Source organism: Bubalus bubalis, chromosome 4 (assembly GCF_019923935.1).
Source record: "Bubalus bubalis isolate 160015118507 breed Murrah chromosome 4, NDDB_SH_1, whole genome shotgun sequence".
NCBI classification, from domain to species: domain Eukaryota; kingdom Metazoa; phylum Chordata; class Mammalia; order Artiodactyla; family Bovidae; genus Bubalus; species Bubalus bubalis.
The window spans coordinates 159,448,449-160,462,939 of NC_059160.1; the positions used below are offsets into that span (position 1 = coordinate 159,448,449).

Sequence of the window (1,014,491 nt, forward strand, 5' to 3'; positions counted from 1 at the left end):
GATCCCACATACTAGTAAGAGAAAGAGATATCTTGACAAAAATATTCATTATTGTCTATACCTTAAAATACAGCCTAAATGACCATGCTACATTAGTTAGTTAGTTAGTTAGTTCAGTCGCTCAGTCGTGTCTGACTCTTTGCGACCCCATGAACCACAGCACGCCAGGCCTCCCTGTCTATCACCAACTCCCGGAGTTCACTCAAACCCATGTCCATTGAGGCCATGATGTCATCCAGCCATCTCATCCTCTGTCGTCCCCTTCTCCTCCTACCCCCAATCCCTCCCAGCATCAGGGTCTTTTCCAATGAGTCACCCCTTCTCATGAGGTGGCCAAAGTATTGGAGTTTCAGCTTCAGCATCAGTCCTTCCAATGAACACCCAGGGCTGATCTCCTTTAGGATGGACTGGTTGGATCTCCTTGCAGTCCAAGTCTAAAGAGTCTTCTCCAACACCACAGTTCAAAAGCATCAATTCTTCAGCACTCAGCCTTCTTCACAGTCCAACTCTCACATCCATACATGACCACTGGAAAAACCATAGCCTTGACTAGACAGACCTTTGTTGGCAAAGTAATATCTCTGCTTTTCAATATGTTATCTAGGTTGGTCATAACTTTCCTTTCAAGGAGTAAGTGTCTTTTAATTTCATGGCTGCAATCACCATCTGCAGTGATTTTGGATTAGAGGAGTTGATATCTGACCAGGTTCCTGAAAGATGTATAGAACTTCAAGAGGTGCAGAGGGTGAAGGCTGTGGGCATTCCAGGTTGAGACAATAGCAGATGCAGAGGCCAAAGTATAAAGCACACAATACTACTTTCAGGACTTGCAAGTGGTCCCTTTGGTCAGACCCCCTCCTGCCCTCCTCCCCAGGTGCAGAGACTGACCAGGGGTGGAGATGAACAGGAATGGATTGAGTAGTTTGGAACTGTCTCCCTTTTGACTGATGCCCAGGTGAGGCTGCAGCTCAGGAGCCTTTAGAAATCAACAGGTCAGAAACTGGTGAAGCCCTGGGACTGAAGGTGCTGCTGCTCTCCAGTCCCAGGCTTGTCTAATCCTAGATCGCTCCCTGAGCTGCATGCCCTGATGCCTGATGCTGAGACAGATACACTCATTTCTCCCACTGCCCTTTCCTATCTCTACAGAGCATCCCTGCCTTCTTATCCTCTTCCCAGGTAAGCCAGATCATGCAAATGTGCCTTGTAAGGAATGATTTCACATCACCAAGCTGTCAAAACACAGTATTTTTTATCCCTGAGGCTTGCATACAAACAGCATGCCAGCTGACCTGCTTTGCTCCACGGCCAAAGGTGAGAGAAGAAAGTGCAGGGGCGGAATGGATGGGGAGCGGGTGGCTGACATATGCTGAAAGGAGGGTGGGCAAAGAGCAGGACTGGAGAAGGGTGAGATGGGGTTAGAGTGGTGAGGGCAGTTTCCAAGCTGGGTGCGTCTATCTTCTGTTTTTATTAATATGTTTGTTTTCAAATTCTTCCCATTATTCGACTTCACATCCAGCATAACCTCCCAGGTCTGTGATGACTATTTCTAAATTCCTATTGGTTTAGGTCATTTTTATTTCAATCCAGTTCAGTGAAAATTTACCCAGGTTCATCCCAAATCCATAAACTAGGCTGAAACCTGCAACTTAAAAGGAAATAGGACATAAACTCCATTTTCACGGAACTCACTATCTAATGAGAAAAGACACCACACAAAGCACCATATTAATAAAGAATTAAGCACAAGGGTGCTGAGGGGATGTAGAAAAATGAGCCTGGAGGACCAGGGCAAGACCTAAAGGAGGTGCTTCCTGCACTGGATATTAAAGATAAGCGGGAAGTATATTTAGTATTAATAGCATTGTCGATAATGATAAATGCTCTCAATAGACCTGCCATGAAATGTTTATGGGGAATAATACTGCATCAACGTAAATATAACAACTGCTATAATATGAGGGGAAATTAATGGAACTATCATCAAGTTTGGAGACTAATCCAATTCTCTAAATCTTTAACAGATCAAATAGACAGGAATAAATGGGTTTCAGGGAAACAGAATAATACAATAAATAAAGTTTATTTGCCAGATATATATTTATTGTATGCTACCATATTTTTAAATGACCATAGTATATTGCAGAAAGAAAAACATAATGTTACAATCTAGACACACACTGACTCGTAATACAGTCTGAAAGCTAAAATTATATTAAAATAAGACATAAATTAAAATTAATACCTTATGGGCCTTTATGTATACCAATAAAACAGACAACATTCTGATAAATTTAACTAAGGACTAAAAGAGAAAATATCAATATATCAACACTTGGAATAAGAAAGAGGGCCCAATGACAGACACAACTGACTAATATTTTAAGGAGTTTTGTGCATAGGTTTATGAAGGTATTTGTTATTTTATTTTTCAATTATAGATGTGTCTGGTTTGGAAATCTAGATAATGCTGGATTTATAAAATGAGGTAAGCAGCATCTTCTTCTTATTTTCTGTAAGGATCTGTGAAAATGGAATTATTTCTCGCTCGAGTATTTGCTAGCATTCCCCTGGTGAAACCATGTGGGCCTGGAATCTCTTTGTGTCTCCTGTAAGGAACATAGGGTTGGATCTTGCTTTTTTTTTTTCATACTGGAAAGCTGTGACTTATGATTTTGTTCTGCTGTTCTTGCATTTTTTTTCCTCTTTTTGGTTTTTTTTGTGGGGGCAGAGAGGGGCATCAGCTTGGGGAGTATTACTTGAATATAAGAAACTCTTTTATTTCCTCAACTTCTTAGAAAGACATTTTTGTTATTTTGTTAGCTTGCTGTTTTGTTTACTCCAGGACTAACAAGCTCTATTTTTCACTTTTAACATGTAGTTGGGTTGAATGCATTGTACGACTTCACACCTGAGTGGTCCACTCCTGACATCACAGTGTTCCACTTCACTCTTCCCTCTTCCCACTTAGCATCTTTCAAATGGAATATCTAAAGAACAGTATTACTTTATACATACAATCCCTTTCTGTGGTGTCATTGTGTTTTTCTAAATACATTAGCAATTCTACCATATGATGTTATTCATTTTATTTTAAAACCATTAATATTTATAGAAATTATTAGTAGGGGAAAATGAGCAGTCTTTTATGTTAACCTGCTTCTTTTCCATTTCTCTTGCCTTTCTTTAATTCCTAGATATCTGAGTTTCTCTCTGATATCATTTCCATTTTGGCTTCAGGATATTACTTAGAATTTCTTCTATTGTAGGTATACTGGCAACAAATTCAGCTTTTGTTTTCTCTGAAGATTTCTTTATTAAACTCTCACTTCTGAACACAGTTTTTAGTTCATATAGCATTCCGGTGGACTGACCCCACTACCATCACCCCAGCAATGTAAGCAGGTCATTCCATTGCACTCCGGTCCTCTGTCTTCCTCATGAGAAGTCAGGAGTCAGTCTCCTCTTTGTTCCCATATATACAACCCAACTTTTTTTTTTTTTTTTAACTGCATGCTTTCAAGCTTGTTTTTTTTTTTGTTTTTTTTTTTTGTTTTGTTTTTTTGTCCCCAGCAGTTTGACTATGATATGCAAGGGAGTGGTTTTCTTTGTATTTATCCTGTTTGTTGTTCACTGAGCTTCTTGTGCCTATAATTCAAAGTTTTCATCACATTATGTAACTTTTTGGTGATTATATTTCAATTATTTTTCTATATTATTATTATTCTAATAATTAGTATTCTAGAAGACTAATTAGTCCTTCTAGAACTCTTATGTGTCAGACTGAATGATATTGATCCATATATCTATATCAGTAAAGTTCACTCTCTCTTTTTTTTTTCAACCTTTCTCCAATCGACCCTAATTCAATATCTTTTTCATCTCAGTCAATTCCAAGTTTTGTGTTTGGTCTCCTTTGGATGTAGTCCCTAAACTGGAATACCAGATCATATGGTAGTTCTATTTTTTAATTTTTTGAGGAAACTCCATACTGTTTTATGTTTCCATGTTGGCTGTACCAACTTACATTCCCACCAAGAGTGTGTAAGTCCCTCTCTCCACTTCCTCACTAGCATTTATCATCTCTTGTCCTTTTGATGATAGTCATTCTAACAGGTGTGAGGTGATTTTTCATGGTGGTTTTTATTTTCTTTGCCAGTGGTACTGAGTACCAATCTGGGAATGGAATGCAAAGTAATTGGCATCAAAACAGGGTTGTGTTATAATAGCCAGGACATGGAAGCAACCTAGATGTCCATCAGCAGATGAATGGATAAGAAAGCTGTGGTACATATACACAATGGAGTATTATTCAGCCATTAAAAAGAATACATTTGAATCAGTTCTAATGAGGTGGATGAAACTGGAGCCTATTATACAGAGTGAAGTAAGCCAGAAAGAAAAACACCAATACAGTATACTAACACATATATATGGAATTTAGAAAGATGGTAACAATAACCCTGTGTACGAGACAGCAAAAGAGACACTGATGTATAGAACAGTCTTATGGACTCTGTGGGAGAGGGAGAGGGTGGGAAGATTTGGGAGAATGGCATTGAAACATGTAAAATATCATGTAAGAAACGAGTTGCCAGTCCAGGTTCGATGCACGATACTGGATGCTTGGGGCTGGTGCACTGGGACGACCCAGAGGGATGGAATGGGGAGGGAGGAGGGAGGAGGGTTCAGGATGGGGAACACATGTATACCTGTGGCAGATTCATTTTGATATTTGGCAAAACTAATACACTTATGTAAAGTTTAAAAATAAAATAAAATTCAAAACAGGGTTGTGAATGTTAGAAAGCAGGAAGTGTACTAATCAAAATGACTTTACAAGGGAATTAAGTGGCCCCTTTTTTTCTTGGAAAGGCACTTTAGTAGTCAAGATCCTGCTCTCCAAAGTCAACACACCTTGATTAGAATCCTGATTTGCTATCTACTTGCCCATCACCTCAATAACTCAATCTCTCTACGTTTCAGTACCATAGAGATGTATGACTCATGTAAAGCACTTTGCTCAGGGCCTAGTGACCAAGTAGGAGCTTAACAAATATGGCCTATTATCTTTTTTTGAATAATGTTTCTTCAATGAGATGCTATTTTGCCTTTACGAAGTGTAAGAAAAATATTGCAAAAAAGGAATGAAGCCTGAAGAATCTTAAAATTCAGAATCGGCTATAATCCCATCTGCTGCAACCTCTTCTTGCTTGATCCTCTTTTCATCACGGTCTCACCCTTTTGATGTCACTGAATCCAAGAGATAGCAGTAATGACAGAGGAAAAACTGAGGCATGGTGTGGAGACGGAAATGAAGTCATGGGTGGAGTCCCGACCAGAAGCTGGGTCCCTCCTGTGCTGCCCCTCTACCGACTGGCCTCTGAACAAGGGAGGGTTTGTCCCTACACACCTCCTTGTCCTCAGCACCTAGTCTATAGCTTGAGGGGTCAATAAATCTAGTTCGGGAGAGCAAGGAGAGGACGATGCATGGGAAGAAGGGGAGGGGGAGGAGCAAGTAGAAGTTTCCACAGACCTATTAAGTCACATTACTAGTGTTATTATATTGAATTCTTTGCCTTTCTTCTTCTGCAGCAGTTCTTAAAATAACCTAAACCTATGATCCATGAAACTGAGAAAGAAATCAAATCAGCGGTAATCTGATTCGGCTCTGAGTCCCTTTTCTACTGTCTCTGAGGTGGTTGGGAGCAACTGCGAGACTGTTGTGTGTGTTTGGGGGTGGGGGGGATTAAATGTGTTCTGTCAGATTTTACAGGTGTGGCTTTGGGCTAGGCGTGGGTTTAAAGCAAGTCTTACAGAAATTTCTGGAAAGCATTTAGGCTCAAATTTCTCTCAGTCCTCCAGTTTCAGGGGAACTGTACCTCAGTTAGGCCTGTTTCTTTGTCCCCTCCTCCTTCACCATGCAGACCTCGCGTGGCTGAGGAAGGGCCTTTCCATCAGGAGTCAGAGAGCTAGGCAATTACGCATGATCTTTGAGTTACCACACAGAAACAGAGTCATCCTGAAATGTTCATGGGCAAAACCAGAGTTCATGGCAGTTGAGATTCTCAAGAAGGAACTTAAAAGAAACCAGTCACATGGCTTTACTGTGTTAAAATGGATCCAGCCCTGGGCTCTGTTTTGCTAAGGTCTAAGTGTGAGTGTGTGAGTGTGTGTGTGTGTGTTTGAGAGTGAGTTAGTGTGTATATCAGGGGTTGGGAAGAGCAACAAGAAGAAAAGAAAGAAGAAGAGGAAAAAGAAGAGGAATATAAGACCAGAAGATGCTAAGCCCCTGCCTCCCTCTCTTCCATCTTCCACATTATGCACTGTTCTACACCATTACGGTCACTACATGCCTGGTGTTTTTCTCATGAACTGAGACCTGCACTCAGCTGTAATGGGATGAAAACTCTCCCCCTGGTGGTCTTACAGCCCCTTGAATAAAACCACTCCAAAACTGCTGGAATAGATCAAGCCCTGTTTAGAACCATTTGTGAGCCAGGGAGAAGGCAGAAATCCAATTAAGCGGGTGTTCACTGAAGCTGGAAACAGTTTGGACAGCAGAAAGTAGGGGAAAGGAGGGAGAGCCTAGACATTGAACTTGAACAAAGTACACTTGTGGGTGGGAGGCTGCTGGGAGTGGAGAGCAGGAGGGCTGCCGCAGAGCTTGAAGGAAGGGGCCGCAGGAAGGAGGCAGGTAAAGAAAGGCTGGTGGAGACAGGCAGAATCAAGAAGGACTAACCTGGGTTCCAAACTCTTTAGAGTTTAGAGTCACAAGTTGGAACATTTTTACTTTTTTCTTTAAACTTGTATGGCACAATGACAGATATTTCAGAAATGCACTTTCATTTCATTCATTGCATGGCCCTGGATCACAGGTATTAATATATACCCATTTTACAAGTAAGGAAACAAAGAAGTTTGAAAGATGTTAAAAAATATATCTATGTTCTATCATAAAACTTGTGCTTTTTTCTATCTTTCTTCTACCACATCACCTCTGACCCGGAAAATCCCTCCTGCTGGTAATCTGCTTGTCACTTGAGCAGCCTGATCCATGCTATGAAGTACAGATGTTGGCCTAGGGTTCTGTGAGATTCCTTCTTAGTCTCAAGTTCTAGACATACTAGCAGGAACAGGGGAGAAGATCTGGTTAAAATGTATCACACGAAAAAAAATAAAATAAAATGTATCGCACAAAACAGACAAACTGAAGTTCACTCTTGTGCTCCACAACACTTCTTTGTGGTTTTCTCGATGCTGGAGCATGATCGTTTGAATGCTGAAATGGTCCCTTTCAGTCCCACTTGGGTCACTAACTGTATGAGCTTGCAGTTTCCCTAATATCGCCAAGTTTCAATTTCTACACCAGGCAGATAGGGATAATCACACTGTTAAAAACCTGCATTCATGATTAAATGAAATGACCTTTCCATTCCTTCATATAAGAAAGGCAACAACCCTTGCCTCCCAATGACTGATCTCCAGGAATCTGGGTGGGTCTATTGCTAAAAAAAAAAAAAAAAAAGCAGGCCCATGCTGGCGGCTTCTACTGGACCAATTCTTAGCAAAGAAAAGAATACACAAACATCTGTCCCTTGAGTCTCTGAGAGAGTTGAACAGTTGTTTCAGACCCAGTTCCAATGAGACAGGATGACTGAGAGTGTATTCAGAATTCAAGGTCACCTCTGAGTTATTGGACAATGCCTCTGTACTCTGGGGGGTGGTTCACAGTAGGAATGTGTCAGAACGGCAGACATCATTCCAAGCAAAAATGTTCAGAAAACCCAGGTAATTACCTTTGGAGGAAGAAGCTGGGTAGATGATGCCACAGGCCCTCGTATACCACTAGAGGCTTAGCAGTAGCTCAATCATAAGTGAATCTGAAATGATCATTTGGAGTCGTTAGCAGGTGGCAACCTCTGCCTACATTCTGTCCCAGACGGGGGATACAGAACTCTGTCCAGCATCAGTGGAGAATGTTATGGACTGAATGTTTCTGTCCCCGGAATTAATGTGTTGAATTCCGAATCCCCAATGTGTTGGTATTAGGAGTTGGAGCCTTTTGGAGGTAATTAAGGCATAAACGTGGGACCCTCATAAATGGAATCCATGCTCTTACAAAAGAAACCCCAAAGATCTCCCTTGCTCCTTCTGCTGTGTGAAGATACAGTGAGAATATGGCTGTTTATGAACCAGGAAGTGGGTCCTCACCAGATACTGTAAATGTATTTGGTAAACTCTGCAGGTACCTTGTCTTGGATTTCCCAATCTCCGGAACTGTGAAGAATAAATTTCTATTGTTTATGAGTTGTGTATCTGCAGTCATTCATTAGAGAAGACCAAATTAAGATAGGGCACATCATTGCATTTGGACAAGACAAAAGAACATCTAGTTCTAAACTCCAGCTCTTTTCTACAATCAGAACATTGAAGCTGAAAGGAAACAGCTTTGTGTGTGGAGAGGAGTTAAAGAAGGAAAGATTTCATCCAAGAGTCTTCTCTTGGAGTATTTTCATGACAGGAGTGTACAAAGAGTGAGGCTGTGAAGATGCAGGCGGGTGGGCTGGGGACCAGAGGGAGCAAGAAGGCCCCACACAGGATATTCAGCTATTAGACCCAGAAAACTGCATGTAAGACCAGTGGAGGCAAGCCTTTATGAGAACTACTGGAAACCTTGTAAAAGCCCCTCTTTGCATCCGAAGAAGACTACTGTCCTCCCAAGAGTGAGGGAAATGGTAGGGATTCAGGAGGTGGTGAGGGTAGGAAATGGTAATAGCTGTGTGCAGGAACTGCACTAACCTGGAACGTGTATTATCTTATTTACCTTCACACTAATAATGAGAAAAGGTGAAGCGGCTTCAAGGTCAGAGAATGACCTGAAATCTGCAAGCACTGAAAACATATTATTTGAATGGATAAACAGGATTGTTCTAGGTTGAGGCTACGGCTCAGAAACTTGCCAGGTTACAGCTTAACTCTGTGCCTGAGTCTGAATTAACATGGAGAATTGGTCAGGGTTTAGTGAGCCTGAGGACAGGTGCAGTTTGTAACTAATGCTTAGTCTCGGGACTGGGCTACAGCTGAGGCCAGGCTCAGATCAAACTGTGTACTTATCAGATCTGTGCTTCAGTACCTTCCTTCCACCACATGGAGCCTACTCTGCAGACCTAGAGCTCATTTCTCTCCCCATGCCTCTCCCTCACTCACCTCTGAGTTGACAGTCAATGCCACTGTGCCCACGACTGCTCCTGCATGTGTCCTTCTTCCTTGCAGACCAGGGGCTGTCTGGGGTCCTTAGTATTACACCCTGCCTCATGCCCAATACAGACAAGGCTGTGCTCCAAAATGGCAATGCCAGGGTGATACGGGATACTACTGGGTGATATAGAATTACGCTTCCCATACAGCGCATGCTACTCTCGTATCTTCCACAAGGAAATGTGCCCTAAGACACATGACTTTGAACAACAACAAAACATAACCTTAGGGGCACAGGAGAACCCAAAATCAAGTCACGGACAATTTAATATAAGTTCATCTAAACCACAGTTTAACCATTTAACCAGATAATTGAATGGACCGAAAAGGTAAACTGGGATGGGTCTTGGTACCCTGTCCCCTTCTGCATATCTTGTGACCTACTGGGATGGAGACTGCAGCTGTGGGCACCAAGCACTGGGCTTTCCTCATCACGGCTTTCTTCCTCCGCTGGCTTCTTTCCGTTTCCTTCCCTGAAGACACACAAACAGAATCCAAAGTTACCGTGACCCAAATGTGTAACATACGGTGCAATTAGTGAAAATGCATTAGGAACCAAATTGGTCCTCCACTGCCACTTTTGTGATAATGAGAGGGAGGAAAGCCTGGGAAACAATTGGCAAGCAAATGGCGGGGACCCAGTGTGAACTTCCGAGAAGACAGAGGCTCTGAGGATGGGCTCAACATCCCAACTCAGGGTCATGTCTTAAAAAAGACACCTGTAAAACTTCCTTTGCAGAAGACTGCATTTCCGTTAGGCAATTTGGCAATATGTAACCAGAGTCTTAAAAATGTCTGAAACCATTGCTCTAGTAATTTCACTCCCAGGAATTGATTATAAGGAAACCGTAGAAAATGTAAACCAAGATTTATTTCAACACTGATCCTAACAGTGAAAACTTGAAAATAACTTTGAAAAAACAGAAATATGAGAATAGTTAAGGAAATTACAATGAGAACAAACAATGGAAAATCATGCAACCATCAAACACGATGTTTACAAAGAAGCCCTAATAATGCAGGGAAATACTGCTAACAAAATTGTGAACCGATTGCAGGACATAAATCTAAAAATGCAGTGTGAGCTCAACTGTTTTATCTACCAATTGACATCTTCATCTAGCTTAACATCACATTGTAAATACATCAAAATTGTAAATAGTGGTTACTGCTAGATTTTGAGCTTCTGAGTGGGTTAAACAGTTATGCCATTATTTTAAGTATCTTGCAAATGATTTATAAAAAATACACAATGTTTTGATAATCTGAGGTGGGGGGAATGCATTCTGTGGAATAAAAAGTGCATCTCCCCTGCCTCATTCTTCTTTCATATCAAGTAAGACATTTTCTGGTTTTATTTTTGAGGCAAAGGGCCCTGGCTCTTTTCTCTATTACCAATACCTTCCCCAGCTCCCAAGTAAAGGATATGATGCCCCATAATACAGATTCTCTTAGATTCTTCAGTAATTGCTCTTTTCCTTTCACACAGCCAGCTGAGCTGCTCATTCAAAGCCATTGTTTCCCTGGCTGTCAGAGCAAGCTAGATAAGGATCAGGTAACAAAAATCCTCTTTTGAAAGTAGTTTTATCTCAAAAAGGGGACTGACGACTGGAGCCATACATCCAATCTCCAAATGCCTTGCTACTCAAAATATAGTCCCGGATCTGCAGTATCAGCATCACCCAGGAGCTTGTTAGAAATGCAAATTTCTGTGTCTCACCCCAGATCTACTGAATCAGTATCTGCATTTTTAACAGGATAACCAAGTGATTCTGTGCACAGTAAGTTTTGAGAAGAGAAGTGCTGTTTTATAATATATTTGTAGCAACCTGGTGTAATAAAACAAGTACAAGATCATGAGTTGGGGTACCTGATCTTTGGTACCAACTGTTGGAGAGGAAAGAAAAATGTTTCCCTCTACCCATCTTAGTTTCATTGCTGGGCCCTATACACTAGACTGGCAGACAGATTAACAAGAGAAAAACAAGCAGAGGTTTATCAGCATGTGCATCACCCATTCATGTGAGGAGACCCAGAGATGAGTAACTCAGAGGCTAGTTCAAACTTGTGCTTATATAGTGAAAGTGAAGTTGCTCAGTTGTGCCCGACTCTTTGCGACCCCATGGACAGTAGCCTGCACCAACCTCCTCCGTCCATGGGATTTTCCAGGCAATAGTACTGGACTGGGTTGCCATTTCCTTCTCCAGGGAGTCTTCCCCACCCAGGGATCAAACCCAGGTCTCCCGTATTGTAGACAGATGCTTTACCGTCTGAGCCACCAGGGAAGTCCATGTGCTTATATAGCACCTTAGCAAAAAACAATAGATTTTAAGAGCAGTGACATGATTTAAAAAAAAAAAGGATTTTGAGCTTCTAGAGGTGGCAAATTGTGGAAAAGCAACATACAGGGAAATTAATGGTAGATAAGGGCTAGTTTTAGCAAAGTTTATGATCTGTATTCCTCTGGTGCTGTCTCTGGGCTGATGAGGGTCTGGAATTATCCTTGCTGATTAACCTCTGTGCTTTGTGGTGGAGTGGGAACACCTTTACAAATGTATGACCTACTTTTAGGCAAATAGGGGAAAGGAAGGGAGCTTTTCTTGTGTCAGCTTCTTCTCAATTGCCTTCAGTTCAGAATACCAAAGTGACCTATTTTGGTGTGGTATATTCTGCCACCCTTCACAGTTCTATTACCAAAAGTAGCATGACCTTGAAAAGCTTGATGCTTCTGACTAAGGGATATTTAAATTTCAGTTTTTATCTCTGGAAAATGGGAGTAATATGAACATGTACACACTGTTATATTTAAAAGGAATAACCATCAAGGAACCACTGTATGGCACGTGCAGCTCTACCCAATGTAGCAGCCTGGAGAGGAGAGGCGTTTAGAGGAGAGCGGATACATGGATGTATGGCTGAGCACCCTTCACTGTTCATCTGAGTCTATCACATTGTTAATCAGTTATGCCCCAATACAAAACAAAAAGTTTAAAAATAAAATCTCTCCATGATAAGGTTTGGGAGAACTGAATTGGGCAGTACGAAACTTCGAGGACACTGCCTAGAATTGATTAAGCATTAAATAATTTTTATCATCATTATTGTGATTGTATAAGACAGGGATAAGGATCAAATGAGATAATAAATACTCAAGGCTGCCAAAGATGTATGAGATTCTTATGCAGATGTGAAGAGAAATTATCTTTATAGATGTTAGGAAGCATTCTGATCCAGAGAGCCAACTGTGAAATGATGACTTGGAAAAAGGCAGTGAAAATACAGGGTTATTGGAGCGTTTGCCTTCCTGGGGCCTGAGCTCAGAGTCAGCAGGGGCAGGAGCCAGCAGAGTGGAATCCAGGCTCCATAGACTCACAACTTCCCTCACTGTTCTCAGGTCCTTGCCACTCAGGGAGGAGAAGAAAGGATCCCCTTGTTAGGAAAGTAATGGGAAGCTTCAGTCAATCCACCCTCTCACGTCCCTGGCTCCATTACCTGACAATCCACTCATCCCCTTCTGGCTTCTGGTGAGTAATCTTCGCAAAAATTTTTCCCCATTTTAAAATGTTGAGAGGCTCTGCCTTGATACCCTTGAAAGAGGAAGAGGAAAATGTCTAGGTATTACACAGGCCTCATCAGCTTGTCAAGCAAAGTGGTCAGCTGCCATGGACAGGGAAATTGACAAGGGAAAAGCTTTCAGTAATGGTTCAAATCTACTCAGCCTTGAAGAAAAGCAGTAAGAACATGTCCTAAGAATTTGAGCTTGAAATTTAAAGAACAGAATGAACTCAAATTGGGAAAAGTGGATAGAGATAAGCTATGGAGGTGGATGGGCTTCCCAGGTCATGCTAGTGGTAAAGAATCCGTGGGCCAATGCAGAAGACACAAGAGACATGGGTTCGATCCCTGGGTCAGGAAGATCCCCTGGTATAGGAAATGGCAACCCACTCTAGTATTCCCACCTAGAAAATTCCATGGACAGAGGAGCCTGGCAGGCTATGGTCCATAGGATCATAAAGTGTCAGACACAACTGAGCCAGACATACACACACGGTGAATATGAGAATGGATTTCAGGAAGTAGGGATGGAAACCTGGGGAAAGGGGTAACCGGTGTTCTCCTTTTAGATTACAGAGGGGCCCAGTGGGCTACAGTCCATAGGGCTACAAAGGGTCAGACATGACTGAAGGACTTAGCACACAGCATACACTTGACAATCTGAGTACAACTTCAATTGTATTCATCAGAATTCTGGCAGAGAAGACAATAATGAAGCAAATTGACCCTAATAAGCTTGCTTCTTAAAATTCAAAAATCTGGACAAGGCCAGAGCAACCAAACAGGACACAGTTTCATTTTGCTCAGAGCTACACCCAAGGGATGTTACCAATATGCATTTTCCCTGACCTTCCTCTGACATCGCACTCGGGTTCACATCTTCCTCTCTCTGCTAACAGTCATGCTTTCTCCAGGCCTCCATCATGCCCCTCTTACTGCTCTCCCTCTGATCGCTGTTACTTGGTCATCCCCAAGCTGGCCTGGTCTCTCCTAGGGTTCCATTATTTGTTTTCTCACAGGTCTTAAACTCAAATACCTAGAGGGTCAGGGAAAGAGAATGAATATGTAAATGAATCAGATGCAATAGGGAGTGGTGTGGAGCTTGAAAAACTGGAAATTAAATGTTCTGCTAAAAAAGGATTTAGGTATCTTTTTCTGAAACCATGTCCAGGCCAGGTTTATCCATCCCCAGTGTTGGGCTACTGTCTCTCCCAAGTGTCTATGCCTAGCATTTGAGTCAGGATCACATTATGTCTCAAAAAGGAAAGGAAAAATGTTGGATTTCTACTAAATCAGTGAGCCCCAGAGGAGCCAAACAGTGCACCAGGAGCCGGGAGGCAGGCATTTGTCCGATTCTTCTCCAGTCTCTCTGGACCTCTGGCTTGACTAGTTCAGATTCCGTTCTGCTTTTATTTTGATCTCATCTGGGCCTCTTGAGCTTCCTGGCAATAGCAATTGATCCAAGAACACCTACTCACAAAGTCATGTTTGCAGAAAGATGCCCCAGTGCTCATCATCACTTACTTCTGGCCTCTCATTTGAGTGGATGGTTTCATACAAGTGCAGTCTCACCTTACAGGGGCAGTGTTCTACTGTGAGCAGAAGCCAGGCATCTGTCAGCTTTGCTTCTCAGCCAGGACCTTGTCGGACACCGTGGTTATCTGCTCAGCCCACGTGTAAGCACAGACAAAAGCACAACGGAATTAGGCTGAGCTTCCATCCCCTTCCTGTGGTTTGTTTCTGCACATCAGTCAGCCATGTCTGAGCGTCTCAATACACCCCTTAGAATATCACTCTCAAAAGGATATGCTTTGTCCTGCACCTCTTTCTTATCCACCAGGCTGAGTCCCACTCATTTTTCACCATCCCCCTCATTTTTTCACTCCTCTAGAAAAGCTTTCATCATCCCTTACCCACTTCTTCCATCTGTGTTAGGTCTCTTCTCTAATCTTGTCAACAAAGAAGTGCTTACTACTTTTTCTTACAATTAATACTTTCTCCTTTTTCTCTCACATAGACTGGGACCTCTGTAAAGGACAGAAGACCTGTGAATCACCTCTGTATCTGCATTCCAGCATGTGACAGACAGCTGGCACTCAGCAAACATTCGTTGAATGAATGAATTAGTGGTTTGCACTATGCTCAGGCTCCTACTACCGCCATATAGATCATTATGCATAAGACATGAATCAAAATTAATAAATAGTTTGGGGGGAACTTATTTACTACATAGAAATCATTCAACAAATGTTGAACTCTTAACTGAACTCAAAAAATCACTCAAGAGAATGAGGAAAATGAATATAAATGTGACAAAGCTGATCATAAGAGTTTTAATGACTTAATGAGTCAGAGAGTGGGTAAGAGTACGCCTGACTGCTTCCCAGAACCCATGGGGTTATAAGAAAATGCCAGACTTAGCAATAGACCAATATTATTAATTTAAGAAATGCTTATGGGATGCCTACTTTATGCCAGGTGAAGTATTTAGTAAATCTGAGCTTATATGATGAACTACTTTAGCATTAGCCAAGCGTAATTACAGCGAAGGTAACGGGATGTTTACTTGGTGTAGATAAATTCTAAAATCTTTAGTATGCTGAAGGTGAAATTTTAGTTCAGGGCAGTAGGATATCCTGGCAACAAATGGTCCTTAGTTCCACAGTAGGTTTTTCTCTTTTTAATTCTTTATTTATTTGGCTGTATAGGATCTTAGCTGCTGCATGCAGGATCTTCAATGAAGCACGCAGGGCTCTCTAGTTGTGGCGTGTGGGCTTTAGTTGCTCCACAGCATGTAGGATCCTAGTTCCCCGACTTAGGATTGAGCCCAAGTCCCCTGTATTGGCAGGCAGAGCCTTACCCTCCGGACCACCAGGTTAATTCCCTTCGCTGTGGATTTTGATTGACAGCAGGCTACGTGTACCTGATGTTTCTCTACTTCAACTAAATCTTGAGTCTAACTTTTAAAGATAGTTGTAAAAAATTTTAGGACCAACCACAATTGTGCTGATGTATTTATTGGAGGAGGTAGTGTCTAAGCACTTAGGAAACTTTTAGTCAAGATGTTGAACCTGTTGCTACCTGATCAGAGTCCGAAGGCTGCTGTTACAGAGAAAGAATTGATGCTGCCCTAGTGTTCATCTGTAACTTCTCTTAATCACCTGCCCACCTGGGCATATGTCTGGACAGATAGCTTGTTAAAACAAAAACAGCAGGGTCTTGGGAACCAAACTGAGTACGCCCTTTATTTCAGTTCAGTTCAGTTGCTCAGTCATGTCCGACTCTTTGTGACCCCATGAATCGCAGCACACCAGGCCTCCCTGTCCATCACCAACTCCCGGAGTTCACTCAGACTCACATCCATCGAGTCAGTGATGCCATCCAGCCATCTCATCCTCTGTCATCCCCTTTTCCTCCTGCCCCCAATCCCTCCCAGCATCAGAGTCTTTTCCAATGAGTCAACTCTTCGCATGAGGTGGCCAAAGTACTGGAGTTTCAGCTTTAGCATCATTCCTTCCAAAGAAATCCCAGGGCTGATCTCCTTCAGAATGGACTGGTTGGATCTCCTTGCATTCCAAGGGACTCTCAAGAATCTTCTCCAACACCACAGTTCAAAAGCATCACTTCTTTGGCGCGCAGCCTTCTTCACAGTCCAACTCTCACATCCATACATGACCACAGGAAAAACCATAGCCTTGACTAGACGAACCTTTGTTGGCAAAGTAATGTCTCTGCTTTTCATATGCTATCTGGGTTGGTCATAACTTTTCTTCCAAGGAGTAAGCATCTTTTAATTTCATGGCTGCAGTCACCATCTCCAGTGATTCTGGAGCCAAAAAAAAATAAAGTCTGACACTGTTTCCCCATCTATTTCCCATGAAGTGATCAGACCAGATGCCATGATCTTCGTTTTCTGAATGTTGAGCTTTAAGCCAACTTTTTCACTCTCCACTTTCACTTTCATCAAGAGGCTTTTGAGTTCCTCTTCACTTTCTGCCATAAGGGTGGTGTCATCTGCATATCTGAGGTTATTGAGATTTCTCCCAGCAATCATGATTCCAGCTTGTGCTTCTTCCAGCCCAGTGTTTCTCATGATGTACTCTGCATAGAAGTTAAATAAGCAGGGTGACAATATATAGCCTTGACGTACTCCTTTTCCTATTTGGAACCAATCTGTTGTTCCATGTCCAGTTCTAACTGTTGCTTCCTGACCTGCATAGAGGTTTCTCAAGAGGCAGGTTAGGTGCTCTGGTATTCCCATCTCTTTCAGAATTTTCCACAGTTTATTGTGATCCATACAGTCAAAGGCTTTGGCATAGTCAATAAAGTAGAAATAGATGTTTTTCTGGAACTCTTGCTTTTTTGATGATCCAGCGGATGTTGGCAATTTGATCTTTGGTCCCTCTGCCTTTTCTAAAACCAGCTTGAACATCTGGAAGTTCACGGTTCATGTATTGCTGAAGCCTGGCTTGGAGAATTTTGAGCATTACTTTACTAGCATGTGAGATGAGTGCAATTGTGCACTAGTTGGAGTATTCTTTGCTATTGCCTCTCTTTGGGACTGGAATGAAAACTGACCTTTTCCAGTCCTGTGGCCACTGCTGAGATTTCCAAATTTGCTGGCATATTGAGTGCAGCACTTTCACAGCATCATCTTTCAGGATTTGGAAGAGCTCAACTGGAATTCCATCACCTCCACTAGATTTGTTCATAGTGATGCTTTCTAAGGCCCACTTGACTTCACATTCCAGGATGTCTGGCTCTAGGTCAGTGATCACACCATCATGATTATCTTGGTCGTGAAGATCTTTTTTGTACAGTTCTTCTGTGTGTTCTTGCCACCTCTTCTTAATATCTTTTGCTTCTGTTAGGTCCATACCATTTCTGTCCTTTATCGAGCCCATCTTTGCATGAAATGTTCCCTTGGTATCTCTGATTTTCTTGAAGAGATCTCTAGTCTTTCCCATTCTGTTGTTTTCCTCTATTTCTTTGCATTGATTGCTGAGGAAGGCTTTCTTATCTCTTCTTGCTATTCTTTGGAACTCTGCATTCAGATGCTTATATCTTTCCTTTTCTCCTTTGCTTTTCACTTCTCTTCTTTTCACAGCTATTTGTAAGGCCTCCCCAGACAGCCATTTTGCTTTTTTGCATTTCTTTTCATGGGGATGGTCTTGATCCCTGTCTCCTGTACAATGTCATGAACCTCATTCCATAGTTCATCAGGCACTCTATCTATCAGATCTAGGCCCTTAAATCTATTTCTCACTTCCACTGTATAATCATAAGGGATTTGATTTAGTTCATACCTGAATGGTCTAGTGGTTTTCCCTACTTTCTTCAATTTAAGTCTGAATTTGGCAATAAGGAGTTCATGATCTGAGCCACAGTCAGCTCCTGGTCTTGTTTTTGTTGACTGTATAGAGCGTCTCCATCTTTGGCTGCAAAGAATATAATCAATCTGATTTCGGTGTTGACCATCTGGTGATGTCCATGTGTAGAGTCTTCTCTTCTGTTGTTGGAAGAGGGTGTTTGCTACGACCAGTGCATTTTCTTAGCAAAACTCTATTAGACTTTGCCCTGCTTCATTCTGTATTCCAGGCCAAATTTGCCTGTTACTCCAGGTGTTTCTTGATTTCCTACTTTTGCATTCCAGTCCCCTATAATGAAAAGGACATCTTTTTTGGGTATTAGTTCTAAAAGGTCTTGTAGGTCTTCATAGAACCATTCAACTTCAGCTTCTTCAGCATTACTGGTTGGGGTATAGACTTGGATTACTGTGATATTGAATGGTTTGCCTTGGAAACGAACAGAGATCATTCTGTCGTTTTTGAGATTGCTTCCAAGTACTGCATTTCGGACTCTTTTGTTGACCATGACAGCTACTCCATTTCTTCTGAGGGATTCCTGCCCACAGTAGTAGATATAATGGTCATCTGAGTTAAATTCACCCATTCCAGTCCATTTCAGTTCACTGATTCCTAGAATGTCATCGTTCACTCTTGCCATCTCTTGTTTGACCACTTCCAATTTGCCTTGATTCATGGACCTGACATTCCAGGTTCCTATGCAATATTGCTCTTTACAGCATCGGACCTTGCTTCTATCACCAGTCACATCCACAACTGGGTATTGTTTTTGCTTTGGCTCCATCCGTTCATTCTTTCTGGAGTTATTTCTCCACTGATCTCCAGTAGCATATTGGGCACCTACTGACCTGGGGAGTTCCACTTTCAGTATCCTATCATTTTGCCTTTTCATACTGTTCATGGGGTTCTCAAGGCAAGAATACTGAAGTGGTTTGCCATTCCATTCTCCAGTGGACCACATTCTGTCAGACCTCTCCACCATGACCCGCCCGTCTTGGGTGGTCCCACGGGCATGGCTTAGTTTCATTGAGTTAGACAAGGCTGTGGTCCTAGTGTGATTAGATTGACTAGTTTTCTGTGATTATGGTTTCAGTGTGTCTGCCCTCTGATGCCCTCTTGCAACATCTATTGTCTTACTTGGGTTTTTCTTACCTTGGACATGCGGTATCTCTTCACAGCTGCTCCAGCAAAGCACAGCCACTCCTCCTTACCTTGGATGAGGGGTATCTCCTCACCGCCTCCCCTCCTGAGCTTGAACGTGGAATAGCTCCTCTAGGCCCTCCTGCGCCCGCACAGCCACCACTCCTTGGACATGGGGTTGCTCCTCCTGGCCGCCTACGCCTGGCCTCAGGCGTTGGGTAGCTCCTCCCAGCCGTCACCCCTGGCCTCGGACGTGGGGTAGCTCCTCTCGGCCGTTCCTGTGACATCGCAGCCTGGCACTCTCGGCCCTTTATTTAAATGTTCGTTAAGTTGCACTAATTGGTTTTCCTCTTGGAACCTTGGTTTATTTACCTGAAGCATGGGGTAAAGTTGTACACCCTGCAGAATTGAGTGAGATAATATAAGTCAAGGGGGCCTGACCCAGTGACAAAGATTCTTTTGTTGACCAAAGTATAGTCAGGCTCCTACACCTTCTTTTGGGTCCATAAATGTACTCCCTCATAAAATCTAGTCTTAACAAGAACCCTGCTAGGTAAGTTTATCAAAGAATTCCTCCACTCTCAATATCTGATCATCGTCATCCTTGATAATGGACCAAGTTCTTCATCCTGCACCATCTATCCCCTGGGCAATGTCTGATTACTCTGGCCTGCTCCCTGCCAGAATCCTGTTAGATCAGTTTAACCAGAACCTCCTTTACCCCTGATGTTTCTTTTTAGTAATTTTCCATCCAGTAACCCCATCCTGTTCCTTAGCTTAAAATTGCCATGTGCCCATTTTTATTCAGATTTGAGCCTAATATCTCTCCTGTGAAACTCCAGTGGTCCTGTGGTAATAGTCCTAAGTAAATTCTGCCTTACTGCCTTTAACAAGTGGCATTGAATTTTTTTTTTTTTTTCCTCTTACCATCAGTCCCTGGAGTGGAGGACCTGACAAAGTTTCCCTTTTTCCTTTCCCCACAATCAAGAACCCTACTATTGGGATGCTTCTGCTCAACCTTCCAGATCTTTGATATTTTTTGCCCCCCTCTCCCGATCCCCTCCCCCATCCCCCCATCCTCCTGGCTCCTCCTCTGCTCTAAATTTCAGGGTTAGAAATAATTATGTGGCAAAATTGTTGTTGCTGTTAGTTGTTCAGTTCCTAAGTTATGTCTGACTCTTTACAACCCCATGGACTGCAGCATGCCAGGCTTCCCTGTCCTTCACTATCTCCAAGAGTATGTTCAAACTCATGTCCATTGAGCCAGTGATGCCATCCAACCACCTAATCCTTTGTCATCCACTCCTCCTCCTGACTTCAATCTTTCCCAGCATCCGGGTCTTTTCCAATGAGTCAGCTCTTTGCATCAGGTGCCCAAAGTATTGGAGCTTCATCTTAAGCATCAGTCCTTCCAATGAATACTCAGGACAGATTTCCTTTAGGATTGACTGGTTGGATCTCCTTGCTGTTCAAGGAACTCTCAAGAGTCTTCTCTAGCACCACAGTTAGAAAGCATCAGTTAGTTTGGAGCAAAGGACCCGAGGACGAGAATTCCTTGCCTCCTCTTTGTACTCCCAAGGTCTTCAGTGCTGTGCAGTTGCTTGCTTGCACTAACTATGACTTGGATAAGAAGGACAAGTGTCTTGGAGAGAACTGCAGATCCTGGGACTTTTGCTTTTGATTATGTAAAATGAAAACATTTGAAATGCCTGCATAAATGCACATTTGTTATTATTATAATCTCATACTTTATCTTCATTTTTGATTGCTATTTAATCAGCAAAAGCTTGGAACACTTCAGCTTTTAGTTTCTCCCTCTGTTAAGCAAGTAATGATCTGTAAACAAATACTTAAATAAGTGCTACTTAAAGGAACCTCTAAATCCTTTTGCAATGTAAAGAATTCTTTTATTGTGCAAACGAGCTTACCTTCTAATTTTGTTTTTGAGAGTTTGCTTTTCAGTAATTCCATTTACCTCTTCTGTTTAGAACTTAATTACACATGAAGGAGCAGGTATTAGCCTCCCCTTGCTGCTGTAATAAATTACCGCAGACTAGCAACATAAAACAAAAGTTTTTTGTTAGCTCACACTTCTAGAGGTCAGCAATCAGGGAGGCCTCTTTTAGGTTCTAAATTCTGGTTCTCACAAAGCAAAAGCGAGGTGTGACCCAGCTAGGGCCTTTTGTGGAGGTTCTGGAAAGACCACTCCCAAATTCATTTACGTTGTTGGCCAGATTCCTTCTCGAACATCAGTAAGAGGTGCTGTCTGCTCCAGGAAGACACCTAGATTCCCCTGCATTTGACAGGGTCCTCTGCATCTTCATACTAGCTGGGGCACATCAGTCCTTATTCTTCACATCTCTGTATTTTCCTTCTGTGTTTTAGGGGCGCCTGTGATTTGATTCACAAAATCTGCCTGCCATGTAGGAGACGCAGAAGGTCAGGAAGATCCCCTGGAGGAAATGGCAACTCATGCCGGTATTCTTGTTCAGAAAAGCTCACGGACACTGGAGCTTGGCGGGCTCGGTACATAGGGTTGCAAAGAGAGGAAAGAACTGAGAGACTGAGCATGTGACCAGATTAGCTCCGTCTGAATCATCTCCCCTTTTCTGGGTCAAGTGTGCTACGTAACTTAACATAGCCACAGGAATAAGATCTCTTCCTGTTCACGGGTTCCAGGCAGTAGCATGTAGAATCTTGAGTGTTTTCCTAGAATGTCTGCCCACCCCAGGGACACCTCTACAGAAAAAAAAAAAAAAAAAAAATTGTTTGCTACTCTGCTTCCTCTTCTGTCTTCTCTTGAATGTTCTTGAAGAGGATATCTCTTCAAGGTTGGGAGGCTGAACAGAAGTCAGCACAGTTAACACTGGCAGAGTGAGAAGTCAAATACAACAGATTGCTCGACAATTTTCTTCAGTTATCATTATTGAAAAATTGAAGCTTCTCAGATGGAGCCAACCCCAAGTTTTGAAGAGGAATATATACAAACTCAAAGTTTCCTTGTGTTAGAAAGAGCAATACTGTTGAGCTAGATTCTCTGAGGTGCTAGATTATATATTATATATTTAAGGCCTGGAAATACTCTATGATTATAGTTGGTACTCAATATTTCTCCATTAACTATTATATTAAAAAAACAAGACTAGAGTAAACAGATATGGAAAAGACTGATAAATAAGAAAGTTCTTGATTAAAACTAAATATTTTATCCCAGTACCATACAGTTGTGATCACTATAGCTTTGTAGTATGGTTTGAAATCTGGGACATGATTATCTCTAGCTTTGCTCTTCTTTCTTAAGATTGCTTTTGTTATTTGGGATCTTCTCTGACTCCATACAAATTTTACAATTGTATTTTCTCAGTACTGTGAAAAATCCCATTGGTGTTTTGATAGGGACTGCATTGAATCTGCAAATTGCTTTGGTTACTAAATGGACATTTTAACAATATTAATTTTTCCAATCTGCTAGCATGAAATACTTTCCATTTATTTGTGTTATCTTCAATTTCTTTCAACAGTTTTTTTTTTTTATAGTTTTCACATTATAGGTTTTTTTTACCTCCTTGGTTAAATGTATTCTTCGGTATTTTATTCTTTTTGATGCAACTGTAAATGGGGTTCTTTTCATAAGTTCAATTTCTGATAGACATGTGTCAAGTGCTGAAGATCATGTGACCGTGTGACAGAGTTTGGTCAGAGTAACAGTTACAGCTGAGGCCCTCAGTGTCCCTGTTCTGCATGAGAAGTGTTTTGTTGTCTCCTGGAAACTCTAGTCTTCACCTGTGTCTACACTGGAAAGATGATGGAATCAAACAGGAAGACTTAACCTATTGACAGCAAGCAGGTTTACCTGAGGGATATATAAGCTCCGTATTAGTCAAAATATATAAAATTTGGTATTGCATAGGAATTGGGTAAGATAGTGACTTGAGCAAAGGTATCTTGCCTCTATCTCCATTGATTTCATCAGAAAGATTGATAGATAATGAAAAGGGAGAAAAAAATTTTTTTAATCAGGCTTGGGTTACAATCAAAAATGAAGAGTAAACTCAAGGGATTCTAAATTCAACCTTATTTTCAACCACGGAAAAATAAAGAGGCATGCCTGAAACTCTAGAGAGGCGTCAAATAGGCTGATAAGGCAGAGTTAATGAGAGAAGTGGTCCATAAACACACTTCAAAAATTAAATCTGACAAAATCTTCTTGTCTGATTGGGATTTGCAGATGCCGAGTGAATGCCGGGGGACTGCTTGTGGAATCCTACCTTGAATCTAGCACTGGAGGGAAAAGACTGAGCACGCCCACAAGGGAAGCACAGCCATCCTCCTGAGGCTGAAGTCTGTCTGACAAGGGAGGCAAGAGACCCCTGACAGAGCTCCACTCGCCAGCCACCATGAGGACCAGGACCAAGTCTGCAACCGGCCTCAGCCTCAGCCAGCTGTTTTCCTCCTCCATTCCTTTTTTATCTGAACAGGCAGTATTTGAAAATAATTGAATGCGTGACCTCAGGCTTGTGAGCTTGGAGAAAGTGGCCAGTGCCACCAACCTGGGCTCTTCCCTGATAGAGTGAAGAGCAACACAGCAAAAGGAGCTCTGGTGCAGAAGGCATGAAAGATGAGTGTTCCATCCCTGGGTTGGGAAGATCCCTGGAGAAGGGAATGCAACCCATTCCGTAATTCTCACCTGGGAAATCCCATGACAGAGGAGCTTGGCGGGCTACAGTCCATGGGGCTGCAGAGTCGGACATGACTGAGCGACTGAAAAACAGCAACAATCCTCCCAGCTATAGAGTCCATTTCGGAAGACATGAGAATCAGGTTTTCATAACTGAAGGAGTCAAACCATCCATGCTATTACAAGCACCACCTCCTTCTCCTGTTCTATCCGTATCAAGAGTTCTGCCCTGTCCATGTTCTTCTCTGCGTCCTGACTGCATGGAGCTTCTAGAACTCTGCATCCCTTTACACTGCCAGGAGGAAGTAGGAGTAACGGTTTGGTCCCAGGACAGTCGGCCTCATCACTGAGCCTCCAGCTCCAGCTCCCCAGTAAGTGCCTGAATGCAACATTAAGCTCTTCAGTCAATAGCTGGTATCGTCATGGGCACCTGGTAAGCTTTATGAGCCTTTATGGTACTTGATACATAATAAATAATAATATACTGCTAGATGATTACTGTATGACTGCTGCTATGATGAACCGTTCAGGAGGAAGTAATAACCATGAGCAAACAGAAAAGCAAACAAAGAAACAATCTGTTGTGCTGCACCTAAAAATAAATCTAGAACACAGAGAGATTCATCAGGGGTTGAAATATTTTGTTGACAAAGCCACAGGGATAATAGGTGTATTTAAATGTGCCCTTCTGTGCACAGCTTCCCTGGGCATGCTAGCCCACCTTCCTCCGGCTCTCACAGCCACATGAAGACAAAGTGGGCCACTTGGGGTTAGACATACATTGACCTCTTGTCAGCCCTTGTGATCTGAGGCAATGACTCAGATGTTTTATGTCCAGGGAATCTGGTTTCATTCTGATTCCTGAAGGCCAGGAGTTCAGTGCTCGGAATAATGGGATGCTTGCTCCTTTAACAGACCCTAGTCACTCTATATATATATATACATACACATACTGCTGCTGCTGCTGCTAAGTTGCTTCAGTCATGTCCAACTCTGTGCGACCCCATAGATGGCAGCCCACCAGGCTCCCCCGTCCCTGGGATTCTCCAGGCAAGAACACTGGAGTGGGTTGCCATTTCCTTCTGCAATGAATGAAAGTGAAAAGTGAAAGTGAAGTCGCTCAGTTGTGTCCAACTCTTAGCGACCCCATGGACTGTAGCCCACCAGGCTCCTCCATCCCTGGGATTTTCCAGGCAAGAGTGCTGGAGTGGGGTGCCATTGCCTTCTCCAACATACACACACCCTGGCCTCTAATTCCTTCTTTTTAAATTCCCATACTTGTTAGAGGGACTTGAGAGGAGGGACCAGTAGGTCACAGCTTCTGTCCCAGTAAGAGAGTCTTGCCTGATGTCTGAATGCCTGATAGCAGGAAAACACTCAGTGCCAAAGACTGAACTCTGTTAAAAACTGACAGATATACTGTATGATTCCACTTGTAGAATAACCTTGAATTGACCACAAATTGTAGTGACGGAGAATAAATCAGTGACTACCCAGGGTTAGAGTTGGGGTGTAGCCTGGAGGTGTTTTTTTTGTAGTGATAGAAGAGTTCTGTATCTTCCTTGTGGTGGTAACACAAGTGTGGAATTTCATAGTACTATACACCACCACCAGCAACAAAGATCTGATGAAAACCAAGCAGGGTCTGTAATTTAACTGATAGTATCATGCCACTGCCAATGTCCTGGTTTTGAAATGCACTGTGATATGTTATCACTGGGGAAATCTGGAGAAGCATGCACAGAAATTCCCTGTATTATTTTTGCAACTTCTGTGAGCCTAAAGTTAGTTTCCAAGAAAAAGCCAAAAATCTGCAAAAAAAAATTTTTTTTTTTTTACAAAACCTCATGGGAGAGATTCCAGTTCTGTTAAGTGGAATAACTATACTTCCCACTGCTATGACTACCATACCTGGAGGAACTACTTTAGGATCTGAAAAGTAAGTAGTAGCAAGTAGATAGGAAAGAAGACCAGAATTCCAAATAACATCAAAACACTGGTGAGTCTGTATGTTTTTTTCCTCCAGGATCCATTGGCCTAAACTCAATTCAAATCAAAACCTAAAGGTGGCAATCAGCTCCAAGAGAGACCACTCTTTCTGGCTCTGGGAGCTGTAAGGGAATTCTGAAATCTCAAAGAGAATGTGGAAATCCCAGGTTTTGTTTGTGTGTTTATTTTCCCATCTCTGGCAACTTATGCCCAGCCTCTAAGCGTTAACACCATGATGGCTGCAAAGACCTCTCCAGTAAGTTGGGTTGGGATCCCAAGAGTGTGGAGTGAATGACCCTTTTCTTTTCATGTGCTCCTTACACTTGACCCCAAACATAGCTGCAGTCTTGGAAGTACCGGGGACAGCAGGGAAAATTAAGCCACAACACTTATGTCTGGAGGACAAAGACTGCCACGAGCCCTTTGGAATCTGTTAAAAACTGATTCACATGGTAAACTGTGAAGAGGAAGTGTAAAAACAACCCTATAAGGTTGTTTAAGAGCTAGTCTTCAAGACACACACCGTGGATCTGATTCTACTGAGCAGAAAAAAAAAAATTTAAGACCTGAACCAACACATAGACGCTTGCCTAGGCCCAGACTAACCTAAGGGGGGCACCTCCCTGGGGCAAAACTGAGCGGCGCTGCAAGACACTCAACACTGTAATGAGCCTGGATCCACAGTCAACCAAAGGCAGGATGAACCTTGTAGTCTGAAGCTAACCAGGTCAACTGACTGCTAAAAGAACAATGCCAACAGTTTCCATAGAATTTAAATAAGACCCAGAAGTGCACACATGGTATTCAGAATAGCAGGAAACAGTCCAAAATTACTTCTCTTCCAAAAAACCAGGAAATTCTCAATTTGCATGGAAAAGATAATTAACAGGTACAAGTGCCAATATGACACGGATGCAGCTATTATGGAAGTAGCATAACAAGCAAGAATAAGTACCCCAGAGTGAAAAACAGAAAGCCAGCAAAGAACTAGAAAATGTGAAGAAGAGACAAATAGAAATGCTAGAGCTGAAAAATATACTAACCAAATTTTAAAACTCACTGGATGGGTTCAACAGTAACAACAAAGAGAGAAGAGACAACAAAAGTAAACAGAAACCCAGAGAACTGTGTGACAAGAACGTAAGACTTAACATGTGTGTTACGGGAACTCTACACCTGGAGGAGAAAAAGTACAGTTTGAAATAAGTATTTGAAGAAGAAATGGCTGAAGACTTTCCAATTTCATCGAAAGATGTAAACCTATATAGCCAAAGTCAGTGAAACTTAACCAGGATAAACCCAAACAACTCCCTACTCAAACACATAATCAAACTGCAAAAAATGAAGAGACGAAGAAAAAAAAATCATGAAATAATCAGAGGAAACCAACACGTTACCTTTAAAGAAATTTATTTCAAATGACTGCAGATCACTCATCAGAACGGATAAAACAGAAAACGACACAACATTTTTAAACTGATGAAGAAAAGATCTATTGACCTAAAATCCTGTACACAGTAAAAATATCCTCTGGATACAAAATGACATAAATATATTCCAACATGAAAGAAAATGAAAGCAATTTTTTGTTAGCAGATCTGCACACAAAGAATTGCAAACCGAAGTTTTTCATACAGAAGGGAACTGATATCAGAAGGAAACTTGGAATGTTAGGAATGAAGGAAGAGCCACAGAAGTGGTAAATAACTATTATGATAAACTATTATTTCTTCTTGGTTTTAAAAATATTGATAATATTCAGTTGCTGAAAACAAAAAATATAATCATTGTATGATGAGTTGTTTTTTTTTAATGGAACTGTAATATGTAAGACAACTACAACATAAAAGAGGGAAACTTAAAATTCTACTTGATGAGATAAAATTATTAGGAGTCAATGAAAGACAAATAGTGTACTGTGATTATGAGAATAGGTAAGCTAAAATATAATAAAAATGTAGTACAGATTAGTTGCTCAGCGATGTCCGACTCTTTGCGACCCCATGAATCGCAGCACACCAGGCCTCCCTGTTCATCACCAACTCCCAGAGTTCACTCAGACTCATGTCCATCGAGTCAGTGATGCCATCCAGCCATCTCATCCTCTGTCGCCCCCTTCTCCTCCTGCCCCCAATCCCTCCCAGCATCGGAGTCTTTTCCAATGAGTCAGCTCTTCACATGAGGTGGCCAAAGTACTGGCCAAAGTACCTCCAATGAAGGCAAGGAGGGACAAGTGGAAATGAAAAAATAGAGGAAACATTCATAAAACAGAAAAAAATATTAGATCTAAATCAAAACCTATCAATAATTATGTTGCAGGCAACTGGTCTAAACACAGCAACTACATGAAAATATAGGTTTTGTTTGTTTGTTTTGCCACTTGCAGCACTATGAGCGGACTTGGAATGCATTATGCTAGGGGAAGTAAGTCAGACAGGGAAAGACATATGCTGTATGATATCATTACATGTGGAATCTGAAAAATACAACAAACGTGCTTATAACAGGAAGGAGGCAGACTCAGATATAGGAAACAAACTAGTGGTAGTGGTTACTGGTGGGGAGAAGAAAGAGGCAGGGGCAACTAAGGGGTAAGGGATAAACAGATACAAATGGCAATGTATAAAATAAGCTACAAGGATAGATATATGACACAGGGAATATATTAATAAGTAATAATAACTATATATGGATTATAACCTTTAAAATTTTTGAAACACTATATTGAACACTTGTAACATACAGTATTGTATATCAACTATCAGATCAGATCAGATGAGATCAGTCGCTCAGTCATGTCCCACTTTTTGTGACCCCATGAATTGCAGCACACCAGGCCTCCCGGTCCATCACCAACTCCCAGAGTTCACTCAGACTCACATCGATCGAGTCAGTGATGCCATCCAGCCATCTCATCCTCTATCATCCCCTTCTCCTCTTGCCCCGGATCCCTCCCAGCATCAGAGTCTTTTCCAATGAGTCAACTCTTCGCATGAGGTGGCCAAAGTACTGGAGTTTCAGCTTTAGCATCATTCCTTCCAAAGAAATCCCAGGGCTGATCTCCTTCAGAATGGACTGGTTGGATCTCCTTGCAGTCCAAGGGACTCTCAAGAGTCTTCTCCAACACCACAGTTCAAAAGCATCAATTCTTCGGTGCTCAGCCTTCTTCACAGTCCAACTCTCACATCCATACATGACCACTGAAAAAACCATAGCCTTGACTAGAAGAATCTTTGTTGGCAAAGTAATGTCTCTGCTTCTGAATATGCTATCTAGGTTGGTCATAACCTTCCTTCCAAGGAGTAAGCGTCTTTTAATTTCATGGCTGCAGTCACCATCTGCAGTGATTTTGGAGCCCAGAAAAATAAAGTCTGACACTGTTTCCACTGTTTCCCCATCTATTTCCCATGAAGTGATGGGACCGGATGCCATGATCTTCGTTTTCTGAATGTTGAGCTTTAAGCCAACCTTTTTCACTCTCCACTTTCACTTTCATCAAGAGGCTCTTTAGTTCCTCTTCACTTTCTGCCATAAGGGTGGTGTCATCTGCATATCTGAGGTTACTGATATTTCTCCCGGCAATCTTGATTCCAGCTTGTGCTTCTTCCAGTCCAGCGTTTCTCATGATGTACTCTGCATATAAGTTAAATAAACAGGGTGACAATATACAGCCTTGATGTACTCCTTTTCCTATTTGGAACCAATCTGTTGTTCCATGTCCAGTTCTAACCGGTGCTTCCTGACCTGCATACAGATTTCTCAAGAGGCAGATCAGGTGGTCTGGTATTCCCATCTCTTTCAGAATTTTCCACAGTTTATTGTGATCCACACAGTCAAAGGCTTTGGCATAGTCAATAAAGCAGAAATAGATGCTTTTCTGGAACTCTTGCTTTTTTGATGATCCAGAGGATGTTGGCAATTTGATCTCTGGTTCCTCTGCCTTTTCTAAAACCAGTTTGAACATCAGAAGTTCACGGTTCACATATTGCTGAAGCCTGGCTTGGAGAATTTTGAGCATTACTTTACTAGTGTGTGAGATGAGTGCAATTGTGTGGTAGTTTGAGCAGTCTTTGGCATTGCCTTTCTTTGGGATTGGAATGAAAACTGACTTTTTCCAGTCCTGTGGCCACTGCTGAGTTTTCCAAATTTGCTGGCATACTGAGTGCAGCACTTTCACAGCATCATCTTTCAGGATTTGGAATAGCTCATCTGGAATTCCATCACCTCCACTAGCTTTGTTCATAGTGATGCTTTCTAAGGCCCACTTGACTTCACATTCCAGGATGTCTGGCTCTAGGTCAGTGATCACACCATCGTGATTATCTGGGTCATGAAGATCTTTTTTGTACACTTCTTCTGTGTATTCTTGCCATCTCTTCTTAATATCTTCTGCTTCTGTTAGGTCCATACCATTTCTGTCCTTTATCGAGCCCATCTTTGCATGAAATGTTCCTTTGGTATCTCTGATTTTCTTGAAGAGATCCCTAGTCTTTCCCATTCTGTTGTTTTCCTCTATTTCTTTGCATTGATCACTGAGGAAGGCTTTCTTATCTCTTCTCGCTATTCTTTGGAACTCTGCATTCAGATGCTTATATCTTTCCTTTTCTCCTTTGCTTTTCGCTTCTCTTCTTTTCACAGCTATTTGTAAGGCCTCCCCAGACAGCTATTTTGCTTTTTTGCATTTCCTTTATTTGGGAATGGTCTTGATCCCTGTCTCCTGTACAATGTCACGAACCTCAGTCCATAGTTCATCAGGCACTCTATCTATCAGATCTAGGTCCTTAAATCTATTTCTCACTTCCACTTTATAATCATAAGGGATTTGATTTAGGTCATACCTGAATGGTCTAGTGGTTTTCCCTACTTTCTTCAATTTCAGTCTGAATTTGGCAATAAGGAGTTCATGGTCTGAGCCACAGTCAGCTCCTGGTCTTGTTTTTGCTGGCTGTATAGAGCTTCTCCATCTTTAGATCAAATAAAAACCTATTAAATACATGCTGCCTATAACAAACTCACTTCAAATATAACAATATAGGAAAATTAAAAATAAAACAGATGGGAAATTACTTCTATGCAAAGGTTAACATGAAGAGAGGTAAAGTGGCTGTATTAATATCAGACAAAGACTTTGGAACACAGAAAATTACCAGGGATTAAGAGAACTATTGCATGTTAATCAATTATTCAATTCACAAAAAAGAAATAACAATTCTACATGCATATGTACCTAGGAACAGAGCATCAATATGCAAAAACTGACAGAAATTAAAGGAGAATAAAAACATTCACGATTATATTTAGGTAATTTAGCATATACCATTCAGTAACAGATAGAACTAGTAGACAGACTTTTAGCAAGGATACTGAAGAAATGAACAACGCCATCAACCAACTGATCTAATTGTGTTTATGGAACACTTCACCCAACAGCAGCAGAATGTACATTCTTTTAAAGTCCACATGGATCATTCACCAAGATTGTCAATATTCTGGTCATAAACCAAACTTTAACAATGTCCAAATAATTAAATCCTACAAATTATGGTCTCAGGTCTTAAAGGAATTAAATTAGAAATCAATAATGGCTAACTGGAAATCTTCAGACATCTAAATATCAAACAATACACTTCTAAATAATCCATGGGTCAAAGAAGGAGCACTGAAGTAAATTATAAAAAAGAAAAAAAAACCTGAAATTAGAGAAAATAAAAAATCAGATATTAAGTTTGGGTGCAGTCTAAGCAATGCTTGCAATGAAATTCATAGCAATAGCTTTTATTAGAAAATAAGAAAGGTCTCAAGTCAATAATTCATGCTTCTAAGTTAAGAACTGAGAAAAAGAAAAATGATATAAGCCTAAAGTAGCATAAAGAAGATAAAAGAGAGTAAACTTCAATAAAACTAAAAGCTAAAAAATAAAAATCAATGTAACCAAATATTGATTCTGTAGGTGGATACAATTCAATATACAAAAGACATTAATTCTTCCCAACTTGATCTGTAAGTTAATATAATACTAACAAAAAATTCGGCAAAAAATAATGTAAATTTAGACAAGCTGATTGTAAAATTTACATGAAAATATTAAAAAAAAAAAACTTGAATAGCGTAACACTTTTGATCAAGTATCAAGCATTTGGAGAAATCACACTATCTAAATTTAAGACTTGCTATAAATCTATAGCAACCAAGAAATCGTGGTGTTGGTGAAGGACTAAACACATATATCCATGAAACAGAATAGTGTCTAGATGTAGACTGTCACACATGTGGCCAGTTGATATTTGGCCATATACAAACCTGCAAAAAGTAACTGAAGGGAAAAAGACATTCTTTTTCAACAAATAGTGTTAGAACAATCTGATATATGTAGACAAAAAAATAAACCTTAACCTACAACTCACATCTTATGCAAAAATTAACTCAGAATTTATACATCTAAAGATATGATGCAAAACTATAAATATTTTAGGAGAAAATCTTCATAACCTGGGGCTATACAAAGAATTAGAACTCTCAGACATGACACCAAAAACCTAAGACATTAAAAAAAATTTTTTTTTGATAAATTAAACCATCAAACTTAACAAGTTTTGCTCTGCACAAGGCACTGTCAGAAGAATGAAAAAAGCAAGCTACCAACTGGGCACATTTATAAATCATATATCTGACAAAAGACTTCTAATCATAATAATAAAGAACTATCAATACTCACAGTGAAAAAAACAATTTTTTTTGAAATGGGCAAAATATGTTGACAGACACTTCATCAAAGATGTATGGATGACAAATAATCATATGAAAAGATATTCAACATGATTAGCTAGTGAATGCAAATTAAAATCATGATGAAACAAAATTGCCATCTACTGAATGTCCAAACTAAAAATTATTGACTATGCCAAGCACTGGAGAAGAAGTGGAACAGCTGCATCTCACATACATTGCGGGTAGGAATATAAAATTATTCAGCCACTATAGAAAATTGATCAGTAGTTTCTTCAAGAGTTTATCATGTATTTATTATGGCCCAGCAATTTCACTTCTCGGTATTGAACCTAGAGAAATGCAAATTTATGTTCACATAAAACCTGTATGTGGGTATTTACAGCAGCTTTACTCTTAATCACCAAACACTGAAAATAACCCAAATATCTCTCAAATAAAGAATGAATAAACAAATTATGCTATATCCATACCATGAAATATTCCTCAGCCAAAATAAGGAACAACTATTCATACTCATTTAAAAATAATATAAAATAAATAAAATAAAATAATATAAAATAAATAATCATTTAAAAAAGGATGATCCTCCAAAGCCATTATGCTGACTGATAGAAGCCAATCTCAAAAGGCTATATATCATATGATTGCATTCATCTGATATTCACAAAAAGCAAAAATTACTGTGCTGGAAATAGACTGGTGGTTGCCAGACATAAGTGCATAAGAAATGTGAATATAAGGGGAAAACATAAGGAAGTTTATTCTTTTTTTGAGTGATGGAATTGTTCCATATGCTGATTATTGTGCTGGTTACATAAATCTACACATGTATTAAATTCATAGAAATGACATTAATCAGGATGGTATGGTATTGGCAAAAGAATAGACAAATCCATGGAGCAGAATGGAGAGCCCAGAAATTGACTTACACAAATAGAATCTATCAAACTTTGAAAAAAGAGCAAAGGAAATTCAATAGAGAAAAGATAGTCTTTTCAACAAATGTTGATGGAACAACAGGACATCCACACACAAAAATATTAATCTAGACACAGGCCTTACACCTTTAACCAAATTTAATTGAAGATGGACAATAGGTTTAAATATAAATGCAAAGGGCTTCCCTGGTGGCTCAGTGGTGAAGAGTCTGCCTGTCCATGCAGGACACACAGATTTGTTCGATCCCTGATCCAGGAAAACCCCACATGCCACAAAGCAACAGCCCGTATGCCACAACTACTGAGCCTCTGCTCTAGAGCCCAAGATTCACAACTACTGAGTTTGTTGGCCACGAGCACTAAAGCCCACATGTCATGGAGCCCATGTGAGGCATGAAGAGAAGCCACCTCGATGAGAAGGTGGAGCACCACAGCTGGAGATTGGCTCCTGCTCTGCCAGTAGAGAAAAACCCACGCAGCGATGAAGACCCAGCACAGCCAAAAATACATGAATAAATAAAATTACTTTTTAATGTAAATGAAAAATTATAAAACTTCTAGAAGTTAACAGAGGAGAAAAATCTAGGTGTCTTGAGATTGTCTGACTTTTTAATATGACAGGAAAGCATACTCCATGAAGGAAAAAATTGATAAGCTGGACTTCATTAAAATGAAAAACATCTACTCTAAGAAATACACTTTTAAGTGAATGAACAAACAAGCCACAAACTGAGACAAAATAATTGCCAAATGCATATCTGATAAAGCTGCTGCTGCTGCTAAGTCACTTCAGTCGTGTCCGACTCTGTGCGACCCCATAGACAGGAGCCCACCAGGCTTCCCCATCCCCGGGATTCTCCAGGCAAGAACACTGGAGTGGGTTGCCATTTCCTTCTCCAATGCATGAAAGTGAAAAGTGAAAGTGAAGTTGCTCAGTCGTGTCCGACTCTGTGAGACCCCATGGACTGCCGCCTACCAGGCTCCTCCGTCCATGGGATTTTCCAGGCAAGAGTACTGGAGTGGGGTGCCATTGCCTTCTCCGATCTGATAAAGCACTGGTAACCAAAATATACGAGGAGCTCTTAAGAGAAAAAATAAGAAAACATACAGCTCAATTAAAAAATGGGTAAAGTATCCAAACAGACAAAAAGATAAACAGATGGCAAATAATCATATGAAAAGTTGTAAAACATTATATATCATTAGGTAATGGCAAATTAAAACAACAGTAAACCACTACATACCAGTTAGAATAGCTAACATCCAGAACACTTACATCATATGCTAGTAAAGAGGCAGAGCAACAGGAACTCTCAATCATCCCTTAGGAATAACAGTCTAGCAGTATCTTCCAGTGTTAAACACAGTCTTCCCATACAATCCAATATTATCATACAATATCTCTCCTTGCAGTTCCACACAAAAACCTACATATTAATTTCATAACTGTCAAAACTAGGAAGAAACCAAGATATCCTCCTTCAGTAGGTGAATGAATAAATCGGTACGTCCAGATAATGGACTATTATCTAGCACTTAAAAGAAATGGGCTATCAATTCACAAAAAGACATGAAGCTACCTTAAATGCATATTATTAAGTGAAAGAAATCAGTCTGAAAGGGAACAGGCAAAACTATAGACACTAATAAGATTAATGATTTCCAGGGATTAAGGGGAAAGAAGAGATAAATTGGTAGAGAGAAGAGGATTTTAGGACAGTGAAGATATTCTGTATGATGCTACAATGGTGGCTATATGTCATTATATATTAGTCAAAATCCAAAACCAAATGTGAACTATAAACTATGAAATTACAGAAAACTATTCAAACTGATCACTTGATCACAGCCTTGTCTAATTCAATGAAACTATGAGTCGTGTCATGTAGGGCCACCTAAGACGGATGGATCATGGTGGAGAGTTCTGACAAAATGTGGTCCACTGGAGAAGGTAATGGCAAACCACTTCAGTATTCTTGCCTTGAGAACCCCATGAACAGAATGAAAAGGCAAAAAGATATGACACTGAAAGATGAACTCCCCAGGTCTGTAAGTGTGCAATATGCTACTGGAGAAGAGTAGAGTAATAGCTCCAGAAAGAATGAAGAGATGGAGCCAAAGTGAAAACAAAACCCAGTTTTGGATGTGACTGGTGATGGAAGTAAAGTCCAATGCTGTAAAGAACAATATTGCATAGGCACCTGGGATGTTAGATCCATGAATGAAGGTAAAATTGGAAGTGGTCAAACAGGAAAAGGCAAGAATGAACATCAACATTTTAAGAATCAGTGAACTAAAATGGACTGGAATGGGCAAATGTAATCCAGAAACCACTAATCCACTAATGTGGGAAAGAATCCCTTAGAAGAAATAGAGTAGCCCTCATAGTCAACAAGAGTCCAAAATGCAGTACTTGGTGCAATCTCAAAAAGGATAGAATGATCTCTGTTCATTTCCAAGGGAAACCATTCAATATCACAGTAATTCGAGTCTATTCCACAACCACGAATGCCAAAGAAGCTGAAGTTGAACAGTTCTATGAAGACTTAGAGACCTCCTAGAACTAACACCCAAAAAAAGATGCCCTTTTCATCATAGGGTATTGGAACGCAAAAGGAGGAAGTCAAGAAATACCTGGAGTAACAGGCAAGTTTGGCCTTGGAGTACAAAATGAATCGGGCAAAGGCTAACAGTTTTGCCAAGAGAATGCACTGGTCATAGTAAACACCCTCTTCCAACAGAGACAACTCGACACATGGACGTCACCAGATGGTCAATACCGAAATCAGATCAATTATATCCTTTGCAGTCGAAGATGGAGAAGCTCTATACAGTCAGCAAAAACAAGACCAGGAGCTGATTGTGGCTCAGATCATGAACTCCTTATTGCCAAATTCAGACTTAAATTGAACAAAGTAGGAAAAGCCACTAGACCATTCAGATATGACCTAAATCAAATCCCTTACTATTATACAGTGGAAGTGAGAAATAGATTCAAGGGAATAGACCTGATAGACAGAGTGCCTGAAGAACTATGAACAGAGGTTCGTAACATGATACAGGAGGTGGTGATCAACTCATCCTCAAGAAGAAGAAATGCAAAAAGGCAAAATGGTTGTCTGACGAGGCCTTACAAATAGCTGAGAAAAGAAGAGAAGCTAAAGGCAAAGGAGAAAGATATATCCATCTGAATGGAGAGTTCCAAAGAATAGCAAGGATAAATAAGAAAGCCTTCTTGAGTGGTCAATGCAAAGAAACAGAGGAAAACAACAGAATGGGAAAGACGAGCTCTCTTCAAGAAAAGTAGAAACACCAAGGGAACATTTCATACAAAGATGGGCACAATAAAGGACAGAAATGGTATGGATCTAATAGAAGCAGAAGGTATTAAGAGGTGGCAAGAATACACAGAAGAACTGTACAAAAAAGATCTTCATGACCTAGATAACCAGGATGGTGTGATCACTCACCTAGAGCCGGACGTCTTGGAGTGTGAAGTCAAGTGGGCCTTAGGAAGCATCACTATGAACAAAGCTAGTGGAGGTGATGGAATTCCAGTTGAGCTATTTCTAAGAAACATGTATATTATCATATGTGAAACAGATCACCAGTCCAGGTTTGATGCATGACACAGGGTGCTCAGGGCTGGTGCATTGGGATGACCCTGAGGGATGGGATGGAGAGGGATGTGGGAGGGGGGGTTCAGGATGGGGGACACATGTACACCCATGGCTGATTCATGTCAATGTATGGCAAAACCACTACAATATTATCAAATAATTAGCCTCCAATTAAAATAAATAAATTTTAAAAAATAAATAAAAGATGATGCTGTGAAAGTGCTGCACTCAATATGCCAACAAATTTGGAAAACTCAGTAGTAGCCACAGAACTGGAAAATGGCAGGTTTTATTCCAATCCCAAAGAAAGGCAAGGCCAAAGAATGTTCAAACTACCACACAATGTTACTCATCTCACATGCTAGCAAAGTAATGCTGAAAATTCTCCAGTCTAGGTTTCAATAGTACATGAACTGAGAACTTCTAGATGTTCAAGCTGGATTTAGAAAAAGCAGAGGAACCAGAGATCAAATTGCCAACATCCACTGAATCACTGAAAAAGCAAGAGAGTTCCAGAAAAACATCTACTTCTGCTTCACTGACTACTCTAAAGCTTTTGACTGTGTAAATCACAACAAACTCTAGAAAATTCTTAAAGAGATGGGAATACCAGACTACCTTACCTGCCTCCTGAGAAATGTGTATGCAAGTCAAGAAGCAACAGTTAGAACCAGACATGGAACAACAGACTGGCTTCAAATTGGAAAGGAGCACGTCAAGGCTGTATATTGTCTTTTTGCTTATTTAACTTATATGCGGAGTTCATCATGTGAAATGCCCGGCTGGATGAGGCACAAGCTGAATTCAAGATTGCAGGAAGAAATATCAATAACCTCAGATATGCAGATGATACCACCCTTATGGCAGAAAGTGAAGAGGAACTAAAAAGCTTCTTGATGAAAGTGAAAGAAGAGAGTGAAAAAGTTGGCTTAAAACTCAACATTCAAAAAATGAAGATGATGGCATCTGGTTCCATCACTTCATGGCAAATAGATGGGGAAACAGTGGAGACAGTGACAGGCTTTATTTTTTTAGGCTCCAAAATCACTGCAGATGGTGACTGCAGCCATGAAATTAAATGATGCTTCCTCCTTGGAAGAAACGCTGTGACCAACATAGACAGCATATTAAAAATCAGAGACATTACTTTGCCAACAAAGGTCTGTCTAGTCAAAGCTAAGGTTTTTTCCAGTATCATGTATGGATGTGAAAGTTGGACCATAAAGAAAGCTGACACCCAAAGAAGTGATGCTTTTGAACTGTGGTGTTGGAGAGGACTCTTGAGAGTCCTTTGGAAAGCAAGGTGATCCAATCAGTCAATCCTAAAGGAAATCAGTCCTGGATATTCATTGGAAGGACTGAGGCTAAAGCTGAAACTCCAGTAGTTTGGCCACCTGATGTGAAGAACTGACTCATTTGAAAAGATCCTGATGCTGGGAAAGATTAAATGCAGGAGGAGAAGGGGACGACAGAGGATGAAATGGTTGGATGGCATCACTGACTCGATGGACATGAGTTTGAGCAAGCTCCAGGAGTTGGTGATGGACAGGGAGGCCTGGCATGTTGCAGTACATGGGATCACAAAGAGTTGGAGACGACTGATCAACTAAACGGAACTGAATGAAATCTGGTTTATGATATATCAGTGGAGGTTAATCAATTGTAACAAACATACCACCCTGGTGCAGGACATTGATAAAAGGGAAGTTTGGAGCACCTTCACTTTCACTTTTCACTTTCATGCCCTGGAGAAGGAAATGGCAACCCACTCCAGTGTTCTTGCCTGGAGACTCCCAGGGATGGGGGAGCCTGATGGGCTGCCGTCTATGGGGTCGCACAGAGTCGGACACGACTGACGTGACTTAGCAGCAGCAGCAGTGCATGTACAGGGACAGGACGTATACGGGAACTCTCTGTAGCTTTCCCTCAGTTTTGCTGTGAACTTAAAACTACCCTAAAACTAAAGTCTAGGAGTTACTCAATTTTCTTGGGTCTCTCCTGTGTATACAGGTGTTGTACATGTTATTAAACTTGGTGTTTTTCTCCTGTAAAAAAAGAAACAAGAAACCCCACAAAGGTCTATTTTACAAAGAACAATAATTTATGTTTCATACTAATAATGCAATAATAGCCTATATTCATTTGGTGCTTAATATGAATAGTGAAAATATGGTATTGACATTGGTCAAAACCTATAGAACTGTATAACACAGAGTGAGTCATAATGTAAACTATGGGATTTAGTTAATAATAATGTATCAGCATGAGTTCATCGATTATAACAAATATATCACATTAATGTAAGATGTTAGTAACTACATACAGAATCTGGGGTAGAAAGGTAGCAATTCTGTAATATCAGCTCAACTTCCTGAAAAGTTAAAACTGCTCTAAAAAATAAATTCCACTAGCTAAAAAGTCACAGAACCGTATACTAAAGGAAAAAAATCTATTTTACTGTATTGATCATTTAAAATTGAAAATAAAAGCAACCTATGTGGAAAAAAAAAAAAGCAACCTAGGAATACAATACCAGGGTAATGGTTATATGTGCCTATGGGCAAATCCACTCAGTCATCATTCAACAAATATTTATTTAGAGCCCCATGGACTTTGAAATTCAAGTAAAACCTCTACTCAGAGTACTGGTATTTATTCTTCATTTTCTTTCACTTAATCAGTGTCAGTTAATCTCCATCTTGTGAGACTCTCCAGTCCTGTGAAGCTTTTTACCAGTTTTCATAGTCAGCTTAGATTTTTCTGGCTGATCATTTTCTCCTCTTTCTTGGCATTATCTTTGCCTCTCTTGTCCTGTCAAACCTACCTGGCAATTGTATGACTATTCAGCTACTTCCCTTCTTCACCTCCAGACATAGGACACTGCCCCTGCTAGAGAAAACTCCCATAGTTTACCGCTGGGATGCTGCTCATTGTAGCATATCTGATTTCAAGGAAGCTTCCAGCACCACTCAATATTCATGTTTTATTTGTGTGTGTGATATCTTATTCCATAACAGTAATTTGAAACTTTCTCCATTTAAAAATATCTGGCCGTACCATCCTGCTTTCCCTCAGCAGTTGGCATTTCACTGAAAACACAATAGGAATCAGTATATGAGATCTACCAGAAATTCCCACTACTAATTAAAATAGAAGCCTTATCCTCCAGGTCTGCTCTTGCTTCTGGAAACCTCATCCTATTAATTACTCCTCTCTCTGTTATCATTCTACTATTTTCAAAGTATCCTTTTCGACAAAATTTCTCCCCAAAGCATTAACACTTCATCAAATCTTTTCCCGTTTTGAAAAAAAAAAAAAATCATGTTCAGATAAACATTAGAGCAACTATCTTATTCTCTCTTCTTATTGATAACCATCAACTGCCATTAAGAGATAAATCCTCACTTTTCACTCACTTCTCTCTGATCCTTTTCCATTAAAAAAAAAATGTACTCAGAAAGGTAGTAATGAACTGTTTGATGCCAAATCTAATGGGCACTTTTTATCTTTATTTTCCTTGATCTCTTCTTAGCACTTAAAATTTCCTCCCTTGATGTCTCTGATTTAATACACTTACTCTATTGCTCATTTCTATTCGTTTTTTCCTGTATAACCTGTGTTGTCAGCTTTTATTCTTTTACCATTCACCTAAATGATGGTCTTCATACTCTGTATGTGATCTCTGAACAGCCTTCTCTACTCCTGTACATTTAATTAGGAATCTTAACTTCAGTGTAGTTCTCTCCTGGATTTCAATTTTACAGCCAACTTCCTAACAGTTGCCTCTAGTTATAATTCCAACAGTACCTCAAAATTAAAAATGGAATTCATTGTCCTCTCTTTTCCAATAGTCCCTGTCTTAATTTTCTGTCCAATCAACCATGTCTAAATTCTGGGTTATCCCTAACATATTCCTCTCTTTAACTACTCACATCCAATCAAGTCCTAAGCCCTGTTGGTTGTACCACCTAAATATCTCTTGAATGTTACATATTTCTCTCCAATGTCAATCATAACCCAAGTAAACCCACCATCATATCTCATATGAATAATGCATCTAGTCCTTTAACATGTCTCTTGCCTTCAATTGTGTCCACTTCTCATGTCTTTTTTTACAGAGCAACCAAGGTTACCTTTCTCAAGCAAGTTTCTGATTAAATCATGCCTCTGCGTAAAATACTTCAATGACTCCTCCTGCATTTAGACTGAACTTTTGTCTCCTTAGCAGAGCTGACAATCTTCCACAATTTGACGCCATCCTGATTTAGTTTTCACCACTTCCCGTTCACACTCTGCTTCCCAATCAACCTGAACAGTGCGTACTTTCCAGAGCTCGCTGCTCTATTCCATATCTCCAGGCCTTGGAGAATGGTACCCCTATTCTCCCCACTCTGTGGAATGCTCCTGAACTCTTTTTTTTTTTTTAACCACACTAGCTTCTATTTATCCTTTATTACTAGTTAAGATACCACCTTCTATAGACATCTGTTTCTGGGATAAGTGCTGCCCAATATCATGTATTTATGTCTATCACATACTTCGTCATGATGTAACAGGTAGTTACTTGCCTGATCTTATGTTGGTGGAACTTGAGGGCAGATTTAAAATTCTGGGTCTAATTTTTTGGTTGCACCACTTGGCTTGTGGGATCTTAGTTCCCAGACCAGGGATGGAAGCCACGCCTGCTGCAGGGGAAGCGCAGAGTCCTAACCACTGAATTGCCAGGGAATTCCCCAAATTTTGTGTCTTATTGATCTGTAACCATTTGGCAACCAAGAAGTGTTTAAACAAAACAAAACAAGAAATGTTTAAAGAAAGAAATTGAAAAGTCAATAAGGAGGGGAGTAAGGGAGTGAGGACTACTCAAGTGCATGCCCTCTAAGTTCCTGGCTATGTAAAGTTGCATAAACACTAACAGATACTTTGTTCCTGGCATAAGATTGTAGGTAATTCCTCTCTAGTTTTGAAGCACTGTTTTTAATGTTGTTACATTGCTTCTATAATTAAACAAAATGAATTTGTGCTCTGCAGATGCCTGACCGGGACTCCTGCTGTGGCAGGGACTGTTCTGTGTTCTCCAGAAGTTGCGTCTTCTTCATGGTGCACAAACTGGACTTCTTAGTCTGTTACTGTAACCATGGGATCAAGTTTCAGCAAAGACAAAGCCGTGCTGTGTACCACTTCAAGGCTTAGTTTCAAAATATCCTCCCATGGTGAGCTCTGTTCTTTCTTCTTGTCTGGAAGGTGACCAGAGAGAACTTCAAGAACCTCGAAAAGGGAAGAACCACAGGATGGAAGAATTCTGGGCTCTTAAGTGATGTCCTGGAAAGCCACCCAACCAAAAACCCCTCAACTGGACTTTACATGAGTGAGAAGTTTGTTTATATTTTGATAAATCACTGAGGTTTGAAAAGAGAGAGATAGATAGGCAGGCTTCCCCTGCGGTTCGGTGGTTAAGAATCTGCCTGCAATTCAGGAGACACAGGTTCGATTCCTGGATTGGAAAGATACCCTAGAGGAGGAAATGGCGAGCTGCTCTAGTATTCTTGCCTGGAAAATCCCACGGAGAGAGGAGTCTGGTGGAGCTACAGTCCATGGGGTCACAAAGATTCGGACACGACTGAGCGCTTAACACACACACAGACACACAGACAGTTGTTCAGTTGCTAAGTAGTGTCTGACTCTTTGTGACCCCATGAATTGCAGCACACCAGGCTTCCCTGTCCTTCACTCTCTCCCTGAGTTTGCTCAAATTCATGTCCATTGAGTCAGTGATGCCATCCAACCATCTCATCTTCTGTCACCCCCTTCTCCTCCTGGCCTCTATCTTCCCCAGAATCAGGGTCCTTTCCAATGAGTCAGCTCTTCACATCAGGTGGACAAAGTTTTGGAGTTTCAGCATCATATAAACTTAGTAAACAGTTTAATATGGTCCCACCCATAAGCCTTGATTTAGAGCACAAGAGAAATTCACCAAACTTAACTCCTATAACTCCAGAATGATTCAACTTATAAATCGTTAAATATATAAATTCTACATGTACTGTTTCAGCTGAAGCAGACAGTAGAGATGTTATTGGCCATCCTCTCCATGTTACACAAGGAAAGTACTGAGATATAGAAAGGGAAAGGCTGTGTCTGGCGTGGCTGAATTGTCTTGATTTCAAGTCTCCTAACCCACACAAGAGAATGTCCTGTTTGGAACAGCTTGGTCTCCACTGATTGTACAGGATGATGCCCATGCTCGGGGTGTCTAAATGCAGTCTTCTCCCTTACACCCCCATGGGAATTCCTCCTGAAACTGCCCCTGTGGCTGAGAAGGGTGACCTTCGCAGATAAAGAAGAGTTCTCTGACCAAGAGAATCCAAGGAACTGTACTTCCTTGTCACATCACATTTAAGAATTCCCACTTAATAAAGGATGCTGTCGATTTTGTTTGCTGATAACAGACTCAGAGAAGATCATGGAAAAATAGAATCCCTCATCCACTCCTGGTAGAAGTGTGAAATGAGATGTTATTTGGAGCTGATTAAGAGCTATCTGGGTATACATAGTAGAATTACATACGTGCACATTCTGTGGTCCAGCAATACATGAATAAAACTCCTACACAGGTCACAGAGGACAGGTAAAATGCTGGAAGGGATCCATCACTAGAAGAATGGAAGTAAATGTGAGAGATGAATGCTGGAATGCACGCAGCACTCAGGATCATTGCAGAAGATCAGTAGAAAACAATACAACTAATATTAAGAACAAAACAAATCCTGAGGGAGTAGAGTATAAAATACAACGATGTTTCTGGGTGTAATATGTAAACTTAAATACATAGAAAATAGCATAAAATACATTTTTATTTTTTATCAAGAAAGTTGTTGGGCATACAGATGTATGCACATTATAACAAAAAAACAAATATTCTTGCTACTCAGCTTAAGAAACAAAACATTACATGTAAAATCCAACTCCATGTGTAACTGAGAAATCTCCAAGAACATATTCCCCTCTCCTCTGACCAGAGTTTGAACTAATTTGACCTTCTTGATCATTTTCACTCATGTTTTCATATTTTTCCTACATGTGCATTCATGTAAAAGCAATATATAATATTATTCTACACCCTTAAAGCTTTAGAAAACAGAATTGTACTGTACATATCCTTTTAAAACTAGCTTGACTTATTCAACTTTATACTTACATTTTTTTCCCTACTGTTACTTGCACATCAAGTATATTAATTTTGACTGTAGAGCATGTCATTGCATGGATATACCATATATTATTTTTCTTTGTCTTGTTGATGAAATTGTTTCAATATTTTTGACATTGCAAGTAAAGTTGAGCGATTTTGTACATATCTTCTCGTTCATGTGTGCATGAGTTCACCTATGGAATAAAACTAGAACTGAAATTTCTGTGGCATTTGGACTTGCATTTCCCTAGATATTATCAGTGATTCTCCAAAGTAGTAATACCAGTTTTACATGTTCATCAGTGTCACATGATTGCGTCTGGCCCTCTATATCCTGACCAAAATGTGGCATATTCAGGGATTGCCATTAATTTATTATTATTATTACTATATTTACCTGTGAATATGAAAAAATCTCCTGAGGTTGAAAATCTTATGCTTTTATCTAGTCTTTGGATTTGCCTGTTTATATATTTTGTCTATTTTCTATTTTCATCTGTTTTCTTGCTGACTTACAGTAATACTTATATATGCCAAAGGCTAATCATTTGTCAGTTTTATATATTGCAAATATTTCTCCTGATTGTGACTTATCTTTCAATTTGTTTGTTTTTGACATACAACTTTTTAAATTATTCAAACGAATCCATATTTTTCCTTTATTGTTCATATTTTCTTGATGTATTATAAAAGAAAAACTATACTCTTATGCCAAGGTCATAAAGATATTTTCCTGTATTTTCTGATAAATATTTTTGAGTTTTACATTTCACATTTAGATCTTTAATTGACTAGAACTGATATGTTTTTCTAGTGTGAAGATGAGACACTTTTTTTTTTTTCATATGGGTAAGTTACTGCTCCAGGAACATTTATTGAAAACTCCCTTCTCTCCCAGCTGATTTGCAATGTCAATTCTGTCACATATCACTTTGCCTTTCATTCAGCATATATTTATTATTTACCAAGTATTCAAATCTGTCCTAAGAACTAGTTATATATTAATGATGAAATATTTGTTCCTGAGTCTCATTCTGGATTTGTATTCTATTCCTTTATTGAAATTGTTATCTCTGTGCTCCAAAAGCTCATTCTTTAAATGATTATAATGTTGTCATAGTCAGAATATCTACCAAAGAAATGCCCCACTCTTATTCTTCTTTTTGAAAATATTCTATTCTCAGTGCTATATATTTTTCAAGTTATTAATTTTACATTACTTTTAAATATATTTTTAAATATTCAATTTATAATAATTTTGTAAATTCATAAAAATTATATATATATATGTATATATGTCTCATGTATATGTAAATCACCTACTTGTATGACAAACCTGAGTCTTAGGTTAGATTTTCTAAAGGCAGAGCCTGAGGGAGAGACTGGACATGCTTCTCTTGAGGGGAGAATGAGTGAAGTTATGTAGGGCAAGAGAGAGTTCTCCCATGCAGCTAAGGATAATAGCTGTAGAGAAGGAGCAACTGGGAATGTAATCAGTCAACATTCATGACAGTTTAAGCATGCAGCAGGCTACCAACATTATCTATTACAATCTTTCCATTTTTCAGAATGAATATATACCCCTAAACATATAGATTTTACACATTCTGACAACTGTTGAGAAAAAGAAATGAAGTTAGGGATGGGTAAAATAAAAACTTAAATGCATATTACTAAATAAAGAGAGTCATCAGGAAAGGCTATTACTGTATGATTTCAACTACATAATATCTGGGAAAAGGCAAAACTCTGGAGATAATAATAAGATCAGAGGTTGCTGGGGAGAGGGGAAAGGGAGGGATAAGTAGGCAGAGAACAGAGGATTCTTAGGGCAGTGAAAATATTCTGCATGATATATGCCACTATTTACATACATGTCAATATTAATTTGTAAACATTTACATACATTTATATACATAGTTACCAATATTTACATATATGCCAATATTAATTTACATTAATAGTAAATATATTTAAAATATATTCAAATTATATATAATTTTGTAAATTCATAAACATATATCTCTTGTATATGTACATAATATCTCTGCCTATGTACATAATATATAGATATGGCATACATGGTTTTGTCCAAACCCACAGAATGTACACCACCAATGAAAGGTTGTTGTTGAATCACGCGAATACACTGGGATTCTTGGCCCCCAGAGGAGAAGAATTCAATCCGGGGCCAGAGACGAGGCTTGATCGCTCAGAGCTTTTGTGTAATAAAGTTTTATTAAAGTATAAAGGAGATAGAGAAAGCTTCTGACATAGGCATCAGAAGGGGGCAGAAAGAGTACCCCCCTGCTAGTCTTCAGCTGGATGTTATATAGTCACTAGCAGTCTGTTAAAGAAAGAAAGGAATGTCTTAAAATTTAGAATGGCACCAAATGGTTTATCCTGGGCCATAAAATAATTAACTTGAATCTTAAAGAAGGGCAGACCACCATACAAATAGTTTCATTTATATAGATTAGGGGAACAATATCTGAGTATAACATACTGGTTTGTCAAGTAGGTTTTGGGCCAAGAGGCGGAACCAACTTGGAGACAGAGTTCAGGGTAAAGGCATAGTACATTAGCATAGCTTAAGACAAACATTTCCATAAGAAAAAGGCATTGGTTATCTCTAGGCTCAAGAATAGCTAACTTCAGGCCAAACCAGGTGTCATTATGGCAACACAGTATTTTAAGAGAAACCTCCCTTTAAATTTGTATAGAGAAGGAAAAAAATATTGCTAGTTTGTTTCCTCCTGCCGCTTAAGAGAGATAAAAATGTCTGACACTTGCAGGCTATTTCCTCCATTTGGAGACCACTCTCTCCTTGGGGACCCCTAGATTTCCTATCAACCTGCCTAGGAAATGACTCTCTCACCAAGAATGAACTCTAATATTAGCTATGGACTTTGAGCGACTATGATGCATCAATGAAGGTTCATCAATTATAATAAGGGCACCACTCCTGGTGAGGGATGCTGATGATGGGGAAGACCATGAAGGTGTAGGGGCAAGAGATCTCTGGGAAATCTCTGTAAACTCCTCTCAATTTTGCTCTGAATCTAAAACTGCTTTTTAAAAAATACAGCAAAAGAAAAAACAAAATCTGAAAAGGTTTTTTTCACTGGCTAATTGAATAGTGAAGTTCAAATCATGTACATGTCTGAATCTGAGATACAGTAAAAGACTGATATAAATAACTACAGTGAGTAATAAAAGCACCATCTCTTCCATAACCCCACGCCCTTTAAAAACATTGATTTGCCCAAACAGAGGAAGCCCTGTGAACAGTGAAGGTCTATAATTTAGGTGGTTTTTGTTGAGCTTTTGTAACTCTCTACTAATAAGCCTAGGTTCAGGCACTCATCAATTGTAGCTTTTAATTGCAAACTTTGGTACACTCTAAATTAGGGCTGAGTGCAGTCAAACTCACTAAAACCCAATACATACTGATGGCCTTAATTTTATTTCCCAGTGTAGACTTATTTTAAACCTCAAATCTCACATATATTTTGGAAGAAGCACAAGTCTTGTGTTTTGATTTATTTATGTTTAATTCCACAGGACATTTTTTACCAAGACTTGCTTGATATCTAAGATGTCTCAGGAGTGATTTTTTTCTATGTTGGCTATCTTGCAAGCACAATAAAATATATGTTACACAGTTCATCTATTTTGTCTTTTTTCCTGATCACCCAAATGTGTTCTTAAATTTCCATATTATCCCCATTTATCCTGCCATCCCCACCACCTCATTTGAAACATACAAATGAGGAATTAATCAAATTCCAGTCTAACTTTTATAAAGGTAGCCTAGAATTGAAAGTTAGGCAAGATGATGAAAGCCTTAGCAGGGATCTCTATCCCAAAGTAGTACCACCCATCTAGTCAAAAATTTTAAAGTAAAGAAAACTCAGAAGCATTGAATAAAGTTAAGCAGAATAATAAGACCTATAGATGTTATTGCAGAAGCCATAGCAAGACAAACGGAGGCTTCAGAGGGAAGATTTGGCATCCCAGTACTGTCTCAAACATAGAACACTTGGCTTCAAGCACAAATGAGGTACGGAAGGCCCAATGAGGCCTGGTTCAGAATCAGAATCCGGGAGAATAATAACAATTGAGACTTCCCTGGTGGTCAGTAGTAGAGAACTCACTGGCCAGGATAGAACCCTGGGTCAGAAAGATCCCCTAGAGATGAGAACAGCTACCCACTTCAGTATTCTTGCCTGGGAAACCCCATGGACAGAAAGAGGGAGGCTTAGGGGCTACAGTCCACAGAGTTGCAAAGAGTCAGACTTGACTTAGCAACTAAAGAACAACAACAACCTAGTTGAATGACAGGCTGAAGAGAATGCCTGTACTCCCTCACCCCTGGAACCGAGGGAAATGAAAAGCCAGCAGCTTTTGCCTAGGGCTTTGGGTGGGTAAAAATATCTTCCAGGTCTCTATGGAAATTTTATTCATAAACTTAATTCATATATGGAAATCAAATCAAAATTCTCTCTACTCACTCAAGATGATATCATATCAACAATTCACAAATGAGAAAAACAAAAGTAAAATGTTGTTTCCAGCTGTTGAAAATCCTTTAGGCTGCCTGACAAAGCTATATGTAAAGCAATCCAGATTAATTATTATACAATTAGTGTATCCTTAGACAAACAGTCTCTGCTGAAGATGGGCTTAAAAATAAGGGGACTGATTCACCATGTGGGAATGTCAGAAGATAGCAAAAAGTAAATTAAGTCCAAAAAGGAAGCACAAAAGAGATATATGAAGAAAACCAATATGATAAGAGAAGAAGGAAATTAAACAGAAAACCAAAAAGTAACAGAGTGAAAGTCATTCAGTCATGTCCTACACTTTGTGACCCCACAGACTATACAGTCCATGGAATTCTCTAGACTAGAATACTGGAGTGGGTAGCCGTTCCTTTCTCCAGGGGATCTTCCCAACCCAGGGATTGAGCCCAGGTCTCCTGCATTTCAGGCACATTCTTCACCAGCTGAGCCACCAGGGAAGCCCAAGAGTACTGGAGTGGATAGCCTATCCCTTCGCCAGCAGGATCTTCCTGACCCAGGAATTGAACTGGGGTCTCCTGCATTGCAGGAAGATTCTTTACCAACTGAGCTATCAGGGAAGTCCAAATAGACTGATAAAACACAGATTGGTTCTTCAAAGAATAAACAACTGATTTAAAAAAATTAATCTAATGAAGAGAAAGGAAACATTTCCAAAATCAGGAAAGAAGAGGAGAAAGTCACATTTAAAATTAAAGGTACTGTGATCAACTTTTTGATCATGAATTTCATAATTTAAATGAAATTAACAAATTCTTAGAAAAATCATAGTTCACTAAAATTGACATAAGAACAAAGAGAAAATATAAATGGTCTTTTCTCTATCAAGGAAATAGTATCCTTTAAAAAAAATAATAAAAGAAAAACTCACAAATGATGGCAGTCCACTATTACTCAGCAGGGCAAGTCTGGTAAACCTTTAGGCAGAATAACATCAACCTAAGGGAGATCTTTCCAGAGAATGGAAGATGAAAGATGATCCACCTTTTCAATTTACAAAAACAGAGTAACTTGGCTTTAAAACAAAATGAAAACAAAAAGGAAAAGTACTGGCCAATCCTACACATGAACATAAATGAAACTTTTAAAAAGATAATATTTGCAAAAACATGCAGTGATATACAAAAATGATAAAATATATGTCCAATTTAGGTTTCACCCATGATTGCAAGATTGGTTTGTCATTCAAAACTCAGTGTAATATGACTCATTAACAAAACAAAGGAGAATAACATTATTTCAATAGATGCCTATGTATCTTTTTTTTTATTTGCTAAAAGGAAGTATTTATAGTAATACAGGTTAATAATTATTTTTCACATTTTATAACACATGCATGTGGTTCTAATCAATTTTGTTCCAAATATTGCAACAGCAACTCAATCTTAAATATGTTCTGAAATATCTAGACCTTTATATTTAAACAGATTTCACAATAAAAATTATAATATATATTCATTTTTTAGAGAGAAATATGATAGAATTAACAATAATAGACTTTCAAAAACAAAAATATATTACATTAAATTCTAATTTTGTGGATATAGCTGAATATAAACAAAGTTAAACTTTAAGGAGGAAAAATTGTATAATATTTCTAACTGTTAAGGAGACTATTTTTACATATTTATTAATTATGAACAACAGATTCTATGCATTCAGATTGAACTGTAAAGAAAATTTGCAATTTTTTCACATGTCAATTTTTGTAACACACCTGTAATCATCTCATCTTATTATATGAGTTTATTATGGAATATTTTATGCCTCAGTTTAAAATTATTTTAGAAAAAACTTAGCCTTAAAAATTCAAAACAGGCTTCATATATCATCTGGTGCAGGCTGATGATTTTTGTTCTATTATCCTGATCATTATGGGGTTTTTTTGTTTGTTTGTTAATTAGTTTATTTTTTATTGATGGATAATTGCTTTACAGAATTTTGCTGCTTTCTGTCAAACCTTAACATGAATCAGCCACAGGTACACATATATCTCCTCCCTTTTGAAGCTCCCTCCCAACTTCCTCCCCATCCCACCCCTCTACGTTGATACAGAGTCCCTGTTTGAGTTTCCTGAGCCATCCAGCAAATTCCCATTGGCTATCTATTTTACATATGGTAATGGAACCTTCCATGTTACTCTTTCCATACATCTCACCCTCTTCTCCCCTCTCCCCATGTCCTTAAGTCTATTCTCTATGTCTGTTTCTCCACGGTTGCCCTGTAGGTAAATTCTTCAGGACCATTTTTCTAGATTCCGTATATATGTGTTAGAATACAGTATTTATCTTTCTCTTTCTGACTCGCTTCACACTGTATAATAGGTTCTAGGTTCATCCACCTCATCAGAACTGACTCGAATGTGTTCCTTTTTATGGCTGAGTAATATTGCATTGTGTATATGTACCACCACTTCTTTATCCATTCTTCTGTCGATGGACATCTAGGTTGATTCCATGTTCTAGCTGTTGTAAATAGTGTTGCAATGAACAATGGGATACATGTGTCTCTTTCAATTTTGTTTTCCTTAGGGTATATGCCTAGGAGTGGGACTGCTGGGTCACATGGTGCTTTTATTCCTAGATTTTTAAGGAATCTCCATACCATCTTCCATAGTGGATGTATCAATTTACATTCCCACCAACAGGGCAAGAGTGTTCCCTTTCCTCTACATCCTCTCCAGCATTTATTGTTTGTAGACTTTTTGAGGAGGGCCATTCTGATGAATGTGAGGTGACATCTCATTGTAGCTTTGATTTGCATTTCTCTAAAATGAGCAATGTTGAGCATCTTTTCATGTGTTTGTTAGCCATCTGTATGTCTTCTTTGGAGAAGACCTGTTTAGGTCTTTTTCCCACTTTTTGCTGGGTTGTTTGTTTTTGTGGTATTGAGTTATATGAGCTGCTTGTATATTTTGGAAATTAATCCTTTGTCAGTTGTTTCATTTGCTATTATCTTCTCCCATTCTGAGGGTTGTCTTTTCACTTTGCTTATGTGTGGATCACAATAAACTGAGGAAAAATCTGAAGGAGATGGGAATACCAGACCACCTGACTGCCTCTTGAGAAACCTGTATACAGGTCAGGAAGCAACAGTTAGAACTGGACATGGAACAACAGACTGGTTCCAAATAGGAAAAGGAGTATGTCAAGGCTGTATATTGTCACCCTGCTTATTTAACTTCTATGCAGAGTACATAATGAGAAACACTGGGCTGGATGAAGCACAAGCTGGAATCAAGATTGCCGGGAGAAATATCAATAACCTCAGATATGCAGGTGACACCACCCTTTTGGCAGAAAGTGAAGAAGAACTAAAAAGCCTCTTGATGAAAGTTAAAGAAGAGACTGAAAAAGTTGGCTTAAAGCTCAACATTCAGAAAACAAAGATCATGGTGTCCGGTCCCATCATTTCATGGCAAATAGATGGGGAAACAGTGGAAACAGTGGCTGACTTTATTTTGGGGGGCTCTACAATCACTGGAGATGGTGATTGCAGCCATGAAATTAAAAGATGCTTACTCCTTGGAAGGAAAGTTATGACCAACCTAGACAGCATATTAAAAAACAGAGACATTAAAGGTCCATCTAGTCAAGGCTATGGTTTTTCCAGTGGTCATGTATGGATGTGAGAGTTGGACTGTGAAGAAAGCTGAGCGCTGAAGAATTGATGCTTTTGAACTGTGGTGTTGGAGAAGACTCTTGAGAGTCCCTTGGACTGCAAGCAGATCCAACCAGTCCATCCTAAAGCAGATCAGTCCTGGTTGTTCATTGGAGGGACTGATGTTGAAGCTGAAACTCCAATACTTTGGGTACCTGATGCGAAGAGCTGACTTATTTGAAAAGACTCTGATGCTGGGAAAGATTGAGTGCAGGAAGAGAAGGGGACGACAGAGGATGAGATGGTTGAAGGCATCACCAACTCAATGGACATGGGTTTGGGTAGACTCCAGCAGTTGGTGATGGACAGCAAGGCCTGGCATGGTGCAGTTAATGGGGTTTCAAAGAGTCGGACACAACTGAGCAACTAAATTGAACTGAACTGAATAGGTTCCTTTGCATGCAAAAGCTTTTAAGTTTAATCAGGTCCCACTTGTTTACTTTTGTTTTTATTTCCATTACTCTAGGAGGTGGGTTATAGGGGATCTTGCTTTGATTTATGTCATCATTCTGCCTATGTTTTCCTCTAAGAGATTTTTATAGTTTCTGGTCTTACATTTAGGGCTTTAATCCCTTTTGAGTTTATCTTTGTGTGTGATGTTGCTGCTGCTGCTGCTGCTGCTAAGTCACTTCAGTCATGTCCAACTCTGTGTGACCCCATAGATGGCAGCCCATCAGGCTCCCCCGTCCCTGGGATTCTCCAGGCAAGAACACTGGAGTGGGTTGCCATTTCCTTCTCCAATGCATGAAAGTGAAAAGTGAAAGAAGTCGCTCAGTCGTGTCTGACTCTTAGTGACCCCATGGACTGCAGCCTACCAGGCTCCTCCGTCCAAGGGATTTTCCAGGCAAAAGTACTTGAGTGGGGTGCCATTGCCTTCTCCGGTGTGTGGTGTTAGGAAGTGTTTTAATTTCATTCTTTTACTTGTAGCTGTCCAGTTTTCCCAGCACCATTTATTGAAGAGGTTCTCTTTGCCCCATTGTATATCCTCGCCTTCTTTGTCAAAAATGAGGTACCCATAGGTGCATGGGTTTATTTCTGGGCTTTCTACCTTGTTCCATTGGTCTATATTTCTGTTTTTATGCCAGTACCATACTGTCTTGATGACTGTAGCTTTGTAGTATAATCTGAAGTCAGGAAGCTTTTATTCCTCCAGCTTCATTCTTCTTTCTCAAGACTGCTTTGGCTATTTGGGGTCTTTTGTGTTTCCATATGAACTGCAAAATTTTTTGTTCTAGTTCTATGAAAAATCCCATTGGTAATTTGATAGGGATTGAGTTAAATCTGTAGATTGCATTGGGTAGTATAGTCATTTTCACAATATTGATTCTTTCTCCCCAGGAACATGGAATCTCTCTCCATCTGTTTATGTCATCTTTGATTTCTTTCATTAGTGTCTTATAATTTTCTGTGTACAGTTCTTTTGTCTACTTAGGTAAGTTTATTCCTAGATATTTAATTATTTTTGTTGCAATGGTGAATGGGATTGATTCCTTAGTTTCTCTTTCTAATTTTTCATTGTTAGTATATAGAAATGCAAGTAATTTCTGTGTATTGATTTTGTATCCTGCAACTTTGCTAAATTCACTGATTAGCTCTAGCACTTTTCTGGTACTATCTTTAGGGTTTTCTATGTACAGTATCCTGTCATCTGCAAACAGTGAGAGCTTTACTTCTTTTCCGATCTGGATTCCTTTTATTTCTCTTTCTTCTCTGATTGCTGTAGCTAGGACTTCCAGAACTATGTTGAATAATAGCCGCCAAAGTGGACACCATTGTCTTGTTCCTGATCTTAGGGGGAATGCTTTCAGCTTTTCACCATTGAGAATAATGTTTGCTGTAGGCTTATCATATATGGCCTTTACTATGTTGAGGTAAGTTCCTTCTATGCCCATATTTTGAAGAGTTTTAATCATAAATAGGTGCTGAATTTGTCAAAGGCTGCATCAATAGATGCCTAGGTATCTTTTGATAAAATTCAAGCTCTATTGATGACAAAAATTTAAAACTACTAGCAAACTCTGAATATAAATCTTTGCCTTAATCTTCAAAAAATAAAAACCTTATGATATTGAGCAACTCATATGTTCCTTCTTACTCCTTTTCAATATCATAGGACAAAGGAAAGAATCAAGACATAATAGAGCCATATTTTTTTAATAATATCAAAATAACACGTATAATTTCCAATAGCAAGTTTAATGAAAAGTAGAATAGCAAAATAAGGTACATACTATTCATATAATGAAATATTATTCAGCCATAAAAGTGAATGAACTAAGGCTTTACATAAAAAAGTTGTTGAGTCTTACATATGTATTAATGAGTAAATAAGCCAGACACAATAGAATATTTGTCTGATTTCATCTATAAAATTTTAAAAGCTTGCACTTGACTAATAAGTGATGGTAAAAATCTGGATATTGGTTATATTTGATGAGAAAAGAGAATAATAATTGAGAGGGGACATGAGGGAAGTTTAAGAGTTTCTATTAATACTTTTTTTCTTGGAAAATGTAGAGATTACATATACAGGTTCATTCATAATCAATCTCTAGTACTATCTATAGTACTAGATATAGTACATAATCTATACTTTTAGCATTTCTATCCTTTTCTGTATTACAGTCAATTTTAATTTTCTAAGTTTACCATAAAGATACAGAACTCTCTTTAAAATGCAACCTTTTGTGTAAGAAAGGATGGGAAATAAATATGTATATATCTATATTATCTACCTATCTAGATATATACACTCATATACACCACACACGTGCTTATATTTGAAAAAAGAAACACTGAAAAAATAAACAAGCAAAGCACAACTATTATTTTTAAAAAGAAAAAAGAATTTTTTTTTCTTTTTTTTTTTAAATTTTATTTTATTTTTAAACTTTACATAACTGTATTAGTTTTGCCAAATATCAAAATTTTTTAAAAAGTTCTCATAATACATTTTATATGCTTTTGGTTTTGAACCAAGTAATGTTTTACATATTTAAAATAGACTTTAAAAAGCAATCCCCAAAATGAAAAATCAACTGAAACAGGCTTTCTCCTCCTGTTAGTATTTAGAAAGTAGCAAAAAATCATTGTTCTTATTCTATCAACCAAAACAAGCTGGTTATGCAATAAAATTACAGCTTTAAAAAACCTCATCAGTAACTTGAGAATGCAAATGCACTAAATTCCAAAAAAGGATAAACACATTATGGGATAAAAGAAACAGATGATTCAGGACTTCCCTGGAAGTCCAGTGGTTAAGACTTGTGCTTTCACTGAAAGAGGCAAGGGTTCAATCCCTGGTGGGAGAACTAAGATCTGGCATGCCATATGGTGCTGCCAAAAAAAAAGAAAGAAACTGATGGCTCATGCTTTTGAACTGTGGTGTTGCAGAAGACTCTTGAGAGGCCCTTGGACTGCAAGGAGATCCAACCAGTCCATCCTAAAGGAAATCAGTCCTGAATATTCATTGGAAGGACTGATGCTGGAGGTGAAACTCCAATACTTTGACCACCTGATGTGAAGAACTGACTTATTGGAAAAGACCCTGATGCTGGGAAAGATTGAAGGCAGGAGGGAAAGGGGATGCCAGAGGATGGCATCACCAACTCAATGGACATGAGTTTGAATAAACTGCAGGAGTTAGTGATGGACAGGTAGGCCTGGCGTGCTGCAGTCCATAGGGTTGCAAAGAGTCGGACACAACTGAGAGACTGAACTGAACTGAACTGATGGCTCATGGAGAAGTTTGAAGAGGAAAACTCCATCATGGGTGAGGTTTAGGGGAATGTACAAACACTTTTAACACACTTGCCATGGTCCTGAGTGGGCATGTATAATAATCTGAAATTCTAGCTACCTCATCCACAGAGTAAGTCTTCCTTACTCACCAACTCTTTCCCATGGATCTTCACTGAATGCTCAGGGGTACCATGTGAAAGGCAAGAGCTGAAACAGATCCCAGTGAGGTGCCTGGACCCTGCCTCAAGTGCAAGGCAAATATCCTCCAAAAGCAGAGTCAGAAAGAGAACGGAAAGAAACTGATCCATCAAGGCAAGCAGGGCGTGCTACAACTGGACAGCTAAGGGGAGAGCAGGAGAGCTGAGAGAAACTGCAGTTGGGTATACACTCCTCTCTATGTAACTGGTAGAGTAAGTGTACCAAATGGCTTCCCAGGTGGCTCTGTGGTAAAGGGTCTGCCTGCCAATGCAGGAGAAATAGGAGACTAGGGTTCCATCCCTGGACACCAACTGAGCAGGCACATGCATGCAAGTACACAAAAACTGGCAAAAGACAAGATCTGAAAAATACAATCATGCAACTTGATCTAACTGGCTTTTATAGAACACCTCGCATCAAAACTGGAGTATACCTATTATTTTTAGTGGCATATTAAAAAGTCACCAAAAGAGACCAATACTCTAGGTCATAAAAGAAGTTTTAATTAATAGGAAAGAGTAGAATCATGCAGAATATATTATCTGGCTAAAAATATTTTAAATTATAAATAAACATCAATAAAATCCCCCAATAATTGACAATTTAGTAATACCATGTTAAATAATTCATGAGTCAAAGAATCAGAAAGAAAATTAAAAAGCACTTTAAAGTAAGTGATAATGAAAACACAGCATATCTAAATGTGTGGTTTATGGCTAGAGCAGTGCTTAGACAGATTAAATAGCTTTAAATGATTGTATTAGAAAAGAAGGAAGGGGTGAAACCAATTACCTTAGCTTCTACCTTAAGAAGCAAAGAGATCAAATTACACCAAAATTAAGCATAAATAAAATTATTAGTAGTTCAGTAAAATAGAAAAAGGACAAAAAACAAAAATATTGAAAACTAGACTGGTTAAGCTAAAAAGCGAAGACACAAAATGCCAACATCAGGCAAGAGAGACTATTATTATAGATCTATTAACATCAGAATGCTAATAAGGGAACTGTATGAAGAACTTCAAAAATAAATTCTTTAACATAGCTTAAAGGAACAAACCCTTAATCGAGGTTAATAGAAGGAGAAAAGCAGAAAGTCCCAATATGTCCTAAAAAATGAAATTCACAATAAAAAAATCATTCCACAAAGAAAATTCAAACCCCACATGACTTCAGAACAATTCAATGAAACATTAAAAGCAGTAATGCAAATTCCATACAAACTTTTTAGAATATACAGGAGAAAAAGGCAATTTATTACCCATTTCATGGAACTGATACCAATACTAATACCAATACTTTATAAAAACATTAGAAGGAAAACAAACACAGTCACAAAATACTTAATAAAGTATTTGGAAATCTTTTCCAGTAGTTGGTAAAAAAGAATAATAAATCACCAAAAGGAATTTGTCTGAGGAATGCAAGGTTGTTTTAGCATGTGAAAGTCGAGCAATGTAATTTACCACATCAACAGAATGACTAGAAAAAGAAATGATCACCTCAGTAACTGCAGAAAAGCATTTGATTGCATTTGCCACATTGTCATGATAATAACTCTGAAGAAACCAAGAACAGAAGAGAAATTCTTCATTCTGATAAAGAACATTTATACAACTAAAACAAACAAACCAAAAAAAAACCCTATTGCTAACACCATACTTAACTGTGAAATACCGAATCCCTTTCTACCAAGATGGGTGAGAGGGGAGGCAAAAATATCTGCTCTTAATTTGTATTCAAATTGAAAGTCCCTTCGGCTGCAAGGAGATCAAACCAATCATTCCTAAAGGAAATCAACTTTGAATATTCATTGGAAGGACTGATGCTGAAGCTGAAGCTCCAATACTTTGGCCACCTGATTCAAAGAGCCAACTTATTGGAAAAGATCCTGATGCTGGAAAAGACTGAAGGCAAAAGAAAAGAGAGCTGCAGAGGATGAGATGGTTAGATAGCATCACTGACTCACTGGAGACGAATTTGAGCAAACTTTGGCAGATGATGCTGGACAGGGGAGCCTGGCATGCTATATAGTCTATGGGGTATCAGAGTTGGACATGACTGAACAACAAATTTGTATTCAACATTATACTGGAAGTTCAAACTAATTTTTTTTAAAAAAAGGGAAAAGGAAGATAAAGATTGGAAAAGAAGAGGTAAAATTGTTACCTGTTATCATTTTCAGATAAGGATTTTGTATATAGAAACCCCTATGGAATCTAATAAAAAATGTCTACTAGAAGCAAAAATAAAATTTAGCATGGTTACAGAAGGTAATGTTAACCAAAATCAAATTCTAATACTAGCAAATCAAAATCAACAAAGAAAAGTTATACAACAATAATGCAATACTACCAATAATATCATAAACATATTTAGGAGGGAATTAACAAATAATCTGCAGGTCTTTTATACTAAAAACTACAAAACATGCACCAGAAGGAAATTAAAGACAACAAAGAGAAAGATGTAAAGATAGATAATAAAGGTATCTATCTTATTCTTATATTAGAAAACTCAACTTGGTTAAGATGGCAATTATTTCCAATTGATATTCAGTGCAATACCAATCAACATCTCATCAGATTTTCATTTTTATTTATCTTATTTTAGTAATTGACAATATTATTCTAAAATCAATGCAGAAAACAATGGACCTAGAATAATTAAAACCAATCTGAGAAAATAATACAGTTCAAGGATTTGCAATATCTAATTTGAAAAACTGAAGAAATGAGTGTGTTCTGAGGGCAAGGACAGATAAACAGGTCAATAGATTAGAAAACCCAGAAATGGAGCCAATAAATTATTTGATTTTTTATTAAGTCACCATATTAGGTATCTACTACCATGTAACAAATTGCCACAAAACTTAGCAGCTCAAAGTAACAAACCGCTATTATCTCACAATGTTTGTAGGCTAGGAATCTAGGCACAGCTTAGTGAGACTGAAAAGTGTGGCTGGAGCCCTAACCATCTCAAAGCACTCCTAGGAAAGGATGTGATCTGCCGCTCACTCATGCCACTGTGGCCAAGATTCAGTTCTTAGCAGGTTGCTGGACCTGAGGACTTCAGTTCTTTAGCATTAGCTATTGGGCTTCAATTCCTGACCACACCGGCTTCTCCAAAGGGGAGCCTATAGCACTGTGCCCTGCTTCAACACAGCAAGTGAGAGTCTCAGAGTAAAGGAGGGGAGAGAGAGCAAGGGAGGGAGGGACTGACGATATTTAATGCTTTTGCATCACTGACTAATCAATCTGACACCATTTTTGTTATGTTTCTGTTCAGTTTTTCTACTTTTTTTTTTCATTAAATTATTGGAGCTCTTTATGTATTAAAAGAAATTCAAAATCATAGAAGCAGAAAGTAGAAAAGTGATTGGAGGTGGGAGAAATAAGCAGAGCTTGGTAAAAGGGTACAACTTTCAACTATAAAGATGAAAAGGGTCTGAAAGATTTAATGTATAATATGGTGACTATATTGATAACTGCACTCTATAATTGACATTTACCAAGTGAATAGAACTTAAATGTTAACAACAGGGACTTCCCCTTGCAATGCAGGGGGAAGTTCAATCTCTGGTCTGGGAGTTAAGATCTCACATACCTCATGGCCAAAAAAACAAAATGTAAAATAGAAGTATTATTGTAACAAATTCAATAAAGACTTTAGAAATGGTCCACATTAAAAAGATTAACAACAACAAAAGGTAAATATGTGAGCTGATGGAAGAATTAATGAATTCAATAGGGGGAGTCCTTTCAGAGTCTGTAGGTCTATTGAAACATCACATTATATACACTGTAAATACCTTACAATTTTATTTGTCAATTATACTTCAATAAAAATGATTTTAAAAGTTAAAACACTACCTCTAAGAAATAGTGTAGCTCTATTTCTGGACTCTTCATTCTCTTCCATTGATCCATTTGCTTACCCTTACACTAAAAGCTTGCTCTCTTGATAAATCTAGCTTTTGACTGTCTTGAAAGCATAAAATTTAATTCCTCTATATTTGCTCATATTTTCAAAACTTTTGTGGATGTAGAATCAGCTTCTAAATTTCTGCAAAACACCAACTGAAATTATGATTAGAATTACCTTAAGCTTACAAACAATTTGGAGAAATTGACATCACAAAATGTGGAGACATCTAGCTCATAAACATGTTATATCTTGCCATTTATTTAGGTCTTCTTTAATTTCTTTCAAGTGAAAAGTGAGAGTTAGTTGCTCAGTCATGTTCGACTCTTTGGAAGCCCATGGACTACAATCCTCCAGGCTCCTCTGTCCATGGGATTTTCCAGGCAAGAATATTGCAGGGGGGTGCCATTTCCTTCTCCAGGGAATCCTCCTGACCCAAGGGTTGAGCCTGGGTCTCACGCATCGCAGGCAGACTCTGAGCCACCAGGGTAGCCAGTTGTGTATTAATTTTTTATTTCATGGCTTTCATTATATCTAGTCCTAAGCATTTTGATTTTTAACCGTTTTGGAAAGAGCAGCATGGATGCCTATACACGAACATATGTAAATAGATAGCCAATGGGAATTTGCTGTATGACTCAGGGAACTCAAACTGGGGCTCTGTAATTACCCAGAGGGGTGGGAATGGGCAGGAGGTGGGAGGAAGATACAAGAAGGAGGAGACGTATGTATGCTGCTAACTGCTGCTAAGTCGCTTCAGTCGTGTCCGACTCTGCGCGACCCCAGAGAAGGCAGCCCACCAGGCTCCCCCGTCCCTGGGATTCTCCAGGCAAGAACACTGGAGTGGGTTGCCGTTTCCTTCTCCAATGCATGAAAGTGAAAAGTGAAAGAAGTCGCTCAGTCGTGTCCGACCCTCAGCGACCCCATGGACTGCAACCTTCCAGGCTCCTCTGTCCATGGGATTTTCCAGGCAAGCGTACTGGAGTGGGGTGCCATTGCCTTGGTTAATTCATATTGATGTATGACAGAAATCAAACCAATATTGTAAACCAATCATCAATCAATCAAAAATAAATATTAAAAATACATAATGGGAGAAGGAAATGGCAACCCACTCCAGTATTCTTGCCTGGAGAATCCCAGGGACAGGGGAGCCTGGTGGGCTGCCGTCTATGGGGTTGCACAGAGTCAGACACGACTGAAATTACTTAGCAGCAGCAGCAGCACAGTGAGAAATGTGCATTAAAATGATATATAACATAACCACACTTATTAAGAATGTATTCTAATATTAAATGGCAAATTCCAATAAAAACTTAACTATCTTTTATCTATATTCAATAAACCATATTCTAATTATCTGCTGCTATGATACAGAAGTGTGCTTCCCTCATAGCTGAGTCAGTAAAGAAACTGCGGGCAATGCAGGAGACCTGGGTTCGATTCCTGGGTTGGGAAGATGTCCTGGAGAACGAAATGGCAATATTTCCATCCCAGTATTCTTGCCTGGAGAATCCCATGGGCAGAGGAGCCTGGCAGCAACAGTCCATGGGGTCACAAGAGTTGGACACGACTGAAGCGACTAAACTACCACCATGATGTAGAAATCAAATTGATCTGATCTGAAATCAGTTGATCTGAGCAATCATATTGCTCAGATATCCTGCTATCTTACTAAATTTAATTACTATCCAAGTTGGGTTTTTTATAGATTTGTCTAGATTTTTTATGTAAAAATCATGTCTATTAACACAACTTTTTTATTTTACCAAGTATTATTTCTTTACTTTTTAACTTCTTTTTTTACTCCTTTTATTTTTTAATTCTTGCCTTACTGTGCTGGCTGGGACCACCAATACAATGCTAAATAGAACTGATGAGATCAGGCATCTGTCTTGATCTGAACCACAGGATGACAAAGTTTAATATTTTATCATTGAGTGTTTTGTTAGGTGTAGTCTTTCATATGACTTTTTTCATCTTGAGGGATTTTTTTTCTATTTTTAGTTTTTCTGAGATTTCTCAACATGAATGGGTTTTAAATATCATCAAATTATTTTTAGGCATCAGTAACTACAATCATATGTTTTCCACTTTAGTTCTGAAAATCTGGTAAATTACATTGATGTTCAAAAGTAAAATAACTTTGCACTCCTTGGATAAATCTTGTTTCATTATTATCTATTTTCCATATACTCTGAATTCACTTTGCATTTATTATGTTTAAGATGTGTGTCTATATTCATAAGGGTATTTGCCTGTAATTCTTTTTTTCTTGGTAATACCTTTGTCAGATTTTGATGTCAGTGTTATGTAGGCTTTGTGAAATGTTGAGAGTCTTTCTCTCCTCTTTATTTTCTGAAAGAGTTTACCAATACTTGATATTATTTCTTTTCCAAGTGTTTGATAGAATTCATAAGTGAAGGTAAATAGTATTTGGACATAACATAAAATCTTTTTAATGTAAATCATTTTCCTAAATAGACAACTATTTACTAACATAGTTTTCAAGAAATTGTTTCACTTGAGTGGTGATATATATTGGCATTCAATTATAGTTCCAAATTCTTTTAATAACTGTAGAACCTGTAGTAATGTCCCCTTTTACTGTCTTAATAAAGATAATTTGTTTTCTCTTTTCTTGATAAGTCTTGTTCAGGGATTATATATTTTATTAATTTTTTTCTGATAATTTTTGCATTTGTTAATTTTCTGCATGATCTATCTGCTTTCTATCACTGGTTTCTGCTACTATATTTAACATGGCCTTCTCTTTATGTGCTTTGTGTTCAACTTACTTACATGTTTCTAGATTTTTTTTTTTTGGCTGTGCCAAGCAGCATGTAGTATCTTAGTTCCCAGACTAAAGATGGAGCCTGTGTCCCCTGCAGTGGTGAGGTCTTAACCACTGTGTTTAACCAGAGTCTTAACCACAGGGAAGTCCCCTTTTACCAGATTTTTAAGGCAAAACATTAAGTTATTCTAAATCTTTTCTAATATGACCACTGATACCTCTAAATTCTTTCTAACCACCGGTTTAGTTTTATTCTACAAATCTTGATATATTATATTTTATTAATATGTACTTTCAAATAGTTCCCAATTTCTCATTACTTATTCTTTGAACCATGAGTTAGTATTTTGTATTTATTTTCATAATTTAATTTTATATGGCCAAATATTTGTTAGCTTTAAATATTTTTAAATAGCTTGAGATTTACATTATTACTCTTAATGAACTTTTTATATATAGTTGAAAGAAATGTTTAATTTGAAGTGGTCTAAATAGCCTATAGATATCATTTAGAAATTCTATATCCTTACTGGTTTTGTGTCCAGTTGTTCTGTCAATTACTGAGAAATAAATGTCAAAATTCCAACTATGATTGGGATTTGTCTGTTTTGCTTTTTATTTCTGTAAGTTTTGGATTCATTCTGCAACTTTGTAAATTACATATATTATTACTGATATATGTTCCTAAAAACCTGACACATTTATCTTTATGAAATATTCTCCTTTCTCCCTGGTAGTTTCCACGAGTTGCAGTGCATTTTGGTATATTAATACTGCACTCAGTTTTCTCTGGCTATGGGTTTCATAGTATTATTTTATCAATTTTTATTCAACCATTTGAGTATAAAACTCAGCTCTTTATAGAATATAACTAAGTACTGTCATTTTTAAATAATCTAAGCTTATAGGCTGTCTCTTTAACTGCAGTGTTTTATTCTCTTCATTCAGTATATTTAGGGATACAGTGTATTACTTTGTTTCAATTTATCCTGTTTTTCATCTTCTATTACTCTTGTATTGTTTTTTGTTTAAATTTTTTTTCAGAAATTGATTCAATGTGTCCATTAGATTTTTAGATATAGTTCTTTGTGTTACATTTAGTGTTGCTTTAGGAATTATATTAAGAATCTTTTAAATTATTTTTATGGTATAAAAATCCCTATATCATAAATATAGGGATTTTCCCATAGTGCAGTTTCATTTTCTTCCTTATCGTTTGCAACTTTTTTGCTCATATCTATGTAACATAATACTGCTTTATATTCCTCAGTAAATTCAGTTCAATCCCTCAGTCATGTCAGACTTTTTGCAGCCCCATGGACTGCAGTATGCCAGGCTTCCCTGTCCATCACCAACTCCAGGATCTTGCTCAAACTCATGTCCATAGAGTCAGTAATGTCATCTGAACATCTCATTCTCTGTCATACCCTTCTCCTGCCTTCAATCTTTCCCAAAATCAGGGTCTTTTCAAATGAGTCAGTTCTTTGTATCAGGTGGCCAAAGTATTGGAGTTTCAATTCAGCATCAGTCCTTCCAATCAATATACAGGACTGATTTCCTTTAGGATGGACTGGTTGGATCTCCTGGCAGTCCAAGGGACTCTCAAGAGTCTTCTCCAACACCACAGTTCAAAAGCATCAATTCTTCAGCACTCAGCTTTCTTATAGTCCAACTCTCACATCCATACATGACCACTGGAAAAACCATAGCTTTGACTAGACGGACCTTTGTTGACAAAGTAATGTCTCTGCTTTTAATATGTTGTCTAGGTTGGTCATAGCTTTCCTTCCAAGGAGTAAGCGTCTTTTAATTTCATGGCTGCAGTCACTATCTGCAGTGATTTTGAAGCCCAAGAAAATAAAGTCTCTCACTATTTCCACTGTTTCCCCATCTATTTGCATGAAATGATGGGACCAGATGCCATGATCTTCGTTTTCTGAATGTTGAGCTTTAAGCCAACTTTTTCACTCTCCTCTTTCATTTTCATCAAGAGACTCTGTAGTTCCTCTTCACTTTCTGCCATAAGGGTGATATCATCTGCATATCTGTGGTTATTCATATTTCTCCTGGAAATCTTGATTCTAGCTTATGCTTCATCCACCCTAGCATTTCTCTTGATGTACTCTGCACAGAAGTTAAATAAGCAGGGTGACAATACATAGCCTTGAGGTACTCCTTTCCTGATTTGGAACCAGTCTGTTGTTCCATCTCCAGTTCTAGCTGTTGCTTCTTGATCTGTATACAGATTTCTCAAGAGGCAGGTAAGGTGGTCTGGTATTCTCATCTCTTTAAGAATTTTCCACAGTTTGTTGTGATCTACACAGTCAAAGGCTTTGGCATAACCAATAAAGCAGATGTTTTTCTGGAACTCTCTTGTTTTTTCTATGATCTAGTAGATGTTGGCAATTTGATCTCGGGTTCCTCTGCCTTTTCTAAATCCAGCTTGAACATCTGGAAGTTCACTATTCATGTACTGTTGAAGTCTGGCTTGGATAATTTTGAGCATTACTTTGCTAGCATGTGAAATGAGTACAACTGCATGGTAGTTTGAACATTCTTTGGCATTGCCCTTCTTTGGGATTGGAAAGAAAACTGACCTTTTCCAGTTCTGTGGCCACTGCTGAGTTTTCCAAATTTGCTGCCATATTGAGCAGAGCACTTTCACAGCATCATCTTTCAGGATTTGGAATAGCTCAGCTGGAATTCCATCACCTCCACTAGCTTTGTTCATAGTGATGCTTCCTAAGGCCCACTTGACTTCACATTCCAGGATGTCTGGCTCTAGGTGAGTGTTCACACCATTGTGGTTATCTGGGTCATGAAGATTTTTTGTTTATAGTTCTTCTGTGTATTCTTGTCACCTCTTCTTAATATCTTCTGCTTCTGTTAGGTCAATACCATTTCTGACCTTTATTTTGCCCAACTTTGCAAGAAATGCTCCTTGGTATCTCTGATTATCTTAAAGAGATCTCTAGTCTTTCTCATTCTTTTTTTCCCTCTATTTCTTTGCATTAAGCACTGAGGAAGGCTTTCTTATCTCTCCTTGCTATTCTTTGAAACTCTGCATTCAAATAGGTATATCTTTCCTTTTCTCCTTTTTGGACTGTGAAGAAAGATGAGTGCCAAAGAATTCATGCTTTTGAACTGTGGTGTTGGAGAAGACTCTTGAGAGTCCATTGGACTGCAAGGAGATCCAATCAATCCATTCTAAAGGAGATCAGTCCTGAGTGTTCTTTGGAAGGACTGATGCTGAAGCTGAAACTCCAATACTTTGGCCACCTGATGCAAAGAGCTGACTCATTGGAAAAGACTCTGATGCTGGGAAAGATTGAGGGCGGGAGGAGAAGATGACGACAGAGGATGAGACAGCTTGATGGCATCACTGACTCGATGGACGTGAGTCTGAGTGAACTCCGGGAGTTGGTGATGGACAGGGAGCCCTGGTGTGCTGCAGTCCATGAGGTCGCAAAGAGTCAGACACGGCTGAGCAACTAAACTCAACTGAACTTCCTTTTCTCCTAAGCCTTTTGCTTGTCTTCTTTTCTATGCTATTTGTAAGACCTCCTCAGACAACCATTTTGCATTTTTGCATTTCTTTTTCTCTGGGATGGTCTTGGTCACTGACTCATGTACAATGTGTCAATGTACAAACTATGGAACCTCCTCCATGGTTCTTCAGGCACTCTCTCAGATCTAATCCCTTGAATCTATTTGTCACTTTCACTGTACAATCAAAAGGGATTTGATTTAGGTCATACCTGAATGGTATAGTGGTTTTCCCTGCTTTCTTCAATTTATGTCTGAGTTTGGCAATAAGGCATTCATGATCTGAGCCACAGTCAGCTCCTCGTCTTGTTTTTGCTGACTGTATAGAGCTTCTCCATCTTTGGCTGCAAAGAATATAATCAATCTGATTTCGGTATTGACCATCTGGTGTTGTCCATGTGTAGAGTCTTTTCTGGAAGAGGGTGCCTGCTATGACCAGTGGGTTCTCTTGGAAAAAGTGTCAGCCATTTGCCCTGCTTTATACACCTACACCTTTAATAATTCGTAAGTGACTGGGCAGTGATAATTATTATTTCACCCAAAGTTTTTTTGCATCAATTGGTAATATTTGCTAGGATAAATTTTTACATTTGAGGTTGCAAATTTGTGATTTTCAAATTCTACATTGATTAGCTCTCATTTTGCCTCCCCCTTTATGAAACATCTTTACAGAAACTGAAAGCTAATGAATAAGAATTAGAAAATTATTTCAAAGATCAACATCTGCAGGTCACTTGCCCTTTGGAAATGTCCTCTGTAATTCTGGAGTGCAGGGTGTGAGCCAGTCTGACTGGACTTTCCTTTATCAGAGCAGGATGGCAGCTCCAGGGCTCCATGAAGTTTCAAGAGCCATTACCCAGGGGTCTCCCATGGAGCACACAGTTCCCATGGAGCTGATTCTGGAAAGGGTCTTTCCTAATAATGTAGTCGGAAATGATTAATTTCCCAATGGAGACATGCGGGCATCTGGGTTGCAGAGGATTAAGGTGTGGGTATCTCTACCTGATTAAATGCCTACCAGCCAGCTCCTATAAAAACAGATTTCATACCCAAAGGCATATTCTCTTTTCTGAGCTGATTATCCTCTTTCAAGCCAAGAAGAAACAATCCCTGACAAGCACTCTTGGGCAAAGACTGCAACAGATCCTATTTCATTTTATCTCTGCCTTATTTGCTTGAAATGGTCAACTCTCTCCTTAACAGAAATTCAGAGGAGTGGTTCTTTTTCTTCTTAAAAAAAAATAAAATTTCAGGTTGAAAAGGTCACCTCTTTTGAGAAACAGTCACCACCCTATAACTCAGACACTTCAAACTAATGTTATCCCTAGCCATTCTTCTCAGTAGAAGTGCCTCACTGGGGTACTGGGGCTCCCAAGCCTATATTTTTCAAGGAAATTCTTTCAGCTGCATCAAACCCCTTATCCCTACCATCTGGTTCTCAAAGGTAAGTCTACTACATTCTAGTCATATAATTTGGGACAAGTGACAGTGTCTCATTAACTCATTTTCTTCTTATCTAAAAAGCAAGGAAAACAATAATAGTATTACAAACAAGCATTACAGGAGATGTAGTGCCAGCATGGGTTCAGAGAGAATGCTTCATGATTTTAGTTCTTTGTCCCTTTTTCTCAAATACTAATTATAGCCTGGCAGACTACAGTCCATGGGGTCAAAAGAGTCCAAGGGTCGAAAGACACAACTGAGCAACTCAGCACAATTATAGCCCAGACCTCACAGTGACCACACACAAGAGGAATCCCTCCTCCCTTCTTTATACATAAGGATGCTGAGGTTGAGAAAGAATTGACTTCAGTGACAAGAACTTAGCCACCCTACCATCCCTGTTGATGCCTTTCCTGAGACTCTCCTGGAATCTGCATTGTTGACTCATTCTCCATGCACTCCAGACAGGGATTTTCTAGAAGTACGGGCTTTCAGTGAAAAGCCAAGACAGTCTAGGGAAGCTGACTGGTTAAGCACCCAAAATCCCCACTCCTGGACTTAACTGCCATTTCTGTTGTATTTAGGTTTTTCCTGCTGAGGGATTATCATTTTGACTCTGCGAGTTATCCTAATGAAATCCTTCTTCTGCTGGAACTTCTGTGACCCTCTACCCTACATTCTGAAATCACCCCTCTGTCTTCCTTGCCCTCATGTCTTCTCACTTAATTTCAGGTTGTTTAAGCCAAAGAAAAAGATGGATGTCACTTCTGCATTGCAGCAATCTCCAGTTATATTCAAGACTAACAGACCTTAATCTCTGATCTTCTTGAATCTTTTCCTGGAGTTTTCTTAATAATAGGTACCCATCAGCCCCAGTAATTCTCATTACCACCTTCCCAATAAGCCTTGAGCCCCTGGACACCCAGTGCTATGCTCTAACCTACCCAAATATCTCACCTTGGTCCTGGATGTTCCCCACACAGGTGATTTTGCAAGCTATAAATACATAGTCCTTTATATAATTTGCTTACATTTCCAGTAAAACCTGAAATAAACTTCCAAAATACGTATACACACAGAGGAAAAAACAAAACAAGCAAACAAACAAACAAAAAACACTAACAGTTCACCAAGCATCTGAGCCTTTGTTGTTGTTCAGTCACTCAGTCCTGTCTGACTCTTTGCGACCCCATGGACTGAAGAATGCCAGGCTTCCCTGTCCATCACCAACTCCAGGAGCTTGCTCAAACTCATGTCCATTGAGTTGGTGATGCCATCCAACCATCTCATCCTCTGTCATCCCCTTCTCCTCCTGCCTTCAATCTTTCCCAGCATCAGGGTCTTTTCTAATGAGTTGGCTTTTCGCATTGGGTGGCCAAAGTATTGGAGCTTCAGCTTCAGCATCAGTTCTTCCAATGAATGATTTCCTTTAGAATTGCCTGGTTTGATCTCCTTGCAGTCCAAGGGACTCTCAAGAAGCTTCTCCAACACAACAGTTCAAAAAGCAACAATTCTTCAGTACTCAGCCTTCTTTATGTCCAACTCTCACATCCATACATGACTACTGGAAAAACCATAGCTTTGATACAGACCTTTGTTGGCAAAGCAATGTCTCTGCTTTTTAATGCACTGTGTAGGTTTGTCATAGCTTTTATTCAAAGCCTTAGGTTTCATTTGCTCAAGAATTGTTAGTTGCTCAGTCACGTCTGACTCTTTGTGACCCCATGGACTATAGCCCACCAGGCTCCTCTGTTCATGGGATTTTCCAGGCAAGAATACTAGAGTGGGCTGCCATTTCTTTCTCCAGGAGATCTTCCCCACCCAGGGATCAAGCTTGGGTCTCCTGCATTGCGGGCATATTCTTTACCAACTGAGCTGCCAGGGACATTAGACTTTGTCACACCTGGGTTCATATCGCAGCTTCACCACTTTGTGTGAACTTAGATAAGGCATTTAATTCTCTGAGGCTGACTATGGAGAACAGTGTGGAGATTCCTTAAAAAACTGGAAATAGAACTGCCTTATGATCCAGCAATCCCACTGCTGGGCATACACACTAAGTAAACCAGAAGGGAGAGACATGTGTACCCCAATGTTCATCGCAGCACTGTTTATAATAGCCAGGACATGGAAGCAACCTAGGTGTCCATCAGCAGATGAATGGATAAGAAAGCTATGGTATATATACACAATGGAGTATTACTCAGCCATTAAAAAGAATACATTTGGATCAGTTCTAATGAGGTGGATGAAACTGGAGCCTATTATACAGAGTGAAGTAAGCCAGAAAGAAAAACACCAATACAGTATACTAACACATATATATGGAATTTAGAAAGATGGTAACAATAACCCTGTGTATGAGACAGCAAAAGAGACACTGATGTATAGAACAGTCTTATGGACTCTGTGGGAGAGGGAGAGGGTGGGAAGATTTGGGAGAATGGCATTGAAACATGTAAAATATCATGTATGAAATGAGTTGCCAGTCCAGGTTCGATGCACGATACTGGATGCTTGGGGCTGGTGCACTGGGACGACCCAGAGGGATGGTATGGGGAGGGAGGAGGGAGGAGGGTTCAGGATGGGGAACACATGTATACCTGTGGCGGATTCATTTTGATATTTGGCAAAACTAATACAATTTTGTAAAGTTTAAAAATAAAATTAAATTAAAAAAAAAGGAAAAAAAAAATCTCTGAGGCTGGTTCTCCTTCCTGTAAGACGGGGTAATAATTATACAATTGGGACTTCCCTGATAGTCCAGTGGATAAGAATCTGCTATGCAATGCAGGGAATGAAGGTCCGATCCTTGGTCAGGGAACTAAGATCCCACATGCCGTGGAGCAGTTAAGCCCACTCCCCACAACTGCAGAGTTCATGTGCCACGACATTTAACATCTCAGAAAGAGTCCATATGATGCAGCAAAGATTCCTTGTGCAGCAACTAAGACCCAATGCAGCCAAATAAATACATGTTGTTTAAAAATAATTAAATGATTTGCGATCACTAACGGCACTTAAAACTCCGCCTGGCTCACAGAAGGCTGTTATTCACTGATGGCTTCAGTTCTTCTCTTAGGCTAGGAATCATAACTGATCTTCCCTCAGGTCTTTCAGCCTGTGTCGAACATCCAGATTTATGGGCTTTAATGAGTCACCAACTATGGGCTTTAATGGAACAGGACTATAGGACCCTGAACGTGCTAACATGGTTGGTGTCTGCAGAGGCAGCACATAAGTGCCATCTTGCAGGAGCCAGATTCTCTCCATCTTCTATGCAGGGCACACAATCACCAAACACCCCTGGAGAGTACCCGGGGTCACTCTCAAGCCCACCTGAGTCCTCTTTGACTACACAGTGTTGAATGCACACATGGGCACTAATTGAATAAAGCTTTCTCAGAATCAATATGGCTTGACTCCAAGTAGGCTATTTAAATAAGCAAAAGAAAATGCTACCGACTGGCCTCTATTGTTTGTCTCCTAATTACGAGCATATTTGGCTGACTTGGAACCAATTTCACGTGCAGAAACCAAACAATTAAAAAGATCTCATTGCTAAAACCTGGGCATCCTTTTATGCAAATGAAGCACTGTGATATACATGGGATGACTACAAGCAAACAAAGCTGAACTTGGCTGCACATGTACTCTTGTTGCAAGAGGGTCCCAACTGGGTTGAGTCTCAGACTGCCTTTGTTAAATGCCTTACGTAAAGCAAAGGAAGCCAAGAGCACCATCTCCAGCGTACAGTTGTGGTGCCCATGTCAGTTATGGAAACAAAGCAAAAATGCTATTATTCACCCAAACAGCCATTGAATTACCCTTCCTATACCCTGGTCTCAAATCTTCTCCACACTGAAATTCTGCCTCTCTGCACTTCTTCAGCCTCTTACAGTCACAGGTACATCCTAAGGTCACATCATGATCACATAAAATTAAGAATATAAATATCCACCTACTCCTAGAAGGCTCACCATAGTCTACATTGTGCTAAGGGTTTCACATGCATTATCACATTTAATTTCCACGAGAAGCTTTTAACATAGGAACTATTATTATCTCTACTCTACAGATTAAGCAATTGAGTTCCAAGTTCACATAGTTAATATCTAAGAGACAAGATTTATACACAGGTGTGTCTAACGTCAAAGTACGTATTTTTATCGGTTTCACATTGCTTCTTTTCTAGCGTCTGGTTTAACATTTCAGTGTCTGACTACAGTTTCTCTCTTCCACTGACTCAATAGAACTGCTCTAAGCTAAGCTTCATGGAGAATTCCAGTCTCAGAGTCCTGTTTTATCTTTCCAGCCCATCAACCTTAGCGCAGCTTCACTTCCTTCCTTATCAGCCTCCTTGCTGTTGTCAGTCATTTCAGCTACTTGTTTACTGACTTCCTCCACTCCCTTGATCCCTTAATCTTTGTTAGCACTGACTCTGATGATGTCCACACCTGGATTAATACAACCACCTATTTTCCCTTGGCTGGCCTGGGGATGTGGAGTGTCACTGGCTCAAGTGGACTACACATGTATGAACTCACCTGTCTTTGAGCTTTCTGTTTCACTCCAAATCCTTTATCCTGCTCAAGCTGGCTCCTTCTCCTGTTCCCCACAGAGATGACTCTCAGTCTTGTCTTCATTGTCAGGCACCCCATCAGGCTCCTGCCCTCATTCTCTCCCCTATAAGTGGTCCATGTCACTGAGAAAACTGAGCTCATTAAGCATAAACTCTTTCATCTTTTTTTTTTTTTCCTGAAATCCCATACCTTCCCTGTTTCTGCCCCCCACCTGTCCCTTAGATTTCAAATATCCTGGTTTTCAGCAGGACCCCACTTTGTCAAAAAGTTCCAGGGATCACACCCTGACACTAAGTGTCTGCTGTGTCTTTATGTTTATTATCAGTCATTCCTTTCACTCTCAAGCACACTGACATCTCCCCATGGCCACTCTGGAAAGACTAACTCTACAGTCTCCACTCCCTTCCTCATCTTAACGGAAACTTGCAGCTTATAATAGCGTTTACCATACCCTCCTTTTGAAACCTCTTTCCTTTGTGACGTCTGTGATGACACATTCATAATCTTAGGGTGGATCAGATCCCCCCTCCACTGAATAGATTTTATGCACATTTGTCATTGTTCAGTCACTAAGTCATGTTCCATTCTTTGTGACCCCATGGACTAGAGTGCATCAGGCCACCCTGTCCTTCACTTGACTACAAATACCATCTAAGAGCTAATGATTCCAAAATCAATTTCCCAAGGCCAGACCTGAACTGAATGCTGGAGATCTGTACTTACATAGAAAAAAAAATCATATGTCAAAGAGTAAACCCAACCTCCGCCCCCTAAAATTGCTTTTGTGACTTCTGTATTTGTAATTGGCATTAACATCAATCATATTGCCCAGAGTCAAAACTTAAGAACAACACTTTGTTTCTTTTTAATCAATTACTCCTGTTCAGTTCAGTTCAGTCCCTCAGTTGTGTCTAATCTTTGCGACCCCATGGACTGCAGCACACCAGGCTTCCCTGTCCATCGCCATCTCCTGGAGTTTGTTCAAACTCATGTCCATCATGTCAGTGATGCCATCCAATGATCTCATTCTCTGTCATCCCCTTCTCCTCCTGCCTTCGATCTTTCCCAGCATCAGGGTCTTTTCCAGTGAGTCAGTTCTTCATATCAGGTGGCCAAAGTACTGAAGTTTCAGTTTCAGCATTAGTCCTTCCAATGAATATTCAGGATTGATTTCCTTTAAGACTGGTTTGACCTCCTTGCTCTTCAAGGGACTCTCAAGAGTCTTCTCCAACACCACAGCTCAAAAACATCAGTGCTCAGCTTTCTTTATACTCCAACTCTCACATCCATACATGACTACTGGAAAAACCATAGCTTTGACTAGATCGACATTTGTTGGCAAAGTAATGTCTCTGCTTTTTAATATGCTGTCTAGGTTGGTCATGGCTTTTCTTCCAAGGAGCAAGTGTCTTTTAATTTCATGGCTGCAGTCAACATCTGCAGTGATTTTGGAGCCCAAAAAAACTAAAGTCTCTCACTGTTTCCATTGTTTCCCCATCTATCTGCAACGAAGTGATTGGACTGGATGCCATAATTTTCATTTTCTGAATGGTGAGTTTGAAGCCAACTTTTTCACTCTCCTCTTTCACTTTCATTAAGAGGCTCTTTAGTTCTTCTTCACTTTCTACCATAAGGGTGGTATCATCTGCATATCTGAGGTTATTGGTATTTATCCCCACAATCTTGATTCCAGCTTGTGCTTCATCCAGCCTGGAATTTCACGTGATATACTCTGCATATAAGTTAAATAAGCAGGGCGACAATATACAGCCTTGATGTACTCCTTTCCCGATTTGGAACCAATCTGTTCCCGATTTGGAACCAATCTGTTGTTCCATCTCTGGTTCTAACTGTTGCTTCTTGACCTGCAGACAGATTCCTCAGAAGGCAGGTCAGGTGGTCTGGTATTCTCATCGCTTTGAAAATTTGTTGTGATCCACACAATCAAAGGCTTTGGCGTAACCAATAAAGCAGAAGTAGGTGTTTTTCTGGAACTCTCTTGCTTTTTTGATGATCCAACAGATGTTGGCAATTTGATCTCTGTTTCTTCTGCCTTTTCTAAATCCAGCTTGAACATCTGGAAGTTCACTATTCATGTACTGTTGAAGCCTAGCTTGGAGAATTTTGAGTATTACTTTGCTAGCATGTGAGATGAGTGCAATTGTGCAGTAGTTTGAGCATTCTTTGGCATTGCTCTTCTTTGGGACTGGAAGGAAAACTGACCATTTCCAGTCCTGTGGCCACTGCCGAGTTTTCCAAATTTGTTGTCATATTTGAGTACAGCACTTTCACAGAATCATCTTTTAGGATTTGAAATAGCTCAACTGGAATTCCATCACCTCTACTAGCTTTGTTCATAGTGATGCTTCCTAAGGCCCACTTGACCTCGCATTCCAGGATGTCTGGCTCTAGGTGAGTGAACACACCATCGTGATTATCTGGGTCATGAAGATCTTTTCTGCATAGTTCTTCTGTGTATTCTTGCCACCTCTTCTTAATATCTTCTGCTTCTGTTAGGTCCATACCATTTCTGTCCTTTATTGTGCCCATCTTTGCATGAAAAGATGCATTACTCCTATGTATATACTCAATTCAATATTAAGTCTCATTGATTTAATCTCATTCATTCATCCTGCAGTATTTATTATAAATCCTTTGGGTGTGATGTAAATAATTCCAGCTATAGCAATGCATGATTCCAGGGATATCCTGCATTCTGTGCAACACAGTGACTCTGTGAGGTACTGGGCTGTACACAGGGGGATATAACAACAAGCAGTAAATGATATCCTCTGTCTTCATGGATCTGAAAATCTAAATAAGCATCAGATAAATAAAACAATGCATAGATAATTCAGGAATGATAATAGAGCCAGGAATTGAAGGAAGAGATAATGAATTGAATAGAGGAGGACAAATGGGCTCAGGTAGAGACGCGCAGGCAAATCCCCTCAGGCAGAAGCGCCAGGGACCTTCCTTGTTACTGAAAGGCCAATGTGGCTGAAGCAGAAACTGGAAGAAAATAGCACCAAATAAGACTGAAGGTTAGGGGAAAAGCTGATCAAATAGAAGTTTAGTCTACATAATCAAGTCATGTTTCTGTTCTAAAAGTATTGGCAAGTCAATGGAGACATCTACAGATTTTGAGCAAGTGTGTGTGTGTGTGTGTGTATGGTATGGTATGTGGGAGAGAGTCAGAGACATCTGGAGAGAAACAGAGGGACAGAGAGTCAGGGAATCTAATTTGAATTTTGAAATAAAAAAACTACTCTGGCCACAGTGTGGCAACCAGCTTGATAAGGAGCAAGAGCAGATGTTTGGAAGGTTTAGGCAACTATGACAATAGCCATGGCAGGAGGGACGCGATGGTGCCCAGATCTGGGTGGGGGCAGTGGGACTGGAGACAAGGTGTGCCTGTGAATTATTTGGGAGGCAAAATCGACAGAACACAGAGATGAACAGAATATAGAAGATAAAGGAGGAGACGCCCATATGGCTTCCTGACCTTTATAACTGGCTGGATCATGGTGCCACTCACTGATGCAGAGAATATGGGAAGAGGATTAAGAAGACAGGGAATTGCTTAGGAAATCTTGATTTCAGTTCAGGACATATTGGTTTGCAGAGACTTTCAACCTTCCAAGAGAGATTATACATTACAAGTATAAAACTCAGAGGAGAGATGAGACTGGATATAAAAGTGTGAGCCATCTATATAGATAATCACTTAAGCCATGGTATAAATGAAAGTGTCCAGGGTACTTTTCTGTCTTGGTAGACTATCCAGGGAGAAAACTTGAAAGATATGAGAAGAGAGCATGTGAGTCAGCTCTGAGAATAGAATTTAGCAGTAAAGTAGAAGAGAATGAGCTCAGAAAACGGACAAATGGCAAGCGAATAGAAAAACCAGGGGAGTGATGCTTGACTGAAGCTAAGAGCAGAGGAGTTCAAGAATCAGGAAGTGATCTTCAGAGCCAGAGGAGGCTAAGAGTCCAAGAAACATAACATACAGACATGCAGTAGGGCCGCCTGGAGGTGCAATTATGGAAACCAGAATCGCGCTGGAATGGTTGAACATTCCATTTGAATGTAGAAAAAATTAAAAATTAAATAAGTAAGGACATTTTCTTTCAAGAAATTCAAAGAAAAAAGGAAGGAGCCAGAAGGAGTGTAAGGCCAAGACAGACTTGTATTTAATGGAAAGGGCCTGAACACAATTAAAAGCAAATAGAAAAATCTAGTCATGGGAGGAATCTATGTGTAAGGAAAAGGGAATCTATGTTTCAGCTCTCCTGGGGAAGAAGGAGTGGATGAGATCTAGTGTTTAACAGGAGGGATGGCCTTAACTCCCAGATGGGAAAGCTTCTCTTTTATAGCAAGAAAACAGAGGGATGAGATTGGAGGCAGTGAGTTCCCTGGGTTTTCTATTTTGTCTCATATATCCCAGACATGGAGCTCAAGGAGCAAGCAACCTGGGGACACTAATGCATACGTGCAGGCTACGTTCCTTCAGTCGTGTCCAGCTCTTTGTGATCCCATGGACTGCAGCCCGCCAGGCTCCTCTGTCCCTGGGATTCTCTAGGCAAGAATACTGGAATGGGTTGCCATGCCCTCCTCCAGGGGATCTTCCCGACCCAGGGATCAAACCCACGTCTCTTATGCCTCTTGCGTTGGCAGGCAGGTTCTTTACCACTGGAGCCACCTGGGAAGTCTGGGAACACTAATGAAAGTGAAAGTCATTCAGTTGTGTCTAACTCTTTGTGACCCCCATGGACTATACAGTCCATGGAATACTCCATGCCAGAATACTGGGGTGGGCAGCTGTTCCCTTCTCCAGGGGATCTTCCCAATCCAGGAATCGAACCCAGGTCTCCTGCATTGCAGGTGGATTCTTCACCAGCTGAGCCACCAGGGAACACTAATAGGCACAACCAAAAATAAACCCTTCACTAAAACGCTACTCTCTCTAACAAAGGACCAGGAAGTGGATAGCTGATGAAGACAGAAAGCTACAGACAATAACTTCTCCACTATTATGAAACATAAGAGAAGACATCACGGCCCCACCTCTACCCATGCCGACAAAACCAAAGTGGGGGATCTAGACTTCTGCCTTTGTCAGGTTGCAACAAAGTGCTTCTCCTCCAACCAGGGAGTTACATAACTGGAAGGTATTCAAGGAGACCTGGTAGAAAGTCAGGACTTTCTTGGCTGCTCAACAGGAATGAGGCAACCCCGACCATGGTGCCGGTGAGGCCGAAACTCCCACGTCTATCTAAAAGTAACAGTGCTCCAATGTTGTATGTCACTGGAAGCCAAGTGCTGAACTTGAATTTCTACCCCTTTTGAAAGTAACCACGCAGGGCTACAGAGCACTGTACTCTTATCAGAGCAGTATCAGTAAAAGGAAGCAAACTAAAGCAGAAGGTTTAAAGAAAATTCACAGCTTTATAATATCACAAATGTCCAGATTTCCATTGAAAAGCATTCATTATTGAGGCCTTATTCACTGAGGCCAGGAAGTTATCAAACTATGAAATAAGATGATCAACAGATGCCAACACTGAGAAGATAGAGATGTTAGAATTATCTGACAAATATTTTAAAGTCACTATAATTAAAAAAAAAAAAAGGTTCAATGAGCTATTGATGTTAGCACTGAGCTTGAAATAAATTTTTAAAAATGACCAAAAGAAAGAATGTCTCAGCCAACAAATAAGAAGTTTCAACAAAGAAGAATAAGTAACTTAAAATTTAAAATTTTAGAGCTAAAATATACAATACAAAGCTAAAAATGGTAAGCTAAACAGCAGAACAGAGAGATCAGAGGAAATAAGTGGATATAAAGATAAAACAATTACCCAATCTGAAGAAAGGAAAGAAAATACACAGCAATAAAAATGAACAGAACCTTAAGTAACAGTGGGACATCATAAAAATATCTGACATTCATGTCACTGGAGTCCCACAAGAGAGAAAGATAGGATTGTAAAAGTATGAAGAAATACTGGCTAAGAATTTTCCAAATTTTACAAAAGACATAAACGTATAGATTCAAGAAGCTGACTTTCAAATAGGATAAATCAAAGAAATCCACATAAAGAAACACCACAGTCATATGTATGAAAACTAAAGGCAAAGAAAACATCTTGAAATTAGCAAGAGATCAACATTACCTCACCTAGAAAGGAAAACCAATTTGGAAGACAGTGAAGTTCCCATTAGAAACCACTGAGGCCAGAAGGAAGCATACAATATTTTTAAAGAGCTGAAAGGAAAGAAGAGTCAACCTAGTATCATCTTATATTCAGCAAAAAATATCCATCAAGAAAGGAGACAAAATTGAGACAGTTACAGATAAAGTAACACTAAGAGAATTTGTCATTGACAGATGGACCCTAAAAGAATGAATAAGGCAGTTCTCGAAACAGAAAGAAGATAATAAAAGGAGGACTCCTGGGACATGAGGAAGGAAGGAAGAACATGTAAGCTTAAATACTGGCAATAGACTTCCCTTCTTCCTTGAGTTTACTAATGGATGAAGCAAAGTTATAATGGTCTGATGTGCTTCTAAATGTATGGAAAGAAAATATTTAAGGTAATTATAGCATAAACAAGAAAAGTAAAGGAAATAAAATAGATGTAAGGTTATAACATATCATCCTAGTGGATAAAAGCAAAATCAGTAGATAGTGATATTGCTGTTTAGTTGCTGAGTCATGTCTGACTCTTTGCAACTCATGGACTATGCATATATTACATCTGTAAGCTTCCCTCATGGCTCAGTGGTAAAGAACCCACCTGTCAATGCAGGAGGTGTGGTTGCCATGCCTGGGTCAGTGAGATCCCCTGAAGAAGAAAATGGCAACCCCCTCCAGTATTCTTGCTTGGGAAGTCCCATGGACAGAGGAGCCTAGAGTGCTACAGTCCAAGGGTTGCAAAAGAGTTGGACAAAACTTAGTGACTAAACAACAACAACATTGTAATATCTACAGAAACTGTTAAGAAAACTAGGCAAAGAGATGCACTCAAAAATGCTATATAAAAATGGAAAGGTAATTTGAAAAAAGGGTCACATAATCCAAAGAAAAAAGTAGAAGGAAACAAAGAAATGGAAAAGAGAGAGAGAAGAAAAAGAAACAAGAGACTTTAGCCCTATCAATGGAGAAGGCAATGGCACCCCACTCCAGTACTCTTGCCTGGAAAATCCCACGAATGGAGGAGCCTGGTGGGCTGCAGTCCATGGGGTTGCGAAGAGTCGGACACGACTGAGCAACTTCACGTTCACTTTCCACTTTCATGCATTGGAGAAGAAAATGGCAACCCACTCCAGTGTTCTTGCCTGGAGAATCCCAGGGACGGGGGAGCCTGGTGGGCTGCCATCCATGGGGTCACACAGAGTCGGACACGACTGAAGCTACTTGACAGCAACAGCAACAGCCTTATCAAAGGAATAATTATAATAAAGGACAAATATTTGCAGAGTGGGTTTAAAAATGTGACCCCATTATATACTGTTTATTTTTTACTCTAGAAAAATAATGATGAAGGCAAGTTGAGGATAAAATAATGGAAAAGTTATATTATGTAGACATTAAACAAAGGAAAGTAGGAGTGCATATATTACTATCAGATAAAGTATTATAGACTTCAAAGCAAAGAAACGTATTACAGAAACAGACAAGGACATAATATGATTTAGAAAGGATCAATGATCAGGAACACATAGAAATCCTAAATCTATACATGTATTTACAAAACAATAGAATTGCAACTGTGAAGAAAAACCTATAGAATTGAAAAGGAAAATAGACAAATCCACAATTACAGTTGTAGATGCTACTATGCCCTTCTCCACAATCAATATGACAACTAGACAAAAAATGGAAGAACCTAACAACATCAATCAACAAGATTTAATTGACATGTATAGAACACCTCCCCCAACAACAGTAGAATGCATATTATTTTCAAGTTCATGTAAAACATATATCAACATTTATATGACCATAAAAATATCTTGCACCATAAAATAATCTTCAACACATTTAAAAATTGAAATTGTACAGAATGTGTTCTTTGACTACAATGAAGTTGAACTAAAAATTGATAATGTAAATATAACAAGAAAATCTCCAAACACTTAAAACTAAAGAATATACTTCTAAATAATCCAAAGATCAAATAGAAAATCTCTAGCAGAATAAAAAAAAAATTATTGAATTAAAAAATCAAAATTATGGGACACAGAAAAAAAACAGTGCTAAAAGGAAAAAAATTAACACCAAATACATACATTAGAAATAGGAAAAGTCTCAAAACAATAATATAGGCTTTCACCTCAAGACCCTAGAGGAATAAAATAAATCAACAACAATCAACAGGAAGAAAACAACAAAGAAAAGAATAGAAATAAATAACATTGCATACAGAAAAACAGAGACAATCAATGAAACCAGGACCTGGTTCTTTAAAAGGATCATTAAAACTGACAAACCTCTAGCAATACTGATGAATATGAAAAGATACAAATTACCAATATCAGGAATAAAACCAAAGATATCACTACAGACTCTGTAGACTTCAAAAGGATAAAAAGAAAATAATATAAACTCTACAAAAAGTATTTGACAACCTTGGTGAAACAGACCAATTCCTCAAAAAGCAAAAAATTATTATAATTCATCTAAAATGAGACATAATTTTAATGGACTAATAATGAAACTGAATTTTTCATTTAACTATCACCACCCCCCCACAAAATGCAGACCAGGAAGATTTCACTGATGAATTCTATCAAACATTCAAGATGAACTAATACTCATTGTACAAATCACTCCAAGAAAGCAGTAATAATTAATTTTATGAAGCTACTGTTATCTGTTACCAAGACAAAGACAGAACCAAAAACAACTCCAAAACCTATAGACATACTTATTCTTTAAATATAGATGTAAAATCCTTAAAAATATTTTAGTAGACAAAATTCAGCAAAGTATAGAAAGAATTATACTATTATCAAGTGAGGTTTATTTCTGGAATGTAAGGAGAGATCAATATTTGCAAATTAATCAATATAATTGACCACCTTAAAAAGTTAAAGGGAAAAAAAAAGTGATCATATCAGTCAATGAAGAAAAAAACATTTGATTAAATTCAATACCCATGACAAAAATACTCAGGAAGGAGATTGGTCAAGATGGTAGAAAGATCCTAGCTCACCTTTTCTCAGGAACACACCAAAATTGAGACAGGAAGACAAGAGCACAACCATTTTGGAAACGGGGAATGACCTTGAGCAAAACAAGTCTTGCAAGCTAAAGAACAAAGGCCTTGAGAGCCAAAGTCCCAGAGACAAAAACCAGGCTTGCAGGAATAAAAGACTAACTTTATTACTGTTACACTAACAAGTATTCCTAGTTGCCACAAGACAGGAAGCTCAACTATAAATTTTAACTTTATTCCTGGGCTTTCTTACAGGAAATTCTCATGCATTTCTTTCCACTCACAGGAGTGCTCCCTATTCCTGATAGCCACCATGGAGCCACCTGCTGCTGATCAAAGAAGTTTGAGGATTTCGGCAAATTATCAGTGATCATGACACAAACCCTCGCTCTAGTTATAAAAGCAACGTATCCCTTCTACGCAGGGAGCTGCCACGTTTTTCTGCCTTCTCCTTTGTGCACAAGCAATCTCTTTTAGTACAAAGCTTTGCTCGTTCAAGAATCTTATAGCAGTGATATTTATTTCTATGGGATTGCCTTCCAAGAATCTGTAAAGGGCCCTGTACCAACCACATGTGTGCACGTGTGCCTGCTCAGCCGCTCAGTTGTGTCCGACTCTTTGTGATTCCATGACTGTAGCCCGCTCGGCTCCTCTGTCCATGGAATTTTCAAGGCAAACATACTGAATTGGGTTGCCATTTCCTACTCCAGGTGATCTTCCCAGGCCGGGGATCTAACTCGAAAACTCCTGTGTCTGTTGCATTGGCAGGCAGATTCTTTACAACTGTGCCACCTGGGAGGCCCCAACATAACCGCAACTATCTGCAGAACAGTCATCGATGAAACAGACCAGAATCTACCTGAAAAGATCTTCTATAACTAAAGACACAAAGGACCCATAAGGAGACTAGCAAGAGGGGTGCCAGATATAATCCACATATAATATAATATACTCCAGATATAATCAAGTCTCATATCCCAGAGTAGGGCTTCCCAGGTGGTGCCAGTGGTAAACAATCGCCTGATAATAGATGCAAGAGACACAGATTTGACCCTTGGGTCAGATCCCTGGATGGGGAAGATCCACTGAAGTAGGAAATGGCAACCCACTCCAGGATTCTTGCCTGGAAAATTCCATGGGCAAAGGAGCTTGGCAGGCTACAGTCCATGCGGTTGCAAAGAGTCAGACACTACTGAACGACTGAGTACAGACCCCTGGGTGGGCGACTCACAAATTGGAGAATAATCATACAGCAGAGGTTCTCCCACAGGCGTGAGTCATTCTGAGCCCCATGTCAGGCTCCCCAGCCCAGGGTCCAGCACCAGGAAGAAAACCCCCCAGGGCATTTGGCTTTAGGGGCCAGAAGGGCTTAATTTCAGAAGTTCCAAAGGATAGGAAAAAAAAGGCACTTCACTCTTAAAGGGCATACACAAAACCTCATATGCACTGGGATCCAAAGCAAAAGAGGTAATTTGATAGGAACCTGGAATGGACCTACCTGCTGGTTCGGGAGAGTCTTCCAGGAGAAGGGGGGAGGGGGGCGGGCTCATGGTGGCGACACAGGCATGGACAGCAGCCAGATTTGGAAACAGTCTACCGCATGAAAACATGTTGGCTGTACTTTTGTGGGCTCCTCCTTCTAGCATAGTAGAACCAAGACCTGGCCCACACAGCAGCCTGTAGTTGCCAGTGGTGGGACATCTTACGCCAAACAGCTTATTGTGCTGGAACACATTCCCAGCCATCAGTAAAGATACTGTTTACAGACTCAAACTCACAGCCAGCCACCTCAGGACACGCCCCTAGACACAGCCCAGCCTATCAGAGGGCCAAGTTCCAGCTCCGCCCACCAGTGGTCTGGCAGCGGCCTCAGATTCTTCCGGACCCTGAATCCACTTACCAGTGAGCCTGCGTTAGCCCAGGCACTCCCTGACATTTGGCAGTCAGGCACCTCATGACCAGGCCCTACTAACCACATACAGCCAGTAGCAACCCCCACAAGGTGAGTCCTGGCAATCTACTGGGCCAGGGGCCACCCAAGCCTACCAGACCACGCGGATAGTCAGCCTGCCACAACATAAGGATCAACGCAGCCCTCTTAAGGGGAACCCCTAGAGGAGCACTCCCCACACTTTTTGGCACCAGGGACCAGTTTCATGGAAGACAGTTTTTTTGTGGATGGGGATGAAGGGTGGGGATGGTCTTGGTATGATTCAAGCTCTTGAGAAATCTGTATGCAGGTCAGGAGGCAACACTTAGAACTGCACATGGAACAACAGACTGGTTCCAAATAGGAAAAGGAGTACGTCAAGGCTGTATATTGTCACCCTGCTTGTTTAACTTATATGCAGAGTACATCATGCGAAATGCCAGGATGGATGAAACACAAGCTGGAATCAAGATTGCTGGTAGAAATATCAATAACCTCACATTTGCAGATGCTGCTGCTGCTGCTGCTAAGTCACTTCAGTTGTGTCCAACTCTGTGTGACCCCATGGACTGCAGCCTACCAGGCTTCTCCATCCATGGGATTCTCCAGGCAAGAACACTGGAGTGGGTTGCCATTTCCTTCTCCAATGCATGAAAGTGAAAAGTGAAAGTTAAGTCCCTCAGTCGTGTCTAACTCTTAGCGACCCCATGACTGCAGCCCACCAGGCTCCTCTGTCCATGGGATTTTCCAGGCAACAGTACTGGAGTGGAGTGGCATTGCCTTCTCCCCAGATATGCAGATAGCACCACCCTTATGGCAGAAAGCAACGAAGAACTAAAGAGACTCTTGATGAAACTGAAAGAGGAGAGTGAAAGAGTTGGCCTAAAACTCAACATTCAGAAAACTAAGATCATGGCATCCAGTCTCATCACTTCATGGCAAATAGATGGGGAAACAGTGGAAACAGAGACTTTATTTTTCTGGGCTCCAAAATCACTGCAGATGTTGACTGCAGCCATGAAATTAAAAGACGGTTTCTCCTTGGAAGAAAAGCTATGACCAACCTAGACAGCATATTGGAAAGCAGAGACATTACTTTGCCAACAAATGTCCGTCTAGACAAAGCTATGGTTTTTCCAGTAGTCATGTATGGATGTCAGAGTTGAGCAATAAAGAAAGCTGAGCACTGAAGAATCGATGCTTTTGAACTGTGGTTTTGGAGAAGACTCTTGAGAGTCCCTTGGACTGCAAGGAGATCCAACCAGTCCATCCTAAAGGAAATCAGTCCTGAATATTCATTGGAAGGACTGATGCTAAAGCTGAAACTCCAATATTTTGGCCACCTGATGCAAAGAGCTGACTCATTTGAAAAGACCCTGATGCTGGGAAAGATTAAAGGCAGGAGGAGAAGGGGACGGCAGAGGATGAGATGGTTGGATGGCATCACCGAGTTTGAGTAAACTCCGGGAGTTGGCGATGGACAGGGAGGCCTGGCATTCTGCAATCCATGGTTTCACAAACAGCTGGACCTGACTGAGTGACTGAACTGAACTGAAGCATATTAAATTTATCGTGCACTTCATTTCTAATGCCACCATAGATCTGACAGGAGGTACCAGTCTGTGGCCTGGAGGTTGGGGACCCTTACCCTAGAGCATGTAGCTTTGGTGACAAGAGGGAGTGGGCTGCTGGGACGCAGCGACACCTCCTACAAAAAGCCACTTCTTCAAGATCGAGAAACGTAATTAACCTACCACATACATAAAAATACAAACACACAAAGAAGAAAACACTCAGGAAAATAGATATAGAGACAAACTTCTTCCACTTGATAAAGAACAACAACAAAAAAAAAACTTTTAAAAAAATCAACACCTAACGTAGCACTTAAAAGTGAAAGAATGTACCGGAAACAAAGAAAGCATGTCCATACCGATGGCAGTTTCTTTTAAAACCAACATATAACTATCATAGCAATTCCAACCCAGCAACATACTCCTGAACTTTCATCCCATAAAAATGAATACTTATGTTCACATTAAATCTGTACCTGTTTGTCTGCACAGCAGGTTTATTTGTAACAGGTGAACACTGGAAACATTCAGATATCCTTCAGTGGGTGAATGGTTAAAATAACAGTGGTATATCCATGGGATGAACTATCACTCAACAATATGAATATACAAAACAGTATGGAAGAATCTCCAGAGAATTATGCTGAGTGATAAAAACAAATCCCCAAAAGTTACATACTGCATGATTCCACATACTTAACATTCTTGGAATGACAAAATTATGGAAGTGGAGGAAAGATTAGTGGTTACCAGGAGCTAAGACAAGGCAGAGGAATGTGGATATGGTTACAGAAGGACTGTGTGAAGAGTCGTGTGATGGTGAAAATATGTTCTGTCTTGGCTGTAACTGACGTCCATCTCCTGGAGTGTGATGTCGTACCGTGGGTTTGTAAGATGTTACATTGGAGGAAACTGACTGAAGGGTCATTGCATTTCTTTGTATTATTTCTGTAATCTATAATTATTTCAAAGATTTTTAAATTTCAGTTTTAAAATGTTGAGTGAGTGAAGGGGAAGGCATGTTCATGCACTTCGAAAGTGTGAACAGTTTCTGGGGAAAATGAAGATTGAATTGGTTTAGAATCTCCTAGTAGAATTTCCAGGTCTCCTTGAGACTGGTGATCGTGAATTTACTAGGACAGCAACCTGCTCTGCTGTAAACGCACATCACCTATAAACTTACATCTACTTTCTGGCTATAGGAATAGAGAAAACAGGTGGTTGGGTTTATTCAGGGCACAGATGTCATCAAACAGGTACAACAATAAGGAAAAATAAAGGATAATGTTTCTCAAAGCCATCTTTATCCTATTCATTCTCTCCAGCTGCTGCATAAGCTCAGAACCCTGTTCTTATACTTTAGGCTATGGCCAGTACTTCCTCATGATCCTGCTGTCTATTTTTTCCCATCCTACCAGAGATCAAATTGCCAACATCCGCTGGATCATGGAAAAAGCAAGAGAGTTCCAGAAAAACATCTATTTCTGCTTTATTGACTATGCCAAAGCCTTTGACTGTGTGGATCACAATCAACTGTGGAAAATTCTGAAAGAGATGGGAATACCAGACCACCTGATCTGCCTCTTGAGAAATTTGTATGCAGGTCAGGAAGCAACAGTTAGAACTGGACATGGACCAACAGACTGGTTCCAAATAGGAAAAGGAGTATGTCAAGGCTGTATATTGTCACTCTGTTTATTTAACTTCTATGCAGAATACATCATGAGAAATTCTGGACTGGAAGAAACACAGCTGGAATCAAGATTGCCGGGAGAAATATCAATAACCTCAGATATGCAGATGACACCACGCTTATGGCAGAAAGTGAAGAGGAACTAAAAAGCCTCTTGATGAAAGTAAAAATGGAGAGTGAAAAAGGTTGGCTTAAAGCTCAACATTCAGATAACGAAGATCATGGCATCCGGTCCCATCACTTCATGGGAAATAGATGGGGAAACAGGGGAAACAGTGTCAGACTTTATTTTTCTGGGCTCCAAAATCACTACAGATGGTGACTGCAGCCATGAAATTAAAAGATGCTTACTCCTTGGAAGGAAAGTTATGATCAGCCCAGATAGCATATTCAAAAGCAGAGACATTACTTTGCCAACAAAGGTTAGTATAGTCAGATCAGATCAGATCAGATCAGTCGGTCAGTTGTGTCCGACTCTTTGCAACCCCATGAATCGCAGCACGCCAGGTCTCCCTGTCCATCACCAACTCCCAGAGTTCACTGAGACTCACATCCATCGAGTCAGTGATGCCATCCAGCCATCTCATCCTCTGTCATCCCCTTTTCCTCCTGCCCCCAATCCCTCCCAGCATCAGAGTCTTTTCCTGTGGTCATGTATGGATGTGAGAGTTGGACTGTGAAGAAGGCTGAGTGCCGAAGAATTGATGCTTTTGAACTGTGGTGTTGGAGAAGACTCTTGAGAGTCCCTTGGACTGCAAGGAGATCCAACCAGTCCATTCTGAAGGAGATCAGCCCTGGGATTTCTTTGGAAGGACTGATGCTAAAGCTGAAACTCCAGTACTTTGGCCACCTCATGCGAAGAGTTGACTCATTGGAAAAGACTCTGATGCTGGGAGGCATTGGGGGCAGGAGGAGAAGGGGACGACAGAGAATGAGATGTCTGGATGGCATCACTGACTCAATGGACGTGAGTCTGAGTGAACTCTGGGAGTTGGTGATGGTCAAGGAGGCCTGGCGTGCTGCGATTCATGGGGTCGCAAAGAGTCGGACATGACTGAGCGACTGATCTGATCTGATCTGACCACTGCTAAAGAGAGCCTTAGGAAGAAGTCAACACCCCCAGGGTTTCTCTCCTTAAATTCTCCGGTGGTTCCCCAGTACCTGGAGAGCACTTTATTTGAAGTGCAAACCGCTTTGGCCCTTCAGAGCTTACCCCTAATTTCTCTTCCAGGCTCAGCATCCCTCAGCCTTGTCATTTAGCCTACTTTCCTTTCAAATTTGTGGGTCCAGAAGAAACAGTGTTGCCTGCAACTAGGCTGCATAGGAGTAGCAGATGGAAACCCACTCCAGTATGGGAATCCCAGGCACAGAGGATATAATCCATGGGTTGTATCCTGGCAGGCTATAATCCATGGGGTCACAAAGAGTTGGAAACTCCTGAGCAGCTAAACAGCAATGCCTCCATAGCCCCAGAGCCTCTTATGCAAAAGCTCATTATATTAGTCACAGTTCTCCAAAGAAACAGAACCAACAGGATGTGTATGAGTGTGTGTGTGTGTGTGAATAAAGAGGGATTTTTAAGGAACTGACTCATTCAATTATACATGCAATTATGGAGGAGCCTGAGTGAATGTTAGTCACTCAGTCGTGTCTGACTCTTTGTGACCCCATGGACTGTAGCCTGCCAGGCTCCTCTGTCCATGGGATTCCCTAGCAAGAATACTGGAGTGGGTAGCCTTTCCCTTCACCAGGGGATCTTCCCAACACAGGATCGAGCTCAGGTCTCCTGCATTGCAAGTGGATTCCTTACCATCTGAGCCATCAGGGAAACCCATGGAGGAGTCTGGAAAGTACAAAATCTGCAGGACAAACAAGTAGGCTAGAGAGCCAAGGAAGAAGCGATGTTGCAGCTTGAGTCTGAATACAGAATTGGAACAGAATTCCCTCTTCTCTGAAAGTGAAAGTTGCTCAGTCATGTCTGATCTTTGTGACCCCATCGACTATACAGCCCGTGGAATTCTCCAGGCCAGAATACTGGAGTGGATAGCCTTTCCCTTCTCAGGGGATCTTCCCGATCCATAGATCGAACCCAGGTGTCCTGCATTGCAGGTAGCTTCTTTACCAACTGAGCTATCAGGGAAGCCCCTCTTCTTTGAGGACCTCCATTTTTTCTCTTAAGACTCTCAACCGACTTATTTTTTCTTAAGGCTTTCCTCACATGATGGAGAATAATCCTCTTTATTCAAAGTCTGTTGAGTTAAATGCTAGTGTCTTCTAAAACATACCTTCATGGAGACATTGTGTTTGACCAAATATCTGTGTGCTATGTCTCTAGCCAATTGACACAAACAAGTAATCAACACATCAATGATAGCTAGAGTGACCACATAATTTATCCTTCTAATTGAAGCTATTAGTACTAACTCTGCGAGAACAATAAGCATAATGTCTCTGGCAGATGAGGATGTAAGGTCATCCTCATTATAGACTCATCACAGTATACTTTGATATCTCCATGAGAATTTCTATGCATCTCTGCATCCCCAGAGGAAGCTGGTGCCCTGCATGTTGTTATCTTTGATAAACATTTACTGCTTCTCCTGGCCCTTGTCAAAGATATATATAGAATTAAAGTAACAAAAGGTGGGAAATAAAATATTAAATTTGTTTAAAGTTGTTTAAGATGCTGACATTGTCTTCAGTTTGGTAAGAATACATATTTATATCTTTAAGAAAATTCCTTTAAGGATTTAGAGAATATAAGAATGTATAACCGACATGCTAGCAAAGATATTGAAAGACTAAGCATTGTCTTGAATATAAAGTAGGCAAAAAGAAGATTATGAACACAGAACTAGAGGGACAAGTAGAAAAAGAGTACGATTATAGATCTAACCCAACTGTGTCAGCAATTACATTGAATGCAAATGGACTAATTACTACAAGTAAATAATTTTTAAAAATAAACTAAACACAGGACCCACCCCCAACCCCCAGCACACACACATGTTCATATAGAACTTCCAGCTGCTAACAAATGCTACACCTTAAATATAAGCACACAGAAAAAGTTGAAAGTAAGGAATGGAGAGGTGTCAATTTTCTCCAAATTTGTTTCTGGATTCAACGCAGTTTCAATCAAAATGTCAGGAGGAATTTTGTGAAAAATAGGACGGTGATTCTAAAATTGATGTGTGAATGCATAGGACTGACTTAAATGACCAGATATCACAACTGATTACAAAGTTGCAGTAACCAAGACGGTGTGATCTCAGTGAAAATGGACAAATAGGCTATCAGAACAGAATATGAAAGTGTCCATCACATAGACGCTCACTTGATTTATGATAAACCTGACACGGCCGTGGAGATGACAGAGGGACTTTCTGTCCTCTGGGTGGCGCTGGAGTAACTGAATCTCTGTGTTTTTAAAAATGTCCTTTAACTTCTATTTTTAATTTAAAAATTAAGTCCAGGAGGATCATAGGTGTAGATGTGAAAAGCCAAACAGACAGCAGCAAAGCATCCAGAAGAAAACATAGGAGAATGTCTCCCTGACCTGGGTTAGGCATCGCTTTCGGAAACAGGACAAACTGATCCTGAGGGTAAGAGAAAAGGTGTTGCCTGAACCTACATTTAAATTAAGAACTTCTGTTCATCAAAAGGCAGTAGAGAGTGAGAAGGCAAGCCATGGTGCGGAAGAAGAGGGACATTTCATAAAAGCAGATATTCAGATAAGTGTATGTAAAGACTCAATCTCATTAGTCAACAAGAGCATGCAAATAAAATCCACAGTTTGGTATACTACATTCCCACTAGCGCATGGCTGCAATTAGAATATCTGAAAGCACTTGTGTTAGTGGGGATTTACAATAACTGCAATTCTCAGACATCACAGGTGAAGTGCATAAATCAGTGCAACGGCGTCTGAAAACATTTTAGCAGTATCTATATAAAGTCCAACCAATGTATACCTCTGACCCAGCACTCTAACAGAAACACATACATAAATCTGCCCAAAATCATGTACAATAAAATCTTCACAGGGACACTATTTGTAACAACACAATAAAAATAAACCGAGTCTATAAAAAGTAGACTGCATAAGCTGTGATATTCATATAATTAAATCCTCTATAGCAATGAAATGAACTTCACATAGAAATGAAGAGAAACCTCTAAGGCCAACATTGAATGGAAAAAAAAAAAAAAACTCAGGCCCAAAAAAGGATAATTGAGTCTATCTGTACCTATTTCAAAAATATATTAAATTAACCAGTGGTTACAGAACCAGGAGGCATAGTTTACTCTGGGGCTTCAAAGGCATTAATTAGGAAGTTGGAAATGTTCTATTCCTGTTTAGGCTGCTGGCTATGCAAGAGTGCTCACCTTGTTAAAATGAATCAAGCTGTACACTTATGATTTGCACACATTTTTGGGTGTATTCAATAATTTTGTTTCAAGATATATTTTCAAACTGTGCCCCTGTAGTCAGTAGGGCTCTCTGCAACCGTATTTTCTACACTAATAATGTTCATCACTGATTAAAGCACTTGCTATGTGCTAGCCACTAATGCTGGTACCTGATGCTTTATTCCAAGTTTTATTATTTCATCCTTTGAGATGGGATTGCTCCTCTCTTTGTATAGATTTCACAGATGTGGAAGCTGATACTCAGGTTAAGTGACTTACTTAGGGTCATATAGAAATAAAAATAGCAGAACTTGATTTCAAAAGCATGCCTTTCTGATTGCAGGTCAGTGCCTCTTCTGTAACTCCCCGCCTTGGCATTGTTTGGGATTCCATTTAGAAGGGTGGCCTCCAACAACTAAATTAGAGTTTTGAGGGATACAGTCTCTGCCTTAGCTGTGAAAAGGGAAAGGAATGATTTTTCCACAAATGTCACATACTCCATTCTGCCAGCCTTCACCCACAAGCTTGCGATCTGTGATGGTTGAGCTCCAGTTCTAGGAAAATAGCCCTCTGCCTGATGTCTCTGCATTTCATGTCTGTATCTTCTGAACACGTGGGGCAATCTAGGATGGAGACAGCACAGGTTTTATCTAGGCTGATAAGCTGGCTGGACCACCTTGAGCAAACCACTTAACGATTCTGAGTCTCTTTTACCTCATTTGCCAAAAAAAAAGAGATTTCTTGATTTTCCAAGATAAGAAATGAGTTAATTCTCATAGAACATGATAAGCATATAACCCATGGGAATCCCCCCTTTCCTCCTCTGCATCCTGACATGTTAAGCATCTTTCGTTTCTCACCCTCACCATAGCCACTCCACCCTGCTCTGTGCTCCAGGAGGCTGGCCAATGTGGGTCTTGGTGGGCTCCCTGCTCTCTGCTCTTAGAACTGGCAGAAGATTAAGAGGTGGGGAACCAGTGAAGTCAGAGTACGTGTTCCCCCCTTCTGGCTCCTTGTGGGGTCGCCATCGGATGGCTTATCCCCTGGAGATGGACTCAGCCCATTTCACACCTCCTCTCTCCCAGTTAAAACACATGCTTCCTCCTCCTCTCCTTTCTGGCCACAAGGGGCTAAGACCGTGCTGCTCCTGCCATCCACAGCCTTCTTCACTATTCTTACCACTGCCCTGCATACATCTTTCTAAATGGTGCCCCTCACCTCAAATTCCTCAGCTTCAATCTGCCCTCTGTTTCTTACTGGGCAGGATCCTTACTGATCTGACAGCCTGCTCTGTCTTTATCTCCTGAATTGAGAAGCACCTTCTACTTGAGAAAACCTAGCTTGTCTAGATGACAAGTTGCTCATCAAGGAAGACCAGCTACTGTGAGCTTCACACCTAGGGTGGTGGCAGAAACTGAAAAACAGGTACAGAGTAAATGTAAAATGATCTCAGCACACATACTCATGCATCTACTTTTTTCATCAGGCATAAGGGAGTTAGGTCCTGTCTTAGAAGCAAAAAGCCATCACCCCAGGAAGCCCCTGGCCATCTGGGGCTTTATGGAATGTGTGACTATAAACCTCACTCCTTATACTCTTGAAGACTCAGTGCCTCCGTGGCTTTGGAGGCCGGTCCTCCCCAGAGTCTGCTTCTTCTCACATCTGCATTTCATTATAAGCACATAGGGAAGTCAGAGGAGAAGGCAATGGCACCCCATTCCAGTACTCTTGCCTTGAAAATCCCATGGACGGAGGAGCCTAGAAGGCTGCAGTCCATGGGGTCGCTAAGAATCTGACATGACTGAGAGACTTCACTTTCATGCATTGGAGAAGGAAATGGCAACCCACTCCAGTGTTCTTGCCTGGAGAATCCCAGGGACGGTGAAGCCTGGTGGGCTGCCATCTATGGGGTCGCACAGAGTCGGACACAACTGAAGCGACTTAGCAGCAGCAGCAGGGAAGTCAGGGTACTGACTGAACAGCTTTCAGTCAATTTGTGCCACTCACTGTAGGTAAGCCAGGCTGCTTTTCACTTGCTTTCGGGAAACAATGAAGAATTATTATCTGAGCAGGTGTCGGGAATAGAGGTGAGAGCTCTAAGTATTGTCAGCTCCCAGTGGGACAGGGCCGGGGCCCAGGGCAAGTGTCCCAGTCCTAGGGGTGAAAATGGAAATGCTGTTTTTCTTTGCCCTGGCAAGCAACTTTGCCTTCTGCCCAAGCTGAAAGGAAGTGTCCCCTGTGTGAACAGTATGAATGAGACAGTTGGCTACACTCAAAGGCTGAGCAGTTTTCACCGAGAAGTAGGGTGCTGTAGGTATGCAGATAACCCCAAGAGCTGCCATTTTTGAGACTGTATTTGTGCAGAGGCTTTATCACAGATCCTCATAGCTGATCAGTACTCAAGACCCATTCTTAGGTAAAGGGACACAGCAGGGGCTTGGAGTTGAGAGTGATGGGACCAAGGATACTCGTATGGTGAGTGACAAAGACCAGAGTTTAAGCCAGATTTGTTTGACCCTCAGTCTACTTATTGTATGAGTGTTAAGCCAGGCTGGTTCCCATAGACATTCATTTGGCTCTACCTTAATATGGAAGAAAGCAATCTGACCTCCACGAGGCAAAGGTAAGAACTCTTGCTTGTCAGCTTCTGTGTAGGTTCAACAGGTGGGTCAGATATCACAAGAGGGGAGCGTATGAAATGGGAAAACTTTGTTGTCAGAACTCAGATAGCTCTACAGACATTCTTATCACCTTAAATCCGGGATAACAGAGCTAAAAGGCCCAGAAGCTAAATGAACAGCCAGCTCTTGCTTATTTTAGTGACACTCGGCAGTTGCCTTGCTGGAGGTCTGAGGGATCCCAACCCCTTCCCCTGTCCCATCCCACAATGAGCCCAGCATAGGAGAACGTGTGTTGCTCTGCTCCAGGCCCCGTGATAACACTCTCAGTGCAAAGTGCTAATACTGTGTCACGAGTAAAAGCATGGGCTCTGCACTCAGATTGCCGGGATGTCACAGCCCTGTTCTACCAGGTCAGTAAGTCACTGAACTTTTCTGAGCATCTCTTTTCTCCCTTAGCTACAATGCATGATCAAAACAGGAACAAATGAGATGATATAGAGAAAAGTTTGGCATGTAATAAACACTCAGTAACTTGCAGCTATGCTGATGATTACGAACTATAGGACTCTCAAAAAAGACAATGAGATATATATTATCATTATCAATATATGAATAAAGCAGTCAGATTCCAGGAAATAAAAACAACAGCAAAAACCCACTGTACTCAATATGTCACGACCATTATGTGCCAGAAGTAGGATTCCAGCCCACACCTGGACAGTTTCACTAGCTGTCCCTTTGCCTTGTCTGGACCATGCTCCCCTGCACCAGGATTAAAGCATCAGAATCACTCCACGGCCCCTTCATCCTGTGGTCCCTTGTGTTCTCTGCCAGTGGGACTTCTCTACCTCTGGGTTAAAGTCCCAGGGTTCCTCCTGAAGTGTATTTCCCACCCTTTCCTCTGGGCAATGTTTTGTAATTCTTCCCCCTCAAATGGGTACTGACCTGGGGTCACACCTGAACACCAGCAATGGGAGAGTGGAACATAGGGCCCACCTGAATCCCATCTCTTACAGGCAGAGACTTAAAATTTTTATAGGAAAAATTTTAAGAATATCCTAGAAGATATGGATCTTGTTTCTGAAAAACAAGCAAACACACAGGGTAACCAAACAATTTAACAATTTAAAAAATCTCTCAGGCACCTCAGAGATTTACCCAGGGATTTCGGGGGAGGAATTCCTGCCCTGGAAAGAATCCTAAAGTGCTCTAGAGCACTAGTTGGCCCCAGAGCTTTCCTTGGCCTGATACACAGTTTACTTCCTGTAGAAGGAGGGGCTTTGGGAAGAATAGACACCCACCTAAAAGCAGCCTGTTTTCTGAATAAATCTAGGAGACCCTGACACCCTGCCTGTTTAAGGGTTCTTTAAAGGAGCGGGTACCTGGCCCAGACTCTGTGGATAGGAATGACCCCGCTAGCCCAGGCTAGCCAAGGCCACAGCAGGGGTGTAAAAGCAGATACTCACCTGAGGCCACTGGAGAGAAAGCAACAAAGGCAGAAGCTGAGGGAGCTGGTGGGGCTGGCGCCACGATGCCTTGGGGCAGAGAAGGTCGGCATGAGTCCAGCGGCTGAGGGACAGCAGGGCTGCTCCCTATCCAGGGAGAGCCAGCTGCGTTGGCAAGAACACAGGGCTATGGACTCAGACAGACAGGGAAATGTGTCTCCCAACACTGTCACTTCCCAGCTTTGGAACCAGGCCTTTTTGAGTCTCACCTTCCCTTTCTTCAAATTTGAGATAATAATTTCTACCTTGCAGGGCTGCTCTGAGAATAAGAGAGCATTTGTATGTAAAGCGTAGAGAGCAGACCCTATAACACTACACAGGCACACCTTATTTTATTGCACTGCATGTTATTGAACTGCACAGATATTGCGTTGCCTATAAACCGAAAGTTTGTGGCATCTCTGTGTCAAACACGTCTATTGGCACCATTTTTCTAACAGCAGTTGCTCACTTTGTATCTCTGCATCACGTTTTGGTAACTGTCACAATATTTCTAACTTTGTCATCATTATTGTATCTGTTAAATCTGTGATCAGCAATCTTTGATGTCATGATGGTTAGCATTTCTTTGCAATATTTTTAATTAAGGTGGGTACATTGTTTTCTTAGACATTATGCTACTATACACTTAATAGACTAGAGTGTAATGTAAACATAACTTTCATATTCAACAGGAATTAAAAACAATTCATGTGACTTGTTTTATTGTGATATTCATTTTATTGTGATGGTCTGGAACTCAACCTGTAGCATCTGCAAGGTCTCCTGGCACCTGATCAATAAACAGTCAGTGAAATGGATGTGATCATGTCTATTCTTAAATGGAAATAATTAGATTCCTTGGAGAATGCTGGAGACTTCTTTGCATAGTTCCAGGATTTGGGTTGAAAATCAGGAGCATTTCACAATAATGGTTTGGTGAGAGTGGGCAGTTCACTGGGCACGTTGGGCGCCTGGCCAGAGAGAGACCAGATAGAAGCAGGAAATGCATCTCCCTCCAGAGTGGCTGACCGCAGAGCACCACTTGGCTGATGGTTGCATCGAGAGTGTACACTGGACAGAAAGGCTCTGAAACAGCCTCTTTCCTCCCTGGACTCTGTTTCCCAGATCTGAGAAGAAGAACCTGCTTCCATTGCCCAAGTGCATAGCTGTGTGCTTTTAAACTCTGCATGCCTATGTGTCCAGTGCTGAGTGTGTGTGCAAGGACCTCAGTGTTCATGCAAGAGCATGTGTATATGTGTACATACACCTGTGTGCTGTGTGCTCAGGCGTGTCCAACTCTTTGAAACCCCCTGGACTGTAGCCCTCCAGGCTCCTCTGTCCAGGCAAGAATACTGGAGTGGGATACATTTTCCTTCTCTGGGGATCTTCCAGCCCAAGGATCGAACCCGCATCTCTGGCATTCCCTGAAATGGCAGGTGGATTCTTCACCACTGTGCCGCCTAGGGAGACCTGCATATGCCCGTGTACACTTACCTTGTTTGTTAATAAGTCTCAGTGTGTTGATGGATATTTTGTTTCCCTCAGAGATTGAATACCTGGTTGCTGTAGCAACTATATGCTTGGATCTGCCAGTAACAGAGCCCTTCCTGAGACATTTGATTGCTCACCCTGATGCCCTCTCTTCCAGATCTTGGCCATTGCCCATTGCAAATTTCTGTAGCAGGAGTTGTTTTTTCTTGTTATGGAGAAAACCTCTCCTTTCTCTAGAGCTCAGCACCCAGAGTTAAGTTCAGAGGTCAGAAAATGAAAGCTGGAAAGAGGATCTGATATCATTGACAACTGTCCCTTTCTCCCTTGTAGAAGGTGATTATTAGCTCACCTGATTTATCTGGAACATCTGTACTTTTCTCATAAGTAATCTCACCATATACCACAGAGAGGGAAAAAGACAATAATTAAAGTTATTGGCACAGGAAGTTGTTACCTATTTGAAGTTTCCTGGTATGAAGGGTGAGAATAATAAAGATAGAGCATAGTTTCATTTATTAAAAGCAACTAATGGCATGAAAAAATAATATTTTAAGTACAAAAAAAGTCACCTTAGGAACAGAAATGCTGTCTCTTTTATTGTGTTCATAGCCAGGGAAGGTCAGTTAAAATATTTTGAACTTTTACCTAATCTTGTCTTCTCTTGTTTATCTATCTAAACTTTTATCTAAGCTAGGAGAGCAAAAGAAGGCTTTTGTTAAGACATAGATGCTAATTCATGAGCATATACCTGTGGGAGTGAAAGGTGAGTAACTAACCGCTTAGTCTTGGAAGCATAAGGTCGCATAGAGACCCGAGTTCTCCAGGGGGCCTTTCCCACCCCCATGGTGATTAAGTGAGACACAGACCAGAGGAGCTGAGTGTTCCTGCCATGTGACCATGGCCTTTAGGGCCTGTGGTCTTTTCTTCCTTCATGTGCCATTTGTCTCCTTTCAGAGCTTGAAAAGACAGGATTAAGTATCGAATTTGTTTCACCTTGGTAAGATTTAGAATGATTTAGAATGTAAGAACTGAGTCACTTTTTCTTAAGTAAATAGAACACTTTGGGATTCCTGTCTAGATCCATCTGTCTGTTCAGATAATCTGGGAATGCCTGAGGGTTCTATGCCTCCCTGCTCCCAGCCTCTCAAGCCTGCACTCAACATTGGAGAAGCCTCTCATTGGTGCAGGGACAGAAGGACAAGGGCCAGACAGGTTCCTTTCAGTTTCCAGAAGCTGAGATTTTGCTTATGAAAACCAAACTCCTGAGGTCAGCCCTGTTTGGCCCAAGGCTGCCAGGAGGCTGTTTCTCCTCCAAAGGCCTAAAAGTCAGAGGGGAACTTTGTGATGCAAAGTAGTGGGACTGGAGAGCATATGACTCTGGAGGTGCAAGGACCAGACTGGTGATCCCAGGGTCATAGAAATGACTGGGTATATGGATATTCACTGGAAAAATGGTACCCCAGACCATCTGAGGGTCAAATATTGAAAAGCCAAGCTATAGGGCCTCAAAGCATGACAGAGCCTTAACCCTAAGGCCAAAGCACAGGGAAGCAACTTCTCCGAGATCGGAGTGGGTGTAGATCTGAGTGAAGAAACAAAATCACTCAACTCTTAAAAGGGTACTCATCCCACAAGGCTGTGGGGACACTTCCCTATGTAACATGTCCCGGTTCTCTCTAGGCGTTTTCCAAGAAGTCAGACATAGCAGGAAACTGTCCAGCCAACCAAGCACTAGAATCGCTTCTCAGCCTGTCCCTCGCGTTGCTGCCCAGCTGAGAGGCGTGCTCTGCATACACACTGGGTGAAGGGATGCGCCTCCACTCCCAGGTATGTCTGAGAGCCACTTGGCCTGAGAAACTTATCACAGCAGTCCACACCAAGGGGACAGAGTATAGCTGGTGCCCAGGAACACACAGATAGCATTTCTTCACCCCAGAGAAGAAGAGGGTAGGGAGCAAAGTCAAGTTTTATTATTAAACAACTTTAATCCAAATGCTGATTATTATTTGCAGTGTCTGAAGGCACAAAATATACCTAAAATGTATGGAATAGTCTAAACAGAGTTATAAATCCAAAGAGCAAAGCATGAAGGAAAAAAAAAAAAAGATACATTCTGAGCCGACACAGAAATCTGAGTTGGGAGGAATTTTTTTCTAGAGAACTTGCTTTAGTATCAGCCATTTCCCCTCATGCCAAGGATAGGATTTTGTTTTTTAATTACATAAACATGGCGAGGAATAATACCATGAGTTGTTTAGATTTTTTTTTTATAAGCAAAATACCTTTCCTTTAAAGATCCACTTGTTCTCATTCTCTCTCTCTTTCACACACACACACACACACACACCCCCCCCAGCACTCTCCTCTCCCTGACACCCATTCAAAGCAAACTGCCCAAGAAGACACCCATGGTATACTCCAGAAGACAGGTCATTTCAGGGAAAATAAAAACAGACTTGAGTGTGAAATAAGGCAGTGAGACCAGAATTTGATTAAGAAAATAGAGAAATATATATATGAAAAAATTGACCATCCAGGGAAGGCCCCCTCGAAGTGCTGATGGAAAGAAAATGAAGTCTGTTCTGCCCCAGGATTACTGTAGCCCACCTAAACTTCCCTGCTTGCATGCACCCGGCTCCAAACTCTACGTGCTCTGATTAGAGGAATGTCAATGGATTGTCTTGGTAGCACGAGTATCAGGCCATTCGCAGCATCCAGAGATAAATAACATAATTATAAACACTCCCCTCCCAGGGTGCTTTTAGCTGACTCTGATGCAGCCGTGCCTTACTGCTCAATCATGTCACACGGGACTTTGGGAAAGAAATCAATCCCAGGCTAGTTATCACCTTCATAAATACATCTCTGGAGTAACTCCACAGGGCTATAGGAGAGGCAATCAACAGGACTTTGTATTTCTCCAGGACCACAGACCCCAGCTCTCAGCCCCGCCCCATTACTGCTGGGGGAGGGAGCCCCGCCCTTCTTGGTGCCAGATGTGGGGTGTGTTCAGCACCATGGCAGGTTAGGAAAGCAGAATCACCTTTGTCTTCAGAAGAAAAAGAGCTAAAGTTACATATAGTTACATACAGCTTAGAGCACTTGAATGACTGCTTCTAGAGTCATTTCTTCTCCCTGATTCTACAGTTTCATTGCCCCAGAAAGGGCAATGGAGGGAGGCAGGGCTATCAGGTTGTCGTAGCCTGAAGAAACAGAGTTTCCTAGCAGGTTTATCAGCTCGGGGATAGAGCCGGAGAGCTCAGAGACTAGACAATGCCCTCAGCCAGGACAGCCCCTGCCATGGGCTGGATGACAGCCTGAGAGCTTCTGGTTCGGAGCAGGTGGCAAGGCGGGACGTGAAGTCTCATGCTGGGTTTCAGCCCTGTCTGGCAGACTGTTGGCGGAGTTTAAGACCCAGAGACATCCTTTCACTTTGGAGCTTCTTCTCTGGAGGTTGGGAATTACTTATCTCCGCATCACACATGTCACACTGTTCTTTCTGTAAGAGCCAAGGCTTCCTCTTACCTGCAGGAACATGGTCCTTTTGGTCTATTGTGGGCACTCGCATCCCCTAGAGCACTAGTCTGCTCACCTGCAGTACCTCTCTCCACTCCTCCAACAGGATCCTTTTACCTGAAAACACAGGCCCACACCCAAGTGAATATTCTCCCCTTACCTGGCTTCTCGCACCCTCCGCCTCACCTGGTCCACACACCAGACCTCACATCTTCCAATTCCCATGGGAGAAGCCAAGCCCACCTCTGCTCAGCCTCCCTGAGGCAATGGTGGAACCCACCCTCTTCCTCCCAGATTCCTTGTGGATGCTTCTTATTAAGAAAAGAAAGTCACACATACACACACACACACACACACACACAAGGCCAACAGGATAACCCTAGAACACGTCGGCCTCCAAGTCCTCAGAGTCGGCTGTATCGGCCTGGGCGCTTCTCGGGCCCACGGCACACCGCGATGTGAAGTGGGGTGACCAAGAGGGACAGCTCCGGTCCCGGGAGCCTCCTCAGTCCCAGGCTGACTGGCACAGTGGATCCCTCTACAGCACAGGGACCCAGGGGTCAGGCCAACGCTGGCTCGAGGCTCACCCTTTATCTACGTGAGAGGACTAAAGGGAAAAAGGCCAGGGGCAGAGGAACAACGGCAGGAGCCATGAGACCGGGAAGGAGGCAGCGCCCCGGGCTCCTCTACAGGGACTGGCCGGTCACCGTCCCCTCTCCACCAGCAGGGGGCGCCCTTTTCTGATCGCCCCTCCTGCCCTCGCCCTCGGAAAGGCCCAGGAACAGGGGGCTTCTTTGGCACTTCAGAATGATCACAAGTAATTTGCCATTTTATTCATATAGAACAAAATTTACAAAGTCATTCATACAGGTTTTGTTTTTTTTTTTTACTGACTTCGAAAATTGGGAATATTCAAAATACACTTTTACCCCACTCCATTCTGTCATTATTTACACGTATATACAAGAAAAATGAAAGAGTCTCTGTGTGTGTGTGTGCGCGCACGCACGCGCGCGCGTGTGTGTGGTTTGTGTTGTAGTTTTCTGGTATTAAAAAGCTCTGCTGGTCGGGTGGGTGGATGGGCGGGCAGGAGGGCAGGCGGCGCGGTCAAATGGAGGTGCCGTGGGAGGTGTCCAAGGCCTCCGGAAGGACGCCTCCAGGCACGGGCTGGAAGGACATGGGGATGGGGGTCTTCACCGGGCTCTGGCGGAACAGCCCCCCGTTGGGCGACCTGTGTTTGCACTGCATGGAGGGCATGGTGGCCGAGCTGCTCAGTGGCAGAGGCAGGTTGCTGCTGGGCCCTGATGAGAGTGTCCGGCTGGTGCCGTGGCTGCTTTGCTCCGGCAGGAAGGTGCTGACCGAGAGCTGCGTGTTCTGGTACTCTCGCGTGGGCTCCAAGGCCTGGCTGGGAGCCAGGCCCCCCATCTCCAGGGCCGAGAGCTCAATGGACGCTGGAGAAATCTGCTTGTGAGCAATGTCTTCATCCATTAGACTATTCATGCGCCGATGGACCTGCTCCAGATTCACTTCTTTGTCCTAAGGCAGAGCACAGGAGGAGGGTCAGGCCAAGCCCTAACGGGAGCCCCAGCTGGTTTTCTACAAACTTTGGGAGGCTGGAGACCGCAGCTTGCTGGGCAGTAGGGTCAAGTGGGGCTCCATTCCTCCCACCTTCCCCCAACTGCATGGCCAGCCCTGCTTACCTGGAATAACAATAGCCTAGGACACTGCTCCCAGGTAGCAAGGACCCAGCAAGAAGGGCTTTGCAGCATTTGCCCCCCAAATGCACTCTGCTCAGGACCAATCACACCCAGAGGCAACCCTTGGGAGAAGACGCTTTGAACAACTGGCAGAAGCAATGGAAGAAAGGAGTCCCATGGAAATAAAAAGGTGTGGTCCTTGAGCCCCTGATATGCCCCATGGATTTGCAATTTAGTGTTTACAATGCTCAAAAGATCTGGTGTGATCATCCCCACTGAACACAAAAGGAGGCTTGGGTTCAGGAAGGTCAATGGCCTCCCCGAGCCATAAGCCCAGTGAGCAGCAGAAGCAGCATGGGAAGCCTGGAGTACACGAAATCTTCAGAGATGCTGGGGAGGGGGCCTGTCCCTGTCTGGAAGCTCATGTGGCTGGGGGCCTGGATGAGGATGGGGCATGGGATGGTGAGGAAAGGGAATTGCCCGGGATCAGCTGCCATTCCTGATATTGTGAAGGTTTGAGGCTGCCGAGATGGGTGACCCTCACAGCTGATTCTCCATGTAGTGAATTGTATACCTCTTTCGCCGTAAGGGGGATGGTATCAAGGAAAATATTTTGTTTGTTCAATTATTTATTGGCTTAAGAAACAGAACATATATCACTGGTATTTTGTCTTCAATGTCAGAATAAGTCAAAGAGGCCAAACTACTTGAAAGCTCCTTAAAGAAAAAGACTATATATCTACTTCCTCAGTTTCTCCCCAGTGACTTGGGGTACAAAACCAGATGTCCATGGAAGAGCCATACCAACCCCTCAATGAGGTATTAGAAGCTGCAGTCCCATTTTCAGGCAGCATTAGGGCCTATGTGTCAGGCAAGGTTAGTCCCTTCACCTATGCGTCCCTGGTGTCAAACTCCAAGAGAAGTACCATGTTGCAGCTTTGCTCCAAAACAGGACATCACAGGCTGTCTAACGCCAGTCTTCATACAGCAGAGAGAGAAACTTGTCCCCTGCTGACCCTTACGCTCGTTAGGAATAACCATGAAAGGTAAAAGCCCTGAATGTGATTTCAGATGAAGAAAGAGGGAGCCACACAAACCCAAGGGCCAGTTCAGTGAGTCTCGGGGCTCCTCTAAGGCTGGTTCCCCAGGAAGCGGCAAGCCTGAATAACTGGCATGAGCTCCCCTCTCAGAGGAGAAGTCTAACCCCCGTAAAGCCTCATCCCAGGTTTCCTCAGGCAAGGAAGCTGCCTTTGGCGTCCATTCTGTGCTCCCAGTGCCCCCTGGCTTGGAGGAGGCAGGGTCACTGCTCTCTCTACCACCTTGTTGAGGTCATGACCAGCACACAGGGCTTGGCTTCTAGTGGGAGATCTGCTATCTTCCCCAGAACAAGAAATCTGACAACACTCGAACAACAATGAGGAGCTCATTCCAGGCCATGAAAAAGAGGATAAAGAAAGCCAACTGGTGTGGGGGTGAAGGTACTATGGTGAGGAGATCGGACTGCAGATAGAATTTACATCAGAAATGACTGACATGGTCCCATCGGCAAAGCCAGGATTCCAGTGAATTGAAGCCCCACACAGCAGAGCTCAGCTTGCTGATGCTGGCAGACCAGCTCCAAGTATAGGACACGTCTGGGTGGCAAATGGGTGGAATCGGGGGAAGGGTACTAGGGCTTTACTTAGACTAAATATGGTACATACAACATCTTTCACGGACTGCTTCAACAGTTTGTAAAATGTTAACAAACCAAATCCAAGTTCTCTTCTTAATTAAGTTATAGTATGGTTAACCAAGCTCTGTGCTATCTTGGTCTTTTCCTTGTGTTGTTTATATGCTTTGTTTCCATTTTTGAGTATTTGAGCAAACTCTGGGAGACAGTGAAGGACAGGAAGCCTGGCATGCTGCAGTCCGTGGAGTTGCAAAGAGTCGGACACGACCTGGCGACTGAACAACAACAAACTCTTATGTTAGACACTGGCTGTTTGACAGCCATCAAGCATCAATTCTCCCTTCCCAAGAAGACCTTACTTTATTTTGTTTTGTTTCACTTTTGGGAACTGCTTTTCCCCCACTGGATAACAGTGTGGCCGTTCCCTGTCTACCTGTAGCCAAAAGGCAGGACCATGACCCAGGTAAGGACAAGAGAACTGCATCTGAGTTCTGAACAAAGAGATAAAGAGACAAAGAAGATGCTTGATGGTCCATGACGGCGACAGTTCAAGAAACTTTGCACTGCATGATCCCCCTTCTGGATCTTGCCTCCCAGCTCTCCAGACAAGCCTGGACTTTTGCGCGTCGCCCGGGCAGGCTTCTCCAGGCTTCTCACGGCTGCTCTGAGCTCCTGATGAGCTCCTGGTCAGCGTTTTCATGTGTGTCAGCCAGTGCCACAGCTGTGCTGGTAAATATTTGTATCTACAGGCTATTTGCACTTCAAAATAAATGAAGGACACAAGACAGGTACCAGAAAGCCTGGAAGCTGGAGAAAGTGAAGGAGAATTTCAGTCATTTCTGAAGTTTAATAATACAAACTTCCCTTCTCCCTGCAGCCAGCAAAGCTAGAAGAATAAACAAGCTGAGTGCTTTAGCTGATGAAGGAAATTGAAGACCAAATAAGTGGTCCTGGGATCACTGGAAGAACTAGTTAGTTGCATAATCTTGCCTTTACTTCCTTTCTATGTTCTTTTCAGGGCTTTAAGAATCCTTTTGAGGATGGAAATAAGTAGTTTAAAAGTAGACTCATTTGGAGTAGGAAGTAAATGTCGTGGTCCCAGCTGTATTCACTCTGGAATCTGGCCTTAGAGAAGAGCTGGTGGTGGCTTAGTCATTAAGTCGTATCTGACTCTTGCAACCCTGTGGAATGTAGCCACCAGGCTCCTCTGTCCATGGGATTCTCCAGGCAAGAATACTGGAATGGGTTGCCATTTCCTACTTCAGGGAATCTTCCCGACCCAGGAATCGAACCCAGGGATCCTGCATTGCAGGCAGATTCTTTACTGACTGAGCTACAAGGGAAGACCCCCTTCTCTCTTAGAGAAGAGATCTTGGCCCTTCTTTTCATAGTCAATGGAACACTCAGACAAGACAAGTATTCAGGAGATGTTCCTCATGTTGTTGGGGTCTATAGGTAGAGAAGGGATAACTTCCTGCCAAAGAAAGCCAGAGGGAGACAGAGAGTTGAGAACAGGGGAGCCCTCTTACCTATTGCCAGGCAAGCAGAGAAAAGGAGAGCTTTGGGGGAAGACAAACCAACCAACATCTTCCAAAGAAACATTTGTGAACAAACGAGGTCTGTAAGATGAAGTCCTTTAGCAGTGAAGGACAAGGGAGAGGAGGTTGGTGGGTAGTGTTATAAAAGACGTAGGGCACAGGCGCGAGTCTAGCATAATAATCACAGCGCTGAGGGGTCGGCCAGGTAACAGCAAAGCATCTAGACCAGCAGTCCCCAACCTGTTTAGCGCCAGGGACTGGTTTTGTGGAAGACGATTTTTCCCTGGACCAGGGCATGGGGGATGATTTTGGAATGATTCGAATGCATTGTATTTATTGTATGCATTATTTCTATTATTATTACGTCGGCTCCACCTCAGATCATCAGGCGTTAGACCCTGAAGGTTGGGGCCCCTGATCTAGACCGCCGTGTGGATGTGGAGAACATCCAATTACTCTAGAGTCAGAATTTTGGAAAGAAAGCACTTGAATAAGTAGTATTTTTAAATCCATATTTTTTCCTGCCTCCAATTAAGGACAAATGAACCCATTTCAAGGAGGCTGCAAAGCCTGCGGTGGGTCTCGTTTCCACTGAGGCTATTCTTTAGCCTATAACCCCTCCACATCAAGACACAGAGAGAACGTCCACTCTGATTGAACAGACTTTCCGCGCCGACCTTCCTGCTCCAAATGGCAGTCAAGAAATCCATTCCCTCCACACAGGTGGGACCTCATTCTATTCAAAGTCTATTACTGTGGCTAGTGCCTGCTCAGTCACTCAGTCGTGACCGACTCTTTGCAACCCTATGGACTGTAGCCCACCAGGCTCCTCCCTCCTTGAGATTCCCCAAGCAAGAATACTGGAGTGGGTTGCCATTTCCTACTCCAGGGGATCTTTCTGACCCAGGGATGGAACCTGAGTCTCCTGCGTCTCCTACATTGGCAGGAAGATTCTCTACCGGTGCACCCCCTAGGAAGCCCATTACAATTGGCAGACCCAACACAAAGTCACACCTGGAAGAAGAGGGTGCCATCTTGAGCTCCCTACATTGGATGTTTAACTGGACAGGAAAATGAGTAGGCTTCCCTGGTGACTCAGACAGTAAAGAATCTGCCTGCAGTGTGGGAGACCCAGATTCGAGCCCTGGGTAGGGAAGATATCCTGGAGAAGAAACTGGCAACCCACTCCAGTATCCTTGTCAGGAGAATCCCATGGACAGAGGAGTCTGGTGGGCTACAGTCTACCAAAGAGTCAGACACAACTGAGAGACTAACACACACAAGGCAAATACCTCCCTGGAAAACACATATGGCCCATTTTTGAGTCTCCCAATATGTTCCATCAGGCATGTGGTTAGGAGGCCAGAGGGGAAGTGCAGACAACGGGAGAAAACCACCTTCTTTGGAAACTCTGAAAACACTGTCTTCTTGGACCAGATTGAGCCTACATGAAGTCATTTCTGGTGCCCTCCTGGCCAAGGAAACAGGAGGCAGACATAATCTGCCTGCTCAAGGAAAGAGGCAGGAGTGATTTGAATAATTATCTATATTTTACACAAAATGGGACATTCTATTATGTTATGCAAATTCAAATAATGGACTTTTTTATGTGCACTACATCAGTTTACATCCTCATTATCTCAAGGTTTCGGTGTTCAACCAGGTAATGCCAGCTGTGGAAAGAGACTCAGAAGCTTGCTGCTGCATTCATTAATTTACTGGAGGTAACTGACCTAGTCAAACAGCCCTGAATAGGACATAAAATTCACTGATGACATTTATTCATGAATCCTGCTGAATTCCAGCTCTGTGTTGGCATTAAATATGATAGCTCATGCACCAGCAGAGGTTACTGGAGACCCTCTCGCAGGCATTGTCTTGAAGAGAGAGAAAGTTCGGTAATTGAGCCGCTGTTCAGCAATGTGGAAATAAAACATTGTACTGGAAAACGGTAATTAACTAAACTATCATCTATGTAACAGTAGGCTACACGTGGGACTCATTAGAACCGACTTTGTTTGGAGTCCAACGGCTCCTACTTTAAGTTAGGCAGGAACAAAATGGGATTAGGGACTTCCCACGTGACAAGGATAGTTGTAGGAGGTGATCTCCTGTTACCGCAGACCAACCAGGTGGTAAATAAGACTCAAAGGACTGGGAGAAACACATCAATGTGATCTTCTTAAGTATTGCTCCAAAGAATTGCTCAAGCCCAAAGGACTGGCTGGAAGTCTGAGAGTAATGATTGGGTAAAAGCAAAGAAGCTGGACTTTAAGTCAGTGAAGTGGCCGCAGGGTATGATGGGCAGTCCCTAACTTTTTTGGCACCAGGGCCCGGTTTCATGAAAGACAATTTTTCCATGGATCTGCGGGGAAGCGTTTCAGGATGATTCAAGGTCGTTACATTTATTGTGCGCTTTATTTCTATTATTACTACCTTAGCTCCACCTCAGAACATCAGGCATCAGATCCCAGAGGTTGGGGACCCCTGTTTCAGAATGTTGTAGGAAAGAATTCTGGTGAGCTTAATTGCAGATTTTGTAGAGGAGGACCGTGAAAGGAGGGAGTCGACAGACACCTCCCATCATATGTAGTAGCAGCAGGTACACATGGTGTAAGGGGACTTACCTGAGGATACACAATTCTACGATAAATGGAGCACCGGGATGACAGCCCACGCGTGCCTGGTTCCAAACCTTGAGTTGTTTTCCGCTCAACTTCCCCTTGGCCTGACAGTGTAAAGCAGTAGTTTTCCTCCTTGCCAGGCTATCAGAAGCACATGGGCAGCTTCTAGAAATTACAGTTGTCCTCAACTGCCTAATACAACCCTTTGGAGAATGGAGCCCAGGTATCTGTATTTCTAAAAAGCTCCAGGATGGATCACCTCTGATGTGCAGCCAGAACGGAAAGCCATTGATCCAGGTGCAATGACTCTACAACAATTTAACATTAATAACGTTTTCTTTATAGGATCCCAGACTGGTTCACTCATTCAGTAAACACTTTGGAGCTCCTACTCCCAGAGGAGCTAATGTTCCTCGTGAAGCATCCATCTTGGCCCCTGGCACATAGAAAGTGCTCGATATTTTATATTCATGACCCTTAATGAGAGGTCTCATTGTTCCAGAGACTGAACAAAGTGATGGGAATGCAGAGGTGGAGAAGTGCCAACAGACTTAAAGCAGAGACAGGCAGGTAAACCATCAGCTGCAATTTCAAATCACACCCAACATGAGTGTATACACAGAGAGGTAAGGAGGCCCATGGCGATGGGCAAGGGGAGGTTTTACAGAGGGGAGTGATGTGTGAGTTGGTTCTGATATACATACTGGTGTATGATAAGTGCTCAGTGACCTCTTACTAAAAGGCACACACACTCACTTTCTTAGCCTCATGCCAAGAGATCCGATAGTAGCAATGTAGCTATTGGGCCAGGCTCAACAGTCAGAATCTCTGAACCCTTCTGGATTGGGGCTAAACCTAATCCCTCTGGGGTTCAGAGGATGTAAATACCTAGCTAGGAGCCAGGATTCTGGCTTAGGAAGAGTTCTCAGTTACACCCTTCATCCCCAAGCCATCTGGAAAAGCCAGGCCCAGAGGCAGACACACAATCCCTATTCCAGTTCTGCCCCTACTACTTCTGAGTCCTGTTTCTCCAGGGACATGGACGCCTTCCTTAAATGTTGTGGAAGAGAATCAAAAGAGTGAAGAAGATAACATGGGAACCTGAGACTCAGGTGGGGGCCTTGGGGGAAAAAAAAAAGACCCAGGTTCAGTTTTGAATCCAGGGAGTGGGACCTGGGGGTCTATATTTCTAATAGTGCCACAGAGGCGGATCCCAAGTCTGGTTTGGGAAGGCTTCTTAACCTCTCTGCATCTGAGAAGCAACAACAGAGATGGCAGCCTTCAGCCCAATGGCCCACAGGGAACTGAATCCTGTCCACAACCATGTGAGTGAGCTTGGAAGTGGATCTCTCCCCAGCAGAGCCTTCCCAGGAGACCCCAGCCCTGCTCAACAACTTGATTACATCAAGCGAGAGACCTTGAGACAGAAGACCCAGCTAAACTCCACTTGGGCTCCTGACCCACAGAAACTCTGAAATAAGTATTTCATGTTTTAATCCAATAAAAAGAAAAAGATAACAAGCACTTTTCCTGGTATACAGAAGGTACCCTAAGATGTGACTCCTCTTCCTCACAGTCCTTTCGGCCTATCACAGGGTCCTTGAGAGGGAGCAACCACTTGGGCACCATCCACCAAGCACATTCCCAAGGGTCAGATGCCGATTAAGGAAATTTTTATATCATCCCTCGTTGAACCTCAGAGCAACACTGTGAAGCTGGCATAAAGGAAGAGGGCAAAGATGCAGGAGAGGAAGTCTCTACATGCAGTTGAAGAAGCATTCGAGGATGGAGGTGGGGAAAGGTGTTCATTTGAGGGGAATGTTCCCAGCAACGAATCTCCCCCGGAGAGCAGGAGCGCATTGTGGGAGTCTGCAGATAAAAGCCAGCCCACTGGCCAGGATAGAGGAGCCTGGCTGCTGCTCCGCCCCTACTGCCTGGCCCCTGCCCTGCCTCTGTCAGCCCCTGTCTGCAGTGGAAGCACGGCCTTGGGGAGAGCAGACACGGCCAGAAGCAACAAGAATTCCAAGCTCCCAGCCCAGTGACAGACGATTCATTCCCCCACTTCTCATGTCATCTCTCATTTGTGCAGTTCTCATCTTTATTTCATGAATATTTTATTCTCAGAGCAACGGCTCCACTTCCCCCATAAATCTACAGGGTGGCTCTTTACTGCATCTGCGGAACGGGGTGCACTCACCTGCACTGGATAACTACATAATCGTCTGATTCCTTAGAAAAAAATATGACCTCAAATCCACATGAATATTAAGAGGCTGAACGTACATTACTACTCTTCTCCAAGTAGGTGTCTAAACTCTGAAGACGTCGCAGCATAAGCTGTTAAATACGACTAGGACTCCACCCAAAGACAGGTTTCTGGCTTTTAAGAAATATGGCCAATGGCCCAAAATGAAGCATTCTAAGCTCAAGCAGACACTCTCACCTAATTGCAAATGCTGCTCCATAAAATACAGGCAACCAGTAACACAAAGTAGTTCTGGATTAAATACCATCATTATTTGTCAAAGGTTTTAAATATATGCCTCTAAAATCTGTTGTCTCAACCCCTTTCCTGGTTCCTGTTGCCTGTGATGAGCTATAAAATCTTTGGCCTGGCATCTAGTCCTTTAGAGCAAGTCTCTGCTTTGCACTCTAGCCTCCTCTACTTGAATTTCCTTGCTGATGGCCCAGAGCTCCGGGAGGTGTGATGACTCTGTCTACCCCATGCTGGTCACCCTACCCCAAAGGCAACATCTCCTCCTCTTCAGCTTGAGGATCAGTACTGATCCGTCATCACTCAATTCTAACAACCCCAAGCCCCAGGAACTCTTCACTAACCAGCATCGCTACCCTCTGTAACTCCACCATGTCCCATCTGGGCTGGGTGCCCCCAAGCCCTGGATGGAACCTGTAGTTCATTCCAGGATGGCCCTGATCAATGGACAATGGAAACCAATTGGCTGACCTCTGCCACATCTGCCCACACGAAGGTAAGCCCCCTAAGGACAGAGACTGTGTCCTTATAGGCATACTTGTTAAAGGAAGAAGGAGAGAGGAAGGCAGAAATTTCATTTGAAAACCAGAAACTCAGAAAACTGGAGCATTCCCTCCTTTTACCATGTAACACCCAAATGGGCTGGAGGAAAGGCAGCTGTGTTTTATTCAACCTGCGTCTGCATCGACTCTATTTCCTATCTGGAGCAGGCAAGCGTCCCTGGGCAGAAAGTTTCATGTTTTCTAAGCACTGCATCCTCTTGGGTCTGAGATCCTGGGCTTGTGTAGAAGCCAAATAGGAAGATGGGAAACTTTTCAGACAAGAAAGGAGCCGTTCCTCTCAGCTAGCTCATCTCATGCTTTCCCTGGTCTTCCTCTCCTTTCACCTCTGCCTTCTATGTCTCTCAAGTAATCCCCCACCTGCCTCCCCACCCCGACCCCCTGTCACCTCTCTCTCACACTGACAATTCATCTGGGTTGTCCAGGCTGGACCTGGCACTAGATACTGAACCAGGGGATGCGAAGAGACATGACTGGAAGCAGACAAAATTGCCTCTCACAGAACCTGCCTCGCAAGGGACATTCTGGAGGAGTGGGTCTGTGTCTTCTGGGCTCCACACTGCCTGCAACGTCCCAGCACGGTGCCTCCGTGACAGCGCGTTGCTCAGCCAACTGGAAAACCTGTCCTCCTCCCCTAACCAAAGGAACGTTCGCTATCAACTTCACTGAAACATTTCCAGTAGCAAAAGAAGCTCAGGACAGAATCATTAACTGTTCCTTTCAGTGGGCCTTCGTCAAATATTTCCTCAAAATATTTCCTTCCTTCTCTCTTGTGGCACAGGAGTGACAGGAGAGCCCTGAGTCTGTGGGAAACTCTAGCCTTGCATTCCTTAACATGGAGGTTTACAGGTGATGTGAGAGAAAGATGGATGTCCTCAGAACAGTTCAGACATGCTGAATCTAACAGCAAGCTCTTTCTAGGAAAATCTAAGCATGACAGCATAGAGCTCACTGCCTGCTATGAAGGGTGGGTCTGCCCTCACTCCCAGCCATGCCAGGGACTCTGTTACAGACTGAGGTATGGGCCCATGACCAGCCAGCCTTTCTAGGCTGCAGAGAGGGTGTCCATGGTGATGCTGCCTCTTTGAACGTGATGCTGGTTACTTCATTGCTCCTTGTTTGAAATTTACACCTGCTTGTGTCAACATCATTTATAAGCGAAGCTGTGATTCAAGAAGTAGCTGAGATGTATGTATCAGGTAATGATAGCAGTACACTGGAGTGGCTGGGCTTGTGCTACCATGCCTGGGTATAGCTTCCGCCAGGAGAGCATCATTACCAAATGATTCACCTTGCCACCCTCCCTTAGGGGCATCGGTTCCAAGAGAACTTCCATGAGGACTTTATACTCCACCCTCCCCACCCCTGCCACCCCATACCCCAAAAATATTGAGCTTGAAAACCAGCAAAACCCCAAAAGAAGGAAGTGTGGAGGGCAGAATCAGCTGTGGCTGGCACACACAGGGAAGGAACTGTGCCCAGAAGCGGGAATCAGAACAAAGCCACAGTGGTCCCTGTGCTGGGTGTCCCTGGAGGGACAGAGGCAAGGCTGGGCCCTGCAAGGAGGAAGAGAGGAAGAAGGGATGATGAGGGGACGGGAGCCGATCCCCCTTCAACATGCTGGGAGAGCAGGGCTCGTGGCCCTGGGTGAACAAGGAGAACCAGGAAGGAATGCAGTTTCCTCTCTTACCCTACAGCTGGTCTCTCCAGGTCAGGGTGGAGGCACATGGGCGGGGCAGGGTGGGGAAGGGCTCTCTGGCGCTGCTCATGCTGTACCCGCTCTATAGATAGATACACGACTTTAGTGGCCATGCCTGCTGCCTTGGCATTTTGTTCAAGCATGAAAACACCCCCTTCATTTGTTCTGTGGCTTTCAGTACAAAATAAAACAATGTCACCATTCCCCAGTATAAAACACTGCTGTGTGCAGACAAGTGGTTTGGGCAAATACTATCTGGAAGAGAACCACCCACCAAGTCGCCCAGGGGACCTTTCCTGCCTCTAGGCTGCAGAAAGGAGAAGCAGGGCCCAGGAAACGGACCTCTTTGGGGGTCTCCTGGTGGCACCGGTTGCTGTTCCACCACAACTCCAGGGCAGCCACCAGGCAGGCGAGGAGGAGGCCAATGGCCAAGATGCAGAAGACTCCAGCGAAGCTGTGCAGCTTGAGGGACTTGCCATCCGCCTGGGCGCTGGCGTGGCTGGTGAGGTCGCAGCGGCCCGTGTGCGGCCACCACTTCTGCTTGAGCACATCCAGGTCTCCAGTGTCCTGAAGCTCCAGGATCCTGCAAGATACACCCCATGTGAGCCACAGCGCTGGCCTCATCCACACAAGCTTGGGGCCCTGGTCCCTTCCCCACCGTGCCGGCCCCTCCACAGACAATGCTGCACCATCAGAGTGGCTCTCTGTCTCAGCTTTTCACTTTCCAATTCATTCTCCACTCTGCTGTCAAAGCACCGTTCTCAAAGCACTTAGCAGATTTTGTCATTCTCCTCCTCAGAGCTCTCATGTCCTCTCCCACCCTGTCCCACTGCCCATGGACCAAGTCCAATAGCAAACCATGTAAGGATCCTTCACGTGGGAGCCTGGGGCAAACTGAGGATAAAATCAGGAAATTACAGGAATGGATGATGCAAACACTCAGACTGTGGACCTGCTAAAAGGCTCTCTTTCAAATGTCAATTCACTACATCCTAAGTCTCTCCTGCTAGAATCCAACAAACCGTTCATTTATTCACTCATTTGATTTGAGGAGCATCTGGTTTGTGTCAAGTACAACATTCGACGCTGCTGAGAGCACAGTCTAGACACACCTACTTGGACACTAAAATAATTAGATGAGTCAGTGTAGAGACAGAAGCTGTGATCAATACAACAAAATTAAAGTAGAGGTGTGAAGAAAGGGTGCAATGGGATGGACTGGACTGCGGGGTGTGGTGAGACCTCATCAAGGAGCCAACAGTTCACATGAATTTTGCATACCTATGTGCCAGGAAATCTCCTAAGTGCTTGACAAACTGTTTAATTCTCAGCCAGGCCTTTGAGAAGGCTACTTCCATGTCCCCATTATTACAGAGGGGAAAATGAAGGCATAGAAAAGTGAAGTCTGGTGCCATGGTGGCCCGCAGCCCCATCCATCCAATGTTGACATGAGCCACCTTTCACTGAGAACGCAGTAGGGACTGACCATTTTATATTGTTTTAATCCTCACAACAGCCTGAAAATCAGTTTCTAGGTTTACAGATGGGAGACCTGAGGCTCAGAATCTAGATAATTGTCCCCAGTTGCAATTAGCAAGGAGTAAAACTGCTGCTCAGAGCTGGATCACACTGACCCAGGGGGCCATGCTCTTTCCAGAATGCCAGGCTGCTAAATGCAGTCAGCCTGCTCTCCTCTCCAAGAGTCAGTTCCAGCCTAGGGTGTGCGAGACTGACCAGAGAGGGGCCGTAGGGCTGGGTTCCTGCTCCTCCACTCACTAACTGAGATGTTAGGCAGGCAGCTTCACTCTGCTGACGCTTCCCTTCTTCCTGCTCTTTATAATTGTATGCATTTTTATGCCCAATATTATTCCAGGAAGAATGTAAGGCAATGTATAGGAAAACAAAGAATAAAAGAAAAACAAACAAGCAGATTCAAAGGAAAATTTAAATACATAAGCAATAGAGGAAAGATAAAACAAGCCATGGGCACAGAATGACTCCTGGAACAAGGCTAAACTAATGCACACCATAATAATCTCTACTCCTGCCTGTGAGTAAACCAGAGCGATAATAGCCACTTCCTGAAGCCAGTCCTTCTATTTTCCAGACAGATATAATTGCAGGTGCTTTCCTGTAGTCAATAGCCGTGGAGCCTGCTACACAGTAGGTGCTCTATAAATGGCTATTAAGTTGCTAAACATTTGCTGAATGCCTACTCTGCACGCCATGGTCCACAAAAGGGCTACAGCATTCAACCCCAGTCACACACACACACACACACACACTGTAGCCTAAAGACCCAGTCCTCTACCAAAGCAAGGCAACACACATTGGTATTCAGGAAAATATCTTAGTTCTTGGGACTTAGGGAAGGAAGGCTACAGAAATTCCAGAGAAGCCCAGGATCTGCTATTTCCACAGGACCCTTTTTTTGTCAATGGCATGGAGTATTCATTGTTTTCTGAACCTGCCATCTTCCTCCTCTCAGGCATGCCCCACAGAGGGGCGGCTCACCATTCTGCCTGAATCGTATAATGGGGCCTCTTAAAGAATCACTGGCAGCAGTAAGTCAGAAACCTGAAGTCCTGAGGGTTTCCCCCAGGTACAAACCCATCTCCCCAGGTGAAGGAAGTGGGGGAGGTTTGCAGCCCAGGAAGGACAATACTTCAGGGGGCCAGCACAGTCCACGGGGGCAGTTACTTACAGGCACAGAGCACGTGGCCTTCTGATGAAAGCAGGGAGTGATGAATCACTTCCTGCTGAAATATCACAGGAACGGGACTAGCCACTGCTGTTCATGTCCACTGAACGATCTAGCTGAGAACCAAGCTTTCTCCTCTCCGGTGTGTCAGTGTTCACTTCAGTAGACTTTCAAGGGATCTCTGAGCAGTTTGAGTGCATGGGGACTGTACGCCTTCTGTGGTGGGGACCCTGCACTTCTGTGAGCACTATCTTGGGGCACATTAGCTGTCTTGGTGGTGCTGATGCTGTTGTGCTGGTCCCACAAGCCCCCTTACCATCTGCTTCAGAGAGGTGATCACAGGTAGATGGCCTGGGGAATTCCCTGACCACCCCCTCTCAGAAAACCAAATAGGGTAAACCTCAAGAACGCCATTGTCTTATACATCTTGGAGCAAAGCCATCCTTTCTTTGTGCCTTAATCCAAGCAACTGATAAACCACTACCCCTCCTTCTCTCATATGTCACCCTTCTCTGCTCCGGGGAGCAAAGGGAGGCAGAGGATACACATTTGATTAAGTTCTAGCGAAAACCCCCAAGCCTCATTGAACTTAGTTAGTTCTACCCCTTTTCCCAGTTTTGCAAACAAGCCACTGGACGAATGTGTTGCAGGCCCTCCTCCTCGGCTTTCCCCTGATGGGGTTTAGGCTTGGGTGCTCATGGTCAGAAGAGCCTGGTCGACATCTAGGAGGTAGGAGGAGGTAGGAAGTCTCAGATCTGACAGCACAAGGGCACAGCATGGGCTTGGAGGACCTGCTTTCTCCTCTCAACTTTGCCAGTAGCTGCCTGAGCCGCCCTCGGCACACGTTACCTCTCTGAGCTTCAGGATGTTAAATGAGTGGTCTTTAGAAACTCTGGCCCCTCCAAGTGGACGCTCTTCCAATTCTGGAAAGCATGTGCTCACCAGGCAAGTGGGGGCTGCCCCTAAACCCCAGTGCCCCCTGGCCTTTTCACCTGGATGATTTAGCCACAGTCTGGATTTTGGTAGATCAAGGCAGAGGTCTTGTTCTGCTCCCTCACTAGCCAGGATATCTCCCCACACACATACGTGAGTGGTGGGCTTAGACATCCCTGGGGACAAGAGCCCCTGTTAGCAGGCTGGCTCCTTGGAAAAGGCCACCAAGCTCACCCATGCTCTTTACCTACACTCTCTCGGTGGGGCCAGGTAACCTGATCAAAGAATAAGGAAAGTTCCTACAGGGGAGCGAGAAATGGATGACAAGACACTATCTTCCTCAAGGAGGCTGGCCAGGTGTCCAGACCGAGCACTTGGAGACTTGATCACGCCCAAGAACCCAGAGAAGATTAAGCTCAAGGGATGGACTTGCACCGGAAAAATCTAAAGAGGAAGTAAAGAGGCCAATGCAAACTAGATCGGCATATTCATTGCCGGTGGATGAGGTCTACGGGTCTTTGCTTAGTCCAGAACACTCCTGTCTACAGTGTTGTTCCCCCTGTTGCTGTTAAGTCACTTCAGTCATGTCTGACTCTGCGTGACCCCATAGACGGCAGCCCACCAGGCTCTCCTGCTCCTGGGATTCCCCAGGCAAGAACATTGGAGTGGGTTGCCATTTCCTTCTCCAATGCATGAAAGTGAAAAAGTGAACATGAAGTCACTCAGTCGTGTCCGACTCTTAGCGACCCCATGGACTGCAGCCCACCAGGCTCCTCCATCCATGGGATTTTCCAGGCAAGAGTACTGGAGTGGGGTGCCATTGTTGTTCCCCCACCTTCCCCCAATATGCACACCATTGCTAGTGTTAATTACCCGGAAGCTGGTCTGGACAGGATGGGGAGGCGGCAGGCAATGAGGGCCAGGTCCCTCTCCTGCCACAGCAGGCAGCACCTGCTCCCTCAGGCCCTGTGCAGGTGAATATGGAGTCAATTTGCTTCTCTGGCCCCACTTGTGTTCACATCTCTACACCAACCTGTCCCATTTAACATTTATCTTAAGAAGTTATCACTGTGACCTTGCCAGATCCAATTAATCTTTCATTTAATTTTAAATTACTAGCTATCTCCAGCTAACTCCTATTCAACCTTCAGGCCTCAGGTGCCACCTCCTCCGGGAAGTCCTCCCTGGTCTTCTGGGTCTGGTCAGATGCCCTCCTCTACCCTCCTCCACCCCCAGAATATCTCACTGACTGCCCTGTTCCAGCATTGCCTGCTTACATCTCAGCTTCCACTAAGACAATGCAGCTTCATGGGAAGGCAACATACACTTCCTCTTTTTACTCTAGGACCTGGCCCAGGATGATGTGGGGATGTGGTGTGGGGAGGAGCATGCGTTGGTGCACAGTCGGCGCTGAAGAAAACGTGGTGAATCACCAAGTTTGTGTTGGCTCTCATGCCCTGAACGAAGGTTAAACCCCACCCCGGCACAGGTGCTGTCGGCCTCTCCTCACTGACCACGCCTACCTCTGCGAGAAGAGATCCCTGTAGGGGCTGCCGTGCTGCAGGGCGATGCCATAGCCCTTGCTGCTCACACTGTTGGCAATGACGGTCACAGAGCAGTCATCATCCGTCAGCGCTGCATACTCCACCACGGCTACATCCCAGAGAAAGGCGTAGTTCCCCTTCTTTGCCTGCAAGACCAAAATCACCTTGCGGTTAGGCAGACCTGGCCTTCCGTATTAGTTTTGAGCAGCGAGAAATCTCAATGGCTGGATTTGGGGACCCTCCTGAACGGTTCTCCTGCCCAGTCAGCTGGCACAGCAAACTCTATTTTCGGATCTGCAGAGTCCACCCCTGGTTGATGCCACTCACTGCGATTGGACATAGAAGGATGGGATGCTATCTCTGCACATCTCCAGAAAGACATGGGTAAGGTGAGCTATACGTGGCTCTAAGCTAGCCCCTGGTTGCAGCGGCGTGTACCTGTTTCTCAGATTAGCAAGCTCCCCTTGGAGACTGCAGAAAGTCTGACCCCAGGGAACTGAAATTTCTTGATCAGCGATGTAGAGGGCTGCACAATAGTATTCATTTAATTTCCACTTAGAACTTGACTGAACCCTGCTTTAGGAGAAGAAGGGAGACAGCCCTAGGATCAGTGTCCCTGAGTAGCTGCAACTTGGTATCTAAGTCACAGACTTCCTCTGCCTGGGGAGGAATCCATTAAGGATAGGGTCTTGATTGTTATGGCGCCACAAGAGTGTACACACACACACACACACACACACACACACACACACACACACGTAGGTTCGCATTCACACACAAGAACAGATTTCTGGTGTCAGTATCTCTATACCCACACAACAGTGGCAGATTATTCCATCAGGAACTTGCCTTCGGCCACAGCTCATGTCCTTTTCCATCACACCCATCCATAGCAGACTTTAAATTCTATGCAAGTGTGCTAAGTTGCTTCAGTCATGTCACCTCTTTGCAACACTATGGACTGTAACCTGCCAGGCTCCTCTGTCCATGGGATTCTCCAGGCAAGAATACTGAGTGGGTTGCTATGCCCTTCTCCAGGGCATCTTCCTGACCTTGGGATCGAACCCTTGTCTCTTATGTCTCCTGAACTGGCAGGTTGGTTCTTCACCACTAGCACCACTCCCTGAGCCATAATCCTGACTTGGCCTGGAGTTTAGGCACTCATAAGGAATGTGAGCTGCTCGCTTTTTGGAAGAAAATGCAAGCTAGACATTGTCACTTGGCCAGCTTAAAACAGAGTATCAGGTTCTCAGTGAAGGAAAGAGCCTGGTTTCAATTCTCTAGTGAACAGACAAGACACCTTGTGCCCTCTTCTTTCCTACTCCAGCTCATACTAGATGCTAGAAGATCCCAGTCTGAGGTGCTGACGGGGCTGAAACATCGCAGGTCAAGCTGGGAAGCCACAAGCCTCGTGACACTGTCAGGGGTATTATTCCACTTTCCTGCTTTTGTTCAATTGAGTCTTCCTGTCCACTGAGATTTTCCAGAGAATGCCATAGCTGCTTAGATGAAGTCTGTCTAAATTTTGCTTCTTTGGGGACCCTAAGTGCCCATGGGCCATGGGGCATGTGTGCTCAGCTGTGTCTGACTCTCTGTGACCTCACGGACTGTAGCCCACCAGGCTTCTCTGTGCATGGAATTCTCCAAGCAAGAATACTGGAGTGCATTGCCATTTCCTTCTCCAGGGGATCTTCCTGACCCAGGGATTGAACCCACATCTCTTAAATCTCCTGCATTGGCAAGTGAGTTCTTTATCAGTTGAGCCACCAGGGATGATGGCTTATCTCCTCCTCAGGAATTTTCCATCTGAAGGATTTGTGGACAGAGTGTGGTGGCCTCCCTCTGCCAGGAATAGCCATTCACACAATTGTGCCTGACGACCTTGTAAGAAATGACACACACCATGCCACCCATTGATGTTCACCTCAGGGAACAATCCAAATATTACCTCAGAGCCTCTTTCCTTGGTCAAGTCAATTTCAGGAGTCCCTAAAGGGCATTGACCCAGGTTGCAAAATTACACTCATCTCTCTCCTTCCACATGGGAAGATAACAGTCTTTGAAATTTTTTCCTGCTGGCAAACATGTTTTCTCATGAAAAGATATACATTTTCCACCTCTTAGTAACCGAGTTTCTCGACAAAATGTTGACTTATGACCTAATATTAGGCTTCCACCCAACTCTGGAGCATTTCATAACCCATGTTCACAATTCAGCATGACAATCAGACATTGTTATTTGCACGCTTTCAGAAGGGCGTGTCATGCTGAAGGAAGAATTAAGATCAAGTTCGATTCTGTGTTTCAAGTGATGTCCCAAGAAGGAGAAAGAAATAAGCTGGCCCAGCTCGAGTGGAAACTGACTCTGACAAAAGCCTGTTATGGCCATTTTAATGGGCCACTTGGATCCGTCAAGCCACGTGCATCTGTGGTTCCAGTTTGTTCTAAGAGACAGGTGAGCACAGATGTCTGAAGGAAGCTGCATCTATAGTCCTGCTGCCTAAGCTGAGAATGCAGAAAACATATGGGAGGGAAGCTGACATCTCAGCTACAAATCCCTGCTAACCGGGAAGGGAGTCAGGGCAAGAAGATAGAAGTCCTCCTACTTGAGTTTCCAAATGACCACAAACACTCACTCTCCCTGTTTGGAAACGGGGCCTACATTTATTACCATATAACTTCCTCGAGAAGCATGTGGCTAGCCCCTAATCTACAGGATGACGCCAGGACGGGGAGGACCTGGAGAGTCTTAGCTGCCACACCTTATATGTGGGCCAACTTGGATGCTATAGTTGTAAAGGGACTCTATCCTTATAAAATACTCTTCATCTCCAACATCCATTCCTCAGCATCCCAGAGCTTCCTGGGTCCTCCTTTCCTAGCTCCAGTCTCATGCTGTGTAAAATGCACCACCAAAACCTTCCCTGAGCTTCCCAAGTCCATCAGTTTCCAGGACAAGTTTGCGGACCTTGCTGACCGCTCCCCAGGCTTCCTGCTATGTCACAGCCCCTGTATGAGACAGAAGGCTTCTTGGGTAGGACCACACTCTCAGGATCACTTTGAACACCAGCTATAAGAAGCCCAAAACATGCCATCCATCATGGCTATATCCCCTGTATATAAACCCTCTTCTTGCTCCACGCAGAATGAATGCCCCATAACCTCCCTAAGACTCTTCCTTTAGGATCAGAATCGGTTTTCCAGGTGGCCCTTAGTAATTATATATCTATCTTTTTACTCTGTGCTGCTTATCCAAAATGTCTAGCTTCTCCATATGTGGGGTTCGTCAAATATATCAAAAATCTGCTTCCGAGAGACCCAAGAGTTTCCTCGTTTTCTCTCCCCTCCTATCGCAGGCTCATCTTCTGCTTTTCTTGAGTCTGAGCATCTCTACTCATTCTACTCATGGTTCCCTCCTCTGCAGCTCAGCCCTTATCTCACCCCTGCTACCACTGTGAAGGCATGTCTACCGCTCCCCCCCCCTTCCCGCATCCTCCTTCTCCTCAACTCCATGCCAGAGACCTCTCACACCGTGGCATATTGTTGTTTCCTATTTATATTAGCTACTTCCTTCTGTTGCGGATTTCCCTCCAATCTCTTGGGGAGACAGAGTACTGGCAGGAATCTAGTCTCTTCTCAACTGTGTGCCATTGGCTGTTCCTCACAGAGAAAGAAAAGGGTGAGCCAGACACCTTCCTGCAGGAGCCTGGGAGTGCCTTGGTTACATGGACCAACACTTCTACAGGGTGGCTCTTTCACCACTTCCTGTTCATACGAACTCATCCTTTCTTGCGTCTCCAGGCCCTGTCCTTCCCCTACTTCCCAGGCAGCTGTGGGGAGTTAACCGGAATGTTATCTGAGATTAGGAGTAATAGGCAATGCCGTTGCTCAGTTGCTAAGTCGTGTCCAGCTCTTTGTGACCCTATGGACTGCAGAACACCCGACTTCCCTGTCCCTCACTGTCACCTGGAGTTTGCTCAATAGACAGTGAGCTCTTTACAAATAGATTATTGACCTTCATCTTTAAAGCTTGGGAAAGATGAAAGTGGTACCATAGATTTGTATCTTGCATTAAAACCAAACAGAAACAAATACTAGATGTCATACTTTTAATGAGCTAGATTACCTCTGGCTGGCCTATTTAAAATATTAAGTGTATTCCTCATTTCTAATCACTGACTGACCGTTTTGCATGCATGTTAAAGGTGATATGCCAGTAGATGGGCAGGAATGTCACATAATGGAGCGGGATTAGTGAGGATTCTTAGGACAAGTTGATGGAAATATTTTCTTTAATCTTGTGACACAATCTACGCTGTCACACACTACATAGGTACCCGATTCTGTCTCCACTGTCCTGTGTGCTCCCGGAGGCACCTCTGCCTGTCCACAGAACAGAGAGGTCTGCCAGAGCTCTCCAGTTCCTCGGGTCACCGGCTCCCTGACACGACCCAAACACCTGGGAAAGTCTCCCTTTTATTCCTGGCCTGCATCTAGACATTTGGCTTCATTTCACTCTTTTCTTTCCCTACAAGAAACAGGAAAGGCATTTGGCTTGCACATACAAGAACAGATGTGAGGACTCTGGGGGAAAGAGGAGAGAACAGCTTTGACACTGGAGAAAGTCAAGGGCATCTGGGCATTCATTCCCAGGATGCCGGGACAGCAGCAGGTACACAGACCGCCCCTAGCTTGTCTCTCGGGAAGCATCTTAGCAAACAGGATCCGAGGCCATCCTGAAGCCCCCTTCCTCCACCCGCACCCTGGTGCACTACTACAGATGAATGGGGACTCAGACCACGGGGCTGTCTGACTCCAGTGCTTAGAGCATCCTCCCTACATTTGCAGGAACATGATCAGCCTATTTTGCTGGAGGAAGGTTGGGCACCATATACAGAGCCACAGGTGAGCTGGGATATTGGATGACTCATCTCCGTGGCTGCACACTGGAAATAAAATGAGACTGCATCGCCCCTTATTGCACCACTGATTCGGCCCTCCCCAGAACTCACTTGGGGCACGAACTTTCTGAGACAACAGCCTTGAAGGCAAGAGCTTCACAACACTCTTCTACTCCATCCTAACTGCATTTGGAAAGGGAGAAGCAAACACATTATCCCCCCAAACAAGACTGCAGGTGCTACAAACATCAAACACAAATGCTCTCAAAAAAGAAATGCTAAAGGAAATCAGGCATCTGCATTGCCAGGTCCAGGGTAGGTATGAAGTACCTGCTGGATGCTGGGTTGTCAGAAACCTGATTCCTTTTCCATGGTATAATTCTGAGGGGCTGAGCATGAACCCCATTTTCCAGATGAGGAAACTGAGACTCAGAAAAATGAAATGACTTGTCCCAAATAAATCCAGATAGTGAGTAGTAGAGCCAGGAGAAAGGCTGTCATTGCCATTCCCGTGGGTTCTATCACCAGCGGCATTCCCCTGGGAAGTGCTCAGAGGACCAGGCACCATAGCAGTTTCCCCAGGCCTCCATTTATACATCCGAGCAGGGCAGAGAGCAGAGCATAGGTTTCTTTGGCCCCAGGAACTGTCTTCCTCCAGCTTTAGAGGTGGCTCGTGGCATGGCTGACAGCTGAGGGAGGACACAGGAGCCTGTACCGTCCGCGGATGGGGGTGTTAGGGTGTGAGGGACACCTTGGAAAGCTGATCCAGACACATGGGCAGTAACCGTCCAGTGACACATTATCCACCCTTGACCCTCACAAAGCAGAGCTCGGCATCCCAAATTTTAGCTCCCATGGTCATGTTCACAAAATGACAACACATTGCCACAGGTAGCCTGAATCCTGGCTACAGTGATCTGTTACTATGCACGAAGCCAAATCACAAGATGCAACAGCAAAATCTAGACTATCTCTGGAGAAAAGGACAATTTTACAGTCTGCTGGTAGGAATGTGGCTGGCAATATTTCTGGAACGGCAATGCGGTGGGGAGTGTCAAATGCTTTTAAAATGTGCATATGTAGCAAATCTACCCTTAGGGATTCACTCTAAGGAATTAGTTTCAGAAAAGATGTTTGTACAAAGAGTCTCAGGGCACTGTTTAAACTAGCAAGAATTGGAAATAATTTAAATGCTCAACAATTGAGAATCAGCTAGGTAAATGATGTGTTAGATGATGGAATATTATGTTACCGTTACTATGCTGTTTTAAAAGAACATACCCTGCCCATGGTGAAGAAGAACCAGCTTGGGTTCTGGACTCCAACCATATGGATACGAATGCCAACTCCACTTTTGATGGATGTGTGAGAGCCAATAATATTCTAACATCTCTGAACCTCAGTTCCCCTGGATGGAAAATGGTCCATACTTCAGAGTTATGATGATGATTAAATCCCTCAGTAAATCCAACATGCTTAGGGTTTTACCTGGCATAAATGGTAACAGTATTATATTGTTTGGTGAAAAAGAATCTGTGCAATAGAGTACTTACATTGTGATGTCCTTTTAAAATTATGTAAGAACTAACTGTTTTTGTTTAGTCACTTAGTCATGACCAACTCTTTGTGACTGCATGAACTGCATCGCACCAGGCTTCCCTGTCCATCACCAACTCCTGGAGCTTGCTCAAACTCATGTCCATTGAGTCAGTGATGCCATCCAACCATCTCATCCTCTGTCGTCCCCTTCTCTTCCTGCCCTCAATCTTCCCCAGCATCAGGGTCTTTTTCAATGAGTCAGTTCTTCACATCAGGTGGCTAACTATTGGAGCTTAAGCTTCAGCATCAGTCCTTCCAAAGAATACTCAGGATTGATTTCCTTTAGGATTGACTGGTTTGATCTCCCTGTTGTTCAAAGGACTCTCAAGAGTCTTCTCCAACACCACAGTTCAAAAGCATCAATTCCTCAGTGCTCAGCTTTCTTTATGGTCCAACTCTCACACCCATACATGACTACTGGAAAAACCATATCGATGATATGGATATTTGTCAGCAAAGTAATGTCTCTGCTTTTTAATACGCTGTCTAGGTTGGTCACAGCTTTTCTTCCAAGGAGCAAGTGTGTTTTAGGTTCATGGCTGCAGTCACTGTCTGCATGATTTGGGAGCCCAAGGAAATAAAGCCTTTCACTGTTTCCATTGTTTCCCCATCTTTTTGCCATAAAGTGATGGGACTGGATGCCATGATCTTAGTTTTTTGAATGCTGAGTTTTAAGTCAGTTTTTTTCACTCTCCTCTTTTGCCTTCATCTTTATGGAGAATCAAAACCAAGTATCAAACACTATCTTTGGGTCATGCCATCATGGGCGACTTCTGCCGATTTCTTTTAGTCTCTGGTGCCTGATGTTTTCTGCAACTCAGTCAACCTTTCTTTTGTGGTTGCAGCTGCCAAAGAGGGTCATTTTAGTGATCCGGCCTTCATCATAGAGCACAGGGCAGTGAAAAGAGTAGGATTCTGGATGAAGACACATCCCGGCTCTTTGGTGAACCTATAGTGTGTGTGTGTTAGTTGTTCAGTCAGTCCAGCTCTCTGCAACAACATGGACTGAAGCCCACCAGGCTTCTCTGTCCATGGAGTTTTCCAGGCAAGAATACTGGACTGGATTGCCAAGCCCTCCTCCAGGGGATCTTCCTGACCCAGGGATCGAACCCAGGTTTCTTGCATTGCAGGTGGACTCTTTACCATCTGAGCCGCATGGGAAGCCTGGTGAACCTGTAGACCTGGGGCTAATAATCACTTCCTGGAGGACTATTCTGAGGATGAAATTACAGGAGAGAATGCACTGTGCCTGGCACACAGAGCGGAACCAGCACAAGCTCCTTCCTCTCCTCTGGCAGCCCCCAGCTCGATGTTGAAGATCAATCCATCAGCTGTCACTAACACATCTTTCCTCCCACCTCTACCCCTCCCGCCAATCATTCCTCTGCCTTGACTAAGTCAGCAGCATGCTCTGTGTGGCGTGTGTGTGTGCGCCCGTGAGGATGTCTGTGCATGAACATATGCATGTGTGGAAGTTAGTGTGCACACACACGAGTGTGCATGCGAGCACCACAGACCCCAGGGAAGCAGCAGAGAGCTGAACTCAGATACTAAGCACCTAGAGACCAAACAGAGTTTAGAAAAAGGAGATCTTCAGCTGGAGACATCTCGATGGTCTCTCAGCAGAGAAGAAAGAGGCCTCCAAAATGATGTGAAAATGTAAGGCAGACACTCAGCGGGACCCTAGGAAGTGTTCCCATGGCCTCCTCAGGAGGCTGCAAGGAAACCTGCTACCCAAGGAGCGAAAGATAATGACCCTTCACCTGGATCAGCCCCTGGAGCAGAACCAACAGGCAAAGGAGGGCAGGTTCAATGAGAGGAGGGGGTGGGGTGGGAGGAGACAGCAGCTGGGTTCTCCCACGATTCATGCCGTGGCCGCTTTCCTAAAGCATCCACAGGGTACAAAATCAATTCAGCTCTTGGCTTCAGACCACAGTGAACAGGATGGAGCTGACAATGAGATAACACAACCAAAGGGGCAGCAAGAACACCTGGTGGGGAGATGTGTGTGCATGTGTGTGCGTGGCCATGAGCACAGGCATGAGCCCTGAAGTTTTGTCTTGGTGGTTGGTCAAGTGAGGCTTCCCCTTACCTGGGTGAGAGGACCAAGATGATAGAGCCTCCCCAGGGCAATCGCAGCAGAAAACTGTTTCTGATGGCTAAGCAGGGAGTCTGCAAAATGATCTCTGCCAATGATTCCCTTCCCACTTCTTGCACTCCTGTGTTCTGGAGTAACACAGAATAGTGAGGAGCAGAGCTAGTGGTGGAGAGAACGCCAAGCCCTTTCTCAGGCCTTCAATGCTCTCACCCTAACATTACCTTCTCTTGGATTCCTCAACTTCCTTTACAGAATCTTCAACTCCATTTCATAGAAAGCGTGGCATGGTATGTGGGTGAGAGCAAGGGCCTGGAGATGAGCAGAGCAGGCCTTTTTTCTAGTGTCCTTGGCCAGGTACCTGAACCCTCTGAGCCTGAGTCACCTCATCCAGGAGACAGGAGCAGCAGTCCCCACCTTCTCACCCAAGAGACAGCACAGAAAGTGTCTGAGGCAAAGGAGCTTGAACAGTAAGACACTCTCCTTGTGATCACGAAAATCATCACCAGCATCATCCTTACAACTTAAAGTTTGGATTTTCATTAAATGCAGTTGCCTCGGGGAAAATAACATTTGAAATTGTCCTCAGCCACCAGCCTGGTAAATTAGAAAACCTGTAAGATGGGGTCACAATCTTACTCACTCACTATCAATTTGTAAAAATGGAAAATGAATCCAGACAGTCCTTAAGATCTTCTCCAGCTTTAACATCCTCCAAGTTTAAAATACAGACCAGTGGTTCTCGGAGAGTGTTCCCTAGACCAAGAGCTTCAGCATCACCAGAGAAATGTAAATCCCCAGACTCTATTCCAGACCCACTGAATAAAAGACCCTAGGAGTGGGGACCACCAATCTGTCTTAATATTATCTCTCCAGGTGACCCTGATGTGTGCTAAAATTGAGATCCAATGATAGAAACCTCAGTGAAATGAATTTCTGATCTTCTCTTGAGAGTAGGTTTAAGAAGGAAAAGAATATTATGGCTCTAGGGTCTTGAGCCAGGGCCCAAAATGGAAGAGGGAATCACACAGGGTTGAGACCAAGATTACTAAAAGCAAACATTAAAGCAAAGTCACACTTTACATCTTTTTCCAGAAAATCATTCTACTTGATGCCTTCCCATCCATTCTCTTCTAAAATAGTTCAGGATAAACTTCCACAGTACAAACTGTGTCCATTTCTCAAGGAAATCAAGACTCAGGAAAGACTGCCCGAGACTATAGAACCAGCCACTCTGGCACAGCATCATCCCAGGTCTCCTTGGCCACAAGTGGCCTTCCTTTATCCCACATTAAAAGTTCAACATCAGTAGCCCCAGAGAGGCATCTAGAGCTCCCTGAGCAGCTGGCTCCTATCAGACTGCCAAATTCTGGACAAACTTTGCTAATGATGTCCACCTGCAGCACCTGACCTTATGGAAGCTTTATAGCTGTTTTCCCTTTTAGGGCCTTTAGCACTCTAGGGAGAAAGAATCTTAGTGAACCAAGTACTGTCTCAGTGGGAAAAGGTTTCTCACAACTCCCAGGGAGGAGAAGCTGGTTTGGTACCAAGGAAAAAAGAAAAGCCCTAATTTGGAAGAATCAATAGCTCCTTCTTCAGAAGTCTGAAGTTGTACACCATCAGCAAAACTGAGATCATAAACAACCTTCTCAGCAGGCCAAAGGGACACATCGATTTTCAGTGGTTTGTCAAAACTTTAAACTGTCCCAACACCATGGTAAACAACAATCTAATCTGAGTTATTCCATGGGAAAGATTAAGAATGATCTAAAGAGAGAGTAATTTGCTTTGCTTAGATATTGAACAGATTAGGCAGAGACAAGAATACAGAATGAGAAAGGCCCATGGAGGAAAGGGAAACAACCCAAGAATACACGAACCCACGCAGCACAGAGAATGGGCATCCATGAGGTCAAATATTCCGTGGAGAAGCCCAGAGATAGGGCCTTGAAGATACTCCCTGTGTGCACATAGGCATGAACAAACACACACACACACACACACACACACACACACACACATGGAAGGATGTGAGCCCCTTGGCCATGCATGTCCTTTTCACTGCCCTGGTATAATGTCTGGCATACAGTTGGTGCTGAATAAACATGTGTAAAGTGATAAATGCAGAATTTGAAGGCGTGACTACTAGAATCTGAGACGCCTGGGTACTTAAAGCAGGCTGCATTGGCTCTGTCCTGTTTGCCCCTCCCAGTCTGCCCTCCACCCTTCCTTCTCCGGCAACGTCTTTCAGAGGCTGATTTCATGGATAGTATCAATGGTCACCTTGGCTTCTGGCTAAGAGTCACTTCCTAAGATTCAAGAATAAGTCAAATACTGATATAATTAAAACAGCAATCATGCCAGTAAGTACTGTTCATTCAAGCATATGTTCTCAGATTTGAGAGGGCCTAAGAATCCCCGCGATATGTTCAAATACAGATGACTAGCCTCCCTGCAACATGCCTTCTCCAGGTTCTGATTCATCAGGTCCAAAGTAGGGACCATGAATTTCATTTCTACATGTTTCTGGATGAGGCTGATGCTAAAGGCCCAAAGAACACCCCTGGAAAACTACTGTGTTAAAATACACTCTACAAGGCACTGTACTCATCCATTCACATCACCTCTGGACTTTATAATAAATCTGGAAAGACCCAGTATTATTATTCCTACTTTTTTCAAATGAGATAACTTTGTTCAGCAGTAAGTTAACTTAGCCAAGATCTCATCTCTGGCACAAACTCAGTTCTCGTTAACTCAAACCCCACACTCAGTGGATGCTATGTGGTCTTAACTGAGCACTTGACGCCACCGAGACAAAGTGCCAGTGAGATTCATGAAGCTACACCCTGAGGCCAGCCTGTATTTGCTGTCTGCAGTCACATCTTGGTGTTTCTTTAGCCATAAAGGGTCTTTGGGAACTGACAACTCAGACTATAAAGGATGAGGAGAGAAGCAGTAAAATTGTATGTGATCACGATTCATATTAAAAACTATCCTTTAATTGGTTCAGAGACCATCCCTGCAGGGTTTATGTTGAAGAGTTGTCTCATTCTCTAATCCCATTTGTAGCTAAGGATTCCTTTATGGCCTTTGCTAAAATGTCAGCCTTGAGGGAGGGAGAGAGAAAGGCTCTCACAACAACCTTTCACACTTTGAGGAGCCACAAAAGAGGTCACGTCCTGACTGAAAAGATCCAAATGGACTCCCATCCCTCACAGAACCAGCTCTAAGCTCTACCTATCAGGAGGTACAGCTTTGTAAAGTCAAAGAGTCAGAACGATGAGGCACTAGAGAGATTGCAGGGGCATGGCCCGGATGGAAGACAGCTGCATGGTCCAGGGACGCAGAGCACTCCCTCCAAAGGGTGACGATGCCTGCTCAGCACATCCCCACATTACCAAGTGAGGTCTGAGACCTGGGCTGCACGGAAAGGTTCAGGACTCCTTCCATGTGAAGATTCTTAAAATATCAGAAATACCAAATTTCCCTGCCGAGCGTGCTCTTTACCAGACTCCTTGCCACTCCAGTTTCCTCTGTCTGAGCCTCGGGAAGCATGCTTTTCTGAGCTCTTGCTGTTATTACTCTCCCTGATTTGAGTTAATCCACCTCTCAGTTCTCTCTCTGCCTCTCCTTGTCCACTTCTGCTTGTGTGTGTCACACACACACACTCACACGCTAAAATTTTTAAATTTAAGGTTCAAGGCCAATCTTAGTAACTCTATGTCAGAGAGTAGAGAGACTCCATCAGAGGTTCCCATCACAGTGGAAACAACTGCTTATACCCAAAAAGGTTTTTTGTTGTTTTTTTATTTTTTAAACTGAAGAATAGTTGATTTGCAATGTTGTTAGTTTTGAGTGCATAGCATAGTGACTTAGTCTTTTGTTTGGTTTTTGAAGATTATATTCCACTGTAGGTTATTACAAGATATTGGGGGTAAGTCCCTGTACTGGACAGTAAATGCTTGCTGCTTCCCTATGTTACGCACAGCAGTTTGTGTCTGTTGATCCCGCACTCCTCCTGTGTCCCTCCCCGGCTCCTCCTCCCCTTTGGCAACCATGTCTGTTTATGCCTGTGAATCTGTTCAGTTTTGCACACACGTTCATTTGCATTTTTTTAGATATTGCACATAAATGATATCATACAGTGCTTGTGTCTCTCTGACTTATTTCACTGCACATAATATTCTCTAGGTCCCTCCACATTGCTATAAGTGGCAACATTTCATTCTTTTTATGCCTGAGTAATATTCTATTATGTATGTAAATACATGGAGGTAGAAAGAGTGCAATAATCTTCAGGCAAATTGTTTAAACTTTGAGTTTTACATTCCTTATTTTCAAAATGGAACTATCACAAGATGCCCTCAATGGTGAAAACAAAGTGTATGAACACAATACCACACATAGTAATTTCTTAATAAATGTTATTTTCCTTCCCCTCTTCTCTTTCTTTGTTCTTGGACAAACAATATTATACCAAGAAAATGGAAATAAAGATAAGGTAAACAAAAACTGCCAACCATTTGACTGACACAATAAATCAAAATTGTTCTCACCAGTGACTGCTTCTGGATTTTAATGTGATCAAAAAACAAAACAATTCAGTTCAAAATACAAAAACTTAAGTCATAAAACTCAAAGCCATAATATTCAGTGGAACACACAGAATGGAATCAGCCCACATTTATAGCTAGCACTAAGGTGAAGTGTATGAGACCTGTGTACAAAGCAAATTACAGGGCAGAGGAAATCTGAAGAATAAAATCAGGTTTAGGGGGAGTGAACGTCCTCCCACCCTTCTAATGAGGAGTTTGAAAATAATCAGCGTTAGCATGATGGCACGGATATTGGTTTGATTCCAGAGCTTATCCTACCAAATTATAAAAATCGCAGAAGAAAGTAATTGAAGAATTCATAACGAGATTTGCTTGGCAATGTTCAAAATCCAAAGCAAAGTAATTTTATAAAGGAGGCACAGAGGGGGCTTTCCTTGATCTTTGCACTGTATTATCCCAAACCAATCATCATCAAACAAAATTAAGCTGCAGGGCATTATGAGGGGGACAACTTAGTCGATTGTATGGAAACCTGCTTCAGGAGACTGACTAAACACCTGCCCTTCCTACCCTTCCTCACCCCTTTTTGCTCTCCCTGCAGCTAGGAGAAGGAAATGGCAACCCACTCCAGTGTTCTTGCCTGGAGAACCCCAGGGATGGGAGAGCCTGGTGGGCTGCCATCTCTGGGGTCGCACAGAGTCAGACACTACTGAAGTGACTTAGCAGCAGCAGCAGCAGTAGCTAGATCCCAGCAGTCCTGCTCATTCTTCTTGAAGAAAGATGCCCATGGGTGTATTTCTGAATACTATCATTTCTTTTTCACTTACTGATTATTTATTTTGTTTGATTTTTAAAAAGATAAAACATCTGGATGTCCACGTGTGTTGCCCCTGCACCTACCTCTACTCTAGGCCCTGGGACAACAGATGAGTAAGAGACAGGCCTGACACTACAGAGGCTCAGAGTCCAGTCAGGATGTGACAGAGCAGGGCTCTGAGGATGGGGCGGCATCTGATGAACCTGGTCTCTGGGAGGCGCAGGGTTTTGGGGAGCCCCTGACCCTGCCCTGAGAAAGCAGGAGCTTCAGTGGGGGTCAGGAAGAGCAAATGCTCCTGCTGAGGCCAGAGAGATAACCAAGAGTCAGCCTGGCCAACAAGGAAAGGGAAGGCTTTCCAAGCAGGAGAATCCTGGGTGTGTAGAGGAGGGGAGAGGGGAAGAAGCTGCTCAGCTTTCCTGTGATGAAGACACTAGGTAAGTGGGAGTAGGAGCTGAGATCATGCATCTCTTCCATTTTTTGCAGAGTGTCACCAGGTAATGACACAGGAGCTAGAGTGAGAAAAGTATTGAGTTCAAACCCTGGGTTTGATATTGACTCAAACTTGATTTTCAGAAGGTCCCTTGCCCTCTTTAAACTCTAGTTTCCTAATTAGTAAACAAGTTGTCTAGAAGTCCAGTTCAGCTTATTTAATGCCTGGAAAAAACTCAAATTCCCACCCTTGATCCATCCCAGGCCTCTTTCATGGTAGCCATTATGATTAAATTAACCTTCTGGTTGTTCAAACACTGATGCGAGGCCCCAAAGGAAGGAAGGAAAACTCTGGGTAAAGTAAGAAAGGAAACACATATGTTTGAAATAACATGACCATACCAAACCAGCCTTTGTCAAACCTAACTCAATTTAAAGAGGAAAGCATCAAGCACACTCTTACATATGAACTGAGCTCAGCACTGCTAAATGAGTTGACTAACAAATGAATGAATAAATGAATGAATGAAAAATTCAAATATTTCAAAGAGCAAATCATTGTGTACTCATGTTTTTATGTACATCAGTTCTGATTAATAAGCAAAGGTAGGTATCTAACCATCTATTCAATTTCCTCGAATGCACCAAAATTCATGAATTTTGCCTAATGTAGGCCAAGGAAAAAGTGAGTTGAAGAAAAAGTGATTTCTTCTCCATTCAGTCCCCAGAACAATAAAGCAAAATAAAGTCAAAATACATATATACCTATAAGGAGAGAAAGAGAAAGAAATTTTTATAAATCACAATAAAGGATTTTATAAAAGTAGAAAAATACCAATTTATAAAGAGACTTTTCCTACTAAAGATAAATCCACAAGGATTTAATGGGAAAAAAAACACTGAAGCCTGTATCCTTCTGATCCCCAAGATAGAATGTAATTTATTCAAAGCTGTGCTTCTGGCAATACTCAGTAATATTTTGTCGAGAGCTTTAAATGTTTATATCCTTTTTCGACACCATGTTTCTACTTTTGCGAATTTGACTTCAGGAAATAAATATACTAACTGAACAACCATTAGGCATTAAGGTGTTCATTATAGTCTTGTTTGTAATTCGTGAAAAATTGTAATAGACCCAAATAATACTCAGGAAGGAAATGCTTAATTTTACCTATATATGATGAAATATTAAGTAGCCACTAAAATGGTTTTTAAAGTTTCACAACACTGTTAGAAAGTGCAGGATAAAATGTATTTTCTCTAACATCCTAATTATGCAAAATATTTACAGAGATTTGAAAAGACTTCCCAGAAATACAAGAGTTCCTAGAGCCTTGGTTAGGTGGTTGAAAAATATACATTTGACTGGTTCTTTTCTGTTTATTTTCAGAAATATTCAACCTTTTAAAAATGGTGATATTTATTTAAATGATATCTATTTTCAAATTATAAATGTATAATCTAATATTTCCTTTCAAAACCTCTTATTTTAAATATTGGCATGGATTGGGGGATATTTAATCTAAGTGCCCTTGGAATTGGGTTGGACCACAGATTTAAAGGGGCTTCCCTTGTGGCTCAGCTGGTAAAGAATCCTCCTGCAATGCGGGAGATTTGGGTTTGATCTCTGGGTTGAGAAGATCCCCTGGAGAAGAGAATGGCAACCCACTCCAGTATTCTTGCCTGGAAAATCCCATGGATAGAGGAACCTGGTGGGCTACAGTCCATGGGGTTGCAAAGAGTCGGTCATGACTGAATGACTAACACTTTCACTTCACAGATTTAAATCATGTGAAGAAGGCTCAAGTGTATTACAAGATCAAGACACTGAGAACTCCGCCGGAGACCCAGAGAAGGGGTTCTGCAGACAGCAACTGTTAAACAACGAAAAGACCAGCGCCGTCATTCTCCTACAAGGAAACTACACGTTTAGTAGAAATAAAAATGGGTTCTGTTCTCATGGTGTTCCACTCTCCTTTCTGCCTCTCTGGTTTCCCTTATTTTTTCTCTGTATGTTATTTCCTGCTTGTCAGTTTTCTCTCGCATTCTCACATTTGTGTTTTCAAAACTGAAAAGGAATTGAGGAATCTAGATTGCCAAATGAAGGTACATGACAGGACTACCTTAGGAAGCTTTCCTAACCTCACTAAGCAGAATAAATACTCGATTTCTGTTCTCCTACCCTTTTCCACACTAAATCACAGCCATTTGTTTATCCTTCAGAACTCAATAGGGATACCTTGAAAAAAATAACAGCTAAATCCAATGCTTTATATTCTGAACTCAATGCTAATGAAAACACAGCATATAAAAGTTCATGGAATTCAGCTAAAACAGTGCTTAGAGGGAAATGTATAGCTTTAAATAGTTGTATTGGGCTTCCCTGGTGGCTCAGTAGTAAAAGAATACAGCTGCCATGCAGGGGACATGCAGGAGATGCGGGTTCAATCCCTGAGTTAGGAAAATCCCCTGGAGGAGAAAATGGCAACCCACTCCAGTATTCTTGCCTGGAAAATCCCATGGAGCTACAATACATGGGGTCGAAAAAGAATTGGACCTGACTTAGCGACTAAACAACAATAAATCCTTGTATTAGGAAAGAAAACAGGAGTAAAGTCAATGATCTAAGTTTCAACACTACAAAGACAGAAGATGTAAAAGCAAATTGAAACCAAAATAAACAGATGTAGGAAAAAATCGCAAAGGAAAAACCATGGTAAAGAATCTCCCTGCCAATGCAGGAGAGGCAGGAGACTCCGGTTCGATCCCTGGTTCATGAAGATCCCCTGGAGTAGGAAATGGCAACCTACTCCAGTATTCTTACCTGGAGAATCCCATGGACAAAGAAGCCCGGCAGGCTACAGTCCATGGTCCCAAAGAGTCAGACACAACTGAGCATCTGAGCATGAAACGGAGAGGACCATATGGTCTTTGCCTCTCCACCCTGTCCTCTGCCTGCCTTTTGCCGGTGGAAAACTTTAGTCAAAAAATAAGTTTAATCAGAGAAGTGAGAAATGCTGAAACAAAGGAAAACTGTCAAAGGAGACTAATAATAATGTAGTCATAAAGAATAGTCAGGGACCTTTAGTTCTTTCTCAAGGGCTCTAGATGATATTCTGAGCCATATCCTGTGAGCTGTCTTATAGATACCAGAACACCAGGCGGAGAAGGCAACTACATGATGACCAGACTGGACCCAGGGCAAGAGCTGCCACAATTCCGAGAACTGACCGCAAAGACATGGGACCACACAGACCCCAGAACTGACGATGAACTGTACCTAAAACAACCAAGACGATGCCAGTCACACCACAGATGACCAGTCTGAAGATGACTGTTAGAGATGACTGTTTTGTTTCTGCATGTAGCCTGCTCCCCACTCTGTATAAAAGCTCTCACCCCCTGCTTCTCAGGGGTGGGGGAGTCGGCCTTTGGACAGATGTCTGCCACCCTCCCCCCTGCCAGCTGCCGGCATCAGAGATAAACCAAACTTTCCTTTCCACCAACCTGGCCTGTTTACTGGCTTTTGAGTGATGAGCAGCCAGACACCCCCATGCATACCTTTCAGTAACAAGCACAGACACAAGAAAAAAAAAAAATACCAAAAATCTGAATCAATAAGATAAACAACTGAGAAAAATCAATAATATCAAAAGTTGATGTTTTAAAGGGAAAAACTATGTTTACATATTTAAAAACTCAACAGTGTAAGGTTATAACTTTCCCTCCAAATATCCATAGAGTCAATGTAATAGCTATCAAAAATCTCAAGTTTTCTTAAGGAAATTGGCAAGATGATTATAAAATTTAAATGGAAGTGCAAAAGCTCTAGAACTCTCCAAATAATCTTAGTTGAAAGCACAGTCTGATTTAAAGAATTATTATAAAGCTATAGTGATTAAGACTTTTTATTAGCATAAAAGTAGATCAGTGCAACAGAATAGAGAATCTAGAAACAGACCAACATATATGTCCAATTGATTTTCAATCAAAGCATCTAGTCATTTGTTAATTAAATATAAGTATTTTTAATAAATGGTGTAAGAACATGTAAATATAATCTGTGGCTTCCCAGGTGGCTCAGTGGTAAAGAATCCTCCCACCATGCAGGAGACACAGGTTTGATCCCTGGCTCAGAAGATCCCCTGGAGGAAATAACGACCCACTCCAGTATTCTTGCCTGGAAAATCCCAAGGACAGAAGAGCCTGGAGAGAGCCTAGTTGGCTACAGTCCGTAGGGTCACAAAGAGGCAGACGTGACTGAATGACTAAACAGGCACTCACGCACCAGAAATTCACCAAGTGCTTCATGTGCTCAGCCGCACAGCTGTGTCCACCTCTTTGCAACCCCATGGACTGTAGCCTGCCAGGCTCCTCTGCCCATGGGATTCTCGAGGCCAGGATACTGAAGTGGGTAGTCATTTCCTACTCCAGGGGATCTTCCCGACCCAGGAATGGAACCCATGTCTCTTGTGTCTCCTGCACTGGCAGGCTGGTTCTTTACCACTAGCACCACATGGGAAGCCCACCAGAAATTCATACTGGTTGCTGTTGAGGTCAGGGGGAGAAGTTTCTAGAAAGTAACATGAGAAGACTTTTGAAGATGATGGAAATGTTCTACACAGTTGGCCCTCTGTATCTGTGGGTTCTGCCCTGTGAATTCAAGCACTGTGTATGATGAAAAATATAAAAAGACAATTCCAGAAAGTTCCAAAAAGAAAAACTTGAATTTGTTGCTTGTTGGCACTGATTTGCATTTCATTTACATTGTATTTACAACTATTTACATAGCATTTACATTGTTTTAGGTATTGCAAGTAACCTTATAATGATTGATGATTATTTAAAGCATACAGGAGGATGCTTGCAGTTACATGCAAATACTACCCATTTTATATAAGGGACTTGAATATCCATGAATTTTGGTATCTGCAGTGTCCTGGAACAAATCCCGCTCAGATACTGAAGGATGACTATATCTTGTTTTGGAGTGGTGATTACACAGTTGTATATATTCGTCTAAACCCATGAACTAAACACTTAATGTACATGAGTTTTATTATTTGTCAATTATACCTCATAAAAAGACTAAGTGTTATTTGTCTTCATATTTTTATCATGCTCTTTTTCTAATATATAGCAAGTGCTAAGGCAATTTGCCGACATCTACGCCATGTCAGCTGTAGTACTGGAGTCCACACTGGACACTGTACCAGAAGTGGGGCCACTTCTGCACTGGTAAACACAACTAATCTGGGCAGGCTTGTCTTGGTCTCACAGGTAGCCCAGAGAGGTGAATTCTCTTGACCAAAGCCACCGATTAAATTTGGTGGAAAGTGGAACTTAAATTCACATCTCCAAGCTCTTAGGTGGAAACTATTCAAATTACATGTCTTGAATGGATGAATTAGTGAATAAGTGGACAAAGAGATAATTGAACTTGCAAAAAGGATATAGTACCTTTTGAACAAGTACAAAAGAAGAGAGATGGATGATTATCCAGTATGAGTGTCTGAGAAGAATGAGGCGTCTGGAATCCCCAATCTGCATTGACTTGGAAGCAGGAAAAGGACAAACGTGTATCTTGGGGCCATGCCTACAAGGCTGCTAACAGACTTGCTGGTTTCCACTGTACAGGCTGCCTAGTTTGTATTAGCCCTTTCTGTTGCAGGTGGTGGGGGAAGCAGGGAGTGGGGTCAGACCTGCATCAGTGGTCCCCTTCATTGACTTGACAAAATCTTCCTGATCATTGAACCCAGCATCTCCCAAACACAAAGAAGTGTCATCCCAGATAAGCCTCTTCCTGCTCCTCCATAAGGACATCCAATATGCCATGGAACCAGAATGCTTCCTCACGTCTCTCCTTCCAAATGTGGGGCATCAAAATTCCTGATCCTTCCATGGAAGACTGTAGTGCTTCTAGGGACCACCTTTTCTGCCATAAGGTATGGTCCCTGGCACTCGGTGGGGAGTGTACACAATGAGAGCATCCCCTGTCACAAAGCAGAGAGCCCCGGGGAAGAAACAAAGGGAGGTGTTGATGGGTGATTGTTGATGGGTGATACCCACATGCAATCTGGCGCCAGGGCAAGCATTAGATCAGTGTGGAAATAAATAAGATTTGTGAGCCCGTTTTCTTCCTGTATTTGCATTCACACTTTATGACCTCAGCGATATTTACTGAGTCAAAAAAACCACCTTCTGTTACGATTGCTCGACTCCACAGTGACTTCCCTCAGAAAAATACTGTCTCCAGCCACAGGGTCTGAAACTGGCTACTTGTCTATTTATTCAAAGAGCCCAGTGAGCTGCGAAGATTGACATTTAAACTATTAAACTACATTCTATTTGACAATGTTATTAAATATTAGGTCTGATTTATGGAAAGGCTTAATAAATTGGCAGCCTGGGTCAGCCCTGACACTGCACAGAAACTGTTATGGCTGGATGTTACTTGAGAGAGTTGATCAAGCTCAAGAAAAATAAAGTCCCGCCATCAACATTTAAAGTCTGATTTCATGTGACATAGTTATTATCATATAAATTCAAACCATTTGCCAGCTCAATTCTGCACCCCAGACTTTCTCTAATTGATATTTTTAATAATTGGGAAATCAAAAGATCCAATTGCAGACCTAAATAACCTCTGCTATGTCACATGGAAAGAGGTAAGGCTTTTAAACATGGGAGCCGGCCATATATCTTGCTGCCTTGGTGTAAAAGAGGAAGGGAAATAGAAGCACAAGTGAGCAGTAGGCAAGGAGGGTGCAGACACACTGGTTATGGAAATGGGGATGTAACCCCAATGCAAGAGGCAAAGTTGGAGTGAGATATGATTGTACTATGGCTTACTCACATCTGTGTGACCTTGAACAAGCCACTTAATCTCCCTGAGGGTCGGTCCCATTTCTACATGATGGAGATAATGACAATCAAGGAGTTCTGTTTAGGATGAAAAGAATAATATATGTAGATCATCTGGCTGAGTGCCTGGTACATAGAGACTGCTCAACAGATTTCAGGGGGGATTTAGGCCAGGCCAGGAGTGAGGCTGGGTCCAGGGTAGTGGGGGGAGTCTGTAGTGGGGGGAGTCTGTGTGCTGCCAGAGTTAGGTGGAAAGGACAAGAAAGGACACAGCCCGTATGCTACTAGACGGTATGGAACTAGGTGCCTATGTGCTGTTAGATGATGTAAAGGCAGAGGAGGACGACCTACTAGATGTGCTCATGCATTCTTAGATGATACAGAGCTTAGATGATGAGCTACTGGATATGTCTATGAGCTATCAAATGACATTACCCTAGAGGAAATATCCCTGGAGCACCCATTGCTCTGGACTCAGATCAGATCAGATGAGTTGCTCAGTTGTGTCCGACTCTTTGCAACCCCATGAATCGCAGCACACCAGGCCTCCCTGCCCATCACCAACTCCCGGAGTTCACTCAGACTCACGTCCATCGACTCAGTGATGCCATCCAGCCATCTCATCCTCTGTCATCCCCTTCTCCTCCTGCCCCCAATCCCTCCCAGCATCAGTCTTTTCCAATGAGTCAACTCTTCACATGAGGTGGCCAAAGTACTGGAGTTTCAGCTTTAGCATCATTCTTTTCAAGGAAATCCCAGGGCTGATCTCCTTCAGAATGGACTGGTTGGATCTCTTTGCAGTCTAAGGGACTCTCAAGAGTCTTCTCCAACACCACAGTTCAAAAGCATCAATTCTTCAGCACTCAGCGTTCTTCACAGTCCAACTCTCACATCCATACATGACCACAGGAAAAACCATAGCCTTGACTAGATGAACCTTTGTTGGCAAAGTAATGTCTCTGCTTTTGAATATGCTATCTAGGTTGGTCATAACTTTCCTTCCAAGGAGTAAGCGTCTTTTAATTTCATGGCTGCAGTCACCATCTGCAGTGATTTTGGAGCCCAGAACAATAAAGTCTGACACTGTTTCCACTGTTTCCCCATCTATTTCCCATGAAGTGATGGGACTGGATGCCATGATCTTTGTTTTCTGAATGTTGAGCTTTAAGCCAACTTTTTCACTCTCCACTTTCACCTTCATCAAGAGGCTTTTTAGTTGCTCTGGACTAGGGGTCCTCAAAACTTTTTCTATAAAAGGCCAGATAATAAGTATTTTAGGCTTTGCAGACCATATGGCCACAACTACTCAGCTGTACTTAAGTAGCAGAAAAGCAGCCATAGACACTGTGTAAACAATCGAGCGTGTGTCCCAATAAAACTTTATTTGTAAAAGCAAGTGACAGGCCAGATTCAGCCCATGGATCATAGTTTGTAGACACTTTCCTGACAAGTGCAGGTGGCTGAGGGAAATGAAAGCAGTCTCACTTTGCTCACCAAGGATCAACAGAATCTCTTTCCTAACAGGCGGGGTATTGAGCCTGAAAGCAACTATAAAGCCATTTCCCTCGTCCCGCCCATCAAGGAGTTCACAGAGGGTAACCTCCTCACTGATGGCACCAGCTACACCGCCGATTTATGCGTTTCCGGTCAGCCCAACAACGAACAGATGACTCATTCAGGGACAATCCAGTATTTATTGAGAATTAATGGGGCCAGGCAGGTTTGCTCTAAAAACTGCACACGGTAGGCTTTCAATAAATAAACAGAACTTCTCTCCCCTTCCAAATTCCTTTCTGCTCTCTTCACCAGGAGCCAGAAAGGGCTGCCTCCTCCTTATCTCAGTGATGGCTGGCATGAAAGAATAGGTCACAGTAGCAGGGGCAACCATGACATAATTCCTTTCTCTGGTTCTGATACTGGGCAAAAGTGATCACCTCTTGCTAAGCAATTTCCCACCTAAATTGGTTTCAAGTCATTAAAAGCTGCAGCACTCCCAAGGAAAAAAATAATAGCAGCTCTCTGAGGTTACTCACAATATCAAGCTCCTTGACTTTAGCAGCAATTAGACATTGTTCCACTACCAAGCACTCTGGAAATGGACCCAGGTCACCAATGAGTAACTTGAAATTAGAAATGGGAGCATCCTCCTTTTGCGAAGGCAGTCTCCTTTGTTATTCTTTGGGGGCATCCAGTCCTCATCTTTGCCAGGCTGCCTGCACTGCACCCAAGCGAGTTCTGTCTGGGATTTGGAGAAGTCCCGCCTCCCTGAATACCAAGGCCACACTCATATTTCCCAGGATGCTGGATTTTTCCTTGCAGTTTCTAGATTCAAGATATGACCCTCACTCAGGGCATAACCCTACCTAGTCAAGTCTGCCAGGGATTCACAAAGCATTTGAAGCCATCGTCTGGGGGGTGAGGGCAGTTCCATAAGGGCAGGAGACAGAAAGAGCTTCAGATAAGCATGTAGGCACAGCAGCCACCCAAACAGGCACTTGTAGAAGGAGGGTTTGAGAATGAATCTGAGCACTCCTTGCCGTAAAAAAATGCAGGGCACTCTACTTTCTGACGGTACCATAAACTCACTTATATGACACCAGTCATAAAACCCTTACCATTTGCCTAGTGCTGACAGATTGTTTGTTTGCTTGTTTGTTTTCCTTAAAGATCCAAATGCAAGAGGGAGATTTGTGACCTCCAAGGCTGCTTGGAGTTTATAAAAGGAAGGTATCATAAAAGCAACTCTGTATTGGAAAAAGATTAGATTCTGTACCATGAAGCTTTAGGCATTTATAAAGAATGCAAAAGGCAATGGCACCCCACTCCAGTACTCTTGCCTGGAAAATCCCATGGACGGAGGAGCCTGGTAGGCTGCAGTCCATGGGGTCACAACGAGTCGGACACGACTGAGCAACTTCACTTTCACTTTTCTTATTTGCATCTTCCACCAATTATTCTTTAATTTTTTTTTATTCATTAGTAAGACCCTAAATATCATCAGAGGATGATGTAAATAGGATGATGGGAAGATGCTTCTCTGAGGACCCATTTCCAGATTTATTGTGCTCCAGAGGGCTTTATTGGTGGTGTCTGCCTCCTTGATGTACTCCAGGAGTGAGAGAAGTCATGTACCTGGGTGCCTGCAAGGAGAGAAGGGAGCTGGCGTGGTCTGGGAGCCAAACTCTGCCTGGCTAGCCTGGAATTATTTATCTAAAAAAAAATAGGTAGGTGCAAAGAATAAGAATAATCACAAACTTTGGTTCATAATGAGGAATAAAAGATAAAAACAAAAAAACCTGTGACTGTAAAGCTAACACTGACCCTGACTTCAATCCAATAATATACTTCTCTCCTTCATCTTGCTCTGCTTCTCCCATGTGTAGTAACCACTACCCTGAGTCTTATATTTTACCTTACTTTAGATGTATGTATGCCTGTGTTTTATACACTATGCCAAAGAATGCTCCAACTACCGCAGAATTGCACTCATCTCACACACTAGTAAAGTATTGCTCAAAATTCTGCAAGCCAGGCTTCAGCAATATGTGAACCATGAACATCCAGATGTTCAAGCTGGTTTTAGAAAAGGCAGAGGAACCAGAGATCAAATTGCCAACATCCGTTGGATCATCGAAAAAGCAAGAGAGTTCCAGAAAAACATCTATTTCTGCTTTATTGACTATGCCAAAGCCTTTGACTGTGTGGATCACAATAAACTGTGGAAAATTCTTCAAGAGATGGGAATACCAGACCACCTGACCTGCCTCTTGAGAAACCTGTATGCAGGTCAGGAAGCAACAGTTAGAACTGGACATGGAACAACAGACTGGTTCCAAATAGGACAAGGAGTACGCCAAGGGTGTAAATTGTCACCTTGCTTATTTAACTTATACGCAGAGTACATCATGAGAAATGCTGAGCTGGAGGAAGCACGAGCTGGAATCAAGATTGCCGGGAGAAATATCAATAACCTCAGATATGCAGATGACACCACCCTTATGGCAGAAAGTGAAGAAGAACTAAAGAGCCTCTTGATGAAAGTGAAAAAGGAGAGTGAAAAAGTTGGCTTAAAGCTCAACATTCAGAAAATGAAGATCATGGCATCCGGTCCCATCACTTCATGGGAAATAGATGGGGAAACAGTGGAAACAGTGGCTGACTTTATTTTGTGGGCTCCGAAATCACTGCAGATTGTGATTGCAGCCATGAAATTAAAAGAGGCTTACTCCTTGGAAGGAAAGTTATGACCAACCTAGACAGCATATTAAAAAGAGAGACATTACTTTGCCAACAAAGGTCCGTCTAGTCAAGGCTATGGTTTTTCCAGTGGTCATGTATGGATGTGAGAGTTGGACTATAAAGAAGGCTGAGCGCCGAAGAATTGATGCTTTTGAACTGTGGTGTTGGAGAAGACTCTTGAGAGTTCCTTGGATTGCAAGAAGATCCAACCAGTCCATCCTAAAGGAGATCAGTCCTGGGTGTTCATTGGAAGGAATGATGCTGAAGCTGAAGCTCCAATACTTTGGCCACCTGATGTGAAGAGCTGACTCATTGGAAAAGACCCTGATGCTGGGAAAGATTGAGGGCAGGAGGAGTAGGGGTTGACAGAGGATGAGATGGTTGGATGGCATCACTGACTCAATGGACATGAGTTTGGGTGGACTCTGAGAGATGGTTATGGACAGGGAGGCCTGGTGTGCTGCAGCTTATGGGGTTGCAAAGAGTTGGACACGACTGAGTGACTGAACTGAACTGAAGAGGTTGCTATGTTGACTGCTATTTTCTATCAGTTGACCCGTGTGAAATTGCCTTTAATATTCTTCTTTTGGGCTTCCCTAGTAGCTCAGCTGGTAAAGAATCCACCTGCAGTGCGAGCGACCTAGGTTCAATCCCTGGGTTGGGAAGATCCCCTGGAGAAAGGAATGGCGGCCTGCTCCAGTATTCTGGCCCAGAGAATTGCACGGACAGGGGAATCTGTAGTCTGTGGGGCTGCAGAGCATCAGCCACAACGAGCAGCTGTCATTTTCACTCTTCTTTTACTCAATATTTATCCAGTTCAGATTCACCCACACTATTACATGAAGCTGTGGTTTAGTCATTTCCCTGCAGGTCTTTTTTAAAACTTGTTAATGCTCATTTGGACTGCTTCCAGAATCCTGGCTCTATAAGCAATACTACTACTACTACTAAGTCATGTCAGTCGTGTCCGACTCTGTGTGACCCCACAGATGGCAGCCCACCAGGCTCCCCCGTCCCTGGGATTCTCCAGGCAAGAACACTGGAGTGCGTTGCCATTTCCTTCTCCAATGCATGAAAGTGAAAAGTGAAAGTGAAGTCACTCAGTCGTGTCTGACTCTTAGCGACCCCATGGACTGCAGCCTACCAGGCTCCTCTGTCCTTGGGATTTTCCAGGCAAGACTACCATGGCCTTTCTTTTGTCTGAGGTGCTACAGAAGTTTGTTTGGGATGGATACATAGGAGTGGAATTGCTGGGTCAGTGGGTATGAAAAACTCCATTTTCTAAGAGAATGACAATTTGTTTTCAAAGTGGCAGTACTGAGTACACTCCCACCAGCAATTAACCACCTGTTATTCAATCCTCTCCACCACCTCTCCTTTGGGGCAAGTCTAGTTGATACAAAGTGATATATCTTTATGGTCTTGATTTTCATTTTCTGGAAACACTAATGACTGAACATCTCTTCACATGATTACTGACCATATGTGGTACCTCTTCTGTGAAAGTCCTGTACAAGTCTTTTGCTCATTTTTCTATTAAATTGTTTGAACTTTCCTTATTCATTTGTAGAAGTTTTTCGTGTAATATCCATATAGGATATTAATCCTATATTGGTTGCATGCACTGTAGATATTCACTCCCAGTGTGTGACTTGCCTTTTTATTTTCTTTATAAAGTGTCTTGTAATAAACAGAAGTTTGATAAAGTCAAAAGCTGCATCTTTTCTTTTAGAAGTTCTTTTTGTAGCCTTGTTGCAATGAATCTTCATAAGCATCCAGTTTGGATGGGGGTATTGGCTCTCCATGAGAGACAAAGAAAGCAGAGAAGGGAAACTCAAAGGCCATTTGGCTCAAGTCTTACATTTATAAAAGGCCTTAAATCAACTTTGTATTCATTATCCGCAAATGAGGTCACCTACAGCCACAAAGATCCACTGTCAGGGATGAAAGAAGACCCAGCAGCTCGAGGTGAGAGCACCGTATTTCTTTGCGCACGAGGACATAAGAAGTTTTAATAAACCTTGTGAGCAGAGGACTAGCACATCTATGCTGCATTCTATTATTTTTGTTATGATATCCCTTGGTTAAATATAAACATTCCAAATCTACCACAACATGTCCTTCTAAATGTTTCAAGTGTCTAAAGAGACCCCCCAGATGGGAAATTGACCAGGCTTCTCTTAACACCCAGAGGTTTGACAAGAAGACCTGGTGCTCCATGTAAACATCACTGGTGAGCTGTGGAGCTGGGATTCACACCCACATGTGCCAGGCTCCAGAGCCCAGACACTCTCTGCTGCTTAACTTTGCTAAATGACAGGGAGAAGCCACCCCAAGCTGACTGCCCTGTGAGCATGCAGACCACAGGGACTCCTAGACCACGCAGAGCCCTGCCTCAAGACACCATGCCAGAAGCCAGGCCCTGCTGCTTCTGAAGCAGGCCTCAGGCTCTGCCTCTCTCCCTGGACTGATTCTTGAGAGGGGCTGGCAAACTACTGAGGGCTTTTCTCATCATGAAGAGCAAGGTGGGTAGACTCTAGTGGCCTTGAAACTTTCTGGAGTCTCCCCATTATACCCACTGCCCTCTGCAGTAAGGCCAGGGCGTGTGTGTGCGTGCTCAGCCATGCCAAGCTCTTTGTGACTCCATGGACTGTAGCCCACATGGCTCCTCTGTCAATGATATTTCTCAGGCAAGAATACTGGAGGGGTTGCCATGTCCTCATCCAGGGGATCTTCCAGACCCAGGAATCAGACCTGTGCCTTTTGCATGTCCTGCATTTGCAGGCAGATTCTTTATGACTGCACCACCTGGGAAGTCCACAGTAAATCCAAGGGATTGCCAAATGACCAGGGATGTAGAACACAGGTGCGTGTGTGCGTGTGTGTGAATATGTGTGAGCATTAGTGTGTGTGTGTGTGTGTTTGTGTAGGGGAGCATGTGCATGAGTGACTGTGTGTGAGAGCCTGTAGGAATGTTCCGCGGAGGTAGCATTGATGGGTAGGAAAATGTAAGACACACTGAGGCAGGCTGGATGCAAGTGCGTGTGTGTGTGTGAATGCGTGTGAATGCGTGAAGATTCTGCAGAAGTGGTGGGGCAGGTTGAATAGAGAACAGAAGGGAAGACATGCTGAGCACGACGGGCTGGACAGAGGTCTACCCAGAGAGACAGGAGTGCTGGGCACTGTGCACATCTTTCTTGTATTGTTCACTAATGACCAAGAGTAAGTAGCCTCTGTACGTGAGGGTCACTGAGAAGAAGGTGCCACCACCCGAAACATCCTTACGACACCTGCCTTCATCCCACTATGACCTTCACATGTTCTGCAGCACGTGGCGGATAAACACCAAACCCCTCAGTCTGGAACCCCAGGCATGAGAACCTAATGAGGAGTGTGACCCACGTCTGATTCTCATCTGCATAATGAGACAATCACGATGAATTTGGGTCCCTGTGGAAACTCACTGAAATAAGTTAGCAACGTCTAACCATCTCTGCAGAATGGGTTCATCTTTCCCGCCCGTCCTCTCTGGCGTGGGCTCTTCTCACGCAGTGCTCCCTCAGTTCCACCCTGCCCCCATTCAGTCTCCGTGCTGGGCTTGCTGTCCTGACCACTGTCTCCCAAGCACACCTCTGCTCACAGTGGTCCCACATGGTGCCCACCCTTCCCTGAACCCTGTCCCCACCTCCTCTCCCTCTCCCCTGGTCCTCTGCATCTGCTTTTACTGAGTGTTCTTACTTGGGTGGGCAGACCCCTCTGTACCACCATCCTATGAGCCCAGGAAGAGGGATATCCAGGTCTTGGGCTTAACCTCCCTGCCCTTCCCTGATCCTTTGGAAACTTAGAAGGGCCTTAAGTTTCCCTTCTGCCAGCCCATTTGCATCTCCTGCCAAAAATGGGCATCTACCTGAAGAATGTGAGCCTCTTTACCCACATGTCTATGAAAAATGCCTGTTGACGCTGCTGAAGATGGGTCACCCTGCAGGTGACAGGGACACTCAAAGGAGATGCCTCTAGGAGGGTGTCTCCTACCGCAAGGATGACAGTCCTTACGGCCCGTCGCAGCACACACATGCCTGGGTGGCCAGCTCCCACCTACCTTCCTGATGCCTTCAGAAGGACTGGACACACAGTTGTCAGCCCCTCCGTTCTTGCTGATGGTCCGCCAGAGCTCAGCAAACGTGCTGTCTTGCTCCAGAGGGTTGGTGCCCTTGGCTCGGAAGTACTCGTACACAGCAGAATCCCGGACAGTGCCGTAGGACATCTCCACTTGCTTGGACAGGTCCTGGAACGTCCTAAAACACAACACGGATGTGAAACATGGGTACACGGGGCACCCTGTGGGGACCCACACAAGGCCCGCCTGAGGTGGGAGCCAGGTGTGGCCCACTGTCCACATCCCTCACTCCCAGACTCCAGCGGCATGAGGCCCACGGCCTGGAATGTGACTTGCCAGGATCTCATTCTATCCAAGTCACTTTTCTTCACTGTAGATTAATTCAGTAAGGCCATGAAATGCCTAAAACCAGGTGCTATGCTGAGCCACTGAGCCTGAGAGACAAAAGGATGAATAAGGCATGAATCCTGCCCTTGAGGAGCTTAGAGTTTAACTGTAGAAACACATAGACAGACCATCATGACAGACGAGTGACGGTGTCACAGAAGGCTGTACATTGAAGGGCTCCAACTCAAATGCCTACAAAAGGAAAGAGAGACACAATGGCAAGACTCACAACAGTGACTGGTCTCTGACACTCAGAGCTGGTGTATGGTGGGCACACACTCAGAGACTGTGCCCATGAAGAGGCATGTCTCCTCCTAAGCTTGCAGCTGTTCTGGAATTCCACCCAACTGTTGCCTTCCAAGCATCTGCCCGTATTGCCAAATTCAGACTTAAATTGAAGAAAGTAGGGAAAACCAATAGACTATCCAAAGAAAGTGAAAATGAAGTCACTTAGTCATGTCTGACTCTTTGTGACCCCATGGACTGTAACCTATCAGGCTCATCCAAACATGGGATTTTCCAGGCAAGAATGCTGGAGTAGATTGCCATTTCCTTCTCCAGGGGATCTTCCTGACTCGGGGATCGAACACAGGTCTTCTGCATTGCAGGAGCCACCAGGGAAGCCATTCAGGTATGACCTAAAGCATATCCCTTACGATTATATAGTGGAAGTGACAAATAGATTCAAGGCATTAGATCTGATAGAGGGAGTGCCTGAAGAACTATGGACAGAGATCTGTGACATTGTACATGAGGCACTGATCAAGACCATCCCCAAGAAAAAGAAATGCAAAAAGGCAAAATGGTTGTCTGAGGAGGCCTTACCGTAAGCTTTCATAAGAGATATGAAAAGAAGAGAAGCGAAAGGCAAAGGAGGAAAGGAAAGATATACCCATTTGAATGCAGAGTTCCAAAGAATAGCAAAGAGAGATAAGAAAGCCTTCCTCAGTGATCAGTGCAAAGAAATAGAGAAAAACAATAGAAAAGGAAAGACTAGCGATCTCTTCAAGAAAATTAGATACACAAAGGGAACTTTTCATGCAAAGATGGGCACAATAAAGAACAGAAATGGTATGGACCTAACAGAAGCAGAAGATATTAAGAAGAGGTGGCAAGAATACACAGAAGAACTATGCAGAAAAGATCTTCATGACCCAGATAACCATAATGGTGTGATCACTCACCTAGGGCCAGACATCCTGGAATGCGAAGTCAAGTGGGCCTTAGGAAGCATCACTATGAACAAAGCTAGTGGAGGTGATGGAATTCCAGTTGAGCTATTTCAAATCCTAAAAGATGATGCTGTGAAAGTGCTGCACTCAATATGCCAGCAAATTTGAAAAACTCAGCAGTGGCCACAGAACTGGAAATGGTCAGTTTTCATTCCAATCCCAAAGAAGGGCAATGCCAAAGAATGTTCAAACTACCGCACAATGGCATTCATCTCAAAAGCTAGTAAAGTAATGCTCAAAATTCTCCAAGCCAGGACTTCAACAGTATGTCAACTGTGAACTTCCAGATGTTCAAGCTGGATTTAGAAAAGGCAGAGGAAACAGAGATCAAATTTCCAACATCCGTTGGATCATTGAGAAAGCAAGAGAGTTCTAGAAAAACACCAACATCTGCTCTATTGACTATGCCAAAGCCTTTGACTGTGTGGATCACAATAAACTGTGGAAAATTCTTAAAGAGATGGGAATAACAGACCACCTGACCTGCCTCCTAAGAAATCTGTATGCCGGTCAAGAAGCAACAGATAGAACTGGACATGGAACAACAGACTGGTTCAATTTTGGGAAAGGAGTATGTCAAGGCTGTATATTGTCACACTGCTTATTTAACTTACATGCAGAGTACATCATGAGAAACACTGGGATGGAGGAAGCACAAGCTGGAATCAAGATTGCTGAGAGAAATATCAATAACTGCAGATATGCAGATGACACCACCCTTATGGCAGAAAGTGAAGAAGAACTAAAGAGCCTCTTGATGAAAGTGAAAGTGGAGAGTGAAAAAGTTGGCTTAAAGATCAACATTCAGAAAACTAAGATCATGGCATCTGGTCCCATCACTTCATGGCAAATAGAGAAAGAGTGGAAACAGTGAATGACTCTATTTCCTGGGCTCCCAAATCACTGCACATGGTGACTGCAGCCATGAAATTAAAAGACATTTACTCCTTGGAAGAAAAGTTATGATCGACCTAGACAGCATATTAAAAAGCAGAGACATTACTCTGCCAACAAAGGTCCATCTAGTCAAAGCTATGGTTTTTCCAGTAGTCATGTATGGATGTGAGAGTTGGACTATAAAGAAAGCTGAGTGCAGAAGAATTGATGCTTTTGAACTGTGGTGTTGGAGAAGACTCTTGAGAGTCCCTTGGACTCCAAGGATATCCAACTAGTCAATCCTAAAGGAGATCAGTCCTGAATATTCATTGGAAGGACTGACGCTAAAGCTGAAACTCCAATACTTTGGCTACCTGGAACTGACTCACTGGAAAAGACCCTGATGCTAGGAAAGATTGAAGGCGCGAGGAGAAGGGGACGACAGAGGATGAGGTCATTAGATGGCACCTCCAACTCAATGGACATGAGTTTGAGTAAACTCCAGGAGTTGGTGATGGACAGGGAAGCCTGGTGTGCTGCAGTCCATGGGGTCGCAAAGAGTTGGACACGACTGAGCAACTTAACTGAACTGAAGCATCTCCCCCTAATTTGTTTTTGAATAAAGAAAGGAATCTGGGTTTGTATATGAGCTTTCTTGACTCTGGAGTGCTGGTTATTCAGATGGTGGTGAAGATAAACCAAAGCACCTCTGAGAGCCTCTGTCTGTTGTCCATGGAGGAGAAGCAAGCAGCTCAGGTCAGGTGTACAATTCAGGGAGCAGGTGCATCAGGAATGTCCATCAGCTCCAAGGAGCAGAAGACTGAGCTGTGCCTTCTTTGGAGTAGGGAGCAAGAATCAGATCAGGGAGGGTTAAAGTTTTCATTTGACACAAGATGAGCAGAACCTGATTCAACGTGCTGATAGGATAGAATTGCAAAAGTCATAAAGCTCACTGATGAGCCAGTCTCTCTCTTCAGGCTCCAACTGGATCCCTCTTTGCTTATTTCCCTTCTGGAAATCTGTCTCTCCTTTTCATCAACCAGAATCATCATCCCCACCACTCACTGAGTTGCTGTTTCCATGAAAAGACCCAATCATTTCAACCTGATCCACATAACCCTCCATCTTCTGAGCTCATCTTTGGCTATTGCACCTGCATCCACATGACCCCAGAGCTAAGGTTAAAATGAGAGATTCCACAGGATCACCGTTTGTGGCACCAGACCACAGAGCTCCCTCTGCCTGGAATCCCTTTATCTTGCTCATCCCCCTGATACACTTCTGCAAACCCCTTGAGGTTCCAGCAGCCGCCTTTCCCTATGGGAAGACATCAGCATCCCTCAGCTCCCTGGCCACCTCTATGCCCTGTGTGGTTTCTGTGGCAGTAAGGGCTCACCATGACCACAGGAACATCACAGCAGAGTGCGTAATGCATGGGCTCTGAGTCCAGTTACTTGCCTTGCCTCTCAATCCCATCAGCACTAACACTGAGGGCCCTCTGTTAGTTAGCTGGCCTCTCTTAGCCTCAGTTTCCAAATCCGCAAATAAAAAACAAAACAAAACACACACACACACACAAACACCAGGGTTAGAAGTAAAGCCCATAGCAGAGGTTGCTGTGAAGATGAAATGAGGTGGCGTGTGTTCAGTTCTTAGAGCAGTGACTGATGCAAACTCAGTGGCCAGTCACCAGTAGCAGGTATTCTGTGCTATTATTATAGGTCGGGGTCCTCAGTGTGTGTGTGTTTTGTCACTCGGTCACGTCCGACACTTTGCAACCCTTTGAACTGTAGCCCACCAGGCTCCTCTGTCCGTGGGATTTTAAGAATACTGAAGTGGGTTGCCATTTCCTCCTCCAGAGGTTGTTCCTGACCCAGGGGTCGAACCTGGGTCTCCTGCATTGCAGGCGGATTCTTTACCTGCTGAGCCATTAGGGGTCCTCAGTAGACAGAGCCAAAGCAGCTCCGTATCTGCATCCTCAGCACCAGACCCAGGGCTGCAGCCAGCCTGTGCAGCCTGCACACAGAGGAGCCAGCAACGTAGCTAGCTTTCTCCTGTTCTGGAGATACCCTCCATGGAATTCCTTCAGGCCCTGCTACATGGCCCAGAAACAGAGTTCTGTATTCGTTTCAATACATTACAGATGAAAGAAAACATAAAATAACAAATTCGATGAAGAAATCTTTCTAAATATTGTTCATTATTTATATCTAATTGAAGCAAGATGTTCCTTTGCTTGAAGGGCCCCAAGGGTTGTAACTCTATCATAATTTGCCTGTAATGAAAGGAAGGGGGATCTTATTTTTCCCCGCATTTTTTATTTTTCTCATGGTAATACAAACAAACACAAGTCTTTGATGAATGGGAAACATCAGGATGAATTACACAGTTGATTCTAAATACTGGAACTGCTCTAAATTACTGCAGTTTCCATGAGCCTAGAATGGATGGGTCACTGCCAAGGAGTTCAGCACTGCTGTTTCATCCCCACATTTGAAATGGAGATTTCCTCTCTCCTCTTGGTATTCATTCATGACGGCGGCCCTGGTCAGGGGCTCAGGGAGCAGTTCTGGAATACAAGCGGGCAGCCCCGGTGCTAGCGGCTTCATGTCCATTTCTGGCCCCGTAGAGGTCATTGTTGCCATCCCCAAAACACCACTGCCATCTTTGCTGAACCAGACCCATGCCTTCCATCCCTCACCACTCATAGCCATGGGTCTGTGTACAGGGATCCATTGCCCATCTTTACACATCTTTAATGAACATTCCCTCTTTCAAGGAAAATTTCCAAGCTCACTAACACACAGGAGGTACTACCATCATATTTCAGAGTGAATAAACCTATCTAAGGCTCTTTGGTGGAGAAGGCAATGACACCCCACTCCCGTACTCTTGCCTGGAAAATCCCATGGATGGAGGAGCCTGGTAGGCTGCAGTCCATGGGGTCGCTAAGAGTGAGATGCGACTGAGCAAATTCACTTTCACTTTTCACTTTCGTGCAGTGGAGAAGGAAATGGCAACCCATTCCAGTGTCCTTGCCTGGAGAATCCCAGGGACAGGGGAGCCTGGTGGGCTGCTGTCTGTGGGGTCGCACAGAGTCGGACATGACTGAAGTGACTTAGCAGCAGCAGCAGCAAGGCTCTTTGGAGGCTTGCAAGAGGGCCCAACCAATCATGGACCCAAACTGTCAACACTCAGGGGCACTCACGCTCTTGTCCAAGGGCACAGCTTTGGAAGCGACATGGAAGGAAAGAACAAAGAAGAGCTAGCCAGCCGGGTCCAAGTCAACAGTCAGCAGAAGACAGATGTTCACATCCAATAGGACTCCCATCCAAACTAGCAAGGGAGGCTTAACCCGGAGAAGGCTCCAGGAGCAACACACTTCATCTAGCATGTTTCTCAAATTAGTCTCTTCAGCCACAACTGCTAGAAAGTGTCTGAGCACCCCCACCACAGAGAGATGAAGGAGATCTTCCTCTCACAGGTGGTGTCTCTCTAAACCCAAATCATGAATGATGCACCTGGCTGAAGTCATTCCACCACATGCCCCATCCACAGTTAACTAGTTAGTTAGTGGGCATTTGGTAAAGCATGGAGGCAAGGGAGGTATGTGGGCATTTCAAGGGGTTCATAGTGATGGGTGATGAGTGGTTAGAAAAGTAAACCAATAGTAACTAAACAATGTGAGAAGTACTAGGAGAAAGCTGCTGCAGGAGGGGTCTTGGAAGCAAAGGGGGGCAGCACCTAGCTCATTGGCCAGAGCTAAAGAAAGGATTTCTAGAAGAGTAAGTCTGTCTGGGCACGCACTGACTGACTAAGTGTCCCGTGGAGGCATGCACATTTAAGCAGCCAAGCCCCAGCTCTGTGCTTGGCTGTCTGTCTCCTTACTTCACCTTTTTATTCATGCTGCTGCTGCTGCTGCTAAGTCGCTTCAGTCATGTCTGACTCTGTGTGACCCCATAAACAGCAGCCCACCAGGCTCCCCCATCCCTGGGATTCTCCAGGCAAGAACACTGGAGTGGGTTGCCATTTCCTTCTCCAATGCATGAAAGTGAAAAGTGAAAGTGAAGTCACTCAGTCATGTCTGACTCTTGGCGACCCCATGGACTGCAGCCTTTCAGGCTCCTCCATCCATGGGATTTTCCAGGTAAGAGTACTGGAGTGGGGTGCCATTGCCTTCTCCATTTTATTCATGATGAGGGTTATAATATTCCCTTGGCAGAGCTTAGCCTCTCTTCCAGGCTTTCCATTGAGCCAATATCTTTTACCCTATTGAAGATCCCCCGGAGAAGGAAATGGCAACCCACTCCAGTATTCTTGCCTGGGAAATCCCATGGGCAGAGGAGCCTGGCAGGCTACACAGCCCATGGGGTTGCAAAGAATCGAGACAACCTAGCAACTAAACACCAACAAAACCTTATTGAAACTGGTGGGTGGGACCAATAGAGCTGTTGCTCTGTCCTGGACTGCTAGTTGAGGGTCTTTAGCTGCAATCACAGCTGACTTCTGTGAGCACATCAGACTGTTTTACAGAAGCACTCTACCAGCATCCCTTGACTCTGAGAGCAGTTTCCTCCAACTGAACAGCACCTCCTGAAAGTCCCACATTGTCTCCTTCAGCCGTGGCCAAGGATAGTCTACCCAGACCAGCACCACCTCCCTCCCGCCCCTCACCCTTCTCATAAATCAATCTTACTATTTCCCAGATACATTTTCATTAACAAAGAGATAAATGTGTTTGCAGCATGAGAAAAATCAATAATACAGAATGCATAAATACAACTTTGCATGTTACAGAAATATTTACATTGGCAATGGAGATAAATACACTTGCAACAAGAAGAGAATCAATATACAGTATGGGTAGAACTGATTTCAACAACTATGAGGTTGCCATCATCACAGGCCTGATAAATCTCCTCCTTAAGGAGAAGAGGAAGGGGACTTCCCTGGCAGTCCAGACTGCAGTGGGCACAGGTTCCATCCCTGGTAGAGAACTAAGATCCCGTATGCCACAATTCAGCCAAGAAGAAAAAGAGAGACAGAAAGAAAGAAAGAAAAGGAAGTAATGGAGTGACCCCAAAGTCACAGGAGGGTGGGGAGGCTCATCCTTGTAATCTGAAGCTGTCGTAATTACAGCGCACAGATGCCTCTACCATCATTTCAGCAGCCCTGCTTTTTCGCTCTCATTTCTGACTCTACAAAAGAGGACGCTGCACCAATCAGGGGGGAGTGCGTGGTCAGGCTTCCACAGCCAGCCTCCAGGACCCGGAGCAGTGGTGCTGCCCACTTCCCTGCCCTTCCTGAGTTTCTTCCCCAGGGCACTGCCATGCTTTGGGAGTCTCTGATCCTTCTCCTATGCAGAGACGCCCACTGAGGCTCTGCCACATTTCCCATTCTCTCCACCCCAAACCTGGGTACTTCAAGGTGAACAGGAGTTCAGGTAAGGTGAAGACACTCCAAGATGCTTCTCGACCTTGGGCTCTGAAAGGCATCTCAAGGTCTTTAGTCTTTCATTCATACAATGGACAAAAAAATAACCTATTTCCTGAGCATATGCTTCTCTCAAGCACTGTTGTAGGTCTAAAGCTATGAGCAGCACAGAGTTCCCACTCTCACGGAGTCTGCATGGAGGAGACAGGGAGAGAGAACAGCACACATATGAACAGCAAACACAACACCAACCATTACGAAATGCTGGGGTCAGCAAGCTGTCTGCGAAGGGACCCAGTGCATGTTCACAGGCAATAAGGGCCACAACCGCTCTGCTGCATATCCCTTGGTTTTGTTGGTTTTTTTTTTTTTTTTTTTTTTTTTGAACACTATAAAAAATGTTTCAAAAAAGGGAAAACAATCTTAGCCTGCAGGCTGCGGGAAAATAGGCTGCCAGCCAGATGTGGCCCATGGGGGCGTAATCAGCCGACCCCCATTGTCATGTTTCCAGTGATGAAAAGTGCTATGAAGAGTCATAAAGCAGAGTAGGGATTACAGAAAACGATGGAGGAAGTGATTATATGCAGCAGGCGGGTGCTGTTTTAGCCATCGGAGCTGACATCGAGGGCATGTGTTCCTTTGTTACCTTTTCTTGGGCTGGTCTGGGAGGAGCTGTGAGGAGAGACCACTGAGGGCAGGGCCGAGACCTTGGAGAAGCTGTGCCTTCTGAGAAGCCGAGACCGGCAGGCTCGGAGCTTATCAGCATCTCTTCCCTGGAGACCAGGGATCCTCTGGGCCCCTCTGAGAGGCTGGAGCAGGCAATGCTGGCTATTGCATGGGGCTCCTTGGTGAAAGGCTTTGGTCTGAGTGGCGGCAGATCGGTGCCCCAACTCAGGAAACCGCCAGTTTAACACCAAAGAGGACACTCAGTGACCCACCAGGACAGGAGCTGTGTGGCAGGAAAGGCATCCCTGCAGGACACAGGGGGCCGGGAGAGGGTCTGGGAAGGGGAGGTGGGCATGGGTGGACTGGGCATTCGGCTGACATGTGCTCACTCCGTCCTGCAATCTTCCTCCACATTCTCTTCTCTCTAACCCCATTCCTTTGATTACAATTGAAATTCAAAGATGCCTAAAACATACTAAGAAAAAAAAAACACTTGATGCTTTTGTATACAGTATATTTCCATTCTTGTCAAAAGTAACCATTAAAAATGGAAGTAAACATCAGGACGAAAATAGGAGGAATAGGCACTGAACTGTAGGGAGATTTCCGCTTTTTACAAATGTGTTTCTGTAAAGTTTGTATTTTTTTTATGATGCAAAAACATAATAAACATGTGTGATCTGAATAATTTAACAGATCCTCCTGCTGCCAAGTGTCAGTTCTGAGGCTTGGAAATCTAGCGTGTGCTCTCCTGTGTCCTCCATGTCCACTCGCTCTGCCAACCGCCCCCGCAGCCAAGATCCACTTGGAAGAGAGGGGCCTCTCTCCTGCCCTTGAATGCAGGCCCTGCAGTCTTTAGGGAGCAGGCTCTGAGGGGCTCTGGGAGTTGAATCTTCCATCCCCAGAATAAGACCAACATGCCAGGATTAACGCCATGGGGTCTGAGCCATCCTGGGCATCCAGGGCCCATCAGAACCAAAGTGGGCTGGAGTTTCCCTTATTTGCACACCTTCTGTTTGGATTCTCCCAAGCCCAGGTTCCCTTGGCTGCCAAATCAGACCGGGGTGGCCAGACAAGAGTTTTTGAAAGAAGGGTATATGCCTCATAGGTGCTTCCCATGTCTACAAGAAACACCCCAAATCCTCACATATCCTGAAAGGTCACACATGATCTGGACCCAAGAGCTCTGCTCTCACCACACGGGCTGCCCTGCCTTCCTGCCTTGGGGGTTCTCAGCTGTGTGATACACTCTTCCTTCACATCTCTAATCAGCTCTTTCCCTCAGTGCTCTGGGAACATCAGATGTCACCTTCTTCATGAGACCTCTGCTGACAACGCTCTGTACAACTGTTGTTCAGTCGCTCAATTGTATCTGACTCTTTGTGACCCCATGGACTGCAGCACACCAGGCTTCCCTGTCCTTCACTATCTCCTGGAGTTTGCTCAAACTCACACTCATTGAGTCAATGATGCCATCCAACCAGCTCATCCCCTGTAGCCACCTTCTCCAAATATCACCCTCTTTAAATTATATGATAAAAACAAAGAAATATACACCAGGCTGTTTCATGGCCGTTCTCCCCCTAGAATGGAACTGTCCAGTTTATTGCGATATCAACAGTGCCTACACCGGCATGGCCAATCTTCCTAGTTTGTACAGAACAGAGAGGTTTCCTGGGATATAGGACTTTCAGTACTAAAACCAGGGAAGTTCCAGCCAAATTGTGGCAGTTTTCCCCACCTCTACCTACAATAGTGCCTGGCATATGGTAGATGCTCCAATAAACATGGGCTATTATGTGCATGAATAATACATTAATGAATTAGCTTTCTTCTCACTTTCCAATAACCTAGGTTGGATATTCTGTTGGAAAGGTCTTGGGTTATCTTTTGAGGATAAGCATGGGTCATTCACCTGCAGAGAAGTGAGCATAGCAATAGCCTGGGAGGATGGAATAGAAGAACTGAAGCCCTAGGCTGGGGGGCACAGCACAGAGCTACACAGTTATAGCCAAACCAGGAACAAATCACCAAGAAGCCCAGGGATCAGCCCAGGCTGTCCATAGGCTTCCTTCTCGGGATCTTGAAGCTTCAAGATCAAGTTTTCTTGTGGATCAGATGGAAATCAGCATTGGCTGAGAGTCTCCTCTGGGGTCTGCATCCCCAGCAGATGCTGTCTTCATCCCCAGCTCCCACATCCCTCTCGCTCGGCGGGATCCCCACCAGGCAGCAATTCCACCATGCCAAGAACATGGCTGGCTCCCAGCTCTCCACACCAGCAAATATTTGCTGCCACAAATCAATACAAAAGTAGGATGCACCATTAAGCTTTAATATATCAGTGCTAGGGCTCTTAATCCATTATGAGGCTGTCATAAATGTGACTGAAATGCAAATCAGAGCAGCAGCCCTCCAGGAGGGTGTGAAGGTGCCTTCACCACCTCTCGGCACAGCCTGTGTCCCCTGTGCTCCAGAGAAACAGCCTGAATCTCCTCTCTCCCTGTTGCTTTTTGCTTTCACCCTCCTCACCTCCCTCTTCTTCTTTCCAAATGTCTGACTGAGCCCCTCTATTATGTCAGCTTCCCTGGCAGGCAGTCACTTGATATGCTAGAAGAAAGCTATAATAATGCTAACTTTGTGACATTGTACAGGAGACAGGGATCAAGACCATCCCCAGGGAAAAGAAATGCAAAAAAGCAAAATGGCTGTCTGGGGAGGCCTTACAAATAGCTGTGAAAAGAAGAGAGGTGAAAAGCAAAGGAGAAAAGGAAAGATATAAACATCTGAATGCAGAGTTCCAAAGAATAGCAAGAAGAGATACGAAAGCCTTCTTCAGCGATCAATGTAAAGAAATAGAGGAAAACAACAGAATGGGAAGGACTACGGATCTCTTCAAGAAAATATTCTATTTTTGACCAATTCATATTTACTTTGTGATAATTTATCAATATGCCAACCATGATTTGTCAACTTTTCTGTCAGTGTTTTTGTTTCCATAAAAAAGAGAACATAATGTACTGTTCTTTCAGAAATATATTTTTACATGAGTAAACTAATGATATTTTCTATTCTATGCACTTTTTACATTTCCTCTGAGAACGTGTGTGACAATGTGCAGTATGGGGAATATAGCCAATATTTACATAGTATCTCTGTACAGTGTTATATAACTAGATTTATTGTGGTGATCATTTTGAAATTTATAGAAACGTTGAGTCACTATACTGTGTAACAGTAACTAACATAGTGTTGTAGAACATTTATACTTCAAAATCAAATAAACAGACAAACATACAAAAAAAAAAAAAAAAGAAAATCAGAGATATCAAAGGCACATTTCATGCAAAGATGGGCTCGATAAAGGACAGAAATGGTATGGACCTAACAGAAGCAGAAGATATTAAGAAGAGATGGCAAGAATACACAGAAGAACTGCACAAAAAAGATCTTTATGACCCAGATAATCACGATGGTGTGTGATCATTGACCTAGAGCCAGATATCCTGGAATGTGAAGTCAAGTGGGCCTTAGAAAGCATCACTCTGAACAAAGCTAGTGGAGGTGCTGGAATTCCAGTTGAGCTATTTCAAATCCTGAAAGATGATGCTGTGAAAGTGCTGCACTCAATATGCCAGCAAATTTGGAAAACTCAGCAGTGGCCACAGGACTGGAAAAGGTCAGTTTTCATTCCAATCCCAAAGAAAGGCAATGCCAAAGAATGCTCAAACTACCGCGCAATTGCACTCATCTCACACGCTAGTAAAGTAATGCTCAAAATTCTCCAAGCCAGGCTTCAGCAATATGTGAACTGTGAACTTCCTGATGTTCAAGCTGGTTTTAGAAAAGGCAGAGGAACCAGAGATCAAATTGCCAACATCCACTGGATCATGGAAAAAGCAAGAGAGTTCCAGAAAAACCTCTATTTCTGCTTTATTGACTATGCCAAAGCCTTTGACTGTGTGGATCACAATAAACTGTGGAAAATTCTGAAAGAGATGGGAATACCAGACCACCTGATCTGCCTCTTGAGAAATTTGTATGCAGGTCAGGAAGCAACAGTTAGAACTGGACATGGAACAACAGACTGGTTCCAAATAGGAAAAGGAGTACATCAAGGCTGTATATTGTCACCCTGTTTATTTAACTTATATGCAGAGTACATCATGAGAAACACTGGACTGGAAGAAACACAAGCTGGAATCAAGATTGCCGGGAGAAATAGCAATAACCTCAGATATGCAGATGACACCACCCTTATGGCAGAAAGTGAAAAGGAACTAAAAAGCCTCTTGATGAAAGTGAAAGTGGAGAGTGAAACAGTTGGCTTAAAGCTCAACATTCAGAAAACGAAGATCATGGCATCCGGTCCCATCACTTCATGGGAAATAGATGGGGAAACAGTGGAAACAGTGTCAGACTTTATTTTTGTGGGCTCCAAAATCACTGCAGATGGTGACTGCAGCCATGAAATTAAAAGACGCTTACTCCTTGGAAGGAAAGTTATAACCAGCCTAGATAGCATATTCAAAAGCAGAGACATTACTTTGCCAACAAAGGTCCATCTAGTCAAGGCTATGGTTTTTCCTGTGGTCATGTATGGATGTAAGAGTTGGACTGTGAAGAAGACTGAGTGCTGAAGAATTGATGCGTTTGAACTGTGGTGTTGGAGAAGACTCCTGAGGGTCCCTTGGACTGCAAGGAGATCCAGCCAGTCCATTCTGAAGGCAATCAGCCCTGGGATTTCTTTGGAAGGAATGATGCTAAAGCTGAAACTCCAGTACTTTGGCCACCTCCTGCGAAGAGTTGACTCATTGGAAAAGACTCTGATGCTGGCAGGGACTGGGGGCAGGAGGAGAAGGGGATGACAGTGGATGAGATGGCTGGATGGCATCACTGACTTGATGGATGTGAGTCTCAGTGAACTCTGGGAGTTGGTGATGGACAGGGAGGCCTGGCGTGCTGCGATTCATGGGGTCGCGATGAGTTGGACACGACTGAGGGACTGATCTTATCTGACCTGATCAGACACTGAACTGAGACTTCATTGGCACTGCTTCATTTCACCTTGACCACAATTTCATAATGCTATTATTATCCCTCCATTTTACAGATGAAGAAATCAAGGCTCAAGGAGATTAAGTAACAGAAGCAGCAAGGAGAAGAGGCATCTTCCCACTCAGGACTGGCTTTATCCCAAACCCAAACATTGAATGCCATCCTATAGCAATATTAGGAAGCCCATAGCTAAGTGGGGAGAATTAGCAAGTAAGCAGGTGATCAAAAATATCATGCAGGATATATTTCTAGAAATAAGCTCAGAGGCATTAGAACAGGGATGACTGTGACGTTGAAGCTATCCCAGCTTGGCAGAAGAGAGATTGAGGGTGGAGATAAGGACACAGGATTAGGAGGCAAGGTGGGGGTTGAGACTTAAAAAGTGGAAATTAACACAGAAAGGGACTAAAAGGTGAAAAGGTGATCATATTTTCAAACCATGGATGTCTTGAGAGACAATCTTTTGAGAACTACTAATGATTTACTATAAGGGAGAAGAAATGATAAGTAATTAGGAAGCACTAAGGATAGGACTGAGGAAATAATTACTCATAAAATACTTATAAGCTAATATAATGGACTATGCCAAAGCCTTTGACTGTGTGGATCACAAGAAACTGTGGGAAATTTTTCAAGAGATGGGAATACCAGACCACCTGACCTGCCTCTTTGAAACCTATATGCAGGTCAGGAAGCAACAGTTAGAACTGGACATGGAACAACAGACTGGTTCCAAATCAGGAAAGGAGTACATCAAGGTATATTGTCACCCTGCTTATTTAACTTATATGCAGAGTACATCATGAGAAACGCTGGGCTGGATGAAGGACAAGCTGGAATCAAGATTGCTGGGAGAAATATCAATAATCTCAGATATGCAGATGACACCACCCTTATGGCAGAAAGTGAAGAAGAACTAAGGAGCCTCTTGATGAAAGTGAAACTGGAGAGTGAAAAAGTTGGCTTAAAGCTCAACATTCAGAAAACTAAAATCATAGCATCCGGTCCCATCACTTCATGGCAGATAGATGGGGAAACAGTGGCAGACTTTGTTTTTTCGGGCTCCAAAATCACTGCAGATGGTGACTGCAGTCATGAAATTAAAAGAGGCTTACTCCTTGGAAGGAAAGTTATGACCAACCTAGACAGCATATTCAAAAGCAGAGACATTACTCTGCCAACAAAGGTCCATCTAGTCAAGGCCATGGTTTTTCCAGTAGTCATGTATGGATGTGAGAGTTGGACTATAAAGAAAGCTGAGCACTGAAGAATTGATGCTTTTGAACTGTCATGTTGGAGAAGACTTTTGAGAGTCCCCTGGACAGCAAGGAGATCCAGCCAGTCCATTCTAAAGGAGATCAGTCCTGAATGTTCATTGGAAGGACTGATATTAAAGCTGAAACTCCAATACTTTGGCCACTTGATGTGAAGAGGTGACTCATTTGAAAAGACCCTGATGCTGGGAAAGATTGAAGGCAGGAAGAGAAGGGGACGACAGAGGATGAGATGGTTGGATGGCATAACTGACTCAATGGACACGAGTTTGGGCAAACTCTGGGAGTTGGTGATGGATACGGAGAAGGCAATGGCACCCCACTCCAGTACTCCTGCCTGGAAAATCCCATGGATGGAGGAGCCTGAAAGGCTGCAGTCCATGGGCTCGCTAAGAGTTGGACACGACTGAGCGACTTCACTTTCCCTTTTCATTTTCCTGCATTGGAGAAGGAAATGGCAACCCACTCCAGTGTTCTTGCCTGGAGAATCCCAGGGACAGAGGAGCCTGGTGGGCTGCCGTCTATGGGGTCGCACAGAGTCAGACACGACTAAAGTGACTTAGCAGCAGCAGCAGGGAGGCCTGGTGTGCTGTGGTCTATGGGGTCGCAAAGAGTCAGACAGGATTGAGCAATTGAACTGAACTGAACTGAAGTGAATATAATGGAATAGAAGCGCACAATGACAGTGTTCTCTGGACAATTACAGGGTCCGAGCACGTGTGAGATGAGCAGTTGGGGGTGTGTGTACGTGGGCAGGGTGGAGGATACCGAGGAAAGCTGGCACACGTATTTTAGAAGCCGGGCTGAGGGGCTGCAGCAAGGCCATGTACTTGCATGCAAGTGTGCACACATGTCTGCACATATGTGTTCAGGGCCTGGGAATGTGCACGCACGAGGCTTCCCTGATGGCTTAGTGGTAAAGAATCTGTCTGCCCAGGCAGGAGATGCGGGTTCAATCCCTGGGTCGGGAATATCCCCTGGAGAAGGAAATAGCAACCCACTCCAGTATTCTTGCCTGGAAAATGACAGAGGAGCCTGGTGGGTTACAGTCCATGGAGTCTCAGAAGTCAAATGCGACCTAAAGACTAAACAACGACGGCAAATGTGCGTGCATGCATGTACAAGGAAGAGCCCCCAAGACAGAAAGAAGATGGGAAAGGGGGAGGAGGTATGGCTGGAGGGCTGGGGCACTCCAATTCAGAGATGCCACTTGCTATGACAAATGTTACAAAACAGCAGTGGAGTGGCGACCTCACAGGAGGAAGATCTGTACGACGAGGAAACTAACCAAAGCAGCTCTTGCAGGGATCACAGCACATGAGACATCTTGCCCACTGGAGCATGCTTATGGGCCTGGGTGGTCAGCACGCCTCGGGCCAGGAAATGGAGACTCGGGCCTTTCCCACATGGGAAAACCAGAAAGGAAACGCTAGCATATGTGAGTCTGCTATTGAACACAAACCCAGCTGTAATTAAACTCGAAGCTACAAGATGCTAGTCATTCTGCATGAGTTTGTAGAATAATCACTTTAACAAGGCTATGAACTCTGATGAAAAAGTTGAGGAAGGGAGCTGGGAGGACAAAGGAATTGCATGTTCTGATATTGATGAGGCTTGCTTGGTTCAGGGATGAATGAGGCTTCACTTTGTGCCAAGTGCTGTGTGAGAGCCGACTCATTTCATCTTTGGAATCACCCACTGTGATAAGTTATTTGACCCCTTCCTAGATGAGGAAATGATGAGGTTTTTAGGGCTGATCCCATTCCAGGGCCAGGTTGAGCTTGCTGGTCTGTCTGATGCTGAGCTTCCCCAGGCCTGCAGCTCTGAGATGCCTGAGAGCGCCTCCCAAATCAGCTCCAACTGGAGATGATGTCCCTGCTGGGCACCATTCAGTTACAGCTGTTTTCTCCCGAACAAAAGGCTGTTCTAGCTCCATTAGCAATGCCAGGTGCCAGCCACACCACCCAGAAGACCCACGAGCCAAATGGCCTCGACCTGGCACTCTCTCTGGCTGGTGACAGGCTGTCTGCTTCACTCCCCAGGTGGACACCATCGGAAGCCACCTGTGCCCGCTCAGAGGCACAGCGCTTACAGCTGCAGCCCTGGAACGCTGGCAGAACTGCACCGTGGCCCAGCGTCTTGTCCTCTAAGATAATCATTCACCCCATTAACTTCTTAGGGTTCGGGCAAGATACTCAGGACAAATCTGCCAGTGTCCAACATGCGACTATGGGATGCGAGCAAAACACCCAGCTGGGGAGCACTAGGTAAAACACCAAGGAGAAATTCTGGAATTCTGTGGTTTCTACAGCCTGGTGGACAAAGAGAAGGATGCTGGCACTTAGGGAGGCATCCAAGTACATGCAACCTTTCCTGGTGCTACCTCCTCTTTTACTGGATCGTAGTCCTGGGTGGAAGTCATCTCAGTCCTCACTCTCAGGACCCTGAAAGGTGAACTAACTTCCCTAAGAATTAAAGACTCACACCAACTTACCCACGGTCACGGGCATCAGCATTAAAGCTGAGTATGTCCATTTGTCTGTTCTGGCTGCAGTCTGCCTCTACTCCTTGCCTGATGCCTCCTAAGAAATGGCAACAAATTAGGGAAGTGCCATGGGCCAGCTTGGTGCTATTATATAACCTGGGAGTCTGGGGCTGGGGTTCTGGGTCTTGCCCAGAGAACATGGAAGCTCCCTGCTCTGAGGAGGCACCCTTAGAGCTGTGATGTCACAGTGCAGTGATCCAGGGCTTTAGTACGGTTGACAGACCGTGGTTGTATCACACTACCCTGCTAGCTCTGTGACCCTGGATAAGATGCTCAACTTCTCTATGCACTGGTTTCCTCATCTATACAACAGAGGTACTCACAAGACTGAGCGGATTCAGGCAAAGCCCTGAGGATAGTGCTGACCTGGGAGAAAAGCAATGCTTGCCTCAGTTACCCAATTGTTGTTGTTGTTTAGTAACATGTCCAAAATGTCCAACATGTCTAAATCATGTCCAGCTCTTTTGCAACCCCATGGACTGTAGACCCTCTCTCCTGGACTGTAGGTTCCTCTCTCTGTGGGATTTTCCAGGCAAGCATACTGGAGTGGGTTGCCATTTCCTTCTCTAGGGGATCTTCCCAACCCAGGGATTGAACCTGCATCCGCTGCATTAGCGGGTGGATTCTTTACCACTGAGCCACCTGGGAAGCCCGTTACTCAATTATTCTATGTGAAATTAGGCTGTGTCATGGTTATAAACTGTCATCCTCAGGACAGGTCCAGAAGTGGCTGGTTTAGCTAGAGATGTTTATGTTGAATTTGAATTTTTTTTTAATCTTTATTTAAATTTTATTTTATTTTTAAACTTTACATAACTGTATTAGTTTTGCCAAATATAAAAATGAATCCGCCACAGGTATACATGTGTTCCCCATCCTGAACCCTCCTCCCTCCTCCCTCCCCATTCCATCCCTCTGGGTCGTCCCAGCGCACCAGCCCCAAGCATCCAGTATCGTGCATCGAACCTGGACTGGCAACTCATTTCATACATGATATTTTACATGTTTCAATGCCATTCTCCCAAATCTTCCCACCCTCTCCCTCTCCCACAGAGTCCATAAGACTGTTCTATACATCAGTGTCTCTTTTGCTGTCTCGTACACAGGGTTATTGTTACCATCTTTCTAAATTCCATATATATGCGTTAGTATACTGTATTGGTGTTTTTCTTTCTGGCTTACTTCACTCTGTATAATAGGCTCCAGTTTCATCCACCTCATTAGAACTGATTCAAATGTATTCTTTTTAATGGCTGAGTAAGGATGATTGCTTTACAGAATGTTGTGGTTTTCTGTCATACACCAACAGGAATCAGCCACAGGCACACCCATGGCCCCCACTTCCCACTCCTCCCTCCCATAATGAGGACATGTGACTTCTGGGTCATCACATGCTCCAGTGGTCTCCTTGCTCTTAGACCTGCCCAGACACTCTCTGCCTTGCTCTGTAAACAGCTATGATTGAAACTCCTGGACAAGATGATGTCTTAGGTCTCTCCAGCTCTGACATTTCATGAACCTGTGGCCTGGGCTGGAACTCAGAACTTCACCTTACTCAGGATTCTCTCTTCTAACAAAGTAGCAGCACCATAGACTGTTTTCTCTGAAACACGGGTATTTTGTCTGAAAACTGGATTCTCATTTTGCAGTGTCTATAGGGACTCAGGACTACCATGTGGAGGATCCCACAAAGAAGAGGCTTCTAGCAATTAAAATCCAGTTTGACTGGATGCCAGAAGCTTTGCCCCTGTGGGAAGCCGGCAGCCACCTTCCCAGAAGCAGGGACCACGGGAGTTGGTCTCCAAGTCACACCAAGGCTGAGGCCAGAACCTACTCAACGGAGCAAAGCAAATTAACCACCTTCAATGTCATTCACTCAGGTCTCTGTGGGCTTCCCTGACTCTTAGCAGCATAATATTTGTCCCCATGGTGCCTTGGGATAAAAGAAAATGCACAAAAACCAGCCACAAACCCAAAGGGAACCCAATTCCTTCCTCAGTGAAACAGGGAGAGTTGATGGTGAATTTTAGGAGGATGCTAGCTGCCATCAAGAGAAAAAGCATTTCATGGGAATCCTCAAAGGACTGTGTTGTTCAAAGCTGGGGTGCCCTGTGCCTGCCAGCCCTCCAGATTTCTATGTCTGCCAAAATCAAGGCTCTGTCTGAAATGTTTCCCTCCTGCCATGTTCAGAAGCTATTTACATTCACAGCTACCTCCTGTGTCTCCTGGGAGTCAGACCCTAGAGTTCCAGGATCAGGCTGTACCTAGATCTCTAGGCCCAGATCACAAGAGTCACTCAGGAGACAGTGCACTTCCATTTGGTTGAGTGGATGAATGATGTCTAAGCACACATCTCTGCTGCCACAACCATGCTTTTCTTGCCTTCTATTCCAGATACACTGATCAGGTAAACAAGAGGACTCTTGCGCCTCTCTCTAAAGGCATTTCTGAAAACACCCTCCATGGATTTGATCATCCAGGCTGGAAGGAGCAAAGGGAGAAGGACTGAAAGGATACTGGCATGAGGGGAGGTAGGAAAGGGCTCAGATGCAAGGATGAGGGACTTCACAAGCCAAGCGACAGTGTGAAAAGACCAGTGACTGAGCAGAGGGAAAAGCTGGTCATTCTGCGGAGCCCCAGCTCTCTCCCAGCTCCACGCATTGCTGCCCATCACTTTCCCAGATCCCCTCCCTCCCCATACATCCAATGCCAATCTCCTAAACCATGGGATCGGTCCCCCGAGGAAGAGGGCACATCTTCCTGTGCCCGAATGGAGCCCTGGGCAGCCCTGCTCTGTGGTCAGGCCTGGTGGGGAAACTCGGCTGACCAGACAGAGCTGGACCTTGCACTGTGGGCAGCCTGCTTCCTGCTATACCAGGTGACAAGCTTCTGAGCAGGAGGCTGTGATGAGTTCTGACCATGATGCTGTCTGGACAAAACTTCCTGGCTTCCCATTCTCCTCCGAACAAAGTGACCCCTTGTAAACATGACTCTATGGCTTTGTGGGGCTGTGCCCGCCTAGTCCTCCAGCCACCATCCCTACATTTTACATTCCCAAAGCGGGTTCTCAAGCCCACCCCACTTTCCTTCACTTCTAATCCTTCCTGTTCGCCACATGGAACACTGCTCTTTCCGAAACACACAAGTACCTTCTCATATTCTGGGTCTTGGGTTATATATCACTACATCCAGGCTTCCGTCTAGGATATCCCCCCACATCATAGGTTGAATGGTGCCCCCCGCCCCCAAATAGATATTTTGGAGTCATAATTCCCAGTACCTCAGAATAAAACCTTATGTGGAGACAGGGTCTTTGCAGCAGTAACCAAGTTAAATGAGGTCATTAGGGGGAGCCCCAATCCAATGGCTTCCTTGGTGGCTCAGTGGTAAAGAATCCATCTGCCAATACAAGAGATGCAGGTTCCACCCCTAGGTTGTGAAGATCCCCTGGAGAAGAAAATGTCAACCCACTCCAGTCTTCATGCCTGGAGAATCCCATGGACAGAGAAGCCTGGCAGACTACAGTCCATGGGGTCGCAAAGAGTCAGACACAACTAACCTAACTCAACAACAACCTAGCTCAATATGACTGGTGTCCTTATGAAAAGGGGAAATTTGGACATAGAAAGTCACACACATGAGCGGAATGCTGTGTGGAAATGAAGCAGACATCAGAATAGTGCATCTACAAGCCAAGAAATGGCAAAGATTGCCAACAAACCACCAGAAACAAGGAGAGACACATGAAACAGATCCCCACGCACAGCCCTCAGAAGGAGCCACTCCCACCATTGCCTTGATCTTGGACTTCTAGCCTCCAGAACTGTGAAGACAATAAATCTCTGCTGTTTAAGCCACCCAGCTCACAGCACTTTGTTATGGCAGCCCCAAGAAACTAACAAACCTCCTCTCCATGTGCTCTGACGATCACCACCCTTCCTATCATAGCACCTGTCCCACCATCCTGAGTCACTGGTCTGCCTGCTCCTCTGAGTTGCCAACTGCCACTCCATGAAGGTGGAGACCATGTGTCTATCACTTAGACGTTTAATCTCTAGAGCTTAACACAATACCAGGCACATAATAGGAATAAATGAGCTCTTTGGTGCAGGAATTTATGAAGCAACAAATGAGTGAGGAATGGAATGAATGAATGACTTAATAAGTGAGTGATTGAAGAAATGAGTGAATGAATGAAGAGGACGATCTCTGGTTATGGGCAACTCTTGCAAAATGGTGGTTGTGTCAGTTATGTGGAGATATTACTGCAGTACTGTTACTCCACCAACGCCCAGCCCAGTCTGGGTACCATACGTGCTCAATGGCTGCCAGGTGGATGAATAAATGCATCAGTTAACCTATGAAGAGACTGGGGATTTCTCAAAATGTAGAAGGCAGTTTCTTCTGTGAGTTCATTCCTGGTGTCACATTCCTTGAGATGAACTTAACCACGTGGAATACTCACTTGAATTTGACTTGACAGAGGTCAATTCTCAGTAAGGAGCTCCTAACAGGAAGACAAGAACCAGAGTCTGAGAGCCCACATGTAAAAGCCTCCAGCAAAAGGAATCATACTGTTTAAGGAACACCTACTACGTGTCAAGCACCTGTCAACTCCCCAGGAAACTCAAGACAATTAAATATGAACATCTCAATTTTCCTCTGCGGAAGCCAAGGCATATGAAATAGGGGATTTATCTGTGGTCTTGCAGCCAGCAGGGGTGTGAGTAAAGATTTCCTCCTAGAGGTATCTGCTGACTCCAAAATGTTCTTCCCTTGGAATCAAAGGATTATGTTGAGGCTGTTCTTAGACTCGGGCTTCCCAGGGGGCTCCGGGTAAAGAATCCACCTGCCAGTGCAGGAGACCGGGGCTTGATCCCTGAGTCAGGAAGATCTCCTGGAGGAGTAAATGGCAACCCACTTCAGTATTCTTGCTGGGATAATCCCGTGGACAGAGGAGCCTGGCAGGTTATAGTCCATTGGGTCCCAAAGTGTCGGACACGACTGAGCATGCATGCATGCAGATGTAGACTCACAATCTATGTTTTCAGTTTTCAATTTCTTGTAATATCTGACTGTATTCATGTTTTATCATCCTCCATGGGCTGATGAATCATTTTCAAGTCCCAGCCAAACTTAACTGTGCCTGGGACCCAAGGGATGAGCTCAGTCTCTTTGCTTAGAACTGAGCTTGAAGCTACAGCCTTGGGTATCTTAGAGATGGTGGTGGCAGAGATAATAGACTCTGAGGTTTCATTTCCCCAGAGGAAATGAAAATCAGGAGGGCACAACAGGTCCCCTCTCAACTTGAAGACTTTCACTTTTTTAGCATAAATATCTTTTTAAATGATGTACACCAGCAAAAAGCTTTGGCTTTGGTTCAAACAAGCTTACATTTGAATCCAGTCCCAGCTACCTACCTACCAGTTGTGTGGACTGGTTCTCTGCCTCAGTTTCCTCATCTGTAATAACAGTTCAACAGGGTAACAATTAAATGATAACATTTATGTAAAGCACTTAGGCAACTTCTAGCACATACCTAGATTTTTTAACTCTTTTCTCCAATAAATAATATGCATCAATGTTATCATTATAATTATTACTATCATTATTATTATTATTATTTGGTGTTGCTGTGCAAGTAATTTCCCTTACAGAGTAAGGGGAATGGGTGATTGATATTCAGGAGACTCTTCTCTTGGGCCCAAACACTCCAGTTTCCCTTTCACACAATCAAAGCCCTCAATGGGCTTCTCTTGTGGCTCAGCTGGTAAAGAATCTGCCTGCAATGCAGGAGACCTGGGTTTGATCCCTGGATTGGGAAGATCCCCTGGAGAAGGGAAAGTCTACCCACTCCAGTATTCTGGCCTGGAGAATCCCATGGACTGTATAGTCCTTGCGGTTGCAAAGAGTCGGACATGACTGAGCAACTTTCACTTCACAAGGCCCTCCAGCCCCAGGGTCACACCTGGGCTATAACCCAAGACATGCACTCACAGCCCTAGGCTAAGGATGAAGAACATCAAGAACATCAAGATACAGATCCAAAGGCCTCTAAAGAAAACCCCTGATCCACATTGCCACTTTCTCCCACTTTTTCCCATGATCACAAAGGGTTAGCATGGTAATGAAACCATGAGATCCTAGTTCTTATGATATTAATTAAAGTGAAAACTGCAGATGGTGTTTAATAACAATTTAGTCCCAGCAGGTTCCAGGCACTTTACCTAAATCAAACATATCATAAAGTTGGCATGAGAATCACAGAGCCTGGCCTGGCCACATCTGGCCAGGGACATGTCCTCACCTAGAATGAAAGTAACAAGCCATCTCTATTACTTATGCAGATGTGGCCTTAAATGGCTTGACAGTCAGATTCCATCCCACCACCTTCTGGAGCCAAAAATAAAGGAGTATTGATTGCAAAGATTAATAACGGAGCTCAAGAAGGAAAATGGTGCAAAACACCTTTTTCTCTCCCTTCGTGATATAAACGCCTGCCACCCCCTGCAACCTAATTTTGTCACCCAGCACATGGGAGTGTATTAATTAAAGTGACACCAAGGACAGGAAAATCTGAGCTCTTGGGTGATGACTGGGAATACATAAATATGCATCTCCAGGCTGTCTCGAGAAGAGAGGCACGTTGCCAGGCAAGATCAGCATAATTCCACCAGGGGAGGGGGAGAGGAGTGCACACAGCTTACCCTGGAGGTCACGGCTGTGGTTTTTGCAAATAGCTCCCCAAACCAGACAGAGAAACTAGACCAACAGCTAATAGCTGCTACCCCATCTCTTCTGTAGAAAACTGCTGCTGCTGCTGCTGCTAAGTCGCTTCAGTCGTGTCCGACTCTGTGCGACCCCATAGACGGCAGCCCAACAGGCTCCCCTGTCCCTGGGATCCTCCAGGCAAGACTACTGGACTGGGTTGCCATTTCCTTCTCCAATGCATGAAAGTGAAAAGTGAAAGTGAAGTCGCTCAGTCGTGTCCAACTCTTTGTGACCCCATGGACTGCAGCCTACCAAGCTCCTCCATCCATGGGGTTTTCCAGGCAAGAGTACTGGAGTGGGTCGCCATCGCCTTCTCCATCTGTAGAAAACTAGGCCATCACCTTTGTAAACGTCCCCTGATATGGCCTGCGAATTTAGCTCAGACACTAAAGACTCTCCCTGCCAATGCAGGAGATCCAGGTTCGATCCCTGGGTTGGGAAGATGTCCCGGATATGGGAATGGCAACCCACTCCAATATTCTTGCCTGGAGAATTCCATGGACAAAGGAGCCTGGTGGGCTAAAAGTCAGTCCATGGGGCCGCAAGGAGTCAGTCATGATGGTGCGAATAATACACACCTGATATGGCCTGGGAGTAGCTCATATTTAATGGGGAAATTATGCACTCAATTTTCACAAGATACTGACATAGAGTGGCATCATTCTGGATGAAGAAACTGAGGCTCAGGATGGCTAGTCTATGGCTCAGCAGAACTCAAGACCATGCTTGATTTAAATCACTGCCTTGCACTGTTTTGATCAAATGGGAGGCATCAGAGGCCAAGGAATAAAGAGAAGACTTTGTCCAGGGGACCAGTCCTGTGATAGCCCTTCTGACTGGACATCCTTCCAGGTCAGAGCTTCCTTCTGCAAGCCCATGGCCTGTGGCTGCCCCTCCCAACAGCAGAGGTTGCACTGAGACTTGGACTTCATAGCCAGGGAAGCTCTTCTCCCTAGAGAGCGGCCGGTACCAGCAACTCTCTATGGAGAAGAACTAGAGTTAGCTGGGGTTAACTTGTAAGGTATGAGATGAGACTGGTGGTTGACGGTAGAGACTCCATGTTTATACTGCTTTATTTAGGTCAATTTCACTGTAGTCAGTAAACCAGTTTTAACAGCCAGTGGTGCTGTGTGTCCTGATTTCAGATACTACAGGAGATGGGACCTCACCTCATCCTGAGCTCCCTCACTGTCAGTACCTGTTGGCCATCTCCACTGGACATCCATGAGCATCTAAACCTTATCTGGTCTCACCTGCTCCTCCACTGCACACCTCATGTCAGGTCAGGCATCACCAGCCACCCAAGCCCTGAAGCCAGGACCTGGGCTGCCCTGCATCCTCATTTCAGCTTTTCTCCCATCTGTCATATCCCAACAGGCATGATCAAGTTGACCTCCTCAGTCTTTCTCAGACTTCCCTCCCCCTCCAGCAGCACCGCTGCCCTAGTTCAGGAAAATATAGAGCATGTTCACTGGGCTGTAAGGAGAAGAGAACTAAGCAGAAGCAGAGGGGAGCAGACAGAATCAGCTTAGTTAGTCTCATTAAGAGCAGGAGAGCAGAGTAGATTCCACCCCAGCATCCTTCTGTGACCCCCATGTCACAGGGGTAGGAATTCTGACATGTAACACTTCTTCTTTGATCAAAGTCTTGTATTATATATCTCATATTAGCTTGCTTCTTCCCCTAATAAGCTGTTTTTTTTTAAAAAAGGAAGAAAAGTAAATAAGAGGAGATTATTTGAGTGGTTACTATGTGTAGAGTACTGCTGTGAGTATCTGCAGAATGACTCTTTCAGGTACGGCCTATTATAGTCTCAATCTACAGTTACTTAAGTTACCCAAAGTCATTCCTCCATTAAATATTCAGTCCCCAGTGTGAGTTCAAGCAATCTGGCTCCCTAGCCTGCATCCCTTCCAGGCTTTGAGTGTCATGAAAACATTTCACAGGTCAGCCTTCTTCCCCAGTAGGTCCTAGAACTGAGCACAGTGCCTGGAGCATAGAGGTGGTCAATAAAGATTTGGTGAGTGGATGAGTCCAGATGGTCCTGTGGCAGTGTGTGTCATTATAAGCCCTGACAATGGTTCCGAAACACTCTGCTCCTGACTCCACTCTCTGATGTGGCCTCCCTGTCCTGCAGGAAATGGCACCCCCTCCTTCCCCACCTCTCCATCCACGCAGGCTGAACCAGCGCTCTCCCCAGGAGGGCACTCCCCATCCCCACAGTCCCCCAAGCAACAGGCAAGGGCCAGCACTCCAGAAATCACACACATCTCACCAGCCACGTTCCCCACCCATCCCTGCCATGTTCAGTGGGAAAGCCTGTGCCAACCTGCTGTGCGTTTTGACCATCATTATTATGATATAAAGCACATTAGCCACATGAGGGCATCAAGCACACGCACACATCCCACAGCTTGTCAGACATGGGAGTCAGGAATGTTCCGACTAAGAAGCACCAAGAGGAATCCTAAAGAGAGAAATGCACCACCAGCCCTGTCCTTCTCTGCCAAAAGCAGAGAGGGGAGTAGGAGAGAGCAGTACACAAAGAGATCAGGTTCCCTGCCGGGTATGAGCAACGGGCTGTATGGGTCTGGTGTGTGTGTGTGTGTGTGTGTGTGGTGTGTGTGTGTGTGTGTGTGTGTGTCTACCTGTGTGGCCACCTCTGGGTGTATGTGTGTGAGCTGATGTGTGTCCTCCAGGCATAAAGCTCTGCAGTGGATGGAAGAAGTGTCTGTTCTTGACCCTAGTCTGAAGCCTGCTTTGCTTAGTGGCTGGGCCAAGAGAAGCCACTTCCGAGATCCCCTACAGAAACTACTGTGTCAGACCAGGCTTAGGGCTAAGTTGTTGATAAGCCTGCAAACTCTTGGAGTGGGAAGAAACTTCAGAAAGCTTGTAAAATTCCCCTATTTTATAACTAAAGTGAGGTGCAGGAAGGACACTTTCCCAAGGACACACAGCTGTTAAGCTGGCCAGGGCCCCCAGAACCCTACTCATAGACTCTGCACAGCAGCTGCGGGGCTGCCATGGAAACTGCTGTTGCTTAAAGGTAGACTCTGTCCCATGTTTCAGTAGTGGAGTAGGATAAGGCTCCTAAAGAAAGGCCGCCAATATTCACACTCAATCTGGCACATTCAGTTCTCACTGGTCAGTGTCTTGTCAAGTGCTCAGGACTCTTCTTGAGAATACAGAAGCCGAGTCATGACAATGGAGTGTGGTCCAAGGGGTTCAGGGCTCGAGAGGCCAGGAGGAAAAGAGGTGACCCCGAGTACACATGGATAGCCACTGTGGATCTGCACGGATGAAGCTGGGTGTCTGGAGAGCATCATCCAAGGTAGGAAACCTCTTAATTACCCCCAGAAAAGGACACACACTTAATCGCAGGATTCTCCACTCCAGCCCAAGCTTGCATGTGACCCTGGCCAGCTCAGCTTGTTGTCCCTGGTCAATGGGTATTCCATGGCCATGACCCGAAGCCAAGGCATTGTCTTCTCCTATGGTTTTAGGCGGGGCTGTGGGGTGAAGTGAAGGATGGGATGAAGTACAAGTGGAGGATGATGGGAGATCTATTGATTGTGCTACGCACTATGCAGAGCCCTTTGCTAATGGAATCTCTTTTCACAGTCACAGCACTTTTGGGAAGTCAGTGTTGTCTCATGGAGGACGGAACTGGGGTTCTGAGAAGACTCCCAGTGCTTCTCTTGGGGACATGAGGAAAGGCTTGAAAGGCAAATGATTTCCAATACGGACAAGTTGGTTGTGGAATATAAAAAGCAAAACAGACACAGACAACAATGCTCACACTTTTCTAAGCCTCCAGCTTCACCCTCCATACCCCTAACCCTCTGGTATGGCTCCTAACCCAGGTTTCTTCCTGCATTTCCAAAGTGAGCACCTAGTCTTACCCCTCATGGCATCCTACCTCAGTCCTCTTGGTAGGGCCTGAGGACCCTGGTAGATCCATGAATCCAGTTTTGATTCATGCTTAGATCAAGTTGCCTGAGGTAGGACTGCAGTCTCCCCCTCCTAGAACATAGTCTGTGGTGTTTCAGCTTACACCAAGAGACACCGGCAAAATTGTGTCATAAAAAATGGATTATGTTTCCTGTAAAAATGTGATGAAATATTTTTATCAAGTTAGCTTATCAAATTCCCTTTCTCATCTTCTTTTAGGAAATAAATATTTTTTACTTTTTTAAAAAAACAAAATTCATTAGTAGAAAACATTGGGGAAATGTTGAACATTGTGGCTCTCTCCTGGAGATTTATGAAGCATGATAACACAGTAAAGACTCTGAGAAGCCCTCTAAAAGAAAACTTTTAACTTTATTTAGCCCAGATTGTTCTATCTTAGGAGAATAGAATTACTGTGAATTCACTTTTGCAAATGTTGGTGTATAGACTATCCAAGGGCCTGAAGGCTCTAGAATGGGCATCAAACACTGAGTCAGCATTGAGTCTTGGATCAGAAACAGGGCATTCGGGACTTTTTTCCTCCTTTACAAGCCCTTGTATTTCTATCTTGAATAATTTACTGAAGGAACTCTGCTCCTCAAGAAACTACTAAGGATGACACCTCCAAAAAAGAGCTAAAAACAATATCTGAAGTTTAAAAGGAGAGCGAGGCACAAAATAACATAAAGGTGCAGTCTTTGGGGCCTAAAGACAAAATTGAGGACAACTGAGAGCATGAAAAGCACATGTGAATCCCCCGTGATTTCACCTTCTGCTCCCACCCATCGGTCAATGCAGTCTCCCACCTTGCTTAATTAGTAGACCCTACAGACCACCAGCTCCAAGCGATTGCCTGATCTCTTTGTGCCCATATTGATAATGCACTGTTTAGCCTTTTCTCTTTCATCTCTGATTGCAAATCCTCGGTCACCTTCTCCATCTCTTCCACCTCATCCCACCCACTTATAGATGGTTTGCTGCCTCTCCCTATCCCTCAAGCCCTCTTATTCCCACAGGGTCACAGCAATGCCTCCATGATGCCAACATAGGGTCCTTCCACTGCAAGAACTCCATCAGTCAAACTTCTTTCATGGTCAGCTCTTCCTCTTGACTTCTCTATTTCCTCTGAGGATGCTGTCATCCTTTCAATCTCACAAACATGAAGTCTTAGCACTATTTACGAATCCTTTCCTTTTCTGTAATTGTCATATTTAATAAAATTCTACTGCCAACTCACTTTTTCTTTCATTCCTGCTGCTGTCCTTTAAATTCAGTTTCTTTCTCAGTTACCCAATTATTAGTATTCTCATTTCAGGCCTCCACTCTCCCAAGCGCTCTCTGCATGAGCCCAGCTACAAATTTATCTGAATGCTCTTAATCTATAGAACCATTTTTTAAACCTGACTTATGCTAAGGATTGCTACTCCTCTTTCCAACATCTGCCCATCCTGCTTGATGAGGTTTCACTTCTGCTTCCTTTTATGAATCCTTCCACACTGTATGTGTGAGCTGGCCCTTTTCTCTGGTTCATATGTCCTGCAATTACCATGCTCTGGGCAAGTCTGATCTCCCCTGTATTTACCTGGAGGGAAATGTCAACATCTTTCTATGTTTGGTTCTAGATGTCCCTGCAGGCTTTTCTAGAAAGCCTCCCACAGGCCAGGTACCCAGGAAATGGTTATTAAGTAGAAATCAAATAGAAGAGCTTTAGCATATTCTGGTGCACAGCTCAAAGCTCAAGAAATATTAATTATAGAAGTCCTAGTCCACAGATTGATGGTTTATAAAAGCTTATATGTTATATCTCAGAAGACATTTCATAATACTCCTGGAATCAGCACACTGATTGATCAAGATGACTATTTTTTGAAATTAGCCACAGTTATTTTTCATTTTAAAAAAGAGGAAACAGGTTTCTGAGAGGTTAAGGGTTATTCTGAATCACAGAGCTAGTACTGTATGAAACCTTATCATCTATCCTTTTTGTTCTACCAGATATCCCAAAAGAAGTGAGGAGCTGACACTGTAGATTGTATGTGTGTGTGTGAGCATGCGCACGGGCTCACATTCAGTCTCATCCTGCTCTTTGTGATCCTCTGGACTAAGTGCTACATAAATCCATCCATAGCAGAGACCAATGGGTTTCCTGCCATGACCTAGTCAATGTATGTCCATGGGAAGCTCACTCATTATTAATGCAAGTTGTAACCAACGACACACTAGGTCCTTCATCCCAAAAGGGGATAGATGTAGGGACAAACTCTGTTCATGGACCTTAGACGTGCAGTCACTCTGCTTGAATTGCTGGTATATTCCATCAGAGTTTATTGAAAATTATGTCTTAAAGCTCATTTCAAGATTCATGTTCAATGATCTATCGATGGTTTTACAGCTGTTTCAGAGGAGATAAGAAACCGTCCATCAGGCTCAATGCTGCTGTTCTGTGTCCTTTCCTCTTAGGAAAATTGTCCAGAAAAAAAAGAAACATATCTCAGGGAAAGTTTTCAGAAATTATTCACACTATGAAAGGTTTCAGAAGGGATCTAACGTCAGTGTCAACCCTGAGGCAGCACATACATGAGAGCTGTGGCAAGCAGGGCGTGATGAGGTACGTTAGGGTTTGCAACTGACCAGCGTGGACAGTTTGGAATGTGTCTTCCTCCTCCATCTCTTCCCCTCTGCTCCAGTTTCCCCCAGGTTAGGGGACAATGAAGAACTCAACCTGGAGCAAAATCATGCAGAAGGAGCTTGACCTCAGAGGAAGGATGCATGATGACTGTTGGGGGCAGGGAGGCTGTTTCGAGGAATCACGGTGTATGACATGTGTGTCACTTAGGGGCTTCCCTGCACCAGTCCTGCAGACTACAGCTCAAGATCCTTAAGGGAGATGTCTGAGCAAACGACAAAGCAAGCTAATTAAAACGTGGTTAAATGGTGGAAAATCAATCCCCTCTCTCTTTCCATCTTTATCTCTCCTCAAACAGAGGGAGGTCATAAACACGACGAAGTCAGCATTTGAACTTCAGGAATAAGAAGAATAATGTCCTCTCACTGTCCAGCAGAACCCCTGGTATAAAAATGCTGTAGAATCTGGCATGACACTAAGCCGTCAAGGCAAAACTGGATGCGTCCGCTTCGGGTATGCATAAGAGGGACACTATTGGCCCTTGATCTCTGAGGCAAGGTCAGAGGCCAGGGATGGAGTGTGTATCAGGGGACCACAGGCTGGCGTTATGAACATTTCAGGCAGCCTGCAAGGACTGGGAGCTTTAGAGGAAGCGGTAATTAGGAACTGAGGTTCCCCAGTTAGGCCCGAAGTTTAGAATCCTGGGCTTGGTCAAAGAGCAACTGGCAGATTCTGCCTCCTGCCCTGACCTTCCCCATGTACTTTTTCACTACACAGGCTCTGCAATGCCACTGGGGCAGCTATAGTAGGAAGGTTTCCATAGCAGTAAAAAACACAGCTATAATCTGAGTCCCTGTTTATGGAAGGGAGGTCAGCCAGACCTGCAGGGTACATTGTTGGTGCCTTGCCTAGATCCCCTTTTTGGGGGATGCACACATCCTTGTGAGTGCTGGCAGCTGACAGTGAAGGAGCTTTGCACTCTGGATGGGAGCTCTCACCCCTACAGATTACCCCCTCCTAGCTCCTCTGCAGGGCGCAGCTCACAGCCAGCAGTTGAATGGTGTGAGGCTGAAGGAGTTCAGCCCTTTCACCTGAGGATAAGACCATCTCTTAGAGCAGCTCACACACTAGAGCCCTTATATAGTCTAGAGCTAGTTTCCAGCTGATATTACATCCTCTCTTAGCTGTGAAGAAGGCTGAGCACCGAAGAATTGATGCTTTTGAACTGTGGTGTTGGAGAAGACTCTTGAGAGTCCCTTGGACTGCAAGGAGATCCAACCAGTCCATTCTGAAGGCAATCAGCCCTGGGATTTCTTTGGAAGGAATGATGCTAAAGCTGAAACTCCAGTACTTTGGCCACCTCATGCGAAGAGTTGACTCATTGGAAAAGACTCTGATGCTGGGAGGGATTGGGGGCAGGAGGAGAAGGGGACAACAGAGGATGAGATGGCTGGATGGCATCACTGACTCGATGGATGTGAGTTTGAGTGAACTCCGGGAGTTGGTGATGGACAGGGAAGCCTAGTGTGCTGCGATTCATGGGGTTGCAAAGAGTCGGACACGACTGAGCGACTGAACTGAACTGAACTTAGCAATTTTCCCTGCCCGTCTCTATTTCTCTCATTCTGTATCTCTTGATATTCTTCCCTCTCACCCCTAGCCACCTAAACATTTGTGGGACACTCCTTGGCTCAGACTCTGGTTCTAGGGATCCCAACTTCAGGCAGGAGGCCTGGAGCTTGGGGATGAAACATATAATGAAGATGCAGACTTCATCGAGCTTCTCCCAGCCCCAGCTGGCAGACGGAAGCTGGGAGGCACACACTTCCAAGTTACAGAAAGCTATGAGGCACAGAACTGAGCATGTTGTAAGCGCTCATTAAAACCTGGAGGTCTGACTTGATTGAGAAAATGCCATATTTTCTTACAGCTGGCTCTCTGCACACCTGCACTTCTGCTCTCCCCTAAGTCCTCAGGAGTCAGGCTCTGCAAGGACAATTAATTTCACTTGCTCAACAGATTCAAGCACAATTAGTCACTGAGTTTGCCATTAGTTAATAGCAGCCAGAGTTATCAGAACCATCATTTTTCTGTTTGGGAAAGGAATAAAACAAATAAGGCCTGGGAGAAAACTGGATTCACAGTGACTGCTGCTTGCAGACAAGCTGAGAAACCAGTTCTTCAGCCCCCATGTATGGAGTAAACATTCCAAGCTGTCCTGATGACTTTGGACTCTGTGACACAACATCTCAGAGCAGGGCTTTCTGACCCTCCAAAACAGTCAGGGCCACTCACAGGTAAGCCTGGAATCTATGTCTAGAACAATGTCTCAAGAGCCAAAATGTGCAACAGGACAAGAGATAAAGTGGGACTAGGACAGTTAAAGTTTAATTAAGATCAAGGTCAGGTGTGCTGGCTGCAGGCGGACCAGGAGTCCACACCCACACAGCCTTCCCAGCACTAAGTGGCCAGCAAGTAGGAGGAAGAGGGTCTGTCTCACCTGAGTCACCCTTGTGATTGTGGGGTGGCAGGAAAGTAGGGATCAGAGATCAATATGTTCCTGAATGCATCAAGAATCAGGGATTTAAAAAGAGGGAATGAAAAGAGAGGCAGTCATCCCAGTAGAGGACCTACCATGTGCTGGGTGTATTCACATGGTGATCTCTATGGACCTCGTCAACAGATTTATGGAGAAGGGAATCATTTTTCTGTCTAACAGCCCCAGGAAACAGAGCTGAGAAGACACCAGCCTACACTGATCTAGAACCAAAGTTCAGGTGACTCCCACCCACAGCCATTCTACTCTCAATATTTTTCTGGAATCTGACTTGGATGGCACCTTCCCTGGAGAGATGGCGTTTTGAGTCTGAACCTGAGTCTCCTCAAGGAAGTGTTTCTGAGCTGAGTCATGAATGAAAAGACAAATGTTGCAGGTCAATAACCTGCAAGGCCATTCCAGGGAGTAGGAACAGCATGAGCAATGATGGGTAACGGATAAACAAGGTCCTACTGCACAACACAGAGACCTATACTCAGTATCCTATGACAGGGACCTTCCCTGGGGGGTCCAGTGGCTGAGACTCTGTGTCCCCAAAACAGACAGTCCAGGTTCAGTGCCTGGTCCTGGTGGTCCAGTGGCTAAGACTCTGGGTCCCCAAAACAGAGAGTCCAGGTTCAGTGCCTGGTCAGGGAACCAGGTCCCACACATTGCAACTAAAGATTCCACGTGCTGCAGTGAAGATCTTGTGTGCCTCAACTAAGACCTGGTGCAGCCAAATAAATAAATCTGAGCTACCAGGGAAGCCCAAATAAATAAGTATTTTAAAAATATCCTATGATAAGTCATCATGGAAAATAATAGATAAAAAAGAATCTACATATGTATATATACACACTTATACATATACACACACATATAAATATACATATAGCTGCATCACTTTGTTGTACATTAGTAATTAATGCAATACAGTAAATCAACTATACTTCAGTTAAATAAAAGGACATGATGCATTTTGCAGACTTGTGAGATTAGAGAAAAGTGAGTTCATAGTCCTGCATCTTGGGACACACACACACACAAAGAAACTCCAAAGAGTGAAGGCTCCAGAGCCTCCTCAGACACTAAAACATCACACTGGAGTTTATCAGTTCAGTTCAGTTCAGTTCAGGTGCTCAGTCGTGTCCAACTCTTTGCAACCCCATTGACTGCAGCATACCAGGCCTCCCTGTCCATCACCAACTCCAGGAGTTTACTCAAACTCATGTCTATTAAGTCAGTGATGCCATCCAACCTTCTCATCCTCTGTCATCCCCTTCTCCTTCTGCCCTCAGTCTTTCCCAGCATCAGCATCTTTTCAAATGAGTCAGTTATTTGTATCAGGTGGCCAAAGTATTGGAGTTTCCAGTATAGTACTGGAGTCTATAGAAGGCTTTAAAACAGGAAATTTGCAGCAAGATGCTGTTTCTCATTCTTCAGTTGAATGGCACTCAGAGATCAAGAATCCTGTTTTTCCACTACCAGTCCCTTATCCCCAAACTTTAAGTTGGTCAGAGTTGAGGCAAGGGCTGGGGTGGGCTTCCAGGCAAGAGTGGGGTTGTCACTAATGAGCCTTCAACTGAGGCCTCAGTGGATCAGGAAGTTCAGGGCCCTGTTGGGTGTCAATCTACTCCAGGAGGAAATTCAACTGGGATGATTCAGCGGAGGAGCCATTTTTTCTTATTGATGTCCTTAAGGAAAAGATCAAAGGCCGGACATAATGCACTCGCTTCTACTTCTCCACCAGCTTCCTTCAAACATGTTCAAAGACAATTATGGCTCCAGGCTTCCCCTGTGCCCTTTCTCAAGCTTTAAGAGCAGAAATCACAAACTGGGAAGAGCGGCCTTTTACAAGCATCAAAACCAAACATGAGCTTCTTCTCCATGTAGTGCTGTGGAGAGGTGATGTCACCTCAAATGGTCTTTGCATCTTTATTCTCTGGTTCTCTTGTCCACCTGAATCTCACCTTTAATCTCATTTTCTCCAGTCTTCTTAGAGACTCGACCCCTTGATCAGCCTTTCTTTATTCTGTTGTTGTTGTTCAATTGCTCAGTCATATCTGATTCTTTGTGACACCATGGACTATAGAATACCAGGCTTCCCTGTCCATCACCAACTCCCGGAGCTTGCTCAAACTCATGTCCATTGAGTCAGTGATGCCATCCAACCATCTCATCCGCTGTCATCCCCTTCTCTTCCCGCCTTCAATCTTTCCCAGCATCAGGGTCTTTTCTAGTGACTCAGTTGTTCCCATCAGGTGGCCAAAGTATTGGAGTTTCAACTTCAGCATCAGTCCTTCCAATGAATATTCAGGAAAGATTTCCTTTAGGATGGACTGGTTTGATCTTCTCGCTGTCCAGGGGACTCTCAAGAGTCTTCTCCAGCATCACAGTTCAAAAGCATCAATTCTCTGGCATTCAGCTTTCTTGATGAACCAAGTCTAACACCTGGACCTGACTACTGGAAAAACTATAACTTTGACTATACAGATCATTATCAGCAAAATGATGTCTTTGCTTTTTAACGTGCCATCTAGGTTTGTCATAGCTTTTCTTCCAAGGAGCAAGCATCTTTCGATTTCATGGCTGCAGTCACCGTCCACAGTGATTTTGGAGCCCAAGAAAATAAAGTCTGTCACTGTTTCCATTTCTTTTATCTCTGGTTATTCTCATTCTAGAAGCGTAACCAGGTCTGCCTCATCTGAAAACGATAACTACCACATCCAAATCTCCCTAGACAGTTCCTCCCCCAACCAACCCTATCACCACCACCTCTGCAAGCTACCGTCTGCTCTCTCCTGCCTGTCAACAATAAAGTTCTCAATAACAATATATCCTTACTTCTTCAAGTTTGGTTTATACTCCTTGAAATTTAAATTACACCCTTAGAATGCAACTAAATTTCTCTCTCTATGGATAAGAGAGAGAGCTATACTCAGCCAAGTCTCCCACTGCAGCTTAACATGCATCATTACAGGTAATCTACACCTGCCAAAAGAGAAAATGGGCTCTCAAAGAGTGCTGATGACTTCATTTGTCACTTAATCCAGTGTGTGTTCTAGTCTCACATGCCTCATCAAAACTATTGCTTTTTTTTTTTTTTTGGCCCGTGTCACACGGCATACGGGATCTTAGTTCCCAAACCAGGAATCAAATTTGTGCTCCCTGCATTGAAAGTATGGAATTTTAACTACTGAACCACCAGAGAAGTTCCCAAACATCACATCTAGAGATAAGACACCTTCCTAGTGGAAACAAAGGCTAATTGCCATGGAAGCGATTCTCAGTGGTGGTGGGGGCATATTTTCAACTTCCCCCGAACCAGGAGATTCAACCTCCCAGACCAACCACTCCCCCACCACCACCCACACCACTGCATTTCCACAAGCCTGCTCCTTGAACACCATGTCAATTCAGCTCCATGGGGGCTCTCCCCACCCTAACCATAGACCTCTCTCCTCTTCCTGAGTCATGCCCTACCCTCCCGTCCAAGGCTCCTGATTTTATAGTCCACAGTATCTCCATTGAGAATTCATTAACTTCCACAATGATGAGTGCATCTCTTGGCAGGGGCTCTGAAGGCTCTGCATTTAGCAGTCCTTATCTCTTGATGAAAGTGAAAGAGGAGAGTGAAAAAGTTGGCTTAAAGCTCAACATTCAGAAAACAAAGATCATGGCATCTAGTCCCATCACTTCATGGGAAATCGATGGGAAAACAGTAGAAACTGTGTGAGACTTTATTTTTGGGGGCTCCAAAATCACTGCAGATGGTGACTGCAGCCATGAAATTAATAGACGCTTACTCCTTGGAAGGAAAGTTATGACCAATCTAGATAGCATATTAAAAAGCAGAGATATTACTTTGCCAACAAAGGTCCGTCTAGTCAAGGCTATGGTTTTTCCAGTGGGCATGTATGGATGTGAGAGTTGGACTGTGAAGAAAGCTGAGTGCCGAAGAATTGATACTTTTGAACTGGGGTGCTGGAGAAGACTCTTGAGAGTCCCTTGGACTGCAAGGAGATCCAACCAGTCCATCCTAAAGGAAATCAGTCCTGAATATTCATTGTAAGAACTGAGGCTGAAGCTGAAACTCCAATACTTTGGCCACCTCATGCGAAGAGTTGACTCATTGGAAAAGACTCTGATGCTGGGAGGGATTGGGGGCAGGAGGAGAAGGGGACGACAGAGGATGAGATGGATGGATGGCATCACTGACTCGATGGACGTGAGTCTGAGTGAACTCCAGGAGTTGATGATGGACAGGGAGGCCTGGCGTGCTGCGATTCATGGGGTCGCAAAGAGTCGGACACGACTGAGCGACTGAACTGATTTGTCTCAGACCAGGAGGTGTACATTTCCAGCTATTCCTCAATCCATTCTAGGGGAATCTGAGAAGACTTCTTGGAGGGGGTAACAACTGAACTGAGTCTTCAGGAAGAGATACACAGATATGAGTTCCTTGGAGAAGCAGGAGAGCAGCATGTTCCAGGCAGAAGGGGAAGGATGCAGAATAGGGGACACAGAGCCAGGGAGCCCCCAGTCTGCTGGGGAAATGTGCCACTGGTGGGGGTAGGGAAGTGCATAAGGCAAAAGTGTTTCCATAGAAATGACAGCTAGGCTAGCTGAAAAGAAACTAAAAGAGTACCTTTGAATATTAGCAAGGCAGAAAGTGTCCATAAACTAATTTCAGGATATGATGGCAACGCACTGGCAAGAGCCACTATAGTGGCATTAACGCACGTCGGTTCCTGTCACTGAGGCAGCCCTACTGCCTGTAAGGAGCAGCAGAAGAGTGGTGAGCAGGCACTGCTCAGATGGTGCCGGCCAAGGGAGGGAGTACGGGTCAGTGTGGGTGTTTCAGAAGCTGTCATGTGGCTCTGGGACAGTAGCTTGGGTTCTACCGCATCTGTCCTCACTGTGACCATTTCAGGCCAGGTGATGACCTCCACCACCAACCCAATCCTCCTTTCTATGCCCAAACCTGCTCCTCTGGCCATTCCATGGAAGTCCCGGAACTACCGATAATACTGAAGGGTCACGGTGAGAGAGTGCACATGGAATGGGAGGACGGTGCAGAACGTGACAAGGAAACTAGGTGGCGGGAAGATCCAGAAAGGCCAAGCTTGTTCTCTCGCCTCCTCTTCAGGCTGTGCCCACCAGCACCCACGTTCCGCCAGACACCCTCCGCTGCACCTTCTCCCACTCAGGCTGCCTGTGGAAACACCCTCACCCCTCCCTTAGCCCAGGGGCTCACGACTCCTCTTTCCTGTATAGTCACACAAACACATCTCCCAAAGTGTCTGTCACCATGATCACAGCCGATTCCTGATTGAAACCCTCATTCTCAAAAATTCTGATCTCTTCTGCAGGGCCCTACATCCAAGAACCTGGCCCAACCTCTGGCCCGTTTATTTCCCTGGCTCCCCTATGAGCCCTGTTCTCCACCTAATCTGAACTCAGGAAGAAAGAAAAGGAGCACTTTGCACACCTCTTTGGGGTCCAGCCATACATAAAAAAAAAAAATCCAAACAACCCTCATAATTAGTGTTCTCAATTCTTTCTGGAAAAGAAAGGAAAGAGAACCAGAAAACTTAAGTTGAGCAAGGTTCATTAATTTCCAGATCAAAGACTCAGGCCTTTGTCTGACAGTCCCACATTGATGCCTCTTTCACTCCAACCCGATGCTTCCCCAGAATCCTCTCTGAATTCCCACCTCTGCTTTTACCCAGCATGCACTGCTTCTTTACCTGGAATGCCCCACTCACCATCACTTTCTAAATCTTACAGCTCCTTCACAACCCAGCTCCTCTCCTGCCACCTCGGCTGAGAATAATTATTTCCTCCACACTGCCTTTGGCCCACGCATCTGACACATCTCTCTGGGTTGTTCTGCTGGCATTTCTGCTTCTCTTTTATTTCTTGTGTCAAACAGCAATCTCTCTGTCCTTTCCAGGGACGACAGTACATGCCCCTACTGCCCACACATGCGGAGCTGATGCTCAACTAGAGTTGAATGAATGTCGGGGCTCCCCAGCATTTCATTCAAAAGCATCCTCTCAGTGTACTTGCTGGAAGAGCTTACACATGAGCAAACATGGGGAAAGCATCTCATCCCCTCTCTTATCATGGGCTGGAGCATTTTTTACATGAAAGCAGCAGCAGAGAGCAACAGGTCCTGGATGATGATAACAGGAAAGACAGACTTGCCTTCTCAGAGCATTGAGCTTCTCGATAGCAAGAGATAAGGGTCTCAACTGAGGCCTTGAAGGTAGGGATAGAGGTGATGAGTCAATAAGAGAGGGTGTGGGATGAAGCTCAGGAACACAGAGCTTTGATGAGCTGTCAGGTAACAATAAGCAAGGCTCTTAATATCCCAGATCCTCTATTTCCACTTCAGTGAAGTGGGAATAAATTGGTACCCACCTCCTAGAAAGCTGGGATGATAATGAGATTATGAACCATAATAGCATTATATTTATAATACATTTACTAGAGAGTTTAGCACATAGTAGTTTTACAGCATTTATGGACTATGGTCAGTAGAAAGAATGTCCAACAACAGACTGTAAAAGAATAAGCAAGTAAATAAATCTTTTTTTTTTTTTTTTTAAAAAGCCTTGAATTGTAGTTTTCCAATTTCTATGATATGTTATCCCCTCCTTGGCCAGTTTCAAGCTAGCAACATGATGTCACCAGACTATGACTTCATCGAGTCTAACATATCACTGCTTATAGCTCGCTCGCTCTCGCTCTCTCTCTCTCTCACACACACACACACACACAAATGTTAATTCCATGTGCCACACTCTCCACCTCCCTGTAAACACAGATAGATAGACTTCTCTGCCAGATGGAAAAAGAAACAACTATGACTTTCAGTTGGGGTATGGAGAAAAGATTGGGACCTCAGGCACCCTTCCCTGAGTCTGCCTGCATGCTCTCAGCAGCACACAGTTGAATAGGCAGAGCACTGTGCCTGGGGGGGCCAAGATCATGGAATGCAGGCTCTTAGAATCACGAGCTGGCCTGTTCTGAGGATTCTGTCACATGTACATTCTTCTCCAGGGAAGATGGCCCACAGCTAGACAACTTTTCAGTCGTGGTCATTTTTCAATTTCTAAGGATGTGAAGCACAGCCTACATTTTTTTCATGGTTAATTTCGACCTCAATTTGCCTCAGTCACTCTGGTAAAGCAACCTCTTATAATCAGTACTTAAGTGATACTCAGTTCCTATGGCAGCATGTTGGACTAGAAGCCCTCCCATTCAGCTCACCACCACTCCCCAGTAAACAGCAGTTCCAAGAGAGATCCTGCTTATCTCTGCCTGAAACCTACTCAACATCAGAGACTTCACTTCACAGAAAATCCTAGAGGTGTGTTGTAGGCATGAAGAAGGAAAACAGGGAAATGAACTTCCCCTGGACAAAAGTGAAAAATGATCATCTACAGAGATATTTTTGGGGATGTGTGAGTGCCAAAGTAGATAGGGTGAGTTCCAAGTCTCTCTTTATGCCAATATACAGACCTGATTGGAGAGGTGATCTCTAGACCTTAAGAGAGGGAATTTTAAAAGTTTTGATCTGACAAAATATGAATGAATCTTCACAATACTGTTTTAGAGTGCTTAATGAAGACTGGACAATGGGCATAAGAAGTGTCCTAAGGACTGGTAATCTGAGACATGATGTCACAGACCATACTATGGCCATGGCATCCACTCTAAAGCAAACATGTTTCCTCCTTTCCTCATTACAAGCAGCAAAAAAATTACCATGTAATTCTTGGAATTCCAGCTTTTTATGGTCATTTTAGTTATGAATAAATGCTTGAAAATATAGTACTCAAGAATTCTAGTAAAATCAATACGAGAATAAATTTTTTAAAACTTAAATAGTCCTACAAGTATTAGTGAAACTAAATCCATATTTTGAAAACTTTCTGCATTAAAAACACTTGGCCCAGTTAGCTTCATTAATGTGCTGCTGAATATTGAAGAACTAAATATTCCCCATCTTCAACAAACTTGCAGAGAACAGCCAATGAAGGCTTCTCCTTGTAATCATCAGTGTCTAAATACTCATTAAACCTGCTTCCTCTTACTGGTCACAATGGAAAACTACATTTTCTAAACTTCCTGGAAATTAGATAGGACCATGTACTAGATTAAAATTAACAATATATGGGCATAAATTATGTATAAAACTTATAGACCAGACCACAAACCCTGAGTCTTTCCCCTTCCATGGCAATCTCAGAAAACTACACATATAAGATGAGATGATGGACCCTTAATCACCCCATGCCAAAAAGAGGCTCCTAAACGAGTCTAGACTATAATCTTCCAAAATGAACTGTATTAACATTTTTGTATTTGTTGTCATGATATACAGATTAATCTGACAGATATCAATATCCCCACATTTTGTCAATGCTCAAGCTGGATTTAGAAAAGGCAGAGGAACCAGAGATCAAATTGTCAAAATCCATTGGATCATTGAAAAAGCAAGAGAATTTCAGAAAAACATCTACTTCTGCTTCATTGACTATACTAAATCCATTGATTGTGTGGATCACAACAAACTGTGGAAAATTTTTCAAGAGATGGGAAGACCAGACTACCTTACCTGCCTCCTGAGAAATCTGTATGCAGGTCAAGAAGCAACAGTTAGAACTGGACATGGAAAAATGGACTGGTTCAAAATGGGAAAGGAGTACGTCAAGGCTGTATATTGATTCCATGCTTATTTAACTTATATGCAGAGTACATTATGTGAAATTCCAGGCTGGATAAAGCACAAGCTGGAATTAAGATTGCTGGGAGAAATATCAATAACCTCAGATATGCAGATGACACTTCCCTTATGGCAGATAGTGAAGAAGAACTAAAGAGCCTCTTGATGAAAGTGAAAAAGGAGAGTGAAAAATTTGGCTTGAAACTCAACATTCAGAAAACTAAGATCATGGCATCTGGTCCCATCACTTCATGGTAAATAGATACAGAAACAATGGAAACAGTGAGAGACTATTTTTGGGGGGCTCCCAAATCACTGCAGATGGTGACTGCAGCCATGAAATTAAAAGACACTTACTCCTTGGAAGAAAAGTTATGACCAACCTAGACAGTATATTAAAAAGCAGAGACATTACTTTGCCAACAAAGGTCCATCAAGTCAAGGCTATGTTTTTTTCAGTACTCATGTATGGATGTGAGAGTTGGATTATAAAGAAAGCTGAGCACCAAAGAACTGATGCTTTTGAACTGTGATGTTGGAGAAGACTCTTGAAAGTCCCTTGGACTGCAAGGAGATCAAACCAGTCCATCCTAAAGGAAATCAGTCCTGAATATTCATTGGAAGAACTGAGGCTGAAGCTGAAACTCCAATACTTTGGCCACTTGATGCAAAGAAATGACTCATTGGAAAAGACCCTGATGCTAGGAAAGGTTGAAGGCGGGAGGAGAAGGGGACAACAGACAATGAGAGGGTTGCATAGCATCACTGACTCAATGGACATGAATTTGAGCAAGCTCCGGGAGTTGGTGATGGACAGGGAAGCCGGGCGTGCTGCAGTCCATGAGGCTGCAAAGAGTCAAGACAGGAGTCAGCAACTAAATTGAACTGATCAATACCCCAACCCAACTGATGAAACTAAATATAACTTTTATTTAAAATCTGACAAAGATAGTAGGAGAATGGAAAAATGACAGACCAATCAATCACAAATATAGATGTAGAAATCCTAAACAAAATATCAGGAAAATGAATATAATAATATATATCTTAAAAGATAGACACTGTGACCTAATTGGGTTTCTTTCAGAAATGCAAAGTTGGTTTAGCATTAGAAATATCAATGTAATTTACCATGTTAATATAATAAAGCAGGAAAAGAAAACCTATGATCACCTTCATGAACATGGAAGAAGTATCAAATAAAAATGCAATGTCCATTCATCTGAAGGAAAACCTTAGCTTTGTAAGAATGAAGGAATTTCTCAATAATGGTTATCTGTAAGACATATCAAACATCATTCTATACAGCAAAATACTGAAAGCTTTCCGCTGAGACAAGAAACAAGATGAGTAGGCTTCCATAACAAAAAACCAAAGACTGGTGGTTGTAACAACAGAAATATATTTTTTCACAGTTTTGGAGGCTGGAAGTTTGAGATCATGGTGGAGTTCTGGAGGACTGGCCAGGGCACAATTCAGTCTGTAGCACTCCATCCCTGGCCTGCCAAAATTCATGTCCTCATCACAGTCCAGATAAATTTATTCCATCCTAATAGACAAGTCTTATTCATTTCAATATCAAGTCCAAAGTCTTATCTAAACTTCTAAATTAGACGTGGTTGATAATTGTGATACAATTCATCCTGAGGCAAAATTTGTCTCCAACTCTAAACCTATGAACCCAAACAAGTTACGTGCTTCCAAGGTATGAATGATGGGGGACACTTCCCTAGAGGTCCAGTGTGTAAGACTCTGCTCCCAGTGCAGGGGGCCCAGGTTCGATCCCTGGTCAGGAAACTAGATCCCACATGTTGCAACTAAGTGTCCTCATGCTGCAACTAAAGATCTTGCACGCTGTAACTAAGACCCAGTGCAGTCAAATAAATAGATACATTTTTAAAAGATAAAGGGTATCTATTTATTTGACTGCACTGGGTCTTAGTTACAGCGTGCATTTTTAAAAGATAAAGGGTAAAAAACACCAATACAGTATACTAACGCATATATATGGAATTTAGAAAGATGGTAACAATAACCCTGTGAACGAGACAGCAAAAGAGACACTGATGTATAGAACAGTCTTATGGACTCTGTGAGAGAGGGAGAGGGTGGGAAGATTTGGGAGAATGGCATTGAAACATGTAAAATATCATGTATGAAACGAGTTGCCAGTCCAGGTTCGATGCACGATACTGGATGCTTGGGGCTGGTGCACTGGGACGACCCAGAGGGATGGAATGGGGAGGGAGGAGGGAGGAGGGTTCAGGATGGGGAACACATGTATACCTGTGGTGGATTCATTTTGATATTTGGCAAAACTAATACAGTTATGTAAAGTTTAAAATAAAATTTAAAAAAAATTAAAAAAAGATAAAGGGTAGGACAGGCATAGGACAGACACTGTTGTTCTACAGTGAGAGACTGGAAGGGAGAAAGGAATGGCAGGCCCCTAACAAGCTCCAAACAGCTAAGGTAAATTCCATTAGGTCTTAAGACTGGAAAATCATACTCGTTGGTCAACACCTGCCCTCCACTGGGGTTGCCACCCTCAAGGTTCTATAGGCCCACTCTCCCCCTTGGCTCTCCGAGGGCCCTATACATGAGGCTCTCTGAAGAGAGTAACTCCACCCCTGAGGCACTAGGGTGAGAGACCCTATCCCACTGAAACCAGAGGTGGGCCTTACCCTTTGAAATCAGGGCAAAATTAACCCTGTCCTTGGGTCTACGGTGGGAGTGGCAGCCCTGAAGACAGTTGAATCACCTACCCAGTTATCCTCCCCTCTCCTTGAAAACTAGCATATGCTCACAGCCAAAGAAATCTATGCTCCAGGCCTATTGAATCCAAGAGGTTTCCGGTGGCTTCCTGCCTTCCATCCCACTTTGTCTCCTTTAGTTCAAGCTGGCAATGCTTTTGTTGGTGTTAATCCCAGTCTACTCCTGGATTTTGCCGAGATGGCTGATTAGGTCCACGAGGCACACCTGGGTTCTCTTTAGTAAATGACTGCTCTTTATTAAATGGTTGTTCTGCCAAACCCTTACTCTGAGGCTGAGGATTTTCCAAATTTGCAAGTTCTGTTTCCTTTTTGCTTAACAATTCCTCCTTCAGTTCATCTCTACTTTCACATTTTACCATAATGAGTCAGGAGAAACCAAACTGCCCCATTGACACTTTGCCTGGAAATCTCCTCAGCTAGACATCTAAGTGCCTTGGCTGCAAGTTCTACCTTCCACAAACTACTAACATAGGTCAGTCATGTTCTTGACCACTTTATAGTAAAGACTGTACTCTGACACTTTTCAGAAACATGTTCTTGTTTCCATCAGAGACCTCACTAGAATTTCCCTCAATATCCATATTACTAGCACAGATCTCAAAACTCGCCAGTCTCTATCTAGTACCAGTTCCAAAGCTGCTTCCACAAGTTTAGGTATCTGTTAGAGTACAACACTGCTTTGTATCAAAATCTGTATTAGCTCAGACTGTCCAAATCCATGTGCTTGTGTGCTCAGTCATGTCTGACTCTGCAACCACATGGATCGTAGCACTCCAGGCGTCTCTGTCGCATGGCACTTCCCAGGCAAGAATACTGGAGTGGGTTGCCATTTTCTTCTCCAGGAGATCTACCTGGCCCAGGGATCAAACTCATGTCTTCTGCATTGCAGGTGGATTCTTTACCCACTGAGGCATCAGAGAGAACCTATTAGCTCAGACTATAACAAAATACCAAAGACTGGATAGCTTGAAAAACAGAAATGTATTTGCCCACAATTCTGGAGGCTGGAGGTCTGAGATCAGGGTGCCTGCATGGTCAGCTTTTGTTGAAATATCTCCTCTGGCTTGCAGATGCTCACCTTCTCACTGTGACCTCACATGTCAGAAAGGTAGAGATAGAAATCTCTCTTCCTCTTCTTATAAGGCCACAGTCCTGTCAGATTAGAGCCCCATCCTCATGATCTCATCTATCGTACTACCCTGTAGGGACCCAGTCTTCAGATACAGTCACTTTGGAGGTTAGAGCTTCAATATATGAATTTTGGGGAGACACATTTCAGTCCAAAAGAATTCATTAACACTGTTTTTATTCAACATTATTTTGGGACTCCTGTTTAGTGCATTAAATGAAAGGAGGATGAATGCTAAGGAATGGAACAAATAAACCAAATGCTGGACTTTCACAAATGATATGATTGTGTACATAGAAATTTTAAAAAATGTATACTTAAATTACTAGAATTAATAAGACTGCTCTGAAAAGCAATTACATTTAAATAAAGAAACTAAATAAACAACTTTTCTACATATAGCCAATGTTCAAAATAAAGTTAAAAATTATAAAGTTAAAAATTTTAAAGGCTGTCAAAATTTCAAATACCTAACAAACAGTGTTCACGCCTTTGTCACAAAAACATCATTGAGAGAAATTAAACCAAAAGAAAGAATACTTACATAGATGGAGAGACTACCATTTACATGGGTTGGACTACTCAATATTGAAGAAAAAATCAAAATAAATAATTGATGGAAAAAGAGATACACTATATTCATAAGTAGAAAGACTCATGCCAAAAAGGGGCCAATTATCCCCAAATGTATCTACAAATATATCACAGTTTTGTTTCTGTGAAATATAAGAAGCTTATTTTAAAATGCCTGAAAGAATGAACAATGCGTCAAGACAGTTCTAGAGAAGAAAAACAAAGATGAGTGTGGCAATTACAAAAGTATACAGCACATGCTGCTGCTGCTGAGTCGCTTCAGTCGTGTCCGACTCTGTGTGACCCCATAGACGGCACCCAACAGGCTCCTCCGTCCCTGGGATTCTCCAGGCAAGAACGCTGGAGTGGGTTGCCATTTGGGCAGACAAATGGATCATTCAAAGAAAAAGAAAGCCCAGACATAGTCTTAAGGACACACAAAGCCTGCTTAGGTGACAGAAAAGGCGCCGGCAACAGCGGCGCAGAGGCACTTACCAACACCCATAGCTCTTTATAGGACAAAGAGTGCAAGAATGCAGATTGTGTAAACTGTGATGCAGGAATCTAACTGTAATACAAATGTATCTCAGAACCTCTGAAAGGTAAGGGGAAGAATGTGTGTGTGTATTTAGTCGCTTAGTTCTGTCTGACTCTTTGTGACCCCCGTGGACTGTAGCCCACCAGGTTCCACTGTCCATTGGATTTTCCCAGCAAGAATACTGGAATGGGTTGCCATTTCCTCGTCTGGGGGATCTTTCTGACCCAGGGATTGAACCTGCATCTCCTGCATTGCAAGAAGATTCTTTAGACAAACAATGTGAAAAGTAAAAGGGTAAGAACAAGAGGCAATGTCCATAAATGCAGTGTTCTAGTTGGCAAATTGGTGTCTCATGGAATAAGGGTATCAATTCTGAAACTGGTTTGTGTATAAGTAAATAAGTCAGTGGAAGGCAGTGGGACCCAGATTTCTGCCTGTTGGAAAGAGAGATTACAGAGAAGCAAAGGGAGAAAACTAGACAGTAATACATGACACTGGATTAGAATAAGAAACAACATTATGGATTCATGGGCTACGTAGTAAAGAACCAGATAAAGAGCTAAGGAAACAATTATATTAATAGACAAGTGGGTTAGTAGATGGATGGATGGAAAGACAGATAGATAAATAATTTTCTAGTTCTAACCTCTGAGAGAATCTAGAAACAGTGATGTCCCAGTGGCAATGAGCACAGCTAGAACCTGTATGTTAGATTCCCATACCATTCTTAAACAAAAGGAACTAAGCTCCTTGGAGAAATGGCTTATTCTAAGGCTGGGGCAGGATATAGACAAGATGATCATGGATCATCTGGTCATCTTAGAAAGCAAAGAAGTGCTAAAACATAAAAAGAAAGGGGATATGCCCACCATAATCAAGTTGGGTTTATTCCAGGGATGCAAGGATTCTTCAATATATGCAAATACATGGTGTGTAATGTGATACACCATATTAACAAACTGAAAGATAAAAAACATATGATCATCTCAATAGATGCATAAAAAGCCTTTGACAAAATTCAGCACCCATTTATGATTGAAACTCTTCAAAAAATGGGCATAGAAGGAACCTACCTCAACATACTAAAGGCTGTATATGATAAGCCTACAGCAAACATTATTCTCAATGGTGAAAAACTGAAAGCATTCCCCCTAAGACAAGGAACAAGACAAGAGTGTCCACTTTCACCACTATTATTCAACATTGTTCTGGAAGTCCTAGCTACAGCAATCAGAGAAGAAAAAGAATAAGGAAAGCTCTCACTCTTTGCAGATGACATGATACTGTACATAGAAAACCCTAAAGACAGTATCAGAAAATTACTAGAGCTAATCAGTGAATTTAGCAAAATTTCAGGATACAAAATCAATACACAGAAATCACTTGCATTTCTATATACTAACAATGAAAAATCAGAAAGAGAAATTAAGGAATCAACCCCATTCACCACTGCAATAAAAAGAATTAAATATCTAGGAATAAACTTACCCAAGGAGACAAAAGAACTCTACACAGAAAATTATAAGACACTAATGAAAGAAATCAAAGATGACATAAACAGATGGAGAGATATTCCACGTTTCTGAGTAGGAAGGACCAATATTGTGAACATGACTATACTACCAAATGCAATCTACAGATTCAATGCGATCCCTATCAAATTACCAATGGCATTTTTCATAGAACTAGAACAAAAAAATTCACAATTCATATGGAAACACAAAAGACCCCAAATAGCCAAAGCCGTCTTGAGAAAGAAGAATGGAGCTGGAGGAATCAAAGCTTCCTGACTTCAGATTATACTACAAAGCTACAGTCATCAAGGCAGTATGGTACTGGCACAAAAACAGAAATATAGACCAATGGAACAAGATAGAATGCCAAGAAATAAACCTATGGACCTATTGGTACCTTATTTTTGACAAAGGAGGAAAGAATATACAATGGGGCAAAGACAGCCTCTTCAATAAATGGTGCTGGGAAAACTGGACAGCTACATGTAAAAGAATGAAATTAGGACACTTCTTAACACCATACCCAAAGATAAACTCAAAATGGATTAAAGACCTAAATGTAAGACCAAAAACTATAAACGTCTTAGAGGAAAACATAGGCAGAACACTCAATGACATAAACCAAAGCAAGATCCTCTATGACCCACCTCCTAGAGTAATGGGAAAAAAACACAAAAGTAAACAAGTGGGACATGATTAAACTTAAAAGCTTTTGCATGCAAAGGAAACTATAAGCAAGGTGAAAAGACAACCCTCTGAATGGGAGAAAATAATAGCAAATGAAGCAACTGACAAAGGATTAATTTCCAAAATATACAAGCAGCTCATACAACTCAATACCAGAAAAACAAACAACCCAACAAAGAAGTGGGAAAAAGACCTAAACAGACATTTCTCCAGAGAAGACATACAGATGGCTAACAAACACATGAAAAGATGCTCAACATCACTCACTATTAGAGAAATGCAAATCAAAACTACAATGAGAGATCACCTCACACCAGTCAGAATGGCCATCATCAAAAAGTCTACAAACGATAAATGCTGGAGAGGGTGTGGAGAAAAGGGAACACTGTTGGCAGAAATGTAAATTGCTACAGCCACTATGGAAGATAGTATGGAGATTTCTTAAAAAACTAGGAATAGAACCACCATATGACCCAGCAATCCCACTCCTAGGCATATACCCTGAGGAAACCAAAACTGAAGAAGACACATGTGTCCCACTGTTCGCTGCAGCACTATTTACAATAGCCAGAGCATGGAAGCAACCTAGGTGCCCATCGGCAGAGGAGTGGGTAAAGGAGTGTGGTACACATACACAATGGAATATTACTCAGCCATAAAAAGGAATGCACTTGAGTCAGTTCTAATGAGGTGGATCAACCTAGAACCTATTATACAGACTGAAATAGAAAGAGAAAGATAAATATCGTATTCTAACGCATCTATATGGAATCTAGAAAAATGATACTGAAGAATTTATTTACAGGGCAGCAAGGGAGAAACAGACATAGAGAACAGACTTATGGACATGAGGAGAGCGGGGAGAGGGTGAGATGTATGGAAAGAGTAACATGAAAACTTACATTACCTTATGCAAAATAGATAGCCAATGGGAGTTTGCTGTAGGGCTCAGGAAACTCAAACAGGGGCTCTGTATCAACCTGGAGGGGTGGGATGGGGAGGCATATGGGAGGGAGCTTCAAAAGGGAGGAGATATATGTATACCTATGGCTAATTCATGTTGAGGTTTGACAGAAAACAACAAAATTCTGCAAAGCAATTATCCTTCAATTAAAAAAAGAATAAAAGGGGTATGTCAAAGGACAAAGGAGCCAACCCAAAACAGCTCCCAATGGCCACAGCTGAAATAACTGGAGCAACATAATAAATGCAGTTGTATTGAATTATCATTTGAAGCATAAAATATTCATGAGTCCATACTAATAAAAATTAATAGCTGAATAAATGGGGAGCAGGGATAAATTTCCCTTCAAGAAAAACTTCAAATAAATTATGTAGATATTCCCTCCTCCAGGAAGTGGAACTTAACCCTTCAACCCTGACTGTAGGCTGTGCTTAATGACTCACTTCCAAAGGACAGAGTATGGAAAACATGAAACGGCAACTTAGAAAACATGAAACGATAACTTAGAAAACATGAAACAGTAACTTAGAACTTCCCTGGCGGCCCAGTGGTTGAGACTTCACCTTCCAATTCACAGGGTGCAGGTTCAATCCCTGGTCAGGGAGCTAAGATCCCACATGCTTCTTGGCCAAAAAACCAAAACGTAAAACAGAATCAATATTGTAACAAATCAATAAAGACTTTATAAATGGTCCACATCAAAAAGAAAGAAAAGATAACTCCACTTTGGAGAAACCCGGCAAACACTTGGCCAGATGAACAAGGCTAACATCACAAGTAATAAGTAATGTCACAGAATGTAAACCTTATATGATGTCATGAGAAGGTGAGAAGGACATTTCTTCTCTATGGTCTTCCTCCCAAAAATCCATGAAAAAAAAAAAACCAACAACACGTAAACCCCAACTGAGGAACATTCCACAGAATATCTGACCAATGCTCTTCAAAACTGCCAAGGTCATGAAAAACAAGGAAAGTCTGATCGGTCACAGACTAAGGAGAAACATGATAACTACATGTAATCTGGATTCTGGATGGAATCCTGGAATGAATGAAGGACACTGGAGAAAATTGGTGAAATCCAAATAGACTGTGGCATTTAGTTAATAGTAATTTTAAAAGTAATGGCAAATGCGGGATTTTAGTCGTGACAAATATAAGATGTTAGCCATAGGGGAAACTAAGTGAGAAGTATACAGAAATCCTCTACACTATTTGCTCAACTTTTCTGTAAATAAAAACTATTCTAAAATTAAATACTTATCTAAAAGAATCACAGGGGAAGGCATGGATTTTTCAATAAATGGTGCTGTAAGAGTAGTTCATTCATACACGTTAAATGATATTCTCTAAAATAAATTCATGATGGATAAAAAAAACTATCTGAAAAATCAATGTTGTGCAATTTTTAAGACAAATTATATGACCTGGAGTTAGGTATGATATTTTAAAATAACATACAAACAGAACAAACCCTAAAGGGATAACTGATAAAGTTGACTCTATTAATATTAAAATCTTCCTCACAATAAAAGATACTGTAAAAAAAATAAAACATGAGCCCAAACAGGAAGAAAACAGTTGTATACATGGAACAGATAAATGCAAGCTTAATAAGATTAAAACTAATAATCCGATTGAAGAAAAGCAAGAAGTATGAAAAGGAAATGTGCAAAAAAAAAAAAAGCCTAAGTGGAAATAAACTTATGAAAAAATGTTTAGCCTCACTTGTAATCAGGAAACTGCAAATTAATATAGTCATAAAATATCGTGTCAGACATAAGATTTTGAAAAGTGAAATGTGTGAAATCAAATATTCAGAACATTGACAAACAATGAGTATTTTCTTTCACAGTTATTGAGAATGTAAATGTAAATGTGCTAAACCACATTAGAGAGTGTTTTGGCAATATCTAATAAAATCAAATGGGCCTCCCCAATGAGCCAGCAATTCTAGTTCAAGTCTGTATCCCAAGAAACATATCCATGTATTCATCAAACACATACAAAAACACATAGGGCAGTGCTTTCAATACTGGCAAAATATTGGAAACAATCCAATGTAGTGGGGAGATAGGTAGATATATGCTTATATAATTAAAATATACTCCATCATATGGGTGTCTAAATAAACGGACTAAAAGTTTATGCATAAAACATTGATTGTAAAAGACAATACACAGAAGATCTTCTACTGTATACAGATTATATGCTATAATACTATCCATACACATTGGAAGATAATAAAAATATTACACTGAATATGTTACATATATAGATATGAATATATTATAATATCAAATATATGAAAATAATATTATTTTTATTTATAGATGCATGTTGTATATGATAAAATTATATATACACATACATATATATGTAAACTCAAAAAACTCTGAATTCATGGTACAAATGCACCTGGGTAGAATAAAAGACAATGAAACTGTGTGTTCAACTGTGTCTATAAGATTTTATTTCAAAAACATAACTTGAAACAAACTAATTAACATTTGCTACATTTGGGTGGTGGGGCATAAGTCTTTGTTATATTATTTTTTATTTTTGTTCACAATTTAAATGTTTTATACAAAACCGAAGATAAGTAATGAGATGTGAACTATGCTACAAATATTAAGCAAATCCTGAATTCATGAACTTACAGAACTAACATTTGGCAATCCTGAGTTATGTGGTTACAGAAAAGTAATGCAAATGTCATAATTTTTACCATGTAAATATAATAATTAATTTTAAAAATGAAAAGTAATGCTCAGGGAAATGGAGAGAATATCTGTTTATGGTATTTCTCTTCTTTTCATAGTAGAAATTAGAGATTCAACTAGTTGAAGGAGATGGTTATAAAGTACTCGGATTCCTTGAGTTTTTCAGATTTGATTTTATAATTACAAAGAATAATTTAGCAACTAATATTTCCTGCTATAAATAAATATTTATCAAATTTCAGGAATATCTTTAGTTGTACTTTCTTCATTTTTCTTCAAAGTCAAGAAAAAAATAAGTGTAAAATGTAATTTTTTTTAGTAAAAATAAATTTGATCATATGATCCCATTGTTTCCTAGATTACCTCTTTATATTCATAAATATGCAGAGCCAGACACCTAAAATTATTTTCTACAAATGAAAATATTGATTATTTTAGAGGGAAGGGGAGGAATTTTAGTGATGGTTAGTATTTTTACCTGAATTTTTATGGTAAGTACAAGACACACTTATCAAAAAGAATACAACAATTATTCTTTTGAGACTCATGAGGCAATGACAACGAAGCACCACATGCCAGAGAAGGACAGTGTGACAAGGAAGTTTAAAGAAAGGAACACCAACTAAATTAGAAAAGTTCAAGAGCAATTCAAAAAGAAAAGGCTATTTTACCAGGCCTGCCTGGAAGAGTAGTGTCCCAAAGAGCGGATGCTGAATGTGTGTTAGGAGCAGGAGAAACTAACTTGAAGTTGACTGATACACCAACAGTAAAATAACTGTATTCAAAAACACAGGAATATTTAAATACTAAAGTATTTAAATGTTAAATATTTAAATATTAATATACTGTATAGGAAACACAGTATATCAATGATACAATTTGGAGCAGGGAAAGGCTGCTGCTGCTGCTGCTGCTAAGTTGCTTCAGTCGTGTCTGACTCTGTGCGACCCCATAGACAGCAGCCCACCAGGCTTCCCCGTCCCTGGGATTCTCCAGGCAAGAACACTGGAGTGGGTTGCCATTTCCTTCTCCAATGCAGGAAAGTGAAAAGTGAAAGTGAAGTCACTCAGTCGTGTCCAACTCTTAGCGACCCCATGGACTGCAGCCTACCAGGCTCCTCCGTCCATGGGATTTTCCAGGCAAGAGTACTGGAGTGGGTTGCCATCGCCTTCTCCGGCTACCCACTCGAGTATTCTTGCCTGGACAATCCCCACAGACAGAGGAGCTTGGCGGACTTCAGTCCGCAAACAGTCGGACACAACTGAGCGACTAAGCACAGAGGGAGTTGGCCATTAATACTGATATGTGTAAAGTCCTGGAAAAGGATAGAAAAATAGGATTGGTCAGAGTCAGGGAGATCACAGAAGGATTCATAGAGGACAGATTCTCAAATAGAAAATTATGAATTTTCCAGGAAGATGAGGGTTAGTATTCCATGATGGAAAAAATGATGCAAAAGGACAGAGACAACTTGTGATTAAAACACGAATGAGAAGAAATGGAGAAGAATGAGGCTGCAAAGGCAGGCCACGATAATGTTCCTGCCTTCAGTGATTTCTAAAAGAGCTTACTTCTAGCAGAAAATCACTAACAGACTTTTTAGAGTAGGGTGGAAATGGGAAATAACATGATCAAATTCGTCTTTTAAAAAGATGCTGAGAAGGAAATGGATAAAAGGAAAGCAGAAAAGATGGATTTAAACACACAGGGAGGAAGTCATTCAGGTGTATGAACCCTTGATCCAAAAGTTCAGTGAAGAAGGAAGATTCTGAGAAATAATAATGAGGTACACTGAATCTATAGGTGGCAAATGATTTCCTTTGGGAAAGGGGGACATGTTGGGTTAAGGACAACTGAGTGACCTGGTGGATGGTGATGCTCTTCAACAAGTGAATAATGTTGGTGGGATGGTTTGGGGGAAGTTGACTTGAGGTGCTTGGCCTGGAACAGGGCCACAAATGTCGCATCTTCTGCATCCGGTGGTAATTGAAGCCTTCAGAATGAATGAGATCAGCTGGGAAGGTCAGGAGAATGAGCAGAGCAGTGAGCTGAATGTGTAAGCTGGAAATACACCCAGTCAGGCATCCCCCTTCCTGTCCTATACACAAGCAGCTGATTATTTTTAGGCAGCCTGTCAGATTTCATTTATCCAGCTTGTTGGTTTCAGCACTTTGTTCCATCTTGTTGATATCATTTAGCATCTTGATTCTATCAGTCAACATATTAACCATCCTAAGATGTTTCGACTGAAGACAGTTTCTGTCTAACATCACTGGTTTCCCAACTTCCTAGTAAAATAACCATGGAAAAGGATAAAATGTCACAACCACTCAAAAATTACAATTCTGTAAAACAGAAAATGCACTCTTCCTTTGCAAACATTTTTGGAACTGGTACAGGAAGCCTGAGAAGAAAAGAGTGTTCATAGAAAACTAAGCAGTGAAAAGTCAACAGGGTGATTATAAAGGAAAAAGGTTTATAAAATAAAGAACTGCAGATGAAAACCTGTAATTGCTCAGATGAAATCCATGTTGACAGCAGAGAACATAGAATAAACTGTATGAAGGACACAGTTCAAAAGATGGCTCTGAATCCAGAGTAAAAGAATACAGGAGTTACTACAATACAAGTAAACATGTATGGTGGAAATAATAGCCAAAGTTGCCCTTAAAAAAATCGTAAAATACCACAAAACAACAAATATAAGAACAGGAAAGTTGAAAGAGTTCATCCCATTCACAGGAAAACCAATGAAAATAAATCTACGCTATTTGTGCACATACTAACATAAATCCGTCAAAACCCTAAAATTTGAGCTTAAAAAACGGGGAGCAGGACAAATCCAAAGGAAGAAAATTAAAGCTGCATCGGAGGTGCAGTCTAGATGCTAGTGAATACACACTTGGATCCACTGAGTTGTCCTTCACATCTGAAGAACCAGAAACGAAGCAGTTTTGAAAAGAAAATGCCTATCGTCTGTTGTTGAAACCCCTATCAAAAATGTACTTCAACCAATCAAGAGTTAAATTAACAATAAAATCCCAAATATGGAAAAAACTGCATATAAAAAGGATTTTCAAAAATATCATCAGCAGGAACAACACTCTACTTTTCAAAATTATCTTAAAGAGAAAGATTTTAATAAACTATACCTATTTGAATTTGCCATGAATTAAATCTGCAATAAAATAAGTATACATTAACATGCACAGCCTTGTATTTTTGTACTTTGATTTGTGCATTTGTCTTTAATGAATATATATTTTTAATAAACTTCATAATAAAACATAGTATATGTCCTTGAAATTTTATTTCCTCTGGGAAATTGATTCATATGTCTTTGATTAGTATGACTTAATATGTCTTTGATGATTATTGAATGCAGTGGTTCCAAGGTCAGAACTTTATGCCTCTCAACCAGGCAACCATCTGCCAAGTCAAATCAAATATTTTATTAACAGTTTGGGACATCTTTAAACCAAACTAAAATCTATCTAACTATGAACCACATTTTCATCTTATTCACAAGGTTATTATATAAGCCCACCAAATATGTTGCTTAGATTAAGATATAATATACCATTATTCTAATTTGCCAATCTAATGTGCCAAACACAATCAGAACAAATTGAAAGAGGTTAGCTTAACCCAATATGATTTGTTTTGGGGGAGTCGGTACCACCTTCTAGGAATCACGTTTTCCTTTCTAAGAATCCAAGGGTCTCTTTTCAAATGAACCATTTATAAATTTTGCCATAGTTGCACATCTAATTCACTAACCTACCAAATAAAAAATCCAACTGTTTTTCAAAAGGTTAGATATTTAACCATCATCAAGAATCTGATACTATTTTCATTTTTAAATATTATAAGCAGTACACTTGCATATATATCTGCAGATTTCCAGTGTCTTGGGATAGTTATTCAATTCAGTCTGGAAGCAAGATGTAAAAGGCATCAAGGGAAAGACGATTGATTGATTGAGGACCAACTGAAGGCCAACACCACGCTGGATTTAATAAAGTTCAATTTAATTAACTGACATAACACATCACTGAACTGGTAGGTTTCTGTCTGCTTTGGAGAAGAGAAAGCTAAGACTCTGATCTATGAAGTGACCATCTAAGATCACACAGACAGCAAGCTACTATGCTAGTACAATGCTAAAATCCCATGATTCTCATATTGCAGCAGTGATTCTGCTTTATCATCCATTCAGACCACCCAGTATGCCTGAAGCACTGCATTCTCTTTCTTTGTGATAGTTTCAAAATCAAAACTTGAGTTTAGAAATTAATTCTACCTAAACTCTACCTTTGTTTTCTTTAGCATTTTTCCCTAGTGGAAGCTAATTCTGCAACTTGGTCCTACCTGCAAATGTTCTCAAGTGACATGCCTATCTTAGTATCCTGTGTACTATCTCTAACTTCTGTACTTGTCTTTGAGCCACCTGACCCCATGGGAGATGCCCTGAGCATCAGTTTGCTATCCGTTCCTCACTGGGATCACTTGTGATGAGACAATTATCATTTTAATATTTAAATCATTTATTACTTAAAGACCTTAGAGATTTCTTATAATCCAAGATAACTGCCAAGTTATGCCTAGCTCTTTTTCTTTTTTGTGTCTATTATAATAAATTTCAATAACACAATTTCTCTTTCCCCCAAACTTCTCATAACTTGCATTATAAACACATTATTTTCTTTCTATAACAATTAAAATGTGAATAGAACCACATGGCCTCAAATATGCCATAATAAGATACTCACTTTCTAAGGAGATGCTATATCTTTTAGTAGTTATGATTTATATTTAAATGCCCTGGTTACTTTCTAAAACACTTGACCTGGGCTTGTTGGAAGAAGTCCAGGTACACAGAGGAGTGAAAACCAATTTAAGGGGTATTTTTCCATCTTTGCTGTGTCATCTTTAATTTTACTGTCATATAAAATTGGACAATTTTAGCAATAATAGTGCCTTCTTTAAAAAAAATTGCATCCTATAATTAAGAACCATCAATTTCTGTTAGGGGATTTAGTTAGGTCTTTTTTAAGTTTATTGAAACAAAATGAATGACCTTCCATAATCTTAAAACAGAGTTATGGACATTGCAGGCAATAAGAAACTACTCTCAACAACTCGCTGTGGGTACTACTGCATTGTATGAGGTGTATCACAGATGTTTTTAAAACCTTATGAGAGTTTTTATATAAACTTACTAAAAGGTTTTTGGTTTACAAAGCAACATTAGCTACTTATAACAAGACACTCACTTTTTAGGGAGATGCTGTATTTTTTAGTAGCTATGATTTGTATATTTAAGAATGAATATGTTGCTTAATAAGCAGAAATTAAAACCTAAACACAACCGTTAATGACAATTAAAAAAAAAAAAAGAAACCCACGTATTCTTGGCTTACTGAATACCAAGAACCAATACTATGGTTTGGCTGGAAGATGGATGGTTCCATAGTCACTGAACACTAAGAGCTATCACCAGTTCAGTGAAACTATCTCATTTCCACTGCTGAGGATCCTGGAATCGGGGTCCTATTGTACACTGGGTGATCTCACTTCAAACTGTCACCGTATCCCTCTCGCTCTTGGTAGTGCTTGATAGAGCCTTGCTGGTACCCAAATGTGCCACATGCCAATATAAAAGCCCGTTGAGGAGCTCATTATCAGCAACAGATATTTTTCTCCCTGGTTTTACCAGCAGCCTTGTTTTCACTACTTTCTTTCTACATCCAGCCATTTCTTCCTCCAGCTCCCAAGTGCTCATCTTCATTATTATTTTCCTACTAATTCTAGGTCACCTGAGTCTGGTAAGTTCCCTTATCCATTCATTCAAGCATTTGTCCAACTCTACTAAGTTCTAGCTAAATGCCAAGTCCTTTACTTATGACAGAGAATCCTAATATGAATGTTTCTACTCTCAAAGAGTTCATGGTCTAGTGAAGGAGATAAAAATGAAAAGTAATAACTCAATTTAATCAGTCTGATGATAGAAACACAAAAAGAACAAAACAAATCAACAGCTAAAATTTAGTTTAAGAAGTTCTATAAGGAAGCTGCCATCAAAAAAAGTAAGGGAAGGAAAACCATACAAGATTTTTTAAAACCTGCATCTTAAAGAAAATAAACTCTTACACTAGGTAAGTACTTGAAGTATATACATTGACATACCCACCAAGGTTTAGCAATTTGAGAAAAAACGGAACATATATATAGTTTTAAAGTTGAATCTGGAGGGGTGGCTAAAGTCAAGTGAGGATAAGGTGTTAAGAAGCTGAACTGTTAACTTGAAATCTATGCAGAACCATTGGAAGTTTAAAAGTGAAGGACTGACTTGATCAGAATTTATTTTACAAAGATGCTTCTGCTGGCAACACAGAGAAAGGCTTGAAAGAATTCTCCAAGAAAGAAAAAGAAGGTTGCTGTAATAAACTAAATGGTCATCAAGACCTGGATATGGCAGAAAGAATACAGAAATGACACCCATTTGAGAAATTTTGGAGGTAAAAGGGAAATAATCTATTTACAGATTTGTCTGGAGAGTATGGAATAGGTATGTATTTAGAAGGATCTCAGTTTCTGCTTAGTTAAACACAACACTCAGGACACCTCCCTGATGGCCCACTGAGCTTCCATGCAGGGGGCGTGGGTTTGAGCCCTGGCTGGGGAGCCAAGATCCCACATGCCGTGAAGTGCAGCCAAGAAATAAAAATAAATAAACAAAAAGTGAAATTCAAAGAGAAAGAGGATAGGATGAATAGAGAACAGGGAACTTTTAGTACAGTGAAGCTATTTGTGTGCTACCATGATACTGGATACATCTCATTATACATTTATCAAAATCTACGTATTGCACAATACAGGAATGAGCCCTAGGTAGACTATGACCTTCAGTGAATAGCAATGTATCACTGTCAGCCCAGCAAATGTACCACATTAATGCAAAATAATAATAATAGTTCTGAAAGTGATGGGAACACCAGACTACTTGACCTGCCTCCTGAGAAATCTGTATGCAGGTCAGGAAGCAACAGTTAGAACAACTGGGCATGGAACAGCAGACTGGTTCCAAATAGGATAAGGAGTATGTCAAGGCTGCATATTGTCACCCTGCTTATTTAACTTCTATGCAGAGTACAGCATGAGAAACGCTGGACTGGAAAAAGCACAAGCTGAAATCAAGATTGCTGGGAGAAGTATCAATAAACTCAGATACGCAGATGACACCACCCTTATGGCAGAAAGTGAAGAAGAACTAAAGAGCCTCTTGATGAAAATGAAAGAGGAGAGTGAAAAAGTTGGCTTAAAGCTTAACATTCAGAAAACTAGGATCATGGCATCTGGTCCCATCATTTCATGGCAAACAGATGGAGAAACAGTGGAAACAGTGTCAGACTTTATTTTGGGGGGTTCCAAAATCACTGCAGATGGTGACTGCAGCCATGAAATTAAAAGACATTTTCTCCTTGGAAGGAAAGTTATAACCAACCTAGACAGCATATTAAAAAGCAGAGACATTACTTTGCCAACAAAGGTCCATCTAGTCAAGGCTATGGTTTTTCCAGTAGTCATGTATGGATGTGAGAGTTGGACTATAAAGAAAGCTGAGTACCAAAGTATTGATGCTTTTGAACTGTGGTATTGGAGAAGACTCTTGAGAGTCCCTTGGATTGCAAGGAGATCCAACCAGTTCATCCTAAAGGAAATCAGTCCTGAATATTCATTGGCAGGACTGATGTTGAAGCTGAAACCCCAATACTTTGGCCACCTGATGCAAAGAGCTGACTCATTGGAAAAGCCCCTGATGCTGGGAAAGATTGAGGGCAGGAGGAAAAGGGGACGACAGAGGGTGAGATGGTTGGATGGCATCACCGACTCAATGGACATGAGTTAGAGTAAACTCCGGGAGTTGGTGATGGACAGGGAGGCCTGGCATGCTGCAGTCCATGGGGTCACAAAGAGTCAGACACGACTGAGCAATTGAACTGAACTGAGCTGAATAATAATTGGGGAAATTGGGGGAGAGGGTATTTGGAAACTCTCTATACTTTCCACTCAATTTTCCTGGAAACTTAAAACCATTCAAGAACACAGTCTAGTTTTCAAAATTAGAACGTGTGAGAAATTGCAATTTGAGTCCCTGGGGCATGACGCTTTAGGGTAGCCATAGAGAAGGATCATCTTCTTGAATAGTCTATACAATAAGCGTGAGGAAGCCCTGTCTCTACATTTATTTAGGATGCCAACACCTGCTTCAGCAAACTGGGTTCCGAGCCTTTCATGTTTCTTTCACCACATGATGCTTTAGCTCTGGAGGTGACAGGAAAGAAACGAAAATGTACCCTATTACAGGAGTGGTACAATTCATTTCCTCCTCATGAAACCAGCTTTCCTGAATTATATCAAGTTTGTTAATACATTGCACACTCATAAGCCTGAGTCTGAATACAAATGCTACAGCCAGTTTGAGCCTGTGGATGATTTATCACAGCCATAAAAATCTGAAGCTTTTCAATCCATGAATCGCATGGTTCCAAAGTGAAGCAGCACATAGACTGCAGGCTGCATTTCCTGCGATGCTGATGGGTCCATGAATACAGGCGCAACAGAGGAATACAAAGGACAATGAGAAAAAATCAAAAGATACAGAAAACCTCCAATGTGACCTTTAGTAAAAGGTATTCTATTAACATTTTCCCCAGCAGGAGACAGACTTGTATATCTAACATAAGCCTTTGCCCTCAAGATAAAAATAAAGAAAGAAAAACAAACAGAAAACAAAGCCCTCTCCTTTGCATACAGATCTATACATGGAGTGTGACCCAAAGTGCAGGGAGCACAGAACATATTACATCAGAGTTTAGGAGTGACGTTCCTCATCCCCAGCTGCTGCAGACACACTCCTAGGGATGTGCAGTTTATCATCTCCAGAGGGTGTTCATTCAACTTCAGACAGGTTTGACACCAGGAAGGGACATTTTGTTGCTGAGCTAAACTCTATATCTTGACTAATCCAACTCAAAGTTCCTCATTCTCTATATATTAACAAAGAGAACAAATTTTCCTTCAAAAATTAATTCAGTCATTTACCGTATATTAGGCATGCATAGTTTACGCTATGGACTGAATGCTGTATCCTGGCTCTCCCCTCAAATTCACCTGTTGAATTCCTCATCTCTGATGTGATGATATTTGGATGTGGGTCTGTAGCTCAGACAGTAAAGAACCTGCCTGCAACACAGAACACCCAGGTTCAGTCCCTGGGTCGGGAGGATCTTCGGGAGAAGGAAATGGTAATGCACTCCAGTACTCTTGCCTGGAGAATCCCATGGACAGAGGAGCCTGGCGGGCTACAGTCCATGAGGTCGCACAGAGTCAGACACGACTAACACTACACTACATTACTACAGGGTCATGAGGATGGAGCCCCTTGATGGGATTAGTGACCTTATACAAAAAGAAAAGAGACCAGTGGTCCCTCTCTCTCTCCACCATGCAGGGATAAGAAGGTCATCTGCAAGCCCTGGAAGAAGACTCTCACCAAGAACCAAACCTGCTGGCACTGAGATCTTGGACTTCCCAGCCCCTAGAGCTGTGAGAAATAAATTCCTATTGTTTAGGTCACCTGGTCTATGATATTTTGTTATGGCAGCTGACCTGTGCTAGACACTGTGCCAAGGGTTGGTTATACAATGGGGAACAAACAAACTCAGTATCCAGATCCAAGGAATTTATGATCTAGAAAGATGGATGCATCGTAACAAACAGTAAACACATAAACTCATTTATACACGATGTGACAATTGCTAAGAAAGAAAAGTACTGAAGTATATGAAAGAGAAAAACAGAAAAGGGTGATGTAATTTGAGGAGTATCCAGGAAGGGCCACTATGAGGAGGTGACATTTGAGTAGAGACTTGAAAAATGAGTCAGTGTTGGCTAGGTCAAAAGCATAGAAGAGCATTCCAAAAATAACTAGCTTAGTGAAGGCCATGGAGCAGAAAATTAACTAATCTTCGAGGAGCACTGTGAAGCCAGGAAAGCAAGAGCACTAAGAAAAAAGATTAAATACAGTTAGACAGAGGACATGCAGAATGCCCCTACAGCTTTGTAGAAAGTCAGAAATCACGTAGTGCCAGTCTTCCAACTTTGTTCTTTTTCAAAATTCTGTTCCTCATTCATCTTTTCCAGTTCTATGTTCTGAAGTCTGCTGGAGTTTTAATGGATATTGTATTGAACCTGTAGCTCAATTAGGAAGATTTGCCCTCTCAACAATATTGAGAATTCAAATCCATGAATATTGGATATCTTTCCGCTTATTTAGATTTTTAATTTTTCTTGATGACATTTTCCACTAAATTTTCTGCTAAGAGTTTAATATTTATACACTTTAAAAAACCTTCCTATGAACTTTATACCTTTGGGGATATTCTAATTTTTTAAAATTTGTCTTCCAATTGTTGGTTTACTAGTAGGTAAAAACATAATCGGTTTTTATATAGGGATTTTGTTTCTGGCAACTTATGAAGATTTATTTATTAGACAATTTTATTAGAAGATTGTTAGGATTTTTCACAAAGATGACCATGTCATCAGAAAATAGACAGTGGAATTTCTCAAGTCTGTGCAAGTGAAAGTGTCTGTGGTCCAGTCATGTCCAGCTCTGTAACTCCAAGGACTGTGGCCCACCAGGTTCCTCTGTCCACGGGATTCTCCAGACAGGAATACTGGAGTGGGTTGCATTCCTTTCTCTAGGGGATCTTTCTGACCCAGGGATCGAACCCGGGTCTTCTGTACTGCAGGTAGATTCTTTACTGTCTGAGCCACCAGGGAAGACCCTTCTCAAGTCTATACAACTTCACTTCTTTTATTGCTTGTTGGTCACACAAGGGCCTGAAATATTATGTTAGGGAAAAAGCATCATTAAATCTGTTGTTACTAGTCAGTTATCTGTTTATGCCTATTATCAGGGTATGGAAATGTCTTTTTATATATTTATTCATTAATCATGAATGGGAATTTATTTTGTCAGATTATTTTCTGCATCATTTGAGGTGATCACATATGTGATTTTTGTCCTTGATTTTTTTTTTGTGGTGAATCACATTAATTGGCTCTCAAATACTGAAACAAGTTCTATTCCAAGGATAAGACTGCGGTGGAATGTGATGTATTATCCTGTTTATATGTCTGTAGATTCGATATGCTACCGTTTTGGTGAGGATATTACATCTAAGTTCATAGGGGATATTGGTCAGTGACTTTCTTTTCTTGTAATATCTTTTTTGGCTTTTGGTATCAGAATTATATCAGTTTCGTTAAATGAATTAAAAAACATTTTCTCCCCTGTCTTCTGAAAGAGTTTACAATTAGTGTTATTTAATTGAGTGCTGGCTAGAACACACCATTGATGCCATCTGGGCCTGGAATTTCATTTGTAGTGAGGCTTACAAATCTAATATCTTTAATAGATTTATCAATATTCATATTTTCTTTTTTTAATCAGTTTTCATAAACTGTTTTTGAACAAATATATCCATTTCATTAAGCTGTTAAATTTATTGGGACAAAGGTGTTCATAATATCATCTTATTATTCACTTAATGTTTAAAAGATCTATGGTGAAATCCCCACTTTCAATCCTGATATTAATACTTTCAGTTTTCTCTAATTTTTCTTGAATAGTCTTGCTCGAGCTGTCTTAACTTTATTAAACTTATTAAACAACCAAATCAAATTAAGACTTTGCTAATTTTCTATGTTGTTAAACATACTCTATGTCTTTCTTAAAAGTTGCTTTGAGTTTAGCCTGTTCTTATTTTTTTAATCTTTTTTGAGAGGGAAACTAAGAATCTCAAATTTAATCATTTTTGGTTACTTATTAGGCATTTAAGGCTATAAACATTCCTTTAAGCATGGTTTTACCTGCATTCCACACATTTTGATATGTTGTATTTTCATTATTACTAACTTAGAAGTATGTTTTTACATTTGTGATTTTTTTCTTTGACCCATAGGTTTAGAATTATGCTATTTAAATTTCATTGGGAATTTTCTAGTTTTTTTTTTTTTAATGATTTCTATTTTAACTTAATTATAGTGCCAGAACATACTTCGTCAGATTCTGAAATTGACTGCGACTGAGATTTAACTCTATGGCCCAATGAATGCTGCATCTTGGTGAATGTATACTTGAAAAAGATGTGTGTTCTGCAATTGTTGGGTATAGTGTTCTGTAAATGTCAATTATGTCACATGGGTTGACAGCATTATTTAGATCTTCCATAACCTTATTAGGGTTTCCCTGGTGGCACAGATGGTAAAAAATCCTCCTGCAATGGGGGAGACCTGGATTTGCCCCCTGGGTTGGGAAGATCCTCTGGAGGAGGGCAAGGAAACACACTCCAGCTCCAGTATTCTCGCCTGGAGGATTCCCATGGACACAGGAGCCTGGCAGGCTACAGTCCATGGGGTGACAACTGATAGACACGACTGACCGACTAAGCACAGCACAGCGTATAGCCTTATTAGGTTTTTGGTTTTTTTTTGCTTATTCGTTATGTCGAGTTCTAAGAGAATGAAATTAAAATTTGGACTATATTAGATGTTTCTATTTGTCCTATTATATTTTTCATTTAAAAAAATCATTTTGTATAATAATAGAGCCTCGGATCTGATACAATAATTCAGAAATATAAAATAAATAACTACAAAAGTTAGGAGATACTGGAACAGCATTTCCTCAGAAAAAGCTACTAACTCTGTATCATTCTGATGTGGACACCTACAGTCATCTGGGGTGAAATGTGAAGATGGGCCAGTGATCCAGCCAAGGGGGGAAAGACTTATCAAATTTTATATCATAAACTTGGATGTTTGTTACATGGTGTAAACGTATTTGGAATTGTTCTTTTATCGCTATGTCATCCCTTATAATACTGTAAGGCATAAAGTCTGCTTTGTCTAATATTGAGATGGTCTCTTATACTTTATAAGAGTCTCTTATATATACAATTTGCATGGTATATCTTTTCCTTCTTTCTCAATCTACCTGTTCAGTTCAGTGCAGTTCAGTCGCTCAGTCGTGTCCGACTCTTTGTGACCCCATGAATCACAGCACGCCAGGCCTCCCTGTCCATCACCAACTCCCAGAATATATCCAAACTCATGTCCATTGAGTCGGTGATGCCATCGAACCATCTCATCCTCTGTTGTCCCCTTCTCCTCCTGCCCTCAATCTTTCTCAACATCAGGGTCTTTTCAAATAAGTCAGCACTTTGCATCAGTTGGTCAAAGTATTGGTGTTTCAACTTCAACATCAGTCCTTACGAGATTCCCAGGGCTGATCTCCTTCAGAATGGACTGGTTGGATCTCCTTGCAGTCCAAGGGACTCTCAAGAGTCTTCTCCAACACCACAGTTCAAAAGCATCAATTCTTCAGCACTCAACTTTCTTTGTAGTCCAACTCTCACATCCATACATGGCTACTGGAAAAACCATAGCCTTGACTAGATGGACCTTTGTTGGCAAAGTAATGTCTCTGCTTTTTAATATGCTGTCTAGGTTGGTCATAACTTTCCTTCCAAGGAGTAAGCATCTTTTAATTTCATGGCTGCAATCACCATCTGCAGTGATTTTGGAGCCCCCAAAATAAAGTCAGCATCTGTTTCCACTGTTTCCCCATCTATTTGCCATGAAGTGATGGGACCAGATGCCATGATCTTAGTTTTCTGAATGCTGAGCTTTAAGCCAACTTTTCACTCTCCTCTTTCACTTTCATCAAGAGGCTCTTTGCTGCTGCTGCTAAGTCGCTTCAGTCGTGTCCGACTCTGTGCCACCCCATAGACGGCAGCCCACTAGGCTCCTCTGTCCCTGGAATTCTCCAGGCAAGAACACTGGAGTGGGTTGCCATTTCCTTTTCCAATGCATGAAAGTGGAAAGTGAAAAGTGAAAGTGAAGTCACTCAGTCGTGCCCGACTCTTAGCAACCCCATGGACTGCAGCCTACCAGGCTCCTCCATCCATGGGATTTTCCAGGCAAGAGTACTAGAGTGGGGTGCCATTGCCTTCTCCTTTAGGTCTTCTATACTTTCTGTCATAAGGGTGGTGTCATCTACATATCTGAGGTTATTGATATTTCTCCCAGAAATCTTGATTCCAGTTGTGCTTCATCCAGCCCAGCGTTTCTCATGATGTACTCTGAATAGAAGTTAAATAAGCAGGGTGATGATATACAGTCTTGACATACTCCTTTTCCTATTTGGAACCAGTCTGTTGTTCCATGTCCAGTTCTAACTGTTGCTTTCTGACCTGTATACAGGTTTCTCAAGAGGCAGGTCAGGTGGTCTGGTACTCCCATCTCTTGAAGAATTTTCCACAGTTTATTGTGATCCACACAGTCAAAGGCTTTGGCATAGTCAATAAAGCAGAAATAGATGTTTTTCTGGAACTGTCTTGCTTTTTCCATGATCCAGCAGATGTTGGTAATTTGATCTCTAGTTCCTCTGCCTTTTCTAAAACCAGCTTGAACATCTGGAAGTTCATGGTTCACATATTGCTGAAACCTGGCTTGGAGAATTTTGAGCATTACTTTGCTAGCATGTGAAATGAGTGCAATTGTGCGGTAGTGTGAGCATTCTTTGGCATTGCCTTTCTTTGGGACTGGAATGAAAACTGACCTTTTCCAGTCCTGTGGCCACTGCTGAGTTTTCCAAATTTGCTGACATATTGAGTGCAGCACTTTCACAGCATCATCTTTTAGGATTTGAACTAGCTCAGCTGGAATTCCATCGCCTCCACTAGCTTTGTTCGTAGTGATGCTTCCTAAGGCCCACTTGACTTCCCATTCCAGGATGTCTGGCTCTAGGTGAGTGATCACACCATCGTGATTATCTGGGTCATAAAGATTTTTTTTGTATAGTTCTTCTATGTATTCTTTCCACCTCTTCTTAATATCGTCTGCTTCTATTAGGTCCATATCATTTCTGTCCTTTATTGAGCCCATCTTTACATGAAATGTTCCGTTGGTATCTCTTATTTTCTTGAAGAGATCTCTAGTCTTTGCTATTCTATTGTTTTCCTCTATTTCTTTGCATTGATCACTGAGGAAGGCTTTCTTATCTCTCTTTGCTATTCTTTGGAACTCTGCATTCAAATGGGTATATCTTTCCTTTTCTCCTTTGCTTTTAACAGCTATTTGTAAGGCCTCCTCAGACAGCCATTTTGCATTTTTGCATTTCTTTTTCTTGGGGATGGTCTTGATCCCTGTTTCCTGTACAATGTCATGAACCTCTGTCCATAGTTCCTCAGGCACTCTGTCTATCAGATCTAGTCCCTTAAATCTATGTCTCACTTCCACTGTATAGTCATAAGGGATTTGATTTAGGTCATACCTGAATGGTCTAATGGTTTTCCCCACTTTCTTCAATTTAAGTCTGAATTTGGCAATCTACCTGTGTTTATGTTAAAAATGCTGTAAACAGCAGATTTTTCCAGTTTTATAGCTGTTAATGCTAGGAGGTCTAGTCAGATACCTGTAACTTATCATGGCATGTGGAGTAAGTCTCATATTCTTTTTCTTGAGTACCATTAATATGCACCACCTTTCCTTTCCAGTTTGTGGTACCCTGAAGGCAGGAACTGATGGATAGCTCTATTAAAATGCATTTGTTAGTTGCAGCCAATCGCTTCAGGCTATTAGGATTTCATAGATCACTTTTTTTCTAATTGTTGCCAGAGCTGTCCAAACTTTAATGTGAATAAAAATCACTTGGAGACCTACTTAGATACAAATTCTGGTTCATGAGATCTGAGGTAAGGACTGAGAGCCTTATGCCAGCAATACTGGTCTGGGTCCAAACAATGAATAGCATGGATGTGTAAGTCTTGCTATCTCACCAAGAGTCAACCAGGTCTTCCCTGTCACAGCATACTAACTTGTATGATTTGATGGTGAAAAGTGAATATGTGAAAGTGTGAAGCTAGCACATGGAATAAAGTAGAGGACAGTGGGACCAGAGGCAACCTGAAGAGTGTTACCATCACCAAAGTCATTCAGATTTAAATACTCAGCATACTAAGCTGCCAAAACCCCCTACAAACTTGCAAAGTAAATTCAGGTCACATCCAACTGTTTATGATTCCTGTTCAATGTCTTACTCCACAAATGAATTTTAAAAATGGAAACTTCACATCCAAATTTACAAAACAGAAAATGACAAAACTTTCAGAAAAACAAACAAAATATCCAAGATTATCTTCAGGTCTACGACCTGGCAGAGTTAGACTTAACACCAAAAGCATGATTCACAAAAGAATAAATGTGTAAATTGAACCTCATAAAAATTACAAACTTTTCTTTGTGAAAGACTTTGTTAAGAACTTGAAAAACAAACTTCAGAGCAGGGGGAAATATTTGCAAACCATACATCTGGCAAGGAACCAGTGTCTAAAATATATAAAGAACTTTCAAAATTCAACATTAATAAACAATCCAGTGAGAAAATGGGCAAAATACATAAAGATATATTTCATCAAAGAAAATATAGCAATAAGCACAGGAAAAGGTATTCACTATAATTAGTCATTAGGGGAGCAAAAAGCCACAATGCACTATCACATCATGACTGCTGCTGCTGCTGCTGAGTCGCTTCAGTCGTGTCCGCCTCTGTGCCATAGACGGCAGCCCACCAGGCTCCCCCGTCCCTGGGATTCTCCAGGCAAGAACACCGGAGTGGGTTGCAATTTCCTTCTCCAATGCATGAAAGTGAAGAGTCAAAGTGAAGTCACTCAGTCATGTCCGACTCTTAGCGACCTCATAGACTGCAGCCTACCAGGCTCCTCTGTCCATGGGATTTTCCAGGCAAGAGTACTGGAGTGGGGTGCCATTGCCTTCTCCCACATCATGACTACCAGAAGGTAAAGTAAAAAAATACTGATACACTAAATACTGGCAAAGATGCAAGGAAACTGGATCATTTCTACATCCATCGTAGTAATTTAAAGTGACAGTTACTCTAGAAAGCAGTTTGATCATTTTTTTTTATAAAACTCAACATGCTATTACCATGAGATACAGCAATTGCATTCTTGGATATGTATTACCTATTAATTAAAATGCATGTTCACACAAAAACCTTCACACAAATATGCACAATGGCTTTATTCTTAATTGCCCCAAACTGGAAAAAACCTAGATATCCTTCAATGGGGGGGACTGTTAAATAAATTGTGTTACATTGGATTCTACCGAGCAACAAAAAGCAATGAGCTATTAATACACACAACAATTCGAAAGAATCTCCAGAGAATTATACTGAAAGAAAAAGCTAATCCTAAAAGTGTGATTCTATTTATATACTACATATTTGAAATGACAAATTTCAGAGACAGCACATTAGTGTCTGCTAGGTGTTAAGAATGGGACAAGAGGCAAAGAAGTTCGAAGGAGGTGGGTGTGGTTATAAAAGAACAACACAAGGAATTCTTGTAGAAACAAAATCATCATACTTAGTATCTTTACTGTGGTGGTGGATACACAAATCCACGTATACAATAAGGCTGTACAGAATCAAATGCACACACACACACACACACACAGGAATGAGTACAAGGATGAGATGAGAAATTTGAATAGAATCAGTCACTTGGATCAATGTTCATATCCTGGTGTTGCAAAACGCTCCCATTGGGTGAAACTGGCCAAACGATATTCTGAGATCTCTCTGCATTATTACTTATAATTGCAAGTGAGTCTACAATTCTCTCAATAAAAATGTCAATTAAAATTAAAACTAGACCATATCATTCTGAATTTTTAATCCTAATCAAGGAATCTCTCCTCTTTCAAATAGGCACTTGGGAGCTACCGAAGCTGGTTGAGTATGGATGACTTGACTAGGGTCGTGGATCAAAAGAATTGATATAATGACAGTAAGTATGATGAATTAAAGGAGAAATTACCAAAGGCAGGGACACAGAAAAGCATAATCAGGGATAAAGAAAGAGGTGATATTGAGGTTGATATTGCACTCAAAGAAGTGTGGACTAAATCTGTGCCACTGGTCAGTTCAGCAACCACATAGCCAGCAGACGTTCACTGTATCCAAGTTCTTTTGTAATTCACACAGTATGTGAGAATCTGATTATAAAGCAAAGGCATTTCTGAGTTATTTCACTATGTTGAACTAATTCTTTTATGCCCTATTTTTAACATTTTGGTTAAAATGAAACATTTTTAGTTCTTGGTTTCAATAATTTTACAATTTTATAACTGTAAGTGAAATACATTTTCTAATCACTATAATAATTAGCATGTTTTAAAAATATTTTTTTAGATGTTTGAAGATTGGAGAATTGGAGAAATGTATTAGATTTGTGGTTTTAATGAAATGTTTAGAAAATTTTGATTAAATAAGTTTGTAATCAATATTGAAATGTCTGAGGACATCTCATTTGCTGATTTTTAATTTTTTGACTTATTAGTTACAGGTAGAATTTAAATGTTCAGAGAAATACTAGTCAGTGAATTTATGCATGTATTTAATTGTACATAAAATAAAATCCAACAGGAGTGAAGGTCCTCATGCATTAAAGATTACTACCATCAAACTGCAGATCCAGAGGCAGTCCTTCTCTGCCTCCATGACACCAGGCCACCATGGCCAGGTCTGCATTCTCTCTTTACAGCCTTCTGGAAGGAGTAATGGACCTTACCTTATGGGGTTGTCCATCCTGGACACCGTGAGGAAGGCGGCGAGATTGGCTGTGTAGGAGGAACACACGATGAGAGTGAAGAGCCACCAGCTGCCCATCACAATTCTCATGGCCATGGAGTTCGCTGAGGATTCTCCACCTGCAGGAGACAGGCAAAGGGGATTGGTCTGGGGTTTCTGCTCTCACTCCTATCCCCAGAAATTCTCTGCCCTGCAGCCAGGCGTAGGGAAGCACCCCTGGTGATGAGCTGAGGATCAAGAAAGTGACTGCCAGCTGCTTATGGTGGACTCTGACAGTTCCAGAAATAAAATCCTAGGACCACCAACCTCAGAAAGGGGTGGAGGACCACAAAATACAGGAAAGCTAGGCTTGGCATTTTTAGTGATAGTATGTTTTTGAAAATGCCAACAGTAGAGTTCTGAATATCAAACTCTTCCCCTTAGAAGATTCTCCTCACTGTGTCGAGAATTTCCAGGGTTGCAACCCTATGTAAGGTCCCTGTCCACTTTAAATTCACATGAAACAGTCTCAGGAATTCTGTAAATGTAAAATTGCCTTTTACCTAGAGGGTTCTCTAGCTTTCTTTTAAGCCTCAGAAATGAGATGCACCATATCACTTTTATTAACATTCGGCCCTCACTAGATGACTTTTTTCTATGATTTTCAGAAATCACTGTATATGACTTATAGTCCGAAGCTGCCTCTTTGAGGTCAATCATTCCTCCTCGGTGTCTCAGGTGGTAGCAGAAGAAAGCTCCTTGCTGACTATTATTATATAACCTCTCGAGCAGATAATACATATTTTGCTATGGTGCAGCTAAGTCCAGGACTCACATTAGGAACTTTGCAATTCTGTTCTTTCCCATCAAAACTGTAACTCCCCAACTGCTATCTAGATTTCTCTGAGATAGGAGACTGAATCTCAAGAATGGCTGGAGTATTGCTTAGATGACTGCAAAACAATTGTGATTTTTTAGCCCATGAAGACTTCACATTTAAGCAAGATAGCTTCATTTGACAACCCCGTCTGCATAACAATCAATCTAATGTGGGAGGGGAGGAAAGTGCAAGGCAGAACTAGAAGTTAATTTTATCTAAAGAGGAAAATCAGGACTCGAAGTTTTGTGTGTGTGTGTGTTATTTAATTTCTTTTTTTTTTTTTTCACTATTTCTTACCAATTCTATTGTTTTCTTTTTTTTTTAATTTTATTTTATTTTTAAACTTTACATAACTGTATTAGTTTTGCCAAATATCAAAATGAATCCGCCAAAGGTATACATGTGTTCCCCATCCTGAACCCTCCTCCCTCCTTCCTCCCTATTCCATCTGTCTGGGTCGTCCCAGTGCACCAGCCCCAAGCATCCAGTATCGTGCATCGAACCTGGACTGGCAACTCGTTTCATTTCCTTTCTATCTGATAATATGGGGAGTACAGCATGATATTAGGACCATCTTAGAAATTAAATAAAATTGCATTTTAAATGACTTTGGGAACATGAACCTAAGAATGTCGTCAGTGGACAAATCCTTCCAGGACCTTGGGCTTACTCCAGCATGGAGAAGCCGGGAAGGTACCTTGCTGTACGAAGGCTCCGTAGACAATCCAGATGGCGCTGTGCAAGGTGGCGGAAGCAGAGGGCCTGGGCTGGGCTGCACTCTGAGCCCTCACGGCCTGAATCCGGTTCAACACGAAGATCAGCACACCAACCACGGGGATGGCTGCCGCAATGCAAGCCCACACGGCAAAATCAAATGGAGCAAAGAGGGAGAAGATGCTGATTTTCTCCTCGGGCTTCTTGATGAGGATTCCCACCGAGTAGTCCATGTACCGCTTGCTGAAGTCCACAACGCTCTCCCTCTCCGGGGTGATGGTGATGGCGGAGATGGCCAGATCTGCTCTCTGAAAGGCAAACCCATCTGGTCAGAAGGCAGTCCTCAGATTTCTGCTGGGCTCTACCTTCGCCCAAGGCCTGTCCACTGCCCTTTGGGTTGTTCAGAAGAAAAGGCTGCAAGTGTTGACGCCTCATGACTTTGAACGTTGTAAGGAAAATCCAGCATCAGGTTGTCTGTCATTACCACCTTCAACTTACACATGTCTCCCCCAAACCCCAAAAACTCCTGGAAACCACTTCTGGAGGAAAGAGTCTATCACCATTTTCATTTCTGTGTGAATTGTAGGTTTTCTTCAATTTCTTAATGATTCCCTTAGTGAACTATCTCTTTCCTTTTACTGGTATTTCCATCTTACTGCCCACCCTTCTCCCCAACCTGTCTTCTGGACTTGTCTTCATCCTTCCTATACCTCAGGACCACAGGGACACTCCATTATTCCATCAAACCTCTCCAAACTCCATCAGCCCACACAGATATATCTCTTCTCTAAAATACTTTTGAAGTTATATGGAGAGTGTACAACTACCTTGAATCTCATTAGAGCATCAGTCCTAAGTTGCTTTATATGCAGGCTCTATGCCAGAGAGTAGCATATTCCAAGAAAAAAGGGATCATCTTTCTTCTTCCACTTCCCTTAACTCATGGCTTCTCAGACATATGGTTGCTTCTTCCTTTAGTAAAGCCATGCAGTGAAGAGGCCCCCAGGGCATCCTCTGCTGTGACCTCAAAAGTACCTCCCAAGATTTTTGCTTTCCAAGATGAGCTTAATTTAAAAATAGACAAAGACCCCATTAAGATGAAACTAGATTGTGAGGTTAAAGCTGCCAAGACTGGTACAGACTAAGATCCTTACGCCTGAGTTGATGCTGGCATAAGAGCATTAAAATTGTACAGTGATCATCTGTATCTTGGCTCTCTAAGTAGGAGGCACTGTCAGAACTAGGTTTATTTTAGAATGACCAGTTATGACAGCTTATCCAAACTACATATTCAAACTGGGGAAAACCACATAGAAGAACTTTATCAGGTCCAATACGCAGGCTGGAGGGGCAGATATACTGATTGCCAAACTGAAATCTAACATACCTAGGATAAAGAGAAAAACTCTTGGAGGTGACCATGTCAGCTCTCAAACTTGCCTCATGTGCATTTCTCGTTCTTGCTTGTCTTCTCAGAAACCCAAGATCCAGGGAGGGTTTTTTGTTTGTTTGTTCTGTTTATGCTTGGAGAATATTTAAGGACTGAGAAGGAAATCTAGGGGATCAGGATAGGTTAACAACAGAGGATGGAGGGAAACTAACATATGAAACCAGGTCCAGAGCAGAAGCAAGGGAGGTGACTGGTGACACCAGTGGGGGGTGAGCTGCAACAGGAGGAAAAACACTCCCCGCTCTGAATCTGGACATGAGAGCACATGTCTGCAGATGTGATCTTTATAGGAAGTTGAAATAAATCTCATGTCCAGGTGTCTTCATTTCTTTCCTTAATAGAGGAGCACTTCTGTTTTCTAGTTTAAGATAGGAGATTATTAGGTTGCTTGAGGAGAAAGATAAAATTTTTCAACAGTTTCTAAGGAATGTTGCCAAGGGACCCAGTAAAGGCCATGTTAAGGAACTGGGGCTGTCCTGAAGGCCCAGCTGAGGTGGACAGCCACACATTGTTTATGCATCTATCTGGACAAACTTGTGGTTTTCTCCTCTAATTGCATAGAGCAACCTGGATGTCAGAGTCAGAAGGTAGGTAATAGAACCAAGTCAGGGTTTCAAGGTAACAAGAAATCAAAAATAATTTAGGAGAATCACAAAAGATGAAGGAACAGGGGTTTATCTGGACAACCACAGAGGGCACGCCAGGAGGGAAAGGATGCCATACTAGAAAGGCATAGAAATCTTAGAGAAGAATGAACCTCAAATACATGTGCCAAGTGAAAAGGGTCAGAGACAAAAGACTGGTATGGTATGACTGCTTTTATAGTACATATTTGCAAAAGCAAATCTATTGACTCAGAAAGTAGATTAAGGGTTGCCTAAGGGCTGGGTTGGAATGGGATTAATTGTAAATGAGTATGACAAATCTCATTGGGGTGATGGAAGTATTGCAAAATTAGACATGGTAATGTTTGCACAGCTCACTAAATTTCCTAGAAATCATGAATGATACATCTGAAATGGGTACGGATTATATATAAATTATTCCACAATAAAGTTGTTATGGGTTTGGCTTTGTTTTCACCTCCTTTTTCATATTACATTGATTTAATGAGCAATTTCTTGTCATTAACAGGATTAGAATGCATGCTACTGGAAAAAAATGACAGCTTAGGAGAAACTGGAGAGAACACAGGTACCTGTCTGCATTTATGGGTTTATAAAGAAAAGGGCTTGTGTGTTAAGATAAAATGCCGGAGTCAGAAGGATGACAGGTTGTAGTCATGGAGTGGGACAGTGACAGCAACATGTAAGATGCTAACAGGATGCACGGGGACAGATACTCCAAGGTCACTGGGGATGAATGGTCAAAGCACTGGAAGCCCAGGGTTATCTGTAGGGATGTCAGAAATGTCCAGATTGATGGTGAGGGAGGGCTTGAGCAGATCCACCAATGTCAACGGCTGTCAGTAAATAACCCAGAGGCCACAGGATGGCAGGGGAGAGGAGGGGGACACAGTGAACTGGCCTCGTGCCATGGGGACCAGGTTCTACGGGAAAGAGGAAGAGGAAAGATTTGAAATTGACCTGAGGCACTGGGGACTGCGATTTCACTTACCATAGCAATGCAGACACAGCTGTACACTCATTCACACACACACATGCATGTGCACACACACAAGACACACCCGCCCACTGCTGTGGGTCATGGAGAAGAGAATAAGCATGCACCCGTCTTCCCCACACCCCCGTCCCCATAAGCACTGGGCTCCTACTGCAGCTCAAATGTGGGGGTGGATTTCATGAAGGGCATATGGGTGCTTCAAAGGAATGATAGCAATGGACATAGAAGGAAAACCCAGAGTGCCTGGGAATTGGAAAATAAAAGGAAGAATGAGTACAGCAGGGAGGAGGGTGAGGGTGGAGGAAGAGATCCTTATTGTGTGGAGAAGGGTAACTGTGATCTGTCCAGCTGGTCCTGAGGTTCCAACTTCCTAAGGGGCCCAATTAAGACATCACCCCAGAGGCAGACTAGGGGGCCCCTCCCCAGGGATCTGCTTTTGGGACCTACCTTGCTGATGAGCTCCCCGATCATCCCGTTCCAGGAGGTGTTATGGAGCTGGTGACCGTACCTGCCATCGGGGGCCTGGTAAATCTCGTATTTGAAGCCCAGAGCCTTGGCCAGTGCATCCAGGACATCGATGGAGAACCCTTTGTAGCGCTTGGGCTGTCCAAGAATATTCTCAGCCACCATCACAAAAGGTTCTTCCTGAGGACAACAGAATGAATGTTCTTCAACTAAATCACTGGTTCATTAACACACATCTTTCCAGGGTCTTATTGGAGAGACCAATCTGATGAACCATAATTTCAGAACATTTGTGGACACATGCACTGTATTTACCCAATTTAAGCCTGGAGTCTGAACCTCTCTGACTTTTTCTAAAGTGGTTTATGGACACTCAGGATACAGTCCACAGGAAAATCCCTCCAACCAGCATACTGATGGAGGAACAGATTTATCTGTCCTTTGTCATTTCAGACTCAGCTCAGCATCCCATTCTCCTAGGATAACATGGCTTGTTATCATGCCTTCATTTGTGACATTCAGGACTCTGTCCTTTGAAAATGCTGTAATTCTTTAGGACACACACAAGAAATGTGAATACCTCTCATCTGGGATAATAAATGACAACAGAGGTCTGTGAACCGGGTTGAGAGAAGACTATTACATCTATCAGACTGGACTAGAAAAATGGATGCCGAGTCACAAGACAAGGTCATACCACACAGCAGATTAAACCTCACTGTCCAAAAGTCCAAAGGCAGGCCATGGGCACATTAACACATTTTGTGCTGTGTCACATGTGCTTCTGTAGGGCACACGGTCATCTGGAAAACACCTCAGCCTTCCCCACCATCATCCTGTGGAACTGACAAAGAAGGGGCCTTATGGCAACAGCCCCAGAGACCTCATTTCATTAATTTAATCTGGGGGGGGGGGCGGATAAGGTACAATGCTTATTCATGGTGTGCATATGGGGACTGCAGGAATGTCAGTGCCTGTCTTCCCAGCTAATAAGAGATAAATCTAAAATGTCTCCTCCAGTTGTAAAAAGTTGAAGAAAGAAATGGGAAGGAGGATGCTTTTAAGGTAACTGAAAGAAGTCAAAGTCTGTGGTTCCAGGACAACCATGCAGAGAAATTGTAACCAATGGTCTTCATTGTAAACTTTGTGTCACATGGGCCTATCAGTGGTGTTGGGTTTTAGAAGGATGTCTTCCCAACATCTTTCTGGGGACTCTAGCTAGCAGCAAAAATCTCCTAAGGACAACCTGTAGGTTAAGATCCTACATCCAAAAGCAAGTAGAGCTGTTATCCCCACTCTGGGGTTCAGCCCTGGCTCTGGATGAGAGGTCCTTCCCTAGAGCAGCCCAGCGACCTGCCGTGGAGGGTCTCAGAGGCCCTGGAGCAGAATCTCCAATCTTACTCTTCCTTCACTATTTACAAAATTCTTTGAGTGAAAAGCCTATGAAAGCTCAAGCCACTACTTAAGATCCCCTTGTCTCCAAACTCAGCATTAAGCCAAACAGAGAGAAGCCGCTGACTCAAAGCCTGAAAGACACACCTCCCCCATGTGCCCAGGGTCCTACCAAGACAGTCACCACTTTGAGAGTCAGTCCTTGGAGGCGGCTGCCCATGGGCCTTTCCTGCAGGCTGCCATTCAGGCCCTTCTCCGAGTCCCACGTCGCCAGCTGTGAAGGAAAAAGGGAATGTGAGGGACAGACGGGTACCTTGCAGACCTTAGGAATCAACCGCTGAAGTGGGCTCCTGAGTCAGACAGCTACAAAGACAGCAGCCCTAGAAGTCCCCCAGAGACCCTGAGCCATCTCACAACCTTAGAAAGAATAAAGGTATGACAGATAGAGCTCCATCTCCTCCATCAGCTCACCTGGATCTTGAAGACTTAACACATGCTTGAAATGAAATCAATTTGTAGGAACTTGTTTACGGAATAAACATTTCTGTCCAATTTTATTGTCCACCCACTGAGGCCATATCATCGAGCCTCCCACAAAGCGCCCTCTTTCTTTACTGCTCCTTTGACTTGCCCAGGCCAGTGGTCCTTGAGATCAGTTGCTTCACCAGGGAAAGATGAAGTTTAACAGTGAAGCAAGTAACAAAGACTCAGGTTTAAAGCTTGTGTTGCACCCTGATGCCAACCGTAAGCAGGACCCAGAGCTCACTGTCTTACCACAAACTTCATGATTTTCCCTGATAGGCAGATAGAAGTCAAGAATACACATGCCTTGGGTCTGCCACATCCTCCCAAGCCTGCAGGATCTAAGAGATGCATCCCATCTCTGTCAGGCACCTTAAGATGGTCAAGGAGACGCTAGCCTGGCTCAGAAACACCTGCAGATACAGATGCCCTAGAGACTGCTTCCCTTCCCTGCATCCCTGCAGGGCCTGAGCAACAATGATAAACCCTTTGTCTGATCAGTGATTTTCAATTATTAATTGGTGAGATGTAAATAATATAGATATTGGCCCCATCTAGAGCCAACATAACCAGGATCTTAGTGCTTGGGCATGAGAAAAGTTAATGCTTTCCCAGTGATCCTGGTTGAAAATCTCTACTCTTCCAGGTCACTGGGGCTCTGACTCAGCTGCACATTAGAATCTCTTAAGACGGCTTTTAAAACATCCTAAAGCCTGGGTGCCACCCATAGAGATTCTGACTTAATTGGTCAGTAGTGGATTGGATATGCTCATTTGGCTCCCGGAAGATTGTAAGGCACAGCCTGGATTGTGAACCACTACTATAGATGAAAGCAGTGATCTTCAAACCGTAATATGCAGACAAATCACCCAGGGGGTTTACATGCACTTTCTGATCCTGGGGCCTGAGATCATTCCTGTCTAACAAGCTCCCAGGTGCTGCTGCTGCTGCTGATCCATGGACCATCAGTTCAGTAGCAAGGGGTTAAAATTCCGATTGTCACAGATAGCATCTTACCCTTCATTAGAGAAAACCCACAAGACCCCTAGTTAGGCTGAGCAAAAAGAATTACCCCTCCGTGGAAAAGGGTCACCAGGTGCCCTAAAGGAGGTACCAATAGCATCACTTAAGGACACTTCTACTCTCCCAGCATTTCTTATAGCCCTGATATCTTCAGCAAGGTTAGGGCACACTGAGCCCTGAGTATGAGGCCACAGTTTCAGAGTCTGTGGTGCCGCTCTGGCCTGGAAGATACTAGAACCCCGAAGCCTACAGTAGAGACATCAGAATGAGCTATGTGATTCTAGAACCAGTTTAAAGGAACCTAGAAACTCCTGCTGTCACTTTGGATGTGATACCAGCTAAGACCCACTTCATCCTAAATAACAGGATGCCTGGCAGCGATGAGGATCATTTAGTTAGAGCATGGCCATATACTCTGAGGATCTCCCCACAGCCACCACTAATTCAATTGAGGGGTATTTCAGTGAAGAGCAAAGATCTATCCTAAGCCCTCTGCAAAGACATCAAAGATGTCGCACTCTGGAAACTGGCATTGCGAAAAGGAAACCTGGTGGCTATCTCTCCACTGAGTCTCAGGAAACAGCCCTGGGGCTCGGGATCAGCTCCTGCAGCTGGGTGCAGATGCTGGCCAAAGTGAAAAGACAAACTCAGACAAACAGAGTTAAGGTGTGACTCCTTACATTCTTTGGACCCTGTGATACTGGACTTAGGGGACTCATGGTATGGATTTGGGCAGCCTGCATCTCATCCCCAGAATTGTTCAGCCCAGGCATTGGGGCTGCTTAACCCTGTGTGGTCTGTGGCATGCCCTGGATTGGGTGGTGTGATGAAGGTCCCCTTTACTCCCTTGTGATTTACAGAGTCACGATGAAAGCAGTGATGACATGGCAGTTCCAGGGACTGGATATTCTGCTCTGCACCAGGACTTGAATTCCTGACATCTGCTGCCCAACTTTCTCAGCACTGGTGAAGAGGCATCTCCACCCTGTGCTGCTCTGGCTTGGACGAGCACCTGGAATGAGGCTCTGCTTGGCATTGATCAGACTTCATCTGTCTTTCCACTGGGATTATAATCAGTCATGGGAGTGGAGGCAGGAAGAAGCACTTGGGATAAGGCCTGTCTGTCTAGCGTTTTAGCTCAGCTGTGAGAAGGGCTCCACTTCTTCATGCTTGTCCACACCATCCTCTGCTTCTAGCCCCCTGCCCAGCTCAGGGCAGCGGCATGTCTGCCCCAGGCTATTGCAACAGCCTTTCTGCTGATCTCATTACACTGTCTTCCAGCCCTCCTCCATTGTGCTGATGTTTATCTTAAATAAAATCAAACGTGGACTATGTTAATTAAAATTTCCTAATCAATTCCTATTTCCTAGAGAATAAGTCCTAACACTTTTACACTCAGCCAAAAAGAAAGCCCTTTCTGATCGAGACTCAACCCTAACAGTCAGCTCCAGCACACTCCAACTCTACTAAGTCCCTCATCTTTCTCATGCACATAGTGTTCCCGCCTCTCCACATTCCAGTTCCTTCTGCCTGGAATGCCACTTCTCTTCAACTGGGTCTGCTACACTCTTACTCAATTTCTTTCTTTCTTTTTCCTTTTGGCCGAGTGGCACGCGGGATTTTAATTCCCCAATCAGCTATTGAACCCATGCTCCCTGCAGTGGAAGCACAGATCCCTAATCACTGGGCCACCAGGGAATTCCCTCAATTTTCTAAAACAATAAAAAAGAAAAGCTTTCAACTATAGTATTTTTAGATTCACAAAAAAAGTCATACAGATTGTGCAGAGACTGTCCATAAACCCCACGCCCAGTTTCTCTTGCAGTTAAGGTGTTGCTTTAGTATCAGCATACATTTCCTCACAGTGTTAGTCCCTTAATAGTGTCTGACTCTGTGACCCCACTGATTATAGCCCACCAGCCTCCTCTGTCCATGGACTTCTCCAAGCAAGAATACTGGAGTGGGTTGTCAATTCCTTCTCCAGGGGATTTTCCAACCCAGGGATCGAACCCAGGTCTCCCACATTGCAGGAGGATTCTTTACTGTCTGAGCCACCAGGGAAGATCTATTTTGGCTCAATTAAGTTTTAGGAAACCTCTACAGATCTCCACTTACAAAGAGAAAAAACTAAAGAAATGGTGTTGTTGTTTAGTCACCAAGTCATGTCCAACTCTTTGCAACTCTATGGATTGTAGCCCGCTTGGCTCCTCTGTCCATGGGATTCTCCAGGCAAGAATACTGGAGTGGGTTGCCATTCCCTTCACCAGGGCATCTTCCTGACCCAGGGATTGAACTCAGGTCTGCTGCATTACAGGCAGATTCTTTAATGTCTGAGCCTCATAACTAATGAAATATTTAGCTCAAATCTCCACCATTGATACAGAGCTGCAGTAGAAATGATCTTCCACTCTGGACCTAAGTCTGTGATCCTGCTGTGCTATTTGGGTTTTTTATCTTGTTCCCTGGGATCAAAACCCTGTCTTCATAAACTGTCTCTAGAGGCTCAGGCTCTTGGATTGAACCTTGCCTTGCTTATTCCAATCTCCAGAGTTTCTAACCTTGCCTGAATGCCGTTCTCCTCTAGAAGATCAACTCTCTATTACTAGTATAGATTTTGGGAACTTGGAGATATTAAATTAGCATATATTTAGGAGCCAATAGATCTATGTTCTAGATATGTTTCCACCACTCACCTTAGTGACCTCAGCACATTTTACAGCACAGTACTAAATCACAAGAGGCAATAAATATTTTTGAATAAATTTATCTTCACTGAAATTCCATTTTCTTATCTATAAAATGGAATAAAAATGCCTTTCTGCCTACCATGTTGAAGAGCTACTCAAAGGAGAAAATGATTTTAAAATAATACATTAAAAATTGGGGCTTCCTTGGTGGCTCGGTGGTAAAGAATTTGCCTGCTAATGCAGGAGACACGGGTTCAATCCCTGATCTGGGACGATCCTACAGGCTGAGAGCAGCTAGTCCTGTAACTAGAGAGTAGCGCCCTCTCTGCACAACTAGAGAAAAGCCTGCACAGCAACTAAGGCTCATCTCAGACAAAAATAAAAATAAATAAAATTATAAAAAACTTAAGGAAAAGCAGTAGTTTAAAAATCCATAATAACAAAGTAACGGATCAGGATATAAAAAGGTATGTACAATGTGACCCTAATTGTGTGTGTTTTTTAAAGACAGTGGTTAAAGTGGGAAGAAATATATTTAAATGCAATATTTGGATTTATCTTAGTGGTGGAATTATGAATAACCATGATTACCTCTTTATGCTTTTCTAGGCTTTTAACAGGTTTTTCTTTCCTTTCACAAAAAAAAAAAAAAGAAAATAAGATTTTGATAAAAATAACTAGCAAAGGTAATGAAGCCAAATCCCATCACGTGTACTTGTGTGATTGAGGGCTGAGTGGAAGGAAGCAATCAGAGTCAAATTATCTGTCAGAAGGTCAAGGCCAGGGTGAGAGTCAGAACTCAATACAACAGTCCTCTGGCTACAAGGAGCTTTGGTTGAGGTGCCCATCTCCTAGAGGAGGCCCACATCAAGGTTCTGTGGGACAGCATCTTATAATCTAAGGTATTTCCAAGATGCTGTGGGGCCCAAGAACCTTTTGGGTTTGAGACAGGGCAGTGGCCCCTCCTAGAACCCAACTCCATGCAGACAGGCAATCTTTCTCCACTAAGGAAGAAGTGCAGCCCCAAATTATATTAGTTACTTCTTGAGCCATCCCAAGGCTAAGTCATTTAAATCAAAGTGCAACTACATGAGGGAAAAAAAAAAAAAAAAGATTCCTCCAACCTGTAATTATTATTCCTGTTTCTTTTGTCTGAAAGTATTTAGGGCTTAAAGATTTTTATTTTATTGTTTTTCAATACAGATTTCTCTCTCCCTGGCCTTCAGGCATCCTGTACTCTGACAAAGAAAGAAAAAATACTTCAAAGAGAAACCAAAATTCTGCCTTCAAACACATCAAAGTAACCATGTTCCAGGATCCTGGATCCTTCAAGTCGAGCAAGAAAGTTTATTATTCCCTCACATCAGCCTCAAGCCAAGCGCCCTAAGCTGAGTGAATCTCCCTATTTCCACAAAGCCTTGAGCTCTTGCCCAAATCTTAAGACCAGAGTGGTAAACTTTCATCATTTCTGAGTGAGGCCATCTCTCTGAGCATCTGATATGTAAGATCAGAACACAGAAAGTCACATCCTTTTCATACAAAATCTTTTGTTTAAAAGACTGCAGTGGAAATTAAAAATAAAGTAAAATAAAAGCCTGTAAGTGGATTCCCAAACTTGCAGCCCATCAAGATTAGGAGAGACTGTGTTCTGCCTCCCTCCTGAGGGTGCCTGGGGTCCCAGTTCAGAAAGCTGGAGAAAAATTTTCAGATAATAAAATCTAAATGAGGCTGATAGGCTTGATAAATGGGAAGCCAGAAAAATCTTTCACCCGGAGAAGGCCTGACACTCAGTCACACAGCTGCAGACCATTTCATTTGTGCATAAGTGCATCTACGTTGACTTTCCTCTTGCATTTTGCAGACAGAATTTTGTTTATGGGATCGATGAATTTATGGCCACAGACACCCACTTTTGACAGCTGACCTGTCAAGATCAGAGCCTGAAAAACTAATTTCCAGCACTGTTAAAACGAGAACTGCCGCTATTTGATAAGAAAGCTATGGTTTTCATTCATTGCCAAGATCTGCTCTACCCAAACCAGAGGCGAGGATGGAGCCAGAGGTTACAGCACAGCCATGACTTGAAAAGAGATACATGGTTTCAAAATCTGATGACAAGCAGCTGTTCAAGAGATCAGCCAATTGGAGAATAAATTTCATAAACCGTTGGTCTCAGGAAAATATATTTCTTTGAGTCAATCAGGGTGTTCTTCATGTTAGCATTTGAGTTGTGAGATACAGGGGTTTAGGACTTTGCGGCCTATCCTTATTAAATGCAGGACTACTGACCCTAAATGAGATGAACCTCATTTGGAAGACTGGGCTTTGTGGTCTGTCATCTAGTTATGGAGGTGTTGTAAAGTGTTGGTTTCTTTTCCTGGGGAGGAAGAAGGAGAGAAGAGGCAATCCAACTGCTTTACAGCCCAGAATATGACCAGCTTCATACATTGAGCCTTGCCAATTCTTTGGGAGGGAAGGCGGAAGAGAAGAAGGAAAGTAGGTTTGCTTAACCACAAATCTCATGCATATGTGCATGCTCAGTCGCTGCATATGTGCATGCTCAGTCGCTTCAGCCGTGCCTGACTCTTTGTGACCCTATGAACTGTAGCCCACCAGGCATCTTTGTCCATGGGATTCTCCAGGCAAGAATACTAGAGTAGGTTGTCATTTCCTACTCCAGGGGACTGAACCTAGTCTGACCTAGGGACTGAACCTGTGTCTCCTGCATTGCAGGCAGATTCTTTACCGCTGAGTCACTGGGGAAGCCCAACCCCAAATCTCATTTAGCTAAATCCAACAAGACAATAGATCAATAACCTCTATCATCACATTTTTGCAACTGAGTAGGCAATACTTTGGGAGTAAACGTGTCTCAGGAGAGTACTAGAAGCAGGAAGTGAATTCTTATGACCATGCCTATTAGACCTCACAGCCATAGTTGGAGCCCCATCTGAGCAGTATCCTCATCGACTGAGTGCAGACATCTTCAGCTGGGATACAGGCTTCAGTATGATGGCATATTGAGTTTATCATCATGTCAGTACATGGGCTTTTCTGAAATAATAACTCCTCTATTAGCTTTTATTCCTCAGCCCATTTTTATTAGAAAATAAAACCGTTTGATATGTGTTTCAAAGAATCAGAGCCTTGGGTAGGGATGGGGTGAAGGGGGAACCCACATCTTGCATCACCCTGTATTGGGTGATTCAGCCAGCACTGATCTCAGTCAGGAAACGTACCCTTTAAACTTTGGCTAAATGCAAGGACAATATGTTTAGACACAGAGCATCCTGGAAGCAGAGTGTAAGCAACTGAAAATAGGATACTGATATGTGTAGCCAAGGCCCCTAAAGAAGGCCTACTCTGAGAATTTGTTTTGGGAATTTCAGTGCATCAGGGTTACTAAGGGCAGGCTTGTAGAATATGAACCACAGGATAGGGTCATCAGATCGGATATACCCATGGAGAAAGGTGCCAGGACCACTCTTGAGGCTCCGGATGTGCTGTATAAGGAGAGGGGAGAGTTCTCCCTCTGAGGCATGGGATAACTGAAATTCTCAGCCCAGGAGCATTTGCAGAAAGAATTAAGCATTTGGTGAAAGTTGTACTTTCTGAAAATAAGACCCAGCAGAACTTGGGCTAAATGTCCAAAGGAAAGAGCTCTTAGAAAATGAAAGAAAAATGAAATACTCTGGAGAAATATCATATATGAGAGCTTCATGAAAAAATCTTTAGCAAGGATCAGAGAAAGATACTCCCCTGGTAGTATTACAGAGGAGGGCAAGGAAACCTAGTCATGCCCTTGACCCAGATCGCTGATGATGGAGGATGCAAACAGACCCAAACTCTAGCTTCTCCTCTCTGAAAGCCCCAGGCACAGAGGGCCCACTGGGCGCACACTAACCACCTCCAATGGTGCCAGCAATAAAATTCTTCTGTCACATCCACAGGGAGGATGGTGGCAGTTCAACTTCAGCTTAAGATACAGAAAGTGGAAAGCTGACATTGCTCTCATTGTATCAATCAAACAAACAAATATTCAGATCAACAAACTATATTTTATTTATTTTTAAATTACTTACTTTATTTATTCATTTACCACATTGCGAGGCATGAAAGATCTTAGTTAGGGATCCCGGACTAGGGATCGAACCCATGCCCCCTGCAGTGGAAGCGCAGAAGCTCAGAATCTTAACCGCTGGATCACCAGGGAAATCTCAACAAAACTATATTTTAAAAATCCTCTGAGGACCTTGTGGTCATAAGACCATCTGGCAAACTGAATTTCAAAGGATGAGAAACTCCTCCAAGGAGAGACAGGATATAAGAAATATTTCATCTCTGGCAGAAAATGGCACAAAAGAGGTGGTATTAATAGTTATATGAGTGAATAGGAAGAAAAAACACCTGAAACTTTACCAAGTTCTTAAAGGGCATGTGTGGGCCAGCCTGACAGCTGAGGCTCCCTGGGAGCCCAGATTCACGGGGGACCCTACCGTGGGGGCCACATCCACTCATTAGCTCTTTCCATCAAGCCTCCACTGGGTGCAGAAAGAAAAACGGAACCGTGCACTCATGAGCCATGGGATGATAGCAGATACAAGATATTAGTGTCGGGTATAGGACTTGTATCTGGTATACATGAAGAAATCTTACAACTCAATTACAAAAAGGCAAACACCTCAATTTTAAAAGAGAAAGAACTTATTTTCCAAGGAATATATGTGAATGGATTATATGCATATGAAAACTCAACATCATGAGTCATCAGGGAAACATCAAACAAGACCACATGACATCCCACTATACCACATAAGAATGGCTAAAATCAAGGCTGATGTTACTGAGTGCTGGTGAGGATCTGAAACGCAAAAGTGCAGCCACTTGGTAGACGGCTTGGCAATTTCCTGTAAAGTTAAATGTACACTGAGCACACCTTCCAGCAACTCCACTCCTAATTATTTCCATAAGGGAAATATAAAATATGTACACACAAAAGTCAGGATGTGGTGTTCATAGAGGCTTTATTCTTAATAGCTCTAAAGTGGACATATGTCACATATTTCCAGTCACATGTCAGTCATGGTGACTGGTGAATGAGTGGATAAACAAAGTGGGGTATACTTATAGAATGGAATCAGATCAGATCAGATCAGATCAGTCGCTCAGTCGTGTCCAACTCTTTGCGACCCCACGGATCGCAGCACGCCAGGCCTCCCGGTCCATCACCAACTCCCGGAGTTCACCCAGACCCACGTCCATCGAGTCAGTGATGCCATCCAGCCATCTCATCCTCTGTCGTCCCCTTCTCCTCCTGCCCCCAAGCCCTCCCAGCATCACAGTCTTTTCCAATGAGTCAACTCTTCGCATGAGGTGGCCAAAGTACTGGAGTTTCAGCTTTAGCATCATTCCTTCCAAGGAAATCCCAGGGCTGATCTCCTTCAGAATGGACTGGTTGGATCTCCTTGCAGTCCAAGGGACTCTCAAGAGTTTTTTCCACAGTTCAAAAGCATCAATTCCTCAGCACTCAGCCTTCTTCACAGTCCAACTCTCACATCCATACGTGACCACAGGAAAAACTATAGCCTTGACTAGACAAACCTTTGTTGGCAAAGTAATGTCTCTGCTTTTGAATATGCTATCTATGTTGGTCATAACTTTCCTTCAAAGGAGTAAGCGTCTCTTAATTTCATGGCTGCAGTCACTATCTGCGGTGATTTTGGAGCCCAAAAAAATAAAGTCTGACACTGTTTCCACTGTTTCCCCATCTATTTCCCATGAAGTGATGGGACCAGATGCCATGATCTTCATTTTCTGAATGTTGAGCTTTAAGCCAACTTTTTCACTCTTCCTCTTCACTTTCTGCCATAAGGGTGGTGTCATCTGCATATCTGAGATTATTGATATTTCTCCCAGCAATCTTGATTCCAGCTTGTGTTTCTTCCAGTCCAGTATTTCTCATGATGTACTCTGCATATAAGTTAAATAAACAGGGTGACCATATACAGCCTTGATGTACTCCTTTTCCTATTTGGAACCAGTCTGTTGTTCCATGTCCAGTTCTAACGGTTGCTTCCTGACCTGCATACAGATTTCTCAAGAGGCATATCAGGTGGTCTGGTATTCCCATCTCTTTCAGAATTTTCCACAGTTGATTGTGATCCACACAGTCAAAGGCTTTGGCATAGTCAATAAAGCAGAAATAGATGCTTTTCTGGAACTCTCTTGCTTTTTCCATGATCCAGTGGATGTTGGCAATTTGATCTCTGGTTCCTCTGCCTTTTCTAAAACCAGCATGAACATCAGGAAGTTCACAGTTCACATATTGCTGAAGCCTGGCTTGGAGAATTTTGAGCATTACTTTACTAGTGTGTGAGATGAGTGCAATTGTGCAGTAGTTTGAGCATTCTTTGGCATTGCCTTTCTTTGGGATTGGAATGAAAACTGACCTTTTCCAGTCCTGTGGCCACTGCTGAGTTTTCCAAATTTGCTGGCCTATTGAGTGCAGCACTTTCACAGCATCATCTTTTAGGATTTGGAATAGCTCAACTGGAATTCCATCACCTCCACTAGCTTTGTTCATAGTGATGCTTTCTAAGGCCCACTTGACTTCACATTCCAGGATGTCTGGCTCTAGGTCAGTGATCACACCATCGTGATTATCTGGGTCGTGAAGATCTTTTTTTGTACAGTTCTTCTGTGTATCTTGCCATCTCTTCTTAATATCTTCTGCTTCTGTTAGGTCCATACCATTTCTGTCCTTTATCAAGCCCATCTTTGCATGAAATGTTCCCTTGGTATCTCTGATTTTCTTGAAGAGATCTCTAGTCTTCCCTATTCTGTTGTTTTCCTCTATTTCTTTGCATTGATCGCTGAAGAAGGCTTTCTTATCTCTTCTTGCTCTTCTTTGGAACTCTGCATTCAGATGTTTATATCTTTCCTTTTCTCCTTTGCTTTTCGCTTCTCTTCTTTTCACAGCTATTTGTAAGGCCTCCCCTGACAGCCATTTTGCTTTTTTGCATTTCTTTTCTATGGGAATAGTCTTGATCCCTGTCTCCTGTACAATGTCACGAACCTCATTCCATAGTTCATCAGGCACTCTATCTATCAGATCTAGGCCCTTAAATCTATTTCTCACTTCCACTGTATAATCATAAGGGATTTGATTTAGGTCATACCTGAATGGTCTAGTGGTTTCCCCTACTTTCTTCAATTCCAGTCTGAATTTGGCAATAAGGAGTTCATGGTCTGAGCCACAGTCAGCTCCTGGTCTTGTTTTTGTTGACTGTATAGAGCTTCTCCATCTTTGACTGCAAAGAATATAATCAATCTGATTTCGGTGTTGACCATCTGGTGATGTCCATGTATAGAGTCTTCTCTCGTGTTGTTGGAAGAGGGTGTTTGTTATGACCAGTGCATTTTCTTGGCAAAACTCTATTAGTCTTTGCCCTGCTTCATTCCGTATTCCAAGGCCAAATTTGCCTGTTACTCCAGGTGTTTCTTGACTTCCTACTTTTGCATTCCAGTCCCCTATAATGAAAAGGACATCTTTTTTGGGTGTTAGTTCTAAAAGGTCTTGTAGGTCTTCATAGAACCGTTCAACTTCAGCTTCTTCAGCGTTACTGGCAAAAAAACTACGATAGAGGCAACAGCATGGATGAAGTTCAAAGCATTACACAAGGGAATGAAGCCAGACACAAAAAACCACAGACTTTATGACTCCATTTATATGACTTCCTTAAAAAGGCGTTATTATAGGTCCTGGCATCCAGTCCCATCACTTCAAGGCAAATAGATGGAAAACAGTGGAAACAGTGACAGATTTTATTTTCTTGGGCTCCAAGATAACTGCAGACAGTGACTGCAGCCATGAAATGAAAAGATGCTTGCTCCTTGGAAGAAAAGCTATGACAAACCTAGACAGCATATTTAAAAAGCAGAGACATCACTTTGCTAACAAAGGTCCAATAGTCAAAGATATGGTTTTTTTCAGTAGTAATGTACTAATGAGAGAGTTGACCATAAAGAAAGCTGAGCATCAAAGAACTGATGCTTTCAAACTGTGATGCTGGATAAAGCTCTTGAGAGTCCCTTGGACAGCAAGGAGATCAAATCAGTCAATCCTAAAGGAAATCAACCCTGAATATTCACTGGAGGGACTGACGCTGAAGTTGATGCTCCAATACTTTGGTCACCTGATGCAAAGAGCCAACTCAGTGGAAGAGACCCTGATGCTGGGAAAGACTGAGAACAGGAGGAGAAGGGAGCGACAGAGGTTGGATGGTTGGATGGCATCAGCGATTCAATGGACATGAGTTGAGCAAACTCCAGGAGATAGTGAAGGACAGGGAAGCCTGGCGTGTTGCAGTTCATGGGGTCATAAAGCATCAGACATGACTTAGCAACTGAACAACTGAACAACAATAGGTCCAGAAGATAGATCAGTGTTGGCCTGGGGCCAGGAATGGGAGGAGGGTATCAAGTGAAAAGTAAAAAGAAGGCTACTTGGGGATAATGGAAGTGTGGCTGTGATTATACTACCATTTGCATTTGCCAGAGCTGATCACATTGTACAACTGATGAATGTGTACAATTTGATCACGTTGTAAAAACCAGTGAATTTATTGCAGGTAATTGCATCTAAATAAACCCAACTTGTTCTATACACATACACACATCTTGATAATAACTTGGCAAAGGATGGAGCCATGTGCTGGAGAGGTGGGCTAGTGGAACTAATCTATCATGAGACCCATCTATGACCCCTTGGTAAGGACGGTGAGATGAGAGGATTCTCAGAATAACATAATGGGCAGTGTTAGTACACTCAGGCAATTGTATCTGAACTAGCCAGAGCTAGATGGATATCAAGTGACCAAGAAATCATTTATCTATCTAGAAGAATTGAATTCATCTTTATAAAGGTTTAGGAAGAACATAAGGGTATTTTCACCTTCAAATAGTTCCTTGGTTTGTGGGTTTGTGTGGGAGAAAAATTAGATTACGTAACATTATATATAGTATGATCCGATTTTTTTCATGGTTATTTCATTTTGTGAGATGGCACATGTGGGTGACTAAGACACAACGGGGCCGTTGTAAGTGGCTATTTCTGGAATTAGGTAGAGTGATGAGATTGCAGGGAATGCTCATCTCTTGCCCAATACTATCCTGTAATGTTTGAATTACTTTACGGAGAGGAAACATTGCTTCTGAAATCAGAAGAAAAACAATAAGCTATTTTCATTTTGAAGCGGCACTGCAATCTGGAGTATAACTGAAATGTTGATTTCGTATCTCTAATTGTTTTAGGTGTATTGATTTTGTCTCTCTAAATAAACTGCAAGTTCTACCAAAGGCAGTATCCATAATGAAACAAGCCAGGATGGAATTTGCTTCTCCCACCTGTGTGCTGGGAGACCTCTGGCAAGTTACTTGAATTGGTTATATTGTTTCTTGGCCTGTGTCAGCATCTGTTATTGGTTATTATTAGGCATTAGTTAGTGTTATTGATGATACTTTTTTTTCTCAGGTATTTACTATGCTCAGGTCCATGCTAACAGCTTAGGATATTTTTGCTAGTGTGAATTGACTAGAATTAATGGCACTATACATCAGTCTGAAATCTGACAAGATACCTCCTGACAGTCAGTACTATGAGTCTTTGCACTGAAAAAGGAGTTTGTGTCTCTCATTATACCGTCTCTAAATGTTGGGCTATCTTCTCTGCTTGTCCTTTGTCCTCTGACTCTGAGTTATCCTTGAAGATCATTCTAGAAATCCATCCTTGAACCTTTTACCAGGAGGACACGTCTCCCTTTGGTGATCCCAATTCATAGCACTCCAGCCTTGACCCTGTGGAAATGCTTTTCACGATATATTAACATTCCATGTCTATTCTTCACAAATATACTCTATCTCTTTCAAGGCAGAGACTCTCTTTTCCTCATTTTGATTCCCTCAATAAAATTTTATTAGAAAAATTAATAAAATTTATCATCCCCTGGGCAGTTCTTCATTAACTAGTTGAAACTGTGTGCTCTTCACAAACTCTTAGCTCTCAGGATACATCTCATATCTGAAGCTCTGTAAAAGGCTTTCTCTCTCACTTCTGGTTTATTTATAATGGTTGCAAGTGCTGGGGCTGGGTTTTCTCTTTTGCATGATTTTGTTTTGCATACTTACTTTAAGACTTCTAGTCATGGAAAAGTGTTAGTAAAATGAATGTTTCAAAAGGCATTTTAAAGACCCAGGTTTTTTTTACATCTTTACCTCCAAACTCTCTTTGCACAAAGTGTGGTGAGTGGACCAGGACATCACATCACCTGGAAATTCATTTAAAGCAAACAATCTTGGCTCCATCCCATGTTTCTTGAGTCAGCTTCCGCATATTAACAAGATTAATGTGCTGAGAAGCACAATTTCTAGATCATGCTATCATGATTTCTGATCTAGAATCTTTATGAGCTGCTTTACCTATCTCTCAAAGCCTCTTTTCCTCCTGCTATCTAATCCCTACTCTGCAGCCAGAATTTTCTTTCTTTTCCTCTTCTTATAAAAACTGTTATTGTTCTATTTCACTCTCCTTCTCAAAATTCCCAAGTGGTTCTCTGTTAAACTTGGATTTAAAAGCATGTGTCCTTTTCATGGCTTATAAAACTTTCCAAGACCTGTCCCAGGCCTGCTCTTCAAACTAAACCCCTGCCACGCTCTCCATCTTAGTTACTAAGTTCCAACAAAATGCACCACCTTTCAATTCCTCTCTCAAGCCACACTATTTCCTGCCTTGGGAACTCTGTGTACCCTCTTCACCGTCCTGATAATTCTTATCACCAGCCTTCACATCCCATCGCTGGCTCTTTCTCATCTGGCAGGTCTTACCTTTATCCTCTTTATAAAGTCTTTCCGGCTCACTTTTCCCAAGCACTCAATATGCTTAAGCACAGAACTTTGTTTTTTTTTTTTACAGCTCTCAAATATTGTGTTATTAATAGTCAAAATCACCCTCCTAAATAACTATTTTTTGCTTCTGTCTGTTCTACTCTTTGTTTTGCTCACCATTCTATATTCAACCTTTGATACATTTCTGGTATATAGCATCCACTTAAGAATTTGTTGAAAAAAACAAATAAATTAATGAACTAGTCTAAGGGGTCAGCAAAGTTTCCCATAAAGGGCCAGGCAGTAAATATTTTAGGCTCCTTGGGCCACATGGTCCCTGTGGTTAACTACTCAAAGAGTACCGATGGCTTGGTGCCAATTAATATTACTTACAAAATAAATAACAAGCTGGATTTAATCCAAAACCCATAGTCTGCTGATCCTTAAGAATGAATATCTTATTTCTATTGTTCTTTCTATCTATAATGTTTGTGTCTCCAACTGAGTTTTTCAAAATACTCCACTTCTTTCAAGGTTTAATTTATCACTGAAAAAAAAATTGCTGAATTGTCATGTTTTCCGGAAATCCCATTTTATCCCTCCAACCAGAAGAGGCAGATCCTCCCGCATCCTTAAAGCATTCTGCTTGCCCCTTTTCTGTGGCTTAGATCGCATTCAGAGTTCCCTGACTGCTCCTGGAGCAGACTGTATTTTCTAAAGATGGTTGTGGCAATGTTTCCCATCCCACATTCTCTTCACCACCCCCTATCAAGAAGTGATGTTTAATTCCCTTCTCTCTTAAAATCTGGTCTGAATATGATGCTGCTTGTCTTCAAGTCTAGATCAGAAACTTATGCTTGACTCTTAGGATGCTCGCTCTAGGAAAGGAATTTTCAGCCTTGACCACACTGACATTTGGGACCAGGTAGTTCTTTGTTGTGGACCTGGGGGGTGGGGTGTCTGCCCTGTGCACTGTGGGATGTTGAGCAGCATCTTCCCCATCCCCAGGCCCCCACCAGAAATATCTCCAGACATTGCCAAATATTCCCCCAGGGACAGAATCATGCTCCATTCAGAATCACTTATCTAAGAGAAGCCTGCTACCAAGCAAAACGTTCGGCAGCCCTGAGACTACCATGCTGGAAAAACCACACATAAGTTTTCTAGTCAACAGTTCCAGATGAATCCAGCCTTCCAGCCACCTCTGCCAAAGCACTAGACTTGTGAGTGAGGCCATCTTAGACCCTTAGGATCAATCCATCAGGCAGCTGAGTATCATCAAGCGATCTCAGTTAATGCCAAAAGAATCACCAAGCCAAGCCCTGATCAAATTTCTGACATGCACGATACATGACATACAGTATTATTGTTTAAAACAGCAGGTTCTGTGACATTTGTTATTAAGTAGTAATAACTTGAACAGAATGTGGTATCTGGAAATATGGTGGCATTTCAATGGGGAAAATGTAAAATGTGTGGAATAGACTTTGGGACTGTGGAAAAGAAGGAATCTAGAAGGACCTTAAGGAGACTTTTAATGGAAGCAAAGTGAACCTTGAGGAGGCTCATGAGTTTAAAGGAAAGTGAGGAAAATATTACTGGGAGTTAGAGGAAAGGGTACCTTTGTTATATAATTGCAGAAAACTGAGCAAAAGTGTTACCTGCAGTAATTTGGAAAATAGAAAATCTACTTAATAAACAGATCATTGTGGTTTAGTCACTAAGTCATGTCTGACTCTTTTGCGACCCCATGGACAGTAGCCCACCAGGCCTCTTTGTCTATGGGATTTCCCAGCAAGAATACTGGAGTGGGTTGCCATTTCCTTCTTCAGGGGATCTTCCTGACCCAGGGATCAAAACTCATGTTTCTTGCATTTGCAGGCAGATTCTTTACCATTGAGCCACCAGGGAAGCCCTAATAAACAGATGTATGCTACGTCACTTCAGTTGTGTCAGACTCTGTGCAACCTTATGGACTGTAGCCCACCAGGCTCCTCTTCTCATGGGTTTTCCAGTAAGAATACTGAAGTGGGGTGCCATTTCCTCCTCCAGGGGATCTTCCAGGCCCAGGGATCGAGCCCATGTCTCTTACATCTCCTGCATTGGCAGGCAGGTTCTTTACCACTAGCGACACAAAGTATCAGGCAGAATTTGAAGTATCTTTTGTCCTCTCTTAGCTATAAATCATAATGTAAACAAAGATGCATAGACAGCTCAAAGATAGAGTACAGAAGGGATTTTGTTTTCAAGCAAAATTTACAGAAAATATGTAGAAGCCATGATTTGTTAGATTCAAAAATAAAATTATTTCTCAACCAAGTCTCCTGGCGCAGAAAATTCCAAAATAAATGAGGTTCTTGATGCAAAGAAATCTCATAGGTTATTTCCCTTGACTTTTGACTGGTTTCTCTTGGAATTTATAAATTGTGGTGGAAGTGACACTGATTTCTGAAGCTGTATCCTAAGAGAGCATGCAGCATCCACTTGGTTCTTTTGTGACACTCGTCCTGAGGGAAGTCAGCCACCCAGCTGTAAGACATCTAACAGCCCTGAGACCGTCACACTGCATGTAGGTTTCCTGGAAGACAGTCTTGGATGAGCTCAGTCCCCCTTTCCACTGCCAAGGAACCTGACATACCAGCGAAGTCCTCTTGACGCTCCAAAAACCAGCCCATCTGCCAGCTGAGTACAACCAAGAGATCTCAGCTGTTGCCATGAAGAGCTAAGCCTGCTCCATGTCCTGACCACCAGGATCTGCGAGACATAATGAAATGTTGCTGTCGGATGCCACTAAATTTGGGGGTAGTTTGTTATGCATCAGTAGAAACAATTTTGGGACTTCCCTGGAGGCTCAGTGGTAAAAAATCTGCCTGACAATGCAAGAATCTGCCTACCAATGCAGGAGACATGGGTTCAATCCCTGGTTCAGGAAGATCCCACATGCCACAGAGCAATTAATTAAGCCCCTGTGCTACAACGACTGAACCTCTGCTGTAGAGCCCGGGAGTCCCAGCTACTGAGCCCATGTGCCACAGCTACTGAAGCCTGCACACCCTAGAGCCTGTAGTCTGCAACAAGAAAAGCCACCGCAAAGAGAAGCCTGTGCACAACTAGAGTAGCCCCACTCTCTTCAACTATAGAAAAGCCCGCATAGCAACAAAGACCAAGCATAGCCAAAAATAAATAAATAAATAAAATTTAAAGAAACAGTAACAGTTTCCTCTGCATTTGTCCTTGTGCTCTTTTTTTTTTTTTTTTTTTTTTAAGGCTTGTAGGATCTTAGTTTCCCAACTAGGGATTTAATCCATGGCCACGGCAGTGAAAGTGCCAAGTCCCAACTGCTGGTCTGCCAGGGAATTCCCTCCTGTGCTCATCTTAAAGGTATGAACTGATTCATTTCTCTCTGTATTCTTACGCTGTCTATAGTAATGCCTCCCAAACATTAAGTGGCCTTTCTTTTACTCTACAAGGCATCACCACACGCTACATCTCATTTGAGTGTCACCGATAATTTATGAATTAAGCAGAATAGGAATTAGCATTCTCAGTTTAGCTAATGCAGAAATCGTGGCTCAGAGAAGTAATATGACTTCTTGTATGTCTACTAAATAGTTGAGGGAAGCTGTAAACTCAAGATTTCTGAATCTAAGACCACTGGGATTTTCTTGTAAAATTCTCCCTCCACACATAGTAGGGCCTTCATAAGCATCTTCTTGTCTCATAAAGGAAGAAAGGGCAGATATCTTCAAGGCTGTCAATAACCATGGTGATAGAATCTCTTCTGACTCCAGGATTACAGATGAAGGGCAGAATCCGGACATGTTCCTGAAGTCCTTAAATTTCTCCCAACATTTTACTGACATTCTGGGAACCAGATCATTATACTGGTGCAATCTGGAAACTTCATAGCCTCAGACCTCCGTTCTCTGGTCTCTTCTTCTCAGCTTCACAATTTAGAGGTCTCGCCAATTGCACAGAAGGTAAATGGACTCTCATTGCCCTCAGAACCAGAGTCAAACAATTAACATTACCCAGAAAGCATAAATAAGGGTGACAATAAGGGAGCTAAGACCTACCCCTGAAGGTGATTGTTTTATATAGTAGGAATCGAGTGAGAGAGATTTTGAAAACATTTCTTGTTATGGGAGATAGAAGACTTGAGCTGGCTATACAGATAGTCTAGGAAGAGAAAGATGGCTTTTCCTGTTTCCCATTTTCTCTTTCATAGTCCATAATCAGAGGGGAAATGATATTTGCTTCCAGTCCCAGTGATTCTTCTTTAGATTATACATGTAACTCAGATCTGAAAGTAACCAAATAAAGCATCTTTGTTTCTACAACAGAGAAAACAGAATGAACACCACACTACTCTGTAAGAGGGCTTCAGAGAAGACTCTGCCTCGGATGAGCTCTAACACTATGAGTCATAGCAACAAAGAGCATCTGGTCATCTGGACTGTGTGCGTTGAAAGGCCAGCATCTGAAAGTTTCTATATCTTTGTGGCCTCCCTGGGCTCAGAACAAATACCCAGGAGGGTCATTTGTAACTGAACTGAAAATAAATGGAGTGGGGTAAAATGTTCATATAACTTCTTATTGATTGAGACAGTATAGTGTCGTAGAAAGTACTAGGGTTGAAAAACTTAAAAATCAAGAGTAAGATTGCCTGAAATATATCATATGACCTCGGCCAGTTAACTTGAATATCCTATGTCCCATAGTCATCACCTGGGGATGAGAATTTATATTTCTCTCCACTAGTGAAACCCTGCCTGAAAAAAAGAGGGCTGAGAGCTACAAAATGGAACAAAAAGTTGATATTGTATTAATAATACAAAAGCAAATATTATCTTTGGCAGAATGAGTTGGAAAAGACTTGAATTTGAACCCTATCTTAGTCACATGGTAATTATAACCTTGATCAAGCTACTTAACCCTTTTCAACCTCAAGCTTTGCTATTTTTAAAAAGAGAATATAGTAGTCTTGATGGTAGGTTCTTTTAAGTTTTAAAATCTACCAGTGTTCTGATCACTTTCAAATATTTCTTCCTAGATCAGGTTTTTTTCCCTGGCCACCAGATTCCAGTGTTTGGGTTCTAACTTAACATCTCCATTTGAATACTTAATGGACAACTCAAATTCGAACAAATACCAAACATAACTTTGATCCTCACACTCCTGAAATATTCATCATGCACTACTGCTTTATTTTCATTCCCTCAGTTACAAGCACCATCATCCACTTTGTTGCTTAAGCCAAAGACATCAGAGTTATCTTTGATTTCACCTCCCACATAAAACCCATCTGCTTCTGAAATATGTCCTGAAACTGAACCATCTCTGTTGCTGCCTCCCAAGTCCCAGCCAACAATACCATTTAGATCCTTGAGACCGCCTGTAACTGGTATCCCTAATATGACCATTTCCATGCCAGCAGCATGTGGTTATAGGCAGTTACTATTCATCAAATATCAGTATGTTTTCTCTTAAATTTCTCAGTCTTCTTCAGTGAGGGTGGGGCTACCTCTAGGGAATACCTTCTCCATGCGTTGACTCATGGATCCAGGCAACATCTATCTTGTGATTATCTCTATCAACACGTGATATCCATGACACAAAGACATGAAAAGAAAAGTGCACAACTCTTATATGCTCTTGACAAAAAGTAAGAATCCCTTTTGCAAACATCCCCATTTGTTAGAAATTTGGGCACAGGGGCTTATCACTAGCATATGGTTTTTATGCAGGAGGTGAAATCAAAAATGACTACGAAGTCTTTGCATAAGCAACTAACTTTGTGCGAACAAGAAATAAACTTGTGTTAGGCTTCTGACAGCAGCACAGCCTGGCTTATCCCGACCATAGTCCATCCTTCACACAGCAGGTGGAGTGATGTTCAGAAGCATAAATGATTTCATATCACTCCATTTAAAATGCTCCCTTAGCTCTCAATTAAAATACGATCCAAAATCCTAAGCACGACCTACAGCCTTCTCCACATTTTGATCCCTATTAGTTCTCTAATAACAGCATCACTTCTTCCTAGGTACCTGAAACAGCCACACTGGCCTTTTTTTCTCAAACATTCTACAACTATTCCTAGTGTAGAGCCTTTGTACATGTTATTCTTCTAGAAACATTTTTACTTTAGAACTATTCTGAGTCGGCTTCTTTGCATCATTTTCAGTCAGTTCTCATTTTCTCTAGAGATTCCTTGTCAATCCTAAGTAGATTCTCCTGCTGAGTCCCTCTCTGTCTCATTTTCTGGTTTCATTTTTGAATAGTATATGTCACCATATAAAATTATGCAACTTATTTTATTATGTAATTACTAAAAAATTTAATAAAGGTGTAGTCTATCTCCCCTCACTGGAATATAAGCTACATGAGGACAAAATACTTTTGACCCATTTTCAGCAGTGCCCTCAGCACTTATGAAAATGCCTGGTACAGACCAGGCACTCAATAAAAGCTAATAATTATTACTATCACTATGTCCAATAATGCGGATATTCGTGCCTATTTTTATAGTTATTTGAATTCCAACAGAAACATCTATCCTGGCGCAGACAGATGACTAGAGTGTGGATCTGGAAGAATCTTAATATAAGATCATATGGCAACTTCCCTCACCCAAAATTCAGGGAAGACAGTTATGCTCAAAAGCACAAGATTCTTCTGACTCATGATCAGGTAAGAATTAGGCATCTGATCACCTCTCATGATTGGTTGAAGGTGTGATGCTTCAAAGGTGTCAAACACCTGGGCTTCCCAGGTGGCCCAGTGGTAAAGAATCCAATGCAGGAGCCACGGGGATGGCATCCCTGGGTTGGGAAGATCTCCTGGAGGAGGAAATGATAACCCACACCAGTATTCCTGTCTGGAAAATTCTATGGACAGAGAAGACTGCCAGCTACAGTCTATGGGGTTGCAAAGAGTTGGACATGAATGAGCAAACACACACACACATGCACACACACGCGCACGCACACACGCATACACACATGCACGCACACACGCGCACACACACACACACACGCACACACACTTCTGCCCCCCAGTCTCATAGTCAAAAAGCCTTGTATCGTAAAACATCTTTAAAACTGAAAGGAAAGAAAACCAGTAATCATATGGAAAAGGACAAAACCAAATATTTCCATAAAAGATAATATGTAATTACCTAACAATCATGGAACTATGTTATATCTAATGTCATAAAAAGATAAGTTGTAGTGATGTACTATTTCCTGCTTATAAAATATTTTTGAAATTAAAATACCTAGTTGATGATACATTGAAACGAGGACCATCATAACACAGGGTAAATTGATACTCTGTGGAAGGCACTTAACAGTCTGCTTCAAGAGCTTAACAAATATACCTCTTGACCAGTCATTTCAATTCTAGGGGACTTTCATAGGAAAGAAACTCTACTCATTAATGACAAAAAAATCACCCACATAGATGATCATCAAATAATTAAATACAATAGAGAAAATAAACCAAAAAGGGTAATTTAAAATCCACTTACATGAGAACTGTTAAGTAGGTATGGTCCACCCCAAGATATAATATTATACAGTGCTAAAAACAATTATTAGAGATTGCACTAACATTAGAAAATGTCATGACCCTAAATGTTAGTTAGTGAAATCAGAAGGGGACTCGTGTAACTGTTGAAGAAGTGTTTTGTCAGTAGAAATAGATTGTATTGTGCGTGTGGGTTGAGGGGAGGCCCTGGAAAAGAGGACACAGATGAAGGCAGATTCTGGGTGTTTCCACTCTCACAGCCTCAAGAGAGAAGGGAGTCAAGAGTAGATCAGAATCCAACTAAATGGAGCAGAAAGTCTGTTGAAGTCTGAATTGCAAAGGCACCCCTTCTGGTTGCCCTGGTTACAGGCCTCCTTTTCTTGGTGATGGTATTATAAATGGGCCAAGTCATATGCAAATGAAGTTAGCAGTATTAGTGAAGAGCTGGGTTGACTCTGAGAAGCTATGCTTTGGGGTAGGGCTGGTGAAGAATTTGAAAAGAGTTTGTGCAGGAGACAAAAAGTGACAATGTCACAGTCAAAATAGAAATAAAGTGCTGCCAAAGCTTGAAAACACCATATCTTCTGTCACTCCCATCACAGCAGGGAGTCCACAGGCCTTTACTTCTTTAGTTTGTTGACTCTGGGGGTCAGCACAGCTCAAAGGTAGGGAATCAAGATATTATGATTTTATAAGGAAATGATAAATATATTCTTATTGTTATATATGTGTATATGAAACTATACTATCCATGTGGTATCTATATAGTACGGGTCTTTATAGTACGTGATAGATAGATAGATGTTGTTTACTCGCTAAATCATGTCCAACTCTTTTGTGATCTTATGGATTGTAGTCTGCCAGGCTTCTCTGTCCATGGGGTTTTTCAGGCAAGAATACTGGAGTGGGTTGCCATTTTCTTCTTCTGTGGATCTTCCCAATCCAGGGATCAAACCTCCATCTCCCATGTCTCCTGCATTGCAGGCAGATCCTTTATCCTCTGAGCCATCAGGGAAGCCCCAGTATATAGTATGGGGTGCTGTAACACATGATATTAATAGACAGATAGATAGAAAACTTAACAATGATTCCTTTTAAGTAATGAAATTATTGCTGATTTTTTTTCTTTAGAATTCAGTGCATTTTAAAAAACTTTCTATAATGAGCTTGACTTCCTTCTGTAATGAAAAATAAACTGTACTTTGCAATTAAGCTGTGCTTTGACACAGGAAGGCTCAGCGTGCCCTGGCAGAGAAGCCGAGGGGCACTGCCATGCCAGTGACCAACTGACAGCCAGCACCCCACATGTCTGTAGTCACTACTCTGGCCCGGACAGAGCCACACGAGCCTTCCCCAAATGGCCTGTCCTTAATCCACATTCTTCAATGAAGCCTGGAACAGACAAACTGCAGGAGGACTCAGTGTGCCCCTTGGGTGTGTCTTTATGATCTTGTAATTGGTACAAGATCAAAGCACACACAATTCCAGCCCTCAGGCCCTTTATGAATTCGAATTGGTGGAAAACACATTCCAGGGTCAGCCCCAAGCTCAGACTCATGGAGACATACTCCAGCTGGAGACTGGCCAGAAACCTTGACCTGTACTTGCAGAGTAAAAGGTGGAGACGTGCCTGGTCATGTTCTCCAAGGTCAGGAAGGTCTTGGAGGTGACCTCATGCCATGGTCTCTACATTTCCTGTACATTACTCCTTCAGTGAAAGTATGTTAAGCCCCAAGACCATATGTTATGCTTATTTATGAAGCCTGGCATGCTGCAGTCCATGGGGTCACAAAGAATTTGACACAACTCAGCAACTGAATAACAACAATTCATATATATGAACATAGTGCATATAATGGGCTTCCCAGGCGGTGCTAGTGGTAAAGAACATGCCTGCCAATGTAGGAGACTTTAGAGACATGGGTTCAATCCTTAGGTTGGTAAGATCCCCTGGAGGAGGGCATGGCAACCCAGTCCAGTATTCTTGCCTGGAGAATCCCAGGCACAGAGGAAACTGGCAGGCTATAGCGCATAGAGTTGCAAAGAGTCGGATACAACTGAAGCGACCTACACACAGCACATTGCATATAATATAAAAAATAAAGTCAAATTTTTCAGGTGGAGACATAGATGCAATCAATTATCATTAAATATCCTGCCAGGCTTGGAAGATTATATTTTCATTAGGGAATATTTCAAGATTCAATATACACTTAAGGAAAAGCTCATTATTAACCACTATAAATTTAATTTGATATCTTAAATATTTCCATGGATAACTTGGAATGTTTTTAACCAGTTTCCTACAATATCAGAACATACTGTCCTTGTTTTTATCTTATGGCTGACAAGGACTTCACACTAAAATCTGAAGAAATGTCCACTTGGTCAGTTTCATATTTTTTATATTACCTTCAGTCTGAAAATTATTAACAGGTAACTTTTTAAGCCATTTTGTCCCATTCTCTAAGGATCATTTTACTCAAAACTCAGTATTATCTATAAACCCCTTGATAGGCATATATGAATTATAATACATTATAATTTATTGAAATCAAATAAAAACTTGGGCACTCTGGTCAGCCATCTGTGTTCTAAAATCCCTACTTTTCCCTGGGGGTACCCCACATTCTACACATCAGTATTGCCTAGAGTGTGATCTATGGACCAGTGCCAGCCCTCAAACTACTTCTAGCACTCACTGAGATAAGCAGAGAAATCAAAATCAAGTGTATAAACACATCCAGCAATTTGACAGATTACCCTGAGTAGTGTGATTTAACACAAAGAGGGAGGGACTTATGTTTGTAGGTCTTTTATTTCATCTTAGAAACTCATTTTATGAAATGAGTGAAAATATTGGCAGGTGGTAGATCAAAAACAAAACTAAGTGGTCCTTCATTGTAGATAGTTGAGAAACTCTGCCATAGGTGACACATGAAGGTGCCGTCAGGCACACAGGTAAGGCCAGAACTGAGCCCTGAACGATTCAGCTGGTAAAGCTACATCAGTTGCTTGTAGATTCAGATAGTTTATTACGTATACAGACAGAGAAAGGAAGTGTGGCCAAACGTGCTACCTTCCTGGGTCCTTTAGCCACACATCAAAAATGACAGCATTGGACTTCTCTGGAGGTTCAATGGCTAAGACTCCCCCCTACCAATGCGGGAGGCCTGGGTTCAATCCCTGATCAGGGAACTAGATCCCACATGCTGCACCTAGGACACAGTACAGCCAATAAATAAATAAATAAAATTATAAAACATAAACTCGCACAGTGTTGTATGTCAATATATCTCAATCAAAAGAAATCAATTTTTTAAAAAGACAGCAATGAAACAAAACCGTCTGGATGATATAATACAAATGGTGAATACCCAGCTGCTATGAAGCCAATCTGAGACTCAGCTAAGTATTTCTAGCCCACAGCAACAATATGTATTCAGAAACCCTCCCAAGTCATCAGGACCTGAGCATAAGTTAGAAACTGTCTAAGGATGGCTCCCCAGGAGAAATAGGGAGGGGATGGGAGATGACCACAGCAAATGCCTCACAGGCCGCCCTTCCCTCAGGCTCCGGGAGGATCGCAGGGTGCTCCACCCAGACTCATCGTAGCTGCAGTTGAAACCTCTACCTGTAGCCCATCCGGATACACACAAGGCTGTCAGAGCATCACGGCAGAGCAACTTCCCCACAAGCATCACAAATAAGAGCAGTGGGCTTCCCTGGGTGTCGACTGGCTAAGGCCTCGTGCTGCATTGGCAATCCAAGCGCCAATGTCAACCTACGTAGCACATATTGCAGAGCTTCATTTCCTTCTCAAGTTTTAGAAAATAAAAACCTATAAAGAAACGTTCTGATTTTACCCTCTGTCACTCAATGGTCCATTTCACTCATGAGGTCACTCATCTAGTGAAATCTCCATATGATATCAGAATCCACACAGCATCAGCCTAAATGACTACTGAGGCCCTCAACCGATGGAAGGGAAGGGGCTCACCTCTATCCCAGTTGTCATTTTCCAAATACAGGCAATGGTTCACTGAGTTATTTCTTCTGTTGACTCATCAATATATCCATTAACTAAACAAATATTTATTGAAGTCTGTCACAGGCCAGAACCTGACAGGCAGTGGTCACAAAGATGGATGAGCCACAGCCCCTGTCTTAGAGAAATTTATGATCTTGAAGGGAGAAAGGTAAAGTGATATAAAGTAATTAAAACCATGGGCTGCATATGAGAGAGTTTGTAGAATGCACTTGGAAAGACAGGGAAGAATGGTCCTCTGAGTCTGGAAGTCTAGGGAAACCTAGGACTAAGAGAGTAAGACATGATATTCAAGGACGAATAGGATTCCTTAAAACAAAGAACAGAAAGGTCATTGCTGGTTAAAGGAAGAGCATGTGCAATGTAGCAGAGGTGAAAGAGAGCATTCAAGGCCCAGAGATTGCCCCGTCCCCTGAAAAAAATGTCCCCTTTCCTTGTGTTCTATTCAGTAGGCCAAGAAAGAGATAGCAAGGCATACTGGAGAGAGGCCCATCTTGGGAGCTAAACTTAGGCTTAAATTCTAGTAGCATCTCCCCTTTAGCAACTGTGTGATCTTGGGCAAATAACCTCTTTGATTCTGTTTCTTCACTTGCAAAATAATGAATTCTAACCTTAAAGAGGTATTTATAGGATTAGGGTAGGCTGTATGTAAAATGACTGGCTTATTGGAAGTTCATATTTTTATCATTGTTACAGTTTCTCTTAAAGCACTTGGATGTTTTTAGATCAGTCTCATGTCTCTCTAGCACAGGACTGCTCTCCTGGTATTTGAAGTAGTGGGTTCGATCCCTGGATCAGAAAGATCTCCGGGAGGAGGAACCGGCAACCCACTCTAGTATTCTTGCCTGGGAAATCCCATGGACAGAGGGGCCTGGTGGGCTACAGTGTATGGGGTCGCAAGGAGTCAGACATGAATGAGCATGCGTGGATGCAAATAATGGGCCTGCACTTTTTGATCAAATATGCTCGTGTCTGCCGGCTACTTGTGCACATGGATCTAGCTGCTGGGATGTGCCCTGATCTAAGCACCAGACCTAAGATGAAGAAACATGCCTAGCCCACAGAGGAGAGCCTGGGGGCTCAGGGCTCACCCATCAGTAGATGCGTTGACCTCTTTGTTGAGGCTGTGAGCCCCTGCTCCCTGGGAAGCTCCAGCCCTCACTTAGGAACTCCTCCCTGCTCATTCTCTCCCGGTAAGGAGGAGAGACCTGCCTATGGCCCAGCCAGAACCTGATCCCTAAAGAGCCACAGGAAAGCAAGTTGGCCATGCTGCCACTGTGCTCAGAACAGTGTTCAGGATGCTGACAGGAGCTGATGGCCCCTCTGAACACAGACATTCTCCCATCTGTCTTGCGTGGAAGTTGGCATGCCCAGAAAAACAAGCACTGTGGTCTCTAATCAGGGGAGTGAGGAGGGGCCACCAAGTCTGGGTGGTCTTACAAACTTGCAAAGCACCTCCAGGGTAATGGCTGACCTTGATGTTGAAGAAGGGAGAGGGTAAGGAGCTGAATTTGGACAGAGTTCAGCAACAGCTTGAAGGAGGGCCAGAGCCTGCTAGGGATACTGAATAGTGGGTACAGGAGGCAAAGTCGGACTACAGACTGTGTATGAAGGTAGAGCTGGACCAGGGTCAAATTTTAGGTGCACATTCCAAACATACTATGTTAACCTAAGCAAATTAAATCTCCAAGCCTCAGTTTTTCTATCTGCAAAGTGGGGATACTCATCTTAACTGTGGTTAAGATTGCACGATAAGGCTGCTAAAAAGTATCTAGTACATACTTGGAGTTCATTAAAGTCTGAGCATGCCCTGGGCTGGGAGACATTCTAAAGGGGGAATGGAAACTCCAACCAGACCAAGAAGGCCCAATAGGCAGGAAGTCAGGGCTCACTTACAACACTATTCTATATACAGTACATCCTGGAAGATGCACCAACAGAGGGAACAGAGAATAGTGCATAGGAGGTAGAGAGCATCTCTGCACTCACACTGCTTGATTAATTTTGTATCTGCTACTTCCTAGCTATATCGTTTTGGGCATGTTCTACAGCCTCTTTTGTACCTCACATTGTTTATCTGTAAAGTGAATAGGTGTTTCAATTATGTTTTGCTGCATTATCAAACAATTGCAAAACAGTAGCTTAAGATAAAAAGCATTTTCAATCATTCTGTTTCTTTGCTCACACCTTTGCAATTTGGATAGAGTTCAGCCTCAGCTCTTTGCTGCACGTCGGGGAAGCTCACTGAGCAGCAGAGTCTATTTCCAAGATGGCTTTGATCATCTAACTGGCAAGGTGGTAGGACTATAGGCTGGGAGCTCTGCAGGGGCTATTGGCTGGGGCCTCAGTTTCCCGCCATATAGCTTCTCCTCATTGCTGAGGATGGTGTCCTCAGGTAGTCAGATGTCCTACATGGCAGGTGGCTTCCCCCAGAGCATAAAATAAAGGCTGACATAAGACTGAGACCCAGAATAGCCCCAGGGTCAGCTCTGCCACAATCTATTGACTCAATTGGGTCATAGGCCAGCCCAAGTTCAAGGTGAGGGAACTACAAAAGGGCATGGAAACGTGGAAACCTGTGATTCATTGAAAAGAAAGGAAAAGTGTTAGTCATTTGGTCCTTTCCAATTCTTTGTGACCCCATAGACTGTAGCCACCAGGCTCCTCTGTCCATGGGATTCTCCAGACAAGAATACTGGAGTGGGTTGCCATTTCCTTCTCTAGGGGATCTTCCTGACCCAGGGATTGAACCAGAGTCTCCTGTATTGCAGAAAGATTTTTTACCATCTGAGCGGAGAAGACCACCAGAATAGCAGCTCACCATCATCCCCTCCTCCCGTATACAGCTGTTGAGAGGATTAAACACATGTGTGAATCTACGGCACTCGGTGAGTCATGAGTGACCCGCTTATCCTGAGATGTGGGACCAGAGTGGTCAAAGCAAGGGAATCCAGCCAAACTGCTGGAGTTCCTCCATCGCCGGCAGTGTGACTCAGGACAAGCCGCTCAACTCCTATGCACCCCAAATGCAGATAATAAAGCACTTGCCTCTATAATTGCTGGGAGGATTAGATAAGTGGGTGTTTGTAAAGTTTTGGAAACACGCTTTAACAACACTGAGCAACACTGAAGTTAACACTAAGTTAAACACTAGTGTTTAACAACACAAGAGTGCCTGACACATTGGGCGCATGGTGGAGGGCTTGCTGCTTTTACGACCCCAACCCACCCCAACCTCTGAGTCTTCCGGATCAAATTGCTGGCATCAGCACTTCCCAGGAAGCAAAGTGACTTCTACAGTCACTCTCTTCTGCCCCATCCTTGAATGGTAGTCAAGGTAATCAGGTGCTATTAAGGCTTCCACTACCCTGGTGCTCTCTGCCAGGCAGCCCCGTCTGATGGAACTTGGGGCTGGTTCCTATACCAGTCCTTGGCCTTGCTGCTGGACACCCTTCCATTCCCAGGACCTGGTCAAGCAGCTGAAGGCAAGTGCTCTTGGGGAGAGATACGCAGTCCCAGCCAAGCTGACCCCGACCCCTCTGTCTTCCTGAAAAGAAGAGCACTTGTGTTTCTTCGTCTTCAGGAACAACCAGCTCCTTCTTGAGTAGGTCTCCCTGACTCTTCTTGACTAATCACTGCATAAAATGACCCTCCATAACCAGAGAGAACCGTCCTCCTGGGTGGTGAAGGATGATTTGCACAGTGATAGAAAAATAACATTTTTCATCCAATCCATAATTAGGTCTTGGAGAAACAAATTAAATGAAGGCAAAATTATGTTCCTTTAAAGCATGAATACTGATCTACATAATGATGTACATTTAATGGTTTTAATTTCCAAGGGAAACTATTTTTAAAATGAGTTTGGAAAATGTATTTTTCCCTTAAATTCTCTGTCTATAAAGTTAAGTCCCCAGGCCCGGTGCTGCATTGCCCCAGGCTGCAATCCTAGCTAATTAGTGATGACATTTTAAACTTAATACAGCAAAAGCGTCTTCCACCTCTGGGGGTACCCTGCCATGCAGGTAAAGAGCGTGAGAAAGAAACAGAGCCCAGAGCACGGTCCATGGGAACTTGCTCACTTCCCTCACACCACATCCACCTCTAGGAACAACTGTTGTTCTTATGAATATATAACATGGCATTCTGACATCTGTTTTGGCAGTAGTACAGAAGCTTACCTCCTTGGGAGGCAGTGACACAGCAGGAAATTTGGAGTCACATGGCCTGACTTTAGTTCAGTCACAAATAAGATATGTGGAAAGTACTGACCTTCCATTGTTTTTTATCTTCTCAGATGGCAGTTTTATATGGTTCAGCTTTATGAAATGGCAATATATGGCAAGTGCGCAACAGATTTCAGATGCGTTTATTATTACTAGTTGCAGGAGTTGGGCGACTCAGCTGTAAATGGAGCTGGTACCACCTACTTCTCAGGTTGTCTGGAAAAGTAGATGGAATTATATGAGATAATGTACTTAGGTCCCTTCCCAGCATACTGGCCAATTTCAAAATAACCTGGTTCCCTCTCTTTGCCAATTCCCAGTTTGCCCCATTTGTTCGCTGCCAGGAAAATGGAATTAACTCAGCAAGCCACAGGCACCTTGCACGCCTTTATCTTTAAGCCTGCCCACATCTTGGAAGAGCAGTTGATAATAGTCACCCTCATCTTATTAACTCATTGGGGGCCTCCCAGGTGGCACTAGTGGTAAAGAATCCACCTGCCAATGCAGGAGACGCGGGTTCAATCCTGGGTTGGGAAGATCCCCTGGAGGAGGGCACAGCAACCCACTCCAGTATTCTTGCCTGGAGAATCCCATGGACAGAGGAGCCTGGCAGGCTGCAGTCTGTGGGGTCACAAAGAGCTGGACATGAGGGAAGCAACTTAGCACCAGGGAGACAAAAGTCAATAGTAAATGTGTATTTGCAATATTCTCCATGGTTTTTCAAGCACAATATCCCCAATTTCCCCATTTTGTCTCTCTTAAGAGCCCCATGGAATTACTCCTGGATTTCCTGTATGGTAGCCATTCTGCTTGGCTGTAGCAGTTTGAGGGTTCTTGACCTTCCAGGGCAGGGAAAGTTGCATCTCACAGATGCCAAGTCCCGGCAGGGCCATCAAACTCCACCTGTGGCAGCGGAGTTAGCGGAAAGCATGGGCAGATGCTGTTTCTTCAGCATTGCAGATCTGCCCACCGACCACTCACACCCATGTGGCTTCAGGTCCGTGGCATTGATAATCCAACAGTAACACCTCTAACCTGGAGTTAAGGCTCCCGGCTTGTGGACCCTTACTGAAATCTTGACCCAATCTTCAATAGATAATGAGACTCTGAACTCAAATGAACAAATGAAAAGTAATTTTTTACATGTATCCTAGAAAGACGGGGGCCCGGCGGACCTGCAGGCATTTGCCATACACTCTGTTTGTCCTCTCAGAGATTCAGAGACCAGCTTTCTACACCTCCTTGACCCCAGAGAAGCCAACCTATTAGCTCCTGCCCCCACATCAGATGGAAGGTCCACATTTCAAACACGAGTGCTTTCACCGTCAGGGTGTTATAGCTCACACCCCTAAACCAAGAATCTTTGAAGACAACTTGTTTACGTTTCAGCAGTTAGGGATGTGTGGAGAGGAAGAACTGATTCCTGTTCTTTCCAGTTTTTGATCACACATTCTCACAAATACCTCCTGATCCCTATCTATGCAGCTAAGCTGGGGACTGGAGAACCACGACTGAACAAACGACATGGCCCCTGCTCTCAAGAGGGTACCCACGGTGTACAGGGGTAAGAGGCACACCCTTACCCCTCTAGATTAGCATAAATGCTGATGCTGCTGTCCTATGCAAGGAAGTGCATGGCACCCAACCCAATCCAGGGCCATCAGGGGAGCTCTCTTTTTCTATTGAAGTATAATTCACTTACAGTATTGTGTTAATTTCAGGTTATAGTGGAGTGATTCAATTATACATATGTCCTTTAAAAATTCTTCTCCAATATAGGTTTACTGCAAGATGCTGAATATAGTTCCTTGTGCTATACAGTAAATCCTTACTGTTCATCTGTTTTATACGTGGTCATTTGTATCTGTTAATCCTGTACTCCTGATTTATTCCTCCCTCACTTCCCTTTTGGTAACCAAAGTTTGTTTTCTATGTCTGTGAGTCTATTTCTGTTTTATAAATAAGTTCGTTTGTATTATTTTTTTGAGTCCACATATAAGCGATATCATATGATATTGGTCTTCAGGGGAGGCAGTGACAAGAAGTTCTAAAGGGCTGGTGTTAGTTAACCCAAGGGAAGAAGGAGGGGTGGAGACCAGGAGACAGATAAACCTGGTGTGTGTCCCCAGTAGGTCCGGCTCTAATATTACAAACTCTGAAATCCCTGTGATCCACATTGTCATGGTCCATCTGTCCACCACAACACTTCATAACACCCTCATATTCTCCCCCAAACACACACATTCTTCCAAAGTCCCCTTCAGCGGCTCACTTGAGTATTCCAAGCTGAATTCTGCAATTCAGAAGAGGTGAGGCTACTATAAGAACAGAGAACAAAAGAAATGCTTAAAACAGAAAAACATTTTTACCAGCCTACTTGAAATGTAGTTTGCTTCTCTCCAATATGTTGAAAACACTGAAAAGCCTTTCCAAATATCTCCAACATCTGCTGAGTGAGGCCAAACTCACCCTCCCTTTTGCTCCACCCACCATCTCTATATCCATCAAGCCTCATATTAAGTGACGCTCAATTACAACATGTATAATTTTGTACCACGTTCCTCAATCAAGAGCCCGTGCTGGGGCAGTTTTCCCCCACTGTCCTCTGGGTGTGCTCGGTTACACCGACGAAACGCACGTGCATGATAATTAAATTTGGCATAATTACTTTTCCAAATGATCACTGACATTCCATTGTTCTGAAAGGATTAATCCTCAGAGCCTGCCTTATGCAGTCTGTTTCTTGGATCTAAATGAGAGTTCAAAGAATATAATTTATAATAACCACAATCCCTAATGCACATTTTAATATATCCTTTCTTTGTTACAGTCATTTGCTGGTAAAATCCTGCCAAATTAGAATTCTCCCAGGGTGCCAAGCTACCTGTCCGCGGATGCTGACTGCCCTGTCACAGACATTTCACTCCAAGTCCCTCCCCGATCTGCCCTGACGCAAGGTCTGTGTCTCAATCAACTTCCTCCTCTCTCTAGCTAAGCCTTGGACAACTCCACGGGCCAAGGAGAAGGGACGGGCCACTTGCTCTCTTCCTGCTGACCCAAAAGATGACTGGGGCTTTGCCAGGACAGAGAGAGGGTAGTGGGGAGGAAAAGGGAACCCCTAGTCCTAATGTTTAAAAATGCATGACAGGTTGGAGCCAGTGGGAGAAGTGAGTGCCTGCGATGAACCAGGTGACTTGCCAGGTGCCTGATGAAACATTAGCTCACTGATTAACAGAAGGATCCCAGGAGATGGCTGTGTCTACCCCTCTTTAACACACAAAGCTCCCTGAGCAGCCTCAGCATTTAAACCTAGACTAAAGCCACACAGCTAGCGCAGGGCAGGCTAGAATTAGCAACTACCATTTATCTATGGAGCTCAAAATCTCACGCTCTTTCTGCAAACTTGGAAATCACAGGGGAACACAGAGCATCTGGGGAGAGGAGGTGGGTGGACGGCAAACTGGCAAAGATCCTCTGTGGCCTGAGCCCTCCTCCAAAAATCAAGACAACTTTTGGGGAAACAGGTGGGGGCCACGGGAGTCTCGTCTCTGTCATTAGTGACCCCACACCAGCTGCCCCCACAGCCACAGTAGCCAGAATGCCTTCTCCTCTGGCTGCCTTCCCCATCAGATTATCTGTGTTCTATTCCTCGTAGGAAAGGATGCTATGGCCACCTGGTCAAGGATGCCCACTGAGATGACAGTTCTTGGCTATAGTTTCTCTTATGAAGGAGAGAAGAAGCCATGATAAACTTTGCAAGGCTGTGCTGGGGAGGACCTGGGGCTGCCCACTGCCTTGCCTCTCACTGAAGGCCTCCTGGTAGACTAATGTCTGACACTCCATTTTCCCATCACACCCTGACAATGCACCTCTACCCCATCACCTTCTGATTTACATGATGCAACGCATCTCATAAAAACATGTCCTCAATGCTAGGCCAGTTTCTTATAACAGTGCCAATTTATCTGGTTAAGTAAACACCAAGTGACGAAACAGCACCTGCAGACATCACGAACATGGGTCTCATTTATAACACAATTTTTACCTCATTCCCTGGAAATGGATAGCAAAAATAGCAATCACAAGGAGATTTGGGTATTCCTGCAATTTTAAACAGCATCTTCTGCATTCGTTAGAATCTTCAGTATTTAGACAGATTTGAATATGTATAACATTTATTAACTGTAACATTAGCTCTGACATTTCAATTTAATCAGTGTTACTACAGACAAGTAAAGTAATTCCCTCATACTCATACATAAACAGTATTATCTTTTCATTTCCAAAAGGTAGCGTTTCGTGATCTAAGACACTCAGGGAATAATTTCATTTCTGTGCGGGGAGGCAGATGAGGAAATCCGGCAAGGTCTCTGTGAGACTGCATTTGAAGATTAAATCATACATAAATTACAGAGGCCACAGAGAAGACCTCTGGAGACGGCTGGATGCTTCCAAATTAGTTCATAATAAAAGTTAAATAAATATGTTTTCTGCCCTCAGAAATCCAGTTTGTTCAGAAATAGGATGATGATGAAATGGTGAGACTTTCCATGAAGGGTGAGGGCAGGTGATTCCTAAATGCCCAAGAAATCCTTCCCGGACCATGGAGCAGCCGTGTATAATAATCAGAGAGGGGTGCCGTCTTTCTACACTGCTGGGTGCTGTCTTGCAGAGTGATGGTTCCAGAAGGGCAGTGCAGAAAACCCCAATGAGTGATTTTTAGTAGCGGGACATGTGGCAAATACACCAACCACATGGCCTTAGAAATAAATGCAGGTCTTTTGCCTAGCTCCAAGTGGTACTTTTTGGTAGGATCGCAAACCCTCAGTGAGACCCTAAAAGGACAGAGAAAGTGGAAGTGAAGAAGGCATCCCTTGTCCCTTTAAGAACCAGCCTTCTGGGTGTGGAGAAACTCAGCCATCTGGGCAGCTGTAGGTTATCAATCCATAGGCACCAAACAGTCCAGAGCAAGCTAGGACCCAGGACATGATGGGCAGAGATAAGTGGATGGATGTCCAACCTGTGCTATGGGGAAACCCTGAGAAACACACTTAGACTTTATTCCCAAATCTACTCCAACTAGGTTAGCAAACCTCTATCTTCAGGTGACTCCTCCCCAACGTATACTGTCATCTCCCTTGATCCACTCCCAAAAAAGCAGCTGGAGTTTGCTCTCACTTTAGCTTACACCTCTGATTAATGCTGAATGAAAACATGATTCAAAGAAAAGAGCAAAATGGAAAACAAAAATCAGAATCACTAAATACAAGATATTACTTGGCTGTGCCACGCAGCATGTGGGATCTTATTTCCTGGACCAGGGACTGGACCTATGCCCCCTGCAGTGGAAGCAGAGTCTTAACCACTGTACCACCAGGGAGGTCTCAAAGTGAGACTTCATAGCTCTAAGCCATGAAGCATCATCAGACTATATAGTACAAATACAGCAAGGATTTGGTCCCATAAAGAACAAAGCAAGTGGTTAGATGCCCTTTTTGAGGATGCCCAGTGTATCTTTATACAGATATTTATCTAGAGTTTATGATGTTTCAGGTGCTGTACAAAGCAACTGAAATATATCTCATTTAAAAGAATCCCATACATTCACATTATTGGGAATATCGCAGATCAACCAGATAAAACTGAGGCTCAGAAAAGTTATACAACTATCCCTTGGTCACACCACAACAAACCGGGAACGGGAGTCTTCCATCAATTCTCATATGTGAAACCCTCCGGAAGGTATAAGAAATGACAATGGTTACCCTGTGGAGCTCTGCACGCAGTGGGAGATTTAACTAAACAGGATCATTTAGACCTCAGGAGCTTTCTGCTGTTCTAGCAAACTGGTGATATGGCGAAGGGAGATCCCTAGCTATGTGCTCACATTCCCCTTTAATTTTGTAAAATTTGCAAAAGTATAATACATAACTGAAATCAATTAAGGCCACAATTCCACTCCAACTCCCTTTAGCCACACTTTTTCTTATGTTTACTACCATTGGAATCTGCCTGGCAATGCAGAGACCCAGGTTCAATCCCCGGGTCAGGAAGATAGCCTGGAGTAGGAAATGACTGCCCATTCCAGTATTCTTGCCGGGAGAATTCCATGGACAGAGGAGCCTGACGGGCTACAGTCCGTGGGGTCACAGAGCCCGACGCGACTGAGTGATGGACATGTCCACTACCGTTGGAGCAGCAGGTAGAAATTTGAGGAAGTTAAATTTTGGCGTGTTTGGTTCAAGTCTGGTGGGACACTGTTCCATGGTCTAAGGGCATTTCTGTGCATCAGTTCAGTTCAGTTACTCAGTCGTGTCCAACTCTTTGCAACCCAATGAATTGCAGAACGCCAGGCCTCCCTGTCCATCACCAACTCCCGGAGATCACTCAGACTCACGTCCATCGAGTCAGTGATGCCATCCAGCCATCTCATCCTCTGTCGTCCCCTTCTCCTCCTGCCCCCAAGCCCTCCCAGCATCAGAGTCTTTTCCAATGAGTCAACTCTTCGCATGAGGTGGCCAAAGTACTGGAGTTTCAGCTTCAGCATCATTCCCTCCAAAGAAATCCCAGGGCTGATCTCCCATAGTTAACTTCTTTCCAGCTCTCCCAGGAGGCAATCCAGGATTTCTGTAAGCCACACTGTGTCCCCCTAGCTGGCCTCATGCCACCAAGGTGAGGAGGTGAGGTCATGCCATGGCAATATACCCTGGCACAGGAAGTGTTGTGGCAGCAGAGGAGAAACAAGGTTTGAAATAAACCATGTCAGCAGCAAGCTGTGCAAAAATCTTCTAAATCTTACAACTCACATATGGACATCCAAATTTGACAATAATCTTAAATATATAAGACCTTAACAATGATGAGAAGCAGAATAAAACTTTTCTAACTGCTAATTTAAAAAGCTTTCAATCAACCATACTAGAGGATAGATTTAATTATCTTTCTATTCTTCTTCTATAAAATTAAATGTCATATGAAGAGAGGGTCAAACAGTAGCCCAAAGACATAGGGGAAAGCTTATAGACCATGTGCCAGGCAGTCTGTGTGTGTATTATATGTGATTTGTTGTATTTGACATCCTTTTCATGTTTTTTAAATGATTGGTGTTACGATTTATATTCTCTGAGAATACATATTCATTTTCATGTCTGATTTCATATTCACAATTTCATATTCTTTTCCTTAAAAACGCTCTGAAATTGCATACACTTCCTGTCTCACAAAACCTGGATGCATCCTGCCTGCCAAGCTAACCAGAATTGAAAGATCTTCTTCACAGTGTAAAGATTCATCTATGTCCCTCTGATTCCTCTGCAATCAAATTCACACACATGATTGTCAATCCCAAAGAGGTCTAGAATTTCTTTTCAATGAACATTTGAGTCTTTTGGCGAACAAGGCCCCAGGACTTGATATCAGAAGTTAGATTTCTCATGTGCAGCTCCCTATCTTATTGTAAGGGTTGTAACCAATATTTCCCTTTTTTGCTTTGCCTGCTAGAAAATACTGAGCCAAAATCAGCATTTGGTGCAAATGCAGCAATTGTACCAATACATCTAAGTCACACTTTTATGAGCCCGTCTTCCTTTTTAACCATCATCCCCAATGCCCCAGCTTTATGACTTTCTTGTCCTTCATTATCAAATTCTGCCAGTTATTCTTTCTTATCTGCTTTAGTTTCTTTAGCTGCTTCAAATTCTTTATTAAATCAGATTCATTAAAAATTCAAATAAGTTAAAAAGCTTATCTATATACAATGAACATGCTTATTTTTATAAGGAGAAGTCAGCTTTATATAGAAATGCATTCATTTACAAACAGGACCCAAAAGTCCTGAGTTATCTACATTTTAATGGAATTTTCAGCTTGTGGTTAATCATCCCATTGGCAAGAGTTGTTGGATGAGGGAGATGGAAAGGGGAGAGGGTGGAATTCAGGTGAAGGGTGTAGACATGTCTTTAGTTCTCTCTTCATATGCTTAACAGCTGATATTTTCTCCCACCTTTATGTTTTTATTTCCCAAACATAGCTCCACCCCACTTGTCAATATTTCTTCCTTGTCTGGCATCACCCATCCTGTGCTGAGGTAGAATAATTTGGTAGAAATGAACAACTATGAGGTATTTGTTGAGAACTCTCTGTTGGCAAATGGCTATAGCTGGTATGATAGTTGGAATTACCATGAATGCACATCAGACACATTGGGTCTTGATGTGACTTTTTGTAGGAAAAAAAATCCTGTTACCAAGGGAGGCAACCACAAAGGCTTGGAAAGCAGGTGACAGAGTTAAAGAGTGCATGGCAATCCCAAACAGAACAGGAAACATGCATGTTGGGGGCCGGCGTGAGGCACTCCGCCCATGGCAAAGGTCATGAGGAAGGAGGCTTGACATACGCAAAGGTGGGATCGAGCCTCAGGAGTCCCCCTGGAAATCCTCGAGCATCTACCCCCATAACCAGAGCCTGCCTACTTTACTACTTTGTGCTCTCACCTACACCTCTGGCTTTACGGGGGGCTGTCCCCCACCACCTCTTTCGGAGAAGGAGTTAACTTAGAGCTCCAGTTAATAATAATTCCTGGGCGTGATAGGAGTGCTTCAACCTACAAACTCCTCTGAAGGTTCTCTAGCCTGCCTGACAGGCTTGTCCGGCCACATGTGATTGCTCACAGCCTCCCAACTGTGAGAGGCACGAGATGCTTTAAACCTTCTAAAAACAGGTTCTTTAGAAAAGTTAGAAAATTATTAGTATAAGTGTAATGGGCTGATTAGAAATTGTATTGGTGAAGGGTTTTTCATTTGTTGAGCCAATGTTTACTGCTAAGTCTCCACATCCCCTGCCCTTACACACATTAATGAATATATAGAAGAAATAAGTATTAACCTTTGATATAAATCACGTTAGACCTTAGGCTAAGTAAATTCTTTCCTTAACTAAAACCCAATACACCCTCACCCTATAGGAATGTAACTTTATTTGGGTGGCATCTGTTTTAAGAATAATCACCCCTGGAGAAATAAGTATCCTGGTTGACTGACCGCTGTCACAAGGAGAGGGTCGTAAATTGTCAGCAGGCCCCCTGGCCAGAAGATGATGTAACACCCCTAAGACCTCTGTATACATTTGTATGAAGCACCTGACTTTGATAAAAGTCAGGACTGCTGACCCCACGTGACTTTTGCATAACATCTCAGTGTATAAAAGTAGACCATGGAAAATAAAGAATTGGGATCAGTTCCTCGAAAGAGTGGTCTCCCCATGTCTCTCTCTCTCTCACTCTGGTTGAGTCTCCATCTGGAGCGCGGAACCCACCATGCTTACTAATTATGCCTGGGCTTCTAAGATCCGACCGGGGAGGCCTCAGTGTCTCCTCTCCTTCGGGAGAACGGAAGGACGCCTGCGGCCTACATAAGTGGTGCAAGCTTCTTGTCTTGAAGTTTTATTGGTCCCCCGCGTAAACCAAGCTACTCAGCCTCTTTTCTCCACTGAATTTTCCTACTGAGCTATCCTCATTCTATTACTCTTTATATCCTTAATTAACATTTAATTAAGCAGTTGTTCCCTGACCCTTGCCTACGCCGTCTCTCCTTTGAATACCCTGGATCAGCTGGGGCTGGACCCCGGCACATGCATACCAGAGGTCTTGACGAAGAGATTTATCATCTTCCCAGGAAATCCTAGGCTAAAATCTATTAGGGCAAGCTGAGGGTTGAGAATGTTTTGCCCTTACGCAAACTCTAAGAAAGTGCAGAAAATGTGAATTATTCAATAAGTGGTATTGGAACAACTAGGCAACCACCTGGAAAAAATATTAAGTGGGATCCATCCTTCTAACAAGGCACAAAACACACCAACATGAATTCCAAAATTATCATAGCTTCAATGGGATCAAATTGAAACTACAAAAAAATACTAGAAGAAAACATGAAAATTTTATTTAACAACCTAGAGTCCATTAAGGGGAGAAGGCAATGGCACCCCACTCCAGTACTCTTGCCTGGAAAATCCCATGGACAGAGGAGCCTGGTAGGCTGCAGTCCATGGGGTCGCTGGGAGTCAGACACGACTGAGGGACTTAACTCTCACTTTTCACTTTCATGCATTGCAGAAGGAAATGGCAACCCACTCCAGTGTTCTTGCCTGGAGAATCCCAGGGACGGGGGAGCCTGGTGGGCTGCCGTCTATGGGGTCGCACAGAGTCGGACACGACTGAAGCGACTTAGCAGCAGCAGCAGCAGCAGTCCATTAAAAGAAAAAAGATGGTAAATGGACTTACAAACATCTTCCATGTGGTAGAAAATAATGATGATGACAATAATAATAGTAAGTGAAGTATAAAAGTAACAATATTCTAGAGAAAATATTGTCAGAGCTCAGCACAAAGGGTAATAACGTCCCTTATGTACACAGACATCTGCAAATCAACAAGAAAGAAACATATCAACAACCCAATTTTTAACATGGAGAGTTATATGAATAGTGGCTAACAGGAAAGGAAAAACAAGTGGGTCTAAAACATTTGGAAAGATCAGATCAGATCAGATCAGTGGCTCAGTCGTGTCCGACTCTTTGCGACCCCATGAACCGCAGCACGCCAGGCCTCCCTGTCCATCACCAACTTCTGGAGTTCACTGAGACTCACATCCATCGAGTCAGTGATGCCATCCAGCCATCTCATCCTCTGTCGTCCCCTTCTCCTCAAATACATAGCCTTTATACATGTAAATTCCAATTATTCTGTTACTTTTCTACCTATCAAGTTGGCAAGTATCTCAGTTTGGTAAGACAAGGTCCTAACAAGGCTGTAAGAAATTGGTACCTCCATGCATTGTTGGTGGTAGTAGAAACTGACATGACCCCTATGGAGGGTATCTTGGCAATATTTAGTGATATTACACACACACACACACATCCTTTTAAATCAGCAATTCTATTTCTAGGTATTTATTCTTAAAGGTTATTCTCACAAGCTTATGCGTTAATATATATTCAGTGTTAGTCATCCAATGATGTTTTCAATAGAAAAAGATTAGAAATAGCTTAAATGCCCCTCAACTGGGTACTGGTAGGATAAGTCATGCTCCATTCACTCACAGGGAAGTATTATAGCTATAAATAGACAAATAAAATACCCGTAGACATGCATGTGTAAAAACTGAAACAAGAAGTACTTTCTGAATGATTAAAAATAACCACAAGAATATCAGTAGATAAGGGAAAGGGTTAAGGTCTATATATATTCTTACCTGCTTGTATGTCATTTAAAAAATGATGGGCAAGAAAGTAACGATATTAGGTGTCTATTCAGGCAGGGAGGAAATGAGGACTGAACACACAGGAGCCAGTCTACTTCTCAGAGTGGGGACCAGGTAGAGAGGAGCATTTCTACTATACACTATTTTAATACTTAAAGAGATTTTTCGAACCCTGTGAACATACTACATAATTAATTTAAAAATTAAAAAAATTCTAGTGTGATGAACTTTAATAACAGTACCTCCCTGAGTTCTATACCAACAGAAAAACTGACAAATACTTTCTGGTAATGGTGTCATTAGCGAGCTGGCCAGTTAGATGCTGTGGGCTGACAGCCCTGGGTGTGCATGCCGACCCTGGCCATAACCCGCTCCATGATCCTGGAGGACCACTCAAGACCCCTGGGCCTTGCATGTTGGAGGAGACAGGAGGTAAGGCCTCTGCTGCTCTGAGAGAAGCTACAGAAAGTTAGCCAGCAGCTCTGGATGCCATAGGCCCAAGAATGAGCACTGAACATATGTCTATGATACAAAATTAATCCTCAAAGCAATCCTGCTTTTATAAATAAGAAAAGTCAGTCTTAAGTCAGTTTAATGATTTCCTCAACAAAGGGCATGGAACAGAGAAGTGATAGACGATAAAATACAAAAGGTTAATAAATAAATAAGAAATGCCCCTCCCTCATGAGGAAAATAGAAAACACACCTTCATAAGACAGTGTTGGGATCCTGGCTGGGGCAGAGCTAAGGTCACCTGTGCAGAGCGTGGGTGACTCAGTGTGACTCAGAGCACCAAGGAACTGAAAGGAAGGGACGCGGCTGAAAGCATCCTAGCGGCCAGACCCCCAAAAGGAAGGGCTGCTACCAAGAGCCACAGCTCAGGCTGCCGCCCTCAGACCCCCCCACACAGACAAGCAATCGCTGTAAGTTACCAGGGGGCACGGGGAGCACCAGCCCTGGCAGAAGGGGGTCCTGGGGGTGTGGGATCAGCCGAGAGCCCAGGCTCACGGGATGAGCCCACATGCAACACGCCTTTCCACCCTATGAGGCAGGAGGGAAGCCCAGTGGGGCTTATAGACAGGGGAGCAGGGTATCGAGGGACGCGGTGACAATCAGCTGGCTCAAGGAGGAAAGATGCAGCCGGCAAGGGGAGCCAAGATGAGCGGGCAGCGGGGACAGGCAGCAACGTTCCTCCAGGGCCAGCTTGCAAAGAACCATAAATACATAAAAAGTATACTGTGCCTCTCAAGAACTCTACTTAATACACCATGGTGACTTGAATAGGAAGAAAATCCCAAAAGGGAGGGGATTTATGTATAGGTATAGCTGATTAATTTTGCTATACAACAGAAGCGAATACAGCATTGTAAAAGCTACTATTGTCCAATAAAAATTCACTTAAAAAAAGAAGTATTGTGCCTCTCTTCTCCACTTGCCACTTATAGGCCCTTGGGAGACTGCTATGAACACAAAAGATGCAGTGCCTGACCTCAGGAAGCTTACTTTCCAGTGGATGGGAAGGACCCATAAGAGACCATTTCAGAGCAAGGGGACAAGCAGGCTGTGTGTGTGAGGCTAACGTTCAGGATTTTAACTGTCAATAAGAAACCAAAAATTCCCAGCAGAAAAAAAGACCTCAGTAATGAACTTCAGAAAGACTGCAGAGCTGGAGATGAAGAACAGAGAAGTTCCTCAAAGCTGGGCCGTGACAGATACCAACTAGGAAGAGTGTGAAGCAGTACAACATCCCCAGGAAATAACAATATTTAAAGAGATGCGAAGGAGAGAAAAAGCACCTGGGAAGCCTAAGAGGGAACTGCCTATTTAAACAGAAATGTTTTTATGATGTCATTTTTCAAAATATTTTCAGAGAAGTACAATACATCTCTTTCTGCCTGCTGTTCATGTAGCTGAGCGGCTGTTGGAGGAAAGTTGGGTGGCAAAGCTTTCATGTGAGGGTTGCATGCACCTCGAAAGGCCCTGGCCCGGGGATGCCTTGTTTCATTTGCTGGTGTCTCTCGCGCTATGAAGGCCTTCAGGCAAGCAGGGAAAACACATCAAATGGAAACAAGACTCGCTTTTTGTTTCCCTGCTTTCCTCTGCCAGAGAAATCTAAACCCTGCCTTGGGGACATGGTATCTCTACTCTCCAGTGGGGGCTGCCTCAGTTTTCCTGCCAGAGTTTAGCACTGCCATTCAACTCAGGCACTACTTACTAAGCAGGTCTTCCCAGTTGGCACTAGTGGTAGAGAAACTGCCTGCAACGCAGGAGATGTAAGAGATGCAGGAGATGTAAGAGATGCAGGTTCAATCCCTGGGTTGGAAAGATCCTCTGGAGGAGGGCACAGCATCCTACTCCAGTATTCTTGCCCAGAGAATCCCATAAGCAGAGCAGCCTGGTGGGCTATGGTTCTTAGGGTTGCAGAGAGTTGGACACGACTGGAACGACTTAGCACGTGTGCACACACTCTGTGCCAGGCCCAGTGCTCCTGGAAGACACCAACTCCCAGATGTTTCAGAAGGAGGGAGCCTGACAGGACGATAAACGCCTTGGCAAATCCAAAAAGAAACAGCCTCAGCTGTTCCTCTCCCTGCACAGTCCCTGCTTCTCTGTTCTAATTAAAACATGTCGAATACCAGAACGATCAGACAGCATTTGACAACATTATCCACTCTACAAGCAGAAACGTGATGAGGTTAATTACATCTAAAGAGGCCCTAACTGCCCCTCCCAGGCATGTTCTCCTATCATTTTGCCCCTGAGCGAGCAGTCAGCAATAGCAGCTAATATCACACAACAGACACTGGCCAGTCAGCTGCCGAGGTGAAGATGGAACGAGAAACAGGCAAGAGAAATGCAGAAGAGGGGACGGCTGGGTGGCTTCCACATGCCGCTGAGTCCAGGTCCTTTGCATTGAGACCTGGCTGCCTACAGTCTAGGGGTGATGGAGAGATGCCTGCTGGGACCAAGAAAGGAGAGCTGACAAGGGCAGGGGGCGGCTGTGGACAGAGTTCAGTTTATCCACTTTCCACAGGCATGAGTCCCGATGGCATCATTTGGTACAACTCAGGAGGTATCGGGTCGGGACTGGATGGCACACGAGCACTACAGCAGCTCTGCTTTGTGTCATCACATGGAGTTGAGAGGACGTTGCCAGCCCCTCAGTTACACCCAGCCGGAGGATTTCCAAGTAATCTTCTATATGGGAAAGGAGGGGCTGCTAGACCTCTGTCCATGAATTGCTTTGCTCCCATGGGCACTCTAGCCCAAATGAACACAAAGCCAAGGCCACCAGCAGTTGGGGTTCTGGGAACTTCAATGGCACACAGATCCCCACAGATTCACAAACCAACATGTGCTTGGAGGAGGTCATGGGAGGGCTGGAAGGAGAAGAACCAGTGAGAAATGGGGTTACAGAGAAGAAGAGAGCCTGCTTCTCACCCTCCACCACTGGGCTAAGGTCCTGTCTCTCCTATTGCTCAACCTCAATCAATCTCAGTTCCCACACTGGGAAAATGTGGACCATAATCCTTCCTAGAGGGTAGCTGCCAGGATGGAATAAAAGTGTTAATAACTCAGTCACATCCGACTCTTCACGACCCCATGGATACCCCATCAAGCTCCTCTGTCTATGCACTCGTACAGGCAAGAATACTGGAGTGCATAGCCATTCCCTTCTCCAGGGGATCTTCCCAACCCAGAGATCGAATCCGGGTCTCCTGCATTGCAGGCAGATTCTTTACCATCTGAGCCATGAGAGAAGCCCAAGGACAGATGATACCTAAAAGGTGGCATGCAGCAAGCCTGATGTGAGATGAGCTACATCAATGATACTCATGAGCCAATGTCCCTAACACCCAGTCTGGAGGCAACCCCTCTGGATCAGGCCCTACTTCCACCCCTTCTAAACTATGTGATTCTGGCTGAGTTATATACCTCCTTATGCCTCTTTTTAAGAAACTGGAGACCAGGATCAGTTCCTAAGTCACAGAACTATGAAGATTAAATTAGTTATCAGATATAAAGTGCTTCAAATAATTTCTGGCATGTAGTTAAGTGCTTAATAAAGATGGGTTACTATTATGATTTCCAGAGCATGTAGTCTTATCCAGAGATACAGATGCCCTGCTTGGCCCTTCCACGACAGACACAGGTGTGCTTAGAAACCCAGACAGAAATGGAAATGAATGCTTCTCTGTATCACAAGAAGTGTGTCCTCTGATCCTTGTATAGCAGCATGCATGCATGCAAAGTTGCTTCAGTCATGTCCAACTCTTTGTGACCCCATGGACTATAGCCCACAAGGCTCCTCTCTCCATGGGATTCTCTAGGCAAGAATACTGGAGTGGGTTGCCATTTCCTCCTCCAGGGGATCTTCCCAACCCAGGGACTGGACCCACGTCTCTTTCATCTCCTGCATTGGCAGGCAGGTTCTTTACCACCAGCATCACCTGTAGGAGACTTCTTCTGGCTCCCCAGCCAGAAGGGAAGATGAAAATTTGGGTGCTCCCAGGATTAAAAGCCTAACATTTGAATCTCTGCTCTCAGATTGAATGTGAAGGCAGCAGAGTCTAATTTTTAAAAATCAATATCAAATCAAGGATAATTTTTCCTCTGCTAGAAAGAAACTAAAGCTAATTTTCCTGCATTCCCGAGTCATAATATCATTTGGGAAAGAACATTTCCCTTCAAATATTGAGACACCTCTTTATGCTTCCTCTGTGCCACGCAAGTACTTCTGGCACCACCAGAAATTAATTCTTTGTCCTCTGAAATGCATAGTGCTATGCTTTTATAGTGTGTCTCTGACAAATGAAGAAGCTTTGCTTTTGTAAATTGTGGCATAGGTTTTGTAAAATGAGGATAGAAACTATAATAGAATGGTGCTCGACTAGTATAAACACAGGTTCAGGTGTGAAAATGCTGTGACGCAGTTAATAGGCAGGTTTCTAGGTTTCAGTTTCTAGCCTGAGGGTTGGACTCTGCAAATGCTGACTCAGTCCCTCAAGCCTCTTGAGTAAAACCTGTATTTAATGAACCCCTACTACACACCTGACCTTGTAGTAGGCATTTTACACAAAGGAGTTATTTAATAAGTCTGTGAAGTAAATACCATTTTCTCCATTTTCCAGCAAAGAAATAGAGATTTATTGTGCATTAAAAACTAGTTCAAAGTATTTCTATTATTTCATCTATTGTGCATTAAAAACTAGTTTAAAAAGTAGTTCAAAGTAGTTTTCACACAGTAAGTGGTTGGCCTTGGATTTGAACCCCAAAATATTTGGCCTCAGAAGCCCTGATCTTAATCACTATGCCCTGACAAGGTCTTTTAGACTTTGTTGGTTATTAAGGAGGCCAGGAATTCTCAACAGTTTGGCATTGATTTGACCTCCTTTTGTTAGTCCTTTGTCTCAAAATTAATCTTCCTCAAGGCTCAAATAAGTTTTTAATTATAATGAATCCAAATTAATACTCTTTTAAGAACTTCATGGTGTGCCTAAGTTGAAAAGTCAGCCAGGTCTGGGGGCGACAGCAGTTAGTAGAAAGCGATAATGACCGCAGCAATGTTGATACCAACAAGGAACAGTTAACCTTCAGACTGGAACCAGACACACACACAGCAGTCTGAATCTGTATCATAAGATATCATATCAAGGGAATGACTGAATTTTTGACAATCAGTGTCTTTCACAAAGAGTCTATGGGATGGACAGCATTATTGTCTATCAACAGCTTGAAGACAGAATTTCTTCATTCATTCGACACGTTGATTGAGCACACCAGGCCCTCTGCTAAACCTTGGGGACCCAGCAGTAAACAAAACAAGCACAAATCATAGCTTTCCTGTATGTCAAAATCTAGTGGGAAGAGACAGACAAAAAGCAAAACAAGTCAAAAGAAAGAAAGTGCTATATAACATGATGGTTAATTTTATGTGTCAACTTGACTGAGTCATGAGGTTGACCAGATATTTGGTCAAATGTTATTCTGGGTGTTTCTGTGGGGGTGTTTTGGCTACATGTATGAACATTTAAGTCTAGAGACTGAGTCAAGCAAAGTGCCTTCTCCAGTATGGGTGGCCTGACCCAATTAATTGAAGGCCTGAGTGAAAGAAAAAGGCTGACCCAACCCTCCCCAAGTAAAAGAGAAGTCCTCCTGCTAACTGCCTTCAGACTGGGATGTCAGCTTTATCATGCACTCCAGGTCAAAATAAAACATTGGCTCTTCCTGGGTCTTCACCAGCCAGCCTTTGGACTAGAACCACACCACCAACTCTCCTGGGCTTCCCACTGGCCACTCACCCTGTAGATCTTGGAACTTGTCAGTCTCCGTAATCTGTGAGCCAATTCATATAAATATATATATGTAACTTCATGGGGATATATATTCATGGGGAACCTTAGTGGACTAATACAAATATTTATATGGGAAGAGAGATAAGGAATACTCAAACCTTAAATTTTTAAGTAAATGGACCCTAAAAATCCTCACCGAATAGGAGATATTTAAGTGAAAACCTAAAGGATTTGAGGAAGCAAGTCAAATGAATGTCAGAGAGAAGAGCACTCCAGGCTGAAAGAAGAGCAAGTGCAAAGATCCTGGGATAGGTGCGTGCCTGGTAGACAAAAGGAACAGAAAGGAGGCCAGGGCAACTGAGGAGGAGTCTGGGAGGTCAGGGATGACAGACTGCATTGGCTTCAAGACCTACTCTAGAAAAGATTCACATACATGGGCACATGTGCAATCCTCTTTCCATGAGGGATTTGGGGCACCTTAAAAAAATGCATTGCAATAAATTAGTGTACACTAACATGAAATCAAAAGAAGAAAGAAAAAAAATAAGGATGAAAATAAACTGGAGCCAGAACCTAACTAGAAAGCAAGGATGTTCTCTGCATCTCCAACAAGTGATCTTCTCTTTTACGTCAGCCTCCTGGGAATCAGCAAGAGCAGGCAAACACTGTCACCAAATGCCTGAGCTCCAGAAGATACATGCACACCAAGTGCTCTCTGGGGTTACAAACATCCTCCGCATTATAATCAGAAAAGACTCTCCTGGGGGATCATAAACCCCGCCTATGTCAAACAAAGTGACCAACATCATCATTAGCAGCATCCTCACAATGAATGCAGCTAGAAGCTTCCCAGACTGTTTCTTAGGTAGCAAAGCGCAAGGCACTCAAAGTAATTTAATTCTGCTGAGGGTGCTGGGAGGACTGTGTGTTTCAAGGTGTCACCTTTAGACAGGTAGACTGACTTTAGAGTGTATTATAAAACATCAAGAAGAGAGGTGAGGCCTCCTGTCCTTCATGTAACCCTCACTGGTTTGGGTTTCTTGCAGCTGAACTATGGACAGAAAGAGCAATAGTGAGCTTGGGACTGTCCGGTACTGCCCGGCAATCTCCAGGGATGCAGTTCTCTGTTTGCCAGTTGAGTAGGGACCTCTGAGACTTAGCAGGAAATACAGCCAGGGAGAGGTGACATCCTTTTGTAGAATCCATGAACCCTGATAGCAATGCATTCCACCTGTGCCATGAGGCGAGCTGAGAATTACTGCTGGTGGCACCAGGAATCACCCCAGAAGACTGCCGTGAATCTGCTTCAGGGCACGGGCAAATGGGCTGTCAGGAACCGATCCAATGTTCCCTGTCATCTAGCAGGGCCAGAATAATTTTACTCTGAAAAAAAATGCAAAGGCATTGCCACCAGACACTTGTTTGAGACAAAATATAACCCCCTAAGAGCACATAGAGAACTGCATCGTTTGAGAAATGACAGCCATACCCAGACGCACCTAGGAAACCACAGAGACGTAGAGAGAGAGAGAGAAAGTGTGTGTGTATGTGTAGAGGGAGCTACTTGAGGTCACGGACACCCCTGGCATCAAGGTAGCCAAGGGCTTTCTAAGAATGTGAACATGCAATGTTAAATTTCTGTGTGGCTTCCTGTGTGGGGATGGAATACACTGACTTGCATCATGTCAAATCTTCAGTAAAATCAGCTACAGATGAAATAATATCTGGGGGACAATTAGCAAAAATAATAACATAAATTTTTGGAAGGTCAAAAAAACATGGACCTTCTCTTGGAAGAATTTATTTTGGAGGGTTTACTGTCTGACCAGGAATCTTCCAGTTCAAGATGTTAAAAGCATATCAGCTCCTAAATGAAAAAATTGTTGATTCTCATCTCAATAGCTGCATTCATGTGTATATACTACTATCTGTATAAACATATATCAGATAAGAGCTTTGACTATAGAAGCCAGCTGTCAAGCCTATAAACCTGTGAGCATTCTCCACAGCAACCCCCTCAGATGCGACACAAAGGCTGATGGGTAAAGAGCAACCTCTAGAGAAGGAATCAGAAGTTGGGGAGGACACGGGTCAAGGAAGTCAGCCCCAGAGAGTAGAGCCAGGCTCAGCTCAGAGAACACTGGCCGCTGCAGGAAGAAGAGCTCACAGGGGCATTCTAGGAACTCAGCATCACTTTGAATGACTGTTGTCTCTCGCCCTTTCTTCTTTTTCCTGAGGAGGCGTGTTCACCGCACTTATCCCACCTCAATTCCAGGACTGTGTATGTTGTTTGGGGGGAGCGCAGCAGCCAACCAGAGACACTGGCTATTTCAGCACCTAAACAGCAGGACAAGGAATCTCATCATAAGCCAACAGAATCCAGAGTTTACAGCCTTCGGAGCAGATCCAGAGGCTGCACCAGACTTAGGAGCTGTTGCCACTGGGGATGGGTGTGTGCATGTTCCGTGTGAGGGCAGAAAGACGCAGCACCGTGGGCCAAGTGAGGCAGGGCCCTGAGTTGGGAATGGACTTCCCTGCTTCTCTCCCACGGCCCACAGCTAATCTTCAACCTTCTTTCCATCTCAGTCTGGCCATGTGACAGAGTGCTGCTCAATGAGATGTGACAAGTGACACTTCTAAGCCTGGCAGTGATTCTCCAAGGAGCCTCCCATGCTCTCCTCTGCAGATGGGATTGTCTCCCCTAGCACTGCTTTGGAACCAGTCACTCAGTGTGGAACACAGCACACGCCTAGGAGGAGCAGACACACACACACACACACACACATGCGCTTCTGTGGATTTTATATGAATGAGAAATAAACTCAGAGGCCAAAAATTCAGGTAAGGGATGCCTTACGCTGGTCTCTGAGCATCCCCAATCCATCACTGAAACTCTACCACCGCAACAGGCTCGTCTTGGGGTCACTTTTGTAAATCAAAGGAAAAGAGTTTGGAACTGCAGTGGTTCAGAACAACAATAAGGAAAGAGACTCAGAGTCAGAATCTCAGAGACTCAGATGAAATGGTGAGGAGATAAATTTCTTGGAGTTTGGAAAGTGACAAGAAAGACGGTGATTGGGAGGAAGAAAGCATCCCTGAGATATCCAGGGGAGGTTTGGGATCACCATCATAATGTGGGTTAAAAACTCAGCCATTTTTGCATATTGACACAAGCATGAGCTCCAGAGTCTGAGGCTTGTGGGCTGGAAGGAACCCTCTCCACCAGTCCCTAGAGACAGGAATGGTGATTTTTTTTTCTGTGTTCCTGGGGTCTGGCGCTTCAGCAAACAAACCCCATTGACATGACAAAGCCCCAAGTAATAAATTGTTTGTATCCAAATCTCTACCGCCACAACCACCACCAACCCCCAGACTTCTAAACCTTGGAATCAAATCAGGAAATGTGTCTGCCTCAGGGTAAGGCTGAAGACAGATAAGAGCCCCTTCAATAGAAGAAAAAGGAAAAATGGCCACAAAAGTACATCAAACAAGGGTACACATACACATGCAACACACATTTACACCACACACCCACACCCACACACACACACACGCACACACGTGCACGCCCACACACACAATCTCTAGCCCAACTACATACCTAATGCCATGCAAAATGAAATTCTTTTTTCATAAATTATTCCCCCAAGCAATCATCTTTTTCAGATTACAGAGGCAGTGAGTCCCAACTCGCAGATAGAAAGCTGCTTAGATCAACAGCCAGCCTAAATGACACAATATTTATTTTTAATGCTGCTTTTACATCATTTGCCAAAGATTCATTAGGCACCAACCATGTGCCAAACATCACATTGGGCACTTGAGAAACTCAGTGTAGAAGCTGTCATGCCCATCCTGGAGAAATTCTCCAAACAGAATGCAGTGGCCACCTCCCGGGCACTGTAGCTGGTGGTCACTCTAGCCTTCATGTCCAAGACGACCCCCTCCCTGGGGAGTTAGTCCACCTAGGATTGACCTGACAAGCCTGCCTTTTCCCAAAAGCTCAATGGCCTACCCACCAGCAGACATGCTGGACTCCAGGGGCAAGTGGGGGTGTCCCGGGAGGGGCCACAGGGGCAGTAACGGGCTTGCAAAAGCAATGGACACAGGCTGTGAGGCAGCAATCTCCCCCACAGCCCTCCCCACCCTGCCACCTCACCCAGGGGCTTATTTGGCAGTCTCAGCAGTGCACATCCACATTTAGATAAGTGGCACTAAAATAAAATGGACTGTAATTATTGTTATAGATTACAGTAATTACAGGGGGGAATGGGCCCATTAGATTAGCACGCCCACCCCCCACCAGGACCCGGCTGACATGAAGGGGATTTGTGCAGAGGGCGATGAACCTGCTGTGAGCACTGGCTGTCACTAAGGCCTCCCAGGGCCCAGGCTGCAAAGGGCAGGGCGGCTGAGGAGGGGCAGTGGGAGGGAGAAGGTTTCAACCTGGAAATAAACCAGCCATGAGAGAATGAAGTCTCTTGCCAGCTTGCCTGGGGGTCACAACCAGCCAACCCCACAGCCCATGTGAGGGGCAGAGTGGTGGCTGGGTTTCCTACTGTGGTCCAGGACTCGGGTACCGAGTCCCCCTTCTATGAGAAGACTTCAACTTCCAGCTCTCGTCAGCCATCTGCCACTGGGGTCACACAGGCCTGCCTGGAGCACAGCATCCACCAAGGATGACCAGAATACTAGCAAGTGACTTAGGCTCTCTTTCGGAAACTCGCTGTCCTCCTTGGGGGATGAAAAGACCATTCCATGCATATAACGCTGGAGTGAGATCACAGACACAGAGCATCCAGGACAGACTGTGCCTGGCAAGGAGGAGGGCCTGGTTAATGTGACCACTCCTTCCCCTGTTCTGGCCACTTCCAGCCTCCGCTGGACCTGCTGGCGCTCTCATCCTCACTCCCAGCCTGCCTCTCCCCCTGTGTGAACATGCTGACCTTGGCAGGAAGACTTAGCCCACAGTTGCCTTGGCCACGAAATGTGCGTTGCCCTCTGAGTCACAGTTCTGGTGTCTATTTGGATCCCGTTCATAAAAGGTTCCATGGGTAAGCCTACCATAGGAGCAGCTCCTGGCTTGTCCATGCTGGTCTCCAGTGTCCAGACCTCCCTCTCCCTCTCACTCATCTCTCCTATAGGAATTAGAGTGCTATTTTGATTCTTGGGGTAGAAGCACTGGAAGTTGAAGTCATGAATATCTCTTGCCCAACCAATCCTATTTCGCTTCCCAGAACCCGCCCAGCTTCAGTGACACCTACCACTACATACACCCAGGGCTACCCATTCATCCAAACCATGCATGGAGCCAGGCGTGTGCCCAGCCCAGTGCGCTGGCCCTCCACCATCTCCCAGGCCAGACCATCCCTTGGCCAGTCTCAATAAGTGTGTCTACTGTCCCCTCCTTCTCTGATGCTCTGTCCTGTTGATACCCATCAGCTGGGGGTTCATGGAGCCAGGCAGTCCCCATTCTTCCTACGCTGACACTTCTGTTCCTGGCCCTGAGAAAGGTCCCTGCAGCTCACAGAACCCAGTTCAAATTCACTCCCCATTTTGGCTCCTAGTTACGCTCTCTGCTTTCATCTCCTATTTCCTGCAAAATACTTATTACATCTTAAGTATCTGCTTACTCATCGGTCACCCTCAGAAGGCTATAAACTTCATGAAAAAAAAAAGAAGTTATTTTGTCTTTTAATTACCCCTTAGCAGAGTGTCTGACACACAGCAGACACCAATTACGAGTTGATGAACGACTGAAAAAAATAAGGAAGTATTGATGCCTAGAAGCTTGCCAGCCTTTTTTTTTTTTAAACTTTCTTGGTTTACTCCTTCTCTGTTTGGGGGGAGAGTTTCCTTACAGAATATGGTCAGGGATAGACGGTGCAGTGAATCTGGCCAGAAGAGGCAGGTGCTCAGTGCACAGCTAGACAGGGATGTATGCTGGCCAAATCAGGAAGGAGGCCTGGAAGCAACTGGAAAACCTTGCCTGTGACCGGCTTATCCTCCCCGCTGGAGACACGGTCTTGGTCAATGCAAGGAAACTAGCAAATCTGTGACCCCTCTTACCTCATAGCAACTCCTGCAAGAGCTGAAGCCCCAGGGCTTAACCCGGGGACTTGTACAGCTCGGCTTGGGTTGCTAGATTATTATCTTGGCTCCTTATCTTCATGAAGAAAAACTGAATCTAAATGGAATGCTTTTCTGAAAATCTGCTAGTTGCTACCAGGCCAGATTTTGTTTCCAGGCTTCCGAGTTTGCCCATTGGCCCCTGCCCTCTGGATAGAAAACCAAAGGACAGATGTATCCACAAGCCAAGAGTATCACCCAACAACCAAGCTCTCGCCCCTATTCCCCACTGCCACAGTCCACTCAGGAGCATCTGTAGTGGCACAGACGCTCAGAAGGATAACCACTCAATGGAAACTCTTCAGAATCTGCTTGCCCTGTGGTAGGTTCTATCCAAGGTGGCCTCTATATTAGAACTTCCACATTCTCTCAACATCCCTCTTGGTACCTCGTAAAGCCAATATCTGACAAAGAGAAAGTGGGCTAAGTCCGATCTGGGTTCTTCTGTACCATGCAATGCCCATGATCAGATTTCACTGATGGTGGGGAGCCAGGCAAGGTCGCGTTCCTCCAGGTCCTAAATATAATGCTGACTTTGCCCCCACACCCCATCCACTGTCTTGAGGGTAAGCTGAGGCAATGACTAGTGGCCCCTGAATGCACTTCCTCACCATGCCATCCTCAGGGAGAATCTGAGTTGAAAATTACTAGCCATGGACACTTCCTAGAGAAACTGCCTGCTCCCTGGAGATGCGGACAACTCTTAAAGGATGCCTGGTTTCCTGTCCTTGGTGCTATGCTCTGATCCTTACCCCCAAATCCTCAAATTCCCCCTCAGCCAGGCAGGCTCCTATTCCAGCTCCTCCCCTTTCTCATCAGGTAAAGTCAAGCCTGACCAGAGAAGATGAAGTCCTCCACTGACCCCAAGCTGCCCTACCCAACATCCACCCAGGATGGATAAACTCCTTCTACTTTAAAAGCCAAAACCCTTAAAGCTTCCTGAGCCTCTCCTGCCTCCAGGAGAGCACAGACTCTCAGCAGGACTAAGTGCCAGGGTCAGGCTCTCAGGCTGAGGTCCCGGGAGCTCCAGGGTAGAGACAGGAACCGGGGAGTCAAAGTTCATGGAGGTGGCACTATCTTCCCTCAGTCCCTGGAATGATCTAAGGTGTGACTCCCCTTGATGCCTTTGGCCCTTCCTCTCCTCTGCCTGCAACATGGCTCCCCCGGCTCTTTCTGTGGCATTCTCCCTCTCAATGTGCAGGTTTCAGTTGGTATGTTACGTCCTAGGAAAGAACTCTGCAGATCACAGCCCTGCCAACAGCACTGTCCATTTCCATCAGAGCCCCACCCAGTCCCTTCTGAACACTCGCTAAGACCTGCACTTACTATGTGTCCTATCTGTGGTCTAACTCCTGACAGCCCCTCTCCAGCAGTGAACACAGTGGCTGGACCAGAGTAAGGTCAGTAAGGGCTTGTTGACTGATCACATGAATTCAATCCCTATTGAAAGGAAACTCTATTTGCTTCTACACATCAGTCATCCACGGGAAGATTTCCTCAGTCGTGAGTATCTGGGGAGGCTCTTCTTCTTCTGGGGTACCTGGTTTATCTTTGCCTTAGGAAGCCCAGCACCTTGACCAGCACTTGTTCCCTTCTTCACTGTGACCAGTAGGAGGCTCCCAAGCACATAAGGAGCATTGGAGCTGACCTCTAGCAACTGATCACATTCTTAGATGAGTTGCTGAACACCAACCACAGGAGCCTGGAGGCCTTTGGCTGTTTTACAGGCTACATCCCATCAGGACTCACTTGGGAAACAGAACTGGGCTAGAGAATGTAGGATGGGAGGGGGAGTGAGTACATGCACGTTATAAACTCATCTTTCAACTGTCTTCAGCTTACATCCCTGCCCTCATTTTTCTCTTTGCCCTGATTTCCCCAATTTCTTGATTAGGGGAAAAAAGAAAAAATTCTTCAGTTGTATATTAAGTATTTCTGTAAGCGGCAAATAATCCTTTTTTGGAATGAGGCAGGATATAAATAAATATAAATAAATAAGTTCCGTCATCTCCCAGGGTGCCCCACTCCACTAGGATTTAGGTCACCCATGTGTCTATTTGTGATCTATTTTCAAATTTTAGGATTCTGACTGTGTAAGCAGGAATCACAGGGCTGGCTCTGGGACAGAGACACCTGCCCAAGTTGCCAATCCTTGGAGCCCTGCAGCTCAAGTGCAGGCTGAGAGCAGCTCAGATGCCTGAGGAAGATGCCGGAGCTTCCATGGGGGGACTGGCAGCATGCCAGGTCTGGACAGTCCCATGAATCCATAATAATTCTCAGTAGTCATATCCCTTCCTGGGCCTCAGCTCAAACTTAGTGGAAATGGAGGTTTTGGACAAAGAGCATCTCTGAGGATGACAAGGGGATTTTGCAGAGCTCCTGGGGCATTGTCTGGGACAATGTATGGCTCCTGGTATCCCCAGCTCTTCCTGCTGCACATGTGGTCTTCAGATGCTGTGTTCTAGGCTCAGCCTCACCTGCTCTTGGCCACAGTTAAAGCAGAAGATGCTCTTGAACTGAATGAAGGGATGGAGCTGACTTCAGACTTGCCCATAAAGTAGATGACCCCCAAGGCACCAACATAATTCTGGGGCCTTGTGGCCAGGGTGAAAGAGGTAGAGAGCAGAGGTGCAGCAATACTCCAGGCTCCAGCCGCAGCTGGTCCTCAGCAACCCCACATTGTGCATTTGATCTCACAAAACGCAAACCTTCCCACTCCCCTCAGAGCACAGTCCAGACATACAACTGCAGGTATGAGGGTCTGAGTGATTCGGCCCCTGCTCTCTTGTGCTTCACCCACCCTGAAGAGTCCCCAGTTCTCTGATGGCTGCACCCTCCTTTCTCATGCCTCATGGCATTCACACCTGCTCCTCCCGCTGCAAGAAGCTCTGTCCCTTTTCCACTTCTTACCTTGACTCTGCTTCAGGCCTCAGCTTAGATGTTACTCTGTCTGGAAGCCCTTCTTGCTGCTGCCCCCAGGCCGGGCTGAGAACACTGCTGTGTTCCTCCTGTCACACCCTGTTCCCCACCCTCCCAATCACAGCACTCAGGGCATCGCTGGAAATGTCTACTGGATCGGGTGAGGACCAGCCACCAGACTCGAGAGAGGGCAAAGTTATGTCTCCTTTTGTCCCCTGGCATTTCCCTAGCATTGGAGCCCATGACTGGCAGCTACCAGGAACTCAATAAATAGAGATTGAGCAGAAGATGATCAAATGCAATGACACTCAGCCCACCAAGCAGCAACAGTTTATCACAAGGCCACTGTCCTCAGGGGACCTGGCTCTTTACCCAGGGGCCATTCCCTGGAAAAAGGGAAACTGGCAAGAAACAAACAAGGTCTACATCTGTGAGGAGATGTTAGGCAGAGAAATCACAGCCAGGATTCAGTGCCGGGAAAAAAGGAAGCCCTGTCATAGAGAATGGGCTAGGTGGGCAGAGGTGGGGTGATGTGGAGAGGGTCCAGGCCCCATCAGGACAGAGAAGTAGGGCACAGTGGGGTCACTGGCTTTGCATTTGATGCTATCCTGAGTCAGACCAGGAGCTGCTTGACATCGGGTAGCCCTGGGTTCAGCCTGCTTTCTGGCTTGGCCAGGCACACATCTTGCTCAATAAGTGGGCATCCAGAGGCAGAGGATAGAGGTGGCTGCCGACACTCTGGGCTTTAAAGGAATCAGGTACCTTGTTGTCATAGGAGCATTCGTCTTGTCATACCTCCTCATCAGCCTCCTCCTCTCCACCCCGACCCACTGCCCAGAACAAGCCCTCATCACGGGCCCTCTGGGACCCAGCCCCTGCTCTGTTAAGGAAGATTTCCAAGGTGCTAGCCACAGCCCGACACTGTGGGAAGCAGAGATGAGAAATCCACTGGTCTTCCTGAGGGCCAGTGGCAATACACTCTACTGTCACCCTTAATGTGCTCCCATTTTAATCCTGACTTTCCCCCAAACAACAACTTTACTCCCAGAGACTCCAATCCACAATGATCAGAGCACACCTGTTTGGGGGTGACATCTGAGTGGGGAGGCAGATGCGAATGAGCCAGAACACAAGTGTCCCCAAGACAAGTGTCCCCACTGTGGCAGGGAGCCCATAGAAGAACTGAGTGATGTCCCAGAAAAGGTCAGGCCCGCCCCTAGAGAGAGCAGAGGATGGAGCAAGTGCATGGCCATGTGGTGGTCTTCAATCAGGCCCCAGCCAGGAGAGATGCCCCCAAAATGAGGTGCAGTAAAGGAGCGGAAGACAGACATTCCCAAGTTCTCATGAAGATAATGCAGCTCTCAAGGTGATTTTCAAGAAAAACCATTCACATTTGGAATCCTGAAAAGTATGACCAGGCACATACCCAGGACAGAGTGAACTGCAGACTCCATGAGAGCATCACTGAATCAGATGGAGGTCCAGGACTGCCCCACCTCCTCTCACCCCCAGTCCCAAATCCCTCTGTGCTTCCTTTAAGAAGGAGCTAGCAGTCCTCAAAGATGGCTAACAACCAGAAAGGAAGCAAATAATGAATATATGAGCAGACTTTCTCCCAAAATGGATGGAGCGAGGGAGGATCAGGCATGGGGAAAGAAAGGAACATCAGAAAGAGCAGATAAAGAACGTAAAATCCATCATAACGAATTATCTCTCAGGGAGAGAAAAAAAGAGAAAGATGAAGAGTTCAAACAAATATTCTCCCCAGTCTCAAAGAAGTTACAGATAACATGGTCTCTCTAAGGGAAAAGAAAGCTAGGAAGAGAGAGGAGAGTTCAAAGAAGAGATTATAAACAACAAACGGAGATAAAAAGCAAACAGTGGAGCTGAAGAAAGAGAAGCCAGGAGACTCTTTAGGGGGCACAGTGGGAGGGCTAGAGGGGAGGGTCTGGCTATTCAGCTTGGAGCAGGGAGCGCTAGGTGGAGGGGAGCGGAGAAGTCCCTGAAGCTGGGGCCGCAAAGTCACCGGGCAGGCGGAGGAGCAGCCCGAAGAGAAGGGCATTTTCAGGTCAGGGCATGACTGAAGTTCTCTCTTCACCCCCTGCCAAATCAGGGAGCAGGGCGTTCCCCAGATCCTTCCACAGGCCTGGGACTCCAGCCGCCCGGGGACTGCCCGCCTCGCGAACCATCACGTCCCCACTGCCAGTGCCAGCAGTGAAACATCGGTCCTGTGAGGCTTCCAGCAGCCGCAGCGGCAGCGGGGGAAACACGCTGTAGCTGCCACTTCTGAAATGCAGGCGGCATCGTCCCCCTCTGGATGATGCCGCAGGACTCGGGGCCTCAGATGAATCGTGTATTGATATTTCCACCAGCGGAGGGAGCCCTGGCCAGGTGCCTTTCAATATTTTTAAAATGATTTTTTCCCTCTTGGCTCTACTTCATAATCAGTCATCAGACACTGGAAGCCAAAATTCTCTTTCTTGCTGAAATGATTTGTTCTCTGGCAGGATGCAAGGTTTATGACCCTGGAATCCAGCTCACGAACCAAGCTGAGCATCATGGAAAGCCTCCGGCCCCTAGTCCCCCTCTGCTATCTTCACAGAACTGGCTGAATAAAGGCACAGCTGCAACTCTGAGCGCCTAGGTTCACAGGGCAGGTTCAAAGCAGGGCCATCCCAGGCTTTCCCAAAGGAGCTTGTCTTCTCCCCCGTGAAGCTGAAGCCCTCCTGATACTCCAGTGGGACAATGGAAACAACCCCCCAGGGTTCTACACGGGGAGCCACAGGGATCCTGGGTCTAATTTCCTTTCCAACAAAACTATACCAGAGCACAAGCTTCAGAAACAGCACACCAGAAAAGCAGAAGTGATGGAAACCCTCACCTATCAGAAAGACACCAGGAAGGATGATGCCTGGTGTCTGATTTAGTCAGATGCCTTATCGGGGCTCTGGCACACCTGTCCCACCCCACTCCCACCCGAGGCAGGCATCCATCAGGTAAGAGAACTCGCCATGGACATTGGTGGATCAAGCTGGCCAGGTCTCCGGGGGCCCAGCCACAGAACTCCCACAAACTCCAGGACTGTCATCATGGTCCTTTCTTATTAGTAGTATCACCTTTAAACAAAACAATTGTTCGTGGATAATAGGTCTGATGCCCTGAGTCTACAGTGGAGGAAATCTGTATCCATATCTCTAGGGAGATGGAAGCCCAGTATACCCAGCACTGGCCTTCAACACGCACTGAAGCTGGGGTCCCACAAATGGAGTACATGCATTCTGTCCTGGGCTCCAAGGCCATCAGGCCACTAAGCATAAGCTGATACAAATACACGTCGATACAAATCCAGCATGAGCTGGATCCAAATACACGTCGATCATGACAAAAGAAAAGCACCGTGTTTCATGTCCTTTGTGTGGTGTGGTCTTAAATCCGTCCCCATCTTTATGACTAAGGTTTTAGGAACCCCTGAATATCTCAGAATCTGGGAGAGGCTTAGAATTACAGAAGCCTAGAATGGGAAGGAACATAGGAGGTCAGCGCATCAAAAATCTGACAACAGAAACCCGCTCCATTTTATCTAGACTCTGCCTGAATACCCTCAAGGACAGGCAGTCGTTCCCTACCCGGACAGCCTGTGTTACCTTCCGACAGCTCTGTTAGGAATTCACTTTCGGTGCAGATGTCTTCCTATAATCTCTCCCTTCTGGAATGGCACAGAGCGCACCCCATACCCCCATATGACATACTGTCCTAGGACCACTTCTAGGGTCAGATGTGCTTGTAGAAGATACGTCCTCAATTATCAGTGGCACCTAGTCATCCCAAGACAGCCTCAAACCCCAGCTCCTTCTTAACAATTCTTTCAAGTCGTTCAAGCTTTTCCAAGCCTCCCTGCCAGGGCCTTGGTCTATAGTCTCAACAGCTCACTCCTAAACTATTCCAATGGTCTCTTTACCAGCCTCCATGCCTCCCACCTCTCTTCCTTTCAACCCCCCATCACATGGGATTATCCTTCTTAAAAGAACACAACTATGCCATCACCTCTTCTAACAGCCTGTGGTGGTTCTCCATTGCCTTTGGACATATCCCACAACCTTTAGTAGGGATTTTCATAATGAATAACTAGCTATTCTATAACATGTATAACATGTACCTATATAGAACTCAGAGGATATGCCAGGCAAAGCCTATGGTATCTCATTTAAGCCTTTAAGTTCCACTTTAACCCTCATTTGGGCTTCCCTGGTGGCTCAGCCGGTAAAAAATTTGCCTGCAAAGCAGAAGACCTGGGTTCGATCCCTGGGTTGAGAAGATCCCCTGGAGAAGGGAACAGCTGCCCACTCCAGGATTCTGACCTGGAGAATTCCATGGACTATATAGTCCATGGGATCACAAAGAGTCAGACATGACTGAGTGACTTTCATTTTCTATCCCCATTTAACAAGTAAAGAAAAAAGGCCTTTATCAAGTCTCACTGTAGCTTTCTCATGATTAAATGTCTGGCAAGTGGCAGATGTTAGATCGCAGCGTTTCTTGCAAAGATACCCACTTGCTGTACTTCAGCACCTGAGGATGGGTTTTGGTGATCCTTCCAGTACTATCTTCCGTCTTTCTTCCTCTCCCTAGAGGTTCTGTGATCTGGCTACACTATACCCACTGCCTCAAGTAGAAGCATCTATTAGCAGTTCTTTACATACATCTTTGGGTCACACACTCTAGGGATGTGGCCGGGCTTCCCTGATGGATATCCTTAGCCAGCAGCCCACCTGGCAGCTCCTGTCCATCCAGCGGCTCAGGTGACCTCTCCTCACTCACGTCCCAAGACTAATCACTTCCTCCCCTGGAGCCTCTCACCCCAGGCACTGTCACCTACTGGGCCCTGCATGTTCGCTTGTCTGTCACCATTTGGATGGTAAGCCCTTGGAGACAGCGTCTATATCGTATTTATAACTTTAGTCACAGAGTGTAGCACAAGCCTGGAAGACAGTCAGTCAAGATCTGCATGAAGGAATCAAGTCCTGCTCTGGAACCACCAGCTGTCACATGCAGTCCTCCAACCTCTACAGTGCAAGGCCTCACCTTTCAGGACACTCCGTATGCTTATTTTTATTAAATGTGTGCAATGTATACAGAGAAAGCAATGGCACCCCACTCCAGCACTCTTGCCTGGAGAATCCCATGGACGGAGGAGCCTGGAAGGCTGCAGTCCATGGGGTTGCGAAGAGTCGGACACGACTGAGCGACTTCACTTTCACTTTTCGCTTTCCTGCATTGGAGAAGGAAATGTCAACCCACTCCAGTGTTCTTGCCTGGAGAATCCCAGGGACGGAGGAGCCTGGTGGGCTGCTGTCTGTGGGGTCGCACAGGGTCAGACACGACTGAAGCGGCTTAGCAGCAGCAGCATACAATGTATAACATGTCCTGGATATCCCACAAATGGTAGCTATTATTGATATTGTAAAGAAAAAGTTCCAGGCAAATAATGAAGAGTCTATGAAAAAATAAAAGCACCATGAGAGTGGGAGAGAGTCCACAGAATAAGGGAAAATTCACTGGTCTTTTAGGTTAAATGACTTCACCCAGCATTTTCTAAACTGAATTCTTTCAGGCACTCCTCAAATAGTATGAGGTCCTGTAAGGAATGACATCAACAAAAACAACATGCAAAGTCCTGCAGTCCATGAACTTTGGAAGAAAAAAATGGCGACTATAAAAATGAAACATGCTCAACATCACTCATTATCAGAGAAATGCAGATCAAAACCACTATGAGGTACCACTTCACGCCAGTCAGAATGGCTGTGATCCAAAAGTCTAAAAACAATAAATGCTGGAGAGGGTGTGGAGAAAAGGGAACCCTCTTACACTGTTGGTGGGAATGCAAACTAGTACAGCCACTATGGAGAACAGTGTAGAGATTCCTTAAAAAACTGGAAATAGAACGGCCTTATGATCCAGCAATCCCACTGCTGGGCATACACGCTGAGGAAGCCAGAAGGGAAAGAGACACGTGTACCCCAATGTTCATCGCAGCACTGTTTATAATAGCCAGGACATGGAAGCAAGCTAGATGTCCCTCAGCAGATGAATGGATAAGAAAGCTGTGGTACATATACACAATGGAGTATTACTCAGCCATTAAAAAGAATACATGTGAATCAGTTCTAATGAGGTGGATGAAACTGGAGCCTATTATACAGAGTGAAGTAAGCCAGAAAGAAAAACACCAATACAGCATACTAACGCATATATATGGAATTTAGAAAGATGATAACAATAACCCTGTATAGACAGCAAAAGAGACACTGATGTATAGAATAGTCTTTTGGACTCTGTGGGAGAGGGAGAGGGTGGGATGATTTGGGAGAATGGCATTGAAATATGTATAATATCATATATGAAACGAGTCGCCAGTCCAGGTTCGATGCACGATACTGGATGCTTGGGGCTGGTGCACTGGGATGACCCAGAGGGATGGTATGGGGAGGGAGGAGGGAGGAGGGTTCAGGATGGGGAACACATGTATACCTGTGGCAGATTCATTTTGATATATGGCAAAACCAATACAATATTGTAAAGTTAAATTAAATAAAATTTTTAAAAAATGAAACATTTCTTTACTACAAACTTTTAATATGTTAATAAGTGCTGTGAATGATCATAAGATACATATAGCCTTTCCCATACTTAGTTTTCCCCAGGGCTCTTCCTTTGGGGAGAATCTCCTTGAAGTATGGTTGCTCACAACGCATTTTTGGAAAAGCCAAATTAATCTTGCTGTCAGGACAGGTGTTTCAATTGATTGTTTGAAGGCTGTAGATTTTCCCCTGCTGAGGTTGTTTGGTAGCCTTTACCAGCCTGCCATGATGAGTTAAATATCATCTCCGTCACCCATCACTTTAGCTAGTTAATATGATCAGTAACCTAATCATTTACATGATTTATAATATCATAGGACCAAAACAAGCAGGATTTTTCTATTGCTGAGATTGAATCTCTGTGCATCAGTGCTTACAGAGAAAACATGTGTCAGGCTGCCAATGTTTTCAAGATCAGGCTCCAAATAAAGTCAATAATGAGTTTCATAAGCATATTTCTAACCATGTCTCTACATGACAGCCAATGACATGACACCAAAAATACTGGATGAAATGGGTCTCCATGGAGAAAATCAGTTCTCGACAGGGGAAGCTCATCTGATACCAGCTTCATATCAGATTATAAATATTAGAGTGTCCAAAGGACTGACGGATTGAATAGCTTTCAGGTAATCTACTAAAAGGGCTTCCCTCATAGCTCGGTTGGTAAAGAATCTGCCTGCAAAGCAGGAGACTCGGGTTCAATCCCTAGGTTGGGAAGATCCCCTGGAGAAGGAAATGGCAATCTACTCCAGTATTCTTGCCTGGAGAATCCTATGGATAGAGGACCCTGGCAGGGTACAGTCCAAAGGGTCGAAAGAGAAGGACACAACTTAGCAACTAAACCACTGATCTACTAAAAGTATTGTTTCTCTCAAGCTGCCTTTCATGGCGACTGAGCAGTGGCAAGTTCAAAGTTTTACCTCTAAGCAAGTACCTGGGGTGCGGCCCGTACTCAGCACTGGGCGCTAACAGAGCCATGTGCTACGAAAGCAGGGTCTTATCTCCTGCTCAGCCTGCTGCCATCATGAGACAACACAGCCAGGCCCTTGAGGTCAGAGGCTCATGGAGAGGGATAAGGCTGCCGTGCTTCCAAATGATTGCTTTCCCTGCCCCCAAAGACACAGCAAACTCCATGTGGATTATTTACCAAACTCTTGACTGTTTACCTAAATCTTTGCTTTAAAATGGCAGATGGTACATTTTCCCAAAATTTCTAATGAAAATATTTATTAAAACACAGAAATGACTTTTTAAAAATCGAAGAAGAAAGATGAAGACAATTTGGCAATCACACTATTGCAAATATTGGGGGAATTTCCATTGAATATAAGGTTGATGGTTATGGATTGAGAAATATAACTGCCTATGTTTTTTGACAAAAGACAGGACAGCCTGGCCCTTCTGAAATAGCATAAGCATGTATTCTAACATCATCCTTCCCTTCCCTGCTTGCTCTTGAAATTGGCACCCAGGGTCTAAGCTAACCTGAAGGGTGCACAGCAGTTCCACGAGCACGTGCTTTCTGTTCCTGGGCAGCTAGCAAAGTTCTCCATCGTCCCCAAAACATGACAGCTAGGGTTCCTGGAAGGAGATCTGCAGAACATCAGTCTTACAAGATGAATCTCAAAGAGCCTCATCCAGCTCCATCTTGAGGAGTTATAGAGCCATCAAAATCTCAGAGGGGACATTCAGTAAAAAATACTTTATGGTTCTGTTTCACTATTTCTTAAATGCATTTGAATACATGGCACTTTTATTTTTCACTTAATGTGAAAACTACACACATTTGGAAGAACTACCGCTCCCTGAAACATGTTTTCAGAAGATGCTCTAAATCCATTTAGGGAAAAGTTTCCAGAGAACAACAGAGTAAGAAGTGGAGACGTGTGGGGACAGGGAGGGACACGCTGCATTCTGGGAAATGCAATCCCTCCCAGCAAAGCACGCTTGGATGAGACAGATTTGGAGAGAGGCTTAACGCCCCATGACAGGAACTGCAGGTGTTTACTGAATCTCTTCAGTGTCAGAGAAAGTGACCATAGACAGAACAATGTACAATGCGGTCAACAACACCTGCAAAACAATTCAGAGGACTTTTTTTTTTTTAATGAAACTTACAAAGAACTAAAAGAACAGGAAAGTAACAGAAAGAGACAAAAAGATAACAAGCTAAGCTTGAGGCGTTTGGTGAGTTAAGGAAGGAAGGGTTGCCAATGAAACCAAACTTCCAATTCCAAGATTTAAGTCTCCACTAAGAGAAGACTGAATTGCTGAAGTGGTGCTCCCTTTCCCAGCTATATGAGGGAAATGACAGAGACATCAAGGACTAAGACGAAATGCATGGAGAGGACCAAGGATGGGGGACAAGGATAGAACTACAGATGATTCTTAGAAAATACATACACAAACCTGCAAACACACAAGAAACTTTAACACAACCAAAGGAAGACACAAATGAAGAAATATTTCTTGAATTTTAGAAGAATTCATTATAAATCAAAGAGACTTACAATATTGAAATATTATTTCAAATCTAAATGCTGCTACTGCTGCTAAGTCGCTTCAGTCGTGTCCGACTCTGTGCGACCCCATAGATGGCAGCCCACCAGGCTCCGCCGTCACTGGGATTCTCCAGGCAAGAACACTGGAGTGGGTTGCCATTTCCTTCTCCAATGCAGGAAAGTGAAAAGTGAAAGTGAAGTTGTTCAGTCATGTCTGACTCTTCGCGACCCCATGGACTGCAGCCTTCCAGGCTCCTCTGTCCACAGGATTTTCCAGGCAAGAGTACTGGAGTGGGGTGCCATATTTTCTGGTAAATCTAAATGTTTTCTGGTAAAATAGATATTTTTCTTGAACAAGGAGTACATATTACAACAAATTCTTACAGAAAAATAATGATGTTGATTAAAATCAGATTGACTTCAGATTTTTCCTTCCTTATACTAAAAACAAGGAAAAAGGAGTAAATGTCTTCAGCTTACGTAATAACACAAGAAAAGTGGTTTTGAGGTTAAGAATGGCATTGCCAGATATAAAAGCCCAGAAATTAATAAAAAGTGATATAGTTGGAATAATTGCGTAAATTCATAATTCAGCAGATTGGAAAAATAGCATGAATATAAAATCCAGCCACCTAAAAGAGATAACAGAGTTCAGAAACCAAGACAGGCAAGTCATACCCCAAAGGCAGTGATGCTGAACACTGGAATAATTTAAGCACATAGTGCATATGTGTTAATTCCAATTTGGGGATTTATGATAATTAAATGTCTCTCAAAACTAGGAAAACTATCAAGAAGCAGTACTTAGTTCTCTTGTTTGGAACATAAGAAGGCAAAATGTAGATCAGTGATAGAGCATTCCAGTCCACCCTGGATACAACAGAAAAGCAGAGGAGGGGCACGAAGGAAGAAACAGACGAAAATCAGTCTGGGTGAGGCCTGGCAGAGCAGAAAATAAATGAGATAACTGCAGATAAATTTTTTAAGACTTAAGACTTCAAGAAAGATAAGTTAAATTGGTTTGAAAGTGCCACAGGATGAAACACAGGGAAATAAGAAAATTGACATTATAATGAAATTTAAAAATATTGTAAACAAAGAAAAAACTCACAGTTGCCTGAAAGGAAGAGCCAATGACCCCTCACAGCCATTCGACATCAGACTTCATAATAGCAACACTGGGTTCACGAGACAATGAAGTCAGATTTTTTTAAGGTGCTTGAAGCAAAGGTACATTAAACCTGGAATTTTATATCCAGCCAAATTGCCTTTCCAATGTCATAAAATAATTTCCATAGAAGGCTTCATTAGACTTGTCACACAAAGGCCCATTTTAAAAAGATTCTGTGAGAAAGTACTCAAATAAAAACAAGGAAGAAAGTAGATGTTGTAGGAGATTCCTGAAGTAGGGGTGAAAAAAATATCTGTTAAGTTTCCTTCTGTCTTTAAAAGGCTAAAAGCATCCCCCAAAAGGGAAGACAAAGTAAATCCATAACTAACCAAACAAAATTCCAGAAAATAGCAAGATGATGTGAGTGATGGTAGACGTTAATGATACAGGGCAGCTACACTTGTTATCACTTGAAAAAGGCAAAAAGTGTTTTTAAAAGGAAGAAAAAGTTGGATGATTTACATTAAACTTTCAAATCATAGAAAAATTCAAATTTCTTGATGTGTGTGCTTAGCCACTTAGTAGTGTCCAACTCTTTGTGACCCTTTGGACTGTAGCCCACCAGGCTCTTCTGTCCATGGGGTTTTTCAGGCAAAAATACTGGAGTGTGTTGCCATTTCCTTTTCCAGGGTATCTCCCCAACCCAGGGATCAAACCCACATCTCTTGCATTCCTGCCCTGGCAGGAGGATTCTTGACCACTGCACCACCTAAATGACTCAGAGAGCATAGAAAAATTCATGGTGGATGTTTCAAAATGACCTAGAACTAACTAATTAATACAACCACAAGAGATCAAAGTTTATAGGATGCAGCAAAAGTGGAGTAATTTGTGGAATATGTATAGCATCTAATTCTTAGAAGAAAAGATCTAAAAATTTAGAAAGAGGATAATAATAATTCCAAATACATAAAAGAAAGGAGATAGTAAAGATAACAGAAATCAACAAAAGATTTGTTTATTAAAAAAGTAACTATATACAACTATTTGCCAAGTATTGTGTTAAGTCTTATACAATTAGTAACTCATTTAGACATCATAAAAACCATACCGCCATGGCAAAGGTGCAAACCAAAAGACAAAGAGCTGAAATGATTTATACAAGAGCATGTGGCTAGCAGCTGCTGCAGCCAGGATTTGCTTACAAAGACTGGGCTTCTTTGCTTTGTTAAAATGGAAAGAATCAAACAGAGATAAAGCTATTTGTTTAAAAAAAGAATAACAAAATGGAAAGATTTCTAGGATATTGATTTTTCAAGAAAGAGAGAAGTTACAAATAAATACTATTTTTAATGAAAAAGTGACATAATTACCAATATAGGAGAGATTAAAAATGTATGAGAATATTAGTAATTCCTCTATGCCAGTAACTTTTAAAAGTTAACAAGGATATTGATTAAAACTAATGCATAAATGGCTTAAGAAGAAATAAAATACAAAAATTCCTATGGCTTTTAAATGAATTTTAAAACAGTAGTTTGTACATATATTAATCCCAAACTCCTAGTCTATACCTGCCACACGTTTCCCCCCTTTGGTTACCATAAATTTGTACACACTATTGTATTTAAAACAGAAAACTAACAAGGACCTACTGTATAGCACAGGGAACTCTGTGCTCAGTATTCTCTAATAGCCTAAATGGAGAAGAATTTGAGGAAGAATAGACATACGTACATGTGTAACTGAACCACTTTGCTGTGCGCCTGAAACTAACACAACATTGTTAATCAACTGTATAAAAGAATTTTTCAATTTAAAAATAAAATAGTAGTTAAATTTTGTGCACAGATAAGTTCTTGACAGCCTCACATGCAATTTCCAGTAAATTTATAAAGAACAGGTCCTTTTAGAAATTTTAAGAAGAAGGAGAAGACCTTAACCCATGACCCACTCTAATTCTTATACCCAAAGAAACAAAACAAAATACATGCGGCATGAGATTTTACTGAACCATTTCATTTATAAATATAGATGCAAAATATTCAGGCAAAAACATTTAAAACAAATTCTGAACAACTATTACGACAGCATTTAAACTAAATTAAATACGTTAATAGAGAAAATCCATCTTCACCTCATAGTGGCAGAAAAAGCTTTTCATTATACTCAATATCTATTCATGATGAAAATCATGATATAACAGAATAGGAAGAAAGTTATTTAATCTGATAAAAGGTATCTACAAAGTGCACTTAATAAACATAATCCTAAATGGGGAAATAGTAAAGCCATTACTTTAAAATCAGAAAGATGAAAGGATGATCACCATTATCAAATCTATTCAACATGATACTAGAGGTTCCAGTGTATACAATATGAAAAAAGGGGAAAAAAGATGTAAAGATTTTAAAGAGAAAATGAATCACTGTTTCGGATTAGATTTATGTGTATATAAAACAAAAATGATATTGAGAAGAATCTTTAGCTATGAGATGAATTTAGCAAAGTGAGTGATTGAAAAATCTATTTAATATAAAGTCAACTGTATGTCTGTGTACCAAATAATTAGAAAAAACATCTTTAAAGAACAACATTTAAAATAACATAGCAGATAAATCTAACAAAATATGGAAAGATCTATATTGAGAAAATTATAAAAATTACTGAAAGTCATTAAAGAACTTTAAAAAGTGAACAGTTAACTCATGAAGAAGAAAAGACACACATAAGGGTAAAGATACTAATTTTCTCAAATTGATCTGTATGAGCAGAGAAATGCTGAGCAAAATACTATCAGTATTTCCCCTCAAACTTGGAAGACTAAAGAACTAAGAATAGCTAAGGCATTTCTGAAGAAGAGACAGTACCCAACTTAAAAGATAGTATATTTTATACATTTATTATTAAGCCACAGAAATTATAGTAGTTTAGTATTGGTACTGGGATCAGTCAATTGACCAACATGTTAGGATAGAGAACCCAGAAACAGATCCACACGTGTCTACAGAAATTTGCTATGGAGATGAGGAAGCACCATAAATCGTAAGGAAAAGTACTGTTGAATAAATAGAAATGAGATAAATTTATCAATAACTCTTTAAAAATGAAATTAAAATCCCTCAAATAAAATCCAAATAAAATCTCTCAAAAAATAAAGTACAGTAAAGCACATTCACAGACACACACATAGAAAATACCCATGGGAAAATGTTAAAGGAAGTTTTCAGGCTACTGGAAAAAATTATCACATGGAAATGTGGAACTAACAGATCTTTATTAACATGGAGGAAATTGTATATATTGAATAGATTTTAAGTGTTTGTCATTTTAAAAATATATCTGAATGTGTAAAACAAAATTACTAGCCATAAACTGTGTTTTTAAAACATTAAGTAAAGGGACCAGGTTCAAGACAGTGGAGTAAAAGGATGTGCACTCATCTCCTCCCATGAGAGCACCAAATTGCAACACCCATCGACAGGAGGATGCTGGAACCCAGCAAAAAAAGATACCCCCATCCAGAAATAAAGAAGAAGCTGCAGAGAGATGGCAGGAGGGGCACAACCCCAGTAAAATCAAATCCCATACCTGCCAGGTGGGTGATCCACAGACTGGAGAACAATAATACCAAAGACGTTCTCGCACTGTTCTGAAGGTTCTGAATCCCAACACCATGCTTCTCAGTCTGGCGATATGACAAAGGGATTGGGAATCCCCAGGGAATCTGGCCTTGAGGCCCAGGGAGATTTGATTATAGGCCTTTCAGAGGACTGAGGTTAACAGAGACTCCAGTTTTGGAGGGCACAAACAAAATTTTGCATGCAAAATGACCCAGAGGAGATGAGCAATGACACCACAGGAGACTGAGCCAAAACTACACGCTAGTGCTGGGGGGCCGCCAGCGGAGGCGTGGGTCAGCAGAGTCGCCACTGGGTCAGGGGGCACTGGAAGGTCCCCCTTGGCATAAAGCCTCTTGGAGTTCACCATTAACCCTACCATAGAGCCTACAGACCTCAGGCTGGGTCTCCTCAGGCCAGACAACTGCCAGGGAGGGAGTGCAAACCCACCCATCAGCAGATAATTGGATTAAAGCTTTACTAAACATGGCCCTGCCCACACAGTTTTTCCTATCAGGAAGCTTACACAAGCCTCTTAGCCTCATCCATCAGAGGGCAGGCAGAAGAAGCAAGAAGAAGCAAAATCTTACAGCGGCTAAAACAAAAACCATATTATAGAAAGTTAACCATGATAAAAAAGCAGAAAGTTATGTCCCAGATGAAGTGAAAGTTGCTCAGTCATGTCAGACTCTTTGTGACCACTTGGACTATACAGTCCATGGAATTCTCCAGGCCAGAATACTGGCCAGGGGATCACTTCTCCAGGGGATCTTCCCAACTCAGGGATCAGGCTTGGGAAGATCCAAGTCTCCTTCACTGCCGGCAGATGCTTTACCAGCTGAGCCACAGGGGAAGCCAGATGAAGGGACAAGGTTAAATTCCAAAAAAACAACTAAATAAAGTGGAGATAGGCAACCTTCCAGAAAAAGAATTCAGAATAATGACAGTGAAGAAGATCCAGGATCTTGGGAAAAGAATGGAGGCAAAGATTGAGAAGATACAAGAAATGTTTACCAAAGACCTAGATGAACTAAAGAACAAACAAAAAGAGATGAATAATACACTAGAAGGGATCAATAGCAGAAGAATGGGTAAATGACTGGGAGGACAGAATGGTGGAAAGCACTGCCTCAGAACAGAACATAGAAAAAGAATGAAAAGAAATGAAGTCAGCCTAAGAGAACTCTGGGACAATATTAAATGCACCAACATTTGCATTATAGGGGTCCCAAGGAGAAGCGAGCAGAGAAGGCAATGGCAACCCACTCCAGAACTCTTGCCTGGAAAATCCCATGGATGGAGGAGCCTGGTATGCTGCAGTCCATGGGGTCGCTAAGAGTCAGACACGCCTGAGCGACTTCCCTTTCACTTTTCACTTTCATGCATTGGAGAAGGAAATGGCAACCCACTCCAGTGTTCTTGCCTGGAGAATCCCAGGGATGGGGGAGCCTGGTGGGCTGCCATCTCTGGGGTCGCCCAGAGTCAGACACGACTGAAGCGACTTAGCAGCAGCAGCAGCAAGGAGAAGCAAGAAGAGAGAGAGAAAAGACCTTAGAAAATATTTGAAGAGATAATAGCTGAAAACTTCCCAAACATGGGAAAGGAAATAGTCAACCAAGTCCAGGAAGCACATAGAGTCCCAGAAAGGATAAACCCAAGGAGGAACACATGGAGACACATAGCAATCAAACTGACAAAAATTAAAGGCAGAGATAAAATATTAAAAACAACAAGGGAAAAACAACAAATAACATACACGGGACCTCCCCTCAGGCTATCAGCTGATTTCTCAATAGAAACTCTACAAGCCAGAAGGGCATGGCATGATATATTTAAAGTGATGAAAGGGAAGAACCTACAGATAAGAATATTCTACCCAGCAAGACTCTCCTTCAGATTTGATGGAGAAATCAAAAGCTTTCCAGACAAGCAAAAGTTAAGAGAATTCAGCACCACCAAACCAGCTTTACAACAAATGCCAAAGGAACTTCTCTAGACAGGAAACACAAGAGAAGGAAAAGACCTACAGAAAATAAACCCAAAACAATTGAGAAAACGGTAATAGGATATCATGCATATTATTACCTTAAATGTAAATGGATTAAATGCACCACCCAAAAGACATAGACTGGCTGGTGGGGGAAAACATGAGAACGTATGCACTTACACTCACCATATCACTCTGCTTGATCTCCCCAAATTGTATGCAATTTTTTTATATTGTTAATTTACTCATGTTCCCATTAATGCTTATGACTGTAATTATCTTTGGGGGGGGCAGGTCTGGCTATTGATTGTGAAAACTGATAAACATCTTTTACTGCTGTGATTATGTAACTATTACTCAATACCATTGTATCATGATTGGTCAACAGAAAAATAATACGACACTGTATCGCCAAAACTAGAATCTAATAGAAAAACCCATAATCACGTTTTAAAATCTGAATGCATATCAGAATTATCTTGAAACTTTTTTAAAAATACTAATGCTCAGGTATTGCTTATTTTCTCCAGAGCTCAAGATAAGCACACAATGAGCAGTCATGTTTAAAAACAACTGGACTGTATGATGATCTTTCACTTTTATCTAGTTTGTTTCACTTTTCCTATTTTATATTCAGTGCTCCCATTTCATTTAGTTTATGTTCTCTAATTTCCCCATCTCTTCTTTTTCTTTTGATGTTCTTTCTCAAACCTATACATATACATAAATATGTATAATATATATATTTTAGAAAACTTACGAATTTTTACCTAACTAGAAAAAAAATGTGACATTTTGATTCCACTTGTTTGACTTAGTATTGATAGTAGAATACTAGATTTCTAATTAAAAAATAGATATACAACAAGCAACAAAGGTTTACTGTACAGCATAGGGAACTAAGTCAATATCTTATCAATACCTGTGATAGAAAATAATTTCAAAAATAATACATGCAAATCAAAACCACTATGAGGTACCATTTCACACCAGTCAGAATGGCTGCGATCCAAAAGTCTACAAGCAATAAATGCTGGAGAGGGTGTGGAGAAAAGGGAACCCTCTTACACTGTTGGTGGGAATGCAAACTAGTACAGCCACTATGGAGAACAGTGTGGAGATTCCTTAAAAAACTGGAAATAGAACTGCCTTATGATCCAGCAATCCCACTGCTGGGCATACACACTGAGGAAGCCAGAAGGGAAAGAGACATGTGTACCCCAATGTTCATCGCAGCACTGTTTATAATAGCCAGGACATGGAAGCAAGCTAGATGTCCCTCAGCAGATGAATGGATAAGAAAGCTGTGGTACATATACACAATGGAGTATTACTCAGCCATTAAAAAGAATACATGTGAATCAGTTCTAATGAGGTGGATGAAACTGGAGCCTATTATACAGAGTGAAGTAAGCCAGAAAGAAAAACACCAATACAGTACACTAACGCATATATATGGAATTTAGAAAGATGGTAACAATAACCCTGTGTACGAGACAGCAAAAGAGACACTGATGTATAGAACAGTCTTATGGACTCTATGGGAGAGGGAGAGGGTGGGAAGATTTGGGAGAATGGCATTGAAACATGTATAATATCATGTATGAAACAAGTCGCCAGTCCAGGTACAATGCACGATACTGGATGCTTGGGGCTGGTGCACTGGGACGACCCAGAGGGAGGGTACAGGGAGGGAGGAGGGAGAAGGGTTCAGGATGGGGAGCACGGGTATACCTGTGGCGGATTCATTTCAATAGAAAAAAAAAGAATAAATCAATTTTGAAGTACAGTAAAAAAAAATAAAAATAATATATGTGTATTTGTATAACTGAATCACACTGCTGTGTACCTGGAATACTGTAAGTCAGCAATACTTCAATAAAACAAATATATTAAAAAACATAAGTAAAAATAAAAGTAATGACAATACTAGCTAAGTATAGGTAGGATAGTGGAAATTGGAAGTATACTATTGTGAGGTTCTTTCACTATATGTGAACAGGTATAATATTATTTGAAGGTAGAAGATAATAAATTAAAGATATATATGATACACCCTAGCACAAGCACTAAAATATAACTTCAAAATTAAAAACATATATCTAAGAAAGTTAGAACCAAGATTGCCAGGAGGAATATCAACAATCTCAAATATACAGATGATACCACTCTAACGGCAGAAAGTGGAGAGGATCTAAAGAGCCTCTTCATAAGAGTGAAAGAGGAGAATGAAAAAAAACTGTCTTAAAATTCAACATTCAAAAAACAAAGATCATGGCATTCAGTCCCATCACTTCATGGCAAAGGGAAGAGGGGAAAAGTGGAAATAGCTGATAAATTTTACTTTCTTGGGCTCCAAAATCACTGCAGATGGTTACTACAGCTATGAAATTAAAAGACCCTTACTCCTTGGAAGGAAAGCTATGACAAACCTAGATAGCATATTAAAAAGCAAAGACATCACTTTGTCAACAAAGGTCCATAAAGTCAAAGATACAGTTTTTCCAACAGTCATGTATGGATGTGAGAGTTGGACCATAAAGAAGGCTGAGCACTGAAGAAATGCTTTCGAAGTGTGGTACTGGACAAGACTCTTGAAAGTCCTTTGGAGAGCAAGAAGATCAATCAAACCCATCAATCCTAAAGAAAATTAACCCTGAATATTCATTGGCAGGACTGGTGCTAAAGCTGAAGCTCCAATACTTTGGCCACCTAATGCAAACAAACAATTCACTGGAAAGAACTCTGATGCTGGGAAAGACTGAGGGCAGGAAGAAGGAGGGGTTAAAGACAATGAGATGGTTGGATGGCATCACCAACTCAATGGACATGAGTTTGAGCAAACTTTGGGAGATGGCAAAGGACAGGGAAGTCTGGCATACTGTAGTCCATGGGGTCTCAAAGAGTAGGACACATCTGAGTGACTGGACAACAACAATACATAAAAAAAAAAGACATTGGCCATAAAATAAAATTGTTAAATCAGATCCCACTAAACATTAAACTGTTGGTTAAAATTATTCAAATGCTTAAAACCTTTAAGGAAATCAAAAGGCAAACCATAAGCTGGGGGAAAAATGTTAATAATACATATATTCAACAACTAATTAATATCTAAAATATTTTTTAAAAATCATGCAACTCAATAAAAGGAGAAAAGGGGGGGGGAAATATTTGAATAGGTATTTCAGAAAAGAACATAATAAAAATTTCAAATGAGCATATAAAGTGGTGCTCAATATCATTCATTAGTCATTATAGAAGAGAAATTTGAAAACACAAAGAGATATCACTAGAATGACAAAACTGTAATAGACATACCAATGTTAGCTAGCAAGAATGTCGAGCAACTAGAACTTTCATACTATGCTGGTGGTATTGCAAAAGGGGAGAAGGCAATGGCACCCCACTCCAGTACTCTTGCCTGGAAAATCCCATGGGCGGAGGAGCCTGGTGGGCTGCATTCCATGGGGTTGCAAAGAGTCAGACACAACTGAGCGACTTCCCTTTCACTTTTCACTTTCGTGCATTGGAGAAGGAAATGGCAACCCACTCCACTGTTCTTGCCTGGAGAATCCCAGGGACGGGGGAGCCTGGTGGGCTGCCGTCTATGGGGTCACACAGAGTCAGACACGACTGAAGCAACTTAGCAGCACAGCCAATATGGACAACAATTTGTCAATTTCTTATAAAGCTAGACACACACTAGCAATGTCCCTAGATATTGACTCGAGAAATGAAAGCATAAGTCCACATAAAGAATTGTATACGAATGTACTTAGTAGCTTTATTCACGATCCAAGAAAATAAATGTCCATAAAATTGCATTCATATAAATGGAACACAATGCATCAATAAACATAAACTACTCATATACAAAAAACCTCAAAACATTAGGCTAAGTAAAAAAGTATTGTAAAAAATGACTATATATTTTACTTATATTTTCCAGAAAAGATAAAAGTTGGGCTTCCCAGGTAGCTCTAGTGAGAAAAAATATACCTGCCAATTCAGGAGATGCAAGAGATGAGGGTTCAATCTTTGGGTCAGGAAGATCCCCTGGAGTAAGACATGGCACCCCATTCTAGTATTCTTGTATGGAAAATTCCATGGACAGAGCAGTTAGGTGGGCTACAGTCCATGAGGCTGCAAAGAGCTGGACATGACTGAGCAACTGAATGCACGCACACAAAATCTGTAGCGACAGCTACCAGATCATCATTTGTATACAGTCGAGGGGGGAACGGAATTCCAAGGGACATGAGAGAATTTGGGGGGTCATGGAAACATTCTACCCCTTAAACAGACTGGTGGTTACCTAAACAAATTTAACACGACACATTAACTCGTTTAACATTAAATACACAGAACAAACTTTATTAAAATAAAGTTAAATTTAAATTTTAGTCTCGGGAGAACATTTACAACATGGTATCCTTATTTAAAAGTTCAAAACTATTTAAACTAAACTGCTTCAAACAGGAAGACAGTGGCTCATAAACAAATATGTGATTGTTGCTGTTCAATTGCTCCGTCGTGTCCGACTCTTTTCGACCCCATGGACCGCAGCACATCAGGCTTCACTGTCCTTCGCCATCTCCCAGAGTTTGCTCAAACTCATGTCCATTGAGTCAGTGATGCTATACAACCATCTCATCCTGTCGTCCCCTTCTCCTCCTGCCCTCAATTTTTCCCAGCATCAGGGGCTTTTCCAATGAGTCACATCTTCGCATCAGGTGGCCAAAGTATTGGAGCTTCAGCTTTAGCATCAATCCTTCAAATGAATATTGATTTTCTTTAGGATTGACTGGTTTAATCTCCTTGCAGTCCAAGGCATTCTCAAGAGATTTCCTCAAGACCACAATTTGAAAGCATCAGTTCTTTTTTGGCACTCAGCCTTCTTTATGGTCCAACTCTCACATCCATACATGACTACTAGAAAAACCATAGTCCTGACTAGACAGACCTTTGTCAGCAAGTAATGTCCCTGCTTTTTAATATGATGTCTAGGTTTGTCATAGCTTTTGTTGCAAGGAGAAAGCGTCTTTTAATTTCATGGCTGCAGTCACCATCTGCAGTGATTTTGGAGCCCAAGAAAATAAAGTCTGCCACTGCTTCCACTGTTTCCCCATCTATTGGCCATGAAGTGATGGGACGAGATGCCATGATCTTTGTTTTTTGAACGTTGAGTTTTGAGCCAGCTTATTCACTGTCCTGTTTCACCTTCATCAAGAGGCTCTTTAGTTCCTCTTCAGTTTCTGCCATAAAAGTGGTGTCACCTGCATATCTGAGGTTATTGATATTTCTCCTGGCAATCTTGATTCCAACTTGTGCTTCATCCAGCCAGGCATTCTGCATGTAAATTAAATAAGCAGGGTGACAATATACATCCTAGACGTACTCATTTCCCAATTTGGAACCAGTCCATTATTCCATGTTTGGTTCTAACTGTTACATCTTGACCTGCAAACAGGTTTCTCAGGAGGTAGGTACGGTGGTCTGGTATTCCAGAACTCTTTAAGAATTTTCCACAGTTTGTTGTGATCCACACAGTGGAACTTCCCATGGCAAAATAACTAAACAATCTATTAAAATGTATAAAATAACTGTTTTCAGGCCTTTCTATATCAACCAGTATAAGACTACATTTGAGATCATGAAAAAAACATGAGAGGAACCCAACAGTCACACTAGATGGTCTTGCCTGAAGACATTTTTCAATCCATTTTACATGGATATCAAACAAAATCACGGATTAGCAGTCTTAGTAGGTGGAGGAAACAGTTTGTGGTACCACGGTGAGATAAATTTGTGAAGCATGTTAAGAGAGGAACAGCTACACTGAAAAAGGACAAAATATCTCTGTAAGAATTGCATGCATGTTCTTGGATGACTCCTAGGATATGTATCCATCTTGCACAGAATCTACAAGGATGTGATGGACTTGCTAGAAGCATAGAGAAATAAGAAGGAATTTCAGAGTCTCAGAATGCTGGAGATATGTTACACTTTATATCTTGATGAATATCAATCACTTTCAGTTGAGACCCCAGAAAGCTGTATCCTCAGTGTAAGAATTCTAAGAGTGAGAGAAGCAGCTATTCTTACACTACTATAAAATAGGTAACTAATGAGAACCGAATTGCAGGACAGGGAGCTCTACACAAGGCTCTGTGGTGACAAAGAAGGGATGTACGTATATGTGCACCTGGTGCACTTTGCTTTACAGCAGAAACTAACAGGACATTGTAAAGCAACTAAGTTACAATAAAAGCAAAAAAAAAAAAAAAAGTGAAGGAACGACTCATCAAAGAGAGATAACATAAGTCAGACCCTTAAACGTATCTCCCACAATGTAAGTGGAGAGATTCCTTACAAATCACAACTTATCAAAACTGACTCAAGAAATAACACAGAACCTAAATACACATCCTATTGCATGTATACATGTGGTCAACATTACTTTGCTTCACTAATGGAATCCCCCAAATGTTTAAGAATGAAGTTATACCCATGCTGTAAACTGTTTCGGAAATAAAAACAAGGGAACAGTTTCTATCTCATTTTAAGAACCTCAACCCTCAAAAATCTTGATACTGAAACCTAACAAGGACATTACCACATAGGATAATTACAACATAAAGAACATAAAGAAATTATCACAAAATATTAGCAGATTGAATGTGGTGACACGTGACAAGGATAAGGAATTATGACATAGCAGGGCTTATTTGCAGAGAAGGCAATGGCACCCCACTCCAGTACTCATGCCTGGAAAATCTATGGACGGAGGAGCCTCGTGGGCTGCAGTCCATGGGGTTGCGAACAGTCGGACACAACTGAGCAACTTTACTTTCACTTTTTACTTTCATGCATTGGAGAAGGAAATGGCAACCCACTCCAGTGTTCTTGCCTGGAGAATCCCAGGGATGGGGAAGACTGGTGGGCTGCTGTCTATGGGGTCGCACAGAGTCGGACACGACTGAAGCAACTTAGCAGCAGCAGCAGCAGCAGCAGGGCTTATTTGAACAATGAAAAATTGCTCAACTTTCAAAAATCAATGAATGTGAAAGTTTTTGAATGAGATGGTGTCGACTCAGTCCTCCCTGCACCTCCCTAAGTACAAGTAGGCATGAGTGCTAAGTTGCTTCAGCTGTGTCCGACCTTTTGCAACCCTGCGGACCATAACTCACCAGGCTCCAGGGAAGAATACTGGAGTGGGTTCCCTACCCTCCTGCAGGGAATCTTCCTAATCCACAGATCAAACCTGTGTCTCTTGGGTCTCCTGCATTGGTAGGCAGGCTCATTACCACTGGCGCCACCTGGGAAGCCCTGGTACAACTATACATCCTGCAAATAATGCCACAGGCCACCAAAAGATAAATCTGAAAGGGGCAAAGTAGCTAAAGAACTGGAGGAACATCAGTGACAGAACACCCTATGGTCCTCAACCAAGAAAAGAAAGTGTAGCCTAGAGCTGGGAACTACGATCCAGCAAGAAGGCGGTCCACCTAGGCTCACTCTTCACACAGCCAGCCCAGGAGCATTGGTAAGGGAGATCCATCAAGAACCCACCTGGCAACAAAGGACCCAATCTGGAAACTACCCCCCTTCCATACCAGCCTGAGCCTCTCCTGGCCCACCAAAATTTATCAGGCAGCTGGGCAGCACAGGGAAAGGGGTCTCACTATACTCATATAGCCAAGGCATTCCTTCCTTTTGTCACTGTGGGTGCAACTCTGTTCCCTTACAAAGAGACACTGAGGCAGGTAGGCAGGACCAACGAGGGAGATTCCACCACAGCAAGTGTTCAGTCCATGAAACCTCTTTTTCCCCAGAGGCCTGAGAATGCCCTCCATCACTAAGAGCCACGGGTGGCCTTAGCAAGGTACATCCTGCCACAACCTGGGCTCCACCAGGGACGTACTCTCCATTCCCCAGAAGAGCGGTCTGGCCTCAGGTTCCCAGCCTGGGAAGTGCTCCTCATCTTAACAGGCCAGAGATTCTTTTCCTCACAAAGAAGTACCAGGTGGGATCCATCCTGGAGAAAGCCCTTCACCTTCCCCAGGAAGCATTAAGAGGGAGCAATAGGAGCCCAATGGCACCAGGTAACCAAGCAGATCAAATCAGCAGCACACAGTAGCACCAACTCCCAGGCAGAGCAGTGGTAAAGAATCTGCCTGCCAATGCAGGAGATGCAAGAAATGTGGGTTTGATCCCTGGGTCAGGAAGATGGAATAGGAAATGGCAACCCACACTCCAGTATTCTTGCCTGGAGAACTCCTTGGACAGAGGAGCCTGGTGGGCTATAGTCCATGGGTCACAAAGAGTCAGACATGACTGAGCACACACACACAGCTTAAAAGTAAGTAGTCACTGTAAGCACAGCAGACAAAAACAGGCCAGACATGTATGCTTAAACTAAACAGGGTAAATCCCTACTAAAATAAAAGACTTAAATAGAACACAGTTCCCTAAGATAATTACCACGATGTAGGAGCCTGGTGGGCTGCAGTCCATGGGGTCGCTGAGGGTCGGACACGACTGAGCGACTTCACTTTGATTTTCACTTTCATGCATTGGAGAAGGAAATGGCAACCCACTCCAGTGTTCTTGCCTGGAGAATCCCAGGGACAGGGAGCCTGGTGGGCTGCCGTCTATGGGGTCGCACAGAGTCGGACACGACTGAAGTGACTTAGCAGTAGCAGCAGCAATAAAAGAGTACTTATCATATCAAGGACCAGGAAAATCACAACTCAGATTTAAATGAAGACAGTCAACTGATGCTAAGACCAAGATAATCAGATGTTAGAATTATCTGATGAAGATTTTAAATTTCATTATAAAAATGCTTCAACAAGAAATTACAAAATCTCTTAAAATGAGTGAAAAAATGAAAATCTCAGAAAAGAAAAAAAATTATAAAATAGATCTAAATGAAGCATCAGAAATAAGAACAACAGAAAGAACACAAATATGAGTATATACAATAGACTGACCTCCACATAAGTTTTTATATGTCAAATTTGATGATTGAAACAGGAAATATAATACCATCTGACACTCAAGACAATTACATTTAAAAGTGAAGAAAATAAAGAAACTCAAATGAAAGCAAGATTTCCATATGTCACTCAAAACGGTAAAAGGTTGACCAAAAGACTCATGTCACATAGGTATACTGTAATACCCAGAGCAAATACACACACACATGCAAACTGAGGAAATCTGAAAGTAAATTAGATTCATGTACTATATCAATGTCTACAATTGAAAGAAGCATAAAAGGTATATTTGATCTCAGGATCTCTCTGCATTATTTATTACAACCGAATGTGAATCTACATTAATCCCAAAATAAAAGTTTAACTTAGAAAAAGAATATTATGAAAAGGAGAAATTAGGAGGTATCAATCTTTCCAAATACTGGAGCATATTATGAAATAAAAATATTCAAACATGAAGGTCTAGTACTTATGTAAAAAAGAGAATTAACAAGCCACCATTAAAAGGAAAAAGTAAATCAATGGAATTTACTGCATTAACAGGAAATAGTAAAAATATAATTATCTCAATAGATGTAAAAGAGACTTTTACTAAATGTAAAAATGCTTTTGACTAATACCCCCTTTCACAAAGCTGTTAGGAAGCTAGAATTCAAGGGGATTTTCTCAACCTGAAAAATGAACACAAAAATATGTGGTAAACAAAATGATGCATTATAAAAAGTTATCCTCTGAGATTAAGAACAAGATAAGTATACCCACTATCATTACATCTAATCAACTTGAATTAATGACCCTAAGTAGTGTAATAAGTAAAAGAGAAAGGAATAAGATACATAAAAATTTAAGAAGGAAAAAAGCTATCATTTTTCATAGATGATATGATTGTGTTCTTAGAAAAATCTTAAAGAATCTTCAGGTAAACTATTAGAATAAATCAATGACTAGAGGTCACTAGAGACAAGTTTCATATACAAATCAACTATATTTCTATATATGCACAATAACAAGTAGAAAAATAAATCTAAGTATATTCCCTGGTAGGTCAATCGGTAAAGAATCTGGCTGCAGTGCAGGAGACCTGGGTTCTATCCCTGGATTGGGAAGATCCCCTGGAGAAGGAGATAGCAACCCACTGCAGTATCCTTGCCTGGAAAATCTCACGGACAGAGAGGAGCCTGGTGAGCTGCAGTCCATGGAGTCGCAAAGAGTTGGGCATGACTGAGTGACTAACACTTACTTACTTACACTTATATACCATGTATAAGATTACTGTAAATGTCGATATCTGAGGGCAAAAATCAGACAAAAGTCACTCATGATCTCTACAGCAACAGCTACCAAACTGTGTTGAGAGAAATCAGAGACCTAAATAAATTCAGGGGATACCAAGTCTATGAGTTAGATTAGTCAATATTGGTAAGATGTTAATTCTCCCTAAGTTGATCTAGGGTCCATGCAATTTCAATTGAAATGCTAAATTTATAAAAAAGTGAAAAGGGCCCAAAACAACCAAATCTATCTTGGAAAAAAAAAAAAAAGAGAGAGAGAGAGAAAGAGCTAGAGAACTTACACTACCAGAATTCAAGAGCTATTATAAGACTATGATCATTACAATGGTGTAATATTGGTGCACACAGAGATAAATAGCTAAATGAAATGGAAAAGAAGGTCCAAAAACAAATCTACAATATACAGTGGCCAGACTTACAAGAAAAGTAGTATGGCAAACCAGTAACAAAACAGTTTTTTGTTTTTTTTTAATAAATGGTATTGGGTTAATAGGCTGTTTAGTTGGTTCACTTGTGTTTTATATACCTTGCCTCCAAACTCATACCACGAGCAAATATCAATTCCAGATGTAATGCAGGTGTGAATATGAACTGCGGAACCAGAATACATTTAGAATAAAATATAGGATAATATCTTCATATTCTTAGGTAAACATTTCTTCAATAACACACCACATGTAATAACCAAATAGAAAGCTAAATTGGGTAAAAACTACATTAAGATTAAAAATTTCTGTTCATCAAGAGACACCATTAAGAGCATCAAAAAGGCAATCCACAGAGTAGGAGAGACCTCCAGTGCTTATAAATGACACATATTTGGTTCTCCTACAAATCACTGAGAAAAGGCTGAAAACCAAGTCAAAAAATGCATGAAAGACAAACAGACACCTCACAATGGAGATATCCAAATGATCTATAAACATATGAAAAGGCGATCCACGTTCTTAATAATTATGGAAATAAAATTACCACACTGAGAAACCATTACCCACTCCCCAAGAATGGCTAACGCGTAACCGAGTGACAATCCATATTAGTTCACTGAGGGTTGGTGAAGCAGTAACTGGAGCTCTTAGGAACCACTGACAGGAGTACAAACTGGCACCAGCACTGTAGAAAAGCTTAGCAGTATTTATTAATCATACACACATCCGTTGGCCTAGTAATTCCACTCTGAGGTATATACACAACAAAAAGACAGACATATGTTCCCCCAAAGGATGTATCTAAGAGTGTTTATAGCAGAATTATGGCATTCTAAGTCACTTCAGTCATGTCTGACTACTTACAACCCCATGGACTATATAGCCCACCAGATTCCTCTGTCCATGGAATTATCCAGTCAAGAATACTGGACTGGGTAGCCCTTTCCTTCTCCAGGGGGATCTTCCCAAACCAAGAATTGAACCTTCATCTCTCTCTTATATCTCCCACATTAGTGCCACCTGGGAAGCCCACAGCAGTATTACTGGAAATAGACAAAATCTGGAAACGACTCAAGTGTACTCAATAATAGAATAAACAAAGTGTGAAATATTCACGAAAGGAGCATGATATGTCAATATGTATTAATCATATCTTTTATTTTCTATGTTTCTGGTGCTTTGATAGCTGGGCCCCTCCTACCCCTGGAGAGATAGTCCCTTCCAGGGCTAGCCAATTTCTGTAACAGTAAATGACTGTCCTGCACCCGTGCTTTTATATGCAAATTAACCAGTCCAGAGCCCACATCTCCCAACCACCTCCTCTGTGGACCTCTTACACTCTCAGCTACTATCCCCCTGCCCTAATCATCCTAGGACAAGATATTTGACAACTAGGAGGAAGCCCCACACCCTGGAGCCTGCTGAAATTATTCAAGCTAGCCAATTCTAAGCTTGCTTACCTTGCTTTGCCGATCCCTTCCTACACAAACCACAATAAAGGCTCAAGTTCACATTTCCCCTCCTCCTTCTGCCTCCTGACTCAGCCTGGTGCTTCCCCATGTGGCCCTGAATGGTATGCTGTGCCTCCTCCTCTTGGGAATTGTAATAAACTATCCTTTCAATGGCAGGCAACACAATAGAACGAATGAACTAAAACTATGTACAACAATAATGGTAAATCTCACAATGTGATGGTGAGCAAAAGAAGGCAGTTACAAAAGAGGTCAGAAAGTGGAAGTGGAGACTGGAAAAGTTGGCTTAAATCTCAACATTCAGAAAACGAAGATCATGGCATCCGGTCCCATCACTTCATGGGAAATAGATGGGGAAACAGTGGAAACAGTGTCAGACTTTATTTTTTTGGGCTCCAAAATCACTGCAGATGGTGACTGCAGCCATGAAATTAAAAGACGCTTACTCTTTGGAAGAAAAGTTATGACCAACCTAGATAGCATATTGGAAAGCAGAGACATTACTTTGCCAACAAAGGTCTGGCTAGTCAAGGCTATAGTTTTTCCTGTGGTCATGTATGGATGTGAGAGTTGGACTGTGAAGAAAGCTGAGCACCAAAGAATTGATGCTTTTGAACTGTGGTGTTGGAGAAGACTCTTGAGAGTCCCTTGGACTGCAAGGAGAGCCAACCAGTCCATTCTGAAGGAGATCAGCCCTGGGATTTCTTTGGAAGGAATGATGCTAAAGCTGAAACTCCAGTACTTTGGCCACCTCATGCAAAGAGTTGACTCATTGGAAAAGGCTCTGATGCTGGGAGAACTTCGGGGCAGGAGGAGAAGGGGACGACAGAGGATGAGATGGCTGGATGGCATCACTGACTTGATGGACTTGAGTCTGGGTGAACTCCGGGAGTTGGTGATGAACAGGGAGGCCTGGCGTGCTGCGATTCATGGGGTCGCAAAGAGTCGGACACAACTGAGCGACTGAACTAAACTGAACTGAACTGAAGGGTGTTGGATGTTGATGTTTCCACCGCTGAGTGTAATGACCAGAACGGCGCACGAGGGAGCCCTCTGGGGGCACTGGTGATGTTCTGTTTCTTGTTGTAGGTGTTGACTGCATGGGTGTGTTCTAAAAATTCACTGTGATTTACTCATGATTTAGGCATTTTTCTGTATGAGTGTTACACTTCAGTTTACATGAGAAAAACCACTAGGATTCCGTCAAAACTATATTCAAATAAAATAGAGAACATTCCAAAACTGGAAAGAATATAAATAAATTATCTAACACCTCACATAATAAGTTTAAAAATTAACAATGAAAATGAATAGTAGGCAGTAGGGAGACAGGAGAAAGAAGGAAAAACAAACAAGTTAATTAGAGTAACATAAAATGCAACAAAATTGATTAAACAAATTAGAACCAGTTCTTTGAAGCAATCAGTAAAAAAAAAATTCCATCTAGTCTAATTAAAAAATAAAAGCAGCAGCACAAAAACACAACAGTATCAACGAAAAGAAATACATTTCAACAGGTAGATATTTTTAAGTTATTTGCAAATACTATATCAAGCTTTAATGAAACATTTGAAAATGCCAGTGTTTTATAAGATTTTCTATAAAACAGGTTACTAAAAATGACTGAAGGAAATACAGAAAGCAGAAAAGAAATGTTTCAAGATATCAAAGTAATAGCTCCAACATCAACACCCAGCTCAGATAATTTTAATTTTTTTCCACCTTTCAAGAGCTCTGTCCTTACAAGGGCAAAAGAATGAGCAATTTCTTATCTATGTCATGAAGAGAGTACATCCTAATACAGGTTAAATACAAACAACTGAGAGAGGAATTACTGGCCAAGGTCACATTCGCATCTAGGTGGAAAACTTCAAGCGCAGCAACAAAAAAGCAAAAGAACCACTGTAAGAATTAGGAAGCCAAGGCCAACTGCTGGGAAAGCTCTTCTCATTTATAAAATGGAGACACAAAGAAGAGAATACCCTCTTCTTCCCTGTGTAGCTGTCTTTCTGGGCATGGAAGTTGGAATTGCCACGGCCATCCTAAAACTATGAGGGAAGCTCAGACTCCGCCCTGTGGACAGCCAAGGAGAAAGATGAAAAAGACCAGAGCCTTTGATCTTGGCACTGAATGTCTGAAGTGGCCAACCCTGGAGCTCCGGTCCTCTTTTCATGTGAGATAATGTCTCCCTTACTGTTTAATCCACTCAAGGTGAGCATTGTTACTTTCAGACAAGTACATTCTAATAATATACAAAGATGAATTACATTTATGCAGAGAAAAAAAAAGAGAGAGAGAGAAAAGAGACTAAGAATTTTTTTTTAAAAACCACTGAGGAAACATGTAAAATTTAGTAAAGCATAGGATAAATATGATGTCCTAGTCTGTGGGGAAAGAAAGGATTACTGAATAAGTGATAGAAGGAGCCAGTACTAAAAAATGTAAAAATGTAAAATGTATGATGAACCATAACATTATAATTTATCCCAAATCAATCCCATGTGGCAGACTCCACTGAAATAAAACTGAACCATAAAAATACTAGAAGAAAGTATGGGTTAATAGTATCTACTTTGCAAACTGGGTATGGCTTTCTTAAAAAATACAAGCACATACATTTTTAAATGTCCCTATGTGAAAGTATTCTCTTAACTCAAAAGCAAACAATATATGGGAACAAAATATTTGACATAAATAATTGTCAATTCTCATATGAAAGAAAGGTTATATGAGTTAACAAGAAAAATTTCATTTTGATATTAAAAAAGCAAAGGACCTGAGGTATAATTTATAAAATATGAAATGTATATGACCAATGATTACATTTTAAATGTACAATCTCTTAAAATGCAAATGTAGTAACATTAGTTTTTCATAATGTTACCAAATTAGCAAGCATGTTTTAATATATCATTCAATTTTTGAGTATAGGATATAACAGAGACTTCCATATATTACTGATGCTTGTCTAAATTATTAAATCTTTCTATAATCAATTTTAAAATATGTATCAAGAACATCAAGAACCTAAAATTATTATCCTTCACTCAACTTCTACTTACTAAAAAAATTTAAAGAAATATAGCTATAATAAAAGTATATGTATTTTGGATATTTGTCACAACACTATTCTACAAGAATATGGTGAAAATGCCTCAAGATTCATCATATGGGAAGATAAAATTAATGATGGCTCCCTGTAAGTTGAGTAATGTGTTTCCATTAAAAATCATCGTTGTAAAGAATAAAGAAGTGAGAAAATACTCCCAAGACAGCATTAAGTGAAGAAGTCAGGATATAAAATTTATGTGCAATAAATAACCATTTGATAAACATATATATTACTATCTCTATCTCTATGTACAGGGTGATGGAAAAAAGAAAAAAATAAAAATAAGGAAAATGCACCAGAAATGCTAACAGTATTTTTTGGTTCAGAGATTATAGCTGACTTTTATATTCCTCTTTTCATTTATCTGTATTTTCTAAACATTCTACCCTAAATGAGCATGTATCGATGCTATCTCCAAAACGAAGTGATGTCACTTAAAATGAAATATTTAATTGTATCCTTCCCTTTACTCAGAAGCAGCAGCAGTGCTTGTTTTGGTTCTCAGCTCCATCAAAGGTGGTTCTGCACAAGGGTTTGGAACGGTTGACATTTTACTTGGGAAACACGCTGCAAGAATGCTAATCCATGAGGAGGGTGAAGCTTATTCCTCTTCTGTAACTCAACTGTGCACAGTCGGAGTCTCTATCAGAACAGCTTAATAGACACTGAACAATTCTCAAGCTGGATCCTCCCAGCCCCACCGCCACCCACCACCCCTTCCCCATTACTGAACCCACTGCATGGCTTCAGGAGCCACTGGGTAAAGGATCCCACCTGGGCTCTAAGAGGCAGCTCCTGCTTCATTACCAGAACGCTCCCGTCTGCTGGCTGCTGCCTTTTCCACCTGGCCTCGCTGCTTAGAACTCCTGAACCCTGAGACTGTGGGACACTGCTACACCGCACAGCAGACCTGGGTAAGAATGTTAATGACGCACTTCCAAGCCCAGGGAGGGCTGGGGTCCTACGGTGTGACAATCACTGCACGATGAGCAATTACTACTTTGTGAATTATCAGCAGCCACAAGGCCCTCCCGGGGACACGACATCAAGAGAGGCATTTGATTCCTGTCCAAAGCCAGCTTTTATGAAGAATCAAAATTGACAGACAAGACAGAAAAATGCCTTAAACTAGTAAAGGAAAATGAAGCCCTCCCATCTCCCTGGATAGTTGCTGGAACAGGGAAGCTAAGCCAAGGGCATTGGTGGAACTTCATGTCAGCAGCCTCTAGATCAATGGGAAGGGACTATGAGGCCCTAGTGCTGGCTGGGAGGAGGGGAGGTGGTCAGAAGTAGGAGGATGAAGTGGACGGTGGGCTCAGGGGAGTGGGGGAGTCACATAAGTATTTTATCCTAAGGCCAGAAGGGTGGTCCAGGCCTTTTGCCACATATCTCCCAGCCCCCACCCCAGGAATTTGCCTTCCAGCCCCAGCACAGCCACCTGCTTGTTGATACCACCTAACTGAGTTTTTCCAGGCTCTGGGCCTCAGTTTCTCAAGCAGAGCTGCACAGAACACCATGGAGAGGCTGGGGACCAGAGAGACTGTTAATGTGAAGCTGAACTCCAAACCACTGCATGTCTGCTTCCACAACTGTCTAATATATTCGGGTTGCAATAAGATACTGCTGCAACAGATTTTCTAGGACTAGAGAAAAGCAGGAAAACCACTGAGCTAAAAATTCTTTCTTAGTCTCTTGGTTTTAACTCAATTCTACTCTACGGAAAGAAGTTTAAAAAAAAAAAAAAAAAAGGCCCTTTTCTCTCTCTCATCACACCAGGGTGTCCTTTGTCCTGGAACGTCAATGCATAAAGCAAACCCACAGTCCTTCCAGATGCTTTCCGCCCACTTCCCCACCCTCCTGCCCAAGGAGACAGGCTAACCTCCACTGAGCTAGTGAATTAGGTGGATGGTGCCCATGGGAAATGAGGTTCAAAGGGCCTTCAGGAAGCTGGCAGTTTTCCCAGAGCTTTCACTGTACCAGGGACCCATGTTAGTGGAACAGAATGATTTCCCCACAACAGAACCTTCAGGACAGAGAAGGGCAGATATCCTCAGCAATCACGCCATGAACAAAATGTTTCTGCTAAGCTGTAGCTCATGTTACACTCCAAGCAAGCCATGCTTCTGGAGAAGAAGTTTTCCTTCTTCCATTCGCTACATCAAAACGGTCCTGAAAACAAAATCTCATCAGAGCTAAAGCCCCCAGCTCCCTCTCAGTTCTTGGTCTTTATAAGAAGTGGATATCTCTCCCCAGACATGGACGAGGAGCTGAGCACTGCTCACCGTGCAGAGCACTGTCTCTGGCCTCAGGCTTTGGTACACAGGAGTAGCGAGGAGATGCCATACAGGGTACTTCCAGGCAGAAGGCCAGGCCTCTCTGTGCCTCTCTGCTCCTGTGGGATCCGGGATAGAACACTCAGAGAAGGTCTAAAGCTCCAGTCACCCGAAGCTGATGGAGAGTTCTCACTGCCACGTGCTGCATCAGGGTCATTACATGGACTGACCCCTCTATTCAACCAGGAGGTTCCTATTGTCTGCACCTTTCATCTGAGAAAATGAAAGTTCAAAAAAAGCAAGTGGCTGCAAAGCTCAGGAGAAGCAGAGCCGGGAGTGTCACAAAGGCCCCCAATTCAGGGAGACAACACATGTGTGATGCGTCTTTGTCCACAGTAGGTGCTCAGTGGTCCCTCCTGGGCTCCCTCTGTGCTGTGCTTTAAACAGCTTTCCCTGTCCCCACCTTTGAAAACTTTCCTACAGGCGGTCTTCACCAATCCCATCCCAGCTCCCGTCAGGCATGGACACCTCCAGGGGATCCTCCTTTGGAGATTTCCATCTGAACAAAGAAAGCCAACTAGATATTTGTAAGGCTCCATTAGGAACAAGCATCGACCCCCAGGACAAATGTCAAGCCAAGTCCTGTGGGAGCTAGATGTGATTTTCCAACAAAGCGTGGCCCTGGCGAGGTTGCCTGGTAATCACCCATGCCAGACAGCTCCAAGCAGAACACAAAGATAATTAATGTTTTGTCTGCAGTTACACAGCGAGCGGGTGACATAGACCTTTGATTTTGCCATACCGTACTCCTTCAACAAGAACGCACTTCCTGGATGAGATAATTTAATTAGCATTTGTCCAGCACCCTGCCGTGAAAGGCGATCACCCACTCCTTCCATCTTCTGAGGGGCTAAGTAAGGTACAGTCTCTTGATGCCACTTAATCTAAAATGTCTGGGTGACTCACCCTTCCCGAGAGTTCCCTGCAGGGTATTTACTTGAAGAAAACATGCATTTGCTCCTTAATTTAAACAGTTCCTCTTGATTTAAATCTTAAAGAAACGACTTGGTTTGTGTGTGTGTGTGTTATGTGTTTACTGCTGTTGTTTTTCAATATAAATAGATAGATGGATATATGATATATTCATATATTAAGATATATAATATCTTTTCAGGGAACCCTGACCCTTCCCCACCATGAGCGCATCTGGTGATCCGTCCTCTATCCACTCTTACTGGCCACAGAGATACAGTTGAGGGGACCTCCTCTGAGATCAGGATCACTGATCTCTGCACTGCCTTTGTGTGCCTCTGAACCCTTCCCCTCTCACCTGCAGCCCACCCTAAACTTTATTTTCAAGTTGCCCCACTTTCCCAGCCCTATCCCTCCCAGCCCCACCTACCACCAGGAACCACACCCAGCCTTGCCTTTAAATGCTATCCTAGACGTGTGCCACTCCCCATGCTTCCTCCTCGATTCCTCCTGAAACCTCCCAGACCTTGCTTTAAGGCACCCTGGGCCTAAATAACAAACATTTGCTATGGTAAATCCCATTCCCTGCTTCCCAGATAACTTCTCCTTAACAGAGATAAGCTGCCAGGCAGACAGATAACAACGGGGATATGCAGTTATTAAGGGCAGATTTTAAAATGACAAAAGGATACATTTAAAAATAAAGCCCACTTGAAAATCAGCTTCCCTTCCAACTCAATCACATTCAGACCTCCTGCTCCGCAGCTTCTCATACCGAGAGATTCCAGCTCCCATTGGCTTCAGGGTATTGGAGGAGCGTTGCCATGGCAACACGGAAGGCCCAGACACCTGAAATGGGAAGTGGAAGACACAGTATCTCTCCCTCTCTCAGACACCTGGAGTGGCCAGCATGACCCCAGTCAGCTGCCTAAGTCGAGGCAGGGAGCCCTACTCCTAACATTCCCACCCAGTGGTGGGATCTTGGGGTTAGAGCTGAGCTAAAAGAAAAGGGATGCATACTAAGCCTCTTTAGTCGTGCCTGACTCTTAGCGGCACCATAGATTGTAGCTCACCAGGCTCCTCTGTCCTTGCGACTCTACAGGCAAGAATACTGGAATAGGTTACCATGCCCTCTGCCAGGGGATCTTCCCAACCCAGGGATTAAACCTGCGTCTCTTACATATCCTGCATTAGGCAGATGGGTTCTTTACCACTACCACCATCTGGGAAGCCCCTCCAAAAGGGGATGGGGGCCAGCAAAGAAGCCAGCAGGCAGGGCCTGGTTATCTAGGAGCTCAGAGGGACACCTGGGGATGAAGGCAAGGACCATGGCAAAAACGAATGGTCACCAAGGCAGGCAACTCCTTTCATACCAGAGTAACTGAAAGGGCTCCTTGGTCCTGGTTTCCCCTTGCCAGGTAGGAGTCCTAGCACAAGCCAGTTTCTGTTGTGGCTATCTATGAATATCCAGACCAACACTGACCATCCATCCCCAGGCTCCCACCCACCAAGTCTCATGGCTTGGGGCAACCCTAACAGACATCGCAGGTCATCTTGGACAGTGCAGGCCACACTCTGACTTTCCAAGGCTTCACACCGCAGTCACCAGCCCCCTCTCTGATGGCACAAACAATCCTCTGAGCTCCCCCACGTCATCGTCACCATTGCCTCACAATCACTTATTGAACTTCCTATTATTTGACCAACTCATGACTCTACTTTCTACTGAATGGGCTGAAAGTCCCCCATCTGCACATCACACATGGACACCCAGCCATCCCAGCTTCTCCCTAGCAAGCCAGTCCTCCTCCCCACATTCTAACTAATGAGGGTTCCCATCGTGCTTTCTAGCTCTCACACTGTCCATGACTCCACAGATGTGTCCTTCCATGGAGTCCTCAAGGAGCACAACTAGAGAATGCCTTCCCAGATTCTCAGGACTCCAGCATCATGTAAGCCCTTCCTGCCCCGCTGTTGCCCCCAGTCGTGCTGGAGGCCAGGCTAGAGGGCTCTCTGTCAGAGGTTTACCCCACGTATTGAGAGTTCACCATGCCCTTCATCTCCAGGAGACTGTCATTAGTAGATATGTCTTCCTCTCAAATGTATAGAAACGTGTGTGTGTGTGTGTGTGTGTGATTGCAGGAGCCTCTGCCTGAGTCTATGCCAATCAGCTTATGCTTTCCTGATTATACTGAGCCCTGTGACCCCTTTACATCATGGGTGCTCCCATCTCTGGCTCCAACAAGCCAATGAGTGGTCCTCCTGTGCAGGCCATTTCTGGGAGAGCATCACTGAACAGCCAGCAACTGCCCTTCCTGCACCCCCACCATCGGCCCCACACTGGCTCATGAGGACCTCATCTGAGGTCGCTTGCTGGATAACTGTTCCACCCCCCACCCCCAACCCCAGCTTGCCACATTGACCTCTTGGCCCCAACTTCTTGTTAGAATCTTGACTTCACAGGCCTCCCTTTCAACTTGGAAGTTCCAACTCTGGATAAAGGCCACCTTGCCAGACCTCAGCCCTGAAAATACAGTCCCCATGCGGGGAAGGATGAGACGATGTATCACTGAAAGGAGTCCTCAGGCTTGCCACTCACCTCAGCACCAAGTCAAAACAAGCCAAAGCCCACCATGAACTCTGTGGCTCACCTGTCTCTCACTTCTGTCTCCAGTGGGGGCCAGCACTGCCTGCTTCTCACCCTCCATGGGGCTCATTTTCTATTTTTTGGCTTTGCTTCTCTCTTGGATTGGGAGACATTCTCTAGCCATAACCTCTGCCTCCTGCCTCAATAAGAGTCACACCTGTTCTCGCATTTGGGATGATTTCAGCCACTCCAGGAAAATGCATGACCCCTTCTGGTCTCACCCAGGACCACAGGGTAGGTCCTTCAGGCCCAAGCAGTAGGACCCATTGGCACCAGGGGTCCCTGCTGCACTCAGAGACAGCATTGGTATCACTTTGGAGCCTCCTCCCCACCACGCCCCATAAACACCAGCATCAACAGCAGCCGCCACAGAGAGAGACTGGAGAGGGGACTTCTGTGCTGGTCACCATCAGCTCGGAACACAGGCCCAACACGTGGCAGCAGGAAGAGAGAGAGGTGGGCACGCTGAGGCTTACCTTCCTCATGTCTTTACCAAAGGTCTCACTGTAGGTCGTGCCAAGGATCTCAAACTGCACGTAGGGATTCGAGCTGTCTTCCCGAAACTCCATCACGCCTGTGAGGCCAGTGATGTGGCCCTGCAGGAGAGAAGGAAAAACCATGGGAGGATAGTCAAATGTGGATGGAATCCCAAAGGCAAGGAATAAAAAGGAAGTGGTTGCCAAGAGGGAGACAGTCACGGTCTGGGCAGCAATGGACACACTGCAGTAAGAGCATAGAGGCTGGCAGTCCTGGCGCCTCCAAGCAGGACCAACACTTCCTAGGCCATTTCTCACAAGCAACGTTCCCCAGCTTTGCCCATCATTCATGCCGTTGATACGATTAGAGCATCTGCTCTGTGCCACACACGTGCCAGCCCTGAGATTACAGAAAGACAGCTTTCGTCCCCACCCTCCTGGAGTTTACAGTCTTCCACTGCAACCAGCTCCAGGGGCTCACCTTAGCCTGAGCCAAGGAAGGCCAAGGTCAGCGAGAGCCATCTCAGGCATGTGGTGGGAAGTGGCGGGACAGTGAGTGTGAACATTAAAACCAGCTCAAATCCTGGCTTTGCCACCTTGGGCAAGTCATCTCCCATCTCCCAGCTTCAGCCTGCAATTAACTAAATCCACATCACAGAGTCTGCAGGGACCAAAGGAGAAAATGTGTACAAAGTGTGGTGTCTGGTACAGACCAGATGGGGGGGTGCACTGGCCCTCAACCTCTCTCTGGCAGTTCCACGAGGCTCTGGAGGAGCAGGGGGCAAAGGGGTTGAGTGAGCCTGGGCTGAGCCCTCTTCTTCCTTCAAGCCTGGGGTAAGGGGTTCTCAGCCAGCCTTGATCTCCCACAGACTGTGAGCCGGGAGAGTCCCAGAGAGTGAGCTGGCCCCAGAGGGCCCCTGCCCAGACCTGGGCTCAGGAGATTCAAACCAGTACCAGCTACATTCACTGCTATCAAAACCATGCAGAATTTATTGTGACTAAGACTTCTGGCACTATACTGCTGCTAAGTCACTTCAGTCGTGTCTGACTCTGTGCGACCCCATAGACGGCAGCCCACCAGGCTCCCCCGTCCCTGGGATTCTCTAGGCAAGAACACTGGAGTGGGTTGCCACTTCCTTCTCCAATGCATGAAAGTGAAAAGTGAAAGTGAAGTCGTTCAGTCGTGTCCGACTCTTAGTGATCCCATGGACTGCAGCCTACCAGGCTCCTCCATCCATGGGATTTTGCAGGCAAGAGTACTGGAGTGGGGTGCCATAGATTTCCCTAAATGTCCTTTTGAAGCCTCTCAAAGCCAATTCATTCTAGCAAGTCTTGTGTGGATTGCCCAGTTCACATCAATCTAGTCTTTTGATGGATTTAATGTCACACCTAAGCCTATAGGACACACAGATGTCCTACATGCTGAGGTGTGACACAGAATCCACCAAGGCACAGGTATGCTGATGCACACATAGGCGTGCACACACAGACACACGCACATGCACACGGACACATACACAGTGTGCTCTTGCACAGGCACCGCCAAACGAGACAAACCCTCCTGGGGACAGTGAGCCTGCACCGTGGGTATCTGGCAGACACGAGAGAGCCAGGTTCCTTCACTATTTTTCTTACTTGTGATCTTGGACAAGTTACATAACCTCTCTGAAGTCTGATCACCTTATATAAAATGGACATGATAAGACATATTATTAATGGACCCAATGGACATGAATGTGAGCAAACTCCAGGAGACAGTGGAGGACAGGGAAGCCTGGTGTGCTGCAGTCCAAGGGATCGCAGAGTCAGACACGACTTAGCGACTGAACAACAACAAATAAGACATATCCCTGAAGCCCAGCTCACCAGCCCTCAAATGCTGGGACAGGAAGAGTGGCCAGGGGAGAGGCCTGGGAGGGGCCTGGCTGGGTGACCACGGAAGCAGCTCAGCTCCCCAGAAGGGGCGGAGAGTGCGGGTGTGCAGAGGGGCCTGTCTTTTGCCTTGGCCGGGAGGTTACCCCTTGCACACACCTTCTTGATTGTGTCTAGCATAGACCTCCCTCCATTCCACGGCTTGGTGGACTTTCGGATACAGTTGAGGCTTGCCATGCTGTGCCACTTCCGGTCCTCCAGCTTCCTGTGGAAGGCGTTGGCCAGCATCAGGACACTGTCATACAGGTAGAGGTTGGAGATCTGCAAAGACAGACATGCAATGCATTTGGCGCATTCCCAGGGATGGGGAGAGACCAGTAGAGGGCTGCAGTGACCCCGGATGCCAACACTGAGAAGTGAGGCCCGACAGCTAGGCCATGATCCTCTGGCTTCCAGGTGGCCATTCAAGCACCCAGCTGGAGTCTTCCGTAGAATCAGACCTGGTCCTGCTTCAGGAACTAAAGTGGGGGTGGATCCATATATCAGTGGAACCAGGGTGATCAGAACCATGACTGAGTCTTGGACACGGCTCTATGGAAGACTGGAGGGGCCATCCCACTCAGGTACTACAAAGGATGGAGGGAAGGATGGGCAGAAAGCTCGGTCTAGAAGGATTAGGATAAAGGGTGGGGAGTGTTGTAGGGAGGGCACCATAGTAGTAGAGGCAGGAAGGTGCAAGGAAGCTGGGCCACATGGGGCAGGTTCCACCAGCATTTTTGGCAAAGGACGAGATAGTAAAGATTTTACACTTTGTGGGCCTTATAGTCTCCTTTGAAACTGCTCAACCATGCTATTTTAGTAGGAAAGCAGTCACAAATGATGCCGTGATTTCTATGCAATGAGTCAGAAAAACCCAAATGAACTTTTTGGCCAAACCAATACATAAACAGAGGCTGTGCCAATAAAACTTTACTTAGAAAATAGACAGTGAGCCACAGTTTGCTGACCCCTGAGTGGGAGAGACTAAAGACGGTTCAATATGTCTGCATCAAAGGGACAGTAGGGAGGCAGGGATCAAGGATGGAACCATGCAGAGCCTTGTGAGCCACGCTAAAGAGGAAAAACATAGGTGGATTCAGGATCTGTGCCTGAAATCAGATCTGTGCCTTAGAATGGTCACTCTGGTCCCTGGACCTCCACCGAGGGTGCTGTGGTGGCCTGAGTGACTCTGGCAGCTTCTGTGAGGGTCCGGAGGTCACGGAGCCTGCTCTGCAGTGATGTCCCTGCCAGCCAGGGGATGCACTTGGAAGTTGCTGCTGTGAGCATCTGAGAACTACTCGTCAGCTTAGTCGTGCACAGTACAGCTGGATCTTAGGGGAGAAACAGCCCATCTCAGAACTCTCGAGATCACTACAATGAGGGACAATTCATAATAACAGTGAGCAGAGTGGCGCCACAGCAATGAGAGGCAGGGGTAGAACCGGTCTGGGAACCCTCCTGACCGTGAGTATGACCCTGACGTGCATGAGCCTGGACTCCAGAGGTCACAGGAGCCCTCGGTGGGGAGGAGGTCAGCCCTGCTTTGTCATCACCCTGCTCCAGCCCTCTCTGCTCCTCCAAGGGTTGACATGGAGCGTGAAGGGAGGTGACAAAGTAATGTCCATCCCGGGTCAGATCTGTGACCCCTCAGGGTAACTGTTGCACAAACAACCATTAGCCAAAGTGGGTCAAGGGGATGGCTCTCTGCACACCTCACCAGCAAGGTGTCTGCTGAAAACATTCCAGGAAAACAAAATCACTGGATATAAATAGGAGAATATGTTGGCCTCACAGGACTCCTGGGAAGATCAAGTGAGATCCTAGGGCTATGGGAAGCATGCCTGCTGTCCCCCACCACTCCCCAGTATGTCCCTCACACTCCCAACACCTCTGAGCCTTCTTCTCAGCCTGCAATCCCCTTCTTCCCACATCTTCGGCAGGATACTCCCAAAGCAGAGGCCCGGACAGGAACCTGGGTGTGGGGAACTGTCCTCTGCAACTGCAGTCAGACATGGCCCAAGGGAGCTGATCCAGGTCATCATATACACCTGCTCCATCATGCCTCTTCTCTCTTCCCCCATTTCATGCTAACCTCCCAGGGTCACCTCTGCCATGACATGTCTGAGAAGAGCTGACCCCTTCCTCCATGGATGTCCCTGTGCTTGACCATTCCTGCACTTCCCTGTTCCATCTGCTTTCAACTCTCAGCCTTGTAGTGGGCACAGGGATGTATGCCACAAAGGCCTGCATACCTGACATCTGTCCATCCTGTAGGTGTAAGAAGTAGGGGAAAGATTTCCCTGGTGGTCCAGTGGTTAAGAATCTGCCTGCCAGTACAGGGAACACAGGTCCGATCCCTGGTCCAGGAAGATCCCATATGCCTCGGAGCAACACACCGAAATTACTAAAGCCCAAGAGCCTAGAGTACATGCTCCACAACCAGAGAAGCCACTGCGATGAGAAGCCCCCGTCCCCGACTCGAGGCAACCAGAGAAAGCCAACGCAAAGCAGCAAAGACCCAGGGCAGCCAAAATAAATAACTAAATAAAGTAAAAAAAGAAGTAGATGTCGGATGGCATGAGTGTGCCTGTTATAACCAACTGCTGACTGAAATATAACCTCAGGCTGTAGGGAAGCAGGCAAGTCAGTGCCTGGTGACCTTTTGGGGGGCCTCGCACTACACAGGTGCTTACTTGACAGCAGAGAAAGGTCCAAGAATCCACCCCCTGTCCTGAAGCAAACACCAGGGCAGAACACCATCTCCTCCCTCTTGATGCCTACGAGCACAGCCTTGATGAGAAATATGAACCCACTGCCTGCTTTTGTCAGCCCCCATCTCTCAGGAGTCCCTACAACTGCAAAATTATTCTGACATGTCTACTGCCCCTCTGAAATACAAACCAATAATGGAAATGTTCTAAGAGGATGTAAGCCACTTAGAGTTGCCTTGGTGTTATTTTTTATTTGCTTTTTTTTTTTTTAAAGGATATCTCAAAGCTGAGAGTCCTTGATGATGTGAAGCTTTCTCTTCTCAAGACATTTATGGACCTCCCAGCCACCCACTCACAGCCAACGCTATTCACCCAGCTAGGACCCTTTGACCCACATCCCCGCCTATACACACACTCGCGCGCGCACACACACAGGGCCACTCCTCTCCTGCAGTACCCAGTGGTACCCAGTGGAATTTCCTTCTTTCCCTCCAGCACTTCTAGTCACAATAAATTTAGGTACTTAATTACATAAGTGATTTATCCAATACAAATGTATGAATGCAGAAAGGCCTGCCATGAAGACGAAAATAACAGGATGAGACTCAGAAAGGCCAAAGGAAGAACAGGCTTGAGCAATGCTCTTTTCCAGGTTTATGTATTGGTATTTCCACTATCTCTGGAACCCAGCACCAACCAAAGTACATGGCTGGTGCTTATCTCTGGAACCCAGCACCAACCAAAGTACATGGCTGGTGCTTAAAGTATGTTTGATGGATGGATGCATGTGGATGAATGGGTATGTGGAGGTGGGTAGGGAAGATGGGTGGATAGATAGATGAATGGATGGATGGATCTCTACTAAGAATGTACACATTGATCTTGGTTCACAAAAAGATAAAATGTAGAAAACAGCAGGAAAAAGAGATTTTTATGCCCCCAACTTTGACTTGAGAGGAGACATGCTTTATTCAAACAAACATCCGTTTCTCATTTATAGTTTGCTCAGAATGTCTTCTTGCTCCTCACTTGGAGCTGCTTCCATCTTCTCCTCACTCCTGCCCCTTCTCCGACAAAGGGCTGTCTCAATACTTCTCCCTGCTTTGGGCAGAAGCTAACGCTCCAGTACTCATCTACGGCTCCATGGTCTTCCCACCAACCTCAGCATTCTAACTTAGGTGACCTGCTAGGTTCACTGGTGGGTATACAAGGGAGGGTTGTCAGGAGAAGGAACTTTTAGGGGAAAAAAGATCAAGAGCAGTAGAAAGGCTGCCTCTCCATGGGGCTCCCTCCAGATCCTGACAAACAAAAACCTTTCCTCGGGGTAGGCGGGTGAAGACGAGAGTGCTAACGCCCCGGAGTGGTGAAGCCAGGTCCCTGAGTCAAAAGGAAAGATCTAGCGAGACAGAGGCGCCTTCATTGACTCTCACTCAATGCTTGTCTTGAGGAGCAAACAGCCTCAGCTGGTGCTACAGGTTGCAGGGTCAGAGAAGGGGGCATGGCCTGAAGGAGCCCTTGCCTCTCTCTCTCGTGTCAGGTGAGGCCCAGCACAGAGTTCTCAGCAAAAGACAGACAGGCAGCTACTGTCACCTCATTCCTCTGAGAGTGGGAGCCCAGGACTCTGGCTAGCCTAAGAGCACTGCAGCCCAAAAGTGACAAAAGACCATAAAAGCATTTCAGGTGAGAGCTGACTGGACAAGCGAAAGAGAGGCCAGGATGTCTGGGCCAAGGGCGTGGCGGAGGAAAGATCCGGATGCACAGCAAAAGGCCTGGAGCTGGGTCAGAGATGCCAGATGGAGTAAAGTCAGAGGCAGACAAGAGCCAGAGCCGGAAGAGGAACCTGAGGCTTTCCTGGGAGCCTACGGCCTCCTTTCCAAGTGTACACACAGCTGCAAGGGGCCCGGCTGGTTTGGTGAGCCACCTTAGGGATGCACGCAGGGGTCCTCTTCTGTGTCACACAGCAGAGCTCTCACTCTACCACTGTGCAGCTTGGCCCGGGGCCTGGCTTGACCTGGGCCAGCTCCACCCACTGCTGAACCCCCAGCAGGGACAGCAGCCCATAGATAGAGCATGTGCTTGATAGATGCTCAAAGCACGGGTGAATTGACTCTCCTCTTACTCTCACTCGAAAGGTGATGTTGAACTAGTCATCTAAAGTTCTAGCCCTGAGGCTTCCCTTGTGGTCCAGTAGTTAAGATACTGTGCTTTTACTGTAGGGGGCACAGGTTTGATTCCTGGTCGGGGAACCAAGATCCTGCATGCTGTGCAATGCAGCCAAAAAAATAGACAAAAACGATTTTTAAAAGCTCTAGCCTTATCTTGATTACAATAACATACAGTGTGTTCAGTGTCCCTGGAGAGGTGCAGTGGGCGGTTTTGATTTACTCACCCTGTGAAATATCCCTGTGAAATGCAGATAGGGATAACCCTGGTGCCAAGTAGCCAAGTACCATCCCAAGCTCTCTGAATTTAGTTTTATTTTTGGAGGGAACAGGGACAGAAAGGAATAGAAGGAGAAACAAAGGACCCAGGCAGTCTCCTGACTTCAATGTGGGTCAGCAGAGAGCTTGTCAGCCAGGGGTGTCTCCAGTGGCCAGGGCCCGGTGTGAGTCTGTCACACAGAAGCGTGGAGGCTATTGTGAAAAGAAACTTTGATCTGCCAACACCACTCGCCTCTCCTGCGATGCCCCTTGGCCTGAAAGCTTTTCAAGGGCAAGCAGGGGTCATACATGGCTCCTGCAGCTTCAGGGTCAAAAGACTGAGCAGGGATCAGCCCTGGGTATCAGGACCAGCACAGAAAGCTGCTCACCTGGGTGCATGTCCCTGGCTTCCTCCTGGCCCAGCAGCAAGGTCACAACTGCCATGGCGCCCTGGGCCTGAGCTGGGCCTTTTAGGTCTGTATGGCCTAAGGTGTCACAGGGCTGCCCTTTGAGGAAAAGGCCACTTCTCTGCTCTCGGGGTGCATTATAAAAGCTGCCAATATAGGAAGGCCCGGAGTGAGGGCCTGCACAATACCCTGACCCAGGTTCCTGAAAGGGAGATGGCTGGGTGCACTTTAAAGCCTGACATTTGCACTGCAGGGCTGGCTCAGCCACGAGAGTCCAGGGCACAGCCAGTCCAGCACTAAGACCATGCAGGTGTTCGGGGGAGGGTAAAGGACAGGTAGGAGGGGACTAGAGCTAGAACAGGGACAGCTGCAGCCCTGCACCTGTGGGAGGTGCCCTGCCCTGCACCCTGTCACCAGCTGTCCATTCCCTGCCGGGGCTTAGGAGTTTCACCCCTGGGGATGCTTCCAAACATCCTCTCTACATGGTCACTTCCCACAGCCTCCACATAGTTCAAATGCCCTTATTTCTCCCCAGCAATATGGCACTCCCAGGTTACCTTGTCTCCCAGCCCAGGCCCTCCGCTTCCACCCTGCACTGAGTTGTCATTCCCACCATAGGCACATTCTGCCCTGTCATATCCGCGAGGGCTACCCACCCCGGCCTCCATTCCCTGGCACTGTTCTCCTCGCTAATTGATTTCCTAGTACTTCTTGCCTCAGACACATTAAACTCAGCTCCTGCCTTCCTTGGCTTCTGGGCCTTGACACATGACATTCTCTATAACTGGAAAGTGTTACTAAATGGAGATTAAAATTCCTGATTTATTTGGAGTTTGTGAGAATCAGAGAGACAACATTTGTGAAATGTCTAACATAAGAACTGGCATATAATAAGTGCTTAAAGTGTGTCTGCGGAATTAATGGATATTGAATGAATAGTTTTAAATTGGTTCTTAGGAAGAAACAAAGAGATGTCAAAGTGTTTGGAAAGAGGATGCCTCTTAGAATAAAAGTGATCGAGGGGAGAAGCCACACTGTGAAAGGGAATAGGACCTCTGTATGGATACATTCCACATGGAACTGTCCATCTGTAATCTGAATCTGGGTTATATGCTTCCATGGGATGGGGGCATCCTGGCAACGCTTGTCTTTCCAAAGTCAGTCCCCTATGTAAGAGGCAGGTCCTCAGATGGGAAACAAGGAAGGTGAGGTCACATCTGCAGGAGATATAAGAGAGAATTCAGCTATGAGTTCCTGACTGGGCTTCAGCTTTTAAGAAACCCAGGTAGACATTCCTGGCTGCTGTATAATTAAAGACCAATCACATGAAGCCAACTGAGGACCAAGGATGGAAAGATAGATTTTTTTCCTAAGAGTTAACACCAAGAATCCCCACTACATCAGTAACTATATTTTATTTAAGAAAATACCTTGTGTCAGCAGGAGCAAAGGCTACCAGTAAAACTGTTAAATTGATCTTCATGAGAAAATAAGGAGAATTTATTTTGGAGTCAAGACCCAGTGGCGGGGAAATAGAGGGTGATAGGAAAGGGAGGTAGCAAGATGCGGAGAAAGGATGAAGCACAGGATGGGGGGAATGGGGCAGCAGAGGAGCAGTCATATCTCATCGGGGAAGACGTAGAACCTGAGAAGCTGTTCGTGCGGCTACAATGCAAAAGTCCCGCTCCAAGGCCCGCCACACGTGACACCATCTCTGAGACTGAGATGTGTTGTCTTGTTGAAACCAGGAAAGGCTCTGATTTCCCATCTGGGTTGGTACTAGATGGGGTAGCAGCAGTCCCATCAGAAGCCCAGGTGATTTGTTTACTTACTTACTGAGTCCCTAGAAGCAGGACGAGGGCCAGCAGTAATGGAAACAGAGCTCCCCACCCCCAGCCCCACTCCCATGAAATGTGCTGAGCTCTTCAGCAGAGCCATACACATTTGGTTCTATCTGCCCCTCAGCAGGCTGAGCCCTGTGTGCATCCCTATCAGAGTGGAAGGGAGAGGCCCCCGAAGGTGACGGTTCCGCTAGGGCGCCAGCTGTCTGCCCTCCCAGAGCTCCATGCACATTTCTCCACAGTATATCAGAATTTAGGCAAATCATATTAGGTTGCTCCAGCCTTGCCTCCCAAATACTTAAGGGCCCAGGGAGCTGCTGGGCATTCACATTATCAAGGTACAAGTCATCCTGGAAGACGTGGGAAGATGGATGGAAGGCCAGGGTCACAGCCATGTGCGCCAGCTACATCTCACCACCAGACCATTATCTGCCCAACACCAAAGCTGGCAATGCGAGAAATGTTTTCATTAAGAAAGGCTGCATTTCTTCCAGCTTTTCAAAGAGCCTGGTTTTCTCTTGCCTCCATCATTAATCAAGCAAAGTGGACTGTGCAGAGAGACCTCACAGAGGCCAACAGCAGGAACTGACCTCTGACCAGATTCTCAGACAGGCTCTGTCCATCCAGCACACTCAGACCAGCAGAGGGACCCGCTGGGAGGACAAGCTGATGCCCAGATGTCACAGCTCGAGAAACCCATCTCCAGGTGCAGTCTCTCTGCCAACCTGCTGCCAGCCTACCTGTCCTGAGAGGGGAAGCCATGTCCCGGCCTGAGAAGGGAACAGATGGTGGCAGAGGGCGGAGAGTGGAGGGAGCTCTCCTCATGTTGAATCCAAGATGCGAGGAGGGTGGAGCGTTGAGGGTCATTTGCTATACCCAAGGCTCTCTGGCCTCCAGCTGTTCATATAGCCACCCGTGGCCAGGACGGCAACCAGCTGCACCCAAGGGGACCACCTGTGCACCTGTCTCTGACAAAGGCATCGATCCATGCTGGTCACTACATGTTCCATCTGGGTCTTTAGGGTGAAGTAAACCAGTGAAAATGACATGAAGTCCAAAGTAACTCTGGTGTGAAGAGGTTCGGTGCTGCTGCAGAGGAAAGGCTTCTATAGGCAGGTTGACAAGAAACTTGTCAGCTTGGGACAAGTGTGAAGAAAGCCTTAAAGAAATAGGGATGTAAGAGGTGGTGGTGTGGGGAGTGGGGTCAAAATGCTGTAACAGGTTGAATGAGGGAGCAATGATTCCATCTATTAAGCCATCTTATCATTTTAAAATTCACAAACAAGAGAAATCCCAACCTAAGGGAGCATTTTATAATACCACATTAGCTCCTGCAGCCTAATTGAAGGTTTGGGCTCCACAGTAACCAGACAACACAGCTTCTATCATTTACCCATCCCGCTTTGGAAACACATTTGAATAGAAGTGGAGTAACAATGTGACAATTCATCTGTTAGGTTAATTGTAGCGCTGAAGTCATCAGGCAATGCAGTCCTAAAGACCAAGGATGGTTCAGATGCTTCTCTGAGCAAGGCTGCCCATAAAATCTGAGCAAAGCCTCTGGGGTTCTTAGGGTCTTGTTGTCATTTTTATCACTGCCCGGGTCAGACAACCCCTAAACAAACCTGTTGAGAAAACAAGAATGAGAAGCACCCAAATAAGACAGTGCTTTGTAGGGAAAAATAAACAAAGCACTGCATGTTTCAAAAGCAGTGGCTTTGGAGCCAATAGAAGCCACTTACTGAGGTACTTTTCTTCCAAAAGATGTTCTCTTTACTAAACAGGAACCAAACTGATTTGCTATAATAGTGCCTGGTTGGCTTTGCAGCACAAAAAGCCCTGACCACAGGCCTAATAGAAGAAGATGGAGCTTCTGAGGTCAGCTCAGTGCAGAAGCAGAGAAATGGATGATCTTGCAAAAATTCCCTGCTTTTGATAGTCTTCTCGAAAACTTCTAACCCAGAACTATCATCCCAAGAGAAGCTGTCTGGGGGAAGAACTAAAGATGGACTTGAGAGCTCCATTTCCAAAAGAATTTTCATTAATTCCATCAAGACAGAGTTAATAATCCATGACATCAATGTTGTATTTTTTTCCCCTTCAGTTGGTTGTGCTAAACATGTTAGAATCTTCTCAATAAATCTCACAGCTAGAGGCTAGTAGAAATTAGTTTGCCTTCTACACTGTCATTAAGAAAGAAAGAAGTGGTAATAGCTACAGAGAAAACTTGAAGGGAATGGCTTGTAAATGAGATGAATCTACAAGCTGCCCAAATGGTTGTTGGGTGGGATGAGTAAATAAATCCACATTTGCCTCTCGTCACAGCCTGTACAAGGAAGCAGATGCAACAAATGGAGATAGATTCATTTAATAAAGTATTTTATTTATAGATATATAAAGAGGCTTCCAGAGACAGTTTAACTTACATTAAGACCTGCATTCTTAACAGATCTACCCCATTAGTCCTTATCGGGAATCTCCAAGCAGCAGGGTCTTGTCTGAAAAGCTATGCAGGGTGCAAAGACACTGGCCTCCCCTCTCCCACCCAAGGCAGCACTGATCAAGTTCCTGCATGACTGAGGCGATGGTAAGTGATGCTCAACACCGGTGATGAGGGGCCAGACAGAAGTGAAGCTCTCCCACCCACTATGAGACTTTCAAAGAGCATGCTCAGGACAAAAGTAGACTACATCACACTGTACAAAAAATAATGAGGCCGTGTTCAGTCTTCCCATGGAAACCCAAGCACACCTGGCCACATCCTCTAGAAGGACAGTTCTGTTAATAGCTCGGCCTTGTTCTCGTTGCTTTCTGTACATCCTCTCATTTATTTTCATTATGACTCTGAGGAGTAGGGAATATTTGAATCCCCAGTGTACAGAGAAGGAAGCAGAGGCATAGAATGACGAATAAATAATAATCAATAATTAGTAGCTAGATTTACTGGGATCTGAACCCAAGCAACCTGGGTCCTGTGCTGTTGCTGCTGCTTCTTCTTCTGCTATAGCTGCTGCTGCTGCAGCTACCACGACTGCTACAAGATCTGTGATGTAGCTCTTCAATCTTGCTCTTCATATGGTGTCTGGATCTCAGCAGAAACAGAGAGAGGTAGGGTGGCCAGGATTCTGTGTTCGATATCGCACTGACCTCACCTGACGATTAACCACCCACCACAGAGCCAGGGCTTTGTTCATCCTCCTAATAAACATGTGTCATTTCAGAAAGTCCTCTACTGCATGCCTCTCTGCTACAATCAGTGTCTTTTCCCCTCTTGTCCTCCAGGACAGATTCTTTACATCCAATGTGACTGATATGAACGAAAGAGCTCACCTGAGCTTCCTGTCCATGGCAAAATGAGCAATCAAGACCTTGATGAGACATACTTTGTCTCTCTCCCTCCACCCCGCCAGGGCAGGACATGTTGGTGAAATAGGAAGCAGCCCTCTTTTCTTGTGGAGTAGAAGAAATATGGTAAGGCAAGAAAGAAATGGGGAAATGAACCCGGGGTATGGTGCAGGGTGGAACAGGGCTGGTGTGTCTTTGGGGAAGGATGAAGCCTTTTGGGGAGAGAGAACCCATTGAGACCTTCCTGGGAGTGAGACCCCTCTCACAGAGAGTGGCAGGCACCTCCCCCTCCGGCCCCGGGTGGGGACGAGCACACATTGCCTGGGCCACATGGTCACACTACACTTCCATCCACATAGAGAGTGCGGTGCTAAATACAGAGGCAGTGTGAGACGCCCTCACCTCTTCTTCCAAACTGTAGAAAAGAGGAAGGCAGAGCAGGACAGCAGCACCTTAAAATAAAGCACCTTCCACACCTGCTGCATATGCCCAGGGCTTTTGAGCCCATGAACCCTGCAGAGGTCTTTCATCTACTTTCCTGGTCAGCACCTCATCATCTGTGAAAGATCCCAGACCTTGTGATGTCTCCCTGGAGCAGTGGACTTGGGGCTGGTGGGAGTTACTCCAATGAAATCCTGATGTCGCCTATGTTTCCTTATCAACCAAGAACATACTTCTAGCATTTGCCATCTGTGGGAGCACGCTTCCTCTCTCCCCTATTAAGATTATAGCATGGATTTGGTACTTTGACAAATCACACATGTACATAGCTCACTCTAGAGATTATAATAACCTCCCTTCCCAAAATATATGCCCCATGATTAGATGATACCAAGATGTCCTGGGATGGGACTGATACTCTATAGGCAGACACAGCCCATCACTGCCCTATAGTCCCTATGCCAGGTGGAAAGAAGGGGTAAACTAGTTTCAAACACTGAGTGGCAACCATATCCCATGCATAAATTACGAGTACTTTTCACAAACCCAGGTGGGAAAAATTTCCTTCTGTTATATGGTTCCCACCAAGCATTGAAAGAAAATTTTCTTAGGGACCATGTTCCTAGTGGAGTTTCAGGTGCCAGTCTACCAACAGACAATCTTCACCATTACCCCCAAATATCCAGGAAGAAAACCACCTCTCACAATGGGTGCACAGCTCCACATCCACCTCCCAGGCCTAAGAGAAGCTAACCTCGATTGCACCTATGTCAAAAGACTAGTGGGGGCACTAATCATACACACTCTGTATTTCTCATCTTGGAAGGAAGGGAACAGGTGGGCAAGTAATGTTTCTACCTTTTGCGCCCTCCTGCTCAGCTAGGATTCCAGCAGTGTTCTGGTTGACTTAAGACTTAGCATTCAGAAGATGAGCTGAGACGTTTCCCAGTTATTTCCATATTTTTGACTTTCTACAGGGAAGAACTTAAAACGGGTTCAAAATCATGACTGTCCACAGGAAGGCTCTGTCCCCAGTTCTGACAGATGAAATCATTCCCCACTAACACAGCCATCAGAGAAACTTAAGATACAGGACTCTCCTTACTCCCTAAGTGTGCAACTTTTAAATACAAGAGGCACCCAATGAGCTAATATGCTGCATCTGCTGACATTGGCCATAATTGCCTGCTAATGTGCTTAGAGGTATTGCCCAGTTGACTGGTTTCAATTTCAGCACAGAGTTCTAATAATTACAGTTGGTGGGGAAGTGTGCTCAACTAGAGCTGAGGCACACTGATGCATGAGGTAGGCCAAGGGTATGGGTGAGACTCCCTCCTGGAAGAAGTTTAGGAGGCCAGCACTGACCTGCAGCATCTGGAGGTAGCCTTCCTGGGGGTCGCAGAGCAAGGAGGAGATGCGGTGGTTGTTCCTCATGCATTTCTGGTTGTCCTTTGCAGAAGGGAAGATCTGCCGGACCACAGTCATCCTGCCAAGGGCGCTGTGGACCAGATCCAGGATCTCTGGGTCACTGATTTCCTGGGAAGATAACCAGAAATGCTTACCATTGACTTATGACCTCATACTCTCTGCAGAAGACTTACCAGTAGATGTCTAGGTTGACAGCCCAAATAGTTGATGCCAAAGGGGTTATGAGTTTGGGCTCAAGGTCAAAGAGCCTTATTAGCTGCTTACTTACAAATAATACTTGTTTACCCTAAAATGCAAACAGGATTGTTCAACACCTTCCCTGAAGGACAGAAAAAGATAATCTGTAGCTAAACCACCAATGCACTGGCTTCCATGGAGTCAAACCCTAAAAGAATCAATACTGTCAAGTGTCATGAGAGGCATTAGCCGGGATAAAAGGCTCAATTTCCTGTTGGGGTTGTCTACCTGATGTAGACAAGGAAAACTGGCTTCCTCTGACAGAGCTGAACAAAATGCATTAAGTTTCCCATAATTCTTTAACAATTAGATTTTTTTTAAAGATTTGCATACATACAAAATTTTAAAATATATCCATTCATTCATTCACTCATTCATTGCACAAAAGCTACCCAACAGTTCCTCAATGTTTTGTTCCATGTTAATACTGGGGTATAGCTGTGAATGAGTCAGGCTTAATTCCCTCTGGTGAAACTCAAGGTCATCATACGCTGAAATATATGGAGTGATGTCGTACCGAAATCTAGGAGCAAAGGAACCCATCGAACTTCCACATGGGCCCATTTGCTAAGTTCTTTACACACATTATCTCATTTTGTACTTGCAACAGCCTTAGGAATTCTATGAGGTAGATCCTATTATTACCCTATTTAAAATGAGCACTCTCATGCATAAAAAGAGCAAAGGGAGCAGGCCAAGGGGAGCTCTTTCCAGGATGAAGCTTCTGTGAGGAATTAGCACTGAAGCTGAACCTGAAGGATGAACTTATTAGGCAAAGTGTTTGCTTGTAAAGGCGAGCAGGCAGGACAGTGAAGAGTCGAGTTGGTAGTAGTATTGCTGAAGATGGAGGCAATGGTTCAGGCAGCAATGAGTCCCTCCAACCTAGGGAGGGGCAGGGCCACTGGCAGGAGAGAGGAATGATCAAAGGCAGTGTGGGATCTGTGTCCTAGACCAGATGTGGTTATGGGGTTCAGTAAATATTTCTAGAACAATCCACACTATAGATGATGAGAAGCACGTGAAAGATTTTATGCCCCAATAAGCCACAATCAGATTTACATTTTTAAAAATCTCTGACTGCTGTACAGAGAGAGGATTAGAGAGTAACAAAACAGCTCCATGTCTGAGATCAACAAAGGGACTATAAAAAATGGACATTCACCAAGGGTTTTAATGGTGGAAGAGAGGTTAAGAAAGCTCTGGTTCACTGGTTCTAAGAAGTGACTCTATCTGTGTTGGTTGCAAGTCAAGATTTTAACCATGAATAACTGTGCTTTAAAATTGGCCTTAAGTCTTCCTCCTTGCAGATGACACAGCCTAGCTTTGAGACAATGAGATGGTACAAATGGAGTTAATGAGGTTAGAAATAGTGATCGAGAATTTGCAGAATCACATAAACAAGAACATAACATGTTTAAGGATTTAAAGGTAAACAAAGCACTCTCAGGGCCTGTCCTAGGTACTCAATATGAGGGTATAGACTGGTCAGTTATAACCATGTACTAGATCTGGGAGAAAGGAAGAAATTAAGAGTTGCATCCTTTTAGAATGATCAATAGTTCCCAAATGTGCAAAACTGCAGGCATTTCTAAAGAATTAAAGTGCTTGTACATACTGAATCTGGGTTTCAACCACTTAAACTTTATATTTCAGACAAGTCTGTTTAAGGAATGATGATCATATTGGATTGGGGCCAACTGACTATCAATGGTGAAGAAATTGCAAAATGCTCATATCTTTGGACAACCAAGTGAGAAGAGCCCAGGATCCAGCTGGGCTTCAGAAAACAGAGCAGAGAATGTAGCTGATCCTGGACATTTGTGCCCTGCTCTTAGCTGCCCTGCTAATGGACACATTGCCCCAAGTAGGATAGCAGGATGAGAGAACTAGTGTTCTAACCTACTAGAAAATAAAACTGTAAGAAAGACCAGTGAGCAGCATGGTCAGCTTTACTTGAAGAGGGAATATAGAGGTGAGGTCTTCATGGGTAGGAGGTAACCTAGAAAAATCATGAGGTCATGAGGAAATAATTCATATTATGCGTAAGAGGGTTCCTCAAAGTCAGCACACTTAAGAAATGGATATGTGACATACCTTTTGTTTTTCTCACTTACTTTTGATAGCGGAGAAGGCAATGGCACCCCACTCCAGTACTCTTGCCTGGAAAATCCCATGGACGGAGGAGCCTGGTGGGCTGCAGTCCATGGGGTCGCAAAGAGTCAGACACGACTGAGCGACTTCACTTTGACTTTTCACTTTCATGCATTGGAGAAGGAAATGGCAACCCACTCCAGTGTTCTTGCCTGGAGAATCCCAGGGACGGGGGAGCCTGGTGGGCTGCCGTCTATGGGGTCACACAGAGTCGGACACAACTGAAGCGACTTAGCAGAAGCAGCAGCAGCTTGATGGCAGAGGTCACCATAGAAGCTCTTTAATTAAACCTCTCCTGCACCCTTAACTTCCAGATAGGAGAGTCAACGGCATTGAACCCTCCCTACTACCCCGCAACAATGACCTTAGAAATTGTAGGAGGCCTGACTGATAGGAGAACACAGTACCTCTCTGGTAGATATAGCCTCACTTTCCTACAATATGCAGCAGCATATGGGGGAATTGATGTCAGGGCAGCCAGGACCTAGTCAAGGGTCCCGAAAGTCAAGCCCTCCCACAAGTAGCCCTGATCTCCAGACCACTCCTTTCCAGTTCTACCCTCCCAGGACAGAGATGAGAACTTGGCATAGCTTCCTCCAACCCATTAGTTGCTATATGCCTCCCTTGCCATAAGGATCTCTGCAGAATCTCCCACGGTCCTCTTCTCACCCAATCACTCTGAGTCAAAGCACTACTAGCCACCTCCCCACACCTGTGCTGCTGCTGCTAAGTCACATCAGTCCTGTCTGACTCTGTGCGACCCCACAGACGACAGCCCACCAGGCTACGCCATCCCTGGGATTCTCCAGGCAAGAACACTGGAGTGGGTTGCCATTTCCTTCTCCAATGCATGAAAGTGAAAAGTGAAAGTGAAGTCGCTCAGTCGTGTCCTACTCTTCACGACCCCATGGACAATGGCTCACCAGGCTCCTCCATCCATGGGATTTCCCAGGCAAGAGTACTGGAGTGGGGTGCCATCGCCTTCTCCGCCACACCTCTGGGCCTATCCCTACTATCTAGTACAGAGATAGCTGCAATCAGATGCTAAGAATCCACAGAAGCAACTCCCCTGGGTCCCTTGGAGGCAGTGAAAAGGGTCACTTCTCCCGGGGATTTATCCTTTGCTTTGGAGATACCCAAGTCTGCACCATCAGTCAGCTCCTCAGCTCCATGCCAGGCCTTCTGTCCTGATGGCTCCACCAGGTCCCTTAGTATTACTGGGCTGCACACAGGTATCTCCTCACACCCTGCTCACTGATGCCAGGAACTGCTTCCAGGCTGCACACCAGGTCAGCCTCTGGACTCCTGGAAAGAGGATCAAACTCTGGGTCTTCCTAAGGGTGCAGAGGGCAATCAAGCAGCCAATTTACATAAACATCTTGGAGAACAAACTTTCCCTTTGTCTCAGCCGAACATTCCTTCCAGAGAGTGCTGCTAGCAGAAGGAACAAGACAATGTGTGTATACTGTGTGACCTCCACCGACCTCACCAAAGTCAGCAAGGCAGCAATGAAACAGTAACACATCATATCCATACACTCAACTAAGTGCTGGTGTGTGGAAGGGCACAGGTTCAAAATAAATCTTATTACTTTTTAAGTTTGTCTTGTGAAATATATCTTAATGCACAGTTCAGTTCAGTTCACTTCAGTTACTCAGTCATGTCGAACTCTTTGTGACCCCATGAACAGCAGCATGCCAGGCCTCCCTGTCCATCACCAACTCCCGGAATCCACCCAAACCCATGTCCATCGAGTCAGTGATGCCATCCAACCATCTCATCCTCTGTCGTCCCCTTCTCCTCCTGCCTTCAATCTTTCCCAGCATCAGGGTCTTTTCCAATGAGTCAGCTCTTCGCATCAGGTGGCCAAAGTATTGGAGCTTCAGCTTCAACATCAGTCCTTCCAATGAATACCCAGGACTGAACTCCTTTAGGATGGACTGGTTGGATCTCCTTGCAGTCCAAGGGACTTCTCGAGAGTCTTCTCCAACACCACAGTTCAAAAGCATCAATTCTTTGGTGCTCAGCTTTCTTTATAGTCCAACTCTCACATCCATACATGACCACTGGAAAAACCATAGCCTTGACTAGACAGACTTTAATGCACAAACCCTACATAAAGTATGAATAATAAATTATTTCAGTGTACCTTTCATCAAGAAATAAAATATAAGCTGCATCTTGATTGGATGCCTCTTTCCCAGATGCTTACAACTTCCTCATCAGGAGTTCCCTTTGTCATGCCATAACTTATGGATGTAACCTAGATAATACACAGCTTAGGCTTGCACATTTTGTTTAGCTTTGTATAAGCTAAACAGTCTGCATGCCTCTAACCACTGTGTTTTAACACAGTGGTTCTCAAACTGAGTCGTGTATCAGGATCACCTGGGGAACTGACAAAATTACAGAGGTCCGGTCTTGTCCCATTTCAACAAGCAAAGCTTCTGTGTTCTACATTAGCTCTCCAGATAATTCCAGTATTCACCAACATCTAAAAACCCCTGGGTTTAACATTAAGTTTCCGTGATCTATTCATGGTGATGGATGCAGCTCTGGTTTATTCATTTTCACAGCTGTATGCTCTGCATTGTATGATTCTGCCACAATGCATTCATGGTATTGTGATTACCATTTGAATGTTTTTGCTTCTTTCCTATTAGGAACAAACCTTCTATGAACAATTTTTCTTGCCTGTGTGTCTTGGTGCACACTTTTAAGAATTACTCTACATACCTGGAATTAGAATTCCTCCATAGGAGAATATGAAAGTGAAAGTCGCTCAGTCATGTCGGACTGTTTGTGACCCCATGGACTTCTCCATGGAATTCTCCAGGTCAGAATACTGGAGTGGGTAGCCTTTCCCTTTTCCAGGGGATCTTCCCAACCCAGGGATCGAACCCAGGTCTCCTGCATTGCGGGTGGATTCTTTACCATCTGAGCCACAAGGGAAGACCATACGAGAATATGAATGTATTCAAATTTACTAGATAATACCAAATTTCCAGATGATTTGTATCCACTTATAATTATGTGTGGTGAGGAGTTCTTGTTGTTCTTCCTTTCCTGATCCTGATATCCTGCTGCTGCTGCTGCTGCTGCTGCTGCTGCTAAGTCACTTCAGTCATGTCCGACTCTGTGCAACCTTATGGACAGCAGCCCACCAGCCTTCTCCGTCCACAGGATTTTCTAGACAAGAACACTGGAGTAGGTTGCCATTTCCTTCCCCACCTGATATCCTATGACTTCCTAATATTTGCCAGTCTGGTAAGAATGAATTGGTACATCACTAGACTTTAATTTCCACTTCCCTAATACTTAAAAGAGTTAAATATCTTTCAAACACTCATGAGTCATCTGTTTCCTTTTGTGTGCTTGTGATCTTTGCCTAATTTCCACTGGGTTTTATATTTTGCATGTTGATTTATGGGACCTTTTTTTCAGTTCTGGATATTAAGTTCTTATCACATGCTACAGATACCTTCTCTAGTTTCTAGATTAATAAGTAAAACTAGGCTATAAATTCATCCAACTTGGTGTTTTCTTTGTCAAAAGATTTTTATTACTAATTAAATTTCCTTATTTCTACAGGAATTTTCTTGTTTTGCCTTCCTCCCCCTGTCATTTTTAGTCATGTTGTCCAAATTTTTTACTTGATTGGCATAAGCTGTTCGCAATGTCATTCTACTTCTATTCTCTCCAACGCATCTAAAGTTGTATGCCATCATGCATTTCTAACAATCTGTATTTGTGTACCTTCCCTCTTATTCTGATCCTATAAGTTAGTATATTTCATAAATTCTCCTTTAAAAAGTAAGTTTTACCTTAACAGATACTGTTTTATGTGCTGGTTTTCTCTTTCATCAATGTCTACTCTTATCTTTATTGTTTTTATTTTTCCATTTTCTTTTGATTTATTAAGTGGTTATTTTCGAAGCTGTTTCCATATGAAACCTAGCTGATAAATATTAAACATTTTTTTCTTTCCTAATGAACTATTTAAGACTATAGATCTAAAAATCAAACATGCTTTAGTTATGACCCACAGGTTATCATATATATTAATTGTATCATTGTTTCTAAAATTCCTCTTTGAAATGTTTTTGACTCATGAGTATCTTACTAGAGATTTTTAAAATTTTTCCAAACATGAGGTAATTATTTTTCAGTAATCAAAGATGATGCTGTGAAAGTGCTGCATTCAATATGCCAGCAAATTTGGAAAACTCAGCAGTGGCTACAGGACTGGAAAAGGTCAGTTTTCATTCCAATCCCAAAGAAAGGCAATGCCAAAGAATGCTCAAACTATCGCACAATTGCACTCATCTCACACGCTAGTAAAGTAATGCTCAAAATTCTCCAAGCCAGGCTTCAGCAATACATGAACCATGAACTTCCAAATGTTCAAGCTGGTTTTAGAAAAGGCAGAGGAACCAGACACCAAATTGCCAACATCTGCTGGATCATGGAAAAAGCAAGAGAGTTCCAGAAAAACATCTATTTCTGCTTTATTGACTATGCCAAAGCCTTTGACTGTGTGGATCACAATAAACTGTGGAAAATTCTGAAAGAGATGGGAATACCAGACCACCTAATCTGCCTCTTGAGAAATTTGTATGCAGGTCAGGAAGCAACAGTTAGAACTGGACATGGAACAACAGACTGGTTCCAAATAGGAAAAGGAGTACGTCAAGGCTGTATATTGTCACCCTTAACTTATATGCAGAGTACATCATGAGAAATACTGGGCTGGAAGAAGCACAAGCTGGAATCAAGATTGCCGGGAGAAATATCAATAACCTCAGATATGCCGATGACACCACCCTTATGGCAGAAAGTGAAAAGGAACTAAAAAGCCTCTTGATGAAGGTGAAAGAGGAGAGTGAAAAAGTTGGCTTAAAACTCAACATTCAGAAAACGAAGATCATGGCATCTGGTCCCATCACTTCATGGGAAATAGATGGGGAAACAGTGGAAACAGTGTCAGACTTTATTTTTTTGGGTTCCAAAATCACTGCAGATGGTGACTGAAGCCATGAAATTAAAAGACACTTACTCCTTGGAAGAAAAGTTGTGACCAACCTAGATAGCATATTCAAAAGCAGAGACACTACTTTGCCAACAAAAGTCCATCTAGTCAAGGCTATGGTTTTTCCTGTGGTCATGTATGCACATGAGAGTTGGACTGTGAAGAAAGCTGAGCACCGAAGAATTGATGCTTTTGAACTGTGGTGTTGGAGAAGACTCTTGAGAGTCCCTTGGACTGCAAGGAGAGCCAACCAGTCCATTCTGAAGATCAGCCCTGGGATTTCTTTGGAAGGAATGATGCTAAAGCTGAAACTCCAGTACTCTGGCCACCTCATGTGAAGAGTTGACTCATTGGAAAAGACTCTGATGCTGGGAGGGATTGGGGGCAGGAGGAGAAGGGGACGACAGAGGATGAGATGGCTGGATGGCATCACTGACTCAATGGACGTGAGTCTCAGTGAACTCCGGGAGTTGGTGATGGACAGGGAGGCCTGGCGAGCTGCGATTCATGGGGTCGCAAAGAGTCGGATACGACTGAGCGACTGAACTGAGCTGAACTGAACTGAATCTTCAACGTATTATAACCTGAGAATGTGGAATGTGTGACACAAATCCTTTAAAGTTTATTGAGACTCACTTTGTGACAGTTTGCATGAATGCTATGTGTTTCCATTGTCCAATTGCTGCTGATTTCAGTGGCCCATTTTTAGGTCCATTAGATGGGGAATTTTCCCATTTCTGTTTGTATTCAGTCTTAATCTTCAAAAATCATATTTGGAGTTTTCATAATTATGTATAAGTTTAGAATGATAACTCCTTGCTCAACTGAAACTTTTGTCATTATTTATACATCCTCTATTTCTAGTAATGTATCTTGCCTTATAGTTTACTGCTATTAATATATACACTACTTTCATTTTGGTTAGTATCTCGCTGTTCTTTTCCTATTTCTTTGCTGTCAATCTTCCTCTGTATCACATTTTAGTTGGGACTCTTGTAAGCAAAATATACTCAATTTTTTATATCCATCCTAGACATTTTAGTTGAAATCTCAATTCATTTATATTGGACAATGATCATACATATAAATGAATTGATTTTATCATACTATTTACATTACATATTTTACTGTTTTTTTCCCTTCTCTTTAGCTTCTTGAAATGATTTTTTCATATTTTCATTTTCTTATTCTCTTTTCAAAGCTATAACAATATTGCCCAATATTTTTTCATTGGATATCATGAATACTTTAATTGCATAAGTGTGAAATTAATCAATATTCTTACTCTCTCAATCTTTATCTCTAATCATCATCATCTCAACTAATGTCATAACAATGTCTAGTGTTTTAATTCTAGTTTTCATTATGCCCTCTTATCACACATAATTTCCATTATTTTATACAGTAAATATTTATCTACTTAACCAATATTTATAGATATATTTGTTAAACATTCTTCTGTGGCCCTCAAACTTTACGTCTAAGATTCTTTTTCTTGCCCTGAAGTATATCATTTAGAATTTCCTTTAAATGTGGGTTTGTTGGTGACAAACTTAGTTTTTGTTTATTAAAAAGCATTTTTATTTGGATCTCATTCTTAAAATAAAAAAATTCTAAATTGAACAGTATATTTCATAGCACAGTAAAGATAATATTGCATTATAGTCTTGCTTCCATTTTAGTTCAGTGTATTAGATTCCTATGGTTGTAATAACAAATTATCACAAACTCGGTGGCTTGGAACAACAAAATTTTATTCGGTCACAGTTCCACAGAGCAGCAGCTCAAAAATCAGTCTCACTGGGCTGGTATTAGAATATTGGCAGGCATATTCAGCCCACAACCTCGAGTTATTAGGAATCAGTTTAACTGTCATTCCTTTGAAGATGACCGCTTCTGCATGGATACTCTTCAGATTTTTCTCCGTTTCTGGTGTTCTGCAGTCACAACATGAAGTGTATTTTTAATTTTTATTCTGCTCCTGATTCTTAGGCTTCCTAGATCTGGAGTTTAGTTTCTTCAATAATTCTAGAGAAATCTGAACCATACTATCTTTTAATACTATTTTCCCTGTTATTTCCTATTTTCTTCTAGAAATCCAATCAACAGTATGTTAGAGCTTATCATTCTATTTTCCATGTTTATTAACCTCTTTTCCAGCTGGTTGTTGTTGGTTGTTCAGTTCCTAAGTTGTGTCTGACTCTTTGCAACCCCACGTACTGCAGCACGTCAGGCTCTCCTGTCCCTCACCATCTCCCGGAGCTTGCTCAAACTCATATCATTTGTTGACCTACGGACATTTGTTGGCAAAGTAATGTCTCTGCTTTTTAATACGCTGTCTAGATTGGTCATAGCTTTCCTTCCAAGGAGCAAGCGTCTTTTAGTTTCATGGCTGCAATCACTATCTGCAGTGATTTTCGAGCCCCCAAAATAAAGTTGCTCACTGTTTCCACTGTATCCCCATCTATGTGCCATGAAGTGATGGGACCAGATGGCATGATCTTAGTTTTCTGAATGTTGAGTTTTAAGCCAACTTTTTCACTCTCCTCTTTCACTTTCATCAAGAGGCTTAGTTCTTCACTTTTTTCCATAAGTGTGTGTCACCTGCACATCTGAGGTCATTAATATTTCTCCCAAAAATCTTGATTCCAGCTTGTGCTTCTTGCAGCCCAGAGTTTCTCATGATGTACTCTGCATGGAAGTTAAATAATCAGGGTGACAATATACTGTTGAAGCCTGGCTTGGAGAATTTTGAGCATTACTTTGCTAGCATGTGAGATGAGTGCTTACTCCTTGGAAGGAAAGTTATGACCAACCTAGACAGCATATTAAAAAGCAGAGATATTACTTTGCCAACAAAGGTCCGTCTAGTCAAGGCTATGGTTTTTCCAGTGGTCATGTATGGATGTGAGAGTTGACTGTGAAGAAAGCTGAGTGCCGAAGAATGGATGCTTTTGAACTGTGGTGTTGGAGAAGACTCTTGAGACTCACTTGGACTGCAAGGAGATCCAACCTGTCCATCCTAAAGGAAATCAGTCCTGAATATTCGATGGAAGGACTGATGCTGAAGCTGAAACTCCAATACTTTGGCCACCTCATGCGAAGAGTCGACTCATTGAAAAAGACCCTGATGCTGGGAGGGATTGGGGGCAGGAGGAGAAGGGGACGACAGAGGATGAGATGGCTGGATGGCATCATCGACTCGATGCACATGAGTTTGGGTGAACTCCGGGAGTTGGTGATGGGAGGCCTGGTGTGCTGTGATTCATGGGGTCACAAAGAGTTGGACATGACTGAGCGACTGAACTGAACTGAACTGAGATGAGTGCAATTGTGCAGTAGTTTGAGCATTTTTGGCATTGCCTTTCTTTGGGATTGGAATGAAAACTCACCTTTTCCAGTCTTGTGGCCACTGTTGAGTTTTCCAAATTTGCTGGCATATTGAGTGCAGCACTTTCACAGCATCATCTTCCAGGATTTGAAATAGCTCAACTGGAATTCCATCACCTTCTCTAGCTTTGTTCGTAGTGATGCTTTCTAAGGCCCACTTGACTTCACATTCCAGGATGTCTGACTCTAGGTGAGTGATCACACCATTGTGGTTATCTGGGTCGTGAAGATCTTTTTAGTATAGTTCTTCTGTGTATTCTTGTCACCTCTTCTTAATATTATCTGCTTCTGTTAGGTCCATACCATTTCTGTCCTTTGTTGAGCCCATCTTTGCATGAAATGTTCCCTTGGTATCTCTAATTCTACCGAAGAGATCTCTAGTCTTTCCCATTCTGTTGTTTTCCTCTATTTCTTTGCATTGATCACTGAGGAAGGCTTTCTTCTCTCTCCTTGCTGTTCTTTGGAACTCTGCATTCAAATGGGTATATCTTTCCTTATCTCCTTTGCCTTTTGCTTCTCTTCTTTTCACAGCTATTTGTAAGGCCTCCTCAGACAACCATTTTGCCTGTTTGCATTTCTTTCTCTTGGGGATGGTGTTAATCACTGCCTCCTATACAATGTCACGAACCTCCATCCATAGTTCTTCAGGCACTCTGTCTATCAGATCTAATCCCTTGAATCTATTTGTCACTTCCACTGTATAATTGTAATGGATTTGATTTAGGTCATGCCTGAATGGTCTAGTCATTTTCCCTACTTTCTTCAATTTAAGTCTGAATTAGGCAATAAAGAGTTCATGATCTGAGCCACAGTCAGCTCCCAGTCTTGTTGGCTGTATAGAGCTTCTCCATCTTTGGCTGCAAAGAATAGAATTAATCTGATTTTGGTATTAACCATGTGGTGATATCTATGTGTAGAGTCGTCTCTTGTGTTACTGGAAGAGGGTGTCTACTATGACCAGGGCATTCTCTTGGCAAAACTCTATGAGCCTTTGCCCTGCTTCATTCTGTACTCCAAGGCCAAATTTTCTTGTTACTCCTGGTATTTCTTGACTTCCTACTTTTGTATTCCAGTCCCCTAAAATGAAAAGGACATCTTTTTTGGGTGTTGGTTCTAGAAGATCTTGTAGGTCTTCATAGAAACGTTCAACTTCAGCTTCTTCAGCATTACTGCTTGGTGCATAGACTTGGATTACTGTGATATTGAATAGTTTGCCTTGGAAACGGACAGAGATCATTCTGTCATTTTTGAGATTGCATCCAAGTACTGCATTTCAGACTCTTTTTTTGACTCTTATGGCTACTCCATTTATTCTAAGGGATTCTTGCCCACAGAGACTGACATTGCTTAAAAGAATACTTGTGCCTCTTTCTATCATGAACCTAGGATCACACCCGATCTAAACCACATGATTTAACATTAAATTTTCTTTCATGCTTTACTAGACATCATAGGTGATGTGACTTGGATCACAAGCCTGCATGAGCCTTCTGCAGTTATCACTTCTCAAGAAAATGTCCCTCTTTCAGACAACTCCAAAGTCAAGATAGAAAATTTTCCTTCTTATTTCCTTCTGCACAGTGGGTTCATTTCTCATCAATGCTTACACTGAGGATATAGATTTCCAGCTTTTGTGGAAACCTCTCATTTTCTTGGTGCTTACACTGGATCTCATGGGTTTTATGACTCATTAGCCAGAGGAACAAAGCTCAAGGTCTCCATGTTTGACCAATAGGTTTAAGGCAAAACCTAACCTGAAACTCTATTATTTCTCAGAGTTCCCTTTGTTATATTTTGTTCCTGAGGACATTATTCTTGACTGTTCAGTGATCTATTTTTAATATTTTTCAAATATATTACATTCAGAATTTTTAGTTCTTTTCTTTTTGGGGAGTGTCATTGAAGCTAATTATGCTTCTATATGCAGCATATTAAAAAGCAGAGACATTACTTTGCTAACAAAGGTCCGCCTAGTCACAGCTATGGTTTTTCCAGTAATCATGTATGGATGTGAGAGTTGGACTATAAAGAAAGCTGAGCACTGAAGAAATGATACTTTTGAACTGTGGTGTTGGAGAAGACTCTTGAGAAGTCCCTTGGACTGCAAGGAGATCCAACCAGTCATTCCTACAGGAAATCAGTCCTGAATATTCATTGTAAGGACTGATGCTGAAGCTGAAACTCCAATACTTTGGCCACCTGATGTGAAGAACTGACTCACTGGAAAATACCCTGATGCTGGGAAAGATTGACGGCAGGAGGAGAAGGGGATGACAGAGAATGAGAAGGTTGGATAGCATCACCTACTCAATGGACATACTTGAATTTGAGCAAGCTTCAGGAGTTGTTGATGGACAGGGAGGCCTGGCATGCTGCAGTCCATGGGGTTGCAAAGAGCTGGACACTACTGAGCGACTGAAGTGAACTGAATTGATGCTTCTATAAAAACATATTACTCAGTCTTGGACATAGAATTGTAATTCTTTAAGGCATGACCCTGCCTTTTTCCTGGAACACCTAACTCCCAAATTCCTCTCTATATGTCTTGGCTGTGTGATTGATAAACTTCAATTCTTATGCTCCAATTTACATTTTCCTCATTTGCCTGCCTTTTCCTAAGTTCACTGTCATTAATATTATAAGGAGGCCTATTTCTGAGGGGCCCAAGAGAAGCATGTGCAACCTTTTCCATCTGGTTAAATCTCAACTGTATTCTTAAATCATCTCATTATTACAGGTGGAAGAAGGTAAGGACTCTGCAGATTACATCTTAATTTTTTTGTGTTGCTCCAGAAATATCCTCCCTGAATTTCTCTGTTGCCTTCTTCTCCTGCAGTCTAGTTTCCACTATAAATCCTCTTTCACTCAAGAGATTTTCTTTGTGAGAGAAGATGGAAGCTTGGACTAGGGTGGTTGTAAATGGATCATCTTTAGAAATGGTGAATAAAGGAAAGGGAGCATATATTGACAGCAGAAGTAAAAGAGAGACAGCAAACTACTGCTGGAAGTAGCTCCTTTTTCAATGGGAGAATTATATGCAGTTTGATAAGGAAAATATTGTAACAAGTAAAACAAGCAGAAAAAAAAACAGGGATGAAGTTCCCAGCAACGTGCCATCCTTCTTGTCAGTCATCAGAGGAAAAGAGACTCTTCTTTGTCTTTTAGCACACCTGAAGAAAGATTTCTATGAAAACAATAACATGTGAGACTTGCAGCGTGCACTAAATATTAAAAATATTCACTGTCTCTAGTTGTATACTGAGAATACATACAGAAGCTCAGATGATCTGTGCCACTCAACTGTGTCTGACTCTTTGTGACCCTGTGAACTGTAGCCCACCAGGCTCCTCTGTCCATGGGGATTCTCCAAGCAAGAATACTGGAGCAGATTGCCACACCTCCTCCAGGGGATCTTCTCAACCCAGAGACTGAATCCAGGTCTCCCACATTTCAGGTGGATTCTTTACCATCTGAGCCACCAGGGAAGCCTTAGATAATCTCTTTTGGCTCAATTAAGTTATTAAGAAACCTCTGCAAATCTCCATTAACAAAGAGGTAAAACTAAAGAAAAATTGTTGTTGTTTAGTCCCTAAGTCATGTCTGACTCTTCTGAGACCCTATGGACTATAGCCTGCCAGGCTCCTCTGTCTGTGGATTTTCCAGGCAAGAATATACTGGAGTGGGTTGCCATTTCCTTCTCCAGGGGATCTTCCCAAGCCAGGGACTGAACACTTGTCTCCTACACTGCAGGTGGATTCTTTACCACTGAGACACCAGAGAAGCCCAATTAGAAGAAATCTGAAGAAAATCGAATCTTCACATCCTCCAAGATGGTATCTACTTAATTCACTGATCAAAAGCAAAATTGTTCTTGTTAGCACAGAAAGGAACAGAATGGAATCTGATTGCCTCCATTCAGAGGTAACATATTTCTTCAGTCAGGCTCTCAGGCTGGCTTCAGGGGAGCTCACCCTTCCACCAAAATGCGAAGTATACAAATATATGTGCATTTTCCTGTGGAGAAAAGCCCACAGATTTCTAAAGAAGCATTTGACTCCATAAAGATAATAAACAATTGATATGCAAGTTATAAGGGTTTTTTAAAGTCCTTCTTGGATTGCCCTGCTTGTCCAGTGGCTAAGACTCTACACTCTCAATGCAGAGGGTCCAAGTTTGATACCTGATCAGGAATCTAGATAACATGATTCTGCATGCCACGACTAAGGCCCAGCATGTTCAAATAATCATATACAAGTAAATATTTAATTCAGTGAAAAAAAAATTAAAGTCCTTCTTGCTGCCAAATATTAGAAGACTATAAATAATAATGACAATATCAACAGAATAATTTGGAGATACAGGAGTCTCAGTATCTGTCAGACTCAGTCAGCTATTTCTTCCTCACTTTCATTCAGGCCTCTGGTGCAGAATCAACAGTGACAACATCAAAAACAGAATCAAAGAAGCAGTGAAATTTATATGGTGAGCTTCTATCAGGTATAAAAAAGACAGAATTAACCTACAGGACTATGTTATTACCTTACAGATGTAGATAACAGAGTTAAGGAAAACAGAAAAAGAGAGGAAGACCATGAAGAGCAAATCCCAGAATGATATACTAAACAGCAGAAATATGTGCAATAGGACAATAAAAACACAATTATGAAGGACACACCCTGACTTCAGGAGAATGAGTGTCACTGAGGAACACGCAGATCTGCTGTCTCCCTGATCAGCTCACCCCACATCCAGGCTGGCACAGCCCTCCTGTGAACAGGTGTCCTTCCCTCCACCATGGTGCTCCGAGCAGGGGTGACCCCTGTGTCCAGAACCAGAGGTATATCCTGCTGGGTCCGAGCCCACTTGGGTGGTCCTAGCACTTTAGGCCATTTTAGGGGGAGGGTACATGACTTCATTTGTGATTGTTGAGATGTGAGGAGGAAGTTCCCCTTGAGAGACTCTGAGATTTGTTAAATCCTAAGAAGACCAAGAAGAGACTACACCTTTCTGCCTGGGGAAGTTGGAATCACAAGGAGATTCCATGTGAGGGCAGCCCCAGCACACAGAGCACAACAGACAGAACACGGGTCCGAAGTATACTCCTTAGCCCCTGAATCACCCTACCCTGCAGCCTCATGGCCCATCTCTGAGTCTTCTCTGAGGTGAAGACCCTGATGCTGGGAAAGACTGAAGGCAAAAGAAGAAGGGAGCAGCAAAGGATGAGATGGCTAAATGGCATCACTGACTCAGTGGACATGAATCTGAGCAAACTCCAGGAAACAGTGGAGGACAGAGGAGCCTGGCGTGCTGCAGTCCATGGGGTTGCAAAGAGTGGGACACCACTTAGCAACTGAACAAGGTGAGATAGTAAAATCTCAGTCACTTTAAAGAAAGTAGATTCAGATTTTTCTGTAATTTATAGTCATCAATCTGACTGAGTCAGAATTTAATGGGATCTGTAAGTGGGTACAGAACAGACTCCAAATATATCTGAACGGTCAATTTCCTAAAAATTGCTATCTTAAATACAGCAAAATTGGAATGGTGGACATGTAGGTGTTTGTTAGATCATATTCTGTATCTTTTAAACTTCTTAAAACTCTTTTATTTAAAACAGAGAATCACTAAAGAAGTCTCACTCTAAGTAGCAAAGAGGATACATTTTTATAATGAGGAGAATCTTCAAAATAGCAATTAAAATGATAAGAGTCTCTTTTTTCCAAATATTCATTTTGGCAAACAAGGTACAAACCTCATACACAAATAAGTTTTTGTCTGATCTCTAAGACTTCAGTAAAATTTCTGAACCTTCTGATATCAGGGGAGACTATTATTAAATATTTCTTTAGAGCTCTAAACTTATATAGAACTGTACAATCACATTATTAGTCATTTCTTTTTATTCCTTAGAAAGACCTAGATCAATCAAATAGCTGTGTGATAGCAACATTATTCTATCTCTGAAAAAATAATAAAGTTTATTTTCTTCATAAAAAAGATGGTGTCAGTAATTTAAAGTTGATGATCGTAGAGGAACTTCACAGACAAGGCTGGCTTGAGCAAAGTTGAGAAAATAGAAGGAGGATCCAATAAAGTTGTGATGAAAGAATTACTCCCAGTGAAGTCAACAGGCTTTTCAGAATGCCTGCTTTATCCAGGTCCCTACAGAGTGCTGAAGGCGAGGCAAGCTAAGGCTCCAAAAAGACAAAGACATCCTGTTGATGAAGAAAGGATGGGAGAAAGCTGCCAAACATACACTGGTTCATTTCCAGGACAGAGGGTGGTGGAAGGAGAGCACCTTTTGAAAGATTGTTTTGACTAGACCATACCTTGCCTCATTATTCGTCCCCTTCCCAGGTGGCTCAGTAGTAAAGAAGCCGCCTGCTGATGCAGGAGACACAGGAGATGTGGATTCAATCCTGGGTCAGGAAGATCTCCTGGAGGAAGAAATGGCACCCACACCAGTATTCTTACCTGGAGAATCCCACAGACAGCAGAGCCTGGTGGGTTACAGTCCACAGGGTTGCAAAGAGCTGGATGCAACTGGGAGACTGAGGACTCATGCAAGAACACATGGGTATGCGTAGGTCTCCCTGCTTTATATAAGCTATAGAAAAGGGCTGTCTAGTCAAGGCTATGGTTTTTCCAGTGGTCATGTATGGATGTGAGAGTTGGACCATAAAGAAAGCTGAGTGCCAAAAATTGATGCTTTGGAACTGTGGTGCTGGAGAAGACTCTTGAGAGTCCCTTGGACTGCAAGGAGATCCAACCAGTCCATCCTAAAGGAAATCAGTCCTGGGTGCTCATTGGAAGGACTGATGCTAAAGCTGAAGCTCCAATACTTTGGCCACCTGATGTGAAGAACTGACTCATTGGAAAAGACCCTGATGCTGGGAAAGACTGAAGGCAGGAGGAGAAGGGGACGACAGAGGATGAGATGGTTGGATGGCATCACTGACTTGATGCACATGAGTTTGAGCAAGCTCTGGGAGATGGTGATGGACAGGGAATGCTGGCATGCTGCAGTCCATGGGGGTCACAAAGACATCACAAACATCTCAGACACAACTGAGCGACTGAACTGAACTGAACTAATAGAAAAGTTACCACAGAATATCCCCTTTGCTTCTCAAAGTGTGGACCATAGACCAAAAGAATCTGCATCTCTGCCAGCTTATGAGAATTCCACACCCTTAGGCTCCACCCTGCTGCCACTGCTAAGTCACTTCAGTCATGTCCAATTCTGTGCGACCCCATAGACAGCAGCCCACCAGGCCCCTCTGCCCCTGGGATTCTCCAGGCAAGAACACTGGAGTGGGTTGCCATTTCCTTCTCCAATGCATGAAAGTGAAAAGTGAAAGTGAAGTCGCTCAGTCATGTCCAACTCTTAGTGACCCCATGGACTGGAGCCTACCAGGCTCCTCCATCCACGGGATTTTCCAGGCAAGAGTACTGGAGTGGGGTGCCATTGCCTTCTCCGCCCAGACCTATCTAATTAGAACCTGCATTTTAACACGATTCCCAGGTGATTCATAGGAATGGTATGTTTGAGAAGCACTGGTCTAAGATATTACACAGTGAAGTGGAGAGGCTGTAGGATCTGGAATCAGATGGGTTTGGGTTCCATCCAAAACATCTCTTCTTCCTGGCTTTGTAACTTTGACAAGGCACTGAATTTCTTTGAATGTCATTTGTAAAGGGGATAACAGTACTTTCCAGGGTATTTCTTTTTAATTCAGTGACTTTGATTCAATGGGATCCAACAAAGTTTTGCAGTGAGTACCCCTTCTAACTCAAAAACTAAAACTTCTTCTAGAACCTTAGAATGCCAGCAGAAGACCCACCTCAGCCTGGTCTCCAGGTGGCCCAGGCCAGGGCAGCCCTTTTCCTGCCCTCCCTGTCACCCCATTGCTTCTGCAGCCTCCTTCACACCCCTAAGGGAGACCACAGCTGACCAACTGCAGTTTCTAAGAGACCCCAGCATACACTTGACTCCCTGCCAAGAGACATCATACTAGAACTCAGCCATTCCATCATTTTATTTAAAATGACCCATTGATTGAAAGTTGGTATATAATTTATAACATTGCCAAGGGTACAGGAGGCAGAGCTCTCCCCACCTCACCTCCTTTTTCACAGCCCATTCCCATGAGAGGTCCAGTCAGACCAGCCAGCAATAAGAAGCTGAACTTGCTCCTTAAAGACCAATAGCTGTCTGTGGTCAGAGCAGCAGATGCCCCTTCAGGCTCTCTGTGCAGTTCTGTGAAACCCTGTCCAGCCTGCTGGTTTACCAGGAGAACCTTCTGTCTTGTGTGAGAAGGTTAAATTCCCCCAGAGCTTTGCATTTTTAGTGGCTCTTTTATTCTATTTCATTTAATAGAGTTTTTATTTCATTACATTTTATTCTATTGTATTTGGCCCTGAGCACAAGGTGGATATCTGCTCTCCGATGAGCCAGGGGACACACATGTGTCCAGCATTTACTGGGGACGGTTCCTACAGTGTCTCTGACTGGCTGGTTATTTATGGATGGTGGACGGGCTTGAGGGAGCACAGTGAGATTCATCCACCCTTCCTCTCCTCTTTCTTCATTTCTGTCTGATTCTCACTCTTTCCTATTTCCACTGTCTCCTGTCTCCCCCTCTTCATTTCTCTGCCTCCTTGTCCTTCACCCAGCCTTTCCCTCCATCTTCTTCAGGCTTCATGCTTCCTCCAACCTTGCAAGTTCTGAATTCTTACAACCCCACGTCACTCATCTCTACTCATACAGTTTCTCTTCATTCCCGTGGGCTTAGAACATCTAAGGTAAGTCAGAACAATTCCTAGAACTGGTTCAGGATCTGCTAATCTTACCCTCTCTTTTTCAGATGTGATATTCCCAAAATACACTCTAAGTTGGACCTGAAATGTGTATTTCTGTAGGTTTGGACCTCAGCATTTAAAACACTAAAATAACTGTAAGGACAGGCTAAAAATAGCTGGCTCTGCCATTCAGAGGGCAGAACAAATCACAGTCTGCCCAGTTCAACAACTCAGGGCAGAGTCTGAGTAGAAATTCTCCACCTAACAGGACTCTACAGTCACAGGCAAAGAAGTGGCCCCTCATACAGTCCTGTGCCCCCAGCAGAGTAGCAAGAATATACGCAGAAAGAGGTCTCCAGAGCTACAAAAGGAAACCCCATTTTTCAGATCCTTTGGTCCTTAACTGTATACCCACAACTCTGATTCAGATCTGGGGCGCTATGAATTCCCAGTCCCTGCACTGAAGACAACTGCAGCGATCAGTCTATCTCTGCATCTATGCTGGAGTTGGAACCACAACTTGATTCCAACTGGACCTGGACTGTGCCCAGGTCAGGGCACATATCTCTCATACTCCGCTGCCTTCCTAATGCTGAGCACTAAGCCTGGCAAATACTTATGAAAGAAGAAGGAAAGGAAGGAGGAAAGAATGAAGGAGGGAGGGAAGACGTGAGGGATGGAGGAAGAGACAGAAAGGGAGGGGTGGAAGGAAGGAGTTCCTCAGAATCAAACATGCACACGCAGATGAAAACCGCAAAAGTTTAACTTTTAAAGCTCTGACCTAAGTAACTATCTCTATAACACAAAACCAATGCTTTTTCATTCTGTTAAAGTTTTAAAAGCTGGTTGAGGCTTCAGTTTGCAGCTTACTCCCCAGGCAGATATTCAAAATGGAAAATATATATATAGATAATAGCAGCTGATCCTTCATAGCATTCATTTGCTTGCTTGCTACAAACCACTTTAATTATTTTGTTTGCAATACCTAGTTGTTCATCTTGGGAGAATATTTAAATCTCCTTTTATTTGTGCACAAGTACCCCTACCAATAGGAAAATGAGACCCTATGTTTCACATTAACACTTCACAGTTGTTTTTTTTTTTTAATCCCCAAGGAGCTGACAGAAAATTAAAGTTTTTAATTGCATTTATAATTTAAAATCCAGAAATATTACCCAAAACAAATTCCAAAGATGATATGAAAACAAAATTGCATGGCCCAGAGCCCTGAAATGGATGATTCTGAAGTTTATAGGCCTGTGTTTAATATACCAAAGCCCTTACATGTAAACTGGATCCAATTGTGAAGGCTCAAGTGTAAAGATCTGGGACTATAAATTCAGAAGATGAGATACACAGTATGTATAGGTGTTGACCATGATGGATTAATACAGGTTGAACTTACTTCTCATCTTAAATAACTAAAAAACAAACAAAACATGAAACAGTGGTTCTCAGATATAGGAAAACAGGCATAGCTAAACAGTGATATTCAAGAGAAAAGAAATAAATGAAATAATCCTGCATTTCTTGTTCCAACAGACTTTCCAGGTTGCTGCAGAGGATGGAAAAGCTAGGCAGAGCCTGATGATCTCCATGAGTGGAAGAAAGCTTGGGATTTGAGAAGTCCAAGGAAGCAGAATTCCAGAGAAGAGACAGCTACACAGAAAAAGTCTACAAATATGAAGAAAGTTCCCTTGGAGTCTTTAGCTGAGTATTGGTTAGCATATGCACATGAGGAAACCGGGCTCCCAGGTGGCTCAGTGGGTAAATAATTCGCCTGCAATGCAGGAGACATAGCTCAGCCCCTAGGTTGGAAAGGTCCCCTGGAGGAGGGGGTGGCAACCCACTTCAGTATTCTTGCCTAGAGAACCCCACAGAGAAGCCAGGTGGACGATAGTCCATAGGTTCACAAAGAGTTGGACACAACTGAAGTAACTGAAGATGCTCACACAAACATGTGCATGAGGAAACTACCAGGAAAGGACCACCTAAAAACCAGGTTTCACAATCCTCAAAGGTGGGTCAAATGGCAACAGACTAAGAGTGGTTTTGACCTGCTTACCAAAGTTTCAAAGCAAGCCTTGAAAAATCAAAATGTTCCAAAGTAACTTGGGGGGAAAAGAAGAATTTAAAGGAATAAAAAGGATTCAAGCGACCAACCATGTAAACTTTACAATGTCTGGCATTAATCAAAAATTACTAAGCATGCAAAGAAATAGAGAAATACAACCCATAATGAGGAGAAAAATCAATCAATAGAAACAGGTCCAGAAATATTGCGGATGGTAGAATTAGTAGAACAGGACATTAAACAGATACTGTAAATATTATAAATCCACACAATATGTTCAAGAAGACAGAGGAAAATTTGTGCAGGATAGGAAGAAAAATAAAAGACACAAATTGAATTTCTACAAATAAAAATGGAGTGTCTGAGATGGAAAGTACTCTAGATGAAATCAACAGGAAATTAGACACTGTAGAAGAAAAATAAAGAACTTGAAAGTGTGGAAACAAAAAGTCTCCAAATGAATCACAGAGTGAAGAAAAAAAGACTGGAAAAAAAATCAATGGATCACTAATAATGAGCAGTGGAACAACTTCAAGTAATCTGATATACATGTCATAGTCCATGAAGATGAGAGAAATGGCAGGAGAGAAAAAAATAAGAAATAATTCAAAATATGCTTTGAATTAAAATATGTTTAAAAAAGATATGATATCAATTCTACAAAATCCTTTCCAGAAAATTGAAGATAAGTAAATACATCCCATCCAGGAGGCCAGTACTACCCTGATAACAAAATCAGACAAAGGATTTACAAGATAAGAAAAATACAGACTAACATCCCTCATGAACACACACACAAAATTTCTTTAAAATATCTTAGTTAATGCTTTAGCTAAGTTTAAATGCAAAAGTTAAAGGAAAAAACCCCAAAGCAACATGATCAAAATGAGGTTTATTTCAGTCCTGTGAGACTGGTTTCACATTAAAATGAATCAACTTCGTTCACTGTATTCACAGAATTTTAAAACAAGAAAAAGAAAAGAAAGAGCACGTGATTATCCCAATAGATGCACAAAAAAATTTGATAAAGTCCAACTTCCAATTACATTAAAAACCCTCAGGAATAAAAGAGAACTTCTCTAACTTGATCAAGGGTATCTATGATCAACACACATCTAACACTATAATTAATGGTGAAAAGCTGAATATTTTCCCCTAAGGGCAGGAAAAAGACAAAGACATCCACTCTTATTACATCTATTCAACATTGTATTGGAGGTTCTAGCCAGTACAATCAGGCAAAAAAAAGACATAAAGGAAATCCATATTGGAAAAGAAGCATACACTGTCTTTATTCACACATGGCATAACGAAAGAACAGCGCTATAACTAAGTGCGTTTAGAGCAAAGTTGTGGGATACAGGTTAATATTCAGGAATCACTTGCATTTGCAACAAACAACTGCAAATTTAAAGTGAAAAAGCAACATCATCTACAATTGTACCAAATATTACATTAGATACACAAAGATGAGTTTAACAAGATTTTGCACACTTAATACTCAAAACATTACTAAAAATAATTAAGAAGGATGTAGTAAATTAAAATATATATATATATATACACCTTGTTCATGGATCAGAAGATTTAATATGGTGAAGATCTTAACTGTCCCTCAGATTATCTCTAGATTCAATATAATAGAAATTAAAATTCTGTAAAGTCTTTTTCTAGAAAGTTAAAATTCTCAAATGTATGTGGACAGTCTCTAGGTCCATCTGTATTGCTGCAAATGGCATTATTTCATTCTTTTTTATGGCTGAGTAATTATGTCATACTAAGTGAAGTAAGTCAGACAGAGAAAGACATATATATGATACTGCTTATATGTGGAATCTAAAAAGGGGTACAAATGAAGTTATAAACAAAACAGAAATAGAGTCATAGATGTGGGAAACAAACATGATTACCATGAGGTACGGAGGGGGAAGGGATAAATTGGGAGACGGACTGACATATCACATACTATACTATATATAAAGTAGATAACTAATAAGGACTTACTATAGGAGCACAGGGAACTCTACTCAATACTCAGGAATGGCCTACATGGGAAAAGAATCTTTAAAAGAGAAAATAAATGTACATATATAACTGATTCACTTTGCTGTACACCTGAGACTAATATAACATTGTACATCAGGTTAATATTTTGATATAAAAAATAAAATAAATAAAATAAAATGTACAAGGAAATGCAGGCCAGAACAGGGGTGAGACGTATGCACACACTTGAGAGGGCGTTCCCCCTTAAATTTTTCGTCTCAGTTGCCTCACTGTAATCCTAGCCCTATGAAAATGTGAAGGACCTAGAAGGTGAAAGCTTGGCAAAGCTAATACAATTATGTAAAGTTTAAAAATAAAATAAAATTAAAAAAAGAAAAAGGTGGAGAACGTATTCCATTTGATTCAGGATTAAGTATAAAGCTGCAATATAAAGGCATCGTGGCACCAGCGTGAAAATAAACAGAAAGGCCAGTGGAACAGAGTGGAGCCCAGGAACAGATCCAAATACTGAATGCCAATTGATTTTCAGCAAAGGATTCAAAGGAGAAAGTATAATATTTTCAACAACTGGTGCTGAAACAATTAAATATCCATGTGAAAATTAAATAAAAAAGATCTTTCACATCAACCCTTACCTCACACCATATATTAACATTAACCATCAACATACACTACAGTATAAATGAATGACAAAATCACTATGCCATGTGAAATAAGCTGGGAAAACATAATATGTACTCTATTTGACTGTGTGGATCACAACAAACTGTGGGAAATTCTTAAAGAGATGGAAATACCAGACCACCTTACCTGCCTCCTGAGAAGTCTGTATACAGGTCAAGAAGCAACAGTTAGAATTGGACATGGAACAACAGACTGGTTCAAAATTGGAAAAGGAGCACATCAAAGCTGTATATTGTTACCCTGCTTATTTAACTTATATGCAGAGTATATCATGAGAAATGCTGGGCTTGATGAAGCACAAGCTGGAATCAAGATTGCTGGTAGAAATATCAATAACCTCAGATATACAGATGATACCACCCTTATTGCAGAAAGAGAAGAGGAACTAAAGAGCCCTTTGATGAAGGTGAAAGAGGAGAGTGAAAAAGCTGGCTGAAAACTCAACATTCAAAAAACGAAGATCATGGCTCCTGGTCATATCACTTCATGGCAAATAGATGGGGAAATAATAGAAACAGAGACAAAATTTATTTTATTGGGCTCAAAAATCACTGCAGACAGTGACTATAGCCATGAAATTAAAAGACACTTGCTCCTTGCAAGAAAAGCTATGATAAACCTAGACAGTGTGTTAAAATGCAGAGACATTACTTTGTCGACAAAGGTCCGTCTAGTCAAAGCTATGGTTTTTCCAGTAGTCCTGTATGGATGTAAGGGTTGGACCATAAAAAAGGCTAAGCATTGAAGAGCTGATGCTTTCAAACTGTGACATTGGAGAAGACTCTTGAGAGTCCCTTGGACTGTAAGAAGATCATAGCAGTCAATCCTAAAGGAAATCAGTCTTAAATATTCACTGGAAGGACTGATGCTGAAGCTGAAGCTCCAATACTTTGGCCACCTGATGACAAGAACTGACTCACTGGAAGATTCCTATGCTGGGATAGATTGAAGGCAGGAGGAGAAGGGTACAACAGAGAATGAGATGGTCGGATAACATCACTGACTTAATGGACATGAGTTTGAGCAAACTCTGAGAGATGGTGAAGGATGGGGAACTCTGGTGTGCTGCAGTCCATGGGGCTGCAAAGAGCCGAACACAACTGAGTATAACACAACTGTATAACAACGTAAATCCATTGATACAAAATTCTAGAAAATGTAAATTAATCTATAGTGCCATAAAACAGATTAGAGGTTGCCTGGGATCAGGTGGAGGAAGAAATTGATTACATGGGGGCATAAGAAAACTCTCATTGGTAATATAAATGTGCATTATCATGATAATGGTGATAGTTTCACAAGTATATAGGTCAAAACTCCAAATTGTAACTCATCAAATTATGTGGTATTTTTAATGTTGATTATACATCCAAAAGCTTGTAAAAAAAATAATAATAAGAGTATAAGCAAGTGAGCTAGAATGCCTGGGTTCAAAGCCAGAGCACCCTACATAAACTACCAATCACCTCACTCACACCCTAAACTCTCATCTCCCTTTCCCTGATTTAAATGCTTGCTAGGAGCCTGCCCTTCGACTAGCCATTTGCCTTCTTTGCATATCAGTTTGGTCAGCAATATCTGTCAACCCTACCTTCAAAATTATAGAATCTGAGCACATCTCACCTCCTATGTGCATATCAGCCCAGACTAAGCCACCATCATCTCCAATTAAAAACCCTAATTAAAAAAAAATTCTTTATTTACTTATTTGGCTGCACTGGGTCTTAGTTATAGCACGCGGGATCTTAAGTCTCAGCATGTTGGATCTAATTCCCTGAGCAGGGATCGAACCCGGGCCCCCTGCATTGGGAGCGTGGAGTCTTAGCCACTGGACCACCAGGGAAGTTCCTAAAGGCCTTAATTTAAAAATGTTTTTCACCCCAGGCCCCACAATGTATTTTCAACACAGAAGCCAGGAGTGGTCCTTCCAAAGTATAATTCAGATCATACGACCTCTCTGCTCAGAAAGTCCCAGTGGCTCCTCAGCTCACTCAGAGTGAAAACGAAAGCCCTGGTAGCAAGGATGCAGCTGGATCACCTCACAACCTCGCTCAGGTACCACCACCTCCTACTCCAAGTCCCTTTATCAGAGGTCTACCCCTTTATCAGAGGTCTGTCCATGCTTTGACACCCCATTGTCAACGCACTTCCCAGGCCCAGTTCCTGTGACTGCTTCTCACCTAGGGTACACATCCCTCCCAGGGCTGTGTCCTGTGAGCAGAGATACAAAAATCTAATGGATCATAGAGCCCTTCTTCCTGAAGGCAATATTTGGGGGAGGAAATGGCATCTTATATTAAACTGAACCATTATACTAAATTGGAATTTCCCTTGGAGGCACCGAGCTTTAATGATATGAAATTCCACAGTGAAGTGTCTGGTGCTTAGGCAGATGGGCCAAGGGAAATGACTGAGAATCAGTTTCTTGATTCCAAAAATTCTCACCCACAAGGAAGATATAAAAAGTCCAGAAGAATCAAAATGGAAGGAAAGAGGATTTAGAGAGGAACGTTTCCTTGAGGGGGAAAGAGAATCCGGATATGCTTCTAACTCCCTGTAAGATGAAGGAGAGTGCTCACCCATTCCCTGAAAGTCTTCCTGGAGGGCCTTCATGTGGGGGCCACTGAAGACTCCCACAGAACAGAGCCAAGGCCTTGAATAAGCAAGATTCTTCAAGTTTAATCATAAAAGCAACTTAACGTCTTCCATTGGCCTTTTGACCCTGCTCATTTACTCAACTGGATGAAAATTAGAGAAAGTTTTATGACTTTTCTGTTCCCTAACCAAGGTTAATGGAGAAGGAGATGGCACCCCACTCCAGTACTCTTGCCTGGAGAATCCCAGGGATAGGGGAGCCTGGTGGGCTGCTGTCTTTGGGGTCACTAGGAGTTGGATATGACTGAAGCAACTTAGCAGCAGCAGCAACCAAGGTTAATAGAAAATTCTATTTCAGTTTCAAAACCAAGTTTTGATGCAGAAATTAAAATGATCTAATCCAATATAGTAACTGGAATATTTCCTTGCCTTGGTGCAGGAAATTTGACCCTTAAAAGACATGAATCAATACGAATCTCCCATTACGGTAGATCTGGGCTGATTCGAAAGCAATACTATGTGGAAATAACACAGGTTTTGAAATGAGATCAACTTGAGCTGAAAATTCCAGCTTGTCTTTTAACCTCACCCATTTTTTAGGCCTCAATTTTATGATCAGTCTTCCTGTATTAATGATACATCTCTTAGGGACTTTCCTGGTGGCCCAGTGGCTGAGAGTCCATGTTCACAGGCAGCGGACTCAGGTCCAACCCTTGGTCAGGGGACTCAATCTCACGTGCCTCAGCTAAGAGCTCACATGCTGTGACAAAAACCGGGTGCAGCCGAATAAACGAATGAGCATCTTTAAAAATAATGTATCTCTGAGTGTTGGAAAAATCTGGTCATATAACAAAAGATGAATACATTCACACGAAGGACAGAAGCAAATGAGTCACAAAATTAGAAACAGGCGTGATCAACCAGTAAACGTTCAAAGTGTTTGACTTGGCTAGTAAGCAAAGAAATGCAAATTAAAACAAGGCAGTGTGAACTTTTTTCATCTAAAAAATTTTTTTAAATGGAAAACTAATATATATTGGTTTATGTTGATTATATCCATGTTCACAAGACATAAGAGGGGGATGAGACAGGCACTCTGATATAAGGCGCTCAGGTCTTTGGGAGCTCCTGCACTCTGAAACAAATACTTTACCATCATAAGAAATTAGAGACATCAGCAGATCTGGGTATAATGATGTTCATCACTGTATTATTTGCAGTAGCATTAACTAACCTACGTTTCCAAAAATGGTGAAGATTTACCTACATTACAATTCCTCCAAGTGGCAGACTACTGCAAGGCTATTACATGTTATCCCAAATGCTATTTACTGAGTTGATAAAATGCTAATGATACATTATTAATTGGCAACAGTACGACATAACACTGAACAGAACAGGAAAACCTCAATCTGGCAAAACAAGCTACGTGTATAAAGCTGCTTGACAGGATAATTTTGCTGGTATACTGATTTTGTGAATTTTGTTTTAGTATTGTAGAAGAATCAGAAAGGATGAGAGCAATTTTTCTCCATTTTCCCTCTATCCCTGTCCCTCCCCCTCCACCACACACCTGCCCAAACAGAGGTCAGGAATACCTCATGCTCTAGGAAGTCTGTGCTCATCTTTCTCCCAAAATATTTTCTTTGAATACAGGTGAACTGAAATGACAGCTGATTGAGAAGCCCTCTGTGGCTTGGACAATGTCGGGGGGGGGGGGGGCGTGGTCAAGTGGCCTGAGCCAGGAAGTTTCCAGTAGATATAGATGTAACGAAACAGAAGCTTGTGGCCTACCCATCCCTAATCCACGTTAGTCCCAGGGGCAGAAGATGTGAGAGGAAAAGTTGGTGGCCACTGAGGAAGGGCTGGGCCCCAGCATGGGGTCTCTCAGGCTCAGGAAAAATATCACCATCCCTAAGCAAGTGAATTGGAACTTCCAGAGTATCCATAGAGATCTTTCTATGATTGACCTTGACAGTGTAAAATCCAAAATTTACACAATTTCCTGAGGGTAAGGAGAAAGCTGGGCTTCCCAGGTGGCACTAGCGGTAAAGAACTCACCTGCCTGGGCGGATAGACACAAAAGACACAAGTTTGATCCTTAGGTCAGGAATATCCCCTGGAGGAGGACACAGCAACTCACTGCAGCATTTATGCCTGGAGAATCCCATGGACAGAGGAGCCTGGCAGGCTAGAGTCCATAGCGTTGCACAGAGTCAGACACGACTGAAGTGATTTAGCACGCACACATGCAGGGAGGAAGCCCCTGTTAAAATGGCTGCAAATTTCTTGCAATCTCTTTAAATGGGATTTCAAGGGAAGATATCACTTGTTTTGCCTATAAAGCATTCAAAGCAGGGCCTGGCACACAGTAGGTACTCCGTGATGTGAGTCTCCTTGCTTCTGAGGACAAACTGCCTGGCTCACCATTTTATGCAACACCCCACAGCAAACGAGCAGAGATCTGAGGGCAGAAGGAGGTTGTTTAGAACCCAGTGGCCTCACAAAGGGGGCTCTTCAGCAATCCTTGACCAGGAGGCCCATCTACGGCTGACCAGGAGTAGCATCAGGCATGATGGTGGCAGCATCTGGTCCTCAGTCTCTCGTTGCCGTGGTAACTGACAAGCCAGTCTCTAGGGCTGTAGGAAACTGCCTCACATTTCTGATTACTGACAATTAAAGGGTTTCTTCCCCTTGCTGCACGAAACTCACTTTATATTCTACAACCAGCTCTGAGAGTCAGGTTGCCCCACTGTGCATATCATCTGGTTTGAGACAGCAGAGAAAAAAAAAAAAAACCCAAAGCTGAGTTTATGGGCTCCATGAGCCCTCACACATCATTGAAGACACTGCCCAAGAAGTTCTGGGGGTTTAAGTGCTCTCCTGACTCCATTTCTGCTTTCATACTCCAGTTTTGAAAGGACTCTCCCTGGGAGCTCCACCAGGAGGGGCACATAAAGGCAGTAGCCGTGTATGTGTGTGTGTGTGTGTGTGTGTACACACACTTGCTTTTCACTTCTCTGTGTGGTGCCTGATGATTATCCAGCCTGGCAAAGCAGGTGTAATAACAGGGTAGAAAGCACAGATAATAGGGTCTTTCTGGCACAAGCAACAAGTTCATCAGAATCCATCAGAATCCATTTGTGGGAAGAGCGATGGATGGGAATGCAGAAAGGTAGAGACACTAACCTTTAGTTTTCAGACACATTTGCTGCACGTGGTAATTAAAGCTATTTTTATAACTCCCTACGTGTCAGCACTCCCTTTTCCAATGCTTTTCCCAAGCATTCTTCTGTCAAAACTCTGCAAAACAACAGTCGTTGGGAACAATTGACTCACGTCTGAAACATGGAGTCTGATTCTACAGCAATGGTAGGGGTCTGGCCGAGCCATTTTGTCAGTAGGGAGGTTGAAGTTGAGTGCCAATTGCAGAGGATCTGGAGTGGCTCCTACAATATTGCCTCCCTGTAGTTCAGTGAGCTAGGTACACATTCCTACCACAATCATACAAGCTCTCTGAGGGTGAGGAGCATCTCTCTCTGATTCTCATAAGCACCCCAAGCGCCTCATAGGTGTTGGATACACAGATGCTAAATTAATGATAGGTGGTCAAGAGTTATAGATTCGGGCAGGGAAATAGGAGACAGAGCAAGAAGTTAAGGACCACTAAAGAAGCACAGCCTGAGTTCTCTGGGGCATTGAAAGAAGGAAAGGTTTTGGAAGAAATTAAGAGATCTTGCAACATGGGGAAATGGCAATTTGATATGAGTCATAAAGGATGCATAGGAGTTTGAAAAATACAGTAAGGAGAACTAGAGTTCCAGGAAGAAAAAACCAGTTATAAATACTGCAATTCAAGTTCATCCTGCAAATCAAGTTCAGGCAATAAATCAAGTTATGTCCCCAACCCCTTACACTCCTCATAAAGACATGTATTCCTTGTTACCAAGTCCTTAAGTATCAGTACTTCCTTGATTAAGTTCCAAACTTGCCCTCAGAACATCAGTTGGTTGTTAATAAGAAAAGCTATCATTTAAGAGTGTCTGCTATATGACAGACCCTGTGATTGGTTGTTTCTCATGAGTTATCCCATTTAGTAGTCATAAGTTTCCCACGGGGTAGCTCACCTCAGCCGCCACCCCTGATCTCGGACTTGGGATAGCTCCTAAATGCAAAAAAGCAAAACGGCTGTCTGAGGAGGCCTTACAAAGAGCTTTGAAGAGAAGAGAAGCAAAAAGCAAAGGAGAAAAGGAAAGATATAAGCATCTGAATGCAGAGTTCCAAAGAATAGCAAGGAGAGATAAGAAAGCCTTCCTCAGTGATCAATGCAAAGAAATAGAGGAAAACAACAGAATGGGAAAGACTAGAGATCTCTTCAAGAAAATTAGAGATACCAAGGGAATATTTCATGCAAAGATGGGCTCGATAAAGGACAGAAATGGTATGGACCTAACAGAAGCAGAAGATATTAAGAAGAGGTGGCAAGAATACACAGAAGAACTATACAAAAAAGATGTTCACAACCCAGATAATCATGATGGTGTGATCACTCACCTAGAGCCAGACATCCTGGAATGTGAAGTCAGCTGGCCCTTAGGAAGCATCACTACGAACAAAGCTAGTGGAGGTGATGGAATTCCAGGACTGGAAAAGGTCAGTTTTCATTTCAGTCCCAAAGAAAGGTAATGCCACAGAATGCTCAAACTACCGCAGAATTGCACTCATCTCATATGCTAGTAAAGTAATGCTCAAAATTCTCCAAGCCAGGCTTCAGCAATACATGAACCGTGAACTTCCAGATGTTCAAGCTGGTTTTAGAAAAGGCAGAGGAACCAGAGACCAAATTGCCAACATCCACTGGATCACTGAAAAAGCAAGAGAGTTCCAGAAAAACATCTATTTCTGCTTTATTGACTATGCCAAAGCCTTTGACTGTGTGGATCACAATAAACTGTGGAAAATTCTGAAAGAGATGGGAATACCAGACCACCTGACTTGCCTGTTGAGAAACCTATATGCAGGTCAGGAAGTAACAACAGACTGGAACAACAGACTGGTTCCAAATACAAAAAGGAGTATGTTAAGGCTGTATATTGTCACCCTGCTTATTTAACTTATATGCAGAGTACATCATGAGAAACGCTGGCCTGGAAGAAGCACAAGCTGGAATCAAGACTGCCGGGAGAAATATCAATCACCTCAGATATGCAGATGACACCACCCTTATGGCAGAAAGTGAAGAGGAACTAAAAAGCCTCTTGATGAAAGCAAAAGACGAGAGTGAAAAAGTTGGCTTAAAGCTCAACATTCAGAAAACAAAGATCATGGCATCTGGTCCCATCACTTCATGGGAAATAGATGGGGAAACAGTGGAAACAGTGTCAGACTTTATTTTGGGGGGCTCCAAAATCACTGCAGATGGTGATTGCAGCCATGAAATTAAAAGATGCTTACTCCTTGGAAGGAAAGTTATGACCAACCTAGACAGCATATTCAAAAGCAGAGACCTTACTTTGCCAGCAAAGGTCCATCTAGTCAAGGCTATGGTTTTTCCTGTGGTCATGTATGGATGTGAGAGTTGGACTGTGAAGAAAACTGAGCACTGAAGAATTGATGCTTTTGAACTGTGGTGTTGGAGAAGAGTCTTGAGAGTCCCTTGGATGCAAGGAGATCCAACCAGTCCATCCTAAAGGAGATCAGTCCTGGGTGTTCATTGGAAGGACTGATGCTGAAGCTGAAACTCCAGTACTTTGGCCACCTCATGCAGAGAGTTGACTCATTGGAAAAGACCCTGGTGCTTGGAGGGATTAGGGGCAGAAGAAAAGGGGATGACAGAGAATGAGATGGCTGGATGGCATCACTGACTCAATGGACATGAGTTTGTGTAAACTTCAGGAGTTGGTGATGGACAGGGATGCCTAGCCTGCTGCGGTTCATGGGGTCAACAAAGAGTCGGACATAACTGAGCGACTGAACTGAACTGAACTGAACTGAAGTTTCCCATGAGATATTTATTATAAACTCTATTGAGTGGATAAGGAGAATAAAGTTCCAGGAAGGAAATAAAACAATTTCCCCAGGGACTTGCCTGAAAATTCAACGGTTTAAGACTTCACCTTTCATGCAGGAGGTTCAATCCCTGGTCAAGGAACTAAGATCCCACATGCCTTGGGGCCAAAAAACCAAAATATAAAACAGAAGCAATATTGTAATGAATTCAGTAAAGACTTTAAAAATGGTCCACATAAAAAAAATCTTCAGAAAAATTTCCCAAAGTCAAAGAAGTGGTCAGCAGTAGAGTCAAATCTTATCCATGGTATGTTCCCCAAGACTGATCTAACAGTGGTACCTTATCACTTTCTCAGTACTGAGCCCCAAAGCGACCATCTGTGTAGTTCCAAGTACTCTTCTCATGGGGCTTTGAAAAGCACTGAAGAATGATATTATATAACAAATATTTCCTAATCTATCTGTAACCATAAGTGTTAACTCTCATAGATTCCTTTGGGGCTGAGAAAGGAAAATAGATATATTCTGATTGACAAAGGGAAGTACATTTCTAATAAATATGGTTTGTTATTTTCAGACGCTACTCATATGACATGCATTAGTTTACCTGTGTGGGTTTTTTCTGGATTTTTTCACCTTCTTCATAGGATATTTTAAAAACAAGGTGCTGATATGTAAAAGAGCAAAAAGGGAAGAAAGCTAATCATAAACAATAAAGAATTATAATAAGACTTTCCCCAACAAGATTATATTACCACTTCCAAATATTTTTAAAAAATGAAATATTGCTGGAATTTAGTCATATATTTGGCATTTAGTTAATGCTGAGTGAGGAAGGAAAAGGTGAGAGAGAGTCAGTGTGACATAAGGTGTGTGTTTCTTAAATTCTGAGTCATTCATACCTAAGTTCAAATCCTGACTCTGCCACTTACTAAGTGACATCGAAAAGTCAGTCCCTTTCTCAGAGCCTCTGGTTCCTTATCTGTAAAATGGAATGATATAAGTTGAGTATCTGAAAATTTATCCTCCAATCCTTTCCCAACATTCACCCCCAAGGTCATCACACCCTCAAGGCAGTAGCACCTGAGGTCAATGAACTCTCCCTTCTCTTTGAAACAGTTTATTCATTAGGCTTCCAGGACTCCACCCTCTTCTAACCATATCTATACTCATATTAAATTATCTAAGCACTTGAATTAAAGCATGAGTGAAGTGAAGTTGCTCAGTCATGTCCGACTCTTTGAGACCCATGGACAGTAGCCTGCACCAGGCTGCTCTGTCCATGGGATTTTCTAGGCAAGAGTACTGGAGTGGGTTGCCATTTCCTTCTCCAGGGAATCTTCCCAACCCAGGGATCAAACCCAGGTCTCCCACATTGTAGACAGACGCTTTACCATCTAAGCCACCAGGGAATTAAAGCGTAGTGTCCTAATGAATAAAATAGCAAGATCTAAGTAGAAATTGCTTTCAAGAAACATACTTCAAAGAAACAAGAATGAAAAAAATATATTAGGTTAAACCCCCTCTTCCAGCAACACAAGAGAAGACTCTACACATAGACATCACCAGAAGGTCAACACCAAAATCAGATTGATTATATTCTTTGCAGCCAAAGATGGAAAAGCCCTATACAGTCAGAAAAAATAAGACCAGGAGCTGACTGTGGCTCAGAGCATGAACTCCTTATTGCCAAATTCAGACTTAAATTGAAGAAAGTAGGGAAAACCACTAGACCATTCAGGTATGACCTAAATCAAATTCCTTATGATTATACAGTAGAAGTGAGAAATAGATTTAAGGGATTATATCGGATAGACAGAATGCCTGATGAACTATGGACGGAGGTTCATGACATTGTACAGGAGACAGGGATCAAGACCATCCCCATGGAAAAGAAATGCAAAAAAGTAAAATGGCTGTCTGAGGAGGCCTTACAAATAGCTGTGAAAAGAAGAGAAGTGAAAAGGAAAGATACTCCGATTTGAATGCAGAGTTCCAAAGAATAGCAAGGAGAGATAAGAAAGCCTTCCTCAGCAATCAATGCAAAGAAATAGAGGAAAACAACAGAATGGGAAAGACTAGAGATCTCTTCAAGAAAATTAGAGATACCAAGGGAACATTTCATTCAAAGATGGGCTCGATAAAGGACAGAAATGGTATGGACCTAACAGAAGCAGAAGATATTAAGAAGAGGTGGCAAGAATACGCAGAAGAACTGTACAAAAAAGATCTTCATGACCCAGATAATCATGATGGTGTGATCACTCACCTAGAGCCAGACATCCTGAAATGTGAAGTCAGCTGGCCCTTAGGAAGCATCACTAAGAACAAAGCTAGTGGAAGTGATAGAATTCCAGTTGAGCTATTTCAAATCCTGAAAGATGATGTTGTGAAAGTACTGCACTCAATATGTCAGCAAATTTGGAAAACTCAGCAGTGGCCACAGGACTGGAAAAGGTCTCCCTGTCCATCACCAACTCCCGGAGTTCACTCAAACTCATGTCCATCGAGTCGGTGATGCCATCCAGCCATCTCATCCTCTGTCATCCCCTTTTCCTCCTGCCCCCAATCCCTCCCCAGCATCAGGGTCTCTTCCAATGAGTCAACTCTCTGCATGAGGTGGCCAGAGTACTGGAGTTTCAGCTTCAGAATCAGTCCTTCCAATGAACACCCAGGACTGATTTCCTTTAGGATGGACTGGTTGGATCTCCTTGCAGTCCAAGGGACTCTCAAGACTCTTCTCCAACACCACAGTTCAAAAGCATCAATTCTTCAGTGCTCAGTTTTCTTCACAGTCCAACTCTCACATCTATACATGACCACAGGAAAAACCATAGCCTTGACTAGACAGACCTTTGTTGGTAAAGTAAGGTCTCTGCTTTTGAATATGCTATCTAGGTTGGTCATAACTTTCCTTCCAAGGAGTAAGCGTCTTTTAATTTCATGGCTGCAATCACCATCTGCAGTGATTTTGGAGCCCCCAAAAATAAAGTCTGACACTGTTTCCACTGTTTCCCCATCTACTTGCCATGAAGTGATGGGACCAGATGCCATGATCTTTGTTTTCTGAATGTTGAGCTTTTAGCCAACTTTTTCACTCTCCTCTTTCACTTTCAACAAGAGGCTTTTTAGTTCCTCTTCACTTTCTGCCATAAGGGTGGTGTCATCTGCATATCTGAGGTGATTGATATTTCTCCCGGCAGTCTTGATTCCAGCTTGTGCTTCTTCCAGGCCAGCGTTTCTCATGATGTACTCTGCGTATAAGTTAAATAAGCAGGGTGACAATATACAGCCTTGACATACTCCTTTTCGTATTTGGAACCAGTCTGTTGTTCCATGCCCAGTTCTAACTGTTGCTTCAGTAATATCAGATAGAGTATATTTCTGAGCAAAGGACATTTCAGGGCAGGGGCATAAGAAAAGTCATGCCATAATGATACAGATCAATAAATCAACAGGACATAAAAATGCTAAACATTTATCCTCTCGTAACTAAGCTTGAAAATATATTAAGCAATAACTGATAAAACTACAAGGAGAAATAGGCAAACTCAAAATTAAAGCTGACTATTTTCATCCCCCCTCTTAATAATTGATAGAACAAGTAGAGAAAATATAATCAAGGATACAGAAGACATAAACAACACTATGAACAGAACTGACCTAACTGACATTTACAGAACATTCCTGACAAGAATAGATTATGCCTCCTTTCCAAGTGTACATAAAACATTTACCAGAAAAGACAATCTATTGGACTATCAAATAACTCTCAATAAATTTAAAAGGATTCAAGTAATATCCAAGTAATTCAACTATGGCCTCTGACCACATGGAACTCATTAAAAATCAATAAGATAAAGATCTCTGGAAAATATATAAATATTTAGAAACTAAATAAAACACTTCTAAACAACTCATGGGTCAAAGAAGAAATCAAAAGGTAATATAGAAAGTATTTTGAACTGAATAACACTGAAAATTTTGGAGATGGCATTAAATCACTTAAAGGACGTTTCAAGTGGTAAAGAAAAATAAAGTTCTCAAATTAATGATTTCAGCTTTCCCCCCAAGGAAGCTATAGATATAGGTGGCAAATAAACACCTGAAAAGATTCTCAATATCATTAGTCATTAGCAAAATGAAAATCACAACCATAATGAGGCACCATTACAATCCACCACAATGACTGATGGCAAACGCTCTGATTAAATCGGGTATTGAAGATCTGAAACAACTGGGATTCTCACACAACCTGAAAGTTTCTTAAAGAGTTCCAAGTACACCTGCCATACAGCACTGCAATTCCACTTAGAAATATGCACCCTCCCCCTAAAATGAAAGCCTGTGTCCACACAAAGACTTGTACATGAATGTTAATAGCAGCCTTATTTGAAATCACCAGAAATCTCAGATGACCCAAATGTCCATCAAGAATACATATATTCAAGAATACATATACATATATTCAAGTTGTGGTATAGTTATACAACTGAACATGCCTCATCAATAAAAGGGAAGAACTATTACTGTATATTGCAATAAGGGTGACTCTCAAAATAATTATCTGGAGGGAAAGAGCCATAGAAAAACAGAAGAAGAGAGAACATACTGTATGATTCCCTTATATAAAACTCTAGAAAATACAAGAAAATACAAATAATCTGTAACATTTACCTACAAATAATCTCTAGATAATACAAAAAATCCATCTGAAAATACAAACAGACTACCTGAAGAGTGGGCTTCCCCGTTGGCTCAGCTGTAGAGAATCCACCTGCCAATGCAGGAGATGTGGGTTCGATCCCTGGGTCAGGAAGATCCCCTGGAGAATGAAATGGCAACCCACCCCAGTAATCTTGCTTGGAGAACCCCATCGACAGAGAAGCCTGGCAGGATACAGTCCATGGGGTCACAAAAGAGTTGGACACGACTTAGCGACTAAACAACAAGCATAACCACCTGAGGAGCAGGGAAGACAGGACCGGGGTGGGGATTCCCAGGGGGCACAGGGGGACTGTTGGGTGATACATATGTCCAGCACCTTCATCGTGGCTGCAGCTTCACAGGGGCGTACATACATCAAACAAAACTGTACACACATGTGTGTGTTTATTGTATGTGATTAAACCTAAATAAAATGGTTGATTTTTAAGTAAAAAAAAATAGGTTTAAAAAATGATGCTCAAAAACAGTGCCTGGCTCCGTCTAATGTCTGACAAATGGCAGCTCCCAGTCTTGGTTCTGGGATCTTAGTGGGGCTACAAAGTTGGCTAGGATGTGATCCTTGTGCTCAAGGACTCCTCAGTGGGGCTGGGGAGAGAAACAAGTGAATCGATTACAATAAACATAATTGTTTTAGAGTGTTGCTAAATGAAATTTTCAGATGGCAAATGTTACAGGGACTTAATGTTCGAACAGAATTAGAATCTTCAAAATGAAAGGAAGAAAAAAAATTAAATCTCTTCCCTCCCTCTCTTCCTATGTGTCCCGAATAGAGATTTCTCGAAGCTATTTCATTCACCATGCATATCATGGTCTTTTGTTCTTGCTTTCTTCAATTAGTTTATTAGCATTTCTCTCCCCTGCATTATGCATGTGTAGCCTAATCCCATTTTCATTTGCTTTAACTCAGCGTGTGTTTGGGGGCAGGAATGGTTTAAAAGTCTGGAATGATGTTCGCTGGACTGTTGACAGGAGTCTCCTCTGGTGCGAGCCAAGCCTGTACTCAGAGGGTCCTTGTGGAATATTTGTTGGTGAAAAACCAATGAAGATGCCAAGGTGAGGGCTGGAGCCTCAGGGGCAATAGCAGGAGAACAGTCTGGGGAGAGGGGTTTGAAGAGGTTCAGACGCTGGGATGACCTTCTGCTCGGGGTGGCAGGGATATCTCATGATACAGGCAGAGCAGCTCTAGATGATAAGAAATGGCAGGAGTTGAGACCAGAGAGGGCTCTGAAGTCAGTTCATGAACAGCCTCATGGACCACGTGAAAGAATCTGAACTCCATCCTATGGGCCCTGACACCCCACCATCTGCCGAAGACCTATTCCAGCAGAGACGTGAGCAGATGTTGAGAGAAAAAGCACATGAGTGTGTCTGAAACACAAGTGCATGTAGCAGCGAGTACACCACCTCATCCTTGGAAAGCACAGCATGCATTAGAGATGAAGGTGCCTGCAGGAGAAACCTGTTTTTTGCTGTTTAACTCTAACTTACCAGCCTTCTTTGATCATGGAATCCTTTTCCCACAAAACACCTACGAATTAGCAGAATATAGGTTCCCTGGGGCATAGTGTAGAGACCGCTGTAGGAAGCCTGGCTGGTGCTTCCCCTGTCCTCCTCCCTGGCTGCTCCATCACCCGCTGATGGCCTGGTCAAGAATGGAGAATGCAAGCCTAGGAAAGGGAGGTGCAGTGGAACCTGAGATGCTAACAGTCATAGCTCGTAAAGCAGGATCACAGCTTTCTGAGCTCATGAAGGATTGGGAGGTCATAAATGTCTCTTCCCCTCCATGAAGGCAATTAAAAAATCAGAGTCAAGGTGAGGAAGCAAGAGGCAGATGTAGCAGCGGGAGGCTTAAGCCAGCACCTCCTCTGCATGTGAACCCCTCATGCTAGGGACTCCAGGCAGCCTGACAGAAAGGAGGTGCAGCCCTCACTCATAGGCTGTTCCAGAAGCCAGATGTGTGTATCAAGTCCCCAACACAGCATAGCTGGGGTGAGGAGTACAGGACGGCAGAAGGTGAATAAATCCAGGGAGATCTTTTGGCAGAGGCAATGCTTAGCAAACTCCTGCAGGAAAGGTAAATCCTTGACAGTCAGAGGTGGTCATTCCAGGCCTAAAATAAAATCCTAGCAAAGGTCCAAAACCAAGATAGAAAAATAGAGGAAACAACAAATCACCCACTGCTTGTAGGGATAAACCATGGGCATGCAGGCAGAGGGCAGAAGTAAGGAAAGGATGGAGAGGTGTTATGGGTCATCCTAGAATGAGTTCTGAGGCAGCAGGCAGGATGTAGGTTTTCATTGACTAGGGAACCAGCCAGTAGGTTGGAGACACTGGTCCCTGGGACTGGAACACTGGGTGAGAAACAGCTGAGGGGAGGATGATGAATTCAGAGAGAGGCACTGAGCTGGAGGTGATCACAAGGCTTGCAGGCAGCTGAGTCCAGAAGGCATCTGGATCCCTGGGTCTGGAGCTCAGAGGAAAAAGATATGGGATGTGGGGGTCATGGAAACAGGCTAGTGGTGGGGCAGGGCCTACTAGCTCTGCCTCCTCCCTCCTGAGAACCTGCCTCCCCCCGGGCACCTGCTGAACCACAGAACAGAGCCCACCCAGAGCATCGGTTGTTGACAAAACCTAAGCACAAGGGTTATGTACCTGCTTCTGCATTTCTTGAACCATTTGCATAAAAGTTTGCTTTGTTCCCATGTCTGGAGGAACTCTGACAGTGAGAGCTATCCAGTAACAAAGGGAGTGCTTCAAGTCCCCTTCACAGATGGTTTTGGAAGAGGCTGGAAAGACAGACATTCCATGAAAGAATTTCCCCCACAAGCTTCTCAAGAGGCCAGACAATGAGGCAGGTGTGTCCTGCCTGGATGCAGAATGTCACAGGAGAGAATTCTCCTCTGCCCCCTGGTCTGCATCCAGACCCTGCCTAGCGCTGAGGACACGGACACCTGCGCATCACTAAGCCAGAGCCACGTGGGGAGGAGGCTCTCCAGATCAGCTGACACAGGTTCTGGGAGCCAAAGTCAAGTCTGATGGGTCCTAAACTGGCAGCTTCTGATGAATGACGCACAGCAGTTCCCTCCATCCCTGGGCTTCCCATCTTAATTGTTTGCCTTTGTCTTTTCTTGGAGGCTGACTGGGAAGTACTCTTCAAAGCAACTTGCTCTACCCTATGCTATGTACAATGACTTGCCTTCAACCAAACCCTTTTGAGAATCTACCCTTAATACAGGGTATTGGGGATTCAGTGGGGACCTGGATCCTGTCCGTGTCCCCAGGGGACTCACAGCCTAGTGGCCACCTTGACTAATATTCAAATTTGCTATTCATACTTCTTTTGAATCCCCCATCCCCCTCCAAGTTAATGTGTAACTTAATCAATTGATTAAAATACAGTTTATGCCCCAAAGCACATCTGCTTGCCAGTGTCCTTTCCCTCAGTAGAGCCCAAGGATCTGTAGAAACTGTCAGCGAGGCTCACAGACTCACAGCCTTTCTCTGCATCCAATTACCCCTTCTCCAAATAAAACAGACCTGTAATATGCAACACCAATATTCACCAGTGAGGGTGCAGACATATTAAGAAAACCACTGCATGAAGAAAACAAACAAAAACACGTGCCCTTGAGTGTTTATCTTGAATCCAGGAAAACATATTAAGAAAGTCAAATACAGAAAGAAAAACTGAAGGGCAGAGCCGTGAGGAATGAGGGAAGCAGCGGGTGGAGCTGGAGGATCACCACGGAGGCCACCCTGGGGAAAGATGTGGTAGGAAGAGACGCTGCCTGAGCTCGTCTGATGGACTGAACTTCCTCCAGAGAAGTGGTGAGCAGTTCGGGAAGCGAGAGATGGAGTCCCAGTGTAGATGCTAGATTCTGGAGATCGTGGTGGAGCTGCTAAATACCTGCCCCTGATTCTTTTCCTCCCATTTTATTTTTTCCGAGCCATCACATATGATAAACGGAGAAGCAACCGGGAAACTATTGGTCTGTGGGTCTGTATTTGGATAGAGCCTGGAATGCTGTAACCGTCCTAAGAATAATAGGACTTGTTTCCAAGGGGGCCATGCTGTACTAGGAAACAGCAGTTCTGAATATGGCTTGGATAAGTTGACTTGTGATTTAGAAAATGTCTCAGTCATTAACCAGAGGCCACACTGGGGTCTAAGAGTCAAAGCTTTACAAAAGGACCCACCATCAGATCTCAGACTTCAAGAATGTCCCTGAGTGCACACCAAGGCCAGCTCAAGGGCATCCCCACCAGTATGCATACCAGAGCCCTACTGGTTGGTCTTACGGAATCAGACCCTGACCATAGGTTAAAGGATCATTGCCAGGACTACCTGCAGGATGGTGTCATTTGGTGTGAAGGTCTCTGGAGCCAACAGTCTTCATACAAAATCCCCAAAGCACCTTTCAATAGCCGTATGACCTTGAGCAAGTAATTCAACCTCTCGAGCCTCCCTTTTCCCATCTGTAAAATGGGGATGCTAATAACTACCATACAGGGTTGTGAATGAGGGATAAGGGTGGTAACAAACACAAAATGCCCTGACAAGTGCTTGGCCTCCGCATAGAAAAGGAAACTCAGAAAATGGGAGGGGTCACTTCTGGGGACATTTATCCCAGGGACAGCCACATGATTCGTCTCTGAGTTCACGGTGCGATGTGCAGCTGACTGGGGTGGAGCTCAGCAGTCCTCTTGGGTGAGGCTGTTCCAGTGTGGCCCTGACAGCTGTGCCCACATCCGACACCTCCCGGTGGCATTTCCTGCCACCCAGCAATACCCTAAGGACACCTCACACTGGTTAGTGTTAACCCCAGCCCTGGAGAGGGGGTGGGAGGGACAGACAAGAGAGTCCTTGGAGTGGGTCAGGATTCAGGGGAGGAAAAAGGAAATCAGTTAGAAATGTAAAAACAGTACTTTTTGAAGACTGACAATATAGAAACCCTGGCCATCTGATTTGGAGGAGCCCTCCCCAAAATAAAGCCAGCATCTGACATCTGCCTTATGGGGCACATAGAATCCCTCCGTCTCCGGGAACAAAAGAAACCTATAAAGAAGCTGGCAGATCCCAGAGGATCAAACCCTCCCAGCACCAAGAGGACTCCGGCAGGCTCTGAAGAAAGCAGCCGTCATGTCCCTTCTCCTAATTACCAGCACAACCATCTGCAACCCCAGGGAAATGGACCTTGCAGGTCTCCAATTGGCCTGTGTAGACACGGAGTTAACAAGATATGAATTTATGGACAAAAACCATGAAAAGTGGGCCTCGCAAGCAGTTACTATCTGATACTACCTGCAAAATAAGAAAGTAAGCCACCCAAAACTCTTTCAGCAATGGTAGCACTGAGCTAATGAAGAAACACACATCATAAAAGCATAAATTACCTGCACGATAAACCCTGCATCTTCTAGAATGTGGCCATTAGAAATCAATCAGTTAATTTAGGAGCAACGGAAGGCCACGGGCTGATGAAAGCCCGTGCCAGGAAGCACTTTCAAGAGTCAGCTATATTAATAGCTGGCTGGGGTCATAGGCACTGTCCCAGAGGGTGCTTCCTGAACGGATGTGCAGGCAGAGGGGGCTCTTCAGGGAAGCGAGGGCATGTTGTTACAGGCCACTCCCATGTAATGTGTGCGGCGTGAGCAGGCCAGGGCCAGTTAGGGTGCAAGCGGTGGAGAGCAGACCATGCCACCATGAAACCTCGATGTCCCCATTCCTCCCAGGGCCCAATCGAGTGGGAAGGCCACCTGGGGGAGAGATTTACCATTTACCCCCTTTAAAAGGTTACATTGACCACTACCTGACCAGCTGCACAGGGGGAGGTGCACACACAGACACACACCTATACAGATACACATACACACATACTGACATGTGCACGCATTAATGCACACACATCCATACACACTCTCCCAAATATATACAGTTACACACTCACACCCATGCACTCTTACATACACACAGTCACATAACACACATATACCTTCAGGCTCCTACAAGAAGTGCGGCCTCTAGCCCGTTCTGCATTCCTTTGCACATCCCCTCTGCATCCCCTTTTCTGGCCAGCCTCCATCTCTCCAGTCTCTGACCCCTGGCAGGTGGCCTCCCCTCACCCAACACATCCAGTGCCTGACGCCACTTCCTCCTGGACTCAAATCTGCACTGTTTTCCTGGCTCCTGCCTGCTCCAGGCGAGCAGCTTGGCATGCCCCGTCCAACTCTCTCACCTGCTGTCTCGCTCAGTGAAGCCCTGGACTCCACTCCAGCACCCCAAGTCAGAGCGGAGCCTGACCGGTCACTCTGTACTTTCCCGAGTGGCGGGAGCTCAATGTAAGCCACACCCTTCACCTTTCTGGAGCTCTTACCTCATTCACAAAGACCCAGTGGCTGTCCTTGGAAGCCAGGTTGGTCTCCACAGCCTGCAGAGAAAAAGAAATTTAAGAAAAAACATGAACAGAAGCAAGCCAGAAGCTGGCAGACACACAGGATGACTGCTGAGACGGAGTTTGATAAACATTGTTCTTGGAGAATTTTTTCCTCACAAAACACGCCATCCCCCTGGGGCAGCTCTGGCCGCCTCAGCTGCTAGATGTATCATTTGAACATGGACATCTGATTTCCTGCTGTTCTTTGGAATTCGCATGCACCAGCCCGGAGCAAGGTTAGAAGCTACAGCTCCTGTCGGCATCACGGGCGGGGACATCCCTCCCTTTCTCATCTCAGAGACTGCCTGCGAACACTTTTCTAGAGGGTTACTGGGGTGGGGGATGTCTCATCGTTGCCCAAGGCGAGAGACTCAGGAATCTGCAACAAGGGATTTACAGCTGCTTGGCCAGCCAAGCTAAACTGCACCCAGGAAGATGGCAGCTCACAGCCAGGGCCCTGAGCTGCCTTCAGCTCTAAAGAACCCATCAAGGACCCTAGAATTGACGCTTTTTTTGCTCCAGAGCAGTGACCCCCACCTCCCCCCGTTCTCTATTAGAGCATTTTGTTCTGTTTATTTATAGCACTTGCCTTGTCTGTACTTGACGGAGAAGGCAATGGCACCCCACTCCAGTACTCTTGCCTGGAAAATCCCATGGACGGAGGAGCCTGGTAGGCTGCAGTCCATGGGGTTGCTAAGAGTTGGACACGACTGAGCGACTTCACTTTCACTTTTCACTTTCATGCATTGGAGAAGGAAATGGTAACCCACTCCAGTGTTCTTGCCTGGAGAATCCCAGGGACGGGGGAGCCTGGTGGGCTGCCATCTATGGGGTTGCACAGAGTTGGACATGACTGAAGTGACTTAGCAGCAGTGTCTGTACTTGAATAGTTTTCAGCTTATTTATTTCTTATTGTCTATCTCCTTTAACCAACGGGGGTCTCCATGAGGTCAGGGCCACACCTATGGCCGTCACATTTGCGTCTCAAAACCTTCCACTATAACCAGCACATAGGCAGTGTTCAATATATAAAGAATACTGTTGTTGAACATATGAATGAAGGATAGGAGGGCTAGGCAGATGGGACCCAGTTACTTATTTTGCTTCTCATATGTTTTTAGGAGTGCTCTTTCCCTTTTTAGACTGGAAATCCAACTACTTTAGCACATTAAAAAGTGGGGCAGGTGTATGGGATAATTTTGAACATTTAAATTTTTCTGTAGTTTTCCAAATAAAAAGAGTAAGTGTATGTAGATTGACAAAAGAGGAGGAATTGATAGTTTTCCAGCTTGTCCTGTAAGAATACTCACAGTTAGCACGTGCCAAGTATTGCTGAGTGCCAGGCAATGTGCCAGGCCTTCTATAAACCTGGGAGAGAGTTCAGATCATAGTTCTCTTTTATTTTTAATTTTTTTATATTTTTATAATGTAATTTTTATTACTCTTTATTTGGAAAGATACAGAAAAAAGCAAATGTTCAAAATTATCCCATAAACCTACCACATTTTTTAATGTGTTAAAGTAGTGAAAACTCCCCATGTATCCCTCCAAATTCATCCCCCAGAGACTATTCCAAATGGCCCCTTCCAGAAGTTTTTAGTCACGTCTGCATGTGTCTGCATACACTTATCAAACTGATGTTCTTATCAAAATGGGGTCATGAAACACACATCAGGTTCAACTATCATTTTTGACTTATCAGTGTATGAAGAATATCTTTTCCTCATCAGTACACAGAGGTTTGATTCTCTCTTCTTAGCAGGTGAGGCATAGAGGGGTAAGAAGCCTGCAGGCTCCAGTGACCCAGCATATACATGAAACTGCCATTGTACAGGGCCTCAGTGAGAACCACACCTCTGCAAGGAATGAACGCGTTTGCTGGTCAACACAAAAAGCACATGGAAATAGGGCCTGTGGGGGTGCCTGGGCCAGCTCTAGCATCCCAGTCCTTTGGACACTAAGGGTGGTCATTGGCGAAGGCCGCAGATGCTCCTTCTCCAGCCTATGAATGAAAAGGTGCCATCCCCTGTGAAGACAAGTGGGGACAGGAGTCCAGACTGGACTGGAGGGATGGCCTCCACCAGCTGGCATTTACCACTCTGGTCTCCATTTGTTCATCTGTAAAATGTACACAACACTTGCTTCCTCTTGCCTGCCTATGTAGGTATAATATTTCGGTCTCAAGAAGCAGCAAACACACATAGCAGTGTCCAGAGAAGCCCCGGCCCTTCCCAGGAAGCAGCAATGGGAAGTGTGCATCCCCATCCTTTGTGAGTTCCACTCTTACCTCTTGACTCATCTACATTCTTAGATCCTGAGAGTCTCCTCTGGCCACAGGAGTCCTTCCCTTAAGAGACAGGCGCCCATGAAAAGCTTTCTTGCTCAGGATGAAAGAGTTATGTCTAAGAATACCTTGGCTGCTCCCTCCCAGCCAGAGGCAGAAGTTGCCAAGCGTTTCGTCTCCTGCACTTGTACGAAGGAAGCACTGAGAGAGGCCATGCTCTATGCCTGGGTCCCTCGTGGGGCCATGAACTGAAGACTCCTTTCTCAACACTCTACAAATTCCATAAACTATACTGCAAAGAAGGCACAGGGACTTCGGAGTCAGCGGCTCTCCAAGGAACCCTTAGACCCTCAGCAGGGTGGAGAAGGGAGAGCCCCCCAGTCTATAGCTTCCTTCCTCCCAATACACAGACTGTCAGGAATGTCTTCAGAAGCTCAGAGGCCCAGGAGGAGGTGGGGAGGGAAACGTGAGACAGGTGATCTGAAGTCACTGCAGCACGTGGCCAGGCTCTGACTTGGCTCCATTCCTGACACCTCAGCATTTCCTTAATGCTCACGTAGAGGAGAAGGCACTCCAGTACTCTTGCCTGGAAAATCCTATGGACGGAGGAGCCTGGTAGGCTGCAGTCCATGGGGTCGCTGAGGGTCAGACATGACTGAGTGACTTCACTTTCACTTTTCACTTTCATGTATTGGAGAAAGAAATGGTAACCCACTCCAGTGTTCTTGCCTGGAGAATCCCAGGGACGGGGGAGCCTGGTGGCCTGCTGTCTATGGGGTCGCACAGAGTCGGACATGACTGAAGAGACTTAGCAGAGGACAACCAGTAACATGCTCATCAAATCTGCACATGATACAGAGCTGGGGGTGTCATGGCATCTGAGAAAGCTGAAACACTGAGCCAAATCTAAAGAGACACAGTTGAACAAGGTTGAACTCAAAGCCCTACACTTATTTTCCAGGAGCAGAAGGGCACATGGGGAGATGAGACTTGAAAGTGAAGACCCATGAAAAGGCAGGGGCTAGAAGGTCTGTGCTGCCCTTGGGGAGTTGACTAGTGGGTCAGTCTGCTTGATGGAGGGCACTGCAGACTGGAAGCGGTCACGGAGTTGGACAGTGTAAACTGATGGCCAGTTACAGTCACCAGGGACAGTCCAGGAATGCAGAGAGGCTGGAATTGATCCTTATAGCCTCTGAGAGCTGATTCAGGACCAAGGTCTCCAGTGCTCGGGTAAGGAGATAACAACTCAATATAAGAGAGAACTTTCTGACTTTCCAAGGAGTTCAACATGGAATGGTTTGCCACCCCGGGAGTAGCAAGGTCTCATCAAAGAAATGATTGAATGGAAGGCAGATAGTTGGACCATGAATGGTATGTGAATATCAGCATGGAGGTTGACCATGGGTGAGGGGTAACACCCCATCATCACTGGCATTCTGCAGCCATGAATCTCAGTCTGGCTACATGTAAGAACCTCCTAGGGAGCTCTGTAAAATGCAGACCCTGGGGCCCTACTCCGTGGAATCCTAATTCACCGGGAATGGTCATGTGCCTAAGATGCTGTGTTCTTTCAGAGCTCTGAACCCTGAATCTTAGCCTCCAAAGCTGGGAGCTCTCTAGTCCAGAATGTGTAGTTTTGTGAATCTGAAGGTGTAGGTGCACCTGTGCAGGTGAGAGGTCCTCCCCTGCCCCTGCAGGAGCCAGCAGTGCAGAGGACCTAACTCAGCCGCCAGGACATCCCATGCAGCAGGTGAGAGCCCCGGCTACACTAAGGCATCTTCCCACCAGGTCTCAGACTCATGTGTGGAAGATAATGATGGAGAGAATTGATCAGAAAACCCACAGGACAACTGGCCAACTTTCCTGTCCTACTTTCCCTCACCAATTAGCAATTAGCTAATTTGTTAAGCCTCTTTTCCCCACATGGAGATAAATAGCACTTGGCTGCAGCCTTTTCCAGAGGGTGCAACTCACACAGAAGCTGCGATGGCTGGTGAGAAGGAGATGCAACTGCAGATTTAGCGAGAACACCCTCCCCTCCCCGATGCCTGGAGAACTGCTGCCAGCTCCCTGGGCAGAGCCCTAAATGCTCCAAGCCCAGAGGATGGTGTCCCCTTCTAAGTATCTTTCCCTCATCTTCTCCAGCCACAAGTGAGGCAGGTGGAGAGGTGGAGGCCCCTGAGATCTCCCTTTTATCTCAGAGCCAGCAAGGTAAGGACGAGGCAGGCAGGCAGAGCATCGTCAAATCCCAGGTCTGCCTCTACTTAGCTGAGTGCCCCTGGTTAGCTACTCCACCTCTCTGAGCGGCAGCCCCATGCCTGCAGGGTGCTGAGATGCCGGCAGCACAATCGATGCTGTGCCCTGGAACCCCTCAAATCCCATTAGGAATTCTGAGCGCACTGGCCCTCCATGCGCATCCATTGCCAATGGCAGACACTGATCAAGTGTTGGAACTCTCCTTGGCACTCGTGGAAATGTGCACCCTCACTAAGGACTAGGGATGCCAGGTATACAACCCCAGCTGCCCCGTTCCACTATGGGGACTGTTTGGAGTGTAAGCTCAACTGTTTCCAGGTTCCTTCTGCAGGACCAGCCCACACGGCCTCACTGCTGGCTGTCTCTACTTCCGTGATCCATGTTCCCACTCCCTTGCTGGGCTCTTCTTAATTCCCCTGGGAAAAGTTCTTAATAAATCATCATCACACAAACTCTCACATCAAAGTTGGCTTCTGGGAACCCAACCTGAGGCAAGCACCTCCAATCTTACAAATATTGTGAGAGCTAAAATGAAATTAAGTTGAAGCCTCCATCCCAGAAAGAAGCTCATATGGATGATCAGTGAACACGAAGACCCTCCCCATTCCTTCCACTCACATCTCTTGCCTGGTTGTCACTCGATGGTCTTTTGTGAATACATAGAAATCTCTATACATTTCTATACCTTACACAGTAATTACTCATGTGTTCCTTTTTTTCATTCAGTAGACAGCACTAGCCACATAGAGAAGCTGTTCCAACTCTCCCGGTTTCTGGTGAGAACCAGGAGTCGCATCCCATGACATCACAGAGCGAAAAGTGGCCTAAAGACTAATAATAAACACACCATGCAAATGTGGTGGGCACTCCTCCTCCCTGAATTCATAGACCCTCAAAGCAGCACAAAGTGGGTTTCTGCTTTTGTCATCTCAGCCATGCCACAGGTTTACTGCTGGAAAACACTGCTGGCATCTGCAGAGGAGTGTTAGGCCATTAGATAAATAAAGGGCGGCCCCTTCTTTCCACGAGCAGCACAGGGAACAGACCTGACCTGCTCTGGGTGGGTTCCTGATCGCTGGCCCACTGCAAATAGGGTAGCTGGTTTCCTCAAACCACGCTTCTCTCCTGCAGAGGGGCACTGAGACTCCTCACTAAAGAATGCAGTAGCAGGAGATAGAGTCCTGAGCAATTGCAGGAGCTCTGCACAGACATGCGGGCCCCAGAAACTAGGTCTTGATGAACCCAAGGGCTGCTTGTAGTAACAGAAAAGGAGCCCTGGTTAGGTCATTGCTGTGAGTCCCTAAAAGGCCATGCCTTGACCATCAGAGCCCAAAGGCCTGGCTCCTGGGTTCCCTCAATAGACTGGCAAGGAGAGAGCTTTAGAAGAAGAACTGAGGAGGTGGAAACTTGTAAAGAATCATGCTGACCCCTGCTTTAACCCCTTGCAAATAGAAGAGACCCAAGATGCTTAGGTGGCATGTAACCCAGGCTAGGGCTGGGATGGTGGACATAAGCAGCCATGGGAAGGAACATCGCACACAGAGGCTGAACTGGACACCTGCCCTGGTTCTGATAAGCACACTGTCATAGGTTGACCCCACTTAAAGGAAGCGGAAAGCAGCTGTCCTTCCCACACCTGAGGAAGGGAATGCGTCTTCTCGTCTGTAAGCAGCAGCTCCTGTCTGAACCTCAGGGAGCCTTTTCCCATGGCCAGTGGCATCTACAGAGCTGGGGTATGAGTGACATGGAACATGCCATCCTACAGACCTACCAGGGGACATTTAGATCCTGCCCTGGCCACCCAGCTACTTTGATCCCACAGTTTTCATAGAGAACTAGATGCAGACCAAACCCCAGCTCCTGGTTCCCAAATGCTCTGGACAGAAAGCACAGCCAAGAATGGGATGTGTGGGGCTGCTTGCCTGGAAGGAGCTGAAGAGGCCCCTTGCCCACACAGAGGTAAGAATCAGTGCTAATATACAAATGCCTGGAAGGAAGCAGAGAAGACAGGGGTCCTGAAGGATCACTAGAAGTAGCTCCAGCTCAGTCCTGTGTTCTCAGCCTTTCATGCAGGACCAAGTTGCAGCCATTTCTGAGAGTGATGAGAATCTGCTTTTGTCAAGCACCAGCCAGATACTTCAATACAACACATCTACTTCACAAGCCACAGGTCTCACTTTATTCACAGCACCCTAAGGAGCCAGGAAAGTTCTCATTCCCATTTCACAGCAGAGAAACTAAGATCTACATCTAGACTCAGACTTGCATAGGCCCCTCAGATTCAGAGACTGAATCTGAACTTGGGCCCTTTTGTCCCCTAAACTTGTGTTCTTTCCCCTTGAGCATGCTGCTCTCCCAAAAGCCTGGTCACCCATCAGAGCAAGTGTACAAGCTTTCAGACCTGGCCCTCTGACCATGGGAACAAAACAATCTTTTCTTTTTTCATATCTAAGGAAATACCCTTATGAGTCATGGTGCCTACCTTCCCAGGTTAACTTGTCCTCCTAAGTCTGAGACCGTTGTTTCACTTGCCTTTCTCAAGTCTGAGCCTATTTCACTTGATCTTAGCCTCAAGAAATACTAAATGGAGTGGAAAAAACGTCCACATGGAAGCCTTCCAGCAACATCACTGAGGATTTATTTTACAAAGTGCAAATGCCACTGACTATTTATGTATGTGTTAATTGTTGGCCATGTCTCCATCCCCCTCCCCCAACACTGGGAGCCTGAGATAATGAAAGCTTGTCAACGTTAAGCATCTTTTTAAAACCCCAACTCTAACATTTCAGAACAGTCCCCCTCTGGAGCCCAAGGCCTGGCACTTTCCCAAGGACAGACATGGAGCTAACTTTAAAGGCCCACTGCTGTCTTTGCAACAGCATGCTATTTAGGAACAATTCTGTCTGCAATGTCACCCCCCTGGAGCATGATCGAGTGCAACGCCCCTCTTTGCAAGGAAGGGGAGGAGCTGGTTGCAAGACTATGGATGGTCCCGGGAGCCCAAGGAATGGTCCCCAGGAGCTCAAGGAGACCAGCAAAGCAGTCACCATGAGGCCCAAGTTCCAGAAGATATGCCCAGAACTACCATGAGGAAACCCATTAAGGGCAGTTAGCACTGAGCTGCATGATGCCACACCGTGCTTCCCAGGGGCTGCCTTCTTGGGAAAAGGCCTGAGCTTCTGGTCCAGATACTCACCCTCTATACTCCAGCCTTGCCTCCAGAACCCCTTGGGGCCTTGCTTTCACCAGAAAACTGGTAGATTTCCCCTCATCTCTTCCCCCCTCCCCACATCTCCCATGGCTCCTCCTTACTCTTACTCCTTAGCTTTTCTGGCTCCATCCTTACTCGTAGATCTCATTGAGGAATCTTGGGTCCTGTACCCCAGCCACACAAGGCCATCTGGGGAAGGTGTGGCAGAATTAATCTTGTGTAGCTTCCAAAAGTAATTCTGGGACACTGAAGAGGGAGATCTGAGCCTATAGTCTGGGAATGCAGGGAGTGCTCTGGCTGGGCCAGGCTGGATGGAGGTGAGGGTTACTTACATACTGGGTCCAATAACTGACACTTGCTGAACAACTCTGCCACCTGACCTGGAGCTAAGCCCTTTACAGGTGAAACCTCCCTGGGTCCTCAGGACAGCTCACTGACAGAGGTTCTGAGCCTGTAGGTGGGGAAACTTCCCCGAAGTCTCCCAGCAAGTCAGTGCAGCCGAGGTAGCACAATCCAGCCTTTCAGACACCAGAGTCTGTGTGCTTTTGAGCATATTGTGCAGACTCGGGAACTGAGCAAAGACAAACTTACTCGGCACTTTTTGTAGATGTTTAATGCAAAATCGACAGTGGAGCTGGAAGGCGATGCAGATAGCGGCAAGGCCTGGCATGTGGAGCTAAACAGACTTCTGTAAAGTCGGGTCCCGGATTCTGGAGTTTCCTGCCACCATCCTTCCCCAGAACTCCTGGGTCAAGGGGTCCTCTGATTGCCACAGGGCTTCTGTATATGGAAAGCAGCCTTCAGTCCCTCGCCAAGAAGTGAGCTCCTCAAGGGCAGAGGTCTGATGTAGTCACCACACAGCCCTGGCAGATGATGAACTTCGGAAAAATGTCTATGGAAGGAATGAACGGGTGTGTCCACACTCCTGGATGTTTGCTGGTGCTCAGTATGAGGAAGGTCAGGGGCATAAGTAGGAAGCCCAATACAGCACAAGGGGATACTGACATACAGGCAACCACAGCTCTGCACAGCAGGTACCGAATTAATGGAAACCCACACACATGGGACCTGTGTCCTCACTTCCCACAGGATCAACATGCATTTGATTTCCAGTTTACATTGTGCCATGCAAAGTAAGTCCTGCCTGTATTTGAAAGCAGCATCCTTTCTCTGCAACTCTGAGAGAACCTGAGACTGAAATGAAGTGAATGTGAAAAATAGATAAATGAAAGATATCATGACCTTTAGAAGCTGATGGAAACATAATCAAATTTTAGAGCTTTTCTGTGGGAATGTAATCATTTCTTCACTTCTGCTGAGTTCCGAACCTCCTGATGAAAGTTCCCATTTATCCTATATCCTGCCTAACAATACAATAATTTCTGGACTTGGTTGGTCCATCAGTGGCATTTAAAAAGATGTTACCATCACACCAGAGAGAGTGTTATTCATGAGATTTGTTTCTTAGACTTGCTTTGATCTCAGAAAAACTATTATGTTGCTATTGGGGGAAAAAAAGAAAGCATAATGGACTAAGTACATGTGAAAATCTGACGGATCTAACAATTTCTAGTCAATCATGTTGCATCCCTGGCCTCAGTCCCCACTGTTTACCAAGTCTGAGATAAACAGCTCTTCTAAACTGCCTTCCCACTTTGTACAGAGGGCAGAAGGGCCAGCCCACGGCCTCTGGGGGATGAAGATTCATTTCAGGTCATTTGTTGATCCTTCAGATAAAATAGAGACAGGTTCCAGGGCTGTGCAGGAAGTGCAATTGACTGTAATAAAAAGTGAGAATATGCTACATGTGGACAATTTATGAGGAAGCATTAATATCAGCAGAAAAATGAAATGGAGTCTGCTCGCAGGCACGATCTGTTTAATAAGATCAACTTGAAGAAGTGAAGCCAGGCGGTACCGATGAGTAGCAACTGATGGATACTTGGATTTTAATCAATGGTCCATAATTTCCCTGCCACCTGGAGGGCAGAGAAGCCAAATTAGGCCCTCCATGTTCTCACTCTCACCGACACCCAAGCTGTCCTGACGGGAGGGGGTGGGAGTCAGCTTTTCTGCCCATCTTGCATGATGGAGGAGAAAGGTATTCCAGGTATACCAGGAATACCAAATGATCTCCATAATCATTTGGGGGATTAGGGTGTACAGTAAAGCCAAGGCTTCTGAGCTTATTTACACTTGCTCTGATTTGATGAGAGCAGCCGTCAGTCTCTGCAGTGGGCTGTGTACAGTCTCACCACATGGACCCCCAGGGGGCAGGGGACGCTCATCTTGGGTGGCAGGTGCCTGCACTGAACTATTTCTCATACACTCTGCTGTTCAGCTCCAGCTTCAAATGATTTTCAGACAGAAGCAAAGCAAAGTCTAAACTGATGAAATGCTTTCTTATTCTCCCTCCCACAGGCATCTGCATGTTGACACTAGAGCTTGAACCATGTGTGCATCCAAAGACCAGCTCCAGGGACCCACAGCATTAGATGCTGCTGAAGTAGAGAATGGGGACTGTTTGCGGCAGAAACGTCCCTCCCCTGCCACTGGGTCACATGATACCTCAGAGGCCTGGCCCACACGTGTGGTTTCTCAGCCCCAGAGCCCGAGGCCCACCGTGGGACGTCCACTGGAGAACAACTGCACTGTCTGTATCGCTCAACTAAAGCATCAGTGTTCAGGGTTAACACCGTGACCCCTTCAGATCGTACCAGGCAAGCCATTTCTGCACACATATCTAATTCCTTCTCCCAACCTAAATTGTTTTTAAAAGATGGAAGCGTTTGAATTCTTTTTAAGGCAATAAAGTTGAAAGTAGCAATTCTTTACCAAGCTGATAAGAGCTGCTGGGTGCAATTTGTATTCTTTTTTATGAGCCTGACTTTTGGGAGAATGAAATAGGAAGAAAAATCTCTTCTTTTTAGTTCTGGAGACAAGAACCACTTCTTCCTCGGGCTGCTGGGGAGGAGTTCCCTGGCTTGGGAGTTGTCAGAAAACAAGTCGCTGATTCGTGACCCAGGAAACCCAAGAAACACCCTGTGCTGGGGTGGGCACAGGGGGCTAGGGAGCTAGGGTATCAATAGCTGCTCATCTTGGCACTCGGCTTGGGATTATGGATCCCCTGAAAATGATTCAGAGTTCATGGGCGGGGCTCCACAGTCTTGGGGAATAAGGAAGACAGGGTGTGGCAAACTCAGTGAAAAGAAGGAGGAGGAATCTGTTTCTTTTAGAATCCACAGTAGAAATTGCTTCACAGCCTTTGAGATGGTTTCTTATCAAGTACAAAGCCTCTGTACAATTGGAACCCAGCCCCAGGTACAGTCAGGAGCCTAGGAGTCCTCTGAGCCCAACAGTGAAGCCGTGACACTTTGCATTGAGCTGCTAGAAGGAGTGCTGAACAGATGCAGAAGCCAAATACACACGTGCTCCATCCCCAGGGATGCGGCCTAGCTGCCCTCCTTCCACCACTGCTGCCAGCACAAAGAACCTGGAAAGGCACTACCCATGAGATGGCATCGTTTGGAGAGAAAAGTCTCTGAACACAAGGCTTCCAAGCTCAGTACCTGGAGTAGAAGAAACACTGAAGGAATTTACCACCAACCACATCCTACAACCTGCCTTAATCTGAGGCACCCCACTGGTTTCATCTAATAATCTTGGTATTAAGCATGACCTTGACCCCCAGGACAGTTTTAAACCTTAAACTCTCCTATTTCCATGCATGTGTACATATATATACACAACACACACACACAAATAACTTTGTGTGTGTTTCATTCACTTTGTGGGAGGAAAATGTGACACAAACAAAAAGGATTAATATTAATGCATCAACAAACATAAAGTGTCCACACAGGCATTCCTACAGCCCTCTGAAATTCTTGCCTCAAATCCACACTCATCTTTCCATGACCAGATTTTCTGTATGAACTATGACATGCTTATTCTAAAATGTAAACCTCAACTACATTGTCAGTAATCCTTGCAACAACCATGGAAGGTGATCAATTATGATAGCCTCTTAATAGAAGAAGACAGTGAAGCCTACAAACTGTTAACAGTTTACAGCTAAATGGTCAGCTCTTTGGAGTCACAGACAGGAATAACATCATCTCTGCCCAGGAGGGAGAGCCCAGGTGCACAGCCCAAATCACAATAGCACAAGACAGCCTGTTCCCATGTCTTGAGTAGCCATCAGTCCTAACAGACTCAAAGACCCAGGAAGCTCAGGAGAGGCTCACCCCCTCCCTGAGTGGTCATTCAGGGTGGACATGACTCATCTGGACTCTGTCCTCCCTGGTACCAGTTGGCTGTGGCCCAGGGAAGGGCCAAGTGCTGGCTAGTGCCCAGCTAGCAGTATAAGGCCCAGGGGAAGGCCACCAGCAGAAGTTAAGAAGCTTCAGGCTAGAAAGCAATTCACGCTACAGGCCTCCTGAAGAAAGAGCAGGGCATGATGGAGGCCCCAGGGAGAAAAACAGGATTCCCTGACTCGTCCACATTGTGGATTAATGAGATCAGTGGGATGGAGAAGGCAAAGAGGAGGTGTCATCCTCAGGAAGAGCCGTGAGGTGAGAGGAGACAGCAGCAGAACCCACACACCCATTTAGCAAGCATGCCCAGGGTATCTATGAGGTCAGGTGCCAGGAAGGATGCTGCACATGGAGATAAGGCAGTCTCAGGCTCCATCCTTGAGTAAAATGAGCTGGCAGGGAGACACAAACCCAAACAGAGAGAGAATTCCACTAGACCAAAGGATAAAGTGCAGTGATGAAGATGTTTTCAGAAAACCAAGAACCAGATACTAAATCCTGCCTCTGCCAAGTGGAAGCCCCCTTGCTGGGGGTGGGTCCTGGTGGGACGGGAGGGTCTTTCAGTCTAAGGAGACAACATGTGCAAGCCTGGAGGTGAAATGGGGCATTCAGTTAGTAGAGCATGGTGGTTGAGTCATATCTTCATATTTTATGAATAAGGATGTAGTTCTATAGTAATTAGAAAAGGTAAAAATCATTTATAATTAAAATTAGCCATGGAGGTTTCTTAGCTCATGGATGAAGTATAGTACAGAAAAATACAATTTGTGTAAAGAAGCCTATAGCCAATCCTCTAACTTGCACTAACCAATGTTTCTCTATGGCGGCCCTCAATTAAAGCTTCATTTCCTTCCCTGGGTGGCTCAAATGGTAAAGAATCTGCCTGCTGCTGCTGCTGCTGCTGCTAAGTCGCTTCAGTCATGTCCGACTCTGTGTTACCCCAGAGACGACAGCCCACCAGGCTCCCCCGTCCCTGGGATTCTCCAGGCAAGAACATTGGAGTGGGTTGCCATTTCCTTCTCCAATGCAGGAAACCCAGGTTTGATCCCAGGGTCAAGAAAAGCCCCTGTAGAAGGGAATGGCAACCCACTCCAGTATCCTTACCTGGAAAATCCCATGGACAGAGGAGCCTGGTGGGCTACAGTCCACGGGGTCGCACAGAGTCGGACAAGTCTGTGCATCCATCACTTTCACTTTCTTTCGCCCTTTCTTTTTTTTTGGATTTACAGAAACTTTTTATTTCAAGTTAATTTTGTTTGTTTATTTTTAATTTAAATGTATTTATTTCCCTGAGTGTATTCACTAACTCGTCACTAACCTGCGCAGCCCTGTGATGAATGTCATGTACCTTGCCCTGGCCTGTCACATCACGGAGCTATCCAAACGCCCTGACCAGAATCTCCTCCGGCCTTGCAACTTAGGAGGGGAGACATATGGTTAGAGCTGCATTCCAGAAAGGTAGACCGGCCCTGTGGAGAAGCCCTTGAGACCACACATCCATTCTTTCTAGCAGTTTCTTTCTTATGATATGCAGCTTCACCGTGCCCGTGGTCTGTTGGTGAGGCAGTCACGGCATCGTCTGGCTCCAGTAGCTCTCAACTGGAGTTAAATGTGCATGTGGGCCAACCTCACTGATGGCCACACTGTGGCCCATAATCGGGGGTGGAAGGGCTCGTAGCACAAAGCATGAGTTAAGAGCTGAAATACTGCCAGCCCCCCGTCAGCAAGGCCCTATGCTATGCAGTCACATCTGGCTTTTTCCCTGTGAACTGCGAGCTTCCAGACTGTGGTCTACTAAATGGAAAAGGCTTAGGAAATGATAAAAGTTCTCCTATTAAAAAAAAAATCTACACTGAGAAAGTTTGAGATATATTGTATTTATATCCCTACCTTGAGAACCACAAAGGCATTCATAGAAACGTCCTCAGAATGCTATGGGCTGAACTGTGGCCCCTCCATATTTATATGTGGAAGCCCTTCAAAATGCAATTGTATGAGGTCGGCCAAAAAGTTCGTTGGGGTTTTTCCATCATGTGCTATGGAAAAAAATGAACGAACTTTTTGGCCAACCCAATGTTTAGCGGCAAGGCCTTTAAAGAGTTAAATTAAAATGACGCCAGTAAGATGGGCCTAATCCAGTTTGTCTGGTGTCCTTATAACAAAGAGTAAGAAACACCAAGGGTGCAAGCTCACAGAGAACCGGCCAAGCAAGCGTGAAGAAAGAAGGCAAATCTGACTACAAGACAGGAAGGGAGGCCTCGGAGGAAGCCAGCCTGCAGCTTAATCTTGCACTTCAACCTCCGAAACTGAGAGACATATTATGAAAACGCCAGCCCCTACTAAGCCAAGCAGTGAACTATGATGAGTATTTTCTTGCTTGTACAACGTTAGCTTTCCTTACCTTAGGAATTACTGTGATTTGTATTTATTTGTACAAGTTCTATAATATATTCGTCCAAATGCTCAGCCACAGAACAGAGGCTTTCAGTTCCCCTCCTCCCCAGAGACAGCCTCTTAGTGCCCCCTCTCCCCTGCTCCTGTGTGGACCCCTACCCTCCTGCTGGATGACAGGGCCTGTCCTGAGACTCTCCTTATCTGTTCTGCTGGCTGGATTGTCTTGTCTTGTTTTTACTTCCTTTTATTTTTTTTGGTTTTTGTTTTATTTTTCTGAAGCTCATGCTACAACATCTTCCTAAGAAAAGGTTCATAGACTTGAGCTGTCAGTTTGCAAGTCTATGCATGTTTGGCAAATTTTAAATTTTTTTCTATCACATTAATTGATGATTTCACCTAGACATAATAGGGGAGTGGGGGCACTAGTGGTAAAGAACCCATCTGCCAAAGCAGGCAGACGTAAGAGACACAGGTTTGATCCCTGGGTAGGAAAGATCCCCTGGAGGCGGGCATGGCACCCACTCCAGTAATCTTTCCCAGAGAATCCAATGGACAGAGGAGCCTGGTGGGCTACAGTCCGTAGGGTTGCACAGAGTCAGACACGACTGAAGTGACTTAGCACGCACACACTAACTCATCCATGGAAATAGTTGTTTCTCCAGGGTTTTTTCACATCCATCATTAACCCTAAGCATCCTGACGTCATTCTGCTCCATGTTCCCTTTATGTCACCTGCCCATCCTCCTCCTCTCCTCCTTCTCCTTCTTTTCTTCTTCCGCTCTCCCTCTTTCAATGACCCACCCCAAACCCCTGTCCCACATTCCTGCCTTTCTCTCCTTGGTGCTCAGAAACTTGGCATTGAAGGACCTTAATGTGAGTCTTCTTTTCCTCTATTTTGGCTAAGAGCTAAATGGTTGATAGGACTTTTTAGTCTGAAGACATATTCCTTTTGTTCCTAGATATTTTCTTGTTTATTTCTTTGATATTTGCCTTCTCTTCATTGTCATCTGTTCTTTCTCTAGAATTTCTGCTAGAAGAATATTAAACATTATGGACTGAACCATTAACTTTTGTCAAGTTTTGTCAAGTTTTCTCTCTCATTTTATATCTCTTTACTTTTGATTATACTTTCCTCAACTTTGTCTAATAGTTCTATTGGATTTTTAAAAACTCAGTCTTATTTTTTTGCCTTCAGTTGCTATGTTGTGCTCTCTGTTCTTTTACGTAGTTTCTGTTCATGTCTTAAGCAAGAAATATTTTAAATTTCTTTAAGATCATCAGTGATATGGTTTTTGATGTTTTATTCTGTTCCCTGAACTAAGTTGCCCTTTTTCATTTTTGTTTTGTACTCTTGAAGAGATGTCCCTCAAGTGCATAATAATCCTTGTTCTTTCATGTTTAAAGTGAAGCATTCGAATGCCATTTGCAGCAACATGGATACAACTAGAGATTATCATACTAAATGAAGTAAGTCAGAAAGAGAAAGACAAATACCATATGATATCACTTATATGTGGAATCTAAAATATGGCACAAATGAATCTATGAAACAGAAACAGGATTATGAGCATGGAGAACAGACTGCTGGTTGTCAAGGGGAAGAGGGCTGGAGGAGGGATGGAGGAGGAGGTTGGCATCAGTAGATGTAAGCTTTTACATATGGATGGATAAACAAGGTTATGGATAAACAAGGTTCTACTGTATAGCAGAGAACTATATTCAATATCCAATGATAAAGCGTAATGGAAAAGAACATTTTAAAAAACAGTGTATATACATGTATAACTGAATCACTATTTGCTGTAGAGCACAATTCACACAGCACTGTAAATCAACCATACTTCAACCAGGGCCATTCAAAAGCTCACTGGAGGCCATGAATGTGGTCTGTAGATCATGGACTGGAGGGCTTCCTTGCTTTTGCATTGGAAAGCACCTCTCTCCTCCATAATTTCAGCTTCTGCAAGTCTTTTCTCCAGTTCAGATTCTCCAGAAAAGATTCTTCCTATATCCTACTTGAAGGCTATTGGCCAGCTACTGGCATTCTGAGAGCCACAAAAGGAAGGAAAGGTCCCACTACTCACCAAGCAAGTCTCTGTTTAACTTCTGCTGGTTTCTGCCACCTACCTCATCCCACTCTCTGGGGTCTGGGTTCTAAGGCTCTCAAGCAGGTAGAACCACAACATCTTTATGATTGGGCACCAGGGTTATAACACCCTCACTTCAGCTGAATCAGTTACCGTCCGCCACTCACTGTCTATTTTCCAAAAACTAGCCCCAAGATCTCACCCACTGCTGTCTCCTCCCACGGACTCTTTGACCTTGTGGGTTTTAACATTTAACGTCACTGTTATTTTAAAATAGTCTAGGGGAAAGAGGGATTAAACATGGGCAGCAAATCAGAATTGTCTCATCAATCAGAAGTCAATAAAACTGAAGTCACTCAGGTTAACAGTTTCCTTATATGCTCAAGATAACTAGAGTAGGTTTTTGTTGTTGGCAACTGAACACGCTGACCAACCCAAGAAGACTGACGGAGGGCCCAGTAGGGATGAAAATGGCCTGTGCCAGGGCTGATGAAAAAGGGCAAGGTGGAGGAAAAACTAGACTAAAAGGAACATCATTTTTCCTGCAGTGAGCCTGGAAAGCTAGCTGAGAACTCAAACTCCGAAACTTCTCAAGCAGAACTTATTAACTTATTTTCATAAGCTTTGGGGCAGGGTGGGGGGCGAGGGTGGTAGAGACTGTTCACCCAGACTTGGAGATGAGAAAAGGACAGCTACTCTTCTCTGCTCTAGTCTATAGCCTCTGGAGACTGTCTGGGGCAGTGTGTTCTTTGCATGATCATGCCGCTGAAAAGGTACAATTTCATAGAGAATTCTTGATCAAGCCCACAAGCACATTTTGGGCTCAGGCTCTGTTTATTACTCCTAGAGGGAAAGGATGTCAGATTCTTATTCAACAGCTTCATTCTGCAGCCCATTTAAATAACCATACATCGGGTAACCCAAGGTAAGGACAGGGGAGGACCCATCTGCAACCTGGGGAATGACATGATATCAATCGGATGTGTGGGAGATTTGGGGATGCATAATAGCCTGTTCAAAGGAATAGTTCAAACATACTGACTCACTTTGATCAACACATCCCTCTAGAAGGATGAAAGATTTAAGAATCTGTGGAATTCAGAAACCTGGGCTCCTTTAACATAAATCCAGGCTGAGGGTTTCCTAGGCATGTCCTCGCTGAAGGTGAGCCTGAAGGCAACGAGGGAAGCCACGGATGATGTCTCTTTCCCCAGTCAGGCCTGTTCTGTTGGGAAGAGAGGGGTGAAAAGCAGGTGTGCATGCAGTCTGTGGTTGGGTGAGCTGGCTTGAGGGGCCTCCGAAAGGGAGATGGGGAAGCAGCCTGGAAGGTGGGAAAGGCTTCATGGAGGGCCTGGGCTGGAAGCATGAGAAGGTTTGGAAAGACTTAAAGGAAGAAGGAGGCCATTAAAAGCCCCAGGTAGGAAGAGGGACGATGAGCAAAATGGTGAAAACGAGAGAGTGCAAAACACGCTTCTGCCCTCAAAAGTAACAATAAGGAAACAGACAAATGGCTCTGAGTCCAGAGTGCCCACAGGATGCCCCCAAAATAGTGGCTGGAAGTATCCCTACTGACAGAGACAGAAAATATAAGAAAATCCCAGCATGGCTGGGGATAGCAGAGGTAGCCACTCACCTAGGACACATTCAACTGAACGGATGTACCAACAGGCCAGGGGGAGGGACAGAGACAGAGTCTAGGGGATCCCTCTGAGAGAAGAGATTCACATGAGTGGCCCCTGCACCATGCATATTTCAAGGTGTGTGTATATTTCCCTCCAGGGCTAAGATTTCTACAAAGGCTAAACTTAAGGCTTCCTTTTTGACTGTAGTACACAGTACACTATATTTACATTAACAAAATCATATGTTCTTCTCAAAAAAAAAAAAAGAAGGAAATAAAAAAAGCCACTTCACACATCACGTTCTGCACAAGCATGGTGAAAAGTATCTCTCTTTTCTTTTTCCTGAATCCTTTTCTAGTAAAATATCTGTGTGTCTTTTCCGGCAGAAAATGCAGTTAGTGTGAAGAGGGCCCTGAGAAGCCCATCCTGGCCTAGATATACACAGACAGACAGGCCAGTGAGGCTGGCTGAGGTCACTGGCCAGCCAGGCCTGAGGGTCAGGCAGCCTGCCTGTCTGTTGCAGGAGGGCCTGGCAGGAAGGGGTTGTCTGGGGGCTCCTCTAACTCCAAGATATGGTTGGCAAACACCAGCCCCTGCCCACAACTAAGCCCTGGGGACCTTGGTTCTTATAAAGCCACCATGAAACTTTAAGGCTTCCTGAGTCTTTCTGGCTATTTTCAAAAAGATGAATTCTAAAGAGCATTCATATCATGGAGAAAAAGGCTGGGTGTAGACATCAGAGAAGTGAGCTTCCCAAAGTCTAGAGGAACAGCATCTGATACTGGGTGTGTGCCAATCACACGCTGGCCTCAGACAAGCATGGTACATAACAGATGACCTCGCCAAATCCTTACAACAGTGCCCCTTACGAGGCTGCGTGTGTGCTGACTTCAGTCGTGTCTGACTTTGCGACCCTATGGACAGGAGCAAGCCAGGCTCCTCTGTCTCTGAGATTCTCCAGGCAAGAACACTGGAGTGGATAGCCATTCCCTTCTCCTGGAGATCTTCCCTGCCCAGGGACTGAACCCACATCTCTTATGTCTCCTGCATTGGCAGGTGGGTTCTTTACCACTAGGGCCACCCGGGAAGCCCTTTCATAATAGCCATCATCCCTATGGTTAAAGGTGAGACAGTTGATGTCACAGGACCCACCCTTGTTCACACAGGAAATAAGAGACTGAGCCAGAAGAGGATCCCAAGTTTGCTGGTGGCCACAGACTCAATTGCCTCCCAAAGCAAACTGAGGCAGGGTGAGAAGCCCCAGAAGAAGGCTGGAGAGCGTCAGAGATGGAGTTCCAACCTGGGCGTCACAAATATCCTTCCACGAACCTGCCCCAGTATGGCTGCATGGGGTTGTCCAACCTCTAGACAAAGGCAGCTGGGAGAGCCAAAGAGCATAGAGTATCAGCCTGGTTCCCCACCAGTCCAAGGGCTTTCGAGTGACCAACAAGGGGCCGTGTGCAGGCCCAGTATGGACAGATCATAGCTTAGTCCATCTCCTACTAACACTTGCAAAAGAGCTGCAGGGACAGCAGACATTGTTCACTATTGACGGCTAATTACACGCAAAGCAAGACGGATGCACCAGGCGCTGTGCTAACTATGTTCCGTGTATCAATCCCCGTAATTCCCTCAGCAATCCTACATGGAAGGTACACTTACTAGCCCCATGTTACAGATAAGTAAACTGAAGCGCAGTGTTTAACTTGTTCGAGGTGGCAGGGTTAGACAATAGCAGAGGCCAAGCCCAGACACTAACCACTCTGTACACTACCTCTCCTCACTCCAAGAACTGCTCTGAGTCTGGGCATGCCTGAGGAAGACTCACAAAGGCCTGTTATGTGCCAAAGCCACTGTATGACCTGGGAATACAAACACAGCTGCGGTCATGCCTACCTCTCAGGATATCACCATCTTCAACACACACACATCCAGGTCTAATGAGGCAGGGGCTCTCGGGAGGGGAATGATGCTCAGGGCAGTAAGGGAGCACGTTGAAGGGCATCTAACCCCCCCTCAAGAAGTCAGGGAAAGTTTCTTGAAACAGATGATGCTGGAGCTACATCTTAAAAATGAACAGAAGTGACCCAGCAAGACAATCTAAGAAATACCACTTTTTAATTCTTCTAAAGCTTTTAAGCTCTGCCTTGTGCCAGGTCAAATCCCTAGGAAGCTCCTAGTCTGGGTGATATCATTCCAGCTTTCCCAAGAAAAATTTGTACTGAACTAGAATCTCACTTTGTTTATGCCTTTGGCTTTCAGCCAAAGCTGATATAAGAAGCAGCCGTATGAATCACATTTGCATTGTTTGTAAAACTGCAAGCAAAAACACTATCCATTATGTTGTTCTATGTCCCTTATCTAGAAACTCATGTGATAAATGCCTCCCAGAGCACTAAACTAAAAAATAAAATCAGAAATAGAAGCCTCTCTCCCAGTGGTGTTCATCTTCATAGTAAGCATTGAAGACTATGCATTCTGTCGAGTTCTACTGTTGCCTTGCCTGCCAGGAAGCTCAGAACTTAGGCTAATATTAACAGCTTCCATTAGCCTATGTTTTCTGGACTAAAGTTCCATTGCCCTTGGTTATCTGGCTCTTAACAATGTACTTTTATGTTAATGAATGTGTAGTTTTATATTGTTTTAAAGGGCTTCCCTGGTGGCTCAGACGGTAAAGACTCTGCCTGCAATGCAGGAGACCCAGGTTCAATCCCTGGGTTGGGAAGATCCCCTGAAGAATGGAATGGCAACTCACTCTATTATTTTTGCCTGGAGAATTCCATGTGCAAAGGAGCCTAGCAGGCTACAGTCTATGGGGTCTCAAAGAGATGGACACGACTGAGCAACGAACACACACACACACACACACACACACACTGTTTTAAAACTAGACCTATAGTTACCAATGCTACTGTGATGCAGTGCATGTGGAAAACAGCTGAGTAGGCTTGCTTAACACCCAAAGCCACCCTGATCCCCAACTCATTAATACTTACAATTTCCCATTATTTTCTTTAAACGCTGAGTGTCCCTTTACACCCAGAACGGATGAATACACATCTGCAGTAAAATATGAAAGGGCCAAAACAGCCCCCATCTGCCACCTGCAGGATGGGTCCTCTCAGAACACAACAAAGACTCATCCCTTACACCTCTCCAGGCACGACCCCCTCCAGGACTTCAAGAAAGCTTTGAAGACATGTTTTTTGGGGACTCCAAGCATCAAGGCCAGATGCTGAGAGGCGTTTGAGATAACTGCGGGGAACGGAGGTGCACTTCCATCTTTCAGATGTGTGTGTCGGTTTTTCTGTGTGTGTGTGTGTGTGTGTGTGTGTGTGTGCATGCGCGCGCACGCACGCTTGCTCAAATCCACCCTAACTCTCATGACCCGTCTAGGTATGACTGATGCTTTTTTATCCCTATCCACAAAACGAGGTTGCTATGAAGCGTTACAGAGATGATGCATCTGAATACACTAGCTGACATACAGCAGGCACTTAACAAACGTTATCTCAGCCTCATTTGCTCTCTCCAGGCTAGACGACAGTCTCCATGAAGGTAGGACTGTGAATGTCTTACTGTTTCACTCTTGGTGCCTAACACAAATCCTAGCCCCAGGAGCTATCAGATAGATACTAGTCTTAGAATACTAGTAGTCACGTCCTTAGAATACCACTATTCAAGATAAATACTGCTTGAATGAACGAATGACAACAAACAACAGTTCTGAACAGATGAAACAATACAAAGCTGAGCTTTGATTTTACTCCTCCTTTTACTCAGATGTGCAAAGATAACACAGCCTCTTTGTTTTTCAGAACATTCTTCACAAATCTCCAGCCCCACTCTTGGGCACTAAGGAAACAGACTTGGCTATAAAAGACACAATCAGTCAGACACAAACAGACGGTGTCTCAGTCGCTTTAGGTTCAGTTGGCCTCCTTGGTGGATGCTCAGTATTCTATATAGCCTCTCCTTGCTCCTGCTCCTTTTCCCCATGGAGAGGCTTCATGCTCTCACTGTATGGAGCTCTCTCCTATGATGCAGCTGGTCTGGTCTGGTCTGCTACTTTGCCCCACATGCTGGTCTTACTGGTAGGGTTTCTGGGTGGTTTCCAAACTAGGTGAGGTCCTGGTGGTCTTGCCTGGCTGCTTTGACTCCCATGATTCTTGGATCCTGGTCAAGTTCCAGCCATGTCCTCCTTTTGACCACAGTTTGTATGGTCCCCATGCAACCCCTGCAGGAAGAACATTCCATCCTTCTCTATGGTGGTTCTAAATCCAGCTATTTTCTGCCTTTCACAGGGGTAATTTCCAAATGTTCAGATCCCCTACCTAATTCATCACACTTTCTGGCCCAGCACTGAATAGATGGATGAGTGACCAGACCAGAGTCATAGTGTATCTTCCTTCAGTTCAGTTCAGTCGCTCAGTCGTGTCTGACTCTTTGTGACCCCATGAATCACAGCACGCCAGGCCTCCCTATCCATCACCATCTCCCGGAGTTCACTCAAACTCATGTCCATCAAGTCAGTGATGCCATCCAGCCATCTTATCCTCTGTCGTCCCCTTCTCCTCCTGCCCCCAATCCCTCCCAGCATCAGGGTCTTTTCCAATGAGTCAAAACTCTTCGCATGAGGTGGCCAAAGTACTGGAGTTTCAGCTTTAGCATCAGTCCTTCCAATAAACACCCAGGACTTATCTCCTTTAGAATGGACTGGTTGGATCTCCTTGCAGCCCAAGGGACTCTCAAGAGTCTTCTCCAACGCCACAGTTCAAAAGCATCAATTCTTCAGCACTCAGCTTTCTTCACAGTCCAACTCTCACATCCATACATGACCACTGGAAAAACCATAGCCTTGACTAGATGGACCTTTGTTGGCAAAGTAAGGTCTCTGCTTTTGAATATGCTGTCTAGGTTGGTCATAACTTTCCTTCCAAGGAGTAAGCGTCTTTTAATTTCATGGCTGCAGCCACCATCTGCAGTGATTTTGGAGCCCAGAACAATAAAGTCTGACACTGTTTCCACTGTTTCCCCATCTATTTCCCATGAAGTGATAGGACCAGATGCCATGATCTTAGTTTTCTGAATGTTAAGCTTTAAGCCAACTTTTCCACTCTCCTCTTTCACTTTCAACAAGAGGCTTTTCAGTTCCTCTTCACTTTCTGCCATAAGGGTGGTGTCATCTGCATATCTGAGGTTATTGATATTTCTCCTGGCAATCTTGATTCCAGCTTGTGCTTCTTCCAGCCCAGCATTTCTCATGATGTACTCTGCATATAAGTTAAATAAGCAGGGTGACAATATACAGCCTTGACGTACTCCTTTTCCTAGTTGGAACCAGTCTATTGTTCTGTGTCCAGTTCTAACTGTTGCTTCCTGACCTGCATATAGATCTTATGAATTTCTTTTTTTAGCCACTGGACTGCCAGGAAAATCCCCAATGGGGCTTCTGTTTTTTTCTTGGCTGCTCTGGGTCCCCCTTGCTGTGCGTGTGCTTTCTCTAGTTGTGGAGAACGGGGGTTCCTCTCTAGCTGTAGTGCCTGGGATTCCCATCGGCGCAGCTTCTCTTGTTGCAAAGCACAAGCCTAAGGTGTGTGGGCTTCCACAGGTTCAGTGCATGGGCTCAGTAGTTGCAGGCTTAGTTGCCTCGTGACATGTGGGATCTTCCAGGACTAGGGATTTGAACCAGTGTCCTCTGCATTGCAAAGTGAAAGTGAAAGTGAAAGTTGCTCAGTCATGTCTGACTCTTTGCAACCACATGGACTGCCCACCAGGCTCCTCTGCCCATGGAATTCTGCAGGTAAGAATACTGAAATGGGATGGCATTTCCTTTTCCAGGGGATCTTCCCAGCCCAGGGATTGAACCCAGGTCTCCTTCATTGCAGGCAGATTCCTTACCATCTAAGCCACCAGCAAGGCAGATTCCTAACCACTAGACCACGAAGAAAGCCCACTTTTCTCAAAGACTGTTCTTCACTCATCTGCATCTCAATTTTCAGGTTTGTGCTGAACACATAGTAGGCACCAAGAAACTGAAGTGAGCTGCACTGAACTATTAATAAATACAACTGAAATGATTTGAATTTGATAAGGATCCCTCCTTATTTCTGAGTTTATATAAGGAAAACTAAATGTTTTGAAAACTAGTTTGTAGAATCCATTCAAGAGAAGAACTTGACACTAGTTTGAAAGGAAAAGTGGGCATTCAATATTTTTATTGAGCTAGTTTGATATTCAATTTAAAAGATGAAAAGTGAAAAGTAAAAGTGTTAGTCTGTCAGTTGTGTCCGACTCTTTAAGATTCCCCTGGACTGTAGCCTGCCAGACTCCTCTGTCCATGGAGTTCTCCAGGCAAGAATGCTGGAGTGGGTTGCCATTTCCTTCTCCAGGGGATCTTCCCAACCCAGAGACTGAACCAACCTAACCCCTGGAGACTGGATTTCATCTTGAGAGATACAGCAAGCTCACATCCTGCTCTGCTTTGCACAAACCCTCATTCACTCTCCTCTCTCTTGAGGCCACTGGTTCCTAACCTGCTGGGAAACTTAAAAAAAAAAAAAAAAAATCTGTGTCTAGGCTCCACCTTTTCCAATACTGACTTCATTATTCTAGAAGGGGCCTGAGCAAGCCTTAGCATTTTCAGACAAAAACAAAAAGCTGGAGACAGACTGTGAACAATAAGAAGTGAAAACTGCCCAACAGACACACAAAGTCAAAATGTACAGTGGCTGGGGTCATTTGCTATAGGCTCAAAGAGCAGTACTCTCTAATTGGCCCCTGTGGCATCAGGAAACCAAAACTGATATTCAAAATACTCACCTATATTCACAAGAAAAGGACCCTTTGTCTTTGTATCTAATAAACTTGCTGTGGGGAGGGCACTGCCCACCCCCTTGTCCTGTTTATCTTCCCCTCTGGCTTCAGCCCAAAGTTTAACCTGACTGTATTGTCATGGCCCATTGTTCATAGGGGTCTCCTCTCTAAATTGAAAGAGTTTCAATGGCAAGGGCTGTCTGATTAATTCTTGGAACCCCCATTCCCTAGCCCAGTGGCTCTCAGTTCAGTTCAGTTACTCAGTTGTGTCCGATCCCATGGACTGCAGCACGCCAGGCCTCCCTGCCCATCACCAAATCCCAGAGTTTACTCAGACTCGTGTCCATTGAGTCAGCGATGCCATCCAACCATGTCATCCTCTGTCGTCCCCTTCTCCTCCTGCCTTCAATCTTTCCCAGCTTCAGGGTCTTTTCAAATGAGTCTGTTCCTCACATCAGGTGGCCAAAGTATTGGAGTTTCAGCTTCAGCAGCAGTCCTTCCAATGAATATTCAGGACTGTAGAGGCAATTTAGTGCCCCCCAGGAACATGTGGGAGTATCAGGAGACTTTTGGTTGCCACAATTCCAGGGGGAGCGCTACTGGCATCTAGTCGATGGAAATCACACCGCCAGACATCCTACAAGCCATGGGGCAGTTCCCCACCACAGAGAATAATCTGGACCCAAAAGTTAGTATTGTCCAGGTTGAGAAACTCTGGTTTAGTCTAACACTTGACACATGTGTGCTAAGTCACTTCAGTCACGTCCAGTTCTTTGTGATGCTATGGACTATAGCCTGGCAGGCTCCTCTGTCCATGGGATTCTCCAGGCAAGCATACTGGAGTGGGTTGCCATGCTCTCCTCCAGGGGAGCTTCCTGACCTAAGATCGAAACAGCACCTCTGGCGACTCCTGAACTGCAGGAGGATTCTTTACTTCTGAGCCACCAGGGAAGCCCAACACTTGATACACTTGGCACTAAATATCAGAAAGATATTCCCATCTAGAGCTTCCTGCTTGGGGCAGGGAGGGATAAATTAAGATTTGGCATTTATAGGTACATACTGCCACATATAAAATAGATGAACAACAAGGAAGTACTACGCTACTGTATAGCACAGGGAGCTATATTTAATATCTTACAATAAGCTATAATAGAAAAGAATCTGAGAAAGAATATGTGTGCATATAATTCAATCACTTTGCTATACACGTGAAACTAACATGTTGTAAATCATCCATACCTCAATTAAAAAAAAAAGAAATTTCTTCTTCTCCCACATAATCATCATCCAGATAAGACCACTGTGATCTATAAACATCTAGGCTCCTCATAGCAGATTTGCTAGCTATCTGGTCTCCATCTGACAAGCTTCTGAACTTAATATATTAAGCAGCACAGTTCTCTCAGGAGGTCTGAATGCCTCCATTCCCATGACAGTCCCAGAGTTCTTGTCAAAAGAAATGCAGATGGAAAAGACCCACTCCCTAGGGCTTGTTCTCCATGAAAATCCACCTAAATTAAGGGGGAAGATATCTGGACACATTTATCTATAATTAGGGCTAAATACTGAGGAGGAACTTCCAGCTGGACCCCCTTCTTGGATCACTAGCACCTAAATGCTCTGATGGGATCATACTCCATCCTGTAGACCTGCTTTGACCCTCAATTCTTCAGTCGTTCACACATTTTTAAATTTTTCATTTTTCTTACAGGTGTTCATATTATAGCTCAAATTTATAATAACAATGAGATAAACTGCTATTTTTATTTGAGCACTCAGTTCACACTAGGTGATGGGCTCAGAATTTTATATGGCTTAACTCCTGGAATGCTCACTGCAACTCTGTGGGTATTTTCTATCATGATGTCTATTACACAGATAAGAAAAATGAGGTGCAGACACATGATAATACATCATGATACAACACAGCCAGGATTTCACTTCAGAAATGGTGAGCAAACCTGCTGAAAATGTACAAAAGCCTAATTCTGGTCAGCAGAATCCAGAAAGCCAAACAGCTGTCAACAACCTAGTCCTCTATGAGACATCACCTGTAACAGCATAGCAACAGATTGGAAATAGGCCAGAGATCAATTCTGTTAGCCACTATCTGGACAATTGAAGATAGTCACTTAACCCTGGACTCAAAAAGCTTTAAAAATTTTTAGTGCACTAACGCCAGCAATAAAATAATCTCCATATGGGATCCAAGGAAGTCATACGGAAATACATTATGTAAATAAAATCCCTTTTTAAAATTAGTTTTCTCAAAAAACAAAAATAATCAAACATGTTTGACCATACTTATGCACATCTGCCAAGGGCTCCTCATTAGAAGAGTGCACAGTGAGAGCTGTGGCCCCGGAAAGCGGGGCCTTGCCACATGGCTGTGCCCCCAGCCAATCCTCCACAAGTAGGCCAATGCTCGGCCCCACTTCCACCTGGCACCTGGTTTGTGGCATTACCTGCCAACTGCCCTGAACTGCCTCGGGGGATCATAATCTGCCACCTGTGTCAGCAACTAAGACAGGTCTATGCCTTCCCACCTTAGCCTACACAAGGAAATCGTGTCGGGCGCCAACTGATGCACACTGAGATTCCCTTCTTATTGGTTCGTAGAAAATATACCACTTGTGTTAGCTCTCTGTGGACACTGCAACAAATTTGACCACAGACTTAGCAGCTGAAACAATACATATGTATCACCATGGAGTTCTACAGATTACACGACTAATATGAGTCTCGCTGATCTAAAATCAAGGTACCCACAGGGCTGTATTCCCTTCTGAAGGCTCCAGGATAGAACCTGTCTCCTTGCCCGTTCCAGCTTCCAGAAGCAGATTCCATTCCTGGAGGTACCTTTCTCCATCTTCAAAATCAGCAATATTGCATCTCTGTATGCCTTTCTTCAGTAATCACATCTTCCTCCGACTCTTGTCTCCCCATCCACTTTTAAGGACCATTGTGATTATATCAACCCACCTGGATAACCCAGGATAATTTCCCTAAAGTCAGCTCATTAACAATTTTAATTCCATCTGCAGCTTTAATTCTCCTTTGCCATGTAACCTAATATATTCACAGGTTTCAGAAGTTAGGACATGGTTGGGGGTTGGTGGGAAGAAAAAGGTGGAGAGGCATTACTCTGCTTACCAGAGCACCTCTCAGATGGGGTAACAAACCGTCAGGTGACTTTGGCCGCATGATAATTTCTCAATTGAATTCCATAGCCTTTCTATGGGACACATCATTTCCAGTTGGCCCAGTCTCTATCACTTTTTTTGGCCACACTATGCATGAGATCTCAGTTCCCTGACCAGGGTCGAACCCACAACCCTGCTTTGGAAAAGTGAAGATGAAGTCGCTCAGTCGTGTCCAGCTCTTTGCAACCCCATGGATGGTAGCCTACCAGGCTCCTCCGCCCATGAGATTTTCCAGGCAAGAGTAGTAGAATGGGCTGCCATTTCCTTCTCCAGGGGATGTTCCCAACCCAGGGATCGAACCCGGGTCTCCTACATTGCAGACAGATGCTTTACCGCCTGAGCCACCAGGGAAGCCCTGCTTTGGAAGGGGGGGGGTGGGTATTAGCCACTGGACTGCAGGGAAGTTCCCCTACCACTCTTGACTGTCTTTCTTCACCCTTGACCCTCATTTACATTATCTGCCTGAATCCAGGAGGAATTTGGGTTTTCCAAACCAAGTCTAGCAAATCTTCAAGAGAGGCCCAGGCTTGCTTAGCCTGGGCTCCTCTCTTAAGAGTAGTCTTATGAATGGACCCCAAGAATCCCTGGCACTATGCCATCTGCAGTCCTCCCAAAAGTTATTGGAGTGAACAATGAATGCAGATTCTGGGATACACACACACACACACACACACACACACACACAAACACACTGATGTGACTTCCAGAAAAGAAACTGGAGAAGCGTTTGTTTCCATTGATGTCTGGGTGACTTACAGCTCGAGACATATATATTTCCAGAATGATTTATCTGAAGTTTACAGACCCTAGACTTTTCCCAGCTGAAACCCAGTTACTGCTTCCACAATAACTCATTGAATTGATTGCTTTAAATTTAAAGGGGCGCTGGGAGAACTTTGGCTGCCTGAACTGCTTAAATCTTGTCCTCTGCGAAGGGTCCTGCTATACTTCTGAGTGACCTGGACACAAGGCGCTGCAGACCCCTGGTGAAACACGGCGCCACCGGAGGTGGGGCATGAAAAGGAGGCAGAGCCAGCGTGGAGGGCTGGAGCAGATGCCGGCCGGAACCAAGGACGGCAAAGCAAGGCGGAGGCTGGGGGCCGAAGGGAAAAGCTCCGGAAACGGCAACTCAAGTAACAAGAGTGTCCTAGAAGAGTGGGACAGACGGAGGAACCTGGTAGGGAATAAGCATTGCCCTGCCAGGGGAAGGCAAAGCGAGGCAGGTGGAGAAAAATTTTATCAAGGACCAACACAAGCCAAGTACATTACACCAACCTATGACATTTATTCATTTATTCTTCAAACCTTGGGAGGATTGTTTGGTCTTAATAATCAGGACGATATAGTTTCAAATCCCAACAATAGCATATGCTAGTTGGGTGTCCTTGGGTAAGTTAATTAACCTTTTGAACTGTGGTGCTGGAGAAGACTCTTGAGAGTCCCTTGGACTGCAAGGAGCTCCAACCAGTCCATTCTGAAGGAGATCAGCCCTGGGTGTTCTTTGGAAGGAATGATGCTGAAGCTGAAACTCCAGTACTTTGGCCACCTCATGCGAAGAGCTGACTCATTGGAAAAGACTTGATGCTGGGAGGGATTGGGGGCAGGAGGAGAAGGAGATGACAGAGGATGAGATGGGCTGGATGGCATCACTGACTCGATGGACGTGAGTCTGAGTGAACTCTGGGAGTTGGTGATGGACAGGGAGGCCTGGCGTGCTGCGATTCATGGGGTCACAAAGAGTCGGACACGACTGAGCAACTGAACTGAACTGAACCCTTCTCATTTTTATTTAGAAATTATTTTATTTATATATATATATATACACACACATATAATCTGTACTTAGAAATCATTACATATGTATATATAAATTATAGTATACCTCACAGAGCAGGCACATTTAAAGTATGCTTTCAAAGTATATTTAATAGCATGGGGAAATGCTCATTAACAATATGAAAAGGCAAAAAAGTAGATGACAAATACTAACACAATTCTGATTTTGTAAAAAGAATATATATACTTTGAATCTATCTGCATATATGCCTATGAAAGAAAACATATAAAGATATTAACGATGGTTATTTTCATGGTGGGAATTTGGATGGTTTAATTTTTAAATATACTTTTCATATTTTTCAAATTGCCTACAATGAACATGACATACTTTGAAATATTTTCTAGATTTGCATTTTTATTGCAAAAGTGATCCATGTTCAGTGTAGGAAATTAAACTTTGTTACCACTGGGAACAGCTTGTTATGAGTCCTTCCAGATGTTTTTCTACGCATATCTAAATACATCCATAGAGGGCATGTGTTTCACAGGCCACACACTCAGGTGTGCAAAAGAGGGCAGCTTTAGTTCTCTGTAACTAAATTTTGTTTCTATTTTGAGTCCCCATCCCACCCAGGCAGAAACTTCATTTTAAGCAATAGAGGAAAAGCTCAGGCAAATAAGGGTTTTCTCTGTGAATTTAGGGCTTCCCAGGTGGCTCAGTGGTACAGAATTTGCTTGGTGTATTGAAGGAGACACAAGTGATGCAGATTTGATCCCTGGGAGGGGAAGATCCCTGGGGTAGGATATGGCAACACACTCCAGTATTTTTGCCTGAAAAATTCCAAGAAGCCTGGTGGGCTACAGTCCATGGGTTTGCAAAGAGTCAGACGCCACTGAGCGACTGAGAACTAGCATGAAGTGTGGATTTAACTTACCCACCCAATCTCCTCCCTGGACTTGTGCCTTCATCCTGGGTGGCTGAAACCAAGGTATGGGGCTGGGGGGTGTCTGTCACTCACTTATCATCTGACCTTGTTAGTGTAACTGGTAACAGACTTTTTGTCTGGCCTTGGTCTGCAGGATGTACCTTAACAGACTCCAAAAGGTCAAGTTTCCCAAATCTACTTAACAACTATGCTGAATACTTGGGGCACCCTCTTCTCCACTGGCAGCCCTCTTCTGGTCTAACAACTTTGTGTTCTCCATTCTCAAAACTCCTCTTGAAGGGCGCCAGTGGAAAACTTCTGGATGGTCTTCCACTCATTCCTGGGAGGGGCATTCTCAGGCTATCTCTCAGGCTCTGAGAGAAACTTCTGTTCTTCTGAAGCTGCAGCCACCTGACTCAGTGGATATTCTGAGGGCCACCACCCTGCTGAGCTCTGGTATGGTCTCACATCACCCATCTTCTTCACTCAGGGAGAGCCTCAAGGACACGGAGCCCTTCTCAGGCATCCTCGACTTCCCTGTGCTCCGAGATAGTCTCTACTCAAGTCTCTCTCCTCTCCAGGACCAGTGTGATCTGTGATCTTTAACTCCTCTGTGTGGGACGGATGACAAGCTTGGGTATCGAGGTTAACGACATAAATCTCATGTCAGGAACCCTTTGCCTCAGGCTGGAGACTACATAGGTCTTCTCTTCTAACCACTATCTCTACTGTGGAGTTTAAAAATCTATTTTAAAATTTCAAAGTTGGAAACCAACTTGGGTTCTGGGGCTTCACGTTCTGTACTCGCATGACTATTTCGTTCTTAGAGCAGGAGCAAGAAAGGACCTAATTGCTGCCTGAAATTGGAGGGTGTCAGTGAGCTTGGCATAGAAAAAACATAAAAACATCTGTTAATGTCTTAAAATATTAACTTACTGTATTTGTGTATTTGGGTGTGTGAAATATAGATGCATAGTTTAATAATAGTATCACAGTGGGATCAGACCACTCATACTTTCCACCGCGTTCCTTTATTCACTGAGCAATAGGTCTTGGAGTTATTGAGCTAATACATCCTTTGTAACAGTTGAGTGATAGGCTATTGTCCTATTTGGTTATCTAATCCTCTGTTTCAAGAAGAGAGTGCTTCCCAATTTTTCACTCTTATAATGCTGCAGTGCACACGCTTGTTCATATCTCTTGTTCAATTGATAAACTATTCTGGAGGATAAACTCTTAGAGGGCAATTTTTTATGTCAAATGATATTGCTAAATAGCTTCCCACCAGTAAAATATATATGGGAATATTATTAGGTTAAAAATTCAATTCCATGTAAAAATGATAGCTCATTAAATTAATAAGTATAACAAAAATACTTGAATAAATCAGGATAAGTTAAAGATATGTAAGACATATACCATATACAAAACATTATACTAAACAGGTTAAAGCTCTAAATAGGAAAGAGTAAAATGGCTAAATCAGGAAGAAAAAAATACTAGAAACATGAATATTACCTCATACTAGAATGAGGAAGAACTTCTTAAGAAAGAGAGTTTTTAATACAGTAAGAGATACCACAAATAAAGCCAAGAGACGAATGAAAGTTTAAAGAAAATATTTACAAGTGTATGACAAATTTACAAGTGTATTTACAAATGTACGACAAACTGGTTAATATCACAAAACAGGAGCTCCTTTAGAACTGATGAGGAAAAAAAAGGAAGCAAAAAATTGCAAAAAGCAATGCAGGAAAGCCATTGGAAAGGTAGGTTGCAACCGACAGCCACCCAATTTCTCCTTCACGTTGGGAGGTAGAATCTAATTCTCCACACTCCACCCCAGCCTGGATTGGCCATGTGCCTTGCTTTGACCAATGAGAAATTAACAAGCATGACGCAAACAAAGAAAAGTGCTAGGTATGGAGCATGCCCTGTCTGGCTGCTTGGAGGAACTGTGTAACACCTACCCTGTGAATAGGTCCAGGCCAGCCTGGTAGATGGTGAGAGACAGATGGCCCACTCAGCCCATATCCCTCACCCCAGCCAACGGTCAGCCAACTACCATGCACCAGAATCATGTAACTGACAGCAGCCAACCCCCGACCCATGAGGGAGCTGAGAGTAGCAGCAGGAACCCAGCCCAAACTGCAGATCCCCAGAATCATAGCTAGATGGATAGCTGCTGCTGTAGACCATTAAGTCTCAGGTTGGTTTGTTACGCAACAAATGCTAACAGAAACAGCTAATAAATAAAAACATGTGCAAACTCACAAGCAGCAAATTTAAAGAAAACATCATTTTTTACCCATCAAAGTGACAAAAATGAAGAAAAATTATAACTTCGGTTCAGGCAAGGATGTGAAGACATAAATACTTTCATTCATTGCTGACAGGAGTGTAGACTGCTGCAAACTTGTATGAAGAGAAATGTGAAAACACCTAGTAATAGACTTTGTGACCACTTTGGGGGAGGGGCTTATCTTACAGAAATTTAAAAATGAAAGAGATTTATTGGAGCATTGTCTAGATTGGTGTACGTGGGGGTGAAATCATCAAAGAAATAAGAAAAAAAAGAAAGGATGATGGGGAAAAGGAAAAACAAGAGAGAAGGACAGAAAGAAGGAAAGAAAAGAAATTCTAAGAAAATATGCATACCTCTGAAAAGGAAAATGCTTAATAAAATGTAGTTCATGTATATTATAGATAATCAGATAAATATTAAAGGATGAATTAGATACATCTCTACCAATTAGGAGGAATTAACTTGATTTACTGTTGAATTTTTAAAGCATCTAATAATGTAATGTATATAATTCTCTTTCTAAAATAAAAAAGATGTGCGTGCTTATATTTTAGAATATAATTGAATAATTATAATTCAGAATAATATTGACATGCTTTCATATCACTAATTTGGTGACCCTCCTAAAGATACAGAAATAACACATGTCATAGCAGATTATAGAAACATGGGTTAATTTGTGGCTTTTGAGTCTCAAATTCTGAGGTCCTTGTCTAAACCATGACTACTAAACATCTTGTGTTTGCCTGTCTATAAAACCTGTGAAGCAGGTACTCCATTATATATGTACGTAACTACTTGAGATTTATGTACATGAATTACTATTCAGTATAAAACATAGTGGCTCCCTGACGGTTCAGTGGGTAAAGAGTCAGACACGACTGAGCAACTGAGCACATAAAATATGAAAAAATATAAATATAAACGGGAGAGCCAAAAGGAGGTATAAATTATTTTTAATCCGTTTATATTATATACAACTCATTAAGAGTACAGAATCTTTTTGCTACCACTAAAAATATGTATCTTCAATCATAAACAATTTTTAGTGACAGCAGAGCAATTGAAAATACTTTTTTTAAAATCGTCCTTTAACTCTGTATAATACAGTGATTCAAAGACCTGGTTCCAGTTTCCTTTATTTCAGTGCTTGATTTTAATGGTGATTCTAGCTGAAAGAGGTGACTTTCAGGGTCTCAACTGTCCAAATTAAAGAAGTTCATCTATGGTGGCTTTGGTGTCTCAACCTCAGTCATTAGAAGATACGTCAAAAGCTCACTGAAACAGTTTCATCCACCCAGAGATGTTAATCAGCTCTTCTTGCAACGACTTCAGAACTTAATGTAATTTCATGTTTTTAGAAAATCATTTAGACACACAAATTCTGCACTTTGGAAGACTTTTATATACGGGTTGGAAAATATTGTTTCCTGGTTTTTTTTAAAAAATGGCAGACATGAGAAGGTTTTTTAAAAATATTATTTATGGGTGACATATGCTGTTTGTGGCAATGACAATAAAATAATAGAAATATTTTCAAACATTCACTTTCAGAATGCCTTTCAAGAGCAAGAGTTCCTTTCAAAAAGCAATTGCTTTCTCATGAATTTTTAAACACTCTTCTTCCATTGAAGGAACCAATTAAATATGTTTAACTTTTCAAAAATACCTGCTAGGTAGCATTTGACTAACACTGTCATCTCAAACAAAGGTCGGTAAACTTAAATGCCTTTCTGTGAAAGAAAAGGTATCTTAATATCTATTTCAATGAGTCTTTTAAACACTTTGCCATGAAATCATCAGTGAAGCTTTGGATGATAAAAGAGATTTCAAAATGTCTTCCCATTCCATTACAAAGTACCCTAAAGAATTCTACCATTTAACGGTCTTGTTTTTAGCAAAGCGATCAGCTAATGGTACCCATGGCAGGTTACATGGGATGGAGTGGTCCCCACCCATACACTCCTCACTGTCCATTACACTTGGTCCAAGTGCAAACTCATATCAAATATTAGGAAAACGTAGTTTCTTTCCTTTTCAATTAAAAAAAAAAGAGAGAGAGAGAAAGAAACAGACATTTAAAAGTTTTCCTCTCATACCCCAAGGGATCAATTGTACAACCCACTCTGCAGATCACTGCCCTAAATGAGCCACTTGGAAAAACACCTTGTATGCCACAAGGAGATAAAAGCACATTGCTAGGGCAAGCATCGAGAGCATGAGGCGCTTGAGAACAGAGTCAGTGCGGTCCCTGAAAGCCGTGGTGTCCCTACTCTTTGGGCCCTGGCCCCAAGCTAAGGCCAGCCCGGAGTATGTGCATGCATGCATGCTAAGTCACTTCAGTCCCATCCAACTCTTTGCAACCCTATGGACTGTAGCCCGCCAGGCTCCTCTGTCTGTGGAATTCTCCAGGCAAAAACACTGGAGTGGGTTGCCATGCCCTCCTCCAGGGGATCTCCCCAACTCAGGGATCGAACCCATATCTCTTACGTCTCCTGCACTGCAGGCGAGTTCTTTACCACAAGCGCCACCTGCCCTACTGGACTTTAATCTTGTTAGGAGGTTATGATGCCAAGAAGCCTAGTGTTCCCAGGCATCTAGAAAGAAGGATGTAGGGCCCCTGACAGAACCCTGGTCACACTCCCCAGTGTGGTGCCTAGAGCTGCCTGGTGTCCTGAGAGCTGCGGACAAGGACAATCGTAGGTGCTGTTGAGAAAGACACAGTACAAGTGCCAAAAAGTAAAGATGTGGAGATGTGAATGGAGCAGGAGAGATGAAAGAAAATTCAGGAAGGAATGTGCTATAGCCCAGAAGAAGGGAGGTAGATGATGAACCTGGACCAGACTAGTCCCCATCATCAATCCCCACCATCATCACCATTTTCACCACCAATCAGAGAGACTCCTCCACAAGGGAAGGGAAATTCACCTTGGCTAAGACAACTGAAGCAGAAAGGAAAGCTTAAGATAAACATTAACCTCAGCTGAAGGCACAGAAAGTTACTGTTTTCAGCTCTGCATTTGTGGTTTGAGACAATTACCCACCACACATGTGAAAGATCTGTGCTCACAGGGAGACATACAAGGATACACTCTACTGTGAGCAGGGCTGAGTCCAACAGGCTGGGATCAGAGCGCGGTAGAGGGTAGGGGAAGAGTCACTAATGATGCTTGTTGATGTCGTTTCACTTGTCCTGATGGCCATTGGTAACTTTTGTAACTAGTGTGTGCTGTGCTAAGTCACTTTAGTCGTGTACAACTCGTTGCGACTCCATGGACTGTAACCTGCCAGGCTCCTGCCCATGGGATTTTCCAGGCAAGAACACCAAAATGGGTCACCATTTCCTCCTCCAGGGGATCTTCCCGACCCAGGGATCAAACCCACACCTCTTATGTCTCCTGCATTGGCAGGCAGGTTCTTTACCACCAGTGCCAGCTAACATATATATTTAAAATATATGTGTTGAGAAATTACCAGCAGACTGGCTGGTTTTGTGAGTGAATTTGTGATCACAGACTCCCCTCGAGGACTCAGCCACATCCTGGAAGTAGGGTGGGGGCTTGTGGTTTACCCCTAGGTCATCAGAGAATAGTTTTGCACGGAAAGCCTTGTGATGTTTCTACAGGAGGTTCTGCCATCGTTAGGAGCACAAAAAGCAGGAACCAGATGCTTCTGTCAGAGTCACAGAATTTTCTTAAGAATGTTTAGCACAGAAGAGGCCCACCATGTCTCCTAAGGAGGGAGAGAAACTTGAAAACATGTCAAAAGTATACAAGCCTTGTTACAGATGCCTCACTTCCCTCTGAAGGGAAAGAAAAGAGGTTCAAGAATCCTAACGCACCCAACAGCTTCTTTCGACCTTGTTCTTGTTTGTTCTGCCTATCACCCAGACATCAAGGCTGAGCATCTTGGAAATGTTGCATAAGAATTTGGAGAATGCTAAATAATGCTAAGGATGATGAGCAACTGTCTAAGAAATCAGCTAAGCCAGAAAAAAAAAGAAAAAAAACGGAAAATGACATTGCTATACTAGGTTAAAGGAGAGTCTGGCATAGGAAGAAAGGAAGATGTCCCCATTATAGTGTGAGACCCTGGGTGGAATCCTGGAACAGAAAGGGATATCAGTAGAAAAACTGCTGAAGTTCAAAGTCCGGGGTTTCCTTAACGGTAATGAGCCAAGGTCAGTTTCTTAGTTTCGATAAATGTACCATAATTGAGTAAGATTTGATTAAATGAGATTGTTAACATAAGGGAAAACAGGGTGAGTTTCATATATCTCTAAAAACTCTCTGAGCTATGTTCAATAATCAAAACCTATTCCAAAACATCCCAAGTTCTGCATATTCCACCAAGAGAGAAAATCCTTCCGTTTGTTCTTTTTTTTTTTTACTGTAAACTGTACATTCTGGGTAAGCTGATGATGGTGGCAGGAGATTTAAGTGAGGTGACACCCAAATAAGCAAGGGGAGGGGGGGTGGGCCAAACAGCCCAAAGAAATGTTCCTTGACCCCAAGGCTTTAGCAGAAGTTTGGAGTCCTCCATGAGGGTCCACAATGTGTGTTCATGTACAAAATAGTGGTGTGTTTTGTTTTGTTTTTTTTAAGAGAAGTTGTCAAAAATGAAAAGACCCAGAAGCAAAAGATGAGGAGAAGACAGCTGAAGATAAATCAATGCATAGTTGGTATTGGTTCCAGGGCACCTTTTCCTCTGAAGGAGTGAACTGCCCTCTACACATTTCACTTGCTAAAAAAAAAATAAAGACTACTGAAATCACACGGGTATGTAAGATCATTTTTGTACAGTAAAGCTAGTATTAAGATAACCTTGCATTTCAGTGATATTTGCAATGCCATTAACCTTGAATGGTACAGTTTGGAACTGTAAATTGTCATGAAAGTTTAAGGCAGATCGCATATAATACAAATTATATATGGGTTGGTAGTTTTGTATTTGATATATAGCTTATATTAAATCATTGTTCTGTGAACTGAATACAAGTTTATAATTTTTAAAAAGTTGTAACTGTCTTGTTGACATTCTGAATGCTTGGAAGTATACACATTTTTTTAATTAAATGAGAAATGTACTTTAAGGACAAAAAAGAAATGTATATGTATATATATGTGTGTGTGTGTGTATATATATATATATATAAAAGTGGAAGTCATTCAGTCATGTCTGACTCTTTGTGACCCCATGAACTATACAGTCCATGCAATTCTCTAGGCCAGAATACTAGAGTGGGTAGCCTTTCCCTTCTCCAGGGGATCTTCCCAACCCAGGGATCGAACTCAGGTCTCCTGCATTGCAGGCGGATTCTTTACCAACTAAGCTATCAGGGACGCCCATATATATAAAACCTTCTGCCTAAATACCTTGATCATTCTGAAAGATAGTATGATATTTTATTGTTGTAATTTACACTTTAGTTATTCTTTTTATAATAAAGTAAAGGTTTACAGAAAGAAACTTTAAGCCCACACACAAACTGGAGAGAGGTGAAAAGATGTGAACACGATGGCTAAATCTGGGCAGAAAGGATAAAGGAAAAGCCTTCGCTGTGAGAGCAGGAAAGATGCTTGGGAGGGAGGGAGAGAGAGATACTAGCTCTTCCTTGGTATCAGCGTGTGGTTTTAGACAGGCTTTTAAATATTTATGATAACAGTGTGTGTGTGTGTGTGTGCACGTGTGTGTGTGTGTTTGTCACTCAGTCATGTCCAACTCTTTGTGACCCCATGGATTGAGGCATAACTGTTATTAAAATAATATTTATAAAAATTTCAAAAGAGTTTTCATTAAAAACTCCTCTCTATTACCCAATCTCATTTCCCAGAAGTAACCACTGATAGCTGCACACTTGAGGGCATTCTTCCAGACTCTTTCTATGTATATACAAGTATAGAGAGATGATCCTAATGGAAATAGAATAATACAATACATATTGTTGTATAATTTGCTTCTTTCTTCATGAAACGCTAGATCATAGATATTTTCTACCCTGTGTATATAGCTCTAATTCATTCTTTTGAAAAGCTGCATCGTATTCCATTTTACGGATGAACCTTAAATTACTTAGCCAGTCTCTTATTGATTTTCATTTACAGTGTTTTCAGTTTCTTGCTATTACAGATGATGCTGCCATATTGTTAGTGCTCTGATGAGCATGGTCTTTACAACAAGCCCTCTGAGCTACCATCCTGGCCTTCCAAAAACAAACTCTGTGCTTTGGGATGCATCATTTCACCTCCTTGAAACACAGTGCCCTCATTTTATTAGAAATAATATCTGCTTTACAGGGAAGTGTATGGATTAAATGAGTTTACATTAATGAGTGAAATTACATGAACAAAAACATCTAGCAGTTTCCTTGATAAGTGTGTTATCAGGAGATGGAGAGAGTAGGGAGTGAAAGAGACAGAGAGAGAGATGGATAGATACGGAAATAAAAATGGATGGACATGTGGCTTAATGGATGGACTGATGGATAGATGGATGAATGGATGGATGCACGGACTAATAAACAGATAAATAGATACTTGGTAGGTAAGGAGGCCCAGCAGGAGTTATTCCTCACTAACAAGGCATACGGGGAATTTTAAAAATTAGTGATCAATAAACTTGGAAGGAAAGTTATGACCAACCTAGATAGCATATTCAAAAGCAGACACATTACTCTGCCAACAAAGGTCCGTCTAGTCAAGGCTATGGTTTTTCCAGTGGTCATATAAGGATGTGAGAGTTGGACTGTGAAGAAAGCTGAGCGCCGAAGAATTGATGCTTTTGAACTGTGGTGTTGGAGAAGACTCTTGAGAGTCCCCTGGACTGCAAGGAGATCCAACCAGTTCATTCTGAAGATCAGCCCTGGGATTTCTTTGGAAGGAATGATGCTACAGCTGAAACTCCAGTACTTTGGCCACCTCATGCAAAGAGTTGACTCATTGGAAAAGACTCTGATGCTGGGAGGGATTGGGGGCAGGAGGAGAAGGGGACGACAGAGGATGAGACGGCTGGATGGCATCACTGACTTGATGGATGTGAGTCCGAGTGAACTCCGGGAGTTCGTGATGGACAGGGAGGCCTGGCGTGCTGCGATTCATGGGGTCGCAAAAAGTTGGACACGACTGAGCGACTGAACTGAACTGAACTGAAACTTAATATTCCTCCTTGTCTACTCACAGAAATAGGGAGCAGACAAAACAGAAGTAATGCAAGAGATAGATCCTCTAAGGTACCTGTTTGAGTAATGCATCTGGAAGTGATAGCAGCCTGACTTCGAGGGAAGCGGAACAGATGGCTCTACACAGACCTAAGGGAAAGTGGCTCAGGTCACAAGAGCGGCAAGAGCATTGAGAAAAGGTGGCCTGTCGCTTTAATAGCGATCAGCCAGGGAGGGTCAAGCTCTACAGAACAAAAAATGTATCCCAGCCTGTGACCGGTGAGATCGTAAAATACCCAGAAAAGCAAGATTAAGACTCTTAAAAATGACACAGCTACATATATAGGAGGGTCCCAGAACTCAAAACTGACCACACTGTAATAAGTAATCCTGGCAAGGAGCAGAAGCAGAGAATATCTCAAAGGCCTATAAGAAAAATTTAAAATTAGAAGCACAGCCTTGTAGTTACCTTTGATTCATCCACTAATCTAATCTGTTCCCAAACCCTGTAAACCTTATGTCCAATACAAACCTCCTGCATGAGAGATCACCTTAAACCTATTCTTGATCCTGCCAGGCCTGCTAGTCCTCCATGGTTTACAGAAGAAAATCTACAGTACTGGCTTAGCATCCAGAGTCCTCCCAAATTTGGTTCCAGCCTGACTTGTTCCACTCCCCTCAACAAACCCTACACACTGATCACACAACCAGTCAGGAGTCCCCTCCTGTGACGGCGATTGCTTGACCTGTGCCCTGCACCTGGAGGATGCAGTGGACACCTGGGGTCTGGATACCTGCTGGCACCCCCATTCCATTTGGAAGTGGTACGACAAGACTTCACCTGATTCCCATTAGATATCACTCACAAGATCCTACTTCATACCTGGCCATCGCAGGCTTACATCCTCCTGATCACAGTGACCAGTGCAGAGAACAAGAACCCAGGCCAGGCCAAACACAGCCTTTCTAAGGGAGGTGACAGATGAACCTGGGGACAGACTCAGCTTCTATTTGCCTTGGGATCAGAAGTCATTAAAATGTGGCTTGGGGCTGCCAACCAGCATCCTACCCACCATGAGGGGAAACTGGCCTCTGAGCTCCATAAGGGCAAGGGGTTTCTCTCTGGTACCTGGTGCCTGCGCATTTTTTGAATGAATAAATGAATGTGACAGGGTCCATTTAGATCAGCAGGTATGTAATAGGACAGGGAGAGCCATATGCAGAGAGAGTTCTGAACGTGTGCCCTTTAGACTTCCAAATGAAGTCCGCTCACGTGTTCCATGTCTGTCTTTCTGCTTACACTAACTTGAGTTGGCTTTCTGTCACAACTAAAAGACCTGACCCTATGCATGCTCAGTTCAAACCCCTCCAGATTTGGTTCATATGATACTTCTGTCATGCAGGCTTCCAAGATGCTCCCAGATTAAAGTACCCTCTATATTCTCCAATTACACTTACATGTTATCTAAACCTTCTAGTAACATTTATTGTTTTTCTATCTTGATTTAAGATGGTTTACACAGCTGAAGCAGACACCATCGGCACCCCACCTAGAAGCACCCCCAGGATCCTCCTGTGGTCCTGCAGCTATGGTCCTGCCTGGGAGGCTACAGGTGCTGGGCTAACAGCTCTCACAATGTCACTAGAGCTACTAAAGCCCAGACTTTCTAGGAGTTACCCACAGGCCACATCCCCATTCCACAGCCAACTCGCTGGAGAACAGGAGCGGGCCGTCTCACCTCAAGACAACAACACTCCTCAGCAAGATCCGTGCTCCTCAGAGTCAGGTTCAAGGTAGGTTTCCCCCGAAACCACATTCTTGAATAGCTCCACCCCTTCCTTTACCCCCAATCTCTCACTCTTTTTTGAGTGTCTCCTTTCCTTGATAAATAAAGTGCTAACAAATCTCCATGCCAAGCTCTGCTTTAAAGAAATCTGATCTAAGGTAACGTCCCCACTTCCCTACAAATCTCTTCAAAGCCAATGTATATCGATCTTTCCTCCTGTCTCCTGTGGTGCAGCACCTTCATGGCATTCTAAGAACAAACAGGAGGTGGTTGTGCGAATGAAGGAATGAAGAAGTAATTGCATGGGGTTAGTAATTTTTACTAAACAAAGAGGAATAAATGTTATGACACAAATCTGTAAACACAGTATCAAGAAGCAAACTTCTAGAACAGGCTAAAATTTCAAAATCATTCAGAAAACAACCAAAATGGCATGTTTTTTTTTTTAGTTGAATCCAGAGGAAAATCTAGACAGGGAAATTTGAAAATCCTTTTTGTTAAACTGATTTTCCTCAATGTTTCTTAAATTCCTAACTCATCTAAATTCCCCAATTCATCTTTGATGAAATGGGCACTTAGAAATCAATCTCAATGTTCCTGCAATGCCTTGAATATCTACACAACAACCTGTTTCTTTAAGCAGGTTTGTTTTCTTCAAGCTTACCTCCCTCTCCAAAAATACAAGTCTTCTACCACCAACAGAACAAAATAAACAAAACCCTAGGAACAGGGTCTTGCAAATTGAATCTCAGTTCTGTAGGCTCCCAGGTATGCATTTTTTCCTCCACTGAGCTGGACTATCACCTTGGGAGAATTGTATCATTTCTAGGATATTTTGTGAGAAGAAACTTCCCAATCACATATAACTAAAAAAATCTTCCTTGTACAGAATCCTTGAGTTCTGGGGTACTCTGGGCTTCCCAGCATTAAACTCTATCCCCCCAACTCTGCTTCAGCCCCTGAGGGGTTGATCATTTAACCATTTCACAGTCTCTTCTTCAGGTTCATATGCGTGAAGGCACAGGCATGATAGTTTCCCAGCACAGCGCATGCACGCTCATAGACACCTTCACAGAGAAACATCACACTTTCTGGTTTTAATATTCATCAGCTTCTTAGCCTAGAGTTCCTAATTCTCAGTGTGGGACAATGTTTTCCTATTAAACATTTTCCCCTAAGCCTCATTACCTCTCAGTGGTAGAAAATCATTGTGATGCTTTGGCTGTCCTTGCAGGGAAGAAAATTAATTTACAAAAGAGGGCAAAATAATTTCCAAATAACAAATCCTTCTGAATCTTGGAATTTGCCATGACATAACCAAGTCAGATAGAAGGAAGAGGCTGTGGCTGCTCCACAAATTACTGGGAGTAGCTGAAACGGACCTGAAATTAACAAGTGCAGAAGATGGAGGAAAGAGGGGGAGCCAGAAAACCACAGCATGAAATGCCATTAAAGAAAATCATAACTGGATGGCACTCTCAGAATAGGTGGGTGACAAGAGAGGAAGGATATTCAATTAAATACAATATAAACTAGAAAAAAAGAACTGCACTTTCACTGCAAATCCATGACTGCCAGTTACTGCACCAAATGAATATAAACACATCTCTCCTTACCCTGTGCCCTACCTATTCGATGAACTGAGAGTAACTTACAGTCACGGGAAATCTTCCAAAATTAAATCTACATGAAAATTTAAGTCGTAAATACAGGAAACACAAATGACCCTTTCAACAGCACTCTAGGCATGCAAAAAAATCTCTATACCTTTTATTTTAAAAAGAATTAACTCTTGAAATACAGATAGCTGACTTTTGACATATTTGAGGAAGCTGTCCCGAAATTGAGGTTACTCTACCATGTGGCTGCTCTGATAAATTGTGTGCTCGCATATAAGCAGAAAATAACAAAATCGGATGACTGGTGTCCCCACACCAGCCTCACAAGCTTGCTGAACTGTGTTAAACCCCCGAAATGCAGATCAAGGTAGTAAATTACACTAACTATTGAAGTCATGTGAACTCAAACACTTACTAATCGTGTGATCTTGAATAAATCGCTTAATCTCTCTGAGCCACAGTTCCCCACCGTGTTGTTGTGAAACTTAAATGAGGTCATGGATATAAGGTGTCAAACCCATTGCAGGTGCCCGATGAACATTAGTTTTTTTCTCCTTTCTAGTACCTGCTGTGAAATAGATGTAAAGGATTGGAGTCCACGGGCACAAGAATACTAAATGCTCCGGCACATGCATGTCGGTTTGGCCCCGTTCCCCGAGCAGACAATGCATGCGATGGAGTGGAGAGGACCACTGACCCCTGCTCACTGACTCACAGTTTCAGAGGATGAGCAGATGGGACTTGAAGGAGAGATGCCATCCCCCTGTCCTTTGGGTAGTGCTCACTTCGTAGGAACTGGGGCAACAGTCGCTTTTCTGATCTTGGTCCAGAGTCCCAACTCCCAGGGACTAGCCATCAGCACCAAGGTGGTAAACCTCTAGCTGTGAGCAAATAGCCCATGGAGATCCCAAAAGGCCCCTGAGAATCTGCACCCAGGTGACCGACCTCTAGCCATAGGAGGCTTGTAAGTACCAAGAGCCTGCATGCAAGGGCCTCTTTCAAGAGTAAAACTGGTGAAATATGTGGAGGTGTGTGTGTGGGTGGGGGGGGGGCCATCTGACAGGCTTCCTATTGCCCCTCCGCAGTCAAAGCCAGAGAGAATGACCTGGGGACAGAAACTCATTAAGGTATTGCTCCACTGAAAGACACAGGGCAGAGTGAAGGATACAAAAGTGTTCCCAGGCCTCCAGGATAAGCAAGAAAGAAAGTTCTGGGCAGCAATGAAAAGTGTCCATTGGGACAGAGAGGTCTCTATCAATAGACAAGCAGAGGCTTCCGGACACCATGATTCATTCATTCACTCCATCCATCTCTACTGAGCACTTTATGTGTCCGACACTTTGCCCCACCTTCCAAAGGCATGGTGGACAGTGCAGGTGACCTGTCCCTGAGTGCTGCAGTGGGCACCTCTCCTCTTCCCTCCCCAGCTCTCAGATCCTGCCGTACCCCCACAGAAGCTCCTCCAGTTCAGCTTCCACAAGAGGGCCTGCTATCAGACACTGTGGGCTCCCAGACCCTGTCTAATTCTCAGTATAGTAAGGGAATTGGAATCTGACACGACTGATCATTTCTTGTGAATTTGACTGACTTGAGTCACCTTTGGGCACCCAGGCACCCTGGCAGGGTTGATTCTCAATACAGCCCTTGAAGTGAAGGACTCCAGTCCAGATATGGCTATTCAGAATCTGTGATGCTCGAGTTACCAAGCAGCCTCACTAGCAAGCCAGAGGTCTCATACTTTCTCCCTTCAACATCCATTACACCGTGTTTCATTATCCACATATTTTTTCTTATTTTAATTTTAATCAAAATAATTTCCTGAATTGGATCGTAGCATTACTGCCTCAAGTGGTCTGAGCCTACCTGGCAAGTTCCTGGCTCCAGAGGTCCAGACAAACGGCCTTACAATTAGATACCACTGACCACCTGAGCCTTTAGTTGGCTATGCCAACTGCCTTCCAGAACAATTCCTATTCCAGAAAGCACCTTCTAGCCCAAACTTGCCCATCACTCTTCTCTAGACACTCTCGAGCTGCTGATGGTTATTCCTTTGAAAGATCATGAAGATCCTTACAACTCCAGTACATTACATAAATGTCATGTATAAAGAAATAGATGCTCAGGTTTTCTCTTTCCGAATGGGAGCAGGTGGGAATTAGTGCAGTTTTTCCCCTAGGGAGCACCTTAGCCTGATTTGTGTTCATGCCATGTGGTCAGATCACCATAAGCTGCCCAAACATTCAGTAGCAGCATAAGAACAGCCCCTCCAGAGGCCAGCATTCTACAAACTCTAATTAAAAGAGGTTCACTGAGCTGATCTGAAAATGCCCTTCCTCATATTGATGAGGTCAGTGCAGGAAAGAGGTAGGAATGGGAAGCATCGATCAAGTGGGTTCGGGAAGCTACCACCATCACTGATTTTTTTTTTTTTTCAGGGAAAATAACAGAAATTAATTCTAATTAAAGTTGAAGAATCCTTGGGAGGAATCTGGGAGTTCACAGAATCACTGCCGAAGACTGGAAAATGAAGCTCAGATATAAGACAGCTCCAGGAGGTTGAAGAATAAACAACAGAAATGACCTTAGAGCGGGAACACTGTAACCAGACTGTCCCCCAGCTCTGTGCCCTGAGATGAATGAGCTCTAGCCAGGTCTTTGGTCCTCAGATTTTCAAATCCACAAGGAAGTATGTCACATGAGATCTTGATATTCCAATCTCTGGTTGTACTAGGGACTGACAAGAAATATTGGATCCCTTTGGCATCTGTTTAGTGGGCAAATCTCCTACAGACTATAAACAGAAACAAAAGTCATCTCTCCAAAAGAAAAGCAGAGAACGGTGAGGAGGAAAGGGTGACTATACCCCTGGTGAAAATGAAGATAAGAATGTCCTAATGCTCAGAGTCCCCATGGCAGGGTGGCACCCCAGATCCCAGCCAGGGTTGGCCTAGCAAGGCCCCTGTCTCCTCCGCAGACTCTCTCCCTGCATCCATCCTAAAGGTGAGCCACACTTCCCCAACTAATCCTTCCCCAGAGCTTAGGAGACAAGGGTTAATGGAAAGGCAGCAAGACTTGGGGTGTTTCTTGTGGCTCATCAGGTGAACCTACCAGTCAGGGGTGCTTCTGCAAACTTAGCTGTTGCCTGCCACAATGAGGCCGGCTGGAAGCAGGGATCTTCCCCCAAATTGAGCTACTTTTGGTTAAAATGAGAACAAAATGTGTGAAACTACTTCTAACAGAGGTCAAGAAACATGCTAGATAGATAGGCTGGTGATGGCAGAACCCAGCAAGCAGACCACAAAGGTAACCCTCAGCCGACCTGCGGCCACAGTCTTCTGGAAACCCCGCCTGACACCCAGCTGCGTCACCCAGGGCTGCTCTGCATCCCACACGACTCCTTTGTGGACATTGTTGCAGTCTGAATTTTATTTCCTAGGGTGACTACTTATTGACAATGGTCTCTCTCAATGGAGCACAATCTTTGAAAGCACAGGGACCCAGTCTGATCTTACGTGTGTTCCCACAAATGTCACCAACATTTAACATCTGGTAATTAGAAGTGGAAACTCATTAAATCTGTGTGTGTTAGGCACTAGTCAATCTCTCATTCCACCTTATCCCAGGAAACCAGTGACCTGCTTTACATAGCCAAGGATCAGATTAGTCTTTTCTAGGGATCCATACACATGCAATCATACATATGGCACTCTTTAAAATCTGGCTTCTGTTGTGCAGCATAATGTTTTTGAGATTCATCCTTGCCTCTGCAGTTAAAAATACGGTGTTTTCTTTTATTACTGCACAGTTTTCTGTTACCTGAATATATCATAATTCCTTTATCTAGTCACCTGTTAATGGGAATTTGGCTTATTTCCAGTTTTTTCTGTTAAGATTAAAGCTCTTATAAATATTCATGTCCAGGTCTTTGTATAGAAATGTATTTTCATTTCTTCTAGGTAAATATTTAGGCACCAAATAGTAGTTTCATAAGGTAAGTTTACATTTACTTAAAGTCGCTCAGTCCTAACTCTTTGCAACCCCATGGACTGTAGTCCCCCAGGCTCTTCTGTGCATGGAATTCTCCAGGCAAGAATATTGGAGTGGGTAGCCATTCCCTTCTCCAGGGGATCTTCCTGACCCAGGAATCAAACCCTGGTCTCCTGCATTGCAGGCAGATTCTTTACCATCTGAGCCACCAGGGGAGCCCAAGTTTACACTTAACTTTATGAGAAATGGACAGACAATTGCCCAGAGTGACTGCACCACCTTCCATTTCCAGAGCACAGCCTGAACACCACTGCGGCCCACAGACACGTAGAGAGGTGTTTCTCTGGGGCTGCAGGGCATGCGGCTGGACAAGGCTATGGCAGTGTCACAGAGGGATGAGAATCCTCAGCCAGGTCTGGAGGGCCCGCCTTGCAGAAGCCGTCTCGAGCCCTCCATTCTAAACTGCCTCTGTCCCTCCAGTGTGCACGGCGACAGTGTCCACCCGGCACTGGCCATGCTGGGGGGAGAGAGCACCATATGCTTCTACTGGTCAAGGGTTCAAGGGCAGAGCTTCATCTTATTTACCTGAGAGTCTCTCCTTCTAACCCCTACCCCTGAGAATTTCTCCCCATGCCTGGCATTACACACGGGTGATGAACAATGGCATGAATGAATACACGAATAGAGCCTGGGTTAATCACTTCTCTCTGTGTGCCTGCCTCACTCAATTGGAACATTGATTTCTCCACTTGGATGCACAACTTTGAGCACTGATCTCTCTCAGGGAGCACATTTCCTTCAGTCTTTTGAGAAGAACACCAAGCCTGATGGCTTGGGGAAGGAAAAAGGGCTTCTCAGAGCCCCTTACAGGCCTTACTTTCTCCCTGAGGACTGAGAGAGGGAGACCTCCACCAGCCCCCAACCCCGGTGGGGTCTTTCATCTTGCACACACACACAGGCCAGCACACAGCTCTCTTGTGTGGCTGTCCTGGTCCTGGGAGGGAGGGCTCCAGAGCTGGGTCTCATGCATCTCAGGAGCGTTCCCTGCCTTGGTTGAGTGGCAGGATCATTCTAAGCCCAGATTTTCTACTCTGGAAAGAGCAGCGGTAATAAAACATTCACAGCATTGCTCTGAGGACAGAATGAGATAATATATGAAAGTGCTTTCAAAACACTAAATTACTCCCCAAACTAAAACCCGATTATCATGAGTCATTTGGTTTACCTCACCCTGCCTGGAGCCCCTTAGTCCAGCTAGCACCACCAGACTCATCCGCTGTGCTGAGCAAGTACTCGTGTATCTGTCAAGTCTGGAAACGCCAGGAACAAGCCTACTGTTAGCGCCCACTGTTAAAATCTCTCTGTACTCCACCTCTTCCTTCCCTTATACTCCGCTACTGCTCTAGTCCATGTGCTGGCCATCATTTCTCTGGGTGATGTGTATGGCAATAATAGCACAAAGGAGGAGGGGGAAACAGGTATATTGGGGTAGAGTTTTAGTGGCTCACACAGTAAAGAATCTACCTGCAATGCAGGAGAACCAGGTTCAATCCCCGGGTTGGGAAGATCCCCTGGAAAAGGGAATGGCAACCCACTCCCAGAATTCTTGCCTGGAGAATTCCATGGACAGAGGAGCCTGTCGAGCTACAATCCATGGGGTCCCAGAGAGTCAGACATGACTGAGCAACCAACACTTTCTAAAATTAAGCTACTGTTAATCTGAACTAGATTGTTTTAAATTAAGATAATTATAATCTCCAGGGTAACCATTAAGACAATAACTCAAAAACATCTGTAATAAATGACACAAACAAGAGAATAAAGAGGTTATACTAGAAAACATCTATTAATGCTTATTAAGGTAATAATGGAGGAACAGAGGGATAAATACATAAGGCATATAGAAAACAAATGACAAAATGAAAGATGAAAATTATATTTTATCAAGAATTATATCAAATGTAAACAGACTAAACAATTCCAGTATATAAATCACTGAAAAGATCCAGTCTAAACAATTCCAGTAATCACTGAAAAGATCCAGATGCAGTCTACAGAAAACAAGCTTTAGATTCAAAGATAGAGGTATGGCCAAGGAAGTGGACCAGAAAGACTCTGAGCTCACCTCCTGCTACAGGCACACCATAATTACAACAATTTATACAGCAACTATCTGTGAGAAGGTCCTGAAGACTAGCAGAAAAGATTTTCCACACCTAAAGATACAAAGAAGGGACCACAGGGAGGCAGATTAGGAGGGGCAGAGATGCAGTACAGTCAAGACCCACAACTCCAGGTGATGACCCACGGGTGGGTGGATAATCACAACGGAAGAGGTTCTCCCCCAAAGAGTGAGGAGGCCAAGACCCACATCAGGCTCCCCAGTGCGGCAGCCTCACACCAGGAAAAAGAGCCCCAAGAATGTCTGGCTTTGAAGGCCGGTGAAACTGACATACAGGAGAGAGAAAGAGCTGTAGCAAGCAGACTCCACCCTTAAAAGGTGCAGACAAAATCTCACACACTCCGACTCTCGGTGCAGTCATTTGAAAGACAACTAGGTTAGACCACTACATCTGGACTACTTTCTCACATCATATACAAAAATAAACTCAAAATGGATTACAGACTTAATGGAAGACCTGGTACCAGAAAGCTCCAAGAGTAAAGCAAAGGCAGCACATTCTTTGACATCATTCTTAGAGATTTGTTTTGAATATGTCTCCTCAGGGAAACAAAAGCGAAAACAGAAAACAAATGGGACAACTCAAACTGAAAACTTTTGCACAGCTAAAGAACGGTAGACAAATAAGAAGGCAGTCTACAGGGAGAGGATATTTGCAAATAATACATCTAATTAGAGGCTAATATCCAAAATACGACCAAAAAATGGCTCATATTCAGAACACATATTTTAATAATTTTACAAATCAAAAAGAAAAACAGCAACACCCATTGGAAATGTACAGTGGGCAAAAGAGCTGAGATATCCAGATGATCAGTAAGAATGCGAAAAGATGTTCAAAATACTTAGTCACTGGGGAAATTAAAACCACAGTGAGACCCCACAGTGTTCCCCTCAGTAGACCTAAAATTAAAAAGACTGACAACAGTAAGAGCTGGCGAGAATGAAAATTATCTGTAACTCATACATTACTCGTGGAAGTGAAAAACGCTGCAAACTTAGGGACAATGTTTGACAGGATCTTCTAAAGCCATGTGGCGCTGGTGGAGAAGAACCCGCCTGCCAGTGGAGGAGACGTAAGAGATGTGGGTTCATTCCCTGGGCTGTGAAGATCCCCTGGAGAAGGAAACGGCAACCCACTCCAGTATACTTGCCTGGAGACTCCCATGGACGGAGAAGCCTGGCGGGCTACAGTCCATGGGGTTGCCCAGAGTCGGACATGACTGAAGGAACTTAGCATGCACATGTTTGATAATCCTGCAATCCCATTCCTACGCATATGTATTAGAGAAATGGACACCAATTGACACCACCAAAAGACATGGACCGGAACGTGAACGTTACAATACCACAAAACTAGAAATAACAATTATGTCTGTCAACTGGAGGATGGATAAATAATTGTGGAATATGCATATAATGGATGCAGAAGGCATCCCAGGGACAAATCAAAACCCTGGTGGGCTGCCGTCTGTGGGGTCGCACAGAGTCGGACACAACTGAAGCGACTTAGTAGCAGCAGCAGCAGCAGCAGCATATAATGGAAGGCTACACAGCAAAAAACCCATGGAAGATATAACAACATGGGAAAATCTCTAAGACATTACATTGTATGACAGAAGCCAGACATAACAAGAGTATGCCCTGTATGATTTCATTTATATGATATTCAGAGAAAACTAACTGATGGTGATTAAAAACCAGTGGTCACTTCCAGATGAGAAACAGATGAGAAATGACTGAGACCAGAGCACCATAGAAGCATCTGGAATACTACTACATTCTATATCTTGATCTGGGTGGTAGTTACATATGAGTGTGCATATGCACAATTAAAAAAAAACCTCTACAGTTGAAATTAACATATTTATGCACTTGACCAAACCATGATTTCAAAGTTTATAAATCACATCATCAAAGATTAAAATAGACTGAATAATAATTTAACAAAATAAAATAAATTATAATAAAAAAAATAACTGCACCAAGAACTCCAGCCTGGGTCTGCCCCAGAAACACAGCATGTCCGTGTCCCCATGTCCTGAAGGTCTCACGCTATGTTGCAATTAAAGCAGTCAAGGATTTCCTGAGCATTTTTTACTGACCTAAAATACTAATGATTCATAGTAAACTTTCAGTCAACTAAAGTTCCTGACTTTCTTTTTCCCATGACCAGCTAGCACCTACTGTCCTCATTCTGTCCTTAGGAATGTTTTAAATGTTTTCAATGTCATTATTATCACTTGTTACTGCAAATCGTAACAACCTTAATGAAAGTCAAATGCAGTTTGGAGAGGAAAATTTCGGCTTGCCATGCCACAAATCATCGAGTTCCAGGAACCTCCAGTTCCTGTCCACTAACATATTTAATTTTTATGTACTTATAATCACCTCATTAGATACAAATTTGCTATTCTTTTTAATATACATACTGTTAGATCATAAATATTTCCCATCTCTTCGTCTTTATAATTATCATTTTTATTACCTTCAGAATAGTCTATTGTGTGGCTACACCCACAATTTACCTAACTACTCTGCACTGAACATTTATGCTGTTTCCAATTTTTCACTATGACAGATAACACTGCCATAAAATCCTTATATACTCACCTGTCTTATTTAAGTATATTTATACTTTTAGGCAAAATTCATAGGAGTGAGTTCATTGGGTCAAACACATTATTTTAGGTACGTTTTGCAAAATGATTTCCTAATGGACATATTCACCAAAACCATATAAAGGCAAGAATTTTATCACAATCTCAGCAACATTATTATAACTTTTAATCAAATACAGTAGATATGAGTTCATGGATTTTGCCTCATTTGGCAATTATCTGAGCACTCCAGTAGCTGTCCGTTTAGCCATGTTAAGTTTCTGAAATTCTGGCATTTAACACAGGGTCAGCACAGTGAAGGAGCTCAATAGACACCTTTTGAGTGAACTGAACTTTATTTCTTCTGCTGCACTGTTCATGCCTTTTGCCCATTTTTAAATTGGGATTCTCTATTGGCCTCATTGATTTGAATGAGGCAAGGCAAACACTTCCATCTGGTTATATTTGTAACAAGGGCTCTTTCTTCCATCATTTCTGTCTTTTTTGTCTTTAATTGTAAAATAAAGTCATGTCTATTTAAATTCCTTTTGTATTGAAGTATAGTTGACTTTATTAGTTTCATGTGTACCATTTAAAATTTAGGAAATTATCTGAAAAAAATCTTGTGGTCCATTTTTTGCTAGTTTTCCATGATTTAAAAAATATACTTAATTCCTTGGTACCTCCCTGGTGGCCCAGTAAGGCTCTGGGCTCTCAATGCAGGGGGCCTGGGTTTGATCCCTGGTCAGGGAACTTGATCCCACATTCCACAACTAAGACCCAGTACAGACAAATCAGTAAGTAAATATTTTAAAATAAAATTTAATTTAAAATATTTAAATCCTTTACATAACTGTATTAGATTTGCCAAATATCAAAATGAATCCGCCACAGGTATACATGTGTTCCCCATCCTGAACCCTAATACAGTTATGTAAAGTTTAAAAATAAAATTAAATTAAAAAAAAAAAAAAATAAAAAAATAAAATAAAATAAAATATTTAAATCCTTAATAGGACTATTATTCATTTTTGGCTCATTATGAGATGTGTGGCTATTTTTTCCTAATAATAAATTCTACCAATATCTTTTATTAAGCCATCCTTCCTTTCTCCATGGTATTTGATTCCCTTTTTATCTATTACATAAATTCAGTTCAGTAACAGTTGTGTCCAACTCTTTGTGACCCCATGAATCACAGCATGCCAGGCCTCCCTGTCCATCACCAACTCCCGGAGTTCACTCAGACTCACATCCATCAAGTCAGTGATCCATCCAGCCATCTCATCCTCTGTTGTCCCCTTCTCCTCCCGCCCCCAATCCCTCCCAGCATCAGGGTCTTTTCCAAGAGTCAACTCTTCACATGAGGTGGCCAAAGTATTGGAGTTTCAGCTTTAGCATCAGTCCTTCCAATGAACACCCAGGACTGATCTCCTTTAGAATGGACTGGTTGGATCTCCTTGCAGTCCAAGGGACTCTCAAGAGTCTTCTCCAACATCACAGTTCAAAAGCATCAATTCTTCAGTGCTCAGCTTTCTTCACAGTCCAACTCTCACATCCATACAAGACCACTGGAAAAACCATAGCCTTGACTAGCCAGACCTTTATTGGCAAAGTAACATCTCTGCTTTTTAATATGCTATCTAGGTTGGTCATAACTTTCCTTCCGAGGAGTAAGCATCTTTTAATTTCATGGCTGCAGTCACCATCTGCAGTGATTTTGGAGTCCAAAAAAATAAAGTCTGACACTGTTTCCACTGTTTCCCCATCTATTTCCCATGAAGTGATGGGACCAGATGCCATGATCTTTGTTTTCTGAATGTTGAGCTTTAAGCTAACTTTTTCACTCTCCTCTTTCACTTCCATCAAGAGGCTTTTTAGTTCCTCTTCACTTTCTGCCATAAAGTGAAAGTGAAGTTGCTCAGTCGTGTCCGAATCGTTGCGACCCCATGGACTGTAGGCTATCAGGCTCCTCCATCCATGGGATTTTCCAGGCAAGAGTGCTGGAGTGGGTTGCCATTTCCTTCTCCAGGGGATCTTCTAGACCCAGGGATCGAACCCGGGTCTCCTGCATTGCAGGCAGATGCTTTACCATCTGAGCTACCAGGGAAGCCCTTCTGCCATAAGGATGGTGTCATCTGCATATCTGAGGTTATTGAGATTTCTCCCGGCAATCTTGATTCCAGCTTGTGCTTCATCCAGCTCAGCGTTTCTCATGATGAACTCTGCATATAAGTTAAATAAGCAGGGTGACAATATATAGCCTTGACGTACTCTTTTTCCTATTTGGAACCAGTCTGTTGTTCCATGTCCAGTTCTAACTGTTGCTTCCTGACCTGCATATAGGTTTCTCAAGAGGCAGGTCAGGTGGTCTGGTATTCCCATCTCTTTAAGAATTTTCCACAGTTTGTTGTGATCCACACAGTCAAAGGCTTTGGCATAGTCAATAAAGCAGAAATAAATGTTTTTCTGGAACTCTCTTGATTTTTCCATGATCCAGCGGATGTTGTCAATTTGATCTCTGGTTCCTCAGCCTTTTCTAAAACCAGCTTGAACATCTGGAAGTTCATGGTTCACGTACTTTATGTAAGAGAATGTTTTCAGCTATAAATCTCTGCTTTCCACTAATATCTCTCTAATTTAATTATTCTTGGTTTATGTGTTCTAAAATCTGCTAATATTGTCCCTCTTCATTATTTCCTGTTCTCTGAATATTTTACATTAACCATGTTTCTCTTTCTAGAATAATTTCCTAATTATTTTGTAAAAAATCCAATAAGAAAATTGATTGAGATTTTGATAGAGATTGAACTACAATTATAAATCAAGAATAAACTTTTTTATATTTAGCCAAAGAGCTCACCCAGGAATACAGTAAGTCTTCTTGATTACTCTTCCCTATTTCTTTCAATCAAATATGATGAAATGCCAAAGAACATGGGCTGTGGAGTTGTATCATCTGGGTTGGAATCCCAGCCTGGCTATAAACTGTATATATACAGCTATGTGTATCAGTCAGCACTGCTAAGTGACAATCATAAAATCTCATTTAGCAGCACACAACGTTGAGGATGAATTTCTCACACCAGCAGATTTCTAGGTCAGCGGGATGACCTTGCTCCACGTGTCTCTTTCCTGGATCCAGGCAGGAGGGCAATTAGTACCTGGGTCGTGTTCTCATCCACATGTGATCAGAAGCAGAGGGGCAGGTGGAATCATGCCTTGCCATTGAAGGCCTAGGCTCAGAATTTGCACGCTAACATTTGCCCAAATGTCATTAGCCAAAGCAAATTCATGGCCAGATCCAGTATCCATGGGGCATAGAACTAAATGTTATCAATGAATATTTAGGAAAGGGAATGAATATCCACTGAACAATAATTCAGTCCACCACCATATGACCTAGGGAGACTCACTTAAAGCCCAAGTCTCAGTTTTCTTCTTTTGTAAAAGAAGATTATCACTTACTCATCTCATGAGGCTGCCTTGTGAACTAAATGGAATAATGTCTGAAAATCACTCAGCATTGTACCTGATGAGTAGCACAGTAAATGTCAAATATTATGATTGTTTTTAATTACAGAGCAGATACTCCAATTGACCTTTTGAACCCAGGTGGAGACTTTCCATTTTTCCACATCAGATTTCAAGCCTGTTATCTCTGACACATTGTTCCAGTGACTGGAGATATTTAGGATCATCATCCATCAAGTAAATAAATTCTGATTGCACTACCCTAAGTAGGTTTCCCATATATTACCTAGCTGGCTTGTGCAGGGCTGATGAAAGAGCTTTCCCTGTTGACTTGCTGTAATTTGCATGTTCAATCACTGTGCCATTGCTCTTCATGGGTGGTGGACGTGTTCAGGGAGATAGGACAACCCTGAAGCCTGCTTCTGATTGACATAAATCAGTGAATCAATAACCTCTGGGTACATGCACTTAAAGTTAACACATCTGCCTAACTGTCCTGCTTAAAATTCTGTTTTTCCATTTTCTTTACAAGGGCTGATCAACAGCCTTGTGTAAATCTGAATATGCTGCTTTAAGTTTCTCCGCCCCTGTTGTATGTCCTTGTCATAGGTATGAATTTGTCCAGAATCTCTGGATATGGCTCTGCTGGTCTTTTTCCATCTTCCCTGTCTCCTCTAGGGAAATTCCCAATTATTTGTCCACATTCAGTTCAGTCTCTATAGCCTGAAGAACCATCTCTTCCCTTGTTTAGACAAAAACACTGGGATTTCTTTGAGCTTTTGGAAATCTCCTTTACCAAAGTGTAGGATGAGCATGTGTTTGTCCAGCTTTCCCTTCCTGGTTTCAAAAACTAATAGATCATCTGGGCAGGCTATCACAGGTTTCTTCTTGTTTCTGTGTGTGTGTGCAGTCAGTCACTCAGTCGTCTCCTACTCTGCAACTCCACAGACTGTAGACCGCCAGGCTCCTCTGTCCATGGAATTTTCCAGGCAAGAATACTGGAGTGGGTTGCCATTTCATACTCCAGGGGATCTTCCCAACCCAGGGATCAAACCCACATCTCTTGTACCTCTCTCTTCCTTCTACTTTACCAAAAAATTTTCTCTGTATCATCCCCATTTAGAGCCAAGGTAGCAATTGTCCTCACTGGATTCTCTGTTATATGGGAAATAAAGTTGTCAAAAAGCTATATGATGCCAATGATATCTAGCAGATGCTAGTGCATGGCTGGGATCAGCTTAGGGGTCAGCCTAGAATTTTCAAACAGAGGATGCTAATTAGCTTCACTGTGGATGATGAGCTGAGGCCAGTTTGTAGTAGGCTAAAGTTGTAGCCCACAATTCTAGGGATGGACTATTTTGGGTTCCGATTTACAGTCAGTGGGTCTTCAGGGAGCCCTCCTTCAACCAAGTTCCCTCCCCACCCAACAGGTGATCAAGAAAATCAAGCTGTGTGAAAGGCCATCTGTTCTAACAACTAGGTGAATTTGTGCCCTAAAAGAAGACTAGAGTGATTTTTTCCCTATAAAATATATTTCACCTACATAAAAAGTTAACATTTATATGTCTTGTCTTTACTATTCTTTCAAAATCTATCCATCCAAAACGGTGTGCCATATGTGCTAGGAAGCCTTGCAAGAACTCACCTAAGGCTCAGGGGCCCTCTCTGTTTCTGTTTACTTGCCAGCTGCCTGCTGGGTTAGCAAATGCTGTCTGCTAGATGCTAATGCCTTTGTGGTGTGTGTCTTGTCTTTCTTAGAATCCTAACATGTCTGTGCTCTTCCTTTTTTTTTTATTAATATAAAAGCATTTATTTCTCTAATTTGATTTTCAGTTTTTTGTTCTGTTTTCAACTAAAAATAAAACAACCAGAGATCAAACTGTGATCATTTCCTGCAGCAATTAATCTGTCTTTAAGGCCGTGTTCTGCTGAGCACTGTGATCCCCGTTAATCACGACTTAGGACCATGTTCCATCAATACAGCACAATTTCCAGAGTGGCTCGCAGTCAACTGTTTAGAATCACTGCCCCAGGAGTAGAGATGCCTCCAGGCTGGGGGAAGGCATCTGAGTTATTGCTCACGTGGGGTGTGCCTGCCTCTCTGCAGAGAAGGGCGGCCCCTTAGCAGCTCCCACTGACCTTGAAGGAAGGTGCCAGATCCTGGCTCCTCCCAGAACTCACTGGTAGGCCAAACTACTGCTTCCTTCCTTATAACGTCTGCCCCACCCATCTAGCCCCTTGCTGCCCCAGACCCTCCCAGGTGTCTGCAACCAACGGAAGAGGCACTCACACCCCAGGCGACACCCAGAGAAACAGCCCTCCTGTCCCTACAGCAGCCAGAGCACAAACAGCAGCCTCTCTCTCAGCCACAGCCTGTATCTCCTAATCTCCGTGTCACTTTTTGTAAATGTCTGCCTTCGGGCGTGACAATCTTCAAAAGCTCCAGATGACAGGCAAAAACAGAAACACAGAGTTACTGAGGCCCCAGGAAAATATAAAACACTGGCACAGATTTGCTCCAACCACACCGGAAACTGATCTCTATGCTCTGGGACCATGAATGATCTGAAATCATCAAAGGACACATTCTCCCTCTCCTGGCACATAGGGAAGGCATGGAGGGAAGGTGTATTCCTGCTGGAGGCCCTGGCCCAGGGACCCCAGAGTAGTCCTTTCCCTCTGACAAAGCCCACCTCCCAAGGCAGAGAAGAAAGCCACGAAGCCCACGCAGAAACCAAGGATGAGGAAATCCTGGAACACACTCTGCTTACACATCTGACATGGGGTGCAGCCCTGTCTACTGAAAATGCAGTCAGTATCCATATTTTTAGGATTAATATAGTTCGAAGAAGACTACAAAGAGGAGGCTCATACTAGGAAAGACTGAAGACAGGAGGAGAAGAGTTCCAGAAAAACGTCTACTGCTTTACTGACTATGCTAAAGCCTTTGACTGTGTGGATGACAACAAACTGTGGAAAATTCTGAAAGAGGTGGGAATACCAGACCACCTGACCTGCCTCTTGAGAAACCTATATGCAGGTCAGGAAGCAACAGTTAGAACTGGACAGGGAACAACAGACTGGTTCCAAATAGGAAAAGGAGTATGTCAAGGCTGTATATTGTCACCCTGCTTATTTAACTTATATGCAGAGTACATCATGAGAAATGCTGGGCTGGATGAAGCACAAACTGGAATCAAGATTGCTGGGAGAAATATCAATCACCTCAGATATGCAGATGACATGACCCTTGTGGCAAAAATCAAAGAAGAGCTGAAGAGCCTCTTGATGAAAGTGAAAGAGGAGAGTGAAAAAGTTGGCTTAAAGCTCAACATTCAGAAAACTAACATCATGGCTTCTGGTCCCATCACTTCATGGGAAATAGATGGGGAAACAGTGGAAACAATGAGAGACTTTATTTTGGGGGTCTCCAAAATCACTGCACATGATGACTGCAGCCATGAAATTAAAGGACGCTTGCTCCTTGGAAGAAAAGTTATGACCAACCTAGACAGCATATTAAAAAGCAGAGACATGACTTTGCCAACAAAGGTCCATCTAGTCAAGACTATGGTTTTTTCCCAGTAGTCAGGTATGGATGTGAGACTTGGACTATAAAGAAAGCTGAGCACCAAAGAACTAATGCTTTTGAACTGTGGTGTTGGAGAAGACTCTTAAGAGTCTCTTGGACTGCAAGGAGATCAAACCAGTCCATCCTAAGGGAAATCAGTCCTGAATATTCATTGGAAGGACTGATGCTGAAGCTGAGACTCCAATACTTAGGCCACATGATGCGAAGAGCTGACTCATTTGAAAAGACCCTGATGCTGGGAAAGATTGAAGGCGGGAGGAGAAGGGGATGACAGAGTATGAGATGGTTGAATGGCATCACTGACTCAATGGACATGAGTTTGAGTAAACTCCGGGAGTTGGTGATGGACAGGGAGGTCTGGTGTGCTGCAGTCCATGGGGTTGCAAAGAGTCAGACACGACTTAGTGACTGAACAACAACCAGGTTTTTTAAAATGCTTAGACACATGACTGGAACATGGTAGATATTCGGTAAATATTTTTCTTCCATCCTACAGCCTACTGTGGTTAAAATGCAGATACCAGAAAAGCATAGACTTAGTCGTAGGTGGGTCATCCGGGGAGGAGGGGGAGGAACAGACAGGGATGAGCCCGTGACCCCAGGGCTGACCCCGAGGATGCACACCCTACCTAAAGGCACCCCGTGTGTGTGTGCAGAAACTACTATGCCAGCCATCCAAACACATCTGAGCTGGGTTCACCCCAGAGGCTGTGAGTTTTCAACTCTGCAGGAGAGAAACTTTTGGAAAACAAGGGAATAAAAATAGCCACAGAACATGTCTAACAACATAAAGGGAGCATTTCAAAGCAAGGCCACCAGGCACACCTGCTGAGCCTAGAAACTCCCCCTCTTGCATGAATACACTCAAGGGTGCCCCTGCAGGACTCAATGCCATCAAGGGGTCCCCTTCACTTTCCTGGATTAGATCACAAGTCCCAATTCCCATGCAGAAACATCAGGCTAATGTACATATGGCAAATACCCACAACTTGATAAAGACCCTCCACTCAAAATGAAATCCCAGCCTGTATTTAAACAGAGTGCCAAGAATGGACCCCAGTGTGCCTTCGTGGACCACACTCTGGAGCCTGGGCAAACATCTGGCCCATCCAATACACTGGCGGGTGAGCGGGTCTGATAACAATCAGACACTGCAGGGCCTTATGAGGGTACCCACATCAGCTGGACCAGAGGGACCAGAGAGTCAGAGAACTCATTCAGCTCTCAGAAAGCATTCTGCTAAACTTCCAGGACTCGCCCATATAGCTGAGGTTATCCCTATAGTTCTTGCTCACTGTATAAAATAAAGCCATCAAAAAGTGAGGCAGGGATGGGCATTCTCCCAAAACATGCAGCACCTTCCCCATGCACTCAGTGATTAAATATCCCTGAAGATACATCCCTGGGGCTCAGGCTCAACACCATGCAGCTCCCAGGCTTGCTCCCTTGGCCTCTGACTGTCTGCTGGACTTAAAGACCCAGAAATGCCACAAAGTGTGTCAGCCAAACTCTAAAAACATACTGTATTTACTTCTGAATGGTTTCCCCAGAGAAAGTGGGATGGCTTATCACATAGCATGTGCTTAATCAACTGGTACAACATAAATAAAGCATAATAAATTAGAACAAGGGAAAAGGGGAATACAATTGTGCAGGCTTGAGAATTAACAGTCTTGACCTTTCTGGCGGTGAGAGCAAAACAAGGAAATACATTCGGTTCCATGGATCATGATGCCAGGGAAAAGGAAGCAAATGTTCCCTAAGTTCTGTAAGATAACTCCAACTGAGGTAACAGACAATTTCTTCAAGGGAAAAAGTAAATCCTCGTTACACATTGACGACATGCTGGGAATGAGATGAGGCCCCTGATGTACAGGGCCCCTCAGCCTGAAGGGGCTTTGACCACAGTCCAGGTAGGTGAGGTGGTGAGCGAGCGGCATGCTGACTAAGTCCAACTCTGAGTCACTCCCTGGCCCCCCATGCAGGACACAGCCTGCCCAGCCGTATGTGGCGGTCACGTTTATGTGCATCTTTCCTGCATTTTCACAGCGACTCTGCAAGGACATGGTTCTATCTCATAAACAGAGAAACCGGGACTCAAAATCCATAAATGTTCTGGGCCAAGTTCAAGTCAGTGAGTGACACCTGAATGCTGTGACTCCCATATCCAACTTCTTTCTACTATACACCAATAGCTATGTGAGCCACAGAGACTGCGGCAGATCCCATACTGCTTGTTGCTTGTAGGACCCTTGACAAAAGCTGCCACTTTGTGTAGGGAACTCTAAGTCTGGGGACATAACGAAGGCCACGCGCAGGGCTTTTTGGTGGTCCGGCTTCCCCCCAAGGATAGAACTGAGGACCAAAGGGGAAAATGACTTAGGCTCTGCATCCCGCCCACTCCACATCCTAAAATGCTCATCAGCATCACCAGGAGAGCCCCCTCCACCACCACATATCTGCATCTCCAAGAGTGGGACCCAGGTATGCTGATGTTTCAAAGGCTCCCAAGTTTTCTGTATGAAGAGAGAAGGATATATTAACCTGCTAGGGCTGTGTAACAATCTACCACAGACTGGGTGGCTTAAACTACAGAAATTTTTCTTTCCAGTCCTGGAGACCAGAAGTTCAAGATCAAGGTGTCTGAAGGATTACCTTCACTCTGAGAGCTGTGTGGGAAAAATCTGCTCCAGGACTCTCTCCTTGGCTTGTAGGTGCGTGTCTTTTCCCTGTATCTTCACACAACCTTCCCTCTGTATGTTTCTGTGTCCAAATTTCCTTTTATGACACTAGTCATATGGGATCAGGGCCCACCCTACTGACCCTCTCTTAACTTCATCACCTATAAAGACTCCATTTCCAAATAGGTACACATGCTGAGGTGCTGGGGTTAAGACCGACAGATCTTTTTATTAGGAGAGGGGATTCAATCCATAAAAGAAGGCTATAGCACAGACAGGTATGGTCTGTGACAGATGCTGGTGTCCACAGGGATCAGGAAGGATCAGGACGCCAAGCAAAGAACTGGCTCGCAGCCAGGTTCCAGGTCTGTCCACTCCCACTCCTAGCCACCCTCATCCTTTGCCAAAACAACTTCAGGAGCCTCCTGGCTGGTCCCCACTCATCCACAACTGTCACCCGCATCAAGGCTCCACAGAGCAGCCAGAAAGAACTTTTCAATCAAACACAAATCTGGTAACAGCAGCCACTGTTTAAAAGCCTGCAGAAAGCCGCCCGTTAATTTCAGAAGAGAGACCAAAGCCACTCCACCCTTATCACTTTCCAAATACTGCACTGGGTCCTGAAGCACTCTCCCCTGCCGTCCTCCCCAACCTGGGACTCACAGTTAAGTTCTTCTCACCCATCATATCCAGCTCAGACATTTTCTTTCCAAGGTCTGCTGTATGAGACCATAGCACCCAGCATAACAGCGTCAAGACTTCTCTGCCCCCAATAGACCCCCACCCCACCCCCAGCACCTAGAACACCGCCCATCACATGCTGGTAGCTCCATATTTGTTACGTGAAGACCAAGTGTGACAGTGATTCGTTTAAGTGTAGGAGCCTGGATCACTTTCTCTCTTTTTGTGAATGCTTGTTAAATCCTTTCTAGGCTTAAGGCACTGCTCTAGAAGCTTTACATACAAAGACAACTTTTATTTCCATATAATACATGAGGATGCTGAATTTTTGAGACCAGAACTGACTGTCTAAGGTCACACAGCTGACACAATCTGACTCCTGATACTGAGTTCACAACCACAAAGCCCCACTGGCTCCCTGGGCTGGGGCTTATCCAGGGCAGCCCTGATTCCCTCCTGCAGCTCCTCTCTCGGTGTTTACTGGCCGGGAGAGAAACCTCCCTGCTCCTTCTCCACAGAAATGTCCTCATGTTCCCACCCAGAGGTTATGGAGCAAAAGGCTGATAAGAGAGCAATAGCGATAACAGGCAGTAGTACTGGCCGTGCCCCAAGTCGGGTCAGAGGGGGATTCCCCTCCTGAATACACTGTAATGAACTGAACCCTGGATCTGGAGTTCCCAAACGAGGCAGCTGATTCTACTTCTGCAGGATATGGGGGCAGGAACTTGGGAGAGTTGTATGGCTTCTCTGAACCCTGTTTTCCTCCTCTGTAAAACGGGAGCGAACGTTGAAGTGCATTTCACAGCGAGGACTCAGGAAATCACGAATGCCTAGCTGGATGCTGGCCACTGCAGCCGCTAAAGCAAGGACAGCAGTCTCTTCCTCCCTCCACACTTGTAGCTTGGGCAGCCCCAGTGTGAAGGGGCTACTGGCTTCCACCAAGGCTATGGGACAAAAGGCTGTGTGAGGATGAAATCTCAGTTCAGCCACAGCCAATGAGCACAGAGTATTAAGAACTGACCAACAGGCGGCAAGTTCCAGTCCAACCCCTGGAGGAAAAGACCACCAGTAGCCAACAGAGAGGAATGTAGCCACTTCACACCCTCATTTCCGCAAGCACCACCTTTGGTCAGATAAACAGCTAAAGGCAAGACCTGTTTGATTTTGGCTCTACCGTACATGCAGAAATGTGCAGGCAATGGCTGTGGACTGAGTCACTCCAGAGAAAATCCCTCGAGGATTATTAGCCTTTGTAGAGGGGAACCCGGCAGCACCTGGCTGCCAACAGCGCTGACCACACAAGGGCCTCGTTGCCTGTCCAGCCTCAGATGGGAGCCCGGCAGCCACTAGGAACCCTGGCAAAGGACTTCATGCTGGTCTCCTTCAAATGGTGCCAAAGCTCCTCTAAGCTCTGCTGCCTCCCTGCCTGGGGTCCCCGGCAGGCTGGTGACTTATGCCCAGATGGGCACCTTTGGAAGTGCCGTCTAAAAAGATCTGGCCTTCTCTTGCTTTACTGTCACCTTTTGTGTTCTCCCACGCCAGCGCCCCTTTGATCCTGGTGTTTGTTCAAGGGGTGCTTCATTGACCAATTACATGGAGTCCTGACTGCGCCAGCTGCCAATGCAGACATGGAGGCTACGACAAGGTGGGACAGACATAGACCCTTTTTGTCATAGACTGGTGGGGGGACAGAGTCAAGTGACCACCAAAGTAGCATCTGTACAATACCGAGTCGTGATAAATACTACAGAGGAAAGCAGGGGAGGGGCCAGAGGGGAGCGGGGTCAGTGGTGTTTCAGGAAAAGTGGTCAGGGGCGACCTCTCTGATGAGGCAGCATCATGCAGAAGGACCAGCTAGATAAGGAGGTGAACCTACGCTGTCTGGGGGGTAGTTAGGGATCCAGTTAGAGAGGCAGTCAGTGCCAAGGCCCTGAGGTGCAAGCCTGCTTGGCGTGTTTGAGGATCATACAGGGGGCACCCAGTGACACAGCGGAGGGATGGTGGATTCAAGGCCAGAGAGGGCAGCAGCCGTTTCATGAGAACCTTGGAGGTGCTGAACAGGACTTTGGATATTATTCTAAGTGAGAATGAAAGCCACTGATCTGAGCAAAAATAATCTGAGTTATATTTATGAGGGTCAATCTGTTACTCTATGGTGATTTATCTCTAGAAGTCAAAGGTGAAAACTCCTGTGTCTGTGGTTAATTAAGCAGCAATGGAAGGTGGCCCGGGTGGTGTTGGCTCCTGGAGAGCCCAGTCCTTGACAGATGTGTGATTTGAGACAAGTCAGGAGGCTTCAGCTTTGCCAGGTGAATCAGTGGTAAAAGAATCCACCTGCCAAGGCAGGAAACATGGGTTCAATTCCTGGGTCAGGAAGATTCTCTGGAGGAGGGAATGGTAACCCACTCCAGCATTCTTGCCTGGAGAATTCCATGGACAGAGGAGCCTGGTGGGCTACAGTCCGTGAGGTCGCACAGAGTCAGACACGGCTGAGCTACTGAGCATGCACACAAGCACGTGGGGGCTACTCTGAGCTCGCTGTCTGCTTCTGGACAACCTCAGGGTCACGTGGTTTTCTTCTAAGAACACAATGAGATAACGTATGTAAAGGGCTATGCACCACGGCTGTGTCTTATCAGGACTTTCTTCTTCCACCATCATCTCTATTTGGGGAAAGAATATCTCCCCACAGTGGCTGTTGTGGCTGGAAAAGGTTCTCCCTCAGAGGAAGCCCAAGTTTTCAGCAAGAGCACCCCGTGGGCAAAAAACAAGAAAGCTCAAAAAATTTTCTTAAATCAAAGCCTTAAAAACCATCATAAAAAAAGACAACCTGCTAGTTTTATGGCTCCCTAAAAACACTTTAGAAACACACATGGCTTTCTCCCAAGGCCCTCTGCTGTTGATCTAATTAGCCAATTTGAGGCCCAGAAACAACACAGATTTCCAGAGGCTAGTGGCCCCAGAGAGGCAGGGAACTGCCCAAGAGGGAGCAGACGCTGGCCACGGCCTGGATGCAGCCCTCTCCTGCCCCCACCTCCTTGCCTGCAGTGAGTGTGATCAGACAACTTCTGTTGAGTTACTAAGTGAGGAAATAGGGCCTCTCCCCCAACATGCTGGTGGACTCTGCACCTGGGGTAGGACCCAGGTCAAACCAGGAACACTGGGAGAGCCAAAATGCAGAAGGCGGGGAGGGGAAGATGGGAACAGGGCGTGGGTGTATAAGTTCACTGGTGAGACCGAGGCCAGCAGTGACTCCTGAGTTCACAGTACTGCATGGCCTTGGAGAGGAGCCCAGCTAATTTTCACAACTGCCCTGTAAGACAACTAGGGCAGAAATGATTATTCCAAGAGAAAATCTGCTCACCTCTGGGCTTACAGAGGGAATAGGAAGACTGAAGACCTCCTTCCAAAATGACCAAGGAGTCCCAGTTACCCAACCTCTCCTGGGCCAGTGGGTCACATCCTGGGATATCAGGATGGGCCTCTGACCCTGTGGATGGTCAACAGGAACTGGCCAGGCCAAGAAAGGTCCCATAGAGTCTCCACAGCAGTGCCCAGCTCCTTCCCTGGCCAGGCCTCCATCAATGGTGAAGGGACCAAGACTCAAAACTGAGGCCATGGCCTTGGGAACTGCTGAGAAACGAGGGCTCCTCCTCTCCATCTCTCACTCTTTGCCACCCCATGGACCATTGCCTGACAGGCTCATCTGTCCATGAGATTCTCCAGGCAAGAATACTGGAGTGGGTTGCCGTGCCCTCCTCCAAAGGATCTTCCCAACGCAGGAATTGAACCCTAGTCTCTTACATCTCCTGCGTTGGCAGGTGCCTGCTTCACCACTAGAGCCACCTGGGCAGCCCTAGTAGCCATCTATTGATGCCACATGGCTGCCTGGGGCCAAGGCACAAGTTCCTTATTCCAAGGGCGAATCCCCTTGCTGAGGGTCCTGGGAAGAGGTGCACCACTCCCCACCAACTGCCACGCCTCATCTCCAGCAGCTGCAGGGGATCCAGAAACCCGAGCTGACGGGAGTGTAGGGCAGGACCCCAGTGAAAAGCTTGCAAGAACTCCGGTCCTGATCAGAAGCCAAGGAAGAACATCAGAGCCGGCTGGCTCTCAGAAGCTATCAGACCTATCGCATTACGGGCAGAAAGGGAGCGGGAAGTGCCCTCCGACAGCAACAGGCTCAGGACCTACTCGTGCCCCCTGACAAAGAATAACCCCACTCACAGCACCCCTGCCCCGCATCCCAGAGGCTAGTCGTGGAGCATCTGAGTAGCTGGCAGGAGTCCCAGTAAGGAGGTCTCCTGCTCTTTAACACCCTGAATTGGATTCAGTTCATCCTAATTAACACCCTCTTGGGTGCTAAGAACTAGGCGAAGCTCCATCATTCACACCTGAGTTTCTCAACCTCCGCTCTCCTGACATCCTGGGCTGGATCATGCTTCCTGGCAGAGGGCTGACCTCTGCACTATAGAACACTGAGCAGAGCCCTGGGCTAGATACCACAGTCTTCTATCCCCTAGTCAAGATGATAAAAAACCTCTGCTGACATTGCAAAATCCCCCCTGGAAGGCACAATCAATTTGAGCTGTGAATGACTGGTATACACCATTTAATCCTTATGATTGAAACCTTCTACCCCAAGCTGCAGTGAGAAAACCAAAACTCAGAGAAGTTTCCTGGACTTGCCCAAGGTCACAATCAAGTGGCAGAGTTCCATGTCTGAACCCAGGACTTTCTGATATAAAGTGCAGGGCACTTTCCACTATATAACTCTATCTCCTGATACAAAGAGAACAGTAAGTCTCTCTACCTCAGTCTCCCCTACTGTAACCAAGAGGAAAATGTCTGAATTCCATAGTAAAACAGAAGTAACCTCTGTGGATATAACCAGACTATGGCCTTCAGAGGTAGGGCTCACTTCACAGTACAGGGAACCCATAGGGTGACCCTCCTTGTAGGAGCCACTCTCAGCACAGGAACAACACCCCCAGGGTCCCAGGATGGCTGCTTCGTGCATATGAAGCCCCTGGAACCCAGAGTCCCTACCTGGTTGATGGGGTGTTTGCGCCTGTCCCCTCGTGCTCCTCTGTTCCACCCATCTCTCTATCTGCAGGACCTAATCCAGCATCTCCAGACACAGCCCCCCATGACCTCCCAGATTTGACCTGCCCAGTGGGAGAGACCATAGTAGGACAAGTCAGCTGTCGTCTGTCTCCCCCACGGTTGGGTTCACAAGGGGAAAAGGGCACAATCTGGCCTCTCGGTACAAATTCTGACAAATTTTTGAACAATGGTGTCATCTCACAAAGCCTTCATTTACTCCCCCAGAGAACAAAAATAATAACATCTGCCTCACAGGGACAGAGTGGAAATAAAACCAGACACTGGAGGCTAAATGCCCAGCATAGTGCTCAATAAATCATTCATTTAATGGAATTATGAAATACGAAGCACGACTAGGAGAGAAGCTTTGCATGCCTCCCAGGTGTTTTTGAACTCATGGATAGATTGGGTGGATATCTAAATGTATGCTAAGAAGTCCATGATAAGTCAGGCTCCCCAATTTAATACAGAACAATCTGAAAGGTAATGAAGTTGTCTCAGACTGCCTTTGTCTTAAAGGCAATCGTCTGCAGATAGCAAGCCCAGAATATTTTCAAATGAGATGCCCTGGGAGAGCCCTTGGTGGGCGCCAAAGCAGTCAGTCTGATAGGAAAAAAGAAATCATAATAATACAGATTGTTGTCTGAGGCATTTGTCTGTGCAGTCTGTTGAAGAAATAGCATTAGCTGCAGAGACAGGCCTGACAGGGCGGCCAGCTGCAAGGAGCATCGGGGAGATGCAGCAGCTTGGAGAAGCTTGACATCACTGCCAAATCCTGCCTGCGACATCCGTGCACCCCATTCGCCAGGCACACAGGGGGAAGGTAAAAGTGTGAGCAAGCAGAAGCATGCCAGCATCGATCCCGGAGGGTGAGCGGGCGGACGAGGATGCCGGCACCTTCTGAGACTTGCCCTGACCCCTCAGTCAACTCAGCCCACATCTATACCTAAGTCTAAGGTCTGTGGAATATCATTTATTCAACAAGTGTTTGCTGAGCACAAAGACCAAAGAATCACTTTGGATACTGAAGATACAGCAAAGGACAACTCAGATAAAGCTTTCTTCTCTCTCAGCGTTCATGTGAGTGGGAAAGCGAACAATAGTCCCATTTGCTCAGCTTCTTCAACATAGCCAGGATCCTGCCCCATCCCCTGCTCAGTACCCTGGCCCAGAGCAGCCCCATCCTGGTGCGGCGGCATCTTCTAGCCACAGGTGCAGAGTCCTAGGTGAGGACTGCCAGCCTGAGCTCAAGAGTGGCCAGAGCTTCCCTCCCTGCCCCGTGAGAGCCGTTCCTCCCATCTAGGCCTGTCCTGGGGGTGGGGGCTGAAGTGCAGAGGACAGGGCAGCCACTTAAGGCCCAGACCTCAGAGTCGTCCCTAGGCAGCCAGCTCCCCAGCCCAGCACTCAGGGTGATCATTCTAACTAAAACCCACCCTGGATGGAGTCACTGTCCCATCTTTTAAAGGACCACTCATAAGGATCAGGTGCTCCCTCTCTGCCTTACCTTACTCACAGGAGGCTTCACCTCCTTCCCTCTCCACTTTACCTCCCGCCCTCCAGCCTCAACCCTGTCAAATGTTATAGAAAGAGCCAGGAAACAGGAACCAGCTCTGAACTGGAAATGTGAAAACCCTCGGCCTTGACAGGGTAGTTTCAGGGCAGGAAGAGTGTCACACCGTGGTGGGTTGAAAAGTGGACACACAGAGAGAAAATGGGGATGAGAGAAACAGGAAGGCCACTAGAAGGGAGTGTGGAACATTTGTGTTTCTTTTCTTGAAGATTCTAAAACAAGCTTCAAGGCAGGGCAGAAATGAACGACTGGGGAGAGAGTGACTAATAATGCAAGAGAGAGATGTGAAAAGCGGAAATGAAAAAGCCTAGTGAGGAGAAAGGGGATGGATCCAGAGCCCAGGGGAAGAAGTGGACTTTCGCAAGGAGTGGCCAAAGTCTCTCTAGAGTAACAGGGCAGGGCCATGAGTCAAAAGGCACAAGTGCAAGCGAGGCCTCTAAGTTTGGAGATGGGAGATGAGTGGACTCCCATCCAGTGGCTGAGAAATAAGAACAGGGGAGGATGGGGGTTTGAGAGCAGAACACAAAGTATGAAATAGGGGATTGGGGAAGACGAGTAAAAACTGAACTGAGATGAACGTGCAAAGTAAAACCAGCTCATCAGCTCTGTGACTCTCCATGGCAACACTCAGTGCTTCTGTGCAGGATGCAAAGGTGGTGGTCAGGTTCAGCTCCTGCTGGATTTCTGCCTGGTGAATATCCCAAAGGAAAGCAATCCAAAAATTGGGCAAGCAAAGGAGAGATTATCCTGTAACAAAATTCTGCAGCTTAACTCAGAAGCTATGAAGGCAAGGGTTTTGTTAAAAAAAGAAAAAAAATGTAAGAATGGAGGTCTCACTAAGGTTGAATAATATTTCAGTGGAATAACTGGTTGGAGAATAGTCTATCATGCTCATGATTTCAGATCCGGTATCGTTATCATTGGTAGGCCTGGCTGGAGTGGTACATTCACAAAGGCAGAAGGTTCAGGTACAGGGAGAAGATGGAGATGAAGAGATTAAGGAAATAAAAGGCCAAGCTGTGAAAGTCATTAGGAATGAGCCAAATTTGGGGTGGAGAGAGAGCCAGAAGTTTCAGTGAATGCTAGGAAAGGGAAGTGAGTTGAGCGTGAAGATGGGGAGAGGGTGTGGAGGCAGTGGTGTGAGCTAGAAAAAGACAGATATTGGAGAAAAGAGGAAAAGAAATGGTTTGCAGGTGGTGATGTGAAAGAAGGACGCTACCTCCTAGAGACTGTGTAAGGAGAAAAAGACCTTAAGCTTGACAGATTGTCCCAAGAGGATACCGTGAGGTGTGAACTAAGGTAAGCAGAAAGAGGGAAGAGGAGACTGGAAGGTTTGCTGGCCCCAGGCTACCAGTTGCAAATGGAGAGGAAAGGGGCTGGGAAGTGCCAACAGGTGGAAGTCGTGAAGATTCTGGGACAGTTTTGAGGTAAACAGGCTGATGGTAGCTGACAAATGAGTAGCAGAGATGGACTCACTTCTGGAGCCAAGGTCTCGAATTCTCTAGTAGATGGTGCGGTTAGTCCCAGGGCACTACCTCACTTAGCTATTTTCTGCACACAGGTCTTTCTTTATATATTAGAAAATGTTTCCAAAGCACAGACATATATATTAAATAAGGCATATTGGGGGAGCAATTAATATTGACAACCCACTGGTCGCAGGACAGGTTATCTGTGTCCCATTAATCCCCCCACGATCTGCAAAGAAAATATTATTGTTCCCAATTTATACCTGAGGGGAAGGTTCACAGCAATTAGGTACCACACCCAGGGCCTGCGACTAGTAAGTAACAGAAGAGCAACATTTAGATTTACTGCAGCAGACTGTGGCTAATTGCTTTCATATGCATTGTCTTATTTAATCCTCATGACAAAACTATAAAGTAAATTATGTATGTACTCATTATATAGATGACAGAATTGTGACCTGGAGAGGAATGAGTCTTGCCCAAAGTCAAAGGCAAGGCACCCCTTTCCATTGCTGGAGGTGACATGCAGAGGCATGGCAGCCTGCCCACAGAAGGTCTGCTCCAAGCTCTGCCAGGCCTCTGCCCCAACAAGAGACCAGCTTAAATACAGAGCAGGTGCCCCTGCCACGGAGACAGACACCACATCTTTTAACCTCATTGGACTCTGGCCCTGCCGAGCTATCCCCCGTGATGAATCCGCTAATCGGACATGTGCTGGGGCAGGGGCTGAAAGCTGTTTCAATTCTTCAAACACAACGAACAACAGGAAAGAAAAAATGAGCAAACTGGACCCAGAAAGAGGCTCGACCCAGTGCCCCCAAACAGCTCCTCCAGCCGAGAAACAGGCCGTCCATCTGGGCCTGCAGGTGCCGTGCAGTGACCCGCCGCCTGCAGTGGCAGCATCTGTGAGCAGGCGGAGGCGATGCAGGGCGGCGCCCGCGGAAATGCGGACCAGTCAGGATAGAAACAGCCCGAAGGCCAGCCAGGAACTGGCAACAACTACAATCCCTGCACAAGACATCTCTGCCCTTGTATTGCACACCTGGAATCAGAGGCTGAGGACCACCAGAGTCCCGGGTCCCCGCTTCTATGTAACTACAAAACCAACCAAATCCAAGAGATGATGGGAAACTCAGGAATGGAGAAAAAGAGGTCTGTCCTGGCCAGGGCAGGCATGCTCTTCATTTCTCGGTGAACCACGGTATGCTCTGCACACTTGTGTGCAGCTGTGACAGAGGACTCGATGCTGAGGTCATCCTGGTGGCCACCCTACAGCTAGGAACCATGGCTGGAACCTTATCTTCAGCTGCCCAGACAGGATTAGGAAAGGAAGCCTTTGATTTTAAAGAGAGAGCCTTCTACTGACAAGAATCCCCGATTTTTAATGCAGTTTAAGGTTCTTGGAGGAATAAAAAGCACTTCACGTGTTAGATTTATTAAGAAGAGAAAATGCTATCTTCAGTCCAAATGCCACTGGGCTTACATTTTTAAACATTTCTGCTAGCCCAACCCAGAATTGGTTGAAATAGATGCAAATGTGAAATTAACCTTTACAGACTCTGTTTGGCTTCCCAAACTCACCATAAATGTTTTCAAAGGCACTTATTTATGTTTTATATTCTTTTCACTTATTTCATGTTAGACTGGGAGGGGGCGTATTATGTTACAAAGTGATTTTCCAGAAGTAGAATCCTGCACCCATAGAAAATAACACTGTGTCCATAGGAAACTGAAGCTTCACTTCCAACAACTCCATGTAGAGGCATCATCTAGGAACAAAGCACTATGGTATCAAGAGCCAACTCTTTCTGTACCATTTTTCTAGATTCTGTACATATGCATTAATATACAATATTTGTTTTTCTCACTTCATTCTTTTGCAACAAACTTTAGGTCCAATACACACCACTACAATTAATTAAAATTAGTTCTGTAAATCAGATATATATAACTTCTATGCCCTCTTTCCATTTTGTGAATCAAAAAAATAAAAAAGAGCCAACCCTCTGATTTGCCACCTATTGGCTATTCTGTATTCTGTCTCTGGATACACCAAGCGTCCTAAGCCATGGAGCTAGCAGATCAGTCCCCAGCCAGTGAGTGCCTGGATCCTCTCACCCCATCTGTTGCCTCTGCCTCAGTTTACAGGGACTTTCCCACCATGGCTACATTGTTTAAGGGTCTCCAGGCTTGGGTATGATGAAAGGTTGCAAACACCATTTGAAGAGCGCCATTAAAAAAGACAAAAACAAACAAACAAAAAAAAAAAAACCCTACAGAAGTGAAAAAACATTCTCCAGCTGAGTTAGAAGCGAACATCTGGTTACGAAGCATTGATGGGACATGATGGAGCAGGCACAGCCCACCATGATTCTCCCCTTGAATGTAACCATTAAGCCTGGACAGCGGCATAGACCAGCTACTAGAGGAATCTGGAAAGTAAATAATGGTAAGCATATGAAGAAGAGTTTGAAACACGACAAGAGTGGCTTTCAATTTACCAAGTTTTTATCTTCTGTTCCTCTTCCCACTTGGTCCTAGCAGCAGGCACAGCAAAGAAAGTCTGCACCAAGTCAAGATCACAAAGTCACACCTACGTGCCTGAAAGAACCTTTCAAAGGGGAACCCCCCCGGAACTGGAAAACTCTGGTGATGTCACAGGCAGTTCAGGAAAGTAGCCATACCAAGTTGTTTATGAACTCCTGGACTCACTCCTGAGTGCTCAGGCATAGATAGGATCCTAATCATGATATTAAAAACTCTGAGAACAGAATCCAAAGACAGATCCCCATCTAAGTTCCACCAAAAATTCCACAAAACTCAAAAAACAAGCATCAAACAAAGCAACGACAGAAATTATGGCTATTATTCTCAATATTGAAAGATTGAAAGTTCCCCCCTAAGACAAGAAAAGGCAAACAGTGTTATTAGAAGTCATAGCCAGTACAATAAAGTAAGGAAAACAAATTAAAGCGCATGGACTGGGAAGGAAGAAGCAGAACTTATTCCCAACCAACAAGACTGTTTATGTACAAAGTCCTAATTAATCTACAGAACAATTTTTAGAATCAAAAATTAAGTTTAGCAAGCTTGCAGAATACAAGGTCCGCACACAAAAACCAATTGTATTTCTATATACTAGTTATGTAGAGTTGAAACACAAAATTTTAAAACACTACTATTTACAATAGCTCCAAAATAAGAAATAAGTTGTAAAGCCAGCATAAACTGTGCAGCATCTGTACAAAATACTGAGAGCGGAGATCAAAAACCTGAATAAGTAGAAGAACAACCATGTTCAGATTGGAAGACTCAATGTAGCAATATCAGTTCTTCCCCAAATAAGTCTATAGATTTCAAGTAATTCTGATCAAAATCCCGGGAGGATTTTTTAAATATAAAGAAATTGTTCCTAAAATATAAACTGAATGGCAAATGAATTAGAATAGCTGAAACAATTTCGAAACAGGTGTTGAAAGAATCACTGTATCCAATTTCAAGAAGGATAGTAATCAGGACCACACATACTGATAACCCTGTTTGCGGGGAGGAATACAGCCATGGGCACTGAGAAGGGACTTGGGGGCCCGGCAGGGGAAGGAGTGGGCAAGATGAGGTGAGAGCGTAGCACGGCATAGGATCACTGGCATGGGGCTTCCCCCGTGGCTCAGAGGTAAAGAATCTGCCTGCCAGTGCAGGAGGTGAGGGTTCAGTCCCCGGGTTTGGGCAGATCTTTTGGAGCAGGAAATGGCAACCTGCTCCAGTATTCTTTCCTGAAAAGTCCCGTGGACAGAGGAGCCAGGTGGGCTACAGTCCATGGGGTCGCAAAGAATCAGACACGACTAAACAACAGCATTGTGTAAAACAGACAGCCGGTGGAAGCTGCTGAAGGGCACAGGGAGCTCAGCTCAGTGCTGTGATGACCTAGAGGGTAGGGATGAGGGTGTGGGAGGGAGGCTCAAGAGGGAGGGGATATATGTATACACAGGGCTGACTCACTTTGTTGTACAGCAGAAACCAACATAATATTGTAAAGCAATTATACTCCAATTAAAAATTTTTAAAAAGACAATACTGGTGAAAGGAGACAAATAGATCAGTGGAATAAAGAGTCCTGAAATAGACCCATACCAGTATGGCAAATTGATTTTAATGGTGCCAAAGAAATTCAATGCTTAAAGGATAGTCCTTTCAATAAATGTTGATGGAATAACTAGACATTCATATGCCAAAGAAGAGAGAGAGAGAACCTAATACTAAGCCTCACAACTATACAAACATTAACTCAAAATGGATCGGCCATTTAGCAGTTTTAATAAGTTAAATATGCACTAACCAGATGGCCTAGGATACACACCCTAGAGTAATAAAATCTTCACACAAAAACATGAATGCAAATGTTTTCAGCAGCACTATTCATAATCACCCAAAACTGGGGGGAGAAAAATCAATGTCCTTCAGCAGGTGAATGGATAAACATACCATGGTAATCCAATAAAGTCCTACTCTGCGGTAAAATGAGCGAACTACTGAGGCACACACAGATGAATCTCAAAGACCATTATTCTAAGTCAAAGAAACCCATCTCAAAAGGCTACATTCCTGTCTCACTCTATTTACAGGAGAGCCTGAAAATTCTAAAATGATCATGATGAACAACAGATTAGGTGTTAGGAGTGGAGAAATGGCGGGACTATAAAGGAAAGAGCACAAGGGAGTTTTTGATGGAATTGTTGTGTATCCTTATTGGGGTGGTTACATCACAAATCTCTATATGTGTTAACATTCAGGGAACAGTCAACAAAAATAAGACAAACAGCAACACGACGGCACACTAGATGGGCACCGTGGCAGACTGTGATCAGTCTCCAAGGTCTTGGGTGAAAGCCTCTTAAGTTGAAAATTCATAAACAAAACAGAAGATTCATTGGAAATCAGAAGACCCAGAAGGATAATGATAAGTTGTTGAGGGACTGTTGCTGCCAGTGCATGGGACACAGGCTCAACCCCTGGTCCGGGAAGGTTCTACGTGCCACAGGGCAACTAAGCCTGCGCACCACAAGCACCGAAGCCCACATGCCCAAGAGCCCATGTCCCACAGCAAGAGCGGTCAGCGCAACGAGAAGCCCATAAACCACAACAAAGAGCAGCCCCACCGGCCACAACTGGAGAAAGCCCGTGCACAGCAGAAGACCCAGTGCCACCAAAAATAATAATAGTAAGAGAAATTTTTAAATAATAAGGCATTGAAGGAGCAGGTCAGTAAGGGCCCTCTCCCGAACCTGAAGCACTGTTCAGCCACTTTCCCTGAATCTAGTGAGTTCTTATGGCACTGGTCCTCAAACTTACTGTCTACAGAGTCTGAAAAGAAAGACTGGCCTTGCAATAGAAGAGTATCTGTTACAAATGCAGGAATTGAGCTTCAATGATGTCTGTGATTCTGCTATACAGCTGAGCATCCAACAATCTAGAAAGTTCCCTAATGTGGGTTATACAGCTGACAATTGGCTTGACTGTTGAAACTATAGTTACCTCGAATATATTAGCTTGCTAGAGTTTCTATAACAGTAAGCACAAACTGAATGGCTTAAAATAAAAAGAAATCTATTCTCTCACAACTCTGGAGGCTAAAAGTCCAAAATCAAGGTGTTGACAGGGTGCTCACCCCAAAGCCTCAGAGGAAGGATCCTGCCTTGCCTCTTCCAGTTTCTGGTAGCCCCGTGCATTCTCTGGCTTGTGGCCCCATCACTCCACTCTCTGCCTCCATCTTTACTTGGCCGTTTCCTTTCTATGTGTCATCATACGACATTTTTCTCTCTGTGTGTTTCTGTCTCTGAATCTCCCTCTTCTTATGAATAATCCAGTCATATTGGATTAGTGCGTGCATGCTAAGTCATTTCAATTGTATCCAACTCTTTGGACCCTATGGACTATAGCCCATGGGATTCTCCAGGCAAGAATACTGGGGTGGGTTGCACGCCCTCCTCCAAGGGATTTTCACAACCAGGGATCGAACACTCATCTTTTGTCTCTTATGTCTCCTGCATTAGCAGGCGGGTTCTTTATCTCTCGCACCACCTCGGAAGTCCCTATTGGATTAGGGCTCACTCCAATTAGACTTCATTCTAATTTGATCACATCTGGAAAGACACTATTTCCAAATAAGGACACACAGCTTAGCATCCAATGATCTAGAAATTTCCTTCACATGGGGTGTACATCTGACAAATGGCTTGGTTGTTGAAGCTATAACTTGTATGGGGATAAGTATGGGAAATTAGGATTTGAATAGACCTTTTGATGTGATACAATTTAACCTATAACATTAAGATTTCATAGAAAATAGGAGCTGAAAGGTGCGGTAGCAGCACTGGCATTGTTTGTTTGATGTACTAATAGCAAAGATTTCTAAAGAAGCTCACGGGCATGAAGTCTCTGCTCTCCGTATCTTGAATCACCTTTTTGAGTTCCTGGGAAAAACAGAGCCTCCCCAGAGTTGTACATTCTTATATGATGCAGGCTGCAACACTATTTAAAGTTTTCAAACCAGCCCTCACAGATGTAAAATTTAATGATTTTTTTTTTTTTTTGCACTTGCATTTCTCCTGTGTTTTGATTTCCCAAGTCTCAGCAAAAGTTTTGTTTAACCGTCTGGCCTTTTTCACAAAATTATCATGGAAGTTACTGGGCCTGGGAGGGGTATAAACAGATCTCTCTACCCTTATAACTCCCCTAGACTCAGCCACATGTTCTAGTTGAAAGAAGCCATATTTATTGCTGTGTTCTTTTGTTCAAAGGGACTATGTTGAATTATGCATACATTAAAAGATCGTGAAATTTAACATTTTTAGTAGATAGAAACAAAAGTGGCATTGCAAAACCACGGTTGGCCAGGATCATTTCATCTTCTCCTGTTGGTTTATTTATTTACTCAGTAAATATCCACTGAGCAAATACTATCTTCCACACCCCATGCCCATGCATTATGCTGGGGATACAGCGGGCTTCCTAGGTGGCACGGTGGTAAAGAATATGCCTGCCAATGCAAGAGACTCAGGAGATGCTGGTTCGATCCCTGGGTTGGAAAGATCCCCTGAAGGAGGAAATGGCAACCCACTCCAGCATTCTTGCCTGGAAAATGCCATGGACAGAGAAGCCTGGCAAGCTACAGTCCATGGGGTCACAAAGAGCTGGGCATGACTTAGCACACACACACACACAAAGACAAATAGGACAGAGCCATAAAACTGACAAAAATCAGCTTTAAGTGTTCTCATGGTGTTAGCATAAGGTTTCCTGGGACCTAGAGGCTGCTCCTAATTCTTCCTGGAGAGTGAGGGGGTAACTACCTTCCAACTAGTTTAATTCACTTCACCATGTCCATGGCAAACCCATTAAGAACAAAGACATCTTCTCCCCCTTCTATCTCCCCTATCCATTACAGTCCAGAACTTCCAGGGCAACCAGAGACACCTGACATTCACTTAGCAAATGCAGGTACACCGCTATAGTATGCCAAGTGCTGCGCCAGGCTGGAGGGCTAATGATGGTGGAGAGCCACAGCGCGGTCCTCCCTGAGTCTTCATCTACTCAAGACTCACTCTGGGAGAATGGGGAGCCCTTAGCACATCAGCTGGCTGGGAGAGCCCGTGAGGCAGCCAACAGCTGCTCATCCAGATATAGCCCTGCTGTCCTGAGAACATGTCAGCTTCTTATCCAAAAACAGAAGTATTTTTAATTCTCTGGCACTTCTGCCCCACTTAGAATAATACTTCAGTGACTAATCAGGGGAGCCCAACTGCTCTGAACTCCTAAGAGCTCAGGTGGCTCCTCAAAGCTCCCATTGTCATTAGTAGCCAGCAGGACCCAGCGCAGATGGCTCACGGCGCCCCAGGTGGGCCTGGCCACCTTCCCAACTTTCTGCAGGCCCAGGTACGCTGGGGAAGCTGCCATTGCAGACATCAAATGTGAAGGTGGCTTTCTTTTTATAAGGTTTTGGAAACCGGTGGTTTAGTCGCTAAGTCATGACCAACTTTTGCAACCCCGTGGACTGTAGCCCACCAGGCTCCTCTGTCCATGGAGTTCTCCAGGCAAGGACACTAGAGTAGGTTGCCATTTCCTTCTCCAGATGATCTTCCTGACCCAAGGATCAAATCTGGGTCTCCTACATTGCAGGCAGGCTCTACCAACTTATCCACCAGGGAAGGATGTCTGAAAATATATTCAAACATCAGCAAACAGGGAGCAGTGCGTGATAACAAGACACACTTGAAGTCATCTGACAAAGACTTTAAGGTTTGTCAATACCAACCAAGTGTTGGCCAGGGTGTGAATAATAAAGTACAACTATTTCTGAGAGTTCTGTGTTAATACCCGGGGAACCTCCAACCTGTTTGCCATGCCCTACAACCCAACACAAGGGCAGAAAGACAGCCATAAGCTGTGTCCCTCACAGCACTGCTTGTGACGATAAAACATGAGAAACTCCACAAGCTTCAGGAGTACAGGCACAGGGAGGTAAGCTACTCATATAAGGAATCTAATCAGCATTAAAATGAGACAATCTCTGTATATTCAGAATTGTTCGTTCCCAATAGCACATTGCTGAGTGAGAATAACACAACTTATAGAATATTATGCAAAACATGATACCACATTTCATCATTTGAAACACAGAAAACATTGCTCTCTCTTGTTAATGGATATGTAGTTAAAATGAAGAAAAATACAACTGCCATATTAGATGCCAAGCTTAGGACAATGCTTCCTTCAAGGAAGAAGAAAGGGAAATGAGCTTGGGGAGAGAAACAAAGGAGGTTTCAACAATGCATATTACGCTTCACTAAAAATATTTAGCTGAAACAGATCATATCATAATGTTTAGATTCATTAACTCTAAGAGGTGAGTGATAGAAAGAGTATTATGCACTGATCTATGCTTCGCATGAATTTTCACTTAATACCCGCTACGATTCTGTGAGGGTAATGTGCTACTTACCTATCTACCCACGGTTACCAACAAGGAAACTGACACATTGAGATGATGCCTACGGTTACCCATGTAGGATCCAAACCCAGGCCACGTGGCCCTGCATCTGCATTCCTAATGACTCTAGAGTCCTGTCTGTGTGGAACGGATGTGGAGGCACATTGCAATTCTTCCTGAAGTTTATGTATGTTCAAACAATGTAATTACAGAAGAGGGAAAAGTATTACAAGAAAGAGCGTCCCAAAGTCCCCCTGGGGTAGTTCATTTTGTTTCAATCTGGTCAGGCCATAGTGGCCAGATATTTGATCAGACATTATTCTGGATGTTTCTGTGAGTATGTTTTTGGATGAGATTTACATTTAAATCAATGGACTTTGAATAAGGCAGATTGCCCTCCATAATGTGGATGGGGCTCATCTAATCAGTGGAAGCCCTGGATAGAATGAAAAGCTGACCTACCTCAGCAAGAGAGAACTTGGCCAGTAGGCTGCCTTCGGATTCATCTGCAACAACAGCTCATCCTTCCGTCTCCAGCATGCTGGCCACCCTACAGATTTTAGTCTCGCTAGCCTCCAAAATTGTGTGAACCAATTCCTCCTTAAAATCTCTCTCTCTCTCCACCACAGCCCGCCCCCACCCCCGCCCATGCACGCCTGTCTCCCACTGGTGCTGTTTCTCTGACTAACACACCTCTCCTTCAGCTCTTGCCGGCAGAGGCAGGCCTAGAGCAGCTGTTGTTGGGCAGATGGAACAAGGCCTGTCTGGGTTGCTCTTATTCCCGCCTGTTTGGATTCTTGAAAAAAGAATCACAAGAAGCCACCAATTGTCAGAACATCAAGGTAGCTACTATTAATTCCATCTTATAGGAAGAAAACTGAGGCTCAAGAAAGCTAAATAACTTCCCGATGGCTCCCATCAGGCAAAATGCTTTTATGTTCAAATCTCATGCCTTTCCTTAAAGCATATGGCAAGGGCCAAGATAGTGGGTGTGACTTGGCTCTGCCGGAATGAAACACAAATGGGGTAAGCGTAAGGCAACCTAAGAGTAACTGAGCGACTGAGCAGACATTGAATTAAGACAAAATACAGGATCGTGTAATTACCGGGCATAGCTCATGTTATGACTATAGAGCAATAGATGATGAAGGCATCCATGACAGCAAGAGAAATGTTGGAATACAAGGTCCTATCTGATCCAAGAAAACCTTAACTAAATGAAGACACATACTATCCTCTTGGGAGGAATATATAGTATTATGAAGGTGTAAAATCTTTCCAAATTTATCTGTATCCTTAATGTAATTCTACTCAAGATTCCACCACGATTCATGGGTCCAAGAAGCTAATTCTTAAATTTACATGAAAGAATAAAGAATAGCCAATACACTTGTGAGAAAGAAGACTGATGAAGAGAGGTTCAAGAATTATTATGAAACCATAGCAAGTAAGGCATGTGGTCCTACTTCAGAAATAGATAAATTAACCAGCACAAGAGAATACAAAGCCCTGAAAGAGACGGTGTAGATATATGGAAATGCTCTAGGTCAGTTGCCCCCAACCTTTTTGTCACCAGGGACCAGTTTCACGAAAGACAATTTTTCCATGGGCTGGGGAAGGGGATGATTTCAGGATGATTCAAGTACATTTATTGTGCGTTTTATTTCTATTATTATTATTACATCAGCTCTATGTCAGATCATTGGGCATTAGATCCCAGAGGTTGGGGACCTCTGTTCTAGATGACACAGGAAGCAGGCCATGGGACACATAAGGGACTATTCAGTAATTTTGTTCAATAGATGGAGTTAGAAAATATGGTATCCACTTGGGAAAATAAGTGAATTTCAATCCCTAACTCAGTTCATACATAAAAGTAAAATGTCGTTGGATTAAGAACTTAATGACAACAGCCAACTTTAACTCTCTTATACAGGTAAATGTCTTTCTGATCTAGGGATAGAAAAGGATTTCTTAAGCCACCATCTCAAAAAAAAAAAAAAAACCTATAGAAAATAAATAGGTGATAAATTTTGACTGTATCCAAATTTAGAACCCCTGTTTATCTATGGAAACTTTCAAAGAAAATAAAGAGGCAATTAGGGAAATAATATTTGTAAATGATTATAAAAGACAATGGACTAATACATCAATAACATATAAAGAACTACAAATCAATAAGAATAAATCTTCAAAACCAATAGAAAAATGAGCAAAAGACATAAATGGGCAGTTCACAGAAAAAGAAACACCTGTGAACAATACAGCTCTAAGATCCTTATTCTCCTGTGTGATCAGGAAATGCAAATAAAGACTACAATAAAATACCATTTTACACATATTCTGTCTACACAGATTAAGAAGCCTTTACCTGTTGCAGAGTGTGTGGATCAAGGCCATCTCCTATATGCTGCTGGTAGGAGAATGAGCTGATACAGTCAATTTAGAAAATAATTTGTAATTTTCTTGTAAAATTGAACATTCAGTCCCTGACAACTTAACAATGCCACTTCAGGAGAAACTTGTGCGTGTAGAGCAGGAAACACACAGAAGAATGTTCATAGCAGCAGAGTTCATAACAGCAGCATCTTGGCATCTTGCCTAATGTCCATCAACAGGAGAATGGATTAAAAAGGAGGCATCGTTTACAATAGCAGCCCATTGCAATATTATATAGTACTCAAAATGCTACATAACTAACTCCAGCTACACATATTAATCATGAAAACGTGTCATAAACCAGGGATTACAATTAATCCAATTCTGTGGTCTAAAAGTTAAGTGGGAAAAAAAAATCTTTGAAAGGATATCTATCTTTCCCTGGTCAGACAAATGCTGTGGTCTCACCCTTGCAAAGGGCATAAATGTTTATGTTATAAGAGTTCTTTAACAGCAAGTCCTTCCTGACATTCCTCAAACCAATATCATAAATGAAATATCTACACCAGCATCCTGGAATGAGATAAGTTGGGATTTAAGTGGCAGAGGATGGAGGCTTAGTGGCAGCCATATTTATTTATGTATGCATCCAGGCAGAGAATCCTCCAGTCCTGATGGTAAAAGATAACAGGAACGTCAAGCTACAGAATTGGGGAAGGAAATGGCTTCTAATCAGTCTGTCTGCTGGAACCGATTGCTTGAGATAAAGCCAGGCCACGCTGCTGAAGATGGATAATCAGGAGTTTATAGGACAAATGAACAAGCAATGATAAAAGAGGTAACCTCCTCGCCAGGAAGGAATGTAAATATAGCTGAAACAATGGAAAAGGCTGTTGTTAGATTTCAGTTTCCCAAGCATTGTTTATGTTCCTCCCCTGAAAAGGCCTTCTCACTTTCCTGAAGAATTTTGAAAAACTAGGGACTTGGATGGGCTTCCCAAGTGGTACTAGAAGAATCGCCTGCCAATGCAGGAGACGCAAGAGACGCTAGATCTCTGCATCAGGAAGATCTTCTGGAGTAGGAAACGGCAACCCACTCCAATATTCTTGCCTGGAAACTTCCATGGGCAGAGGAGCCTGGTGGGCTACAGTCCATGGGGCCACAAAGAGTCAGACATGACTGAATACAGGAAAGATAGGGACATGGATACATTAACCAGACATTCCCTAACCCAACCTAAGCTGAGGTCTGTAAGCTGCTTAAATTCTCTGTTTCAGACACCAGAAGGAACAAAAAGGGAATAACTCTCAGAAGCTGGGGCATAATCATTTTCAGATAAATGAGCAGAGAGGTTACAAGGTTAAAAACTTGTGTCTCAATGGTCTCTGAAGACTGAAACAAAAATATTACTACCTCTTTCCACTTCCTTGACTCCAGATAGTGAATTAAAACCAACAATTACCTCATTCAGGTTGGAATAGCAGGCAGAATAGAGCCAGAACAAAAAGACCCAGGCTACTGTCAAATACCCACTTAGAAACAAACCCAGTTCATTTCACAACTTAAACTCTCCTGCAGGAAGCCTGATTGCCCCTGGAAGCCTTGAAGGGCCTCTTACCCAAGGGACAACGGTGTCACTACCATCCCAACTGTGGCACTTTGAGACTGAGCAGTCACCAGCATGGATACCATGGTGCTGTTCACTCCGTAAACAAGTATCACTGAATACTGCAATGTGCCAGACAGTACGCTGCAAACTGGGAACACGGCAGTAAACAAATACAAAGATGCTACTTCCTTTCTTCAGACCACTTGTTGCCAAGCGAGAGACCCTGCATCAGGTAGTTATAATGCGGTAAGCTTGATGACAGTTTCAACCAAGGGCTATGAAAGGCAGGCAAGGGTGCTGAGGGACCAGATCATGTTGGCGAGGATGGGAGTGGCGCTGGGAAGTAAAGGGTTAACTTGATTTATGCAAAATGAAAAGGAAGTACCTGTTGAAGGGGTGTATGTGTGTGTGTGTGTGTGTGTGTGTATGTGTGTGTGTGTTTCAATGCAGGAGCAAACAGCCAAGGGGAATATGTGCAAAATTAGGCGGTAAATGGACCATGAGGACCATGCTTACGATTGCGGTCTATACCTTAAATTCAATGGCAATCTTAATTTCCTCTTGGGGCAGGAAAGAGCAGATGCAGGGGATGACCTCTGCTTTTTGTTTGTTGGAAAAAAATCATCCTGGATGAATTTTAGAGGTGTTCAAAGTGAATATGTGAAGACAAATTAATAGTATACTTCAACAAGAAACAGTAAGAGATATCTGGGACTAATATTCTGGCCCCATTCTGGACTCAAGTGATGAGAATCTTATCACCAGGCTTCAGGAATGAGAAGCTGAAGCCAATTCTTTGCAATGATGAAATAGCTCATTAAATTATCACCTGTGATCATCTGAAATAAAATATCTGCTAGACTGGGGACTCCATGAGGTTAGGGATTTTCCTCAGTTTTTTGTTTTCTTCTACTATATCCTGACACCTAGAATGATACCTAGTAAACGATAGATGCTTATTAAATAGGAGTTAGACGATACAAATTTCTCAAGAGGCAGATCAGGTGGTCTGGTATTCCCACCTCTTTCAGAATTTTCCACAGTTTATTGTGATCCACACAGTCAAAGGCTTTGGCATAGTCAATAAAGCAGAAATAGATGTTTTTCTGGAAATCTCTTGCTTTTTCTATGATCCAGCAGATGTTGGCAATTTGATCTCTGGTTCCTCTGCCTTTTCTAAAACAAGCTTGAACATCAGGAAGTTCACGGTTCACATATTGCTGAAGCCTGGCTTGGAGAATTTTGAGCATTACTTGACTAGCGTGTGAGATGAGTGCAATTGTGCGGTAGTTTGAGCATTCTTTGGCATTGCCTTTCTTTGGGATTGGAATGAAAACTGACCTTTTCCAGTCCTGTGGCCACTGCTGAATTTTCCAAATTTGCTGGCATATTGAGTGAAGCACTTTCACAGCATCATCTTTCAGGATTTGGAATAGCTCAACTGGAATTCCATCACCTCCACTAGCTTTGTTCATAGTGATGCTTTCTAAGGCCCACTTGACTTCACATTCCAGGATGTCTGGCTCTAGGTCAGTGATCACACCATCGTGATTATCTGGGTCGTGAAGATCTTTTTTGTACAGTTCTTCTGTGTATTCTTGCCATCTCTTCTTAATATCGTCTGCTTCTGTTAGGTCCATAGCATTTCTGTCCTTTATCAAGTTCATCTTTGCATGAAATATTCCTTTGTTATCTCTGATTTTCTTGAAGAGATCCCTAGTCTTTCCCATTCTGTTGTTTTCCTCTATTTCTTTGCATTGATCGCTGAGGAAGGCTTTCTTATCTCTCCTTGCTATTCTTTGGAACTCTGCATTCAGATGTTTATATCTTTCCTTTTCTCCTTTGCTTTTCACTTCTCTTCTTTTCACAGCTATTTGTAAGGCCTCCCCAGACAGCCATTTTGCTTTTTTGCATTTCTTTTCCATGGAGATGGTCTTGATCCCTGTCTCCTGTACAACGTCATGAGCCTCATTCCATAGTTCATCAGGCACTCTATCTATCAGATCTAGGCCCTTAAATCTATTTCTCACTTTCACTGTATAATCATAAGGGATTTGATTTAGGTCATACCTGAATGATCTAGTGGTTTTCCCTACTTTCTTCAATTTCAGTCTGAATTTGGCAATAAGGAGTTCATGGTCTGAGCCACAGTCAGCTCCTGGTCTTGTTTTTGCTGACTGTATAGAGCTTCTCCATCTTTGGCTGCAAAGAATATAATCAATCTGATTTCGGTGTTGACCATCTGGTGATGTCCATGTGTAGAGTCTTCTCTTGTGTTGTTGGAAGAGGGTGTTTGTTATGACCAGTGCATTTTCTTGGCAAAACTCTATTAGTCTTTGCTCTGCTTCATTCCGTATTCCAAGGCCAAATTTGCCTGTTACTCCAGGTGTTTCTTGACTTCCTACTTTTGCATTCCAGTCCCCTATAATGGAAAGGACATCTTTTTTGGGTGTTAGTTCTAAAAGGTCTTGTAGGTCTTCATAGAACCGTTCAACTTCAGCTTCTTCAGCGTTACTTGTTGGGGCATAGACTTGGATTACTGTGATACTGAATGGTTTGCCTTGGAAACGAACAGAGATCATTCTGTCGTTTTTGAGATTGTATTTCGGACTCTTTTGTTGACCTGATGGCCACTCCATTTCTTCTGAGTGATTCCTGCCCGCAGTAGTAGATATAATGGTCATCTGAGTTAAATTCACCCATTCCAGTCCATTTCAGTTCGCTGATTCCTAGAATGTTGACATTCACTCTTGCCATCTCTTGTTTGACCACTTCCAATTTGCCTTGATTCATGGACCTGACATTTCAGGTTCCTATGCAATATTGCTCTTTACAGCATCGGACCTTGCTTCTATCACCGGTCACATCCACAGCTGGGTATTGTTTTTGCTTTGGCTCCATCCCTTCATTCTTTCTGGAGTTATTTCTCCACTGATCTCCAGTAGCATATTGGGCACCTACTGACCTGGGGAGTTTCTCTTTCAGTATCCTATCATTTTGCCTTTTCATACTGTTCATGGGGTTCTCAAGGCAAGAATACTGAAGTGGTTTGCCATTCCCTTCTCCAGTGGAACACATTCTGTCAAATCTCTCCACCATGACCTGCCTGTCTTGGGTGGCCCCACGGGCATGGCTTAGTTTCATTGAGTTAGACAAGGCTGTGGTCCTAATGTGATTAGATTGACTAGTTTTTTGTGAGTATGGTTTCAGTGTGTTTGCCCTCTGATGCCCTCTTGCAACACCTACCGTCTTATTTGGGTTTCTCTTACCTTGGGCGTGGGGTATCTCTTCATGGCTGCTCCAGAATACCAGACCACCTGATCTGCCTCTTGAGAAATTTGTATGCAGATCAGGAAGCAACAGTTAGAACTGGACAGGGGAACAACAGACTGGTTCCAAATAGGAAAAGGAGTTCATCAAGGCTGTATATTGTCACCCTGCTTATTTAACTTATATGCAGAGTACATCATGAGAAACACTGGACTGGAAGAAACACAAGCTGGAATCAAGATTGCCGGGAGAAATATCAATAACCTCAGATATGCAGATGACATCACCCTTATGGCAGAAAGTGAAGAGGAACTCAAAAGCCTCTTGATGAAAGTGAAAGTGGAGAGTGAAAAAGTTGGCTTAAAGCTCAACATTCAGAAAACGAAGATCATGGCATCCGGTCCCATCACTTCATGGGAAATAGATGGGGAAACAGTGGAAACAGTGTCAGACTTTATTTTTCTGGGCTCCAAAATCACTACAGATGGTGACTGCAGCCATGAAATTAAAAGATGCTTACTCCTTAGAAGGAAAGTTATGACCAACCTAGATAGCATATTCAAAAGCAGAGACATTACTTTGCCAACAAAGGTCCATCTAGTCAAGGCTATGGTTTTTCCTGTGGTCATGTATGGATGTAAGAGTTGGACTGTGAAGAAGACTGAGCACCGAAGAATTGATGCTTTTGAACTGTGGCGTTGGAGAAGACTCTTGAGAGTCCTTTGGACTGCAAGGAGATCCAGCCAGTCCATTGTGAAGGAGATCAGCCCTGGGATTTCTTTGGAAGGAATGATGCTAAAGCTGAAACTCCAGTACTTTGGCCACCTCATGTGAAGAGTTGACTCATTGGAAAAGACTCTGATGCTGGGAGGGATTGGGGGAGAAGGGGACGACAGAGGATGAGATGGCTGGATGGCATCACTGACTCAATGGATGTGAGTCTGAGTGAACTCCGGGAGTTGGTGATGGACAGAGAGGCCTGGCGTGCTGCGATTCATGGGGTCACAAAGAGTCGGACACGACTGAGCGACTGATGTGATCTAGAGGATACAGCAAAGGCAAGACTTTGGGGAAGTAAGGTTAAAATCCCAAAGAGCAGTACAAAAAGCATGAAGATATGAATAACTATAGAGTTGGGGAGGAAGGGTGTCTAACTATATAATATAAATGAAAGAAAGAGAAAGAAAAACTCAGATCTCTGAACTTTAAGCCCTACAAGTGCTGATTTATAGTATTAGTTGCATTTAAAACTTCATCAAGTGTCTTATGGTAAAGTCATGGCATTGACTAGGAACAGACAAGGAGCTGATAATTGAAACAAATATTAACGGGAAAATTTAAGATGACTCTAAGTGGCCTCAAGACCCCCAATGCCACTCAGCCTCCCTTATCAGCTGAAACAGCTCCTCCTGCCTTTCCTTTTGGCACAGTCTTACTTTATTGGAAGATTTCAGCTTCTACTTTGAAACAAGGAGCTCATTTTCATCAAGCTCCAACCACTCCAAACCCACAGGACACACACAGACACACACAGTGTTTCCTCATCTATAACTAGAGTACTATCCTAGCTTCTCTTGGAATACAATTACAAAGTTAAGCCTGGGAGAAGAGTCTTGACCACACACAAATATAGCAGGACTTAGCTAATTTACACCAGGAAAGGACATACAGGAATGGACTCCAAGAGGGTTAGACCAAAGACAGAGACAATCTCAGACCAGGCTTAGTTCACTGATATGAAAGCACTCACCAGACTTCTAAGTTCAATGTCTTAGTTCAGACAGCTGGAAGTGGTTCTAATTGTTTACGTGACTATTTAACAGGAGTCTAAACTCAACAGTGATCCACTCTAAATGAGGTTGAGATGCCAGAATTGCTTTGGCATAATGTAGATGAAGTAGGCCAAAGACCACAGAATACGGACATCTGTTATCTCCCTCTGCTTACCCTTAACCACACTCCCACAAGCCATGCCCTTCACCAAGTGCTGATAAATACAAAGGTGAGGGAAGCACCAGCCTTGTGCCTAAACATTTCAGTGCCTGGCATCTACAAGCTATAAAGTTCTAGTTCAAATGTGGTCTTGAACCTGGACCCCTGATTGCAACAGAGGGGACAGAGGTCATGTGGCAGTACCCAAACACTGGAGGTAAAGTGAGCTTGGTGACTGGAAGAAGCAGCAGGACAAGAGGTGTTACCAGAATGTTCTTATCTGCAGGGATCTGGGTGTGTGCTTAGCCGCTCAGTCATGTCCAATTCTTTTCCATCCCATGGACTGCAGCCCGCCAGACTCTGTCCATGCAATTTTCCAAGCAAGAATACTGGAGTGGGTAGCCATTTGCTTCTCCAGGGGAGCTTCCTGACACAGAGATGGAACCCACGTCTCCTGGGTCTCCTGCACTGGCAGGTGGATTCTTTACCACTGCGCCACTTGGGATAGCTGACTGGGATTAACTGACTCTGAGGTCCCCAAAACAAAAGTAAACAGGTGACCCACCAAGATCTTACTTAATTTGTATCATTTGGGGGAGAAGGGGAGAGTCCTCCTATAAGCTATAAAAATAGAAACAGAATTTTTATTTGAAATGAATGATCCTATACTCTTTAAATGAGAGGAGGACCTAAACTGTCCCTGGAGCATCACAATTAAGTGTTGTGAATATTCTGCTTGGCCTTTCTTAAAGAGATCTGAAACTATTTATCAAGATAGCTTCACCCTGGAGAAAAGGAAATACCACAACCCACAGGGTGTTACTGAATGTTGGATCTTGGCTATTCCTAATTCCTAGAAACCTGGAACACTGATAGGGCCTATCAGTTGGAATAGAGGCTAATGGAAATCAAACAAAAAATCAAATTTTGACCCAAGTCAGCCTTACAGAATATCCAAGGGGCCCCAGGCCATTTCCTGAGTGAATATTTAGAATAGAAACCTTCAGCAATAAGATGAACTTCCTAATGGACTTTCTGAAAATCGACTAAGGGCTAATAAGGCAGAAAGGGCAAAGTAGAAACCATTTTCCTCTCCCTGTCAAAATAAGAAAACAAAAACACTGCTATATCCCCAAGGAAATCCGAGAAATTAGCATCATCGTTACATATTTGAAAAGTGCAAAGCAAAGGATTCCAATCACATCCTTATGTAACCTTCTAGGTTGGCAGACACAGAAGATAATGAGTCATAAGGAGTGACAGTGGATTATCATCAACTTAATCAAGTGATGACTCCAACTGTGTCCCACTGTTCCTGATTTGGTCTCCTTATTGGATCAAATCAATACAGACCCTAGCAACTGGTGCGCAGTTATTGATCCATTGGTATTTTTCCCTCTAACCCAACAAACAAAAAACCACTAGAAAGAGTTAGCTTCACTGTGCTGAGGACCGTATCAATTTTCTGTCTCTGAGTTACACAGTCCACAAGAATTTGACTGTCTGATCATCTAGGAGAACATCACGCTAATACATTGATGACTTCATGCCGATACGACGTGGAGAGCAGAAATAAACAGGTACCAAGTGCTTTGGCAAGACACATGTATATATAGTAGACAATAACTTCTATGAAAGTATAGAAACTTGCCAGACTTGGTCAACTTCTTTGGAGTTCCAGTGTTCTGGGGTCTTTAAGAATGTGCTCTAGAAAACAGAACAAGATGCTGCTACTGCTAAGTCGCTTCAGTCGTGTCCAACTCTGTGGGACCCCATAGACAACTGCTCACCAGGCTCCCCCATCCCTGGGATTCTCCAGGCAAGAACACTGGAGTGAGTAGCCATCTCCTTCTCCAGTTCCTTGTATACCAGGTCATTAATAAAGAGGTGCAACGCAAGGTGGATCTCTTTGGATTCTAAAGGCAATAGATATTTTATTTTCTTTTAGGCCATGCCACGGAGCTTGTGGGATCTCAGTTCCCCGACCAGGGATCAAACCCAGGCCTTTGGCAGTGAAAGCTTGGGGTCTTAACTACCGGACCACCAGGGAATTCCTGATAGATATCATATTTAAGCTTGCTGCTCCCATCCACTCCGTGGATGGCCATCCTCTCAGCCACGCAGACACACACTTCTCATGAGCTCCTTTATGCCACGAGCCATAACCAAGCCCTGGCATCAGAAACCTCTCACAGAAACATACCAAAGATGACCCAGCTCGGTCAGAGTTCTGTGAGCCTCTACAGTGGATGTGAGAGGCAGCACCTTGCTCTCTGGCCTCACACAACTCTGTGTGGAGAGATAAGACAGGCCTGTGAGAAGCAGCCAACACGACAGACAGCACCCCGTGCCAAAACGTCTGGGAGGACCGCATCCAGTTACACAGGCGGCGTTCTCAGCACAGCACGACAACCCGTCTCTCACTCCAACAGGTCCAGATTCTTCATTGCTGCTCCCAGGCCAAGCACAAACAGCTGGCTTGGGCACATGGCACGCGACTGCAGGTGCCCACGCCTTCATCTGGGCCGAGCCTCTGCCTGCCGGAGCTGTTGGGAAAGAGAGGTGATCCCTCCCCAGCCTGTGGAACTCACCAGCTCTGAACAGACAGCCCAAACACACCTCAAAACTGGCCTGTCACCCGTCTTGCCACTCGGTCCCACTGTTCCCACCAGCCACAGACCCAGGGTTCCGACACGATCCACACTGTCCTTGCCTTCCTCAGGATGCAACCAGATGTTTTCTGCACTCGGGAAATCCCGAGAGCGCATGCACATCCAGCCCTCCATGGCGCTCCTCCAAAACATAGTCCAGATGCAGAGTGAGGAGTCTGCAAACCCCAAATCAGGATGCATGATCACGAGACCTAATACAGATGCCAGACCGCAAGGACAATGAAGGACACAGCAGCTCCTATCAGACAGGAAGGCATCTCTAATGAAAGCAGAGCCTTCGCGCCCCCATGAGAGTGAAGAGGGAGGGACGTGGGCAGCTTGAGCCACAGGCCTGGCTGCGCCCCAGAAGCCCACTTGGGACACATCCGGACCAGATTCAGCTTCTGCACTGCAGGGTGCCTAGTCACCCCTGCAGAGCCCTGAGCTCAGTGCCAACAACTTCATGCCCTGCCTCACAGCCGCCCTCTGCACAGACACCCTGTCCCCTTGATGTGATAGGGCTCCCACGGGGACCACCATGGCAAGCCGCACCCCCATGCCTCAGCCCCAGGCTGTCACCAGGAAGGTCACAGCATCCCCATCAGGGAGCAGGCAGCAACCGTCAGCTCCTGGGGACTGGAGGACTCCACAGCACAAGATTCTTCCCGTTTTCTTGCCCATGAAAGAAACCAACCCCTGCTCCAGTTTGCTTACTCCAACCCAGCGGCTCTTACCATCCATGTGGATGGAAGACCTTGGCCAGGCCCTTGTCAGATTGTTCGCGTGCTCCTCCCAGACATCTCCAGGGCAACTTTAGCAGTCAGGTGCATGCCACATGACTTGCCACAAGCCACATCCTCTGATTACAGTAGCTTATAAGCAGATCAGGATTCAGAGATCTCTCTGACTCAAAGCCAAGGCCAAAAGAAAGCAGAGGAAGATCTGGTCAGGGCCACCAGCCATTCTGGGCAGGCTGCCAAGGGTCAGCAGCATGAGCAGGGCATGCTGGTGGCAGTGACCCGCTCACTGACAACCCCGCGCCCCACACTGCCGGCTCCATCCTGGTGATTACAGAGGGGAAACGGTGATCCCCAACCCACCAAAGGCTTGGAAATGCCCAATTCCAAACAAATCAGCTCTCCTCTAGCTGTCCTACCACAGGGGAAAACGTGGCAGACATCATACATCACCTAAAACCAAGCTCAATTTGTACCCATTTATAACACAAACATGTCTCAGGTGTAACGTCAAGGGAGCTCATCTAGCATTCTGCCCACTCACCTCCAAGGGCTAGTAACGCAGTCAGAGGCGAGACGGCGCAGATCCTCTTATGAGCAAACTTGTTTCAATGTGGGAGAAAAATTGGTTGACTTTAGACGGCGGAAGGCGGGGAAACCCCTCGCTCATTTGTAAAGTGCCAGACAGGAGGAAGGACGGGCAACACGGGAGAGGAACAAAAGCTGAGTTGACTACTTCGCTCCCCTGTGACTGGCAGGATGGTTCCTGGCCACTGACAAACTGGCTCGGCTTGAGATGAGCAGTCCACCCACTCAGCTCCAGCCTGCAGGGCCCCTTGGGTGGTCCTGAGTGCAGCCTGTGGGACCCAGGAGAATTGAGCTGAAATGAAGTCAAATCCTTGCCGAGTGACCTTGCTGAAGTTACTTGACTTTTCTAAGCCTCCATTTCCAGCCTATTAAAATGAAGTCAGGTCTGTGAAGGTGATTGCGGGTCAGAGGAAGTAAGAGACACAGGAAAAATAGTAGAAAGTACTTTGTCATCCGTCATCATTAATTCTATCCCTGCCATTTGTACAATCCTGAAACATCATGTCATTTCAGCCAGACTACCGATCCCCAGCATGCAAGGCCAGCAAGGCAGCCAAGTCTCCCCGGGGAGGCTGGAAAGCCATTCTGGGAGCCACACTCTACTGGCTCCTCATGGGTCTGAAGACAGTGCCAGCTAACTCTGGAGCCTTTCGTTAAAGAAACTATGTTTACTGAAGTAGAAGAGATAAACAGAAAAGTGCAAAAAATCCTCAAGACTGGTGAGTTTTCATAGAGGAATACACAGAGATGGGGAAATTGAACACTAGCATCCCCACTAGAACTCTCAGAGACCACTTTCCAAGGTGTTTTCACCTCCTGATTCTCAAACATTAGCCCTGGACCAGCCTGCCTGGGAGGAGGATCAAAAGGTCTGAAAGTCGCTCTAGAATTCCATGAGCACATCCATGATCAAAGCCTGGATGGAATTCACCTGTAATCGCAGGGTTTGCTTTGAGCCTTGATCTCCAACACAGAGGCCAGCCAAATTAAGAAAAGGGATTGTTTTTCTTTCTGGGCCTCTCCGAGTTTCCTGGTGAGAGTCTCAGTAGAGACTTCTTGACAGGGCGGGTGGCTTCTGCTTGCAGCTCTGTCCTGTGCTGTGCAGATGGGCAGCCTCAAGTATGCTCTGCTGATGAGCTGCTTTGATGAACAGGCACCTTCCCTGATTATTAGTGATGAACCGAGCAAATGTCTCTGCCCCCAAAACACTGACAGCCCTCAGAGATGTCTTGTTGTGTTCTGTTTGTTTGTTTTCCGTACTCTTCTGCCTAAAGTTTTAGAAAAGTTTTTAGGTTCACAGCAAAACTGAGCAGAAAATAGAATTTCCACCCACCCTCTGCCCCTACATAAGCACACCGCCCCCATTAGCAACATCTTCTACTGAGTGCTCCCCCTGCCGCAACTGATGAAGCTACACCAACACAACATTAGCACCAAAGTCCAGAGCTTGAATTACAGTCGATGTCGGTTCCAAATCTGCAAAACGTTCTCATCCATCCCCATGGCATACTCTCTAAGTAGAGCCCAGAGCCATGGGCTTCTCAGACAGGAAGCTAAGCCAGGTCTCCCCACTTTCTAGTTTTCCAGTAGCCATCTTAAAAAGAAACATGGGAAATTCATTGTAGCAGCAGATTTCATTTAACCCAATGTATCCAAAAATATCAGTTCAGCATGTAATCAATAAAAAATTATTAATATTTTACAGTCATACTAAGTCCTTGACTGATGTGTATTTTACATTTATGGCACATCTCAGCACTAAATTTTCATCAGAAACACTTGATCCAAATTTAGATTTCATAAAATTTACCTTTAGAAAAGTAGACTCATGTAATCAAGTTGTTCCAAACACACCTAAAATTTTTCTAATGCTTGAATCAATGTCGGTTTTTAAAATTTCATTAAAATTAAATATTAAAAATTCTCAGTCACATTGCCACATTTCAAGTGCTGATTCGCCGTATGTGGCTGGTGGCTCCTGTGTTGGTCAGAGCAGGACCACAGGGCAAGGAGGGGCGGCCCACAGTCCATCCGCTGCCGGCTTTGGCCCACGAGGGCCATTACCCCCATGATGCCAAAGTTAATTAAAAGTGGGACAGTGAGGGTCGCTCTGAAGGTCTTTCTTTCCCAAAGTCTTCTTGAATGGCTAGTTCAAGGCTGCTAGTCTACTTGGGGAAAGAGTGGTCTGGCAAACACCTTTTGCAAGATATGCAAGATGGTTAAGAGATGAGGGTTCAAAGCAGAGTCACATTGTGGGGAGGCCCATAGATTTTTAGCCACTGCCTCCCAGGCAGACTGACTTCAGCCCTCCCAACCTCCCATCCAGCCCTGGGCTGGTCCCCTCATTCTCTTCTACTGCTGCCTCCTACTGTGTCTCAGGGTCTCCTCTGCCCTGAGGGAAGTAGTCAAAAGTCCCAGTCCCCACCCACTAACATCTGAGCAAAGGTGAAAGGTGTGCCCCAGGGATGGCTGGAGAGACCAACTGAAGCCAAAACCCACCGCAGCCATACGCCTAGTCTGCCGATTCAGGGTGTGGTGCTCTGCGATAAGCACCCCAGCCTGCATCACCTCAATGAACTCTCACAACCCCACAAGCTAAGTTCTCTGATCTTGTTTTGCAAGCATGCCCTTGACCTCTCACTGCCTCCACCCAGCTCATCTATTTTGGCTCTGCCCCTGAGTCCGTTTTCCTCCTAGACTCTCTCAACAACCTGCCCCATGCCCACTGCTGCTACCACTACCTATAGGCCCAGGCCTCCTGGCCACGGCTCTCTCTTGAACCCCACTTTTTTAGTACCATCTGGTTACTGAAAACACCTGCAGGGCAACACCACACCAACCCTACACACCCAAAACACCCACGGCTCACTCTGCCTCTCCCCCTGGCCACACATTCTTCCTGCCACCTTCTTGCTGCTGCTGTTGCTAAGTCGCTTCAGTCATGTCCGACTCTTTGTGACCCCATAGACAGCAGCCCACCAGGCTCCCCTGTCCCTAGGATTCTGCAGGCAAGAACACTGGAGTGGGTTGCCATTTCCTTCTCCAATGCATGAAAGTGAAAAGTGAAAGTGAAGTCGCTCAGTCGTGTCTGACTCTTAGCAACCCCATGGACTGCAGCCCACCAGGCTCCTCCGTCCATGGGGTTTTCCAGGCAAGAGTACTGGAGTGGGGTGCCATCGCCTTCTCCTTAGTGTACACTTACACATTCACACAAGAAGCACCCAGGCCTCACCCCAGCCTTTGTCTTATGTCTCACCTGTCTCCTCTCTCCCTACATTCAATTACACCAACCCTATACACGACCCGAATTAGTCCCCTCCCACTTCTGTGCTGCACCAGCTTTTACTTAGGCTACAGCAAAAAACAAACGCACAAGTTCACAAACAAAAGAGTAATAATCACAAGACCACCCTTGCGATCCAGTGGTTAAGAATCTGCCCTGCAATGCAGGGGATATGGTTCAATCCCTGGTTGGGGAACTAAAATCCCACATGCTATGGAGCAACTAAGCCCAAGCCACAACTACTGAGCCCACACATAACTAGAGTCCATTCGCAGCAGCAAAGGCTCCATGTGACACAGTGAAGACCCCGAGTGCTTCAACTAAGACCTGATGAAGCCAAATAAATAAATAAGTAAATAAATATTTTTTTAAAAGTTGGCTCATGTGTACTTTAAAAAAAAAAAAGAAAGTAATAATCACAACCACGTCTGGATGCCTAGCACAGAACAAGCATGCAGTTACTAACTGTGCTAAATTACTGCTTTCCTCTTTTTTCCCCTTCATTCTACCTTCTGTGGCCCACCCTTGTCCAAGGCCAGCCATTTATGCCTCCAGGGGGGGCAGATGGTATAAGTTGTCAGATTTCCCTAACAAGGGTCCCTACCCTCCAATAGCACAATGAGAAGGAGGTGGGTGTCCTGACGGCCCAAAAGCCACGGGAGGCAAAGCAACAGCTAGAATGGGTCATCTGAGATGAATCACCCAGCTCCCAGACTGGTGGGCAGAGACTAGACCTGGTTTCTATCCCGCAGAAAAACCCTCCTGCTCCCTCTTTGCCACCCCTTTCTATGATTGCCCAATCATCTGGTGGGAACGACACATTTATACATCTCTGAAGTGACGATGAGAAGCAGAATGTGGGAGCCAGCCCTTGGAGCCCAGGCAGCAATCGGGATTGGGTGCAGGATGGGGTGCGCAGGCTTCTCCACTGCTCTCATATGTCACACATCAAATAAGAGAAGATCTATTTTTTCCCCAGGCAGCATGCCTACAACTTCAATTGGCCCAAAATACGCTTGGCTAAATTTACCTATGTGATGCTCTAAATGGTACCCTGTGTTCCATAAGAAGGCATGGTGAGAAACCTCAGTACAAGGTGGCGGGGACAGGAATCCACACAGTGAGCACGTAGGAGCCAGGCACAGGGCACTCCTCCCAGCAAATGACGTCCCCAGCTCTGGGCCCCACTTCTCCGGCTGGCTGCAGTCCAGAAGTGCTTGTGGCCACCAGGCTGCTTCCCGGCAGCCTCACAGCATCCTGCTGGACCAGAGCGCATCTCCCTCTTGCCCCTGGTGGCTTCCTCTCTGGGTACCCACCCCTGACTCATCACTCACTGCTGGTCCCAGCATACAGGGGGCTGCCAGCTCCCAGCACAGGGAGCCTGGAGAAGGAGAGAGATCTTCAGCACCATCTGCCATGACATGAACAAGGAAAACACCCAGAGAGCACATGAGCCCAGGCATCCCAAGATGTCTCCTGAGACCCAGGGGTTTTTATACCAGGCTAAACCCAGGAATGCAGGCCTGGGGAGTTTACAACATCAATTCCAATAAGCAGAAACCTGATAGAGCACCAGTGGTTTGAAATGTCCTTAAACACAGAGCATGTGATGAGAGGGGCTCAAGATGCAGAAAGACACCCCCGCGTGGCCAGCACTCTTCAGAGAGAGGCTGCCCTGATAGAAGGAGATGGCCACAGAGCAGTGTACTCTCGACCCAGATGGGACTGGACTCAAAACCTGGCTCCCTCTGATCAGCTCCATGACCTGGGTACACAGTTCCACTCGCTGAGCTGCAGCTGCCTCAGCTATAGGCCAGGGATAGTAATGCGACCACCTCTCCATTTGGGAGGCAACAGGTCATAAAGTGCATATAAAACACTCAGTGCCCGGCACAGAGTAGGTCCTCAAAAACAGGGATTATATCAGTTCCCTTGTGTCTGGACTGTGTGATGTGGGGCCAGCCCTAAGTGGAGATGGCTGCATCCCACCTCACTGGTCACTGATGGGGCCATCGGGTCACCAGCTCTGATAGGGAGACCAGCCTTCTCATTAGAATCAGCTTCCCCTGTGGAGCGTCCCTACAGCCAGAGTCACAGGCATGGGATGTGCCAATGGGCACTAATTATACCTGCCAAGTTCTTTTCGTATGGTATTTATTTGGGTCCCACCACAACCCTGAGAGAGGATCTGTTCTCCCCTCATGTTACAGAGAAAGCAGACCCTTAGAGAAGGTAAGCATCTCCCCTGGGGATCCCACACACAGTCAGGAAGCGCCAGGGCTGGGTTTTGAATCCAGAGAAGAATCTGGTGCCCATGCCCTGGACTGTGTCAGCAAGGGCAGTCCATGTTACTCGACCAAGGTGAGACTCCTACCCAGCTGACACTGGGTTCCTAACTGCGAATAATCCAGTCTCAGCACTTCAGTCAACCTAGAACCGTGCCTCTGGCCCATTCACTCCCTGGTGTCCTTTTCCGACATTTATCTATCAGACACACACTCAGTTTCTACCCTCTGCCAGGGCCCCCATATACTTGAATTTCAGGTCTGCGAAACTGAAAGCCTGGCCCCTGGCCTAGGGATCGTGCATCTAAGAGTTCTGCCTTGGGGTCTAGCCCTCTGCGCCCCAAAGCAGCCAGCCAGCCGCCTCCCTGGGCCACATTGCTACCCAGCTCTCCCCTGCCATTCCCAGGCCTGCAAATGTGTTGCTAACACACCCATCACAAACCCATCTATGCCCAGAGTATTGACGACAATCAGCTGAAACTAACATATGTGCCACATCTATATTATTGCATAATTTATATACATTTCACACTGTTTGTGGGGAATATATGCACCACACCACAAACTATTTGCATATAGATGGCGGGTTGTAGACAGATGCTTGTATTCAATGGGTAATAGCTGATACACACATATACATACATTGCTCTTGCAAACGCTAAAATGCTCATTTTCTGCTACCACTTATAGAGCACTGATCCTTCAACAGTTTGTTAATCTTCAAAATTTACAATATCCAATTGTCCATTTCTGCACACAGAAATAATTTTCAACCAGTTGGTATGCTGTGGGTGCCAAGTCTCGAGGAAAAGGAGGATAGGGGTTTCAAGGGGCTTTATTTCAGAGAAATTAGGAGTCACGTTCACTTCTGTAGAAATCACTCAATGAATGGTGTCAAAGAGAAAGCCATTCCACCAATCCAGCCTGCAGTCTACCACCAAGTCCCCTGTCTCTAGGACAAAAGCCCGACACGCGTTTATCAGAGATCATATGCTGTGCTAAGCACGGGGGACCCAGAAGTGAACCCAGATGGGGAGAAAGCAGCCGAGACCCAGCACGGAGCCCGACAAACAGCCAGTGCTTGACAAACAGCAATGACTACGGCGGTTAACAAAAGGCTGGTGCTTATGGCGGCACGTCCAGCCCTAATGTGCAGATGGACACAGTCGGTCTAAAGACAGTTCAGCACGTGCTAGTTCTGTGATTTGAGAAAATGAACGACACTTTCTCAACCACACATCCCTGGTCCACGAAGCAGGACTAACGTCTCCACCCTCATAAGAGCTGCTATAAAGATCCTGTCTGAAGCGTTCTGGACTGTGCCTAGCCCACAGAGGGGCAGGTGGAGACATGAAAAAGAGCTCCACATGGAGACACCAACCTGCTTGAGAGCCTTTAGGGTAAAATTCCAGAATCCCTTATCTGATTATTTTTTTTTACTGAGGGAAAATACACACAACATAAAATTAGCCATTTAGCAACATTAAAGTGCCCAATTCAACGCCACTTAGTGCATTCACAATATCATTCGACTGTCACTTGCATCTAGTTTCAGAATATTTTTATCACCCAAAGAGGAAATCCTGTATCCATTAGCAATCACTCGCTGGGTCTCCTCTTCCCCAGCCCTGGCAACCACTAACCTGCTTTCTGTCTCCATGAATTTGCCCATTCCAGACATTGCCTATAAATGGAATCATACAACAAATCACATTTGTCATTTGATGTCTGGTTTCTTACATGTTTTCAAGTTTCATCCAAATTGTAGCATTTATCAGTACTTGCTTCCTTTTTATGGCTGAATAATATTCCACATGTGGACAGACCACATTCTGTTTATCTACTCAATGGTTAATGGACATTCAGGGTGCTTCGCCTTTTTGCCTACAATGAATACGGCTGCTAGAAACTTGTATCTGATTTTCAAGGATGGTTACAATATTGCTTCAGTTGCAGGGTGTTGTGTTCACCAACTCAGATCATATCATCCTTAAGGGGTGCTTCTCCGAGCTTTCTTCTGGGAAAGCCAGCGGCTAACGGCTTTCCCATTCACACACACCTTCTTTGTTTTGCTTACACATCAGGCCCCACCTTGAGTTTCAGGCTTCCTAGTTGATTTATTGATGTGAAATCCACCCTCACATTATTACAATAGTCATTACAGAGACTATTCATCATTAACTTTTATCATCATGAATTTCTTGTTGGCTGCATACAGATGAGAGAAGAGAATAAACACTGGGGCAGTGCCAGGTTCCTACCAGGCTCTACGCTGGCTCCTTTATCTACTTTTTATGAATTGATCTTTACAAGCACCCTCTGAGGTAGGAGTTAACATCCCCTGTCACATGGATGAGAAAATTCAGGCTCAAAGAGATAAACTGACTTGTCTCAAATTACACAGCTAATGAGAGGCTGAGTGAGCATTCGGCCCCCAGGTGTGTCTGCTCCAACGATGCCCCCTGTGTGACAAGTCAAAGCATCCTTGATAGTATAATCATCAACACCAAGCCATCTTAGCATGCTCCCACTTGTCTCCCATAGCCCCTGATGCTTCCTGCTCCGTCGAACTGAGGACTACTGCCTGTCTAGGAATAAATGAAGCTCCCATCCCTGTATGGGGACTTCCCAGGTGGCACAGCAGTAAAGAATCCACCTGCCAAGGCAGGAGACACAAGAGACGCAGGTTCATTCCCTGGGTCAGAAAGATCCCCTGGAGTGGGAAACGGCAACCCACTCCAGTATTCTTGCCTAGAAAATTCCATGGACAGAGGAGCCTGCTGGGCTACAGTCCACGCGGTCACAAAGAGTTGGACATGACTGAGCACACACATACATGTGCTGTCCTTGTACGCTAGGTTCAAGGGGCATTTCTACCGCCATCACTCTGGGGAGGGAATGAAATGTTACGGAACTGGGGTTCTAGGACAAGGGGCTCGAAGCCCAGGCTCTGTCCTGAGTTACTCTCTGATTTAAGGTGAGCCAGTCCACTGAACTGGCCCTCACCTCCCTGCCAGCAAATGGACATATGCTGTCTGGACTAGGAACAGCAAGAATTGTCTTCAGATATTGGTATCTTTAGCTATTCCTTTGCAGAGTCACATGGAAGAGCAGGGCTTGAATCCAGAGAAGGGGAGACAGTGATGTTTAGTACTTACTAGAGTCCAACACAATCAGAAGCGTTAGGGCTCCCCTTGGCACCACCCCTCAGTCAGGGTCCTGGGGCATCCCTGGTCTGGTAGAAGGAATTCAGGAGCCATGAGAAAGGGATCATTATCCACCTCACATGACAATTCTGTAAGTAATGTTTGCCTTATCATGAGCAAAACATCCACAATTTTTAGAAAGCATCCCTGGTCTTTGAGTAGAAGACTTCTAAACTGAAAGAGTCAAAGGTCAAAAAAAATCCCATAAAATCTCTGGGGTGAGAGGCAGAAAAGAGACTGCTTTAGGCTCCCATCTTCAGTCCTTACAATCAGTCTTCCTGAGACCAATCCCCAGACCTCTTCTCTTCTCCCCCTTCACTCCCCGCCTCATCTGTGGGTCTCACTGGTATCCCGGCTTTTTGAGTCCGTGGGATGCTGTTGACACTGTATCTGCAGCCCTGCCCTCCCTCCAACCCCAGCATGGCAAACCCAACTGACTCCTCTAAGCCTCCAAATCGATGTCCAAGGCGCACCTCAAATTTACCATGGCCAAAAGCAAACTCCTAGTTTTCACATTTCCCAAATCCACTCTTCTTCAATCCTCACCCCAGGAAATGGCCACTCCATTCTCATTGCTCAAACCCAAGTTGATGGCCCCGTCCTTGACTTTTGACACCTATTCCTCGCAATACCTACATCTACACTGTCGGCAAATGCTATCAATCTGCCTTCAAAATATATCCATAGTCAGACCACTTCCCAAGTTCCCCACTTCTGGGAAAGAATTTTATATACTCAACGAGGTTAGCGAATCAGAATTGCCTTTAGATACACTGGCATCTTTACCATTTATTCAAGGCCAGAAATTCAAGCTGGTCTAACTTCAGCCAGCCAGAAAGTGGAAAAGTCAAGAATGTGAGCCCAGGCCGTGAGGCTCTAAAACCTTTGCTCTTTGTTCAACAATGAATTGCCACTCTGAGACACATTCTTTGTAGAAATTGAAATCACTGTCCTGAGTCAAGCAGAGCTGAAGACAGATACCATTTCTAAGCAAAATGTGAAAAATAAATGTTATGGTAACAAATTGCCCATGATCTAATTATCATCATCAAACATTTATTAAGGGCCCATGAGCACATGATGCCCTGCTTGGCAGGCTCCTGAGAAGGAAAGGGAAAACTAGAACAGCAAACAATGGGAGGCCCATTAATATGAATGATGCTTCAGCCTCTGCACTGTCCATGGGTAGAGAAGAAAACGGAGAGCCAAGGCAGGCTAGAAATCTGGTGCAGACAAGATGGGAATTGGGCTTCACTAAAAAAAAATCCAACGTAGGCGTTTGTGGAAATCTCCTGAAGCTTTGGTGAAATGACAGCGGCCTTGCCCTTGTCCACGGAAGCATGGACCCTAAATAGTCCAGAGCAGCCCCCAGACACACAGACATTACGGCCTCCTTCCGATGGCCCCCTGTTTATGGGTTCTCCCCTCTTCCCCCGAGCCCTCTCGAAAGGGGCTGGGTCTCCCGTTGGACCAGCCACCAGGGAGGCGAGAATGCTAGCTCTCTCCCATCACTTGCTGGGGGTACCACGAGAGAGAAATGGAAATCACTTCCTATCACAGCAACACATTCCAAATTCTCATCATCTTGACACCAGTGTTAAAAGGTGCTAACGGCATTCCTGCCGACTTTGATTATCACCCGGTATCACCTCATCCCCATTTGAATACCGTGGCGTCTCTCTACAGAAAATACAGATTTTATGTCTACACTTGGATTATGGGAAGAAAGTTTTCTGGGAACTGTGCTCTTCAAATTTACAACTTCAGAATCATAAATTTGCTTATATTAAGTAAACTTACCCTTCAGAGTAATCAAATAGAAAGCCCAAGGCTCCGCTATGTGTGTTAATATTTGATTTTTTTTAACGAGGTACTTATACGTGTGCTAACACAGCTAATGGCATCCAGGTAACAGATGTCCTTTTGAGTTGCCAAGGAAAATGGAGAGCTTTAATGCTGAACTGAGAGTTTTAAATTCTATGGATGTGTGTGAGTGTGTACGTGCAAAATATGGGATATATAAACATGTTTAAACAGGATCTGTATTTTATAAACAAATTAACCAAAGAGAGGATTTGCACAGGACAAAGAGAGGAAAAGACACCAAAATTTAACACCCAGCTACTAATGGCAGGTATTCAGCTGAGCCCTTCACAGACCACATCTCACCAATTCCTTATAGCACTGGGCTGGACATCACTGTCTCCGTTTTAAAGGTGAGGAAGATTAAAGCTCTGAGAGGCTCCATAATTTTCCCTCTGTCACTCAAATCACAAATGGCAGAGCCAGGATTAAAATCCATTTGTAACAAGTTCCAACGCAAACATTCTTCCCATTATAACACACTGCTTCTCAGGAACAGGCTGAAGTCTCAATTCCTAGCAACAAGTCCCTTCCCTGGGCTCTCAAAGCTTCTTAAAGGTCCTCAGTAATTACACTCATTATACAACCATTGCATTTGTCTGTTTCTCTTTGGTCTCCCTTAGTGGACATGAGTTTCTTGCTCAAGGGTCTTGTCTATCTTTTCACCTGTTTATCCCCACATTGCGCTTGGATGTAAGGACAGATGGGCAAGTGGGAGGATGGATGGATGGACAGATAGATAATAAATGAATGGATGGATAGATAAATGAATGGAAGGATGGAATCATAGGGGGCTTATTGAGTCTAGGTTCTGGCCATCGGGGACTATGGTTATTTGTTCAAGAACCTTTGGGAACTGGGCTGTCTTAGGCCAGGGCTTCTCTCCATGGCCAATCAAAGGGCAGTGGCTGCACCCACCCTCTCACCAGCCCCTCTTATTTTATCCTCTGTCTTCTAATAGGCCTGTGATCCCTCCATCACAGCGGGTGGTAACACTTTGCCTACCAGCCCTGGGACAGATTTCTTTGGAAAGGAATGCTCCCTGCCAACAGATGCTATTCTTATTCAGAAAGGTTTCTGATCCCCTCCCTAGCCATGCTGAATTATTTGCTTCAATGATATCCTGCAGAATTGAGTTCCAAAGGTTGATTAATTGTATGTTGCCAAAGATAGAGTTCCCACGTGTCTGTTTTAAATTTGCAGGCTTTAAATCCCATCAAGTACCCTCTCGATTATGAAAGCACTGATGGAGGGAGTGTGCTGGGCGGGACTCAGCCCCATTTGGATGCCCACAGGTCCCAGGCAAATGCCATCAATGGGGCCTGCAGAGTCCAGCAGGTCTGTGAGGTATCCCTGGGGTCCTCCCTCAGGGCTAAACTTTCTGTGGACGAAACAATATTTTATTGAGCACTCACTAGGTGCCAGGCCTGGACTAAACACCAGCTGTGTCCTGATGAACAAAACAGATACAGTCTGAGAGGGAGACAATACGCATAAATAAATAAATATTAATAAATAGGTAAAGGATCTGTCTGCCAATGCAAGAGACACAAGAGATGTGGGTTCAATCCTTGGGATGAGAAGATCCCCTGGAGTAGGAAATGGCAACCCACTCCATTATTCTTGCCTGGAAAACTCCATGGACAGAGGAGCCTGGTGGGCTACAGTCCACAGGGTTGCTAAGAGTTGGATGTGACTTAGAGATTGAACAGGTAAATACGCACGTATTTATAAGCTGAGATATACACTCCAATGAAAATAGCAGTTGTTTTGATAGAATAACATTGGGATAGCAAAATATGGGGAAATATCAGAAAATTGACATCATCAGACACTTGGGGTGGAAGCCTCAGGTTGAAGCCTAGGGGGCATCCTATAGTCTACCCCAAAGGGCAAGGCTCTGAGGGCACCTCACCAAATGTATTCCTATTAGTTTGGGAAAAGAGAAGTGAAGTGATAAGCCTGAAACTCATGGAGAAATCGCCAAGAGGCAGAAGTTAGGGGCACGAATGCAAGTGGTACCAAGGAGAGGGTGCCCAAGGCCCTCAACTTGAGCACACCAGGCCTGGGGCAGGTGGGTCCTGGGTGATGGCCCAGACATGTGATGCTCCCACAGTGAGACAGGGCTCCCTGGGCAGGCAAGAGTTATGGCTTTGCACCCCTCAGGTAGTCTGGCCTGGAGTCACACAGGGTTTTCCTTAGCTGGAAGTTTCCTTGGTATAAGCTTGTCCCTCTTCCCTTGGTATGAGAAGAGTCCCTCTCAACATGTTGACAAAATCAAGCTTTAAGGATTCACTGCTGCTCCTGCTGCAAAGTCACTTCAGTCGTGTCCGACTCTGTGCGACCCCATAGATGGTAGCCCACCAGGCTCCCCCGTCCCTGGGATTCTCCAGGCAAGAACACTGGAGTGGGTTGCCATTTCCTTCTCCAATGCATGAAAGTAAAAAGTGAAGTCACTCAGTCGTGTCCGACTCTTCGCGACCCCATGGACTGCAGCCTACCAGGCTCCTCCATCCATGGGATTTTCCAGGCAAGAGGACTGGAGTGGGGTGCCATTGCCTTCTCCATTAAGGATTCACTGCAAACACCAAATTCTGCATTTTGACGAATCTCCCAAGGACCTCTGGCCCCAGAAGTCTTGGAAAGGGGCTTCTGGCACTTGGACCACATCCTCGTCACCTCCAACCCCAAGAAACCCTAGGCAGAAGTCCAGAGTCAGTTCCCCTGACACTCTCTGTGGCCAGCAGAGGCCCGCAGAAGTGACCGTGTCTGGCCTTTCAGTCCCAGGGGGCTTGGGAATCAAGGTTTTTGGTTTGAAAGGGCTCATGAGCCCTTCTTTTTCTTTTTTTCTTTTGGCCCCATGACAAAGCTCGTGAGGGTCTTATTTCCTTGATCAAGGATGTAATTCCAGCCATGATAGTGAAAGTATGGAGTTCCACCCACTGGACCTCTAGGGAATTTCCCTCATGAGCCCTTCTTAAAATCCCATATCCAGGTGGGTGTGTTCAGCAGCTGACAAGCAGGGGGCCCTCTGCTGTCCACTTGGTGGGAGAAGAATGGCCTGACAGAGGAGCTTGGAGTCCAAGAGGACCTCTGGGCTTCCAGGAGTGGCAAGAGGGGCTGGAACACACGCTCCTGACGTGGGTAACCCAGGCCAGGGCTCTGACGGCCTGGAGGGAACCTCCTCCCCCACACACTGCCACTTCCCATTTGGCTTCAAACAACGCAGGCTACATTACAAATCAAAATAAGCAACACTGCATTTTATAATTAGCTACAACTTGACAAATTAATTAGTACAGCAGCACATGTGTTCCCTGAAGCACGGCTTACTATATTTTGCTTAGAAAATATATGTCACAAATTACAGATGTATTATTATACGTACTTATGCAATCAGAGGGAATTCTCAAAGTGCCCTTTTGACACCACTTTCCAGGATGGAACAAGGGGCTCAAGGCATTTAGAAATATCATCAAATCTACCGTTCAAGCTTTGAACCACAAAAGAGTTCGCAAAGATTTACTTCTTTCCCTGGAAGGGGAACAGACTGTCAATGGCCAAGACCAGGCATCTGGAAAAGTGTTATTAACAATTAATTAGTCAAGGTAGTGTGAAGGGAGAGACGCTGGGCCTCAGGAGCGTAATGATCAAGGCCATCAGACTGTGGGGCTGGAATCCTGACTTGGCCATCCATTAGCGGCACCTGGTGTTCGGCAGGTTTCTCATCCAGAAATTGATATGGTCATAGTAATGCTACCTACCTTGCAAGGTTACTGTGAGGGCTGATGTGTGACTGCCTGCCAAGTGCCTGGACCAGGGCCTGGTCCATAGAAAGAGGCCAGTAAAACTGTCCCTATTATTGCAAGATGCAATTCCACTGGAAGGCTCAAGAGGGCACTGTCTTAGGAAGCCTTGTGGGCTGATGGATTAGACGCCTTATCCATCCTTTCTTCCAGGGATAGTCTAGCTTTATTTGTTCAGAAACTCAAAACTGTTTCTCTTTGAGGAATCACCAAGCTCACTGAAATGTATATAGACACCTAAAGACCAATGAATGAATGGCAGTGAGGGCCCTAACCAGTGGTATGCGGGTAAGTGTTGAATAACCAGCTCTCAGGCAGTGGGAGGGGAGAGGCGGGATCCCTGAGCTGAAGGATCTGCCATGCTATAAATACTCCCACCATGACCGATTTCAAGCTATCAACATGATGTCACTGAACACAGCAGAGCTGGGAAGACACGCACACGATCAGCACTCACAAGCAGGTGCGAGCTGGTCTAGCACAATATCGGCTAAACTGAGCCTGGGGTTGACCTCCTGCCTCCAAGAGACAAGCTGCATTCTTTTTCTGGAGGCAAATCTCCCAGGCTGCCAGTTCAGAAGCAGCAGGGTGCCTAATGGGACAAGTGGAGTTAGCCAAATGTGAATTTTCTGCAGGGCTGACCATCGTGTCCATAAGCCCGCGAGTCCATTAGCTTTGAGGAGCTATGCTGTACTGGCCATGGCACTGTCATGAAACCACACCCTTAGCGGACCCAGGGCTTCCCCCGCCTCACTTGCATTGGGGTCAGATGGACACGGCCAACTCTCCTTTGCCTTTGTCTCTGGGAGGACCACCCTCCACTTCTCAGTCCTTTTGAATATCCTGATATAGAAGTTACTCACTCTCTTTCAGGCAGCCAGTCCGTGCTTTCTTGCGCATGTCCATGTAGATCCATCTGTGTTGGCTAAAGTGATAACACTCGGAGGATGCTCTTATTTCTATTATTTCCTAGTTCTTGGAATAGAGCCACCTCACAACAGCCCTTACTCTTCAACAGGCTAGATTTGTAACCCCAAATCCTACCCTAAGCCAGTGTTATCCTTGAAATGACAGACCAATCAGTCAACAAGCCCCATCCCCTCTGTCTTCTGAATGGTTCTGAAACCCACCCCTACTCCCTGTCCACCCCAACTTTGTTTCCTCGGGTTCTCATCGTCTTCTGCCAGGACTATTCCATTGTCCCCTAGCTAAGTGCTCCGCTTTTCTTTAATTTTACACCTTCCATTCCTTCCCTCCTTCACTTAGCTTGAAAAGGGAATCCAAAATGCAAAACTGATCTTGTCACTGTCCCTTCTCACTATCTCTGTGGTCATCTTCCCCTGTTCCTCCAACCCCTATTCTCAACTCTGGTAGTTCTGGAGGATACAACAGACCCCATGCTGCGTCTTTGGGGCTTCCCATGTGGCTCAGATGGCAAAGACTCCATCAGCAATGCAGGAGACCTGGGTTCAACCTCTGGATCAGGAAGATCCCCTGGAGAAGAGAATGGCTACCCACTCAAGTCTTCTTGCCTGGAGAATTCCACGGACAGAGGACGCGGGAGGGCTGCAGTCCATGGGGTCGCAAAGAGTCAGACATGACTGAGTAACTAACACTTTCACATTTTGCATGCTGTGTCTTTACATGTGTAGTTCCTTCCACTCAAAATTCTCTCCCCAACCCTAGTTGGATAACTCCTCTTCACCCTTCAAAACCCTTTTCTGAGTTTTCCTACTCGATGTCAATAGATCATGATGAGGAAAATCTTCACTTTCCTCATGCTTTATCCCAGATGCTAAAAAAGAAATATCATCCCTTAAATGTACAAAACAAAAAGCTGCTGTTCTTCCTTTCACCCTTCACGGGTTCCTCACTTTAGGAAGGGAAAGGTTTTACCTGCTAGTGGAGAGGGCAGGAGTTTGATACCTATTGGCTCACATATCTAGAGTGGCCAGCAAGAATGAGTAGAAGGGTAAGGACTGGGGCCCAACACAGGTGTCTGAATGAAGGTCAGATCTGCGGCTGACCGTCTCCATGTGTAAGTCTCAACAGGTGCATTTGAGAGGAAATAGCAGAAAACCCATTTTGACCTCAGCTCCAAAATGGGTCTTAATTCAGCAGTAAAACAGACATCTTAATCCCTATTTGACTCTTCTGTATGTTTCTCCATGGTCCAGAACTCACAGAAGACTCCAGTATGAATAATTAGCCCCTGGAAGCCAGAACGTGTGTCAGGAACAGACTTGCTCTCCGAGTAGTAATTATCTGCTGACTTGTCGGTCTCTCCCAGTGGGCCGTGAGCCCCTGGAGGACAGTGACTGAGCCTTTTCCCTACTGAATAGGAAGCATTCTAGAAGCAGCGAGTATCCATCCTACTTCACTGGGGCGTCAAATGTTGCAGGACGTGAACATTTTGAAAGATCAGGGCCAAGGTAGTCTCTGGGCTGCAGGACCCAAGCCTTTACAGTGTACGGCAGAGATGTACCCACCACAGAGGGACTGGATCTGCTCACAGCCCACTCCCTCTGTGGTTCTGCCTCCCTCTGCCACCTCCTCTCTTAGTTCCTTTCATTCTTGCTGCTTATCTCTTTGCCTCTCTCTTGCTCCCCACATATGTGATCTGTGATGTAGCTGCTCATTGATGCTGGGGAGCCAACCATCCCTGGATCCTAGAGGAAGGGGAATCATGCTCCACTCACTCATTCCCTTGGAGACGTCCTAGAACACCTGAGACCAATGGTATATACAGCAGATCCACTAAAATCTCCTCTCCCAGGGTGTCAGTGGTGATGGCAAGGCCTGAAGTCTTGCAAACACCACCACAACAGAACAGAACCTTCGTCTGCCCTTACCATCACCACCACGAGGGGCCCGAAAGAAGCACACAGGCCTTTGAGGTGCAAGTCCACGAGCCATGCCCTGTCCTGTGACCCATGGGGACAAGGCGGACCTTATTTGGAGACCTCCTTGGCCAGTGCTATTTACAAGGTGGCATCCTGAAGTAGGGTGGAAGAAAGAGAAATGATAGTTTGCTCTCTTCCCTGGTGGGGCCACCACGGGACCCATGTGAAGCAGCCTGGCTTCCCCAGAGTCACTTAAGCTATGTCTTCTTAAGGAAGTATGAGGGCAGAGCTTCAGGCTGCAGCCCTGATGAATCTCTAACTCTGTTCCCACCCCTTTTCATGGGAAGTGTTAACACACCATCCCTCACCACAGATAACCTGCCACCTGTCACAGCAGGATCGGCCCACCAGGCCCTCCTGCCTGAGTAGCTAAACACTCGCCTCTGATTCCAGCCCTATCCTGGGGACCTCTCCAAGGAGACCAAGCAAAGCCAATCATCTTGTCCAGTGGCAGCCCCTTTGAGCAGTCTCAGCCCAGAAACAAGGGCAGGTCCACCATAAACAAGGGCCAGTCCACCAGATCCACAAACAGCCTGGCCATGCAATCAGGAGACTGTGAGGGTGCCAGACAGGGGTCGTGAGGGCTTCAGACCATCCTATAAAGGGCTTTCTCAGTACAGCAACTGGCCAAGTCCTAACCCTTCCAGATGACTGTCTCCAAACCCCCAGGACAGAGAGGATGCTTGTCTATGTGCCTGGAGTCTTTCCTCAGCCAGAGGAGGTCAGCCTGGCCTGGTAGTCTGGCCTCTGGGCTTCTGGACACCACACACAGCTTCCAGAAGAGTGGGAGCCTCCCTGGGGGACAGAGACCCGTCCAGATGCAGAATGGGGCCAGCAGTGCCTGAACAAAGCTAGATAGGGAAGGGGCACTTGACCTAGAAAGCTAAAGCCCCAGCTGCTCTACCTCCCAGGACCAACCAGTGAGCAGAGGCTTCTGTGTAGCTGGAAGGTCTGTTCAATGGTCCAAGAAGTTTCTAGGAGCCTGGAGGTTCGAAAGTAGCTGGAGATGCTCCCAACACCAGAGCGGCAGGCGAACGGCAACCTCAAGTTCTACCAGGCTCCTTCCAAAGAACTCTGTGGGAACCTGTCCGTGATAGCAGGTGGTCCTGCCTTCCTGCACCATCCAACCTGCACTCTGAGCATCTTCCTCTTGCTTTCTGAGCTGCTAAGAAAGCCCAAGATGCCAGCACAAAGGAAAGACTTCCCGAGAGGCCATCAAAATGTCAACTCCACCAATGGAGAATAGCATTACACATGCTCCAGCAACCATAAACATACCTGAAACTCCCAGCCAGGAGCTGCCCTCCCTCAGCCCTGAGCTTTCCAGCCCAGGCACCCAGCAGGGCCCCTCCCTCAGACTCGCTCCTCTCTAAACACCCTTAGCCTTCCACTTCTGCAGCTCCATCAGACTATTAATGAATTGGGACCAGAAACAAAGTTCTCTGTCTCCATTCCAGTGGAATTAAATCAACATAAGGAAGACCTTCCTGACAGCAGAGGGGTTGAGACCCTGCACTGAGGATGTCGGGGAGCCCAAGGCCCCCCAGGAGAGTGTCCTGAAGTCCAAGCCTCTTGCCTGCGGCCCACTGACCCCTGCCCTCATTACCAACTGGATGGGCCTGGAGCCACAGGAAACGGCACAGTGGGCAGGCTGCAGGCTATGGGTGACCTACGTCAGCTCTGTATCCAGCTGGAGCTTCAATCTGATCTCTGGCAAATTCACAGTTCAACTGAATTCAATAAAAAAAAAACCCTCCAGAACAGTACACTGCATCATATATAATCCAACTACCAGATTTCCGACTACTCTTCCCGAAACAATTTCTTCTCATCCTCCATTTCTGATCCCACATCAGCCCTGACACTGAATTTCACCAATCTACAAAAACTTATACTTTCTGAAACTTTCAATAGCTGGATCTCAACTGACAAGGGAAATTATCCCACGTGCTATGAACCTATGAGATTCTAAATTTCAGTGAGAATGAATACATGACAACAGAAAATGAAAATAAAATATTTCATATGATTAAATACTTAGTAACCATCATGTACAACATGTGTTCAATATTAAGAGAGCAAGTAGTATATTGTTATACAATACCAGTTTACATCTCTTCAACAGAGCACTAGAGAAATAGCTGTTTTATCAGACTCCCAAACACAAACACTGCTTAAGGTAATAAGATTGTCAAGGTCAAGAGCTGAACTATGCTGTGTTAAATTCTCTACCCCAGCTCCTTGGCAAGTGCCAGGCACATAATATGTGACACAGAAATGTTTGCTAAATGAAGGGGTAAAGGAATCAATGGCACTCCAGTGCATCCAATGTTTATTTTTCAAATTTCAGGCAAGCATCCACACAGCCTGCCTGCCTCCTTCCCCTCTTCAATAATCACAATGCATAGACTTAGGAACTTACATTGACCCAACCCTTTCAAACATGCCAGTGAGTGTTAACTCTGGTTATGTTTTAGTTGCCAGTCCTTCTGAAGAGTCAGGAAGGCCTGAAACATTGCTGATCTATGGAAGACACATGATTTACTTAGAAATGAAGAACTAGGCATTCACACAAGCAACTCCATCTCTCTACCCTGCTTCTTTCTGTTTCCTATCAACTGAGAGTCTATGACACCCCAGCCAGTTCCCCCAGGGCTCCTGAGACCTTCCCTCCATTGAAAACCTTATTCAAAAGGAGAAGGCCTACCGATCACATCACAGAGATGCTATTATCAAGTCCTCCAAGGAATTCCCAACAGATAAGGACAGTAATGTATGGATGTGAGAGTTGGACCATAAAGAAAGCTGAGAGCCAAAGAATTGATGCTTTTGAACTGTGGTGCTGGAGAAGACTCTTGAGAGTCCCTTGGACAGCAAGGAGATCAAACTAGTCAAAATAAAGGAAATCAGTCCTGAATACTCATTGGAAGGACTGGTGCAGAAGCTGAAGCTCCAAATACTTTGACCACCTGATGAGAAGAGATGACTCATTAGAAAAGACCCTGATGCTGGGAAAGATTGAGGGCAGGAGGAGAAGGGGACGGCAGAGGATGACATGGTTGGATGGCATCACTGACTCAATGGACATGAGTTTGAGAAAGCTCCAGGGGATTGTGAAGGACAGGGAAGCCTGGTGTGCTGTAGTTCATGGGTTGCAAAGAGTTGGACATGACTGAGTGACTGAACAAGAACAGAATCTACCCCACTGGGTGTGTATGGATTAAATGATTTAATAAAAATAAAGCTCCTAGAAAAGTATCTGGCCACATGAGAAGCCAGATATCTCTGTAAATGTTATTTATGCTGAAATAATTTCTATTAGACTGTAGATTTCATGGAAGCAAGGATTTGTAAGTCTTTTTTCCCTGTGTTGAGAGGACAGCCTGGCACATGAAAGTTGCCCAATAAATATTTGAGTTGACTGACCCCAAGCTTTAGAGGAAGAGGAATGAAGCTGTACTAGAGGAGAAGCATGTGGGGCTCCTGGAACAGTCTTGGAGGGAAAGGATTAGAAGCAGAAATGAAAGGAGGGAGAGAAGAGAGAGCAAAATGGCAGGAGGAAGGCTAAGGACTGAGTGATGGCTGACCATCTCTGGATGCCCTCTCACCATCAGCAAATCGTAAAGAAAGCCTACCAATCTCATAACTGATTGGTGTGATGATTGCTGACTAGGGGGCTGTTCTGGTTGTTGCAATCAGAGGACGGCTAATTCTCCCATTCTGAATACAGGGTGAACAGCAGAGGCTGGCTCAGAGATAAAGAAGCCTGAAGACTGGAAACCTCTGCAGATATGCCACTGTCTCTCGGTGAGTTTTGAACTTCCACTGGCCGTGGACTTGGGCAGGGGTTTGGGGGACATTTCACCTTGGTCTCAAGGCACAGAGTGGCCAGTGGGGAAGTTCTCGGTTATAATTGACATGACCACTTTAGGTAGACAGTTAAGAATTTCTTTATTTTCTTCTCAAAGTTTAATCCCCCAAAGAGCCAATTTGATAAAGATCGTAGCAGTTAACCCTAAACTCACTTTGATCCATCGGGATTGCCCTCCCCATGCCAGAGGAGGAGGAAGGAGGACTTAACTTGACAAGTGATTCTGTCAAAGAAGGACAGGCCAGGTGTTCATCTCTGGACAATTACCTCCATATAACTCGAAATTATCGATCACATGTATGCAAGCTCCTTACCTATATGTAAATGCATTAAATCTCGGCAATACTGTTGAAAATCATTAAGCGCATTGCACACAGGAGACATGGAGCCTCAGAGAGGTCAAATCATTGCACAGGCTGTGCGGTCAGCAAACAGTCAAGTGGGCACACCACCCGGGTCTGTTGATTTGATAGCAAAGGGCAAGTCCTATTCCCACTCACACTTCTCTCAAGATAGGCCACTGGAACAACGGTTGCAAAACTTCCCCACTGCTCAATACCATGTCCGCTGAGCATCAGAACAAAGGATTGCCTTAAAACTAATTAGCTGCTCATATTCAAAACCAATTAATTTTCGTTAAGCTCATTGAAGCCTCACCCTTAATGATTAAAAATACCAAACCTGAATTCATCATCAAAGACGACTCCCCAGCAGGAAACTCACTCATCTAAATAGTTTATTCTCCTGAGCTACCTGGGCACTGATGGAAGAAAGGAGTATGGCCACAGGCTGAACAGTAATCCACGGGCGCAGAGTGGAGCCAAGCCATGAGTACAAGCATCCTAGCTGGGCGCACATTATTAAAACATAAGCTAAAAATCACTTATTCTGCATTCGGTGATTAATAGTGCTGGCCCTTTCCTAGGACATGGCAGCAGCCCTGAGAAATGATGCAATTACTCCCAGTGAATGGAGATGTTAAGGGACTCGTTACTACCAGGGCGATGTGTACAATTTCATGGTTAATTAGGGCTTTGTGGGGGAGCTCCGCTGTATCACCTAACCTAAACAGAGTTCCTAACCCTGCCCCTCTCCTTGCCTTTAAACTGTGATGAAGGCAACTTTAAGGACTGAGGCAATCAAAGAAGCTCTGGACTAAGGAGAGCCCAGCAGTGATTGCTGGACCTGGTTTTCACGGTGATCTTGGATTAGCCGAGTCCTGATGGCCTTTCATCCACACATGAGCCACCTGAATGCCCTCCGTAGTACAGAAGAGGCACTGCAGATGTGGTTTCCAGGGAGAAAAATGAGTTTTAATCAAGACTGGAAAATGGAATTACATGTGCAATTAGACAGAAACAGCCACAAAACCACAAGCGAGGGAGCACTCTGTAATATTGGGCTTCCGCTCTCAGAGCTAGCAAGAACTTAAGCATAAACTGTGCTGATGTAGGTATTTGGGGGTTTTGTTCTCAGCCTGACCAGAACTTCCCAGGAGGAAAACAATGGCTGCTTTGTCCTCACTGGAAACACCTCCACGTGGCAATGAGGTGGCTGCGTGCCCTCTGTCAGCTCCTGTTTTTTGCTCCCCTGGCCCTGACCTCAAGCTTATCATCCTGGCAGACAAATGAACACATGTGTAGGTTTTCCTCACGTTCCGAAGCACACTCTGAATGCCTAGTGTGAAAGATAAACTATTCTGGGGCTCCAGGATCAAAGGTCACCAGTTAAGGCCTCTAATTTGCATGCATTTCAAGTTCATGGGCATGTTAAACAGAGTGCGACATAAATATATACGCACAACTATATTTTTAAAATAGGAACATTGACTTCTTTGACCTCTGAAGGATCACTTGAATGCCCGTCTTAGGCAAAAGTAGGGCAGACAGGCAGCTACGGCCTGGAAGTCTGAGTCTATTAACACAATCCCTTCCTTTGGAGCTTTGTAAAGGCTTTCAGGGGCCTCTGCGGTACAAGATACTGAAACCCCAACCACTGCGAGCTAATATTCTAAGTTAAAGAGACTACCAGGGGAGGCGAGTCAGGACCCCCCAGTCCCAAAGGCAGAATACACAATGAGACTAGGAAATTATGCCATAATGGGGGGAAAACGGGGCTAGGCCAGCGGCATGGACTCAAAGTCCAGCGCCTGGTGCCCACAGCAGAGCTTCTGGTTGATGCTAACAGCTTCTCCGTCCCGATGGAAGAGTCTGGGTGAGTGGTTGTGGGTACAGATGCCATTTGGGAGGTAGAGTGGAAGGAGAACTGAAAACTGTGTGGCCCCATGTGGCCTAAAGCCACGTTACTTTTTATTCCTGACATGTCGCACTGAAGACTGACCTTGTTTGTAATGTCAATAATAATAATAATATGGAATTCTGCAGGAGATGTAAAAAGTTCACAGGATGTAGAGCCCTACAGACCTGGGAATGCATCTTTTATTCCTTCTCTTTTCTGAGGTTCAGTTACCTTCTCTGTAAAGTGGAAATAGTAACTCATCTCTCGCAGAGAATCAGTGCAAGAATTGAGAATGGGAAATTAAAAAAAAAAAGCTCTTCTGTATGTCAAGCCTCGTGCCAGACACCTTATATATGCTGCTTTATCCTCAGTCTTTCCATAAACTTGGTATCACCATTGTCCCTGTTTTCCAGATGGGACGTTGAGGTTCACAGAAGTTACGCAACCTGGTCCAAAAGCCATTAGCTAGTAAACAGCAGAGGTGAGATGTAAACTCAGTGTGGTGCAGCAAATCCTCGGGTATCACCGCCACGCGTCGCCCCTCGTTCAGCAGTCACGGCTGCAGCTTCCACTCCCACCCTACCCCACTGACTTCCATTGGATCATTGGGATGGAGAGGCGGTCTCTTACACATTGCACTGATTCATATCAAATTTTATTCTGTTTGATCTGACTCAACATGCTAACAACAGAGAAATTTTTGAGCTGTAAAATTTCCTTCATCAAGATATTATTCCTGAATAAAGAGGACTGTGGGGAAAGGGTAATTGTGTGGCCCAGGAAAAGCATGGTTTGTAGTAAAGGTGAGTGACTAAGCCAGAAGACAGAAAGCAAGTCTGGTATTAAAAACCAAGGACAGGCACAACTGGCCCCTCAACAAGGCAGGGACTGCTTCCCACTGGCACTGAGACAACCCTGCCATTAGGCAGCAGGGGGACCTGTGGGAATCAGGGTGGCCACAGATGCCATGCATTTTCCAAACCACCAGGCCTGTTGGTGGGTCTGGCGGTACTGCCTGGCTCTGACTACCACTGGGGTGAAACTCCATCCTAATAATCTTACTTGTCCAAACCCTTAAGAAATATAACAATCTTCTTAAGACATATTTCATCTCTCCATGAAGCTCAACTCCTCCTCATCACCCTCTCAAGCCTGTCACACTGTTGCCAGTCTTCCTGTAACAGGATGTCCACACTGCCCCTCACATTATATAGAATGTCCACATTGCCCTCACATTATATAGAATGTCCACATTGCCCCTTACATTACACAGAATGTCCACATTGCCTTTACGTGGTTGGTTTTAAAAAGGGACAATCTCTTCCCATTCTTCCGACGGAGCAAGGGCATGGGTGCTGAGCACTGGCCACAACTCAATCTCAAATTGCCTGCTTGTCCAATTCTGCCAAAACCTCGCGGGCACTGGGGAAATGACAGGCTGTGTGCACATGAAAGTCCAGTGCATTGTCACAGGACAGCCAGATGTACTTCCACAGATGACACATATCCATGGATCACTGGAAAACCAAGTCAGTAAATTTATGAGGGGCGACAAGTTGGTAGTGACACATTATAAGTCTCTATTTCTGATTATCTACTTAAACTTTAAAAAAATTAAGCACAGATGTGTTATTGTTGTTTTTTAGTGATATCTATTTTAGTGTTTTTAAGTGATATCTGACTCTTTTGCAACCCCATGAACTCCAGGCTCCTCTACCCATGGGATTTCTCAGGCAAGAATACTGGAGTGGGTTGCCATTCCCTTCTTCAGGGGATCTTCCTGACCCAGGGATCAAACCTGCATCTCCTGCTTTACAGGAAGATTCTTTACCACTGAGCCACCAGAGAAGCCCAAACGCAAATGGTAATCATCAAAAAGACAATAAATAACAAATATGGGCAAGGATGTGCAGAAAAGGGAACCCTTGTGCAGTGCTGGTGGGCTTGTAAATTGGTACAGCCATTATGCAAAGCAGTAGGCAGGTTCCTTAAGAAATCAAAAACAGAACTGTCTTACGATCCAGCGATTCTACTTCTGGGTATTTACCCCTCAAAACCAAAACACTAATTCAAAACACACATGTTCCTCCATGTTCACTGAAGCAATTTCTACAACAGCCAAGACATGCAAGAAAGCTAAGTGTCCATCAATAGATAAATGAATAAAGAAGGAATGTCTTACATACACACACTGGAATATTACTCAGCCATTAGAAAAAAAGAAATCCTGCCATTTGAGACAACATGAATAGATCTGAAGGGCATTATGCTAAGTGAAATGTCAGACAGAGAAAGACAAACATCATGTGACCTCACTTACGTGTAGAATCTAAAAATCAAAACAAATGAACAAACAAAACAAAATGAAAACAGACTCAGATACAGACAACAAATGGGTGCCAGCAGAGGGAAGGAGGTGCGGAGCTGGATGAAATAGGAGACAGGGATTAAGAGGTACAAACTTTCCACTATAAAATATATATACTGATGTAATATACAGCATAAGTGATATGGTCAGTAACATTGTAATAACTTTGTATGGGGATATATGGTTACTAGACTTATTGTGGTGATCATAATGTATTTAAATGGTAACTCACTATGTTGTATACCTGAAACTAACATACTATTGCACATCTAAGAAAATCCTTTAAAACTTTGTATTGGGGTATGTTTTGTTATGAACTAAAATTCAGAAGCCAAAAAAAAATCAATAATTTTACTACATATAAATGAAAAAAACTTCTTCATGAAAAAAAAGCAAAGTAACAAACAACAAACTGGATTCAGTATGTTCAACTCATTCTAGAGATCAAGGGATAAAATCTCTAATTAAGAAGGGCTCCCAAAAACCAATAGAAAAATAAGCAAAGCACATGATTAACAGAAAATGAAATACAAATAACTCCTAAGCCTGTGAGAAGATGCTTAATCTCACTCAAAAGAGAAATGCGAATTAAAACTATGCTCTCATACTATTTTTATCCATCAGATTGGCAAATATCCAATAGTTTGATAACGTATTCTGTTGACAGAGCTATGGGAAAGCAGGCGTGTTGATATGTTGCTGGTAGGAGGATAAATTGGCACAGCCCTTCTGGAAGGGAATTTTGCAGTAGCTATCAAAATTACGAATGCAAAAATCCTTTTACTCTGCAATTCCACTTTTAGAACTTTATCTGATACTTGGAAAAATGCAAACTGACCTAATTACAGCATTATTTTTGAAGCACTATTTTTGACAGCAAAAGACTGGATAGGGCCCAATATTGTCATTAGGAAGCTGGTTAAATAGGTAATGGCACATCCATACAATAAAATACTGTGCAGCTGGGGAAAGGATGAGCAAACTCTTAACATAATACTACAGAAATATCTCTAAGATGTGCTATGAAGTGAAAAACCAAAGTGCAGAAGAGGGATGCATTGTACATCCCCTTTCGCATGAAGAGGTTGGAAAATGTGAGTTTATAGTCATAACTGCTTACAGTTCATTATGAAAATCTAGAAGAACTCCCCTAAAATGAACACTGTGTTTATATTTGAGGGCCTGGGAAGGAATGGAGCTGAATGGAGCTTAGAAGAATTTTCTCCCTACACTTCCTTTTTGAGTCATGGGAATGTACTGTCTATTCAAAAATTAAATAAATATGCTCATTTTTTTCAAAAGATAAATGCCAGTGGCCTAGATCACAGAGACTACAAAATAAAATGAAACTCGAGAACTACAGAGATAAAGGACATAAAAGAGACAAACGATAGGAAAGGAAATGAGCAAAACTCTGTAGGACTGAAATGGAAGTGCCAAGTGCAGATAATTGGGATCATGAAGAAATAATACACAAGAAATATGCATTCTAGCATCTTCTAAATACAATAGTCTCCTCTTATCCTTGGCTTCAGTGTCCAAGGTTTCAGTTCCCCATGGCCAACCACAGTCCAGTATTATTAAATGGAATATTCCAGAAGTAATTCATAAGTTTTAAATTGTATGTAATTCTAGTGGCATGAAAAAGTCCCACCATCCTGCAGGAGATGTGAATTATCCCTTTGTCCAACATATCCCACCCACCTCGTTAGTCACTTACTAGCCATCTCGATGATCAGATCATTATCAGAGTGATCGGACAGCATCAGACTATCAGAGTGCTTGTGTTCAGGGCACCCTTATTTTACTCAACAATAGCCCCCAAATGCAAAAGTAGTGATGCAGGCAATTCAGATACACCAAAGAGAAGCCATAAATTGCTTCTTTTAAGTGAAAAGGTGAAAGGTCTCAATTTAATAAGGAAGGAAAAAAATCATATGCTGAGTTTGCTAAGATCTGCAGTAAGAGCAAATCTTCTACCCATGAAATTGTGAAGAAGGAACAGGAAGTTCATGCTAGTTTTGCTGTAAAACCTTAAACGACACAAGCGGCAGCCACAGTGCGTGATGAATAAGTGCTGGTGAAGATGGAAGAGGCATTAAGATGAATAAGTGCTGCTGAAGATGGAAGAGGCATTAAGGCTGTGCAATAAGACACTTTGAGAGAGAGAAAGAGAGCACATTCATATAGCTTCTGTTGCAGTATATTGTTATAATTGTTCTGTTTTATTATTAGTTAAGCTCTTACTGTGCCTGGATCATAGAAAAAGCAAGAGAGTTCCAGAAAAACATCTATTTCTGCTTTATTGACTATGCCAAAGCCTTTGACTGTGTGGATCACAATAAACTGCGGAAAATTCTGAAAGAGATGGGAATACCAGACCACCTGATCTGCCTCTTGAGAAATTTGTATGCAGGTCAGGAACCAACAGTTAGAACTGGACATGGAACAACAGACTGGTTCCAAATAGGAAAAGGAGTTCATCAAGGCTGTATATTGTCACCCTGCTTATTTAACTTATATGCAGAGTACATCATGAGAAACGCTGGACTGGAAGAAATACAAGCTGGAATCAAGATTGCTGGGAGAAATATCAATAACCTCAGATATGCAGATGACACCACCCTTATGGCAGAAAGTTAAGAGGAACTAAAAAGCCTCTTGATGAAAGTGAAAGTGGAGAGTGAAAAAGTTGGCTTAAAGCTCAACATTCAGAAAACAAAGATCATGGCATCCGGTCCCATCACTTCATGGGAAATAGATGGGGAAACAGTGGAAACAGTGTCAGACTTTATTTTTCTGGGCTCCAAAATCACTGCAGATGGTGACTGCAGCCATGAAATTAAAAGATGCTTACTCCTTGGAAGGAAAGTTATGACCAACCTAGATAGCATATTCAAAAGCAGAGACATTATTTTGTCAACAAAGGTCCAGCTAGTCAAGGCTATGGTTTTTCCTGTGGTCATGTATGGATGTGAGAGTTGGACTGTGAAGAAGGCTGAGCGCCGAAGAATTGATGCTTTTGAACTGTGGTGTTGGAGAAGACTCTTGAGAGTCCCTTGGACTGCAAGGAGATCCAACCAGTCCATTCTGAAGGAGATCAGCCCTGGGATTTCTTTGGAAGGAATGATGCTAAAGCTGAAACTCCAGTACTTTGGCCACCTCATGCGAAGAGTTGACTCATTGGAAAAGACTCTGATGCTGGGAGGGATTGGGGGCAGGAGGAGAAGGGGACGACAGAGGATGAGATGGCTGGATGGCATCACTGACTCGATGAAAGTGAGTCTGGGTGAACTCCGGGAGTTGGTGATGGACAGGGAGGCCTGGCATGCTGCGATTCATGGGGTCACAAAGAGTCGTACACGACTGAGCAACTGATCTGATCTGATCTACTGTGCCTAATTTCGGAGAAGGCAATGGCACCCCACTCCAGTACTCTTGCCTGGAAAATCCCATGGACGGAGGAACCTGGTAGGCTGCAGTCCATGGGGTCACTAAGAGTCAGACATGACTGAGAGACTTCACTTTCCTTTTTCACTTTCAAGCATTGGAGAAGGAAATGGCAACCCACTCCAGTGTTCTTGCCTGGAGAATTCCAGGGACGGGGGAGCCTGGTGGGCTGCCATCTATGGGGTCGCACAGAATCGGACACGACTGAAGCGACTTAGCAGCAGCAGCAGTGCCTAATTTATAAATTAAACTTTATCACAGGTGGGTACGTACAGGTAAAACACAGTAAAATATATTCAGGGTTTATCACTATTCTGTTTCAGGCACCCACTGGGGATCTTGGAATGTATCCCCCATAGATAAAGGGGGCTACTATATACATATACTTTATATAAACTCATATGTATACACAAATTTATATAAATTTCATAATTCAAAACATTTTCATGAGCAAAGTATGTGTGTGTAGTCTCTTCAGTCATGTCTGACTCTCTGTGACCCTACGGACTGTAGCCTGCCAAGGCTTCTCTGGGCCCTCCTTCAGGGGATCTTCCTGACCCAGGGATCAAACCCACGTCTCTTATGTCTCCTGCATTGGAGGTGGATTATTTACCACTGAGCCACCAGAAAAAAATACTCTTTGTCCCCAGAAATTGTACATTTATAAATCTCTTTTAAGGAAATCACCAAGAATGTGTTACAAAGGTGCACCTCACACACAAATGTTCGACAATAGACGATTCATTAAATAAATCATGGCTTCCCATACAATGGAATGCCAAGCAGGCACCAAATTTATGTCGCTGAATGTTTGATCATACCAAAAGATGTTTACTCTCTGCTGGCAAAGATATACACTAAAATATTCACTGCAGTTATCTCTAGGACTGGAATTATGGATCACTTCTATTCTTTTGCATATTAATATATTCTAATTTTTCTACAATGAATATGTATTACTTGTGTAATAAAAAAACAATAAAAGTTATTAAAAAGGAAAAAAAGAAAAAGAAAAACCTCAGCTTAGTTGATTGATATCCAAGAGCGCTAGCTTAATGGACATCACTTGTCTAGTTTCTCTACTCTAGTAATTTTTAAAATCACACTATGGTAAAATCCAAAAGCTTCTCAGAAACTGTAGACAGCAGGCAGGTTTTGAGGCTTTGCCCCACACTCTGGTCCTCCCATCCCCACGTGCACACACACACTCAAACACAAAGAGTAGCTCCACTTTTTCACATTTCACAAATAGGCCTTCTGCCTAAGATTTAACTTGGCAGATGAAAAGATACCAGAATACTAGCCCATGAAGCTCTGTCCTTCAGCCTAGTCCAAGAACCAAGAAACTATTTAACTCTCATTACCCCCAGAAATGTCTTCTCAAAACTCAGGTAATGAGTCTGAAGGGCTTTTATCCCAGGCAGATGACAGAATGAGTGAGGCCCAGGGATGCAATTCAATAGGATTCACAGGGAGACACAGTGTGGGCTTGTCTGTCTGCTAGAGAGCGAGATGGTGGGGGCAGAGCAAGAAGAAACCAGAGCAGGCACCTGAGAAGCAGAGACCCCTCCCCACCCCTTCAGCACATGCCCAAGCACAGCATGGGTTAGTCTTTGAGAGTCTACTGAGTCACATCTGCCATCAAAGATGACTTGATGCTGAGATGCAGACCCAGGCTGGTCTTCCCCCAACTCTAATAGTAGGTCAAAACCAATATCCTGCTGACTTCCCTTCCAGGCAAGGCCCCCTCCTGTATCCACAGCTTTTTCCTTCTGAGTGTGAAGCAGGGAACAGCATGCCCTGCAAAGGCTGAAGTACTTCTCACTTTGGCCCCTAGCTGCATAAAGTGGCTGGCCTGTCTGTTCTGAAAAGTCATCAGTCTAATAATAATCTAATAGCACTGATCATTTATCATGTTTTCACTATTTATCAGGTGCTGCAATAACATAAATAAATTCATTTTAACCTAACAGCAAGGCTCTGAAGAAGTAGGAGACTCACTGTAAAAGTGGTCCCACTTCTCCACTCCTTACTGTATCCACGCACTGTGTTATGTGATTTCTCCCATCAAAAGGTGGAGTCTATATTTCATTTCCATCCCTTGACTTGGGGCAAATGTTTTGACTTTTTTTGGCCAAAGAAGTGAATCAGAGACAATGACACTATGCCAGTTCTAAGTCTAGATCTAAGGATCCCTTGCTCAACTCATTTTCTTATAATTCTGCTACTTTTATGAGAATAAGCCTGGGGTAGCCTCCTGGAGGATGAGAGGCCCCTTGGAGAAGAGCCATCCCAGCCAAAGCCACCCTAAGCCAGCCAGCCATCCAGTTGATCACAGACATAAGTGAGCCAAGATCCGCCAAGCCAGCTCAGATCAACAAAACCACCCAGGAGACTCGTAGATTCATGAGAAACATTATACAGTGGTCATCTTCAACTTCTAAGCTTAGGGATAGGCTGCTATACTGAATTGCTATGGCAATAGACAGCTGGATAAAAGTGAGTACCCTTGTTATTACCAAACTCAACCTGAGAAAGGAGAAACTTTCCTGTTACAGACTGAATGTGTCGCCTCGCCCCAAACTCACATGTTGAAACCCCATTCTCCACTGTGTTGATATTTGGAAATGGAGCCTTCAGAAAGTAATTGGCATGAAATGAAGTCATGACGGTAGGACCCTAGTTTCAAGGGATGATTGCCTTTAAGAGAAGAAATAATGGTGCTCACTTACTCTTTCTGTCTCTCTGTTCCTCTGCCATGAGAGCGCACAGTGAGAAGGCGGCTGTCTGCAAGGCAGGAAGAGGGCTTTCACTAGACCCAACCATGCCTGCATCCAGTACAGGACTTGCAGCTTCCAGGGCCGTGAGGAAGTTAATTTTTGTTGTTTAATCCCCATTTCGTTATGGCAGCCAGAGCAGATTAAGGTAAGCTCTCACAGCTAGCAGGTGACAGAGGGAGAACCCAAAGCCTGTGCCCCTAAAGAACAGTTCATGACTTCCCACCCAGCCTCGGGGCTGTGATCACAGCAGACAGACCCCGATTCCAGGAATTCATCAACCACACCCACTGGGCTGCCCTCTGTCCTGAGCGATCCTTAAATCCTAAATGTCGAGGCCTCTGGAATTCCAAAGCCAGACACAGACTGGGAGGCCATTAACTCCAATTCCCTGGTTACATAGATGATAATGGTGAAAATTGGTTGATCCAAATGAGTTGTCCAAGGTCAGGCTGTACGTGAAGGCAAAGGAGAGACTAGAGTAAATGTGCCTAGCCCCAAGAGAAATGCTCATTGGTCCGCACTAGACTTCTCTGTCTCTCAAAGCATAATGAGAGCAAGAAAGAACTGTCCTTTGGTAAGTCTTTTCTTGCTCCCAACACTAATGCCCCAAGGGTCCCAGTTACAAGTTTCAGGATCCAAAACTCATAGGAGCTGCTTATGACTTCTGACCTCATCTTCCTCCTTCCCCAAGCTCTTCTCCATGAATCAGCCTGCTGGACCACAGCCAACATGGCGTGGGCAGATGATAAGACCTAGGTCCCCAGCAGACATCTAAGGACATGAGGCCGCTTCAGCCCACCAGCATCATAAAGGCAGCAGCAGAGATGAATGCCCACCTAGAAGTCCTTGGGTCATGCTGAGAGCTTCTCCAAGGCCACACGAGGCACTTATAGCAAGGGCTATAGCTTATGGAAGCAGTTTGGCTGTTGCCATGCATATGGCGGCCTGGCAGCTACTTCTAAGAGCTTGCAAACCACATAGTAATCAGGAGCCCCGAGGGCTTGGGGCCCATCTGCTATGCAAAGACAGAGCCTCATTTCAGATGCCACAAAGCATCAGAGGATGATGTGTGTGCTTCCCTTGGAGCTGGAGCACGGCCCCAGCCCTTAGGCTGTGATGAAACTCTTAGGGAAGATGAAGTTCACTCAGCACAGAGGCAAAGGGCTGCTGTCTCCAGGACTCTGGGGCCACTCTGATGAACACGGCATGATTGCAGTCTTCAAGGAACCCTCTGTCGAGTAGTAGGTGGCCCACAGAGGTGTATACAGTCCTGGGAGTGCAGAAAAGATCATTGCTTCTGGTCTAGAGGGAGAGAGGATAGGAAGAGCCTTAAAGAAAGCTTTTCAGAGGATAGAACCTCTGCACCGGGCCCTCAAGAAGCTCTTTCCTAGGATCACTTCTCTGGAGGTTGCCCCAGGAGTTATCTAGGATTCAAATTAGGAAGGGAGTAGATGAGAACTCCGTCTTCTGTGTTACCTCCTAAACATGCCACACTCTCCAGCATCTGAGCTCATTCTTCTGCAGTGACCAAAAAGATGGCCAAGATCCCCACCATACTAACTGCCCATACACTGCTCAACACCAAGACATGACTTCCCTTTTTTATTCAACAAAGATTACAGTCTTTCATATAATCTACAAGATCCTACAGATTTGCCTTTACCCTCTCTACTAGCCTTTTGCCTGTTCACTCTTGCCCTCGCTCACGGGTCCCAGGCCTCTTGCCAGGCATCCTGGCTTTCCTTCAGTCCCCAAGCCATATCTCGCCTGCACAGGCCTCGGCACATACTGTTTCCCCTGAGTTTAGGTATCGTTTTGGGATCACTTCAGCGGGGGAGTCTTCCCTGGCCCTTTAGTTCAGGTCAGCGCCCTCAGATTTACCTTCTCATAGAACCACATCCCTTTCTTTCACGGTACGTTAATGCATCTTGAAGTTATATTCCTGTTGATGTAATTTTTTAGTTAACATCTGTCTTGCCCACTAGCCAGCAACTCCCATGGGAGCAGAAATCACGTCTGCTTTTGCTTACACTGGTATGCTCAATATCTAACACAGTGCCAGGAACACGGTTTACACTCAACAAATATTTGTTGACTGAATAGATAGATGAAGGAGAACTGCAACAATTCTAACTGGGAGTTTTGCTCTGGGAAATGGAGGATCCATGGTGTCTTAGCTTAGGTGTTCCCAGACACAGATCTTGGGACAAAAATTTGAGTACAAGTCAATCTATTTGGGGGGTGAAACCAGGAAAAATTGATCCAGGAGTAGGGGAGATAGGGAAAGAAGACAGGAGGGGAGGTAGGAAGGAAGAAAGGGAAAACAAAGGAAGGGAAACACCAGGGTGTGTACAGGCAACCCCTGGACTAGAGGGCTGGGAAAGATGGGGTAGGGAGGAAGAGAGGAGGAGAGGCTGGATGCTCACCTGTGTGCGTGGCAGGACAGGTAGGAGAAAGCCAGGAAGCAGTGCATTTCTGTTTGGTTTTCTACTTGATTGGTGGTGACTCCGGCCACAAGTTCTAGCCACGCTGATTCAGGAGCTCTGGGATCCAACCTCCCTGCTACACTCTACCACTGGTTTCTCATTAGCACACGATTTCAGCTCCTCCAGTACAAGAATCTTTTCAGGTAAGTCTCAGCCCCTACTGGCGGCTGCATGTTATCCCAAAACTGGCTGATTACACTGAAAGATCCAACTCATTCTTTCCAGAGGAAGAAATGGCACCTTGTTTGGAGACCCCGACCCAGAGCTGGAGGCCCCAAGCACCCACCTGCCTCTATTCCCGGAGCTCATCCCATTTATGCAAACAGACAGAAGCCAACATCTGCCAGAGTTCTGCCAGAGGGTGTTCAAGACACCCAAAGCAAGTCAAGATTTTATGATTTGACTAATACTTCTCCTCCATCAAACTTCGTCTGCAAGCACCACGCACTCAGTCAGAAGCCCAGCCAGTGCTGTTCTGAGCACCTGCTGTGTGTCTGGCACAACGCTGAGTGCTGGGAACGCAGCTGTGAAGGCGGATGAGGTCCCTGCCCTGGGAGAAGTTATAATCCAGAGGAGGAGACATGTCGCGATCAACTGGCTACCCAAATGCATGTTCAGTTACAACCTGGGAAGGAAAGGTACTTGGCTCTAGAACGTAACATGGGGTGCGGGGGGACTAACTTCATCTAGAGGTCGGACACCCCCCTGAGGAAAGGATGACAGAGGTGGATGTAGGAGTAAATGAGGAGCGGGGCCATGCAGGGGGAAGCGTGTGTAGCAGAGGGAACAGCATGTGCAAGGGGGATCTGGACCAAGTGGGTAGATGGACTGAGGATGGCAGATGGGATGCTGGAGGCAGATGTGGCATCCAGGTCCTGTGTCCCACCATGCAGGATAACGCCAAGGGACCTTGCTTCTGGGAGGCCTGACAACATCACGAATGAGAGAAGGTAGGCAAAGGTGACGTGTTGGTCACACCCTAAACAGAGAGCCAGGAAAGATGCAGTGGGACTCTGAAAAGAAGGGAAAGAATTGGCCTTTCCTGAGCAACTCCTATGCTTTAGGCACTGTGCCATACATAAGAGTTTCATTTATGAAATCCTTAGATTTATTCATTCATTCATTCAATTCAACACATAGCTATAGATCCATGGCTACTCTTCAGGGCCAAGTAAGCAGCAAGGGTAATTTTTACCAAAATTACCCTTCAAAAAAAGAGTGAGTGAACTTATATTCAAATTCCTGACAAACTCTTTCCTATTAAGGGCAGTTCTCTTACTGACTTTATTTTAACAAACAAAGTACCATTTGGAGAAAAGATATTAGCCTGAAATGACCTCAATCAATGCAAGTTTTGGATGCTTATGAGAGGTTTCCTGATGGAACTGTTAAAAAAAGGAGGCAAAGCTATTTAACCCCTATTTAATAATTATTCCTGAGTATGACCTTAGAATAGCAAGCTGGGGGTGTTTTTCTAAACAATCCTGCTACAAATCACTTTAAAAAGCAATACCATAAGTAGTTATACTGCGGGGAGCATGAATATACCTACAGAACAAAAGGGAAAAAACTCTTCTAATATTATGCAAATGAGTGCAGGTGGCTTGGGATAGAATCTCCAGTGACAGCATTTTGTACAGATCCACAGACTGCCGGACGTCACACAACTCCAATGGAAGCAGAGATTTTGTGCCCTAAAATCTAGGTTAGTCACTGCCTGTCGCGGTTCAGGCAATGATAGAAGCACAGCTGCCAAAGAAGAGGCTTTGAATAAAATTGCTCCATCAAATGTAAGAGGGGGAAAGAAAGCAGGATTTCTAAATTATCATACTATTTTACATAACATGTGAGTTTAAATATGTATGTGTCACTAAATTAATAAATCCAGGACTATATATAGAGATCTGACTCTTTCATCTGCCTCCTGAAGAGTTTATATGTTCAACTTCAAGTTGACCCTCTCCCCTAAATATAGGCTCTTCCCACTGGGAAAATGCAAAAAGCACTTTCTGTGGGGAGCTATTTTGTATTTCAGCATTTAAGGGAGCCTGCTACAGGGAGTGGAGTGGAAGCTCACCGAGTTCTACCCACCAGATAGAAGCAGCCTGGCCCCACCGGCCAGAACACTCCAGACACATGCCCACACCTTGGAGATAACACATCCCTGTTTCACTGATGAGGGATCAGGTCCAGAGAGGCCCCGGAGGCTGACTGGCTCATGGACACAGGCGCAAGGACAAACCGGGCTTCAGCTGGATCTGCCTCACTCGGAAATCTTGTCACCTAAGTGCTTCTGATGTCCCCAGGTGTCGCACTGCAGGGCCACCACAGCAGAGCCCTGGCCTCAGGGGCCTGCCCTCCTGTTGTGGCACACAGCATGCTCGGGAGTTCAGGGTGAGCAGAACCCCACTGTATCTCCATCTCCCCCAGCTGAGCGCATGGCACCCAGGTTCAAGATGCACAGCCTCCAGGTCACAGGCAGCCCTGTGTCTGGCAGCCCCTTCCATTCCTTGGGTCCTCTATGGGCTGACATGCGAATCTGTCTCCCATCAACTGGCAGCTCCTTCCTTTATGGATGCCAAAGCCCTCTGCACAGGTGCCTCCTAACAGAGCTGGGAGGCGAGTGAGCTGAGCACTCACCTCTGGCCACCAAGAGATCAGTGGACTCAGAAGTCCACCTTCCCCAAAGCTCCCAAGGGAGGGACAGTGAGCCCCCACTCTACAGGGGCCCCACATGCCCCCTGAGGCCAGCACCATCCTTCCTGTGGCCTCATGCACGGAAAGGAGGTACCATCCTGGTGCCTCCACTCCCTCATCCTCCTGCCCTCTCCTGAGGGTGGACTTAAGGGCCTCATTCACTGCTCTGCAGAACCTGGGACTCTCCAGTCTAAATGCCTGCAGACATCTTCACCATGTAGAGGCTTCAAAGGCAGCTCATGAGAACCAAACACTGACAACCACTTCCCCCATGAGTTATGTCCACTCTGGCAGGCCAGGCCACGCATCCTTCAGGCAAGAAGCCCAGGTGATGCCTCTGACTCTTCTCTCTCCCTGCTCCCTTCCACTGGCAGGAAATCCCATCCAAGGATTGCTCCTGTTGGGGAGTTATTTCTGTCCTCAAAGAGGCCACCTCACATTTGACATCAGCCTTCAAAAAGGTGGCCCTGCAAACTGGCGCTCCCCTCCAATCTGTCCTGCTCCTAGTGGCAGATTCCCACTCCTCAAATCCCAGCCAGGAGCTCATCAGATGCTGGCAGGGCTCCCTGCCACTTAGCAAGGAGAGGCAAACTCCTCCCTTGGCATTCCAGATGGTCACTTGTCCCTTCAGGCCCCTCATGACCATCATATAGGACCTCCCTGAAGCCTGTGGTCTCAGACTGCTTCTGCCCCTCTGCCACCTTCAAAGTGCCATCAGTTCTGCATTTACAAACTGGCACTGATGCCACCCCCAGACCCCTTCTCCAGACTCCATCCCTGAGGACTCCCGTTTCTCAAGTACAAGGTGCTCACCCTCCCTTCCAGGCCGAGCTGCAGCCCTGGCTCCCGCACATGGTATGATGAGTTATTCAAACCCTCTCTCTCTAGTTTCCCCATCTGTCCAGTGAGAGGATATTAACATTCTAGTTCAGGGAGGATAAAGTTTTGTTTTGCTTCCCACTTGAGCCACCCAGCCCCTGACTGAACTAGATAAAGAAGAACAGAGGTGGATGAGAAATGCCATGCAGGAGCCTGAGAGAGAAAGACCAGAGCGATCAATGAATGCTTCTTGAAGCTCTACAGCGCTGGCCTCTAAAGAGGTGATTTCAAAATTGGACAAGTGTGCAAAGACATAAGGCAGAGCTTAGCCTCAGTACTGTGTTTAATAAAAATGAATTGGAAAAGCATCCAACGCTTCTAGACTGGTTACATCAAGTATGAATGTCCAATAATTTATTTATCCAGGCCACTATGGTGAGAAGTACCTTGCAGCTCTTAGACATGAAAACAGAAATGAGTATGTATTTATATTGTCCTATATTGTAAAGGGAACAATCAGATTAAAAAGGAAAAAGTATTAACCATTCCATGCTTCATTGACTATGTCAAAGCCTTTGACTGTGTGTATCACAACAAATTGTGGGAAATTCTTCAAGAGATGGGAATACCAGACCACCTGACCTGCCTCTTAAGAAATCTGTATGCAAATCAGGAAGCAACAGTTAGAATTGGACATGGAACAACAGACTGGTTCCAAATTGGGAAAGGAGTATGTCAAGGCTGTATATTGTCACCCTGCTTATTTAACTTATATGCAGAGTACATCATGAGAAATCCTGGGCTGGATGAAGCACAAGCTGGAATGAAGATTGCTGGGAGAAATGTCAATAACCTCAGATCCGCAGATGACACCACCCTTAAGGCAGAAAGCAAAGGAGTACTAAAGAGCCTCTTGATGAAAGCGAAAGAGGAGAGTGAAAAAGTTGGCTTAAAGCTCAACATTCAGAAAACTAAGATCATGCCATTTCATCCCATCACTTCATAGCAAATAGATGGGGAAATAGTGGAAACAGTGGCTGACTTTATTTTTGGGGGGGCTCCAAAATCACTGCAGATGGTGAGCACAGCCATGAAACTAAAAGATGCTTATTCCTTAGAAGAAAAGTTATGACCAACCAGCATATTAAAAAACAGAGACATTATTTTGCCAACAAAGGTCCATCTAGTCAAAGCTATGGTTTTTCCAGTAGTCATGTATGGATGTGAGAGTTGGACTATAAAGAAAGCTGAGCACCGAAGAATTGATGCTTTTGACTGTGGTGTTGGAGAAGACTCTTAGAGTCCCTTGGACTGCAAGGAGATCCAACCAGTCCATCCTAAAGGAAATCAGTCCTGAATATTCTTTGGAAGGACTGATGCTGAAGCTGAAACTCCAATACTTTGGCCACCTGATGTGAAAAGCTGACTCATTTGAAAAGACCCTGATGCTGGGAAAGATTGAAGGTGGGAGGAGAAGGGGACGACAGAGGATGAGATGGATGGCATCACTGACTCAGTGGACTTGAGTTTGAGTAAACTCTAGGAGTTGATGATGGACCGGGAAGCCTGGCGTGCTGCAGTCCATGGGGTTGCAAAGAGTCAGACGCGACTGAGTGACTAAACTGAACTGAACTGATTCTGAAATATAAGGTATAATTTCCGTAGAGTAGAACAGGGGTCAGCAAACTACAATCTTTGGGCATGTTTTTACAAATAAAGTTTTATTAGAAAACACCACATTCATTTATTTATGAATTTAATTTTCTGTGGCTACTTTCAGGCTACAAGGGAAAAGTTGAATAGTTTGGACAGAGACCATATGTGCTGCAAACAATATTTACTCTGGGGCCCTTTAAGAAAGAGTTTGTTAACCCTGTTCTAGAAGAATAGATACCAGATGTTAATATCAAAATGTTAATGATGTTTATTTCAAGGTACTATTATAGAAGGAAGTTGGGTAATTTTAATTTTGTTTTTTCTTTATCCCTAGTTACATATTATTTATATATATTTATCTATTTACATAATACTTATATTTTTTCCTACCATGATAATGTAAAATCATCTAAAAAAGCAAATAACATAGAAAAATAATCTATTGGCATATTTACATTAAAAATAATTGCATTAATATTTACAATGATTTTCCCCATTTTATAGCTGAGGAACCAAATTTGAGAAAGTTCTAGCAATGTGTTCAAAGTCACACGGTAAATAGTACAGGTAAGACCCCAGCCTGAGTCTGTCTGACCCAAAGACCTTCTCAGGACCTCAGTGGAAGGTAGGTCCCTAAGCCCCTCTTCTAAGACAGGGACAGAGGCCCCTTGACAAGAAGAGGCATTACCATAACCCACAGACTCTCTTCCAGGGAGTTGGCCTGGATGAGAAGCATCACACCAAGGAGTGAGGCCTCAGAACTCTGCATGTGGTCACCAAGTCCACAGTGGCCGCCAGCCTGCTGGGCCATCTGTAACGCATATCAATCTATCCCAGAACACAGAACAGCTGCGGTCAGCAAGCAAATCTGGCCAGGAAAGACCAGATCAAAACGTTCCCTGCCTGCTTCCCTTCAATTCCTCCACCTCTCCCCTCCCCCATCCAGGGCATCCACTCTGTGCTCCAACCAATCAGAAGGCTTTGCATTTCCAGGCTCAGGGTATTTTGTGCTTCTGAGCATTTGCACATGAGATTGGTTCCCTTTGCATGAAAAGCTCTTTCCCTTCCCAGCCACCTGATAAATTCCTATTCTTTCTTTAAAAACAAAGATCACAAACTAAAAACTCACTGGCCCCATGAAGGATGTAGATGTACTTTCTCAGACCTATGTAAAAATAAGGACATTTGACATAAAAATTTTTTGAGATTCCCAGACTTTATCCAGACCAAGTGGAGAATCTAGTAACGCTCACAGCACATTTCCAAATGGCAACCACAGGCTGTGGCTGAGTAGCAGGTGTTTTCTTTTCAGAGGGTACATGCTTCTTGGCTGGCCATCGACCCCACCAATGCCACTTCCCAGCCTCCCCTGCTGGCCTCTTTGTCCGTCTAAGATTTTGACTCCTGCATTAAATGCTCCAGCAGAGTGGTTCTCAAAGTGTGCTCCTCTGTCCAGTGGCATCAGCATCACCTAGAAACGCGTGTGCTCAGTCGCTCAGTCATGTCCGACTGTTTGCAATTCTTTGGACTGTAGCCTTTCAGGCTCCTCTGTCCATGGAATTCTCCTGGCCAGAATATTGGAGTGGGTTGCCATTTTTTCCGCCAGGGGATCTTCCTGACTTAGGAATCAAACCCGCATCGCCTATGTCTCCTGCATTGCAGGCAGATTCTTTACCCGCTGGGCCAATAGGGAAGAAATTTGTTAGAAATATCAATTGTAAGCACCAGGGATGGAGCCAGAAATCTGTGCACTTCCAAGCCTTCTGGGAGATTCTGATGACCACTCAAATGTGAGCTTTTCTGCTCTAGCATGGTGGGATCTCACCCAAGCAGCTGGCCAGCCTTCTCAACCCCCAACCTCCATTCTTTTAGCCTCAGTTCCAGCAAAGTTCAGCCCTGTGCCAGCTTCTGATCACACTCATTACCCTTCTGGTACATGCACTCCCTGCCATGTAGCCCTGGGCTGTTCACCTGTCCTTCGGACTTCCTATGCACTGAGATTCTCTTGAGCAAGGGCTAATTTTGATACCTCCCTCTGCAGCATCAAGCACAGAGCCAGGACCCAGTCAGGGACTCGGGGGCTTGTCTGAGCACTGAATCAACTCACCTGGTGACCATTTATGTGCCCCTAATCTGTTGAAGCAAGAGTGAGTGAGAGGCAGCCTCAGCCCCACCCTCTGACATGACAAGGATGTCGAGCATCAATTGCCAGCAGCTCCAGGAAAAGCAATATTTCAGCAGCAGATGAAGTAATTCCTATTCACAGCATCTGTTAATCACTCAAGATCCTTCTAGATGTGAGGGGCTATAGAATGAAAGGTGTTATTAATGAAACTGCACAGGCTAGCAGGCAGTGCTGAATAGCAGCTCTCCTTCCCAACAATGCCTTCCCCTGCAAGCTAATCCCCTTCCATTATTTTAAATTCTTCAAGTGCTGCAGAAGTCATGTAGGTTGTTTTCCCGAATAGTCACTTCACTGACAAGCGTTTTCTAATTGACAGAACATTCTGAAAAGACAGAATAAAGAGGGGGGAGAGAAATATTAAGATGGTGCAATTTCCCACACACCACAGGAGGCTAAGTTGACTGAAATGTAAGATTTGGAAGAAAAGTTATTCATCAAACCTTTCAATCCCGCAGTCCCTTCCTGGAGGGAGAAATTCAGAGATGGTCCTCCATGACCAGCTCTGATGCAAAGACATGCCCAGAGGGACCACAGACCTTCCACAACTCAGACCTAGGTTGAGATCCAAAATCCAACAGCAATAATGAAAATTGTCACTAACAGCTGAGCAGCCAGTGTGCATCTGGAACTTTCCCATAGGCTATATTTCAAGGGGGGTTACATTTATCATCTCTTGAAAGGATAACAGAGGTATCCCCATTTTCTAGAAGAGGAGACTGAGGAACACATTCAAGTTCACAACTTGTAGGCAGCAGAGCTGAGATCAAACCCAAGTTTGCTTAACTCAGAAACCTCTGTGTGTTCTTTCCTGTCACGAGGTCACCTCCTCTCCTTCAAGGTCATGTGTATTGGCGCGATGGCAGAGTGACAGTGCGCTTAAATGCAAACACCCTGAGCCACAGCCCAGACCCCACTGGGGCTGCCTTTGGGTACAAACACCTCATAGGCACAGGCAGGGCCTCAGGCCCGGTTGTCACCTTTGCCCAGGAGCTCCTGGTGCTGCAGGAATAACCTATCAATCACCCCTTCTTTAAAGTAACATGGAGCTGATAGATTTCCCCCCAGTGGTCCTCAAACCACACATGCTTTGAACAGTTAATGAGGCATGCAAGATGGCTCCACATCTAATGTTTTCAAATTTCCCGGAGTGAGATAATGCTGCAGACAAGGGAGTGTACACTGAGTCATCCCAAGCACTGATAAGGTGTTAATAAACCTTAGCGACTGCTGATTAGAGGCGGCTCCAGAAGCATGGAGCCTGCTGTTTTGCACACACACTGGAGGGTTGGCCAATTAAGCCTGGGGAGATTCTCAATTTGGAAGTGATCCCAAGTCAGCAGCAGGAAGCATCTCCAGTGCCTCACAGCTGCCTGGCAGGTAGGGCTTGCCCACTGGCATCAAGCCTGAGTTTAGTGCCCGGGGACACAGTGAGCAGGAAGTGCTTCACAGGCTGCACCCCAAAAGGCTGATGAAGTCGGCACACATCCCCCCCGCCTCGAATAAGCTTTAGGTGTCAGGCATGTTTGAAAGGACTCAAAATTTTCTTCAGCACACTTACACTTAGAACTGGTACAAAAACTCGTGGGATAAGAGGTTTCAAAATAGTCAAGAGGAATGTAGGAGATGCCACTGGTTCCCTGACCCAGATTCCTTCTACCAGCTGGTGTACCCATCCCCCCAGCAGCTACGCATGTGGGCTCTGCCTCACTCAGAAATCCCTGGGAAGCCACCTCCCCCTCTGCAGGTGGCCTGGAGCCCCCAACAACGGATGACTGTGATGGGGCACAAACCTCCAGCCTTTTGCTTCAAGTTGGGGTAATCTCGTGGTGCAATTCCCCCTCCAAGCTTCTCTTGGGATCAGGCTGAAGTCACATGTCAGCTGTGCCCTGGCTTCTTCCCCTGCATTATCCTGCTTCCTTCCTGCTATCCTTCCTTCCCTTGATGGACCTCACCTGAGAGCTGCCCCAGGATACATCACCTGTGCAATGCCAGACTCAGCTTCCAGGGAACCAGATTTGAGTTTAGGACATGGTCAGAGTTACTCGTGTTTGATCCCTGTTAAGTGCAGGGTGCTATTAGACATTTCTATACACTGTTTCTCTAACATTCCTCAGTAAACTTGTGAGGTATGGAATCATGGAATCACTGAGGTGAGGAAACTGAGGCTCTGAATGGGGGACTTGGCCAAGGCAACATGGAACCTAAATGGCAGCAGCAAGACTTGGCCCAGGACTGGTTGATGCTGAAGTCAGAGCAGGTCTGTTTCCATGACACCATATTGCTTCCCCATGTTACTGTGTGGAGTCAGCAGAAAAGAGAACAGAGCTTGATAAAGATACATATTTGACAAGATGCATAAGGCTGAGAGCTGACAGATCAGCAGGAAGAAAGAAAACTTCCCCAGCACTGAGCTGAGGGACTCAAATCACCACTCTGTGAGCTCCCAACACCCCCAGCAGAGCCTACACTATTGCTTGGCAAGAAACCAATTGTTTGCCACCTCTCGGATTCACAATTGTGAAGCATATTCTACATTTTAATTTAGGATGCATATTTCACTGGTCCACAGATTGAGGCAAATGTTCCTTGGGCCTCCAGCCTACAGGAGCTCACAGTTCCTGTAACGGTAAAGAAAGCTCCTATAAGCGACAGTCATACATACTCTAGCTTAATTAGAACATGCTCTGTGATGAGCATTTCTGAAGAAGCAACCTACTCAGATAGTGCTGTCCAAGGACACGGCCATTCCTAAGAAGGCAGATAGCCTAACTCCAAGCCAAACAAGCCAACAATGCAATGTCACCCCTGTAAGGCATTAATTACTGTCCCCATGATCTCAGAGCTGATAGGAACACGCTGCAGCAGGAGTTGGGAGAAGCCTCTATCTCATTGGGTCACCTTTCTGCATATACACTGCCCTACCTAGCAGCCAGCAAGTCCTAGCCCCCATGGCCACAGTCAGAAACTCCAGTCTGGTCTGCAGCTCTTTGCCTCTGGCTTGATTGATCTGACAATTTCCTGAGGATGCCGTGGCAAGGGGAAGAGTGTGTGCACAACTGGGGAAGGCTGGGCTATGGAGGACCAGGAAAGGGGCACAAGGTTGGAGTGTACACGTCTTGACGTGCTTGTGATTCCCAAATGATGGCTACAGGCAGGAGGCAGCTAAGCTCATGGGACCAGGCTTCCAGCCACGTTAGCTACTGCAGGCATGGTCCTGGCTGCCAAGTACACTCAGCCTAGATGTGGGCAGATTCTAAGTAGACCCTGGCTTTCAGGGAGGGGGTACTGCTCTAACCACAGAGCTAGGCTATTGAGCACACTACAAGTGATAACACTTCCTTCCCTGACATCCTCAACAGCCAAAGCCTTCATCAGTAAGATCAAGCTCTCATTTCCCATTTCTAGTGAGAAAAATGCCCAGGAAGTCATGAAGCAAGATGGCCCAGCAGTATCTTCATTTCCTGTTGGCCAGAGCACTCCTTCATGCCTCAACTGAGATCTGATGGATCGATAAAGGCATTCCTGGTAAAGAAAACCCAGAAAGCCCTAAGGGGGTGTTGGATGGATAAGGAGAGTGAACCACTTGTTCTTTTCTTATAGTTGGAGTTCTAATTTTTATTTTATATTGGAGTCTGATTAACAAAGTTGTAATAGTTTCAGCCACATAGCAAAGTGACCCAGCCATACATATACAGTCTTCATTTTCTCCTAGACTCCCCTCCCATCCAGGCCGCCACATAACACTGAGCAGAGTTCCTTGTGCTATACAGTAGGTCCTTGTTGGTTATCCATTTTAAATACGGCAGTGTGCACATCCCATACTCCCTAACTATCCCTCTCCCCCATCCTTCCCCCACAGTAGCCATATGTGAACCACTTATTCTTAAAAGTGGAGAAACAGGGATACCCAAGAGGAAACACCCAGGTCACTATGGGTCCTGAAATGGTACCTGCTCTCAGCTTTGAAGCTACAAGGACCATTTTTCAGAAGGTATATGGAATAGAAATCTGGTTATGAGCCCCAAGAACACCAGATGTACCCCATGCTCACCTCCTGATTATTTTTCCTCAGAGTTCAGAGAAGTGTTTGGAAATTCAGTCATTTTCTCTTGGCAGGGCTAACCAGAGGAGTAACCAGTATCCAGGCTTGGAAGAGAGTCTCAGCAGGGGTGCAGGGGTTAGGGGTAGTCAGTGCCAGCATGCCAAGGAGCAGTGGAACAAAACATGAACCTGGGACGGGAGCTGAGCTGTGCCTCATTGTTCACACCCTTTACCCAGCCCCACCTCCACCAGAGGCAGCTCAGACAGTAAAGAATCTGCCTGCAATGTGGGAGACCCGGGTTTGATCCCTGGGTTGGGAAGATGCTCTGCAGAAGAGAATGGCTACCCACTCCAGTATTCTTGCCTGGAAAATGCTATGGACAGAGGAGCCTGGCGGACTACAGTCCATGGGGTTACAAAGAGTCAGACACAATGGAGCAACCAACACTTTCACTTTCGCCTCTACCAGAGAATCTCCCGCCAGACCCATATCTTTCCCATGGAAGCTATTTCCTCCCAGCAGAGTCCTTGGGGTCTTATGCTCAAATTAGGGTAATTATTTCAAACTCTAATCTGGCCAGGCTGGGATGGGCACAGGCTCCCCATCCCACCTGCTCCCACAGTTCCCACAAAACCCTCACCAGGAGCCCTTACCCACATGGTGTCTGGACCAGAACAAGGTAAAGGAAATCCCCAAAGATGCTCAAGCTCCCTTTTCTCCACAGAGGACATCTGGAAACTTCCATCAGCCTTCTCAGAATCCCCAGAGCAGCAAGGAAAGAAGGCAAATCTGGTGACATGACCCCTTCCTACACCCACCCACTCATCTGTGCACCTGAATGACTGCTCATCAAACAGTCATTGACAGACATCCTTGGTGGGTCAGTGGTTAAGAACCCACCTGCTAATGCAGGGGACACGGGTTCAATCCCTGGTGCAGGAAGATTCCACATGCCTTGGAGCAACTAAGCCCATGTGCCATAACTACTGAGCCCACATGTCACAACTACAGAAGCCCATTTGCCCTAGAGCTCCTGCTCCGCAACTAGAAAAGCTACTGCAATGAGAAGCCCAGGCGCCGCAACCAGAAAGTAGCCACCACTCACCACAGCTGGAGAAAGCCTGGACATAGCAACAAAAACCCAACACAGCCAAAAATAAAATAAATTTTTAAAAATTTGTTGACTGTGTCAGGCACTGAACTAGAGATGAATGGGATTGATCAGATTTTGTTCTTGGAGTTCTTGGAGGAACTCAGGCTAACAGATGGGAACCCATAATGAAGGAAGTGTCTGGGAAGAGCTAAGAACCACTGCAGGCCCCTCCCTGTTCATCTAAAGGATCATGCAGCCATCAGCATGCCCAGGGGCCAATTTCTGCCCCTTGCCCCTCAATTCTGAGCTGGCAGGTGCAGCTGAATCTGAAAACCCAAGTGCCCTCTAGGTGTGCAGGCCTCAGTTTATCTACTACATGTATTGAGTCAACTTGTATGAGTATCTGTAATCACTTGGCCTGATTTTGACACGTGCACAAGAAGAATTGCTTAGGAATAAACTCAAGCAGAGCGTCTTCCCATTGGGCACATGCAGGCACAGCCTGTTCTGAGGGAGCTCCTCTCTGAGACAGGAGAGACACTGGTCCATTGTGCATACAATAAACAGGCTTCACCCATGTCAGGCACTTATGGGTCTGACGTAAGTGCCCAGAATTCAGAGGCGGCAGGTGGTGGTATATGTACCTGGGGCAGGGTCTGCCAGCCAGACTATAGCAACTCAGCAACCTACTGAGTCTCAGGTCCCTCGTGCATGAAATGGGGTCCACAAAACGTTCTCAGGTGTTTGGGGATGGTGAGCAAGAGCCTCAGGAAAAGGTAACGCAGACAGAGGCCTGGATCTTCAAATCGAAGTCATTTCCTTACTCTACTTTTACCCCATTCCAATAAACTCATACACCATGCTTTCAACTAAACAGAGATTGACACCCTTCTTTTTACAGGTTGTTGCTGTTGTTCAGTCACAAAAGTGTGTCTGAGCCCATGGACTTCAACACACCAGGCTTCCCTGTCCATCACTACGTTGGGGTTTGCTCAAACTCATGTCCATTGAGTTCACGATGCCATCCAACCATATCATCCTCAGTCGCCCCCTTCTCTTCCTGCCATCGATCTTTCCCAGCGTCAGGGTCTTTTCCAAAGAGTCGGCTCTTTGCATCAGGAGGCCAAAGTATTAGAGCTTCAGTTTCGGCATCAGTCCTTCCAGTGAATATTCAGGGTTGATTTCCTTTAGGATTAACTGGTTTGATTGTCTCACTGTTTCACAAGTTATGGCAAACATTTTCTGAACACCTGTAATGTGCTGGGTTCTGAGCTACATGTGTGTTAAGGAGGGGTGGGACAGAGACCCAGCCCTTGAGGAGTTCATCGTCTGCTACTCCTAAGCGGTCTGTAATGTTAGTATGAGACGGTAGCCAGTGAACAGAGGGAAGCCCACATTGCCATGAGAGGAGCATTGCCATGAAAGAAGCCTCCCCAGTCAGGGGAGCAAAAGCTCAGAATGGCTACCAGGAGGAGACAGCACCTGGGTGAGCCCTGAAGGATGTGACGGATAGAGAGGCGAGAGAGGAGTGGAAGGCACAGGGCAGTGAGGAGGGCAGGCCACCGGTCATCTGGTGCTGCTGGAAGGGAAGGGGAAGGAAAGAGGAGTGGGGGGCATCAAGCGGAGGAGGGTGGGCAGCTCTCTGAGGACCCCACGGGGGCTAAAGGAATAGACGGTGCTCTGGGACAGTGGAGAACCATGGAAGTGTTGTCTGTAGGGCAGTGACAAGCTAAGTTTTCTATTTTGGACTTTCAAGTTTAAGACAGTGCCTGCCACAATCCATACCTCAGCCAACTTCCCTCCAAAAAATCTACAGCGACTCAGACCAAGATGAAAATGTTGTAAATGAGGATTTATCACTAACCAAAGGCCCAATGCCAGGAGAGACCTCTGCAATTTGTAACATCTAAGTTGCTAAAAGAAGACTCATGGACAAGACAATGCCTGGCCATTTTTCAGGCCAGTAGATTTCTTTTTCCAGACAGAAATAGCTATTTCCTCATCTTACCAGAGAAATCATGATCTCCCTCCCTCTCTCCCTCCGTCTCTCTCTCTCTCATTTCTAATGGGTAACAAAATACATGTATGTTGTTTCAGAAAATACAGATACATTTTTAAAATAGCATAGGTCATTAAAGACCTAAAAAAGTAAAGCACCATGGAAGTAAAACAAGATGTATTCACTCCGAAATCCTAAGGAAAGTAACCACCAATGGAAGCACAAACCTCATCCCAAAATATAAAATCAGAGCAACAACAAAACAAAAATATAAAATAAAATGTCAGAAATAAGACCCGTGCATTTCTTTTAGCATGGCAAGCATAAGTTCTCAAGCTGAATCAAAAAAATAAAATCCAACCGTATGCCCGCTTGAGGAGCCCGCCTAACACAAGGCAGCTCCAATCTGATCAATATTCTACGCTTCTCACATTACGAGTGTGTGTTCTTGGGCACAAGTTTTCATCTTTCTAGTCCATATTTTTTCATGGCCTCAGATGTGAGTCTACACCAAGAAGATATGCTCACCGCTTTGCAGAGTGTAGGAAAGCAAGTGATATGCTTGTCCTCACTTCACCCACACCACCGCATCCTGCAAAACATACCGATTCCTGCACAGCACACACTGTGTCTGCAGAATGGAGGTGAGATGGAGAGAAAGGCACATGGGCTTACACATGCTCACATGCACGAGTCTGCTTAGATGTTTGCAGAGTCTCTACTTTGCTAATCATTTTTTCAGAATTTCTTTCACTTACTGAAATCTCTGGGGGTGTTAATGTCTCCTAAATCCCTTTAACAAGCGAAGACTTTTTTCCTTTACAAGTAAGTTACCAATGGGAAATATGAATAGAGCTGTTGTTCTGTATCTGTTCCTTATGCTCCAGACTCACAAAGCCACACATCTGGAGAAGCAGGGAAATTTCCATCAGTTAGCTGGATATTTCCAAATATTGTAGCTTTGGTATTGGGTAGATGAAAAAAATCGAATTTACAAAGCTTCATCTGTCCCATCTGGAACCCATGATCTGGGGCTACTTGGGACCCCCCCCCCACCTAATCCACAAAGCATTCCCTGCTCCCTGTGGACAGGATCACATCCTCTATTTCCCACGTCTCCACCTGCAGAGAGCTCCACTACAGCAGGTACTGCATAACTGGGATTGGTGATTTGTGTCAGAGGAAGAAGGCATCTGCCCCACCCCATGTGGCCAGTGGCTAAGCCGTCTCCACTTGTAGACTGTGCTCCTGCGGCCCTCTGAGGACATATCCTAGGAGACTGATGTCAGGATGGGAGGCAGGAATGAATGGAAAGCAGACAATCCACAGTTGGGAAGAAACTTTGGCTTCAGACCCCATACACCTCTGCATGATGGTTAAGTAACGAGAATAATAGTGCTTTTGACCTGGGCTATGCGGCAAGCCCAGGGAGCTTTGGTTCCAAAGCTGACCAGGAAGGTCCCCCGAGGCTGCCCAGGGGGCTCGCAGGAGCCAACATCCTGACGCACAGCCAACTCAGTAGTTTTAATGCTCCAGGGCTCCCTAAGACATAGATTAAAGAGGGATTTGGCCAGCACTCACCTCTCCCTTGGCAGGGCTCACCCTAAGCACCCACAGGCTGTCTCAGAGTAAATTACACAGGCCTTGATTTTCAGCTCTGCAGCTAGAAAAAAGCCACAATTTCACTGGTTATCTTTTCCAAAGACCAGGAGGCAGATGACTCCTAGGACATGCTTAGCAAAGCCCTGAAATGAATTTACCATGACACGAGGATCCTCTCCTCCTGGGCTTCTTGCCTCCCTCCAGTTTCCTGCTAAGATGCACAGCTGCTGCTTCATGGCAAAAACCCGGGAGAGAACAATTTGTAAATCACAAATGTCCCCTCGTGGATGGTCAGCAGCTGGCCACCCTGGGCACAGTCGGCAGGCAGAGCAGGTGGTCCCTGTGGCTGCAGCAGCCTCTCCACACACCTTCCCCTGGCTCTGCCTCCCTCTCCCTCCCTTCTCTCCTCCCTATCCTGTAAATCAGGGGCTCAGACTCTTTTCAAAAGCCTTTATGTTCTTGAATGTCTTGTCTCTTGTCCTGCACCACCCCTGAACAAGGAAGAAGACATAGGACCGACATGGGGGCAGGTGGCTCTGCCTCCAGCAGCATCTGTCCCCACTGTTCACGGAGCTGCAGGCCTGACTCTGGGCCCCAGGCTGGCTTGGGGATGGGAGCCATGCAGAGGACTTGAGAGAAGCAGACATACATCTGAACCCAGCCTTCCCCACAGAATCTGAGCCACCCACCCCCACCTCCGCTCCCCTGGGCATTGCCACTAAACCTCTAGCACCATGCCAGCCTTCTCCCATCCCCTCAGCAGCAGTGGCATGAGGGGAGCCAGCAAGGCATTCCTCGCTGGTACACACTGGTACATGACTGAAAGCCTGACTGGACGAGGCATTGTGTTGGGAGCTGTGTAGACTCAGGGCACCTCCGGGGGGTCAACAGATCTGACCACAGACCCCCTGCCAGGGCGCAGGTGCCTCCATGGCATCACAGCCCCAAGAAACCGAGCGACAGGCCAGCAGTTGTGGTTCCCTTCCCATGGCGTGGAGGGCCTTCTTTCTGCTTCTTCTCAATGCCTCGTGCTCCCTCACCAGTCACAGGACACATTTCAAGGAAGTGAGTGTCGGGATGAGGTCCCGTCACTTCCCGGAAGCCCCATTATCAGCCTCAATGACGTGGACCAAATCACAGGGACTGTCTGGAGCGCCTCTGAATCACTCAGCCCTGTTTCAACAAGTGGCCTGGATGGGGGCTGATTACCCTCCAAACACAGTTCTGCAAAGGAATTTCTAAGTCAGCCTCAATCTCCCTGATGGAGGCTGAACGCTCCGGACAGCAGGGGCAAGGGCCTCCTGCGAGTGGCTGGGGCTCCACACCATTGATGAGTTAATCAACTGTTTTTCTCTGGGGCTTATTCAGCGGCTCAACCAAATCAAGGGCTTGGGGCACTGGGCTGGAGGGAATAAAGGCAATCATCAGACCAGGAAGCTGGGGAGAAAGATGGGAAAGAATCAGGGCCCACTTTACGCACGGCTGTCTCAGGCCACATCTGCCTCCTCATGGGGGAAGGAGTGGGACAGTCCATGGTCTGAATCCTAGCACCACTCCTGGAGGACAGGCCTTGACCAAGCCTCTCTTCAATCTGCCTGAGCCTTTATTTCCTCCTTTGTATACAGCAATAAACAGCACCTCCATCACGGGTTGTCATCAGGATCAAACGACTTAATGATGCAAAGTGCCTAGCGTATACTGGTCCCTCCATAGTCACCTCCCTCCTTGACTTAAAAGACACAGACGAAATTAACACCTGCTCTGTTTGCAGTGTGTTATTTCCTTTGTGTATATTTTGGCTGATCTTCCTGGCAGTGAGTTGGGGTCAGGAAGATGAAAAACAGCTAACGAAGGACTATGAAAGGATGGGCCAGAAAAGTAAACATTAAAAAAAACAGGTCCCAAAGTCCAAGTGAGGAAATATTCTGAGCACAAGAAAGTAATTGTCAGAGCCAGAGACTGCAAGAAGTGGGGTCAAATGAAGCCATGGGGATGAGCTGGGCTTGGGCCCATGGAGGTCACTGGTGACCACACAGGAGCAGTGCTCAGATGGTGAGCATCACCTTATTGGAAAGTGTCTGAATTTGGGTCCCCAGAAGCAAACTCTAAGACACAGATTCATGTGAAAGGGGTTAATTCGGGAGGCAGAGGGAAGTGGTACAGGGAAGGGAAGTTAGCCAGGAATGGGGTTATCAGGAAACTTCCACACAATGGCTGGAGCTTCCTCCTGTGGGGAACGTCTGAACACAACGCAGGCCTGAGGATCATACCACCTGCGGGACAGGGGACAGGGTGTCTTTACCCCAACTGCCATTCATCTTCAGAGAAGGGCCGTTTCCAGGTGTGCTAATTCCCCAGCAGCTTCTGCCTGCTATGAGCAAGCAGAGCTCAGTCTTTGGGGTTCCAGAAAAAACCCTTGGGCACAAAGAGGCAGATGGATGCAGCCTGAAGGCAGGAGGAGAAGGGGACAACAGAGGATGAGATGGTTGGATGGCATCACTGACTCGATGGACAGGAGTTTGAGCAGGCTCTGGGAGTTGGTGATGGACAGGGAAGCCTGGCATGCTATAGTCCACAGGGTCGCAAAGAGTCGGACACGCCTGAGCAACTGAACTGAACTTAAACTGAATAACATATTGGGAACAAGGAGGAAAAAAAGGAGACAGAACCTGCTGTACAGCACAGGGAGCTCAGCTCATTGCTCTGTGATGACTAGAGGGGTGGAACGTGGGGATGGGAGGAAGACTCAGGAGAGAGGGGCTATATGTATACGTAGCACTGATTCATGCTGTTGTAGAGCAGTAAACCAACACAAAATTGTAAAGCAATTATACTCCAGTTACAAAAAAAAAGCTTTTCTTAAAGGATCTAAGAGTTTCCCTCTAGAGAAGGTGACAGAGAACGGCTTCCAGTCTCCAGCGAAAGGGGCTGGCTTTACAAGGGGCCCACACGGTGTTCACGCACAGCAGTAGGGCAGGGAAGCCAGGCTTCTGGGAACTGATGATGGGAGCTGGGCTTCCACCAGGGCTGGTGGCCCCGAGTGCGCAGATCAGCTCTGTCCTCACTGCTCTGGTTTCTCAATGATTTAAAAAGCAAAGTCATCATGCTTATCACAGCGTTAATGACAATTGCCAAAAATGCAGCAGCAATCAAGATGCTCCTCAGTAGTGAATGGATAAATAAACTGTAGTACAGCCAGGCAATGGAATATTATTCAGCACCAAAAAATGAGCTCTCAAGCTATGAAAGTTTACATGGAAAAACCTTAAATGCATATTACTAAGTGAAAGAAGTCCATCTGAAAAGCTACATACATACTGTAGGATTCCAATTATATGACAGCCTGAAAAAGGCAAAACCATGAAGACAGTAGAAAGATTGGTGGTTGTCAGGAGTTAGGGGAGGGGGAGGGGAATGAAGAGAGAGCAGAGAGGATATTTAGGACAGTCACACAACTCTGTATGACATCATAATGATGATACATGTCATTACACATTTGTCACCAAGGGTGACCCCTAATGTCACCCGTTCACTTTAGTTAATAATGATGTACCAATACTAGCTCACCAGTTGTAACAAATGTACCTAATTAGTGCAGGATATTAATAGGGGAAGTTGGGAAGAAGAGGGAGGGGTATGTGGAACTTTATTCTTTCTGTTGAACTTTTCTGTAAATCTAATCTACTCTGAAAAGTAAGTAAAGTCTGATAAGTTTTCAAAAAGAAAAAACATCAGCAAAAAATAAGCATAGAGGAACTTTCGGAGAACTGAAGAGAGGAAACTTGTGAAATACTCTTCTCCAGAGTGGGAGAATGAGTGGCCTGGTGGAGGGGCGGGAAGGGTCACTTGAGGTGGCAGCCAGGTCACAGAGACCAGCTCCAGCCTGCCTGTGTGTTTTCCTCCAACCACATCTGACTGCCCAGGTTCAGCTGTAAGTACAGAGGGGTGGGGGAGTTGAATTCACCCAGGATGTGGATGCAAACGTGCTTCTGGAATGTTCTCCTTTGCCCCCATCCTCATTTCTCTCCTGGGCCACCGTAAGAGCTTCTCACGGGTCCCCTTCTGATGAGAGTCCATCCTCAACATGACTGCTAGATGGGGCTTTGAAGAAAACTCCCTCAAGGGAATTCCTCTCCCTCCTCGCAATCTCTGCTGGTGCCCAGTTCCTTACAGGACAAACATCAGGCTCCTAAGATGACACATAGCAAGGCTTTATCCACCCAGGCTCACCCTGACTGTCCTACCTCAGCTCCCCATCCACCTCCAATCCCTCTGCTCCTGCCATACAGGGTTCCCCAAACCATGACTCTATCTGTGCACACACTGTGCCCCTGCCTGCTGCCCTGACCCCTTCCTTCGCTTTTGCCCTGGACCCCCAGCTCTCATGCCCCTGCCTGTGCAGTGCTTCCCTGGCACACTCAGGAGGAGTTGAGGAAGCAGTTTGGTCTCTCATGGTTCCGGAATACTGTTTCCATTTCTGCTTTTATGCCTGTGCAGTGGAAGGGCTTATCTGCCTTTCTGTTCCACCAGACAGGTGCTTCGGAGAGACAAAAGACAATGCATTATTCCTCTTGTCACCACCCTCCCCCTGCCACCACCAGCACAAAGCCAAACTTGGTGGGGCTCAGGAAACTTGGTGCGATGCCTGAGGGAATGGCTGAGTGTAAACGGATGGAAGTCACCTAGCCCAGTGCCACCAGAACCTGGAATGTAAGGCAGCATTTTCTTCTTCCCTGGAACATGATCCTCTCATGCAGTCTCATTGAGCATCACTCGCCGGGAGAAAAGAGTCTGTCTCTGAGAAGAGCATGGGACTCTGCGGGGCTTGGCCCTGAGCCAGACAGACACAGGGGCACTGCCACCGTCTCCAGCTTCCCAGGCTCAGTGTCCTTTGGCTCCCATCTCGACCTCGTGCACTCTTGTGAGGCCACAATAAAGCGCACCGAAGGTCTGCACAGTAGGTGCTTAATTTTTGCCCACTAATTCCCTTCCTTGCTGTAATGGGACAATCCTTGTCAAGAAGTCTGCTCCTTAAATCTCCTTTCAGAGGCAGACATCCCTGCTGGTGATAAGGATAGCTACCACTTATGCTGCTTTCTCAGATGATAGTAAAAGACCGTCCCACCTTTAGCTCCAGGTCTCTCGGCCATTCTAAGAAATGAAGGGGCTGTCACTAAATCACAAGGAATATAAGTTATATCATCATCTTTATCACTGGGAGGAAGAATGACAAATTGGCCACCATTAGCTTCAGGAATCATTCGGTCACCTTGATCAATACCACCAATGACCTCCACTCGGCACGGTCCTCCCGTGCTGCTGTCTGCCTGAACACCTCACACCCGTGCAGACAAAACCAATTTCGCTCACACGAAGCTGTGCTTCTGCTTTTCCAGCTATGAGACCCTGAAGGGGCATTGCTTTCTAGGATCGTGCCAGAACCCACAAGAAACTCTCCCTGTGTCCTTGGGTGAGCAACCCCAGGGGAGGTGACCAGGCTCTTCTCCTAAGTCTGGAGTCCCGTTGTTAGACTCTGGAGGCCAGCCTGGGTCTAGGTGCTGGGCACTCATTCCACATAGATGTCCTAAGCACCTCCTGTGGGTCAAAGTGTCAGACCCTGGCATGGATGGGGGTGGGATGAAGAGGGGGAATGAGGACTGAATATTCACAGCATATCCATCTAGTTGCTCACAGGCCAGTTAGGGGAAGCTGTACACACAGACCAATCACAGGAGGCACAGGGGGCTGAGGGAGCACAGAGGACAGATGCCCTGCTAGGCTGGCAACATCAGGGAAGACATCCAGAAAGAGGTGATGGTTGACTTGGGTCTGGAAAAATGAGAAGGCCTCACATCCACTAGGTTGGCTTCTCTTTAAAAAAATCAAAAGACAAAAACAGAAAATAAATACTCATGAGGACATAGAGAAATTGGACCCCATGTACACTGCAGTGGGAATGCAAAGATGTACAATCACGATGGATAACAGCATGGCAGTCCTTAAAAAAATTCAAACTAGAATGACCATATGATCCAGCAGTTTCACTCCAGGGTATATGTCCAGAAGGACTGAAAGCAGGATCTAAGAGATACCCGTACACCCACGCTAACAACAGCATTATTCACAAAAGCCAAGAGGTGGAAGCAACACAAATTCTCCTCAATGCACGGATGGATAAACAAAATATGGTCTAGTCACACAGTGGAATATTCAGCCTTAGAAATGAGGGCAATTCTGACACAAGCTTCAGTATGGATGACCCCTGAGGACACTATGCCAAGTGAAATCAGCCAGTCCCAAAAAGACAACTACTATATGCTTAATATAAATACTTCCACTTCTATGCGGTACTGAATCAGAATCAGAGAGACAGAAAGTGGAGTGGTGGTTTCCAGGGGCTGCAGGAAGTGGGAGACAGATAAAATTCACATGTAATGGGTGTAGCGTTTCAGTCTGGGAAGATGGAAAAGTTCTGGAGATGGATGGTGGCGATTATCGCACGACACACTGACCCGGCACTGAACTGCGCCTGAAAGAGGTTAGAATGGTAGCCAGTATCTCACGGAAAACCTGAGCGAACTCTTGACCAGAGCACTATTGTGTATATTTTATCACAATTTTTAAAATAAACAAAAATGAAAGGGAGTCTCCCAGGGAGAGCCTTTCAGGCAGGACCACTGTGATAAGCCTCTCTCGATGCCTTTTAGGGCCACGGGGTAGGGAGGGTACTAGCACCCTGCAGGGACATCTAGGGAGCCAGCGAGCACCCAAGGTCCTCGGTTTGTCCTGCTGGGCTTTCAGGGCTCATCTAGTTCTGCTACGTGTCCTGATCCATTCAGATCTGCCTGCCCATGAGCTTCTGCTTCGCTCTGCTCATTCCACCGGCCCTGCCATGCCAGCCCTCAAAAGCACCCCTCAAGGATGAGAATTACAACGGGACCAGCAGAGGCAGGCAGGCAAGTGTGAGGAAACAGTGGAACCAAGAGTACAAGTGGAAACACCCCTAGAGCACGGCCAGGAGAGGACAGATGGTCAGGCCAGTGAGGAGTGCACAGCCCTGCCCCACTGTCGCCCATGGGAGCTACTCTCCAGGAGTTAAAGGTAACCGCTGGCCTGCCCCCAAGAGACAAAGCTCAAAGAACCAGAGCTTCTCATAGAACAAACGGAGAATCACAGGGAATGTCTCCTTCGCTGACTGCCCATCAAGGAAGTCGATGGCAGCTGGGCACAGTCGCCTTCACCCAATGGTCTCCCTGTCCCTTTGGGTCCCTGGATGCATAGGCTTGCAGGCACAAAGAGGACCTCGACCCCACACTCCCTGCTGATCATATGTTCCACGGTGTCGGGCCAGGCACAGGCTGGGGGACAGGAAGGGTCCTGACACTCCCCAGCGTGTCACCCTACGGACAGAACCCAGGCTCTCCTCCACTGCCAACAGGCCCATGGCATCACTCAGCTCTCTGACCTCACCTCAACCCACTGACTGTCTGGCTGTCAATGCCCCAGCCCCACTGAGCATCTTTCTGTCCCTCCAGCCCACCAAGTCTTTTAGAGTCTCATCATCTTTGCATTCGCTGTCCCCTCCATCAGGATTGCTGCTCCCCCATCTCTCCAGGACTGGCTCGAGCTCATCCTTCAGGTCTCAGCTCAAATGTCATGCCTCCAAGAGGCCCTCCCTGACCACCCAGATGTTCTGTCACATCCCCTGCTCTGTTTATTCCCTTATTTGTTGGCTGTCTGTCTCCTCCTAGCAGCATTATATTGATAATCCCATGAAGGAACTTGTCTGCCATTTTTGCCCTAGTACCCAGATTCAGTACTGGGCAAAAAAGAGTCAAAATATCTGTAAAATAAATGAATGAATGAATATTATCTGCCAAGCACTTTCATACCCATCGTCTCATTTGATCTATCAGGAAATCGCTTTGAGATGGGAATTACCACCCTTACTTTATAGATGAGTAAACTGAGCGAGCCCAGGGCACACAGTGAGACAGACACAGGGCTGGGATTCAAAGCCACATCTGTCTGAGGGTCTTGCAGAGCCTTCAGGGGACATAGGAAGTAAATGAAACCATGCAAGCATCTGTATGTGTGTGTGCTCACCAGGCACCAGCCTGGGGCCCCTAGGCTTGGACATGGCTCCTCCACACAAGCTTGTGAGGCTCCTGGAGGAGAAGACCCTCATCTATTTCATATGCTTATGCCCAGAACATTCCACAGGGCCTTCAGCTGAGCTTCAGTAAAAGTTTGCTGAACTAACCGCAAATCCATGAGCCGTCTCCATGTGAGCAATCGTTGTCTTATGTTCTTGTGCTCTTTGCCATGTGTATGTCAGGTCAGACAGGACACCTGAGCCTCCAGAGACTAGCTTAGCAACAGCTTAGGGGTAAACAATGAATATACTGACCTAGAGGGCGTGAGGCCTGGAGCCATCAAAGTGCCTGACGTCTCTATGCACTTCCTGTCTGGGCCTCGCCACCTACTACATCACCTCCTTACGTGGAAGATGGAATGTGTGTGTGAGTCTATGTGTATCTGGGTGGCTGGAGTCTTCTGTGTGAGTCTGGGGTTGTCTGTGCGTGTGTGTGTGTATGCAAGCATGTGTGCATGTGATGTGTTACTAGGGCTATTTTTGGCTGAACCTACATGCAGATCTGAGTGTATGTGTGTGTGTGTGTCTGGGTGGGTGAAGTCACGGGTGAGGTCTGGACGTTTCTGTGGATGTGTTTGTGTGCACCTGTGATACGCTGCAGCTACTTGTAGCTGTGATTCTACATGAAAAGGTGTGTGTGTGTGTGTGTGTCTGCGTGTGTGTCTGTGCATGTGTGTGTGTGTGTGCATGTGTGTGTTTCCTGTTTCCCCTCAAGACTGTAAATTCCTGACAAGTGAGAGTCCAGGTGGGCTCCTTTGTTTTTTCTTACCAACCACTTCCTGACTGTCCAATAAAAACCAACTAATTTGTTAATTAACAGCAGGTGACCTCAGGGCTTACCCTTCCCCTGGATCCCTGACCACAGAGCCTCCCAGCATCACAGTGATGAGGGCCTAGCCAGCCCAGACAGCACCAAGAAGACAGTCCCTACTTACCCACCGTTCACCCTTCTGCCCCGTCTGCCTCAGCCCCCTCCACCCACCTGGACCACGGACACCCCACCTTGAAAAGGCAGTCTACGTTTTCAGAGGCCCACTCAGGCCCGCGGCACAGCCACCAGCTCCCATTCAGGCCCCTGCAGAGGCCGGTCCTCCCCACCCCCCTCGCCCTCCATCAGTTCATGCAGCACACGTCATGCGGTCAGTGCAGAAGGAGGAACTGTCTGCAGAGCCCCCAACACTGGCCGCCTCTGTCCTCACCAACAACCGCGGACTGTTCCAGCCCCACGAACACTTCCGTGGCTTTGTCTCCATTAAAGGCACAATCTTGCTCAATCAATTAATGAAGCACCTTCTCTCCCGCAATTCTAAAATTTCCCCAGAGTCAAATGTAAAGTGTATACAATTACACAGCCCACGTTTTGATAAAGAAGGGCTTACATCTTTAATAATTCTCAATGAAAGAACATCCTGTGAAAGAATTGTTTAATTAAAAGACAACAATGGGATAAAAGGCAAATAAAAAGGAAAAAAGAGAGAGATCACAACTGTTAATTCAGAACTAAATAAATATCCTCCACTTGAGATCCTTAAATAGTTTTCTTGGAGTCCAGATATACTTGTTTAGCATGCAAATGAATTCTAGCATTAATCATGCCAGAGAAACGAGCAACTGTGCTTTAACGAACCTTGTATCTCCCTGCTTAAAGAACAGCAGACATGTTCCAGGGAGCACTGAAACTTTAGGTTTGACACAGTGACTCTGCTTCTCCAGGACAAATTTGGGATCACTCAACCAAAAGCGGCTTGTTGAGGACAGGACATAGTCTAGACTTCAGCTTCTGGGGAAATAGAATAGAGATACTCTCCTCTATTCCTCCTCCTAAGTACAACTAAAATCCCCAAACAGAAACCAAAGAAGAATCTGAACAGTGAAGAGAAGGTAGGCCAGCAAGGAACCTTGGAACCCAAGGAAGATGGTGATGAGATCCCTGAGTTTTCTGTCTCATGTATTCCAGTCTTGGCGCTGAAGAGTTGACAACCCATAAACAGCCACAGGCCGAAAAAAGACAAAGCCTGCTTTCTCTAGCCAAAGGTCCAGGAAAGGGGGCAGCTGAAAAAGATAGAAAACTTCTGGACAGTATGCACTCTGTTGCAGCCAAACACCCCAGAAAAAGGTGTGACCCCACCCACCCTCTGACCACAAAGGCACAGAGAGACCCTAGAGGCCCACCTTCACCAGGCTGTAACAAGGCTCCCCTTCCCCCTACTGGGTGATGTTACAGGAAGCTCAGTGGAGAGTCAGGGCTTTAGCCACCACGGGAGTAAAGAGGTTACCCCTATGGTTTTAGCGCAGGTAGGGAATAGTAACGGGACATTCCTGTTTCTCCCAGCCAGGGAGGGGTCAAGTGAGACCTTCGGGAGGAGCCTAAACTCCCCCGTCTGTCCAACAATCCCACCTCTAGTGTTAACAGAAGCCAAGAGGAAAATCAGGACTTTACTCTCAATTGGCAGTAATGAGAAAGCTAGCTTCTCCCTACAGTGCAGTCATACTGCTGCTGCTGCTAAGTCGCTTCAGTTGTGTCCGACTCTGTGCAACCCCATAGACGGCAGCCCACCAGGCTCCCCCGTCCCTGGGATTCTCCAGGCAAGAACACTGGAGTGGGTTGCCATTTCCTTCTCCAATGCATGAAAGTGAAAAGTGAAAGGGAAGTCGCTCAGTCATGTCCGACTCTTAGTGACCCCATGGACTGCAGCCCACCAGGCTCCTCCATCGTGGGATGTTCCAGGCAAGAGTACTGGAGTGGGGTGCCATTGCCTTCTCCGAAAGTGGAGTCATAAGAAACAAACAAAAACAGAGGTTGAAATAAGAACCAGAACCTCATAGTATAATAGCCAGAAATGTCCAGCATTCAAGTGAAAATCACTGTTCTTACCAAGATCCAGGAAGAACTCAAGCAATGAAAGAATACAACACTGAGATCATGAAAGTGGTTAAGAAAAGTGTGTGGCAAAGATTTAAAGCAGCCATCATGGAAAATAATTCCTCATTGAGAAATTGACACATTGAGAACTTGACACAAATGAAAAAACGGAAAGTCTCAGCAAACACGTGTAAGATATCACAAGAACCAAATGGAATTTGAGAACTAAAAAATGCAATAACTGAAAATAAAACTCAGTAGAGGGCTCAACAGCAGAATGGAGGGACCAGAAGGAAGAGTTATGAACTGAAAGACAGAAGAATAGAAATTACCCAGTCTAAACAACAGAGAGAAAAGGGACTGAAAAATATAAAAAGGAATATAGCCTCAGGGACTTGTGAGACGATTAGAAATAGGTCTACCAATTGTATTCTTGCAGTTCTAGAAGGAGAGGAGAAAGAGGGGGGGGGGGTGCAAAAAAAGTGCTTGAAGAATTAATGGCTGAAAACTTCTCAAATTGGCTGAAAGACCTAAATCTACAGATTTAAGAAGTTGAGTGAACTCCAAATAGGAAAACCCCAAGAAAATCCATGTCAAGACTCATCTTAATCAAACTTCTGAAAACTAAAGACAAAAAATTTACTTAAGGCAGAAAGAGATAAACAGCAGCCTACATATAGCTGGAAATCAATCTGAATGAGAGTGGATGTCTCATCAGAACCATGGAAGCCATAAGCAAGTGTCACATGTTTTAAGTGCTGGAAGAAAAGACCTGTTACCCAGAATCTTGTATCCATTAAAAATGTCTTTCAGGAATTATGGGAATATAAAGACATTCTCACATAAAGGACCACTAAGAAAATTTTTCGCCAATAAACTTTCTCGAAGAATGGCTAAAGGAAGTGCTCTGAACAGAAAGAAAACAATAAAAGAAAGTACCTCAGAATAGCACAAAGGTGGAAGAAATACACTAAGCAAAAATATGGGCAAACAATATATTTTCTCTACGAAGCATTACAAATTATGCTGCACCTGGAAGAAAAATTACAGCATTGCCTGATGTGTTTCTAAGTGTATGTCAATATGTAAGACAAGAGAATTACACAGTGGGAATTTTTTTTTTTAAAGAGAGGTAGGATTTTGACACTTCATTTGAACTGGTAAAATGTCAACATCAGTATATTGTAACAAGATTATATGGTTGGGTGTGTGTGTGTGGAGAGAGAGAGAGAGAGACAGAATCATGCTTATAACAATCAGTGTAAAAGTTAGGCAAAGCAAAGCAATATACTTAAAACCACTACAGATTAATCAAAATAGAATTCTAAAAAATGTTCAAGCAAAGAAGAGGGAGGATGGAAAAGAAAGAGAAACAAACAAACAAACACAGAAAAAAAATGGCAGACTTAAAATATATCAGTAATGACATTAAATATAAATGGCCTAAATACAACTAAAAAAGAAAAATTAGCAGAGTGGATTGAAAACCAAGTCCAATTATATGCTGTCTACAAAAATAAAATCGATTTTGTTGTGGGAATATTGTTTATATAACAATACAGATGTTGAAAGGAAAAGAATGGAAAATGTTATTTACACCAGCATTAATCGAAAGAAAGCAAGAGGGATAACGTTACTATGAGATAAAGTAGACTTCAGAGCAAAGAAAGTCTACAAAGACATAAGGGATATTAAATAATGAAAAGAGTCAATCCATTAAGAAGACACAGCAATCCTTGATGTTTATGCCCCAGACAGCAGCTGTAAAATGTACAAAGAAAAAGTGATAGAACGGAAAAGATAAATATTCAAATCCACAGTTATACTCGGGGACTTCAGTGTATCTCTCTCAACAATTGATGGAAACATTAGGTGGAAAATCAGCAGTATAGAAATATCTAATAGCACCATCAACCAACAGAATCTGATACACATCTACAAAACACTCCATCAACAACAGCAGAACACACATTCTTTAAGTGCCCAGAGAACTTATACCAAGATAGACCATATCCTGGGTCATAAAAAAAAAGTGCCAACCAATTTGTAAAAATTGAAATCCTTCCTACTGCATAGCACAGGGAACTCTGCTCAGTGTTATGTGGCAGATTGAATGGGAGAGGAGTTTGGGGGAGAATGGATACAAGTATATGTATGTCTGTCCACCTGAGACTTTCTGTCCACCTGAAACTATCACAATGTTGTTAATCAGCTATACGCCAATACAAAATAAAAAGGTTTTTTTTTTTAAAAAGTCAACAGTCTACTACTATCCATAATATGTAAAATTATACTACATATGTATACATACAAAAAATGAAATGTTATAGAGTACATTCTCTGACCACTATAGACTCAAACTAGAAATTAATAACAGAAAAGTAACAGCAAAATTTCTAAACACTTGGAAACCAAACACCATACTACAAAGTAGTCCATTGGTCAGAGAAAACCACACCAAAAATTATACTTAACTGAATGAAAATGAAAATACAGCATATTAAAACTTGTGGGCCACAGCTAAAGTAATAATGACAAGAAATTTTATAAAGCTAAAAGCACACACTAAAAAAGAGGAAAAGTATCAAATCAATAAACTAAGTTCCCACCTCAAAAATCTAAAAAAGAAAAGCAAAGTAAACCCAAAAGAAGCAGGAAAATAATAAAGCTAAAACCCCAAATCAATGAGATTGAAAACATGAAAAACAAGTAGAAAATATAAATTAAAAAGTTTGTTCTTTGAAAAGATCAATACAATTGACAAACCTCTAGTGAGGCTGACAAAGAAAAAAAAAACTCAATTACCAATATCAGTAATGAGACTAGGATATCACTATAGACCTGCAGATATCAAAAGGATTAATAAGGGACTATTGTGAACAACTCTATACATCTGAAGTTGACAACGGAAGATGAAATGGATCAATTCCTCAAAAAACACAAACCACACAACGTATCCATTATGAAACATAATCTGAATAGCCCTGTCACTATTAGGGAAATTGAATTCATAGTTTTAAAACTCCCCAAGAATAAATCTCCAGCCCCAAATGTTCTCACTGAAGAATTCTATCAATTGTTTAAAAATCAATTAACACTAATTCTATACAATATCTTCCCCAAAAAATAGGAGGAAATACCTGTCTCAATTAATTTTATGAAGTTATCAGTACTTGAAACCAAACCAGACAAAGATTGTACAAAAGAAGAAAACATTAGATTGATATCATTGGTGCATATAGAAGAATAAATCCTTAACAAAATGTTAGCAGATGGATTCCAGTAATATATAAAAAGGATTATACAACATGACAAAGCAGGGCTTATCAATATTTGGAAATCAATCATTTAATAACCTACCATATTAACAGACCAAAGAAGAAAGTTCACATGATCATATCCATCAATGCAAAAAAAGTATTTTACAAATTTCTACATCCACTTATGATAAAAACTCTCCAGAAAAGGAATAGAGGGGACTTCCTCCCTTGGCAAAGAACAGCTACCCAAAAACCTACTTCTAGCATCACTCTTAACGGCAAAATTAAGTTGAATGCTTTCCTCTTTCACTTATTCAGGAAACAAAGTTAGAATATCTGTTCTCACCAGTCTCATGCAACACAGTACTGGAAATTCCAGCCAGTGCAATAAAGGGGAAAATGGAAATAAAAGGCCTAAGACAGTAGGAGAAGAAAACTGCTCCCATTGCAGATGACCTCACTGTAAAGAAAATCACAAGGAATATAGAAAAAATAGAGATAATAAGTGAATTTAGCAAGACCACATGATATAAGATACACACACAAAACCAATTATACCAATAAAATTTTTAAAATCATGTTTATACACTAGCAATGAACATATAGTCACTGAAATTTAAATAAAATGCCGTTTATTGCTGACAAAAAATGAAACACCTAAGCATAAATCTAAAACAATAAAGAAAAACACATATAGGACTTTTATGCAGAAAACTACCAAATGCTATTGAAAGAAATTAAAGGAAAGAGATCTACATAAATAAGACACAGTGCATTTACAGACTGGGAGACTCAACACAGTAAAGATAGCAATTGCATTCAAGTTGATGTAGAGATTTAACTGCGCGCTCAGTCACACGGTCACGTTCCACTCTGCAAGCCCACAGACTATAGCCAGCCAGGCTCCTCTGTCCATGGACTTTTCCAGGCAAGAATACTAGAGTGGGTTGCCATTTCCTACTCCAGGGGATCGTCCCAAACCAGGGATCGATCCACATCTCTTGTGTCTAATTCCTATCAAAATACCAGAAGACTTCCTCTAGATATAGACAAGATTAATCTAAAAATTATTTGGAAAGGCAAAATAAGTAGAATAGCTAAACAATTCTGAAGGAGGGGGAAAAAACAAAGTACAAAGAATTTCAAGACTTATTATACAGCTATGGAAACCAAGGGAGAAGGCAATGGCACCCCACTCCAGCACTCTTGCCTGGAAAATCCCATGGACAGAGGAGCCTGGTGGGCTACAGTCCACGGGGTCGCTAAGAGTCAGATACAACTGAGTGACTTCACTTTCACTTTTCTCTTTCATGCATTGGAGAAGGAAATGGCAACCCACTCCAGTGTTCTTGCCTGGAGAATCCCAGGGACGGGGGAGCCTGGTGGGCTGCCGTCTATGGGGTCACACAGAGTCAGACACGACTGAAGTGACTTAGCAGCAGCCGCTGCCGCCACCAAGCATGGAAACCAAGACTGTGTGGTATTGGTAGCGAAACACACAGATTAATGGAACAGGATAGAAAACCTAGAAACAGACCCAGACAAATACACCAAACGATCCTTTAGCAAAGATGCAAAGTAATTCAGTGAAGGAAGAACAATCTTTTTAACAAATAGTGCTGGAGCAACTGAACATCCACAGACCAAATAAATAATAAATAAATAACCTCAAACTAACTCTCACACCTAATACAATAATTAACTCCAAATAGATAACAGATTTAGGCATAAAACGTAAAACTATAAAACTTTTAGAAAAAAATAAGAAAAAATCTTATATAAGCAGAAGCAAAGAGTTCTTAGACTTGACACCATAAGCATGATCCATAAAATTAAAAATTGATAAACTGGACTTCATCAAAATAAAATATTTTCTCTCTGTAAAATATCCAGGGATGTTTCTTCCAAACAACAAAAGGAAGAACACAAATGCTACAGGCTGGGAGAAAGTATTTGCCAGCCACATATTGCTACCTAGAATATTAAGAACTCACAAAATTCAACAGTTAAAAAAAAAAAATCCAATTAGAAAAGAAGTACATGAAAAGATGGGCTTTCCAGGTGGCACTGGTGTTAAAGAACCTGCCTGCCAACGCAGGAGAGGCTAAGAGACGCAGGTTCCATCCCTGGGTAGGGAAGATCCCCTGGACAAGGGAATGGCAACCCACTCCAGTATTCTTTCCTGGAGAATCCCATGGACAGAGGAGCCTGCTGGGCTACAGTCCATGGGGTCACAAAGAGTCGGACACAACTGAAGCGACTTAGCACAGCACAGCACGTGAAAAAATGTTTAACATCTTAGTCACAAGGGAGACGCAAGTTAAAACTACAGTGCTCTATTACCATACACCTATTCATCGGCGTGTCGTGAAGTCGCTCAGTCATGTCCCACTCTTTGTGACCCCACGGACTGTAGCCCACCAAGCTCCTCCGTCCATGGGATTCTCCAGGCAAGAATACTGGAGTGGGTTGACATTTCCTTCTCCAACACACCTATTAGAATAGCTAGAATAAAAATTATTAACAACATCAAATACTCATGATGAGGAGAAATTAGATCATCTGTGCACTGGTGGGAATATAAAATAGTACAGCCACTCTAGAAAAGAGACTGACAGTTTCTTCAAAATAAAACAAAACATGTAACTACTATATGACCCAGAAATTGCATTCCTGAATATTTATCCCAGATAAATGAAAGCATGCTCACACAGAAACCCACACATGAATGTTTTTAGAAGCATTATTCCTAATAGCCAAAAACTACTCAGAAAAGCATGTGTCTTTTTTTTAATAGTCCAAGATACCACTTCATCACCACTGTTGCTCCTGCTGCTAAGTCGCTTCAGTCGTGTCCAACTCTGTGCAACCCCATGGACGGCAGCCCACCAGGCTCCCCCATCCCTGGGATTCTCCAGGCAAGAACACTGGAGTGGGTTGCCATTTCCTTCTCCAATGCATGAAACTGAAAAGTGAAAGTGAAGTCGCTCAGTAGTGTCCAACTCTTTTTAACCCCATGGACTGCAGCCTACCAGGCTCCTCCATCCATGGGATTTTCCACTAGTTTTCCTAAATTTTTTTTTTTTTAATGTTTACCTTTTGACACTCTTCACTCATTTTTCCCCACACCCACCCCACCTCTGGCAACTACCAATCTGTTCTCTGTATCTATAAGCTTGTTTTTTGTTTGTTTCATTTGCTTTGTGTATATGCCTCACATTCTACACATAAGAGAGATCAGATAGTATTTGTCTTTCTCTGGCTTATTTCACTAGGCATAATCCCCTCAAAGTCCATCCATATGTCCATATATCCTGTATCTTGACTGTATTGATGTTAATATCCTGGTAGTGATATTGAATTATAACTTTGCAAGATGTTACTACTGGGGGAAGCTGGATAAAAGTGCACTGGGTCCCTGTATTATTTATTATACCTGCATGTGAAACTCTCTCTCAAAATAAAAAAGTTTAATTTTAAAAAAAGTTGAGGGCAGAGAAAAGTCAGGCACTCAGGATTCCAACCAGCATCTCCAGAGGTCGCTTGAATGAGTTCCAGAAACTACAGAAACAAGCAGCCTCCTTCTTGATCCTCAGTAGTTCATGGTACTGGAGGAATTGAGGACAGGAGCAGGATTGCCCTCCCAGAAGACCACTCTGTTAGGCACCCGGACGGCAATGGAGATGCTCCATGGTATCCCATCATGGCCACTGTCCTTTGCTGCCCGTCACAGCCTGTGCCTTGAGAGGCTGGGGCCATGAAAGGGAGATGACAGCAGAATCCCCGCATTCCAAAGGCACAGCTCTGGCTCCTGAATACACAGGAAGGATAATGACAGTGAGACAGGTCACTCAGAAAGATACCTTCTCGGCCAGCCATAGAATTTGAACATGACAAGTAGAAAGGGTGTCAAGCAAGTCTCTTGTCCAGGGTCCGTTCTGGGGAACCCTAGGTTTACAAGATATTCTGGGGAAAGGATTCAGTGGTCAGATTAGTTTGGAACCACTGCATTTTTCATGGCCCTCTTGACAATTCCTAGCGCACGCCAGCACACTGAAGGCTCTGTAAACCATCTGCCAACGTTTCATAGTTTGGCCAGAGAAAAGGATTGCCATGCAACTTCCTCTATGATTACAACAAATACACTTTGAAAAATGATGATCTACTCCTGACTTTCACTAGATTCAAGAGACCCAAACGAATGGTTCCCAGCCTCTGCAGTGAAGAGCTCACCACCTTAATGAGATCAGGGTAAAACAGCATAGAGTGGGTGCCTTAAACAACAAACACTTATTTTTCTCTATTCATTCTGCAGGCTAGGAAGTGTAAGGTCAAGGTGCCAGCAGATTCTGGCCCTATAGCCTTCTTGTACCCTCACATGGCAGAGCGAGGGAGCTTGGGTCTCTTCCTCTTCTTCTAGGAACACTAATCCCACCATCATGACCTCAAGTCAAACGAATTACCTCCTTACCTCCAAATGCCACAACATTCAGGTTAAGACTACAACACATGATTGGGATGGCTGGGGGTGGAGACACAAACATTCCGTCCATAGCAGAGTGTTTCTGAAGGGCAGAGTCTCAGGAATGAGGTCAACAAGGATAAGGGGTTTTTATTATAGTGTGTGTGTGTGTGTGTGTGTGTGTGTGTGTGTAGCATGCGCACGCTCAGTCGCATCCGACTCTTTACGACCCTATGGACTGTAACCCTCCAGGCTCCTCTGTCTATGGAATTTTCCACGCAAAAATACTAGAGTGGGTTGCCATTCCCTACTCCAGAAGATTTTCCCAACCCAGGGATCGAATCTGAGTCTCTTGTATCTCTTGTGCTGGCAGGCAGATTCTTTACCCATGAGCCACCTGGGAAGCCCATAGATATTGCTAAATTGCCATCTGAAATTTTTTTACCAATTTACACTCTGGCCAACAGTTTGTGAAAGGGGACATTTGCCTACAACTTCTATAAAGAAATAGAAAAATGTTCAAGAAAATTTACTAAAAAAACAAGCAAATGCATACTATGATCCAATCTTAAAAAAAAGAATAAGCTATAATTATATGACACTATATTTGTGGGGAAAGATGGGCAGATACACACTGAACCTTTGATGGTGATTATCTCTGAAGGGTGGGAGACAAGCCTCGTTCACTTTTAATTGTGAGGGATTGATCATGGTTGAAGATGATACAATTGTCTCTTAAGTTCATAAGCAGAAGAAAAATATTCAAGGTACTTTTCAAGAAAAAAGAGAAAGTGATAGGAACTAAATATGAAACAAAACAAAAAATTCCAGATAGGAAGAAAATGCAATCGAGTGGCAATTTTCCAGCACAGCTTATCATCAGAAACCATCTCTTTCTTTTCTACAAAATGAATTTTTCAGATGAAAATACTATATGAGAGAGCAGCTCCTTGACCCAGCTTTGCTTAGCACCTCTATTCTGGCAGCATCTAGGTCTGTATTCACAACCCCATGTCAATGCAGACAACACAATATTGTCCCCCTGTGAAACAAGCGCGTGCTTCCTATCAAAACAATGAGTTTAAAGCACAGTTATTCATTCCACCCTCAAACAAGCATTGCTAACGTTTCTGTTTAACTTCCCTCCGGATTTAGTTCTATGCAAAGCTATCTGGGATCTCTCACCTGGTTGTCACACGATGTGTACAACCTTGTGGCCTGCTTTGCTCTTCACAGTCTCTGTGTTCATCTCATGCAATTGGGCAAACATTCATGGAACAATACCTGATCACTTGGGTGTACCACAGTTCCCTTAACCACCCTCTTTAGATTATCACCAATTTTTAATTCAGCTGTTTTGAACTACACTGTGCAGAAGGCTTTCTGTGTAATTAGGGTAATCCCTTAGGAGAGATTCCTAGAAATGGAATTACTGAGTCCAAGGGTTTAAACATTTTTATGGTTCCAGATACACATTACTAAATTATCTTCCAGAAAGTCTGCACCAGTATACGGTAGAAAAGGCAAGCGTGCATTCAACCAAAGTCTCACCAGCACTGGTATTCTTTAATTGAGTGGTGAAAAATGGCATCCCGTCTTAATTTGCTTTGCTTTGATTACAGCTGAGGTTTTAGTGATTTTCCATATGTTTGTTAACAAGCTGGATTTCCTCTTGTGATTTGTTTGATCATGTTCTTTGCACATTTATCTACTGAGAAGGATCAGTATCACATTTAAGTTTCCCGAAGAGCTCTTTGTCACCCTTCAGCTGTGACTCCCTTATCTGCTGACCAACACTGGTGCCCACTTGAAATAACACTAGTTATGAAACTTAGATCTATAGAGCATTCAACACAGGCAACCTCTCGCTTGATTTTCACAACAGTCCTATTTGTAGGACAGGTGGGATTTGTAATCCGCATCTTACAGAGCAGAGAGTAGAGTTACACTGTGGTTAGGTTTCTACACGACCTACTAAATAGCAAGGCGGGGACCAGAATGTGTCCTTCAATTTCAGGAGGCAAGATAGTACAAAAGCTCTGAGTCCAGTTCTACACACTAGCTCTGCCCTGACCACCTGCAGCACCTTGAATGGGCAGACCGCTCCAAGCCCCAGGAATGATAGCAGCAATTTCCTCCTGGGGCAGGTGAAAGGGTCCAACGAGATCATGAACGTATAAAGCTGTGCACAGTGTCTGGCTCACTATAACTGCTCCATAAATCATTAAAAATTCCCTAAACACTTGCTGATGCCTTTGGGCCCACTCTGCTGGGCCCTGGAAATTCACTATGGGAATGCAGGAGTTCAGAGTCTGGCCGGGAATACAGACAAAGTGCCAGTCCACATGGCAGGCCTCACAGAAGCACATTCAAGGCACTGACCGGGCATGACCTAGACTCCTTGTCCCCTCACTAAGACATCCATCACTTAAGGTCAAATTCATCATTCTGATCTTTCTCATTTGGGCAGTCTGGCTGCTTCAGCCCAATGTCATCCACAAGGGGTCACCAGACCAAACAGAATGACTCATAAATTTTCCCACGTCCCATCCATCAAGCCCTTCCTCCACGTCTCTGCCCTCAGCAAGAGGAGCCTGTTTTTCATGAACACGCACTTCTATGATCTCTGGCAGAGGCCCAGCCGCCGATCCTCAGGGCCTGACCACTTCGGAGTCTGCAGAGAGCTGCCCTTCTGGGGTCTCAGCACACAGGGCCGCTGGCGGATGGAAGGAGCACAGAACAGCCACTGGTCCCTGATGCCCCACACTGTGCCTGACTCCTGGGGAGCTGAGAGGGGTGTTTGGGGTCTGCTTTCAGCACCTCTGTAGGACTAGGCTCTAATCTGATCAGTTATTCTGACTCACAGGGACTCTGGTACAAGGAAAGAGGCCAGACCGTGGAAATTGACATGAAGGGAGGTATAAAAGCAGGGTGGAATGGGAGAAACACATGCGCTCTCGGTGAAAGGGATCCTGGTTCACCAACGACTTTGGGCAAGTGACAGCATCTCCCTGCCTCAATGCCTTATCTCTGAAGTCAATTAAAACAGATCTTGCTTCAAAGGTCAATCATGCAAATTATTGCAACCATTTCTATAACTCTCCCAAGAGCGTTATATAGAATCCCCGACTCTCCCAACAGCATTCAGTCTGTAGGGAGAAAAGAGTTACCAATTCCAAGCACTTGTTGTGTGTAGGACTTTAAACAGATCCCCTGAATTCATCTCAGTACATTCTTAGCATAACCTCATTCAATCACTGAGCCAAATATCTGTTGGGTACAGTAGTGAATGAAACACACACATGAGCCTCCTCTGGTGAAACTCACATTCCAGTGAGAAAAAGAGAAAATAAACGAGATAAATAAATAAAATGTGCATTAAGTTACAGGGTCATGAGTGTTCAGAAAAACAACAAAGCAGAGAAGAAGGATAGCAAATGTCAAGCTGGGGATTAAAACTTCAGAAGGCTGGTCAGGGAAGACTCCCCTGGGAAGGTAACAGCGACAGGTTGGATCATTGGTCATATTCATTCCTCTCTTCCCGTGGGTGGTACATACTGCACAGCTCAACTTGATTTGGCAAATGGGATGTTAACAGACATGACACAAGCAAAAGCTTGAAATACTCACGTGCAGACACTTGTCTGCCTCTGCTTTGGCCATAGCCAAAAGAGAGTTTCTTAACAATAGAGAGCTGCGCCTCAACCTCGGCCCCAGCTGAGATGCCAGGCAGAAAATCCACAAGTGGAAGCAAAACCTACCAGCCCATCTGGATGAGTCGCCCCACCCAGCCTGCAGGGACCCATGAGGTGCTGAATGCCAGTGAAACTGGGGGTCGTTTTTTACAGAGCATGATATGGTCATATTGGTGACTGGATAGACTTTGGGGTAAAGGCCTCAAGGAAGTGGGAGAAGGAGCAGTGTGACTATTTGGGGGAAGACTGTGCCAGGCAGAGAAGAGAACAAGAGAAGAAATCATACCAGGAACATTCAAGGGACAGCAAGGAGGCCTGGGTGGCTGGAATGAAGGGAACAAGAAAGAGGACAGGAGGAAATGAGGTCAAAGAGATGATGCACGGCTGGATCGAGTAAGACATTAGATGTGGGATGACCATTTAGCATCCAAACCAGAACACGCTTTTAAACTTGAAGTATCATTTTCATATAGTAAAATACAATCTTTTCAGTATACAATTATGAGTTCGATAATCTTAGATCATCATGTAACTAATTCCCTAATGAAGATATAGAGGAGTTCCATCACCTACAAAAATTCCTTTGTCTCTTAGGTCAGTGCTGCTGACAGTCCCAGCAAATATGGCTCAGTTTTCTGCCCTGTACTTTTGCCTGTTTCAGAGCATCACTAAATGGAATCTGGAGTATAAGGCCCTTAGAGTTTGACTTTTTTCACTGGGGCATATGCTTCTGAGAGTCGCCCCAAGTTTCTATCCGTATCAGTAGTATGTTCCTTTTCAGGGCTGAATAATATCCCATTGTATGGATGCTATCCATTCACCAGCTGAAGGACATCTGAGTGGTTTCCGGTTTGGGGCTATGGTTAATAAAGCCTCTACAAGCACTGGCATCCAGCAAACCAGGACAATTCCAAGAGTGAATAATTCTTTTGGAACAAGAGGTGTAAACAGGGACCAACTCCTGAAGATGGCAAGTATGTTCACCTGCCTTAGGTCAAAGCAGGGGCTGTGGCTGTTCCCCTGGAGAGATGGGAAGCTATAGGCAGAGGAATAACATGCTCAGCTGACATGTCAGCAGCCATAAGCAGGAAGGCCAATCACGAGGCTATTGCCATAACGATGGTGGGATAGACCAGGGAGGTGGCCGTGGCAGTGGTGAGGAATTATCAGATTCCAGACACACCAAAGGGATAGCAGACAGCATTGCTGATGGGTTAATTATGAGGAGTAAGAGAAGCATCAAAAACAACACCAGGAGTTCTGACACGAGCAAGCGAAGGAAGGATGCTCCATCCATTTTACAGAGGAGAACACTCTAGGCTTAGAGCAGATAAGACCTTTGCTCGTGACCACATATCATGACAGCAGAGCCAGGAACAGTATTCTAGCAGCCAGTTGCTTGGCATCATCACACCATCTGCCTTACATCAAAAGGAAGGAGCAAAAGTTCTCCTCCAAAAGAGAAATGGTATGTTGGGAGTCGCCCAGACACAATTCCATTCTGAGAGCACAAACGTGTCCCTATCCAGGAAAGGCCCTGCCTAGGGGTATACCAACAGGCCCCAAGAGAGGAAGCTGCTGTTCACAACCAGGATATAAAACCTGGGGGAGTGTTGGGAGCAAGAATACGAAGTGAGGACAAGCAACCAGCAGGAGCTGGTGACCCTGACCATAGCCCACACTCCTCAGCCCACCGAGTCTGAGCATGCTGCAGGAGGATGGCTGGGGGAGGGGCAGTGTGGGGTCAGACCTCGCTGCTCTGCTACCCGAGGTTGTCCATGGCAACCTGCTTCTTTCTGGAGCTAGAGGTCTGAGCTAGTACTGAATTCCTTTTGGAGCCTGGACGGAGAATTCTGGTCCCCTCAGAAGTTCCGTGTGAGCTGTGACAGAGGCCACAGCCCCCTGCCTACCGTGGACCTCAGCTCAGTGCCAGGACCTAGATTCACAGTTTGACCTCTAGAAAGATTCTACCGTACCCCCAAACCGCAGGCCACCTCCTGGCTCACGTCTCTGGGCTTCTGACACACACACACACACACACACACACACACACACACACACGCACAATCCAGTCTGCGCAGAGGTAGGCAGGAGCCCTTTCCACTAATGAGGCGCCATCCCCTGCCTGCCTCACTCTTTTCAACATCACGGAGTGGAAAAGAGCAAGGTCTTAGAGGCACCTGGGCCAGGGTTCAAACTGGCCACTTTCTGGCTGTGAACTTAGTGGGGGTTATTTAACCCCGGAGCCTCAACTTCCTCACCTGCAAGATGTCTCAAGCTGTAAGAAATCAGTGTGCTCATGCCTGGCACACAGGAAGAGCTCAGTCCTCTTGCAAAGCTACCAGTCAGCCCAGCTTGGAGCCTGGGACCATCCCACACCCGCAAACTGCCTCAGCTCTGGGCAAGGCCTCAGCCAGCTCAAGGGTGTCCAGGCCTCTCACACCCATATTTTTAACCTATGGAGGGGCACAGCTCACAACCCCTTGCTTGGCCAGGGGCCTGGGGTCCCCTCTCTGGGTACAGGTCCCTGCTACAAGGACAGTCCAGACAAGGGTGTGTCCACCATGTACAATATGACTCAGCCCAGTCTTAGCTGGCAGCAGACAGTCAGAGAGCAAGGCCCAGAGAACAGTTCACAGCTGAGGGAAGCCTCAGCAGATGAATGCCAACAGCCATCCATGCTTCCTTTGATGGGACGCATACTACTTCCCCCAACCCCAGCCCCCCAGGACAGTAGGGCCCTGCCTCCACCCTTCTGTTTCAGACACACGGCCGCACCCAGGTTCACACTGTACTCATGTTCAGCTGAAAGCCAGCCCCAGTACCTTGCTCCCATGACCTCCAGAGCTGGAGAGAGTGCACTATCCATGTGTCTGGTGGTCACGCAGTACTATCCCATGAAGAAGGCAGGGTCAGGACCATGAGGCATGTAGGACAGGAGGGCAACGGCCACAAGCAAGGAATAGGAGGCCAGAAACTCTACAGCAGGTGACAGGGCTGCAACAAGTCCCGGGCCCCACATGCCTCCGCTTGCAGCTGAGATGAATCTACCTGATGCACCAGTCCAACACTCTTCTGACTTCATGATTTATTCACGTAATTACACCCAAGTTTTACAAAATCACTTCATGGGAAATAGATGGGGAAACAGTGGAAACAGTGTCAGACTTTATTTTTCTGGGCTCCAAAATCACTGCAGATGGTGACTGCAGCCATGAAATTAAAAGACGCTTACTCCTTGGAAGGAAAGTTATGACCAACCTAGATAGCATATTGAAAAGCAGAGATGTTACTTTGCCAACAAAGGTCCGGCTAGTCAAGGCTATGGTTTTTCCTGTGGTCATGTATGGTTGTGAGAGTTGGACTGTGAAGAAGGCTGAGCGCTGAAGAATTGATGCTTTTGAAGTGTGGTGTTGGAGAAGACTCTTGAGAGTCCCTTGGACTGCAAGGAGATCCAGCCAGTCCATTGTGAAGGAGATCAGCCCTGGGATTTCTTTGGAAGGAATGATGCTGAGGCTGAAACTCCAGTACTTTGGCCACCTCATACGAAGAACTGACTTGTTGGAAAAGACTCTGATGCTGGGAGGGATTGGGGGCAGGAGGAGAAGGGGACGACAGAGGATGAGATGGCTGGATGGCATCACTGACTCGATGGAAGTGAGTCTGGGTGAACTCCGGGAGTTGGTGATGGACAGGGAGGCCTGGCGTGCTGCGATTCATGGGGTCACAAAGAGTCAGACACGACTGAGCGACTGAACTGACTTACAGCTGCCATAACCTGGATATCACTGAATTTCTTCCCAGGAAGTTGAGGAACAGTCTGACTTTAATGTGCTGTGTTTTCATAAGAAGTGTTACCCTCCCTCAAAGACCCAGGAAGAAAGTCAAATGATATGGGAACCAAGGTAGTCTTCATTTGTTCAAGGAGACAAGGAGGGAAGGGAAGGTCCCTCCTTACAAGTGCCGGCGGGGCACAGTGTACACCCATTGTGCAGGTGAGAAAACTGAGACCCACAGCCATTGACTGCTGAGCCCAAGACCCCACAGGTACCAAGCGCGGTGCTGATTAGGGTCACTGCCATCGCTGCCGCCGCGGCCTTATTCACCTCACCGCACCACGCTGTTTCCCAAGAGCATTACAAATTTGCTCACTGCTCTAGTCTCCTGCTGCTCACACTCTATCCTCAAGCGTGAGATACGTCTTTCTAAGGCACACAGCTAGATGACGTTGGGAACACTTTCTTCAAAGACAGCAAAGCAGGAGGGGCCAGCTGCCCCTCACCAGTGGTGTCCCTGTTCAGCAAGCATTTAGTAAGACCCTTCTGCATGCGAGGCGCCAGGCTGGCACTGTAGGGAGAGGTGGCCATACTCCCATTAGTCACAATAATTAAGTGACTGATACATCGCTGCAGAGTGAAGCATGCTCTCTGCAGGAAGAGTGCAGGGTGCCATGTGCCTGTCTAAATGGCCTGGGTATGGCAGAGCACCCAGGAAAAGCTGCCCTGAGAAGCCATGACCAGGCTGAAATGGGAAGGATGACGAAGTTAGTGAGGTGGGCAACATGGGCACAGGAGCAGGGGGGTTACTCCAGGGAGAAGATTGTGAGAAGATTCTGGAAAGGCCAGTTTTTTATTTGTAAAAGCACGGTGATGATACTACCATGGGGCATGGTTGCTGTTCAGGTGCTAAGTCGTGTCTGACTCTGCCACTCCATGGACTGCAGCACACCAGGCGTTCCTGTCCTCACTATCTCCCTGAGCTTGCTCAAACTCATGTCCATTGAGTCGGTGATGCCATCCAGCCATCTTATCCCCTGTCGCCCCCTTCTCCTCATATAGGGCATGATAGCCAAGACCAAGATGATGCCGTTCAGGAGATTGGCACCCTGGCCCTTTGCATGCTAGAAACTTCCCATCAGCAACAATCCAAGGAGGAAAATAAAACCTGACACATGAGGATTTTTGATGACACATTGTCCCCAAAAATTGACCGAAGAATTGGAAACAGCTACAATGTCCAATAACAGGAAACATTAGGTAGGTTATGGAACATCAATTCTTTATCTCAACGCAATCATTTAAAATGATCATTAGGAGGGCTTTGCAAAAACACAGGAAATGTTTGTGCCAGGATGTCAGGTCGGAAAAAAAAGCGGAACACAAAATTGTATCTAGATTATGAGTGACTCTACACAAAATAGGTGCTCATGTAGTTACAGAAGACTATAGACAACAAAAAAAGAGACTGTGCTAAGCAGGAAGGTTATGAGATTCTTCCTAATATTGTCAGAATGCTTGAAAATAAGCAAAATAGCTAGAAGGTATGAAGAAGAACTTGCAGTCAGGTGTGAGATGGGAGGAGGAGCCTGTCTTCAGGTGCTGGAAATAGAAGGGACCTGCCTTCAAGCGTGGGATGGGAGGAGGGACCTGCCAGCGGGAGTGGGATGGGAGGAGGGGGACAAGTTCACGTTAAAGCTCTATTTGTGGGTGGTACACTTGGGCTAAATCATTCCCCTCTCTGATTCCTGCTTATTGATCAGGTGATGGTGGGAGTGTCTCAGTGAGGACATGAGCAGGATGGAAAGTTCGAATGAGAGAGTGGAGGTGGAGCCGTTCTGGGGCTGGGCAAGCTCCAGGATGAGCTGGTTGCTAAGATGAATGGAGAACGCAAAGCACTCAGGTGAAGAGGAAAATGAACTGATGATGACAAGGAGGAGGCTAGGAGAGGGGTAAGGTCTAGCAGAGAAGGCTCGTGGGTCAAGAGAATCCTGAGATGAGAGAACCCAGACACCTGTGTGGGCTGAAGTCAAATCTGCTTACAGAAAACTCCAAGTGGATGCAAATTATTGCACTACAGAGCCAGGAAAAGGAGGTTTTACCTGTGCCTACACAGCATGAACGTTGAGGCCTCAGACCCAGTTGCTACTCCTGGTGCTGTCTACCGAGCACGACTCTTACTGCTGTAGGCAGTCCCAACACTGATGCTGATGCCACCATGGGCTCACAGGCCTTCAGCCTGCAGTTACGACTCCTCCAAGCTGCCCAGCATCAACTTCCTCCAGGCTGCCAAGACACCGAACGTCAGGGGCATGTCCATGAGCTTCCAGAGGGGCCCTGAGCAGCTTGCCACTCATCTGCAGCCTTGCCAGGGGCTCACATTCCCCTTGTTCACTTGCTGCTCTGCAAGGGAACCCAGGAGTGGACTGGAGGGCTGCACCTCTACACCAGACCAAAGAGCTGTTCGGCCCACGAGTGCTGAGAGCAGAAGCGCTGTCAGCTTGAAAATGATAATATTCACAGCTACCATGACCATGATCTGAAAGGTGGCCCTTGAAATTGTGCAACATACAAATGCAAGTGTTAGCAGCAATTTCTGAGCCAGGCTGCCAGCCCCAACCCTGGTCAGGTCAGTAATCTCTTTGCGTGTCAGTGCTTCCCTGGTGGCTTAGATCGTAAAGGACCTGCCTGCAGTACAGGAGACCTAGGTTCAATCCCTAGGTCAGGAAGATCCCCTGGAGAAGGAAATGGCAACCCACTTCAGCATTCTTACCTGGAGAAGTCCATGGTCAGAGGAGCCTGGCGGACTACAGTCCATGAGATCACAAGGAGTTGGACATGAATGAGTGACTAATGCTTTCCCAAACAAAATGGGGATAGAGTTTATTTACATCCCTGCCTTATAGAATTGAGGGGATTCAGTGAGACAAGACACAGAAAGCGCTCAGAAAGTGCCTGGCCTGTGGTCAACCTCCACCGGTATTAGCTGTTATTACTGCTGACTGCTTGGAATACAGCCGTGGTCCATCTGTTGTCCTCTGGCACTAGAAACATCCAGGAGAAAAGGTGTATGTGCACACAGGCACGCACACACACAAAGGCACACACACCTGCACGCACACACATGCACAGGGGATGTTTGGGGACCCAGCTCCGTCCCCGCCTAGGAGCAGAACCCCTGAGCCGGGGAAACAGCCCCACAGCCCACTGCCTGCATCAGACCGCCCTCTGCTTTTCTCCACAGAGTTGTTTATGTTTTCTTATTTGCCTTTCCTCTAGTCTTTCTGATTCCCTACTTTCTTTGATTTGTCGGTCCTGTGTTCAACAGGGGAGGTCTTTGATCACTTTCAAAATTCTGCCAGCACTTTGCGGAAGAGGCCCACGTATCAGAGGGCCCATGGGTGCCTGTGAGTGGCACTTTGCGTTTGGTCACTTGGTCTCCCTGAGTTATCTGAGTGGTCCTCGCCTCAGCTGCCTTTCATCCATCCCCACCCTGACCCCTTCCCACTCAAAGCCCCTCCTTCCCTCCATGCCATCACCTGAATACCCTGCCCAGCCCTGAACGCCAACCACGTTCAAGAAATCCAAACATTCATTCCACTTTCCTTTCTCTGTCCTTTGCTTTTCTCCTGATCCTTTTCCAGCCATGCTCAGAGATGACCTAGCACAACACACCTTTGCCTTCCTGTATATCTTGCTTTAAGGTGCTTCCTGCTGTCTGTAAGACAAAACAGCCAATCCCTAAACTCCAATGAGGCCTCTGCTTAGCAACTCATCAGTGAATGAAGGGAGAAAGGAACAAATTGACATGCAAAGAGAAAGAGAAACTGCACATGCAGCTAGATTGCTCACCCAGCCCTGCCAGGCATGTGCGTGGCTCACAAAACTCTCAGCAAAGTGCTTAGCCACCCAAAACAGAGGCCCTCACTGATCTGCCCCAGAGGGGCCAGTCATAAGGCCCAGGGGCAATGGCCACTCTCGAGGTCACACTGGCCAAGCAGGCTCACGGCTCTCCCCGAGGCCATGCCACTCCCTCGCACACTCAGCTGCAAAGAAGGACAACAGTACCCACTGCTCGTGTCCAGATGCCAGATGGCCCTTCAGGCCTAGCCACAAGCAATAAGGCCTGGACATCACCTGATGGTCCCAGCCAGATGTTCATCAGATCACCTGGGGAGATTTTTGAGCATATGATTGGTCTCAACCTTATAGCTCCCTCCTAAATGATCTAGAGTTGGGCCTGAGCCTCAAAGCTGTCTGTAAGCTCCCTAGATGCCTCTAACGCATGGGCTAGCATGAGACCACTACACCTCCAGGAGCTCAAATGCTGGGGCCGGGTGGCGGCGGTGGCTCAGTCACTAAGTCATGTCCGACTCTTGCAACCCCATGGACTGTAGCCTGCCAGGCTCCTCTGTCCATTCCAGGATTCTCCAGGTAAGAAAACTGGAGTGGGTTGCTGTTTTGTTCTCCAGGGGATCTTCCCAACCCAGGAATTGAACCCAGGTCTTCTGTTTTGCAGGCAGATTCATTACCAACTGAGCTACAAGGAGCCAAGTGGCTGGGATGCAAATCCTACTTCCACTATCTGCCTCAGCAAGTTATCCAACCTCAGTCAGCCTCAGTGTCATCAGCTATAAAAAGGGGAATCAAAATAACACTTCTGATATATAAAGTAGAAAATGCATGTAAAGAACTTAGCACAAAGTAAACACTCAATAAACACCAAGCACTCCCGTTATTCTTTCATCCTGGGGTCATCCCATCCCAATTCTCTACCTGTCCACCAGAGGCAGCCTCTGCAAAGGGCTTTTCAGAGGGAAATGGAAAGGCCCCCTGGGTCCAGCTCTCAGGTTGGGCCAACTATCCAAAAAGTAGGGAAGATGGTTCGGGTCACAGTGCCTGCCATAGGGCTCTTGAAAGACCCCGCTAAAGCACCCAGCTCCTGGGAAGGAGAACACATTGTTTACATGCTGTTGGCTCGGGAAAGACACACAGCCAAACCAAGTCAAAGCACAGAGAAGTCCACCCATCCATCACGAGGCCATGGCAAGAGTGTGATGGAGAACTGGGGGGACGCTAGTCAACTGGCTACACCCAGCCTCTGCTCTTCAACAGCTCCTCCTGGTCTGCACAGGGAGTGCAATGTGTCAAGAATACCGCAACACAGTGTAATGTGCCCCAACCATCAGGGTCATTTGGGACCCAGAGTCTTTTCTAGCCAGAAAGGATTGCTCACTATCTCATTCCCCCTACATACGTGTCCTATAAATTAGACCAGGGTGTCTTCACCCCTATTTGACAGGTGAGGAAGAAGCAACTTAGAGGCATAAAGGGGCTTGCCCAAGACACACTCAACTGCCTCAGTTCTCCACTATTACTCACATGTGGTGAAAGTGTTTATTTGAAAAAGGAAGTGGATCTGAGGTGCATAGTTTCCTAGGTTAATGGAAGCCAAAGATGGGCTGCTTGATCAGTCATGTCATTTAAGGAAGTCGAAAAATTCAAACTGATGAGAAGAAGCACCCATGATTTGACCCAGCCTGAGTTACAGGAAGGTACCATCTTTTAGAAAGAAAATGGAAACTTCTGGAGGACTTCCACATTCTGAGTGCATTACAGATATGGTCTCATCAAATTCCCCTAAGAAACCCATAAGATGCTGTGGCATGCTGGCTCCATCTGATGGATGAGGAAATGGACCATCATAGAAATCGGAGTCCTTTCCCTGAGTCCCACAGCTGATGGGGACAGAGACAAGGCTGCACGCAGTGCCATTTGTTCTAAGACCTGAGGTGCCATAAACGCCTCAGATGGCAGCACAGGACTTGTCCACGTTGTCCCAGGTGAGGACAGAGCACAGGCCAGGCCAAGAAGGATCAGGCGGGCTCGTGGAGAATCCCCATGCCACATCTGTCAGATGAGGGTGGCCCACAACCTCCTGGAACGGATCTCATTGGCTAGTTGCAGGAATATTCATTCTCTTCCCAGCTCCTCAAGTGAACATCTGCTTTTCTCAAAGCTGTGAATTTCACGTCAAGAATTTCCAATTACCTTCCCCTTGGTTTTATTTAGCATCAGTGTATTGGAGGCATAATTAGTCTGAGATGAAAACCTGTATTGTTCCCTTCTCCTCTGCAATGAAATAGGTTTCCAAAAGTGCTAACAGAGAGGATCCTTCTCCAAAAATGACAAACAGTAAGGGAAGGATGAAAGCAGGAGTGAAATGCAGGTTGATGGCAACTGTGGCTGAGCTAGGATGGGGGCGAGGGAGGCGATGGTGGAATCTGCCGCGGAGCTCTGGCTCCAGATCTCACCTCCTCCTCGCCTCCTAATGAGGATGGGCCTTTTCTGCAACATAAAAGTGATGCTGATGAAGATGAAAGGCCAGTTTTCACCAATATGTTTCCTAATGATACATCATGAGAACCAGGCGCCTCGGGGACTGTGAAGCGTGGAGGAATCATCCTGTGCATTCGTCTCCCTGGAGCTGGCCATTCCCAGAGCCTGGGGGCTTTGATCAATGTCCACAGGCTTCCTACTGGCCAGGGTTACCCAGAAATGGGGGGAAATAAGGAGAGACACACATTTTACAAGAGTAGAAAATACCCATAGGAGTTGGGTATTCAAGTAACCAAGACTCAGAGGCTCTCATTGACCCCAGGCCTTGCAAAAAACCAGACATTTAGCTTCTGATCTGTCCAGTGCTTGTCAAAGTCAGTCTCCTAGGATCCAAATCCTGGGCAATGATACGCTTTCTGCTCCCACTCTTGCCTTCTTATAGGTTCATCCCACAGAGCAGCCAGAGTGATCACTAAATGGGAAAACACCCTGTCACTGTCTTAGAAAAACCCTCCAATAATTTCCCATCACACTTAAAATAAAACCGACTTCCTCACCTGGGCCTCAAAGCCCAGAGCCCAGGAGGTGTACCTTCCCCCACCTCTCTCCCCTGGTCACTCTCTCCCCTCCTCTCACTAAGGTCTAGCCATACAGCCATTCTCTCTGTTCTTCTAACCGGTCAGCCTTTATTCCCACCTCGGGATCTTGGTGATGGCAAAGGTCTCCCTTACAGAAGCAAAGGCCTTCACAGGTCTGATTCCATCACACAGGTCTTAGCTCAGAAGTCAAAAGTGGCCCCCAATCACTCCCGATCGATGTCACCCTGTTCTGGGTTCCTTATAGATATCATTTGAGCTCATCTTGCTTTTTGCCTCTGCCCCTCTCTCTCGCACTTAGAATGTAAGATGCATAATTGTGGAGATCTCACTTGTCTTCTTCCCCACCACACCCCAGCACCTAGCAGAGTTGCAGAGCACCAGACACAAAGCAAGGACTCAATAAATATTGATGGAATAAAGATCAGTAGGAAACTGGTGGGGTTTGGTTTACCAAGAGAACCACAAGGTGAATGCATATTACCTTCAGATAACTGAGGGACTGACATGGGAGAAAGAGTAGAATTGTTATGTGGCCCAAAACACTGATCTAAGACCAATGAGAAGTCATAGGACAGATTTTGCCCAACATTAAGTAGGAGCTTTCTCACTGTTGAGCTGCCCAACAAGAGAATGGGTTTCCTCGGGAGATGGTGAGCTCCCCATCTCCGGAGGTGTGTAAGCAGAGACCACTGCTAGTGCCCATGAAGTCGAGAGATGAACATTCTTCTGTGTTCCTGAGTCCACAGCCATCATCAACGCCCACTTTGCTTTCTTCTTTCCTGATCTTATTCTCCCGTCCAGATCATAATCCGTCCACAGCCATCATCAACACCCACTTTGCTTTCTTCCTTCTCGATCTTTTTCTCCCGTCCAGATCATAATCCTCTGAGCAAGGGCAGGAACTCTTTCTCCGGCTCCACAGCACCTTGCACAGGGCAGGGCCATGGTGACAAATGGAGCACGCATGTCCACCAGACAAGGAGGGAAGCAAATGGGCCTGATGCCCTCTAAGCTGAAAGCAGGAGGCTCCAGGCAGGGCTGTCTCCATGGGGCCCCATGTGGAGCTGGGCACCTTCCTGGCAGGGCTAAGCTTGTGGCCTGTGCCTTCATCCAGGGACACAAGCCTGTAAAATGGACAGGAGAGGAGGTGGAAGAGGAAGAGGGGCCATCACAGAAAAACAAAACCTGCACTCTGATCTGGAGAAGGCAATGGCACCCCACTCTGGTACTCTTGCCTGGAAAATCCCATGGATGGAGGAGCCTGGTGGGCTGCAGTCCATGAGGTCGCTAAGAGTCAGATACGACTGAGTGACTTCACTTTCACTTTTCACTTTCCCGCATTAGAGAAGGAAATGGCAACCCACTCCAGTGTTCTTGCCTGGAGCATCCCAGGGACGGGGGAGCCTGGAGGGCTGCCGCCTATGGGGTCGGGCTGCTGTCTATGGGGTCACACAGAGTCGGACACGACTGAAGTGACTTAGCAGCAGCAGCACTCTGATCACTTATCTCAGTCAGTCTTCCTCACAGCCCTTGGAGGCGCTGACATGCCTTGCAGCCCCAGACAAGGAAACCCAGGCTCAGGGAAGCCAGGCTTCTGGTCCAGTCCTACAGTGGGTCCAGGCGATGCTGAGAGCAGAGCTCAGATCTGAAGGATGCCAGGACCTGCAATCCTGACACCTTGACCCCCAGCGGGACAGACACTTCCCTCCCAGTTTTAGACTGTTCAGTTGGAAATAGTCTCAACTCATTCTGCCTTTTCCTCTCCCTGTCTCCTGAGAAACTGAGGCCCATTGCATCTGCCAAGTTGAGCCCGAGTGAGAATTACATTCAGTTCCCTGTTGTGTCAACCCGGCTCAGGACTGTTCGGAAGGAAGCTGGTGAGATGAGAATATTCTCATGTCCCCGCCTCCCAGCCCTGGGCAGGCACAGGGCTCCTTATGCACACCACAGCTTCCTTCCCATCACCTGGCACAGGCACTCACACGGAGGCACTCAGAACCGATGCGCCAGGACAAGTCATGTCAGAATGCTCCTCGCTCCCAGCCCACTAACAGGGATCCAGTGTTGCTGCTATTGAGTCACTCCATCGTGTCTGACTCTTTGCGACCCCATGGACTGTAGCCCACCAGGCTCCTCTGTCCATGGGATTTCCCTGGCAAGAATACTGGAGTGGGTTGCCGTTTCCTCCCCTAGCAGATCTTCCCAACCCAGGGATGGAAACTGTGTCTCCTGCATTGGCAGGCAGATTCTCTACCACTGAGTCACCAGAGAAGCCCTAACAGGTACCCAATATCAGCCACTATATCTCCACCTACTCAGGCTTCCTGCTGATTTGTAGGCTTTTGTAGGATAAAAATAGGGGCAGAAAGGAGGAGCAAAGAAGAGAGTCAAGAGCACAAGTGGACAATAAAAGGTGACATATCTGGAGAGTCTGGGGAGACAGTGGCTTAGAGAGACAAAGCGGGAGAGAAAGAGAACCAGGATTCTAAGACGTGAGTTACGAACTGGATCTTCTGACAGTCTTCAAAGGATTCAGTAAAGAATCGTTAAGCACATATTGTGTTTCCTGGTGTTTTCTTTTCCTAAAGTGACTCAACACAGAGACTGGGACATGGGGCACCACCAGTTATATTTGGATTACAAACGAAGGAAACACTAGTCTCCAGCGACTGTGCCTCTCACTTACTACGTCAGCCATATTTAGAATGAGTCACACAAAGAAACTTAGCTCCTTATTCATCTCACAATAAAGTCTATTACTCTCCCCAGCACAGAAAGAAAGACTTCCAGTGAAAATTCTGAGACTGTAAATGTCTATTTTTGTGCTCAACTATGAAAGAATATGTGAATATATGTAAATATGTTTAATAAATTTTATTGGTCATGTTAAAACATTTTTAAGCAGATGAATGAATAAGTAAATAAATGAGAACCCCACATCCATTGTTTCACTCACAAAGACACAAGTCTCTCCTGCCTGAGAGCGAAATTTTAACAGCTTAACAGCCAACACTTCCTAGGTAAAGATCTGTCCTGTGTTAGGCACCTTTTTACATGCATTAACTCTTTAAATCTTGACAGCCATCTGCTGCTGCTGCTGCTGCTAAGTCGCTTCAGTCGTGCCATCTAGGAGATAGGTAATAACATTACCTGCACTTTACAGGTGAGAAAAGGGAGACATTCACCTTGGGTCCCAGCATTAGTAAGTGCTGGAGCCAGAATTCCAACTCAGGAGCATGGTTCCAGACCCACGTGCTTAGCTACTCCACTGACCTGTGCAGAGGTCCAACCTACCTGCCGAAAAGGGCTAACAGAGCGAGCTACCCCCACACGGGGTTGACCCCATCCCAGCTGCTCCCGTCAAAAGGAGCCTGTGGGCTGCTACCCTGAGAGGCTAAAGCACGTGTGTATGTCCCAACAGCTCAGGGTTAAATGGCAGCAAAGCCAACCAAATGCAGCTGTCGCCTTCTTGGCTATAATCAGTAAGCGTTTACAAAACTTTATTTCACAGAAACACAACAGTGACATGAAAAATAGGTCCTTGGAAAGACTGAGCCTCCAACGTTGAGGCTAAGGCACGTCTGCAATGCCTCTACCCCCAGCATCTGTCAAGCAAAAGCCCAAAAGAATAAGGCTGCTCTCTTCCCTTCTCCTCAACAGAGCACTCAGGGAGGCGCCCCAGGGGTGAGAAGCTGCAAGGGGCAGGGCTGGAACCTCCAGCGAATTTAGATGGTCTTGGAAGCCAAGAGGCTGGAGACTGCGTATGGCAGGAGAGTGTGCATGACGGACAGGTTTCTCAAGGGCTGAGAATGTGGCCCCCTCATCTTTCCATTTCTGGAGATCAGTGCCAGGTCTAACACACCTGCAAAAGTCAACATGCAAAAGTGCTTGTGGGTTTGACTTGAATTCAGCTGAACCGAATGGCCTTCTCTGCTTCTTGGTAAGAAGAGCATGGCAGCTGCAAGACAGGCCACGCGGCCAGGGCTGGGGCTCCCAGACGAGGGCGTGGAGCATAACCCCTGTTCCTTAAGTGCGGGCTGCACACGGCGGCGTCTTTCCCAAAAGGACAGTATAGGAAAAGGGAGATAAAAAAATAACTTTATGGTGAAGAAGCTTGACAAACACAACCTCAGCCAGGTGGTCAAGGTCAACAGCAACAGTGATCAGTCATGTTGACAGCACGCTTCTCGGATGAGATGTGAGCAGAAGGGCTCTCTCTCTCTCTGTGCTCTTCTTCCCCTCGATCCATTTGTTGTTGCTTAGTTGCTAAGTCGTGTCTGACTCTTTGGGACCCCATGGACTGTAGCCCACCAGGCTCCTCTTTTCCATGGGATTTCCCAGGCAAGAATACTGGAGTGGGTTGCCATTTCCTTTTCCAGGGGATCTTTCAGACCCAGGGATGGAACTCATGTCTCCTGCTTGGCAGGTGGATTCTTTGCCACTGAGCCTCCTAGGAAACCCTCCGCTAAATCCATAACCCCAACCCGATCATGAGAAAACATCAGACAAATCCCAACTGGGGGACATGCCACATCATACCCAACCAGTGTTCCTCAAAATTGTTAAGGTCATCAACATCAAGGAAAGTCTGATAAACTGTCCCAACCAAGAGGGGTCTAAGGAGACACGATGACTGAAGCAATGCGGTATCCCGGATGGGAACCTGGAGCAGAAAAGGCACAACAGGAAGTCTGAATAAAGCACAGATTCTAGTTAATAAAATTGCATCAGTAATGGCTCATTAATTGTGACAAATGTACAACACGAATAAAAGATGCTCATAATGGGGGGAGCTGGGTGTGGGGCATATGAGAACTCTCTGCCATCTTCGCCCTTTTTCTGTAAATCAAACACTATTCTAAAATTAAGTTTATTTTTAAGAATTGGAGCCTCATCCCAAGTTCTGTACTTCCAAAATAGTCCTCACAAATGCTCCCTTTTCCCCAATTATTCCTGCCTTCATCAGGGCTATGTCAATGCTCACTCAAATATTGGTACCACCCTTCCTCCCAGGCCCCAGGCCCCCACCCAATCCACCCAGAGCTTTCAACACCCTCACTGTGATGGCTCCCACGTCTTCAGGCTTGATTCCAGCCCTCAGCATGGTATCCAGGGTCTTTTCACTTCCTTGACTCCTATTCTTCCTTTAACTGTCTATTGAACTTTCCTGAAAAAGCTATCCCTGCAGCTCCCTCTCACGCTCCTGTACTTGCTGATCCCTCACCTGGGATGTTTTTCCCCACTGTTCACCCTGGCTGACTCAAGCCTGTCCTTTGAGAATCAGCTCATACATTATTTCCTACAGAAAGCCTTCTTTGACCCCAGGATGGCTATGTTGGCTTTGGTGAACTCTAACCCTCCCTACACTGAAATCGATCCTGTGTTGAAGGGAAGTAGGCACAGTGCTCTCACGCCTGTATTTTTAGTGCCGATTTTCACCAAACGTTTATTCAATGAGGAGTAAGTCACTAGGGGAAAAAGAGGGGTAAAAAAAATCAGATAGCGTTCCAGGTCTTTTGGTCCTGGGTTTTAAATGACAAACTTTATTCTTCAGAGTCCCATTATCCTCACTTGAGCCCTATGTAATGGCAATATAATGGATTACTAGATTTAATTATAGCAGGATAATTAATGTCAAGGTATTGCCAGTTTGGACATAAATATCACCTTCAATGCGACTATTTTCTACCTCTGTGATGCCTGTGCTTGGAAAGACCAGTTTCTGATGAGAAGAACCTTTATCATGGGGGAAGCAATGCCAAGTAGAACATCTGTTTGCCAGCTACCACTGTCCTCCAGGAAGCATGCCTCCACCCTGGCTTTAGGCTGGCTCATGGCACCCCTGACCCTGGTATGAGCCCCATCTCTTACACACCCAGGTACAGACCACCATACCTGGACTTGCTCTAGCTGAACCAAGCACCTTAGGCAGAGGAATTTCTCAAGGGCTCTCTCTGGGACCCTTGGGAGGTTCCCAAGTCTCATTCCTTCATGACCTACACTTACCTTCATTTCTACAGGTAAGAACAACCATGAGAAGTGAGGGACTCTCAGAAGCTATGTCAAGGCAGAAACAGTACAGCCAGCTCAGGGAGGGGATGCTGCAGGTCTTGTGGACCAAGAAGGCCCCACCTTGGACCTCCACCCCTAGTCAGGCCCTCTCCTTCAGCCACTCACAAGCCTGGCTATAGCTCTACCCTTAGACTGATTACATTCTGTGCCTTGATAAAAGAAACATTGTTTCCCATCAGTTGCCTTCAGGCTAATCTCAAATGCCAGGACCATGAATGTTCAGGTCACAAAAGCCAAAAACAGGATGCAGGGGCCCACCCTGGCCCTGCTCTCTCCCTAGAACCAGCCAGGACTCGCCTCCTGGCTCCCTCCTGGCTTGCCAGAACACTTATGCTAGAGCCCTGAGCTGCCGCAGAAGAAATTCTGCTACCCTAAGGCCACCATGTCGTGAGGAAGCTCAAGCTAGTGTATTCAGAGGGTCCACGTGAAGAAGGAGAGGCGCCTTGCCAGCCTCCAGCTTCTCCTTCCCCTCGCTGCCCCGTGTCTGACACAGCCACTGTCTGATTGGAATAGCAGGACAGACTTCAATTCAAAATCGTCCAGCTGAGCCCTTACCAAATTTCTGACCCAAGGAAAACATGAGAGATAATAACATGATTTTTGTTTTAAGCCACTTAGTTTGGGGATGGTCCGTCACACAGCAACAGATAACCAGAACAAAGAGCCAACATCAGAGCCACAGTGGTGAACAGTTCACGCTGCTGCTGCTGCTGCTCAGTCGCTCAGTCGTGTCCAACTCTGTGCGACCCCATGGACTGCAGCCCACCAGGCTCCTCTGTCCATGGGATTTGCCAGGCAAGAGTACTGGAGTGGGTTGCCATTGCCTTCTCCGGAATAGTTCATGGCAGCAGCCAAAATCAACTTCCACTTCTCACGGTGGTGCCGGTCCCACCAGGGAACAGAGAAGGACGTTCCAATGTACTGGTGCTTCTGCTCAAACATCTCCCTGAAACATTTATTCACACCCCACAGTCTCAAGGCCTGGAATTCCCAGGCCCCATTAACCCCACGAAGGAAGGATTCCTTGCCCATACCTTACTCCCACCCACTAATTAGAAATGTAATAATAATTTTTTTTTTAAAAAGCACCTTTGAGGACTCTGTGACTGAGCTGAGACTTCATGTCTCCAAGGAAGATAAAGGCGGTACCACAGGCTATAGGTCTGACGGGAAGCACAAACCGCGCCGACATCAGCGTTACTGCCTTCATACTCACCCTCATCACCCCCACCATCGCCACCGCCTTCAAAATCACCATCATTATCATCCCCATAACCACTGTCGGCAGGAGCATCACCACAGTACTGCCGGGGACATTTATGGAGCGCTCGCTACACACCAGGGCCCATCCTAAGAACTGCAAATGCCCTCTCTAGTCAAACTCGCGTCACTTTCTCATGGTGCTCTCCCACGGCCCTCTCCATCTTAAAAATGAGAAGACAAAGGTGCAACTTGCTCAAGCCACCGCCCATAAAGCCAGTGCTGGGCTTCTAACCCCAGATGCACTAACTCCAAAGGCCATGCACACTTCAACTGCCCTGGCTCCTCTTCCCTCAAGCCCACCCCATGGCTCCTCACCCTGAATTGCTTTAGAAAATTTCCACTGGAAAACCCAGACCCCCCGAATGTAACCCTGCAGTGCCTCAGTCTCTGCATCTGGAAAATGGGAGTGGTGACAACAGCCTGGCTCTGGGCAGAATGTCCGACCTCAGGGACCCTGTGTCGTGGAAGGGGCAGGGGGACGTCACTTACTAATCACCTGCCCTAGGCCAGGGAACACGGGGCGCTTCCCACACATTGTCTCATTTAAACTTCATCAAGCTCTAGGGGTGGGTAGGAATTAATTCCCTATTTTACCAGTGACCCCAGATTTAAAGGGCTTCCCCTGGTGGCTCAGCTGGTAAAGAATCTACCTGCAATGTGGGATACCTGGGTTTTATCCCTGGATTGGGAAGATCCTCTGGAGAAGGGAACAGCTAGCCACTCTAGTATTCTGGCCTGGAGAATTCCATGAACTGTATAGTCCATGGGGTCGCAAAGAGTCGGATACGATTCAGCAGCTTTCACTTTCACTTTACAGATATGAGACAACCCAGACGGATGCAGGAGAAGGCAATGGCACCCCACTCCAGTACTCTTGCCTGGAAAATCCCATGGACTTAGGAGCCTGGTAGGCTGCAGTCCATGGGGTCGCTATGTGTTGGACATGACTGAGCGACTTCACTTTCACTTTTCACTTTCATGCATTGGAGAAGGAAATGGCAACCCACTCCAGTGTTCTTGCCTGGAGAATCCCAGGGACGGGGGAGCCTGGTGGGCTGCCGTCTCTGGGGTCACACAGAGTTGGACACGACTGAAGCAACTTAGCAGCAGCAGCAGCAGAGGGATGGGGTGGGGAGGGAGGTGGAAGGGTGGGTTCAGGATGGGGGACACATGTACACCTGTGGCTGATTCATGTCAATGTATGGCAAAAACCACCACAATATTGTAAAGTAATCAGCCTCCAATTAAAATAATTTTTAAAAAAGAGTGAGTCCAGCTGTGTAAGTCCCAAGCCCTTGTTCTTTCTCATGTCCCCACTGTGTCCCAACCTGGAGGGGGGTCATACCTGCCACTGGGAAAGGCCCCTCTGTCTGACCATGTTGAAGAAGCGGGGTCATTCCCTGTACATTCACTGAGAGGGATTAATGAACCCAGGGTGTGTTTGCTCTGCCTTCCCTGGGACAGGCAGCCATTCTGGGCCTGGTTCCATCCTCATAGGAAGAGACACCGAACAACTAGAAGGGGACACACATCTCCAGGGCAAAATTCCCCGTTCATCGTCTTCCTGGCTCTGGAGCCCCTCTGTGCCAGGCTAGCTTATTCCACTGCTTCCCTCCTTTTGGAAGCTAAAACTAGCCAGACTTGAAAGGACAACTCCCCTCAAAGAAAGAAAAGGTCATAAATTTTTTTTTAATTGGTCACTGAATTAAATGTGCAAACAGTGTCCCTCATTACATAGAAAAAGTATTTTTCCCCACTTTTTATTTGTCTCTGAGGCTTCCCATTCTGCCTAGAGTATAGCCTCATCTCCTGATTGGACTGACCCCATGGGGTTTGAATACATGGAGAATCCAGCGGAAGTGGGATGGGGGAGGCAGGCGGACAAAGGAAGGACCCAAGAGCACACTGCCCTCCACCCACCCCGCCACACACACATGCACACAACATACAACAGGAGTCCAAATCTGTGCGCGTATTGGCACAAGTGCAAACAAGCAGGGGCCGACAGGGGAGAGGCCTGCAGGGGCTCAGGAGTGGTCCTGCCTGACTCTCATCAGGTGACTGAGGAAAGGTTAGCCGTGGTTGGGTTTGAATTCCCTGCTGAAGGACAGAGGAAAGATGTTTCTGCAAAGAGCATGTCCTCTCAGCCTTTCCAGAAGGAGAGTCCTTGGAGCAGCAAGGCAGGCCCATATGCACACACATTAATAAAATGCAAAGCTCTTTAGGCTGATTACTTGTTCCTTGCAGGAAGCGGATATGGTGGCTGCCAGAAGGCTACACTCACGCTTGTGAATTTGCTTGCTAAGACATGAAGCAGGGGCCTGTCTAATTCCCACACCAAGGGCCCATACAAGGAGCCTCATGCCAGCTCCAGTGCCCTCTGAGTGGTTCCAAAGGCCACTGTGTGCTCGGATCCTGGACCCCTTCCCACATCCACCTCCCACCGCCCAACCCTCACTTGGCTCACCCTGGTCCAGGCACACCCTCCTCCTCACTGATCCCCAGTGTGTGCCAAGCTCATTCCAGCCCCAGGACCTTTGCACTTGCTTTCCAACTGCTGAAATTGCTCTTCAGTCAGATCTTGCTTAATGGCTTCCGTCACATCCTTACCGTCCTCCTTGGAAGCATCAGCTCTGATCAGGGCAACTAAAATAGTGTCCCAGCAAACCACTCTCTTTTTACCTTGCCTTATCTTTCTTCAGGGAGGTTATCACTAACAAATTACTTCGGGTTATTCATTGATTTTTTTTCAGTGTCTTCCCACTGCCTCCACTAGAATGGCAACTCTTTGAAGTCAGAGACCATGTGTGTCTCAGTCCTTCTGTAACCCCAGTATCTAGAAGAGCCCGATGCATATTAGCTGTTCGATTGACATTTAATCCATTTCAAGAAAAGCACACTGTTACCTGAAGAGGAGCTAGAGTCACAGAGGGCGCAGCGGCCCAGGGGAGCCTGGCCTAAGCAGAGCTCATGCTTTTACTGCCCTGAGCTATAGGCCCACTTTTCAGGTTTCTCTAAACCATGTCTCACCTGCAGGAAGCGACCAACCTCACCTCTCAGTTCCCTCCCAGTGCTCAGATAGGACTGTGCAGAGTAGGAGCTCAGAGAGTCACCAAGTACATTAGCCAGGCTTTGAAGAAATTGACCAGTTCCCAGTATCACATTCAGGAACGCCCGGAGCCCTGGAGAGCGACCAGGCCCACAAACAGGACGCTGCCAGCTCTGGGATAAGCAACTAGCACCAGTCCTATGGAGTGATGTTAGGAGCCAAACCAATACCACGAACCTCTATCCAAAGAATTGACCTCCATACACTTAATTAGCATTTAATGTGGACTTTGAAAAATGATGGATAATAAACCCAAGGACTTCCTGCAAATACAAAGAAGGATCCTAAGGCCAGTCAGCAAAACATGGCACCAAGCAGCAAAGGCAAGAAGAATAACAGACGCACAGAAAGTGGGGTACCTTGAGGATCCAGGGGGGAAATAGGAACTCAGAAACACTGTGCTAAGGATGATTGTCGATTCCTGGTGAGAAAGTACAGGGAAAGGAGAGTGGGCTCAGTTCACTCCATGCCCATATTTTAATACGCTGAAGTTGACAGTATATAAGCAAGTCAGACATTGCCACTCAGCAGTCTGCAAGTCTTATCAGCCCTGCCACAGGCAGAGTTGGCCAACAGAGAGCTTAAAAATTTAGTAATTAGTTGCCTATGTTTAAGAATTAAGAGATTTCACAGTAAAGTCCAGATTTCTGCCTCCTCTTGAGCCACAGAAATCAGTAGCTGCACCGGACCTTCACTTCGGAACCTTATTGGAGCCTGAACATCCCTTCCAGGGAAAGAGGTGCCCACAGGCACTATACTCTCTGCTCTGCTCACAGTCCACCTGCTCTATGCTTAGCTAGCCCTGCCTAGATGTCGTGGGCATTCAGGTTTGTGATTTGTGTTATACCTGGCCGGCATTCCAAACAACGACTTTAGCGGTTCTTTGGATGGTATTTGGCTGAGATTGTAGGACCAACCTGGGCTATTGGGGTCAAGGGTGGAAGTGTCAGTCACTCAGAGGAGCAGTGCTATGACCAGCCTTCCAGAAGGATGGCTCCTCATTCCCTCCACATCAGGATGCAAAGCTCCAGGAGCCGTGTAAGGAAGACCAGATGCAGGGTGCAGCCTTTGGAAAGCAACATGTGACAGCATTATCCAGGAGTGGTTCCTGTGGTTGCCTGAGTTGGATGGACCCATTTGACTACTGCAGAGCCACAAGGAAGGAGCGGACACAGCCCCCTTCCCCACATGCTGTAGGCATGGTGCTATCTATAGTCGGGGTCTCACAGGTGGGTACCCATTCTCTTGCTCATATCTCTTTCGGAGTGTGAATTTTCTCTCCAGTTAAGCTTGGCCACTCTTTGGGGGCAGGGCCTATATCCTTCTCCCCCAAAGCACCCACTTGGCCACCCTTTGTGGGAAAGGGCCCATGGTATCTTGGTGGTGGCTGGCCCCCTGACAGGCTGCTGAAGGAATCCCTCTCATCCAAAGAGTAGAAAGCACCAGAAGCTCTCCCTACTTCCACCAGCCCAGCAACCAGCAGTCCTGAGAAGCCACGAGGGCTATGAGTCTGGGATGCGCCAGCAAGAGCCCAGATAGGAGGTGCCCCGTATGCTCCCGCCCTGCTCCTGGGCAGGATCAGACCCATCAGGAGCACTGAGGTATCCTCTCCTCCTCCACACCCCCATGGACGCCAAAGTTCTCTCTAGCCAAGAACTGGGAGAAGCATCCAGTCCTCAATTCCAGCTGAGCTGGCTGAGGACTCTGAGGGCTTTATCACTCTCTGGTAGCCCCATTCGCCATCATCTCTGGATGTATCCTGCATCAGGTCTTCCTCACGCAGCTTCCAGAGCTTTGCATCCTGATGTGGAGGGAACGAGGAGGCATCCTTCTGGAAGGCTGGTCATAGCACTGCTCCTCTGAGCCACTGACACTTCTGCCCTTGACCCCTGTGGCCCAGGTTGGTTCTACAGTCTCAGCCAAACACCATCCAAAGACACGGGGAAGGTATTACTACCCCAGTTAACACACCAGTGAACAGCTCAAAAGGATGACATCAACTTTGAGCTGGGATCTCACTGTGTGTCTACTTGCTCCAAAGGCAATGCGCCTTCTTCTGTGCTATTAGAAGCCTTAGTCCCTGAAGACGCACCATCATGTCTCCAGATGAGGATCTAAAAGCCTCCAAGAAGAGGGGACTAGATTGGGGATGGAGGGAAGAGGAAAAAAGGGGGCTGACCTTCAGGTCTTCTGACCTGGCTCTTGTTACTGAAATTAAAGTGCTTCTAGCCCTGAATCTCATAGGGTAGGAACCCAAAGCCTTCCCTCCCTGCCTGCCTATGTGTCGAGGCTTTATGTATGGGGCTGAGGGACGCACACAGTTATCTCCTAGTAAACATTTCCTTCAATGTCCTGCTTGTATCTAGTTCTTTTCCCTCACACCTTCACATTCATCTCCCCCAGCATCTCCATTCCCCCTAATCTCCATGTCTCTAACCATGGACCACAAACCTGGTTCTTTGCTTTCTCCCTGACATCATTCATGGACGCAGATACTGAAGACATGTGGGTAACACGCCAGAGGAAGGCGGACACCATGCCGCCTTGTACAGAAAAGAGCTGAGAAATGAGTATGAGGCACACCTATTAATGGCCCATCAACCATGCCCACGCCTCTCCTTCGATCAACTGACCCAGCAGCAGGTCTGATGTCAACCACCAGCGCATTTCAAAATTTGGAATGCTGACCTTGCCCAGAGTCACAGAAGATTTTGTTTTTCTCAGCGCCCTCAGTGCCTCATAGCTTTACATCTCCTCAGACTTGTCCATCTCCCCAATGACACACTAGTTACTGGACACCTCCTGGTGGCCACCCGTGTGCTAGACCCTGTGAAAGAGGAAAAGTGGAGATCTACATCCCAGAATGTTCCCCATGCTTAACCCCTGGAGTAACTTGGTGAGTCAAGTATCATTAACTCCTTTGCACAGATAGGTAAGCAGAGCTCAGAAAGATGCCGGGACAGGAAATGGGACAGACGCTGGACCAAGTCTGCTTGCAGAGCTCTTCTTTGTCCCACTAACCACACTACAGAAGGGTTAGGTCAAACGCCCTCAGGCTGTCTGGTGACCAGAGGGTCTCTAGGAAGACACTCTTCCTGTTGCCAAGGAGAGAGGCAGAGGCGGCCTGTCCAACCCCTCACACTCTCAGCAGGTGTATGGGCAGAGACAGGACCATGATGGGGAGGGAGGGAGCCCTCATTCCCCAGATGACTCTCAGAGGCTATCCAGTCCACTTCTGGAACCCTAGCCTACCTGCTCGTCAATGGTGATTATCATCGAGTCCACCATTGGACATATTCTAGGAGGAGAATGGACTTCCCTTTGACCTGTCAGAGGCAGCAAGTCTCCTCCCTCTCCCAGTGGCATATAGCAGAAAAGAGCTAGGCTGTGAGTCAAGGAGCTCTGAATTCCCATCCCAGCTCTGTCACTCTATCTGTGGGAGCACAAGAAAATCCCTAACTCCCCGGGCTCCAGAGCACAGTGACAACCCTTCCTCTCCAGCATTGCTGAGAAGATTAGGTGAGCTCATGGGTCCACATAAGCAAGCTTGATAAAGGTTCTTTTTTTAATTTCTCCCATGGTTCCACACCCTCTGCCTCTCCACCCTGACCCCAAAGTCGAGCAAGATCAAAACAAAGTTAGAGGAAGGAGGCACATGGCCCCTGTCACACAGACCTGCCTCCTGGGCAGCCCGGGTGGGAATGGCCTCAGACTGCAAATTGGCCCCAACTCGCCTTCCTCTACTGTGTCCGCTCCCTTTGCAACATGGCCTTGCAGTTCCCCCAAGAGTTTTCCCCAAGGCTCCCTGCCCTGGCCCTTAAATCCAGGCTGACCTGCTGGCTTGCTTTGGCCAAGAGATCTTGGCAGAAACCATGATGTGCCAGGTCTGAACCTAGACCTCTAGCAGCCCCAAACACCCACATTCGCTCTCTTGAAACTCTGCTGGTGCCCTGTAAATAAGTGTGGGCTAGCAACTGGTGATGAGAGACCCAGAGCCTGGTGCCAGACTACCACAACTCACAGCCAGCCAACCCACCAGCCCCAGCTGAACAGCCAGCTGACCACAGATGCACAAGCAAGCCCAGACAAAATCAGTCGTGTCTGACCCTGGTCTGCTGACCAGGAAACTCGTGAGCATGAGCATTATTGTTTCAAGACGCTGAGCTGGGGGCTGGTTTGTTACGCTGCACCGGCTAACTGATAGAGAGGCCTTCTCTTCTCCAAGCCGACTGGCAGCTTGAGCACAAAAGAGCAGATGACCAAGACCGAGTTCCTAATGGCACCAAGCGAGGGCTCCATAGGGTGGCACGGAGAAGATGGCACCAGATGTGGGCTACACAGCGTAGACAGCGTCTCTGAGATGAACCCCATGGAGTCACCTCGCCGCAACTCTGCCTCTCTAAAATCCCAGTCTTCCTCTGGCTTCCCGCAGTGCTGAGGAAATGCTGCCTCTTCCCCACTGGGCTCCCCACCCAGATGTTCAGCCAACAAAGGGCTGACTCACCACCTCAGGGGAGGCCTCCCCAGGCTCAGCACCCTGGGGCCTCCCGAAGCAGAAAGGGTAATTGAGTCATTCCACGGCTTCAGGCTGCTTCCCTTAGTAAACGCCTATTTCTCAGGCCTGTCACCTCCCAAGTCCCAAGGGCTACCTGCTAATAAGCCACAGAGACTCCTGCAGGGAGGAACAGACACTTGACTGGCTGTGTAATGGCCCACAAAGGAAGAAAAGAACACCAGGTGTCTCCAGCCCCACCCTTCAGATTTGAGATCCCTCTCTTCAACCCAGGAAGGAACAGACAGCTGAGAAAGGCCTCCCTGAGTATCGGGAATGGGGTGGCGGATTCAACATATAACTTGAAATAGAAACAGCACTCAAACAGAAAACAAACTCCAGAATGTCCAGCATCATTCAAGCATTTCCCTGGATGAGGGTTTGGATGGCCCTTTGAAATTTAAAAACCAAACATTAAATTCTTTCAAAACAGTCTCTTACTCAGGTGCTCCTGCTTGGGCTGAACGTTAAGACTGTGTTTACTCTGTCCACTGGGTAACTGAGCATCTAGAGATTATTTGCTTGGAACAGAAGCCAGGGCTGAGGAGTGCACCCTGCGTGCATGCCTTTGAAAATCATCATTCATGGGCCCGAAAAGGCCGTTAAGAGAAATGAATGTGTCTGCGCTCCTGTGCTCCTGTGCTCCTAGGTCTCCTGAGAAGAGAGCTACAAAAAGGCTCCCAGCATGGTGGTGGGGGGCAGGGGGCGGCCATGCAAGGGTGCCCAGGATGCTGCAGGCCCAGGACAGCTTTCCCAGTATGCACAGGCTTAGGAAGGACGAGAGGAGTGCGGGGACAGAGAAGGAAGGGGACAGTGGCCAGGACACAGGCCCTGGTGGCACAGCTCTCTGCCCTTCCCTGTCTTGGCCAAGCCAAGAGTTCCAGCTGTTTTGAACATCACTGAGCTCCAAACCTGCCAGAATATCTCTACCAAATCTCTCTTCCTCCTGAGCTCATTTCTAAGAATTTCTAAGAAAAAAAAAAAAGGGAATTTCTCAGACTCATTGCACTTTTGCTACAGTATGAAGGCTTTAAAATCCGTAAACAGTGGGATATAATTAAATGCAAATGTGGGGCCACATTTAAAAATTAATCTTCTATAATTAATTAGTAATTTTAAACATCCTGATAAATGATACTTAAATGGCACAGAATTATCCTAGCTCTGAGTGATAAAGTCATCTGCTGAAGATTTACCATGTTGGAGTGAGAAATATTTGCATATATCATGTGGGACAACAGAACGCTGCGATTATTTAATTTACCTTTGCTATGAATGTATTAAAAAGTGCCATCTTTATATTCAAATTGTGGGAGAGAACTCACTCACTGCAGCAAACTCAGAGAAGCAATTGATTTGAAGCCAGGCATTAACCCTGACTGTGCTTCTCAGTTCAGTCACTCAGTCACGTCCGAGTGTAGCACACCAGGCTTCCCTGTCCATCACCAACTCCCAGAGCTTGCTCAAACTTATGTCCATCGAGTCAGGGATGCCATCCAACCATCTTATCCTCTGTGTCCCCTTCTCTTCCTGCCTTCAATCTTTCCCAGCTAGACTGTGCTCCTAGTAAAGATTAAATTGGCCTCCAGCCACACTCGCTGCCTGGGAAGCCAGTCCTGTGGAGGGTGGGGAGGGATGTCGGAAATGGTGCTGTCCACCTTTGTCCCTTCACGTTCACCTCCTCCTCCCAGCCTGGGAGGAAGACAATCGCCACTCCCAGAGCCACGGGGAGCTGTCCCACCAACAGGCTATTCCCCTCGCTGTCCTTTCTCCCATCCTTCTCGCTGCAGAAGGAGACTACAGAGATCATGCTAACAGCAAAGGCAAATGCCATCAGCTGCAGCCATCCCTGAGTGCAACTGTTTATCTCCCAGCATTTCAATGCCTTCCGCAGACTGCTCTGCCACCAGCAATGCCTCTCAGGATGTGTGTGTGTGTGTGTGTGTGTGTGTGTGTGTGTATGTGTGTGTGTGCTTGCGTGTGTGCACAGGTCAGTGCCTCTTGCACTGTGCTAGTTATTCTGATGGTCTGCTCGTACCAGTGTATGTGGCTGCTTGACTAGTATCACTCTGACAGCCTGTGTCCGTGTATGTGTGTGTGTGTGTCCAGTCGTCCAATCTGTCTGCACTGTTACTTATTGCCAGGCCTCTCCTGATCCACTCGCCTCCCTGCACACCACTCTCCTGGGGTACCACATGCCACCCACAGGTACAGTCTACCCCATTCGCTGACCAAGGAACCAAGACCAGGCCAAGGCAGGGTTCTGAAGCAAACTTAAGCCTTCCCAAAAGCAGAAGTTTTAAGATCAAAGCCCTTGCAGATGAGCTGGCCAAGGACTTGAGGAGCAGCCCAAAACAGGCAACTGAGGCACATACAGAAAAAACACAGCTTTCCACTGAAGGTAAGAAATATAAAATATCCATTCATTCATTCCCTCAACAGCCACTGTGGGCCAAGACCTGTGCTGCTCTTGGAAGATAAAACAGTGGACACATTCAGTCCCTGCCCTTGAGGAGGTCACATTCTAGTGGGAGGAAGAGGCCCCACGGAGCTGGACGGTGCGTGGACGGCAGGGCGTGGACAGTGCCTGCCTCATGAACTGTGAGCAAGCACTGGCAATTCTTCTCCATAAATGCTTGCGAGAGCTTAATTTTTCTACTTTTCCCAGTAAAACAAAAGAGATGGGGAGGGAGAAGAGAGAAAGAAAGAGGATACAAAAGGAAAGAGGGAGCCCTGTACAGTTACAAACAGAAGCGGAGAAACGGTGGATGAGAGGGGGAAGGACAAAGTCCTGGAGTCCCACGCACACCCAGAGGAGGCCCTGGTGGAGGAGGGCCCTGAGGCGCCCCCTCTCGGTCACCAGCGCACTGCCCAGCAGGACCGCTGCCACAGTGTAGCCACAGCGTGTGATGCCAAGGCAGGTCTCCAGGAAAAGGCACCATCACCGCGTTTCCAGCTAGTACTTGATACGGTTCCTGGTCCATAGCAGACACCCAGTCTGCACTGGATGGATGGATGACTGTGTGGATAGACGCACAGATGGATGGAAGCACTCACGGATGCATGGACAGGTGGGTGGACACATGGACACATGGATGGATAGAATCTCCTCCAAGAAGATGAGATGAAGCCCAGGGCCAAAATGGATTGTGGACTGGAGTGCTCTGCATCAAACCTAACCTGGAGAAGAAACAACAGTAAGACATTCACATCTCCCAACAGAACAGGGGCTAAGTTTATAGAGGCCACTATAGACCACTGATCTTGAAAACCCTGGAAAGGACCCCAAGAACAAAGCAGTCCTGAAGTTCGGATCTCCCACCCCTGGACTAGGGAGCCCCTTCCTGTTGCCTTCTCAGCCTCAGCCTCACCACTCCCTGCCCAACACACCCGCTGCTGCAACCACACCACACGTGCGACCCTGAAGACACTGGGGCTCTCCAGAGCCCTGTCTCCAGCCTCACCTTGACCATGAAGCTGATGAGATTTCATTCCTAGAGATCCAGACCCAGTGTCCCTCACTCCAGGGAGGCCCTGGCCCCCTGACCACTCCACCTCTCCTGGACCAGAGGGCATAGCTCCAACCTCAGAGCTCTCACAGAACCTGGTCCACACCTCTGCTTTTTATAGGTGAAGGGGGCTGTTAACACCTCTGTCCTCCCCACCAAGCTGGGGGACCCCTGAGAGCAGAGACAGTAGCTTTAGTACCCACCGCAGAACCTGGCCTGGAGAAAGAAATGTTAACCAATTCCAGTATTCTTGCCTGCAGAATTCCATGGACAGAAGAGCCTGGCGGGCCACAATCCATGGGGTTGCAAAGAGTCTGACACGACTGAGTGACTAACACACACACAGAACTCGGCCCAGCACTCAGACTCATTAAATGCTAGACAAATTAAAGAAGGAGCTCCTTTCCTAAACATAAGCCTGCAGCAGAAAGAAAGCAATATACAAAAAATGAATAAGTCCAGGATCATGGAATTATTACTCCTTTGTATATATACTAAATGTGCTCTTTTAACTCCTAATTAACTCCTTATTCCAGCCGTTTTCAAACATTTTGCACTGCAAAACATATATTTTAATAAGTACACAAATTGAACTTAAACTGCAAAAGCTCACTGAAAGCTTTTAAAAAAACGAAGAAATACATGTTACTGAATAAGAAGTATTGTAAAGTTACTCTTTCTCCCAAAATTAATCTATAAATCCAAAGCAACTCTAATCAAAATACCAGTTTGGGGGGATTTCACAAATGAATTAAATGAAAGCTATTAAAATATTTCATCTGTTTGTGAAACAGAGAGAGAGAGAGATAAGGAACTTCTGAGCAGAGGGGAGGGCTCCGGTGGCCAGGAACGAGACCCCTGCCCTCCCCCTCTCAGCAGCTGTCCCCTTGATTACTTCAGGACTTCCACAGCCTTCCCTGGCTGGCGCTTCGGGCTGACAGGTTACATCGAGTGTAGCATCAGAGATTGCTGTCACCGTCCTCCAGGATTCCTGCGTAGCAGGCAATGGTCCAGAGAAGAACTGAGGCTCACAATGAGTCCAACTCAGTCCCAATTAGGGATGACTGGGAGGTGCCACCTCTGCTCACTAAGGGAGCCCCAGTGCTGACCCCACAGAAAGCTCCCCTCCATGGCCTGTGTCCTTACTGCCCACCCAGGGCAGCCTCACAGGGGTCTCCAGGTCTGGAACCGGGAGGCCAGAGTTCTGTCACCTCTGAGCCCAGTCTCCCCAAGGGGAGCCTTTAAGGGGAGTTAAGGGGAGTTAAGACTGTGATTTAAAAAAAAAAAAAGAGAGATCTCAGAGGAGGAAATGTGGCCACAGCGCTGAGAGATAAAAGCTGAGGGAAACTTGAGATGTGTGTGTGCCTAGTCACGTCTGACTCTTCGTGGCCCGGCCCCAAGGACTGCACCCCACCAGGCTCCTCTGTCCATGGGATTTTTCAGGCGCATACTTGAGTGGGTTGCCATGCCCTCCTTCAGGGAATCTTCCTGACCCAGGGATCCAACCCATGTCTCCCATCTCCTGCACTGCAGACAGATTCAAGCCATCAGGGATAGGGCCTGTTATAGGAGCCCACAGGGCCCCACAAGCGGACTCCAGTGCCTTGGCCTATAGCACTTCACTTGACTCACCCGCCGTCAAGGCTAGATTCTCCAAGCTCACAAAGCCTGGTCACGGTAGCCCCTAGCGAGTGGGGCCACAGGTGCTCCAGCAGTGCATGGGCTCCCAGGCCAACCCTTGCAGGGACCGAGTGTGCCTGGATGCTGGACAGGGAAGTGGCTCCCAGCATAGCATACGAACAGCCTGGCAGGCCCCAGACAGCCATTTCCACGTCATATAGAATTTGACATTTGCGACCATGAAAATGCCAGTCCACCCGACAGGTTCACATGTAGCAAAATGTGAAAGAGTCAAGCAGGACCCTGTCCTCCCTTACTCCCATCAGCCAGGCTCTTTGAGCAGGGGAAGGGAAGGACTTACAGCTGGGAGGGCCACATCACCCACCCCCACTGTAACTGGCCCACCCCTGACTGTTGATATCAACACGTCATCAACAATGTGAGGGTGGTCAGGCCATTTACTTCCCCACACCAACGTCTTATCTTTTGTAAAATTCAGGACATGTCCTGGCAGTGGGACACCCTTGTGAACATCCTCTGTCCTTGTCATCACAAAGAAGAGGCTGGGTTACTCTGCTTGAAAAGCCCAAGCAATGCCTGGGAGCAGTGAATAGAGGTTTTGTTCCAGGATTGGCATCATCAAGTCTCTCTTAAGGGACCTGCTAAGCTAGCCAGCCATTCAGGCCACGTTCACCTCCACAGTCCAGAGTCCTTCCTCTACCATGCTTAGTAGATACACTAAAATTCTTTGAGCATAAGCACCCTAAAAACTTCCACCAGACCCCCGACAGAGGCAACTGAATTATACCTTCCCACAGCACTCGGCTGTGCTGCTAAAACCAGGACAGCAGAGTTTTACCCAATACAGTAACCTCTATGCTTGCATTTTCCATAGAGGCAGACTTCAGAGATAGCGTGGATTCAGTTCCAGATCACCCCAATAAAGCAAATAGTACAATAAAATGAGTCACACAAATTTTTTTGTTTCTCCAGATATATAAAAGTTACATTTACACCATACTGTATTCTATGGTCTGCAATAGCATTCTGTCTAAAAACACAATGTATATACCCTAATTAAAAGATACTTCATAACTAAAAGATTCTATCATCTGACAGCACAGGGTTGCCCCAAACCTTCAACTGGTAAAAAACACAATATCTGGGAAGCGTCATAAGGTGAGATGTGCCTGTAGTCATACAGAGCAACATGGCATACAGGGGCTTTGGGGTGGGTCAGTCCGGACTTGAGTCCTGTTTAAACCCTGATGGCTGCTTGCGTGACTTTAAGCAAGTCATTTAACTTTTTCAGCTCCAGTTGCCTCATTTTCAAAGTGTGAGGCTTAGAGAAGGCACACAGAACGCCAGGCTGTGGTGGGCACCCAGGAAATGATGGCAATCCCTCCTCTTGACAGCAGGTATATGGCACCAGAGACCAAGACTCTGAGGGGCTGGAGATGGAGGCCATGAAGCCCAGGGGCTGTCCAACCCCCACAGACTCCTGCCATCTCTCCCTTCTTGTCATTCTTGCCCAATATTAAGAGCAGCCACTCTCCGGGCAACCCCAGCTCTGCACACCCAGCAAAGTAAAGGCTTTGCAAACAAGCTCTGGGGGATCAAGAAGCCAACCGGCCAAAGCCAAGTCATGTGCATCCAACCCTGCAGGAGTCTGCATAATTAACCACTTGGAAATGATATCTTTAGGTCCATCTTGGTTCTGTGGTAAATCCTTGTAGGGCCTAGAAAGAGAGTGGGGAGCTGAATTCCTCTGGAAGGGAAATGCTGAGTGTGAACAGTGTATGAGCACTGATGCTTCTTGAGAAGCTCTGTGTCCGTCACCCCCTCCATCCCTACTTTCTGATAAAGATACTGAAGTTTCAGAGGTGAAGCAAATCACTCAGGGTCACACAGAGTCGGGGGGGGGAGCTGGACTTGACTCCAAAGTCCCTTACCTCCAAAACCAACGTTTTTCCTACTTACAAGCAAGGAGAAGAGGCAAGGGATTGGCGAGAAGAGAGAGGGGTGGAGCCTGGTGCCACTCGCAGACGCCAGCCCAGAGAAGACTCCGAGAGTGGACTTCAGAGTGGAATTCAGCAAGGAGAAAAGCTTGCCTGGGGCAGACACCGGCCAGGACACAGGCAGGAACGTTCTGAGAAAGCCTTGAACGCATTAGCGCTGCTAATCCTCGCCTGCCCATGACTGGCCCAAGTCACTTCATACAGGGAAATGTGTTCTGGTGAAAATGCCGACCGCCGCCCAGACCTCACAGTCTGGCTGGACCACCAGAGTGATCCGGGGCCTGATTAGCCCAAAGCAGCATGGCGGCCGGCCAACTGCATGAAATTAAGCATGCCCGAATTTTAAGCTCTCCAGCAGTGGGCTTCGTGCTGGCTCCTGATACATGAGGTACCATTTTGAGTAATAATTAATTAGAGGGGAAAGCAGAAGAAGCAAGCAAAGGACATCAAGTGGAATTAGTATAATTCTGCCATTCACTTCATTTAACATTCAGAGAGGGCCAACAAAGTGACTGGGCTTAGAAAGAAAGCCACAGGAAGCGTTCGGCAGTACCCTGATTCCTTCAGTCCACTGCTGCCGCCAGCCTGTGGCCCTGAAGTCCACTCAGGCCAGAGAGGCAGGAGTCCAACTCCAGACTGTCACTTCTTTGCCTTTAGATCACCAGGCCCCACCAATCAATTGGCTCATAGGGTTTTCTAGTTGTCTGTTTCCAAACACTTGCGGGCCCTGTCTTCATTAGAAGGTCCTAACCCCTCCTAGAGGTGTTTAGAAAATAAAGCATTGATTATCCCAGGCACCAAAAAAGTAAGCACATGTGCAAGCATAGCAAACGACACCTCCTCCAGGTGTGAACACATCCCCAAGAAGAGCAGCCCACCTCTGCAGAGAGCTGGAAATCTGTTTTATCCCTAGAGGCTTATGCCTGTCAACAAAGAAAGGAAACTTAAAAGGAAACAAACAGCGACAAAGGCCTGAGCTTTGCCACAGAAATCCCTGGCAGTGACTTATAAGCAGGCTTCCCTCTAGCTGCCCCAAGCCTCTCAGCATCTGGGCAGACACTGCATCACTTGTCAGGGACCAGTTGGGAGCCAAGTTGTGCTGGGGGCTCCCCCTTTGTGGTATGAGCTGTGGGCCCAGCATCCAGGGCTTCCAACATCCATTCCAGCCATGCCCGAGCAGACAGCACCCGCGGCCCACCTGCGTCACCCCGCAGGGAGCCCTGGGCAGAGCTCCTGGGGCCCCAGGCCCCATCACCTACCTCGTTGATGAAGGAGTGCGCCCCCTGCGGGCTCAGCAGCAGGATGGCACGGCGCAGCGTGTCTCGGTAGCGGTTCAGCTCCTCCGTCTTCATCGTGGTGAAGAGGCTGGTGAACACGTGGCTAATGTTCTTGTCCACCTTTTGTAAAGACACGTCAAGGCCCAGCCTCGAGGCCTGGTCCAGAAAGCTTTGGAGCCCGCGGATATCTGAGCAGTGGAGAAGAGGAGGGGAGAGAACCATCTTTAAGCAGGAAGGGAACTTGGAGGGTGTCTAACACTGCTACCCCCCCATATAAGCCTTGCAGAAGGACTCAAGTCTGCCTCCGTGGACCAATGAACAAAGGAATGCAAGACATCTATTTGGTGCCAACATTCTATACCAGCATCCAGCCCCTGGGTAAGTGTCTCCCACCGCAGGGAGCACTTCCTGCCACCAACAGGTTCTGGAGCCAAAAAGTGTCCTGCGTGAGAATTTCCCTTTCTCTCCCTATTTTTTTCATCCAATAGGAGTGAAAGTCCTGGCAGTTCTGTCTTGGTTGCTATATGTGGTGGTGGCCCCTAACCCTGGTCCCCTAATCCCTCTACCTGGCTCTGCTCCCCAGGGCTGTGACTCCTTGACCCTCAGTGATGAGCTAAGGCCACTGACTGACCTGGCCTTATGTGGTTCCAATCTTGGTCCCTGCCCCAATCTTATAATTGAATACCCTGTACCCTCACCCCCCAGCCCTGAGGTCTGGGGCCCTGTCTTGTTCCAGGGACTTGATTTTCCTAGATGAACTTTCCTCATCCACTCTTTTTCCAGCTGAAGTGACTGCCCCTCAAGTCCAATGAGAACTGCACATCCTGACTGGATCAGGGGTGAGCAGGTCGTCCGGGATGGTCCTGGACTGGGCGCCATCCTGGCATTTTGGTGGAGCATCTGGGAGACAGGTCTGCTGTTTCCCCTGCGGTCACCAAGAGGGCAGAATGAAAGCCCAGGGCGGGAGGGGACCATGAGGAGCTGGAATAAATCACCAGGGAGCAGGGCTCCAGAAGGAGTTTGGGGCCCAGCTATGTCACTCATTGGTGAAAACTTACTCTTGTGATGGCAAGCACTGCTGAACATTTTTTAATTAGGACCAAATCTCTCAGCAGCAGCCTTGCATGAGCATCTGACTTCTCCAAAAGGTGATCTGCCCAAAAATGGACCCAGCAAGCAGGTCCGAGAGTAGGGTACAGTCCTGCTGATGTCATTTAAGCTCTGGATCCATCTGTGAAGGATGCTTCTCCTGGACTGTTCAGTTTCATGAGTCAAAAAATACCCTTTCCCACCTGAGCCAACTTGATCTGGATTTCTGTCACTTGCAGCCCAGAGTCTCAGTTTATAGGCCACTTTTTCAAGCCTGGGATGTTTCCTTCATCTGGCCCATATCTGTATCCCAGCTCCCAAGGCAGGCCCTGCCCCTGAGCCACCTCCTCCAGAGGACACTCTGGGCCAGCCTGAATTACACAAACTGTCCTCCTCCAGCACCTGGGCTGTCGATAGGCTTCCCTGGGCACACCCTGGCCCAGCCAGTCACCCAAATTCAAAGTGTACAGTGTTCATTCAACCCAGTTGTTTTTCCAACCAATCTTTTTTTCACAAACTTTCACTTCATGCCTATTCCACAAATTTTCTTGAACTCTACATGTGCCAGGCACCATGCAAGCCGCAGCATGCAAGCAGTGGTCTCTTCCCTGCCCATCTTGCCAAGAGGTTAGGCTCAACAGTAAGTCTAGTCCTAGCTGGATATGACAAGAACGGCCATGGAAAGCCAAGTGCAGTGCCAGGCAGGAGGCCACAGCATCGTGGAGTCATAACTGGGGTTCTGGGGGGCAGGTGCACAGGGTCCCTATTTCCCGTCACGAGGGGAAGCCCTGGAACAGGTCTGAGCACCTGCCACAGGCTCAGATGCGTACAGTCTAGAGCAGCCCCTTAACACCCAGGCAAACCATCCATCTACTTTGTGCCTCAGTGTTTTCATCTGTATGCTGGGAATGAAAGTCCCTGACTGTCATTTTCAGAGGACTGTGAGGAACCACAGTTCATGAAGCTACCCCCTGCTTGCATCTCAGGGGCCTGCATCTGGGATCCACAGAGAGCTGACCTCCTAATCGTCCATCAGAGGACACGGCAGTCCCCAGATGAGAGCCCGAAAGATCGCAAATGTTTGACTGACATTCACGCTCATGTGTTCTAGCCCAGCCATGACCTCAGCCAGCATTGTCCATCATCAGCCTGGGCCCCGGAGCACAAACATGTGCCCAGAGATGCCTGCCTGACAAAGCACGAGGGTTTCAAGGGTACCAAGCAGCAGGATGGGCCCTCTGCATCAGGCCCCCAAACTCCCCCGCAAAGGTGACCAGTGGAGGACCACACAGTGGCTTACATCTGCCCCAGCATCAGGGGCTCCCAACACACAGGCTCTAGGCTGTCAATAACCCTTGGATCCCCCAGAGAGGCTATGCAGTCCCCACCAACCTGCTTGGGACCCTAGAGATCTTTAGCCTTAGAAAGAAAAGTGTGAAGAGGTTCTTCAGAGCTTCTTCACCCATCAGAGGCAATGGCAGGACACATGGGCAGAGATGGCTTGAGGACCAGAAATGCAACACCCCAACTTGAACAATTCAGGGCCGGTGTCAACCCTGGCCCCTCCCTCTCCTGAGCACACAGCACAATTCGCGCCTGCTAAGAGTAAGCTTGTGAATATCTCAGTACCCAGCAAACACCCACGCTCAAATCAGCAGTGGCCTCCTGTGCCAGGCACGCAACAGCTTGTGCCCAAATGATCCATGATGTTCCCCCCTCAATCTGGGCTGTTACTAACCACCTGTAGCTATTTAAATTTAAACTTAATTTCATTAAAATTAAATAAAATCACACATTCAGTTCCTTGGTCACACTAGCCACATTTTAAATACTCAATGGCCACATCTGGATGGTGGTTACCATATTGAATAGCACAAATATAGACCATATGTGATGGGTCATCTCAGAAAGTTCCAGTGCAGGTCTGCCTGAAAAACTGTCTTTTAACCAATGCAGTGTAAACAATGGTCCAAACATAGGAGACGAGCTGCACTCAGGCCTCCCTATTACCATGCTTCTTGCTCTGCCACTTTGAAGACCCTTCCAGCCCCTACACGCAACCACATGACCTGCTTTGACTCATAAGACCGCCATTACTTGGTACAAGCAGACGTTAGAGTAAGTGGGCATTTCTGTTTCCACCCTCAGACTCTGCCACCACCAGGAGAAGAGCCCTCAGTTAGCCTCCAGAGGGATGCAGACACATGTGGAGAAGGGTCAGGTGGACCAGGCAACTGTGCCAGGCTACATGAATTCAGATGTTCCAGTGAGACCAGAAGAGTCGGACACAACTGAGCGACTGAACTGAACTGAGATCTACAGACTCACACACACATACAAACACACACACTCACAAATACACAAAAACGACTATTTATAAATGACTTGTTCTAAGCCACTAATTCCGGGGATGGTCTGCTTCTCAGAAATAACTAACTGATAAACCAAGTTCATCAGACGCATCGTATCTAATACGCCTTATGAAAAGTTCACTGAAAGAGCAAGGCCTGTATCGTAAAAAGTCACTCCAACACACAGCTTCCCCACATGGGGTACTGAGTGTTAGCCAGTCCAGGGAGGACACTGGTAGCTTCTGAAGCCCTATCCCTTCACCTGGACACTTACAGTCCTCACTGCCCCATAGCCTTGGCTCTGACCCAGATCTGAGCATAGTTGATGGAACTCGCATGAAGGTAGTACTCTGAGATCCACTATCTACCAGCTCCCACTCCACTTCCGGTGCCTTTCCAGGCCACTGCAAATCTTTAAAGTGGCAGAGACTGACCACATCTGCAGAGCCATGCTTTACATGAGCATATGTGCAATGAGGGCTCCAACATGGTTGTGTGTGCACCCACAGGTCCATGAGTCTGGTAGGGGTCCAGGATCCTCCTGTGTCACGCCAGCATGACCAGTTCTCACAAGCTGGGGGAGAAGTCCACTCCAGTCTCTTCCCTGAGGTCCCCCTGCCAAAATCCATCTCAACTCACAAGACTGCTTCATTTCCTCAGGGAATAGGAGGTGCCATATGGGGTGGCAACTGTCTTGGGACCCACAGGTACACACAGAGGCATGTACACACAGAGGCATGCACACACAGAGAACACAAGCCCACAGAGCTCACGCACTGCAACCCCTGAGCTGCTGGGTTTCCGCCTTCTGTTTAGGCAGCCCCTGATGGAGCCAAGCCATCAGGGAGAGTTTAAGCTCCCTGCCAGTGGCTGGCTCCTCATACCTGGAATAAGTGATGCAGGTTGAAGGCAGCGCTCCCACGGGACCACAGCCTCTGGCTACAGCTGCCTGCTCCCACTAGGTTGAAAAGGTCAGCTCTCAGCCTCTGAAATCAGTACTCAGCTGCACTTGGGAGGGTGGCTAGGGACAGAATGACAGTCAAAAGCACAAGTAAACTTTGCCACCTGACTGCTGTTCCCCAGGAATGGGGACAAGGAGGCCTGCTTCTCCAGCAAAAGTCCCTTCCTCCCTGTAAGACTGAGTTTGTAACGCCACCCTACCCCCATCCCCCAAGAAAGTCAGCTGCCCACCGCTGCTCCCCAAAAAGGGAGAATTCCCCAAGAAGTTAGATAACTGGAGAGATGGGGCTGCTCTCAGGGTACCAGAGTGACCATCCCAGGAGCCCCCTGGCCCCTACAGAGGTCTGGACCTTGGCCCAGGCCCTTCCACTGGGACCTCTTTGTGCAGACTGGCCAGCCCATCCCATCTTCACTGGTGCAGCTCCTCCAACCAGACCCATCTCCACTAGAGAGGGAGACAATGGGGCCAGAGGGGCCTCCCGTCAGCCCCAGAAAGGGCAGGAGGAGGCAAATGGCTAACAGCTCTCCAAGGTGGCTGGGTGGGGGAAGAACCATGAACAAGGACATTGTCATCACCCACAGGGATGACAGAGAGAGGCTCCCGGGAGAGGCACCCTGCTCCCCCAGAGAAAGGAAGCAGTTTAGGAAACAGGGGCAAGTACATTCCTATGAGGAATTTGATGTGAGCACCCCAGGATGGACCTCAGCTGCACTGGCCCACCCTCAAGGGACCTGGTCCCCAGAAGTCCATCCAATGCAAGTCATCCAGTTGACATTCATTCATCCCTTCTTCCCTCCAACATTCACAGAGAGCTTTCTCTGTGTTGATCCCTCTCCTAGGGGCTGGGGCACAAGAACGAATGAACCCATGGTCGTCCTGCTGGCACAGGACTTACATTTCAGGGGCTGGAGAACAGACTGGAAACAAACAACATGCCTAGTAGGTAATTTCCAACAGTGGTGCGAGTGCTGAAGAAAGTAGAGACTGGGGTTCAGGAAACTGCTGGCAGAGTCAGGGTGGGAGCCAGCCCTGGAAACTGCCAGGGGAAGAACACTCCTGACCAGAGACAGCACGTGAAAAGCTGCAGAATGAAGCATGTGGGACCCAGAACGAAGAAGGACCTTGCTCGCCCCATGATGGGGATTGGGCATAGGGAGGACTGGAAGTGTGGAGCCGCCAGGGAAGGAAGCCGGAGTCTCCACCACCTGCAGGGGAGGAGGTGAACACAGTGCCCAAGCCCCAGGCCTCCCCTGCCCCATCCCTCCTCCCCTCCATGAAGCAGCTTCCGAATGCTGGGCCGAGGTCCCAACACTCACTTCTCTGCCTACCACCACCCACTCCACAGTGCTCTAAAGCTCTTGCGAAAGCCATCAACCAACAGCAGCCCTTCTCTCTCTTCATTTTCCATGGGTTCTCCAGAACACCCAGCCTGTGACCACCTGACCTTGAAGCCCTCTCTCTTCTCTCTGGGCCTCCAGACACTCTCGGGCTCCTTTGGCTCCTTCCTCTTTCCTCTTGCTCACACCCCCACATTCCTGAGCCTCCCTCTAGTATCACCCATCAGCCAGGCTCAGGGAACATCAGTACCAGACACCCAGGCTGGCCAAGGGCTCTCCTCTCCTCCTAAACATCCCACCGCAAGCCCATCTCCATGACCCCTTCGCAGGTTCTGGCACCATCATTTCCTCCCCGGGACTTCAGCCACAGCCTCCTAGGAGGTCCCCCTGACCCTGTGGCCCTCCCCGCCAGTGCCGTCCGCCAGGATGTTTGCAGACTTCACATCTGCTTATGATAAAGCTCTCCTCTAAAACTTTCCATGAATAATACATTTCCTTTAAATTTGCCCAGAAATTAATATTCTCAAAAGAAGCCATCAATCACAAACAAACAATAAACCTTCAAGAGACTTTATTATTGAACATAAATAAACTCCACACATCTTAGTCTGGTACATAAGAGACTCTCTGGTCTTAGCAACATTTTTTAATTTTTACTTTTGTATCACCATCACCTGCCTCCACCAGCAGAAACCACACACCCAAACTCCAGAAAAAGAAGCTCTTTGCCCTTCCCTGGACACCCTCCACACACACACACACACCCAGTACACCACCACAACACTCCGATATACATACTCCATATGTGCACTTATACTCTCAGCTGGGATTCACCCAGTTTGAAATTTACAGAGCCCTACCCTTGCATCGGGCTTCCCTGGTGGCTCAGATGGTAAAGAATCTGCCTGCAAAGCAGGAGACCCAGGTTCAATCCCTGGCTTGGGAAGACTCCCTGGAGAAGGGAATGGCTACCCACTCCAGTATTTTGCCTGGAGAATTCCACAGACAGAGGAGCCGGGCAGGCCATGTGGTCCATGGCGTCACAAAGGGTCAGACACGACTGAGCTGCCAACACTACTACTATCCTTCCATCAAGGCCCACTTGAAACCATACCTCCCTGCAGGCCATCTCAGATCCTCAAGTCAGAATGCATATGTCCCCCAAGTTTCAAAGCTCGAGGACCAGGGAAGCAAGAACTAGATCTCTCTCATGTCTTTGTCCAAGCCCAAGTCTCCATGCCTAGCACAGAGTCACGTACAGCCCAAGTCAGTGGAACAAACTGAACCAAAGCAAGAACCAGGCTAAAACCCAGGGCAACTTCACCAACCATGTAATTGTCCTATATCCGACGGAGGCAAACAAGAAATTGAAATTGGGCAAGCTTTTTTCCCCCCGGAATTTAAGGTTATATCTCTAACTATCTCACTACTCCTTCAGGGGGGGAAAAAATCATATAGTCACGGGTATTTTAAATACTTTCTGAAAAGTAATTGAAATGAAAAGGACACATTTCAAATTGCTTCCTATACCATTTTCAATTTCCAAGAAATGTCCAAGCACTGAGAGTACTTATAAAGAATATTTTACCATCTGTAATATACATATGTATGTATAAAGGCTGCCACCTCATACCCAGAAGTTCACAGTTAGAAGTGTTTGGGGATTTTTGGCAAATTTTCCAACGCTGAGACACAGTTTTCACTCTACTGACTTTTTTAGAAAAATTCCTTTTGTATCTGGCCTCCAGATACATGGTTCAAATAGTTTACCCAAATTCAAATTCATCTCCAAGACCTCTGCTCAGGCTCCTCTCTCCCCATATTGCTTACTCCCCTCCCCAGCACCAATTCAAAATGCCACCTTTCATGTCATTCATGGAATAGCTACAGAACCGGGGTGTGACGGAGGCTGGGTTTGCAGAGGAGGAAGCACCCACAATTTCCAAGGTAAGAGATCACAAAGACCCGCCTGCTGTGGCTTCGATCAGAAGCTGATGCCCTTTCCCTCTTCTCAGAATCCATTTGGTGCCCCACCTCCCATAACTCAGCTGCCCAGCTGTGGTCCCTGACTCCCTTCTCCCCCTCTCCTTCCTTGACTATTTCCTGACCGCCTCTCTGGGAACAGCAGAACCTGGAAACTTGACAGCCCTGTCCTCAAGGACTCAAGGAGCTCTCAGTCCTGCTTGTAAGACTGAGCCCGCAGCAGAGAGTGGCTCCGCCCTACCACTCACTGAGCACCGCCCACAGGCCAGAGCAGAGAGTGGCTCCGCCTCACCACTCCCTGAGCACCGCCCACAGGCCAGAGCAGAGAGTGGCTCCGCCCCACCACTCGCTGAGCACCGCCCACAGGCCACAGCAGAGAGTGGCTCCGCCCCATCATTCGCTGAGCACCGCCCACAGGCCAGAGCAAAGAGTGGCTCCGCCCTACCACTCGCTGAGCACCGCCCACAGGCCGGAGCAGAGAGTGGCTCCGCCCCACCATTCACTGAGCACCGCCCACAGGCCAGAGCAGAGAGTGGCTCCGCCCCACCACTCGCTGAGCACCGCCCACAGGCCACAGCAGAGAGTGGCTCCGCCCCACCATTCACTGAGCACCGCCCACAGGCCAGAGCAGAGAGTGGCTCCGCCCCACCACTCGCTGAGCACCGCCCACAGGCCAGAGCAGAGAGTGGCTCCGCCCCACCACTCGCTGAGCACCGCCCACAGGCCACAGCAGAGAGTGGCTCCGCCCCATTATTCGCTGAGCACCGCCCACAGGCCAGAGCAGAGAGTGGCTCCGCCCCACCGTTCACCGAGCACCGCCCACATGCCAGAATGTGTTTCATTTGCAGACTGCATTTTACGGATGCATTATCAGTCCGTGTGGGTGTGATAAAAGCCATCTCCAGGGAAGTCAGGTGGTCACAAAGCAGGCCCATGGGAGTTCAGCAAAGAGAGGCGCAGACACCCACAGGTGTGGTGCATCCAGCCAGCTCTCAGGAAAGCAGGATGCAGGCCTCTCCCTGTCATGAGGTGACAAGGTCACCCCAGAGCTAATGCCCCCAGGGCCCAGGCAGGGGCTGGCTCCAGGTGAGCAGAAGGACCCTCAAGTGCTAGCCCCCCTTTCGTGGTGGCACAGTGCTGCTGTTCTACGGCTTCTTGCTGAGGTTCTCATCTGGGAAGGAGGTCTTCCCTGTCCTGGTCACAATCTCAGCTGCTCAGCTGGCCCTGGGAGTCCTTCAGAGTGACTTCCCATCCCCAACTCCCCAAAACCCTGCCCTCTGTATTAACCATGTCTTTTATTTTTGGTATTCAGATGCTTTGACATGTGGCACTTTGCTGACCCTGGAGAACCGCCCCTCAGAGGGATAATCAACTCTTAAAGATAGTAAACAACTTGCCCCAAAGCACCCCGTTCATATGTAAACCAGCCACCCCAAAGCCCACACCCCGACCACCTCCTCCATGGGACTCCCACATTTTGAGCCACTATTCACCTGCTCCAGTCATCTCAGGACCAGGTACTAGACAACTCAGGACACCCCATGCCCCAGAGTCTGCCAAAATTATTCCAATTAGCCAACTCTGCAGAGAAGGCAACGGCACCCCACTCCAGTACTCTTGCCTGGAAAATCCCATGGATGGAGGAGCCTGGTGGGCTGCAGTCCATGGGGTTGCTAGGAGTCAGACACGACTGAGCGACTTCACTTTCACTTTTCACTTTCATGCATTGGAGAAGGAAATGGCAACCCACTCCAGTGTTCTTGCCTGGAGAATCCCAGGGACAGGGGAGCCTGGTGGGCTGCCATCTATGGGGTCACACAGAGTCGGACATGACTGAAGTGACTTAGCAGCAGCAGCAGCCAACTCTGAACCTGCTTACCCCACTTCACCCATTCTTTACTATAGAAATCACATAAAGGGCTCTTGCCCATAGTTTCCCTTCCCCAGCCTCCTGATCAGCCCTGGTGCCTCCCTCAGTGGCCACCCAAGGCATGGTGTACCCCCTCCATCTGGGGATTGTCACAAACTATCTTTTCAATGGGAGTTGTCTCCTGATCTGCCAGCCTTGTCTTACCTAAGTAATAACACAACACCCTTGGCATGGTGACCAGGGATACAGCTGAAGGAAAGGCACACAGCAGTGGCCCCACTGGCCACACTCCATGGTCCACAGAATAAGCACAAGCAAGCATTCAAATCCCACCCTTCACAAGCCCCGCGACCGTGGGCAGCCACTTCTCTGAGCCCATCCCTTCATCTGCAAACAGGGCTAAACCCACCTGCCTCCAAGGAGCACTGTGATCCTCCACTGAGGATCTACCAGGGCACAGGGCAACATAGATGTTCAGTGGCTGCCAGCTCCCTCCCAACCTATATCAGCACTGGAAACGGCCCCAAAAGGTTCCCAAATGAACAAATCATCTCTCTTGTTCTAGAGGCTCATCAAGAAGGGAGGTGCCATCCTGACAATCGAATGATACAATAGAAGACTAAAAAGGTCAGCTCTCCCTTCTGTGATAATGGAAATTCCAAAGTTGTAAAATGGCTGAAGGGGAAGGGCTGACATTGAAAACTCTCTGAGAAAGAGAGCAGATTTCTGCCCATAATAGGGGTCAATAATATCCAGGAGCTTTCAGTTCAAACAGGTCTCAGAACAAGCCATGAAACCATACGTGAGCAGATTCTGTAAAGAAGAAAGAGTCGTCTGGAAAACTCCTTGTGAGCACATTCACACAGCATGTGCACACACGTGTCATTTCAGACATAGAGGTCCATGTGTGAGCCTTACTCACACCCACTGCCTGGAGCCTGTCAAAGGAGGACACCATGTGATCACAACATGCTCACTTCTCCCCAAACTCTATTCTTTTCCATTTAAAAAACAAACACAAGGGGAAAAACATTGTAAATAATCACGCTGGAAGACCGAGATTAAAAACAATTTAAAATAAACGTCTACTCTGGCACTTTGGAAAAAAAACATACCACGCTGCATTAAGTGCTTTGAATTAAGTAAATTACACCAAGTAACTAATTTACATAATGATCAAAATTTGCATTTTACACATGTTATGATGAAAATAGGTTTATAAAATAATCCCTCACCAACTTCTGTTCCGAGTTGGGTTCCAGCACTTGGATAAAATTCTGCAGTGTTGATCTGCTACTGTCTTTCATGTTTCAAATCTCTGGCTCCTTCAGTAGTTTTTCTTAATCTGGCAGGTCCCTTATTCCCACTGCAATAAATAGTCCCTCTGATTTGCAATTCCTTTCCATCAATGGACTGAGATCATATTTCTAAAGAATCCATAATACACTAATGATTCTTAAAATGTTCACAAATAAAGCTTGATGTTCCTGTCACCTCTCACTTACTAGGTATTTGGTATTGATTTTAGCAATTCTGCCTCCAAGATAGGTAGGATTGGCTTAAAGTCCTTCACTTCTTGTACCAACAGACCTTTCAGGAAGGAACCAAGACCCCACTGAAAAAACTGGACATGCCCCGGAGGAGGCTGAGCACAAGGTCCCTAAGGAAACCGACCACCAGCCCCAAAAGGCCACCCCATGCCTTTAGGTCCCTAGAGCCCGGCAAGCAAGCCCAGAACCAAAACTCCCTCTCCTTTTGCTACTGAATCCTTACATGTATCTTTTATGTTCTCCTTCCCCACAGTCTGTGAGGAAGGGACTGCTGCTGCTGCTAAGTCGCTTCCATCGTGTCCGACTCTGTGAGATCCCATAGACGGCAGCCCACCAGGCTCCCCCAACCCTGGGATTCTCCAGGCAAGAACACTGGAGTGGGTTGCCATTTCCTTCTCCAATGCATGAAGGTGAAAAGTGAAAGTGAAGTCGCTCAGTCGTGTCCGACTCTTACCAACCCCATGGACTGCAGCCTACCAGGCTCCTCCATCCATGGGATTTTCCAGGCAAGAGTACTGGAGTGGGGTGCCATTGCCTTCTCCAGAGGAAGAGACAACCATCCCATTTCACAGATGAGAAAACTGAAACCAGAGGAGTCCCTCCATCAACATCACACAGCCAGCAAGAGGAACAACCCACAATCATGCTTTGAGACATTTCTGGATGTTTTCCTGGACTCTTCTCAATTTAAGTAAGATCTGGAAGCAAATCTAGAAAAATGATTTCCAGGCATTACGGATGTGAGAGTTGGACCATCAAGAAGGCTGAGCACCAAAGATTGATGTTTTCGAGCTATGGTGCTAAAGACTCTTGAGAGTCCCTTGGACAGCAAGATCAAACCAGTCAATCCTAAAGGAAATCAACCCTGAATATTCATTGGAAGGACTACTGCTGAAGCTGAAGCTCCAACAATTTGGAGCTTCCTGATGAGAAGAGCTGACTCATTGGAAAAGACCCTGATGCTGGGAAAGATTGAGGGCAAGAGAAGGGAGCAACAGAGGATAAGATGGTTGGAAGGCATCACTGTCTCAACAGACATGAGTTTGAGCACACTCCAGGGGATGGTGAAGAACAGGGAAGCCTGGCATGCTGCAGTCCATGGGATCCCAAAAACTTGGACATGACTGAGTGACTGAACTGCAACAATTGGAAGCAAATCTAGAAAAGTGATTTCCAAGTGTTTAGCCAAAAAAATCACATTTGAATTTCCAAGGGGCCCCCAAAGACAGTGACTTTGCTCCTTGATAATGCCACCAACAAACGACCTGCCTTGGAGGCATGGCAGGAACGAAGCCACGTGCTGAGGATGATGGAATAATCATCCCGGTACTTGCTTATTCAGGCCTGACGTGCCAGCACCATGCTAAGCATTTGGCACGTATCGTCTTATTTAATTCCCATGACACGCTAATGTCTGGCCCAAAGTCATCCAGCCCATTAGAGGCAGGATTGGGGTTCAAACCTAGATCGCTGGAGTCAGAGCTCTTTACCCGCATCTGCCAATTAGCCAACAGCTCCTGGGGAGGGATGGGAAGGAGGCAGGTCAGAGCCCCCGACCATGTGCACATTCAGAGGCAGGTCCCGTCACACACACTCCACCTGAGCCTCACATAACCCTAGGGCGTTGCCAGATGACTCCCATTTCACAGATTAGCCCCCAGCTCTGAACGGAGCTGGTTCAACCCCACAGCCACACACTGAGTCAAAGACTCTGCTCTGTGTCACATCAAGGTATGGGACTTGCTTGTGGTGGCCAGGGCAGCCCCCAGACCCCTACCCAAGCCTACAGAGTGGTCACATTAGGTGCACAAAGCTCCACAGAAGCTTCACAGCAAGCTGGCCAAATGCTAGAGTCTAGCTTTTAGAAACGGAAAGAAGATGGAAATGTGACGCATGCTATTACCAGCTGTTAATTTGCAATCAGTATTAATAACTGACATTACACAGTGAAATGCAGCATCTTCATTAATTTCGTAAATTATCACTGTGGGGAAAAGCCCACGCTCCTGGAAATGGCAGCTCGACTGGGTTGACTTGGAAACTGCTCTGAGCCGGGTTCCACATCTTCAGACCTGCTCAACGCAGGGGGGAGGGGAGGAAGGCCGAGGGACGCCATTGGCTGACCCCAATCCTCGCTGCCCCCCACCATTCCTCACTGCCCTAGGACCAGCAGTAGCCTCCCACCTCCAGTGCCAAGGAGATGGGACTGGCCTCTGACTCAGGCTTTCTGCAAGCACGTGTCTGATTGTCCACTGTGCCATAACCACTGTGGAGGCTTGAGAGAGGATCAGACAAGGAGCTCAATGGAAACAGACATGCAAGGCTTGAAGCTGCATTGCTGCTGCTGCTGCTGCTAAGTCGCTTCAGTCGTGTCCGACTCTGTGCGACCCCAGAGACGGCAGCCCACCAGGCTCCCCCAACCCTGGGATTCTCCAGGCAAGAACACTGGAGTGGGTTGCCATTTCCTTCTCCAATGCATGAAAGTGAAAAGTGAAAGTGAAGTCGCTCAGTCGTGTCCGACTCTTAGCGACCCCATGGACTGCAGCCTACCAGGCTCCTCCATCCATGGGATTTTCCAGGCAAGAGTACTGGAGTGGGGTGCTATTGCCTTCTCCGTGAAGCTGCGTTAGGACCCATGAAAAATACCCAAGAAGCAGTCTGTTTCCTGGGGCAGTGTTGGGGGAGGACGGGTCTCCAGGAAACCTTCAGAGAGCTCAGCCCTGGAGCCCGTATGCCTAGGTGGTCTTTCCCACAAGGAGAGACGTGTACTCCAGGCCAAGAGAACATCAGGACCAAGGATCTCCTGGACCCCGGAGCCTGCCCAGACCTGCTGATGGCTCTGTGTGGCCGTGAAGGACACCGAGCCCAATGAGCTCCTGAGGGGGACAGCCACAGCGGCATTCTTGGGACTGGCCAGAAAGCAGCAGGACAGAAGGAATGGCATCAGAGGGATCCTTGGCTCAGCTGGGACTAGGACTGTGGCCCCGGTCACACCATCTCCACCCTGTGGCTTACTCCAAGTCTCTGAAGCAGAGGCAGGACTGGGGGGCAGCAAAGTCAGTCGCTCTGGAGGCAGCCCGGATCCCCCATGTATGCCTGAGTATCCGCCACGACCAGAGCCAGGCAGCCTGAGCAGCTGCGGCCCAACTCTTGTTGGGGCTTTTCCAAAGCAGGGCTCTGGCTCCCAGGCAGGAGAGTCAGGATTTGGAGCCTGACACTAGGAGATGGGCTCATACATGTTGTCATCTATAGCCTGATCATGCCTACTTAGCTCTCAGAGCCTCAGTTGCCACCTCTGTAAAATGGGCAGGGTGGGGCCTCCTGTGAGGACCACCATAGAGAGAGCGCAGGAGGATGGATACAAGCGCCTGGACTAAAGTCTGCATGTGGGCAGGGCTCGGAACGATGGGCCTGTCTCCCCAGTGACACTGCCCCCTCCATGCCACCTCCAGCACCACCCTGCCCCTCCTGCTCCTCCACAGCCCCAGCTCAGGAAACCTCAGTCTTCACAGCTCTCTGCTGACCTCATGACAAATGTTCTTTTACTTATGCATTTAATTTACATAATTACCCCCTGATATTTACTCAGATTTAATTTGTTTCCTCTGGAACTTGCCTTTGAAGAGGCAGTGCCAACCACAGCTAGGAGTGAAGCGCAGCACGGGGCTCACGGGTGCCCCTGCCCCTCTGGGGGCCTCTGAAGGCAGCTTCTGCAGCAGGACCAGTCTCTGCCCTCACACAGGCACCGTGCGTGTAGCCTCACACCTCCCAGTGCCAGATGGGGGCCAGGCTGGTGAGGATCGCTGTCCATGAAGACCTCACAGTGGAGAGCAGCGCATAAACACCAGTCCAGGGAAGGATTCTCTGTGCCAGCCCCAGAGGGAAGTGTGGGCAGTGCCAGCTGAAAGGAGGGCAGGAGTCCTCCACCCAGGAAGTGGTGAAGCGGGGTGTGAAACTGAGCCAGAGGCAGTGGATGTGCTGACGGCATCACCAGAGCCTTCTTTGGTATAGCAGAGTGGGGGTCCCAGGGGTGTCATATAGATGAGGCTGAAGTCTAAGTCATGGCAGACCACAGAAAGCAGTGTGGACATAGCATGGGGTGGGAGAAAGGGTTTGATTTTGAAAAATCCACTTGACAATTCTGCAAGAGGGAGCGTGACCTGGAGGGCAAAGGGCCATCGGTCATAAAAATTTCCAAACCACCGCCCAGGCATGACCCAGTGGAGCCTGAACACAGGCAGGAGCGCTGGGGTGGAGAGGAGGGCCTTTGGCTGCAGGAAAGGAAGGCGAGGGAGGAATAAAGTATCAGGGACACCAGTTATACTTTCCAGGCTGTGGATGGGGAACCAAAAGCAGAAATACAAGAGAGGGGCTCAGCTGTGGGAAGACAGACTCTCAACCCCCGACCTAGGCTAGGTGCACAGAAGCCCTCCCCTCTTTCCCTCTGCTCCGGAATGGTGATGGGACTGGGCCCAGCCAGGCTCTGCTGTGCTGGGCATCTCAGTCACCCTCGGATCTGGGCCTCTTCCCTCCTAGTTCTTGGGCTGGAGCCTGCCCCTGATTTTGTCCTTTAAAGCTCATGTTTTTAAATAATTTTATTCTGTTCTTTATTGGCTGTGCTGGGTCTTCGTTGCTACACGGGCTCCTCATGGCGGTGGCGTCTCTTGTTTCAGGGCACAGGCTCTAGAGTGTGCCGGCTTCAGTGCCGGTGGCGCATGGGCTTAGCTGCTTCCCGGCATGTGGCCTCTTCCCGGGCCAGGCATTGAACCCACGTCTCCTGCCTGGACAGGCACACCCTTCACCACTGAGCCACCAAGGAAGCCCCGAAACGCACTGACTTTTGTGTATATACCCACACACTCATTCACATACACTTGCATGCTCACACTCATAAACGGGCACACTTGTGCTCACACACTCACACTCAGGTCCACATTCTCACATTCATGTATTCACATTCACACCTTCACACACACTCAAATACACTCACCTACACCCACATACTCACATTCATCTCACACACTCACTCACACAGTGGTATGCTGGAACCAGCCTGAACCATCTCATGAGAGGCTACTGTTAAATTTTCAGTTTTGTGAGCCAGTTACCCAACGCAGTCACTATAAATCAAATAACAAACATATAATTAAGCAAATTACATTACAAATAAAATTTACAAATACACAAAACTCATCACTTCCTAGTTATTTGGCTACACTTTACTATTATCTGTGTTCATAGAGCTACTAATGTCTGCTGTATCTGCAATACCACACAATGGTACATCATCCCTGGCGGCTCAGCTGGTAAAGAAAATGCCTGAAATGCAGGAGACCCAGGTTCGATCCCTGGGTTGGGAAGATCCCCCGGAGAAGAGAACGGTAACCCACTCCGGTATTCTTGCCTGGAAAGCTCCACGGACAAAGGAGCCCGGCAAGCTACAGTCCATAAGATCGCAAAGAGTCGGGCACAATTGAGCATCTAACACACACACATCCCTTCTCAACTACATGTTCAAGGACATCACACCACTCAAAATCAGCCACTGTGGGAGTATTTACACCCCAGGAACCAGCGAAACTATAGTTCTCTGTTTCCTTGGAGAGCCGTTGTTGAACACTCACCAGCACACCAGAGCTCACGGCACTCACACACATTCACCACCCCCACTCTCTTGTATGCACACCTGCACCCATGACCCACTCACATACACACTCACACTCACACAGTGCCACTCAATTCATGCACACACTCACACTGACACACACAATGCACGCCCACTCTCTTACACACACACCAGCAGTTCATCTCCCCTAACACCACACAGATGGTCAGAAACCACAGCCATGCCCGGGAAGGAGAAGAGAGCTGTGTCCTCCCCTCACCCTGGCCTCCCCCACCCTCCCCTGGGCCGGGGAGCTGACTCCCAAAGACGGTGCCTGTGCAGCAGCCTCCCCGCACCACCTGGAGGGCGCCTCCCTTGGTAATAAAAGCAGGAGGATGGCAGAGACCAGTCATAACAGAGCCAGTGATCCACAGAGACCAGGAGCTCTGCGAGAATGGGTGGGATGGCTGGACACCCTGGCCCAGACAAGTCTGGGAACAAGCACAGGTGGCCAAGGGCTTCTGTGGCCCCATGCAAGCCTGCTAACCCCCCAAATTAAACCCACATCTATATTAATTAAGAGTCAGGATCTGCAGGCTGAACGGAAGTGCCAGCCCATCCATCACAAGCTAGTTAACTCCCGCCAGAACTTCTTGGGCCAGATTACAAATGGGATTCAGGGTGGGGGCCGGGGAGGCAGGGTGTTATCCTGAAATATAATTTGAACTTTCCTTCCAAAATACCATCCTTGGGCTGATCCATCATATGCCCACGCCCGCCTGGGCCCATCACAAGCGAGGCCTGGACTGTGGCACCATCCATCACCAGGCTCTGGAAGGTCCTGGAAATGCCAGGGCTGCTCCAGGGCTCAGAGGAGGGCGGGGACAACTGGGCTAATAGTTTGATCAATGCCAGTGGGGCAGACCACAGTGACAGAAGCGTGGCCGCCAGAGCCAAGGTCAGTCCTGCTCCTCCTCCCAAGGGCAAACGTCCTCCCGGCCAGGAGCGCTGGGTGGGGGAGAAGGGGCACAAAGACCAGTCTCAGAGCATCTCTGGTGTGCTAGCCCCGCACGCTCCGATTCACGACCTCCTCACAGCCTGCCTGTGAAGGCAGTGATCCTATTCCTGGCTTACAGATGAGAAAACGAGTCCAGACAGCTTCGGTCACTCCAGAAACAGAGCAGATCTGACTCCACCCCACTCTGCCGCCTCCAGAGGAATGAATACAATAGAACGTCAAGCCCCAAGGTCCACAGTCCATGCCCTGGCCTCCAGGAAGGCCCCTGACTCCTGTGTGACTCTGGGCCGGCCACAGCATCCCAAGGGCCCAAGCCCAGCAGCAGCAGCAGGTGTCTCTGGTAAAAGGCCGGGGATTCTGAGCATCTGATTCATCACCGTGCATCCTGAGTTCCAGGCATGGAGCCTGGTGCCTAATATCAGCTCAACAAAGCGTCGTGGGGGAAAAAATGTGCAAATTAATGAATTAAAGCCAATTCTCTGTCCAGAGAAGGAAGTCCATGTCCAAGAAGACACTCCTGGTTGAAGCAGAAGCCCACGCTAGAGCTGGGTCCTGCATGTGGAGAGGGGTAACTGGCAGGGCTGCCGTTCGCAGGCTGGCATGGAGCAGTTGCCTCCGCCCACCATATCCTCCCCAAGAGCAGCGACCTTGGGGGACATCCTGGCAGTGCGCGAGGTCCTGTGCCCTGTGCCCAGCTCTCCCCATCTCATCTACTCACCCCAGCAAAGCAGTTCTATCATTATCCCCATTTTACAGATGGTAAAACTGAGACTCAAGAATGGTAGGTGCTAGAGCCACCACTCCAAAGCCTCTGCCCTTAGCCTCTCTGCTTTATGCGGATATATCTGCCGCACAGAACCCCCTCATTATTATTAGCCCCCTCTGCCTTCCAGGAAAACCAACAGTTAAAATAAACCCATACTTTCCCAGGGTCCCCCTCTCAGGCCAGCACTCCCAGGGTGGGGACTGCCTTATGGTGGCCCTGGGACCAAGCTGCCCCAGTCTGCAGCTGGCAGCTCAGCGCCCACATTATGGAGCTCTACAGCTCCGGGTGGACAGCCGGCCTGCCATTCTCCACAGCAGCAGCCACGCAGCCTCTGCTCTGGGCACCAAATAGGCTCTTTCATAACCCACAGCTGCCTTTTCCCACAACTTTGCAAGAGCAGTTAAAGATGCAGCTTCCAATTCTGGGTCAGAGTTTTCATCGTGATCCTAGTGATCTCCAGTTTGGAAGGAAATGAGAGCCCCGGAAAGCATTCAGAATTACTCCTACCATCCTGAAGCAGCAATAAAACTCTGTTAGGAAATGAAATACATGCAGCCATGTCACCAGGACAAAAGGGAAATCCAGTTGCCTGTTGGCTGCCTCGAGTTCCTGGGCAATGGGAGGAATCAAAGCTCTGGTGTAAGCTCCCCCTTCTCATCTCCACTCCCTTGCCCTTTTCCTCTGACTACATACATCAGCATCAGGGATGGTCAGGTTGATGGTCCTCAGAGTGCTCTTCTGGGAGGGGGCATGGAGAGTGTGGTGGGGGGAAAGTCATGAATCTCAGGTGGGGCTCCACCGTGTGCCCCTCAAGAAACCTCTGAGGGTCGGCTGCACAGATTTGAGGCCTGGGGAGGATAGGGAGGCAGAGAAATATCTGGAGGATGAGGATGGCTTAAAACGTTCAAAAGAGACCAGGTCTGCAGATGGGTAGGACCAAGCCCCCAGATACCCAGGGTCTGGTCCAGCCCACACTCTGAACTCACACTCCTCCTGGAAGCCAAGAGGTCAGAAATGAGAGATCACCATGCATGCGCTGAACTACCAACTCTGTTATATTTTATTACCAACTCTTTTATTACATATAAGAATATTACATGTATTCTTAATACAATGAGGCAGAATCAGGATTTCGGAGATCAGGACCAGCATAGGATCCCAGAAGGAAAGGGAGGGGGATCTGAGATGACAGTGTTACTGTCATGATCCCTACAGCCAGTGGGGAACAGCACCTGCCAGGGGTTCCATTTAACTGGAACTCAGGAGTCAGCACCCCATTCTCTCCAAAGGCCTAACCAACCTCTTATCTCCCCTAGATGATATCATCCAGTACTGTGGCTTCCAATACCATCCACGCCTGACTTACATTACTAGCCTGGACTCTCCCAGGATCTCCAGACTCATCTAGCCACTCACAAATAGGTATTTCAATAAAGAACAGAGTTTTGGACTCTGAGAGAAGGAGAGGGTGGGATGATCTGAGAGAACAGCATTGAAACATGTACCGTATGCAAAACAGATAGCCAGTGGGAGTCTGATATACGATGCAGGACCCAGAGCTGGCGCTCTGTGACAAGCTGGAGGGACGGCGTGGGGCGGAAGTGGGAGGGGGGCTCAGGAGGGAGGAGACATACGTATGCCTGTGGCTGATTCATACTGATGTACGGCAAAAACCATCACAATGTTATAAATTTAATTAAAATTAAATCATCTAATTAAAATAAAATTTTTAAAATCTTAATAAATTAATCTTTTAAATATATATTTCAAACTTATTTTTAAATTAATTTTTATTGGAGTATAGTTGCTTTACAATGTTGTGTTAGTTTCGACTGTACAGCAAGGTGAATCAGCTCTCAGTTCAGTTCAGTTCAGTTCAGTCATGTCCGACTCTTTGCAACCCCATGAATCGCAGCACGCCAGGCCTCCCTGTCCCTCACCAACTCCTGGAGTTCACTCAGACTCACGTCCATCGAGTCAGTGATGCCATCCAACCATCTCATCCTCTGTTGTCCCCTTTTCCTCCTGCCCCCAATCCCTCCCAGCATCAGAGTCTTTTCCAATTAGTCAACTTTTCGAATGAGGTGGCCAAAGTACTGGAGTTTCAGTTTCAGCATCATTCCTTCCAAAGAAATCCCAGGGCTGATCTCCTTCACAATGGACTGGTTGGATCTCCTTACAGTCCAAGGGACTCTCAAGAGTCTTCTCCAACACCACAGTTCAAAAGCATCAATTCTTCGGCGCTCAGCCTTCTTCACAGTCCAACTCACATCCATACATGACCACAGGAAAAACCGTAGCCTTGACTAGACGAACCTTTGTTGGCAAAGTAATGTCTCTGCTTTTGAATATGCTATCTAGGTTGGTCATAACTTTCCTTCCAAGGAGTAAGCGTCTTTTAATTTCATGGCTGCAGTCACCATCTGCAGTCATTTTGGAGCCCAGAAAAATAAAGTCTGACACTGTTTCCACTGTTTCCCCATCTATTTCCCATGAAGCGATGGGACCAGATGCCATGATCTTTGTTTTCTGAATGTTGAGCTTTAAGCCAACTTTTTCACTCTCCACTTTCACTTTCATCAAGAGGCTTTTGAGTTCCTCTTCACTTTCTGCCATAAGGGTGGTGTCATCTGCATATCTGAGGTTATTGATATTTCTCTCAGCAATCTTGATTCCACCTTGTGTTTCTTCCAGTCCAGCGTTTCCCATGATGTACTCTGCATATAAGTTAAATAAGCAGGGTGACAATATGCAGCCTTGACGTACTCCTTTTCCTATTTGGAACCAGTCTGTTGTTCCATGTCCAGTTCTAACTGTTGCTTCCTGACCTGCATACAGATTTCTCAAGAGGCAGGTCAGGTGGTCTGGTATTCCCATCTCTTTCAGAATTTCCCACAGTTTATTGTGATCCACACAGTCAAAGGCTTTGGCATAGTCAATAAAGCAGAAATAGATGTTTTTCTGGAACTCTCTTGCTTTTTCCATGATCCAGCAGATGACATACACATATATACCCTCTTTCGTGGACGTCTTTCCATTTAAGTCACCACAGAGCACTGAGTCAAGTTCTCCGAGCTATACAGTAGTTTCTCATTGGTTCTCTGTTTTATACAGAGCATTAATAGTGTATATATCCCAGTGCCCCAGTTCATCCCTCCCCTCCACCCCTCGCTGTCCATACATTTGTTCTCTACATCTGTTTCTCTATTTCTGTTTTTCAAATTAAATCACCTATACCATTTTTCTAGATTCCACATATATGGCATTAATATATAATATTTGTTTTTCTCTTTCTGACTTACTCTGTATGAGTCTCTAGGTCCATCCACGTCTCTACAAATGATCCAATTTTCACCCAAAACGAACTCTCAATTCTTGATTTCCAATTAGCTCTGCTCCCCTTTATAATAAACAACAAACATCACCAACTCTCTGGGCTTCTCTGGTGGCTCAGTGGTAAAGACTCCACCTGCAATGCAAGAGACTTGGGAGACACAGGTTCAGCCCCTGGGTTGGGAATATCCCCTGGAGAAGAAAATGGCAGCCCACTCCAGTATTCTTGTCAGGGAAATGCCATGGACAGAGGAGCCTGGAGGGCTACACCACAGTCCATGGGGTCGTGAAAGAATCCAACATGACTTTTTAGTGACTAAACAGCAATAATAACATCTCTCCAGAATCCCAAGGACGGGGGAGCCTGGTGGGCTGCCGTCTATGGGGCCGCACAGAGTCGGCCACAACTGAAGCAACTTAGCAGCAGCAGCAGCCAGTTGCTTAGGCCAAAAGCCTGGGAGTCTTCCTGGAGACCTTCCATTTCCTCACTCCTCACTCCATAATCCACCAGAGACTTTAAAACCCACCTCTCCCCCCATCACCACTGTCGCCTCCCGGGTCCACATCACCACCATCTCTCCCAGAGGCTATTCTGACCGTCTCCTACCTGGCCCCCCTGCCTCCACACTCGCCCTCCTACAATCTGCCCACCACATGGCAAACAGAGTGATTTTTCTAAGTGTAAAGCAGACATCTCTCTGCCAGCTTAAAACCCAGCCAGCCTCACAGCACATTCAGCATAAAATCCCAGCTTCTCATTCAGGACCTAAGAGGCTCCGGATGACACAGTCCCTGGCTTGATCTCCAATCCAACATCTTTCTCTCTTCTCTCCTTGCCACCCTTCAGCCACACAGCTCTCCTCCTCCTTTTTGAACACTCCAAGCTCATTGCCACCTCAGGGGTTACACACCTATTGTTCCCCCTGCTCGAAAGTTCTTCCCAGTTTTTATCTTGCTGTCTCCTTCAGTGCATTGTGTTATGGATCCAAATGTGACCTCCTCAAAGAGACCTTCCTTGAGCTGCAGGTGGCCCGTGTCCACCCCTACCTGTGAGTCTCTGCCACATCCCCTTCCCTCTTCTTCCTAACATCCCTCACCTCCTGAAATGATCACTTCATTAGTCAGTCCTCATGTCTCATTTCTACTTGTCCCCAGGAACCAGAGCAGTGCCTTGCATATAGCAGGCAGTTACCAGATGTTAACTGATGGCCCAAGTAAAATTAGGGGCCGTATGATGCCGCAGGGAAAACCAGGCTTGGAACAAGACTGCTCTGGGTTTGAAGTCAACTCAGCCCTCCTGGCCTATGTGACCTTAGGCAAATCAGTTCAAATCTTTCTAAGCATCAATTATCTCATCTTTTAAATGGGAATAATAAAACCTCCTTTGCTCAATGGATGCCAGGATTCCCTGATATAGCAAATGTAGGGTGCTTGGAATGAACTTAGCAAATAGTCACTATTTTTATTAAAAGCAGTAACAGCAGATGTGAAAATACCTGTGCCAAAGTGGGAATTGGAAAAATGATATATGAGCAGGGAAAAAGGAAAGAAATGTCCATACTGGGCATCCACCATGCTCCAGGCACTCTGCTGGTCCAGGAGACCACAGATGAACAAGCGCGAGCAGTGCCCTGGAGCAGCTGGTGGGCTGGGGAAGAAGCCAGACTCGGAAGCGCCGGGTCAAGCAGCCAAATTACAAATTATATTAGAGGCACATGTAAATGCCATGGGACCAGAGGGGAGACCTTGCTGTCACAAAACCACAGAGGACACCCAGCTTGTTGTCTGCGGAGCAAATCCCTCTTCTTCTAGGAACAACCCTGCTCTTGTTTCAGGGATGTCTCCTTACCCTACTCCGATCTTGCAGCTTTCAAGGGGCAGACATCCAGAGGCCCCTGTTGCCCATACACTGGATGAGGAGAGGGCACAGGATCCACACCAAGCCAACAGAGCCCACCCCCAGCTTTTCTCACACTAGAGCTAGGAGAAGAGGGTTACACCCTCTAGCGACAAAGCACATCACCTAAGCTCTGGAGGTGAGAGCTGCCATGTTTCTTGTCTTTCTGGGTAAGCAAAACTCAGGGAATTAACCAACAAACAAGTGGAGAAACAAAGGGGAAAGCTGGGGAGAGAGCCTTGGCCAGATATAAAGGAACTAGCTTTTGCGATTGTGCGGGCTGACAAGTCTGAAATCGGTGGGGCAGACAACAGGCTGGAAACCCTCAGGTAGGAGCTGATGCAGCAGTTGGAAGCAGAATTTCTTCATTCAGGGAAAGTTTTGGTCTCAAGACTTTTCAACTGATTGGACGAGGTCCATCTAGATTATCCAGGCTAATCTCCTATGCTTAAGGTCAATTGATTGTAGATGTTAACTCCATCTACAGATTATGTACCTTCAAAGCAACACCTAGATTAGTGTTTTATTGAATCACTGAATAGCGTTGCCTCAATGGGTTGACACATAAAACCAACCAGAGCAGAAGTGAAGAAGAGGTGGTAGGGCCAATAAATACTGATGACACTTTCAAGACTCCAGCTCGAGGGGAAGATGGGAGCCTGGAGGACAGGCAGGATGGCAGGGCAAGGAGCCGGTGTCCTCGCCCTGTTAGGATCGGGGGATGAACCGGAGGGGACTGATGCAAGGGAAAGACTGAAATAAGAAACAGAGGAACTGATCTGAGAGACAAGGCTCCTGAACGAAAGAGAGAGGATGAGAGTTGGTCGGGGTTGGGGGTAAGGAGGGGCAGGCGTGTTGTTCTCTCATTACCCACTGCAGCGGGACGACGTTCAAGATCTATACAAGCAGCTCAGCATGGACACAAACAACCAAATGGATGCTGGCTGCCAAGTGGGACCAGAGTGAGTTTGCTCCAAATCCTCAACATATTCTGTAAGGAGGTGTAGTTGGTCACCTTAATTTCATAGATAAAGAAATAGGTGGAAGCCCAGAGGCATTTAGTAACCTACTTGGGGCCTCAGTGCTAGGAAGCCAGGCTGTGAACCTTGATGCAGGAAGAAAGAAGGAGACAGTGGGGGCAGATTCTACGTACTGAACGCCACTCCTTGCTGGGGATCCTAGAAGCACACACACAGCAGCCCTGACCCTCTGCCTTCTCTTCTGCTGATCTGGAAAGGAGGGCAGAGGCCCATGGCTCTGGAGTCTCTGAAATCTCTGCCAAAGAGGCACTCAGCACAGCCCTGGACAGGACCTCACGCACAGTGGGTCCCACTGTGGGACAGCACAGATGCACAGGGGTTCTTCAGGGAACCCGGTGTCCCAGTTCAGAGCCCACAGGGCAGGAAGATGCCATGTTCACCCTTTATCTCCTTAAAGCACAGCTGATGGTGTCCACCTGCAGAGCATCTTCCCACAGGCAGCTCAGAGCTGGGGCATGTGCCTGTGACCTAAGTTCCTTGGGCACCTCGTCTCCATGCAAGAAAGCAGAGGAAGAGTCCAGGGAGTGAAAGTGAGCTTACTCTAGGGATAAGCTGGAATCTGCCCAGCGTGTAAATGCAAGCTGATAGCAGGCAGTCAATAAAGACATCCACCTTCATCTTCTCATTATCACTTGTTAGGAGTAGCACCCTGGAGACCGCCCACTGCTGATGGGGCTCATGCATCCTGACCATCAGGACAGCTGTCTGGGACTCTCAGTCTGACTCCCAGCTTCACTCCCAGGCCGGCAAGGTGTCTGCCCCAGAGGGATGCTTCTACTCCTGAAGTATGGATCAGAAGAGCCTAAAGAGTAACATTTATCCCAAGCAATCCCTCCGAACCGGGAGCATTTGGGGTTTTCTATGATGTCATGTCATGTCACCTGCATTTATCCATCGAGCTAAATACAATGCAGCCTCGCCAGTCTTCCATCTGCCAGACTTCTCCCAACACATCCCCTGTCCTCAAGCCTTAAGGCCCCCAGGTCCCTACAGACGGTAATTCCCATTCCTCGGTCCGAACTGAGTCTAAGTGCCAAGGACCAAGGAAATGCCTGTCCTTGGGAATCAGACAGCCCTGGGCCTCAGTCTTGGCTTCACCACCCATTGGCTGAGGTACCTCTAACCTCCCTGTGCTTCAGTCTCCCTACTAGCAAATCTACTGACTAAAATAAAAAGGGGAATCACATCTACAGTGTGGGGTGACTGTGAGAATTTCGTGAACAATGTCAGGCATGTTGCCCAGTAAATAGCACCTACTATGCCCATCATCAGAAATTCCCAAACCCACCTCCTAATCATGCTTGCGATCGTCTCTACCGCCCCAGGACCCCCACTCCTGATCTTTCCAAATTCCTTCTGTCCTGGAAGATTCAGTTCCAGCCCTGAAAGGGCTCCTGGATGGAAAGAAGCACCTCTGTGAGGTGACAGAGGTATGAAACAGACAGGAAACTACCCGGAGGGGTGTGCTAGGCAGCCATGGGGCCAGGAGGCCAGGGAGCCGGGAGGCGCAGCAGCGTGTGTGTGGCACGCTCAAAGCAGAAAGCAAGGCCATCTGTCTCCCAGTCAGCCCAGGAGCCGTGAGAGGACAGAGGATGGGTGATCTTGCGCTAGTCACGAGCCACATGGGGCCACTGAGCACGTAAAAGGTGGCCAGTCCAATTGATAACACTGTAACTATACAATAGATGTCAAATTTCAAAGACTTAGTTCAAAACAAAGAATACAAAATATATCACTAATAATTTTATGTTAATTATATGTTGGAAAGACAACAATGGACTAAATAAATGAATTGAGCTACATAAAATAATCTCACCTGGATCTGTTTAGTAATGCTTTCTAAAATTTGAATTATACATATGGTTCATGCTGTATTTCTGTTAGGTATCTTTGGGCCATAGCCTTGGTTGCTCCACAGGGCACTGCCTCCCTTAGCATAGCTGCTCAGCATGCTTGGGAAAGAAGCAGGGTGGCAAGGGGTTAAGTCAGCCAGGGTTCAATGTCAGCCTCCACCCCTTGACACTGGACACTTTGCTAAACCTCTCTTGCCTCTGTTCTTCACATATACAGTGGAGATAATAACTGTAGCAAGTTACAGGATGCTTACGAGAATTAACTCACACTAAGCATGTGTTAAGTACTAAAAGATTGAGGGCAGGAGAAGGGGACGATGGAGGATGAGATAGTTGGATGGCATCACTGACTCAATGGACATGAATTTAAGCAAGCTCCAGGAGATGGTGAAGGACGCGGAGGCCTGGCATGCTGCAGTCCATGGAGTCGCAGAGTCGGACACGACTGAGCGACTGAACAACAATGACGAAGGACTGAATTACTACCACCATCATGCGGGTCAAAGCACACTTGTTCCCCCTGTACCTCCAGGACACTAATCTTTAAGTTGGGAATTGGGCTTGGTTGCCTCTTATTTCCATCCAGAGGGTCCATCATGTACAAGCTTTGGCAAGTATTTTCAAAGTCTGGGTGAGGATGAAAGAGACCTCCAAGTGCTCACTTGTGCCTGTCTTCCCCCATGTTGAGTGCCCTTGTCCAAAGCATGCATTCCATCTCAACTATATGGAATTCCCAGCTCAGCTCTGTCCAGACCACCTCCACCGCCCCTCCTCCCCAGCTGTCATCTTCCTGAAGGCCAACCCTGCCACGGCTGCTCCCAAGTAACTCTTTAGGAAGAATGAGATCAACAGTTGACACAACCATGCCAACAGGAAGGACATTCAATTTATACCTTCTGGTAGACAAAGGGGAGGGAAAAAGCAGGTGTGGTCAGCAAAGGGTCCTGAGGTTGAGTGACTGGGAGCCAGCAACCTGCTAGAGGTCACCATGCTCCAGCCCAAGTGTCTGCCCACGACTCTGCTGTAGACATGCTGGGCAGAGAGAAGATCATGAGTAGCAACTCCCAGAATTACAGGGAGAAGAAAGCTGCCCTCATGCATTGAGGCCCTACTATGAGCCAGGAACCATGTCCCCAAAACAAGCCTTCTAGGTGGGAGTAAGCACCTTCATTTTTAGATCAGCAGCCTGAGGCTCAAAAAGGTGAAATAACTTGCCCAACATCACACAGGGCATAAGGGTGGGGAGCAGAGGATGGAATCTAGGGAACCTGGCTCAAAAGCTGTTCTCTTATTACAATGTAGCCCACTATCAGAGTACAACTCAGCACATGAGGACTCAAAGCATCCTTATTCGTAGAAGCCAAAAACCATTGATCTCTTGACATCTGTTTGAAAGTTCCTCTCAATACCAAGAACCAGGGAAGCGTCAGCCCAGCTGGCTCTCGGAAAAGCGGTGCATCCATCCCAGCCTCCCACCTCTCAGCTGTCACTGCTAACAACGACAGACAAGCTGATGGTAAAACCTAAAAGAAGCCACGACCATAAAGAAACCGCCTCCCACTTGACCCAGTGACCGAGAGAACTTGATACCAGCCATGCTCTTAGAAGTAAGAGACGACACGAGAAGATAAGCTGATCCCAAGAGCATCAAGTGGGAAAATGAGCAAATTCTGAGCCCTGCCCTGACACACTAGCACATTCAGGGAGCTCAGAAAATGTGGGGATTTTTATGCTGGGATTTCTGAAGCCTCGTGGGATGGGTGGCCCAAGAGAGGGCTGGGACACCTGGAGAAGTGACTCAGTCTGAGAAGCTGAGCCAGGACAGGCAGCTGTAGGAAGGGACACTGTGCCAGGTGGTGGGGGTAGGTGGTCAACATGTGTTTCCTGCTGAGTGCTCCTGGTTTTCAGGAGAAATGCCCTAAGCCCCTTGCACAGATGAGAACACTGAGGTCTGGAGAATATGTCAAGCCAGGAAATAACCTCAGCAATGGAGGCTATGGCTCTGAGGAGGAACCCTTCTAGGGCCTGCGGACCTAAGGTAGTCTCCGGAAGGATTCGCCTTCACATCAGTCAGAGCTCACCTTCCCAAATATACTGTGGAACTCAGCCATGGCACCATGGTTCAAAGAGGGCAGCAATGACCTGCTGGCTGACTTGCTCACACAAGGCCTGCAAGCAGATGATGGTGCTCACAGAGGAAGTGGGTCACGGACAGGGCTAGGGGTGCAGGAATTGATAAGAACATCTCTATCCACTTGGAAACCAAGAGGAAAAATCAAACAAAAATTACATCCAGCTTCTCCCTGCTAAAACCAAATCAATAAAGAAGGCAGAAAAACAAGTGTGTTTTGTTTTCTACGAACTTCCAATTGCAATACTCTGTCCACAGGAGGAAAATGCTGGCAGATACACAGGAGTGCTCATGACGGCTGGTTGAAACCCAGCTTGTTCTAGGGGTCAGCAAGACACGTTAACCATCAGTGGGGCTGGGACCGGACACGTTTTGGGGTGAAATTTTACTTCTAACTCCTATTAAATGTTAAATAAATGGATGTGTTCTGGTGTTAGCAATTAATCCAGATGACTCCCTGTATCCTGGGCAACAAGGCTCAGGGAGGAAAGGGGAAGAGGATGTGGATACACAGGGAGGGACTGCCAGGGGCCAAGACAGGAAACGGGTGAAACCATGGGGACTTCTACGCTGTCTCCACTGACCCGGACCCAGGAGGGGACACGGGTAGGTGGTTCCTGTAGCACTACAACCAAAACCCCGGTCAGCCAGCTCCCAGCCACAGCGCCTTCAGGGGACCGTGAAAACGGAGCATCCACAAGGCTCGGCGGGCTGGCGGCCGTCCGGCATCCCCTCCTCAATGTTCCTCCTCAAGTGTCCTGGCAGGGGTAGCACGGTTAGGGCCTCCTCCTGCTTCCTAAGGGGAAGGCTACGCCAAGGGCCCTGGGATATGAGCCAATGAACCTGACTTGGTGGAAGCCGGCCTCCCTGGTTGCTGCCTCCTCTGCCCTCGGCCTGGGTCCGTGCAGCCTGCAGCACCACCTCTGTGTGACTGAGGGGCAGTCAGGGTCCAGGAGCAGGGCACACACACGGGACAGCACGTGACGTCTTGGCCTCTGACCCCTTGTCCGTGTCTCACATCAGCTGACTGACCTTTCAGTCCAGGATGCCCCATCCTGCCTCTCAAGTCCTCATCACTGGTTTAAAACTGACTGATGTGTTCCAGAGCATGTTTAAGACACGAAGGCTCAAAGGTGCTGTAGGGGCAGCCAGGAAGGCCCGGGCTAACTGGGTCTGACTGAACCTTGCAGAGCTCGCAGGGGAGGCCCAAAGGCTCCATGAGGGGTGGCAGGGCAGAAGGATTCACTCTCCACTGCTGAAGGGCTGAGGCAGCCAGTGGATGTGGGATGTGGACTGGGATCACGAGGGAGGTGGACTCTGCACCAGGAGGGAAGGATTACTGCCTTCCTGAGACACGCCCCATCAGCCCCGAGGCCCGACAGCTCCATCAGAGCTCTGGGCTCCCTGCTCCATTCTTTCAGCCCCAGTCCTGATTTGACTCCACCTCCACCCTGACTCCACCCACCTCCCTGCACGCCTGCTCAGTCTGCCTCCGTGACCAAGACTGCCTTTCCCTGCTGGAGGCCAGTCTTCTCACCTCATCTGCTCCTTCTCTTCCTTGCGCTCCGAGGCGATCATGCCCCTGCTCAACCAGGAAGCCCAGCACCCATGAAGTGCATATCCTCATTTGGGGGAGTGGAGGCTCCAAGCTGGCACCTGCATGGCCCACACCCCGTGCCTCCCTGATCCACTCTTCTTAATCTGCACCCCACCCCATAGGTGGACACCCTTCCATAGACAGGGAATGGAGGCTTGGAGTGCTAACAAGACGGGCCCCACGTACCTCAGCCCGGAGTGGCAGAATTTGAACTCACACCCAGGCAGGCAAGTGCTAACTCGGTGCGTCTTTTTTTTTTTCCGCATCATTTAAATTTATTTATTTTTTAATTGAAGGATAATTGCTTTGCAGAATTTTGTTGTTGTCTGTCAAACATCAACGTGAATCAGGCATAGGTGTATATATGTCTCCTCCCTCTTAAAGCTCCCTCCCATCTCCGTCCCCATCCCACCTCTCTAGGTTGATACAGAGCCCCTGTTTGAGTTCCCTGAGACATACAGCAAATTCCCATTGGCTATCTATTTTACGTAGAGTGATGTAAGTTTCCATGTTACTCTCTCCATAGATCTCACCTCCTCCTCCCCACCCGCCGTGTCCATAAGTCTGTTTATGTCTGTTTCTCCACTGCTGCCCTGCAAATAAATTCACCAGTTCCATCTTTCTAGACTCCATATACATGTGTCAGTATATGATATTTATCTTTCTCTTTCCGACTTACTTCACTCTGTATAATAGGCTTTAGGTTCATCCACCTCATTAGAACTGACTCAAATGCGCTCCTTTTTATGGCTGTAACTCGGTGCTTTTGACCCACGAGGTAGAGCTTCTGCACGTTCCTGGCCCCAATCCCCGGAGAGCTCATCAGGCAGAGAGAGCGAGGTGCTGCCCCTTGGACCCAGAGCTCCGCCCTAGCTTTCCTCTCACCAGGTCTTTCTACCTAACAGCTCCACAGCATCCAAGCCCAGGCCCTTTCCTCCCCATCCTCCAGACTCATCCTCACCTCTCCAGCACCTAGGGGGGCCTCCCCTCTCCACAGCCCCAGAACACCCATTTCCAAGGACTGGCAGAGCAAACAGCCCCACCCAACATGCTCACCTGCCTGCCACTGCACAGCCAGCCAGCTCCACGCCCAAAACATGTGTCTCTCTGCTTTTGAAGAGACGGCCCCCAAAACGCCTATTCTTATGCAGGAAGCCCTCTGCCTCTGAAGATTGCTGTGCGGTGCTCAGTTGTGCCCGACTCTTTGAGACCCTATGGAATGTAGCCTACCAGGCTCCTCTGTCCATGGAATTCTCCAGGCAAGAATACTGGAGTAGGTTGCCATTTCCTCCTCCAGGGGATCTTACCGACCCAGGGATCGAACCTGCATCTCGCTATATTGCAAGCAGATTCTTTACCACTGAGCCACCAGGGAAGTCCTTTTGAAGATTAGCTTTGCACAACTGGAAATGGAAATTGGGTGTGAGCCACTCCAAGCCTTACCTAAAGAAAGCTCCTGAAGCAGGAAAGACTGGCAGGTTTATATTCTGGAGATAAAGTTCTTTTCTCGGGGCACCCAACTCCCCTTTGTTTTCGAGCTATGTATAACACCTACGCAGTTTGCTGGTCATTGGGCCCCTCCCATACCCAGAGGATTCATTCTGTGGGGGGGCGGAGGAGGGTGGAGCGGGCACATTTGCTGAGCCCCTGCTGAGTGTCAGGGACAATGGGGACCACTTGCCTGTGGTTTCATTTAATTTTCTTCTGTGACAACCCCAACTGAATGTTGGAGAGTGCAGAGTGGAGAGTGGACCTGGATTTGGCTGGTGAGCAGTCCCCGCACAGCCTGGCATCACACGGAGCCCACCTCAGAAGGCACCGGTGTGCAGGGGAAGGTCTCGGCCAGGCGCCTCTGCACCACCTGCTCAGCCCAGCTGACCCCGGTCCCTGGACCCCAGGTCGTGGCAGGTTGTTAAGACAAACCCCAGCAGTGCCTTCACAGACACACCAGGCCAGCCAGAGCGGGAGGGGCCTTGAGAACTCAGCGAATAGATTACCCGCTTCAATTATTTTATCTAACGATGACATTTGTACTGTAAAAGTCAGCACAAAAATCAATGAGTTTTAAAGGACAAAATCTGGGGGAGGCTCCAGCCCAGTGACCTGGAACAGCAGCCCAGGAACTCAGAGGAAAGAGGTTCAGAAGAGGGGGGAAGGGTGACTCACAGGAAGGCAGAGCCGGGGTGGACCCAGCCCCTTCAGCATCCCGGGGCAGAGGAGGAAAGCCACGCTGATGCCCAGCCCCAGATCACCCAGCTTGGAACAGAGATGCACAGGCAGCCCCTGTGCTTCCGGCAGGCTGCTCCACTCAGGCCGGGAGGACAGTCCCCACGCGCACTGGCACAGCGGAGAGGCAGATGTGTAATTAAACTGATAATGGCACAATCAAATAGTTATGTTATAATTAAACGAAGGCAAAGTACAGCTTGTCGGGAGGGTCGTGGAGGGCCTCCAGAGAAATGACTCTCAGCTGAGGCTTAGACAAGGAGTTTGCCCGAGGGATGCATGCAGGAACAGCATTGCAGCAGATGGAAGAGCAGGAAAAAGGCTGGGAGCTTGATTTCCTCAAGGACCTGAGAAGCCACTGCCTGCAATCCACTGGACTTTGCAATTACTCAGCACCTCCCCCAGGGCCCCAAGGGGTAGAGGATGATGGTGGGGGTGCTGACTTCCTCCTGAACATCAGCAGCACAGAAAGGCCATGTAGGCAGTGGTAAAGCGTGTCTGTGTGTACTTACAGCCCAGAAGACAGGCCTGGCATCCAAGCCAGGGAAAAGGGTGCAAAGAACAGTGGATAGAAGGAATTTCCTGGTGGTCCAGTGGTTAAGACTCCATGCTTTCAATGCAGGGGGTTCAGGTTCATTCCCTGGTAGGAGAACTAAGATAACACATGCTGCATGGTACAGCAGAAATATTAAAAAAAAAAAAAATTTTAATAAATAAATTAAAAAAAAAAAAAAAGAACAGTGGACAGAAGCAAATGAGTGGTGAAAATCCACAGAGCCTAAGGAGAGCGGGGCTGCCCTCAGCGGACTTACCATGTGCTCCCAGAGGAAGCCTGGGCGCCTGGCAGAACTAATAGCCACAGAGCAGCCACTGGGATTCCCTTGGACTCAGCTGTACCCACTAGAAGGAAAAAGAATTCTGTGATCCTGAACCTTTCCTTGCAGTGCACATTTCTTGCTCTCTATTATTACATCCTGGGGTTGGGGAGCACAGGGAGGGCAAGGAGCCCCACGAAGAGCTAGATCTGAGACAAGGTACAGATGAGTGGTCATGTCAGAGCAGCAGCAGGATGCGGCAATGCTCAGGGTCAGGACTTGTTGAGGCAGTGCCTACCTAGACTGAGGAAAGGGGACAGAGAACACCCGGGCTCTGCAGGACCAAGAGACAGACTACAGCACTGATTACTGGCTTCCTGGGGATGGAGGGCTGGGGGGGAGTAGGAGGATACTGAGCATCAGGAGAGTAACAGCAGGAGTGAAGGACTAAGCCACAGGGGCTGAGTCGTGGGTTAAGCTTAGGTTAAGATTGAGTCCAGGCTTCCCTGGTGGCTCAGACGGTAAAGAATCCGCCTGCAATGCAGGCGACCTGGGTTCGATCCCTATGTTGGGAAGATCCCCTGGAGAAGGGAAAGGTTAACCACTCCAGTATTCTGGCCTAGAGAATCCCAGGGACAGAGGAGCCTGGCAGGCCACAGTCCATGGGGTCGCAAAGAGTCAGACATGACTGAATGACTTTCACACAAGACTGAGTCCGGGGCTAGGGGTTAGGCCCAGGCTCAGTTTGGGGGCTTGGGGTTAGGATGAATGTCAGGTTGTCATCATCCCTGCCTTTAGCCTGGAATTTTGAGTCTGGCCCCCAGCCTGCCTTGCACTGGGGGACACCAGAGGAGGAGCACGGGGTGGTTCCTGCTGCAGGGCCAGGTTAGAGTGAGATGCTGGTGGCCTCGGGAAGTGACACACTAGCAGGAACTGATATGCACTGGGACCTGGGATTCAAGAAGTGAGATTCGCCTCCTGCTCTCACCACCAGAAATCCTGGGCAGAGCAGTGGCCCCCACCACATTCAGAGGGGGCCTAAGTCCTATTGAGTGGCCATTAGAGCAAGGGGAGATGGCAGAATGTTGAAGACACAGGGAAACACGCCGTGGATCATTACGCCTGAGCTAAGTTTGCAGTAAATGCCATCCACGGACCAGCCTCTATTATGTGAGATCTGTCATTCTCAGCAGTCCTTTATGTCATCGTCATCATCTTAGCGCCACTTACTGACCCTTGGGTCCAGCTTGCCTAGTACTTTCCATGTGTTTTCTCACTTAGTTCTCAAGAGAACTCTGTAAAGTCGTTGTTACTGCCCCATTCTGCAATGAGAACACTGAGGCTTGGGGAGGACGGGGAACTCAGTGCAATCCCACAGCTGGGAGACGACAAAGCAGGATCTGCAGGCAGCATCGTTCAATTGTTGGCCCACAGCAGAAGTTGGCTTGGCTGACATTTAAGGTTTCGAAAGAAACTAATCACTCTATCTCTGCTTCCCCAAACCAGGTTATCTGTGACCAGGATGCAGCTTCCTTTGGTTACCACAGCTGTATCTAAGTGTCTGCTCGCCAACCTCTATTTCCACATCATTTGTGCACAGACAGGAAAGAAACAGCACAGGGCTTCGAAACCAACACAAAATCTTTCCCCTCGCACCTAGGGGCTGTGTGACCTTGGTCAGGGACTGAACCTCTCAAGCCTCAGTTTCCATTTCTGAAAAATGGGCACAACAACATCTACTTCACCAGGCTGGTATGGGGAGCTAGGGAGGCAGTGCAGGTTAGGCAAAGCGAGTTGCCCCAAGGAGATCTCACCTCTGGTCCCAAGATAATCACCTGCACTCGATGAGCCTGCTGTTCACACACCACTTGGTGACGTGGCATCCTTTGCCCTGCGAGGTGTGGGAGGATTCCCAGCCAACTACCCTCCTTTACCCACCCCAGCCCCAAGGCAGCCCCAGCGAATCCAGAGCAGAACAGCAGGTAAGGTGCTGATGGTGGGGAGAAAACACACAGAGACACAGAGAAATACTCATTCACGGAGTCAAACGCACGCACTTGAAAACATCGGCCTCCACAGATCTTCTTCTAACCCACCCACTTACACCAGAGGGACGGGGCAGAGCACCTGGGGAAGGGGCACATCAGAGGGAGGGGACATGGGAGGCAGCACCATTCAAAGTCCATAGGCCCAGAGACAGTGAATGGGACTGTGTGAGCTCAGCTGGGACTGTGGGGAAAGGAAGTCAATTAGAAGGGGGAGCACAGGCCCATAGCCCCTGCCACCTCCTTATCCAACCCTGACATGCCCTTTATATGGATGCATGGAGCTGCTGAGGCGTCCAGGCATCTCAGGGAGGCTGCAGAACATGGACTGGCTTCTATGGAGTGATCCAAGCCAACACAGGACCAAGCCAAGAGCTAGACATGAGGGCAGTAAGGGCTTGGGTCAGATCTATGCACTCAGTCCCAGCAAAAGGGCTACAAGTGACCTCTGGAATTGCTTTGAGAAAGCCAAGTACCCAGGCATCCGATGACGCTGGACTGGGACAGGTAGAAGATAACACAAGCAATCTTGGGCTTGTCAGGCCATCCCGCAGCCCCAGGAGTGCTAATAAAGGCTTTACAGCAGACTTTCAGAAAATACGTTAATAAATAAATAACCCCCTGAGTTGTGGTATCTGCAGATTTCTTTGGTGTAAATACATCCAACAGGGTCAGTTTCAAGCTGTCGAAGTGACATCGCTGAGCGTGGAGTTAGGAAGCCAACCAACGAGAGCCACTCTCAGCACACCCCTGCCCTGGAGACACCCACATGTGCCTCATTCTATTCCAGACGTGTGAAGGGCATGCCATTCAGGAGAAAACAGGAGTGGGCATCAAAGACAGACCCTCAGGGAATGCTAACAGGGCAACTGGCAAGGCTTCCTGAGTCCAGCAAATCAGAGATGAAAGTCTCCCAGCAGTTTCCCAGCAGCAATCCAGGCTAGGATTTCTGGAACATGGTCCCTCCCAAGCCGAAGAAACCCCCTGTTCCAGAGGCAAAGAATCAAATCCTACAAGAGGAACTGCCAACAGGAGCCTTGTTGCAAGAAATTTGCTGCTGAAACAGGGCAGCGGCCATCCATGTGACAGCCTGGCGCTCTGAGACCTCGGCTTCTTCAAAGTACAGTCACCCCCTTTTGTCCTGTTGCTCAGGGGCTGAGGGGAGGCAGGAGAGGGGCCCATGCAAGTTCTGAATCAACAATGCCAGGGGCTCCCAGCAGGCAGGATGACTTTTCCCAGCACACTTAATGAAAAGTAAATTTCCCAAGCTGCCTCTCCCAGGAAGCCTCCAGGCACACCTAGGACTCCAGGGAATCAAGGAGCCAAAGAGGAGGAGGATGTCCAAGCCAGCCCCGGTGCCTGTGCAGCTCTGGCCTGGCCCCCAGGGTGGGGTCCCGGCAACATTTCGCACAGAGCAGCTGCGGGATGGCACCCCTGCCGTCCTCCCTCCAGGACCTGCTCAGGTCCTCATCCATGCTCTACCACCCATCATCCATGGGTCCTTGAATGTATGCCCTGCCACCCCCAGCCTCAGTTTACTCCCCTGTAAAGTGGAGCTCGGACACTGGAGTCAGGTCTGAAGATGGCAGGAGATAAGGGACCCAGCACAGTGCCAGCCTCCAGAGCCCCCCTCCCCTGCAAAAGAGGCCAGCACCTTGTTCTTTAATGAATGAACCGCTCTGCCTGGCGGGCCTGGTCATCTTCTGGAGGATACGAGCCTCTGCTTCCCCAGGAACAGAACAACCACAGAGAAGCAATCCGCCAAGGGCTCAGGGCTGAGCATGCCTTGCTACTGTCACACGGGCACACACGCTCCCAGTGCCAGAAGACAACAACTGACTGGTTGACAACTTTTGCTGATTGACAAAAGAGGAGGAGTTATGCCCGAGGGTGTGTCAGAGCAGAAGGGGAGCTATTCTGGTCCCCGTTCTAAAAGCCGAATGGATGGCTGGACCTGGGCTCCCCGACGATCTGAAGCAGAAACCCGAACGGTTTTAAATAGCACATTTACACACGGGCTCTCCTCTACACGCAAGCTAAGAGAAATGTTTACCCTCTGTACTTTCTCCCCTTACTAATTAAACACTCATGATTTTTCTGCCTTCAGACCTCCCATTCGGTGTGTCTTCCCTCAAAGATGGTAATTCTCATACTTGGCTGCATGTTAGAATCATCCAGAAGCTCTGAACCATCTCTGTACCCTGTACCAGTAACATCAGAGCATCTCGAGGCTGGACCCAGTTACCAGTATTTTTTTAAACTCCCCAAGTGATTCGACGTGCCACCGCTATGTAACGTGTACTCTGGCCCTGCCAGAGCAGAAAAATTAAAGCAAAAGTGGGACTCGCCTAGCAGTCCTGTGTCTAGACTTCCAATATAGGGGACAGGGACTCAGTCCCTGGTTTGGGAACTAAGATCCCGCAAGCTGCGTAGTATGGACAAAAACAAAACTTAATAAGTAAACAAATAAAATTAAAACTATGCCTTCCCTTCATAGTCCAAGAAATGACCAGGAAAGGGACCAGGGTCAGACCTGAGGCCATCGGCCTTGAGCCCATGGGTTGGGTCTGCAAGCCTGGAACTTGAAAGGAAAGGAAAGTCCTCAACATTAATGCCAATTCTCAATCACTTCTGTGGGTCAGGCCTCTCTCTGTCTCACTCACAATGGTTTAGTCAATTAAGAAATTACTGAAGGAAGAGAGATAAATTAAGAGATGTTGAATCAATTAGGCTAGTTACTAATTAGCTTTATATTTGCTAATGGAAGGAAGGCTCTAAAAGTTGAAGTTGTATCAAGATTCAGGCATTCACACCTGAAAAATGTGGATACAGGATTAGAGGATTGTCTAAATTGGGGTGGGCAGTAGCAGAGCAAGAAAATGCCACACTGTAGACTGTCCAAAGTCTTTTGAAGTTTAAGAGAGATTTTAAGACCAAAAATGTGGAGATCAACGAAAAATCTATTTTAAGGCTGCTTAGAAGACTTTTAATTCCAGGTCAGTGTATAGTCATTAAAACCTTGAGATTGTAATTCTAGCTAAAACACTGACATCCAAAGCTTCCATAACATAATACATATTAAACATTCAGAACATAAATGCTGTAAGAAAATGCTCCCCCCAATGATTTCAGTAAAGCATCTAGAATTATAGCCCCCATGTGACATGCCAGGCACGCTTCTAAACACTTTATACATAGCATTTTATTTTATCCTTAACTCAATTCTATGATGTGGGTGTTTTTTATTTTCAAAAATCTTTATTGAGATATAATTTACATGACACAAAATTCACCCATTTTAAGTGCGTAATTCAGTGGTTTTCATTATATTCAGAGTTCTGTTAGAAGATTCTCACCATCTCAGAAAGGCATCTCATGTCCATCAGCTGTCACTCCCAGTTATGGTCTAAATGTCTGTGTCCCCCTCAAAATTCTTTGTTGAAATCTTAATGTGACAGTATTGGGAGGTGCTTAGGTCATGAGGGTGGAGCCCTCCTAATGAGTTGAGCGCCCTTATTTTAAAAAAAAAAAAAACCATGGAGCTCTCTAACTCCCTTCTATCATATGAGAACACAGCCAGAAATCGGCAGTCTACAATGCAGAAAAAGGCCTTCACCCAAAAAATATTAATTAACATTTAAAATTTTTTTTAAATAATTTTAAAAAATAATAATAAACAAATTGAAAAAAAAGAAAGGCCTTCACCAGACTCTGAATCTGCTGGTGCCATGACCCTGGACTTTCCAAGCCTCCAGAGCTATGAGACATTAACTTTTTATTTATGAGCCACCCTATCTATGGTATTTTTTATAGCCACTCAGACAGAATGAGAGATTTCCTAATCCCGTACCCACACCCCACTGCTGTCCCTGGCAACCACTTTCTATCTCTAGGGATTTGGCTAGTCTGTAAATTTCATGTAAGTGGAATTATACAATATATAGTCTTTCGTGACTGTCTTCTTTCACTTAAGAGACTGTTTTCCAGTCTCACCCACGTTTCAGTACTTCATTCCTTTTTGTGGCTGAATAATATTCCATTGCATTGGGATACAGTGGGTGCTATCTTTATCCTCATTTTGCAGATGGGGAATGAGAGTGACTCCCCAAGGTCAGAGGATGACTACAGGCAGAGCCAGGCAGTCTGCCTTCAGAGTTCCCACTTGAGCTTCTACTAACCACCTATTCAAAGTCCTGCCCTATTGAATCCCATGGTATGAATCACTGTCTTATGAAAAATAATATGACTATATTATATGCATGTAATTTTGCAGAAATATCCAGGGATAAAAGCAAGCTGTCCAGGAAACTCGATTGATAGTTTCCTGTTCTCATTAATATTTGCTCATTACTTATCCATTCATCCTGCCATCTGTTCCTCTCTCTAGCCAGCAAGTAATAACAGCACCTAAGATTACAGAAAAGTTAAGGCATAAAACCTAAAATAAAAACTAAACAGTATTCCTTTCATAACTAGAGGAAAAATACTATTTTATGATTTTATTTTACTTTTTATTATGGAAAATTTCAACACTCAAAATAGTGGAATGAACTTCTATGGATCTATCACATAGCTTCAACTCTCATCAACTGCACCTTACCCACCCCCAAATCATTTCGAAGAAGATCCCCAACATCATATTTTTCACATATAAACATTTCAACTGTATCTCTAATACAACATGGTTAAAAGACAAAAACATAAACACAACGCTCTGAGAACACCTAAAAAAGTGAATAATCCTTTAACATTGTCCAGTATCCAGTGAAAGTCGCTCCGCCGTGTTCGACTCTTTGAGACCCCATGGACTATACAGCCCATGGAATTCTCCAGGCCAGAATACCGGAGTAGGTAGCCTTTCCCTTCTCCAGGGGATATTCCCAAACCAGGGATTGAACCCAGGTCTCCCACACTGCAGATGGATACTTTACGAGCTGAGCCACCAGGGAAGCCCAAGAACACTGGAGTGTGTAGCCTATCCCTTCTCCAGCAGATCTTCCCAACCCAGGAATTGAACCGGGGTCTCCTGCATTGCAGGCAGATTCTTTACCAACAGAGCAATTAAATTTCTCAAGAATCTCATATGTTTCTCTAACAAATTTTTCAAATCAGGATCCTGATGGAGTCCACGAAATACAGCCAATTGTTTGATGCATCTCTTTGGTCACTTTAATCTATAATTTGTTCCTCTGTTTCCTTTTCTCCCCCAGATCAGCCAGTGTTCCACAGGACCTTTGAGAAGTATGAAAAGTTATAGAATGATACGTGTGTGAATGTATGTATGTGTGTGTGAGCATATATGTATACATATAGCTGTAAATATAGATACAGGTGTAGATGCAAATGTAGCTATAGGTGTAAATATAAGACATAAATGTAGATATAGATGTAAATACAAATAAAATGTCTCCAAGTGTTGACTATTTTCTATGCATTTCTCTCCCTCTTTTCTCACTCACTTACTCCCCAAGGAACATTTCTTTTACTTTCCTATCTCCACCAAAGCAGGAAAAAAAAAAAAAAAAGCTCGAAGAAAATGCCAACCTAAGTTTGAGAAGATTCAAGGCTAGTTTTTCATTTTTCACTTCTAAGACTCTAGATAGGTCCAGCCTGGGGGAAGGTCAGAGTGAAGGCCAAAAGAAAACTAAAAAAGCAAACTGGGGAGAGACAGAGAGGATCAGACAAAACCTTCTATAAAGAGGGAGCAGAAGAGAGAGGCAGAGACATGGAGGGGCCCACAACGATGGAATATCCCTCCCCAGCAGCCCACCGCCTGAAAGCCCCCCTCACACTTGCGCACTCGGGAAGGATGGGCCATCGGTTGGTGGTGCCGCCAGCCAAGACAGGAGGGACCAGACCTGGAGGAGAACGGTGAGCCCGCACGCTGCGCCCGTGAGACAGCCGCAGGCACGCAGCCTGGCTTCCCTCACCTTGCTGTCCAGCGTCTCACCCCTAAAGCAGCAAAGGCCAGCAGCACCTAGGGCCCCGCCGGCCCTGCGGGGAGAGAGGCGAGCACCGCCGCCAGGGACAAGTGCCTCCAAGGCAGAGAGAAAACCCAGGGGAGAGAATGGCTGTGTCTGCTCCTGGAGAACTTATTTGCCTTAACACTCAGCAAGAAGGGGTGTTTAGACCAATTACAGTGCATTGTCTTTCCCTACTCGCTCCAATTAAGGCTGTTTTCTGAGCCAGCCCATGGGAAAAGCCTGCCCGACATCCAACTTCTGTCTCCTGCAGTTTCAGGCAAGTGAGTGTGTGTGAGAGAGAGAGAAGGAGAAAGGTAAAGAGACTGGAGTGGGGAGCCCAGTCCGTCACTGAGAAGAGAGCGCTGAGCTGCTCTCTCTGAGGAGACAAGAGACTCACAGCCTTCAGGGTCATAATGGGTAAGGTGAGTTTTCTCCAGAGGCGGAGGCCTGTGGCTTCCTTATAAACCTCTGTGCTGACAATTCACTTCAGAAATAAGGTCGACTCAACAAAACCCAAATCTCCAATGTCTGTTCCCCAAATGACCAGATCACCAAGTGACCAGTTCTCCTAGCAGCCAGAAACTAAATCACAAAATCACACGTCTCTACTTGGCATTACTGAGGGTTTTTTCTAAAAGGTTCTGCCCCTCCCCTCCCTCCACCTACCATCTGCGCATAAAACAGCAGCAGAGGAAGAGGCAGCGGCAGAAATACCGAGGGGCAGAGATGAAGACTACGGCCAAAGCAAAACCGGGGAAGTGTCTCCCGTCTTTTAGCAAATAGACTATTAAGTGAGTTGCTCTAAGGACACATTGGGCTGATTTTTGGCAAATCAGCACAGGGCTGTTTGTGAGGGCATCCAGGTTGCTCCCACCCACATCCCAGAATCATGCCTGAGGACCATTTGGCTGCTTCTGGGGGGTCCTAGCAAGGGTCGCAGCCATTTGCCACAGAGGACAGACTCAAGAGAGACACTCCCACACGCAGGCCTCCAGCTAACCAACACATGGCTCACTCCTCAAACCGTGTTCCCACAAGATGAGCCAGGGGCTCCTTAAATCAAGCCGCCCCTTGGTCTGTACTTTGGAGTGTGGGAGCCACAGCCAGGTCTTCCTGGGACTTCCTGACTTTGAGAGGCTTGGTTTTCTCTCCCGCCTCCCCCACCACACCCTCCTCTCAGCAGACCACCTCTCCCCATGCTGCTGCTGCTGCTGAGTCGCTTCAGTTGTGTCCGACTCTGTGCGACCCCACAGACGGCAGCCCACCAGGCTCCCCCGTCCCTGGGATTCTCCAGGCAAGAACACTGGAGTGGGTTGCCATTTCCTTCTCCAATGCAGGAAAGTGAAAAGTGAAAGTGAAGTCTCTCAGTTGTGTCTGACTCTTCTCAACCCCATGGACTGCAGCCTACCAGGCTCCCCTGTCCATGGGATTTTCCAGGCAAGAGTACAGGAGTGGGGTGCCACTGCCTTCTCCAATAATTCTTGCTTAATTCTGAGTGGGGTCATCTTTTCCAGAGACTCTTGAAATCAGCGTCATGAGTATCTGTAAGTTTTCTGATGCGGAGAATTTTCTCTGCTACTTTGAGCTGAGGGCCTTGATCTTGGGTGGGCAGGAGTGCAGAGTCTTCAGCGTCTGACTGATCTTCAAGCTTTAGTCCAGCCTCACTCTCTTCAGGTCGGTCCAGAGCCCCAGCCTGGCCTGAGACATGAATGTGATCGAGAGTACAGAGCTTCCAGCATCAGATCAAGCTGGGCACCTGCCAGCCCCCTGCAGCTCTATTCCCTCCCCCTCCCTCCTTTTCCTCACTCCCCTGGGATCCAGCTGAACATTTATTCACCCAAATTCATTCAGGCTCCCCCTGATGATGTGCCAGGCATGCTCATCAGGTCAGCTCCTCTGATTCTCACCCCAGCCCAAGCAGGAAGTCACTTCCATCCCTAGATTTCAAGGAAGGAAACTCTAGCTCAGAAAGTTTCCCTTCCTTGTCCAGGGTCACATAATTTGCAAATGGAGAGCCACAATGTAATTTTGGATTTCATTTGCTCTTACAGGTGATAGAATTTTGTGGGACCCTCAAGGCCCCGTCTTCTCCTTGCGTCCCCCAGTTACCGTGCCACCAGGCCACGGGACAGCCTTCTTCCACCCATGGGAATGTCTTTTTGAGGCAGGGGGCCACAGCTTTCACAAGTTCTGCCCTGTCCCAGAACCGCCAGTCAAGACAGCTATAGACGAGCCTCCCAGCCCAAACCAGTGAATCGGGTCTAAGTAAACATTGGCTGGGAGTTCAGCACCTTAATCAAGAGAGTGATTGAAAAGTGAACAGTGAAAAGTCACTCTCCCCAGGTGATCTTAAGGAAACCCATCTTCCCTCTAAAAGGTAGCTTCCTACAAAAGAAGAGAGGAAAGGGCTCCCATTACTGCTCATCTACATCTGTCCAAACCCCTTTGCTGCACATGGGCAGGGAGAATCCCAGGCTTTAGGTCCAGAAAGACTCCCAGAGGGGTCAGCACCATGCTTAAAGGCCTGGGGCACCACGGAGAAAATGGAACTCCAGAGGCCCAAAACAAAGGCAGAGCTGAGAGCTTGGGGCCCTCTGGGGCAGGGCAGAGGGGGACTGGAAAGAAAATGGAACTCCAGAGGCCCAAAACAAAGGCAGAGCTGAGAGTCTGGGACCCACTGGGGCAGGGCAGAGGAGGACTGGAAAAATGGAGGGGCACAGACCTCACTCGAAGTGAAATGACTTAGAGAGACAAGGAGGAGAGAGTCATGGTGGGTCCAGGAAAGAAGGAGGAATGGATCTGTACCCATGGACATGAGGGGGCTGGTGAACTAGAGATACGTGTCTACCCTTCCTTGGAGCATGCATGCTTTAAGCATTAGGTGGACTTTTCCCAGAGAAAAAGGACAGAAACACACACAAACACACACTTTTTCACACAATTTCAAGGTGCTTAGGGGGTGTATGAACCCAAGAAGAGAACCTCTGAATGAGAGGAAGTCATATGCATTTTGTGTGTTAAATAAGAATAAGATTATTAATCACTTACTGGTACTTATCTTCTTGCTTCCTTATTTCTCTATTTTCCATCTCCTATGCTAGACTATAAGCTCCACAAGGGCAGGAACCTTGACTCCGCCTTTCTCTTGGTGCCCCAGTACCTAGAGCAGAGCCCAGCATGCAGATGACTCGTCACAGACACTTACTGGATGGATCAATGGATCTACAGCTTTGTGCTTCAGTTTTTAGAATCTGCTATGGCCTCGATCCCACTGGTCAGCAAACGGACATGGGACAAACCACAAAGAAGTTTGTTTCCATGAACTCGACTTGGAAACTTAAGACCCCTCCCACCAGAACTAGGCCCTGGAGTCAGTTCCACAAGGACCTCCACAGGTACAGACAGATAGGAGTTCCAGCTAGGAGTGTGGGACTGAGACAGTGTGGGGCATGCAGGACTCCAGGCTCTGTGGGCGCTTCCTGGAAGCCTTGCCCTGAGGACGCTGCCCACCAGCCCCGGACAGCAGCCAGCAAACGAGCCTGCATACCTCAGCCTCCAGGCCATGAAGATGTGAGGCCATGGTGGGCAGGGGTGGGGTGCCTCCACACTGCTGGCCATTGATCTCCACTAATGAATTTCTTTGTGGAGAGAAACAAACTGCTCCACAGTGAGACTGGCCAAGGCCACCCCAGCGTGGGAGCCTGGTGTCTCGGGCATGCTAATTACCATGCTGTCTGGGTACATCTGATCAGCTTCTCCCCACCACTATTCCATTACTGACACGCTAATCTGTCCCCACCTGATGGCTCTGGAGCAGGCCAGAGATTTACTAATGAACCCTAATGCAGACAGTTGATAAAGAAAGAAATTTAGAACACTGAGATGAAAAACCATGATGTCAGCTGCTAGAAGATCACGATCCATTTTGCTTCTTTTGTAGTGCATTTCAAGGACTATTCGTTGAAATCACTCATTGCATTCAGGGCCCCAATCCTGACAGTTCCACCCTTTCTATCTCATGTATGACAGAATTCCAACAAGCCAGCATGATTCACTTCTGTGGTGGATGTTACACAGATGGATTCTCAAACTAACACATCTTTGGAAACCCTAAGGGAGAGGCAATTGTTTGAATGAATTCAGGCGTGATGGTTTCTCTGGCATGGAAACAGAACCCCTGTGACAGGCAGCATGGTGTCTGGAAAAGGCAATGAAATCTTCAACAGCTTTATTGAGGTATAATTGGTATGCAATAAATGGCAAATATTGAAGTATACAAGTTTAGCACATCTTCAACATATGTATTGCCACATTCAGAATAACGAACATATTTCATGACTGCCCAAAGCTTCCTCGGGCCCCTCTGTGGCCTCTCCCACTCAGCCCAGCCCCCAGGCAACCGCTGAATTGCTTCTGTCACTACAGATTAGCTTGCATGCTCTGGAGTTCTATACAAACATCAGCATTCAGTTGTATGCTTTTTAGTCTGTCTTCTTTCACTTAACCTAAGTACTCTGAAATTCATTCATGCTGTTGCTTATACCAATAACTGATCGCATTTTATTGCTGAACAGTATCCCGTTGGATAGATACACCACAATGTTTTTGTCCATTCACTTGCTAATGAATATTTCAGTTTTTCTGTTTTTAGTACTACAAGATAAGCTGCTATAAAGAACCCACCTGCAATGCAAGAGACCAGAGTTCAATCCCTGGGTCAGGAAGATGCCCTGGAAAAGGAGTGGCAACCCACTCCAGCAGTCTTGCCTAGAGAATCCCACGGACAGAGAAGCCTGGTGGGCTACAGCCCGTAGGGGTCACACAGAGTCGGGCATGACTGAAGCGACTTAGTGTGCATGCGTGTCTTTGAGTGGATACATGCTTTCATTTCTCTTGGACAAATACCCAGAATGGATAATATGGTAGGTGCATCAAACTCTCCTCCAAAGAGCTTGTCTCATTTTACATTCCCACCAGCAGCATTTATAACAGCCAAGACATGAAAGCAACCTAAATATCCAGAGACAGATGAATGGATAAAGAAGACACAGTACATATATACAATGGAATATTACTCAGCCATTAAAAAGAATGAAATAATGCCGTTTACAGCAACATGGATGGACCTGGGGATTATCATACTAAAAGAAGTAAGTCAGACAGAGAAACCAAATATTATATGGTATCACTGACATGAGGAATCTTGTAATGAAAAATGGCCAATGTAAAAGAATGTAAGATACAGATGGACTTATTTACAAAACAGAGACACTCACAGACTTGGAGAATGAACTTACGTTGACCAGGGGAAAAGGTGCGGGGTTGGGGGGGAGGGATACATTGGGAGTTTGGGATTGACCTGTAGTGCTATATTTAAACTAGACTGCCAACAAGAACCTCTTGTATAGCACAGGGAACTCTGTGCTATATATTCTGTAATAACCTAAATGGGAAAAGAATTTTAAAAAAATAGATACTTGTGTATGTAAAACTGAATCGCTTTGCTATACACCAAAAACTAATACAATATTGTTAATCAATCATACTCCAATATAAAATTTTTCATTTAAAAAAATAAAAAGTAAAAGTAAAAAATTCCAGTTGCTCTGGAATCACACTAACACTTGATATTATCAGTCTGGCCATTCTAACAGGTAGGCAGTAGCTTTTAACTGTGGTTTTTTACTTGTGTTTTCCTAATCAGTAACTTGTAAGCATCTTTTCATGTGCCTACCTGTTTTATATATATATATATATTCTTTGGTAAAGTGTCCATTCAAATATTTTGCCCATTTTTCATTGTGGTGTTCATTACTATTGAGTTTTAAGAGTTCTTTATAGTCTATATTTGATTCCTTAATCAGATATATAACTTGAAAATAACTTCTCCCATTCTATGGCTTGTCTTTCTATTCTCTTAACAGTGTCTTTCAAAGAGCTTCATTCTTAAAGAGGTCCTCAGTTCAGTTCAGTTCAGTCGCTCAGTCGTGTCCAACTCTTTGTGACCCCATGAATCGCAGCACGCCAGACCTCCCTGTCCATCACCAACTCCCAGAGTTCACTCAGACTCACGTTCATCGAGTCAGTGATGCCATCCAGACATCTCATCCTCTGTTGTCCCCTTCTCCTCCTGCCACAAATCCCTCCCAGCATCAGAGTCTTTTCCAATGAGTCAACTCTTCACATGAGGTGGCCAAAGTACTGGAGTTTCAGCTTCAGCATCATTCCTTCCAAAGAATACCCAGGGCTGATCTCCTCTAGAATGGACTGCTTGGATCTCCTTGCAGTCCAAGGAACTCTCAAGAGTCTTCTCCAACACCACAGTTCAAAATTATCAATTCTTCGGCGCTCAGCTTTCTTCACAGTCCAAATCTCACATCCATACATGACCACTGGAAAAAACATAGCCTTGACTAGATGGACCTTTGTTGGCAAAGGTCCTAATTTTAGTTAAATTCAGTTTATCAATTTTTTATTCTATGGATTATGATCTTTGCCTAACTTAAAACCACAACAATTTCCTCTTGTGTTTTCTTATAGGTGTTTTATAATTTTAGTGTTTTTACAGTCTGTGGCCCATGTTTTTCTTATGCTTTATATGTAGTACAAGCTATGGACTGAAGATTGTTTCTTTGTACATACATGTTTACTTGTTCCAGCACCATTTGTTGAAAAGTCTCTTCTTTCTCTACTGAACTGCCTTTGCACTTCTGTTGAAAATCAATCATCCACACGTGGGGTCTACCTGGTGGTTCTCTGTCCTGTTCCAGCGGTCACTTGTCTATGTATGCACCAAAAACACACTGCCTTGATTATTATCACTTTTAATATTTGAGGTCATTAGGTCATCAGGCAACGGCACCCCACTCCAGTCCTCTTGCCCGGAAAATCCCGTGGACGGAGGAGCCTGGTGAGCTGCAGTCCATGGGGTCGCACAGAGTCGGACACGACCGAGCGACTTCACTTTCACTTTTCACTTTCATGCATTGGAGAAGGAAATGGGAACCCACCGCAGTGTTCCTGCCTGGAGAACCCCAGGGACGGGGGTGCCCGGCGGGCTACCGTCTACGGGGTCGCACAGATTCGGACACGATGGAAGCGACTTAGCAGCAGCAGCAGGTTTATTCTTCATTTTCTAAACTGTTCTAACTATTTTAAGTACTTTGCATTTTGGTATGAACTTTAAAATCAGTTTGTCAGAAAGCCCTGGTGTGTAGCCCTTGCTGGTTTCTACAGTGTAAATACTCCTACATGGTCAATTTCTAGCTACTCAAGTGCTGTCGCTGAACGTGGAGTTGGGAAGCAGTAGCCCCGTGGGTCCAGTGAGCCCATGCACGTTGGCTCCAGGTCACCACACACACCTCCTCCTGTCACTGGCCCCGTCCCCACAGCAGATGTGGGGACCGAGAAGTCTCTTTGTGCGGGCCCTGTCCTCTGCTGTCACCAGGAGAGGTGGGGGCAGCACCCACGGCCATGGCCTGGTTTTGTAGCCAGGGCTCCTGACCACAGTGGCTGTCACTGAGCCAAAAGAGAGAGCCAAGGTGGGCCCCTGGGGAGGCAATTTCTCCCTCAGTCCCTGTTTCCGGGTAGCAAGGTGCCCTGACATGCCGTCCCATCCTGCGGGTCCGGAGCATGCCTGACACTCACTTTGCATCCCTCCCCACACAGACCACCTAGCTGGAAGTCCTCAGGAAGACTTCTCCTTGAGTTGCCCTAGGCCCTGCAGTGAAATTTGGCGCCTGCTTAGAAAGAAGCAAATTTATTGATCTTTCTTGGTGACTGTTAGCAAGATTCATAGCTGGTCGAGGACTACATTCATCTGCGCCTCTGACTTTAATTACCACAGGCACCTGAGGGGTGTGTGTGTGTAGGCCTGTGTGTGTGTATGTGTGTGTGTAAGCCTTCAGATCTCTGAACCTTTTATTTCTGTACAACTGACCCATGTCATACAACAAGCATCAGCTCAAGGCCTCCTCCATGCTCCCATCTCCCTCGGCGTGGCCCCCCAGCGTAGTCCCCATTCCCACTGGGTGGTCCTGACTCCAGGACCATCTCCTCCATTTGTCCCTTTAACCCTGGGTATTCTGGTGCCTTCCTAAAGTTGTTAGCCTGGGGTGCTTCCACATCACTTGTCTCACCTGTGGGGACACTTGTCAGTAGATAAATTCCTTCAGCCTGAAGGATGTGGAGTGGACTGTATATGCCTGGATACACTCTAGCTGATACATCCTGAGCAGCCAGGACCTACGGCTTGGGGGATGATGGGAGAAGAGGTGGAGAAGGTGCAGGCCAAGGGACAGACCTTGAGGCTCATGGGCTCCCTGAAGAGATCTGAACTCCATCCTGAGGAGAAGGGCTGCCATTGCTGGACTGTAAGCTGGGCTGCAAGCTGAAGAAAGGTGACTTTGGTGACAGAATGAAAAATGAATGGATATCCTCCAAAAGGTTATAACATGCAAATGCACACACACACACACACACACACACGCTCCCATGAGACCACACTTTTCTCTCAGTACTCTCAGAAAGCAAAGTAGACAAAAGGTGGCACAACCCAAATATCTGTCAACAGAATGTATTAACAAGACATGGTGTATACATACAGTGGACTATTGTGCAGCTGGTAAAGGAAGGAAATTCTGACACACGCTAGGACATGGATGAACCCTGAAGACATTATGCTGTAAAATAAGCCAGTCACAAAAAGACAAACTCCGTATGATCCCACTACCTTAAAGTCTGGAGAGACAGAGGGAGAAGGATGGTGCCCAGGGACTGTGGGAGGGGGCCTGGGGAGTTACTGTCTAACGGGTACGAGTTTCAGTTTCACAAGATGAAAAGAGTTCTGAACACCGATGTGGGGACGGTTCCACAGCCGTGGGGATATGCTAACTGCCACTGAACTGTGCACTGAAAATGGGTACAGTGGTGACCTTTGTGTTGTATGGATTTAACCACAATTCAGAAAAGAAGCAAAGCGGGACATTCCCAGCGTCCCATTGCATGGACTCCACTACACGTCACAAGGACCCACAGGCGACATCCCTTCATATCGACGTTTGTGACAATGCCACAGAAATGTGAAGGTCTCCAGCAACAAAACCCATTCGGCCATACAATGAGGGTACAGCCTCCAAAGCAGGCCTCTGAGTTCAGGTCCTAAGGCTGCACTATGTCCACGGCCCAGGACCTGTGTGTCAGGAGGGCCTGGAGGGTGGGACTGTAGTCCGAGGAGGAGGGGGCGAGGCAGAGAGGGCGGGACAGCTGGGAAAGGCCTCCTGAGGGCTCGCACAGCAGCATCTCCTGACCCAGGGGCCCTCAAGGTGTCACCTGTCCCCCCCACATCACGCCAGGGGAACACATATCTGTCACTTGGAGCAGTGGAGAGACAGTCGGGAGAGGGAGAGTTTGGGACTTAAATCGCCACCTGCAGCTGAAATCCCTCCCAGGCTCAGGTTCCTAGACCAGCTGGTGTGCAGGTGCCGACTCTGCTGAGTGGCTATGCAGGCAGGAAAGAACCGTGAGGGCGTCCAGCACAGGGTCACAGCACAGGAAGTGTGCGATCCCCTTCCTTTGGGAGAAGCCATGCAGGGCTCCTCACTCTGCTTATGGTCCATAAGCTAAGCTCAGCCCAACGCCCTTTAGTAAGCTTGCAGGCCCCAGGAAGACAAGACAGACCTCTTCCATGGGATATATGCCCAGACGTTCAGTTGTGTATGACTGTGCAACCTCATGGACGGTAGCCTGCCAGGCACCTCTGTCCATGGGATTCTCCAGGCAAGAATATTGAAGTGAATTGCCAATTCCTCCTCCAGGGAATCTTCCCCAACCAGGAAGCAAACCCGCATCTCTTGCGGCTCCTGCATTGGCAGGTGGATTCCTTACCACTAGCGCCACCTGAGAACCTTTGGTTAACAATGACTCACACAAAGATGCTCCCCACCCCCAACATGGGTGGACGAGGGACAGGGACACTTCCTGCCACAGTGGCCCTGGGGGCTCCGACAGATGGACAATTCCTGACTTCCTGCACCACCTCCCCCTTAGTCCAGGTCCAGTCCTAGTATCACTCAGAGCAGGCTGGAGCCCTCGGCTCACAGCAGCCCATCCCCAGCTCCAGACTGTCAGCTGCTCCTCCTGAGACTGCAGGGTCTCTCCTCCATGAACACATGTCAGCTTGGCTCCACCCACCAGTGAGACCCCTTCAGAGCAGGACACACCACAGGACCACCCTGTTCCCCCTGCTCATCCCCACCGAGCTGTAGCTGACTCCACTCCGCAAGAGCTGCTGCTGACCTAAGAGGACCCCTGCTCTATCGCATCTGCTTCTCTGATTTTGGATTTCGTCCCTGACTTTCTGTCTAATCACACTTTTTCTCAGCAATGTGACATTCAAGAAACTATCTTCCTCTAAACCATAAAAAAAGAAAAAACAGGGACCAGAACAGGGTCTGTTCTTCAAAACACTTAAATACTTCTCTCTTCCTGCCTGCCTTATTTTGGTACCTGGCACCTCAGCACTATCTTTCTAGCTTCCTAACTGGAAAACACAGGGTTCTCTGCAACTGCTATCTAGCAATCCAGCCCAGAGAAATACTCGGGCACGTGCACGAAGCTGTGCCTTCAAGGGTGTGCATTCTAGCGCTGCTTGTCAGAGCAAAATCCCCAGAAACCACCCTAACGAGGAAGTGGATCCATCAACCCCACTCTGCAGGATGTCAGGCAGCAGGTAAGACGAGGGTAGAACCAAAAGGGATGATACAGAGTGAAGGCTCTGAAGCACCTCAAGTGAAAAGTACATGGCCAAAGCTTCTGCTTTGGAAAAGCTCCCTGTATTTCCATGCGAATGTCTGCACATAAGAAAGAGTGATGAGCCCAGACAAGGCCTCAACTTAGCTCTAGAGAGGAACGCGGGGAGGGAGCATAAAGGACACTTGTGGTTTTCACCTTAACTGCCTCTGCTGTTTATTTTCTTTTTCACAAGACATGTTCGTTTCATGTATTACTTATACAATCAACACTAATTTCAGGGACTTCCCTGGCGATCCAGTTCTTAAGACACCATGCTTCCACTGCAGGGGGTGTGGGTTCGATCCTTCCTCAGGGAACTAAGATCCCACACGCCATGTGGCATGGCAAAAAGACTAACTGCAGGGGCTTCCCTGGTGGCTCAGTGGATAAGAATCTGCCTGCCAACGCAGGAGACAGGGGTTCGATCCCTGATCCAGGAAGGTCCCACATGCCGTGGAGCAGCTAAGCCCATGTGCCACAACAATTAAGCCTGTGCTCTAGAGCCCAGGAGCCACAACTGCTTAAGCCCAGGAGCCCTAGAGCCTATGCTCTGCAACAAGAGAGACCAACACGATGAGAGGCCCTCTTGCCACCATTAGAGAGAAGCCCTCGCAGCAGTGAAGACCCAGCACAGCCAAAACTTAAATAAATGAATATTTTTTAAAAAAGACTAATTTCAAAGGAAAATCAACAAAGAAAATAAAGGGTAGGAGTGACCTACCCTTCCGTGGTCCCCCGTTGCCTTTAGAATACACAGTCCCTCTGCCACCCAAGCCAAGCACTCCACATCTGGGTCCCTGATCCCAGATACCGGACTCCAGCCAGGCTTAACTTCCTCCATGTCTTGGAACATCCCTGCTTTCTCTCACCCCTGGACCCCCACATCTGCCCATCTTGCCCTCCCCTCATGTCAGCCCTCCTTACTCCATTAGGACTGAACTCCATCGCAAAAAGACTTCCCAGGCTCTGCCGGGCAGGCCAAGCTCCCAGCCACAGTTCCAGTGGCTCAGAGTACAGCCTCCATCACAACCCTCTTCCCCACAGACCGTAGTTACCTTTGGGGCCAAGAGGGCAAAAGCCGTGCCTGCCTCCCTCGCTTCCAGTTCCCCAGTACAGCACCTGGAACTCAGCGGATGTCTGACCAATGAAACTGGACTGACTAGATAGAGCAGGCCTCGCTCAGTGGGCGACAAGAATCCACCGACTCCATAAAGACCAGCCTAAAGGAAGCCAACGTGAGGGCTGTCTGACCCGCACCCTCCCAGAATCCTGAGCTTCAGCCTAGGACTACGTCCATAGTCAGTGAACTGTGAGTGACAGTCAAACAAAACCCACCTCTGCATTGCTTTGAAGTTGAGCCAGAATTACTATCCATTCTGTCTCCCGTGTCCCCGGCACAGACCAGGTCCCTCTGGGGGAATTCTTTGAAGTGCTGGAGAAGCTTGGTCCCTCTGAGAAGCAAGCCACCCTGCTCCTTCCTTTCAGAGCATGCAGATGCCCTGTACCCATGGCTTCCTTCCCCACTTCATGCCTGCCAGGAGAGCATGCTCACAGTGATCTTTGCCACCCCTGCCAGCCAGCACAGCCACTATGGCCCTGTGTTTATTTTCTGACTGCCGCTGCCTCATTAGAAGCCTCTGCAAACCTTCTCTGGATGTGTGCAAGAAATAAACAAGTAAGCAAACAGAAAAACAAGGCATCCCAAAATAATAAACCAAAAATCATGACAACATGCCAGGCCCAGGTGGAGGCTTCTGCCTGGGACCAGAGGTGTTGGGGCAGGAAGCAGGAAAGCCCTCATGGGTACCAGGCCAGGTGACTTGGAGGGTACTTTCCAGCAAGAGACTGGAAAAGCAGAACCCTGGAGGAAGACATGCCATTTATAGGGAAAGTGGCCGTGTCAGTGTGACCCCACCCCCCAGGCCCATCGTCTGTTGTCCGTCTCAGAGCCTCCAGTGGGAAACATGGGGTGAGCAGCTGACCCCCCAAATCAAAACCCCCAGACTTCTTACAATGGAGATCTGGCCACACAATGTACAAGCAATTTCACTCTTGTCACATTCCAGGGTGACGCAACCCAGGAGAACAGGCTTCTGTTCCTAAGCGTCTCACTAGGCAGGAAAGTTCCCACGGGAGGGTGAGCCTTGATGACACAGCACGCAGCTCACATCAAAAGCAGGGAAGCCCTGCCATGGACACGATGAATCACACACTCAGGCGCACCCGGCCAGGCTGCCTGAGGCCCCTGCCCACCCTTCCCTCTGACACTTTCCATCACTTCCAGCTCTCAGCACAGCCGCTGGTCCTCCAAACCCCTGCAGCCCCTGCCCACCCTTCCCTCTGACACTTTCCATCACTTCCAGCTCTCAGCACAAGCCGCTGGTCCTCCAAACTCTCCTCTTTCAGCACACGGTGTGCTATTTCACACCCTGATGTTTTGCACACAAGTTTACCCCACTTGGAATTTCCCTCCTCCCTCCTCTACCTGATGAAGCCCTTCTTGCTTCCAGCTAATTCAAAACCCACTGCCTCCCAAGGCAGAGTTGGGATGGGCTGGGGAGTAGCTTAGGCTGCAAGGCTCTGCAATCACATGCCAACACTTGGGGCACTGTCCTGGGTACTGAAGAGGAGAGAGACAAATGAGTAATCACTCTCATATCCATCATTTCATTTCATTTCAATCTCCCAAGAACCCTTTGAGGCAGGCATTTTTATTATCCCCACTACCAAAATGAGAAAACCAACGATGAGAAAGATTTGTCAACAGTCCAGAGATGAGCGAGAAAAAAGGCTGAGGCAGGAACAGAACACAAGGTTCCCAAAATGTTCACCCACAAAACTTCAGCGGCACTGCTAACCTCACACTGCGATACACACAGGGATTTTGTGTTTAATCCTCCTGTGTAACTGTGCGGAAAGCTTTCTCAAGCCTGGGCCCATCTGAAATCTCGCCAAGCCCCGCACCTTGTGGAGTACATGATGCTCCCTCCACACTTGCAAAGGAGGACGGTGTAGACAGAAACTCAGCGGGCTGAACACACTGGTGCTCTGGTGGGAGTGGAGGAGGGTGAGGTTGCACCTGATCTTTCAGTTCAGTTCAGTTCAGTCACTCAGTCGTGTCCGACTCTTTGCTACCCCATGAATCACAGCACGCCAGGCCTCCCTGTCCATCACCAACTCCCAGAGTTCACTCAAACTCATGTCCATCGAGTCGGTGATGCCATCCAGACATCTCATCTTCTGTTGTCCCCTTCTCCTCCTGCCCCCAATCCCTCCCAGCATCAAGGTCTTTTCCAATGAGTCAACTCTTCACATGAGGTGGCCAAAGTACTGGAGTTTCAGCTTTAGCATCATTCCTTCCAAAGAACACCCAGGACCGATCTCCTTTAGAATGGACTGGTTGGATCTCCTTGTAGTCCAAGGGACTCTCAAGAGTCTTCTCCAACACCACAGTTCATAAGCATCAATTCTTCAGCGCTCAGCTTTCTTCACAGTCCAACTCTCACATCCATACATGACCACTGGAAAAACCATAGCCTTGACTAGATGGACCTTTGTTGGCAAAGTAATATCTCTGCTTTTGAATATACTATCTAGGTTGGTCATAACTTTCCTTCCAAGGAATAAGCGTCTTTTAATTTCATGGCTGCAGTCACCATCTGCAGTGACTTTGGAGCCCAAAAAAATAAAGTCTGACACTGTTTCCACTGTTTCCCCATCTATTTCCCATGAAGTGATCTCTGGACTCCATGAAATCATATATTATTGTTGTAATTGGGAATCTCATAAAAAGAAACAAATGTTTCCTAGAAAAATAGTCAGTGAAATGCCCCCAGTCATACATTCATCCACTCATATACCGAATACTTCTTGAGCACCTACTATGTTCCAGGTGCTATTCTAAATGCTGGATGTGCAGCATTACTTACCAAAACACACAGGATCCCTGCTTGAGTGGAACTCACATCCTCATTGGGGGAAGGTAAACATCAAAAAATAAGCAAATGTCAGTAAATTCAATGAAAAAAAAAGGCATGGAAGGGAGAAAAGGGCGTCAAGAGGAAAAGGAGCTCAATTTTTTAATGAATTGATGAGAAAAGGCCTGTGGAGGGCAGAGGGGATTGGAGCAAAGCCCTGAAGGTGAGGACGCAGCCGGCAGATATCTATGGGAAGGGTGTCCTGGGCAGAGGGAACAGCCAGTGCAAAGGTTCTGATGCCTAATTGTCCTGGCACACTCATGGAGCAACAGAGAGCAGGAGGCGGGCAGACGGGGTGGAGTGAGGAGAGAGGGTGACAGTGAGCAGGGCAGGGAGGCCAGCTGCAAGGACTATGGCTGTTATTCCAGATCAGTGGGGAAAGTTTCAGTCACCACAATGGACCTTCGAGTTTAGATCTGAGGGTCCCACACAAACTGTGAGAGGGAAACCTCTTAGGGGCTCCTGGGGCCTTTCTGCATCCTTAGATTCCCGAGGAGAAGGGCATTCTTAATGCTGTTTCATAGATGCTGTCTAAACACAAGTCAAGCAAGACCTATGACCACCCACCCCTAGGTCCCACCTGCTGACCAACCAGGAAAGGAAACCCACTTCCCAGGCCTCAAAAAAGGGTACTTCGGAGCTGGATGCCATCTGCTGAGATCCCTTTGTAAGAAGCAAAGGAAAACTTTTAAAGCATAAGACTCTCAACTCGCTAGAGCACTGAGCATGTGCTTGGCCAGGACCTGCCAGGAACTTAGGAAAGAAGAGCTATGATACCCATCTTACAGATCAGTAAAACCAAGGCTCTGAAGGGCAACCACAGTTCACCCAGGATGCAATAAGCAATGAAGCAGGACTTATGTGCAGTTCTTTTCTGATGCTGGAGTCTGTGCTCATAACTACCCAAATGTCACCTCTCAAGGAGGTGCCAGATCTTGCCTGGCAAGGGAAAACAAGTCATCTCTGGCCAGCGAGCGGACGGTCAGGGCTCTCATCTGGATGGAGACAGCTTTAGCCTGAACACCATTCCCAGCTGCTGCGGGGCTTCCACAGCTCTCCCCTCCCCTCCCCTGCCTTTCACGCCTCCCTGTCCTTTCCCTGTCTTCTGATCAGACACACTGGCACTCCAGGTCTCTGAAAATGCTCCTAGGAGCAGAGGACACTGCAGGTTCCAGGCACATAACATTCTTTTCAGGGCCTATGGTCTTCCAGCAACTGCTGAAGTGACTGGGGCCAGAAGGAAGTTAGTTATGATGGTCTCTCTTCACAACAAAGGCATTTCTATATACCTGGCAACATTCTGCACCTCGACTGGGATAGCAGTTACTCTATTACATATATTTGTCAAAATCCATCAAACAGCACATGTCTAATGAGTGCATTTTATTGCATACCAATTATGCCTCAATGCAGTTCACTTCAAAAAATGAAGGGACTCCCCTGACATTGCTGGACCTGTTAGGAAAGAGCCATGCTCTCCCAGAGAGGAGGGTAAGAGATGCTTCAGTTGAGACAATGAAGAGGACGTTCTATTTCACTTCACTAGGAGAGTGGGCAGGGGTCTCACTGGGCCAGTGGTCCTTCCAGATGTTTGGGGCCACATCTTGTGGATGCCCTTCCTAGAATTCTAGTAGAATTCTAATATTTAACAGAAAAACCTGTTCCCTCTTGTGTGCTGGGGCTGAGGAGGTCTGGAGAAGCAGGGCTGGCAGGAGGGGAAAGTCAAGGGGGCCATATTTGTCTTCAAGGGGGCCCTGTGGCACTGCATGCCTGGCACTGCATGCCTGGCACTGCATGGGAAGAAGGAGTGTAGGTCTGGCCAAGGTCTTGCTGCAGCAACTCCCTTGGTCCAGCTGTGTGACAGGCCATGGCGTGAGGGGGGCCGGCACCCTCGTCTTCCTGTCCTTCATCCGGCATCTCCTTATGTCCTCAGACGCACCATGGAATCCGACAGAAGGGTGATGGAACTTCAGAGTTAATGAACTTAGTCTTCCAGCAAATGCTACAATTAACGTGCCCTGAAGTACAGTTGCTTTATAATTAGATCGAAGAACAAAACCCAAAACACTCGTCCCAGTAAAGTTATTGTCGAACTTCTTGGTAGGTTTCCTAGCAATTAAACTCACTTACTCATTTCCTTGGAAAAAGTATTTATTACTTCAATTTAAACTAATGCCATAATGATACAATACGTGTTATTAATAAGAAGGCTCACCGGAGCAGCTCAGTTGTCTGACTTCCTATGCCAGATGTCAGAAAGGAGACTTTGTTGGCATGAAGCATTGGTTAAAACAGTAGGTGTCCAATTCTCTTTCTTCTGAGGAGTTTCCTATCAGGAGGACTCGGGGTGAAGACCAACTGCCAACAGATGTCACCAAGGGACCCTGTCAGGCTGTGCAGCTGAGACGGTGTGACGACTCACCAGAGCCACTTGGGACTGAGCAGTGAGTCTCTGGGGACTCCTAGCAACTCACCTCCACCACCAGGGAGGCCTGGAGTGTCCCCTGCAGGGGAGAGAGCTGACCCTGAACTCTCTCTCTTTCTGCAAGCACCAAGGACATAAGCAAGATGTCTCCTGGACTGCAGAACAAGCCATAGCAGAGATGAGCCAGCTCAGAGGCCAGGGGGCTCCAGCAGTTGTAGCTTCTGAGTAAGGAAGTCTTCCTGAGCACTCAGGTGCTAGGCGCTGTGCTAAGCACTTACGGCTGTTCAATCGCTCAGTCGTGTCCGAGTCTTTGCATCCCATGGACTGCAGCACGCCAGGCTTCCCTGTGCTTCACTATCTCCCAGAATATGCTCAAACTCACGTCCGTTGATTTGGTGATGCCAACTAAGCCCTTGGCATGTATTAATGCATTTAATCCCCACAGCAAGCACAGCAAATAGGAATGATTACTTTATTCCCCTTAGACAGATCAGGAAACCGTTGCAGAGAGAGGTTGAGTGACTTGTCCAGTGTCACACAGCTATAGAGGCAGAGCCAGCATTCAGCTGAGGCAGACTGCTCCCAAGTCCATGCCCCTAACCACTGTACTCAAGGACAATCCTGAGGAGAGACAAACAGCCAAAGCTCTCACGCCAAGACTCCACCAAGCCCTATGCCAACATCCAGCCCTGGGAAGGAAGAATACTGACCACTACCTCTCTTGGTTCCCACTCATGATTTGTTATTATCAGACAGACCATTTGCCACATACCAGGAACTCTGCCAGGGGTTTTAATCTGCAGCCCTATTCTTAGATGACAAAAAGGGAAGGCACCATGGGCGATCAGCGGGAAGGAAGGATGACAACCCTCACTGTTTTATTTACTATTTTTGGTACTTGATAGAAAACTTTAAAGACATTAAACAAAAAAACAGATCTCCCATCTTTGTCCCAAGTCACTGTGCTTCCCTCCCTGACACGCTCTCCCCTGACACTGTACGTGTACTCACACACACACGTGACCTTGCTTCTACCCAGAGCAGTACTGACACCACCGCCCTCACTTTGCTGCTATGAGCTGACAGAACCCTGTGTTGGAACCATGGCCTCTTGGTTCATTAGGAATCATGGTTTCCCATTATGTATGTATCATAACATATTTAACCATTACGGTTGTTGGCAGCATCTGTGGTCACCTACAGTGCTCCAATAAACCCTTGTGCATTAAGTGAAGAGACTACCTGCGGGCCTTGCTCCCCACAGCTTTGCCACAAGGATCAAGAGGCTGTGAGCAAAGCTGTGGTGACCTGGGCTTCGGGAATCACACTTAGCCAACCCCCTACTCACCAGCCACTCACTCACTTTTCTGAGTCACAGTTTCCTCATCTGTAAAACGAGGGTGGTATGAACCCGCTTCGAAGGGTTGCTGTAAGGATGCCATGAGCTGCAGCACGCACGGTGCTTACATGGCGCCCTGCCTGGAGTGAGGCTGGAGAAACGCAAACTGTGACTCACAGACACCTGGGCCGCCTGGTCACCTGGGAAGTTCAGGGCCTGCCTCAGAGCCTGGGATTTGTCCTCAGCTCGTCCCTGTGCATTAGCGTCTTTCCTTTCAGAGGAAGCCAATGAGTCTGGACACAGACAACAGAAAGACCAGAGCCCTCCAGAAAAGAAGACCCGAGTCTGTCTTCAGGCCTCTGGACTGGGTGTAATGAATAGGACCCAGAGGCACCACCTGAGGAGGCGAGCTATGGCTCTCAAGGATTTCTGGAGATTCTGTGCTCATCAGTGAGGCCTCTAAGGCCTGCTTGGCCCCGAGCTCCAGCCCCACCCTTGGCCACTGCCCACAATCCAGCCATATCTTTTCCCTCTCTGTTGCCCCCAGGCCTTCCAGCATGCTTTCCTTCTGCCTGGCACACTCTTCCTCCTATCTGCCCCCAGTGCCCTCTGCTTGCCTATTTCCTACTTCCAGTCCTTTAGAGGCTTGCGTACATGCCACCTCCTTCAGGAAGCCCTCCTGAACCACCATGCCACAAGCTGCGCAGTCCCCACTAAGATAAAACCAGTTCCATGGCCACAGCAGAGCCAGGCAGTGTCAGGGAAGAAAGTCAGGCCATAGCTGCAGGGAGAGATGGCCTAGCCATAGGGATCCAGGCATACTCAGAGCCAGGACCTAGCTGTGGACACTCAGGCTGGAGGGCAACATCTGCTCTCAGAGCAGAGAGGAAGGTTTCCTCAGGAGAATATCTTTATACCATTTGGATAGGGAAAGACCTCTTAAATGAGATAGGAAATGGAGCTACCTGTCTAAAAGATGAATAAATTGGATACTACAGTATAGAACGTCTGTGAACTAAGGCAGCTAACTGAAAGTAGGCATTTAACATCCCTAACTTACAAAAGAAAAGTCTCAACTTAAAAAATGGGCAAAAATTTTAAACTACACATGGGTATTTAGAGGAGCAAACAAAAATAGCGCATAAAGATACACTCAGCTTCATCTTTTATCATGGCAATGCAAATCAAAATCACAGTGAGACACCTTCCACATGAAAATCTTAAAACTAAAAGCAATGCCAGGTGTTGGTGAGGTTGGGGAGCTTCAAGAATTCTCTTACATTGCAGATAGCAGTGAAAATAGGTAGAAATGCTTTGGAAAGTAATTTGGAATGATCTAATAAAGTGAAACATGCATAGGCCCAATAGTTCACAATATTTAATAAAAAAGAAAGCAATCACAATCATCAATCAATTAAAAATAAATAAACATTTAAGAAAAGAAAGCAATCATAGAAGTGTACAGTAGTTTAACTCAAGATGTTTAAGGTTCACGAAGAGGCCAAACTAGGCAGTAAGTATTTTAGGATCCATACTTGTATGACAAGCTATAAAGAAAAGCAAGGAGCTCATTAGAACACAATCATGATACTGGTCAGATCCCCTAGGTAGATGACATGATACGATGAGGACACTTAAGGCTCCTGTACATTTTTTAAACTGGTCTGGGTTCATGGGAGCTCACTTCATTATCATTCTTTTAACTTGACATATACATTGTAAAAGTGTGCAACGTTTAACTTTTTAAACATAATTTAAAAACAAGCACAAATAGGAAACGGACACACATTTAGAGCCCCAAGCTTTTGCTTCTGTGGAATCCCTGCTGCCAACTCATCCCAGGCCTGCAAACTGGTCCAAGAGGCTAACAGGGAGCATCACACCCCAAAGATGCTATGGAGGAAGGAGCCCTGGGGTCCTAACTTCACATCCCAGCCCTATGCAACTTTAGCCAAGATACTCCAACCATCTGTTTCAACATCTAAAATGAGTACCTAGCAAAATAGTTGTGCATGGTAGGGACTCAGTGAATATTTGTTGAATGAATGAGTCAGTGGTTTCTAAGATCCCACCATAAATACATCCCTCATCCAAATGTGCTCACTGGGGAGAAATTGTGGCTGCAGCTTCTAGCACACCCTCCCCAAAACACACATGAATAGCCCAGAAATCGAAGTGGCAAGACAGAAAGTTCTCTCTTCTGTTCAATCCAAACTTTTGGTATTTTAATGGTACAGATTTTCTCTCCCAAATGTCAGCTTCTCTTTTATTTTTCCTTTCGCCGTCACAACAAGCACACAAGTATTTTCAATGGAATTTTACCAAATGGCACGTCTTGCATTCTGTAAACCTTAAACATACAAACTCCTCTCCCACCACTCTGCCAAATTCTGTCGTAGAACTTGCTTTTGCCTTTCTGACCCTTGACCCAGATGCCCAGTCCTCAGGCTCCACCCAGGGCAGGACATTCCTTGGTTTAAAGGGAGGCTGAGGGGCAAAGGAGGAAGGACCAGTCCTTCCCTTGCAGGGGTAGGATCTTACACACGACATTTATCCAAGTGACTGACTGCACAAGCCTAGGGCATGCCAAGTCCATTCCACACACACCATCCTTGGCATCAACTCTGCCTGGCTGGTGATAAGAGAAGGCTGGAGCCTAACAAGCCCCAGATGACAGTAATAAGATGGTGCCATGGCTAAGTGCATGGGCGTCAAAGTCAAAAGGAATCTCTCTGAGCCTCATGCTCCTCATCTGTAAAATGCAGCAATAATCCCACTTCAGAGAGTTACTGAATAGCTTAAATAAATATATGTAAAGATACTTGCAGATCAGCATCGAAAAAACAAAGTTACTATATCCCAACCCCCTTCTGTGTGACTTCGGAAGAAATGAAACAGTCTTTGCACTCAATTTGCTTTTCAACTGGGCTCATCACAGCTAGTGCTACAGTGGTCGGGTGGAGGAAGGGCCCTGAGGGGTTGTGGAGGCACCATTTGTCTTGGATGTATCAGTAATGTAAATCCACCCACAGCCCTCAGACAGGCCAATGCCAGCCAAGCTGAGGAGCACTCACACTCTGGAATCTTGGGGCTGCATCAAACAGCCCATGTGCTCCTACAGCCTTGGCTTACGTAACATATTAAAAATGGGCCACAGATTTGACTGTGCACGAGGGGCAAGGTCAGAACAAGTCACAGGTGCTGGAGTGGTTTTACAGAGAAAGTTTGGGGTAGAAACCTGGCTTCAAAGGTTGTCAAATCAGGAGGGTAATGGCCAGGGCAGGCAAAGGCAGGAGGTTCTACATAGAACCCAATGAAAGAGCACTGGCCTCCAGGAAGGCTAATGCCAAATGGCCAGCACCTTGGACAGTGGCAGCCATGTGTAAGCAGCTCTGAGATGCTTGATTCACAGCCACCTTTAGCAAACAGGGCGGGTGGCTGCCAGTCCATCCCCTGCACCACGATGCTTCATGGAGCAGTCACAGCAGTTTTTCTTGCTAAGGCCATATGCTTCCTCAGAATCCTTCCCAACAAAGCAACCAAGGTTCGGCCAATTGCTGGCAGTGGTCCACCCGAAGAAACCTATTGGTCACTCTGTGTGTTTATAAAATTACTAATAAAGGTCAGTCTGGTTGAAAACTAACTTCAACCCTACAAGAGATAGCAAAGGTCTCCATGTGACAAAAGAGGAGTGTACCTTTTGGCTTGACTGGAGGGTCTGGATGGGAGAGGAGAGGGGCAAAGGAGTGTAGCTACAGAATGAAACATCTGTTTCCTAGCTTACCTCAAAGGTCTTTCCTTATCTTCCCCCACATTTCTCCTTTGTCTTATATTAAAATTTGTTGAAAGGTCCATGTTCTCATAAATGAGTTGGTTCATTCACAGAGAGACAATTTCTTTGGGCCTTCTCTGTGCCAGCCCCCAGGCTATGACATGGTCTCTCCAACTCCTCCCCAGAGTCAGGGGTTGAGTGGGGGTGGGAGGGAGAAGCCAGGCCCTGGACAGAGTCCAGTTCAAGCACCTGGAGCCTCTGGCCTCCTTTGTCCCCATCACCCCCCTCATCTTAATTTCAGTACAGTGACTGTTTGCTTTTCAATTCCTTCTGGAAGACTCCAGACAGCATATTTGCTTAAGAGCTGAGGACAACATTCCAGTCTTAGAGAAGCAGAGTATTTAGGCAAATGCAAACATATGCTGCTTTCTCTTCTTAGTTACAGTCTTGGCAAAGGGATTATTCCACCAAGAGAGGAAAAAAGGACTTTCGAGGTCTACCTCATTCTACCCTGGCCCCAACTATGAGGCTCCAACCCTTACCTTTAAACATGTACGGTGAGTGGCTGTGGTTATAAAAGGGCAGCGTGGGGGTCCTCGTGAGGGACTGCTCTGAATCTGACTGTGGTGGGCACACGAATCCACACGTGACAAAACTGCACACACAGTGAATACACACACCCAAGTGCATGTAAACTGGTGGATATGAGCAAGGCCTACGGATTATGTCAGGAAGGAATCCTGCTTGTGGTATGCTATGATAGTTAGGCAAGATTTTAGAGCACACAGGATCTCTGAATTATTTCTCATAATTGTATGTAAGTCTCAATTATCTCAGAATAAAAAAATAAACAGGTTTTTTAAACATATAATTTTTTTTTTTCAATAAAAAGGTTTTATTTTTAAACCATTTATCTTGGGACCAGAACTGGTCTCCATCTTCACAAAGCAGCCATAGAAAACCTGAAGCTATCTCTTCAAAGCCCATTTTTCTAGTTTCCTAACAAGGAAATTATGATTTTTTTTCATACAGTAGGCCTTCAAAGAATCCATATCCAGCCATGCCCTGTGTCCCCAGACCCACACGATGCCCACCTGGGTCCATGACATTAAGGTAGTCCCTCTCCCTGACCTTTGCCCCAGCCTGAAACCCTGAAACTAAGGTCAGGTCAGCGTGGAGGGAGGCAAGGAGCTGGGGAGGCTGGGAGAGCATGCAGCAGGAGGGGGACACTTTGCAGGGTCCGGGAGGACCCATGCTGGTCAGCCTCCACCCCTGCTGCCTGCGTGCAGCCCCTCGGATCCCTGCCGGCAGTTTATTAATATTTTATTGAAAACTCAAAGATGATTCAAACTTCAGCTGTCATGATAAGGTGTTGTTGCTAGGCAACTTTAGTGCCTGTCTACAGATGTGTTTTCAGAGCTCATCCCCTACTCACGAAGCTCAAGGTTAGGTCCCGCCACCCAGAGACCCACTCGGTTCAGACCACCCGGCATCTGGTTGTGCCCCCAGCGGAGCCCCAGGGCAGCCCCTGCTCCCACTCACCATGGCTGTGCCCCCAGCGGAGCCCCAGAGCAGCCCCTGCCCCCACTCACCATGGCTGTGCCCCCAGCGGAGCCCCAGAGCAGCCCCTGCCCCCACTCACCATACTCGCCCCACTCACCATACTCGCTGTCGTAGAACATGACAAACTTCTGCCAGCGCAGCTCTGTCACCAGCCTGAGCATGACGTCATTGAGGCGCACAGGCGGTCTGGAGGCCAGCGTGTAGGCCTCGCCATCGGGGCTGGGGTTCAGATGGCAGGCGGTGCGCGGAGAGCCCCCTGGGTTGCGCTGGACAAAGAGATGCGGGATGTGCATCGCGTCTGTGAGGGACTGCAGGGCGTTGGCAGATGCACAACCGGTGGACGTGACCAAGGCCAAAATCCCCTGGGTCATGAGGTCACAGGCTGGAAAGAGAGGGGAGAGAGAGGGAGGGGTCAGCATGGGGGTGATGCTGCCCTGGCTTCAATTCACACAGCTCACACTGGGCAGCTCATTCCTGGGGTTCCCAGAAACACCATCTCCCTCCAGGGACCAAGAACCCTGTCAGGCCAGCCCAGAGGTTTTCACAGCCCCAGTCTGTGATGCCCTAGTGACACTGCCAACTAGATACTCTTGTGTCCATTCAACAGATGAGAAAACAGAGGTCAAGAGAGGCATAATCATTCATCCTAGGCTACTCAAACAGGGAGAACAGAACAAGGCTCCTACCCACATCTGCCGGAGACATTCAGCCATGCTACTATATTAGCTATCCGGTTTCCCACTTGGGCTGTGAGCCTCTTAAGAGCCATGAGCTCGTTTCGTTGATCCTTGTATTCCCAAGGCCAAGCCACAGGCCAAGAATGTACTGTGTACTCTACAATCGTTGGCTGAACTGAGCTGATTGGGGCGGAAGGGAATGAATTACATTGGAAAGCCAGGGAGACACTTACCCCCGAAGACCCAGATTGTAGGCAACGAATCCCAGAATCCCTCAGTCTCCTGGCCAAGTCCACTTGATTCATACCATAAAAATACTGGGTCAAACCCCCGGGGAAGTATTTGGTTCCAGAAGACCAGGATTATTTAAAAGCCACTTGACAATAACAAAAGAAAGAGGCTCCCACGGCTGGGGCACTGACTGCAGGGGAGAAGGAGGAACACAATCAGGTGTCAGCAGCCATTTCTAGGGTGGGAACACTTAGGGACTGCCTTTTGAAGTCATCCAGTCACCATGAGTTCCAGTAACCCCTTTTAGCCACACTCTTACACCTTTTTGGAACATCAGACCAATTAATAGAACGATGCACCTCCCAACACTGCAACCCACTGCACCAGTTTTGAAGCAAACATTTATTAATAATGCTTTATGTGATGGCAGGAATGTGGGAAAGCAGATGCAGTTTCAAAACACAGCCTGTGAATGTCAGCAGGCCATCTGCTGCAGACGGCAGACTTTTGAACAACTTTGACAATGCGGTTCTTTCGGTTGAGAGCACGTGGGTTTATGCAATGCCTCAGACCAGACTGGGAGAAGGAGATGAAGACCAGGGAGAGGAAACCCAAGCAGCAAGGCAGAGGGAGGCTGGGAAGGTGCGGGAAGAGGAAGACACCCCCGGGCTTTCCAATACCAAAGGCCAGTGGCTCCCCACGCAGGGACAATCACCTTGCACATTCATGGGCTTCAGCAAGAGGACAATTTGCCCACAACTCTTCCTGCAGAACCCTCAGGCTTCAGCGCAAGGCAGAAGGAGGGGGTGGTTAAATGAGAGGTTCTCTGCAGTCCCTACTGAAGATCACACAGCCACCTGAACGCTCTGGACCCTCGCACTCAGGCTCCACATGGCCAAGCCCACTCCTGAATTGTAATCCAATCCTGCAATGCTTCTGATTAAAGCCCTTGGTGGCCCCCAGGAGCCTTAGGCAGGGAGTCAAACTCCTTAGGGCAGGCTCCCCAGCGCCTGCGGCCTCAGGTCCCCCCTGCCGCCCTGCCCCACTGTCCGCTTGTCGTTGTCCCCTGGAACCTTTTACCTTCTGAACCTTGACTCTTGCTCCAAGACTCAGACTCTACACCCCTAGACTGGCTAGGGACTCTTTGTCAGCCACTTCATTTGCATCCCACACTTCCCTTCTCGCGACACTGAATTGTCTCTCTCTGCCACTTGACCTCAGGTTCCAGGGGAACAAAGGTCACGCCCTTCTGCTCACCATCCTCATCCAGGGATACAATGTGTCTGCCGGCACACAGCAGCCAGTAAAAACTCACACAATAATACCACAATCCTTGACGTTTGCATGCCCTCCGCTCAATAGTTCCACTTTGGGCATCTACTCAAACTATAATATAAAAAGAACTTTAGGAAATTCCCTGGTGGTCCAGTGGTTACGACTCTGCTTTCCAATACAGAGGGCGCAGTTCAACCCCTGGCCAGGGAGCTAAGATCCCACATGCCACAGGGCCAAAAAAACAAAACATAAAGCAGAAGCAATACTCAACAGACTCAATAAAGACTTTAAAAATGGCCCACATCAAAAAAAAAAAATCTTAAGGGAAAAAAAATGGCTTTAGATCCAAAAACATTCAGAGGATACTTATCCAGATTCTTGATATATTGCCAACAATCGAAAAGATGCAAACAGGTGAGCAACACTAAAGTGTTGCACTTGTTGAAAGCACACCCAACCTTTAAAACTATCTATGAAGATACTACAGTAACATAGGAAAGTACCTGTCCTTAAAAAGTTATGTGAAAGTCATACAAAATTGTACGTATTTTATGATATCAATCAAATAAAACTTAACATGCATGAACGACAGACCGGAAGGAAATATTGCAAAACGCTCAAAGGGACCGCATTTTAGGTGAAGCCTCAACGTGATTTTCCCTTTTTTCTGTACTTTGCCAAAATTTCATGCTGTGAACAGATAATTCTTTTACAAAAGGAAAATAATCCTTTGGTAATGGATAAGTAAGAAGCTCCAGGAGGAGGGAGTATTTTGTGAGAATTTTCTCTGTGCTGAATACTCCGTCAAGTCCTCTCTATACATGAGTTCGCATTATTCTCATGACATCCCGGTACAGCAGGCATCGCTGTGTCTATTTTCCAGATAACAAGTTGTGAAGCCGCACCACTGATAAGGGCCGGACTGAGACGCCGTCCTGTCTAAAAATGCTTCTGCGGGGCGACTGTGACAAAACCAGAGCGTGACATCTTACACTCGCCAGGATTACAACAATTTCTACAATTAGGTAAAAAGCATGCTTGTGAAAAAGACAAGAGAAAACACTAAAAGCCAAGGTCTGTGATGATAAATGGATTTTTCTTTCTTGTACATATTCTCTTTAATGCCAATAACACTGCATTGAAACCTCTTAGAAGCAATCTTGCAAAATTCACCACACATCACTAGGGTGTAAAGTTGCCCAGGATCTCAAGTCTTTGGTCCCACCCAGGACACCCACTGCGCCATCACGGGGTCTCAGCTCTCTGTCATGCAATGCACCCCCACCTGGCTCCCTCTCAGGTCACTGCCCGACTTCTGATGGCAAGAGCCCCTCCCTGTCCCCACTGGTGCCCATTCCACAGGTACTGTGTCGTTAAGTCACTGAAGCCCCCTGAGGCTCCATTTCTCCATCCGAGCCCACGTGATTGGACTTGTTTCTTTCCCCCTATGCGTTTCATGCATACACTCAGCACACCCTCTAAGCACAAAGCCCTGCAATGAGCATTGAGGCCAGGGTGAGAACAGGACACACACAGGCCCCATCTGAGGAGCTTAGCATCTACCAAGAAGCTGGACCCCACAATTCAGCCTGGGAGGAAGGAGAGGGGAAGGTCCCTGGGACCCAGAGGAGGGTGAACTCATGTGGGGTTAGCATCAGAGCCTCAGAGGAAGAAAAGGATGTAGACCAGGAGAGATGGGGGGAGCAGGGTGAGTGAGGGGTGCAGTGTGACACAGACACAGGGGCTGGGTACCAGGAACGTGCTCAGGGAGCAGGTCCCATGCCCCAGCCCTGGTGGCAGCCACAGACACTAGCTTCTTGGCTGGGCCTGGGCTCCCCAGGGCAGCAGAAGGAGCGCAGAATCTCAAAAGTCCTGCTTTGGGTTCCTCTGGTCAGCAGCTGTGTGACCATGGGCATGTCTCCTTCCCGAACCCCTGCTGTCTATTAATTCAGGATACAAATCACAGCAGAGCTATGGGAGTTCTGACTTATAATGTGGACCACAGTGCCAACCCCATGCTGGGCCCAAGAAAGATGCCAAACACATGTCAGTCTCCTGCCCCTCTCCTTGAGCATCCCCACCTCTCTGTCAATATCCCCACCCAAATCCTCTCCAGGAGCCCAAGATATAGGAGTTTACAGCAGAGAATGACCTCACTCCCACTGCTGATCAGCCCTCCCCTCGGAGGTGGCACCCTGACCCCCCCCAGGACGGCCGCCTGCGATAGCGCTGAAATCCCTCAAGGCCCCCACCTCCTCCATGAACAAGGTGGGCAATTAAGGGTGGAAGCCTCTCCTAGGCGCTAATGGAGAGGCCGAATACAAGTCAATTTCTAATCTGCTGTGAATGGCCTGCTAATTGGGGCTCTGTTGAAATGATGGTTATTTAGAGGCTCCTAACATAAAAATAATAAGATCAAAATACATCAGATCAAAGCCACACCAGCTATTAGCTTCCACAAGGTTATGGAATGTCCTCATTCCTAGGACAGGGTATCACACAATTCACACCCGCCTTGGGGAGAGAGACACCGAACCCCAGTGCCACGTCCGCGGCCCTGTCATATCCACGCTGTGGGACTGGGAGTGAGGCAGGGGCTGACCCTCTCTTGGCCTCCAGGCCTCTGTTTCTTCTGTCAAAGAAAAGTGATGGCATCCACTTCTCAGAGCTGTTGTGCACATTCTCTGAAAGGCCTTTGTATGTGAAGAACCATCTGGCACTGGCTGGTGCATAGTAGGAGTAGAAGTCACTCTGTCTCCAGCTTAGAGGTGTTTTTCAGCTCGCTAGAAGATAACAGCCTTTGTTATAATTCTTTGCCTCTAATAGCATATGGTCATAAAGCTGATCTCCCTCTTGATGATAACAATGCAGGCTTGATGGACTGATAAGAGCTCCCCAAGAATGGCTCATCAGCTGGCAAAGTAAGTAGTAAAGATGAATGTAGTGAGGAGCTTTGAGTGCCCTTAACCTGAGCTCGGTGGCCTAGGAGAACAGAGGTCTCTGGGACATATGACAGATTCCCAGAAATCGAGAAGAAGCAGGCCGTTCAAACTCAGGGCTGGATCTAGACAAGAGGATCCAGGAGCTCAGCCAGCCTCCCCAGACAGCCCCACCACTACATCCCTGCCAGCCTCCCCAGAGGGGCCAGCATCCTGCTGATTCATGATTCTCCAGACACACGACTCTCAGGGAAGGACCCACCAGGCATAGCACAGGCCCCCTCAAGGGCAAGCAGGATCGCCCTCCTTGTCACCCCAGATGAGCTTTCTGATCCCCTGGTGAAACTGAAGCACAGACAGGGCTGACCACTTGACTAGGGTCATACAGCTAGAGAGTGAATGGCAACAAGAACATCAGAACCAGACCACCAGGTACCTCTGCAGCCAGTCCCAGGAAGAGATGGTGGCTAGCAGAGGACAAAACCCAGGCTTCCATGACCGACTCCACCAGCCATTCCCTGGGTGGAAACTCCTGGGGCAGATACACTCTCAACACAGGTCCCAGAGAAGGAGGCAGCAAGCAAGAACACGGCCTCCTTCTGCTACAAGCAAATGGTTGGCTCATCAAGTCACTCGGGGCCTTAGGTGGGCACCAGAGATAAAAGAGGCGCCCCTGACCACTACTGATTCACACCCAGCCTTCTCCATCCCCAGGGGAACTCCTGGAAAATTCTCAGGCCAAGACTGGGAGAAGCAATACCCCAGGAGGCTTGTGCTGGAAGAGATGCACAGTTGCTGGTGCTGACGCCTGATAGCGATGCTAGCCACAGCCACCCCAGCCCTTTCCTCCACCATGTGCCCTGAATGCAGGGTGCCCCGGGCACACGCACACCTGCTCCTCATGGAAGATGTGACGTGGTCTCCAAATAGCGGAGATCCACCTTGCAGTACAGGCTCCTGTGAGGCTGCAAAGCCTCCCCATCCCAGGAGCTAACTGGCCTCTGGGTAGCCCTTTAAAGAAGGACAGGACTTCTCCTGATGGGCAAGGCAAGAGAGGGCACTCTGCCTGCGTGGAAGCAGCCTGGTAGAGGTACCCTCACATCGGAGGGGCCTGGCAAGGCTCTGTTGGTAACAGCAGGCAACCGAAGGGAGGGCCAGGCTGTGGGCAGCCCTGGGCTCAGCTCTGCCCTCCAGAAGTAATGATCTCTCTCTGACCGGGCCCAGCAGGCCAGTCCCCGGCCGTCCAGCACCTCTGCTTGCCCCACACCTGGGCTCCAGTTATCACCTCGCTACTTCAATCATTCACAGCCAGGAGCACACACCCTCCCCGGAGCCACCCTCATTATCTGTGCCCTTCCTTTCCTCCTTTCAGCTGGCACAGTCTTTATTAATATTTGAATTCTGGTGGCTAATGCTTTAAATTAAGGTCGCATTTATAAATACTTTATGGTCGATGAATAATTGACCAAATTTAGTATTGTCATAACTCACAGTAAATTATTGATCCATGAAGAATAAATATTTTTCATGTTGTATTAAGACATTTAAAAGGTAAACAAAACCATGGAATAGGGCGGGGGGACACGGGTGGCAGCAGCAGATGAAGGAGGTAGATAGCGCTCAGGCCCAGAGGGGCCATGACCCCATCACCACTCGCCATCCACAGCCCCCAAAGGGGAAGGGCACGAGGGCCTCGAAACCCTCCTGAGCACGGGACAGACTTGACAAGCATCTTGTCCTGCCGACCTTTTGCTTAAGTAACTATCCTCCCAGCATCCTCCTGCCTTCACTCCTGATTCCTAGCTCTGTCCATCCATCGTTGTGGTCCCTCTGCTGCAAACTCCCTCTCTCTGCTCTCTCTCCTAACGCAGGATGGCTGGTGAAATCCCAATCCAGGGTCAGCCATGGGGGGTCCACCTGCCCACACACTTCTCCATGTCTGTGAGAGTCAGCGAGACCACACACCCAGCAAAGTGGGAACCCAAAGTGGGAAAGCAGGGTCGGCAACCTCAACAGGGCGCCACACCCGCCATATCCACCTACACCCCCTCCACCACCAGGGCTCCACACCTGCCATATCTACTTACACCCCCTCCACCACCTGCCTCGTTCGTTCTCCTCAAACCTTCCAGGATTCTCCCCCAAATTCAACTAATGACCTTGCTTCATTCTTCATAGACTAAAAACAGTAGCCAGCGTCATAAGGATCGCATCCTACTTATCACCAGATCTACACACCTGTCTGTGTTTGTGCTAAAAGCTGAGGAAGGAACCTTCTCCCGTCTTAGGCTGATTCCTGCTTATGAGCTCTGGTTACTCCCACCACTTGCCTCCTCTGAGATCCAGACCCAGACCCAACACTATGTCCTCTCTGTGGAATCATCAACCTTATATTAATATCTGACCCATCCCTTTGAAAGTTATACCTCGGTTCTGTGGACAGTTCCTGTTATCGCTCCAGCCCAAAGCCCTCGCTGGGCTCCCAACACCCAGCTAGGGGGTCTCCCCCAGTGAGTCCACCGGCAACTCACACTTGGTGCGTCAACACCGAGCTCTCCAGGGTGTGATCCTGCCCCTCCCGATTGCTCAATCTCAGTAACGGGGCGCCCCCAGTCACCCACTTGCTCTTGAGCCTTCTCTCTCCCTGAGCCTCTGCACCCAAGCCTTCACCAAGTCCTGAGTGTCTTATCTTCAAAACACGCCTTGGGTCTGTTGTCTTTCCTCCCTCTCCACTATCATCATCGTGCTCTGAGCCACTGTCGCCTGCCCACTGGACCCCCACACAGCTACGCCCCCAGATCCATGTGCCATCCACTGCACACCGCAATGCACTGGCCCTCTCAAACGATAACCAGACAGTGCTGTCCCTGCTTAAATGTATTAGCTGCCAACTGCTCTTAAAGCCCACAACCCCAACCGGGCCCTGCGCCGTCCACTCCCGGGCCCTGCACTCCAGGTGCCGGTTTTCACGCAGGAACTCAGATTTTGCCCACCTGCGGGTCCCCTCACGTCCACCCGCCTTGGACTGCAACCCTCCTCTCAGTCCTGTCTGGCTATCTCTCCTCATCCTGTATTTTTGGGGGTAACTGTGATTCCCTCAAGAGAACATTCCATGACCCCAGCCCTCTCTCATGGTACCCTTCCTACAGACTGCCCACTGATGTTTGCAATCGTGGACTATCTCATGTGGACGCTGTCAGTCATCCCATTCTCGGAGCCACGAGCCTGTGAGCAGAAACACCTGAGCATTGCTCATCCTTCTAGCCTCTGGCCCAGTGCCCAGCATGGCCTAACAGAGCAACAAACTACTTAATACTCTCAGCAACTCACAAGATCAGCACTATGGGTGTCCATATTTCACGGTGAGACAGAGCTTTCAAACTTGCCAAAGTCCCCAGATGCTCAGGTCCTCCCCAGAGTGAAGCCACATCCTACAGTCTGGAGAAAGGGAGTTTCTTAAAGCTGACCCTCCACTCTAAGGTGGGTTTCACCAAGGGCATAGAGGGGGCCAAGGGGACAGTGAGGAGGAAGTTGGCTGAACCTGAGGCCTGGCCTGGGCAGCAGCCTCTGGGCAGGGGCCTCTCCTGGAGCCCCTCCAGGCTGGCGCCTCCTATGCCCCTCTGGCTTCATGGTCAGCCTAGCCCAAGGAAGCAAAGAGGAGCAAGGCCAGAGGGTCCCGCCGGGTGTTGGACTGGAGCCTGGGGCAGGTGTGCAGCTGGCGCAGGCAGGATGCACGGAACCAGCCAGGAGGGGCAGTTAGGGGAGGGCCAGTGGGTCCATGCCTGTCTCTGGGGCCCTATCCTGATGCCAATTAATGAATCAAACTGACTCCCTGCTCCCGCAGATGCAAAATACAGGAACACTGGGTGGGATCATGCTGGCTTATTTATAGCTCTCCGGCTCCTCGTTAATGACTTTTACTGCTCCACCAATGGAACGCTAGGCTCCCGGACTGGGATTCACCGGAAGCCTCCACTGTGGAAGTTAAATCAGGACAGTGAGGAGTCCTGGGAGACCTGGAGAACCTCGAAAGCAGCCGAGCGCTGGGCTGGCAGTGTGTGTGTTGGTGGGGGGGCGGGGGCGGGGCGCGGTGGGGATGCGATTTCTGCAGCATCTCTGTTCCAAGCCCAGACATCTCCTCTTGGTCTCCCCTCATCCTGTATCTGTGCTTTCACTTACTCATTTCTTCACCCCAAATCCTCTAATCATCACTGTGTTGGGCCCTGAGCCAGGAGACATAGAAAGCCATGAAATGCAGTCCCCTTTCCTGGGAACCTTAGAAGTTCAGCATAAAGTCAAATAATACATACTCAACAGAAGTGTGCTACATCTGGAAAGACAAGGAACGATTAATTTTGCCTAGGAGATGTCAGGGAAGAGTTCCATAGGGAAAGAGGCATTGGGGATGGGTCTAAGGGGATGAGTAGGAGTTTGAAAGGCATAGTAGGGGCCAGGCACCATGTGGGTCCATCCAACTAATCAATAGCCCCATAGCCTCCCAGGGAAGTGGGTTCTGCTACCCTATCCTAGACAGGAAGCACAGGAGCAGAGACTCGAGGTTAGGGTGTTGCTTGAAGCCACAGGAGAGCCTGGACTGTAACCCTGAGCTGTCTCTGACTGCAAAGGTAAGTACGTGGGCTCAGGAGGCAGGCAGGACCACTGCTATAGCTGTGTGCTCTCCAGCAAGTCACTTAACCTCTCTGAGACTCATTTCCTCACCTATAAATGGGCTAAGAACAGGCCCCACTTCTAGGGCTCTCATGAGGATTAAATGAGCACCGTGAACCAGAGATCACATTTGCATGTACATGGACAGGCCAGACCATGGGGCCTGCCCCTAGCTCTCCCCATGTCCTCAGGCTGCCCAAGGCCAGTTCCATGCCTGCCCTTCCCTCCTTCTGCATGTGCCAAGGCCATCCAGACACCAGGCCCCAGCCTGGCACTCTTTCCCAGGCCTACTGACCCTCTGAAATGGGGAACTGAGGCTCCACGGGGCTTCCGATTCTCCCTTTGCATCTGAACCTGTGTCTGACTTTCTCTAGCTCTCTCTGGCTCTCTCTCTTATTCTCTCTGTTTCCCACTTTCTAAGTCTCAGCTCTCTGTCAGAGAGAGAGAGAATGTGTTGTATGTGAATCTCTCTCTAGTGCAGGCCACCAGCCTATACTCTCTCTGCCTGTAGGACTGACCACCCAGGAGGGACTGAGCCCCCACATTTATGCCTTGGCACCTACTCTCCATCCATTGGGAGCTAACCCATGGATGCTCACCTGTCAGGCCCTCAGCTCTCCAGTCTCTCCCACCCCAGGGGATTAGTGAGGCAAGAGCAAGGGTCACCTCTGGGCCAGGGCCCCTCTCAGGAGAATGGGGAGGGACAGCAACATCCCCATCCTGCCAAGCTCCAGTTCCGAGCTCCAGCCGCAAGACCGCATGCTAAGCCTGCCAGCAGGCTTCCAGAAGGCAGCCTCTGTGCTCCCAGCTACAAAGCAGGAGTCCCTGAGGCCAGACCTGTCAGGTTCAGATCACTGCCCCTGCATGCCCCTGCTAGAAATCCACATCGCTGTCACTTCCTCATCGTTCCAGACCAGGCATCCAGGGGTCTCCTTCACCCAATCAGAACAGCACAAGCCTTGCCCCTGCTGTCTGCCTACCGTACACACAATTACAGCTCAGTGTCACTGTTTGTTTGGGGGTCTCTCTCACCTCTGGAATGAGCCCCGTAACACCTCTCCATCCCTAGCACCCAGCTGGGATGGATGGAGGTGTCTCAGGGGAGCAGGCGACAACAGGGCAACGCTGCACGAACGCGATGCTGGCCCCAACCTACCGCCACCGCTGCGCTCACCGAGAAGCCCTCAAGGCCACATTTTATCACCACCCTATGGGGCCGTCTCTAGGGTCAGGATCCGCAGGGACCCCACGCACACCTCAGCTCCCCTCCAACAGCCAGGGCAGGGCAGGCCTCGGTGAATCCAGCCCTCCGTGTCACTCCCTGGCCTGTCACCTGGTTGGACCCACGCCTGAAGCCCTCCCGAATGGCAGAGACAGCCACTCTCCAGGGTAGGGAATCACTGCGGAACCCCGAGCTTCTGGGCTCTACTGCCCAGAGGAGCCCTCAGTCCATTCTGTCACCTTCCCAGGTTGCATGACTGTAGAGACACACCCAGGCTCCAGATGTGAGACACACCCAGGCTCCAGATGTGAGCCTTGAGCTCAACACGGCCAACTGCCAGATGTCCCTCCAACAAGGGGCCTGGCTGCCTGACCCTCTTCCAGGGCCGCCCCTCCACAGTTCAGCCACTTCCTCACTGTGCCCTGCCTACTTGCCAGCCCGCCTTGGCTGTCACCAGCCTCCATGCTCTGCAGCCAAGCCCAGGAAGACAAGCAATGGAGGGCAGCCCCTCACACCTTCCTCACTCCTCATACACGCCTCCCCCACAGCCCTCAGTAAATGGCACAGGAGGCAGGATGCTGGGCAACACCAGGGAGGTGACGGGGCTGCTTATGCCACCGGGTCCTGCCACATTCTTCATGGCCTTGTCGTGCTCTTTGTGTGGGCAAGTCCAAACAGGCAGCGGGTCACGCTTACTGTTCCAAACCACAGCAGACTGTGAGCAAAACGGTCGAGGGGAAGAGGCCCCACAAATTCCTGACGTGTCTCTTACGCATGCCCTACTCTCCATCCTGCCCTCTGATACTTTCCCAAGAGGCAGCAATCTAGAAACCCAAGCCACCTCCTGTCACCTTGCATCCAGGAGCCTGAGCTGGTCACTTGTCAGATGTCATCGTCTAATCTTTTTTTAATGGGAGGAGGGCAGGGAGGGATGGGTCACAGCAATGACATTACACAGAAGACATGAGAAGAAACCTCTGGCACAAAATACATCTTGAATCAATTCTAGGATGCTAATTCCTTCCTCTTGGGAAGTCTGTTCATTCACTTCTCAAGCACTTAGCACTCTCCTTTAAACTGAAACCCACATTAGTGCAGAGGACACCCAGTGACACGCTGTCCAGCCCTCTGGGGCAAAAACAGAAAGAAATGAAGCACTCTTTCCATCATAGAGAGATGAACAGTGCGACTGCCAGAGGACAGGTCCTGGTGCTGAACTGTCTTGACTCTGCTCTTACAGGGTCAAGTTACATGTGGCTTGAGTTACCGTTACATGTGGCTTGGGCAAGTTACACCCTCTCTAGACCCCACATTAAAAATGGAATTACAACACTGATTTCAAATATGATCAATGCATTTAACAAAGCAAACCAAAGACAACCACAAAACACAGTGCCTACACAGGGGGGCACTAAGGAGGGTCAAATGAGTTTGAACCAAGAAGCCCCTTGGCCACCACCACCAAGTCCAGTTAACTGACCACCTTATTGCATGAGGCGCGAGCTAAGACTAGAGGGGGAAGTGGCCCAGCTGGGTTCAAACCCAGATCCAGGTCAGTGGAGCAAGGCCTGGGCTGCTGGTTAGTGCTGGGCACGCCCGAGGCCAGCCTCAGCCCACCTGTGCACAAGCCCAGAAACGTGCCAGCTGCATCTCTGCTGGTGAGGGGTGGGCGGGGAGGAGGCCAACACCCAGCCCGGGTGCCTGCCAAAGCCCACAGCCGCTTTGCTCCTTCACCCCCGGGCCCTGCACGCCCTTGGGTTCTAACAGCTCCTCATTACCCTAACAGCCATCACGACAACACCCAGAGTCTAAAACTGTAGAGACAGAGCCCCTTTTAGAGAATGAGACTAAAGGAGGCAGCTGCCCCTGCTCCCAGTGGCCATGACCTGAGGATCTTTCAAGAACAGAGAAGGGGATGGTGAGGGTGCTGGCCTGGCCCCCAGAGGCAGCCTTCCCATCTGAACCAGCCCTGCAACCCGAAATAAAAGCAAAACCCTCAGGACATAGGCTGTGGCTTGTGTGACCCTGCCATTTAGGCCAGCTCTGCTGATCGCAGTCCAGAGGACATCTCATGCCTGAGATATGCATGGGAGAGCCCAGCTGGTGCAGGGACATCACCCACCCCAGCTCTCAGGTGCTTTGAAACAGACGGGGAGAGAGAAACCAGAAATCTCCTGGAGCCAGCAGGGATGAGAAGGGATCTTTGCCAGTGATAATGAAAATTTTCACAGTAGCAGATGCTTGCAGAAAATTAAAAAACAATACAACCAATTTCACAAACCAGAGAGGAACTTAAGAGAAACGTGGTCGGAGGGCTTGATGTTCCCACTGATACCTTTCTAACCACAAGAGCACTAGAAAGGAGCCAGGTCCTCCCCACCAGGTAGTCAAATTGTCCCCGAGGGCCCATCCCAAATCTCTCCAAGCACCTACTATGTGCCCAGCTGGGGCCCATGCTGGGAACACAGGGATGATGCATATCTGGCCCCAGGTCCCAGAAACGTCATCTGGAGGGGGACCCAGAACAGGGACCAGATGTGGCTCAGTGTCCATGGAAGGATGGCAGGCAGAAGGCGTGTGGTCATGTGGCCTGGAGTACAAAGGGTTTCACAAAAGATAGAGCTAAAAATGCTGGGCCAAACATGGATAAAGGGGGCTCAAGAGAAAGAGGGCAACCAGGTGAGTGGCCTGGAGAGAGCCAAGGCCCACACATAGCTTTGTGTGTGTGTGTGTTTATTTTAATTGGATGATAATGACTTTACAATAGCGTGATGGTTTTGCCATGGATCAGCCACAGGCGGATCTGCCAGGAATGGGCTACTCATGCTGGCAGGAGGGGAATATGAGGAGGTAGGTTTACCGTGGAGGTCTTGCCTGCTCAGCTGAAGGGCTTTGTTTTGACCGCTTGAGCACCAGGGAGCCCTGGAAGGTCCTGAGCACAGGCAAGGCCTGCCTTTGGAAAAGAGGCCCCAGTGAGAGCAGAGCAAGAGGGCAGGAGGCCTAGGCTGACTGCTCCTGCTCCTCGTCCTGGAAGGACGCAGGTCAAGGGGCGCAGGCGAGGAGGCAGAGAGCACAGTCGAGGCCATTAAAGGTCAGGGGACAGCGTCAGCTTGAAGCAGAGTTGGGGGGCAAACAGAGGGTCAGGCCTGGGAGCCCAGGCCCCAGCCCAGCGCCAGCAGGACTGAGGGAGGGCACCTGTCGCCTAGCAGCACGCACTGCCCTTACAAGCCGGCATCCACAGGCCCAGGAAGACACATCCCCCCTGCAGAAGGGACGGCTCAGGTTTGGTGAACATGAGGTCTCTTGCTAGGTCTGATCCACCCCTGGGATATAAGCATGAATTAGAAAACTCAGGCCTTCTGAGAGGCACCTCGAGCCTGGGCCGAGGGCGCAAGGGACAGGACAGGACAAGAGCCGGTGCCTCCCAGCTCTTCAGGGAATGAGGCCAGCCCTTCAGCCTCAGTCAGCATCCGAGGAGACCCTGGAGGCTTCAGAGAGCTTGGAGAGGCCTGAGTGCCAGGGAAGAAGCTGGTAGAGGAGAGAAGATGAGGGTTAAAGGAAATGGAGTGTCCCCACCCAGCTCTGCCCTCACGGGAACCCCACGGAGGCCACGCATGTTTGCAGGCCAGGGTAAGTCTGGGGCACAGCCACACTGGCACACCTGGTAGCCAGTAGGCAGGGCTGCCCGGGGCCTGTGTGCTGAAGGGGACGAGAGGCCTCTGAAGGATGCACCCTAGGGGAGGCAGCCTATGCACACAGGGCATCAGAGCCAAGGGGGACCTGACATTCAAGGACCTGTCACTGGAACTGATCACGTCCAAGACCCCAACGGTGTAACCACAGACAAAGCCATGTTCCTGAACTCTCTAAGTCACAGTGGGCACAAGCAGCACATGAGCCTTTCCAGACAGGCCAGCTTGAGGGGAGCAGGCACCCCCTTCCTCATCATCAGGCACCGGCATCTCGGTCAAGCAGGAGAGAGCAATGCCAGGTACACGCACAGAACAGCACCGTCGCAGGTGGGGGCACCTGTGAGCCTGTCCTCCTCCCCAGGGCAAGCTTATCTGGGCTCAGGCGGCCTGAGTTCCCGGTTGCCTGGAGAGGAGCCTGGGGACCCAAGTTCCCATGCAGCCGGCCTGCTTCTGGAGGGCTGTGTGTGCTTCAAACCTGGGGCATGGGGGAGGGCTCAGGGAATAACTGAGAAACACCCCTCCCCACACACACAAAGAAACCAGCACTGCATGCTGCTATTGTGATCTGCACTCCCCACGGCATCTTCTCGCTGTGAAAGGCTCGTTGTGGATGGTTAGACCTAGAAGGTATAGCAGGTTACAGTAGGTTGAAGTGGTGCCCAGCTCCAGCCCTGCTCTGGGTCAGGAAGACAGCACCCCATCTCTCCTCTGCCCAGACACCTTCCCTGGAGAAGACAAGGGGACAAGAGGGCAGGAAGACATAGCCAGCAGCGCCCACACCAGAAGGGAACAGGGAAGCTGTGGGCTGGGGGCTTGGTCCTTCCGAATGCCCCAGCCAGCAAGCACGATGCACACCACTCTGCACAGAGGAGATTCCCTGGCGGCTGCCCAAGCCACACTCCAAGCCACTGAGCAGGGATTTGGCAGGGATGGCTCCAGGCAGTTCTGGAGGTATCTGAACTCCATGGCCTGCCTCGGCGTTGTCTCTCCTCTGCAGGGATCGACACCCCAACCAAGGGCAGCTCGGCTCAGCCCTTTGGGCAAGAGCACTCCCTCCCACAGGCCCATATGTGTGGGCAGCGCCCCTGACTCTGCTTTCCAAGATGTAGCTGAGGTGGCATGAGCAGCAAGCGACAAGCACATAGGCTGCGTCTCATCACAGACACATGGTAATGCTGTGGCCAAAACAGACCGAGGGAGAGACCTAACTCAGTGAGCAAACTGTTCTGCATGGCAGCTTCTTCCTTATCTTACTGGATCTGACGGACAATTCTGAGGCAAGATTACTGATCCCATTTTTCAGAGGGAAGTCATTTGCCCAAAGTCACACAGCAAGCAGACGAGGGAGTCTGAGTTCAAATTCAACTAAGTCTAACTTAACAGATCCTGCTATTCCCATTCTCCCAAGAGACACAGGTGACGGCCAAGGACCAGCGGGTGAAGGCCATGGATCAGGGTGAACACCGAGCACCAGAGGCCGTAGCCAGATGTTCAAAGTCACGTGGTAAAAGGAAAGAAGGAGAACGTTCCTGCTCTTATCCCAGACACGTGTTCCCACTAACTGGGTTGTATTGCTCCCCTTCCAACCTCCTACTGAACTCCCAGAACTCCCACCCTCTCAGGCATCCCCCAGCCCAACACGCCCAACATACAGAGGTTCACAAGTCTATTTCCTTCATCTGTTTAAACCATGACAGCATCAGGCTGAGTGAGCCTCAATGACAGCATCCCAGCAACTATCTGGGCAGAGCCTTACAGAGAGGGCATCTCTCCTGACCCTGGACCACTCCTCCTCCTTCCCAGAGAGCTGCTCACACTCCACACAGTTAACCAAAGACGATCTCTAACCTCAGAGTCTAGGGTGGACTAGGGTGCATCTCTCTAGAGAGAGATGCAAGGCGGGCCGGCACTGGGGCACTGCAGCCCACCAGGCTATGGTCAGACCCATGCCACCCTGCCCCACTGGCCCTGCCCTGGCCCTTCCAGCATGGCTGCTTCTGCTCTGACAGGGCCACATGGAGCCTGGGCACGATGAGATGTGAAAGTGTAGTCACTCAGTCAAGTCCAACTCTCTGTGACCCCATGGACTGTACCCTGCCAGGCTCCTCTGTCCATGGAACAGACACAACCTATTCCCAAAGACCCTACCCCCAGGCGGCACCTCCATCATGCTCCAGGGCCTCTGACCCATCCTGAGGAGGCAAATGCTAACAGCTTTAGTGCACTCAGGGTTCACTCCCTGGACACAGCCACCCAGGCCGGAACACTGGCCAATGCCATACCACCACCCAAGCTCTGTGTGCCCTCCTCTTCTCACTTCAAAGCTCAACTCAAGAGCTTCCACCTCCAGGAAGCCTCCTGGAACCCTCCCCGCCCCCAACACCCCAGCTCAGCTCAGCCTGGCACTTGTCACTCTGAATGATCACCTTGTGTCTCTGCCACCAAACGGTGAGCTCTTGGAAGTCTGGGACCATGTCAAGGCCACTCCAAGGCCCAAGGTGCAGCTGCCCAGGGAAAGTTTATTGAAGGAGTGAGTGAAACTGTTGAGGTAGATCAAGCCAAGGTGCTGAGGACTCATTTCTCGTAGAAGGTATTGGTTTTGCCCTACAGAACTGTGGCTCGAGTTTCCAGCTGAGGACCCAGGTGTGAAGATGGAGGGGAGGGAAGAAGGAAGGATATGCCATTTCCAGCCTCTCCCACAGGCCAGGCGTGAGCTGAACTGCCCAGTGACTTGACCAGGGCCCCAGTGCATCACAGAACTGAGATGCAAGCTCCACTCGCCGTCTCCATCCGCCCTCTGCACTCTTCCAGTCGGGGCACCAGCGGAGGCAGCCGCCCACGGCAGCACAACTCTTTCACCTTAAACGGCTGGCTTCTCAAGTGGTTTGTAAAAGGATATAACACCAGAGGCACTACTCCAGGCTGAGAATTACGAATATTTATAGTGTTTAAGCATAATTGCATTCAGATGAGGACTATATATTGCTCACTGCAGTTCACAATCTCCTTAGAGCACATTATTCTGCACGCAAGGACTGATGCCAGAAGTCGGCGTGGAGACGGTGGGGCCTGGAGGCACCTTAAGAGGTACTGGTGTCCTGACTTAGAGGTCCCCACACCTCTTTGAGGGAGGAACGTTTTTTTAAAGTTCAGGACTGGTCCCTACCTGAGGAAATTGTTCTACCAGCACCCACTGGCTGAGAGCGTTCATCCTGAGCCTTCAGGAAGCAAACTTGCAAGTGATTATACCAGCCATAGCAACACGGTGGTCATGTGTGCGTGAGGCTCAGGCTGGGAGCACTCATGCAACCTCTATAGAACTGGGACCCCTGGGGACCCGCTCCATGAGGCTTTGGAATTCCATAGGCCTAGTGCCTATGTTCAAACTACCACACAATTGCACTCATCTCACATGCTAGCAAAGTAATGCTCAAAATCCTTCAAGCCAGGCTTCAAAAGTATGTGAACCGTGAACTTCCAGATATTCAAGCTGGATTTAGAAAACGCAGATAAACCAGAAATCAAATTGCCAACATCCATTGTAACATCTAAAAAGCAAGAGAGTCCCAGAAAAAACACCTACTTCTGCTTTATTGACTATGCCAAAGCCTTTGACTGTGTGAATCACAACAAACTGGAAAATTCTTAAAGAGATGGGAAGACCAGACCACCTAACTTGCCTCCTGAGAAATCTGTATGCAGGTCAGGAAGCAACAGTTAGAACTGGACATGGAACAACACACCCATTCCACATCGGGAAAGGAGTATGCCAAGGCTATTTAACTTATATGCAGAGTACATCATGCGAAATGCCGGACCTGATGAAGCACAAGCTGGAATCAAGATCGCCGGAAGAAATATCAATAACCTCAGTTATGCAGATGACAACACCCTTATGGCACAAAGTGAAAAACTAAGAGCCTCTTGATGAGAGTGCAAGAGGAGAGCGAAAAAGTTGGCTTAAAACTCAACATTCAGAAAACTAAGATCATGGCATCCAGTGGGTCCCATCATTTCATGGCAAATAAATGGGGAAACAATGGAGAAACTTCATTTCAGGGGACTCCAAAGTCACTGCAGATGGTGACTGCAGTCATGAAATTAAAAGATGCTTGCTCCTTGGAAGAAAAGCTATGACCAACCTAGACAGCATATTAAAAAGCAGAGACATTACTTTGCCAACAAAGGTCCATCTAGTCAAAGCTATGGTTTTCCCAGTAGTCACGTATGGATGTGATAGTTGAACTATAAAGAAAGCTGAGCGCCGAAGAATTGATGCTTTTGAACTGTGGTGTTGGAGAAGACTCTTGAGAGTCCCTTGGACTGCAAGGAAATCAAATCAGTCAATCCTAAAGGAAATCAGTCCTAAATATTCATTGGAAGGACTGATACTGAAGCTGAAACTCCAATCCTTTGGCCACCTGATGGGAAGAACTGACTCCTTGAAAAAAGACCCTGATGCTGGGGAAGATTGAAGGTGGGAGGAGAAGGGGACGACAGAGGATGAGATGGTTGGATGGCATCAAGGACTCGATGGACATGAGTTTGAGTAAGCTCCGGAAGTTGGTGATGGACAGGGAAGCCTGGCGTGCTGCAGTCCATGGGGTCGCAAAGAGTCATACACAACTGAGCAACTGAACTGAACTGAACTGAAGCCTAGTTCCTGTAGTAAAGAATCCACCTGCAATGCAGGAGACTCCGGTTTGATCCCTGGGTTGGGAAGATCCCCTGGAGAAGGGATAGGCTACCCATTCCAGTATTCTTGGGCTTCCCTGGTGGCTCAGATGGTAAAGAATCCACCCACAATGCAGGAGACCTGGGTTTGATCCCTGGGTTGGGAAGATCCCCTGGAGGAGGGCATGGCAACCCATTCCAGTATTCTTGCCTGGAGAATCCCCATGGACAGAGGAGCCTAGCAGGCTGCAGTCCATGGAGCCTCAGAGTCGGAGACAACTGAATGACTAAGCAGACAGGCCTGGTTCGGTTAACAGCTGCCAGATGAAGGTGTCAAGACCTGTGCATGGGTAGGTGGGCTGACGGGGCACAGGGCAAAGACACGGAGAGAAGAGGCTGAGGATGAAAGGATCCCATCATAAGCATCCCAGAAGATGCAGAGCCACACACCCAGAAAGAGGGGACTGGTCTGCTCCTACGCACCCATCCTTGGCCCCCAGACACACACACACACACACACACACAAACCCTAGACATACAACACATGACACTCCCCACACACACCCATTCTGTACATACACACCAAGTACCACACACACACAGGCCACAGACCTCATACCACAAACACACACATGCACACCACATACCAAACACACAGCACACTGCACACCACACACCAAACACACAGCACACTGCACACCACACACACACACACACACACACACACACACACACTCACTCACTCCTATGTAAAGCTATTGGAAGAGCCGCCTTCCTGAGCTGACACTGCCTGGAGTGGTGGACAGAGCCCACCCAGCACAGCCTCCCACCTTCTGTGTTCCCAGAGGAGTAGAAGCCAACCCGGCAGGTGCCCCAAGTCCCATACCAGCCTCCTCCCTCCTGCCCTCCACAAGCAGCTCAGAGAGAAGCCCCAGCAGAGAAGCAGCAGGACCCCACTGCCCACACAGCCCCTTCCACAGACCCAGTCCCTCCCCGAGCTCCCCAGCTTACAGCACGAATTAGGAAACTGAGAAGCCAAAGGCGGCCTGGAGACCAGCGCAGAGAATCACCAGGCTCGGCCCTGCCATCATCTCAGACTCGCCGTGTGTGTCCCTCCCACCCAGGCTTCAGGGCCTGGAGACCCTCCTCACACCTGGAGCAGGAGCACCAGGAATGTTCATGCAGCTCACGGAAAGAGCCCAAGATGCACATAAAGCCGCCAGAAAAAAGGAGGGGGGTCCTCCAAGGGTGTATCCCCCCTGGGCCTGGGTGCAGCCACAGCAGGTCCCTCTGCCAGTTGGGGTGAGGCCTGGGACAGATCGCAGGGAAAGGAGAGGTTGGGGGAAGGTGCAGTTAGGGAAAAGAGGACAGTGGCAGCTGAAGCCACCCCATCCACTCCATGAGGCCCTTTTTCTGGGGTGGAGGACGGGCACTGTGCACCTATGGGAGCCCACAGGCCCTGCATTAAAGCTCTGGGGGCCACCCTAAGGACTCCTGCAGAGCCAGATGGACAGTAGCAGAGCCTGCTGCCTTCAAGGAGAATAGAAAGGAGACCCCAAGAGGCAGGGAGCTCTCTTGGTCCTGCTTCATCTTCCTGCCTCCAGCCTTGCCTCTTAGGCACACTGCTCACCCAAGCCATCTGGAAACCCTCCCCTGCTTAAAACCGTCAAAGATTCCCATTCACATGGGACCAGCCCCTAGAAGGTCTGGCCCAACACCCTATGAGCTGAGCCTCACCCAGCTCTCCACTCCATTCCCTGACATCTGCCCCACCCTTCACACTACATCACACGCATGACCTCCTGCCCTCTGCTGCCCTTCTTCCTGCCTCTGAGCCCTTGTCCATGCCAGCTCTCTGCCTAGACAGCTAGTCCCACCCTTGGATTCCCTGCTTGGTCCCCAGGACACAGCTCAAGATATACCGCCGCAATGGTGGTGCTCTGTCTCCATCACTAGACTGTGAGCCAGGATGCTGGGGCCCAGCGTGGTACCTGGCACGTGGCAGATCAACAATGAACTCAGAGGGAATGAGTTACTACTTGATGGCAACAGAAGGATGGATGGATGGAAGGGTGGATGAATGGATGGAGGAGTGGGTAGATGGGTGGAGGGGTGAGTGGGTGAGTGGGTGAATGAGTAATACAAAGGTAGATGGGCAAATAGGTGGGTGGGTAGGTGGATGGGTGGATTGGTGAGTAGAAGTGAAGGGAAAGGCAGACGACTGGGGCAAGGCTGACCTTGCTCTGGCCTTGGCCCCCGCCATCACTCCACACTGCCAGAGCACAAAGGCACTTAGATGGATTAAGCCTCCTTGATACAATTGGATGGCTGGAAATAGCTCTGTGCAGCCTGCAGCCGCTGCCTCCCAACAATCATCCCCAATCAACACCCACCTGTCCCTGCTGCCAGTTAATTCCACCTGACACCCTGGCTGGGAAACTCAGTTTCCAGGTGTCAGCCCCAAACGAGGGCTCGCAGGGGCTGGGCCCGCTCAGCCAAGGCCGAAGCAAAGTCACCCTCCTGGGTCCCCAGTGTCCAAGAGGGACAACATGAGCTCATGCCTATGAGCTGCAGGCAGAGAAGAGCTTGGAGATTGCAGGAGACCATGCACCTCCAAGGGAGCCGGGTCAATCTCAGGAAAGAGACATATGGGTCCCCTCCTGCCCTCAGCTACCCTCCTAGACTGTTCAAGGAAGAAGGACATTTAAGGGTTTCATGCGTAAGAATAAGCAGTCTCTTCAACAGCAAAAACTGAGAGTGGCATCTTGGTCATTATTCGAGGCAGTGAAGAGGAGGGGCACATGCCCTCCAGATCCTCCACATGCCCAAGGGTACCGCCAAACAAGGGTGGACTATATGGGGGCAACTGGCAACCCAGTGGTGAGGGGCTACTCTGGCCCAGATGGAGGCTCTCTGTTCTACAAATAAAGACTATGTGAAGCTCAGAAAGAGTTTCCACGTGATTTCTTCTGGGCTTTCTACTTTGTGAGCCCCTCCTTCCCAGCCTCCTGCTTCCTCAGTCTCTCTTAGCCATATACTTTACATTCCTCTATGATGCCCCCGGGCACCCAGTCCCAGCCAGTGCATGGGGCCAACATGGCCTGTGCCCTGCCTCCTGGGGAAGAAGAGAGTCCCCCAAAAAAACACCCAGCACCATGGAAGAGTGTAGGATTCAGAGTAAAGACATGGGAACCAGGCTGCCCTCTCCCAGAAGCCATTCGGTTACATGATATACAACAAAGAGGCAGCATATAGCTTCACCTGATCAACTCCGAGTCACCATCAGCAACAAGCCCAAAGCACGGAAATAGGCATTCCCTACTATCTCCACACCTGAAATACCATTCTCAGAACAACCTCACCCTTCAAGGTTTTGTACTTTTGCATGCCCTGTTACCTCCATCTGCAGAACTCTCCCCTGGCTACTATAAACTCCTACTCATACGTGAAGAATTTGCTCAACTGTTAGCTCCTCCAGGAAGTCTTCCCTGATTTCTCCCAGGTCCCTCCTCTGTGTTCCCAGAGTTACCTCCCACTCGGGTCTGTGAGTTCTTCCACAGAGGGTCATATCCAAGCCATCTATTCATCCCCTGCCGAGGGCTGGCAGGAAAGAGCCCTGGCAGATGGGTCCCTTCCACAGATGGTATGTGAATGATGCGCTGCCACCTCTGCCCTGCAGTCTGGACAGTGACGGGCCCCAGGCGGCCCTGTAACTGTCCAAGCTGCCACCCCAGGTTCCCTGAGACTTTGCTGAGTACTGGGCTCTTTCCAGGTCTCTAAACACAACCCTGGCCTCAGCAAACCTAGAAACCTGCAGTGATGGCTGGGGAAAGAAGAAACACTGCCTGCCCAGCCAGGCTTTCCAGAAGGGGCCTGTGATGCACGCTTTGCAAATGGCAGGAGACATGCATGTCAGAAAATTGTCCACAATCAATTTCAAATTCCAAATGGACACAGTTGCTTTGCTGAAGTCCCTGCTAATTTGCCTGAATATCTGAAGAGAGTGTCTCCCGGGAGGGTGACAGGATCCAAGGCTGGTTCCTGGGAGGTCAGGACACACTTTTGACCTCTCTCACCAACTCTGAGTACTCAGGGCACAGCCTTTCAGGGACCGCTCATTCTGTAACAGGACAGAGGCTCTGGCTCCATGGCTTCTGAACCAGCAGCCCACCTGTAACCCAATTCCAGCTTCACTGTGAGCAGCTCTGTGCCCTGAGCCAGGAACAGGCCACGCCTATGCAGGCACAGGATCCTATCGTTCAACCACTGTCTCACATCACAGGTGCCCCCTGAGGGACCATCTGCCGGGTAGGGCCCCAAGATATGTCACACCCAGAGTTTTATATGAAGAGCATAATTGGGACACAGCGTCTCCAAGGACCTCAGTTTTCCCACTTGACAAATGGGAAGAAAGTCTGCTCTCAGGGGAAGTACCAGAGGGTGAGCAGCTACTGTAAACCATCCATGGGATCACGGGACACGTGATGCTGAGCTGGTAACCTGTTCCGTGCCCACCCACTGCGTGTGTAGATCCAGCGTCTTCATCTACTCCTCAGCCAAAGCCCTCCACAGTGATCTGCATATGCCAGCCTCTCTCCCCCAGAAAGCAGGCAGTCCAAGCCCTCTGTTACCATGATTCCCCATGACAGACCCACAGAATATACTCACCAAGCGCTTGTTGGGTAGGCGATGGAGTAAAGTTGGGTCCCCTACTGCCAACCCTCCCATATATCTGCACTGACATTTTTTCTCCCTCCCCAGGACTAGGCTTCCCCATCCTCTCTGCATTTGGGGATTAGAGAGTGGGAAAAGAGGTAGAAAAAGGGCTCTTGGAAGCCCTGAATCCTAGCTCCCCTATGCTGTGAAAAATGCAGCAATTAGGAAGCCAAAAAGGGCCCCAGAGTAACAGGGCAGCCATGTTAATGAAGCCAAGAGAAAGGAAAGCTGAGCAGCTCCAGTCCTGCAAGCCCTGATACAACGAGGGTTCTCTAGCCGGCGCTCCCTGGGCATCTCTATGAGCCTCAGTTTTCCAGTCTCTATAATGGGGACAAAGTTAATGTGAAAATTCAGGGATGTTTCATGAGCCCAGGGCCTGGGCAGTGGCAGGCAGGGTCAAGGCAGGACACAGTCCAGCTTCCTCCCCCGTTTCATGTCTTGTCCACTCCGGAAACCACCACCACCACCACCAGCCTGACAAATCCGGCCAGCCTGCAAAGGAGACAGACACTGAGAAGCAGTTGGAATAAGAGGAGGGAGAGAGTTTAGAAAAGAGACGTAGAAAACACTTTAGTACAAAAGCCGATTTTTAAGTTTTTCTCTAAGAATAGGGAATGCTTAGCAGGGTTCAGAGTGAGGCTTCCTTTCCAGGGTACTAACAATTTGTATTTTTTCACTATCTGTCTTCTCCGCAATCCATTGCAGGGAGGGGAAGTCTATAAATATTTTTTTTAAGAAACGACTGAATTTTGATGAACTCAGCTAAGTGAGTGCTTTGCATATGAATGGAAACTGATTAGCCCGACACTTTTCCACAGCAGAGTGGCCCGCAACTCCAAGCTTTCCAGAGAGTTAAAAAGTTGAAGCGGCCACATTTATGTGGCTCCTCTAATAAAAAAATCATGCAGCATTTATTATTAATACTTGGCTCTGATAAATATCCTCATCTAAAATTCTTCACTTGCAGGAACCCTTCAGTATAATTTCTCAGGGTAACCAGAGAAAGCTACTTCAGCCAGACCTCTGCAGAAGCCATGAAGTCCCTGTTGGTGGCCAGGGTAGGGGACAGGAAGCAAGAGCAATGTAAGTGGCAGGCAGGAGTATCAGGGTGAGAGCTGAGCAGCTCCAGTCATCTGGAAAGGGAAGTCCATCAGCCTCAGAGGGGTCTCTGGCTCAGCTCTCACAAACGCATCCAGACTCCAGGCAGTTGCTGAGAAGACTGGTGCTCAGATTAAATAGCCAGATGAGATGGCTGGGGAGCAAGCGGCTGGGCTTCTATCATCCAAAGGCATTTGCTAATTGACATCCATCTCCCCCCACCCCTACAGACATGCTGTGGTGTGGCCGCCATTCTCTGAGTGGACCAAGCTGTCACGTCTATTTCTCAGAGCATTAGGGGGCTGAGAGTCACAGCCACTTCCTTCACCAGCAAACCATCATCCCCTGAGAGAGCTGCCTTGCCCAGGAGAGATGGCCCACTCCCCACCTCCCCACCTGAGGGTAGCTCCCAGCCTCTGGGAGCTCACTGTGACTCCCTACAGTCACAGTGGGGGTAGAGAAGGCAGCCTCCTCCTTATCCCCAGAGGGGACAACCCTATGTCCCAGACTCCCCAGTGGGGATAGGCTAGACTTGGATGACACCACATCCTTGCGTGGCTCTTTCTCTTTCTCTAATCTGCCTCCCCAACAGACCACCTGCCCCTGTCCCAGCCTCTGCTCCCACGGAGCCTGAGCGGTGACCATGTGCTCCCTCCCTGCTGAACCACCTGGGGCTGCGGAATGCTGGCAGCCATGGATGCCATGGCTTCCTCCAGCTCCCATTAGGATTTGGCCAAGGGAAATGAAGTGAAAGTCGTTCAGTCGTGTCCTACTCTGTAACCCCATGGACTGTAGCCCACCAAGCTTCTCCGTCCAGGGCTCAGATGGGAAACAATCTGCCTCCAATGCACAAGACCCATGGATCAGGGTCTCCCTGGTTCAGGAAGATCCCTTGAAGAAGAAAATGGCAACCCACTCCAGCATTCTTGTCTGGAGAATTTCATGGAAAGAGGAGCCTGGTGGGCTACAGTCCATAGAGTCGCAAAGAGTTGGACATGACTGAGTGACATCACTTCACTTCACTTGGCCAGATCCTAACAGGAGCTGAAGGACAGGAAGTCCTGGCCATGGTGTCCATGATGGCCAGCCTTCCAGTGCACAGGGATGGCTAAGGGGGACTCAAGCAGGAAATGAGAGGGGCAGGGAGAAGAGGGGGTTGTCCCCCATTCCCTCCTTACTGGTTGGCCATGGCTGCATCTGTACTCTAGCCACCATCCCCTCTCTTGGCTGCCTCGGGAGCAGAAGATGCCATCTCCCCAGCAGCACTAGCCCACGTGCTTCAAAAATCTTAGCTGACCCAGACTTTTGTAAAGACTCAGTTCATTGACCTCATCCGATTACCCTTTGAGTGTACCCGCCTTTTCCTGCCAGCTCGTAATTGATCCAGAAGTGATGCTCCAGTCTCCCTTTCCCTCCTCAATGTGAGGTGGGTGGTTTCATCAGAGGCAGCCCCAGAAACAGAAATATGTGGCTCTCAGGATTACTGAGACTCTCCCAATCGGGCACTTCTGCCCCCACCTAATTTGCCTTACACAGAGCACCACTCCCCACACTACATGCAGGGTGCTCCTCCCCACTGGGACCATAATAATGCAAGCCAAGCAAAGGAATAGGTTTTTCCAAAATCCCCAAGTGTACACCCAGACACACAGAAGTGCCCACACCCCCAGCTCCTTAGTAACTAACAACTTATGAAGATGCAATGTGAAGCAATGGATTAAAATTCATGCCTCTGGCTTCAAAAATCTATAAAAACTAAATTTCTTGGAAGAAGAGAGAAAACCCTTTATTCCAAGCAACACAAAAAGTGAACCGTGGCCCAAACCCTCCCCTGGCTGGTATTTGGGTGTAAATCTTTAATCTCATTTGCTGCTCTCATCCTCTGACCCCAGCAGTATTCCATAAATATTTAGGCAGCAAGCACCAGGCTTGTTTTCCACTTTGGAATGCTAATGGTGGAACTGGGAGGATGAGAAAGCAGCCTCCATGGTTGAGCCTCTCTCGGGTCTATCAGCAAAATACTACAACAGGCGTTCTGGAGGCCCAGGGAGCTCCAGGCTTCCTTAATGAGCTGAAATGCTGCGGGGAAAATCGCTGGCTTGCTACCTGCAGGCGCACTGATGGCAGAACCACCAGCCCAATCAATAGCAGTAGAGAAAACTCGAAGGGAAGGAGGTGCAGCATGGACGAGAAACAGCTCCATAGATGGACATACATACAGATCGACTTTCCAGAAAAGACCTGGAGCTGCCAGGCCAGCCCCATCAGCATCCCACCCCTAAGTCCAGACCCTCACATATCCCCTGCATTTGCACACACACACCCTTCTGCAAGACCTGGGCCTTCCCGAAGGCACTTCCCAAATCCCTACTGCCTCACCTGGGGCTCCCCACCTGCTAAAGGTAGGGGCCTCTCAACTCCTGCCCTGGCTGATCTGCCTCTGCCTGGCAGTGGGGCCCAGAGGCTGGGGCTTGAAAGAAGGCAGACCTTGATTTGAATTCTATCCTGGTCATTTGCAAGCTGTGTGGTCTTCAGCAAGATTTTTTTTTAGCAGCCTAAGTTATAATTTACATGAAATTCACCCATTTTAAGAATGTAGTTAATTTGAGTTTTAGCAAATATATCCAGTTGTACAACCACCACAATTATTCCGTTTCAGAACACTTCCACCATCCCCCAAGAGTCCCCTCATGCTTGTTTACAGTCAGTCCTTGCTTCCACCTCTAGCTCCAGGCAACCATAAATATGCTTTCTGTTTCTATAGTTTTGCCCTTTTCAAGAAATTTCACATAAAGAGAATCATACAACATGGACTCTTTTTTGACTTGTTTCTCTCACTTAGAATAATGGTTTTGAGGTTTATCCATGTTGTAGCATGTGTCAATGTTTCATTCTATTTTATTACTGAGTTGATTCCACTGAAATAGACACATTCGGGTTTGTTTATCTGTTCACCAGCCGATGGACATTTGGGTTGTCTCCAGTTTGGCATTATCATAAATAACGCTGCTGTGACCGTCCCTGCACAAGTCTTCATATGGACGTCTCTTTTCACTTCTCTTGTGTGAATCCCTAGGAATGGAACAACTGAATAACATGGTTAAGTATATGTGTATCTTTTAAGAAACTGTCGGTTTCCATAACAGCTGTACCATTTTGCATTCCCACCAGCAGTGTATAAGCGTTCCAGTTGCCTCACATCGTCCCAACACTTGTTACTGTCTGTCTTTATCACAGCCATTGTAAAAGGTGAGTTGTGTTTTGTGAAGTATATCTTGTGCTTTGACTTGTATTTCTTTAAGATCTAATGACGCTGAGCATCTTTTCATGTGTTTATTTGCAATCCTTCTATATTCTGTGGTGAAGTATTTATTTAAATCTTTTGCCCATTTTGTACGGCATGTTTTGCCTTCTTGTTATTGAGTTGTAAGAGTTCTTTATATATTCTGGATACAAATCCATTACCAGATACGTGACTGGCAAATATTTCCTCTTAGGTAATATATCACCCCCTTCAATGTCTTTATCTGCAAAACAAAGTGTCCCATAACACCTTCCTCATTACAGAGAAGAGCAGGGCTGATGCGCATGAAGCCCCGGGCCTGAGGCCTGCCCCACACTAGGCCTGCAGTAACTGGGACCAGCACCACGGTCAACGCCCCTGGAGGTCAATGTCCAGTTTTTGCCTGTGGCTTGGAGCGGCCAGTGTGGGGTCTGGTGCAGAGGAGGACCTCAGCCAGGTTGGGTCCCAACCATGTTGGCATCTCCTTGCATGTCCCCTTCAGGTTCCCATCTACCCTCGGTAGCACCAGACCTGGTCCTTGCAAAGCAAAGTGCAGGGCAGCCGGCAAGGCCCCATGTGAGCACATGAGGAACTTGTGGTGGCATACCAGCAGGGGGAGAAGAACAAGATGTCCTGGCAGTGGGTACAGCAAGGGCATGGCAAGAGGAAGAACAAGTGTACGTCACATTCTGGGAGCCCGGATCAGAGCTACACTTCCGACCCAGGGTGTGCGGCCAGCCTGGCTATCAGGGTCACTCAGGAGGGCGGGGGCAGGGGCGGTGCTCTGGAGAGTCAGGCCATCCCAGAGCCCCTGGGGCATATCTGCTGACATGGCAACATGGCAAGATGCCCTCATGAAGAACACTTAACCCCATGTGCTGCCAGGATGGAACAGTCCACTGCTTCTAGAAGCCCGAAGCCCAAGGAGAACCACAGGGGCACCTCTGTGCCAGGGGCTGTGCCCGGACACTGTATTATCCTCTCACCGCAGGCGTGACAGGAGGTGACACGACTCCACGCTGTGGGCTGAGTATGGTAAGGAACCAAAGTCCGTAGGTTGAGGTCCTAACCCCCGGCATCTCAGGATGTGATTGCATTTGAAGAGAGAGCCCTTAAATTAAGTTAAGATGAGATCCTTAGGGTGGACTGTAATCCAATATGACCACTGTCCTTGCATGAAGGGGAGATGAGGACCCACACACACAATAGAGGGAAGACCATGTGACGCAGTGAGGAGAATCCACTGAGAAGCCAAGGAGACAGAGAGCAGCCCTGCCCACACCGCGACCTCTGTCTTCCAACCCCCAACAAATAAAGACTAAATCTCTTGTTTAAGCCCCACAAGCTCTGGTACTTTGTTATGGGAGCTCTAGCAAACTAATATAGTTGACCCTTGAACAACACAGGTTTGAACTGCACGGGTCCATGCAGCTTTTTTTCCCCAAATAAATACATTCTGCAGTGCTATGTCACCCAAGGTTGGTTGAATCTGCAGATGTAGAAACTTGGATACAGAGGAACTGAACAACCAGGACACAGAGGAATCCTCTGTACACGTGTATCCAGAGGGCTGATGATAAACAATACACAGATTTCTGACTGTGTGGGGGGTCAGTGCCCCTCACCCCCATGTTGTTCAAGAGTCGACTGAATGTCCCATTTCCAGACAAGGAGACTGAAATTCAGAGGGTGGTACTGTGCCTGAGGCCCACAGCTGGGAAGAGGCAAGCCCAGGCTGTCTGGCTTCAGGTCCCTAGATTTCTATCCTGCACCCTGACCTCACCCACTAAGACACAGAACCTTGCCTAGATGATGCCTGGCCCACAGAGGGGCCCAGGGACCCTCTGATGGACAGGAGCTTAGCATCCTCTCCCGAGCACCGAGCGCCACGCTGGAGGAGCAGGAGACACCCCGAGGAAAGAACAGAGAAGGCAGCAGGTCAGTGAGAAGACTGGAAGCAGGCTCAGAGCAAGACCTTAGGGACTGGGTGTGAAAGACTGGAGGGAATAATGTGCCCTGGGGACCTACCTCCTCTCAGGGATCTGCCAGCCACACTCTAGGGCCCCAGGGACAGGGCCAGGACTCACAAGAAGTGGATTTTAGCTCCAGAGAAGGAAAGACCAATTGCCTGCCAATGGGATGTGCTTCCCGGTGGAGAGTCAGAGCAGCCCCGAGGGGCTGCACACAGACCCAGAATCCAAGGAGGTCATCCCATGGCGCCCTCCGTCTCTGGCGCTGTGTCCACTTGGGATTCCCTATCAGCAAGGCAGCAGCCAGAATGTTCTGGTATCTCAGCCACAGCACCCAGGCCGCCACCAAGCTGTGGCTCGCCTGTACCCCTCCTCAGACCCCGCCCCAGGCCTCCATCCTCCGAGGTGAGAAGAGGAGAGCCCCAGGGACTTCCCTGGTGGTCCAGTGGCTAACAATCCACCTTAAAATGCAGGGGATGCAGGTTCGACCCTTGATTGGAGAACTAATATCCCACGTGCCGCAGGGCAACTAAGCCCCACGCTGCAACTGCTGACGCCCACACGCTTTGCTGTCCACACACAACTAAAGATGCCCGCACACCACAGCTAGAGAATCCGTGTGCCATGGTGAAAGGTCGTGCACGACACCATGAATATCCCGAGTGCTGAACTAAGACCAACGCAGCCAAATAAGTAAGTAAATACATTTTCTTAAAAATGAGAGCCCCAGACCAGCCTCAAGGAGCCCAAAGCACAGAGCAGCAGGAGGGCTGGAGCAGAGCAGCTTTCTACCACGTGCAAAGGCACAGAGGTGTTCTTCCATCCTCTACGTGTTCCCAAGCACCACCGGCCAGGCTGGGGCCCTTAGGGCCCCTGAAGGCCTGCAACCCAAGCGGACACCGCATCTTACAGATCCACACGAGGAGACAGTCTGATGCTGAAGTCCCGGCAACAGGGCCAGACAGAGCACTGCCAGCCTGCACTCCCTCCCTGATGGATAACCAGGGTCCCCAGGCCTCAACCAGCCCACGCTCCCCTTACTCAGGGATCTTCGTCCGTATCCAATCGGGGAGTTAAAAGCATCGACTTAACCCCAAAGAGAGTTTGCATGGTTATTTCCACTTTTTGTTCAATTAATTATTTTAATATCAATAGATCTTTAATTTTCTCATCACTGAGTAATGGGAATGCGTCTCAATTCCACAATATAATTAATTAGTTATGAGTGTTCAAGTGCAAGCTGCTGCTCAAAGTCTTGCTGGGACACGCTCCTGAAAACTGCCCCAGGGAGACCAGCCCTAGCAGACAGATATCCTGTTTGGAGTTTGAGAACGCATGGACCAGCCTGGGTCCGAGAAGGGGCAGGAGACACTCCAACCCGACCCAATCTGGTCAGAGCCCAGGGGAGGGTATGGAGCTGGGTTGAACAGATCTTCAGGGGGTGCTTCCTGTGTCCCAATGCTAGAGCCCTGGACACAGGAGGACCTTGTGTCAAGGGCTCACAAGGAAACCGAAGAGGCAGGACACCGGCAGAAATCATGTGCGCTAGTTCAGTTACACATTGTCGAGCATCTGCCAGGTTCTGGAAACACGGTGGAGTCTGATCAAGGTGTCAACCCTGCCTGGTAGGGATTCCTAAAAGCAGGAGCTGAGCACTGAAGGCTGAGCTGCTCACCAAGTAAACAGTGGAGCCAGGCATCCCGGGCAGAAGGGAGGGCAAGCACAAGGACCTGCAGACGGAGGAGAGCAGCGACCCGGGGAACTCAGTTTCTGGATCATTAGGGGAGTGTTTGGGGCAAGAGCCCCATCTGATGCTGAGCAGGCCATGGAGGGACAAGGAGACTTCCTCCCTACTTCTACATGATCACTGAGAGCCTGAGGGAGCCAGGCTGCAGGTCAGCCAAGTGGAGGCCTGCATTTCCAGAGACACTTCCATTTCCAGAAAGGAATAGGGGCCAGGGTGGGGAGGGGTGGCACAGCAGACTCTGGAGCTGCCTGCCTGCCAGAAGAGGAAGGCCTCATGGGAACCTCACCCTACACGCCCCGGCTAAGCCCCACTTGGATCACTTCCACAAGTCCAAGTGGGTCAAACAGCTGACAGAGTGAAGCGCCAGAGTCTGGGAGGCTCCCGAGGAATGGAAGTGGCCCATGCCACCCCAAGACCTCAGCACCAGCTCCAGGTCAACTCTTCCCAGAGGTCTCCTTCCCATTCTCTACCCTCACCAACACTCAGAGCTCTCCATAAGCCAGACACAGGGCTAAGGGTTTTACACAGGTGAACTCACCCCATCCTCTCCGAGGGATGCCACAGATGAGCAAGCTCAGGCACAGACAGGTGACTCGCCCATGGTCACAGTGATAGGTGGCAGGGCAGGACCCTGACCCTGATAGCCAATGGATAGATAGACACGGCCTCTCCATCACCCTTTCCCCAGCCTTGCACACGCTCTCCCTGCCACTGGCACGGCCTGGGACCAGGCTCAAGCTCCCCATACCTCATCTCTGAAACAAAGTGCCTAGGGGCGCCATCTTCCCAGAGCAAAGGTGAGGCTCTCAGGTCCCGGGACAGCGCTTGTCCCTGCCCATGGGCACAGTGGATGCAGCCCGTCACTCTCAGTGCTGGCGCGGCTGTGGTGGAAGTGGTGATTTGTAGCCAAAAATCTGGCACAGGCGTGGGGCCGTCAGGAACAGGCCCCACCCCCCAAAGAAAAGGAGAAAGTCTCACTCAACAGACCAGAGCTCAGTGGAGTGGGTCTCCACTGCAGGAGGCCGGGATGGGGACAGTTGTCCTCAGGCAGACGCTTCAGGGGCTCCTTCTCAGAGCCACACCACAGGCCAGGGAAAAGAGTACTGCCGGCCCTCGCCTGCCTTTCCACACACATCCACAGGACCCGAAGCCACAGGGCCTGCTGGGTCTTATATGCCAGGTGCCAGCGGGCACTCAGCACCACACACCACCCTGCGGGCCAGGCAATATTAACCCTATTTAACAGATGAGGAACTTGAGGCTCAGAGAAGTACAGTAACAAAAAAATAACACTGCAAAGAGCTAACGCTTGTTGCACAGTTGCTCTGTGCAAGCCCTGGAGAAAGAGCTTCACCTGCATTATCCCCTTAATTCTCAAAAAGAGCAGGATTATTGCTGCCAGTTTCCAAATGAGGAAACCAAGGCTTGGAAGTGAACATTACATACCAAACTGTCACATCTACCCTCTAGCATGTGTGGAATCCAAACCCTCAAGACTGATGACGGTCAGTCTCCTTTCACTCAAGGTCCCTCGAGCAAATCGGGCAGATGCCAGGGTGAACGGGGACCACTCTCTCCTTTAGGATGTTTAATCCAGCCATCCCTCACTGCCATCACTCTGCACATGCAGACACATACACACAGCTCCCCGCTTCCTCTCCGCAACTCTATTCCCACACTGGAGGAATAATCGGGGTGAGCATTGGGTGGTGTCAGGACAGGAATTTTTCCAAACCAACACCAGCTTCTCCCAGCTCCCCACAAGAGGCAGCAGCTATACGGGAACCCCCAGCAACGTCAGGAATCCCATCAGAGCCCCAGATCCCCAGGAAGAGGAGGTGCTCTTCTTCAAGAGACCAGCTGCATGTCCAAGGCCAGGCTGGGCTCAAGGCTCTGCAGGGCCAGGGCAGACCCCGGCTACTCAGGAGGCCCAGGCAGGCACCAGAAGGAGGACTGTTGTCTGGGAAGGAGACGTGGGGGTTTGACGCTGCAGCCCTGATTTCTCTGACTGCTACCGATTAAATCAGGGATAATGTCCCCGCTCTAGGAACCAGATTCCGATGCAGCTTAAAATCTACTCAGACACGGCACCATTATGCTAAGCAGTGCGGCTGCAAGGCGGCTGTGCCGCCTCGTCTATCATCCCTGGCAGAAGCACAGCCAGCCAGGCCACTACCCGCTCCAGCGGGAAACAGAGGGCACAGCAGGGCCTCCGTCTCCTGGCTGGACAGACAGAGGGCAGCCGCAGCCCCCTCCCTAGTCCTGCAGACCCAGAGGCAACAACAGTGAGAGGCCGTGTTCAAGACATCATCTCCCAGAGCCGGGGCTAAGCTAGTACTCACACATCCTCAGAGACGTAAATTATGTGGGTTGAACTAATGAGCTATATATGTATCTTTCATCCCCTAATTAACTGTGGTTTAATGAATTTCTCAGCACATTGCTGCCAGAATAGCCTTGCAGCCCAAAAGGTTTTTTTCCCCCTCCATTTCAGGTAAATATTTAAACACCCCAAATTAAAAGGAGCACCCATGCCCGAAATTAGAGGTTTGAGGCCACCCAGGGTAATTAGACCCCTATCTCATTGATTCAACATTTTCATTTTTCCCTATCTCTTCCCGTGGCAATGGCAGGACTAGGTCCCTGGCTGGGCACAGGGCCTGGGACTCCTGGCAGACCAAGGGGCATATGTCTAGCTTCCCACACCTGGAAGCTCCCTCTCCCAGGCTGTTGGGGACTGGCTCCATCCAGGAGGGAGCAGAAGAGTTACCCATCTGCCAGTCCTGGGGTTGGCACAGAAATCCCTCAGGGCAAGGGGGCCCGAGACATGGCCTAGCATCCTGGGAGGTCAGGGTGCTGCCCAACCAGGAGCTCACATCCCAGCACCCACCTCTCACCTCTGATGGTGAACTATTCCCAAGTCTCATTATTACTATTATCATGGCTCCTATTATCATTAGCTTTACTCTATTACTCACAGCTAGTACAAATTAGATGCTTAAGGCAACATTATCTGGAGACCAGGCCTGGCTAGAACCATCCCACCCCTAGGCCTCTCTGACTGGCTCGGGGTCAGCCTGGGGGGCGGAGGACCCTCTCCCTCACCTCTCCCCACTGGCCCTGCCACTTCCTGCCCGCTCTGACCTGGGCCACTCAGGCAAAGCCAAAGACTCCTGGAATATATGCTGCCTGCATGCAGCTCCCTAAGGGCCTGGTGTGGACACCTCTCCTCACTCTCCTGGGGCCTCTCTGGCACCTGGAATTGTGTGTTTGGAAAGTGAAAAAAAAACCTGGCCTCTCTGAGCTCAAGCCACCTCCAGAAGCAACAAGCAGGGGAGCTCCTGACAGTGACTCCAGCTGGCCCTCCATGCCCCAAATCTGGCCACTTGCAGGCCAGCTCACAGGGCAGTGAAATGTGGCTCTGGGAGGAGTCTGAGGGTCTGTTCTGCCACACAGGCCACAGAGCCCAGCGTCTCCTTCACTGATACCCCCACAGGCCACCCAGCATCCCTTGTCTCAGCCCCTGCCTCTGCCTCCCCCAAGCCCGTCCCTTCTCCTCCCAGGGGTGCTGGGTCACCACTGTCCAGGGGCCCCGCGTACCCAGTGCACCCTGCCCAAGAGCACCCCCTCGTCTTCCTGACACCACCCAAAAGCTTGTTCCAGGCCTTGGGGTCCTCACTGAGGTCACCTCTCCAAAGCTGTGCCCCACCCAGGGCCTCCCACAGCCAGTCTTGACTCCTATCTGCCCCTCCACATCCAGCTCACATGGCCTCACAGTAGTAGCCACTGTGATGAGTCCACCTGTTCAGAACCCTTGGGAAGCTCAGCAAGCTCATGACAGCCTTGAGTCACCAAGAAGGCCGCACAACTGTCCCTAAGGATGACTGGTGGCCCCTCTGCACAGATGAGGAATGGGCTGACCTCTTCAACACAGACAGGACTCGTCTACTTTAGAGTTCCTGGCATTGTGCCTGGAAGCTGTGGGTGTCAATAGACACTTGTCTAGATGACTGCATAACTAGAGGGACAAATGGACAGACAGACAGGATGGATGAGTGAGTGAGTGGGAGGTTGGGTGAATGTATGGATGAATGGATGGACAGATAGGGTGGATGAGTGAGTGAGTGAGTGGGAGGTTGGGTGAATGTATGGATGAATGGATGGACAGATAGACAGGATGGACGAGTGAGTGAGCAGGAGGTTGGGTGAATGTATGGATGAATGGATGGACAGATAAACAGGATGGATGAGTGAGTGAGTGAGTGGGAGGTTGGGTGAATGGATGGGTGAATGGATGGATGAATGGATGGACAGATGGATGGATGGGGAGAAGGATGTAAGAATAGAGGGATGGGCAAACAGATGGATGAACAGATGAACTCTCAAACAATAACCAAAAAGAGACCCCCAGCCAGCCCCCCAAATCCAAAGAGTTGGCTGGACACTGTCTCCAAGGGCAATAGGCCAGGAGGAGAGGCCCTAAGGGCTTCAGTAAGGGGCCATGACAATTAGGCCTGCCTCCTGAGGGTCTCTCCAAAGCAGGGGGAACCAAAAAGAGGCAGGAGATGGAGTCTGAGGTCAAGAAGGGGAGGTGACTGAGCCGATGGCAGAGCAGACACCAGCACCAACCGGGCCCCCAGAGGCCCCAGGGAGCACCAAGCCATGAGCTGGAGACATGGGATGGGGCAGAACTCCACCTTCTAGGGAGCCTGGCAGAGGCTGACAGGACCAGTGTGGGCCCCCTGCCAAGCCCTCAGAACACCGAGCCTGAGTCAGGAGCGTGTCTTTTGGTCCCCAGGTCCTCCAGGCAGGCCTGGAATGTGGTTCTGACCACTCTGACAGCTACACACCAACAGAATCTAGAGATGGATTGAGTCCCTCCCCAAAGGCCGTGGTGTGGCTGGGCTGTGGACGGGCCCTGGCCCAGAGTCCAGGTACTAACCTGGCCAGGGAGGAGGTGGTGCATCCTTGGACAAAGCTGGACCGCCCCTTTTGAGCAGAGCAGGAGGCCAAGGAGGCTCAGGCCTCAATTTGGACCCCATTTCTAGACCCTGAGAAATGAATCTTTGGACCCAGGGACCACCAGCAATAGAGGGAGCTGCCCCCCCTTCCCGGTGCTCCCACTTCCCCCAGAATGCACAGAATCTCATCTCTGCTTATTAAACTCCTTTCCCAAAACCCACAGGCAAAGCAGGGAGTCAGCACAGGAGTGGATTCAGATGCAAAGGCACTATCTAATGAGGTGGTCACGTTCACCCACCTGGACTCCCCCTCCCCACTCCAGGAGGCTAGGGGCTGCCCGAGCACGGAGGCCTCACACTAGACAGGTGGCCACAGTCAGGCAGATCTGCAGAACCAACCCGGGAGGAGGAAAGCAGGGGAGAGGTGCTGCCAGAAATGGCTGAAACAACAATAACAATATTACAAGACTCTACCAAAAATATCCATGAGCTTTGTTCAGAATTAGCAAACTTAGAAGAAATCTCTACCTTCTGTGCCCGTCATATCACCTGGGACAAGTCAATTTCTCAGTCAGATTGTTTCTGGGTGTGACACTCTCCATCTTTCAGTTTCATCAGGACTGAAGGAACCAGAGAAAGCACATCAGCTCATAGGACCAGGCACTTCGCAGGCACGGGGGAAATGGAACCATAACCACCCTCACTTCCCCAGGAGAACACTCAGGTCTCCCTGACACCTGCACTTACTTCGGGGCAATGCAGCCCACAAGAGCCCCCAGGAAACTTGTGCTTGCGTGCTGAGTTGCTTCAGTCGTATCCGACTCTTTGCGACCCCATGGACTATAGCCCGCCAGGCTCCTCTGTCCATAGGATTCTCCAGGTAAAAACACTGCAATGGTTTGCCATGCCGTCTTCCAGAGGATCTTCCCAACCCAGGGATCAAACCCACATCTCTTCTGTCTCCTGCACTGGCAGGCAGGTTCTTTACCCCTAGGGCCACCTGGGAAGCCTCCCCCTAAATACCTCACTCTTCTGACCACCATGATACCATCAGATGGAGAGATGATCCCATACTAAGGCTTCCTCTATTCTTTAGGAGGTGGGGGTTCTCAGGGTCTCCCTTCCTGAGAGCAGGACGTGTGCACTGGGGTTGAGACTGGAAGGCAGAAGAGGGTCCAGCTCCTTTGGCCTCCAAGGGCCAGCTGCAGTCACCACTGCAGGCCCCACCTTCAAGGCCCTCGCTGCAGCTGAATCAGCTCCTCCTCCCCATACATGCCCCCCAGTCTCTGACCTCAGACAAACCTACCTGAACACCGATCAATCCCTCACCCCACCAAGAGGAGAGAGCTATTCCAAGCCTCAGTGCTTTAGCCCAGGCAGTCCCCTCTGCCTGGAACTCCTTTCCCTCAACTCACTGCTTTGCAGAGCTAATGCCTTCTTTAATCTTCAGCATTAATGTCAGCCCAGGTGTCTGCTCCTTGAGAAAGTCTCCAACTGTCACCAAACTACTGGGCCCCCAGTTCCTCTTACACATGCTTGCTTTAGTGTCTGTCTCCCCCACGGAGCCTTCCAGTCCTCATTTACTGATCAGGGCTCATAGACGGTCTCATCAGGGACTGATGAGTGCATGAGTGACGAGGTCCCACAGGGATGCCACATAGAGAAGATGCAAAGGCAGGAGCCAGTATGGCCACCGTCTCCAGGGACCAAGACTCACTCCATGCAGAAGAGGCCCCGCCAGACTGGGAATATGACACATTTCCCTCTGTGCAGGGCATTCAGGGCAGCCCCACTCAGAGGCAAAGGGGGATGACGTAACCTCACCAGCATCCCCTAGGCATTTCCCCTCCAGCTGCCTTTGAGCAGTCCCCTTATTTCCATGGTTATATTCTCACTACTCAGCCTTCTGGAAGAAGAGTGGTGTGGGGAGTGTCTTTTGGGCACAGGAAAATTCCCTCAGTGAGCAGCAGAGTGCCGAGCCTCCGATGTGCTCTACAGAGCCAGCTCCTCATGCAAGCGTGCTGCATCTCAGGCCCCCATTAGGACACTCAGCAGTCTTGTCCTAGAAGCATTTTAAAACTGTGTGTATTTCACTGATATAGAGAACAAACCAGTGATTACCAGTGGGGAGAGGGAAAGAAGGAGGACCGAAGTAGGAGCAGAGGATTAAGAGGCACAAACCACTATGTATAAAATAAATAAGCTACAAGGATATACTGTGCCGCACAGGGAAGATAGCCAATATTTTATAATAACTTTAAATGGAGTATAACCTATAAAAATACTGAATCACTATGTTGTACACCTGAAGCTAACATAATATTGTAAATCAACCATACTTCAACTTAAAAAAAAAAGAACCCTTAAAAATTGTGTGTATTTTTATATACAATAAGATAAACTTAACACCAAATTAAACAGTCTCACAGCTACAGCCAATCCCTGTACCCACACTCACAGGCCCCCGCATCTGCCAGGAGCTGGTGCCCAAGCCTTGCAGGGCCACCACCCAGCTGTTCCTGAAAAATCCTCAATTTGTACCCTTCTGCTCAGCTCCCCAGAATGTCAAGCCCCAGATGGAGCGACCTGCAGGTTTTTGAGTCAGCAGTAGGCACTACCACCTGAATCCACTCAATCCATTGCGGGGAACGGCAATACGGAGTGCCTCCTCCAAAGAGCTCACACTTCGGAATGTGTCGCCAATCACAGCCTATGAGAGTCAGAGCCAGGATGAGACAGTGGCTGGAGTGAATCAGCCAGCTGCCTCTCCGGTCACTCAGGGTATCACCAGGGATCAGAGACACAGATATGGCGCAGACACAGATGCCTCGCACACACCTGTGTGGCCAAGAGGCAGCTCAGGGCCAGACACCTGCGGCAGCCACTCTAAGGTCCAGCTGGGCTGAGGGCTGTTCTGGGAAGCTCTGTGAGCACAGACTTCCTAGGGGAATACCCTGATGGGTGCTCTCATTACCTAAACGAGGTGCCTTGAGCAAGACCTGAATGAAGCAGCACCTGCGTCTGGGTAAGCTGTTTCATGACATCTTCACCACTGCTCTGGTAAGTAGGCATGGGGGTCTTCATTTTCTACCTAGGGAAATTGGAGGCTCTGACCTTACCCGAAGTGACCCTGCTGTTGAGTGGCAGTGCCAGGTGCAGAGGGCTTCCCAAGTGGCACTAGTCATTAAGAACCTGCCTGCCAGTGCAGGAAACATAAGAGACATGGGATCAATCCCTGGGTCAGGAATCTGCCCTGGAGGAGGGCGTGGCCACCCACTCCAGTATTCTTGCCTGGAGAATCCCATACAGTCCAGAGGGTCACACAGAGTCGGACACGACTGAAGTGCCTTAGCACGCACGCACACCAGGTGCAGAACCCCGGTCCAGCTGACCCCCAGGCCCACAGTAACTTTTCCCTCCATTCCACAGGCCTCTGCAGTAGTGACGAGTCCAAGGGGAAGCAGGGAGACGCCAGTCTTCCCTCTAGCCAGACACTGGACTGGCCGAGAAGAGCTTTACTCTGACGCCCAGCCTGGAGCATCTTTCTTCAGCCTCAGGCTGCCCAGAGGCACCACCTCCACTCAGACCTTGCTGAGTGGACTCTTCCCCGAGGACTTGCCTAGACGACCTGCTTGCTGGGCAGTTCTCATGCCGCCCCCACCATGCTCCCTCCAACCCCAGCACTCCTGGTGCCCCTCCACCAGAGCCCCAGCACACTGCCCACACAGGATTACTGATAGGGCTGGGGGAATAGATCCACAGGATGCATGAATAAATGGATGAGCAAACGAATATGTGGTTTGGCACTGACTCTAATTTGGTGTGCAAATTCTTTATGTCTCCAGGAACAGTGAGGAAACGTGTCTCCCCCCTAACAAGCTGCAGTCGGTGACTTCCATTATCCTAGACCAAAGACACTCAGCATCCGTCATCTGTGTTGGTAGCCAAGTGACACTGTCTGACACCGACTGTGGCTGGGCGGTGGAGGGATGTATTTACATAGTTGGTGCTCCCTGAGATAACATTACCGTTTCCAGGGGCCTCCAGCTACGTGTGAAATATTGGTGCACACTCTGAATTACCTACATGATGATTTCATGCTGAATTTCCTGAGTCTCCGAGCAGAGTCATAAATGTAAAGGAGGACTGTTTCTCTGGGCCTTCTCCACATCTTTCATCCAGAAAATAAGTGGTGATAATATTTGTAATATGTTTACTGACAGGACCGGGGGCTCTGTACAGATAACTCTTTTATGACACAAAGTACTTAACTAAGATGGAAAATGGCATTACTCATGTTAAATTCAAAATGAGCATTTTGTCCCAGATTGCTAGAAACCCAGTAAATGTCATTAGCTATCTGAGGTTACAGTGAAATCCGCAAAGGGTTACTCTTTTGTAATTACATTTACTGTAGCTATAGAAACAAGGGACAGCAGACTCAACCAGGCTGACAGCTTTGTCTTTTCCCCCAAGAACGAGTGGCTCAGCTACAGGTTGCCATCGCCTAAGTCTGGGCTCCAGATCTCGCATCTCGGCAGCCTGCTCTTGGGAAAATTGTTTTCCCCACAGGCTCCAGGCTAGAGCCCTAGGACATGGGCTTCTGTGATTCTCGACTGGAAAATAATGATAAAAGACAGATAAGGATGTACTCTTCCTGTGGTTTCTGCATCAAAATGTGCCTCCTGAATGTGTGCTGGGAAGTCATGCTTCCTGGGGCCATCCTTCTGTGGAGAATGCATTATTTATGGCCAGTATGCTATCATGCAATGCATGTCCCCACCACAGAAGCCCCCACACTCTGTCATTTCCCGCCCAACCTTCACACCCCTCCCTCCAAAGACAAGAAATGCACCCATCCAAAGGGAAGTCTTGGAGTCCACTAGAGTGGGCTTCCCTGGTGGCTCAGATTGTAAGAATCTTCCCACAGTGCAGAAGACCCAGGTTCAATCCCTGGGTTGGAAGATCCCCTGGAGAAAGGAATAGCAACCCACTCTAGTATTCTTGGAGAATCCCATGGACAGAGGAGCCTGGCGGGCTGCTATATCCACGGGGTTGCAAAGAGTCGGACACAACTGAACGACTAACGCTTTCGCTTTCTTTGAGCTCCACTGGCCTTCTCAGGCTCCTGTGGTATACAGGGGCAGACCGGCCGGGCCAGAGGGCCTGGGAAAGAAGAAACAGGAGGACACACTAGGGAACCTAAGAGGCGGAGGCTGCTTCAGCCCCAGTGGAGAGCGGGGCTGGCGCCCCATCAGCAGCCAGAAGGGCCAGCACCGCCCTCTCCACCGACAGCTGACAGCGCCTCCCTCTCACAGCTCTCCTCGCCACCTGGTGGCCCAGCACCTTCCCTCTCCACCTGCAGCAAGCAGCACTTCCCTCACCAGCTCTCGTCCTCGCTCACTGACACGGACACGGTCCTCTACCACCTGTCACAGCATCACCTTCCTTCGCCTCCTCAGCCAAAAGCTTTCCTCATTACCTGATACCAGCCAGACACCCTCCTCCCCAACCTGTGACAGCCGCCACCTCCCTGGACCGCCTGGGTGTGACAGCAAACACCTTTCCTTCCCACTGGGCAGAAACCAGCGCTTGCCCTCCACACCTGTGACAGCCAACCTCTCCCCTCACCATCTTTGACAAACATCTTCTCTCACCATCTCTGTGTAGCAGCCAACACCTGCCCTCACCCAGTGCTAATACCAGAAACTTCCCCGGTCATTTTCCCCTAATCTAGTGGTTCTCAGAGCGCAGTCCCCAGACCAACAGCATCAGCACCCGTTAGAAACTTGTCAGAATTCAATTTGTTGTAAATCTTGGGCCCCACCCAAACCCAATGAATCAGAAAATTTTGAAGTGGGGCCCTGCGATTCATGTTTTTTAGCAAGATTTTCAGTTGATCGTGATGGACATGAAATTTGAGAGCCACAGTGTCTGTTTTTTAGAATCACCTTGGGAGCTTGCAGAAACCCTGATAGACAGGTTGCACCCACAGAACAAGGGGGCCCTGGTGTCACGGATTTTACAAGTTCCCAAGTAACTGGAACATGCATCTATCTGGTGCTGTCTGCTTCTCTGGAAAGGCAAAGAAGGCCCAACAAGGCCCCAGCTGGGCCACGGGCAGAGGTACCCCCAACCTGAGACTGGCTATCACCTGCCTGATGTCCAACAGCCACCTTATCGGCCACAAAAATGTCCAGGGGACCAGAGTTCCTGGCAGCAGACTTGGCCAGACCCATGCCTGCTACAGCAGCCCGGCCAGGGGTCCCTGGGCTGCAGAGACCCATTGTGGCCACACCCGCCTAGGCGCCACTCATGACCTCACTGACAGCCACCCGTGATGGCAGGGGAGCCCTTCAAGGACACGGGAAGCCCAGTTGAGGACCAGCTTCTGGAATGAGCCACATGGGAATCCACTGAGGATAAACCCTGCATGAGCCTGGCCCCAAAGCCCCAGTCCAGGCCTACCCTTGGGAACCAAGCTCTCTCTCTACTCTGTCAGCCCCCATTCACCTGGGTGTCAGCCCACTGTGACCCCTCTCCTCCACTCCCTGAGGAATCACAATTATTTGAGAAAGACCTGGAGGGCAACAAGTCAAAATGCAACCCTGGTTGGGTTAGGGACTGTGGTAAAGGTAGATTTTTTTTTTCTTTCCTTTCTTTTTCAAAGATTCTGTCATATAATTATACTGCCTTTGTAATTTTTTTTTTTTAGCCATGCCCTGCAGCTTGCCAGATCTTAGGTCCCCAACCAGGAACTGAACCCAGGCCCAACCGTGAAAGATACCAAATCCTAACCACTGGACAACCAGGGAATTCTCAACACTTTAGAATTAATAATTACAATAAAATGTCTCCATCCATCAGGGCCTCGGTCACTGATCACCTCAGGAGCACCTTCCCTGGCCTTCGCACACTGGGGATGTCTGGGCTGAGCTCCCTTGCAGCCTGTGTGCACACCTGGCTGGGCTCTGAGCATCCACGGCTCAGGAGGTCCTGCTTCTCCCGCCATCACCAGCTTTCTTGCACAGTGCCAGCCCTGGGCCTCAGAGGGATGCCTGACTGCCCCCTAAGAATCCTGGGGTAGCCTCGGCACTGTGCCTGTAAGAGCTCAGCTTGGTCCTGCCAGGCATAGGCCCTGGATATCACAGCTGGAGAGAGTGGCCATGTCCACTCACCTGTGCTAGGCTGGGTCAGCAGGTGGACAGGCAAGAGGGGTCCGAGGGCCTCACCTCGAGTGCCCACCCCAGCACGTACTTCATCTCAGCTTCTTCTATCCTCCACATCACCTTCCCATGGATGCACAGGGCAGTTAGTAAGCAGAGCTCCCAGAGAGGAAACCAGGATTATTCAGATCACAACTCATCTTTGCCTTTCCTTCAAAAGCAGGCATGTAACAGGCACCATCCAGCTCTTCAGAAGATGACACAGCTCTCCTAGCCCACAGGTTTGTCAGTGTGAACTGTACCTATATGTCTTGCTTAGAATAGTCCTGGGTAGAGGGACAACTCCATGGCCTCCCATCCAACCCTCCCCACACCTGGGGGCTCTGCCAGCTCTTCTTCCCCTCCTCAGCAGTCTGAGGCCACCATGTCTGGCCAGAGCAGGGGCTCTGCTCCCACCGGGACATGGCCCGGCTAGATCCCACAGATATTTAATTTGCCAGACTACGTAAGTGCCGTCACATTCCCACGATCGTAGTAAATTCACCTTGTTGGCAAGAGAGCCCATGAGTGATGACAGAGACAGACAAGCCCCATCTCCATTCCAGGAGGGTCAGCCCCCAAACAAATATTTAATTCACAAGGTTGTTTGGGACATCAATAAGTAACTGCGTGCAGCTCCAGGCTGAAGTTAAGCGCACTGTCATAGAATTGCACGCAATCACAGCCTGACCTGGTGAGTCGCTTATTCTTCTTATACCTCCCAATCCACCCTGCTGAGTGCCCTGCGAGGCTGGCATCTGGGGGCTCCACTCCTGGGCTTCCTTGCTTCCTGGTTTCTACTTGGCTGTACATACTGGAAGGCATCATCAGGTCATCCGAGGGTTGAGCTGGGCCTGGATTCGCAGTGGCTGTGCTCCCACACCTGGGACACAGCTCCAGCGGGCAGCCCCTCTCTGACTGCTGAATCTTTCCCTCAGGGTTCAGTAACACTGACCCTACCCTGACCCTTCAGGCCCAGGCATGGTGCAGCTCCCTACTCGCTCCTCATTGCTTCACTATCCCTATTTGGCTCCTCTTCATTCAACTCTGCTCAATGACCCCTGGGAATGTGTGGTCTGTTTCTTGCCCAACACTGACCTCACCTGGAGAATCTATACCTTTAGGATTTGATGTGGGGTTGGATTTCAGCAAAGTTTTGTACAGTCCTCTGAGGTGGGCTGAGTGCCAGTACAGTTAGGTGGACTCAGAGATCGAATTAACCAGACCCAAAGTAGGATGATTCACAACAACCAGAAAAGTGTCTCCAGTGGTACACCTGAGGGCTCTGTCCTGAGACCTGTCTGCTCAACATTTTTATAAGGGATTAGCCGAGGACATTGATTGCTCCTGATCTCACGGAAGAGATAATTAGTACACAGAATGAAGTGTTTGGAACCCAAATACTTGGAAGCTACATGGAACAATGGGCCATACTCAAAAAATAGAGAGAGACGGAGGACGGGAGGTTTAGAAAGCCAAAAGCATAAGAAGAGGTGAAGACTCATGAGGAGCTGATGGGGGAAAGACTTGGGTGCAGCCACCTTTAGGCTGAATCTGAGTCAACAGACTAACATGGCTGTCAGAACAATGATGGGTAAATGAACAGGATGGCATGCAGGGTAAGGAGAGAACAGGCCAGGTGTCAGCTGAGAGCTCAGCTCCCTCCTGGGCTGTAAAGGGACAGGGAAGTGCTGTGGAGGAGGCTCGGGAGGGGACAGCCAGGCCAGGTGTGCAGGACACAGAGACCCACCATGGAGCATGATACTGAGGGGACCAGACAGAGCCGGGGAGAGGCAGGCCAGTGAGAAGGCAATGTGAGAGCCGGCTCCAGACAGCTAAAGGGATTATCTCCTGGAAGATAAAAGACAAGGGAGCAGTGCCAAGGACCTTCTCTCCCTGATCCAATTAAAATTGTCTGCAATCACCAAAAAAAGAACATCAGCAGCACTAACAGTCAAGAGCAAAATCAGACCCCGGCCTCAAAACACATGCTTCCTGCCAGGAGCCAGGGTGCTGGGGTAGGTGTCCCCCTCCAGCCTTACAAACCAGCTCTCTACCCAGAAGACTCTACTAAATCTCTCAGCAAAACAGGAAGGAACAACAGAGAAAACACAGGGATGAGTAAATGGGTAAAAAATAAAATCTCTGATCCAATTTTAAAAAAAGGAAAGTACAGTTTCAGAGACATGGCCAACCCTAAAATAGACTCACACATGGAGCACAAGAAGATTTTAGAAAAATGGTACCAGTTGTTTTCAAAGAGGAAAAGAAAAATACATTTCATCGATTGAATAATAGAGCTCAAAACAAAAGTAATATCTCTATGATTCTAATAAACTCACAGTTGGAAACAGTGAAAAACAGAAACGGTACTGCCAAAAAATTGTACCAGTAAAACAACAAACACATTGGAGAAATCAGTATTGTATTAATCAGTTTAAGCTAAGATACAGTGTCATAACAAACAATCCCAAAATCTCAGTGGCTTAAGTGAACAAAAGATTATTTTCCTCTCATACTACATGTGTATTGCAAGTTGACTGCAGCTCTTGTTTGTGGCATCGTGATCCAGGCCAAAGGAGCAACCCCCACTTCTCACGGCAGAGAGAATAACAGACGTGCCAGAATCATATGGCGGCTCTTCAAGCTTCTATGCAAAAGAGGCTTATGTCACACTCATTCCTACTTCATCGGCCCAAGCAAGTCACATGATCAGGAGTGACATCATCAGAGCCACGCATAAACCCTCCCACTGTGGAAATTTCTAGCAAGATATACCACACATATCCAAGACACAGAGTAAATGAGTGGGGAAGATGACAAATGGAAAATAGCAAGGGCCCTGGTTCCCAAAGAAGATGTAAGAGACAGATCATAGCTCCTTCACAAGGCCACCAAAAGAGTTCCCAGAACTGAGCAGAGACCTGAGATTAAAAATCAAAAAGGCACACCCTGTCTAAGGAAAAATTTGCACACTGAAGGGAATATGAAGTATCGTGACTGAGTCATGTTTCAGTTTAGAAGAAAAAGAGAGCAAGATATTCTGAGGAAGGAACAGGGCCACCTGTGGTCTCAGGCAGGGGAGTGCTGACAGGGCTGGCCCAACAAGAGGCAGTCGGTCACACGCGTTCCACAGCCGTGCCCTGGAAGCCTCAAGACAACACCTAAGAATGTGGACTCACTTCCTTCAAGGAGCCCAGCCCCCTGCCCAGGGCAGGTAGCCCAGGATGAAAGTGAAAGTGAAAGTGAAGTCGCTCAGTCGTGCCCGACTCTTTGAGACCCCATGGATAGTAGCCTGCACCAAGCTCCTCTGTCCATGGGATTTTCAAGGCAAGACTACTGGAGTGGGTTGCCATTTACTTCTCCAGGGAATCTTCCCAACCCAGGGATCGAACCCAGGTCTCTCACATTGTAGGCAGATGCTTTACCATCTGAGCCACCAGGGACCTCTTTGCAAACTGTCAGCTCAATCTTTCATCCCGAATATGTAAAGACAGGTGGCGCTAGTGGTCAAGAACCCACCTGCCAATGCAGGAAATGCAGGTTCGATCCCTGGGCTGGGAAGATCCCCTAGAGAAGGGCGTGGCAACCCACTCCAGCATTCTTGCCTGGAGAATCCCATGGACAGAGAAGCCTGGTGGGCTACAGTACATAGGGTCGCAAAGAGTCGGACATGACTGAAGCAACTTAGCATTCACGCAAAGACAGGACTGGCTGGTCCCATACCTCTGTGGTCGTCTTCTCTCCTCTCATAAATCTGTATCGGCCCCTGTTCACCAAGGACCGTCTGGTGCCCATCCTTCCTCATCTGTGTCTGTAAACTATTTGCATGCATAAAACAAAATGTCTCTGAATCATTAAAGAATATAAAAACCATATAAATCTATAATTATATATAAAATTATGCACAAAGAATACTAATGTAAAAGAAGAACACGGGAAAACTTGGGCACCGCCAACATGAGAGAAAAAAATCCAAAAGGTTCAAATCAGAAAAAAGGTTGCTTTTTTTCAAACATACTTAAGCATGGAGTCCAGCTGAAATTGCAGCTCTAATAGTGCACGTCTGCAGGAGGGGACGAGAAGAGAGGAAACAAGACAGCAAAGGTAAGAAAAAGGAGAGGATGCGAGAGCCCAGTAGAGAAAGCACAAGGAGCAGAGGAGCCGGCGAGAGGCCCCGCCCTGACCTCTTTCCACCCAGGCTCCAAACGGGGATCCAGATGTCTGCTGAGACACCCAGGAGGGGCGCCTGGTGGAGATAATTTGGGAAGCTCCCAACTACCTGGCTCATGGAGCAACTGGCTGAAATTGGACTCCTTGCTAGGATTTCTCATTGGAGGAACCTGTGAGATTCCTGGTTTCTCCCTGTAAACTGATACACTGACGTGTATTCAGCCAAAAGTCAACCACTCATAAGTTTGGTTAGTATGACTCAGTTCCCACCTGGTCCTAAGACAGCCGTGAGTCTGTTCCCTACCCCAGCCCATGGAGACTGCCCCCACCCATGGGAACCCCGTGCAACAGCCGTGCGGGCAACGATCACCCTTCTTTTCCTGGGACTTGTTCTCTGCTCTGCCTTCACCAGGGAAATGCAGCAGTGCCCACACGGCTTCCTGTCACTTAGAGCCAGCATTTCTAAGCACTGACTACGTGCCAGTTCTAAGGCACTAAGCTACACGCGTTGATACGACTTTGTGATGATCCTTAGGACAACCCTTACAGCAATGGGTACCACCATCACCCTCATTTCAGACATGAGAGAAGTGGGGCTCAGAGAAGTTCCATAACCTTCCCAAGTTCACACAGCAAGTGACAGAGCTAGACTCCAAAGCCACTACATGCCTCTGAGGGCTTCCCTGGTGGCTCAGCTGGTAAAGAATCCGCCTGCAATGCAGGAGACCTGGGTTTGATCCCTGAGTCAGGAAGGTCCCCTGGAGAAGGGAATGGCAACCCAGTCCAGTATTCTCGCCTGGAGAATTCTATGGACAGAGGAGCCTGGCGGGCTACAGTCCATGGGGTCGCAAAGAGTCAGACACAACTGCGCACTAACATTTTCACTCCCACTTTTTCACATGCCTCTGAGGCCTTGTACTCCCTATTTAGCTCCCCACTGCTCTCCTCCTTCGACCTTCTTCAATGGTCCCTGCAGGGCACTTCTGCCTGAACCCCAGCCAAGTGTTCAAGACTGCACGGTCTCAGTGGGAACACAGACAGACACACTGAAATGAACTACATGAATGCCAACTGACAGGGCAGAAGGCTCAAGGTGGGGGCCAGGGGGGCGGGAAGGAGCTAGGCCAGTAGAATAAGCGAGTGAGTACAGGTAAGAGCTGCACCTCCAGAACACGGAAAATCTCTGGTCAGCGTTGCTTTCCCCAAGTCTGCTTAGAAGTGTGATAACCATGATACAGATGTGGACAGTGATGGAAGGAGCCTCCCAGGAGAGGCCCCCACTGCCAGACTCCACAATATGGGCCTGGGCTCACTGGCAGCTCTGGAGTTGACAAGACAGACAGTTCCTTCACTCCAGAGGCAGTAAATGTTTTGTGTTTTCTGCTTTCACTTTAATTTGGAGCTAAACAAAGACCCAGCGTGTGGGAGATGGAATGCTGCCTAGGGAGCCTCCTCCATCCCAAACACACATTTCCAAAACCAGAGGAGAGGCCAGGGCTGGGGCTGCAGAGGGCGTGGCCCCCACCCTGGGACACAGCCTGGGACCTTGGAGCCCACTTCCCAGGGAACAAAACACCCAGCCAGGTTGACAAGCCCCAGGAGAGCACTGTGCTTGGCGGCTTCCTCCCCACACCCCAGGAGGTGATGCGAGCAGTATCCCTCGTTCATGCATGAGGGAAACTCAGACAGGTGATGTGACTTGCTACTTAACAGGACCAAGTCAAGTCCCAGTCCTCCCTGTCTGAGCCTAGAGCTCCATCTGGGCAGGCCTTGCAGGACTCTAGGAGAGAGGGAGGCCATACAGACTCTGCTCGCCTAGGAAGGGGGCAGGGCTCAATGCCGGCCACAGGCTGCCCAATCCATGGTGAAGATCAGATGTGGAAAGCACTGGCAGAGAAACAGACATGGGAATGGGGGTGGTGCCTTAAGTCGTGTCCGACTCTCACGACCCCATGGGCTGCAGCCCACCAGGCTCCTCTGTCCATGGGATTCTCCAGGCAAGAGTACTGGAGTCGGTTGCCATTTCCTCCTCCAGGGGACCTTCCTGACCCCAGGTCTCCTGCATTGCAGGCAGATGATTTGCCAATTGAGCTATGAGGAAAGCCCGAAAGGGCTCCATAATTGTTTTCTGAGAAGACGGAAAGCTCCATGAGGACAGAGACTTCTACTCTGCCCACCTGGGACCCGAGTGCCTGAGGACACCAGTGAGGAGATGCTCCATAACGACCAGGGGTCCATGTGCCATGGGCCTGCAACAGGCTTTAGCGGACCAACTCCAGACCCAGACACTTTCTGAACTTTTCTTTTTCAACCTCTGGGCTGGGTGAGACAGAAGCTCTGGTGGAGCAGATGGGGATGAGAAGGGAGGAATGAAGGAGGGAAAAGGCAGAACAAGACACAGGCAGCCTACTGCCCGAAAGGCCAGATCCTGCCAGATGCCGCAGAACCCCAGGCCTCCCACCCTTGAGGGCCCAGGGCAGGGCACATAGGTAGCACATAAGGACATATATGCATTCTGGCAGTCCCTGGCGTCAGATCAGCTGCTGCTCAACTCCTAGAGGTCACAACATGGCTGCTCTGCTCATCACTTTATCTCTGGAGACCAGCCCAAGGCCTGGTACATAAATATGTGTTACAGAACGTGACTGCTCAAAGGGACTACTTTGTACCAGGAGCTTCACGTTTCATCACCAGTTTTCCAGACCGTTGGAAGTACTGTTCCAGTGTCCAAAGGTGGCAAACTGAGGCTCAGAGAGAGAGAGAGAGAGCAATGTGCCCAGAGTAACACAGCTAAGCGTTGACAGCAGTGAGTGTTGGCAGAGACTGTGCCCTTTCCACTGCCGCCACGTGTGCCCTTTCCACTGCCGCCATGTGTGCCCTTTCCACTGCCGCCACGTGTGCCCTTTCCACTGCCGCCACGTGGCCTCTAGAAGGAGGAGAGAGGGGGAGAAAGGGCTCTTCTAAAGCAGAAAGCAGCTAATCTCCCCTGAGCAGCCTCCCTGAACTCTGTTCCTACAAGCCCAGGGCAGCCAGGGCAGCAGCTCAAAAACGCCTGTCTTTATATTCACCCCAAGGCAAAGCCAAGTCTCCCCTAATTCTGGTCCCACCCAAGCAGAAGCCTGCCATGCACTGGGCAGACTGTGGCGAGTCAGAAGGGGGCTTTGTACCATCAGTCACCTGAGGAGCTTGGGTCCTTCAGCCCGGCCCCCGATCCATACCACAAGGTCAAGGCCCAGCAGCACAACAGCCTCCTAGGTCCCCACGCCTCACCCTCTCTCTTGGGGATCAAGTTTGTAGAAAGAGGAGGCAGAGCCTTGACTGGGCTGCACCCACAGCTCCACCCCCAGAAGTCGGCTGTGGCTGGCACTGTCCAAGGTCCTTCACTCATAGTGTGTTCTCTCTCATGCAAGGGGCTTGGTATCTCCATTTCCCTGATAACAACTGAGCTCAGAGAGGCAAAATAACTTGCCTAAAGACTAAAGGTGGCTCCGTGGTAAAGAATCCACCTGCAATGCCCAAAACGTGGGTTCGATCACAGAGTCAGGAAGATCCCCTGGGTTAGGAAGATCCCCTGAAGGAGGAAATGGCAACCCACTCCAGTATTCTTGCCTGGATAATCCCATGGATAGAGGAGCCTGGCAGGCTACTTACTGTCCATGGGGTCGCAAAGAATCGGACACAACTTGAGTGACTAAGCACGCATACATGCAAAGATTTCACAGCTGGTGAGCAACACCCAAACCCAGGGACATCAAACACAAAGCCAAAACCACCACATACACTGCCTTGCTATAAGCTCTAATCCTAGCCCCATTCCTCCAGACTCCTGCACTGTCCACACAACTGCAGGTTGGCTCCTTTCCCCCAAAGCCACAGAGACCCGGCAAGAGAGAGCCCAGGAGCCAGGAGCCCCCAGGGGACAGTGCCCTCGCCCCAGCAGGAATCCCCCCACGAGCCCCGTTCCCAGGCCCATGGCTCCCTCCCTCCCGCAGCGAGCTGAGCGGGAGTATAGGCTGCATTTGTGGGAAACCGGGACTCAGCGCGCAGAGAGGGAGTCAATTTATTCTGGAGAAAACATCTTTGTTCTGCAAGTGAAGGGAAGCCATTTCCAACAATTTAATGCTCTGTTCGCGGGCCCGGGTGCTGGGGTTGCAGCGCGAGGCTTGTTCTTCGAGGCAGAGCAGCACATAATGAGGCTTCTCACTGCCGCTCCCTGCCATCCTGCCAAAAACCAGAGCGGTTATTTATCCATTAATCTGACATTACACCCCCTGCATTTTATCTGCTTAAATAAATTTGGTGGTTAAAGTGTGTGCCTGGTGGAGAAACTCCTGCATTCAATCTCCTAGGTGCCAACCTGTGCGTCGCTGCCATTACAAAACCCGCCTTTGACACCCCGGGGCCTCGACGGTCCCAGCGGAAAACTGGAAAGGGCAGCAGGCAGGATCCAGCCTCTCCCAGCTCTCCCAGACTCAGGCCCCTGTTCTCCAGAGGCTGTCTGTCTGGGGTCCCAGCGTGCAGCCACACGCCCCGAAGACACACGCTGGTGGCCTCACACCCAGCAGAATAAGCCACCTCTTTCCACCAGCATCTATGGACCACAGGGGAGAACGGGAAACCCTAGAACCCTGATGCCTGGGCTGGAATCCCGGCTGGGCCACTCGCTAACTGTGTGACCTTGTGATGGTCACTTCACCTCTCTGTGCCTCAGTTTCCCCATCTCATTCCTAGGGTTGTTGTGAGAAGTAAATGAGTTAAAACTCGTGAAATGTTTAGACTGTGCCAAGCACATATCAAGTGCTCAGTAAACATTGGCTTAAAATATATATAATTTTAAAAATCTAAGGCAAGCATTCATAAGCACAGCGGTGGAAACAGGCTCAACCACTGGGTCCTAAACGTGTCCTGTAATGAGAAGAAAGGTGAGCAGAGCCCAGCATCCCCACCCCACCCATTCTACCTCCTTCACTCAGTTAAGGATAGAAAGAGTACTAGAACATTTCACTTGAACCAGTGGTCACACTGCTTGAAATGTTTGAAAGTTTTTTGTTTTTTTTTTTTAAGCCATGCCTTGTTTTTTAAAGAGAAGAATAACTGAAAACCAGAGAGGGCTTGGGACTTGCCCAGGGCTCTCAGCAAGCTCACAGCAGAGCTGGAAGCAGAATCTAGACCTTTGACCCCCAGGTCAAGTTTTTTTAATTGTTTTTAGTACGTGACCTCAGGATGCATTCACCTCGTCTTCAGTAATGTTTCTACCAGCCTCTCTACCTAACAGCCTCTCTAGCAGGGCAGGCTGATCCACAAATGATACCAGCTGGGCATTCTCCTCTACCACCCCAGCAGCTGCAGTGCCAACCACCCTATGGGAGGTGAAACCCTGGGACCCACAGACTTCAATTTCCTCCCACTCGGGAGACTGGCAACCCCATTGCCCATTTGTGCTGCTTCTGTCATCTCCTTTCCTCCTCTGGGTCTTTGCAGCATCTCCTTGGTCTGGAAACTTGCTGAAACTCCCTGCCTCTCCTCCCTATATCTTGTCTGCCCCTGGGAATAACGTGCCCCCACTCTCAGGGCCAGAGTCTGCACCCTGGCCCATCTGCTGGAGGCCAGCCCAGGGTTGGGTGACTCCTGAGCTTTGCTACCCGCCCCCCTCCACCACCACATAGCTTCAGATGCAGGCTCCTTGGATGTATCATTGCCCAGCTCATACCCAGTCTGAACTCACCACACCCCTCTAGGGGCTGTCCCCTTACAAGGCCATTCCCTGAACACCCTCCAGAGGGCTGGTTGCTCTGCCTGGAGAATGAGACTTCCACAATCTTCTCGCCCGGGAGAACCTGGCCGGATGCCCCACGCCGACTGTCGAGGTAGGTGGGGAGCAAAGCGGTGAGTCTGTAACCAGAGAGAAGAGCTGTGTCCCACGCAGGATCCGCTCTGCCCAGGCAGCTGCAAGCCCAGCCCCTGCCTCCTTCAGAGCAACAGAGAGGCAGGCATGCGGGCAGACAGACGCCCAACACAGAGACCCCCATACGCTTGCCCGCCGAGTCACTACTGCCCCTTCCTTCTTGGACCTGCAGACTCAGAAGCCCCTCCAATCTGAACTTGAGTGCACCTGGCCATCCAAAAGCTCCCCAAGGGAGGATGGCTATTTCCTACCCCCATAAAGCCTCCTGAACAATGCTATCTGCCATCAAAGCCAGGCACTTGTCCAATTCCTGGCTTCCAAGGCATATTTAAGCAAGAAAAATGTCATGGGCAGGAAGAAGCCTCCCTGGCCACATAATGGGGATAGGCTGGGGCTTCAGGTGGCCAGTCTGGCCTGAACCTTCACTCTGTCCATCCCCTAGTAGGCTTGAGCTCCTGACACTCCCAGCTTGGACAGTCTCATCTTAAAGAGCTATTCTCACTAGCTTCCTACTCTACTTTACTCACTGTTCCCTCCATTGATCTGTGTCTCACCCTCAATCTCATCCTTACACTTGAGTGTTACTTGGAAAGTGACCTGTGTCCTAGACCGCATCAGCTTCTGATCATTTCAGCAAGACCCAGGCCCACCCTCTAATAACCTGGGCCAGGCACTGTGCTGAGAGATTTAGGGTCTAAGACATAATTAGGTATATCCCTCCCATTCTAGAGATGAGGACACTGAGGTCTGCCCAGGACACAAAGCTTCTAAGTGGCCCAGTCTGGATTTAAGCCCAGATGTGTCCAAACCCAGTGCCCCAAGCCTTATCCCCAGCCCTGCCACGTGGCTGGCAGGCCCACAGACATGTTTTTGCCCCCTGAATGAAATCACACACCAGGTCCTATCCCTGTGTCCTTGGAGGATGGAGGAAGGAGGACTGGACCCCATAGGCCACATTTTCGGTAAGATTCTGATCAGGGGTCTGTCTTCCTTCAGTGCCACTAAGACTTACCTGTCTCTGGCAGAGAGAGAAAATCAACATTTTACAGCAATAAAAGGCTGCTCCTGGTTAGACATCAAACGAATCAATCTTCTCCGACAGTTAATTTTCATTTTGCAACTTTCCCCAGTGACAATGACAAGTAATGACCCTGTGGGTCTGCAAAGTCGTTGAGCAGCAGCCCAGGCTCCTATGCTGCTGGCTCAACCCCTCCCCTTCTGCGCCTGCCCCTCACATCCGCTTGCTCCTCAGATCCAGATGCCTCTCTATCCAGGAAAGCCTGAAGTTGCCCTCCTGGGGTAGACAGACAGAGCTCAGGAGAGGCACTGATGATCCCATGGCCAGTAGTCCCCACCCCATCCTCGCTGAGCCCTGCCCTTCACCACATTGTCAACCATCTTCCCTAAATAGCCATCATCACTTACTCTCCAACACACCTTTGATGCCAGGACCTGCCATCAGCCCCACAATGCACAGCACCAATGACCCAACAGAAAGCTCCTCAAGCACACCCCTCCCACTCCCCCAAACCCCGTCATGGAGAATCTACACACAGCACTCCTGGGCGCCGTCAACAACCCCCAAATCACCATATCTGGCCCCCACGTGCACTTTACAGATTCCCAGCACTTCCACACAGCTGAGGGGCCCCTAGACTTGGTACCTACCCTCGCCTCCCTCCCGTGCTGCCTGAATCTGGCCCAAGGCTTCCTCCACCCACGTGTGAGTGGGTGGCAGGTTTAATACAGTGGGGACAGAAAGATCCTCTCCCAGGGAAGGGCCTTTTGCCCCACTCTCCCACTCCCAAATCAGCTGATGGGGTGTCAGCTCAGCTCAGAGTCTTCCAGCCGAGTTCTCCACAGCCGGCTCTGCGGCCTGCTAAGAGAGATGGGGAAAGACCCACTCGGCCCTGGACCGTGGCTCCACGGTAAGTTCCAAAGCCGACTGCAGCAGCTTTCACTGGCTCAGGAAACCACCCCCACCCTCCCCCCGCTACTTTCTGGGACTCACAGCCAGGACAGAGCTTAAGTCCACAGAATCCTCCCATGAGCCCTACCCCCTCTCCAGCAGGGCGATGACACCATGGAATGGGACTCCCTGATTCCTCTACTTCCCAGAAATACTTTAAACCTGGGAGGACTCCTCTCCTCGCCCCACAGATCTGCTGACCTCAGGAAGAAACACAACTACCATTAGTGAGTGTCCCCATGTGCTGAGGATGGTGCCAGCCAGGCTGTCTGGCCAGCGCAGTCCATGTCAGCCTCACGTCACTGCATGGATTCCTGCCCTGGGAGAGCGCTCGGCACCGCTGACAGCAAGAAGCATTTATTGCATAAATGAACGGAGAGAGGACTTTCCATCTATTCCCTTATGCAATATCTTGGCCACCCTGCAAGCTGGGTATTACTACCTCAAATGGTTTGAGGACAACCATCAACTAACAGAGCCATGTTCAAGCACAAGTTTCTGTCCCACTCCAGAGCCTCTGGTCAGCTCTGACACACAGAGAGCCCCATTCAACAAGGGCGACATGGGGAGAGGCCACTTGTGTGCGGCCCCACCCTACTCAGGACAGGACTCCGGAGCTCTGTGCCCATCTCTTCCTGACACCAAACCACAGCTCCAGGAAGTGCAGGCAGCAGCCCCCTGCATCTCCCTGGCAACCCAGGAGCTTTTGTTCTTGAAGAATGGAGCTGATTCATTCCCCCTGGGGGAACAGCAGAGGCTGCCGGCAGGGGAGCGTGTTGAGACCCACTCTGCAGCCTAGAGCAACCCAGGCTAGGCTACTGCATGTGGGGAGGGGAGCCAGGCCAGGCTTTCTGGACAGGCATTTCAGTGCCCACCACACCCTCCGGCCAGAACTCCAACCGCAGCTCAGCAACAAGACAGCAAAACCGCAGAAGTCTCACTCCTGGCCCGCCCACCTCGCCGCCTTCTTCCCCTTCCCGCCACAGTCCCAGGGGCCCCTGGACTTCATACATACAGGTCACTGGCTTCACCTAGCCCCACGCTCTCTCTATGCTTCACACATCCTGTCCTTCAGAAGGCAGAGCCCCTGTCCTTGACCCTTGCTCTGGATTTCTTATCTTTGAACCAAGGGTTCAGAGGTTGCCCCTCACCTGCAGTTCTCCCTCGGCAGAACACATCACTGCTCCCGTGTACCCCACAGCCCTGTGTACACCTTGTCTGTATCACACACAGTTCCTCTCACTCAGAGGCATCCCTCTCTTGACAGGATTGACTATCCTGCCGCTAGACGATGAGTTCCTGGAGGCAGGGAGCAGGCGCCTTCTCCCCTGAGCATCCCCAGCTCAGGAGAGCATCACAGGGACTCTGTAAGTCAGCCCCGATGAGACAGCACGGAGCACCCACTGCAGACTGCTGCTGTCATCCACGCCCAACCACTCCTCCGTGCCACCGAGCCAGGCCTGGCAGGTGACCTGCTCGGGCCCATGAAATGCAAGCAGTCGTGATATGTGTTCACTCCGGGCAGAAGTTTCAGAGCTGGTCCTTGATTCCCTACCCATATCGCCAACGGTGGCCCAGTGTACTGCTGCCCAAGCTGCTTCCTGGGGTGAGGAAGATGACGACAGGCCAGCCCCTGATGCGCATGTGACCTGAGCAAGAAATAAGCCAAGATCTGCAAGCTGCTTATTACCGTCGCATTCTGGCAAAGCAAGGAGAGAAGGAACAATGCTCCCCATACCTGCCCAGGAAAGTGCAGACGTCAGGACTCGGCCGGACACCCTAACATGGTGTGGTTTTCGATGTCAGCCTACTCTGACTGTGTTTCACACAACTAAATCCAAACACGGAAGAGAAACTGGGGCATGTTAGAAAGACCGAGGTTTCAAGGCAGATAGACTTGCGTTCAAATCCAAGTGAAGACATATCTGTGACCTTGGACAAGTCCCTTCACCTCTGTGAACCTCAGCTTCCTGATCATAAAACAGATGCCACCATACCTACCCAACGAGGGCATTCTTAAAGCATCTAGAGTACAAACACTGCATGTAAAGTGCCGAGTGCTCTGGGAATCCTTCAGTGCTCACGGTTGCCAGCTCCATTGATTAACTTCATCAAAGATATCTGGGGAGTAGGGAGCAGGGTGACCCAGACTGAACCCTAAGTCCTGGCATGGGAAGGCAGGGGCACCAGCCACCCGCCTTAGGACAGGCCATGCCTGCGATAACACCACCTGCCATTCACAAGGTGCAAAGACGCCCAGGTTGCTGGTGAGCTGGGTACTCTGAAGCCACCATGCCAACGCTCCAAGTTATGCTCCCCACACTTCCCCCCTACACACACAGACAAATGGGAGCATTCTGAGAAGTCCCATTTCTGGCTCCTCTGGGGCAGCTGAATCCTGGCCTCCACTGATCCCTCACTGCTTAAGAGCCCTCTTGTCCCCATCCTCAGTCCTTCCTCTCTTCCTCCCTGAGCACAGGTGGCCCCTTCCTCAGGCCCCACCTAGACTGCTTTCTCTGTCCTTCAGTCTCAGTGCTCAAGCAGAAGACACTTTTGAGGCAGGTTGGCAGCAACTTCTTGGAGACGGGGGCACCTCCCATTTGCTTTCTGCTGTTCCTCTAAGCCCTCAGACTTGTCTTATTTAGGAACATAACAGGGGTGTGTACTTAGTCACTCAGCCGTGTCCAGCTCTTTGTGATCCCCGCCAGGCCCCTCTGTCCACGGGGATTCTCCAGGCAAGAATACTAGAGTCGATTGCCATGCCCTCCTCCAGGGGATCTTCCCAACCCAGAGATAGAACCGAGGTCTCCCACATTGCAGGAGGATTCTTTACCATCTGAGCCATGAGGGAAGCCCTGACATAACAGGGGGTTACTCCTAATGAACAAGGGGTCCCATTAGAGCCTGAAACTGCACCTCTCATAATATTGTCCATAAGCCAAAGCCTCCACAGCTCCTTTCTGGGGAAAGTCTGACATGCCTGGGTACTTGGGATTCATGAGGAAATGCCCATCAGAGTCACACTGTGCAAAGATACAAAGCAAGGCTCATTCTGCACAAAGACATGGGAAACACTTTTGCTGATCACCTCCTAGGTGCTAGGCACCATGCTGGGTACGCTACATGTGCACCTCACGAAAACCCTCCAAGATGCCTCCCATTATCTTATTTTACTATGCATGCAGGAGCTAATACTCCCTAAGGCGAGAGGACCCTAGGGGCTCGCATACGAATCTTCTGATACCAAGTCTCAGGCTCCTTCCTACAACCTCTTCACAGAATTAACCATCCTCTTCCCTTAAGGGCTGAACAAACCTTCTCTGATTTGTAATCCTTCCTGGAATAGCATTTAAAATTACTTTCAATAAAAAATGTTTTAAATGAACCTAATCCTTCATAGTTTGGAAACATGAAACACCTGCTTTGTCTCAGCAACTGTGTCTCCTGATTAAAACAACTATAAACCACCTCCTCCACCCCTTCAGATCCTGGGCTTCTAAAAGGCAGGGGCTATAAATTATTCCACCCAATACCCTCAGGAGTGTGGCAAAGAGTATTGATCAAGAACAAGTAAAATAATTAAATCATCCCTTCCCACCTCATTCCAACAATTGTCTCCTCTCCATCATCCCTCACATCTTTATCCATTCCGTTCCCTCAATCACTAAATAAAACCAAATTATCAACATAAAAATAACAGGACTTCCCTAGTGGTCCAGTGGTAAGGAATCCACCTGCCAAGGCCAGGGGTCACGGATTCAATCCCTGGTCTGGGAAGATTCCTCATGCCAAAGAGCAGCTAAGCCCGTAAGCTGCAATTAGTGAGCCTGTGCTCTGGAGCCCCATAAGCCACAACTACCGAGCCCTTGTGCTGCTGCTGCTGCTGCTGCTAAGTCGCTTCAGTCGTGTCCGACTCTGTGCGAGCCCACAGATGGCAGCCCGCCAGACTCCACCATCCCTGGGATTCTCCAGGCAAGAACACTGGAGTGGGTCGCCATTTCCTTCTCCAATGCATGAAAGTGAAAAGTGAAAGTGAAGTCGCTCAGTCGTGTCCGACTCTTAGAGACCCCATGGACTGCAGCCCACCAGGCTCCTCCGTCCATGGGATTTTCCAGGCAAGAGGACTGGGGTGGGTCGCCATCACCTTCTCTGAGCCCTTGTGCAGCAACTACTAAGGCCTGTGCACTCCAGAGCCCAAGCTCCGCAACAAGAGAAGCCCCTACAATGAGAAGACCGCACACGGCAACTAGAGAGCAGCCCCTGCTCACTGCAACTAGAGAAAGAGTGCGTGAAGCAGTGCAGACCCAGGGCAGCCATAAGTGAACAAACAAAATCTTCTTTTAAAAAAACAGTAACATTTGCGCTTCTGTTTCTGACCAAGATGGAGCAACAGGGACCAGATTACCCTGACTCCTGAAACAAAGGGAGGGGGGTAAATATATTTTAAATGGTTTATAAGACACTGGACATGAGACAACAAAGGACAGATCCTGAGATCCTGAGAAAGGAAAGCAAGGCGCCTCTACAGTTGCCTCGTTATCCTGTCCTAAGAGAGTTTCTAGGTGACACAGGGGTTGGGCACACATGGAGGGGACACAGATGACACGCAGGTGTCCTGAGTTAAGGACTGAAAGCTGAAAGTTCAAGGAGACAAAGAGAGCCAGAATTCACAGACCAGAAAAGAGAGAGATGTATACAGACAGAGAAATCAGAATTTTCAGAAGGTCCCACTTAAGTATTTAGCAGAGTAAACCTTTTCCAACACCAGGAAAAGAACCTCAAAAAGATTTGAGGGAATAGTGCCTGACCTTTACACAGGGCTACGAATAGTGCCTATTTCCAACCAGACCAGAAAACCTCATGATTTAAAGACAGTGGGGAAGTTACACACGAAGGTTCTGCCTCAGCAGTAAGAGCTGTGGTCCTCCTGACAAATGTAAAATCAAGACTCCAAAGGATCAAACTGTTTCTAAGTAACTTAACTATACCCCAGAATAAAGTTCAAGGATACTTCTAAAAATATAAAAATACCCATCACAATGCAGGTAATCCCACAAAATTCAGGAGGCATGTTTAAGAAGCAGAAAAATGCAAACCATAAGAAGAGAAAATCAACCAATCAAAACCAAACCAGAACTGGCACAGATGTCCGAATTAGCAGACAAGAATATTAAAACAGTCATTATTACTAAATGCCATGTGTTAAAAAGCTAAGGAGAGACATGAAAGAATTAAAATAAGATGCAAATTAGACTTCTAGAGGGAAAAACTCCAATTTATGAGATTAAAAAATAAGTTAACGTTGGATTAGATATAGTAGAAAAAAAGATAAGTGAACTTAAAGACATAGCAAAAGAAAGTATCCAAAAGGAAATAGAGGTACCATCTTACACTGCTCAGAATGGCCATTGCTGCTGCTGCTGAGTCGCTTCAGTCGTGTCCGACTCAGTGCGACCCCATAGACGGCAGCCCACCAGGCTCCCCCGTCCCTGGGATTCTCCAGGCAAGAACACTGGAGTGGGTTGCCATCAAAAAGTCTACAAATAATAAATTCTAGAGAGGGTGTGGAGAAAAAGGGACCCTCCTACACTGTTGGTGGGAATGTAAATGTAAGCCACTATGGAGAACAGTATGAAGTTTCCTTAAAAAAATAAAAATAAAGTTACCATGTGATTCAGTGATTCCACTCCCAGGTAAATATCTGGAGAAACCTATAATTCAAAATACACATGCACTCCAAAGTTCATAGCAGCATTATTTACAATGGCCAAACCACGGAGACAACCTAAGCATTCACCGACAGAGGAATGGATAGAGAAGATGTGGTGCACATATGCAACGGAACATCACGGTCATTTTAAAAATGAGATAATGCCATCTAGAATGCCATGTAGAAACATGATTGGACCTAGAGACTGCCAAACTGAGTGAAATAAGTCAGACAGAGAGAGACAAATATCACAATATCAATTACACGTGGAGTCTTAAAGATACAGATGAACTTATCTGCAAAGCAGAAAGTTACCGTTCCCACCAGGCTGGTCTCTCCCGAACGCTGTGAGGGAAGGGACTGTTTCAGGCCTCCCTCCTTAGCTGGCATACGGCTGTCTTCTCCTTATGTCTCTTCATATAGTCTTCCTTTATGTATGTCTAGCTCTGTGTTCCAATTTGTTTTTTATCAAAATAGCAGTCATACTGGATTAAGGCCCACCTTAATGATCTCATCTTAACTAATTACATATGCAGTGATCCTACTTCCAAATAAGGTAACATTCTGAGATACTAGGGCTTCCCTGGTGGCTCAGAGGTTAAAGTGTCTGCCTCCAATGTGGGAGACCCGGGTTCAATCCCTGGGTTGGGAAGATCCCCTGGAGAAGGAAATGGTAACCCACTCCAGTATTCTTGCCTGGAGAATCCCATGGACAGAGAAGCCTGGTAGGCTACAGTCCATGGGGTCACAAAGAGTCAGACACGACTGAGCAACTTCACTTTCACCTGAGATACTCTGGGTGAAGCCTTTAATATGAATTTTGAGGGGGTTAAATTCAATCCATGACACTCAGTAAGATTAATGGCCAGTTTCTCATCAGAAAGGAAAGAGGTAAGAAGGCTGTGGGGGGAACAAAGCTTACAACCAAAAATTCTATATCCAGCAAAACTTGCCTTCAAAAGTGAGAGAGAGATTATGTCAAATGAAATCAACTCATCACAAAAGGACAAATATTATATGATTCTACTCATATACAGTGTGTGGAATAGTTACATTCATAGAAGCGGGAAGTATAATGGTGATAACCAGCGGAAGGGGAGTGGGGGAATAAGGAGTTATTGTTCAATGGTTACAGAGACTTCAGTTTGGGAAGATAAAAAAAAGTTCTGCAGATGGAGGGTGTTGATTGCACAACAATGTGAACATACTTAATGTCACTGAAATGCACATTTAAATATGGTTAAATGACAAATTCAATGTTTTATATATATATATATATACACAATAAAAAATGAAAGTGAAATTAAGACATTTCCAGATAAACAAAAGATAAGGGAGACTGTTACCACAAGACCTTCCCTATAAGAAATGCTAAACGGACTCCTTCAGGCTGAAATGAAAGGACGCTAGAGAGCGATTCAAAACTGTGTGAAGACATCATGATCCCCAGTAAAGGCAGCTACAGAAGCTATTGCTACTGTATCACTGGTCTGTAACTCCATTTTTTATTTCCTACATGATTTAAAAGACACATGCTTTTTTCAAATTGTAAATCTCTGTTAATGGACACACGGTGTACAAGACATGCCTTGTGATAATGATGTGAAGGGGATGCAGCTGCTTTAGGAGCCTCATTGTGCTCTTTAGTTGCTGTTGAACTTAAGTTAGAATCAATTCAAACTACATAAGTTTAGGAGATTAAATGTAATCCTCATGGTAACAACAAAGGAAACATCTCAGAAATGTACACAAGAGAAAATGAAAGAGTAATCTGATCTCACTACCAACAAAAAATCAAATATACACCCCCAAAAAGCAGCAATAAAGAAAGGAAGAGGAAAGCTATTAGACATACAGGAAACAAACAGCAAAATAGCAGAATAAGGCAACCCTTATCAATAATTACTTTACATATAAATGAGTTGCATTCTCCAATCAAAGGTAGAGACTAGAAGAATGGATTTTTAAAAACATAATTCAACTATATGCTGTCTATTAAAAACATTTTAAGTCCAAAGACATAAGTAGGTTGGAAGTGAAAGATTGGAAGAAGGTATTTCTTGCACATGATAACCAAAGGAAAACCTGGATGACTATCCTAATATCCGGAAAAAATAACTTTAAGCCAAAACTGTTATGAGAGACAAAGAAGGATATATTTTCATAAAAGAGTGAATTCAATGACCTCAGATTCTATTTAAGAATTTGTTTTAAAAAGAGCAGACTTGCAGTTTCCTGTTCTGCATATAAGGAGCTTAGAACTCATCACTCGGTCAAAAAGTAAAAAAGCATAACAAACTGAAAAATCACCAACTCCTCTTGGATCCATACGAGAGGAGTACACAGGGAAAGTCACTAGCAGGTGAATACAGGTAGCTCCGGTTTACTGGAGCAGAGACTCACCCATGGGAACCAGTGGTGGGCAGGAAAATTGAAATTGTAGTTGATGAATTACTGGAGGCTCACTGCGGACAACTCAGAGTTAAAACTACAGGGGGATCCAGTAACAGAAGGGATCTGTGAGATTTGCTTCCAGGAGCTCAACCAGATTCCCATAGCAAATATCAGAGCAAAATACACTGGAGGTCCTGGAATCCCAGCTCAGACTCTGAGAAAAGGACAGAGTCTCAGTGAGGGGCCTGCAGGTAGATGGCAGAATGGAGCTGGTGGGCACTGTGGTTCAGCAGAAGGAAGGGGACTGTGGTCACTCAGGTCTGGCTCTGCCCCAAGCTGTAGGCTGGCTTGGGACAGCCCTGTCATCCTCAGGCCCCAGTGTCATGACACACAAGAGGGACACAGCAGAGGGCTGGCCAGAGGGTGCGGTGCGGCCATGCCCGTGCCTGCAGCCAGCCCCACGTGGGCTCTGTCCACCCCAACACTCCGTCTGTCAACAGTTTTCCTTCCGTGGTGAGGCCACATCAGGACAGATGAGAAGGGGGCTCTCCTGGCGGTCAGAGACCTTGACCTCTGCCCCTCCCAGGCCAGGTGAGGGTCCAGGGCACTCCTGCAAGCACCACTCCCAGCACCAGCATCGTCAGACTCAGTGGCCTGGTGAGGCTCTGCACCCCCAGAGCCAGGGCACTGGCACCATCAGGACGCCGCGTGGGCCAGACGCCGTCTCTCAGTTGGTCTCAGGCAGCCGGCGAGGGAGTTCCTGGGAGGTGCCTTCAGGACTGCCCTGTACGTGATGCTCTCAGAGAAGCCCCGTGGTGACACGCTCGCCCAAACCAAATGTGACATTCTTAATGACCCGCAAAAGAGATGCAGCCAGGGAGACGTCAGACACAGAAAGAAAGGGAGCCGCTTCTAATAAACAAGCTGCTTAAATGTCCAGGTCCTGAGTCCCTGCCAAACAGATCAGCGAAACAGGAAGCCTGTCCACACAATCAGGTCAGGCCTGGGGGCCATGCAGGGCAAGGAGGAGACAGAGGGCAGCATGGGGTGGGAGAGTAAGGCAGGCATGCTCACAGACCCTCAGAGAGGCCCAGCACTGTGCCCCAGCACTTGGCTTCAGTGAGAATAATCACAGGCCACCTAGCACAGGCACGGCGCTCAGCCTGCCAGCACGGCTCTGAGACAGGTGTGCGTAGCTATTGGTATAAGCGTACATCTAGATTAACATATACATTGTTGTTGCTATTGTTGCTTAGTCACTAAGTCGTGTCCGACTCTTTTGAGACCCTGTGGGCTGTAGGCCACCAGGCTCCTCCTCCCTCCATGGGATTTCCCAGGCAAGAATATGGGAGTGGGTTGCCATTTCCTTCTCCAGGGGATCTTCCTGACCGACCCAGGGATTGAACTAGCGGCTCCAATGGCAGGCAGATTTTTACTGCTGAGCCACCAGGGAAGCCAATACATACGTTATATATTAATACATACAAACGCGGGTCTAGGTCCAGATTAGTCACGTAGGCAGATATAGACACAAATAGAGGCAGAGATATATAGATTAAGCCTCTATCTTAATCCTCACCACAATCCAGGGAATAGATACTTAACCTTCCCACTTTACAGATGAGGAAACAAGGGTAGCACACAGCCTGGACCACCACTAGGAAGTGACCGTGGGAACTTGGCCCTTCATCATGGACCTGGGAAATACGCCTTGGGGAGCAGCCTGTGTACCCCATCTCTGCACAGTCAAAGGACAGAGATGGAGGCAATCGCCAAGATGCTATCACCAGGGGGGAAATGTCTGGTTTTTATGGTTCCCTTTCCTGCCTTTCCACTGGTTTAGAGAAACTAGCACAGGCTCCATGAGGCCCCAGCTCCGTCCCACGAGTGAGGCCACAGGAAGCAGAGCGGGGATTTGCAGCAGGGCTGCCCTCCACAAAGGGCAGGGAGGGAATGCTTCTCAGCAGCTCGGCATATGGTTAAGATCCTGGAATCGGATCAGATGCAGGATGAAATCACTGCCCTGCCAGGCACCAGATACGTGACCAAGAGAGAGTCACCTGACTTATAACCTCTTTTCCTCATCTGTGAAGTAGAGATGACAGCGATACCCACACCACGTGATGGAGTTAATAAAGCTCTCTGCTCGGGGCCTGGCATCACACAAAAGCTCCATCAGTGTTACCTACTCTTTGTGTCCCTGAGATGCCATCAGCACCCACGTGGGGAAGCAGAGGGGAAAACTAGGGCCCTGGGGACCCTGCCCTCTCCCCTCCCAGCAAGGAGCCCACTGGTTTGGGCCACCACTGTCTGGGCACATTCAAGGTCCCAGAGCCTGGGTCAGACACAAACGGCCACATGTGTTTGCTGAGTCAAACCATGTTTCATGGTTACATCATGCTCCCTCCTCTCGGGACAGCCCAGGCTGGTGGGGGAGGCAGACACAGGACGCATGAAACACACTCCTGCTGAACAGTGAGGGATTAGGGAGCGGGAGAGGGGGACCACTCTGTTTGGCAACTGGAAGGCTCCAAGGAGCAGGGCTCTCAAGGAGGAGTGGGTGAGATGCAAAAAGATGCATAAGACAGGCTTGGAGGCACGGACGTAGCCTGGGGCACAAGAGGACCAGTGGGGAAGGAGCTCCAGTGAGGGAGGAGAGGAACCAAGGCTAGACAGAGCAGATATACCACACAAGAAGCTCAGATTTAAAGGTCACCAAAGTCTCCACCATATTCCTGAAGGAATGGGTTAGGCGTTCACAAAGTCACCCTCGCTGAAAATTATGTGCCCCCTTCAAAGCAGGAGATAATGAAGGAAAATCCAAAGCACTGTGTGAGGGCCTCAACTAACTTATCAATTAAAGGCAGCTGCTGCTACTGGTTTATCAAGTGCCTTTTGCAACAGAGAAAAAATGTACATGAATGACTATACTTGTGTTTGGCCCAGCCCCCTGATTCAATGGTCTGTCTGGACTGTGTCAGGACCCAAAAGAGTGGAAGGGCAGCTCATCCTGAGGATGTGATGCTCAGGCAGACCTCTCACCATCAACCGGGCCATCAGAGAGACCTCAGTACACAGCCAGCCATCCCCCTCCACAATGTACACCCCAGCAGGGTGGCCACACCTCCTGGTTTGCCCTACACAGTGGGATGCACTTGTGTTTCGGCATAATTATTAATAGCACCAGCTTTCAGAGGCTTCCCGTGTTGGATGCAATCAACCTAAATTCTGAGTCATGTGTTTTTAGCTCAGAACTCCTGCTGTCCTGGGACTTTCTGAGGCTACTTAGACATCCCAGAAAGTGGCTGGGATCCAGATCAACAGAGGATGTACGTGCAGATTCCAGGAAATTCCTCCTTCCTCGGTATCTCACCTGGGGTGTGCCCAGACTGCCAGGGTGGTGTCCTCAGCTCTGACATGCTCTTCTGGCAGGCTCAGTGCCACCGCCCCAGAGATGCTCCGTCCCTGCTATGTTCTGCCTCCACCAAAGTTGCTGGTTACTGCGTCACACCATTGCCTCTTGGGGAAAAGACCCCCGTGGCAGTGCTCTCGGCCACCCAAAGATGCGCTGACAGATGACAAGCTGTGCATGGCAGAACCTGAGTGTGTGCAAGAGGACAGGACTCTCACTTATCACGGGCTGCCTTCCCTACAGAATCTCGCTGCTGATGCCCCTCCCTGCCATGCCAGAGCTGCGAGCAGCAGCAAACACCATGAGGCCCCCGTGTCTCTTGGACAAGAACCCCCTCAGCTCGAAGGACCAGCACAGCCCACCAAGAACATGCTCAAGGAGACTAAGAGAGCTCGCTGTCTCCAGCCAGGATTCTGTAAGGGCAATAATGGTGCCTGTCATTTGAAGAGTGTGTGTTCATTTACATTATCAACTGGGGAGGTTCCCTGTAGCAATGTTCAGCTCAAGACCTGGGTCAAAAAGCCCAGAAGGAGGCTTTTCTTGGCACTGTGATTCTCAAATGTGATTACCATTCACTCCAGAAACTTGCTCTTGAATTGAGTCAGAGACTGTAAACAAGATAGAACCTCATGAGGACCCAGAAGTCCTACTGAACACCCACACTGGCCCTTCCGGTACATTCTAGGGGAAAAGCATCGGCTTGGTTCAGTTCAGTTCAGTTCAGTCGCTCAGTCGTGTCCAAGTCTTTGCGACCCCATGAGTCGCAGCACGCCAGGCCTCCCCGTCCATCACCAACACCCGGAGTTCACTCAGACTCACGTCCATGGAGTCCGTGATGCCATCCAGCCATCTCATCCTCTGTCGTCCCCTTCTCCTCCTGCCCCCAATCCCTCCCAGCATCAGAGTCTTTTCCAATGAGTCAACTCTTCGCATGAGGTGGCCAAAGGACTGGAGTTTCAGCTTTAGCATCAGTCCTTCCAAGGAAACCCCAGGCAGCCGCCCCAAATGGCACGCGGGGGCTGGCTCTCAGGCTTCACCACGGGGCCAGGTAACGAGGGGCTGGCCCTCAGGCTTCACCACGGGGCCAGGTAACCAGGGGCTGGCCCTCAGGCTTCACCACGGCCATCGCCACTGCAGGCCCCGAGAGCGAGCACTCGAGTGGCCAGGTAACGACCGAGGCCCTTCTCTGAGTCATCACTGCGGCTGACAAGACGTCGTCAGCCTCGTGAATGGCAGGCAGTGTGGGCACCAGGTCACCCCAGGCAAGCTCCAGGGGGATGCCTGCAGGACAGCGGCAGACCCTTCCATCTCCCCACCTCCCCCGACCCCCATTAAGCGTTAGGAAGTGGTCTTACCCACACCGCATGTCACTTATGTCTGCTGCAGCTTAAATGTAAACGAAACTATGTTCTGCCTCACAGCCCTTATCTCACTGAGGCCCAAGAGCCCATGGCCATCAGAACTACGGCCTTGACAGGTGAACTCCTAAGTCCATGGCACTCAAGGTTATCAGACTGATAGACCAGTGGACCCCACCACGCTGACTGAGAAGCACAATCCACAAGGGCCAAAGCATCCATAACCCTCAAACTTTCTAACAAGACCAGTTGTCAGCTCCCAGGAACATCAGCCCCAGTCCCAGTGGGAGCTTTTGCCTGTGATGCAGGGAGTAATTGGAGGTTTTGATTAGAGTGATGTGAAGTTAGTTGTTCATATCGGCATTACTCTGACTGCCACTGAGATCAGGCTGAAGGGGTAAGGGTGGAGGCAGGGAGACCGTTCCAGTAATCTGAGTGTGAGGTGGTGGTAGCTGCGGCCAGAGTAGCAGCTGCTGGGTAAGGACTGGGGCAATAGGGAAGGGTGGGCTGCCGGGGCAAGGGAAAAGGAGGGCAGTGAGCTGACCTCCATGATGTGGGGCCTGAGCACTGGGAGTGATGGGCAGATAGAGAAGACTTGGGGAGCCTGCATGGGCTGAAGAACTGAGCTTGACTGGGGACACGCTCAACTAAGAAGCCATCCAAGTGGACAAGTCAGTCTGGAGTTGAGGACAGTGGCTGGCTATACTTGGGAGGCATTGGTATGTACATGGTATTTTAAAAAGGTTCAAATCACTTGGAAAGGGAGTGTCACAGAAAAGAGAAGAGGCTCAAAGTCCGAGGCTTGGACACTGCAATGTGCAGAGGTCAGGGAGGTGAGACTCAGCAACAGAACCAGGAAGGCTGACCAGACAGCCGGGAGGAAGAATCCCGCTCCCCCTTCTCCCCCTGCTTCCCCTGCTCCCCCGCTCCCCCCGCTCCCCCTGCTCCCCAGCTCCCCCTGCTCCCCCTGCTCCCCAGCTCCCCCTGCTCCCCAGCTCCCCCTGCTCCCCTGTTCCTCCTGCTCCCCCTGCTCCCCAGCCCCGTGGAAAGTGCACAGGAGGGAAAGTGTCCAGTGTTCCAAAGGCTACAGACAGGTCAGGCCAGGAAAGATTAGATGACTGCGTCACTAGAGTGACATGCATCCCGAGGGGGAGTTCTGACAGTCTCGAAGGCTCACTCCTGATTTCAGAGGATTCAGGAGTGATTGGAGGGGAGGCACTGGAGCCCAGAGCAGAGATGGGGCTGCAAAGGGGCAGGGAAGTGGTACAGTAATGAAGAGGAAGTGGGGCCAGACCAGGGCTTTTTTAAGGCAGAAGAAGATAACACAGTTCTTTGCATAAGTTATGGCTTCCCTGGTAGCTCAGATGGTAAAGAATCCACCTGCAATGTGGGAGACCTGGGTTCCATCCCTGGGTTGGGAAGATCCCCTGGAGGAGGACATGGCAACCCACTGCAGTATTCTTGCCTGGAGAATCCCCATGGACAGAGGAGCCTGGCAGGCTATAGTCCATGGGGTCACAAAGAGTCAGACACGACTGAGCAACCAAGCACACAACACATGCCTAAGCTGATAGAGAAGATCAACAGAGAAAGAAACTTGACAACAAAGAAGAGAAGGGAGATCTGCTGGGACAGCGGCGTTGAGTGAACAAGAAGGGACTGAGTGCACAGCTCAAGAGGAGGGGAAAGAACACGGACACATCAGAAGCGACCCAGAGCATCATCTGGAGCGCAGACTGCTGGGCAAGCCAACTTGGTGGAGAGCAAGGGAGAGTTCTCTTCCATTGGCTTCTAGTTATCAATGAAATATAGAGGAAGAGGGTTTTCTGCTAGTGGAGAATGGGCGGCACAGATGAGAGAAGACATTAGAGATCCGCAAAGAGAAGGAAAGGCAAAGGGAATGGAGAAACACAATATGATGGAGCCAGCGCAAGTAAACAGCCCCTCACATCACAGACTAAAGTGAGGCAGGCCAGACAGCCCCATGCTGTTGCCTGTGCTTATGAACTATACACTGATTCAGGGCCTTGTCTTCTAAAGCCCTGTATTTCCATTCCAAGCTTTCACAAGAAAACCAGAATAAAACTATCTTGACACTGGGGAAAAAAATACTAACAATAAAATGCCTCCTGAGAAATCTGTATGCAAGTCAAGAAGCAACAGTTAGAACTGGACATGGAACAACAGACGGGTTCCAGACTGGGAAAGTAATTCCCAATTCCTTTTGTCAAGGCTGTATATTGTCACTCTGTTTATTTAACTTATATGCAGAGTATATCATGTGAAATGCCAGGCTGGATGAAGCACAAGCTAGAATCAAGATTGCCAGGAGAAATACCAATAACCTCAGATATGCAGATGACACCACCCTTCTGGCAAAAATCGAAGAGGAACTGAAGAGCCTCTTGATGAAAGTGAAAGAGGAGAGTGAAAAAGCTGGCTTAAAACTCAACATTCAAAAAACTAAAATCATGGCATCTGGTTCCATAACTTCATTGCAAATAAATGGGGAAACAATGGAAACAGTGACAGACTTTCCTTTCTTGGGCTCCAAAATCACTGCAGATGGTAACTGTAGCCATGAAATTAAAAGATGCTTGCTCCTTGGAAGAAAAGCTATGACAAACCTAGACAGCATATTAAAAACCAGAGACATTACTTTGCCGACAAAGGTCCATATAGTTAAAGCTATGGTTTTTCCGTATGGATGTGAGAGTTGGACCATAAAGAAAGCTGAGCACTGAAGAATTGATGCTTTTGAACTGTGGTGTTGGAGAAGACTCTTGAGAACCCCTTGGACTGCGAGGAGATCCAACCAGTCCATCCTAAAGGAGATCGGTCCTGGGTGTTCATTGGAAGGACTGATGCTGAAGTTGAAGCTCCAATACTTTGGCCACCTGACGCAAAGAACTGACTCATTGGAAAAGACCCTGATGCTGGGAAAGATTGAGGACATTAGGAGAAGGGGATGAGAGAGGATGAGATGGTTGGATAGCATCACTGATTTGATGGACATGAGTTTGAGCAAGCTCAGGAAGTTGGTGATGGACAGAGAAGCCTGACATGCTGCAGTCCAAGTGGTTGCAAAGAGTCGGACACGCCTGAGTGACTGAACTAAACTGAGACTGGTCAGCATGCCTGTTCATTTTCCTCCACCAGAAGCAGCAAGTGGGGGTGATATTGTAGGTCACGTCTGAGCTTGTCTTGTTCATCTGTATCTCTGGCACCTAACAACATTCTCTAGGTACTTGGTAAATGTTAAAGAGGTGAAAAGATGAGGAAGACGTACCAACGAGATGTACACTGTGCCCCCCTGGCACCAAAGCCAGAGATCTGAAAAGTATCCTGTCCCTCTGACTCTCCAGGGCCATTTCCATCAGTTAATTCCAAACCCACCTCCTCATTTCTCCTGAGATCGATGCTTTTGATTCTTTGCTCCTCCTGTTTCCATGAAGGTTCATGCAGCTGGGACTAGCCCAGCCCTGGCAAGCCCTGCTGGGAACAAGGTGGAGCCCCGTACTGCCTGCTCTACCAGCTCCATGCTAATCACAGTATCTTCTGCACCACGGCCAGAGCCATAGCACCTCCCTTGCTCCCATACGCTCCTCAGGATGTCTAAGAACCAACATTCAGTCCCCATGGCTCACCTTTAAAGGGAGTCATTAGCAAAACTCTACAGCAAGAAGGGAAAATGCTTATGATGTAATAAAAGAGAAGCTGCGGGATGCCAAACAGATCATCATTGAGGTTACAGCTATGCACAACACCTGTCTGAGGATAAGCTCTAGAAGGAGCCATGGAAAAATTTAAACTATTTGCTTATTAAAACGGTGACATTGTGGGTTACCCCCTTGTTTCCTTTTTGAATTCTGCAGTTGTTATTACCATCTTGGATATATAATAAATAAAATGCATAATTATTAAAATTGATTATTCTACCACTGTATTCTAGACAGGTATAAATATAAAATAAAGTTAAAAAGGAGATCTCATTCACAGAGTCATCAAAGAGTGTAACTACTTGGGAATAAATTAAACTAGAGATATGCATGACCTACTTAAGAAAACTACCAAACTTTATTGGAGTTATAAAAGAAGACTTGAATAAATAGAGAAATAACTGTTCCCAGATGGGAAGACTTTATGTTATAAAGATGTCAGTTTTCCCCAAAGTTAATTTATAAATTTAATTTGATTCCAATCAAAATCTCAAAAGGATTCCTTAAAGGAATTAAATTATTCTAAAATCATTTTGAAAATAAACAGATGAGAATAGTAAATCTGTAAATGGGAAAAAAAGAGAGGTAATTAGCTATAAAAACATATTATAAAGCAAAATAACTTAAAATATTTGGTAAGATGTTGTGGAAAAACACGAACAAACTTTTTGATCAACCCCATACTATGGAACTGGCACAAATACAAAAATGTACATCTGCATTTAAAAACCCAGACCTAAATGCACTAAGAATTTAATGTATTACAAAGTAGGGAATACTAAATGATGAAGAAAGGAATTCTTGGTTGATAAATTATGCTGTGATAACCAGTAATTTTGAGGAAAAGTAATTAACTCAGAAACACATTTTTACCACACACTCCAAAATACAAATTCTAGAGAGATTAAAGAATCAAGTGAAGAAGTCAAATGAAAACAAACAAACAAACAAAAAATTAGCAAGAAATATTTATCTGTTCTTTGAAGGGAGTGATAACTTCTCAAGTTTCATGCTGGTAAAAGAAAGTACGAATCACACACACACACACACACCCAGATTCAAAAATATAAAAGTACAAAAGCTTTGCAGGAAAGGAACAAGATAACTAAAATAGAAACAGTCTAGGAAAAATATTTGTAGCAAGGTGTCAGGCAGAGTGTTGATAACTCTATAATATAAAGAGTTCACACAAATCGTTCTGAAAACTTGAAGATGCCAACAGACGAATGGGCTAAACAAACAAAATCCCCATACAAAGGGGTGCCTTTAACAAGTACACATGGAGAGAAGCGCTCCGTACACCTCTGTTAATCAAATGGGAAGTCATTTCACATGTATTGAAATAGCAACGAAAAACAAAGGTTTGTCATTGCAACACCAAATGTTTCATGAGTTATAGTCAACTCATCTTCTCACATATTGATGAGAAGTGATCCTTTTTGAAAATAACTTGACATTACCATTACAAGTGCCACAAAAATGCCCACACTCTTTGACTCAATAATCTCACTTTTTTCCCCAAGAAAATAATTCACGAGAAGGAAAAGCCTACTTTAAGAAGATGGTCAGCATTACATGATTTATAACATCCAGAAACTGAAAACAATCTCAACCATCTCAACCTCTAACAAAGGGGAATGTTCAAGCAAATTAAAGAACATCAACTTAATGGCCAATTTATGCAGCCATTGAAATGATAATTATGGAAACTCTGTAGCTACAGTGAAAAATGTTTACAGTATAATGAAGAAAGCTGTAACCAAAACTGTAGTTGTGCTGTGATTAAAAATGTGCCCATGGACCAAGGACTAGAAGGGAATATAGAAAATGAAAATAGAACCAAGGGGCTTGCTTCTATTATTTCCATTCCAAAGTAATAGCATTTTTGTCTACTATATTAAAACTCAGACAAAAGACTCTCTGGCTCTGGGGTCAGCCTCACCTGCCACTTATCCCGGAGCTCCAGAAACCCTGGGCTGGGATTGAGGGGTTCTGGTGGGCCCTGACCATTCTTGGTCAAGGCCTGGGGCACCCCCCAGGATCTGGCCTGCCCAGATTCAGTGGGTGCCCCAGATTTGTGTGGTGCTTCTCCTGGGATGCCTGAAACACCATACTTACCTCCTTGGGAAAACCCCATCCTTCAGGATTTATCCCATGGCTTGCATGCTCCATGAGGCTTTCTCAGCTCCCTCTCAGTACCCAATACTGCAACTCTCCCAGACAGTTTCCAGTGCATCTGTGGTGCTCCTGCTTGGCTTGGGGGTTTTCTTGAGGGCAGTGATTCTGTCCAGTTTACATTTGAAGTCCTAGCTCCAACCAGGTACAGAGCGGACATCAGGAAAGACTGGCTCATTTTTAGGTATTACTGTGCTCCCACTTTCTACCAAACCTTGGTGGGGGGAGGGGTCACATGGAAAAGTACACAGGAGGAAGGAATGGCATCCAGCCTTCTAGAAGCTCACAGATTAGATGAAAAGGAAAGGAAGCTCACGCTTACGAGGAACTGGGGACTGTCTATGCCTTACCCGACTCCATCCTCACCCAGCCCTGTAAGGGGGAACCCTCATCACCCCCACTTTATGGATGCCCTGACAGCTCAGTATGGTAACGTCATGCACAGCCAGGAGGTGAACAAATCTGTTGACCCAAAGGTTGTGCCTTTGCCCTGTAACTTCACTCAGCCTGTCTATTTCACAGGGAAGCTTTGGTACAGGGACTGGCTTGCCAGATGAGCAATAACACTTTGCTAATGCGGATTGTGAGGTCTTAGTAGAGACAGCAGAAATATCCAGGCTTATCCCTTTCCTCGCCCCAAGGCCCACGCACGGAGGCCACCAACCACACTCCCTGCCCTAAAGAGACTACTTCTCACTCACTCTCCTAGCATCAGTGGCCACCCCAACTGGACAATGGGACAGGGCCATGGGCTGGAGAGTCATGAGGGCAAGAAATGCTGGCACCATTAACTCACCTCTGCCTGGGCGATCCAAGCCTCTGCCTGCACCCCCACAGGTGGACTATGTAGTGAGTTCAGCAGTTTCCCCCCCAAAAAAGTGTTTCATCCGCTGGAATCTGAGGATGTAACTTATTAATGGAAATACGGTGACTATAGATGTAATCTTTAGATTGAGGTCCTACTGGATTAGAGTAGGCCCTAAATCCTCACAAGGCCTGGTGTTCTTATGGGAGATGAGAGGACTCCAGAGACCAGACACACAAAGGGAAGAAGCCTCAGGAAGATGGAAACAGAGACTCGAAGGATGCGTCTACAAGCCCTGGAATCCCAACTGCGAGAGGCCACCAGAAGCTAGAAAGAAATAAGGAAGGGTCCTTCTCTAAAGCCTTCAGAGAGAGTTATGGCCCTACTGACACCTTAATTGCAGACTTCTAGCCTCCCAAAAATAAGAATACACTTTGGGTGTTTTAAGCCATGCAACTTGTGGTAACTTAATACAGAAGCCCTAAGAAAGTGGACAAGACACCTCCCAAGTCCACCTGGAAACAGCCCTCCTCAGGTGGAATTCTCTAGAGGCTCCATTCCTTGTCTGGTCCTGCCCTTAGAGTCACACAGATTGACCTCTTCAAGGTCCCAGCAGAACCATCCAATGCTTATGAATGAAAGTCTAGTAACTCTGACATAGGAGAGGCGGAGCCCCTGAAGCCCTGGGACTCCGGGCTGCACCCCAGTAGAGCCAGCCATTCCACACCCCCATCCGGAGAAGGGGCTTAGAGTCCAGTGTGGGGCCCCGGGAGCCTGGGCCAGGACCGAAAGACAGGACAAGACGGACCCACAGCCTCACAAGACAGCAGGAAGAGCAAGGGCTTTGGAAGCAGGAAGACTGAGTTCAGATTCCACCTCTAGCATTTAGCACGGAGAAGGCAATGGCACCCCACTCCAGTGCTCTTGCCTGGAAAATCCCATGGATGGAGGAGCCTGGTGGGCTGCAGTCCATGGGGTCGTGAAGAGTCAGACACGACTGAGCAACTTCACTTTCACTTTTCACTTTCATTCACTGGAGAAGGCAATGGCAACCCACTCCAGTGTTCTTGCCTGGAGAATCCCAGGAATGGGGGAGCCTGGTGGGCTGCCATCTATGGGGTCGCACAGAGTCGGACACGACTGAAGTGACTTAGCAGCAGCAGCAGCAGCATTTAGCAGCTGGGCGATCTTAGAGAAGTCGCTGAAAGTGAGCAATCCTATGAGAGCAGGGAGCATGGCACAGCCCATCCTGCAGAGCTAACACATGGCTGCAGGCCGGGCAGGCCCTGCAAGTTCCTGCTGCCCTCCAAGGAAGGCAAAAAAATCAAAATAAGTCCTTATTTGAAAAGTAAAATAGACCCCTCACAGGAGCAGAAAAGAGACAGCTGGATCAGCTCCCCATGGGGACCCAGCAAGTCACAGATGAGCTCAGGGGCATGCGGGTCCATGACCCATGGCTCCCAGCTTGGCCCTGCTGCCCAGGCCCTGGCCCTGGCCCACTCTGGCTCAGGGCAGCTCGTCGACTTTTTGCTTCAGGTGGCACTGAAGAAAAACCCCAAATCAATCATCCCCGTCTATCTATCTCCGCCACTGACACCCCTCATTTCCGTTCATTTTCCTTCCTGTTGTGCTAATGGTGTGTGGCTAAGCCACAGTATAAAAGAAGATGTAAAATTATACAGCATTATCTTTCCCCTGAGCCTGAGCACATGTGTTTTTCTCTCCGGCTCTGCTGATTCTTTAAAGAAAGGAGTGGGCACAAATCTCCCCCAGGTTAGACCCATTTCTCAAGGGGCTTGCTGGTCCAGTAGACGGACCTTCAGACATGGAGTATCACTCTGACCTTGTAGCCTGAATTGTCTGAGGAAAGGACCAGCAGGGACCCAAAAGGTCTTAGAGGGGGAGAGCTAGCATGAGCTGCTTGCCTTGCCTCTGAGCTGTGTTGGCCTGAACCATTAGCATCACTGGTCCAAGGGATGACAATCATCACTAATAACTGACTCCAGTTAGTATGATCCCCTTCTACCATTGGGCTCTTCCCTCTTCTTAAGGCCTCAGGGCTATTAAAGACAGCAGCTGTTCTCAGCCTTTGCATAACAGCTATTCTGATCCGAGTGAATACATTCTGGAGCCTCGGGTTGTTCTGAACCTGAAGGGGCCTCTTAAGCCATCAGAGCTGTCCTCACACCCCTAACAATGAGCGACTCAGGGCATAGTTCACCACCTCTTTCCTGAGTCGCTCACCCTGCTAGCTCTGACTCCACTTCCCACCATCCTGGCTCTCACCCTGGCAGCTGTTTCTCTGTTTAAGGCCCCATCTCACTCAGCACAGCTCTGTTCCTTTGACCATGTACTCTCTCCCTGCCCTGGCGTCTGGTGGGGACCACTGTTGGCAGGCAGATCACAGACAACAGCAGTGCCTGTGACCAGGTCCTTCCCTGGGACTCGCGCCACAGGGCTAAACACACCTCCCGAGGAGGCTCATCTGCGGCAAGAGGCACTTCTGCGAGTGAGGAGACGGGAACAAAAAGCCATCCACCACGGATGGCTCTGATGTCCTTAAGGGTTTGGAAAGTACTATGGTTGTCTTCTGAGTTAAATTCGCCCATTCCAGTCCATTTCAGTTCGCTGATTCCTAGAATGTCGACATTCACTCTTGCCATCTCTTGTTTGACCACTTCCAATTTGCCTTGATTCATGGACCTGACATTCCAGGTTCCTATGCAATATTGCTCTTTACAGCATCAGACCTTGCTTCTATCACCAGTCACATCCACAGCTGGGTATTGTTTTTGCTTTGGCTCCATCCCTTCATTCTTTCTGGAGTTATTTCTCCACTGATCTCCAGTAGCATATTGGGCACCTACTGACCTGGGGAGTTTCTCTTTCAGTATCCTATCATTTTGCCTTTTCATACTGTTCATGGGGTTCTCAAGGCAAGAATACTTAAGTGGTTTGCCATTCCCTTCTCCAGTGGACCACATTTTGTCAAGTCTCTCCACCATGACCCGCCCGTCTTGGGTTGCCCCACGGGCATGGCTTAGTTTCATTGAGTTAGATAAGGCTGTGGTCCTAGTGTGATTAGATTGACTAGTTTTTGTGAGTATGGTTTCAGTGTGTTTGCGCTCTGATGCCCTCTTGCAACACCTACCGTCTTACTTGGGTTTCTCTTACCTTGGGTGTGGGGTATCTCTTCACGGCTGCATTCAAAAGCAGAGACATTACTTTGCCAACAAAGGTTCGTCTAATCAAGGCTATGGTTTTTCCTGTGGTCATGTATTGATGTGAGAGTTGGACTGTGAAGAAGGCTGAGTGCTGAAGAATTGATGCTTTTGAACTGGGGTGTTGGAGAAGACTCTTGAGAGTCCCTTGGACTGCAAGGAGATCCAACCAGTCCATTCTGAAGGAGATCAACCCTGGGATTTCTTTGGAAGGAATGATGCTGAAGCTGAAACTCCAGTACTTTGGCCACCTCATGCAAAGAGTTGACTCATTGGAAAAGACTCTGATACTGGGAGGGATTGGGGGCAGGAGGAGAAGGGGACGACAGAGGATGAGATGGCTGGATGGCATCACCGACTCGATGGATGTGAGTCTGAGTGAACTCCGGGAGTTGGTGAGGGACAGGGAGGCCTGGCGTGCTGCGATTCATGGGGTGGCAAAGAGTCATACACGACTGAGCGACTGATCTGATCTGATCTGATCTGATGGTTGTCTTTTGTAGTGAAAACTCCTTTGAGAATCCAAAGCAATTAATGAATCCTTTCCCCACCTCCCCAAATGTGTACACTCACACCCAACAACATCCACCACCAATTCCAAGGGGTAAAGGGCCCCTTGACGCCCAGCCATGAATCGCACTGGAAGACATGTTTCCGTGCCTTTGGATGGCATGGAACATGAAGCACACAGACCTGATGATGCGTCTCTCCACAAAGGCCTCACGTGGGCCATGCTCGCCCCCAAACCTAACGTCCAGTTTACAGACAATACGAGGAACAGATGAACAAGTTAAACGACACCATGAAGGAAAGTCAAAGTGTGAGTTACTCAGTCGCATCCGACTCTTTGAGACCCCGTGGACTGCAGCCCGCCAGGTTCCTCTGTCCATGGAATTCTCCAGGCAAGAATATTGGACTGGGGTGCCATGCCCTTCTCCAGGGGATCTTTCCAACCCAGAGATCGAACCTTGGTCTCCTGTACTGCAGGCAGATTTTTTACCATCTGAGCCACCATCTAAATCCAGCAGGGGACACTTTCTTCAGAACAAATGGCTCATGCACCACAAGTCAACGTCATAAGAAAGAAACGGGCAAGGGTGGGGTGTGGCGGGGGGCCCAGGGGGCAGTATGGAGAGAGTACTGTTTTAGACCCTGACTACTCGAGTGTATTCCATGGGCCACCAGCAGCAGCATCACTTAGAGTTTGTTAGAAATGCAGAAGTTCATGCCCCTCTCAAGCCCCTAAATCATAATCTGTATTTAGCAAGAACTCTAGGTGGTTCATAGGCGCACATGAAAATTTGACAAGCACTGGTATAAATAAGAAGAAACTTAGAAGAAATAACAACGGATGGCAACAGTTAGTCTTTGACTGAATCTTGACTTGAACCTATCAGTTATTAAGAGATATTTAGGGGACAACTAGGGAAGTCTGAATATGGATTGTTAGATTACAATAAGGAACATGATTATTATCCTCGGCATGATAATGGTGTTGTGATTGTGTAGGAAAGTTTCCTGAAATTTTTAGGGATAAACACTTAAGTATTTAGGAGTGAAATGTCATGTCTGTAATTTACTTCAAAATATTTCAACAAGAAAAAAATAGTAGGTGAAGCAGATACATAGCAAAATGTTAACAACTGTTAAATCCAAGTGATGGATGTGATGGATATGTGGGTGTCCATTATACCATTCTACTACCTCTCTGTATGTATGAAAAACTTAGGATAAAAATGCGAAATAAAAGGAAAGAATCTTTTACTGCATTAAAGAGATTTTCTGAACAAAAAGGAGAGTGCTCCTCAGGTAGGAGTCAGCTCAAGTTGTTTCCCCATTTGGCTGGGATTAGGCTCTGCAGGAAGGCAGTCAGTGGAGGAGGGGCCAGCCAGGGGAGAACCCCCATTGCTTGAGCACCTACTCCCTACTGGGCACAAGGGTGTTTGTTTTTGGGATTCCCAGGTGGCACAGTGGTAAAGAATCCGCCTGTCAATACAGGAGACACAGGTTCGATCCCTGGGTCAGGAAGATACCCTCAAGGAGGAAATGGAAACCCACTCCAGCATTCTTGCTTGGGAAATCCCATGGACAGAGGAGCCTGGTGGGCTAGAGGTCGTAAAGAGTCGGACATGACTGAGTGGAGGAGGGGCCAGCAAGGGGAGAACACACACTGCTTGAATACCTACTACCTCCTAGGCACAAGGGTAGTTGCTGTTTATTTTCCTCATTTGTCTCTTTTTTTTTAAGATTTTTTTAAATGGCCTATTTTTAAAGTCTTTATTGAATTTGGTATAGTATTGCTTCTGTTTTATGTTTTGATTTTGGGGCAGCAAGGAATGTGGGATCTCAGCTCACCAACCAGGAATCAAGCTGGCACCCCCTGCATTGGAGGGCGAAGTCCTAACCCTGGACCAGCAAAGGAGTCCCTTCCTCATGCATCGCCCATGAGTTAGGTCTTATCTGCTCCATTTTACAGATGAGGAATCTGAGCTGCCTAGTAGGTGGCGTATCACCCCACATCACACAGTGGGTAAGGATGGGGGTCTGGATTTCAGTGACAGCCCCAGTTCTCTCCGACACAGCAGCAGCCCACCTGGTTCCCCAGGGAGCTAGTTGAGGAGCCTCACCTAAACTCTCCTCTGGGCACCCCAAAGCTGGCAGGAGCGGGGATGAGGCTCCCCCTGAGCACTTCCCGCCCACACTGGTGCCTTTCTGGACACCCCTCCTAGACCTGCCTATGCAAGTTATCTCCTGGCTAACTGACCTCACAGCTACTGACCTTTTAAAGACCCAACAAATTTTCCCTTTTCAGTCTCAGATCATTACTTCTCATTACACTGCCCTTTCCCTTCTCCAGTATTTCCTCCCGCTCTGACTGGATGCTCTCATGGTATACCTATTAGCTGTGCCAGAAGAAGATGCTGTGTCAAGTGTTCTCTGCCACTCTTCCTTGGCAGGCTTTTGGGACCCCTGACCCTGGCAGTGACCCTCTCAGCTCTTACCTCACTCAGAAGAGGCATTGAGTGGGTCTCAAGGGTCCAGTCCTCAGCTCACTCCACTGCACTTCTCTGTACGACCTACCTGACCTGCCTCTTCAACAACCAGCTTCAAAATGCACTCTCCCCCTTGTCACACCACATGCTGTCCCTGGGGAACTCAGAAGCTGCTTGTTTAAGATGCACCAAGACAAAGGAGGGCATGAGCAAGGACATGATTAAGAGGAGGGAGGCATCGGCAGAAAGGATTTCTCTGAATAAATGCTCCATGTGTCTCATCCTCCGCGGCCACATTTGGCTCCTTGTGAAGTCTGGTCCTTCCCTACTCCCAGCTCTGCAGCTGGGGTCTCAAAGGGGGTCCCAGCTGCTCATGGACCCCTGATGTGGACCCCAAAAGCATCTGCTGAGCCCCACTGGACTCTGCCTCTGTCTGCTTCTCCCAGCCCAGAAGGCACGGCAGGTGCCAGGGCTGCAGACAGAGGCTCCCAAAGGCAGGAGGAGAAATGGACAGGAAACTAACCCTGTGCTTGGCTCTGCCCTGTCTACGATCTCCACTAATCTCCAGCGATCCTGCAGACTACATGAACTGTGGGCTCCCTTTTACAGATGAGAAAACTAAGGCTAAGAGGACAAAGTGTCCTGTCACTGCCAAGAGCGTGAGAAGCAGAGATCAGAATCCAGCCTGGTACACTCAAAAGTCACACTTTGTCAACGGTCAGGGTGCAGGGTGTTCTCAGCCCTGAAACTCACAGATTTAAATATGGGGAACAGGAGCATTTTAAAGGCACTGAATGGCACTGTCCCCATTTGTGATGATTGATTTTATGTACCAACATGTCTAGGCTACGGCAGCCAGTGTCTACATGTTGCTGTAATTGTATTTTTAAAAATGATTAACATTTAAATCAGTAGACTTTGAATAAAGCCAGTTATCCTCTATAATGCTGGTGGGCCTCATCTAATCAGTTGAAGATCTTAGACAGAAGATCAAGGTCCCCCAGAGAAGAAGGAATTTTGCCTACAGACTGCCTTCAGATCCAAGACTGCAACATTAATTCTCCCCTGGGTCTCCAGCCTGCTGTCCTGCTCTGGAGATCTGGACTTGTCAGCACCCACAATCATGTGAGTCAGTCTTTAAAGGAATAAATAACTATCTGTTGCTCTTGCTTTTGACAGACAGATGGATGGATGCAGGAGGGGAGAGAGACAGAGAGAGAGAAATAAGCATGCCTACTGGTTCTGTTTTTCAGGACAACTCCGATGAATAAAGTATTCCCTGGAGCAAGCCCTCGTCAAGATCCTGTTGCTGGTCAGGAGTATGGGGGTGCTGAGAGGCAAGCAGAGAAGCAGGACCTATGCCCGCCCTGAGATATGTCCCATAAAACTTCCTTTATTTCTCTTAAAGTGACTGGAAGCAACATTGTTAAGGATTGATCTTGGCTTTATGAGGTATAAAACTCAAAAGAAAGAGCTATTAGTTTATAACCATGTGATTCCAAGACCTCATCCCTGCCCCTCATTCCTTCTTGCCCGAGGAAGCAACAGAATATCTAACATCCACAGCGGAGGTCCCAAATGCTGCAGGGGCAGCAGCAGAAGTGCCACCAGAGCTGGGAGCACTTCTGCACAGAGAAACTCTTCAGTTCAGCCTCTCTGTGCAGACAGAAGGGAGTGGAGTCTTTATTAGTCCCAGTATCAGCTCCCAGAAATAGTGGGAATTGGGAATTCCAGTGAGGTCCTCCCCCAAGGCCAGACCACTAAGACTCTCCCAGGACTTCAGAAAGAAGGATCACACAATATCTTGGATCCTTTGAGAAGGAAGACCTGACACTCCCAGTGAGCACTTTCTACACTTTGTCTCTAATCTTCCCAACAATCCAATAAAGTAACACTGTCCGCGTTTACAGTTGAGGAGCCTGAGGCTCAGGAGTTGTTACAGCCCTCTTTCCAAAGGCCTTGCAACAAGGCGGTTGGGAGCCAGGATTACAAATGAGTGTTCTGACTTCAAAAATGCAAGTTCCTGGCTGCAGCCCAAATCCTCCCACTGACCTTGAGAAGGTGATCAGTGCTCCAATTTACCTGACTACACTTAGAAATGCCCCTTTCTCAGATGTCTTCTGGCCATGGAAAATGCTGACTCTATCTGACATGTGAAAGCAGAGAAGAGAAACTGCCTTCAGGGATCATCCCACCAAGACTCTTTAAGCAAATCTTCAGATAAACTGGGCTCCGTGCCTCTTCTCCAAAACAAGAATGGATGAGTCCTCCACCCAGGTTGGTCCAGCTTGGGTCTCCCTCCTGCTGGAGCCCCAGGCCCCGGGTGGCCCCAGCTTTGGCCTTGGCTCCCGTAAGAGCTATGGTGTTAATGGCACAATGGCTTGTCTAGGGCTGTCTTGAGCCAAGCCAATGTAGAAGTCTCTTTCCAAGGGTATCCTTCCCCAATCACTTTCTCTCACTAATTTAAAATTGTTCCTAACCACATTTGGCTCTCTCTTATCTGTTTCAAGGAGACATCCAAGTCCCAGGGAGAAACAGAGATGCTATGTGGAAACTCCCAAATAAAGAGTCGTGGTGACCTGGGATCAGAAACCACAGGGTCTCTAAGATGGTTAAACCCCCCATGTTTGGGGTCAATTTCCTCAGTTCTCTCCCTCCTGCCCTTGCTGCAAGTCTGGCTTCCAGAAGCCAACTGTCAAAGAAGAAGAAGAAGAAAAAAAGCCACCTTCTTTGCATGGTCAGGGTGTGGAGAGTTTTCATCTCTGAGCCTCTTGGGTATAAACATGGGCTAGAGGAGCACTTCTAAGCTGCTGGATGACACCGTCCCCTACTGTGGTGGTCAATGTTCTGTGTCATTTGGGTAGACCACGGTGGCCAGTTACTTGTAGTCTAGATGTATTTCCCAGCCTAGAAAACAAGGGACCTCCTGACACGGAGATCCAGAGTCCTGAGGAAATGTTACATACAATAAAAATAAAAGATCCAGAGAGAGAGCAAGGTACCAGTGACGTCTGAACTGTAGCTCCATCTCAGAATCGCTTAGGGTGACGACGCTGTCCTGGAGCTGTCCAAGGTGCTGGCCTGGCCTTCTGAATTGTATGTGCTGTGATCAAAGCGAAGAGGAGAATCACCATCTTTAACCCACCTTGATGTGAATTCTACCATCCAGGATTCACACACTAATTCTGCCTCACCTCCTGTCACCCCGCCCTTCTTGCCTGCTCTCCCCAGACACTTATCTTTGCAGCTGAACCTGCCCTAGAAGCAACTTATCTTTAGCCTCATGGACCTATAAATGGAGCCCACCTCTAAGGGGTGGGTCCCTCCACTTTCAGACCTGAACAAAAGCCCACCAAACTTTGGGGTGAGGCCTTGACACTTGGCAGAAGCCCCAGAGTCACTTCCAGAAAAGGTGAATATTTGGTTCAAACAGGCTACTGCTCCTGTACACTGTGACAAGTTGGGGAGTCTACGCCCAAACGTACAAGAGGAGTAAGAACAAAGCATCGGTCTCAAAGTGATCCTGTGTCATTCTTCATAAGTCATAAACCCTCCTGTAGGGTGATATTGATTAAAGAGAAATCTGCTGTTGTAGAAAAGGAAAACATACTAGGCTCAACAGTAAGTACATAAAATATACTTAGAGGGTTTCTAAATATATAATTATTTGGTTATTTATTTTTAGAAATAGTATATACTTTATGCTAATAGGAAGATGATACAGTAAATTAGTGGATTTAGGAGAATCTGTCTTAGACTTGGATTTATAAAGTCGTAGGTGAGGTAAAGGGGAAAGTTGCAGAGCATTAATTTCCTTGAGGCCACAGAGTGAGGCAACTCCTAAACACAGCTAGATTTGACAGAGTGAGAAAAGGGTGAGCTGAGACTAATGCCTGCAGACTCTATTCTCAGTCATCCATAAAAGGGATCCCCTCCTCATGCTAATGAATGATAATTAATAAAGTCACAGTAAATGAAGTAGCAGGAACATTTAGCGCTGTAGAAACTACCTGGGTGAGGTACTGGGGTGGAGTTTGGAGGGACCAAGCAAAGGACAAAGAAAGAGGGCGAAGGGAATTCCCTGGTGATCCAATGGTTAGGACTCCACGCTTCCACTGCAGGCTTCAATACCTGCTCTGAGAACTAAGATCTCACAATCTGTGTGCTACAGCCAGCAAAAATGTGGAGCGGGGGGACATAACTGTGAGGGCCAAGGTTTTCCATAAAAGGAACCAATGAGCCTGTGTTCTAGAGAGTTCTGGGAATGGTGCTGCTTGTTGTGTCTCTCAGGGGCAAGGTTTCAAAGCACTGTAAAGAATTAGAGGAGTCTGCACTGCACCATTTCTACCTGGAAAGAACCCTGGACAGGAGAGATAGCACTTGTCTCCCTGGCACTCTTATGAGAGGCTTGAATTACTAGCAACGTGGCCTCTGGCTTCCATGGTTAAGGCCATTCAAGAACCCCACACCCAAGGAAAGACCAATAAGTGAAGTGGAGTCAATATCCTTCGATACCTAAGCACATACATGCAATGTGCACAACAGAGGTCACACTGAAGTTCCTGGTCCTTCAAAGCCCCCTTGCTGGGAGAGCCCATCCTCTCCACTGGACCCTGGAAGCCAATACCTCAATGAGTTCAGCCCCTGGAGCTCTAAACCCTCCCCTCCATCCCTCCCCTGCAAAAAGAACACATCCAGGACCGAGCCAAAGTCACTCTATCTCACACCCATCTCCTCAGAACTCAGAGCCAGATCTGTGCAAGCTTACCATCGTCCCCTCAGGTCCAAACTGGCTGATGTGAGGCCACCTGCCAGGGTCAGCAGCCTCAGCTCCACCATCTGTGTAGCTTCTGATTGCTCCTGTTATCACCTGAGCCAAAAATTCCCCATCCTGCTCTCCACTGCATCTGCCCTGTCCCAGAGCTATTTAGCGACAGCCGTCACACCCTCTTTCCCCAGATCCCCAAGCTCAGATCCTTCTAACCACGCCCACAGTTACTAGTAAATTTAACAGAGAGAGCCCAAAGCCCCAAATCTTCAGTCAACCTCTCAGTAGACTGAACCCCAAGATTCTGTTCAGGACAGAACCACATCGATCTTTATACACTTGGACCTGGTGTCCCCCCAGCACTCCCTCCAGGGCCAGTATTTGTGGTGGGTGCTTCCCAGCTCAGGGGCAGAGTGGTAGGACGCGGACTCCAACAGCTCTCAGCCTGTGTCCCATCAATGAGCTCTGAGTCCCCAGGACCCCAATCACAGTTTAAGGTATCAGTCCACCAATGCTCTTGCAGTGTCTGAGAGTTGGAAAGAAGGGCATATACGGGTCCAGACTCCAGGCATCTCTCTGTCTGGTCTGTGGTTTCTGCAAAGAGGCTGGAAATTCCAAAAGAGGCGTTTGATGCCACTCAGACCCAGCCAGACATAGCTGCTGCCCTTCTGTCATCTTGTCCCAAAGACACATGCACTCCAGTCTGCTGAAGCCTGAAATGTCCCCACATTCATTTTTGGAGCTTCCAAAAAGCCAAAGTCAGAGGAATTTACAACTTGGCTATGTTTGCTAACACTGTGCAGCAGTCTGCACAGTAATAGCCTGCTATCTCTGAGCTCAGATCTCTCCAGCCCAGACAGCAGAGGGTACAGGAAGATGAGCATGATAGATTTCCACCCAACCCATCCTGAAAGAGCCTCACGGGTCCAAATGGAGGAGGGAAGGAAGGAGGTGGGGAAGAGGAAGAAGAGGGGGCAGAGGAGGAGGCAGTTTGGGAAGGACTGCAGAACGTGTTCTGGGCACCTCGCTGGTGCCAGCATGCGAGCCAAGACATCTTCTATTGATATTTTGTTCAGTCCCACAAAAGTCTGTAGGGCAAGTGTCATTCTGTCTTTACAAATGAGGAAACCTGGACTCAGAGAGGTTAAGAAGCATCCTTGAAATCACATAGCCTACAAATGCAAACTCGGAAAGTTGGGTGTGAAAGACACTCCTGTCTCCACTGTATCATGAAGTTTCCAACAGGCAGTAGGGGAAACGCTGGGGCAGTTGGGAGACCTGGTCACAGCAGATAAGTATCATCCACCCTTTCATGCTTGTTCCCGTAACATTCTACCACATCATGCAGAGGGCTTTACCCATAACAAGACTTCCATCCATCAAAGCCTGAGAGTGTTATTGGTGCCCGCATGGACCATGCCCTACCCTCAACCAGGAAGGGCAAATACCTAAACACCTAGACCACACCTTTTTAAAAATATTTATTTATTTGGCTGTATCAGGTCTTAGTAGCACACAGGATCTTCCGTCTTTGCTGCAGCATGCAGGATCTTTGGGCTTCTCCAGAGGCTCAGTGGTAAAGAATTCATCTGCAATGTAGGAGACACAGGAGACATGGGTTCAATTCCTGGGTTAGGAAGATCCCCTGGAGGAGGGCGTGGCAACCCACTCCAGTATTCTCTCCTGGAGAATCCCATGGACAGAGGAGCCTGGAGGGCTACAGTCCACGTGGTCGCAAAGAGTGACATGACTGAAGGACAAAGCATGCACGACAGGATCTTTAGCTGTGGCGTGTGGGATCTAGGAAGTGAACCGGGGCCTCCCTGGGTTGGGAGCAGAGTCTTAGCCACTGGACCACCAGGGAAGTTCCCTAGGCGTGTGGGGTCTAGGAAGTGAACCGGGGCCTCCCTGGGTTGGGAGCAGAGTCTTAGCCACTGGACCACCAGGGAAGTTCCCTAGGCGTGTGGGGTCTAGGAAGTGAACCGGGGCCTCCCTGTGTTGGGAGTAGAGTCTCAGCCACTGGACCATCAGGGAAGTTCCCTAGGCGTGTGGGGTCTAGGAAGTGAACCGGGGCCCCCCTGTGTTGGGAGCATAGAGTCTTAGCCACTGGACCACCAGGGAAGTTCCCTAGATCAGGGGTCCCCAAGCTCTGGGCCATGGGTGGGTACCTCCTATCAGATCAGCAGTAGCATTAGAAATAAAGCGCCCAATCAATGTAATGCACTTGAAGCATCCTCAAACCATCCCTCAGTCTGTGGAAAACCTGTCTTCCATGAAATCAGTCCCTGGTGACAAAAAGATTGAGGACCACTCCCCTAGACCACATCTTTATGACCCAAGAGTAGAGAAGGGTTGGGGCTTCCCGGCTCCTGAGTACACTAAGCCACCAGAGTGAAGAAATGTACCATGATCCTTCCCTCTCACTCTCCCTGCCTCTCCTTCCCTCCAGCCTGACCTCAGGGTTCAGAAGCTAAAGCAAAACCCACTGGCAGAACTACAGTCTGATTTAATTAGCTGGTTTTGAAACCCTTGGGTCCATATTTCCGAGGGTTCCCAGTGACTCAGCCCAGGGTGCCTGCCCCACATGGACAGAAGTGGGGAGCCCAGCTTCTCCCTTGGGGCTGGCTTCCACTTCCCAGCACTTGTAGTCTGAGCAAAGTGCCTCCTGGCTGAATGCTACTGTGCAGGCTCTTTCTGCTGACAGGGGCCCTTTTGTAAAGTTCAGACCGTGGTGGATACTGTTAAGTTACGTGCGGGTGAAAACAAAGAAAGCCATCTCCTGATGTTTCCAGGTGGTTTCGCTCTGTTAAGTCCAGATGACATCAGAGTCATTCCACTTTCAAAACAGAAATTACCCCAACCTGGAAAAATGGCTTTCCATGGTGGTGCTGAGCAGTGCGTGGAGGACATGCACTTTTTGGTCCCCGGCGCCACCCTACTCACTCTGTCCCTTTCTTTGCTGGAGCTAATGACAAGAGTGCCCACTCATCACCTCCCAAGGGGCAGCTCATCCTTCATTAGTCAGCAAAGGGAAAGTGACCGCTTTCCTTTCCTTCCAAGCTACTCCCCCAGAGAGAGATATCTCTCGGTCTGCCCCTGGCAATGGAGGCAGAGGCCTTGGTTCCACCTCGCCACCTTCCATGCTGCCTCAGACCTCCAACCCCAAAGGTCAGGCTGGGCGTGGAGGCAGCAGAATGGGAAGAGGTGATGGCACAGACAGGGTGGCAGGAGGAAGGTTCAAATCTTGGCTCCATCACATATAAGCCCTGCAACTTGGGCAAGATGCTTCACCTTTCTGCCTCCCCTCCCATCTCCTCACCTAGAAGCCACCACTGGTCACATCTTCCAAGGCAACTAAGAAGACTGGGCCATTTATTAACAGTTAAGTGCTGTCAGGGTTTCCATCTACCCCAGCCCCAAAGTGCCATTCACCTAAAATGCACCAAATGGTGCCCAAGCCTGCACTCCTTGTGGGAGGGGGCTGTGGGAAAATCAATGCCAGTAACATCTGCAGTGGTCCACCCACCTTGGCATCCCATTTGGAGGAGCGATGGGACATCAAAGCAGCTCTATAGGATGAGAAACCAGGAAAGAAGATGTCAAACCCAGGGGCTCTTTCCTTGGTACCAAGAGGGACAGGCCATGTCCTATGCAAAGGACCAGGGCTGAGGGTGGGCAATGAGATGAGGGCACCAATTGGCAGGTTCTCTGCAATGGCTCTGCCATTTAAATAATACAGAAGTTAGATAGACAGCTCCCATCACCCAGCACAAACCACATGCCAAGTACTGCACCAAGCTCCTCACACACGTCTTCTCAGGTAATCCTCATGATGACCTTGAAATGTTGACAGATGAGGATACAGAGGTTCTGAGAGGCTCTACAGCTTGCCCAAGTCACTCAACCAGTAGGTGGTGTGGCTGGAATTGGAGCTCAGTCCTTTAAGCCTTACCTATCTCTTGCACACATGAGCCGAGCAAAGGGATGTTGATGTCATGCACAGAGCACTCTCCTGTTCAGGTCCCCTGCCTCCCAATCTCTCATGTGACTCAGGAGCAGGAAGAGCCACCTGGGAGTCTCCCCTCCCAGGTATCCGTAGCAGAGAGGTCTCCCCTCCAGAGCTGCAGTGCAGCATGGCCCAGCAGGCACGCAATGTGGCCCAAGACTGAGTGACATCCTGTGTCTTGACCCCTCCCCCACCCAGTGGCCAAGGCTTTCCCAATTCTGACCCTTACTCCAGTTTCCAGGCTTGGAACCTCAATACCAAAACCCTGGAAATTCACAGGACAGGAAAAGCCTCCTCTGGCTGGGGAGCAGATGAGAGCCAGGCTGTCCCCCAGCTGGGGTGTCACTGTCCCTGCATCCCTGGCCCACAGACGCCCTGGTGGCTGGCTCCCTGGTGGCCAGCCAGACCTGCTTTGTTTCTGTTAAACCCGATGCTATTACAACAAAACTCCTGTATTTCTTGCAAACAGTTTTCCCCTTTGCAATCTCATAAATTAATTCCCTCCTTTCGAGCTGACTGGCTTCCTGCTAATCTAAGCACTAACCTATCACCATCTGTAAACTAAATGATCTGTAAACATTCTCCCTTCCCTAGTCTAATGCACTAAAATTACTTTTCTGTTTTTCCTGCTTTAGCTTTCTTTGCTCAGGCCAGTTCAGAGCCAGCTTCCTCTCTTCTTCCCGTGCTCCACTCCTGAGGCTCCATTCCCTTCCCCACCCCCAGACTCTCTCACCAAGAAGTGGGGCTGGCTGCTTCAACTGGTGCCCAGGGTCTGAACTGATGAGCATTGATTCCCCAGCCTGAAACCCCCAGAAAATAAGCCAAGTTGGTCCTGCCCTGATGTTAGAAGCTCCAGGTAAGTGTTGAGTGGCATGGAGATGGCTCAGATCCCTGAGACCAGGGCTCCTCCCACCCTTTAACCTCCTGTGTCAAACAGCCATGTGTTCTACCCCTCAGCCCTGTATAGAGCCCTAGACTAGGAAGACATCAGAAGAACCCATGATCTGGCCCAGAGGCAGAGGCAAGGAAACTTCAGGAGTTCTGGGGATGTTTCCTGCCAGCCTGGGAAACCATGGCACAAAGCCCTTGAAATGAAAGTGTCAGTGGGCTGCAGGGAGTGCCTGAAGCTCATGAGAGACAGCCCTGAGAAAGTAGCTCTGAAGGTCAGGTCTCCTATGAAGCCACCTTGGGTTTTGGGCAGCCCTTCTCCCAGCACTTGTCACAGGGGTGCCAGTTAGTATATGGGGCTGACATTCCAGAGCCCTGCCCAGTCCCCTAAGACCTAGTTCAGGAGCATCAGAGAGGCCGCATGTCCAACAGAGGAATGGATAAAGAAGATGCGCTGCTTATATAAAACAGAATATTACTCAGCCATAAAAAAGAAAAATCATGCCATATGCAGCAACGTGGATGAACCTAGAGATTGTCATACTGCGTGAAGTCAATCAGACACAGCAAGACAAATATCACATGGTATCATTTACATCTGGAATCTAAAAAAAAGATACAAATGAACTTATTTATAAAACAGAAGTAGAGTCCTGGATGTAGAAAGCAAACTTATGGTTACCAGAGGATAAAAGGGGGTAGGCATAAATTGTGAGATTGGGACTGACATAGTCACACTACTATATATAAAATAGATGACTAATAAGAACCTGCTGTATAGCACAGGGAACTCTACTTAATAGTCTGTAATGGCCTACATGAGAAAATAAATTTTTTAAAAAGAGTGGAGATATATATATATATATATATATATATATTTACAGGTGGCTCAGTTATAAAGAATCTGCCTGCCAATACAGGAGACACGAGTTTCATCCCTGGGTTGGGAAGATCCCTTGGAGAAGGAAATGGCAACCTACTCCAATATTCCTGTCTGGGAAATCTCATGGAAGAGGAGCATGGTGGACTATAGCCCATGGGGTCACAAAAAAGTCAGACACAACTTACTGACTAAACAACAACAGTATATATATATATATATATATATATATATATATATACATATACATATACACATATATATATAATGTGTGTGTGTGTGTGTGTGTGTAACTGACTCACTTCGTTGTACACCTGAAACAAACACATTTTTAAATCAACTAAAGGTCAATCAGTAAAGAATCTGCCTGCAGTACAGAAGACCCAGGTTGGATCCCTGAGTCGGGACGATCCCCTAGAGAAGGAATTGGCAACCAACCCCAATATTCTTGCCTGGAAAAGCCCAGGAACAGAGGAACCCTGTGGGCTACAGTTTATGGGGTCGCAGAAGTCGGACATGACTTAGCGACTAAACCACCGTGTACTCCAATTTAAAAAAATAAAAAAAGAAAGACCACATGGGTGTGATACCCAGAGAGGACTCAGGACCCTGTTCCTGAGTCACCAAGCTCCTTGTGTTCATTAATCCCAAAGGAAATGTTCCCAACACCAGCCCTCTGCTTGGGCCTACCATCAGGATCCTGCATCCAGTCTGTCCTTCCCAGGACTGACCTGCCCCAGATCCCACTGTGACGTCCCCAGTCCAGAGCCCCAGCCTCTGTTGGATCTCCAGTCTCTGTCCCTGTCAAACAGGATGACCCTGAGCCAGTCACCCACCCTTCACTTCACTCTCTTGCCCTGTGAGGCCCGAATCTCCTCAGCTATCATAAGGATGACATGGCATGTTCAGTACAGTGCCTGGTTGGAATTCCATAAAACAGAAGTCTCTCTCTCCCTTCAGCCCTTTTTCGTCCAAGCTCCACATCATGGGCCTCACCTTGCCACCCTGGCCAGGCCCAGCCCCATCCCAGGCAGGACTCTCTAGATTCCACCAGGCAAGGATGACTGGGGCCACAGGGCAGAAAGCACCTCGCAAGGCAGGAAATGGTCTGGTGGCCCAGGATGGGCAGTACGGGGATGCTTTCTTGAATGGGTCTGAGGCTGAGCAGCTCCTCTCAGAACCCCTTCAGCTTCTTCAAGTCCCACAAGGAACCTGGCTATCTGCATATCTGGCTGCAGTTTAATATTATATTATTACTTAGCCTCATCATTCATCTGGTCTGCCTCCCACCCAAAAACCCATCCTTACAACCCCATTATCCCATCCACCTGTAGATTCATCCATCCATTCATCCATCCATCCTTCATCCCTTCATCCTCCTACACACACATATACCCCACCTATCCATCTTTTCCTTCAGACACCCTTATTTATCTCCCTCCAGTCATCCACCCACTATCTACACTCCATCAATCCAACCAGCCATCTCCACCCTCCAATTCATCCACTTGTCTACTTATCCAACTTCAATTCCCATCAATCCACCATCTACACATTCTCCCACTGACTACCCAGTCAGCCATCAGTTCAGTTCAGTTCAGTCGCCCAGTCATGTCCGACTCTTTGCGACCCCATGAATTGCAACACACCAGGCCTCCCTGTCCATCACCAACTCCTGGAGTTCACCAAAACTCATGTCCATCAAGTCGGTGATGCCATCCAGCCATCTCATCCTCTGTCATCCCCTTCTCCTCCTGCCCCCAATCCCTCCAAATATCAAAGTCTTTTCCAATGAGTCAACTATTTGCATGAGGTGGCCAAAGTATTGGAGTTTCAGCTTTAGTATCAGTCCTTCCAAAGAACACCCAGGACTGATCTCCTTTAGGATGGATTGGTTGGATCTCCTTGCAGTCCAAGGGACTCTCAAGAGTCTTCTCCAACACCACAGTTCAAAAGCATCAATTCTTGCAGCACTCAGATTTCTTCACAGTCCAACTTTCACATCAATACATGACCACTGGAAAAACCATAGCCTTGACTAGAAGGACCTTTGTTGGCAAAGTAATGTCTCTGCTTTTGAATATGCTATCTAGGTTGGTCATAACTTTCCTTCCAAGGAGTAAGCATCTTTTAATTTCATGGCTGCAATCACCATCTGCAGTGATTTTGGAACCCAAAAAAATAAAGTCTGACATAAATTCAATCAAACATTTGTCCATACATACATACATATGTATGTCTACCCATCTTTCTAAATCCTATCTAAAAATTCAATCCACTCATCTATCTAGTCCCCATCCATCTATCCATCCAATTACATGTCCACCCATCCACTATTACCCAGCCATCTACACATCCAATCAAACCCCATTCCCCTGCTCTTCTCCTAAGACTAAGCAGAAGTGTCTTGGGACACAACGTGAGGGGCTAGCACAGGCCACAGACCTAGCTCATGGCAACCCTGTCCACTCTGGTCCATACTGGGAACCTCCGTTCAGCCAACACCTCCCAAACCTTTTGGCTTGCATCCTTGGAAGTCTTCCCTGATCCCCTAGCCAGATTCTGTACCTCCAGAATGTTCTAGTAGGATCTCACTTCACTCATTTTCCATTTTCCATCCTCACCATGCATTCCTATAAGCTGGGACTGCCAGCTGTTTCATGCCAGGGACTTTGCCACCTTGACTTTTACAAGAGACTCCAATCATAAGGCACTGCCCTCCAGGGTCTCCAGAGCTCCAGTGGCCCCATACGGCAGGCCCAGCCTGGGCTTCAAGGTTCTGCCCACTCCTGAAACCAAGTGAAAGAGCCTTTCCTCAATGCTGGACCCAGAGGCCCTTCAAAAGTGCCCCCAGCCAAGCTGGGATAGCATAGGCGAACCCTCCAGCCTTGGCAGAGCCAGACCCAGTGGAAGACAGGCAGGTGGGTCCAGCCTAGAAGGACCCAGCAGTGATTCATGAAACCTGAGTGCTCCTGGACCCCGGGCTTCCCAGCTCCCAGGCCATCGTTACAGGCATTGATCACAAATGTAAAAACCTCAAACTAACCCATTTAGCCTCCAGCAAAGGTCCCTGTCTTGGGCTTGTGTAGTTTTGTCTAAGACAGGAACAGGCTGGAACTCGGAACCCCCAATTCCCAACCTTCTCACACTACAGTGTACACAGGAGTCACTAGAACTGTCTATGCTGAAATGCAGATCCCCAGACCTTTCCCCAAGAGACTCAGTGGGGCTGGTGGGAGCAGGAAGCTGGGCAGAAGTCCAGTCTTGGTGATTCTGATATAGGTGGCCCTAGGACCACTCATAAGAAAACACATCTAAATCTCCTGAGAACTGAGTCCCTGCCCCTCACCTCCATGCAAAAAGCAGACCCCTGCCTTCCACCAGCCCATACTAGGCCCTTTCTTAGGGCCTCCAGGCTCAGCCCATGTGAGCATAGCTGCCCCTCTGTTCTGACTGCCTCATTCCCTGATTCTAAACACTGGGCGTGCAGCTCGCTGCTAGGACCAGACACTGCCTCGTCCCGCAGCGCTCAGCCCCCTGAACCCAGAACCTTCCCCACCCGTGCCTGCATACTTCTGCCTGCTGGGCCAACCCGCCCACAAGGCCCTCCTCCCACCCCCACATCCACAGAACAAAACAGACTCCACAGAGGAGAGAAACAGTGGGTGGCTGCTCTTTGGGCCTGCAAATTTCTGCAAGTATTATGAATGACCCAAGGAGAAAGCACTTGTAAAAAGGATGACAAATAGCTTGACAATGTTTTCAATTACCCACAATTACATCTCACCTTCTGAAAATGGACTCTCCACACTGCTGTTTTTCTCAGGAGCACCCACCTGGCATTCTCACAGGCTGCCTCTGCTGGAATGGCAAGGGGAGGCGGGCAGGCTGCATGCAGCAGGCACCCAGTGCCTAGGGAGCTCTGCCCGTGCCCCGGCTGGGCCATGAAGGCAAGTGGGTCCTCTTGTCTGACTCTGATTTAAGGAGCAGGAGGCCAAAGGACACCAACCACGTGGTGTCAGTTTGGCTCATACAGTCTGCAAGCCCAGCCTAGGCTTCCCAAGGGGAAAGAAAAGGCTCTGGGTGTTTGGGGCACCTCACCCCACCACTGGCCTGCTTTTCAGAGGCATAAAAAGGGCCGAGGCCCACCTCAGCACAGGCAAGTACCAGCAATGACTCAGTACTTGAGTGCTGGTGCCAAGTGTGACCACTGTGCCCACCGCTGTGGGCCTTAGTGCCCACGTGCCAAGTGTGACCACTGTGCCCCCACTGCTGTGGGCCTTAGTGCCCACTAGGCAAGGGTGAAGAACCCAAGGGCAGAAGAGCTCTGAACGGACACCCACTGGATGCTTCTGGTGGTCTTAGCCTCCTTCCAGCCTCCCCAGCAGCAAGGTGCCCAGGCCCCTCTCAGACCATGAGGGACACAGCCTTTTACTATTCCTTTCATAGATTCTGACTCCTCTTTTCCAGCTGCTCCCATTGTTATTGAGTAAGTGTAGTGGGCTGGTTCTGTCCAAAGTGCCAGGACCCCTGTTAAGAGTCAGCCCAGTCAAGCATCCATAGGACTCTCAGGGTGAGAGAGGCTGGTGTAGGGGCTTCAGGCCCAAGGAATGCACATGAGTTAGGTAGTCAGCCCCCATGCTGACTGTCAGCCCACCATAGTCCTTCTCAGTAACAGCACAAGGCTGACCCCAGAGACCAAGTCTCACTCTGGCTTTTATTCCACATATTGCATGGAACTCAGACGTGCTCATGGCCACAGCTGCTATGCAAAAGCTGTGCCGGGGCTGGAAAATGCCCCTGCCATCCCCAGTCAATCTCTACTCTGCTCCAGTCCCTACTCCCAGCCCCGGGCCTCCACCTGCCAGGGCCTACCCACAGCCACATCACACAGGCTGACAGGGTGAGCAAATCTCACATGGCTGCCCTCTAACTGGAAAAACCCCACTTCCAGTGTCCTAGGGATATGCTGGGATCAAAAGATGAAAAAGCCCAAACAGGCTAGGCCCAATGTGCTGCCTGCCAACCTCCTGCTGGGACACATCGGAGCCAAGGGGCTGGGCCTGAGGTCATAGGCAGAAGGAGAGGATGTGGGAGGGGAAAGCCCTGCCCTTCCTGAGACCCTGCCATCGGTAGGACATGCTAGACCTTCTCATCCACTCACTCATTCATTCACTCAACTGAGCACCTACTATGTACCAAGTACTAGGGGTTCATCTGAGAACCAAACAGATTTAGGACCTGTCCTCACGGAGTGTGCATTCTAGCAGGAATGGGGAAAAAACAAGTTAGGTACACACAGAACACACGGGGGTTACAGGTGGTGAGTGTTCTACGGAGAAAGCAGGGAAGGGAAGTCGGGATCGGGCTGTGGGCTTTCATTTAAAGGCTTCACCGAGTTGCTGCCATTGTTCAGTTGCTAAGTTGTGTCCAACTCTTTGCGAACCCCATGGACTGCAGCACACCAGGCTTCACTATCCTTCACCATCTCCCAGAGTCTGCTCAAGCTCCTGTCCATTGTCCATGACACAGAGTGGACATATGAACAAATAATCAGAGAAGATGGGAAGTGTCTTAGAAAGAGCATTCCAGGCAGATGGAACAGGGAGGTGTAAAAGCCCTGAGACTGAACCATGCCCGGGGTGCTCAAGGAGCCATGAGGAGACCACTAGGTCTGGACCAGAGGGAGCATGGGAAGAGAGGGAGGAGACAAGGCCCAAGAGGTTCAGGGAACCAGGTCACCAGGGGCCTCACAGGCTCCAGGTCTAAGAGAAATGGAGAAATGTGGCAGGTTATAAGTAGAAGAGTGATGTGATCTGCCTTTGTTGTATAAGGCTTACCCTGACAGCCGGGCCAGGAATAGAGGCACAGATATTAGACTGACGTATCAACCTTACAAAAACTCACCACCCCCCACAGGGTGACACGATAGCAGAAGCCAAGGCTCAGAGAGGTTGAGAAGGTCACCCCAGGTCACTCAGTCAGGACTGCAGAGCTGGGAATCCAAGCCAGGGCTCCAGCTTGATGCCCCAGGACCCTGCAAAGACGCTGCCTACCACCACCTGGCTGGCTTAACCCGCACATTCCCCACAGCAGCCCCTGCCCTGGGCAGGAGGGAAGGAGGTGCCAGACCACGTGGAGTTCTGGGAGAGCCCCAGCGAGTGCAGAGCAGGAGTGCATCATGCCTTCCGCCCTCTCCAGGCTCAGTGGACTTCTGAAAGCCCTCACCTCTGCCCTCGCCCCATGGGTAAGCACCCAACCTGCCACCAGAACAAGCCTGGGCTGTGACCCTGACCAATGAGCCCCCACTTGCCCTCCATAAATGGCCGGAGCAACAGTCCCTCAGAGGCCCCTGAGGGAGTCTGGGAGGTCTGCGTCTGCAGAAGCTGCTGACCCGGGCCATGAGAGTGGCAAAGCTGCTGCCGAGGACCCTCGTGAGGACTTGCTGGGTCTGGTGTCCAGGGTGCCACAGCTGCCGGCCCTCTCCATCCCCCCACTGCCTGTGGACGCTCAAATTCCCTGCTAGGGCCAGATATTAAAGAGTGAACTGCAGTAAGAAGCAGCTGTACCAGAAGCCCCCTCACTCCCTTACTGCACCAGAGATAATCAAATAATAACAATGCAATTCCATGCTTATATTGTCGCCCACCCACCCCACAGGCTCAGAGCATCCTGACACCTTCCCTCGGGCCTGGGCCCCTCAGCCCACTGCTGAAATGCAACTGGTAGAGACAGGAGAAACAGAGCGGGCAGAGCACGGGCGTTCAGTGTATAGATTACTGTAAAGTAAGTTTATGAGCACAAACTTTCAGACCAGCACTGCTGGGAATGAAACGCCATTTCATTTGGCTCTGGCTCTGAGATGAATCACTAAGCGAATGAGGATGGCAGAGTCTCCGGGAAAAGCCCCTCTGCACAGGAATGAAGAGAGAGGAGACCCACCTCCTGCAAGAGCACTGTGGATTCCCAAACCTGGGGGGAGAGAGGCAGGGCAAGGGAAGAGGGGGGACAGAATAGCGTTTTAAAACTGATACATGACTACATGGATGCACCCTGAAAACATTACGCTAAGTGAATAAGCCAGTCACAAAAGGATAAACATTTACATGACTCCACTTACCCGAAGTACCAAGAGTTACTCAACTTCACAGAGATGCAAAGTAGAATGGTGGTTGTGGGGGAGCAGGGGAGGCGGGTTTGGCGGTAGAGGGGTGGGCAATTGTTTATCAAGCAGGGAGTGGTGAGAGGGGATGCCCTGGTGGTCCAGTGGTCAGGACTCTGCAATCTCACTGTCCAGGATGCTGGCCCCTCCCCGGTTCGGGAACTAAGATCCCATAAGCTGCACAACACAGTCAAAACAAAATTAAAAAGATGGTAAGAAAAGTTCTGGAGACGGACGATAGTTGTACAACACTGTGAGTATACTTAATGCCATTGAGCTGTACACTTAAAGCTGGGTAAAATGATAAAACTTGCTAGGTATGTTTTACCACCATAACCAAACACACACACATACACACGCACACACCTTCTTAAGACTCTCTCTTAGGAAAATAATCCCAACAGTAGACAAAGTATAAGAGGTTCACTGCAGCATTTGTTTTTAAATATTTATTTATTTAACTGTGTGGAGCCTTGTGGCACGTGGGATCTTTGATCTTCGTTGCAGCATGTGGGATCTAGGTCCTTGACCAGAGATCAAACCCAGGCCCCTACAGTGGGAGCACGGAGTCTTAGGCACTGGACCACCAGGAAAGTACCAGCATTTTTGGTTGCAGTAAAATGTTGAGAAGAAAAGGGACATGGTTGAGTCAATTAAGGTATACCCACTAGAAGAAATATCATGCAGTCATTAATACAGTGATTATAAGGAACTTTTAATGACCCAGGAAATGATGATCATATCACAATAATTATATGGAAAGGGGTGCAACATTGTAGGTCCCTCTGGAACAAGGTCATCTATAAAAAACGAAAAGAGATTGGATCAAAATATTGGCCTAAGGGCATGCTCCATCTCTCCTTCCCAACACAAAACTCTTAAAATGACATAAAAGGTAAATAATCTTTTCTAAAAATCTTTTTTTTTAATTCAGTGCTAGGAAACAAGAATGGAACCCTTCACAGGGCAGAAATTATGAGGGATCCCTGAACAGCAGAAAGCTAATGGGTTCAGACTGGAAATGGCACCATAGCCCCAAATATACTCAGGTGAAGGCCACCAAGACAGTAGCAGCCTTAAAGTAGGTGGCTGAGGAAGTGCGGACACAGAGAAAGCCCCAGATCAAACGTGAAGGTGACTGATGGGTCCTTGGAAGAGGCGTGCAGGTGCCCCTTCCCCACAACGCCAAGCAGTGACCTGCCCACAGGAGCAAAGAGTAGGAGTACTTGATTCCCAAGGGGCAGGCAGCCCTAAATTGGCACCAACACTCAGAAGAAAGTGGAATACCACACCCCAAACACTAGAGTCTGGTGCTGCCAACAGAGCAGTCAGGGACCTGACCCAACCATTGCCTCCCAGACATGCCAATGGGGAATTTCAAACCCAGAGACGAGTAAGTACACAACCCAGAGTCACTCCCTTATATTTACAAGATCTACACATTGAAAGAGGCACACCAGACTCATCAACAACAAGAACTAACTCCTGAGGATACAGAGCTACTAAGACAAACAGAATGACATCGTAGAGCCTTTAGAGTGATGGGTCTCAGAGGCTGCTGCTTCCATAAAAGAATGAACAGGATCTGGGAACCAAACAGTTCATGCTGAAGTATAAAAAGGGGTTGAAGAACAGCACAGAACTGAAGAAGATCGACGCAGTGACCTGGAGACAGAGAATTCTCCCAGACGGCAGAGGATCTCCCAGAGATCGAACAGATAAAAGTCAAGTAAAGGGAAGTGGAGGATAAACTCCATTTAAACTCCAACCACCATCTAAAAGGAGTTCCAAAGAGAAATCTGAGCGAATACAGGAAATTAGTAAAAGAAATAAATCCAAAAAGACACAAATCCTTGGATTGAAAAAACTCACCAAGTGCAGAGGCTGCTGCTGCTGCTAAGTCACTTCAATTGTGTCCGACTCTGTGTGACCCCATAGACGGCAGTCCACCAGGCTCCCCCGTCCCTGGGATTCTCCAGGCAAGAACACTAGAGTGGGTTGCCATTTCGTTCTCCAATGCATGAAAGTGAAAAGTGAAAGTGAAGTCGCTCAGTCGTGTCTGACTCTTCGCGACCCCATGGACTGTAGCCCACCAGGCTCCTCCATCCATGGGATTTTCCAGGCAAGAGTACAGGAGTGGGGTGCCATTGCCTTCTCCAAAAAGGCAATATTTAGGCATAGAAAGGTGAAATTTAAAAACCCAAAGGAAAAATAAAAAGCGTCAACTTCTTTCAGGGGAAAACTGACACAGATTTTGCCTACAGTGGAACAGAATTCAGAGTGACTTATGGAGACCTGGGAGCCAAGTGGCCTGGGTGGGAGCCTCAACCCCTTTCCTAGCAGTAGGGCCTCTCCTCACTCCACCTCACTCTCGTCATCCTTTGTGTGAGGCACGTTATCTACCTTGCAGGGGTGTGACATCAGAGTTAGGTGAGTTGACATCTGTGAAGCCCTGGCACAAAACACCCATCATGTGAGACTTAGCCCTTATGGTTATGAGATCATCAGATGCACACAAGTCAATGAAACAGTGTCTCAGACATGCTTAGGTGGAAATGGTATACATCTTGAATTCTCTACTCAGTCTTTGGGAAGGGAACAGGCAATTTCAGATGTGTTGAGGACACAGAGAGTTCATCACCTACATACCTTCTCATACCCTCTCAAAAAGAATTACCAAGTAGTGTGTTCCAGCCACCGTAAAAATGAATCTAACAGAGAACAGATGAGTGGTCACCAGTGGCTGGAAGGAGGAGGGAGTGGGGAATGACCATGCATAACGGGAACAGAGTTTCTTTCTGGGGTGATAAAAATGTTTCGGGATTAGAGAGTGGCGATGGTTGTGTCACTGAACTGAACGCTTTAAAATGGTTAAATCATCAATTTGATATTATGTGAATTTTACCACCACAACAAATGAATCCAAGAACAAATCCATGAAATACAAAAACAGCAGTGAGAAAAATGTTAAATCAACTGTTAAAAACCAGCTACTGACTATCATTAAGGACTAAAATTTGGAACTAAAATTCCAGCTGGTCTCACCTTGAGTGGTAACAAGGTTTGGGTGTAGACACAGTGAAGGCATGTGAAAGTTCTTGATTTGCTATGGGAAATAACAGAAATACCAATTGTATGATGAGAGACAAAGTTTGGGGTTTTTGGGGTTTTTTTTTTTTTTGCTTTATGTTTTAGGTGTTTTTTTTAATCTTTATTGAGGTATATTTTATTTACAATATTGTGTTCATCTCAGGTGTATCGCAAAGTGAATCTGTTACACAAATTCATATGCATGGGTGCTAAATCTCTTCAGTCGCGTCTGACTCTTTGCAACCCTATGGACTGTAGCCCGCCAGGCGCCTCTGTCCATGGGGATTCTGCAGGCGAGAATGCTAGCGAGCTTGCACACCTTCCTCCAGGGCATCTTCCCAGCCCGGGACCCAGCCTTTGCCTCTGTGCCCCCAGCATCGGCAGGCACGTTCCTTACCACTAGTGCCATCTGGGAATCCATCCACTCCTTTTAGATTCCTTCCCATATGGGCCATTACAGATTATTGAGCAGAGTTTTCTGTGCTATACAGTAGGCCCTTATTAGTTATCTATGAGAGATAAGTATTAATCCAAATATATCTTTAAAATATAAGTAATCACTAGGAAACCAAAACATGTTATTTGAAACCTTAGTAGATGCTTCTCCACTGGGAACAGAAAGAAGGGTACATTTTTGGTTGTCACCGTGACGGGGAAGGCTCTACGGTAGTATCCAGGGTTGAGAATTCTCAGTGTTCAACAAGGTAGCGAAGAGGACCACATCCCCAGGCACAGTCCTGCCCAAAATGCACCCCCTGTTGAGAGCATTGCTTTAAAGAACAAAAACTGGGACAAAGACAATCCAATCAACACAACAAAAGGCAGGAAATGGGAAAAGCTGTACAAGAAAGCAGAGCGAATGAGAAACAATGAACTAGCAAGAATAACGTCCAAGCATATCAGTAATCTCTTTAAATATAATTAACTTCCTCTAAGAAATACCTCAATAAATGCAGCAGATTTTTTAAATTTTTTACAGAAAGTTACAAAGATAAATACCTAGGAAGGTTAAAAATAATAGGATGAGACAGGCAATACTAAACAAAAGGTAATCCAGAAAAAGAAGGTGCTTATCAGACAAAATGGCATTCAAGGTGCAAAGTGCTCAAAGGAAAAGGCAGGGAAACTTCATATTGATACAAAGACAATAAGCCACACCAAAAATATAACAGTCACAGCAAGTTATGAACTTTACACACAACTTCAAAATAGATGAAGCAAAATTCAACAGTAGTTAAAGAGGAAACCAACCAATTCACAGTAGTAAAGTTAACTCTTTTACTTCAGATTCAGTAGACAAAAAATAATTATATGGAAGATATGATATTTCACCTACAAATTTATCCAATAATACTTATTTCAGTAAATACTTGAATTATGTTCTAGGTTCTGTTTTAAAGTTTTGCATATATATTAACTAATTTAATCCTTGTGTGCGTTTGTGCTCAGTCGCTTCAGTCGTGCCTGACTCTTCGCAATGCTGTGGACTGCAGCCCACCAGGCTCCTCTGTCTATAGGAACCTCCAGGCAAGAATACTGGAGTGGGTTGCCACGCCCTCCTCCAGGGGATCTTCCCAGACCAGGGATCAAACCTGCATCTCCTGCATCTCCTGCACTGCAGGTGGATTCTTTACTGCTGAGCCACCAGGGAAGCCCCAATTTAATCCTTAGACAGCACTAAAATGTAGGTGCTACTATGATGATCATTTTATACATGAGAAAACTGACATCCAGCCACTTGCCACCATTACGCAGCCAGTGGGAGATGGACTGAGACTCAAGACCCAGTGCTCATCCCAGAGTCGGCTCTCAATCCCCACTTCTGAGCCCTTCTCATAACACCTAACAGAAACAGCGCTGTCTTTTCCATGCACACCCAACTCACCACAGTGGAAATTTCAATGAAATCCTAGAGGAGAAAATTAATTAAAAATTTATTGTACCTTAACTGAGTCTAATGTAATCAGATTAGGGATTAACAATACAAAGAAACTGTCCCCAGTCTATCTACTCAGAAAATTTGAAATATCCTTTTATACAATATATATGTTCTGGCTGAAGAGAACATGACGACAGAAACTCCAAACTATTAAAATGAATCTGAACTGGGCACCTGTTGGATTTGAACAAAATAGGACTCTCGGTAAAACCCTTGGAATAGGACTTCCCTGACTGGTTGAGTGCAGTGGTTAAGACTTTGCCTTTTAATGCAGGGGGTGCAGATTCGGTCCCTGGCCAGTGAACTAAGATCCCACATGCCTCGTGGCCAAAAAGAACAAAACATAAAACAGAAGCAATGTTTTGGTTGTAACAAATTCAGTAAAGACTTTAAAAACAGTCCACATTAAAACAATTTAAAAAAAAAAAAAAAAAAACCCTCATAGTCTTAGTAAACTAGGGATTGAGAGGAAGTACCATAACCTGATAAAAGACATCTCCTGAAAACCTACAGCAAAAGTCATATTTGATCAAGAAATTTTAGGATATTCTATCACTATCAATAAATAACATTGCCTTAGACAATGTGATAACGCCCGAAAAAGAAACGTTGAAAAGGAAGAAACAAAATTGGCATGATTTGTAGAAAATATGAGCATCTACCTATATAAGGTCTAAGAGAATCAACAAATCAACTATTAGAACTCATAGGAGAGTTCAGTAAAACTCCTAGATAGAAGATCAATATGCAGAAATCAATAACTTTCGTGTATGCTGGCACTCCCAATTAGAAAATATAATCCAAAAGAAAGCTCATTCATATTAGAAAAAAAGTCTATCAAATCCCTGGGGATAAACCTAATAAGAAATGTGCAAGGAATCTATATGAAGACAAATGTAAAACTTTACTAAAAGCAATAAAAGACTCTGCACAAAGGGAGAGACACAGTATGCCCCTGGATGGTAACTCTCAGTGTAAGAAAATGACAGTTCTCACTTTGTTAATCTATATACTCAGAGCATCCAGCGATGGACACACTTTTTCATTTATAACTGCTAACAGCAGCATGTGACAAGTAGCTAATGACTGTGTGTAAGAATTGCATTCATTTTCTATGCACTCATTTAGTTAATGCAGTGTTTGAAAGTTTGAAGAAGGGTAAAATGGTCTGAATCACATGGACAAACTCTAAGAAATCAAATAAAAATTATAATGAAGTAGTAGAAGACAGTTTAAATAGACCATGACAGGAAAATTAAAACCTAGGGCCACAAAGTAACACAAGGGCATTAAAGAAAGAGACGCATGATTGGAAGAGCAGTGAAGGAGCATTATCAGACCAAGCACTATCGGACACAGTCCTACCTCGCTGGGGTGGGTGGTATTTGCCTGTACTCGGCTCCAGTAATCAGTGAACTGAAAGCCCCATGGATGCACATAATATGGGAGGCGGGGCCATGACTATGGGCACATCTCAGGTTAAATTACAGGCAGGAATGAAGCATGCACCACATTACCCAGCAGAGCGGTAGCCCCAAAATAAGAACGTATTTTTAAAACAATTTAATTTCAGAGTTAGTCATCCTGAGAAAACTAACCTGACTGTTAGACATCCTTATATTTATGTTATAGTTTGGGCTGGTTTTATTGAATTAGATATGGAGGTACGGCAGTCTAAAATCCCAGTGCTCACAGATTCCAAGGGCCTCACTGTAACCCTGGTTACTCTGTCCACTGCCAGAGACCCCGCCCTTTGGCAAAATCATCTTTAAAGTTTACACACGCAGCAAATCCACGTGAGAACAGCCGCACACACACTGGTGGGCACCAATCAATCAGCCACTGACAGGGCTCAGCCCCAGAGCGCCCCGTGCTGCTTTTACAAAGGTTTCATCCCTGGGCTCATCAAGTGTTGGATCAGAGGAGAGTGCCTATACTAAGTGCACTTATAATGAGGTATTTGGATAAATAAATTGAAATGATATTTTTATTAACAATGAAGGTCTGCTAAAATGGCATATGCCATGCAGGTGGTAGGAAAAGACGCATAGCAACTAGGGAAATCAAATTACGGTAACAATGAGGGACTGCCTATTAGTCACCAGACTGGCAAAAATCAAAAGGCTGACAATATCAAGTGTTGACAGAAATGTGAGGAAGTAAGTGCTCTTCTTAAGCTGTTGGGTGGGAGTGCAAATTGATCCAGTCTTTATGAGGGTAATTTTGCAGAAGCTATTTTAAAAATTTTACCATGCCTTCTGTTCAGCCAAGCACACATGCAATCTTGGAATCTACCTATATAAATACTCATAAGCAAGTATAAGAATTTAAATCACAATATGGCTTCAGTTCAGTTCAGTTCAGTCGCTCAGTCGTGTCCGACTCTTTGCGACCCCATGAATTGCAGCACGCCAGGCCTCCCTGTCCATCACCAACTCCTGGAGTTCACCCTATGGCTTACAATTATGAAAAATCAGAAGTACCCAACATATAGCTACTGACAGGGAGACGCATCGTGAGACTTTGTGTAAAATGAGGTAGACTTATGTGACACAGCATGCAGTGCGTTCACCAAGACGTATCGGTTACTGAAAATAAGCAAGGTACAATGTAGTACATGCAGTCAGCAATATTCCAGACAGACAAAGCAAAACTCTATATTCCATTTTGTCTATTCATAAATGTAAACATAGAAAGTTATGGAAGGACAGAGCAATCTGATTCCAGTTTTCCTTCAATGGAGGGAAATGGGACTTTTTTTTTCTTATAATTAGCTCTTAAGTCTTCAATAGTGAGAGGTATTTGTGTGTTATTTGTAACATCTAAAGAAACAGAAGTGTTAGGTTCAAGACAAAACTAAGGAAGCCATATGAGCTCAACCTTGTGAGGAGGCAAGTCTGCAAGACTAGAGGCTGGAAGCTGTGAACAGTGGTTCTCTGCATGGCTGGGTCCCTAGCAACAGTTGTCTACTTTCTTTTGCTTTGGGGGAATGTCCTAATTTTTCTGTGATGTTTTTACAATCAGAAAATTTCAGAAAATCTTTTTGTGTACGGATGTCCAGTGCCCCGCTGCTCCCACTGGGAAAGGTTGTCTGTAATTCTCTCACATTCTGAGAACTGGTTCAGGGACAAGAGAGAGCCCCAAAATCTGTGCAGCTGGCAAGACCCCTGCTGCCCATACCAGCCTTTCAGACTCACCATTCTTGCAAGCTGAGGAATCACTGGATCCGGTGACTCACCCACTGCATGAGGTTTTGCTCTGCTTATGGCTCTCCCCAGGACCCTACCTAACGCTGGGCTCAGAACCTCCCTGTACTGTTAGGAGCTTGTAGGAGAATGAATCAAGGGCCTCAGATTCAGAGGCTGAACTTGGGACCTTCCAGGACACACGGATTGAGTGCCTCTCTTCCAAAGACCTGCCTCCCTGGGGTAGGTGGTTAAAGCATGAAGCCCCAACTGAGGAGAAGAAGCAGGGGTGCAGGTCCTCAGCAAATATCTGCCAGCGTCTTCTTCCATGTGTGTGGATAGATGCCAGGATCCCTTCTCACCTTCTGAATGGAAATGATAAGGTGGCCGCCTGGCTCGCCTGCCCTTGCCAGCCCTGCCAGTCGGCAGCACACACGCCACCCACTGCAGGCTGCACTGGGCTGCCAAGCCTGGCCTGCCTCCACCCCTCTTTAGAGCCCCGCCATGTCCCTGAGCATCCCCAACCATTTCAGGACTTCAGGGACCCTCTGAGGCATGTAAATATACTGTGGTTTCAAAGGATCACTTGCCCCTAGCAAGCCCAAGTGGCTAGAGGACAAGTACCCCCAACACGTCACCATGAAAACCAAGAAAAGGGAAAGACCAGAGCCTGTGGGCCACCTTGCCTGGAAGAGCTTTGGACAAAGGACCTCCTGTCTTTGAGTCAGAGGAGGGGAGCAGGCTGGGGGGAGGAAGCAGTGAATTTCGCCATCTGGCAATGACAGAATGGCCCAGATGACCTTCAGCACCCATATACCACCTTCTGTGCCCACTCCCTACACTACACTGCTGACCCCTGACCAGTCAATTGGCAGAACCAGGAGGTCCGAGCTGCAGAGACCTAGGCGACAGAGCCCCACTGGTGACCCTGCTTCACTCAGCACTCCAGTCTCCTCCCCACCCAAAATTTGGACAACTCAAGATTCAACCACAAAGACCAAGGGCCTTGATCTTCCTGGAGAACTTGGAGGGAGTCTCCCTCAAGGCCAAACGGGCCACATCTTGGCTTAGCAAGTGCATCACCAGCGGATCCCCAATGCCGCAGGACTCAGTCCAACCTCCAAGAGGGAGCCCATAGCCAGACCTCTCCCCATATTTTCACTAGGCATTCTGGGGGCACCTCTAAGTGGGACAGGAAGCACACCCAGAGCCACCCAGACAGGACTCCTACCCAGGTAGGTCACAACACAGTTGAGCCGAAGCAGCTCCATGGACAGCAGGGGTAAGTGACTTCAAAGCTCAGTTGCCACAGGAGTGTCCGCCTGTCCCCTACCTTCAGGGAGGTGGGCAAGGTGCCCACAGCACCATTTGAACCTGCATGGCCAGAGCGGCCCCAGCCCCAGGCAGGACTGGAGGGAAACAGAGACCTCCAATCTCCCCACAGTGTTCCCCAGGACTCTGGAAGCTGGGAGAACAGAAAGAGCCCAGAACTTGGGGTCAGCAGACCTGAGTTCTCAACTCAGCTGTCACTTCTATCCCAGCTTTGAGGCAGGTATGAGAGTCCCTGGGCCTGTTTCCTCATCCACAGACAGGTTATCTTGAAAAATAAACACATTAGTACTTGCAATGTAGTTGGCACAAAAATAGGGAACAAGGCTGCCTCCTCTCCAGAAAAAAAGGATATCAGGCCCACTGTCACTGCTGGGTCTTACTGTGGTGAAAGTGAAAGTCACTCAGTCATGTCCGACTCTTTGCAACCCTGTGGACTATAGAGTCTATGGAATTCTCCAGGCCAGAATACTGGAGTTGGTAGCCTTTCCCTTCTTCAGGGGATCTTCCCAATCCAGGAATCAAACCCAGGTCTTACGCATTGCAGGTGGAGTCTTTACCAGTTGAGCCACAAGGGGAGCCCAAGAATACTGGAGTGGGTAGCCTACCCCTTCTCCAACAGATCTTCCCAACCCAGGAATCAAACCGGAGTCTCCTGCATTACAGGTGAATTCTTTACCAGTTGAGCTATGGTAGGCAGAGTTGCAGAGAAGGCAATGGCACCCCACTCCAGTACTCTTGCCTGGAAAATCCCATGGGTGGAGGAGCCTGGTACTCTGCAGTCCATGGGGTCGCTAAGAGTCGGACACGACTGAGCAACTTCCCTTTCACTTTTCACTTTCATGCATTGGAGAAGGAAATGGCAACCCACTCCAGTGTTCTTGCCTGGAGAATCCCAGGGATGGGGGAGCCTGGTGGGCTGCCGTCTATGGGGTTGCACAGAGTCGGACACGACTGAAGCAACTTAGCAGCAGCAGCAGCAGGCAGAGTTGAATCAGACACAGGTCCACTGTCCAGAACGCTGGCCTTCTTGTCAGACAAGGATGACACAGAGAACAGAAAGTGACTGCAGGGCACAGGCCAGGTGGAGGAGGGGCAGTTCAGGGCAGGCCCTCAACACCAGACCTACCTGCATATGTCAGAACACGCTGAGTCCAGATCATTCACTTCAGAGATGGAAAAATTGGAGCCCAGGGAGAAGGGGACTTCCCTTAGGTCCCACAGCCAGCCAGTGGCAGCCTGGGACACAAAGTTGGCTGCCCCTGGCCTTCCCAGCCCTCACGGCTGATTGGCCCCCTCACAGCCCTCCTCTATTGCTCTGGAATCAAGGTCAACTGTCTGCTCCAGGAGGGGAGGCTGGCGAGGTGAAGGATGGGTAAGAATAGTCTGTGGAGAGGAGAGGAAGGGAGGAGAGGGAGCCATTCTGGAAGAGAAAATGGGGTAAACAGAGACCAGGGAGACACAAGAAGTAGGCATGATGAGGGCCTGGGAAGCTGGGCTGGGGATCCTCTTCTATTCTCCTTCCCCTCTGTGTGTGAAGGACAATGGGATGTGCTCCAACACTCTTTCTGGGAGTGAAGGGTTCCTGGGATGCTGCGTTCAGATGCTCTTCACTGTCAGTCCCCGATGTGGGTCTCCCCAGCAGATGAGAAATCCTGTTCCCAAACTACATCCCACTCCTGGAGCAGCTGTCCCCCCAGGGCTGAGTAGTGTGGGGTGTGTCGGGCCTAGCCCCCCTGACACCATGGCAGAATGCAGGTGAAAGGTCATTGCATCGCATCTACAGAGCCCTAGGATGACCCCACTCCTTGACTTGTTCCCCTACCCAGGCCTGACTGTGACCCCGTCCTTCCCTTCCCAGGCATGGATACCAAGAGCTCCTGCTAATAAGCCTCCTAAAAGTCTAAAAGTCTATATATATTCTGGAAATTGATCCCTGGTCAGATATATGACTGCCAAATAGCTTCCCCCATTCCGCAGGGTGATTTTTTTCACCCTGCTAACTGTTTCCTCTGCTGTGCAGCAGATTCTCTAGTTTGATGTCCTCCCACTTGTCTATGTTTATTCTTGTTGCCTATGCTTTCGATGTCACATCTATAAAATCACTGTCAAAACCTATGTCATGAAACTGCTCCCCTATGTTTTCTCCTAGGAGTTTCACAGTTTGGGGTCTTACATCTAAGTCTTAAGTGCATTTTGAATTGACTTGGTAAATTCTGTGTATTGCATAAGACACTGGTCCACTTTCATTCTCTTGCATGTGGATTCCAGTTTCCTCAGCAACATTTGTTGAAGAGACTATCCTTTCTCCAATCTGTATTCTTGGCACTCTTGTCAAAGATTAATTAATTGTATATGTGTAGATTTATTTCTGGACTCTCTGTTCCATTGGTCTATGTGTCTCAAACATAAACAAACAAAAACTACTAATAATTCACTCAAAAATAGGCTAAGAACTTGAACAGACATTTCTCCAAGGAAGAAAAACAAATGGCTGATAGGTACATGAAAAATGCTCAGCATCATCCATCACAGGTAAATGCAAATCAAAAATACAATGAGGAAGCACAATTGCCAGAATGGCCATTATCAAAAGAAAAAAAAAAAACAGACAAGTATCGGTGGGATATGGAGAAACTGGACCCCGAGTATACTTTTAATGGGAATAAAAATGGTGTAGTTGCTATAGGAAACAGCATAGGGGTTCCTCAAATAATTTAAAATAAAACTGGCATATGATCTAGCAATTCCACTTCTGGGTGTTTATCCAAAAGAAATGAAATCAGAATCTTGAAGAGAAATTAGGAAACCCATGTTCACTGCAGTCTTATTCACCATAGCCAAGATGTAAAAGCAACCTAAATATCCATCAATGGATAGATGAACAGATAGATAAAATGTTGCATGTCTGCATACTGCAATATTATTCAGCCCTAAAAAAGGAAATCCAGCAATATGTGACAACATGGACGAGCCTTGAGGACATGACACTGTGTGATATAAGTCAGTCACTGCAGGACAAATGAGGCATATTTCCACGTGTATGAGTCAAACTCACAGAAACAAAGAACAGAATGTGGTTGCCAGGGGCTGGGAGACAGGGAAAATGAGGAGCTGCCCTTCAGGGGTATCAAGTTTCAGTTATGCAGATGCGTACGCTCCAGAGACCTGCTGTACACCATCGTGCCTATAGCTAACAGCGCTGCGCTGTGCACTTAAGAATCTGTTAAGAGGGTGGATCCCACGTTAAGTGTTCTTACCACAGCAAATAAAGATTTAATTTTTTTTTTTAATTTTTAAAGTTGTTTCCCAAGTGCCTGCTTCATCCCTGCTGGAGCTTCCTCCTCCCTCCTTCCAACACTGACTCCCAAAGTGCGGCCCCCAGCACAGCCGTCTACCCTGGACATCTCACCAGAAGGACCCACAGGCACCCAAACTCTGCGGTCTTGGCTGACCTCACGGCCTTTCCCTGCTCCTCCTTGACTGTCCATCCCAAGTGTGCCCACCCCGAAGGGCTAAGTTCAGACTTAGCCTTCACCCTGACCCTCCCCTTCCCTCACACCAATATCCCGAATCCAACCTCCATGCTCCTGCCTTGGCTTCCAGGAAACCCTCATCACGTCCTCTCTGGCTGCGTTGTCAGCCTCTCCAGCCCACCTCCACAAGGATAATCTCCCAGAAACACAAACCACCTCATCACATCACCCCATCTTCAACCCCTCCCAGCTCCTCTCTGCTAACAGGTGAAGCTCTAGCTCCTTTCCTTGGGAGACCCACTCACCGCTCAAATCAATAGCCTCCTTTCCTACCAGATCTTTCCTCATGCCAGAGATCCAGCAAACCACTAAGCACTCCCTACACATCCCATACAACGTCCTGCCATCCTCTGTTAACATCTCCTATTCTTAACCTTAGACAACCTGGTCAACTCGTATTCACACTTCAAAACCCCAACAAAAGTGTCCTCCAGAAGCCTTCTCTGACATCACTAGAGAACAAAGCTTTCTCCCTACTCTATGCTGTTTCTATGATAACCTCCCACTTATTCCACGAACTATAATTATTTGTTTCCATGTCTATCCTCGCCCTCCCCCCACCACCAAACTGGGAGCGTGTTGAGGGAAGAAATTGTACTGGAGTCATTCTGGAAACCCCTGCATTTAGCACAGAGCCTGCCAGGCAGTGAGCTCTCAATAGATGTTTTCTGAGAGTACAACTGAAGGAATAAATGAGTAAATCCACTCTAACGCTGGATGCCAGCCACCTCCTCCTCCTCTCCCCTCCCCTGCCTTGCCTCCCGCTCCACTCCTCTCTTCTCATGTCATCCTCAGCCCATCCAGGGCAGGACCCTCCCCTCCTGCACCTCTCAGGGCAAAAGCTGCATCCCCCTCCTCTTGGCCTCATGACCCCCTGGCCCCTCCTGGCTCTTCTAGCTGATCCATCTGCTTGACTGATGAACAGAACAACCTGTGCTCCTTTTCCAGGGAATGCGCCTGCCTTAAACTGCTTTGAAGAGCACAGCACCTGCACACGTATCAATTAAAATTATAATTAGGTGGTGAGAATATATAATTAAAATAACATGTTCCCTCTCCCTCATTTATTGCTGCTGCTGGCTGTCAGGCGGAAGTCAACCAGTTCCCCAGCATGGGGTGGAGTGGGGAAGGGATCACTCTTGTCTCTGAACATATCATGCTTCCCTTCCTGGTGTCTCTTCTGGCAGAGGAAGCATATTGCCAAGGCTGCCCTATCCAACTCAGGTGAGAAGGGTTTTCTGTCACTTGCTCAGTCATTACACATTCCCTGAACTTTATCATGTATGGTTCATGTCACAGGTCAGACTTTTTCAGGCTTCCATGTCTTTGTACATGGAGTGCTGTCTGCCTAGAATTCCCTTCTCCTACTACATGTATTTTAAAAAACTCCTATTCATCCTTCAAAACCCAATTCTGATTTTCATCTGTGCTGGGTTATGGGGACACAAGTAGGGAAGGATGCAGTCCCTACTTCAAGACACCCACAGTCCTGAGCATGATGACCCCCATCTTCCAGAGAAATCAACTATTAGAGGCTCTCTGATCTTGAAACACTTCTGGGAGACTCCGGATGTGGCTAGGTCTGCAGAGCCTCCTCACCCTCAGTTCCTCTGCAGGGATGCCTTTTCCAGAACACAGGCCTGCAAGATTCGCTGCCGTCCACAGACCAGCCAGTGGCTTGCCAGGTAAATATGTCAAGTGGTGTGTCCTGCTAACAAGAACAGGAGGAGTGTGGCTTTGCTATTGGATGGTGCTTGCTTGGCAGAGATTTCTGCAGCCAGGAGCAGTGCCCAGCACCCAACACACCCCACTGCAATATTTATGAAGTCCTGTTGTTGGCAGAGCATCGGGAAAATCGCTCCTTACCTTTTTAAGATTAAACTCACTTTGACTTTTGTTGCTGTAACCATTAATACCTGAGTGTGTTAGCTACCGTCAGCTCCAGCAGGCTGATTTGTGGGCAGCTGGGCCTTGCCTGGTTCCTGCGTCTCCTTCAGGACATCGAGGCAGGGACAGACTCAGGTACTAAGCGCCTTGCAGGTGCAGGGTGCTCCATGGGGTACTTTACATATGCTACCTTGGCATTCCCAAAATGGGTTTTCTGAAACAGTAATTACACAGAATGCTATTAGGTGCTCTGCCAAAGAAAGTTCCACGCTCACCTGGGCCTGAAAATGCTGAGCTCACAAAAGCTAATGGACTTCTTGACCGCAGGACTTCTCAGAGCCTTAAATATGCCAATGCATGTGGTGATGTCTCCAAGAGAAGCATCTAGCTGGGTCACGTGTTGTTTCTTCAATAACATTTTGTAGAATCAGTTGTGCAGAACTCAATTTGGAACATGCTGTTACTGTATCTCATTCCTCAACAGCCGAGGAAAGTAGAGCTGCCCCATCTTAGGAATAAAGACGGATTCATGAGGTCTCCTCCATTCACTGCTGTATCCCAGAACCCAGCCTGGAGACCAACACAGGGCAGGCCCGTGACACACAATTAGGAACTGCAGCTCAGGAAACAATGCCAGGAGAAAAGCTCAAGTGGGAGAGCTGGGGCAGCCTTCTGGAAATATCTGACTCCCAACTCCCTGCACTTCCCATGACTGCTTCTCCAAAATGAGAGGAGGGCCCCTCGCCACTTTGACCTACCCAGGGAACCATGAAGATGGGGTGGGAGGTACAGGCACCTGGCCTGGTCCTGGCCCAGGGCAAACCCTTTCGCAGATCCTCCCAAAGTTCTGTTGAGCATGGTTTCCATGGAGCCTCATCAGCCAGTAAAGGGGCAGGAATCCAGTGGCCATGTGAACATCACACATATTGATCACAAAGGTCAACCCTAATTGGAGCCAGGCAGTTGGCAGCGGCTGTTTTACTTTTCTGAAGCCAGTGTTGGTCAGGGACAACTTGAGGCTGCCCTCCTGGGAGTTTGATCACTGGACTTACTAGTCCAGCATTGTGTCTCAGAAGGAGATTTTTTCATTACACACTCACACTAAAAAAACACTAATAGGGCTCAGCATGGCATGTGTAGATACTAATTAGTTTCCACTGTAATCCCTAACCCCTAACCCCTAACCCCAAGCCAAGCAGACATTCAGGTATCAGAAAGGGTTGGTGACTGAATGGAAAAACTGTGACATATCAGAGACAGGAGGGCAGAGTGTGAGAGCCTCCAGGACAGTCAACGTTCCAGAAGCAGAGCCACAGCACACGCAGCCTGACGGTTCAGGGGCTCTTCTAGAGCCCAAACCAGAAGCTGAAGAAGAAATCCAATCATGTGTCCACAGCCTGACCACTCCACTGTGACCCACTGGGGCTGCGTCCCACCCACAACAGCTCCATGCCTTCCCAGACCTGAACTAGCTCCGCGCAGTGTCCCCTGGGGGACAGGAGCCCTGTGGTGCCCCCCGCAATCCAATCCCCAGGCTGCCTTTCATTATAGGCACTAAAGTGCAATGATTAGGTGACAAACCTCATTTGCCAGGAGGCAACATGCAAAGTCATAACCAGGCCTGGCTCCATGGGAACATGGCTATAAATTGTTTCTGACAGTTGTTTTATTTCATGCCTATACACATTCTAGAAAGACCCTGTCACACAGCCCACTTGACTGCCTGGCCCACTCTAGTTGACTGCCTGATCAGTCAACAAATGGACTGACCACAAGCCCAGGCCCAGCTATGAGGAATGCAGCCCAGCCCCTAAAAGAGAGGCCCCCACTGAGTCCACCCACCCCTTCTGAGTGTGGACAGGACAGGACCAGAGGCTGACTCCGGGTGTGGCAGGAGCCAGGAGCCTCTGATCCTTGAGGAGTCTATGGCCAGGGCGCCTACCCTGAGACACTGCCTGTTAAGGGGAAGGCAGCTCCCAACCACAGCTGAGCCCCAGGTACACTACCACACACGTCCGGGTCTGGTGGAGACACTGACCCACCTCTGAAATCCCCCCTGGAGCTGTAAAGGTAACAGGCGCTGTTCAATAGAGGAGGCCTAACCCAGTCCTGAAAACAGCATTATGAGGACAAGAGACCCATGAGGAGTGCTGCCACGGTGGAATTCCTCAGTTCCGAATGACTACCACATTTACTCATTCACTTCACTCGGCTCACAGTCTTTTTCTTTCCCTTTGGGAAGTTTTTCTTCCAATTTAACACAGTCTTGGAAAGATGCGAAGTACACGGCGAGTGAGGACACCCTTATGTCCCGTAACACCAATCGTTCAAGAATAGGCACATGACTCGGGCTGGGCCAATCAGGACGCTTCCACCCCAGCAGCACTGATTGGTTCCTGGATGGACACATGATCCCCACTAGGCCAATCAGAGTCCTCCAAGGTCGTCTTCCTTGGAGTGAATAGAGAAGGGGTTTCTTATCCCCCTACCGTGGAATTTTTGCTAAGCAAGAAGAATGACTGACATATGGAGGAAGCCTGGCAAAAGAATGAAGTCAAGCAGAGTCACAAAGACTTCACTCCAAAGTCCAGGGTCCAGTCTTTCCTGAGTCCCCTTTTGGCAAAGGCCAAAGTGAGCAGGATCCTTCTTCCATACAACTGAAGGCGCCCTGACTGGGATTCACTGGGGAGCTTGCCACCCTCTCTCATTTCAGGAGCCCACTCGCTATCAGATCCCCGTGGTGCCTACTCCCACACCTAGGGGAGCCTCCCCTGCTCTTCTTTTCTAAGCTCAGTCCAACCTTTAATGTCCAGCATGGAGGTCCCCCCACATCAGGGACTCTCCAGGCCCCAGCTGAACTAACCACTCTGCCCTGCTCCTCCGTTACTTTGTCCAGCATGGCTCTCACCTTGCCCTCCCCCTCTCCTCTCCCTCCACCGTGAGTTCCCGGAGCTCTGAGGCCGGGCAAGATTGCCTCTGTGTTCCTCACCACACCCACCACACAGCAGGTGGTTGACTCACGCCTGCTGCTCTGATGTGTGTTGAGGATGAGGATGGGACCGGGTTCAGTGAGCACCTCCTAGCATCATGTGTCCCTTTAAATTCACATAAATACCGTGGGTGCCGTGCTATGTCGATGCCCATTTTACAGATGAGGAAAGTGAAGATCAGGGAGCTAGAGTAAGACTCAAGGTCAAGTTGGTAAGCGGCAGAGCTAGGGTTCAGACCCAGCTGGTCTGCCTCCAAAGTGCTGCCTCTCACTCCTCCTCCATTAGATGGCAAGCTTCATGAACCTGCCATGTCCACCACCAACCCAGCACCCAGCACAGTGCCTGGCTCAGAGAGACCCCAGTGAACATCTGTGGAAGCGAAAAGATGCCCCCACCAGTACCACACCTGGGCATCTCCTAGGAGCCTCCCAGGAGAGCGGCCCTCCAGAGAAAATCCCCATAGAAGGGGAAAGGCACGAGAAGGCGGGAGAGGAAGAAGAGGCAAAGAGTGGGGGGCAGAGAAGCGTGCCAGAGGCTGGGCCACAGCACCTCAGAGCCCCATGCAGGAGGGTGGGCTGAGTGAGGGCTAGGGTAGGCACATGCCTGCCCTTGGGGATGGATTTGCTGATTATCCAGATCCGGTGATTACTTCAGCCACACTAATTAACCTGCTGCTCCCAGGGGTTCCAGAGTTCCCGAGGCACCCTGTGACTGGGCCAGGCAGCCCCGTGCTGCAGGATGCACACGGCGGGAGGGGGTAGGACTTCTCCCACCGAAGAGGCGGGTCCAAGGCTGGCCCTCAGGGAGGGCCACACTGAGCACCCTGGGGACAGGGCAGGCCACACCTAGCCCAGGAAGCCATGAGAATGAAAGAGGGAATGTGTAAAGAAAGAAGAAGGCTGGGAGTCAAGAAAAGAGAGGTGACCTCAGGAGGGAGGTGTGAGGGGTGACCCTTAGGAGATCACAGGGCAGCTTCCTGCACCAGGGTCTGGCAGCCAGCTAGAAGGTATGCAGTCTTTCATGCAACCCACACTGACTGGGTACATTCTGTGTGCCGGGGGTTAGGCCAGAAACTGGGAACCCAAAGGCAGCAATCCCTGCCCTTCAAAAGCTTCCATTCCATATGGGGTGGACATACAATAACAAGGTCAACCATCTAGATTAATGGCACCTTCAAAACAGAGGAGTATCACGGAGTAAAACAGGACACTGAGGGGCGAGCTGGGGGATGGGACAGGGAGCGGAGGGAAATTCTAGAGAGTGTCAAGGAAGAGCTCTCAGAGGTGGTGACGTTCTGAGCAGAGACCAGGGGGGAGCTGAGCATGAACCCCACAGCTATTTTGAAGAAAAGCACCCCCTGAAGCAGACAGAAGGCTTTAGGGCATGTGATCAAGAAGTGGCATGGAAGCCACAACCAACATGAATGAATGAAGGGAACAAGAGGGCATGCACGTGACTGCTAACAGGGTGGGAACGAATGAGGGGGAAATGCAGGGAGGATGAAGCACCAGACAACCAAAACACTGGTCGATAACTCCAGAGCAAACAAAATGGTACAAGAAAGACAAAGGCCGCCCCAGTCAGCTTGGGGCGTTGACGCAGGGCTAAAGTGGTCAACCTTTCCAGGCAGTGCTCATCTGCCGTAATGATGATGCTGGAGAGAGGGGAGACAGGAAAAGCATGGGGGTGGAGCCCCAGAGTCCCCGCCTCCAAAGTGAGAAGTCAAGGGGTGCAATCCAGAGTGTCCCGAGGAACTGTGCAGGTAAACACCCAACATCCGCTAAGACAGGACAGGGGTTGTGCTGAGGGTAAGAAGGCAGGGAGGAGGAGCTGCTGGTCGTCCAACCTGGTAGAAGTCATCAACTCTTTTAACTATGCATAATTTTGTTAAAAAATAAAAATTAGGGAGGGAGAGAGGGAGGAAAGATAGGAAGGAGGGAGGAAGCAAGAAAGAGTGGCAAAGAACTTCCTGCCCCCTGGACCTTCCAGGGAAGCCAGAGCCTGCAGGGGCAGAAGAGCAGAGCTGCTGGGGAGGACTGGAGGCCAGAGGGGCTGCCTGGAGGAGGTGGCCCTGGAGGACTGCATGGAGGATGCCCACGAAGGAAGGGAAAGGCAGAGCTCTCTGTTCATCTAGCTCGGGCCCCTCATAACTGAGAACATAGGTGGGTCCCCTGTTCCCCTCAACTCCAGGCCTCTTTCATCCAGTCCCTATAGCAGACATATCCATGCAGCTCCTCCAATCCTATAAACTCTCAGAGGGCTTCCATGCTCTTGGGCTCCTCAGGCTCTGCAGGCTCCCAATGCCCACCTCACACCCCTGTCCTTCCCCCAAGACACTGCTCCTTTTGCCTCTCAACCTTTGCACAGGCTGTTCCCCATCCCTTCCCTAGCAAAGCCCTCCTTACGCTTCAGGCCTCACTGAAGACACTGCCTCCTGCAGGGACTATCCCTGACCCTCCACGGCCATCTTTCAACATGAGCCCTTCAGACACAAGGCAAAAGGGAGCAAGGTGTTCTGTGGACAGAGAAAATCCTACTGCTGACACAGAGATTCCTATATGACATGCTGGCAGATCCCCCAGGGCCTCCACTGCCCAACTAAACAAGCCAGAAAGACAGTAGAAAACCCTGAGGCCGACGGCCCACGTCAGCCACATCCCCTCCCACCAACGCGTTATCCGTGCTCAGGGTAAAACTGCAGCCAGTGAGGACCTATGGTTCTTCCCTGCAGGGCTCCCAGCCCCCAGCCCTCTCAGTCTGAGCATCCCCTTTCTTACATTTTCCAGAACTATGGGACTTCTCACCAATTGTAAATACCAGGTACGCTGTGAGAGGCCACATGTTGTGAATCGTCAGTCACATCTCACAACACGTGGTCTCTCCCGAGGGCTCAACATTTACATTTGTGGAGTTGGAACCGCCAGCAGTGGGAAAGCACCCCATTTCCCCATCCCTGCCCGCCCAGACAGTGGGGCACTGGGCTGAGGTTCTGAGCTGAGTCTGGCTTCGAAGGTGTGGTTCTGGGGTTCCATAACAGGGGACCTTAGCTTGGAGGGTCTGGGTGGGGTGGCTTCCCCACTGGGTCTCCTGGTCAGAGAGTTCTGAATCTGAAGCTCTTACTCTGAGGCATCCATGTAGAGGTTTGGACCCTGAGGTTTCACCACGGAGATTTTTAATCTGGGATGCTCTACTGGGGTTTGTGAGCCTGGTTAAGGGGTCTAGTTTGCTGCTGCTAAGTCGCTTCAGTCGTGTCCGACTCTGTGTGACCCCATAGACGGCAGCCCACCAGGCTCCCCCGTCCCTGGGATTCTCCAGGCAAGATCACTGAAGTGGGTTGCCATTTCCTTCTCCAATGCATGAAAGTGAAAAGTGAAAGTGAAGTTGCTCAGTCGTGTCCGACTCTTAGCGACCCCATAGTCTGCAGCCTACCAGGCTCCTCCGTCCATGGGATTTTCCAGGCAAGAGTACTGGAGTGGGGTGCCATCGCCTTCTCCTGGAGAGTCACATTACTCCCCTGCTAAGAGCAGCCTGACTCAGACCCCTGTGCACCGCCTCAGCATTCAGCGGTCGGCGGCAGAGAGGGAGCCCTGTGAGCTGTAACCCCTTTCCTGAAGCCCAACACGCAGAAGCGCCGACCACAGTAAAGGTCTTCTTTGACAGTCATGTATATAAATGCTTGCTTCTCTGAAAAGCACCAGCTCTTTAAGGATAAAGATCATGCCTTTCCTTACTGTGTATCCCCAAGTTCAGGGCCAAGTCCACAGTAAGCACTCAGGAAATGAATGCATGAATGAATGACCATTTCCTTTCCAATATCCTGATGGAAGGATCAACAGAGAAATGTATAAGCACAGGAATGTTCTCTCTGCCGCAGTCAGTGACGCTGATGGCTTTGTACACCACTTGTGCTCTGAAAACCGTCTTCCGGAGACAAGGAGATGCTCAGAATTCCATCCAGGAATTTGGGCTGGGTTTTCTGTAGACATTTATTTACTTTTTTCTAATATAACAGAATCTCGCAGTACTCCCCCGAAGCTACCTTATATCTAATTTTCTGAATTTCTAGATATAAAATAAATCATTATACAAAAAAAATCTGTATCTACAGTGTATGGAACAAAAGGAGATTTCAAAGCCCATTAACTCACAGAGATGGTATGTTACTGGGAGAATATGGGCTGTATAATTAAAACAATTTAAATCCGATTATAAGAAGACAGTGGGCTTTACTGCCTGCCACCATCTCACTAACGGAAAGAAAAACAATATCTTGAGGTTCTTTTTAAGTTACTGTAAAATTGTGAATTAGGACATGCACGTACCACCACTCCTCTGCTTTATGTTACTGATGAGATGAAACACTCCTTGCAGAGAAATATTCCTTACAGAGAAGGTAAGCCATCTTCAGCTGAGAGATGCTGGGTAGAGGCCCCAAGTCAGGAAAGGAAGTGGTCCCCGTGTCAGCCAGCGTGAGAGTGGGTTCTCTCTGGAGACACCAACCTCACAGTTAGTGATGGCTGGCTCTCCCTGCCCACTCTCTACTGAACTCCGGAGTCCAGTGTCTGAGGAGGGAAAATACCAGAGGGCCTGGGACAGGGAGATGGACCGCATGACTGTTCACAGCCCAGCCAGGAACAGCTCCTACTGTAGAAGTGTACGTTTCTTTTCGTTTGGTTTTGGCTGTTCTGGGTCTCAGTTGTGGCCAGCGGGATCTTTGATCTCTGTTGCGGCGTGCAGTTCTTCAGCTGCAGTGTGCATGGTCTTTAGCTGTGGGACCTGAGAGCTTTTAGTTGCAGCACGTGGGATCTAGTTCCCTGACCAGGGATTGAACCCGGGCCTCCTGCACTGAGAGCTCAGAATCTTAGCAACTGGACCACCAGCGAAGTCCCAGAAGTGAACATTTCTAAACACAATCTGAACTGGAGAAGCACGCCCAGGGCTGTAATGAAGTAAATCTATGATAATGAGTGCCCCCATTTGCTCATCCACTGGGAAGCAGGATGGGGTCTGGGTGGTTGAGCCCAACTTCCACATTCCTCTCCATCACTAGGGGCTGGAGTTGATGGGCTGGTTCCATTGCACATCGGTGCCATCAGGAAGCTCTTAAAGAACACCCATGCCTGGGCCCTACCCTGGCGTGTGAAATCAAAATCTCTGGGTGGAGCCTAGGCCCTGACCCTTGCCTGAGGTCCCTGAGGACGCAGACGGGTCTGCGGTGTTCACATACGCTTTGCACAATGGCTGGCACAGGGTCAACCATGGCAGAGCTGGAGATGGGGAACAGAGAGTGGTGGGGGAGCTGACGGCCCCTTTGGGTTTCCCCACTCCCATGAGTCTCTCCTCTCTCAGCTCAAGGCCCCGATCTAGGTGTATGGCTCTGGGCCCCGATTTCTCCTCTAAAGTCTACAGTCTGCACCCCATGGTCACCTCAGGGGTTCAGATCCCAGAGCTGGAGTCACTTCTGCCAGAACCACAGAAAAGAAGTTCTAAGAGCCCTGCAGACCTTGTCAGACGGTCAGCACCCTCCTCCTACGCCCAGCAACCCTGGACAAGGATCCTGCCTTTTCACATCCCTAAGCTTTCACTCAAGCTGTTCCACCACCTGGAGTGCCTGCTTCCCTTTCACCACCTAAGTAGCCCTCATCCCTCAGTTAAGACTCTGCTCAGGACTCACTTCTCCCAGGATGTCTCCCATGGCTGCTCCCTGGCCCAGGCTAGGGAACCTAAGAGTGTAATCTCTGCTACAAGACAGCGAAGCCAACCCAGGGCCTGTGGGAGAGCAGATGTAGTACCTAACCTAGCCTGAGCCAGGGAGCAGCCAAGGGAGACATCCTGGGAGAAGTGACTCCTGTTCCTACCACACCCAGCTCTATGGCCACAGCAGACAGGACAGGCAGCCTGCCAGGACTGTCGAGAGAGAGAAAGAGAGCAGTCTTGGGTGGGCTGAAAACCAACCCATCAGCCCTGCCCAGCCTCATGCCCCACACAGAGACTCACACTGCCTCCTCGACCCTCACCACCAGCTTTCTCCAGCCAAAGTTAATTTTAAAGTAATTAAGTCCAGCAAACCATAACAGATTAAGTAAGGACTGCTGGTGGCTGGCAGAGCTAAGCAGCCTCACCTCAGCCTGAGCCCATATGTGGAGGGCAGCTGGGTGGGAACTGGATCCCAGGTCCAGCCTCCAGGGGCCTAACCATCGCGGGGCAGAGATAAAGCTCTCTGAGCAGCCAGCCGCCTAATGAGACTGTCAGGGGACTTCTTAACGAGATTAGGCAGAACCCGGGCTCTGCCCCACGGTGTGTGGAGGATTTCTATTCAATTAGTGGTTCGGGGGCAGGAGGCAGATACTGCCTGGGAGGAGTGGGGAGCCTCTGCTGATAAGGCAGTGCCCCCCAGCACTCCTAGTTCTGGCATGACCAGCCCAGACTCCCAGGATCCACAGTGGCCTGGGACAGTGTTCCCACCAGTCAGAAGGATGAGCAGAGATGGCCCGGAGTGCAGGGCAAAGCCAGGTCTCTGGCTGCCAACCCCTGGACACCTCCTCCTCCCTTGGAACCTAGGTGAGCTCCCAGGGTTGGCCACAAATGGGCCATCTGGAAGAAGGGGACAGAGATCCCTGCACCCCTGCCCACAATAGGTGTGTGGGGATAGGAAAGACCCCCTTCTTTCCTGGGGTGGGAAACACTGATTCTGGGGCCAAGAATCCTGCAGACACCCCTGCACCTGCAGGGGGCCAGAGCAGTGAGTTCCACCTGCTGAGGATCAAGCCCTGCTTCCCTTCTGGACGCGGGAGTACAAAGGAGTTCCGGGTCACACCACACCCACAGGAGCCCTCAGGACCCCCAGGGAGGGCTCAGACCCCAGGTCCCCTCCTCTCTTCCTATCCCCAAGTTCCTGCCCTGTCAGGCTGGCTCCCACTGTTCCCTCACTGCCCCAAATGCCACCGCAGCTCATTCTGCCCCATGCCTGAAATACAACCTTCCCTAACTCAAAGCCTTCCTGCACAGCCAGGCCCACAGCCCATCTCCTTCACTGATGCCCACCCATGGGCACACCACAGAGCTCAAAGTCTGGCTCCTTCCTTCCTAACCCTGCCTGCCCCACAGAGCTTTGAAGTCAGCCAAGTCTGAGGTCTCCTGGAGCTCAATATGTACGAATAGTGGCCCCAGGGTGACCCCAAGGATTCCGGTCCAACCCCAGTCCCGAGTGCCCTGTGGGCAGAGAAGCCCCACACTGAGAGGCTGCTCCCTCTTCTGGAGGGCAGCTCAGAGAAGTCACAGGGCACGTGGTGTTCTGTGGGCCCAGCCTGCTCTCTCTTCCTCAGGTGCCTCTCTTCCCATGCTCTGCCCCTCACCCTCAGCTTGGGGCTGCAACAGCCCCAGGCCTGGCTAATCAGGGCATCCCCTCCACTGGCACCAGGGCTGAATCCTGGAGGAGGTTGTCCCCATGGCCAGCCAAAGAGCACCAAGCCTGGGACCCCTGTGAGACTCTTGTTAAAGAGCCCCCTCTTTCCATGGGCAAGGAGCAGGGTCTGGCTGATCAGACCCCAGCCTGCAACAGTCCAGGGGCCCTGAGTGGATGGAGCTCCCCGGGGAAGGAAGCCCACCCTGGGGAAGGCAGCGACAGGGTGTGGAGAAGGAGGCAGTGTCCTGAGGATTCGACCTGGGCCCCTGGACCCAGCCATGCCTGAAGCTATACCTCCTCAGGCCTTTTCCATTACACGGCCTGAGGAATATCCTTATTTGCTCAGGCCACTACTTGTGTTCCTAACACCCACATGACTAATATGATTAATAGAGAGCATGATTTCAGACCCTTGGCAGAATTCCCTGATGTGAGGCTGCTAGGGGGTGGTATCTTCAGATGGTTCAACCCAGCAGCCCCACAAACACACACGGAGGCAACAAGATTCCCCTAGGGCATGAGAGGCAGAGACGCTCCATACACCCCAGGGCACCGTGGCTCAGCCACCTGGTCACAGCCCCAGCAGGGTCCTCAAAGCACACCCTGGGCAGGCCACCCAACAGGCTCCCCCAGGGAGGGCTCAGTCTGTCTACAGGCGTGTGTCTGTGAGCTCACCAGGACACACAGGCATGCTCTCCTGTGTGCGTCTGCAGACCCACACGTGCACATGCCTTCAGCAGCCACTCAGCCACTCAACAAACACTGCTCTGGCCCAGCGTGCCCTGGGAGACCTGAGAGGCAGAGCTTAAAGGCCTCACAGGTACCCCTGAGACTCAAGGGGAGATGTGAAGGACAGCGTGGCAGCCAGGAGATAGACCCTGTCCTGGCCCAAAGAAAAGTTATGACCAACCTAGATAGCATATTCCAAAGCAGAGACATTACTTTGCCAACAAAGTTTCGTCTAGTCAAAGCTATGGTTTTTCCTGTGGTCATGTATGGATGTGAGAGTTGGACTGTGAAGAAGGCTGAGTGCCGAAGAATTGATGCTTTTGAACTGTGGAGAAGACTCTTGAGAGTCCCTTGGACTGCAAGGAGATCCAACCAGTCCATTCTGAAGGAGATCAGCCCTGGGTGTTCTTTGGAAGGAATGATGCTGAAGCTGAAACTCCAGTACTTTGGCCACCTCATGCGAAGAGTTGACTCATTGGAAGACTCTGATGCTGGGAGGGATTGGGGGCAGGAGGAGAAGGGGACGACAGAGGATGAGATGGCTGGATGGCATCACTGACTCGATGGACATGAGTCTGAGTGAACTCTGGGAATTGGTGATGGACAGGGAGGCCTGGTGTGCTGCGATTCATGGGGTCACAAAGAGTCGGACGCGACTGAGCGACTGAACTGAACTGGCTATGAGGGCAGGGCAGCAAGGGAGGGCCTCCTGAAGAGCATCCCCAAGACAAGACTGGAGCAGAGTGGGCATGGCACCCAGTCGAACAGCACCCTGAGGTGCTAACAGGTGCCACTGAGGCTCCCCTGGAGCCTCCTGCCCTCCCTTCCACGAAGTGCATTTTCTTGGCAGGAGCTAAGTAGCCTGACACAGTCGGTTCCCTGAGCCACGCTCAGGCTGGCTTCTCCTGACGGGGATTCCATCGTGAACAACTGCAGGGCTTCAGAGCCCCTTCAGCCGCCGCTCACCGGGAGGCTAACTCCTGCTTCCTCAGAGGCCAGTGCATCAGGGTGGTGGCTACGTTCTCACAGACGGGCACTGCACACCGGCTCCTGTAGGGGTGCTGGCGGGGGATCGGCAGTGCCCTCCCCTGCACGCTGGCGCCGCCTGCCACGGCCCCTCCGTCTCCCGGCCCCTTCTGCTGCCCAAGTTTGGAAGACAAGTGGCTGGGACGATGCCATCACCGGTACATGCAGGTGGAAACTGAGGCACACGTCAGGGGGCTCCCAGGCCCACCAGAGGATTCCCAGGTGGGAGACAAGAATGGAAACCCCAGTCCTGACTCCCATCTAAGACCCAGCGGCAGTCAGCCCACACAGCCCCAAAGGGTCAGTACCCAGAGCCCAGGGAAGCCTCTCATCCCTCACTACCCACCCCCATCCCCACAAGCACATCTCAGAGGGGATGGACAGGCCAGCGGCCCTGAGCCCCTGCCAGGGCACCTCAGCCCAGGAAAAAGCCTTCCAGAAACGGAGCCTCCAAAATTATTTCCTGCTCCAGCCCACAAGTGTGGAAAAGCCCTCTGTGGTAACTGCATCCCTGTGCTGGGCCTTGGAATCCCCCATGAAAGTGGCCACTGCCAGAGAGAGGCTGTGCCATCGGCCCCTAGCATTTCTTACCAGGAGAAAGACCTTCACATCCAGAGGCTGATCAAGAGGGAGGGGCCAGCATAAGTGGGCCTCAAGTGGCAGGATGGGGCTGCTATAAAGGCAACAAGCCTCCAAGCCCCGCATGCCATGGGACTCCAAGGGGTTCTGAGCATGAAGGCAAGGCCACAAGCTTGAGAAGGGTTTCAGAGAGCAGAGGTCTCATGTGTCCACCTGTTCTGTCATCTGTCTAGGGGCTCTTACTGAGCACCCACAACCAGCTGCACACCAGGCTTGGTTCTGGGAACCTAACAATGAACAAGACACTTTCCTGCCCCCACAGACCCAACTCTTCTCACAAATAAATTAATTAATAACTGCAGGTGAGGAAGCATGCAAAGAAGGAAAAGAAGGCTTTGTTAGAGAATGAAACGGGCTTTCCTTGGAACCAAGGGTAGCCTCTCTGAGGAAGTCAGATCTCAGGAGTAGCTGAGGCTGAGAAAGAGCTTGTCATGTGAAGTGCCTTCCTGATGGAGAGAACAGCATGTGTAAAGGCCCTAGGGTAGGAACATGCTTCACCTGCTGCAGACATGGGAAGAAAGTCAATGTGGCTGGAGCAGGGGGTCAGGAGGAGTGGCCGTAGAGGAGCAAGTGAGCTCAGTCCTCTCCGGGGTACTTAGGGGCCTGCAGGCTCTGGCAAGGGGTTTGGCTTTTATTCTTAGTACTGCAGGGAGCCATTGAAGGATTGCAGCAGAATGGGGGCGGGGCGGGGCGGGGGGGTGACTGGATTGATTTTTCCTTAATTCTAGTTGCTGCACAGACAGAGGCCTGGAAAGGAGGGCAGAACCAGGGAACAGACAGTAAGTGACCACAGGGGCTGAGGCCTGTGAGCTGGTGAGATGGAGAGAACTGGACAAGGGCTGAGACAAAGGGGGGTCGTGTGCATAGTGGGACAGCATGTGAGGAACAGGGGGAATGCTGACTCAGCCACTAATCCTTCACTTTTTTGAAGCATCTCTGCTTCACTCTGCTCTCTGTATAATTCCTTGTGCTCCCCGGGGTGGGCCATAGACGAGGCTCACACGGCCCTGGGCACAGATGTCAGTAGAGGACACCTCTGCCTTTTAACAGGCCATCGCCAGAAGCCTGTGGCAGACCACAGCTGCCAAGCGCATCGCATTCTTCCTTCACTGAGGTTCCTGGGCTGGCTCCCAGCACCACCCAGGTGACTGTCCATGAGGCTTCTGCAATGAAAGGAAGATAAATGGAAAAGTCCAAAGTCTAGGCTCCCAGCAGACTCTGGTGTGCTGGGATTCTGAAAAATTCATATATAAGGAGTGTGCAGGGATAGAAACAGAGCGTATGATGAGTCTGGTGCAGAATGCAGCCATTAGTGAAGTCAGTGCCAGTGATTCCCAGCAGATGAGACCCTGTGTCCTGTGGGTGCTGGTCAGTGAGCCTGCGTGAAATCTGGGAGCAGGCTGAGGAGCCGGGCAGCGGGCTCAGGCTGGGCTCAGGCTGCAGAGTGTGTCTGAGGTGGATAAAAGCAGCACAGGCACCCCTGTGAGTTGGCTCAGGGTAGGAAGGAGAGACAACCCTCTGCAAGGCATAAGTGAGAGTCACAAGCTCGGAGCTCTAAGGAATCAGTGTGAAGTCACACACTGGAATCCAACAGCCAACTGCACAGCTTCAAGAGGGGGTATCTGGTGCATCACCCTTTCTTGGGCAAAAGCCCTGGGCTTGAGGACCAGAGGCTCACCAAGAGCCACGGCGGGAGGACAGGCCAAGAGCCAGCACTCACTAGGGCTTCACTCATCTCAGCAGAGCATCCAGAACAAGCAGTGACCATCCCTCCCTCTGCACTGATCAGACAGCATCATGAAGGCAATACCTGGCTCCCGTTTATGGAGCATCTCTTTGATGCCAGGTGCTGGATACATTCTTTGTTGTCCTTACCTCATTTGGTCAAGACAGCCAGTTAAGGGAGGTGCCTCTGTCCCCATTTTACAGGCAGGAAAGCTGAGATCAGCAAGTTAAGTCTCTTGTTAGGAACGCTGTCTTGTGATGAGCAGGGACAAAGTGAACGTATCCAAAAGAGAATCCAGTGAGAAATATTCAGGCTTCGGGATGTGAAGCCTGAAAGAGGCTGAGGGACAGACATAGTGGCTGTCTTTAAATGTTTAAAGGGCTGGTGGTGGAGAGTTTCGGTTCAGTGTATCCCAATGTAAAGGCCACCTGGGGAAGAGAATAGCTGATCGTTGGCGACGTGGGGATCGCATTCAACACACGTTGGCCCCAAGGCCTTGGGAGGGCCAACTCCCCCAGTAAGTTCACACCACACTGGCTGGGTCCCAGGCCAGCGCTTGCCCACAGCCCACCCTCTCCCACTCTAGTCTGCTGGGGCTGCTACACCGAACACCAGAGATGGAGTGTATTATAAACAACAGACATGTATTTCTCACAGTCTGGAGGCTGGCAAGGGTAGGATCAAGGTGCTGGCTGATCTGAATTCTGGCTGATCTGAGGGCTCTTTTTCTCGTTTGCAGACAGCTGCCTTCTCACTGTGTCTTCACATACTGGAGAGAGAGAGAGGAAAGTCTCTGGTCTTTTTTTTTTTTTTTTGGCTGTTGTACTGCACAGCTTGTGGGATTTTAGTGCCCCAACTAGGTCCCTGGCATTGAGAACGTGGAGTCTGAACCACTGGATGCCACTGAATTCCTACCTGGTCTCTTCTTATATCTAGTCCGGGCAGGAAAACACCACTCTCAAGATCAGATCTCAACCTAAGAATTTCCCAAAGCTCACCTTCCAACTACTATCACACTGTGGTTTGGGGCATCAACATACGAATTGGCAGGGGGACCACTCAGTCCACAGCACTTCCAGGCCCTCCCTGGTCTGGCCTTGGCTCTGCAGGGCTCTCCCTCAGCTCCAAACACCAGAACCCTATGATGTCCGCCTGCCTGTATAGCTGGGGGCACAAAGAGACCACTCCTTGGGGTGTGCAGGGAGGCTAGCTCCTGCCCTCATGCCAACAAAGAAGAAGGGCCCAAGCTGTTGCCCACAGCCTCCTGCTGACCTTGGCCAAGTCAACTGCAACACAGTGACCAGAACCTCATGGGGGTGATCTAGGCCCAGGGATGTCCCCTGGAAGGGAGGGGGAAATTATATTTATTGAGTGGGCCCCAGGAATTGCCCTGTCTCAGAGCTGGGGACACAGCAGGACACAATAAAGGTAGCCCTCCCTTCCTGAAGCCCACAGCCTCCAGGAGGCTCGGCAAACATAGGGTAATAGGAGCACATGGCAGGCCAGCTTCCTTTGGGCACTGTAAGGCTGCCCAAGGATGCCACATGTGGACAGAGACCGGAAGGACAGCCACAGGAGGGGCTTCAAGGGGCTCCACGTGGCAGCTGGCACCGTGGCTCATTCTGCCCAACATGCCTGGGCAGCGCGGACACCTGCAGCACTCTCCCCACGTGTCCATGTGTATGCACGCACACACACCCCCATGCACACACCTCACACCCAAATACTGGGACACACACACATTCACACACTCACATGCAGCCTGGGGTGATATGCTCGGATTCCAGGGAATACCCAAGTACCTGACCCCCACCGCTAGACAGTACCCCCTCCTCAGCACTGCCCAACATACCACCCTCTCCCAGAGGCATGGCCACCCCAGTCTCTTGAGGAACACTGGCCGTAGGTGCCTGGCGCAGCCCAGTTCTGCACTTGGGTCACACAGGGTCATGCCACAGCTCTCGGAAGCCTATATCTGGGATGCAGGCTAAGCCCTGAGCCAGTCCTGAGCTGAGGCCCCAGTCTGGGGCTCCGTGACAGGGAGAGATGCTCCCCCAGAACTCTGGGCTCAGCCAGCAGCCTGCAGGCCTTGGGGGTAGGCCACTGGGCTGTGTGGGCCACCAAAGCCTGAGAGGGAGGGAGAGGTTGAGTGCAGCCAGGCACCCTGGGCAGCACCCAGGGCTGAAGCGGAGCAGCATCGGATATCTGCAGCCAGGACAGGGAAGGGCCCTAAAGCCGAGCCAAGTTAGGGCCCCCTAGGCACCTGGCACTGGCCTGATGAGATGGGCACCACTGAGACAAGCACCAGCCCAGGGCCCAGCTCAGGTCTCAGAGCTTTGGTCCCGAGCCCAGGCCAGGACCCAGAGAGTGGCCTCTCCCTCCCCCCTGGGCCTCTGAGTGCTCAGACAAAAGGACGGAAGAAAGCCCCCAGCCCCAGGCCAGGAGCAGAGCCAGGGCAAGACCTAAAGCCTCTGCCTTTGCACCGAGCAGAAAGAGCTGCATGGGAAGGAGAGAGTGGGGGACAGCCTGCCAGGCCGGGGCTGAGTCTGCAGGGCCTCAGGCCACATCAGGGCCGGCACATGGCTGGGCTGAGCCATGAGCTCCAGCCAAGGGGATAGGGTAGGAATGATGTCCAGCCAATAGGGCCCATGTCTCTGCCCTGACCTGGGATTTGGCAGCACCCAGGCAGAGTGCAAAGACCAAAGGATGTCATGTAGCCCTGGCAGGAGAGCAGGAGAACAGAGCAAACAGAGAGAACCAGTGCCTGTGGAGAAAACCAGTGCCTACAGAGAGAACCAGTGCCTACAGAGAGAACCAATGCCTACCTAGCATACTGTGGGTCTCCACCCACACCCTCAGTGTGACCGCTGGGCCCCAGAGGACTGCGCTTGCCCACAGCCTCCATCTACCAAGTGTAAGTCACCTCTCTAGACTCTTCACCACAACAGTAAGGCAACCTCACTTCACAGATATTAAAACTTAGGCTTGAAGAGGACTAGTGACCTTTCAAGACCACTCAGCTAATTGGTCACAGAGCTCGGATTTGAACCCAGACCTGCCTGACCACTTTACACCATAGTGAGCAAATTATGGGCACTATGGCCAGCTGCTCAGGGCTGGGTTAGGCTGGCTGGCTTCGGGCCACCCTGTGCACTCAAACTCGGAGAAGGCAATAGCACCCCACTCCACTATTCTTGCCTGGAAAATCCCATGGACAGAGGAGCCTGGTAGGCTGCAGTCCATGGGGTCACTAAGAGTCGGGCACAACTGAGCGATTTCACTTTCACTTTTCACTTTCCTGCATTGGAGAAGGAAATGGCAACGCACTCCAGTGTTCTTGCCTGGAGAATCCCAGGGACGGAGGAGCCTGGTGGGCTGCTGTCTATGGGGTCGCACAGAGTTGGACACGACTGACGCAACTTAGCAGCAGCAGCAGCAGCAATGCACTCAAAATAGCTAGGCTGTGGCAAGATTGCAACTTCGTGCAGTGAGGGTCTACAGGCTCCCAGACGCCAGCCCACACTGGGGTCTCCAGGCAGCCTCCACATAAACCAAGTCATCAATCTAACTTGCTTCCCTGCTCTCCTGGGACACCCAGCAAGGCCGGGATCAACTGCAGCCTGCCCCAAATGGGGCAGGGGTTGGGACAGCCTGCCCAGCCCAGGTCAGAAAGTAGGAGACCAAGAGCCCCTTGGAACCACCTGGGCTGGTACTACAGCAACAACCCCAACCTGGCGCTCAGTCCTGGGCTGGCATTGTAGCACACTTCCTCAGCTGACCATCATGGTGTTCTCTGCGTCATTCCCATCTTTCAGTCAAGGAAACTCAGCTAACCCACCCAGAGTCAGGCGGCAGAGCAGGGACAGGAACCCCAGTCTGTGCATGAGATCAACCAGACTCCTGCCCCCAGCCCAGCTTGTGGGCACCCTGTCTGTTCTCATGCAGGGGCGTGGGAGGGCCTGGCTGAGCTGTGGCTGGGAACAGGCACAAGGCAGGCAGAGATGGAGCAGCCATGTCTGGCTGCCTCTGCTGGATCTGGCGAGGAATTAATGTAAGGGAAGCAGACTAGGAGACAGGGCCAGCCAGAGCCACATACCCAGATCTGGCTGGAGGAGGAGGTGCAGCTGGGGATGAGGACAGTCCTGGGTCCCAGCCAGCAGCCCCTGGCTTCACCCACTGGAAGCCTGCTCTGCCCAGATTGGGCCCAGGAACAGAAAGAAAAGGGCCTTCTAACCACCTTCCCAGCCACCCTGCCTGTGCTTCAGGCCTAGAATGGAGAACCCTGGGTCTTCTCTCCCCAACCTGTAGCTATTGGCCAGGAAACTGGCTGTTTATAGGCTAGAAGGAAGGTCTTAAGAGGTCCCAACTGACTGGGTACTGGACATGGACCCAGTTGCCTTCCTGGGCCCCATGCCTGTCAGAGAGGCCAGATCCCAGGGAAGGGTGTGGTCATACCCCAGCCCATGGCAGAGACAAGTCTCCACTCTGGACCAGTGCCGCAGCAAGAGAGAGAGCTGGTGCTGCCTGGGAAGGCAGGGGTGACGACGGCACAGGGAGGAAGCAGGCATCTGTAGCAGAAACGGGGCCACGGGGAGCCCTGCTGAGTCCAGAGAAAGCACAAGCCTGCTTATGACCAGCCGTGGGGCCCACGGCTGCTGGTGCCAAGGACAGTCGGGCCCGGACGCCAGTCTTCACCTCATTCCTCAGGAAGCATCAAGCCCAAGTCTTTTGAGACCTGGGCCTGTCCAGGTAGACAAAGACTGGCTGTCTTCTGAGAGCCGGGCAGGGCTGGGTCCTGGGCTTCCCGACTTTGCCTTACACCAAAAGGCTGCCCGGCACCTTCTGGGGCCGAGGAACAAGTAAGCAAGTGGGCAAAGGGGAACTGATGGAACCCATGGATTTGGTCCAACCAGCATCCAAAACCTAAAATTCCTTTTGGGTTTTGTTTCTGTGTTGTTTTAACAAGTCGCCAAGGAAATAGGAAGGCTGTCTGGACATGAAGTGGCTAGTGGATATTTGTGTCACTCACCATTTCCAGCTCTCTCTCTTCCCAGGCACACAGTAGGTCTGTGCTTCCTGGATCCTTTACAATTGCTTGGAACCATATGACTAGTTTTGGTCAACAAGTTATAAGTAGAAAGACTTGTGTCACATACAGGCAAAGACCCCGTGGGGCTCTTTCTCCCTCTGGCATAGCAACGAGCAATATTCAACCTGAGTGACCATGATGAGCTCAGTTCCAAGCTGACCAATGATGGACACATAACATGAAACAGAGATGAGTCTGTGTTGCATTAAGCCACTAAGGCTTGGAGAGTGTTTGTTACCACAGCATAACTCAGGCTACCCGGATTGATATTGAGGGAACCACAGAACAAAACCAAAGGGCAGGAACAAACAGGCACTTCTCTGGGTCAAGTCTAAAAAGATTCATATCTGGGATCAGTCTGGGTTAGAAACGGTACGGGAACCAACAGTACAGACTCAATGTTCCAGTTTTTAGGCGAAAGCATTTTCCAGGTAGTGAAAAGGCTGAGTAAAGGGAGAAGATGGCTGTTATAGGAGACAAAGCTAGGGGCCTTTAGACCTGGCAACTCCAAGAATCTGGAAAGAGGCTATCTGCCTTTGCAAGATATGGCTTTGAGTGTTCAGGGGCATCCTTAGCTGTCTTCCAAGAAAAGTCTAGAGGAATGACCCCTACATACTGCTCTAGACAGAAAGACTGTCAACCAGGAATGGGAACAGTAGCAGCTTGTAGGCAGCACAAGGAGAAGTGTCTCACTAGAGTCCACAGCCTTTGACCCATACGCATGATATGGGATGCCTATCTGTTCAGTACAAAGAGTAAGTCCATCTTCCCCACTTAGGGGCAAGGCCATGGCATAGTATCCACAGGGCTACTAAAAAGGATGGTGAAGGACAGGAAAGCCTGGCATGCTGCAGTCCATGGGGTCACAAAGAGTAGGATATAACTGAGCAACTGAACAACAACAATCCATTAGATACGAGGCTGTGGGTAAGGCAGGAGTACAGTCTATAAAGAGACTGTGTGTGTGTGTGTGTGTGTGTTTAGATACACAAGAGGAACCCTAGGATGAAAGACAACTCTGAACCTAGCAGTTCAGCTGAATGAAGATGGTAGTTATTCTTTTACACAGATACAGGCTTGTGAGAAATCCGGAGAGGGGACTAGTGAGAGGGGTTTAGTGAGCAGCCATCAGCACCCACAGCCAGCACCTTCTGACCGGAAGCATCGCGGGCAGGAGTAAGCTGAGGGTGTCAGTAAGCGAGACTGACCTTGGCAGGGACCCCACATGTGCTCCAGGTGAGCCGGGTGGAGGGTGGGGGAGGAGGGGTGTTGGAAGAACCTGGCCTGGAAGAAATGGAGGTCATGGGCCTACACGGTGGCACAGCCTTGCAGTCTGGCTACTCACAAAACAGGCTCCTCTAGGAACCTTAGACGTGAGCAGCTTGCAGGGAGGGAAGTTGTTGTCTCACTGGAGAGCACAGGGGGGTCTACAGAGGCCTGCAGGCTTACAGCGTGCCACCTCCAGAGCGAAGATGATAAACAGGGAAACATGGCCATATGCTCCAAGTAGAAAGAGGATGCCACCCAGCATGCAGGCATGCAGCCAGCCATGCAGAAGAGAGGGAAGGGTCACGAAGGGCAATGTCTACGATAGGCACCCCGAAGGTATACCAACATGGTAGCAGAAAAAAAGGGCCCACAAAGACATCCACATCCTAACCCTGGGAACAGTGAATATGCTAGAAAGTGGAAGTGTTAGTCACTCAGTCGTGTCCGACTCTGCACACCCCATGGACTGTAGCCCACCAGGCTCCTCGGTCCATGGAATTTCTCAGGCAAGAATACTGGAGTGGGTTGCCATTTCCTTCTCCAGGGGATCTTTCCCAACCCAGGGACTGAACGCAGGTGTCCTGCATTGCAGGTGGATTCTTCGCCATCTGAGCCATGGTAAAAGAGAATCCAGGTTGCAGTGGAATTAAGGGTGTTAATCAACTGACTTGAAGATAGAGAGATAGGCTTGGATTATCCCTTGGGCCCAATGCCATCACAAGGGTCCTGGGAGGAAGGAGATAGAAGAATCAGAGAGGAGATGCGAGGACAGAAGTGCCTCCCTATGAGAAGGACCGTACCCACCACTGCTGGCTTTGAAGCTGAAGGAAGGCGGCCAGGGGCTGAGGAAGACGAGCAGCCCCGGGAAGCCGAAAAGGCAAGAAAGCGCGTTCTCTCCTGGAGTCTCCAGGAGGAATCAGTGCTGCCAACAGCTTGATGTTGACCCAGTGAGACCCGAGCCAGGCTTCTGATCTGCAGAACTGTAAGATAATATATTTCTGTTTTTAACCAGCAAAGTTATGGTAAAATTTGTTTCTGCACCAAGAGAAAAATTATGCAGCTGAGTGGATGGGAATGATGGCAGTGGGCCTGCAAGCATCTTTAATGAAACAACTTCAAACTCAGGGAGACGCTGACAGTGTCTCCCAGGCAGGGACCAGTAACACCATTCCCAGGGAGAACAGTGGGCCTGCCAGCAGGAGCTGCAGAAATACAGCCTCAGCGGGACCTGAAGGGAAGTCAAGGAAGACAACAGAGGCATCAAACACAGGGAGCCCAGCCTGGCACTCCGTGATGACCTAGAGGGGTGCAAAGGTGGAGAGGGAGGCTCAGGAGGAAGGGGGTACATATCATCATGACTGATGTATGGCAGAGACCACTACAACATTGTAAAGAAATTATCCTCCAATAAAAAATTTTTTTTAATAAATAAAGAAAAACAACAACAAAAGTTCAGTTAGGGAGACCACCTAGCAGCTGTCACAGAGCACCAGGGGCAGAGTGACCACCTAGGAATGACCTGTGTACTATGAGCAAGACCATCAGATGGACACCACAGAGCTCACCGCACTTTACTTCCATTTTACTTCATTGCTTCACTGCTGTATTCTGTGAACACCCAGCTATACTTGGGTGATTTTTACCCTGTCTTCCTAAAACACTTTCGTGCTTATTGTAACTAAAAGGAATATTGCCTCACATATATTCCTTTTTCCTTCCTCTTCCCTAAATTGTTATCTTTCCACTCTATGACAGATATATCTACAGCATAGCCAATAACTCAAGTCTTTTACTTACAGTAAAAGATAATACTGTGAACAGAGAAGACTCATGTTCAGCCAGTTCTTTTATGCATTTATGCATTTATATAATCTTCTCCTTGAGCAGGCACTTTAAAGCAATATGAAATTTTTTAATTTAACAAATTAGTGTCTCCTCTAGTATCTAGAAGACAAATTTTCACACTTATTGTTAATATGGACTTCGCCAACTGAATCTAAGATACCACCTTTTAGGGATTTAAATATCAATTCTGTGTTATCACTTGCTAAATCCTCAACAAATGCATATTTTATTAAAAATGATCCAGTCTTTCACATAAACTGACCAACTGCTTCAAAAGGTAGCTTGTAAGAAGCCTGCACAAAATCAACCTGAAGAAATTGCAGGTATAAACCTTAGTACCCACAAGTCAAAGCAGAGTTCCTTATTTTCTTCAATTAAATACTTAAGCATATCTCCACATAAATGCTTCCATTTTTTAAAAAAATTGGTCATTTTGGATTTTAAATATATGTAGACAGTAAGAGGAATGTTTATAAACAGTTCACATGATTTCAGAAAAAGTCACTGATATGTTAAACAAAAAAACAAACAAAATATACAACTGAACAGAATGGGAGCTCTCAGCACTTACGAAAGTCAGTGGGTGAAAAAAGACTAGAAGGAAAGAACAGTGGTAGGCTTCTGAACGATTTTGTTCTGTCTCTTGATGCTTTCCTGCACCTTCCACACAGTTTATATAATGAGCATGCATTGCCCTTTTCCTTTTTCACATTTTTAAATTAATTCATGCTCATTGTAGCAAGGCATCTCTTTTTTAATCAGGAAAAAGAAAGTTAAGCAAAAAGCTGAAAATGAAAAGGTCAGTTAGGGTCCGCTCTCAAGGAATTCACTAGCTTAAGCAATGATGCAACTGAAAATACCAACAGCCTGAAGAGATGCTAGACGCATTCACAGTTGGTCAAGGAACAGACAGGGAATTCATGTTTACTGAACACCTACTGCAGGTCTTTTGCAGACAATTCATACATGTCTCATCTCATTAATCCTCACAATAAACGCAGGAGGACCCCTCTCAGCAGACATGTGAACAGATTTAGAATAAGGCCAGGCCTCCCCCAATATCACACTGCACACGAGACAAGCAAGATTTGAAGCCAGTTTCTTGGGCCCCAAAAACTAAGCTCTTATCAGACCACAATCACTTCAATCCCAAATCCACCATGGGGATGGGGGGGGTGGGTGGTCATGGGGAGCTCATCCAGTCCATGATGAAGACTGAAACCCAGTCTGCCTTGGCCACTCCCAGCCAACAAGTCTTTTCCTTTCCCATCCAAGCTGTATCTACCACCCATGTCCTGGGACTGTGACTGTCCAAGTCCACAAGAGAGATATCCATCAACCAGGGCCCAGCCATGGGATGGACAACACCCCATAGAGCACAGAAGGAAGGACCCAGTGAGCTGAGCATCTGCCCCACCAAGCCTCAGGCCAGGGAGGAAGAGCCTCTGTACCCTGCTCGGGCACTCCTGAGGCTGTTGAGGGGCTCAATCCTCCCATCCCTGATAGCATCCCAGGGCTTCAAAAGGTCAGGGATAACTATGTGAATTTCTGCCCCTGCTGCTTATCAGTAGAAAGTATGCCAGTTTTAACCAGCACATGCCCTCTGGGCAGAGGGTGGTCGGTCCAATACCACCTTGTCAGTATTCCTCTACCTGGACAACTGTCTGGCATCAGTATCTAATTCTCTGGTTCTGGATGTGCACACACCCTCACTCACACCCTTCCGAGACCGTGTCAGAGCCTGAGACATTTTTCCAGTTATAAAAACAGAGAAACTAAGACCCAGAAAAGGCCCCTGGGTGGAGCCCTGTGTCTCCAGAACAAAGCTGCATTAAGGCTTGAAGGCTGAACGGCCCAGAGTTGTGTGATCTGACTTGCACTGTGTTACTCAAATTGTTTGGTTAGTTGACAAGAGTTAGAAATCAGATTTTACATTAAAGTACTGATTTGAAGCTCCTCTTTAAAAACAAATAAATAAATCAGCACATTTATAACACTGGGATTTTCATTCCCAAATGGTAAAATCAGGTGAAGTTGTAGAACAACTTCCTTTTGATAGAGATGACCTCTCCAGACCCCACGCTCCAGGTCCCTCTGGGCCCAGCGCCAGTGCACCCATGTGTTACCTGTCAGAGTCAGTAACCCTGGGCAAGAGCATTATCTTCAGTCTTTGGGGACCTGCTGCTGGAGTGGGGAGGGCGGCCAATGGGCATCATTTGGAGCAAAATGAATGAACCTGGAATACTCAGTACAGTAGAGGGCAAGTCAACAGAAACGAGATACGTCAACAGAGAAGGTGGCAGAGCCAAACTGCCATGAAAACGTAAGTAGCATCCCCATTACACTGTGAGTTCCCTGGGGCAGGTGTCTCCCAGCTGTGTCCTCAGCTCCCAAGCACAAAGGATGAATGTCCACAAAGACAAGAGCATGGGGAATGTGCAAAGGAAGCATGAGGCACTGTGAAAATCACGGCAAGTAACTGGAAAAGCCTCTGTCACCAGAGATCCTTACCCAAGTTAGGGTCATTCCTGCCTACAGAGGTCCCACCTTCCCCCGGCTAGAGCCCACCACAAGAAGATGCAACCGTTGCAATGAGAGTGCAAAGAAGTCTAAGGGCAGGACATGCAGGGGCAGCTCCTGCGGGTAGAGCATGATCAGACAGCAAAGAAGGATGGGTTCCACTTCCTGTACCTCAGTGGACACCAGACACCTGCCAGGGCTGGGAAAACCAGCTCTTGTGATAGACAACCAGCCTCACCCCAACTCAACCACCACCTCCAAAACACATTCAGACCTGCAGGCTTTTACAACTACCCAAAGACATCCTTGGACCTTCAGGTCCCAGAGCTGGGCCTTCTCCCTCCTCTGCAAGAACAGGAGACTCCCCAAAACCTCTTTCCATCACAACGTTCTGAACCCAGAACACAGCCTTCAGAGTTACCCTATCCTTGGAGAAGACTAGCAGCCAACATACAGCCTAAAGCAGGAAGAGGTCTCTGGGTCTAAGGGGTTGGGGGTAGGGAGATGGGGACAGGAAAAACTTCCCTGAAGCCTCCGGCCAGCCTACCTCCTCCCTACGCCCACTGTATACCTCCTCCCTACGCCCACTGTAACCTTCGTTCCTCCTGGGAGGAACCCCACACCCTGTGCCACCAGCTGTTCCCTATGTCTTCAGTATGGGCAAGGGCCTCAGAGCCAAACCCATGGCTATAAGGAACTAGGAGAACCCATGGATATGGGGGCAGATGAGAGGAAAGGGGCCCGAGGACAGGCAGATATCGGGGCAGAGAAAGCCTTAGTCCCTCATGAGGAAGCAGGCATCACGGGAGAGAAACCCGAGTCCCCGAAGCCAGGCTCAAGCCAGGTGGGAGAGGGGCGAAAGAGGGAGGAAGGAAACGCAGCCCTCTCGCCTCGCTTAGTCGCGCACTTGTTGCCCCCGCCTGCGGGCAGAGTCTGCGGACCAAGGTGGCCCAGGCGCCGGCTAGGATTTCCCCGCAGCCTGGCCCAGCCCAACTCCGCTCCTTTCCTGGTCAAACAGCGCCCACCTCCGGCCCAGGCGGCTATGCCTCCGCCCACGGCGGGACCGCAAGAGAGAGCGGCTGCTCCAAACCAGGAGCAGGAGAGTGCCCGAGAAACGCGAGCCGAAGCACTGAGGGGAGCGAGATGCTGCGCGTCCCGGGATGCGCTCGGGAGAGGGGAGAGCACTGGCTTGGGCGCTAGACGCTCCTCCTTCTCGGCAGCTAAGAAGACACAGGCCCATCCAGGTCAGGGGAGGTGCACCAACACAGGTACCCTGCTCGCAGACACGCCCACCCACAGTCTTACAACAAAGACGGCCCCCAGCCACACACGCCTGCGCGGCCAGCACCGGGCGCACACACGCGCCCACCCAGCTGGAAAGGAGCCGCACACGCCCGCGACACGCCCCGCAAGGAGCCCAGCTCGCCGTTCACACGCTCTCGGCTCCAGCCCCGCGGCGCAGGGCACTCCCCGATGCACAGCTTTGGTGGGCCGGGGAGGGAGCGCACACCGTGCTTGTGGCCCAACCCTTGGCAACCCAGCAGGTCTCCAGTACTGCGCCCGAGGCAGGCCCGGCCCTGTTAGCCCTGGGTACCGCGGCCGGCCACTCACCTTCCTGCACGGCCTGGAACGGATTGTTGGCCTCGATGACCTTGATGGAGTAAGTGATCTTCTCGCTCTGCAGGATGTCATCGTTGAGGCTTAGGTCCGATACAGCCAGCTGGAACACCCTGTCGTCCTTGGCCGCGTTCTCCTCGAAGATGGCACCTGGAGGAGAAGAGGGGTCAACACCAGGCCTAGAGATGGGCTCTCCTTTTCCACCCCCTCCCATCACCGCGCTGGCAGGACTGCACGCTGCCCGGTGGTGGGAGTTCTGGGGTTTCAGCCTGATAGGATAGTTTAGAGGTGGGCCTCCGCCCCCCGACACAAAAATACACCACCCCAAATATGCCAACATAGCCCACATGAGTTACAAGTGCACGTGGTCCATGCAGCCACCAGGTCACACGAGTGTCTCACAACCAAGCTACCTCATATACCAACCATGCGCCACATAATGTGCTGAGCCAAGCTGGTGTGACCTCGGGCACCTAAATGCCCTGCCTAAATGGTCCCACGAGTCCTATCCCAGGAGCCAGAAAGTCCCCTTGCAACCCCAATCCCAAAATGGAAAGATGACTTCCTTCTGCCCTACGCAACCCCCTTCCGTAGGGGCTAAGCAAACAGGTCCCCAAATGGTTTTCCTGTGCTGGGGGCTTCTTTCTGCAGGAGCCTTTGATGACCGGTGGCAGGCAAAGGGACTACTCAGTCCCGCCTGACTCCCTGGGCTCTGACTCCTGCTTTCCATCCCTCTCCTGATAGGAGAATGTCCCTAGACCCTTTGCCTTCTAACCCAGAAGCTGAGGAGCCCAGAAGGAGCCGCTCTTGAACGGGCCTTCTAGAACCATGAACAGCTCCTCCAGAGCAGCCTCCCGCTGGCCTTTGCGCTCTTCGCACTGCCTTGGCGGACTCTCCGCGCTTGACACCGAGATCGATCGGACTCGCCTGAGCCTGGCCCTGCAGCCTGGAAAAGTCAGAGTCCAACCCCCTTGCCAAGCCCTAAGAGTCACCACAGTCCCAGAGCTGGGCCCAGTGATCCCCGAACTGGGGGCTGGGCAGGAGGAGGGAGGTCCCGTTCCATGCTACACCCAGAGCCGCAATGCTGACCGCAAGACCCAAGCCCCACCACCACCTCCACCCACAACTGGGAAGCAGGTCTTGTCCCGGCGCCTGCCAGGGATTGCAGCGTTCCAAGGCCAGGCCTAGTCCCTGATCACCCATCACCGTCCCATCACCCCTGCCTTCTCACACCTCCCAACCCCCCAGCCTCTCTCGGCTCGCTGGTCTTCCCCAACTTCCGGAAAGACGACTGCCGACGGGCTCCCCAAAAACAACCGCTGCCAGTGCCCCAATCCGGCCCAACTTCCTGGGATTTCACCCCTGCTGCTACCAACTCCCACACACTCCCCGCCGGCGCGCCTTGTCCTCCTCTCCATCTCGTCTTCTCTCCTCTCCGGGTTCTCTCCCTCCATCGGTCTCTTCCCGCTCAGCGCGCACGCACACACACTCCGCACACACACACCGCGGCCCAGGCTTCTTCCCTGACTCCCACTGCCCAGACCATCTGCCGGCCCCCAAGACTTGGGCCGTAAGAAACTCTAAGACTGTCCAGCTTTGGGCTGCCGTCACCACAACCATACACACACACACACACACACACACACACACTGAGAAATACACAGACACACACCAGGGAAACAAACACTGTGTCCACTCTAACAGGCTGATAAATCGTGCACGCATCAACATAGGCTCCGATGGCCCCACACACCCCGACGCCCCCTCGCAGTGACACCAACACGGTGCCACGGGCGCACACACAGAAACACACGCTGACAACAGCCACCCACCCACCCACATTCACGCACGGTTCCGGTCGGGCCTCTTCGATCCTGCGCTACCAACTTGGCGAGACCCCGGGCCCTGCCCGCCCCCTGCCCTCGCTGCTCTGAGCTGCACCTAAGGGCTGGCCCTACCCCGCCAACCGCCCCGCCGGGGACGCGGGGCTGAACCTGCGTCCAGCCCTGGGTTCCCCGCAGCCGCGGCCCTAAGTGTCGGCAGAGGCCGCGGGGCCCCGCGGGGGATCGGAGCCCCGGGAGTAGCAGGAGCCCGCGGGAGTGCGGCGCGGCCCGTGCACAGCTCCTCCGCGGGGCGGCGCGGCCCTTTGGGGGAGCACCGCCCGCCGAGCCCCTCGGCCCAGGGAACAGCCAAGTTTGGACGCCGCGCACCCCCCGCGCCGCTAGGGCCCCCGCCCAACCTCGGCCCCGAACCCGCCGCGCTCACCGATGTGGATGATGGAGTCGGCCCGCACCGACACGCACTGGCATATCCAGGGGAGAAGCCACAGCGTCAACGCTTCCATGTCCCCCGGGCGCGCGGCTCATCCGCCCGGGCCCGGGGCGAGGCCGAGGGCAGCGCGGAGCGGGGAGGCGCCGGTCGGGGTGCAGTCCCGGGCCGCTCCCCGGGAAAGCCGAGCCCGCCCGTGCGTCTTCCCCCGCGCGCCCGCCCCTGCGCCCTGAGCCCGCCCCAGCCCAGCCCAGCCCAGCCCGGCGCGGTCGGGCTCCCGCTCCGGCTCCGGTGGTGGCTGCGGCGGCGCTGGCAACCCGAGCCCAGGCCGGCGCGGCGGGGGCGGCCCGCGGCGGCGGCGGCGCTCCCCGCGGCTCGGGAGGATTCGGAGGCGGCGGAGGCGGCGGCGGCAGCAGCCGGGCCGGCGCGGCGGCTCCGGGATCGCTGTGTGTCTGAGCCCCGGCGAGGAGCGAACTGCGGAGGACGCCCCCTCCCCTCCCCCTCCCCCTCGACTCTGCTCCCCCTCCCCTCCCTCCCCGCCTCTCTCCCCTCCGCCCTCCTCTGGACCACGTGACTGCGGAGCCTCTGCCTCGCCGCGCGGCGCTCTCCAGCTCGCGGCTCGGAGGGGGCGCCGGGTGCTCCGCGCTCCCAGTCGGAGGGACGCTCGGAGGCCAGCAGGACGGTGGGACCGGCCGAGGCTGCGGCGCGCAGAGACTTGGTGGCTCTGGGCCTCATGATCCCCCCGTTCGCCAGGGACCAGAGAATGGAGAAGGGTCGGCCTCCGACTGCCCTCGGGGATCCCTGGAGCCCCCTGGCCTCGGCTGACCTCAGCCGCCGAGCGTCTTGGGCCATGATCCACGGCCTGGGCAGAGAGCCCCTCGTGGAGCCGGGCCGGGATAGCCCGGAGAGAGATCGGGCGAGGCGCTGAGCCAGCCACCGAGAGGCAAGGGGAGCCAAAGGGGACTTGCCGCAGCCGTGGGCTCGAACCTTAGCTGGCCCCACGGACCTTGGCGGGCGCCCATCCCCCGCCCTGCGGCCCGAGGCTCAGCCGGGAGTCGGGCAGGAGGCTCGGACTCTGAAGCCCAATTCATGGCCGGAAACCGGCGCATCCGTGACCGCGGCGCCTGGACGTGAGGAGCCTTTCAAGCGGCCGGCGTACTCAGACTCCGACTCTGCACGGAGCCTTTACGCGCGAGCCCGGGCGAAGAGCCCGCTCCTCGCGGCCAGCGCAGAGCCGGATAGCTCCACCGCTCGCGGAATGCCTCCGGCTACCACCAGATAGAGCGTTATGCCGCTTGGGCTCCAGCCTGGGAGGGGGTGGCAAGCCTGACGCTGGCCACCCTCCCCCCCGCCTCCGCCCCCAAACAAGTTCCAGACAGACTGAGCTCCACGTGGCACACCCAAGATTTCAGGGAGACAGCTGAGCCTTCACGGACCCGGCTTCGGGAGGAAGCTCGGTCTGGGCGCGCCTGGCAGAGCCTAGTGCACGGGGCCACTTCTGCGGGCCCGGGAGCGCCCATTGGCCCTGTCGTTGGCCCAACCCCAAGGTCCCTGCCTTGCAGGGCCATGCGCAGGGCGTGAGGAATTCAGAGACTCAGCAACAGACCTTCCTGGAACTCCCCGCTCAAAGGAGAGACAGACACCTAAATAAATCATTATAAGATGCGGCAAGGACCCTGAATAAGCTATGTATGCAAAGGCGCATTCTGGGCTGTGACCCAGCCTGAGAGGAAAAGCCAGGGGATGGCTTCCTGGAGGAGGTGACAGTTTTAAAGGTTGAGTGGGGTTACCAAGGGAGAAGGAAGGGAGGCTTCCAGGCATTGAATGCTGGTTAGCGAGCCAAGTTAAAAGAAAAAGAATTTAGTGTGTGTGTGTGTGTGTGTGTGTGTCCCAAGCTGCCTGCCACAGAAGTCATTGGCAGAAGTCATTTAGTTCAGAAAGGTGGGGCGAGGTGGAGGGAGAGGCTGTGCAGAGGGGAAAGCCAAGACAGGCTTGGAGACAGTGAGGCAGCCCTGACAGGGGTTGGTGGGGCTGCAGGGGCAGCCTCTAGAGAGAAGAAGCTGGGTTGAAGAAACAGCAAGGAACCACAGAGGCTGGCAGGGTGACTTCCAAGATGAGGAGACCATGGGCAAGAGGGAAGCAATGGCCATGTCTGCAGGACGCTGGGCTGTCCAGCTGGGTGGGGTGCCCACAAGGCACTTCCTCAAGAAATCCATCTTGGGCTGGGGGGGTGGGGGGCGGCGGCGGGCGGGGCTTGAATTGTAAAACACACCCCTCCCAGGCTCTACAAACCCCCATGCCTCCATTCTCATTCCCTGGCTGAAAAGTTAGAGGGAGAAGGGAAATAAAGAATGGGTTTTATTATTTGACAGTTTGGTTCCTATGGAGACTGTCACAACTTCAGAAGGATGGTGGTATGTTCACCCTGTTGGGGCTCAAACCTGAGGTTAAGAGCCACAGGGTCAGGGATCCCCAAATACACTTGTTTGTTAGTATGTTAGTAAAGCAGGCCCCAGTTGGAAGTTTTTCTTGATATTTGTTATGTTAAGTAGAGGTAGCATGCTTACAGTGAGACAGGTCTCAAGACCCCCTTCCAACCTATAAACACACTCAATTTGGGGGAGATTTCATCAGCTTCTAATTTTGATGATGAGGCCCCTCTAGTTTGGAGCCTGAGGGCTGTGACTCAGGTTGGCCTTGCCCTGGAAGCGCTTCTCCTGGGCACTGCCTTCCCTCCATTTCCCATAATGTGGGCTCCTTCACCATCCCACAAAGCTTATTTCCTATGCTCATCCTCTTATACTCCCAAGCTAAGCCAGTTTTCTGTACCAGACTGGAATGGCCTGGATATCCTTTGGCCAGGAAGGGTAGTCTGCACAGGTCCCATTTCCACCAGAACTAGGGGGGCGGGGGGTGCAGGCCCAGAGATTACAGGGGCCCCATGCCTGGAGGAGGGCATGGCAACCCACTCCAGTATTCTTGCCTGGAGAACCCCCATGGACAGAGAAGCCTGGCGGGTTACAGTCTATGAGGTCGCAGAGTCGGACATGACTGAGCAGTTAAGCACAGCACAGCACACGCTTGTTTACCTCTAGGCAAGACTATTTTAATCCTCTCAGCCACCTGAAGTTGGGATTACCAAATTCCAGGGACGTTTGCTTATTGGGGCTTTATCAGGTTCATCAAAACCTTAATTACTTATTGATTCTGGCCAGTCCAGTCCCTTTAAACCCTGTTAACCTCTGGGATTGCAAAAACTGCCTCCCCTAAGTCACGCTCCTAGGGAAGCAACTCCACCTGAGGAACAAGTACACTCCAACTCGAATCATCTTGCTGGAGAAGAGAGATTAGCAATCTCTGGGACATGATACAAACCCATTTCACAGAGGGGAAAACTGAGGCTTGGCAAAAGGAGTAACTTGCTCAAAGCACCAGTTTTTTCTGGACCCAGGACTAGTCCTCTTGGTTTCTTTCTCGCTAAACAAAGACATATTTACAGAAATTAAAACTGGGTCAATAAATCCTTCATTTGCACAGAGTTCAGCCAACACAGGTAATTGCTTTTTCTAAAGAGATCTTCAGCTTTACTAATTCTAACTATACGTATTTCCTGGAGAAGGGCATGGCAACCTACTCCAGTATTCTTGCCTGAAGAATCCCTATGGACTGAAGAGCCTGGTGGGCTACAGTCCATGGAGTTGCAAAGAGTCAGACCTGACTGAAGCGACTGAGCACAACTATACTTATTTAGCCTTTACCATTTGCAGGCACTGTGCTCAGAACCCTACATCTTACTAGGAGATGATAGTCTCAGTGTACAGTTGGGAAAGGAAGATGCAAAGAGGTAAACTGGGCCCACCAGGAATCCCAACTGGAAGCGAGTTTGTTTGCCAACAAACCTGCAGATGAAATGGCAAGACAAAGAGAATATGGTGACCTGCTAGGAAGTCTAATCATCGTTACTTAAGGCTTTGTCATTCCAGAAAGTGGAGCTCCGTCGTCTGGTTTCTCACTGTACTCAACAACTGGCTTAAGGAAGCACCAGCGGGAGCTCTGGCCCCACAGGAGTCTATTGCTCGGGCTCATTGCGTGGGCGCTGTCTGCTCCATGTAGAACCTCCACTGCTCGACCCCTGCAGAGCTGCCCACTCCCCAGGCATGTTCCTTCAAGCAAGCCTCCAGGTTAGACAAGATACTGTACCATGAAAGACTGCCTTCCCTCCTTCACCAGCATGGGGCTCACGGGGATTTCCAAGATAATTCAGCCCAGACCCGCATAAAGGTTACTACTGGCAGGAGAGACCAAGGCCCAGCCTCGGGGGTTCTCTGCAGGCTTTGGCCCAGAAGACCAGCTCTCTTGGGAACACAAGGAACAGGGAAACCCAAGTCCTGGGGTCGATTCCCCGCAAGGAGGGGTCAGCCGGCATCTAAGGAGGAACCAGGCTTAATGCGCTGCAGTTTCAGTTCTAGGTGGGGCCCTCCCTACCCACAGGCTCCAAGGAGTCCACAGTCAGTCAGGATCCAAGCTCCAAAAATCCCACTACTGCTCTCCTCTATTAACCCACCGGGTTAATCTTCACACACACACACACACACACACACACTTTGTTACTTATTTTATACTTTCCCTCAGTTGCTGCCTCTGCTCTGCTGTCGTATGTTAATTGTCCATCTCTACTTTGTCTTCCATACTTTTTCTTGCCAACCTCTTCGATCTCATTTTTACTGTTTCTCAGCTTGTATTTATTTTATTTGATCTTCTTCTATATCATTGTATTTTTATTTTCTTTATACTCTGGTTGGCCTCCTGGGTGTTTTACTTTTCAATTTCAGAGGCCAGCATCTTTTGCATCTGCTCTTTCCATTATTCAAGGCATTCTATTCGTTTAGCCTTAGGTTTTTTCCCACAGCGGGGGTTGGGCAAGTGAGAAGACGTGCCCTCCCTGCCCGTGCCTTTCAGGAGCCTCTAGGGTAGGACCCACTAGTATGCCCCAGCCCCCTGCGCATACCCAGCCCTCACACTCTTTCCAGGTACCCTTTCCAGGACACTGCCAATGGCACATGCAGCTACCCACGCCTGGCAACCCCCCTGGGAAGTCTTTTCTTAGCCGTACCCTCCAGGCTAACGTGGAGGAAGGAAGTCACGCACAACGTGTCCACCCTGGATAGGAGCAGCTCATTTTTGCAGGGCAGAGGCCCTTCTTTTTTTCCCATTATATGTTCAATTAACAGGGCCCAGTTTGGAATGTGCAGTCCGCTTAGAACAAGATAGTCCAAAAAGTTAGCTATGTGAAAATCTGCCTCCCTCACAAAAGCAAGCTGGAACCTCATAGGTCTGGTCCCTGGACCCAGGCTGTCCAGACAGGATGGGTGGCAGGACCAAGCGCCAGCCTAAGCCCATCTAAGGCTCTCCTGTTGTTGTCTACCACTCCCCTTGGCCCCTGGAGTCTAGCCAGGTCCCTGCTTCCCATAGGTCCCTCTGAAAGCAGAAGTCGGTGACAGTTTGCACAAAGGCACCACCAAATGTCAAAGGACAGCAAGAGTGTGACCTCAAGTTGACGCTCACTCTGCTTACCGCACAGTAGGCCAGTTAACCAAGAGACAGTGTTGAGGCAAGAAATATAACTGTATTCGGACAGACAGCAGACCAGAAAGATGGCAGAATAACCATCTCAAAATAATCATCTTCTTGGGGTCTGGTTGCCAAGTTCTTTTATAGAATGGAGGTAGGGGGAGGTAAGGAGATAAAGTTAAAAAAAAAAAAAATCTATTAATCCTGCAAGTTTCTCCTGGACCAGCTAGCCTCAGGAAAGGGATGAGCTGATTTCTTCCTTCCAGGAGCCATTCACAGGTGGACAGAGTCCTGAACAAAGGCATTTGGCTTAACATTCAGGCAGAGGGGCAGAATTCCTGAGGCAGGCCATTATGTATGGACAGTATCTTTCAGTGAACAAAAGCAACAGGAAGCAAAGGTTAAAGTAGAAGAAACAGATCCGACATGGAGTTAGTTCTTCCCTGTAACAAGAGGAGGGGAGGCTTGGTTCCCTGGAAGCCTCCTGAGTGGTCATCTCAGTCCCAGCCCTCCCAGGGCAGCCTGTGTCCCAGCCTCCTGCTAAAGCATTGATCCTCCAGGTATGAGTTCCACAGCCTGGATCCAGGGTGTTCTTCAGAGGGGGTTCTGGCTTCCAGGGCTCAAGACCAACCTCATTCCCTTCAAGCTTGAACTTGGGTGCTCCGAGTCCATTGTGTGCAAGGAAAGGGTTCTGCTGCTAAGAGTCTAAAGTTTGAAAATCTCAGCTTTGACATCTCCCCTGAGCCCAAGGGCTGGGCCAGACCCTTCCTTCCCAAGTTGCATGCTGGGATCCCTGCTCCCCCACAATGAGGCCTGAGGAGGCTTCTCCATTCCGTCCCTGGGCCTTGCAACTCTGCACTTGTGGGGCTCCCAATTCCCCAGAAAGGATCAAGAAGCAGGGAACCAAAGCCTACTCTGTCTTCTTCCAAAGCAAAACTCAGGCCTCCACACCCTCATCAGCCACTGCAAAGGCTCCAGGACCAGCACATGGAGCATCACAGAGGCCCCCTCTGCTCCTGCCACTGCCCATGGCTCCTTCTGCCCCTGCCATCTGCTGCAGTGGGTCCCTGCAGTGGGCTCCACACAGGCTGAGTTGAGCCCGTGAGGTAAGGAAGACAGTGCATGTTCCAGGGAGAGAGACTAGCAAAAGGAAAGGTATGGAGGCAGGAGCATGTAAAGGAGCACAGAGAGAAGAGCAGCAAGATGTGAAGGAGAAGTTGGTGGAGGGGCCAGGATGGAAGTTGCTAAAATGATCCTGGTGGGAGGTGCTGAGGCTAGGCTCACTACTTTTCAGACACGTCTCAACAGAGCAGGGGCCCAAGGTGGCCCCGGGCAGTCAGAGACACATCAACCATCATGTCCTCAGTGGGCATCTTAGGGAAGCCCAAGAGTCACTGATCTGCAGAGGAGTGAAGCCCTTGTCCCCCTGGCCACCAGGGAGCTCACAGGAGGCTGACCCACCCTAACTCTGCACACAACACTCTGTGACCGTCCTGTGTCCTCTTCCTTCATGAGCAGACACCTGCGGGTGTTCATAGATGAAGTAGGGCCCTAGGCTCACTGGACCTCAGACCCGGCCTACTCCCTGTCTGTGATGGGGTACCCAAGTGTCGCCCCTCCCACTGGGCTGGGAGCTGCACCATGGACACCCCAGACACTCTGTGAAGTGAATGTGAGGGGCTCGACCCATCCTACCTCCTCCCATGCCAAGTCAGGTACAGCCCTGCTCTTCCCATCAGCCTGGGCCTCCAGCCTCTCAGAGCCAAGCCCCAACTTTCCCACGGGGCAGGGACTGGGGAAACTGCATCTGCCTGGAGCCCTGGCCCATCTGACAGATAACCCCCTCTCTAGACCCAGGCCCCCAGCTCGATCCAACCTCTAACAAATCAGATCACCCTGGTCATGGACACACTCATTTCCATGAGCAATTTTTCTTGCCTATAAACCTCTTCTTTTATGCGGCAATGAAATGATATTGTGATTGATTTTCTCTGTCTGGGTGTCACGGCACATTTAGCACCCTGTAAACCCAACAGACGAAGGTGCTGTCTCCCAGGGATGCTTCTAAGGACTCGGCTTGGAGTAGGGACTGCCCGGTGCTCCTTCAGATAAGACAGGGAGATGGCACAGGTCCTGGGTCCATCGCTGATACACTGGGCCCCTAAATTCCTAGACACTCATTTGAAAAATAGAGGGGAAGACCCAGGAGTTTGGTGTGGGGAAACACAATAGGAAGTAGAACAGAGAGCAGAAGACCCAAGAAGAGACCCCCCCAGAGAGGAAGAGAACTTGTATGCTCTAAACTTGCCAAGTGCCAGGCCTGGACACAGCAGTATCGCACACACCTCACTGCAAAGGGGCAGCGATGCCAGAAAAAGGATCAGTTGTGGACGGAGATAAGGGTCTGCTTGCCTCCCCGCTTCACTTTAACTGTCTCCAGAATCAGGGCAGGTTAATGATAAAGGGGATGGAGGGAGAAGCTGCCCTAGGAGATAGAAACAGCCCTCAGAGGTCAGAGGAGAGAGGCAGAGTTCAATCACAGAGAGACCCAGTCCTCACATCACCTGCTCTATAGCTGGTGATCAGTACAAGACCCTCTGAGAATAGGGCTGTCATCCCCAATCTACAAGTGAGATCACCGAGGCTCCGCACAGCAAAATCCCTGCACAGTTAATCGATGTGATAGGTTGAAAGGTGGTCCCCAAAAGATATTCAGGCCCTAATCCTCAGAATATGTAAATGTGACCTTGTTTTATAAAAGTGTATTTTCAGATGTGATTAAATTCAGGACAATTTGGGACAAGGTGATAGTCCTGGATTATCTAAAAGTGAAAGTGTTCGTCATTCGGTCGTGTCTGACTTTTTGCGACCCCATGGACTGTAGCCCACCAAGCTCCTCAGTCCATGGAATTCTCCAGGAAGGAATACTGGAGTGGGTTGCCATTCCCTTCTCCAGGGAATCATCCCAACCCAGGGATCAAACCTGGGTCTCCTGCATTGCAGGCAAATTCTTTACTGTCTGAGCCACGAGGGAAGCCCCCTACCTCCATCACGCGTCCTTATGAGAGAGAAGCAGAGATAGACACAGAGACAGAAAGCAATGGGTCCATGGAGACATGGACTCTACTGATGCAGCCACAAGCCAAGGAATGCCAGCAGCCACCAGAAGCTGAAAGAGGCAAGGACAGATCCTCCCTGGAGGGAACATAGCCCCACCAGATTTCAGACTTCTGGCTTCTAGAATTGTGGCAAAAAATATCTGTGGTGTTAAGACACCCCGCCTGGGTGGTAATTTGATAGCAGCCACAGGGGATGACCAAATGTTGGCTGAAGCTTTGCTCTTGGCTAGTAAAAAGGTAAGCACCTCAGAAGGAGAAAGACTTTGTTCTTCCTAGTCCCCTCTCCTCCTTCGGACCTGGAATGCGGACCGCAGATCCAAAAGAGAGCTATCATCTTGTGACCTTGAAAAGCCAAGCAAGAGACTGACAGCCTTGTCCCGGGATGGCAGAGCCGCCAGACAGTGGTGGGCGTTTTCAGCCCTGGACACACAGGACTGTTCAGCAAGCCCTCAACTAGTTAAACTGCTGCTGTCAATTTTTCAGTTGTTAGCAACACAAATCGTAACTGATAACCACCAACCTGAAATAACAACTGTTGACATGATGGTGTTTTTATTTCTGTCCACTTTTCTAATCAGGTATAATTTTTAGATACAAGCAGACAAAAGTATCATACCTGAAATTATTTTATTAACTTGTTAATTGTCTGTCTCTCCTATAGAAGAAAAGCCTCAGAAGAAGGATAGTGTATCTCATTATGATTTTATGCCCTGTACCCAGAACAATATCTGGCATGTCTAGATGTTCAATAAATGTTAGCCAAATCAATGAATTAATTAGTGAGTGAATGAACATTTTAATGTGAACCCTTCCCCTGGTGGTGAAATTATTTTCCGAAACCTGGTTTTTTTATTATTTCAGTTCTCTCCCATGCACTTATCATACATACTTTATTTAACTAGTCACTTGCTGGTGGACATTTTTTAATACTATTGTAAAAAATACTGTTACATGGATTCCAGGCTTTATGCAATTATTTTTACAATAAATGCCTAAAAAGGCTATGCATAATTTAAATATCTTAATATGTATTTCCAAAATTGCCTTCAAAAGCAGTTTTTAAAACCAATTAATATTTTCACAGGAAATTTATGACTGTTTTTCTCTCCACCTTCACCAACATTAGGCATTATTAATTTCTAATGTTCTTTCATTTTGGTACATCAACAGTTATGTCTCAAAGTTGTTTTAATGAGTATTTTCTGGTCACTGGGGCCACAGAGTGTTCTTCTGCCAGCTTGTAGCTCTCTGGCAGGTCTTTTAAGGCCCAGGCTCCTGTGGGGGTTTGGGAGGCTGAACCTGGCATCATCTATTGAACAAAGATGGCAAATATGGGTCCCATGAGCCAGTGCTCAAACTTCTTCAGGAACTGTGGGGGAGAAAAGTCAAGGGCTAGACCCCTGGAGTCCCTGAGAGTTCAGGACTAGAATTGCTGAGCTGGGGCCTTCCTTTACTGGAAGCTGGGCCATTTCCTTGGTTCCCTGCTAAGGACCATGGTGGGAAAGACATGTATTCTGGTGTGAGATCCAGATCCTGGTGGCAGGAACTTGGGAAGCCACGTCTAGGGACAGGACTGCTCTTGGGGTCTGGCAAGGACCAAGGAAAGTTAATGCCAGGCCTGAAGAGACTTAGGAGACTCTTAAGGATTTCTGAGAAGCCTAAGAGGGATTAGAGGAAGGAGAAAGGGGAGGCATTCCAAGAAGCAGAAGCAAAGGCACTGGGCAGGCTCAGGAATCAAGACAGGCATACGCCCCATCTGCAGGCCCACAAAGCCAGCCACAGCTGGGGCCTCGTAGCCATACTCTCCCTCAGTGGGTCACAAACCCAGAAAACCACCAGGCCACCACCCGGCCCAGCCCACCCCTAGCGAAGGCCCTCACGGAGTTTTAAAGCATCTGCCCCTTACCCTGCAACCCTGCAGCACAGCACAGCTTCCTCATTTCACAGCTGTTGGGACTGTGCGTCAAATGAAGAGCATTGTCTCGTGCCACCAGGTTGCACAAGGGGCAGAGAAAGGGTCACAAACACCCCAAGGGCTGGGAGCCTCCTGAAGGCGGCCAGGAACCTGGGAGGTCCACAGAGGAGCCCCGGGCCAGACAGAGAGAGGAGGTGCAGCCAGGAACTCAGCGCCAGGCGTCCCAGGCTGGACGTACAGGCCTGAGCAGAGGCAGCTGTGGTGCAATGCTGCCCCCTGCTGGCAGCCAGTACCAGGCCTGGCTGCAACTGTGATGAGGCTTCCAGGAGTACATAGCACCTAGCTGTGGGCTATACAGACACCTTGACCAGGGGGGGATTCTTAGGGAAGCTATGCTGGGTGGTAGCTAGGTCAGAAGCCAGAGAAGTCCTGATTGCAATTCAAGTCACAATAAAAGTGAAAGTTGCTCAGTCCTGTTTGACTCTTTGTGACCTCATGTACTACACAGTCCACGTAATTCTCTAGGCTAGAATACTGGAGTGGGTAGCCTTTCCCTTCTCCAGGGGATCTTCCCAACCCAGGGATTGAACCCAGGTCTCCCGCATTACAGGTGAATTCTTTACCAGCTGAGCCACAAGGAAAGCCCAAGAATACTGGAGTGGGTAGCATATCCCTTCTCCAGCAGATCTTTCCAACTCAGGAATTGAACCAGTGTCTCCTGCATTACAGGCAGATTCTTTACCAACTGAGCTATCAGGAAAGCCCCAAATCACAATAATTCCCATCATTTACTATGAGCCAGGTACTGCACTAATGTTCTACATACATTGAAGTGAAAATCCCTCAGCTGTTTCCCACTCTTTTCGACCCCATGGACTTTACACTCCATGGAATTCTCCAGGCCAGAATACTGGAGTGGGTAGCCTTTCCCTTCTCCAGGGGATCTTCCCAACCCAAGGATCAAACCCAGGTCTCCCGCATTGCAGGCGGATTCTTTACCAACTGAGCCACAAGGGAAGCCCTTTACATACATTATTAAACTCTTTTATTCCTAACCCAGTTCTTAACAGGGAAGGCACACTAATTATCCCCATTTTACAGAGGAGGAAACTGAGGTACTAGAACATTGTGTAACTTGCTCAACTAGGAAGTGACAGAGTATCGCACCGTAGTTCCACTTTATGCAGTTTCTAGAGCCCAACCCCTGCGTTCCAGACACCGCGGCAGAAGAGCAGACACGTGTAGCCCTGATTATAAACCAGTCTCTGCCTGAGCGACATGGAAGGACCGAGGCCCCCTGGATTTCACATAGGCCTAGGAATTCCTTGCGCTTTCCCAGGGAGTTTAAATGGCTAGAATCTCAGAATACTCCAGAGTTTAAAGGAATGACCTGGGTCATCCTTGTCTTAGACAACTCAAGATCCAGAGACAGAGAGCCCAGTGGGCCTTTGTAAAGAGCACCTGTGTCCAGTGTCCACAGGCAGCCCTTGCCCTCCTATTCTTACCCTGATGCCTGCAAAAATTTCAAGCTCAGTTCTCCCCAAACCACAGGTCACACCATGACATCCTGCTTGAGATCCGTCACTACAACTCGGCAGCAACAACAAAGCAGACAACTGGATTCTAAAATAGGCAAAGGATTGAAACACTCCTTCAGAGAAAACGTGCAAATGGCCAATAATGCAAATAGATGCCCAACATCTTTAGTTATTAGGGAGACGCTAATCAAAATCATAATGAGATACCACTTCACACCCATTGGGATCAAAATATTACCAAAAAAATAACAACTGTTGGTGAAGAGGTGAAGAAGTTTGAAGCTTTATGTATCATTGGTGGGAATGTAAAATGATACAGCCACTATGGAAAACAGTATGGCATTTCCCGAAAAAAATTAAAAATAGCATTGCCACACATGCAAAAATTCATTATGTATGGTGATGAGTGTTAACTAGACTCCGTGCTGTGATCATCTCAAAATATATACAAATATCAGATCAGGATGTTGCACACCTGAAACTAATGGAATATTGCATGTCAGTTTTATCCCAATTTACAAAAAATCTAGCAGTATATGGGCTGAAAAATTACACGTGGTCCAGCAATTCCGCTTCTGGTATACACACAAAATAACTGAAAGCAGGCTCTCAAAGCGATATTAGTACAGACACGTTCACAGCATTCGCAATAGCCAGTGTGGAAGCTGCCCAAATGCCCATCAAAGATGAACAGATAAACAAAATGTGGTGTACACATACAAAGGAATATCATTCAGCCTTATAAAGGAAGCAAATCCTCACACATCTAGAACGCGGATGACTCCTGAGGACCTAGCACCCCGTGAATAAACCAGTCACAAAAAGACAAGCACTCTGTGACTCCACTCATTTGAGGTTCCCAGAGCAGCCAGATTCATAGGAATGGAAGGTAGCATGGTGGCTACCAGGACCTGGGGGCCGGAGGATGGGGAGTCGTTGCTTAAAGGGTACGGAGTTTCAGTTAGGGTAGATTTAAGTTCTGGGTAACTGTACAATTCTGTGATATCTATTTTACTCAAAATTTATTCACAAATTACTTTTGTTCAACTTTTTCCATTTAATCATGTAAAATGCTGTTTGATGTAGGGAAATAGGAAACACGTAACAGAATTACCTATAAAGTATTTCAGTCTCATATATTTAGGTAACATGGCAGTTATAAACTAAAAATCATGCTAAGTTTTATTTCTTACCACTAATAAACGTAATAACAACATGTTTTTTATTTATTTATTTTATTGACGTATATAGTTGATTTAGAATGTTGTGTTAGTTTCGAGTGTAGAGCAAAGTGATTCAGTTATACATGCATGTATATGCTCTTTCCCATTCTTTCCCAGTGTAGGTTATTACAAGACACTGAGTATAGCTCCCTGTGCTATACAGTAGGTCTTTGTTTATCTATTTTATATATAGTAGTGTGTATAAGTTAATCCCAAACTCCAAATGTATCCCTCTGACCTCCCGCCCATCCCCTTTGATAACCATCAGTTTGTTTTCTATCTCTGTGAGTAATAGCAAATTGTTTTCAAAGCCCTGGAGATAGATGGTTGAACAACAGCATGAGTATACTTCTTGTTGTTCAGTGGCTAAGTTGTGTCTGACTCTTTGTGATCTCATGGACTGCAGCACACCAGGCTTCCCTGTCCTTCACTGTCTCCCAGAGTTTGCTCATGTCCATTGAGCTGGTGATGCTATCCAACCATCGTATCCTCTGTTGCCCCCTTCTCCTCCTGCCCTCAGTCTTCCCCAGCATCAGGGTCTTTTCCAATGAGTCTTCATATTATATAGTCAAAATATTGGAGCTTCAGTTTCAGCATCTGTCCGTTGATTTCCTTTAGAATTGACTGGTTTGATCTCCTTGCTGTCCAAGGAACTCTCAAGAGTTTTCATTAGCACCAAAGTTCAAAAGCATCAGTTCTTCAGTACTCAGTCTTCTTGATGGTCCAACTCTTACATCTATACATGACTACTGAAAAAATCATAGCTTGGACTATATGGATCTTTGTTGGCAAAATGATCTTTCTGGTTTTTAATACACTGTCTAGGTTTGTCAAAGCTTTTCTTCCAAGGAGCAAGAGTCTTTTAATTTCATGGCTGCAGTCACCATCTGCAATGATTTTTGGAGCCCAAGAAAATAAAATCTGTGCCATTAAATTGGATACTTCAAAATGGTTAAGATGATCACTTTAGTTATGTGTGTTGTATCATAATCAGAGTTAACATAAAATAAGTTAAATGAATACTTTTCTGATCCCTCTGCCTGCTAAGCAAAGGTGAGACTCTTCAGGCTGCATTGAACATTGGCAGGACTGGCACCCGTAACGCCTCCTCCCCCGGGAGCTGCGCCACCCCTCAGGCCGCAGCACTGACAGGGCCAGTGGGAGGCAGTAGGTAAGTTTCTGACAGTATTGACTTTAGGGGGAGCCTCGGGCAGGCACTGGTGGGCTTTCTCCTTCTCTAAATTCCACTTGGAAAGCCAGCAGGGTAGGCCTATGGGAGCTCTGAGGCCCTCTTCTCCCAGAGTTGCCAGGGGGCAGCAGAGACCTCTGGGCTCACCTGTAAGCTGGTGGTGGGAGGAGTTGCAGGGGTAACATCTGCAGTTGCCTAGGGTCCCAGCCACGTGCCACTGCAGACTGACAACTCCCAGAACCATGGAAAAAGCCCTGGGGGAGGAACGGAGGGCTCAGGGAGAAGCAACTTCCAGAATCTGGGATAAACTCTGAAGGAGGAGTCATCCAGGTAAAGAGCTAAATGGGGTCCCAGCCTGGGGCTTTTGAAGGCCAGGGAAGGGAGTTTCTTGGCAGAAAAGACAGAGGCCAGAGTGGCTGGACTGAGGGGAGCAGGCAACATGGGCTGCTGGCAGGAGGAGGGGCTTAAAATCTGGCTGAGAATTGGGGCTTTTCCCCAAAAAGAAATGAGAGATTTCCTGTTTGTTAGCAGAGTCACAAGGACAGATTTCTCTCTTAAACCTCCCACTCTAGGATCAGGGAATGATAAATAAAAGCGAAGAACAGAAATGGGGACAGTGGCAGTCTGGACTAGGAGGGGGGAGGGAAATACAGGGAGAGGATGATGCATTTTGGATTCGGGATCCAGGGACAGGGGATGAGCTGATTGCCTGCGGAGATGAGGAGGAAAGAGAGGGCAGACAGAGACCCAGGGTTCTGATTTGAGCAGGTGCCGCTGCTGCATGGACATGGTGGGCAGGGGTGGAAGAGAGCTCCAGAAGGCAGTCTGGGGCCAACTGACACGTAGACCCTTATGAGATTAGATCATCTCTGATCCACTTTCCTGATGAAGTCACTGGGAGAAGCTGTTACTCAAAGGATTTTGAGTAAGGCTGAGGGTCTTCTTACCCTAGCTGACAAAATCCTCTTGCTCCTGGTGAAGCTCACTCTGTTTTCACTGGGGTTGGGCTAGGAGAAAACATTCCAGCCGGCCTCAGTCTTGGGGAGAGGCATTCAAGGACAGGAATGTAAAGGGAGCAGCAAATGAAATTGTCAAGTCTCTCTGGTGATGGCAGCCTGTCCTCTGCCAGCCTGTCCCTGGGCCACTGTGTGTCCAGCAGCCAGAGGAGCCAAGCCTGCCAGGCCGTGTGCCCCATGAAGGCTGCCGTCTCTCTGCAGCCAGCGCTGTGGTTATGAGTGTGGACACTGGAGCCAGGCTGTCTGTCTGGGTCTGTCATCCCAGCTCCAGCTCCTATTCCCTGTATGGCCTTGGGTCACCAGGTTCTCACCTCCTAGGCCAAGGCTGGAACCCCTCTCCTCGAGTTTACTCTGCAAATTAGAAACCCTAAAATCCTAGGACGCTCTTGCCCATCCCTCTCTAGGCGGGAGTTTTCTTCCGGCCTCCAGAGGGCGAGCACTGGTGCAAACACACACATGCACACACATAGATGTGCACAGTGACACTGAACAAGGCTTATGCGATGTGATCAGGTGAGGGACAGACAAAGGGGAGGGAAGAAGAAGAAAAGGGGTGGACGTACAACCTACATGTGACATCGCTCCCACGTGTTTTGAGTTCTTATCGCACCTATCCTGGAGAAGGGAATGACTACCCACACTAGTATCCTTGCCTGGAGAATCCCACGGACAGAGAGGCCTGGCAGGCTACAGTCCATGGGGTCGCAGAGAGTCAGACACGGCTGAGTGACTAACACAACCCAAGTCTACCTGAGGACATCCCTAGAACATGCTGGAATCATTACCCCAGTGCAGGTGGGAGACAGACAGGCCTTGAGAGACACAATGCCTTCTCCAGGGTGGAGATGAGGTACTAACAAGGAGATGAGCCTGGGCCCCAGGTCTGTCTCCTCGAAGTCGCACACAGACCCTCTCTGGGGACTGTGGAGAGGGCTGCGGGTGTAACTATGCGAGATGTGGGTTTGCACGGAGAAGGGGCTGAGACATCTGACCTTCCTGACAACAGATTCCAACCGAACTCGGAACCCCTATAACCAGGCACCCACATTCTAGTGGCAGCCCCGTAGCCAGCTCACTTGGCTGAAGGCAGTTCATAGAGAAAGATGTTCTCCTGCTGTGTTCTGACTCCCAAGGTGTTCTGCTTCAGGAAACCCTGGAGTGAGAGACTTTTCAGATTCTCTGGGGAAAAAAATTAATAAATGAAAAGAAAGAAGCATCGAACCTAACTTTCCCCTCTGAACTGTTCCGCCAGGTGACCAAACAGTAGATGAAGGGAAGTGTCTCTCTATAAAATTAATCCAGCTGATAAATGAAAGAGAAATAATGTTGTTAGAATATCATTTTCACCCACAAATGGATCAATGACCGTCAGCACTGACCATCATCTCTGCTAACATCTTAAAAAAAGACAAACAGGATACACAGCCCTTGATGAAAGAGCACATCAATTCCTAGAGTCTCATCAAAAATCTCCATCCTGAGCCTGATCAAGCCTCTGAATACACTTGAAAATCTGCAGGAAATGTAGAGAACAGAGGGATGTGCTGAACTTCATCCTGAGAACACAGTCTGCAAAATCCTGACTGGAAAGTTCTGTAGGGGGCAAAGGCTCAGGTTCTTCCACGGCTACATTGTAAGAAAGGGATGGAGAAGGAATTTACAGACTAAAAGAGATTTAAAAGACATCAATAAAATGAGCAAGTCTCATCCACAGGGTGGAGAGCACACTGGGTGACAAAGTATAAAGAAACTCAAGGAGATGAATGAGCATAAAAGTCAGGACAGTGCGTCATTCTGGAAGTAGGGAGGTGGTTGAGATTGGGAGGGGACAGAGGGAGGGTGTTCTGGGGTTGATGAAAAAGTACAATTTCTTGGCCTGCATGGTGGGTTACAAGTGTGTTCTTTTTTATGGAAGTATAGTCTATTTATAATATTATACTGGTCTCAGTACTCAACATAGTGATTCAAAAATTAAGAGATTATACTCCATTTAAAGTTATTTAAAATATTAGCTATATTTCCTGTGTTGTAGCTTATTTTTTTTTGTAGCTTATTTTTATATCTCAAAATATTTATGCTAAATGAAAGCAGCCAGATACAGTAAGATGTCATTTATCTAAAATACAGTGTTATCCTAGTGGAAGAAAGCAGATTAGTGATTGCCTGGGGATGGGAGGGAGGGAGGTGTGGATTACAAAGGGGCATGAGACACTTTTGGGGGTGATAGGTATGTTTTTTAAGTTAATTAGGCTGATGCTCCAATCCCAAAGAAAGGCAATGCCAAAGAATGCTCAAACTACCACACAATTGCACTCATCTCACACGCTAGTAAAGTAATGCTCAAAATTCTCCAAGCCAGGCTTCAGCAGTATGTGAACCGTGAACTTCCAGATGTTCAAGCTGGTTTTAGAAAAGGCAAAGGAATCAAATTGCCAACATCTGCTGGATCACTGAAAGAGAAAGAGAATTCCAGAAAAACATCTATTTCTTCTTTATTGACTATGCCAAAGCCTTTGACTGTGTGGATCACAATAAACTATGGAAAATTCTGAAAGAGATGGGAATACCAGACCAGCTGACCTGCCTCTTAAGAATCCTGTATGCAGGTCAGGAAGCAACAGTTAAAACTGGACATGGAACAACAGACTGGTTCCAAATAGGAAAAGGAATACATCAAGGCTGTATATTGTCACTCTGCTGATTTAACTTATATGCAGAGTACATCATGAGAAACGCTGGGCTGGATGAAGCACAAGCTGGAATCAAGATTGCCAAGAGAAATATCAATAACCTCAGATATGCAGATGACACCACCCTTATGGCAGAAAGTGAAGAAGAACTAAAGAGCCTCTTGATGAAAGTGAAAGAGAAGAGTGAAAAAGTTGGCTTAAAGCTCCACATTCAGAAAACTAAGATCATGGCATCTGGTCCCATCACTTCATGGCAAATAGATGGGGAAACAGTGGAAACAGTGGCTGACTTTATATTTGGGGTCTCCAAAATTACTGCAGATGGTGACTGCAGCCATGAAATTAAAAGACGCTTACTCCTTGGAAGGAAAGTTATGACCAACCTAGAAAGTATATTAAAAAGCAGAGACATTGTTTTGTCAACAAAGGTCTGTCTAGTCAAGGCTATGGTTTTTTCAGTGGTCGTGTATGGATGTGAGAGTTGGACTATAAAGAAAGCTGAGAGCTGAAGAATTGATGCTTTTGAACTGTGGTGTTGGAGAAGACTCTTGAGAGTCCCTTGGACTGCAAGGAGATCCAACCAGTCCATCCTAAAGGAGATCAGTCCTGGGTGTTCATTGGAAGGGCTGATGTTGAAGCTGAAACTCCAATACTTTGGCTGCCTGATGTGAAGAGCTGACTCATTGGAAAAGACCCTGAGGCTTGGAAAGATTGAGGGCAGGAGGAGAAGGGGACGACAGAGGATGAGATGGCTGGATGGCATCACCAACTCAATGGATATGGGTTTGGGTAAACTCCAGGAGTTGGTGATGGACAGGGAGGCCTGCCATGCTGCAGTCCATGGGGTTGCAAAGACTCGGACACGACTGAGCAACTGAACTGAACTGCTGCTGCTAAGTCGCTTCAGTCGTGTCCGACTCTGTGCAACCCCATAGACGGCAGCCCACCAGGCTCCCCCATCCCTGGGATTCTCCAGGCAAGAACACTGGAGTGGATTGCCATTTCCTTCTCCAATGCATGAAAGTGAAAAGTGAAAGTGAAGTCGCTCAGTCGTGTCCGACTCCTAGCGACCCGATGGACTGCAGCCCACCAGGCCCCTCCGTCCATGGGATTTTCCAGGCAAGAGTACTGGAGTTGGGTGCCATTGCCTTCTCCAGAACTGAAGTGAATATATGTCAAACTTCATTGAATTTCACACTTTAAATATGTGCCATTTTTCGTACCTCATTTATACATCCATGAAACTGTGAATGAAGAAGCACAGAATGAATGATTACAAGCAGTGTTTCCCAGTCTTAACTGGGAGCAGGAAGCCCCTGGTGCCCTGGAATCCTCCTGGTTCTGCTGCTGAGCCTGCCATAAAGCACCAGGTGAATTGCGCTGCTCATGATCAGAGAAGTAGGGAAACACTGGTATGAGGCGAGTGGCAGCGGAGAAGGAGCCTTCCCTCCTCATGACCAAACCATCATCAGGTGAAGCCAGCTGAAACTACGACCATCAACAAACAGCCAAGGGAAAATGAATCTTTGATTTCCTAGGGTTTCACACAAGTATATGATGCATATCTACCATATAACAAGGATTTGTCCCCAGTGTCTCCTCAAAGGAGCTTTCTCAGCCCCCCAGCATCTTATATCATTGGATTAATTGAAGAAAGCTAAGCTTTCTTAGCTTAGCTAAGGCATAAAATGGCGCCTCCCTTAGAACCCATGTGATTGTAATTATCCAATCAAGATCCTGTCTCCTATAGGAAAAACACAAAGAGCTGTGCTCAGCGTTTCATGTTGAAGAGTATGCTGTAATAGTTTCTGTTGTGAAAGAGGTGCATTTAATGCCAGGTAAAATGTGCTATAATTTTTAGGTATTTATATAAAAGTGCATGACTGGAAACCACTAAATGCTGTTTTTATTATGACTTGCTAAGATGTCTTTTGAGGCCAGAGCATAGCAGTTCCTCAGATTTTTCTGTTCTGCTTTTCATCGGTTTTCCTATGTGTTTTTCTAAATTTGTGGAATTCTTTGTATTTAATTGATTTTAACTGTTTTATCTGTGTTGAAAATATATTCTTCCATTTATCACTTACTATAATCTCATTCCTGGTGTCTTTTTTGCTTCATGTTAGCTGTTCTTCATTTTTTTTTTTTTTCCGGTAAAAACCTGAACTTTTTTTTTAGCAAGATTGAGATTATACAAAACATGCATTCAAGCTAAGCGTTGAAAGCAAACTTTTAAAGACTGGCAATGATTGAGGAATATAATTTGGAAAATCTAAAATAACCAATTAAAAAGCAAATACTATGCTTGAAGGATACAACTAAGTCCTAGTTTCTGGAAAAGCAAAGTATTGGCTTTCTATTCGGAAATAGATGAACCCTGTCAAGCCAATAAAAATTAGTTTACTTTGAATAAAACAAGACATACTGTACCAAAAAAAGAATTATTAAAAAAGGCAATGAACAATTTCCTGCCTATATACTTGACATGTTAGGCTACATGAATAACTTTCTGAAAAACAAAAGTAACAAAACTTCAATCGAGAAAGGACAGAAACTCTGAACAGAACACTTTCTTGAAACATGACATACTCACCGAGGAACGGCCCAAGGAGATGTTCCCTTGAGCTCTTAGAAAGCTGTGCAATTATTTGACAATGGTAGCTGTACTCTAGCCCTGGAATCCAGAAAAAGCCCCGTAATACAGGACCTTGTTTGAATTTAAAACATACGTATAAAGTTCCTAACAACACACAGCTTATTTATTTTCCACACAGTGGTTTGTGGCTTTTAATCCTTTACCCCGATCAAGTCCCTCCCCTGCCCTCTCTCAACTAGTAACAGCTAGTTTGTTCTCTATATCTGAGTCTGTTTCCATTTTATTATATACAATTGGTTGTCTTATTTTTTAGATTCCACATATAAGTGATAACGTACAATGCCGTATTTCTCTCTCTGGCTTATTTCACTAAGGATAATATCTTCCAGGTCCATCCATGTGGTTACACATAGCAAAATTTCATTTTTCATAGCTGAGTAGTATTCTCTTCTATATAAACATATCTATTTTACTCATTCGTCTGTTGCTGGACACTTAGATTGCTTCTGTATCTTAGCTATTGTAAAGAATGCTGCTATGAAGATTGGGGCGCATATAGCTTTTCAAATTGGCTCTTTGTTTTCTTTAAATATATATTCAGGAGTGAAATTGCTTGATCCTATAGTAGTTTTATGTAATTTTTTGAGGTGCCACCATACTGGAGAGGTTTCTCAGATGCTGTGGACAGTGGTTCAACTCTCAGCCCCGATGCCTCGGGTCGTTTACCAGGAGGTCGCCTAAGGTGACACAAGGTGGCCGCGAGCAGGCCAGCCCAGGCCTGGCCAGCTCTGGGAGCCCTCTCTGGGCAGCTCCACACCCCCTCACCTCCCGTGGGGGAGGGGGCTTTCCCCTCTGGACGGGGACGGGTTGCTGAGGACGGGGTAACAGGCGGTGCTGTCGTGGTCGCACCCCAGGACAGAGCTGGCAGGGGGAAAAGCGGATTCCTGAGGTGCCTGTGATCTGTGCCAGTGTGCATCCAAAGCCCCCAGGTCGTCAACTGTTTTCCGTCCTTGAGGAGGTCTGTGCAGAGGCGGTGTGTGTGTGCAGAGTGGAGATGTCTGGTGGGTCTGAGAACCAGCGCAGACAGCCGGACAGGGCTCTGGCCGCTGGGCGCTGTGTCCACAGGGCTCCACACAGGAGAACGCACAGGAGCCCGTGCGTGGAGCCCCCTGCTCCCTCTCCCTGCAGGAGGTGCCCCCCGCCAGCAGCGGAGCCAGGGCGGGCTCAGGGTGAGTGCCAGGGAGGAGCCTCTGCACCCAGGAAGGCCTGGACCCCAGAGCCTGGCCTCCTCTGGGCTCCCTCCTAGAGTTCTGCTCCCAAAGGACCCTGGGCCCCGCTCCTCTCCCCGTCTTCACGGCCCAGCCCTGCCTTGTCCAGATGCAGTCACTGTCCACATGGTTGACAGGATTCACTTCATATGAAGTCAAGGGTGTTTCTGCATTTTTCTACAGATTTTCCTATTTTAACTCCATCCTCAGGTGTCCTTGTTGGCCCGACAATCCTGATCCCTCCCACCCTGGGATCAGCCTCTGTGTTCTTGCCCTGGAATGACATATTTTGATAACAATCACAGGGATGATGCCGTTAATACAGGAAGGAGCTCTCAGTATTGTGCCACAAATTACCCTGAGAGCCTAATACACTGAATTGGCCTACCGCCAATTCCACTGCTGATGCCAGGAGAATTCTGCTGAAGGCACTCCTGTCCCATCTCTTGCCACAAGTCCCTGAGGCTTTAGGGACTTGCCCCAAGCCTCCTGGTGTCCATGGTGCTGCCTCTGACTCTTCTCAGAGGAGGAGAGTCCACCCCAGGGGGGAGATGTATCCACAGTGAACAGGCAGGAGCCCTGCGTGGTGTGGCATGTCCAGGGAGGCAGGCTGGAGAAGCTGGCAGGCAGCCTGGAGCCTGCCTCCCTGGGCAGCCACCCCTTCTCCCGCCCCCTATTTCTGAGCACCTACAGAGCCTTGCAACCACCCAGCAAGCACTGGGCCTTCTGTTCACGAGGTGAGCACTCTGCCCCTCCTGGAACATTGGCGACTCAGCCACCTACTAGCTGTGAGAGGTGGGAATGTCAGTCCACCTGTCCGAGCCTCAGCCTGCCCCTCTGCACACTGGGGTGAAGAAAGGGCCAGCCCCCTAGGGTGACTGTAGGAACTAAGTGGGTCCTTCGTGGAAAGTGCTTCTGGAGACCTGGCCACACGGAAAGGTCGCTGGAGGAGCTGCAGTGATGCTAAGTTGTCGTTTTCCTGCCCCCCATGAGGGAGCCTCTGCCTCTTGTGTCACTGAACTATTGACTGAACTATTTTCCCATTTGAGAGCTGAATCCCATTCGGGGTTCCCCGTCCCAAGTGAGTGACAGCAGGGATCCTGGGGGCAGGTAGGATAGCCCAGGCCACTGAGATATGTGTGACGGGGGCAGCAGGGCTCGCTCATTCTTCAAAGAACTAGGAAGGCCTACAGGTGAGGCATTTGTCTAGGAATGACCGTCACTAAGGCATCGAGCAGACAGCAGTCCTAGCCTCCAGGGCTTCCATCCCCCGAGGGTCACGTCGTCACACTGGCCATCACATCCAGATGTGCCCTCAGCATGGTCCATATGACACCTTCCTGGCCTCCTCTAGGTATGGGTACACCCTGCCTTACTCTGATGAGGACGGGGGACCCCTGCACCAGCTGAAAACCTAAATGGGCTTTGATTGAAGAAAGAGCTGCATAGAGATGGGGGCGGTTATGGATGGCTGGGGGCAGGCAGAGCCCTGGACTGCACACATCACAGTGGGGGAAGGATAGGCCAGGCCTCTGACTCTCTTTCCCACCTGCCTCCCCCGCAGGGCCACATCCTCCACCCTGGGTACCTAACTGCACTATGACCCTGAGGATTTCCATCAGTCCCTGGAATTTCCCTGCATGAAGAAGCTATTAGCTTCCCTAAGGCAATGGCACCCCAACTCCAGTACTCTTGCCTGGAAAATCCCATACATGGAGGAGCCTGGTGGGCTACAGTCCATGGGGTCGCTAGGAGTCAGGCACGACTGAGCGACTTCACTCTACTTTTCACTTTCATGCATTGGAGAAGGAAATGGCAACCCGCTCCAGTGTTCTTGCCTGGAGAATCTCAGGGATGGGGGAGCCTGGTGGGCTGCCGTCTATGGGGTCACACAGAGTCAGACACGACTGAAGTGACTTAGCAGCAGCAGCAGCAGAGCTCAGCATGCCTGGCTCAGACCTAGAGCACCAAGCCCACCTTCTCCAGGAGCACCTGGAGTCTACTGAAGCAGAGGGTGATGGTGAGGAGGACTCTGGATGGTGATGGAAGTCAGTGGGTAGTGGAAGGCAGGCACTGGGCCACACAGAGCAGAGCCTCCTGAGGCTGGAATGGGCCAGGAGCAACGAGGAGGCTCAGATCACTATTGCCCTGGACTGCAATCAGGAAGACTTTCTGGCATCTTGGACTGAGACTTCATCGATTGGCACTGAGAAATTTCCTGTCTCTGGAAGGCACGTGGAAAAGCAGTCCTGTTGATATTTTCTCTTCTTGGAACTATCACGCCAGCTGCAGAACAAACTCTGGGAGCCCCTCGAGACTGGGAGCCCCCTGCACCTCTACTGCCCGCAGCAGCTGCAGAGCCAGAGCAGGCTCAAGCCACAGCCCTCATTCAAGGTCAGGGGCCAGATCAAGAAAATACGCCAGTTCCAATTCCAGAGTGAGAGAGCTTGCTCCTGCCTTTGTTCTCAGTTACGCTGAAGGCTAGGAAAGCACCTACACAGGCTCCCATTCTAGATCCAGACGAGATGCCCGCAGCAGCGCTCAGGCCGTCTTCAGGGCGTGAATCATCAGGGAAGCCTGACCTCGCGCCTCCTGTACAACCTCAGCCGGTGTCCTCAGCAGCCTCGGTTCAGAGCTTAAGTCACCCCAGCTCCAGAGCATCGTGGCCTCGGCATCAGCGCTTGGCCCCAAAGGGTCGTCCAGCTCGTTTCTGACTCTAGAGACCACGGCAGAGCCGGTTCTGTTTACTCAGGTGCCACAGCCAGTTCCTCCCCCAGCATCCCTGAGCTGCTCGCAGATCAGCCAGGAGCATCGCACGTGCAGGCTTCCGGCCCCTGCCCCCAAACCAGCAGCGGCCCTGGAGGCTTCCTCCCCTTCCCCTGTTATTCCATTTTTTAATATTTTTAAATTGCATATACTACAGGGGTTATTTTATGATATAAAGTACACTTACAATTTAATTCTTCGATCATTTTATATTGTATAAGTAAGTGGTATTAAGTACATTCACAAGGTTATGTAACTCCTTTTCTGTCTATTCCAGAACATTTGTATCCATGGGAAACTCTGTATGTATTGGTCACTCCTCATTCCTCTCACCTTCAGCACTGGGATACCCCCAATAATCCTTAATTGTCTATGGATTTATCGATTCCTGATTTTTCATATCAATGGTGACATATAACTTGTGACTTGTTGTGTCTGGCCAAGTATGTATGAGGAGACTGATGAACATTTGATTTTTTTTTTTTGGTTAAATAAAAACATTAAAATTTTTTTAAATTTATTTAGCTAAAGTTTAAAAATTCTAAATTTGGTTGAATAAAAAGTCAGAGCCATGGCCTTGGATGTATTCCATTCAAGGGAAGTTCTGAGTGGAATTTGTGTAAGCAGAAAGGGGTTTTTTTTTAATTGGAGGATAATTACTTTACAATATTGTGATGGTTTTTGCCATACATCAAAATGAATTGGCCATAAGTATACACGTGTCCCCACCCTCTTGAACCTCCCACCTCCATTCCCACCCCATCCCTCCACGTTAGTAGCAGATCCTATGATTCTAGGAGCAGAAAGGGTTTTATCAAAACATAGCAGGCGCTCAGGGAAGCTTCAGAAAAGTCAGAGCCTCAGGTCAGCAAGCTCTGGACTGAGCACAGGCCTCACCACCCCTTAGGCTCCTGTAGCAATGATCCACTGCCCACCCCTGGTCTAGCCCCCAGAGCTGAAGGAAATTCCGAGCTCTCCCTTGAGGAGGGAACACTGAAGCTTTCAGTTAAGCTTGGAGCAGCTGAAGCAGATGAGGGGACCAAGGGAAATGGCTGCTTGCACTGAGGACCACCATAATGGTTTAGAAGCACAGGCTCTATGTTGGTCTGTAGGAAGTGGCCAGGAATCATCTCATCAAAATCTCTGCTGCTGCTGCTGCTGCTAAGTCGCTTCAGTCGTGTCCGACTCTGTGTGACCCCATAGACGGCAGCCCACCAGGCTCCCCCGTCCCTGGGATTCTTCAGGCAAGAACACTGGAGTGGGTTGCCATTTCCTTCTCTAATTCATGAAAGTGAAAAGTGAAAGTGAAGTTGCTCAGTCGTGTCCAACTCTTAGTGACGTCATGGACTGCAGCCCACCAGGCTCCTCCGTCCATGGGATTTTCCAGGAAAGAGTACTGGAGTGGGGTGCCATTGCCTTCTCCCATCAAAGTCTCTATACAAAACCAAATTCACCTTTAGAGAGTACCTTCGCTGCAGAACCCCCAAACATCCCTTAGTCACTGGAGTCTGTGGAAGCTTGAGATGCTGTCTAGTTAGTGAGCATACTGAAGGGTTGTGGATGGGATGTCCCGCAGAGTTCAAGGTGGTCTGCCTTGCCGAGGAGTGACCACTGTCATCTCACGCCCATATTTCCCGATTATAGCAGAAAACCCAGAATACCACAGGCACGGCAAGAGGGAAATGTCTTCCTTCCTTATGAATGTAAGCTGTTCATAGCAATGTTAGTTGCTCAGTCATGTCTGACTCTTTGCGACCCCACGGACTGTAGCCTGCCAGGGTTCTATGTCCATGGGATTCTCCAGTCAAGGATACTGGAGTGGGCTGCCATTCCCTTCTCCAGAGGATCTTCCCAACCGAGGAATCAAACCTGGGTATCCTGCGTTGCATGCAGATTCTTTACTGTCTGAGCGACAGGGAAGTTCACCGGCCCTCAACTGCACACCACACCAGTCAGCCCACAACCGTTCTTCTGCCCCAGCATTTTTAGACAGTGTCCAACCTCACGGCTATCTGTCTCTTTGGCACAAATGGCTGCTGGAGGACCAACCTTGACCAGGCACCATGTCTTCATTTCTGAGGCAGATGAAAGGAAAAATGAAGGGCAAAAAGGCCCATTCAGCTGTGTCTGCTCTAAACAGCCTCCCCAAAGTCCACACAATTGTTTTGCTCACTTCCAATCAGACTATAAAGAAAGCAGAATGCAGAAGAATTGATGCTTTTGAACTGTGGTGTTGGAGAAGACTCCTGAGAGTCCCTTGGACTGCAAGGAGATGGAGATCAGTCCTGAGTGTTCATTGGAAGGACTGATGTTGAAGCTGAAACTCCAATACTTTGGCCACCTGATGTGAAGAGCTGACTCATTTGAAAAGACCCTGATGCTGGGTAAGATTGAGGGCAGGAAGACAGGGAATGACAGAGGATGAGATGGTTGGATGGCATCACCGACTCAATGAACATGAGTTTGGGTAAACTCCAGGAGTTGGTGATGGACAGGGAGGCCTGGCATGCTGCAGTCCATGGGGTCACAAAGAGTTGGACACGACTGAGCAACTGAACGACTGAACTGAACTGAAGTACAAGAAATAGTAAGGAATATTATGCAGCCATTAAATTCATAAATTCTAAAACTTTAAATGGATGGAATAATTACTCCTATTAAGTGACTGGTAATATAAAGTAATCCCATTTTTTAACTCTATATAATTTTGGATGATTTTACACAGATATGTTGAGTTACAATTTTCTAATTTTCTAAATTCTCTTATTGTTAATAAAACCAGAAAAGTGTCATCAACCTCTTTGTGTGGATACACTAGTTTCTCCTCACCAGACACACAGAGCTGGGATGCAGACAAGAGAACCCAGCACATCCCCACCCTCCCACTGCAGGGCCCCTGAGACAGCAGGCTCCTGTCTGTCTCTGCTGTGGACCCAGGGTCTGGTACTCAATCAACACTCCCTGAAACTATGCACTTGGGAAGTGGCCTGTTGTGTCATGGTCAAGACAATAACTTCCACTAGAAAGCACTTCCAAAACTTTGAGTCTTACAGAATTTGGTTTGCTCTAACAGCAGGACTAGGAAAGTCTGTTAAGCTTGCAAGTTGGCTTCTTTGGCAGCCAAAAAAGGTGGATCCCTGAAGCACTCGTGCCTTATCTCACAAGGCCACCAGAGGGCAGTGTGTAGCTGCTTATGACAAACACACCAATCCAATCCAAAGGGGGTCCTTTCCAAGTTAGCCTTCCTCAGAACATGTTTTATAAACTTACAATACTTTTTTCAGATATATCCATTTTCTTCTTCAAACTCATTTTGAAGTTAATGAAAAGCCACTATAATAACAAATGTAAAGTTAATTAACTTCAGTTCAGTTCAGTCGCTCAGTCGTGTCCGACTCTTCGCAACCCCATGAATCACAGCACGCCAGGCCTCCCTGTCCATCACCAACTCCTGGAGTCCACCCAAACCCATGTCCATTGAGTCGGTAATGCCATCCAACCATCTCATCCTCTGTGGTCCCCTTCTCCTCCCGCCCTCAATCTTTCCCAGCATCAGAGTCTTTTCAAATGAGTAAGCTCTCCGTATCAGGTGGCCAAAATATTGGAGTTTCAGCTTTAACATCAGTCCTTCCAATGAATATTCAGGACTGATTTCCTTTAGGACGGACTGGCTGGATTTCCTTGTAATCCAAGGGACTCTCAGGAGTCTTCTCCAACACCACAGTTCAAAAGCATCAATTCTTCAGCGCTCAGCTTTCTTTATAGTCCAACTCTCACATCCATACACGACCACTGAAAAAACCATAGCCTTGACTAGACAGACCTTTGTTGACAAAACAAAGTCTCTGCTTTTTAATATACTTTCTAGGTTGGTCATAACTTTTTTCCCAAGGAGTAAGCGTCTTTTAATTTCATGGCTGCAGTCACCATCTGCAGTGATTTTGGAGCCCCCAAAAATAAAATCTGCCACTGTTTCCCCATCTATTTGCCATGAAGTGATGGGACCGGATGCCATGATCTTTGTTTTCTGAATGTTGAGATTTAAGCCAACTTTTCACTCTCTTTCACTTTCATCAAGAGGCTCTTTAGTTCTTCTTCACTTTCTGCCATAAGGGTGGTGTCATCTGCATATCTGAGGTTATTGATAGTTCTCCCGGCAGCCTTGATTCCAGCTTGTGCTTCCTCCAGCCCAGCGTTTCTCATGATGTACTCTGCATATAAGTTAAATAAGCAGGGTGACAATATACAGCCTTGACGTACTCCTTTTCCTATCTGGAACCAGTCTGTTGTTCCATGTCCAGTTAGTGAAAATCCACTATAAATAACAAATGTAAGGTGATGCGCCGACCGGGACTTCTCCCATGTGCCGCGTACAGACAGTAAATGCGTGCCTCCAACCTCCTATCTCTGTCCGCCTTTGTTTCTTCTTCTCTTCCTCCATCCATCCATAAGAATCCATCTGTGTAAAACATCTTTGACAATCTATGCATCGTATGAGATATTTTTCAACCATGTTGTCGCATCTGTGTGAACTGAATTCTTGGGTGGCAAGGGGTCTGCTCGTAAGACAGTAGAAATGACCTGACTCCCGAGGACACAAAACGGAGGTGGGCCGTAGGTGTCCGTGGGAGTTGGTAGAGTGGGAGATCTGTTCGGACAGGTGAGGCCCTCACTGTCTCCCGGCCCTGACTGCTGCGGCCAGGACCACCAGTGCTGCGTTGCATAGGAGTGCGAAGGCCTAGCATTCTTACATAGTTTCTGATTCTCAAAGGAAAACTTGTCAGCTTTTAACCACTGAGTGTGACAGCCGTGGGGTTTACATATATGGCACTGATTACGTCAAGGTAATGGCCTTCAAACGTGTTGAGTGTTTTTTTATCACGAAAGGCTGTTGTATTTTTTCTGTTGCTTTTTCTGAATTTTTTCCGTTGCTTTTTCTGCACTAATTGAAATGGTGGTGTTTTTTCCCTTCATTCTGTTAATGTGGTGTTTACACCAAAGTGGTTTCCTAGGTTGAAGCATGCTTGCATTCCAGGAATAAACTCCACTTTTTCATGGTATATAATTCTTTATTATATGAATAGATATGAATAATTATTATATAAATAGCTGTAATGCACTCCCAGCCTCAGCTCAGGCTTTATGAACCCTGGTAGGTCGGCAGGTGATATTCAGGATACAACACTGAAATACAGAGGTTTATGTCTTCTGATAAGTCATGATTTTTTTTTTTTTTTTTTTTTTAATTTTATTTTATTTTTAAACTTTACATAACTGTATTAGATTGGCCAAATATCAAAATGAATCCGCCACAGGTATACATGTGTTCCCCATCCTGAACCCTCCTCCCTCCTCCCTCCCCATTCCATCCCTCTGGGTCGTCCCAGTGCACCAGCCCCAAGCATCCAGTATCGTGCATCGAACCTGGACTGGCAACTCATTTCATACATGATATTTTACAAGTTTCAATGCCATTCTCCCAAATCTTCCCACCCTCTCCCTCTCCCACTGAGTCCATAAGACTGTTCTATACATCAGTGTCTCTTTTGCTGTCTCGTACACAGGGTTATTGTTACCATCTTTCTAAATTCCATATATATGCGTTAGTATACTGTATTGGTGTTTTTCTTTCTGGCTTACTTCACTCTGTATAATAGGCTCCAGTTTCATCCACCTCATTAGAACTGATTCAAATGTATTCTTTTTAATGGCTGAATAATACTCCATTGTGTATATGTACCACAGCTTTCTTATCCATTCATCTGCTGATGGACATCTAGGTTGCTTCCATGTCCTGGCTATTATAAACAGTGCTGCGATGAACATTGGGGTACTCGTGTCTCTTTCCCTTCTGGTTTTCTCAGTGTGTATGCCCAGCAGTGGGATTGCTGGATCATAAGGCATGTCTATTTCCAGTTTTTTAAGGAATCTCCACACTGTTCTCCATAGTGGCTGTACTAGTTTGCATTCCCACCAACAGTGTAAGAGGGTTCCCTTTTCTCCACACCCTCTCCAGCATTTATTACTTGTAGACTTTTGGTTTTGTAGACTCATAGTGGTTTTGATTTGCATTTCTCTGATAATGAGTGATGTTGAGCATCTTTTCATGTGTTTGTTAGCCATCTGTATGTCTTCTTTGGAGAAATGTCTATTTAGTTCTTTGGCCCATTTTTTGATTGGGTCATTTATTTTTCTGGAGTTGAGCTGTAGGAGTTGCTTGTATATTCTCGAGATTAGGTGTTTGTCAGTTGCTTCATTTGCTATTATCTTCTCCCATTCTGAAGGCTGTCTTTTCACCTTGCTAATAGTTTCCTTTGATGTGCAGAAGCTTTTAAGTTTAATTAGGTAAGTCATGATTATTATTAATAATCCCTGATTATTTTACACAGTCAATGACTGTCTAACTTAGACCTGCCCTTACTCCTTTCCTGCCTCCATGTCTCTATTCTCCACTCCTTCCTTCTGGGATTCATATACTTCTTTAAATACATCCTTCCTCATTCTCAGTGAGAGCATGAGAGAAGCAAACACTCTTACTCTTTTTTATCTGAAAAGATTCTTATTTTGCTTTTATTTCTGAGTGGTTGTTTAGAATGAAAAGCATCTGTTTCCCTTGGAATCTGATGATGTCATTCCCTGCATCCTGCCCTGAACTGTGGCTGCTGACTGGTCTGCTGTTCGCTCTCCCAATCGTCAGACTTCCCTCCTCTGTGATACAGTCCTCGACAGTCTTTAATATTCTACAGACCATTGCTGTAGGGCAAGGTTCAAGTCTGTTCTTATTTTTTCTGCTCAGGACCGGAATCTGCAGATCCCTGGTTTTCAAACATTCTAAAAACTTCAAATTCTGTCCTTTCACCGCTCCGCCCATTTCTCATCCCAAAATCCCATGCACATTAGACTTTATGTGGATTTCATGTGTCTGATTGCTCTTGCCCTCTTTTCATTTTCCATCACTGTACCTTTCTGCAATGTTCTAAGTCACTAGTTCTATCTTCAACCTTGTTTAATCTGCTATCTAATCCATCCAATAGAGTTCCAATTTCCATGGCACTGGTTTTCAGTTCTAGAAATTTTTTTTATCTTACTTTGTTTTTCTAATTTTCCTGTTTTTTTTTTTTATTGTATCCTATTCACTTATGGTTCTAACACGATTTTTAGGCCTTTAACCAATTCCTAGGAATTTCTTTGATATCTTTATCAGATTATTGTAGTTCATGATGGTCTTGGGGTTCTTATCCTCCCATTTGTGGTAACTGCTGACTCTTTTCCATGGTGAGATTAAGGCACATTTTGGCGATAGTGGACCCTTGCTGGCTTTGCAGTCAGTCATTTCAGTTGTGTCTTCCTCTAATCGACCCTATGGACTGTAACTCACCAGGCTCCTCTGTTCATGGGGATTCTCCAGACAAGAATACTGGAGTGGGTTGCATGCCCTCCTCCAGGGGATCTTCCCAACCCAGGGATTGAACTCGTGTCTCCTGCGTCTCATCTCCAGCATTATAGACGGTTCTTTACCCACTGAGTCACCTGGGAAGCCAGGTTTATATACATACATATATACATACATACATACATACACATACATATATACATACATACATATATACATACACATATATATATATATGAAAGTGTTAGTTGCTCAGTTGTGTCTGAGTCTTTGTGATCCCGTGGACTGCGGCCCACCAGGCTCCTCTGTCCATGGGATTCTCCAGGCAAGACTACTGGAGTGGGTAGCCATTCCCTCCTCCAGAGGGTCTTCCCAACCCAGGGATCAAACCTGGGTCTCGTGCATTACAGGCAGATTCTTTACTGTCTAAACCGTGAGGGAAACCCATATATATATATATATATATATGCTGTTAAGGACATTTCGACTTATGACCATTTTTTAAAGTGCTGTTTTGGCTTTTAATCAGAAAAGGACATTGAATTTTCTCCAGTGCATTTTCAGTCCCTTTGGAAATGAACATATAGAATTCTCTGTAAATAATATTTCATTCCTGTTCCTCCCAATATAAAGACTTCACCTATCACCCCAGTTACAGTGGCCCCCCTCCCCGCCTCCATCCCCTTCCTCTGTTTACTAATGTTGATAGCCCTTAGAATCAGACACTGGCGGCCTGAATCACAGGCTGTCTTATTCCATTTGGGCAGTTGTAACAAATACCACAGACTGGGTGGCATATAAACAACAGAAATTTATTTCTCACAGTTGTAGATGCTGGGAAGTCCAAGATCAGGTGCCGGCAGATCCCCTGTCTGGTGAGGCCCACTTTCTGGTTCACGGGTTCATACTTCTGCTGTGTCCTCCCCTGTCAGAAGGGACAAGAGGGCGCTCTCAGGCCTCTTTTACAAGGACACTCATCCCTTCATGACGCCTCTGCCTTCTGACCCAATTGCCTCCCAAAGGCCCCACCTCCTAATACCATCACCTCCAGGGTTAAGATGTCAGTGTAGGAATTTGGGGCACATAAATATCCAGTCCACAGCACAGGCCTATGATTATCCCCTCAGAGGAGTCTCTTCCTCCTCACCCAGAACCTAGATGACAGTTTCCTCCATGAGTGGAATGTTTTCTACTCAACCTTCTATTAGGGGCACAATTCACCAGTAGACTTGGCTTTATGTGTGTGTGTGTGTGTGTGTGTTGGGGGGGTCTCCATCCCTGATCCCTACCTCCTCTCCCATCAAAGGCAGGGAAACTCAGTCACTCACTGGCTCCATGGACAAACGGCAGGACCCCACCCTGGCAGCTGAAACCCCGATCACAAACTTGCACCTGGTTTTCCCTTCCCCTCTTCACTCACAGGCCTTTTCCATTCTCTCCTCTGAGCTTGGCCAGGTGATCACACATCTGGGTGTTTATAAAACAAAGGTGTTTAGACTGCCTGGTCTACATCCTGCCTGGACCAGGAGCTGCAACATCCCAGCAGTTACAATCTCCCTTGTCAGCAGTGAGAGTATGCCTGCTGCTGCTGCTGCTAAGTCGCTTCAGTCGTGTCCGACTATGTGCGACCCCATATACAGCAGCCCACCAGGCTCCTCTGTCCCTGGGATTCTCCAGGCAAGAATACTGAAGTGAGTTGCCATTTCCTTCTCCAGAGCATGCCTAGGCCTTGAGCAAATAGTACTCTTTTGTTGTTTTTTTTTTTTTTAATGTATTTTTTAAATGTTTTCTGTACATAAAAAACAATACTGGTTCCCCATTTTTTCTTTTAAAATATCCTTTTTAAAACAAAATAAATTTAAGAATTCTGAAAAGATAGCAGTGTTCATGGAAGTATAATTTTTTTGACCAGAATCCCCATATAAACATTGTTGTTGTTCAGTCACTCAGTCGTGTCTGACTCTTTGCAACCCCTTGGACTGCAGCATGCCAGGCTTCCCTGTCCTTCACCATCTCCTGGAGCTTGCTCAAACTTATATCCATCGAGTCAGTGATGCCATCCAACCATCTCAACCTCTGTCGTCCCCTTCTCTTCCTGCCTTCAATCTTTCCCATAATCAGGGTCTTTTCCAATGAGACAGTTCTTCACATCAGGTGGCCAAAGCATTGGAGCTTCAGCTTCAACATCAGTCCTTCCAATGAACACCCAGGACTGATCTCCTTTAGGATGGACTGGTTGGATCTCCTTGCAGTCCAAGGGACTCTCAAGAGTCTTTTCCAACACCACAGTTCAAAAGCATCGATTCTTCAGTGCTCAGCCTTCTTTGTGGTCCAACTCTTACATGCATACATGACTACTGGAAAAACCATAGCTTTGATTAGACGGACTTTTGTTGGCAAATAATGTCTCTGCTTTTTAATATGCTGTCTAGGTTTGTCATAGCTTTTCTTCCAAGGAGCAAAAACACAGATGGAGCAATGAGATATTTAAACCAAAATCCAGCGGCAGTATTCACAACAAGACTTGATGACAGAGTATCCCCCTGATTCCACAAAATACAAGTGGGGGCACAACAGCCATGACCCTCCCCAGCATCACCGTGAGTGCGGGGAAAGTTGCAGGGAGCAGCAGTGTACCTGGACAGCTGAGGCCCTGTGCATGCTCAGTACAGGAGGAGCGCGAGCCCGCACCGCCCCTTTCCCAGCAGAGTCCCACGCATGCGTAGTACAGGAGCCAATGACCTACTGCAGAGCCTAGAGCTTGTGCTGTGCAGGATCCTGGCCAGGACTTGCAAGTGAGCCTGGAGGGACTTTGCAAACTCCACACTGAATGAGGCAGAGTCTAAGGTGAGCCATGAAAACCTCTGAATTCTCACTGAGCCCTGAGGGCTTTATTGGGACTGAACCCCACAGTAGACATGAACTATACGGAGTGGGATCAAAATTAAGTAGGATGGGAGCAGTAACGACTAAGGACAGCAGAAGCTCCTACTCCGGGTTAGAAGCTGGCGAGGCAGGAAAGGTGCTGGGCTGCCGCACGAAATTTCATGGGCACCAAACCACTCAGTTATCGAGATAAATGAGATTTTAATGGAATAATTTTTCAAAAAGCAAAATTAGTGCCAAAAACCTTGATGAGCGAAATATCAAATTTTTAGATAAAGGTAGAATTAATAACAGTTTGATGCTAAACCAACCTGGAGCCTTGAGGCAAAAGGGAAAAAAAATAGTGATTCCATCTTTATTACTGTGTTTTGGTAGAGTGTTCCAGAGCCCTTGAATCTACTGAAGAACCAGCTTCATAAACCAAAGTAACTAAAGAGACATTGCAGTAAGGATTAGTGTGTGCTGTAAATGTATAGTTATTCATAGAACTAAGATTAAATGAGGGTTAAAAAGAGATTATACTATGTAATTGAGAGTGTTTTGGGTCCTTGAACTCATCAATCAACAGAAATTGGTAAGACACCACAGAAGGAATTCAGGCAAGGCTTTCCTGGGACTTGTGCTATAGGACGAAGGAGCAAAAGCAAGTAGCAGGTGATCTTGTTTGCTCGTTGAGGAGGGCAGACTGATTCTTCACATGGGGTAAGGCTGGGGTGCATCGGCGGGTCAGGCCGGAAGGCTGGCTCGGGGAGTCTGCCCACCACCTCGCTGTTGCCACGTACAGGGACCATACGCGGTTCCCAGCTTTTGCTCCTGACGCCGCAGAAGTGGCAGTGGGCTTGCAGCCTTTGTGTATCTTCCTGTTCATAATTGCGCATGCATGCAGTTATTTTTGTCCCTTAAAGGTTTTTTGTGTTCTGTCGCTCCAGGAGATGTTTGTTAAGGTGCAAATGCTCAAGTAGTGGGACCCAGGTCCCAGCCTCTCCTAATGTTCTGAGAATGTAGATAACTGTGCAAACAAAAAATTGGAAAGGGAGAAGAGAATTGAAATGCCACACAGAAAAAGTTTTGCCTGTTTTCAGAAGTCACAACTAGTTCTGATATTATATTTTTCCTAGGATATCATAGGGTTGGTTTTTTTTCTTGTTGTTTTTGAGGTATCGTGACAGATAACATTGTTAGTTTCAGATGTACAAACATAAGGAAGGATCCAATATTTGTATATATTGTGAAATAATCACCAAAATAAGTCTCGGTAATATTGTCACCATACATAGGTATGAAAACTTTTGTGATAACTTTTAAGGTCAGAAAATCAATTTTCACCCCAGAATGAATTAACATTGAACATTATCCCCGGTAACATCTCAAAAAAAAAAAAAAAAAAAACCACACTTGACATTATGTTCACCTCAATGAAAGTGCACATCAATACCTAAAATTTCTAAGATACCTAAAATACCAAAAATTTCTTCAAAATTTTTGACCCTGAATCTGATGAAGCCTCTGAATAGAGTTGAAAATCTGCAGGAACTGTAGAATCTTAATCTACAGAGTCTCAGGGGCACACTTGGGGGACAGAAACAATGAAGAAACTCAAGGAGCGTAAGGAATATAATAATCAGGACAGTGAGTGCTTTTGGGAGTAGAGAGGTGGGTGAGGTTTGGAAGAGGCACAGGGAGGGTGTTCTGGTGTGGATGGAAAAGTACAATTTCTTGGCCCGGATGGTAGTTACGAGGGTATTCTTTTTTTTTTTTTTTTTTAAGTATAGGTGATTTACAACTCATTTCTGATATAAAACATAGTGATTCGAAATTTTATATGTAAAGCAATTATCCTCTAATTAAAAATAAATTATTTAAAATGTTATAGATTATACTCCATTTAAAGTTATTTAAAATATTGTCTATATTCTCTGGCTTGTAAAATGTATCCTTGTTGTTTATTTATTATTTCAATTTCAAAATATGTATACTGAGTGAAAGCAGCCAGATATAGAAATGTTATTCGTGTGAAATGTATACACTGCTATACTGAAAATGGATAACCAACAACGACCTACTGTATAGATCATGGAAAAATGAATACAGTTTAACATTAGGACAAAAAAAATTTTTTTTAATGCAGTGTTATTTTCAGTGGAAGGAAGCAGGTTAGTGGTTGCCTGGGGAGGGGAGGGGAGGAGGGAAGCATGGACTACAAAGGGGCATGAAGAAATTTTCAGGGGTGATGGATATGTTTACCTTAATTAGGCTGATGCTTTTCTGGGTATATACATATGTCAAACCTCACTGAATTGTACACTTTCAGCATGTGCAGGGTTTTGTACCTCATTTGTATATCCATGAATCTGAATTAGGAAGCACAGAGTGAACAATTATAATCAGTATTTTCCAGTCTGGTAGTAAGACACCCTGGGATGCTATGGAAAGTCTATCCTCCTGGCCTGCTGCTGAGTCCTCTGTGAAGCACTAGGTGAGTTGTGCTCAGGAATGTAGGGAAACCCCGGTGTGAAGTGAGTGGTGGCTGACAAAGAGCCTTCCCTCCTCTTAACCAAACCATCAGCAGCTGAAGCCAAATGAAACTCCTTGCAACAACAACCAGGGGAACACAAGTCTGTGATATCCTGGTTTCATACAAGGACGTGATGGTTAACTAATATATAACAAGGTTTTGTCATCAATCTCTCCGGGAAGAAGCTTTCTCAGCTCCCCAGCATTTTATATCATCGGATTAATTGTGAGAAAGCTAAGCGGGTGAGTGAAATGACTCTCCATAGCATCCATCTGATTCCATTTATCCAATCAAGATTCTGTCTCCTATTAAACACAAAGGATCTGTGCTTAGCATTTCATCTTGAAGGGTATTTGCTGGTTCCTGTTGTGGAAGAGATATTTACTGCCAGGTAAAGCATGCTGACATTTTCAGATATTTGTATAAAAGTAGTGGTGTGACTGGAGAAGGCAATGGCACCCCACTCCAGTACTCTTGCCTGGAAAAGCCCATGGATGGAGGAGCCTGGTGGGCTGCAGTCCATGGGGTCGCTACGAGTCGGACACTGTGCGACTTCACTTTCACTTTTCACTTTCATGCATTGGAGAAGGAAATGGCAACCCACTCCAGTGTTCTTGCCTGGAGAACCCCAGGGACGGGGGAGCCTGGTGGGCTGTCGTCTCTGGGGTCGCACAGAGTCGGACACGACTGAAGCGACGCAGCAGCAGCAGCAGCAGCAGCAGTGGTGTGACGGGCACTCACTAAAACGCTCTTGTTATTATGACTAATGTCAGGGATGTCTTTTGAGATTCGCTGAGCATGGCAGTCCCTCAGATTGAGTTTTCTGTCATGCCCTGTGTTGGGTTTTCTGTTTTTCTTAATTTGTGGCATTCTTTATATGTTATTGATTTGAACTCTTACTGTGTTATCTATGTCAAAACTATATCCTTCCACTTATCGCGCACTATAACCTGGGTTAGAGTGTCTTTTTTGGTGTCATTTCTGGTGCCTTTTTCCCTTTACGGTGGCTGTGCTTCCCATTTTACAGTAAAAACTTGAACTTCGTTTCTTTATTTAGCAAGACTGAAACTGGACAAAGAATTGAAAATAAAGTTTTAAACACTAGAAATGGAGGAGGAATTTAATATGGAAAACCTAAATAGCTAAATGGAAGGCAAATGCTGTGCTTAATAGATTCAACTAATAGCTAGTGTTTGGAAACGGAAAGTATTATCTTTCCATTTGGAAATAGACGAACTCTGTCAAGCAATAAGAAATTAGTTTTTGAGTAAGACAAGAAATACTGTACCAAAAATGTATTATAAACACAAGGAACAGCTTCCTGCCCATTTATTTGACATGTTAGGCTACATGAATAATTTTCTGGCCAACAAAGGTAAACAAAATTGAGTCTATCAATAGAAAGAACAGAAACTCCAAACAGACCACTTTCTAAAAAGAATTTTTAAAGTTGGTCACGCGTTCACCTAGGCATGGCCTGAGACGCTGATTCCTTGGAGCTCTCAGGTTTGTAATTATTTGACAAAGGCAACCTTACCCTAGCCCCAGCATCCATAAGCATCCCCACAACAATACAAGGGCCTTGAGTCTAAAGCATACACATGAAATTCCTAACACATACTTCCTTTATACATAGTAGCCTGTGTCTCTTCATCCTTTACCCCACCCTGCCCCCATACCCCTCTCCCCACTACCAACAACCAGTTTATTCTCTGTATCTGTGAGTCTGTTTCTGTTTTGTCATATACTTTCGTTTATTTTTTAGATTCCACACATAAATGATAACATACAGTATTTGTCTTTCTCTGAGTTCACTAAGCATAATATCCTTCAGGGTCATCCATGTTGTTCCAAGTGGCAAAATTTAATTCTTTTTATGGCTGAATAGTATTCCCCTATATATATAAATCTATCTATTTTATCAATTCATCATTGCTGGACACTTAGGTTGCTGCCATATTTTGGCTGTTGTAAATAATGTGGCTGTGAGCACTGGGGTGCATGTATCTTTTCGAATTTGTGTTTTCTTTGAATATATATCCAGGACTTTAGTTTATGCGAATGAACAAACAACTCCCCGGATTTCAGCAGCACGCCGCACCATATTCCCCACATGGTAGTGCTGCCTGGGTGCTCACACTGGGAAGACTGCACTTCTTCATGTGATCGTTCAGGAACCCAGAGTCTCCCATCCTGGGTCTCTTCTGTCCCTAGGACCTCATGCCCATCTGCGTCCATCAGCAGAAGGGGCCAGAATGTGAAGAAATGCTTGTGGGAGGTGATAATGGGCCCAGTCTAGAAGGACACACATCAGCTCCTCGCCTGCTGCATTGGCAGCAACGTGGCCCTACGGCCGCAAAAGAAGCTGGGAAGTCTTTCAGCTATGCTCCAAGAAGGGGGGCGGATTTTCATGGACAATTAACAGTATCATAATATCTCCTAGGAAAAATAAAAATGAGAGAAATCCCCTAAGGAAAGTACATTAAAAATGGACCTGGTGTGGCTAACAGAGACCAAAAATAAAGTGGAACCAAGCCGTGATGACAGACCTGGGGTTAAGTGCTGTGCTCTGAGATTTTAGAAAACCACAAACAAAAACTCTGACTCCCGATTCTGCTAGGGGTCCCACCTGGAAAAGCCCCAGAGGTGAAGCTCCAATGACAGCCGATCATCACAAACTGCAGTCCAGCTTCGAGGACTTGTGGTCAGGCTGCAGGGGCCATGCAGCCCTCTTACAAGTCTCCCAACTGTGCATTCTATGGGGTTTGCTTTTTAAAATTCCTCACTCCCATCACCTTCTGGGAAACTACATTCAGTTACAGTCAAAAGATTGCAAACCTGCCAACAATAAACCAGTCTTTTGCCTCCAGATAACCTTGATGTTTTCTGATTTATTTCTCATTTTAGGACGACATCAGCAATAGTGAGTAGCTCATTTAGATCTCTTTGTGTTTTCAAATATTTACTGACTGACTGCCATACGCCACTCACTGTGTGGAGAAGAAACTGAGGACTGCCTGAGCAGCATCTTGGGCTGGGAGAAGCGCTGAGGGGCCATTCTCCAGTGGTGGTGCCAGGCTCCTCGTTGCAGGGACGTCTCTTGTTGTGGAGCCACACAGCTGGGATGCAGACAAGGGAACCCAGCACGTCCCCACCCTCCCACTGCAGGGCCCCTGACAGCAGCCTCCTGTCCTCTGCTGAGGACCCGGGGTCTGACTCGGGGGCTCAGTGAACACTCCCCGAAACAGTGCACTTGGGAAGTGGCCTACTGTGTTATGGTAAAGACAGTGAGTTTCACCAGAAGGCACCCCAAACACTGAGTCTTGCAGAATTTGCTTTGCTCTAACAACAGAACTGTGGAAATGTGTCAGTTTGAAAGTTGGTTTCTTTGGGGGACAAGGCAGCGCAGCCCTGAAGCACTCATGCCATACCTCACATGGCCATCAGAGGGCGGTGTGTAGCGGCTTATGACCAACACGGCTCCATTCCAAACGGGATCCTTTTCAAGCGAGCCTTCCTCGGAACACGTTTTAGAAACTTACAGGATTTCTTACATTTACTTGCTTTTCTTCTCCAGTCTCCTTTGGAAACTAGTGAAAATCCACTACAAGTAATAAATGTAAGTAGAGCCAGTGGACGTTGTCCCTCGTGATAACATTGTAAGCATTTAAAATTGTGTGTCCAAACCGCACCCCCATCTGTGTGTGTAAAACATCTCGACGTAAGTGATGTGTTAGAGACATTTTTCAATCGTGTTGCTCCTTCTTTGTGATATGAATCTTTGGGTGGCAAGTGGTCTGCTCGTAAGACAGTGGGAATGTCCCTGATGCCCTAGGAGACAAAATGGGAGTCGTTTCGTCAGTAGGTCTCAGTGGGAGCTGGTAAAGGGGGCAGATCTCCTGCTCAGCACAGCCAAGGTCGGGTCCGCACTGTCTCCTGTCCCCAAAACGCTGAGTCTGCTTCCCACCGCAGGAACTTTGCTAAAATCCTGTGTATTCTGAAGGAGCATCATGGTCAGAAGACTGAACAATGGTTATAATGATTGGGGGGGAGAGATAAGATTATGTATTTTCAGTTCTTTATTTTGAGTTAACGTTTGTAAACAGTGTTTGCAGGGGTCGAGCCTCATTCCTTTCAACATGGATGTTACATTCCCCCAGCACATTTTGTGGACTGTTCTGTCTCTCCCCCATTGAATTATCTGCCACTCTTGTCAAAAATCATTGACCACATATGTGAAGGCTTGTTTCTGGGTTCTGAATGCTATTCCGCTGAGCGATAATGCTGTCTTTATGCCAGTACCAAACTATTTTGGTTATTGTATTTGTGCGATGTTTTGAAACTGGGAAGTGTGTGTCCTCTCAACATGGTTTTTCTTCCTTAACATTACTTGACTATTTGGGGGTCTGTTAGGAGTAAAGTATTTTAGGATAGGCTTTTTGATTTAGGATGGAGTTTTGAAGGGATTGCATCAAATTATCAATTACAATGGGTAGTATTGAGATCTTAGCAGTAAATTGTCCAAACGGTGAAAATGCGGTTTGTCTCATATAATCTCTTAACAAGTTAGGCAAGCTTGCCTTGCAGTCTTCACCTCCTTGGTTAAGTTAATTACTAAGTAGTTTATTCTTTCTGACATATTTGTAAATAAAAGTGTCTTAATTTCCTTTCCAAGTCTATCATATTTGCATATAGAAATGCAAATGATATCCAGTGTTGACTTTCATATTATTTGCTGAATTATTATTTATAACATTATTTTTGTGACTTCCTTAGGATTTCTAAATAGATCATGTCATGTGTGAACAGAGATAATTCTACTACTTTTAAAATTTGAATGTAAGTGATTTATTCATTGATTCTGTTATTGATGTGTTTCCTAAGTGCAGTGGCTAAAACTGCCACTTTTACATTGCTTAAAAGTGGTAAAACAGCATGCTTACATGTTTCCTGATCTCAGAAGAAAAGTTTTCAGTCTCTCACCACTGACTGTGAGGTCGGCTGCATGTATTCTATACATGGCATTGATTACGTTGATTACCTTCAAAACTAGTGTGTTGAGTGTTCTTTTTTTAATCATGAAAGTATTCTTGAACTTCTTCAATTGCTTTCTAAGCATTAATTGTGGTGATCCTGATTTTTTTTCCTTCATTCTGTTAATGTGATGTATCACACCAATGCATTTTCCTAGGTTGGTGCGTCCTCTCAATCCAGAAATAAATTTCACTTGTTCATGATTCTAATTCTTATTATATAAATAGATTCAAGTGATTAATATGTCAATAAATACATGTGCACTCCCAGCCTCAGCTCAGGCTGTCTGAACCCTGGTATGCTGGCAGGCAGTGCCAGGATTCCATGCTGAATCCCAGAGCTGTATGTCTAGCTCCTGATCGCTGTTTTACAGTCAATGACTGACACAGGCCAGCATTCCCCCATTCTTGCCTCCGTGTCTCACTCCATTCCTTCCTTCTGGAATTCGTCCACTTCTTCCTTTAATACATCCTTCCTCACTCTTAATGAGAGCCTGAGAGGTACAAACTCTCATGATCTTTTTTATCTGAAAAAGTTCGTATTTTATTCTTGAGTAAGAGTTCAGAGTGAAATCTCTACGGGCATTTTTGTGATGTTTCCCTCGCCATGTGAAGGTGCACCTCATTGTCCTGCCCTGAGCTGTGATTGCCCCCCGGTCTGCTATTTGCTCTCACTGTCGTCTGACTTCCTTCCTCTGTGATAAAGTCCTCAATTGTCTTTAACTGATTTAATTGACTGTCTTCAATTAAATCAGGAAAGGAGTACATCAAGGCTGTACATTGTCACTCTGCTTATTTAAATTATATGCAGAGTACATCATGCAAAATGCCAGGCTGGATGAAGCACAAGCTGGAATCAAGATTGCCAGGAGAAATATCAATAACCTCAGACATGCAGACGACACCACCCTTATGGCAGAAAGTGAACAAGAACTAAAGAGCCTCTTGATGAAAGTGAGAGAGAGTGAAAAAGTTGGCTTAAAGCTCCACATTCAGAAAACTAAGATCATGGCATCTGGTCCCATCATTTCATGGCAAATAGATGGGGAAGCAGTGGAAACAGTGGCTGACTTTATTTTGGGGGGCTCCAAAATCACTGTAGATGGTGACTGCAGCCATGAAATTAAAAGACCCTTACTCCTTGGAAGGAAAGGTATGACCAACCTAGATAGCATATTAAAAAGCAGAGACATTACTTTGCCAGCAAAGGTCTGTCTACTCAAGGCTGTGGTTTTTCCAGTGGTCATGTATGGATGTGAGAGTTGGACTATAAAGAAAGCTGAGTGCCAAAGAGTTGATGCTTTTGAACTGTGGTGTTGGAGAAGACTCTTGAGAGTCCCTTGGACTGCAAGGAGATCCAACCAGTCCATCCTAAAGGAAATCAGTCCTGAGTATTCATTGGAAGGACTGATGCTGAAGCTGAAACTCCAATACTTTGGCTACCCGATGCAAAGAAATGATTCATTTGAAAAGACCCTGATGCTGGATAAGATTAAGGGCGGAAGGAGAAGGGGACGACAGCAGATGAGATGGTTGGATGGCATCACCAACTCCATGGACATGAGTTTGAGTAAGCTCTGGGAGTTGGTGATGGACAGGGAAGCCTTGCATGCTGCAGCCCATGGAGTAGCAAAGAGTCGGACACAACTGAGCAACTGAACTGAACGGAACTGTCTTCTGCAGTCCCTTACTGTAGGGCAAAGCTCGAATTTATTTTTATGTTTCCTGCATAAGACTTGGATCTGTAGACCCATGTTTCCAAAAATTCTGAAAATATCGAATCTATTCCTTCACCAGTCCTCCCATTTCTCATCCTTAAGTCCCACTTGCATTAGACTCTTTCTCTCTGTATGTATGTGTGTGTGTGTGTGTGTGTGTGTGTGTGTGTTGTCATGTTCAGGACATTTCTACTTATTGGCACTTTTGTAAAGTGTTATCTTGGTTTTTAATCAGAAAAGGATATTGAATTTTCTCCAATGCATTTTCAGACCCTATGGAGATGAACATATAGAATTCTTCTTAAATATCATTTCCTTCAATTTCCTCCCAAAACAGACACTTCACTTATCACCCTGGTTAAAACAAAGCATCCCTCACTCTCCACCTCAACCCCCTTCCTCTGTTTACTAATATCTATAGCACTTAGAGGCTAGTAAAGTAATGCTCAAAATTCTCCAAGCCAGGCTTCAGCAATACGTGAACCATAAACTTCCAGGTGTTCAAGCTGGTTTTAGAAAAGGCAGAGGAACCAGACATCAAATTGCAAACATCCGCTGGATCATCAAAAAAGCAAGAGAGTTCCAGAATAACATCTATTTCTGCTTTATTGACTATGCCAAAGACTTTGACTGCGTGGATCACAATAAACTATGGAAAATTCTGAAAGAGATGGGAATACCAGACCACCTGACCTGCCTCTTGAGAAACCTATATGCAGGTCAGGAAGCAACAGCTAGAACTGGACATGGAACAACAGACTAGTTCCAAATAGGAAAAGGAGTACATCAAGGCTGTATATTGTCACCTGCTTATTTAACTTATATGCAGAGTACATCATGAGAAATGCCGGGCTGGATGAAGCACAAGCTGGAATCAAGATTGCCAGGAGAAATATCAATCACCTCAGATATGCAGATGACACCACCCTTATGGCAGAAAGTGAAGAGGAACTAAAAAGCCTCTTGATGAATGTGAAAAAGGAGAGTGAAAAAGTTGGCTTAAAGCTCAACATTCAGAAGACTAAGATCATGGCATCTGGTCCCATCACTTTATGGTAAATAGATGAGGAAACAGTGGAAACAGTGTCGGGCTTTATTTTTGGGGCTCCAAAATCACTGCAGATGGTGACTGCAGCCATGAAATTAAAAGACGCTTACTCCTTGGAAGGAAAGTTATAACCAACCTAGATAGCATATTAAAAAGCAGAGATATTACTTTGCCAACAAAGGTTCGTCTAGTCGGGCTATGGTTTTTCCAGTGGTCAAGTATGGATGTGAGAGTTGGACTGTGAAGAAAGCTGAGTGCCAAAGAATTGATGCTTTTGAACTGTGGCGCTGGGGAAGGCTCTTGAGAGTCCCTTGGACTGCAAAGAGATCCAACCAGTCCATCCTAAAGGAGACCAGTCCTGAGTATTCATTGGAAGGACTGATGCTGAAGCTGAAACTCCAGTACTTTGGCCACCTCATGTGAAGAGTTGACTCATTGGAAAAGACTCTGATGCTGGGAGGGATTGGGGGCAGGAGGAGAAGGGGACGACAGAGGATGAGATGGCTGGATGGCATCACTGACTCGATGGACATGAGTTTGGGTGAACTCCAGGAGTTGGTGATGGACAGGGAGGCCTGGTGTGCTGCGATTCATGGAGTCGCAAAGAGTCAGACATGACTGCGAAACTGAACTGAACTGAACTGATAGCACTTAGAATCAGACACTGGCGGCCTGAATCACAGGCTGTCTTATTCCGTTTGGGCAACTGTAACAAATGCCACAGACTGGGTGTCATATAAACAACAGAAATTTATTTCTCACAGTTGTAGATGCTGGGAAGTCCGATCCCCCGTCTGGTGAGGCCCACTTTCTGGTTCATGGGTTCATACTTCTGCTGTGTCCTCCCATCTCAGAAGGGACAAGAGGGCTCTCCCAGGCCTCTTTTACAAGGACACTCATCCCTTCATGACGCCTCTGCCTTCTGACCCAATTGCCACCCAAAGGCCCCACCTCCTAATACCATCACCTCCGGGGTTAAGATGTCAGCGTAGGAATTTGGGGCACATAAATATTCAGTCCACAGCACAGGCCTAGTGATTATCCCCTCAGAGGAGTCTCTTTCCTCCTCACCCAGAACCTAGATGACAGTTTCCTCCATGAGTGGAATGTTTCCTACTCAACGTTCTATGAGGGGCACAATCCACCAGTAGACTCGGCTTTATATGTGTAGGTTGGGGAGGGGGTGTCTCTCCCCGCCCCTTCCTGATCTTTGCCTCCTCTTCCATCAAAAAGCTGGAGAAGGAAATAGCAACCCACTCCAGTACTCTTGCCTGGAAAATCCCATGGACAGAGAAGCCTGGTAGACTATGGTCTACCATAGTCCATGGGATCACAAAGAGTCGGACACAACCGAGTGACTTCACTTTCACTTTTCACTTTCCATCAAAAAGCAGTAAAGTTCGGTCACTCACTTCGTTCTGTGGACCAGGGGCAGGACCCCACCCTGGCAGCTGGGTCACAAACTTGCACCTGTTTTCCCTTCCCCGCTTCACTCCCAGGGCCTTTTCCGTTCTCTCCTCTGAGCTTGGCCAGGCCATCACACGGCTGGGGGTTTGTAGCACAAGGGTGTTTAGGCTGCGGGGTCTACATCCTGCAGGGACCAGGAGCTGTCAGCTCCCAGCAGTTACAATCTCCTTTGCTAGCAATGACCGCAGTAGACCTTGAGCAAACAGGACTCTTTTGTGGTTTTTAATGTATTTTTGAAATGCTTTCTGTACACACACACACACACAGAATTCTGGTTTTCCATTGTTTTCTTTTAAAATATTCTTTTTAAAACAAAATAAATTCTGGAAAGATGGCAGTGTTTATGGAAGTATAGCTTTTGTCGTCCAGAATCCCCACATAAACACAGATGGATCCATAAGATATTAAAACCAAAACCCATAGGCAGTATTCACAAGACTAGATGACAAGGTATTCCCCTGTGACCACAAAATACAAGTGGGTGGACAATAGCCATGACCCTGCCCAGCATCACCTTGAGTGCGGGGCAAGTAGAAGAAAGCGTGAGCTGACGCCTGAGAGCGGCGCATGCTCAGTGCAGGAGTGGCGGGAGCCCGCGCTGCGTTCTTCCTCGGACAGCCCGAGGCATGCGCGGTGCAGGAACTAAATGACCCACAGCACAGCCTAGAACTTGTGCAGTGCGGGAGCCTGGCCAGGACCTGCTGCTGAGCGGGAGAAGGACTCGGCCAACTCCACGCTGAATGAAACAGAGTCTAAGGTAAGGCATGAAAGTCTTTGAATTTTCACATTGCATGCTAAGTTGCTTCAGTCGTGTCCAACTCTTTGGAACCCCTTGGACCATAGCCTTCCAGGGTTCTCTGTCCTTGGGATTCTCCGGGCAAGAATACTGGAGTGGGTTGCCTTGCGCTTCTCCAGGGGATCTTCCCAACACAGGGATCAAACCCGTGTCTCTTAGTCTCCTTTTTTCTTCTTCTTTTTTTTTTCTCTTAGTCTCCGGCATTGGCAGGCGGGCTCTTTACCACTAGTACTACCTGGGGAAGCCCCGTGCCAGAAATCCCTTGGGACTGGGTTCCCACAAGGGACATCAGCTATAAGAAGTGGAATCAAAATTAAGTAGGATAGCAGCAGTAAAGATAAAGGACAGCAAAGCTCCTACTCAAGGGCTAGAAGCAGGAGAGACAGGAAAGGCACTGGCAGCCTGCACAGAATTTTAGGGACTCCAGACAACTCAGATATCAAGATAAATGAGATTTTAATGTAACAACTTTTCCAAAAAAAAAAAAAAAAAAAAATTTAAATTCTCAAAATCCTTGATAAGTAACATATCAAACTTTTAGATAAAGGCAGAGTTAGTAACAGTCTGAGGCTGAACCATCCTGGAGCCTTGAGGCAAAAAGAGAAATCTGTGATATCGATCCCTGTCTTTATTACAGAAGAGTGTTCCAGAGCCCTCCTTGAGGAATCTAGGAAAGAACCTGCTTCAGAAACCAAGTAACTAAAGAGACATTGCAATAAGGATTAGTGTGTGCAATAAACATATAGGTATTGTAAAATTAAGATTAAATGAGAGTAAAGAGATTATACTATGTAACGGATAAGATTCAGGTCCTTGGACTTGTTCATCAACAGAAATTGATAAGGTGCCACATTTGTATGCAGGTCAGGAAGCAACAGTTAGAACTGGACATGGAACAACAGACTGGTTCCAAATAGGAAAAGGAGTTCGTCAAGGCTGTATATTGTCACCCTGTTTATTTAACTTATATGCAGAGTACATCATGAGAAACGCTGGACTGGAAGAAACACAAACTGGAATCAAGATTGCTGGGAGAAATATCAATAACCTCAGATATGCAGATGACACCACCCTTATGGCAGAAAGTGAAGAATTTAAAAGCCTCTTGATGAAAGTGAAAGTGGAGAGTGAAAAAGTTGGCTTAAAGCTCAACATTCAGAAAACAAAGATCATGGCATCCGGTCCCACCACTTCATGGGAAATAGATGGAGAAACAGTGGAAACAGTGTCAGACTTTATTTTTCTGGGCTCCAAAATCACTGCAGATGGTGACTGCAGCCATGAAATTAAAAGACGCTTACTCCTTGGAAGGAAAGTTATGACCACTCTAGATAGCATATTCAAAGGCAGAGACATTACTTTGCCAACAAAGGTTCGTCTAGTCAAGGCTATGGTTTTTCCTGTGGTCATGTATGGATGTGACAGTTGGACTGTGAAGAAGGCTGAGCACCGAAGAATTGATGCTTTTGAACTGTGGTGTTGGAGAAGACTCTTGAGAGTCCCTTGGACTGCAAGGAGATCCAACCAGTCCATTCTGAAGGAGATCAGCCCTGGGTGTTCTTTGGAAGGAATGATGCTAAAGCTGAAACTCCAGTACTTTGGCCACCTCATGCGAAGAGTTGACTCATTGGAAAAGACTCTGATGCTGGGAGGGACTGGGGGCAGGAGAAGGGGACGACAGAGGATGAGATGGCTGGATGGCATCACTGACTCGATGGACGTGAGTCTGAGTGAACTCCGGGAGTTGGTGATGGACAGGGAGGCCTGGCGTGCTGCGATTCATGGGATCGCAAAGAGTCAGACACCACTGAGCGACTGATCTGATCTGATCACAGTAGGAATGCAGAGGAGGCTTTATTGGGATTTTAGTTTGCTGCAGCACTAGGGAGTGAATACAAGGAACAGGCGCCCTTGCTCACTCTCACAGGAGGGCGGGCCAGCTCTTTAAATGGGATAAGGGTGGGGTGGATCCTTGGCTCAGGCTCAGGTCTGGCTCAGGGAGTCTGCTGCACCGCCTTGGTGGTGCTGTGCGCAGGGATCATGTGCTGTTCCCTGCTTCTGCTTCTGACACCTCAGAAGTGGCAGTTGGTCTGGGGCCTTTTGTATCTTATTGTTCCTAATTGCATGTGAATGCAGCTATTTTCAGTCCCTTAGACTTTTGTTTGGTGTTGTGTTGCTCCAGAAGATGTTTGTCCAGATGCAAGTGCTTAGGTTGAGGGTCCAGGTAACAGCATTTCATAATGGCTTCATGTTCAGAGAATGTAGACATGGCACAAAGGAAAAATGAGGGAGAGGGAGGAAAGAATTGCAATAGCATGCAGAAAGTGTTCACTGTTTTCAGAAGCCACAACTAGTTCTGCTATATTTTCCCTAGGATATCACAATGGGTTTTTTCAGGTAAGTTGACTTCTAACATGATTAGTTTCAGATATACAACATAATATTTTGTTACTTGCATATATTGTGAAATAATCACCACAGTAAGTCTAGATGAGATCTGTCACCATGCATGGGTATAAAACTTTTCTCTTATGAGAACTTTTAAGGTCTCTTAGCAACTTTCAAATATGCAAGATAGTATTACTGACTGGGGGCTTCCCTGGTGGCTCAGAGGGTAAAGCGTCTGCCTGCAATGCGAGAGACCCGGGTTCGATCCCTGGGTCGGGAAGATCCCCTGGAGACGGAAATGGCACCCCACTCCAGCACTCTTGCCTGGAAAATCCCATGGACGGAGGAGCCTGATAGGCTACAGTCCATGGGGACACAAAGAGTCGGACACGACTGAGCGACTTCACTATTACTGACTATTGTCATCATACTGCGTCTTATATCTCCATGATTTATTTATATTAAAACTATGTTAGTACCTTTTTACCTTCACTCATTTTGCCATTTCACCTCCTGCCTCTGGCAACACCAATCTGTTCTCTGTATCTGTGAGCTTGGTTTTTGTTGTTGGGGTTTTTTATTTTTTTTTTGGAGGGGGAGGGATGTTATTTTGTTTTTAAGATTTCACATATGAGTGAGATCATGCAGTATTTACCTTTCTCTGAGTTATTTCACTTAGCGTAATGTCCTCAAGGTCCCTCCACATTGTCACATGCTGTGATTTCATTCTTTCATTTGGCTGAGTAATAGTTGATTGTATACCTATATCAAAATTTCTTTATCCATTCATCTCTCATTGGACACTTTGGATTGGTTCCATAGCTTGGCTATTGTAAATAATGCTGCAATGAGCATAGGTGTGCATATATCTTTTCTAAGTTACTGTTTTCCTTTTCTTCAGATAAATACCAGAAGTAGAATTGCTATGTCTTGTGGTAGTTCTATTTTTAATTTTCTGGGTAAACTCCATACTGTGTTCCATACTGACTGCACCAATTTACATCCCCACAAACAGTGCACAGGGGTTCCTTTGTCTCAACATTCTTCCCAGCAGTTGTTACTTGTTGTCCTTTTTGATAATAACCTTTCTGATAGGTGTGAACTGGTATCTCATTATGGTTTTGATTAGCATTTCCCAGATGATTAGTGATGTTGAGCATGCTTTCAGGTACCTATTGACCATATGGATATCTTCATAAAAATGTTTATTCAGACCCTCTGCCCATTTTTTTCTTTTTTTGGTTTATTTTTATTTTATTTTATTTTACTTTATTTTTATTTATTTTTTTAATTTTATTTTATTTTTAAACTTTACATAATTGTATTAGTTTTGCCAAACATCAAAATGAAAAATATGGAATGCTTCACGAATTTGCATGTCATCCTTGTGCAGGGGCCATGCTAATCTTCTCTGTATCGTTCCAATTTTAGTATATGTGCTGCCGAAGCAAGCACGCCTCTACCCATTTTTTAATCAGAGTGTTCATTTGTTTGTATGCCATTGAGTTGTATGAGTTCTTTATATATTTTGTATATTAACCACTTATCAGATACATGATTTGCAAATATTTTTTCCCATTCCAGGGGGACCTTTTCGTATTATTGATTATTTCCTTTGCTATGCAGAAGCTTTTTAGTTTGATATAGTCACACTTGTTTATTTTTGCCTTTGTTTCCTTTTCATTTTGGAGTAAGACCCAAAAAATCATCACCAAGACTGAGGTCAAGGGGCTTACTATCTGTTTTTTTCCTAGGAGTTTTATAGTTTTAGGTCTTACATCCAAGACTTTAGTCCATTTTGAGTTAACTCTTGTGGTATGGTGTGAGACAGTGGTCCAGCTTCATTCTTGCACATGTGGATGTCCACTTACCATTACCATTTACTGAAGAGACTGTCCTTTCCCCATTCTGTATTCTTCTCTGTTTGTCATAGATTAACTGACCATATATGCATGAATTTATTTATAGGCTCCCTGTTCTGTTCCATTCACCAGTGTGTGTGTTTATGACAATATCATACTGTTTTGATATTTGCAGTTTTGTAATATAGTTTGAAATTAGGAAGTGCCTCCCTATTTATCCTTCTTGCTCAAGATTGCTTTGGCTATTGAGTGTCTTTTATGTTTCCATACCAACTTTAGGATTGTTTGTTCTATTTCTGTGAAAAATGCCATTGGAATTTTGATAAGGATTGCATTCAGTCTGTCGGAGAAGGCAATGGCACCCCACTCCAGTACTCCTGCCTGGAAAATCCCATGGACGGAGGAGCCTGGTAGGCTGCAGTCCATGGGGTCTTGAAGAGTCGGACACAGCTGAGCGACTTCACTTTCACTTTTCACTTTCATGCATTGGAGAAGGAAATGGCAACTCACTCCAGTGTTCTCATCTGGAGAATCCCAGGGACGGGGGAGCCTGGTGGGCTGCCGTCTATGGAGTCGCGCAGAGTTGGACATGACTGAAGTGACTTAGCAGCAGCAGCAGCATTCAGTCTGTAAATTGCTTTGGGTAGCTTGGATGTTTCACCTAATTCTTCCAATTCATGAGGATGGCATATCTTCCCATTTAGTCCTGTCTTCAATTTCTTTCATCAGTGTTGGCTTTATTTATTTATTTTTGGTTGTATAGTTTTACTTATTTATTTTTTAATTGAAGGATAATTGCTTTACAGAATTTTGTTGTTTTCTATCAAACCTCAACATGAATCAGCTATAGGTATACATATATCCCCTCCCTTTTGAACCTCCCTCCCATCTCGCCCCTCTAGTTTGATACAGAGCCCCTGTTTGAGTTTCCTGAGACACAGAGGAAATCATTAGTGTTTTTAATGCTATTATAGATATTGTTAATCTGAACTTACGTGTGCATCAGTTGAGATGAAAAAAATGACTGATTGGGTATTCTAACTCAGTTATCCCCTGTGTCCTTGAGAACACAGTGTGGGAGAAAGGAGATACAGATGTCACAGAAGAGAGAAAGTAAAAATCTTACAGTTCTCAATTTGAATTGGATGTACCTTTATAAACTATTAGAGTAGTTTATTCTATATGTTGGAGAAGGCAATGGCACCCCACTCCAGTACTCTTGCCTGGAAAACCCCATGGATGGAGGAGCCTGGCTGGCTGCAGTCCATGGGGTCGCTAAGAGTCGGACACAGCTGAGCAACTTCACTTTCACTTTTCACTTTCATGCACTGGAGAAGGACATGGCAACCCACTCCAGTGTTCTTGCCTGGAGAATCCCAGGGATGGCAGAGCCTGGTGGGCTGCCGTCTCTGGGGTCACGCAGAGTCAGACACGACTGAAGTGACTTAGCAGCAGCAGCAGCAGCATTCTATATGTAATATCTAGCTCTTCCCACTGAAAAGACCTAGAAACAATGGCCAAACTAGAAGCAAGGAGCATCCCTAACATTTCAGTGTTCAGTATTTAATATTCAGGATTATTTCCTACTAAAAGAAACCAAGGCTTCTTGGAAAAATGACTGATTCTAGTCCTGGGTGGAAATACACAAGATGAACTTAAAACATCTTGCTAAACCAGATATCAGAAAGCATTCAGATTATTAGGGTCAGTTCAAAATAACTTAAGAGTAACATGAAGAGGTTCCAACTGGTGAAAGATGGGACAGTTTGAATATCAATATATGTAATAACTGTAAAGTATTAAAAGCCATCAAATTGGTTTTAATCCTTGACTTTATCATTTTTAATTAATTTATCGTCTTTGAAGGATGACAGGGTAGCAATTCATTCTCTTGATAATGGATAAAGGAAAAGTAGGAAACATCTATCCTGCCTTCCTCTATAAGCTGTTCTACCAGGTGACCAAATAGTAGATGAAGAGAAGAATGTCTTTATAAAATTAATCCAGGTGATAAATGAAAAAAAAATGATGTAATTAGACTATCATCATTTTTCACCCCAAGTGGATTAATGAATGTAAGTGTTGGATATCATCTCTGGTAGTATCTCAAAAAAAAACAACAGATACCTTGAATTATGTGCCCCTCGATAAAAGAGCACATCAGTACCTAGAGTGTCATCAAAAATCTTGATTCTGAGCTTGATCAAGCCTCTGAATACACTTGAAAAGTTGCAGGAAATGTAGAGAACAGAGGGATGTGTTGAACTGCATCCTAGAATACAGTCTGTAAAATCACACTGAAAAGTTCCGTAGGGAGAAAGGCTCAGGTTTTTCCAATGGATACAGTGTGAAGAAAGAGAAAGGGTTGGAGAAGGAACCTGCAGACTAAAAGAGATTTAAAAGACATCAACAAAATGGGCAAGTCTAAGCTACAGGTCTGGAGAGCATGATTTGGTGATAAAAACTGTAAACTCAAGCAAAGTAATGAGTATAAAAATCAGGATAGAGAATACTTTTGGGAAGAGGGAGGTGGTTGAGATTGTGACGAGGTACAAGGAGGGTGTTCTGGGGCGGGTGGAAAAGTACAATTTCTTGGTCTGGGTGATAGTTACAAGGGTGTTCTTTTTTATTGAGATATGTGCTCAGGATTTCATCTTGAAGGTTTGCTGGTTTCTATTGTGAAAGAGATGCATTTAATGCCAGGTAAAGCATGCTACAAATTTTTCATATTTATACAGAAGTACTGGTGTGATTGGAACTCACTAAAATGCTCCTTTTCTTACGAGTTGGTAAGGTCAAGGATATCTTTTGAGATTTAGTAAGCGTTGCAGTTCGTCAGGTGTGAGTTTTTGTTATCCCTTTGTCAGTTTTTCTATTTTTTCCCCTTAATTTGTGGTATTATTTGTATGTTATTGATTTTAGCTCTGTTTTATTTATGTTGAAAATATATTCTTCCACCTGTCACTCACTATTGCCTTGTTTCTGGTGTCTTTTTTCTTTTAGGGCAGCTATGCTTCATTTTTTTTTTTTTTAGTAAAAACTTGCACTTTTTCTTTATTTAGCAAGATTGAAATTACATAAAGCATGCATTTAACCTAGGAGTTGAAGACAAAAATTTAAACACTTAGGGAGGAGGAATTTAATATGGAAAACCTAAAACAACCTTGCTCCTTGGAAGAAAAGTTATAACCAATTTAGACAGCATATTAAAAAGCAGAGACATTACTTTGCCAACAAAGGTCCATCTAGTCAAAGCTATGGTTTTTCCAGTAGTCACGTATGGGTGTGAGAGTTGGACTATAAAAAAAGCTGAGCACTGAAGAATTGATGCTTTTGAACTGTGGTGTTGGAGATGACTCTTGAGAGTCCCTTGGACAGCAAGGAGTCCAACCAGTCCATCCTAAAGGAAATCAGTCCTGAATATTCATTGGAAGGACTGCTGCTGAAGCTGAAGTACTTTGGCCACCTGATGTGAAGAACTAACTCATTTGAAAAGACCCTGATGCTGGGAAAGATTGAAGGCGGGAGGCAAAGGGGATGACAGAGGATGAGATGGTTGGATGGCATCACCAACTCAATGGATATGAGTTTGAGTAAACTCCCAGAGTTGGCAATGGACGGGGAGGCCTGGCGTGCTGCAGTCCATGGGATTGCAAAGAGTCGGACACAACTGAGCGACTGAACTGAAAACAACCTTTCCAACTGAAAACAGTTGGAAAGCACACATTATGCTTGATGGATACAACTATATCCTGGTTTTTGGAAAACGAAAGTAATGTTTCTATTTGGAAATAGATGAACCCTGTCAAGTCAATAAAAAAAAGTTTATTAGGAGTAAGACAAATACTGTATAAAAAAAAACAATCATAAGATAATGAACAACTTGATACCTATGTCATTGACATGACACATTAGGCTTCATAAATGAAAGTGAAAATTGCTCAGTCATGTCTGACTCTTTGTGACCCCATGGACTTATACAGTCCATTATTTTCTCCAGGGCAGAATACTAGAATGGGTAGCCTTTCCCTTCTCCAGGGGATCTTCCCAACCCAGGGATTGAACCCAGGTCTCTGGCATTGCAGGCAGATTCTTTACCAGCTGATCCACAAGGGAAGCCCAGGCTTCATGAGTAATTTTCTGGAAAACAAAAGTTACTAAAATTGAAAAAGAACCGAAACTTTGAACAGACCGCTTTCTTGAAAGAATTTTAAAAGTTGGCCTTAGATTCACTTAGAGATGACCTGAAAACCAATTTCTTTAAGCTGTTGGAAAGTTTGCAGTTATTTTACAAAGGTAGCTTTACCCTAGCCCCAGCATTCATTAAAAAGCCCCATGACAAAACTGGGGTCCTGATTAAGTGTAAAACATATTTGTAATAATTCCCGACAACACATAGTTTATTTTATACATACATAGCAGTTTGTGTCTCTCAACCTTTTTTTCCCACCTTCTCCCTCCATCCTCTCCCTACTGGTAACAACTAGTTTGTTCTCTACATCTGTGAGTCTGTTTCTCTTTATTATATAAATTCCTTTGTTTCATTTTTTAGATTCCACATACAGTATTTGTCTTGCTCTGACTTATTTTACTAAGCATGCCTCCCAAATCTATCCATCTTCTTGCAAATGGCAAAATTTCATTCTTTTTCATGGTTGAGTAGTGCTGTGTGTGTGTGTTGGTGTGTGTACGTATAAGGCTTTTCTGGTGGCTCAGACAGTAAAGAATCTGTCTGCAATGCAGGAAATATGGATTCAATCCCTGGGTGGGAAATAGCTCCTGGAGAAAGTATGGCTACCTATTCCAGTATTCTTGCCTAGAGAATCCCATGGACAGAGGAGCCTGGCGGGCTACTGTCCATGAGGTCGCAGAAAGTCAGACATGACTGAGCAACTAACACACACACACACACACACACATATGTATATATACACACATATGTAGTTTACATATATTTTTTATTTATTTATCTGTTGCTGGACACTTAAATTGCTTCCATAGCTTGGCTATTGTAAATAATGCTGCTTTGAACATTGGAGTGCATGTATCTTTTCAAGTTGATATTTTTGTATTTTACAAGAGTTTCTTTTTCCCCATATCCTCGAGAGCATTTGACTATTCTTGCAGGTGGGAGGTAATATCTCATTGTGGTTTTGATTTCCATTTCTTTGATATATTGTTGAGCATCTTTTCAGGTGCCTATTGGCCATCTGTGTGTCTCTTTGGGAAGATATCTATTCATGTCTTACGCATATTCTTAATCAGGTTGTTTGGGTTCTTAATACTAACCCCTTATCAATCATATTGTTTGCAAATATTTTCTCCAGTTCAGTAGTTTGTCTTTTTGTTCTGTAGATGGTTTCCTTGGCTGTGCAAAAGCTTTTAAGTTTAAGTAGCTCCCATTTATTTTTTGTTGTACTTCCCTGGTCTTAGGAGATAAATTATTTTAAAATTGCTACAATTTATGTCAAAGATTGTTCTGTTTGCTTTCTTCTAGAAGTTTTATGGTTTCTGGTCTTACAATTAGGTCTTTGATTCACTTTGAGTTTATTTTTTTATATAGTGTGAGAAAGTGTTCTAATCATTCTTTTACATGTAGCTGTCCAGTTTTTCCCAGCACATTTACGGAGAGCCCTGTCTTTTCCCCATTGTATATCCTTGCCTCTTTTGTTGTAGACTAACTGAGCGTTTATTTATGGGTTTATTTCTGAGGACACTCTGTTCTGCTCCACTGATCTATTTGTCTGTTTCTGTGCCAGCGTCACAGTGGTTTGATTACTGTAGTTTTGTTGTATAAAGTTCAGGAGCATGACACCTCCATATCTGTTCTTTTCTCTCAAGGTTGCTTTGGCTAGTTGGAGTCTTCATTTCCATACAAATTTTAGAAATATTTGCTCTAGTTCTCTGAAAAATGCTGTTGGTGTTTTGACGTGGATTGGATAGAACCTGTAGTTTGCCTTGGTAGTATGGTCATTGTAACAATATTAATCTTTCCAATCCATGAACACAGTATATCTCTCCATCTTTTGATATGATCTTCAGTTTCTTTCATCAGTGTCTTATTCTTTCTGATGTGATAGCACCTGGGATTGTTTTCTTAATTTCTCTTTCTGAGAATTCTTAGTGTATAGAATGCGACAGATTTGTGTATGTTAATTTTGTATCTTGCAACTTTACTGAATTGATTGATGAGCTGTAGTAGTTTTTTGATGATGGCTTTATGATTTTCTATGTATGGTATCATACCATCTGTGAACAGTAACAGATTTACTTCTTCCTTTCCATTTTGTAGTCCTTTTATTTTTTTGTTTTTTGTCTGACTGTTGTGGCTAGGATTTCCAATTCTGTGTTGAATAATAGTGGCAAGAGTGGGCATCCTTGTCTTGTTCCTGATCTTAGAGGAAATGCTTTCAGCTTTTATCTGTTGAATACAATATTAGCTTGGGCTTATCATATGTGGTCTTTATGGTGTTTAGGTATGTTCCCTTCATACTTACTTTCTGGAGAATTTTTATCATAAATGTATGTTGAATTTTGCCACAAGTTTTTTCTGCATCTATTGAGTTGAACATATGATTTTAATTCTTCAGTTTGTTTATGTGGTATATCACATTGACTTGAAGATACTGAACCATACAAGGTTATTCTTTTTGTAATAATTCACTAAGCTTCACATTTGGTTTTGTGTCATTTTCTATATACTGGGTATTTGACACAGACTAAGAACTTCTAACTCCATCACCCGAGGATACGCCCACAGAAGCCTAGTCTGTCAGGTAGGAAAAAAGGAGGGCTCCAGGGACCTCTAGTCCAGGCAAGGTTGGGAAGTGACTACCCTGCTGCAAGCTCACTGCGGGGGGTGCTGTAATCAAGGAAAGGACTGTATTTCTTGGACCTGACCCCTGCGGAGCCCAGAGGCCTCTCCAGTCCAACCCAGAACCGGAAAGCAGACAGCGAGGAGGGCCTTGGGGATCTGAGCCCCGCAGTTGGTTGGCGAGCCTGGGGGTCAGACCGGCAGGCCTTGGCGCCTGGCCCTGAGCAGTTGTTGAACCAACCGGCCCGGCCTGCCACCCGACGCAAGAGGGTAGAGGCCTGCAGTCCGCTGAGCCCCAGGCAACAATCCGGACCTGGGAGGAGGCGGCCCATTCCGCGCGGCTTGTCCCGGGGCTCCTTATGGCCGACTCCCGTTTCTCTCCGGGCGTCCCCTTGCAGTTGCCCACATTGCAGACTTCCCCAGTGCCCCGCTCAAGCGGACCCCAGCCTGACTTGGGCTCTGGAGCTGTTTGCACTGGTTTGGGGTCAGCCTCGCCACCCACCAAGTCACACCTCCAGGCCCAGAAGGAGTTGGTCCAGGGCAGTCAATCCAGAGACAATGGGCTTCCCTAGGGACTTCAGGGAGTGAGCGAGACGGATTGGCCCTCCATCCCTTCTCCGAAGGCTGGGAGCGGGCTTGAATGGAGGCACCAGGTGCCAACACCTCCTAAGGAGCGCCTCCGTGGTGGCCAGGGGAAGGGAGAGGTCCCTGGAGGCGAGGCCTATGCCAGGACGTGTCACTCCGCCCACCTACTTACCCAAGTGGTGACACCCGCAAATCCTGGCTCTGCACCCGCTGGGCCCGGCATGCTGGCGAGAGCCCAGGGAGAGGTCAGACAAGGACAGGCAGCCTAAGGCCGCCCTTAGAACCCGCCAGTATCAGATTCCTCTCCAGGTAGTCTTTGGGCGGCATACTCCTCTGGGGGCCTCCAATTCCTGTGCTGGGTGATGGGAGCTAAGTGGAGAGACCATCTACCTGATTGGGCTCAGGGATGAGGTTTCCTCCACCATCCATTCAGAGGGGCAGGCAGGGACTGGAGCCCTGGATTTGGAGTCCACCGAGGGCAATCTCCCACCCTCCTTACTGCTTTTTGTCAGCGTAGAGCCAGTCTTGGGGGCAGAAGGTTGAGTCAGCCTGCTTGGCAGCCCTCAGAAGAAGTACTGGGCCTGCAGATGAGAGGGGAGGACACAGCAGTATCTGAAGTGAGAACAGAGGACGCAAGGGATGGAGCGGGTGATGAAAACAAACCATGGGGGTGCTTGAACGCCATGGGGAGATGTTCAGACTCCAGAGGGAATGGGCAGCCGTGGCCAGTTGGTGGGCGGGAGCAGGGCACGTTTCAGAGCTAGGTTGCACACTGATGTGTCTGGAAGCTGGGGAAGATAGGTCGCCCAAGGGTGAACCTAGAGAGTGGCCTGGCACCAGTGCAAGAGCCCTGGGGGGACACAGATTTCTAAACAAAACCACATTAGGGTCCTATGAGCAACTTGACAGGCAGATTGTGAAATTTATCTGGAAAAGCAAAGGCCTAAGAAGAGGAAGTAGCCAAGACATAGGGAGGAGGAGGATGCTTTACCAGGATAAATAGTTATAAAGCTACTGTAATTAATAGGTGGTGCTAGTGGTAAAGAACCCGCTTGCCAATGCAGGAGATGTAAGGGATGGGGGTTTAATCCCTGGGTCAGGATGATCCCCTGGAGGAGGGCACGGCAATCCACTCCAGTATTCTTGCCTGGAGAATCCCATGGACGGAGGAGCCTGGTAGGCTGCAGTCCACAGGGTCGGACATGACTGAGCTACTTCACTTTCACTTTCAGTGGAGCAGAATAGAGAGCCTAGAAAGCCTCAGAATAATATGAAACCTTGATATATGACAAAGGTGATGATAGAGACTATATTAATTCCCGTTGGCTGCTGCAACAAATTAGCAAAGGCTATGTGGCTTAAAGCAACACAAATTGATTATCACATAGTTCTGGAGGCCAGAGTCCTAAAGTGCGTCCATGGGATTTGTTCCTTTTAGAAGTTCTAGATAAGAATGTGCTGTTAGCCCTTTTCCAGTTTCTAAAGACTGCCTACAGACCTCTGCATCTGTCCTTGTATTCCTCTGACTGTAAGTCTATTCCTCCCTCTTATGAAGAGCCCTCTGATTGCATTGGATTCACCCACGTAATCCAAGGTAATCGCTCCTTCTTAAGATCCTTAGTCAACACCTGCAAGGTCCCTTATGCCATAAAAGGTAACACATTCTCAGGTTCCAAGAATTAGGAAGTAGACATCTTTGAGGAAGCGTTATTCAGCCTACCACAAAGACCCGATAGAGAAGGAAGGGCTGCCAAGCTAGGACAATTGGTTATTCATATGGAAAAAAAATGAAATTGATATTTGAAGGACGAAGCCAATTCCAAATCAAACACTTAAAATACGAAAGCAAAGTTTAATACTTTTAGAAGGTAATACAGATGAATGTCTTTATCAATTTGAGTAGAGAACTGTTTACTAAATAATATTTTAAAATTCTGGGAGCTCCCTGGCTGTCCAGGGGTTAGGACTCTGTGCTTTCGCTGCTGCAGCCCCTCGTTCTGTCCCTCGTTGGGAAACTAAGATCCTGCAAGCACGTGGTACAGCCACAAGAAAAAAATTCTAATCATGAAAAAGACTCATAAAGCAACTGCATTAAAATCAAGAATTTCCTTTTGTTAAAAGACAGTGAAGAAAGTGAAGAGTCAGTCTACAAGCTGCAAGAACATATTCATAACATATCTAACCAACAAAGGAACACTATTGAGAATAAATAATTACAACAAGAAATAAGGAAAAGAAAACCCAATAGAAAAATGGACAAAAGACCAGTGGTCCATAAATATGCTCCAGCTCATTAGTAATGAAGAAAATGGAAGTTAAGAGGACAGGACAATGAGATATCATTTTATACCCATTAAATTAGAAAAAAAATTTAATACTTCAGTGTTAGGGGAAATGTGGAGCAATGGGAGTACCTTTAATGCAGGTGGGAGTATAAATTGGTACAACCACTTTGGAAAACAATTTGACAGTGTTTTGCAAAACTGAATACGACCACATCCTATGAGCTGTATATTCCACTCCTTTGTATGCACCCCATGGGGTCCCACAGAGTCGGACACGACTAAAGCGACTTAGCAGCAGCAGCAGAGAGACCCTTGAACAGGTGCACAAGAAGATATTTGCAAGATGGACCCTAACAGCATTCTTTGAAATAAACAAGTACTGAGAACAACCTGAATTTCCATGGGTGGGATAATGCATAAATAGTGAAAAAAGATCACGTAGCAGAATGTTGTCCAGCTGTGAAAATGGATGACCTACAACTTCAGGCAGAAATAGAGGTGAATCTTGGAAACGTAAAGTGAGTAGGAAGAAAGAGAAAGCCTAAGAAGACACACAGTATGACACTGTTTATAAATCTCAAAAGCACGAGTGGAGCAACATGTTGTTTAGAGATATGTCCATATTAGGTAACGTTATTCTTAAAACTATGAGCATGATAAACACAGAATTCAAGGTAGGAATTACCTCTGAGGGAGAGGCAGGGAGGGAGTACTTGACTTCAAGGGTAAGCTGCTCCAAAGTAGGAATCATGTTCTAGACCTGAAATTTGGGGTGGGTTTGCAGGTATCCCTTTTATTACTATTGTAATTTATGTATACATCATATTTTTAAAAAATAACTCTTGGATGATTAAATATTAATGTCAAGCAAAAGATTTCATTAAGAGGCAAGCCAGAAACTAGGAAAATACATTTGTAACACATCGATCTGACAAAAGAACACCTACATAAGAAAAGTACAAACAACTCAACTAAAAAATGGGCAAAAAACTTGAACAGGCACTTTGTAGGGCTGCCCTGGTGGTCCAGTGGTTAAGAATCTGCCTTGCAATGCAGGGGATACCAGCTCTACCCTGGTTTGGGAGGACCCCCGCATGCCTCGGGGCAACTGAGCCCGTGCGCTGGAGCGCGAGCCACGGCTACTGAAGCTTGCGTGCCCTGGAGCCTATACTCCACAACAAGAGAAGCCACGGCAATGAGAAGCCCACGCACCCCAACCAGAGAGTGGTGCCTGCTCGCCGCAGCTGGGAAACCCTGAGCACAGCAGCGAAGACCCAGTGCAGCCAAAAATAATTTTTTTGAAAAAAAAAAGGTCTAAAACAGGCACATCACAAAGAGCCATCCAAATGGTAAATAAGCATTGAAAAAGTGCTTAACCTCATCACTCATGTGGGAAATGCAAATTAAAACCTCAGTGAGATACCAACACGTACCAGACAAGACAGCTGAAACATAGAAGTCTGACAATATTAGTGCTGAAAAGGATAGAGAGCTTTCATTTTCAGAGTGAGAGTAGATCATCTTATCCTCTTCTGAAAACTGTTGGACTTTATCTACTAAAGCTAAACATATGCTCAACCCTATCATTCAGTAATTTCATTACCAGGTATTCACCCAAGAGAAATGAATGCATATGTCTACAAAAGACATGGATGAAAATGTTCATGGCAGCCTTATTTGTAATAGCCCTAAACTGGAAATGACCTACATGTTCATCAGCAATGTATGTAAGTGCTGATATATTTGCATAATAAAAAGAACAAATTACTGATACAACATGGACAAATCTTTGACATTATGTGGAGAAAAAGTCAAATACACACATGCTGTATATTTCCATATGTATGAAGTTCAAGAGCAGGTTAGTTAATTTATGATGATAGAAGTCAGTAGTGGTTGCCTCATGGTACCTAGGGAAATACACGAGGGAATTTGGGATGATAAAAATGTTCTGGATATTGATCTGAGTGGTGACTGTATGGTGTATACATGTGCATGTCATTATATACACATTTTATATTGTTGAGCAATTAAGATTTGTGTATTTACCATTGCTATTGCTAAGTCACTTCAGTCGTGTCCGACTCTGTGTGACCCCAGAGACGGCAGTCCACCAGGCTTCCTGTCCCTGGGATTCTCCAGGCAAGAACACTGGAGTGGGTTGCCATTTCCTTCTCCAATGCATGAAAGTGAAAAGTGAAAGTGAAGTCACTCAGTCATGTCCAACCCTCAGTGACCCCATGGACTGCAGCCTTCCAGGCTCCTCCATCCATGGGATTTTCCAGGCAAGAGTACTGGAGTGGGGTGCCATTGCCTTCTCCGGTATTTACCATATGTAGGTGATAACAATTTAAAAAAATTCTTCGTGTCCCCTTTTAACCCAGTTTCTCCTCCCCAGAATGCGCTGTATAAGAATTCTGGAACCCTTGACATTTTGCCTGAGGAAAGCTGCTTGAATCGTAGTGAGCAAACACAGCAAATAAATTGAGTATTATTAGGGACACAGTATGGCTTATAGATAAACAAGAAACCAGCTGAACATTCCTCTCAACCAGCTGAGAGGAATGTATTTTTCTGATGGATAGAGATAAGTAGAACAGGAAAGCTGACTGCCTCATGAATTCACTTGTTTATTCAACAAATACTTTCTGAACTTCTGCCATGTGCAGACACAGTAGGAAGTTCTCTAAGGATCAGGCCATCTTATTTATCCCTCAGCAGCAGAACTAGCTTCATCCTACCCTAGTTTGTTCCCTCTGTACTTGCCTCATTCCTTCACCTTTTCACCCTCTTCTCTGTGGATCTTTTATGTCTCTTGAGTTTAGGTTGCTTGGATTCAACCTTGGCCTATGAATCTTTGCAACTTAGGCTCTTCCTAAGTTCTGTCTCAGTCAGCTATAGCTGTGTAACAAAGTATACTAAAACTTAGTAGCTTAAAACAACAGCCTTTGTCAGTTATAATTCTGTGGGTCAGAAATTTGAGCAGGGCTCAGTAGGCATGGCTTCTTCTCCATGTTACCAGTATCATCTATGAGTGAAAGTCACTCAGTCATGTCCAACTCTTTGCGACCCCATGGACTATACACTCCATAGAATTCTCCAGGCCAGAATACTGGAGTGGGTAGCCTTTCCCTTCTCCAGGGGATCTTCCCAACCCAGGGATCGAACCCAGGTCTCCTGCATTGCGGGTGGATTCTTTACCATCTGAGCCACAAGGGAAGCCCAAGAATACTGGAGTGGGGAGCCTATCCCTTCTCCAGAGGATCTTCCCAATCCAGGAATCGAACTGGGGTGTCCTGCATTGAAGGCAGATTCTTTACCAACTGAGCTGTAAGAGAAGCCCGGTATCACCTGGGGCAGCTCAAATCAGGGCTTCCCTCTTCTTAACATGCCTGCAGGCATTACTTTAACACATCATTTCGTTTCCCATTGAGCGCTTGTGAAAGTTTCAGATGATGGCTGCCACTGTCCCTAAAACAAACATAGAAGCTTGTTAAACCACAGCCTGGGCTTTGCAGCAGTATGAGGTATCCTCTGTGTGTCTAAGAAGACTTGCTTAAGGAAATACACAGAGGTATCATCCATTCCATCATTGGGAGATTAAGATTTTTTATTTCTTTTACAAAAGAAAACTTTATCTGGGGGTAAACCCATATCTGGACAATTAAGTCAGTCCTCTCTCTTGAAACTGTTCCCCGCTACACCTAGCTTTTTCCTGGATATCTCATTCCAGCTACATCTTCAAAAAACCAAAGTATCATAAAAAATATAGATGGAGCAAAACAGAAATAAATGTGAAAGGCTGCAGATAAAATACGTCAATCAGCCTTCTAAACCAGAAAACACCCATGGAGCTCAAGCAGGGCATAACTGCCCTTCAGAGTTTGCAGACTCAGGGAGCATCGCTTATACAGGACAGGCTTAGAGAATTGGGTTACAGTACTGACTTAGTCATTATCTGCTAACTGTGATCCTGGCCCTCTCCAGGCCGCAGTTCCTCCTAGTGTGATGATTAATGAGGCAGCGCATGAAGCCCCTAGCACCATACAGAGCACCTTGTAGATAACACAATAGCTGATCGGCTTCTACTGGGACTACTGGAGCAGCGCAGCTCTGAAGACAGCTGGCTGTGCCCAGCCACTTTATCAGCTGTCACGTAACCATTCCCTAGCAGGCTGTCCCCACTTGGCACTGCCTCTTCCAAAAGAACTGTTCATTTTTCTACTACATGAGGCTGTACACTCTTGTGGTCCAGCACTGGTGGGTCATTTGACCACATAGAAGATTTGGTGAAAACATCATTATATATTAACTTGATGCATAGAAGAGGGCGACATACTGTTAAATACATCATAAATAATTCATTAACTTCCAAGCAAGGCTGACAGCCTCCAATAGCGTTTCACCTTCACACTGCCTTAAAATTTAGTTACAAATCAGCTTGTTCACACTTTGTAAAGTCTTCAAGGATAGATTTAGGACCCCAGAACCGAAACATCAGCCCTTGTGGAAGTATCTAAACACTGGACACTGTGCCAGGCACAGCCTAGATGCCCAGGAGAGGTCAGCAGTTTACATTAAAACCTCACTCAAAATGCCATCCTAGGTTGGAGAGGCAAGATGAGGTAGTCTGTGGAAAATTAACAGGTGCTTCAAAAAGATGGTTTGCTTGATTCCATTTTCATTTCTCTTGTATGATTATGCCCAGTCACTTACTCCTAAAACCCTAAAAGTAAATGCTGTATTTAATACGAGCCCACTTAAGCTATTTCTGGCTGGTCGCGGTAGCTTGTGCAGTCATTCATGCTTACCATTTCAGAAACTGTTCAGCGATCCAAAGGTTAAAGGCAGGAAGTGGTTTATTCAGGGTCTGGCACAGATACAGTGAGTGTTCAGTATAGGTGAGTTCTTTATATGAAAACTGTGCTTACGTTTTCATCTTGAATGACAGCAACAGAAAACAGGAAAAGTAGAAATAGCAGTATGTGCTTAAGTAATATTTGATTTGTGTTATTTTCCATGATGTGCTGTATGGCGAGAGTACTAATAACCTCAGCACTGAAACCCCAAATACTTATTTTTGTTTCAGTTTAGTCACCAAAAATTATTTGATGCTCCACATGGCTAATCATGTAGGAATTCATGCTCAAGTACTTCAGAAACTGTTCCATGGTCTAAAGGTTCAACTCAGGATGTGGGTTACACCCTGCAGACAGCGGCAGCTACCACTCACTTTATAATTGAAGTTTTATCTCTATCAAAGTAATATATGTACGTACCTTAAAGTCAGAAGCTTTGCAATGGAAAAGCTGACAGTGAAATATAGCAGTTCCTTTGGCTCTCCTCCAACGCACCCCACCAGTTCCCCAGAAGCACCCACTTCCTGTTCTTTCAGCTATTTCTTCTGCCCGTTACCTCCTTATTTCTAAACAATATGCTTGTACTGCTATTTCTGATTTTTTCCATCAACTGGCCACCCTGGAAGACTGGGATTTCCTCTCCTATGGCTCCCACCCCACACTTATCCTTCCAACCTACCTATTATCACAAGTTTTGGTGAAATCAATATTCAGCATTCAATATTCATAATAACTATTATGTAAATATTATTCCCAGATGAGTTGTATATAATATACCTTGATTTCAATTCTTTAGTCAAGTTCCTGCATAAGAACTTTGGTAACCAAGCTAATAATTTGCTTGGTTTTCTAAATACCTATCTCTAACTTATCCCAAGTTGCCAATTGAAATGTAAATTGCTTCTCAGTACATTCAAACTAATGAGATATCCAGCAGCCTAATTTTTTTTCTTAACTGTGTCCCTCCTAGAGTCCTACTGCTTCTAATTACTGCCTTCCTTAGAACTTTAAATGGTTTCTTCTTTGCTCTAAGAAATCAGAATTATTTTAGAAATTGGTTGAGATATAGTTATTTTAAGCTAGTTTCATTGGGACCTTGAGCATTCAAGCTTCGTGCTCTCAATAAACTCAGTCTGAATGAGGAAACCCATGAAACAAAGATGCAGAGACACTTGCAGGGAATAGAAACAAGAGGTCATCCCAGGTGGAACTGGGTGGGTGCTTTCCTTTGGGGTCAGGCAGATGTGGGTTTGAATCCTGATTCTGCCCCTTGTGGGACCTCTGGTAACCAACTTAACCTCCCAGAGCCTCAATTTATTTCTCAATGAAATACAGATACCACTCACCTTTCCAGAATGTTGGAGAGATTATATCAGAGAAGAGGCATGGGAAAGCACCTACTACTACTTTGGACCATAAGAGTCACAGGAAAACTCTCCAAATAAAACACAAGGTTCACATACCTTAGGATTTGTGCCAACATTAATTTCATATTGCAATCATTCTCCCCCAAGCCACCATACAAACTTTGGGCTTTTACAGTTTTGTAGCTAGCAGAATGAAAAGCTCAGTTAAAAAAATTTTTTTTGGCCTATTCCTCGAGGCATGTAGGATCTTAGTTCCCTGACCAGGTATCAAACCTGCACCCCCTGCATTGGAAGCATGGAATTTTAACCACTGGACTGCCAAGGAAGTCCCAAATGCTCAGTTTTACTGGAAGTTAAAGCCTTTGTTGCAACTCCTCCTCGTTTCAGAGCTCAACTCAAGTTTTGCATGTCAGAAATTCCTTGCAGTGGTTATGAGAAAAATTGCCCCAGTAAAAATTCTGATCTTTCATATTTTTTAAGAATTCTTGCCTGGAGAATTCCGTGGACAGAGAAGCCTAGCAGGCTACAGCCCATGGGGTTGCAAAGAGTCAAACATGACTGAGCAACTAAAAAAATCATCAGGTTTCAAATTAGTCATCGGGTAGTATTTGTTGTTTGGCCACTCAGTCATGTCCAACTCTTTGTGACCCCATGGACTGTAGCATGCTGGCCTTCCCTGTCCATCACTATCTCCCGGATTTTGCTCAGATTCATGTCCATTGAGTTGATGATGCCATCCAGATCACCATTAAGTCTCTCAGCATCCTCTGCAGACGGCGACTAGGTAGCATTGGCAAAAATACCAGCTTTGTGTCTGTTCATTGGATTTTTCTGGCCTTTCAAATCTATTTTTTTTAATTTATATGAAATGAATGTTATTTTTAATAAAACCCAAATGAATACCGATTAAACTCACCTTGACATCTCCCTTCATCTCATCTCCCCACAGAAAAATCACTGTTATGTGTTTGATTAGTAGCCTTCTAGAGTTTTTCTGTCTATGCATTCTTAAGCATGATTGGGCTTCCCTGATGGCTCAGATGGTAAGGACTCCACCTGAAATGCAGGAGCCCTGGGTTCAATACATATATTGACATATTATACATATATATTCCTGGATTCAATTTACTTACATGTTTTAAAGGAATTTAGTGTCAATGGTTTTCAATGGGGTAATCCTGCAATTTTCCTTTTCCTTGTTGTCCTTGTCTTATTTTGTTACCAATGTTTCATGTACTTCATCCGGTATTTATAGGGGTCTTCCCTCTTTTTCAGTGCTCCAGAAGAATCTGTGTAAAATTAGAGTTCTTGAAAACTTAGTAGAAATAACTTCCAAAATCATGAACTTTTGTGTTATATATGTTATGGAATTTTAAAATGTTTTTTTAGTAGTTATAAAGCTCCTTTGCTTTCCATGTTGTTTTATTCACTTCATTTTTCTAATTTGATAATTTCATTTACATTATCAATTTCATTAACATATCTATTCAGAGTATTCAATTAATGTCTTTTAAATTTCTATCTCTGTACTTTTGTATTTTTATAGTTAATTTTAAATATGTATTTTTCCTTCTTGGTCAGTGTCCCCAAAGTTAATTCCCCTTTTCAAAGTCTATTTTGGGCTAATTTTAAAGGTTTTTTTCTATTACCTTGTTTCTCCTTATCAAAGGTTTATTGTATTGCTCTTGTTTTATCTTTAAAATGGAGACTTGTCTTTTAGAATTTTCAGCCACTGTTTTTCGTATACTAACATTTAAAGTCAAACATTTATCCTTAGTATGGTTTTGATACATCTTAAGACTTTTGTTGTTAGCCCTAATTTTTAAACATTTTCCACCATAACTTCTCTAACCCATAAGTTGTCAGGTTAGCTTTTAATTTTCTAAACATAAAAGAATTTTTCATTTTTGTTATTGTCTTCTAAGTGAACTATTGTGAATGTTTTCACCTTAGTTTTCTTTTGCCAGTCCTATAAATTTGTGTCAGTTGATTCATGCTATATGTAAGCTTATTTGGCTTCTTCCACTTAGCATTAAATATGAGATTTATCCACATTTCTGATTGAATTAGTAGGTCATTCCCCTTTATTGCTAAATTCTGGTGCATAAATAAATACAGTTTATCCATTGCCTACTGATGGACAAACATTTGTGTTTCCAGTGTTTGGCTACTATTAATAAAATGGCTATGAACATTTTTTCACAAATTTGTTGTGAAAATTGTTTCACAACCATCTGTTGAAGGCTTTAATTTTTCCTACACAAAAAGCAAATGTTGAGTTGAAAGAGAAATGTATCTTTACTTTTACAAGCAACTGCCAAAACTTTGTTCCAAAGTGGTGGTATGATTTTACATTCTCACCAGCAACATTGACAAAGTTCCAACTGCTCATTTTTGCAACATTTAGTGTTATTGGTTAAATTTTAGCTGTTTTGCTGAATAGGTAGTATCTGTAATTTAAAAGTGCACTTCCATGATCACTAGTGATGCGGAGTGTTTCTTAAATGTGTTTATTAGTTACTCATGTATCATCCTTTGTTAAGGATCTATTCAAATCCATTTAAAAACTGAGCTGTTCTTTATTGAGTTCTGTGTTCTGGATAAAGTCCTTTGTCAGGCAAATGATTTGTGAGCATTTTCTCCCAGAATGCTTTTTCACTTTCTTATATCTTCATATGAACATGCATTTTTTTTATATTTAATTGGTTTTCATTGATTTCTGCATCTTGTCAAAAAAATTGCCACTCCCCAAATGATGTTCTTTGATGCTTTTAAAAGCTTTGTAGTTTCAGCCTTTACATTTAGATCTATGATCCATCTGGAATTTTTGTGTTTGGTAAGAGGTAGGGGCAAGTTTTTTAAAAATGATTATCTAATTGTTTCAGAACGATTTGTTAAAAAGTACTTGAACATTAAAAGTCGCTTTGGTGCCTCTGCCAAAAATAATTTGGTGATGTGATGTATGTGCATCTGTTTTTGACTCTGTTGTACTCATCTATTTGCCCTAATGCTAATATCACATGGTTTTTAGTTTTGTAGCAAAACTTGAAGTTCAGAAGTGTATGTGAAAGTCGCTCACCGACTCTGTGTGACCCCATGGACCGTAACTGGCTAGGCTCCTCTTGTTCCTAGTGTACACCCTTCTTCAGGATTATCTTGCTCTTTAGGTCCTTTGCAGTGCCATGTGAACTGCAGGTCATTTTGTCTCCTTAAAAATGTTTGCTATTGTAGGGAGTAAGGTATTGTGGACTTAGGCAGCACCTCAGATAGCTCTGAAAAACTGCTCCAGAGGTTGAGTGGGGAAAGGACAGTGTATATGTGATTTTGGTGAAGGGTGAGTACATGCAGTCAGGCACACATTTTTCCAGGTTTCTGCTACTCTCATGAAGCTTTCTGCTAGTCAAGACGAAAAGTTTTCACTGTGAAGGATTTTAGTGCTTTTCTCCATATGAGGAGATACTACTGGGCTAATAAAATCAGCTCCTGAAGTATCTGAAGACCTGTTCTGCCAGTGCCCCCCGTACCCCCCACACCAGCATAGAGCACCTCATTTCTGTGCACCCTGAACTTTTAGTGGTGCTGAAAATCAGCAGCTCCAACAGCACATGACTTAGTCCTTGTATGTAGAGACAGATGGCAAGTACCAATTTGTAGTTGACATTCTATTTACCATACCCTCTGTTATACAACTCTGGATAGCAGACAGGTCCCTTTAATCTAGGTGGTATACAGGTATGGTTTTCCATTTTTGTTCCTTAAGCCAGTGCATGAGCTTTGGAGTATTCAAACTGCAGACATATAAGCAAAGAAAACAGAGGTTTGATCAAAACATTCAACAGTATTCAATTTTTTCTTCAGTTTCAAGACTTTGTATATCAAATTACTTATCTATGCATCCTGTATGAGATCATTAACTGACAGTGAACTGTGCAAACCTCTTCTGGTTCTTCTTTCTAGTGTATAAAAACTTGTTTGGAACTTTTTAATGATCACTTGTTTTCCCCCTGCTTTATTAGTTACTACCAAGATATTAATTAGAGATTTGCTGTTAAGGTAATTCAAACCCGATGCCCTCAGTGACATGACAAGGTATTAATCTCAAGTGTTTAAAATTATCACACTATTCTCCTCTGTTCTTTACATTTTAACTTCCTGATGGAGTGAAAATGGTTTGATAAAAGCTACTATTTACCAAGCCCTGTCTGAAACACTGCTAATACTTTATGTGTACCATCTTGATCTTCATGGCACTGAGGTTAAGTACTGGGTTGGCAAAAAAACCCCATAAAAACCAGAACAAACTTTCTGGCCAACCCAGTACTACCCCTATTTCTGGTTGAATAAACAGAAAAAAAGTTCAGGAATTTGCTCAAAGTCCATAAACATCAGCAGTAATATTCAAAATTTATGCATGTGATTTAAGATCTTTCTATCTCCTTAGCCTGCACTTTTAAACATGGTTATATACTTGCCTCTATGTGTATAAGAGGGAAAAGCAGACAGAAGCTCCCAGGACAGATCGTTTCATCCAGGTTTATAGTTAAAAGCATTCAGTAGAGGTTGAGGAACCCACTTGAATAAATACAGGAAACTTAAAGGCTGACAACTGAAGAAACTGAAAAACTAAAAAGCAGTTCTCAGAACTCAAATGCAAAGGTCGTCTTCAGAGGTGCAAAAGGACTAAAGCAACTTAATAAACATAACAAGGGCACAACTACTCAACCAGAAAACCACCATCCCTCTTTTGTGAGTTGCCGAGTTGACATTACATTTAGATGAGTATTATTAAAAACACAGGGATATACATAGTGTTTAACAAAAACTGGTTAAATTTTTATGTGCATTTTCAAAGTGTGAAATTCACTGAAGTGACACATTGTGTTTCCCATTAGTCAGCTGTATCAAGTTTGTGAGTCTTCTTCCTCCAAAAAGGTTCAATAGATTTATGTTAAAGACAACATGTGTATTGAAAGTAGCAATTTTATTTGAGTTAAAATTATTTACAAAAACCCAAAGACATACTTCATGAAACTGGTACAAACTATTTTTTTCCTGCCGTTGGCTTTTGCTCCAAAGATCACAGCTGAGAAATACTGTATAAAATAAAAATAGGATTGGATTCAGAAAAGTACTCTACCTTCTAGTTTCCAATTGGTAGTATTTACAGAAATATTTACAATGGAAAAAAAGGTTACTTTAAAACTTTAGTTAATTTGCAAGTCAGCCTCAAGTACCCTAAAATGCAGAGTTCTCTGAGGGTTAAAAACACACAAATGCACTGCGTTTGGTGAGGTGATTTCTCCCCCACCACTCCCCACCAAAATCTGCATCTCTATCAGTGCTTGACAATTAGTTATTATTTAAAAAACAAAACAAAACAAAAAACTGTTAAACACTGAGGTAAATCAATTCTCAAATGATTACCAGTGTAACAGAAAAATGTAGTTCGCCCTGATTGTTCTTATCCAAATGTCTTATAATATCCCTTACCATTCAGCCACAAGTCAGTTTTACTAAAAATCTCCTCCTTTTCCTAAATCCAATGATTAATAAATATCAATGTATTTTAAAATAGTTTAACTAATTCAATTTTATGGATATCATTTCCCAATAAGCATTTAAAATAGTTTGCTAAGCTAGCTTGTATACTCAGGGCAAATACAACCTCAATCTTTTCGCAAGTTACACTGGCATACTATGCTCTTAAAAGGTGACGGGTGGGGGGCTGGGGGGGGAGGAGGAAGAAGAAAACAATTTGACTGGAATCAGTTACTTCCTTATAGATTTCCCAACAATCTGCATTATCAAAAATAGGAAGACAATAAAAGGCAGCCACTGCATTAAAAAACATTACAGCTGGCACTGATCCAAGAGCCCCGATTTGTCACTTTATACAAGGAAATAACAAAGTCTAAGTGGGTAAAAATTAGACTTTTAGCTATTTTCCCCAATACACACCAAACTAATATTTTTATGGCTTCAAGTTTTACAAATCCAATGAAGAAACATGATATAACTACCTGAAAGGTATTTTAAAGTATTAAATGAAAATCTCTGGAAAGCCTGTATTCAGGCCCAATCAGTAAAAAAGAAAAAATGTATAACCAGTGGTCTGAACAATAATTAATACAATAAAAATTTGCAATGTTGTAAAATTAAATATATAAAATATGTTACTGTGTGCTCCAAACCACACACTCTTCTATGAACTAAAAGAATCTGGATGAAGAAAAGGATCTTCTCTAAACCAACAATTTAAGGCTTTGCGTTTATGCATTTGATCCTGTCACTCCTATAGAAGAATATACATGGTATCTGGGAACATGAATTCCACATTGGTGTTTTAGCTTCCTTATATTTACTGTATTGAACATTAGAAAATATATCTAGAGAGTTCTCCCTCAAAACTTAATCATGTTTCAAGAGTCTCCCCTAACTTTAAGGGTAAACTACCCTGGGTTTGTCTGTTTTGCTTCATCCTTGAACAGGGCACATCATCTTATATTCCCTCAAACTGTTATTTGTTTTCTTGCGTCTATAGCTATGACTTACTATGGTATGATAATGAATATGGTCATGGTCTCAAAGGTGAAAAATACTTCAACAACCCAAACCAAATCAAGAATAAAAAAATATACTAATCCCTTGTGTCTTTGGATTCCATCTAATTTTAAATATAGACAGTAGTTCAGGGAACAACAACAAAAAAAAATTCACAAAATTATTAAAAGCTTTATTTACGATTGGAATCATTCAACAAAAAAGCAAAAGCAAATGAGCCTGAAAAAGGAACTAAGCTGTTGTCTAGAATGTCCTCAAAACATTCAATACCTCAGTAGCTAAGCTGCCTCTGCACCTGGCTGGCATGACAACAGTGGCTCAACATACACAGCAGTCGCACTGACAGCAGCACAAGTTTCCCCTTAAAACCCGCCCAGGACAAAGCACGAGAGCAAGGGCGAGTACAAATCCTGCCAAAGTGTGTTTAAATACTGCGTGGAACTGTTAACAGCCTGAACCTTTTCCCTCATTTTTGATAGTTGCAGATTGATGTAGTAACTGTCACTTAGCAAATGCAGAATGCATGACGAAGAAGAAATCAGGTGGCCTTAAAAATCCAAATATGAATGATACTGATGAATGTTCTTGGTATATCTTCAAAGACTTCTTCCGTGACTTTTCTTTGTCTAAGTATAGCTCCAGCATTACCGAGCACCTGAAGCAAAGGTCAAGCAGCTAGCAGTGTTCCAAGTACTCAATCACTCTAGAGATGGACTTCTGGCCCGTGGTTCCCACAGCACACTGCGAAGGGGAGGGGTGGAGGTGGGGGCGAGCGGGTGGGAGTGGAGAGGAAGCCAGTTAATTTTCCAAAGCACTGAATCAGAGCTTAAACTATTTAGCTTTATTAAACCAAACATTATGAATCAAAACAAGGTGAGATCAAACTATGGCTTTCATAATACAGTATCAATATATTTGGCCCTAATAATTCAGTTACCTTAAAGAAACCACACAATTATTAAAAGAAAATCATTTTTTTGCTTCTATTCATGATGGCCATAATACTTGTATTTCTACCGTCATTTCTTAAAAAGTATTTATTGATTTTTTTTTTTTTAATTACAGTATTGTTTAGGTTTTGGTTTTTTGGTTGCGAATCATGTGGGATCTTAGTTCCCTGACCAGGGACTGAACGTGCACACCCTACACTGAAGGTGCCGTCTTAACCACTGGAGCCAGAGAAGTCCTGTATTTCTACTGTCATTAATGTATCACATGTAAAACCACAGAAGCTGCAATAGAAGTTACTTACGGTAAGATTCATGAAGCTCAGGAATTTTTTGAGCATCTCTGTCATTATTGAAAAGTCCCCTTCTGGCAGATACTCCCGCACAGTGGTCACATTGATCTAAGGAAACAAATCAAAGGAACCCTGGTCAGGTGGCAGAAAGCATGAGTGTGAACCTTGTACTGTGTAGTTGGTTTTGGCACACATCCTATTTCAAACTTCTACAAGGTCCTTAAACTCCTTGGTTAATATGCAATTTCCTTTTCCACACTCGAACTTTTGTGAGCCTGTGAGTCCATTCCCTACCCCACCCTATCCCATCCTCAGAAAGTAAGGAAAAAGATAAAGCTGCCAAAGACTACAAAGAAACATTTATGTGCGTATTTACTTTTGTAAATGCACAGAAAAATACCTGAAATAACAAAATGCACTGTTGGGAGGTGGGGGTGGGGGGGGCAGGACGGGCAGGGATAAGAAGAGCAAGGAAATGCAGACTGAGAATGTAGGCAAAAAGCTGATTAGGAATATAAAGAAAAAGATAAAGGAAAAATCTTCATGTAGGCTAGGAATTAACTGTATCTTTCCAAAGGAAATCTAGTATCATCTATGGAAAAAAAATGTAGGCAATGTCAGGACAGAAGATTAGCAAGAAGCAGCCAAACTGTATATAAACCAGTTTATTGTAAGAAAAATACACGGCCTGCTTAAAATGTTGTTTTATTTCAATATGTATTTTAAATGCTTTAAAGATTCATAAAGAATAAAAGGAAAAGCTCTTCTAAGGAGGCTCACCTATAATAAAAAGCACATACAAAAAGAAAAAAAAAGATGGGAAGAGGGATGCTTTTGATTTCATATTTGTTGAGGAAGACATGGAAGAGTACATATTACCCTCTTAGGAAATTTGCAACCAATCCCCTCACTCCCACTTTTACAGCTACTCAGTAAAACCTTGCACCTAAAATCCTGAGAGATTTTACAATCTTTAATACTTGTATTTTAAAAATACACTGAGAATATATTGAAGAATATATCGCAAGGGCAACAGCTATGGTAACTAACTGCAGAGGTGAAGGAATGCTGGATTTAAAAACATCTTTAACCAACAGCAAGGAAAGGGACATGACCGCACAGTGGTGGGAAGAATAGGATGTTGATTATGAAGATGGCTCAATAGAAAAGTGTACTTCTCTCATTCAGAATAAATAATTAGATCCTAGGTTTAAAGTGAAAGCTTCTCAACAACCCAAATCAAATCCTTTGCTATCAACAAATTACTGAGTACAACACAATAAGTAGCCAAGGCATGGGAAGGAGAGTCAGGGCATTTATTTTAAAACAGTGTGCAATAAATGGTAGTGTACAGGAGGTAAGAAAAGGTGTGAAGCGGCATGGCCTATTTCAGAAATTTAAAAACGTAACCGAGGGGTATGACAGATTTTAATACCGGATCAACTATACTTCAATAAAACAAAATACTGGAGAAGCATTTAAGTTTGGAGTCTTATAGCAGTAAACAAAGCTATCATTTCCTAAATGATAGTCAAGAAAGACTGGCGAGAGTGAGATTGAAGAGAGTTAACATGATCAGATGTGCTCTTAAGGAAGTTAGCTATGGTGGTGGTATGCAGGATTTCAGGAATGGAGAGTCAAAAGCAGCAAGAACAGAAAGACCACAGAGAAGACTGACCATTAAAATGCACCAGATGTATACTGGGTAATGGAAAATAACACCAGAGTCTCCTGGGCTTCCTAAGCATGCTGCACTTTACCTTAAAATAGCCCTTACTGCATATAACCACCTGCTTTCTTGTCTTTCCTCCACTTAAACACTGGGCAAACCAATTTCTTTTACATTTTGTGGAATCAGCTAGCTTTTTAAGGTTAATCATAATGATCCCTAAGGTAAGAAAGACATCCTGGGCTCTATGAATTCACAATATTGTCTACAACCTAACCTCTCTTTAGACACGAGAGAGAAATAATTTCAAACTCAAAAAATTGAGTTTGAAATTTTTAAGATTCATTATTTAAGAACATAACTGAAACCAGGGTGGTATGCAAAATATGTAAAAATCTTTAAATAGCAAGCATACCCACTCTTTATTTGGGGGTGGGGGGTGTGCTTTCCTCCTCCTTTTTGCTTGGTATGTGCTTCCCATTTGCCCTTAAAATCTCTGAATTTTAAGGAAATAAGGACAAGGGCTGAGCTTGAAGAGAGTCCAGGAAAGCAAATAAAGATTTGCAGGGCCTCTAGCGCCATGGTAAGAACTCTGGTCTTGATCCTGAAAGCAATTGTGCCAGCAAGGGCCAACAACGAAGTGGGCCAGTGTGCACTTAGCTCAGGGCCTTTCTACAATATGGAATAAATGAACAAGAAAGATCCAGAAAAACACACTGGACTTAAGACAAATAAGGTACACAGGAAGAACAAAAATGACAATGCAGAAAACTTGATGGCAAAAATGAGGAAATGTGGGTGGGTTGATAGAAGCCCTTCATATCATGATTATGTTCTTTTCTTCTAGCCCTCTAGTCTTAAGAAAAGACAAACTAGCCATCCCACTATACAACAGATCTCCATTCTTTCTTGCAACCCATACGCCCTTGCTTGTAAGGGAAAAAAACCCACCTCTCTTTTATTTTAAAATTTGGCTCTTCTACTGGGCCTCTCTGTTAAAAAAATAAATAAAAAAAACCCACATGTCCTCCATTTTAAAGCAGACTGTTCAAACAGCCAGAAATGTCCACTTCTGTGCTGATTCAGCCCCACTGTGTACACATTCACATCCTTTTCGTAGTTAAAGTGAAGTCACTCAGTCGTGTCCGACTCTTTGCGACCCCGTGGACTGTAGCCCACCAGGCTCCTCTGTCCCTGGGATTCTCCAGGCAAGGATACTGGAGTGGGTTGCCATTTCCTTCTCCAGGGGATCTTCCCGACCCAGGGATCGAACCCGGGTCTCCTGCATTGCAGGCAGACGCTTTACCCTCTGAGCCACCAGGGATAGCCATGATTTTTCATAGTTAAAATCATGATCTAAATCTCACATAGTAATCCCATTTTCCCAGCCAATGAGTAGATCAAACAAAAGCATGTGAGCCAATGTTGGCCAAGGTAAAGGAAGTCTACTTTTTGCGTTGGGTATGGAAAAGTCCTAGGGAAAAGAAATCATTGCTCTTCTAACAAAGAGAAACAAAGAGGCCACATTCATCTGCTGGGCATTATTTAACTAGGAGGGACACAGAGTCAGCACAGATGCATGAAGAAAGCTAGCAAGAGACAACACGCAGAGGACAGCAGAGTTTAAAAGTAGAAATTACGAGTCCTTGATATCACTGAGGCTAAACTTTTCCACCTTAAGCCAGCTGAGCACAGGCCTTATATGAGGCTCTTTTACTTCAACCAAAGACATGTGAATTGATCCTCTATCAATCTGGAACTTTCTCATCAAAACCAATATACTCTTACTTTGAAATGTACCTTTCTAAAGTTCACCAAATATTTAAAAGTTTTTAACAGGAGGGAAAAATAAAGTAACAAGTTAATTAAGTAACGATGTGAAGTGGCTGCAATGAAATTCTTTTAGGATAACAGAAAACAACAAACACAGAACTCTTACTTACTGGACTCTCCTGGCAGAGACACCCAAGAAGCAGTGCTGTGTATGAGGCCACAATGCAATCCTCCATGTGCTTGCCAGCATGCTGAAGGGCTGGAAGTATTAAACAGAAAACTAACAGTGTGCATGTGCATATATAGAAACCAAAAACCACAACAAACAAAGGCACCTAGGGAACCAGCAACTGTGCCATCTTTCCTTCAAAACTGCTAAACACTGATAATGGTGCTAGGAAGATGTAATACCCACACAAATTAACCAAATTAAAAAAAAAAGACAACCCACAAATGGTAGAGGGACCTTAATATAAAAGCTAAAACCATAAAACCCTTAGAAGAAAACACAGGACTAAATATTTGTGACCTTGGGTTAGGAGATGGTTTCTTAGATACAACAGCAGGACCACAAAAGACAATATAAAAAATAGGTAAGTTAGACTTTATCAAATTTAAAGCTTCACCATCAAGAAGACAACTCATAGAATTTATCTCCAAACCAGGTACTTGGTAAGAATCGAGGCTCTAAAAATTCTTACTCAATAACAACAAAAGACAACCCAATTTAAAATGTGGGCAAAATATCAAAACTGTAAAAACCCTTAGATGTCATATTATTTGGCTGCTTCTCTTTACAGATGAGTAAAGAAAGGCCCAGGGAGGAAAAGCAGATCTTTCCAACAATGCACATACACCATTCTCTCTGCTAGAAGAACTGCTACGAAATAGCAAAGCTTGTGTGCACTGAACTAGAGAGCCCATAAAATAGCAAGATTATGACAACATGAATTAAAAAAATGTTTCACTGGGGGGAAAAAAAAACAAAACAACACATCTTTTAAAAAATAAACCAGTCAAAATAAATATACCTTTATTGAGGTCAAGTTCTTCATCGTCCTCCTCCTTCTTATTTTTCTCTTCTGTACCATCAGCCTTCTCAGTTGATACCCACTGTATTTCTCCACTCGTCTCCTGCCACTCCCCACTCTTGTCATGCTGAGTGGTGGGAGCGTCTTTGATCAATTCATCTGTTTTACTTTCTGCCAGCTGTGCTGCTCGCTCTCGCTCAAGGAACAGCTGATAAACATTTTTGAAGATCATTAAAAAGGGATCACCTACCAACATCAATGTACCCAAATATAAGGCTCTATTTGCTTTTAAACATCATTAACCCTAAGAAGCATACTGTCTGGTAAAAAGGCTAAGTATCAGTAAAAGCCCTAGCTCTACATCCAACTGAAAGACAAAAACAAAACTATAAATGCTGCTGGGATTCAATTAAGTAAATTATCTACCAATGATGTACGCATTCTATTATTAAGAATGAAAATCTCAACACTTTCCTTTAATTTGGATAATAACGGGCAGGAAGTTCAAGTAAAAAAATACAAATTAAAAGTTAAAACAGTTAAAAATTCTTTAAATCCAAGCAGCCTGGATAAATTAACCGGAAGGAAGAGAGGACAGTGAATAAAGTTTCATAATATTGGGGCAAATCAAATGGCTTCTTTAAAAGAAATTTAAAGAAATAAAAACCAAAGAAAGTAGAAAACAAGTTTTCAGAGAAAGACTGAGAACTAAACCTCAACTGCTATATTAACAATAAAAGTACAGTGCGTGCTTCAGCAACACATATAATAGAGAATATTAGCATGGTCCCTGCACAAAGATGAAACCAAATTCATGAAGTGTTCCGTATTTTTTTTTTTACAACCAGAGATTATCACACTAAATGAAGTCAGTCACAAAGAGAAAGACAAACACCATATGATGTTATTTATATGTGAAATCTAAAACATGACACAGATGAACCTATCTACAAAGCATAAACAGACTCGCAGATACAACAGACTTGCTGCCCACAGGGAGGGGGATGGGAGAGGGAAGGACTAGGAGTTTGGGGTTAACAGATGCAAACTATTACAGAATGGATGGACGCAAGGTCCTACTCCATAGCACAGGGAACTATATTGACTGATGGGATAAGCCATAGGGAGAAGAATATGAAAAAGAATGCATATGTATAACTGAGTCACTTTGCTGTGCAGCAGAAATTAACACTGTAAATCAACTACACGTCAATTAAAAAAAATGCAAGTACAACTGTCAATGGAAGTATACACCAAAAAACTCTAAAAAGGGAACATACTAAAAAAACTCTTGCCTTCACTTATTTCCCTGTGCTGGCACAATGTTGAATGTACAGAAAGCATTTCATATATTTGCTGATATGATCTGGAGAAACCCAAAATTACTGATGACAGCTACCAGAAAACTAAATGCCAAGTAGATCTCAAAAACTTGCTGAAATATACAGAAGAATGGTATGTAAACTTTAATACCCTTAAGAAAGTAAAATGTAACTTGTATATAAAGCAGTATTTCTTAAAATTAGGTTCAAGGGGAACCCAAGATCCTTTCAGGGAGTACGTGAAGTCAAAACTGCATTCATAAGAATATTAAAAGGTCAACTGACTTCTTTCATTCTCTCATGACTGAATGGTGGAGTTTTCCTGAATCTACACACTATGTAATTATGCTATTGTTTCAATGGCTAATAGAATGTATGCCTGTACTTTATAGTTTTTTCAGTTTTGACTTCTAATTTAGTAAATATCAACAGATAAAGCACATGTAAACAAAGCTCTTTGGAGTCCCCAATAACTGTTAAGAGTATAAAGAAGTCCTGAGATCAAAATGTTTGAAAAGAGAATGACAGGCATCTAGTTGCAGATTATTTCCTGAAAATACACTTCAAGCACTTCTAGTTTCAAAAAGACCAAAAGGATTAAAGGTTAGCAAAGACTTCAGAAAAAAATGAAAAGGATGGTTCATTATTACTGTCACTTAAGGAAATGACAAAAGTAGCTTGCATAAAGACAAAAACTGTAATGCCAGCATTGTAAAAAAAAAACCCAAAAACTCACATATAGTTTTGCGAGGAAGTATAAACGAGAGGAAAGGGAGTGTTTGGGGGGTGGGGTGAGTTAGGGACATCAGTTTTAACATATTAGTATATATTCTAACAATTTCTAAGTTAGGAAATTACTACAAAGATACACATACTTTGAAAAGTATGTCCCAGTATTCAGATGCACACAGTCCTGGGCACAGGTCAGACCAGTAAATGCTCGAAGACTTGAGCCAGATGGGCTAAGTCCTCTATCCCATCTATCCCATCTGGGATAGAGGACTAAGGCTAGAAGTTAATTCCTAATTTGCTGTTAATAATCTGTCTTTGATTCATAAACAAATGGGCCTTATTTCTGCTTTTTGCTAACAGTGTCTAATGAGTGACAGTCATAGCTGAAAACAGCAGAGTAAATGAAGGAATGGTATACATTCTAACCTCTCACTCAACTGGTAAAAATATCAGAGAGAGAGGAGGTTGAAGGGAGACAGAAGATGCAAGTGATCAAGAATTTGGACAGATGCAACAAACAAAGGGTTATGGTTTTAAGTTGCTGCTTACCTGCACTAAAGCCTGAACTGCATGAACTTGTCCAGCTATCCTTAAACTATCATCTCCTTCTCCACTACAGAAGGAAGAATCAAAAGAACATGATGTTTCCATGTTGACAAGACAGTGCCGATTTCGAGCACTATATTCCACTAGATTTATCAGTAGACCTAAACCCTACAAAAATGAAAACATGCATGTTACCACAGGTGAGGATTAAAAGCAAATGAACACAATATACGTCTCTCACAGGCAGCCAGAAAGCTAGCCAGTGCTCTACCATCTACATGGTTAAAAACCAGTATATAAAATGATGATCTTCCCAAAGATGTTGTTTGCATCATCTTACTAGATCAAGTACGCATTTATGAAACAAGTCACTCAAACTCACCAGCACTCGAATATCGAATCTCTGCTCCTGAGGTAGGTACTTTGGAACCTGAAGCACACAGTTCATGGCTGTGCCAATCAAGCCATCCTGCTCTCCTGTTTTGGTGCTGCCCCATTCTGAAGTGGGGAATGGGGAAAGGATGAAATTATGGCAAACTATTAACACGGATATTAAAGGTTAAAAACATATAGCTTAAAAAATAGTTATTTCTTTATTAAAATATATTGTTGACTGTAATTTTTCTAAGCCAAGCCACAAAGCAGATTTTAAAAATATCAGCTCTTAAAAGCAGTTAAATCTATACATGAATAAGTGAGTTACATGACAGCAATTTAAAAACCACTACATTGAGAGAATAAACAAGGGAATTAACTTATTTTTACATGTAATATTGTATAATCTATAAATGAGAATATATTCAGGAAATATGACTTACCATTATCATTAGTTAAGTTGAGCAGCACCCCAATGATGGCCCTCATGCAGTCCTCCACTGCTTTGCCCACGTGGTTAGTTACATTCTGCTGAGGCAGAGGCTTACTGTCAGGTAAGCATATACTGTTCTCGGCACGGTTATACTGCTTAATCAGCTCTTCACAATGTTGTAATGCTCTTAAGAGAAGACAAAATACAGACTATTATGCTCAACAAAAATAGTTATATTAAGAACTTCTACTGACTTGGACCTTAATGCTTTAAATCTGTCATAAAGGCTGCCAAATTAATCTTTTCCTACTCCAGATGTTATGTGAACTATTTAATCATGTATCAAACATGTCTGATATCACACTAGGTGTTAAATTTTATTTTGGGAAAATGATAATATAAATTTTTCTAAGCAAAGTGAAAATTATAAACTTGATGCAAAAGTTTATACTACCAACAGCTGTCCCCAATTTTCACAATCTCTCCAACATAACAAACCTACTACCCCACCTCACCCAAGGTAAAACACATTAAAAGCCAACACTGAACACTTCTGAATTTCATTTAGATGTTTGTCCTTTAGAATGTAAACTCTCAGCAGGTAGAGAATATTACTTATATTAATATTGCATAATAACCTTGTATAAACAGATACTAAATACTTCATAAACATTAGAACATTTTTAAAAGCATGAGGTCATTTAACTGACATGTTTGTCTCCTGGCAGTCATGCAAGGGTATCAGCTACATCTAAGGATTCACAAGATACTACCCAAAGTAACAAGGAAATGTAATCTTTAAGTGGTTCTAGTATTTCTGAGACTCTCTTTAAATCACTGAGTCCATTAACTTAATATCTACGAGATAATGATGAAATCCACGAACTGTGAGTTGATTCTTCATGTATTATATACCATGCAAAACCCTTAAAACTACTATGTCTAATTCCCCTCTAGCTGCTTCTTAAAAAACACTCTCTAATTAGGAAGGTATTCGTGTCTAACCTAAAACAATGTGTTCAGATGTTTGGGGATGTTCGCCAGGATTACAACATGCTGTTACTGTTAACTGCCTAAGTAGCACTGAAATAAATCTGTTGGGAGGTGAGAAGAGACAGTAATTGTTTAATTATTCAATATACTATCCTTGCATTTATCAGCGTTCTACTGAAAGTTTCAGAAAGTCTGAGGAGTGGTCTTTCACAAACATCCAATTCTAATGTCTATTGACACAAGTTCCTAATCACAAAGGTTCCTGATGTTGTTTTAGAAGGCATTTGTCAGGAGTCATTAAGTATACAGGAGACATTTTAAAAATAAGATACAAATTTAACTTGCACAAATACTCTGGTGAGACAGTAAAACAAAGTAATAGAACAACTAGAACACATACCTTAAGGGTATTAAGTATGACACAGAATTCACAAATACAGGATGGAGGGAAAACCTACAGACTAAAAACAAGAATATTGGGAACTAGAGACTATTAGAAATTTGGGATTATGGGAAAACTGAATACTGACTGGACTTATAATATTAAGCAATTACTAATTTTTAAGAGATGAAAATGCTATTGTGGTTATATTTTTTAAAGAGTCTTCTTTTACAGATTATATACTCAAGTATTTATGAATGAAACTATATGAAATCTGTAATCTGCTCCAAAATAACATAGAAGGCAGAATGGATAAGGTTATATATACATGGTAACATGACTGGCCAATGTTTGATGATCACATTCAAGCTGCATGTACATTGGGGCTTATCATATTATTGTCTACTCTTATCTCTGTTTAAAATTCTCCAAAACAAGAAGTTAAAAAAAAGATAAACTTGAGTCGGGCTGTAGTGGGCCTTTGATACTAAGGACTTTGGACATACATCTAAAGACAAGAAATCACACAGATTTGGGAGTTTGGGATTATTTTTACATAACAAAAATCTGAAGAAGGTTAACCCACTGTGGTATAACATTAGACAGGCTAGAGGCCAGAGTACTAGGGCAGAGATAGCAACAACTAAACAGACTTATTAGTAAGAAGCTGCTGTTAATAAGCTAGTACCAAGACTGGAGACATACTTGGAAACTTTATACACACTGAGGTGATATCATTAGCCCAGTGTCAAGAAAGCTGGCAGAGAGTGTGAAATGAAGGAAGCTACATATAGATCTGGGAAAACAGATATAAATAAACAGCAGAAAGCAGCTAGTAAAATTCATTTACAATAAAAATAAGGACTAATGCTTACTACTATATGCCAAGCATTGTTTTAGGCTTTACGTATGTATATTAACTCATATATATTGTACATAATCTATATTATATACAATATACAAATGATATTTTAAAATCTTTTTTAGAATTAAAATATTATTTAAAATCTGTATCATATGTAACTTAAAATATATTAACATATATACTAATTCTTTTACTGCAACAACCTTGGGTAGGTAGACACAATTATTACCCCCTTTGTGTAAGAACCTATAAGTTCAGAGCTATTATAGGGCTGATGTTCTCAAGATCCAAACTCAAGTCATTCTGGCTTCAGAATCTGTACTCCTAACTTTTGTACCTTACTGCACTGCTTCTTGTTCACAAAACTCGACAGACGGCAGTCCTTTATGGAGCAAGGTGACAACGGCACTTCCTTTAGAGTCAATCCAAACGCTTTAAATAAACAGCATGACATTTCAGAAAAACTTACTTAGCTGACGAAACAATGAGTTGTGAATCTTTATAGGCAATCAAGTAGCTTTGATTCTCTGGATTATGCACGGTTACCTAAAAGGGAAAATTTTGAAATTTTGTTCACACACAACACAAAGCACTCTAAAAGACATAAAGATGAGGAAGAATTAGTCCTTGTCGTCTAAAGGGAGTAACAACCCACATGTTCTAAATTTAAAATAACAGAGCTACTGCTTTATTACAAAATCAAAACACCACTGTTATAACTGCTCCCTCACCATTAATATATTCTGTGCTATACTTTCATTGTAATGAACTACCAAGCACTTTAAATGTCAGAAAAGTGTTGTCACTGACTTAATAAACTAATATTTTAAAGTTCTTAAGTAGATTCATTTAGACTTAAAAAATTTAGATGTTTATTTAATGTACTTGACACTCCAGAAGAAAAAAGGAACAATGTGAATTTCATCTGTGCCAAGAACTTTTCATTCACACTAGATTATTTTCCCATAGATGTTTCATAAAGTACTCAGCTAATCCAATCTGGTCAACATAGTCTATGCATCCTGAAATTCACTGGCAGCATAAATTCTAATCTACATTGAACTAAGTCATTCATAAAAGTCAAAAAACAGACAGACTGCATTACAATCTCAATTTGGATCAACAAAAGTGGAACTCTAGAGATATATAAATTATGACAGTCTCACACAGAGAGCACATTTAAGATTAGATCATTTTCTTCAAATAGCTGTCCATACTTACGCTTTCTAAAACTCGTAAACATCTCTCTGCTCCCCATAATGAGGCTACTAGTTTCTCTTCATCCTCATCTTTACTTAAATGATCCACACATTCTTTCACTAGGAGAAAGGAAATGGACATAGATTAACATGTCTCGTCACTTCAATACTTACCCCCTTTACTAACATTAAAAGTCATCTGTATACATGCTATCAATGTGTTGGAACCTCTCTGAACACTTATTCTAAGTTTTATACAGTGAGATGTTGAAATGTATGAGACTCTAATTTATAATAACTTTCCAATATCAAATTATTAATGGCCTTTTCTTTAAAAGTTAAAAGATTTTGAAGATGCTACTAAAAGGAAGAGATCTTTTCAAACTGATGCAATTATTCTTTGAAATATATGAACAGAATATTCGGGTTTTAAATAAAAAAATGTTGTATGTGTAATATATCATACCTTTATCTACAATATGATCCAGACCACCCAAAAGCCGTAGTTCTTCTTTAAACCAGTCTCCTGCTCGTTTAGAAGTAAGGGACAGTAAAGTCTCCATAGCTAAATGCCCAGTCTGAAAATCAGAAGCACCATTAATGAATATTGACTCTGAGTAGTAATTCTGAGGCAATACTTCTAGAGATTGCTTTTTTAAAAAAGGAAATTGCATGCTACCAGCCCACAGTATTTTTTAATATAGTAAATGCTTTTTAAAAGTAAAACTAGTTTAAAACTGGTATCAGAATAGTCTTAAGCTAAAGAAGTGTTTTTATCCATTGGCTTGTTTTCAGAGAAAATCCATTATTTAGTCTATCACTTGCCAGTTCGATAAAATATATACTGGTACCATCATATAGGCTCAAGGGCGAATCAAAGGGTATATTTAACTGTGGATCAATACACTGGATTAATTTACCACAAAGGTTGTAAGAAGAAATACTCCAGAAACAAGGTGTGGGTGCGTCAAAATTTTTATCTGTTGGTAAAAACTGGTATCTTACTGCTTTGCTTTATGTTTTCTAACTACAGCAAATGAGCTTATTTTCACATATTTATCAGTTACCTGTAATTCTTTTAGTGTAAGTCCCCTGTCAAATATTCTTCCCTTTATATTCATGTAAAGTAGCTTGTCTTTTACTTACTGTTCTATATATTTTCTTATCTATTCTGAACAAAATTACTTTGTTTTTTTTTTAGGGTTTCATATTCACCAATTTCAAACTTTATACTACAGGGTTAGCAGCTTGGATACTTTGGCCTCTGTGACAAAATTATATATAAACAATGATTTAGGACTACTACTGGAGGAAGCAAAGAACACTCAGAGCCATATTTATAAACCAGGCTAGGTTTTTTCCCATCCCTTCATTTGCCTTCAATTATTAATTTTACTTTTTAATTGAATTTCTTTTAAAAGGGCAACTTGGTTCCTGTGACAATAAAGGAACTTTAATATAACAAAAGAAATGCTTTTAATGTAACAAAGCTGAAAAGACCTGGTTATCTTCCCAAAGCTTACTGCTTTGAAAGATGCAAGTTTACAGTAAGTCTTACTGGCCCATTTTGAACTGAATATAAATCAGATATTTAGAAATGCAAAAAACAGATCTTATCAGCAAAAAATCTTAATATTACTTATTTAGAAGAGATTTTATTTTATACCTTACAGATTTTATTCTGTACTTTAAAAGAACAAGGCTGATGATGTCCAAGGTGATAAATACAGATCTAGAATTCAACACCACAAAAATAGATATAATTTTGCTCAATTCTCATTCTAAGTCCTTGAAAGAGTAATGTAATAAGATCAGTTCGGGCAGGGTTAGCTCATGAGTCACAGCAGTGAAAATGAAGACTAATGAGGCTTTCTTTGCTTAAGAAGAAAAGGGCATAGTAATTTGATATTAATACAACAAACATTCGTAAGATCTGATGCAAAAAAGCAACTTTATTGTTTGTTTCTATAGGCATTAAAAAGGACTGTTTGGTATTTTAGGCTATATTCAGTATATAGTATGCTAGTATTTTAAAATAGCCTACAATTCAAACATTTTATTTGAAACTGGAATACTGGTCAAAGAGTTAAAAACACAACCAAATCACTAATCAGAATACTATTCAGCAATTTGTGAGCTCTGTTATTTGAATTATATTTTAATATTATAATATTAATATTTAAAAATATCTTTCCATGGTACGTCAGGAATAGCAACATATGTCAAGGAACAGGTTGAGTAATGAATAAAACAATGTGTAGGAGACAGTCACTGTACAAAACAATGTCTATTGTTAAAATTTAAAATGAACACAATACCCAAGATTAGCTGAAGGGGGCGGGGGGGCATGCCACATCCTAATATTAGCAACTGTGTGTTCTCGTTTTAATCATGTGAGTTAACTACTTAACATAGCACAGTTATTATACTGGTATTTACCATCCTAGTAAATTCAATAAATGATGGGAAAAAATTCAACAAGCAAGTTTATCATCTTTATTTAAGAGCAAATGCCTGGAAGAATCTAAATGTTGGGAGAGAAAATTATAATGATGATAGTAACAATAATTTTTAAAAGCTGCATTTATTCAATTATGCAGCAAATAAAAATTATAGGCTCAAACATTCCTTTATAGCATTAAAAAACAGTATATGTTCTAAAAATGTTAAAAAGTATGAATGTATTTTAAAAATAGGATACAAATAGTTTGGTGAGGTGGAATGATTGTTTATCCACACTTGAGCATAATAGCTATTTTCTAATCTTAATAAGTTAAAGTACTAAATACATGTCAATTTTGTATCCTATCTTTTAATGTTAACTTCCTTTCCCCCTCAACTCCCACTCTACCTGAATCTATTCCCTATTCTACCTTAACTAAGAAGAGCAATAATCATAAGTCATTATATGGCTAGCACAAAGCATTCTGTAATTTTTGAAAGCAAATATTGCAGTCTTCAGTTTAGTGGACAGTAGAAAAACCAGTAATTATATAATGTTGGAGCTGTCTGTAAGTCAAGTATATATAAATAAATAATCTTATTTTTTCAAAATGACAAGGCCAGTTATCTTCCACTGGCCTACTAATCTGTGGGGATATTCTTGATTCTACGAGTTTTTTAAAAAGCCAGAGGAAAGTAAAACTAAAATCAACCAAAAGCAACATAATCATCTTAAACTTGGGGAGTTGAACTAAGCATAAGCATAGCCATGGCCATGACCCTGAGTATGAGGGACATTGCTCTACGGAGGGGTTCATGCCTAGGAATCCCCCTTTTCAGTCTTGGTCCCTTGCAGCAGTTAATCAGACATCCTGAGATACTCTGAAATAAATGAATGCTCACTGAATATGGCTCTTTCTTAAGATCCTTTAAATCTTTATTCCTAAAACCCATAGCAGCCTAAATGTAGTTCCTACATTTTAAAAAAACTGACATTTTCATTTTACAACCAAAGGAAGGAACTCACCGTTATATTTTCTAGATCAAGGTGCTTATTGTGTACAGTTTCACAGAGCCTTCGAATTTTTTCTTTGATTTTGTTCATGTCTTTCTCATTCAGCAGCTTAGCTGAAGAAGCATCTTGTTCCAGTTCTAGGAGTCGAATCATCAGATCTAGGCTAGCTCTATCAAGATCCATGTTTAAACGATCTCTACTCAGTATGTACATGAGGGCAGCTGTACAAAGGGACAGATTCTTCAACAGGCCCAAAAAGGGGAAAAAAAGTTAATGTAAGCAATTAGTGACAATTTCAAGCAACAAAAGACTATTTTGACATTTGTTTACATTTAGAAACCTTGAAAATGTTTTATTCAGTGAAAATCTCCCTCTTAAAATATTCTAGGGAAATGTGATTTCAATAAATACATAAAGCACCACAGCTTAAAATTTTCCTTTCTACAGACTTTCTCTATACGAATGTCTCAGTAGTGTTTAAGTGGAATTATATTTTTTCTGGCCATTCTGTGCTAAATGAAGAGTTTACAAGACCTTTTTTTCAGCTATATAATCCTACTTTATAATATACTTCACTCTTTGTTCTTTATAATATAGTGAAGTCAAATTTCCATTTAAAATCAATAATGTAAATGTGTTTTAAAAAATAAACACAGCTGAGTTTGTGTTAATACATAAACTCAGGATGCTCGAAGAAACATATTAGACTCATTTCTTTAAAATAAACCTATCAGGTCTGGTTGAACCAAGTAGTTTTTTTAAAACATCATTAATATCATGTGCTCTCAAAAATCATTCAGATCAGGTAGTTAGTACATTCAGCTTATAAAATCTACATGTACTGAAGGTGATATAGATAAGCATTAACAGAACAAAGAGGTCTATGTTAGAATATTCCCAACACCTGGGATATTCTGTACTTAAACATTTTTTCTATACATCTAATTGAAGTGTACTTGATCTTACATGAATTTCAATGCACAGAAACACAATTAACTATCTAAAATTTAAACTTTAAATCTCCAAAGTTCAAACTAGGTTTCTAATTAACTGCTTACAGAGCAAAATATGTTTGGAAATAAAGCTTTGGAGATCCACTGCTGCTAAGAATATATATTAATGCTTTGGTCCTCTCATAACTTCGTAAGAAGGCACATTAATTCTTATTTCTCTCCTTCCTCATTGTTTTGAACCTGCTACAACTTGGTAACTGACTTATCTTCATTTGGGCTTAAGTGTATTGCTTTCAGTTTCAGAAGACTCAGTATTAGATTCTGTCACCTAATCTAGACTTCGAATATAATTTTCCTGAATAAAAATATAATAAAGCCATTTCAAATTACCACCACTTATGATTAGTAATGATTTTTTCTAACTTTGAAAATGTTAAACCTAACTTTTATATGTAAATATCCTATTTTTTAAGAGAAAGTATCAAGTCATAATGAAGATGAGGATGTGATTCCTTTTCACAATGGGATTCAACATCCAAGCAAAACATTTAAAATGTTAATATCTAAAGTTTTTATTCATGCTATTAATATTACAAAGTAGTAAAAGTTGTCCACCCTCCCCCCCAAGTACTTTCTGATCCGAGGTAATCAACGCTTACAGAACTAAGTGTTCAGTATGGTAGGTATGTCATGTCAGACAATGGTTAACAGTATAAACTGACAAGGAGGAAAAAATGTTGAGCAAATAGTCTGAAATGATTTATTAAGCAAAAAATCCTGGCATTAAGTTTTTCTAAATATTTAGCAAATATGGAGCTTCACTGGTGGAGGTGAAGAATCTGCCTGGCCAATGCAGGAGATACAGGTTCAATTCCTGCGTGGGGAAGATCGCCTGGAGAAGGAAATGGCAATCCAGTATTTTTGCCTGGGAAATCCTATGGACAGAAGGCTGGCAGGCTACAGTCCTTGGGGTTGCAAAAAGAGTTGGGACACAACTTAGCTACTGAACAACAAAAACAAATTTAGTAAATATAAACTAGAATTCTAAAATAATGCTTCTCAACCCCAGAAACTTAAATACCTGATGATGCTGGGAATCATCCAAGGTTTTAAAGACCATTGCTACCATTCCATGTGCTCTCAGGTGCATTCGAAAACTGGGCATGGCACATTTAGTAGCCAAGCTAATAACACTGGAAGAAAAGAGACTAGGTGAAGGGGACTGAAAATAGCTAGTGTGTTTTGTTTTAATTTGCATAATACCTAAATAAACAACGGAGTGCTCGGGGGTTGGGGGTTATGTGTATCAAAGCATTGCCCATGCACATCACATGGGCAAACCAAATTTATTAAATACTCACTGATGCACAGTATGTGATTAGGTACGCTATATTAAAAAAACACAAATAATACACGATTGTCTTCAGTGTATCCTTTATATTACTGCTACCATTAAAAGTAAAAACATCTCAGGTATCTTCCATGTTTCTGATCCATAAAAAGTATAAGTATATAATTGGACATATTCCAAATGACTGGATAATTCAATCAAACCAAGATTTTCAAACCATTATAATATGCCAAAGATGATCCAAATCAAAGCATGCTTAAATCATTTATCACTTGCTTATATAAAATCTGACGCTAAAAAAGAAAAGATTCTTTGGCATAACACTTTTAAACATCTGGAAACTGAAGCCTATGCTATGCTAAAATGCTGTACCATCCAACTTTCTTTAGTCCATGTAGGATCAAGTCCCTTAAAAGAAATCAATCACATTTTAACATCACTGGCTATAACCTACACCTATGATAACAAAAATTGCAAATGTTTGGCTCCACTGAGCTAAAAAACTTTAATGAGGAGCATGCATACAATTTTCAAATATAAAAATAAGATCTTACCTAAGGCAACGTGTGTTTAGAGGCTGTGTGCTCTTTAAGCCACTTAACAAGTACTCAATGTCATCAGTGAACTCTTGGTTTTCACCAAATTCCACCACATCATTGAAGTGCTTCACGTGCTGAACAACAGTATACAACTGCCAAGAAAAAATAAGTCCACCTCTTTTGTAACTATGAAGTAGCATATTTAAATCTATGAACTTGCTCTGCTTTATTTAAAAGTGTATAAAGTAAGTTTATTAGATGGCAACCAACAAGTGTTTTAAAAACATTGGTAGCAGTAGGACAAAGTAAGTTTGTGGTTCAAAACTCAGTCTCAGTTACTGATACGTGCTCAACATTGAAAGGCTAAATTACATACAAAATCCTATCCACATGCAGCAAAACTGTATATGGATGCTTACTTCTTTGTCTTCTTTTCTGCATTTCAGTGCAGTAACTATATCCTGGTAGGGCTGAGTAGGTATTGTCACAGTTTTTATCACTTTGGGTGGTGGTGCAGGAGCCTTAAAAACTCCATCATCTTTTTGATTTTGCTCCTTTGAAGACAGCCTCACCTATTAATAAAGGTATTAAATTAGTTGTTCTAAATAAATATATAAAAATAGTAACATCTCATCTACTTGGTAAATTTAGCTTTAGAGTAATAAAACCCCAATTCTCCCCCTCAAAGGTAGGGGGAGGCCTCTGGGGATACTTCAAAAATTCCATGCACTATAAGGTAAGACTTATATGTTTTACTCACAGAAGAACCACTCAGGAACTTATTCTGGTCTTTTCAACCTAACATTTCATACAATTAGTTATCCATCTCCAGAATCATTAGAAGGAATAAAGAACCAAAATGACATACAAAAATAGCACTGACAAACAACTCAAGAGACAGGAAGAGGAAAACGACAACAGACAGACAAAAGAACTTGTAAAGTATAGGAGTCCACAGTTCACAGTAGAAAAAAATCAGCCATAAGAGCATGCACAGTAATGGTTTAATACTAGTAAAAGGAGCTTAATATATCAAGAAGACAGAGAACTGTACATTTTAGGATGATCTCTATCCCTATTTTTTATTGTCTACAAAGAACTCATTCTTTGATAGCTCCATATGACTGAGGTGTCACTATTAGTCTGTAAGTATTAATGCATGATCCTACCAGTTATTCTGGAGCAAATAATTTGCTACAAATCTTTTTCAAATGTGTTTTAAATTGAAAGGTATTACTATAATGCAAGAAAAAAGTTCTGCTCTAAAAAACAAATTAATCACTCAAAGCCACTTTAAGATCAGTGTAGGATATACTGATATAGCTCTCCATCATTTAAAAATTCCATAATATGGGGATCAAGAATTGTCCAGTATTTTTGAGGCCTTCATTCATAACCTAGTAACACCAGAATTTCTGTTGTCCTGCCCACAATCCTTACTTTTCCAGTAAATTAAACTAAAATCACTAAATTTTAGTGAAGAAGTTGAAAATAAACTATTAAACAGAAAAGCTAGAGACTTTCAAATTATGCTTAATTTAATATTCCTCATACAAACATGAAATTGCAGAGTACAGTTCACTTACTGTGACACTCTGAGGTTTTACTATTGGTGGTGCAGGTAGTTCTTCCGAGTCTGGATGATTCCAATGTCTAGCATTATATACGGCTTTTGTAGGAGACTAGAGGAAAGAGAAAAATATCAACTATTTCCATCTTACTCTGCATCCTTATAAGACTATCACATTTTAAAACTAAAAATCACAAAGAATAATTTATATAAATTGGATTCTTTACCATTAGCACCAACTGGGAAGCCAAGATACACAATATCTGATTTATATTACCATTATGCTCCTACCACGCCAATGGCAGATATGGAGCCACTGTCCTATTTTGACACAAAATCAACAATCAGTGTTCTGGGCAACTATTACCAACCAAGAAAAGAAATTTAAACCTCCTGTTTGGCTCATATTAACTTACTAATCAATACAGTTAATTCAACCTGTTCTTTATTCCTCATGCTACTGATTCATGCCCTACATTCTTCCAACAATGAAAATCAGCCAGCTTACAAGAAGGGATAAAAGTCCTTATTCATTTAAGTGAAACTGGTGTGTTTCCAGATGAGTGTCATTATTAAAGTTTTCAGGGTTTTTTTTTTTCAGGTTTTATATAAAGGTAAATATGGTATGTATACCAAATATTACCTAACACAGTGGAATCTAATTCAGTACTACATACTAAAATACATGCAAAATGTATAAAAATGCATACGGGGTAGGATAAAGATGTAAATCACCCCACCCTACTACAAGTTAGTTTACTGCCAAATCAATATACAATAAACTTTATGAAAAAGACCTTTCAGCTTTAACACTTTGAATTTTAAAACTGAGTATAAATAACTATGAGCCTGCATAATCAAATCCACAGAATTAAATCTGTATTAAAAGGAACATATCTTCATTTTCAAAAGGAAACTGATTAAACAGACTGATAACATTTTCTCCATCATTTACAAAATGATGTTAAATTATGTCCTTTAAACTTCAAATAATCTCATTAGAGATTTTTAGTTTGTAAGAGTATAATTAATAATCTTTGTATTTTCAGTATTACATATAAAAAACAAAGGAGTACAAGAAAAGAAACATACTTCACGGCTGGCCAAAAATCTACATAAAAAATTAACCATCTTCCCTTACTAGCCTCAATGAAGTAACATTATTAGAATTGAGCATCATACAAAGTGATCTTTTTATATAAATATTTTCTTCAAAATAACCATGCTGTGACAAAAACAACTGTGTAAGCACCAGAAGAACTGATTTTTCAAAAGACAGAGTTTAAACTAATTCACATACTAATTTTGTTAGAAAATCTTAATGTGAAAAGGAATCTACTGTGAAACTTACATAAAGCAGAAAGCCTCACTTGTACTGTGTATACAAACACATTAGTATTCTTACATATTAGCATAAAGTAATGCAGTATTAGTAAACTAAAGCAGTTTATGCAATAACTTATCAGGCCTTGTGAGGTAGAGCAGACTCAACATAAATTTTTAAACCTCTATTCCTTACTATTTTTTTCTCAATATCTACATAATTTACATGCCTGCTAGTTGTTAGATCCCTCATTTCACCTCAAATACCCAAAGCACAGCCGTAAGCCCAGGAAGATAACAGACTTTTTAAAAGAATAGGTGCCTCAAACCTGAAGCACTTATTTTTAAAAAGCATTGCTTTCAAGTAAGAATATTTTGGATAATATAAAGGTTATCTGCTTCCACCAGTAACAAAACAGCAGAAGTCAATGTTCTAAATTAAACAGACCCTGGAGACTGGGACTACTACATATAAAACATACACGTCGCTACACATAAAAGAAATAAGAGCTTACTGTGTAGCACCGGGAAGTCTACTCGATACTCTGCAATGGCCTACATGGGCAAAGAATCTAAAAAAGAGTGCATAAATGTATATGGATAACTGATTCACTTTGCTCTACACCTGAAACTAACACAATGCTGTAAGTCAACTACACTCCAATAAAATCTTTTTAATTAATAGCAGAATATAGATATATATTAAACAGACCCCCTTTTAGTTAACTGCAAGTGGCAATACACCTAACAGTTACAAAGGAGAGACAGCAACCACATGGTGTGGGTTAAAATCCAGGTAAATAGTAAGTTCTACTGCTACTTGTTACTAAATATTTTTCTCATCTATATAGCATTCATAACAGTATCTACTGCAAAAGGGTTGTTGTGAGGATTAAATGAATATATGTAAAACACATATTAGAATGCCTGAAACAGTATGTACTATACAAGTATTATCACTGATAGTACTAATTATAATAACTATTATGTGATGATGTGCAAGTCTGAGTTCAGAAAATTGGAGTGTACACACACACACACAATCTACTCACATAACAGAGGACTGAAATAAAAGGGATAACTGACATAAACATACTCTGTTAACAAATATTATTATAAAAAGCAGACTGGGATATACTGTTCTAATTCATCTCAAAATTCAACAATATCCCTGATAAATACAGAGGCAAAAATCCTCAACAAAATACTAGAAAATTAAATTCAACAGCACATTAAAAGGATCATACATCCTAACTATATATAGGATTTATTCCTGGGATGCAAGGTTGGTTCAACCATGAAAACCAATCAATGTAATACACCACCTTTATGGTGAAGGACATATATCACATAATAATCTCAATTGGTGCAGAAAAACCACTAAACAAAATCCAACTCTCTTTAATGAAAAATATTCAACAACAGAAACTGAAGGAAATTATCTCAACAGAGGTCATATTTTAAAAGGCCCACAGCTAACATCATACTCAACAGTGAAAAAAATGAAAGCTTTTCCTCTGAGAAATCAGTAACAAGGTAAGGATGTCCACTCTCACTAATTAAACACAATACTGAACATGTAACAAAAGTAATTAGGCAAGAAAAAGAAATAAAAGGCATCCAAATAAAAAAAAAATTTTCTCTGTTCACAAATGACATAATCTTGTATATAGAAAACCACAAAGATCTCACCAAAATAAAAAACCCATTAGAACAAATAAAAATGTATTCAATAAAGCTGTATTTGAGCAAACTCTGAGAGATAGTGGAGGACAAAGAGAGGAGCCTGGCATGCTGCAGTCCATGGAGTCACAGAGCCAGACACGACTCGGTGACTGAACAGCAACATGATACAAGGCTGCACTACACACACCAACAGAGGACATCAGAAGAGGAGATGAAGGAAATTTCATTCACAACATCAAAAAGAATACAATGCTCAGGAATAAATTTAACCAAAGAGGCAAAAGATTTGTGTGCACCGAGGACTACAAAACGCTGAAATTAAAAGACAGAAAGAAATGGAAAAACACCCTTTGTTCATGGATTAGATGACTTCGTAGTTAAAATGGCCATACTACTCAAAGTGATCTACAACTTCAATGGAATGCCTGTCAAAATCCTAGCGGTAATTTCTATAGAAACAGACCAAACTTAAAGCTTATATGGACTCTCTAAAGACCAGGAATAGCCAAACAATCTTGAGAAATAACAAAAAACCCAGAGGCCCCACATTTCCTGATTTCAAAACATTACAAAGCTACAGTAATCAAGAGTAGGGTACTGATGCAAAGACAAATATATGGACCAAGTGTACAGAATGTAACACCCAGGAATAAATCCACATATATATGGTCAAATTATCTTCACCCGTGGAGGTAGTCTCTCCAACAAGCGATACTGGAAAAACTAGATATCCACATGCAAAACAATGAAACTTGACCTTCATCTTACACCATACACAAAAATATTTTTAAAACTTAAAAGTAAGACCTGAAGCTAAAACTCCCAGAAAACATGGGGGGGGAGGGTACTTAACGGTGGTTACAGCACTGACTTCTTGCCATGAAGCATAAGCACAAAAGCACAAGGAACAGAAGCAAGCATAAACAGCTAGGACTACACCATGAAAAGCTGCGGCACAGCAAGGAAAGCAATCAAGAGTGAGAAATGCAACCTACGGAATAGAAGAAAAATCTTCAAACCATTTGTCTGATAAGAGATTACTATCCAAAATATACAGGGAACTCCTATAAGTCAATAGCAAAAAAAGAAAAAGAAAAACAGGCAACAGACTTGAATAGAAGAACACTGAGCACTGAAGAATCGATCCTTTCAAATTGTGGTGCTGGAGAAGACTCTTGTGAGTCCCTTGGACAGCAAGGAGATCAAAACAGTCAAGCCTAAAGGAAATCAACCCTGAATAGTCATTGAAACGACTGAAGCTGAAGCTCCAATACTTTGGCCACCTGATGCGCAGAGATGACTCATTAAAAGAACCCTGATTCTGGGAAAGACTGAGGGCAAGAGGAGAAGGGGACAGAGGATGAGGTGGCTGGAGGGCATCACTGACTCAAAGGACATGAATTTGAGCAAACTCTGGGAGATGATGAAAGACAGGGAGGCCTGGCATGCTGCAGTCCATGGGGTCACAAAGAGCCAGACACGACTGAGCAACTGAACAACAAATATGATCCTGCAATCCCACTTTGAAGTATTTATTCAAAAGAATTAAGAACAGGATTTCGAAGACATATTTGTACTTCCATGTTCAATGCAGTATTTTTCAAAATGGGCAAAAGGTAGAAATAACCTAATTATCCATCAACAGAGAATAAAGAAACTGTTACACACACAACAGAACATTATTCAGCCATTAAAAAAAAAAACAAACAAACAGGAAATCCTATCATATGCTATAATATGAACCTTCAGGATGTTACCCTAAATGAAATAAGCCAGTCACAGAAGGACTTAATACTGCATGATTCCACTTGTAAGAATTCTAGTCAAACTCATAAAAATAGAAATGGTGGTTGCCAGTGGCTGGACAGGGGCCAAAATGGGGAGTTGCTATTCAATGGGTATAAAGTTTCAGTCAGGCAAGATGAAAAAATTCTAGAGAACCACGGTACAATACCGTGCTTACAGTTAACATACACTTAACAGTTACTATACACTTAACAATCTCCTATGAGGTAGACCTCATGTTGTAGTTTTTATCACAATAAAAAAAAGAACTTTGAAAAGCATTTGAAGCTTAACAGTACACAGAATAAATATACAAGTTATATTCAAAAGATACACTCATGAACATTTTGTTTACTTTGTTGAATTAAGGTGGCTTAGTAAACACTATTATTTTAAAAGTTTTGACAAGGTTTTGCCATTTTAATGCTAAAGACTAATCTAAAAGAGTGAATCCAATGAGAACTGTTGTTCCCTACTGTTAATAGTTTCAAAGTTTTACCAAGTTAATATAGGGTTTATTATAGGGAGCAGGAGGATTTGAGGATACACCCTACTATTTAAAAGTTAAAATAAAAAAACATGCATGTGGTTAATACAGACACACTGGGGCATGGGTCAGAGGTAAGATATGACCAACACGGACTCTGAGCTCTTGACATCATTCCAAATAGTCTAGCAACTTCACACGCACCTAAGTGCACGTCACACATGATACTGTGTACAGTATCTACAAAAACACCAGACAGCAATCAACTTTTCATGGAAAACAAAACCCCTCTTACCACTCAGCAACCCAGCTAAATTGTAACTGAGTCCTTTCAACTGCACTACCAGGCTTACTTAAATCTTGTTCATTTTTATTCTGGTTTAAAAACTAGATGTATCATATTAACTAGATTCCTTAACTTTTTAGTGTTAAACTTATTTGTGGATTCCATTTCTTCTGAAATCTACTCCAAAGAATACTTAAAAACAAAAAAGTAAAAAAGCTCTTAAGACTATTCTAACATCCTAAAGATTTGGAATCATTTTAGCATATTTCAATCCTAGTAATCTTAAACATACTAACATACTATTCCTTTGTTTCAGTTCTCCAGGGGCATGACAAATAAGAACCTCAAATGTAACACTGTGTTACAGCTAAGGAAAAAATATGCCAGTGACAGATGCATGGCGCATGACGCATTTATCTATGAGAGAGAATTCAACTTCTACAAAAACAATGGACCAATTTTTATAATTATAATGCAAGGCTATGGTTAACAAATTGGCTTGTTGAATCACAATTAGAAAAAAGAGGTAAGAAGAGTTCTTTCATGAAAAGCTAAGAAGAAATGACAATATTATGGTATTCTTTATTGAGCTGGCTCTCAAAGGGGGAAAAAAAATTGGAATAACTGCTTTTAAGCCATGTGAACTTTTTAGCAGTACCAAACTTATTTCTGAGTTTTAAAGAGCACTGTGTACTAAATGAGGACAAATACAGTAAGCTGATTTGAATCCATCCAGCCTTACCCACCGGAGAAGGCAATGGCACCCCACTCCAGTACTCTTGCCTGGAAAATCCCATGGATGGAGAAGCCTGGTAGGCTGCAGTCCATGGGGTCGCGAAGAGTCGGATACGACTGAGCAACTTCACTTTCACTTTTCACTTTCATGCATTGGAGAAGGAAATGGCAACTCACTCCAGTGTTCTTGCCTGGAGAACCCCAGGGACGGGGGAGCCTGGTGGGCTGCCGTCTATGGGGTCGCACAGAGTCGGATATGACTGAAGCGACTTAGCAGCAGCAGCAGCAGCAGCATTACCCACACAAGGATATCATAACACAACTGCACTCTCACCAGTCATTCTGTCAGCGTGCGCTACAACTGAATGACTTCTGAAAAAGCAGAGTGCCACAGTGCACAACAGTGAGTGTGTCACACTTCCGTGACAATTAAGAAGGGAGAAAATTAATCTGGATTTGACTTTTTTTTTAATTCTTAAGGTTTCTTTTTGTTTAAGATGGGCAGGAGAGGCAGAGAGTATTTGAGGAAGAAAGTTTCACAAAGATTAGGGTACCTTTTGGCTCTTTAGAACTTTCTTTTAAGCATAATGATATAATCTCAGACTGTCTTAAACTATGATCAAAACAGCCTTAAAGTAAAATTTCCTAGTTTGTTTAAATATTCAGGGCATAATTTGACGAAAAACTGCACCTATCCCTAAACTAAAACCAAGAATGTCTCTACTGCTAACAACTAGACATTCAGAAGTGTGAAGACAGAGCACTAAGCAAAGGTATAATCCACACGTACATGGGATGAGTAGAGCTGAAAATTTTTCCTGATTCAATTAAACCCTACAGATTACTTTCAAGAGACAGTTATTTTTATGAATAAATTGTCAACTCCTATCCACGAGAACAATTTATCTGCTACTCAGCTGTTTTACCTTCAAAAGAATTTGTAACAATTTTATAAAATTTTATAACAGGTATTGCCACATCAAAATATCATCTTAAAATAGCATAATTTGAGCATAAGCTCTAAAAATTTTAGTAAAACTTTATAAAACAGGTACTTGCACATCAGAATATCACCCTGAAACAGCATAAGCTCTAAAAACTCCAAATAACAAAGCATAAAATAAAATACTTGACACTCTGAAAACTACTACTAAGCAGGCTACAGCTCAACAATTATTAAAATAAAAAGATACTAGGATGAACCAGGATTCAAAAAAAAAAGAAAAATCAGCTGAAATAAGCATCAGTTTTACAAGTAAAACTATCACTAAATATAATAAATATAGAATGAACCAGTTGTATTAGGGAGATGACTTATCCAATTTAGAAACACAAAAAGAGAAGCTGAAAGTATCTTGAAATATGGCTAGAGAGAGAATATTCAATCTCCCCTCCATTTAGCTGGACACATGCTTGCCCTGACTTTCCAACATCTCTTGCTACATGTGTGGGCATATGACCAGGTTCTAGACAATGATACATGTACAGAAGTGCAGTACACCTTCTAGAGCCTGGCCTTCTAGGGATGTTGACTGCCTCCCCTCCCCATTCTTACTATTCGTATTCGTCAATACTCCATAGAGATGGTAGAATACCACAACAGGAAGATGGGTCCCTGACAATATAGCAATTTGAAAACAGTCCAGAGGGAAACAGCCAAGGACCGATAAGCCAAAGAAAATAAGCTAGCTACTGAAAACTAATTTGAGATTTCTTATACATTAGCTGAGTCAAATGCTACTGAAATTAGTTAGGAATGAATAATGATAGGAATCTGATAAACACATAAAATTTCGCCAACACCAGACTTGTGTATATGTATCCTACACACATATAATCTTAAAAAGAAACAATCTGAAGGATATAAAGAACATCTGCAAGAATAGAGCAAGGAAAAAACACAATCTAAAGTCAACTTTTCTTTTAAAAAACCTGTTAATAATATATATATACTCTTAGGAAGATCTCTAAATGAACTTCCATGGTGCAATTTCTAAGAATTACTACTAAACAAAAATTTTAAAAGAAAACTAAGTGCAAAAGTATACATATAGATGCTACCTTTTACTATATAAGAAAGGGGAGAAATAAGAAAAGTTTATGCTTGTTTTTATACAAAGAAATAGAGAAAGGATAAAGCAGAGAACCCCTGACCAGGGGTGAGTGATGGGATAGAACATTGCTCAACAAAGTGACCCTTCATTGAATTTACCTCTGTATAGTACTGACTTTTGGAAGCATGTTAATGTTGTGCATAATCAGTCAAATAAATTAAATAAATACAAATGAAAGGGAGAAAAAAACCTAAAAGTGAAAGCAAACCAGAACAAACAAACCTACTCACCATTCAAATGAACAGCAAATACAATGAAGGGAAGACAGAAAGCCCAAGAGACGGGCAGACAGAACTAATCTCAGTAACTTATGAGCACAGTATTTATCTTTACACCTCAAGACAGAGAATGTAGGGTAGGACAAGTGCAGGATTACAAATAAATCCTAAACACATCAGTAGAGTTATTTATTGCAGTGGAATGGACAAAGCAACTCTGTAACTATTTTAGACCTATTACAGGTTTGAGTAAAAGTGTTGATACTGTTGGGAGTAAAGACAGAAGGCAAGAGAGAACCCTGTAGGGACGGGCTAATATTGTAGTGTGAACTCATGATTTCTAGAACAGATATGTGCGGAAATCTATATGCATATGCATACATATGCTAGAATCTATATGTGTTTAGATGCGCATTTCCTATCTCCATCTCCAAAAAGGGCCAAGAAGTGAAGACCATGTCTACTGTCCCAATCTTGGTCTCTGCTCCTTACTAAAGGGAACAGAACTCAGAGAATGGGCCTGATTCCAGGGCTGGAGCAGAGCACATATGAGATGAATCTCAAACACTGTGTTACGCCAAAAAGTAAGAAAGTGCTCACAGGATGATGGGGGTATGTCACAGTGACAGAAGAGCCACACTAGCCACATAATGACAAATGTACTTATAAAATAAATAATGAATTATGAACCATTTTTTTAAAAAGGTAGTGACTCATGAGTCCATAATGACAGAAATAAAACAACCAAATGAATAAAAATAAGTAAATAAAACAAATGGGGAAAGGGGTGGGTTGATGCTTACAGCAGTGTTGAGAACTGACTAAATGATTATTTTGCAAGCAGCACAGTTAAACATTGAATCAGAAAGGCATCATCATGCATATTAAATCGAAGAGTATGAAGAACAAAGTAGTTGAACAGTCTCTTCAAAGACTGCATTTTAGTTACAAGAGGAAGAAAATAATTATACAGCAATTATATAAGGGCCTACCCCTTTAACTGGGTGATTATAATTAACATCCATCCAGAGGTGGCACACTGAACAGAATATATCATCACTTACACAGTATTTCAGCCTAGAATGAATAACCTGACCCTAATCATGAGGAAACTTCAGATTAAACCAAAATGAGAAGCTATTTTTTAAAGGGAGGATCGGGGGAAGGTCAAAGCCATAAAAAACAGACTATAGAAATGTTCCTAGTTAAAAGAGACTAAAGACACAGCTAAACAGCTAAATAAAATACCTCACCCTAGACTGCATCCTGTACCAGGGAGGGGAAAATGCTACAAAGCACATTATTGTGTCAAATGACAAAACTGAAGCAACAGATTAGGTAAAAATACTGAAACAATAAGATGATGTGGACATGAACTAGAAAATACACACTGTATTTAGGAGTAAAGGGCTAATGATACATAGGTACATACACAAACTCACCCTTAACTATTCAGAACAAATGAAAAAGCAAATATTAAGATAATCAGGGTAAGGAATGTTCATTGTACTATATTATTTTTGTGACTCTTCTGTAATTTTTAAATTATTTCCAAATATAAACTATTTTAAAAATTATTTCCAAATAAAAATATTAAAAAAATTTTTAAATTCCCTCAGAAAACTTGTAAAATAGAAAAGGTATAAATCATTCTATCAGTTAATATTTTAATTTCCATGAAACAACTAAATCAAATTCAGACAAGAGTAAAAGAAAGAAATCAAAGAGTAATAAAAAGAATAATTCAACTTTAATATAGGCAATCGCTACAAAATGGGAAGGAATAAAGATATCCTTTATGTTCTTAAATAAAATATTAAACAGTCAATCATAACAAATGAAAGTTCAACAGCAATACTTCTCAGTTGAAGCACAGAAAAAGATGAGAACATAACCTATGCCTTGCCCAAAGTTAGTAAGAATCTTCTATTTTTAATGATTTTTCCCTAAAAAGCCAATGGGCCACTGACAATCTTCTTTGCCCTGGCTTCTAAGAAGCTCATAGTTGTATTTGTGGTAGGTCCCTAGGAAATCCATAAAGACCAAAGGGCTTGAATTTTGGCTTCAACTCATCCAATCTTTAGGGCTTCTCTGGTGGCTCAGACAGTAAAGAATCCGCCTGCAATACAGGAGACTTGGTTCGATCCCTGGGTCGGGAAGATCCCTGGAGAAGGGAATGGCTACCCACACTCCAGTATTCTTGCCTGGAACATCCCATGGACAGAGGAGCCTGGAGGGTGCAGTCCATGGGGTCACAAAGAGTCGGAACACAACTGAGTGACTAACACATCTATACTTTTTCTTAGCACAATTTCCTCCTGGTTATTTTTCAACCTGGTTCTACCAAATTCACCTCTGTACACTATAAAAACAGATCTATAAACAATACAGATGACAGAATTAGGTGACAAAAGATATTGAAAATAACTGTAACCATATCCCACATAGGTAAAAAGGTAAGGGAAACAATTATGTTAAGTAGAAAAGGAAGATATAAAATAGATCCAAACTAAACTTTCAGCAAAGAAAATTACCAATAATTGGGATTAATAGCTGACTAGGCAGCGGGTAGCTCAAACGGTAAAGAATCTGCCCGTAATGAGGGAGACCTGGGTTCAATCCCTGGGTTGGGAGCATCCCTTGGAGAAGGGCATGGCAACCCACTCCAGTATTCTTGCCTGGAGAATTCCATGGACAAAGGAGCCTGGTGGGCTACAGTGCATGGATTCACAAAGAGTCGGACACGACTTAGCGACTAATACACACAGATACAGTTGAAGAACCTGAAAATGGTAAACAGAAAACTATCTAAACTATCTAACCAAATGAAACCAAGACTGAAAAAATTTTAAAAAGATGGATAGAATGGCAGCACACACTGGGCAAAGTTTCATCAAGGCCAATAAATAAACGAGAAGGCAAAAATTCCCTTCACAGACAGCACCACTTTGCCCTGAACTTCTCAAATACTATTTCATTTAAATTTCACCTAAACTCCCCAGTTCCCCCAAAAATCCTATAAAAACTTTTCTTTGGTAAGATGCCCCGTGAGTGTCTCTGCTGTGCAGTATCCTTTACTGCAATAAGTCAATAAGCCTGATTCTGTTAAGACTACAGGCAATCTCTGCTGATTTTAGGCTGATTCAAAGTAAGACCAGTCCCCAGAGGGGGGAAAAGCACCAAAAACTATTAGAAGAATATTGGCTAAAATTTCCCCAAATTTGATGTTGACCAATTGTCAAACATAAAAATCAAATATTTAGTACTATACACATTCTTTGGCTTCCCTGAGAGCTCAGTTGGTAAAGAATCCGCCTGCAATGCAGGAGACCCCGGTTCGATTCCTGGGTCAGGAAGATCCCCTGGAGAAGGGATAGGCTACCCACTCCAGTGTTCTTGGGCTTCCCTGGTGGCTCAGCTGGTAAAGAAACCACATGCAATGCAGGAGACCTGGGTTCGATTCCTGGGTTGGAAAGATTCCCTGAAGAAGGGATAGGCTACCCACTCCAGTGTTCTGGCCTGGAGAGTTTGGACTGTATAGATCATGGGGTAGCAAAGAGTCAGGCACGACTAAACAACTTTCACTTCACTTCACTATACACATTCTTTACAGAAAGATACTTTCAAAAATTTTAGAAATAAACATATATGAACACTTTCTGTAGCTCAGACACTAGGAACTTAATGCTGGGGGAAAAAAATATATGGTCACCATCCTCAAAAAACTCCCAGTATTATACATCTGATGCTAATTTATGGTCATCATTAGTATGAAGTCATAGGAGTATCAATAAGTTCAGCAAAAAGTATTCTAGATGCCAGAAGCCCAGTGAACTCTAAATAAAATGTACTACAAATTGGAAAACCAAATTCCAAACTATAAACACCCTAAAACACGTTCTCTCTCTCTGTGTATGTTTAAGTGTCACATGTATGTCAGAATTCCCATGCTCTTGATTAACTCATGGCTACATTTTCTCAATTTGAACTTCATTTTCTGGGAAATAAGCCATAGTGAAATATTTTGAATTTTCCAATTTTAAAGGAACTTGAACTAAAGAAAACAAAAAGATTAATGGTACTTTTATGCCTTATTAAAATCCTCCCAGAATATTAAATGAAAAAAAACCACCAGAATTAGATCACATAGAGTAAATAACTTACATTTTCCTACATCTTTATAGAATGTAGATCAATGATTTAAGTACCTGGGTTAATGTTTAAGTTAAACACTACCTATATAAAAGGAAGACAGATATGCTTGCTTTGGAATAAATATGAAATACTAAGACTACTCAAAAGTTTCTATGGGGAAAAACATTCTATTAATACCTCACTAGGACATTTATCTTTCTCCTTTTCATACCCCCAATACCTAGCACTGTGAAATGCATGTAGTTATGTGCTGAGTTAAAACAATGACAAAAGCAAACTAAAACTGACCCTCTTCCATACCCAGGTTCAACCAGAACACACTCAGCTTCAACAACTCTTTGACTCACCAACCTGGGAACAGTGGCTTTTTTATGTTTATGCTCTGGCCAACAACCCTCTCACCAGCAGACCAGTGGCTAGCATCTCTTTCTCAGGCTTCACATTCATCTGTGTCTCAGGTTTCTAGTCCATGAGAATACAGTAAATCTCATACTGTTTTGATGACTGAATCCCGGGATGGTCAATGAATCCCCAGACACAGAACAAAGGTAACCAACAATGTGAAGAAAAATAAGCTGCTTCATCAGAGTTCTGTTAGAAAAGGATACTATAAATGAACATCTGTTCTTGAGTGAGAGGTGTCCTTTAAAATCACTTCAACTTTAAGATTCTGGGTTTAAACTGATTGACAACCTATATAAACTAATTTTATAAAACAAAACAAAAAAAAATGAGTTTACAAAATTATAAAAACTACACTTTAAAACCACAGCTTTACACAATTTTAACTTTCAAATACAGCTAAGTTTATTACCAAGCTGATAATCAAGTTTTAATTTACTTACCCAAAAACCTACTATCCTGTGTCATATTGAAAAACAGAAGGGAAGAAAAATAAAAGTCCAAAATGTTCCTTTGAGAGTCAAACAAAAGACACTACCAGATGGGCCCAGCATAAAACCACAGGGAAATGATGAAAGTGAAGGTATAAATATTTGAGAACTGAAACTGAGACTGACATTATGGTTAGTTTCATCAATGACCCAGCAATAATCTTAACTGGCAAAATAAGACAGCCAAAGCCTAAGGTAAAATGTAAGCACAGAAGGTTAGTTGGGATGATTATATGGATAATCCCTTAGGAAGAGAGCAAACTGGCAACAGCTGAATGGAAAGGTATCAAAATCAAACAAAGAGCAGATCAGGCAAAAGAAATGATCTAAGTTTCTCAGAACATATATGGCAATAACAAAATAATGGAATTCAGGGAGACTGGCTACAGCCAGTGATCAGAAACAAGGTAGCACTGAAAAACAAAAATTTAAATTACCAGATGTTCAAATAAAACCACACACAGAAAGAACGGGTACTTAAAACCAGGTTTATTTCAACCTAATCCCTCAAACCATGAATACTTTTTCTGCCTTCCAAGTGACAACTTTTCTGAATAATCATTTTAAATATGTTCTTACCAGAACTTTTCTTTACCTTCCTCATCTTTCTGACACATTTTTCACCCAGCCAGCCTTCAATTCTGTTATAAACAACCCTTCTTTATATTCCTGGTGAAGTTGGGGGAAATTCTCACTGCCAGCAAGCTTACAGAAAGTTAATGTTTTCTAACATGGGAAGACAGGTAGAGGAAAGTGGGACCTCTCAGCTAGTGGCACTGAAGTTGAGGAGCTGGCCTGTGTGGCCAGGAAACTGGCTATATACAAAAGGATGGTATTAAGGATACTCAATACCGGAAAAGAGAAGTAAAATGCGGAAAGCGGGAAAGCTAGAATAAAACATGGTGTTGAACTAGAAATGCAGGTATCTAGTGTGAACTGATGGAGAAAGCAATGGCACCCCACTCCAGTCCTCTTGCCTGGAAAATCCAATGGACAAGGAGCCTGGTGGGCCGCAGTCCATGGGGTCGCTAGGAGTCGGACACGACTGAGCGACTTCACTTTCACTTTTCACTTTGATGCATTGGAGAAGGAAATGGCAGCCCACTCCAGTGTTCTTGCCTGGAGAATCCCAGGGACGGGGGAGCCTGGTGGGCTGCTGTCTATGGGGTCGCACAGAGTTGGACACGACTAAAGCGACTTAGCAGCAGCAGCAGCAGTGTGAAGTGATGTTTCTAAAACTACACAGATATGAAATAAATATGTGTCTGGGTGGTGGGTGCTAGGGGTGAGAGAGAGGAAGAAAATGCATATATTCACATGTTTCCTTGCTCTGCTGACTCAAAGTAGGCCTAGAAGCAATGACACCCCAGAAGAAATGACCAAACCTTGGGACCAGATTGTATTTTTAAAGATCATTCTCCACTAAGAAAACAGGGGTCCCTGGAGACATAGCTGACTCCAGGCCTGGGAATGTGTATCACAAGCCCTGAACATCTTAGTGTGTCATCAGTAAGGAAATGAAAAATAGTGGGTCATGGTAAAAGCCCGTCTGAAAAAACACCCACAGGCCAAATCTAAGAAAACCTGAGTACTGAAATAATGATAGTACTACTATTTAAATAAATAGCAGTAACAAATGACTGAATAAAACAGAAATCCATGTTCATACTGACATAAAGAAATTAATATATAAATGGACATGTAATAATGAATACATAATGTACGTATAAGAATATATAAATATACATATTCTTTATATACATGAGTGAGAGGGGAAAAAAAAATCTACCTTACAGTAGAAGGCCAACTAGTAACAACTATGCAAGGAACAACTCAATTAACACAAAAAAAAACACTCAACAACAATCAGAGTAAAGACTGATTCATGAAAAACTCAATGCTAAAGCTAGTAGGTAGGGTTTCCCTGATGGCTCAGTGGTAAAGAATCCACATGCTGTAGAGCAACTAAGCCCAGGAGCCTCAACTCCTGAGCCCACATGCTGCAGCTACTGAAGCCCACGTGCCCTGGAGAAACCATGGCAACGGGAAGCCTATGCACTGCAACGAAGCGCACCCCTGCTCACCCCAACTAGAGAAGAGCTCACACAGAAATGACCCAGCACAACCAAAAATAAATTAAACTTTTTAAAAAAACTAGTGGGTAAAAGCTTGATATGGAGCTGAAGAACCTGATAGACTTCAGGGGATAGTTAACATATATAGTTATGATACAGACTGACATTGTGTGCTACCTGGTATGATGCAGTTAAAACACAGCATCTTTTCTGGGTATTTCCACCAAATACACATAACCTAAGAAGACTCTTGCAAGTCCCTTGGACTGACAGGAGATTCAACCAGTCCATCCTAGAGGAGACCAGTCCTGGGTGTTCTTTGGAAGGACTGATGCTGAGGCTGAAACTCCAATACTTTGGCCACCTCATGCGAAGAGGTGACTCATTGGAAAAGACCCTGATGCTGGGAGGGATTGGGGGCAGGAGGAGAAGGGCGCAACAGAGGATGAGATGGCTGGATGGCATCACCAACTCGATGCACATGAGTTTGGGTGAACTCCAGGAGTTGGTGATGGACAGGGAAGCCTGGCGTGCTGCAATTCATGGGGTCACAAAGAGTCGGACATGGCTGAGCAACTGGACTGAACTGAACTGAACTGAACCACAAGAAAACATCAGATAAGCACAAATTGAGGGACATTCAACAAATAACTGGTCTTAACTCTTCAAAAATGTCAAAGCCATGGGAAGACTAGGAAAGACGCAGATATTCAGACTGAAGAAGGATGGAGATTTGTGACAAATAAATACAACATGTGATGCAGGATTGGATCACGGGAGATTGGGGAGGGGTGGGATTTGTTCTGCTATGAAGGCCATTATTCAGACAATTGGGAAAACTGAACAGGATATGTGGATTACACTGAATTACTCTATCAGTGTTATTAACTACATGGTTTTGATGGGTATACTATAGCTATGGGGCTTCCCTGGTAGCTCAAACGGTAAAGCATCTGCCTACAATGCGGAGTAAAGTACTCTCATTTCTATAAACTAAGGTATTGTGTTGGCCAACTCAATACCTGATGCTGGGGAAAAATCGAAGGCAGGAGAAGGGGACTACAGAGGATGAGATGGTTGGATGGCATCACCAACTCAATGGACATGAGTTTGAGCAAGCTCTGGGAGTTGGTGATGGACAGGGAAGCCTGGCATGCTGCAGTCCATGGGGTCGCAAAGAGTCAGACATAACTGAGTGACTGAACTGAACTGAACCCAATATTTGTGAGTAATCAGCATTAAGTCTGCAACTTATTCTCAAGCCATACATGACAGGGGGGCCCATTTAGAACCCCATAGGATATTTAGTAGTATCCAAGACATTTTTGGTTGAAAACAGGGGCATGGGGGTAGGGGAGGAATGGGACCAGCCATTTGTTGGACAGAGGCCAGAAATGTTGCTAAATATTCTCCAATGTACAGGGCTACCCTCCATAACAAAGATTTACTCAATGCAAAACTGCCAAGAAAGCCTGATAGGTAAGGAGAAAAATTTGCCACTGCAAGACGTGGGCCACCTTTCCACCACTCAGAAATGAGGTCATTAGTGCCTTTAATCAGATTAGAGAAGACCCAGATACTCTCACTGACCTATTAGTCCTACCAGTGAATACCAGGGGGTATTCCTCTTATAATGGAGAAATGGAGCAACTGCTGAGAACACTTTCTACACCCACTACCTAGTGACCCCCTCCTTTCCTTTTTTTCTGGAGATCTGGGGGGTAACCTACATAAAAACTCCTTGAAGAACTGAGCTTGTCTTTTTTAACATCAAAAACATGAATCATAATTTCTTATATATGAAACAAATCTATTCTTTTCACTGAATTTATAAATGCTTAGAACTTTGATCCCATTTATTTGCTCTATTCCTTTATACTCATCGAAACTCAATAGGTTAAATTTCAGTTTTGTGTTTCTCAATGGTTCTCTCCTTTTAAACAATTCAAGTAGTTCTTTAGCTGTCTTGAAGACAAATGGATGACCTATTTCTTATTAAGACCTAAGGATTTTATACTGCTTAGCTTCTCTTGCTGATGTAGGCTTCTAAATTCTTTGGATATTTTCATAAGGATACGTAATTTCCATGGGATCTAAAGCATTATTATTACTTTTCATTAAAGTACTATAACACTCAGGATCAAAGTCTCATTTTTGAAGCTTACTGACCCACCTAAACAGTAGTAATATCTAAGTGAAAAAAATTCTGACACAATTCCACTTAAAAAGGGTTTGGGGTAAACCTTTCAATAGGAGGTTAAAAATGAAATTAAAAGTTTACTGAAGCCTCTTTGGGGATTAAATCAGCACTACTGTTTTAAGGCAAGGCTTTACCTATATTACATCTTTCAAATGAGTTCAAACTCATAGCTCTTTTGGTTTCATAAACTAATAATGATTTTCTTAATTTTCTTCTGACATTATCCATCAACAGTTAATAGGTCTTCTGCCTACTTGCTTGCATGACCTGATTTACTTTAGGCCAGAGAGATTCCTTCATAATCGGGTCAAGTACATGTACACTGCTGCCTCCTAAGTCATGCTAGTAGCAAAGAAATGAATCCAATATAAAGTTTAAAACTAAGTTAAAGAAATGAAGTTAAGTACAAATGAACTCGAATACTAAATTAAAATACACAAGATAAAAATTACTTCAAAACTTTCAAACACTACAGCAGAAACACAACACTATAAAACAATTATACTCCAGTAAAAATTAATTTAAGAAAAAAAAACCTTTTGAACACATTACTATCACTTCATCCTTAGAGAAATAATTTAAAGACAAAAGGAGCTAGAAAGAAATCGTAAACTTCTTTCAGTGTATTTACTGTTCATAGTAATACTGGTACTATAATTTAAAAAGTAATGTGTGCTATAGAATAAACCAAGAAAACGAAGTACAAAATTCTGAAATGTTAAATCTGAAATGAAACTATCAATATTAACTCAGTTTATATTCAATATATTTCATAGCTCTATCCAATGAACAAGTCTAGAAGCAATGAATACACACAGCACTTAGTTCTGGGTTTCTAAGTACTAATCCCCACAGAAAGAACTGATCTTTAGATGAATGAATGATTCCATGACTGAAAGTAAACTCTGGGTCATCATCTGTGCAGAAAGCGAAAAAAGTGCTCAAAGATGATGGGGCTGTATCAAAAGGAGACAAGAAATAGCTTGAAATGGTTGTGCTGGCCAAACCTAATGGGGAATAGAATATTCACATGGCGCCAAAGTAACACCCAGAAGCTTACTAACTAAATTATAAAAGGAAAAATATACTTTTATTTTTGAGGATCCAGTGATCACAACTGGACAGATGTGGAGGCAGCCATCTATCCAGCAGTTCAGCAGGTAGTCAGTACTAAGTAGAATAATCAGGTGTTACACAGCTTCCAATGTGATACAACATACACAATATTACTTTTGAGGTATTCTTGCCAAAACACGTTTAACCTCAGCCTAGTCAAACATACAAACTTAATTCCAGTGTTCTATGACACTATACTGTTTTAATACAGTGGGGTAATGACTTATATCATCAGGAAACAATCAATTAAATTCTGAATGTGAAAACACTCTACAAGACAGATATCCTGGGCTCTTAAAAAAAAAAAAACACTGTCATGGGGTATTTTAAAAGATGAAGAGACTGCTGAAGATTAAAGAGACATAACAAGTAAATCAGTTCAGTCTAGGGAAAAAAATATATGTCTCATTTTAGAGACAGTTGAGAAAAACTGAATATGGACTGAACATCAGTTTATATAAAAGAATTACTAATCATATAACCACAGTTAGGTATGAAGACTGTCCCTTTTTCTTGAGAAATGCATGTGATCTATAACTCCACAACTTACTTTCAAATAGGGTAAAATGTTATGTAATACACATGTGCACATGCACGCACACACACACACACACACACACACATGAAGAGAGGGAAGAGGAAGGTGCCTTGGTGTGTCATTACAACAACTGGAGAGGTCAATCTAGCTAGAGGAATATGGTATTCATCACATTGCTTTTTTCACATCTTGTGTAAATTTTAACTTTTCATAATAAAAAGTTGAGGGAGGGGGAAATAAGGTAGAATATTATAAATCAGAAGTTTTCAAACTATGGTCTATGGAAACTTTCAGAGCGTCTACAAAGAAAAATCCATTTTCAGAAAAATAATATGTTGTCTGCCCTTTTCACTGTGTTGATATTTGTAGGGATGGTGCAAAAGCAATGCTGGGTAAAGCTGTTGATGTCTTAGCATGAATCAAGGTAGGGGCTCTGAACTGTATATAAGTAATTATATTCTTCAATGCTACATACTCCAGTTATAAAATAAAATGCCAGCTTCAAACTAACATACATTGTAAAGCACCTACACCCCAAAGAAAAATAAACAATCAAAATAAAATGCCACTGTCACATAAGAAAAAAGCCCTTGATGAATTAGGTAAAATTACTGATTAAATTGTAACCCTTAAGTGCACTAATGATCTATGTGAAAAAAATCAGTGTACCTAAAACACTCCTGTTGCATACAAAGTGTGGTTGTATCAAAGAAAAAACACTATTTAATGCTCAAGTTTCAAGCTGAACTAGCTACTTTTTTTCTGAACACCGTTCTTTATTTGAAAGACCGACAAACTGCTTACACAGACCTGGGTGTCAGGCAGACATTTTCTCAAAAATGAACAAAGCAGGCCTGTCACTGCCAGTCGTTTTCCCTGAAGTATTTTCTGCCAATGAAAAAAATTCCAACTTTTAAGCAAAAACTAAAATTTTGGAGAACTTCATCTACTCTTTTGAACCTGACAGCCTCAGTCTGACAGTGGTGTTTTTGATGCTGTATAATGCAGTGTGTCGTCACATGAAAGCTGGGATAAACCAGGGTGATCAGTGTTTTCCAAAAGACCCGTGTATGAGGTTATAAAACACTCATGTGTAAAAGATTCATTCACAAGCAGGACAGACCAATACGTTTTAATGTAACAGTATGAAAAGTTCACTGGCATGGTTTTAGAGTCCAAGCTTCAATTAATCTTTAAGTAACTCCTGCTTGTTGCGTTTTGATGTAGTAGCAAAGCAGAATGTCCATGATTACCTGAAAAAGCTATTTAAAATACTGTTAGGCTAGAATGTCTTCAAAACTAAAACAATATAATAAAAAGTACTGAATGTAGAGGATATGAGAATCTAGCTGTCTCTTAAACAATTTTTATTGACGGACAGTTGATTTACAATGCTGTATTATTTTCTGTAGTACAACAAAGTGACTCAGTTATACATATATATTCTTTCTCATATTCTTTTCCATTATGGTTTATCACAGGATACTGATTATAGTTCCCTGGGCTAAAGAGTAGAACCTTGCTGTTTATCCATCCTAAATAGACTAGTTTGCATCTGCTAATCCCAAAAAGAACCAAACTGCCAACATCTGTTAGATCTTAGAAAAAGCAAGGAATTCCAGAAAAACATCTACTTCTGCCTCATTGACTATGCTAAAGCCTTTGTGTGGATCACAATAAACTGTGGAAAATTCTGAAAGAGATGGGAATACCAGACCACCTGACCCGCCTCTTGAGAAACCTATATGCAGGTCAGGAAGCAACAGTTAGAACTGGACATGGAACAACAGACTGGTTCCAAATTGGGAAAGGAGTATGTCAAGGCTGTATACTGTCACCCTGCTTATTTAACTTACAGTACAGAGTACATCATGCAAAACGCCGGGATGGTTGAGCCACAAACTGGCATCAAGACTGCTGGGAGAAATAGCAACAATTTCAGACATACGATGACACAACTCTAATCACAGAAAGCAAAGAGGAACTAAAGAGCCTCTTGATGAAGGTGAAATAAAGTGAAAAGGCTGGCTTAAAACTCAACATTCAAAAAATGAAGATCATGACATCCAGTCCCACCACTTCATGGCAAATAGATGGGGAAACAATGGAAACAGAGACAGATTTCTTGGGGTCCAAAATTATTGCAGATGGTGGCTGTAGCCATGAAATTAAAAGACGCTTGCTCCTTGAAAGAAAAGCTGTGACAAGTCTAGACAGCCTATTAAAAAGCAGAGACATTACTTTGCCAATAAAGGTCCGAATAATCCAAGCTACGTTTCTTCCAGTGTCAATGTACGGATGTGAGAGCTGGACCATAAAGAAGACTGACTGGCAAAAAATTGATGGTTCTGAATTTTTGTGCTGGAGGAGATTCTTGCGAGTCCCTTGGACAGCAAAGAGATCAAACCAATCAATATTAACAGAAATCAACCCTGAATATTCATTAGAAGTACTGATGCTGAAGCTCCAATACTTCAGCCACCTGATGCAAACAGCCAACTCATTAGACTGAGGGCAGGATGAGAAGGGGGTGAAAAAATAGATGGTTGAATGGCATCACCAATTCAACAGACATGAGCTGAGCAAACTTCAGGAGACAGTGAACGACAGGGAATCCTGGCATGCTGCAGCATGGAGTCACAAAAAAGTCAGACACAACTTAGTGACTAAACAACAACAATCCTGAAGAATCTAGATGTCTTTTATTAAGCCAAACTATATGAAAAGATTTGCAAAAAATGTAAAACACTGCTACTCATCTCACTTCTTGTTTTAAGAAAATAATTCTCACTAAAATGCTACATTAATAATGGATCATTATTATTATTTTAAGTGAATTACAAGTATCTTTGATATACGTTTTCATTTTTAACTTGGTAAATACTGGTAAATACTAACATATATAATCAAAATCGCTCTGGGATTCTCAGTAAAATTTTTAAGACTGTAAAGTAGTCCTGAGACCAAAAAATGTGGTAACTTTCACACTAGAAATCAACACATGTCATACACAATTTTAGAAATCAAACTCTCACCTAAGAATTAAGGACCACAGTCATTACACCACACTACCATAGCCCCTGGCTCCAGAGCAAGTTAGCGCCACTGAAATTAGCATTAAGCACTTTTTTTTTCCCCTGCTGGGAGGTGGGTATATGGGGGTACAAAAGTATAACACAATCACTCTGAAAATATTCCTAACTGGCTCTTCAGAGGTAAAAGAATTAAAAATAAAATGAAGCCAGATAATATAGACACGCTCATTTTTCAGTTGCTTAAAAGTAGTTCAATCTACAATAAAAAGCTACAATAACATTATATACGCTATTTAAGTAAAGGAATTTTTAAATACAAGGGTAAAATCAAGCAAATTATTCTCAATACCTATGCAGGACCATATTTAAAAGACTCACAAAAGTGCTCGCTTCGGCAGCACATATACTAAAATTGGAACGATACAGAGAAGATTAACATGGCCTCTGCACAAGGATGACACGCAAATTCGTGAAGCGTTTCATATTTTAAGAAAGCTGTGGTACATATACACAATGGAGTATTACTCAGCCATTAAAAAGAATACATTTGAATCAGTTCTAATGAGGTGGATGAAACTGGAGCCTATTATACAGAGTGAAGTAAGCCAGAAAGAAAAACACCAATACAGTATACTAACGCATATATATGGAATTTAGAAAGATGGTAACAATAACCCTGTGTACGAGACAGCAAAAGAGACACTGATGTATACAACAGTCTTTTGGACTCTGTGGGAGAGGGAAAGGGTGGCATGATTTGGGAGAATGGCATTGAAATATGTATAATATCATATATGAAATGAGTCGCCAGTCCAGGTTCGATGCACAATACTGGATGCTTGGGGCTGGTGCACTGGGACGACCCAGAGGGCTGGTACGGGGAGGGAGGAGAGAGGAGGGTTCAGGATGGGGAACACATGTATACCTGTGGCAGATTCATTTTGATATACGCCAAACCCAATACAAGATTGTAAAGTTAAATAAAATAAAATTTTTAAAAAATAAAAATAAATAAAAGATTAAAAAAAGACTTATAAAATGCCTAAGAATGAACTTACCTTTAACACTATATACAAAAATTAACTCAAAATCAATCAATGACCTATATGTAAAACTTAAAACTATAAAACTTAGAAGAAAACACAGGTGAAAAGGTAGACATCCAATCTCACAATGATTTTAAATATGACACCAAAAGTGTGTGTAACGAAAAAAAAAGATAAATTGGACTTCACTGATATTAAAGCACACTATCAAGAAAGTAAAGAGACAAGTCACAGTACAGGAACATTTATGTGCAAATTATGTATCTAATGAGCCGTTAGTATATAAAGAGCTCCTATAACTCAACAAAAAACCAAACAATTAAAAATTGGGCACTAAATAGACATTTCTCTAAAAAGGTGTACAAATGTCCAATAAGTACATGAAAAGATGCTCAACATCATTAATTAGTAAAATATAAATCAAACCACAATGAGATACTATTTCCCACACATGAGGATTTCTATTATCAGAAAACTCAGACAATAACATGTCAGTAATGATGTGCAAAAACTGGAAACCTTATGCACTAAGAATATAAAAACGGTGCAGTCAAGGTGGACGAGTCTGGCAGTAAAACACAGACCAGGGCGTCCCTTGTGGCTCAGTGGTAAAGAATCTGCCTGTCAATGCCAGGAGGCACACATTCAACACCTGGTCCATGAAGACCCCACATGCTGCAGGACAGCTACTTGTGGTCCAGGCGCCACAACTGCTGAGCCCGCATGACACAACTACTGAAGCCTGAACACTGGAGCACGTGCTCCTCAAGGAGAGCTCTTCAATGAGGAACGCGTACACTGCAACTAGGCAGGAGCCCCTGCAGCCACCGCTGAAGCTCACACAGCAATGAAGGGCCCAGCACAGCCCGATAAATACTAAAACACAGACCTACCATATGTCCTAAAAATTCCAATCCTAAGTATCCAAATCAATTGAAAGCAGATTACTCAAAACAGCCAAAAAGTGAGAACCACCCAAGTGTCCATCTACAGATGAGTAAATAAACAAAAAGTGGTATACACATACACTGTAATATTCAGTTCAGTTCAGTCACTCAGTCGTGTCCGACTCTTCGCAACCCCATGAATCGCAGCACGCCAGGCCTCCCTGTCCATCACCAACTCCCGGAGTTCACTCAGACTCAACGTCCATCGAGTCAGTGATGCCATCCAGACATCTCATCCTCTGTCGTCCCCTTCTCCTCCTGCCCCCAGTCCCTTCCAGCATCAGAGTCTTTTCCGATGAGCCAACTCTTCGCATGAGGTGGCCAGAGTATTGGAGTTTCAGCTTCAGCATCATTCCTTCCAAAGAAATCCCAGGGCCGATCTCCTTCAGAATGGACTGGTTGGATCTCCTTGAGTCCATGGGACTCTCAAGAGTCTTCTCCAACAACACAGTTCAAAAGTATCAATTCTTCGGTGCTCAGCTTTCTTCACAGTCCAACTCTCACATCCATACATGGCCACTGGAAAAACCATAGCCTGGACTAGATGGACCTTTGTTGGCAAAGTAATGTCTCTGCTTTTGAATACACTATCTAGGTTGGTCATAACTTTCCTTCCAAGGAGTAAGCGTCTTTTAATTTCATGGCTGCAGTCACCATCTCCAGTGATTTTGGAGCCCAAAAAGATAAAGTCTGACACTGTTTCCACTGTTTCTCCATCTATTTCCAATAAAGTGATGGGACCAGATGCTATGATCTTCGTTTTCTGAATGTTGAGCTTTAAGCCAACTTTTTCACTCTCCTCTTTCACTTTCATCAAGAGGCTTTTTAGTTCCTCTTCACTTTCTGCCATAAGCGTGGTGTTATCTACATATCTGAGGTTATTGATATTTCTCCCAGCAATCTTGATTCCAGCTTGTGTTTCTTCCAGTCCAGCGTTTCTCATGATGTACTCTGCATATAAGTGAAATAAGCAGGGTGACAATATACATCCTTGATGTACTCCTTTTCCTATTTGGAACCAGTCTGTTGTTCTGTGTCCAGTTCTAACTGTTGCTTCCTGACCTGCACACAGATTTCTCAAGAGGCAGGTCAGGTGCTCTGGCATTCCCATCTCTTTCAGAATTTTCCACCGTTTATTGTGATCCACACAGTCAAAGGCTTTGACATAGTCAATAAAGCAGAAATAGATATTTTTCTGGAACTCTCTTGCTTTTTCCGTGATCCAGCGGATGTTGGCAATTTGATCTCGGGTTCCTCTGCCTTTTCTAAAACCAGCTTGAACATCAGGAAGTTCACAGTTCACGTATTGCTGAAGCCTGGCTTGGAGAATTTTGAGCATTACTTTACTAGCATGTGAGATGAGTGCAACTGTGTGGTAGTTTGAGCATTCTTTGGCATTGCCTTTCTTTGGGATTGGAGTGAAAACTGACCTCTTCCAGTCCTGTGGCCACTGCTGAGTTTTCCACTGGCATATTGAGTGCAGCACTTTCACAGCATCCTCTTCCAGGATTTGAAATAGCTCAACTGGAATTCCATCACCTCCACTAGCTTTGTTCGTAGTGATGCTTTCTAAGGCCCACTTGACTTCACATTCCAGGATGTCCGGCTCTAGGTCAGTGATCACACCATCATGATTATCTGGGTTGTGAACATCTTTTTTGTACAGTTCTGTGTATTCCTGCCACCTCTTCTTAATATCTTCTGCTTTTGTTAGGTCCATACCATTTTTGGCCTTTATCGAGCCCATCTTTGCATGAAATGTCCCCTTGGTATCTCTAATTTTCTTGAAGAGATCTCTAGTCTTTCCCATTCTGTTGTTTTCCTCTATTTCTTTGCATTGATCGCTGAAGAAGGCTTTCGTATCTCTTCTTGCTATTCTTTGGAACTCTGCATTAAAATGGTATATCTTTCCTTTTCTCCTTTGCTTTTTGCTTCTCTTCTTTTCACAGCTATTTGTAAGGCCTCCCCAGACAGCCATTTTGATTTTTGCATTTCTTTTCTATGGGGATGGTCTTGATCCCTGTCTCCTGTACACTGTCACGAACCTCATTCCATAGTTCATCAGGCACTCTATCAGATCTAGGCCCTTAAATCTATTTCTCACTTCCAGTGTATAATCATAAGGGATTTGATTTAGGTCATACCTGAATGGTCTAGTGGTTTTCCCTACTTTCTTCAATTTAAGTCTGAACTTGGTAATAAGGAGTTCATGATCTGAGCCACAGTCAGCTCCTGGTCTTGTTTTTGCTGACTGTCATCTTTGGCTGCAAAAGAATATAATCAATCTGATTTCTGTGTTGACCATCTGGTGATGTCCATGTGTAGAGTTTCCTCTTGCGTTGTTGGAAAAGGGTGTTTGTTATGACCAGTGCATTTTCTTGGCAAAACTCTATTAGTCTTTGCCCTGCTTCATTCCGTATTCCAAGGCCAAATTTGCCTGTTACTCCAGGTGTTTCTTGACTTCCTACTTTTGCATTCCAGTCCCCTATTATGAAAAGGTCATCTTTTTTGGGTGTTAGTTCTAAAAGGTCTTATAGTTCTTCATAGAACCGTTCAACTTCAGCTTCTTCAGCGTTACTGGTTGGGGCATAGACTTGGATTACTGTGATATTGAATGGTTTGCCCTGGAAACGAACAGAAATCATTCTGTCGTTTTTGAGATTGCATCCAAGTATTGCATTTCGGACTCTTTTGTTGACCATGATGGCTACTCCATTTCTTCTGGGGGATTCCTGCCCGCAGTAGTAGATATAATGGTCATCTGAGTTAAATTCACCCATTCCAGTCCATTTTAGTTCGCTGATTCCTAGAATGTCTACATTCACTCTTGCCATCTCTTGTTTTGACCACTTCCGATTTGCCTTGATTCATGGACCTGACATTCCAGGTTCCTATGCAGTATTGCTCTTTACAGCATCGGACCTTGCTTCTACCACCAGTCACGTCCACAGCTGGGTATTGTTTTTGCTTTGGCTCCATCCCTTCATTTTTTCTGGAGTTATTTCTCCACTGATCTCCAGTAGCATATTGGGCCCCTACTGACCTGGGGAGTTCCTCTTTCAGTATCCTATCATTTTGCCTTTTCATACTGTTCATGGGGTTCTCAAGGCAAGAATACTGAAGTGGTTTGCCATTTCCTTCTCCAGTGGACCACATTCTGTCAGATCTCTCCACCATGACCCACCCGTCTTGGGTTGCCCCATGGGCATGGCTTAGTTTCATTGTAATATTATTCAGCCATAAAAAACAAACATCCTGATATATGATACATCCCTACAACAGGGATGAAACATCCGGACAACAAATGCTTAGTGAAATAAGCCAGACACAAACAGACAAACATCGTGTGACTCCACTTACATGAGCTACCTAGAATAGGGAAACTTACAGACACAGAAAAGTAGTGTTTACCAGAGGCTGGGCAGGTCAAGGTGGAGTTATCGTTTAATAGAGCTATTTGTTAATTGTTAATGTCACTGAATTGTATACTTGCATATAATAAAAGAGTATGTTATGTATGTTTTACCACACATCAAAACATGGTAACAATGCTTTTACAAACTGACTTCCGTATAGCCTTCGAAAGACAAAATTATATTGCCATGATATTTGCTGGTTACTTTTAAATTAAAAAATTAAGAGTTAAGCCCTTCAACAACAAATAATACAAATGACTGCCACGGCTTTACTTACCCGTTTGGGGCCGCTAAAAATCTTTCTGGTATTTTCCTTTGATTTATCTCCTTGTTTATTTGGAGGCTTCTTCACACTTTCAGGCACACCAGGCAAGTCCTCTGTAAAATCCAAGTTTTCTGAAATGGTAATCAAAACTAGCTAGCTTTCTATTATTTCAAATTATCTACCGGACAACTAATGAACATTTGGGGGAGAAAGAAGCATACTGTGGGGAGGAAAAGATAAAATAAAAACAACACAGCTGACGAAATACTCCAATATTATTCTCACTCTCCCATACTCACTCTCTGCTTGTACCCTACTCTAGAAGAAAATCAGAAACTTAGTTGCAGTGTATGTGCTCCAATTTTATCAGCAAAATCAATTCTTTTCTAGAATAATTTGTTCTTCAATGTTCATATAACTGCTTGTTATCTTCAACAGTAAAACTGGCAGTCTAGTTTAAAATACACACATGCACACACCAACAGATGATATGTATCTGTAACATTTTTCTAGAATTAAAGTATACTGAATCATGTTGGCCTTCAAGGAATGCCTGCTTAACATCTACAGAAGCCACATTAAAAAAAAAAAAAAAAGGATATAGCTATCCTTGACAAAAAATACAGAATAACCTAGTACAATGTACTTCAATGGTCTGTGGCATTCTCACAAAACCAACCAAAGGATCAGATTAATTTCCAAATGATTGTATTTTTTTCCCTAGCCTAAACAAAAAAAAGAGGGAGAAAAAAAAAAGGGAGACTTTTCTCTATCCTAACTCTTAAAACTGTCTGCTGTTTCAAACACTGTATGAAGACTTAGATTCCAACTTTGAATACATCAATCAAATGGTCTCTAATTTTTAAATGTTATTTGGTACCAACTTGATGTTTCTGAAAGGGAGTCTAATGATTTAGGATAACCTGCTATCAAGGTTAGCACAGAAGCTAACTAAGTAGGTTGTAGCAGGACAGGAGTTCGGGTTTCAGTATTCAGTTACTAATCATCCTCCTGAGAAAGCAAATGTAAAGCTGTCTGCCCAGTCATAGCTCAAGTGACTAGCAAAGATGCAGCACACTTCTTCAGAAGGGATTCAAGACAACATGGGATGAATTCTGAAAACAGTCTTATTTTTTCTAGTGGGGAGTAAGGCAGGCTGCTGGGGGTACTCCTGTATAATTCTAGTTTTGAAAATAAGAATGATTCTAATCTAGCAAAATTATTTTTAGGTCAACTGAAGCAAAATGCTAAGTAGTCTCAAGTATGACATACTCTATGAGAGAATCTATACACAGAAACACCATGATAGCTCTAATTCACCATGATTCTTGTTCTGTGACCCTAAAAGGACAAAAGTTTTAACAAGAAAACCAATATAAGAAAAATGTACTTGGTTAAATATAAATAAATATAAGCCCCTGTATCACAGAGGCTTTCACATACTCTTCCTCAACAGTCAATTCACATCATAATGTTCTTGTCAAGTAGTGACTTACTCACAGCAAGGCTAACCTATTTCTTTTGTCTTTCAGTGGAGACTATCAATCCTGAAGTCATTACAAGTCCTACTATCTTAAGGGACAAATTAATTTCACTGATAAGAATGTAAAAACATTTTAGTTAGCATCTTTCAATTTTATTAAGTCAACTTACGAGGGTGATCCTTAAGATTTAATCTTAACTTTATAAATTCAAGGTATTTCCCTCATTTCAACCATCTAATATCAATAGAATTCTATATGACCAAAGTCTATCCTCTGTCTCCATTGGGTTTAGTTTTTCAAAACTAAAACATCAAGATGTTTGGTATCTCTGTATACACACAAATATATACTATTTTAAAATTCTCAAGTGCCAATGGCAGAATTAAAATACAAATATGAAAAGACTCCTCAATTTACAAATTGGTTCCTTACAAGGTAGGACTTTATTTACATTTAAAATGCTGTATCTTTAGATAAGGTAATTGTTGGCACTAAACAGGTATTTCTGTTGAAATTAAAAGTAGTAACAAGTTACAAGCTATCAAGGAGAAAACTAAATAACTATTATTTAAGCCTGAAAAACACATTTAATTTTTTTTAAGTCTTACCTGCATTATTAGAACTAGACTGACTGTCCTGGGAATTATCATTGCTTTCTGGAGGAGGCTGCATGGAGGGTGATGGAGCTGTTTTAGTTCTTTTTTTGCTCGTCTTTCTTTCCATCTGACAGTCATCATCTTCATCATCTTCACTTTCACTAAGATCATCAAAGCCAAAATACTTAATTTTGTAGTTAGAACTCCCAGAACCTCCCTCATCACCTCCTGTCTCATCATGATCTTCAAAACCAAAAAATTCAAGTTTAACATCCTTTTTAGATTTAGTATTACTAGGTCGAAATCTAGTAGTGGTCTTAGATGTTGCAATATCTGCTTTTTTTCTTAGCCGGCCAGCTTCTCCCAAATCTGCAGGAGTTGAAGCAGTGAACTCATCCATGCTGCGTTCCATAGTATCCTGGATGGTAACATTACAAACTGACAAGCAAGATGGATGTAAAACAGTATAATCTCTAGTCCGTCCAACCGTCCCTCTAAAACTGGTCCCACAGCTTACACTGCCCTTCTTTGCCTGATTCAGGCCATCTTTACTCGATTCACTGTTTGCTTTGGCTAAGGCCTGACTGGTGCCATCCATTAGCTTATCAAAACTTGACGCTCCTTGTGAGGATTTTGCTTTATTGGCCCTACAGTACGTCCTACAGTTGCTTGGCCTAAGAACACTTTGCATCATGTCTTCCTCAATGGCTTCATTTAGATTTTCCAACCGATTTTTAAAATCCTCATCCTTCATCTCCAAAAGAGGATCACTATCCAGATTTAAAATACAATCTTCGGATCTGCTGTCTTCAAAATCATTATCCCATTCATATAAACCAGTTCTTACAGATCCCTTGATTGATGATGTTTCTGATGGCGATTCTGACCTTTTCCCAAGTTGGGAATTCCAAGTATCATTTTCCTTGATTTCATCAGCTTTGTATCCAGAAGCCACTGTAGTTTCTGCATTGTGTTTCTTAGTACTGTCTTCAGCATTTTTGTAAATATGGTGACTATTCTTTTCATGTTCTTCACTAAAGTTCTCCACTTTATCTATAAAAATGAAAAACAGGTCAAAGGATAAAAAATATGAGTGGTATCAATGTAAAAGTTAATAAAAGGGACATATGGTTAAATAATAGAAGTCATTTAATTTTGAAATAACTGTAATAATTTTAAATTGTGGAAAAAATAAATGTTTATGTATCTGACAATTTATTCTTCTACCTTTTCAGTATATAGCTCTCATGTCTTCTACTGACCTCTCCCTAGGCATCCAAGTCCCTAAATTGTTACCCTCAATTTAAGAGATTTCAGCAGTGTTAAACAACAGGATCAATTCAATGACATACACATAGTCAAACCTTCTCAGAGGTACAATGGATTTTTCAAACAAAAATGCTTAAACTAAAAATTATTTAGTAGAACCTAAACAATGTAACTTGGATTGCAAGGAGATCCAACCAGTTCATCCTAAAGGAGACCAGTCCTGGGTGTTCATTGGAAGGACTGATGCTGAGGCTGAAACTCCAATACTTTGGCCACCTCATGCGAAGAGCTGACTCATTGGAAAAGACTGATGCTGGGAGGGATTGGGGGCAGGAGGAGAAGGGGATGACAGAGGATGAGATGGCTGGATGGCATCACCGACTCAATGCACATGAGTTTGGGTGAACTCCGGGAGTTGGTGATGGACAGGGGAGGCCTGGTGTGCTGCGATTCATGGGGTCGCAAAGAGTCGGACAGGACTGAGCAACTGAAATGAAATGAAACAATGTAACACAATTAATGAAGACATTCTGGCAATGCCTATTTCTCCGGAGTAGAGTTGCCCATAGGGCATGTCAGTTCTGTCTAGAAACCTGTTCCAGATTCAGGTTTCTGTAGTCAACTCTGCTTTTCATTCCTTCTTCTAACCGTGAAAGCCATATAATTTCAACACTTTTTTTTAAAACAGTGCCTCTGATGCCTAAGTTTCATGGCTACAGTGGTTATTTATCCATATCCTACTACATGCTCAGTCGCTTCAGTCATATCTGACTCGTACCCTATGGACTGTAGCCTGTTAGGCTCCTCTGTCCATGGGATTCTTCAGGCAAGAATACCGCAGTGGACTGCCATGCAATCTTTCAGGGGAATCATCCCAACCCAGAGATAGAACCCAGGACCTCCTGCGTCTTCTGCACCGCAGGCAGATTCTTTACCACTGAGCCACCAGGGAAGCCCTTATTTATCCATATCAACCAGTGGTAAATCATGAATTGCCTATTCATTTTATAGCTGGGGAATCCATATTTATTGTCTTTAATTTTGACATCAGAAATTTTTTTTAATCTTTCTAAATAAGAGGTGGAAATGTGATTCAAACTGGTATTACAATTAATTCTCCAAGTACTTGTTGGTAGAAAAACCCAGGTTCAATATTTATGATAAATTAATATAGTTACAAAACAAACAAAAAAAACCTACATTTATAAAAGTTCTTTACAAATCTCAATTAACAAACCATCAAATACAAGCAAAGGGATGCTTTACATGAATCCACTATACAATTTTTAATGCTACCCAATGGTTGTAAATGTAATTTATATTTACTTACTTCTAGAAGGCATCTAATTTACAGGTATACGTGCTTTATTCTTAGATATTTCTCAGGCAAAGGCAAGGAACTATAGTTTTCATAATCTCAGAAGTATCATATCACTAATACTGAAAAGCTAACAATTAATAGCTGACTGACATCTGATATATTCTTAAAAGGGGCTGAAACAAAGCCAAGTTTAAAACCAAACCTTAAGAAGCAATACCACTGCTTTTTTAACAAGTGGAAAGAGCACTAGTAGCTGAATCTGGAGACTTGTGTAGGGCTCAGAGAAGACCCTTAACTTAGGGAGTTTTCCTGAGGCTTTCAATGTCTTCCTCTGTTCAAAAGGGAAGCAACTGACCCATACTACTTTACAGCATTATTAATGGAATTATTTGCTAACAAATGCCTATGGGAATGCTTTGTATACTTAGCTACAAAGATGTGTATAAGATATCATCAAATATCATACCACACCATTTTTATAGCTACATAGTATTGTCTTAATGTTACAAAATTTATTTAAGCTATTTCTAATTGTTTTATGTAAAAACATCCTTTTGACAAAGTTTTATTATAACAATAAACTTTATTATTCACGTTTTTAAAAATTACTACTTCAAGTTTTACTTACCACTCCCATTTCCCCTAAAATCAGAGTATTCTCATGGGCTGCCTTTCACATGTAAATCTAACTCTGTTTTGTGAACATACCTTTATATATGCAAATGCAAAGAGTAATAAAGAGCCCTACAGAATGAAGTACTGTCACGAAAAGTTATGTCACTAGCAAATATAATTTATTCATGTATTCAATTACATAGCATAATCTTACAGATGAATTATAAGAGTATATTATATAATTTTTAAATTTATGAAATATATTACATAGATAAAAGCTAAGTAAATCAACAAAGAGTTCTGCACAAGAAAAGCTACCTAAGTTTTCTACAACAGTATTCTAATACATAAACCGAATACTTTCTACAGTCCTTCACCATTTAGGTCTTCAACAAATATTCTCAACTATACCTTCAGAAGAGAGAGCAAGGCTATCCTGTCCTAAAATGCAAAAGAACAATTACTTTCAACTATCCTGCCTCCTCAAACGGACCCCAGCTTCCCTGTCAGATAAATTAAAGTTATATCTCAAAACATCAAGGCAGGGAGAAAGGGAGTAAAAATTGGGTTGTTTTTCTTTTTTCTTTCTTTTACAATGGCTTGTACTGAGACAATTTTAGGGCTTCTGTAACATTTCTATTTGGAAATCTTCCTTATTTCCAGTTCTTAGATGGCTAAACTCTTTTCCAAATGCCAACAGGTTCACTCACACCACCTCAGCAAGAAAGCATACTCATGTATCTTTGTTCAAATGTCCAACCCAGTACGCACCTTCAACTCTTTTTTTTAACAGAGAAGGTAAGTATTAACTCTGTTTTAAGCTAAACCAGCTATGTAAACAGAAATGCATTTCTAGCAAAGATAAAGTTCAGGAGTTAAATGGGTAAGTGCCACCTCTGCCACTTACTGGCTAAAATGACTTTGGGCAAGTCACCCTAAGAAGTGGGGACAATTTCTTCACCTGAAAAACTGAGCTAATAAAATCTGTCTCAAAGACAATTTGAACAGATAAAAGATAATGTAACTACGGATACTTGCAGGTTAAAGACAAAATACAAACTATTGTACCAATTCTGCCAATATATAGAGTATATTTTTAATAACCTTTTAGTGAGACATTTCTTAGTGGAATTTAACCTGTACATTCATCAATATTTCCTTAAGACCCTGTGTCTATCAGCTTCAAGCAAGGATTCCAAAATTACATTTTAAAGCCTACTGTTTTTCCTTAACCTAGAGGGTGAAGACTGGATTATGGAGAAAGTTTTCAGAAGAAGACTTACCCTAGCACCATCTTCAAAGATACTTAATAAATGCCTTTTAATGTCACTAGATTTTAGTATCTACCCAGTCTTTTATATATTAGGTAGCATATGAGGGAGGGAATTTAGCATAGTAAAGACTACATGGAATTTGGAATTTGAGAAACATGGTATTGAACTACACACCTAAGACAGTAATTAGATGTGTAAAAATTTGGCAACTCTTATTTCCTCTCTAACCTTAATTCTGCTTATCTACAAGACAGTAAGCAACCTTACACAGAAGTTTAATTAAATGTCTACTATTTCCTTAAGAGTCTTAATTTTGAAAGGAAATAGAGGATTCCTTTTAAAATAAAAACACATCTGCTGCTGCTGCTGCTAAGTCGCTTCAGCTGTGTCCAAATAATGTGAGTATACATGGTTTTATAAAGGAAAGTACTCAGGTGGGATAATTTAAGGCTTCCATGGATGAAGTGAATGCTGAAATACTTAAAAAGTGGGAAGGGAGGTTTGACTACAGATTTATGAATGATCTCATGGTCTCCACAAATCTCATGAAACTGTATGGAAAAAAATGTCTGTGCACACAGTTTTCAGGGAGAATATCTATAATTTTAGCAAGTTTTCACACACTCCAAAATATATTTTTTAACTGATAAAGGACAAGAGAAGGAGCAAAATATCTGTGGGAAATCAGTATATGTTAATTGTAGAACTTCATATCTTTATGGGAAAGACTATTCAATAACATGTTCTGAAACATCATTTATCTTCAACTTCTTTACCTTCTCCAAAGCAAAAGAAATTTCACCAAAATTAAATGTCCATTAAAAAACCACTAATGTGCTCGCTTCGGCAGCACATATACTAAAATTGGAAAGATATAGAGATTGGCATGGCCCCTGCACAAGGATGATATGTAAATTTGTGAAGTGCCCCACGTTTTTACATTTCTCCAAAGAAGATGCACCACCATCAAACACGTGAAAAGATGCTCTCCATCACTCATTATAAAAGAAATGCAAATCAAAACCACAATGATCAGAATGGGCATCATCAAAAAATCTACAAAGAATAAATGTTAGAGAAGGCATGGAGAAAGGGAACTCTCTTGCACTGTAGGTGGGAATATAAATTGATACAGCCACTATGGAGAACAGAATGCTGCTGCTGCTGCTAAGTCACTTCAGTCGTGTCCAACTCTGTGCGACCCCATAGACGGCAGCCCACCAGGCTCCCCCGTCCCTGGGATTCTCCAGGCAAGAACACTGGAGTGGGTTGCCATTTCCTTCTCCAATGCAGGAAAGTGAAAAGTGAAAGTGAAGTCGCACAGTCATGTCCAACTCTTCATGACCCCGTGGGCTGCAGCCTACGAGGCTCCTCCGTCCATGGGAGTTCCCAGGCAAGAGTACTGGAGTGGGGTGCCATTGCCTTCTCCAGGAAAACAGTATGGACGTTTCTTAAAAAACAAAAAATATGGAGAATGAAATGGTAACCCACTCCAGTACTCTTGCCTGGAAAATCCCATGGGTGGAGGAGCCTGGTAGGCTCCATGGGGTCACAAAGTCAGAAATGACTGAGTGACTTCACTTTCCTTTACCATGTATGCTACAGCAGCTGGGCCTCTTAAAGGTCTACACAGGTAACAGATGTAAAGCATATGTTTACTGTTTAATATTATCTTGGACTAGCCATTCACAAACCTGCTTAGGAATCATGGGTCCCTAGTCACGAATTTGACTGCTGCAACTCCAGTCGCAATGGCCTCAGGCTTAATAATTTTATCCTTTAAAAAAGCAAATAATGATCTCTTTACCTGCTATCACTAGAATTATCGTTAATAAAAATAAAAAAAATAAAAAAAAAACGAAAAATAAAACTACCATATGACACAGCAATCCCACTACCGGGCATATACTCTGATCCTAAAGTCAGTCATAAAGAGTAAAGTCAGAAAGAGAAACATATCATAATTAATGCATACATATGGAGTCTAGAAAAATAGCAGAAATAGAGGGCAAAAATGGTAGAAACTGCCGGGCAGAAACAGAGACACAGACACAGAGAATGGACTTGTGGACACAGAACAGGAAGCGGGGGCGGGACAAACTGAGAGAGCAGCACTGACATCCACTACCTGTGAAGCAGGTCCCTGGGTGAAGCTGCCGCACAGCACAGGAGTCAGCGCTCCGCGATGCCCTAGAGGGCAACCCACAGGGGAGGCGGGGAGGCTCCAGACGGAGAGGGTGCATGTATGCTAGTAGCTGACTCACTGTGTTGTACAGCAGAAACTAACACAACACTGTAAGGCAATTATACTCCAATTAAAAACATTAAAAAAAAACACTATTTAGGGAATTTCCTCCCAGTCCAGGATCCTGTATGCTGCAGTGTGCACCGTCCCCCCAACCACAAAAAAAGAAAAGATTAAAAACTACAATGTTTTTCAAGAGAACTACCCAGACCAGTGGGGCAGAGGAATTACAATGCCTACAACTCAACAAGATAGCCAAAAAAAAAAAAAACAAGATCAAGCAATTTGATAACTCCCTTGATTTCAAAAAGAATATTCAATAAATATATAAAATATATTAAAAGACATTTAATTCATTAGTTAGTTATTAGGAAGATGCAAATTAAAACTATAATGAGATGCTACTGCAAAACCACCAAGAGTTAAAATTCACAATGCCAAGTACTGTGGAGAAGGTAAAGCAACTTGAACTGGCCGTAGCAAAACCGGGAACCACCACTCTGGCATTACCTACAAAGCTAAACTTAACAGTTATCCTAAGTTGAATTCAGTTCAGTCGCTCAGTCGTGTCCGACTCTTTGTGACCCATGGACACCAGACTTCCCTGTCCATCACCAAATCCCAGAGTTTATTCAAACTCATGTCCATTGAGTCAGGGATGCCATCCAACCATCTCATCCTCTGTCGTCCCCTTCTCCTCCTGCCCCCAATCTTTCCCAGCATCAGAGTCTTTTCAAATGAGTTAGTTCTTCACATCAGGTGCCAAAGTATTGGAGTTTTAGCTTCAGCATCAGTCCTTACAAAGAATATTCAGGACTGATTATCTTTAGGATGGACTGGTTGGATCTCCTTGCAGTCCAAGGGACTCTCAAGAGTCTTCTCCAACACCACAGTTCAAAAGCATCAATTCTTTGGCGCTCAGCTTTCTTTATGGTCCAACTCTCACATGCATACATGACTACCAGAAAAACCATAGCCTTGACTAGATGGAACTTTGTTGGCAAAGTAATGTCTCTACTTTTTAATATGCTGTCTAGGTTGGTCATAATTTTTGTTCCAAGGAGCAAGCAATCTTTTAACTTCATGGCTGCAATCACCGTCTGCAGTGATTTTGGAGCCCAAAAATACAAAGTCTGACACTGTTTCCCCATCTATTTGCCATGAAGTGATGGGACCAGATGCCATGATCTTAGCTTTCTGAATGTGGAGCTTTAAGCCAACTTTTCACTCTTCTCTTTCACTTTCATCAAGAGGCTCCTCAGATCTTCTTCACTTCCTGCCATAAGGGTGGTATCATCTGCATATCTGAGGTTATTGATATTTCTCCCAGGGATCTTGATTCCAGCTTGTGCTTTATCCACCCCAGCATTTCTCATGATGTACTCTGCATGTAAGTTAAATAAGCAGGGTGACATTATACAGCCTTGACATACTCCATTCCCTATCTGGAACCAGTCTGTTGTTCTGTGTCTAGTTCTAACTGTTGCTTCCTGACCTGCACACAGATTTCTCAAGAGGCAGGTCAGGTGGTCTGGTATTCCCATCTCTTTCAGAATTTTCCACAGTTTGTCGTGATCCACACAAAGGCTTTGGGATAGTTAATAAAGCAGATGTTTTTCTGGAACTCTCTTGCTTTTTTGATGATCCAACGGACACTGGCAATTTGATCTCTGGTTTCTCTGCCTTTACTAAAACCAGCTTGAACATCAGGAAGTTCACAGTTCACGTATTGCTGAAGCCTGGCTTGGAGACTTTTGAGCATTACTTTACTAGCATGTGAGATGAGTGCAACTGTGTGGTAGTTTGAGCATTCTTTGGCATTGCCTTTCTTTGGGATTGGAGTGAAAACTGACCTTTTCCAGTCCTGTGGCCACTGCTGAGTTTTCCAATTTTGCTGGCATGAGTACAGCACTTTCACAGCATCATCTTTCAGGATTTGAAATAGCTTAACTGGAATTCCATCACTTCCACTAGCTTTGTTCATAGTGATGCTTGCTAAAGCCCACTTGACTTCGCATTCCAGGATGTCTGGCTCTAGGTGAGTGATCACACCCTTGTGATTATCTTGGTCGTGAAGCTCTTTTTTGTACAGTTCTTCTGTGTATTCCCGCCACCTCTTCTTAATATCTTCTGCTTCTGTTAGGTTCACACCATTTCTGTCCTTTATCGAGCCCATCTTTGCATGAAATGTTTCCTTGGAATCCCTAATTTTCTTGAAGAGATCTCTAGTCTTTCTCATTCTATTATTTTCCTCTATTTCTTTGCACTGATCACTGAGGAAGGGTTTCTTATCTCTCCTTGCTATTCTTTGGAACTCTGCATTCAAGTGGGTATATCTTTCCTTTTCTCCTTTGCTTTCACTTCTTTTCACAGCTATTTATAAGGCCATCTCAGACAACCATATTGCTTTTTTGCATTTCTTTTTCTTGGAGATGGTCTTGATCCCTGTCTCCTGTACAGTGTCACGAACCTCTGTTCACAGTTCATCAGGCACTCTATCAGACCTAATCCCTTGAATCTATTTCTCAACTTCCACTGTATAATCATAAGGGATTTGATTTTAGGTCATACCTGAATGGTCTAGTGGTTTTCCCTACTTTCTTCAATTTAAGTCTGAATTTGGCAGTAAGGAGTTCATGATCTGAGCCATAGTCAGCTCCCGGTCTTGTTTTTGCTGACTCTATAGAGCTTCTCCATCTTTAGCTGCAAAAAATATAATCAATCTGATTTCGGTGTTGACCGTCTGGAAATGTCCATGTGTAGAGTCTTCTCCTGTGTTGTTGGAAGAGGGCTGTTGCTATGACCAGTGTGTTCTCTTGGCAAAACTCTATTAGCCTTTGTCCTGCTTCATTCTGTACTCCAAGGCCAAATCTGCCTGTTACTCCAGGTGTTTCCTGATTTCCTACTTTTGTTCCAGTCCCCTATAATGAAAAGGACATCTTAATTGGGTGTTAGTTCTAGAAGGTCTTGTAGGTCTTCACAGTACCGTTCAACTTCAGCTTCTTCAGCGTTACTGGTTGGGGAATACACTTGGATTACTATGATACTAAATGGCTTGCCTTGGAAACAAACAGATCATTCTGTCGTTTTTGCGACTGCATCCAAGTACTGCATTTTGGACTCTTCTTGACCATGATGGCTACTCCGTTTCTTCTAAGGGATTCCTGCCAACAGTAGTAGATATAATGGTCATCTGAAATAAATTCACTCATTCCGTTCCATTTTAGTTCGCTGATTCCTAAAATGTCAACGTTTACTCTTGCCATCTCCTGTTTGACCATTTCCAATTTTCCACTTAACATTCCTGGTTCCTATGCAATATTGCTCTTTACAGCACTGGATCTTGCTTCCATCACCAGTCACATCCACAACTGAATGCTGTTTTTGCTTTGGCTCCATCTTTTCATTCTGGAGTTATTTCTCCACTGATCTCCAGTAGCATATTGGGTACCTACTGACTTGGGAAGTTCATCTTTCAGTGTCCTATCTTTTTGCATTTTCATACTGTTCATGGGGTTCTCAAGGTAAGAATACCGAAGTGGTTTGCCATTCCCTTCTCCAGCGAACCACATTTTGTCAGTGGTCCTATTATCCTGCTGCTCCTAAGTCACTTCAGTCATGTCTGACTCTGTGCAACCCCATAAACAGCAGCCCACCTGGCTCCCCCGTCCCTGGGATTCTCCAGGCAAGAACACTGGAGTGGGGTGCCATTTCCTTCTCCAGTGCATGAAAGTGAAAGGGAAAATGAAGTCGCTCAGTCGTGTCCAACTCTTAGCAACCCCATGGACTGCAGCCTACCAGGCTCCTCCGTCCATGGGATTTGCCAGGCAAGAACACTGGAGTGGGTTGCCATTTCCTTCTCCAATGCATCAAAGTGAAAAGTGAAAGTGAAGTCACTCAGTCGTGTCCAACTCTAGCGACCCCATGGACTGCAGCCTACCAGGCTTCTCCGTCCATGGGATTTTCCAGGCAAAAGTACTGGAGTGGGGTGCCCATGGCTGTCATGCAAAGAGAGAACAAACTTATTAAACCTATAGACATCATTCAATTCATAGAAACTATAAGGACTGATAAGCAACAGCATTAAAGATTAACTAGAGCTGTCCAAAGAAGGGGATGCCTAGGGAGGAGAGTGTACTCTATTGTCAGAAATACTTGATAAAATGGGACTTGATCAAAACAACTAACTTCTGCCCTGCAAAAAACACATCACAGACTCAGAAAATACCTGCAATAAATGTCTGATACAATACTTGTATCGGAAATAAAGAAGTCTTAAAGTTCAATGAGAAAATAAGCAACTCAATTAAAAATGAGCAAAGAAATGTGAGGGTACATCAAAGAAACTATACTGATACCAAAATAAGCATGGAAAATGATCATCATCAATCATTAAGGAAATAGAAAGGGCTTATTCCCTTAATATAGTGGTATCATAAGAATTCTTATGCATCAGTAAGTCAATCAGTGTTGCAGCAGAAAAAGCAGGTATAGACACAAAGACCAATAGAAAAAGAAACAGAATGAATTAGTAACTTATGAAAAGATACTCAACTTCATCCACAATTAAAAATCAAGAGTAAACATTATATATTAATTATATCTCAATAAAGCTAGAAAAAGAAAGTAAAACAAAGCTGAACTATATTTATACTTACTAAGCCCTCAGTATGTGCCTGGTACTGTCCCAAATACTTTCCATCCATTAATTCATTTGATCTCATAGCAACCATCTGATGTAGGTACTATTACAAGTTCACAAGCCTTTATCCACAACTGCAACATCCAAAAAGCTTTGAAAACAAAGTTTTCTGATAATGCCTTTTGAAGCAAAACCTGACTTCATTTAAGTAAGGCTATTGATAGTATTTTCTTTTTCTGAATAAAACTTGTCTTTGAATAGAGTGCTGCCGGGCACCTGATGGGGGTTCATATTAAAAAAACATACTTTATAATTCCAAACTAGCCCCAATTCCAAGACAGATCTGGCCTAAAATGTTTCAGATAAAGAAATGTGAACCTGTCTCCCATTCTGCACATGAGGGACAGTAGATTTCACTTGCTAGACAGTTAACAGCCACACAGTTATTAAGTGCTGTTTACTGTCTAAAAAATAAAGCAACTTTTTAAAGAAAACAAAAACACTGGAAACAACCCAAAGTCTGACATCTACAAGGAACTGGCTAGGAAATTACAAAAAAAAAAAACATAGGGGGAATTGACATACCATGAATGCAACAGTATTTTTAAATAAAAAAGAGGAGGCCTGAAAGAAAACTTCCATATTTTGACCGAGACTTATTCCCGATACATATTAAGTGAAAAAGCAAGGTATTAAACACCAAGTCATCATTTTGTAGATCTAACACACACACAAATTTGTAACTGCTTGAACTTCTTGTAGATACACAGCATATGTCAGAACGGGTAACAAAAGTAACTATGAATGGTCAATCCCTCCAAGAACAACCGGCACAACTGGAAAAAGGAGGTGGGGAAGCTTTTAACCACTGTAATTTTGTACCATGTGCAGATAATTTTATTTACATTAAAAAAATAAAACTGCACATATTCTAAAGTAGAAAAAATTAAACCCCCAAAATAAAGACATTTTTTCTATCTTTCAGCTAGACAAACCCCAAAGTTCAATAGAATAATGCTGGGGGAAAAAAGCCAGTGTCAATGGGAAACAGTGCAATATCAGCTGAACATTTAAATATGTATGCTCTTTCAAGTCCACTTCTAGAAACATCTTCTACCACTATATATGACAACATGATGCTCAAACATGAAAGTAGAATGATGTTCCATATAGCATTTCTTTGTTAATAGCAAATGACCACAAAACAGCCAAACTATTCCTAAGAGACTTAAATATGGTATATTCATATAATAGAAAACCATGAAGAAAAGGTAGATTTTATAAATACTGATGTGTATATCTTAACGATTTTTCCGTACACACATACATACACAGTATATACACGTGTATACCACACTGTCATCTATGTGTTTGTATTTTTAGGGATATATAGATTTACATGCTGTGCATATTGAAAATTATGAAAATATACATAAGAAACTGTCAACAGCATGCTTCTATGAATGGAAACTGATTTTTCACTGTCAACAAAGGTGTGTGGCTATTTATAAGGGGCACCTAAGAAGTCAAAGGAAAAATATGGCACATCTTCCTCAGTGGATCAGTTTTACTCAAAGATTTGGAAAGTAAAAAGTACTTGAAAAAAATGCTAAGTATTTCAAGTGGTGATTTCAATTATATTTTATAATTTTTTAATTATTTATAAAACATACCTATCAAACACAAAGTCTGTATGTAATGTTAAAGATAAAACAACTCCAAAAGAACCATTCAGCTGGGCCCACTACACAGAACAGTCCAACTCAATTCTCATTCCCTATCTACAGCTGCCCACAGAGAACCTCATGGCCCACTGCCACTGCCCACCCACACGCCAAGAAGCTTGTTTGTTCCCATGGCCTCCTGCTCAAGCTGCCTATCTCTGCCCACCCTTGCAGAAGAACAGGGAACACATCCACATAACCAAGTCAATCCTCAACCAATGAGCCACACAGAAAATTAACTCTTTCAACTATATACACAGACTCCTGGAGTTACAGAAAGGCATGCCAAAACAAACAAAGGCACAATTAAATCTTAGGGACATTCATTTCTAAATCCCCGTCTTCCTTATGTGCACGTGTGCTCAGTCACTTCAGTTGTGTCCAACTCAGAACCCATGGACTGTAGCCCACCAGGCTCCTCTGTCCATGGGACTCTCCAGGCAAGAATACAGGAGTGGGTTGCCATTTCTTCCTGCAGGGGATCTTCCCAACCCAGGGATCAAACCAGTGTCTCCTATGGCTCCCGCACTGGCAGGCAGATTCTTTACCACTGAGCCACTAGGGAAGCCCAAGTTCTAGGGACATGCATTTCTAAATCCCCACCTTTCTCATATACTGTGGTCCAAAAACTGATGTACCAACCCACCTGGGATTAATAATTATTCTTCCACATTACAAATAATGGCATATCACTCACTTATCCCTAATCTTACTATGAACATTGCTCCTACTCTGGCATGACAGTAAAGAAATAATATGATACATTACTGGCATCCATGCTTAATAACTGAGTTACTCTAATGTCCTGGAAACAAATCCATTGCATGTCAGGTGGTTCTAATTATTTATTGCTTTCCAAATAGAAACTACTATAGCAAAATTCTTTCCACTCTTATTTTTTATTAATATAGTACCTCCATATTTATATGTATTAAAAAATAGGAACAGACTGATGTCAGAGCTTTTTCTTAATTCCAGCAATATTTATCCATATATACATCAACTAATTGAAAACAGCTTTACCCATACCATTAAGAGGTACATTTCCAATAAACTTTGCCTTTAAAATGCAGTTGACTAATTATAATCTAATAATTAATCAATTTAACACTAATTTGATGAATTATACATTCATAATTGTGGTGATAATCTAGAAGAATTTTCAAATACTTTGAACATTAGAATCACAAAAATTCTTAAAAGTTTACATTTAAACTTATATATGGGGCTTCCCAAGTGGCGCTAGTGATAAAGAATCCACTTGCCAATGCAGGAGACGTAAGAGATGCAGGTCCATCCCTAGGTGAAGATCTCCTGGAGGGGGACACAGCAACCCACTTCAGTATTCTTGCCTGGAGAATCCCACGGACAAAGGCACCTGGTTGGCTACGGTCCACAAAGAGTCAGACACAACTGAAGTGACTTAGCACACAAACTTATACACAAAAAATGTATGTACTACAAAATTATGAAGAGATGACCATTAACAGAAATGTTCATTAGGGTAAAATCCTAAAGGGGAAGTGGGACAGAAATACAATTTCAAGGGATTTCCCTGGCGGTCCAGCAGTTAAGACTCCACATTTCCAAGGCACAGGGGTCCCACATGCCACATGGCCAAAAAAAAAAAAAAAAAAATACAATTTCAAAAAAGAAAAAGGGTGCTGTAAATCTTCTGGTTGTTAAAGAAAAACTTCCTCTCATTTTTTTAATGTGACTCCATGCTTCCAATGCAGGGGTCATGGGTTGGATCCGTGGCTGGGGAACTAAGATCCCACATGTCAAATGTCAAAATGTCTTTCAAATAGTGAATAGGTTATGGTATATACAATGGAATACTACTCAACGATAAAAATACTGATTCACACAATATGGAATACTCTTTAAAAGTATTATGCTAAATAAGAAGCCAGGCTGAAATTGCTACATACCGAATGACCCTTTGTATAGGAAATATTGGAAAAAACAAAGCTACAGGGGCAGAACACTGATCAGTGGATGCCAGGGTTGGAGGTGGGAAGAGGGACCCACCACAGAAGAGCTTCAATGCACCTAACCCAGGCTAGGCTTTCCCTAACATTCCTCACACACCTTTGTAATTAACCATTACAAAAATAAATCTCCTGTTAAGAGCCTAACTGGGGCATGCCATGTTTCCAGTTGGGACCCTGACGGATAAATCAAAATGCAAACTTGCCATCTACCTCCTCCTGTACTGTAACACTCAAAATGTACCTACACTTCTTTCCCATCTTCTACTCAACAATCCACTGCCCCCCCCCCACCCCACAGCTTTTAAGTCCAGAGTATCCAAGGCTCAGTGATCAGCACATCACATACACCTGGGGCTCATGCCCTCTACCACTTCCTTGCCCTAACTGAAATAAGTCAAGTGAAGCCGCTCAGTTATGTCCAACTCTTTGCAACCTTACTGTAGCATACCTGGCTCCTCTGTCCATGGAACTTTCCAGGCAACAGTACTGGAGTGGGTTGCCATTTCCTTCTCCAGGGGCTCGTCCCAACCCAGGGATCGAACCCGGGTCTCCCACACTGCAGGCAGACGCTTTACCATCTGAACCACCAGGGAAACCCTAACTGAAACCCAACTAAGAATGCCACTTCTCATGCAGCCCCTTCCAGTATCTCAGAGAAGGATGGTTTGCAGCTACTCACATGTTGGCTCTCCAGAGCCTCTTATGAAACTACTACTATTCCCCTCTCTTATAAAAAGTCCATTCCTTTGAGGCATGTGCCACCTAGCTAGCTACGCTATAATATCCCTCTTACCTGTCGTCTATCAGCCTCTTACTCTTCGTTTATCTAAGGGTTTTAAACCAGGTCTGTAATCCACCCTTCCATGTCACTTCTGCTATCACCCTGAATTCCGCCAAATTCCAACCCCTTCAACTCCCAGCTCCTTATTCTCCCATCAAGTCCTCGACATTCTATCTTAGTCACCTGTTCACAATTTCATCCAGGAACTTCTCATATCCTAAAATGCTTCAACTCTTAAATATCAGAAGAAGATAATCCATAATTACTACCAGCTAACCAACTTGTCTCAGGAATCCTACTCTCGATTTTTATTAAGATTCTCGGTATACTGACCTCTCTTCTCTTCCTCCTATCCACCCACCCCTGTCCAATTAGTCAAGTTTAAAGTGCACAGTTCATCATTTCAATCACTCTCTGGTCAATAACCTAAATTCTCTTTCTTTTCTATCTGTTCATTCCATATCTAGTCAGACAAAATGCCAATCCAGCATAATTCTCATTATTCTAGCCAATATTCTATATTTTGTACAGATTCTGGCTAATAGGGCCTACTAAAGGAGAGGGGGGAAAAAAAAAACAAATAAATAAAGGAGAGGGGAAAACACACATGCTGAAGAGTTTTCGGTGATAACAAACTTCAACTAAGGCATCAATGATGTCCAGAAATTCTACTCTCTATAGACAGCTCCTTCCTTTTCCACTTTCTCCAAAATCTATTTGAACACTTTGCCTCTCCCCTCCAGCCACCACACACATCCTTTTTTCTTTCTCCCTTTCAGAGATGACCTCCTTTGTCACTTTATAAAAAGAAAGGATGGTGGGGGTAGGGGGGGTGGGGAGCAGTTTTGGTTCATAAACAACCTTATCTTCCATCCTCCCATTAAACTCACATTTTCACCCCTCTCTCCACCCAGCCAAGAAATGCAGTGTCCCTTCTCCCAAGATTACTCTCCCCCTCTGGGCTTTGGATTCTATGCTTCAAGACTCTCTTATGCAATCAAACTTTCCAGAACCCCTCATATATCTCTAGCTGCCCCTTTTCTTCTCTCCTTCAAACATCTTTAACAAGTTGTGAACACATGCCAAGCCCATTTGCCACTGAGTACACACTGCTCCCTGTGTACTCACTTCTATTCAAGTTATATTAGTGATTACCTGCACTTGTGTTATTGGTCAAACCCTGAGAATGAACGTCCTTTCACTAAGAAAATCTTTTACAAAAAACTAAAGTTCTACTTTAAAACAAATCTATTTACTTGAAATTACACTGTCTCTCTCAGAATTTGCATATTGTTAAATTTCCATACAGAATTTTTAGAAATTAGCAAACAGAGGGTACCTATTAGCAAAAATTAAGGTCAGCTTTCTTCAGTATTTATAACTGGTTTGGCCACCATTCTTACTAAAAAGAAAACTATTTAAACAGAGGCAAGAGGTAACACATAATTTGTTATTTGTTCAAGTTATTTTCAACTTCAAGAGGAAAACTCGTACAGTGACAGCCTGTTATTTTAAATATAAAGCTTTAAATATGATCGAATTAAGTTCATTCACATCAGAATACAGCAGGACTGTATGAAAAGAACACTTTAGGTGTTTCTCAGCTCTTCCACTTAATAGTTCAAGTGATTCAACTTCTTTGAAATATGCTTTACCTCCTCTAAAATGGGAATAAAGCCTCCCTTAAATAGTTGAGATTAAAGATCAACTGATATGAAGGGCTTAGCACAAAGTAACAACAGGCATCTTACCCTCTTCCCTTAAAAGAAGCTGATTTTAGGAATGACAAGTATATTCTATATGACAAATACATTCAAGAGCTAAATGAAGGTAGGTAACTCTTACCAATGCTATACTTGCAGAATTCTTTAATCCTCATTAATCACCTGTACTTTATCCAATGAGTAGATGACAATCGCCTCTCAGGTCACAAGTCCCTGGCCTACTTTAAGCTTTCAGGAATAGAACAATTCATTTCCCTTTCTAAAAACGATCTTCAGTTCTAAATTAAAGTTCCTAATTTCTTGACAGTAACAGCCCTCTAACTTATACAAATACTCAGTACAGTTTTAAGCAAATAGAAAAAAAAACTGGCTACAAAGACAGGCATGCAAAATAAGAGCCTATGCCATAGTTATCTCAATATTTGGCAGGGTATGTAGACTGAATCCCAGCTGGCTAGCAAGGAAAGTGTGCCAAGTACAAATACAAGTCTTTGCACACTTTATTCTAGAACCCAGATTAAAAACCTGTAGCAAAACGCACAAAGATGGAAAATAGGAGTAGCTGTATATAAAAGGCAAGAGAAGCTTTCTTTTACCCCTAATGCACATAGCTCTGGATGCCAAACTTTATAAGAATACTCCAAGATCTCTCAAAAGGCCAAGTTTCTAGGTCCTGTTAAGTCATTTTTAAGTTTCACACTTGTTTGAGATTTCACTGGCTTTAATGAAAACTTCCATTCAAGTATCTACAGATAAATTAAGATATCCTAAATCCACTTTAAAATAAACCAGGAGACAGAATAGTGTACACAATAGATGGAACAAGATTTGCCGTATATTGACAACTGCTGAAGCTACAAAACAGGCACATGAGGTTCTTTTAATGTTCTATTTTTGTGTGTCTAAAAGTTCCACACTAAAAGTGTGTGTGTGTGTGTGTGTGTTTTAAATTAAGATTAGGATGTTTTAGCAACTCAATTCTTCCCTGCAGTTCTCATTTAGTTTGTACTCTTGCATGGGTAGTAATCCTGATGGGTTCCCTTGCCCATCAAGCATTTGGAAAACAACAACCACTACATTCTATCATGACCTCACTCTGGATTTCGTCTTTAAATAAGCCACAATCTTAAAAAGCACTATCTGATATAAAATATTTAAAACAAAGAATTTTAATAGTACCTAAAAGTTAACCATATACTACCCTATAAAGAGATCCACTTTAAAACTTAAGGCCAGGAAAAATGATATAAGCTTGAGCTTGGATAAGCCCTTTTCACTGATGTGATATAATTCTGCAGCAAAAAAATGGTATGAATGAGCAAGAACATCCCACTGGAAGGATACTAAAGAACCTAACTTGTGCACTTTGAACAGAATGATCATAACATTTCTCACAGGTTCTTAAATAAAATGCCTGTATATGACCTCCAAAGAATTTCTGAGACCTAAATGGGTACAACAGCACTTTAATCTGAAGTCCAAAATTTCATCATTCTCCAAAGATCTCTAATTAAAAAAAAAGTTTTGGAAACACTTTAGATTTATAGAGACCCCTTTTATCCAATCCTTAGGTCTGAATCTCTAAACTCCAACTAAAATCAGGAGGCCTTCTGAACACTCGTAAAAGCAACGACAAACTGACAGACAGAATGCAAAAAACTCTAGGCGCCGAGAGATGCCCAAATTTTAGAGGCAAAAAGGGAAGGTCATAAAGTTTCAAAGTATTCCCTGAACTTATTAACATAAACTTATAAAAAGTTTATCTTTTACATTTTGTTAGGGATAGGGTAAGACCATCAGAATTCGAAGTACTCCCTCAAAGTTCCCTTCTTATCCTACAGCAAGCTACCAGGGGTGCTGTGGCTCTGGATGGTCAAGGGAGAGGAGCAAGTAAATATTCACAGTGCTACACCATTCCCTTCCAACTAAGGCTGCCTTGTGAAGAAAGAAGAGCAAGATGTTCTTGAACATCTATTTTCTGTATTTTAGTATACACTTTCCCCTCACAAACCCGTTATAACGGAGTTTGGATTCCCAGTCAGTCCACAGGATCAACACCAGAACAATTTAGCTACATTAGACCGGCAAGCTAAAACCTCATTTTCACAGAAAGAGTTGTTTCCAGTTCTCACCGAACAACTTCAAATGGCAGTCTGGACATGTGTAGGTTTAACACCAGTAAGACTATATAAGCAGTTGCTGCCTTTGAATATTTCACTTCCAAGTTCCTGTTTCCCCATACCTCAACATTTATCCTATTGATACCCTCTGCCTGCCAGTGATGCCCCTCTCTTTTCCAAACACAGTGCTTGAGAAATCTGTGTCTGAGTACCTTCACCCACTGCACCACTTCTCTATCCTCATCTCCCTTTTTCCAGCCCATCTGCCTCACACTGAGCACTGGACACTAGATAACTGACATGGAAGAGCATTTCCAGAGCCTAACAGAGTGGAGGACACAGAGCAGGTGGTTAAAGTTTTGAAATATCAATAAATGAATCTCAGTCCAATTTTGCCACTACCCAAACTAGACTGTTACTTAACCTCTTTGAATCTCATCTATGAAGCTAAGAGCACTGAATTCAAGTTAATTTTGGCTCAATGGTTCTATGATTAGAAAACATTTTTTTTTTTAGAAAACATTTTTAACAGCTGATCTGGGAAACTGCTTTTCTGCTCATTTTTAATAAAAACTGAACCTAACCTTAAGTTATGAACAACAGCTCAGGAGAAATGTGGGCAAAGGAAAAGAAGAGCCAAATCAGAATTAACCAGGAGATCAAGGGAATGACAGTAACAGCTGGCTCATCCTCTCATCCAAGGGTGAGAAAGAATGAAAAATGTTCAGCATTTTTTTGTGGAACTATGCTAGGCAAAGTATTTGAGGTGCCTTATAGAAAGACAGTGTCTTACAGAAAGACCCCAAAGGACAAATTCCTCTCAAGAAAACTAGGAAGTTTTGTCTTTACATCTTTTTAAAATATGAGCACTATGTAACCTTTTATTATCACTAAATTTTCCCAAGAAGTCAAGAACTAAGGTTTGTTTTAGACCAAAGTGTGAGCCTTATTGCTCAGCCCTACACTGATAAAGTCCACAAGCTATCTCCCTTTCCATCTCCAATCTAAGCTCTACGGTCTTTTAATTAATTGCACTTTTTTAATCATTTATTACTGTAAGTCTCAAATCCTTTACAAAAACAAGTAAAATATATTGTTTTAGGAATAAACACTAGATGCCAGATTTACAAGCTAACATTTTAAAAATACAACTGGTTTTGTAGATGGAAATCTATTAATACAAATTACTACTGGCACCAAGCCCCCAACTAATTTCGATTTGCAGTCAAGTTCAATTCTACATTTCCACTTAATACCTCCTTAATCTTTCTAGTTTTGAAAGAAAATCTAACACCCCTAAACTTAAACCTTATTGTAAATGCCCATCTCATTTTCATTATCAGTAACTATCCAAATCCTCCACAGTAATAGAAGTGAGACACTGTGCAATCCTAACACAACAAAAAGAGATGTTTCTTAACGAGAACTGGATTAAGGACAAATGAAATATCATTCCCAAAATGTACAGTCTGGAAATTCCCAAGTTAAGTAAAATTTCAACTCCTAATTGGTTTCTTGAATTTCTTAAATCTCTTCTACAAAATTATCTTTGGTCCCCATTAATTATAAATGCAGAAAGAAAATTTAAGAGGTGTAGTATTTCAGAATCTAAAGTCAAAATCATTTGACTAAATTACACAAAACTCTCCTGGCTCAGAATAAAGAAAATCATTGTGAAGAAGGAAAAAAAAGAAAATCAAAACTTACCTGAAGTCATTAATTTAGCACAGCTACTTCTGCTTGCATCATCTTCTAAGACACGGTTTGTGCTCTTTTCTTTCCCAAGCAAAGTATCCTCCAAACGTAAGCATTTATCAGATACAACACTGTCTTCACCCATCACATGACTAATTTTGCTATTAGCTTCAAGTACAGACGTGACCTCTTCCAACTGAGCAGCTTCACTAGATTCTGTATAAGAGGGACCTTTAGCTAAATTCTTTGAAGAAACTGGTAGAGATTCATCATCACTATCAAATCCAAAAGGATCTCCAGTATTTTCTTCTTCTATCTTAGGTTTCTTCGGAACTTCTTGGATATCTGGTTTGAAATTGGGCCTCTTCTGTCCTAATTTAGCCATAAATGTGGTTTCTCCCCACTTTGTGCTAAGGGTGGTCCGTTTGTTGGAAAAGACTTCATCAAACTTTGAACTTCCATTTCCTCCTTTCCTACTATATGTTTTCCCAAATCTGGATGTCATTTTGACACCTGTTTCATATTCTCTGTGGGAAAAAAAAAGTAAGAAAATATATAATCATCAAATATTTAACAAGTGTTAATACTGAATACAAAAATAAGAAAATAGGGATTCTCCCCATACAGCTTTTCCACATTCAAGATACAAATCCAAAAACAGTTAAATAAATAAGGGGAGGGAGTATAGAGAGGCTCATTTTTTATCCTATATACTTATATCAATCTTTTTTATGAGTACCTATTCATAGGCTATTTTCAGAACAAGAAAGCCTAACATGGCTTTTTTTTTTAAGTTTCAAATCAATCTACTTACTATTCTATCAAATTTTACCATAAAAAAATAATCTGAATAGGCTAATTACCCTTAATATAATATATTAAGCACAAAATGTTAATTTTTTTCAGGATCTTAGAGATGTCAAATAGCTGACTAAATATAGTTCTTTGAAATTTCAGAGCACTTACTCATATGAGGGGTGAAAAGTCAGAAAACTGGTGCTATTTTCTCACATATAAGAACCTGATACTTTTAATCCAACCTCAAAGATCCTGAGTTTTGGTCTAACATAATTTAAACTATGACTTGAAAAATATTCCGTACTTGGTCATTTCCCTTAATGCAAGAAACCATACTCATCTTTCTCCCTTCCTTGTCCTCATAGTGCTGTGCTCATTTTCTGAACTACATTTTCTGAAGCTAGTGAACTCCAGCATATTACACTGACTGGTCCAGGGATTATTAAAAGAAAAAAAAAAATTGTGAATTTATGTTCCACTCTGATTTAAGACAAGATAAAATTATTTATCTACATGCTAAGTACTAGGACAAAAAAAAATTTCAGGACAGCAAATAGAGTCAAACAAGGTACCTTTTAAACATTATCAGTCCTTATCCATTACTCACACTTTGACCTTCTAAAATTTAAATATCAATAAATTAAATATAACCAGGAAAAAAAGTGAACAATTGCCTAAGGGCTTGAAAAAAACTTCATACTCTTGAAATTTACAATACAACAATCAGAGTGATATTTTGACCTATATTTTTAAATGTTTTTATCTATTAGTTTAAATGTTTCCCTTTATTAACTTAATCCTCCCAGTTTATAGGGAATCTCTATATATTCAGCAGAGGAATTTGCCCTCTCATATTTTGGTTAGAAGCCAATTCTAATTGGACAAAATAATACTTAATTTAGTCATTATACCCATCTACTTTTAAGAGAAAACTTTCTAATTTGTCTGAAGACCTTTTAATATGTCAAAAAACTTTTTTCTGAGGGATATCTATTTCCCCTCTTACTGTAGATTTACACTAAAGAATCCTGTCTGTCTTGTTAAGCATAACCTAAAGAAACTAAGTGTATTTGGCAGCTACAAGAAACACAAAATAAGTCATTTCTTTTCATTCCTCCCTGAATGTACAGCCCTAATCTACAGACCTACATTACATATACACCAACAAAGCTAAAACGTTTCGGATACACTAGCATGGTAATTACCTAAAAATGCTGACTAAAGGCTAAACCAAAAACCTAGACTTGGACTACTTTAGGTCCACACCAAAAAAATTCATGGAAAAATGGTCCTAGAACCATAAAGCATTCACTGTGACAAGCTGAAAGTCTGCCGATGAATACTTGATACCAAGGAGTTAATTATTTTAACTGATAAATTATGCTTTTTTTTTTAAGAACCTATGCCTTCGAAAAATATACATTGAAATACTGATGCAATAATGTCAGTGATTCTCCAACTTTAAGGTGTGTGGAATGGAAAGTGCAGAGATGAGAAAAATTTGGTTAAGAGTTAATAACTGTTGAGTCTGAAAGATGAATACATGGGAGTTCATTATATAATATCCCCTTTGCTGGTCTTTATACAGTTTTCCATGTCCTTTTTTTTTTTTTTAAGTCACCAGACAGACAATTGTAATGGCATTATCTAAGTAAGACTAGAGTGTAAAGTATGTAGAAATTCAAAAATAAGTGTGTAGACGTATTTGACATTATATTTCAAGTATATTCAAGTTAAGAACACAGGCTATCTTGCTCAGGCTTCAAACTCCAAAGATTACCTTACCAAAAAGGAAAGAACGATTCACAACTAAGTCTTTTTGGTCGTTGGGCCTTTGCCTCAGCCCAAAGCTTGTCGAATTTTCGGGGAAGTGCGCTGGAATAAAGAAGTCCTCACACTTAACCCCCAACCAAATCCAGAGTCCTTCAGATCTCCACGGGCTTAGGGGCTTCCCTGCAGGAATGAAAGCCGGAAAGGCCAAACCTCACCACCCAGAAATCCTCACCTGGGGGCGGCGGTGCGCTAGGAGGTGGCGGGGAGAAGCGGCCCCCCTGCCCCTGGAAGCTCACGCAACTTTTCTCCTCCCCACCCCCACCTCCACCTCCCAGGAAAAGGGATGTTGCTTCCGACGCCCCGGAAGCCTCTGCCACCGAATCCCCAGGGTGGTGGAAGGCCTCAGCGGCGGCCAGAGGCAGAGGAAAGGCAGCAAAAGATTTCGGCCTGAAACCAATACACTTGACCGCGCCTGGGGAGGGAAGTAAATCAGCCGTCGCTCAGAAAGAACTCAGAATAAAGGGAAAAAGAGGAAAAAGAGTTCTTCAGACCGTTCCGCTGCCCAACTTCCTCAGAGACCGGGTGGGTGAGATAGAAGGACTTCCATCACCCCCTCCCAGACCCCTGCCTCCTCCACCCTCGGCAAGCTCCGGGCCTAGGCAGCCGCCCGAGACCTCACTTACCCTCGGCGCCTGGCGGGTGCTTTAGCCTCGGGCCGCCTCCGCCTCTCCCGCTCCCAACGGCCCACGGGCGGGCGCCGGAGCCCCGCGCGGGAGAACGGGGCCGGCTGGTGAGCGAAGAGAGGCAAGGGGCTCCGCCACCGTCCGAACCCGCGACTCAGCTCTCTGTAAATAGGAAACCCGGTGGAGGGGGGGGAGGAGTGGCGGCACCGCAACTTCCCTCCCCGCCTCGAGCGCCGCCGGCCGGGCCCGGGCCTAGGCCTCCCTGGCTGTCGCCGCCGCTGGAGCTGGTACCGGAGCCCGCTACGTGCCCCCTATGGGCCGCCGTCGCCTCCTGCGCCGCCGCTTCCGTCGGTGAATGGTCAGCGCTAGAGTTTGAACAGGGCCCTGAACCATCTCAACGCCATTTGCGCTCCCGGCCCCCACCTCCTTCCTCCAACAGCCGCTCGCTCCGTCACTCCGCTTCCCACAGGCCCCGCGCGACCGCCCGACCCCGCAGCCAATCGCGCGGCTGCTTACTCAAACCGCCGCGCAGGCGCCGCGCCCCGCATGGTCCGGCGCCCGCCATTGGTCCGGCCGTGGGGCCCGACGGGAGTTGTAGTCCCGGTCCGAGAGGTCTAGGTGCTGAGAGCCCGACGCGGGAGCGGGCAGCGGGCGGAGCGGTTGTGGCTGGCCTGGCCGGCCTCGGCTCGCGAGCGAGCGAGTTCCAGCTCCTGGCCCCGCCGGGAGACGCAGGTGCAGCGGAGGAGGACTGGGGGCTCAGTGCAGGCGGCTGTGTCAATCGTTTCCCCTCCAGGGACTCGCCGGTGTCTGGGGACGGTGGGTTGTGCAGCTGCGCCGGGCCTGCTGGAGTCGCCGCCTGGGAGCCGGGAGACCGGGAGCTCGCGGCTCGGAGCGGCTCTTGACCCAGACTGGCTGGTGCTGACCTGGCGCAGTTAATGACGGCGGGAACTGGGAGGCCCTGGTAGCAGGGCACCCGATCAGTGACCGCACCCCGAAGTGATGTCGGTCTGGCTTTTTAATGCTCTTCTAGGATCCCCTGGATTCTTACTTTCGTCGTTCTTTTCTCCTTCAGTCTGTCCCGAAGCCGTTAAAAGTGACCCCTGAGAATATTGGATGGTATTAAGGAATTATCCAACCTTGTTGGATGTGATGACGGTAATGTGGTTAGGTTAAGGAGAGAAGGCGGGGGGAATGGCAAAATACTAAAAGTTTTGACAGATAAAATGATCAAGTGTCTGGGAAAAGAACTCCAACAAACACTGATGGAGGGAAAATAAAACAACCCAGTGGGGTGTGTTTCATTGCTGATGCTGTGTTATGCATGAACTTATTCCAGTTTCTCTGCTTGTATATCTGAAATTTCTCATAATAAAAAATTTTATGAACCAGTGATTTGTCTCTGGAGAAGGCAAGGAGGTAGATGATGGGAAGGAAGAAAATTTATTTTTCTCTATACAACATTTTGTGCTGTTCGAAGTTTTTTCCTTGTCAATGTATTACCTATTCAGAAAATTGTAAATTCTTGTGATGGTGTTCTACGACTACGGTGGGAAGACAGCCTTTTAAAGAGTTAACACAATTGGTTTCCTCCTAAGAGAGTTTCATGATTATTTGGGCTCCGATGGCCCTGCTGTTTGGTGAGAGGGGTGAATGATGATCCACCTGGGAAATTAGAAAACTACTAATTGTTCTCAGTGAAAAACCTACCTCTTCTTCCACAAAAGTTAATTTACTTTGAGTGCACCCAGAAGTTACCAAACTCCTTCAATATATTGGCAAAATCCAGACAGACAAAAAATAGTTTAGACATTCTGTAGCCCTTCCCAACAGAAATTTAAGGTGGATTTTAGCTTGACTGAGCTGTTTTACTTTTGTACAACTGCTTGCAAAATTTACATTCTGACATTTACAGTTTCTGAAATACATCAATATTTGATTGTTTCAAAACCAACTCTTAAATAGCTTTATTCTAATGGAAGTTATAACAGGTCTGTGTTCCACAGCATGTGACTTTTATTTGGGTCAGTTTTGTCTTTTTAAAAAAATTGGCATAGCATCTTGTTTTATCAGTTGGTTTGAAGACTCCCAGCAGAGGTGCAAGCTGCACTTACTATAATTATTTAGATGACATGGTGGTGGGTGCTAATTAAGGGGTAATTATCATCAGAGGCAAAGGCTAAGATCAAAAAGCTGAAAGTGGTGGCGAGACAATTGCAGGATCTTTCTGTAAAAGAGTACTGTGAACCCTCTGGGACCAAATGATGCCCTCACACAGCTCATTACACCCTGGCCTCGCTGGCGTTTGGCACTTAGCTGGGTCAGTGACTTTGCATGAAGCTTAAGTGGAAAAGTAAAATTTTTAAAGAAACAGCTAGTCTATGAAACTCCTTTTGAGAACTTTTGGTGCAGTAGGCATGTTAAATAATGGAACTCAATGTTAAATTCTTGCTACTTTAAAGAATGACCCCCATAGTCAGAACCTGGAAGTTTCTTGGGAAAAGCAAGAATCTCTGTCCCCACCCCAGCTCCCCCAAAAGCAGAATCTACACTTTAACAGGATTCCCCCAGGTGACTGGTCCACAGATTAAAGGTTAACGTGTTAAGTTGCTCAGTCATGTCTGACTCTGCTACCCCATGAGCTGTAGCCCTCCGGGCTCCTCTGTCCAAGGGATTTTCCAGCCAAGAATACTGGAGTTGGTAGCCATTCCCTTCTCCAGGAGGTCTTCCCGACCCAGGGATCCAACCTGGCTCTCCTGCATTGCAGCAGATTCTTTACCATCTGAACCACCAGGGAAGCCCCAAAGGTTAATAAGTATTGTTTTAAAGTATATCCATTGCATTTGACGGCAATCTAATTTCTTTTTGTTAGGATGGGGGAGAACATTAAGAACATACTATGCATTAGATACAATACCAGTCTCCTGAGGGAAGTCATCCCTATTCTACAAGTGAGGTAATGGAGATGTTGGCATTTGCTCGAGGTATTGTAACTAATGAGGGAATCAAACTTTTTCTTAGGCATTCGATTCACATTATTATTTACAGACCTTCTTAAATCTGATACTGCTGAAGCCCAGCTGAAGAATTGATGCTTTTGAGCTGTTGTGCTGGAGAAGACTCTTGAGAGTCCCTTGGACAGCAAAGAGATCAAACCAGTCAATCCTAAAAAAAAATCAACCCTGAATATTTGTTGGAAGGACTGATGCTAAAACTTCAATACTTTGGCCACCTGATGTGAAGAGCCAACTCATTGGAAAAGACTCTGATTCTGGGAAAGATTGAGGGCAGGAGGAGAAGGGGACAACAGAGGATGAGATGGTAGGATGACATCGCTGACTCAATGGACCTTGAGTTTGAGCAAACTCTGGGAGATGGTGAAGGACAGAAAAGCCTGGCATGCTGCAGTTCATAGGGTCGCAAAGAGTTGGGCATGACTTCAGTTCAGTTCAGTTGTGTCCAACTCTGTGCCCCCATGGACTGCAGCACACCAGGCTTCCCTGTCCATCACCAACTCCCGGAGCCTACTCAAACTTGTGTCCATTGCGTCAGTGATGCCATCCAACCATCTCATCCTCTGTCATCCCCTTCTCCTCCTGCCTTCGCCCCATGAACTGTAGACCACCAAGCTCCCCTATCCATGGGATTCTCCTGGCAACAATACTGGAGTGTGTTGCCATGCCCTTCTCTGGGGGATCTTTCCAACCCAGGGATCAAACCCAGGTCTCCTGCATTGCAGGCAGATTCTTTACCATATGAGCCACCAGAGAGGCTCTTCTGGACAAGACTTGGTGAATGAATAACGAATCTGGTACGTGATTTGAAAAAATTGTACGTGTGTGCATTGAGTCTGTAGAAGTTTGCTATATGAATACTGAAAGGAGCCGTGCTAGGGCTCTCCACCCTCATATGACCCACACTAAAGACAGGTGGAGAGCTTGCTCACTCCAGGGCCCCTCCTGGGGGCAGGTCAGACTCTGGATGTGCAGGCTGGACCACCACTTTACCCTTTCCCTCCCTGGTTCCACTGAGGCAGGCAAACTTGGCCATGGCCTGGAGTTCCATACCAAAGAGAGTGAACTGGACTGCGGTATGGATAACGCAAGGACAAGCAGGTTTTGTTTTATTTTTTAATTTTATTGCGTTTGGTTTCTTAGTTCCCTCAGCTTGGCCTCCTGCCCATCCCCATCCCCTGAGTCACTTCTCTTCACTTCATTTGAATCTGCTCACATACACACCCAGTAGGTGTTTTTCTCTTTGCTGTTATGCTTCTATGCAAAGCTCTTAGATGTCTGCTTTTTGTTTTCCATTAAATCTCATATGTATTCCAGAAACTGGAATGGACCTGAGCTAAGCGTGTACCCTTTGATGCTGCAGGCTGTCCTTTGTGCCGCCTCTAGTGGAGGACAGCATCCCTGCTACCTTGAGTTCCACTCAGATGGACTCTAGCTGAAAAGAGAAAATCCCACAAAGAAAACTAATAGAAGAATCCATTCTGCCACTGTTGTGCCTTTGTTTCAGCCCTGGCATAGGAACTGTCCAAACTGGAGTTGCTAAATAGAGCTGTGCAGTCTTTTTCTGATAATGTGTAGTAAAATGTATTACAATTTATATAATTCAATTCAGAGAACTACACACATTGGCTGGAGGAAATTTTTCCTTTTCACAGAATGTGGAATAAAATTATCTTAATAAATCGTACACTTAACATATCAGTGTGTGACACAACTGTGTCACAAGCTGTGGGGCCAACCCTGCCTTTATCACTGATCCTCCCCAACACTTCTCTCTGTTCTGTGAATACTGGGCTGATAGGCCTTTTCAACTAATCTCCCCCTGACCAGCCTAGTTTAAATTGTGACACACCTGTTCTCAAATGTTCCCTATTTCCCCCTTATTTTTCTTTAGGGCATTTATCTCCTCATCCAACATATCACATATTTTGTATATTTTCTCTATGAGGGCATGGATCTTTGCTGAGTATATAGCCCCATTTCTTTCTTTCTTTTGTGTAAGATTATATCCTGAAAGGAAAGTGACTTGAAACTAACAACAGTTTCATATAAACTGTGACTCTGTAAGTTGTTCACTGAGTTTTCCCAAGGGGAAGGGGGCTGCTTTCTGGAGCTAGCTTTTGTTCTTGCTTTGGATAGGTTTTCATTTTGAGAATTGAGATGATGAATACTACTATAATCCCAATTACCTTGTTTTCTGGGATAATTGGAATATGTTCTTGGGAGGTGGTGACATCCTTTGGGGAATAAACTGCTGTCTAGGTAATTGAAAGACAAAGCAAGGGAAATTCTTTGGGGACAGGCTGCGTGATGAGGATTGGAATCCAGCCATCTCTCAAGGACTGACTATTTGACCCTTGTCTAGAAACAGCCCTCTTCTCCCCAGGATCCTCTCCCCGAATGCTCTATGATACCCCTCCCCTCAAAAAAAAAAAGCCTCCTGGTGCTTTCCATCATCAAAATTAAAATCCCAACCCCTATCCCTTCCCACTTTGCCAAGCCTGCCTCTGTCTACAACTAGAACCTGCCAAACCAGCTCCTGCCCCAGGGTCTCCATGCAGCTCTTCCCTCCACTGGTCCTGGAGATAAGCACAGGGCTCCCTCCCTGACCTCTGCCTCTCTCAGGGCTTGGCTCCCATGTCTCCTCGGTAGGACCTACCCTGCCCTACTGTCCTACCCTGTGCTGCTTGGTTTAAACCCCTCACCCTGCCATCCCCCACTCCATATCCTTTCCCTCTTGTCTTTCTCCGTAAAGGTCATGTTTGTTTTACATATTAACTTGTTTATTCATTTCCTTCCACTAGAATATAAACTCTATGAGGATCGGGATTGTTGACTTCTGTTCAACAATTATTGTAGTTGAACAATGATACCTCACAGAGAGAAAGCATGCCGAAAATATTTGTGGACTAAATACCTCATAAATTATGTTGAAGTCTTCTATATCTTTACTTATTTTTTTATGTACTTGACCTATCATTAATTGCAAAAGTTACTTTGAAACCTCTCATGGTAAGAGGAATTTTGTCAAGGTTTTTCTACAATTCTACTTTTTTTTAATATATTTTGAGAATATTTTATTGGGCACAGACAAGTTCAGCATTGTTATAACTTCCTGGTGGTGTTGAAAGCTTTAAGTAATATGGGAGATGAATTGCCAAAATTGCCTGAATTTTCCATCACTCCCTATACACATACCTCTCACCATGTGACTTTGCAGCTCCTCCCAGAAACTGGGCTGGCCTTGTAACTTGCCTCTGCCAAAAGAATGTGGCATAAGTGATAAATAGTTCTGAGCCTGAGCCTTCAGAAACCTTGAATGCTTCCACATTTTCTCTTGGATCCCTGCCTCCACCATGAGAACAGGCCTGGGCTAGCCTGCTAGAGGATGAGAAGACATATGGAAAAGAGCTGAGGTCATCCTATACCAGTCAACAGCTAGCAGATCCCAAACAGGCAAGCCCAATCAGAATCAGCATAACCACCCACCTAACCTGCAGCTACTCAGAGTTGCATACGTGAGCCCACCTAGGACCAGACAAACTGCCCAGCTGACTTACAGACTCATGAGCAATAATAACTAGTTATTAAGCCTGTGAATTTTGAAGTGGTTTGTTATACAGTATTATTGTGTCAATACATAATTGATGATTAATGCCTCCTCATTTGGGTCTCAGCCCCCGAACAGCTTTCTCGACTACTCTGGCAATCTAAATCTGCTTCCCAGTCTCTGTATGATATGTGCTCAGTCTCTCAGTCGTGTTCAACTCTTTGCGACCCTATGGACTATAGCTTGCAAGGCTCCTCTGTCCATTAGATTTCCAGGCAAGAATACAGGAGTGGGGTGCCATTTCCTCCTCCAAGGTCTTCCCAACCCAGGGATGGAACCAGTCTTTTAATGCTCCTGCATTGGTGGGCAGATTCTTTACTACTAGTGCCTCCTGGGAAGCTCCAGTATAATAGAGATGTGTTATTTTCTCAATAACACTTGCTGCCTTCCAGAATGATTTGTTGACTTCTTTACTGTTTCCCACACTAGACTGTCAATGGTGTGATCTCAGAGACCTTGTCCACTCTATTTCTCTGCTCCATCCTCAGCACCCTAGCACAGTACTTCACTGTCCAGCTGTGTGTGGCCACTAAACACTGGAAACATGTTCAGTCCAACCTGAGATGTGCTGGAAATATAAAACACTGGGTTTTGGAGGCATAGTACAAAAAAGTATATAAAATATCTCAATTTTTATATCGGTAAAATGTTGAAATGAAAATATTTTAAATACGCTGTGTTAGGTAGAATTTGTTAGTAAAGTTAATTAACTTCCTTTTTACCTTTTTAAATATAGCTATTAGAAAAAGTAAATTTGTGCCTTGCACTGTATTTCTTTTGGACAGACAGAATCTATAGAAGTTGCTATAAAAGTTCAGTAAATATTTATTGAAGAAAAATGTAAAAAAATATATTTATGAAAAGAAAATGAAAAAATATGTATATATATTTATCAAGCAACAAAAAGACATGGAAGAACCTTAAATACATATTACAAAGAGGAAGAAGCCAGTTTGAAAAGTCCATATACCACTTAACTCCAACTATATGACATTCTGGAAAAGCAAGATGAGTTGAGATAGAGTGATTGCCAAGAGATTTACAGGGAGGGAGGAGGAGTAATGAATGAGTGAAGCAGATTTTTTCAGGTTAGCGAAAATGATTCTATATGATACCGTAATGGTGTGCACATGATATTATGCATGTGTCAAAATCCATAGAACCATAAAACACTCGAACACTAATGTACACTTGAGACTTTAGTTAACAATGTATCAAGAAAAAAAAACAATGTATCGATATTGGTTCATTAATTGTAACAAACACACCATGCTAATGCAAGACAATAATAAACTGGGGGTGGGAAGAGAGGTATGTGGGAATTCTCTATCATATGCTCAATTTTTCTGTGAACCTAAAACTGTTCTAAAAAAAAAAATTTTTTTAATGAATTCACACACAGCCACCAGAGTGATAATTTGTAAAACATAAATGGAATAAACCACTTACCTCTTTTTACAAACTTTTGGTGGCTCCCCAACTGTCTACCAGAAGAGAGTTCACATCCATTGGTATTTGCAATGACATTGACTGCACCTCCCATTCTGCTTCCTCTTCTACCTGTACCACTACTCGAGGATCGCAAGCCTTCACTGCAAAACTCACTCAGTCCCCTCTGCCTGAAAAGTCTTTCTTCCTCTCCATTTGTGAAACCCTATCATGAATCACATACTGTCTCATATAAGTCAATCATTCTCTATCTCACGTTTCCCTAGTTCTAAATTAAAAGTAGATACAGAAAACTAGGTATGTGGAGTTTGGGCAGTTTTGAAGTTTTGTGCCTCTTTCTAGTAAGTTTAGAAAATGGACATGATGAATGTATGTATTAATCTTGGAAGTGTTGAAAAAGAATTCTGACAGCCACAGGTGGACTAGAGATTAATATCCTTGAGATGGAAACAGTGGAAGCAAAACAAGGCTATTGAATGTCAGTGAAGATCTGCTTGGGCTCACCTCCTAGGTAGGAGGCAGTGGGATACCCTGTTGGGAGCAGGATCCATCCCAAACTGTGAGGTGGTGTTAGCTGACTGTCTGGCTACAGTGACAGGAGACAGGCCTTTGGGTTGTCACCTGCTCTGAAAGTCAATCTGTCTCTGACTGCTGCTCACCCAAGCTAGGATGCCAGGGTGATTGGGTTTCATGTATTTCACTTGCAGGGCAGATGATAGCATAGTAGTGACATTACCATCTCTACTATCACGCAGTAGAACCTCAGTAGAGTGTGTTGGAGAAGGAAATGGTGACCCACTCCAGTACTCTTGCCTGGAAAATCCCATGGGCGGAGGAGCCTGGTAGGCTACAGTCCATGGGGTCTCGAAGAGTCAGACATGACTAAGTGACTTCACTTTCACTTTTCATTTTCACGCATTGGAGAAGGAGATGGCAACCCACTCCAGTGTTCTTGCCTGGAGAATCCCAGGGACGGGGGAGCCTGGTGGGCTGTCGTCTATGGGGTTGCACAGAGTCGGACATGACTGAAGCGACTTAGCAGCAGCTTAGTAGAGTGTGTGAGAAAACAAGTGAGCAGGGCTTCCAGGTGCAGAGTTTACAATGCAGATTTCCCTACCTCTCCTTTTCAGGGATTTTGGTTCTATTATCCAACCACTATGCTGATGGGAAACTTAATGATTTGCCCAAGGTCACCCAGCTACTTAGGTGTCTTTCTCCAAAGTCACAGGCATGAAGCATGTACTATCCTGGGCCCTTAATATCAGGCCACGAAGAGGAATGCCATTCCTTTGCTGTCATTTTAAGCCAGAGGTCCAGGCCTACCTGGAGAAGAAAGAATCTGGTTGAGATTTTGGAGGTGTTTAGAGGAAGAGGCCAGGTTGAAGTCAGGAAAGGACTAGTCCTTGAAGGAAGATATAACAAATCTAGGAGACCCTAGGAGATATGTATCTGTGAACGCTGAGGGTCAAGGGGCAGACAGGTGTCTATAAGACCAGGCTTATTCACTAGTTTGGGGCCACAATGCCTAATGTTAACCAGGTGATATACAGTCTCTTCCCACCTTGTCCACTGGGTCCTCTGACACTGTCCAAATGCTATTGCTGGGACAGAGAGTGGGCTCCTCTGTTCTACACTGTTCCTCTTCCCTTCCCTGTGTCCCTCAGCTGGCCAGGGAATCCACAGCTTGAGGCAGGAGAAATGCAGGAATTGGGGTTTCTAAGCAATGCTTATGAATAACCAGGACCGGGATTTCTTCTGGTGACAAACTCCAGCTCTTGGGTGGGAGCCCTCCTACTCCCTATTTACCCTAACCTGGCCGGCCCATAGTTTGGGCAGCTCTGAGAGTCTGGGCTGAGCGGCCTCTCCCAGGAGTGTGGGAGCTAATTCTTTCTTTTGTGTGACTTGCTTCATTATGTATGAGTGTTGTCGGCTCCCATAGTTGAAAAACGGATCATTCCTCTGGTGGGTTTTCCCAGATTGAGGGAAAAGCAAAGCTTTTGAAAGACCAGGTAGCGCTTGCTTAATCAATTAAAGAATGTTGAAGTTAGGGAATTGTGGGGGCCTGGCAGCGTTCTAGGCCCACAGTAGCACCCCGGTGACTTCTACAGCCCCTCTCCAGCACACACGAGGCCCCAGCCCTTGGAGTCATACCTGTACAATTGGAGCCCCCATTTCCTATGCACGTGCCCCAATTTGCTCTCACCTGGCGAGGACGAGTGGGAGTAAGTGATGTACCCGTTCTAGAAAGAAGTGCGTCGATGACTCGAGTCACCTCATCACAAATTAATCCATGAGAAGGGTACGAACAGTGACTGGCAGAGTGTCGGTGCTGCCCGAGTGTTCGCGGGTGCCATTATCATCGCTAGCCTCTGGACTAAGCAAAGAATCCAATTTGATGTTACTTTGGCAATAACCCGATAACTATCGAATGTGAAGAGGGAGACATAGGCCAAGACTTTTAAAAAGCACCGGTTGTGACAACCCTCTGTGTCCTCCTGGTGCGGAGGCCAGACTTGTTAGGCTCAGGCCTACGGGCCAAAGACACACACCCTCGCTGTGATCGGCTGTTACCCGACAACAGCCGGAATTCCAGCGGCGGCTCGGCGGCGGAGCCTCCGGAGCGGATCCTGCCTGGCAACGCGTGGGCGGGGCCGAGGCTTGGCTCCGCCCTAGCACGGCCCCGCCCCGCCCTCTACCTGTGGCCTGGATTCCTCCCAGTGCCGCTGGGGCCCTCAGCCTGAAGGGTGCCAATAAGGGTCTGTAGATGAGGAAAACGTCTCTCTCCTGGAATCGGTGCACAAAGGAGTCTTTCTAAAGCGACTGGCGAGGCTGTGTAATAATCTACCGGCGTTTGTCCTCGTACACCTGCCTCTCTCTGAAACCAACAAATGTTTACCCGGTTCCCACCCAAGTCAAATGCCGGTTTGTTTATTAAGCCCAGAGGCTTCAGCCTTCTTTTAAGGAAACTGATCCAGTCCTAGAGGGAAGCTTCAAAACATTAACATTTCAAATGAATGCGCTCCGGAGTTGTGGGGAAGGGATGCGGAGTGGGGGCGGGATTCCTCAGGCAGCTTCTCTCCCGGGGCTCCGCTTGGCCGGGGACAGGGCTTGGTATTTACAATACAGAAGGCACCTCTTGGGGCCGCCTTTGTTGTGCAGATGACCTTGCGGGCACTTCCTGGACTGATCGATGGCCCAATGAGTACGCGAGGCTTCTCGGCAGTGGCTCGGGGACCAAAGCGGGGGTGATGAACCAAGGGGGGTCCTTGGGCTCTGGTGGGCCTTCGCTCTAGCACACCGGCTCTGCTGACCCACGCGCTGCTCGGGAGCCGCTGGGGACCGGCTAGCAGCGGCAGAATTGGCCCCTCCACCCCCACTTGGGCTTTGATCTCCTTATCTGAGGCTTTTGAGTCCAAAAGGGCTTAGCAACGACGGGCATCGTGCCAGCTCGGATGAAGTGGACACCCGCGCCTCCGTGCCTACCGCTCGCAGCGTCCTATCGAGGTGCGGCCTGTGAGGCTCGAGATGGAAGTGTGGGAGCTAACTCGCGGTCTGCAGCAGGTCCTAGGAGTCAAAAGGCAACGCGCTATGCCCATCTAGAAATGCGCCACGCTACCGGGGTCTCCACACGCTTGGCTGCTGTCACCTTCCTCCCAGACTCACAGCTGCATTGCTTTCTCAGTCCTCCCGAGACTGACCCAAAAAAATCTGAGGCCTTGGGCCCTGGTCTCTTCTCTGCCCCCAAACCCTTCGGTGACCCCGACAGCATTCCACAAACTTGTATTGGCAATTATAATTAGCTGTGTGCCCTTTGGACCTCCCCAGGCCTTGACTTCCCTTGGGACCAGGTCTGCCCTGGATAATGAATCCGGGTCTACTGTACTCACCTTAAGCTGGGCACCTCATTCTCTGGAATCAGGGAGATACCTCCAAGAGGACCCCCGGGGTTGTAGAAAAGTAACGAATGGTCAGTTTCAGTCAAATGAAAAGGATAATACCAGCCCCCTTTCCCCTTCCAGGAAGGGTTTTAGGAGGCCCCAGTGAGTTAGGGGCCACTCGACTCAAGGCCAGGTTGATAAACTGTAAGTTCCCATCCGAGGCAGCTTGAGTTTTAACTGGCTCTGCCCAGAAACAGCAGTGGGCCTCAACGTTTGAGAAAAGGATATATGCTCTGTTAACTCTGTTCTGGAAAATGCACATGATCTCTCAGCTTTGCACCCAGTTTCAGGGTCCAGACCCCGGAATGTGTTGGGGCCCATGTGTAAGAATCTCATTCCAAAACCTTCCCAGACACCACTTCCTTATTCATTCCCTTTCTCCTGTCAAGAGGGCACACTTGTTATTCCCTAGCATGTACCTGGGCTGTCTAGCTTCAGCATCTTTGTTAGCAGTGAGCTGCCCACAGGAAAGCCACCCCTTGCAACTTTCCCACCCCTCCCATGCTCCATCACAGCCAGGGGTCATCACCTCATAACTGCTACACAACTGCTTGAACCTTCTGACCTAGAGCCAGCTGCCTCCTCGCCCTTCTCTTCAGTGGGTTTGTCTCCCCATGACCAGCGCACACCTGGAACTGGGCCTTTACTTTGCTCTTTTCTGTCCCCTCTCCTCTCACTTTAGACCAGAGCTGAATGAAGGACCCCTCTGATAGCTTCATCTTTAGAGGTAATCTCCCAAATGCTGCTTTTGGTGGAGATGTCACCAAGGATGGTTCAGAAGTCTCCAAAAAACACAGAAAATAATGTCAGACACTTGGCAGGACTCTTCTGCCTAGGACAAGCAGAAGGGTTGGAGAACTACTTTGGGACTTCCCAAACTGAGGGCTCTGCTAATACTCTGTGGGCTTCTCAGGCTCAGTGGAGTGGGACCATCTGCAGGATGCTGACGGAGGACTGGTGTGTGTCAGGCAGCAAGTTGGTTCAGGTTGAAAGTGAAAATCACTCAGTCATGCCCGACTCTTTGTGACCCCATGGACTATACAGTCCATGGAGTTCTCCAGGCCAGAATACTGGAGTGGGAAGCCATTCCCTTCTCCAGGGGATCTTCCCAACCCAGGGATCGAACCCAGGCTCTTGCATTGTGGGCAGATTCTTGACTAGCTGTGCTACCAGGGAAGCCCAAGAGCATGGGGTCTAAACGATGACAGCCATTGAGTCTGCACTCAAGCGACACACCGTGAGCTGCTCTCAAGGCTTGAAAGTTTTCCAGCTTCTCCCCACTCTATTAATTTCTCCTTCTTCTGTGAGCCTTTACTTTCCTCTCTTTGGGTACTTCCTACTGTCAAGTGTTAGTTTTATCAATGCCCACCGGAGCCAGGCTGGTGCCCACCTGAGCCAGGCTGGTGCCCACCTGAGCCAGGCTGGTGTTCACCTGAAAGGAGGTCACCAAACAGATGATGATCAGGATGACATCCAACCCAGCTCTCAAAGGATGCCTGGAAAGGGATTCCAAGGTTGACCCCAGGAACTCAGAGTTTTTAAAAAATTTAATTTGGGGTTTTGTTTTATTGTGCTGCTGCTGCTAAGTCACTTCAGTCGTGTCTGACTCTGTGCAACCCCATAGACTGCAGCCCACCAGGCTCCCCCGTCCCTGGGATTCTCCAGGCAAGAACACTGGAGTGGGTTGCCATTTCCTTCTCCAATGCAGGAAAGTGAAAAGTGAAAGTGAAGTCGCTCAGTCGTGTCCGACTCTTCAAGACCGCATGGACTGCAGCCCACCAGGCTCCTCCGTCCATGGGATTTTCCAGGCAAGAGTACTGGAGTGGGGTGCCATTGCTTTCTCCTTGTTTTATTGTAGCAGGATATAAAAATTACACCTGGTTCTCAGCTCTTGGTTTCAAATACTATTCTCCAATAAAAGGAACCAGGGTCCCTTGGAGAAACAACTAATTCTAGGACTGTGGCAACAAATGTATTAATACAAGAAAAGTCTGGAGCATCTTGTAGCACGAGAAAGTAAGAAAGTGCTGAAAAACAAAGCCCCACAATTCTGGAGTGTCAAGGGGACATAGAAGCCAATTGATAGAGCTCCCTTTGACTAAAGCTGGAGCAATTTGAACAGTAAAAGTAGTACTGAATGATAACCCATATAATTTATTTTATTTATATATTTTATTAAATATAAAATAAATATCCATGACTCCATGCTGATATATGTGATTGACTAAATAAGTGGGAAAGAAAAATCTCCTATGCAGAACTCCAAATAACACATGGTGCTGATGTGAATTAGCTAAATCTTGAAATTTTTTTTTTTTTTGCATAAAAGGCCGTTCCTGGATTTTATGTTGTAATCTGACCTGGGGACATACTGGGTCTGATCGATATAGTTCAGTAGTTCTCAGTCTTGACTGCAGTTAGATGCTCTGGGAGTTGTTAAAACCCAAAGTAAATTGAACCCCAGAAAATTAAATCAAAATTTCTGGACGTGAAAGCCAGAGACAGTGTTTTCTAAGACTCTCCAGGTGATTACAGCCTTCTTTGGTGACTCAGACAGTAAAGAATCCACCTTCAATGCAGGAGACCTGGGTTCGATCCCTGGGTTGAGAAGATTGCCAGGCAACCTTCAGGTTGCCCTCCTGAAGGAGAGCATGGCAACCCACTCCGGGATTTGTGCCTGGAGAATCCCACAAACAGAGGAGCCTGGCAGGCTACAGTCCATGGGGTCGCAAAGAGTTGGACAAGACAGCGACTAAGCACAGCACAGGTGATTCCAATGTGTAGCTAAGATTGAGAATCATAGTTCTCATAGTAGGTCTAGATATAGCACCAGATGGGATTCACCTCCTCTTGCAGGTAACTCACTTCAGAGTCTCTAAGGGGTCTTCAAGCAAAGTGACTCCTCAGACAAACAAGGGTGACCGTGGTTAGGAATAGTGTGAGCCCCATTTCACTTTTGAGAATCCTCGTCACTGCCTTGACTTTCAGCATAGCAACAGTGAAGTTATGATTTTAACTGATCATGTAATTTATCAAACTACACTCAAACTTTGGGTCTGACTTTTGGCTACCTCAGCCACGTGGCTACAAAAGGTGAGAGATTTTTCAAGCACAATTCCAGGTTATATGATTTCATTTCTCAAAGAATTCTCAGTCACTTTGAGCAAGTGGTTTTCCGCCTGTATTCTCTGAATGGAAGCAATCCTTTTCCCTGATGTCATTTTTGGTATTTTTTAACACTTATTTATTTGGCTACACCGGGTCTTAGTTGTGGCACATGGGATCTTGGATCTTCCTTGCAGCACGCGAGCGATTAGTTGCAGCATGTGAGAGTGCAAAGCCATAGCCACTGGACCACCAGGGAAGTCCTTGATTTTGTTCTTATTAAATAAATGACTTCACCACTAGGTGAGGAGGGTAGAAGATTATACACACCTTGAAATTATGAGCTAGTATTAATTCCTTGTGGAAGGAAAGCAGTGGGTAGAGGGTTCAAGGGAAATTTAATGTGGCTGTTCTCCCTACATCTATTTGCCCTGACCCTCTTGTAATAGTTTTAACTGGTTTCGATTTTCCAGGTGTCACCAATTTCTTCTCATTTTTTTCATACTTTTCCAAATGCTTTTCTCTGTATATATATTTAAAGGAATAGAATATTTGTAAATAAAGGTTTTTATCCTAACATCAAAAAAAAATTATGACAATTTATTTCCTTTAACCTTGGAAAGGAAACCTCTGAGATTTCCTTTAACAATCTCAGAATTACTTTATTTTCCCCAGAAACATTTAAGAGTAAGTTGCTGCCATGATCATCCTATAGTACTAAAGTGCAACGTTTTTCAACCAGCATTCCTCAACTGAATGACAGACGAGGAAAAAATGATTCAAGAGACTGTTTATTCCAGCTCTCCCAAGGATGACACATAATTGGTATTATTATGTTTCAGTTTAGTTCAGTCGCTCAGTCATGTCCGACTCTTTGTGACCCCATGAACTGCAGCACGCCAGGCCTCCCTGTCCACCACCAACTACTGGAGTCTACCCAAACCCGTGTCCTTTGAGTTGGTGATGCCATCCAACCATCTCATCCTCTGTTGTCCCCTTCTCCTCTCTCCCTCAATCTTTCCCAGCATCAAGGTCTTTTCAAATGAGTCAGTTCTTCACATCAGGTGGCCAAAGTATTGGACTTTCAGTTTCAACATCTATCCTTCCAATGAACACTCAGGACTGATCTCCTTTAGGATGGACTGGTTGGAATCCCTTGCAGTCGAAGGGACTCTCAAGAGTCTTCTCCAACACCACAGTTCAAAAGCATCAGTTCTTCGGCACTCAGCTTTCTTTATAGTCCAAGTCTCACATCTATAGATGACTACTGGAAAACCATAGCCTTGACTAGACGGACCTTTGCTGACTGAGTAATGTCTCTGCTTTTTAATATGCTGTCTAGGTTGGTCATAACTTTTCTTTCAAGGAGTAAGCATCTTTTAATTTCATGGCTGCAGTCACCATCTGCTGTGATTTTGGAGCCCCCAAAATAAAGTCACCCACTGTTTCCACTGTTTCCCCATCTATTTGCCATGAAGTGTTGGGATTGGATGCCATGATCTTAGTTTTCTGAATGTTGAGTTTTAAGCCAACTTTTTCACTCTCCTCTTTCACTTTCATCAAGAGGCTCTTTAGTTCTTCTTCACTTTCTACCATAAGGGTGGTGTCATCTGCATATCTGAGGTTATTGATATTTCTCCCAGGGATCTTGATTCCATCTTGTGCTTCCTCCAGCCCAGCGTTTCTCATGATGTACTCTGCATATAAGTTAAATAAGCAGGGTGACAATATACAGCCTTGACGTACTCCTTTTCCTATTTGGAAACAGTCTGTTGTTCCATGTCCAGTTCTAACTGTTGCTTCCTGACTTGCATACAAGTTTCTCAAGAGGCAGGTCAGCTGGTCTGGTATTCCCATCTCTTTCAGAATTTTCCACAGTTTATTGTGATCCACACAGTCAAAGGCTTTGGTATGGTCAATAAAGCAGAAGTAGATGTTTTTCTGGAACTCCGTTGCTTTTTCGATGATCCAGTGGATGTTGGCAATTTGATCCTGGTTCCTTTGCCTTTTCTAAAACCAACTTGAACATCTGGAAGTTCACGGTTCATGTATTGCTGAATCCTGGCTTGGAGAATTCTGAACATTACTTTACTAGCGTGTGAAATGAGTGCAATTGTGCGGTAGTTTGAGCATTCTTTGGCAGTGCCTTTGGCATCATTATATTTAGGAGAGAGTTAATTCATACTATATTATGGGTGCTTAGGATATTAGAGCTTACTCCTTTGAAAGAACACTAAGTTAGGATCTAGTTCCTATGATAAGGCAACCTTTATCAAACTCAGGAAATTAACATCACTACCATCTAGTCCTCAGATCCCATTTAAGTTTTGCCAGATGTCTTAGTAAAATCTTTTAGAACAATAGGATCCAGTGAAAATTGCCACACGGGTTTTAATTTTCATGTCATTTTAATCTCCTTCACTCTGAAACAGTTCTTCAGTCTTTCCCTCACTTTTATACCCTTGACATCTTGGGAGATGATAATTCAGTTATTTTTTTGTAGCTCCCGGTTTGGGTGTGCTATTTCCTCATGATTAGGTTTTGAGTTATTACCAAAGTGATACTGTTTCCTTCCATGTGTGTCCAATCAGATGGTGCATTATTTTGATTTGTCACGTTGCTGATGATGTCCTCTTTGCCCACTTAAGTAAGATAGTGTCTGCCAGGCCTCATCACTGTAAAGTCACCTTTCTCTCCTTGAAATTAACAAATATTTTGTGGATACTTTGAAACTCTGTGAATATCACATTCCTAATTAATTTATTTATTAATTTATTAATACATACAAACTCATGCTTTCCTATTTTATTTTAATTAGTTGTACTTTTTTAATGTCATTTCTTTTGACAGGCTCAAACTATCCCAGATTTGGCCAGCAGGAACCCATTTGTGCTGGCTCACAGGTCCTTTTGACATGACTCCAACATTCTTTGAGCAAATCCTTGCCTTCTGGTGCAAAAAGATGTTCTGAGCTCTTCTTGTATATTTCCTGCTCTAAGCCTGGAATCTGCCATTTCTGTAAGGAACACTGGTTCTTTTTTAGGGGAAATGGTATTTCTGGGTGCTAGGAATGCTCACTGCTATTAGGATTCTCCTCTTCGAAGCCTCCTAGACAGCAAATAGGAAGCACGCATGCACACACACACACACACACATCTACCTATCCATCCATCTAGAAAACTATGAGTTAACACTTCTACATTCAATAACATAACATTTATGTTATTTTTTTCCCTTTCCATATTTGTAACTCACTCTTTTGACAGTGAGAAACTCCAGTTATCCTTAATATACTTACTTATATGATCAATCCCCTACATGTAAACTATCTTCCACCACCCCTCCCACCCCACAAAGCACAGATGCCTTCCTCAGATCAGTTCTCCTCTAACTCCCCACACCAGTCTGTCTCTCCACGTGTCTTCCTCATCCTGCTTGGGCTCTGAAAACTCATGCCAGCTTCCCCTTGGTGCGCGCCCTTCTCACCCTGCTCAGACTGTGAGAACCCACTGGTGTGGGTACAGCATAGAGGCTGTACCTCTATGCCTTCTATAGTGGTTTCAAAATATGTCTGTGAATTCTCTGATATGCTTCCCTTCAAAAGGTAGAAACAAATTCTTTCGCTGTGGCCTGGATTTAGGGACTCGCTCCTGTTGAATGAAATGTGAAGGAAATGATGCCACATGACTTTCTCAGCTAGATCATAAAAAGGATCACTTCTTCCTGACTGACTCTCTAGGATCACTGACTCTCGGGAAGCTAGTTGCCATATTGTGAGGACCCTCCAAGACCTGTGGAGGGGGTCACATCTGGGTGGGCCCACATGGGAAGGAAAAAAATTGTTAGTACCGGCTTTCCAAGTCTGAAATGAGCCACCTTAGAAGCAGAGCCCCCAGCCTTAGCTGAGACTTCAGATGATTTCAGCCTCTGCCCATCGAGTTTGCCAGCCAGGACTCCAGAGGTCAAGGAACAGAGACCAGCCATTCCTGCTGTGCCCTGTCTCAATTCTTGACCCGCAGAAACTGTGAGATAGTAAAAGATCATTGTTCTAATGTACCAGATTTGGGGGTGATTTCCTATGGAGCAGAAGATGACTTGTCAGTGTCATGCCTAGGCTAGGATGCCCTCACTGAGTGACCTCTGCAGAGCTGTCCTTTCCAGCCTTCTTGGCCTCTGACACCTACGCAAGGCCACCTTCCTGTGGTAACGCCCTCCTCGGCCAACTCAAGTTCTAACTCTCTGTGCCGGGCAGCCCTCCTATACAGGTGCTCTCTTTACCCAATTCAGACATCAATATTCACTTTGAGTCCCCATAGTTGCTTAAAATCCAGGCACAGATGCCTTCCCTGCTCTGTCCTACCTAATGCCTTTAGGACTGAATTTTTCAGGAAGGTAAGGGAAAAGAAGAAAAAGGAAAAGCAAAAAGAAGTGGAAGAGGAGTAAGAATTTATGATCTTGTGCTTATCAATCTCTTCCCTTAAATTACCCAGCAGAGTTCAAAGCAATGGCATCACCCATAGTCCTTAAATTCCTTGTTTCCTGTATGCTGGATTTTGGTGTCAGCCACTGGGTCTACCAGAGCCTTGCCTCAGTGGCTACTTCATTACAGGCAACCCTAAGCAATAGTTAAATAACTTATTTCATCACTACATGACATAGATTACAGGTTCCCATCCCTAAATAATTACTATTAACTATCCATTGGTACATAACAAATTACTCTGCAGTTTAGGGGCTTAAAACTACATCTACTTATTATTTTACAGCATCTGTGGGTCAGGAATCTGGGCACAGTCTATACGCATCTTCTATGTCAAGGTCTCTCACAAGGTGGCAATCAAGGTATCGGCTGACACTGTGATCCTGTCTTGATGGAGAAGGATCCATATTCAAACTCTCTCACATGGTTGTTGACAAGATTCAGTTCTTCGTGAACTACTGGTCAGAAATACCCCTCATTTCCTTGCTATTTGGATGTCTCCAACGTGTCCATTTGCTTCATTATAAAGTGCAAATATATGGTGGAAATGAGAATTGGTAGAACCACTACAGAAGTATGGAGGTTCCTCAAACAACTAAACATAGAGTTATCACATGATCCAGCAATCCCAGTCCTGGGTATATATCTGGAAGAGATGAAAACTTAATTCGAAAAGATACACGCACCCCAATGTTCACAGCATCACTGTTCCCAACAGCCAAGACACGGAAGCAAGCTAAATGTCCACTGACAGGCGATAGATAAAGAAGATGTGACACACACAAAGAAGAGAAATCTGTCATAAAACAACAAAACGCCATTCTCAGCAACATGGGTGGGCCTAGAGATGATCATACTAAGTGAAGTAAGTCAGACAAAGACAAATACGATATCACATGTTAATATGCAGAATCCTTAAAAATGATGCAAATGCACTTCTTTGAAAAACAGGAAAAAAACCTCACAGATATAGAAAAGAAACTTACCGCTGTGACCCAAAGAGGACAGCGGGGTGTGAGTGGAGAGATAAATTAAGAGTTTGCGCTTAACATATACCCTCTACTATGTATAATATTAACAAGGATTACCATATATCACAGGGAACTATATTCAATATCTTAATGTATAATGGGAAAGAATCTAAAAATGAATATATATATATGACTCACTTTATTGTACATCTGAAACACTGTAAATCAACTATACTTCATTTTTTTTTTTAAAGTGCAAACATAGAAGGCAACGGAACAAGATGGAAATCATAGTCTTTTGTAACTTGATCATGGAAGTGATAACCCATCACTTTTGCCATATTCTATTTGTTAGATGCAAGTCACTAAGTCCAGATTACAAAACAGCATGGATAGCAGGAGGCAGGGGTCTTTGGCAGCCCTCTTAAAGGCGCCTAACACCATGAGCTTAACCCCAGCTGAGGGAAGATGACCAGTCTCAGATTCTCTCCATATCCCTGAGAGTCTACTGCTTACACCTCATACCTCATATGAACTGCTATTCTATTCTGGGTTCTCTGTGGCAAAATAAAAAACCAACTCTGGTTAACTTAAGTAAAAATGGCCTCTATAAAATTAGGCTTAGGCTTCTAAAAAAGTTCTTGATATTCTCAAAACTACCATTAGGTATGCACTTTATGTTTTTTTGAATGAATGAGAAAATGAAGTTATCAATGAATGAATTAAAAATTCTTCAGTAGTAGGCAGATGTTATCTGGTGGCATATTCAGCTTGGGGCAAACTCTTCAAAAACTTTATTAACATGAAGTCAGCGTCTAAAAAGCAGGATGTCTATAATTACTCACTTGGGAAGTAATCTAATACATTACTTGAAAAAAGCAAGTCCTAGAACGTGAACTTGTTCTAAATGAAATCTGGCTACATTAAATCCCAAGAAGTGGTGGCTTAGTGGTAAAGAATCTGCCTGCCAGTGCAGGAGACACGGGTTCAGTCCCTAATCGGAGAAAATCCCTCATGCCACAGAGCAGCTGGGCCCATGTGCCACAACTATTGAGCCTGTGCTCTGGTGCCCAGGAACCCCACCTGCTGAGCCCAATGACTGTAGTCCCTGCACCCTAGAGCCTGTGCTCTGCAACTAGGGGAGCCACCGCAGTGAGAGGCCGGGCACCGCAACCAAGAGTAGCCCCGCTCCACGCACAGCAACGAAGACCCAGAGCAGCCAGAAATAAATAAAAGGTTTTTAAAAAGAAAACAGACTAACTGCAAGAAGTTATCCAGAAGCAAAATCCAGGACAGTCATGGTGAAACTAAAAATTGGAGATTTGGAGATTTTCTAAGAGAATTAGAGAAGGGGAGCCTCCCAGAATACCCTGGACACTTCAGTCAATATTGACTCCACACCACCAATGCAGGAAGCAGTTTGTAAATTTTTTATTGCATTTCCTCATCATCCCAAAACTTAGTGACTTACAACAATATCAATCATTATTTTATTTTTCTTGGTCACTGCCTAACTCAGCTCAGCAGTTCTTGATGGCATCTCTCATGTAGTTGTAGTCAAATCATGGTGGGGACCTGAAGGCTTTCTCATGGTCAGAACCTCAGCTGGGGTTTCAACTGGATCACCTGCCTGTTGCCTCTCTATTTGGCCTAGGTCTCCTCATAGCTGGATTCCATGAAGGAGTGTCCCAGGAGGACAGAGGCAGACAGAAGCTTGATCTGCTTTTATGACCTAGCCTTGAAAGTTCCATATCACTTCTTTTGTATTCTCTTTATTAGAAGTAAATTACTAGGGACAACCCATATTTAAGGGAAGGAAAATAGACTCCACTCCTATTGGAGAGAATCTCTAAGAATTTGTGGCCATGTATTCAAAACCACCATGGGAACCATTAGGGAGACTGCTCTGGGCTCTGCAAGCAAAGGCTTTCTGGGCAAAAGCAGTGTTTGAATCATAAAAGGGGCACACATCAACTTTAGGAAATACAGAGAAGGGATGGGCTCAGGATATGCAGCAGCCTAGGGTGTGGAGCAGGAGAAGAGTCCATTCCCTGCGCCCAGTGCGGGACCCCACCCTGGGTACCCAGCTTGCCAACTTCTCAAGTTGGCTCCTTCCTGGGCAGTGCAGTCTGACCTGGCAAAGGATGAAGAGATACCTGTTTCCCAGCATGATTCTGCCACCTACGAACTCTTAAACTTGGGTGAGTTGCTCCTTATCTCTTTAGGGCTTTTATCGGTCAGGGCCTGGCAGAAAACAGATGACACACTCGACGGGGTAATTTGAGGAGAATTTAATAAAGGGACTATTTACAAAGGTGTGAATGAGGTTTAGAATAGCCACTAGGGATAGTGTGGTCCTCTGGGAGTAGACCTGAGACTAGGAATAAGAAGGGTGTCATCTCCCATGGGCCTGAAGGATAAAACCTGGAGACAGAGAGGCTGTGAGGAGGTCTACCCTGTGAGGGGTGGGGCCCTTCAGTAAAAAATGGGGAACAAACACCTCTCTCCTCTGTGGGTCACCTCCTGTTGGCGCTCCCCATTAGCCACACCCAAGGGGAAGCTGGAGGAGGAAGGAGCTGGCTGATGCTGTCTCAACAGCTCAGCCTCTGGGGACACAGAGTGGGTGGAGAGGGGTGGAGAATGGATCTGGATGGGGGTGGTGCAGAGATTAAATGGAAAATGAATGAAGAGTACCTGGCCTAGAGAAGACAATCAGTAGACCTTAGTTCCAACTCACTGCTCAAAAGATGTAGAAAAGATGATGCTTCCAATTCACTGGGCTATACTTGGCATAAAAATGCATACAGGTGTATCCTAACACAGAACATTTAAATGCACTTTTGTCCTGTCCCCATAGGAAGAAGAAAAGAGAAACGATGCCTCTCTGGGAAGTATATCAAAGCTGATAGCAGCATCTAGTGGTTGCTTAATACATGGGGAAATGTGAGGATCAACATACACCCCTCAAACCAACTGTCGTACACCTCAGTGATGGTTTCCATCCAAAGGGGACCAATTCGTCTAGGCCTCCTAGAATCTGGACCCCATGTTTTTAATCACATCTTTTTTTGGAACCCATCTAAAGATACAGCTAGGCAAAAGGTGCCAGCAGAGGATTTGGAACAAATTTCAAAACCATACTGAGGTGGGCTGCCTAACGAAAATGAAAACTGGTATTAAAGAGATACAGGCACGCCCATGTTCATTGTAACACTATTCACAATAGCTAAGATATGGAACCAAAATGTCAACAGATGAATAGGTAAAGAAGATAACATATATAATAATATATAATATGCATAATTCTATCATATATAGAATGTGATTCTATTTTATTCCATGTGGGTTCAATCCCTGGGTCCAGGAAAATGCCCTGGAGAAGGAAATGGCAACCCACTCCCGTATTCTTACCTGGAAAATCCCATGGATGGAGGAGGCTGGAGGGCTACAGTCCCTGGGGTTGCAAAAGAGTCAGATACAACTTAGTAACTAAACAACAATTCTAATATATGTAAATATACACATATATGTACATATGTGTATTAATATTATTTATATTATGGATGTGAGAGTTGGACTGTGAAGAAGGTTGAATGCCAAAGAATTGATGCTTTTGAACTGTGGTGTTGGAGAAGACTCTTGAGAGTCCCTTGGACTGCAAGAAGATCCAACCAGTCCATCCTGAAGGAGATCAGCCCTGGGATTTCTTTGCAAGGAATGATACTAAAGCTGAAACTCCAGTACTTTGGCCACCTCATGCGAAGAGTTGGCTCATTGGAAAAGACTCTGATGCTGGGAGGGATTGGGGGCAGGAGGAGAAGGGGCCGACAGAGGATGAGATGGCTGGATGGCATCACTGACTCGATGAACGTGAGTCTGAGTGAACTCCGGGAGTTGGTGATGGACAGGGAGGCCTGGCGTGCTGCGATTCATGGGGTCGCGGAGTCGGACACGACTGAGCGACTGATCTGATCTGATCTGATATATATACACACATAAATATATATTAGAATACTTACTCTCACATCCATAATATAAATATGTTCAGCCACAGGATAAAAGGAAATCCTCTTATTTGCCTCAACATGGATGGACCTTGAGGATATTATACTAGGTCAGACAGAGAAAGACAAATACTTTATGATACCTCTTATGGGTGGAATTTGAAGAAATTTGAAGAAACAGAGTTGAATGTGGTTACCAGGGGCTCAGGGGTGGAGGAATCGGGAGAGATGTTATATAAGGGTGCATACAACTGGTAGATAAGTAAGTGCTGAAGGCTCACTTGTACAGGGATTATAGGCAACATTATCATATTATATTCATGTACACAGTAAAGTGATTACAGACAACATAATCAGTGATTATAAAGTCAAACTTGCTGATACTAAATCTTTAACTGTTCCCATCACTTTGAAGGAATTGTCCTTAGGTGATGTGACAGCATGTCAATGCTACTTTGGCAATTGTGTTGCAGTGTAAATGTATCAAATCAACTCGTTGTACACCTTAAACTCACACAATGCCTTATGTCAACTGTATCTCGATTTTAAAAAGGGAGAACTGATACTTAGTTGTCACTCATCAGCCAACACAGTGAAGTGTCTAGTTCACTTTGTCCTCCCCTTTCTTACTAGAAATGCAATAAAAAGACACAAGTGATTTTTTTTAAAAAAGAAAATCACCTATAATCCCACACCCTATCCTAGCAATTTTCTTTTGAAGTGTGTTTTCTGGGCTTTGTTCATGTAAAGTCATATTATTTTGCTACACCTATAGACCATTTTCTCCACTTAAGTGTTTTTCAGTGGTGCAATGTTCAACAAAGACTTCATAATTACCATTCGTTAATCACTGCATAATACCTAATTGAAAAGAAATGCTGTAGTTTATATGACATATACCTGTTGTGCATTTATGTTATTCTAGTTTTTTCTTTTCCTAAATAAGAGAATGCTATCATGGACACTTTTATACATCAAAGTTAGTCCTTCTTGAGGCTTATTTTCCCCACAACTCTTGAAACAAGATTCCAAGGTGTAGGCTTAAAGATGAGATACCAAACACCAAACATTGCATGTTTAAGCTAAGTCCTACAATGTTGGGAAAGCTTCTGCTTTGTTAAAACAAATGTGCTTGGGCCTCAGAAGGGCCATGATGTGGACTGGAAATATCTGTCAGACAGGACTGGATGTACATCTCTGCCTTTGTGAGGTTATGCATTGAAAAATAATACACCATGCTGAGATATCACTTGGGGATGGCTATTTTTTTTTAATGAAAAATAAGTGTTGGCAAGGATGTGAAGAACTTGGAACCCTCATACATTACTGGTAGGAATATAAAACAATGCTGTCGCTATGGAAAATAGCTTGGCAGTTCCTCAAAAAGTGAAATATAGAATTAGCACATGATCCAGACATCCCACTTCAGGGCATACGCAAGAAGAACTGAAGGCAGGAGCTTGAACACATATCTGCGCACTGATGTTCACCGCAGCGTTATTCACAACAGCCAGAAGATGGAGACATCTAGGTGCCCATCAATGAATGAGTAAACAAAAGGTGGTATGTCTATACAATGGAGTATTATTTGGCCTTAAAAAGGAAGGCAACTGACACACGCTGCAACATGGTTGAACTCTGAAAACATTATGCTAAGTTAAATGAGCCAGACACAAAAGGACAAATAGTGTATGATGCCATTTTACAAGGTACAAAAACAGGCAAATTCATAGAGATGGAAAACAGAATAGAAACACCAGGGCTGGATGGAGGAAAGAACATGGAGTTACTGTGTGATGGATGTGGAGTTTTCATTTGGAATGATGAACTGGATACTGATGGCAGCTGAACAACATTAGAAATGTGCTTAATGCCACTGAATTGTATGCTTAAAAGCAGTTAAAATTATAAAATTTATATTATGTCTTTTTTACCACAATAAAAAAGATATATAAATCCAAATGAAGAGTAATTATAAATTCCATTATTGTAGTTTTATCAAGGTTTTCAGAGTAATGAAATTAGATGTACATGTTTAATGCACCTTTTTATCTGCTTAGTGAATAGCATTACATGAATAAATGAATCGGATCTAATGGAAGTGTTATTGGATATATACAGAGGAGCAGTCACACAAACCTTCATGGCTGAATCCCTTTTTCCCATCTGTCTTTTAAATTTCAAAAGGAACATAGGAACTCATGGTTGTTATTAAAAATTATACACGCTCCAACTGCAACTAAGTGACAGTTGACTGTCACAGATTCTCTATCCTAATCCCACTCGCAGGCTTTCACTTCTGATGATAACTGGCTGAAACTGTCAGCTGTGTGAACCTGCCGACGCTTCCCTCCCAGCATAGGCCAGCATTCTGGTCCAGCAGCCTCTTCTTAGGACAGCCGCTTAAGTCCTCACATCTGACTCTGACTCCTACAGCTGTCCTGTGAGACACACACACAGTTTTACGATTTATGGGATTTCTGTAGCCTCTTTTTCTTTTCCACCAGCAATGCAGGCTTGAAGAGCCATGCTAGGTTGTGGGTTCCCTTATTTGCTTTGATTTCCATCTAGATTTTCTAGATAGATAAAATTCCTGATGAAATGTTTATTCCCTGATAAAATCCAGATGCCTGAATCAGGATTATTAGTTGCAAGCAACTGAAGCCAATTCTGAAAGATTTAAGGAAAATGGAAAGTACAGAGTGAATATGGTGAGACTTGGAGATGGAGGCCTGGACAATAGGTCCAGGGGAAGCTATGCAGCCAGAGCCACAGCAAATATTATGCTGAAAAATGAAACCAGTGATATAAAAGGAGGCCACTGCAGCATCCACTGGGTCTGTCCGTATGGAATCTGGGACATCACCACTGGACCCACCGTCAGCCCTGGACTCTCTACCACCACTGTTTCTGGGATACCTGCATTGCCCCAGGACCTGGGTGGTACCCTTGTTGCAGCTGATGATCCTAAGGGAGACTTCTCCACGCCACTGGCTCTCCCTGCAGGTTCTAGGGAGGATGCAGCTGACTAAGCCTGTGTTGTATGTGCATATGCATATGCCCTGCTTGAAAAGGAAACTGGGAAAGTGGGTGTCCAGCCTCTATGACTTTCACTGTGGAAAGTGATGATCTCTGCCTCTGACCGACAGACATAGATATGTTCATGCTTGGCAGCTTTAAAAAAAAGTCAAAGCTACATTCTACCAATCTTCAGCTAGATTCTTCTGGCCTCCTGTGTCACTGCGCTAATTACTGCCCAGAACATAGGATCCTGGCCTAAGTTGGGAGGGAAGCGTTGGCAGGCTCACACAGCTGACAGTTTCAGCCAGTTATCATCAGAAGTAAAAGCCTGCAAGTGGGATTAGGATAGAGAATCTGTGACAGTGAACTGTCGCTTACTTGCAGTTGGAGCGTGTATAATTTTTAATAACAACCATGAGTTCACATGTTCCACATTACTCTGTAGTCCATACTGGCGATACTGAAGATTCAAAGAAAAATTGAGAATTCCCTAGCAGTTCAGTGGTTAAGATTTTGCACTTTTACTGACAAGGGCCTGGTTGGATCCTTGGTCGGGGAACTAAGACCCCACAAACCACATGACATGGCCGGAAAAAAAAAAAATCAAGAAATTGATCTCTGACGCTGGCAATGAATGGCATTTGTTAGGATGCAGATGGGGCTTGTGTGTGTGCATATGTATGATATGTGAAATCATTTTATTACATTCTTATTAGATTTGATGATATCTTTTTGTCAGGTTTGTCTCAAATTTTTAAAAATATAGGTAATACATTTACCTGGTTCAAATATAAAAAGTATAAAAATATCCATGCTTAGAAGTGTCGCTTGCACTCACATCCCCATCTGCCCATTACCTCTCTATCTGCTCTCTGGAAAGAACCATATTTATTCATTTATTGTGGATTCTTCCAGTGTTTATTCATTGCCAATGAAAGAAAATATAGATGTGTCTACTACTCATGAAGTTGTTTTATTGAATATGCACAGCTTTTTGTATGTCAATCACACCTCAATAAAGTGGTTTATTTTATATATTTTTTACCTCCTTCTTATAAAAACAGGTAGTATGTTAAGGGCAGTGTTTCGTGCCCTGCTGCTGCTGCTGCTGCTTAGTCACTTCAGTCGTGTCCGACTCCATGCAACCCTATAGACGGCAGCCCACCAGGCTCCGCTGTCCCTGGGATTCTCCAGGCAAGAACACTGGAGTGGGTTGCCATTTCCTTCTCCAATGCATGAAAGTGAAAAGTCAAAGTGAAGTCATTCAGTCATGTCCGACTCCTAGCGACCCCATGAACTGCAGCCTATCAGGCTCTTCCATCCATGGGATTTTCCAGGCAAGAGTACTGGAGTGGGATGCCATTGCCTTCTCCATTTTGTCCCCTACCTTTTCATTTAACAATATTTTCTAGAGAAATTTCCATATCAATATATAAAAAGGTTTCTTAATCTTTTTTGAAAATACCTGCCACTATATGGATGAACTATGGTTTATTTAATTAAAAACCCACAAATGGACATAGGAGTTTTCAATATTTACTGTTAAAAACCATCTTATAGTAAATAAAATTGTAAACACAGCATTTTAATTTTTAATGAAATTTTAATAAATCTTAATGAAATTAAAAGACGCTTGCTCCTTGGAAGAAAAGCCATGACCAACCTAGAGAGCATACTAAAAAGCAGAGACATTACTTTGCTGACAAAGGTCCGTCTAGTCAAAGCTTTGGTTTTTCTAGTAGTCATGTATGGATGCTTTTAAACTGTGGTGTTGGAGAAGACTCTTAAGAGTCCCTTGGACTACAAGGAGATCAAACCAGTCATTCTTAAAGGAAATCAGCCATTGAACCATCAGTTCATTGGAAGCTGAAGTTTCAATACTCTGGCTACCTGATGCGAAGAACTGACTCATTGAAAAAGACCCTGATGCTGGATAAGATTGAAGGCAGGAGGAGAAGGGGAAGACAGAGGATGAGATAGTTGGATGGCATCACCGACTCAATGGACATGAGTTTGAGCAAGCTCTGGGAGTTGGTGATGGACAGGGAAGCCTGGTGTGCTGCAGTCCATGGGTTGCAAAGAGTCAGACACAACTGAGCAACTGAACTGAACACAGCATTTGGTCTATACGTGGGAATATCTGTCAGATACATTCTCAAAAGTGAGACTGCTGGGTCAAAATGTATGGGCATTTATAATTTGGCAGATATTGCCAAATTCCCTTCTTTGGAAAAGCTGCCATTTTGCATCTTAACCGGCTATGCTTGAGCTGCATATATATGTGACTCTCCTACATGACTGCTTTCCCACAGTCTCAGCAAGTATGTTATCAGTCTTTTGAATTTTTGCCAATCTGATAGGTGAGAAATGTAACCTCAGTGTGGTTTAGGTTTGCATTGTCTTTTTATAAGTGAAGTTGAACATTTTTTCATATGTTTAAGGGCAATTAGTATTGCTTTTTCTGAAAGTTATACGCATGCCTTTCAACATTTTTCTGCAGAAATTTTCTGCATAAATTGTTGGTCCTTGACTTCTTAATCTTCAGAAGTTCCTTATTATTAATTAATGAGAGATTGGCCTTGTGATCTGAATTTGCTGTACCTCGAGGCTTGTGGGATATTAGCTCTTAGTTCCCCAATCAGGGAGCAAAGCTGGGCCCCCAGCAGTGAAAGTGCCGAGTCCTACCTAACCACTGGACTGCCAGGAAATTCCCTGAAGTGCAAATATTTTAAAAGCCCCAAAATAAGCTCAACTGACACATAATTTATACAATAAAATGTTCCTATTTTGAGTACAATCTGATGAGTTTAGAAAAACATACACACCACATGTAACCAGTACTGCAATCAAGATGCAGAACAATTTTATCATACCTAAACATTTCCCTTGTCCATCCCCAGGAGGTCTCCAGCCACTACTCTCAGATCCAAGAAATCCCACCTCTTCTTCCTCTAGCTACAGATTTGTTTTTCTTAAATTTTATATAAATAGAATGTACAGTATGTACCCTTTTGTCTGGCTGCTTTTGCTTAGCAGATCATTTCTGATACTTAACCATATTGCATATCAATAGTTCATTTGTTTTCTTTTTTCCCCCTTTTCCTGCATAATATACCACTGTATGGATACACAATCATATTTATCCATTTACCTGTTGATGGATATTTCTATTGTTTCCATATTCTGACTATTATGAAAAAGAATAACATGAATGGCTTCCCTGGTGGCTTAGAGGGTAAAGCGTCTGCCTGCAATGCAGGAGACCCGGGTTCGATCCCTGGGTCTGGAAGATCCTCTGGAGGAGGAAATGGCAACCCAACCCAGTATCCTTGCCTGGAGAGTCCCATGGACAGAGGAGCCTGGCAGGCTACAGTCCAAGGGGTCACCAAGAGTTGGACACGACTGAGCAACTAACACTTTTACTTTCATAACATGAATATTCATGTATAAATAAGCCTTTGTGTAAATATATATATTTTTTCTCTTTGGAGTACAATTGCTGTATCTTATGGTAAGAATATGTTTCATTTTATATTTTTTTAAAAACTGCCAAAATGTTTTCCTATTGGTTTTAGCCTTTCATCCTCCTACCAGAAACAGATGAGAGTTCTAGTTGGTCTTTATAACCATGACTGCTTGGCAGTCTTTGTAGTTCTCGTTGCCCTACTGGGTATGTAGTGGTATCTGATCATTGTTTTACTTTGTATTTCTCTGATGATTACAGATGATGAGCATCTTTTCCTATGTTTCCTGACTGTTGATATGTCTTCTTTGGTGAGGTTTTTGTCCATATTTCACCAGGCTTTTCTCTTTTTCCTTAAGGAAAGATTTATTTATATATGTTGAAAACAAGTCCTTGGTCAGGTTTGTATATTACAGATATTTTCCCAGGTCTGTGACTTGTTTTTTCATTTTCTTAATGATGTCTTTCAAACAGCAGTTTTACATTTTTTTTTTGAAATTTACTTTATTATTTTTTCCCTTATGATTTGTGCTTTTTGTGTCCTATCTAAACTGTATTTGTCTACCCTGAGGCTGCAAAGGTTTTCTCTTATGTTTACCTCCAAATGTTTTATAATTTTAGCTTTTTCACTTAGTCTATGGTCCATTATTTAATTATAGCTTTATCAAGATATGTCACATATCATAAATGTCACCATTTAAAATGTACAATTCAATAATTTTACTATATTGAAAGAGTATACTATAAAATTTTTGAACATTCTTATCCCTCAAAATAGACTTCATATGGGGTCAGAGGGAAGGTATATGTTCATCTTGAGGTGACACTGAGCACATTTCTCGAAAGTGTGTGTGTTGCGTCATTCGTCGCTCAGTCGTATTTGACTCTTTGTGATCCCATGGACTGCAGCCTGCCAGGTTCCACTGTCCATGGAATTCTCCAGGCAAGATTACCAGAGTGGGTAGCCATTCCCTTCCCGACCCAGGGATCGAACCTAGGTCTCCTGCATTGCAGACAGATTCCTTACCAACTGATTGACCAGCGAAGCCCAAAGCAGTTGTATTAATTCACTTTCCTACCAGCGATGAGAGTTCCAATTGCTCTACATCTCCGCCAGTACTTGGTGCATATGTGCTCAGTTGCTTTAGTCGTGTTTGACTCTTTGCAACCCTGTGGACTGTAGCCTGCCAGGCTCCTCTGTCCATAGGATTCTCTAGGCAAGAATACTAGAGTGAGTTGCTATGCCTTCTTCCAGGAGATGCTCCTGACCCAGGGATCGAACCCACGTATTTTGCATTGCAGGCGGATTCTTTACCGCTGAGCCACCCAGGGAAGCCCCAGTACTGGGTGTTGCTAGACTTTTTATATTAGCAACTGTAGGGGCACAGTAATATCTCATTGTAGGTTTAATTAGCATTTTCTTGATGAGTAATGATGTAGAAAACTTTTGTTTTTTGCCCATTTGGTATCTCCTTTTTATGAAGTAATTGTTTAAATCTTTGGCTAAAAAAATTGGGTTATCTTTCTTAAAAAAAAAACAAGCTCCATATGTAATTACTAGCAGTAACTACCACTCACTCCCAATTCCCCCTCCTCAGGTCCTGCCATCACTAACCTCGATTCTCTATTTTGGATTTGCCTATTCCAGAAAAGTCATATAAATGGAATCATACAATTTATGGCTTTTTGCAACTGGCTTTTAAAACCTAGTGTAATGTTTTTGATGTTTATTCATGTTGTAACACGTATCAGTACATCACTCCTTTTTATTCCTGAATAATAATCAGTTGTAGGAGGAGTTCCCTCATGGCCTTGTTGTTAGGATTCCTGCTTTCACTGCTAGGCCCGGGTTCATTCCTGGCTATGGAACTGAGATCCTGCAAGCCGCTGACAACTGCCAAAAGTAAGAGTCCATTGTAGCTATACACGTGTTCTTATCCATTCATCAGTTGATGGACATGGGAGCTGTTTGAACAGTCGTGTTTAAGTTTTTGTTTGAACACGCTTTCAGTTCTTTTGGGTATACACCTAGGAGTGGAAATGTTAGGTCAAATGAAAATTCTGTATTTACCTTTTATATGAATTGCCAAACTGTTTTTCACAGTGGCTGCACCATTTACATGCCTATCAGTAATGTATGAGGGTTCTCCACACTCTTGCTAACATTTGTCATTTTCCATTTTTAATTTTTTTTAAACTTCATTGGCTCTACTGTGCAGCATGTGGGATTTTAGTTCCCTGACCAGGGATTGAAACTGCATTCCCTGTGCTGGAAGCGTGGAGTCTTCCCTGGACCACCAGGGAAATCCTTTCATTAAAAAAAAAAAAAAAAAAATTATAGCCATTATAATAGATACGAAGTGGTAATTTATTGTGGCTTTGATTTGCATTTCCCTACTGGTTAATGGTGTTGAGCATCTGCTTATTTGTCATTCGTATATCTGTTTTTTGGAGAAATGTGTATTCCAGTATTTTGCCCAATTTTAAATTGGATTTTTAAAATTGTTAGATTGTTAGAGTTCTGGAAAAGGTCAGTTTTCACTCCAATCCCAAAGAAAGGCAATGCCAAAGAATGCTCAAACTACTGCACAATTGCACTCATCTCACATGCCAGTAAAGTAATGCTCAAAATTCTCTAAGCCAGGCTTCAGCAATACATGAACTGTGAACTTCCAGATGTTCAAGCTGGATTTGGAAAAGGCAGAGGAACCAGAGATCAAATTGCCAACATCCGCTGGATCATCGAAAAAGCAAGAGAGTTCCAGAAAAACATCTACTTCTGCTTTATTGACTATGCCAAAGCCATTGACTGTGTAGATCACAATAAACTGTGGAAAATTCTGAAAGAGATGGGAATACCAGACCACCTGACCCGCCTCTTGAGAAACCTATATGCAGGTCAGGAAGCAACAGTTAGAACTGGACATGGAACAACAGACTGGTTCCAAATAGGAAAAGGAGTACGTCAAGGCTGTATATTGTCACCCTGCTTATTTAACTTATATGCAGAGTACATCATGAGAAATGCTGGGCTGGAAGAAGCACAATCTGGAATCAAGATTGCTGGGAGAAATATCAATAACCTCAGATATGCAGATGACACCACCCTTATGGCAGAAAGTGAAGAGGAACTAAAAAGCCTCTTGATGAAAGTGAAAGAGGAGAGTGAAAAAGCTGGCTTAAAACTCAACTTTCAAAAAACGAAGATCATGGCATCCAGTCCCATCTCTTCATCATGAATATACAGGGAAACAATGGAGACAGTGACAGATTTTATTTTCTTGGGCTTGAAAATCACTGCAGATGGTAACTGCAGCCATAAAATTAAAAGACACTTGCTCCTTAGAAGACAAGCTATGACACCCCTAGACAGAGTATTAAAAAGCAGAGATGTTATTTTGCCAATGAAGGTCCATATAGTCAAAGCTATGATTTTCCCAGTAGTCATGTATGGATGTGAGAGTTGGACCATAAAGAAGGTTGAGTGCCAAAGAATTGATGCTTCTGAACTGTGGTGTTATTAACAAATTGAAAAATAAAAACCATATGATTATCTCAATAGATGCAGAGAAAGCCTTTGACAAAATTCAACATCCATTTATGATAAAAACTCTCCAGAAAGCAGGAATAGAAGGAACATACCTCAACATAATCAAAGCTATATATGACAACCCACAGCAAACATTATCCTCAATGGTGAAAAATTGAAAGCATTTCCTCTAAAGTCAGGAACAAGACAAGGGTGCCCACTTTCACCATTACTATTCAACATAGTTTTGGAAGTTTTGGCCACAGCAATCAGAGCAGAAAAAGAAATAAAAGGAATCCAAATTGGAAAAGAAGAAGTAAAACTCTCACTGTTTGCAGATGACATGATCCTCTACATAGAAAACCCTAAAGACTCCACCAGAAAATTACTAGAACTAATCAATGACTATAGTAAAGTTGCAGGATATAAAATCAACACCCAGAAATCCCTTGCATTCCTATACACTAATAATGAGAAAACAGAAAGAAAAATTAGGGAAACAATTCCATTCACCATTGCAACGGAAAGAATAAAATACTTAGGAATATATCTACCTAAAGAAACTAAAGACCTATATATAGAAAACTATAAAACACTGATGAAAGAAATCAAAGAGGACACTAACAGATGGAGAAATGTACCATGTTCATGGATTGGAAGAGTCAATATAGTGAAAATGAATATACTACCCAAAGCAATTTATAGATTCAATGCAATCCCTATCAAGCTACCAACAGTATTCTTCACAGAGCTAGAACAAATAATTTCACAATTTGTATGGAAATGCAAAAAACCTCAAATAGCCAAAGCGATCTTGAGAAAGAAGAATGGAACTGGAGGAATCAACCTACCTGACTTCAGGCTCTACTACAAAGCCACAGTTATCAAGACAGTATGGTACTGGCACAAAGACAGAAATATAGATCAATGGAACAAAATAGAAAGCCCAGAGATAAATCCATGCACATATGGACACCTTATCTTTGACAAAGGCGGCAAGAATATACAATGGATTAAAGACAATCTCTTTAACAAGTGGTGCTGGGAAATCTGGTCAACCACTTGTAAAAAAATGAAACTAGAACACTTTCTAACACCATACACAAAAATAAACTCAAAATGGATTAAAGATCTCAACGTAAGACCAGAAACTATAAAACTCCTAGAGGAGAACATAGGCAAAACACTCTCCGACATAAATCACAGCAGGATCCTCTATGACCCACCTCCCAGAATATTGGAAATAAAAGCAAAAATAAACAAATGGGACCTAATTAACCTTAAAAGCTTCTGCGCATCAAAGGAAACTATTAGCAAGGTGAAAAGACAGCCTTCAGAATGGGAGAAGATAATAGCAAATGAAGCAACTGACAAACAACTAATCTCGAGAATATACAAGCAACTCCTACAGCTCAACTCCAGAAAAATAAATGACCCAATCAAAAATGGGCCAAAGAACTAAATAGACATTTCTCCAAAGAAGACATACAGATGGCTAACAGACACATGAAAAGATGCTCAACATCACTCATTATCAGAGAAATGCAAATCAAAACCACTATGAGGTACCATTTCACACCAGTCAGAATGGCTGCGATCCAAAAGTCTACAAGTAATAAATGCTGGAGAGGGTGTGGAGAAAAGGGAACCCTCTTACACTGTTGGTGGGAATGCAAACTAGTACAGCCACTATGGAGAACAGTGTGGAGATTCCTTAAAAAACTGGAAATAGAACTGCCTTATGATCCAGCAATCCCACTGCTGGGCATACACACTGAGGAAACCAGAAGGGAAAGAGACACGTGTACCCCAATGTTCATCACAGCACTGTTTATAATAGCCAGGACATGGAAGCGACCTAGATGTCCATCAGCAGATGAATGGATAAGAAAGCTATGGTACATATACACAATGGAGTATTACTCAGCCATTAAAAAGAATACATTTGAATCAGTTCTAATGAGGTGGATGAAACTGGAGCCTATTATACAGAGTGAGGTAAGCCAGAAAGAAAAACACCAATACAGTATACTAATGCATATATATGGAATTTAGAAAGATGGTAACAATAACCCTGTGTACGAGACAGCAAAAGAGACACCAATGTATAGAACAGTCTTATGGACTCTGTGGGAGAGGGAGAGGGTGGGAAGATTTGGGAGAATGGCATTGAAACATGTAAAATATCATGTATGAAACGAGTTGCCAGTCCAGGTTCGATGCATGATACTGGATGCTTGGGGCTGGTGCACTGGGACGACCCAGAGGGATGGAATGGGGAGGGAGGAGGGAGGAGGGTTCAGGATGGGGAACACATGTATACCTGTGGTGGATTCATTTTGATATTCGGCAAAACTAATACAATTATGTAAAGTTTAAAAATAAAATAAAATTAAAAATAAATAAATAAATAAAAAATGAACTGTAGTGTTGGAGAAAACTCTTGAGAGTCCCTTGGACTGAAAGGAGATCCAGTCAATTCTAAAGGAAATTAATCCTGAAAATTCACTGGAAGGACTGATGCTGAAGCTCCAGTACTTTTGCCACCTGATGCGAAGAGCTGACTCAATGGACAGGACGCTGATGCTGGGAAAGACTGAAGGCAGGAGGAGAAGGGGACAACAGAGGATGAGATGGTTGGATGACATCACTGACTCAATAGGCATGAGTTTAAGGAAGCTCCAGGAGTTACTGAGGGACAGGCAAGCCTGGCGTGCTGCAGTCCATGGGGTTGCAAAGAGTCAGACATGACTGAGCAACTGAACAACACAGCAGATTTAGAGAGGCCTATATTCTAGGGAAAGGTTAGCGTTTTTACCAAGGCATGGCCCACTTAGGACACCAAGGGATCGATTAGACCTCTCTGTTCTGGCTGATCAGAACTCTTGTGTTCTGGCTGGTCTTTATTCAGCCTCTTGAAGTTTTATCCCATATATTCACATGCTAGTACTTAGCAGAGATTCATGGAGGTACCTGGAGATTTCTTGAATTCTTTTCTTGCAAATTCCACTCCTCTCTGAACTCTGCCCTGCAGTTTCTAGCCACCTCAGATATCCTGAACTCTGATTCTTCATCTAAACAAGATTGCTGGGCTATATTTGGATTCCTCTTCCTTACCCCATAGTTTGAAATACATCTCCAGGCAGAAAGCTGTGGTGATCACAGGGCTCAACTCATTTGTCTCTTTTCTCTCAGGTATCACAATTGTGTGTTGTCTGTGATTTGAGGTCTGAAATCAGTTTCACATAATCTGTCTAGTGTTTCACTTATTTGTCTTTTGGTGAAATGCTAAATCTGGTCCTTTTTATTCCATGACAGCTTGAAGTGGAAGTCTGTCGTTTGTTTTGACAATTTGTTTCTAGAGTTTTCGTTTTGTTCTTAACTTTTTTCCCCACAGGAATGTCTAGATTTTATGTAATCAAATTTATTGACTTCTGGATTTCAAAGAACGTTAACATTAAAAGACATGTCCCCCCCTCCAAGTTTAGGAGGGCATTCTAGGCCATTTCTTCATGCTGATTCTAATCTTGTTTTCCGTGCAATTCATGTCCATGTAATCTTGACTTGAACCCTTCTAATGTCTTTGCCAGGTAATATTTGTCCTGCCTGTCCCCAGGGAACTGGAACTTTATCTCAAATGTGTGAGGTGGGATTAATTTGGTATTTTACACATAATTCCCCCAAACAGTTATTTTATGACATAAGTTAGATCTCCTGAGTTCTTTTGGGCTTTTTTTTTTTTACATCCAAGGCAACAGAAAGCTTTGGGAATCCTAAAACCCTTTCTATCAAAGTGGAATCTTTGTCATACATTTTAAAAGCCTATTTTAGAATTCAAAGAGTTCTTTGATATCTACACCAATTTGAAGTAATTGACCTGTCTTGACCCAGGATTGGGAGACAGGCCTGGATGATTTGCCGCAGGATTGGATGGTGATTCCCCAGGATTGGCCACAGGATTGGAAGGTGATTCCCCAGGATTGGGGAAGGGCCACAAAGTACTAGGAAGTGAAAAAGGAAAAGCACAATATTAATATTTTAAAATATATTTCTACCACACCTTCTGTCTTCTGCACTTTTTGACACACCAGCACAGTAACCACCATCAAAAGAGCAAATAAAGTTAGCCTGTCACTGTCTCTTCTTCATTCTGGGATTCACTGCCTTTTTGGGTCAGTTCACAAACCAGCCTCTCCAAAAACGTGGTCTGCAACATGACCTTGGGTCTGCATGAGGTTCACTACAGAGAAATCTTCTTTGGAAACTGGAAAGAGTAACAAACTAGTTGTGTCAGTTTATTTGTAAGTTTTCCAGAATGCAATTCACCAGATCAGGAAACCTGTATTACAATATTTAGAACCATTTTCTTATTAATGCTGTTACTCATCTTTGGATCAGCTTCCTTTTGGTGAAATTGGTTCTGTAGTTTTCACTACCATAAACAAAGTCTCTCTTGCAGTCATTTATCAATATTACATCTTCAGTTTACAACAGAAAACTCCATTTCTTGCTCCAAAAATTATTTATAATCAAGTTGGGTATTACCTGTCTTATGTGAAACATCAGTTGAATTTACCGTTTTATACGCCTTTTAAAATATTAAGGTGCTTTTCCTTCCAGGGGCTAGATTTTTTTTTTCACTAGTGGGCAGACCTCTTCCCATTGGGAAAAGTGACCTATTAGCATAAAACTGAAGTAGAGCACTTATCCTGAGCTTGAAAGCTAAGATACCGAGTGCCCCACTGTTGGCAGAGTTATCAGAGGCTTTCCTGACTTGGTGGCACAGCCATAGGAGCGTCAGGCAGAGAGCCCTGCTGCTGGATTCATAGAGTCTAAGGCAGCAACGGGCCTCACCTCCCACCCAGCACCCCATTCTGGCAAGCTAACTGCCTAGCCTCTCTTTGTTGTCCCTGAGCAAGGGTCAGTAAACCCAGCCTGTGGTCAAAGCTGGCCGGCTACCTTTTTACAAATAAAGGGTTACTGGAATACAGCCACACTTGTTCCTTGCCACATTATCTTTGACAGCGCTAGGCAACTGCAACAGAGCCCATATGGTCCAAAAGGATGAAAATATTTACCTACTTTGCAGAAAAAGCTGCCAAACCCTGTCCTTCTACTGCTGCTAAGTCGCTTCAGTCGTGTCCGACTCTGCAACCCCATAGACTGCAGCCCACCAGGCTCCCCCGTCCCTGGGATTCTCCAGGCAAGAACACTGGAGTGGGCTGCCATTTCCTTCTCCAATGCATGAAAGTGAAAAGTGAAGGGGAAGTCGCTCAGTCACGTCCGACCCTCAGCGATCCCACAGACTGCAGCCTACCAGGCTCCTCCGTCCATGGGATTTTCCAGGCAAGAGTACTGGAGTGGGAGCACACTGGAATTGTGGGGGAATTTTGGTATTCCCCTTTTTTTTAGGTTATTCCTAACTTGACATTAAGATGTGATTATTGCCCTCAAGCAACAGTTAGAACTGGACATGGAACAACAGACTGGTTCCAAATAGGAAAAGGATTACATCAGGCTATATATTGTCACCCTGCTTATTTAGCTTATATGCATCATGAGAAATGCTGGGGTGAAAGAAGCACAAGCTGGAATCAAGATTGCCGGGAGAAATATCAATAACCTCAGCTATGCAGATGACAACACCTTTATGGCAGAAAGCGAAGAAGAACTAAAGAGCCTCTTGATGAAGTAAAAGAGGAGAGTGAAAAAGTTGGCTTAAAGCTCAACATTCAGAAAACTAAGATCATGGCATCTGGTCCCATCACTGCATGGCAAATAGATGGGGAAACAGAAATAGTGGCAGATGTTATTTTTGGGGGCTCCAAAATCACTGCAGATGGAGATTGCAGTCATGAAATTAAAAGACATTTACTCCTTGGAAGGAAAGTTATGACCAACCTAGACAGCATATTAAAAAGCAGAGACATTACTTTGCCAACAAAGGTCCATCTAATCAAGGCTATGGTTTTTCTAGTAGCCATGTATGGATGTGAGAGTTGGACTATAAAGAAAGCTGAATGCTGAAGAATTGATGCTTTTGAACTGTGGTGTTGGAGAAGACTCTTGCGAGTCCCTTGGACTGCAAGGAGATCCAACCAGTCCATCCTAAAGGAAATCAGTCCTGAATAGTTATTGCAAGGACGGATGTTGAAGCTGAAACTCCAATACTTTGGCCACCTGATGTGAAAAGCTGACTCATTTGAAAAGACCCTGATGCTGGGAAAGATTGAAGGTGGGAGGAGAAAGGGACGACAGGATGAGGTGGTTGGATGGCATCACTGACTCAATGGACATGAGTTTGGGTAAACTCCGGGAAGTGGTGATGGACACGGAGGCCTGGCGCCCTGTAGTCCATGGGGTCACGAAGAGTCAGACATGACTGAGTACTGAACTGAACTGATTCCCCTCAAACCTCTTGGCTCCTCCATCCTGGCTGACTCCCATTTCCTACTTGCTAACAAAACATGGCATTTTAGTTTGAGTAGCTCAGAAGCAGATTCTGACATAAGGATTTAAATGAACATAATTTATTTCAGAAAGGCTCCCTGAAAATCCCATTAAGGGTTTGGGAAAGTAAGACAGGGAAGAAGTCATATGTTATCAAGCAAGTCACTAGAGATCAGTCCGCTAAGGAACTCTGGAAGCCAATGTAGAGCAGTTGGGCCAGTGTGCCGCCCGCTGAGGAGCGAGGGAACTGGGGTATTTATACACGCATTCCTGCATGTGATTAAGCAGAGGGCTGTGACCGGGAAAGATGAACTCTCTGTCACTTCTGGACTGTTTTTGAAGGCAATTAGATACAAGTGCTAGCAATCAGAAGTCAGGCCAGCAAATAACGAAATGATAAAATTAAGAGTGTGTAAGGTAAGGTATCAATAGCATCTGCTACAGGAAAATACAGAATACCAAGGTGACTACTTAAAGATCTTCAGGGGATAAGGGCTAGCTACCATAAAAACAGAAAAACAAAAAGTGCCTTGTGAAACATCTAGTTGAAGAGAAAGGAGCACACACTTCTGACTGTGTGATGCTGGTCAAGTTCCCTACAGTCCTGGGGTTCAAGATGCCCATCTGTAAAACTGAGGTGAATCTATTGTCCTCCTCTCCGACCTGGAGAGGGGCAGTGCTTTATATTACTTTACTTTGGTAAAATTAATGCTCACCAATTTATTGAACACAGTTTCACTGTGGGAAGCTCAAAGCTGAGTATACAGGGTAATGTCTCTTTAATAAGCCAAAAAAAGAAATAACGTATTCCGAACCACAGACAGATTAATCACACTGTTGTTCCAGGCAAGGGGAGAAGAAAGAAAGTCCAAACTTAGCTTGTGATGTACCTTTATAAAAGCTGGGAGGGGACAGATGCCTTAGCCAACTGCTGGCTAACATCCAGCTGCCAGCACACAAGTCAAAGCTCCTTGTCGCTGGAGCACTGCTAGGGAAGAGAGGCACTGCTGTTGATGGTGGGATGGTCTCCTTGGAGGAGCAGCGGCCAGGCTTTCCCCACTGCCAGTCAAAGACTAGCCCTTACCTCGCAGAAGCTGATGTCTCATAGTCTACCAGACTATTCAGATCAGCAAAGGGCCGCCTGCCCAGACACTCAGGATTTACCGGCATGCCTTGTTTTAGTGCATTTCACTTTATTGCACTTGGCAAATATTTGCATTTTTAAAAAATAAATTGAAGGTTAGTGGCAACCTTTTGTTGTCAAATGATGATTAGCATTTTTTAGCAATAGAGTATTTTTAAAGTATGTACGTTTTTTAGACATAATGCTATTGCACTTATGAATGTGAAAGTGAACGTCGCTCAGTCGCGTCCAACTCTTTGCGACTCTATGGACTATACGGTCCAAAGAATTCTCCAGGCCAGAAGACTGGAGTGGGTAGCCTTTCCCTTCTCCAGGGGATCTTCCCAACCCAGGGATGGAACTCAGGTCTCCCACATTGCAGACGGATTCTTTACCAGCTGAGTCACAGGGGAAGCCCATTGCACTTAATAGGCTACAGTATAGTGTAAACATAACTTTCATAGGTACTGGGGAACAAACAAACAAAAAAATATCACTTGCTTTATTGTGGTGATCTGGAACCGAGCCTGCAATATCTCTGAGGTATGCCTGCTCTGCACATTTCTTACCAGTGAGCCTCCAGTGAGGCCGCTCAGCAGCCGAGCCACTGAGTGCTGACCAGTGACAACGAACCAGATGACTCTGGACATGACTTACTTCATATCTATACCAAAACAATTTTACCTCTAAAAACAATTAAAAAAAAAATCTTTGCCATAAACATGCATATTAAAACAACTTTACTCATAAACAAGTGGGTTTGAAAGCATATCAAACCAATACACAGCAGGCAGATAACTCACGAAACATCCAAAGATAGAGGGATTAAAATGTTGGAATATTTGCTTTTTTCCCCAGATAGAAACTCTATTATTTTTACTGATGCTATGAAATACTAAGTATATTTCTAAGAAATATTATAAAATACTGAGAAATATTATGAAAGTTTTTTTAAAATCCAGAAGAGTAGAAATAGGAAATTTGAAACCCTTCCCAAAGCCAGCCACTTGTAAAGTTTAATGTGCTGTATAACTTTCCAGATTTTCTATGTATACATAGATTTCTATTTTTACATAGAAGAACTCACAGGAAACATACTAATTTTTAATCTGCTTTAACTTGACAATATATTGAGGATATATTGCTATATTGGCATACATTAAGAAATACAGATGTACCGTATCCTTAATAGTTATATGGTGTCCCATTGTGTGTTTATAACATAGTTTAACCAATCTACTCCTTTTTTTGAACGATTCTACTCTTGATGTAAAATGATTTTTCCAATTTGCCTATATAGTAAATAGAACTACAAGGAAAATCCTTGTGCATCTGTCTCTGCTTAGTTGGGCAGAAGTTTCTACAGCATAAATTTCTAGAAGTGGAATCGCTTAATCAAAGAGTATTCACATTCAATGATTTTGAAACTTTTCTCAATTGATAGATTGTATAAAATGATATGCCTAATCATAGAAGGTGAAGTCCAGTTTCAGCTAACACTGGGTGTTTTAACCTTTACTGAAGTGTATTTTTCATGTCTTTTGCCCATGTTTCAATTGGGGTAGTCATTTATTTAGTCTATACGAGTTCTTTATGTTCCAAGGATAATACATCACCAAGATATTGTTGACAAAGTCAAGAGTAAGCTCTTTCTGATGGAATGACCACACATCTCATCACTTGCATAAATTTGCATATCTAAAAATTACAAGGGCTTCCCTTGTGACTCAGTTGGTAAAGAATCTGCCTGCAATGCAGGAGACCTGGGTTCAATCCTTGGGCTGGGAAGATCCCCTGGAGAAGGGAAAGGCTACTCACTCCAGTATTCTGGCCTGGAGAATTCCCATGGGATTGCAAAGCGTTGGACTTGACTGAGAGACTTTCACTTTCACTTTCACAAGTTACAAAAGGAGCTCAGTGGTGTCAGGATACAACATAAAGAGATTAGAAGCATTCTGCAGAACAGATGAGGGGTAGATAAATTTCCAGTTTCCCCCAAATCATTTCCTGGAACACACAGTTGCAGAAAATAAATCTGTGCCTAGGAGTTGCATCATGCCCTGGAAAACTCAATTGCCCTTCCTCCAAGACCAGCTTCAGTGCTGAAGCATTTTTGCATCTAGTCTGATCTGAGCTGAAAGCTCCTTATCAATTTCGGGATGAGAAATTACATATAATCTCACTACAGGGTGTGGTACCCCAAAGCCTGGGCCAAGTGTATTCCTTAGCCTTTTTGCTGCATGACTGTCTAATCTGTAACTTTAAAAAGTAATTGCTTAGGAGCAAAAGGGCAAGGGCAGAGGAGAAGTCAGGACCAGAGGGCTTTATCTCCCTTAATCCCCATCAGCTCTCCTCAGGCCATCTTCCTCCTCTCCCCTCATCATTACTCAGATAGTTACATACATTTTCTGTTGTTTTACAGTGAAATGTATAATTAACAGCAACTTTGGAAAACTGCAGATTGTATGAGTCTGTAATACACTGTTTAAGTGAAAAGATAGTGCAGCACTCTGCACATGTTGCTTGCAGCAAAGCCTCTTGTGGCCTCTTCTGGAGTCTCTGAAAGGCAACCTGGGTTCCCCAGCTCAGGTGGGCAAGTCTGGCTCTGGGGTTGCAAACTGGTGGAGGGGAATGTGAGGAGGAGCCTTCTCCTTGGCAAACTCTGGGCTCCTCCAAGCCCCCTTATCATCTCTCACCAGTCACTTATAAATGACAAATGAAGGCGCAGAATATCTACTCTAAAAGATACACTGGGTCCTGCCCCGCAGCCCCACACCCAGGCTGTCCTGCCCGTGCCTGTGGCAGGATTGGGGGAAAAAAACAGGCAGCCCCTTCAGCTGATGGGTGTGTGGGATAACAGCCCCCTGACTCCGATGCCGACCACCTGCAATGCGCTCAGCCAGTCCATCTTCACTTGAGTTTCGCTTTAGGCAGTTGATTTTAGTTCAGCCATTTGAGCGTGGCTTTCAACATCATGATGGGTTAGTTTTTGAATAGAAAATTTGAAAACAGAAAGTCTTTGTTCCATCTTTTAAAAGTTAATGAAAATATATCTAACAGATATTAAACCATTTATTTCCCTGCGGCAAAGCTCAGCCTATCAAATTTTACAGACTCTGTGGAGATAAACGTTCTTCAAGGACAAAGACATACTCTGGTTTTCTAATGGGCCCTGGCCGGGCCTGAAGTGAGCAGAGGGAGTCTGCCTCCTGCAGCTGCCACACCTCCCAGCAGCAGACCAGGCCCGACTTCAGGTCAGCAGGAAACCACACGGGCTGCTCTGTTGCTATTTGACTGATTTTCCCCCACTCTGTGGCTTCAGACTTTTTTCATTTTTGCACATGAAAGACCCCTTTTACAGATGCAGTCATTGAGCCCCAAGGGCTGCAGGGTCTAGGCCCAGGTCCTGTAGCAAGATGGCACCACAGCTGGGACTGAAGGTCGAACTCCACAACGGCCAAGAAGCTGCTCTTTCATCCTTGCCAGGGGCTTCCAGCATTTTCCAGTTATCCTAATACCAGAGGCGTCTCCATGCCCCTGAGTTAAATGCTTCATGGAGATAAACAGCATCCCAAGATGGGAGGGGGTGTGGGGAGTGGCACTGAAGCTCCAGTGCACAGAGTCCCACCCTTCCTACCGCCCCCCAGGGCAGGCTGCTGACCGAGGCCTCAGCCCCTGCCTGCTGCACTCCTAGGGATTCTGCAAAACCCTCTCCCTCCACCCCGTGTCTGTGCCCTGGGAGCCGGCCCCACCGCAGCCATCTTATCCCAGAATAGCCTGTCCCAGAATCTGATGTCAAAGCTCAGATTCCTCCTCCTCCCTTGGGCCCTTCAGTTGGAACCACTTGTCAGAACAATTAATTAGTTATCCACGTGTCTGTCTGTCTCACCACGGACTCGCGGAAGGCGGGAGCTATTTCTCGCCTGTCTTGTAACCCCAGCAGCACTCCCACTCCGTACTGTGGCCAGTTCCCTTTCTTGAGGAGCCTCAGCGCCACCCAGTGGCGGGCTGGCTGTACGTACTAAGGCTACTCGCCGAGGGCTCGTCCGCTCAGTCCCCCGCGGATGGAGACCAGTTACTGCAGGAGGTGAAGGTCATCAATGGGTCACCTTCTTGGAGGGGGCCCTCTTGCACTTTCCAGCCAAGGTTAAAATGGTCGTGGAATGTCAGAGAAGCAGGCTCAATGCCTTTGGAATCCTTGGGCACAGAGACTTGGCTCTAGGTCGCTGTATCTGCCTGAGACTCAGGTTGTTCTTCCTTCCTACTGTCCTTTCTCCCTTCCTACTGTCCTTTCTCCCTTCCCACTCTACTAAAATGCACCTTCAGGATCAGCTCAGACACCACTTTTTTTTTTATTAATTTATTTTTTAATTGAAGGCTAATTGCTTTACAGAATTTTTTTCTGTCAAACCGCAACATGAATCAGCCATAGGTGTACATATATCCCCTCCCTTTGAACCTCTCTCCCATCTCCCTCCCCATCCAACCCTCTAGGTTGATACAGAGCCCCTGTTTGAGTTTCCTGAGCCATACAGCAAATTCCTGTTGGCTATCTATTTTACATATGGTAATGTAAGTTTCCATGTTACTCTTTCCATACATCTCACCCTCTCCTCCCCTCTCCCCATGTCCATAGGTCTATTTTCTATGTCTGTTTCTCCACTGCTACTGCTGCTGCTAAGTCGCTTCAGTTGTGTCTGACTCTGTGTGACCCCATAGACGGCAGCCCACCAGTCTCCCCCATCCCTGGGATTCTCCAGGCAAGCACACTGGAGTGGGTTGCCATTTCCTTCTCCAATGCATGAAAGTAAAAAGTGAAAGGGAAGTCGCTCAGTCGTGTCCGACTCTTCGCAACCCCATGGACTGCAGCCTACCAGGCTCCTCCATCCATGGGATTCTCCAGGTGAGAGTACTGGAGTGGGGTGCCATTGCCTTCTCCTCTGTTTCTCCACTGCTGCCCTGTAAATACATTCTTCAGTACTATTTTTCTAGATTCTGTATATATGCTTTAGAATATGATATTTACCTTTCTGTTTCTGACTTACTTCACTCTGTATAATGGGTTCTAGATTCATCCACCTCATTAGAACTGACTCAAATGCATTCCTTTTTATGGCTGAGTAATAATCCGTTGTGTATATGTACCACAACTTCTTTATCCATGCATCTGTCGATGGACATCTAGGTTGCTTCCATGTTCTAGCTATTGTAAATAGCGCTGCAATGAACAATGGGATACATGTGTCTTTTTCAATTTTGGTTTCCTCAGAGTATATGCCTAGTAGTGAGATTGCTGGGTTATATGGTGGTTTTATTCCTAGTTTTTTAAGGAATCTCCATACCGTCTTCCATAGTGGCTGTATCAATTTACATTCCCACCAACAGTACAAAAACGTTCCCTTTTCTCCACACCCTCTCCAGCATTTATTGTTTGTAAATTTTTTGATGATGGCCATTCTGACCGCTGTGAGCTAATATTTCATTGTAGTTTTGATTTGCATTTCTCTAATAATGAGTGATGTTGAGCATCTTTTCATGTGTTTGTTAGCCATCTGTATGTCTTCTTTGGAGACATGTCTGTTTAGGTCTCTTTCCCACTTTTTGCTGGGTTGCTTGTTTTTCTGGTATTGAGTTGTATGAGCTGCTTGTATATTTTGGAAATTAATCCTTTGTCAGTTGTTTCATTTGCTATTATTTTCTCCCATTCTGAGAGTTGTCTTTTCACCTTGCTTACAGTTCCCTTTGCTGTGCAAAAGCTTTTAAGTCTAATCAGGTCCCACTTGTTCACTTTTGTTTTTATTTCCATGACTCTAGGAGGTGGGTCACAGAGGATCTTGCTTTGATTTATGTCATCGAGTGTTCTGCCTATGTTTTTCTCATAGATGCAAAAATTTTCAACAAAATTTTAGCAAACAGAATTTAGCAACACATCAAAAAGCTCATAAACCATGATCAAGTTGGGTTTATTCCAGGGATGCGAGGATTCTTCAATATATGCAAATCAATCAATATGAAACACCATATTAACAAACTGAAAGATAAAAACCACGTGATCATCTCAAGAGATGCAGGAAAAGCCTTTGACAAAATCCAGCATCCTTTTATGATTAAAACTCTAAAAAATGGGCATAGAAGGAACCTACCTCAACATAGTGAAGGCCATACATGAGAAACCTACAGCAAACATTATTCTCTGTGGTGAAAAGCTGAAAGCATTCCCCCTAAGATCAGGTGCAAGACAAGGGTGTCAACTTTCACCACTATTATTCAACATAGTCCTGGATGTCCTAGCTACAGCAATCAGAGAAGGAAAAGAAATAAAAGGAATCCAGATTGGAAAATAAGTAAAACTGTCACTGTTTGCAGATGACATGATACTGTACATAGAAAACCCTAAAGATAGTATCAGAAAATTACTAGAGCTAATCAGTGAATTTGGCAAAGTTGCAGGATATAAAATCAATACGCAGAAATCACTTGCATTTCTATACACAAATAATGAAAAATCAGAAAGAGAAATTAAGAATCAATCCCATTCACCATTGCAACAAAAAGAATTAAATATCTAGGAATAAACTTACATAAGGAGAGAAAAGAACTGTACACAGAAAATTATAAGACACTAATGAAAGAAATCAAAGATGACATAAACAGATGGAGAGATATTCCATGTTGCTGGGTTGGAGGAATCAATATTGTGAAAATGACTATACTACCAATTGCAATCTACAGATTCAGTGTGATCCCTATCTAATCACCAATGGCATTTTTCACAGAACTAGAAGAAAAATTTCACAATTCATACGGAAACACAAAAGACGCCAAATAGCCAAAGCAGTCTTGAGAAAGAAGAATGGAGCTTGAGGAATCAACCTTCCTGACTTCAGATTATACTACAAAGCTACAGTCATCAAGACAGTATGGTACTGGCACACGAACAGAAACATAGACCAATGGAACAAGATAGAAAGCCCAGGAATAAACCCATGCACCTATGGGTACCTTATTTTGACAAAAGAGGCAAGAATATACAATGGGGCAAAGACAGCCTCTTCAGTAAATGGTGCTGGGAAAACCAGACAGCTACATGTAAAAGAATGAAATTAGAACACTTCCTAACGCCATACACAAAGATAAACTCAAAATGGATTAAAGACCTAAATGTGAGACCCCACTTTCTTCTATCTAGCTTATTCAGCCTAGACTCATATTCCAGTTCTGCCCACTATCTGTGGTTGAGACTACAAGCACGTTTACTTAATTTCACTGGCCTCTGTTTTCTTATAAGATGGAGAATAATAACAATATTTATTTCTTACAACCTGCCCTGCTGGGTTGTAAGAAATAAATGAGTCCATGGAGATAAAAGTATGTGCAAATGCTGTGCCCTGTTTAGTTGGTACTATTATTCCTCAGTCCGTTGTACCACCTGGGGGCAAGGGCTGGGTCTCATCCATGGCATCCTCACAAAGCTGGTATATGGCTGGAATTCAAAAGGTGCTGCGCCTGCCACATGCTTGGAAACAGTCAGTCTTTGACTTTGGTCATCGGGAGCAGTGGACACAGGGGAAGGCCCGCATCAGTCCTGGCTGTAGCACTTCTTCACTGGATATCCTTAGATGTGCCACACCCCTCCCTGGGCCTCAGTTTCCTTCTGAGAGACTTACAGGCCCTTTCTGATAAGGGGCCCCAAGACTCCTGATCTCAGACGAGGATGCAATTTTCCCTTCCTGACCTCTCCCTACCCTCAAGCCTTTTTCTTTTTTTTAAGCCTTTTTCTTAGATTAGCATGAAGTGTAATTTCAGGATAAGGCTCCTCTGCTCAGGGAAATAGATCAGAGTTGTATTCCAGAGAAGGAATAAGGGTTGAGAATGGGAGGAGCAGCTCTGAGAGGAGGGGCTGTGCTTCCCCAACAAGGACGGATCACAGGGAGATACCAGGGAGCAGACCCTTCCAACCTGAGTCCAGATGGAGGGGCAAAAAGTAAACCCCTCATCTGTGTAAAAAGGGAATGGGGCCACCCTGGCACCCCAGAGGAGCGCGGAGGTGGGGGGAAGGGAACAGGAACAAAAAATTGACTTTCAAGCTTTTGCATCCTGTGTCTGCCCAACAGCTACATGGCTTTGCTCCTGACAGCTGGGTCCTGGCAACAAAGTCAAGCAAATGGAGTGGTTCTTCACATAGCAGTGGGAGGTCCTGCTCTCTTGGAAAAATGCCAGAATATTACAGGTGGGAAGCCCTCAAAAGTTAAAAACATAATCGATAAATCTAGAATTTTAATCAAAGAAAATCCAAAGGCAAAACGTAACCAGTTTCCTTGGAGACACATAGAAGCCAGAGTGAGAAAGCGAATGGTTAGAACCTTGGTTAAAATCCCGAAAAGGGATGCTCTAAATCTAGAGCATTCTGGTCATGTTCCTGAAGATTGCTGCCAGCAGGCAGGCCGTGCGTGCAGGTCAGTAAATCACATAGGGGCCAAACTCCCAACTCTCTTTGAGGAATCAGTTAACCCCTAATAACATGACCCTTTACAATTATACTTGTGTTTTGTCTTAAAAATTCTGCTTCTAAGAATCTCTTCTAAAGAAATAATGGTAGATGTGCACTGAAATTTCTCTTTAAGGGGATTTACCATAACATTCTTAACAACAGTCAACAACTGTTAAGTAATCAAACAAGTTAGCCATGGGAGATAGAAATGAATCCATAAAATGGTACATTGGACAGCTATTAAAATGGAGATGGGAGAGAACTGCATGGGAGTTTGCAATATGGTTGGGCAGAGTGACTGGCAATTTAATTTTTTTTTTTTTTTTTTTGCTTATTTGTTCTTTTCTGCCCTCCCACATTTGGTAAAATAAAGTTGTACATGTTTTTGTAATCAAGCAAATAATTATTAAAAGCAATTTATTTGTGGTTGAGATCAGCCGTCTGAAAAGCTCATCAGTAACTTATCCATAATCCAGAGGTGGCTATTATCTAGTGAACTTTCGGTGCCAGCTTCTTTTCCACCCACCCTCTCCTTTCACCATCACAATACTCCTGGGGAGCTGGTATTATCCCATTTTACTGATGAGGTCTTAGACTCAGTGGGAGAGGGATTTGACCAAGGTGACAAGACAAATTTAAGAGAAGCAGGTATTGAGGACCTTGACCTGAAATTTGGAGCAGCAGAAATGTTTGTAAGAAGAGCTTAAAATGCATCTTTTTGTTCCAGGAGCAAAAAAATAACTCCAAGCCATGTAGGAGAGTTATGGAGCTGGACCCTGGAGAGTTTTACTGGGGCATCAGGTGGGGATAGTTTCCCATCAGGGTCTGCTATTCTTGCATATTTGAACATCATGAAGCCGTTTTTCTAGCTCAGAAGCAACAGAATCTGTCACTCCTGTCCTCTTTTCTGTCTCCCCTTTCTCCTATCACAGGCTACATTTATAAATCCAAAGGGGGCTCAGCTTAATATCAAATATAAATGTTGAAAATTGCTGGTCATGTGCTGGAAAACTGAAGATGGAGGAGCTTGGACAAGGTAAAAGGAGAGAGAGAAATCACCTCACAACTAAAAACCAGCCTGAGTGACCGCCCCTGGGGAACATCTCAAGCCCCACTCCCTAGAAGTCTGCGGCTTTCAGTAAAATTAAATGTGTGAGAGAGGATGTCAGGAATATTGGTTTAAATGAGAGAAAGAGGAGAAAGACCTACAAAAAGAATAATGATGCAACTTCCTCCCAGAAAACTTCCAGTCACTGCAGAAGGTAGATGACAGAGAATTCTGAGTTTCTCTTGGAAACCAAAGTTCATAGAAATAAAGTAGCTTTTCTGATCTCTTCATTTAAATTTTAAAATATATTTCAAGGTTACCAAAACAATATAAGCATATTGTCCAAAAGTTGGAAAATAGAGAAGAGAAAAATAAGATTTCTACCCAATGTCTAATGTAATGACTCTGTTTATGTTATGAATTATCACCCAAATATATCCATCAGTTTCCCTGTAGTTACACCTGGTTTGAATATAGACTTTGCCACCTGTGGGCTGAGTGACCTTGGATACTTTACTTCACGTCTCAGTTCTGGCAACCAAAACTGTCTATGGGGATGCAGTGAAGATACGGGGCTGGACAGGACCCACACTCGGATAAGACACTAATGGAAAAACCATAGCTTTGACTATACGGTGAAAGCTTTAACCATAGCTTTAAAAACCACAGCTTTGACTCTAGGTTTGTCATAGCTTTTTCCCCAAGGAGCAAGCATCTTTTCATTTCACGGCTGCAGTCACCGTCTGCAGTGATTTTGGAACCCAAGAAGATAAAGTCTGTCACTGTTTCCATTGTTTCCCCATCCATTTGCCATGAAGTGATGGGACCGGATACCACAATCTTAGCTTTTTGAATGTACTTTGCTGACAAAGGTCTGTATAGTCAAAGCTACAGTTTTTCCAGTGCTCATGTATGGATGTGAGAGTTGGATCATAAAGAAGGCTGAGCCCTGAGGAATTGATGCCTATTATTGACATTTGGGGCTGGATAATTCTCTTTTGTGGGAGCTGTCCTGCAAATTGTAGGATGTTTAGCAATATCTACCCACCAGATGCCCAAAGCACCTCCCTCCCCCAATTCTGACAACCAGAACCATCTCCAGTCACAGCCAGGTGTCCCGTGGTTGAGAATCATTTGTCCAGTGGCAAGATTCTGAGATCTCTTTTCAAGTGGCCACACAAGAGTGGAAACAGCACTGTGATTGTGATCATTTTCGAGACAAGCAGCCTAAGGCACAGTTCCAGCCAGGGCATTAGTGACGGACAGGAGCTCAGATGACTGGGTCCCTCCTTTCTTCCATTTCCCTAAGGACCTTACCAGTCTTTGCTGAGAGGGCTTTTCTGGTGGTCCAGTGATAACAAATCTGGGCAAGAAGAATTTAGGGACATGTTCCTCCCTGTGGACTGGGAGCAAGCTGGTGACCTAAAGCGAAACTCATGGGCCTCTGAAGAGGACTCTGGAAGTCTGGGTGACACCAGCCTGTTCCCCAGATGCCCTTTCTCTTCCCCGAGGCCCTGTCCTTATGCTGAATGGGAAGAAAGGAGCAAGCCTGGTAGTCATTCAACACCCTGCTCTGGGAGGGAGGGAGGGGATATTCCCCTAGGCCATTTCTGCTGCCAGCTCTGTGGGTTGAAGCATAAGTCCCCTGATACTTTCACCTACAGATAGGCACACAGACCTCTTACCTGATGTCGACCTAGCCAGCCCTGGGGCTTTTTTCAAATGAGTCTTTCTCAAGATGTGGAACAGGGAGGGACCATTCTCTGAGTTCCTGCTACAGGTAGACCCTGGGTTGGGCATGTAACCCACATACTCACTGATCCCTACAGCTGCTCTGGCAAGCCTGGCACACCCTTTGGCTCCAACTCAACCTCCATGGGGTGCCAGGAATTTGGCCTCCTCTGCTGGTTTTTGCTGGGTGCCTGAACCCAGGCTTTATGGCATCACCAGACCACCTACAGCAGAGTCCATCTTCCCATTGATGTCTCCATCTCAAACCAACCTCTTTCCCTAAGGGGCATGATTTGAGAGAAAGTCTGAATTTTAGTCAAGGACAGACACCAAAGATTGAAGTAGTACCTGTGCCAGGAACCAGAAAAGTGGTGAGAGTGTCACGGGACCCTGGAGGCCACAGGACCTCACTGCCCTTTTCAGTGGTTTGTTGGAGGAAAGAAAGTCAGCTACAGGGGATATTTCAAATTCATGAAATGCAACCACTTCCCAAACCCACGGAGGGGTAGCAGTTGAGTGGAAATGCTGAGAGGGTGGTTGGGATCAGACACAGCTGAAGCTGGAGATGTGGGGTACAGATTGTGGTGTCCTCAGGGATCTTTTCTGTAGGCTCTGGCTCCTCCAGAGTGTGAAGGGAGAGCGTGAGAAGCGGTCAGGGCCTGAGAAACAAGGGGACGGAGATGGAGGGGTGGTGCTGGGCAACAAAAACCAAGCCGAGGAGTATCCTCTGAGGGTGGGAGACTTGGAGGGTAGGGTTGAGTGTCAGCCAGGAAGATGTGGGGTCGCCAGGGGCATCTCTGGAAAGGTATTAGTCCTGGTATTAATGGGAAGGAGAAGCCAATTCTGGTCTTGACAGGAAAAGGAATTTTGCTCATCGGAACAGTTTCTAGAGATAATCTTATAAAGGTGTGGAGAAGATTCAGGAAAATGAATGAGGGACGGTAAAGCACCAACTGACATATCAACATCCCGTGACCAGGGGGCTTAAGCAGCAGGAATTAATTTTCTCATGGAGCTGAAAGCTAGAAATCCAAGGTCTAAGTGCCAGGAGGGCTGTCTCTTCTGAGCCGTCTCCTTGACCTGTAGGTGACTGTGTTCTCCCTGTGTCTTTGGGCAGTCTTCCCTCCATATGTCTATGCTCTAATCCTTATAAGGACACCAGTCCTGTTGGATACAGTTCAGTTCAGTCGCTCAGTCGTGTCCGAGTTTTTGCGACCCCATGGACTTTTGCAGCACACCAGGCCTCCCTGTCCATCACCAACTCCCGGAGCTTACTCAAACTCATGTCCATTGAGTCGGTGATGCCATCCAACCATTTCATCTTCTGTTGCCTCCTTCTCCTCCCACCTTCAATCCCTCCCAGCATCAGGGTCTTTTCAAATGAATCAGCTCTTCACATCAGGTGGCCAAAGTATTGGAGTTTCAGCTTTAGCATCAGTCCTTCCAATGAACACTCAGGACTGATCTCCTTTAGGATGGATTGGTTGGATCTCCTTGCAGTCCAAGGGACTCTCAAGAGTCTTCTCCAACACCACAGTTCAAAAGCATCAATTCTTTGGTGCTCAGTTTTCTTTATAGTCCACTCTCATATCCATACATGACCACAGGAAAAACCACAGCTTTGACTAGATGAACCTTTGTTGGTGAAGTAATGTCTCTGCTTTTGAATATGCTGTCTAGGTTGGTCATAACTTTTCTTCCAAGGAACAAGTCTTTTAATTTCATGGCTGTAGTCACCATCTGCAGTGATTTTGGAGCCCAAAAAATAAAGTCTGTGACTATTTCCACTGTTTCCCCATCTATTTGCCATGAAGTGATGGGACCAGATGCCATGATATTCGTTTTCTGAATGTTGAGCTTTAAGCCAACTTTTTCACTCTCCTCTTTCACTTTCATCAAGAGGCTTTTTAGTTCTTCTTCACTTTCTGCCATAAGGGTGGTGTCATCTGCATATCTGAGGTTATTGATATTTCTCCCAGCAATCTTGATTCCAGCTTTTGCTTCCTCCAGCCCAGCGTTTCTCATGAGGTACTATGCATATAAGTTAAATAAGCAGGGTGACAATATACAGCCTTGATGTGCTCCTTTTCCTATTTGAAACCAGTCTGTTGTTCCATGTCCGGTTCTAATTGTTGCTTGCTGACCTGCATACAGATTTCTCAAGGGGCAGGTCAGGTGGTCTGATATTCCCATCTCTTTAAGAATTTTCCACTGTTTATTGTGATCCACACAGTCAAAGGCTTTGACATAGTCAATAAAGCAGAAATATATGTTTTTCTGGAACTCTCTTGCTTTTTCGATGATCCAGCAGATGTTGGCAATTTGATGTCTGGTTCCTCTCCCTTTTCTAAAACCAGCTTGAACATCAGGAAGTTCACGATTCACGTGTTGCTGAAGCCTGGCTTGGAGAATTCTGAGCATTACTTTACTAGCGTGTGAGATGAGTGCAATTGTGTGGTAGTTTGAGCATTCTTTGGCATTGCCTTTCTTTGAGACTGGAATGAAAACTGACCTTTTCCAGTCCTGTGGCCACTGCTGAGTTTTCCAAATTTGCTGACATATTGAGTGTAGCACTTTCACAGCATCACAGCTCCTGGCATTAAGATGTTTAATTCTGGCCAAGAAAATGTGGGTAGATGTGACTTGTGCCTTTTCCAGGGCTGGCCCTCAAACTTCTAATGTAACTCTCCACATTCCTGCATTGCATATCAGTGGCCAGATTCAGAATTCAAGAGCCCTGGGGACTCTGGAGTCACTGGATACAGACAGCCTGACCCCCTAAATGCTTTTGAGAAAGCCACTGAAACAGGCACCTCTGCGTTGGACTTGGTATGAACCAGAAAGAGACCTTTGCTGGGTTGAGACTGAGTTTTGGAGGTTGTTTTTGTTTTTACAATGACTAGCATATCCAGATGTCTTCTAGAAAATTAGAGAAACCAAGGGAACATTTCATGCAAAAATGGTCATAATAAAGGACAGAAACAGTATGGACTTAACAGAAGCAGAAGATATTTAGAAGAGGTGGCAAGAAAACCAGAAGAATTATACAAAAAAGATCTTCATGACCCAGATAACCACAATGGTGTGATTACTCACCTAGAACCAGACCTTCTGGAATACAAAGTCAGGTGGGCCTTAGGAAGCATCACTATGAACAAAGGTAGTGGAGGTGATGGAATTCCAGCTGAGCTATTTCACATCCTAAAAGATGATGCTGTGAAAGTGCTGCACTCAATATGCCAGCAAATTTGGAAAACTCAGCAGTGGCCACAGGACTTGAAAAGGTCAGTTTTCATTCACTCATCTCACACACTAGCAAGTAATGCTCAAAATTCTCCAAGCCAGACTTCAACAGTGAACCATGAACTTCCAGATGTTCAAGATGGATTTGGAAAAGGCAGAGGAACCAGAGATCAAATTGCCAACATCTGCTGGATCATCGAAAAAGCAAGAGAGTTCCAGAAAAATATCTACTTATGTTTTATTGACTATGCCAAAGCCTTTGACTGTGTGGATCACAATAAACTGTGGAAAATTCTGAAAGAGATGGGAATACCAGACCACCTGACCTGCCCCTTGAGAAATCTGTATGCAGGTCAGCAAGCAACAATTAGAACTGGACATGGAACAACAGACTGGTTCCAAATAGGAAAAGGAGTTCGTCAAGGCTTTATATTGTCACCCTGTTTATTTACCTTACATGCAGAGTACATCATGAGAAACGCTGGACTGGAAGAAACACAAGCTGGAATCAAGATTGCTGGGAGAAATATCAATAACCTCAGATATGCAGATGACACCACCCTTATGGCAGAAAGTGAAGAACTAGAGAGCCTCTTGATGAAAGTTAAAGAGGAGAGTTTAAAAGCTGGCTTAAAACTCAACATTCAAAAACTAATATCATGGCATCTGGTCCCATCACTTCATGGCAAATAGATGGGGAAATAATGGAAACAGTGACAGACTTTATTTTCTTGGGCTCCAAAATCACTGCAAATGGTGACTGCAGCCATGAAATTAAAAGATGCTTGCTCCTTGGAAGAAAAGCTATGCCTAACCTAGACAGCATATTCAAAAGCAGAGACATTACTTTGCCAATGAAGGTTCATCTAGTCAAAGCTATGATTTTCCCAGTAGTCATGTCTGAATGTGAGAGTTGGACTATAAAGAAAGCTGAGCACCGAAGAATTGATGCTTTTGAACCGTGGTGTTGGAGAAGACTCTTGAGAGTCCCTTGGACTGCAAGGAGATCCAACCAGTCCATCCTAAAGGAGATCAGCCCTGAATACTCATTGAAAGGACTGATTTTGAAGCTGAAACTCCAACACTTTGGCCACCTGATGTGAAGAGCTGACTCCTTTGAAAAGACCCTAATGCTGGGAAAGATTGAAGGCGTGAGGAGAAGGGGATGACAGAGGATGAGATGGTTGGATGGCATCACTGACTCAATGGGCATGAGTTTGAGTAAGCTCCAAAAATTGGTGATGGACAGGGAGGCCTGGCATGCTGCAGTCCATGGGGTCACAAAGAGTCGGACACGACTGAGCAACTGAACTGAACTGAGCATATTCAGGCTATCATAGCCACCAAAGCTACACATAGTCAGGGGGAAGCAATTTTCCAAAAGAAAACCAGGAAGGTATATATGTTTTTAAAAAGAGAGAAATGAAATACTGGTCATGTCTTTTACCTTACAGCAGATAAAATAATATTTCTTTTGTGCCTTCTGGATTTATTAACATGCTTAGCTACCAATTATAAAAATACTTTTCTATATATTTTCAAGGATTTTGTGCAGTAAGCAGCTTCCAAGACGACCTCTGTGATCCCTGCTCATGGCACTCACAGCATGGCATCGTCCCCTCCTTCCCTGTGCAGGAGTTCATACTATGTGGCGAAAAGAATGTGAGAAGTGATGGTCTGTCACTTCTGAGAGTAGGTTATACATGACTGTACCCTCCATCTTTCTCTCTTAGGTCACTCACTGTGGGGCAAGTCAGCTGCCATATTTTTAGGGCATTCAGATAAACCATGGAGATGCCCCTGGCAAGGAACAAGGTCTCTGGCCAATAACCACTAAGGGATTGAGGCCTGCCAACAACTACCTGAGTGATCTTGGAAGTGGATCCCTCGCCAGTTGAACATTGAGATGACATCTTGACTACAAACTCATGAGAGACCCTGAGCCAGAACCATCCAGCTAAGTTACTCTCAGATTCCTGACCCACAGAAGCTGAGATAGCAAATGCTTGTCTAAAGCTGCTAAATTTGGGACTAATTTGTCATGTAAATCTAGAGAACAAATCCATTTTGTTGTTTGTTTTGTAAAATAGGTAAATCTTGGGTCCCTTTGAAACCTATTTTCATTCATAGTATAAGGTGTAGCTCAAACTGTTTTTTTTTTTTCCAAATAGATAATCAATGGTCTTGACATCATTTATTGAATATTCTATCCTTCCCACTCTGGCTTGAAATGCTGCATTTTAATTTATTAACTTACCATATTGTAACGAGGTTCTTGGTGTCTAGAGTCCTTCCACCAGGCTGGTACCCCCACCTTCTTGCTGCTGGAGTCCTTGACTGCTAACAGCTCACCCTTGCATTGTTCTTGGGAGGGCTGACCTCGACTGATAGGAGCTGCCTTGCCTAGAGATGCTTGGAAGGTCACACCCCACCCCATGCATGCCACTGACTGATGGATGCAGGGGGTATAGGTTACTGATGCCTGGGACAACCTCTGTGGTGCCGGTCATGTTCCCGAGTCCCTGAGGGATCAGGCTGAGTCTAGGCTTCTCCTGAGCCCACAGCTCTGCCTCTTCTCGCCCATCTGGTCCTGCTTTTTCCTCACTCCCCAAGAGTTCTCCTGAGAGCTGTCCCTCAGCAAATTGCTACACAAGGATCCCAGAGTCAGGTTCTGCTACTAGGGAGCCCTCCCTCAGTCACATGTGCCCAGGGCTCTATTTCTGGACTGTTTGTTCCGAGCCATTGATAACATTTACCAGCTGGTCCCAGTATCACACTGTTTTGTTTTTGCTTCGGAGTGGTCTGATCCAATAATTACTTTGCCACTCATTATTGTTAATTAGCTTTAAAAAACAATTGTCACGGGGACTTCCCTGGTGGTTCAGTGGTTGAGACCTTATGCTTTCACCGCTGAGGACGCTGGTTCAATCCCCAGCTGGGGAATGAAGATCCTGTATGCTGTGGAGTGCAGCCAAAAATTAATACAAATTCTTCTAAAAATCATGGTAAAATGTACATAATATTCATCCTTTTAACCATTTGTAAGTACAATTCAGTGATAGTGAAAACATTCACAACACTGTTTACATGACCACTGTCTATACCCAAAATGTTTCATCCTTCCCAACATAAATAATACCCATTAAATAATAATATCCACTTCCAGTCATCCTCCAGCCCCTGGGACCCTCTACTCTGCTTTCTGCCTGTCTGCGTGCCAATCCAGGTACCTTAGATGAATGAAATCATACAATATTTGACTTTCCGCATCTGGCTTATTTCATTAAGCATAATGCTTTCAAAGTCTACCATGTTGTAGTATATATCAAAATCTCATTCCTTTTAATGGCTGAATAATATTCCATTACATTTATATATCACATTTAATTTATCAGTTTACCTGTTGACGGATACTTGGGTTGTTTCTGCTTTTTGGCTGTTGTGTGCTGCTGTGAACACTGGTATACAGATACACCAGTACTCCACTGGGTCCCTGGAGAATGTCATATGTAAAAGCAAAGAGAATAGTGTAATTAGTGCCCAAGTACTCAACTGCCAATTATTGGCTGTAGCTAATCTTGTTTCCTCTTTATTTTCCCCTTGAACACACACACACACACACACACACAATTCCTCTATCTCCTCCCCAACCTCTGCTGCTGGCTTATTTTAAAGTAAATTCTAGACATTATGTATCTTTAAGAAAAGGATTCCTTTAACATAAACACCATACCATTACTTCATCTTTAAAACAAATAATCATTTCTTTGAAACATCTAATATCTAATCAGGGTCAAATTTCCTTGATTATCTCCAAATGTTGGTCTGAGTCACACGTTGCATTCTGATGACATGACTTATATTTCCTTTAACCTATTAAAGTCCCTCTGTTTTTTTTGAACCTAAGAAATTTTTTTAGATCCTTTGTTCATAAGCTAGCGTGCTGTGACCACGTCACAGGTCCCAGGGTTGCTGCTTTTCCCACCCTTCAGTAGACAGCGCTTCGGGTGCTCCCCTGGAGCTGCACCAGTCTCGCACCTCCACAGAGCGGTCAAGTGGGTCCCCATTTCCACCTTTAGTAAGTGTACCATCTGAAAACGCATTTCCTTGGGGCCTTTTTGATGGTAAGTGGGGAGTTGGAATTCTCAAGGCTTTTTTGGTTTTCTGTTCTTAAGAAATGACCTTTTCCAAGAAACCTGTTGGATGACTCAACAGGAGGCCCTAGGACTAACAAAGACACCAAGTTGTTTCACAAAATGCATAATAGAAGAAAGAAACATTTATAGATTGAACATCACTTTAAACTATGGTTTAAAATATGAGTGAATTATTAAACTGGATGAACACAGATATAACTATTCCCCCTATATCTCAAAAGTTATATATATATATATATATATATATATATATATATATTCAGATATAACTATTCCCTCTATATCTCAAAAGTTTTATATATATATATATTCATGATGAACAGAAGTTGGAAAAGTAGAGATATTTGGATGAAGAGTTATCATGCATTGCATTGTATAAGGTGATTTTCCAGTTAGAGAAGGACAGATTCATTTCCTAAGAAGTCTCTGCCTCCGCTTGTCTTTATTTTTTTATTCTGTGAAGTTTCTCCATCCACTGCCCTTGACCGGGTGTTTCACTTCCTCCACAGAAGGAACTCTGAATATGCTCTGGATTTTGTCTCTGGTTATTGGCCATCTCTGGGTGCCACCAGCTATGCCCTCGTCTCTGCTGGGTTCTCGCAGATTCCTTTCCCCTAGCTGCAGGCACTCTTCACGCTAGCTGGCAGCAATCACTCAGGCACAGGAGAAAAAACAAATGCAACATCAACAGTCTCAAATCATAGGAAGCAAGGAGCTAACTTCTTTTTTGTTTCCTCTTAGGCCAGAAGGGACGCGCCAGTGGCTTCTGCTTGGCTTTTCCTACAAGAATTACAATAGACTTACTCTTTAAGTCAGGGAGCAGTTCCATGGCAGTCAGGTTATCTGCTCCATCTGCACAATCAGAAGCTGGGGAGATGACTGAAGACTGCTGCTTCATAGGGCCTGCTGTTGACCGTGGCCGAAGTCTCAGTAATCACCTGAGGCTCTTAAAGTCCTGACTGGAGGACCAAGCTGGTGGTCTACATATCAAGGAAGCGGCTTTATTGACTGCAGGGTTTATTTTTTTGAGGTTTTGTTGAGCCAGGGTCAATTGTAACTGGAAGTTTGGGAGGTTCTTCTTTACCTGGCAAAATCACTGCAAGTTCTTTGGTGGAAAACTAGGAAAATGGTGCATAGTATATACTTGTGCTGTTCAAACTGGTTAGCAGTGTCTTAAGTTTGGAAATGGGATTATGAGGGGCTGAAACTCTAGTAAAACTAGGCCTCTATTCCCTAGATCCAGAGAACATTCAATTATATACTTCACAAGCAGTTGAATTGTGTTGACCAAATATTTCCTGCTCTTTGCCTTCAGGACGCCTCGTTGCTTCATGGCCCCCTTGTGGTTGGATGGGGTACTACATGACTAGTTCCGGCCACCCTGTTACGAGCGAATGTATGTCACTTCAGGGCCAGAACATCTAATTGCTGATTTGTTACCCTCCAGATCAATACTTTTGCTTTTGAGTTTGGCAGTGTTCATGACTGTTCATGGCAGTGATCGTGACTACTTCATTAGCCTATATCCTGGAGTGAGAAGGTGTAAAGTGAAGAGGACCCAGCAACTTGCAATAGATATATACGACGTAAACAAGAAGCAAACCTTTGTTACTTCATGTCATTCAAATTTTGTCATAATCTAGCATACTTTGATTGGTACAAAAATTGCTTCTGGGAGATGGAGGTTATCTTAACAAAATCTGACTTTTGTGGCATTGACTTGTGGGGCAAGGAAGACGATTGTGGAAGCTGTTATACATGAGTGAATTTGACAAAACCGTCACCTACAATAAACTGGAAGACAATGAACCTAGTAAGCTTGTAGCTCCAGGAGAGGGAGACTAGAAAACAAAATGTTAATAGCAGGTATTGGTCAGTGTTGGCTGCAGCCTGATGCCCCCACATCCTTGAGGCACAGCGAGTACTTGGATCTTCATAGGAGGGAGTTGCTGAACTGGGCACAGCCTTGTGGTACAGGCCAGGTCTGCCTAGTGGCCCCTGCCCACCCACCTGGCCCTGTGGCACACCTGTGCATGCTCAGTCCCTCAGCCGCGCCCAACTCCTTGCGACCCTAAGGACTGTAGCCTGCCAGACTCCTCTGTCCATGGAATTCTCCAGGCAAGAACCCTGGAGTAGGTTGCCATTTCATCCTCCAGGGGATCTTCCTGATGCAGGGATCGAACCTGTGTCTCTTGCATCTCCTGTATTGGCAGGCAGTTTCTTTATCACTGACCCACCTGGGAAGCCCTGCGGCACACCTGCCCCCCACCCTCAATTCATGCTGCATGTCTCTTCCTCCTATTCTGAAGCTTGTTTCCATGGAGACACAAGAAGCTGCAGGCCTGCCTGGCATCTCTGCTGGCTTGTTGGCCAGCCCGGGCAGCCTGCAGAGTTGCGGGCTGCAGGAGAGCAGGTGGGGAGTGCCACTGGCTTCTGCTTATTGCCTGGCTTGCCCTACAAGCTGCGGCCGTAGGGCTGTAGACCACCGTGGTCTTCAGATGCAGCTCTCCCAGTGCTTGCTGAGGCTACAGGGGCAGCACGCGTAGTATGGGGCTAGACAGTGCCGGGTAAGGCCACCCAGAAAACACGGCAGCTAGGAGGTGGGATCCTGTGGATCTATTCTTCTCCCCCGAGGCAGACTTCTTGGCATCACAGTGGTTCCTATGGCCTCTCTGAAGATCTCTTATGCAGCTGAGCAATCGCTGTGCTTATCACAGTGCTATGGCCTGCTCACTCCTGCCTTCCCTCCTCCTTTGCCTGTCTCACTCCAGCTACCCTGGGATTCAATCCCCCCCCCCAAAAGTGTTAACATCTAAACTTTTGCCTCAGACTTTTCCAGAAAATCGAGGCTGAGGCAAAGCTCATTCTTCACACTTTGTTTTACAAAAATCGCCCTGTGACATCAGTTTTGCTCAACACATAGTCACTTAGCACCTCCTCCTGTTTGCTGGGCACCAGGAGAAACTTTGGGGACGCAGTGCTGAACACAGCAGGTACAGTCCTTCCCCCAGAGCCTTTGGGGTACAGGCGCCAAGGGAGACGTGGGAAACAAATATCCCATTATGTAGAAAGCCAGAAAAGCAAATTCTAGAAGCTTTTATGTCTATTATAGGTCAATTCTAAAACCTGTGAACAAGGAGAAAGGGAACAGTGGCTAGATTTATACAAATTCTGCGTGCCAGATAATCCCTTTCCTGAAAGTGGACGGTCAGGGGTGCTGGCGAGGTGAGTACTTGGGTCACAGTACTCACCTGAGAAAATATTGGCCTAAGACTCTTCTAGCAGCTTCTGGGTCGGTCAACTCCGCAGACTGGAGGACAGGATACTCTGGTGGACTCAAGAGAAGATGACGAATTTGGAAGGTTAAACCTTCGAGAGGAAGGGATTCTCCCTCAGAGAGGGTGGACCAGAAGCTGGGAGTCCACTAACGACCTCTGACCTTCCCTCCCACTCAGGCATCCTGTGCTGCCCTGAGCACCTGTTGTCTTTTGGAGAATTTTATTCCAATTATTTGCTCCGTGTAGCAGGAGTTTTGGTACTCTACAGGTCCTGTAGCCCTCATTCACCAGTCCTGTGTACTCACCCTCTTCTAAAGGCTGGCATCGGGGTTTCCTTGTTCCTTGGGCTCTGGAGTGACCTGGAAATGCCTGTGTTTATGCCCCTCCAGAGCAGCCTGTAGCCAAGAACTGCGAGTGGAGGAAAGCTAAACTTCCCCTCCTCGAGGTTGGGTCAACTCTCAATGGTAATTTACATACCACACTTCCCCCCAGAATCAGGTGAAGGCTAGGACTTTGCCTAAGATGGTCCCTTTGACTGCCTTTCCCCTTTGCTACTCTGCTCACCTCACTCCCAGGACCAGTTGAGTCCTTTCCACCCAGTGTTCTTGGATCTGAAGTACCAGAAATTTCTAATCAAAAGTGGCAAGAAGAAAAAAAAAAAGTGGCAAAGGGGTTGTCTGGGTGGGCCCTCAAGAACTGGATGGTCTGGTTAGGAGCCATCTCTGAGCACAGGAGGGCTGAGACCAGGCCTAAGAGCAGGGTGGAGGGGGAGGCAGAAGGGTGGGGCAAGGAGCTGTTCTTCAGTGGGATATCCTGCTGATATGGCTCTCAGTGAGGCACATACGTGCTCAGACGAGCACCTTCCACCCTTCTCAGGGGCACAGGAGGTCTGATGCACCGGGAGGCTTTGTTATTGTGAGGCCAGCTTCCTCCTCAAGGCTTAGCTCCCCCCTACTTCCTGCAAACACCTGTCTTTGTGTGCTCAGCAGGTGCTGGACCCAGGATGGAGATTTGCCTATGTCAGGGGGCTCAGGGGGACCAGAAACCTCACACCTCCGGTACTGCAGCCCCTCCGGGGACACTACCCAAAGGCGGGCACAGCAGAACCTGTGATGGAGAGAGATGCAGCTCAGCTTTCTTCAGTGAGTTTGAAAACAATGCTTAGGGATCCCCAAGCCTGGATTCTTTCTTGTGGGGAAACATCATTTTTGTGCAAGAAGTCTAAGGGTCGGAAACTTGAACCCAAGGAAACTAATTCAGGGCTTGGCTACTTGGGGGAGGGGTCTGAAGTTCTGATTGTGCTTTTTAATTAGACCTGGGATTAGAGGAGGCCCTGGGGAGGGGTGGGGAGAGTGCGGACGTGCTTTAAAAACTTTTAGGTTTTTATGCTTGGGGTTCTGTAAAATCAAGTAATGTTTTTATTTCAAGTCCCCAAATTAAGGTCATTTGTTCTAATTTAGGCTTTTCCAATTCAGAGTAGGATTCTGAGACACTTTTAGATGATCAGGGAAAGGCTGAGGCAGCCTCTGGGAGTGAAAAGAGCAGAGGGGCAGCCTGGCTGGAGGGTCTGAGCTATGGGGGCGTGAGTCTGGGCCTCCTTTGTGTCAAAGGGCAGGGGAGCAGGGACCCCCTTTCCCCACCCCTCTGCTGGAAGTCAGTTCTGTACTCTTAACCTGTCTCCACCTCCAGACTCTGTCTAGCCCTCCCCGGAAGGCTCAGCAGCTCCTGTATCTCCAGGGAGGCATGGTCCCAAGCACAGCTCACCTGCTCAGAGTCCCCTGCTTGGGACTGTACCTCCCATGCTCAGACTCTGTCTTGGGGCAACTTCCACACCCTGGGGTCCTCTTATCTCTGGTGGCCCAGGCCTCCCCCAGACTCTGCCCTCCCTGCGTCGGTCAGCTCTGCTGGCTGCCAAGAGTGCAGTTTATCCGATGAAAGGGTAAGGCGAGACCTGCAGCCAGGTGTCGGGGCTCAGAGGTTGGGGTGGAGAGTGAGACCTTGAGGTCAGAAAATTCCTTCCAGACTCTGGCAGGCTCAGGGGACCCAGGCAAACCTGAACAACCGGGCCTGGCACAGACCAAGTCTTCCAGCAGAATGGGTAGCTCTCGAGACTTCTGGGTGGCCCTTGGGGGGGACCCAAGGGAGGCTACCTCGAGTCCCTGGAATCATGGCTGCCATCTCCTGGTCTCTGAACACCCCCACCATCTTCTACTCCATGTTTCTTAACCTCTATTGTGCCAGGGACCCCTTGAGGGTGCTGTGCGGCCTAAAATGAAGCCCTTTTCCAGAATGTTTTCAACGCATGAAATAAAATACACAGAATTACAAAGGGAACCGATTACAGTGAATAGGTTAATATTATTATTAAACAATAAACTGCGATGGAGTAATATGTGCGCTTCTTAACAAATCAGAAATAAGACCTAGTGGAGGCTTTAAGCAGGCCCATGGGCTCTCCCAGTGGCTCAGCGGTAAAGAATCTGCCTGCAATGCAGGAGACATGGGTTTAATTCCAGGGTCAGAAAGATCCCCTGGAGGAGAGGAAGGCAACCCACTCCAGTATGCCTACCTAGAGAATCCTATGGACGGAGGAGCCTGGTGGGCTACAGTCCATAGGGTTGCACAGAGCCAGACATGACTGAAGTGACTTAGCGTGCACATACAATTCTGAAGTAGTGACGAGCAAAACCATTGTCTGCAACAACTCTTCCGTCATAGAAAAGGGGCAGTGATTTCCACCGGTAACAAAGTCACAGGTAATAGTACATGGGGTTTGTCCACATTTATACTGAATGTAATGCTAAATTTCAGCTAGAGGGTAGTGCAAACAACAGCATCCTTTTTTTTCCCACCCAAGTTCATGGCTGCCTTAAACGCTACCTGCAAACTCCAGGCGAAGAACCCTGCCTTTTGCCTGGTCCCCTACCTCATAGTATCTGCTTTTCTCACTCCTTGCCACCAGGCTCCTCTCTGTGCCCCTCTGCCCCTCAGCATCAGGTACTGGACCTCCTTCACCACCCATCTCCCCTACTTTTCAGGGGCTCGAACAGGCTGGTTGAGGTCTGAACCCAGAGAGTGCCCTGAGCAAGCTGAGTGTTGGGCCACACCCCTCAGGCCTGTTCTTGCCCAGGAGTCAGCAATAGAGACATCCGTGGTTTAATGGGTGGGAGGGGGATCTTACCTGTCTGAAGCTAGGTCCTGGAGGGACACACCATAGTGAGTGGCAGCCGGTGGATAAAACAGGGCAGCAGTCTTTGCTCCTGGGGGTTGGTGGAAGGAGAGATCACCAGTTACAGAAGAGTTGACATCAGGTGGGCTCATTAGTTACCAAGGAAACTGATAGGAGGGCAGGCCCCTCACTGCCCTCTTGATGAGAATTGTCAACAGCTGGGGCCTGGAGCAAGTACATAGGAAGGTCAATCACATGCCTAAGACCTACGTGAAGTAGGCACTGGTCAGGCAGGGAATGTACAGAGAGCAAGAGCTCCACCATCTTGAGTGGCTTGACCATACAGAGAGTTTGCAAAGCAGCAGCAACGAACAAAGGAGATGGAGCAGAGAGTAGGTGGGAGGGCAGGAGTGTGTCCAGATGTGTAAGTTCAGATGTGTGCGTGGATGGCACTGACATAAAAATGGGGGCTGGTGCCTACCACTTTGTGTTCAGCAGCGTTTTTTAAAAATCCCAATGCCTAGGCCATGCCCTCGGCCAACTAAAGCCGTCTCTGGGGTTGGGCTCCAGGTGTCGTAATTCATTAAACTCCCAAGTGACTCCAGCGTGCATTGGGGGCTGGGTGTGAAGGCAGAAGACAGAGAACTGGGTGGGAAGAGAGAGGAGAGGCCCTAGAAGTCTCACAGAGGCACATCTGTGTGCTCAGCCCAGAGCCCGAACCGGACCAAGCAGGGAAGGGAAGACAGGACAGAGGACTGAGGGACCCTACAATTTTTGCTGAGTTTGAGGACCCTAATGTGGAGGGCGCCAGCCAACACCAGTCCCTGAAATTGCTAGCGTCTCCTGGGATTAGCTGGTTTTGCAAAAGAAGAGAATGAGCACCTTCCCCACCAACGCACTCATTGCCCTGCAAAGAACTAACCCCCGTGGCTCCCGAAGGTAGGGGAGCTGGGGCCCCTGGAGGCTGTGGGGCTGGCGTGCTTGGCTACAGGCTCCCATGCCAGCTCCCATACCAGCTCACTTCCCCATTCTGGGAAAAGGGCTGTGGCCCGCATACCTGCCTTTCCTTCTGTTGCTCCTATGCCCCCTCCCGGAGGGTCTGGGTAGGGGCTCACTCACAGGCCACAAAATGGCCTGTGACAAGACCTGCCTGGGCCCCAGAGAGAGAAGGGAAGGCCTGGTAACCACCCTCAGCCTCAGCAACCAGGTGCAAGACACGGGGGCTGGCACTGCCAAGGTCTACCGAGCTCCGGGCACTGTGCAGGTGATTCACTGAGTCACTCTTGTCAATTAAATCATCGGAGCCAATGAGGCTGGCACCGCTGTCTCCATTTTATAGGCAAGAAAGGAGGCTCAGAAGGTAGGAGCTGCCCAAAGTCACAAAGTTCCACACGGCGGTGCAGACCTGGGTGATCCCGTCGTTCTCTGGTGATGATACACGTCTGTGCTGTCCAAAATGTGCAGCTCCAGGCACGACAGCCCCTGTTAGCCCGGGGCCCTGACGCTGGGGTAGCTTGCTAGTGTCCTCTATGCACTTCCTTATGAATAGAGCAGTTTTAGCGCCTCATTCTAGGGCTGAGGAAACTGAGCCTCAGAGATGTTGCTTGTTCCTTCCCAGGCGCTTATGGATAGGAGCAGCGCTGGGCAGACGCGAAAGGAAATTCAGTGTTGACAGTTTCGGGATTCTGCTCCCAAAGCCGACATGTCTACAGTCACATCAAAAGACAAATCCGATTTCAATGCAGGATTTTCATTCAAAAGTCTTCCAGTGCTACTCATGCCACGCTCGGCTAAAGGAGGGTTTGTGGGGTGGTCACTGGGAACAGACCCAGACACACGTTGTATCCAGAATCACTCTTCACTAAGAACATCTCTAGCTAATTGTAGGTTACCATCCTGTCGTCTACACCTGTGCACTCTGAACAGTCAGAAATCGCTCCGGACTGTCCTAAGTCAAAGTGCGTACCTTCCTGCCTTCCTCTTGCCCTCAGAAAAATGCTTCACTCCATGGGGAACAGCTAAGGATTGTGGTTGCTCCTGCTGCTGCTGCTAAGTCGCTTCAGTCGTGTCCAACTCTGTGCGACCCCCGAGACGGCAGCCCACCGGGCTCCCCCCTCCCTGGGATTGTGGTTAAGATCAGCTAAAAAAAATGTTTTTTAATAGTCTTTTTTTCCCTTTTATTTCCTTTTTTATCCCCATTCCCCACTCTCATGACCTTCTTCCCCACAGGAGGCTATTCTAATATATTTAATGTGTGTAGCTTTATATGTATGCATTTTTGTAAACATGCACTGTTTAGAAGATTTTTCTTAAACAGATACAGAACAATTTTTTTTTAATATGTATTCGGCTGCACTGAATCTTAGTTGTGACGTGCGGGACCTGGGTTGTGGCAGGCACGCTCTTCACTGCGGTGTGCAGGCTTCTTTACTTGTGGCGCAAAGGCTCAGTTGCCCTGCGGCACGTGGGATCTTAATTCCCCAGCCAAGAATCGAACCCATGTCCCCTGCATTGGAAGACAGATTCCTAACCACTGGACCACCAGGGAAGTCCCCAGCTAAAAATTTTGAAGAAGAAAATTGTTTTTCCTGCTGTTCCAGCAGATCACCAAAAGATCAGAAAAAGTATATAGTAATTCCTAGGGTAGATCGAGCCTTTCTGTGTGCCCCAATTAGAGTGCTCAACTAGAAAATGTCAAAGGTGCTAAGGAATGAGTTTCATGTTTGTTTGTTTTTTTAACTGAGATACAACTGACATAACATTATATTGTTTTCATGACATAACATTATATTATACAACATAATGATTCAATATTTGTATATATTGCAAAATGATCACCACGATCAGTCTAGTTACCATGCATTACCACACATAGTTACAAGTCTTTTTCTTGTGATGAGAACTTTTAAGATCTAGTTTCTTAGCAACTTTCAAATATACAATACAGTATTATTAACCATCTGAACTCTACATCGCAGGTCTTAGCTATTTTACAACTGGAAGTTTGTATTTTTTGACTACATTCACCCAATTCACTCACTCTAAATTTCGTTAAGTCAGGTAGCAAATTCTTGCTTTTGATGGGCTTCTGTGTGTGCCCAAGGTATGTGAAATACAGGACCACCCACTCAAAGGGTTTTTTTTTTTTTAACACCCACATGCCCTTCTAGAGGATGTGGTCAGTTCTCTAGTTAAAGGTTTGCTTTTTTGGCCTTACTTATGTTTTCCGTGACTTTTTGTTTCCTGAGTCCTCTCTCACACCTATTAACTGGCCCCGACTCCCTCAACAGAAGCCTCCAGCTAAAGCAGGGGAAGGGACCAGTCTATGAGGGGTGACCTTGCCCGGGGCAGCCGCTGTGCGTGGTGCCAGCTCAGGGTGTGGCACACTGCTGTAGCTGTTTGATGAAGGCATGGCACCAGGATAGGGATGAAGCTGAAGACTCCTGGGCCGGACTCACTGAAATGACCCACACGGATCAGCAGGAATGGAACGTGGGCTCAGAGGTGACAGCCCTGAGCGCCTGGGCCAGCAGGACCAGGAGGTGTCAAACCCAGGAATGGAAGACAGTCCCACACTGCTGTGTAGACTCGGGCCTATAACTCTCCCCACCTGCCCTGCCCCGCCCCACTTGGCCAGCATAGGCTGCATAGAAGAGAACTCAGTGGGAGCGCCCAGAAGGGAAGTAAGGGTGGAGAGAGCACCAGAGACAGAGGTCGGCCACAGAGACATTGACAGACCACCAGGACAATTGACTGTCTCCCAGTGGGCAGGTACATGCCAGGTTGGGGGAGGAATGGATGGCACTCCTGAGCCCAGGGCAGCTAGAAGAGCGGAGCGACACTGCTGCTTTATGATGCAAGGCAACACAAAAGCAGGGATTTCTGAGCTTCTCATTTACGGTCTCTCCCTCAGGCTAAGGGAAGGAAGGAGGGCCCTATCCTATCAGGGTTTGCCTGGAATCCAGCAGATTCCTGGTGAGGGAGGGTCCAGGTGAGCAGTTGGCCAGGTGCCTGCAGGAACGTGTTCACCGAGACACTTAATATTCCCCTGGAAACAGCTGCAGGGAGTTTCCCAGGAGTCTCTGGGTAACCAGATAGCCCTGGCCAGCCCCGGCATGAGGAAACTGATCCCCAGGAGTAGACAGGATGGGAATGGCATTACTGTGCTGTCTGCTAGGCCAGGATGGAGGGCAGGAAGGCCTGCCTCCCTCCCTGGATGCTGGGTGCTGTGGCCAGAACCCCAGAAATGCAGGACCATGAGGCTTTTCTTACAAGGACTTTTACAGTTTCTCTGCAGAGGACAGGAATTCTGGAACTCGGGTGACCTGTATGTAAAGTCGTCATCAGGGCCCTGTGGGCAGTGTCGTGATGCTGGTTGGTCACCATCCCTCGGCAAGTGCAGTTACATGTCTGCTGAGGGCCCACTGTCGAGACGTTTCTGACTCCTGCGTGATCTAACATCAGACATCATCCCCCTGCCTCCCTGGCCCCTGGCTGCGCAGATGCCCAAGCCTTCTTTGTCATCCCAGAGGAGCTCTCAGGCCTCCCCCTTCCTGTGTCCCTGGTGCTCCCCCATGAGTGAGGGGCCTGGAAAGCTTTTCCCACCTCCAGCCACACCAGCAAAGTGTGAAGAGCAGAGAGCAAATCAGTGTAGAGCTGTGGGCGAGGGCTCCGGGTACCACAAGGCGCACGACACCTTTGGATCTCCCTGGCATGGCAAGTGGGATGGTGGGGGGAATGGGTATGATCGTCTATAAACTCTTAGGCCAGGTTAAACAGAAGGGTGGCTTGGGCTTGTCCAGGGGAAACATGGAGGCTGAATAGGCGGCTGGCACCACAGCCCACCCAGGGCATGGGCCATGTCTCCATGAGCAGCCCCTGGGATGGGGTGAGAAGTTAAAGAACAACATCTACAGGTGAAGTGAGAGGGATGATCTCCTGGCTGGTATTGGGGCTGGAGGAACATACACTGTCCACTGGCTACCGTGGCTGCTGGGGGTGGCGTGGAGGGATGACACACGTGGGCTCCGTAACCCTTCCCTGCTCTGCTTTGTTGGAGAGAACCTCATCTCTCAGGCCCCCCACCTCTGGCTCCCAGGTAGGCTTGGCCACTGCGAGACACCTGAGGAGGACGGGAGATCAGAGAGGGGAGTGGTGGGCGTTCAGACCCTGTGTTCTGCTCCCCATGGCATCTCTGCCGGCAGCCATGTCCCCACGAGGCTCCAGCTCCCCTACCCTGCTGTGAGCCCCCTCTCCCTGGGGCACCCTGGGGGCAGCTCCAGCCCCGGAATCCCTCTGTCCTCCCAGCCTTGGATGTGGTGCCCTGCTGTTGCTAATCTCTGGATGCCTCAGACAGGTTTCCACTACCTGTCACCAGTCCCTATGTCGTTTGGAAAATCTAGATCAGCATTTTCGCCTTTAATGGATAGCTGGATCACCTGACTGAGTAGGTCTGGAGCACTTCTAACAGGCTCCAGGAGACCCTGATGTGCTTGGTCCTTGGACCACACTCTGAGAATCGAGGACCAGGGAGGCTTTTGCATTACTGAGACAACGTGCCAGCCACTCTGCTGGGCATTAGGTCACAACAGTGAAACAAATAACCTGTTTGCAGTCTAGAGAGGGAGACAGACACAATCAGATGAAATAAACAACACCACTGCTAAGTGCTTCAGGAGATGGACAGGAGGCTGTGAACACTCGGACTCCAGGATGCCTTCCTTGACACCTGGAAGAGGTGGTGTTTGAGCTGAGACCCAGGGAAGGGGCAGAGGAAGGTTCCAGAGCAGCGAGTGAGCAGGGGCTGGGTGACCACAGGACTATGTGTAGTCTGTGGTCTGAGAGGCCAGCCCAGTCAGAGTGCAGGGGCGGTGGGCGGGCCCAGAGGCTCAGGTCACCAGGCACCAAGCTGGCTCCTCCTCAGCAGGAGGATCTGCAGCTGAACTTGACCACCTCCCGTGATCAGAACTCCCCTTCCCCCAAGACCTGAACCTAACTTCCAGGAAGGTCTCCAGGTGCTGGCAGCTGGTGCTCTCAGACACTTCCCTGCTCGGCTGGCAGCCACACCCAGACTGCCTGGCGCCTGAGCTTGGCTGCTCTTTGTCGAAGCAAGGTTGTGGTGGAGATTGCATTCAAAAGGGACGGTAGCAGGGGAGGCAGGTCTTTGCCTGGGCATACAGTCCCCTGTGAGGACGGCCTGACCTGTACACGCAGACGCTGAGTGGGGGACGGCACACCTCTTCTTGCTGACTCTTGGTTTAGTTTCCCCAATAAAACCCCCCTCTTATCCCTATGTACTGGGTGACGTTTGTAGCATTTTCCTTACCACCTCGCCACATTCAGTCTTTATCTATGACTTTAGAGCAACGGAAGCCATTGAAGGGTTAAGCATAGGATTATCTGATGGAACCTGTGTTTCCAAACACCTTTAGGGTTGCAGCAGGAAGAATGGGTTGTAAGAAGATGGGCAGGAGAAAGGCGGAGGCCTTGGAGAGAGGAGCTGTGTGTGTGTGTCTGTTCTGTTGTTAACTCAGGGGACCCCGGGGCCACAGAAGCACCAAGAGCCAGTGGGTGTTACTGAACCCTGAGTTCAGCCTCGGCACTGGGAGAGGAAGAAAGTTAGGTCTGTCTCTGAGGGCATGTGCACTAACCAGGGTGGGAAGTGGTGGGACTGGTCCTCAAAGACCCCCACCCTGTCTGACCCTCTACTGAGCGTCTTCCTCCAACCTCCTGCGTCACCATGGTGAGCCTATAACGAGGGGCCTGGGGAGGACACGCATCTCAACCATGAGCTGGCACCTGTTGGTAGGCATCGCCTGCCCTGGCCGCCCGAACCTGGGGCTCTCGGGAGCTGTTTGTAAAGACTTGGGGGCAAGGAGGAGGACAGGGCATATCTCTCCACTCCAGGGCTCCTCAAATCTTGGCACTGTGCCCCAGGACACAGTGACCGCATAGGATGTCCCTGGAAGCGGCACAGATGCCCTGGGGGCAGAGTGCACGGCCCCGTCCGCTCCAGCTCCACGGCTCTCACTCTGCTCCTGCTGTGAGTGTGGTCCTCCGCCTCTGACACTCACTCACCTCAGGCCGGGCCTGCAGCCTGGGGAAGCTCCCAGGTTTCTGCCAGCTTTGTGGGGGTTTTGTTTCTTTTTCCCTATTTATACTTCAATAAAAAAGTTTATGATTAAAAAGCAACAAACAAAAATTGCCTTATGATCTGATCTCCCCCCAGCTGCGTTATATTCTGGCACATCTTCTCAGCTTCTGCATCTGTGACCTCAGGTGCCCAGCCTTGGTCCTGCACAGGATGGTTGTGAAGGGGTGATGGGTAATGTGGGCGGACATGAGAGGGTGCCCTGTGGAAAGGCTGAGTATAGGCCCCACAGACAACCCCGAGCTGGGGGGTCTTAGGGGAGGCAGAAGCTGTATTTGATGAGCTTGGGGAAAAAGAAATTTGGCCAGAGGGAAGGACGAAGTCCAAGAGCCAGAGCCTAGCAATCTCTTCTGTAATATACACATACACACACATTCACACAGACACACACTCTCAGACTCCCTGCATGCACACACACACACTTGCACACATTCACACATGCATACTGCCATCTTCAGGGACC

The 1,014,491-nt window shown here is 45.0% G+C and overlaps 3 protein-coding genes, 3 long non-coding RNA genes, 4 other non-coding genes and 1 pseudogene across 14 annotated transcripts; 7 read left to right on the top strand and 4 right to left on the bottom strand.

Moving 5' to 3' along the window:
• Nucleotides 1-101,697: 101,697 nt before the first annotated feature.
• On the bottom strand, nt 101,698-789,956 carry GRID1 (glutamate ionotropic receptor delta type subunit 1). 3 transcript variants are annotated; one of them, XM_044942388.2, is made up of 18 exons: nt 789,652-789,956; nt 787,381-787,536; nt 645,767-646,051; nt 580,355-580,560; nt 575,006-575,128; nt 379,854-379,907; nt 335,711-335,881; nt 323,301-323,462; nt 321,270-321,389; nt 226,386-226,487; nt 224,804-225,001; nt 221,267-221,591; nt 219,691-219,829; nt 147,951-148,146; nt 118,328-118,494; nt 113,513-113,753; nt 113,162-113,252; nt 102,289-102,422 (listed from the first exon to the last, which is right to left on the bottom strand). In XM_044942388.2, the coding sequence occupies exons 1-17, from the start codon at nt 789,728-789,730 to the stop codon at nt 113,163-113,165; spliced, it is 2,814 nt and encodes a 937-aa protein (XP_044798323.2). In that variant the 5' UTR covers nt 789,731-789,956; the 3' UTR covers nt 102,289-102,422; nt 113,162. The 3 variants fall into 3 exon arrangements, with proteins under 3 accessions (XP_025140656.2, XP_025140657.1, XP_044798323.2); XM_025284871.3 differs by lacking the exon at nt 113,162-113,252 and having other exon boundaries at nt 101,698-102,422; nt 789,652-789,954; XM_025284872.3 differs by lacking the exons at nt 113,162-113,252; nt 575,006-575,128 and having other exon boundaries at nt 101,698-102,422; nt 789,652-789,954.
• On the top strand, nt 230,952-231,991 carry LOC123333462. Its single transcript, XR_006550881.2, has 2 exons — nt 230,952-231,347; nt 231,649-231,991. It is a non-coding gene; the product is annotated as an uncharacterized LOC123333462 (long non-coding RNA).
• TRNAC-GCA lies at nt 586,985-587,056 on the top strand. Its single transcript has one exon. It is a non-coding gene; the product is annotated as a tRNA-Cys (tRNA).
• A 34,732-nt stretch (nt 789,957-824,688) lies between the features above and the next one.
• LOC123333463 lies at nt 824,689-832,573 on the top strand. The gene is made up of 2 exons (XR_006550882.2): nt 824,689-824,782; nt 830,244-832,573. It is a non-coding gene; the product is annotated as an uncharacterized LOC123333463 (long non-coding RNA).
• An 8,561-nt stretch (nt 832,574-841,134) lies between these two features.
• LOC112584857 lies at nt 841,135-841,241 on the bottom strand. Its single transcript, XR_003109242.3, has one exon. It is a non-coding gene; the product is annotated as a U6 spliceosomal RNA (small nuclear RNA).
• A 21,279-nt stretch (nt 841,242-862,520) lies between these two features.
• Nucleotides 862,521-940,402, bottom strand: WAPL (WAPL cohesin release factor). Of its 3 annotated transcripts, XM_006066604.4 has the most exons (20): nt 939,608-940,402; nt 938,937-939,104; nt 936,366-936,880; nt 914,962-916,002; nt 912,882-913,000; nt 884,566-884,661; nt 883,399-883,551; nt 882,995-883,131; nt 882,171-882,282; nt 880,149-880,376; nt 877,146-877,257; nt 876,702-876,799; nt 875,950-876,026; nt 873,251-873,426; nt 872,815-872,930; nt 872,436-872,600; nt 869,833-870,040; nt 868,972-869,060; nt 865,372-865,467; nt 862,521-864,860 (listed from the first exon to the last, which is right to left on the bottom strand). In XM_006066604.4, exons 3-20 carry the CDS (start codon nt 936,856-936,858, stop codon nt 864,795-864,797), a joined length of 3,582 nt encoding a protein of 1,193 aa, XP_006066666.4. In that variant the 5' UTR covers nt 936,859-936,880; nt 938,937-939,104; nt 939,608-940,402; the 3' UTR covers nt 862,521-864,794. The 3 variants fall into 3 exon arrangements, with proteins under 3 accessions (XP_006066666.4, XP_006066667.4, XP_006066665.4); XM_006066605.4 differs by lacking the exon at nt 938,937-939,104 and having other exon boundaries at nt 912,882-912,982; XM_006066603.4 differs by lacking the exon at nt 938,937-939,104.
• LOC112584790 lies at nt 870,581-870,666 on the top strand (annotated as a pseudogene).
• LOC112584869 lies at nt 907,578-907,684 on the top strand. Its single transcript, XR_003109253.3, has one exon. It is a non-coding gene; the product is annotated as a U6 spliceosomal RNA (small nuclear RNA).
• On the top strand, nt 920,263-920,366 carry LOC112584765. Its single transcript, XR_003109172.1, has one exon. It is a non-coding gene; the product is annotated as a U6 spliceosomal RNA (small nuclear RNA).
• On the top strand, nt 939,113-940,509 carry LOC123465723 (translation initiation factor IF-2-like). Its single transcript, XM_045165536.1, has 4 exons — nt 939,113-939,168; nt 939,260-939,506; nt 939,584-939,714; nt 939,780-940,509. The coding sequence occupies exons 1-4, from the start codon at nt 939,113-939,115 to the stop codon at nt 940,507-940,509; spliced, it is 1,164 nt and encodes a 387-aa protein (XP_045021471.1).
• A 58,528-nt stretch (nt 940,510-999,037) lies between these two features.
• Nucleotides 999,038-1,007,013, bottom strand: LOC123333464. The gene is made up of 3 exons (XR_006550883.2): nt 1,006,891-1,007,013; nt 999,675-999,767; nt 999,038-999,232 (listed from the first exon to the last, which is right to left on the bottom strand). It is a non-coding gene; the product is annotated as an uncharacterized LOC123333464 (long non-coding RNA).
• Nucleotides 1,007,014-1,014,491: the final 7,478 nt, after the last annotated feature.

Excerpts from the sequence above, each read along its gene's own strand:
- GRID1 (XM_025284871.3), bottom strand. The coding sequence starts at position 789,730 with ATGGAAGCGTTGACGCTGTGGCTTCTCCCCTGGATATGCCAGTGCGTG. Across the intron at positions 379,908-575,005 it reads ACCCACCTGTCCATGCATCC|GCTGTGGAGACCAACCTGGC; the intron begins GTGAGTGCTTCC and ends TTTTCTCTGCAG. Across the intron at positions 225,002-226,385 it reads TCAAAGTGGTGACTGTCTTG|GAAGAACCTTTTGTGATGGT; the intron begins GTAGGACCCTGG and ends TGTTGTCCTCAG.
- WAPL (XM_006066603.4), bottom strand. The coding sequence starts at position 936,858 with ATGACATCCAGATTTGGGAAAACATATAGTAGGAAAGGAGGAAATGGA. Across the intron at positions 880,377-882,170 it reads ATGATTCCCAGCATCATCAG|AATCTGTCCCTTTGTACAGC; the intron begins GTATTTAAGTTT and ends GGCCTGTTGAAG. Across the intron at positions 873,427-875,949 it reads CTCATTGTTTCGTCAGCTAA|AGCATTACAACATTGTGAAG; the intron begins GTAAGTTTTTCT and ends TCTTCTCTTAAG.
- LOC123465723 (XM_045165536.1), top strand. The coding sequence starts at position 939,113 with ATGAAAGCCGGAAAGGCCAAACCTCACCACCCAGAAATCCTCACCTGG. Across the intron at positions 939,507-939,583 it reads CCAACTTCCTCAGAGACCGG|GCAGCCGCCCGAGACCTCAC; the intron begins GTGGGTGAGATA and ends CTCCGGGCCTAG. Across the intron at positions 939,715-939,779 it reads CGGGAGAACGGGGCCGGCTG|GAAACCCGGTGGAGGGGGGG; the intron begins GTGAGCGAAGAG and ends CTCTGTAAATAG.